At 43.1% G+C, this 1,145,114-nt stretch overlaps 14 protein-coding genes and 6 pseudogenes across 23 annotated transcripts in view; 12 read left to right on the forward strand and 8 right to left on the reverse strand.

The window, feature by feature from the left end:
* EDN2 (endothelin 2) overlaps nucleotides 1-4,379 on the reverse strand; it is a 4,890-nt gene extending 511 nt beyond the window's left edge. Inside the window, exons 1-4 of one of the 2 annotated variants that reach the window (XM_063107018.1) lie at nucleotides 4,316-4,379; nucleotides 3,813-3,969; nucleotides 2,175-2,297; nucleotides 1,057-1,155 (exon numbers count right to left, since the gene is read on the reverse strand). In XM_063107018.1, the coding sequence (XP_062963088.1) occupies nucleotides 1,057-1,155; nucleotides 2,175-2,297; nucleotides 3,813-3,969; nucleotides 4,316-4,379 (443 nt within the window). The remainder of the gene's footprint in view (nucleotides 1-1,056; nucleotides 1,156-2,174; nucleotides 2,298-3,812; nucleotides 3,970-4,315) is intronic. The other variant, XM_063107020.1, reaches the window with a different exon arrangement.
* A 25,969-nt stretch (nucleotides 4,380-30,348) lies between these two features.
* Nucleotides 30,349-498,163, reverse strand: HIVEP3 (HIVEP zinc finger 3). Of its 3 annotated transcripts, none has more exons than XM_063104293.1 (10): nucleotides 498,046-498,163; nucleotides 394,061-394,172; nucleotides 192,384-192,464; nucleotides 127,465-127,665; nucleotides 79,987-85,564; nucleotides 76,028-76,173; nucleotides 44,423-44,598; nucleotides 38,055-38,141; nucleotides 32,728-33,641; nucleotides 30,349-31,600 (listed from the first exon to the last, which is right to left on the reverse strand). In XM_063104293.1, exons 5-10 carry the CDS (start codon nucleotides 85,030-85,032, stop codon nucleotides 30,788-30,790), a joined length of 7,182 nt encoding a protein of 2,393 aa, XP_062960363.1. In that variant the 5' UTR covers nucleotides 85,033-85,564; nucleotides 127,465-127,665; nucleotides 192,384-192,464; nucleotides 394,061-394,172; nucleotides 498,046-498,163; the 3' UTR covers nucleotides 30,349-30,787. The 3 variants fall into 3 exon arrangements, with proteins under 3 accessions (XP_062960363.1, XP_062960361.1, XP_062960362.1); XM_063104291.1 differs by having other exon boundaries at nucleotides 30,349-31,603; XM_063104292.1 differs by lacking the exon at nucleotides 394,061-394,172 and having other exon boundaries at nucleotides 30,349-31,603.
* An 87,495-nt stretch (nucleotides 498,164-585,658) lies between these two features.
* LOC134384110 (large ribosomal subunit protein uL30m-like) lies at nucleotides 585,659-588,141 on the reverse strand (annotated as a pseudogene).
* A 15,103-nt stretch (nucleotides 588,142-603,244) lies between these two features.
* Nucleotides 603,245-605,441, forward strand: GUCA2B (guanylate cyclase activator 2B). The gene is made up of 3 exons (XM_063103748.1): nucleotides 603,245-603,348; nucleotides 604,456-604,642; nucleotides 605,380-605,441. Exons 1-3 carry the CDS (start codon nucleotides 603,262-603,264, stop codon nucleotides 605,439-605,441), a joined length of 336 nt encoding a protein of 111 aa, XP_062959818.1. The 5' UTR covers nucleotides 603,245-603,261.
* Nucleotides 605,442-625,499: 20,058 nt separating this feature from the next.
* On the reverse strand, nucleotides 625,500-754,323 carry FOXJ3 (forkhead box J3). Of its 2 annotated transcripts, XM_063105404.1 has the most exons (13): nucleotides 754,162-754,323; nucleotides 732,763-732,823; nucleotides 707,418-707,742; nucleotides 695,915-695,989; nucleotides 671,764-671,847; nucleotides 663,030-663,131; nucleotides 646,791-646,919; nucleotides 643,555-643,729; nucleotides 642,275-642,691; nucleotides 636,904-637,005; nucleotides 636,328-636,519; nucleotides 630,480-630,587; nucleotides 625,500-628,587 (listed from the first exon to the last, which is right to left on the reverse strand). In XM_063105404.1, the coding sequence occupies exons 2-13, from the start codon at nucleotides 732,804-732,806 to the stop codon at nucleotides 628,472-628,474; spliced, it is 1,869 nt and encodes a 622-aa protein (XP_062961474.1). In that variant the 5' UTR covers nucleotides 732,807-732,823; nucleotides 754,162-754,323; the 3' UTR covers nucleotides 625,500-628,471. The 2 variants fall into 2 exon arrangements, with proteins under 2 accessions (XP_062961474.1, XP_062961475.1); XM_063105405.1 differs by lacking the exon at nucleotides 663,030-663,131.
* LOC134384111 (calmodulin-like) lies at nucleotides 738,099-740,217 on the forward strand (annotated as a pseudogene).
* LOC134384112 (NADH dehydrogenase [ubiquinone] flavoprotein 3, mitochondrial-like) lies at nucleotides 749,852-750,334 on the forward strand (annotated as a pseudogene).
* A 42,395-nt stretch (nucleotides 754,324-796,718) lies between the features above and the next one.
* Nucleotides 796,719-825,446, forward strand: RIMKLA (ribosomal modification protein rimK like family member A). The gene is made up of 5 exons (XM_063104985.1): nucleotides 796,719-796,927; nucleotides 810,792-811,022; nucleotides 815,432-815,518; nucleotides 822,678-822,881; nucleotides 824,876-825,446. Exons 1-5 carry the CDS (start codon nucleotides 796,765-796,767, stop codon nucleotides 825,364-825,366), a joined length of 1,176 nt encoding a protein of 391 aa, XP_062961055.1. The 5' UTR covers nucleotides 796,719-796,764; the 3' UTR covers nucleotides 825,367-825,446.
* Nucleotides 825,447-837,799: 12,353 nt separating this feature from the next.
* Nucleotides 837,800-860,248, reverse strand: ZMYND12 (zinc finger MYND-type containing 12). 2 transcript variants are annotated; one of them, XM_063107005.1, is made up of 8 exons: nucleotides 860,139-860,248; nucleotides 851,486-851,627; nucleotides 850,072-850,243; nucleotides 845,265-845,434; nucleotides 842,872-842,994; nucleotides 841,734-841,845; nucleotides 840,182-840,327; nucleotides 837,800-837,922 (listed from the first exon to the last, which is right to left on the reverse strand). In XM_063107005.1, exons 1-8 carry the CDS (start codon nucleotides 860,246-860,248, stop codon nucleotides 837,800-837,802), a joined length of 1,098 nt encoding a protein of 365 aa, XP_062963075.1. The 2 variants fall into 2 exon arrangements, with proteins under 2 accessions (XP_062963075.1, XP_062963076.1); XM_063107006.1 differs by lacking the exons at nucleotides 850,072-850,243; nucleotides 860,139-860,248 and having other exon boundaries at nucleotides 851,486-851,579.
* Nucleotides 860,249-860,753: 505 nt separating this feature from the next.
* PPCS (phosphopantothenoylcysteine synthetase) lies at nucleotides 860,754-863,996 on the forward strand. Of its 2 annotated transcripts, XM_063106146.1 has the most exons (3): nucleotides 860,862-860,937; nucleotides 861,477-861,580; nucleotides 863,267-863,996. In XM_063106146.1, exons 2-3 carry the CDS (start codon nucleotides 861,488-861,490, stop codon nucleotides 863,588-863,590), a joined length of 417 nt encoding a protein of 138 aa, XP_062962216.1. In that variant the 5' UTR covers nucleotides 860,862-860,937; nucleotides 861,477-861,487; the 3' UTR covers nucleotides 863,591-863,996. The 2 variants fall into 2 exon arrangements, with proteins under 2 accessions (XP_062962215.1, XP_062962216.1); XM_063106145.1 differs by lacking the exon at nucleotides 863,267-863,996 and having other exon boundaries at nucleotides 860,754-861,307; nucleotides 861,477-861,610.
* Nucleotides 863,997-881,362: 17,366 nt separating this feature from the next.
* CCDC30 (coiled-coil domain containing 30) lies at nucleotides 881,363-1,002,404 on the forward strand. Its single transcript, XM_063105740.1, is given in 20 exon segments — nucleotides 881,363-881,530; nucleotides 889,745-889,834; nucleotides 890,640-890,859; nucleotides 895,926-895,997; nucleotides 899,381-899,496; nucleotides 901,542-901,640; nucleotides 921,938-922,048; nucleotides 923,729-923,866; nucleotides 931,259-931,428; nucleotides 941,063-941,306; nucleotides 947,648-947,824; nucleotides 950,622-950,831; nucleotides 953,828-953,982; nucleotides 962,275-962,437; nucleotides 984,368-984,480; nucleotides 993,224-993,365; nucleotides 996,524-996,660; nucleotides 998,555-998,669; nucleotides 1,001,709-1,001,773; nucleotides 1,002,125-1,002,404. Coding segments are annotated over 20 exon segments (2,904 nt in total). The 3' UTR covers nucleotides 1,002,324-1,002,404.
* On the forward strand, nucleotides 938,999-939,146 carry LOC134385278 (U2 spliceosomal RNA; annotated as a pseudogene).
* Nucleotides 1,002,405-1,004,753: 2,349 nt separating the features above from the next.
* Nucleotides 1,004,754-1,024,577, forward strand: PPIH (peptidylprolyl isomerase H). Of its 2 annotated transcripts, none has more exons than XM_063106093.1 (10): nucleotides 1,004,754-1,004,827; nucleotides 1,005,169-1,005,233; nucleotides 1,005,557-1,005,580; nucleotides 1,005,855-1,005,899; nucleotides 1,007,038-1,007,080; nucleotides 1,008,969-1,009,061; nucleotides 1,014,067-1,014,154; nucleotides 1,014,656-1,014,696; nucleotides 1,015,513-1,015,602; nucleotides 1,024,317-1,024,577. In XM_063106093.1, exons 1-9 carry the CDS (start codon nucleotides 1,004,762-1,004,764, stop codon nucleotides 1,015,579-1,015,581), a joined length of 534 nt encoding a protein of 177 aa, XP_062962163.1. In that variant the 5' UTR covers nucleotides 1,004,754-1,004,761; the 3' UTR covers nucleotides 1,015,582-1,015,602; nucleotides 1,024,317-1,024,577. The 2 variants fall into 2 exon arrangements, with proteins under 2 accessions (XP_062962163.1, XP_062962162.1); XM_063106092.1 differs by lacking the exon at nucleotides 1,024,317-1,024,577 and adding an exon at nucleotides 1,020,667-1,020,844.
* An 808-nt stretch (nucleotides 1,024,578-1,025,385) lies between these two features.
* Nucleotides 1,025,386-1,045,379, forward strand: YBX1 (Y-box binding protein 1). 2 transcript variants are annotated; one of them, XM_063105013.1, is made up of 8 exons: nucleotides 1,025,386-1,025,705; nucleotides 1,026,346-1,026,409; nucleotides 1,036,136-1,036,169; nucleotides 1,038,812-1,038,901; nucleotides 1,039,235-1,039,537; nucleotides 1,039,840-1,039,922; nucleotides 1,043,956-1,044,221; nucleotides 1,045,007-1,045,379. In XM_063105013.1, the coding sequence occupies exons 1-7, from the start codon at nucleotides 1,025,540-1,025,542 to the stop codon at nucleotides 1,044,188-1,044,190; spliced, it is 975 nt and encodes a 324-aa protein (XP_062961083.1). In that variant the 5' UTR covers nucleotides 1,025,386-1,025,539; the 3' UTR covers nucleotides 1,044,191-1,044,221; nucleotides 1,045,007-1,045,379. The 2 variants fall into 2 exon arrangements, with proteins under 2 accessions (XP_062961083.1, XP_062961085.1); XM_063105015.1 differs by lacking the exon at nucleotides 1,038,812-1,038,901.
* A 16,915-nt stretch (nucleotides 1,045,380-1,062,294) lies between these two features.
* Nucleotides 1,062,295-1,062,774, reverse strand: LOC134385210 (U1 small nuclear ribonucleoprotein C-like; annotated as a pseudogene).
* Nucleotides 1,062,775-1,080,720: 17,946 nt separating this feature from the next.
* Nucleotides 1,080,721-1,085,072, reverse strand: CLDN19 (claudin 19). The gene is made up of 5 exons (XM_063106928.1): nucleotides 1,084,850-1,085,072; nucleotides 1,083,600-1,083,764; nucleotides 1,083,405-1,083,489; nucleotides 1,081,514-1,081,666; nucleotides 1,080,721-1,080,769 (listed from the first exon to the last, which is right to left on the reverse strand). Exons 1-5 carry the CDS (start codon nucleotides 1,085,070-1,085,072, stop codon nucleotides 1,080,721-1,080,723), a joined length of 675 nt encoding a protein of 224 aa, XP_062962998.1.
* Nucleotides 1,085,073-1,087,987: 2,915 nt separating this feature from the next.
* LOC134382970 (mitochondrial import inner membrane translocase subunit TIM14-like) lies at nucleotides 1,087,988-1,088,331 on the forward strand (annotated as a pseudogene).
* Nucleotides 1,088,332-1,090,741: 2,410 nt separating this feature from the next.
* P3H1 (prolyl 3-hydroxylase 1) lies at nucleotides 1,090,742-1,106,933 on the reverse strand. 2 transcript variants are annotated; one of them, XM_063104398.1, is made up of 15 exons: nucleotides 1,106,418-1,106,933; nucleotides 1,103,509-1,103,661; nucleotides 1,102,352-1,102,541; nucleotides 1,102,016-1,102,147; nucleotides 1,100,968-1,101,107; nucleotides 1,098,407-1,098,496; nucleotides 1,098,069-1,098,121; nucleotides 1,097,773-1,097,894; nucleotides 1,095,818-1,095,945; nucleotides 1,095,583-1,095,678; nucleotides 1,094,943-1,095,093; nucleotides 1,093,276-1,093,393; nucleotides 1,092,754-1,092,829; nucleotides 1,092,307-1,092,447; nucleotides 1,090,742-1,091,901 (listed from the first exon to the last, which is right to left on the reverse strand). In XM_063104398.1, the coding sequence occupies exons 1-15, from the start codon at nucleotides 1,106,877-1,106,879 to the stop codon at nucleotides 1,091,746-1,091,748; spliced, it is 2,208 nt and encodes a 735-aa protein (XP_062960468.1). In that variant the 5' UTR covers nucleotides 1,106,880-1,106,933; the 3' UTR covers nucleotides 1,090,742-1,091,745. The 2 variants fall into 2 exon arrangements, with proteins under 2 accessions (XP_062960468.1, XP_062960469.1); XM_063104399.1 differs by lacking the exon at nucleotides 1,092,307-1,092,447.
* A 260-nt stretch (nucleotides 1,106,934-1,107,193) lies between these two features.
* Nucleotides 1,107,194-1,122,305, forward strand: C8H1orf50 (chromosome 8 C1orf50 homolog). Its single transcript, XM_063105336.1, has 5 exons — nucleotides 1,107,194-1,107,289; nucleotides 1,107,408-1,107,523; nucleotides 1,118,268-1,118,354; nucleotides 1,118,867-1,118,998; nucleotides 1,119,333-1,122,305. The coding sequence occupies exons 1-5, from the start codon at nucleotides 1,107,211-1,107,213 to the stop codon at nucleotides 1,119,516-1,119,518; spliced, it is 600 nt and encodes a 199-aa protein (XP_062961406.1). The 5' UTR covers nucleotides 1,107,194-1,107,210; the 3' UTR covers nucleotides 1,119,519-1,122,305.
* Nucleotides 1,122,306-1,129,524: 7,219 nt separating this feature from the next.
* Nucleotides 1,129,525-1,140,414, forward strand: TMEM269 (transmembrane protein 269). The gene is made up of 5 exons (XM_063106009.1): nucleotides 1,129,525-1,131,295; nucleotides 1,135,385-1,135,482; nucleotides 1,136,174-1,136,317; nucleotides 1,136,983-1,137,183; nucleotides 1,140,287-1,140,414. Exons 1-5 carry the CDS (start codon nucleotides 1,131,255-1,131,257, stop codon nucleotides 1,140,412-1,140,414), a joined length of 612 nt encoding a protein of 203 aa, XP_062962079.1. The 5' UTR covers nucleotides 1,129,525-1,131,254.
* Nucleotides 1,140,415-1,145,114: the final 4,700 nt, after the last annotated feature.

The following is a 1,145,114-nucleotide window of genomic DNA, read 5'->3' on the forward strand; positions in this document are numbered from 1 at the left end:
TGGCTCAAAGAGTTCTAAGAGGCTGGCTTCTGTTCCCAGCCATGTGGACTCAGGCAGGGGTGTCAACCTCTTGGAGCCCCTTTCTCGGCCTGAACTGCTGTGAGCATGATTTCAAGCTTGGCAAAACAAGCTCTTTGTACACTATGAAGTGCTGTGCTCTTGCAAAGAAAGTCTTATCCTGATTTTTTTCATCTTCAGACAGTGGGTCTTGGGAAGCCATCCCACCATCCTGCTTTTTCTCCTATTTGTTTGCCTCCCATCAAGGATGGGGACCCCTGAGGGGCTGAGCTGGGCCCTAGCACTAGTCAGCTCCAAGAAGCCCTCAGTGACAGAGGTAGGAAAGGCTACCAGCCCCACAGCTTCCATGGGCACCAGGTCCTACTCGATACACTTCATGTATGTCTACTCATCTAACTTCTCCACACCCCCATGGGATGGATGGCGCTATTTCCCTGTTTTAAAAACAGGAACCTGATGCACAGAGAAGTTGAGTGACAAGCCCAAGGTCACACAGCTTGTTTGTGGCAGGTCTGGGGTTCAAATCAGGTAGTCCCTGCTCTACAGGCTGCTTCTCTAGTCACTCTGCTGCATGTCCAGCTATTTTTGTTCTTTTGTCAGTTTGGCTAGACAAACATTCAAGGGCACCTCCTGTGTGCCAAGCCTCAAGCTGAGGACACCAGGAAGGAGATCTAGTCTGGACAGTGAGGAGGGAGCAGGCTGGGCAGCTGGCCCCTCTCGACCCCAGCGTGTGAGAGATGCTCAATTCAGACGCAGTCTGAACAAACAACCGCAGTCCTTCCTAGTCATGAGCCCTCAAGCCCTCTAGAAAAGTCCACTTCCAGGCCTGGTGGTAACAAATAGCGTAAAGGTTAAGAGCATAGACTCTGGGGTCAGCCAGATGCTACTGACTGCTGTTTGACTTTGGGCAAGTGGCTGCACCTCTCTGAGCCTCAGTTCTCTGGGCTGCCCAGTGAGGATCCAGTCCTGCCTGACATGGAGAATAAGAGAAAGGTGAAAGACATAAAGAAGGTGCTCCACCTGTGCAGGTGCCCTCACCTCAGCCTCTGGAGGAGCTCTCCTGCAGTGGCCCATGTCTTGCCAGTCTGGAACACATCTCCAGAGGACTCGCTGCTTGGGACTGCCACAGCTTCAGTCCTGAATGAACAGTATTAGGGCCCAAGTGAGGGGCTGCCCAGGGCTCTGAAGCCACTTGGCTGCAGGCCCAGCCCAGCCCCCACTCAACCCCCACCCGCCCTCAGGAGCAGATCCATTTCCACCCTGTACACCTGGCATCCTTCCTTTCCCAGGCAGGGTGGGGACCAAGGAAAACTGAGCTCCCAGGAATCTGTTCTCAGCCTCAGAAAGAGGCAGCTGGGTGGCTGGCCTTCCCAGAATCTGGCCACCTGCAGCTGCAGGGGAAACCAAGGCAGAGGCGGAGCCACAGCTTGAGCACCAGAGGAGGAGTTTCTTGTAAACCATCATGGGAATTGGAGAGAAAAGAAACATAAACACAGAATCTTCAACTTGAGGTATGCAGTGGCCTGGAGCTTGGGACTTTGAAGCCAGTTTTTGCTTTCCCAAATGCTCCATGTGGAGGAAGGAAGGAACAAAATCTCCCACCCTCTTTACAGATGGGAAAACTGAGGCCCAGAGAAGTTGAGACTAGGCAAAGGCCCCCAGCAGCTCTGTGACAACACTGGCATGATGCCATGGCCTCTCAACACCAAATGTTATTTCTCCTCTGAGCAAGCTCTGAAGTTCCCTGGGCCTCAGGTTGGAATCCAGAGCCTAGTGGGACTTGTCAGCCCACACAGACAAAGGCTGAAGGCCCAGCTCTTCTGATTAGCTGTATGGCCTGACAGGAACAAGTCGTGTCCCCTTTCTGGGCCTGTGCTGCCTCAGTTGTCACCTGGAGAGAATCCCTTCTGCCAGGAGTGAGGACATGAGTGCTTTCAGAAGCCCCCAGAGCTGGGCAGTGGGAAGGACTCAGGGCTGACTGGTTCCCTGAAGGAGGGGAGGCTGCCCACGGACCCAGGGAAGCCTCTGGGCCCTGGGATCCTGCTTACCTCCACTAGCCAGTCTGCCCCTTTGCTTGCCTCCCAGATACCCTGGTCCCCAGGGCGGGTCCAGGCCAGCAGCCACCCCCAGCCCCTGCAGGCTGGATGCGCACCTACCAGGGCCTTTGATGGCAGAAGGTGGCACAGGCAGGGTCCCTGGCACTGGAGCACTCACAGCGCCTTGGCAGGGAGCGGCGCCGGCGTCTTGGCGGGTTTCCCAGGCCGTAAGGAGCTGTCTGTCTGTGGGCGGGCAGCCAGCAAGGTAGTGGTGTGGGGTGGGGAGGGGGGGGAGAAAAAAGAAAGAGAGAGAGAGAGAGAGAGAGAGATATTAGATAAACCATGACCACCTGGTGAGCAGGGACTGTCCACACTGCATACTGGGACAGCCACCCATGCCACCAGAGTAGCAATAAAAGGTGACCAGCCCCTGACCTCAAGGAGTTCCACCACTTAAGTTACAGGCTCCTCCACAAGTGCCTGGTGGCCCTGGACAAGACCCCTACCCTCTCTGGGCCTCTGTACCCTGGCTCAGCTCAGTGAAAGCTCCCAGCATGGCCAGGAAGGGGGTGGAATTTGTGGTCCCACCGAAAGTCAGGAACTGGGGAGTCCTCCCAGCCCCTCTCCCCTCCCAGACAGGAACTCGAAGTGATGGAGCCAGGCTGGTCTCCCGGTTCTCAAAGAAGGCTCTCAGCTAGCCCTGGAGGAAAGGAAGACATGCTGCTGTCTCACAGAAGGAAACACAGTCTCACAGCTAAGCTGCCCCACCAGGTCACTATTTACCTGGGGGGCTAACAAATGTGTCTTAGAGCTTTGACTTAAAAATGGTGTGTGTGTGTGTGTGTGTGAGTGTGTGTGTGTTCAAGTAGGATTGATTTCAGATTAATCGATTTCAGCGTCTGAGGAAGGCAGGCCAGGGCCAGGGCTGAGGGCCCCCTGGCCGGTTGGACGAGCACCTTCAGGTGACAGAGCTAATTTTAGATGGTGTGGTTGGAGTTGTAAAGACTCCAGGTAGACCCAGCACGCAAGGACTGGCAGGGTTCCCGCCCTTAGTGAGTATTTGGATGCGGATTAGCTCCACACGCGCTTACGTGCCAGGCTTCTCTTGTCTTTTGCAATTTGGGGAACGGAAAAAAAAAAATACAAACACAGAATCTTCAACTTGAGGTATGCAGTGGCCTGGAGGCAGCACGGGTGCATGAGGAACAGACAGGGCTGGGATCCCTGCTGGGCTCCGCCAGGTAACCCAGGGCAGGCTTCTCATCTGTCATTTGGGGAAAACAGCGGTGCCTGCCTCATGGGAAGGATGGGGGCCCATGAGCTGATGATGCACGTGCAGTGCTTGGCACAGGGCCTGGCACAGTCAAGACATGGCACTGTCATTAATCGCGTTATTCCTGGAAGATCATGCAGAGGCGGCATGGCAGAGAGGGTGTGAGCTCTGGCATCCATGGACCGAGGATGGAGCCTGCCACTTACTCCTTCCTGTGTGATCTGCAGTACCCTGATCTGGAAAATGGAGCCAATACTTTCTTGCCAGGCTTTTGTGAGAATTCTCAAGAGACAGCCCCCTATATGGCTGAGGTGGCCCCACATGGGAGTTGAAACAATAACTGGTAACTATCGATATTAGCCCAGTGCTCATCATCTGGAGGCCCAGGGAGAGCTGGACATGCCAGAGGTTCCCCAGAATGCCAGTAGCCCCCACCCTGGCCCCCTGCCTCTCGTAGCCCCCATTGGATCCCCAAAGATGCTCACCCAGGAGTGTTCACCCAGATGATGTCCAGGTGGCAGAAGTAGACACACTCCTTGTCCATCCAGGAGCTGCAGGAGCAACGGCGAAGCCGCAGGTGGTTGCCTGGGACCAGGAGTGAGGGTGCTGGCTGCTCCCGGGTGGCAGCAGCCAGGCTCTTCCCTGCATGCACAGGAGGTAGAGAGAGGTGGAGAGGTGGGCCACAGGCCTGGTGAGACCTGGGATGCAGGACCCGCTGGGCCCCTCCTCTTGCACAATCGAGGAAGTTGGCAGTCTCACTGCTCAGGAGTTCCGGGCCAGCCTGGGGAAGCCCCAGCAGCCAAGTGGGAAGAGCCAGCAGCTGGCCTGTGCCTGTGGCATCTCTGCACTTGCAGAGCCCACCCCCGCCACCGCCACTGCGGCCGCCCTGGCATGCCCCCAGCTGGGTTGGGGGGCACCTCGGCCCTGGGAGAGACAGTGACAGACAGACCCAGGGGCTGCAGCGGCAGGTGAGGGCAGGGCAGCTCACCTTCGTGCAGGGCCACGAGCAAGGCGAGAGCGACAGAGCACCAGGCAGTGAGTGCGGAGACCATAGCGGCAGTGCGGCGATGACAATGGCAGGCAGCCCCGTGCACAGGCTGGACCGGAGCAGGGAGTGCTTGTTACCAGCGTCCTGCTGCTAAGCCGAGCTGATAGCTCATTGCCTGGGTGCCCTGGCTGTCTCTTATAACAGCAGGCATCGTGCCCCGCCCCTGCTGGTGCAGCCCTGCCCTGCTGCACCGGCGGGCCTGGAGCCAGGGACACCGCCTCCTCCTCGGGCGCCAGGCCCGCCCCAGCCTCCACGGCGGGGGAGGGAGGGAGGTGGAAGGGTGGAAGGCCTTGCTCCTCCCTCTATACCCGGAGCACCTCTTGGAGTCCTGAGGCTCCTCTACATCCCCCAGGGCCTCTCGAAGTCTTGTTGGACTTCCTCAAGCCATCCCAAAGTGCCCCAAGTCCCCTCGGCCACTCTCTCTGTGGCTACTCTGCGGGTGTTGCACAGAGCTGAGATTTGAAGGGAGAGGTCCCGTGAGCAAAACCCTCCCCTCTCCTCAGAGGACACCCTGGCATCAGTCCTGCCTGCCCACTGCCAAGCAGGCTGAGGATGCCCCTCTGTTGTGTGGGAGGTGAAAGGCCCACTCAAGACTGTGTGGCCTTGGGCGAGTCAGAGGCCTCTCTGGGCCTGCCTCCCTCAGTGAAGGACACAGCTCACGCTTGACCTCTGGCCGGCCTGGAGCTGCCTCATCCCACCTCACCCAGGAAGTGGCCCACCCGCTTCCCACCACCCCAGGGCCTGGGGCAGGAGTTCTGTTCCCTTCCAGAAGCTGTTCAGCTATGCAGGCATGGCCAACGGTGTCCCTCCTGGACCTCAGTTTCTTCGCGAAACAAGGCATGAATAGGGCGGTTCTTAACTTGTTTGGCTCCCAGGCTCCCTTGAAACTAAGAATGTGGCTTCAGACCCCTTTCCAGAAAGATGCCCCTGTGGGCACATAACATAAAGCACCCCTTGAGTGCTCTCCCATCCTGGACATGAGAAAATGTATTGTCTCACCTCAGCAGCTACTGGTGAAACAAGACAAGGCAGAGGGAGGACGGATCCTGGGAGCTGGCATTCTGCTCCTGGCCCCTCTGCTGGCCCAGAAGCCTGCTCGAGATGGCAGCAGGATGCACAGGTGCCGAACTGAGCAGCCCGTGCAGCTGGCAGTCACCCTCCATTCCTGCCCAGGCCTGGCTCGGAGTCCACATTCTGCCGGCATCTTCTCAGGGACCCTGTCTCCAGGCACAACAGGAAAGACCCTCTCATTTCTCAGAAATCCCAGGACCCTTGCCTCTCATGCTTGCCTGACCCATGACATTGGGTTTCTCTCCCCGGCAATCTGGAGGTCCAGAACCTTAAAGAAGGCAGTGCCTGGAACCCGCCCTGCACATCGCAGGAGCCCTGTGAGTGCTCTCTGAGGAGGGGGATGAATTAAGACATACCTGGCTTTGAACTGTGGAAGCCAGGCTGCCCAATTTTCAGTCTCTGTATTGAGCAACTCTTTTGTCATTAGACATTGATGAAGGGAAGAATAGATGACCACAGGGAACAGGCAATTTTGCTTCTTCCCAGGGTGTGTCCAGAGCACGCAGGTGCGTGAGACCCTGGTAGAGCTGGGCAGAACGGACGGGCCATACCTGTTAACATGCTCTCCCTTCCCGTGGCTGGGCTGGTCGCCGTGCAAGCAAGAGCACACATTTCCTGAGCACCTGCTATGTGCTCAGAGTACTTTCAACTCCTCCTCCCCACAGCCCAGGAGGCAGCTGTTACCATCTGGGAGATGGCTCTGTGACTGCCCATGAGGAGGCTCAGAGAGGCGCAGGGCCCCGCCGGGGCCACACGGCTGGCAGGTGCAGAGCGGGCGTCAGAGCTGGATCTTGGTCTCTCAAGCAAACTGCAAGTGACTCCCCGTGTGGTGCTCATGGCCCTCCCTGACCTTGTGCCTCTCTAAGAATTAAGAAGAGTATTTCTGGAATGAGGTGAGCAATACTCCCAGTCATTTCTATTAGCCTCTGAGAGAATATAAATACGGAATGAAGCAGGTTTGGGGGGCGGTGGAGGGTGGATAGAGAATTCAAACTACTGGACCGTGAAGAGAAGAAAGAAGACGAGCGGGTCGGCGGGGAGCGGGAGGGGGTCAGGGTGGGGAGCGGGCAAACAGGCGGATGAAGGCAGCGGGCAGAGAGGGGAGGACAAGGGAGCAGTGCGTAGCCAGGAAGAAAGAACTGGGATTTGAGAAAGAAAAAGAGAAAGACCATAGGGAGTAAGAGGGAAGGTTCCAACGTGGCTAATCTTTACACAAATGCAAAATGCCTGCTCAGGACAATAGGGAACCAGAGGCTCTGAATCCCAGGAACATAATAGAAGAATTAAATTGATCCAGAGACAGGATCCCTCCCTGGTGTGAAAGGAGGATGACGACAGGGCAGGGGCTGCTGCCCAGGCCTCGCAGGGTCAGCGCAGGGAGCTGTGAGCTGCGCCCGGCTCTGGTTTCTCTCCTTCCCTGCCCTCGGCTCGAGCTGGACCAGCAGGTCTCCTGTGAAATGGAGAGGCCTGGCCCAGGAACCCGAGTGAGCCCAAGTCTTAGGGGAGGAAGCCATTTCTGGAAGAGCACTACCCCACTGACAAAGGTTGGTTTCCAGGTAGAGAAAATCAAGCTGAGTTAAAAATGGTCAGTTCCAGCCCCCTGGATCTCTGAGCCTGGGACTTGACAGTCGCCTCTGCCCCTCCTGGTTGGTCTGGCTGCACGGCCCCCTCATCCCACTGCTCTGGCCCTTACCAACTGCCCCAGCCAGCCACCCTGCTGTACCCCCTAACCCAGCCTGGTCCTACTACCTGCCTGGGTCTATAAAGGCTGCAGGGAGACTAGCAAGGATTCACTAAAGGTTGCCCTGTCAGGATCTGGAGGGAATCGTTTTTGCACATGAAATGATTTGTTTTCCTTATACTTGGCACAAGCCCAATCTGAGAAGGAGAGATTTATGGGGTGAAAGCTGGCAGGAGACAGCAGCTGAGGTGTATTTCAGGGTGAGATACTGTGCTAGAAATTGCCCTCTAGAAATTCCCTCTAGTCTTTACTCCCATTTGGTAGATGAGATAACTGAGGTTCAAGAGGGGAAGCAACTTGTTTAGGACAGTGATGGGGCTAGGCATGTTCTCTTGGCTCCTAATTCAGCTTTACCATTTTCTGTACACTTGTGAAGCTTTCCCAGGGGTCCAAGCTGAGCCCATACTCCTGGTCCCTTTAGGAAAGGCCATCAGGAAGGATCCCACTGGCAGGAAGGCCAGGGCACTGGGATGAGGCTAGGCTGTCTCCCCCTGCACCCCAAAACTTCTCCATAACCCCATGCACTAGCAGTAAATATGGTTCCATTGAGCAGCTATCCAGCAGCTGTGGACACTGCTGAATGGAAAATGCATGCGAGTGAGGATTAAGTGTCCTTGTGATGTTGCCCGGCAAGGCAGGGATGGGCTGGAGCAGGTCCCTCGTACTGCAGTCAAGGCCCTGGACCAGGAGGCTTTGTCCCAGCTCTGCTATTCATGCTGTGTGGCCCTGGGCTAGTCCTGTCCCTTCCCTGGCCTCAGTTGTCCTGCTTTCCCATTGATGGCAAGAGATGCTCTCAGCTCTGACTGCCTGTGACATTCAGAATCAAGCTGACCTGAGTGTAGAACTCGCCAAATTGAGGCCCACAGACTCTGTGGCTGCATCGCTCTTGCTCCCAGCTTGGGGCCTTCCACTCCCTCACCTCTGGAAAACCAGTCATTTCCCCATTGCCACCTGGCCCCACCAGGTTTCAGGAAGTTCTGTTTACAGCCCCCATGGAAGGGACACAGAGTCTTGGTCACAGGCAAACTCCGTGCAGGCGGCTTAGCAGAGTGAACCGCTGGGGAGAATGGCTGGCCCGGGGAATGTTGGGAGACTGCAGGGAATGGGGGACTGGGAAAGGATTAGCCCTGGAGCCAGCCAGGGCTGGGGGCTTAGGGACTCAGGGGGGCTCGGACATTCCCATCACCAGCTGTCCACAAGGCTGCGGGCCGGGCTGCCCCCACTTGAGCCTGGGGCCACCTAGACTCAGGGCCTCTTTCTGGTGGGTGGTCTGGGCCTCCTGCCATTGGCCACAGCTCATCCTGAGCCAGCAGGGCCCGCCACTGCCCACGCCACTGTCCCACGCTGGGTCTCCACAAGGGCAGCCTCAGCCCTTCGGGACCAGCCCTCTTGGTCCCCACGGCTTCCCTTGGAGGACACCTCTTTGTTGGTTCTCCTCCTCCTTCCACCTCAGCCCATTTGGAAAGATTTACGTCTCCCACATAAACTGTACTTCTAAAGCAATAATTCATGTGCCCTGTTTTTTATTAATCTAAGGGTAATCAGAACAGGGTCAACGAGGCCCACAGAACTGCTGGAATTTCATCTGAGAGCAGACAGTGTTCAGTCAAGGCACCCTTGTTAAGAGGCCATGTGTGTCCTGCTGGACATTTTGAAATAAGAAAACTGACTCAGGAACTCAACATCTGGGATGGAAATCTCTGGACTCCCCGTTTTTGAGTTACTTCCAAAGTGCTAAGGGCCTGATTCCCCACTTAGCCTTTTAGGGATATAGGGTCAAAAAGCATTTATTGGCACTTAATATATTCCAAGCCCTGTGCTAAGTGACTTACATTCATTAGTGCCATTAACTGTCGTGACATACCTGTGGGGTACATACCATAATTAGTTCCTATTTTATAAATGAGGAAACTGAGGCTCAGAGAGGGTGACAGCCCGATGTCAGACAGCTAGGTAGTGGCAGAGCCAAGACTAAAAACGCAGGCTTGTGTGACTCCAAAGCCCTGGCAGTCCTGTGTGCCCCCAATGTACCTTCCCAACTTTTCAGCCCTTGGGGAATGTTCCCCCCACAGTAATTCTTCTCTAGGGGACACTACCTGTTCTTAGCAAGCAGAGAACCCTATGATGGCTCAGAAAGTGGGGAGCCCAGGAGCAGAGGCAGGCCTCTTACCCGTGTCCATGTCACTTTCATAGCAAAAACACAGCATGTCGCCCATGTCTAAGAGGCCAGTGGCTGAGGTCTGGCTGCAGTCCCTAGGTGGGCATGAATAGTGCATTCTTATTTCACTGGATCCCCAAAACAGACCTGGGGGGTAGGCTGGGCTTATAATTCTTACTACAGATGAGGTCCCAAAGGAAGTGACTTGCTCAGGGTCACACAGTGAACAAGACGCAGGACTAGAATTTTCCCCCTTATACTCATCTGCTATGGGACCGAGAACCTACACCACGTCTATCCAATGGTCCTCTCATCTATCCACCTACCCACCCATCTATCCATCCATCATCCATCCATCCATCCAACCTCCCACATATCCATCCATTCATCCGTCCATCCTTCCTTCCTTCTACCTGTCCATCCATCCATCATTTAACCTTTTATCCCTCCTTCCATTCATATATCTACCTAATCAGCCTTCCATGCATCCCTCACGAGAGATGAGGTTGGAGAGATGAGAAGGGTCAAAGCTTGAGGAGCTTTGAATGGCATGTTACACTTGTCCTGGAAACATTATTTGGTTATTTCCTAGGGAGAGGTATGTGCCCCCCAAAATGATGAGCTTGTTGAGACATGGTCTCCCTCGAATCCTCACCCCAGGGCCTAGCATGGGCCTGGGCACACAGTCCATGACAAACGCTGGGGTGAAAGGGAATGCAAAAAGATGGCTTCACCTCACCAGACAAAGCCTCTGTCTTTGCACAGACGCCCTTTCTGATGAGGGAGGTCTAGGCCCCTTTTCCTGTCTGATACCATCTTTAAACCATCTTGAGAAAAATCTTTGAGAAAAAAATCAGATAGACAGAGAGAGATGGAAGGGCATTGACCTATACCCAGATGGGGAAACTGAGGTCCAGGAAGGAGGATAGCTCTCCAGAGGCCCAGTTTCTTTTCTCTTTGAGGTCTAGGCCCCCGCACTTGGAGGGGCTGGAACCCAACCTTCTCCATCCCACCAGCCAAGACATGCAACTGGCATTTCTTTCAGTCACACCCACTCTGTTGCCTAGAACCCATGTTTTCCAAGGCACACCCAGGGCCCCACCAGGAGGCCGCCTTTTCCCTCTGGGAAGGGGTGAGCCACCAGGAGGCTGGGCCATGCTGAAGCACAGTACTTCATTCTGGAATTGAATGCCAGCTAAAAATAAGTGCCTGGTGCCTGTATCATCAGGATAACTTGGTGCCCAGCAGGCAGGCGACGCTGGGGTTCCCGCTGTGATTTCAAGTTGACATTCCTGGGCAGAGGTGTGCCTGGGATACCTCCTTGCCTGAAGGCCTTGGCCTTCCCGCCCAGCTACTGGGAATCCTGAGCCATGAATGACCCAGGAGGGGCACAGCTGGGCTCTGGCAGGCAGGAGGGCGGTCAGGAGCTAAAGCCAATGCCTGGGGCAGGCTCAGGGTGTGGGGGTGAGTCAGGGGCCAGCCCACCCCTGGAACCTCCTTGGTGGATCACTGGTGACAGCTTCAAGCCCTGTGACTCAGGCTCGAATCCCCCCACTCCAACCACCCCGCTATGGACAAGGGGCCAGCAATGTGCCAGGCCAGAGATAGTGTGGGGCAGGGGTCGGCCAGTCTGGAGGTGGTTCTGTGCTCACTAACCATGTGACCAACGGCACACCATGGTTTAACCTTCCTGAGTGTCAGAGGCACATCTGTCAAAGGCATCTAAGAAGAAAAACTCCACCTTGCAGCTGCGGGAGGCTTTGTGGCAGAGCCAGTGTAAGACTTGGCCTGTTGCCTAGCACATGAAGGCTGTCGGCCAGCCTCTGTCCCCCCTCTTCATTCTGGGCTGCAGAGTACATGGGGGCCTCGTGGCGTGAGCACATTCCCGGGAAGGAGTGATGTGTGTGTTTGTGTGTGTGTGTGTGTGAAGGTGTTACTAGAATTGTGTAATCTTCATGCCATGGGCCAGATGCCCACGAGTGGCCCCTCTACTGCCCTGGGTTGCCCAGTCCCTTCAAGGCAAGCTGCCACCCTGTCTAGCTCCACCCACCCTCATCTGCTTTGGCACACCACATAATACCGCACCAGACAAGAAGTGTGTGATTTGGGAGGCTTCTGAGCACAGCTGCCTTCCAACAAAATCCAGGCTTCAGCTGGAAGTCTGTGGTCAGGACCCCGCCTGGCATCGGGGTGAAGCGTCTCACCAAGCCCAGTTGTCCCTCCCCGCACTGGGCCTGCCTCCCACCAATGCTGGTCTGGAGCCCAAGGCTTTAGGCCATCAGAACACAGGGCTAGCCAGTCCCTGGACACACGGCAGACTTTCTCGCCTCCAGGCCTCTGGTCAAGCGGGTCCTCCCATCCTCTTTCCAGCCATACTTCATTTCTCCTGCCCACCCTTGAAGGCCCAGCACAAATGTTACCTCCCCCAGCAGGCACTCCCAACTCCATCCCAGACACGAGCTCTAACCCTCCTCTGAACACCACCTCTGGCTCAGCCCTGTCTTGCCTCTCCTTGAGGGCTGGCTGGTGGCTAAGGGCTCCAAATCCAGTCTCAGGCCGAGCTGGGTTCGAATCCAAGGCTCACTTCTCATTCCAAGTGCCCTTTGCTCTTTCTTTGAGTCCCAGTTTCCTCATCTGTGAAATGTGTATAATCAGAGTAACATGGTCACGGCGAGGATTAAATGAGAAAGAGCTCCGTCAGTGGTAACCATTATTATTATTGATTAAACCTAATTTCAGAATACATGCTCAGATGGGACTTCAGACTCTGAGAGCTGGGTAGCTGGACCTGTGATGGCCGTGTTCAAACCTAGGTCTGTCTGCCCCTAGGGTCAGTGCCATTCCAATCCCCCTACCCTTTTCACCTACATGACCTCTCCCAACCCCTCTTCCAGATCACATGCTCAGTAAGTATGCATTAAAGTGGAGATAGGGACCACTCTTCCTCAACTGCCCACCTCCCAAGTCCACTGGGACCTCCCAGTTCAAGGAGCTGCCTCTTGAGCAGAAAGGGACAAGATAAAGATGAAGGCTTCCCCAGCTGCTAGCAGCCCAGCTCAGCATGTCCCACGGTGTGTTCTAAGGAAAACACTGGAAGCAGGCAGGACTCTGTTGCCAAATGAGTTTGGGAAACTGGGCTTCCAGCAGCGCTTTTGAGGCCTTCAATGGATGGATGAGCTCTGTGAGTCTCCCACAGGCCCTCTCTGGGACTGAGAAGTGAGGGCGTCCTGGGCTGAGAGGAGGGAGACAGGGAATTGCAGGCTCGGATTCAGCTTCCAGCTGGGTGGCCATGGCAATCCCCTTCTCCTGTCTGAGCATCAGCTTTGTCCTTCATGAAATGAGGTGGCCCTGTGGGGGCTTTTGAGACTGCAAAGCATGAGGACAGTTGTGGCCCAGAAAGCCTTCTGCACTCACCTGGGGAAGCGTAGTGCCCGGCCTGCAGACGGTGCTCCGGAGCTCCAGCACCCTGGAGCCCTTCCCTGATGCTACTCCATCATCAAGGGAAGAGCCGGACCATCTACGCTCCATCTCCCCATCTTTCATTGAAATCAGCCTGGGCCTACTATGTGCCCAGCACTTCAAGAATTAATCACAGCTACTGTTTATGGAGCACTTTCGAAGTGCCAGACACCGCCCCCAAACCCTTTATATATATTATCGCATTTAATCATCACAGTGGGAAGGCAGTCATTACTATTCCCGTTTTATAGATGAGGAGCCTGAGGTTTAGAGAGGTAAAGTGGCTTGCTCAAGGCCACACTGCCATTTGAATCTAGGTCTGCCTGCTTTGTGGGCTGCATTCTTAACCCCCGTACCAACATATATGATCCCATATAGAATCCTCATGGGATACAGCTTTTCATTATTATTTTCAGAGGCAGAAACCAAGGTATCTTGTCCAAGGTCACCCATCTAGCAAGGGAGGAGCTGGGATTTGAACCCAGGTCAGCCTGAGCTCTTGGCCTGAGCTTTCAACTTCAATTTGGATTTTCCTGTCAGGGCCAGAGAATCCCTAAAGGCAGGTGGTGGGGCTCGACCTCAGGACCTAAGTCTGGGGGTAGCAGGGAAAGACTCCCATCCCTCAACTGGGCTCCTGGGCCTTCGGCAGCAGGAACTCTGGGAGGTTGGGGAACAGGAGCAGGCTGTTTACGCAGTGGACTGGGTGGTGAGATGAGCAGTGACTCAGGGTGGGAGGCCCTGGGCGGGCGGGCGGGCGGGCGATGGGGGCGGCGCAGGCCAGGCCACTGCTGGGGTCCTCCAGGAGGAGGAGGTTTGGGGAAGGCAGGGCTGAGTCACAGCAGCGAGATGAGACAGGGAGCTGGGATGGCCCAATGATCTCACGCTTTCATCTGGGCCTGGCAAGGAGCCGCGGGCCCAGGCGGGCCTGGTGGGCCCAACCTGGCAGGACAGGCACACCCCCTCCTTGGCTTTCCATAGCCAGGGGTTTTCTGTGAGACCAGAGGGTCTCTCTCCAGGCTCCCTGAGTATACTCGAACCCCCAAACCCTGCCGATTGGAGAGGCAGCTGGTATAGGAGACAATGGGATGCAGGGGACAGAATCTCGCTCTACCCCTTACGCCATGTGACCTGGAGCAAGTAATTCAGCTCTCTGAGCCTTGCTTCCACCTCTGTCCTATAGATTCATGTGAAGATCACATAAGCTGATGATTCTTGTCTAAGCCTTGGCACACAGCTGGTGCTCGGGAGAGGTGGGTGAAGGAGGGGGACCGCCCTCACCAGCCAGGAACCCCTCAGCGAATGGGGGGCTATAGCAGCCTGGCCAGACTCTAAGGAGGAGATGGAAGATGAAGTTGCAGGGCTCCTAAGGGTCCCCACCACCACTGTAGGCCACACATTGGGGAGGAAGAGAGCAGGACCCATTCCTCTGGGGCCCAGATGCAGGGTGAGCCCCCCCCCCCACAGCCCCACCATGCTTGCCTGGAAGATATGCCAGGGAATTCTGTGAGGCCACTGCCTGCCCCCCACCCAGCACTCCCTGAGGTTGGTTCAGAGAGGGTGAGCATTGTCAAGGTCATGCAGCAGCCAGCTGAATGGATCCACCATGTAAGGGGAGGGGGCCTTTATCTCCCCAGATAAGAGGCTCTGAATGGGCTTGGAATGCCTCGTGGCCTCGAATTTGGGCGAAACCTGGGGGTGGGGTGGGGGAGGGCCAGAGCAACCACCTCTCCTGGTACCTCCTCAGCCTGAGTCAGCCAGGGGCTGCGGCTGCTTCTGAGTTCATCGCCTGCCTGCTCAGCCTTGGAACCCAGGCCTCGGGCACAAGGGAGGTCCATAATAATGACCTGGTGATAATGACAGCTGTGTGGGGAGCTGTACCCACGTGCCAAGCACTCTCCCTGCCTTCATTCATTTGATCCTCCAAACAGCCCTGGGAAGTAGGCAGGGCAGGGCCTGGGCGAGAGGTTCAGAGAGACTACATAAGCTGCCCAAAGTCACACAGCCAGGAATAGAAGAGAAGGGTCTCAAGGATGTACTCTGCCATAGTGCAACAAACATGCCGAGCCCACTCTGGGTCAGACCTAGGGCTGGGTCTGTGCATCTCTGGTCCAGCTAGGATTTGGGGAAAGGGACCCCAACGTATCAGCATTTGCCTGGGACAGGGAGCTGGGTGTGTGAGGGATAAAGGCTCTGAGCCTGAGTATCAGTGTGTGTGTCTGTCTGTGCCTGGCTCTGTGTTGGTTGAAAGGAAGGGACAGATGAGGAGCTGCAGGCCCCCAGAGGAATGAGTGATGCCTTTGCCTGGAGGCTCAGGAGGGCTTCCCAGCAGAAGAGCCATTTGAGCAAGCCCATGAAGGTGGAGAAAGCCTTCCTGGCAGAGGACTGGCAGAGGCAAAGCCTGCAGGCCTGAAAGAGCATGGAGTGCCCTAGGAGCTGGAGTGAACAGTTTGAGGGCTCCAGCCGTGAGAGAGGAGGCTGGAGGTCAGACTGCAAGGGCTTGAATACCAAGCCGGGTAGCTGACCTTTTCCTCAGGTCAAAGTGGAGTCAGAAGGAAAAGGTGAGGGTGGGGACAGGGGCCTTGCATCTGTGCTGTGGAGGACCAGGCCAGGTGGTCCCAAACCAATCCCTGTTACCCCCACCTCCCACCCTGGCCTTCCTTCCAGGGCCTTCCCTGGGACTCTCAGACGGGCCCCACAACTTGGGGAAGAGATGCCCTGTCTATCTTGGCACCTGAGAACAAGGCCATCAGCTAGCACCTCATCCCTCCAAACTCAGGGCAAGAGGGTCTCTGACCCCAGTACCCCACAGCTCCAGAGGACTCCACATTCTCTGAAACCAGGCTGCAAGGGGGAAAGAGGCCAGGCTGGCAGAGGGATCCCGGGCAGGGATCCTCCCTGTGCCTCATTTTCCAGCTCTGAGAAGTGCAGACCCCATGGGGTGCAGGCAGCTCTAGTGCTCCCAAGTCCCCTGGCTGCCCTCAGGAGGCCCATCCCAGTAGAGCCCTGCCTGGCTGGAGATCCCAGGCTTAGCTCGTCCCTCTCTGTACGATGGGGTTGCCCTGTATGACCATGGGGTGCTGAGGACCAAGGTTTGTTGAACTGAGTCCTTTTTCCTCTTCCGTCCACCAGTAATACTTGGATAGTGTTATTTCTCCAACAACCCCTGGGGGACTCCTTTTGCCGGCACCCGCATTTTGGGTGAAGGAATGGAGGCTTGGAGAGATGACGAAGTGAGGGACGAGTGTGCATTCCGGGGCTCCACCGACCTGTTCTCAACCTCTAAGGGGCAGGCAGCGAGGCCGGTGCCAACTCGTTACACGCGGCGTGCGCACTTTAGGGGATACGTGCAGATTCTGAAACCTTACAACGCGGGTTCGAATCCCAGCTCTGCCGCTCACTAGTACGTGATCTCAAGCACGTCAGTGTCCCGTGTCTCAGTTTCCCTATCTTTAACCTCCCCGTGCCTCAGTTTCCCCATCCATAAAACGGTGATGATAATAGTACCTTCTCATAGGGAAGATGTGAGAATTAGGTGAGATAATTCACGTCCTTATAACCGGGCCTGGCTCATCCCCACTTGGCACGTGGAGACACGGGCTGAAAGACCTTGCGGCGGGGAATCGCCCCCCGCCCCGCGGTCCAGCTGCTCAGCCCTCCCGCCTATCGCGGGGCCGGGCGCGGGCCCCCATCCTCGGTCCCTCTCCTGCCTGTTTTGGGATATCCTCGGGCTGGGGGCCGAGCGCAAAACGGCCGTGGCGACCGCCGATCCGACGAGCGCGCGGCGGCCCCGCGGTGGCCGCCCCGCCCTCGCGTCGCGACCAATTTTGGGCAAAGCGGCGGCGGCGGCGGCGCGCTACGTGCCGGGTGTGAGTCAGCGCGCAGGAATGCGCAGGACGCTTTGTTCCCCGCTCTGCGGACGAACGTGCTGGGACCGGGGCGCGGCGGGCCTGACATCACCGAGCCAGCGGGCAGCGCGGCCACGTGCGCCCACCGCCGCAGGGCCGGGCCGCCCAGGCCTGGCTCCCGCTCTGGGGACTGGCTGCAGCCCCTGGGGAGTAGGGGCCCCGCTGAGACTCCAGAAGCCCTCCAGGAGGCCCGGCCCTCTCCCCAAGCCTCAGCGGGTCTGACCCTAAATGGTCTTGGCAGCCCAATCCCCTGCGTGGGTCACAAGGAAACGACTGGGGGAAGAGCCCAGGAGGAGGAAGGCAGCTGCCCTGGAAGGGCCTGTTGGAGAAACCGAGGCCTCAAATGGGCTCAGCAAGATCCTGAGGCTACCCCCGGGAGGCTGATTGTTGCCCGTGGCCCCTTCTCCACATAGAGGCTGGTGTGGGAGAAGGAAGCAGGGGATGAGTTCTCCACCAAGCCCTGCCTTCAACTTGCTGTGTGTTTCCCGCAAGTCAGTGCCCTTCTCTGGGCCTGGGCCTGTCTATCTGGCACATGGAGTGACCCCTGGCTGTCTTGCTCTTCCCCAGAGTCCTGTGCTGGGTAATGAGGTGTCAAGCCTAGAAGTTCTTTGGGAAGGAGTGTAAGGGCCTTGAGAAGTCTATGAGAACTGCAGGTGGCCACAATGAGGGACTTTTGCCTGCCAGGCTATGTCTGGATCTTTCTAGATGACCAGAACAACTCTGAGTGATGGGCATTGCTGCTTGTGGAAATTGAGGCTCAGAGAGGACAAGTCTTCTGCCACTGGGCACACACTAGTACTGGCAGAGCTGGTGGGAACCCAGGACACTTTGACTGGGCCCCCCTTCTTCCTGAATAGTGTGGGCTCCTCCTGGGCTGGAATGGCCGGTGGCTCCACAAGCGGCTGGATGGGATGACATGGTTAGCCCTGGCAAATGGAGTGTGAAGTCCCAGAGCTCCACTTCGGGCTGTTCTGAGAAAGAGTGGTGGCCACTGGAGTCAGAATCCCACCTGCCCTGTGTGGCCTTGGGCACGTCACTTGCCTCTTGGACCCTCCCATGACAGCACTGTCTTCACAGGGGGAATTCCACTTTAGCTTCCTTATCCCTGAGGGGCAGGAACTAGCTGGCCAAATCTGTGGGTAGGATCTCAGGGGGCGGGGGGCAGCCAGCTGGGCTGCAGGAGGGGTGCTCCGGATAGGATTTTTTAATGCACACCCTCTCCCTTTCCTCTTTCCCCATTCACAATATTCTTGACTCCAGGGCACAGCATCCCACAGTCCCACCCAGCAAATGGGGTTGGGGCATGGGGGTCCCAGTTGGTCTGGGGGCCTTTGTTAGCCCCGACCTCAGGGACTCTGCAATTGAGTAAGTCTTCATTCTGGTCCTTGCCAGCCCCATCCCTGTCTCAGTGTGTTCTGGAACTATTTGGCTTGTGTTTCTCTTAGGCCATGTGTTCTGTACAGAGGGATGGGGATGACCTCTCCTTATCCCAGGACTGACCTCATAGTGGCTTTGTTCCCACCTTAGTGCCCATCCCCTCTTGGTACCCTGACATGGCCCGTACCCTGACATGGCCCCCACCCAGCCTCAGCTGGTCCCTAGTGATGGGCACTTGCAGAAAAGGATGAAGCCCCAGTTGGCTGTCAGTCTGCCCCCTCCCTGTGTGGTGATCTTACAGTTGCACCTTGGGGAAGGTTGATGCTGCCGGGTCCTGGGGAGGGCTCTCTCCCACCTAGGACCAGCAAGACCCTGCATTTGGGACAGTGCCTTTCATTCTCCCAGCAGTGCTTAGGGCTCACTTGCAAACCTGTCTACCAGGGTGTGAAATGTGCATAGAGGAGAGACCACACGGTGTGGTGCTTAGACGCTGGGATCTGGAGTCCGCCAGCTCTGAGACTCCACTTCTCTGCACCTCAGATTCCGTATCCATAAATGGAGAGTAGGCTCCCATTTGTATGCATTCAGGGAGTTAGTAGATGCAAATTTATTGGCACACAGTGGCTGTTGGGTCAGCGCAAGCCCCCTGCCCCCCAGCCTGTACCAGAGCAGTTTAATGACTGCCACATTGTCTTCATCGTCTCCTTTGACCTGAGTCAATGACAACAATCCTTCTCCTGCAGGTCTCTGTGGTCATAGATTCTTCCGGTTCCCTAGTGAGGAGGACTATGAGGTTTGGCCGCTTACAGCTCAGACCAGGCCACTGTAGCCCAGAGAGAGCCAGGGCCCTGCCACATGGCACATGGCTGGGAAGGTGGAACCTGCATTCAGACTTGGGTGGAGGCTAATGGTTTCTGAGCCCTTTTGACCTCCGTGTCCCAGAGATTCAGAGCACACGGGGTGACAGGAGAGACTGGAGCAAGCGATTATCTGCACGTGCCCCCCCCATCATAGTTCCTGGCACTTGAGAGCCCCGCCTCAGCCTGGCACGCCTGCCCGGATTCCTGTCCGTGTGGTTTCCCCTCGGCCTCTCCCTCACGTCCGCTGGCAGAGCATCCCCAGCTGTCCGCATTCCTCTGCCATGAAGACGGCCACCTTGGGGCTAGGCCTGGCTAGGACACCCCCTAAGAGTGGAAGCATGCATGCTGGCGAGGATATGCAGGACATACCTGCAGGCACCTGCCTCCCCATGACCGTGAATGGTTTGACCATATGTGTCTGTGTGTGCATGGATACATGTATGTGCACCAGCAGGTATGCACACAGGGGGCACAGACACTATGTGGACACACATGAGTGCAATGCAGGGTGGCTATTGTGTAGGAAGGAACATAGTAATCCTTAGGGGTGGGGTCCCACGGGCCTGTGTCTGGGGGCCTGCACTCATGCATGACGCTGGGGGCATATGTGTTTCCCATACCTGAGGGCCCTTGTATGTGTGAGGATCATGTGCCCAGATGTGGCCTGTCTCAGGTCAAACTCACAGCCACTGGAGGAAGCTGGAGGAGCTGAGAGAAAGGGGTCAGGATGAAGTCACATGTGGAGAGCCCATTTGCCCAGCTGAGCTGGATGCTTCCCACATGTTCCCCCATTTAACCCTCACACCAATCCCAGGAGGGAGAAAGGTGTGACAAATGTTCTCTCCATTTAAGGCTCAGAGAAGGCCAATCCTTTGCCCAAGGTCACACCGCCTGTGAATGGTGGAGCCAGTGTTCAACCCTATGTCTGCCTGACTCTAGAAACTGTCCGTCAGGGCAGGTAGGCAGAGGAGCGGCTGCGAGGGCCACAGAAAAGCAGAGACCTCAATGTGCAGCCCACGACCAGGCAGTTCCCTTGCAAGGTGAGAGTCACTGAGCCACGCACCCAGGCCACTTGTACCCTGGACCCCACCTGCCTTGGCTAGATAGGAATAAACACACATGTAGCAGTTGCTCAGTACCAGGCCCTGGTGTAAGTGCTTTGCATGTAATAACTCATCTAATGCTCTCTAATATCCTAGGAAGCCAATGTTATTATTAGGCTATTATTATTAATTATTATTATAATATGCAATATTTATATTATATAATGATATATAATATAATAATTATTATTACTAATAGGCTATTATTCTCATTTTAGAGATGAGGAAACTGAGGCACAGATAGTTTAAGTAACTTGCCTGAAGTCCCTCAGCTGAAAAAATAGCACAGTTGAGATTTCAACCCATGCAGCTTGGCTCCAAAGTCCAAGGTCACGACCCTTGTACCTGCTGCTCCCGCTGGCATCTTCTTGTGCATGGCACCCCAGCCTCACCCACTTTCTGCTGGGTGATCTCCAATTCCATCCTACTTGCAGGCCTAAGGAAGTTGAGGGCTGGGTGCACCAGCCGCCCACCTCATAGATGGGGAAACTGAGTCTGTACTGGTGTAGTGCTTGGGCCTGCAAAGGTGACTCCTGATGCCCAGACCAGCCCTGGCTTCATCTGTTCGAAACTTGCTATGGGACTTGAGGCAAGTGCCTGCTCTCTCCTGGCTGCAGTTTCTGTCCTGTTCCCAGAGGCAGCAAGAAGGAAGGGCTGTCCCGAGGTTTCCAGTGGGGAGTCCTGAGAGGAGGCGGGGCAGGTCTGGCAGCGGGCACAGCATGGGCAGGCCGGTGAAAGCGAGGCTGGGCCAGGGCTGAAGTTGAGGCTCAGGAGCCGGTTTTCCCAGGCTGTGTCTGAGTAATCCTGTGTCTATATTTATCTCTTCCTTTCTTGGGTGAACAAACAGAGACCGATGCCAGCCTGGCCCGCCACCCCCCTTCCTGGCACGTTTCCCTCACCTGTCGGGTGGCCCTGGGGAGTACCACAGTCTTGGCCCCAAGTTCGGCTTGGCACGTATAGGACACACAAGGATGCTCAATCCCAGTGGTTTCCCAGATGAATCCAATTGTCTGTGGTGGCCAGAGAAACTCCAAACTGAATTATTGCCACGTTTGCAGTTGTGGCCATGGCTTGGGCCATGTTGGTGCATAGGGGGCCTGGGGAAGTCCCCCATTGGGAACAAAGGGTCCTCTTGTCTCACACAAGGCCATCCATTCCTGCATTCGCACTCTGGTCTAAATGTCAGCCCCCTTTCCCTCCAGGATCATAAATTCACAGAGGTGGAAGTCTGTGTGGCACAGAGGTTGATAGTGCAGGCTTGAGAGTCACACCACTCTGGGGTTGAATCCTGGCACCCTGACCTTGCGCAAATAACCTCTCTGTGACTCGGTTTCCTCACTTCTTAAACGGGGCCAATACTTCCTACCTCTCACGGATCTTGTGAGTACTAAGTTAGAGGTATTACGAGCTGATAGGTGGGATGGACTCTGCTGGGGAGGGGCTGCCTGTCCCCACATGCTTCCGTCCTCCGAGGCCCAGACCCACAGCAGTGACAATGAACACACACAGGTCCATAAGAGGACAGTTTTGTTATTAATCATGTTATACTACATAAAATATTTATATTATATAATAATATGTAATAATTATCATAATAATTATTAATAGGCTATTATTATTCTCATTTTAGTGATGAGGAACTGAAGCACAGATAGATTATGCAATTTGCCTGAAGTCCCACAGCTGAAAAATGGCATGGTTGGGATTTCAGCCCATATAGCCTGGCTCCAGAGTCCAAGGGTATGACATGCTACTATACAAGGCTCTCACAACATGCACACACTTATGGACATTCCTAATTTTGAGAGTTGCATGCAGCCCAGAGCCCAGGATGATTTAAATGGGTTGGGCTTAGACCCTGGAAAGACCCCAGAAGGTGTGGGGGCAGGACAGGTGGCCAGTCAGGCCAAAGGGATGATGGGAACAGAGCAGTCTTGTCCAGAGATGTTGCAGCCCGGACCAGGCCTAAGCTCCATCACCCCTGACTGACCTCGGCCCCGATCCCTGTGGCTGGCTAGGCCCCTGCCCCAACTCTGGCCTCTGCGCTGGTGGTGCCACCTCCCTGACCTTGGAGAGCCCTGGGCCTGGTGCACGTGCACCGCAGCCCTGCCTGCTCCCAGGCTGGATTAGGCAGTCCGAGGACGTGCTGGGCTGGCAGGCTCAGGGGCGGGGCAGGTGTCGGCGCTAGGGCTGCCCTATGCCGGCTCAGGACTGGGCTGTGGCAAGGCCTTGTATGGCTCTGGCAGGATAGCTTGGCTGGCGGCACCCATTGGCTGGGCTGGCACTCCCAGCTGGAGCTGCCCGGGCCCCAAACCACGGGTAACCAGAGCCGCCAGGAGCTGCTGGATTAGCTTGCCTTTCTGCCCGACTGCCTTCCCGCCACAAGGGCTGCTCTTTTCCTTTCCTAAAAAGGCAGAGCTGGGCAGGAGAGGAGGGCAGTGGAACTTAGGCCTGGGGTAGAGGTGGGGTGGGCCGAGGGTGCAGGTGGCTCTATTGAGGGTTTGGGAATCCTAGCTCTGGCCTTGGGCCAAGCTCTTCCTGGCTCTGTACATCAGTTTTCTCATCTGAAAAGGGGGTGGTTGGCAACTAGGTCTCCCTAAAGTGGATGAGGCCTGCATGGGATTGGGGGATATGTATGCTGCATCCCCCAGCCCCAACCCAGGTTCCAGGGCTGCTCAATAGCAAAAAGGCCCAGATTCTCTTTCCATAAGAAGCTAACCATTTCCCCAGTGAGAGACCCAGTTTCAAATCCTGGCCCTGGCACTTACCACTGTGACCTTGGGGAAGCAGCATCACCTCTGCGCCCAGTCTTCCTGCTCTATCAGACATACTGAGGCGATGAGTTCCCTCCTTCCAGGGTCTCACGTGCAGTGCAGCCCCAGTCTGCAGCCTCCTCCCTGTCCTCTGTCCTCTTGCTCACTCTCCATTCTTTGGCTTCTCTCCACTCATGCCCACTTCAGGGTGGCCTGCCCCTGGGAGTCTCCAGGACAGAGCACAGTCTCCAGGTTCTGAGTCTGGAGATGGTCCAGGCCTAGGGGAGAGGACAGGATCCCTGAGTCCTGCAGACCGAGCCCAGCCCTAAGCTGGGATGCAGGCAAAGCTTGGCTAAGGCTTCAGCAGCAGCAGACAGTGACCAACGCCCTCCTGAGGCTATGGGTCAGGCGTAATGGGTTAGTAGCTCTGCCATTTGCAGGGGTGTGATCTTGGGCTCTATCCTTCATCTGTAAAATGGAAGTGTGCACCCTGTCCTGTTCCACTCCAAAAGGGAAAGTGCTTCATGAGCTCTAGGGAGCAGTCTGGGAGGCATGGTGCCTAGTGATGTATGGCTGACTGATGGACCTTTGGCCCAGCAGCTGACGGCAGAGGGTAAGTGGCTGATCTTGCAAAGAATTCACATACACTTTTCATGCCATTAAGTACTAGAATCCCAGACCTGGCATCTGCTGGTCAGTCCTTGCACCTGTGGCCTCAGGCACAGGGACCCAATGTGGCTACCAGATGGCACTGCTGACAAGCCGGGCAGCTGTTGGAGAGAAGCCCCAGCTGGATCCTGGGAAGTAGCTGCTGATCGGTCTGAGACCCAGGGCTGCCCTGGAGCCAGAGTGTGGAGCGGGGAGAAGGGAGGAACTCGGGTTTCCTGAAGCTACATTGGAAGCAGGTGAAAGTTCCAGTCCTCCTACTTCTACTAACTAGCTGTGCAGAACCCTCTGGAGTTTCTGTTTTCTTCTCTAAAAATGGGGTCAGTAAGTCTCATCTTGCTGCATTGTTGTAAGGACTACAGATCAGGTTTGTAAAATGCTGGACACAGGGCCTGGCTCACACACATACACTATTTCTTCTTCTGCGGCTGTTTGGGGCTCACTACCCTGCACCTCCCCTCTCCCCCCCAGCGTAGACAGGGACTCTCTCCAGGGACAGGCACCCTTTCCTGGAACCTGCTCCACTAGTGGCTCCTCATCCTCCCATGCCCCAGGATTCTAAGGCTAGGTGCCATCTTTGCTCCCTGGGGCCTCTTCCAGACTTTGTTTTTCCTCACTTCCTGTAAAAATCCAGCATCGTTAAGGCCGATGCCATCAGGCCCTGCTCCCTCTCCCATCCCATCACTGACATCTGCTCATCTCCTCTTCTGATTTCTGAGAAATCCTAGCTTTGTGTAATTGTCATTTGAATTGTTTCCAACTATTCCCACTCTTTTCCATTAGGCATGTGATGTCATCGCTTGGCCAGTGAAATGTGAATGGAAGGGTTATTTTTTTCCAGGTTGAAGCATTTCGTTGCTAGTGTGAGGTGCCCAGCACTCTCCTTTCCTCTGCCTCTGAGGTCATGGGAGCATAGGGGTGGAGCCTCCATCAGTCTAGGTCTCCAAGTGACTAGGACGAATAGACCGATACTGAACATCCAGCGAGGGAAAGAAAGAAACTTCCGTTGTGTTCAGCCACTGAGTGTCTGGCTTGCTTATTTCTGCAGCATAACAGGATCTATCCTGACTGGTACACCCTGGTGCCCAGCCCGGATCTCTACCTGAGCCCTGCAATCATCAGAGATGACCTCAATTGCCACCCAGCACCCCGGACGCTCACTTCCTGGCTTCTCTCACTAGACCTCAGCCACCCCTGCCTGTGTGCAACACCATCTTCCTCCACCACTCTCTCCCTCTGGAAGAATGAGTTAAGACAAGGCACAACTTTTCCTCTCTGTGCTCATCTAAACTCCTGTTTGCTTTCTTCTGGCCCGTGGACTCGGTGGCCCACGTTCTTACCTCTTCACCTGCATGACTCTCACCTCCCGTACCCCTCTGTCCTTCTGCTCCATGGGCTGGCAAAGCCCGCACACTGGATAAATCCAACTGGCTGCCTTCTCTGTGCCCACAGCAGGGCTGTGGCTGGAGAAACCTCACAGAGAGCAGGCCAATGGCAGCAGCCCTCAGTGCCACGCAGAGCCTTCCTCGTTTCCTTGGGGTCTTCTTGCTCCCCTGAAAGGTCATTCACACCCACTCAATTCTCTTCCATCTCTCCACCCTGAGACTTTCTCAGGGGACTTCGCTCTATTTCACAGAGAAAATCCCTCCACAGGACTGCCCTCAACTTCCTGTCACCAAAAGACAAACTGACATCATCTGTACCTCTCCCCTTCCCCTCCCCTTGGTCCCAGTGGGACAGGTGCCTGCATCTCCTCCTAATCCAGCCAGGCTTTGTCCTCATCAAGTCCTTACCGTCAACCCATCAAGCACACTCCAGTCTTCCTTTCTCTGACCCAACATCCCCTCCAGTGACTGTCCCAGCTCTCCCCGCCTGTGCCCCAGACCCCTCGGAAGGCATCTGTGTCTGCCATCCCCATATCCCCGCCTGCTCCTCCCTCCTTGGCCCCTTGGTGTGCCCCACCCTGCCCCATGCAGCTCTCAGTACCTACAGAGGGCCAGGGACGGTGCTAGGCCAGCTCTCCTCACAGGCAGCAATGAGCCCTCATGCCGAAAACAAGCAGACCCTGGTAGGTTCTTAGCACTAAACTTCCAGGCAGCATTTTACCCTGAGGATCCATCTGATTGTCCTCTAACCTCTCTGTCTGCTCCTTCTTGTGGCTTCCCTTTCCTCCTCCTGGACCTTAAGAGTTTTCCAGCAAAGGTCTCCTGGGTGACTCAGACTCATTGTGAACTAAAGCTCTTGTTCTCTTTTGCCACAGTGATTGTGGCTGCTGTGATTAAGTGATTAAGGATGGCATGTCCTGTTAGAATGTAAGCTCTTCAAAGGCAGGACTGTGTCTGTCTTGCTCACTGTTGGATCTGATGACTGCCCTTCACTGGTGCTCAGCAAATCATTGTTGAATACGAAAGTTGGGGACCTGTTTTTTTTTTTTCACTCTTGTAACTCCAGCCCCCTCTGCAAGCCCTGCTCAGAAACTATTTGTTGAGGCTTACTATGTTCAAGGCTCTGTTAGCTACCCTGCATATGCCATTTCCTTTAATCTTCACAACACCCCTTACAGATACAGATCATTACCCTCCACTTTACAGATTAGGAAACAGAGGAACAGAGAAGTTAGGTGGCTTGCCCGAGGTCACACAGGCAGCAACTGGCTATGCCAGGATCTGAATCCTGGTCTTATCCTGTAGTGAGTTGAAAGGTGGCCCCTAAAAGTTAATTCCATAGCATAATACTTGGAATCTGTGAGTGTGACCTTATTTGGGAAAAGGGTCTTTGCAGATGTAATTAAATTGAGGATCTCGAGATGAGATCATCCTCGATTAGGGTATGCCCTGAATCCAATGACGAGTGTCAAGAGAAGAGAAGACACACAGAGAAAACAGAGAAGGTGGCAATGTGAACATGGAGGCAGAGATGGGAGTGATGAGTGATGTATAGACACCAAGGCAGGCCCAGGACTGCCTGTAGTCACCAGGGAGAGAGGCAGGGAACGGATTTGCCCTTGGAGCCTCCAGGAGGCCAACTCTGCCAACACCTTGATTTTGGACTTCTAGATTCCAGAACTGTGAGAGAATAAATTTCTGTTGTTTAAAGCCTCCTACTTTGTGGTAATTTGTTACAGCAGACCTAGGAAACTAATACAGGTCCCAAATCACAAGGTGACGTATCCAGTGCTTCCTAGCTAGGCTGGGAACTGAGGGGACACAAGAAAGTCCTGGCTGTGTAACTGTGGCCCAGTCACTCCCTCTCTCTGGGCCTGATTACTCTGTAATAAAATGAGCACTTGGGATGACAACTGTCCCTCCAACTGTGATATTCACAACCCTCAGGAAAAACTATGAGCCAAACAAACATGGCTATGTTGGGATTTTCAAATTTATTCCAACGTGCTATTTTTTTAAAAAATATCCTCAGGCTGAACACTCAGCCAGAGCTGTAATAAAGGCAATTATTATACTTGTAAAAACTTCTCATTCACAGTACAGATGTAATTTACAACAAAGGTCACACACATCAATACTGAGCAATTTTTTCCTTTTGTACGTCAGACTCTGTGCTTTAGACCTGCATGGATTTTTTGTGGTTTTTTTTTTTTTTTTTTTCCTTTTGCACTGATATATACTATACCGAAATTGCAAGATGCAAGTGTAAAAACTGGAATTTAAATAAAATTACAGGCAAAACTACTCCATCCCAGTGCGGTTGCTGTACATATCTACAGTACGATTTTTGGAATGTATTGCCATTTAAGAACATAGAAACTTTCTACAGACAATTTCACGTACAGGATACATACACCTTTTAGGGGAAAAAAAGGCAAATATTTATCTTACAGAGAGCGTGTATCTTACATTTGCCTACACATTTCTTTTCTCTGTTTCTCTCTCTCTCTCTCTCAACACTAGATTTAGTAAAGTGATCGTAAGTGCCGAAGCGGTTTTCTGATGGAAAGCAGACTGGATTCACAACACAGAAGCAGAATTTGTGGAACAGGCCTTTGGGAACTTTCGCCCCCTGGTCAATACAGCAGATTGGTCCCCAAGGATGGCTGCTCTGCCAGGACTTTTACTTTAAGAAGGTTTCATCTGGAGAAAAGACTAGAGAGAAATTCAGCTTAGATCTATTGCTTGTTCCTATTCAGAAGGGCCGGGTGGAAATGGAGCAAGGGCTAGAGAAACCTGAAAGTTAATTCTTTTACACTTTTTTCAACACAGGCAGGCAGAGGGATTTCTGGGTCTGGAAGGTGGAGGTTTTGGAGGTGGGAGAGTGGGCAGCTCACTGCTGTCAGGCTCCTGGAGGGTCTCAGTGGTTGATGCTAGGGCGCAAGCTATGGGTAGGGGGCAGGCAGGGAGGAATGGGGTTGGTACCCAGGATGACCCTGTGATTGCCAAGGGTGAAGGCCATCCTGGAGGGCAGGTCTGGGGGGCAAGTGGCGTGGAATCCCCAACAGAAGGCAAGGTCTGGCTCTGAAATCTCGGCAGGTTGGTTCCTACCCCACTGCCAAAGCTCAAGGGCCAGAGCAGTCTGTACCAAGGAATGGCCATCCCGCATATTTCAATGGAGCATGGAGCAGGTGTCCATGCCAACAAATCAGCTCTGCTTTCTCTGCTGCGTCCCTGAACAGAGACAACAGAGTTACAGGCAAACTGGGAGTGGGGCAGGGGTCCCAGGGGAAGGCATGCATGGAGTGGGAGTCTTTTTCCAAATCATGAAGATATGTATGAGGGCTGTGGGCTCCGTGCTCAGGAGAGCAGGAAGAGTCTGGCAGAAGGGGTTAAAGCTGTACCTGGTGACATAAACCCCTGGCTGGTGGCATCAATTTCATCCCTCTGGGAACCCGTGTTGGGCAGCAGCCCTTTGGTCAGATTCTATTTGTGTATTCTCTCCCCACCATTTAAAAATAGGTCTCTGTGACTCCTGGCCCCTGCCTGAGCCTGATGGGCCCCAGTGACTGTGGGGACTCTCCCCTGCTGGCCACACCATCCATTACTAGGTTGCCCAGGAAGGAGACTTTTGGTGGGTGGGCTGTTTGGGTACAGAGGGAATGATGCCCAGGAGAGCTGCGGGTGCAGCGTGGGGTGGAGGGGCACGGCCACCCCCAAGGTCAGGGACTAGTCCAGTACAACCCCAATCGGCAGCTTTGTAGGTCTGGGGCCAGCCTGGGCTGAAGTAATGCCATTTATCCAGCTCCCAGTCCTCAGCTCTGCAACTCTCCAATCCATGGGCAGCCCCATGGGTGAGGGCTGAAAGGGAGCAGTGAGGAAAGCCCTGGCCTCTAGCCTGGGCTATGACGGGGGCCCAGGCTTTTCTAGGGGTGGCGAGAGCCCCACACTGAGTCAAGCAGCCAGGAGCTGCTGGCTAACCCTGACACCCCAGCTCCCTGGAGCGCAGTGGACCCCCAGGGAGGCCCTGCCCTATTGTCCCATTTTTGTCTTTTAGCTCTGAGGGAGGCAAAGGAGAATGAACAAGGTGGTCTAGTTGGAGGCTGGACCTGTGGCTGGTTTGTCCATCCAGCATGGGCCAAGCAGGGAAAGGCCCTAAACTGGAGGAAGAGGAAAGGATGGCCAAGCACAGGGAGCTTGCAGATGTGTCTTAGCCCTCCCCACCTTAGTGTGTCCCATCTGAACAACTTCAACAGCTCAGGGGCCCTCGGATGGGCCCTTGAATCATACAGCTTGGCTGAAGACGGGGATGGCCAGAGAGGTCCCTGCTGTGTATAAGGTGGCATCAGCACCCAGCCTGGGTGGGTCACGACCACGGTCCTTGCACTATCATTTCTGGAAGATTGGGGTGGGGTAAACATGCTAGAGTTCAAGTCCCATATTTCAAATTGGTATTAAAATTTCTGGTCATTTTAGTTTTTTCACAGTGCAGGTTTTTGCCCCAAGAAATGCAGGGCTGCTTCTTGAAGATGGAGATAGACATGAAGAGGCACTGACTAGTACTGATTGGTTTGGAGAAGAATTCAAGTGACTCAGGACAATTTGCAAATCCTCCAGATCAAGAGAATCTGAGGAGGCTGGAGAGAGTATCGTCCTCTCTTTCCCCTCTCTCTCTATATTTAACTTTTTTGCTTTATTTTGTTTTGTAAAGAGGTTTAAGCCAGCAAACATGTCCAGACAGTTCTTGGGTAAATCCTTGGGGTAGTGGAGGCCTGATACTGTGGAATGGGGGCAGGGGGAAGCCAGTCCTGCTTCAAAGGGGTCCAGAAATAGGCTCCTGTAAACCTCCGGTACCAACTGCTGGAAAAGCTCAGCCATGAAGAAAATAGGGCTCCTTGTACCACAGGGATCGCGGTGAAACCAACCCAAACCCCAGTCTCAGGAACAGTCCCCAGGGCTTGGGCCCTGCCACTTCAGGCTTGGGGAAGTTTTTAGAATACAGAAGGCTCAGGCCCAGAGGGCAAGGCCCAGGTCAGGTGCTCAGGAACCTGCCTGGAAAGTCAGGGCTCCTTTTCCAGCCCAGGGGGTAGGGTGGGGTGATGAAGGGAGGGGCTGGGGCCGGGGGTGAGGTGGTTTGCCATTTGTCAAATGCTATGTTGGGCGCACAACTCAGACGACCAGGGCATATGGGAGCCCTGGGGGAACCAGGCAGCTCCTACCTTTCACCTGCTCCTATTATTTTGTGTTGAAATCCGAAGAAAAGTAACATTTTCTTTTCTCACCAAAAAAAAAAAAAAAAAAAAGTAAAAGTTTTCTGGACCTGCCTGTGGAGGCTGGATGGGACCTCCCTGCCTGTGTTTGTGTCCCTCTGTCTCAGGCCACTGATCCTTCTGCTGGCAGAGAGTGGCGGCCACTAGCAGTGTGGGGTAAAGCGGCAATAAATAGGAACCATAAACACCTGTACATAGGAGTGCTTGCTTTTATGTTTAATTATATATTTTTTAAAGTTTCTCCTTTTTTTTTTTTCTCCCTCAGTGCATCCCCTTTCCCTCAGCAAGTGGTTGCCCCTTGCCAGCCGTGGGGGGTGGGTGGGTGTGGGGCTGCCAATTGCAGAGGCGGAGGGTAGGGAGCCTCCTCCTACAGCCTTTCTCCAAAAAGCACAAACTATTCACAGCCTCAAACTCCTCGTGGTTTTTTTTTCTTTTTATGTATGTGTGTGATTTGTTTGTTCCTTTTCAAGCAACAAAAGGTATAGAAAAAGGCACAGGTAACTGCATACATGGGGAGATAGAACAGATGGCACTGAGCAGAAGCTGCTTGGACAGATGGACAGATGGAGAGGGAGCCCATGAGGGCAAGATGATTCGAGGAAGTTGGCTGGAAACGTCTGTTGCCGAACACTGGAAGCCAGATGCTGAAGCGGTCGGAGAGAGGCTAAGTGCTCGGCGGGCCCCTGTCCTTGGGCTGGTGTGGAGGTGCCCTGGGCTCCCCACTTCCCGAGGGCTCAGGGGAGCCCTGCCTGGTCCTGGGTTCCCCAGAGAGGTTCCTCCTCCGGACTGGGAAGAGAGTGGAGGCCTCTGCCAGGCAGCCCACAGAGCTGCTGCGGTCCAGTGGCGGGGTGGCAGAGGCTTCGGGGTTGGCCAGCATGCGTGGTGACGCCAAGTGGGAGCTCCAGGACTGCGCTGGCAGGTGGCCCTGGAGCGGCCAGGGCAAGGCCTCGGATGGGGTGCAGGGGCTGTGCGTGTGCGCAGACTCTGCAGGCACCTCGGCCCCACAGGGCTCCCATTCAGGAGGTCTGCCCAGGCCTCCTCCCGTCCTCTCCCTCTCCTTGGGGTAGTCCCTGCCCTCCAGCTCCGAGGAGAGTGTGAACTTGGAGACCTTAGCCACGGGTGACACAGAGGCTGATGAGCTCTCAGTGGGACTCCAGCGGCCTCTCTCCTGGGCCTCCCGGGCCCCTGTCAGGTCACTGCCACCCCCTGAGAAGCCACTGACCCAAGCTGAGGTGGGCCCTCGCAGCAAAGTGGGATGGGCCCCTGGCCGGGCCTGCACCATCTGGATCCCACCGATGGGAATCAAGGGACACGGGGTGCGGGTCAGGTGCTGGGAGTGCAGAGGCAGGTGGCTGAAGATGTTCTCCTCTGTCCGGGCCGGGGTGTGGCCATGGAAGTCATGAGGGGCGGAGAAAGGTCGGGAGGAGAGAGGATGAGCAGAGCCAGGCGAGCAGGAGGGACTTCGGGACTCAGCCTTCTGCTGGGGTCAGAAAACAAGAGAGGGTAAGGTGAGGGTTACATGCCAGGCATATGGAGAACCGAGGCCAGGCCTCGGACAGGTGATGTCTAGATCACAGAGCAAGTCCTGGCTGAGTTCCTGACTCCCTGCCCATGGCGCCACCCGGTGCTGGCTGCCCTCTCTGGAATGGGCCATCTTCAGCCCTATGGTGACCTGTGGCCTCCCTACTTCTGGCCAGCACATCAGTCTTTGGAGGAGAGGGGTGCCTGAGCCAGGTGGGATCCTGTCGTCACACATGAACCTGGCCCTCCATCTTGGTTCTGCTGTCTCTCCTGTTCCTAAAATGGTCTTGACCCAACCTCACCTTAGACATGAGTCCCCACCCAAGGCTCTTGACCTTCTCCCACCACCAGGAACTTTAATGTGCCCACAAAATTAAAAATCAAGGAGACATTCCTAGATCAGTGCTCCTCCAGGAGTGACGGTATTGGGTCGTGACAACACGGGGACAGAAAAGGTATTGGAAGGTAAAGGTCAGTTGACAATGATGGTGTTGTGGATGGTGGGAGTCATGGTGGTCGTGGTGGGGGGGGCGGTGATGTGCTAATGAAGTGACAACACCGATCAAGCTGGTGGGGCGGTATCAATGGCGTGTTGGGGTGCACTGATGGCAGAAATGGCACCAGCACCGGGGACGGTGGTGGTGGGTTGACAGGGATGGAGATGGGCGTGCTGTCTCTGAGGGTGTGGTGGCAGGGATGCTGGAGACGGTGGTGATTTGGTTACACTCTGCCATCTGCTCAAAGAATGGGTAGGGACGGGGAGGCAGGGAATTGGACAAGTATTTACACCCACGTTCAAGGCCACACCCTCGGCAAGTGGTAGAGCCCAGAACCCGTGAACGCCAGAGTCCTGCTCTGCTGCTTCTGAGGCTAAGATAAAGTTCAACCAACCAGTGTGTTTAAGGCGCTCAGCATGGTGCCTGGCACAGTAGATGCCCAATAAAAGTTCGCTACATCATCAGCAGCTACTGAACTGGTGGAGCCCTTTAGCTCCAGGTGTGAAACCTCAGAAGGTGTGAACTTGGAACCCCCTCCCCCCCATAGGGGAGAAGTGGCCCCGCCACCATGGGGGCAGGAACTCACCCACATGGAGGCGCAGGTCTCGGGGCTTCTGCTGAGAAGCTTGTGAGGTAGAGGCGCGGGCGGGAAGAGAACCCGCGGGGCCAGCCCCAAGCCTGGGCCATGCTCGCCCGGGGAGGGGCTGCCTGGCCCAGCCAAGGCCCACTTCCCTGGCAGCACTGACCGTGGCGGTGACTCGGCCTGACTTGGGGATCGTCTCCTGGTGGGCGAGTGTCTGGCGGGGCCTGGGTCTGTGGTGCCCTTGAATGCAGGGGGCAGATGTGCTCGAGGAGGCAGTTCTCTTCCCAGGGGGCGGGGGGTGAGAGGTGACAGCTCAAGTCTTGGAGACCCACAAGGCGGAGGGCCCATGTGGGGGTCAGGCGGGCTCGGGGCTGAGGCCTGTGGTTCTTGGGCCGGTGAACATCGCTGGGGAGACGAGTCGTTTTTGGTTAGTGAGTGTTTGCGGGCGAGTGGCGGGCGGCTGCCTGCTTCTTTGCTTGGGGACCATGGCCTTCTCGGGGACATGGCCTCGGAGCTCAGGGCTGAGCCCATGTCCTTCTCCACAGGGTCTGAAGGGGCCAGTCCCAGCCGGGGGAGGCCCAGGATGCTCTGGCTGGACATGGAGCAACTGCTGGCTGTCAAGAGCTCAGCTTCGGAGATGCAGCTTCCTCGTGTGGCCTCGCTGCTGGAGGTGGCATCTGGGGGCTGAGGGCCCGGAGCAGGTGAGGAGTCTGCCTGCAGCATGGCTGGTGGGCAGGTCGGGGGCGCCTCTGAGGATGGTCTGGACAGCTCGTCCTGACTCTCCTCCTCATCCTCCTCCTCATCCTCGTCCAGGTCCGAGTCTGAGTCTGAGTCCTCCAGGTCTGAAAACTGGTGCTCCTCCACAGCCTCCGAGCCCTCTCGCCCTTCTGAGTCCTGGAACAGGTCGTCACTGGTTCCTGAGGGGTGAACACAGGAAACTCAAGGTCACAGCTGGCCCCTGGGGCTGCGCTGGCCCCACGGCTACTCCTCCCTAATCCCCAGTTTCTTCGTCTGCCAACTGGGCATAATAGCCAGGCAATGTCACAATGGGACATTACAGACAGGAGAACACTTTGTAAATAACAACAGTGAACAATAATTACCTTGTGTCTACAGTGTGCAAGGTTCAGTTTGAAGGGCTTTATGTATATTAATTCATGTAATCCTCAAAGCATCCTGTGAAGTCAGTACTATTTTTATCTTTGCGCTACAGACAAGGAAACTGAGGTAACAGAGATGAAGTCACTTGCCCAAGGACCGTAGTAGTGGGGCTGGGATTGAACCATAACAAGTGAGACAGGTTTTGTTTTTTTCATTAGGATCTCAGTGCTGGCTTCACCATGAGCGAGTTATGTTGCTGTGCCTCAATGTCCCCCTTTGTCAAATGAATGTGATAGTCTCACCTCACAGGTTTTGCTAAGACGAGTAAGTGCAGGCCTGGCACACAGCAAGGGCTCAAACAATTATAGTCACTGTTACTATAGTAAAGATGAAATCTATTATTCTAGGACACAGCAGGCCTGCCGGCTGGTCTAGCAGAACAGAACCATGGTCAGTCTAAACACACATCCATCACCTGACCAGATGTGTCTCTCTGTGTTCAGTTTCCTCATCTGTAAAATGGAAGTGATAGTAATAAAATCGACCTCAGCTGCTGCTGGCAAGTGGCAGCCTCTGGCCTCTGTGGGCGGCTTGGCTAAGCTGGCCCGAGCCTGCAGAACAGGGCCCTGTCCCAGCCATGCTCTTGTCCAGAGGAGCCACTGCCCTTTTGAAGCCCATCCTGCTCCCAGCTGGGGGAAATGGGGCTCTGAAATACCAGCTTTCTGGTCTAGTTTCTTGTGTGGCGGCCCCCCACACCCAGGTCACCTCTAACATGTCAGGAGTCTAGTTTGAGCATTTCTGAATTGGGGAGCAATCTGGATGCTGGGGAGAGCTCCACTATGTTGGGCCCACCTGTCGGGCCCTGGAGGGTTTGGGTCCTGCTGGCCCATCACTAGACTGTCATGACCAATGTTTTTGGCCGGCAGAGTGAGGCTGGTGACAGGTGGGCTTAGCCAGCCAGCTTCATCACTCACACATGCCAGTACTGCACCCACTACTGGCCAGGAGAGCTGGATACAGAAGCTGACCCAGGCTGCTGGTGCAACCAGGCTTGGGTCTCCACCATGACCAGCTGCCCTGTGGCCAGCAAGTCCTGTATTAGGGCTCCCAAGTAACTCAACACGCAGCAGTAGGATACTTTAAACGGACAAAAGTGGGCATCCAATAGGATGTAGGTCAAAAACCACGGGGTGGACCTGGGATGGATGGCAGGCAAAGGGAGGCTGAGGGCCGGGTTTGCTGGTAGCTGTCAGCAGAATGACGAAAGACCGGAGGGGAATGGGGGAGTGGGATGGGAGTATCGATGGCGATAGGGATAGGGGTGGTCATTCACTCCCCTTGCCTAGGACTGTGGCAGGGGCCTACCTGGAGTTCACCTAGCCCTGCCCCTCATATACCTATGGTGAAATCCAGGCACAGAGGGGACAAAGGCTTGTCCAAGATCATCCAACCGGCTGGTGGCTGAGTCAGAACTAAAGTTTACAACCCTTGTATTATTATGTTGACAGTTGAAAAATGATTTTCTGTGTGGAGGAGCAGGAAATGGTCTGGGTTTGAATCTTAGCAGCACCACCTCTTTGCTGTGTGATGTTGGATCATTTACTTTCTCTCTGTTCAGTCTCCTCATCTGTAAAGTGGGGGTAAGAGTAATAAAGCCACCTCACGAACTGTTGTGAGGCTTGTGAGGGTCTGGCACATAGTAAGCACTCCATGAGCCGCAGCTATGACCATCTCGAGCTACCCCCGCCCCCCATCACAGCAGGCAGGTAGCTGTGGCCAGCATTGTGAGCTTTCTGCAGATGGAGATCGGAGGGGTAGTGCTACTGGTGAGGCAGAGTCAGGACCAGCACCTCTTGATGGCCAGCAGGGAGGGCTGTGGCCTGTCCTTGGCACCTACCCAGCGCACGCTGGGCCCTCCACCTCTGGGTTCCTGCAGGGCGCTAAGGGACGCCCCTGCCTGCTCGGCCCATTCCCAACGCCCCTCGTGGAGCTGCCGCGTCACTGCTTGGATCCAGACCGACGCTCAACTAGCCCCACCCGCCCGCCGCTCGGGGGTCCGCGACCGCGTAAGGAGACGGAGTGAAGCGCACAGCAGCCACCGCCGGCATACGCCACACGGGGGCGCTGGCGCCCAGCCTCATCGCCAGCGGGGCGGATGCGCATCACCACCGGTCCCCGCGCGTCGCCGCTTCGTGTCCAGCGGACACGAACTCTGGTGCTGCTCCTTGAACGTGCCTCATCGTGGGAGGCGGCAACTCCAGCCTTATATTCTCCTAGGCCATAAACGTCGGAATTGTCTTTGGCTCCTTTTTCCCTCCTGCCTCCCCTCTCCCCATACGATGTGTCAGCAAAACCAATGGGCTCTACCTCCAGAATGTACCCCCGAATCCTACCGGCTCCCACGGAGCCCACCGGGTCCGCGCCAACCTGCGCCTGGCCTGGCTCACCGCCTCCCCTGCGCCCCCTGCCGGCCGCTCCCGCACACAGCCAGAGTCCCGCAGTCGGAGGACGTCCCCGCACACCCAGGCACCCCAGTCCGCCCCCTGACCTTCACAGCCCGGCTCTCTCGGACCCTCTGCAGCCACGCGGGCCAAGCCCTGTGGCCCTCAGGGACTCCACATCTGCTGCTCCCTCTGCAGGAGGGCCCTTCCCAGACCCCGTCTGACTTCCGGACCTTCGGCTGCATCCAGGGTCCCTGCTCACGCCACCCTGTCCGACAGAACGGCCTCCGACACGCGTCCCACCCCCTCTCTTGGCTCCTTGGACTTTTACTTTTTGCTTCCTCCTCCTCGCCCTGCTCCATTCCACATTTGCTCATTTCCCGGACCCCCCTCTGGAATGTAGGCTTCCTGAGGACAGGAGCTGTGTTTTACTCACTGTGGAATCTCCAGCAGCTGGAACAGAACCCAGAACGGAGCTGGTGCTCATTAACTACTCCTGGAATGAATTGCACGGATTTCATCCTCATAAAAAGTGGGTACGATCATCCTTGTTTGCCCCATTGGGAAAATGAGGCTGGGAGGGGGGCAGGGACCACCCAGGGAGGGCTCTGGGTTTGGCTCCGGCAATGGCGTGGTGAGGAGCCGGTGTTCTTTGTGTGACCTTGGGCAACTGCCTTGACCTGTCTGGTTTTACTTTCCTTGACTTAAAATGGGGCAACACAAGCTTCTACCAGCTGTTATGAGGACTCTATGAGACAACATCTGTAAATGACCTGATGGGCGTTCTTGACGAGCATTGTAACCCCAAATTTTAGTTTTTGGGGGAACAGCCCCAAGTTCTATAAAGGTGATTTATTCCACCTAAAAGGAAATATGACTTAACTGTTTTGTAAGACTGCAAATACATCCCCAAATCAGAAAAACAAAAACGGAACAAGATACACACACGTGCATGTGCACACCTCTTTGTCTCACTAACTCCTGGCACTGATTTCAGGGAATCTGTGGTTGAAGGTTTGCCAGTGCTGGAGGAATGTCTCCAGCCTCCCACTGCTGGGGGCCTTCCCAGCCCCTCTGCCAGAGCTCCTCTGGCCTCCTTTGGATGCTGTGGCTGGACAGTGCCAGCCGGATCCACTGCCTTGGGCTCATTGTACCCCTCCCTTTGTCTTCTCAGAGACTGGCTCTCACACACCTCTTGGTGATGGAGGACCATGGTTGGGCATGGTGGTGGGATGGGGCTGGGGGGCTGTCAGGGCTGGATTTGGCTTTCTTGAAACCCTCCCAGCTCTGAAAGGCCCATGTGTCAGGTCCATGGCAGGGTGCGCAGGCATCACGTACGTGTGGAGCTTCTCAGAGTATGTGCCCCACAGAGTCATTGTGACGCTTTGCTGAGATAATTCAGGGCATGCATTTAGAACATGCCTGACACGTAGTGGCTGCTCAGTCAATGTTGGCTAGAGTTACTATGTTCATTTATTCAGTAAACACACATGGAGCACCGTGGGGTGCCAGGCACTCCACCTGCATGGGAAACCACAGTGCACAATGCTGCAGCTGCACAGCAGGTGCTATCAGCACTGTGGGGAGTGGTGTCGGGCATCCTGTGAATTTAACCTTTGTCTCCCAGTAGGTGGGAAAACTGGAGGGGAGGGCAAGGGAGGGAAGGAAAGGAGGAGGGGGATCAGGGGAGAGGTGGACAGAAAGGAGAGGGAGGACAAAGGGCAAAAGGTGGAGGACAGGGAAATGGGGAGGAGGGGAGAAGGAGGAAGGAGGGTGGCAATTTGTTACCTTCTTCGGCTTCCAGCTCCTCCAGCACCCCGGTCTCTTGGCACTTTTTGCTGTGGGCCTTCGACTTCATGTGCTTAGTCAGATTCCCTGGAAAGAAAGCAGAACAGACTCAGGCTTGGCTGTAGGGCAGGGGGCTAGGGTGGGCCTGGGGCTTGTGAAGGCTGGCAGGCCATGGTTTCTCAAACCAGTCGAGGCCCTGCCAGCTGCAGGGGCTGAGCAGGGGCTGGGACATCCCTCTGTTCCCATGCTCAGGCCAACATGTGCAGCCATAGCTGCTGTTCAAGGTGGTACACAGGAGCTGGGGTGGGGTAGGTGTGGGGCTGTGAGGGACAAAGGGTATAATGAGGAAGTGAGATGCTGGTTAAAAAAAAAAAACAAAAAAGAAATTACTCAAGTGCAGTAGGTTTTTCCTGCTTCTGATTTCAGTCTGGGCCCAGGAGCTGGTGACACTCATCAGACAGGATTATTAGTCATCTCAAGTGCTGGGATGACATGGGGGGCTTAAGGTGGGGGGTGGGTACTGAGCGTGCCCTTCCAGCTGAGGACACTTCTAGGCAGCACGCAGGGCAGAATCTTAGGGTCTGGGAAGAGGAAACAGGGCAATGTTAATATTGGGAATGGAGAGAGGACAGGAGTAAGAGTAGGGAAGTCAACTGGCCAGGGACCTGGGAGCCACCAGCCTGGCTTCTTTAGAGAAGTCCCCTTCTTGGGCCCCAGATTCCCCAGGCCAAGGTGCAGTATAGACACAGGACCAGAGTGGTTCAAGGAAGGCCTGAGCAAGGCTCTGCCCTGCTCTGTGCCTACAAGGCCTTCGGAGGGGAGACGGACTCTGCCCCAAGTTGTAGGTCCAGCCCCACAGGCTGATGAGCAGGGGCAGCAGCTTTGTGGATCCAGGAGGACAGTACCAAGCACGTCATATCTCCCCCACGTGTGCACAGCATTTCACAGGCTGCAAAGCCCTGTAAACAGGAGTGTTCTGGGGAGAAGAGGACAGTGCTCGCAGCCTGCCCCAGGAGAATGCAGGCCAGAGGCCTCAGGAGGCTCCTCTGGGCCCTGGGGTCACTCCCAAACTGTGAGGTGCTCATTGTTGCTCTAGGGGTTGCTGTGTTTCCATATGGTCATCCACCTACTAAATCATAATTTCCCTGAGTTCTCTGTCTCATTAATCTTATGCATTGGTGAGTTTATGAATGGATGGATGGAGGAGAGAAGGATGGAAAGAGGTAAGTCCCCTGGAATAGACACATAGAAAGATCGGTGGACAGATGGATGGATAAGTGGATAGAGAAAATAGAGAGAGAAGGAAGAACAGGAAGAGGACAGATAGCTGGATGGGACACTGGATGAGTATATAAGCAGATCAGTAGACACATGGGGGATGGGGGACAGATGAATAGATGAAAAATAAATGGAAAGACGGACAAGTCAATAAACATGGAGGACGGAGACGTGGATGAATGGGGGAATGGCTGATGGGATGGATGACTGGAAGCATGCACATGTCAGTGTATGGAAGGTCAGACACACAGGAAGATAAAAGAATGGGAAGCTGGATGGAAGGAAGAGTGGAGGGGAGGAAAAATGCAAGAATGGGAGAAACAGATAGGATGAGCTCATAAATGGAAGATAAATTAATAGGAGGACTATTAGATGAGAGGGTGGGAAAAACGAATCAGTTGGAGGATAGATGGATGAATGGGTGAACAGGGAGGGAGAGCCCATGGATGAACCAAGGGGTGCTTCTGAATCATTCTGAGAATTTTAAGGAAACTTTAGGTTTTGCTGAGAGGTTAATTGGGAACCTTGAGCCAGGATTCCCTGAAGTCTGCAAGTCAAGGGCAGCAGGGATGAGGGCAGAGCTGCTTCCTTTCCTCACCTCCCCTTGGTACTGGTCTATGACTTGATCCTTCCCAACTTGGATTTTCCTTCTATAATTGGACAGAAACCTGGATGTTCTACTCATGGCCATTGGGGGAGCAGAACCATAACTCCCAGGGTCCTCTTGTCCCTTTCCAACCTTGTGGACTTCTGCCCTCACTGTCAGGAGCAGACAAAGCCTGAGCAGAACTGTCAGGAGGTGGGGAAAGCAGCCGGGGTCTTCCATGAATCAGAGTGCCAACCGTCCTGAGGTTCTGGAACCAGGCCCACCCTCCCCTGACTACCACAGGCCACAGAGGACTATCAACACTGCTCATTCTGGTTGTTACATCATCTGGTTATTACACATGTTCTGCTTGAAAGGTCTGGGTCTCTATTCAGCCGAGTTCGATGTTGTGCATACAATGGGTATACAAAAGCCATGTGTGAGAAATGCCCTCTCGCCACAGAAGCAAAGCATTGGAAGGAACCTTGTGGCCCAGGTATTTCAACCCCCACCAGGCTGAGGTATTTTCCTGCTTCTAATCTAACTCTGGGCCGAGGAGCTGATGACACCATTAAACAAGATCACTGGCCGTCTTGGGTGCTGGCCAGGTTCCTGTTAACTAACACAGTGAACCAAGTGGCCCAAAGTCACAGTGCTAGTTAGTGCAGAGCACTGTCTAGATCCAGGTCTCAGGACTCTGGAGGCCTTGCTTGCTCCATGCAATGGCAGAATGGATCAGGATGGTTCAGGAGCCGGGGCTTTGGGTTGAGTTCAGGCTCTGCCACGTGCTTGCTGTGTGCTCTTGGGCAAGTTTCTGAACCTTCTGAGCCCCTATTTCTGCAATTGTAAAGTAATACCTACCTCGTGGGGATGCTGGGAGGATCGGATGAGATAACACAGGCAGAGTGGCAGCAGAGTGTGCCCAGCAGACAGCAGCCCCCACTGCCCACAGCAACCACTCTTTGTGGAACCCCCACGCACTGTGCTGGAGCACGGAGAGAGATGCTAAGGTGACGCTCTGATGCAAGGGTTTTTACCTTGCAGGGGCTCTCAGAAGGCGGCACCAGGGAGCCCACTAGGACTGCCTGGCCTCTGCCTCTGCCCTGGGGGGTGCAGGGAGGAGTTAGGGAGTCTGAGGGCTGCAGGAGTGGATGCTGGATGAGCAGCACTGAGTACTGGTTGGCTCCCTCATGACTTGCCCTCTCTGGGCCAATCTCCTCCTCTGTGAATTGGGGAGGTGTACCAAATAGCCGCAGGTGCAGCCTGGATGCCACTTCCTGCCAAGGGGCGGAGCCTCGGCCTGCCCAGCAGAGTCCACAGCTTCTCACAGTCATCCCAGCCTCCCACCAGAAGCCCTCAGCCCTGGAACAAAGGAGGAGAGCGAACGATGGCAAGTGATGGGCGTCTGGAAGAGAGGCAGACCCTGCCAGGAGCATCAGCCGGTGACTCTCTCTGCCTTGCTCGTTCACTTTGACCAACTGCCCCACCCCCACCCCGCCGGCCTGATGGGCGTGAGGCCCATCCACAGCTGCCATCTCTGTCCCCTGAGGTGATCGGCGCAAGGGCCTGTACAGGCACAGCCCTCCCGCTGGCCTCTGGGTACCATCTGAGAAAAGGAAACGGGACCTCGACCTCCACGGGGCGTCCGCAGGCCTCACCCAGCTCACCCACAGACACACTCCTCAGCTAGCTCCCAGAGGCCTGAGCTGGTGCCAGGACGTCTGACACAGAGACGAGACACAGACAGGCAGACAGAGACAGACAGGAAGGGCTCCCGGGCACGGGCGCAGCTCAGCCCCCTTGCAGCCTGGCTTAGGCCAGAACCCAAGGGTGGGAGGGGAGGGAGGAGGTGGGGGCCGCCTGATGGGGAGGCAGAGAGCCCATGAGAGGAGGCCTGTGCTACCTGAGCTGATGGCTGCCAGGGCCCAGCACTCCAGGAAGACACAGGCTCCCAGGGAGAGGCCAGGGGAGAGACCATGCATCAGTGTCTGCCCCTGCACTCACTCCCCATGGTGCAGAGAGAGCAGAGGGAGAGATTTCTCTGCTTCCGTCGGCCACCACCCCCACCGGCTCCCGCTCTGCTAGTCACAGAGTTTGAGATTCCACCATTTCAGATCTGCTCCCTGCTTTGGCTCTGGAAGGTTTTCGTCTTGGGAAGCCCCTGTGAGCATCTGAGGAAGAGCTCAGCATACTCCCTGATCATGAGTTGAGAGCGAAGCCTTACGGGCCTGGCCTTCAGGGCAGCAGGGAGTGGCTTCCCTCAGGGGACATTCCACACCCTGCAAGTTTGGAGGGTCTATTGCCCCTCTGCTCAGACTACACACTCTGGACCATCCAAGGGCTCTGTACTGGCTCAGAGAGACTCAGGAAAGGACTGCAGACAGGCATGGCATGGTTTCCAACAAAGGCATCTCCCGGAAAGTGGAGTTTCCTGCTGGGGACTCAGACCTCTTTCAGACCTGGCAAAATGGGCAAGGCACAGGGAATCGAGTGGCGGCCCCTTGGGGAGACTACCTGGGCTGAGAACTCAGTGGGATGGATTTTTCCAGTCCCATATGGCAGAGTGATGGCTCCCCAAGGGAGTGGGCATCCCAGGGCTGTGTCCTGGGCACAGGTGTGCTCTGATGGCCCTGGGCTGGGAGTCTGTCGAGGCTCCCCATGCTGAGGATGGAACAGTGAGGTGCCCTGCACAAACACTGGGCATAGGGGCAGCAGGTGTCACCCACCATGGAGGCCATCTGATTGCAGCTTTAGCCATCCAGAGAGGGGAGAGGACTGCTGGAGCACACAGAGGAAGACGATGGGGTGATGCCCATGAGCTCTCTCAGGAAGAGCACTTCTGTTTTCTGGGACTCACTTTCTTCAGCTCAAGGGGGCTTGGACAAGAAGTTTGTGACTCTTGGAGTCAAAGACTTACTTAAATTGTCAGTCAATCGTTCCCATCTCCTTCTTCCATAAAATGCCAACTGGCTGCCTAAGGCCAGAGGAAGTGGGATTGGAGGGGACGTGCAGGGGACGGACTCCATGTCCAGGGCTGATGTGTTCTGGGCTGAGCTTCCCTGGATATGGCAGGGCTCCTATCAAAGGGGAGAGTGGGGACTCCAGGCCTATCTGTCCTCTCTGGGCATCCTTTGGGACATTGTTTATGAGACACTATGAGAGAAGAGGATCAAGGGAAGCAAGTGGGAGGGTGGGCACCTCCGTCCAAACCAAAATCTTGGTAGGAAAATTTGAGCTCGACTGGAGGATGATGGTGAGAGGACAGAGGAGGGCGGGGGTTGGTTAAGGGTCAGGAGGCCAGAAGCAGGAACACAGTAGAAAAGGAGGCCGCTGAGCTAGGGGATGTGATAAATTGCCCCCTGACCTGGTACAGAGAGAATGGGACAATCCAGGCAGTGGGGGGACGGAGGAAGTGAGGAAGGCCAGAGGACCTCGCCGCGCCCCTGCCAAGATGGCTGCCTAGCCTCTCTCACTGCGAGCAGCTTTACCAACAGAAGGAAGGTCCACCAGTGGCAAAGCCAAAGTCTGCCCTCAAGTTTCGTCCCATGAAAAACCACGTGGTTCCTGTGGGGTCAGCATGGTGGCCCCCAACTGGCTCCAAGGAGAAGGCAGGACCCTTATGTCCAAACCCTGACCCAAGAATCTCCAAAGCAAAAGAGGCTGAAGCCTCTGGGGGTGCCGAGAGCCCTGGGCCTCCCTTCGAGCAGTTCAGTCTGCTCAGCTACCAAGAAGCAATGAGCAAGCTGCAAGGGCCCTCCCCACCTGTCCTACAGAAGAACTGACTCACGGATCGCAGGGACTAGCTCTCTTGCCCACATCAGGGTGCTGGGTCACTGCAGCAGGCCGGGCCACCATCGTCACCCACCACAGCCCTCTAGGATGCATGCCCTCAATGGCCGTCCCTGCCACCACAGGCGACTGCAGAGCTCATCCTGACCCTGATGCGGGGGGGTAGCCGGGGGCCGGAGTTTGGGGGAGCAGGGCCCTGTGCTGTAGAGCTGCAGAGAAACTGGGCAGAGCAGGGACACGGTGGCAGTGGGGAGGCGGGGTGGAGGCTGGGGTGAACTCTGGCATGAGAAGTGAGAATGCAAGTGTGTTAAGTGGCTCGGAGTGGAATGGATTTCCAAACGCAAGAGTGGCAGTGACAAGTGTGGATGCTGGGGTCCATCAGATCAGTGGATAAACGGCTAAGGAGACATGCAGAAGGAAGGGGTGATGAGAGAAAATACAAAACCAGGAGCTGTGGGCAACAGTGCCTCCAGGAGGGTTGAGGTGGGGGCTGTGTGCGGGATCCAGGAGGATGGCTGTGGGCAGCCATGGGGTGCCACTGCCCAGTCTGGAGCTGGCTGCTCTGCCACTGGGTGCCAAGTGGGGTGGGAACCCAGGAAGAAGGGTGCACCAGCCCCTGGCAAAGAAGTCTGGGCCCCTGAGCTCTGTGCTGGGGCTCCCAGAGGGGAGTTCCCTGCACTGGGCAGGGGCAGTGCCCCAGCTGACTGTCTCTTACCTTTGGTTTTAAAAGCAAAGTGACAGTGCTTGCACACATAGGGCCGGACGTCAGTGTGGGTGCGGATGTGTTTCTTCAGCATGCTGGGCTTCTTGCAGCGAATTCCACACTCCTCACAAACATATTTCCCTCGGCCGCGGCCTCGCACATATACATACTCTTCGTTTGATTTGTACCTATGAGCAACAGGCGTCATAGTAAAGGAAAAAAAAAAAAAAAAGGAGGAGAAGAGGCAGGTTCCCACCTCAGAAGATGCACGCGCTTCCTAGCTCATCCAGCCCGTGGCAGACATTGGGAGTGGAGGACGCGGAACCAGAGAGGGCCATGGGGGTGGGGGGACCGAATCGCCCTGGGATCCACCAGAGACCTTGGACAGGGGGGTGCACCTTCTTTCCTCCTCCAGAGGCAGCAGATGCTGGTGCTTCCTGCAGGGGGTATGAAGCCTCAGATTCCCAGAGCCAGCCCCAGCAACAGATTTGGCCACAAAGAACAGCCACCATAGGCCACCAGAGAAACAGAGAGTGAAGAAATTATAAGAGCAGCAGCTCTAGCAGCTACCATTTACCAAGTGCTCAGTCTGTGCCAAGCTCTTTATCAGAATTAGATCACAATCACCTCACAACGAAGAGCCCTCAAGACCCTGAGCTCAAAGAGGGTGAGAGACTTGCCCAAGATCCTGCTGCCAGAAAGGGACAGAATCAGGATCCGAACTGCCCTGCCCCAAAGCTGTCCACCTCCCACGTGTGGGAGTAAATAGAAAAGCAGCCTGCCAGGAAGCTCCCCGGCATTCATGTCAGGGGAGGTATCAAGGACCACCATTATTTCCCTGGTCTTGGAGTTTGGAAATCAGGAGCCCGGTGCCGTTTCCCTCACCCCCACCTCAGGCAGGAAGCTCTGCAGGACCCAGATCCCCAGCCACCTTGCCTCATCACTCGGGGCTACATTAGGAAGTGCCACCAGCTTTCAGAAGCCTCGTGGGGTGGCCAGCCCACCTGCTAGGCCTAGAGCCACAGTTACCCCAAGACCTGAATCAGAATGCTCAGGAAATCCATGAGTCCCACAGGCTCAATAGGATCATTATCAAACTGTCTTGTTGGTCTAATGTTATAAATGTACAAGTCTCTAGACGGGGATGGGGAAGGCCATGGTGGGCGACGGGGCAGAGAGGAAACCCAGGCATGCTTCCAGGAGGAAGAGATTTCTGCTTCATGAGGCTGTGGATCGGCTGGTGTGGCATTCCGGAGGAGTTGTGGCTCCCGCTGGCCGAGCATGCCTTTCCAGTCCCAGCAAGAGCTGCCCGTGCCCCATACTCACACCCCACAACACACCCTGGCCCAGTGGGTTCAGCACCCAAACTCCGGGGGTGGGCGCAGTGGGGCAGGGAGGTGTCTGAGAGGAGGTAAGGAAGTGACAGCGTGGGGACTCAATCCTGATCTGCTGGAGCCATCACCACACAGCTAAGAGGATGTCACAAGGATGGGCTTGAAAGAGGGACTCTAAGATAGGGAGCCTGCAGGCAGCAGCAGGACGATCACCCCCACACCCCACATGCGCACTCACATTCCACAATCACACCACACCCTCACACTCACACACACTCACACCCCACAATCACACACTCTCACACTTACATATGCTCACACCCCACACACAACACCCTCACACTCAGTCACACACACTCATACCTCCATAAGCACACCTTCACGCACACACACAACACCCTCACACTCACAGTGATACACCGTGACACACGGGTGGCCATCTGTATGGGGCAGGGGTCAGAATGAGGGAGAAACAAAGATCAAAGTTTTCAACTTGGGTAGCTCACAAGGCACCACTGGAGGGAAGCCATGGAGGACCCAGGTTTTTAACTGCTGAGTGTGAGATGCCCGTGAGAAAGACAGAAATCTGCTGGGCTCAGGAGACGACGTGCAGATCTGTGAGGAGGAAGATGACCATACAAGAGAGCATGAACAGCCACGGACAGAGGCGTGGGTAGCACCCAAATGTAAGGGTGGGCAGGAAAAATGGCACCAAAACCCACCCCCAAACAGAGAAAGGTCAGAGATGTATGGAACCAGGAGAGCACTGTGGCTTGGAAGCTAAGAGGGAAGGGTTTGGAGGAGGAGGAGGTCTGCAGAGTTGAATGTCACAGGGGGCTCGAGGAGGATGGCTGCTGAGGGCCCAGGCCTTCTCAGAGGACAGCCCTGGTCAAACAACCTGGAGCCTGTGGCTTCTCTGCTCTTTGAAGACCAGGACCAGGGCTTGTCCAAGTTTGTGGTGCCCAAAGGGCCCAGCCCAGGGACAGGTGTGCAGCTGCTGTCTGTCAGTGTGGTCTGGAACTCCTCCCACCTGAGGCCGACCCCACATCCAGCTCAGGGTCAGTCCCCTCCTGCCTGTGCAGAGGGCCCACCCTATCAGCTGTCCTCTCCTGGCACCTTCCACCACCACAGACACAGGCTTGGCTCTCTCCCATCACAAGCCAACCCACCCCAAAGCCCCCCCGGACCCCAATCCCTCTCCAGTTCCGGCTGCCTCTGCTTCCCGGCACAGCCCAAGCCTGGAAGGCTGTCACGCTTGCTGTGAACACCCCCTCACCACTCCATGCTGCCCGGCCCATGCAGGCCAGCTCTGCTGCCTGGCTGTCCTGGCCAAGGCCACAGGCTGCTAAATCCAAAGGACTTTCACCTTCCCCCATCTGCCCGTGGCTGTCTCCTTTGCGAGCTCCTTCTTTGCGCACCCCTTCCCATGCTGGTGTTCCCCAGGTTCCACCCTGGGCTCTTCTCACCTCACACCTTCCCCTGGGACTCTCCACCTGGGCGGTGACGGTTCCCCCTTCTCTCTACAGCTCTGGGTGCCTTGCCCTCCACTCCACTGCCCTCGGCCCCCGCTTCTCCCCTGGTGGTCCTCAGCCGCCCCACACCCACGTGCCCAGAACCATGTTTCCAAGTCCCTCCACCTCCAGCATCTCCTCCTGGGTCCCTGTCTCCTCTACACTGTTGGCCAGGCTGGCAGGCTGGCTTCATCTTCGGTGGCTCCTTTTCCTCCACTCTCCATATTCAATCCATCACAACCGTCGATGCTCCATCCAGCACGTGCTCCAGCGATTTCCATCTCTCTACCTCCAGGAGCCCAGGCCACCATCCTCTCTCCTACAGCACCGCATCCTTTCTTCACAAAACAGCTAGAGGGAGCTTCCCCAAGATACATCTGGGTCCTGCCACTGGTTCCAGCCTAGGGGCCCCATTCAGTGCTTCTTCCACTACCCTCAGAACAAAACCCTACCCCTTCACTTGGCCCAGAGGGCCCAGGGCACCATCTGGCCCTGGCTATCTCTGCAGCTCATGTCTCACTGCTTCTCACTGGTCCCTCATCCCCTGCTGCACCCTCCCTCTAGCCATACCAACTGTCATGTCACCTGGGATCTCAAAGTCCCTGCCCTCTGGTCTACCCCACGCCAGCATCAGCCCCTCTCCTGCCTGACCAGCTCTTCTGCTCCTTCAGGGCTTTGCCCATAGGTCTCTTCCTTCCTTCAGGAGGCTCTTCCACTTCCCTCCTCTGGGCCTGGGGGTCTCACCCACTCCTCCTTCAAGGCACTTGTCAAGCTGTATATACTGCAATGGCCTGTTCACAAATGTAGTCCCCATCACCCCTGCGAGGTCTACGTTCTGGCTCCTGTTGGAACTTGCTGGGTTACCCTGGGCAAGTCACTTTCCTTCCCTTCATGAGAGAGGGAATCTTCATTGTCCTTAGACATAGCAAAGAATGTCACATGCCTGACATCATCCCCCTGCCCATCAATACTTTTATCACTGGTCCTATTTTATAGAAAAGGGAATCAATCTGATGACTTCATGGGACAAGGCCAAGACTACTCAGCCAGTGATCTGTCCACTCAGCACCCTATCCCCACGCAGACTTGCTGCACAAACACTTTTAGATGACATTGACCATGGTTCCCATAGCACCTTCCTTCTCCAGGCTTCCCAGGGCCTATAACCCTGCAGACAAATAAGAATGACATCATTCTCCACCAGCCCTTCCTGGAAGGTCACCAGCCCTGGAGTGGAACTCCCAGGTGTTACCAGCTGCAGAGAAATGCCCTTTAAAGAGCCAGGGCAGGAAACCAGAAAAGCATGGTGAGGGTCCTGCCTCCCAGGTCTGCTGGCCCCTCTCCTCCTCCACCCAAGGATTCCTTGGAGGCCTAAGGCACAGGCTGCTCCTTACCCAAGGGACAACTGACCAACCCCCTACCTGTTCCAGGGCTGCAAGACAGTCTACTGCTGACAGGCCTGGTGGGGCTGACTCAAGGGGACTCTGCAGAGCAGGACTACAGCTCTGGTCTCCTGACCTATGACCATGGCACTAGGGGTCCCAGAACCCTGCCCGGTAGCAGCTTTCTGTCCAGCTGCCTGGGGTCAGGAGAGGATCAAGGCCGCCAGGAGGGGTGTGGAGCTGCCAGGCTCTTCCTGGATGGCTCTGTTTTCATTCCTATAGCTGAAAGACTCATGCACTCAAAGGAAAAGAAAACAATTCTTAAGCAACCACTTGATCAAGAGGGTCTTATTTTCTTCATCTTATAGAGAAAGAGAGAGAGAGGTTGAGTGTCTTGCCCAGAGTTACAAGGCAGCTACAAAGTGGGAAGCAGGGACTGGAACCCTGACCTGACTCCAGTGCTTGGAAGCACATCATGGCTTGACCTAGTTTGAGGTCCTCTCCTGCCCTCGGCAACTTCTCCTCCAATCCTGTGGCTGGTGATACTGAGCTGCCTGACTGTGAACAATCAGCACATGACACCTTCGGTTGTGGCTCTAGACCCTTCTGAGGCATTTCTAAAACCCGCACCTCCTACCAAGCACACAGGAACTTGGCGCAGACCCCACAAAGGAGATGGCACGTCCCTCTGCTCAAAGTTCCAGAAGAGGGCTGTGGTTTAATTAAATGGCACTTCAGACAAGGTGATGGATGAGGTCGTTGTTCCTGGACTCTGAATTTGACAAATACTCAGCAGCGAAGCTGCTCTGTAAGGCAGTAAGCTCCCTGTCACTAGCACTGTTCACCCAGGGGCCAGGTGAACAGGCTGGGAGATCCTCTGGCAGGAGGGATTTATGTGCCCATGTGCTCATGTCATGTCCAACCCAGTGACAGACGGGCTTTAGGTGGATTAACTTGTTTACTCCTGCAACAACATTGTGAAATGGATGTATTTATTTCATTAACTATTCTATGTGTATTTCAATAAGTATAAATAGATATATTTATTCCTAAGGTCAAATGGAGGCTCAGGGCACTGGAGTGGGGTGGGCTGGCAACATGGCTGGGCAAAGCAGAGGATAAGGACGAGGAGTGGTGGGGACAATGGTATACGGAAGGCAGGGCACCTCCCTGAATGAACAGTGGCTACTCCCATCCAGCCAAATATTGCATGAGGTTGTCACATCTTCCAGCTTTTTCAAGAAAACCACAAATCCAGATTTTTTTAAAACCAAAAATATTAGCAAACTCTTGTATAGCTCTTACTAGGGGCCAAGCATCATTTTAAATGCGTTACATGCATTAACCTCATTTAAATCACACGACAGCCCTATGAGACAGGGGCTCTAATCATTCCCATTTACACATGAGAAAACAGAGTGGTAGAGCAATTAAGTTACCTGCCCAAGATGACACAGCCGGTTAGTTAATGGAATCAGAATTTGAACCCAGGTCACCTGGCTACAAAGTTCAGGTGCTTAACTACTGTGCAATTCTGTTTTAAAAAAACATTGTGTAAGTCAAATAAAATACAAGGAGAGGCAGATCCAGTCTAGAACTAAACTTCTGGCTCAAACTAACTTCCTCAAGGTAATGTAGATAATGCATAGGGGCATATCTGACCTTCAAGCCCACGACTTTTCTCTTCACCCAACTGCATCATTCTCTTAAATGAGAGGGTAAACTCAATGGCTTCCAAGCTGCCCTCCTAATATGAGATTCTCTGATGCTATTCTGCGTATATATTATTGACTTTGCCATGTATTTTTACTATTTAATCATAAAACTCTTCCCTCTCTTTCATATTTGGATATTTTCAAGGATTGCCAAATTTCTGATTTTATTATGATCTTGTTGCCAAATACGCTTCCCCTCAGGGGCATGCAACTTGGGTATGTATAATCATGCAAAGCTAAGAGGAAGACGGGATTAGAAAGGCACACTCTGTCACTTTGAGACCCACTTTCGTGGGCAGTCCGCGTCCTGTGAAGCGGGGTCCAGGGCTGGTTCCCAGCGGTCACTTTGACCTGGAAGGTCCAGCCAAGTGAGCTGGCTGGTTTGCCTGTGGTGACATGCTGCCCCCCCAGTGAAACTCAAAAAGGAAGGGACGCCTGTGGGAAGAGGAGCAAGTGCCAGGCAGCATACCCTGCTGAGCTGTGTATCTGCTAAAAATATTCAGTTGCCAGGAGGTAGGAAACATACCCCTTGGTGAAAAATGAACCAAGAAGGCCAAATTGTGGGTCACGGGGGAAGTTCACACTGGGTTCTAGGCACATCCCAGATTCTCCTTTTGTCAAGGTTCTGCAGAAATGACATCATGTCACAACATCCGGGGTGGGGGGCATTTAATGCCGGGAGTTCCACGGCACACACGTAATCCAAGCAGAGGCACAGAGCCCACTGCGAGCGGTATTCTGTGCATTTGCCTAGCAATATTATTAAGGCTTGGTCTGAGCCTGGGGCTGGGCCAGGGCCAGAAATATAAAGCTAAATAAATCTCAAGTGTGACTAACAGGCACTTAAAAGATCATAAAACAAAGAGATAGAAACAGTAATACAGACAATGTACAAAGTGCTCTGGATGATCAGAGAAGGCTTTTGGAGAAGCAGTGCCTTTCAACCAGTGGGTTGGGTCTCAGGTGGCTTTTGGAGAAGACGTGGATGAGCAGGGTCTGACTCATGCAACTCCTGTTTTGTGAACCCTTGTCTGGATGCAGCATGGAGGATGGCATGGACAGGGAGAGCTGGAGGCCTGGAGGCCGGGAGGCCAGGATGTTGTAACTGTATAGAGCCCAAGCTGGGGCAAAGGCAAGGGCAGGAGGAAAGAGGACATGGATTTGGGAGAGTTCAGCAGTGGCCTGACAGACAGACAGGACTCGGGCTACCAAGGCAAGCCCCTGCCCATTGTGCAGGCTTGCTACCTCGAAGTGGCATTCTCACCATTTCCTCAGTTTTCCTATTGTGGTTTCTCATACTAGAAAAACAGCTCCCAGCGTCAGCTGCTGAGAAGTCAGCAGCAGCTCAGGGCTGTGGCACCCAGCACAGCTCTAAGAACAGGAAGAGACTTTATTCTACAGAAATGAGCACAGTGGATGGAGAGGCTATGGAATGACTTCTCAATGACCAAGTGCAGATGCCTAAGAACCAGCAAGCAGGCACCAAGCCTGGGCTGCAGCAGGCTTGTGTCTGAAGAATGCAGCCCAGGCCCCATTTCTGACCAGACAGTGAGGTTTGGGAGGTGGGCAGGAAGCTAGAAGCTGGGCCCCTCATGTTCAGAGGGTGAAGCTGCCAGAGAGGAGCGGACTCCTTAAATGAGGACATTAAGTGGAGATGCTCCAGCCTGCAGCAGCCCAGGCCTGCCGGGCTGTGGAACAGCAACTTTCAAACTGTGCTCAGGATTCATGGCAGGTGAGGGTGGGGAGGCTGAGTAGTGGGTTTCTGGGGTCTTCCTCTCTCAACCATAGTAGCTCCGTATCAAATTGTTTTTCAGAGTGGGTATCTATGTAAACTGAACTTTGTAAAAAAGAGTTCTAAGAATTTAGAAATGATTTGAAAGTTACTGTTAGATGGGACATTCACACTTGGAAGGCCCATCAAATCTCCGACTATTGGTGTGGGCAAGGGCCTCGTGCATCCTCGGATTTGGCCATTTTCAGGTGGATCCTGTCAATGCCCTCCCACGGGGCATGCACCTCCTACAGGGACTCACGGTTTCCCAGGCAATTCCTGCCACCTCTGGGCAGCACTCCTGCTAGTGAGCTTAACTTGTCAACCTGTGCTTGCACCTGGAGTCTGAGCATTGGCTAGTCCAGCTCCTCTTTCACGTCACAGTCTCCAAAAGATACAATGCTATTTGAGACTTCTTTCTCCAGATTTAGCATTTCCAATCCTCAAACAATTCTGCATGAGATGGATTTCTCCCCAGACTGCCCATCTTTTCTGGGACTCATCCAGTTTGTCCTTATTAAGGTGGAATGACCCAGGGTGGCCAGAGGCCCCAGATGGGTCTGGAGCCAGGCTAGCCTGAAGCAGGAGCATGGTGTCAACTCTCAAATGTTCTTCTGGCCTCACTTCCTGGTGTCCCAGACAGGAAACAGACCCAGAATGGGGAAGTGACCAGACTCTGGAGATGCCTCCTGCTTGGCTGGCACTCAGTGGCTGGTGCCATACACCACACAGACAGCCAGAGTTGGGAGGGCCGAGGCCTCCAATTCTGCCTGAGCTCACAGTTACCAGGCACTTGCCCTATGCCAGGCTTTGTGCAAACGTTTTCCATGTGATATCTCTTTTCCTCTTTGTTCAGATTTATGAAGTCATGTCCTATTCTTTACTAAAAAGCACTATGAACAAGTCAACCAGGGTCAGAAGTGCAATCTTTTTATCACAGAAAAAGAACTAGCTGTCATTTGTTGAGTGCTTACTCTGTGGCAGCCACCTTTCATAGGAATTATATTGTAAAAGCCTTGGCACAATTCTATATAACAGCCCTGAGTACACATAGCAGGAATTAAGGCTAGAAGGTCATCTTGAGGCTGGCTTGGAAAAGCCTTGGATGCCCAGCTCAAAAGTTCAGGCTGTGTTTTGCAGGGAGTGAGGGACGGGAAGGTATGTAGTCAGAGGCAGAACCTGTGGGGCCGCAATCAGAAGCACCCCTAGGGGGCTGTGTGGAGCAGCAGCCAGAGGGGAAGCTGACCAAGACCGTCTATAGTAGCAGCTAACAAAGCATGTGTATAAACTAGGGGCCTGACCAATCCCCATAGGCCAATGGCTATGCAGACACAGGGCCACTGCAACCCGAGAGACCTCAGCATTCCCGGCTGCACAGACACACATATACACTGAGATACAAACGAGGTGAGAACAGGCTGTGACCAGTTTCAAAATCCCACAGTGAATGCCAGGCATCATCACTGGGAAGGCTGTGAAATAGCATCAACCCAACTGAGTTGGCATGGCTTTCCCAAACATCAGAAGGCACTGGGGTACCTCCACAAGGCACATCAGACCCTTTGGTAGCCGGCGCGTGGTAAGGAGTCTGGCTGGAATCCCTCACAGCTGTTCTCACAGCTTAAACCTGAAGAACATATGAGGGGACAGACTCCAGTCCTGAGGGGAAGGAAACAGAGGGCATTCTAATTGTCCTACGATGGCAGCTACCTTCTCGCTCTGTGCCCTGAGCCAACTTCTCATCACCAACCAGGAGTAGAAGAGAAACCAGGCTAACAGAAAACCTGTCCTCAGACACCTCAGGTCACAGGTGTGGCCACAGTCAGCCTCCTGGGAGGTAGCTCAGCTGACAGGCAGAATCAGGACAGGGAGGAAGATATGGGCTCATTTCAAGAGAGAATGTTCTGAATTCCACAGCTACAAACTTGGAGAAAAGCAAGTTCAAGTGGTAGTGAGCTCCCTGACAGGGGTAGTGTTCAAGCACAGGCTAAATGACCTCCAAAGTCTGGGGCGAAATAGATTCCTGTGCTGGGAGGGAGGCTGGACTCAAGGTCCAAAGGTTTTAGTTGGACTGTAACCGGACACAGCGTCCACACTGGCGCTCCAGCCACAAACAGCTGGTGGGTGGGTGGGAAACAGGAAGGAAGGAAGGGTGTGGTCATGGCTCAGAGGGCTGAGGTGACCTGTCTGATTCAGATGCTGTAGAGCACAGTGGTTAGGCAAGGGGGGAGGGGGAGGGTGTTGACAACTCAGACTGCAGAGTTCAAATCCTGCCTCCTTCCCACCAGCTGTGTGACCCTGGCAAGCACCGCCCATGGGGGGGCTGGCGACTGCCCAGAGCAGCTGGCTGTCAGCTGTTACAGTTTTATTATTACACCTCTTGGCTATTATTCCAAGGCCGAGCTACCCCTTCCAGCAAAAGCCCTATTCCTCTAAGCCTCTCGGCGGAATTGTGATTTTCTCACCTCAGAGCAGGTTTTCAATGTGGCAGGCTATTTAGGGATGCCTGTTGTGAACCTTCTGAGGGAGGAAGAATCCTTCTGTGAGCCCAGTGGCTGCCCCTCAGGTGACTAGCAAGTCTGCACATTGCTGCCCTGATAGGTGTTTGCCCACATCTCCTCTTCCCTGACTCCTCCCAGAGTTGCTCCATATAATACAGCCTCTCAGCACATCACTCTGTCTGGAATTTTCTCCTTCCCTCCTTTGCTTAAGTCCCAATTCTCCTCCAGAGCTCAGATCCAACCCCAGATCCTCAGAAGCTTTCCCTGACCTTGTGATGGGTCACGCACCCCCCCCCCCCCCGCCCCGCAGTACCACCTTTCCAAGGGCAGCTAGTGCAGCAGAAAAGAGAGTTGGGCTTAGGAGCCAGAACTCCTGAGACTTAGGAGCCAGAACTGCTGAGGCTGAAGCTTATTAGCTGTGTAACCTTGGGCAGATTATTTAACCCCTTTGTGTCTCAGTTTCTTTTGTAAAATAGGGGTAATATCCTATTTCTTGACCTGGGGAAAACTAGGCATGGTTACATGGGTCTGTTCACTCTGTAATAGCTCATGGAGCTGTATATTTACATCTTGGATTGTTTTTTGAATGTATGGTATGTTTCAATTAAAAAATTAGTAAAAAATAGTAGTGAATACTCAAAGGGTTAAGGCAAGTTTAACTTAGTATAGGTTACTATACTAAGAAGAGTGCCTAGCATGCAGTAGGGGCTCAATCCACATTCGCTCTATCTAGCACTTTGCCTTGATAGCACACATCACAGATTTATTCTTCAACAGTGGAAGGAAAACCAAGTGCCCCAGTTTTTGATAGGTTGAGAAGCCTGTAGATGTCCCCCTCACCCAACTCAAAAGTGAAGCTAATGGTTTGGTGCTAAGAGGCTGGTACAACTGTCCAGCCCCAGCCATATAGGGAGCAGCTGATAGGGTACAAAACCATGACCGAGACTATCTACCACCTCCTTCTTCTCCCCAGCCATGGCCAGGTTTGCATAGGAATCGAAACATGCTAATGGGAATACAGAAGCCCTCGGAAGCCCTCCAAGATCACAGCCAAGGGGAACAAGAGCTCCTCAGTATTCCTCCCAGATGCTGACAAAGAACACCATGCCCAAGCCAGCGTCCAGTCCAAGAAGGAGGAAACTCCGCACAGAGAATATTCCTTTGTGCCCATCTCTCCTGATCGGAACCCTGTGCCCAGGAAGGTCAACATTCTGATGAAGAAGTGGAAGTGGAGGAGTGTAGAAAAGAGAAAGATGATGAAGACGATGTGGATGTAGAGAAAGGAGAGGGTGAGCATGAGAAGGAGCGTCCCAGAGCAGCAGCATCCTGGAGATGCAGAGGCAGAGGGAGGGGAAGACGGCGAGGAAAACATTCCAGTGGCCAAGGCATAAGTGCCGACCCGAAATGTGAAAAAGGGCTGATGTCGAGTATGGGGCTGAAGACTTAGCTCCAGTTCCTCCTTGGACACCTGATCCATATGACACGGAGCTTGTACCATTCTTATACTTTTAAAATGGAAATCAGCAGGACGAAGGATCCAGATAAAAATATGCAAGGCCAGTAAAAGCCACAGTGAAGTTCACCTTACTGTTGGATTTATATTGGGATATTACAGGTGGGAAATAGGTTGCAGATTTAGAAGAGATTCCAAGTTGAAGAATAGAGGGATTTGGTATTTGCATTTGAAAAATATGCAACAGACTCCCCTGATGATTTGGTACACTGGACAAGGCAAGCTTTCAATTTACAAGTAGCCCTTCACCAACCCATCACCTTAAATGTCTGACCGCTCAAAGATGAGGCCAAATCGGCATCTTCACTAGTGGAACGCAGAGTCGAGGAGTCATGGCACAGCTCCAAGCTAGCGTGATCGATGCATGACGTGAGCTCCCGCCTGCTGATCACGCCTCCTCTTCCCTCCAGTTAAAAGTGCTTAATGCTTTGGACAGTTCTTGGTACAAGGATAGCTGGTTTTCACAGAGGGAGGCAGGGCAGGACACGTGGCTATCAAATGCTTCTAGAGCTCACACATTAAGATCAGACTTTGAGGGCTGTCACTGCTGACTTGAGGGCTGTCACTGCTGACTCACAGAAATGCCATTTCTATGAGATCTTGTCAGAGATTAAAAGACACAGTGCAGTAGCCAGTCAGCAGAGAACACTGCATTTGTTCCCAATGACAGGGAACGTGATCATGACCCCTATGCCAGACACGAGAAAGCAAATTAAGAATACGAACATGAGGTGGAGGCTACTGTGCATATGGTTCTTTTGGAATCCTCAAATTAAGTGAAGGGGATGTAGAGAAGCTTCATAATCTCGTTGAAAAGTTCTTCATTGACTGAGGCCAGCACCCCCATCCGATGGTCCAATCTCCTGAACAGTCTCTGTTGTGCTCTATCCTCTTCGGGCACCTTTGGGTCTTCATCTCTTGGAGGCCTCTTGGTTACTTGCTTCTGTTAATTCCAGTAACATGTGACCACCCTGGTGCAGCAAGCCACCAAAGGATCTTCTTTATTTTCTGCTGGAGTATGAAGCAACACCTTTGAGCTCCTTGTTGTCTTTGTGATCAAGTTAAGAGGAAAGTCTCTCCAGTCTGACGGTGTTGCTGATGATGTCTTTGCTTGTGGCTAACTGGATGCAACAGAACCGTTCAGCTATTTTCTGCACTGGACAGACAACAGCAGTGACAATAATACATCCGACCATCTGTGATCCTTTAGCACTTAACAATGCATCTTCCTAATTACAGTACCTCATTTATCCCCTACTAGAAATCAGTGAGGGGGGTAATGTCATTCCTCTTTTTCAGATGAGGAAATGGAGACTCAGAGAGATAAAGCCATTTGCCAGAGGCCACACAGCCAGTGAACTAGCAGACAAAGGGCACCAATCCCCTGTTCCTCTCTGGATTAAACATTGTCTGGCTCTCACAGCTGGAGAAGATGCTGCTGGTGGGAGGAATGTTCTCCAGAGATAGAAAGATAACTGGAAAGGGGAGGGGATGCCTCCCCACTGCAAACCCCATATCTCACATGGGTCCCAGGGAAGTACCAGCATCATGATTATCATCATCGTCATCATCATCATCTTCATCTACAGCATTCACTGGGCCACTTGGGGCCTGGCCTTGGGCAAAGGGAGGGGCAGAAACAGGGTTTCATCAGGGGCTTGCCATGCAGTCAGAGGAAGCAGAGAGTAGGGCACCCTAGTTAGTGGCAGTGGGGTGTGAAGGAAAGCACACAGGCTTTGTAGCCAAACAGGGCTGAGTGTGGATCCCAGCTCTGTCCCTTACTACCTGAGTGGCCATGGGCAGGCTCCTTCGCCTCTCTGAGTTTAGTGCTTAGTTCTGTGTCTGGGGCACAGTAGGCCCTTGATAAACAATGGCTGCTTGACTGCGGATGGGGCGGAGGGTGGGCAGCAGGGCAGGATGACTGCCTATGGATCAGGCTAAGTCCCTGAGGGCCACATGCTGCAGCTCCATCAGTGGTCACCAGAGGTTCAGTAAGTTTCCTGAGGTTCCTCTTGAGCGTGCAAAGTGAGGGCTGCTGGAAGATGGCAGGTGGGGCTGAAGCACCCAGGGAACTGTCTCCCCCACTCCTCTGTGTGCTAGAACCAGGCTCCCCTCAGGGCTTGGAAACAGTAAATTCAGGGCACAGAAAAGCAATGACTGCTATTTTCACCAGACTGAGAACTGATGGAGAAGGGTCCCACAGACAGCACAGGAGCCGCTCTCAAGAGGGGCTGGCTGCATTCTCAGAATAGACACACCAGAATGGTTTTAAGTAAGGAGACTCCAGGCATTGAAGAGAGCCTGTGCTCACCCCCTGAAGCCACGAGGCCTTGTGCAGTCAAGAAAGTGGCTGAAGCCCAGAGAGGGTGAGGGCTTTACCCAAGGTCACACAGCCACTGGCAGCAGAGCCAGGACTATGACCCAAGATTTCTTCTTCCTGAGGTGGGGCTGACCTTGCTGCAGATGACCACTTGCTCCCCACATGCTTCCCGCACCAGGCCCCTGCCCAGTGGAGAACTGAGTCAATACAGTGTCTCAGAAAGCCTGTGGGCAGCTCTCCAGCGGCACTGGCCCAGCCTGGATGAAGTGTCACTTACAAATGCTATTTAAAGCATGTGTAGTACCTTTCAGAGCAACCATCAGCAAGAAGGCAACCCTGTGGCTAGAATTAAGTCCAGATTAGATGCAAGTCACTGCTAAATGACCGAAAGAGAACAGATCCTGCTAATATTTACTGCTGATGTACTCGGTGTTTGCTGAGAGTGGTGGCAGATGCTCAAGTGTCCTCTAGCCTCCTGGCTTTTCACAACAGCCCTGTGAGGTAGAAATAGTTGTCCCTTTTCCATAGATGGGGAAACTGAGCTCAGAGAGGCACAGTGACTTGCCCTTAGCCACACTTCTGTTAAGTGGCACCAAATTAAGCCAAACACCATTCTGATCAGGCCCACTGTCTACATGTTTAAACTTCCTTATTTTAAAACATTTAAGAATTTTATTGAGTATATTTTCCCTGCCTATGGGCTCCAAAGCTGGCCATCAGGAGAAGCTTCCATTTATCTGAATCAAATAGAAAATAATAAAGTCAAGATGAGGTAACATAACAGGGCCAGGGGGTTGGGAAGAAGAGATGATGTCTAGCAGGCAGTGGCAGGGTGGGAGAAGGCTAGAGAGACTCCACAGGACGGGGGTGCTTGGCCTGGGCTTTGAAGGACAGGCCTACTGCGGGCATCTGGAGATGAAGAGAAGAGAGGGCCCTGAGGTGGAGTGGACAGCAGGAGTAGAGGCATGGAGGTGGAGAAGTGGGGACCCACTGAGGGAACGGTTTGGCTGGGCAGAGAGGAGCCCCAGGAGGTAGTCTGGGGCATAATCAGCCACGGGGAGCTTTGGAGGGCACTGGAGAGCTAGGCTTCAGGGCCAACAATTTGATGGAGTTACAGGAACACCAGGCTTTGGGGATTTAAAAAACAGCCAAACATGCATGGAGTGTTTATAGTTTACCATAACTTTCTTTATTCATTCCCATTCTCCTCTCACAAAATGAGATGAGTGATACAGTCTCTTCCATTTGCTGGAAAAGAGACAGGGCTCCTTTCCCCACACCCTGCTGACACCTGCAACCTGATCATCAATCACTGGCTCTCAGGCCCCTCCCCGCCTGCCTACCTCTCCCCTCCCCTCTGACCACCTCCACTCACCTGCTTCTACCTCCCCCACTCCAGCCACCCAGCACCCCTTTCCTCCAAGGTGCTAACACTCTGGCTGGCTACCGACATTTGCCTTTGCTGGTTCCTCCATCTGGAACAATCCTTTCTGCCTTCCCCTCCCCATGCCTTTGTTAACGCCTCTCAGACCTCAGCTCAAAAGCCACACCCTCAGAGTGCTTCCTGAGCATTCTCTGACCCCCTGTCCAGTGGCCTCATGTGCGCAGCCATCCAGGCAGTCCTTGGGGCTGCAGGACTCAGGAAGCTAACGTGTATTGAGCATTGCTGTGTACCCAGCTCCACACAGTCCTCAGAACGACCCATGCTGTGGTCACTCCCCCCATTCTGCAGATGAGAAAGGGACATAGAGAGGGGTCGAGTAACTTGCCCAAGGTCAAACACCCAGCAGCTTCCTCCCAGGCACTAACTGCCTCTCTGTGTGTCCCTGTGGGTTCCGAGCTGCTCCGGGTTGTGCTTTCACAGCTGTCATCTCATGTAGCCCTCATCTCGACTCTGGGAGGCAGCATCATTCCTGCCACCCTCCACACCAGGAGTGCCTTGCAGACACTGGCTAAGCAGCTTGCCCCACATCACACAGCCCACGGGGCAGAGCTGAGGCCATGCCCAGGGCTCTTGGACTCCAGACGCAGCAGTTGCCCCCGAGACTGTAGAAGACGGTCCAGACCAGGGAGCCCAGCCTCCAGCCATTCACTGACCCAACGGAAGTGATCTTCCCAGAAACTGCACAAAGGCCACACCAGGGACCCACATTTTGGTGCTGCAGGTGCCTGAGTGAGGGAGGCTGGAGCCAGTGGTCAGACACAGGCCTCCGGAGCACAGCCTCAACCTAAGCACCACAGTCATGAGCTCGCAGGTTGCATGTGTTGGTTATATTTTTCTAACACACATTAAAATAAAAAATGACAAATGTAGTAAGGAGTATTTTTCCAGGTGCAACCTAAAATCACCTGATGGTTTCCTTCACCCAGATAGCCACCAACACCAAGCACCCGCTAGTAGTAAGCATGGCAGGGTGGGTAGGAGCAAAGTGCCAGGAGTCCAGCGAGGGAATGACATGGGAATTCCAGGAAGAATGGAGCCCATATTCTAAACAACATATTTTATTAAGACCAGAAATGGGAATGTGGTGGGAGGTGGAAAAAAGGGGAGAAAAGGTTAGTTTGAGCTGCCTTCTCCCAGCTTTAGAGCTGGGTGGGCTCGGCCCAGCCACTGGAGGTAGAGGTCAAGTGGGGTGCAGGGTGGAGAAGGTGTGGCGGTGGGTTTTGGCAAACACTAAGGAGCCCCTTGTGTCCGTGTTCCCATCTGTACTCCCATCTGTACTCCCTTTACTCCTCCCCAAATCAGTATGCTGTCGTTTAAAAATAAAAGTATGTGCACGTCACATGTCTATACATGTAACATCTAGGCTAGAGTGGTGCTGTAGGGACATGGATAGGGTGTCTGCTCTGTGCCTGCATTGTGTTTGGGGCTTTATTCCCACAACAACTGTGAGTGGTAGGTATTATTCTCTCCATTCCAGAGACAAGAAGACTGAGGCCCAGACAATTTAAGACAAGAAGACAAGAAGACCAAGGCCTAGACAATTTAAGCTATCAGACCAAAGCCTGCAGGTAAGAAGTGGCAGAGGCAGGACCAGAATGACATCTGTCAAACCTCGAAAGTCCCCCTGGGTTTTCTCCACTCACAGGGACAGGTAGGTCAGCTGCAGTGGGGACTGGCAGGCACTGGGTATGGGAGGTGGCGGTCAGTTCCAGCAGTGGGGAGCAGGTGGGTTCTGCGGGCCCAGCTGCTGAGATCTTACGGTGGGGTCAGGGATCTGGACTGTTACAGTGGGGCGGGGAGGGCAGGGAGCTAGATGCGGCTTGGGGACCACCAGGTACTGGGAGTCAGGGGCCTCAGGGATGTGGGCTGGGCAGAGGGGACAGATGAGGCGGGTAGGGGCTCTGGAGAGGCTGGTCGGGGCTGAAGCAAGCAGGCACTCTGGCTGGCCCAGGAGGGCAGAGGCAGGATTAGGATGGCGGGTGACTGCTGACACAATCTTTATCCCACACCCCACTTCTGAAACGCTCCATGGGCTCTACTTTTAAAACCATTCAGAATCTGACTCCTTGTCAGCCCCCTGTTGCCGGCCACCACCACATTCCCTCAGATTATGGTCACAGCCTCCTAATGGCTTCCACTTTCATCCCTTTTAGTGTATTCTCACCTCAGCAGCTAGACGACCCTTATAAAATGTCAGAGACCCCCATTACTCCAAGGGCTCCTGTCTCACTCACAGGAAAGGCCACGTCCTCACTGTGGCCAGCAAGGCCCTACAGGATACACACCCTCCCCCACCTGTGCCACCTGCCACCTCTTTCTCTCTGCTCCTGCCACGTCAGCCTCTTGCTGTCCTTGCACAGGTCAGGCACCCCCTGCCTTGGGCCCTCCCCTTGGCTGGAACATTCAGCCCTGATGCCCATGTGACCAGCTCCTCACTTCCTTCTGGGCTTTTCACAAATGCCACCTTCTCAAGGAGGCCTTCCTTGCCCTAAATTTCAACAGCTCTCCCCCAGACTCCATATCTCCCTTCCCTGCCTTATTTTTTTCTTAGCACTTATCACTAAACATATCATATATTTACTTAGTTATTTTGTTTACTGTCTATCTACCCCATGGAATTTAAGTTCCACAAAGGCAAAACTTTTCATCTGCTTTTTTTTCTTTTTACTGTTTTAAAAATTGTGGTCAAATATACATATGTGAAAATTTGCCATTTGAACCATTTGTTAGCGTCCTCTTCTGTGGCACTGAATCCATTCACATTTTTATACAACCACCACCACCGTCCACCTCCAGAAAAATTTCCATCTTCCTAAACTGAAGCTCTGTACCCACTAAACACTGATTCTCCGTTCCCTCCTTCTGCCAGCCCCTGCAACCCCCCCATTCTGCTTTCTGTCACTGTGAATTTGACTCCTCTAGGTACCTGGTATAAGCAAAATCACACAGTATTTGTCCATTTATGATTGGCTTATTTCACTTAGCGTAAGGCCTTCAAGATTCGTTCATGTTGTAGCATGTGTCAGAGCCGCTGTCCTTTTAAAGGCTCAATAGTACTCCATTGTATGAAAAGGTCACATTTTGTTTATCTCTTTATCCGTCGGTGGACACCTGGATTGCTTCCACTTTTTGGCTACTGTAAATAATACTGCTATGAACATGAGCAGGTGTGTACAAATATGAACATGGGTGTACAATATATGTTTGAGATCCAGATTTAAGTTCTTTTGGGTTCACACTTGGAAGTGGAATTGCTGATCGTACTATAATGATCATGCTGGATCATCATGGTAACTCTGTTTTTTTTTTTTTTTTTTCTTTTTGGAGGAACCACCACACTGTTTTCCACAGCAGCTGCACCATTTTACATTCCCACCCGCACTGCACAAGGGTTCCAGTTCTCTACATCCTTGCCAACACTTGATATTTTCCATTTTTTTTATAATAGCCATTCTAAAGGTGTGAAGTGCTATCTCACTGTAGTTTGATTTGTATTTCTCTAATGATTAGTGATGTTGAGTATCTTTTCATGTGGTTATTGGCCATTTATATATCTTGTTTAGAGAAATACCCATTTAAGTATTTTGCTCATTTTAAAATTGTTTTTGTTGTTGTATTATAGGAATTCTTTATATATTCTGGATACCAATGCCTTATCAAATGTATGATTTGCAAATATTTTCTCCCATTCCCTGGGTTTTGAAAGTTGAGGTGGTCTCTAAGTTCCTGCCACTTCCACCCATGATTCCTCGGGAGTAGAGGGAAGGTGCCCCCTAGGTCCAGGCAGTAAGAGCATACCCGGGCCCTATGCTGGACAGCCAGTCCTGTCTGCAGAGCCTGCTGGAACTCTAGCCACCTCCTCATACCTGGGCCTCTCTGCAGAGACCAGAGCTTGACTCCCACCCAGGCAGCATCTCATTGTTGTTGAAGAGAAAAGTAAGAAGACTGGGCTGGGCTTCTCCTGCCAGTGTGGCCCAATGCCAGCCAACCCAGAGGCCCAGCTCGCTGCTTTTAGTGTGTGGTACATGGCTGGAGGGCCCCTTAGTGAGGACTTGAGCAAGCATAATGCCCAGTCCCTGGTGAACCCCAAACAAAGCCCCACTATATTTGTAGGCCACTATATTCCCCCTGTCTCAGGTAAGGGCCCAATCTTCAGGGGTCTGTCAGAAAAGTGGGGCTGACTAATGGCATGTTGGCCTTAGAAGGGGGAAGGAAGAGAGCCTGGCCCAGTGTGGGGCATCGATGGGTCACTGTTCGGCTCTTTCCTGCAGCAACTAGGCCCCATGGAGACCCTGCTGGAGTCCGGGCTGGGATGTCCCGCTGCCAAGTGGGGGCCACAGTTGGCCCAAGTCCGTGCCACTGCTGCCTCCTTCCAGCCCTGGGGTTGCTTCTCCACCTGTGGCTGGCTCCCCAGAGGAAACTTTGTTCCTGTGGTCCAGACTCATTCGAGCTGCCACCTCCCCCTCAGCCCACCCAGCGCCTCCTTCTCCATCCAAACATGGAGGAGGACACAAGTCTCCAGCTGTCCCTTTGGGGCTGCCCTCGTCATCAAAAGGGTTCACCACTCACTGCCGTGGGTGAACAAACCAGAGTCAACAGAGTGCCAACACCAGGAAGTTACAGACCTCAGGAAAATGACAGTTCTTAGAGTCTGCTGCTGAGCTCAACAGCTGAGCAGTCCCAGAAACTCCTGAGGGGAACTTTGGGGAGATGAGAACGTGGGGCATCCTTGCTGCTGGGACATTCTGAGCGCCTGCAGGAGTGTGTCTCCTCCTCTGTGCCAGGGCACAGCTCTCTTCCTCCTGAGTCAGCCCAGCCTGGCCTCCACTGGCGGGACATACTCCCTGGCCCCTAAGAATTCCGCCCTGGGCTTTGGGCTAAACACCACCAACACTGCAGACAAGCCTCCCTCACCCTCCAGGCCCTTGCCAGCTGCCTCCATTCCTTGCTGCCTTCCTTGGGGAGGTGCCCTGCCTGCCTTTGGCTCCAGTCTCTGGAAACCCTGCCCAGCTCCCTGGCGAGCCACCCTCTGGCCTCAGTCTGACAGCCGCACTCGCCAGCAGGTCACAGGCTTTGCTCACAGCCTGGCTTCTCCCTGGCTGCCTTAGGCTTGTTTTGGCTCTTGTGTCCGTCCTTGTCGGCTGTCACCATACTCTTGGGAACCTGCCTGCCCTGCAAACCTGTCCCATGCTGCCCTGCTCTAAGTCCAGCCTGTCTTCGGCTGGCTACTGTACCCCAGCACCCCCTTCCCTGCCCTCAAATCTCCTGCCAGCTGGGCCTTCCGTCTTCGGTCTGCAAGCCACCCACGGTAACAGATGACATTGTCCACAGCACAGACCCAAAATTCTGCTTGGAGTTCAGGTCCCGCTTCCTCCTTTGGTCTGATGCCTTTAACCTCTTTTGGCCTTGGCAGACTTCATTCGTCCAGAAACCTGCCTGGCAGCTCCCAACAGCCTCTGCCCCTTTTACATTCCTCCCTCGATTCCCAGCTTCCCCAGTCCCCTTCTTCTGAGCCATACTGTGCTATCTCTCTTTTCAAGTTTTTATTTGGAAGCGATCACAAACATACAGAAAAGGTGAAAGTAGAGTGTAAATAAACCCTTTCTTTCTGAACCGTTTGAGATTAAGTTGCCACCTGGCAACTTAATTGAAGTCCTCATGGTGTATTTCCTGCGGCCACGACACTTCACCAAGTACATTGCATACAAACACTACATCATTGGACCTGCTACTTTGAGAAGCAGGTACCAATATTATTCTCATTTTCCAGAAAAGAAGACTGAGCCAGAGAGACGTTAAACAACTTTCTAATCAGTGGCGGAACTACAATTTGAACCCAGGTTTAGCGGTGCGAAAGCTGTGCTCTTGTGACCTGCTGTTAAGCTGAGACACATGCAGGCAGGCAGTGAAGGACTTAGCTAATCAGCTCTGTCTGGCAATGGGGCTGGGGATGGAGTGGGCTGGGCTCTGGGTGTTCCATGTGTTTGATTCTATTAACATTCACGACAGCCCCGAGGGGCGCCTCCATGTGCAGAGTAGAGAAGGGCACCCAGGAGCACTAAGAGGTGTATGGGGAGCATGGGGGCTTGGGTGCACCTGCAGGGTGGAGCAGGTGGGCAGGCTGGAAAGCTACAGGCACTGACTGGGCCTTTGCCCTGTGGACAGCCAGGAGCTGAGATGCTGGGGCAGATCCCCACTCATCTCATCACAGACCACAGCTGGGACCCTCCTCCAAGGGACTCCAGACCATGGAGTAATCTCTCCTCATTTTTCCAGGTCTGTGGGGCTAGAGGACCCTCCGGAGACTTGGTGTCCCCTTTGCCCTCCTCATTGCCTCACCGTGTCTTCAGACAAGTCAATACCCAACTCTGGGCTGCGAAAGGAAACACTCCCCAGCAGATGCCTCATCCCAGGCTAGGGCACCCTGCTAAAGGCTCCTGTCCGAGAAGAGGCACCCTGCAGACAGGCTCAGATCAGGTTCTCTGACCTTCAGAAAAGGCCAGCTTCTCCCTAGGGGGAGATGAGGGCTGACAGCCTGCACGGCCCCCTTCCCCAGGCCTTTCCCTGCAGACTGTCTCTGAGAAACAGCCCCCAGTGTTGAGTGCCAAGCTCTGCCATTTCCAAAGCCAAAACAGCTCATCTGCTGACTAGAGCTGGAAAGATCTACACATCACATCATGCTAGCTAAGGGTGGTTCATCCAAACCACGCGGCCATCGTTCATTTGTGGTGAGAAACTGAGGCTCACAGAGAAAAGAGGAACTGCCCGAGATCACAGAGCTAATGGCAAAGTCAGGACTCAAACCCCAGTCCCCAGGCTCCAAAGCCCAAGCCTTTTCCCCATATCTTCCAATTACAAATGAGGAAACTGAGACCCAGAAAGGGAAGACGACTTGTCCAAAGTCTTTAGCTCAAGGGCTGGCACCACAGGACCCCCACCCTGTAGGAGACCTCATTTCAAGTGGTGTCCGAAGATGGAGAAGGTAAAGGTTTTCTGTGATTCGCACTGAGAGGATTCAGGTGGACCCGCACCCAACCCCACTGTCAGCCAGTCCATCTGTCCAACAATCCACATGTCATTTTTCTTTTTTGTTTTCATTTTTACTGTCCATAGATCGATGCAGTTACAGACTCAGAGCAGAATTTTCTGTCCCCTCTGATATGCTGTCCACACACAGCCACCAAAGACACGCTCTGGCTTACAACCTTCAGCAGCTTTCTACGGCCTGGGCAGGAGACCACCTCAGTCTAGAGGAGATGAGAATCACGCGGGTGGAGGGAAGGCGGGAAGGAAGCCAGGAAGGAAACACCACGTTGTGGAGCACTTCCTGTGTGTCGGGTATGGGATAAGCAAGCCCATGTGATCTTATTAGTCACTTCTCATCTGGACCCTGTAAAGTAGGTATGATTATCCCCATTTAGATGAAGAAACAGGTTCAGAGAGCAAAGGGACTGGCTTTAACTACATTTCATTCAGCTGCAAAACAGAACAATGCCATTGCCTATACTTTCAGACAGACAAAGTGTCAAACAATTTCCCTCTCTGAAGAAGACTATGCTGAAGGGCAGTCTCTGTGAAAATGAGGATGTAAATCTAGGAAAAGGAAGACATAAGGCTCCAGAAAGAGGAAAGCCAACATAGGAGCAAAGAGACTCTCCAGGGCAGGGACAAAGCGGGACCCTGGGAAGCAGCCAGTGCAGCCTGGGGCTGTCTCAGCAGGATGCATGTGCCCGATGCATGTGCATGTCATGAGGGGAGATTCTGGTGCTGTGAGAATCTGCGGTTTGAATTAGCAATAAATATACACAAAACTAAGTGAAGTTCAACACGCACACAATTATTATCCACAGTGAAAATAGAGAAGTTGTACAGAAAGGACAACATAACCACAGTTCACTTTACAACTTGGCTCTGAATTATATACTCTACAACCCTGATGACAGGATGGGGATGGGGGAGGGGAGCATGCAAGATGGAAAGGCTGTCGAGTCAATAGAAAAGCCGGGGAGCGGTAACCCCAGCATGTTATCTATGGAGGTAAACCAAGAGAACCAGCTAGAAGAGATGACAGTTATTGCTTCTGAGGGTGGCATGGGAGGTGTGGGTGGTGGGGAGCATGGGGCAAACAGGAAGGGCACTGCTATTTTCCATAACAAAATTCATGAAACTATGTTGACTCTTCAAACTCTGTGCATGTGTAACTTTGACAGAAATAAACATTCTCTAAGAGGCTGCCTCTCCCACAGGAGAGAGAGCAAGAAGCCAGCCTCCTCCTGGGAGCTCAGCCTGATACCCCAGGACAGGAATGGAGGCCGGGACTCAGGCAGACACTGTCCAGGCCCAGAGGATGCTCCATCCCTGCTGTAGCTGCAGTCTCAGTGGGCCACTGCAAGGTGCCCCAGCGCCCTGACTGAGGAACCACAGGCGGTGCCTGCATTGAAAAATAGATTACATTTTCATAGGATGCAATGAGGTCTCCCCTGACAGGCCTCAGGGCTCTGGAGGGCTCTGGCCTCAACATACTCAGACATCAACATGCCCGACAATTAATAGGTTTTTTTTCTTTTCCATTTTACTTTTCACATTTTCTTTCTTTCTTATTTATTTTTAACCATTTTCACAGTGACATAACCAGCTTTCTCGGATGCCTGGAGTAAATGTTCCCTGGGAAGTCTTTTGATTGCTCACAAGAAAGGCTGTAGATCAGACTAGACTAGCATCTGATATTTTTATTAGGGAGATAACCTTTACAGAGTAATAGGTTTTCCAAGAATCTAGATGGCTTCCTGGAAACAGAAATTTCCTCCTATTGTTTTCAAAATAGGCATTCACGAATCCATGATTGGTGAAGACCTTGAGCCCATAGGTGGCCTGGAATTGCAAAAGGTCTGGACTGAGGCTTAGAGAACGCCTCCCACCCCCAAGCCATCAACTCTGCAGGCATCGCAACCAGCACCTTGCTTTCCTCCTGTCACTACCACAGAGTGTCCACTTCTCCTCGATGCTTCGGACCACCCCAGCCCCTTCTCTAGGACTTCGCTGCTGCACAGTGCCCCTTCTCTCCCCGGCACCCTCATCTGCCCCCGTAGCACCCACACGCACGTGGATCTCTACGTTCAGACACCCACCTGCTTGACCTCATACTCCCTCCAGCTCCCACCTCCCCCAACTTCACTGCTTCCCTCCATAGCCGGCCTCTTAGGACAGGGGTTTACACATGCTGCCTCCACTCCCCATGTCAGCCTATGCCATTGGGATTCCATTGCCATGGAAACAGCTCCCATCAAGGTCACCAGTGACCCCCACGGGGATCTGTCCCGTGGATGCTTGCCTGTCCTCACCGTGCAGGCCTCCGAGCAGCGTGCAGCTCAGCCAAGCACTGCATTCTTCTCAAATTCTCTCTGTTCGTGGCCTCTAGGACATTGCACTTTGCAGGGTCTCCTCCTGCTTCTCTGGCTATTCCTTCTCAAACTCCTCTGCAGCTGTGTCTCTACCTGTCCTGCAAATTCTGGTGTATCTCGCGCTCAGCCCTGGATGCCCTTTTCTCTTCTCCCTTCTCCATCTTCCCAGTTAACCCATCTAGTCCCACAGCCCTAAATCACATCCATATATTGACAAGCTCCCAAACGCATATTTCTGTCTGAGGCCTGTCCTCTGAGTGCCAGCCTCATCTATCCAATTGCCAAATGCCTCCCCACACATCTCCACTCGGATGTAGGACTGCATCTCACAATTAACACATCCACCAAGCTGTGATCTCCCCTTCCCCAAACTTCCTTTACACCCCCCTCTCTCATCCCTCCCCATCGTAGTAAACGGCACCACCATCCATCCAGTGGTTATCTGAGCCAGAAACATGGTAGTCATTCTTGATTCCAACCGTCTCTTTCTCCATATTCAACTCATCAGAAATCTTTATAGCTCTGATCTTCATCTCCGCTGCCATCTCCTTGATCTAACCTGCTGGATGTCCTAGCTGGACTCCAATACCCCGCCCTCCCCACTGCCCCGACAGCCACCACCTCCTTCCCAAAGTTCGGGTCATATTCCCTAGGAGGGATGCATCAACAGGATTTGGGGGCATAAAGAAAAAGAAGACAAAACCCATCGTGGGCTCTTGTAAAGGAGGTTCAACAATTCACTCCCCAGCCCACTGGGGCCATGCTCAGAGCTGCACGTCTACGCTTCCAGGGACAAGCCACAGAATTAAAGAGAGATCAAGGCCCTGGGTCTCAGGAAGAAGGAGGGGCCCCAACAGCCTGGACTCACCCAGGGAGGAGAGCACCCCCTATCCAGAGCTGGGAGCCCAGGACCAATCCTCTCTGGCTCCTGGAACATGGAGGGCTCTGCTCAGATCAGGTGCTGGCCTGGGGGCTGGCAGCCCATGGGCCAGGCCTTTTTAGTATCACATGAGTCATTTTTACCTTTGACACTTGCAGGGCAGAATGGCCAGCAAGCAAGTGACCTTGTAGCAAGAGCGTGGTAATGGACACAGTTTGTCTGCCTAGGTTGTATGTTTCATAACCTCTATGCTATCAATTCTCCAGTAGGATGTAAGTTTTTGTTCTGGTTTGGGTTTTCAGAGTGGTTTACCTAAGGAGTTTATTTTTTACACCTATCCAAAAGGTTCCAACTTGTTACTATTTATTTAATTCATAGTTTAATCAATTTGCTTCCAATAAATACACAGAGGTAATGAATACTCCCAAAGACATAACTCAACATCATTTTAAATCTGGAGTTCACAGCAAGATGGGACTAGGGAAAGCAGACATTTAGGCTGAAAAATATGCTACATTTCTGGGTTTCAAAGTCCAAGAAGAAATGGATTTATGAAAAATTATCAGAAAAGAAAATAATCCTTAATTTTTTTTAAAGTTTAACGATTCTAAGTTACTCTTTCACAAAACACAAACATATGCGCACACACACTTTTAAAAATACTGATACACCATAAACCAACATGTGTTGGGAACACTGCCTGAACTCATAAGACTTAAATAAAAATAAATTCAGCTATTAGAAATGAAAATACATGAGATAGATAAGTACAACTCTTAAAAATACAATCCCTTCAAGTAGAACCATACTGAATTAAGACAACTTTTAAAATAATTTCCTTAATGAATGTCAGCATCCTGAGTCATAGCAGTACTTTGGTATCATTGTGCTGCACACTAGGGATGAGTCCATCGGATGTCCAGGTGGACTGTCACACAAGGGTGGACACATAACACAGAGCTCAGGGAGAAGTCCACGGAGCTAGGAGTTTGGGAGCCATCAACCTACAGTCTGCAGATCCCCTTGGGAGAGGGTGTAGAGGAGGAGAGGAGAGCCAGAGCTGCCTGGTGGGGTCTTGATGTTTGGAGATCAGGACATGATGGGAAGCACCAAAGACAATGACAAAATGCAGCCAGCATCCTGGAAGCCAAGTGGATAAAGTGTTGCAAGGAGGAGAGAGGCATCAACTGTGCCAAATGCTGCTGACAGATCAGGAAAGAACAGAGGTGAGCACTGACTGCTGACTTCTGCAAGGTCACTGCTGACCTTGACCAGAGCAGCTTCTGAGGTGTGAGGAGCCCAAAGGCCCCCCTGGAATAGTTCTGAGAGAGGATGGGAGGAAAGATGAGGAGGTAAGCAACACACTCAACTCTTTCTGGAGTTTTTCTTTAAAGGGAACAGAAAAATCTGGCAATTTAGGTCCTTTGGTCAAAGGAATGTGTTTAACGTGGAAGCCTTAAGTTTGGGCATGCTAATTTGAATGGTCCAGGAGAGCTGCAATGGCTGGAGTGAGGTGCTGGGGTAGGTGAAGAGGGATGAGATCCAACACCCTCCCCTAGGAGCCCAGATGGTTCTTCCCTCAGCCCTGCAGATAGCAGGTCTGGCATGGACTCTTTCCTAAAGGCCTGATGGCTAGCGGGGCAGCCCTGGGCAACCCCATGCCCATGAGTCACCCTACCCCACCCTTGCTGGCTCAGCCGACACGGGGCGTCTGTCCCATTGCCCTGTGCTCCAGTTCCAAGCTGAGAAACGGCTGCCCCTCTAAACCCAAGCCACCCCTTGCCCCCTGCCTGTGGCCACCTTTCTGAGTCCCCTCATACCAGCTGGACCTGGCCTCCCTGGATCTCACCATATGAGCTCACCATTCCCTTCAGACCTAAGTACCAAAGACCCACCCCCCTAGCTGGGCTTGCACGACCACTTTCGGCAGTCCAGTGGTTCCTACCAATTCCAGTCTTTTCCTCTTCCACCCAGTCTGTTGGGCTGAATTCCCAGCTTTCCTTGCAAGAAGTGAGCTTGAGTTAGGACAATATAGACATGACCCTCAAGAAACAGTATAACTTTGTATGTGTGAAAACAACATTGCTCAACAAAAGGGCCTTTCTGCACAGCCAAGGCCAGTGCGTGTGTGCTGGGTGAGAAAGCTAGCACATTCCCGATGGGCACTCCCAGGAGGCTGCCTGGAAATTGCAGGCATTGCTCAGTTGTGGAAGTGATGGGCAACGCAAAGAGGGGGCCAGGTGCCTGGAAGTTGGTACAATGAAAGGGCTCGAGCATGGTGTGTGCAAAGCATTGCCCTAGGAGCTGGGTCATGAAGGGACTCGGGAGAGACAGGAGTGGATTGCAGCACGAGTGTTATGACAGAAGTCACACGGAGAACTATGAAGTGTGGAGGGGTCTGGGAGGTTCGTCAGAGGAGGGGCTGAGTGCTGGGGAGGATTTGGCAGGGGGCAGGGCCCAGCAGGCAGCAGGGGGTGAAACACAACAGCAGCGGGTCAGACTGTGGGGCCAGGACATCAGGCTGAGTTTAAACTGGATCTCGGCCACAGAAGGCTTTGGAGCAGAGGTGTGACGCAACAGAACCATGCTTAAAGACACTCAACAGCTGCAATGTTGGAGGCCTGGAGAGAGGGAGGCCAGAGAATGGCGGAGGGAGTGAAGACAGGCCATGCTGTGTCACTGGCTACTTCGTGCGGACACCAGAATTTGGGGACTAATTGGAAGGGGGAGGAGAAGGTGTCCAAGATGACACTAAGGCTTTGAGATCTGGATGTGGCAGGAGAAGCTGTTGGTGGAAGTGGCTTGGTTGGCACATGCTGAGTTTGAGATGCTGTGAGCTTCTAGCCATGGCCGTCCTCACCTCAGCACAGGCCTTCTGTTGCTGCCCTGGCACAGTCCCCAAGCACCGTGAGGGCAGGATAACAGTTTACCCACCTTGGGTCATTGTATCTTCTGGCACAGAGGACCCGTAGGGCAGCGACTAAACAGATCCTCCTTGAGGGAGTGGTTAATTGATTGACTGATAGTCTGGAGGTCAAGAAAAAGAGTAAGGCGAGCTTAACTAGTAATAGGAAGACTCAAATGTTAGATGCACGGGGCATCTACTCTTTTGTGTCTGGCTTATAGGCTCGTCCTTATGAACTAGGTCTGCAGGTATCAACATGGATCCATCTCAGAAACATCGTCGAGTAAAGATAACAAGCTGCAGATGTACGTTAAACCAACTGGGTTGGTTGTCAGCACCATCGGCTGAATATTTCAGGTTCTCCCAAGCAAAAGGTAGGGCTGCACTCCTGCTCCCATGGAGTTAGGTGAGGCCATGGGACTTGCTCTGGCCAATGGAATGGGAGCTGAAGCTTCTGGGTGGAAACTTTAAGAGTTAGTGTGCAATTCACCATTCTCTCCTTCTTCCTCTCTGGCCTCCACTGTTCTGGACCCCTCAGGGATCCAGTGAACACAGCCTCACTGCAGACCCTTCTCAGACATGTGCTGGAGTGAAATATAAATACTTGTGTTAAAAAAGAAAGGGGGAGAAAAAAAGGGAAGAACTGAGTCTAAGGCAAAACCCCGATTGACTGCTGATGGGTGTGGCTGAGGATACATTCAGTGTCTCCGGGTGGGCGGGCAACCTTGGCAATTTGGATGGGACATGTGATTATATGGTTGGTTGAATGGACGGTTGGCATCCCTGGCCCCATCCATGAGATGCCAGAGGTGCCCCCAGCTATGTGACAACCCAAAACACCCTCCTCCATTTCCAAACACTTCTGGGGGCTAATACTAGCCCCAAGAGAACCATGAATGTAGAGGGGTCACCAGAGCGAAAGCAGGAGGCACAGCGGAGGCCCAGACGAGACAGCCAGGTAGAGGGTGAAAAGGATCTGACGGGTGACAGTAATAACCCCCTGTGTGTTCCAATTGGATGTGACAAGTTGAAAGAATGAGGATGACACTTTCCACAGCCGACAGAACAGAGTGGGATTGTACTGGAGGTGAGATAAAAGAAATATACTAGTGATAAAATGCACTTGTCCACTTGTTGAGCACCTGTGAACTCCAGCCTCGACACTGGGTCTCACAGTGTCCTCTGATGATCCCACAGGCATGACCTGCCTCCCTGCCCCCTTACAGATAAGGAGACAGAGTCAGAGAGGTGGGGGTAATCTAAGTGGAACAGAGGTAGTGGCACAGCTGCTGGGGACTGAGAGACACCTGGATGGGACGGTAAGGGAAGAAGAGTAGGGGCTGACGCCTGGGCAGACCACGTAGGCAGCGACATCCAGCAGGTGGCTGGGCAGAAAGAGGTCCTGTCTGCTGTCCCTCCTTCTGGAGGCTCAGGCTGCCCCTGGGAACGAGGGTGACAGGGGCAGTCTTGGGGAGCCAGGCCCCCAGTCTGGGGGTGCCCGCCCCTCAGAGCAGAAGCACACCTCTTCTGCACACACACAGTGCTGCCACAAGAGAGCCCCTCATACCCAGCTAACTCTCAGCAGCCCCTCGAGCCCCAGAGGCAGTGTCTGAGCCAGAGGGAAGAGGGCCGGTCGCTGTGGCCAGATGCATCCATACTGGGATCAAGTCTCCGTGCAGCCTTTAAAGGACCCAATGGAGACACACGAGGGCGCTCTCACCAAACAGCAGGACAGCTCCATCCCCAAATGGAAAAAGGCTCAGCATTTTGAAAACCTTTGGTCCAGTGTCTCTCAATGGAGTCACTATTGGTATTTTGAGCAGCATATTTCAGGGATGTTTGCCATCCCTGACCCCCTTCTTGTCACTGTGACAACCCAACTCTTTGCATTTCCAAACACCCTCTCTCTTGAGCCTCTGCTGGTCAGTGCCACTGGAGGATGCCAGCTGGTGGCCTTGGGGACCATGGCAGTCTCTGCTCTCCCCCCAATTCAGAGAGGACTCCTACGCCTCTCACTCTGACCCTGCAAGTTTGGCCCTTGCAGGTGCTGGAGAATCAGAGGCCCCCAGAGACAGTCTGTGCTGGCTGAGCTGTCTTCCTCGGGAGGTAAGGTTTCCTTCAAGACATTGTCCCTCAGGACATGTTGTCACTCAGGACCAAGACCACCCTGATCACATCAGGCACATAGACACAGGACCCTGAGACAGACACCACAGGACCTGCTCACAGACACCCAAATCCCAGGGAGAAAACATGTGGCCACACAGAACACAGCTGGCACAAAACTTCCACAAAGCATGTCTGAAATGAGGCACCCTTCCAGAGCCCCGAGCGTCCCCAAAGATGTGAGTTCCAAGATGATTAGATCATTAGGTTTCCAAAGACAATCACCAGAGGCAAATAACCGGGGATGATATTCAAAATATTCACCAACCAATGAGCCCTGGGCCCCAGCCAAGTCAGAACGGGACCAGTGTAAACAGCTGGTGCATCCCTGTGCTATCAGCCCTGCAAACAGCCTCATCGGCAGAGCCTGAGTCCCCCGTGGAAAGCCAGGCTTGCCAAGGTTGCCACTTGGCAGTACACAGGTGACTTTTGGGGAACACACACCAAAGGAAATGGCAGTCTGGATGTTTGCTGGGACGCTCACTGTGAACTCCAATGCAGAGACCAGAAACCTGGCCAGGATATGAGGAAATAAGGGGCCAGAGAAAACCCAGACCCCTTCAGATCCTCCAAAAACACCCAGTGTCCCCCATCCCTCCAGCATTCTTCAACAGAGGTGGTCTGTGAGTCCCACAAAAGCGGTGTCTGCTGACAGGCGTCACTGCACCTGTGGGCACAGCCCTGACCACTGAGACACTCGCCGCCTCTGAACCGGGACCGGCGCAAGCTCTTACTCCATGGGAAGCAGATGTGAAAACCAAACATGATTCTTACCCTCCTTCGAAGATTTTGATCCTCGCTGGCTCCCCTCTCTTGGAGGCGGGAGCGTCCTCCTCCGGCTTCCCTCGCTTCTCTTCTTCCCTCTCCACTCTAGCTATATCTTTCTGGGCTTCCGGGGAAACCAGCGAAGGGAGGTGAACCTGGCCCACCGCAGGAATGACAAAATCATTGCTGGTTACATTTCCAGTCAGTCAGGAATGCAATGACACTAACAAAGCCTTACAAGGCACTGCATGCATACACAGATCAGCTCACTCAATCATCACACTCTTCTGAGAAGAGGTGCCACTGGCCCTGCTGATCCCCAGAGAGGTGAAGGCCACATGGTTAACTCGTGTCTGAGCTGGGACTCTGACCAATTCTTTCAAGCTAACCTTCCCACAAGAGCTGTATTTGCTCTTTGTCTTTTACATGTCTAGGAACTCCTGGGGACAGGTCCTTATCTTGGTCTCCTAGGTTGTCCCAGCACCCAAATCAGGGCCTTCCTTAGAGAAGATGATTAAGGAATGTTGAACAAATAAAGACTCTACTCTGCCTTTGGAGAGTAACTGGTCCAATTCTTGTTTATAGATCAGAAAGCCAAGGGCACTCACCAAGTTAAGAACAGAGCCTGGAGAAGAGCACAGGACCCCCCAGAGCTAGGCACAGAGGCTGTGCAGGCTCTGGACTGTTAGTCCAAAGGGAACCCATGCTCTTCACAGAGCCATGGGCCTCCGTGATGACAGCTGGCTCAATGGGGAGGGCTGGCAATGACTTTATGCTTCTTGGGCATCTTCCACTATCCCAAGAACATGTCCCCTAGCCCCCCCCCCAGTGGGGGCACCCTCATGTGGGGAGCAGTGACACTGTGCTGGGAACTGGGGCCAAGAGTGCCAGGAGTGAAATTCTCATCTACTTCAAGCCACTGTCATTAAGGTCATGAGAAACCACACTGTTTCCAGCCCATGGGAGAAGTAACCACTTTTCTTGGTGCTGGGACAATCTAAGAACCTTGGTCTCCTGTGCAAGCCATCACACCTGCCCCTACAAGGACTGGGTGGGGCTGAGCAGAAAGGCACCTGGTTGGGAGTCAGGGAATCTGAATTCCAGCACCAGATAGGCCACTGCATGTTGAGCCATCCTTGGATGGATTGCTTCACCTTTCTGGGCCTCAGAGTCTGAGGGGGTTTAGACCATCCTGAAGATCCATTCCAGAGACAACTTCTATTTCAGAGACCCCCGAATAATCTCTTCAGAATTGGAGGTGGGTAGTGGAAACCCAGCAAGAATCTGGACTACTGTTTGGCAGAAGGCAGCTGGTTTTCAGCAATACCTGTGGTTTTCTAGAACATGCCATTTCTACTCCCATCCTGGCCTGAGACTTAGACCACCTACGAAATGACCAAGGGGCCTCCCACAGGCTAATGGACAGCCTCTCCTTCATAACATGCTGTGATGTTTGGGTCAAGCTAGAGAGGGCTGGTTTGGGTGGCAAGGTACCACTTTACCAGAAAACACAGTGTTGGAATTGAGCAGGGACCAGGGATCCATTTTGGGTTTTAATAATAATATGAACAAGCATAGCTAAAAACATGTACCGAGCACTATTCTAAGCACACTTTGCATATTTTAACTCATTGAATTATCTCCACAGTTTTAGGAGCTAAGTATTATTATTATTTCTATTTTACAGATGAAGAAATCAAGGAACAGAGAAGTTAAATAGCTGGCCCACAGTCACACATCTAGTAGGTGAGGTAGCAGTATTCAAGCCTGGGCAACTTGCAACCTGAGTCCTTATTTATTCTTAATCTCTTTGTGACAGTGCTGTATGAATCCTCAAGGAGAAAAAAGGAAGAAGAAACCTGGGGAAAGAAATGTGGCTGCAAAGCTTGAGTTTCTCCAGGGCTTACACACAGAAAAAAATATCGATGACTAAACTCAAAAATGACAGGGTGGCCTAGACCTGCATGAAGATGGTTGGGAAGAGCTTCAAAATGCTAAGATAGACCTTTTCAGAACAACTAACAGAGAATGGAAGCTATAGGATGACAAATGTCAGCTCAGTTCAATAAATAACCTTAAAGCACTTCCAAAGATGGATTGGGTTAGCTCCCCATTACTGAAGATATGCAAGCAGAGGCCAGAGAGGTGGAATCGTAGAAATGCCTGGAGTCACAGTTATATTAACGTACCAGATTGGTACACTTCTGGCAGGAAACATTCCAGTGAACCAAACAGAATATTCTAAGAAACAATTTGAAGCTTTTAGCTCACTTTAGGAAAGCACTATTATAAATAAATGATTGCCTAATCCAACTAAGCCAAGTTAACACCTCCTTTTTCTAAGATGGCCTATGCAATTTTCAGTCATTAGAAAATAGAGGCAGCCTAGATCATTCAAAAGGGCTTTGGAGTGAGATCTAGTTTTGAATCCAGGCTCTGCCGTTTACTGTGCGGCCTTGTGCAAGCTACTTAACCTCTCCATGCTTTGGTCTTCTCATCTATAAAATGGTGACATTTCACCCTAACTTTCAAAGTGGTTGTGAGGATAAAAGTAAAGTTTAGCATAGTACCTGGCACATACTAGGTGTCCCGAAAAGTATAAATGTGAATATAATTACAATAGCATCTTGTGAGTAGCCACAGCCAGTAAGAGACACTGGAGTTAACATAAACATTACATTATGGCAAAAGTGGAAATCTTGTTCAGATATGTCTGTAAAATGACAAAGACATCTAGAGAATAAATCTGAAAACAGTTCTGTGAAGAGTATCCAGCTGAGCTAAGGACAAATTCAACACACAAAATTCACTCAATGATTAAAAAAAAAAAAAAAAAAAAGGAAGATATGAATGTAAGAGAAGTTATAGAACATAGTATTGCTCACTTAGCTATGATATGAATTTAGTTTAGGGGATATATGCCTGATTTGGTCAAAACATCTTGTCTAAAGACACACTAATGAACACTTTTAAATTTGCAATCATATTTTAAGGTTTCCTTTCCTCAAATAATTTAAAGAAGAAAAATAGACTCTTTGGAGTCAAACAGGTGGAGGTGAGCACTGACTGGATTCAAGGGCCCTGCACAGTGCCAGGTACAGCGAGACTGCTCAATAAACCAGACCAATTGCTAACCCACAAAGGCCAAATTGGCAAAACACATCACAACCTGAATCCTTAGGCTGGCCTTGTCAGGGTGTGGAGATGTCTTTCGTCTGAAGCAAATTTGGAATTATTGAACTTCAAACTTTCTGAACTTACAGGGGACCAGTTCATTTTACAACTCCTGATGGAGCCTCAGGTCAAAGGCAATGTAGGAGCAAATATGAGCCCTTAGTGAGGGTCTGGCGCTACTACATAGCACAGATGAGTCAAACTGAGCGATATTGCCACCTACTGGTAAAGAGGGACACTGCAGCTCAGCTCTATTTGCTATGTTACTCACAAAAAATAAAAAAGAAATATTTCAGAAGTTTCTTCTGTCAAATTCTAGAATCTCTAGAAATGGTAAGATTTCAGGTGGTACTAGAGAATAGAAGCAGCAGATGGAGGGAATAGGAAAAGCAGGAAAAGACTAACAAGACAAGGGAGAACCATGTGAGGAAGGAATGCTATGAAGTTTTAAAATTGCTACAGGCATTCCTGTCAACAAGTTTTCCAACTCAAGTTTTTGGAGAATTGCTTTTTTCCTTGCTGAAATTGTATCTTTGATTTTACAATAGAAGCTCGTGGGAAAGCAGGATCATTTTATAGCTAATTTTGTTGAGATATATCTATTCCAATGATGTGAGGAACACACTGACAAAGAAGCCTAATAAACATGTTTCCCTTGTAAGGTGACCAGTGAGGAAATCTGCCCATGCATCTGGCTCTAGTGCTGCAAATGGAATCTGAGGAGTATGCACCTTTAAAAGCTCAGCAAGGGTTTTTTAAATCAGGGGTGAGAAGAAAAACAAGGCTGAACTTACCTCTGTCATGCGGGGCTTGCGGGAGCTGGATGGCACAAGCCTTCCTGCCTCAGGATGCGGAGCTGTGGCCATGGTGTATGTCTCTTTGCTCACCTTCTGCTTAGACCTCAGGAGGGACAAAGCAGCTTTAGTGGAAACCCCCGGAAGGTTGGGGTTGTACAAACTTATGCACCAACCAGCGTAAACAGAAGACCTCCTATCTGCATGCTGGATGTGATTTGGCTTAATGTAGTTTAAATAGCACCAACTGACATTAGTGGTCGTGTGGAGGCTGGGGAACTGCAGTACCTTCTTTGAGTCCGTACCTTCTTGTGACTTGGCTGGTCTTGGGGATGTTTCTGACAGAGGCAGAGAGCTGGGAGGTGCCAGGGGTGGGAGGTCAGGTTGTTCCTTGGAATCTTCTTTCTTCACACTCAGTGGGGGCAACCCTCTTCGGTGAGGTTTGCCAGAGGGCTGGGCATATTCCTTCAAAGCTTCTGAACCTGAGGCTGTTCCATGGGGCAATGTGGGGTGAGGGAGGGGAGAAATTTCCTTTGGGTCAGATGGATCTGAGGACAGACTGGACAGCATTTCTACCTCCCTCCTGCCCTGGCCCTGGCTGTCCAAGTGGGATTTCTCTGGCCTCTTCCCAGCTTCGGTGCTGGTAAGCACCACACTGCATGGTTTTACCAGCTCAAGTTTTTCTTCAGCCTTGAAAGCCCCTTCCTCCTTCACCCTTTTTTGCTGCTGGGTTTCCATGGTAAGTTCAAGGCTGCCAGCTGGTGAAAGGACACGTTTGCTTCCCCCTACTGTTGATGAACTCCCCTCCAGGCTCAAGGCACTCTCTGATGACAGTGAAGTGCCTTTTCTTTCAGATAATGTCACAGGCACTCTCAGGTATGGAGTTGGGAAACCTCTGCTTTGTTCTTCACTTAACCCAGATGGTCCAGGCCCAACCTCAAACAAATCTGCCCCACACACAGCTGTCCCTTTGGATGGGGGTTCCTCAAACTTGGGAAGAGCCACAGTTGCTGAACTGCTTTGGGACTGAGTGACCAAGATCTGGGAAAGCGTGGTGTACATTGCACTCCCATAGGACGGCATATTGGTCTGAACACGGACGGGTACAACCAAGGACACCATTGTGTCTGGACAGGCAGGCAGGGCGAGCAGAGGGGCTGACGTGGGTGCAGAGGGGCTGGCTGGTGGAGCCACGGGGGGCAGCTGAATGTCTCTGCTGTACTCTGTGCTGGGGGAGAGGCCAGCAGTTCCTGCGGCCAGCGGGGCCAGGCTGGTTTTGATCTGGGGCAGATGGCTTTCCACATCGCCGGGGAGCTGAAGTGCAAACTGGGACTGGAGGGGCAGGAAAAACCCAGAAGAGAGTGCTGAGGAGGCAGGGTATGGCACGGGAAGAAACGAAGGGGGCTGCCGGAAGGGGATGTTGGTTGGGTGAGGCACGAGCTGGGGTAGATGGAGTTGGCCTGGGTGCAGGACAGTAGGCTGGAGAGGAAGTGGTGGAGCCTGAAATAAGGAGGGAGGAAGCGGGGGCATGGAGTACGGCGAGGAGAGGAGGCTGGACATGGCCTGTGTGGAGAAGAATTCTGAAGACTGTCCCGGCTCATGCTGCAAGAGGTGCTGAAAGGAGAAAAGGGAGACCGGTGGGGGCAGGTATGGTTTCTCGTGCAGGGGCAGCTGGGCTATGGGGTGGTGAAACACCTGCAGTGCTTCCGTGTATGGGGGAGAGGACCCCAGTGGGGGCCTGTCCTGCACCTGGCTCTTGCCTCCTGGGTGCCCGCCTTGTGAGGTGGCCGCTGAGGGAATCTGGGACGAGCTTTTGGTGGAAGGTTTACTGGATGAGGGCTGTGGCTCCTCGCTGTCCTGTCTTCCCTTGGAAGCAGCCTCCATCTCGGTTTCTGGAGGCCTACTCAGAGAGGCCTGTCTCACCAAAAAGCATTTTCTTCTCTCTGGAGGGGCCGGGGGAACCACTGGGGCTGGTGCGGAAGGGCCTGTCAAGGACAAGCTGCCGTAGTCGAATGATTTGCTGCGTGTCTCAGTCAAGTGGGCGGAATGGGAAACATTGGGGCTCTGCTCTGAGGCTGACCTCCGCATCTCTCGGGTGTGCGGGTGGTGGCTGGGTACAGTCAGCATGTGGGTGCCCAAGGGCTTAGAGCGCATTTCGGAGGGGCCAGGGGCCTCGGCTTTGCCATGGTCGTCCCTCTCAAACGAGGCTGAGCGGCTGGACCCACTCACAGAGACACTGCTTTCCTGGCTTGGGCTGCGAGACAGAGGCATGGATGACTCAAAGCTGGACTCCCCTGATGACTGGGCCATCTCTGCCAGGCGCAGTCTCTTCTTCTTGGGTGGCAGCTTCTCGGCTGGGAGCTGGGCAAGCGTCTGACTGCGCTGGGGCCACTGGAACTCCTCTGTCTTCTCGGGTTCCTTAGGGGGTGGCTCAGGCTCTGTGTCTGGCCGGTCAGGCTCCTCAGTCACAAGGATCTCGGGAACCTGAATGTTGGGCTGGCGGACCAGCTTGGGCTGCAGGGAATGAGCAGAGCGTCCGTGTGGGGCGGGCGGGGGAGCTGAGAACGGGGCCAGAGGTTTGTCTTCCCCTTCCAAGCCGCTGGGCTGCTCGAGAGAGTCGGACTTCTCAAAGGAGCTGGTGTGCTGGATGACAGAAATTTCTTTGGACGTTGTTCTCCTCTCCTTCCCTGATTCTGAACCGGACCCTGGCTTGGGAGTCCTTGGCTGGAAGCCCGTGGGTCCCTCCAAGGAGGGCACTGATTTACTGGATTCTGCTGGTGACTTGGTGGACTCCTGGGGAAGGTTCCGAGCAGCATCGGACGGCCCGGGGCTGCCAAACTGACTTTTTGCCGACTCAAAGGCAGGCAGCTCTTCCTCATCCCCCAAGCTCTTCTCTTTCCGCCTCTTCCTCAGGGGGGTGAGTTCCAGGGTGGTCCCCAATTTATAATGCATCATCTGGGACCACGGCTCATGCTCAGCCTGACTCTTTTCGGCTTCCGAAGATGCATGAGCACCTGCAGGGATGGGCTTTGTGATCTGAAGCTCCGAGCAGTAGTATTTTTTATGGGCTTCGTAGTTATCCTTTTTCTTGTACCGAGCACCACATATGTTACATTCATAGATCGCCCCTTTCGTTTTCAAACCCTTCTTGGTCTTTTTGGTCAGCTCGCTTTCCTTGGGCTCCAGCTCGTCTGAGGGTTTGGAGACAGCATCTTTGCTACTTGGGCCAGCCTCCTCGGAACTGTACTCCCCTCCCAAAGGTAGTTCGATGGCCGGCTGGCGCTTCAGCATCCGGGGGTGGGAGGTAAACACGTGACTGCTGCGGCTCGGGGCATCGGAGTCGGTGATGTGGTCATCGAAGGAGTAGCTACCTCGGAAGGTGTGGTGGGGGGTACTGATGGTGCAGGCGGCAGAAGGCATCGAGTGGCTTCTCAGGAGAGGCACAGGGGGGGTGCTGCTGGGCGGGTGCTGGAGGCTCACCAGTGATTGTTCCGGCTTCGTCTTCTCGCTGTGCGATGACAGGGGCTCCCGGTAGAGGCTGGATTTCGGGGACTCCATGCTGCTACGCCTCGATAGCGAGCTCCTCCTTGGCTTCACGCTGTCGATCTCGCTGGTGTCCACCACAGCCTCGTTGATGGTGATGAGCTTCGTGATGTGCTCGATCACCTGTGTCCGGGGCACAGACAAAGGCACCAGGCTGGGCTTGTCTTCAGTGGACAGGGGCAGGAGGGGCTGGGTGGAGGTGCCGGTCAGCATGGTGGTCCGCTGCCCGATCCGCCCGCACTTGCCAAAGATGATCTCTGCGTAGGACTTGGCATTGGTGTTTGGGGGGCTGACCTGCTGCTCAGCGCTCTCTGAGCGGGAGAAATAGCCAGACTCGGTGCTGCCTTTGCTGCCTGGGCTCAGAAACGCCTGCTCGTCAATCACCTTCTTCCTCTCACTCAAGCGGAGGGCCAGCTTCTGCTTTATGGTGTGGGTGTCCTCGGGCTTATGGCTCAGGGGGTGCTCAGATGAGGGTTCTGCAAATGGAGTGGGGTCCTCGAGCGACTGGGCTGTGCTGGACTGGGACATGGAGCAGCGTTCGTGGCTGGAACCCTGGCTCCCAGAGCTGTACAAACTGCTGGAGAGGAGGGGGTGCTTAGGCCTGGGAGAGAGCTCTGTCGGGTGACTGGACGTGGCCCCCGTTTCCTCTTCAGAATCTGTGCTTTCTCCCTCAGTGGGCTCCTCAAACTCCTCCCCAGGGATCCGCTCCATCTCCAGACCCGGGGGGTACATCTCGCTGCCCATGCCTGAGGCTAGCCCTGCTTTGATGCGGTGAGCATGGGACTTCCTGTGCTTGTAGAGGTTGCTCTTGGTCTTGAAGGAGAAGCCACAGGGGCCACAGGGGTAGGGCCTCTCCCCCGTGTGCGAACGTATGTGCTTCTGGAGCACGCTGGGCTTGGCGCAGGGCCGGCTGCAGTACTGGCAGATGTACTTGCCTGGCTTCTGGGGTTTCCGCTCCTTCTTGTGTGCCTCTTCTGTGGGCTTCAAGGAGACCTGGGAGGGACGGGGCACAAAGACTTTGGGGATGCCAGGCAGGTCCTCAGGGGGAATGATGGAAGTGTGCGAAGGGAGGAGCTGGCTCTGAGGATGGAGCCCAGGGGCCACGAAGGAGCCTGAGGGTCCAGGTCTCATGGGGTCAACCAGCTGCCACGTGGACCCCTCCAGGAGATGCTCGGGTTTGCCGGGCGACATGAATGCTGGTGTCAGAGGATGCTGCGGAAGCTGTGAGATGTGGATGGAGGCTTCGATGGGGGGCCTCTTGGGGGGCTTCTGCTGCTGGCCCGTTTTCTCCTGAGAGCCTTCCCTAAGAACTGATGAGGGGCCCGGGAAGGGCTGCGGGGCTAGGAGCTCTTGGGGGGTGCTCTCTTGGGTGGCAGCTGCGCTGCTGCCTGGGTATGGGACAGTGGAAGAAACACTGGTCTGAATGGCCTCTCCTTTGGTCAGCCGCTTCCGGGGACTTCCCTCAGCCTTCTTGGTGCCCTTGACACTTTGTTCAGGATCCATGACCTCCACAGAGACTTCAGATGCTATTCAGGGAGGGTCAGGGCAGGCTGCATTTATGAATAATCCAAGTGTCCCAAAGAGATGTCCAGCTTGGGCCACATTGGTCAAGAGCTGTGGAAGCCAAACCTAAGAAGGCGTTGGGAGTTTTTTTTGCAAGTGTCACTGGCTGTGAGTGGACTCAGAGCAGGTGGTCAGGGCCCAAGTTTTTCATATTGGTGAGGCATGGCCCGCTACTTTGCAGACAGAAAACGCACCAGCTCTTCCTGCCTGAATGTCTGTTGTGAAAACGTCATGAAGGATGTCAGTATTGCCATTGTACCGTTTCTGTTGGCAGTGGCAAGCGGCCCCCACGAGTCCCCCGTGTGCTATGCAAACGGCTGAAGGTTGGAGGCGTCTGTGTCCATGGCCCAGTCATCCCTGGCCCTAGCACAAGAGATGCCACACTGGATGCTGGGACGGCTCTGTTCTGGCCTCTTCAGCTCTTTAGTCCCACATTGGAGATCAACGGCCTTGGAGGAGAAATCACGCTCTTCTATATGACAAAAGTGCACACACACAGAAACACACACACAAAAGAGAAGAGTGAGTTACTGCGACTTGTCCATAACCTGGGCTCAGGGTCAGACCCAGCTGAGACTCCTAAGAGGTTAGCCAGAAAAGCCAGCTGGAGCCACAGTCCCTGCTCCACGTGCCCAAGCGCTGCCCCTCCTTCCCTCACCTGCTTCCACCTCACTGGGGAGACTCGAATGCTAATGTGCTTCTGAGGACTGAGGCTGCGTGGCATTGGGAGAAGGCAGGTGGGGACTGGGAAGTGCAGGGCAGTGCAGCACAGGAGGCCTGGGCTCTGTCTGTGCTCTGAGACCTACTTGGGGTGGAACTGCACTCTCTAAACCTCAGTTGTCTAATCTATAAAATGGATAACAACAATTCCTGCCTCAACTGTGCTCAAGGTCCAATGAGATAACGGATGTGGATGTGCTGATGAACTCCGGATGGTGCTGTGGTGGGTACAGGAAGAAGTGCTCGTGGGTTATTCAGGGGTGAGTTTTCCATGGTTAGTATTTCTCTCTGGCCCTGGACTCTGAAAGTGTCCATGAGGGACATCATTCACCGCTTTTTACCCCCTTGCTAACCCACTTCCCAACCTGTGTTTCAAGACAAAGCTGCAAACTACTACCGTGGCCTATGGGAACTTACAATCTAACACAGCTGTGACCACCTGATTGATCTAAGCAATCCACAAGAAGGATCATTCTGGGAGGTTCCTCTAGCTTTGCAGTCTTGTCCAGTCAGTGCCCTATGGATGCACTGGAAGTAGCTCAGAATGGGGGTCCTTGCCAAGTAGAGGGACACACTGGTCTTAGTGGAATCCCAGTGTGTGCATCCACCCAGGGCCAGCTAAGTCAGGCAGCCTAGGCTTCCTGGGTTGCACCCTCAGGGCCCTGCTCCCCAGGACCACAGTAAGAATTTCAGAGCTGAAGTCACCGTGGAATCCATATTCCACCTGACTTTCTAGTTGAGAAAACTGAGGATCTCAGAGGGAAGGTGGCCTAGTTAAGGTCCCATGTTTCTAAGAGGCAATGGCACCTTAATCCTGGCCTCCCATGGCCAGTTTGTTCCCCCGCCCCTTCTCAGTTTCCGTCCCCTGGGCAAGGCCCTGGGTGAGTGACCAGTGTCTCTGTACTTCCTTCTCCTGTAAGCATGCCTTGCCCCTGGCATCCTGACCTCAGGCTACCTTCATGCCCTCATTCCGCTTTTCACCAGGTGTTTGCTGATACAGACCTGAAGGTTTGCTTATTACACTTTCATAGGGTGCTCAGAAGATTAGCAAGTCTGTAGGACTCAAATAACTGTCGCTCACATGGCAGAAACTTGGACACTGTGACATGCTATAGAGGGGCAGGTGATTTGATCTTTTAGCTAAAAATTATATCCTATAAGTTTATTCCTTTTGTGTTTTTTTTCCTATCTTGGTTCTACAAAGAATTCAAGGTAACTATAACAAAATCATATTTATAAAAAAGTAACAAACTATAAATATAAAAAAACTGTAAATAAGAATAACAAATTAGAACAAAGAAAATGTAAACAAGGCAAGAAGTCAGGACTGGTAGGATAAAAAAAAAAAACACTGCTATACCAATCATAAGGGCTTGCAGTGTTCCTGTAGTTCAGCTATAAATTTTTATGTGAGCTTCCTGGCAGCCAAGGAGAAAAGGGAGATTTGGTCCATTACAGAGTCTTATAGCCAGAGAGCAAGAAACATCTAAGTTTCTTGCAGGAAGCAAAGGGTTGCTCAAAAAGAACTTTTTCAAGTGGCACTTCAGTCAGGGGTAATAAAAGATTCAGGATCACCTGTGTTTTCAATGACATACTCTGGAAATGCTGTGATTGATTTTTGCCAATGGAAGACCATAATTCAGCAAAAGCTATCCTTTGAGCAAAGACACTTACCCAATGCAGACTGAATGTGGGGAAGGCAGGGAAATCTCATTTCATTACATCAGTCAATAGGGTGGCCATATAAGATATCATGCAAACTGGATGACACTTCTGAGACTGAAAGGGGCACTACTGATAATTATGAAGGAACAACAAGACGAAACCAGGACTGTCCCAGGCAAACTGGGACAAATTATTACCCTTACAATCAATATTTACCTTGTGACTGAAACCAGACACAAGTGCAAACTGTCTCTGGGTGTCCAGTATAAATTTTTGATCTTTGCTGTGAGGACTGAAACTACACCATGGTCTCCTAATGGATTGTTAGAGATTGCTTATCTAGTCCAATCCCCTCACTTGACAGATGAGACTGCGGGCTGGAAAGATGACGTGATCTTCCTTAAAAATCACATAGTAATAGTGGCAGAACTGGACCACCCTGTGCTTCCTGACCCAGGGAACAGGCTGGGCTGTTCCTCACCTCAATGGCTCCATGGCTTCTGTGTTGCAATGGGCACTGCAGTTAATGGTTCCCTGTTCTATGGACATCGTGAGGAGTGTCAGGAATTGTCTTGAGTCTGAACAGCAGAGGTGGCCTTTCCACTGTGTCCTGACCCCACTGCGGCTGCTGGACAGGAGGAGGTGGGGTGCCCATCTGAGCTAGGGTGGGCAGAAGTGCTGAGCCATCTAAATATCAGACGAGGTGGACGTCGTCTGCAGCAGCAGGAGAACTGTTCTCTGGGGTGCACTGGGACTCCCAGGTCTGGCTGCACCTGTGTGGGGGAGAGGCCTTTGGGTGTGTGGATAATAAAGCGTTGACTATACCTACTATTTCTACCGACCCTTTCATGAAAGGATCTCAAAGCACCACCAAAGCACTGGCTAGCAGTAAGCTTTGCTTCTTCCGATGGACGGGTGGGACCCTGCAGCATGACTGGGTGATGAAATGATCATCTGAGTGGGGTCAGTCGGCCAAGGTGGACTCTACATTGTCTAGGCCTGCAGTTCTCCCTTCACTGAGCCACAAGTCTCTCCAGGGGCAGGTGGGGAAGTGCCAAGGGCTGGGGTTTGATGCAATTCCCAGGGCTGGGTGGGAGGGGCAGGGTGGATGAGGGAGACGGTCAGGTGACTGTTGTATCATCAGGTGACTCACAAGGCCAGCACTACCTGCCTAGGGTCAGTGTCCAGCCTGCCCCTGTGAGCTGGGCCTGGTGGTCCTCCAGGGAGGGGGGCTTCCTGCATGCACCCTCAGAGGTAGGAGCAACAAGGACACATCAGCACTGCCAGCTGCCCCTTTGCTTTGCATGCAGGACACCGGAGCCCCAGCAGGCAGTGACTAGCCCGGTGCCACACTGGTCCTTGGACTCCTGGGCTAGTGCTCTCTGTTACCCTCACATCACGACAGGTCTGAGATGCTTAATACAAGGGGCAGTGTGAGAGGGGTAGCCGGGACTGCGGGTGTAGATATAGGAGATGTAGGAGGACCTGCAAGACCTAAGAAGACCTCGGCCTTGGGATGTGTTACAATTTAGATGTGGCATAAAACAGTTTTTTTGCTTAATTCTTTAACTCCTTTAGAAGGACCTTCCTAATCACTGTGACCAAGGCACTAAGAAAATGGCTCTTTTCTACCTTCTGTGGTTCTGGGGCTATATGTGAAATTTTAATAGGAACTTAAAGTGACGGGAAAAAATGCTGTTGCTTCTCCAGGGAGCTGAGGAAGGGCACCTATAAAAGTCACCAGGTAAATGGGGTCAGAGCTAGAAGGGTTTCTCTGATCAGGCCCAGGAGCTGGGCCAACAGGGACCTGAACTCCAGGTCAGAAAGAGGATGGATGTTCTCTGCCGATGGTCGCAGAATGGCCAGGAGTCCACTGTGTCTGCCACTCAGGCCTCAGCCCCCAGGGAGCTCTAACTTAGAAACCAGCTTAGAACCTGAACTTCAACAGCCAATTGGTTAATATATCAGACCACTGAGCTCCCACTTCCAGAAGCTTCTATAGGTCTAGCTGTTAGAACAGGCCAATAGGGAAGAGAGCAGGACTTGCTGGGTCTGGAGCCACAAAGGCCTCAGGGGAGTGGGAGGTGATGAAAAAGTCACCAGGGCCAAGGCAAGGAAGCCCGATGCTCTGAAGCCAAACTGGAAAGCACCTCCTATACCCAAGGCATTGGGGCAACATGACCACAGACCAGAGTGGACGCCTCAGGGACTTCAGAGGGGAGAGGGGAGGTGGGCTCTATCAGGTGGACAATTCCTCCAGTCCTGGCAGGATCCCAGCTAGAATCTGCCTTGGGCTCTAGACTGAGGAGCTTGGACCACTGGCCAAGTTAGATAAGGCTGAGGCAAGATAGGGACAGGAACCCGATGCCCAGGGAGCTGTTAGGTGAATCTGACTCCAGACTTGTGAGGCTTGCTTAAGGTCTTTTCTTGTAATTTCCTCACACACACAAACCGAATATACCAATATACCGATATATACCAAATATATGCCCAGTATACCAAAATCTGGTCAAAAATTGTACTGACAGTAGTAAAACATACTGATCTCAAAATACTAGGAAAGCAAACCTTTCTCCTAACATCAGTAGCTAGTCAGTAGCTAGGACAGAAGGCTACAGGCTGGATGGACAGGAGGCAAGCAATAAATATTCTTATTTAACGACCCAACAACAAAACCAGCGTCCCTTCTAAGAATCTCTGTGTGCAATGCTCTGTGTTTGTGCGTACACACATGGGCATGGGCAAGACAGAGCAGAATTCTTCACCTGCAAAGACAAGTAGAAGTGGCTGTGAGTTCCAGTGGTGGCAAGTCTTGCCAGATTGGATGTGAGGACATGGGTCTGGAGACTAACAGGGGAGCTGGTCAAAAAGTCATGGAAGGAAGTCTAGACAAAGAGAGTGGCCAAGGTTAAGAGTGGGGGACCTTGGCCCCACTTTGGCTGGGAGTGGGGAATGTGGCAGAGACCGAATATTTCTCCCACTGGCCATTCCTCTTTCTTTTAGTAATTGAAGCTCTCTGGAGCTTTAGCTTGGTCTATGGCCACCCAACTAGTGACTGTATTTCCCAGCTTCCCTTGCAGCTAGTTCTGGCCAAAATGATGCATGCAACTTCTAGATCATGGCCAGGAGGAAAAGCACTTGCCCTCTATTTCCCCATTTTCTCAGGAAGGAACATGGCTGTGGTGGTAGTGAGCCACCTTCTGCCACATGGACAAGAACATCACCCCAAGGGATGGTGGGACAAGAAAACTGGATGATGGTATGAAGCAAAGACCCCTGTCCCTGAGTGAGAAGCCACAGTTACTCGATCCCCTTGGGAGCAGTTGAACAAATATGCTAACTCACATGGGAGATTAGAGAATGATGCTGGTCTCTGGGAGGCTGAAAAGAGCTTGACAGAGCCCAGGCCTGGGGAAGGTGGGACACAGATCAGGGTTTAGGCTACAGGACCAGATGGGCACCACAGTGAGGCAAGTGTCCAGTCACCAGCCCCACACACAGGGCCACACAGCACCGACGATTCCAAAGGCAGTGTTGAGACTCAGACAGCCTGCATTCAAACCCAGCCTCCTCCACCTCCTAACCCAGAAATTTTTGCGACCTCTTGAAGCCTCAGTCTCCCCACCTGCAAAATGGCGACAACAAAAAGTACCACGTGTAGTTTAAATTGAGTTAATTCATATAAATCACTTAGCATGATACCTGGCATATAGTAAGCATTCAAGAAATAATAGCCATCATTGTTAATGGAGAAGGAAGCACTTCTGCTGAGGGGCTGTCACAGCTATTTGGAAAGAGTCTTGGCCTGGATTCCAATCCTGGCTCTGCTGCTTTTAGGCTGACAGGTTGTCATGGGATTGAATAGGGTTATTCCTTATGTAAAGTTCCTGGCATATAGTTGGTGCTCAAGAAATGAGAGCCAGTGTTGAATCTGGAGGTCAAAGCAGAACCTCCAAAGAGGCCACTGTTATGCCAGACCACCCAGATATTGGTATGCACTTTCTAAGTTTTCCCAGACAACAGAAGCATTGGTTCCCAAGTTGGGCAGGGCCTTGGCCTGCATCCTGGAGCAAGGGGTCCTAGCAGGGGGGACAGGAACACAGGCAGGAGATCAGGTGGTGACAGGTCTGATGGGTGTGAGTTTATGGGACACTTCTGAGATTGAATGTTACATACCAACCCAGAGCTCAAGCTAGAACTGAAGATGGTCATGGAAGATAATCATCACAGTCCTGGGACACAGCTTTCCAGGTCACCTTATCCATCCCTTACCTCCACAGAAGCCACACTACATGGTTCTTCTACTGAGGTCACTGGATTCCTATGAAATAATGACTGGTCATTGAGGCCCAAGGCAGAGCAGCTCTGTCTTGACAAAGTCCTGAATTCTGGCCTCAGTTATTGTTGAATGTCCTCAAACTCACAACACTTGTGTACCTATCATCCTCACTTGATTCTGTAGGGGGATGAAGCGGGGAGACTGAGGCCCAGAGAAGAGGCATGACCTGCCCAAGGATAGCCAGCTAGGAAGTCTTCAAGAAAACTGAAGAACATTTCTGAGTCCTTTGGTTTTCTGTTGGGGCCATCACCCCTGGGGGCAGGCACTTCTTGACACTGACTCAACCTCCCTGGGAGCTGCACAGGGCAGACAGATCCGGGCTGCAGGCAGGATGGTGAGTAGCACACCTGGTGGAGCCAGGGCCTAAGCACAGCTGGGCTGCCTCCTGGGCTTTTTCTTCCTTTCTCTGGGGCCTGTGGGTCTCCTCCAGCAAGGACAGATGAGGCCTGAAGTCACTTTCGCTGTCATGGGGTCCAGTAACCTGTAGCAGGAAGCCCCAGAACCCGACTCTGCTGTGTGATGCTAGGATGGCACTCCCCTCTCTGGGTCTCAGTTTCTCCTTCTGTAACATGAGGAAGTTGGACTGAATGACTTCAAGGGTCACTTCCATTCTGACAATTCTGGATTTAGGACTCGAAGAGCAGGTGGCAGTGGGGCTGACTGAAAAAAGCTGGCCAAGTTTCCGAATTTGCTCAGGCTGGCTGAAATATTGACCTTAACCTGGGGAAGAATTCTACAGTGCAAATTAAGCCCCAAATCCCTACCAGCCATTGGTCAAGGTCAGTAGATGAGGGCACTTCAAAAAGTTCATGGAAAGATTCATATTTTTTAATTCCATTTTTCCACAAACTTTTTGAAGTACCCTCATATATCTAGGAATACGTGCTGATCTTTGTAAAAGCAACCCTCCTGGTGGGACTGGCTGAGACGTGCACTGACAATGTCAGGCCCCCTGCCTCCCACCCCACTGTCTCTCAGGGAAGGGATGGGGGAGGGTCCTGTGCCAGCCTCAGCTATGGCTGCTGACACCAACCAACCTGCAAATGTCAGTCAAAGCCCTCTTCTCCCCCAGCTGGATGCTGGACTCACTTGTAGCATTCTGACCTCACTCAGGTGACCTAGTAACCAGGGGATTCTGGCAGACTCCCTTCCTGGGGATCAGTGTGCATCCTGGCAAGGAGCCAGGCCTCCTGGACACCAGCTCCCACCTATCTAGCCCCTGCCAGGTCCTGATGGCTGTCCCTCTCCCACATTCCGCCGCCCCCGGCCTCCCCCACCCAGGCCCTGCCATGTTGTCAGTCTCCAAGTCTGGTTCTTTCTGTGCCCTGCATATTCTCTGTGCTCCATTCCAGGGGCTGGGTTCACACCAGTAGTTTTATCTAGACCAGAAGTCCTGAAGACTAAATACAGAAAAGAAATGCTGGGGAGGTTTTTCCTTCTTTAAAAAAAATTTTTTTTAATGAGAAGGCACTTGAAAAGTTTTAAACCACTGTAGAATTGTAGTGTCCTCTGCATTTTCCCTTGAGTCCTTTGCCCACCACGTGCCCTTCTTCAGAGGAGCTACAGTTAATTTAATATGTTCTTCCAATATCTTAATGCATTTATATAAATATGTGTATGTGTATACTGGATTTTTTATATAAATGAAGAAAATATGTCATACCTACTGATCTGTGCTTCCTCTCTGTCTATTTTTGGTGGCTGGCTGGTATGGAGATCCAAACTCATAAATTTTGGTGTTAAAAGTCTGCATTTTAACCAACTGAGCTAACAGGCCAGCCTCGAGTTCTTTTCATTTAGAACCTATGTATGGATATCTAAGTTCACCTCACTCTTTCTGGGGGCAGCAGAAAAGTATTCTATTTTTGCCTGTAGTCAAATTCAGCCAGTCCATTATTGATGGGCATGAAGGCTGTTTCCAGCTCCTTCTGTTCTAAGAAATGCTACAAAGAATGTCCTCTGCATCTTGTCTGAGTAGATCACAAGATAAGTTCTTAGAAGGGAAAATACTTGGTCAAAGATAATATACCTTGAAGCTTTTCATGGCTTCTGACAAACAGCTCTCCAACAATAACAAATTTACACTTCCACCAATAGAGTGTAAGGATTGTTTCCCCAAATTCTTGCCTACCCAGGATATAACCAATTTTTGAAATATTTACAAATAAGAAAGGCAAAATGGTTGTGTTAGTCTCTTACTGCTGCTGTGACAAATTACCACACATTTAGTGGCTCAATACAAATTTATTATCTTACAGTTCTAAAAGGTCAGAAATTTGAAAAGGGTCTCACTGGGCTAAAATCAAGGTGTTGGAGGGCTGCTTTTCTTTCTGGAGACTTTGGGTGAGAATCCATTTGTTTGCCTTTTCCAGCATCTAGAGGCTGCCCACATTCCTTGGCTCATGGCCCCTTCCACCTTCGAAGCCAGCAATGGCTGGTGTATCTTTCTCACATGGAATTGTTCTAATACTGAGTGCTCTGCCTCCCTCTTTCACTTATAAGGATTCTTGTCATTATGTGGGTGCACCTAAAAATAATCCAAGATAATCTTCCCACTTAACTTAACCCATAACTACATCTACAAAGTCCCTCTTGCCTTGATAGGCAACAGGTTCAAAGCTTCCAGGGATTAGGATGAGGACATCTTTGGGAGCCATTATTCTGCCTATCCCAATGGTATCTTATTTTTTTTAATCCCTATTTCTTGGTCTCTAGTGAGGTTTAGCATTTTTGTATAAGTTTATTAACCAATTATTTCATTCAGGGGATTACTTTCTGTATCCTTTATTTGTGTTTCTAATGGATTACATTTTTCTTATTTTATATAAACTTTTGATATTGGGTATGTCAAAGTATTTTCTCCCTATTTATTATCAGTCTTTAACTTGGCTGTACAGAATATTATTGTTACTATGTGGACAAATTCATCAGCAGTTTTTCCCTTTATGACTTTTAGTTTTCATGTCCAAGATTATTTTTTAGAATGTCACCCAGTTTTCCTGCTAGTTCCTTTATGATTTTTTTCCCCTCTCTTCCTCCCTCCCTTCCTTCTTTTCCATTGCCATCTTGGTTCCATCTGGCATTTACTTGGGTGTTAGGAGTGAGGTAAAGATAAGACTCGATTTCTTTTCACTATAGCTAGCCAGCTTTGTCCTAACACATTATGGAATAGTCCCTACCCCTCTTGAAATGTCCTGCATATTTGCAGGGTGTCTCCTAAAAGCACAGGTTCTAGCCCCCTTCCAGATCTGCTGAAACAGAATCTGGGAAAAAGGCCCCAGAATCTACATTTTTGCAAAAATCCCCACTTTTCTTTTCTATATATACTCTTTTCTTTTCTACAGCCTGGTATTTGGGGAAGTGGATGAAACCCCTCTAACTGCCTCCTATAACTAATCACCTTGCTTCCAGCTTTCTAACCTCCCCCCACTACCACCCCACCCACCATGCACTGTGGAAAGAGAAATCTATTCAACTGCCAACCTCACCAGGCCTCTCACTTTGTCAAGAACTTTCAGTAGCTCCCACTGCAGAAAGATTTAGCCAGTGGCATTCTGGCCTGTCATAATCAGGTCCACCCAGACTTCCCAGCCTCCTCTCTCTCCATCCTGCACTTATGCTCTGAACTCTCTGCCTTTCCACACTGCTGTTCCCTGGGGGGAACAGGTGGAGAAAGGAGTCTGGAGACTAATTCCACAGGAGTCAGGGAATGCTCCCTGGAAGAAGACATGTGTGCACTGGGCCTTGAAAGAGGGGCAAGAGGGGGAAAATGCTGATGGTTAGATTTGGAAGAAAGGTAGGCGGTCCAGCAATTGCAAAGCACAGGAGGCTGGAATTTGGCCACAGGGAATGTGGAGCTTTGCAGCTCTGGGGCCCGGAGTTTCTGGGCAAGGACGCCACACCATGTTGGGGTGGGTTCTGAGCACTACAAAGAAACTTGCACGGGTTCCGTCCTGGGTCCCAGAATGGCGAGATAAAGCCCCACAATGTGAAGGCTCAGTTGAGCCAAATGGACCTTCTAAGAGAGTTGTGGTCAGTAACTGACTCTCAGAATATAGGCAGGAGAAGCAGATGAGTCCCTACAGGGAGGAAGGGGCATGCTGCTGGGCTGGGCCAGGCTTTCGGGGTGGCCGGCTTCTCACACTCTTTGGATTCACTCATTGAGAACAGGCACAATCTAGGGTCCCATCGATAGCCTGTGTTGAGAGGAGGAAGTTTTCTGCTAATGCAAGAGGTCCAATAGTGCTGCTTCCCTGAGCAGCCCGGGATGTCTGCCCTGGTCAGGTCTGTGTTCATTGGCATCGTCCAGCACACTGTCTTCCCCCTGTACTGGGCAAGGACTATGACTTTTTCATCTTTGTATTTTCAGTGCCTGATACTGGACTCAGTGCTGAGTAAAACATTAAAAATATTTATAACATACTTAACCGAACACCTACCATGTGCCCAAACTATGCTAAATATGAACGTATTCACACACATGTCCCTTTTTGCAGATGAGGGGACTGAAGTTAATTGCTTCAGATCAGATAAGAAAGGGCAAGGGTAGGATTTGAACCCTGAATGCAAGCCAATGCCTAGGAAACCCCCAAGGGCCCTGAACTTGGCAGAATGGCCAGGTGGATTCTGCCCCCTTCCTAGTATCTCAGATCCTCCAAAGTCTTTCCTGGTTAACTACAGCCACCTCCACTTGTACCAAAGTCTTCCCCACATGCAAGTCACTCTGCATGACCATGTTAACCATAGGACTGAGTTTCTTGACAAACACTTCCCCCCCTAAATGAGTGGTGTATTATTCACTGTCTGGAAGGCTCTTAAATCATTTCCCTTGGATGACTGTGGTCTCTGTGTTCCTACTTTTCCTTCTTCTCCTCCTTCCAATCCTCAAGACCTAGACAGGGCTTGGAATTTCTGCAAATTGGTGAAAAAGCAAATTCCATTCGTAGCAAAGAAAAGCCTCGGCAATCCTAGGTGAGTTATATCTGGCTCATGTTTGTCTTCCTGTTAGAGAGCCCAGGGACCATGATAAAGCTGACATCACTAAGAAGGACAAAAGTCTCCAGCAACATCCCTATGGAAATCAGCAACATGTGTCATAGTCAAAACCAAGCAATAATACCGACTTGCAAAGGCAGACTTACCCCTGGTTATTTGTGGTTGTGATAACTTAGGTGAAGATGGTCTAAATCAGTGTTCTGTGTCTAGACTGAACAACTGAACAACTGAACTCTTACTATGTTCCAGGGATGTTCTTAGTGTTTCATACAAATTAGCTCATTTATTCCTCACAATAATTCTATCAGGAAGGTACTATTACCATTCACAGTGTATGGATGAGGAAACTAAGAGCAGAGCCAGACCTGAACCTGGATCATCAGGTGACTTGTGCAGTGGAGACCCTCAAGGTAGCTGGGGCCACGCCAGCCTTGCAGACAGGAATCAGGTTTGAGTCATTGTCCTAATACTGCAGGTAACCAAAGACTGTTCCTGGCAGCCCTCCTTCCCATTATGTGGACTGGCCTCCTTAAGAACTTTCTTTTTTTCTTTCACCTGGAAAAGTAACTACAGTGTTTAAGTCTGCTCCCATTGAGACTGGAAATGAACTGAAATCAGGAACTGTAGCCTCACCTCCACAACGGCCTGGTGAAATCCAGATTCTTGTAGCTAATTAATCTACTAAGTCATCTATTGTAATATATCTAGTTATCTATCCACCTACTTATCTCATCATTTATTATATCTGCTTTTTCCTATAAGGATTAAAAGATGCTTCTGGACACCTGTGAGAACTCAGTGGGCATTTATGAACTTAACTTGACCTGTTTATCTTAAATGATCCAGGAAGTGCTTGTGGGTGAAAGAGCTTAAGGAAGAACAAAGCCTGAAATGAGAGTTGGGCAGGTCATTTGTGCTCTGCCAGTCTCTCATTAATGCTGCCTAAGAAGGACCTGCATTGCACATTTGTGGCAGTGGCCTTTCTTGTCAGTTTCCAGCAGGTCTCTAACTGTTCTTTTGATGGCATTGTGTTTCTATGCAAGGTACAAAAGGCACACCTGCCTACAAGCCTCCTAAGTAATTAAGGTTTTTTTAAAATCTACTATGGAGAGTAATGTATAGAACACACTATACCACATATGCACACACTATAAAATAAACTCTGGAAGGATAAATAACCAGGGAGACTGGGTGACACACAGTGTATTCCAACAGTGGATGTAGGGACTACCTGTGAGTTCTTGCCCGCATGGCAGCATGGATATAACTTTACTGTAATGACACAGTAGTTATAATGATCACTCTGCAACTCATTTCTTTATTTGTCCATTCAGTCTGCAAGTATTACATGAACCGCCTCAATGCCAGGCCAGAAATATGAAAACAGACATAAATTATAGACCTTATTATAAAGCTATAGTAATCAAGACAATATAGTATCAACACGAAGAGAGACAAAAAGATCAATGGAAACAGAACAGAATGAGAAAACACCCCCACACATATGAGTACAGTCCTCTGATTTATAGCAGAAATGCTATTGCATCTGGTGGGGAAAATGGTCTTTTCAATAAATGGTGCTGAAGCAATTGGATATCTATATACAAAAAAATGAAGCTTGACTCCCTACCTCACACCATATACAAAAAATTAATATGAAATAAATGATAAGCCTGAATGCAAAAGATTAAGCAATAAAGCTCGAAGAAGAAAACATAAGAAAATATCTTCATCAACTTGGGGTTGGCAAGGATTTCTTACATAATTCAAAAAAGGATAATCACATAATCAAAAAGGAAAGAACTTACAAATTGTGCTTAATTAAAATTTAAAATTTCTGTTCATCAAAAGACACAAATAGGCACAGAAGGCAGGAGTAAGTGCCAACATGACCAGGGAGACCCAGATGGGAAAAGCCCTGGGCAGCCTACCCCTACCTGCATGGAAGGCAGCAGCAAGTACCGCTGCAACCGGGAGGCTCCGCACCACTTCTGTGGAGGTAGTCCAAACTGCCATCACCACAGCTTCTCCCACTGCAAGGATGGTTTGTAACCACAGTAGCAGCCCTGTCTACCATGCAGGTGGCCTGTGGCATACTCAACTACATTCTCACAAGGAGAGTCACCAGAGGAGCCTGGAAAAAGAGGAGGAAGTCTTTCTCCTCAAAGTCCACTCCAGAGTAATTGAACAAGCAACTGATCTACCAGATGACCAAAAATCAATGTAGAGATACTAGAAGTATGAAAAAAAAAAAGATATCGCCAAAGGAATATAGTAATTCTCAAGTACCAGACCCTACAGAAAAGGAAACCCTTGAAATGACTGAAAAGGAATTCTGAGTAACAATCCTAAGGAAACTCAATGAGATAAGACTCAGACAACACAATGCAATGAGGAAAAATATCCAGGATAATGAGAAAATAGACTAAGAGATCAATACCTTAAAAAAGAATGTAGCAGAACTCCTGGAACTGAAGGATTCATTTGATGAAATAAAAAACACAACCGAGAGCTTAAGTAGCAGATTAGAGCAAGCACAAGAAAGAATTCTGATCTCAAAGATGGTCCTTACAAAATAACCCTGGAGGAGAAATTTAAAAAAAAAAAAAAAAAGGGGGGCCGAGCCCATGGCGCACTCAGTAGAGTGCTGCGCTGGGAGCGTGGCGACGCTCCCGCCGCGGGTTCGGATCCTATATAGGAATGACCGGTGCACTCACTGGCTGAGTGCCGGTCATGAAAAAACGACAAAAAAAAAAAAAAAAAAGGAAAAAAGAATTTTTAAAAATGAAGAAAGACTAAGAGAGCTAGCAGACAACTTTAAGTGCACAAACACCCTAATCATGGGTGTTCCAGAAGGGAGGAGAAAGGTAAAGGCATTGAAAATCTGTTCAAAGAAATAATAACAGGAAACTTCCTAGGTATAAGGAGAGGCACAGACCTTCAGATCCAGGAAGCTCAAATATCTCCAAACAGACTCAGTCCAAAAAGATCCTCTCTGAGACACATTATAGTCAAACTGGCAAGCTCAGAGACAAAGAGAGAATCCTAAAAGCAGCAAGAGAAAAGTGTCAAGTCACTTATGAAGGTGCTCACATCAGATTAACAGCAGACTTCTGAATTGAAACTCTATGGGCAAGAAGACAATGGGATAACATATTCAAAATACTAAAAGAAAAACACTGCCAGCCTAGAATATTATACCCAGCAAGCCTATCCTTCAGAAATGAGGGAGAAATAATGTATTTCCCAGACAAACAAAAACTGTGAGAGTTTATTACCACAAGACTAGAAATTCTCAAGGGATTCCTGCATCTGGAATCTGAAAAAACAATAATCCCTACCACCAATACACAAGAAAGAACAAAACCCACTGGTAAAACACAAATGCAAATGAGAAAGAAAAAAGAAACAAAATCTTACCACCTCAAAAAACCAACATACATTGATGATGAATAATAAAAGGGGAAGAAAGGAACAAAAGATATTTAAAACATATAAATAAAAAGTGATAAAATGCAAAGAGTTAAGAACAATACCTCTCAATAACAACCCTAAATGTAAATGGATTAAACTCCCCACTCAAAAGACACAGACTGATGGATTGGATTAATAAGGTAGACCCAACTATATGTGGTCTTCAAGAGATTCTCCTCACCTGTAAATATGCATACAGACTAAGAGTGAAGGAATGGAAAAAGATATACCATGCAGATGGAAACCAAAAATGAGCAGGAGTAGCTATTCTCATATCAGATAAAATAGACTTTAAACCAAAAACCATAAAAGAGATGGAAGCCACTATATAATAATAGAGGGAATCTATCCATCAAGAAGACATAACAATCATAAATATATATGCACCCAACACTGGAGGACCCATATATATATATAAAGTAAACACTATTAGACCTAAAGAAAGAGATAGACCCCAATATGGTAACAGTGGGGGACCTGAACACTCCTCTCTCAGCACTAGACAGAGCATCCAGGCAACAAATCAACAGAGAAACACAGTATTTAAACTGCACTTTAGACCAATTGGACCTGGCAGATACCTACAGAACATTTCATCTAACAACTACAGAATACACATTCTTCTCATCAACACATGGAACATTCTCCAGAGAGAGCATATGTTAGGTCACAAATCAAGTCTTAACAAATTTTGAAAAGTCAAAATTATCTTAAGTATCTTTTCAGACCACAACAGGTTAAAATTAGAAATTAATAACAAGTGAAACTCAGGACACTATACAAATATGTGGAAATTAAACAACAGGCTCCTGAATAACCTTCTTAACCAAGAAGAAATTAAACAGGAAATAAAAAAATTTCTTGAAACCAATGAAAATAAAGACACATCATATCAAAACCTGTGGGATATTGCAAAAGCAGTATTAAGAGAGAAGTTTATTGCAATAAATGCTTATATCAATAAAATAGAAAGGTTTCAAATAAACAACGTAATGCTACACCTCAAAGAACTAGAAAAACAGGAACAATCCAATCCCAAAGTTAGTAGATGGAAAGAAATAATTAAGATCAGAGCAGAACTAAATGATATAGAATGCCCTCCCCCCCAAAATACAAAAGATCAATGAAATAAAAAGCTGGTTTTTTGAGAAGGTCAACAAAATAACAAACCATTAGCTAGATTAACAAAAAAAAAAAAAAAAAAGAATAGAGAAGACCCCAATAACAAAAACCAGAAGTGAAAAAAGAGGCATTACAATTACAAATGAAACCACAGAAATACAAAGAATCATTAGAGAGTACTACAAACAACTATACACCAATAAATTTGAAAACCTGGAGGAAATGGATAAATTTTTGGATGCATACAAACTACCAACACTGAACCAAGAAGAAATAGAAAACCTGAACAGATCAAAAGCAAGCAATGAGATTGAAGCAGTAATCTGCAATCTCCCAACAAAGAAAAGCCGAGGACCGGATGGTATCACTGGTGAATTCTACAAATCCTTTAAAGAGGAATTAATGCCAATTCTCTTCAAACTATTCCAAAAAATTGAAACAGAGGCCATTCTCCCAAACTCATTCTGTGAGGCCAGCATCACCTTGATACCAAAACCGGACAAAGATACAAGAAAAAAAGAAACCTGCAGACCAATATCTCTGATGAACATAAATGCAAAACTCCTCAACAAAATTGTAGCAATCAGAATACAGCAAAACATCAAAAAAAATTATACACTGTGATCAAGTGGGACTTATCCCAGGGAGACAAGGATGGCTCAACATGCTCAAGTCAATAAATGTGATAGACCACATCAACAAAATCAAGGACAAAAACCATTTCATTATCTCAATAGATGCTGAAAAAGCATTCAACAAAATTCAGCATCACTTCGTGATAAATGATTTCAGCAAATTAGGTATAGAAAGTATCTCAACACAACAAAAGCTATACATGAGAAACCCATTACCAATATCATCCTGAAAAACTTTTAGCTTTTCTCTTAAGAACAGGAACAAGACAAGGATGCCCACTCTCACCACTCCTATTTAACATAGTACTGGAAGTCTAGCTGGAACAACCAAGCAAGAGAAAGAAATAAAGGGCATCCAGATTGGAAAAGACAAAGCCAAACTGTCCCTGTTTGCAGATGAAATGATCCTATATATAGAAAAACCTAAAGACTCTACCAAAAAACTCTTAGAGCTGATTAACAATTTCAGTAATGTTGCAGGATACAAAATCAGCATCCAAAAATCAGTAGGATTTTTATTCTCCAGTAACAAACTAGCAGAAAAAGAAATGAAGAAAGTAAGTCCATTTACAATAGTCAACAAAAAAATAAAATAGCTAGGAATCAATTTAACCAAGGAGGTGAATGATCTCTACCAAGAGAACTACAAACCACTACTGAAGAAATTAAAGACACAAAAAGGTGGAAAGATATTCCATGCTCTTGGGTTGGAAGAATCAACATTGTGAAAATGTCCATATTACCCAAAGCAATCTACAGATTCAATGCAATCCCCATCAAAATACCAATAACATTCTTCCCAGAAATAGAAAAAGCAATCCTGACACTCATATGGAACAACAAAAGACCCTGAATAGCCAAAACAATCCTGAGCAAAAATAAATTAATAAATAAAGCCAGAGGCATAACACTACTTGACTTCAAATTACACTGCAAAGCTGTAGTAACCAAAACAGCATGGTACTGGCATAAAAATAGACACTCAGACCAATGGAACAGAATAGAGAACCCAGACATCAACCCACATACTTACAGCCAACTGAGCTTTGACAAAGGCAATGAGAACATACACTGGGGAAAAGACTGCCTCTTCCAAAAATGATGCTGGGAAAATTGGACATACATATGTAGAAGAATGAAACTAGACCTGCACCTCTCATCATCTACCAAAATCAACTCTAAATGGATTAAAGACTTAAGTATAAGACCTGAAACTATAAAACTACTAAAGGAAAACATAGTGGAAACACTTCAGGAAAGCACAAGCAACAAAGAAAACCTAAATAAAGGAATTACATCATACTAAAAAGCTTCTGCACAGCAAAGGAAATGATCAACAGAGTGAAAAGACAACCTACAGAATGGGAGAAAATATTTGCAAACTTACATCTGATGAGGGATTAATATCCAGAATATACAAAGAACTCAAACAACTACATAGTAAAAAAGCCAAATAACCCAATTAAAAAGATGGGCAAAGGAGCTGAATAGACATTTCTTGAAGAAAGACATACAAATGGACAACAGGTACATGAAAAATGCTCAACACCACCAATATCAGAGAAATGCAAATTACAGCCACATTGAGATATCATCTCAACTCAGACTGGCTGTAATGAAAAAGACTGACAATAACAAAAGCTGGCAAGGATGCAGAGAAAGGGGAACTCTTCTACACTGTTGGTGGGACTGTAAATTAGTACAACCACTATGGAAAACAGTATGGAGGTTCCTCAAACAACTACAGACAGATCTACCATATGATCCAGCAATCCCACTTCTGGGTATATACCCAAAGGAATGGAAATCATCATGTCGAAAGGATACATGTACTTCCATATTCATTGCAGCTCTATCTACAATAGGCAAGATATGGAATCATCCTAAATGTCCATCGTTGGACAACTGGATAAGGAAAACGTGGTACATATATTTCAATGGAATACTACTTAGCCATAAGAAAGAATGACATTCTACCATTTGCAGCAACATGGACAAGCCTGGAGAAAATTCTGTAAAGTGAAATAAGCCAGGCACAGAGGGACAATACTGCATGTCCTCCCTTGTAAGTGGGAGCTTAGAGAAAAAGAAGGAAGGAAAGACGATAGTGGTGCATTGGACTTGCAGAGGGTGAGAACAGATCTAGGGTTGCAGCGGGTGGAAGGAGGTGGAGGGAGTTGGGGAGAGGTTGGGTGAGGAACATGGGGAACAACAGCAATTTGGGGAGGTGGGCCTACTGATAGTATTGACCTGATCAACACATCTGGGGCACAGGTGCTCACGGTCAACTTGGTGCCCCATGAATATGTAGAATCAAAAAAAAAAAAAACATGAAAAACAGAGTAAAAAGACAGATTGGGAAAGGATATTTTCAATACATACTCAACAAAGGACTCATGTCCAGAATATAAAGTCATAAAAATGAATAAGAAAAAGGCATACAACCCAATTAAAAATAGCAAAAGTTAACCCCAAATGGATCAAAAACCTAAATGTAAAACTATAAAGCTATAAAACTCTTAGAAGAAAATGTAGGAAAAAAGATTTATGACATTGAATTTGGAAATGAATTCTTGGATATGACATCAAAAACATAGGCAACAAAAGTAAAAAGAGATAAATTAGATTACATCAAAATTAAAAATTTCTATTCATTAAAGGACAAAATCAACAGAGTGAAAGGCAGCCTACAAAATAAGAGAAAATGTTTCCAAATCAAACATCTCATAAGGGATTGCTATTCAGAATGTATGAACTCCTACAACTCAATGACAAAAAAACAGACCCCCTGATTAACAAATGGGCAAAAGACTGGAATAGACATTTCTCCAAACAAGATATGGCAAACAAGCACATAAAAAGATGCTTAACATCACTAATTATTAAGAAAATTAAAGTCAAAACCATAATGAGATACCACCTCACACACAGTAGGATGGCTACCAGAGAAAAATAAAAGAAGAAGAGAAATGTTGGCAAGGTTGTGGAGAAATTGGAATCCTTGTGCTATGCTTACAGGAATATAAAATGGTGAAGCCTCTATGGAAGACAGTGTGGTGGTTCCTCAAAAAATTAAAAATAGAGTTACCATATGATCCAGCAACTCTACTTCTGGGTATGAACTCAAAAGAATTGAAAGCAGGGTCTCAAAGAGATATATGTGCACCTATGTTTATAGCAGCATTATTCACAATAGCGAAAAGGTGGAAGCAACTCAAATGTCCATCAATGGATGAATGGATAAACAAATGTGGTATATACATACAATAAAATACTATTCCGCCTTAAAAAGGAATGAAATTCCGACACATGGTACAAAATGAATGAACCTTTGAGGACATTATGCTAAGTGAAATAAGCCAGTCACAAAAGGACAAATAGTGTACAATTCCACATATATGAGATACCTAGAGTAGTCAAATTCATAGAGATAGAAAGTAGAATGGTGGTTTCCAGGAGAGGGGAATGGGGAGTTATTATTTAATGGGCATAAAGTTTCAGTTTTGCAAAATGAAAGGGGTTCTGGAGATTGGTTGCACAACAATGTGAATGTATTTAACACTACTGAACTTAAAATGGTTAAGATGGTAAATTTTATGTTATTTACACAATTTTTTTAAATGGCAAAAGATTTTAACAGGTACATCAAGAAAGAGGTTATCTAATTGTTCAAATAGGAGTTTTACAGTTTTAGGTTTTATGTTTAAGTTTTTAATCCATTTGAGTTGATTTTTATGTACAGTGTAAGATAAAGATCCAATTTCATTCTTTTGTGTGTAGGTATCCAGTTTTCCAAGCACCATTTGTTGAAGAGACTATCCTTTCTCCATTGCATATTCTTGGTACCCTTGTCGAAGATCATTTGATCACATGTGCATGGATTTATTTTTGGGCTCTCTATCCTGTTTCATTGGTCTATATGTCTATCTTTATGCTAGTACCATACTTTTTTATTACTGCAGCTTTGTAATACATTTTGAAATCAGGAAGTGTGATGACTACAGCTTTGTTCTTTCTCAGGATTTGTTTGGCTATTCATGGCTTTTTGTGGTTTTCTATAATTTGTAGAATTGTTTTTTCTATTCCTATAAAAAATGTTATTGGGATTTTTTTATAGGGATTGCATTGAATCTGTAGATTGCTTTGGGTACTATGGACATTTCAACAATATTAATTCTTCCAATCCATGAACATAAGATGTCTTTCAATGTAAATGTGTACTCTCCAAACTTCAGGAGTTGTCAATGTGGTGGTATTAAGAGGTGGGGCCTTTCAGAGATGATTAGGCCATGAGGGTTCCTCCACTGTGAATGGGATTAGTGCTATTATAAAAGTGCTTAATGGATGGAGTTTGTCCTACTTGCCCTTTCGCCTTCCACCATGTAAGGATGCAGCAGGAAGGACCTCCACCAGAAACCAGATGCCGGTGCCTTCCCATTCTCTAGAACTGTGAGAAATAAATTTCTATTCCTTATAAATTATCTAGTCTTAGGTATTCTGTTATAGCAGCACAAAATGGACTAAGACATACTGTATAATTCTATTTAATTGAAGTTTTAAAAATAGGCAAAATGAAGTTTACAATATTAGAAATCAGAATAGTGGTTAGCTCTGGTGGGGCAGGTGGCTATTTACTAGGAAGGAGCATGAAGCAGCTTTCTGGGGTGGATAGAAATGCTCTACGTCTTGATGTGGTTACATATACATTACATATATATGTATACACACATACATATGTAAAAATCATTCTACACTTCTATACACTTCTGATTTGTGTACCTAATTCTATATATGTTATACCTCGATTTAAAAAAAGACATGAACTTTGCACTTGAAAAATACAAAGGCTGTAAGGAGAAAGACACAAACAAAAAAGATTATAAGGTGTGTTACATGCTATGATGGAAACAGTTTCCAAGTACAGGTTGGGAAGGGCCACCTGCTGGGGATGGTGAGGGAAGACTCACTAAGGTGGGCTTTAGAGATATGTACACGGGGCTCTGAAGGATGAACGGGATTTCACCAAGCACAAAAGGGTACTAGTGTGGGAAGAGACAGGAAGATGTTGGAGGAATCCTGAGTGTGAGAAGGGGGTGGTCCAGTGTGGTGACAGTGTCAGGTGTGCAGAGAACAGTAGTGCAAGATGAGGCTGAGGACATGAATCAAATCAGCCTTCACGTTTGTTTATTTAAATGAGTTTTCCATAAATATTTGCTCAGTGAATGGATGAGCCTTCTCACAGTCATGTTACATGTGCTGTCTGGAAGCAGAAGACAGAGGTGTTTGAATGGCAGCAAGCACTGGTGAGATAAAGTGCTGGTGTCGTCATGGAGTCTGTTTCTTCCAAAACAGCTAATTTCCTCAAAGTCTGATGTCTTCCAAGCACCAGATATTCCAACCATCCTCACTGGGTTATGGTGCCGACTCTCTGCTTTGAAACCTCAGAGAATTTTTGCATTTACTCTCTCCCCCAACTTCCTTCCACTCCATCTCACAATTTTTGAGAGTTATATATTTTTGGTGGTTCTGGCAGTTGCTTCAGCATCTTCAAATAATAAACTTAGATTGCCATTTCCTGCTCTGCCAACCTAAGAAAGTGTCTATTCACTTCCTGCTATAAATAATGAAATCTGGGCACATTCTCTTACTTCCACCCCCTTTCCCCTGCCCATCTTCACATTTTTGTTAGTTATATATTATTTTCACATTGTCCAGTTTCATAACATTTACATTCTCTTCTACATTATAATCAAGTCTAGTCTATAGGCTAATTCTAAAAAGGGAAACTAATAAACAGTATAATTGTAAAGATATCATTCCTTGTGGAACCAGTTAGTCTGAATGGACCCAAGAGAAAGAAAGGTGATTCAATGGTGGTGAAACTTTGTCACAGGAAGAAAAATGTATGGCTTCCTTCATTTCTTGAGTCTCATGTCATCATCTTTCTGGATTCCTGTTTTGATTGACAGAAATAACTCCAGACGATGTTTTTCCTTCCAGAAAATATAGGTCATTGAGTGATAAATTTTGTGAACTCTTACACATAAAAACGTCTTTATTTTGCTTTCAAAGTTAGACAGGATAGGATTCTTAGCTCAAAATCACTGTCTTCCAGAATTCTGAAAGCACTGTTCATTGCACTGGAGTGTTTTGTGTTACTGATGAGAAATTCCGATGTAAGTTTTGATTCTCTTTGGGAGTTTTTTGTTTTTTATCCTTGATGTTCTGAAATTTCACCAAGATAGGTTTCAATGTTCATTTCACTAATTTCTGTCCTGAATTCAGAGTGTTCTTTCTGTTTCAAAATCTGTGTTTCTTCAATTCAGGGAAAATTTCTATCCTCCATGGGTCTTAATTTTTTTTCTCCTTGACATTTTGCTCTACTTACTGGGAGATTTTCTTGGTTTTAACTAAATTCACTAAATTTTTTTTTCAGGAATCATATTTAAAATTTTCAACAATTGTTTACTTTTCTCTGATTGCTCCATCTTCATAGCAACCAGTTTCTATTAAATAAAATAACCTCTTCATTATTACGAAGGATACTAATAATAATTTACTTTAGGGTTCTCTTATATTCGAACTATCTTTTTCCTTTGGAATGGTTCTTCTTTATTCTTTTTTTCCATTTTAGGCCTCCTCCATGCTGTTGGTTTTCTTTCAGTGTTTGGTGATCCTGGTTATTCATACATATTTATGAATGAGGGGTTATTTTGTAAAGTTAATATATGTGTTAGGATACAGGTTCTAGCTCCTGTAACAAGGACCTCACTGTAAGAGTGGCTTAAACAAGACAGAAGCTTATTTCTGTCTCATGTGACAGTCTGAGTGTAAGTGGCCGTGGCTGACATGGTGGCCCTTCACAGTGTGGGCATCTCTGATCTTGCTTTTCTGTCATCCATAGCATGTGGCTTCCACCTCCCACCATCATGTCCACACCCTGGTCAGTGGGAACGAGAAAGGAGAGGGCAGTACTGGGAGTTTTACATATCATTTCGGTTCACACCGGCACGTGGCCACACCCAGCTGCTAAGAAGGCTAGGAAATGTAGTCTTTAGCTACGTGGCTGGCCATGTGCCCTGCTAAACTTTCCACCATTACAGAAGAAGAGGAAAAGTATACTGGAGAAACAACTATAGGGCTTCCTGTGAGATGTTTGGTCTATTCCTTTGACACGGGCACCCTTGAATGTGATGGTGGAAGCTAGGGGAGGGTTCTTTGTAAGAGAGGAAGCATATGGCAAGTCTCCCAGTAAGGACCATGGACAGGAAACTGGCCAGGGAACTCCTGCCGTTGCCAAAAGAAGGACTTTTCTGCCTGGTGTGCATAATGGTTGCTTCACTTAGAGACAGAGCTGCTAGTACATCCCTCATCACTCCCTGCTGGAGACATCTGGAACTCCCGTACTTGGCTGTTCTCTCAGATCTTGGCCCTTTCTTTCTGTCCTTAGAGAACATTCCTTGGAGTTTGGCCTGACTGGATGCCTGCCTCTGCTTGTCAAGAGTGGGGAGGAGTCGAAACACACTTGCTCTTCCAAAGCGTTCTTCAGCGGAGAGCATTGGCAGTCACACCTGTTCTCGGCATTGTCGGCTTGACTGTGCCTGGCAATTCTCGGATAAAAACCACTCAGACTTCTGAGGTCTTGGGCTGCAAATTTCCTGCTCTGATTTCTCTGTCTACACAATTTCATGGGCTTTCTATCTTCCTAAGACTTATGAACATGTCTGGTCCACGGAAGGCTTTCTATCTTCTGAAAACTTAAGGTGTCCACAATCACATGAGCCATTTCCTTAAAGTCTCTCTTTCTTTCATATATATCCATCCTGTTGGCTCTGTTTCTCTGGAGAACTCTGATTAATACACTACCTTAGACATCAAATCCTCCAGCAAGCTTTCTGTGGCCCCCTTACATTCAGTCAAGCACCTCTGTACCCTAGAGACACTGCTCCTTATTACATGTCTCATACTGTGTTATAATTTATTTGTTGACAGGCTTTTCTTCCTCTAAGGGACAGAGTTCTTTTAAGCCAAGGAGCCTGTCTCATTTATCATTACATACAAGCGCCTAGCACAGTGGCAGGCACACAGATAGTGCTTAATAATTAATGTCTGTCAAAGGGTGGGGGAATTTGTGAGAACAAGAGAAGACCGAGTCTTACTGGGTAGATGGAGGGGGGTACAGGTCATACCTCTTGAAAGGGACCCTGTAAGAGAGGCCAGAGAGGGGCAGGATGCCAAGTTCCTGAAAACCAGGCTCACAGCATCTCCTAAATACAGGTCACCAGAAGGGCAGGTGCCTTGGGATGCGCCCCCAAGTGGCCCATTAGCTCATTCTAGGAGGGGACCCCACCCAGGGAGCTCGGTTTAATTCAGTAAATACTCACTGAATTCCAACCACATTTCTTTGTCAGAAATCTCATTTCAGGTCCTGATCTGGGCTTTCCTTTTCTGACACCATCTGTGCTCTAAAAGCACTTGGGGAATGCAGGGGAGGGGAGCAGTTCTCAGCCTTCTTAAACTTGCCCCGCGACCCCCAAGCTCTCTCTCATTCTGTCCTCACTGATCAAGAAGATGTTGTCTGCGTTACGAGAGAATATGCTCTTGCAATTCATACATCCTTTTCTCCATCCAAAGCAGGTGATTTTGAAAATTCCACTCTGGCAGAAGGCCACGGGCTAGAATGTAAGCAAGGACGTGGACCCTTTGAGAATTCTGCTCTTTGTTCCCCAATGCTCCAAGCCCAGGTTGCTGGTCCCTGGTTTCCCAGTGCACCATGAACAAAGCTAAGTTGAACGGTTTCTAACAGAACCCAAGTTCCTCCTCCAGAACAAGCTCAAGTCAAGTGCACTTAATTCGGGAAAAAGGAAAACAACCGGAAGAAAAGATAAGCTATGCACTGGCAAAGGGGCTGGTTGTTTAAGAAAGATGAATCACATTTTGTGACAAAGAGACAAACTGCAGAGCAACTGGGTTAATAACAAGAGGTGCTGACGTTTTCGAGCACTGACTGTGTGCAAGGCACTGTGCTAAGCATGTGAAATACACTGAATTCACAAAACAGTCTCATGAGGTAGATAATGTTTTGAAGTCCATTTTACACATTAGGAAACTAAGGCACAGAAAGTCATATAACTTGCCCAATGGCACACATTTAATACAGGCAGAAGCTGAAAGTCAAGGCAGGCAGGTGGCTCCAGAGCATGTGCTGTGACCTTCCTTCCCCTCTAAACTCCATGTGCAGCACAGGCAGCATTTAATCAAGGACATAAGGAAAAACTTGAATTTTGTTCAGGTCTGGGGATCTAGAGATGTGGCTTTGCCCCCACCTTACTGGACAACCTGGACAAGTCTTCAGCCAGTCTGTGCTGCCTGATCCCATATTTGAAAAAGAGGGTATTGATTGACTAGAGTTGGGCTCTGGGGACCTTACCTGCCCTGACATTCTGGATGCTGCTTCTCCTTAGCCTGGGTCTACCAGCTGCCCGAGGCCTGCTCACCCCCGAAGACCTGATTCTGGCCCTGACTGAGCCTTCTGATTTGGTCTGTGTGGATATGAACTCCCTCTTCTTGACATTCCAGGCTTTTTCTACAGGACCTGACCTCGCCTCACCTTCCTGCCTTGGTTGTATGGATATTCTACTGTGCTCCCCACTGCCCCCACAGCTCTACAGCCTCCCAACCTCCCTCCTCCCACTCCTACCCACCTGTGCCTTAACTCCCCCCCACCTTTCTGCCTCCTGGCCATGGTCCCCCTTCTCTTCTCTGTCCAGCCAAATCCTACTTGTCATCACAGCTGACTTCTCCCTAGTCCTTCACTGTGTCGAACAGGACCAGTTCCTCCTTCCTCTGGAATGCACTTACACCTCCATTTCAGATAATAATAACAACAATAATAATAATGCCACCTTATTTTGGTGCAGTGATTACAGCTCACCAAAATGCTTCTACAGTCACCATCTCATTTAATTTCACTCAAGTTCTTCCCTGCAGAGAGAACTATTGTTTAGATGGATCTCCCCACTTAGGCTATAAACACAATGTCTGAACATCACTTCACAATTGAGGACTCCCTCAAAACAGCCTCTGGGAAGGGCCTTATCATCTCATTCTGCAGATAAGGAAACCAAGGTCCAGCAAGGTTCTCAGTCAGATGCTTCTACAGCATTTATTGTGCTCCCAGAGTCCTGCCCAAGGTCTGACTCATTTCTGTATTCCTGACCCATCCTTAGCCTGGACAAATATGGTATCCTGAACTCCAGGGACCAGGAAGGTTTGTTGACATAAAAAATGAACTTACCAAGGCCTAGAATCCCACCCTCCCAAGTGCCTCACTCCAGAGCGCTGTGATTTCAGCCCCTGCCCTACACTTCTTTGTACTGGAGAGATGGACAGAGCTGGGTCTTTAAGAGTCTAAAATCCTGATGCCTTTTTCCTTCACCCACAACCTCAGAAGAACCTATAAATTGTGTTTCTTGTTTGTCATGCAGAAATGGGGACAGTCTCTGCTAGTCAGTGTGTCTGGCCTGGCCCAGTAGGGTTAAGGCAGCTCCTCCTCCCAGGAAGTGGCCGAGGGAAGCTCTGAGACACCTGGAAAGAAGACAAGGAGGTGCCCTGGGGAGGAAGCAGTGGAGGACAGCCAGGACTGCTGGGCGCCGAGGCAGCCACTGGGCAGGTGCAGCCAGCTCCACTTCCCTGGTGCCTTGCGGCACAGCTCTGCTCACTGCCTGCAGGGACACCCCACTCCTTTCCCAAGAATTCCAAATCTTTCCACATGCTACATTCCTTTCCAAGTGGGTTTCCTGACAGGATTTGGCCCAAGTGAATGATTTCTGTTTCCTAAACAGGATCGTACTCTCACCTTCCTGCCCAGGCCACTCTCAGCTCCTTTCTCTTGTGGCAATGACAGCTGTCAATTCTCAAAAGCTCACTACGTGACTCCTGACTCATAGGGGCTCATGACAGTTTATATTGTATCCCCTCATGGTACTAATTTTTTCACTAGTCTATCTCTCCAGCCACAGATTTTAGAGCAGGGGCTATGTTTCAATCACCTTCATGTTCTCTGTGCCTGCCACTTAATAGGCACTCATGGGTGTCTGTAAGTGAATGAATGGATGAAGTTATAATCGTGGAAAACCTCAGTTAATAGATAGTTTACAGAAGTCACTTTCATTCCTTTCTGTAAAAAGGGGGCATATTAATTTCTAAAAACTAGAGAGTATATTAATCTGTTAATGAATAGAATTTTCTAGATTTTGAGTATCTTTCTCATGAACAAAACTCTTTAGATGGTGTTTAGTCCTTTGTTTTTTCAAAAACTGATATAATCCACATACCATAGAATTCCTTTAAAGTGTACAATTTAAGTGGTTTTTAGTATATTCACAAGGATGTGCAATCATCACCACTATCTAATTCCAGAACATTTTTATCACTCCAAAAAGAAACCCCATGCCCATTGGCAGTCACTCCATATTCCCTTCCCCCAGCCCCTGGCAGCCACTAATTTATTTACTTTCTGTTTCCATGAATTTGCCTTATCTGGACATTTCGTATAAATGGAATCATCCAATATGTGGCCTTTTGTGTCTGGCTTCTTTCACTTAGCATAATGTTTTTAGTCATTTGTGTTAAAATGTCAGTGTTTCATGGTGTTTCTCAGAGCACCCTGACCCCTGGAGTTGTGAGGCCATAATGTCTGTGAGATCATGCAGGTTGGAGCCAGCCACTATGAGCCATCAGGACAGCGTGGGGTCTGGCAGCAGATGTAAGGGACTGGGTAGTGTAGGGAGTCGGACAGGAGAGCATAGTCACACCATGGGCAGTCTGAGGCCAGCAGCAGAACCAGGGTCATTAGGAGCCAATGACACAGGGGACTGAACTCAGAATGCTCCTTGGGGACTGGGACCATATGGAAGAGCTGCCTGCAAACCTGATTCTCTGTTGGGGACAGAGGGGTGTCAAGGGCCACCTTCTATTCTGAGTTGGAAGGGAGAGTCCCATTTCTGAGATTCTCTCAAAGCTCAATGGGGATGCAGGTCCCCAGGGCTTGGTAGGTTCATATCTGGGGGTGCAGAATTGGCAGTGGCCATCCCAATTGCTCAGCACCTTCTCTGTCTAACCCAGGCATCTTTTTGGCAGGGAAGTGGCTCCTAGCAGGAAATCCCAAAGACTGGCTAGAGTCAAGAATGCTTAGGTCACGTGCAGTTTGTGCATGAATGAATGAATGAATTGGCTAGTTCCCTTTTTGTCTTTTGCAATTTTAACTTGCTTTATTCCCTAGAGGATCTGAGGTGGTTGACAAAAATGAAATATTAATAGGAAGTTAAACTGAAAAATCAACCCAGGGGAAATGGAAGATATAAGGTCTAGGCCAGAAGAGATGGGAGAAGATGAGTAAGTCATTTAGAAAGCCCCACATGATGGCTCTATTCAGGCCTTGGTTCAGCGTACAGCTTCTTGGTGGTCAAGGGAAGAAAAGCAACATGGTTAGTTGCACATTCTCAGTGTCCTGATGATACACAAAGCAGTTCCTCAAAAAAAAGCAAAGCTCTTCTTGGCACTAGGAGCTGAAGGAAGTTTCTCTCATGCTGTTTTCAGCAGGGAGCCGTTCATTAAGTCACACCCCACCCCTTCCTGGGCTCTGGCGCGTCAGCACTGGGCTAGGCATTCTGCTCTCCGGACGTCTAAGGATGCCAGGAGGGCCCTGCCCTTAGGTCATCAGCTCCTGCTTGGGAAACACTGTGCCATGTGGTGACCACCATTCCAAGTTTTGCCAGAAGTACATACCATCATATCATACTGTCATTTATGTAATATTTTAGTTTACACTGACTTGAATTTGGCTTTAAGCGATAGGGATCACAGGTGTAACTGCCAACTCTATATTTTTATTGAATTAAATAAATTACTATTAAAGCATTTCACCCATGTTCCCCTAAAATCACCTCATGTTCTACTAGTGGTTTATGTCCTGCACTTGGGAAATAAGCCCATATCCCTCGTCTCCGGATCCCTAGGGCATGCACCCCTCTATAGACGTTTCCCTCAGAGGAGGGCTCTCCGTCGTCTCCCTCACTGGAGAGGGACGGGAAACGTGCTCTGCCGAGCCCATCACACCACATAACCCTAGGGCAGGTAGGCCCTGTAGTGGCGTCCAGTTTAAAGCCCACATCAGTCAGACAGGTGAAGACGCTAGGGCCCAGGGAGGAGAAGGGACTTGCCCAAGATCACAAGGCTAATGACAGGGCAGACGTCAAAACTGCCCGCTTCACCTTCCTCACTGCCTCAGACAGATGGACGGACATTTAGATGAAAACAAAGGCTGGAACCGTTGGCAGAGAGGGATGGAGTCTCGCTCAATTCTGTGGTAAGCCATGAGGACAGGACAAGCCCAGCACCTGGCACTCCAGCTGGCACATAGTAGGTGATCGAAAAACAACTGTAGGAGGGTAACACTGAGTTCAGGTTGACGGTCACCTCTAGAAGGGAGGAAGGGAGGGACCCGCAGTTGTCAAGGGCTATGCAGGGCCTTCCACTGTATTTGTTAAGTCTTTTTTTAAAGCTGGGGTGGTGAGTTCGCTGGGGTTTGTTATATTATCCTCTATTTTCTCGTTGTTTGGCTGAAACACTTAAAAATTTTTATGTATTTATTAAATACGTGAATAACTCCAGGATCCCTTCACCAAGTGTGTTTTTTCTCTGCTAATATAACACTCTGTTGCTCCATCTCAAGTGGCTCTCACCAAAGTGGAGGAGATGACTCTATCTCCATGACAGCTACACCCCAGCTGGGGTCTCCTAGGCCCATCACCTCTTCCTCCACTCTCAAGCCTGTGGCACTTCAGGGGTGGATCTGGGAGTAACTGTGGCCAACTGAGGCAGACTCCATCCCAAACCAGGCCATGGCATCATTGCTGGCATGGCTCACACAAACCCAGCCGGGTCTGGAAGGACCTTTAGAGAAGCCCAGCTGGAACCGCGTGGGCTCCCCGGATGAGCGCTGCACCAGTGCAATGAGCGTTTCTGTAAAACCAAGCCACCAACCAAAACCTTGGTTTCCCACCTTCAGAAAAGATAAGACCTGGCAAATATTTTTGAAAACAACAGACTATTCCATTCAGTCAAATGCAGGACAGAATATACTTTAAGACTGCCAAGATGACCCACAAAATTTCAGAGTCTTGGGGTAGAAAGGGACCCTCAAGTGCACTGGCCCAAGCCCCCATATGAGACTCAAGCCTTCCTTAGAGATGCTCTCAGGAGGCCCCTCACTACCTAGGGCAGCAGCAATCACTTTTTTTTTTTGCAGGGGATGAAGGTAAGATTAGGAGGTATTTTTTGTTTTTATAAAAATTGTATCTCCCTATGTACATTTCTCTGCACCTTGCTTTTCTCATGGACAATCTTTCTATGTCAAAGGCCAACATGTTTTGAGCAGTTAGCATGTACCAGGCACAAGTTATAAGCACGTCACACACATCGACTCAGCTACTCCTAACAAGCCTAAAGGGCAGGCACTATTACAATCTCTAGTTTACCAAAGAGGAGACTGATGGTCAGAGAGGTCAGGCAACACAGTTTTTAAGTGATGGGATCCAGATCTGAGCCCTGGCAGTCCATCTCCAGACCCTGTATTCCTAACCACTGTGCAAGACTGCCTTCCTAAACAGAAACAAAAATCTGTCTCATTCTGGTTAATAGCTGAGTGATGGGCCATGGTTTGGATATAACACCTTCGAACTTTCCCTACTATTTTTGTATCTTTTCTAATTTTTTGCCACTAGAATTTTGCTATAAACATCCTTTGGACACATATCTTTACAGACTGATGCTATTGTTCCATAGGCTGGATTCCCAGAATTCCCAGTGGGACTGTGGGTCAAAGGGTATGTGTGTTTTGGGTTAAAATAGCTATGGGGCCTATTGTTTGAGGTGTCTTCCCAACAATGAGCATGTGATTTTCACTCCCTGGGTTTGATTCTGTCCTGAGGATCACACAGAATACCTCTGCCTTTTTGTCTGTGGGACAACCCCTGGGGCGGCTGAGGACAGAGACTCTGCCACTCAAATTCTCTCTTCCCCAGTTTCTTCAAATGTTCCTCTGACAACACGGTTGTGTGTTGCCTAGGTCTGGTCCAGATACCTCTTAAAGTGCAGTGCCCTCTGGGGTGATCTGGCCTACGCCCCTTCCTCCCCACTGAAAGACACACAGAGAAGGATGGTACATTTCCTGACAATGTTCAACAGTGCAGAGGAGAGATCCAAGTAGGTTAGAATTCAGAGCTCTTATCTTCAGCTCCCCCAAATAATACACATGCTTTCCTGATAAAGAGGCCCTATGTGACATATTAAAGAGCAGACAAATTCTACCACTATACAATAAGAAAAGGGAGCTCATTCTTCAATTAGAGAAGATGACAATGATTTGGGAGCTGGACAAGCCTTCAGCATCTTCCAGTGCAATGCCTTATTTCACAAAAGAGCCCTGGAGGGCAGTGGCCAAGCCAGGCTCACATGTTGTATGGCGGTGTTTCCCTGAGAAGGCTGCAGGGTCACCAGTGGGTACATTTCTCCAGCTCTCTCTGCCCGCTGGTTCCTAGGAACCATCTTACTAGAAAGGCGTAGTGTAAATATTTTGCTAAGCAGCTGAGAGAGGAAACTTAGGCAGGCTGAGCTGCCCTGTGCTGGGCGCTGCCCGGGGACACAATGCTCAATGAGGGCCATTATCTGGGAAGGGAGGGCTGTTTGTTCCGCTGAGGGACGGTGCCAGAGCCCGGAGCCACCAGGCTTGCCACACAGAAGAGTCTCCTTGCGCTCAGCAGACTCTGCGGTTATGCAACGCCAGGCCAGGAGGTGAACTCTCCCCAGCTGGGAGCCAAGCCTTGCTCCTTCCTGCCTGAGCATGTCCATCTGAAAATGCTCAAAATCGAGGGCCTCGATGTTTGCAAAATGTGCTCAGGCCCTGAACCTGCTGGTGTATTCCAAAGGGTGTAGTGTTGGGGAGCTGGAGCACTATCCCTGTAGCTCCTGGCACCCTTCTACCGAGGCCCTGGGCCCCAGCCATGGCATCTGCCCAGGGCTCCTCACACACCACTCATGGGCTCCTGCCCTCGCCAAGAAGCCCCTTTCCCTTCTTTCTCTATCAGTTGTCTTTGGTCTTAGTCCTTTCTTAAACACAGGTTCCATCCCTTCCTCAAAGCCCTCTCTGACCACCTAGTCCCTAGTGACCCCAGATGAAATAATTTTCAAGCCAAAAGGGATCTTGGAAGTTATCTATCCAACTGCCCCATTTTCAAGATGAGGAAGCTGAGGGCTGGAGGTGATTGGCCTGAGAGCAGAGTGAGCACACATTAAGTGTCAGCAGGACTCTCCTCTCGAAACTCTCTCCCTTATACCTTGCATCTCATCCCTCAGCAAATCATGTGGCTTGACTTTCAGACCAGAGCCAGCACCCGACCACTCCCCATGGTCCCCGATGCTGCCACCTGGTCTGCGACACTATTCCCTCCTAGCTGGCCTTGCCTCCTCCAGGGTGGTCTCTGCACAGAAGCCAGAGGGGGCCACAGAACCTTCAGCAGACCAGGCCACTCCTCTGCTCAGAGCTTGACAGCTTCTCAATCATCAACCCACCCTCCTCTCCAGCCTCCTCTCCTGCACCCCTGACCCTCCAGCTGCACTGACCGCTGTGCTGTTCCCACCAGGATGACCCTTTCTCTGCCCAGAATGCCCTGCCCAGGTATCCACAGCGCTCACTCCTGCACCTCCTGCAGGGTTTCGCTCAAATGCCACCTTCTCAGGTGATTTAAAAATCACTACAACTGGGTCGGCCCATGGCTCACTTGGGAGAGTGTGGTGCTGATAACACCAAGGCCATGGGTTCGGATCCTATATAGGGATGGCCCGTTCACTCATTGGCTGAGCGTGGTGCTGACAACACCAAGACAGGGGTTTAGATCCCCTTACCGGTCATCTTTAAAAAAAAAAAATCACTACAACTGCCACCCCCTATTCCCTTCCTGACTGTCACCTTGTCACATATTCTATATTTTACTTAAGGAAAAGATAATGTCGTTGTATTTATTTTATACATACTTGAGAGGGTAATTTTAAAAGTTTGTGGAAAAATGGAATTGGAAGATAATACAAATTTTTCCATGAACTTTTTGAAGACACCTTGTATATTTTAACCTCTCACAAAATATACATATAGTGTGTGTATATCACACAGTGACAATATGTTTATTTCCCTACTAGAATGTAACTCCAAGAGGCAGGCATTTTTGTGTTTTGTCACCTAAAATGATGCTTGGCACCTTGGTTTAAGCAGGGCCAAATGTAAGGATGACCCACCTCTTGAAGGAGGGGTGACAATGATGGTGACATTGGTTGTGGTGTCACATGACTGGTTTGTATGCTAGAAGTGGGGAGGGGATGAGTTTGGCAGAACAGATAGGATCAACAGAAGGAGAGACCGAAGGTTCCAGGAAGGTCAGCTGGGGGCTGCCCAGATGCTATATTTTTAGGGCCTGATGGAGGAAACTCCCAGACATGGGGCCTCGATGCCCATGCCCCCTGCCCAGGCAGAGCTGCTCCAGAACAGCAGATTCTCAGAGGCAGCTGCAGAAAAGCTGCTCACACTGGGCTGCTGTGAGAACCCAGGCCTGGCTGGCCACTCCCTGCTTTTAGGCAACTTGAATTTGCAAGTCTAGGAATCCCTCTACATGTTTGGAGCATTCCTGTGGGTGACTCACAGGCCCTGCTGGGTTTGGGGGCCTCAGCTGAGTCTTTTTGAACATGCTTTATTCCCAACGATAAGTATCTGTTGAGTGAATACAGAGAGATGGAAAGAAAGGGGAAAAGGTGCTAAGACAGACACAGGAGAAGAAGTCGAAGGCTCGGGAGCAACGGGATGACGCCAAGGACGCGTGCCAGGCAGAGCCTGCACAGAGGCAGATGGCAGGGCTTGTCCCGACAGGCGGACAGGCGCTTCCAGTTTTCACGGCTCCCCCACACCTGCTGCTAGGCTGGCGGGGAGCACAGATCTCAAGCAAACAGAAACTCGTGATTTCAGTTTTATTTTGATTGACATTCCTATTGACCCATGGCATAATTTCTTTTAGGCTGGATAATTTTATTCTGTCTAAAGAGGGACCCAAACTAAGTGAGTTAGGTGACCGGCTGCTCAAATCTCCCTTCTCTTGGACTGCCCCCCACCCTGACTGTACGGGCACTTCTCTCTTTCACCTGAGCGTTTCCTTCTTTGATGCCTGTTCTCCTTCCTCGGGCCTTGGTCCTTAATCCTCCACTTCTCTCTCTCTGCACTGCTCACCTTGTCCCCTTAGTGGTTTCCACAGGTGCCCGTGTCGCCTGCCCTGCCCAGCACTCCCCAGCCTTGCATTTGTGGCTCCTGGCTGGCTAGGCTTGGCCGTCCCACTGGCCTCTCTTCTATATGCTTAGCACCAAACTCATCTTCTCTCCCCCTCTGTCTCAGCCACCACCATTCTCCTCAACCTCCAAGTTTGCAGCACCAGAGCTACCCCCACAAACACGCTCTCCTCTGCCCCACATCACCTGTCCACCCATCTCCTCACCATCCTCCGCACCATTCCCTCATTTGTTCAGCAATTACCACCCACGCTGTGTACCAGGCTGTGCTGGGCACCAGGGCATTCATTCTGGCCTGGCCTCTTCCACCTGTGGCACATCCAGGGCCACCCCAGGCCCTGAGCTTGACAGAGGAAGCTTCTTCCAGATCTAGCCAGTCCTACACCTGCAAGTAACTGACAGTGTGACCCTGGGCAAGTCATGTGCTATGTCTGAGCTTGGGTGTCCTCACCTGCTCTTGGAGAGGATCATTATATTCCTGCTTCCGCTTTTCCCAGCCAGGCGGGGAAGGCCCATTGCCCTGATTTCTACAGGTAATGCCAACTTGAACCATACTTATGACCATCATCCCTGGCCATGTCTCAGCCTTCTTCCTCCTACAGACCCTGGCCTTAACCCCCTTCAGCCTCCTAGCCTCCAGTCTGGGACATGGCCCTGGAATCTGCATGTTAAAGAAACACCCAGGTACTTCTGTTGCAGGGAGAATGTGGGCCACACTTGGAGAAATTCTGGCTCATGGGATAAAGTCCAAACTCCCTCGCCACCCCCCACACACTGATGAGACCCTAGCCTAGGCCCCAGCTGTCTCCCGCAGAAGTGTCCACAGCGGTAGCCAGGCTGGTCTGTCTACTCATCATCCTGAACCCAGAATTGGGTCAGCTCTTCTCTTGCCATTTCCCTAATGGACAGGCTTCCCAATCTCCCTCTCTCTGGAAGTCTCTTTCCCACCCTGTAACAACCAACTTAAACGCTGCCTTCTTCCTCCATAAAGCTCAGAAACACCACTTGTCATAGACCCCCCCAACAAACACATGGGCCGTCATTTCCTGCCTGGGGTGTTGACTGGCTTTCCACTGGCTCACATCCTAGCTTTCCAACCAGGCTGTGAGCTCCCTGAGGACAAGTGTCCATCTTACAGATCTTATGTTTAATAACAAATGCTCATTGAGCGCCTAGAGAAACCTATACCACCCACGGGGTATACAGAAGAGGAAGGCCGAATCCCTGCCTGGAGGGAAGCCCCTCTAATGGCAAAGACAGAGGGTACTTGCATAGTGATCAAAATGGAAATAAAGACACGGTGCCACAGAATTCCAGAATAAGGGCTCCGAATGCCAGGGGGGAGGGGCACGCAGAGGGCAGGGCAGGGAAGTCCAGAAAGAGGGAACAGCACCAGCAAAGGATTAAAGTGTGAGATTGTGAGGCATTTTGCACAGGAGCAGGGGAGGGGGAGGAAGAGGGATGGAGTCGATGGGATGGGCTGGACTGGGACTGCTGAGCTAAGGGTCTGGACTCATCCTGTAGGTCAGGGGTTGGAAAATCTAGCCTTCTGCCTGTTTTTGTGCATAAAGTTTTACTGGAACACAGCCACACCCATCTTTCACATATCATCCATGGCTGCTTTCATGCCACAGCAGCAAAGTTGCAGGAGAGACTGTATGGCCTGCAAAGCTTAACATATTTACTATCTGGCCTTTAGAAGAAATGCTCACTGATCCCTGCCATAGGCATTGGAAGCAGGGGACAGTATTGTCAGATTTGTGTTTCACCTTTTGGTAACTCCAGGACAACCCAGGGATGGACTGAAGCAGACAAGCTGGTGGGATGGAGAATGGTTGGAGGCTGGTACAATTGTCCAGGTAGGGGATAGATATTGACAACAGCATTGCTGTTTATTATTAAGAGATGTATTGAGTTGCTATGTGTCTACACTGGGCTAAGGTCTTTACACATATTCCTTCATTTAATCTGCATAGTTACTGCTTGATATACTAGAGTTTTTATCCCCATCTACTGATGCGGCACAGAGAGGTGAAGTAGCTTGCCTAAGGTCACACAGCCAGTATGCGGCACAGCCAGGATGCAAACCCAGTGGTCCAAACCTGAGCTGGGGCCCTCAGTGCCAAGCTCAAAGTCTTTGGGGTTGAGCATGTTTGCTTGTTGGTGGATGCCTTCGATCCTCCCTGAGAATTCACAAAATATGAGCCTTGTAAAGGAGAAAATCTACCCCAAGTGGAGTCAGGCAGGAAGTGGGAGGCAAGAGTGTGGCTATTTTGGAGAAGCGACATGAAAAACCACGAAACTTCCTACCTGTCCTGTTTTGCTCCCATCTGTCCTTGGAAACAAGGCTGCCCCTCTCTTAGATAAAAAGGTGTTTCTCCCCACACACTGGCTCTGCCGCTAGTGGTGGGAGAGAGCGCACTAAGCTTAGCACACATTTGCTATTTTTAAAGGACTATATAAACAAACAGGGCTATGTAAATAAAAAAAAATGAGGTCATCCTTTTAAAATCTAAAAATGTCCTTTTTCTATGGGGTGAGCAGAAAAACCTCACAAGGGATTGGTGCTGTTTTATCCCCTTGAGGCCTCTCCAGCCCATGCCTTCCAAAGCCCCCAGGTCTGGCTGCCTCTTCCTTGCCCCCAAATACCTGGCTCTGTGGGCTTTGCCTCGAATGCCTAAAGTCACTGCCCAATTCCAGCCACCACCTCCTCGGGGCCCTGACATCGTCCCCATCCTGGTCACTCACAAGCACTGCCTCACCGACCCTCCTCCCGTGTGAGCCCTGGCTTTGCACGTTGTCCCTTGCTCTCTCCCTGCCCCCAACCTCGATCTGTTGAATGGCCACAAAGGCCCTCCACATGCTGAGTGGAAGTGATTTGTGTGCTCCCCATCCTCCCACTTCTCTGTACACATTTTAATCTTTCCTCGTGGTCTTCTGCAACTTCGCTTCCAAGTTCATGGCTGGAAGTCATTAAAGAAGCCCCCAAGAGCTGAGTTCAGGTCTCTGACAATTGCTAGGAGACACTCAAGCCTCCATAGGAGCTCATATGGCCTCTGTGTTGCCCTGAGTACTTTTTTCATTATGTCCCCATTTCCCTGCCGGTGACTGCCACCATCCACAGCCTCATCTCACTTCTCCCCTCCACCATCTCTCCCACTTCCTCCTCTGCCCCCCATCCCTGACTTGGCATCCACGGCTCCCCTATTATCCCTAATGAAGGGGTGGTTTTCCAATTGTGTTCCATGGAGGTGTTTCAGAGTTTCTTCAAACATTACGTGAGAATTTTATTCTAAAAATATAGCTTGAATCCTGTAAAAACTGTAACAGAAAATGGACCCACACATTTGAACATGCTCTGTAGGACACTGGAACACACTGAGTACAGCCAATGCATGCTGCGAGCTTCACTGGTTCATACAGACCTTGCAATAAGGTCTGGGTAGATCTTGAACTTTAGAGTTAAAATGTGTCTTCAACTAGCAAGAGTGAAGCTCTTTGCTGGGAATCTTTGTGTTGTTGTTTTTTAAATTCAGGACCATGCATGCTTATGTAAAACCACACAAGCAAGTACACTCCGAAGCTTTCAATGAAAAGAGAATGTATTACATGGATTATCATGAAAATATCATAAATGATTGTGGAACTTCCTATCTGACTCATGCTGGTAACAAGAAGGCATTCAAGCAGTTGTTTGATATTGTCAGTGTACAAACCATAATTCCCTTCTATTCCTCCCCAAATGCCCAGATAATACTGAACTCAAGACCATCCTGTGGCTGCAAGGTATGCTGTGAAAAATCTGTTACGGTTCACACCACCCTATTGATGTGATTTAGAATTCCTTGATACTGTGCAGCCACACCACACAAAACAAAAATGAAAAAGGATTATAGGATGTTAAAACTGATACAGCAATACAATGATCATCTAGGACAGAGGTCAGCAAACTTTTTCTGTAAGGGCCAAGTAGTAAATAGTTTTGGCTTTGCAGGACAGACAGTCTCAAGCAGCCATAGCTAATGTGTAAGCAAATGGCGTGATTGTGTTCCAATAAAACTCTATTTGTAAAATCAAACTGCAGCCTGGAGTAGGTCCACAAGCCATAGCTTGCTGATCCCTGTTCTAGAACCTGAGATTTCAATGTTCTCATGCATCAAAAAAGAATCATTGCTCTACTGATGAACTTTCATAATAAATAAATGTTAAAAATTTGAACTTAAGATATAAATGTGTATTGATAAACTACCGCTGTAACCTGTTTCAAATATTGGCATTCCATGCAAGATTTGACTTTTAAAAATGGCTCCTAAGACTATAAAAGTTTGAAAACCACTAGCAGAGAGTTTTGCTGCTGAGAAAATGCTTCCATACCCAGTTTTCAAATTAGATTTGTCCTCTAGTCCGTCATTCAGAAATCACTTTTATTCTGCGAGAGGGGCCCCAATTCAGGCCCCTTCTGAAGAGGGGTTGTGACTCCACTTTTCCCTGCCCTCAAGTAATTCCAAACAGCTGTTCCCAAGCTTCAGCTGGTGCTGATGGGCCTCCCCACCCTCCCCAGCACTGGGGAGTCTGCCACACTGCACACCTGCCGGCCTGGGCCTGCACCCTCCACCTCATGCAGATGCCATACATGCCAGCCCCCACCCCAGGGCCAGCCATGGACACGGTCACCTCGACACTCCAGCAGCACTAAGACAGCACCCCATTAATCATAGCTTTCTTCCCCAGGGAGAGCCGGGAAGGGGCAGGGAGCAGATTTCTCCCTGGAACTGACAGCTCATTTCCCTCTAGGCAAGTCCCATCTCTATAGATTCTTCCAGACAGCTGGCAGAGCCCACATGGACAAAAAAAAGTTAAGTAGGGGAGGGCAAATGCCAGGTCTGAGGAGGAGCCCCCTCCTGCACTCCCTGGGATATCCCCCACCCCATACCTCTGCTTGGATCCCTCAGGGGTTCCGTTTCTGGACTAATTCAGGAACCTATTGCATACTCTGTGGAATTAATCCAGACTGTGCCCTGAGCCTGCTCGTGGAGAGACCCATAAACAGCTAACTGTGATATGTGCAAAATAAAACAAATGCTAAATCAAGGTACCAGGAGATGCCCCAGGATGCCAGGGAAGGGGACCCATTCATTATGGCGCTATTGATTCCTACTAAAATTAGATATTCCTGAGAGGGGTCATCCTTGAAGCGATAACTGCTTTTCTTCAGGAAGCATCTTGGCAGGGAAAAAAGTGTTGGGTCTTTTGTAGCCAGAGGTTCTGTCTCTTAGGAGCTGTGTGACTGCCTTTAAATTACTGAATCTCCCTGTGCTCAATTTCCTCATCTGTACAAAAGGGGTAACAGGACCAGCCTCACTAGGGATTTTGCAGGACTCAGATTCGTCTGTAAAATGCCTTTACTTCACCCTGACTCTAGGAACTCGGTGCTGAACCAGATGACAGAGCAGGGCCGACGTGTTCAGGGGAGGGTGGTGACCAAGCTGCCTGCACGAGTCAGAAGGGCTGCTCAGATCTGGGAGCTGTGTCTGGCAGCATTCTAGGGGCCTTGCCTTGGTCTTCACAGCAAACCCGTGAGGCAGGTGCCACTGTTCGCCTCATCTGACCACTGAGAAAGACGAGGCAGAGACGGAGCAACCCGTCTCTCCTAAACCAGCCAATGTCTCACAAAGCCAGCAAATGTTGGAGCTGGGATTTGAATGCAGGGAGTACCTGTACTGTGAAGCACCACCCCAAACATCCCCTCTCAAAATGAGGCTCAAATGCCCAGTGACCCTTCCATGGAACCCAGGGAATGACCCCTCCCTGCCACTGGAGAGCCCTGGTCAAGGCATGGGTCTGGTGGGCCCAGGGGGCACTGCTGAGCTGTGGGCAGAGGCCCAGTCTGCAGCCACCACACAGTCTAGGCAGCCACGGCTATGCCATGTCTGAGGGCTGTCTGCAACCCTGGCCCCCGCTCTGTACAGTGAGAAAACTTCTGCTTCCAGGGAGGAGGTGAGTCACTTCTCACAGCACACCAGGCTGGGAAACGCCCTCTGGGATGTCGGAGCTGAGCCACAGACCCAAATACAGGATAGGATGAGCATCTCCAGAGCCCCCGAAAGGGGACCCAGGCACCCAAACCTTGGCTGCATCAGAATCAAAGTATGGATTCCTGATTCCTGTGTCCCCACCCCCGAGAGTTTTACTCAGAGGGCACGGGTGGGCCAGGAAGCCAACTTTTTTTTTTTTTTTAAATCAGGCACCCTTCCCCCACCCCCAGCTCTTTGGGTGATTCTGATGCACTGCACAGCCAGACAAAACACCCAACGATGCTTTCCTGGCCCAAAGAGCTTCTAACACTGCACACCTAACCAGAACCTGAGCCTGAACAGCTAACCTAAAACCACAACACACACCTGAAGAGCTAAATATATATATATATAAACATATAGTGGTGCTGGGACCCTTCCCCAGGTCAATTCGATCAGTATCTCTAGAGCTGAGGCCCTGGTATTGGAATTTCTGAAAGTCACTACGTGATTCTAATGTATGGCCAGGGAGAACCACCATCAGAACTGACATCCTATCAATTCTTCATAACAAGGGAGCCCTGCAGAGCTGCTGCCCTGTCTTTGCCACCCTCTGACTCTGTGCTCCTCTGATGATGCAGTGGGTGGGCAGGGGGGTCTTCAGGCAAGAACTGTCATGGGGGAAGGAGAGAAGAGGATGGAGCCGTGGAAAGCAGGAGGACACTGTTGGACTGGGGTGGGGGGAGGCCATGGTCCCTGGAGAGGGGTTGTTGTGTCCTTTGCCAGGAACAGAATGGAAACTGAGGAACTGAGAAGATAGACCTGCATTTCAGGGGAGAGATCATGGGAGCAGTGGCTGAGTGTCGGCACCAAGTCTCTACCCCTGAGCGAGGAAGGCTATGATAGTAACAATAACAACAGCAGTAACACATTTTCAGGAAAAAGAACGTAAGCAAGCTCATGCAGGAAAGACCAACATGGCACCCCCAGCCAGTACATTCAGCAACAGCCTGGTTCTTACCTGTGCTGAAGGCACCACTTCCGATGACCAAAACTGAAACGCTGTTCTCTTTGAAAACCAGCGTTCATGTCCACTCCTGCTGCAGCCAGCCGCCTCCTCTACGCGCTGCTCTTCCCTCGGGAGGGCAGAGCTTGCCTGGCCAGTATCTCTTGAGGCTCCTCCATGAACTACTTGGAGGTGGCTGGGTTTGTGCCTTGAATCCTGCAGGGGATGGTCAAAAAACATGGTCAAAGAGTTTGCTTGGTCAACTTCTTTAGTCACAGAAGAATTTTTGCCTAGTCCCAGCCGGCTCGAGCCCCCAACTTCCAAGATGCTTTTCTTAGTGTCCCCGGGGGGGAGAGAGTATGGCACAGTGGTCCCGGCACCCACCATATTCTTCCTTGCACCCTACACTTAGCCGCTATTTCTTCACCAGTATGGTAGGCAGAATTCTAGGATAGCTCTTAAGATTTCCTGTTGCTCTGGTGTAAAGGCCCTGCATAATCCCCGAGACTGTGAATATGGAGGATGATTAGGTGATATTATCCAGCATAGCTGACCGTAAAATAGGGAGGTTATCCCGGCCTGACCTAATCATGAAAGCCCCTTAAAGCAGAGTTTTCTCTGGCTAGTTATAGAAGAGGAAGTCGGAGAGCCCTCCTGGCTCAAAGAGTAGGGGCCAAGGGGAAAGGACCTGGGAACAGCCTCTGGGAGCAAAAAGAAGGGACCTCAGTCCTACACCCACAAGGAGCTAGATTACGACAACAACGTGAATGAGCCTGGAAAAGGAGAAATTTCCCCAGCGCCTCCAGATGAGAATTCAGCCTACCAACACCTTGATTCCAGCCCTGAGCAGAGAATCCAGCCACTCCATACCAGACTTCCAAACTACAGAACGTGAACTAACAAATGGGTGGTGTCTTAAACCACTAAATTTGAGAGAATTGGTTACACAGCAGGAGAAAACTAATGCAACCTGTCAAAGTGATTCATATTCAGGCATGGGTGAGAATTAATACACTGATAGACCTAAGAGCACATTGTATTCCCCAAATCACTAAATAAAACAGAGCATTCAGGGCTAAGGGAGGCCTGGTTCAGGGTAGGAGCTCAACAATGATTACTGAATGAATGGACGAAGGAGGGAGTATCAGTTTTTAATAATTGACTTACCAGGCTATTGTAAGGATCAAATAAGAAAATACAGAGGAACATGCTTCATAAACTAGACAGCCTGGGTTGCTTTAGCCAAATGCGGCACAGAGTGTCACATCCATGCTGTGCTCTTTGGACTATGCTCTGGTTTGTCTGCTCCAGGCAGTGTGGTATAATGGCTGAGAATGTGGCTCCTAGGGCCAGGATACCTGGGGTCAAGTCCTGGCCATTCTGCTTATGACCTCTGCAGCTCCAGAAAGTCACTTTGCCTTATTGTGCCTGAAAAGGGGGCTGAGAATGGCGAGTCCCTTCTAGGGTTTTAATGAATCAGCACAGGTAAAGGGCCTGGAATAAGGCCTGGCACACGATATTGACCCATGTAAGTTCTATGAATATTATCCCAGAATGAAACCCAATAATCTGGGTCTGGAGTAACCTGCACATCGCGACCCTTCTCCTCTTGGCACCACGCTTTTTATCAATACAACCTCGAACAGTGAGTGCGCTTGGCAACTACATCACACAACTGGTTTCTACGGAACATGCAGGTCACTGAAGCCCCCCTGCTGTCCCCTCCCTGCCATACCTGCTGCGTGAAATCCAGCCAGCCCTGTCCTACCCACCAGGGCAGCACCGCACCACCACAGAGTGGTGAGGCTGGACTTGCTCTGCAGCTACCATCTATCATTTCCTGATTCTGTTCAAACCATCCAAATTTTCACTACTCTGTGGTTTTCCATCCTCCCCAGATCTGACCCATGCCCTTTAAAAGATTGCAATTATTAATAAAAATGGCCGTGCTCTGTTCCTCCCAGTGTAGAAACACGCTATTCTACAGACACAGTCACAAATTCCTACCTCCAAGACTTCGCTCGGGCAGTTTTTTTCTGCTTGGAATGCTACTCCCCTTCCCTCCAACCATGATGACCTGGCCAAATCCTGCCCATCACCCCTCAGAAGGCTTAGCCAGCTCCCACACAGCTGGACATAAGTTCTGCCTCCACAGAATACCCAAAGCAAATTTGCTGTGCCTTTTAAGATCAATAACAGTGCCCACTGTGCACAGAGACTCTACAAACTTAAAGCCCTTTAGGTGGGTGCACCTTGGGTGTCTCACACACAGTCAGTGTAGAACAATTCTTTTTAGAACCTAATTGGGCTGTTTATTCATTTAACAGATGTGTATTCAGTGCCTATTTTGGATCAGGCCGGGTGGTAGGCGCAAGGGATAAAAGATAGCAGATTGAGTCCCTGCCTTCAAGGGGATCACAATGGGGTCATTAAGCTGATGGTGTCTGAAGATGTGTGTGTGTGTGTGTGTGTGTGTGTGTGTGTGTGTGTGTGTGTGTGTGTGTGAGAGAGAGAGAGAGAGAAAGAGAGAGAAAGAAAAGAGAGAGAGGATATTTCAAGGAAAGGGAGTAGCGTAAGAAAAGACAAGAGGACCTCCAAATGGCAGAATGTTCAAGAAATGGCATGCTGTCCATATGGCTGGGGGTGAGGGACGAGCTGGGCAGGGGCAAGAAGGGTTTGCTGTGTGAAGCTCTGGGCCTTGGTCTTGCAGTTGAGTGAGGTCACAGAATCGTTTTAATGGGTGAGGTAATGCGGTCACGACAAGCAGGTGGCTGGAGAAGATGGGATCAGGTGGAAGGAGCTGCAGGAGTGAGGCCAACATCAGAGAGCTGCCCCCCTCACCTGTGTCTGGGTCCCCAGGAAATATCACACACACCTGAGGTTCTAGAATTGAGCCCATCTGTTTACCTCTTCTCCCCCAAATGCCACTGAAATAAAAAGAGAAATGTACAAGTAAGAACAGAGCCATTGTAGCACCAGCTGGGCAGAAAGTCTGAGGAAAACTAGAAAAATCTCATCAGAGCTAAGCTGGCCTTACCCAACCTGGGCAGGGAAGGCCCACCTGCCAAAAACCTGGGAAACTTGCTCACAGGCAGGGGAGCTGTGGCTGGGCAGGCTGGACCGAATTCCTAAAATCCAAGGATAAAAGACGAATCCTCTGGGTTTCCAAAGAGACCAAAGTGGAGGAGAGGGAACGTATCGAGAACAGAAGTCACCCACCTCCCCACCTTACTGTCTTCAATTGCACGACGTTACTATTCCAGGACACTCTAGCCATGGCAAATGGATTGATGGTGCATCACAGAAATTTCCTGAAAGATCCATCTACTCTTCAATTAACAGTCTGTGCCCTAAGAGTCTTTGAATCCCTTGCCTTGCCTCGAAATTCCTTACCTCACTGTTTCCTCCAGTCCTTCACTATTACATTCCTTACACGATCCTGATCAAGCCCCCACGTTGCCATATTCATCTTAAACTTCCAATCCCCAGCAGACCCAACCTTGTCTTCCTCCCCCCAGACACGCCCAAGCTCTGGGGCTGTGGTGCTCTCCCTTCCCCAGGTGAGTGGTAAACTCAGCATAGTCTCACTAAAAAGTTGTGGTGATGGTATCTGATGAGTTGGCATTTGACAGTCTCTTCAAAAATGTTGCGAACCAAAATGACATTGGATTTGATATTTGTATCATTAACTGCTAGAGGACAATGGAGCAGAGAACTCTGAGCTTTGAGGAAAAAGAGTTAATACCCTTAGATCTGTCACTCAGCCACGTCTCAAGCCAAAGGGAGAAGTACTAAAATAGCATGCCACCCACTTATCTTTTCTTAAGAAAATTACTCAAGAAATTACTCAAACAAAATAAAAACGATTCCAGCATAAGTGATTCAAGAAAGGGCAAGACAGGATACACAAGAAACAGTGAGGAATAATAAAAGCAGAAAAACGAATAGTCACATCTTAGCAAATGTTGATCGTGATGGTCTCATCTTGTTGGGAATAGATACCATTTAGTTCTTGACATAAATACTGTACAGAAATATTTATTTAAGAGTAACCATTTATAGAAGAAAAGTAAGATGTAGACCTTTTAAACCACTGGGTGTATGGGGGGAAAGGAGGAACAAAGAAAATTCAATTAATTTAGCAAGAGTTAGGAACGAAAAAATTCAACAGGAAAGGAAAAAGTATAATAAACAAAAGACATGAAATAAGATGACAAAAGTAAGACCAAACCTATTAGTGAATACAATAAAGTGAATAATTAAATTACCTTACTTTAAGTTAAGAAATCAGGTTGAGTAAAAGAAAAAAAAATCCAGCCATATGCTGTTTGGAAGTAATACACTTAAAAGAAATTGACAAAGAAAGGTTGAAATCAAAGAAATGGAAAAAAGACATAGCAAGCAAAACATAACAAAAAGAATGCAGGAAAATCAACATTAATATCAGACAAAATGTAAAAATGTTAAATAGAATAAAATGGGGCACTTTATATCACTAACAGGTCTACTTCTCCAAGAAGATACAAAAATCATGAAACTGTACTCGCACCCCGCACAACAGAACTGCAAAATGTATGAAACAAAACATTCTTAGAACCACAAGCAGTTGGACACACTCCACATGGCCTGGAGTAAAAGGCACAAGAAAAACAAGAAAGAAAAAAAAAAAAAAATGCCCCACAGAACTCAGAAAGTACTTAATCACTGAATGCATAGGAAACTTCTACAAGTTGGAGAGAAAATGACCTTCTCAGGTGAAACAATCCAACTTGCTCCTCCTTTCCGCTCATTCTCAGGGCTGATCCTTTGCCAAATTGTGAAGGCGGCCTGTCTCCCCTCCTTGGGCGGTGCTCCTGCCAAAGCCCGGTGGCCCGCGCTGCCTCTGCTGCTCAGCACCACCGACCTCGGGGGCAGCTTGGCGGTGCTCTTCTATCCCTGCCCCCTGGACAGGTCCTTGTGTCATGAGCTCCTTGAGGGCAGGGACCGTGTCCAACTCAGCTTTGCCTTCCACACAGCAGCTCACACAAGAGCCTGCGGATGGTAGATTCCCCATGGCTATTTCCTGAATGAACAGCTGCTTCAGTGTCCCTGGGATGGTCCTCTAAGTACTAGAGTCTTGGAAACACGACTTACTGGTAGCTACTGGAAGCAACGGATAGAGGCTCCCTGAAGCAAGCGCTACACAAAAATATGCCACAGAAGCTAACTGAAATCCAAACAACATTAAAGGGATTAAAAACAGAAGAACCACAAGAAGAAAGGGTAAAAGAAGAACAGCAAATGTCTTGAGCATTATTACCCAATTTTGGTGGCACAAGTAACCTCCAAACAAGAACACGGAGGATTTGAAGATATAGTTGGTAAGCTTATTAACTTCATGTATATTCAAGAAACAGAGAAAATACCTTTTTCTCAAATGCCCTTGTGTTAGACTGCATGAAAATCTCAAATTCCAAAATGCACAAGACCACAGCCTCAGTTCTCAATGAAACAGAATTAGAAATTAACAAATAGCAAAAAAAAAAAAAAAAAAGTATGCACACAATTTAAAAATGCTTTTCTAAATGACTCTTGAATCAAAGAGGGTAACACAACTGAAATTGTAAGAAAATTATTGCACTATTTTTAACAGTAAAGATGGAAACAGCCTTAATATCCATCAGCAGGGAATCGGTTTAATAAGTAAATGATGATAAATCCATCCAATGACAATATCTAGTCTTAACTGAAAAAGATAAACATATACTCCTACCGGTAACAGATATTCATTGTGACGTTATCGATGTGTCGAGTGCATGCTTCAGCACGTCTCACAGGTGGTCTCCCTTACTCCCCACAGCCTGCTGGATGGAAGGTGCTACTGCTGTCCCCATTTCCCACGTGACACTTACAGAGACCAGGAGGTTTGACCAAGTGGTGAACCTTGGTCTGTCTCACACTGGAGCCCACACACTCCAACTGCTACATACACTTCCTCTCGATGGGATGGTAAAAAGCAAAACCACAGACACACAGCATCTGTGCAGCTGTGAATGCTGGAAAGGACCTGGAGGATAAACTCCAAGCTGTCACCTTGTCCTAGGGTGGGACTGCAGACTGGGTGGGGTTTGGGACATACTCATACATTTCTATACTGTTCTCTCTCTCTCTTTTTTTTTTCACAATAAGCATATAACACTCGTAATTTAAAAATGACATAAAAGTATAGAGACAGAAAGTAGAATGGTGGCTGTCCAGAGCTTGGGGCAGGGAGAAATGCAGAGTTATTGTTTAATGGGTACAGAGTTTCAGTTTTACAAGAAGAAAAGAGAGATGGAGAGGGGCTGTGGTGATGGTTGTGCAATTTTATGAATGCATTTAACAACACTGAGCTGTAGGCTTCAAGACAGTAAAGAAGGTAAATTACATGGTATGTGTATTTTACCACATAAAACAATTGAAAAGCTTGATTTAAAAGTCTGCTTTTTAGAATACAGTTGAACAGGGAAGGAGTCTTGGGGGAAGAGGGGCCCTTCTGCAAGATTGTGCCCACCCAGGGCAGAAAGGACCAGCTCCTCTGCAGCCCCCACCCAAAACCACGAGGAGGGTGGGCCGTGCTCTCCACTCCCCACCAAAGCATCGCAGCACGGGGCATGCTGGCAGGTGGAGGGAGCCCCACGTCTGGCCTGGGCACTGGAGGTTGGCATCACTGCAACTGATGTCAAGTTAGAGAAAAACCTAGATGCCTGGCAGGGGCCACCTTCACTCAGTCACAACCCAGCTGCTTCCCAAGGGCTGGAAAGGAGGCTGAGGAGTCCAGGAGGCTTTGGGCTCTGGCACTGGGCCTCACACCCTGATCCCAGAAAGGGTGGAGAAGGCCAGTTCTGAGGACTCTGGCCACCCTCCTGACATGCAGTTTACCCCTCTACTCTGAATGGGACATCAGCAGACAGAGCCAGCACACGGGAAAACTGAATTTGATCTGCTTGAGGCAGGAAATTGTGGAACAAATCTTTGTATTTTCATTTTTATTTCTACGATTGTAGTCTATGGATCAATAAGAAAACACAAAAGCCAAGACACTGGAACACACATGGAAGAATCATATGGAACGATCTCAGTGGATCATGCCAGGATATTGTCAATTAGGAAGGGAAACAGGGAAAATTACTGGCATGCCTCATTTACCCAACACCACGGAAGTAGCATGGGATAGCACAGAAAGTCAGCCCTGACATCACCAGAAGGACTTGGGGTCCAGACCCTGGCTTCATCCGTTAACAGCTGTGCGACCTCAGCTGAATTACTTAATCTCTCTGAGCCTCACTTTCCTCATGAGTCAGAAGTGAAGGGTATCACCCCTCCCCAGGTACGTCCTGTGGATCAGACGAGACAAAGCTTGTGTGAGATTAGCATGGACTCAGCATGCAAAAGATGCCTGTGCCCTTCAGTTATGGTGAGAGACCTCCCAAGTCTCCCTTCCTCTGTCAGTCTCTGCTCCTCTGGCTCCTGTTCTGGGGTGTGGGATCGGCTCTGCAAGGTGTCCTGTCTTCTCCCCTGTGGTCAGGCTCTGGACTCTCGCTTTCCTGGGGAGCTCACCTCTGCTTCAAATGCCTGCCCTCCAGCTGAGAACACCGACACACGCATCTGCAGACCAGAGGCTGCTCTGGGATCCTTCCTGGTCCCTGGCCCTGTTCTCCAGACAATGGCTTCTCACTCACATGGTAGCTGACTCACGGATTAGGGAGGCGTCCCCAACAAGGAGAATGAGCAGAGAGTAAGGCAACAAAGCTAAGCGTCTTTGACATGGACAATATATGTTTTTAGAATACCTAGGAAATGTTTTCCAGGAAAGGCATGGTTTTCAAAAATAGTGGATGGTGATACATTTCCATTTGCATTGAGGATAGAAGAGGAACTTCAAGTGCAAGATAATGGATTCTGTTTAGTGATAGGCAGGAATATACTGTCCCATAAACTTTATACTGGCAGAAGGAATATAAGTGGGTTTTAGGCACTGCAGAGAAAGGGGAAGTGCTGCAGAGAAAGTGGCAGGAGGAAGACCAGATGAGACCCCAGAGGCTGCACTTGGGGGTCAATATGTTGGGAACCCCAGTGCTTAGGCAAGGGGTAGGGTAGTCATTTCTTGCCACACCAGGCCACGCCTCATGGTAGGCCTCTCTCACCTGAAGTCCCTCAGGAGCTGGTCATTCACCACTGGGGACACCTCCCCTTGCTGGGTACAACAGAAAGCCCACGAAGTTGCCCCACATTTGAGGTCCAGCTACATACAGCTGAGTGACCTTGGACAAGACCTTCCCCATCACTGGGCTAGACCCCTGGGTGCAAAGGAGACCTGGCCCCCATCTCAGGGTGTTGCAGATCTAGCAGAGAAGATGGGCAAGAAAATCATTGATTACGGCCCATTCTCCCAAGGAGCCCCAAAACCAAGCTACTTCCCCCAAAGAAGGCTTTTAACATCTCCCCACTTTGTAGAGACAGAAGCCAGGGGTAGGGAAGGAACCCAACATTTGCTGAGTGCCTACCATGTGCCAACACTGTCCCTATATTATCTCATTGTCACACTAATGCTATAAACAGTCTCCCTCATCACCATCTGACAACTGAGGCTTAAAAAACAGATGCGGACAGCCTTGCATGGCAGGAGAGCCCAAACAAAACTGGACACCGCTGGTCTTTGTTGCTGTGTGGCCTTGGGCAAGTCATTTAATGCCTTTGATTCTCAATGTCCTCACCTCAAAAATGGGAGCAACAGTGTGTACTCTTGGCCAGTGTAAGAATTAAATACACAGACAACTTGCCAAAAAAATGAGACCTTCTCCCTCTCCTTTTTTTGCTTATTTCTGATCTTTTAGCTTTACTTATATTTACAATCATTTTGTCTTCTAGAATAGGAAGATAGCAGATCCCATAACAAGATTGCTGCAACCTATTCAGAGAGAAGACACAAAAAAAGAAAAGCAGGAGGAGACCCTGGAAGGCCCCAGGACCTGCAGAAGCTCATCCTCTGGCCCGCAGTGGGGGTGGGGTGGTAATTATCACCCACTGAGAAGATACAGAAAGGGAGTGTGTGCTTTTGGAGGGAGATGGCCTACTGCTTCCACAACAGCTGCCTCTTTGCTAAGAGGGGAAGCCTGATGGCCCAGGGCCCTCCAGGGACCCAACCAAGCTTCTGATCTGGATTCCAAACGGCCTCCACTCCTGCCCAGTTCTACCCTTTCCCTCCCTCCACCCCCACCAGTTCAAAGTTTTAGTCAGACAGAAAAGGCTGTGCCAAAGGAAACTGCTGCAGAGGCCACTTGGTCTGCTGCGGTGTTCTTCCTTTTTTTGGACTTGCGGCTGTTTGAGTAGGTACCTTTTTCCACAGAGAGTTTCCATTGCATCAGTTATTTACATTGTCACCACCTATGTGTGGGCTCTGGTTTAGAATCAGTGAGCCAGAGCAGCCTCTGTGGGGCCCATCACAATTTACAAGGGGTGAGGGGCACCTGTCTCTGCGGCCCTGGATCAGCCCTGAGCCACCTCAGCCCTGGCAGGGCCACTCTTAATCAGCTCAGTCCTTTTTGGAAGCCATTTTTAGGGTGGATTTAGGAGCATTTAGGAGCCCAGGCTCCTGGGTTCAAATCCTACCTCCTCCACTTGCTAGCTGTGTGACCATGGCAGGTTATTTACCTAACACCTCTGGGCCTCTGTGAACTAGTCTATAAAGTGGGAATGATGGTAGCACCCACCTGGCTGGATTTCGGCAAGTACTCCATCAGTTGATCCACAGAACGTGCTTAGAACCATGCCTGCCCCAAAGCCTCCGTACATGTCAATATGTGGATAGAGTCCTCTCTTTCCACCACCCTGGCCCAGACCCCAGTGTCCATTCCCTCATCTGGGCCAATACACAACAGCATCTGAAGTGTCCTCCGCAGACCACCCTGTCCATATGGCCAGAGGGACTGTCCTGACACCCAGCTATCACCATGCCACTCCCCATCCCAATCCTTGCTGGTTCCCCCAAGGGAGTAAAGTCTACACTTGGGGTCTCCTTCACAAATATGCCAGACTGCCTCTGATGTCACCTCTCCCCTGCAAGACCCCTGCTTTTGCCAACTATCACGCTGAGAGTCCTCATGCCTCTATGCGGTTCTCTGTGTCTGGAATGTTTTTCTCCATTTCACGGTGGCCAAATCCAACTCGCATCAGCACACGTGAGCCCAGCTCATATGTCACCTCCTCCACAAAGCTCTCTACAACTCTACCCTCTCTGTCAGAAATGATCTCTCATTTAGAGCATTTGGTCTCTTTGTTGTGGTGCTTACTTTCTCTACCCTGTGTGTGGATGATAATACAGTCGTCCTCCATTATCCATGAGGGATTGGTTCCAGGACCTCGCGCAGACACCAAAATCCACGGATGCTCAAGTCCCTGATATAAAATGTGCATATAGCCTATCTCATCCTCCCATATACTTCAGATCATCTCTAGATTACTTGTAATACCTAATACAATGTAAATGCTACGTAAATAGTTGTTATACTGTGTTGTTTAGGAAATAATGACAAGGAAATAAAGTCTGTACATGTTCAGTACAGATGCAATTCTTTTTCTGAGTATTTTTGATCCAAGGTTGGTTGAATCCATGGATGCAGAACCCACGGATATGGAGGGTGAACTGTACATACAAATGCTTGTCAGCTTCACAGACAAACCACAGGATCTTTGAGGACAGGACTGAGGGCGTATGATACATCTCTGTGTCACTCACAGGGCCGCGAGCGTAACTGCAGACAATAGGTGAGTGAATAAACACTGTGTTCTCCCAGTTGCTCTCCTGGGCGGCAGGGGAAGCTATCTGTGGGCGTGTTGGTGAAGATGAACCAACAGCCCAATGGCATCCACACTCTCTTCTTGGTTCTTCCTGAGGGACCCAGCAGACGGGGGTGTCAGCCAGGGACCAGGTCCCTACTGCCAAGGGCACCACAGCTCAGGGCAGCAGGAGGTCTGTCCAGGGTCACACTCAGAATCTCAGCACAGGGGCCTCAGGAGTCATCCAAGCATCTGCAAGAAGTCCAGGAGCTATCCCTGACTGTTTCCCCTTCTTTGTTCCCCCCATTCCGTATGTCACCAGGCTCTCAGTGAACTGACTCCCTAAGCACCTTTCAAGCCTTTTGGTTTCTCTCTACCCTACCCTACTGCCTCTTGCCTCTTCCCTGGTCTCCCCTGGTGTCTCCCCAGCTTCCCAGGGTCTACTCTCCTGCTGCTCAGAGTGGCATTTCTGAATCGTGGCTCTGGTTAGGCCCACTTCTGATGCTTGATAACTGCCCTCCAAAATCCCGATTCCTTAGGAAGGTGCTGGAGGTTCTCCCTTCTCTAGTGCTCCTAACCCCCCATCCGGATCTTTGCTGTGACACCAACCACACCATCTCACGCTGTTTATCCTCCTGTGTGTCCATCTTCCCCACAGACACTGAGCGCCTTCAGGGCAAGAACAACACGTACTTCGGTGCTTAGCACAGTGCTTGGTATGCAGTCGGCCCTCAGTGAAAGCCTGCTGAATGAATGAATAAACACACCACCAGAAGCCTGCCTTCCAGGGCGTCACCCTGACCTCACCACATTCAGGACCTCACTTTCCAGGACCAAGTGACAAGTGAATTTGCTAAACTGGCAGGTCCATGGTCCTCCTAGACCAAAGGACTTCCCCGGGTACCTGCCATCCATGCCTGTGATGCAGGTCCCAGAACCCCAAAGCACCTCAAGTCAGCAGCTCGCTTGCCTTTGTGTCGACTGCATGGCCTGGAAACCCAGAGATTGGCTGAGGCTTTGGGCGGTTCCAGAAGGAGGGAAGGAATCTGAAGGGCGTTCCACCTCTGGCCACTCTGTACCAAGACCTTCCATGTTGTTGCCTTCCCTTCCCCTTCCCCTGCCCCTCCTGCTGACCCACCTCCCCAGACTGCGCCCACCTTCCTATCCTCTTATCCCTCACTGGGGCCACCCCCCTGTTTCCCTACCAGGCTGTATCTACCTGTTGTTCTTTTATCAGTTAAACTCATAGAACTACGGGGCAGTACGTGGGGTGAGGGTAGATGGGAAAGGCCTGGGATCTGACCACAGCTCTGCCATTAACTGGCTATGCGACTGAGAACAAACCATGTTTCCCTCTAGGCCTCAGTTTCTAAAGACTCCTTCTGTTCTAACTTCCTGTCAAGTGTTTGATTTCTTTACTAGCAAGAATCATTCTTCCCAGTTAAAGAAAAAAAACAAAAAAAACAAAACAAAACAGAGAGAACCCCATTTTTCTCTGCTCCTCCTGAAAGCCAGGATGGGTTTCTAACTCTGGGAATATAGATCCTCTTTTGATCCTTGAAGGAATATACCCATTTGGCAGTAATTTCTATGTCCATATAAACTAGGGATCTAAAATACACGTATCCATTCTGTTTTTGACTTTAACAATTGGGTGAGATAGACCTTTATCACTCTCATTTTACAGAATGAGGTTCAGGGAGGTGACGGGCTTGTCCAAAGTTGCCCAGCTAGTGTGAGAGAAGCAGAACTGGCCCCCAGTATGTGATACTGCAGCCGCCCCAGGTGCTCAGTCCAGGAGCCGGCCCTACCTGATGGGCAGGCAGATACGTTAATAAAACAAAGCTCCTATCTCCCTATATTTTCCTATAAGCTTTCTTCATGCATGCAGACACACCCAGAGGTGTGGGGGCACAAAGCCGCACGGTGAGCTGGGGGGATTCTAATTCCTAGAATCCAGTCTCCTTCCAGGCTCAACATTCCAGAAAACAGGTAATACTGACAGCTAGACTCTGTCCAGAGAAGCCTTTATTTGTGAAGATTCCAGCTCCTTCTGCCATCACAGGCCTCCAAGCCTTTGAATTCAATCCAGGGCAACAGAAGCTCTGCCCTGCAGGACAAGGCAATGCCTCATTCCTGCTGGTCTCTCAGGCCCTGCTAGCTGCAGGGCTCCTTCTCTGAGACTCCAAGATGAGAGCTGACCGCATGTGATCTGAAGACCAAACAGGGTGGGAGAGAAGGTTAGGGCCCAGCGGCATAGGAGAGAAGGAAGTAGGGCTATAATTCTGGGCACTTCTTCCAGCCTGGCTTTCCCAGCTCTTGCCCATGGTCTTATATTGTTACTCTAAAGACATACTAATCCTGTCTTCCAAACTGTACTGTAAACTTCTTAACCGAGGCTGCACAGTAGGACCTCCACAAGAATTTGTACTGTGCACAACCACCTGTACAACCATTCACAACCCATGGCTTCTGACTACCCCCTGCATAGCATTTATCACCATTGTAATTAAATAATAATTGCATAATTACTTATTCTGTCCTTACAGAATATAAATTCTTGGGGGAGGACCAGGCCCTGTTTGTCTTGTTCTCAAGCTATAGCCCATCCCCTAGCACAGTATGAACAGAGAACAGGCACTCAAGACATATGTGTTGGATTATTCAACTCATTCAGCCATTCACTTATGAATTTAACTTGAAGAAGAGTGGACCCATCCTGGAGTTGAAGGTGAGAGACCAGTATTTTGGTCTCAGCACTACCACCAGCTCCTCATGTTTTCTTGAGCAAGGCATTTCCTCCCTCTAGGTCTCAGTTTCCTCATCTGTGAAATGGTGTGTGGGGTTAGACTTTCCTTGCTGTATTTGTATGACCCTGTGGGTGCATACTTCCTAAAATTGTGCACCCTGGATACTTCACTTGCTGCATCCATGGCACAGTCCTGGTTTTCCAGGTTTTTCCCAGGCCTAGGCATATGGGAAGAGCTCAATAAAGCAAGGAGAGAAGGGCTTCCAGGCAGTGTGGGTGACTTATGCCACAGTTGGGAGAGGAGTTATTATCTTGGGCTGTATCTCTGGAAGAGAAAAATAACTTTGACAGCGAAGGTTTCCTAAGAGAGTGGTGTCTTCAAAGGGCTTTGATCTCAACCTTGTTTACCTCCAGCCTCTGGAGGAGAAAGGAGGGAAGTGATTTGCCCAGGTTCAGGGTTATCAAGTGCCAGAGGCTGGGCCAAGACCCAGGCATCCCATGTTCCAGTCTAGACCCTTTCAGCACGTGATGCAGAGTGTGGCTCCCATGAGTGTGGGGCACACAAAATGTCAGAGAAAGGAGAAGTTACTATAGCAGACAGGATGGGAGCTTTGAATGGGAGGGCTCATGGAGGGAGATGGGGGGTAGTAGTGAGGGCCTGCAGAGACCCTGCTCTGGCCTCTAAGGTCACCTTCCTACTTACAGAGTGGTCGTCAGCAAGGGCCTGTGAGAGTGAGGCATCATGCCAAAAGCAGATGGAGAGAAAATAGCAGAGCACATACACAGCCTTCGTCTGCTTCTGGGGCCCTCTGAGCACCTCTCCCTGTCACGGCCTCAGCCTCCCCATCCTACTGCCTGTATTGGTTTTGTAAGGCTGCTGTCACAAATTACCACCAAACTTGATGGCTTAAAACAACACAAGTTTATTATCTGAGAGTTCTGGAGGTCAGATATCCAAAATGGGTCCACTGGACTAGAACCAAGGTGTCTCTAGGGCTATGCTCCTTTCCAGAGGCTCCAACAGACAGCCTACTTCCTCGTCTTTTCCAGCTTCTAGAAGCTGCCCTTATTCCTTGGCTCGTGGCCCCCTGAAAGCCATCAATGGCCAGTTGAGTCTCTCTTCCATGGCATCGCCCTGATACTGACTCTTCCGCCTCTATCTACCCCATTTAAAGGCCCTTGGGATTACACTGGGCATACATGCATAGTCCAGCATAAGCACCCCATTTTAAGGCCAGCTGATTTGCAACCTTAATTCCACGTGCTACCTTAATTTGCCTTTGCCATGCAACCTAACATATTCACAGGTTCCAGGAATCAGGATGAGGATTTCTTTTGGGGGCATTATTCTGCCTATCACACTGCATGAAACACATCTCTCCCAAATACAGCATCAGGAGGAAGCCAGCCCAGGACGAGAGGGAGACAGGGATGAGGGGAGACAGGGATGAGGGGCGGCAGGCCAGCGAGGCAGACACGCATGCTCAGCAGCTTCCTGCTTCTTGCTTAGCACACCTCACCCTTGAAAACCTCGTCATGTTTCCACACTGATCCAGGCACAGGCACTTTCTCCACAGTGACTGCAGGAGCAGAAACAGAGCCAGAAATAACCCCCCTGAAATGGAAAACATCCCCTGCCTCGGTGCTTTGCTCGCCCATCACCGCATGGGAGCTTCCAACAAGTTCTAAATTGAAGGCCTTTCCAGGGCTTGCTGGGCACTTGGGGAGTACTCCTTCCTCCTGCAGCCTGGCTCTGGGGAGGGGAACACAGGTGTGTGGATTTGTCCCTAGGGATCTGACGGCGAGGCTAGGCCAGGCACCCTCGCCTTCACACTACCCGTGGTGAGCTTGGAGTCTGCTCCTCCTCCCCAGCCTCGTTGGCCCTGAGTCACAGGCCCCGAGAGTGTCCCGACCACTCCTCCTCTGACCTCTTGCCACCAAACACTGGAATCTGCTGGACACTTGTCTCTTGGACCAGAAGCCTCTGATGCTCTGGTCTTGCCCTCCCCTGGAGCCTCTGGGAGTGACTGGGCCCCTGCCCAGTCACAACCGGGCCTGCAGAAGGTAGCAGCAGAGGCCCATCCTCACAATCCCAGACTGCTCGCAGCCCTGACTCTGCTCCTCATGAGCCCTGCCGGCCTGCTCTGCCTTCCTGCCCTGGGAGTCACATCTGGGAAGTTCGGCTCAAACTCTACCTTGTCCAAAACCTCCTCAGAGTTTTCCTCATAGAACGAGATCTCACCACTGGAGGGGCTAAAAAAATTGCTGAAATATATCAACCAACAAATGTCTGGGCTTCACCGTCCATACCACTCACTCATATGACAATGTCTCTATGGCCGTGAGAAATCTTCTCCATGACAGTTTAATTTCTCATGTCTTATGACCCACTCTGTAAAAGGTAAACAAGAGTTAACACATCTCGTACATGCTAGGCTCCAGGCTAAGTATTTTGCATGCACAAGCTCATTTAATCCTCACTTCAACTCAAATATTACCATCCTCATTTTGCAGAGAAGAAACTGAGACTCAGAGAAGGGAGACAACTTGCCCAAGGTCACACAGCCAGAAAAGTGGCAACGCTCAGACTGGACCCTTGTGCCTGGACTTGGAAGCCTGAGGCTGTAGTGACCATGTCACATTTGGGGAGCTGGGGAAGAGATGCACAAATGATCAAAAATGAGTACCAAATTAAATGTTTCCAATTTGCTGCTTAGAAAGCCTTGAGCAGCTCAAAGTATCTTCAGTTTTGTCTCTTTGTATATATTGGGATGCAGTGTAACATTTTGTTTGGGTTAAAAGGAAGTTGGGGAACAAGGGGAGGATCCTCTATTAAACAAGTTTGGAGATTGCTCACTGTGACCAACCCCATCATTATACCGATGACAAGACCAAGGCTCAGAAATGGAAGTGAGTTGCCCAAAGGCAGGGCCTCTGCGGATGAAGCCAGATCTCCACTTGTTTCTCCTGATTACTCTTTGAGGGAAAACCCATCATACACTCCATTCAGATCTGTGCACAGCTTGGTGCAGAATTTACAATCCAATGTGGTGTGGGTCCTGGCCCCTGCTTTTACAGCACTGCTTACTTGACGGCTTGGTAGCTAAAATGCCCAGGGTTTCCACATCTATGTCTGTACAGGAGGGCCTGTTTGCAGGAGCACGAGAAGGCACAGACCTGTTCTGGATCACTCACGGGCAGTCGTAGCAGGATAACGGTGCTGGGCCCTGAGTCGCTGCTATGCGGAGATGGAAAGAGCCCTATTTTTAGAATCAAAAGCCTCAAGTAGAGTCCCGGTTCTGATGCTCACCACTTTGTGGCCGTAAGCCACCCACTTCACTTCTTTGAGTCTTACTCTGGGAGATAAAAATGTCTCCCATTGGGGGTTGGTTTGAGTTGAAATGAGGTAACACATGAGGAAATGTTGGAGGCCTAAGAATCCTCTGAATTGCAGAATCTTGATCCTATAGCTATGGGGCAGGGCCCAGGAATCTGTATCCCCCCTCTCCCCCAAATAATTCTATTGGAGGTAGTCAACAGACTACACTTGGAGAAATCCCTCTAGAAAGTGCTCAATCTCTGTTTGTTAAATAGATGAATCCTGAACATCTGCTGAGCTGCACACGGCTGTGGGAAGACATGGGCCGGAGGAAATAAGTCATTTTCTCCAAATACATTTCCTGTGAAGTCCAAATGATGGGAATTAGGTTGGGGCTTCTAGGACTGGGAGGATGATGCAATCCCAGCTCCCTTCTCCAAGGAGCTCCTCCTGTTAGAGGCCTGGCAGGAGGCTCATGCCCACGGCTCAGGGTCAATCATGGGGAGGGAGCCTCCAGGGAGGGAGTCCCCTGGGGACTAGTTCCAGAGCCTGTTCTCTTCGGCATCTTCATGAAGACAGGAAAGAAAGAACTGAAAATACGCTCATTAAATCTGCATCTGGCACCCCATTTGGCAGGGTTGCCAAAATTCTGTAAGACTAGAATTAAATTAGCAAATTGGAAGTAAAATGATTTTAACAGGCATGATGGAATTCATCAGGGCCAGGTGGAAGCTTGTGGGGGAAGGGAACCGGGAAAGCCCACTTTCCTGGGGGTGGGAAAGCCTGGCCGTGAGCAGAAACGGAAAAGAAATGAACCAGTGAGCATAAATGACCCAAATGATTAAGATTCACCCTCGGGATATGGAGGTGACAAAGATGGCTCCATTTTGCAAGGTGGCTCCAGGAGACAGGAAGTGTGGCTGTTGACACCCAGCAAAAGACAGCAGCCCTTTCAAAGGGGGCCAAGAAGGAAGGAGCCAGGGGACTGCCAGGGATGAGACAGGGTGGGTTCTCTAGACTGGCAGCTCCACGAGGGCAGGCACTTGGGTGGTACAGCATCGGGGCAAGATGACACCACTGTAATCACCACTGCATGTTTGTTGGTCTCACAGTCTGGGAAAAACACTGGGAGGAACATGGTGGGGTCAGGGGTGGGTGGCACCAGCTCTATGGAGGAAGGAAGAAGAGGCTAGAAGCCCTTCCTAGGTACTTACTAAGCATCAGGCATTGTGTTATGATGTTTGTCAAGTATTACCTCATTAAATCTTCACAATAATCCTGCACTGTAGAGTTATTCTTTCTCTTCATTTTCTTGGGCTTTCTTTTTTGTTTGTTAAAAAAAAAATTTTTTTTAAAATACAAAATTATTTAAAAAATACAAAAGTACTTAAAGTAAAAAATGAACAAGCCCCCTTCACCTTCCCAAACTCTACTTTCCAGATGAAACTACCACTCACAGTTCACTGGGTATGTTCCCGGGCTGTTACCATGAGTACAGGAACATATCTACATGTGCACACACATATTTCATTGCTGAACGTTTTCTCTATAAAAATGGGACTGTATTAAACATATTGCACAGAAACCTTTTTCCATTTAAGAGTATGCTGTGAATACCCTCCCATATCAGGACCTGTAGGTTTACTTTTTTCTTTGTAAATGGCCACAAAGTATTCCATGGTACATATGAACCATAAATTTTTAAGCATTGCCACTGCTGGACATTAGGGTCATTTCCAATTTCTCTCTACTACAAACAGTGCTACATATATATCTTGTGTACATATGATTTTTTGTAGCTGGACAATTGCTAAATCAAAGTAGGTATGAGCATTTACAATTTTCATTGACACCAATTTAGACTCCCAAGTCCCCTTGACCCTTGATAGCACTAATCTCTATTTTTTTACATTTTGCCACCTACAGGAAAAATTAATCTCATTGTAATTTATAATCTTTTGTTTTTTAGTAGTTAGAGCATTTCTCGTATTTTATGGGCCATTTTTACTTCTATATACTACCTGTTTATATCTTTTGCACAGTTTTATAAACTTGGCTACTTTTTTTAGTTATTTGATAGAATTTTTCTCATAACTAACAACTAACACATAGCTTTCTATGAACCAGGCACTGTTCTAGGCTCCCCTCAAAATAAAAAAAAAATGAAGTTCAGTTTCTGATGATCGGTAAACATGAAATGGAATTGGTCCCTGGCCCCTGGCTAGGACACTGACGTGCTTGGGGATGTGCCTGGAGGAGTGAGGAACAGGATTTGGGAGTGGGCAGGATTTATGTCTGGGGGTATGAGTCAGGGAAAGGGGAGGCTGAAGGGGCCCAGGCTGAGAAGGGCTTTAAAAAGCAGGCCAGGCAGTTTACAGGATGCTCCCCGTGAGCAATACAGAGCAGTGAAAGGTTGGGACCAGGAGTGGGGTGAAGATCGGTCTAGTGAGAAACGATCATCAGATCAAAGGAAGTTCTCCCTCCCAGGCATTTCCGCTGACCTGGCACACTGAGGGGTAAAGACAACTATCCTTCAGTGTGACAAACACACCTGTGGATATAGAAATGCCACAGACCCTGCATGCAAAAGTCACATTCCACAAAGGGGCTTTTGGTCTTTAGTGGCATTTTCTAATGAGGTTCTTGCTTAGCTCCCAAAACACCAATGTCACATGTGGGTTTCTGGGTTATACACCCACCACTGATTTGTCACATGAGCTTGGTGACCCTTGTCTCAATGAACACACATGATACTTCTGCCTCCCACACACATAATACATAGGGAAGGGGGAAGGATCATTCGCATGCCATTTTCTTCTGAGAAAAAAGAAATTAAGTTAACAGAATTGGAAAAAATGTAAGAAACTGACATACTGAAACTAACAGGCAGAAACAAGTTTTAGAGTCAGTGTATAGTCACTTTATTTTTTTCAGCTTTGACCTCAGATAACTTCAATTTTTCCCAAAATGTTTTTATACAAAACTCTAGTCCAGCTATTCTATGTGTATATACATGTGTGTGTGTGCATGTATGTGTGTGTGTATGTGTGTGTGTGTGTGTGTATATATATATATATGATACAGTTCTCTGATCAATCAGTCTTGGAAAGCTGCATACGATACCCACCTCTACAAACACACTCACACTCACAACACTCACACACACTCTCACACAAACATACATTTTTGAAGATTTTCAATGTGCTTTTGCATGTTAAAGGACTGAGAAGTCCTGTAGTATGAAGGCCTTTAAACTTTCCCAAATGTACTTGGCTATAGGACTTTCACTTTCACCCCGTAACACATCTTTATATCCTGTGGCACTTGTGTTCTACAAATACACCATGGAAAATGCTGGGCTTCTTTATTTCACAAGAACAGACTGGCTTAAAATAAAGAGCCCATCTGGGAGCGAATATCCTACACTTTTAAACACTAAATGCTTTCTAAAAGACCCACGATGATCATTTCCTGCCCACCTGAGCATCTTTTGCTTCCCCTATATTCCAGAGCGACACCAAATGCCCATATGCCAAGACAATGATGTGAGGAGTGACCACAGCTCTCTGGAAACCGTTAAGAGTCAAGATCTCCCAGACAGGTTAAGCTGTGTGGCTCAGCAGTTGCAGGATGAGCCTGGACCAATCACGGGCTCAGTGGTTTTCAGCCAGAGGGTCCCCAGAGACTCACCTACGCCAACTCACTTGTTTTGTGAATGGGTAGTCAGGCGCCAAGCCCTGAATCCCTTGGTCCCTGGTCTCTTTCCTTCCTTCCATGAGACATCTCTCCAGGGGTCTAAATGTTTTCTACTGCAAAAGAAAACCAGAGTACCTTTAAAGGCCTTTCCAGTTCTCTGACTCTGTTCTTACTACCTTGCTACTCCTTCTAGCCACCAGTCACTACACGATATAACTCTTCGAATAACACTAGGTTTCCATCTGTCTGTTATAACATCAGTGAAAATGAATTGTTCAACTTTCACTAAACGTAAAGGGCATACTTGGTATAGCCTAAAATATAGGTTGTATGCTACAGTTGAAATTCACTTGGGGGCAGTCCCTGGGGGAGACATCTCTGAGAGAGCATTCCTCCACCAGTGTGGTCACAGGCACTGGTTTATGATTTTGCTCCTTCTCACATAGGCAACTCGAGCTAGCACACTTGGGGCGACCACCAGCAGCAGAGGTTCAACTACTTAATGACGTGTGATGGCTTTCCTAAGTAACCCTGAGAAGGCCAGCTAGTAGATATGTATGTGGATTTATTCACTTATATTTAAATAAAATTTCATTTTGGAATAATTTTAGATTGACAGAAAAGTTGCAAAGACAGAACAGAAACCCCATATACCCTCCACTCAGTTTCCTTTAATGCTAATATTTTAGAAAACAAAGTATATTTGTCAAAACTAAAAAGTTAACATTGGAACGTTACTGGTAATTAAAATACAGACTTTATTCCTATTTCACCAGTTTTTTCACTAGAGCCCTTTTTCCGTTCCAGGATCCAGTCCAGGATATCACATGGTATTTAGTCGCCATGTCTCCTTAGTCTATGGATTTCTTTTTGTTTTTGAGAAATAGATATTGTTTTCTACTGCATGCAAGGTGGGATGCTGGCTACTGTGGTGGATGCCAGCTGCCCTGCAGGAAGAAACACAGTGTTCGGTGGGCAGCAAGTCTGGTTTAAGAGTCTGCTCTTCCCCTCACTTGTGATACAGTCCTGGGCTTGTCATTCCACACATATGGTTGGCTCCTAGATTCCTCATCTGTGATACAAAGATGATAACTTCTACCTTGTTAGAGGGCAGAATGAGACAATCTATGGGAACAAGCATTTTGAAAGCTTAAAGCCCTATCCAGTTGCTGTTCACTGTTACTATTATTAATGTTGCTGTAACAGTTATTGCTTATCATTAAGTAAACACAGTATACTGTTTCTAAAGCAGTACAGCAGCGTCTGAGCTGTCTGGCTGAGCTGACCATTTCAGCTTCACATGAGATATTTCCATAGACCTCCACGTACACCGTAAAGAGAAAATTCTCTTTGGTCTATTCAGTTCCCCACTTCCTTCACAGCTGTGCTCATGTGTCACCTCATCAGTGATACCCTCCCTGACCATACTACTCAGCCTGGAGTCCCACCCCTGCTCTATTTTTTTTCATTTGACACTTACCCCATTTGACATATTACACATTCCTGTGCTCCTTTGTTCATGGTCTGCCTCCCTCCGCTGGTTTATGAATCCCACGAGAGCACTGATTGCTCTGTGTTCGGTCATTGCTGTATTCCAGTGACTAGAACAGCACCTGACACTTAGTAAGTGCTCAACAGATATTTGGTAAATGAATGGCCGGATGCTCAGTTTTACTCTGCAACCTCTGGCCTCCATCCTGGTAACCTAAAACAACTCTTCACACCCAGACACACTGTTGAATTCATATAAGAGAAAAGCCTATATGGGAAGCAGGTGGCTCGAAGACTTTTGGGTCTTGTGTAGGAAAAAAAAAAAGGTAGTATCTTTCTTTTAATTTAATTTGATGCCATTAATGTCCTTTCTCCTGCCTCCTCTCCCATGAACTCTGCCAATTGGAAACCAGTCTCTCCCTTGTCCAGAGCCTAGAGAAAGCTGGTAAAATCCCCATATCCAGCCAGTCCACTCCATTATTGTATCCACTCAGCACTTGCACATCAAAGGCTCATGGACTTCTCAGAGCTGGCAGAAACCCAGGGGATCCCACAGGCCAGTCTGCAGATGAAGACACTGAGGTTCAGAGAGGGAAGGAAACTGGCAAATGATACACAGTGACTTAGTGGCAGGTGCAGGAACAGAACTCAGGACTCCTGGCTCTGTACCCTGGCCCTGATTCTGCCGTGGGCTGGAACCACTTCTCCATGCCCATCTTTCACCACGGGGCATTTGTTTATTATCTTGAGCTCCAATCTGACTGTCTGCTTATACCTGACCGTTCCTGGGTACTTGAACTTGAGCAGTGATGGGTGGAGATGACTCTCCAAAAGGAGCAACATGTGGGAGATCAGAGCTAAGAGCCAGACAGAAAGGAAATGGGGTCACGTTTGTTCAGAGCCAGATACTTTATATCATCATCTCACCTAATACTCATAGTGCCCTGCAACGAAGGCGTTAGAACCGCATTTTATGAGGGAGGAAAAGGAAACACAGAGAACCTAAAAATGCAGGAAATCACATAGCAAGTGGCAGAGCCAGCATCAGAGTCAAGTTCCTCCTAGTAACGAAGCCCTTGTTCTTTCTGCCCGACCACTCTATCAGAGACCCTAAAACCTAGACAACACTCCAGAGAGGGGTGAGTCCTTAACACAAAAAAACATTCCTCTTGTGAAGGAACCAGAATGATCCCATTCTAGAGATGAGGAAACAGACCTGGAAAAGAAATACAATGTGCCATGCCCATGCAGCAAGGGGTGGGTGACTTGCTAGACTCTGAGTCTCTTGAGGACACAGCTTCTCTCCTCATGCTTGACCCAGAGCTGAGCCCACGGAAGGACTCATGTACTGTTGAATAAGCAAGTGAATGACAGAGTGGGGTGAGAAGGGCAACCTCTGAGACTCCCACAAGCCAGGTGTTTACCCCCAACTGCCCGCTACATGTTGGCCTCAGGAACAGAAGACCAGGCTGATGCGTGTGAGCACAAACCTAGACTCAACACTGACCTCCAGACCTCACATTCCCCACTTGTAGCTCACTGATCAGGGAAGTGACACTGGCCCTGGTCCCCATCCAGCCCTTAGCTCTCCGCAGAACTATCGAATGAAGAGATGTAGGAAGATGGCGGAGCTGGTGATTCTTTGGCTCAAGGATTGGTTTTATGACATGGAATGTACCCTCCTCCCAAAAGGCTGGTCCATTTTATTGACCCCTTTAGTTGTAGCCAATTCACAAACGCTGAAGTTTTTATTATCATTCATTTTTATAACAACTGAAACTGTTTGTTGTTTATTGTTCACATACTACATGCCAGCACAGGTATCTAATAAGCTATCTGACACAGGTGATCTCCTATAATCCCTCCCTATAGCCACCCTGTAAGTAAGTGTGAGCTGAGCATTCCCGTATTACAAATGAGAATGCTGTTTAGGAGAGGTAAAAGTAACTTGGCCACGGTACCTGGCTAGGAAGCAGGAGACGCAAACTCAGGTCTGTGGAACTCCATAGCTTGTGCTCCTATGCCATGTGGCTGCTGTAGGCCCAGCACAAGGGGGTTAGAGCCACAGCTAGGGACGGATGGAAATGGAGGCAGATAGAAGGCCTGCCTGACTTCCTGAGCATTCAGCTGGCTGGGCTTCTCATCCCCCAGCTGAACATCTAGCACTAGGGTACTTCTCCTCATGTCCAGGAGCCATCCCCAGAAGCTCTCAATCAGACAATCGGCGTGGAGCCTGTAACTCTTCTGTTAAAAGCCCTCAGGTGACAGAGATGGGTCCCTCTGGTTAAGAACCACTGCTCTGGAGTCTCAGGAGATCATGTTCTTGCATCTACGCCCTCTTCTGGAAGGCTTCAAGATGTTTCTTCAGAAATTTGTTCATTGGTTTGCAAAAAATATCATGCCTCAGAAGTCCTGAGATCTTACAATTCTAGAATTCTTAAAAAAGCAATAGTAATTCTGATCATACACAAATGGAGTATGAAGGTTTGCCTTTATTAACCACGACATTATTCCCAAAACAGTGTGATAGTTATGAAAAGGACCTTGGAGCCCAAAGCCTTGGGTTTGAGTTCAAGCTCTGCCCTTTACCTGCTGTGTGACCTTAGGCAAGCCAACTCGACACAATAGTTATTAAAAGCCTACTATGTACCCAGAGCCCTGGGCTGGGAAGACTAGGGATATAGAAATGGACAAAAAAGTCACAATCCTCCTCACCTGTAAAATGGAAGCCAACAGTTACTAAGTGCCTACTGCACACCAGGCCCTTGACATGTGGGTTCTCCCTTCACCCCACCAAGCTTAGAGAGGTAGGTTCTCCTGTAATCCTGCTTTGCAGGGGAGGAAGCAGGACTTCAGGGAGGTGAAGTGGCCTGGGTGAGCCGAAGCAATGTGTGGCAGTGTCTGAGCTCCCTCCACCCCCATCCCCCTTCCTCCCCCCACCACTTGGCAGATGAGGCCACAGAGTGAACGGGATAATAGGAGAGAGTGCTCTGCAGCCGATCAAGAACCGCACAGATGCATGACATCATGGTTATTAATAATGGAAGCAGCGCAACTAATTCACCATCTCTCCAGATGGACCACCTGAATTGTCTCAAACCCCCTGCAAACAGAGCATCGAATTCTATAATGGTAGAGCTGGGAGGGGCCTTGGGGGTCCAACCTTTTCCTCATTTACAAGGGTGGGGGATGGACGAGATGGAGAGGGCAGTCCTCTGAGAGAGCAGAGACAGCCATATCCCCAGAGCCCGGGATGCACCGAACATGGCCTTAGTGATTGAACCAGGGGATAATTAGGCCCCACTTCAAACCCCAGCAGCGACCCCTCCAAGGGTGCTGGCAAGGGGATCAGCAGTGAACTGCAGTTATGACCTTCTCATGGTCCCTCAGCCCAGCTCCTTCCTGCTGCAGGGCCTTTGTACCTGCTGTTCTTCTACCTGGAAGATTGTTTTCCCAAAGCTTTGCATGGCTGTCACTTTATCATTATTCAGATCTCAGGATAAATGTCAACTCAGAGCACTCACTGGACCCCACTTCTCCCCACATTCCCCATCACACTGCTTGTTTGGGTTTCTTCATAGTGTGTATCACTGTTGAGATTTATCTTGGCCATTACTATTCATTATCTCTCTTCCCACTGGAATGCAGCCTTCATGAACAAAGGGATTAAATAGTTGTCACTGCTGGAATGCCTAGAACGGTGCCTAGGGCCCAGCAGGCACTCAATACACATGTTCCATGACTCCCTCTGGATGTTGGCCTGGGTCCTAGCCATCCTAGCAGTCAGCAGACACTCACGCGCTCATTCAGTAAATGCTTACTGAACCTCTCCTCTGTGCCAGGTGTTCTGCTAGGTGCTGGGGTCCTTGTCCTCACAGCACTTTGACAGTTGATTAAAACAAACAAAACAGTAGAAGCCAGAGTTCTGGCTGTCCCATCATATGCGGCCAAACAATACCGGATGACTATTGGCAAATACGACAGAAAATGAGAGAAACTGGGAGACACTGAGGAAATACAGGATTGCATTGGCCCTGCAAGGGCTTCCCACATGCTCAGTACTCATCTTGGGGAGCTAGTGTCAGGTTCCCCCACCAACCCTGGGATGAGGGGACATGTCTATTGCCATGAGTGCCTCTTGGCTGCAGCCTAGAACAGAGCAGGATTGATGTGTGTGTGAGAGTGTGTGTAGGAGCGGATGTGTGAGTGTGAATGAGTGTACAGGACTGAGTGTGTGAGAGTGTGTAGGAGTGGGTGCGTGCATGTGTAGAAGCAGATGCGTGCATAGGAACAGGGATGTGTGTGTGAATGAGTGTACAGGATTGAGTGTGTGAGAGCATGTAGCAATGTGTGGGCACGTGTAGGAATGACGTGCGTGTAGAAACAGGACTGTATGTGAATGAAGGACCAAGTGTGTGGGCAAGTGTGAGAGTGCATAGAAGCAAGCGTGTGAGGGTGTGTACATGTGTAGGAGTAGATTTGTGTGTAGAAATGGGAGTTTGAGGGCCGGCCCCGTGGCTCACTCGGAGAGAGCGGCGCTGGTAGCGCTGAGGCCGCGGGTTCGGATCCTATATAGGGATGGCTGGTGTGCTCACTGGCTGAGCGTGGTGTGGACCGCACCTCACCGGTCATAAAAAAAAAAAAAAAAAAGAAATGGGAGTTTGAGTGTGAAGGAAGGCACGTGTGTGTGTACACATATGTGTGTACATATGTGTATGTGTGAGGGATGACTGTGGCATCATTACTGAGCTCTTTACTACAGGTTCCACACCTTACTTTAAATGCTAAAGTCCCAGAAACAAATGGCACATCGTAGGTACCCAATCATTACTTAATTCATTCAACAATAAATCATTTAAGTCTTTATGTTCTCCAAATACACTCTGCCGAGTGTCCACATAAAGCAACAAGACTGGTTCCAGAAGAAAATTCCCTACTTAGGGATAAGAGCAGTGGATGGGGAGTCTGGGTCCTGGTCCCTGTTTTACCACTAACTACTTGGTGATCTTGGACCACTGTTTAGCTGTGTGATCTCAGATGAGCCACCTAACTGTTCTGGGCTTCTACTTAAAAGAGGGCAATGAGAACTTAGCTCTCGAAGTTTGGTTATAACTGTACAACACCACATCATCTCTATGGTTAGCCCCTGAAGCACTGTTTTCTTGGAGAGGAAACCTGTGTAACATGAAAAGGGCCCCAGAGCCAACTAGAGAAATGCTGGGTTTGACAAAGTTAAACAGGTTCTTTTATTGCAGGACTTCTCAGAGTCTTTAATTTGCCAATATGGATTGTGATAGGCCAGAGAGTGATAGAGAGCTTGCAGAATTTGCCAGACTTACTCGAACAGGGAAACCTTTACTCGTGGAACAGCTTTCAGAACTAACATTCCACGGAACACACTTTGGAAAATATGCTAGCAGGCACACAGGACACTTATTAATGCCCCCCCCCTTTTTTGCAGATGACAGAACAGAAATGGCATTCTAAGTCACAGAGAAAAGCCATGACAAATACCAGCCCTGAAATCATCCAAACCGCAGTAATTGGCACATGCACAGGGCTTTACATTTGCAAAACATTTGTACTTATATGATCTCAGTTCTCCCTGACAACACACCTCTGAGGACGCTCATCCCATTTTTCAGATGATAAAACAGCCTGAAAGAGATTAAGGGGTCTGCCCAGAACCACTAAGTGATGGACCCATAACTTGGCCATATCAGTCTTCCCTATGTCCTTGATCAACCCGCATAACTTGGCCCTATCAGTTTTCCCCATGTCCTGATCAACCCGTCAACAAATACATTATATTTTTATAGATAAACAATTGTTGCCACTACGCAGAGACCCCTGCAAGGTACCAAGGCTGATGTCGCCTGCACCTGTTCTGCAGCCTGTCTGGAGTCCAAGCATCCCGCACTGGTTAAGGGGACTAGGGAGGCTGCTCCCAGAAATGCCCATGGACTAGGTGCTCTGGAAACACCCAGGCTGCGAGGCCAGGAGTAACTCCCTGCCGGTTGCCACACCCTCCAGACCATGCCAGGTACAGCCTCTCCCCGCTGCCCCCTCCTGCCCCAGTCTGTACCCCCATCACCAGTTGCCATTCTGTAAGGGGCGGGGAGGCGGGAACCTGAGCAATGCTAGTTTAACTCACTCCCATGAGCCCGAGGAGCCCAAAGACTGGTAGGCTCTGAAGGTCTGAAACTGCCACAGCCTCCAGGGGAAAGCGCCGCGAGGCTGCCAAACCCATTCAGCAGTTCCACCGGGTGTGCCGTGTCCCAATGCATATGAGAGTGCGGGGGTCTGCACTGGGCACAGAAGGGTGTGCACGCCAATGGCGAATGGGGCTGTGCCAGGCGCGAGTGTGTGAGAGAAGTGTGTGAACGCGGGAAGGCTGGTGTCACCCTAGCCTGGGTAACGCTGGCGGAGAGCGTGTGCACCGGGCAATCGCAGGCAGTGGAGGAGCCGGGGCCCTTCGCACCAAGCGACCCGAGAGTTGGCCCCGACGCGCTCGGGCACATGCGCCCGTGCCCAGCCCTCTCCCACCGCCCCGGCCCCCGCCAGTCCCTCGGCTGCCGCCCGCCTGGAGATGCCCGGCTGCGGGGCTGCCAGGCCGCGGCGGGGGCGCTCACGGCTTACCTGCGGGCGGCCGCGGCTCCGCGGCTCCGGGCTGGGCTGCGCCGCGCCGGGCTGCGCCGGGCTGGGCTGCGCCGCGCTGGACTGGGCTGCGCTGGGCTGCGCGCCCGGCCTCCGCGCGCCTCGGCAGCGCCCGCGCGCTCGGCTCCGCCCGGCTCGGCTCCGCCCGGCGGTGCCCGGGGCGCTCGCTGGCGGCCCACGCGGCGCGGGGTGGGCGCGGGGCGGGCTGGCGGGCGGGCGCCGGCGGCGGGCGCTGCTCCGGGCCGCCCCGCGGCCGCTTGGAAGCTCCTTATTTGGGCAGTGATGTCAAGGGAAGTCGCAGGGGCTGGACCACCCACTTCTTTCCATTCGCTCCCCAGAGTTTCCTGTCGCCGAGCTCGGGGGACCCCGCCGCCTGCCCGGGGCGCCTCTCCGGCCCGTTCGGCCTCGGCGTGCCCGGCCTCGCTGCCGGCCGCCCTGGGCTGCCCTCACGGCCGGGGTCACGGTGGGGCCGGGGCGCGGCGGGTGGCTGCCGGGGGAGGGTCTCCTGGTCTGGGGAATCCCCGGCTCCTGGCGGCCGCGAGGAGGGTCTGCGCGGCGGCCTCCTCGGTGACAGGCCGTGTCACTCCGGGCACCGCCCCTCCCTCCGCACCCGCCCCGGCTCCCGCGCTGTCATTTCCTCCTGGGCTCTCCGGGGAGGGTAGTCAGGGAAGCCCCACTCGCCGCCGCCGGGGCCCTGTCGCTCGGCGCCACGCCTTGGCCGCACCCGGGCCCGGCAGGCGTCCATCGCGGTCCCCAAAGTGCGCGCTACCCGCCTTCCTCCCAGGTGCCAGCCCCGCTCCGGGAAGCCCGCGCCTCCCCAGGCGGGAATCCGCTTTAATGAGCGCTGAGTGGGGCGGGCCTGCCAGGGCCTCCCTTGGCTCTGGCCTGGGGTGGGGGTGGGGGACACCCCGGGGCTTCCCAATGGCTTGACTTTACCAGAAGCTGCTGGATCCCAGGATCCCGCTCTAGCCAGGACCCCAAGCACACATGAACCAACCCTTCCTCCACCCCCTGTCCCGGAATCTGCAGAATGGCCAAGGCCTTGAGACCTCTAATCATGATCTGTGTTTTACAAAAGCCCAAGCTGAGGCTCAGACACCTCCGGTGATTTTGCAGAGGTCAACCCTCTGCCGCAGTAGACCAGGGCTGACCCTGGGTGTGCCTAACTCCAGGCCTGGCTTGTCTGTCCTGCAACAGCTTCAGGAAGGAGGTGAGGTGGTGGGCAGCAGGCAGGGTGGGGATGGCATGTTGGCGGGTGGCGGGTGGCAGGACTAGGACTAGGGTGAGGCAAGTTAAGTACCTAGAGTGCAAAATTTAAGGAGGCACTCCCTCTCAGGGTCACCAAAATTCAAAGACCCACAGGGTGACTGACCACCGTGCTGACCAAGGCTTCCAGGAAGGATCCTTGGGGCCTCCAGGCTTCCTCTGGCTCCAAAGTGATGACCTCAAACTCATCTGGGACCAAGGGACAGAGCTAGTGGTCCTGGGGATTTCTGTGCCTTCATGCAACAGCCTCCTCTGACACAGCCACCACCTTTCCTCCAAAGCCTGGTCAGAACAAGTAGACCCCTACTAGACCACCAGATTTAATGGACGGTGGGAACCCTGACTTCCTAAGGGTCACCACGCTCCCCTGGGCTGGGGGGAGAAAGCCATGGCTCTAGGGCTTGCAGGAAGTAAGGGCAGGTTTGACTGCAGTTGGACATGGATGGACCTGCACACTCACATACACAATTGCACAACTGCTGACCAGCTGCATCTCTGCAACTAAGCCCACCATGCCCTTTGCCTCCCCCCCACAAATCCTTGTACCAGTTTTCACTCCTTGGGGTCTTTTCAGAGGCTTTCTCTTTGTCTGAAAGGCCCTCTCTACCTATCCTGCTGTCCTTCATACCCTGAATTAAGCCTGCCCTTGGTACAGGTCCTTGTCTTGAGTGGGGCAACTTGGACGTGGTGCTACTGGGAACATTCCCATTCCCCCCCCCCCCCCCCCCCCCCCCCCCCGTCCTTCTTGCTGTTCTGGCTGGAGGCAGGTCGGTGCCTTGTTATAATTCATATGCCCTAAGGGGTGACTTTTTGTCGTTCACACAAAGGCTGAGATGACAGCTTTGCTCTTGCCTAAGACTGAGAATCTCCCACCCCTTTGAAGGGTGGTCCTGTCTCACCAGACCCTCCCAATGGATTTAGCCATCTCCCTGTGCTGCCACAGGATACTCAATGGTTTCTGCCTCTACAGACATGCCCATCACCCCAAACTGCAGTCAGTTGTGAGGGATCTCCCCTCCCTCCAGATTGGGCACTTCAGGAACTTTCCATCTGGATTCTTTTCTCCTCCCAGTACTGATAGGTTTACAAATGTCTGTTAAGTGAATGAAAGATCCTGGGGGGCAAACTCAAAGACAAACTAACCACAGGAGGGGCAGAAATATCCAACTTAGAACTATGGCTGAGGTTCCAGGGTTCCCGGCTGGGGGCTGGATGGGAGGTTCAGGAGGTCGGGGCAAGGCGCCTTCCCTGGAACGGCTGCTCTGTGCAGGTTCTCTCCTGGAACTACTCCTTTGTTCCAACTTTCCATGGCTTGAGATTTGTCTCTCTCCTCCCTTCTCTTGGCAAACTCCTCTGTAGCCCTCAGGCAGCCTGGAACATCCCTATGCCAACCTCCAAACACACAGAGACCTAAACTGACATAACAAGGTGGAAGAGAAGGGATGAAGGAACGCACAACTTATCAAGCCCCTATATTGTACCAGACAAAATCATCCTTGACTCCCCTGACCCTCCAAACCACACAGGCTCCTCCAACTGTGGCCATCCTCCAGGCCAGGAGTGTCAGCTGGAGAGCCTTCACCAAGCTCCTCCCACAACGAAAGCTACCGGTCCCTACCTCAAGACTCAGCCCCCACCCCAATGCTGGTGCCAATTTGCATTGAAGGCCTGAAGGTCTTTGGGCCTTCAGCCCCAAAGTTCAGGGACACGGGGAGGGGACAGGCAGCCCTGCTTTGAGGCTAGCAGCCTGAGCTCAACTCTGCTCTGTGAGCCACCACTATAATCCTGGGGCCCAGGGCACCTTTCCCACCCTGTAGCTGGTGGGACCCACCTTAGAAGGCAGGTGGTGCCAGTTGCTAGTTCCTTCCTATCATCCCTATCCCCTGCAGGTAACTGGGTCAGGTCTTGAGAAAGTCCCAGGAGTTGGCCCAGAGGGCCTTCCCACATTCCTTCATTCCTCAGACATGAATCAGGCAGCTTCCCTGTGCTGGGAACATGGAACACACAAGCCTGTGTTCTAGGAGGTTCATCCAAGGATGGAGACTGACAGGTAAAATAGATATCCCAATGTGATTTGCTAATGCTACAGTGCTGTTTTCCAGGTGGGGAAGGGTGGGGGGCAGGCAAACACAAGATGGGGAGATAAGATACATTCTACTTCTAGAGCTACAGTTCAAGAAGACCATGGTCCAGGTGTCCCAGGCTAGAATGCTGACTGCTTGTTTCCATGGAAATGCTACACATACACACTGGGCTTGGTTCTGCTGCAAAGCCAGCCTCATGCTGTAGAGAAGTCACAGGCTAAAAGAGATTGGAGCAGAGGGCGAGGTTGGCATCTGATCTGTCATCTAGATGGCTATCCCTCTGTGAAATTTTGTTTCCAGCTCCTAACAACCACATTATAGAAACTCTTTGGAACACGCTGTCGTTCCCAAGGAGCCAGGGACTACCACAGTATTCTTGGGAGTGCTTTCAGGGTGGGGCCAAGCAACCAGCCCTGCAGGCCCTCCAGGTTATTTATGTTTAGGTCTTGTATTCACTTACCAACCATCCCACTCTCCACTCCCCATCCCCCTTGGCTATGATTTCCTGGACCCAGACTCAGATGCTTTGTGTTATCTGTGTGTGTGTGTGTGTGTGTGTGTGTGTGTGTGTGTGTGTGTGTGTGTGTGTGTGTGTGTGTGTGTGTGTGTGTGTGTGTGTGTGTGTGTGTGTGTGTGTGTGTGTGTGTGTGTGTGTGTGTGTGTGTGTGTGTGTGTGTGTGTGTGTGTGTGTGTGTGTGTCTCCCCCATAGATCTGTTCCACACATGAAGCTTCTTTCCTGGGATAGAGAGACCTAGAGATTCTTCCTTAATGTATATTATCCTCTGGGGTCCCTCCAGTCTCAGTTCCATCCTCTCTCCCCAGCCTGAGAACTGTGTTTCCAGCTTCCTGACTCAGTCCTTTATCTGATGCTGTGGGTAACAGCATGGACTTTTGAGCCACAAAGACCTGGGTTCAGACCCCAGCCCTGCACTTACTCAGTGCATCCCTTAGGTGTGTTACTTGCTGTTGATCTTGGCTTCCTCATCTCAAAGGACTGTTGTGAAGTTTTAACAAGATTTTGCAATACAGCCCTTAACAGAGTACCCAGCATCTATTAGGTGCTCAATAAACAGCAGCAGCAATTATTGCTTTTTTCCCACGTGTGACCCAGAATCCTCCTCTTCCATACTGCTTATTTTGATCAATGGAAGCATCCATCATCCTAAGTCTGAAGCCAGAATCCCTTCTCTATCTCTGCTGCTCCAATTCAGGTCACCATCGGCAAGTTACAAGGGCCTTCTGCCTGCTACTCTGCCCAGCTTGCCCCTTCAATCCATTCTTCACACAGGTGGAACTCTCTAAGACAAATCCAACTGGGTCTCTGTCCAGCTAAACCACGGTATGTATTGGTGCCTTTAATAACTGAGCCTTGGTTTTCCTGTCCAAGCCTCCCTCTCTCTGCACCATCCCCAACCACCCTATGCTCCTACCATATAGAATCTCTCACTGTTTCTGAGCCTACTACGTGTATTTTGCACATGCAGTTTCCTATCTGTTCCCCTCAACCATATCTGTTTGGCTGGCTCCTACTCAGCCTTCTAGGCCAGCTCAGAGGCCATTGCCCTTGTGAAGGCTTCCCTGATCCCCCAGGTGGCATTGGTGGCTTCCTTCTCCATGAGCCTCCAGCACTTGGTGCAGACTGTCCTGACTTGTGCCCCACTGTGCATAATCATTTCTTCATGTATCTTTTGCCCCTTTAGAGTCTGCATCTCTGTGCATTAACACATCTTAGCTCCAGGAATGTCACAGGTATTCAGAGCACGCTGAACAACATACTTCCGCCCCTCTGGCCATCCTGCCCAGTAAATAACAACTATAAGAGGCTAGTTGGCCTCAAGCTCACTGACTAGTTTTCCCCAAATAGCAAAAGCATCCTCTTTTCCTACACTGAGTCCTAGGACTGACTGCCTCCTTCTGGCTTTTCATCAGAGTTTCTGGGGACTCCCACAGGGCCCAAAGGCCCCAGGTGTGGAAGGCGGGGCCTTTGGTTCCAGGAAATAAGAAGATTAGTTAAGCCACACTCCCCTGGCAGCTGTGAGGACAGATTTTCCCCAAGCCAAGGCACTTGCAAGATCATCAATAACAACAAATATTTACTGTGCACATAGCTTCGTGCTCACCAAGGGCAGGTGCAGCAGTAGTAGAACATCAACTTCTATGGCTTGGATTGAGGCAGGCCTGGGTGCAGCTCCTGGTTCTGACACTTACTAGCTGCATACCTCCCCTGCGCCTCAGTTGTCACAGCTGTAAAATGGGGAGGATAACGCATCTCAGGAAAGGATTATGAGGATTAAACAAGAGCTGATGAATTAAAAGAGAAAATGCTGGCATGTAGTAGATGCTGAATAAAGGAAGCTCTCCCCACCAAGCTCTTTGGGGGATACTATGATGAATAAGACATGTCCTTGCCAAAGGCTCATAAAGCGAGGAAGCAGGGAAATAAGAATGAGATAAGATCCCATAAACATTAACACAGGTAAACAGTAAAAGGTATGACAAGAAAAAGAGTTCTGTGAGCAGCAGGAGCGGAAGGGAAATTCTGGGATGGCCTTGAATCTTTCTCCCTTGTGTGACTTTCATCTGACAGTGATTGATGCTGCCCAGTGGCCAGCCCAGGGCGAAGGGTTGAGTGTAGGCAGGAGATGGGCAGGAATCCCAAGGCGAGACAGTGAGGCACGGTGGATCCTGTGCTCAGGCAGTTAAGCGTCTGGCTCCTGAGAGGCCCTGCACACTATGGAAAATAACTATGACAACAGTGAATAAAAGCAGCACATGATGCAGAAGACACAGGAAGGAGAGATGAATGTGGGAGGGGTGGGGCCTGGTTCAAAGGCTACTTTTAGGAGCTTCCATCAATAACAACAGAGGAATGTGCAAGTGGTCTCGCTCAACCCCTGCTCAGGCTCTGCCCCCACTGCAGCCTTTCTGACCTCTCCAGGTGGCAGGTGAGAAGTCTAATCCCCCGACCTCTAGCCCTGGAGTCATGCCCAGGGAAGGGCTGGCCTGTGCAGGAGAACTCACTTGTCCCTAAACACAATGTGAATCTTCACATTCCAGCCTTTGCTTATGCTGTCCTTTCAACCTGGAATACCCTTCCTTCTCCTATCCCCGAATCCACCATTCCCTTCAGCTCCCCTATTAACACTCCTTGACTATTTAGTGAACTCATCCTATAAGTTCTCCTACAAATGTCCTGTTTCTGTTCATTTTTCCTGATGGACTGCTATTCTCAGTAGAATTACAAGCCCCCTTCTCAATGCTCCTGCAACTTGCTTCGCATACACCATCAAAACATTTAGCGCATTAAAGTATTTGTGTCTGATGCCACTACTAGGAAGGGAGAGCTCTGAGGGTCTATTCTTGGCACCAACAGGGCACCTAGAAGGCTTTCTCCTCACGCTTCCCAAAGCTGGAGTGGAATGGGCATCCACTCTCCCTGGGGGGGGTGGATGAAGCCTACATGGAGCTCGCAGGAACTCCAGGCTCCTAATACAGTCAGCCTAGGCCAGCCCATGGCTCACTCGGTTGAGTGCGGTGCTGATAATACAGTCAGCCTGAAAACAAGCCCTCTGAGGGCTGTCTTCCCCAGACCTACTGCTGATTTCTTGCAACTGCTCCTCAAACCACCCCTGAACTCTGACCAGGAGGATGAGGATACCAGCAAGCATCCTGGGGTGCCTGGCTGGGCACCATTTAGAAAGGGCTGAGCCAGGGGAACATGAGAGCAGAGGAAATGTCCCCATGGGTGGCAGGATGGAAGGAGATGGGGGAGACCCGGGGAGGGGAAGGCCCGCATGTGGATTTGGCGCTGGGTCTGGGTTTGGAGGTGAAGGACTAAGAGTAGTTTGGGAATGGGAAGGAGGGTGCGATGGTTAATTTTAAGTGACATCTTTTTAAAAATTTTTTATTTTAACATGAAAGCATTGGTGTCCAATTATGTGCCATTTTGATTGGGCCATGGGTGACCAGACATTTGACCAAACATTATTCTAGGTATGTGTGTGAGGGTGTTTCTGGATTAGATTAACATTTGAATCAGTAGACCAAATAAAGCAGGTGGCCCTCCCTAATGTGGGTGGGCTTCCTCCAATCAACTGAAGATCTGAATAGAACAAAAAGGCTAATTGCGAGGGTACTCCTCCCGCCTGACTGCTTGAGCTGGGACATTGGTCTTTTCCAGCCTTTGGACTCAGAATGAAACATCGGCTCTTCTTGGGTCTCAAATCTGCCAGCTTTCAGACTGGAACTTACACCGTTGGTTCTTAGGCCTTCAAACTCAGACGGAAACTATACATTGTCTCTCCTGCGTCTCTAACTTGCTGACTGCAGTTCTTGGGACTTCTTAGCCTCCGTAATATTATGAGCCAATTCCTTATAATAAATCTCTTTATATACAGATACTTCTTGGGGTTATGTGCCAATAAACCCATTGTAAGTCGAAAATGCTGTAAGTCAAAAATGCATTTAATACCACTGTAAAGTCGAAAAATCATAGGTCAAACCATTCTAAGTTGGGGACCATCTGTATCTCCATCCTATTGGTTCTGTTTCTCTAGAGAACTCTGATTAACATAGATGGCTAAGGCAGAAATCCTCCAGAGGCCAGGAGGGCCTCATACTCCTTTTTAGGAGCCCCACTTCTCTAACAACTACCCTGAATTCATGCATTTTGTAGCACATGATCAGCTACAATAGGTCGGGCCCTGTCCTAGGGACTTAGAGTACATCAGTGACCAAAATGGACAAAACTACCTGCCCCCATGGAGCTTACATTCTAGAGGAAAGAGAGACAACAAACAGGAAACAGAATAAGGAAGTGAATTATGTAACATATTAGCAGGAAATATATACTATGGAAATGAGGTAAAACGGAGTAAGGAGAATAGAAATGCAGAGGTGGGAGGTGGGTCACAAACTTACATAGGGCAGTGTATTTATCCATTTCTGTTGCTTATAACAGAATATCTGAAACTAGGTAGTTTATAAAGAAATAGAATTTATCTCTTAGTTTTGGAGGATGGGAAGCCCAAAATCCAGGGAACACATCTGGTGAAGGCCTTGTTCTTGGTGGTGACTCTCTACAGCAATGCAGGGTGTCACATGGCCAGTGGCTGAGCAAGACAGAGCTAACCTCCTCACTTTCTCTCCTTTTAAAACCATCAGAACTATGCCCATGACCACCCATTAAACTATCAATGGATTAATCCATTCACTAATGCACAGTCCTCACAATCTAATCACCTCTTAAAGGCCCCACATTTCAAATACCCTAATTAGATTTCCCACCTTCTCAACACTGTTATAGTGGAAATTAAGTTTCTATGATTTTGAGGGGACATTCGGTCCACAGCAGGTAATTAGTGTAGGCTTCATTGAGAAGATGGTATTTGCGCAACGACTTGAGCAGGTGAAGAATTAAGTCATGTGGTTATCTGGAGAAAGGCCTTTGTAGACAAAGGGAACAGCCCATGCAAAGGCCCTGAGGTGGGAGTGTGTCAGGCTTATTACATGGGACCTGACAGGCATTGTGAAAACTGTGGCTTTAGGAGAAATAAATGAAGGCCCCACAGCAGGCCTCCAATGGACTCCATCTTCCCAGAGAGCAGGGCCCAGCATGGGCAGGCGATGAGAGAGTTGGAATGGAAGCGCAAACAGCAGACAAAGAAGAGGTGGGAAGAAATTTTCCCTGATTACCATCCCCTAATTTTCGGCCAGACACTCCCAAGCTTCTACCTGTGTCACTCCTATGGGCTTGTTTTTCTGCTGCCTGAATTTGGAGTCAGTTGGGCTCCAGACCTGCTCAGACCCTCACTGGTAGGATGACATCACATAGGTCATTTAACCTCCCAGGGAAAGTTTTCAATGCCCAAGTCAGACAGAAGCAGCTCCCAAGGGGAGAGGGGCAGGCCCTCCACAGCCTGCATTTCACATGCCCCCCTCCCCCCTCCCTAGGAGATTTGCGAGGAGTTAACAGGTCAAGACCAGGAAAGCACTGCATTTAAACCATAGAGTACTGGACCCCAGCTGGCTGTCATCACGGCCTCTCAGCCTCGACAGGGAGGCAGGGGCTCCACTTTTCCTCCACGACACACCAACATATGTAGAAGCAGATCAGTTCCTGAAGCCTAGATGAAGTCGCAGTCAGCATCCTAATTTTAGATTGAGCATCTGCTCTGTCCCAGAGTCGCAGCTCTGTCTGGGATTCACTCCTTCTGGAATTGCCACAGAAATGAATCCTGTTCTATGGATGCAGACACTGGTGATGTCCAGATCAGAGCTGGCCAACAGGCCCCTGCCACAGGGAAGCCCCCGGAGCTGTGCCACACTCGGACATCCGTGTCCTCCTAACTGGTCTCCCATCTCCCACCCAACAGCCACAGAGTCCTGGGGGTGCTGCTGCTGCTTTCCATCTGCCTTCTGAGGAAGCTGGTGGGTTAACAGGGAACCTCCTGGACTGGGATGACTTTTGTCCATCCCCACACCCCTGCGTCAGCACAGGTCCTGGAGAGTTCATCCTGGATTAGCACAGCCCGGGGAAGACAGAGATGAGGGAAGCACAACGAAGGGCCAATTGTTTGCCAGTCTTCCCAGAAAGGCTTCTCAGAGGAGATGACTTTTGAGTTAGATTTTGAAGACTGCATAGGTGTTTATCAGTGGAAAAGCCAAGAAAAGCCATCAAGGCAGGGGAAATAGATGAAGAAACAAAACTTAATGGAGTACTGGATGTTGGGGAATGTCCAAAGGGAGGAAGGGAGAACGATGTGGGGAGAGTGTGGGGGTCGGGGGGGTTAGGAGCTGTTGGGCTGGGCCACAACTCCAGGCTAAGGAGTCGGGCATGTGTCCACAGGTGGGAGAGCCTGTGCAGGCCCTTCAGGCATGGGCACCGTCCAGGTGGGAAGCCCAGTCCCTCTCTTCTGGGACAGCCACCTTCCTTAACTTCCCTCCACGGTCTGTCGGGTCCTTGAGGGCCCTCCCCACCTCCCGACACATGTGGAGCAGGCCCCAAGTGCAAGGAATGCTGGGATGCCCACTCCCCTCTCCAGACCCCCACCGGACCCTCCTGGCCACTGTGGTCACTGCTGGGTTTTTGCTTGAATCCCTGATTCCCATGGGCGGTCTCCCTTTTTGCTTCTCTGGACTCAGTTTATCCACCCTGGTGCTCCTCCCTTAAGACTCCTCAAGAAAGACCCTGCAGCCCAACCCGCTCTCCCAGCTTCAGCATTGCCCTTGGCCCACGGGAAGACTCCACCATGGGAGGCAAACCCTGTTCTCTGGGGTAAAGGCCTTGTACACATCACCTTGTTTAATTCCCCCAACAACTCAACAGGCTGTTTATTATTCATCAGTTTTTATAGGCGAGGAAAAGGGCTTGATGAGGTTTGCTCCGGTTGATCACACAGCCAGGAAGTGGTGCAGCTAAGGTGTGGGCCGTCTGCCTGTGCCTCTCTCCACCAGGCTCCCCCAGCCCTGAGGGCAGGGCCCAACCCAAGCAGAAGCGGGCAAGACATCTCGCCAGCTCGGGTGAGCAGTGAGGAACCTGGAAGAGGAGGAGGCCTTGTCTAGGGACCTTGCCTTGATCCCCTTGAGAAAGAATGAGTTAAAAGCTTATATAAAGAGATTTGCAAATAGATCCTACAAAACAACATTTGGATGATTTAAGTGTTAAGGAATCAGAACCATATGGATTAAATGTCCCTGACGTTACGTATGGTTTTAAAAATTAGAAGGAAATGTACTGGGAACACACACACACATATAAAATATGTAAGGCCAGACCACATTTTTAGCTTTGTGGACATGGAGTTATTTGAAAAATATGACACAGCATTCACCCAGGCTGTCCCCCTATCCCCCTCCCCAAGCCTTGTCTTCTTCCCCACCAAGTGGGGCTTGGCTCCCTCCCCAGGGGCACAGCTTGAGAAAGAGATTTCCCAGAACGGCAGACTAGATGCTCTAACCACAGGAAACTTGGAGCCGAACAGCTGGGTCAGGAACAGCTGGGGTCTCCCAGAGGCCAGATGGGTGGTCTCAGGTGCAAGGGGCAGTGGGAGAATGCAAGTTTCCCAGGAGGGCCTTCAAGCAATTTACAGAGAAGATGCTGAGTGGTTTGGGGGAGATGCTTTCCAGGACCAGCTCTGTCAGTTCATTATTCTGTACTCACTCAATTCTCCCAGCAACCGTGGGAGGACAGAGTGATTACACCATTTCACAGGAGGGGAAATTGAGGCTGAGGACAGCTGGGTGCTCTGCTCAACCAGCTGTCAGTGAGCCAGATCACAGCCTGGATTTCCTTGTCACTCACCCAGAGCTGCTCCCCACTCTACCTCACCCTTCAAAGCAAACTGAAAAACAGGAGCCTAAGTCCAGTTCCTTTAACTTTAAGCATTTTTTAAAAAAGAAATGATTGCGTTAGCTTCTCAAAATTGAAGGTTTATCTGGCAGGGTATTTTGAGGACTCCCTAAATATGAATAAATCAGGTTTGGCTGTGAGTTTAAATTGCACATGGCGTTGAGCTGGGGAGAGAGTTTGGGAAAAAACAAACCATCACAAATTTCCTGGTCAAGTCCTGGAGGGGAAAAGAGAGGATAAAAACCACCAAGTGCAATGAAGCACGTTCGGTACCAGGAGAATGGTACCTCCCTGAACCCTCGCCCCAGCCTGTGCAGAAGGTGGAGTTGTCTTTCTTCCACAGAGGAGGACACACAGGCACAGGGAACTGAAGTGCACAGGGGCATCTCTACCCTAACCTCCCCTGACACCAGAGCTGGTGCCTTTCCCTAAGCCCAGCTGGCTGGGTCCAACCCTCCCAGAGGTGGCCGAGGTATAGCCAAGAGCAGGTTTGTCAGGAGAGCTAAATGCCACACAGACATAAGCCTGGCACGGTGCCAGGAGGGCTGGCACCAAGTCTGTCTCCTGCACTATCAGCTCCCATTGTCCAGTCCAGTGCCTGACATTTGTTAACTAATCATTAAACAAATCAATGGATGAGGAAGAAAGAGGATCGGGGAGCTGCTACTTCCTCCTCCTCTTTCCTCCGTTCCTTATTTGTGCCCCTGTTTGCTGGACACAGGGAAGGCCTTCACACTGATATGTTTATTCTGGTGGCACTTCATCCTATTCAATGGGGTCCTTGCCTCCAGCCCATCCAGAGCTCTCAGGATGCCAAATCGAGCCTGGGAGATTTTGAGAAAAAGGAGAAAGGGCACAGGAATGGGGGCAGAGAAGGTGAGAGACTCCCAGTTCCAGAACCTCCTCTCCATAAAGTTTGCAGCAGATCCAACTGCTGATGTGTATCTTATAATGGTCTATTTTCAGGCATCCTTATGTCTAGTCTTATCCCAGGCCGACCTGGTCACAGGCCACCGGGATAGAATCTTTGTATTGGGATCAGATCCAGCTGCCTTTCAATTCAAGCACCTCTGAGGAGTGCCTGCAGCCTTTCCCATCGTCAAATCTGTTGGGAAACATTGCCTATTAAACAGTCCTCTTGGAGATTCCCAAAGTACAGAGACCCCATCTTCTTCACCCCATCTTCAAGCACATGGATTCTTACAGTGCTGGCATAAGTAACCTAGAAGGCCCCTCTGAGGCTTTCTGCTGACCTCTTATTTACAGAACCCATCCTCCCTTGGGTGACCCCGTCTCCTGACAAGCACAACAAATGTCTTCTACTCTAGGCTTGAATCCTGTGGGTCCCAGGCCTGTCCTGCTTAAATCCTCTCAATGGCTTCTCTCTGCTATTGAGACAAAGACCAAATTCTTTTTCATGGTCTCCAAGGCCTGCTTCAGTGGCCCTGCCTGCCCCTCCTGCCTCATCTCCCCCCTCACTCCACCGGGGGCTCAGGGTCTTCCTTCAGTCCCCTTTGCCTCAGGGCCTTTGCACATGCCATATCCTTTGCCTGGAATGGTCTGCCTATACATCCCTTCCTTACCCAGTTGACTCCTGTCCAATCTTTCCATGTCCCCTTGCATGTTGCCTCCTCAGAAAAGCCCTCATTGACACCCCCACCAGAGCAGGGCCCTTGTTATACACTCCCCAGCACCGTGGACTTCCTCTATAGAGCCCATCAAGTGCCAGCATTTGTAGCTTCTCTATTGTGTAACTTCTTGTCTGATGACTAGCTCTGCTCACTGAAATATAAGCTCCATGATTAGGGTGACATGTTCACTTTGCTCACCACGGAATCCCCAGAAACTGCCACAGTAGCTGCTGGCCCATGTGGAATTTTCCTCAATGCCAAGCTCTGGGATCAAAGAACTGATCACACCGCAATGTTACTGCTGAGGTGCTATCTCCCTTCGGAGCCTCCTGACCCTGGAAAGGCAGGGAGAGTTTAGCACGCATCCGTGAGTTCCCTGCACCTCGCGTAGGATGTGGCTCAAACTCAGTCCTCAGTACCAGCCTAGTGGAGGCTGACATGTACAGGGGTGGAGAGCGAGCCTGTGGAGAGCAGAACAGGGCCAGGCTCCTCTGATGATCACCAGTGCAGGGTCTGTCCACATGGCCCAGCTCGGGCACAGCTAATGTCATGGAGCAGCACTGAGTGCTGGGGACTGGGGACAGCTGTGGGACTGCCAATGGGCAGAAACATCACCCTCCTCTCTCCCCGCCAGCTCTCCCTGAGAGGCCCCGGGTGAGGCTGGAGATGGCTGGGAGGGTTTCCTCCTGGAGCAGGGGGAGCGGGGAGAACAGGGCACTCAGACTCCAGCCTCAGATGTCTCAGAAATTCATGGTAAGAGCATGACAGGGTCAGGCAATGCCTCTGAACCTCAATTTCCTTATCTGTAAGACTGAAGGGATGAGCCAATATAGAATGACTTACATTTCATATCACATTTCCATTGACTAAGCTCTTTCATCCAATCCCAGGATAATGGACAGCACTGCTTTTTTGTCTGTCCAGTATCACTTCTTCGGGCAAGAGTTCTTGGGGGAACTGTCCTCCCCAACTCCAGTCGTGATTCTGGCCAGGCGTCTCTTAGCAGGACTCCACCACACTGTCCAGGCGGTGAGCAGGCTACCTATTTGGCCAAACACTGTAGCCCATTGGTTCAGGGATAGTCATGTGACTCAAGCTGAGCCAATCACAGCACCTCCCTGGGATTCTTTATACTGCAGCAGCTGGGAGGAAAGGCTGCTTTCCTCTCCAGGGTCACTAGCTGGGATGGTGAGGGCCAGGAGCCAGCAGGGGCCCATGGCCCTTCTCCATCCCTGAACCATTTTGTCATGCTGTGTGGAGGATGAGACTAAAGGCAGCAGATGAGACTGAGACCAACACAAAAGGGAGCAAAGGTGAAAAGTGTAGGAAAGAGTCTGGTGACCTGAAGACATTATATTAGTTCCTGGATCTAGCCATGCCTGAGGCCCGCCCACTTATCCATCCCAGTAAAACAAGACAGACAAAACTCAGTCTCTCCTCCCACCACTACTCTCTCTCCTCGCAAACAATCTCTGGAAAGGTAGTAGTAGTGAAAATGAGCATGCACCAAGAGCCACACACTACTCTAACACTCCTCACGTGTGTCATCCTGTCTAGTCCTCATGACAAGCCTAGGCAATAACAGAGAAATTCGATCATGGAATGGAAGACAAGGGACACCAGAACAGGGTGTTAAAGACCTGAGCTCTAAATCTTGGCTCTGCCACACACTCGCTGTGTGATGTTGAACCGGTTTCTTAACTTTTCTGGGATGATCTTTCCTTCTGTATGAGATGGGGTGGTGATGCCTACCTCAAAGGCTGCTGTGGAGAATGATGACACAAAACAGATGAAAGAGCCCAGCATGCTTCCTGTCCAGGAGAGCTTTAATGTTAGCTGAGCCTGTTAAATCCAGAAGTCCTTCCTAAAAAGATAGTTCTATGCATCTTGTTTCTAAGAATTAGTGTTGGCCATGGGTAAAACAAGACAGTAGTGTGTAAGAACCTCCCAGCTAACATTTAATATCGAGTTAATGTGCAGCATTGGCCAGTGGCTGTCAAATGTCCAGTGACATGACATGAGGTTGGCTGATGGGTCTGCTCCAGTGAGTGGTGATGGGTCACCTAGACAAGGAGCCTATGACTGGTTCCCAGATGGGCCTAAGCTATATTCAGTCTCTCCTGGAAAGTTTTGAAAGGATGGGATAGGCTAAGACTCCAAAAGGCTGAACTTGATCCTGAATCCCCATCTAATGGGTTGTTGGCTTTATTGGGGTGGGGGCAGGGCATGCCCCTCTGTGCAGGGCTGGGAAGTTGGATAGTTTGTGTTGCCTTGCAGGGAACAATTCTGAAAACTGCTGCTCTGGATAAATATTTTGGTTCCATTTTGCGATGTGGCTGTGGGGGAGACTTCATCGAGTGTGCTTTACAAGGCAATTCTCTGTTGTTTACTCTCGGCGATCCCCACAGCCTGTTCCTGGCAGGCATCTGTGTCTGCTGCACTCCTGGGCCGCTGGGACCTAGATCCTCCACTCCAAAGAGAGGCTGAGCTGGCCAGCCCCTTCATCGGGAGCCCGATTGTGACAATGCATTAGGCAGCTGGTCACCAGACCCGCAGGGCCTCCCATTCCCCAGCGCAGCCTTGCCCTCCTTAGTCAGTCCTGGCCAAGGCTGACGCTCTCTCAGGAGCCCCATTCCCACCAACTAGGGGGAGTCTCTAATTAGCCGAGGAATTCCTGTAGGCCGAGAGAAGTAGCCTTGTCCATTTCCTCTTCCCAGGGGTGGCCTCCTGCTCTTGCTCCTCTCCATGCCCTCACCTCTTCCCAGGCACCACAACCACACAGCAGCGGGCACTACCCACTTTGAGCAGGACCACTGTCTCCCAACCATCCCCACCCATCTGAGCAACCTTGAGAGAAACCCCATCCCCACGGGGCCCAAGTGTACCATGCCTCTTGGTTACCGTGACTGTGACTACTGCCCTACCCCCTCGAGGCCAGGTTCCCAGGGCTGCCAAGGCTCAGCACACCCAGCTTTGTGTCTGCTCAGATTATAACAGCTCTCCAGCCAAGAGGCCGTACCCAGTCTTAAAGAGCATGCTTCCCAGAGACTCCCCTCGCTACCACCATGGCCAGATTTCCAGGGAGAAATGCATTCATAGGATCAGGGTCTGGGAATCAAGACAGAGAAACAGCAAAAAGTGGGGGGAGTGATGTTTCCAAGCATGGAGTTAGGTGTTGCAGTGTGGGACCCATGGTCCAAGGGAGAAGATGCTCCCTCAGGGAGGAATCTCAAGGATCCTGGCTAGCAGGACTCATATCATGACTGGGCATTTGGAATGTTAAAGACCCTTGTCATGGTGGCAGAAGCTGGGAAGACATTGTTCTTTCTCCCCGCTTTTATTCACCTCCCCAGAGCCACCTCCAACTCTTTTTGACATGCATCCATTTCTGGTGGGTCCTAGAGTTTCCACCACACAGGCCTCCCAGGACCCTGTTCGGTGGGCAAGGAAGCCAAAGCTCCTGGAGACCATCCATGCCTGGGGTCACAGAGCAGGGTGAGGCGGGGCCTGGACTTGGACTCATTTGGCAGAACCCAAGTCCAGCACTCATCCCATGGCACCATGGCTGCCCCAAACATAGAAAGGACAGATCTCATCTGCCCAACTGGGTGCTTGGGACTTTTTTTTTGCCTGTACCTGCAATAGAAGCTGCTGGTCCTTCTCTACTCTCTCTCAGGAGTCCAGGGACAGCTGCATGCATTTGGGGAGGGGTCTGGTGGCAGGGCTGGAAGAACTGCCTTAGAATGGAGAAGAGCTGACCAGCCCACAAGGCACTGATGTCCAGCTGTGGCTCTGCTGGCACTGTATGAGCCAGGAGTGTCACTCCTTCTCCTCAAGCTCTGCTCAGCTCCAGGCTCTCAGCTCAGTACCTGAAGGCTCAGCCCTGCCCATTGCTGAGTTCACCCCGCCCAGGCCTGGGAGGATGTGGGAAATCCAGTTCCACTAAGGTTAGAATTAATTTTCTCACCATAAGCCACATGCCCTGTGGGTGCCCTGGGCTTGCCTCTGCTCACCTGCCATGGTAAGCAGACCTCTAGTGCCCTAGAGGGGCAGGGCATCTATCTGGGGTCTGACCTGACATCAATCCTGCTAGCCTAAGCAGAACTTCAGGTCCAGCTCACTTTGCTAAGAGTCTGGCACCTGCCTGCCTGCCCCAGCTGCTTCCTCCATGGGCTGTACCCTGTGCCTCATACTCAAGCAACTAAGTCTGGATACTGCCATGAAGGGGAAGTAGGCCAGGATGGCTGAGTCCTCTTCTAAGAGACACTGGCGATCACACCCAAAGCACACATGTCTGTGGGATGTCCACGCATGCCCAGACAGCCAAGAATGTGACACAGTCATTCTCTGTGGACCAGCTTGGGGACCAGGTCTGAAAATGGGCCACTCCTCTCAGGCCAAGCTGCTGAGACCCCCCTAGACTCCCTCAGTATTGAGCATGTCCAGGGCAACTAAGGGGTCACTCTGGCCTTGGCTGCATTTCTCTTCTTCCTTTCCAAACTCTTAACTCTGGCAGGTGTCACTCAGAGTGCTAAAACAGTAGGAAGGATTTGGGGTATTATGCTACACCCGGCAACATAACCTACAAGTTCCCAGCCTTATCATGGGGTCCAGTGTGGTCTGGCTGAGTCTATAGAGCCAAGGCCATATTCCACCCCGCTGCTTCTCCTTGACCTGACTGATGGCTGCTCAGTCCCAGCAGGGGGAGAAGGGTCACTTTTTCTGCTGGTGCTGGAGGCACAACACACTTCTGCACAGAAATTGTCCTGTATCCCTTCATTCTCATGCTGATTACTTGTCCCCCTGGAGGGCATCCCAGATATTCTAAAGCAGTATGTGGAGTTACCAAGCAATGGGCGTAAAGTTTCAGTTAAGCAAGATGAATAAGCTCTAGAGATCTGCTGTACACCATCATACCTAGAGTCGACAACAATGTATTGTACACTTAATTTAAGAGGGTTGATCTCAAGTGTTCTTACTGTAATAAAATTAAAAAATAGTATGTAAAGTCAAATAGGACAAACCTCTCATGGAAGGTTACCTTTTATGGAAATATTCACAGCTACCAATTACTGAGTACTTACTATGTGCCAAGTTCTAGGCTGAGCATTTCAATTTTATTTAGTCCTCACAATAATAATCCTAGGAGGTAGTACTAACACTATTCCCAGTTTACAGATGAGGAAATTGAAGCTCAAGGTTCATCTTCCTCCAAAGCCCTTATCATTCCCCAGAGGCTGAGAAATGGTCTGCGAGTTTTATCAATGGCTTCAGGTGTGGGGCCCCAGGGTGACTCACACTTAAACTAGAGCGAGATGTGCTCTCTCCCCAGCAAGCAATACCAAAGTACTCAGCTGGCGCTCACATGGCTTTAGGCCTCCTGCCCACATGACCCCAGGGTTGGTTTAGGAGCAACAGAAGACTAGGCATCCTTGCACTGCATTCTTTCATGGACGCAGCTCACCCAGAACATGCCCACTGGGCCAGCTTGGTACAGAGCTGGCCTTTCTCCACCCTGGTCCCCTTCCCCAGAGACTACCCTAACAGGATGGGCAGGTACACCAGCTGGCTGGTAGGACTTGAGGGAGGGAGGAGCTGGGAGAGAGACCTGTGTCCAGTTGCATGGGAATTCCATTACCACAACCTTGCAGCTGATGTGTCCACTCTCCTAATCTGGACTGGCTATCCCAGCTTGGATGTTCTTTCTGACTATCTGCAAATCCCAATTTACCTACAAACCTGCTCCCAACTCTCCTCTGGGAATGGTGAATCCCTGCTCGGACACATCACTCCTTCCTCTAATGCTCTCCCAGATGACATTTTTCTGGCTATTACATAATCAAGGGAGCCCAGCCTCCACCAGCCAGGCCTTTAATTGGAAAGCTTTTCCCCGAGGACCTTGGGGATAAATGGATAAACTTATGCCCACCCAGGCCCTCCTACCTCTCACCCCACCTCTGTGGTCTCTCTCTCTCTCTCTCACACACACACATATGCACACAGGCACACCCAGACACATATATTTACACACCCCAGCACCCTGGAACAGCTGAGGCCTCATCTTCTCTCCACACCACTGGCCACACCCAGTGGCTTACATGTTTTGTGCTCACTGTGAGATATGCTGCCCAGGCCCCTCCCCACCAGGAATTCCTCCCTGCCCACCACCATGGGCTGGCCTAGGGCCAGCCTCCTCCTGACTCCCATGGCACCCTGTGCTCAAGGAGCTGCTGTGGATGTGTCTGTCTTCCTAACTGGCAGTGAGCCCCTCAAGAGTCTACACCAAGTCTGATTCATCCCCGTGCCCCCACCACCTGAGTTGGCCTGGCCGTAAGTGGGCACTGAGAAGGTTGATGGAATGGGTCAGTGCATTAAAGGTAGGATCCCACCAAATGCCCTACAGTTGGCATCTTGGGGAGCTCTGCAAAAGCAGCCTTACAGACCTTCCAGAAGCACCACAAAGTTTCAGCTCTAGAAAGCCCTGATAAATTAATCCATTTTTCAGACGGTAAGCTGAAGCCCAACCGGGGACAGGTGGTGCCTAAGAATGCAGGACCTCCCAGTGGCAGAGCTCATAAGGGGACTCAACCCAAGCTCCCCAGGCCTCTCCCTACCACCATGCTGCCTCAAAACCTAGTAACAGGCTAGGAAAGTTCACACAGGATTGTGCTCTGGGGACTTCACTTTCCTTCCTTCCAGAAGACACAGATGGAGCATCACCACCTTGGAAGGCCCTAGGCTCAGCCCAGGGCACAGTCTTGGCGCTCCAGGAGCTGTACATACCTGTACTCAACAAGTGGTAAAGTGGGGTGACCATGAAATAACAGATGTGTGGACAGAGGTGCCACTGAGGGGAAGGGAGTGGTCAGAGGAGAAGTGACATCCAAACTGGGCCTTGAATGAGAGTTTACAAGGAGGACTAAATGTGAGGTGGGAGAGGAGAGAAAGTGGTGGTCCAGCTAAAGAGAAATGGGCAAAGACACAGAAACATGAAATGATATAGCAAGATGGGGAACTACCCAAGCCAAGTGGTGAGGCCAAAGCCCCAAGGGCAGGAGAGAACCTGGACTTTGATGTTGAAGCAGTGAGCAAGGCCACATCAGGAAGGGCTTGAAAGTCACACTAAGCCAACTAGAACAGAGCCTATATGTGGAGTCCATGTGCCTGATACCCCCTTCCTTTTTTATGCCCCACCCCCAGAACGGTAGCAGGCCCAGGCAGATGGCATAACCCTACTCTGTCGCTCATCCAGACAACCACCCAGGCCCTCACACAAACTCTGCTCAATTCACGGGAACACCTCCTCTTAGCCACAAACCCCCTTACATCTCAGAGCTGGAGCTGTGCACTGCTAACAATTAATAACTGCAGAAAAGAGTTCACGTTGACTTCAGAATATGGTGTCCTTAGGGGTAAGTCCTATAAACAGGTTTGGAACTTTGTGTAGCAAAAGCAGCTTCTCCTGGGTGTGAGTAAATAAACAGGTTATTGCCTGGCTGGATGTGGCCATTGCTGGAAGCTGGGAGATGGCCCACGTTGGCTGTGTGCTTTCCCACAATCACAGATTGTACCTGCACTGAGAATACTGGAGCATCCACTTGGATGCTCTCCAGGGCCCAGGACTCAGTAAAAATTCAAGGACACAAATGAAAGGAGGCTGGCAGAGGATGGAGCTAAGTTGGAAGAGATTTAGGACCTGGAAGTGGCCCTTTGTGGTGACTGCCCTCACGGACATCACCATTCCAGTACTTAGAGGGTCTGCCCTCCCCCGCCCTCCTGGTCCTACACCTACTGGTGACACTCAGAACCCATGGAAGAATACAAGTTGTGAGGGTGCACAGGGGTGTTTCTATGGAGCTCAGATGACTACTAAGTCCTTAACTGGTTACCAGCCAAGTCACCTTTTGTCTTAAACTGTCTTCCAGAAGCACTGCCCTTTGAAAAAGCCCTCTGCCTGACCCCAGGGATCTGGTTAGGCTGCTTGCTTGACAAGTGTGGAAACTGAGCCTGGCAAAGGGAAGTGGTTGACCTTGGGTCATGAGGTGAGGCAGGGACAGGGTGGGGGAGGACCCAGGGCTCCTGACTCTCTGTCTCACAGCCCCGACTTCCTGGAGGTGACTCAGCAAGACAGTCAGCACAGGAAGGAAGTGGGAAAGGGAAGCCCAGCCTTCTGGATTCCAAGTCACCACTTTGTTAGTCCAAAGCCACCAACCACCTTGGCCGTGTAGCTCTGCCTGGTGCCTGTGACCTTCCAGCCCTTCCTTCCCAAGGCCACAGCTGTTGACCGTTTCCCCCAGGGTCAAGCTCACTTGACCTCTCCAGGGTCTCCAGGGACTCCCTGCTGTACAGTCTGTGGTGAGAATGGCTGAGCATGTGTGGGCCACAGGTTCATAAATGAAGTGAAATGAGGTATAATGACAGCCTCATGTTTAATAACTGGAGCTCTGGAGCCAGTTTCCAGTTTCCATCATTTGCTGGCTGTGCATGCTTTGGTTAACTTCCCTGAACTCAGTTTCTTCAATCTGTAAATGAGGTAATAGTATCTACCTTGGAGGTTGCTTGGAGGATTAGATGAGATAACAGCCGGCCACAGACTATGCACTTAAGACATGTTGGCTTTTGCCATCCATCACTGTGCCAGTTATGTTCACACGCATCATCTCATTTAGTTCTCACAACACTGCAAAGTAGATCTCATTATTCTGACACAGCTCGTGGCTGGTGGAGGCAGGATTTGGACCCAGTGCAGTCTGATTCCAGAGCCTGAGCGTTCTCCCACCAGCTGCAGAACCTTCTCATGCTGTTACATGGTCATGTGCCCACGTTGACCCTACAGGTTGCATGCTTGTGCAGGCAGAGCCTCTGTGCCTCCCCCTGGATTCCAGTCCTGGCTCTTCCACTTCCCAGGAGTGAGACTAGGAGTCTCTGAGCCTCTGCTGTCTCATCCATCCATTGGAAATCAGCCCTTCCGCAGCCTTCGTCCCAGAGGAACAAACACAAGGGCACTGCAAGGGTGCCCGGCACATGCCACCTTGCTGTGTGGAGGCCAGGGGCTGCTCCTCCAGCAGAAGTATTGTTGGGACTGTTAGCAGTGCAGCCTGAAGTCAGGGGTCCGGGAGGACCAAGGCCTATTGAAGCATCTGTCTCATACACCACGGGAAATGCTGTGGGCCCCTGCAGTCTGGGACTTTCCATGTGCTGAGAGCAGGTCTCTGAGACACATCACCCGTCTTGGCGTACTCGCCTGTTTCCTCCACTGCACAGTAAGTTCCTCAAGGGGAAAGACCAGCTCACAACACATACCTTGGATGAACAGTCTTCTGCCCCACACTCCTGCCACATGGGCCTCTGGATAGTTCACCAAGTGGGCCATGCTGCTTCACCCCTATGCCCAGCTCAGTTCCCCAGGGAGAAGGGACCACCCCTGCTTTGTGAGCCCAGGTCCCCATTCCACCCACAGCACCCACGATATCAGAAGTCCAATTTCTACCTCGAATCCTTTTTGGAACAGGTAAGGGTTTGAATAAATAGATACACTAGGAACTGTTTGTTTTCCATCTGTTTCTTTTGCTGGACTGTAAGTTCCCTAAAGGTGCATTCTGGGTGATAGTCATCTTTGTAATTTTTGGTAACCAGCACTGGGCCGCCTCGGGGGGGTTTGTGGGGTGGTTCTCTCTCCATCTTGCTTTGCTGTCTTGGGTATTCGCCTGCCCTTGCGGGCTGCGCATGTGTTAGAATTGTGAGTAACAGTGGAGAAAAGGGGCTCTGATGGATTGCACTATAAGCAGAAAGACCAGCATATGTATTTGGAGATTGCCTCACGTCGCAGCTCTATGGATGCATTCTGGGCTTATTTTTGGGTTCTAGACTATGTTTTCAAAGCCTGAGGTCACTGCATAAGTCATCTCTTCCAGAAAAGTGCACTGCTATGCAAGTTACATAGTGGGGTGGAAGTGAGGAGTAGAAATCCATCAGAAACCAATAAAACTGCTTTGTTCTCCTTTACTTCGCTTCTGATGAGGTTACATGCCCGATCACTTCCAGGATTTATCAAACCTGGAGATAGATGGATTGTGAGAGTTTGCTGTGTGCTTTTAACTACTGACTGGATTCAGCACATTCCTAGTCTCTTGTCTGGTTCAAGCAGCCCTGATGAAGACAGTATCAAAGCCTTCCAGGGGTGGGGGTGGGCAAATAGACAAGAGTTTCCAAGACTCCAGGACTCAGGAAGTAGGTCCAGCTGCTATGAGTCTCTGGTTCTCAACTGTGAAAAGGGAGAATAAAATCTACCCTGCAGAGTTATTATAGGAACAACATGAGATTATATATGTAAAGACATGGTAGGAATCGATTCATTCATTGCACAAATACTCATTTATCATCCAGTATGGGCCAGGCAATGTTGCAGGCACTGGGCACAATAAACAGTGACATGTTAGATGGTGGTGAGTACCATCAAGAAAAGCAAAGCAGAAAAAGAGAACAGAGAATGGGGGTGGTGGCAGTAGGAGGTATTGCCATTTTAAATAGGTGGCCAGAGAAGGCTTCACTGAGAAAGGGGACATTTAAGTAAAGACCTACAGCAATTGAAGGACTGAACCATGTACATATTTCCTGGCAGAGGAAACAGCCAGTGCAAAGGCCCTGAGGCCAGAGTCTGAGGAATAGTATGGAGTCCAGAGGATATGGGATATCCAGAGGTATGCGAGGTCAGTAGTAGCCACATCACGGGGACCATGGAGGCATTTGTAAAGCTTCTGGCTTTTCATCAGAAACAGGAAGCCACTGGAGGCTTTCCAGCTGAGGGTTGACACAACCCGACTTTTACAGTTAATCAATAAACTTTAGCTGCCTCTTCCCTTCAAAGCCTCACACAGTATCCAGACTTCAGAAACTGCAGCCTGTGTGCTCTCTCCTTTTGTAGATTTCTTCCAGCTTTCTACATCTATACAAACCTGGAGGGCCTCTTCACTTTCTGCCAAGTGCAGGCTGGGAAGGGACCTCACAGAGAGACTGTAGGTGGGAAGAGAGAGAAACAGTCTTGGGTCAGGGATCTTGCCCCCATCTCGGTGCTCGGAGGACCTGGGGGCCTGTCTCAGCCGCAGCATGTGGACACACTAGGTGCACAGTGATGCTGGGGCCGCCGGCAGAGTCCCCGGTGCCATTTCAGCATCTGAGACAGCTTGGCACAGAACTGGGGATTTTACTCAGTGCTCCCTCACCCCACTTTATCTACCAAAATGTGAGATCATCTCTTTTAAATGATACAATTCCCATCTGTCTGTGGTTTTTAACCTTTTTTGGGTCACTTGCCCCTTTGAGAATCTGCTGAAAGCTGTGAGCTATCTCTTCGGAAAATGAACATGGGATATGCACTCATTTTCTTCTCATTTCAGGGGTTTCGCAGATCCCTGAAAGTTCAGTGAAGAAACCCCTGTGTATGCCGACGATTTCTGGGCCGTAGCTCCAGCCGAATGACTGAATGATGAGGGGATGAACAGAGAGGTGGCGTGCAGGGCAGGAGTGCCCCAGGCTCCTCGCCTCTGAACCCCAAAGCCTTTAGGAAGCCAACCAGGAAGTGACGCGGGTCCCAACAGGCATCCCCCAGACAGCCGAGCTTGTCCCCTGAGCGTCCCTCTGCTGCTCTCGGCCCACCCTTCTGAGGGGCCATCTTTCTAAAAGCTATCCAAGCTCACTTTCCCGCCTTTCTCAGGGTGCCCTGAACAGAACAGCTTTTCCTGGGTGACTCTGGGGCAACAGAGCGCATATCAGTTCAGACATACAGAAAGCAAGTGGTTGCTTTTTCTTGTCGTATGGCTGAGCCGGCTGAGGCCCAGGCCCCTGCCTCAGTCCCTCCTCGCTTCTCCTTCCGAGGCCCTGGTTTCCGGCCTCTCTGTTCACTTTATTTTTTTGGTACAGCTCCTGAGAAGCTGGAATGCACTTTTAACTCATTCCTATAGTCACACCTCTCACTGTGAAGCTTTTAACATAATCTCATTTTCTTCCAATTACGGTTCTATGCTATCACACAGGGAGACCTTGAGACAAACCGGGGTGGGAAGCAAATCCACCCAAACTCGCAAGAGCCTCCGAGGCCTCTGAGCTGTGGCTCCAGGGGCCCTCCTGCGTCCCCTCTGATCCTGCTGCCTCGTCAGCACCACGCTCCAGACACCCTCAGCCGGGAGTTCCCCAGACAGACCTGCTGTGTCCCACCTCCGTTCCTTCGAGTGTGCTGTGCCTGCCACCTGGAACTGAGGCCACCACCTGCTTGTCTCACAAGAAAGCTCTTCTCTCTTGGCACAAGCCTCACTTCCCAGCCTCCCAGAGAGACCGTTTCCTCCCTTCGTGAATCCCACGTCCTCACCTTAGTGCCAGCACTTACTACCTTGTGTTGCCAACTCCTTTTCTCAATCTTTTTTGGGGGGGGAACAAAGTTAGGGCTTAGATAAGTATACCAAAAAGTATTTATTTACCTGTTTCATAAACCGAGTCTCATTTATCTTTGTTTCCCCAAAACAGCAGAGGGATCACATACTGATGTTTCAACACATATTTGTTAACATGCGTTTCCTTTGTAGAGTTGTCCCTTGCAGCTGGATTGTCTGTGGTAACCTCAACCCCCTGCTGTTAGGGTTCTGCCTTTCACCGCCCTCCCATGGCCTCCACTTCTTATCTGCTGGGAACCTGTCAGGATTGTATGTAAACCAGGAGGCAATGGGCACCGAGAGACTCTCTCAGGAGTCAAGGAACTTACTGATGTGTATGGAGCTTGTGTCTCCAGTTACGGCTGCTCTAACGCATTCGTGTGGTCTGGGATCCGGGTGGGTAAGGTCATTGGATGGGAAACCTCCTCCAGCGAGTTGTCATAGTAACCACGACTTTCAATTTCATGTAAGAGAGTCCCTGAGAGGAAAAACACCCCAAGGGGTGGGGGAGGAGTGGTAGGAAGCCATCAACAGCCTGCTAACATTGTCCTCCTGTACCCTTTTCTTTGCTTCTTACTGGTTTACATGTTCAAGGTAGATGCTATTATGTGTGGGCATCTGAGTAGAAGCTGCTTAAAATAGCCACCCGACTATTTCAGGGAGTAGTTGAATATGCATGAAGCTATTTTAGAAAAGATGTCCCTGGCCCAGCCAACCCAAACCTCATCCTTTCCCTTGGAAGCGCCAAGAGAAGTTGAATGGGACCTTTCTTAGTCTTTCTCACCAGGGTGGGGGATTTTCAGAAGCCACAGAAACAACACCCTGGCTGGTGTTGGTCTTGCACGCTGTCAGCTCTGCCTCCCCATCCTGTGGTAACAGAAGTTCCTGGCCAGATGGCTTAGCACTCTGGAGTCCTCTGAGCTGCAGCAGCCTTCAACAAATACTTCACCACAATCCAGTTTGCCTAGGTATTTGTTGGGGGGGGGTGTGTCTCAGAATCTTAGGTATTCCCACTTGTTGGTGTATTTATTCATTCAACACACTTGCATTGATAGATAATATGCATGAAATGTGTTGGATACTGAGGATACAAAGATTTCTGACACGAGCTCATGGGTGGGGGAAATGAACAGGTGGGTAGAGAGATAATGCTAGTAATATTCCAAAATAGAGGAGGGGATTAGGATGTTGAGGATGTCTGGGGAAGGAGCGCTTGCTTCTTCCTGATGGTTTTTGAGCTGATCCTTGGGAGATGAGCAGAAGACACACTAAGTATGAGAGGGCACGGCAGGCTTGGGAGGAGGCGGGTTGGGTGTGGTGGGCTGGGATGCCCTGGCAGCAGGTGTGTCTACAAGGCAGCGAGAAAGGAAAGGGATCTGACTATGCCAGGCTAGCGATGCCTTCTCTCTGTTCTCAGGCTGGGCCAGGAAGTCTTCCCTTTCCATGAGCCTGAAGTGCCTGGTGCACCCTGTCACGGCCCTCAACCTAAACTGGAAGGACATTGGGGCAGGGGTTTGTTTCGATTCTCCTGGGCATCTCCTGGGCCCACTGCCAAGCTAGGTACTGAGAGACACTCACAGAATGTTGGTTGAAAACATGAATTCTGGCACCAGACTGCCTGCGTCTGGACTCCGCCCCACACTGGCTGTGACCTTTGGGCAAGTCGTCTGACCTTTCTTTGCCTCGGTTTTCTCACCCATAAAATGGGGATAATAATAGAACCTATATCACAGATATTTTTGGTGAGAAGTACATGAATTTATACATGTAAAGGGCTTAGAAGTCTGTAGTGAGCAATATATAAAAGTGTTAACTTTTTATTATTCTAATGAGGTTGGATATTTATCTTGACAATGAAGTTTCATCAGTGACAAGTTTTCTTTCCAAAATAAAAAAACAGCTTTATTGCTTTGGACTGATTATATCATATATATTTTCCATCGTAAAAAGTTAAAGCATTATAAGTTTTAAAGAAGAAAGGAAAAAATCACCCTGAATTCTGATTCTCAGATAACTACCATTAACATGGTCATCTGCTACGGTCTGAAAGTTTGTGTCCCTCCAAAATTCACGTGTGGAAATTCTAACCCTTAAGGTGATAGTATTAGGAAGTGGGACCTCTGGGAGGTAATTAGGTCCTGGGTATGGAACCCTCATGAATGGGATAAGTGCCCTTACCAAAAGAGGCTCAAGAGAGACTTCTCATCCCTACTACCATGTGAGGACACAGCAAGGAGGCAACATCTGTGAGCCAGAAAGTAGATCTTCACCAGACACTGGATCTGCCTTGATCTTGGATTTCCCACCCTCCAGAACTGTGAGAAATAAATTTCCGTTGCTTATAAGCTACCCAGTTTCAGGTATTTTGTTATGGCAGCTCGAATGGACTAAGACACCATCTGTTTAGATACAATCAATCCTCATCCAATTATGGATTCCATATTTGCAAATTTATCTACTTGATTAAATTTATTTGTAATCAATACTCACTTTCATAGTCATTTGTGAATTCGCAGAGAGGTGAAAACTTTGAGTTGCCCAAAGTGCATGTTCCCAGAGAGGTCAAACAAGGTGACACTCTGCCCTCTTGTTTCTGCTCCCATACTGTAAACAAGTGTCCTTTGAAAGTTTTGGGACATATTGTTAAATCATCCCTCCAGAAAATGAGTATCAAGTCATAACCTTCTTACAGCGCTGGAGAGTACCTGTTTCCCATTCCTCACTTCCCCAAGTCCTCTCACTGTTGGAAATAGGCCCCCTAAAGTACATCTTGATTTCTCAATGTGTGTCCTTCGAAGACTGGTGACTGATCTTTTCGTATGCTTAACTCTCCCCTGTTTTTTCTTTTGTTAATTGGTTGCTCACATCACCCGCCCATTTTCTACTGGCAATTTGTCTTTGCCTCATTTATAAGAGCTCTTTGTATATTAATGCTACTAACCCTTTACCCATCGTACACATGTTGAAATACTTTTTTTAGTTTGTTATCATTCTTTAACCTTGATTATTGTGTTTTTTGGCCCATGGGCTTTTGATTCTTTATGATACAAATATTTCTTCATTGTTTTCCTTCTAGTATCTTTATGGTTTCATGCTTTTTAATCACCTTGAAATTTATTTTGATACAAGGAATGAAGTATGGAGCCAGTTTTATTCCCTTTTTCACCCTACAAACAGCAAACTGGTTGTCTTTATAGTATGTTAGGAATCAGCTATTTTTTCATCTCTAATTCTCAGTGCCATGCTTTCACTTACTGAGCCCTCATATACACTGATATAGACTTCTGGGCTCTCTGGTTCCATCCATTGAACAATAGCCCTATTCCTTTACCAACATCAAATTTTTCTAGGTCATTCATTCATGTTCGTTTTTCCAGATGGAATCTGTAATGATTTTATAAAAAATTCTGTTGGGATTTTGATTGAGATTCCATTTAATTTACAGACCAATTTACAATACCTTCTTAAGTTTCTTCTTAGACATTTTATGCTTTTATTCCTTTTGAGAATGAGGTCTTTTTCTCTCTATGCTTTCTAACTGGCTCATTTTGGCACTCCCCTCTTCCTTCTTCATGAAATCTTTTCAGATCATCCCTGTAGGAAATGATCCTTCTTCCTCCAACTCTCTGCTTTTCCCATGTTACTTCTCACTTTTTCACCTGAATTGCTTAGATGGTGCTGTGGATTGATTGAATCTTGCCCCAAAGTTCATATATTAGAAGTTTAATTCCCACCGTAACTGTTGAGGATGGGAAATCCTACTACGGTAATTGAAAGGTGGGACCTTGAAGAGGTGATTAGATTGTAGGGCCATGCCAGTGTGAATGGATTAATAATGGTGATCAGGGGCATGGTTCTGAGGGCTTGAAAAGAAGAGCATGTGAGAGTCTCTCTCTCTCTCTCTCTCTCAGTCTCTCTCTGCTCTGCCATTTTCTGCCTGTGAGACCCCTGCATTGCTGTAAAGCCACCACCAAAGAAGACCCTCACCAGATGTGTTTCCTGGACTTTGGACTTCCCAGCCTCCAAAACTGTAAGCAATAAACCTCGTTTTCTTATAAATTACCCAGTTCCAGGTTTTTTGTTATCAGCAACAGAAACAGACTAACACAGATGGTGACCTCCTTGAAGGCAGAGTCCCTGCTTAGCCTGCTTGTGCATCTCCCACCATACTGGGCAGATGATCAAGGCTCTGGAGATATTTGTAGAACAAATGAATGAATGAACAATGAATGTCAGACATTCTCCTGGGAAGCTGATTCTGAAGTGAAATGAATCTATAACAAAAATCCACTTTTCCATGGGCTTTCATTAGAAAAAAGGCTAACCTCCCAAGAACGTGTCAGAATTAGAGAAGTGGGTCCCTGCTAGACTGGTGTGTCATGTGCCACATGCCCCGACATCTTTCCCCAGGGACCACCATCCTCATCGGGCAGCCAGGGTATTTCTCAGAGAGGCTCTCCAGGCCTTGAGAGGCCTCTAGAAGAAGGAACACAGGTATTCACTATGCCTTCACTGTGCTAGACTTTTTGAAAAACACTTTTCCATAAGATCCAAAACCCTGAAAGGTTGGAATCACTAGTCCCATTTTTCAAATGAGGAAACTGAGGCTCAGAGAGGTGGAGCCCCTAGGTAGTAAGGTAGGACTGGCTGGAGCCAAGGCTGTAGGATTCTGAAGGTCTTGCCTCTCCCAGAATATCACCCAGAGCGCCAGAGTCTGGGAGGCTGAGGGGCTGAGCCCTGGAGAGGAATCCTGCACAGAGGCAAAGAGTGAGGGTCCTGCTCTCATGAATCCAAGATAGTCCCTAGAAAACTTTTCCCCCCAGAGCAGCATCACAAGCTTCAGCACACATTTGGGGATATCATTCTGTATTTCTCCTCCCAGCCTGCCCAGGGTCGGGGCCTGCAGGCCCCTCCTGGGAGTGCAGCCAAGCAACCACTTTCTTATTGGGCTGGCAGCTGCTGGGCGGCCTCGGCTTATTTCTAAGCCTGGATTAAAGCTCAGGTTTCACTTGAAGGACCATGGCTTGGGGGTAATATATTTACTGGCTTGACTGTGTCCTGCCCAGTGCAGGCCCCAGGGACATGGAGATGAGTAGCCTATGGGTCTCCTGCCTCATGGAGCTCCATTCTGGTCAACAGGTGGGTCATAAGGAAACTTCTCAACCCTACTCAGGTGCCACGATAGAGATGTCTAAGTGCTGGAGGAGCCTAGATTCATAGGGTCAGCAGGCAGCAGTGTGTGAAGGTTGGATGTCAGGTTAAAGCATGTGGGCTTCATCCTGTGGGCAAAGGGAGATTGTCTACATTCTGAGGCAAGAGTCTGCCATGATTAGATTTGTGCTTTAGAAACAGACCAACTAGGTATATTTATTTTCACTAAACATATATTATTTTTAAGGTGGAAATTAAAGTATTCCTACCATGGATAAACAATACCAAACATAAGGAGACAGAGCAGATGGATATGGACACGGTTGAGCTGCTTACCTATATGATGCTGATGAATGGAAAGACCCCTAGACTTGGAGTCAGAGAGTCCCACATGCACATTCAAGTCCCTGCCACTGACTTGCTGTACAACCTCAAGCAAATTACTTCTTCTCAACCTCAATTTCCTCACGTGTAAAATGGGAATACTGCCACCTAATACACAGGGCTGTCATAAATGGGATGTCTAATGACATTGTATATTTGTACATACTTGACCAATGTAAGGCATTAAGATGAGGCCTCAGAAAGCTCAGTACACACACCTGAGGACATTTAGACATTGCACAGCCCTGCTGCAAATGCACCACCCAGCAATTTCTCAAGAAGTCTCTCTCAGCTGTTCCAGCTCAAATCAAAGCCCATCCTATAAAAACATGACCCTATCCAGAGAAGCAATCTCCCGTGTGTTTGGTGGGCCACCTTCCCACTGGGTGCAGCCTTTTGGGCCATGAACATCAACAACGGCCCCTTCCCGGTGGGAGAAGGAACAGGGAGCCGGCTTGTTCTCCAAGATTAGAGCGCTGGCGAGCGACAAGGAACATTTTAAGGTGGGACACTTCTTCCTGCACCATTGGCAGCTGTCTACATAAGGCGTCCATTATGTGCGGGACCCAAGGCAAGCAAGCCTGAGAGGCCAAGCTAAAATTAGTGTCAAATGTGCACCCGCCAGAGAAACAGAACATCCGAAGCTCAGATGCCTCCAACCAGCTGCCCAGGCAGGAGTCGGGGAAATGGGTACCAAAGAGCTGTGACAGCTGCTGCCTCTGGTACCTCCCAGGCACAGGGACAGAGGGCCCTGACCAGTGGCCTGGTTCAATAGCCCAGCTTGAGAATGCAGAGTATAATTTCAAATACATATTTTTTGAAAATCTGTGAATGTGCATAGAAAAAGGGTAGGAGAGGAATTCACTAAATATCTCAATCACAGATGTGGAATAGAGGGTGAATTTTTCTCTTTTCCTGTACTTTCAAAATGTTCTCAATAAATATGTATTGGCATTTGTAATCAGAAGAAAATACAATAAAAGATGCTGGAATTTGCATATTTATATTAAATATATAAAAATGATTAAATTGTGTATGCTTGTAGGCATGTGGTGTATATGTGTGTGTACATATATTCATATGACTAGTTGGTGTTAAAGATCAACGCCCTTCAGCCCCTCATTTTATGGAGGAAACTGAGGCCCCAGAAGCAAAGCAGGAAGCTGAGAAACAACTTTTCCCTGACTCTGGTGTTGTACTGGAGTTCCCCACACTTTGCCCCCATTTAATTCCATAGCTGTCTTTATTCCCACTTTATGGAAATGGAAAATGAGGTACAGAGAAGTGAATTGATTCACTCAAGGATGTCCAGCTAGGAAGCCACAGAGCTAAATCCCATTGCTAGCCTTCTATCGGCAGCCCACTGAGCCAAAGAAAGGAAGGATCTTTGAAAAAGACCAAAACAACGACAACAAAACACCCTGCTCCTTGCAGCCTCAAACATGCAGAAAACAAACCCTGACAGGAGTGGGCCCCTCTTGGCACACACCCTACCCACCTCTGGGGGGCTTGTGGTCTTGTGGCCAGATCTGCCCATGGGAACCTTTGAGGGAACAAGTGACAAATCCTGATGTGGGGGCACAAAGGTCACAGGACCCTCCCTTCCCCAAGGTGGGACAGTCTGGGCAGGGAAGGCTGGCAGGTGTCTTTGGGATGGGGAGGGTTGGCTGGAGAGGCTGCTGTTTAAACTCTCCCTTATCTGGCCCCCTTCAGCCTTCCAGCGCTCCAGGCCCAGCAGTACCTCGAGCACCCAGGTGCTCTGGCCTGAGGCTTTTGCTCTAGCTTCTCCCTCTTCCCAAGTGCCCACTCTTGTCCCTGTCCCCATCGTCTACCCCAGCTCTTCCAGGACCTAATTCATCCATGCATTTATGCATTCTTGTTAGTGAACATTTTTATTGTAGTGTGCTACAGCAAGGCAGACATAGTCCCAACCCTGTAGAGGCCATGCAGGATCAAGCAAACATGGACTCTGTGTCCAGCTGCCTGGGTTCAGTGTGGATAGGCCATTTCCTAGCTGTGTGGGCTCAGGCCAGTTACACAGCCTCTCTGTGCATCAGTTCTCATCTATAAAGAGGATGATAATAGCACCTCATAGGGTTGTGCAGAGAGAATATAAATCCAAATATAGCTCTTAGAACAGTGCCTGGCATGTAGTAAGGGCTCAATAAACATTAGTTATAATTATCCTTATTTCCATCTGGCTCAGATTCCCTTCTCATGGTGCCCACGTCACTCCCACCCTCTGGCTGCTTCCCTCCTCTGTGGTCCCATAGCACTTTGAACACCCCTCCATTAGGGCATCAATGGCCATGTGTGTGGGTATTTGAGGGCCTGCCTGCCTGCCTCCCTCTCTGTGCCTGGGCAGGGACCAAGTTTTATTCATCTCTATCCTAGCACCTAGCACAAATGCAATGATATCTCTAGGATTACTTCAGAGTTTGCAGGTAGCCTGTCCCCTCAACCCCAACCAAGAAAAGCCTTAGAGGCTCCCTATTGTCTTAGAGGTAGTAGAGGTTGCATATCTGGCCTTATCACAGTGCTCACGGATGTTCCTCTTAAACCATGGGGCCTGGCCCTGGATGTGGCCTCCAGATGGTGATGAGGGGGCTGAAGACTAAGCTTCCATGGGTGCTTCTCTGTGACCAGGAGCTCTGGGCAGGTCATCATAAACACCAGCTACTGATGCCCCAACACTCATGCCTCTGCACAGGCTGGTCCCTCTGCCTGGGACACCCTCCTGCTCCTTTCCCGCAGTCCTGCTTATCTGACAAATTCCCATGGACCCTTCCAGTGCCAGCTTACACTCCCCCTCCTCCACAATGCTCATCCTAACTGCAACCCCTACAGAATGTCACTCTTCTGCACCATTCTTTCTCACAGTGTGTTGTTATTCCTTTGTTTATGTGTCTCTTCTGGAGAGGGAACCATCTTATTCTTGTCTGGGCCCCCAGTGTCCACCGTACCTGGAACAGAGTGGGTGTCAGGAAAGTTCTGCTGAATGAACTTTCCAAAGGAAAGTCAAGTCTGTTGGCCTGACTTCCTGTTAGGGCACATGTGCTAACTGCTCATGCCACCTTTTGAACCCCAAACTCACAGGTCTTTGTCGGCCACCACTGCCCTTCAGTAGGCACTTGCTCATCGCAACGTGAGCTGGCAAGGAGCGCAGATGTAAGTGCAGACTGTGTGACGGGCATTGTGCCAGCCTTCCACATGGGCTCCCATGCTTGATTCTGGAACCACCTTAGGAGGCAGGTATTTTATAGAGGGAGTCCCTGAGGCTCAGACTGGTTACAGCGCTCCCTGCAGGAGGGGCAGAGCAGGGCTGGAGGGCAGCACTCTCTGGCCCCATAGCCTACCCTTTCTACATGCCCATAAGATGGCAGGCATGAAAGTGTTTTGAGTTCTGCCGAGAGAGAAAGCTGTAAAACCATAAAATTATGAAGTATTACTCACCGCATAGAAACCACTCTAGGGCAGCCACCACAAGGTGTAGAGGAGAGGAGGAGGCAGAAAGAATCCATAAGAACAGCCTTAAATTGTTGCAGGATCACTGCCCGGGGGGGAGGTGGCCTATTGCTCTTCAGGGACAGGAGAGGAGAGATGAGTGTGGGGAAGATGGGAAGCCAAGTAGCCCTGAGGCCAGAGTCACAGCGCACACACAGGACAGGGACCTGCATGTGCCTGTGTATTCTCTGTGCCAGGAGACTGGAGGGGCCTCAGTAGGACCCCTGAGCCCTGAGAGTCTGGGCTGCAGATACTTCAGCAAGGGATGCCCTGCCCCCATTGAGGTTCAGTAGTTTCTAGTATGAGCATCCTCTCTCAGCCTCAGCCTCTCCCCCCAGCCCAGAGGCCTCTCTCAGAACCACGGAGCTGACCATCTCCTTGCCCTGTTCTGAGCTGCTTGGCGGGCATTCAGAATCTGCACCTCCCGCAGCCTTCCTTCCACCACTGCTCCTCCTGTGCCCTGCATCCCAGCCGCCCACCTCGTACTTGCTGTCCCTTCAGCCCACAATGCCCTTCTTCCACTTTTTACCTGGTGAACTTGTATTCATCCTTCAAAGCCCGGTTCAAATGCCACCTTCAAATGGCTTTCGCCACCACCAAACACAGACCAGACCCCTGCTGCCTTCACAGGTTTTGCTGTACCATGGCTATGTATGTGTCCACTGCCTGCGTTGGAATGGAAGCTTTCTGAGGGCAACGCCATGATTTGTTCATCTCTGTGCCTCAGAGCACAGCACAGAGGATAGAGCACAACAGACGATGAAAGATGTGCAGATGGCCAGGCCACATGGGGGCTGGTGATTGTCCGTGTCTGAGTTTGACTTCAAGCAGAGTTTGCTAGAAGAGATGCTGTTCCTTCCCCCAAATGCACACATACACACAAATGGCGCACATAGCCCAGCCCAGGCTCTCTGTAGATGTCAGGTTCATGGAGTCATCAAACAGGAGGCTGAGTCTCAGGGAGGCATTGCACAGCTGCAGAGCCACCCTCCCCCCCCCCCCACACACACACCTCCATGGCCTTGGCTGAGCCCGGAACAGCTGGCTTGAGGCCTGCCCAGTTCACCAAGTCCCACTCTCTCACTTTACAGACAAGGAAACAGAGACTCAGAAAGGACAATGCTTGCTTGATATTTTCCTGAGCAGTAAAGGCAGGCCTAGGATCAGAACCAGTTCCTGGCTCCCATCCCAGGACCCTTTCCCATCACCACATGCTGCCATTAGCAGAAATGCCAGCTGCAGGACTCTAGACATCTGGGTGGCTTTTTCCTGAAGTCTCAGGAGAGTGTGGTACTCCATTCTCCTGCCTGAGGCTGAGACCATCCCCACCTCCGTCCTGGCCACAAAATATGGCCCAGTGGCCTTTGGGCTGTGCTGAAATTGCTCTGTGTCCTGTGGCAGTGGAGGGTGGTATACGGGTAGAGCTTACCTGCCAAAACCCAGCCGTGGTCTCATGGTCAAGATGTGTCAGAGATTTCTAAGAGCTTGGAGGACTGTGTTGGAGGGAGGCCTGTGGGAAGTAGAAAAAGTGAGACTATTATACCATCACCATCTGTCAACTTCCATTTGAGTTTGAAAAATGCATCCAAAAACGGTGAGCACAGCCTTGCTGAGACTGAAGTCCTAGCCGCCACCGTTCAACACGGGGATCAAGGGTCCAGACCAGGCCCCTGGGGATGCAGCCACAGCCTTGTAACTCGCTCACAGAGCTGAGTCTCACATCGCCTGCCCCTGCTGAACCCACACGCATTCCAGTCCTCCTCTCAGGCCGCGGATCTCTCACTGTCAAGCTCTCCTTGGCAAAAACACCCTTCATGGGCTTCCTGGGCACCGTTTGTGCAATTCACTCATTCTTTGTCTCACTATTCTTTCATTCCTGCAGGTATTCAATAGCCATTTGGGAATGCTGTTAGATGCTGGCCTCAGGTCTCATGGTGATGAAGCCAATGAGAGTGACAGCCCAGGTCCAGTAAGAAAAGCATTTGTAGACCCAGGAAAACGCCACAGGTTCCCCCTCCCCAGTCTTCTGGGTCCCCTCCCTCCTCCAGGTGATCTCCACGCCAGATACTGGGCAAAGCACTTAGAATACGCCCTGCAGGATGGCAGAATGCTTCCACCACTTTCAACACAAGGACTCCTTTTCGTGTGAAAATATTTCTCAAAACTCCTCCTGATGATAACTATACACTTAGTGTCTTCTCATTGAGAAGATAAACAACACAAAAAAGCTGCAGTGAACATAATGCTTTACAATTAACTTGTATTTTAATAATCACAGCACCACTATGTACATTTAAATAGTGGTTACACATATACTCATTTGAGACCTTATTTACGTTATTTACATCTCTCGGCCTTAAGGCCTTGAGCCCTTGAGGATCCGTTCATTCTACACTCTTTCAACAGATATTGATGGAGCATCTCCGAGACGCCCAGCCCTAGAGCCCCCAGGTGAGGGATCCTGGCACGGGCAGGAGCGGTGGCTCTGCAGAGAGGCGTGCTCATGCCCAGCTCGGACTGGATGTGTGGCCCCAGGCAGGCCATCAGCCTTTCTCCAGCTCAGAGTCCTCACGAGTAAAATGGAGATGACAATCCTGACACTGAAAAGTTATGAGGATTAAATAAAATAGGAGAAAGCAGCCAGGTCGGGGCCTGGCAGAAGCTCAGCAGATGGGAACCAGAGGATTATCATCATCACCGTTGTGATGGCCATTATCCCCGTCATCACCACCATCATCATCATCATCAATTTTCACCGTCACTACTATCAACAGCAGCAGCACCGCCGTCAACCTGCTTCCCTGCTCTTTCTGAGCTGTGAGAGGCCTGCCCTTGCCCCTCCCTAAGTGTACACAGTCGTTTCCACCTCATGAAAGAGTTATTTGTATCCACATCTTCTCTCTCAGGATCATGCCCAGCTCTACAACTTCAGAGTGGTGTGAACGTGGGTAAGTTACCTAACTTATCTGAATCTGTTTCGCCATATGTAAAACACAAACAGTAGTTTCAGTAATTCATGGTATTGTTGTAATGATTAAGTGAAACAATGCATGTAAAATCTTAACACAATATCTGACATGGTAAATGCTCAGTGATTATTGGTCATTTATGTAGTTGTTACTAGTAATATTATTATTATTAGCATTTCTCCTCCCTGTGAGCCCCTGCAGGCAGAGACCATTCCAAATTCATCTCTGTCTCCCCACAGACTCTAGCACAAGGTCTTTCTACCAGAAGACATTAATAAATGATTGCTGAAACAGTCTTGAAGGCTCACACAAAATCAGATGCAAAATAACTCAAGGGACAGGAGCATGGGGCATAGCCAAGGATAAAGAGCCTTGTTGGGACCCTGAAAACCCCAAACAGAGATCCTGAAGACAGCCATTTGTTACCCAGGGAGCCAATCTGCAGGGCTGCTAGGACTATTCACTCACTCATTCATACATTCATTCATCACACTGACACCAAATTTTCACTTTGGTCAAATTGCAAACCCTTGCCCAGTGTTTTTTTTCTATTAAGAAATTTTGTTTCCATCTGCCACCTCATTTAGTCTCCTCAAAAATGCTTGGAGCCAGATAGAATAGGTACTGACAATCCATTCTGGAAATAAAGAAATGGAGACTCAGAGAGGTGACAAGAATTGCCAAAGGGCACACAGCAGTCAAGGCCATTGTAGAAAATGGACCAAAGTTCTGATCATGACCTGACTTCTTCCCCTGGCTCCATGATGTCAGGAAATTTACAAATCTAGATTTATTCATTTTCACTGCCCAGTTTGCTTCTCAGCAAACAAAACTGGATTAAATTACTTTTGGTGTTATTTTAACATACTTGTTGGAAAAGAAAGAATCAAAGGTCCATGAGGGCAGGGACTATGAGAACCACAACATGGGGGATTGGGGAGTTAAATGTATGAACCTTGATCTCAGACTACCTGGGTTCAAATCCTGGCTCTGACACTAAATAGCTGTGGGACCTTGGGAAAATTACTTAACCTGTCTGTGCCTAAATTTCTTCATCTATAAAGGATAACAACAGTTAGCTATCTATGGTTGTTGTGAGGATTAAATGAGCTAATCCACGTGCAGTGCCTAGAATAGTATCTGGCACACAGTAAGGGCAAGTTGTAATTATTATTATTTGTGATGCATCTATTGTATCTAGCATAAGGCCTGACACATGGAAGGTCCCTAATAAACATTTCCTGGATGGGTAAATGATTGAAATACTCCCTGGGAAGAGGTAAATACCTGTGCTTCAAGTATTGATGAGCAAGGCAAGAGAGTAGCTGGAGCTCTGGCCCCAAGGATCTAGGGTCCCCCAGTTCCTTGCTCATAGCCAGATGCAGGCAGGAAGAGATCAGTGATTCCAGGACTCAAAGCGCTGTCCATTCACTGGCGGTAAATGTGACTAGTGGTTAGGAACAGAGGTTCTAGAGTCAGATACTTAAATTCAAGCCCTCACTCTGTTGTCTGTCACTTACTAGTTGTGTACTCACTTCCCTATACTTGCCTCAGTTTCTCCATCGGTAACATGGGATACTCACACCTACCTTGAAAGGATGTTGAGTGGATTAAATGTCTTATGGAGAAGGTAAGCCCTCCTGCACCTGGCTCCAGTCCACTGATAGTGACAATGAACATAACAAGGTCAACAGCAGCTCACCCTGGTGGAGCTCACCCTGTGGGCCAGCTCATCCTGTGCTAAGTATTCTCCCACCACTCTCCCCCTCATACGGTCTTTCGGTCCGTCTACCAGGGACATGGCTTGCTAGTGTAGCCGAGGCTCCACCCTTAGTCCAAAAGGCTGCCATGAAAAGGCAAATTCTCTATTTGGCCCCAGCATGGACTCAGCTCCGTGCAGGCAAGACAGCTGCTCAGGAAATGGCCCCCTGGGAAGGGTGGTCTCCAGAGAATCCACTTGGAGAGCTCCTCCCAAGTGCCAGTGCCAGCAACTAACAGCTGGCATGCACTGCCTCTGAACCAGTGCCAGTCCCTGTGGGGCTGCAGACCCTTCCTGTACTCTGTTGCCCTCACCAAGACCCTGAGGCCATGCTGCTTACGGGAAGGAGCAAACATTCATTGAGACAGAAGCTTTAATTCCTTGTTTTATCTAATCCTCACCATGGGCCTGCAGGTGGGCACCCTGATCTCATCACATACCAGCTGTGAAACCCTGGGAAAACTATTTAGCCACCCATGCCTCAGTTTCCTCATCTGTGAGCACCTGCCATCATCCTTGTTCATTAGACCCATTTTTCAGGGAAGGAAGCTGAACACACAGAGAGGGAAATGCATTGTCCAAGATGATGTAACTAACAAGTGACAAAGCTGGAGCTGTTTGACTTCAAACTTCCATTCATCTATCAGTTGCTTTTTGACACCATGTGGTAGGCACTGGATCCATACTCTCTTTCTTTTTAAAAATATTCTTATTATCTATTTCCCATCATGCCTAAGACCCTAGCATTCAAGGTGATTCAACTTAACAACAACACGTTTTAAGTCCTTCTATGTGCCAGGCACTGTGTGAGGTTCTGGTATAAAGGATCACATTGAACCCTCATGACAATCCTGTGCAGTTGACCTTTTTATCCCCTTTATAGATGACAAACTGGGCATTTCATAGAGGCAAGAGAACTTGCCCAGGCTCACACACATGGAGCCTGGATGGAAACCTACATCCACCCGGCCCCCAAATCCACTTTCTTCCCTCCCCGCATGATGCTCCCTCCTCAGCGTGAGGCCCTCATCTCCCCACCCGGCCTGGCCCACAATGCTGCAGGCTCTGGAAGTTCCAGTCAGTGTCCAGCTCTCACAGTCCCTCACCCAGCAGAGAAGGACAGCTGCCAGCCCTACTGGCCAATGCCATCCCTGCTGGATCTTCTGTTAATCCCTGGCTCCCTCCACTCCCTGAATTTGACCCCAGGATGACAGACCTATAAAACCCGGAAGTTTTATATATAAAAGATATAAGTTTGCTTATATCTTTCCTGCTTCCAAAAATGACATGAGGAAGATTAAAGAACAGAGTGCAGACTGAGGCTCCAAACACCAGACAAAATCCAGATGTAAAGGTGCAGGGGAGGCTGGAAGGAAATGTTTTGCAGGACAATGCCCAGTGCTCACAGTGTTTGGGGAAATGGGCACACTCACATCATTGCTAGTAGTTTAAATTGGCACTGTGCTCTTGACAGGCAATTTCACAGCATGCATCAAGAACTTTGCCTCACAAATATCCATACTTCTGGGCATTGTCATCCCAATTCTCAGGCTTATTGTCTAAGGGAAAAAAAATTCTAAACAAATTCCATGTAGTGTTATTTATAATACTGAAACATTCAATACTGAAAGTAAATCTAAGTGCTAACACATGGAAAGGGCTAACACACCAATGAAAACTAGGGTATATACATCTATATCAGGGGTTGGCAGCCTGCAGGCCAAATACAACTGGTAGCCTGTTTGTTTGTTTGTTTGTTTATTCATTCATTCATTCATTTATTATTATTAGCATATCCATCATTACAAATCGTAATTATCCTTTATGTCCCTTACCCAACCAATCACTCCCCAATCCCCCTCCCTCCCTCTCCAGATCTCTAGTATCCTTAGGTTTGTTCTCTCTTTTTGAAAGTTCAACGTATTATTGTGGTCTCCTTTCTTTCTTTTCCTCTCTCTCTCTCTCTCTCTCTCTCTCTCTCTCTCTCTCTCTCTCTCTCCCTCCCTCCCCTCCCTCTCTCTCTCCCCTCCCTCCCTCTCTCCCCTCCCTCCCTCCCTCCCTCCCGCCCTCCCTTCCTTCCTTCCTTCCTTCCTTCCTTCCACCTTTCTTTCTTAGCTTCCACTTATGAGTGAGGACATGTGGTATTTCTCTTTCTGTGCCTGGCTTATTTCACTTAACATGATTTTCTCCAAGCTCATCCATGTTGCTGCAAATGTGGTAGTCTGTTTTTGTAAATAAAGTTTTATTGGACCACAATCATGCCCATTCATTTACATGTTGTCTATGGCTGCCTTTGTGCTATAACAGCAGAGTTGAATAGTTGGGACAAAACCAATATGGCCCAAAAAGCTGAAAATATCTACAATCTGGCCCTTCACAGAAAAAAACTGACCTAATTAATGGAATATTATGTATCCTTTAAGAATTATGTGATAACATGAAAATATTCTAGGTATCAGGTTGAGAAAAGCAAGCTACAATATTTTGCATACAGGATAATTTCATCTTATGGAAAAAGAAAAAAACCCACCAAAAAACTACATAAAAACTGTACATAAACAAAAAACAGAAATAGATGAAAATATTAAGTTTTGGGGGGGTAGAAGCACAGTGTGTAATTTTTCTTTTTCTTTTTCTTTTCTTTTTTTTTTTTTTTTGCTTTCTCGTACTCATCACTATTCTCTAATTCTTAAGAAATACACAAGTATTAAATAATGGGGAAAAATACATACGTTTTAAAGAGGGAGATGCCTAGTTGAATATGCCCTGAGCATCCTGGTAGCCAAAGCAAAGAGTTAAAACAAGATGAGTTCTATTGTCTGGCAGGAGGAAGGAACTAGGAAACTAGGAAAGTCAAACTCTCCTGGCCCAGATTTCTGAAAGGAATTGATTACCAGGGTGTTTGTTTCAAGCTGTTTTTGAGCAACACAATGGACAACTTTCTCTACCGTTTTACTGATGAGTTGAGGTGTTGCTCATATATTTGGCTAGTCCTGGTTTTGACCCTCAAATGCTATTAAAGAGAGAACGCTAAGCTATGGTTCCGTAAAGGTAATTCTTCCAGTGGCCAGAGTGATGTAAGAGTTTAGTTCAAGAAAAATCTTGCAGAATCCTGTGGAGAAAAGCATCAATGTATCCTGTGGACCTGTGAATTTTAGCTGAGTATCTTTTCTTAGAAAATAAAACTAACATTGAAGACCAATGTGTAAGCCAGATAAACACGGGGTGCTCTGGTGGAAGCTGAATGGGGTACATTTCATGTCACTCCAATGCTTCTCCTTGAGGGGTTTCTGCAGGACCTCAGCTCCCTCCAACACTGCCCCTTAAGGGGCTTCTGCAGGATCTTTGCGGCTTCTTGGAGTCCAGTGGCAAACCGCTGCATCAGACCACCCCCGGGGCACCCACGGAGTCCTGGTCTCAGCCAGGTGTAGGGCACTGGCAGGAGCAGCCAGAGGATGCTGTACTTCCACAGAAGGCAGAGCCATGAGGACAAAGACAAGATCACCTCAAAAATGAAAAAATGCAACTCATAATTGTGCTTTCATGGAGGACCTTGGGTGGGGACAAGGAAGGACTTAACATCTCGGGGATGGCAGTTCAGGAACAGTGTGAAGGTTCTCATAGGTACAAGGCAGAAACCCAAGTCCCCATACTGGGAGGCGTGAGGGGAGTCTCTGGTGGGTGGATAAGCCTAGAGCACACATGTGTGAACTGTGGTCATAGACCCATTCATGTTTCAAGCAGGAAGAGCAAGAGGCTGTTGGGAGTGGGGTGGCGGACAGCAGAGCGAAGTGGTTAGGAGGGGGCTCTGGGATCACATCCCAGTCCTGCCCTGCTTCTTATTAGCTATACCCATGGGAAAGTTTTTGGCTCTTTCTAAACTTCAGTTTCCTCACCTGCAGCAAAGGGAAACGATAGAGTTGTTGGGAGAATTAAATGAATTGCTGCATGCCCAGTGCTTAGCCCCTGACCCGCCCCAAAGCAGATGCTCAGTAACTCAGTCATGGTTTGCTTCAGCCACAATAGACCCGGCCAAACCTGAAATGCACCCTGCGGCAGGGAGGAAGTCTGGGGTTGAAGAAAGACATGGGGATGTTCTGGGGCTGACACCGGTTTCCTGTAATTGGTAAACAGAAAACTGGTTAGAATTTCTAGAGCGACTGGGAGAAGCCAGGAGGGGCCATCCCCAGGCAAGTGGCATAGGGAGCCTCCAGAAGGATTTGACAGAATCCTCTGCCCTATCAGGGTGACATCAGGGAGGACTGCCTTTGTGGGGATGTGTCAGAGAGTGCTCACATGTCTGCAGCTCTGAGTGGCTCCATGCAGCTGAGGTTGTGCATCTTTTACCTCCACATGGGGAGCACGTATCATGCTACTTCTGCAGTGCCTCTGGGCCAAGCATCGTGTCCTACTGTGGTGGACATTTGCTGCTTTTTGACTCTGACTTCATTTGGGGGAATCAGCTCTGCTGGTCTTGGTGGACAGTAAACCAAGGCTTCCTGCTCTCCTGCAGCCAGGCACACCAGAGGCCCTCTGCCAGGTCCCTGAATCTGGGCACTCATTCCTCCCTCTCTGAGGCCATGACAAGACTGCTGCTACCAATTAATTCCTATTTTCTGGTCCCTGGAGGGGCCCTGGATCCTTTTCTGAGTCTGGATCTCCAGCCTTCCTGTCAATTCTTTGAGATTCTTATTATCCTTCCAATATACTCCTGTTTTGCTTAAGTTATCCTAAGTCAGCTTCTGTTGCTTACACCAAAGAGCCCTAATGGATTCAGAGAGGAAGTCAAATGGCTTCCTTTGGCACAAAGGACCGTGACCAGGAGCTCTGGCACCAAGTACAAATAGGAAAAGTTCAAATTAAATACTAGAAGCTGCCTGATAGCTATTTATTTCCTCTATTTCTTCTCTGCTGGTGGAGGCTTGCTTTTATTGGGATGAACCCTTCCTGAGGCCAAGGGGGTAAATGATAATAGTTTAATCCTATAATGGTTGTTTCAACTCATTTTCCGCCATTGGTTCACATGACTGAATTCTAGCAAATGGGATCTGTTACTCCAATTTTAGAGTTAAGGGAAATCTTTCTTAGGGTTTCTGGAAAAGGGCTTCTTTGCTAATAAAAAGTGAATTTGGGGAAGATGTTTGTCTTCTGCAGCACCCAACATCATGTTTGCGCATGACCCCTGGAGCTGCTGCAGCCTCTATGGCCTCGGGTGAGATGATGCTGATCTGCAGGTGAGGTTGGGGGCGGGTGGCAAGCAGTGCTGGAAAGCACCTGGATCCTTGATGTTACTGGGCTGCAGGTTATTCAGCTTTAGAACTGCCCCCACCTCCAGGCTCTAGAGCTAGTAAACCACTATTGTTTAAGCCGCTTGCAGTTAGGTTTCTGTTACCTGTAGCCCAAAGCATCCTAATGCCCACTCAGAGCTTCAAACCTGGGAATGTGCACCCCAACAGTAGCTTTGGACAGCTGCACCAAGGGCCAGAGGCAGGAAGAAGCCTGGAGAAGGGATCATCCAGAGGGTAGGACAAGCTTGTGATGGGTCCAAGCAGGGCCACTCATAGGTGGGACAGAGGTAGCCTCCAGGCAGTGGCAATCTCTGAAGCCAGAAGAATGGCAGTGTCATTTCCTGGCAATGTCATTTCCTGGCAATCTTCCTGCAGGGCAGGAACCCATCCACAGATTGAGGGCATGGGGAATAGAACCCAGCCCTAAGTGGGGTATAGATGGAATGGTAATGGCTAGTCAGGGTCTAGGGTTTGGAGTTCATGTGGGACTCTGATTTTTGCAGAGAATTGGAGTCTAATGAAGGGAAACAGAGGCAGAAAGAAATAAGCCCAGTTATGCAAAGTCGCCAACATAGCAGGCTTTGGGGGAACCTACAGCTCAGTAGCCCCTTATTATCCTCTCCCCCCACCACCCATAGGAATGCCAAATGCAGAGATCAGGGCAGCCAGGCCAATTCCAGCCCCCGCCAGCTCACTGGGCACTAAGATTCTGACCTCTTTGGTCAGGTTTGGCTCAAGTGTTGAACAGACATGTTGGAGGGATGGTGCCTCGAGTGGAGCAGGGGCAGACAAGGACTTATGGAGGCTTTAGGCTGGGAATCAATTTCCATCAGGAACTGTAAGAGCCCCAGTGAGGTTCTAGCTTATGCCAATCTGACTCAACGGTGTGCAACAAACCCTGGTGCCTGAGAGACAGCCTTGCTCAAGTTCAAAGTGACAGCAGCTGGACCAACACTTTATCCTCCATGTCATTCTTCCTGCATTGGCCAGAAGACTGGGTACTTCCTCCTTCTGCATTTCTTATCTGTACACTCTGCCCCCTGACAGCTCCTGCCCCCCATTTCCTAACACTGAACAAACTCCAGAAACAGGCCCTATGGGTCTTTTCAGAGCTGGAAAGATCCTAAAAGGGCATTAGTGTACCAAAAGAGAAACAGGAACAGAGAAGGGCATGGGTGTGCTGTTAACCTGCTGTGTGCTCCAGGATAGTCAACATCATCTCTAAGGTCACACCAGATGTGACATTCTGACGTCTGCTTCCCAAGGACAAACACATGTGTAAAGGGGAATGAATTGTTCAGAGCTGCATGGAATGGCTCTAACTCCAGGTCCTGAGTGAGGGGGTGGCTCTCCTCTCCCTCATTGCTCCTCTTCCAACAGCTGGTCCCCTGCACCCACCTGCAGGCTCAGTTCTACCCCCTGCTCTCAGACCAATCCTGCCCCTTATAACGAGGGACATCAAAAGAGCCCCTGGCTCAGACTTTCCTCCCCTAACATTGTGCCCTGTATCTAGAAATTGTGTCCCTGTCCTGTTCCCAAGGCCAAGGCCCCAGCTATTCCTCAGTGCTGGGCCAGAGCCCTGCTGCGGCGTCATGCCCCAAGTCTGACTCCCCAGGCCCTGAGAGAGGGTAGCTGTGATTGCAGTAGGATGGCGGCTGATACTAGCTTACTAAGCTCTTGCTTCCTGCCAGGTGCTTAGCTAAGAATTTTACATGGATTACTTCACTGAATCCCCAAAAAGGGCTATATCAGGTAGTTACTATCTCTGCTCCCATTTTATAGATAAGGAAGCTGAAGCCCAGAGAAATTAACCAGCTCATCGAAGGTCACTTTGCTGGTAAGTGGCAGTGCCCAGGTGCTGCTCTCCTAACAGCCCGTATCAGCCCTTTTCTCTGGACTCCACTGTGCTGCAGGCCTAGACTGCATTCCCCCCATTGCCGCTGCCAGGGCTGGCCTTCCAGTGCCTGCCTGGCCCTGTGGACATGGTTGTCCTCAAGTTCCTGGCTCCTCTCACTCAGTAGCACTTGAGGCTTCTTCTATCCTGACGATGATGTCTCCTTCAAGTGAGATTTGACAAGATCTGGAAGAAGAGGCAGAACAGGCAGAGGGTGTGGGGAGGCCAAAAGAGACCAGGAATCAAGCCTGGTGATTTGCACACGTGGACCCCATGACAGCATCCACGAGACTGGTTGCCTCTCTCGAGTTGCCAGGCTACAGCTTCACCACCGCCCGGTGGGGGGGTGGGGGGGACGCTGAGGGACACAGTGAAAATGCTCGGACTTCGGCGCCAGGCAGTCCTGCATTCACATCCCAGCTCTGTCCCTTAGGAGCTCTATGAGCTTGCAGCAGTTCCATGGGAAGCTGACCTATCTGAGCCTCAGACTCCTCAGCTGTACGATGGGGCTAATGACCCCCATCTTGCATGGCCTCTGTGAGGACATAGGAAATGCATTCACCACATGCCAGGCTCCTGGTGAAGGCTGCTTCCCTTTCATGCCTTTTCCTTGTCAGTTCCTGCTTCCCCTTGGAGCTGGCTGTCTCCTGCTCAGAGCAGTTCCAATGAAGCCCACCACATGGTTGGCAGGGCCCCGAGCACACTCGGCACTGGAGATAAATACAGGGTCCAGGCACCTGATTCTAAACAATGGGCTATTCTGGGGTTTTAATTGCTCATCAAGGGGAAGGCAGGCTCTGGGCAGCAACCAACCTTGGAGGTCAGGACAAGCATGTGAAGCAAACACACCAAGGTACAGGCTCACGCATGCCGGCCAGCAGGTCACAAATCCCACAACGCCACTGAGGGAGGGCACTTAACAAGCCTCCAGGGTGACCGGCCTCTCAGAGTACAGATGGGGAAACTGAGGCCCTGGGAGGCAAGTGCTTTGATCACTGCTTCAACAAACATTCATCAACCACCTCCTCCAGGCCGGGCTCCGTGCTCTGCCTCAGGAACTTCACGGTGCATGTAGGGGAGACAGATTTGACACCTGCAATTACAGCAACCTGTGACAAGTTCCAGCAGGAGGCACGGACAGGGCCCTGGGAGTATGAAGGAGGTGTACCACCCTAGTCATACAAGTCCACCGTCCAGTAAAGGTGCACCAGGTGCTCATATGTGCCAGGCACTGTTTAAACGCTGCAGACACAGCCTTTAACAAAGTCCAACCCGTGCCTTCCATCGGGTTTACAGTCTCCTGGCAAAGGAAGGCAATAACAGATAAACGGACAGGTGTGGAATACAATGACAGGGTGTGTACGTGCTATAAGAATAATAAAGCAGGTAAAGGGACAGTGGGCGCTTGCAGCTGGTTGATGTCTTAGGCAGATGGTGAGGTAGATGCTAATGATGACAAATTCACTTTAGCACATGAGGCAGGGCAATGGATGTTCTGCCATTCTGAGTGAAGAAGGGAAACCAGTGTCCCGAGGTGACCTGCTTCGGGAGTACAGAACCAGTAACAGAGCCAGGACCTTCCCCAGGTCTCTGGTCTCACAGGCCAGAGCTGATCTCCTGACAGCCAGAACCTTGGCTATCCGGACACAGCAGGACAGGCTTGTCCCTCGTCCCGCCACCTCCCACCCATGTGCAAGTCTTGGTGTCAGACACACGTGGTCCCTCCACTTCTGAGCTATGTGACCTTGACAAGTTCAGCAGAGCAACTGTCAAAATGGGATGCTAAGCAGTCCTTGCAGGGCCACAGGGAGGATTAAATAAAGCAAGGTATCAAATGCCCATGGGACCCTGTGGCCCGCATGGGGCTCGGTGGGCACAGGCACTTCCTCCTCTTGCATCAGTTCCTCCCGCCCCCCAGCAGGCCACCCAGCCCAGAGCATCACCCCCTCCTTAAGGCACCCACAGTCCTGAGAGCACTTGTTCTCTCTGCGTCTGCTGCCGGTCCCTGAATAAGATCACCAGCTCCCAGAGAGCAGCTCTGGCTTCTGCAGGTCTCTGAGCCACTACCTGGGGCTCACCAGATGGGGTCAATAAATGTTCTTCCATGCAGCTTCCTCTGGGAAAGGTGAACTTGAAGACCAGTGGGGCATGTAGAACCCTGGATTCAGAGTCAGCTTCTCTATCAGCCAAATGACCCTGGGCAAGTTACCTTTTTACGTAAATGAGGATAATAATGGTGCCCAAGGTTCTGCAAAATTATATGATGATTTTAATATTATAGTTTCCATTACAGAATCCTAGGTGGAGACAAGAGTTTATTCAATTTGTGCATACAACTATAATCCTGCCCACAACATCCTACCCCTGGACACTGTGTCTCTAGTTAAGCTCTCTGGGGATGGAGAACTCACTACCTGCTGGGCAGCCCATGCCATGTTCTGACTGCTTCTGAACATTAGAAACTTTGCTGTCTGTTCTAAGACCCGCCATGCTGAGCTCTGAAATGCAGAGAAATGAGTGGGTGATGAGCAGCACAGGGGAGGGGCTGGGAGAGTCTCAGGATGATGGTGGGAGGGTGTTGGGGAGCTGAGAGCACCTGGAAACGAAGCCTCCGGTCTCTGGGCCAGGGAGCGCTCCCTGACTATCTCCCACAGGCTGTCAGCTCCGCTTCCCAGATAAGCTCCCACTAATGGTGTCTACCCCGCTCATGGCTCCAGAGCCAGACAGCCCTTCCAGAAGACATCCTGCCCTGGCTGCCTCCTGCCCGGGGCTGCTCAGTGGCTGGACCACGGGGGCCTGGGTTCTCAAGCTGTGATGTATGATTTATGACTCCGATGAGCTCACCAGCTCAGGGAGGGAGGGCGATGCAAGGGGAGGCTGGAGGAAGGCTGGTTATGGATTTTAACCCTCTGATGTTACTGGCTGGGAATCTAACATCAATAATTCAAGGCAGTGGGGAGGAGGGGATGAGAAAAAGGCGAAAGAGAGAAGGAGGTGAGGATGGAAAGGGAGAAAGGAAGGCATGGAGGAGGGGAAGAAGAAAGGCAACACGCCTTGATGGTCTCCTGTGTACACGCCTCCTTCAGCCCATCGAAATCTGTGAAGCAGAGCCCATCACCCCCATGACTGGATACAGAGCCTGAGACTCAAAGAGGAAAAGTAAAAATTTCAGGGTCAGGGGGTCGGGATTTGGACCAGGTCTACTAGCTCCAGAATGCAGGTTCTTTCTGCTACACCTTAAATCTGGAGGGTAGCCAGGTCAGGGAACGCAGATGGTTCCCAGCAGCCTCAGGACCCCAGCTCCAGCTCATACTCTGGGGCTGACATGCAGAGAGATGAGTCTGGAGGGCTTTGCCCCTGGGACAGAAACCAGCCACTGGCCTTCTGGACAGCACCAGAACTTTGTTGCTGGAGCTGAAAAAATTAACTGCTATATTTAAAAAGCATTGTTCAGTTGCTATGGCAACAGAGGGGCTAAGAATAATATAAAAAGAAGATGATATGCCAGGTTGTCACTAGCAACCCAATTTTAAGGGTGTGTGTATGTGTTTTAAAAGGAGTTTGGGGGGGGGGTGAGGTTCAGACTGTCTTCCCCGCTCCCTCCAGCACCATCTGCCCAGCGTCATGTCCAAGATGCAGCCAGGCCTGGCATCTCACCGGTCTACCCGCGCTGGGAGAGAGCTGGCACACCCTGGCCCTGAGCCTAAAGATAAAGGTGGTCTCAGTTCCCAAACTGCTGTCCCCTCCTGGCAGTCCCCTCACTGCCTGGGCTGCTTCCCTCAGCTGTGGAACCCCAGCCGGAGGCACCTCTCAAACAGATGGCCCCCAAATAGCTTCTTCTCTCCGACCTGGGAGCTTTCAGCCAGCCTGGCAGACTCCCTGGGGACCACCAGGGAAAACAGATGGTCAGGAGAGAAGAGCAGGAGACGGATTTATTGATCTGTAGCCTGGATGTCAGGGATGGGAGGCAGCTTGGCAGAGCTGGGCATGGGGTGGCCCCACTCCCTGAAAGGTCCTGGACAGAAGCACTGGGTCCAGCCTGTGTCTGGAGCCTGGGCCAGGTGACCTGGTGGGGACCCGCGGCAGGCCTGGGGAGGGTCAGAAGGTGGCCCCTCATCCACCAGCCAGCTGCTTGTCAGGGCTGAGATGGCAGCACCCACAGGAAACATGGAAAGAACTGGGAGGCGAAAGGTCAAACAGGCAAAATCCCCAAGGCAGTTTATTGACAGTTGAGTTTTGGAAAGAGGCTTGCTATTTTTACCTCTGTTATGGTTGTGCAATGTGGAAGAAAGCTTTGAAATCGGCTGGAACAGGGTCCCCATGCCGGCTCTGTCACCTGCTGTCATGTGACCTCAAGCAAGGCCCTTAGCACCTCTGGGCCTTGGTCCTACCACAGGGAAAATGACAGTAATGCTCAGGACTATGACTAGGCCTCAGTAACCTGAAGTTTCTAAAGCACCAGGCCTGGCACACAGAATGTCCTCAGGGGACAGCACCACTCACCAGGAGAAGCCGTTACTTTCACGCTTCCCTACATCAAGCCAAAACTGAAAGCCACAGAGCACTTGCACACATAAACGAGGAATGAGATACAGCTAGAGGGCCAGCACACAGAGGGGAAAGTGAGAGGCCGCTGAGTGGCCGGCCATGCCTGGAGGGGCCAGGTCATTCCGAAGAAAGAGGCGTCAGGTGAGGCAGGTGGGGAAGGACGAAGATGAGAGAGAGAGGGCAGGCCCGGGCAGAGGCAGGGCGGCGGCGAAGTGCAGGAGGGTCCAGACCCTGCCAGCAAGGAGGGGCCACCGGAGGAGGGAATGATCAGATCTGTGTGAGGATCAGTGGGGAGGCCAGAGGGGCCAGGTGAGTGTGAGGCAGGGAGGCCCATGGCCATGCTGGGGCAAGAGTCCAGGCCAGAGATAAAGGGGCCTGGGCTAAGGCAGAATGCGCTTTACAGTTTACAAGGCGTGTCCATGTCCATTACCTCATTCGATCATCACAGGATGAACAGAGAGTACTGCCCCTCCCAACCTCCTCCCATCCCTGCCTACCAGGGCTTCTCACAGGCTAGGGGCACCCACCATGTACATAAGTAGCCACATATTGATTCCCAAGCATCCCCTAGAAGTGAAAGAGTCCAGGGGAGCTGGAGGGCCCAGCTGAGGGAGGGGTCTCTTGGGTGGAGGTGGTCACGGAGGGCTCCCTGGAGGAGCAGCGGGAGGGCCTTCTGGGCAGACAGCATGGCACAAGTATGACTCGGTGAGGGGACAGGTCATGGTGCACTGGGAAACAGCGCCTGGACCCTGTCCAGGACAGACTAGGTCACAGAGGTGGTGACTTCCAGGCTGAGGGGCTGAGTCCTCCTGTGGGCAGGGAAGGGCTATGGGGCTGGGGTGGGCAGGGACATGAGAGCAAAGCATGTTCTGGAAGCCAGGCGGGGTCAGACAGCCAGTGCCTCCTTCCCCTGCCCACTCTCTGAAACAATTCTCCTTCTTGCCCGGCTGCCTGAGTGCCAGCGCCAGGCTCCAGGCCGTGAGCAGCATGTCATGAAGACGGGTGTGTTTGCTCAACGCTGCCCTCCCCTCAGCAGAGCACAGCCAGCTCCGCCCGAGCCTTGGCTGGCCGTCTCCTTTTGGGGAGAGTGAGTTGAACTGGTCTTGCTCTCTCAGGGCACACAATTCTGATCTAGGCTTCCCACGGTGGAGGCACCGAGAGCCACACCTGGGGAATGTTCTGAGCCTCACGGGCATTCAGGCTGAGTCCGCAGCAAGCTACCCTGGTGGCTCCACACCCGGGGAACAGGACTTGGGAGGGGCTGCCCCAGGAAGCTTGCACTTTCCCCGCTTCCTCCCTCCTCCAACAAATATTTATTAGTACCTACTATATGTCAGGCACTGTTGTAGGCACTGCATCAGACAAACAAAACTCCTGCCCTCTTGGAACTTAAATTCTCACCGGGGACACGGCCAACCGTCCAACAAGCGTTGGCAGGGAGTGTGAGTGCTGTGAAAGAAATAGGAACAACTTGAGGAAGGAAAGAGAAAGTGGCAGGAAGAGGTGTATGGGGTGAGCTCCTGACGGGGGACATTCGAACCTGGGCCTGTATGGTGGGGGGGTGGCAGGAGCACTTCAGGCAGAGGGGATGGCACACGCACAGGCCCTGAGGCAGGGGTGAGCGTGGCATGCTTCTCTGACCCCTAGTCTAGTGCTGTTGGGGACAGACAAGCTCAGCTGGTAAGGCGACTTCCTGGCATCGTGTTGTGGATTAGTGGCCATGCAGGGCCAGCAGGACAGTTTCCTGCCCGGGATCTGTCCACCACTGAGTGGGCAGCTGGCCATGTTTCAGGGCATGGACTCCAGCCAGGGGACAGGCACTGACTGTAGGGGGAGGCAGGGCTGAGGGTGGGTCAGTCATTCAGTCAACAAACGCTGACTGAGCACCTACCACATGCCAGGCTCCCCTGTGTTGGGCCCTGGCACGTAGCAGGGCACCCATGTACAGAAGCTTGTCTTCATGGAGCCTACATGCTAGTGAAGGTCAGAGAATATGGGGATCATCGGTCTCCAAGACCCTGTGATCTGGGGTCAGAATCTGGAAATACCAGAATCAAAATAGTGGTATTTTAGCATCAGAGGATTCAGAATCACAAGCACAGCTTCTGAGCGTCAGGCAGTTGGCAGAGCCCTTCAGCAGCATCTGGCCCATTTTAAGAAGAGAAGAACTGAGGCCGGGTGCACTGAATGTCCTACATGCAGCAGCCAGTGGACCTCATACCCAGGAGTCCAGGTTCCCAGGCCAGTGGGTGGTTGTCAGCAATGGTGATGATCATGGCTTGTGCCAGACAGGCTGGCTGTGGAACGGCAGCCCATGCTTGCCAGCTCATGGAATCTTCCTGAACCTCAGTTTCCTCACCTGTAAAATGGGACTAATATGGCATCTACTTCAAATGGTTGTCGTGAGAATTAAGATAGTATATGTAAAGTGCTTAGCATGGTAAATGCCCCAAGTGCTTGCTGCTGTTGTTGTAGTTGTTAGGGAAACTTCAAGGACACTGGTATCTCTCTTTTTAGGTGACAGAGATTGGACCCTGCTGGGATCTGCACAGCTGACCTGCCCCAGCAAGCAGGCTCAGCATCCCATAGAGGGTCTGCCCAGGCAGTTAGCCAATGGGATAAGGGTTGTTTCACTGTCACCTCCAGACACAAACATGGTGGGTGTGGCCTGGCCTGAGTCCTTCCTGCCCTTCACTTCCCCTCCCCTCTTCCCAATCCGTGCTCTGTCTCTGTCCCTCGCTCTCTGTCTCTCTCTCACACACACATGAATACATATACACATGCATATACATGTGCTGCAGTTACAGCCATAAGACCTTGACCCAGCCCAGGGCAGTAGGAACTGAGACTGAAGGGAAACAGAGAAGCCTCTGGTGGATTTTAGTGGGCGGCCAAGGTGTGTGTCTTAACCCTCCCTCTCAGGCTGGGCTGAAACTAGCCTTGGCGGACCAGGGCCTACCAGGAAGTCATGAGGCCCAGAGCCCATGGCCAAGTGGGAGTGATAAGAAACACACTCTTGATAAGGTGAGAGACCAAGGCCAGACAGCTGGAATTGAGGCCTCAGAGTGTGCTTCTGTGACTACAGACAAGAGCTGCCCAATGGACAACCAGGCAACCCCGAGGACTTCCTGGAGGAGGAGGAGGAGCTTTGAAGGATGGGGAGGATTTGGCCAAATAGACTTTGTTGCTCAGTATGGGAACAGCATTCAAGCACACAACAAAACAACACCAACCTCAAAGGTGCAGAGGCCAAAAGTTTTAGGGTGTAGGACAGCTATGAGGTTCTACTTATGGGTTAGGCTTTCTAGTTGGAGGCAGGACAGGGCAGGAAGGTGGGGCAAGAAGCCCTTTTTGCCTCTAGTTTTCACCTTTACCTTGAACCAACTGTCATTCCTTCATTCACAGGAATAACGCACCTATGTAAAAGAAGTCGAGGCAGCCTAAGCAAGTGCTCAGCATCCTCAGTGTCACCTCACGGCAGCCCCAGGGGGATGCACGACTCATGTCACACCAGTGCTGGTGGAACCACCAGCCTTGATGAGGTTCGTGTCCTTCCTGAGTCCTACACCTGGTGAAGCAGCAGCTCCAAGATCTGAACCCGGGACTGTGCGACCCCTGACCCTCAAGTCTTTTCCATCAGGCCAGGCTGTCTCTTGCCCTAAGTTGCACAGGCCAAGAATAGAAGCTAAGACGGAAGTGATTTATTCCTAGCCACAGTCACACAGGACTGCGGAAGGTGCTGGGGCAGCTGCACGCTCCCCTCCAGAGGCCCAGCCTCCCTGATTCACACTCCAGCTCTGGTTCCAGCCGAGTGGCCCTTCCTGTGCCCCTCCTGCCCACCCTCCATCAGCCTCTGAGGCCTCTATTTATGCCCCAGATGCTGAAAAGCCATCAGAGCAGACAAAGAATTCTAAGATCAACTGACGAACCTGATGAGCCCATGACACCACCACTGAGCAGGCCCCCAGGGCTGCTCACAGACCCCAAACAGCAACTCTTGAAGGGATTAAAGAAGAAGGAAATGCGGTAGTTTTCTCCATCGGGACATCCCACTAATAGGTTGATTCTGTGTGGACATGCCGGGAACAGCTTTGGGTCTGTCTAGAAAGAAACGTGTTCATCCAGCCCTGGCTCACCCAGTCCCAGCACTGAACACCCCACGTGATTATTTCACCTTTCCAGAGCCTATTATGTACATTTCCTACATGAGGAGACTCTGATGTCAAGTAGCTCATATGAGGAGACACTGGAACCCTTGCGCACTGCTGGTGGGGCAGTAAAATGGTGCAGCCTCTGTGGAAAACAGTGTGGATGTTCCTCAAAAAACTAAACACAGAGCCACCATAGATCCAGCGATCCCACTTCTGGGTGTTTACCCAAAAGAATGAAAAATACCACCTCAAAGAGATATCTGCACTCCTGTGTTCCCTGCGGCGTTATTCACAATAGTCAATAAATGGAAAAACCTAAGTGTCTACTGGTGGATGAATGGATAAAGCTAATGCGATATATGCATACGTTTAAATTTTATTCGGCCTTGAAAAAGAAGGAAATCCTGCAATATCCGACAACATGGATGAACCTGGAGGACATTATGTGAAGTGAAATAAGCCAGTCACAGAAGGACAAATACTGTGTGATTCCACTTATGTGAGGTATCTAAAGTAGTCAACTCACGAACCTGATGAATTCATGACACCACCACGGAGCAGGCCCCCAAGGCTGTTCACAGACCTCAAACAGCAACTCTTGAAGGGATTAAAGAAGAAGGCCATGCTGTTGTAGAAGCAGAAAATAGAATGGTGGTTTCCAGGAGCCGGGGAGGGGGAAATGGGGAGATGCCATCTGACGGGTGTAAAGCTTCAGTTAAGCAAGTTGAACAAGTTCTAGAGATCTGCTGTACATGATGTCTATAGTTAACAATACTGTACTGTACACTTAAAATTTTGTTAAGAGGGTAGATCTCATGTTAAACATTCTCATTGCAATTCCATAAAGCTCATAAGCTATAATAAGAGATGTAGGTAGGTGCATGGCTCCATTAACAGTGCTAACAACAAATATTTATACAATCTCTATACTGTGCCAGGCACAGTTCTGAGTTTTTACCTATATTAATTCATTTAACACTTGCAACAATACTATGAAGGAAGTATCATTAATCTACTCTACAGATGAGGAAACTGAGGCATGGAGAGACTGAGTAATTCACCCATGATCACTCTGCTGGTCACAGGAACAGAGCTGGAACAGGGACCTAGGTGGGCAGCTCCAGGGTCTGTGCCCCTAACCCTATGCTAGGCTGCCTTTGGTACACAGAGTTGTGTTCCCTCACAGGTGTGCATCAGAGGCACAGAGGCAGGCACGACAGGCTCCACCAGAGGGAGGGGTGTGGAAATTTCCCTGCACTGACCTCTGAACAAACCCTATCATCTCTGAAGACATAGGAAGACAGCAGCGAACATGGCATGGAGGACCTGAGAGGGCATCTGGCCAGGCAGGCTGCCCCTGCCCCCAGGAGCCTCTGCCTTCCCTCCCAACCAGACAGACCCCCACCTCCCTCCGTCAAGCTCTCAACATGCATCTCCTCTGCAGTGTGACCACGGTCAGCTGTGCCCCTGCAGTAGGCTTGTCTCACCTCCCTCCAGTGCACAGTCCTTGTCCCACTCCCCTTCACCTCTCTGACTTCTCTAGCTCCTAGCACAGGTCTGGGATATAACTGCTGCTTGTGAAATATTTGTTGAATTGACATGAATTTCCTACAGAGGCCAGGGCTGGCCCTCATTGGAACATGAGATCAGCAGAATAAATCTGGCTTACTCCTCCCTCCCTTTTCCCCTTCCTTCCTACTTTCCTTACTTTTGCTTTCACCAGGTATTTACTGAGTATACTTCATATGCAGCAGCTGGGACATAGCAGGACAGTCCCTATTCTACAGGCTCTCACAGTCTAGTGGAGGAAACAGACTAGCAAAAAGACAATTGCAGTGTGACAAGCCTTGGCATGGGATGAGTTCAGGAGGGCCAGGGGCACAGTGGATCGACAGGCTTAGGTGTGCAGGGGGCAGTCACGGAAGGCTTCTTGGAAATGGCATCTAAACTGAGACCTGAATATTGAGTAGGCATTAGTCTCAGACTGCGTGTGCGTGTGTGTATGGGTGTGTATGTAGGCATGCACATGAGCTAGGAAGAGGGGGCTAAAGCCCAGAGCTTTCTAGGAAGAGGAAACCACATTTGCAAAGGCTTGGAGGCAGGAGAATGGAGTTGGAAGGGATAGAGGGAAGGGCAGGGGGACTTGGCAAGGGCCTTGGCAACTCACTCCAAAAGAATTTAGCATTTAACCCTGGAGGCCACAGGGGGCTATTAAGGATTTTATATGGGGATGATGCACCAGATTTGTGTTCTAGAAAGATCCCCCTGATGCACTATATGGAGAGCAGATTGGAGGGGGCACGATGGTGGCAGTTAGAAGAAGCAATAGAACTTCAGGTGAGACAAGGCTATTAGCAGTGGAAATGGGCAGAAGGGACACATCTGACTGATCTCAGTCAACAGGACTTGACTGCCTTGGATGGGAATGTGTGTGTGCATCAGAGATGAGACTTGGGTTTGGACCATCCTCTCCCTTCCTGGGGCCCCCTCTCTGTCCTTCCAGCATCCCTATCTTCATCCCATTGCATAACTGGAAGTCATGGGATTCTTGGGGGAACTCCATGAAATACTAAATTTCTAGCTTCATCACAAGACTGGGAACAATTTCACTAGCAGAAAATGTGTCTGTGCCATAAAATCATAACCATGCACATCTACCATAAGAAATATGCTGTGAAACACAGCAGAATCAGCTTATTCTGATACTCCTCATTAATATTTGTCTGCTCCTTGTACATTTCATTTTATTGGCCGTGAGCACTCATTAGTAGTCAAGCTGTAGTGGGTGCCAAGAGCTTAAGAAAAGCCAGCAGGAGGGAAACATAAAATTGAGATAATTGTAAGCGGCAATTTTTTTCTTTACTGCCAATTGGGAAGAGATAGATATCAATTCAGTTTAGCAATGGGACATGTCAGCACAGCTTTCAGATCCCAGAGATAGGGTTAGGGTTAGGGTTAGCACTCCTATAGGTGTCTCTGGTCAAGGTTGGAAAGCAATCTGATTACTAGTTCATGCTAAGGAATGAATGACCAACAGAGCACCTTGACCCCTCTGGGAGGTACTAGCAGCTTAGCTTTAGAGATGGAGAGTAAGAAACTTTCCAACTTCCTTCAAATGTCATCCTCTGCCTGTACACTCAGAGAATATAGCTGTGGTTTCTCCTGGGATCACAGCAGCATTGGGGGCAGCCTAAACATGAATCTTCTCCTCCAGGTTTCCAGGGCAGTATGAAGCAGTGTCCTGGGGTGGGCTCTAACTTTCCTTTCCACCACATCCATTGTCACCTTCCAGAGCCACCCCAAATAAACAAACATAAAATCTAGGTAACATGTGTGCTTATTCTACAAATGTAGCTTCAAGATATGCCTACTATATGCTCCCACCCACACTGGCCCCATCATGCTCCTCTGAGAACATCTGGTAGTGCTGGTACCCCCTGGGGGAAGGGGGCTGGCCTCCACATGGAATGCCTAGGACTGAATGAACCATCAAATTGGCTTTTCTTCCTGAGTTCCTATTGTTGCCCCCTAAAGTGAACAGAAATGCCCACCATAGAACACCATTCTGCAGATAGGAAAACTGAGGACCAGAGAACGAAGACTCACCTGGGTCGTGCATTCAGGAGGCTCCTGTACATCTATCTGGCTCCTATACACTGACCCTCTCTGGCCCTCTGGTACACACTGAAGACTGGAGGCCTCCTGCTCTGAGCTTACATCACAGTTCGGGAGCAGGTCATGGGTAAGGGTAGCAGATTCAGAGCAGTGAGATGTGATGCATTAAGGAGTCAGATGCCATGTAAAGAATTAGGAGGTGTGAGCCCCAGCCCCACACACGGGCCTAACATCTGGTCTGCATGAAGGTCACCTACTGGATCTTGTCTGAGACCATAAGCTCCATCCCAGGTGGGACAGCTCTGTCCTTTTGCCAGGGTGACCCCCAGGCCTGGACCAAGCTGGGGTGGGAGTCAGGCTGGGGCTCCACAGAAGCCCATGAATAACTCCAGGTGGGTCCATGCATGAAGACAAAGAAAGGTGCTGGTGTCTCCCACCTGCTGTTTCATAGTGATGGTCTACTGAGCCGTTTCCACCCACTACCCCACACCAACCCAGGGAAGGGTGGGACAGCTGTATGTTTCCCCAGTTTACGGAGAAGGAAACAGGTTCAGAGTGGTCAAGTGACTTGCCCTAAGTCCTGCAACAAGTGAGTGAGAAAGGCAGAACTGAAATCCAGGACTCAACACTTTTTATCATCTTGGTATGAAACAGCCCAACCTGAGCAGGATGGGCACACACTCAGGCAACTCTCAGATGTGAATAGCATCCCTGGACCAAGAGCTCTTCAGGATGGGCAGAAATGCCACTGGGTCACCCAACTGGTGCCACCTAAGGAGTCGATATCTCCCCACCCCACCACAGCCTCACCCAGCTTCAGAGACAAGGGAATGGTGGTTCCTTACAAGGAAAAGCTGTTGTTGAGAGGCGGGAGTGCAGAGACATCTCCTACTCCCGAACTGCACTACAGCATGGAAGGGACATTCAACCCTCATGGGAATGTGTGCACCTGCCTAATGCAGCAGCCAGGGGATAACTAAGAATTTCCCAGAACCGTCCGAAGCCCAAATTGTTGCCTGCTGCAGATGGTACCTCTTCCCTCCCAAGAAGGACGTGCAGCAGCCTGGACGAAAGACCGAGTCATACAGGACCGATAAAGGAAGAAGCCAGAGCCCAGTGTCCCTGTGGAAATTGCATGGGAAGAGGGCTCAACAGTCCTCTATCCCTTCCCCTGATGCCCCCAAAAGACAGGCAGGCATTACCAGAGCTCTAGATGAGGCTGAACAATCCTGGGAAACAGGAGTATTGTCCCCATCTTGCAGATGAGGACATAGAGACTCAGAGCGAGTAGGTGAACAGGGCCATTGTAAAATCCAGGCACTGTTACTTTTGTTGGAAAAAACCATACATTTAAAAAATAATTTCATTTTTGAAATTATTTGTAGTGCACCACTTGTAGGAGAAATGGTCAGCTCTGGTTTTCTAGGAGTCATTTTCTGTAGTTGGGAGACCTGGAGGGTAAAGCATGCTAACTCCGAAATGGAGGGCTGTTTCTATAAACCCCAATCAATCAGTTAATTAGGCTTGCATATATTAACGAAACATTCATTGTGATGAGCAGTTTTTCATATTTTGAAACCAAAACTTTTTCTTTTCATGTCTCAAACATTTTTTCAAGCCCACAAGAAGCACGTGGGCCCATGGTGTCTCGTGAGTAAGTCAGACCTGAGGTGGACCAGGGATTTGAACACAGGTCTGATTCCAAAGTCAGGGCTCTTTCCTCAATTCTGGGTTGCCTCCAGAAGTCAAGGAATCTTCTCCAAGCTGTAACAGGGAAGTGGCCAAATAGAATCCAGCAGCCAGTATGGCTTGAAACGGGTCTGAAAATGATGTCCTTTGAGTAGCTATTAAAGAATGTGTGGATGCTTGTTCGGTCTTGAACAACAACGGTAGTGGATGGTGTTACAGGTGCTTACCACATGCTCACACATTACACACCCACTCATGCAAGTCCCATAGTTACCCGCTTTGGGGCAAAGAGAGGTTAGGAAACTGCCAATGTCATATAGGTAGCAAGTGGCCAAGCCAGGACTTAAACTGGAGGAGTTGGGCTCTGGACTGCAAGATCTTAACTGCTCTGCTATAGTGTCTCTCAGGCTAGAGGTAAGTCTGTAGAGGCCAAATGCAATAGACCAACATCTGGAATAACAGAAGAGAACAGACGGTCCCTTTGGGGATGGTCAAAGGTGGAGGGTGGATGTGAAGGCAGGCAGGTGTCAGATGCCTAGAGGAAGAACTAACAGGCAGAGCTGTCCAGCAGTAAATGGGCTGCCCTGGCAGTATTGAGCTCCTGCTGACTGGCGGTTTGCAGGGAAGAGTGGAGGCCTCCATGCTGGGCATGGGAGGTGAGCCCAGTGCTGGTAGGGGTCTTTGCCAACTGTTGAGGGCATAGCTGTTCGTCCTCTGTTCCATTCTCAGAGCCCCCTCCGTGCAGGCCCTGGTGGCTCAGTATAGGGGAACAGATGACAATGTCTGTCTCTGGCCAGGTGTGGGGCCCAGGGAGGTGTTGGGGGGCAGATGACCATGGATGTAGGAGACTGAACTCAGAGGCAAGTCCTGGAGATGCAGAACTGGTGCTTAGTGGGTTTTTTTAAGTACTAGTTACTGGAGCTTTGCATGTGTCACCTCATCTTTCCCTCACACTCTCTGCGGCTGGTCTTCTTCCTCCCATCTCACAGACAGGAGGAGCTACGAGCCCAGAGAGGCCAAGCAGAGAGCCTGGGGGCTGCCTGGACTTGCAGGGCAATCGAAGGGCCACCTTGGCTTTCCCACCGTGAGGGAAGAGGCAGGGCAACAGCCCCTTCCTGTCCCTGACCCCATGCCAGCCTAGGCAGGCAGGGCCACTGGGGATCCCAAGGTCGAGGGAAGGAAATGTGGGCTGAGCAGAGAGGACGGCATGGTGGGGTGGGGGAGATGCTGACAGACGGAAATGAAAGTGGCCTTGAGAAAAAGGAACGAAGGAAGAAAAGCAGAAACTAAAACAAGTGACAAAGAAAACGAGAGTGTCCAGAGGAAGTGGCCGAGGGGTGCGGCGCCACCAGAGGAATCCCCCGCAGACTGGTGTTTCCTCTCTTCTCAGAGGACCAGGGGTGGGAGACCAGCTGATCAACTGTGCCGTCACCTCAGGCCAGAGGCAGCCCAGGCGGCTTTGGCAAGGATAGCCTGGTCCCTCCAGCCTGGGAAGGAGCAACAGACACAGAGCCTGGAGTCCCGGCTGGAGTCTTAGCCACATTGGGTGAAGGGGTCTGTACCCAAAGCTGCAGGATGCTCCCTCAGGGTTCCTGGGGGGACGGGGAGGGGGCACATCCATTCTGTTATTGCTTGACTGAACATTTATCCAACACTTACTGGTCCTCAATCACCACATAGTTTTTTGGCCCTGGGAATACAGGGCTGAATAAGGGCCAGTCTTATTCCCAGTTACAGATGCTGTACACAGACTTCCAGATCCTTATCCCAGCTGTCCTATTTGGTAGCTGTGTGACCTTGGGCAAGTGCCTTGACCTCTCTGAGCATCCTTCTGCATCTGTAAAGCTAGAATGGTAAACATACCTGTCTTCTAGGTGGTGAAGATTAAATGAGACCACATTCAACCCAGAGCCAGGCAAAAATTCATAGGGCTAAGCCCAATGGGAAGCTGGACACTCTACAAGGGCATGAGCAGGGTTGTAATGACAGGTAATACTAAGGACTGGGGCATTCAGTGCTGGGCGGGGATGTGAGGCTGGCTCTGCCAAGGTGTCAGGCAAGGGACAAGGGGAAGGGGTGAAGGGTAATCCAAGAGGACAGCATGAACAAGCGCACTGGGACAGGCAGAGGGTGAAGCAGCACGTCATGGAGGAGGCTGGACTTGAACTCCACCCAAGGCCCCACTGCCTGGCCCTGGAGTGACACAGTTCTGCTGCTGGGGATGCTGCTGTCAGCCCTTGATGCATGGCTGGCTTCTGCAGCCCCAGTTGCTTGGACTGCAGCTGGCCCCAGACAGACGCGCGGAATTCCCCCAAGGGGTGGGCACAGTTCATGCGAATTGGTCTGGCCTGGGATTCAGGGCCTAGAGTAAGGGCAGCTGCTGTGGTGAAGGTGTCACAAGGTGCACGTTAGGGTTCCAGGGAGGCTGAGAGGGGGTTTCTCTGCTGCACATTTGCATAGAGGGCAGCTGCTGCTCCGAGGCCGCATCGTTGCCCACAGTCTCTATGTGGCTGCCGTCTTGCTCAGTCACGGCCCCCACATTGACTGGGTTTACTTAGCTGCCTTGGCCACGTGGTCCCTGACAGCCATCCAGGAACAACCAGAAATCAGGCTACTGGCTCCATCACCAGCAGGGCTTCTGTTCACTTGCCGAAGTATCAGTGACTCCCTCTGTAAAATGGGGATAATTACCATACCCACCTCCCAGGGTGGCCATGGGAATGAAATGAGATCCTGGGAAAAGCAAAGAACCCAGCACACAGAACTGTCCAATGTGCAACTGTTATGTGCAATGGGCAGGGCAGACCTGGGCCCATTTTCTTGATTCCTCACCCTGACTCACTCCAGCTCTGTACACCAGCTGGTCACCTGCAAAATGCGGAGACCTGAGCAAGTGCTGGTCCTCAGGCTGGCAAAGCTCATCCTCACAGCCCTCCTCCCCTCGTTCTTCCTCCTGGTACCATGGGCTTCCCAGACTCTGAACCCTCTCCCCAAACTTGCTGTTAGAAAAGGACCTGATATCAGTCACTGACATTTTAGTCTGAATAAGCCCCCAATGACTTTAAAGCTGGAATGTTCTTAGAGGAATTCCATTCTCCTCCTTTCCAACCCCCTTCCCTACTTACAGAAGGAGAAAGTGCAGAGAGAGAGGGAGAAGAAGGGCCCTGACCGAGGCCACCGGCTTATAAGTAGCAGAGCAGGACTTGGGACCAGGGCCTCCTGCACGCTACGGTCCTTGGTTCCCACAGCCACTGTCCTCATTCCTTCAGTTATCTCAATTTAACTATAGGCCACCCAGCCCAGTCCCTCATTGTGCACTGAGGGTGCTAAGTGCTGAAGGCCAGAGGAGAGAGCTGTGATCTTGCTCCCAACATATAACATGATTTGAGTCTCTAGTGTCCCTCTCATCCACTGCCACTCGTGAGCCTCACACCAGCCCTGGGAGGGAGGAAGGGGGGGAGACAGGAATGCGGGGCAGGGACTACTGTATTATTTTCCAGATGAGGACACTAAGGGCAAGAGGGGGAAAGTGACTCGGCTAAGGTCTTTCTCGAGTCGGAGGTGAGCATGTTTAACCTTAGGAAATGCAACCACAGAGTAAGGGGCTTTTATCTTCCCATTGGAATTTACCTCCTCTCTCCTGGGGTCCCTGAGGAGACTGGGCAGGCCCATCCTGCACAGCAACACCCCTCTATCCATTTGGGAGGCCTTGCCTAAGGCTTTAGGAGCTGACATGGCTCAGCTCAAGGACTCTGTTGGGGAAGCACCTGGAGCCCAGGCCTCTGCCCCCTCACTGTGACCTTGAACAGGCTGCTTCCTTTCTCTAGCCTCGGTCTCCCCCCCTTGTAGAGATGAGGAGTAGATGAGCTGGTCCTTCAACCTGTTGTCCTCCCCAACCCGGACGTGCCAGACCTGCACAGTCTGGCACCCCTAGTGCTGGTGCTTCTGGATCCACCCTGCCCTATGTGCCTGGTGCCTGCAGAGAGGGATGCCCTTTGGTATTCATTCCTTGGGCAGAGCCAGGCCTGATGATGATGGGCAGACCCAGGAGGGGGGCATCACTGAGCCACCAGGGGGATGCTACAAATGCTGCAAACGAATGCACTGGGGACGCCCGGTGTAATATATCTGAGCGGTTCTCTCATGCTCTGTGTACATTAATAATGCACGGGCAGCCAGTGTGGGGCCATTGCAGCCCGAGGTCACTGGCACGAGGAGGCTTCTAATGGTCCTGATTATCTGGGGAAGGCTCCCAAGTGGGATGTGGGTGGCATGGGCGGGAAGCCAGGATTCCGAGCACTTAGACCCCACAGGTAGGAAGTGGGGGCTGGGCAACAGGACAGATTCCATGGACAAGAGGCCTGTTCAGGTGATCACATGGGGGGAGCTGAGGCTTCCTGCAGGGGGCTGGGCATGCTTGTGAAGAGGAGCAAGGGCCTGAGTCCTGCAGGCAGGCCACAAAGACAGCGAAGAGTCAGACACCCAGGGCTGAGAGGAACCATCAGAATCTCGCCTTTGTGGCATCTCTGTCCAGCGGCTCTGCAGCAAGTGCCTGCACACCTCAGGGACAGGCTACTCGCTACCCCCTAGTATAACACTCATCCCTTCTTTAAACAGCCATGGTTGCTGGGGAACAGGTGCCGTGAATACAGCAGTCAAGCAAGCAGGTGTCAAGGGTATTGGTGGAATGAGTATGTTGCAAAACGGGGCTGACGTGAGAGGCAGAGGTGAGGTGCTGGGTTCTAACCCTGAGGATTCTCCTTGTCCTTCAGCAGTCCCAGGCCACTAAACTGGCCAGCTTTCTAGTCACCACAGTGGCAGACCGCTGCCCCCTCCCCCTCCCATGGCCCCAGTGAACCTCTGAGAACCTGTGAACTTTGCATCTCTGTTCTCAGTACTAGGGGTGAGCAGTGCAGGAAAATCAACCCTACAGGGTAGGTGCTGAGGGTGGCAAGACGCCACAATGCCCCCAGTGATTCTCATCTCTGAGCACTCACACTGAACAGGGCTGAGCTGTGTGACTAACAGGATATTGTGGGGTGACAGGTACGACTTCTGAGGCTAGGTCATAAAAAGATACCATGGTTTCTGCCTTGCTCTCTTGGGTCACTGTGCTGGGTGATGACAGCTACCATGCCATGAAGACACTCCAGCAGCCTGTGGAGTCACCCATGTGGGGAGGAACTGAGGTCCCTGGCAGCAGCCAGCTGTGAGGTGCCAGATGTGTGAATGCACCACCTCAAAAGCAGATCTTCCAGCCCCAGCCAAGATGACCGCAGCCCTGCCACCTCCTTGACTGCAACCTCATGAGACCTTGAGTGAGAACTGCCCAGCTAAGCTGCTTCTGAATTTTTGACCCACAGAAATGTTTGCTGTTTTTGGCCGCTAAATGTGGGGTGACTTATTACAACCAATACATAAAAAAAAATGTTCAATAAATGCTGGTCAGACATGTGACTGTTTCTGCTGACCAAATGTGTTTCTCTGTGGAAGGGTCCAGCGTGGAACTAGGCACTCTGGGGTCTGCAGGGGATACAGAAGAAACAGAAGACAGGGTCCTGGTCTGAGGCATGTGACCATAGACAAGAGAACCATGGGGAAACTCTGGATGGGGCTAAACTTGTGAGGACACAAGGAAGGAATTCTGAGAGAGGGGGCTGATGCAGCCAGGGCAGGGCTTGACCCAGGCTGTGGAAGTCAGGCAGGATCAGGAGGAGCAGTGTGTCTCCAGTGGCTATTATAGTGACTGCAGGATCCCCAGCATTGCCTCTCTGAAAGAGGTACTATTATCATCCCTATTTTGTGGATGTGGAAACTGAGATTAAGCAATTTGGAAACCAGGGAGCAGAAAACTAGCAAAGGCAAGTGTCAAGAAGGACTAAGGAGACAGATCCCCCTGCAATAGGACGGAGAAGGCAGAGGCCCCAGGGAAGGTGGCCAAGGAAAGGCCACAGAAGAGCTGGGAGAAGCAGCCTTGGATGGGCAGGTGAGGGAAGGCAGAGCTATATGTTCACGGAATAGATGAACTGGTGGAAGCAAAGCTCCATTGTGCAAACACAAAGCAGTTCACAGAGAACTGGGAAGTCACATGGAGGAAATGTTGTAGCAATGAATTTTCATGCTGGTCCCTGATAACCCAGGTCTTTCTGTCATTGTCCCCAGGGAACTGCTGGTATCTTCCTGGCTGCACTAGGCAGCAGGCCAATATGGGCCCATGTTGAGGCACAACCAAGTGGCAGGGTGGGGGATGAGGGAGGATGAGAGCAGCAGAGGGAGAGCCAAAGGATGGGATGTCCTTGGATGCTGAAACCCGAGTGCTGACAGCCAACTGTCCAACTCCCAGGTACTAAGTGGTAATTACTGTAAAAAGCAAAGAGTTTGACAGCAGAGAATGGAGATTCCAGCCAAGACCTTACCCAGTCCCCTCCCCCTTTCATATCACAGGCCTCAGTGCTCATGGGAAAGGCTTTCAGTGGTCATCCAGCCCCTCCTTATATCCAAGAGGAAACTGGGGCCCAGCTGGGAGCAGAGATGCTCAAAGACCACCTGAGAGCTGGTGGTGGAGTCAGCACTGGAAGCCAGGGCTCCTATCTCCTTGAACAGGCGCTCACCAAACGCAGACTGACTGTGCCAGGTACAGGGGACCTTGCCCTGGGATACATGCCTTTGCCCAGAGAGTCTGTACACTGTGGATCAGTGATGGTGGAGGGATTGATCCTGCCTGGAGAGAGGGCACAGGGAAAGCTTCGCAAGAGATAAGTTAGAGCTTCCAGGGAAGGGACCAGCAGAGTGTTGCCAGGCAGGAAAGTGGCAGCTAAGGGACTCCAGACAGAGGACACAGAAGTGGCAAGGGGCTTGGGGAAGACCTCCCCAGCCCCACACTCTCTCTGTTCCCCTACTGCCCATTCAACAACACTCTCGACATCCCGCACCAGCCACCAGGCCAGTGCTCCTCTTAGGCCACTCCTTGGCTCCCAAGGCCTCTCTCTCCTGTTGCCCACTCCCTCTGGACTCCCGGCCCCTATCCATACCTGGCACAGGGCATCTGGTTTCAGAAGGCTCATGGTCTCCACTCCCTGGCTATGCTCCTTCCTGTCCTGCAGCTGCTCAAGGTACGGTTTTACCCCGGCTGCCTCCCCGCTCTGCTCTCCAAGCCCCCGTTCCTGCAGCAGTGACCACACCACCCTTCATGCTTTTCCAGCTGGGGAGCAGGGGCTGCACCCACCAGGCCTGGGCGGTCTCTCTGTGGTTCATGTGTGTTGCCTGGGGCAAGATGTTTGTCTCCGCAGTGTTGAGCTGATAGTGCCTTTGGCCTCAGAGGCCCCTGCAGCAAAATCGAGGCCGCACCTTGTATACTAGCTGTGTGGCCTCGGCCAGCCCATTAACTGCTCTGGGCTTTACTTTTCTCATTTGAAAAATAGAGCAGAGTCACCTCCCTCACAGGTGGGATTAAGGAGCTGGCTAGCATGGGCATAGCATAGCATTTGGCCTGGAGAAGGCGGGAGATAAACATCATTCAGTGAACATACAGAGAGGGTTCTGGGCAAATGTTCCCAGCTGTCCCCTCCTGTGCTCGGGGCCCAGACTGGTGCACACAGTCGATGGTCACTAAGCATTTTTCTGTCCGATCACTTGTTGCTCTGAAGGGTGTTCAGCCAGGCCACACATGTGATCTAGAACGACCCCTCAGCACCAGGGTGGAGGGCATCCTGGGAAAGAGGAGGCAGAATGTAAGAAGCCAGCGGGGAGGTGGCCATTGCTCCCCTAGGGAGAGGAGGGGGCCTGACAGTCTGGGCAGGTGGGCAGGCAGCAGGGAGCCTGACTAGAGACACTCGGAGCAGAGTCAACGGCCGCCATCAGCTGGACTGGGAGGGAGTGGAGAGTAGGGGCGTGACTGAGGAAAATGCCCACTGCAGGGTGGCAGCCGATGCCATGGGTGGGACGTAGAACAAGGAAGAGAGCCAAAAACTGAGCACTTGGCCTGGGGTGGTAAAAATGAAGAGGTGGTGCTTTGGGTTTGGAGTGTTAAGAGGGTGCTATAGGGTGTTCGGGGGAGTTGTTGTCTGTGGGGTATAGTGTTTGGGACACCGAATGCAGCCTTCTCCAGCATCAGGATAGTGCCCCACCAACGTGCTCCAGCAGCAACAATAACTAAACCACTAGACGTAACTTGCCAGTATCACGATCTCTCTAAAGCACTGTATGTGCTTCGACACATTTAAATCTCCAGCAACCCTCTGTAGAAGGTACTATTACAGGCATCCCTGCGTATCTGGGGGGATTGGTTTCAGGACTCCCCGTGAATACCAAAATCTGGGGATGCTCAAGACCCTTATATAAAATGGCATAGTATTTGCATAGAACCTACATACATCCTTCCATATACTTTAAATCACCTCTAAATTACTGATAAAACCTAATACAATGCCTACACATCAATTTATTGTCATGGATTCAACATAGGACTCGGCACACAGCAAATTCAAGGTTGGCTTTTTGAAACCTTGTGGAATTTTTTTTCCTGAATATTTTCCATCTGCCGTTGGTTGAATCCATGGAGGGGGAAGGCTGCCTATATTATCGTGTCCATTTTACAGATGAGAAACCTGAGGCCCAGAGAGGTGAAATCGTCTTGCCCAATGAGGTATCGACAAAACAGAAACTGGGGTCAGTTGTGAATCATTGCTATGAACACCTGCTGTTTGGGAGGTCTGTCCATACTTATGAGCACTTAGGACTGAGATTGGCACACAGGACTTGACACATCTGCACTTGCTATGGTGGCGATGATGACGGTGGTGATGATGGGGAGGATGACAGTGGTGACGGTGATGACGACGGGGATGAGAATTCATTTCTCTCGTTTGATTTAATCCATTTGACAATGTTAGGAGGAAGGAGTTAGTGTCCCTTAACCACGAGGAAACTGAGCCACGTGGTGTGGGAGTTTGTGGCCGAGTAAGGAGCTGAGCCCAGGATCATCCAGAGCCCACTCCCCACTCTGTGATAGAAGCATCCAGGCCCTACTTGTGCCTACTCCAAAGCAGCAACCTCCTTTACCGGCTGGGGCTGTCTCTCCAGCCCTGTAATTTGGGACCCAGGCATTGCCGGAGAGAAGCAAACCCAGCTCCCCTTCGCACCCACACAAGGCAAGCCCTGTGACAGGCAGATGGAGGAAGTCTGTGCTGCCCCGGCCACCCACATGCTATCTAAACTCACCACCAGACAAAGCCGGCTCTTTGTCTTGGCGCCTCCCTCCCTCCCTGCCATTCACGCGCTGAGAGCTTTCGTTTCCAGTAAGTGGAGGCTGGAGGGAGAAGAAAGCGAGCAGGAGAGTGGGGGGAAAGAAAAGGAAGGAGAGGGGGAAAAGGCAGCAACACTGAATCAGGCCCAAGACTTCGCCCCACTGTCAAAGTGACAACTCACTAAAAAAATGAGTTGTAGGCTATGCAGGGGCTGGGGGGGGATGCCCACCTTTGAAGAGCCACCTTTTCTGTGTTCAATGAGGCAGCATCCGCAGCAAGGGCCCGCCCAGGGTGTCTGGGAGCCGATGGTTATCACAGCAGCCCGCCACGCTGTCACGTAGGAAGCAATCTGGAGAGTTCCAAAACTCTCATGCCTCCCTGCTTGGAAGCAAGGAGCACCCAGGCTCACAGGCTCCACAGTCGCTGTTCTGGGGCAACAGACAATATCCAGTTTTCAGCTGGGTCCCCATGGTGTTCACACTGCCCCTCCTGCAAAACCTTGGCAGGTCCACCTCCTGTCCATGAGACAGATTGGCAAACTCAGCTCCCCCTGGAAGCGGTGGATGGGCTGAGAAAGGATGCGGTCCTGGGGAGGGCAAGGCTTCAGGCAGAGGGAGCGAGTCCACAGGATGTCCAGGGAACACTGTGTTATCTAAGCAGGAGTCTTGAGAAAAGTAGGCATCCTGGACCCAGGCTTTCTCATCTGTGAACTAAGAGGGCTAAACTACATGCCATCCTTCCATGCCCCAAGTACATGGTGAGCATTTACTATGGGCAGAGGCTGCCCGAGGAACCAGGACATGCATTTATGGCTTCCACCCACAAACGTTCACTGACTCCCAGGCCCTGTAGTGGACGCTCAGGGGTTAAGATACAGAGCAGACCACACGTGTGTCCTTGAACTGCTCAGAGTCTAAGGGAAGAAACAGACTGAAAGCAGAGGCCCCATCAAGATTAGGGCATTATGATGGCCCCTCAGAGGGATGAGGCTGTGAAGGAAGTACCGAAGGACCACAAGGAGTTCTGGCTCTTTCTCTATAGAGAGAGGCCGACAAGGTTGGCCGAGGCCCTCTGCCCAGCCAGGCTCTGAAGACCTTCCCCTTCTTAGACCTTGGTGCCCACCCCTCCTTCCAGACACCAGCCACAAACACTCTTCCTTGATCCACTGAGAAAGGTGGCCCCTCGCTCCTACCAGTGGGGATGTTCACCCATGGAGGTGCCCACCGCATGGACTTTGGGATCTGATTGGCCTGGGTTTGAAGCCCAGCTGAGCCACTTACAAGCTATGTGGCCTCAGGCAAGGCCGTCTGGAGGACTGATTACGATACTGTCCATGCAGAGAGGTGCATAGTGTAGCACGGCACAGCACCCAGACCCTCATGCCTGCTGCCCTGCTGCCTGCACTGCCTCCCGCCAGCCCTCGCAACCGCGTGTTTTGTGGCTCATTCCTGCCTTCATATTTCAGATGAGGCACTTATCTCTGCCATAAAGGATCTTTGACTCTCCTAGACTGAGATGCATCTATGTGTCCTCAAAAGACCTAAGACATGTCCCTGTCATTGGATTTAGAGTCCTAGGCTACAGCGGCCCATTGAATCATATGCTGTCCCACTGGCCTCTGGGTACCTTAAAAAGAGTCTTGTTTACAGCAGTGTATTGCTCCTGAGCATCTTCAGTTTACAGATGAAGAAATAGAGGCTCATACAAGGTAGATGACTTGCCAAGGTCTCAGGACTAACTAAACAGAAGGTGGGATGTGGAACTTGGTCCCAGCATTTTGGTGTAACATCTACACTTTAATAAGGGTCATCAATGCCTTTATCCAAGGCCTTGATGACCAGGAGGACCTCAGGCTCGTGAAAAAACTGCAGAGGGAGATATTTTTGGAAAAAGGGCTTTTTAGGAGGAAATGGCTTACAGATTTGTGAGGCTCTGTGATCCTAGACTATAGCAGGTGTCACTAACCTGCCCTGGCACATTCATGCCAGGCCCTGTGCTGGGACCTTTCCTATCCCTGCTCTCTTCCATGTCACTGTAATCCAGGGAAGAAGAATCCAGATTTATGCCATGTTTACATGTGACTTGCCCGAGGCCATAGCTAGTAACACTGACATTTAAACTCTTGGCAGGGCAGGATTTTCTCCCACCCCACTCTGGCTAGGCTTGTGCTGCCAGGGGAAGGGGTGCTCTATTTGGGAGAAAGCTCACCCTAGGCCTTTGCCTCTAGGAAGGACGGGCCATGAAGGGTAAGTGCTACAGGAGGGCGTGGGGGCGTGGAAAGGCCTTCCTGTGGGTTAGTGTCCCCACAGACACAAAGACATGGCCAAGCCTCAGACTACACAGGAGTCTTGGGCGTCTCTACTAGACCAGCCCTCAGGAATCACACAAGCCCCAGGTTTCCCAGCCCAGGTTGGGGTCTTGGCATTGGCCCAGGGGATACATGGTGTGTTTTCTCAGAGTACCAGTTCTACTTGGAGATGTAGGGGAGAAAAGATTCTTTTTTTAATTAAAAAATAACCACTGATATATTATGGAGAATATAAAATGTGTGAGAATGTTTAAGTAAAAACACAAAACTCCAAAGAAATTCATTTACTCTTCTTGGTGGAAAAGTTAAAGAAGTACTGAGCTAGTCCAATGCTCTCACAAAACAGAGAAAGAAGCTACAGCCAAGATGTTAAGTGACTTGCTTGAGGTCACACAGACAACTGGCTCATGGAACCTGGCCCAGGGCCTGGATGAGAAGCTCCAACATGAGCAGCTTTGCAGTCAGGCAGCCTTGGGTTCTGGTCCAGGCTCTGTGGCTGACTAACTGTTCTGCTTTGGGTTGATTGATTCTCCTCCCCATGCCTCAGTTTCCTCATCAGTAAAATGGGGCAACGGTCTTGGCAGAACATGAGCTAATGCTGCAGACCAGCCTCCCTGCCCTCTTCTGCCCTGCCAACAAGGTAAGAAACCTGTGGACAGAAAACTCCCACACCAGCACTCAGATCCCCAACAGGGTGGATTCTAGCATCTTTTCTCCACTTTTGATGAACCATGGCGCCGTCAGACCACAGTGTTTCATGCAGTTCCTCAAGGACATCATCCATATGATGATATTGTGCTTGGAACAATCTCACAGCCCCGGAAGGCTGAATTCCCTCGGCCACCCACTGCTTCTTGTAGAGGAAACAGAAAAGTCTGAAAATAGAACCAGAATCGATGCCCCTGACTTGCTGCCGCAAAGTGTGGCAATGACCAAGGAGCCCGCAGCATCCCTGTCCCTCCCTGCACAGCCTCAGCCAGCCAGGGGCTTCCTGGCAGCCTGGAGTAGGATTTCAACATCTCAAGCTGGAGGTCACGTGCACAGAGCAGCCGGTGGCCAGCGGGGAACTCCAGGAAGCCAGGCTATTTCAGAGAAGTGCTTGGAGCCCCTTTTCAGGCTGGGCTGAGGTCAGCGAGGCTCTGTTGACTTGCCCAGGGAGGGAGGCCCAGGCTCGGCAGTCACTCCTTCCAGGAGCAGAGGCAGCAGCACAATAGCACTGTGACTGTCTACTGAGCGCTGGGCACACGTAACTCTCTTTTCAGATGAGAACACCAAGGCTCAGAGTTTCTCAGTAGTCACCCAGCCTACGAGAGAAAGAGTCGGGCCACCCCTACCCCTCTGGCTCTCTTGGAAGGAGTCTAGGCTTCTCAGGGCTCCCTCCATCCCACCCAACTGCACCCAAACCCACCTACTGTTTACCAAGTACTCTCAGCCGCAGACTCCCAATATTATCTTGTATGCTTGCTAACCCTGGAAGGCAGACAGGGTAATTGTGCCCACAGTACAGATGAGAAAAACTGGCTCTCAGAGCCCATGAGACTTGCTTAAGGCCAAGGCTCCAGTCAGGCTATCTAGTTCCCCTCCCCAGGTTGCTTCAGAAGAAAGCACTAATGACACTGTGGTGGCAGTGGCATTTCTAAAGAGTTCTTACAGCCACCCACCATCCAGCATGGACTGCCCTTTCCCACCCACAACCACAGTGTGAGTGGGAAGTTGTTTTAGAGATGAGAAAACAGGATCAGAGAGTTGAAGTAACTTGCCTAAAGTCACACAGCTGTGAAGTGGCAGATCCAGGACTCAAACCTAGATCCTCCGATTCCCCCCCGTAGTCAGTCCATGGAGCCACATTGCAGGCCAGTAGATGGATGAAGACATGGGTGATGGAGTTGCTGCCACCCCCCTGTGCTCTGGGCCCCACAGCCCTGAGCCTCTTTTCTCTGATGACCACTCTGCCTCCAAGGCCATACTGAAAGCAGCTCATTGCAAGGCTTGCTGGGGGATGGGCAGCCAGGGAGCGGATGAGTGCACTCAGTGGGGACAGGGCCACCCAGGACACCCTTTATCCTCTCTGCAGCTCTGCCATTGCTGTGCACAGCTGCACCTTGCCTGTGTGGAGTGGTTGGAAGAGGAGGGAACAGACTCAGGGAAGCTCAACATGCTTCTGAACAGCCCTACCAACTTTTCTCTCCAGCCCCAGCACAGCGAATCCATGACAGCATTTTTGGGTGCAATGAGTGGGGAGGTAAAAACTAGCATGTGCAGAGATGCTGGCTCTGAGCAAAGTGTCCTTTATATCTGTTCTACAAATGTTTAATAAACAGCCATCATTGCACAGGCCCTTGCTAAGAGCTCTTGCATTTCCTCCTCCATTGATTCCGACAACCAACGCTTGTGCCCCAGTCTGTGTCCAGTAACACGGCAGTTGCTGAGGAGGCAGACAGGCAGGAAAACCAGGGCCGGAGCACTGCACAAGGAGTCCGCAGACCTGGAGCTAGCCCTGGCTTTGCCATTCATCCCCAGCTGTGTGACCCAGCAAACCCCCTGCCCTCACTGGGCCTTAGTCTCCCCATCTCCGAGGCTTCTGAAGGGTCCACCTTCAGTGCTCATGAATTGTGGTCCCCGCCCTTGGGTGGGCAGAAGCATAATTACACAGGGCAGCCAGGCCCACAGGAGGTAAGAAGGAGCAGGAGCAGCCGGCCGGGAGTGGGGCTCAGTCCCCCTGTGTCCAGCCAGAGGCTGGTGCTTTTCTGTCCTGTCATCAGACTCAGCCAGAGAGGAGAGGGCAGAAGGAGAGGAGCCATTTCCTGGACACCTACCATGTGTCAGCCCTGGCCAAGCATTTTCACATGTGGTATCTTGTCTAATTTCTAAGACAACCCAGTGAGGCCAAAACCGAGGCTCAGAGATGGGAAAGGATTGCCGCAGATCACACGGCTAGGACAGGAACAACTGCGGTAGGAACACGGGGCTGCTCGCCTTCAAAGAAGGAAGGCAAGCCTCCCCTTCCCCTTCCTTCCTCTGCGTGCCCCAGCCTCTTCCCCTCCCCTCAGCTCAAATGTGCTAGACAGACTGCAGGAGTGGTGGAAAGACAAGAGGCAGGGGAAGAGCAGCCCACTCAGCCCGCCCCTGCATCCTCCCAGCAGGGTCTGGGGCCCAAGCTGTCTTTCCACTGTCCCTCCTCCACAGTCTCGACCCATCCCCACGCTCCCGTCCACCCTCGCCTCAGTGACTAATGGGCCCTGCTGCTGACTAAGCTGCCCTCACTGGGCAACACAGTGGAAACCGACCCAGGTTCCTTCCTCTTTAATCCTCACCCCCGTCTCCTTGACCTGGGGTATCTTGCCGGGCCCTGTGTTGCACAGAGATAACCCACGATACAGGTGAGTCACACTGAGGCTGCAGCCACGTGGATCTGCTGCCTAAGGAGATGTTGCCCTATTTGATTTCCCGCAGTATGTTGGGGGGTGAGATGGGGCTACGGAAATGGACAGCCTTGGTTTTGATTTCCAGCTTGACCACTGATTGCATGACCTTGTGCCCATTGTTTCCCCTCTCTGAGCAGCCTGAACTTCCTAGTTTGTCCCATGTAGGGCTATCCTGAAAAGTGAAAGTCACATTGTCTATAGAATGCCAGACACATAGTATTTGCTCAACAAATCTTAGCTTTTCCCTTCAATTGTCTAAGATGGAGTAAGAGGAATGAAGGCCAGGACATTTGTTTATATTGGTTGCCAATAGAAACGATAGGAAGTGCTTCCTGTTCTTGCCTTGACCTGTGATAAGATAAACAATGCCTTTTAGAATTGATTTTGATGTGTAGTTTAGCATTTAATTCTATACCATTGTGAACTGGACCCTAAATATATACAGCCTTTGCAACCAGAAGTTCCATATGGAGCTGGTACCATATTTTATCTGTCCATCCACCTATCCATCTGTCCATCTGTCCACCTGTCCATCCAGTCAGCCATCTATCCATCCATTCACCCATTCACCCACCTAACATTTGAATACCTTCTATGTGCCAGCTACATTGGGGACTCCAAACAGAAAAAAGCTTCAAAAGCCTCCAAACACTCCATTGCCATCGACTCAACACACCCCACAGGTAGCCAGTGGTCACTTTTCCACTGCTTGGATATGGAGCGAGAAAGAGGGCTGCCTCCCTTCCCAGCGTCTGGCTTGCTCAACACTGCCTTCCTCTGTTCCACACACGGCACCTGCTAAGTGGTGTTCAAGTGAATCATTATTCCTCAATGAACAGGGTATTCCCTATAAGAGCAGCAGTTTCTACTTGTGTGCACACACATGAACTCCCTGCTCACAGCTTTAATGGCGTGTGTAGGGTGCCCGTGTGCCAAGCACTATGCGGGACCCATTGGGTCAGCGGGACGTTTACATGTAGGAAACATTTCCTCTTCAGCCTGTCTCCCTCTGTCACATCATCTTGACTTATTTCAGCACAGCACCCCTCATGGCCTAGAACTTCCAGTTTCTGAGTTCGTTCGAGAGGCTATACAACAGACTGGTGAAGAGGACAGTCTCTGAAGCCAGGCTCCCAGGGTTCAATTCCATCCCTTCCACTGTGTGACCTCGATGCAGTTCCTAAACATCTCTGTGTCTCAGTTTCACTCCTGTAAGGTGAGGATCAGTAACAACCAATTTCATGGGGCTGTTGTGAGAAGTAAATGAGATCGTGTCATGTTTCTAATGGGAGGAAGACTCACATCCTGAGGGGGCATTTTTAACTATAAGTGGACATTTGGGGAGGTTCCAATGACTGGAGTGGGGCATAGAAAGGGTGTCACTGACAGTAGGGGGCAGGAACCAGGGACTCTAAATCTTGGAATATGCCACATCTGCACAACAAAGAACTGCCCACAAAATGCCAACTGCACCCCCATGGAGAAATTCCCTACAGAAAGGGCTTCAATAGGGGCTGGCATACAGTAGACCCTACCAAATGCGAGCTATGTTTACTGTCCCCCCACTGCACCCACCCACCTCATGTAAACTCTGTTAAGAGAGGAAAGGACCTGATCTGTCTTGTTCACTGCTGACAAATACCCAGCATCTAGGCCAGGGTCCATCTATGGCAAACACTGGATGAATGAATAAATGAATGAACAAGTGAATGAATGAATGAATGAACGTTATGTGCTGAGGCAATGACTGGAGAGTGGCTGTTTGGTGAAATAAGTCAATTCCTATCACAACCAGTGTTTGCTGCTGAGCAGCACGCCACCATCGGATAAGGAGAGGGTGGAGGAACACAGCTGCCCATTTCTGACTGTGCAGACCCACCCTTCCTCCAAGGCCTGAGACTGCTGGAGATGACACCTGTCCTTCACCGGTGAATACTCTGTGATGCATAAAACCTTCTCTGTTCTCCCCCACCAGAGTGTGGATCTGCCTTGCTTCCCTCTCTGCTCCTGGGTGTAGTGAACGTGGCTGTCAGTAGGGCTCCGCAGATATCTGAATGGCTGCATTTCTCTCCTCTTCCCTGCATGCAATCAGGCACATTCCCATAAATGTGCACAAACGTGGTCAAGTGGAGCACTTGGGAAATGGAAGAGAAAGGGTGAGGGGAGGGATTCCTTGAATGTTCGGAGAAGAGGACTAACCAGAAAACTCTATTCAATCCTGGTCAAACATTCTCCCATCTTTAATCACCTCTTGTCCCTGGCAACACATAGAATCCTTGCCTAGACTAGAGTTGAGAGACTGGCCAGCCTGTTGAAATTCATGACACTAAACCTTTGCTAAGCGCCTAGTGTATGCAGGGGGAGAGCTGAATCAAACCAGTTCCTTGATGCTGGAGGCTCCATTCTTTGGGGACACAGCCATGATCAGGGTGTGCTGGCCAGGCAGGCAGCATATAGAAGCTTTAGAAGATTACGTCAAAAGGGGCTGAATTTCTGACCCTCCTTGGAAGCTGTGTTTGGGGGTTAAATGTCTAATAGGATCTTATGTTCTTGAATTTAGCTAGGATTCCTTGTCTGTTTTGCTTTTGTTTTTCTAAAAATTCTGCTCAGTAGATGAATTGGTCAGTAAGATTCTGGTTAAGCATGGCTTTATAGGGCACGCTCATTCAAGGAGTGAACGAGAAGACAGTCAATGTTCCCATGGAGCTTACACTCCAACACACACATATCCAACCTCTCAGGTGCTCCCAAGTGCTAGGAAGCAAACCAAGTCTTTTGAGGATAACAGGGGTGGAAGGAGGACTGGAGGTGGGGAGCATGGTGAGGAAGGTCTCTGATCAGGTGCACATGAACAGAGGCCTGAGGAAGCTGGGGAACCAGTAGCATGGATCTCAGAAGAGCTTCAACATCAGCCAGAGTCTCAGGAACCACGGTTCTGGAAGGTGCTGAACTCCAGCCGAAACCTAGGTTCCCAGCACCACCAAGGGAGGTGGTTTCTCCTCTCTGTGGACTTGGAGCCCAAATGACTCAAAGATGGTAATTTTCTTCAACCATCTCACAACCCTCCTGGCCAAGAAATTCTTCCTCAAGTCTTACTTAAGTCTGGTGTGTGCCAGTTCAGATCCTTTCTTCCTGCTCACCCCACTGAGGAGGTGGAGCACAGGAGGTCGCCTCCCCCAGGAAATGACCGTGAAGTTCTCCAACTTTTCTACCAAAGCAGCCCTAAGGGGAGAGCACACAGAAAGATCTCCTTCAGGGAGGTCCAGGGACATCACCCAAAGCAGTCCCCACAAGCCAAAATGGCTTTAGTCTTGTTTGGTATCTTTAAAATCCATGCATGTAAAAATTCCACTTCAGTGTATCTACCCATGTGATAAAATATACGTCTTCAATTCTTCAACTGAGAGATGGGCTGGGTCTATGCTGTGGTTCCCTTGGCCTCTGGCACTCTGTCATGTACCCCTTGGGACAGGAGCACCTGCATTTGAGAAGTGCAAGGCAGAGGAGACCCCTGGAGTGGGGTTCTAATCATGACTTCTTATGGATACACCATGTGTTTTTCTTTGAACAAATGGAGGAGCCACTGTGGCTCTTGGTCCCACCTTTCCAGGCAGCTCATGTCTCTGAAGACCCCCTGTTAGGGGGCAGGACAATGTGGACAGATAAAAGCCTGAACAGGACTAGGGATGCAGAAGAGGGGATATGGGAAGATGTCCTGGCCAGAGGCTCTCCCCTCTCCACTGGAGGGAATACAACAAGACCCCTGAGTGAGGGGATGTGCCATCTGTTTCACAGGCCTCTCAGCCAAGGCTTCAAGAACTGCCAGTGGTTTCCTGGGAGATGTGATGCCTAATTTGATGCTTGGCAAATAATCCTCAATCAATATAGGCTGAATGAATGAATGAATGGCCAGGTCACAGAGAACTAGTGGATAGCCCCCAGCCCAGACGGTTCTAAGGTCCTTCCCAGTCCTGAATAGTATATTTGGGGTGGTGCACCCACCCCTTCTCTGCACACTCCAAATAAATAATTGGATGTACTGCCTGCTGGCCTCATGGTTTCTCTCTGTGGCTAATGCAGTAAAAACAGTCATAGATTATAAACCACTAATTGTATTTGGACAAAAAAAAATCTTCCACAAGAACAACAGTAATGATGGGTACCACGTGCCTGGGCCTCTGCTGATCACCTCACATGCATTATCCGTTTACGTCTCGTGCCAACTTTCCATCAACCCGTTTTCAGATTAGAAACTGGGGGTTTTGCAAGGTGGCATATTTGCTGAAGGAACGGGGCCTGGGACTGGCTCTGAAGTCCTCTCTCTTTCTACTCTGCTTGGCTGCAGGAGGAAAGGGCAGTGGGGACTTGCTCTGCTTCCTGTTCTGAGCTCCCAGTCATGTTCCTTCTGCTAAAGAGAGTCTAAGGCCCTGGAGTATTATTTATGCCCTTGAGCATGGGGCATGAGAGCTCCTGTGCAGGGAAGCTATGCGTGGGGGTAGCAGGTCTGGATTGGGCTGTGGTGTCTCCTGACTCAGGGCACCCATCCCTAGGCTGCTGTGACCCACAAGTGGTCTGGTGCAGGCAGGCCATCCCCTAGGGTGATGTCACTTCCCAAGCCAATCCGGCCAGGTCTGTAGCTGACAGTGGTGCTCTGCCCTGTCTCCCAGCCTCCTGTCATTCCTTGCACTCCAGCCTGACCTCCATGGCCAGCACTGTGTCTTGCCTGCTGTTCTCACTTTGTACAGGGGGTTGGGATTGCTTAACAATGAATGCCCTCAACTCCCCCAGCCCAAGGCCAGCTTAACTAGTGGCTGATGGCTGCAGGGTGTAAATGCCCTGGCTCCCTCACAGATTCACAGAGTAGGGAAAGGGAAGTCAGGCAGGGCCAGGTGTAACCTGCCGCAACAGCACAACTCCCAGGCCCTGGGAGCCAGGAGCCCCGGAATGTGCTAAGCACAAGACACTAAGACTCCCCTCGGCCCTACAAAGTGGGCACTATGACTCCCATTTTGCAGATGAGGAAACTGAGGACTACAGCCTGAGAGGCATCAACAGGATGGGGACTCAGGTGTCAGATTTAAAGGCCAAACCTGCCACAGCAGAGGGGAAGGGAAGGGGGGAAGGGAAGAAGCTAAGCTGTAATTTGCAGGCCTTAGGGTTAGGAGGGGAAAGGAAGGGAAGATGAAATGGTGAGGCGGCTCCTCTGCATCTCCTGGGCCTACCCATCCTGCTTGATGAGAGCCAGGGCCACAGAAGGGGAGGGGTCCTTGGACCAGCACAGCATGACAGGCCAATCAGGACGCAGAGGGGCAGCTCCAGGACCCATCCTGCCAGCTCTCACCACGCACCCACGCTGGCACCAGTTACCCAGGGCCTAGTCTGGCAGCTGCCCCGCCAGGGCCACCCACGTTTCCAGTAGAGGGATGATGAAAGGGGAAGGAATCAGTATTTTTTCTGATTATGAAAATACTACAGATTGTAAACATTTCAGAAAGCATGGAAGGAAAATAAAAATGACTTATAATCCCACCCTAGAGATTTCCATTTTTACACTTGGGTGTCCTTCATGGTAAACCCTTTCCTAGGCACATATGCAGTTTGGTCTTATTCTTTCCATCTACTAGATGTGCCACTTTGTTCATTTATTGGTATATTATCAGTGCTTTTTTTTTTTTTGTCTTTTTCGGGACCGGTGCTCAGCCAGTGAGTGCACCGGCCATTCCTATATAGGATCCGAACCCGCCGCGGCAGCGTCGCCGTGCTCCCAGCGCCGCACCCTCCTGAGTGCGCCACGGGCTTGGCCCTATCAGTGCTTTTTAAAGTCATTGAATGGACACCTATATCACCCCCTTTAATAGCTGCATGGTGTGTAGATTGGTCACATTTTATGTAAGTCATCCCTTACTGATAGACGTTTGCTGGTTTTACAATAAATGATGCTGCAGTGAATATCTTTAAAATAGTGTCTATCTGGGGGCCAATTAAAAACATGGATCAAAAGCCTTTAAAAGATGCTATTCCCTTTGATCCAGTGATTCCACTCCAAAGCATTTGCTGATCTTAAGGAGTAATCACATAGAGGAAGGCCACTGGCATGGAGGACCCAGAGAACCGGGCATGTTATCAACACAGGGACCAAGGCAGCAGTTCATTCTTGAGGTTGGGTACAGGACAGACAAATGCTTATATATAAATATTATTTGTCTTTTAGTCCTGAGTGCCTGGCATGCACTAGGCACTTAACAAATGAAGGGTGAAATTGGTCTCAAATGCAAGGTGAGAGCCCTGTTAGAGGTCAGGGCAGGGCCTTTGAAAAGGCTAGATTGATGCTAGGACCTTGGAATCCTGGCTTTAGTTTTCTCTGGATGAGGAAGGGGTCCTGATCTTCAAGGAGAGAAAATAAAGGGTCCAAATGCTGGGCAGGTAGCCAGAAACCCTAGTTTCATGAAAAAATGGCATGCCAAAGCCAGATGTATCTTTGCTTTGTCCCTGACCTGGAGAGGCCGTTCTCCCTCTCGCTGCCCCACTTCCTTCAACTGTTGGGTGGGAAACTGTGGCCCACCCACCTGCAGCAGCAGTCGGGGAGGTAGCGTTGTGAGTACAGACTTTAGAGTAATCATCATCACCACAGCAACAATACAAAGGATAGTTAACATTTATAGAGCATTTGTTACCTGCCAGGTACTGTTCTGAGTTCTTCAGTTATGTTACTCTCCATGCTAACTCTGTGGTGTAGATACAACCACAATACCATTGTATGATGGGGTCACTAAGCTCAGAGGGGTCACAAAGCTCAGAGAGCTTTGTAGCTGGCTCTGCTACACTGCTGGGGTCTGAACCCAGCAGCCTCATTCTGAGCCAGAGCTATTCACCAAAATGCCACATGCCCTCTGCCACCTACCAGCTGGATCCTTTGGGTGCTTATTTAGCCTTTTTTGAGATGTGAGTTTCCTTATCTGTAAACTAGAGATGCCGCTACCCATCTCACCGGGCTTTGAGGAATCACGGTGGACTCATGCTCACAGAAGGAGCGGGCACACCACACAGCACACAGCTGGCCTTACAGCGCGGTGCTCGCTGCACAGAGACAGGGGCAGTAAAGGAGGGCTGCCTGCCTCCTGCAAAGATGATTTGCCCCCAATCAACACACACTGGCCCCTTTCTTCTCCACTCAGGTTGGAGACAGAACAGGAGTCTCTATTTTAAATCAAGATAGGGACTCCTTCCGATCCTCCAAGTTGCAGACGGTGAATGTCACCAGTTGGAATGTATGGAAGTAAAAAGAGGTTTGTTTGAAATGTGTGACTTCATACTTGGCACTCCTGGTAGGGGTGGGTCACCCTTCAGCATTCACGGCCATTTACCAGGCCCCTATCTGGGCCCCTCTTAGTCCCCTTTGGGCAGGTTTCAACACAGGCAAAAAATGTATATGATTCCTGACCTGAGGGTTTCTTCTGGGCTTCAGGGGCTCTCTGAACTCTCTGAAACCTCATGACAAATGTGTGTGTGTGTTCGTGTGTGAGAGAGAGAGAGAGAAAATAATTCTGGGGAGAGGGCCTGTAGCTGTCAAGCCATCGACATAGTTTCACTGGGGTTTCTTCATTCCTAAGAAAATTTAGAAATGCTATAACAAAGTGATCTTCCCCATGCAATGCCGGTACAGAAATCAGGCGTGTGCTCTCTGGGATGAGCTCACCTTTGTCCCATGTAGCCCTAACTAATTTTGTCTTCATTAGCTGTGTGATCTTGGACAAGACATCTCACCTCTCTGGACCCTGTTCCCTGCATCTGCAAAATGAAGTTGGACTTGTGAGTGGCTTTCAGCCTGTGCTCTGCAGAGCTCTGAGGGGCTCAGGGAAGCGAAGTGGCCTTGGGAGTGGGGTGTGCTCAGGGGCCATCTCTGCCCAGAGCAGCTCTGCCTCTCAACGAACCTGCATGAAATGTTACTTGAATACACGGCTCTGAAACTTAAAGCCAACATTAAAAGAAAACCCTGGCACAGCCAATCACTCAGGTCCCTCTGGCTTGTAAGGTCAGAGCCCTGAGCAGGGCCAAGCTTCCCTGCTTCTTCTCTAACCCTCAGAGGCGGCAGGGCCTTCTGGTTAAGAGCCACATATCTGGGTGGAACATTGGCTCCACCACTCATTAAGCACCGTGACCTTAAGCCCATTGCCTTAACTCTCTGGCCTGCTTCCTCTTCTCTAAACTGGCATTCCTACCTCATAGGCTGTTTGTGATGATTGAACATATTAATAAATCTACAGTGCCTGGCCAGGTACACAGCAAGTGCTTGTAAGTATTAGCAGCTACTTTCCATCCCAACCTATAGCGTGAGGCTGCAAATGTGGAAGTTAATCAATAAATGGCAGTTGAATAAACAGAGTGAAGGAATGAATTTCCGGAGTCTAAAGTTCTGTTAATTGACTCCCTAAGTGGGCCCACTCAAAGCATTAGGCCAGTGCTTCTTAAATCTGTACATGAATCACCTGGGAACCTCGTTAAAATGCAGAATCTGATTCAGCAGGTCTGGGGTGGAGTTGGGGACATCTAGGTTCCCAGGTGAGGCCAGTGCTGCTGGGCTGAGTAGCAAGGCCTTGGTCCATCCCTGGTCACATTCCTTAACTCACAGGCTTTCTACCTGAGGTTAGCATTCCGCTCAGGACACTTAAAAACCTCTATAGTGTGGGTGCTCTTTATCAGCCACTGCTGGTGAAGATAAAGCCCAGAGCACTCTTGTGCTAGGTTCTGAAGGATGGACACGGGCATCAGTGTGAAACCCTGAGTTTACGTCTAGGCTGTGCCACGCGATGACTGGGCAAGCCCCTTAGTCTCTCTGGGGCTCGGTGTCTTCGTTGGTAAAGTGGTATCAGCAACACCCTCCTTGCCCAGCTTGCAGAACGGCTGTCAGGACAAAAAGTGACAATAGATGGGACCACCAGGGGCCAGGAGCCATGAATAGCTGGCAGACTTCATGTTCAAGGTCTCCTCTTCACCCCTTGAATTCTTCCCCAGAGGGAAGCTGACGAGCATTGTTTTTTGCATACTGGGGTACATGGGGAGGGGTGGGGAGGTCAGGCCTGCTAAATTTAGCAGGTGCTCACGCCCCCGCACCCGAGGCTGGCCCACGCATTTCACCATGAGTAGGTGCCTTGCTATATTTAACTTCTGCCTGCACCTTCCTCTCAGGCTCTGACACTGAAAACCCCAGGAGGATGTGGTGAGGAGAGAAGGGAAGTTGACAAAATGTGAGCGGGGCTGACATCACATGAGGTGCCATCTGTACCCTCAGGTGTGTGTGCTTCCTGGAAGAAGCCGGACGGGGCTTCAGCTTCTCTCCCTTTCGCCCTCTTGAAGCTTGAGGCTCACCCGGCCAAAGTGCGACCAGAGGCTACACTGCCCTTTGGGACAACGATACTGAGTAAGGGGTAAGGTGACTATGAGAACTGCAGCAGAAGTCATGGCAGGGCAGGAGAGTCTCTAATGCCCTCCGTGGGCCAGGCACAATGTGAGGCCTATTCACACGTGACCAAATTTAATCCACACAAAAGCATCTTGGTTGGTATCGTACTCAGGCTTTGGGTGGGTAAGTGGAGGTCAGGTCCAAGGAGATGATGGGAGTTGTCCAAAGCCTGTGACACACACCGTCTTCTCACTCCACCTCCTCTGCAGAAGGCTGGGGGGAGGCCATGGGTTCGAGTCCCACATCGGTCATCACTGAGTTACTCCCTCCTCTTCTCAGGTCCTCACCTGTAAACTGGTCCACTGGGCTGGTTTTCTGGTTCAGCTCTGAATATCTTCTTGATCACATCGGATTCTGATGGTCATGGCAGTGAGAACAAATCCTGGGGATGACTCTCCAACTTTCAAAGCACAGGAAAACCTCTGCCCTGGGCTTGTCTACTGGTCAGCACACATGGAGTCTGTGGCCATTGCCAGTGGAGACTCTGTGGTCGCTCCTCAACCCTCCTGAACTTTCCTTGAAGGCCTCTGTGCTGAGCAGCTCCACAGCCTCTGGGGGGACTGAGATGAATGGTGGGCCTGTCTAGACCAGGGCTCACCTCCACGTAGGGGAGGAAGTCCTGGGAAGAGATTGCATCCCCGTGATGTGGTCAGTGTGGTGATGGAGAGCCCAGGGGGCACAGGGGCTGGTGCCTAACCCAGACTGATGGGGTTGGGGAAAAGGGCCAGTGGGAGACAGACAAAACAGACATCCATATCCAGGCCAGCAGTTCTCCAAGTGTGGTTCCTGGACCTGCAGCATCAGCAGCATCTAGGAACTTGTTAAAAATGTAAATTCTTGGGTCCTCTGTCCGAGACCTAAGAATCAGAAGTCTGTGTTTTAACAAGCCTTCCAGGTGATTCTGAGGCAATCTCAGCTTGAGAAGCACTGGTTGAGGGCCGGCTTCAGGAGACAGCAAAACCTTGAACTGTCACTCTCTAGGTCCTATTCAGAGCTTGGCTAGGAAAAGTAACAATTCAGAGAAGTAATCTAAAAAATATGGTCTCTGTTCTCTCTGCTGGACAACTGAAGTGCTCCCTTTACAGTGTATGTGCAAGGCTCCTGGAAGTCTCCGTGTCTGGACACCCAGCCATGGCTCCGCGGGCTACGTCTCTGGGTGGGCTATGCACTTGGGTTTTACTGAGCATGATTACAGCCATAGGAAGACTGTCTATGACTTGTACAATGGTTGTTTTCCATCAAGTTACACAAAGCTTCTATTATAAAAATGCACGTGAGGATAGAGTGGCAAGTAACTTGGCAAAGACTTTCTAAAAATGACAAGACTCAGTGTTGGTGCGTGCATGAGGGAAAGAAACACTCATACATTTCTAGGAAACATGGAAATTGACACTGCCTTTCTGGAGAAATACCTGTCAAAAGTTTTTTAAAATGTTCATCCCTTGACCTAGTCACTCAATTTTAGAAATTAATCCTAAGGAAATAATCATGACTTTGTATGAGCATTTCACTTGAAGGATGTTCGTGTTAGCATTGTTTGTTACAAAAACTGGAAACAGTCTAAATGTTTAAAATAAGGGGTTGGTTACTAGGTGGCCATTGATTTTCATTCATTCATCAGATATTTATTGAGTAGTCACCATGTGCCAGGCAGTGTATTAGATGCTAGAGATATAGCAGTAGGTAAATAAATGAGCAGAACCTCTGTCCTTCTGGAAGGGAAGACAATCAGGTAACTGACAAGCAAGTATAATATACATCCTGTGTCAGTTATGATGGGGCCATGAGGAGACAGCAGCTTAGGAGTGCTGGGGTGCAGGTTCCGATTTAGAATAGGGAGAGGGTGAGGAAGTGAGCTATGTAGATAGCTGGGGAAGACATTCCTGGCATCTCCAGACAGATGGAAACAGAAAAAGAGACCAAGAATGTGCAGCATTCTGGGTGTGTTTGAGGAATGGCAAGGTCACCATGGCTGTTAATACAGGGTGGCTTAGTAAAGCTGAATGTGGGGATGTGGGCACCAAGGCCACGCCACATCTTGCAGGCCACTCAGGAATGTTGGCTTTTACTCTGGGGGAGGAGGGATGGTTTTGAGCAGAGGAGGGACCCTGGCTTGTGTTTTTAGATGCGACCCTCGGGCTTCTGGGTTGAGAATTGACCCTAGGGGATGACTGTGGACATCAGGACACTTTAAGAAGGCTATCACAATAATAATAATTGCGTGCTAGAGATGGCAGCAGTGCGAACCAGGGGAGTGACAATGGAGGTGAGATGCGGCCAACTTCTGAATGCATTTTGAAGATAGATTTGGGGCTTTTCTGCAGAGCTATGCCTGCCTAGGGCATAAGCAGCTGCCTGAACAGATATCTAGCCTTAGAAGCTGAGGTGAAGGAGAATTAGCAAGGAAGAGGGTGTGCAGTGCCTTCAGAGAGGGAAAGGAGCCGGCCCACTTTCTCTGCTGGACACGTCTGAAACCTTAAATGTGAAGCTTCGCATCACCAAGGTACCAAACTTTTCTACTCCAGATCTGGGGGACCTGGCTGCCTGCTTAGATTCAAAGGCAACAAAGGAAATGCAATTTAAAATAAGGATGCGCTATAATTTTTCAGTTATCAGATAGGCAAAGATTTAGAAATAACGATAGCAGCCCGTGTTGGTGTGGGTGCACGGAAACAAGCCCTCCCTACACAGCTACTAGAAGTTTAAATTAGTGCCACCTTTTAGGAGCAGTCTGGTGATGTGTTATCATAAGCCTTTATAAAGTACATGCCAAAGGAACTTGAACAGCTGAAACCATTTTGAAAAAGAGAAATAAGGTGAGAGGAATCATTCCACCTCCTTTTAAGATCTATAGTCAGAGTAATCAGGACTGTGTGGTATTGGCAGAAGATAGACACACTAGTTACTGGCATATAATAGTGAACCCAGAAATGGGTCCACACAACTGCAGCCAACTGAGTTTTAACAGAGGTGCAAAAGTGGTTCAATGAAGAAAAGATAGTCTTTTCTACAAATAGTGCTGGAATATTGGCTGTCCCTAAGCAAAACAATGGAACTCCACACAAACGTTACACTTTATACAAAATTATTCAACCCCAAATAGGTCTTAGATTTCAACATAAAATGTAAAATTATAAAACATTTAAAGATAATGTAAAAGAAAATCTTCAGGACCGAGGGCCCAGTGAAGAGCTCAGAGACACGACATCAAAAGCAAGATACATAAAAGAAAAAAAATCAATATATTGGATTTTATCAAAATTCAAAACCTCTTCCCTGCAAAAGACCCTGGTAAGAGAATAAAAAGACAAGCTACAGACTAGGAGAAATATTTGCAAATCACAAATCTGACAAAGGACTAGTATCTAGAACATATAAAGCACTCTCAAAATTCAACAGTAAAAACTAAATAAAATAAAATAAAATGATCTACTTAGAAAATGGGCAAAAAACATGAGCAAACATTTCACTGAAGAGGATATACAGGTGGCAAATAAGTACATACTAAGGCGTTCAGCATCATTAGAGCCATTACGGAAATGCAAATTAAAACCACAATGAAATATCACTACGCAGTTATCAAAACAAGTAAACATTTTTAAAGTGACAATACCAAATGCTGCTGAGCAGGTGGAGAAACTGGGCCTCCCATAAATTGCTGTTGAGAATGCAAAATGATACAGCCACTCTGAAAAATAGTTTGGCAGTTTCTTAAAGAACTAAATATACATGTAGCATACAACCTAACAGTAGTACTTCTGGGCATTTATCTCAGACAAAAGCAAACTTTTGCCCACATAGCCTGTGCACAAATGTTCGTAGCAGCCTTATTTGGAAAAGCCAACATCTGTCCTATAATAGGTGACTAATTAAACTGTGGTATATCCATACCATGGAATACTAGTCAACAGTAAAAAGGAACAGAGACTACTGATACACACAACTTGGACGGATGTTAAGGGTAATGTGTTGAGTAAAAAAAGCCAATCTCGAAAGGTCATATAATGTATGACTCAATTTACATAATATTCTCGAAATGACTCAACTCTAGAGATGGAGAAGCAATCAGTGGCTGACAGCAGCTAGGAATGGTTGAGGGAAGAGGGGTGGGTATGACTACAAAGGAGTAGCCAGAGGGAGATCTAGGTGACGGAATAGTTCTGTGTCTTGATATTGGTGGTGGTTAGCTGAATCTACACTTGTGAGAAAATGACACAGAACTCTAGGCACATGTTGAACCAATGTCTATTCTAGGTTTTGATATTGTACTATAGTTATATAAAATGTAACCGCTGGGGAAAACCATGTGAAGGATAGATCATTCACCATTATGGGACCTCTCTGTACTATCTCTGCAACTCAACTTCCTATGAGTTCATAATTATTTCAAAAGTAAAGGTCACTTGAAGAAAAGGAACTATTACAAAAACAGAAAAAGAAGCACATGCCCATCAACTCCAAAATTCTACTTTAAAAAATTTATGCTAAGGTAATATCAAAAAGTCATCCAAGATCACTAGATAAAGAGGATCATCTCGAAGTTGTTTATATCGGTGAAAAATTAGAACAAACCTCTCCAATACCCATAATTGGTTAGATAACGAATAATATACAACAGAGTATTATACAATCGCTAAAATAATGATGTAGATCTACATTCGTTGATATGAAAAGATATTCACAATATACTGTTAGGGGAAAAGATTGGTTAAAAGCAGCATGCGGTTCTTCATTTTTCTTTTCCTTTTTATTTATACAAATGTGTAGACTATAAGCTCCATGAGGGCAAGAATTTTCGTCTGTATCATTTATGTCAGTATCCTGAGCTCCCCATACAGTGCCTGACATAGAATAGGCACTCATAAATATTTGCTGAATAAACAAATAATACACAAATACACACATTTGCATAGGAAAAAGTCTAGAAAGTTATACAACAAAATATTTACAATGGTTATCTCAGAGTAGAGGTAACTCAGAGAAGGGTATTTTACATCCCCTTCTGTTTATTTATATTTTCTACTCTTTAATAATAGTTATGTATTATTTATGGAATATTTTTTTTTAAAGTAAACAAACACAAAGTGGAGAATGCCCTGTGGAGCTCTCCAGCCTGGACTGGGCAGAGCTGGGATTGACACAGCTAGACCGCATCAGCCGAGGCTGCCCACCCTGGGAACAGGCAGGTTTTGGGCGGTTTGAGGATTCTTCACAAGGGCTCAGTTTCCAGGACTCTGGTCTGAGGGACACTACGTTTGAAATGAGAATACGCATGAGAGATCTGGACAGCAGTGAGGCCCCTGTGAGCCAGGGGTTTGATGGGTTGATGTACGGATCCACAGGGAACGGTGTGGGAAGTGATAACCCTGGTTCAGATCTCTAGAAATGGGCTGAGGGAAGGCACGGGAAGGAAACCTGCAGACACATCTAGGCCCCAGGGTCTTTCTGATGCACAACCATCCACACTTCAGTGGTTCCCGAAAGGCCTGTCAGAATATAGCCTGCATCACAATTCCCAGGAAGCTTGGTAAAATGTAGATTCCTGACCTCAGCCTCACAGAATCTGAATCTCTGGAGATAAGGCCAGGAATCTGTCATTTTACAAGACTCCCTGGGTGATTGTGATGCACAGTGGGGATTGGGAAACTTCAGGCAGAGGACATAAATCCAAATAGTATCACGTTGGACAGATGAATCAGTAGTTATCATGCCATTTGTGATGAAGTGATACGGGACCTAACAATTACTGATTTGTAAGAAGACTTTGAAGAGTTCAGAAAATTTTAAAGACACTCCTAGAACCTTAGACACCTCCCCTTTAAGAGAACCAGGGAGTACTGTCCCCCTTGCTCCCCTTTAGTGTACTGTGACCCTCTGTTTTCTCAGAAAGAAGTTCTTGTGAGTCCCAAAGACTCCCTCGGCTCATCTTTTTTTATTGTGATAGAATACATATAACATAACGTTTACCATTTTAACCATTTCAAGGTGTAAAATTCAATGGCATTAAGTACATTTGTAATGTTTTACAACCATCACCACTATCAAGCTCCAGAATTTTTTCATCATCCCAAATGGAAACTCCCTAACCATTAGCAGTCACTACCCTAGAATGGAGGGTAGTGACATTAGAGTCATTTCCTCTCTCCCAGACCCTAGAAATTACCAATCTATTTTCTATCTCTATAGATTTACGCATTCTGGATACTTCATGTAAATGGACTCATGCAATATATGACCTTTTATGTCTGGCTTCTTTCACTTAGCATAATGTTTTCAAGGTTCATTCATTTTGTGAAATTCTTTCTAGAATTTCATCCCTTTTTAAGGCTGAATAATATTCCAATGTATAGATATACCACATTTATTTATTCAGTCATTTGTTGATAGATATTTGGATTATTTTCACCTTTTGGCTATTGTGAATAGAGCTGCTATGAACATTCATAGACAAGTTTTTGTTTGAGCACCAGTTTTCACATCTTTGGAGTATTAGACTTAGGAGTGGAATTGCTGGATCATGGGTAACTTTACGTTTAACTTATTCAGGAACCTCCAAACTGTTCTCTACTCTCACTCGCTCTTACAAGACACCTGACACCCCAGGCTGTGTCCTGGCATCTTGGAAGACTGCGGCAGAGTGAAAAGGTCTGGAGGGTTAGGTGACCTAGGCAGAGGCCAGACTGTAACCCTAAGAGCTGTGAGACCATGGGCTGGTCATTTCACTTCTCTGTACCTTGGTTCCCCTGGAAGACCCCACAGGGTGTTCTGAATATCAAATCAGATAATAAGTGAGGTTATGGGTAAGATGAAAGATATAGTTAAACTAGGCGGGGGTGCACTCCACCGGGTCCTGTCACTTGCTGATGGTGAGACCTTAGGCAATTACTTAGCCTCTCTGGGCCTCAGTCTCATCATCTGTAAAATGGGGTGAAAAGGAGCACCTGCTTTATAAAACTCTTGTGTTAAATGAGTCAATGCACGGAAGGCATTCACTGTAAAGACATAACACCTTAGCTGCTGCTACAGAATGCTGCCACTGCTCAGCAATGCTGTGGTCAGGGGCATGTGCTAACTTTCTTGGCTTGCACCTGGGCTTCCACCCTCCCTACCTGCCCTTCTGTTCATATCTTTCTAGGCTTCTCTGCTGGGACCCTTCTCTCTCACATGACTGGTCAATGCACAATCTGACCCTGGATTAATCTATCCTCTATGCTCTATGCCCCTTACTGCAAACTTTGCTAAGTTCAGCTTGAGTGTAGACTCTGGCTTGTTCTTTTTGTGGATATTCTTTATGGCCTATTACACAGTAGGTAATTAACAACTGCTTGTTGATTGAATCAATGAAAGAATGAATTTCCTTTTAATTGGAGTGTTGGCCTACAGGGCTGATCACAGCATGAGGAACTTTGGGCATGGGGGTCCTCTCCCACAGCTAGGCCTGGAATGTGCCCAGATGCTTCCACAATGCCTCTCCCCAGTTCCACAGTCTGACAAACAGCATAGTAAGAAGTCATGTCAGGACTCAGGAGTTAGCAGAGCAGAGCAGTGACAAGGTCCCGCCACCTGTCCTCCCAAACTTCCTCAACTCCCTGTGGCTCAGAAGGTGCTGATGGGTAGATGTGGGCCCTCCTCCCATCACCCTCAATTGGCCCCATCTGTCTCCCCACTTTACCTGTCCTCTTAAGTGTAGGCCACTCAGATCCCTTCTCTTTGTTGGAAATAAAAGATGGTCTGGGAGGAAGTGTACATCGCTAGACATGGAGGCAGTGAGGCCTGCCACTGTGGTGAGGGAGGTGACAGGGCAGATTACAGGGACATTTGGAAAGAACATTGCTGGTGAAGGGGTCCTTACTGAAAGAGGTCCTGCTTGGTGTGTGCTCAAGTATGCGTGCATGTGTGTGTGTGCCTGTGTGAGTGAATACAGGGCTGTGTGTACATGGGTGTGCATGTATGAGTGTATGCGTGTGCATCTGTGTGTATGTACCCATGTGAGTGTGTGAGAGCTTGGGTGTATATGCACATGTATGTGCATGTGTCCATGCATGTGTGTGTGTGTGTGTGCTGGGGGATTGGGGGCATTAGTGGAAGCTGACTCTCTTTCCTGCATCCTCACCAGCTCAATTCCATATGTGCAATCAGGTCCAGACAGCTGGGTCGGCAGGCCTGCTCGGTGGTGACAGAGGGAAGCCAGAAAGTGTGAACACTAACACACAAACCAGATACCAAGTGAGAGGAGAGTTCAAACATTAGACAGTGTCTTGGTCACCTTGGGAAAGTCCCTCCCCTAGGGCTTCAGTTTCCTCTCTGTCCAGTAACAAAGGAGTCAGAGCCCTTCTCTTTCATGTTGCATTAGCATCTCTGCTAAGAGCTGCCACTGCTGGTGGAGACACATGCTTAAGGGGACACACTGCTGAAGCCCAGCCTCTCTCCCTGAGACTCTGTTCCCTGAGGACATGGTGTGGCATCTGAATACAGCATGGAATCCTGGGGCAGTCACTATGCCCAGCTGCTGTCCTCTTCCTGTCTAGGGGTCCCCGATCCTTCCCCCAACTGCCACACTTGGCCTAGTTTACTGTGCCCATTCCTGGAGCCAGTGAGCAGGAGCAGCTGTCCAGGGAGTCTTCCTCCTCCCCCAGACCTGTCTGGCTCTCACGCCTGCTCTTCTTCCCAGCTGGGTGTCCCCACCCCTGTGAACAGCCCAACATCATGCTCCCTCCAGCAGGAGCACCCTTTACTCACTAGACCTGTAGCTTCCAAAGGTCTTTAGGCATGAGAAGAAAATACCAGGATTTCTATTTCTAGTTATTTTTATCACATCCTTCTGTAAATTCCTAATTTTTGTGTGTTTATGTTTTAGCATGTATAAAATATATTAGTACAGTAATTCAATTTATAAATCAGTAAAATATGTACATGTTGGCATGTGTTTTTAAAAATACTTTTACTAGAGGAATATGCAATCAATAAAGTTTGGAGGCACTTTAAGGGAGGTAAAATACGTATAACCTGCATATACACAAGGTACAAATGTCACAATGAAGGTGATGATTAAATGCTGAGGAAGTTTAAGAAAGGATGTGACTGCTACCAACAGAAGTGCAGGAAGAGAACCAGGGAAGGCTTCATAGATGGGGTGGCTTTGGGGCTGAGTCTTCAAAGACAGGATATGGCCATGTGGCCATGGGAGGGAAGGACTCCACCAGCAGAGGACACTGCATGAGCACAGGCACAGGAGCTGGACAGCACAGAGCAGACTTGGGGTCCAGAGCCCTAGTGCCCCGGTTATGTATAGGAAAAGCAGCAGGAGATGAGATGAGAAGGTGGGTTGGTGGCAAATGATAGAGAAGGAACTCTGAACACGTGAGGGACGTGGGGGGATATGCACAAAACAGGAAAAACAAGGCAGGCCAATGGAGGCTTCTTAGGAGGGAAGAGACACAGCCCAACTGTGTTGGGAATTTTAATCTGGGAGGGAGTGTACGAAGGATTGGAAGGGAACAGATAACCAATTGGAAGTTGGAAGATGATCATCATAGCCCAGGCAAGAGGTCCTGAATGAAACTGGAAGAAATGAGAAGGGAAAGGAGGCAGCAGGTGTAAGAAACACCACAGAAGCTGATTCCACTGGCCTTTGTGTCCACTGGGACAAGGTGTAGGAAGTGGGGGGGGGGGCAGAAGGCGATTCAATCTCAGAACTGAGTGACCAGAGGGACGACAGCAGAGGGACCCCTGAAGGAAAATTTGGGGGCAGAAATCTTGTCTCTGCAAGATGTGGGGGGCTGTCTTGTGCATTGTAAGAGGTTTAGCAGCATCTCTGGCCTTTCCCCACTAGATGCCAGTAGCAACCCCTAGTTATGAAAACCAAAAATGTCTCCAGACATTGCATAGAGGATTAGAGGGTATAAGTTGCTGGTAGGTTGTATAAAAAAGACAAATTCTCCAAGGGCTAAACCTGTTTTGAACTTTTTTCATTGAAACAGGTCTTCATCTTCATTCTACAAATATTTTTGCGTCCCTCCTACGGGGAAGACATCATACCAGACACTGGGAACACAGAGAGGAACCAGACATGCTGTCCCTGTCCTCAGGGGCCCCCAGTCTAGTGGAAGGATGATCACACTAAGAAGTTTCGACAATCTGTCCGCTGAGTGCTCTAACAGGGGGCCAGAGGAGGGTTCACGGGCATGACCTGGCTCAGCAGACAGAGCCATCTCTGGAGAATAATCCCAGGCTTTCTTCATGACCCAAGGTCATTGTAACCAGTCTTTAGACCATCACCACAGGCATGGGTAGCACATGACAGGGGCTGAATCTGCATGGGTCTGGGTGCCCACGACCTTGCATTTCTGGAGACCCCCATGATGTCAACTCTGTCATTCTTTGCCAACCAAGCCACCCTCAGAGTGCACAATGCCATGGCTTTGGATTTTGCCACCCCCGTTATTTCTGGATTTAGGGAGTTCCCAGAAATTTGGTGGGGAGGAGGGTTCCAGGCTTCTGAGTGCTGGAAAATCATGACTGAGCAGTTTGGCTTCTTTTAATTAAGTAATGTTTCCCCCCCTGGCCCCACCAGCCTTCTTCCTTTTTCAGCCTTTCTCATCTCCCCAGCTATTTATAAACCCCTATTCCCTTGGTCTACGACTCGGTTCCTTTCTCACTCTTGAATTCTCCTGCTGTAAGGACTCCCCAGAGAGGGAGGTCCCCATTCTCTACCCAGGCTCATCTGATGTTAATCCTGATGTGTCCTGAAACTTAGTAGAGTGGAAACAGTCAGATGTCGGTCAACACCTGGCTCCTCCACCTAGTAGCTCAGTGTCTTTGGGCAGGTCTCTGAGCCTCAGAGCCCTTAAGAACAATATGGCTCGCCATCACAATCTTTGTTTGGAAGTTAACCTTTAGTGCTGACTCATTGTGTGTTTGGTTCTCAAATGCTATATTGGTGAATTTAAGGCAAGAAGCAAACTGAAATTGGACTGTAGCCTCAGACCTTCTCAGGAAGGTCCACCTTCTCTACAACCGCAACCCCACACCTCCCCATCGGCTTTCCCGGCTTTCCCAGTGTGTGTACCATGGTGTGACAGCCTCACATCAGACTCATTTCCTCTGCATGTTGTCAGTCTCTCCCAGTAGAATGTAAGCTCCATGAAGACAGGGAATTTTGTCTGTTTTTTTCCCTGCTGTGTCCTCAGCACCTTGAACAGTTCTTTGTGCATAACAGACATTCCATAAACATTTACTGGTGACTGAGTAAATGAATGAGTGTCATAGGGCTGTTTGAAAATTCAATGAGATAACGCTCATAGCATGTCTGGTACAACACCTGGCACACGATGGGTGCTCAATAATGTTAACCCCTCCTCTTTCCCATCCCGTTGCCTTTCCCACCTGTGTGATGGTTTTTGTGGGGTCTGGATGTCAAAGGATGTGGTTCCACGACAGTAGGGACTTCATGTTGTAGCCTCTCTTTTTCTTTTGGGGGAGTGCTCTTATCTGGAGTGTGCCTGCTTCTTTCCCAGCTGTCTCTGAGCCTGCCCTGACCCACGCTGTCTGACATGTGCCTCCCGCACTAATGACAGTTTTCTCCTGCCCTTATCTCTAGCTGGGCTTGGCTGCTCCTGCTGAGGGTCAGTCTCTGCCTCGTCTCTTCTGAGGGATCCTTTGGGCAGGTCCAGGTGGGCCCTGGACCTGAGTAGTGGTCTGTTCTCATCAGCTGCAGTCCACCAGAATACAGTGTGAAGAGCAGCAACTGGTGGGGCCAGAGTTCGTGCAGTGGTTCTCACCCAGGGGCGATTTTGCTTCTTCTGCCCCCAGGGGACATCTGGCAATGTCTAGAGACATTTTTGATTTTCATAACTAGGGGTTGCTACTGGCATCTAGTGGGTAAAGGCCAGAGATGCTGCTAAACCTCTTACAATGCACAAGACAGCTCCCACATCAAAGAATTATCTGGCCAAAACTGTCAATAGTGCTAAGGTTATATAATTAAAAATAACAGTACCTGCCATTTATTGAGCATTGTGTGTGTCAGGGGCTGTGTTAAGCACTTCACATGCATTTTGTCATCTAATCCTCACTACCATTATATGTGACAGGCAGTGTATACAGATGAGGAAACAGAGACGCTGAAGGTGAAGTCACTTGCACAGTGATGGACAGCTAGTCAGTTGTGTCACCTAGCCAGCATTTGCTCTTAAGTGCCACAGGGTATACCTGGAGCATCAGCATCATAGCTCTGCCAACTCCCTCTCCCCTGTGTTAGCTCAGTCCAGGAGACAGGGTGTCTACTTTGATTTTCCTGCCCAGCACTCCATTCTCTGCTGGGTTTGGAATCTGGCCAGATCTGCTTAATGGACCTCAGAAAGCTCCCACATATCCTCAGCCTCGTTGAGGCCATGTCAAGTATGAACAGTCTCTTGGAAGTGCTCCAGAGCTCTCCCTCTGCCTGACTTTGGGTTGGGCCATCCCTGGTCTCCCTCCTGCTGTCACGCTGTGCCCCCAACCAACTCCACAATATGAAAGGCTCCCCAGAATTATTCTGCCCCACGTCTCTTTGTATCAACCCACCCACTAGACTTCACTGTGGCTGCAGCTTTTGCAGCTGGCTTAGACTCCAGCCCCAGATCCCATCTCCGTGGCCCCATCTGGATCCTCTGAGGTCCATGACATTTCCCACTCAAGTCCCTGGACCTCAGGCCTTTCTGTGTAACACCCACATCTCATTACGTGCTTCGTCTGGGTATCCACACTCACCCTGATGTCATCTCCTAGTTGTACACCTCCCTCATGCCCAATTTTCCTTCCAGATATACTCAGTCCCACCCTAGTCCTACCAAGCCTTCACTAGGAAGGAAGTTCTATGCTGGGTGTTGCAATGGACATAGAATCAAAGCAGACACAGTCCCTTACCCTCCAAAAGCTCTGGTTTCATGCGGGAGTGAATTTTCCACAAAGGGATCTCAGTAAAGTGGGCTCCAATCTTCTAAGGCCATGCACAGAGAACAGGGAGATATGGGTGGCCTGTGTGCAATGGAGGCTTCACCAGGGAGGTGACACTTTACATCTGTCCCCTGACCTGTGAAGAATGAGGGAGTGTGTCCTACCAGCTCTGACATTCCAGGATACCACAGTCCTCCTGTAGCCCTGCGAATGGCTCTTTGTCTCCCTACCTTGTGTCCAGTGGGCCGGCTGTCCCCTGGCCCTTCCTCAGGACTTGTGGAATTTTAGCCTGCATTTCTGCCGTGCTTCCCAGAGCTGAAGGAATCTCCCTTCAAACATGGGGACCACACACACCACCTGACCTGCTCCTCCCTCCCTTGGCTTGTTCAGTCGTCATATCTGCACTGAGTGCCGCCTGGTGCATGTCAGGAGCCCAGCAGCAGCTAGAGTCACAGGTTCTCTGGGTTGGCAGGATTTCTGATCACCCAGCCCAAACTTGTCCATCCTTAGTGCAGTGTCTTTCCACTAGATCATGCTTGTCAGGAGATGAGCAGGAAGCCAGGGGCTGAGTGTGCTCAGGCTTCACCATTACCTCATTCTTCCTGGCTTAATATGCCTTCTTCATAAGATCGTTCATCTTCATGAAGCAATTTGAAATAGAAGGTAGCAAACACCACTCAGTCTCACTTTACAAAAGGAGAAACTGAGGTCAAAGACAAAAACCAAAAAATCAAAATAAACCCCTGCCTCCCAGGCCTAGCTCTGAGCCAGGTTGTTCTCTTTCCCCTCGAGCTCACCCCATCTAATGTAAACTTCCCTTGGAGACCAAGTCGGGCAGTTCTAACAATCTGTAAATTTGCAGAATTATAAACCGTTGGTGCTGGAATTGCTCTTAGCAGCCAAAGCATCCAGCTCCTCTGAGGTACAGACCCTTGTTACCCAGCTTCCCTTCTTGGGATTGTGAAAGCCCCCTTCTTGGGAATAAGAGGAACTCTTCCTGGGGCCAGGAGGAAACCCATCAGTCCACAAGAGGAACTGTCTTTGCCTTCTCTAAGCTGAAGAGTTGCTGCTTCTGGAAGTTCACAGAGAAGAAGCTGAGGGCTTTTTGCCTGTGCTATTCCAAATTTAATCTAAATATCTCACTATTAAAAGTCTAAAACTCTCCCTGTTGGCTTTGCTGGGCCTAACCAGAAGTATTACAGTGCAATCTTATCTCTGAGCTCAGGGCTTTTCCTTGGGGCTTTGGGCTAGTGGTGTGGTCAGGCAACAGCAGGTCTCCCCACAAGGCTCCCACTCCAGCCCTTGTAGAAAAGGGCAGCCTTGTGACATTATGATGCCACCAAGCCCTCGTCCTTTCTGCTGCAGATGTGCTTGGCTAGCGGGTTGTAATGCAAGCCCTTTCTGATCAGTATCTCTCAGCATCATGGCCCCAAGGGCTGTAAATCACACACCAAATGGTTCCTTTTTGTAGCAACAATCATTTCATCTACTTCTTGACTTTCAGGGACCTTGAGCCCTGAGATAACAGTATCAAAAGCTGGCCACAGGAATCAGTCTTTATGCTTGGAAAGCATTGTCCACGTTCCAAAGCATGAGCACATCCCTCAGCCCATTTGGTCAACTCTAGGTAGGGGTTAGTGACTCAGGGATATTGTTAAATTGAGCAAGGGGTTGCATAGTGTACAATCGAAAAGCAACTTCATTTCTATTTCCCACTGTCCCATTGAATGTGTCCTGAGGAGTTGGTTATTCTCTGCCCTTTGGAAGAAATCTAGGGCACATCTTACGACTTTTCTGGTCCCTCTTGGGTAACTAAAAGTCTTCTAAGAACTAGGCTTTCTTGGAGAAAGAGCTAATTCTAGAGCAGGCGAGGGCACAGAAAATGCAAGTTGAGCCTGAAGCATCTTGTAGTTCCGGAAAGTAAGAAAGTACTTAAGAAATGAAGGAAGGAAGTCAAAAGGATATAAGAGTTAACCTGAAAAAGCTGCCAATGACCAAAGGTGGAATAATTTGAGCAACAAAATAAATAACAATAGTGTTGCACTGTAACTCGAAGAATAAAATAAAAATCCATGAGTCTTTATTAATATAAATAACTTATTGAGTAATAAATAGATGGATAAATGGGGAGAAGGGATGACTCTTTCTTAGCAAAGAATTCTAAATAATAAGTGAGAAAATGAGGAAATCAGAAAATCCTTATTAGAATACCACAGTAATAATTGCAGCAGGCAAGATTCACTGGTGAATGCTAAAATCAGTGGGTAAAACTTTAAGGAGAAACAGGATATCTGCATAGCCTCAATGTATCTTCTCCCAAATATTTGTTTTAATTATTCTGGTGGTTTTTCATATGTCCACAAATTATCTGATAGTCCTCCCTCCAAGAGGTGAAGTTTAGTTCCCCTCCCCTTGAGTGTGGGATGGATGTATTGACTGGCTTCTAATTAAAAGGGTATGAAAGGGAAAAAAAGCAACTTCACAGTGAACCACCTTGATCAAGTGACTAAGATTACCTTAACAAGTAATAACTTCTGTTGATTTCATCTACTCCTGATGAGATGCAATGAGAAGGGGACATCACCTCTATGGTACTCTCTCCCAAAGTACATAACCTCAGTTGAATCAAGAGAAAACATTAGACAAACCAAAACAGAGTAACATTTTACAATATACCAGATCAGTATGCTTCAAACACGTCAAGGTCATGAAGGACAAGAAAAGCCTGATAAACTGTCACAGAATGGAAGAGACAAAGGAACCTTGAAAATTGAATGCAATGGGGGATCTTGGATTGGATCTTGGAACACAAAAAGGACATGAGTAGAAAAACTGGAGAAATCAGAATAAAGTCTGTAAATCTAGTTATGGTGCTGTGCCAGTGTTAATTTCTTAGTTTTGACAAATGTTATCACAGTAGTTACATAAGATGATGACATTAGGGGAGGCAGGGTGAAGGGTTTACTGGAACTCTCTGTACAGTCCCAGTGGGGGAGAGATCACCCCCAAGGGGCAAAATTATTGTTGAGCAGAAAAAAAGAAATAGCTATTACAATTGTGTATGGCCTTCTGAAGGGCCACAGTACATAAATAGATACATACAGCACATCTGTGGGGTTAAAATTTCACAGGGGAGCAATTATAGAAACAAACATCTAAAAAGACTCCTGGGGTGGGAGTGGGGCAATAATGAAAAAAAAAAAGTTTGAGAAATGCTGCTCTGGAGGTGCTATCTTTGCCACTCTTCTGTAAATATAAGATTATTTCAAAAAACAATTTTAAAAAATGTTCCTAATGGTTGGTCTGTGAAGTCCTTATCAAAAAAAAAATTAACTAAAAAGTCCTCTGGTCAGTTTTACCCATAAAACAGTTTCAATTAAGTAATGAGTAAGGCCAAGCTGGGTTAACAGTAACAGAAAGGGAAAAGTTAAACTTTAACCAAATTAGAGCTGCTCCCTCCCCAGCGCAGGCCTGCTTCAGGCTGGCCACGGAGACTGGGATAGCATCCAGGCTGTCACTTTCTCTCCTCCCTGCCCAGTGTGTCCACCCCCTCACCCTTGCTGGGCTGCCTCTGACTTTGTGGTTTTGGTGCAGGTGATTGAAAGAGGTCAGGAGGTGGGAAAGGTTGTTCACTGATCCTCTCAGGAGCAGATAGTACCCCTCCTGGCAGGTACTTAAGCTGACTCTCCCTATCCTGAGCCTGGTTTGGGGTTTTCACACTCCCACCTGTCACAAGGGGCCTCTTCCTGCAGCCCCCTGCTGTGAGTGATGCCATTTCAAGCATGCCATGGGCAACACCCCAGTTCTCGGTGGTCATTCCTCTGGGCAACACTCTTGAGGGGAAGCCACTAAAAAAGGACTCAGGATTGCGCATATTCTCTTTGGCCATATCTGGACACCAGAGAACCCACACTTGGGCATGAACGAGGAAACGTTCAGCCCCCATTGCATTGGCATCTCCATCTTCTAATTACAACAGGAATCCTGCTGGCTGGAGAGCAAGAGGTGGGATAAACTATGGTCTTCATGGCTTGCTGGGCCATGAGCTTGCCCTCCTTGTTGTGTGATGCTGCACATTTCTAAACTGGCTATGCCAGCTGAAGGTTGGGTTTCTGTTACTTGCAGCCAAATGCATTACTGCTCTCAGAGCCAATCCCATGGCGTACAGGAGAGGTAGAAGGTCAAGAAACAAATGAAGAACAAGAAAAGATGAAAGAATGAAGAAGAGGGAAGGAGGTGCAGCTGTCGGAAGCAAAATACATCAGGATGACAGTGAAGAAAGGGTAGAAGCAGCGAGGGGAGGTTCCCACAGACCAACACAGAGATCAGTGACAGCACAGAATAAACCTAGGATTTACCTGTGTACTTGCTACTTACCAGGCACTGTTCTCAACACTTTATGTGAATCTCCTATTTGCCCCATGGATTGACCTATGTTATGGGTTAACAGGAAACAGAGGTACATGTAATCAGTAAGTGGCAGAGTTGGGACCCAAACTCAGGTCATGACCTGATCAGGTTCAGATGCAGATTCAGTAAACACCAGACAATGTGCTGGGCTCTTCGTGTTACCCGGTTTCAATGGAATGTCAGCTTTGTAAGGTGGGGGCTGTTTCCTGCACAAAACTGGGGACATAAGGGTAAAGTAACTTGCAAGTGACTGGTAGAACTAAACCTAGAACTCACGTCTTGTGATTCCCAGTTTAATACAAAGCTGTCTTTCCTCATCTGCAGGGATGTGAATAAAACATCACATGGAGTTGACATTTAGCAGGGATGGCTGAAATGACTGTACTGGTTGTTAAAGAGCTGAAATACTTCCATATTGGTTAGTTACCAGCCATAGCTCTGAGCATCCTAAAATGCTGCCCTGGTTCCTTCTGCCCAGAACTCCCCTCCCAACCCAGCATCTGAAGAGTTAACTGGGGCCTCCGGGAGGCTGTCCTGGTGCCCTGGCCTGCATCAGCCTCTGTCAATTGTTAAACACTTTGATGTAGTCTCTAACAACCATCTATTTCTTTGGTAGCTCATTCTTCGCTAAGTACTCACACGGTCATTACCTCCTGCGATGCACACAGATGAGAAATCTGAGCCCAGGGAAGGTAAAAGCCACTCGAGTTCGCGTGGCTAGTTAAGGGTTGGGCCACACTTGAACCTAAGCCGTTTACGAGTGCTTCCTCCATTGGATGGCCTCCAGTCACATAAGTAGGAAATTTTAGATTAGGTAGAGTCAAGAATTTTAAAATAGATTAAATTAGAAAATGTGGTGGATTAAGGATGAACCTTTGCGAAAGAGATTTGTTAAACACAAAAATCAATGCTAACAGCAAAGATTCAGTAGGTTTGGAATTTAATCAAAAGACCAAGCGATCATTACGTAAAAAGGTAGGTATGGCGGATTGAGTTAATATTCCCAACTATTTGCTCCCTCCTTGCAATTGGATTCCACATTCCTGCCCATTGTCATCTGACTTGCCTGAGCATCATGGAACCTGCCTTGCTGGCTTTGGGCTTGGCCACGTAATATTTCCCAATAACATTAGAGGAGATGTTACGTTTGCTGGCTCCGAGCAGAAGCTTTGCAAAGTGTTGTGAGGTTGAGCTCAGCTGCTCTGGCACCTAGCCTCTGCAACAAGACATCTGCGTATCTCGGGTATGGTTGATCCTTCAGCCTAAGTCCCAGAACAGAAACACACATGGAGCCTCCAGAGCCCAGAGATGCCACAGTCCTTATGTACAATAAGACAACAGATGCTTATTTTCCTAAGTTATTAATACGTTGGGTGGTCACTGCAGCATAAGCTGACTGATACACTGGAAGAAAATAATGAAATGAAAATTTAAAGAATAAAAATGAATTGAGTTTTAAATTTTAAAGGATCTTAACTTCTCACTACACATCTTTTTGTGAGAGAGAATTCAGGCACATAATGGGCAAGTACTTAGTAGGTATTCTCACTTTCCAGAAAGAATTGTACATACTTTCCAAAAAGACTTATAATTAATAAACCATGGGCCATATAATTATGGAACGCTCAGGAGTTTGTGGGTAGACTATTCAGAAAGAGAAAAGAAATCAAATCTTGCCCAATAAAAGGAATGACTCCATTCAGAGGATGATTAAATAACACATTTTAGAGTAAGATGGGATCTTAGGACCAATTCAAGTCATGTGTGAATTTTCACAAGTATCTTTATTTTTGGCAAACAGAACAACCACATCACATTCTGTTTTCTAGTGTTGAAGTATGAATACTTCTAAACAAACTCCCTCCCTCCGTTCCTCCCTCTCTCCTTCTTTCCTCTCCTTCCTTCATCCATCCATCATGGTCTTGATACAAGATAAACATCCATAGCCTCTCCTCGCAGTAGTTGTTGAGTGAGAAGAAAATTCTGTGGCGCACATAAACCTGAATCAGAACATATTCCCTTAAGAGAGCTTCAGACATGACGTTGTTCTTTCTAGCAGAGTTATTGGCTTCAGAATATAAGTGAAACTCTCAAGTTACCAAAAACAGCCTTGTATTCTTTCAGATCACCTCGGGACTCTGAGCAGATGATAGTAGTTTTGATACTTGAGCTTCCAACATAGAGATTCCATGATTTTATGGATTCACTATATGGCAAAGTAAGTCACATTGCTCCCGACATCAAACCAACAGAAGGACCAGAATCTATTCTGCAGATAACCCAGCGGCCCACGGCTCTGCCTATTCAGCTATGGGGCTTCCCTGGACCTTCGCAGGAGTTACATGTGGACACAGTTATAAGTCCCCACATCCATTTCTAGGTGTTCACTGTCAGTGATGAACAGATCACAGAAGATCCAGTGCAAGGGGAAATCTACAAATATTTGTGCTCACTGCAATCAAAATAACAATAATAACAAAGGGATGAGCCCCTTGGTATTCAAACAACACCCTCAGAATCTGAACAAAAGGCAAGAGGTCACCCAACCAGGCCTGGCCCATGCAGTTCATGAAAGAAAATCTCATGGACCCCAGTTTTACAAAGGCTAAAAACCTGTTCTTACCATTGACGGTCAGGGCTCAGAACGTAAACACCTGCCACATGTCCGTGAAGAAAAATGAGAGAGCCTTTTCTTGAGACGGGCTGCGGGTTCAGCAGCATGGACATTTTCTGAGCGTGCCCTCTGTGCCAGGCACCACTGGGCCCTGTCCACACTTGGGCCAGTGTCTGGGGCAATGGGGTGTGTATATATGCTCTGGGCAACAGGCCAGGGTGCCTGGGCCTTCCAGAGATTCTCTTCCCACTGCTGGCCCTGGAGGACCTGGATCTACCCTTGGTCTGTCTGATTATGAAAGGCAGCCCTGTCTTCCAGCAGGTGAAGAAAATGAGGCTGCAGATGAGTCTGTGACCCATTCCAGGTGGGTGTCAGCTTTTAGGGCCCCCTCCCCCTTCACCCTAACCACATTTCATGGTTTTATGACAGTCTGCAGAGCTTGAAGCGTGTGGTCTCGGCTGTTGCCTGCTTTCAATAAAGAAGGTGTTACCTTCTCCAGTCCTGACCCCATTGTTCATTTGGGGAAGCTCCAGACAAGGGAGCTCTGAAAACAGGCACTCACTGTGCCATCTTTCTGGAAACTCCTTCAGCTGCTTCAAAATATTTAGGGGACACCCGCTGCTTCTCCCCGCTCCCTTCTCTGTTACAGCAGATCTCCACTGCGTGTGTGCTGGGTGCCAGACATGGAGGCAGTGCTCTCTCTGAGCTCCCACGCAGCTCTGTAAGGGACTGAGCGGGGTGTAAGTGACCTGCCCAGAGCCACACAGACGCTGAGCAGCAGCCCTGGACTCCAGCCCAGGACGCCCAGTCCAGGTTCCCTTTCTCTGTGTTACTCCCTGTGAGCAGGAAGGCTGTGGGAGCAAAGAGGCCCTGGCTCTGGCCAGGCAGGCCTGGGTGCTGGTCGCCTGCCAGCCTTGGTGCAGAGGCCAATCTGGGGCTCTCCCAGAGGCTCTCCTCTGCCAGCAAGCAGGAAGCTCTGAATCCTGGGGCTGCGGCCCAGAGGGAAAGGAAAGGGGCTTCTCTATGCTTCTGATTGTCCTCATGACTGCCCAGGAACAAAGCGGGGACTCACACTGCCTCCTGCTACCAGCCTCCGCCCAGCTGTTCTGGCCACGCAGCCCCATCTCCCTGGCCTGTCTGGAGGAACACTGGGCATTTGTCAGCTTTCAGAATCACGGCTGTGTGCCCAGGGCTCTCTTGGCCCAGTGGGGCAGACCAGCAGAGCCACAGGCCCTCTTTCAAATCCCCAAACCCATCACCCCATGAAGCCAAACCCCTGGTCCATGATTTTTAACCATTATATAGCCTAACACTCCACTGGGGAGACTCACACCCTTTCCTATTCTGATCAAGGAAGATAAAATGACAGGTAACAGTTCAAATGCATTCACCTTCTATGTATGCAGAAGAGCAAGCTTCAGGCTGAAGGTGAAGGCAGTTCATTTACCAGACCTCATCAGACCTCAATGTCCTCGTCTGTCAAATGGGCGCAGTAGCAGCTAATTCTAAGTGGGAACATCTGCTGAGAGCTCCTCTGTGCCAGGCTCTGTCCTACACCCCACATGTATTATTCATTTACTCCTCACAGCGGCCCACCCTGCCTAGCTCCCACCCTCTGTGAAGATACCAGGAGATGATGCATGTGGAATCACAGTAAGTGGATAGCATGGCCCCAGAACAGCAGCGTGCACTCAGGTTACTGCATTCTTCATGCAGGGTGCAGTGGAGCCTGCCATGTCACATGTTCAACAAACCCATTCATTCAGTGGCAAATTCTGGGTAGCTACTAAGTGCCAGTCACTGTGCACAACCAACCAAATCCCTGTCCTTCTGGGCTGACATACTGGTACATAGAGCAAAGGCTCAGAGAGAGCTGATGATGCTGTGCTGACTTTCTTGATCAAAAAGCTGATTTTTCCCTCATCTTCAGTGATGAGTACAGGAAGAGGGGACAAGCCAAGGGGCAGGGGGCTTGTCATCCCTGGAATTTGAATGGGTGGGGTCTGCTCTACCCCTGTCATGACAAGGGCACCTCCTGAGTGGCCCCACTCACTCTGCAAGAGAAGGGAATTTGCTTGTCCATTGCAGTGCTGCAGATATTCAGTATGGTGCAGGCCACCTCCTGAACCTGGGAGTAGGGTCCCTGACACCCACAACCTAGCCCACAAGCCTGCTCTGCCTGGGACCCCACAGTTCTATGGCTGCTGAGGGTCCCTGATGAGAGCACCAGAAATGACAGTGAATCTCTGAAAGTGTAGCTGGGCCAGTGGGTCCCCAGCTACAGGCTCAGCCTTGCCCCAGACTCGGATCCAAGCACACTGCTGGGGGCCGGGCAGGTCAGCCCGACAACTGGTCCTGCTCTGACACTGGATCTCAGTTCTAGGGACTGGGCTGTCATCTAACTCATATATTCACCCATACAAGAAATGGTTATTGAGCAGGACTATGAGCCAGGCACTGTCCTAGGGGCTGAGGATACCTTATGAAGCAAAACAGGCCAAGTATCTGCCCTCACAGAGCTTATGTTCTAGTGGGGAGGTGAATTCATACATAATATGTCAACTGGCAGTAAGTGCTAAGAAAAACACAGCAGGGCAAGGCAAAGGAACGTGACGGCAGTGGCATGTGACATAGGGTAGTAAGGAAGACCTCTGGGAGAAGGAAACATCTGAGCAGAGACAGCACAGGTGAGAGGGAGAAAGCCAGATGTGCATCTGAGGGAAGAGGACCACAGGCAGAGGGAACAGCACATGTGTACAGCCCCGAGGCAGGAGTGTGCTCAGCAGGTTCCAGGAATGGTGAGGAGGCCAGTGTGGCTGGAGCAGCACACCCCGTGCCTGTACCCTCATACCGGCTGCTGAGACCATTAGCTTCCTCCTGCGTCTCTGGGCCTGGGCCTCTGCTCCCTGCTTCAGACTCTCCAATCCCAGATGGTGCCCACCTGCTTGGATTGCTCTGATTCCAGACCCTGCAGCCTGGCTTGTCTCCCACCCCCACTGCTGGCCACCCAGATGCATCTGTCTGTGCTCCAGGTCTTCCCACTCTCCTAATGCCAATGAGAGGTGGCTGCAGTGCAGCGGCTGGAGTGCTGGCTTTGGAGTCAGACTACCTGGGTTTGAATCTCAGCTCTGCCATTCTCTAGCTGGGGAAGCCTGGGCAAATTGCTCTTTCTGACTCAGTCTCATCACTTGGAAACGGGGATACAATGATGCTTATCACAGGCGCTGTTGGGAGATCAAATGAGTTATGTGTGCAAAGAGTATATGGAATACTGCTCAGCAGATATTAGTGAAAAAATATTGGGGTAACAGAAGCCCTTCTCTTGCCCTTCTCACCAGGAAAAGGTAGCCAGAAATGGGTGCTTGCTGCATAGGGAGGATGTGAAAAGGGCACAGGCTTTAGGGTAAGATAGATGCAGATTTGAGCAGCACTGGGTTGGATAACTTCTTTAAACCTCATTTTCCTCCCTGTAGAATGGAGACAATGGTTTGTTCCTCACAGGGCTTGGGAAAGAGTCAGTGAAATGGCATCATAGGCCCAGAGGTTGGCCCAGGACAAGCAGTATCACTGCTGGGTAGAACCAACCTCACCATGGAATAGGGGCGAGGTTTCAGATAGATGATCAGGACCGAGAGAGCCAGACTGGAGAGACAAAAAGACTCAGAAGCAGAAGCCCAGAGTCTTGAAGGAGGGGCCAACGGGGGTGACCACCTGCTCACGTTGTGCAGGGGACTGCTGTGCTGGGGAGAGAGATGGGGCAGTCACAGGACCGGGAGTAGCCTGCAGGTGGGGTCCAGGCCAGATCACAGTCTGCCAAGGGGAGGCATGTGCCAAAGGGAGTCCCAGGTGCCGAAGGCCAGTGCTGAGGGGGAGCAGCGGTCACTGGGAAAGACAGGCGGGAGAGTCAGGACTCTCATGGCAGAGTCTAGACACGTCAGAGCTGAGCCTGGTGAGGGCTGAGTCAGGAGCAGGATGGAGTGGGGGCAGTGCTGAAGCTGCATAGGTTCTGCTGGCTTATCCTGGGGACATTCCATGTCTGTCTTAAAGTGGCCACGGTCAGGGGCTACCTCCTAATCCTCCAGATCAGAGCAGGTCCCTTGACACTCCTGCAGGAGGCTCTGGGGAAGGATAGGGAGGGACTTTCCTCCTGCACAGAGCTCAAACCAGAGCAGGGAGTAGAAGTAGATACAGGAAGGAACTGGAGATGCCACCTGTCCCGAAGGAAGTCGGCCTGATTCTATCTGGGGCTCGGGAATCTGAGCAGCCCAGACTGGCAACCAGGTCAATCCCTCAAACATGCATCTAGGGGCTTCTCGTGAGCAAGGAAGAATGCTGTGTTAAGCCAGGCACGGAGGTAGCGTGGGGCTGATTCCCGACACAGGAATAGGAACGCTCTCCCCAGAGGCCACCAAGACAAGCATCTAAGAAAGAAACGAACTCTGCTGCCTTAGCTCCACTGACATTTGAATGAAGAACAGGATAACAAAAACGAGGAATTTTAATCACAAGCTCTTGTTTCCCCCATTGTTTGTGATTTTGTTAACATCTCTGGATCTCTCAGTGGTGACTGGCGATAAAATCTCTTAAAACAAAAAGGGTTATGTATGGGTGGAGAAATTTCCCTTGGCTTTATAACTGACCCAAAGTTGTTGGGTAGATTGGGCACCTCTCTGCACTTCTATTCCCTTTTCTGTAAAATCAGAGCTTGGACCTGACCGCTCCTTAAGGGTCCCTGATCCCCAGTGAGTCTACACAACCAGGCAGGGAAAGTTATCATCATGACAACGTTAGATGCTGACCAAGTTAGAAACCTGTTGCTCCCAACTCCTCCCTCCTGCTCATTCCTCACTAAATTATAAATGCTATTTCTTAATGATCTCTTTACCTCAATTGACAAGTGGTTGCTGAAGGGAAATAAGCCCGCCACATCCAAATGGCTCCTGGGTTCTGTCTCCTGTACCTCCTGCAGAGCTCCTGAAATGGCTGCATTTTCCTATTCAACAGCCTTAGTTTGGATTCTGTTTCTCATCAGATGGCTGCTGTAATCTCTCTCCAGCCTCCCATCTAAGGCCATTTTCCACATGGCAACAAAGTGAGTTTCTCCACCTCCTAAAGGCTCCTTAAAACCCTTTGGTGGTTTACCAGGGTCAATGGGATAGACAAAGGTGTTCTGGTCCCTAATGGTGGCCCCTGTTCCACCTACCAACCCAATAGCCACTGCTCCCCAACATGCCTCCTCGCCTGAGCCAGGCCCAACCACTTGCAGGTTTGGAAGAAACCAAGATTTTCTTGCCTCTGAGCATTTGCACATGTTGTTCCTTTTGCTGCTGCGAAGTTTCTGTCACTTGTCTTCTTTGAGTCTCAGCTGTGCTGCTGTCAGCCATGCTGCTCTGACATCTCAGGGCAGAGCTAAGCACCTCCCCTCAGACTCCCATGGTGACCTCTATGGCAGCACTCTTCCCGTGCTATAAGGAGTCAGCCTCCGTCCCCTAGACTGGAAGCCCCTCAAGGGCAAAGAGAGTTCTAGGCATCTGTAAATGCCCAGTATCAAGGAGAACAGTGCGACACACTAGTCGAAGGTGGAAACAACCCAAGTGTCCATTGATGGCTAAAATGGATAAACCAAATGTGGGATCTGAGGGCATTTTAAAAGTTCGTGTAGAGATCCGTATTATCTTTTAATTCTATTTTTCCATGAACTTTTTGAAGTGCCCTTGTATATACATACACTGGAATGTAATTCAGCCTTAAAAAGGAAGGAAATCCTGATACGTGCTGCAACATGGATGAACCTAGATGACTTCATGCCAAATGAAATAAGCCAGTCACAAAAGGACAAACATTGTATGATTCCACTTATAGGAGGAACCTAGAGTAGTCAGGTTCATAGAGACAGAAGGATGGTGGTTACCAGGGGCTGGGGGTGGGGGTGAAAAGTGGGTGCAGAGTTCCAGTTAGGGAAGATGGAAAAGTTCTGGAGACGGATGGTGATGACAGTTGCACAGTGACGTGACTGCACTTAATGCCACTGAGCTGCACGCTTAAAAATGGCTAACGTGGTAAATTTTTGTTATGTATATTTTACCACAATTAGAGAAAAAAAATGAACATCATGAACGTGGAGAAGAATTTAAGGCCTTTTATTGAATGAATGAGTGAGCAGTTAAGCAAGGAGAATCTCTGGAGCTTCTGGAAGGAACTTAGGAGATTATGTAACCACGTCAGAACCGAGAGCCTAGAGGTGGGGGAGGGCCACGAGCAGCCCCACTCGACAACTGTCCCTCCTCCTTGGACCATCAGGAGGTCTTCAGAGTGCCCAAGCCATGGCTTTTAAACCTGGACCTCCCAAAGCAAATAAAATCTTTGGGGCTGCAGCTGACCCTGAATGGGTGTTTGTCATCAGGGGCCCTGCCAAGTTCTCTGGGAACCTGGTATAGAATAACTAATGAGACAGAATCACAGGAGAAAATGATAAGCTCTTTGGCTGAGGCTGCCATGCGCATGGGTGCCAGGGTCAGGGGGAGCAGCGAGAAGCCAGGGGAGGAAGGCCGGCAGGGAGGAGTCATTCCATATTCATTCCCCAAGTGAGCCACACGCTTCGGAAGTATCACATTAAAGAAATGAATCACACACTGACTCAAAGAGAGGAGGTTACAGGGTTGTAAATCAGAGGAATGGCTTTTATTTGTCAGAATGCTACAATAAATAACATCTCCGTGCGCCACTTAACAAAGGAGAGTGGGAGGGAGGGAAGCGAGGTGAAGCCGGCTGGAGGGCTCACAGGGCGACAGCGAGGGGGCGGTGGGCAACCCTGAACGACCAGGGCCCTTTCAGGACACTGAGCAGTCACTGGAACACTCTCTGCTCCTTCACCCACACCCCCACACACCCACACCCACACATGCACACATACACACATGCACACACAGACACAATGCACACACAGACACACACACATGCACACACAGGCACATGCACACACATAGGCACACACACGCACACGCACACACAGGCACACACGCGCGCATGCACACATGCACACACGCATGCACACATGCACACACGCACGCGCACACACACGCGCGCACGCACACAAACACTCATGCACACACACGCACGTACACACACACGCATGCACACACGCGCACATGAACACACGCATGCACACACATGCACATACATGGATCATCTTCCCCCCAAACTTCGTAAGGGCACTGGGTCATGAGAAAAGTAGCATGAGGACAGCTGAAGAAGGAGAACTTCAAGGTTATCTACTTCATTTTTATTTTATAAGTATAGTAGGTGTCTTGCTAGAGATGACATTTATGGATGGTACTTCTTCAGAACGAAGGTGCCAGAAAATCACCCAGGGCCCACTGAGGCAGAGCCCTGCCTAGAAAGGGGGGAAAGGTAGGGCCCATCCCTACAATCAAGCAAGGTTGCTGTCCTTGCAGTGGTCATTTAGGGCAAATGGCCGTGCCCAGAATCACGGAAGGAAGCTCTTCCAAAAGTGGTGCAGGGCAGAGCATATCCATAGTCCCTTATCTGAGGATGGATTTAGAATCAGACTCTTTGGGTTTCCAAGGCTTAAGAGTAAAAACCTGTCAGGCTCTGCAGGGAACAGGCAGAGGAAGAAGGATGGGATTCTGAGTCTGCAGAGGGGCAGACAGACACGTGACGGCATCAGGCCTAGTTGCTCCGGGCAACCTGCAGCCCTAGAGACAGCTGTGCTTCTGAGACAGCAGCTTCTTTGGGGAAGCCAGGACCCCGCCTCCTCTGCCCTAGAGTGGTGCTGCCCCATGTGGAAGCCACTAGCTACCTGTGGCTATTGAAATGTGGCTGATACAAATTGAGATTTGCAGTAAGGGTAAAGCACGCACTGGATTTTGAAGATGTAGTATGAAAAAAACCTGTAAAATCTGTTATTAATTTTTTTATATTGATTACATGTTGAAATGATAACATTTTGGATATGTTGTGTTAAAGGATATGTAGTATTAAAATTAATTTCAATTGTTTCTTTTTACTTGTTTTAATGTGGCTACCAGAAAACTTAAAATCATACATGTGGTTCACATTTGTGGCTTGCATTATATTTCTATTGGACGGCGCTTCTCTGGAGGAGTCCAGGGACCCAGAACAGGCCGAGCAATTGCCCCCGACATGCTGCTATGCCGAGAGGCAGGTGGGGAGGGTATGCACTTTGGGGACATTCTGGGGTACAGCAGTCATGCCCCCAACCGTGAGGGGCTGGGACAGGCAAGCTGGTTCCACAAACAATTGGATGAAGGCCTGAGAGTTTCAATGACTTGCTCAAGCAAATTAATGACAGGAGCTTGGCCTGGAATCAAGCCTCCTAAATTCTAGTGTAGTCTTCTTACACCACATCCCAGTTTACATAGAAAATGCTCCTTTGCAATTATTAGCCACAAAACAGGCTCCTGGTTAGAGTGTAAGTTTTTACATTTTTTTCTGGGAGGTAGCTTAATAATCTATCAAAGCCCCATGGTCTAAATAAAACTTGCCCTAAATGTCTCTTTCAGCATGGAGATATACCCAAAAGAAACACAAATCTATTTCCCCAAAGCTTTGAAAAATACTGTTAATTTTTGATTGAGGTCTCCCAAGAAGGCAGCAAAGGGGAATTGATTTGCATAAGTCACAGTAAAGCTTCCTAAAAAACCTCTAGGCAGCATGATCTTTTTTGACAAGTATCATCACTCCACAGGGCAGCTGCTCAGATCCCTCTTTCCCCTCCTCAAACCTGCCCTGACTTCCTTCTTCAGTCCCCACTCCTCTCTGGCCAAGCTCTTCTCGCCTCTGGGACCTGTTCCCTTTTCTCCATACCTTCAGGCCCTTCTGTATAAAGATCAGTTCAGCCCCTCCTTTGCTTTCATCCTCCTCTCTGCCCATCATTGATCAGCCCCAAGAGGTCCTAAGCCAACTGAGAAAGCAAGGAATGGGGCGGGGCAGGGGTCACATTCAGAATCTTACATGCTTTAAGCAAGTAAATCCACTTCTAGGAATTTAGGGTAGATCGATGGGGCAACAGATCAAAAATTTACGCACAAAAATGTTTATCACAGAATTATTTATAATAGCAAAAAATTGGAAACAAACTAAATATCCAACAAGGAATAGTGGTCAAATGAATTCTGACAACTCTATAAAGTGGAATATTGAGAAGGCATTAAAACTTCTGTCAATGAAAATATTTGTCAGTGTGGAGAATTACCCATGATAATAACATTAAATGCGAAAAAACCAGACTATACAGCTGTAGACAAACTGTGATACCAATTTTCTTTCAATTTATATATATATATATATATATATACACATACATAGACAAATGCTACTCTGGTGTCCCCTCCTCCCAGCTTTCTGCAGCCTCCTCAGATCATGAAGAACCCAGGAGAAGGTAACTGAACAGCACAGTCAAGAGACTTTTTCAAGTGGGGTATCAAGGTGCTACCTCCTTTTCTGTGGCCCGTGTTGAGAAGAGGAGGTGACGTGGAGTCCAGGAGCCCACCCCAGCCCCAGGGGCTCCCACCAGCATCCAGGGGGAGCAGGGGGTGCATCTGGCCCTGTGCCAAAAGACATCAGCTTTGCCACTTGTGCCAGGAAGTCAAGGCCTGGAACAGGGCAGGCCTCAGGGCCCAGTTTTGCAGACAAGAGCATGCTCTGGAAGCAGACCACAAAAGAGAAGCTGCTTTGAAGGCAGGTGACCTAGGATCAAGGGCAGGCTCAAGTAGCAGATGCAGGACTTAGGCAAGTTCTCGTCCATGCTAAGGGCCAGGTGTTTATCTTTAAATTAGGTTACTAACACCCACCTCATAAGACTGCTGGAAGATATGGTGAGAAACGGAGACGGCAGGTGAGAGGTGGCATGGCGTGCAGGCCCTGGGCTGTGCTGCCTGGCGTGACTCCTGGCTCTCCCTCACACTGTGGTCTTGGGCAGGTTACCTGGCCTCACAGTGCCTTGACTTCCTCATCTAGAAAATGAGAGCAATAAAGTGCTTCCATCCACCCTACAGGTTTGTTGAGAGGGTTGTAGGAGTCAACACAAGTAAAATATGTAAAAAAAAAAAAAGATAGCCTGAGCCTGGCACAACAGGCTCTCATAAGGATGAGCTTCCTTTCTTCTCGTTCTCTTTCCGGAGGACCTTTCTTTTCCTACCTCCTCTTCTCAGTCCAGCCGTGATGCTGCTCATTTAATCCTCATCGGTTCTGAGTTTACATTTCACAGTCCATTTCTGGTTGGCTGCTGTTGCTCTAAACCAGGAGTCTGCAAATTACAGCCCACAGCCAAGTGCAACCTGCTGCCTGTTTTTATTGGGACACAACTACACCCATTCATTTCTGTATTGCCTCTGGCTGCTTTAGCATGACGATGGCACAGTTGAGTAGCTGTGACAGAGACTGTATGGCCCGCGGAGCCCAAAATATTTACTACCTGGCCTCTTATAGGAAAAGCTTGCCAATTGCTGTCCTACATCTACATTGTTCAATAAAAATATAATATAAGCTACTTATGTAATTTTCTAGTAACCATGTTAAAAGGGAAAAAGAAACAAGTGAAATTAATTTTAATAACATATTTCATTTATCTCAATATACCCAAAATACTATCATTTCATTGAGTAATAAGTATAAAAAAGCTATTAATGAGGTATTAGAAACAATACCTGCATCTGACACATACACTATGATAAAACAATAATATTTTATGGGATGCAAAGGTTAGAGTGAACTGTAGTACTTCCAAAACAATAAAATCGTGTTTAATGGAAAAATATTCTACACTGCTTTAGTCCATAAATTTAAATTTAAATGCAAATTAAAAGTCCAGTTCCTCAGTCACATTAGTTACATTTCAAGTGATGACCATATTGGACAGAGCAAACCTGGCAATAATCCCCGTCCCTACATATACTTATGCCCTGTTCACACACACAGCAGACCTATTTTTATGTGGCTCCATTCATATGCATGGTAATTTTCACAGTGGGAGAGAATTTTTGGTGAGGAGTGGGGGCAGAGTTAGTGAGAGAAATAGGGAAGGAGGGGATGGATGTCCCTGGGTCCCCTGGTGGGTTCTGAGCCCCTGTGGAGAGAGAGGTCAGAAGGGAACTGCTCAAAGGGACTTCAGATATATGACTGGGTCCAAGCAAAGCTACTATGGGGCTCAGGTGACCAGATGCCCCCTCTCTCCACCCAGCCACCCCTCTGTCCAGAGTCAGAACTGCCCTGGTTCCTGAGGACTGGAGGCCTGAGACCATCTGATGGAGCCCTTCAGACATACTTTGCTGATGGAGCAAGCATAAAGCTCCCCCAGGCAGTTTCAGGGGCAGCAGAGGTGCCTGAGCAGGAGCCAGAGTGGGACAGGAGGAAGCGAGATGCCTGCGGTGGTCACGGCTGACAGGCCACTTTTCAGGCACTGTGAGCCCCCTTTGAGGACTCCTTAAAATCACTAAGAGATGGTTTGGGCTGCATGCAGATGAGCATAGACCCAGAGAGGCAAAGTGGCCACCCAGCCAGTCACCCTTGTAGAAGGTCAGGAGCCAAGGGCACCCTGGGGAGGACAGAGAGAGAAGCCTATGCAGGAGGGGGTGGCCGGGTGGTCCTCCTTCCCAGCCGCAAACAAAGCACTGTGGATCCTGCCCTCCGATGCACTCTGAGGCCTGGCCAAGTCCATTTGTTACTGGGAGGCACAGGTTAGTCACGAGGTGTCCTGCTAGCTGCAGTGCCTTGGGATGCGGGCCAGATAATTAGTGCCCTGGGCACCTGGGTTTCTCGGTATTGAATCTCATCCAGAGGAGCAAAAGTTGAAGAGAGCTGGCAGGTGTAAATTATTCTGCTAAAAATGAATACCTAATGGGATGAGGAAAACTCCAAACACATACCTATAAACTTGCAAGGTGGGCCACACTGGCCAGAGGCTCCTGCTCCTCCTTCTCAGCTGTCCAGGCAGCCGAGCCCAGCCTACTTCCCAACGGAGCTGAGTCCCAACCCCTGCCAGCTCCCATGTCGTTTCTGTCAGTGGCCCTTCCCAGCTCCAAGGAATGCCGCTGGAGCGACACCTCCCCTCTCCCTGATCCTCCAGGTACCCATGAGTCAGCACGACCCTTACGCTCCCTCATCTGCTCCCGGTGGCTGCAGCAGGCCCTCCTTGGGCATGAATGGCCCGCTCCCTCCACAGCTCACATGACCACACCTGTAGCAGAGGAATGAATCGTGGCCCTCAGACAGAGCCGAAGTGGGGAGCACGCACCAGTGGCAGGATGCAAGGTTAATTTAGGCGGATCTAGCTGTGTGATCTTGGGCATGTTACGTAATCACTTTGTGCTTCAGTTTCCTCACCTGTAAAATGAGTATAATAACATACCTGTCGCATAAAGTTACTGCGACAGTAAAATGGGTTCACACATGTACGATGATGTGTGAGTTCAATATTTGTTAGTTATTATTGCTATGAAGGCAAACTTTAGCATTTTATGCACAGTTATGATTTTAGTGTTATTTAGAGGAACATAAAATCAAACCTGTGATTTTACAGACCTTATTGCTTAGGTCAAAGCTAAGTTTAAAATAAATAAATAAACATAAACATATTTGAAGAGAAATTTAAATACATAATAGGGTAGGTGATAGGCTATATTATAGCCTTTAGGGAGAAACACACAGACTATTTGGGAAATACTGATCTAGTCTGAACACTCTAGTTCACTGAGGCGAAAACCCAGAACAGGAAGTAAAGGGCTAAGACCTTGGCACTAACGAAGTCACCGGCTGGGCTGGGGCCAGACAGTCCTCCCATCATGATGCCTCACTAAGACATGCATTAGGGCCTCATTTGAATTACTGCATGTAAAGGAAGCTTATGAACACTTCGCTTGTCACCAGATAGGATTACACAGGACACCCAGGTCACATCCCATGCCATGTAAAACAAAATAATCCCATGGAGTAAAAGCACTAGTCTATGAAACAGGATCAGGTGCTATTTTCTGAATCCAGGGTCAGAGGTGAGTGGTGAAACTGGCTTCTCTGACTCTGCCATTTCCTGTGCGACTTTGGACATGTTGCTTAACCTCTCTATGTTTCTGTTTTCAGATCTGCAAAATGAGATAAGAAGTTGTAAACCTGGTGCATGGAAGTTGAGCAGTAAAAGTAAGTTTACTTTTTTCCTTCCTCTAAGAGCAAGAACAAGTACCCTCTGCCAAAGACAGGGGAGAACACCTAGGTCGGAATCCCTTCATCTATATCCATGTTCATGTGTCACCCCCTAAGTGCAAACTTTCAGTGGCTCCCTCTTTCTTACCACTGCAAGTCTCCACGCCTCGACAACATGGCCCCTTCCCACCAAGCCAACTTTATTTCCCTGCTCCCCAACACCCATCCTAACATATCTCATGCTCCCTCATGGCCCTATAAACAATGGCCCCACCCATTCTGACTCCTGATCCCCCATTCATTCCCCCTACATTGGTGTTCAACTAATCTTTAAAAAGCTCAGGTATGATTAACCTTCTTCCTAAAAGCCTCTGCATGATTCACCCTTTCCTGTAGAAAAAAGTCCAATCACCCTACCGCTGTCATGGTCCCTTGAGTCCAGCTCCATTCTCCCTCTCATTAGTCATTGTAATCTCCTCCCCATGGCACAGACACACGTGCACATGCACACGTGCACACACACACACACACACAGATTCCACACCCAAGCCAGTCGGCTCACTCACCGTTCCTCCAGTTGCCTGTGCTCCTTCACACCCGCATACCTGTGCACCTGCTGCTTTCTCCCTGGAATATCCTATTCCCTTTCTTCACTGGGCAAATTCCTTCTGACCCTTTAGCTCCTTGCTGAAACAGAGCATTTTGTTTTGCAAACTCCCTCCTCCCCTCATCCTGTGCAACTAGGTGACTGAGTCCTGGCCAATAAGATGTATGTGCAAACCACTCACTGGATGGAACTACTAAGAAGTCTCTTTGAAAGGAGCACAGATGGCTGCATGGCCCTTCCACCTTTCTTCAGTCCCTTTATGTAAAATGGTTGTGATGGCTGGTTCTCCAGTAGCCATTTTAGAACATAGGTGACCTTCAGGATGAAAACAATGTTCTACGGATGGAAGGGTCAAAAGAAAGAAGGAGCCTGGGATATCACTGATATTGTGGAGATGCCATATACCACACCTAGGCTGGCTCCCTTTGGTTTTTTCATTAGAAAGGAAAATAAACCTTTATATGTTTAAACCACTGTTATTTTATCTTGGTGTTGGCATTATGCAGAAAATCGGATCCTAGCCAATATGACAGGCATGGAAGCCATCACCTGCTTTGGCTCCTACTCACCTCTCCAGTCACATATTTCCCCCATCTCAAACCCCATGCTCCAAACTTTCTAATTTTTAGTTTCCCCAATGCATTGTGCTTTTCTCAGACATCACACCCTCCTCAGTGCCCCTCCTCAGACCACCTGCTCAGCTTTCCAGACCCAGTTTGAGGGACACCTCCTCCATGAAGCCTTCCCAGATCAATCTCCTCAACTCCACCAGGCAGAAGTGACCACTCTTCCTGCTCTATCATGGCACCTCCAACACATCATCACTTTCTCATCCGCACATCCCAGGTCTTGGGTTGCTTGGGGAAGAAGCTATGTCGTTCATCTTTGTCTCCAGCATCTAGCCCAGGATTTGGCAACAATGAGCATAAGTGAAGTTGTTCAGAGAACATTCCCCTGAGATAGGGCTTCATCTTCTGGAGGCTGGGGCAGGGCTTGGGAGACGATGGGAGCTCCCATAGGGTGACAGGGCTTGCTCTTGGGCACACTGTACACTAGGAGGCCCCAGGAACTGTCTGTTGAGTGGATGAATAAATGTGTAACTCAACCTCCCTTCCAGCTTCGCTCTCTCAGAATCTGACTTCTGCCAGCCCCAGCCCTGCCTGTCACCATCTGCCCCTCTCTAGTTCCTTTTCCCTGCCATACCAAGCAGGCACTCATGGTTAGAGGTGGAAGCTCAAGAAGTGAGGGGAAAAACATCCAGCTGCTGTGTCCTTAAATCTGCCCTCCCAGCAGCCACAAACTGCCAAGAAGCACGGAAGCAGCTGCTGCAAGGAGCCCAGTGAGCACGGGGAGTGGGGGCAGCCTTGCAGAAGCTGCCCTGGCTGGGCTATCCCTCTAGCAATGACCTTGACTCAGAGAAAGGACACCTTCCACAGCAATTACAGACTACACATGGCAATTCTCCTCAAGCTTCATCTCAACACTGAACATATCTGTACAGAAAATAAAGAAAAGTGGGGAGAATTGGGAAAACTAGCAGAACTAACAGAATTGCAGTGGGAAATGCAGAGTAACCTAAAGTAACTGTGTTTGAATGTACTGCTCGCCTTCCCAGAGCCCTGCAGTGATGGAAGCTGTGTCCCTGAGGGACAGGGAGATGGACAGTGGGGAGAGGATAAAGTTCAGGGGAGCCTGGATTCTGCTCTTCCAGATGTGGCAGAATGATTGGGCCATTACCCCAGAAAGCTAATGATAAGTTGAATTATAGGAAGGAAGAATTCAGTTTAACCTAAGGAAGAACTTCCCAAGGATCAAAACTGGCCTACACAGGAGTGGGCTTCCCTCAGAAGCTCTCATCCATTACTGTGAAGCAGTGACATACCCGGAATCACATGCCACCACAGAGACCTCGGGTTCTGGGAACTTGGAGCCTGCTGCCTTCTGGGGTTTCCTTAGGCATCTGCACAGTCTGGTCCCAGGGATGGCAATTGCTCCTGACACCTTGGCAGGCTTTGGGGGCTTCCTCTGCCTAATCAGGGAGGCTCTTGAGTGGCCCTACTAGTGGCTAAAGCCTGGTGCTCTGATTACTCTAAAGGTCCTTCTCTTAATCTGGTTCGTCTCACTCCTCTGCCCCCTTCTTGAATCTCAGCATCCCATGATTGGTGCCACAAAGTTCCTGTGGGTCACAGAGAGAGGGGCAGAGAAGCTGACCTGCTGGAAAGGCTATTAGAGCAGGTGCAAAGACACTGCACTGTGGAAGGAGGCCTTGGGACTGTTTATTTCCCACTAGGTCATAAGCATTTATTCATTCATTCACAAAATATATATTGAACATCTACTATGTGCCAGGCATAATTCTGGGAATAAAGCAATAAACAAACAAAAAACAACAACAACAATAACAAAAACAATGTGATGAAATATAACCAGGGTAAGCTGAGTCTTTCAGGACTTAGAACTTTTTACTATGTTAACAATAGGCACAGTGACTCCCCCAGAGGGGGCTTAGCATATAGGCCCTTTTAGCAAGAAACAACAAAATGTAGATAATTTGGAACATGTAGAAAAGCACAAAGAGAAAAATAAAAATCACTGGTAATCCCACCATTCAGAAAGCACTCTTATAAAATAAACATTTTGTGTTTGCCCTCTAAATGTTTTTATATACACATATGTACTTTTCCCCTAAATTTAGACGATTCTGTGTATGCCTTTTCTTCTCATTTGTTATATCATAAATCTTTGCATTTGTTAAACGTTATCTCTGATACCATTTTTGTTTGCTACGTGGCATGTCACTGTATAGGTGTACCATAACTTATAGAACCAATCCCCACATTATTGTATATTTGGATTGTTTCCAGTCTTTCACTATTGCAAACTACACTATGAAGAGCATCCTTCCAGGAAATCCTTATCCATTTCAGTGATTATTTTACTAGCATAAATCCTTCAAAGGGGAACTTATGGGTGAAAATGCACAACGATTTGATATATACTGCCAAACTGCCCTCTGGATACTTGAAGCAATTTGTGCTCTTACCAGTAGTTGTTTAGAGTGCCCAGGTCCTCACCCCCTACATAACACTATGAATATTAGGTTTTTATAACAAAAAAGTTTGCCAATTGGACAGGTAAAAATGGTATGTCATTATTATAAGTTTTTTTATTATGCAAACTGAAATTTTTCCATGTTTTGGGGGTTTTTGTATTTCTGGTTTTTTTTTTCTGTATTTCTTTTATGCATTGTTGGGAACTTTTTTTTTAACTTTCTATTTTGGAATAATTTTAGAATTACCAGAAAATTGCAGAGATAGCACAGAGTTCCCCTATACCCTTCATCCAGCCTCTCCTAATGTTAACATTCTCCATAACCAAGGTATGTTTCTCTAAGAAATTAATATTGTACAATACTACTAACTAAACTTCAGACTTCATTTGTATTTCACTAGTAGATTCCTTGAATTTCCTTTTTCTGTTACAGTATCCAATCCAGGATCCTACATTGAATTTAGTTGTCACGTCCCCTCACACTCCTCTGATAGGTGACAATTTTTCAGTCTTTCTGTGTTTTTCATGACCATGATATTTTTGAAGAGCTGGTTCGATGTTTTGTAAAATGTCTCTTAATTTGGGTTTATCTGATGTTTTCTTCATGATTAAACAGAGGTTATAGGTTTTGGGAAGGAATGCCACAGAAGTAAAGTGCCCTTCTTCTTGCATCATTTCTGGAGTCACATGATATCAACATGAATTGTTACTAGTAATGCTAATCTGATCAGTTAGTTAAGGTGGTGTCTGCCAGGTTTGTCAATTGTAAAGTTCCTATGTTTCCCTTTCCCTACTCTACACTTTGAAAGTGAGTCACTAAGTCCAGGGCAGTCACTCAAGGGGAGGGAAATTAAGCTCCATCCAGTGGAAGGGAAGTAGTATACAGATTATCTGGAATCCTTCTGCAAAAGACTTGTGCCCTCTTCCCTATTTATTTATTCAGTTATTAATTTATAACAAATGCACTCATGAAGTCTTTGGGTTTAATTCAGTGCTATCATTACTTATTTTGTTGCTCAAGTTGTTCCAGCTTTGGCTGTTGAGAGCTCTTTCTGGTTGGCCCTCATGTCCTTTAGATATACCACCATCTTTGTTGTTTTCTTTTGGATTTGTTTTTAAACACTTCCTTACTTTCTGGAACTGCAAGATGTGTCAGACTCACATTGTATGTTCCCTGCCCAGGCCTGGAATCAGTCAGTTCTCCAAGGAGCTCTAGTTCTTTTCATTGGAGAATGGTACTGAGAAACCAAGATCTGGGCAGTGGGTGTGCTCATCACTAGTGGGGTGTCATTGCTTCTAGGCCCTCTCGGTGGACAGAGCTGGGAAAGATATGTGTGTATACCAACACATGCACAGACACACATCTATATTTATTTCTCTATCTATCTCTACATATATTAAAAATACATAATATCTTTGACTCTAATCCAACACCACAGAGTTTATTTAAGCCTTCTTGGGGGAAAAATGTTAATCCTCTAAAGCACCTCTGAACAGTGTCTGGAATCTCCATTTCCCACCTAATTCTTCTCCGTGAGGAAAAATCAAATCAGGTAGAGCATAGTCAGCAGTGGTTGATCCCACTGCCATCTGCTGGGACCTCAGAGCAGCCCCAGGACAGCCCCAGCCCTATTCCTTGGGGCCAAGAAAAAGCAGCAGAAGACAGAGAACTGTCCAAGGCCAAAGAACAAGACAGCCCAGCCCAGAGATCAAATCCCAGCCCTGCCATAACTTTGCTTCCTGACAAATTATTTTCCTGTAAAATTAGGGGTTAAATTAAATAACGTGTAGGCCTGGTATTCTGTAATTACCCAAAGCACTTGATCGGTGTTGGCTGAGCAGAGGGATGGGTGAGGAGAGGAGTTAGTCACCGCTGTGGCCTCTCCCTAGTTCAAATCCACATTTCATCACTATTTTGGGTAGATGATTTACCCTCACCAGGCCTCGGCAGTTTTTCATTTTGTTCCTAGTACTTTTTTGTATTTTCTAAATTTTCTACAATAAACATGTTATTTTATAATTAATAAAAGAAAACAATTGGGATTTTTTTTAAAAAAAAACAGCTTATACCATACCCTTCCCTAAAATTAGTATTAAAAATACTTCATAGGCTTTCACTGAGGACCAATGTGCTCGTGCAGATGAAAACACTTACAAGCTTCAAGTTCCTGGTTAAAGTAGGTGACCAACAGGTTTCAGTTTCCATCTTCTTTCTTTTCTCTCTCCTGCTGATTGTTCCAGAAGCTATTTTGTGAAACTGATGAAAAAAGTCTTCCTCTCCCTCTTTTCCCTGGTGTGAACAGGAATGGCCATGGCAAAAAAGTCACTATCAATGAGCTCCCTTCTTTGTCACTCAGAGTCCTCCCTACCTAGTGTCATCCTGGGGTAGTGGCCTCTTGTGGGAATATTCCTGAGGAGCATGGAGTTTCCACTACCAAGACCCACACCCGGGCAAACATGTCTCCCAGACCAGCAGGAGGCTAAGGAGCTGGGGCTCCAGGTGACTCTGTCTCACTTTTAAGCAGGGCCCAGCCACAGGTGCTCCTCTGAGCCCTCATTATCTGTGCTGAAAACCCACAAGTCGCTGGGTTTGGAGCCTCACAGTGAACAGAGCAAAGTGTTTGTGCTCCGGGTTGCAAGTCTCCATCTCAGCAGGCACCGCTTAACATCTGTTAAATTATATGCTTCTTTTTATTAAAAAAAAAAAAAATAAAGTGAATTTCCAATAGGAGGAGGAAAAATGTTTTGTACTTCTAGAACCAAGAATGCAGAGATGTTCAACCACGGCAGCAAGTCACACATCTGGGAAGACCTAGCATTTTCAGCAAAAACCAAAGGAAACTGAGGGCTTGTCATGAAATCAAATCTAGAAATACTTCAGTTGGTTGAAAAAAATTAGCATTTTTATCAGAGAGCTCACTTTCCACGTGAGCTATATTCCTTTCTAGTGGATTTATAACCAAGCTCCCCTCTTCTACCTGTGCTCTTTTCAGAGGAATGAAAGAACTTTACTCTTGTAACATACTGTGTGGCTGGGTTCTGTCTGCTCTGCTGTTGGCATGAAGAAATCCTTCCCTTTCTATCTCCATGGACAGAGAGCACTTAGCATCTCTCACCTGGAGCACCACGTCAGCCTTCCAGCTGGTCTCCTCCCTTGTTTTCTTTACTGCAGGACTTCTCAGAGCCTTTAATATTCTGATGATCTTCCAAGTGGGAACTATGTAATAATCGACATCTTTGCCGAACTTGTTTTGTCACAGAACTGTTTATTAAAGAGACATCTACTAAGAACTTTCAGGCCACTAGTATTCCTGGAAAGCAGTTTGGAAAACCCTGGCTTACAGGAAACAATCCCAACTTAAGGCCTTCCATTGTCTGGCATCTGCTTCCCTTACCAGGATCATTTTTTGTCTCTCTCCTCTATTTCTCCTGACACTGACACTTAAATGATCTATGAGTCCCTAAACAAGCCATCTTATTTTAAAGCCTCAGTGCTGTTGCAAATGCTGTTCCATCAGTCTGGAATGCTTTTCCCTATTGTCCTCTGAGGTCAACACTGCCAACCCTGTAAAATGACCCCAGCTCCCTCAGGCTGACAAAGACCCACCAGCCTCGATGTTCCTGAAGCACTTGGGCCAGACTGTAAATGTGTGTTTCTAGCCTGTGAGCTCTCTGTCTCGGTGCTTGCTCTCTCCCGGCCTGCTTGTCCAGTCTCCCACCAGTTCCATGAGACCCCATTTCCCTTTAATACATTTCTTCATGTTTTTAAAAGTTAGCAAGAATTAGTTTCTGTTGCTTGTGACAAAACAAACAAATAAATAAACAAAAACAACCCTAACTTCTACACCCAGGAAGAAGAAAACATTTTTAGTCCAAGAAACGCAAACTGAAAATGACAAAAAACATGTAGGTCTATTTTCATGGGGGTATTAATGCTCATTCCGCATGATCTGGGTGATGCCTAAGGAACTGCACACAGTCGTAATTTGTATCCTGAGCAAGGCCTCTGTGAAGGGCAGGGTCACTCATGGTAGTCAAGAAGGCAGGTGCACATTCCTTAGAAGCAGCCATCACCAGCTCCACTCTGCAAACAGCGTCTTCATGAGCTTTGGGGCAGGCAGGGACCAGAGCATCAATTCCTGAACTTCCTGACCATGCCACCTTCAGAATGCCCCCTTAGAAGCCGTTGCACAAAGGTTTCCAAAAGGAGGATTTTATCTTTCAAAGCAAATAAAGGAGGATATACCAAATTATTGCTCAATTGTCCCAAACTCTTTGTAACATAACTTGCCACTCCTTTCATCAAGGGGTGGAGTTTATTTTCCCTTCTCTTGAATTTGGCTGGCCTTGGGTTTTGCTTTAGCCCAAAGAATGTAGCGGAAGTGACACTGTGCCAGTTCAGGCCATTGCCTTAGGAGGCCTGGCAGCTTTGTTTATATGTTCTCGGAACCCTGAGATCACCATGCTGTGGAGAAGCCAGGTCTGGCCTACTGGAGGATGAGAGGCTGTGCCAGGAGAACCAGGTGCTCCAGCCAAGAGCCAGCACCAAGACCCCCAGCACGTGAGGGAGGCTCTGTGGGCCTCCCAGCCCAGCCACTGGCTAAAGGCAACCTGGGGGAGTGAGCCCAGCCAAGACCAGCAGGGAACCACCCAACCAGAATTGTGAGAAAGAATAAATCATTGTTTGAGCCATTAATTTGGGGGTAGTTTGTTATGCAGCAAAAGATAATGAAATAAAAAGGAAAGCTCAGAACCTAGCAGGGAGCTCAAATGTGGCCAGTGATAGGGAATTGGGGGAGATGATGCAAAAGCAAGACAGATGCACCTTTAACTAAATCTGCAAAGGACCAGGGTATAGAAACACATGTGAAAAGATGTCTCTTATACAGAGAGATGATGGGTCCACAGTTGAGAGGGTGGGCTTGAGCTGAGATGTGCCCTCTCCTGCCTCTCTCATAATGTTCCAGCCAGAGCTTGCCATGAGACAAAGGAAGGAATTAGCTACCTACCCAACCTCCCTTCCTCCCTTTCATCTACATTATATGGCCCTGAACCATGACTGTGGAAAGACAAACTATAATTAATGCTATCTCCACACTCAAGGAGCCACAATTACCAAGTGGAGTTACAGAAAGTCACAAAACCTCTCTCTCTCTCTCTCTCTCTCTCTCTCTCTCTCTCTCTGTCTGTCTTGCTTGCTTCCTCTAGCCATATGATCTGCTTGTATCCACCGGTTGCCTGCCACTTTCCGCCATGAGTAGAAGCAGCCTGAGGCCCGCGCCAAGTGCAGCTGCCCCAGAATCGTAAGCCAAATAAACCTCTGTTCTTCATAAAAATTTTAAAAAATCACAGAGTCACAAAGAACTTAAAGCAGGTGGGATGAAGTCAGGTCAGAAGATAGGCAGTATAACCAAAGACTTATTAGGGCTCCCCTGGAGGAGGAAGTGTGAGGCCTGCTGGTGGAGGGCCATCCGTGCTGAGTGTGAAGGAAGGGAGTCCTCAGCAGGGACAGGTGGGGACAGGATGTACCTACCTAAGGCAGGGGGAGTGGGAAGGAGTGGGGAAGTAGGGCATCCTGTAGAGAGCAAAAGCCCACCCTCCCCCGCACCAGGTAATTCTTCTCCTCTGGCTCCCTTCCTCCCTTCACTGCGGTCCCTCAGTCAATGCCACCTAGGCTGATGTGTTTTTTTTATCCTGCTAACCCAGCCTGTGCCCAGCCCTGGGTTGGGTTAACCCAGAAAACCAATAATTTGAGAAGAGCTACTAAGACCTGAGAATGCTCCCAGGTCGTGGTTCCAGCCTTGGGAATTTTAAGACTCCTACAAGAAATTAGTGACACTTTTAGCATCTGTCAATTCAGAAATGTGGGAATAGATTTCGGTTCTCCTTACAATAACGCCCCCAGGAGTCCAGGAGTGGGTTGAAGCCACTGAAAACCACTGATGAAAAGGAATAGCCAGCCAATTAAACAGACCTACAGTTTTAGAAGGGTCTTCATAGTTTTAACCCCAAAAGACAATGGGGTAATTGCAGGAACTGCAATGGGCAATGTGAAGGGGTTGCAGCGGGAATAGAGTAGCAGACCCCTATGGCCCAGAGGTCCCACTGGGACACCACTAGCTGCTCCAGGAGAAAGGCGGTGTTTGCAAATGCACATTCCCATGGTTGGCAGGGCTGGGCTTGCCCAGCTATGAGTTCCAACTCTGTCCAATGCCAGACTGGCATCATTTACCTGTCAGTTTAGTAAGCATCTTTGGAAGTTTGGAAAAGTAGTAGCCTAGAAACCGCTACTTAATTGACCTTCTGACTCTGCTACTAACTAGCTGGGTGAGTTTTTGCATTTTTTTTTTTTTTTTTTTTTTTGCCTCTTTAAGCTTCTTTTAAAAGGTGAGGGTGGGAATAGGAGAGGAATAATGAACTTGTTCTCAAAGCATGTCAGTGTGCCAACATCTGAGCAAGTGATTCTAGCCCACTTAACATTTCTGAGCCTAAACCTACTTATCTGTAAAATGGGAATGACATTTAAGTGAGACACAAGTTGTGAAAATGACAGCCACATAGCAAGTACCAATTAACACTACTTTTTCTCTTCCTGCCTTGCATCCTTCCAGTGGTAGATGACTCTTTCTTCCAGATCCTGTCCTCATGCTCTCACTGAGTCTCTAATTTGACCTTGAGTATGAAATGTCCCTGTTGTGACATGGAGCTACTCATCCCAGAGAGAGGCACTGCCAAAATGAGTGTGATGACTTCAAACCCACATGGGCATCCTGGGAAGCAGCCGGCAGGGGGCCCCTCCTCTTTGTCTCTGCCAACCCTGGGTTCCTCTTTGGTGCCCTGCACAGAAAGGAACTGGCCCAAGGCAGAATGATGGGACTTGCCTGGTGAGGCCACCTCCCTTCAGGCTGGACCAGAGCCAGGACAGGCACAGACAGCAGCAACCACCCATTTTGCAACAAACAGGAAACCAGTTTACCAGCCTCAAAAATAGAACAGACACAAACCCCAAAATACGAGGCTCTGACAGTGGGGCAGCTCAGGTTTCTCACATTGCTTCCTGACAGGCTGCAGAGTATGTGTTGTTATTTTTTTAAATTTCATATGAGAAAAGTCTCACCATGTCTTTATATAGGTGACCAGCCTCTGGGGGCCATGATCAGGAGGTTGACCAGCCAATCAGGCTTCCTGCACTGCTCAGTCTCCAACCAGCTACAAATGGTTCCACCACAGAAGCCCTGACCCCTGTCTCATCCCAACTCTAAACAGGATTGGCTCTGGCATGTCTGCAAAGTGGGTCTCCTTCACCCACCCCAGCATTGCCTTTTCTATAGTCCCTCACCTCATGCAATGCCATTCATTTCTGGACTGATTCCACAGGTACCTGGCAACCCTGCTGGGTCCCTCCAGTCAAGAGCCATGCTGGCAATAGGCCTGCAGACATTTCGTCCACTAGACCTCTGAAAAAGACACGGAGCTGGGCTTGTGCTGTTCCTGTTGCCAATAACACTGTTCCTTGCCTGGCACACTCCCCCTCAGGGGCAATCACACTGTAATGACATGATTGTTGCATCGATGTTGCTAAGGACTATGTCACCCTAGCCTCCCTTGTTGAGGGGTCAAGGGGAAAATGTGCCTTACATATTAGCCCTGGGGAAAGCTGTGCACATTCTGGGCACCTGATGTGGTTTTGTCCTGTGGACACGATGTCTAAGAACTGCCAACTGATCATGTTGCCTTTTTGTTTTCATTGCTAAGAAGCTTAGCACCAAATTTGTTAATCACCTTCAGCGGGTTTATGTCCTAACCTGCCCCATGGCTTTATTTTAGTTTCTTCCCTTATTTTCCTTATGCCCAACTTTCTCATTAACTTTATTTTATCTTCATGTAGGATGTTTGTATTCTATTTCAAATCTTTTTTTTTTTAATAAGGTGAAGTAAACATAAATAATTGAGCGAACAACTCCTATTTACTCCATAAAGTCCACTTCAGATGTCCCCACCTCTGATTTCTCCCTCAAGACTCCACAAAGGTGGACTTCCCTCCCCGGTGCTCCTACAGCCCCTGTCTGTAGCATCTGGACTAGCGCTCACCCGCAGCACTGGACTGTATCTGTTTGCACTCTCTCCACCATCAGACTGAAGGTTCTTAGATGAAAGCTGAGAACCCAGACCTGTACCCCATGCTTCACATACATCAGCTTGTTTAATCCTCGAGACAAACCTGCCAGGTGAGGATGACTGTGCCCATTTCACAGCCAAAGAAACTGAAGCTCAGCACTGTTAGGTGATTATGCAACGTCACATACGATTTGAGTGGCAGAAGCAGCACAAAACTCTGGTGTCCCAACCTCATCTTGGGCTCATCTCCCTAAGGTCACCCAACATATGAAAAAGAGCTTTTACATGAAAGAGAGAAAAGGAGAAAGAAAGAAGAAAATGTTTTCCTTAGATTTTCACATAATTTACTATGGCTGTCAAACCCATCTACACCGCTGGAAGCATTTAAAATATGGCTTGATTTATAAAAATCCATTCTCTACAACTGCCTAGAAAAAGTTACATGCATTTCATTGTGGCACCCTCGTGATTACCCTCCAAAAGGGTGGTTAGAACAAATAGATTGGAGAATTTAACCAATCACATCCTTGACTGTTTTAGAGCACCTCCCCCCGCCCCGCCATGCATACATAACACACAGATTTTTAAATTCTGGGAAGTGATTACAGCATAAAATATAACCAGAAGACAAGAGCTAATTCTGCAAGAAGCTTCCGGAAGAAAATGAGACCAACTTTCCTGCTGAGCAAGTGCACATGAACCGTGAGGATGATCATTCCCCCAGTCCTGTAGTGTCCAGACAATTAAACTGCATGAAAGGATTTTAAATATTTAACATTTCAATTCGGAACCTAATTGGTCCAATACCTTTAAATTGAAATGCCCACTGGATATATACCAGTGCACTTCCATTCCACGAGGGAGGCAGGATGACAGTGCTGTCTGAGTCTGGATCCAAATGACCTTGGGCAAGTTCCAGACTTTCCCTCTAAGCCTCAGTTTACACATGTGTAACTGTGGGATGTACCACCTCTTCGGGGTGTAGCAAGGACAGGGCTGGCACGGGAAGTGGGGGAGTGTTCAATAAATCACTGTGTCCCAGGCAAGAGGATACATAAGCAAGACCTGGGGGCCTCTTTCCAGATCCTGAGTTCTCTCATTTTAAAAGGAGAGCAAGGGCTGGGGAGATGAGGGAACAGGACACAAGATGTGAACAGAGGGAAGGAAACGGGTTTCTGAGCTGCCTCTTCACAAAGGCAGCCCCTCATCCTGTTGGAGATCATGTCTTTCCAGGGTCTCACTGGTCTCTCTCAGGCCGCTTTGCACCTTGTGTTCCGTGTATATGTGCATGTGTGCAAGCACACCCCCTCTGTAAAGCTCTGTGCACCCAGGTGCTGTGCCTGATTCACCCTCGAGTCCCTCAGCACCTGGCACGTGGTTGAGATCATGTGAATCATGAGGACGGCAGCAGCAGCTGATGCACAGGAGGCATTTCCAAATGTCAGTTCTCTGTCTTCCTGCCAGATAAGGCCTCCAGAACCTGCCCTCTGCCTTCCTTCCTGAAGGTTCCAGACTCTGGCTGACCCTCTGCTCTCCAGATAGGCACTCTCCCCCTGAGGCTCCTCTCAGCCTAGACCAGCTACCATCTCCAGGCTGCCCCTTGTTGTCTCCCCCCTTCTCATTGATAGCCCTAGGTGACATGACCTCAGGAAACCCAGCCGGGGTGCCCACCTGACTACACAAGGGGGACAGGTCTCCTCAGCATCGCCCTTTGCCCCGCTCCCTTCACCCCGTCTCTGAGAGGACGTTATGGTGGTTGACTCCTTTGGAGGCCTCCAGACCTAATATGCACTCTCCGGTATTCCACTCACACTCTCTTGGATCTTGGGCAAATCATTTCACCTTCATGAGCCTAGGTTCCTTATATGTTTAGTGGGGTGGGAGTAACACTGAAGCATTTCAGCTGCCTCTGAGAGTTGTGATAGGATCGGGTAGCATTTATCCCCACCTGAAGCATGGCCAGGGGACAGTGAGAGGTGGTTTCTGCCACCATGGCACCATGATGTGTAAAAGCTGAGCCAGAAGGGACACCTCTGTGTTTTCTTCTGGAGCAATTCAGTGGGAGTGGGGGGCCTGGCAGGGGCAGAGACGAAGCCAGCAGGACCACCCAGGCCTGCCTCAGACCCTGGAGGGAAGAGGCATCGCAAGAGGACTCCAGTGAGGTGGGGGCTGCCAGCTCAACACCTTCCCCGCTCTACCCAAGAAAGGTCAACCCGACAGGACCAGATGGCGATGCAGTCACCACCCCAGCCTCACCTTCACCCCCACAACCCACCCATATACACCTGCAGCCCTCAGGAGGACAGGATGAATCATCATGAGGTGACCAGGTCAATGAGTGAGCAGCTGCGTGCCGAGGCTTCATTCCCCCTCTTCCTCCCGACCCATCCCACCTCCAGCTCCCCTCCCACTCTCTACCCCACCACCTCCCTGTGCTCTGAGGTGGGAGGGACACTGCCCATTGACATGTTTCACAATTAAAAGTAGAGTACATTTAGTGCTCGAGCCCAGCAAAGAGCACAGCCCCAGCTCCAAGCACCCTGCGCTGTGTAGTAGGACCAGTTTGCCCCCAACTCACCCTCACTGTTAAGAGCCACCACTATGTGTCAGTGCGTGCCAGATACCGAAGCTATGAGGCGAGACACAAAGGAAGGGAGGAGATGCAAACATACATTGACCCCCATCATGCACTAGGCCTTGTGGTGATCCCAGGAACCCAGATAACAGAAGAGAGGAAGGGAAGTCAGAAACTAGTGTGGTTAACCTCTCCGGCGGCCAGGCCTCGTGCCAGGTTCAGGAAGACGGAGGTGGGGAGAGTGGGAGGGGGACGGAAGCCACCTCCACAGAGACTCAATTATGGGCCAGATACATGACCCCGCAGAACCCTGGCAGGCAGTTGTTCCCGAGTGTAAAGATGAGAGGTGAGGGCAGAACTGGGCAGTGATCTTCCCAGTGTCTCGTCTCTAGCAGGTTGCGAGCTGCATGCACACCCGGCTCTGCCTGGCTCCATCACGGCTGATGATGGAGACACGTGGAACACACATCACTGTGGCACAGTGTGGAAAGGCCTGATACTGCCAAGTGAAAATGCTATGGGAGGTCAACAGAAGGGTCAATTAACCCTGTTGGGGGTGGGCAGGGAGGGCAGGAAGGAATTCATGGTGGTTGCGACGTTTGGCCTGGGTCTGAATGGTGCATGTGTGGGAATCGGTCAAGAAGTCAAGGGAACAAAGAGTAGGACAGAGACACTGAGGAACCTGTGGGGGGTGGGGGGAGGAATCAGGAGGCTCTAGTCAAGCAAGAGGCCGCAGAGGAGGTATCCAGCAGTCCCTCTGTCTTTCCTTAAAACTCAGACCCTAGAAGTCCCTGTGTTACCAAACAATTAGGGTTGTAACCCTAATAATATTATCAAACACTTACAGGGCATTTACTATGTGTTAGACATTGTCCTCAGCACCTCATAAATATTACCCCCATTTAATCCTCACAACAACGCTGTGAGATAAATATGCTCAGCCCTCCACAGCTGCAAGTTCCGAATCCGAGGATGCAACCAATCACAGATAGAAACTATTTGGGGAGCTGCTTAGAGTCTTTAGGGGAAAGGAGGGCTTTGGAGTGCACTATACCAGCCTACAGGCCATAAAGACCACTGGCAGGATTGCCCCAGGGCCGCATAGGAGTAAGTGGCTACAACCAACTGGAGAGAAAGAGCCACCCAGAGGCCGGTGAGTTATTGTGAGGGATACCTACATGGCCTGCCCCATGGGAAGCGGTTGGAGTGCAGGGGAAAGGCTGCTCACTAGAGGAACACTGGGCACGGTGTGGGCAGCTGGGCACAGTGTGGGCAGCTGGGCTCAGTGGAAACTGGTCAGGGCAATAGAATTGCAGCGGGTGCAATCTATGGGAAAGACTCTATCCTGGGCTGGAATTTGAACACAGCCCAGGCCTGGAAGTGATTAACAATCCACACAAAAAGCTTTCCCCAGAGAATCAGCAGCAAATAGCAGTCTCCTCAAATGCCCAGACATCAGCATAAAGACACAAAGATTGAGAATGAAAAGCGAAATATGCCACCATCAAATGAAACAAACAAAGAGCCTGTAAAGGATGCAGAGAACAGCAGACCTATGAAACGTCTGACAGAGAATTCAGAACAACCCACTTAAGGATGTTCAGGGAGTCACAATAAAATACAGATAGAAGATTAAATGATATCTGGAAAATAATTCAAGAGCAGAATGAGAAACTTGATGAAGGAATACAATCAATTTAAAAAATAGAAATTCTAGATATAAAGAATACATTATCTAAATTGAAAAAGTTAATAGAAAGCTTCAACAGCAGACTTAATCAAACAGAGGAAAGAATCAGTGAGCTCGAAGATAAAACACATGAAATTATCCAAACAGAGGAGCTAAACAAAAAAGAATAAGAAAAAATGAAACAGAAATGCAGCAAATATGGGAATCCCTCAAGTAAAATGACCTCCACAGAATTGGCATACAAGAAGGAGAGAAAAAAGGAAGAGATGTAGAAAGCATATTCATGAAAATAATGGCTGAAAATAGGCAAAGTATAGAGAAAGATGACAGTATCCATGTACAGGAAGCTCAGAGATCACCAGTCAAATTCAATCCAAGAAAGAACACCCCAAGGCATATCATAATCAAATTATCAAAAACCAAAGACAGAGATAATACTGAAAACAGCAAGAGAAAAGAAATACATAACATTCAATGGAGCCCCAATACATCTCTCAGTGGATTTCTCAGTAGAAACCCTACAGGCCAGAAGAGAATGGAATGATATACTCAGAGTGCTGAAGGGAAGACTGTCAGCCAATAATTCTGTATCCAGCAAAACTAACCTTCAAATACAAAGGAGAAATAAAGTCCTTACCAGACAAACAAAAGCTAAGGGAATTCATCAACACTAGACCTGCTTTACAAGAAATGCTAAAGGGTATTCTTCAATCTGAAAAAAGGTGATGCTAGGGAGTAGCAAGAAAACATTTGAAAGTATGTGACTCATTAGTAAAGTAAATATATGGACAACCTCAGAATACTCCAATGTCATAAGGGTGGCAAATAAACTGCTTACCTCCTTAGTGTGAAGACTAAAGAACAAATCTAAGAAGACACTAACATATGAGAAAAAAGCAATGTTATAAAATGTATCTTTTTTTTTTTTTTTTTGTCTGTTTCATGACCGGTACTCAGCCAGTGAGTGCACCGGCCATTCCTATATAGGATCCGAACCCTGCGCTCCCAGCACCGCACTCTACTGAGTGCGCCATGGGCTTGGCCCTAAGAAATGTATCTTGAAATGACAAATTGTCCAAAAGTAGGGGGGAATGACACCAAAGCATAGAGTTGGTTTCGTTTTTTTTTTTTCTTTTTTTCTTAGATATCAGGGCTAAGTTATTATAAATCTAAAATAATTTGTTACAACTATAACGTATTTTCTGTAAGCCTCATGGTAACCATAACACAAAAACCTAGAAGAGACATACTAAAAATAAATAGCAAGAAAGCAAGATGTAAAGCTAGAGAAAACCACTCAACCACAAAGGAAGACAGTATGACCAGAAAAAGGAAAAAAAGAATCCACAAAACAACCAGGAAAAAAAAATAACAAAATAGCAGTAAGAAGTCCCTATATATCAATAATAACCCTAAATGTAAACAAATTAAATGCCCCAAATAAAAGACACAGAGTGGCTGAATGAATTATAACACAAGAACCAACAATATGGCGCCTACAAGAAGCTCACTTAACTGATAAAGATGTATATCGGCTGAAAGTGAAGGGATGGAAAAAGGTATTTCATGCAAATGGAAACCAAAAAAGAGCAGGAGTAGCTATACTTATATCAGATAAAATAGGCTTCAAGCCAAGGAAAGTACAAAAAAGATAATGAAGGTCATTATATAATGATAAAGAAATCAATGAAACAAAAGGATATAACAATTCTAAATATAAGTATGCCCAACTTCAGCATCCAGCTATATAAAGCAATTACTATTGGATCTAATGGGGGAGACTGACTGTAACACAATAATAGTTGGAGACTTTAATACCTCACTTTAAGCAAAGAACACATCATCCAAACAGAAAATTAATAGTGAAACATCAGAATTAATCTCCACTATAGACTGACATTTGTAGAACATTTCATCACACAGCTGTAGAATATACATTCTTCTCAGCAGTGGAACATTCTCTAGAATAGACCATATGTTAGGACACAAAACAAGTTCTCAACAAACTTTAAAAAATTGAAATCATATCAAGTACCTTATCTGACCACAATGTAATAAAACTAGAAATCAACAACCAAAAGGATACTAGAAACTATACGGAAACTATATGGAAATTAAACAACATGCTCCTAAACAACAAAGGGGTCAAATAAGAAATCAAAAAGGAAATTAAAAAATTACTGGAGACAAACGAAAATGAAAACACAACATACCAGAACCTATGGGATACAGCAAAAGCAGTTCTAAGAGGGAAGTTTATAGGAATAAATGCCTACATCAAAAAAGAAGAAAGACTCCAAATAAACAACCTAACATTACACCTCAAGGATCTGGAAAAACAAGTACAAACCAAACCCAAAATCAGTAGAAGGAGAGAAATAACAAAGATCAGAACAGAAATAAGTGAATTAGTAATTTCTTTTAAAAACAAAAAAATTGATGAAACAAAGAGCTTGTTTTTCAAAAAATAAAATCAATAAACTTTTAGCTAGACTAATGAAGGAAAAAAGAGAAGACTCAAATAAATAAAATCAGAAATGAAAAAGGAGACATTACCACTGATACCACAGAAATATAAAGGATCATAAGAGACTACTATGAACAACTATATGAGAACAAACTGGAAAATCTAGAAGAAATGGATAAATTCCTGGACACATACAACTTATCAAAATTGAATCATGAAGAATTAGAAAACTTACAGACTAATTATGAGTAATGAGATTGAAGCAGTAATATAAAGTCTTCCAAAAAAGAAAACCCCAGAACCAGACGGCTTCATTGCCAAATTCTACCAAACATTTAAAGAAGAATTAACACCAACTCTTCTCAAACTCTTCCAAAAAAATGAAGAGGAAGGAAAACTTCCAAACTCATTCTATGAGGCCAGCATTATCCTCATACCAAAACCTGAAAAAGACACAACAAAAAAAGAAAACTACAGGCCAATATCTCTCATGAACACAGATGCAAAGATCCTCAACAAAATGCTAGCAAGCAGAAAGTGGGATTTATCCCAGGGATGCAAAGATGGTTCGACATAAGCAAATCTATAAACGTGATATACCACATCAACAGAATGAAGGAAAAGCATATGATCATTTCTATAGATGCAGAAAAAGGATTTGATTAAATCCAACACCCTTCGTGATAAAAACACTCAACAAATTAGGCATAGAAGGAACGTACTTCAACACAATAAAGACCACATATGACAAACCCACAGCTAATATCATATTGAATGGACAAAAATTGGAGGCTTTTCCTCTAAGACCAGGAAAAAGACAAGGATGCCCACTTTCCCTACTCTTATTCAACACAGTATTAGAAGTTCTAGCCTGTGCAATAAGGCAAGGGAAAGCAATAAAAGGCATCCAAATAAGAAAAGAGGAAGTCAAACTATCCCTGTTGGCAGACGACATGGTCCTATACATAGAAAACCCTAAAGGCTCCACCAAAAAATTACTAGAGCTAATAAATGAATTAAAAAAAAAAAAAGAAAACAGAAGATACCTGCAGAGAAAAAAAAGGAAAAAGAAAAATACAACAATATAAAATAATACAAATAAAAAACAATGCAGTATAATAACTATTTACATAGCATTTACATTGTATTAGGTATTCTAAGTAATATACAGATGATTTAAAGTATGTGGGAGAATGTGTACAGGTTATGTGCAAACACTATTCCATTTTATATCAGAAACTTGAACATCAGTGGATTTTGGTATCTGTTGGAGATACTGGAACCAATCCCCCTCAGACACCGAGGGACAACTTTACTATTCTTACTCCCATCTTATAGGTAAAGAAACTGGCCCAAAGAGGTTAAGTAATTTGTCCAAGGCACACCACCTCGAGTGGTGGGGCTGGATTCGAACCTGGACAGGCCTGCTCTATTGACCACACATTTGCCCACCTCCACAGACCACAAATGGCCTTTTCCGCTCACTACCAGGCCCAGCTTCCCAAGCTCATCCTCTCCACTAGGCTGCAGGTGCCTCCTGAGCAGGACCCTGTCTTCTCCCTCTGTGTGTCCCCATTGAGCTTGCCTTTGTAAAGGAACCTGACGAGGACATCATGACCAGCAGATTCCGGGGGGAGAAAGCCCTTGTCACAGTCCAGTTCAGGCCAGGAACCAATAATTTGCTGACTTAATCGGGCAGATGCAGAAAGGTGTAGTCATGGTGGCAAAGTTTCTATTCCAGGCAGCTAGGCTGTAATTAAATGTCCTGACCTGCACACCTCCAATTACTGCACAAGAGCCGGTTTCCTGGGCCTGTTAACTAGCAATTATAGAACCTTCCACTGAAATTTCAAATCACTTCGTAAAGGTCACTTCCTTTATTTATTTTTCATATTTGGGGGTAGAATTGGCATGGAATTATTGCCCAAGTTACAAGTGACATCCATTATTTAAAATAGGTTTATTCAAATAGCCAATCTGGAGCAAGTGATGCAGTCCATAGTCCTTATTAGTTGTTGCTCCTGTTTATGGAGACCTACTATGTGCCAGGCATTACTACAGGTGCTTTATATGTGTTATATGATTTAATTCTTATCATAAATGTGAGAGGTAGGCATTATTGTTTCCATGTTATAGAGAAATTAACTGAGGATCAGAAATGCTAAGTAACCTTCCCAGGGGCACACAGCTAACCCTATAGCATTCAGGATTTATAGCCAGGTCTGTTCCTCTGAACACCAGGCCCTTCCCATTAAACCAGGTGGTCTAAAGCTCAGAAACCTAGTTTGGGGTTCAGAACAGAGATGGCTATGTGCTGTGTAAGGAGTGCTGAAAAGTTCCCAAATATTCCCTTCTCCTGTCCTATCCCTGAAGGCTCAGTTGAGGCATGGGTCTCTTCCGCCTCTGGAGTAGTTACCATGTTAGGGTAATAAACCTTCACCACAGATGGCTCAGACAGCTTTTTATATTGACAAGAGTAGCTTGAAACAACCTGAGGACAGTAGGCCCTCGGAAAAGAAATGACTGGTGCCAAAGACACAGTCCACTCACCACCCCTCGCCATATGATACTCATGACAGACAACACTAATCAATAGTGATCTCAGGCTCCTTTTCAATACAGGTGATTCCTCCAATGGACTGAACTACCCAGAAGATTCAAATTATCTGCTCTCTCTGTCTTAGACATATGGTGACCATACTTCCTAGATGCAAAATTCTGACATGTGGTTTGACAAGACTATTTTTCTGATTTAAGAATTTATTTACATTTTACAAAAGCATAAAATCAAATCACATTCAATCATACATTTACAGATCACTTTTAATGAGCAGAATAAATGTCCCTATTACCAGAATTGTCCCTGGGAATCTAGGGCATACGGTTGTTACAGTTGGCCATGGGTGCATACCCTGGGCCCGCACAAAAAAGACACCCACTACACTCATGGGGAACAAGTAAATGGGAGGAGGACTGAGATGGAAGAAAATGGAAAAGAAGTGGAGGGGCCTGAGGAAAAACTCTGCTGACATCATCATCTTACCAGAATCCACACCTGGCTGAGGATTTTCCTAACCTATAAACTGTTTTTGTAAATGCCTTGTTACAGAAGAGAAATATCCAAACAATGTGCCCATCTCGTGGGAAAGAACAGATGCATGTGGGTGCATCTCCCCAAGCTGCAGCCAGTCAGATTTAGTGTCTAACTTAATCAGGCTACAGTATTCACTGCCAAAAGCCAACCACAAACATTTCTAAGCCAGGCCTCACCCTGCATCTCACAGACAGTCCCCCAACACACAAAAGAGCCAGATTGATCGGGTGATTGTAGAAATCCACACATTCATGAGGCTGAAATAGCAGAACTGCTAATGAAATTGTCCTAGTTCTTTGGTTCTGCCTTCAGGCGGCAACAATCTTTTCAATTGCTCTTCTCAAGTAACTAAGTCGCCTCTACCAGAAGAGAAGTGCTACCAACCACTGGTAAGAAAGCAAAACTACAAACAAACACCCTCGTGAGAGGGCCCACTAGATGACTCCAGCATAAGTGCAATGGTCTTTCTGGGTACCAGGAAGAATCCACCCAGAGGGAGGGCAGATACTAAATGTCGACAAACCTTTGCAATCAGTGCCCACTTAAGTGGGGAATGGCAGCACGCTAGTCCAGGCAGCAGGCTTCTGCCTCATGCTGGCCTCACGCTGAGCTAGCTGCCTGCCTCAGCTCTGTGGAACCCCTTGGAGCTCTCCAAGGTGCTGACCCTCATTCCTGGCTTGGCCCCTGAAAACAGTCACGGTGAACCGTGGCTATTCAGAATTTATGCATGTATATATGGTTATATTCTTTTTTAAAAAAATTTTTCAAAATAAATTTGGCTTCATTGTTATACTATTTGTGTCATAGAAACAAGATATATTTTTATCATTTTGAGAAGGAGCTTTCTAAATTTTCATCCCCCATTGATGGTGTGGGTCTTTCAGAGAAGCCTGGTGGCCTGTGTGGCACATGGGTCATGAATGGTCCTGAAGCCTTTGGTGTCAAGTCCTCATTCCCTTGGATTGTGCCTTTCCTACATCTTGGCCTTGTGCCCTTCCCAATCTTTCTCTCTCAACTCCAGACTCCTAGGATGTCTCTTTCCAGACCTTACAGGGTACTATGATTGTTTATTGACCTATTTATCTCTCCCATTGGTCTGAGTTCTCCAACAATTAGATCTTTTTCAGTACCTGCTGCAGGGTCTGGCACACCAGGGTCTTCAGTTGGTGCTTATTGCCTAGTGGGCAGACAATGAATAACCTCCTGTTTGTGACCACCCCATCCCTTAAGCCATTGGCTTTTCCTACTCTCCCAAGTCCACTCTGCCAGCTGGCCAGCTGGACTCTCCTCCTAATGGTGTGACAGCGGCTTCTGCTGGTCTCCTATTCAGAATATGTACAAATGGAAACTTCAGGATCCATGTCTTCTGTTTGCTAGTTTGTTTATTTTCTTGTTTGTTGTATTTCCTGGAAGAAAAGAGTCTGTTGGTGACTCTGGGTTTTACTTGCCACTTCATCCCATAGAAAAGCAACAATGACAATGAATGGTTCTTTTGGACACTATTTTGCACTATTCTAAGCACTTTACATGCATTTGTCTTATTACTCATTGACTCGATAAGGCAAGTACTAGCATTATTCTTTTTTTTACAGATAATGAGGTAGACACAGAAAGGGTATGTGATTCACCTAAGATTGCCCAGCTGGCCAGTGACAGACACAGAGTCCACAGCCAGCCTGGTCCCCTCCAGAGACACTGCCCTTAACCATTGTGCTATGCTGCTACCCACTGAGCTCGGAGCATCTTTGGCTTAGGAAGACAAGAGGAAGTGGGGGATGGCAAAACATCAGGAGAAGGTGAGAAGTAGGAATCTGAAGGCATAAAGTTAGGAAAAGGATGAGTCCTTTTTTTTAGGGCTACGATAAATTCCTAAAAGAGAGGCAATATTCACAAAAACAGCAGCTATTGTAGCTGTAAAGACGGGTCCTTATCTAATTCCCAAAGAATCACAAAATTTAGAACTGGAAAAATTACCTTATTTTAAAGATGAGCAACAGAGGCCCAGAGAAGCCCCCAAGTGCCCAAGTTACAAAAAAGAGCACACAGAAGCACCAGCTTAAGACAGATAGGTACTCAGTCAAACCATGTTTGCAATGGTATAAAGACCCTTCTCCTCCAAAGTTGCTATTCTAATAAACAAAACAACCCAGGTCATTACATTCTCTGCTGCCTCAGGCCATACACAGCTGCTCTCAGGGCCTGCGAGGCTGCAGAGCCCCAGCCAGCTGTCCTGCAGGGGGAGCCAGAGGCAGCCCTTTCCCTTATCTAGGGCCTTCCTTGCACAAACTTACAAATACAAGGAACACACATGAAAAATTTTCTCCGTGTGAAATGGACAGGTGCTTACTAAGAGACATGGAAGGGGGATAGAGGAGAAGGCCTGCTGGGGGAAGGCCTGAATTCTAGAGAACATTCAGCAGCTTCTTGCATCCCTCTGTAACAGCTGGGCCACATCTGGACATCTCATTTTGAGTGATAAATGACAAGTTTGTCCCAGGAAGGAAAACTAGCAAATACCAAGACTGGCCACTGGGCTGAGAACCAGCCTCTCAAACAGTTCTCCATTTCTGATATGAAAGAGACCCCTGCCTTGGGGGATGTGCTCCGAGGACAGGTAATTAGAGCCATGAAGCTTCTGTGCTCCTCACATGTAGCCTAGTCGGATGAGGCAGGGGCCCAGCCATCCTTTGCAGCACTTGGAGCTGAGCAGTTTTCTGGACCTCATCATGCCCCGTGAGCCTGTGCTCTGTGGGGCCTCTGAGACTTTAAGAGCAAGAGGGACCTTAGCTGTTGCCAGGCCCTGTTCCAACGCCTTCATTTTAGAGATGAGGACCCTTAGGCTCCAGATTCCAGTAACAAATAGAAGTGGGACTTGAACCCAGTCATCCAGACCCCCAGTCCCCACCCAGCACTCTTTCCATTTGGCCTCTAGCTTCTGCCAGCAGGGGATGCCACTATTCGTCAAACATGTCCTGTCATCCTGGTGACCCGGAAGCAGTACTGGAATGGCAGCTGAGAAACAGTGACTCACAAACCTGCCAGACAATCTCCACCAGCTTGTCCTTCTCCCAAACACACTGGGCAAGACCCACTGATGTACAGCGAGCCTGAGGGACCATGAGCCTTCCACTGTCTTCCCAGAGAGAGTGGTCTCTCCCAGCCATTAACAGAGGTGCAGTTTCTCTTCCTAGGACCATGGTGAATAGACATTGCTGTGGAAATTGTCTCTTGCTTGCTGGCCACAGGAAATACATCTTCTTGGCCAAAAGTAGAAGTCTTGAGAGTCACAGAGCCAACATATAGGAAGCGCCATGCAAAGCCACACAGTGCTCTCCGATGCCCAGTAATCATAGCGCATGAGAGACCATTAACATAGGAAAGCTGAGGAGCGCCACCCCCACCTCATGCCCAGAACACTTCCTTCTTAACTCCTGGTCAAGGCAGCCAGTCTGGACACTGGGTCTTCACAGTCATCCTTGACAAGAGGCACATATAGAAAGGACCCTGATCATGGCTGTCCCACAGACCCAGTGCAGCTCCCTGTGGTGGAGGCAGTAGCCTCTTCCCCAGCCATTTGGCATGGCGTCCTGGGCCTCCTCCCCTGAGGGATGTCGGGACTGCAGAACCTTCCTGCGTTTACCACAGCAGCCCACCGCAAAGCCCCTTCTAAAATCTCAGCCCCCTACCCCCCACACACTCAGTCCATCCTCCAGTGGTGGGGGCTTCATTTCTTGAAGTTCTTGACCTTGGACACTGTGAACTCTGCTATCTAAGGGAAATCCTCAGAAGATGCTGAATAATGACAGCCAAGAAGACGGGACTTTTTTTTCCTTTGGCCTCACATGAAATTCAAGCCCCAATACATCATGTCTGTGAGGCTTGTGGAAAGCTGGCTTCTGACCATGGAGGTTGGAGAGGAGGGAGTGTCCCTCAGCCAGTGCTCAGCAGACATTGTCTGGCATGACCTCCGTGCTCACGCTGCCAGGGCTGGAGCACAGAGCTGCAGGAGAGCTGCAGGGATCCGTGGTGACAGTTCATGCCCTCTGCCCGTCCTGCGCCATGTGTACCATATTCATCACCTCAGGTAGTCCTCATAACCACCATGGCAGTTAGTATGTTCCCACCTCACAGGTGAGGAAATGGAAGCCCGAGAAGGTTAAGGGAATTGCCCAAAGCCACACAGCTAAGAAGATGCAGAGCCAAAACTTGACCTCAGGCCTTGCTTCTCCGAGGCCAGTGCCTCCCACCAGATTATAGCCATGAAGCTTCTGTAACCTGGGTGACTCAATTTTTCAAGCTCTTTTTCAGAACAGAGGTGGTCTGAAATATGCTAGGCTCAATCCCCAGTTCCTCCCATAGCATGCTGACCTTGTAATCATTATTCATCTATTACTACTCTCCATTGCACTGTCAACCGAAAGCTTTATTATGTTTTAATACGCTTCAGTTCCACAAATATTTTTGTTTCATTCCATGGGTATTAGTAGATATTTAAAAAGTCATTTTCCCCATTTTAAAATGAAGAGTTGCTTCTTCTTCCTGGAAGCATTTCTTTCAGTAAATCCATTCATTCAATCGCTCATTGATTCAAAAGCATCTAATGCATACACTGTGCTGTTCTGGGTTTGGGGGATACCACATTGACCAGGACAGATAAGGTCCCTGCTAAGATATAACTTATGTTCTAGCAGAGGAGATAGAAAGTAAACAAGTTAATAAATAAATAAGATGATTTCAGGTAAGAAGTGCTACGAACAAAATAGAACAGGATGACTTGGCGGGGGGACTCTGGGGAAGAGGTGCCATTTGAACTGATACCTGATAACTGCTAACTGAGAAGAAGGCAGCCATATGAAGAGTAGGTGGAAGAAAGTTCTGGCTAGAAGGAACATGTGCAAAGTCCCTGAGATGGGAATGGAAGTGCTCATGGCCAGTATTAATGGGACTTACAGAGTTCAAGGAAAGCAGTGGAAGATGAGGTAGGCTAATCCACACATGGCCTCTTAGGCCAAGGGAAGGGGTTTAGATTTTACTCTAGTTCCATATGGAATGTGCCCCCACAATTTAAGAATAAGATTGCCTTCAGAATTAAACCACTGACGCCCACACACCATTGATGTTACTGGCCACCTGCTGGCTCCTGGAGAGGGTACCCACAGTGCTGTGGAGCATCCCAAACTCATCAAGGTGGCCTTGAGGTAGAGCTGGAATAGGTACGTAGAATGTGGCAGAATGGGCACTGGAGCTCTGTGCAGCCTGACTCCACAGTTTCTAGTCTTTTTCCACTCCAGCCTCACAAGAGCTCCCACATGAAGCTTAACACACAGAGCACATAAAGACAACGTGGAGAAGAATTAATGACAACATTAAAAAGAAAGCACAGTGGCATTTTGCCCATGGCACAATTGGGAAAGCAGCCATGGAGTAGGACATCCATACCTGGCAAGACAAGAAGCTCAAGTGTTTCTCTTATTTCAGCTCAAACCCAGAAGGCAAATTTTTATTAAATACCAACTAATAGCATCCATCCCTACAACACTTGTTAGCAATTCACAGTATGTGTTTTCACATGTGGCTGTCTTCAGAGCCGCATGGGAGAGACAGGGTGGAAACTTGCATTCCAATGTGCCACCAGCTTCCTCTTGCTGTGCTTTTGCCCGCCGCTGTCCATCTGAAAAATTCATCCCGCCCTTCCAGATTTGGCTCAAGTATCAGCTTCTGTAAGAAGTCTTCCTGACCATCTCTATCCCTTTTTAGGCCAAATCAATCACTTCTTCTAAGCACTTTTATCACACTCATCACACTGTATGCATCTGATGGCTTAGATGTCCGCCCTTTACCAAACTGTGAGCATATTGAGGGCAGGATTACGTCACTGGCTGTGGAATTGCTGTTGTCCATCAAAGCACTTAACACAGAGTATAAGTTTATGGAATGCTTACTGATGAATTCACTGCCGGCTGAGAAAGGCTTTCTTGCCACTGCTGATGAATGGCAAAGCTGAGATCCATGTCCGAGCCTCAGATCACATTTTCAGCCATGAGGAATGGCCATATAATAGTAGCTAGGTCAGAACAAAAGTGACAGAGACATCAGAGGGATAACAACTCAGGGTGGAGGGCGGTGATGCTGCAGAGGAGAGGCTGGATCAGAGAACTGCAGTGAAGCCTGACACAGCTGGAGAGAAAGATGGGGCAGGGATGGGGCAGGACTTGGCAGAAAACAGGGTGCAAGTGAGTCAGAAGTGAATTACCTGGGGTTCCTTCCATGAATGCCGGGGAAATGAGGACACTTCCTGCTGGATGGCAAGGCTGAGCGGGGGCTGTGGGCAGAATGGGGAAGCTTTCTCTGCATATTCAGCTTGTGTTGTCAGTGGGATCCCACTATACCTAGAGGACCTGTGGTTCGATGCTCCATTTAGATGTATGCTCAGTGCTCGATAATTATAACCAGGAAGGTGATGGCTACCCCATGCTAAGGTAGGCAAAGAGAAATAAGAGCTTCCAGCAGCTCCAGATAAAGTCTTTTAAAAAATCACAAATCTCCATTTTCTAAGCATCAACATGGCTTCTGCAGCACTCGTGAGTAGCCTCCTTCAATTTCCTAGATGCACTACTTCCTTCCTTTCCAAATATTTAGATGCTGCCCTGACCAACTGGAGAACTGCCCTCTTTCGAGAAAGTGGGTAGGAGTTAGGGGGTACTAACATGGACTTTGGAGGGAGACTGACCTGGGTTCCAATCCTTAATCTGCCCTCTTGAGCTGAGGGATGATGGACTGGATCTATTGTCCGATGAAGGACATCACAGCAATGTCACAGACACATGAAGACAGGGAGAAGGTATCTAATGTCTAAACACCACATTCAGTCAACTTATAGAATATATAAAGAACTCCTGAAAACGAATCAGAAAAGAACAGGAAACTCAATAGAAAAAATGGCAAAGCATATGAATAGACAACTCACGGAAGGGAAAATCCAAATGGATAACAGTGTATTGAGACTCCCCGATTTACTAGTAATCAGAAGAATGTCAAAATAAACACAACGAGATGCTACCAAACTCCCACTTTGTAAATACTGATAATGCTGTGTTGGTGAGTATATAGGGAAGCGAGAATCCTCATGCCCAGCTGCTGGGAGTGCAAACGGGGGCGCCATTCTGGAGAACAATCTGGAAGCACACAGTTTTGATAAATATTTATCTTCATTGTGACCCAGAAAGTTCACTCCCAGGTATAAATCTGACAGGAATGTTCACAGGGTTCTGTGAGCGGCTATTTATGAAGAAATTTGGCATCCGACTGGAGAACCATGCAGTTGCTAGAAGCAATGAACTAGATGTGCAAGAGTATGGAGAATTTGTTGTGGAATACCAAAGGAAAATGAACACAGTCAGTGGCAGATAACATTATTACAACCTTCCACAGGAGGAAATGAGCGTTTCCGATGCACTGTGAGGATTTCATAAATATTGGCTCTCTTTTCCTTGTCCATTCCCAGCTCTGCCCCTTCCTCCACACCCGCCCCTGACAATCCTTCCACCCCTCACAGGTGGCATATCAAGATCTCCCTGGTTGTTTAAATATTCCTGCCCAAAAGTGCCAGAGATGTGTTAAGTGATTCTGGGGCATGCTTACCTCTAGAGAGAGTTTTAAAAATCAGAGTCAATGAAACCTTGTTCTAAATTCCCAGTGCCTCGGGAAGGAGGCAGTGTGGAGCTGAGCGGCCAGAGGCTATTATCTCCATTTTACAGACAGGGAACAGATACAGAGAGAATTTAAGTAACTTGCCCCAAGGTACTCACAAATAAATTGTAGAATGGGTATTAAAACTCGGGCAGTTTGAATTCAGAGCTCATACTCCTCGTTTTGTTTGCAGATTTTGTTGTGTTGGTATGTGTGTGTTGAAATCTTTCAAACATACAGAGACGCAGACAGGCTAATAAACAGAATGCAGTATGCCCATCACCCAGCTGTATCTAATCTTTGCCATTTAACCACAAAGCTGTTTCATTCTCAATAGTGCTTATTTTTTCCTTTTGTCTTTTTTTTCCCCCCTAGGTCTTGCTAAAGGATTCTTTATCTTTTCTATTGTCTCTGTTTTCTACTTTGTTAATTCACTCTTTAGCATTTCCTTTCTTCCACTTTCTTTGAGTGTAAACTTTTTCTTTCTTTTTTTCTTTTTTGTTCTTTTTCCTACTTCTTGACTTGGATTCTTCTTTTTCAAATGTAAATATTTACAGCTATATATTTTCCTCTCAGAATTGTTTTAGCCATTTCCCACGAGTTTTGAAATCACTCGATTTCAAATTTCTTTTTATCATTCAATTCAAATATGTAATTTCCATTAAAATTTCTCCTTCATTAATTATTTAGAATAATTATTTTTTAACTTCTAACTTATGTGGGGGGATAGTTATCTTTTAATTATTGACTTCAGATTTAACTGCTTTGTAGTCAGATTTATAGGATATTGGTGGGATTTTTTATAGTTAGAGATGTACATGTACGATATTGGTTTTTTAATTAGTTAATATTTGATACATGATCAATTTTTGCAAATGTTCATGTGCACTTGAAAAACCTGTGTACTCTTTAATTGTAGGAGCAGGATTTTGTCTAAATGATCGGAGGTTAGCAAATGTCCTGTAAAGAGCGAAATAGTAAATATTTTCAGCTTTGCAGGCCATACAGTCTCTGCCATAGCTACTTAACACTGCTTTTGTAGAGCAAAAGCAGCCAAAATGAATAGGTAAATAAATGAATGTGGCTGTATTCCAATAAAACTTTACTTACAAAAAAATAAGGTGGTGGGCTAGAATTGGCCATAGGCTGGAATTCGACCATCACCACTTTAGATCAAGCTTGTTAATTGTGTTGTTAAAATATTCTCTATTCCTAATAATTTCTTGTTTGTTGGCTCTGTCAGTTGTAGAAAGAACTATGTTTAAATCTCCTTTACAATAATGAATCTGTCCATTCCTACTTGTCATTCTGCCAATTTTTGCTTTACGTATTTTGAGCCTACGCTATTAGGAACAAACAAACTCAGTATTGTTACACCTTCCTTTTATCACTATGCAGTGATCTTTTTTTCCACAGGTCCCAGTTTGCCTGAGAAAGCCCTAGTTAATACATGTTGTTCTCCCAGGTCTTATTAATAGCACCTCATATTAATACATGTTGACCTCATAGATCTTGTTAATAGCACCTCTTTTAACTCTGAAAATAGTCCCCATTTGAACAATGAATTACATGCTTACTTTTTTTCAATCCTTAATGTTCTTAAACAGGCTATTGTAATGTAGGTATACCAGCTTTCTTTTGGTATTGTGTGTCTGATAAATAGTCATCTATTTAAATTCAAATGTTTTAAATACTTATGTTATGTTTACTTGCCCCCTGATTTTTCTACTCTTTTTTAGGTAATGGTCCTGTGGTCACTTTATGTTGCAACATAAAATATCAATTTAAAAATATCTAGTCCTAGATATTAATCCATTAAAATGTCAGCTCCATGAAGGAAAATATTTTTATGTATTTTGTTCACTTCTAAATTCCCAGTGTTAACCAATCCCTGGCAAAGAGTAGGCGCTCAACAAATATTTATGGCATGAATAAACACTTGACTCTTCATTTCCGGGTAAGACACCTTCTATCCCTACACAGGCAGATCACAGGAGGTTCTTCCCCTCCCTAGCTTGTGACAGGTGGGAACTTGGGGTCAGGGAAAAGGGATAAGGAGAGCTTCTTTTTCCTTTTACCCTCTTGCCCTCCATTTGTTAAGCAGGAATCAAGGCCCCTGAGGGGTTGGAGCCCAGACGCAGAGGGGAAGCGGGGGCAGTAAAGCTCTCACATGGCTACTGACTGATGCTTGACTCCAGCTTTGGGTGGAGCCTGCATTATGTCCCTCTGGCTGCCCACCTCACAGCCCAGAGGTCCTCATCACAGGGCCTCACCCAGGCTTCTCAGGCAAGTCTTAAATATTAAGGCTGTCATCTGACTCTCTCTGCATTATCTGCATCCCGTCTACAGAAAATAGTCATGCATCCTTTGCCCTGCTGTAGTGGGAATGTAGGTACTTCCCAAATGTGGTTCTTCACTTTGTCTTCCTGGCCAAAGGCCACTCTAGTGTCTCAGCACTATGTCAAACATCAGAGCAACTGCAGGAGACAAAATTACTCTGAGTAGTCCAGTTGAAGTCCTCCCCACCCCCACCCCAAGCACCGTACACACTGTTGATTGAACTGAGAGATTAGGTGCCTTAGTACCTCTTCCTCTCCAGGGGATTGGACATCAGTGACTCTCTGAAAATCCTCCTTACAAAATCTTCTCTTCAAAATATTCTCCCAGATCCATTTTTACATACTGGATCTGACTGATGGGTCTCAGAATCATGAAACTGGATGTCAAATACTTCCTCTGTAAATCCTGCATTTTGCTCCAGCACCCCATTTTAAAAGTAGCATGTTAAAAAAAACCAAAAAATAAATAAATAAATAAATAAATAAATAAATAAATAAATAAATAAATAAATAAATAAATAAAAGTAGCATGTTATTACATCTTGGTGCCTCCATCAAAACTTCAGTTTAACATCCTGCTTTTAGTTGTACATTATAATGCTTCTCTTTATGTTTAACCGTAAAATGTTTAAATGCATACTGAGTTTGAAGTTAGCTCTATTCTTCTGCTGAATATTACCAGAACTTTAAAATTTCTGACTGCTCCAAAAACCCCTTTCGCCTAAAAGATATTATTGCTCAATAGCTTAGTTCTACCTGGTCCAACTTCATAACCTCAAATTTGTGATTATTATTGTTTTAAAAAGTGAATACTTATTTATATTTATTCACATATTTACCAATTTCTTTGCCCAATGTTATTCTCTCTTCCTCCTTTTTGGTTTCAACTTCCTTCTTTCTGAAGTTTATTCTGTAGTATGTCTTATATTGTCTTTATTCTTGAATGATATGTTAGCCAGTTATAATGTTCTGTGTTGACAGTTATTTTCTCTCTGAAATTGATGTATAATTCTATGAGAGTGGTAGAAGTTGGTTTCTATTATTGTTGTGATATTTGTGTCAACCTAAACACTTTTCTTTTGTAGATGATGTTTCTCTTCAGTTATTTTGAGATCTTTCTTTGTCTTGGGTATTCTGAAGTTTCATCACATTATGTGTAGTGTGGTTTTAGTTTCATTTATCTGCTTAGAGATCACTGTGATTCCTTTATAGATGTCTTCAATTACGAAAAGTTCTTAACCATTATTTATTTGTATATTGCTGCTTCTCCATTCTCTCAAATCTCTCCTTTTGAAATTGTTCTTGGACATATTCTAGACTTTCTCCTTTTCTCATATTACTCATATTTTCTGCTCTCTGTGCTATGTTTTTGATATTCTGGTCATTTCCTTAGTTCTACCTTCTAATTTACTTCTAGTTTACTAATACATTTTTCTTCTGTGTCCTATCAGATGCTCAACCCATCCACTGATTTTTTTTTTTTTTTTGACAAATTTTGGTTCCCTTCTATCCACTGATTTTAAAAAAATCAATAACTATGCCCAGATGTAAAAACACTGACTGAGCTTCTGGTATAGCCAAGTAAGTTCCTATTGGACTGACCCTCCTTCAGGTAACAACTATATATTCAAAAAAACAAAACAAAACAAAATATAACAAGGGCCTAAAGGATTAGTAAGTGGAAACTCAAATTCTAGAGGGAAGCTGACACTTGGAAAAGGGGAGCTGCATGGAATGAGTTTCCTATTTTTGCAGTTTTTAGACTAGTAAAGGCCATAGCACCTTGCGGGTGGCTAAAACTCCAATAGTGGCAATAACAGGAAGTGAGGGGGAAATCCCACAAAAGTCTGAGACCCAGAAATATAGCCCCAAATTTTGTATAAAAGTTCTACCCAAATCTGTGGACCCTGAACCATGCACGTGCAGATCAGAATCCAAAAAGCCTTGCTAACAACACAAAAAATGGATTAATTTTTAACTGCTACACAAGATACTGAGTTTTCAGCTTGGATCCAACCGAATTAATTGCCTCTAAAACAAACACACACACAAAATCAACACACTGTTTGGAAGAGTATAAAAGAATCCAGAGTCTCTACCATCAAACATTAACACTGTCCAAGATTCTTGACATGCTTGTCCAAAATTACTTGACATATGAAGAAAAGGAAAATGTGATCTAAGAGAAAGAAAATTAACAGAGACCAATACCAAGATAACCCAGATATTGGAATTAGCAGGCAAGAGTTTTAAAGGAGCTATTATAACTACATTTAATGATGAAAAGGAAAATAAACTTATAATAAATGAGAAGATAGGATACATGAGCAGAGAAACAAGAACTATAAAAGAAGATGGAAGTTCTAGTATCATAAAACACAGTATCTGGATAAGCTTGACAACATAATGGAGATGATGGAGAAAAGAGATAGTGAACTCAAAGATAAATCGATAGAAATTATCCAACCTCAAGAACAGAGAGAAAAAATATTTTGAAAAATGAACAGTCTTGGGGACTAGTGGAACAAAATCAAAAGATTTAGCATACATGTATTTGGAGTCCAAGAAGGATAGAAAAAAGAGAATGGGAGTAGAAAAACTATTTGAAGAAATATCAGCTAAAAAAAATTGTAAAGGATACGAATTATAGATTCAGTAATATCAGTGGTCTCCAGGCAGATAATACATGAAGAAATCTATGCCTAGATATATCATTAAAAACTGCTAAAAACCAAAAATAAAGAGAAATTTTTGAAAGTAGCCAGAGAAAAATGACACATCAGATACAGAGGATCAAATTTCAAGTAACTGTTAACTAGAAAAAATGGCAGCCAGAGGACAATGGAGCAACATGCTTAGTACTGAAAGAAAGAAAAAAGTAAATCCAGAGGTCTATATTGAGTGAAAACATCCTTCAAGAATAAAGGTGACCCTAAAACATCTCTATGCTAAGTAAAAGAAGCCAGACGTGAGACCACATACTGTATGGGCCCATGTAAATGAAGTATATAAAAATGGCAAATTTATGGAGGCAGACAGTAGATTAATGGTTGACTGGGGCTGGGGCAGGAACAATGATTAAACACAAATGGGCAAGAGGGATGGAAACTTGGCCAGGTGACCCAGAACCCCTCCCCGCCCTGTGTTCCCAGAACACCCTCTCCACTTCCCATAACACTCAGTAGTGATTGTACTTATGTTTAGCACCAGTCTTCCCCAGCCACTGTGAGCTTCACAAGGATAGGTCCTATTTCCAAGTTGTTTTTCTTGGTATCCTCAGGCCCTAGCACAGTGCCTGAATACAAAGTGAAAAAATAGTTGTTGTTGAGCCGAATTGAACTTCTCATTCTCTACTGGTAAACCCTTCCGGAAAGTTGATGATTCCTTAATCTCAGATAGGTTTTCCTGGAACAAGTGTTCTAATAATTTTTCTCTTTCATTTTTTCTGTTGTCTACTTGAAGATCACCAACTATGGTACATTGTCTCTCCTTTGTCTCTTCCCCATAACTATTAATATTATTCACATTGTTTTGCCCTTTGCCCTTCTCTCTGTATTCTAGGTGATTTTTCTAAGCTTTCCCACCATATTGCTAATTTTTTGCAGTGATGGTTCTACTCCTTGCAATTTCCAGTGGGTTCTAGGTTCTACAGTAGTACTAATGTCATCAATTTCTTGCCTTAATTGTGCAAGTTCCCTTTATATCTCACTGTTTATTTTACCTTTGTTCTCGTTTCATAAAGTCCCTTTTATCATAATTTCCTTGATACTAAAAAATGGATCATTAAAAAAGTTGATATTTTCTGTATACTAAAGTAAATGTTCTTCCAAAATGGGCTCCTTCTTTGTCTTTCTTTTGGCCATGTTCCTTTCCTTCTTTTGAGGAGGCAAACCTAGGGTTCTGTCTTAGCTTGTTTGTGCTACTATAACAAAATACCTTAGACTGGGTGATTTATAAACAACAAAAATTTATTTCTTACAGTTCTGGAGGCTGGGAAGTCCAATGTCAAAGCATCAGAAGATCTGAGGGCCTGTTCCTCAAAGATGGCCTGTTCCTCAAAGATGGCATCTTCTGTGTGTTCCCACATTGTGCAGGAGCGAACAAGCTCCCTTAGGCCTCTTTTATAAGGATGCTAATCCCATCCATGTGGCCTCCACTCTCATGACCTAATCCCTCCTAAAGGCCCCACCTCCTAATACAATTGCACTAGAGACAGTTGTCAACATGAGAATTTTGGTGGAACATATTCAGACTTCAACAGTCTCGTATTTTTTTTCCTCATTCCTCATCTGTGGCTCAGATCAACTCTATCTGGACTCATTATTACCCAAATAATGAGTATATTCTCCTTAGGCCCCATTTTCCTATTTCCTGGACATTGTTTGAGTCCTTTCCTTAAAACAGGAACTAGAGGGAGGGGTGTCCATGATTTGTCCAGTCCTTCGGCTGCTGAGCAAGATGAGAAAGAGAACAAGGCTGGGCCTTGGGCAGCCTCTGTCCACATCTTAGTCTCTAGACACTCACTCTAATTTGGTTCATCATTCTACACTAGGACATTCCCTTGGATCAGGTGTACATCCTGTCTGTGTGGAGTGCTGGCTTCAGGGTGCATGGGCCGTTTTGATGTAAAGGTACTTCTTCATTTACCTATTGCTGCCTAACAAACACTCCAAAATGCAGTGCCTCGGAATGACAGTCATTTTATTGCTCCCAATTCTGTAGGTTAGGAACTAATGTAGGGCTCAGTGGAGACAGCTTGTCTCTGCTCCATGTAGTGTCACTGGGGCAGCTCAACTGGGGCTGGAGGACTCAGGATGGCCTCACTCCCAGGCTGTCTTCTGGGTACTGAGGTTCTTCTCTATTGACCTCTTTCTTCATGTGGTCGCTCATCCCTCGGTGACCCTCTCTCTACATTGCCCATCTCTCCAATACAGTAGTCTAGATTCCTTTACATTTCAGTTGGGTTTTGAAAGAACAAAAATGGAAGCTGCCAGGTCTCAGAAAGTCTAGGTCTGGACCTGACAAAGTGTCTCTTCTACCATATCCTATGAACAAAGCAAGTCACAAGGCCAGCTCAGCTTCAAGGGACCTACCTCTGAATAGGAGGGGCAGTATGTGCATAGAGAGAGGGAAGGAATCATTGACAGGTATATCATTCCATTGCTTATAACAGAAATACCTGAACCTGGGTAATTTGTAAAGAAACAATATTTGTTGCTTACAGTTTCGGAGGCTGGGAAGTCCAAAGTCCAGGGAACACACATGATAAGGGCCTTATTCTTGTTGATGACTCTACAGGGTGTCACATGGCAAGGATGGCAGAAGCAAGAGAGGGATTGACCTACTCACTCACTCTCCTTTTAGAGATATCAGAGCCATGCCTGAGACCACCATTAAACCATCAAAGGATTAATCCATTCACTAGGGCATGGACTTTACAATCTAATCACCTCTTCAAGGCCCCACATTTCAATTACTATAGTAGGATTTCCCACCCTCTTAATACTATCACAGTAAGGGTTACGTTTTTAATACATAGAACTTTGGGGAACACAATTCAGTCCACAGCAACAGCCATCTGGAGGACTACTGCTGTCCTTCCTTATTTGCTGCTCATATTCCTTGCTAATTCCTAGAGCTCCTTTCCTATCCTGTTCATGGGGACAAAGAAAGAATAAGGATGTGGTTATAGATTCTTCTGGCCTAGACCACAGGATGCTAGTCTTTGTCATGGAAGAGAAGCTCCACAAAGGCTGTTTTTCCCCTGCATTTTTCCCCAGCCCAGCTATACCTCTAGAGTCCCCAAATTGTGGGGGGGGGATAAGTCTGATTTCTCACAATTTTCTACACTTAACTTTGCATCATACAAAACTGCTTTGTCTGGAAAAGGAAGCTCTCTATCAACTCCAAGTATCTTCCCCCCACTTGACCCGTGTTGCTCTGAATCTACAAGATGGCTATTGATGTTTGTATAACACAGTTGGGACCCATCACTAGGTTAAGTATTTATGTTCTATTCTTTGCTATTTTTATTTTCTTTCATTTTATCCAGTTCCACTTTCCCCAACACTATGGACTGAACTGTGTCTCCCCCAAAATTCATATGTTGAAGTCTTAACCTCTCATGTGACTATATTTAGAGATAGGGTCTTTAGGAAGTAATTAAAGTTGAATGAGGTCATAAGAATGGGGCTCAATCCCATAGGACTATGGCCTTATAAGACGACCACCATGATGATGAACATGATGATGACAATGATGAAGAAGGAGGAAGAGGAGGAGGAGGAGAAGAGGAGGAGGACATAGCAAGAAGGCAGTCATCTGCAAGCCAGGAAGAGAGTTCTCACCAGAACTGGCACCTTGATCCTGGACTTACGGTATCCAGAATTGTGCGAAAGTGAATTTCTGTTGTTTAAGCTTGCAGTCTATGGTATGCTGTTATGGCAGCCCCAGAAGATACCCAAAGACTGCATAATCTATTTTAATCTCCTCTTAAGAACGCCAAGATGCAGATATCGAAGTCTGTATCTCACAGATGAAGAAAGTGAGACTCAGTCTTGGTTAGAGTAACCTGACCAAGGTCACAAAGTGAAGAACAAATTGGAACTCAGGTTACCTGGCTCCAAAGCCTGTGCTCCATGCTACATGCCAGGAAGCCCCCTGTACATCTCCTTGTAATCTGCAGTTTGGGAAAGGAGGCAGACCCCCCAACTTCTTCCCAGCTCGTGGCTGGTTGCTCCTGGCTCTGGCCTCTCCCTCATTCTACACTGTTGTTAGGCACAGGCAATCCCAGCATGGTGACCTTGGGAGGAGCGGAGAGAAATTCTGCCCGGGCTGCACATTCCTTCCCAGCCTGTGGGGAGGGCAACAAAGAAGCCCAATTAGCACCAAGTGTGTAGGTGGGTGAGGATACAGCATCTTTTGTCCTTCCTTCTGTTGTCAGAGGGAGCACACACAGCTTCATTTGTAGGCATGAATCATTCCAGGAGGGCACTAGGACACCAGCAAATTCATGTCAATAACACAAAAGCACTGAAACCAACTATTTTAAAAATCCATTTATTTGTGTCTTGGCCGATAAAGGTCTGGTTACTTGCTATTTCAAAGTAAGTAGCAGAAGCAAAGAAAAGCTGGTTTGTGGACTCTAATATCAGATTTAAGCTGTCGTAGAAACCACCATTGTATAGACTTTTCAGTGTTCGGAGTACATTTACACCAATCTAGCTTTATCTTCATGCCAGAAGTCAGTGGAATGAGTATTTGGGTATTATTAGCCCCATTTCATAGGTGAGGAAATGAAGATAGAGGATGCAAGAAACTAGCCCAAGGAAACACCAAGAATCCATCCTGGGACTTCTTATCCTGAATGTCAGACTCTTCTCATCTCAAAAGGCTCCGTAACACTGGAGATGTGCCTTGTCTTTTCCCCAACTGCTTCAAATGTAAATTTCCATCATTTACTTGTACTTTTCAGTAATCTTTCTCTTGCTTTATCAAAACTGTCATCTACCATTTTTACCTTAATAATACCCTGGTATAGTATGAAAGGCAATACCTCCTTTTCAGCTGAGGATAGGATCACTCAGCTAATGTTATGAGCAGCTCGGACCCTAGCAGCCCAGACCCTAGCCCTGGCATTTTTCCTTGTGACCCACACGACTCACCTGCCAATTGACAACCTCACTAACCCAATCCCCATTAAAAGACCCTCAAATACCTAAGCTATTTGAAAAGACATTTTTGTCTGGTCTATGTTATTTGTGACAAGCTAGTCCTTCCTATGAACACAAGGAACATTAACTCACATGAATAGAAATAAATTTTAACATTTATTGGTTATCACCAGACACCAGGCCCTGTACTAAGTGCTTTACATGTATCAATTCATTCAAACCTAACAGCTTTTGATCTGACCTCCAGAAACCCAGTGGTCCCATGAGCAGTTCCATCTCCCTGCAGCCCTGAGAGAGTGATGGGTTATAACATGAAGATTCCCCTTAAAGCCATGCAGGGCATGACCTGGACTTGGTTGCCCTACTGGACTGTGCCACTGAGACCCCCTTGCTCGGTATAGGACTGCTTTGAGGACTCCTCTGTCACAAGCAGGGCTGCCCCCTTTGTTTTCCAGAATCCATGAGCCATCCGCATGTCTATCACTCATTTTGCAAAAGGCTTATTTCTCTTTTGTGCAGTTGCTTCCTTAGGCCACTGTCACAGAGGTGAAGGGCTAAGAACAGTCTGCCAGTGGGAGAGGCTGGGTGAGGAATCTAGGGACCTCCAGAGATGGGGGATTCTAAACAGAGTGCTTGGTCTTGGGTTGGTAGCAGTGCTGATTGAGGGCTTCAAGTGAGACTGCATGGATGTGAGGTGCCCTGGCTTTTAAGGGATGTGTAATTACAATGTGGTTCACCTGTAAGAGAATTAGACTGAGCATTAGAGAAGATTAAGGGAGAAGGACCCCAGGCACTGAGACAGGGACTTCACTACTCACGTACATGGACCCATGTAGTACCGAAGAAAATTCTGTACTATAAATTCGTACTATTATCTACATTCTAGAGAGAAGGAAATGTAATTTCAGAAATTGCTCATCATTCAAAACCCAGTTCAGGGGTGTAAACTGATAGAACCTTTTTGCTTGGCAATAAATATCAGGAGCCTTAAATTCTCTCTGACCCAGTAAAATACCCCCAGGAATTTATTCAAATGAAATAATCAGAATATGTACAAAGAATATGTACAGGGCTATTCATTGCAATATTTATAATTGATGTTATTATGAATGATCATTGATAATAGCAAAAAATAAGGAACATTTTAAATGACCATTGGGGAAATGGCTAAGTAAATTATGGCCGATCCAATAATAGAATATCATGTAGACACTAATAATCATGTTTTCACAATGATTGTAACTGACATGGGAAAATGTTCATGATATGTTAAGAGAAAGATAAGAGAATCCAAAGCTGCATATATAATAAATATCATTTATTAGTATATGTATATATACACATAGAAAGAAAACTGAAAGGAAATACACCAAAACGTTAATAGTGGCTGTTGCTATGTGATGGGATTTTTTCTTCTTTACTTATGCATACCTTTTTCAAAAGTTCTATAAAGAATGTGTAGTACTTTAAAGAAATCAGGGAGAAGTGTTACTGACTTTAAATCCTGCTCAGGCGATGATGATAAGACGAGACTAATAGTGACTGAGCACCACCAGGTACCGGGCTTCGAGCTGGTTGCCTTAACTTATTTACTCTCCATTGGAGGACTTATTACCTCTGTTTTACAGATGACAAAAGTGTACCTCAGAGAGGTGTGGCTTCTTCCCCAGGTCACATGGAATTTACATTCGTCTGTTTGCCTCCAAAATCCTGGCTCTTTTCTCTACCTAAAGCTCCTTCCTACCTCTCGTGCATCTGAGCAGGAGAAACACCCAGAGAAGGTGTAACTAGGCTGCCGCAAAGCTCAGGGGCTGTTGACAGCAAAGATCAGAGAATTGTTCCGGAAACAGGTAAGAGATGTTTGCCTGGACAGATGGAGAGGTGGTTTCTTGTCCCACAACAAATCTACATTAAATTCACCTTTTCTAATAGACACCAACAGCGCTTTTCTGGATATCCTCACTGGCATCACTTAAAACCCAAAAAGAGCCTGATGTTTGTTCTGAATCACTGTTTCCATTTCTCACCCTCTTGGCTGGCTTGTTGACACCTCTTTCCTGCTGCTGTTTGCCTACTTTACCAATTTACTCATCGCCTGCAAATTAATGCCTTTCTTAAGCCTAATTGTAGATTAGTTGGATTTTTCATAGTTTCAAGGTACCATAGAGGTTCGGGGAGTGATGCCTGAGGCACTGTTGGGAAGGGCCAGGCCCACTTTTCCCTCTTCCATCCCAACCAGAGCAGCTGTTTCCATCTGTGGGTGAACACTGGGCTTTATTTGGAGAAGGCATCTGAGGCTATGGCCTTATTGGAGGCCACAGACCTAGATCATTAATAAATGCATTAAGTACTCCAGTAATTAAATTATTCCTGTGAAATCAAAGGTACAGTGCAAAACATGAGGAAGGCTCTTTTCAAGGCTGCCCTTACATCTCACTGATTCTAATTCACTGGGCAACGTCAGCAGGGCCTGCCTTTTCTACTGGCTTCCAGGAAAAGGGTATGTGTGGGACAGTAGGGTAAGGTAGGAAGAGTTGGTAGTGGAGGAGAGAGGGACAGGAGGGACAAAGGAGAACAGAGAGAGAGGACAGGCAGGGAAGTCCCATGCCTTGGGACTCCTATGACAGCTCTTCGGCTTCTTCAAACACTGACATCAAAGAACATTTTTGAGAATGTCCATTATTTCCTACGTAATTTCCCAACAAATGAGGATGCCCTGGGACATTGCCCAGCTCCCTGTGCAACCCCAGTGCAAGCAGTCACTCTGGGCTCTAGTGAAGGCAGCTGGTGTGTTTTGCAGTCACAGCGTTGGGTGGCCACTGGCAGGGTCCCCGCTGGACTCTGGGACTCCCTGCTGCCCCTCATTGCTGCACTGTCACACCTGCAATCTGCAGATGTCCACGATGGCCTTTGGAAAGAACAGCTTTCACCAGAGACAATTTCTAACAACACCAGGAATTTACTCTCCTTACTTAGAGCTCTTAACTCACTTTCTTAGAACAATCCAAATGACATTACCTATTTGAATTGATAAACTTTGCCTTTTGACTCTTTCTGAAATATGACCCCTCCTTTAAAGGATGAAGAATGGCCCTCCCTGGGGGTTTCTAAAAATGGGCTGCAGGTTCTGAAGGCATTTCTAAGAGATATTTAAGGCAGTGGCTCTCCACTCTGGCTGTCATTGGACTCGACGGGGAAGAATGAAAACCAAACATGCATGTCAGATTTCACCCTCAGAGACCCTGGTTTAAGAAGTCTGAGGTGCAGCCTGGTGGGGATATTTTTGCTCCCCAGGTGACTGTAACATGCAGCTAAGGTTGAGAACCACTGTTAAACACTGGCAAAGTCACTGGGACCATAAATTCATGCACTGGGTGCCCCATTAGGATGGTGTTAAGTGGCTACCTGCACATTATGAAAATTTACAAAAGCTTAATCACACAGATGAAGAAATGGAGGCTGATAAAGAATATGTGGCTTGCCCAAGATCTTGGAGCTGAAAATACCAACGCAGGCTCCTTGAACAACATTTGTCCAGCACCCTGCATGGTGGTCCGTCTCCTAATTCTCCATCCAGAATCCCTCCCACTGTGCCAAAGCTTTATGTAGTGCAGCCCTTTAAAATCTGGCCAGTGAGTATGCTTTATTTGGCATACACAGTATTTTATAAAAGTCCAAATTGGTCAGCTAAAAAATCAGAAAATTTGACGTTAAAAATCTGGATTTCTGACCAACACTGCAACACTCTCACAAGGCAGAGCTCACCTGGAGCTGGCTCAGTGGCGCCCTCCTTTGTTGGCTCCAATAGCAAACCCTTCCCCCCGCATCCCCTGAGACTCGTTGACTTGACCTGCCTGGCTACGGGGCATTCATGTCTGTGACCCAGCACTACATTTTTAATAGAGGTGAAGCTTCACAGGACTGTTAAGTGGGGACAACACCCACATAGATATATTATGCTTACTGAAAAAATCAGTCTTTGTTTTTATCTAAAGACACTGACATCAGACTTGACACACAATTACCGCAATCCAGATGATAATGATAGAACGAAAATATCACATTGACATGGTGTTTCATCGTTTTCAAATTAGTTTCATGTACATTAACTTGTTTGAGTTAGAAAACCCAGGAGTTCATCTCAACCTTCCCTCTCTGTCTCCATCTACCCCAGTTGCAATGGCCTAGAGATGAATCCAGATCAGAGGCCATTGGACAATCAAAACAGAAACCTCTGAGCACAGGAACACATTGTTCCTGTTGCTCCTTAGAAATGCAGAATTAAGGGGAGAAATGTGACTCCAACATACGATAAAAGGACAGAATACAGTCTAGCACACACAAGTTGACAGAAACTATGAATATATTCATACACATTTAACAATAGTCAAAAGCAAATTTGAAAGGTCCATGTAATTTTTTATTTGTGGTTGCCTTTATGTTTCTAAGTAAAAAAAAAAAAAAAAAAAAAAAACTCAAGAATTCTTAAGTTTCTCTCCTAATTTCCATCTGCAAAGCGGAATAACAACAGTACTTGTCCTGTAGAGAGGCTGGGAATCCTGAATGAGCTGACTCCTATGTAGTTTTCAGAACTGTGCCTGGCATAGAGTAAGGGCTCAGTAATATTAACTATTTTTATTATTATCTGGATGTACAACGTAATCTTTCCCTTCACCCCTTCCTTTTCCCAAAAGAAGCTAATAAAATGGGCTTGTCAAATTCCCTGACCTCTGTTAAATAAGTGTGAACGTATTCAGCTGTGACCCACGTTATTGTCATGCTCTCACTGACCCCTAGATTTGGATGTTGAAGTGACCACAGTATCCATCACAGAGTATTTTTGTACAATTGGCTGGAAGAGCTACATGGAAACACTTTAGCCGTCTTGCTGTCTGCTTGCCTCTCTCCCCACAAAGGCCTCTAAACTCCAAGATGGGAAATTTTCCTAATTCTTTTTTTTTTTTTTTTTTTTTTTGTGGCTGGCCAGTCCAGAGATCCCAACCCCTGACTTTGGTGTTATCAGTAGCATGCTCTAACCAAGTGAGCTAACTGCCCAGCCTCTGCCTAATTCATTTCTGCCCCTTCAGTGCACAGCGCATTAGTTGAAAGTCAGTAAATATCAACAATTATGTGGTCAGTCGTGATCCAAAAGTAGGCAAGTACAGTACAATAAGATACTTTGAGAGGCAGAGACCACATTCACACAATTTTATTGCAGAATATTGTAATTGTTCCATTTTATTATCAGTTAATGTTGTTAATCTTTTATTGTGCCTAACTTATAAATTAAGCTTTACCATAGGTATGTATGTATAGGAAACAATAGAGTATATATAGGGTTTGGTACCATCTGTGGTTTCAGGCATCCACTGGGGGTCTTGGAACATAACCCCAGCAGATAAGGGGGGACTGCTGTACCAGATGAGTATCGGCTTTCAGATGCCAATTTCATGACCAATGCTAGGAAAAGCTTACATGCGAGACCCTGCACTTATGGATATATTCAGCATAGGGGTCATCGAGGATTTAGAGCACCATGAAACAACCACTGTCCTCTTTGCATAAATACCATGAACAGTGTTGAGTCTATTTCTCAAGTCCTGTGAGGTAATAAAAAAATGAACACTGGTCGAGGCTGTCTGAGCACCAGGCCTGAGTCTATGTTCACGTGAAGCCTGGAGCAAACGTTTGAGGAGTGTTGGCTCTTATCATCTATCTCATTTAATCCAAATGACAGTCAGTTTGAGGAGGTTACTTTTACTAGCCATCTTGGAGTTGCGGACACTGAAGCATGGAGTGATTCCCTAGCCCACCCATGTCACACAGCCGAGAAGTCTGAAGCCAGGATTTGAACCTGGCCAGTCAGGGTCTAGAACATTGCCAGTGCCCCTGGCACTGTGCTGCCACCCAGTAGAGTCATATTCTCCTTTTTTAAAAATGGAAATTCTAGCTGAGGGACAATTCACCCTCCTACCATCAGCTAAGACGGTGTGTCTGTCCAAAGCCAGGCTCCTCCAACTTTAATGTGCACATGAATTCCCAAGCAGTGTTCTTAAAATTCAGATCCTGAATCAGAAGATCCGGGGCCAGGCCTGAGATGTGCATATCTAAGTATTTCCAGATGATGTTGATGCTGCTAGTCTGTGGATGGGCTTTGAGCAGCAAAAATACAGAAGAAACTCCTGCTAAAGTCAGAGACTAGCCTCTGGTCCTGTCCTGGCACATACTGGCAGCAAGACCATGGCTTAGTTACCTCTCCTTTCTGGGACTCCACATCCCCAACCACAATATGAGATGATCCCACCTATCATGCCCACCACCCAGGATCGTCGTGGTGATCAAATCACAGGGTGTATGTGAAAGCACATTATAAACCAGAAAATTTGAAAGTGAGGGGGCAGGAATTTGCTTGTCCACTGGTCTATTTCCCTCTAGGATATGAGTCTTTGAGAGTATCCAGCACCATGGTTGGCACGCAGTAGGTAATTAGAAAGTGTTAAAGTGCCAAGCACTTTAAATGTTGTGAAATTAAATCTTCACAACATTCTCTGACTCCCATTTTGCAGATAAGGACTGGGACATCACCTAATACACCCCAAACCACCCAAGCAGTAAATACCAGGATCTGGATTTTACGTGAGATCTGTCTGGTTCCAAAACCAATGCTGTTTTTATCCTCCAGTCCTATTATTCCTCCAGCTTAGAGGCCTGGCTGAGTTCTACAAATGCATCCAGATGTTGCATCTGCACCTGGCACAGGCACAGCAAGTCCAACCCCTTCTTAGGACAAATGAGGGGCTTGAACTGTGAGCTCTGGTCTGGGTACAGATCCTACACATGCAAGGAGAGGCTCTTCATTTTAGGGGTGGGAGAAGGCACAGAAACAATAATCCAGTGAAATCGAACTCCTCAAGTATCCTGCAGTGAAAAACAAAGCCAAGGGCTTCCTGTTATCAGGGCCCCCAAAGCCATTCTCTAGAATGTAAGGTTCAATAAGTTAAAAGGAGCAAAGGTTTGGAACAGTGGTTCTCAAAGTGGGGTCCATGAGGCTCTCCAGATGGCCTTAGTGGCCACAATATTTTGTTCTTAACACTGATTTATAGCTCCAGCATTGGCAGGAAACTTAGAGGTCATTGGGTCCAGCTTCCCACACAATGCAAAGCCACATGAGAAAGCTGGTGTTTGAGGTCTTTAGTTCACTGACCAACCATAGTGGTGGCCCAATGGCTTAGAGAAGGAAAACACTAAAGTGAGAGGCTGGCATCGTCCCTACCTTAGAGACAAAGAAATAGTGCTCAGAGAGGCTAAGGAATTTAGTTCAGAGCACAAAGGTATGAATGGCAGAGGTGAGATTGAATCCAGGGCCAGCAGACTCCAAAGTCTGTGCTCTGTCCTCTGCCTCCCCAGTGTTTATCATTACCATTAACAAAAAGAGCAACAGGACCCTGGGCTCAGGAAGGAGCTGGTGAGGCTCCAGAGCCTCCCTGAGCTCCGTTGGCCTCATGCATCAAAGTGAACACAAGTACCTCACCTGAGGCCACAGTGACAACATGCACACACAGTGGCTTCCCCCTTCCCCAAGTCCTTCTGCTGGTGGTGCTTAGCTCATCTGGACAATGACTAAACACAAGCTGGCCGTGTGGGAAATCCATGATGATGTTAAATGGAAGCCCTTCAGAGAAGACACTGCTGAGCTGCTCAGGGTGGGAACCTCCAGCTTGTGGGAGCAGTGCTGTGACCCAGATTTGACCACACCAGCACCTGGTGCAACCCCAGCAAATAGCCCACCCCCCAGGAGCTGCTTTCCTGTCTGTCAGGGGTGTGGCCAGGAAGCCCCAGCTCAGTCACAGAATAAGAAAGGTCAAGAGGCTGGAAAGGACCTCATGAGACCAGCTGGCCCTGTTCCTCCTGGGCCTGTGGCTGGACCTAGCATAAAATGCCCTCATTTCATCCTCTTCACAAATGTGTCCGAGAAACACGAAGCTTTTGCGAACAGGAGGGGAGGAGTCTGGGTGCTCATCAGCTCCAGCTCCTTGCAGAGATGGGGGACATCTTCACTGATACCTCCACTGTCACACTGAGTAGACAGCTCTCTTGGGGAAGGTGGATATGCACAAGCCCTTCCCTAGGGGATCTTGCCACCCCCCTGTTCTGTGGGCCCTGAGTGGCTGCCCCTTACCCTACAAAATACAGGGACCAAACTTCAGTTTTTGTCAACACCCAATGCATTCTCTGGCACATCAAGTGTTCAGTAAATGTTGGCTGTGACTGAATGATAATGTAAAGGGTCTGACTCAGGCACACATTAAGGCAGAAATGGCTCTCTGGTTCTTTTAACAAGACAGCGATGTAGAGGCTTCTTCACAAAGGATTGATTAGAATTCTAATAGTGAGGTTCATTGATTCATTCCATATTTATTGAATGTCCACTATGTGCCAAGCACTATTTGGGGATGCAGCAATGGACAAAACTGACATAAATCCCTGCCTTCATGGAGCTTACATTCTAGTGGAAGAATGAAAAACAAAGACATACTACAGTATCAGATAGCAATAAATGCTCTGAAAAAATAATAAAGCAAGGTAAGAGAATAAAGAGTGTTGGGGAATGCTACTTGAGATGGGATGACATGGAAAGGCATTCCAAGCAGAGGGAACAGCAAGTGCGAAGGCCCTGAGGTAGAAGCCTGCTTGTGGGCAGGACAGCAGTGACCAGGGATGAAGAGTTGGACAGTGAAGTGGAGCAGCAGGCAGATGCTGGGTCCCACTGGTCATGGTAAGGAGTCTGAATTTTATTACAAACTCCATGTGAAGCCATTGGAGAGTTCTGAGCACAGCAGTGATGCCATCTGGTTTACATGGTTTGGGGACCAGAATAACTGATCCCCAGCATGTGATCGCCAAGGAAATAGAGACATGATAAAGAATCCCTAAGTACGTACAAAGCAACTTGTTTGCAAATACTATTGTCTTAGTCTGCTCAAGCTGTCATAACAAAATACCATAGACTTGGTGGCTTAAACAACAGAAATTTATTTTCTCACAGTTCCAGAGGCTGGAAGTCCAAGATCAAGGTTCTGGCTGATTCCGTTTCAGGTGAGGGCTCTCTTCCTGGCTTGCTGATGGCTGCCTTCTCACTGTGTCCTCACATGGCCTTTCCTCTGTGTATGCATGCAAGACAGAAGGCAAGCTGTCTGGTGTCTCTTCTTATAAGGACATCAATCCTATTGGTGACCCTTATGGCAACATTTAACTTTAATTTCCTCCTAAAGGTCCTGTTTCCAAATACACTCACCTTGCAGGTTAGGGCTTCAACATATGAATTGGAGGGGAACACAGTTCAGTCCTTAGCATCTATACCCCTATAGAGTCAGATTTTTAAAATTCCTGCCTACTCCTCCATAGTTAACTTCAGAGGGACTGATGGAGAAAATCAATGGTAAAGTCAGTCAGCCAATGCAGAAAGAAAGGAAGGAAATCCCTTAGGCCAATATCCCTTAAGGCAGAGGTCCTCCACTTTTGAAGTGATTCTGATTCAGAAGCACTGGGGTGAGGCACAGGGAAAGTGCATTTTAACAAGCAATTCTGATGGACTGAAGAACAGTGGACAAATGGAGTGCTCCCTGGGCCGCACTAAGAAGTAGCACTGGAGATAAAGTTAATTCCAAATCACTAGAGATAGAGTATTATGCAAATAAAAGATTATTTTCTGTGTTCCCCAGGCTTTCACCAAAAGAAGCTCTTAACCTAACCTGCTATGTTAGCTCCTTCTTGTCCACCTGACACTTGACTTTCTAGATTACATGATTTGTGTACAGGACAGTCCACGAACTGGGTGACTACTGTGTCTTTGGAGGTCATAGCTGGTTCTCGGCACCTGAGCTGCCACACACATTTTATGTCCCCTGATCTTCTGGCCATGATATGTGCAAGAATATGTGCACGAGACAAAGACAAGGACTTCAGGAGAGATGTCAAGGACTCCACCTGTCTCAGTACCAGCCTGGCCTGAGCCCGCTGTCCTGCAGACATGCCCTGTGGTGGCAAGGGAATTTAAACAGACTGTCCTTGTGGGGAAGCTCAGAGTGTGAGACCCAGAGAGTGAGGAGCAGGGCAGGTGTGGCTGTGGGAGGACAAGGACAGGATAGAGAGCACAGCTGGGTCAGGGCCACAGAGGAGCTGCCAGCTTGGGGGAACAGCTGATCTTGAGAGCTTCCCTGGGTGGTGAGGACAGGCTACAGCTCTCCTTGGCCATCATGGGGCAGCTTCCAGGATGGTTTCCACAACTTGCTCACCTCCCCGACTTCCGTACAATTAACTTCACCAACAAGACAATCAGAGCAAGTAATCTGTTCCCTGAATCAAGATAGAGCCTAAGAACCAGATCGGTAAAATTGATAACATGGTTCCCACACCACCCCAAACTTACTGGGTCTCCATCTAATCCTCACTTATGTCCAGTATTGTTGCCTGAAGGAAATTCATGAAAGTCAAAAAGGATATGACCAGTCCCCTGGAGTTAGCTGTGGTAGGATGTGACTGGCAAACCTACGAGTCACAGGCTTTTTTCTTGCCACCCCAACTATTCCTAAACCGTCAGTGAATCCCTGACGGCTCTATTTCCAAAGTATCCCCATAATCCAACAACTGTCCCCATCCCACTACCAAAACCCTGGTCACACCACCACCATCTTGTACAGACTACTGTAGTAGCACAGCATGGTCTTTTTCCACTCTTGCCATTCTAAAATCCATCCCCCACACAGCAGATCATATCCCTGCTTAGAACCTTCCAGGGGCTTCCCAACACCAACTTCTTACCAAGGCCTACAAGAGCCCTTAGGATCCGGCCATTGCCATCTCTTCAGCCTGATCTCTGCTCACCCCACCCCCACCATCTGCTCCCAGGGGTCTTCATTTTGTTCCTCACACACAACAAGCCTCCTCCTGTCTCAGGGACTTTGCACCTGCTCTTCCTACTGCTTGGAATGCTCTTCTCCACACATCTACACAGCCACCTTGTTCTCATTCAGGTGTCACCTCACGTGTCACCTACTCAGAGAAGCCTTCCCCGAGCACTCCAGCAAAAGTGGCCCCTCAGTCACTCTGTCACACTTTGCTCTTTTATCTTCTTCATAGCACCTGGCAGCACCTGACATTGCCCTATTCACTTACTTGACTCTTGTTTATTTCTATCTCCCATTCTAAAACACAAGAACTACAGGCAGGCACGCTGGCTTTCTTACCCCTGAATCTCTAGCCCTGGAACAGTGCCTGGTCCCAGTAGGCACTCAATGAGTATTGCCTGTCCTGCTGACCTGCATCCCACCACCTCTGGGGATTCTGGCCATCCTGGCCTCTCCTGTTGTCTTCTACCTCAGCAGCACCTTCAGGAGGGACTTCTCTGTCTGCCCTGCAGGGGCCCAGGCTAAGCCTGAATGCATCTAGTACAGACCATCTGAATACATCTTCGCTCAGGAAGACCATGTTCAAGTGCTCCTTTTACTATATAAAAGGAAGTGGAATTCTCTCCTTTTGCTTTTTTTCTTTTTTTCAGGGCTTATCTATATTTTTAATTAAACTTGTTAAGATAATTGTAGATTCACACAGAGCTGTAAGAAATAATACAGAGAGATCCCATGTATTCTACAACCAGTTTCCTTCAATATCATCTAGCAAAACTATATTATATCACAACCTCACAACCCACATGATGTCATCAATACAGGAAAGATACGGAGCATTTCCATTATACAAGGGTCCCTCATGTTGCCCTTTTATAGCCATACCCTTCCCCCAACTCTACCGTGACAACTACTAAGCTGTTTTCCCTTTCTATAATTTCATCATTTCACTCCTTGATTCTTACCACACTTTCAGACCCCACAGCAGTGCTGTTGGGATGTTTGGCTGCCTCGTATCCGCTTGTGGTCAGCCTCAGGTCTGGTCTTCTCCCCCTTCCTGAGCCACATTGTCTGATTTTTCCTCTCACATGGCACCCTGACCTTTGTAGGACCCTCTTTCTAATTCATCCAGGATATTTCACATTTATCACCATCTTCCTAGAGAGAGAGCTTCTCCCTTGTGCAAGGAGCACAGGCTTTGAATCCTGCTGTCCATTTCTCTGAAACTCAGGTTCCTCATCTGTAGAATGGGGCCAGCAATACCAACGTCATCAAACCATGGAGATTAAATGACACAATGAGAGGAAGGACTCTGCCCCACACCTGGCATGTAGCAGACATTTGCTAGGAGGGGCAGTATAGTGGATTGAATTATGTCCCCCCAAAACTCATTGAAGCTTGAATTGTGTCTCCCAAGTTTTACGTATTAGAAACTTAGCCCTCACTGTGACTGTTGAGAGGGTGGGAAATCCTATTATGGTAATTGAAAGGTGGAGCCTTGAAGAGGTGATTGGATTGTAGGACCATGACATAATGAATGGATTAAAAATGGTGGTCAGGGGCGTGGTTCTGAGGGCTTTAAAAGAAGAGGGGAGTCTTGTCTCTCTGCTCTCTCTGCTTCCACCACCTTGCAATGTGAGACCACCACCAAGACCCTCATCAGATGTGTTCCCTGGACATTGGACATCCTAGCCTCCAAAACTGTAAGCAAATAAATTTTGTTTTCTCATAAATCGCCCAGTTCCAAATATTTTGTTATAAGAAACAGAAACAGACTAATACAGATAGCCATGCAAAATTTACGATCACCTACAAATCTCAGCCAGTCTGCAAAACAAAAATAGCAGCTTAACTAAACACCATTCCTGGTGGGATTAAAGTCAGAAATAGCACCTGGTCCTAGAGTAGAAATCCCACAGTGTGTTCACAGCAGCTGACAACTGGACCCAGTTATCTTCTTTCAAAACAGGATGTCAAAGATTTTGGAAGGATCCAGGAATGGGAAACCTTGATCAACAATATTCATCAAATGACTTGCTGTGTGACGCCGTCAAGTTTCTCTACCTTTCTGAACCACCATTTCTTGGTCTGCACAGGAACACCAGCCTCAGCCTGCGGTTGCCTCACCCTGTGCTGCAAGGTCCACAGAGGAGCACACGGCAGAGCCCTTGGAAAGTCTCTGGCCTCCTCCACCCCCCACCCCCCAACCCAAAGCAACCCCCCTCTGTTACTGGTTCTACATATCAAGAGTACAAATAATTCTGTTTTGAAGAGCTCTTGTGGTTTAAGAACTTTCGAGACCACTGAGTCCCAGTGATTGCTGAGGATACTTCTGGCTTTTAAAGGCCTGTAGTCCCAAGTGTCTGGCTCGTGCTCGTGTACTGAACACAGACAGGGCTCTGCAGCAGGAACTGGCCTCAGTGTAAGCACCCCTTCTTCCAGGAAGCCCTCTCTGACCCTGGAGATGAAGGTAGGGATGCCTGTGGGCACTCCCACAGCAACTCCTTCCTAAGCTGTCCACAGGAGGATTCCAGAGATAGAACTGAGAACTCACAAGAGCCCAGCATGAGTGCCCCGGCAGCAGGCGGCGGATGCTCTGTGTGCCAACGCCCAGTGAGTGAGAGCTCCACAAGGGTTTGGGAGGATCCTGAGTTAAATGGAGCAGGCTGACTTGGTGGCACAGAGCATTTCGTGTGATGTCCTGCTTCAAATAAAGGAGAGAAACAAAGCAATAGTCCACCTTGCTCAGCTCTATAAATGCCAGGTGACCACCTTGGATGCCAATGACCCTGCCTAAACTTTTAAAATTTTTGCACCCTCCTCTTATTTCATACTCAGGAGGGTCTGGAACTGCACTGTTACGGTAGCCACTAGTCACATGTGACTACTTAAATTAATTTAAATTAAACATAATTTAAAACCCAATTCCTCGGTTGCTCTAGCCAAATTTCAAGTGCTGCAGCTACAGAACATTTCCATCATTGCAGAAAGTTCGACTGGACAGCGCTGCCTAAAACTGTGTGGGAAACCTGAGCCCAGCTCTCTCTGCCTCCTCTTCTATGAATCAGTTAGGCATGTGCCCACCTCTTTTAACTTGTTCCTGAGGGGCCTGGACTGTACTGATTGGTGCCTCCCCAACATTCATGTCCACCCAGAACCTCAGAATGTGACCTTTTCTGGAGTATGGTATTTGCAGATGTCATTAGTTAAGATGAGGTCATACTGGAGTAGGGTGGGCCCCAAATCCAATGACTGGTGTCCTTACAAGAAGAGGAGAAGATACACACACAGACTCATACAGGGAGAAGGCCATGTGACAACAGAGGCAGAGACTGGAGTGATGCGTCCACAAGCTAAGGGACACCAAGGATTTCTGGCAACCACCAGAAGCTGGTAAGAGGCACAGAAAGACTCTCCCCTAGAGCCTCTGGAGAGAGCATGGCCCTGTGACCCCTTGATTTCAGACCTCTGGCCCCCAGAGCTGTGAGAGAATGAATTTCTGTTGTTCTAAGCCACCCCGTTTGTGGCAATATGTTAACGCAGCCCCGGAAAACAAATACAGGACCCCATACAGAGACCCCCCACATTCTCATACAACTCTCCCCCAAAGACATCCTGGACCTTCAGCTACTTCAGACATTAACCTCCAGACAGTGACACCTATGGAGCCAATCAGCCCCCCAGCCACACCAGCCAGGTCGTCGCTGGATGAGATAAATGGGAGGAAAGCCTGGCACTTGGGGAGGAAGGCCAGGAAGGAGCCAGCAGACTCAAGCAGAGCCTGCAAATTCCATGGGTTTCTCTCCTTTCAATTCTAAAACAATATCAGAAGAGTTCCCAGAAAGCAACAAGCCCCAGGCCATCTAGTCAGTGGTTAAACAGTGGAGCCTGATAGCTTATACTTTATTAACTTGCTAAATCAAAGGGCCGTTAAAGTCTCTGTCCGGTAATAAAACGCAGGAAGGAGCTGAATCACCCACCTATTAGTGGTGGTGTTGGCACAGTTAATGGATGTGGCCCGGCGGGGCCCAGGCCAGACAACAACAGAGCCGGGACCGCATCTCCACCCACAAACCCCACCACTTCCTCTGCCCATCCCGGCGCCCGCACAGCGCACCTGCCCCCACACACCTGCCTCGGATGGAGGCTGCATCGGGATCTGTTTGTGGTGGCTTGTTCTTTAAAACACACCCAGAAGTTTCCCTTCAAATACTCCCATAAAACTCTTCCTGGATTCCACCATGACCCCAAACAAAAACAAAGCAACCGAACATCCAGGAACCCAGGGTTTATTGAATCAATTCTTTAAGGAAGCAGCCAACACGGAGGTTTACAATGCATTATAAACAGGTGCAAAACCCTCAGAGCCAAACGCTGCAGCATGGAGAAGTCCAGCCAGAAGCACCTGCCCCTCTAACCACACAAGGCCAGGAATCCCTTTACTTGTCCTCCACCCCGCCTTCTTACTGCTTCTCCTTGGCACTTTCTCCTACTGCTTTAAAATGAAAGCAAAGGGGCCAGCTTCTGTGGTGTTTTTCCTGAAACCAGCAGAAAGTCCAGCCTAAAACTGCTACCTTCCTTCATGGAGCTTACCAGCTGGGCCACTGATCACGTTATCAAAGCTCTGAGCCTCCGTTACCTCGCATATAAATGACAGCTTCAGAAGAAGTTCTCCTCTAAGACCTAGTGAAGTATCTAAAGCACTTAAGAATTTGGTGCATCATAAATACCTCACTAATGTTAGTTGTTAAGGATTATGAGGAGAAGTGTGCCTAGCATATAGTAAGCACTCAGTGCATAACAAGGATTGTTATTATTTCTAAAGTAACATCTAACAAAACCAGGCTCCAAGTGCCATACAAATTCATTACTAAAAGCTCATTATAACAGATGCAACTCTACAACCATACAAATTACATCCCTCAGAATATTCCAGGGATACCCAGAAAGGCTGAGCCTGCATCCCCCACAAGTGTTAAAAGCAAGACCCACAAAGGATCTACAATGTCTTGTGGGGCCAGGTTAGGCAATTCATTCTCTGCTGTCCCATTCCTGGCCCCTCATAAAGGCTTCTTGATTTATTACTATAGTAGGACCGAGCTCTTCCACAAGGAGGTTTGCTCTATTATGCTCCATTACTCTGGCCTCATTTGCAGGCAGTCTCTGCGGTGTCATCCACGTCCAGCAGGAAGTCTTGGTGGGAAGAGCTCCCTGTGCCCCTGACATAATAAAACTCTAGCCTGCCAAAGCTCAGACCCACTGAGAATGCTGGACAAGGAACTCAGCATGAGCTCATTCTCCTTCCCAAGAGAAATCAGCAGAAAGAAAAGAACAGGGATTCTTTCTTATCCTCTCCTAAGATGGTAAGGTTCCTTTTCATTTACTTCTGAGGTCTGCCAATCAGGTGACAATTTTAGCCCCATGCTTCCTGCCAGAGTGTCAGGGAGGCACCAAGGCCAGCAGCCTCTTCTTCATCTGCAATTAGATCTATAGCTAGAATCCACCTGACACTGACCTGGGGTGACCTAAGATCCCATCTCTGTAGCTTTCGAGAATGGGGCTTCAGTGTGGGGAAGGGTTTTTGTTTCAAATGAAGGCTTTTCTTACACTCAGAAGCAATTTACCCTGGAAATTGTTGCTATGATCACAGGAATGCGGGGTGCAGGCACTCAGCTGCAGAGTCAGTCCTCCATTCTCCCTTACAAAGCACCTCTTCTTCCTCCCAGAGCAAGGATCTGATGAAACACTAAGAGTGGGCACACACAGTACATAGCAAATCCCCAAATTTCATGGCATATGTGTCTTTCCAGATGACTGCATGGATACACTCCATAACACATTGTTAAAGTGATAATTAGCGATAGACTTGTTATGAATATTCCAAATAAAATTTCCTTTCACCACAGTTGATGGAGACAAAGGGCCTCGCATGAAATGTAAGAAGTAGCAGAGGGATTTTTGTATATATAGATAAAGAAAAGGCAATGAGAAAATAGCATAAATCAGAAGCTGATTTCAACAAATTCAACATCTCAAGCTCGATTTTCATGGGCATGTATATCTCCTCCACAATGTGTAGAAAACACAATGCCCCCATCAACTACTGTAAGGGAAGAGAAGCCCAATTTTGGAAGATACTCTTCAGTTGCCCTGTTTAACAGCAGCTAAGAATGCTAAAGATGATAGTTTAAGGGGGGAAAAAAACCCACAGAAAATGCTGAGAAATAAGCAGGAAAGTAGCTACAACCAAGGTGACTCACGCTTTAAGAGAAAAAGAGAAAAGGCTTCTATTCATGTTTAACAACTTCCCCTCTAAATGCAATTTCTGAAGGCCGCAGCTCTGCCCCCGCAACCTTTTACACACACTCTGATTTTTAAATTCACAGTGATTTTGCTCCACATGGAACAACGGTGATGCCAGTGACACACTCCCTCTCCTCCCCCTGCCTAATTCCCCAGGGCAGACGAAAGACTCCAGGCATCCAAATTGAAGATAGTAAAGAGAGGCGGGAATCTCCGAGGCCAAAAGGAACAAAAGAAGGAGCTCCAGTCCCACCGCGGCCGGCCGCCGGCCACCTCCGTGCATCGGCTCAGCCAAGGGGCACACAGGAAACCAACCCTTGCAGAGCTTAAAGGGAAAAGCACACTAAAGGCAACAGGAGAGGAATGCAATTAACAGTGTAGCTGCATCTCCTTTTAACATCAGGGATTCTGGACTTACTCAGATGGAATATTCTATTTTAAGGATGAAGCTGAGCTCTTCTAGCCCAAGAGGGAAAACTGGGTGGCAGCACATGTTAGCACACACACAGAGTCCTCTGCAGGCAGAAGCCCCCTCTGCCTGCCCTGCAGTATCACTGAACGTCATCCCATGCCACTTCCCACCTTAACTGCTCACATGGTCACAGAGCTTGAAAACCACAGTGTTGGGGACAGCCCTAACCCCATCTAAGTATCACCTTCATTTTGATGTATCACCTTCATTTTTAGAATCAGAAAACTGAGGACCAGAGAGGTTGAATAATGTGCCCAATACAAAGGCTTGAAAACAAGGGACAGGATTAGTTTAAAATCCAGGACCTCTGAGTCTCAATCTTGATCACGTACTACAGCCATGTTGTACCCCTTCTTCTCTCATTCAGACTAAACTAACAATGAAATTACAGAATTATCTTAAAGGAGTAAAATTAAACATCAAGATCAAAATTTACAGAAAGGAAAATTTAATATTAATATGGAATAATCTTGGCACTATAGATAGAACACACCAGCCTGGCCTGGGTTCCCTAGAGACCCAGGGAAGGACAGCCATGGTGCAGAGGTCACCAGATGCAGCCTGGAGTAAGGGAAGGGGCCCTCTGGCAGCTTCCAGGCTTAAACTTCTGCTGCAGGGACTTTGCACAGCCTCTTCCCGCTGCAGGTACTCCCTTCCTGGACAAGCACAGGGCTCACTCTCTCACTTCCTTCAAATCTATGCTCACATGCCCCGTTCTCAAGGAAGCCTCCCCTGACCACTTGCTTTAAAATTGTCTCCTGATATTCCCCATCTTCTACACTCAACTTATTTTTTTCATAGCACTTACCACATTCTAATAGACTATATAATTTACTTATTTATTATGTCTATTGTCTAGCACCTTCCATTTTTAAATAATATCCACGAGGACAAGGAGTTTTGGTTCATTCCTATATCCCCTGGGTTTAGAATAGTATCTGACACAAAGCAGGTGTTCAATAAACATAGTTGGATAATCGAATAAATGATTGCTCTTTCCTTCATTGTCTCCCTCAGCAACAACCACCCATTCACCTCCTACACACACACACACACACACACAAACACTCATCCCTTTCTGCCTTTTTCTTTCTCTTTCCTCCGCTCCCCAGGCCAGCCATTAGAAACAAAGATAGTTCATAGTTTAGGTTAAATTTAGAACATTTGGTAATAATATTGCCAAGCTCTCCATTAAAAACTCATATTTTATATACATATATGGTTTTATATGTATGAGGATACTTCAAAAAGTTTAGGGAAAAATAGAATTGAAAGATAGTACTATCCCATGAACTTTCTGAAGTATTATCCTGCAAAAACTCTGGAAGGATATACAAGAAACTGATTTCACTAGGTGTCCCAGGGAGCTAGATGGCTGGGGCATGTCAACTCTTTGCTCTACACACTTTTGTGCTATTTGATTTTTGAGGTATGTAAATGTAATTAACTATCAAACATGTCTAATTAAAAGAAAATAGAAAAAAAAAAAAAACCTTGCAAAACTCACACATTGCTTAGCTCTTGTCCTCAACACCATCTTAATACAAAATTCTCAGGTGAAGGTCACTAGAATGCTGAGATAGGGTAACATTTTTTTTCTCTAATCCCCACATTTTCTGAAATGTGATTGTTATTTTTATCATGAAATATTTGAAAAAGTTTCCATCAGGCAGAAGGATATGAATTAATGCAAATTTCCCTACATACATAAAACATTGAGACTTTGTTTTAACTCATGAATCCTTTTACCTTTAATTTTGTTTATTCCCATTTGGATTTTACTTTCAACAGATTTCAGAATGAGTTGTATAAAGTGGTTCCAGGTTGCTAGAGGAGCACATGAAGAACACAGGCAATGTCTTCCAGAAAGTGGTGTCCAGGGAGGGTGACCCCGAGCAAGCAAGTCTCACAGCCTACAGAGGACACTTGAAATGCTAGCTGTGATGAATGGGCCAGTGGATTACGTGATTTCCATATTTTTCCTTTGGGACTTTCAGATTGGTCCAAATTTTCTGCCCTGAGATGTATGACTGAACTTCTTATATTTTTCCTCTTACTATACTATGGAGTAACTGTGTGTTATTAGTCACTGGCCTTCACTAAGCTGTGATCTTCCTGGAGATAGAGTCCCTGTTTAATTCATTTCTGTCTTCTCAACCTCCAGCCTGGCACTTTGCAACAGTGGCTGCTCCATGAATGGGTAAGTAATGAATGACTATTTCTCACATCCAATGGGGAATCGTGAGATATACTCAAATGCCAAACCCAAAGAGAAAACACTATTCCCTCATTCACTTGCTTGCCTCAGCCATCACTCGTGGGCATTCTGTGTTCTGGGCAAGGCAAAGGAAGCCAGAGCTACCCAAGTGTGGACATATAAAGGCATCTAAGAAAGGGAAGTGTGGCCTTCCTAGTGGCCCAGACTCTAATGCATTTGGGTTCTAAGCAGTTAGTTATTGCTGGCTTCATACTTGGAGGTCTTTGTAACCTCCACTGAATTGTCCTTCAAGTCCCTTCTGGTGATTTATCTTAAGTAAATAATTGTAGGAAGATTAAACTAAAACCATGTTTCAGCATGCTGCTTAAAATAGGGAAAAGTTGGAAACAATCTAAACATCAAACCATAAAAGATTAGAAAAATAAATGATGGTATATGTATATAATTGAGTACTCTTATATTACCATTGCTGTAGAACTGAGCTTGTTGCTATAGAAAGCTGTTCATGATAAGACATTCAATGACAATATGTGTCATCAAAGAATATAAATGTGTATTGTGACATTACAGCTACTTTAAAAAATAGAAATAGACATTATATATGAGATACTATATGACTATATGACTCAATGATTGTCTTGTGTTTAGGGTAAGTAGGATTTGGAAGTAGTTTTTTTCTTTTTATTTGTCGATATTTCTGATGTTTTAGTAATAAGCATGTGCTGCTTTGCAACAATGAAAAGTAACAACCAAAGTTACATTTCATTGAAAAAAGAAAAGCACAATTATCCTGGATTAGGACAGACACGAAAATGGCAAGAAAAAAGAGTTACGAGCATAGAACAAAGTGGACCATGGAGGTAAGGGCTGGCCTCCTTTGCAGCAACCCTCTCCCAGGGACAGAGCTATGCTCCAATCTTCTCCAAGATATCAGTTTACCAAGATATCAGTTCCACCAGACCACACTTTCTCTCACTCATCCAATTAAAGCCCCTGGAGAGGACAGAATCACCATTGTGCAAGTCTCAGCTAGGATGGGGCAGGAAAGGGGGAAAAGGCACCAAGGAGCCAACGGGGAGACACACTGACCAGGCCAGGTAGCATATGCCAGAAGTGGACCCCTGTTCACAAATGAAACTGGTGTCACATGGACTTGGCAACTTCTGAGAAACAGTAATGTCTAGAGGTGCTTCTAACCTAAAGAGACCAGTTTAAGGTAAGGCATTTTAATCCAGAACTCCAAAGGAGAAAGAGTTAACATTTTCTCATAGGGAAGGTTAACCAGAACTGCCATGGCCGACACCGGAAGAACATGCTTAAAGGTGGAGATGAGATGCTCAGAGTCCCCTGAGGAATGGCATCCACTTTGGTGGAATCCAACAGGGGAAGGAAGGGCTCTCCTCATAATATCTGTTGGCAAAACTGGTTGTAATTCAGTGGACAGTTTTCTCAGGGTTACTCTGAAAGCATTTGGCCTCGTGCTGCTTCTTTGGCTTCTCTGGCCCTTGTTCTAGCTCTTGCAGTTGCAAAGTGAGAAAGACCCCGCTGTGCTGTCCTCTGTTCAGAGGATCCTGGATGGATCGCTCAGGAACTGATGCAGATGGCTCTTGGTCATTGCTGGTACCTGCAAACAGGGAGAGCGTTTGTCACAATTGGACCCTACTGTTCTCCTGTTTCCATCATGTGCATATGGGTAGAATGAGACAGGGAGGATGGAATGGGCAATGGGCAGGACACAACGGAGCTTGGGGAGGGAAGCAGGATGGGAGGTTAATGAGGGTGGAAGGGTCAACGGAATGGCAGGAGGAAGGAATGACCCAGGATGGAACGGCATCATCAGAGATGAAAGAATACAGAAAGAGGGGCAGAATGCAGAGCGGAGAAGCAAGGCCAGCTCAGGCTAGAACGCCACATTCCTTGCCATGCCCTTGTCACCTCCTGCTTTGCTCATCTGCCACCCACTCCTTGCCTTCTGGCCCAGGAGGGGCCACCCAGCCCCGCCTCCCAATCCCCACCCATGACTAACCCTCCTCTAAGCCCTACCAGAGAAATAAACTTACATCTTCCCTTCTTGGGCCTGATGCCTCCAGCTCCAGCTCCAGCTCCAGCTCTGCTCAGGGCTCCTGGTGGCACGTGCATGATCCCTTCAGGTGTCGGTTTCCTGGCCTCTGGCGTGGTATTGGAATCTGTGCTTTCAGAACCTCCTTTCTTCCCATTCTTCAGCAAAGTGTCAGGACGTTTTGTCCCTCGACTGAACAAGATCCAGACGGAGTGGGCAACGCAGGGCCAAATCCGAGACACCAGACTGAGAGGGACAGGAAGGGGAAACACGGGCAGTCCTGGGTGATCTGAACCATCTGTTCACCTCATTCTAGTTCATGAGTGGATATTTAGATGAGGGAAACCAAACTGGATCCAAACTCTAAATTCAGTGTGTAGCAGGGTCACCAGATCCCTTTCTAAAGGGGAACCAAGACCTTTCGTCAGCACCAATCTTCACAACACAGGTGCAAGCAGATCTATCTATCAAACACTTATAAACCCAGGACAGTTTCATACTTAAAGAATGTGTAAAAATTAATCATAACTAACAAACTGCTCTACTGACATCAGCCTGCACGGAAGCCCATCCAGCAGCACTATCTATCAAGGCTGCTGGAATGAGCCCATCCCCTCGCTAATGCTCTCCTGCAGGCAGGTGCTCACCTGGAGTAGTTGACAGACCTGACACCAAGCAGGGGAGCTTGGGCCCAATCCCGGCACAGGCCTCACACTTCCCTTCTGCTTTACAGCCACAGGACTATTTGCCAAACCAAACTGGATAAACATTTTACAGATGTAGTCATTTGCAATGGCCCTGACAATTAGTGGAATGTAAGACTCTATCACTGGTAGCCCCAAATCTTAAAACACGTATTCTACAGTAGTGGTTTTCAAACTTTAGTGTGCATCAGAATCATTTGGAGGCCTTGTTAAAACACAGATCTTTGGTTACACTGCTGGGGTTTCTGATTCAATAGATCTGGAGTGAAGGCTGACAATTTGCATTTCTAACAAGTTCACAGGTATTGCTGGTGGTGGTCCAGAGACCACACTTTGAGAACTACTGGTCTATACCAAGAGAATTCAATAGTAGCACCTGTCTTATATTAAAAGAACCAGTAAAGACTCACTTTTAATTAGCGCTCTAACCTCACCCAAAGCAGAAGCACAGAAAAGGCTGCAACACAAAGAAAACTGTTGATAAATGCATTCATTTTAAGGTTAAGAATAAGAAAAGCCTTAGAGTTCCTCTAGCCTAACTACCTCACTTAATATAATATTAATTAAACTAATCTTAGAGAGGGTAAGCAACTAGCTGAAAGAAACAGAAACATAGTTGATGGCAGATCCCAAACTAGAAACCCCAACAGCATTATTCTCAAAATCATAAATATGGAGTCTTAGAAAATCTCCTGATTCTTGCCATCATCAGAGTCGCAAGGATCAAGAGTTTCTGCAATCAGCAAATTTAGGCTTCTCCTTCCTGTCCTCCACCCTGAGGCACTTGTTCCATGTCATGGTCATTTCTTAGTAAAGCTGTGATGGAAACTGTTCTTGGTTCTCTCCAAGTTCAATTGTAAGTCCACTGTCTAGAAATCAGGACTGGTTTTCTCAGGAATTCCATGACACATGTAGAAGGTTCCTGGATAACCTCTCCCCCTAGGCACAATGTTGCTGAACCATAGTGATGACAGCACACAGGATCTACCACCATGAATAATATTGTTTCCTAAAATTTCATTCTGAGTTTCAGTTTGGACTTTTGCCTTTGCTGGTCCCCCTTCCTGGAAAACTGCTGTCCCCAGTTCTCTCATGTCAGGCTCCTTTTCACCTGTCTAAGCTTTTATGTTTCTTCCTCCAGAGTCTCCCCTGACCACCTATGCAAGTAGTTCTCACTCCCACCTCCTGCCAGCTGCACTGTATCCCATCAGCCTTCTCTGTTCTTTGTAGCCCCTAGCACTGTCTGAAACGTTTTGTTCATTTACTCGCTTATTACCGCTGAACAACAGGATGGAGAAGCAGGGACTTTGTCTTGTTCACCACTATAACCCAGCACCTAGAACACTGCCTAGCACAGCAGGTCCTCTATGCATATCTGTTGAATGAATAAATGAATGTACAGAAGAATTTAAGAACTTAAGACACCAGCAACATCTTCTTCCAATGTGGTTCTCAAAGTTGGAATTGGAGACTTTCCTTCCTTTCTCTCATTTTCAGTAGTAAGAGTTGGACTCCTTGAGCTTTAACAGGATGTGGAAGGAGAAAAACCCACCCTTAGGCTGGCATTCTCAATGACAGGAGAGAGAATACAGGAAGCTGCAGGGATTGGGGGCGGCAGTGAATCACTTCCCAACCCTTGTGCCCTTTTACATGGAAAGGATGCTAATGAGCCTGGTCTATCTGGATGTAGAGTTTGGGAACCAACGAGGTATAGTGGAGTAATGAGATGTTCAAACCCTAGGAAAGCCATTTAAATTTCTCTGAGCCTCAATTTCCTCATCTGTAAAATGGGGATGATTGAAAACACTCAAGGCATAGCATATTAGTGAGGCTCAAGGAAGTATGTGTGGAAACTCTCTGTAAACAGTAAAAGAATATAACTTTTTATTAAATGATTATTAATAAGACCATGTGGTCTCTGGAGAGACCTAAATAGATGAAATCTCTCAGGGCATGCATTTCCATTCAATCCTGCTATGCCGCCTCTCTTAGGTTTACCCAGCAGCCCCCAGCCCAACAGCAGCAGCCCTGGGTGCTGGCACTGGACACTCAGAGCTCCCAGTGGAGCTGCCAGCAGTGTTGCAGCCAGTGGCAACAGCCATAGGCAGCACGGCCAGCAGAAAGCTCAGGAGAAGACCACTGTGGGAAGCCACAGAGGAGCACAGGGACACTGTGAGTGGAACTGATCCAGGGTAAGTGGTGGAAAACAAGTTGGCTAACATTCCCCGCTCCTGGCCAAGCTTCTCTGGATTGCCCAGAGTCCCAGAAACAGGAACTTCAGAGAAGCCAGGTTCCCTCTTATCACTAGGCCCCAGCATCTTCAAATCCTGACAGCTGGTGTCTAGCCTCCTTCCTTACCTGCAGGTCTCCTTTACCAGCATTAGTGGACTGCAGTACCAGCTTCCTATTGGCCTAGTTTTAAGGCTCCAGACAATGAGGCTCTTGGCCATAAAGTGTCCTCATGCTATACATGTCACCTCCTCTGACCCAGTCACTCCCAAACTGTTTCCGTTCTTCCTTAGCTGATAACTTTAATGACAAGTCTCGTGCAAAGAATAACTTCTGATCCCTTCTACCAAGAGTTCAATGCACTCCAGCAACTGGCTGCTAACCACACACAGCTGTGCACAGTTTTACGTGTTCAGGAAGACAAAGCGCTGCAGCCAGTTCCTGCCATTGAGCAGCAAACAATCTTGTTGGAGGCATAGAATTCATCACCACCACCATGACCTGCTGTGTTTCAGAGTTCATTGCCAGAAAAGAAACACACGGGGTGGGGGCCAGGCAGGGCTGGATTAGATCATCTTCAGTGGCTGAGTTCCCTTCTGGCTCTGAAATGCTGTATTTATTGGGGCATCTGGGTCATGGGTGAGTTCTTTGATTTCTGGCAATGCTGTTATGGTATAATGGCTGTCTGAATCAGGAAAGCTTGGGGAGGCGTCATACATCAAGGGGCTTAAAGAACGGAAGGATTTCAACATACAGAAAAGGAGAGGAGGGGAGTCCTGGGCTGAGAGGAGTGAGGAAGGAGTGTACCCAGGGGTGCAGGGGTGGGATATGGAAGGGGCGCAGGGTGGGCTTTGAAGCACCTGTGAACGCTCCAAGATGAATCCCCCTGGAAGCTACCTAGAGTTTCTACCTGCCATCCCTCAGCAGCTGGCTCTGGGCTGATGACGCTGGCTGGAGAGACACTCACTATGAACCATACTGAATGTGTGAGCAAGACAAGGGAGAGGCCCAGAGGAACTCACATGTCGAGGATGGCTGGCTTTCAAGGGATCAGGGAGAGAGGCACCAGAGAGGCAGGGGGAGGACCACGACACCATGGAGCCTTTTTCAGCCTGCCCACTCACTGGACGGTACTCAGGGCCACCTACTGTCCTCTGAGGGTGGAGACAGACCTGTCTTGTCATCTCCCTCTCTGTGTCTGTGTCTGTCTGTCTCTCTCTCTGGTGTCTGGGCTGGGGTGGGGAGGAACAGCCAAACTCTATTACTCCAGGCAAATCTTGGCCTATGAGCTGGGACCTGCCTGCAGGGCTCCATAGCAGGCGCTGGGGAGGGGTGTTGGCCAAGGGGCTGCCTGCAGAGCCAGGCACAGGTCTGATGGGCCCAGGTCTCTGGTTTTGGTCAGGCCAAGTTGACCACGGAGCAACCTGCTGAAGACAAAACAGCCTCACTCCCACTTCTGCTCAGGTTCGTCTCGCCCCTGTCCCACCAGACTTCTGTGTTTGTTCACCCTCTGAGCTCTAGCCATGCCCATCTTTGCCTGGGGTGCCACTCAGCATATTCTCACTGCACTTTCAAAACCTGCTTTCAAACACACCTTCTCCACGAAATCCCTGACTCCTCAAACAAAATCAATCTTTTCCTCCCCAATGCTCCCAATGTACATGGTTCCTATAGCACTTTTTACATCTTAAAACTATCTCTGGTTCTGTAACACTGCTCGCATAGGGACTGCATCAGGGGTCACACATTCTAATGCTCACAGGGACAGGCAGGTAACATAAGTGGATGAAGCTGCCCGTTTGTGGGCCTGGGTGGTAATCGTCTTGGTGTTGCCAGACAATAGGGAGCCACAGGTGCCATGAAGAGTCACAGGGGCCAGCTTATCTAAGTGGGGGCTGCCCATGAGGAGAATACCACCACATGGGAACATGGGCCCGGGTCGTCAGAACTTCAGATTTTCAGGGAAAAGCCAGGCATCTGCTTCTCACATGAAATCACCCCATCTTTACTGTCAGCAGCAAATTCAAATTTAAGACAATGTGTTGTGAGCCAAATAAAATGCATCTGTAGCCAGAACTGGCTCATGTGCCACCAGTTTGCAGCCTGTAGATTGTACCCTCTATTTCTGTATTGCCAGCGCCTGGCACATTGTAGACACTCAATAAAAGTTTGTTGATAGAAAAGCAAATGAACGAACGAATGAATGAATAAATAGAAAAGAAGGAGCAGATGGGTAGGAGAGGGGAAACAGGATGGCTGCCCAAGTGTCAAGATGCCGAGCGGAGGGTTGGGCACGCTCAAGGTGACCCTGTTGCCAAGCTGTCAGAGTGAGCATTGGTGTGGTCTTGCTTGCTGGCTAAGGAGAGGATGAAAGCTTCTCCCGAGGCATTACAATCAGAAGCTTTTGCTGCAGCCAAAACACAGACGCTGAAAACAAGCCACTATGTACAAGCTCACATGCACAAGGTGTGTGAGGCTGGAGGCTCAGCATGCCACAGATCCCACACTTCCTCTGAGGTCCTCCTTATGCCTCACCTTACAGGCATGTTGAGGGAGGAGAGAAGGGACAATTTAGCAATTTGGGGTGTGTAGTGGTAAAGAAAGGAGTCATCTAGCCAGAATTCTCCCCATCTCTAGCCAGAAATTCCCTCTCTGTTGCCTTGATGACCACTCTGAAGCCACGGGGAGGGCATAAGCAAGCCTGGTGTGGGACCAACCCTCAGCCTCCAGGAACACTATCGGGAGGGAGTGGTGTATGTGCGGCCCATTGGAATGCCTGGGGTTGCAAAAGAAAAGTTATTTCAGGTTCAACTGAGTTATAATTTATTTTTTCTAACTGATCATTACTGCTGCTGGCTCTATAAATAACCACCTAGGGAGTCTGCTTTTCTGCTCCCAAATCCTCAAAAAGCATTGCCAGGTTCTCTGTGGTTTCTGGCCTGCCAAGCACACAGCACATTTCTTTTCTGTGCAGCTCTTCAGGGAATCCTTCTGCAGTGCGTGCCAAGGAATCTGCTGAGTTCTGCCCAACTCAGTCCTCCCCTTCCTGAGCCAATTCCTCTCCAAACTGGCCACCCAGCCTCCTCCCCCACTCCACGCGAGGCCCCACTGCCCGGACACAGGTGGTTCCCACGCCAAGGTCCTGGCTTCTCTCTGTTTACTCTGTTTCCATCCAACTGCAACCCTCCACTCTCGGAAGACAAGAGTTATTTGTACTACAGAAATCCAGCTGCAGCATCATCTGAGGTCAGGCCCGGGAAGAAAAGAGGTTTGGCCTGATGGTATCGCGGGTAAAATACCAAGGGTCAATACAGCTCCAGGAAGGATGGCTGTGGTTTACATGAAATCAATTTAAATGATTTAAAGAAGAATATATTTAAGTATGACTTAGTTTAATCAAGTACAAAAAAGAAAAAAAGCATGTTCTTGATGGTGCTCTGAAGGGTGAGTGTTTAGGTCCTTTCTAAATGACATGGAGTTTCCTCTTTAAGCAGAGGAACCAGGAGGGAACTGATATTCAGAAAGACCCGCTATGTACCAAGCACCACTTTGCTTCCCTGTGCGGTAGGAATCCTTATGCCCACTTTGTAGATGAGGAACCTGAGAAAAGAGACATGCTCCAGTCACACAGAAAGAAAGAGGCAAGAGTGAGATTCAAGCCCAAGTTCTTTCCACCGCTGCTCCCTTCTGCCTCTCTCGCTAGTAGACCAGAGTCTAAAGCCGTGTTTATTTTTCTATTTTTCAGATTAATTTTACAGCTCAGAAAGAAAGGACGACTTGGACATTTAACCACAGTTCATTAACAGCTACATCTGAGCTCTTTGGAGTTAACCTCTCCAACTAGTTAACTGTGAAATCTTAATCAATCTTTTTCACCATTTTTAGGACAATGACTATCAGGGCTATGGTCATTTAGGTGGCTTTAATGGTCAAAACATGAGAGTTTATGTATTTTGGGATGGTTTTTAAAATAGTAATCATTAATATGAACAAAATAATGAAAAATGTAAGTTTTACCAATCATTCAACCCTCCAAGGCAGGCCAGGCAGCCCTTGAGTGCTTCCACAGCTGTCTGCTTGGCCTGTTGCAGCCCCTACTCCCCCACTGAAGTGGTCTGTCTCTCCTTCTAGGCCATGGAGCCCCAAGGATTTCTGGTCATGAACCCTAGCAGTAAACATTTGACCATACCAGCCTGTGTGTATGTTTGTTTATTTATCAATTACATCCATACCCTGTCATCCACAAAAACAGAAATAAAGGTTGATATGTGTGTCTGTCTACCTATCCATCTATGTGTCTATCCTATTTTCTTCTCACCTCATAATGGATCATCTCACCCTCCATGGCCTCCAGCACGCACATACCACTTTGGAGACCACTACTATAGGCTCTGTGTTCGTCAACCTTCATCTGCTCATCCTCTCCCATCTCCAGTAGCACCTACTACTCTGTGCTGGGTACTGTGCTAGGTGCTGGGGATACTGGATGAACAAGATGGTCAGCACCATATTTGCCATGGAGTTTACAATCAAGTGGGTGAAACAATGCCAGATAATGTCAGGTGGTGATAACAGCCAGAAAGAAAATAAAACAAGGTGACATGATAGAAAGTGATGGAGAGTGACTGCAGGGGTAGGAGGGAAGTCACACTGGACCAGGAGCTCAGCAAAGGTCTCTGTGAGCTGTGTGAAGAGGAGGTTGAGTGTCTGAGCACAGAGAATATCAAGTGCAAAGGTCCTGAGGCAGGAAGAACACCAATGTGGCTGGAGAGTTTGGAGAACAGGCTGGAGAGGCTGGGGGCTCAGGCTGGGGAGTCCCTGCCAGAGATGAGTCCAGGCCCTACTGCTTCCTGGCTGAGTGACCTTGGGGATTAATGCCACATGCTGCCCGGGTCTATTAAAGGAGTTACGTAAAGGACTAAAAGAGTAAATATGAGAAACATCAACATTAGTTAGAAGAATGATCAGCACACAGCTGGCATCAATAAATAGCAGCCCCTGGCATCGGTTTACTTGTGATCACTAGTCTCCCCAGGGTCAGAGAAGCTCCTACAAGCTGGACCTCCCCAGCTTTCTATCCTGCTGAACTGAAGAGCTGGCACTTTGCCCGATCTATAGGAAGAGCTCAGTGAAGATCTGGTAAATGAATAAGTTTAAACACAGGTAATGGCTACAGAAAATCAGAGTTTGGCTAAATCGAAAACATAAATTTTTTTAACCAAATACTTTCTACTTATAAAAGTAATGTCATGTATATTCTGGGAGCCTTCCGTTATTTTAAACAAAAAAATGGGATCATGTTCCACATAACACTTAGTACGCATTTTCCACTTTGTATGTCTGTTATGAGAGGCAGCAGAGCATGCCGGGGCGAAGAGTATGGGCTCTGGAGAGAGACTGCCTGGGTTCACATCCTGCCGCTGCCATTGGCCACTCACAGCGTTTTGCTGAAGTTACTCATCTTTCATGGCTAGGTGCAATTTTACTTTATCTGTAAAATTGCCGAAGTAATAGGCCAATCTTACAGCAGTATTGTGAGGATTAAGAGAGTTAATTTACATAAAATGCCTAATTTATGTAAAATGCCATTACATAAATGCGTAGGACATGGCATCACTGATTTAACCCATCCCTATTGTTGGAGACCTGGCTACTTGACATGTTTATTAGAAACATCACCACTAGGATACCTTTATGGTTAAACCCTTCCCACACAAACATGATTATTTTCTTAAGATAAAGCACTGGAAATGGTATTGCCAAACCAAAGGACATATGGATTTTTAAGGCTTTTAACACATATGGACAACAGTCTTGAAAAATAGGTGTAAGCCTATTTCCTCGAATCTTCACCTACACTGAGTAACTAATCTTTTAGACAATCTTTGCCAATTTGTTGGAAAGAATGTCATCTCACTGTTTTAATTTGCCCTTCTTTCGTTGCCAGGGATGTGGAACAGTTTTTCATTTGTCTTGCTGCTCTTGTGAATTTAAAACAGAAATCCATTTTCATAATTAGAGACAGCAGAACAAGTGGCCTCAAAGTGAACTCCCAACCACAGGAAGGTTCAAGCAGGGCCGGGTGGTCACCATCAGGGAACTGGGCAACTCTTTACCTTCTGGAAAGTCGAACCAGGTGAGCCCTGAGCCCCTTTCCTATGTTTGGATTATTCAACTCTGGTTCAGTCCAACAAAGATAGTAGGCAAACCTCATAGAAAAGAAGCCCTGCAGATCAACAGCTGGATGCTGAGGACCCTTCAATGTCAGTCCAATAAGGTCCCCATGTTTTCCCAAGATGGATTTGAAGCCTAAACACCTTTCATGAGCATCTGCATAAGGGTACCTGAGTTGCATCAGAAAAAAGTCAGACTGACTTGGCCATGCCTCTAGTAGACAGAACATGCCACACTGGGGAACGCCTTAAATCTCCCCCTCAGCAAGGTGGAAAAACTTCAACAGCCACAGACCCAATTCTGTTAGAACAGATACCTTCACAGTCAAAGTCAGTACAGCACAAAGACTTCCAAGGTGTGGCAGTGGCCTGTTCATCTCTAGCCATATCTGTATAACTTCATCCTTGCTTTGCATTTGGCTTTGATATAATAATTTGACATACAACACCCTCCTTCCCCCCAATCCTCCGCAAGTATTTACACAGCAATTTTCTCCTGAGCTGGTCAAAATCCTGCTAGGATTTGGAGAATTCCACTGTGTTTGTAGTAAGCAGACACCTGGATCCAGATTTGCTAGCTGTCTGCTCTGAGAAAATAAACTGTCCTTGGATTAGAAATGGGTATGAATGGGTGACTCCTTCCTTCAGCAAGAATTATGCAGTGTTTTCAGAGGACCTTCTATATTTTCACTAAAGGGATCTTTCCCCCCGAAATCTCCCCCATTTTGGCTGTCATAGCTGGGTTACCTGCTGGGTTTGGTCCCCCAAGATGTAACACCAATTAGAAACATAACACTCACATCTCTTAAATTATTCCTCTAAGAAGAAGTCACATGTGGGGTGAGAGTCCTGACTAATTTTCCTGTAGCTACGCGGAAAGCACACAAACCTGAAAAAAGCAGAGGTATAAAACTAGCAGCCAAAATAAAGCAAGAAGAACATCTTCCAGGAGAGAGGTGGAATCAGACTGTAGAAAAGCCAGGACTCTAGGTCCTTGGCAACATAAATAAAACCCAAAACTAAGAGGGAAGAGAGGCTTATTGCCAGTCTTTTAGCACGCTCTTCAGACAGAATATGGGGGTGCAGGGGGTGGAGAGCTGTGTTACAAGCAGATGAGCTGATGACCCCAAAGAAAACTCATATGCCATCCTCAATCTGGGGACCATGTTATAGCTGAATATATAAAGTCAATTTGTAGTTTGTCTGCACAGTCCATTTCAATCCCTCTAAAAGAATGCACAGAGACCTGTGAGCACACTGCCCTGGGCCAAGCACAGGGGGTATAAAAAAAAATGCAAGGCCTAATTGCTCTATAGTAAGGGCTTATGATGTAACCAAGGAGATGATAGTCACAATGGTAGCTGGAAATACAGTAAGTAAATCAAGGGTCAAAAAGAGATTCCAGCAGTGAGTTCCACTAGAGGCCCAAAAGGGAGTTGGCATATTCAGAAGAAGGCAAGCTGGCCTTTATGGGAAAATGGGCAAGTTTAACCTTGAAGGGTGGGGAAAATTTCAGCAAGTGGATAAGAAGTAAGCTGGCCTCTGGGGAGGAAAGGAGACTGTGACAGCAGCATGAGAAAGGTGCAAGGTCTGGCACAGGCTGCCTGCATTCGTGGCAAGGAGGAGGATCTGTGTAAGGAATGCAGAGATGAAGAGCATTTGATAGGGAGGAAGGAGGCCAGATTTCAGAGAGGGCTGAAGCCCACACAGCGAAGGTTGGGCTCTAGCCAATAAGCAGTGGGGAGCAGTTGGAGACTTGTGAACAGCAGATTAACATAATTAAAGAAAAATCTTAAAGACTCTAGCTTTGTGTGAGGATGCAGACTAGATTAGAGGTGATGAGAAGTTAGAAAGCTTTTACAGTAGCCCGGGCTGGCAGCGACAGTGGTTGGACCAGGGTGTTGGCAGCGGCACAGAAAAGCAAATCTGGAAGCTACCACAAAGCAACTATCTAAGGGGTTTGGAAAGGGATTTGGCAAGGGGTATTAGGGATGAGTCAGAGGCAATTCTGAATTTTGAAACTCAGTGGCCACGAGGTAGAGGTGGCATTGTCAGGCGCAGGTTAGAGCCGAGGAGATAAGAAGTGATGAGTCCAGAGTTGGAGAGTTAAAGCAGTTTTACAAGCACTTTAGGTCAAAACATCCAAAAGACAGGCATTAGCTAGAAGCAGAGGGCCACAGACAAGACTTCCTAATTTATGCTCCAAGGGGAATTAACAACTTAGTTGAAGTTTTATCCAACATCAGTGAAACCGCTGTCTAAACAAGTAAGCAGTTAGTGTGGGTTCTATGTCTCCCCGTGCCTCTGTGGCTATGGAGGCTCCCCTAACTAGTCATCAGACCACAGGTTAAGAGCAGCTATGGAGAACAGGGATGTGAATACCCAGAAATCCAGCATTCTGCTCATTTCTTCTGCTGAAAAATGGTAGGGCTTAATTACTTTCACATTTATGCACATGCTTCAATACATAAGTTCAATGTGTAAGTACTGAATCATTTCCTTCTTTTCCCTTCCTCTCTCCCAGTTCTTTCTCTCCCCTTTCCCTCCTCCTCCTACTACACCCCCTACACAATGGCTAACATCCTGGCATGCATATCTGTCCATCCCATTTCTGCATGGCTCTCAGCATTTCCCATTCTCTCCAAGCTTGTCTCCTATTTCTTTAGAAATGCTGGGAGTCTAGGAGATGGACTACAGGTTCAGCAGGACAGAAGACCACAGATTTCAACAAAGACAAGCAGCTTGTGAAAAGAGCATCGAAGGGCAAGTCAGGAGAGTTCAGTTTTAGGAGTCAGCCAAGGGAATCAGATAAAGACCTTGGAGACGAGAGGATCTCATTATCATTACCCAGCTTTGCTGACGTAGAGGCAAGTTTTCTCCCTCTGCAGATACAGATGGTAGATAAGCAGGTTCCCTTTCAGCATGGTAACCCCAAGTGCAGTGCTCACAGCTTCAGTAACTCTGAATGACAGAGTACTGTCCCACTGGAGGGAAGGAAACAATGAATGCAAAAAAAAAAAAAAAAAAAAAAAAAAGCAATGCTTAAGGTGAAATGGACATGAAATGGTCTGAAATGCACACCTCCTCTAGTTCCTGGAAAACAAGGATGAGTCAAACTGAGGTTGAATTTCACAATTTCCTCCTCCACTCATCACACACATTCTCAGACACAGAATCATCCGTGCACATGTCACCCAGCAGTGACAGCTACCAGCTACTGCCAGTGTGGAAGTTAAGCTAGAGAGTCAGATCTGCTTCTGCTAGGGAGCTGAAAGTAAACTGAGCAAGGTGGGGATGACCCCAGTGACTGGAAGACAAGTGAGTGTAGTGGAGGAAAGCAGAAAAAGCGGGCAAAAGGATGGCAGGAGTTAGCAGAGCTCTCAAGAGAGGAGCCAAGGATCACCCAATCTGTATAGCCTAGAATCTGCAGTTATTTCTAGTTTCCTAGACAACCCTGCCTAAACTAGAAATCTGAACTCTACTTCAAAGAATAATACAGATTCTGGGAATGGCACAAAAGAAGAAAGGCAAGGGGAGGTGGCACCTCGTGCCCTTTCAGGGCACAAGCAGGGAAATGAAGGTCTTCCCAAATGGAAGCTGGAATCCCATTAGGCTCTGTGCTTTCAGTAACTTTGCATTTATAGTCAAGAGAATGATTGTAATTCTGGTTCACCAATGGAGGTGTGGGTTGCACAGGCACATGAATTTGTCAACATTGATTGAACAGTACACTTAAGATCAGTGCATTTCACTAGTAAATTAGACCTAGTAATTTTGGCTCTCCCAATCAATTGGTGTGTGGCCTTGGACAAGTCATTTAACTTTTTGTGGTCCAGGGTTCCTCATCTGTCAAACTGAAACTAAGAACTGGCCTCTAAATTTCTTATTGGCTCTAAAATTGACCATTATAAGAACTAATTGTGGCAGGAAACAGGCAGACACATCCACATTAAGGAGGGGCATAATCTTTGATAGAAGCTAAGAATTTCTGAATGGGATTAGCCATCTGCAGAAAATCCCTCCAAGTCATCTGTCCTGGAACCAGATTTGGAGAGAGGTGAAGATATCATCCTCTGCATCAAAAGGAAGCGGCATCCTGACACTGGCTTTGCAGTTTCCCCTTGTCTGTGTCCCGCCCACCCCTGCAGGTTCTCTAAGCTCTTCCCTTAAGATCCCCCAATGGCCTCAAGTGTGGGGCAGGCATTTTCTTCCCTTCCTTCCAAACCCCCTTTGGGTTTGTGGCACCCTGGTCAGGTAGCAGGAAAAGGACTTTTTTCATGGGAGGAGGGAAGGAGAGAGGAGAGAGAGTTCATACTTGTAGGCGCGCAGCAGGCAGGGAGAGCTGGCTGGTTACAAAGACTTATTTAGAAGATGTCAGAGCCAGGCGGTCATCTCCCCATTCCACTTTTTATGGATAAAAAAACGAACATTCATAAAACCGGTGTGACTTCTCCCCAAAGAACAGAACAACGAAGCAGTCTGTGGCTATCTTCAGGCCAGTCCTCTCCCACAGAGGCGCCCCTGCTTGCTCCATAAGTAGTTTCTTACGGGCAACTTTCAGACAGAGGGGCTGGATCTGCTATAAACAGGCACTGACGCATATGCAGGTGGACTCTCTGGCTCACCTGTTTCTCTTCTCAGAAGGGCTTTGAGGAATGAATAGAACCTTTGGATATGCAGAATGGAGCATTGCATCTGTCAGGATGGAAAGGAATTCACAGAAGATCCTCTTGATGGCAGCTACTCAGTGACAAAGACAGCGGGGGCGGGGGTAGCGGGCCCATGGAAAAACTCTGGATGAGAAAGACTCAAAAGAGTATCAGGCCCAGACTGCAAAGTGTTTTAGCAGGTAAATAGGCATCAAGATAGAGCAACTCACTCTAATCCAAGGGGTTTATGCCTCCACCCTGGCTGCCTCTGACTCTCACCCTTGCCTCAACCCATTCATCAATATTTTGATAAGCAGATTCCCTTCACGAAACTACTTAATTTGGGTTCTCAGAGAAGTTTGCAGAGATTAATGAGAGCACTGTGCTTCTTGCTGGCATTTGAGGCTGGGACATTTAAATAGTAAAACGGGAAGGACTTGTCATAAAGTGCACAAACTTTCCCATCATTGGACTTGATCCAATTAGGGGTTAACTCACACATGTTTTCAATAAAAATACAGGATCTTCTTTTTTTTAAAATCCACTCTTTCCTTGGTATCCAGCAAAATTAAGGCCCTGCTCATATCCTCCCCGATGCCGTCTTTTAGTCCGAGCCACGACAGCATCTAGTGTAAACAAAGATTAGGGGTAATAAGGGGTTGGAATTACAAGGACAGAGACCTGGTACCACCAAGGGACACCACCAATGAGCTAGACCCTCCTTGCAGCCTTCCTGTCAAATGTTCTTTGCCACCTCTGCAGCAGTGGTAGGGGAAGTGGGGGCTGGGCCCCCTGAATTTTGAGGTCTCATCCTTCTTGTCCAGCCCCTGCCCTCAGAAGATGCTCTGGGGAGTTGCCACATCCCAAACTGCAGGATAGAGAGACAAGGACAGTGCTCTCTGGTCTTGGCATTGTCACTGTCTCCCCCAATGTCTTTAAAGTGTCTACTCCAATTGACTTTATAGAAGAGCAACTCTAGGTGCTGAGTCCCCTGTTAGAAGTGATTTGGGGACATTATCTGGATTGTACTCTGCAGAGATGAGAATTATTTTAAAGCAAAGTGAGAAATGACCAGGGAACTCTAGACTTGGATTCAGTTTGTAAATTATAGGTAGGAGTAGAATCAAGTTTAATTAGTTTGCAAGACCTTACTTACATTTACTATAAGAAAAAGTGTTAAAAATTAAAACTCACAGCTACAGAAGAAGGAGGAGGATGAGCTATAGCTTTAACTATGGGATAGTGCCAAGGTTAACACCATTTGTTCATTACGCGTAGCTTCAGGATTTGGCTGAAAACATAACACAGAGCTTTGAGCTCAAAAACAGGCCTCGAAGAGTTGATGGAAAAGAGCATCAGAATCTGAGCCCCCCTGTGCCTTCTCTGCCCCCTACTGTGACTACAGCTGGCCGCTCAGCACTCCTGTCCACTAACAAGGCAGAGAGATGGATAACCACACAGCTGAGTCCAACTTCCACACACAAGGCAGATCCCAGCCTGGCTCTCTAGGAATCTTCAGTGTCCTCTAAACCAGCAGTTCTCAAGGTGGGGGGTGCAGATGCCTTGGACTACAAGCATGGGGGGTGGTCATGTCTGCAGTGTGGGGCCAAGCTCTAGCTCCTCTGCCCAGGCCACTGCTCCTCAGTGGCTGGTGCTTCACCCGAGCCCCAGAGACAGGGGATCCATGGTGAAAACAAGAGCTGCCGCTGCACCAGCAACCCTAAGAGCTGAAGCTGCACCCTCTTTAGCCAGAACTGGAAGCCAAACAGCTTGGGCTGACATGCAGCTGAGGGCCCAGGCCTGGCTGTTGCCTGTGCTCACTCCTGGGCTTCTGTATGTAGTGCAGCCTGTTCTCTAGGGCAGGCACTTGCCAAGGATTCATTGGACTTGGTTGCTCCCTGCAGGTTTCACTGCACCTGGACCTAGAAGCAGCCTGGCCTGCCTGTAGTAAAAAGTCAAGTAGGTTCGAAAAAGTAACTCCTGTCCCCTACCACTACCTTTCTTTTCTCCTCCAAGCTACCTTCTCTTCTCCAAATTGTTCTCACCTTGATTCAGTTTCTCTCTGACCTTGGCTGACCACTGGTGTGCTGGGTGTTTTCCCCAAGGAACACATCTGGCCCATCAGGCACTCAAAAGAACACAAGGCTGGTCTCTTCTCCCAATGAATCACCCAGTACAGGCAGCAGCACCAGAGCACAGGGAGTTACTGACATGCTGATGGTTGCAGATCACTGGAAAATCTGGCACAAGACCCTAACATCCTGACTCACTACACATGTCCTGATTTAAACTTTGTCTCAAGGACACTCGGTGTCAAGATATCCATGACAGTAAAGCAACTTCTGAGTATTCCAGGCAAAACCGTCTTCTTCAAAGTTTTCAAAATCTATTATTCCATCACCCCCAGAATTCTCACCACCACCTTGATAGAAAGCCAGGGTGGTCTTTCCAATCATCTAATCTTTAAGCAGCTACTGAGTACTTTCCCGCTTAGAGAGGGGGCACTCAGCAGGGACTCCAGGGAAGGAGCCCCTCTGTAGTGGGCATTTCTGGACCAGGGCAGGCTTGTGCAACCCAGTGTTCAAGCACAATCTTTTGGGGAGTGGCATGAGGTGGGTGGATGGAGATTCTTTCTCCCAAGCCATCATCTGCCCATAGCAGGGGTCAGGGAGCTTTATCTCCAAAGGGCCAGAGAGCAAATATTTTAGACATCGCAGGGCTACATAGAGTCTCTGTTGTGTATTCCTCTTTGATATTTTTTAAACAACCTTTTAAAAATGTAAGAACCATTCTTAGCTTGAGAGGCTGTACAAAAACAGGTGGCAAGTGAATTTGGCTCAGAGGAGGGCTGCAGTGTGTAGACCCCTGGCCTACAGGAAGAAGCTGCAGCATCTTTTATTGGTGCCCAGCAGGCAGCCCTTCTCCACCTTTCCTCCCTGACCAACAAGGGACTCCTCCAGACCCTCCCACATGTCCAGGACCTGTGGACACTGCTCCAGCTGCACTCTGTGCCTGCTTTCAGGCCCCAGGATGGCCTCCTTGCCACATGCATTTCATTGAGAATACGTGTTTTGTAGATCATAAATTACTCTGTCTCCCTCATGCTTAACTTTGAGAAGCACGAGGCCCAGCTGGCCCCAGCCTGCAACATGAGGTCTTACCTGATTATACTCATGCAACCTTGTCAACCTATCACCCCGCTATTGGAGTGCCAATTGGTAAGTGGCTTGAGTTCTTCCTCCTATGCCTCCTGCACAGGCACAGGGCAGGTAGACAAAGGATATGGCAAAGACTACCAGTTCTATCTGAAAGCAGAGCCAGGATCCAATTACTTCCTGCCCCTCCACTGCAGTCACCCAGGACACATCTCTTCCTCCCTGGACCATAGCCACAGCCTCCCATCTGGGCTCCCTGCTTCCATCTCTGTCCTTCCCCCCATCCCTTGCCAAAAGCCCCCAGAGGGTTGCAATCTCACTCAGAGTCTCTGAGCAGTGAAAACATCCATCATCATCATCAAGGTCCTTCCATAGGCCCACTGAGTCCCACCCGGCCTGCACTGGTCACTTGCCTGGCCTCACCACCTACCTCTTTCTCCAGGCTAATCCTAACTCCAGCCACATTGGTCTCCTTCCTTAGTCTTTTCTTTCTTATTACTGAACACCACCAATAGTTTATGTAATTTGTTGTGGGGTGTTTTTTTTTTTTTTTTTGGGTCTTGTTTTTTCTATTTTTCTCACTTGAATGCAAGCTTGAATATAAGCTTCATCAGATAGAGGCTCTGTTTCTTCAGTGTTGTACTCTGGGGCATAGAACAGGGTTCCCTGCTGACAGGTGAGAGATGGCAGCATTGCCCCATGATCCTGTGTATCCATTCACACTTGGACACTTATATGCAAATGAGTATTGTGCTCTTAAGCTCCCTCAGTAGCCAGATGGACAGAAAAAAATCACAAAACCAGATACACCCATGGAGAGAGCAGTCTCAGATATTTTGTGTTTATATTCAATCCTAGAGCAGCAACAACAAACAGATTCCAGCTGAACTAATCAATTATCCAAGGGCTAAAACAACAAAAAATTGCCTTCAGGTTTAGAGGACACCTGTGCATGCTCTTCTGAATTCTCCACAACCACTCTGGCAGGAGCAGGGCGAAGAAAGAGAAAGCACGGGCTTGAGGATTAATTTATAACAAATATTCTTTAAAGCTGAGAAAACTGTGCACATAGCAAAGTATATACATCTTACTGAACAGTGTATGTGCTAACCCCCAGGAGAATAAAGTGGAGTAGCAAGGAGGAGCTGCCTGATGAAATTGCACAAAATTAATTAACTGTACACAATTATCTCTGAGATCTTTAAACATTAAGTGGACAATGGAAAAGTGGATGAAGGATTCTTCTGACAATCAGAAGATGAACACATTTCCAGAATCAGGACAGAATCAGGCTGAACTGCAGAAATAACCAAATAGTGGGATTTTTTCACTATCAATGTGCAATGCTGTTCTGGAACCTGTGCATTATTTGACAAGTCAATACAAATAGCAGCCTTATCAATGATTTCATAGAACAGTCTTCAATGAGCTATTAGGAAGAGCTTATTGATAAAAGACAAGGATGGGCTACCTCAAGGAGCTCAAAATCCTCAACTGCTGACAACACAAAACCTTGGCCAAATTGACAAACTCAAGATTGTCAACAAACAATCTCTTTATACTGAGTAATGTTTTTGAGAAAACTTTTATTTTACACTTGTTAGTTTCTTTTATAAAAATCAACTGAGGTATATGTGAGGAAAATGGAGAGACTGGTCAGGCTCCCTCACCTCATATCCGGCTGAGCATGGCTCAGCCTGTCTGTTGTAAATATGTTAATTGCACGTGTGTGCCCAGGTGTTCCTTGGCTGTCTGACCCTAGTATAAAAGACAACAGCTCTGATCCTCTGGGGGCTGAGTTCACATCCGAATAAAGCATGTCAACCTTGCCAACGCCTCTCAGGATCTTTTTCCAATTACCTAGTTCGCAACCTGCGTATGAGGGGTCTGTCACCCAGTCCACACAGGACAGGTTTGAAAGGTCTGTGACCCAGCCCAACAGTATAATAATTTATATACAGTAAAATGCACACATTTCAAGTGAACAGTGGGATGTTTTTTGGGAAATATATAGACCCAGGTAAACATTATCCCAATCAAAATATACATTATAATGCCAGGACATTCTCTCATATCCCTTCCTGGTTAGTCCCCTGCTCTCACCCCGCCCCCACCCCACCCCAAGACCACCATTGTGCTGATTTTTCCACCATAGATTAGTTTTGCCTATTCTACAATTTATACAAAATACACTCTTTTATACCTGGCTCCTTTCATCATAATATTTTGAAAATTCATGCATGTTGTTGCGTGTGTCACTATCTTGGTGTAGTGCAGCTTGCTTATCCTCTCTCCAGTTGATGGGTATTTGCCTCCAGTTTTGGACTGTTATAAATAAAGCTGTTACGAACATCTATGTACAAGTCTTTTGTCAATATATGTGTTCATTTCTCTTGGGTAAATACCTAAGAGTAAATTACTGGGTCATATGCTGTGTATGTTTAATTTTAGAAGAAAATGCCAGATTTATCCTGAGTAATAGAATTCAGCAATTCATTCACTCTTAAAGTACTCATTAGATTTTTAAAATAAAAGAGGAAACCATAGTAGGAAAGGAAATGAAGGGCATCGAAAAGCAGGTCGGAGCTGCTTTGCTGAAGGAGCTAGTGGGTGATGCCCACGTAGGGTCCTTTCAGGACAGCTCTAGCCAGACACCTCCCCTGGTGCCTGCTTTACCCACCTTTCGGTGGTTCTCTCCTCCCTCTGCCTTCAGGGGCAGTCCTGACTGGCCTTTCCCTGGCAGACCTTTCTACAAGAGTCAGGACTTGGAGGGACCATCAGACCCAGGGGACATGCGTCCAGCTCACCCAGGAACTGATAATCTAGCACCTCCCTTTAGAACGTGGGGATCCTAGTATCCACTGTCCTCAGCCTTGGGCCTCAGATATGGCCAGGGAAAGTCTCATTTAATGTCATGTCACATAAAGATTATTAAAACAACAAAAGCCTATATGTTTACAAAAAGACCACCTACCTATATTATTTCAGAAGTGTTCATTCTTTTATGCAGGATAAATTCCCAAGACACTAAAAATGAAATTAAATAAATTTAGATTTTATATATTCTCACTAACTTAAGTTTTTCACACGGGCTTTGTCTTGGTTTCTGAGAGATAATCTACTCTCCTTAGCTATATTCCTGAACTCCTCATCACCTTCGGAAAGGAAGAGAGGAGAAAAGGACAAAGAGAAGGAGGGGATTATAATTCCTCAAAGACAGGAAGTCTCAAGCTTTGAGGATTTAAAGGAAATTTAGAAGTCAAGATGCAAGAGAGGGATGAAGGAGATCAAACCATGGACTCCAGGGGAAATGACAAACCCTCAGGAGGTGAAGAAGCTTCTCAGAGCTACCGGCCCAGGAAGCCTTGTTCTTGCCTCATTCCAGAGTCAGGAACCAGCTGCAGGACCCCCTTTCCATCCTTCCTTCCTTTCTTCTACATTCACCTCCAACTCTGCTCCAGATGATGCTGTCAGGAGAAGACTCCGGGGAGGGGCAGTGGCCACCTGCCACCTGCCTGAGCTTAGGATGACTCCTGTGTACAGCAGACTTCCCTTGGCTACACTGAAACCATTCTTTATGGCCTTAGAAAGCAATCAGAAATAGTTAACGTGCCTTAAAGTTTCCTTATCACTGACATGAACAGATCAATGAAGCACCTATCTGCATTTTTAATTCTTATTCACTGCGTCTTTAAAGGGAGCCCAGAGAGGTAAGAGGGAGCTCATTTCCTTGCTGGGATTTCACTCAGGATGTGCGTCTGGCAGGCAAAATAAAAGCATGACGATTGCCCACTGATTTCCTTTCATTCGGGGAATTCTGCTGGAGTGAGGCGTGGCTGGCTAGAACATAAACCTGTAGAGGGAAAAGTCTTTTCTCTTCCTCAGACTGGTGTCTACCAGCTGGGGCCTCAGAGACAGGGTATTCTAGAACAACTGACATTCACAGCAACACAGCCTCAGGATGTAGCCTTCACCGACAGGGCAGCCACCACACACTTTCCTGCACTTGCAGAAAATAATGAAAACCAACACACTTCCCCCCACCTCCCCAACCCCCAGGCCTCTCTGTCTCAGTATCCAGGCAGCGGATGGGATTGCAGAGGATGCAGAGAGACTCCACAGTGAGAGACACTCAGCAAGCCCTCCATGGATCACATTAGAAAACAGCTGGAAGGAACTGTGGAGGTCACTTAGACCAAAGGCTGATTGTACCGATGGAAAAACAGAGGCCCTGAGGAAATCAGTCAGTGGTAGTCCCCAAGTGTCAGTGGGGAGAGAAAAACTCTTGAATCCCTTCCCCAGCCACCTTTTTCTCTCCCAGAGTTTCCACATCAGGAAAAGGCCGCCACCTAAGGGCTCAAACATGGGTCTGGGAAAGAACTTGGTGCCAGCTCTGTTCTGTTTCCCACCACATCTGCCTTCCACCCTTGCCTCCTGCTCTCTGCCCAGAGCTCATCTGGAAGGATCCATCAAAGGGAAATGTTAGCATCTGATTGTGGTCAGGGGGCAGGCAGCCAGCAGGAGACCACAGGGAGGATGCAGGGGGAGAGAGGTCAGCAAGTTCATTCTGAGTTACAGGCCTGGCTTGGTCCTCCCCACAGGTCACTGCTCCCTGCAAAGCAGCCCTGCCCTTCAGTGTTCCAGGACATCTCCCAACCTCTGCCCTTCAGGGCTCTACCACTGTCAGCCCCAGCACCCCTGTGGTTCCCCTCCATCCCTGCCTGTGCAGAGGGTGCCTCCTGAATTATCCTAATTCAAGATTGGCATTTCCTGGGATAAGCAATGATTCACCCCTCTATAGCATACACCCTATCCTAGCCCTAGGCTCTCCGGCCTGACTGGCTGAAGCAGCCTCCTGACTCCCAGCAGCACACAGAGTTACCCCATGACATGTAAGTCAGATCATGTCACACTCTGGCTTACCTCTCAATGGTTTCCCCTTGCACCTCCAATAAAATCAAAGCTCTTTACCTGCTGGCTTCTGAGAGCTGCACCAGACGGACTGCTCTCTGTAGCCTCCTCTTGGGTGCTGAACTTCAGGACACTCGAGCAGCCATGAGGCCTCCTTACTCTTCCTCATGCCCCTCAGGCTCTTCCCAAGAAGAGGTGTCCCCCATGCTGGTCCCTGTGCCTAGCATTTGCCCCACCCTGTCACAGTCTGTCTCCTCACCTCCACGGAAAGCCCTTCCTTAGCGGTGCCCCCCCGCCAAGTTTTATTCTCTATCCCTGGGCTGTGCTCATTTCCTTCCAAGCACTCAGCAAATTTGTAATTATATAATTTTTTGTTTACTTTTTAAATGACTATCTCTCCACTGGAATGCAAGTGTCACAGGATAGGAAGGTCTTGTTCTCCACCCAACACACAGCAGATACTCAAGGCAGATTTGCCAAATGAACAACTGAGTATATGTCTTAATCCATTTTCTGTCACTTAGAAGACCTAAAACTGGATAATTTGTAAGGAAAGGAAATGTATTTCTTACAGTTTTGGAGGCTGGGAAGTCCAAGGTTGAGGAGCACATCTGGTGAGAGCCTTGTCCTGGTGGGAACTCTCTGCAGAGTCCCGGGGCAGTGTAGATTATCACATGGTGAGAGGGCTGAGTGTGTCCACGTGCTTCTTCCTCTCCTTATAAAGCTACCAGTTTACTCCCATGATGACTCATTAATCCATTAACCCATGAATGGATTAATCCACTCATGAGGACAGAGTCTTCACAACCCAATCACCTCATAATGGCCCCCACCTTTCAAATACCATATTGGGGATTATGCTTCAACGTGAGCTTTGAGAGGACATTCAACCCATAGCACTGTATGTTCCAATAAAGTGGACACCTCTCCTTTCTTGGGAAAGACTTCTCTTTAATCTGAGATCATGTCCTTCCTACTTTGTCGAGTGGGAGATGTTAAGATGGTCCTTCCTTTTATGAAATGATAGTAAAAGTAAATGGTATTTGCCAAAAATTTTAAAATGACAACCTTATGCAGTTCTCCAAGATATTTTTTAAATTTCGTGTCTATGACATCCCAGAGTAAGCCATGTTTTGCGGGTCACAGCGCTGGGTCCTAAAGAGAAAAAGAGAGTGACAGAGGAGAGGTGGGCTTTGCTGTCAGACCATAGGGCCTGGGTTCAAGTCCCAGTTCTGCTGCATGGTAGCTGTCAAACTCTGAACAAGTTACTAAAACTCTCTATGCCTTGGTTTCCTCACATGTTAAATAAGAATAATAATAGGACCTGCTTCAGAAAACTTGGGAAGAATTAAGTGGATTAATACATGTAAAGTTCTTAGAACATGCCTGGCTCATAGATAATGCTTGACAAATGTTAGTGCTATCATTATTTATTATTATTATTATTATTATTATTATTACTATTAAACACAGATCTCCTAAATCCCCCACCAGGACTCTTTTCTCTTTAAAAGGCTATCTCCAACATTATATCTTTAAATGTTATCTGGCCTCTCCTAAATGTCAGGCTAAAATTCAGCATTTGGAAAACTATCCCACTCTAGCCAACCAAATTTTCTGGACAGCATTAACCGTGATAAAATGTATACATTTTAGAAGGAAATGTTTCTAAAATATGTTGTGCCCTTTCCTATTTCTTAACTGGTTTTGATGAGATGAGTATCATTACAAAAATTACCCACTTTGCAGCCTGGAGACACCAGAGGAAAACTCAGCAGGTTTTGCAGACCTGTGGTCCAAGCTCTTCTCCATCCTCCCCTCAAGCCCTCAATAAGCCCCACTGAGCTTCACTTTCCTTATCCGCAGAATGGGAAAGTCATGTGCACTGAGAGGTTATTGTAAGTCAAGTGAACACACACTGCTAGCTCCTAAAACTCTCCTTTCTTTTTTGGTTAATAATATTGTAATTCACCCAGGAGAATGCCTTAATTTAGGTCTCCAGGCAGAATTCTCCCTTCCCCAAGCTCTGCCAAATACCCAAACCCCTCCCGAGAAGAGCATCAGGTTAACACATCAGAGAACAGACCCCTCATGACTCTGAGCAGAGGGAATCTTCTTGGACGGTTCACATTCCGACAGAGCATGTGCCCCCTCGGGCTGCTCCTGTTGGCCTCTGCTCGACCAGGAGGCAGGCTTTTGAAGCTGTGATATTTCTGAGTTTGGTCTTGGACAAAGACACCATTATTCCTCATAGCCTTTCACACCCTGGTTCAAGCAATTTTAACTGAATTCTACTTCCTTTCAACGGGAGGCTATTTGAAGATGCAAAAAACCATATTTGTGAATGAATTCTAGAATTCTATTTGCAGAGTCAATTCCATTGAACATCATGCTCTGAACCACATGTGTTTTCACTTCTGGGGCCCAGAACCATTCTCACCACCCCCAACATAATAACACACACCAATACCCCAGAAATGCAAACTCTCAAAAAATTAAAGTAAAATTTATGTGGGTTATATAGTCAATGGTTCATGTTAAAAGGACCTACATTAAATAATACTAAGTAGATATCAATAAGGTAGAAAAATGAATGAGATTCATTTTATCTAATATTGCTCATTATCTAGAACCAAGACGCCAAATCAATGTATTTTCTGACTTATGGAGTTAACAGAATGATCTGATTTCTACACTAGTCCTGGACTACATTTACAAATAAATAGCATGGCTACAGAGGAAGGATAAAAGCATAAATTAAAGATAGGAAGCAAAAATAGGTTCAGAAATATTATTCTTGCATTTGAGATTTAAAGAAATATACATACATGTATAATTTTACAATTCTTACAAAGCCGAATCTCATTTGTAAAATACACCAGGGTATCCTAGCAATTTTCAGTGGAACCATGCAACTAAGAATGTTTTTCAATTAATTGCACATCTAGCAATCCACAAATATGAATTAAGTACCATGAGTTGGCACGGTGGAGAATTTAGGTCTCTGCCCCCACAGAGAAAACAATTTGCAAAACTTTGCTCTAAGACACATGAAAACCATGGCCCTAGCTAACAATTTTAAGGATGCTCTATTCTGCAGGGGTTCATCTTCATTCCCTTCAAAAGTATATCAGGGTCCTGCTGTGTTTCAATGGAACCAAACCCCTAAGGCTCAGAAAGAAATCATTTCACAAGAAAAAAAAGGTGAGATTATCTCTGAACAATCATTTCATTAGCATAAATCTGGATGTGTGATATTCAATCATTTTGTCTTAGTTTACAACCACTTTTGCAAGTGATAAAATACAAATTGATGGTGGGGAGAGGGTAGGAAAAGAAAACACCACACACACACACACACACACACACATGCACGCACGCACGCACACACATGCACACACACTTACATCACAAGATCTAAATTCAACAAGCAGAGGTGAAAGCAGAACTGGCCTAACCTAAATGTTTGCATGCATTAGACTTCCTTCCTTCTTCCTTCCTTCCTTCCTTCCTCCTTCTTTCTAGTCCTATCTTTCCTATCCCATCAACAAGGTCAGCAACAAGTGATAGCAGGAACACCTCACACTCCACTTGCTCCAAGCAATGAGGAGCAGTTTGTGAGAGAACTCAAGTGATTTACCCCTTCCAAGGTTGGGAAGTTCACGGCCCAAGTAGTTAATAGAGAAAAAGGAAAGCTAGCAATGATAGCAAATTCACACAAAGCCCCAAACATGCTCCTGGTAAGGTTCTCAGTGCTTTATATATACTGACCATTAAACCTCACTACAGCCCTATGATGTAGGTATTATTACTCCCATTTTATGTATCATTACAGTGAGGCCCAAAAAGGTTAATTAACTTGCACAGGGTAATCCAATTAATAAAGGTAGAGCTGGGATTTGAACCTAATAGTCCGACTCAGGATTCCTGCTTACCAGGAAGGGAATGCCATTGGCATGACAACAAAGGTGCTTCTGTCCCCCTTAAATGCAGCACTTACCAATGAGCACACAGCAAGCACTATAGATAAGCAACATTTGTACATACTTACTGAGTCCACATTTGTGTCACCTTCAGGAAGAGCAGGGTTTGCGTGGGTGAGGAGAAGGTAGAGAGGACACTTCTGCCCTTGACAGATTCTACTTTAATTTTTTTAAAAAACACTGAGCAGACCAAGCCCTCGATTTCAAGATCAGTTTTCAAGGTCTCCGGACATGAAGCAGTCATCTGAGAAGGGAACATGACAGGGGAGTGTGACCTCTGTGGGCCCTTCTCTCTCCCTGTGCTGCTCTTAGACTAGACCCCATCGCGAGTTGCAAAGCAGAGGAAACCTGCAACAGAGCAGCCAAAATCTCCCTAATCTCAGATCAGGCATCAATACCAATAGGCTTTAGAGGGTTATGAAAGCAGAAGACGCCACATTCTCCAGTGCTAAGACAATAGCACTAACCTTAATTTCTTTATAACTAAACTAAGGCACAAAGTCCAATTAACTACTTCTAGAAGGTCTAACATAAAACTCTGGAAACTGCCTCATTCTCCCAGCCTAGCTTCCTAGAAATACTGAGTTGCAACATGTCACAGTGCAAGTTCCTCAAACTCAAGACCCTTCTGGAGAAAGGAGCTGGCATAGCAGAGGTGTTGGCATTTAGGGGACAGTCATTGCAGTGATGATGACAATGGTGGTGATGGAGAAGACAATGGTCACAATGATTGTGACAGCAAGTATTTGTGCAATGTCTCAAATGGGTCAGAGATAAGCACTTTTGTGCTGAGTCCTTTTCATGCACGAGTGTATTTAATTATCACAGCACTCTGAGAGGTGGGCATCACAATACCTGTTTTAAAAATGAGGAATTAGATGAGAGAGGCCAAGTACCTGGGGCCAGGCGCCGTGGTTGGGGTCACAATAGAACCTGGGCCAATCTGACACAGTTTTGCATTCTCGTCCAACACTCCACAGTCTCTCACTACAAGAAAACCCTATTATAGAAAGTTCTGGAAATAAGGTATGCTGATGACTCAAATTTTCTGGTAAATACATATGTAATCAGTTCCGAATACTCATTTGAAAAATATTTCCAAAATGTTCATAGTCCCCTTTCCTGCCTTAGTCAACACAGTGTACTAAATATAAATCTAGTTCTGCTTTATTAATAGATACATTCAGGACTATCTCCTGACTATTTGCCATAATGGTCAGTTCTTATTGTAGAGTTATTTCAGGTGTAGGTACAAGAATTGAAGAGAACCATATACTAAACCCAGGGCACACTTTGAAACTGTGTATTAAAAATTAAAATCTAAGGAAACTTATTTCATTCTTTGCCTTTTTCTTGTAAAACTTCAGTCAGAATTATTTGGGTTGATAAGTAGATGTTTCACTGTAGTAAACTATACCAATTACAGAGAGTTATTGAGAAACAAGAAAAGGAGAAAACAGAAACTTGAAATCATAAAAAAAGGTGCAAAAAACTAAAATAACCAGCCCCCTAATCCTAAAGAAAGTCCAGTTTTTCAGAAGAGACAGTCAATATGTTTTTATCTTGTGGCTTAATGTTTTTGTGGACACCTTAAATCATAAAAATCCAAGAAACTGTATCTCACCCCCAAACCACAAAATGCATTTTAAGGAATATGTTTCTTTTCTAAGAAACTGCTTGATTTTCAGGAAGTGATAAAGTGGCAGGTGTGTTCCCATGATCAGCCAAAGAAACCAAATAAACGTTCCACTGGGCAAACCTGTTTCTCTCAGATAAACAGACGCGTGCTGCATTGAGGAGAGAAAAGGAATCAGAAGACTGTCCCTATGTTTGCCTGGCACTTCTGTTTTTCCATTTCAATTGAAAAAGAAGATGGCAGTCTACAACTGTGCAGACCCTACCCTGTAACCAGGCCAGTCCCAGCCCCTTCATGGAATGGGAAAGGATAGCTAAACTAGGAGTTGCAGGAGCAGCGGATTTCACATTAAAAATACATCATATGCAGAAGAATGAAACTAGACATGTACCTCTCACCATATACTAAAATCAATTCAAAATGGATTAAAGACTTAAGTTTAAGACCTGAAACTGTAAAATTACTAAGGGAAAATATAGGTGAAACACTTCAGGAACGAAGTCTGGGCACAGACTTTGTGAACATGAGCCTGAAAGCACAAGCAACAAAAGCAAAAATAAACAAATGGGACTATATTAAACTAAAAAGCTTCTGCACAGCAAAGGAAATAATCAACAGGGTGAAATGACAACTTACAGAGTGGGAGAAAATTTTTGCTAACTATGCATCTGACAAGGGATTAATATCCATAATATACAAGGAACTCAAGCAATTACACAGTAAAAAAAAAAAAGAAGAAGAAAAAAAAAAAAGAAAAATAACCCAATTTAAAATTGGGCAAAGGAACTGAACAGACAATTTTCAAAGGAAGACATACAAATGGTCAATAGGTACATGAAAAAATGCTCAACATCACTAGTCATCAGGGAAATGAGAATTAAAACCACACTGAGATATCATCTCACCCCAGTTAGACTGGCTATAATCAAAAAGACAGTGAATAACAAATGCTGGCGAGGATGTGGAGAGAAGGAAACACTCCTACACTGTTGGTGGGACTTTAAATTAGCACAACCACTATGGAAAACAGTATGGAGTTTTCTAAAACAACTACAGATAGATCTTCCATATGATCCAACAATCCCACTTCTGGGTATATACCCAGAGGGATGGAAATCATCATGTGGAAGGGATACCTGCACTCCTGTGTTCATCTCAGCTCTGTTCACAATAACCAAGACATGGAACCAACCTAAATGTCCATTGATGTATGACTGGATAAGGAAAATGTGGTATATATACACCATGGAATACTACTTGGCCATAAAAAAGAATACAATTCTCCCATTTGCAACCACATGGATGAGCTTGAAGAAACTTATGTTGAGTGAAATAAGCAAAGCACAGAGGGATAAATACCACATGTGCTCACTCATAAGTGGGAGCTAAGAGAGAAAGAAGGAAGGAAGGAAAGACCACAGTGGTGTGCTGGACTTGCAGAGGGAGAGAACATACCTAGGGATACAAAGTGGAGTTGGGACAGGGGGATAGGGAGGGAGGTCAGGGATAATTGGGGGGATAACTGGGTGGGGGACACAGGGTATAATCACAATTTGTGGTAATGGGCATGCTGCCAGTATGGACCTGGCCATCACATCTTAGGCATAAGTGATGACAATTTGCTCTGTACACCATGAATATTCACAACCAATAATAAAAGATGAAATAAAAACACATCATTACACAATTCATAGTTAGGCTGGGTGTGAGGGGGGATATCCTTCTTTATTTGCTCCCAAGGCAGCCCCTACCTTTCCTCTCATACCACTCAACACATTGTAAACTATTGCCTGCCTATCTGTATCCCCAACAGACAGTGAGCTCCTAGAAGTCCACCCTGGGCACATAAGAAGCACCCAATAAGTGATCATTATTGTTACTACAGAGTGTATTGTGCTCAATAAATGTCTGTTGAATGAACGGAATACAGGAAGGAGTGAAAGAACATAACTTTCCATCTGGAAAATCTCTTGCTCCATACTTGGCGTTGGAATTCAGTAGTTGGGATATGATCACTATATGGCAGTTTTGGTTTGTGGTGCTGTAAGCAGGGTTAAAGGCAAATTTTAAAAAACATCAAAATGGGGCAGAGCTGAACCAACTTGCTGAAAGTTCCAGATTAAAATAAGGGACAGGGGAGAGGGGAAACAGCTGGCTGTTTAGGAGGATTGTAGATTAAAGCAAAGTGCTAATGGAGCTGGTCTGAGGGACACAATTCCAAGCTCACACAGACAATAGAGGGACCCTAGGAGCTCTGAGGGCTCACAGAGACTGGCTGGCTAGGATGGAGCCCTTCCGGCTACTGGGTCCAGCTGGGACAGCTTCCTGCTGGTAAATATCCTCCAAAAGAATTGTGCCTGGCAGTGAAGAGTTGCTGGAAAAAAGATGTAGGCAGTCAATCAGACTGCAGCACTGTGAGCAGGACTCATCCTTCCCCAGTGGCTAGGAGGTATCTCATGGTGACCTTCTCTCAAGCCACCAAAGAGCAAAGAGCAAGAAGGGGTGGGCACTAATGTTAACTTACCCTCTGCTATGGACCTCTTACATTCTCCCATGAAATGCCCATGAGGTTGGTAATATCATTGACATTATACAAATGACAAAACTGAGGCTGGGAACTGTAATTCACCTTTAATCGTACAACTACTAAGTAATAGAGCTAGAACTTTCATTTTGGGCCTACTTCTCCAGGCCAAAAGAGAACCTATGACGTCACGGGATGAAGCCTGCCCTCCCATGCCTGCCAGAGGCAGCTGATGGGAGCAGGATTTGCAAGCAAGGGGCTGATGTCACAACCTGCTCTTCTGAGAGTGTCGCAGGTTACTTCCCACAACATTCTGCCTACTGGCTTCCCCTGCCTGTCCTGCTCCTGTCCTAGAACCACCTCCATCTAGAGACAATCTTGTCGGAGTCGCAGCTTGACCAGGTAGATGTTCAGCTCACCTGCTCCCTCCAAGCTTGAGCTCTCCTGACACTGTTAGCCCAGCCCCAAGCAAAGAAAGAGTCCCTAGGCCAGCGTTCCCCAAAGGGTAGTCCCTAGGAACTGTGCATAAGTGGCAGAGTCCAAGCCCCATCCCAGACTCACTGAGTCAGAATCTCTAGGAATGGGGCCCAGGAACCTGCAATTTTAAAAGTTCCCACATTTCTTACTCTAGCTAATATGGGCCTTCCCTAGGTTCTCCTGGGAAGATGGGGGCTCCCAAACCCTTCCCATAGGAGCTCCTCCCACCCATCTCCCAACTCCAAAATTGTTATCATACATACTTAAGATAGAAAATTTGTGGGGGAAAAAACCTGAAAAACTAAAGAAAAAATGGAGTGAACTATTATTTTACTATGGACAGAGAAACACTGTTAACATTTTGGATTAATTCCTTCCAGTATTTTTCTATGCATATAGACACAGATACGGTTTGCTTGTTTTAAAAAAGTGTTCCAGCAGCCTGACTGTTTAGCTGGCTTCTCTTGTGCATGTAATGCTGCCACCTGCGAGGCTGTGCAGGCATCCTGCAGTGCCACTGGCATAAGCCTTCATCACGGGGTTACAGGCAAGGGTGCTTGAAGAAGGAGGATGGGGATTTGGAATCAGGATGTCCAGGGTTTGAAAATGTGTGTTTCTGCTGATAGTAGCCGTCCTGCCAACCTCAGAGGGCATCTCCTGGGAGTGGGTCAGTCCCAACATACTCAGATTTGAAAAACCCTAAAAGGGTAGCATTGGAAGGAATTTTAGAGGTCATCAGGCCCAATCTCCTCACTTGTAAATAAGGACAGCAGAGTGAAGAGAAATTTAGCTTCTGCTGGAGTCTCATGGTGTCTCTGGTCTACTGTCTGCGTCCTGGGCTCTGCTCACCAGTCCCTCCCCCCAAATGCCTGCCATGCTTGGCTAAGCACAGCAGCCAGGTAAGGCAGGCATAGGTAGGGGACCAGGGCTCAGCACTTACCTTTCACGTGTAAAGAATCTCTCATTGCCATCACCATAACTCTTGGTCCAACCACTAATTTTCAGATCCAAGGGTATGCAGGTCTGGTTGTAGAATTTGTTAGAGAGTGTCCTGGACCCAACTGTTGAATTCCAAAGGTATCAGGTACTCCCACTCTCGGCAGAGCAGGCCCTTGTTATACAGACTCTGAACTAGCTGAAAACCATATTCCAGTCTCATATTCATATTCATATTCTAGTCTCATATTCATATTGCTTAAGAATCTTCTCTGGCCTTAACATAAACTCAGGCACAGTCTCCCCAAATCATATCACGTGGGAAAGCCATGAGCAGCAAGTCTGGGTTGAAGAAAAATGATCAGGTTCTGACCACTCAAACATTCCCCTGGGTGCTTGCACTCAGTTTCTGGCTTCCCGCCCCCTTTTCTTGTTTGGGTTAGGGCTCCCCTAGGACAGCTCAGTGGTCTGGGGGACACTGTGGATTCAAAGCAGGCCACTGTATTAGAGCACTCCTTGAATGTTGGCTGCCACATTCCAGGCACTGGGTACACAAGACAACCAAACACAGTGCCTGTCCTTGAGGCACTTACAGCCTAAGGAGAGAAACAGGGAGTGAACAAGTGCTAGTGTAGTAAAGATACATGGGGCACAGATGAGAGACCCTGAAGCCAGGAAGGGCCAGATTCCTGGGCAAAGTGATAACTTGGTTGAGCATAAAGAACCACAGCAAAGGCACTGTTTGGGGCTCTTCTTATATAGTTTCTCATTTAATCCTTGGCCCATTTTACAAATGAGGAGCCTGAGGCTCAGAGAGGTTGGGGAGCTTCCTTCCCACTGTCACCCAGCAGATGAGCAGCACAGCAGGATTCAGGCCACGCCAGTTTGATTCCAGAATTCTTACTCCGAGTCTGGGCAAGGAGTGGGACAGCCAGGCAGCTGCCTGGAGGACGATTCACACAACCTGGGGGGTGGGGGTGGGGGGCCATGAGAAGCATGGAGCCAGTTAACTCGGGTCTCTGGGCAAGGTTCTTATGTAACCTGCTAACTGTCGACACTCCACCCAGGCACCTCTGCCACTCCTCACTGCATAATTATCAGCTAACGTGTAAGGGGGGCCCGAGTTGCCAGCCTTCCAGGGAGGCTTACCTGTTCCGGTAGGTCCTGCACACACCCCATGGGAATGAGCAGGCTGGTGGAAAGGTGGGCCAACACACCCTCTGGCCAGAGGCTCCAGACAGCCACTGCCATGTGACCCCACAGAAGCACTGCACAGGAAGGACTGCCCTGCTTTAGGCCTGACCTGCTCCTTTTCCAGGAAACTTGTCCAGTGTATGATTTATGTGTCCAAACTTGCCTCCTTCCCCTTCAACTCTGTGCTAACAGGGAAAAGTAATCCAGTCCATGTGCAGGAGCACAGAGAAAACCAAGGAAACGGCAGGCAGGCCTGTCACCAAAAGCCCTGAATTTACCTCCCAACTCTGGCATTTATTTCTACTCACGTAAGAGAGTTTGTATCCAAGTGTTGGGGAGGGGGATTTAGAGTTTTAATTAAATTCTATCAAAACATGAAATTCAGTTCCCCTGAACTCTGCTTGCCAACCATAAAATGGTAGCATCACAGTGGCAGAAGGAATGGTCACGTGTGTTACCAAGCTGTGCTACAGGCTGCCCCCTCCTGCACTGGACGCCAATTCTTCATGGGTCCACTGGGCAGGAGCTCCTGCAGGCTGTTGTTGGTGTGTCCCTATCCCAGCACCCAACTGGGACTCAGCAAGCATCAGTTGAAGGAGTGGGGCTCCCTCCTGGTAGGGAAAGAAGCCCTGCCCACAGGGCTCTCCAGACATCCGTGGCAATTCTGTCTCTATTCTGAGCATCCTTCTGGGCTGGCTTAGAGCCCAAGCTCCCTCAAGAGGCAGCCTTCCAGGGCAGACCAGGAGTTAACTGTGTTTACTGATGAGCTGTCCTCTTCTACAGCACACCCTGCAGTCACTTCTTCCTGTGTCCTGACTCCATCGCTTATGAAAAGACATGGCCTTCCAGTGGGAAAAGGGAAGGAGACAAACCCATAAGAAGGAAGTGTCTGTGAGGGACTGCAAGGTGCCTGGGGCTTCCAGACCCGTGGGCTCTGCAGCAGCTCGTCTCCCAGCCGTGCACCAACCCTCAGCCATGCAATGCCAGGGCAAACATCACCCTTCTGCGGGACAGGAATTGAACATGTTGGGAAACTAACCTGCACCAAAACAAGGGAAAAGCAGGATCCAAACCAGAACCGAAGATTTTGGATACTCAAGCTGTGCATACCAAAGTAAAACCTACAAGAACGAGTATTCAAATACGACTCAGCATAGCTCTTTTCAAATGAGTCCAAACACTAGAGCTTTATCTTAAGAAAAAAAAAAAAAATCTGTTTTCCCATCCCCCACCTGCTAAGAGTAACACATGCTGCTACTCTGAGAGCCATCTAAGAACCCGGTTGGAGCCACCACGTGCTGGCCAACACATTTCTTACAAGTGGGGCTTAGGAGTGGAACCAGAGCTGGGTGCCAAGAACGCACGGCTCTGCTCACATCTCACACCCAGCCCATCACTGCCACCCGTTCCAGTTCTGAAACAGAAAGGGAATCCAGGGATGGGCATAAGGTGAAGAAAAAGACATGGACGTAAGCAAAACAGAGTAAGTGCTGAGTCAGGCGGTACCATGACATGGGGACATAAACGATGAGTATTTGCTCTCCTCTTCTCAGCTGACCCCTCTGCTCTGGGACTCTTCACACTCTGACTCCAATTAAACCAACCAGCTGTGCTTCCAAGAAAAGCAGCCTGGGTCAGTCTGGCTGCACAGACTCTGATGCTGACAGCCGCAGAGAGAAACTCAAACCAGCCACATGGCTTGGCCTACCTTATGGTCTGGTGAAATGTGCCCAGCCAAAAGGAAGAAAAGAAAACAGCTTGAAAATGCAGCTGAGAAGCCACTGAGAAGTCGCTGGCCTGAGCAAACATGCAGAGGCTTCTCAGCTACAGTGTGTGAGGACACCAGCCACAAAGGTCCTGGCCTTCTCTGGTTGCTGGTCTATAGAGAAAAAAGGTGAAAACTGGGAATTGGGCTTTGAACCTTGGAACTGAGAAACCAGACTGCAGCACAGATCTCCAGTGTTAAACCCAGTTCTCAACTGGGAGTGATGTGCTCTCCAAGGGACATCTGGCAATGTCTGAAGACATTTCTGGTTGTCACAATTGGAGACGGGGTGCTACTGGTATCTAGCAGGTAGAGGCCGGGGATGCTGCCATACATCCTGTAATGCACACAGGACAGCCCTCCGCAACAGAGTATTCTCTGGCCCAATGTCTACGGGGCCAAGATTGAGAAGCTTTGCTCTAGAGCCAGAGAGTGTTGGATTCCAACCCTAACTCTACTGCTGACTAGCTCAGGGGCCTTTGTACAGGTCACTTCACCTCTCAGAGCCCCAAGTTCCTTTTATGTATTTAACAAAACTTACATGGCAGTTTCTGAGTGCCAGGCACTATTCGAAGCAGTCTGTACATAGCTCATTTAATCTTCCTAATCTCACTATGCCACAGTATTATCCTTATCCCCCATTTTACAGATAAAGAAACTGAGGTGCAGAGAAGTTATGTAAATTACCCAAGTTTCCCCAGCTAGTAAGAGGAGGAGCCAGGACTCACATCCAGCAGCCAGCTCTCTCACATCGTTTCATTCCTCGGGCTTCCTTACTGATTAAACCTTGCATTTATTAACTACCTTAGTCCCTCACAGAAAGGTACACAGCAAAAGTGGCTTCTCTTCCCTCATTCCACACTAACCCTACATTGTTTGCATTAATCTTGGACTCTGAGACCGAGGATCACATCACTTGCTTTCACTACTTTCCTTCCACCACCCAGAGCAGGGCATTCAAACACTTCCACTCCAAAGTACGCAGCAACGCCAGAATGTTTATTCAGAAATTCAAAATGTGCTCTAGTGAGGATGGCAACTCTGACAATGCTTCCAAACGCCATGGCTCAGTGACCATGACCACTGCTAAGGTTACTGGGAATGACATCCTAGACCTGAAATTTCTCTCTGCTGTAACCCAACACTAAAACCCACCCTGGTCCTCTGCATGTTGGCTTTGGAAGGTCGCAAGTGTGTCTATTTGTAAATAAATGGTAAGACGTTGTCTGTATTTAACAGATAACCAGGCCTTAGGAAGCAATCTGAAAAACATGCTCTCAGAAGCATGCTGTGAGAGCTCCCTTGCTGGCCACGTTGCAGAAGCAGAAACTAACCATGCAACAGCAAGTCAGGACAAACAGAAAACCCCACAAGTTTTAGTATGGCTGGGTCTGTAAGCACAAGAAAAGAAATAATTATCCAAGCCAAACATTGGAAAACCTGAGACTTTTCTGAAAGGACAGTCAGTCTCGATTGATTCACAAGGAAAAGAAGCCCAAGTGTTGCTAGTGTGTAGCTGCTGAAGCACACGGCAGCCCCTGGACAAACCCTTCTGCCCGGGCTCTCCTGCCGTCCACCTTAATCAACGTCGTCGGATGCCTGTGGGACCCTGCCCCTTCCTCCTCCAGCATGTTTCCTCCCATCTTCCGCTCTCAGTTTCCCAGCACACACCCTCATCTCCACTGCCACAATCTGGCCCTAACCTTCCTTCTATGCTCTTTATTAGAATGTTTCTGCACTGGGTTACTCAGAGCCATAGGGTCTAATGGCCATATTGAATACTACAAATGGCCTAATGTAGACCAGGGGCGAAGGTGCTCAGGTGAACCAAAAAGCAGGGCCAGACTGTCGGCAACCCAGAGTACAAACAGGCCTGCCCAGGCCAGTCAGAAGTGCTGACTGGGAGAATGGCACATTTCTGATTCAATTAAAATATTGTTTAAAGATTGCAATTTGTTTAGAGATGTAACTGGATGAGAATCTTTGAACCCTAGGGTACAGAAATGGAGAAATTAACAAATCCGGTCCTTGGTGACTTACAAGCAGGGCTGGGGGCCACCACACTTTCCCACTGGAAGTGAGACTGCCCAGGACGCCATGCCCATGGTGCCGACTGGCTCGAGCATGGGGCTGATGTCCCCAAACCCCCATGGCTAGTGTAAGGAGAGGAGAAGGCAAGGTGGAGGAGGGTCCTTGGTGAGGGGGCGAGAAGTTGGGTGGAAGGTCGGGGCTTGGCTGTGACCATCCTCCGGGAACATATCAGACGACTGATAAACATTTACTTGCTTCATACTAGAAGAATGAGAACATGGCCTATAGAAAAATGGAAGCACTGGGGGCAAGGAAGAGGCTTAAAGATAGACTGTTTGGGGGCAAAGTGGGAAAGATGGACCAGTCCTTGTCAAAATGCACCCTCAGTTATTAAAATAATATATGGCACACCACTAATCACAGCACTGCCTCAATGAATATTAATTGAATATTGTGCACAATATATATTGAGTGGATAATGGTTACTTTGTATGCATATTATTATATTTTAACATATTTGACAATGTGGTGTGGTAGAGGGTGGCTTGTTCTGGAGCCCGACAGGGCTTACTGGGTGCAAATCCCAGCTCTGCCACTAGCTAGCTCTGTGACATTTGGCAAATCAGTGAATCTTTCTCTACAAGTTCTTTTATATGAATTTTCCCTTCTGTAAAGTGGGGATAAAAACAATGACTACCTCAAAGTAAAACTCTCAATAAATGCAAGCTTTTATATTTAAGAAGCCCCAGGATTAAAATAGATGAGTGAAAGACCTGGGTGTCAACCTGTTTATGAACATTCCTTTCCTTCAGAAGTTAGTGTTGAATGATCTTGTCCTTTCTTAATCATGTGGGCTTGGGTTATGTCCAAAGACACAGCCTTTCCTGTCCCTGAATGTGGAGGCAACTGCACTAGGGGCCTGCTGCACCGTTTCTCTGACCTTTATTCTGCAAGAGCTGCAATTCCACTCAAGTCTGTGAGGCTTGTCTCATTCCCAACTCCCCTGGATCCACACCCCCAACCCCCACTCAAAAAGTCATGCCTTTTAATTAACTCCGACTCTCCTGTCTCAAAGGTGTCCATCACATGGTCTCAGGAAGAGGTGCCCACACTATGACAGAGGATCCTCACAGCAGTCAGGGCCTGTTAAATATTATTCAGTGACACCTCTGAAAGAATTGTAAGGCAGATTTTATTCATGAGAATCATCGTGACATGTGTAGAGACCACTGCAAGGGGGTTTCGTAGTGGGGGAGAGAGATTGGGCTCTACTTTGAATACAACAAGGAAAAGTGGGTATTTATAGCCAAGGAGCAGGGTGGGGTCAGTGGATAGAAAATTACTGAAAAAACATCAGGGTTAAGGGAGAACTCTGGCTAAATCAACCTAACAGGATTCTTCCTGAAGGCAGGTGAGGGTGTTCAGACTTCACCTGAGGTATGGTGGAGGATGATACTACGTTCTGAATTTTGGTGTCCCCCCAAATTCTTATGTTGGAACTTAATACCCAGTGTGATAGTATTAAGAGGTAGGGCCTTTAGAAGATGATTAGATCTAATCTCATTCATTAGGCTCTACCCTCATGAATAAGATTAGTGCCCTTATAAAAGAGGTTGAAGGAAACACTCCTACCCCTTCCACCATGTGAGAACACACAAAAGGCACCATCTATGAGAAACAGGCCCTCACCAGACACCAAATCTGATGGTGCCCTAATCTCGGACTTCCCAGCCTACAGAACCATGAACAATGAATTTCTGTTGTTATAAATTACCCAGTGTAAGTTATTTTGTTACAGCAGCCCAAATGGACTAAGACAGATGAGGAACCTGATCAGACATTAGGGGTGATCAGATATGGAGGATGGGGAATTCTAGCTAAATTGTATTCTTGCTAAAATTGGACAATGTAGAGACAAACACAGAAGCTCAAAAGTCGAGGCCCACTTGAAAAAAAACTCAGAAGAGCCTGATCAAAGTTTGGATGTGGAGAGAATCTCCACATGCGTATGCACGCACACACACACACATGCAAACACACGTGCACACATGCACACACGCACGCATGCACACTCACACCCCTGTACCCTGGAGATACACGTGAGATGGATTGGGTCTTCTCTAAGAATTTACGGAGGCACCTGGCTGCCGTCACCAGGAGAGCACAGTCACACCTGCGTCTGAGTGTCTGCGTCTGTAGCAGTGTCTCCACAAGTAGGAAGAGACAAATGGAGCTTCCTTCCAGCTGAAGCAAAGGGAGGTTTTGTTTTCTCACCAGAGTGTTATAAGAATGGATTGTTTTGAAGAAATAACAAAATCTAAGAGCTCTGTTTCCCAGGCTAGAAGGTAGACCAGATCTATTCATTATACAAGCATTAAAAACCCACTGCTTAATTAATACACCAACTGCTCCCTTTCTGCAAAGAGGAAGAGCACACAGCCCATGGGCTGGCACCCTCCTGCCGAGGCCTGCATGCAATGCCACAGGGGAACTCGCAGCAGAACCCTCAGCGACCACCATTTTGGGTGTTTCTGTGTAGTTATCAATGAACCAGCAAAGATAAAAACTGTTAAAAATTAATCCTTTGCCACGAAGTCCTGAATTATACCAATAAGTGCCTTTTTTAACAATGTGTTGTGTTCAGGGAACATATCCACTTACTGACTATTCCTGAAGAAAGGCCCTCTCTCCACTAGGAAACTGCTTTAACCAGAAATTTGGGCTCTCCTTTGATGTGGTTTATGCATCTCCAGGCTCCTTTAGTGCCCATTGTCTGTTTCATGGACCTCTCCCCCTCCCGGAAGAGTGGGATGTCTCTTAAAAAAATCAATGTCGACACTCTCCTGATGACTTTTGTGTGGAAGGAAACAAACATTTGCCACGTATCTATTCCCCATCAATGACTCTGCCCTAAGCTTGACACACATTCTAGACTAATATTTAATGAGCACAGTGACAAAAGCTTCACCTTCATTGAATCATTTAACTCTCCCAGTGGCTCTGTGAAATAAGCACTATGATTATCCCCAGTGTCCAGACGAGGAAACCAAGGCTCTGAGAATATTCTGCCCAAGGTCCCATAGGTGATAGGTCTAGAATTCAAGTCCAGCCTGACCTTTCTCCAAATCTACGTTCTTGACTCTGAGCCAAACTGCTGCTTCTCCTTGGCCTTCAGTGAGGCTGGACCTAATCAAGAGCATTTGGGGTTACTTTTGAATGCAAAACCTTTCCCTAAAGCAGATTTACTTGGAGGCACAGGCCTTGTGAAGACTATGAGGAAAAAAAACAGAACACAATCAGGAAGCCTGCTCCACCTCAGACCAAACACAATCACATGCTTCAGGACCAATTCCCTATGGGTAGGCTTCTGCACCAGCAGTTCAAGATGTGCCTGAGCTAACTTTGCCTCCTTGATCTCAGTTTCCTTACCTTTAAAATGGATACAATATGCCTGTCCTACAGGGCTGCTGTGAAGATTTAATGTGATGAGAATACTAACACATGTAACAGAGAGCCTGCACATGAGTGTTCAGTAAATGATGGTTACACTATTATTTCCTGGTGGATACCCAAGAGTTATTCCCAGATCCAGTTGAGGGAAGTGGGAGGGCAGGGAAGTCCTCCCTTGTGGGAAGAGTATTTTACCATCCACATGTTTTAAAATTTCTGGTTCATGGTGACTGTAAAAATTAAACAGACCTTTAGTTGCTTGTATTATTGCTTTTAAATTCTCTACAATGTACCCCCTTATTGCCTGCACCTAGGGAAGCCTCTTCCACTCCCTCCCTGCACCCCTCCCCAGGCGGATCTCTTCCAAGTGTCCCAGGAGAGGGAAGAGGGCAGTGGTGGTCTCTCCCACTCCACCTCCCCGGGGTGATCCCAACACTGCAGGGAAAAAGAAAGCCGCTCCTTCACAAAAATGGGCCTGGCCACAGAGGGCCTCCATAAAAAGCTTTCCAGGGAAAAGGAAATGTGTACGGAAAGCTGATAACTGGGAAAGAACCTGCTGTTGAGAAAGACTGAAGAGGGGGAGAAAGGAAAGCATCTGGAGAAGTGGGAAGGGCCACACACACCTTGTGAAGAATTTTTGGTTATCTTTATAATTCAGCAAGAAGCCACACACTTGATCAGGGTCAAGGAGGATGTGGGGACCAGTTAAGAACCACCAAGAGATGGTGGCCTGGACGAGGGGAGTGGAATTCAGAACAGACATGTGGATGGATTCAAACACTCATCCTCAGGCAGAGGAATGGGTAGGGCTTGGTGATGAATTAGGTGTGACAGTTGGTGAGAGGAGAGGATGAAGTCTGGTTTCTGGCTCAAGCTGCTGGGGAACAGTGGTGCCCTTTCCTGAGACAGGGTATGTGTAAAGAAGAGAGACTCAAATGGCTGAGGGCAGGGGCTGAGTGGGTGTGGGCTGGGTAGGGGCACAAGAAGAGGCTGAGATGAATTGTACAAATGCTGAGTCATTCAAGTGGAGATGTTGAAAAGGTGCCTGCACTTACAGCCAGGTGTTCCCAAGAGCAGTCCAGATGGGATGTGTGGACACTGAAACCAAGGGAGGGGATATCTTTGCTGGGGGTCAGAGAGCACAGTAAGAAAAGAGTCCTCAGACTCAATTCTGGGAACTCTGATGCCCCATGGCCAAGCAAGGAGGGTAGTTGAAGCAGCAAAGGGGACTGGGCAAGAGTAACCAAAAAAGCAGCAAGAAAACCAGGAGAGGGAGGTGCTTCTGAAGCCTAAGGAAGAAACGAACATCCAGAGTCTTAATTAAGCCTACTAAAATGCCACTCAAAGGGCAAGAAACATGAAGACAGAACAGTGTATTTGGCATGTATAGAGAGGCAGGTGGTGTTCTTTTTAGAAGCAGGTATGGCTGGACATGCTGGGGCTGAAGGGTAAGAGGGAGGCAGAACAGGTGCACATGGCTCAGGCAGCTGCCACCCCCACCACGTACTCTCATTCGCACACCTTCAATCACACCACTTAGCTGATTTCCTTCACAGCCATTATCTTAAAGCAAGACACCTTGCTTCTTCACCTGCTTACTTGTTTCTTGTCTTCTTCCCTCAAGAGAAACATAAGGGCTGGTAGGGCGAGCACCTTGTCTGTTTTATTCACAGCTGTACCCTCAGTAGCTAGAGGAATGTGTGGCATAGAAGAGGGACTCGAGATACCTGTTCAATAGTGAACTGTTGAATATTGAATACCTGTTGAATTGGAAATAGAGTCAAGTCTGGCTAATAAGTAAGGAGAGAGGGAGCTGGAAAGTGTGTGGGCTGCCAGCAGAAACTACTGATGGGAATGAGCCAGTGGGGAAGGGAAGGAGACGGGTTATCACCCCTGAGAAGGGGGAATCCCCAGGTCAGAAGGTTTAGGGCAGAATGCAGGACACCAATATGAATGATTAAAAGAGAGAATTAGGTATTTTCTGGTCTAAATAGCATCCAACCAAATGCCTTGTCTTATGCCATGTCACCCCCCAAAGCAATCCTAAGGCAAGGATTCCTAGACATGTGATTCATTGATGAAATGCTCTCAGAGATGTCTGTAAGGGAGTGCAGGGAGCAGGCAGAGAAGGGGAGAGGCCAGGCCAGGGTGTGTGCTCAGGCGAACTCTGTCTGGGTACATCCCAGGGGGACTTCTGGAATGTCAATTGCACCTCCTTACTGCCAAGGCAAGGTAGCTGAGCTTTCATATCTCCACCCCAGTTGTACTGGCTACTGATTGTCACAGGAAGACACAAACTCCCAGGTACTACAGCTCACTTGGTAAGAGGGCAATCCTTCAAAGAAGGTGACAGAGGCAAGGCTTCAGAAACAGGCTAGAGGAGCTGCAGGATGGGCGCACAGAACTGGTCAACGTGATCCAAGCATGTCTGGGCACAGCGCCAACAGTGTCTGCTACCAAACCAGGACAGAGTTTTGTGTGGATTACCCTGGAGGAGCCCACCAAACAAACAACTTCATTCCAGTGGGCTGGATGGTGCAGGGATAGTTGCCATTTAGAATAGTTTCTGTTCAGGAAAATAATCCTTCAAAGGAAGGTTCAAGGCTCCTAAAGTGCACAGAAGTACTCTTCTTGGACAACTATAGGGTGCAAGTTTACTACAGCTACTAAAACTGAATGTAACATGCAACTATTAAGAGAGAACTAAGAGTATGTAGAAATATTTAAAAGTCAAGAAATAGAAAATTGGATAGCCTGTGTTACATCCCTGGGATGTGTTTCTTATTATCACAGTATTGTGATACTGTAGAATCCTCAGACACAAAACCAATTGAAATAAAATAAACAAACCCACTAGTATTTACTGAACACCTGCTATGAATCCAGCTCTGTGCCAGAAATGGTGAAATGGAGAAGTGTCTCCCATGCTAAAAGTTTATCACCAGGCTTGCGGCCAGATGATGTTCCTGAAACAATTCAAGAACAAGGCAAAACAGGATCCATGGAAGGCCATGTAGTGTGATGCTTAAGAGTTGAGGCCCAGAGTCAGGCTGTCTAGGATTACTCTCATTTCTGCTACTGGACTCTTCATGCCTGTTTCCCCATCTGAAAAACAGAGATAAAAATGGTACTTACTTCACAAGATTCCTGGGAGGATAAAATGAGGTCATTTGTATGAAGTCCTAGTGCAGTGCTGATGCATACAGTAAGCCCTCAGTCCCTGTTATTGCTGCAGTAATTATTGGAGGTGAGGCACAGAAAAGACCTCTATTTACCTGACTTGTCTTATCTTGCTCTCCTCAGGAAGGACCAAGACATTTATGCCTGGCTATGGGGTCACACTAGAAAAGAAGTCAAGGAACATCATCCTTGTTTTCTTGGATGCAGATGTAACCAAGCTATGCATGGGCCAAGAGGTGAAGGGCGTGCTGCTCTGCTGAGCTGGCCAGGAGCCGAGGCCAGCAGCTTTCTGTCCTGGGGACTTTGCAGACTTGGAGCATGTACATGCTCAGACTCCTAAAGAGTGTTGGGTAAGTGAGGGAACTGTAACTGAGGAAAGCCATCCACATCTCTGTATCCCTACTGATCATTTCCTGCCTAGCTCCCAGGAGCTGGCACCCACAGCTTTCCAATCCGCAGGCAGAATGAGGCACCCAGGCCCAGGCGATGTGGCCACATAGGCCTGCACTCCAGCTGCACCTCATGTACAGCTGTATGACCTTGGGGCATGTGACTCTGACCTCTAAAGCCTCAAGTCCTTTGTCTGTAAAATGGTTCCTGACCTTGGCTGCACATTAAAATCACTAGGGGGGTGTTTAAAAGCACAAATGCCCAGGACTTGCCCCTGACCAATAAAATCAGAATCCTCTGATGGGACCCACTGCTGTAAGGGGAGATGATCACCTTCTACTCACAGGAGTGAAATTAAATAGGATTATCCATGGAAGACGACTAACACCATGCTTTACACAGAGTACTCCGTAAAAGGTGGTTATCATAGTGCACCACTCAGAGTTCCTAGACTCTAGAAACACCAACCACAGGCTCACAGGATCATACTATGGAAGCTTTATTTTTTCCACAGAAGCTTCTGTTCAGGTGCTTTGCTTTGGCAAATATCAAAAATCAATCCAGCATTTTGATTTCTCTAGTTCTTTGGATTACCTGATCCCGAATCATCTTATTCTTGGAGAGAGAGAAAAGTCAGACACAGAAAATGTTTCTCCCTCTGGATTAAGGGCTGTGAGGCTAAATCCTTATTCCAGCTATGCACTTAGTGGGCCTCCTATCCCCCACCCTAATAAGAGAGGTGCCGTCTAAAGTGAGCCTCATGCTTGGTCTGCAGAAGTGGCAGGCCCTGGAGATGAGCAGCCACAGCTGTGTCCCTGTGGAGGCTACCCTGACACATATCCTTGGCAGAGTTGTAGGACAAGTATTTCTGGGCCAGTGGCACCTTTGACATATCTCTAGTCAACAGAGGGCTTCAAGCCCTGTGATCCACAAAAATTTGTGTGAACTAGGGTATGAGGATTTTAGAGTGTGGGAGAGACCTTTCCATATCTCGCTTCCTACACGTGTCTGGACCCAGAACGGAGAGAAGGAATTGGGACAAAGCAAACAAGTGGAATCCCTTGAAGTCTACAGTTATGTTTTTCAAAGAGTAATAAACATGCAGGAAAACAGAAACAGAACTTCAACTCAAGCAGTAAAAGGGGGCAGCTGGCATCCCAGCTGGAAGAAGAGCTGGTAGGTGACAAGGGAAAAAGTGCTGTCACCCAGCGTAAAGGTAGTGCTTGTTGTCCCCTGGAAACTCAGAGACCAGGGTGCCAGGCAACAGAGGAGTCAATGAAGACTGTTCCAGTCCCATCATGAGCTGCTACAAGGGGTCTTCAAAAAGTTAATGGAAAAATTCATATTATCTTTTAGTTCCATTTTTCCACAAACTTTTTGAAGTACTCTTGCAAAAGGAGATCTGATGTGTGCATTTCAGACCCTGATACTCTTTCTTGTCAAGTCATTCAACAACAGAGATTCACAATGGACCAAGCACTTCTGTCTATCATCTATATCTATCTATCTATCTATCTATCTATCTATCTATCTATCTATCTATCTATCTATCTATCTATCTATCTATCTATCTGATTTCATAACGCCATGAGACAGCTACTGTTATTATCTCTATCTTGAAAACAAGGAAACTGAGGCACACAGAGGTTAAGTAACTTGCCCAAGGTCACGTAGTTAGAATATGACAGAGCTGAATTTGAATCCCGTCTGATTCCAATGCCTGTGCTTCTAATTCCTATACCAAATTGTTTCTAGTCTAGTGAGGGTGTCAGGTCAACAGACGATTAGAATACAGTGCAGTCTAAGTGATTACTAGGGACTGACACAGGTGACGGTGTCCAAAATACCACTATTATCTGATGCTCACTCATAAGAAGGGAGACGGAAGGGACCACCTGGTGACAGACTGGTAGGCACAAAAACAGATAAAATGGGCATTCCAAAAACGACTTGATTAAGTATTTACCTAAGAAAAATGAAAAGGTATGCTCATACAAAACCTGTATGTGAATGTTCATGGCAGCTTTATCTGCAATAGCCAAAATTTGAAAACAACCCAAATTTCTATCAACAGGTGAACAGACAAAAAGGCAACTGTGGCCCGTCCATACAATGGAATACTATCCAGCAATACAAAGAATGAGCTGCTGATGTGCACAACATCGATGAATCATAAAAGCATTATGCTAAGCGAAAGAAGTCAGAAGCAAAAAGAAGTCATATTTTATGATTTCATTTATAGAGAATGCTAGGAAAGGCAAACTCTAGCTTCAGAAAACACATCGTGGTTGCCAGGGTTGGGGGAGTGGAGAATTGAGTGCAATGAGGCACGAGGGGACTTTTAGGGGATGATGGAAACATTCTATATTATGACTGTTGTGGTGGCTACACAGGTGTAGACATTTGTCAAAACTCATTGAATTGCACACTTAAAGCAAATTCTATTATATGCAAATTATTCCCAATTCAAAAAGCATTTTAAAAAGAGACTTGATGTCATGCAGTCCCAACTGAGACGTGCTGGTCTGTGAAGCTAGGAATGAGAGTTTATACATTCTGCCTCATTTCCTTCTTTCTTTTCCATTTCTTTCTTTGCCTTCTTCCTCCTTCCCTGTTTTCTTTCTTTCCTTTTCCTCTCTCCCTCCTCAAAGCCTACCATCTCTTTTTCCAAGCCAAGCCTGGGTGACAGGCCTCTGACCTCCGAGCATTTCTAGCACTGCCATTACAAATTAGTGGAAATGATCAGATACCCAGGCAGCCTGGTTCTCAGCCCACTTCAAGGGGCAGATGTTCTGAAGAACTGGCCAGTGACCCACAGAGAAGGCTGGCAAGCCCACAGGGCTCACGTTGAGCCCCTCTGTGGCTTCTGCTCCGAGGCAGAAAATATGTATATATTAGACAAAAAAGAGGAAGTGCCTTTCCAAGAACTACTCAGGCTTTGGGTGGGAGGGAGGTAATTTGTCTTTGTCCAAGAAAAAATGTTCCTTCCTATGACTCTTGAATTGTTCTGTCCAAGATATCTGGGGGTAGTGGTAAGGGTGAGGGGCTACCGCAGGGGAGAAAGGGAGGTGGAGAGAACAGGGAAAGCAATCACCATACTGCTCTGAGTAACAGCAAGGCAAGCTCTTGCCATCCTAAACCCTGGGAAGGATGAGGAGAGAGGGGACCCTTCACCCAACCAGTGCCCACATGGCTACCTAAGATGGCACCCACATCAGGTGTGTATCTGCCCTCACCGGATGAAAAGTGAACAGAGACGTTAACAGGGCAAGGAGGCAGCAGGAATGGGGACATGACATGAAACTGGCACAGTTCCCTCCCCTGGGCTTGCAGGAGGCCCATGGCAGCCAGAATGTCCATCTGCTATGTCCCACCACTAGTAGGCTCACAGGAGAGAAGGGGACAATGACAACACAACTGCCCTTTGCTCAGAAATTACACCAGTAAGTGAGCAGCCGGACCTGCCTGCCTGGGAGTAAACCACATCAGAGTCGTCAGTTGGGGCTGTCTTGGACAGAGAGTTATAAAGTCCCTCAACCAAGAGGCACGGAAGTTAAGCTCAGGCAAGCACAACCCAGACACACGGGCAGTGGAAGGGGGACTGGGATGCCAGCTGCCATCCAAACCCTTTGTGCTGCAAGTTGAGAGAGACAGTCTTGGAGAACTGGATGCTTTCACTTTTTGTTCCTTCCCAAAAGAGAGTTAGTTCCCAGGCGGTAAGGCCTATAGTTCCATAACAAACTAAGAATGAAGAGATAATGATAGCATTAAGGTAGAACTCTGGCCCAAGACAGGAAAAAAGTAGGCAGGCATCCATGAGGTGAGTAATTCTGGGCACCTAGTAAATGGAAGAGGAAAGAGAAGATCTCTAACCCTAACTACTCTGTTCCAGGTTTTGGAAAAAGCTGCATCCAGAGGAGGCATCCTGCCAAAGTAGGGCAGCCAACATATGGAAATAAAAATCAACCAAAGATCCATCAGCTCTACCATTTACTGGCAAAGAAAAATTAACCTTCTAGTAGCTGATGTACTTTTGCATTTAAAGGCCAAACTATCTGTTATCTACTAAATATCACTTACTTCCATTCTGGTAAGACTCTTATTGGCAGGTTTAAAATATCCATACCCCACCCACTAGTACCAACTAGTCTTCTATTTCAGCCTGAAAGGAAGCTGTATACATTGTGTTACTGAAAATATACCATTATATCTATTGACTGAATCATGAAATCAACTGACCATTGTAATAAATAAGTGCATACACACACAAACACACACACACACACACACACACACACACACGCACATATACTGTCAACAGACTCAGAATAGTCTTTCACAGTTAACAAGTATTAAGGCTTATTGTGCTATTAAAGAAAACACTGTAGACTTTTATCTTCAACAGTATGGTAGAATAGATATGTAGCCAACTCTACCGAAAACAGCTAAAAAAACTGGATACTATAGAAAAACTTCTTTTTAAATGACTAATGAGCTGCAAGTTAGTAAGAAATATTCAGTGAGCAAAAACTTAGTAAAAGCTGGAGCCCAGTATGAAAGCCAAGCCCTGAAGCCAGCTTGAGGACATTTGCCAAAGTGATCTTGAGCTTTATCTTTTGTGACCTCAAGGAAAGAAGGAACAGAGTGAGAATTTCCCATAACTTGTAAAAGACAAGGATCTTGGATCCTGGATCCTGGATCCAGGAACTCCAATGAATACCAAGCACAAGAAATTTGAAAAATATATACACATAGATATGCTTTGTGAAACTGTAGAACACCAAAGACAAACACCAAACAATTAAAAGCAGCCAGAGAGAAAAGGCAGATTATCGTAAAAGGAAAGACAAGACTGACAGATTTCGGAGGCAACTATGGAAAAAAGAAGATGTTTAAATATTATCTTCATTGTCTTGGAGAAAATAACAGTCAACCTACAATTCTACCCAACAAAAATATCTCTCAAAAACAAGGCATAAATAAGTGCATTTTCAAGCAAACAAAAACAGAGAGGTTATCACTAACACTAAAGAAAATTCTAAAGAATGAACTTCAGCCTCTATCAGAAAATACTAAACAAAACAAAGTTGGTAGAGCTATGTTGATATTAATAAGAATAGACTTTAATACTAAAATGATTACTAAAGAAAGAAGTTTCACTTCATTTTAAAAGATTCAATTCATCACCATGAATATAAAACAATTCTAAACTAAATAATAAAGGCCCAAAATATATAAGATAAAAACTGACAGACCATAAAAAGAAAAGTCCATAGGCATATGGTATAGCAGATTGAATTATGTCCCCCCCAAACAATTGAAGCTTGAATTGTCTCCCAAGTTTTATGTATTAGAAACTTCGCCCCCACTGTGATTGTTAAGAGGGTGGGAAATCCTATTATGGTAATTGAAAGGTGGAACCTTAAAAAGGTGATTGGACTGTAGGACCATGCAGTAGTGAATGGATTAAAAATGGTGGTCAGGGGTGTGGTTCTGAGGGCTTTAAAAGAAGAGGAGAGTCTGTCTCTCTCTGCTCTCTCTACTTCCACCATCTTACAATGTGAGACCCCTGAGTCACTGTCGTCGTCACCAGATGGACTTTGGACTTCCCAGTCTCAGAAACTGTAAGCAATAAATGTGATTTTTCTTTATAAATCACCCAGTTTCATATATTCTGTTATAGCAACACAAAAGGGACTAATACATATGGGAAATTTTAATGTACCTCTCTCGGTAACTGATTGATTCAGCAGACAAAAATCAGTAAAGATATAAAATATTTGAAGAACACAATTAAGAAGCTTAATCTAATGAAGTTACATAGAACACTGCATCTAACAATGGAAGAATCCATAGAACATTATGCAAACTGACCACAAACTAAGCCTTACTATAAGCATCAATAAATTTAAAAGGCTAGGTATCATGCAAACAACGTTTGCCAACCATGATGCAATTAAGTTAGAGATCAATAGCAAAAAGGTAACAGCAAGAAAAACAAACGAGGTTTGAAAATTAAACACATCTATAAATAATTCAGAAGTCAAAGAATAAATATAGTAAAAACTATAAAATACTCAGAATCAAATTACAGTTGGCCCTCTATATCTGTGGATTCAACCCATCCATGGATTCAGCCAACTGTGGATCAAAATCATTTGGAAATAAAAAATTGTGGCTGTACTGAACATGTACAAACTTTATTTACTTGTCATTATACCCTAAACAATACAGTATAATAACTATTTACATAGTATTTACATTTCATTATTTACTATAAGTAACTTAGAGATAACTTAAAGTATACAAAAGGATGTGTGTAGGTTATATGCATTTTATAACCATTTTATATAAGACAGTTGAGCATCTCAGATTTTGGTGTTCACAGGAGGTCCTGGAACTAGTCCCATGAATATTAAGCAAAGACTGCATATAAAAATATTACATATCAAAAAATGTGTGATAAATTCAGCGTGGAAATGTATAGCTTATAATGCTAACATTGGGGAAAAAAGCCTGAAAATTAAAAAGCCAAACATTCAACTTAAGAAGTTAAGAGAAAACAGTATCTTAAATCTAAACAAGTTAGAAAGGAGAAAATAATAAAAATTAGTATAAAAACTCATAAATTAGAAAACAAGTAATAGAGAGGATGACAAATTCAATTGGTTCTTTAAAAGATTAATAACATTGACAAAATTCTGAAAAGACTACTTGACAAAAAAAAAAATAGAAGGCACAATAGTATTACAAATGAAAAGGGGACACAACCATATATGCTACTGAACTTAAAAGGATAAAAGCATATTATAAATAACTTCACAGTAAAAATTTAAAATGAACAAATTCCTAGAAAAATCTAACTTACCAAAATCAATTCTAGAAAAAAAAATCAAAACCACTACTGAAGTAATTGAATTATAGGTTAAAAATCTTCAGGGGAGAAAGAATTTTAGCCTTTCATAAACTCTGTTTAAGAACAGATAAAGAAAAAACATTCTACAACCCAATTTTACAAGTCTAGCATAACTAGATACAAAAACCTGAAAAAGATAATATGGAAAATGAAAATTATAATCCAATACACTTATGAATATAGTTGCAAAACTTCTAAACAAAATACCAGCAAAACAAATCTCACACTGTATAAAAAAATGAAAACATTATGACCAAGTCAGATTTCTTCTAGGAAAGCAAAATGAATTTAACATTGGAAAATCAGTTTACCAGACCCTAACAAATTAAAGGAAAAAAATTATATGAATCCTCTCAATAAATGCAGAAAAAGTATTTAATAAAGTTCCATTTATGATTTTAAAAAACAAAATGCTTTGCAAACTACATAAGGATAGTTCCTTATCCTGATAAAAAAATATCAAATCCATTGATAACATCATTCTTAAAGGAAAATGTTGAACATGAAAGGCAAAATAAAAATTTTTAGAAGACAACGTAAGAGATGTATTTGCATTAAGGATGTTCTTAAAAAGACTGATACATTTTTATTACATTAAGATTAAGAATTTCTGCCACTATAAAGATACCAAAAAATATCATTGGAAAAAAAAATAACAAATTAGAAGATATTTGCAACACTGAGAAATAGTCTCCTGCATATATAAAGAACTACAAATCAATAAGAAAAAATGTAAACTACCCAATTTTTAAGTAAACGGACAAAACACTTGAAGAGGCACTTCACACACAAAAAAAGAAAATCTAAAAGGCCAACAGCATATGAAAAGATGCTGAACCTCTTTAGTAATCAAATGTACATAAATTAAAACCACATAAGAGACTGTTTCCCACCCACCGGACTGGCAAAAAAAGGATATGGAGCAATAGGAACAATTTTACACTCCAGCTGGATATAGAAATTGGTTAAACACATTAGAAATTAATTTTTTTATTGAGGTGAAATTCATATAACATGGAAATTAATTTTGAACTATTCTAGTGATGTTGAAAATGCTCATAGTCTGTGACCAGCAATTCTATTCCTGTGTATATATTCCCTAAGTAAACTTACATACATGTTCAGCAGAGGACTTGAAAGAAATGTTTATAGGGGGACTGTCTAGTCAGAAGTGACCCCAGCCATAGTGCTAGGGCTGGGGCTCAAGACCCTGTGCTTTGTTGGGGGTAGTCCCTTTAAGAAGGCAGGGGAAGACTTGGAGAGGTATCATGAGAACACTCAGGAAGGACCAGGTAAGGTGCAATTTACCAGCTGATACGGAAATATTTCAGTTGTTTGTCAACCAGTACAGCCTTACTGGTGTGCATGGGCTAAATATGAGCATAAAAACAAAAGAATACAAACAATATGATTCCATTTATATGAAGTTCACAAACATGAACAACTAACAAGATATTGTTTAGGGATACAAATATAAGAGGGTAAGACAATAAAGAAGAGCACAAGGAAAAGACACAGAGATGTCCAGAAAATGGTTATCCCCGAGAAGGGAAGGGATGGGATGGAGAAAGGTACACAGGTGCTATGGGTCAAATGCATCTCCCAAAAGTTCATGTATTAGAAACTTAATCTCCACTGTAACGGTGTTAAGAGGGTGGGAAATCCTATTATAGCAATTGAAAGGTGGGGCCTTTAAGAGGTGATTAGATTATGAGGACTGTACCCTTGTAAATGGATTAATTCATTGATGGTTTAATGGGTGGTCATAGGCATGGTTCTGATGGATTTATAAGGACAGTCAGTGAGCTGGTCAGCTCTCTTGCTCAGCCATTCTCCATGTGACATTCTGCATTGCTATAGAGAGTCACCACCCAGAACAAGGCCTTCACCAGATATGTCCCCTGGACTTTAGACCTCCTAGCCTCTGAAACAATAAGAAATAAATTTCATTCTTTATAAATTACCCAGTTTCAGGTATTCTGTTATAAGCAACAGAAATGGACTAATACAACAGGGGACTTCAAAGGTAAGAGCGACATGCTTTTTCTCAAATTGACTGGTGAATACACGAGTGTTGGTCCTGTTATTATTTTTCAGACCTTTATATACAATTTATAAATGCTCTTTTGAATCTAGTGGCTATTTCACTAAAACTATTTTAAAAGAAGGTCATAAAGAAAAATTTAATAAGAAACTGTCATATCAATTTGCTGTGGTTCCTTCCATGTCTTTTCTAGTTGCTAGGCAAAGATGATCTCCTCAATTGTAATTGGTGGTGCTCTTAAACCAACTTAAAATTCTAAGAGTTTCTCCCCAAATCACTCCAGAAACATTATTGCAAGAATTTCTCCAGTGAGGTACAGCAAGGCCCAACTTCCGGAGTACATTCTGCTCTGGCAACTTCATTTAATGTAATCATAATCACAGTGGTTTTTCTTAACCTCCTGGAATCTTCTCAAATTTTGGAATCTTTAAAATGAGGGCACAGAGCAAATGATTACATTCTGTTTCTCTTGCTTAGATTTCAATGTTGATGCTCTCGTTTTGAGTTCTTTGCCACACACTTCAGCTGTGCGATGCCCAATTCCCCTCATCAAGATTTGCTGACAGTCAGGGGAAGTTTCTAACTGTACTGAGTGTACATTGAGGACTAGGGAGTGGGGGGAGTTTGGGGGGTTGCACACATGTGCAAATTTTTAGCAACCCCAGCAGATGCTTGGCATTTGTAGATTCAACATTCACTTTTTTAGTTATTTGTGAATAACTCCTAATAGCCACACTTTATGGTAATTTGTCTTTTTTTCTAAAGCACAAATGTGAACCATTTATTGAAAAGCCACAGCACAAGAGCAGTCACCTAGCTGGACAGGGAGCCTTCTTGAAGGCCCTGCATTCGCATCCCAACATGCCACCAGGGAAACAAAAACTCTCTGCAAGTGAGAGAAACTTTATTTCCTTGAGTGCAAGTTGAAAAGGCAAATAATTGGTGGTCTGTGACTAATCACAGAAACCTCTCACCTCTGGACTAAAACCTGATTCAGAAGGAAATCAAGAGCCTATGCAAATATTTCTGCATTTGCAAACTTGGGGATTTGCCAAGGGCTTAAAAGGTATCCATTAAGAATGTCACGGGTCTACTGTATTGAATCTTGATCGAGGAGGTTTTCAAAATTCTTCTACTGAAATTAAGTCATTTTTATCAGGGCTCCTCTGATCTTAAGACAGCTTCAGCATCTAATGCTGAGCCTGGGTGTCCAATGTATGACTAAATAGACTCAAATTGGTGAGAGAGATTCAGCAGAGCCTATAGTGTATTTATAATGCTACTTTTATTTTTTCCATCTCTTTCTATTATTTGTTTATCAGCTTTTCTTTGGATCCCAGTTATGCATACATGCCTCCTTTTTAAAAAGTTGACAGCGAACCCCAATTCAAAAATCCACAGGTGCTCAGAGAAACCCAAAGATTCCTGAGACTTCCCTATGCTTCTTCCTGACTTTGCTCCCCAAATCTGAGGGGTATTCTCAGATCACCCCTACTGCACATGTAGATGTAACGCTCCACCCTTCTTTTTCCATAGGAATTCCAGCCGCACCTGGCATTTCCAACGCTAAGTAAGAAGGAGAGGAGTTGCATCACTGGGTACTCATGGGTTGCATACTGCACGGTCCTGCCTCCTAAGGAAATATTCCCAACTGGGCAGCCCTCGGGACAATGTGGTTCAGTCACTTCCCACCACCAACCCCCAACCCCTCTGCCTTCCAGCCCCCTGGGATTTCAAGGAATACCCTTGTCTCCATCTTATCACACAATATAATTTTGCTTCTATACACGGACCCTTTGGACAGTTCTGAGCATTTCTGATTATATTCTCAATGGCCTATTACTGGCAGCTTCTTTTAACAAGATTAAGAATTTCTTCAAATAAGTTACCAAAATAATGAATTTACGTGCATCCAGAAATGGAGCAATACTCTTCCGTTACTTTGCATTTTCCACACATGTATTGAATTTAAAAGCTACTCTTTAAAAACCATCAGCATTCATTTTCCTCTGCTTTTGTTTTTCCTGTTGCCTTTGTTTTGGAGCAAATAGTAACTGAGCAAATCATCAGAGAGTCAGACCAAGCTTAGCATCACTCATTTACACAGACACGCTTCCAGTTTTGAGCACAATGTTTGAATTGAGTAAACACCATTGCTTAGCATGGGGCTGTGGCCATGACATCTTGAACTCATTTTCATTTATTTATGTATTTACTTATTTATTTTTATTTTATCATTACACAATGTAAAAGCTCATTTTACTGATGGAACAACACATTTGTAGTGATAAGTCCACATTCCCTACACAGATGCAAGAAACCGATGCCACTAGGGTCCACCTCTCCTGCTCCACCTTTTCTATCATCAGGTCTCTTCCAACTTCAGCATTGAAGTCACCAAGTTGGGAGGACTCTAAACATGTCTCCTGGTCACAAGAAGACAGGTCGAGGTTCACATGTTTCCTTCTTAGTATTTTCTTTAGCATTAAATATTAGAACATAACCACTACTAATAATAGTATAACAGCTACCTGCCAAATTTTGATAAAAGAGCATAAAGTTCTCAATTTATTTCAACTGCAGGGCTTTGTAGTTATAAAATAATTTTGATCAGTAAGGTCCTGGCAAACCAGAAACCTCAGGGTTTTTGTTATCCTAGATAGCTAGTTTTTCCTCTAAGCAAATTTCCTCTAAAAAAAATCATTTGGGATGTACTTCAACTTCTCATGCCTTCTTATATTGGACACCCAAGATATAGTTCAAACTGTTCTTGATACACATGGGTCATTGTGAGCACCAGTTACAATGCTACAAAACAGAGTCCTGACAACCATCAAAACACATAAAATTTCATTGAATTGCTCACATTAAACACTTATATTAAATAGTGTTATAATTCCATGCTTTGAATTCTTGTGCCTTTTAAATTTATTTTAGGTTTTTTAGTTTTTCTGTTTCTTACATTACCATTACTTCTTACAGATGCCTGGTAAAAGAATTTTAATATCCTTTGTACAGTACTTTATCAATCTCTTCCAATTTGCTAGGTGCACTTGGCGAAGTAATCACCAAGCCTTTTAGAATTTTAAGTAAATGCAGAGTCCTCCTGAAGGACAATCTGAAATTTCCTCCCATGATCAAAATACATGAATTGTATTACATGGAAAAATAGTAGTAAAACACATGGACTTAGGACATCTGTCTTGGTTTACCATTTAGGTCTCAACTGGGTAAGTGAAATTGTGTAAACTTAAGTTCCAGAATGTTGTGGTATTATCCTAATACCCATAAGATAAGAGCACATGTTATTTTTTAGCCTATCTCATTTTGTTCTCAAGATATTTTGGTTGACTTGGTAAGGCCCTGATGGTTATACCTACTTTACAGATGAAGAACAAAATTGGTCAAGGGCTTTGGCCAAGTCCAGCCCAGATGTCAGTGAGGCCTGTTCCTGCAGCCAGTGTTTCCTGCCCTGTCTTCTCAGTACATCTGTGGATTTGTAAACATGCTTTGATTCCTCGGGAAAGAATAAAGAATGGCATGTCATGGACTCCTTGATGGGCAGCACCAAGGGCAGAAAAGAGCCTAAAAGACATCAGGGAACTCAGAGCAGGAAGTGAGAGACAAGTGAAAAGTTGTCACATGGCTTTCTTAGCATTATCTTCCATCAGGTCAGGTGCTAGAATCTGCCAGGACTTCAGACTAAATGCACCTTCTTCTTGCCTGTACCTTTCGCACACTAAATGCCTCCATGGCTCACCTGGCAAGGACCCAAGGCAGCACACACTTCTCCACTCCAAGGCGAGCGACCACCACTAAAACACAATGGTCAGAGGCAGCTCAACACCAGTGCCAGGAGAGCACATCTTGATCCACTGCTGCAGAGGACATGTTAGCAGTTGGCCCTTAAAGCAAACCCACTGGGGTGTTGAGGATCAGAAAGGAATCTTAAGGGGCCAGACTCTGCCACCAAGTTAACAAATCTGCCCAGCAGCCATAGGCTGAGGCACTGAGGAGTATGACAGGAGAGCCCTATATTAACAGTCCTGTGTCCTATGGATGCCTTAACTAGACAGGCAGAGTGGGGAGGACGGAGAAAGAGCTAAGTGTCACACACATCCCCCCCTCCTGCTTGCAGATATCTCAGTGGGACAGCTGTTCTCCTACCTTGCAAAAAAAAAAAAAAAACCCACAATATTTTAATGCAAGGATGTAAAGGGCCTCCAGCCTCCGCAAATCTTCACAGCTTTAAAGACCTTATATCAAACAGCTCAGCCACTGCTTTTCACCTCCACAGTGTAGCCTAACCCCAGAGCAAAACTGACACCCTAGCAGGACAGGAAGTCTTCCCCACACTGGCTGCTCAGCAGGAAGCATGAAGAACGGCTGGGTCCTGGGAGGTCACCCTGGATTCAGGATTCGTTTTCTGAAGAACGGCTGGGTCCTGGGAGGTCACCCTGGATTCAGGATTCGTTTTCTGTGTTGAGTTGGAAACCTAGGGGCTCTGCCGCAGTGATTCCGACCTTCCCCAGGGTCCAAGGGAGGTGAAATTACCTAAATGAAAGTTCAAATGGCAAGGGCTGGCTGAAAGTGACACGTGAGACAGTCTTCAGATCAACACCAACCCAAGGCCAATACCACAATCTCCTCAGTGGGATGTACGATTTTTGTCCTGTGTTCTTCACAGTAAAGTTGTTCAAATTATTCCTCCTTGTCCCTCACGCTCCCTGACCCCAGCACACACACAATTACATAAAGACATCTTAAACAACTGTAGCTCCCAGCTTCTTCATTCCGGGGGAGGATGGGGAGATGGTGAGGAGCTGCTTGGGCCCATGTTCTGATCATTAATTGGGGTTACATAATCACACAAACACCGGCTGGAAACATTCCGTGAATATCAGTTCAGCAAACACCTCATTCCCCCGCCTTCCCTTCTCCTCTCCCCGCCCCCACACAGAACGCAAGCCCGTGTTAACAAAACCTAAGCACTCCAAGTAGCTAGAAGGGCACCTTACAATGCCAAGGGCTGCAGGAACTTCAGGGTGCACAGCAGAAAGAGCGCCGAGGTGTCGCTCACCCAGTGCCCAGACCCGCAGACCCTCTTCCTGCAACCACTGCCCCCAAAGTTCAAAACCAAGCCACAGAAGTAGTCCTGACCTGCGACATAAACCAAACCAGCCGCGTTAAAGGAAACCGACGCCTGACCTCCCAGTTCCTCTGCCCCAGCACTTCTGTCTAACCTACGTGGGTTCAGGTGGTCCGCCACCCTCGGGCGTCCTCAGGCAGCCCGGACCATCTCATCAGAGGCCATTCAGCACCATTGGTGTTTCTATTTTACAAGATGGTAAAACGTGGGGCAGAACTTGGAAGGGGCACTGGCTTAACTAGCGGCGACGGCAAGAATCCCCAACAGAATAGGAGTTTGGTTTTTGTTTTGTTTTTGTTGGGGGAGGGCGTGTGATTTTGCTTTGGGAACATTTTCGGGGGGGAAGGGAGAGCTCTCCCGTCTGTCTTGGCACCCAGCATCACACGAATCGCGCTCTCAACCAGGCAGGCAGCAGAGACCACCGAGTATGGAGCAGCAGGCAGGACAGGAGAAGAAAATGCAGGTGCTGCCAAAGGCGCTGCCCGACAGCCGCGGCTCAGCAGGAGCCGGGCGGCCCGCGCCGGTGCCCAGCGAGCGCAGGAGCGCGCGGCGCGCACAGGGTTACAGCCCCGCAGCTGCGGCAGCCGCCGCGCGGGTGATTGACGCGCGGGGGTCACTTGAGGCTGGCGCGGCTCCCCCAGCACCAGGCCGGCCGGCGAGCTCAGCCCACCGAGGGCACCGGCCGCCGCGCGCCGCCCACCCGGCGGGCCCCTGGCCGCCGGCCACCTGGCCTAAGAAAGGCGGCGACAAAATGGAATCGCAGCTCGCCATTCTACTTCCCGGTGGCGGCCGCAGGCAAAAACACAATCAATAAAATAAAGCGCAAGGAATCCGTCCGCCGAGTAAAAACCCAGAGTCCCCTACCTTCGGCCTTGGGATGGCAAACTGGTCCTGTGTTCTCTGACCCACGGATCCAGCCCCTTCTTCATGAGTTATTCCGGTCAGTCAGGACTGTGTGCATTTTTTTCATGAACACCTGTTTCAAGTAAGGGGTAGAGACCTTAATGAAAGAATTGTCCTTAAAAAATAACCTGTGCATGCGTATGTCCATCCAGGCATGCATGCGTGTTTGTATACACACATATGCACACGGAATATCCATGTACATTGAAGCACCAAACTAGGCAGTTGGATAATGGGAGAGTCTGCTGGTTGTGAGCATGCTCGCGCCGGGAACAGATCCACCCTCTGTTATTCCTCTGAATAAATATAAATCACGATCAGAAACCCAAACAGAAGCATCCCTCTTGAATTCCTGCTGCTGAAAAACACGGAATAAATTCAACCCGCAGACACAGAATCTAATCAGCAGCTGTTTTCTGGATCCAGAGCCAACCCATGCCTCGCTTGTCTTTTCCACTAGGAGTCCAGACCTTTTTTTGAAAGGGGTTTTAACCTTTTAAAGATACAGTACACCAATTATTACTTCTGAAAAACCATCACTCCGAGGGCAGGAAGCCAGTCCCACACCTAAAGTCACAGGCAGGTTTGTACACGGTGATAATGATTTCATTTACTGGTGTGCCTTTTAAAAAATTACATGTGTGTGTATGTATATACATCCATATCCAAGTATAATGCACATATATGGAGAGAGAGAAAATGCAGATGCAAGGCATAAAACTAGGCACACATATTTATTGCAGTGACAAGCTTCTCAATGAGGAATCGGCATGTTATGTAAACACTGTGATCCTTCACTTCTGAACACACGTGTTCACAGGGTCAGACGATGCAGGGGACTCCTGTCAGCACGGGTGTCATCCTTCACCAGCCCCTAATTGCGGATCAAGGGCCAGGAAGCCTGCAACAGTGGCTGGAGGAAAGGGGACCTCTACCATGTCAGGCTCCCCACAGAACACTCATTGCCCTTCCTGCCCTGCAGTCTCAGGAACTATGTCCTCAAACCAAAGAATAGTGCTGGCATTACTTCTAAACTATAATGTAATGGAGGACCAGATCTAGTTCCAAGACATCCTGTTCTGGTTTTCTTCCAACCAGGATCAGGAATCAAAACTACCACCTGAACCTTAGAGTCTTTAAGATTCAGACTTAGGCCCTTCTTCAAGATTTTGTTAATGAGTTCTTTCATTGTTATTGTTATTTTGTTTGTTTTTTACCTTTCTTTAAGGGCTAGGTTGAGCATGGAGGTAGAAAAACGGGGTAAGAGGATAAATAATCTCTAGCCAAAAAAAAAAAAATTATTTGCCAAGTACTTCAGCCACCCAGATGGTGTTTATTCCAGCTTTGTTTTGGCTTCTAAAGAGGTAGCACTGAGAAGAAGCACAACTCGTAACCGTATTCATGCTTGACAGGAAGGCAAGTGCCTTTTACAGTTTCTTTTGCACCCCAGGAACCCCAGAGCTTCGGAGCAGCACTGTCTGCTTCTCCTCTGGTTCCACCCACAAGCCCCTGAGTGACAGCAGGAGCAGCAGCTCACCTCAGGAGCAACACAGCGCTCCTACTGCCACTCCTGGGGCACGTCTCCCTGGCTCTAGCATCAGCACCCATTCCTCCCCTGCCTAGTCCTGTCAGGCAAACCGCTGAACCCAGGGTACTGTCACTCTCCCACCCTTCCCAGCCACACACACACACTCTCTTCCCTCCCCCTTCCAGGGCTCTTTAGCAGAAAATTATCATATTTCATGTGTCATCGCCCTAGCTAGCTGAGCCTGTCACTGATTGGCTGGGCACCAGCAGCAGAAAATGTCACCAGCCACACAGAGTAGAGCTGGCTCTCTGGCGGCCACCACAGACCTGAGCCCAGGAGCTCTGTGACAGGCACAGACCTACCACAGGGCACCTGTCACTCCTCTCCCATCCATCCCCCATGGCATCTCCCCAGCACTGGGGGAGGGGGTGCAAGGAGACTTGCGGGGAGCTGCTGACATTCCTATTCTTTCCAGCATGTTTGAGAAGAAACTAAAGACGTTTCTACTAGGGTTTAAAGATTTGGAGAAAGTGTTTTTGACAAAAACATTCTCTCTTCACATTTTAAAAAAAAAAATGATTAATAAGGCTGGGGAAAACAAGATTGTCTTTACCCCTGGGAGTTTATCTGCTGCTGCTGTTTATTCCACATCTAACATCACATGCACCAAGGTATAATCATAATATTGCAAGGCTGTCAGGAAATCCAGAAGGTGATTCGGGTCCATCCTCTTACCTTTAAAGAGAACAGCTCTTAACCTTCCAGAAAAGGAGGCTTCTTAACTTGGCTTTGCAATGCCATGTGACTTTTGAAGAGTTAAATGGTCTTGGTAGTGACCAACATGAATCACTTCAGCTGTAATTTAATCTTAGTCCCTCCTGCCGCATCTTCAGCAGGTTTAATGTGACTCACCATTTAAGTCTCACCTCATTCTGTTCTCCTGACTAAACTAAACCCTATCTCTCTGACCTTTTTTTGTAGAAGTTGTTTCTCAAACCTTTTACTCTGGCACTTTATTCTTTCGACTTTCAAGAAAAGCCTCCCAGAGTTCACTGAGGGTAGGAGTCATTTGGCCCAGCCATCCCTATTTCCACACTGGAGCTTTTGGTTTGGGGAGTGGTAAATTGGGCTCATACATTTCCTTCCCTGCAGTCCTCCCCCCAAAAAATATTTTCATGCCCCAAACATCAGTAGTAATGCTGAGAACCAGAGAAAGATGCTGTCAATAAAGCAGACGTTTTGAAGAACATGGAGAAGATACAATGTGGATGATTCATGGGTGAGGAAAAGCTGATTCCTGCTGATCAGCTCATGATTCTGCACAGAGCCCCCCAAGGAGTAAGTGCACAGGTTTCCAGAAAAGGGTCCTGGAAACTCCAAGCTTAGAGGATCAGGATGGAACCAGGGTTATGGGCATCAAAATAGAGGCAAATTAAAGGACATTGGGCATGAGGCCTGTTCTCTCCACAGAATGGCTGGACACAGAAGTTCTTCCACAGCTTCTTTGGAAAGTGGGAGGTTTGTTCCTAATATAAGTTAAAGCCAGACGTTGAATAGGGGCAGGACACCAGCTCCTTTTGGGATGTCATAAAACACATAAACATACACACAACGAAGAAGAAAAAGAGATTTAAATAATCAGATAAAACATAAGATAGAACACAGAGATCCAGAGTATCCAATATTAGTCTAATAGGAGCTCCAGATGAAGACAACATTATTAGTGAAGGGAGAAGGCAATAATCAAGGAAGGAATAGAAGAACATTTCCTTGAACTGAAAAAAGACTTTAGGCCTTAGATCATATGCCATGTTGGGCAGCAGGATGACTGAAAGAATACACACTTCCAGATGTAGTCTGATACTCCAAGAACAAACAGTTACAAGCTTCCTCAAATGGAAGAGAAATCAGGCTGCTTAAAAGGAAATAAAGTTGGATTGACATCATACTTCTTACCTGCAACAATATGCTAAAAGACACTGGCACAAGTTTTATAGAATGCTAAGGGAATATTATTGTAACTCAAACATTGTACCAGCTGACGAACTATAATTTCCCTCTTACACAATAACAAAAAAAAAAGGTATGTTCAAAGACACAAAAATTATATCACTCAAATATCCTTCATTAAAAATTTTTTAAAGGTTACTTAAAGATCTCTTCTAACTGAGGGAAAAAATAAGTCAGAATACTGAACCCAAAAAGAAGATATGTTATATAAGAAAATGTAATTAGGAATAAAGCCAATAAAATACATGGTTAAGTATAACAATAATTGATAATGTGTTTCTAAAATTTAATTTAATTGTTAGAAGTTTTGAAAGATAAAAGTATATCTATATCTCTATATATGTACAATATACACTCATGTATAGACTTGTATATACACTCAAGATGTGAATATAGATTTACATCTATTTATATCTATCAATCTCTCAGTCTGGAATTAAACTTCCATATGATTTCCACAAAAAAAACATCAGAAAATTTTAACGGAGACAGGTCAGTAAAATCACTAGAAAGAAAGAAATAGGATGAGAAGACCATTATGGCAGGTAGAAAACAGCACTTCTCCCCAAGACCATAATAAAATGGTAAAAAGGATTTTTTTAAAAGTTGAAGTACACAGTGATGAGGAAAACAGCAGAAGAGCCATTGGCCAGGAAAACCGGAAAAGAAGAATAAAGGACTTAATTTCTCTATTTGAAAAAAATTAAGTTTTACCCCTAACTCATACCTTATCCAAAATATATTCTATTTTCCCACAGGAAATTCTGTCATTTGCAACAACATGGATGAATCTAAAGGACATTATACTAAGTGAAACAAGCCAGGCACAGAGAGACAAGTACCATATGATCTCACTTATATGTGGAATCTAAAAACGTTGAACACATAAAAGTAGGAAGTAGAATGGTGGTTACTAGAGGCTGGGGAGGGGGTAGGTGGGGAAAGGGGATATGCATTGGTCAATGGGAACAGAGTTACAGTCAGATGGGAAGAGTACATTCCGATGTTCTATTCCATGCAGTAACTATAGTTAATAATAATGCATTGTGTATTTCAAAATGGCTAAAAGAGAGGATTTTAAATGTTCCCATCACAAAGAAATTATAAATATTTGAGATGATGGATATGCTAATTAGCCTGACTTGATCATTCCACAATGTATAATGTATCGAAATACCACATTGTACCCCAATAAATGTAATACAATTATTATTTGTCAATTAAAAACAAAATCAAACATATTATTTTCCTCTTTTCACAAAAATATGCCACAAAGAAAAGATAGATGTCATTGACCAATAAATAATAGAATGCAATACAGTGTTGTCATTTTTTTCTAACACTATACTGAATATTTAAAAAGTGGTCATCCAGTCTATGCTTAAATACTATTGTGATAAACTAAATAATGGTCCCCAAAGATATCCACTCCCTAATCCCTGGAAACTATGAATATTACATTATATGGCAAAAGACGTGACTAAGTTAATGATTTTGAGATGGAGAGATTAACCTGGATTATTTGGGAGGGCCCCAAATGTAATCACAAGTGTCCTTATAGGATGGAGGCAGGAGGCAGAAGAGAAGACAGTGTGACCACAGAGGCCGAGATTGAAATGGCGTGACCACAAGCCAAGGTATGCTGGAAGACACCAGAATCTGGTAGAGGCAAGGAATGGATTTTCCCCTAGAGCCTCTGAAGGGAGCCCAGCCCTGCCAACACCTTGACCTTAGCCCAGTGACACTAATTTCAGATCTCTGGCCTCCAGAACTGTAGGCAGATTGATAGAGTTTGGATATTATTGTCCTCCCAAGACTCATGTGGAAATCTGGTCCCCAGTGTGGCAGTGTTGGGAGCTGTTTGAGTCATGGGGGTGGATCCCTCATGAATGGATTAATGCTCTCCCTGGGAGAGAGGGGTAGTGAGTGGGTTCTCTGTATATTAGTTACCACAAGAGCTGGCACCTCTCCTCCTCTCTCTCTCTTGCTTCCTCTCGCTATGTGTTCTGCTTGTACCCACTGGTTGCCTGCTGCTTTCTGCCATGAGTAGAAGCAGCCTGAGGCCTGCACCAGATGCAGCTGTCCCAGAATAGTGAGTCAAATAAACCTCTTTTCTTTATAAATTACCCAGTCTCAGGTATCTGTTATCACAACACAAAAATGGACTGATACACAGATAAATATGTTGTTATAAGCCACCAAGTGTGTGGTCATTTGTTACGGCAGCCATCGGAAACTAATACAATCACCATGATGAGAAACATAGTCCTTTCTAGGGGTTATGATTATTATTATTACCAGCGACAATAGTTACTATACACTTAGCACTGTGAAATTAGTTACATATCTTATTTAATTTCCATGCAAGGGGTAAATAGACTTGGAGTTGCTATGGTTCTACCACTTGGTAGCAAGTGTCCTTGGGTAAGTTATATAACCTCCTAATGCTGGTTTTTCTGTTCTGTAAATTAGACATAAGAATGATACCCACTGATGGGGTTGTTGAGGATAAAGTGAGACCATCTACAAGTACATAAAGTGCTCGGAACAGTGCCTGGCAATAAGGGTTCCATAAATAAGTAATGATGAGAAAGCCCTTCCTTATGCAGCACTGCAGTCTGTCTTCCAGAGCTTTCTCTCACTGAATCTTGTTGTTGCCTTCAGATACATATAGAACCAGGGTCTCCCTAACCACCTGAATGTCCTTCAAATATCTGAAGACAATGATTACATCACCAAGAATCTCAGCTTCTTCAGGCTAAAATGCCTTCAATCATTGCTCTTAGGAATTCATCTGGAGTCCCTCCCCCATCCCAGCCACCTCCCCTGAACACATTCTTGTACATCTTAGGATGTGACTCCAGCCTCATCTTCACGCTTGTCCGTGAACTATAGCTCTTGGTGTGGCCTCGTTTTTACAGCCCATGAGCTAAAAACAAATTTTACACTTTTAAAGAATTGTAAAAAACAAAAGCAGAAAAGAATTTGTCACAGGCTATATGTGGCCTGTACAGTCTAAAATACTCGCTATTTGACCCTTTTTAGAAAAAGCTTGCCAACTTCTGTTCTAGAAGATACTATACTTGTATCAATGCAATATAATATTGCCCACAACTTTTTGGCACCCAAATAGCAGTACTGTACATACTGACTCAGCTGTAAGGCTGCTCATTGTTCCATCAGTCTCCAATCTCCCTTCCTTTTCTTACTTAGGAATAAAAAGTCTTAGCTAGAACATGGCAACCCAGCTAAAGACTACATTTCCCAGCTTCCCTTGTAGGAAGAAGGTATGGCCAGGAGAGGAGGTTCTAGCCAGGGGGAGGTAAACAGATGTGTCATTTCCAGGTCACGCTCCCCTTCCTTTTTTTTCCCTTCCCCACTGGCTGGAGTGTGGACCTGCTGGCCCTGTGGATGAGGGGTGGCCAAGCAAAGGGACAGAAGGACCCTGGGTCTCTGGTGCTGTCTTTTCACCCTGTAGTTCTTATTCTTCATCTGTGAGAGGAAAATGAACTTTTAGCTTATTAAAGGCATATTCATTTAGGTCTTTGTGACAGAGACTGAATCTGTACCCCAAGCAATACAACTATCACTTTCAGCAACCAAGACTTTTTAAAAAATATTTGTGACTATGAAGCCACACACCTCCCCCAGCCTGTGCTCACAGAGTTAATTTCCTGGGCCCCATGACAAGACCTAACATTTAGCCCTGTTATACTTCATACTGTTAGAATCAGTCCGTCATTTTTCCTTGACATCTGAGACCTAATTCTATCACGCAAAGTAGCATCTATCCTTTGTAATTTCATATCATTCTTCAAAAGACACTTTAGTGGTCTAACTCAAACTAAACATAGTGCTCATCAAAACACCTGATCAATATTAAGTGCAATGCAGTGGAATTGTGACCTCAGTTTTTGAACAGATCAAACTAAGGTCCAGATGAAGGAGAAGGAGAAGAGAAGAGAGATGAGCAGTTTCAGAGAGCTTAGTATGCTCCTGCCACTGTGCTGGGAACTTCTCCATTGTCATCTCACTTGTTAAATATTTATTCATTCATTGGTTTGCTTTAAAAGCAGTAGTTTTAATTTTTTGAAACAGTGACTACAAATACCACCTTTTGGGGCAGAAAACCATTATGTGTACACATTGATGAAAATATCCCATGCAAAGCTCTCTTTGCCCGAGTCCCTGTGAAGCCACCTTCTCTTTGGACACCTGAAGAATTGGCTTAGAGTCAAAGGTGAAAATATTCCAAGAGCATAACTCAAGAATGAGAATAAGCACGTGCAGGACATTGGGCCGTGTTTTTGGAAACCTCTAAGCTGGGCCGTGGTGAGACAGAAGTGAGAAGTAAGTAGCTGTTTGCCCACTGCAGAGCTGTTGGCAGAAGGGCTGAGTGGGCAGCCTCTGAGTAGTGTCAGAACCTCTGGGTTCAAACACTGACATTGTGGGACCTGAGTCAATTGCTCACCCTTCCCTGCCTCGATTTCCTTATCTGTAAAATGTGTGTATGTTATCCATACCACAACCATCAAAGGCAGACGTCTCCTATTTTGCAGATGATGAATATGAGGCTTATGTGCCTGGTCCAAGAGCAAACCATCTAGTCAGCATGAAGATTCAACCCTAGGTCCACCTGATTCTCATCCTCATGCTCTTCCCTCCTCCAAAGATAGAGAAAGAAAATATCATAATTAAAGTAGAAAATAAGTTACCAAATCATGCCAAAAATGATGGCCTGCCCACCAGAGGTAAGGTCAGATGACTCTTAATGTGATGCTCAGGATGTGCGCCAACTGAAGTAACGGTGGTTTCCTCCTGACTTCCCTAGAGAAGCTTTAACTGGTTAGCGTGGAACACACCTGTGGATGGTGTTTAAAAATAAAGAGCTGGTTCAAGTCCCATTCCCCTCTTAGAATCATTCAAACTGTTTGGGGACTTTGGTTGGGTAGGTGGTTTCCAATGTGCATCGACCTTTTTGCTTCCGATTACCTATAAGTAAATAATTTGGGATCTAAAGTCACTCACCAAACAAAAACCTTAGGGTGTTAGTTCTTAACCTTTCTTCTACCCCCTGTATACCTGAGATATGATGAGGACCACCAGAGACCTTGACTCTGCGTGGCAAGTGGTGAATGTCACCAGGAGGCACATTGACTCTTCAACCGGAGTGTTTTTATGATTGCAAAAACCCCTGACCCTGTTTAGAATTTGTGCCTTAAGTGAGATGACCATAAATTTATGAACAAAAAAATATTAAGAGAAATTAAGAAAATATGTAAGCTAAAGTCTCTTGCAGTCTGTGGATCCTAGTTGAGGTTGTGAATCAAAAACTCTATGGAGCTTTAGAAAAAAATACAGCTGCTTCCAAGTTTCTACAGGAGGGGCTTGGCATGTGTACATCTTTAAAACTCCAGGGGTAATTCTGACAACCCTAGTGAAGAACCACTGTGGGTTTTAGCCTTAGAAAGACAGTTCTGTAATATTTTACCAGGTTCAGAAACCAGCCAAACAGATGTGATATAGAGATATTCTAGCAGATGAAGGAGTCTAAAAGTCATGTCCATGGATCCATTCTATTAAAAGCATAACATGAGCAAAATTGGCTAAACTTAGAAGCAGAGGAGTTGGAGGGTATAGAGCTGGAGGCTTTCTATCACACCAGACAGTTGGGAGTAGAGATCCTGCTCAGATACCAACTCCTGGAGTCTGACTCTGCTTTTCTCTCAGATGAGGATGTGGCCTTGTCACGTTGAGCTTGGGCTAAATACCCAGGAGAGTGTGGCACTGGTAAGAATCCCCTTCTAAAGAAACAAATGACTGGACAAGTTCCTCCAGTGTGTAGCACAAACAAGCTTCTCAGATCTGTGAGACCCTGATTTGGGTAGCCAGGGACTTGGCAGTTCCATGCCCCCATGGGCACTCATCAGTACCACCCAATCCTGCTCTGCGACAGGCCGTCTGGCTTCTGGTCAGTTTGCATATCCTGGCTAGACAAACTCTGTGTGTGCGTTATGTGGGGTAAGATGGGGTTGTCATGCGGCCACCCAAGGCAGAACCAAAAATGCTGCAAAGACAAACATGGGAAAATTATCAAAAGCAAATCTGAGACTACAACTCCACAGAGGAATCTATGTAGAAGCAGAGTTAGAAATTTTGGTCAGACTGGAAAAGAATTATGACTAGAAAAGATCAAGAATAAACACCCTATCACCATATCATACAAATCATGTGTAATTCATTACATCCACCCGGGGCAAAAACATGCTTTCAGGGGCCAAGCAAATAATGTAAGCATGTGACATAGCTTGGTATAAGGAAAACAGAACTGAAGTGACCATGCCTATCTACATATCCAATTTTTTAAAAAAAAAAAAGCTGAAACCTATGTTGACTAAAAATGATTTGAATCAGAAGATGCACTGCCAGTTTGCCACCTCTCTCCCCAATGATCACAGTCAGTTAAAAAAAGGGAGAAAAAAATTCATCCCTCTCTTAGAAGAATAAAGAAAATTCGCTTTTAAAAAATCTGCCCATATAATCATATATTGATTTTTAAAGCAATTTTTAAGAAAGAGTTAAAGAACATCTCTAAAAACAGGATGTCTTCAAATGGCTTAGGTCAGATGACCCTATTGCAATAATTCTCAAACTACAGTCCAAAGAGCACAGTGGGTCATAGGAGTGCCCAGGTAGTGTGCAAGACATTCTTCACAAGTCTGTGCACAGTCTAGAGGTAGATGTCCATACTATTCTCTTATAGCACAAAGGAATCTTTACTTCTTTCCTTCAGGGCTATTTCATCAAAAGCTCTCCCTACTATTTTTTTTTTTTTTGAAACAATTTTAGACTTACTGAAGAGTTGTAAAGATTGTACAAAAAGTGCCCATATACTCATACCCTTTATCGAGCTTTCCCCAGTGTTAACATCTGACACAACCAGAGTACAATTATCAAAATCAGGAAAATGGTATTGATACAATACTATTAACTAAACTGCAGATTTTTCTATGTTACCAGTTTTTCCGCTAATGTCCTTTTTCACTCCAGGATTCAATTCAGGATCCTGCATTGCATTTAGTTGTCATTCCTCCTGCGTCTCCTCTGATCTGTGACTATTCCACAGTCTTTCCTTGTCTTTCATGTCCTGATACTTTTGAAGAGTGCTGGTCAGGTATTTTGTAGACTGTCCCTCAATCTGGGTTTGTCTGATGTTTTCTTATGACTAAATTGGGGTTATAGGGTTTTGGAAGCTTACCATGGAAGAGATGTGCCCTTCTCAGTGCATCAAACTGGGGGAAGGAGACATGATGTCAGTATGTCATTACTGGTAATGTTAACCTTGACGCCTGGATAAGGTGGTGTCTGTCTGCCAGGTTTTTCCATTGTAAAGTTACTATTTTTCCCTTTTTAACTGATAAATATTGGGGAGTCTCAAATACTCTGACACTACACAAATGTCTTATTTCTCAAACTTTCACCCATTAATTTTAGCATCCATCAGATGATCTGTCTGCAGCAATTATGACTGCAGTGGTCTCATGGTGATTTTCTATTTCTCTCAATTTTTATATTTATTCACTGGAATTCTATAAGAAAGAGTTGTCCTTTCTCCTCATCAAAAATAACCAGTTTATTCAACTTTCATTTTTATCAATATGGACTCACGGGTATTTATTTTATCATTTGAGTTATAACCCAACATACCCTTATTTATTTTTGGCTCAAATTGTTCCAGCTTTGGCCATTGTTCCAACTTCTTTCAAGTTGACCTCTGTATTTGACATATTCCCATTGTCATTGTTGTTTTGTGCTTCCTTACTTTCTGACACCACAAGATGTCCCGGGTTCATCTTGTATTTTCCGTACAGTCCTGGAGTCTTCTTTTCCAAGGAGTACTGGTTCCTTTAAGATAATAGCATTAGAAACCAAGGTCTGGGTCTAGGTGATTTCAATGGACAGAGCAAGGAAACATATGTATGTATACTTATCCACATATACACGCCTAAATTTCTGTATCAGTGTGCATATATATATATTAAAATTAACATGGGTTAATATTTTTACCTGTAACTCCAGTCAAGCACCATAGGTTCATTCTATCATTTCACTTTGCTTATTAGTAACTTCTGTCTCAGACAGTTGGAAACCTGGAACTCATTATCTATAACATATTTGCTTATTTGTTCATTCCTAGTATACATGTAAAATAGTTTCAGAATCACTAACAGATTTATCATGTAGAGAACAGTGTCTGTGTACAGTTTGTTTTGTCTTTAGCCTTACAGGATCCAGTCAAAGCACTGTTTTCCATCATTACTTTGGTCGGCTCTTTTCTTTGGTGAGGTTAAGTCACACAGTGTCATGCAGTTAAGTTCTTTTGTCACATTCTGCATTACATCTTGGGTTCCCCTAAAATCATGGTTGATTTTGTTTTTAATTTTCACACTAAAATTTACACTTTATGGTGTAGAGATCCATGAGTTTGGATAAATACATAGAGTCATGTGTCCACCAACAAAGTACCATATAGAACATTCCATCACCCCCAAGGTTCCCTCATGCTGCCCTTTTATGGTCAACTCCAACCCCCAACACCAACCACTAGCAACCACTGATGTGATTTCTATTCCCTACAGTTTGCCTTTTCCAGAATGTCATATAAATGGAATAATAAGCACCTTTGTATCTAGCTTCTTTCACTTTGCAAAATGTATTTAAGATTCATCTATGATGTTTCATGAATCAATACTTGTTCCTTTTTATAGATGACTGGTATTGCATTTATGAATGTACCACATCTAGTCACCTGTTGAAGGACATTTGGGTTGTTTCTGATTTGGGTGATTATGTGTAGAGCTATTATAAATATTCATGCATGGGTTTCTCATTGAATACAAGTTTTCAGTCACTGGAATAAATACCATGGAGTGAGATTGCTGGGTCATGTGATAAGCATATATGTAATTTTATAAGAAACTGCCAAACTATTTTCCATAGTGGCTGTACCATTTTACATTTTTAACAAGAACATGAGAGAGTGCCAGTTGCTCTGCATCCTTGCCAGCACCTACTTAGTATCGTCAGGTTTGTTTTTTAAAATATTACCTATTCTAATAGATATGTTGTAATAGCTCATTGTAGTTTTAATTTGCATTTTCCTAATTACTAATGATGTTAAGTGTCTTTTCATATGCTTATTTGCCATCACATGGTAAAATGTCTGTTGAAATCTTTTGCCAATTTTTTATATGGTTACTTACTTTCTTGTCCTTTATTATACATGTGATTCTCAAATATTTTCTCCTAATTTGTGGCTTGTTTTTTCATCCTCTTAAGATTGTCTTTCACGTGCCAGAATTTTTATTTTGATAAAGTTCAATTCACTAATTTTTCTTTTGTGGATTGTGCTTTTAATGTTGTACCTAAAAATTCTTTGCCAAACCAAAGTTCACAAATACTTTCTCTTACCATTTTTTTCTAGATGTTTTGTAGTTTTACCTTATACATTTAGGTCTATGATCTTTTTTTTTTTCTGGCTATGTGTTAAGGTTCATTTTCTTGCATGTGTGTATCCAGTTGTTTCAACACCTTTTGTTGGCAAGACTATCCTTCACCTTTGTCAAAAATGAGTTAACTATGTGTGGATTTACTTCTGGGCTCTCAATTCTATTCCATTGATTTATGTGACAAATTGATTTTATCATTTCGCCAATACTACATTTCCTTGATTATTATAACTTTATAACAAGTATTGAAATTGGATAGTGTCTGAGTCCTCCAACTTTGTACTTTTTCAGATTTGTTCTGGCATTTCTAGTTTTTTTCCTTTCCATGTAAATTTAAGAATCAGTTTGTCAATATTTACAAAAAAAAATCTTGCTGAAATTTTTATTGGGATTGCAATAAATTTATAAATAAAACTTAGGAAAATTGACGTCTTAACATTGAGTCTTCCAATAAAGATACAACAATCATAATAATACATTGAACTTTCAAAAAGAGAGAACAGAACTGTGGTTACTAGAGATGGGAACGGAGGAGGGGGTGTTAGCGAGAAATTGTTAAAGGGTCACAAAGAATGATGATGTTTTGTAATGATGAATATACTAATTATCCTGATTGGATCATTGCACATAGGTATTGATATTCAACTCTGCACCCCACAAATATGTATAATCAAGTATCTTTCAATAAATAAATTCACATGCACAAAAAGTATTGAGTCTTCCAATCCATGAATTCAATATATCCCTCCATTTATTTTGGTCTTTATTTTTTTCATTAAGATTTTCTAGTTTTTAACATAGACATCCTACATAATTGTCAGATTTATATCTAAGTATTTAAATTTTTTGGTGATATTGTACTTATTATTGTTCTCATCATTTCAATGTCCAAATTTTCGTTGATTGTATATAGAAATACAACTGACTCTGTATCTTACAACCTTACTAAACTCACTTATTAAGCCTAGGAGCTTTTTAAATAGATTCTTGGGGTTTTTCTACAGAGATAATCAAGTTACATGTGAATAGATGTTTTATTTCTTCCTTTGTAATCTTTATGCCTTTATTTCCTTTCTCACCTTATTGTACTGTCTAGGACTTCCATTATGAAGTTGAATAGAAGTCGTAAGAGGAAATATCTTGCATTGTTCCTGATATTAGGGGGAAAGTGTTCAGTCTTTCACTGTTAAGTTTAGCATTAGCTGAAGGCTTTTGTAGATGCCCTTTATGAGGTTAAGTTCCCTTCTATTCCTAGTTTGCTGAGAGTTTTAATCATGGATTTTTCAAGTTCTTTTTCTAAATTTGTTGAGATAACCATATGATCTTTCTTCCTTAGTTCTGTAAATATATTGAATTGCATTGATAATTTTTTTGGGGTTGAACCAGCCTTGCATTCCAGGAATAAATCCTACTTATTTGTGATGTATTAAACATATGTACACACACACACACACGCACGCACACGCGCACACACACACACACACACACACACACATATACTGCTAAACTTGATTTATTAATATTTCACTGAGAATTTTTGCATGTATGATCATGAGGGATATTGCTCTGTAGTTTTTTTTTCTTTTAATGTCTTTGCCAAGTATTGGTATTAGGGAAATGCTAGCCTCACAAAATAAGTTGGGAAATGTCCCCTTCTCTTTTTTTTTTTTTTTTTGAAGAGATTGTATAGAATTAGTATTTCTTAAATGTTTGGTAGAATTTGCCACTGAAGCCATCTGGTTCATAAGTTTTCTTTTATTGGAAGGTTTTTAACTACAAATTCAATTTCCTCAGGAGATATGAGACAATTCATGATATTTATTTCTTCTTGAATGAGTTTTAATATTTGTGTCCTTCAAGAAATTGGTCTATTTCTCCTAAGTTCTCAAATTTATAAGCATAAAATTGTGCATTTATGTCTGTGGAGTTAATAGTGATGTTTCTTTTTTCATTCCTGATACTGGTAATTTGTGTCTTCTCTCTTTTTTTCTTGGTTTGTCTAGCTAGAGGTTTATTAATTTCATTGATCTTTTCAAAGAACCAGTTTTTGGTTCGATTGGTATTTCTGAGTTACTTTTCTGTTTCCAATTCATTGATTTTTTGCTCTTGTCTTTAGTATTTCTTTCCATCTTTCTGCTTTAGCTTTAATTTGTTCTTCTTTATCTAGTTTATTTTTTGGGGGTGGATTCTTATATTACTAATGGTAGACCTTTCTTCTTTTATAATATAAGCATTTGATGCTATAAATTTTCACCTATGCACTGTTTAGCTTCATCTCACAAATTTTGATATGTTGTATTTCCTTTTCATTGAGTTCAAAATACTTTTTAATTTCCTTAAGATTTCCTCTGACACATGGTTCATTTAGATGTGTGTTGTTTAATTTCCATATATTTGGGGATTTGCCATATACAGGTCAAGTTGGTTGATAATGTTGTTCAGGTGATCTATATTCTTACTGATTTTCTTCCTATTTGTTCTATCATTTACTGAGAAAATAGCATTAAAATTTTCAACTATAGCTGTGAAATCTTCTATTTCACTTTTGAACTCTATCAGCTTTTGCGTTCTGTATTTTGAAGCTCTGTTATGCCATCTTGGAGAATTGAGAATTTTTTTTGAAATACAATATTTTATTTTGTTTTTAAATATCCTATTTTATATTTTATTTATTTATTTATTTATTTTCTTTTAAAAATTTTTATTAATATTATTATTTTTTTTTACATTCTATGATGTTGTTGCAAAGCAGTTGGGAGGGAGAGGAAGAGGGGAAAGGGGAAGGGTGGGATTGAGGCCTGTGGCACCCCCTCATTCCCACAGGGGACACTGGGGGACTTCTAGTGGTGGCTTGATCATTGCCATGCTGGGTGCAGATGTCAGGGGTGTGTGGCAAAAGCCCTCGCCCCCTACCACCCCAGCTCAGGAACCCAGGGCCCTTCTTGCTGTGGCTTAGTGGTTGTCGCTGGGCTGGTTGCGTGTGTCAGGGGGCATGGCCAGGCCCTCAGCTCCCCACTGCTCCAGCTCAGGAGAGCGCAGGGTGCTTCCTGCAGTGGCTTGGTGGTCATCGCTGGGCTGGTTGCTCATGTTGGTGTGGCGTGACCAAGGCCTGAGGCCCCCCCACCACCCCAGCTTGGGAAAGTCCGGTGTGCATCCTGCAGTGGCCTGTGGTTGTCACTGGGCTGGTTGCTTGTGTTGGGGGGTGTAATCAAGGCCCTCAGCTCCCCACTGCCCTGGCTTGGGAGAGCCCAGGGCACTTCCTGTGGCAGCATGGTGGTTGTCACTGGGGCGGTTGTGTTTGTCAGGAGGTTGTGGCCAAGTCCCTTGGCCCCCACCCTTGGGACTGGTTGTGGGTGTCAAGGGGCATGGCTGAGGTCCCCAGCCCTTCCCTCTTTCTGGTTTGGTAGCCCAAGGGACTTTCGGTCCTTTTAGGTGTTATAGGTGTTCTTTGGTGAAATGAGACCTTTACTAGTTAATATCAAACTCCGTCTGTGGTTGTGGGTACTTGTTTTTTCTTTCAGTTCTGTGTTGGATTATTTGCTATTACCACCACTAAAACTCTGTGCTGGAACTAACTTATTGTTCTTTGCTTACTTCTAAAATGGGGAACTTCCTGTGAGGACCAGTACTTGAGCTCTGTGGTTGAGCTAAATTGCTACTTTGCTGTTGATTCCTTAAGGAAGGCTTTTGTGCAGCTCAGGTTTTAACGATTGACTTTATAGGTACTTCCTGTTCTAGTGAAATCCAGTGCACCTGGGTTGTGTAGAAACACTGGTCTGGGCCTGAGTCTTTTCATCAAACTGTACCCCATGTAATTCTATATTCCTGACCAGTCTCCTCTGAGTGGTACTACACTGATTGGGGGGCAGATCAGCTGTCCTTGCTGTACCCCTGTGTTCTCCCTGTGGGCCCATCTACCCCACCGACCATGCTCCAAACACTTCCCATGTGATGGGCTGTGCTCCGGTCCCTTGTGGTGACTCATGGGCCTCTGAGTGGCTCCTTTTTTTCAGTTATAGCTCCTTGGTCTTCTGTGGGTCCATGGGAACCCTATTACTGGTATTGCTGGCCTGGGGGCCACCAAGGATCTCTTCTCCCCTGCCTCCTTCAAGCTACTTCATCTGAAAGGTACAGCTGTGGCTTTTTGCCAGCTCCTTTTCTGTGCACTCAGCAGCTCCAGCCTGGAAGCAGCTGGGATTCGAAACAGTTGGAGGGGTTTTTTCTTTCTCTCATCATGGCTTCTCCCACCTTCATGCACTATGTGGGTCTCTCCTCCTCTTCCCCTGAGCTTTAGTGGCCCCAGCTTGGCTGTTGTTGCTTTTTCATAGTTGTAAATTGGTTGATTTGTAGGAGAGAGTGACACTATTCTGCCATCTTGACTGGAAGTCTCGAGACCTTTATAATTATTTAATGTCCTTTTTTATCCCTGATGATAAGCTTTGTTCTAAAAGTCTATTTTGTCTGATATTAATATGAAGATTTCAGTTTTATTTTGATTAGTGTTTGCGCAGCATATCTTTTTCTATCATATTACTTTTAACTTACCTGTCTTTATATTTAAAGTGGGTTTCTTATAGACAGTGTGTAGTTAGGTATTGCTTTTTTATCCAATCTGACAATCTCTATCATGTAACTGGTATGCTTAGACCAGTCACATTTAATGTGATTATTGGTATGGTTGAATTAAAATCTACCATCTTACTAGCTGTTTTGTTGTTGTTGTTGTTCCATCTGTTCTTTTCTTTTATTTCTTTTTCTGCCTTTCTTTTGTTAGGCTGGTTTGGAGGTGGAGAGGTGGGAAATGTTCACTGTTGTTCTGATTAAGCCATAGTCTTAGGCAAGCACTGAATCACTGTCTGGAAGCTGTGGCCTTCGCAGTGATCCTACCCCTCAACTCTATTTCTTCTGAATCCAGAATGTATATCTGCACTTTCCCAGGGGTCAAGTTTTTTCCTCCTGTTCCCTTCGCTCAAATGCAATGGGATTTTACCAGCACCCTAAGAATGATGTTTATCCCCTTCTATGTACATATCACACAAATTAAAGCTTTTGTTCATAGGAGAAATAGGGGGAAAGGTCCACATGAAGTTGATTATCCTCCTCACAGCAGCTTTAGTTCTCCTCATCCAGCAGTTCACCACAAGGGAGACTTTCAGTAGACTCTGTTTCTCAAGTTCATTTCTGTAAATTTGTGGTGGGGTTCATAGAGAAATATCTGCAAGAGGGTATGAACCCCCCTTTATTTATAGCTCTTAGTGGCTTCACTCTCTTTTGACAGTGGGCACTCAGCCAGATTCCACTTATTCAACAACCCTAACCAAATTCTGATGGATATCTGGCTGCTTCTTGCCTATGTAGGTCAGTGCCTGTGTCTCATTTATCCTTGCAGATACCAATCTCTTCCCAGATTCTGGAAATGCTTGTTGCTCAGCAACCTCAGTACTCCAATGGGTTCAAGAAAACTTGTGAACTTGCTATTTGTCATGCTTTTTTTCCATTGTAAATTTGGAAACAATGCTCTCTCCAACTCTCTGCATCTTTGAGTAGAAACTAGAGCCCTACTTCTTTTAGGTACTTAGGTACCTTTGCAATAGCAAGTGGGAGAAGGTATGGAAGTTGGTCAGGATAATCATAATCCTCTTGGAAGCTTGCATAAGGGGCTTTCAGAATGACAGATGTTCTAGAAACACCTCCATCTGTTGCTTTTGAGAAATGTAAAGTATGGGGGGAAAATCCCATAGGAGTTAAGGAAAATAAAAATGATGTACCAATTTTTCGAAAAGTGAATGGCAGAACCTCTATAAACCCAATAGATACTTTCAGCAAAGTTTGACACAGCTGACCATCTTCTCTGTGTTGAAACATTCACTCCTGGCAAAGAATATGATGCTACACAGTAAACACCATGGGTATCTAAGAATAAAATAACTCTAGAGGATTTCTAGCCCACTTAATTCAATTTGAGAAGTTTTCGTGCATGTCATTATTTACTGAGAAATATGACAGATAAATAATTACTCAAAATTAGGCAAATAACAAAAATATCATACCTATTTTATTTTTATTATATTTTATGCAAAGACAAGTCTTGCTATTAACCATTAACTATTCCATATATAATTATTATAAATAATAATGATGATGAAACAACTGCCATTTAGTGATCACTTACTATAAGCCAGAGACTATGTTTAGCTAATTTCATCCTTACAATCATCCAATAAGCGAACTGGGTCTCAGAAGACTTAAAAATGTGCCCAATGCACAAAGTTAGTATATGCTGGAACCAGAATTCAATCCCAGGTCAGATTCCAACGTCCTTACTTTTAACTTCTCAGCCAGAATGCCCTAGAATGATGTTAATTAAGATTCGGCATGGCCCATTGAGTATTTCCCTCTGTCATTTACAATGCTGGAAAAGGTCCACTCTTGCATAAGAACACAAAAGCATCAGAAATGCCTTATTGGCTGAGATCAGTGTCCAACCAGAAGGACATTTGGTTTCAGAATGGCAACAAGGAACCGTTTGTTGAGCAAGCATGACAACTGACTTTTATGATGTTGGTTTGAAAAGAGGGCAGAAATGTCCTCCATGTTTTCTGAATTTCTCTCTCTCTCTCTCTCTTCATGTATATGCACATATACCTGAGTATGTGTGTGCACGTGTGTATAAAATGTTCTTTTCATCTCTATAGTAGTGCATCACAGTGTTGTTATCTAGTACTTTATTTAGTCTTTTTAAATATATATATATATTTTAACCACAACTAAATCTTAAAAATAAAGAGCTCTCTAAAAGATATCTGTCATCTTATCTATCATCTCTAATAGGGAAGCATAACATTATATTCTAAGGCTATCTTAGACATCTGGAGTATAGCAACAGTACAAAAATGCATTAAAAATACTACAATGCAAACATCTACTAATAAATCTTCAGTTAGGAGAGGCAAGTTATACTCAAGCATATTTCACCTAACCTAAATAAGCCTATGTAAAATAAGATGCCAGACTGAATAGGAAACACAATTACAAGCAATGGCAATCACCAGTGAAGTAAAGAGGAAGAGAATGCTACAAAGACCAAAGAAAGGTAGTCAATCTGGGGAAATTCAGCTCAAGGGTAAATGTAAATTACCCCCTATAACCCCAAGATGAAGGACCACCCCAGGTGACCCTAGCAGAATCTCTGGATTATTACACAAAACAATAATTAGTGCTTCCTGGCCATTTATAAGTCAAGATGCAAATAGAAAATGAATCTATTTAGATGACACACAGGGGGAAATAGCCAGAGGCAACTAATCCAGGGGCTTCTGTTACCCCACGCCCCACCGGGCTTTCCCAAGAGGTAGAAATGGAGGGATCATATTTCCACACACCTGTAATCCATTCACAACACACCAGCAAGCTTCTGTCCACGGGGTGGAAAGCTCTGCAATAACTTGTGTCAACAATAAGTGGTTCAATTACATTTGGTCTGCTCCACTTAAAAAGTTGAGAAAATATAAAATATAACAGAATAATATTTTCGTCAAAAGTGGTTAAATGTTAAAACATTTTGATGCCTAAAGGGCAAGCTTTGGTTAGAAAAATTAACCCTTGCAGCGCCTCATTCCTTGAGGATATAGAAATACAAGGTGTGGCTAGTCTGTCTTTTATTTCTACCAAGTCATTCTATCAGCTCAAGATAAACTCAAATTAACCTTATCAGTACGCATCATGGATTTAAAGCATGATACTGGGTAACCATATGCTCCAATGCTGGGACACTTGGGAGGTGAAGGGGATTCTATTAATAACTACACTGTAATATCAGGTATAAGCTGGGACCGTCCTATGCAAACCAAGACATATATGGTCACCCTAGTATTAGATCATTCCCCCATTTGGTCTTAACCTTTTTAGAATAAAGAAATTTGGGTTTATCTTCTTCATTTAAAGCAAAAATCAAAATAAAACAGCACATGATAGTAGTAAGAAACTAAAAACTGAAATATATAAAACAGATAATAAAAGTGGTTCCCTTATTAACCCCTAGAATCATACTTCCCAGAGATAACCTCCATTAGTGGTCTGCCTTCCAGTCCTCTCTCATGGGAAGGACAGAACCCCCAAACACTATCACCTGAGGTCGGATAAATTGACACCAGGTGGCCAAAATAATAAGTGTCTATCCTGTTCATAGAGTTCAGGTGGAGCTTACCCCTCTCCTGCACTCCTGGGGTACAACATGTGATTTGGGTCTAAACCACTAGGTGCATCACTTTCTTCCTCCTCACAATGTTGGTTCATGGTGGTCACATGATTCTTTTAGAGCCAATGAGATGCAAAGAAACTTTTGCTCAGACTTCCAGGCAATCTAGCTCATTCTCACATATATTGAAATTGAGAAGATCCTAGGCCTTGACCTGCACTGTACAAATTGGTAGCCACTAGCCACATGTAGCTCTTGAGCATTTGAAATGTGACTAGTAAAATGAAGATGTGATATGAGTATAAAAGACACATTGGATTTCAAAGGCTTAGTATGAAAAAGGAATGTAAAATATGTCACTAATAATTTATATATTGATTACCTGTGGAAGTGACGATGCCTATGGCTTACATTGTATCTCTATTGAACAGCACTGGTCTAAAACATAGGAACCCTTGATAAAACCAGGCCTGAATGTAGCCCTGCCTATGGACTTTTCTGATATGTGAACTAATAAATGCCTATTTTGCTTAAGCAAGTTCTGATTGGGCTTTCGAGCACTTGCAACTAAGAGTCCTAATGGATACAATATATATGTAGAATCATACTATACATTCAAAATACTACTCTTTTTATTGAATGCTTGATGGTGGGCATTTGTCCCTGCCAGTAACATTATTGGTGTGGTCAGATCTGCACAAAGTACTCCGTATGTGGACAACCAACCATTTTCTTTCTGTTAGTGCCATTGTACATGTCCAGGGTATGGCACCAGCTTTCTTTCAAGTCTCCCAGTGCCAATATTCTTTCTGGTCTCAGCCTTTGCACATGCTTTACTTTCTGCCTGGAATACTCTTTCCTCTCTTTCACTTGCCTGGCTTTCTCTCATTCATTACTCAGGTCACAATTTAAATGCCACCTCCTCAGAGCTGAGTTCCCTGACCACTCGATTTAGACTAGGTCACCCCTGTTATTCCCTCTCATAGCAGCTCATCCTCTCCATATGGCATGGACCAAAATAGGTATTAATTCCTTTATATGGCTGTTTAACATCTGCCTTCTCCTTCCCTTCTATGCTACACCTGGCACTACTGCAGGAGCCATGTGGCTCACCTTTTTATTCCCAGCACATGGAACAGTGCCTGACACATAGTAGGTGCTCAGTAAACATCTGCTGAATGCCAGGAATGAATGTTAAAGAGTGCAGAAGGAGGAAGGTCGGGAGAAGTTGAAGTAATACAGTAAGAGAACCTGGATAATTCAGTGTAACCAAGCCACTAATGAGTGCTGATTAACACTGTCTAGCAGAACCAAAAAGAAAGGATGAGATCTGACAGATAAACAGCAGGTCTGAAACGGAAGGATCTGGACAGTTAGTGGCTCTCTGGACCTTCCTCTGAGTATAAAAGTAAATGATCAGGGATGAAAATGGTGAAGCCTGCAGTTCAGAAGCACTCCTGAACTTCACACAGTAAAAATTCTGCCTAAGGTTTTGTTTTCTATTAATGACAACCTGGTTCTCAGGCTCATTCTTACAAGCTGAATGCAAAAATAAGGGAGGACCTGGAGCCCACTCCAGTCATTCTCATCTGACTCTGCTCAATGGCAAGTTCATACTCTCCGACCTCTGCTTACAAAGGCAAAATCACATTCTTTGACTCTACTTTATGAAACTCCTCACAAGCCTGGTTGAAATGCTGGCCTGGCCATATCAAAGCCAGCCTTTCTGGACTCCATAAAATATCTAGAAGATCTTCCATTTTCCTGCTCATGTGGGATCTTTGCCATCACCCTGCTTGCTTTATACTCAGTTTACTTTACACCTCAGGGAGGGGAGAGGAAAGTTTGTTATTGAAACCCTTTAGGACTGATATATTATAGCCTCTTTATTACTCTGGAGATAAGGTCTTTCTTTCAATTAGAATCAATCTTCATTTTGTTTTAATGTGATATATACTTTTAATTCATTAACTCTATCATGGAAAAATTGATCAATACAAAAGAATTCATGTAATGAATGTTATGATACGGAGCACAATAGAAACATGACATTCTTAAGTCAAGTGCCCAATTTAAGATCTAGAATGTTATCTTTGAAGCTCTCTGTGTAGCCCTCCTGGTTTCATTTTATTTTTTAAAGAATGTGAACCGCTTTATTAGTGATCCCTAGGAACGTGGGCATAGAGGAGCAGGATCCTTAGAATTTAGAGACATGGTGCTGTCCACCAGGCAAGTGCTGACGAGCCTTGGGAAAGGTGGAAGCCACCATCTCTCGGGGAAGGAGGAAGTGCTTAGCCCTTTCTCTTCTTTTTCTTTCTCTTTGAGCTCTCTTTTTTGGCCTTTTTTTTTTTTTTCCCAAATCACCACATCTCCTCTCTCTGCTGGAAAAACTGAAAAAGTCTACCTGTAGAGGAAGCAGGTACAGAGCTCTGTGATCCTGGCCCCTTCCTTTTCTAACAGATGGTTTCCATTAGAGCTTACCAGGTATTTTTCTTAACAGAATCAGGCATGCACTGGAAAAGTAAACATCAAGATCACATAACTGGCAGCCATTGATTTATTACAGAAATACAGAGATTGTTATAGTTGGAAAAGACCTTAGAGATAATTAAAGTTCAATCTTCTAGTTTTAGAGCTGAGAAAACTAAGGCACAGGACTTGATTTAGCTAACTACATGTCTTCTCTCTCCAAGTAATTATTTTTATTTCCCATTATTCAATTCCCACTACTGATATATTTTCATTATTAATAATTCAATCACATTATTGATAATTTTACTTTAGTCTGAGGCACCTGGCCTTACCTACAATATCAGTATTTTCATTTAGAACTATTACTAAATAATTATTTTTGAGCCATACATAAAAGGAGGAAATACACACCTCAATGAAAAACACTTTATTTTATTCACAACAGCATTTCTGTTATCAATCAAAAGTCATCAACTATTTAACCACTTTCTTAATCCTGATATTCATTGCTGCTTATATTATTTCCATTTCTAATAAAATATATAACTGAGCTGAATCTCTAAAAATAGATGATTCTGAATACTTTTAAATGGTGAGAGTGACAGTCATTTAGTTTTTTATCTTATCAGGAATCTATAGATTGCTGCTATTCAATTAATTAACAAAAACGTCCAAATGTCCATTAGGCACCCAACAGTGTTCCAGACAATACTTCTTACTCATGCATCTTCTTCAAAGTAAAAATGTTTTCAATTTTAGATTTTCAAGAATCTTTATATGTACGTATGGATGGATGGATTTGCTTGTTTATTTTAGTCAATACATTTTATTTCTATTATTCTCAAGGCACTATGCTAGGCACTATTGGGAAGAAAGTGGAACCACCTCTCAGAGAGCATACCATCAAGAAAGAGAGAAAAATATTTACATAAATGGCTGCAAAATATGGCCTAAGAGAGTGATTGTAAACACAAATGCCACAGAGGCCAGGCAAACAATGCAAATGCATAAAAAAGTTGAGTACAAGGCAACAGGGAATGGGAGAGTTATGGGGAGCTGTAAACTTAATGTTCCCTCTAAAAGAATTGTTCATTGTTTTAAGAGAAAGAGTGGAGAAAGGAGAGGGATTTAAGGGGGACGGTGAGAAAGAGAGAGAGAGTACAGGGAAGAGAGCATGGAGAGAGAGAAAGAGAGAAGGAGGTAAAGAGAGTAGAGAGAAAGAGGGAACCAGAGGGAATGAGGCAGAGGGGAGGGGGAGAAATGAAGATAAAGGAGAGCAGTTGCAGAGACAGAAAGAGAAAGAGCGAGAACTGGGATTGAGCCTTGAGGAACTCCAGAACTTGAACACTGAGAGGTCAGCTGGAAGAGGCAGACAGAGGAAGACCAGTGTGGCAGGAGGAAAACCAGCAGAGCATGGTGTCCCCAAACTCACAAGGAGTAAATGTTTCAACACAGAGAAGATGGTCAGCTGTGTCAAATTTTGCTGAAAGTATCTATTGGGTTTGACAACATTGAGGCTACCCATAACTTTGACAAGAGGAGTTTCAGCAGTTTGGTGGAGTTGGAGGCCAGGCTGAAGTGTATTAAAAAGTGGAAGGAAGGCAGAGAGATAGACACAGCACGAAGGCAACTCTTTCAAGATGTTTTACTGTGAAGAAAAGCAAAGAGACAGGGCAGTGGTTTGAGTGAGACAAACAGTCAAGGAAGAGGTGGTTTTTAAAAGGACAGTTGATATCAGATCAGGTTTGTCTACTAATGGGAATGGTCTAGAAAAGAGGGAGCCATTGATGGTATTGTAGTGAGATCGCCAAAGGAGCCAAATCCTAGGGAAGGGAAACAAAATTCAGGTACACATGGAAAGAGTGGTCTTTGATCTAAGGAGGGACACTTCACACTATTGAGAAGAAGGAAAGGGGTGTAGATGTCGGTGTGGTGGTAAATTTGGTGGGGAAAGTATGAAGGAGTTCCCATCTGATGGCTTCTACTTTCTACATAAGACAGGTGAGGACATCGTTTGGGAATAAGCAGGGAGGGTGAGTGAAAGATTTGCAGAGAGGGGATACTTGTTGTAACATGCTTGCTTACAACATGGTACCATGCTCCCCACCCTCCCCCCAGAAACGTTCTACTCTGGGACCACTTTGCTCCCTGGGCTTCAAATAATGAGGAGTTATACATAGATAATTAATTTAAAAGGTGTTTCTAAGATTCTGATACTAATCAAAATCTGTTCCTAATCAAAGCTTTATATTGGCATTGATCCATAACACTTGCATTTGTGCTTCTGAATGGAATGCTGTATCCCATGCATGTCTTCCCTTCCATTCCACAGGAAAAATCACTGCACTGTGAACTACTGCTGAGGGTGAGAAAGCACTTGGGAAGAATTTACCTGTAACACAATTTTAAAGTGCATCTCATATCAAATCTTGTGCATCTTGTGCCACAGGAAAACAAAATGTAAATAATAGGGGAAATGGTATGAGGGAGAGAAGGGGTATGTGGGAACTCTCACTACCTTCTGATTAATTTTTTGTAAACCTAAAACTGCTCTAAAAATAATGCCTATTAATTAAAAAAATAAAACTATGCATCTTAAATTCTTTGAGTTGTTGGTATAGCAAATGTTCTTATTGGTCCATATAAGTAAAAACAATGCTTTCTTAACAAGGAGATATGTTCTTCTTTAAACATGTAATTACCTGGCCAGAAATTGAAGGCATAGCATGCTAGCTGGTCATTAGTCTAACTATATTTGAACATTATGGGAGGAAAAGAAGAAAAATGATTAGAATTCAGTCCCCTGGTTTCTGCTCCTGATTGTGCTGGAAACCCCCACATTTCCAATACGAGGCTTTGCTTCTCTCTTGCCACTTAGAGAGTATAGAGAAACACACTGAAGTCCTTGACCATAAAGGCAATTAAATACCAGAAGAAGAAGAAGGATATTGAAACACCCTTATAAGAGTTATTTAAAACGTGGATAGCAAGTTTACACTTCCGGCTATGATGAAGTAGCTTGTAGGAGGGTAAAAACTGGACAAAATACCACATACAAACACACACTTACTGGTACAAGCCAGCTTCATGAAGACATTGGAGAACAACCAAAACAGCCAGCACTTGAGGGGCCAAGATCCCAGAGAGCAGAAACACTCACCGAAGGGAGCCCTCTGAACAGGGTCACATTTTCCCCTCAGGATATTTGATAAAATACCATGTAGAACATAGAAGCCAAACAGAAATCAGAATTCTGGAGATAGTGGAAGTCTCTGTGAGCTGGAGATATAAAAATTAGGTTCCAGGGACCACGGAGGAGGAGGAGCATGTTAACATCAGGCTTCCAAATTGAGTCTCTGGAAGAGCCATGACCTATGATTAAGAACAACCGGAAACAGACCATCCTCAGCTGGATCAAAAGAACATGTCCATACTCTATCTAGGAAAATTAAATACTCTCTGATGGAGGTTAACATTCAGATGCTCCACAATTTTTCATACATAATGTCCTCTATCCCATTAAAAATACAGAACATTCTAGGAAACAGAACCAAAACATTGAAAGTAGAGAGAAAAACAGATAGCAGAAACAGATCCACAGATGATTGATCCACATATTGTAGTTATCAGACATGGACTTTCAACTAATTGACAAAATACGTAAACCAATACTCACAAGAAAAAGAGAATACCTAAATGGCCAATAAGCATGAAAATACACTCAGTATTACTAGTCATTGGGAAATGCAAATTAAAACCACAATGAGAGAACACTACAAACCTTTCAGAATTATTAAAAATACAAAAATATTAAGTGTTGGAGAAGACATGGAACAGTTTGAACTACATTAATTGCTGGTATAAATGTAAACTGGTGAGCCACTTTGGAAAATTGTTATGCAAAAATTACAAAAGCTAAACATACATAATATTCTATGACCCAGTAATTCCATTCCTGGGTATATACATAGCAAAACATCTACCAAAAGATAATCACCAATAATATTCATAAATATTATTTCTAATAGGCTTTAATTGTAAACAACGCAAATGTCCACCAACAGTAGAATGGTATATTACATTATTATTTATACAATGCAATAATATGAGACAATAAAAAAGAACAAACTTTATCCATATAACTCGTGATGATGAAGTCCATAAATATAATGTTGAGGGGGAAAAGCCAGATAAAAAGAGAACATGCTATATGATTCCATTATATAAAAGTTAAAACCAGGCAAAATTAGCCCATGGTCATATAAGCCAGAATACTGGTTATATCTGATGGGTGTCTGATACTGACCGGGAGAAGGCACAAGTAAGCCTTCTGTTGTGCTGAAAATGGGTAACGTCCTATTCTTGCTCTGGGTGGAGATTAAAGAATTGTGTTCATTTTGTGTAAATTCTATAAATTGTATAATTAAGATTTGTGTACTTGGTATGCATATGATATACTTTAATTAAAAGTAACCAAAACATGTAGTTAGAAATAAATTATTTGGACAGCTAGGCATTCCTTGACTATGGAGGCAGAGGAAACCTGGACTGGAAGATTCTGAAGACAACTCTCAGTTGCAATTCACTCACCCTTCCATAAAAGGGCAGCTCTCCTTCAGGGCTATCTTCCCACACTCTCTCTAGTACATCTGTCTTCTACCTCCAGTTTGGATTTTGCAACAAGTAGCTGAATTTGTTTTATCAATTTAACCTCAAAGTCAACATATTCAAAATCAAAGTCTTCATCCTCTCTTGCTTCTCCCTTCATGAATTTCCTCCCACATTCTTTATCACAGATAGAACAATAATCAGCTTCCCAGCTGCTTAAGGTGGAAATCTTGGTCCCATTGCACACCACTCTGTGGTTCCTGGATATTGTCTCTCAGAAATCCACCACAAATCCATGCCCTCTTCTCCAACCACATTGCTTTCATTTTCTTTTGTTCACTCATTCATTCACTCATTCATTCACCTAATGTGTATTTGTGATGTGTGTAGCACCTGCTAGGCCCTACTAGAGGAGCTAAGGATCAGCAGAAGCAAGCCACATACTGTCTCTACAACCAAAGCCCTTAAGTTTCACCTGTACTCTCATAATTTCTTTCTACATAGTCTCACCAACAAGTTTCGCTCCCCTCTTCACACCTCCCTCTGCACTGCCACCAACTCACAACTCTCTTTTGCAACACACATATCCTCTACATGTGTGTGCCCATGCTCACACATGTAAAGTGCACACACCTTTATATAAGCAAGACAAGCTTATTAAAGTAAATTTGGAAAGTATATAAAAGAATGAAAAGGAAAAAGAGCCTATCATTCATATTTCTAACACTTGAAGATTGTAAATAATCTGACTATTTTCTTTATTCATTTTTTTAATGATGATTGTCTTTTTTAGTATAGAAGTCTGATCATTTCCTTCTTTTCTTAGAAGGTGTAAAGTTATTCTGTTGCCTGTAGGGCAAAGCTCTTCTCCTGAGCACTCAATCCAAGGCCCTTCACAGTATAGCCCAACTGTTTTTCTGGGCTCCTCTCTAGTCACTCCACCCATCCCCAGCCTTGACACATCTGCCCACAGCACTGTTCCTGGCCATGGACTGTGGGTGTCCGGTCCTCTGAGCCTGTCTCCGCTCACACTGTTCCCTAGGCTGCGATGCTCTTCCCTCACTTCTCCAGCCTCAAAAACTCCCACTCACCTTTCAAGGCCAGGTTCAAATTTCACTTCCACTAGACCCTATTTATGTGACACTTCTCACAATGTGCTGTAATTAAGTGGGAGGCAGCAGAGCTGTTAATAATGCTGACTCTGGAGTCAGACTGCTTGGGTTCAAGTCAGAGCTGTGATCTGCAAGCTGTGTGACCTGGGGACACTTAATTAATCTGTCTTTGTTTCAGCCTCACATATAAGAGTATAAAATGCCAAAATTTCCCTTAGAGTGTTTCTACAAGGATCGAATGAGATGATCCAGTTTAAGGGTAACTTAGCACAATGCCAGGTACAGCATAAGGGCTCACACATGTTACTTATTGTAGTTGTCAGACGTCCACCTCTTCTGTCTGAACTGTACACATCACAAAGGAGGGATTTCTTATTTACCTTTGTACCCTCCCCTACCTCAGTTTAGAGTAAATGCCTTACAAATGTTTAAGGAAAAAATGAATGAATGAATGATCTGCCAACTCTTCTAGACATATTCTCTTGCTATACATACTTTCATAGTTTACAAAAAAAAGGAAGAGGAAGATATGGCAAAGGAGAGAAGGGGGAGGATGAAGAATAAAAATAGAAATGAATTGCCACTAATAATAATGGTATTTGACTCTTGTGTGCACAGAAAAATAGCCAATAATCACAGTACCCCATGCTGCAGCAGCCCCTCTTGCTGTGAACTCTTTGGAACCCAGAAGTATGTTGATCCTTAAACTTGGTGCAAAGCTCAACATTTCATTTTGACCACTGGGGCAACTGAGTTGCCTAAATGGAACACTTCCCAGAGAGAGGAGCCTTAGATGGAAAACCACCCCAGGTGACATGTCTACAGGGACTGCACAGGGCCTACCTAGGAGGTTCCAGGACATCTGAAGTAGGATGTGCACCAGACATCCTATGCAGGGCACCAGCTCATCCTCAAATTCCCCAGGACAGATGCAGTGCTGGATGAGTGGAATATTCAAAGTTTCCCTTGCAGTTGAAGTATGTTGGCAAAATCTGTTTTTATTGACTCCAGAAATACTGGCTTCTACTTCTATTCTAAACTCAGTGATAAATCCCCAAGAACTCATTAGTGGTTTCTAGCATACATAAAAGTACAGAAAGCCTTTGTTTTGCTGATTAGGAAGGCTACATAAATTTTTAACTTGTTATTAAGAAATAAATGCCAACCTTTGCAGAAAAACACACTTCTCTCTGTCTCTGACTAGAAACCGAGGAGGCCTTCAGAGACTTCACCTTGGCACAGTCCAGGTGGTCTCACCCCAGCCCATGGGGGCCGTCTCCACCCTGGCAGCTGTTTTCAAGGGCAGGTTACTCGTCATCAGAGGCCCCAAGTCTCTGAGCAGGGGGTCACGGCCCTGATGAGTCAAAACCCACATGGAGAACATTCTCCTTCCTGGCGGAGGGCAGAACCATGGGCTTGCAGATTTTTGCAAAGCCATGAAACTATGGACTTGGAAGTTAGTCAGGCCAGAGTTTGAATTCCAGCTCCACCACTAAGTAGCTATGTGGCCTCAGGCAAGTTGCTTCATCCTCTGAGTTTCCTCATTTGTGAAATGCAGATAATAATAGTATCTGTCCCTCAGGGCTATGGTAAGGATTAAACAGATACCACCCATAACGGCTTCAGCATAGCATTGCTTGCGACACAAGTCACCATAAAATGATACCTATTGTTACTATTATTTAAGAATCATTTTCTCAGCTTCCAGATTTTTTTCTCTATTGTTTCCACTGAGAGAGAAAATCAAAATAGAAGTTAGGGAGGCTGAATTGGAAATTATGATAGCTAACCCGTGGGAGCATTTACAGTGTTCCAGGTACTGTGTAGGTGGCATTTCCATGTTTTATCTCATTTCATCCTCACAACAACATATCAACCAGGTACTACCATGAACCCCATTTTACAAAGGGGTATCTGAGGCTGAAAGAAGTGAAATAACTTGCCGTGGGGAGGGAGATGGGGAAGGAAAGAAATATCTTGGTGGGCAGGGTGGGGATGGGGGTGGGAGTGGGCTTGGAAAAATTGTGGTGGAAAGGAAAGAAAATATTGTGTCTCTGTGGGTTATGAATTGGTTCCCTTTAGTGTTCTTTCAGAGACACAAGTTAAGATTGGAATTCCTTCTTAATTAGTAGCTCTTTCGTTGTTTTGAGAACACCTAAGTTCAAGGGCATAGTTAAGTGGGAGGGAAACACTTTCACCAGACTGTAAGCTGGTGTCCTATGAGGGCAAAAACTCTTATGAAAGTCAACCACATTGAATGACCTCACCGCATTAAGGACGGAGTCCTGCAATGCAGGGCACATCCCAAAAGGGGAGAAGAGAAACTGAAGCCTGCAGATCCTCAGCTGCACTCACCCACAGAAATCCACCCCCAGATTTCTCCTGGGGCAGCTCCTTTTTGTTCTTTCACTTTGTCCTCTCTTTAATAATGAATGTGTGACTCAGAGGTTTAATGAGTTACCAGGAGAAGTTCACCAGAAGGGAAGCCCATTGAGTATACTCATAATTAAAACAGTGAATGGACAGAGGACACAATCGTGTGTGGGAAATGGGGAGCCCACAGGAATGACTCGGGTTGGGCTGGTGAAGAAAGGGCCTCTGGGACTTAAATTATTTCTGATGACAATCTGGAAATTGAGGGAGAATTCTAGAACCCTTCTATAGTCAAAAGAGACAGAGAGGCCACTCGGGATCTCTCCTTTCCCTCCCGAATGATCTGGACTGGTAACTGGGGGTCACTTCCAGCAGAAACTGAAAACAGAGAAGGCTGAATTCACCAGTGGAGTCATTACCCCTTTGGAGCTCACACCACAAGACTCTAATGTCAATTATTTCCTGGTTTAGATAAGTTTCCAGCGGGAAAGTATAATAGTCAGGAGAAGGTGAAAAGTAGAGGCAGCATCACACTGGATTTTCACTCATTAGCCCAAACCCAGAAATATTTTGCGTCTGTTGAGGTTTGGCTGGAGACTGGGCTGTTGTAGTTAACACAAAGTCCACATGCTACCCTGTGGTCCATGAACTGTTTTGTGTACAGTCAAGATTAGAAATGAAACAGTCCAGTGGACTGTGAGTTCTTAGGCAAAGTGCAGGCTGATCCTAAGCAAGAAAGATAATACTCACTGTGTCAGTATCTCTGTAAAACAACAGTGAGAGAAAGCATGTTCTGCCCATGAATCTACTACAAGAGTTTCTGTAACTAAAGCCACTCCAGATCAGCCATGCTGACAGCGCAGCCATAAAAATAATCCCAAATATCAGATGATCTAAATTCTATGACTTACTGTCTTATTCCCATATAAGTGTGTTTGCCATTTTAAGAGGGCCAAGGCTATCCTGTCTTTCCTCCTGGAATACAGAAGCAATCACTTTCTCAATGTGAAGGGGCAGGTATGATGCAAAACTATTTGCAGTAATGGAAATAAACAGAGGTATGAGCCCAAAAGTTGTGTATGGAGTTTGAAATTCATTTTAAATTTTTGTTTGAATAGAAGCTTGTACAGTTTTTAAACAGCAGTGAGAACAAATTATTGAAGCTACAATATGAACCATGGAGGTGAAGGAACTGGACAGTTCTCCCACTTTCAGATCTTGTTCATTTACATAAAGTCTCCAAACTCTTTCCTCTATGCTCAGGGCAGACAAGGAACGATTCGCTTAGGTGGTCTAAAAGGCCTTATGGGGGTGGGGAAGGAGCGTAAAATTTTCTTTTAGTTAAAATTGTATATTTATTTTGCAAAAGAAATATAGGTAAGTATATATTTGGAAGTGAAATTAATATATGAAATGCATTATATTAGCATGAAATGACTCATTGATTTGTTTTTCATCTTTTCTCAATACCATCAGGGCAGTTATTTATATCTGTATTACACTTTCTAAAAATCTATCTCCCACTAGTCTGTAAACCACTATAAACGAAAGTTAAAAGAACTGTCCTGAGTCCCAAGAAAACTTGAATTTTTGCCAGAATAATCTTTATGCAAATAACTAAAAGTTCATTTTATCAAATAAAGTAGAATAAAACCCAGAAATGTTACTATATTAATCCTGATTCAATCTCCAAACAGTTGGTAATTCCTTAAGACACAGCTAAACAAGTAGGTGTTAGTTTCTCATCAATAGCTGTCAATAAATATAAGACATATTTAGCACATTCCTAGCCTGACACAGTGGAGCTGAACTAATTGAGGTCAAGTCCTGGCTCCCACATAAATAGCTTAGATGAGTGAATTAACCTCTCTGAGCCAACCATGTCCTTAATGTTCCAGTTAACCCAAGACCATCTAGGAACTCCATCATCCAAGAACAAACCAGGCAGAAGAAAGAAAAAGAAAAGTTGAAAAATGCCATGATCCCTATCGTCTAGACTGGACATAGAAACAAACTCAAGACTCTAGTAGAGGATGATGATTTCAGAAGGGTTGTACATGGTCCAGATCTATTCTTAGCTAAAGGATAAGATGAATACCTAAAAGGTTATAATACAATCAAAAAATCCTCCCAGATTTAGCCAACTCTCAGTCTGAATCACTCACTGAGTCAGCGCAGGACACCACACCAGCCCTGTCCTTGAACAATTACCGTTACCTGAGTCAGAGCCTATTTCGAAAAGCCAAAACTGATCTACACCTGGCATTTCAAGGGCAAGCCAATTCCACCCCCATGCGATCAACCACAGGTAAGTTTTTGTTCTATTCATACACATCCTGGAAATAGGTCTCAAAGCACAGGAGCAGCAACGTAAGCACAGAAGCAGCAACGTGGTGTAGCAGAAATGGCTCACAGAGACTCCTGAACCACCATGTACTTACTCTGAGACACTGGATAATTATTTCACCTCTCTGAACATAAAATTTCATGTCTATAAATGGGTGGCATAGAAGACTGCCAGTTTTGAGTGGGAGCTAGAGCAAGAAAGTGCTACAGCAGGGCCAGGCCATATGACCAGGCAAACCCAAGGCACTAATGGTGGCTGTAGTAGATAAAGACAAAGGGGCCATGTGATGCCTGGGGCATGCTCCAATAAGAGAATTTCAGCACAGACCCATAGGGTTCTGGAGTAAGGCCATGCTGTCTTCAGTAAAGGACTACATTCCACTCCAAAACTAGCTCCTGGTTGTTACTGGGCCTTGATGGAAACTGAGCATCTGCCCATAGGACGGCAAGTGGCCATATGGACAGAGCTGCAGATCTTTAGCTAAGTACTGGCAGACCCAGCAAGACATAAGGTCAGGAGGGTCCAGGAACAATCCACCATAAAGTAGAAGTGGTACATCCAGGTTTCACATGAGCAGGACCAGAGAGCACAAGTAAGCTGTGCAAACAGATAGCCAGGCCCACCCCCACGGTGTCACTCACCACTGTTGCATCAACTTTTGTCCCTCAGATCACAACTGTGACCTCAGAGGGGCAGGCCCCATGACTGGCTGATAGAGAAGGAAAGCCCCAGGCTTGGCCCAATTCACAGACAGGCCAGCTTGGTGTCAGTCGAAAAGGGACCACTGCTGCACCACAGCACCTGAATGTGCTGAGGAGGGATCTTCGTGTGGAGAGAGTGGCCCGTGGTAAGGAGGTATGTGTATGTGTATGTGTGTATATATAGGCTCATGAGCAGTAGCGAAAGGCTTGGCTGGTGGTCAGGGCTTGGATGGAACAAGTTTGGAAGACTGGGGACAAGGAAGTCTGTGAAAGGGCATGTGGATGGACCTGTGGGAGGGGGCGCCAAGTGTGAGGAGCTCTGTGTTGCATGTTAATGCCCAGCAGTGAGCACTGATTACAGAAGAGGTACTAAACAACCACCTGGACACTGGGTTTCAGCCAGCCTCTATCCGTGGCCATCCCAGTGCTGATGTAATGGGCTCATGAATGGAGCAGCCATGAGGACAGGGATAGAGGCTACACATGGGCCCAACAGCACGGACTCCCACCCTCTGAGGTTGATCTAGCTACTGGAGCTGCTGAATACTCAACCTGCTAGCCACAAAGGCCAATACTGAGCCCCCGATATGGTCCCATTCTTGGAAGAGATCAACTGGCTTGTTGGTGACAAACTGATTTACTTCCACCCTGAAAAGGGAAGAATTTCATCCTGATTAGAATTGACAAATATTCCAGGTATGGATTTATCTTTCTTGACTATAGGCCTTGACCACCACTACTCTCCAAGGACTCCAACTGACTGCTATGGCTGAAAGTCTAATCCAGCGTAAGTTCACTTCAGTCAGAAAATGCACTTTACAGCCAAGAAGGTGCACGTGGGCACATGATATGTGATCCCCTGGTCCCGCTACTTACCACACCATTCAGATGCTGCTGGCTTGGACACAGTACCTTGTACAGGTATGGCACTGTGCTTCAAGAGGTAGTAATATTGTAAATCAAGAGCTATTACTTCGGGCTGGTTTCCAATAAATAGAATACATAGGACTGGGAACCAATGAGGGATAGTAGGAGCAGCCTCACTCACTATTACTCCCGGTGTCACCTGGGAAATTTACACACAATGCTTTAGGCTCTGTGAGTCTAGAGATGTTTCCATTATGGAACACAGTTTTTGCTAAAATTAAAGCTATAGGTGCTGCCTGCCTGGTGACTTTAGGCTCCTAATTTCAATGGTAGGCAAAGAAACTGAGTTGTCTTACTAGCAAGAAGTTTTGCCCAGACTCCTCATGAGGAAGTAGTGAGGCTGCTACATAGTGGGGGTGGGGAGAGTACTATGACATGTGATACCTATGACAGGTGATCCAGTGGGTGTCTCCTGGTACTTCAATACTCAGTTTTAACTGTAAACTGGCAAGTACAGCAACAACAGCCCAATTAGGGCATGGTAACCAAGGGCTCCGACACTTCAGAATGAAAGTCTGGGTCACTCCACCAACCAAGCCACCTTGATTAGCACAAGTGCTGGCCAGGAGAGGGGATTCTAGAAAGGGTAGTAGACAAGGAATATGATGAGTATCAGTTACGGCCTCAGGACCAACTGCAACCGTAGCTTATTCCACTAACCCCAAAATTCCAACCAACAAGAATCGTGGAGGTGTTGGAGAAGATGGAGTAAGCTTAAAGTGAGAAATGACTGCTCTGAGTGTTACAAGAGGTGGTCTGCACCAGATGTGCCTGGTGTCCCACTCAAAGCCCCATGAACCAGGCAGGTGTACCACTGCAGGCACAAGCTGCTTATGGCTTACACCTGCACCCTTCTCTGAAGGACTCCCCATGCTGAGAAGTATGTGCCTCCCCCACCCCCCCCAAGTGACACCTGTGATTGATTGACACAGGGGGATAAAGGTTCATTCAACCTCCTTGATCCACAAAGGTACAATTCACACTGTAGAGTTCCTCATGGGATGAGGCTGAAGCCAGACTTCTCCTAAAACCACACTTGTGCCTAGTTTCTCCCTGTCCATACTGCTTCTGCCATTCTGCTAGGGGTTCTGCAGATGGGGCAAGCCCTCAAGGAATATCTTGCACAAGCTTCCCATGTAGGCCATGTTTCTAGGTACCCAACATACTACAGTTATCCAGTGTGCATTTCTGTGCACCCACTGCATTTATTGCCTCATACGAAGTGCTAAAGGCATATGATAGTCTGAGCTAGTGTTTAACCAATATCCACTCTCAGCTCCTCCACTGTGGCCAGAGAATACTTCCCTGCCCCACAGTGGCAGATTATAGTTTCCAAAATGGGCCGCAACACTGTCTCCTATCCCCAACGTGCTTTTTACAGACCTTCACACCCCTCTCATCAAGAGTTGGGATCTGTGTCTCTTTCCCCTTGGAGGCGAGCTGGCATTTGTGACTGTTTCAGCCATTTAGAGAATGTAGAAATGATGCTATGTGATTTCCAAAGCTGGTCATGCAGAGCAAGGTACCTTCCACTTGGTTCTCTGGAACAATTGTCCTGGACTTCTAAACTGCCTTGTTGGCAGTCTGACAACCCTACGGTCACCAAGCTGTGTGGAAACCCAAACCAGCCCACTCACAGAGCACAAAGAGAAGACTGAGAGATGCCTGGACCGCCCCCTGCTATGCCAGCTCCAGCCACCATCTGACTGCAACTGCATGAGAGACCCTGAGCCAGGACCACTGAGCTGAGCCCTTCCCAAATTCCTGACCCACAGTAAAATGAGAAACAGAATGACTGATATTGGTTTAAGCCATTAAGTTTCAGGGGAATCTTTTTCATAGCAATAGTAACCAGGACACCCACTGATATTGTACTCAGCCCAATATTTGTTATTGGGTCAATGGGATTTGTATATTGTACATCTGCCATCACCATGAGAAAAGCGTGTCTTGGGTACAAGCATGCCACTAGTACAAGAAAATGTGCTGCAGGCCTGAACAAAACCTGCAACCCGGGGCCAGCCTGGCCCAGATCAGCCAAACTTTAGCCAACCAGTTTGCAGATGCATGAATGAGAAATAATGGTTATAGGAGCATGCTGCTGTGATTGGGATTTTTGTTGTTGTTGTTGTTGTTGTTGTTATGCAGCATTATGGTGATAACTGATACAAGAGAAAATATGAAAGCAAGAGAAAGCATTCCCTGTTCCCAAGGATAGGATACTTCATAACTTGTAACTAATGGGACTTTATGATTATTGTCAATAAAAATAATGAAAATAGCAATGTTTTCCAATAATATCTCTATACTGAAATATAATATCCCTCTCTTTTCTTTCCAATTAAGTCCAATTAGTAATACTGGTCTCTTTTCTGAGCTGCTAAAGACATATGACAAATGACCTCACAGACTTTCCTTAATCAGCCTCCATAGAATGAAATGTTGTCAAGTGCCTTGAGCATCTCAAGAAGACAATGGATGGATAGAAAATGTTCCCAGCAAGCTAGAATTTGAAGCACCATAAGCCAAGAATTAATTTACAAGTCCCTAGAGATAAGAGATCCAGGAATCCCATCAAAATGGGGAGGGAGTATATTATATATAAGGGTTATAAGTAAAAATCTAGAGATTCATATAATCCAGTAATACAGGAAACTAAACTTCAATCCGAAAGAGGAAAGGACAATAAATATTTACCCACGGACGCTTAGGACCAAAGGGAGCAGCCATGCAAAACAAAGAAGGAGCCGGGCCCAGTTCTCTGGATCAAATCAAACCACAAACCAGGGCCTATCCACAGTCAGGCTTGGCTTTCCTGGGGTCAGTGGTTTGAAACCATTCATAGCATATAAAGAATAATTATTACCCAGTGCCTTTTAAAAATGGAATATAAGTAGACTGGGAAAAGGAAGAAAATTTTATATTCAATTACTCCACAACTCATATTTTGATTGTAATGTTAATCTCACAAGACACTTGTCATTTGTGAACTTAATAAGTACCCCCTGGGGCTTCAGTGGGCATTCAGCATGTGAAAATTATTACACATCTTTCTCTGGTCCAAAAGTTGGACCAGGTGGGATACTGGAACTCTTACTCATCTATGAACAGTTTTGGGGATACTGACTTGATTCTACATTTGAACTTGCCTCATCACACTAACCAGAGTGGCAAAGGTACTGAGAATATCAAAGTCTCTTAGAAACACCTGATGAAAAACTTCTGAGAGGATGGACTAAAGTCTGACCTAACTCAAATCAAGATTTTTATTACTACCACCCTAGACACTGAGGAACCCAAAACCTACTGTTGCAAAGTTTCTCAATAACAGCACAACTGACATCTTGAGCCAGACAAGTCTTCGTTGTGGGGGTCCCTCCTGTGCACCATAGGAAGTTTATTTAACAGCATCCCTTGTGTCTACCAACTAGATGCCAGTAGCAACCTCCACCCCTTACCCCCAGTTATCACGCCTGAAAATGTCTCCAAACATTGCCAATGTCTCCTGGTTGGCAAAGTCACCCCAGTTGATAACTACTGCATTGGTGTGACCCAGACTTAACAGGCCAGCTTCCTAAGAATGAAAGAGAAGAAAAAAGTCTTTGGCATTTAAGGGGATAACTAATGAGACAAGCTTATAGTACAGCAGTGGTCCTCAAACTTTTTTTTCTGCCTGATGGATTCAAGTTCACAAGCAGGCACTCTCATGGACATATTCAGGTTTTTACATAATCTGACTATTAGGTTATATGCCAAACTCCACCACTTTATTCTGACCAAAGAAAGAATATTAAAATTCAAGTGAGTGAAAGTGATATTGTTTTGGACTGAATTGTGTACCCCAAAAAGTCCTAATCCCCAGTACCTCTGAATATACCTTTTTTGGAAATAGAGTCTTTGCAGATGTAGTAAAGTGAAGATGAGGTCATTAGAGTGGGCCCTAAGGCCATATGATTGATATCTTTATAAAAATGAAAAATTTGGACACAGACATACACAGAGGAAGGGCTATATGAACATTGGAGTGATGCTCCCACAAGCCAAGGGACATCTGGGTGGGGCTACCAGAGCTGGAAGAGGCAAGGTAGGATCCTTGCTCTACAGGTTTCAGAGGGAACACGGCCCCTCTGACACCGACTTTAGACTTCTGGCCTCCAGAACTGTAAAACAATAAATTTCTGTTGTTCTAAGTCATTCAGTTTATGGTACTTCATTACAGCAGCCATAGGAATTTAACACACATTTGATCTAGGAAAAAGTATAAACATGATTTAATTTTTAAAAATTGGTGAGTAACTTGAAAACATCAACATTTCACTAGTTGTAATTAAATTACCTGTAATGCAACCACAACTAATCCAAGTCGTCAATGTGTCATGACATGACAGGAAAAACTGCCACACCTCAGGATGTTCTGTGTTGTGCCTCTGAGAAATTTGAAGAACAACTTATAGAAGTTATTCGTTTGGACCACATTAAGCTGGAATCTATAAAGATGTATACAAAGTCTATCAGTAATCTTAATAGGATTAGGGATGGGGCTGGAGAACAAATGGTCAAATTACTGATGACTCCCCACTCCCTACAGGTCAAAATCTAAACTCTTTAGCCAAGCATGGAAGAGCCTTTACAGTCTAGTCACAGTCCATTTTCCAGACTTATCCTTGTCTTGCCAAATCCCATCACCCCTGCCTTGCTTCATCTGGAGTGCCTCCCGGATGTTTTCACATCCATGCACAGACAGAGGGTGGTAATATGTGAGGGTACACCGAGGTAAACAGAGCTGTGTCTGAGAGCAACCAGCCTGGGGACTCCAGTTGCCCCAGACCCCGCCTGGCAGCCTAAAGGCTAAAAAGATCAATAAATTGGCAAACCTGTATCTATTCGAGGCAGCCCAGGATACCACAATATACCACTCAGTTGGGAAGCTCTGTTCTGATCCACCACGATCCTTCTTGCCTTTGTTTTCATGTGGGAAAGCCCTACCTCTTACCGAGTTTACCACTCTTGCACCTTGCAAACTGCTACTTACCCTTAAAAACCTGGCTCCATTGCCATTTCATCCATGATGCCTTTCAACTTGCCTTCTGCCATGGTCCCAAGGCACCCAATACCAAGACTCGTGTCCTGTCCCTGCCATGCTGGGGTCCAGGGACTACGAGGAACAAACTGGGTCTACACCGATTCAACAGATATTTGCTGGCCTCCTATTCGGGGCAAGGCATCGGACCAGTCACAGGATTCAAGAGTGAACCTGGAGCTCCCAGTCCAATGGGAGAGATGGACATTAAACCTCCATTCACGCAAGTAATGATTTAATTACGATGGTGGAGGATATTTCAAAAGAGAAGTGCAGGCATCAACGAATGCATTCAAGTGGACCTGATCTACTTTGAGAGTCGGGAAGCCACCATGAAGAGCTGGCACGTAACAGATGAGCTCCAAACGATAAACAGGAATTAAGTGAGGGGCAAGCGTGTGTGAAGGGAGCATTCCATGTTCCAAACCAAGCGTTCTGGTTCTTGACATCCTCATAGCCCCAGGACCTGGCCTGGCAGAGCCTATATATTTATTAAATTAAATTCTTAAAAATGTTCTGAGCACCTATACGCAGTTTGTCTCTTAGTGGGTTCCTCTAAAATAAGTATTATTTTAGAAATCATTTTCAGTAATTCAACTACACAAATATTTATTCAAACATTATTATATAATGCAAGTCTCCAGCGGCTCAAGGCAAAAGGATGGGCAAGAATTTTTCAGGTGAAGACGATAGAAGAAAGTGCTCCAAGCAAAGTAGAGACCACAAGACAAATCATGGAGGCAAGAGAGCACACAGTGTGGTCTGGAAATAGCATGGAACTTAGTTCTGAAGGAGTAGGGGGCCTTGGTGAGAGACAAAGAGATTGGGGTGCATATACATTATGTATTGCTGAATAAGAAATTACCTCCAAATCTCAGAGGCTTACAAGAGCACACATTTATTATTTCACAGTGTCTGTGGGTCAGGAAGCCAGGCACGCTTAGCTGGGTCTCCATTACCAGCTTCAGGGTCTCTCACAAGGCTGCAAACAAGGTCTGGCCCTGGGTCTCACACAAGGCTTCACCAAGGCATCTGCTGGGGCTGCAGCCATCTCAAGGTTGAACTGGGGCAGGATCTGCTTCCAAGATCACTCAACGGGTGTTGGAACTCATGGGCTGTTGGCAAGATTCAATTCCTCGTGGGCTGCTGGGCGGAGGGACTCAGTTCCTTTGTAGTTGTTGGCCAGAGGCCACTGTCAGTTCCTTGCCATGTGGACCTCTCTCACATGGTAGCTGGCTTCATCAAAGGCATGAGGGAGAGAAAGAGAAGAGAGAGAAAGAGTATCTGCTGGCAAGACAGAAGTAATAGTCTTGTGCAGCCTAATTACAGAAGTGATAACTTTTTCCTCTTCTGTTCATCGGAAGCAGGTCACTAGGTCTGGCCCGCACATAGGAAGAACAGGAGGTGGGGTGGTTGGGGCCAATAGAAGAGTAAGAAGAAGAGGAGGCGGTGCAGGAGCCAAGGAGGAGAAAGTGGGGAAATCAGAGAGAGAATCAAGAAGCCCCAGTGTCAGGAAACTCTGAGAAAAGAGACTCCAGAAAAGAAAAGCAGTCTCCAGCATCCATGCTGTAGCGAGGCCCAGAGGACAGCTGCAGGTCACTGAAAAGGTCACTGATGCCACTTGAGGGGATTTCAGTGGAAGGAGGTGGAAACTGGATTGTGGGTACAGGAATGAGGGTGCACAAGGCATGGGGCAGACAGAAAATCAGTAGCTTAGACGCAATGGGCGGTAAAGGCAAGAGGGGCCTGGAGAAGCAGCTTAAGACGAGGACGGAGCTTCCCTGGGACAGAAGAGGGCAGAGCATGCTCGCAGCAAGGGGGTGGGGATGGGGCTGGAGACTGGACACAAGCCGAAGCAGAAAGGGTAACGTCTATTTGTTGTGGAAGACTTGTGATGACAGGAATTTAGACCTGGAAGGGGAAAGTGGAAGTCATCTGGTTTCCCTCCTATTCCCTGACTCCTCAGTCACTGCCACCAGCTCTTCTTCTGAGCCCAGCCCAGGAACACTGGGTTCTCTTTCCTCCCTTCCTTTCCAGTCTCCTCTCTTCTCATTCTAACCCTCGCTCTAGGCCAGCTCGTCCACCCCCATGGTTTGGCGATGCTGTTACACCTGGCCTCAACTCACCCCTACATTCCCTCACGCATCCATAAACCCATCCCACCACACACACACACACGTGCACGCACACACACACACACACACACACGCACACGCACGCACACGCACACACACACACACACACACACAGACACACTGCATCTTCTGGCCACTCCAGCATCATTCATTCTTCATACATGTGATGCTCTCCGCTCCTGGCCCTTGGGATGTCCTGCACGCTGTGCTCTCCTCTTGGAATACTTTTTTCACACCCCTCTTAATATGACCAGATCTTAGATGTAACTTCCTCCAGGAAGCCTTCCTGACTTCCCCACCATGTAATCCCATAGGACAGTAAAGTCTCTATTACAATGGCTTACTTACTTGTTGGCCTTCTACTGGAGAGACAGCCCTATGAGAGCAGAAGCTGCACCTGTGTTAATCACCCTAGCCTCGGTACCTACTACAGTGGTTGGCTGGCACAGAGCTCTTGAGGGGGTAGGGGATGCTCTGGTGCATGGCTATGGTCGCCACAACCCCCCACCCCCCACTGATGGCTCTCAGCTGAGTCCATTTCTGGCAGTTGTGCTGGACTGAAAAGAGCTGGTGTCCCCAAGGCCACACCCACTTCCTGAGGGCAACCCATGTGTCTCATGCCTGCTGGTGCAGAGATGCAGGGTATAAAGGCCTCTCCTCTTGCCTCAATTTGGGATGATTCTGAGGAGCCATTCCAGCACATGAGCCTCCATGAGACCAGCTGAGGACTTCGCTGTGACTCATCACAGTTCAGCTTCCCTCATTCCCCCACAGATGGTGACCCACAGAACATTCCTCAATAAACCTCCTGCCTGCAAATCTCCGTGTCAGAGTCAGTTTCCCAGGGAACCTGGCCTGAGGCAAGTGGATAAACACAAATGAATTTTGTCCAAGACACTCCCCCAGAGCAAGAATGCCCATGACAATATTCTAGGTCAGCCCCTGTGGTGGCACATATTGGGCCCTCAGCAGATATTGATTGAACTAATCAATCTGATCATTTGGTTCTTGAATTCTTCTGGTGAACCTCACCAAACACGTGGTGAGTCTGGTTCAAATTACTGTATTTCTTTGGAAGAAAAATTGATTTATACAATTTTTATAGCTCATTCAGTTGGTCAGTTATGATGGATCTATCTGAGCACAGTAGAGCTGAATTCTTACGTTATCTATTGCCCAAAAAGAAAGCATAATGTCGAGACTGTTCTCAGAGGAACTTTCTGGAGACCAAATGAACCAAAATTGGAGGCAAATATTGGCAATAGCACGGATCAGGAGCCTGGTGCTGCTTGTCCTGCTGGGGAGCACAGAGACAGACTCTGTGATGCCAGGGTCCACAAAGACATGCTTCTGAAGAACAGATCCGTCCAGAGTCAATGAACTGGCAAGCGGGTGAAGGGCCCTACTGTGAGCTCACGAGTGGAAGTGCACCCAGTCCGTTCTCACATAGGGCACATCATCCTCGTGCCGGACTTTGAACAGCAGGTACCAAACTCAGAAATTTATTTCAAAACCAGTGAGTTCATCCACCCGATTGATGTTTTCTTTAATCTGCCCTCCAAATCCACCACACTCACCTCTGCACCTGTGATCACTGAGATCAATGGAAAAGGAAAGGGAAGACCTTTCTGTGTGTCTATTCCACGTCGTAGTTGAATGTTTAATACCACACCTGCAGCACCTTTCATCTGAGGATCTCCTAAACATGTTTACAACATAATTCATTAATTCTTATCACTCCTCTCTAAGGCACTATTATTCTTCTCCTGAGACAGAGTAATCTCAGGCTCAGAGATGATGAGCAATTGGCTCAGGCAGAGGCCTTTGATGCCAGAAACCCAGCTCCAAGCTCCCAATTCTTAGCCCGACTTGCTGGGTGGGCTAGCATATTCCAGATTGCTTCCCCAAAACAGGCGACTAAAGGTTCACTACCTTTAGTTCTAATTCTGCCTCCAAGAATTCACACCTGAGAATGTCACCACCCCTTTCTTTGCTTCCTAATTTTCATAATATGTAATCTCCATCTTTTGCCACCTTAAACAGTAAGCATGTATAAAGTAAGGCAAATCATAACTAAAGCCAAAATGTTTCATTATTTTAGTTATTATTTTAGTTATACCAAGTTCCCATTTATATTGTCAGAGCTAGGGCTCAGACCCTTCAAACCCATTGTACAGACTGGGTCCCTAGACCCCTCACACTTGGGTCCATTTTAGGTAATTGGGAAAGATTCCAGGAGCTGTTGGCAGATGACACGAGCTCAGTCCTCAGCGTCCTCAGCTTCCTCAGAGGCAGCAGCTTACAGGTCCAGTGGTGGCAGTGGCCTTGTGGAGCACTAGCAGCAGACTCTGGCAGCAGTAGCGGCCTCCCCATGTCCCCCCCAGGGGGGCATCCCGGGAGTGGGAGGCACCATGGACCAGAGCCCCTCATCCTTTATACTTAAGTCCATAACCCAGGACACCTGGGTGCACATGTGCAATTACACTGGACAATAACCAAGAAACACCTGAGCGCATGTGCCTATTTACATCAAATGCTCACAAGATTCTGAACATATGAAGGGCCCTGACCATTTTCCTATATTTTCCCAACAGCATGTTATAAAAATTTATGGTTTAGTATTTATTTAAAAGCATATTCTAAGAAACCCAATTCAGACTGTATCTAAAGTTATTTCTCATAGTAATTCACAACCACTGTTAACAGCGCTAGGGTCATTGCAGATGTAATTAGTTAAGATAAAAATGTATTAGTGGAGAGTGGACCCCTAATCCACTATGACTGGTGTCCTTATGCAAAGGGGAAGTTTGAACACAAACACACACACAGGAAGAACTCCATGTGAAGACTGGAGTTATGTTTTTGTAAACCAAGGAATTACCAGAAGCTAATAGAGCTGGAACAGATGCTTCCCTGGAGCCTTCAGAGGGAACACAGCCCTGCCAACACTTTGATTTCAGATTTCTGGCCTCCAGAACTGTGAGACAATACATTTCCATCGTTCTAAGCCATCCAGTCGTGGTACTTGTTTATGGCTGCCCTAGTACTAATACAACTAACACAACAACCACAATACTCAACATGTCTCCAAAGCTTACAACTTCTAGTGGTCACAGCCCACCCATTTACAACCAAAGGAGAAAGGAGGCAGGTGAGCTGAGTAATGGGGAGAAAGAGTTGGGGCACATGGAGTATGTTATCCTAGGGCGACTGGAGTAAGGTGGAAGAAAGAGAGAGACAAAGTAAAAAACAAAAATCAGACAGCGAGTTCAGAACAGGACTTGGTGGGGACAGTATATAAGGGACAGGGTGAGAATTATTTCCTTCCATGGTTCCTCCAATTTCATAATCCAGAGGCTCCAGGTGGTTCTTCCTTTGTGCCAGCCACCACCTGCTGCTACCACGGAATGAGGAAACATAGCCACCGCCGGAGAGGAATGTGCCCCCCAAGTCCCCTACCTCCCAGCTGCCTGCCTGCCTTCTTCTCTTAGCCTCAGAAGGTTTCCACCTGCCAGCCTCCGGTGGGGGAGCAGGTACAGGCAAGGAGGTGAGCATGGTCTCTCCTGCAACTGAACAGGGGAGGAGGACCAGGCAGTTGAGGAAATGTCAGGCAGTCACACAGATATCAAACTCATTAACCATAACATTCACAAATATAGTAGAAGTTGCAGGTGCAACATATTAATTGAGAACCTGCAATGTACAAAGACTGTGCTATGGGAGGACTAGATGCTGTAAGACTTGTAGTATAAGCGACAAATTCCATGTTTCCTCCCAGCACCAAAAGGCAAAATAGTGAGACACGCATGCTCTGTCTGTCCCACTGCCTGGCCCCTCCAGCAATCCTTCTTTCCCTGACCCCATTCAGGGCAGTACATCTTGGTGAATGCTTCCACTTTAGAGTCAAACTTTAGAAGCATAGGAAGATGTGGGGTAATGAACAACATGTACCTGAAGAATAACCTTACACAATTTCATGCTGTATTGTCAAATTTAAAAAAAGGTAATCTTACCACCATTAGGCAATGGCTCTGGAATAAAAGACCTGAGTATTTCCTAGAAACTGTCTTTCAGTATTTTTTAATTCCTACTTCACCCCCCCCATTAAGACCCATGTCTATATCTTTAATTTCTGGTCTAAATTAGAACATTTATTAGTTTAAAACCAAAGTTGGCACTTCTTGTACTTGGCTGGTGCCTTAGCCTTTCAGTAAGGCACTAAGGAATCCATTAGATTGGAAATCCTCAACCTTCATGAAGCCCTAACCTGAGGAATATGAACCCCTCCAGTCAACATCCATGGTTTACTGCAATGGCAGTATAGACTACTGTGTCCCCCCAAAATTCATATGTTGAAGGCCTAATCCCCATGTGACTGTATTTGGATGCAGGGCCTTTAAAGAGGTAATTAAAGAGATGCCTGGATCACTGTCACCACCACCAGATGGACTTTGGACTTCCCAGCCTCAGAAACTAAGACAAACCAGTTGGAACCACCAAGAACAACTGGGAGCTAAGTGGAAGCACCCTACTACAAACAGAGATTTAAAGACAACAATAAGCAGACAGTGTCACTAAAGGGGACTGAGGAAGATCTGCGGAGACCACGAGCCTTGTGGTGCCAGCGTGCGACCCAGCAGGTAGGCCTCACCGCCACCACCCGACTCCATCCCCAGCCCCTCTGAGTGCACACCGATCAGGGAGGTGCCCAGCCAGAGAGGCCCAAGATCCTCAGAGACTACGCACCCTGCTGTGCCAGCATGCAATCCAGCAGGTAGGTATCTTCGCTGCCACCCAACTCCATCCCCAGCCCCACTGAGTGCATGCCGATCAGAGAGGCGCCCAGCTGGAGAAGCCCAAGATCTGTGGAGACCATAAGCCCTGTGGTGCCAGCATGTGACCTAGCAGGTAGGCCTTACTGGAGCCACCTCACTCCATCCCCAGCCCCACCAAGTGCATGCCAATCAGAGAGGTGCCCAGCTGGAGAAGCCAAAGATCTGTGGAGACCACGAGCCCTGTGGTGCCAGCGTGTGACCCAGCAGGTAGGCCTCACTGCCACCACCCAACTCCATCCCCAGCCCTGCCAAGTATGCGCTGATTAGAGAGGCGCCCAGCCAGAGAGGCCCATGATGCTCAGAGACCACACGCCCTGCGGTGCCAGTGTGCAACCCAGCAGGTAGGCCTTGCCACCACCGCCCGACTCCATCCCCAGCCCAGCCAAGTGCGTGCTGACCAGAGAGGCGCCTCCCCGGAGAGGCCCAAGATCCGAGGCGACCATGCACCCAAGGCACTAGTGGCCAACTGAGCGGACACTGAGGCAGCCATACCAAATTGGCAGCCCCAGCAGCATCTTAGCCAGACAATAGTGTCAAGCCAGTGGATGTGAAATCCCCTGCCACAATGACTACACATCAAAGGAAAGATACCAGAAGTATGAAAAATCAAGAAAGTACACCACCAAAGGGTAATAACTATCAAGATCTAGATCCTATAGAACAAGAAGCCCTTGAAATGTCTGACAAGGAATTTCGAGTGATAGTTCTAAGGAAACTGAATGAGATACAAGAAAACTCAGCTAGACAACACAATGAAACGAGGAAAAGTATACAGGACCTGAAAGAAGAAATGTACAAGGAAATCAATGCCCTGAAAAAGAATGTAGCAGAGCTTCCTGAGCTGAAGAATTCATCAACCAAATAAAAAACGCAACAGAGAGTTTAACCAGCAGGCTTGCAGAAGCAGAAGAGAAAACTTCTGACCTTGAAGATGGGCTGTTTGAAATAACACAGGCAGACAAAAAAAAAGAAAAAAGAATTAAGAACTTTGAAGAAAATCTAAGAGAGATATCAGACAACCTTAAGCGCTCAAATATCCAAGTCATAGGTATTCCAGAAGGGGAGGAAAAAGGAGATTGCATTGAAAATATATTCAACAAAATAGTGGCAGAAAACTTCCCGGGTATAGGAAAAGACACAGATCTTCAGATTCAGGAAGCTCAAAGATCCCCAAATGTGTTCAACCCAAAAAGGTCTTCTCCAAGACATGTTATAGTCAAATTGGCAAAACTCAAAGACAAAGAATCTTAAAAGCTGCAAGAGAGAAGCATCAAATCACCTATAATGGAGCCCCAATCAGACTAACATCAGACTTTTCATCACAAACCCTAGAAGCCAGAAAGGAATGGGATGATATATTCAAAATACTAAAAGACAGAGATTGCTAGCCAAGAATACTCAACTCCACAAGGCTATCCTTCCGAAATGAAGGGCAAATAGTATATTTCTCAGACAAACAAAAACTGCGGGAATTCACTACCACACGACCACCCTTACAGGAAATTCTCAAGGGAGTACTGGGGTTGGTACCTGAAAAATAACTACCACTGCCATAAAAAATCAAGAAGAATCAAAACCCACTAGTAAAATAAAAATGGCAATAGTGAAGAGGAAAAAAAAAGTTTATCTACAACCCAAGGAACCAACAAATACAGAAAACAAGCAGTAAATCAGAAGGAAAGGAACAAAAGACACCTAAGACATCCAAACAAAAATCAATAAAATGCTAGGAGTAAATCAACACTTTTCAATAGCAACTCTTAATGTAAAAAGATTAAATTCCCCAATCAAAATACACACACTGGCTGACTGGATTAAAAAGGAGGACCCAACTATATGCTGCCTTCAGGAGACCCACCTCACCCATAAAGACTCACATAGACTAAGAGTGAAAGGATGGAAAAAGATTTACCATGCAAACAGAAATGAAAAATGATCTGGAGTAGCTATTCTTATATCTGATAAAATAGACTTTAAACTAAAAACCATAAAAAGAGATAATGATGGCCACTACATAATGATAAAAGGATTGATTCATCAAGAAGACATAAATATATATGCACCCAATGTCGGAGCAGCCAGATTTATAAAACAAACTCTATCAGACCTAAAGAAGGAAATAGACCCTAATACCATAATAGCAGGGGACCTGAACACCCCACTATCAATATTGGACAGATCATCTAGGCAAAGAATCAGCAGAGAAACACAAGATCTAAACAAGACTCTAGACCAATTGGACTTGGCAGATATCTACAGAACATTCCATCCAACAACCTCAGAATATTCATTCTTCTCATCAGCACATGGATCATTCTCCAGGAGAGATCACATGTTAGGTCACAAATCAAGTCTCAACAAATTCAAAAAAATTGGAATTATCCCATGTATTTTTTCAGACCACAATGGATTAAAATTAGAAATCAATAACAAACAAAATTCTGGAAACTATACAAACACATGGAAATTAAACAGCATTCTACCTAATGACATATGGGTCCAAGAAGAAATTAAACAGGAAATCAAAAAATTTATTGAAACTAAAGAAAACAATGATACCTCATACCAAAACCTATGGGATACTGCAAAAGCAGTACTAAGGGGGAAATTTATCACATTAAATGCTTACTTCAGAAGAATGGAAAGAAGGCAAGTGAACAACCTAATACTTCACTTAAAGAAAAACAAGAACAATCAAACCCAAAGTTAGCAGACGGAAAGAAATCATTAAGATCAGAGCAGAACTTAATGGAATTGAAACCCAAAAAACAATACAAAAGATCAGTGAATCAAAAAGTTGGTTTTTTGAAAAGATAAATAAAATTGACAAATCATTAGCATGGCTAACTAAAAAAAGAAGACAGAAGATCCAAATAACAAAAATTAGAAATGAAAAAGGCAATATTACAACTGATACATCTGAAATACAAGGAATCATTCGAGACTACTATAAACAACTATATGCCAACAAATTTGAAAATCTGGAGGAAATAGATAATTTTCTGGACACACACAAGCTACCAAAACTGAGCCAAGAAGATGTAGAAAATCTGAACTGACCAATAACAACAAAAGAGATTGAAGATGTTATCAGAAGAAAAGCCCAGGACCAGATGTATTCACAGCAGAGTTTTACCAAATATTCAAAGAGGAATTGATACCCATTCTCTACAAACTATTCCAAAATATTGAAACAGAGGCAATTTTCCCAAACTCATTCTTTGAAGCAAACATCACTCTGATACCAAAACCAGGTAAAGATACAACTAAAAAGGAAAACTACAGGCCAATATCCTTGATGAATATAGATGCAAAAACCTCAATAAAATAATAGCTAACAGAATACAGCAACACATACGGAAAATTATATACCATGATCAAGTGGGATTCATCCCAGGGATGTAAGGTTCGTTCAACATACGCAAATCAATAAATGTGATATACCATATCAATAAAATCAAACACAAGGACCATATGATCATCTCTATAGATACTGAAAAAGCATTTGATAAAATTCAACACTCATTCATGATAAAGACTCTCTATAAGTTAGGTATAGATGGAAAGTATCTCAACATAATTAAAGCCATATATGATAAACCCACCACCAATATCATCTTGAGTGGGGAAAAGCTGAAAGCTTTTCCTTTAAGAACAGGAACTAGACAAGGATGCCCACTCTCGCCACTCCTATTCAACACAGTGTTGGAAGTACTAGCCAGAACAATCAGAGAAGAGAAGGAAATAAAGGGCATCCAGATTGGAAAAGATGAAATCAAACTGTTCCTCTTTGCAGATGACATGATCCTATATATCTAACAGCCTAAAGCCTCTACAAAAAAACTCTTGGAGTTGATAAATGATTTCAGCAAAGTAGCAGGATACAAAATCAACACACAAAAATCAGTAGCATTTCTATTCTCCAATAGTGAGCATGCAGAAAGAGAAATCAAGAAAGCCTGCCCATTTACAATAGCCACCAAAAAAATAAAAAAGTATTTCCTAAGTAGGGATTGAGTTAACCAAGGATGTGAAAAATCTCTATAATGAGAACTACAAACCACTGCTGAGAGAAATTAAAGAGGACACAAGAAGATGGAAAGATATCCCATGCTCTTGGATTGGAAGAATCAACATTGTGAAAATGCCCATACTACCTAAAGTGATCTACAAATTCAATGCAATCCCCATCAAAATTCTAATGACATTTTTCTCAGAAATGGAAAAAACTATCCAGACATTTATATGGAATAACAAAAGACCACACATAGCCAAAGCAATTCTGAGCAACAAAATAAAGCTGGAGGCATAACACTACCCGACTTTAAACTATACTGCAAAGCTATAATAACCAAAACATCATGGTACTGGCAGAAAAACAGACACACTGATCAATGGAATAGAATAGAGAATCCAGAAATCAACCCACACACTTACTGCCATCTGATCTTTGACAAAGGCACCAAGCCTATTCACTGGGGAAGGGACTGCCTCTTCAGCAAATGGTGCTAGGATAACTGGATATCCATATGCAGGAGAATGAAGCTAGACCCATACCTCTCACCATATACCAAAATCAACTCAAGATGGATTAAAGAATTAAATATACACCCTGAAACAATAAAACTTCTAAAAGAAAATATGGGAGAAACACTTCAGGAAGTAGGACTGGGCACAGACTTCATGAATATGACCTCCAAAGCACGGGCAACCAAAGGAAAAATAAACAAATGGGATTATATCAAATTAAAAAGCTTCTGCACAGCAAAAGAAACAACAGACTTAAAAGACAACCAACAGAGTGGGGAAAAAAATTTGCAAAATATACATCTGATTAAGGATTAATATCCAGAATATACAAGGAACTGAAACAACTTTACAACAAAAAAAACAAGTAACCCAATTAAAAAAAGGGCAAAAGAGCTAAATAGGCATTTCTCAAAGAAGATATATGAATGGTCAACAGACACATGAGAAAATGCTCAACATCACTCAGCATTTGGAAAATGCAAATCAAAACCACACTGAGATACCATCTCACCCCAGTTAGGATGGCTAATATCCAAAAGACTCTGAACGATAAATGCTGGCGAGGTTGTGGAGAAAAAGGAACTCTCATACATTGTTGGTGGGACTGCAAAATGGTGCAGCCTCTATGGAAAAATGGTATGGAGGTTCCTCAAACAGTTACACATAGATCTACCATATGACCCAGCTATCCCACTGCTGGGAATATACCCAGAGGAATGGAAATCATCAAGTCAATGGTATACCTGTTCTCCAATGTTCATTGCAGCACTCTTTACAATAGCTAAGAGTTGGAACTAGCCCAAATGTCCATCATCAGATGAGTGGATTCGAAAACTGTGGCATATCTACACAATGGAATACTACTCAGCTATAAAAAAGAATGAAATACTGCCATTTGCAACAACATGGATGGACCTGGAGAGAATTGTATTAAGTGAAACTAATCAGGCACAGAAAGAGAAATATTACATGTTCTCACTTATTTGTGGGAGCTAAAAATAAATAAATAAATACACGCACAACCTGGGGCGGGGGGGGGAGGGTAGAAGACACAACAATTACAATTCCTTGAAGTTGATACGACAAGCGAACAGAAAGGACATTGTCGGGAGGGAGGGGGGAAAGGGAAGAGGGAGGGAGGTTTCGGTAATGGGCTACAATAATCAATCACATTGTATATAGACAAAATAAAATAAAACTAAAAAAAAAAAAAGAACACACACACACAAAATAAAAAGTAAAAAATAAAAATAAATAAAGAGGTAATTAAGTTTAAATGAGATCACAAGGGTGGAGCCCTAATCCAATATGACTGGTGTCCTTGTAAGAAGTGAAAGAGATACCAGACATGCACGCACACAGAGAAAAGGCCATGTGAGGACACAGTGAGACAGCAGCCATCTGCAAGCCAAGGAGAGTGGCCTCAGGAAAAAGCAAACTTGTGACACCTTGATCTTGGACTTCCAGCCACCAGAACTGTGAGAAAATGAATTTCTTTTCTTTAAGCCTCCCAGTCTGTGGTATTTCATTACAGCAGCCCTAGCAAATAAATGCAAATGGTAATTCTCAACTGCAAAGCTACTTTTACTTGCCCATAATGCTGCCGACGGGGCCAATTGTCGAGCTATGGTTGGGTCTGAAGCTCAAAGACCCTTCAAGCCTATTGTCCAGACTGGGTCACAAACCCTTCACATGCCAGACTGGGTCACCAGATCCCTCACGTACCAGTCTGTGTCACTAGACCCCTTACACACAGGTCTATGAGCTAGGTAACTGGCAAACAGGTCCTTGGAAGCCGTGGCTTCGAAAGCATGGCTGCTCGTGTGGTAGTGGCCACCAGAGGCCATAGTTAGCCAAGGTGGTGGCGCAGTGCAGATGCCCTAACTCCACCCACACACACACACAATTTGCTTACTGAACCACCCCCAACCAGCCCTGAGGCGAGAGGGCCTAACTAAATTGTTCTATTTTATCAACAATCCACCCCTTCAGGGTTTCTTGCCATATAATCCACGTGTTCAGAACCTTCTGCGATGTTCCCTTAGCAAGGATAGGTGACCCTTACATTCACTTATTACACATTCCATCCCAGTCCCAAAAGTCTTTAGCTCACTGCAGCACCAGCTCAAAAGTCCAAAGTCTAAAGTCTTATCTGAGACCAAAAGGCAAAACTCCTTTGAGTTTTGAACCTGTAAAGAGTCAAAAACAAGTTTATGTACTTCCAAGATACAGTGGGACAGACAATGGGTACACATTCCCATTCCAGAAGGGAGGAATAGAAAGGCAAAACAGGCCCCAAACATATCCAAGACCCAAACAGGGCAAATGTTAAGCACACTGGGGCACCCGGACCCCTAAATCATTGAGCAACCTCACTCCTGCACTACAGCTCCACCAAGTGCAGCCCATTGAGCTGCCCTGGTGCCTGCAGCTTTTCCAAGCTGGTGCTGCACATTGCCAGCAGCCCCACAGTTCTGGGATCCTGGTGGCAGTCCTGCCATCCTGGCTCCCCTAGACATTTCCTCAGTGGGGGTTCTTTGTGGGGGCTCTGACCCCACATTTCTGCTCCACATTGTTCTGTAAATGATCTCCGCAGTGGCTCCACCCCTGCAGCAGGTCTCTGCCTGAGTCCCCCGGCTTTTTCATACATCCTCTGGAATCTGGGTGGAGGCTGCCACACCTCCACTGCTCTCACATCCTACTGGCCTGCAAACTTAACACAATGAGAATGCCATCAAGGGTTTTGGCTTTTGCTCTTCGGAGATGCTGAGGCAGGATTGCTCCACCCAGAGCAGCTGAGATGCCCCAGGTCTGTCCTCCAGGACAACTGAGTTCTCCTAGGCCTCAGGGTCTGTGATGGGTGAGGCACCTTTCCAGACTTCTCAAATGCCTTTAGGGTATTTTCCCCATTGTCCTGGTTTTTAGTATTTGGCTGCCTCACCACCAAGATAATGTCTTTAGCAAACAGTTTATCTGCTTTACCCTTGCATTTTCTCCAGCTCTCTGCTTCTCTACTTCATGGCCAGGCACAAATTTTCCAAATCTTTATGCTCTGCTTCCCTTTTACATTCTGGCTTTTGAATTACTTCAATCAGCTCAGCTTACACCAGCTATTCACTCAGTCTCAAGCAGTTTTTGCAGCTCCTTCACCCACAGTTCAAACAGCTGCATTTTCCCAGTCCATCAAGGAGTGGCTGCCCTGCCCCTGTGCATATCTGCAGCTCTCCTGTAACTGCTGCCACTGAGACAGACATGTAGTAATGTGGACTAACTTTTCCACCTTTTCACCAGTTGAAAACATACTCGAAATTCTGCAGGGGCACCCATCCTCGGGTCATCTGCCCATCTGCATGTGGCACTCTTTTCTCAGGTTTTTACAGCACCCATCTGGCCATCAGGTTTAAGTGGCACCCTCCGAGCCTTTTGACTTCAGACAAATGCAACATGCATTTACTATATCATCTCTAAAGCACGTTACACCATCCACCCCTAGATCTCATAGTTGCAGCAGCTAGGGGCTCTCCCTGTTCCTGCTGCTTTACTGTCTCAATTTCTCATGCACAACAGATCATGCCTGGAGACACATGGTTTCCCCCAACTCACCACTGGGTTGGTCATCTTCTCTGGTGTGAGAGAGGCAGGAGTGGCCAGTCACTGCACATCATCCTCCAGGACATTTATCTACACTTCCAACAACTCTGTTTTTTGCCACAAATCTCAATCCATTTGCTGCATAGTGATCAGCAGCCAGGCTCCAGTCAGCAGAAAAGTGGCTATGGAGCACCACATGCTCAAGGATAGCCACATTTCCTCCCCCTCCCAAGGGGTTTTGCATTGCACTACCTGGTCTATGCTGCCTTGCAGTACAGTGGGCAGCAACTAGATCCTGGTCAACCGGAAGATGGCCATAGGGCAGAGCATATTCAAAAGTAGCTACATTTCCTCCTTCTTCCAAGGGCTTTCGGCTCCTGTACCTGCTCAGAATCCTGTCACAGACTATGCCAATTGTCATGCTTGGGCTCTTGTCAGAATCCTGCCGACTACACCAATTGCAGAGCTACTTTTACCTGCCTGTAATCCTGCCGACTGGGCCAATTGTAGTGCTCTTACTAATGTCAGAATCCTGTTTGAGATGCCAATTGTCTAGCTCTTTTACTTGCCCGTAATCCTGCCAACTGGGCCAATTGTCAAGCTAGGGCTGGGTCTGAAGCTCAAAGACCCCTCAAGCCCATTGTCCAGACTGGGTCACAAACCCTTCACATGCCAGGCTGGGTCACCAGACCCCTTACACACCAGGCTGGGTCACCAGACCCTTCACATGCAGGTCTATGAGCTAGGTAACCAGCAAACAGGTCCTTGGAAGCCATAGGTTGGAAAGCATGGCCACTTGTGTGGTGGCAGCCACCCAAGGCCGTAGTCAGCCAAGGTGGTGGCGCAGCGCAGGCACACTAACTCCACCCGCACATGCACACAATTTGCTTACTGAACCACCCTCAACCGGCCCTGAGGTGGAGGGTCTGATTAAATTGTTCTATTTTCCCAACATCAACCTTCACTCATTCAATCAACAGGTATTTATTGAGCATCTACTAGTGCCAGGCACTCTTCTGGTTACTAAGAATACAGCAATAAACAAAAAAGACAAAGCCATGGGGGAGGGGGAGCTGGGGAGCCCTCCTAAAATGCAATGTTAGACTCTCCTGCTGGGGACAGCAGGTAGAGTTTGAAAAGATCCCTGTGCAGGATCCACCTTCTGAGTCCTCATACCTCCATTGCCCCAAGAATCACTGCCACAGACTGAATATTCAGGACAGGAACAGTGTCTTCCTCATCTTTTTAAACAGAGTCTAGGATGCAGACAGTGTGAAGAAGGGGTCCTCTCTCCCCCATGCCCTGGCCGTGGTTCCCCATCAATTTCAACCTTCTGCACCAGTGGTTCTCAAAGTGTGGCCCCCACACCAGTGGATCAGCAACACCTGGGGACTTGTTAGAAATACAGATTCTCAGGCCCTACACCCGAACTCCTGGATCATAAATTCTAGGGGTGCAGCTGAGCCCCTGGGTGATTCTTAGACAGATGAAAGTTTGAGAAGCTTTGGTCTACAATCTCTAGTGCTCACCTTGACCCACAACCTACTCTCTCCCCTGTCCTTCACACAACAGCAGCAACCTGGTGCTGTTGCCTCTGTGTGCCAGGCCCTGGGTCAGGTACTCTGCACATTGACTCCAAGACTGCCAGTTCCCACAAGGTTGAGAAAATCATCCCCAGTTTACTGAGGAGGAAACTGAGGCTCAAAGAAGCTTAATCACTTGCCCAAAGGCTCACAGCTAGTAATAGGATCTGGATTCAAAAAGGCCAAACTGCATATGCTTCCTCAGGCCTTTCACTATTTCACTGCCCTGTTCTCTCTTCCTATCACTGTCAAGTCACTCTCTTTTCCTTCCTTTTCTTATTTTTTTAGGTCCCTGTACCACACAAAAATTGACTCCTACTTGGCTTACTGCAAATCAGCTCACCTGAGCCCTTTGTGATCATCTTTCCATGGCTTAGCAATGTCTACCTTTTGAACATAACACTGGTTGATTTCTACATACTCAGAATGCCCATTTACATTTTAACATGAACACCTCCTTCCTAGCTGCATGGTGTATTACTAAGTTCACTACATACATTTGGGAAAAATTGATATTCTTCCCTCCTTTATAGGAGAAAAAGTATCTATTATAAAGAAAAAAAAAAAAAAAAAACCCCAAAACCAAAACAAAACAAAACAATGTGCTACTAGTTAGGGGAGCAGGAGTACCAATGCTATGAAATTATATTTGATTTGCATCAGGGGAGCAGAAAGGTCTGAATGAATGAATCTGAGGTCCAGAGAAGGCGCAATGCCTAGCAAAGCAGTGACAGAGAGGCAGTACTTTAAGAATGTGTCTGCTCCAAGCCAACCTTTCAAAAACATGTACGGCAAGGATGTAGAGAAACAGGAACCCTCAGACATTGCTGATAGTAATAAAATAGTGTGACCACTTGGGAAAAAAATTTAGCTGCCTCTTAAAAAGTTAAACCTACCATATGACCCAGCAAATCCCCTCTTAAGTATTTACTCAAGAACAATGAGGTATGGCCAGTTAGCTGAGCTGGTTAGAGTGTAGTGTTATAATACCACAGTCAAGGGTTTGGATCCCTGAACCAGCCAGTGGCCAAAAAACAAAAAGAACAATGAAAACATATGTCCTCATAAAGACTTATACTCAAATGTTCACAGCAGCATTATTCATAATAGCCAAAAGGTGGAAACAGCCCAAATGTCCATCAATGGGTGAATGTATAAACAAAACGTGGGATATCCATACAATGGAATACTATTCAGCAGGAAAAAGAATAACTATTGATATGTGCTACAAAATAGATGAATTTCAAAGACATTATGCTAAGTGAAGGAAGTCAGATGCAAAAGACTACATGTTGTATGATTCCATTTACATGATATGTCCAAATAAGGCAGATCTATAGACACGGACTAGTGGTTGCCTAGGTCTGGGGACAGGATGAAGATTAACTACAATTTGGCACAACAGATCTTTTGGCAATCATGGAAATATTCTAAATTGGAATGTGGTGATAGTTGTATAACTCTTAAATCATTATATTGTACAGTTAAAATTGATGAATTTTATGGTATTCAAATTCCACCTCAATGAAGCCATTTTTATGAGGGAGAGGAGGTGTTAATGGAACCACTTGAGGGCCACAGGCTCAGGCTGTTTGATTTGCTACAATGAGGGCTTCTAACCTTCACACACATGCCAGCCATGAGGAGAAGCAGCAAACTTTTCTTCTTTGATAAATGCCTTGAAAGACACCTCAGGGGGACCATCCCCTGGAGCAGTCCTGCTGCATGCAGAGCAAATACCTTCTGAGGACCATTAAGGCTGGGGTGGGCCTGCTGGTGATTCAGCCAGGGAAAGAGAAAATAAGGTAGGCTGAGGGTAAGTTGTGCACGGCAGGGCTAAGGTGGCATTGTCACGTGGCTGGGCAAGTCTGAGCACAGCCTCCATCAGAGCACACATCAGGATCCTCTCCTCCAGCAGGGCAGGAGAGGGCCAATGGCATTTACAAGGTACACCGCAGTGGGCTCGGGAAAGCTGGGCCCAGGAGCCAAGAGAGAAGGAAAGCCCTTCCCTTGCAAGAACAGCGAGTACAGGGACGCAAAGACGTGTAAAGGGGAGAAGGCACAGAGGCAGCAAGCTCTCACGGGTAGCCTGGCACCACTCAGCATGCACTCAGCTTGGTAAAATATCCAAAGAGCAACATCTCAAAAAGCCTTGCAGGAGGCTTGTCAGTAAATGAAGTCAAAAGATTCCAAGAGGACTCCTTTTCCATCCTCACAGAGCTGGGGCATGCAGGGGGAACTGAGACCCCAGGCATAGGATCCGTGTGGAGGAGACCTTGAACTGCCAGGGGCAGCACCTCAGGGGAGCCTCCGCCTGTGTCAGGTGCAGGCTTCCCGCCTCTCCAGAGCTGGGGACGGCAAGAGAAGGAGGGAGGACTCAGGCAGCCTGACACCTAATCCTACTCCACAACTGACTAGCCTTGTGACCTCACGTCACCACACTGCCTTCCCCTCCCATCTCCTCAAAGAAAAATGGAGATTATATCTGCTTCAAAAAGGTGTGTGAGGACTGATGAGCGGATGTAAGGCATTAGAGGTAAAGGAAGTTGTATTTTGTTGTATCTATAAATAGCTCTCACTGCTTTCCCTGGATTCATCATTCCCGGACTTTGTTCAAAGGTGAGGGGAGAGAAAGGAAAATATGAAAGAAAATATTCCCTTTCACATTACACCAACAGTATAATGAAGAACTAGTATCCAGGAGCTGTTGGGAAAGTAAGCGTGGACACAGAAAGCTAGGTGGCACAATACCGTCATCGTGATGCTCCGAGGTAGGCCTGTCAGTTACCCTTAGAGGAAAACACTGCACTTAGCCAGGATTTCATTCCTATGCCAGTACTCCTGTTAGGGGCAAGCCCGTTGTATGTGGCTAGAAAACGTATCAAACATTTTGCATGAGGGGGTCTTCAAAAAGGTCATGGAGGGCCGGCCCGTGGCTCACTCGGGAGAGTGCCGTGCTGATAACACCAAGGCCCCGGGTTCGGATCCCATATAGGGATGGCCGGTTCAAAAAAAAAAAGGTCATGGAAAAAAATGTGTATTATCTTTTAGTTCCATTTTTCCATGAACTTTTTGAAGTACCCTTGTATTTTCCGTTCAGAAGTAAACTACTCTCTACTGGCTTTGCATAGTCCCTAGCTATACAGTCCATCCCCTGTTGGATTATATTTTTAAAATGTAATCACCTTAATCTTGGAAGATTCCCAAAATGTGCACATACTGTGACCCATGCCTTTAATTCGGCATTGCCAGACACCTCCTGAGTAGGCATCGAGAACCAAGATCAATAGTTTCCTACCACCTTTAGGGTGTGCACTCCTAGCAATTAGCAACCTAGGGTATAGGATGGAGGTGCATCTTAAAGCATCTTCCAGTACTGAATGTTTGGGCTCTTCAGTCACTTGACAAGCTCCCTAAAAGCACACAAAGGAGACAGCTGCTAAAACTCTGAGAGCCAAGGCTGCCCCAGAAGAACTGCTGCAAAAGGGTTCTGCTACCTACAATTTAAAAGAGAGGGGTAGGTATTTCTGAGGTGAGTCATTAAAATTAGAGAAATGCTTACTTCTTGAAAATGAGGAGATGGGGGATGAAAGGATGAGGGAATGGGAGTATATTTACCCCACTTATAAAACATACTTCAAAGTATATACTTCCAAAATCATTTTCTTTATGTTCGTACTCTATCATATTTCCTTGTCTGCTTGTTTTTAGTTAACAGCAAACATGCAGCATTGACAGTGAAGCCTTACCCATCATTCATGTCAAAGGGGCTAAAAGGTCAGAATCGACTTGAGTGACAGCAATTACTAAAGTTTTAGGAATGGAAATACAAAAAAGATAACAAAATCCTTCTCCTTACATTTTGCTTCTTCCTTACAAACAAAAGCACTTTAATGGCATTAATGACACTAAGTCCCTCTTTCATCTTCCCCTTGCCTTGCTGCCACATTCAAAGTCCCTGAAAAACATGAAAGCCAGCCCTAGCTTATTTTAATAAACAGTTGCAGCCAGGATAAATATCAACAGGATTTTCAGAATAAATCTCATGAATCTCGTCCTTCAGAGGGAGGAATTTATTTAATGCTTTCAGTTTTATCTTGTGTGACCTACCCATCATGAAACTGGGAACCTGTAATTTATGTATCCAGTGAATACAAAATTGATTAACAGGTCCATGTAAATGTCAGCTTGGGGGAATTTAACAAATGTAGTTCCACAGGGTCAGTTCCTACTAAGTACAATTTAGCATTTTCATTAATTACTTGCTGACAGAAGAGGTGGCAGAATTGGAGGTGTATCATTAAATCTGCCAATTTAAAGAAAAAAAGTTAAAATACAAATAGGTCTTGACAAATTGAAAGACAGGGAGGGACCATTTGATATCCTCAAGGCTCTGCCTGACACAGAGTAGGTGCCCAATAAATGTTAGCTGAAGGAAACTGATGCCAACAAAACAAAAGTTCAGCACGAGTGAAAAAGGGAAATCATTAACAACAATTTTCATTGATACCTTCTATGAATTTAAAGCCCAATCTAAAACTACTTATAACAATGCAACCATGACCCACCAAAAATAAGATTTAGATACGAATCATGTACACAAATCAAATCTAACAAAAGCAAACATTATAAAGAAGGAAACACACTCATTGTTCAAGATGTGTTGTGCACTTTGTTATCCTTTTCCTTACGTGCAAACATACACATGTACACATGCATGTACACACACACACATATATACAATCATGTACTGCATAATGACGTTTTGGTCAATGGTGGACCGCATATATGACAGTGGCCCCCTAAGATTACAATGGCGATACCATATAGCCTGGTATGTCGCAGGCCATCTAGGTTGTGTAGGTACACTCTGTGATGTTTGCACAATGAGGAAATCGCCTCATAACGCATTTCTCAGAATGTGTCCCCATTGTTAAGCAATGCATGACTGCATTTCTTTTTTTTCCTGGAATGTGAATGAGAAGGAAGAAAAGGGATGGGAAAATAACCACTGAGATTAACTGTCTTAGCAGAAAACAGCAACAGCAAACAAAGGTGCAGCTGGGTGGAGAAAAGAGAACAGTCACACCTAAGCCAAACCCCTGGAACTTGAAGCACTCCTAAGTGGCTGTCTCCCCATCAAGCAGGACAGAACAGGACGGCAAAGCTAAAAAGTCACTAAAATACCAGATCCACCTCCCTCTCAGTTGAGGGGCTCCTGGAGGTTTTATTTGGTTTTGGTTCTAATTAGAAAGAGAGAAAAAAGAAACACGATGTCCCGATGGTGAGTCCCCACAGCAGCACGTGACCCAAAACACATATTCTGGTGTACAAAGGGGAGGATTCAAGCAATGCCCAGACAAAGAAACAGAGGAATCGAGAAAAAAAAAATTATACTATTTTTGGGCCAAATAATAGACCTGGATGGAACTTTTAAAAATTATTCAAAAAATAGACCTGGATAGAACATTTAAGGACTGAGCAAGCAGACAACATGCAAGGACCCTTGAATAATAACAACAGAAATGCTGGGAAAGATTTAAACAATTTTTTGTTCTCTTAAGGAAATTTAAAAGGAATATGACCTGTACAAGAAAAAGAAAAAGAGATCAAAGCTGTCATAGCAAAGTTGATGGGACAGAGCCAAGGGAGAAATGGGGAGAAAAGCAACACTAATTCAGAACTTAAAAATGCAGGAGAAATATCCACAAACAGAGTTAACATTTCAGAAAACAAAATCTATGGTGAGGAGCACTGACCTCAGAGGAGAGAAAAAAAATCACCCAGAAGGCAGAGGAAAAGGATTAAAGAGTTTTAAAAGAAACCACAAAGGACAGAAGGCAGAGGAATTTTGTTTACTGTCAAAAAGTACATTGACTTATAATAGAAAGATCCGATTTGGCTAATGGATAGATAATAGGGAGAAAGTCCACTGCAAGCCACAGAATAGTTTGGAGGTCACTCAGAGAGGTCATTTCATTATACATTCATTCATTCAACAGAAGGTTATATATTGACTTCTATGTGCCAGGCACCCTGCTAGGCCCACAGCACAAAATAAATGCATTTCCTTCCCTCTAGGGGTATATAATCTAGTAAAGGTGCAGAGAATAAACAAATAAATAGAATGATTGCAAACTGCCACAAGTGCTATGTAAGAAAGAAAGAAGCCACCAAGGCAGAAGACAGAAAAGGGACCCGCTTTAGATGGAATGTCAGGGAGGGCCCCTCCAAAGAGACAACGTTTAAGTTGAGACAGGAAGGGTAGAAAGGAGCCAGCCATGGGAAGAATGAAAAACTAGCTCCAGGCTGAGGGACCCTGAACTTATGGAAAGCATGCTGTATTTGAGAAGGGGATAGATTATAGTGAGCAATATAACAGTAGCACAAAATGAGATCCAAGAAGTAGGCAGGGGCCAGATCATGTAGACTCTTGCAGGCCATAGTAAAGGACTTGAGTAGTCTATTGCCTTAATTAGCACAGACCAGGTGGCTTATAACAAATTAGCACAGTCTGGGTGGCTTGAACAACATAAATGTATTTCTCAAAGTTCTGGAGGCTGAGAAATCAAGATCAAGGAGCAGGCAGATCAGGTGCTGGTGAGGGCATACCTCCTGGTGCTTTTCCTCACATGCCAGATAGAGAGGAAGCAAGCTCTCTCATGTCTCTTCTTATAAGGACATTAATTCCATTGCCCTCATGACCTAATTACTTCCCAAAGGCCCCACCTCCTAATACCATCCCACTGGGGTTAGGATTTCAACATACAGATTTAGTGGGGACACAAATATGCAATTCATAACATCTACTAAATATTTCTTCTAACTCTGAAAAATGCTGAGCTCCTCCTGTTTGTCATATTGGGGTGGGGTGGGGGAGACAACAATAGCTAGAAGGCAGGAATACCCAGTGCCAGCCTACTTAGCCAAAAAGGACAGAGTATCAAAGAAGGCCTGTGTCAGATGCTCGCCCATGTCCAGTTGGCTGTGGAGTGGATTTGCTTCCTAATACATTCACAAAACTCTCAGTACAGGGCTAGAACACTAACTCTCTTTTGTGAATACAAAAGTCAGTTTAAAAAGCAATCCATTCTTGTTAAACTTGTTTAAGATTTAGTCTATCTAGTTCAAAGTTAAGTTCTTTATAGATAGAAAGTACGCTGAGCCAAGGCCTGGGTCCCTTATCTAAGTATAGCATAACTCAAGTCATGCTATCTGTGCCTCAGTTTCCACACCTATAAAACTAAGGAGAGAGAACAACCTGCTCTCTAAGGCCCTTTCAGAATCTAAAATGTGGGAAATCTCTAAGAGAGGAGAGCCTGCTTATTATAACTGGCTAGTCGATGAATGTTCAGAAGTGGAAGAAAAATTTTATGCCAAATTAAAATAATCTGTTCAGGTTTTCCTGGCACAAGATGTGGAATATTATTTTACCAAAAACTTAATCATATTCATTTCGATAATAACAAGGTTTCTGCTATGGGTCAAATGTGTCCCCCAAAAGTTCATGTATTGGAAACTTAATCTCCATTATAACAGTGTTAAGAGGGTGGGAAATCCTATTATGGTCATTGAAAGGTGGGCCCTTTAAGAAGTTTTTAGATTGTGAAGGCTGTACCCTCATGAATGGATTAATCCATTGATGGTTTAATGGGTGGTCATGGGTGTGGTTCTGATGGCTTTATAAGGAGAGCCAGTGAGCAGGTTAGTTCACCTTTGCTCAGCCCGTTCTTGCCATGTGATACTCTGTGTTGCTGTAGAACAAGGCCTTCACCAGATGCATTCCCTGGACCTTGGACTTTCCAGCCTCCAAAACTGTAAGAAATAAATTGCATTTCTTTATAAATTACCCAGTTTCAGGTATTCTGCTAAAAGCAACAGAAACAGACTAATACATCTTCCATGCCTAATACTGAAGTTTTATAAACATTTGTTGAACAAGTAGCACAGGTTTGCTGACAGAGATACAATTTTTATGTTGAACAGGAAATTTTTAGCTCAAATGTATTTGTTAATCACTGCCCATTTAACAAACTACTTATTAAGATACCGCCCTTCTGGCAGAGTACTAAATGAATACTATTAATCAAATATATTTAAATGCAATGCTTTTAAATATGAGTTAGTATTGAGAGATAAGGCTGTATTCTTTAATTAAGCAGACCTCTACAGGCTTGTAGATTATTCTAAATGCTACTTTGTACTGCCTGTGTCAACAAAAATCTGTCTGCTGTACTATACTAAATCATGTCTATAAGATTCTGAATATCTGAGATAATAAACATTCATTCATACATTCTACAAATTATTTATTTAGTGCCTATAATATGCCAGACATCATTCTAGGCACCAGGAATTAGCAGCGAATAAAACAATGTTTCTGCCCTCTTGAAGCATACAAGATAGTGATAAATCTATAAACATTGAAAAATTCATATTGTTAAAATATCCATACTCAAAGCAATATACAGATTCAATGTAATCACTATCAAAATTTCAGTGTGACATTTTTCTCTGAAATATGAAACAATCCTAAAATTCATATGGAATAACAAAAGAGCTTAAGTAGCCAAAGCAATCTTGAGCAAGAAGAACAAAACTGGAGGCATCATATTACCATATCTCAAAATCTACTGTAAGGCTATAGTAATTAAAACAGCATGTTAGCTCAAAAACAGACATAGAGACCAATGGAACAGAAGAGAAAACCTCAATACAGGTATTTAAGGTCAACCAACCTTCAACAAAGATACCAAGAACACACAATGGGAAAAAGTAGGGTCTCTTCAATGAATGGTTGGGAACACTGGATATCCACATTCAGATGAATAAAATTGGACCCTTACCTCACTCCACATGCAAAAAAATCAACTCAAAATGGATTAAAGACCTAAATATAAGATCTGAAACTATAAAACTACTAGAAGAAAACCTATAGGAAAAGCTTCTTGACACTGGTCTTGGCAAAGATTTCTTGGATATGACCCCAAAAGCACAGGCAGCAAAAACAAAAATAGACAAATGCAATTGCATCAAAGTAAAAAGCTTATGCCCAATCAGCAGAATGAAACGACAACCTACAGATTGGGAGAAAATATTTCTGAATCATATATCTGATAAGGGTTTAATATCCAAAATATGTAAGAAACTCAAACAACTCAGTAAGAAAACAAATAACCTGATTTAAAAATGGGCAAAGAATCTGCAAAGACATTTCTCAAAGGAAGGCATACAAACAGCCAATGAATATAAGAAAAAACGCTGAACATCACTAATCACTGGGGAAATGCTAATTAAAACCACAATGAGATATCACCTCACACTGGTTAGTATGGCTATTATCAAAAAGACCTCAAGATACAACGTGTCAGCAAGAATGTGGAGAAACGGAAACCCCTGTTCACTGTTTATGGGAATGGATGTAAATTAGTACAGCCATTATGGAAAACAGTACAGAGGTCCCTCAAAAAATTAAAAATAGAACTACCAAATGATCCAACAATTTCACTTCTAAGTATATATACAAAGGAAATGAAATCAGTATGTTTAAGTGATATCTGTGCTCCCATATTCACAGGAGCATTATCTTCAATAGCCAAGATATGGAATCCACCTAAGTATTCATGAACAAATGAATGGCTAAAGAAAATGCAATATATATACACAATGGAATACTATTCAGCCTTTAAAAAAATAAGGAAATCCTATTATTTGCAACAATATAGATGAACCTGGAGGACATTATGTTAAGTGAAATAAGCCAGGAACAGAAAGATAAATACCGCATGATCTCACTTATCTGGGGAATCTAAATAAGTTGAACTCATAGAAACAGAGAATAAAATGATGGTTACACAGAGGCTGGGAGTAGGGGTAGATTGGGGAGGTGTTAGTCAAAGGACATAAACTTTAAGATTGGAGAAATAAGTTCAAGAGATTTATTGTACAACATGGTGGTTATAGTTAATAACAATGTATTGTATACTTAAAAATTGTTAAGAGAGCAGATTTTAAACATTCCTGCCATAAAAAGAAAAATGTGAGGTAATAGATATGTTAATTGGCTTGATTTACTTATTCTACAATGTATATTTATATCAAAATATCATGTTGTGATGCACCCCATAAATATATAAAATTTAATTTGTCAATTAACAATATTAAAATTAAAATCTATGAACAAATGAACAAGTAACAAGAGCATCCTATACAGTAAAAAATGCTATGAACAAAATAACATGAGATAGTAAGATTGCACTACACAGGGATAATACTTTATATCAAGAGGTCAGGGAAAGCTCCATTGATAAGGTGACATTTGGGCAGAGATCTGAAGAGAGTTAAGGAATGAGTCAGGAGGATAAGTAGCAAAAAGAGAAAAGGCAGCCTTAGCAATAATTTGCTGTCCAAATTTATTTCACCTCTGTAGGCAAAAAAAAAAAAAAAAAAAAATCAATCCATAAATTCATTTTAAAATGATACTAGGTTAGGAATGACTCTAGGCACCTGCAGAAAAAACAAAAATTCTCTCTGGAGAAGGACACCTTCATCTTAGGCCTCAAAGGATTCCTGCAAATGATTTTTTAAGGACTATGATAAACTCACAGAGAAAAAATACTCAAGCACCCTAAGAAATAACATATCATGAGCAGAAACAACATCAGCAGAAACAGATAAGCCAAGACTAACAATATTGAAATTAAAAAATGCAAATTATAAAACAATCATGCTTACTAGAAATAAAATACAAGTTCAAAGAAATAAAATACAAGTCTCAGCCACGCACTGAAATGTGCAGGGAAACCCAATCGCAATAAGTGAAAGAAACCCATTCCTAGACACGTCACAGTGAAACTTCATAAAGTTATTATGAACAGAACAGAAGCCAGAGAAAAAAGAAGCAGCCAGAGAAAAAAGATTACCTCCAAAGACTGGCAGTTGTCTTCCCAACAGCAGCAATGGAAGCCAAAGACAATGAAATGATATCTTCAATGTATTAAAAGAAAACAATTGCCAATCTAGAATTATATTCTCAGTGAAAACAACTTTTAAAAATGAGAGCAAAATATAAACATTTTCAGACAAAAACTGAATTTGCTACCAGCAGACACTCACTAAAAGAAATTCTAAAGAACATTCTTCAGGAAGAAGAAAGGTGATCCCAGATGAAAGATCTGAGATACAAGAAGGAAGAATATCAGAGAACATAATAAAGATAAATCTAAATTAACACTATTTGTATAAAACAGCAAAAATGTTAAAGAAAAGGAGTAAAATGCATAGGAACAATCATTTATAATCAGGAGGTAAATGGAGTTAAAGTGTTCTGAGGTCACTGTGTCATTCAGGAGAAGGATAAAGGTATTTTTAAAGTAATTTTAGACTTTGATGAGTGAGATATGCATGTTGTAACTTCCAGGGTAACCACTAAAAAGATATAAATAGAGCGCATAAATTCAGAACCGGGAAAGGAAAAAAATGGAATGGTATAAAATAACTATAAAGGAGGCAAGAAAGGAAAGAAAACAAAACATAGAAGAGACAGAACAAATAGTTCAAATAAGAGATTTAAACTCAAATAGATCAGAAATAGCACTAAATATAAATATAATTTAAATTAAATATAATTATTTAATTAAATATATTAAATATATTTATATATTAATAAATTAATAAATTAAATATAAATGAAAGATTCCAGCCTGATTGTCAGAATGAATATAAAACAAAATCCGGCTGTATGCCATTTGCAAAAGATCCTTGTAAAATATAAGAATATGAAAATTGAAAAGTAAAAATATGGAAAAAGATACATAATGCAAATACTTACCAAAAGAAAGTTGAAACAGACGTAGATATAGATATACATATATATTCAAATATACACATATATAAAATACCACATACACACACATATATATTTTATATATGTATACACACATATCATACAAAATATGTTCATTAAGGTACTAATGGCTTTATCCTAGCAAAAGGAAAGATGGAGGTAGCTAAATGAGGGATGAGGAGTGGTAAGGATGGGAGAGCTTACGGTGTGTTTGTACGTTGAGAAGAATAATCCAGCAGAAAAGGAAAAACCGACGACACCAGAAGGAAAGGATATAATTGCTGGAACAATGTTCTCAAGCAGGCAAGAGGGGCTGGGATCCAGTGCACAATAAATAGAGGTTCTGCCTCAGAAAGGGATACAGCCAGTTCCTGCACGGTCACAGGCAGGAAGTCAGGGGTATGGGTGCAGATGCCTATAAGATGTGGGATTGGAGGCATGAGGAAGTTCTCTTTTGATTCCTTTATATTCTTGAAAAATGGGAAACAAGGTCATCATCTGAGAGTGAGGCAAGAAAATACATGTTTAAAATGCATGGAGAGAAAAGGAAGTGCAGGATGGTCACCTGCATACATGCGCTTGATCAGTATCTGCAATGAACGGGAGAGTACATGGACTGGTAAATATTACAGGATTGTCAGATGGCGCTAAGGATCTACTGGAGACTAGTGGTCACAAAGTTTGAGTTGCTGCATGTTTTTCTCCTACCATCTCATTTTGGGATTATCATCATGAGGGGACAAGCCTAGGGACAAACCAACATGCTAAGGATGGCAGACATAAGGATCTTGTTAAGCCACTAAACCCACCTTCTCTTGGCTTCTTCTCCCTCTTGTCTTCTCATACATAAATGGTAAACATCATTATATTTTCATTCACTGGTATCCAGGGTGACTCTTGCTTGCTGCTAGGCTCTCCTAACTGATGTAACTGTGATAGAGTATTCCAAGCCCTAGGATCTCAACAAAAAGGTCGATATCACTATGGTGTCTTCAGGACACAGAGTCCATACCAAGCCACCTGAAGATTCAGATCTCTTGGGTCCATTTCTTTTCTCTTTAGTCCCATCAGAGCATCAGTTCAAACACTCTTATAACACTAACCTATGACCAGAGGCCAAACCACACTGTCCCCTGGGCAATAGTGAGGTATTTTGCCTTAGTTCACATATCCTCACCTTCCCCTATTCCTCAACAAATCACTCCAAACTTACTCATATAAAATAGCCATTTTATTAAGCTTGTGGATCCTGTAGGTCAGGAATTTTGGCAAAGAACAGCAGAGAGAGACATAGACAGCTTGTCTCTCCGCCTCAATGTCTGGGGTCTCAGCTTGGAATACCCAAAGTGCTGGCGGTAACGCGAATGGCTGGGGGCTGGAACTGTATGGAGATTTCTTCACTTACATCTCTGACACGTGGGCTGGGGTGGCTCAAATGCTGGGCTCCTATGGAGCAGCTAACAGCGCAGCAGCTGGATGCCAAGATGGGGTGTCCTGAGAGGAAGGATCCAAGCAGTGAACATTCTGAGAGAATCAGGCCTCTCCTGACCTGGCCTTGTGTATTAGTTTCCTATTGCTACTACAAAAATTAACACAAACTTAGTGCTTTAAAACAATACAAATTAATTATCTTACAGTTTTGGAGGTCAGAAGTCCCAAATGGGTCTCACTGGGCTGAAACCAAGGTGTAAGCAGATCTGCATTTCTTCTGCAGACTCTAGAGGAGAATTTGTTCCCTTACCTTTTCCAGCTTCTAGAAGCCACCTGCATTTCTTGGCCTGTGGCCCTTTCCACCCCCTTCAAAGCCAGCAGCGTGGCATCTTCAAATCTCTCTCTGCCTTTGACCTTTGACACTCTTGCCTCCCTCTTATAAGAATGCTGCAATTATATTGAGCCTACCTAGATAATTCAGGGTGGGTAATCTTCCAATCTCAAGGTCCTTATCTTAATTCCATCTGCCAAGTCCCTTTGCCATGTAAGATAACATATTCTGCAGATTAGGATGTTGCCTTGGATTGAATGTCCCCCCAAAACTTGACCCCCACTGTGACAGTGTTAAGAGGGTAGGAAATGCTACTGTGGTGGTTGAAAGGTGGGATTGTAAGGACTGTACCTTCGTGAATGGACTGATCCATTCTTGGAATAATGGGCATGGTTCTGAGGGCTTTAAAAGGAGAGTGCACAGGGAGCTATCTTTCTTTCAGCTTCTACCATCTCCCAACATGATACCCTGTGTCACTGAAGCCACCACTGAGGAAAACCCTCACCAGATGTGTTCCCTGGACTTTGGACTTCCCAGCATCTGCAACTGTAAGCAATAAATTTTGTGTCTTTATAAATCACCCAGTTCCAGGTATTTTGTTATAAGCAGCAGAAACTGACTAATACGCATGTGAACGTCTATGGCGGGAAGGAATGTCATCCTGCCAACTACACTTTGCAAGTCACGTAGCATCACTTCCACTGTACACCGTAGGTGAAAGTAATCACAGCCAGCCCAGACTCAAGTGGAGAGGGCACAGATCCACCCTCTCAACGGAAGGAGTGCCGATGAGTTTGTGGCCTCAGTTTGAAATTGCCACACCACCATTCCTGTTCTGGCTGCTCCACACTGGCTATCCTGGGAGGAGCTGCACTCCCGTTCTTGACTCAGCAACATGTACATGAAGAGAGATGGACTGTCTAATGATTCCAGAGACGTGAGAGGAGGCAAAAGACACACAGTGCAGTTGTACTTTATGCAAATTTTAAGTAGTGTCATATAAAAATATTAATAAATCCTGTACGCACAGTTGAAGTCAAGCAAATCCTATTTTATACTTATTTCTAAGTGAAAATTTGGCTCAAATTGTGGAAGGTTTAAATTCTGAGAGTTTTTTAGGAATGCATCCTTTGCATAAAATGCAAATATTCTGTACTTGTTTTAATTCTGTAAGGATCCAAAATATAATGTAAAATGAAGAAAAAAAACAGAGATGTGAAAATTACATCCAACTTTTAGCATAAGGATTAAAGAATCACCAAATGATTAAATTCCCTCAAAATACAAGTTTCCCATGCTGTTTGAATTGAAGGAGTGTTTTTTTTTTTTTTTCTGTTGAAATCAAGCATTATTAGTAAACAGCAGTTGTGAGAACTCTAAGTGGCTAAATTGTAGGCTTTGTTGGAAACAGGCCTGAATAGAACATATTAGCATAAATTGTATTTTTTATGGTTAAGCTGCAGTGTTAAATATCAAACTGTGCTAAACGATTGCTCTCCATACAGTGGCTAAATTGAACTACCTGTTATATCAGTTTAGTAAATTGTCGAACTTAGAAAAGTCAGCAATTTAAGGGATGTGTTTGTAAAACATCCTGAGGGACCCTGGCTTAATATCAAAGAACAAAACGCCCCTTAGAGTGTTAAAAGCCTGTCTACTAAAGAGAAGGACTAGCAAGGGAATAATATAAGATTAATTTTTAAAAAAGAAAGCCAATATACTATAAAACAAACATGAATTGTTCAGTTCACATTTTTGATTTAATGTCAAAAAAAGTTTGTATTCTGTCTTTATTTTCTCTAAATTAAGTATTGCATTAAATAACTTCTGCCTTACCATTGTACTGTCATTCAGGAGACTGGACGTTGACTTTTGCTCAGTTAAATTGACAATCACTAGTTGTTTCCTTACACCTTTGACCTTGGCTATTTGGCACATTTTATTAAATGAAGGGAGAAAATTAAGCAAAATGTATTTCCTCATGACTTCATGGTTTTTGCTAAATTTTATACTTTTTTTTTTTTTTTTTTTGAGAATACTGAGCATTTCAGACAGGTCTCTGCCTTCTCTTATAATGGATGTTTGTAAAGCACACAGCAAATATTTAATATCCTACAAGTAAGTAGTTTGCGTATGGCTTAGTTCTGCCAAATGTAAAATTGAGCATATATGTAAGGTAGTGTTGGATGTCAAAGCCAATTGTTGAAAATCAAATCATAAACACTCACTTGATGTCTGACCATTTCAAACTGATCATTTGAAATAATGTGAAATAATCAAGAATTAGCTAATAAATGGTTTGCTTATGTCTTCTATGTAATAAGAGATTGTTGGAAGATAAACAAGCTGTCACTGTCACTTCCTTCATGCTATTTTGCCACTCTTACTTTGATCTCACCTATGTAATAGGGAGTCACGTCCATTGTTTTTAATACTTTTCTCTAATTACAAAAGCAACACATGCTCATTATAGAAAATTTAGAAAATATAAACCAGCTAAATAAAAAAGTAAAAATCCTCCATAATGATTTATTTTAAACCCCTTGAATTAGATTCTCATTCTCAGTCAAAAGAATCAAAAGAAATGAGAATTAGAGCAAAGAGGTAAATATAAAAGTCAACCCATAGAAGTGCTAGAGGGAGATCGAGGTGATGTTTTTTATAATCACCTCCCCACAATCCCAATCCCAGAATCCTGAAGGCAAGGTGGAAAATACTGTGGGGGTGTAGCTGATATGGGGTTTTCACCTCATATCAATGCGCATACAAGCCAGTGCCATCAGAATCTCAAAGTCAGGATGATTCCAGAGGATGAATGGGTCCCTTGGACAATTAATTATAACATAATACAAGTTGAGATAAATAAGAAAAGAAATTAGAGTGCTGTGGGCACCCAGAGAAGGAAGAGAAAGGATCTTACTAGCAAGATTGGAGATGGCTTTGGAAGAGAAGCATTTGAGTGGAACTTTGAATGGTGAGTAACCTATCAAGATGCTAAGAAGTCAACGGGACCTTCCTTCCGAGGAGAGGAAACACAAAGGAAGACACAGAGTGCGAAGTCCAGTAAGGATGGTTCCGTGATCAGTCACTGAAGTACTCGCTCACCCATTCTTAATCACCAAGAGAGTCAAGCCAGGCAGCAAATGATCCAATCCCTTTTCCTTTTTCTTATGAGGCCATATCAGGGCATTCTAGAAAATCTAGTATCATAAAATATGTCCAGACTCTATTAGTCAGGATTGTTTTAACCACAGTTGACAGGAACCCAATTCAAACCAGCAAAAAAATGGAAGTTTATTAACTCACGTAATTGAGAAGCTAGGCGTGTAGACTGCTTCAGCTAAAGCTGAATCGAGGTGCTCCAATGATGTGCTCGTGTTTCTAGCTCTGTCTGTTTCTCTTTCTCTACTCTGCTTGCATCCACTTCTTTTTGCATGTTAGCTTCATTCTTTCCTGCCCTAGATAGACTCTTTCTATATCTCAGAACAGACGGCTTCTGACAGCCCCAGGTCAACATCCTCACCACTTGCCAACATAAATGAAGAGAACAGCCTGCCCCACTAGGTCTAGTAGAAGGGCCCTAGGGAGGGATCTTTGTACCCCAGATTGGAATAAATGCCCATCCATGAACCAGTCACTGTGGCTGAGGGATGTAGTACTAGGCTTGGCCCACTGTAGGTCACAGGTCCACTTACGAGGGCAAGAGGAGGTACAAGTCACCTTAAAGGACAGCCCCACCAGGACCACATGAGGTAGAGGAGCAGCTTCCCAAAGAAAGAAGAAGAAGGGAATGGGAGAGTATATTTGGCACCCAACAGCTACAACTGTCAAAGTTTATCTCTCACATAGTTAGAGGATTCCTTCCATCTCAACAGTGGGGAAGCAGCATCATAGTCCCCTAGACAGTCACCTGGGAAGGACTGCAGGTGGAGGACTGTTCTGCAGTATATGATGATGAGAAATATACTAAAGACACAGTGAAGCCAGTACCTAAAAGACTCTCCTGACAGTCAAAGATTTTTACAAAATGTTCAAAATGGAAAGCTCCACTGAATTCTAAAATAGGGAACCAGAGAAGCTAATAGCTTCCCAAACTCAGCCCCAAGAATAAGAGTCACCTGGTTTAGCTCTTGAGTCTTACATTGGCATATTTAAAATCTGGTCACTTAAAATTAGATCACAAATGGAGAGAGCTTCCATATGGCACCAGGCTGTTAAGTGTGTTCTATGTGTGTTACTTATAGTAATACTCATGACAGCCCTGTGAAGCAGGACCTCATTTATTATTCTCATTTATGGTTGAAGAAGCCAGAATGCAGAGAGGCCACACCCATGCACAGCTGGATTTGAATCCAGAGCCTGTGTTCTTAACCCCAAGGTTACGCTCAGTGACTCTACTCAAGGTAGATCATAAAGTAAAAATGGTGAGCAAGGAACACAAAGAAAGCGACATATGGAAACAAAGTAATCTGCAACAGAATAAATAAACAGATGTAATAAAGCCTAGACACTGAACTGTCAGCTTAGAAGCTTGGGGCTGTCAATATAGCCCCAACATTGTCTGGGGCGGGGGGTGTGAACAGTCTGGTTTAACTAACAAATCCATGTTAAAGACTCATCACACTTTGCTGGTACAGTAGATGCTGTGCCTACAAAGGCAGTCTGATGTCTGGAGATGACCCTTCTACACAGTACTAGAAGCAGCGTCTAGCACTTACGCTCAAGAGTGTTTCTTTAATTTTAAGGCCTCTGTGGCTACCTGTTCTTAGGAGAGTCATAAGAGCTAGAAGACTAGGTTCAGTGATCAAGTACTTATTGAGTACCTACTATGTGCTAGAACCCTGGGCTAGGCCCAAAGGACATAGCAATGACAAGACAGATACAGCTACACCTCCACAGTATTTTCCACCTTGCCCTGGCTTATCCCACCCTTTAGCTGAGGTTAACCCAGAATTTTTAGCATCTTTTATAAGCAGACCTGATATATGGATCATATACACCCATACAGGCAGCAGGACCCCCAAAACTTCCCCACATCCCATCAACCAGCAGGGGAATTCCAGGACCCAACTCCAGTGCATGGCCTGCGTCCATTCTGATTAGTGGGTACCCGGACCCCAAAAGTAGCCAAAATGCATAAAGTGTCTTCTCACTTTAAACAAGCTTTAAACTCACATTTTTATGACTCACTGCCAGTTTTCTTTAGAAACAGTGGGTCTTTATTTTTTAAAAAGGAGGAAAAGCATCAGACACACAATGTGACAATCAGCAACTGTCTGAGCACTGCGTGTTGACACAGAGGACATCATGCCAAATTACCTCCTCCTCTCCTGCCACCCACTGCTCCTATCAACAGACACCTTCAGAACAGAGGCCTTAGTGAGATGGACCCAGATAGCCTAGCAGTCAAGGTAACTCAAGGGATCTTGTCACCTCCTCTGGCCTTTCTTAGCCCAGACTGCCGGCTGTGTTAAGTCATGAAGTAGTGGCAAATAACACCAGTCAGGGAGTTTCACCCATCTGCCACGTGACACCTCAGTCACTGGGAAATCCCTGTACCTGCCCAGGTGCCAGGAAAGATTAAGACTGACCCTGACAGAGATTTGCAAAAGCAGGCTCAAAGTCAGTAGACTTCCCCAATAACACTTTGTCCTCAACCCTGGCTGCCCCTTAGAACAACTCAGGGCTGCTTTTAAAATACAGATGTCAGGTTCCAGCCAATTCCATCAGCAGAACCAGTGGGCCTGCCATGGCTTAAGGCACTCCAGACCCATAAACTGCTTCCATGGACCGATTAGACAGACCTCTGGGGTCCCACTCTCCTACACACAGGTCTGCAGCCCAGAAGGGAAATGTCTACACATCATCCTGCTCCAGGTTCCCCTGCCCACCCTGCCAATGTGCTCACACAGCAGATTGAACTGTGAGAGGTCAATCAGGACAAGGTCGCAAGGATAAATGTTCTGGCATTTTGCCCACACATGGTGGTCAAACGGAGAGGACAAGAAAGACATTTATTCTGATGCTAACATGAGGCTGCAAGTTTTAATAGCATCATTCAGTATTGTCTTCCATGGATTTCTGGGTTTTTTATTAACTGCTAACTAATACTGAAAATCATTTGTGACCTATCTAGAAATTAAGATATAACAGCTGGCTTCTCAAAGATAATATCATACAAAAGAAAAAAAAAAAACATAACATAAATGAGCCCTTGTTTTTTGAGCCTTTTTGCCAAGTTCACTGTCCTAAATTCAGCAGATGGGTCCTCATCCATGCACACTAAAGCCAATCGAGTCAGAGGGGAGGGCAGTTGTAGCAGAAGACAAACTGCTTTAGGAGGTAAGTCCTTCAGGCACTCCTTCCTGGTGCAGATCCTGAAATCTTGCCCCTCCCATGACGCTGCACAGATTGGCAGCGAACCAGGCCATTGAGGCCAAGAACCTCTGAAGGTCTCCTTTTTAAAGAAGGATTGCATTTCCTGTATTGCTGACAAGGAAACTAAGGTGCAGGGAGGTAAGGGGGCCAATTCAATGGGCAAATGTCTTTTTAGGGCAAAAAATGTCACTCTCATCACCTCAAGAATGCAATAAAGAGTAAAACCTCAGACACTCCTCTGGGGGAGACATAAGTTTGAGATTTTTACTTAAATTAAAATGCTGTTAAATGTGTAGTTTCTTGTCTTACAAATCTTGCCCCAAAAAAAGAACAAATCGATGCAAACGTCTCAGGTTAGCTACTAAATCCGGGCGGAGTGACAAGGCATATCATGCTGTAGGTCACTCCTCCACACTGCCACTGCCAAGCAAGGCAAGCAGAACATATCCTCACTGCCACCTCTCCCGCAAGTTTGCCTTTGCAGAGTGGACACCAGCCAGGTGCTGGAGCAGGCCTGGGCGTGACCAAGGAGGAAAGAGGAGAGGAAACAAATCAAGGAAACAAACCAGAGAGCTAAGCAAGAAATCAGAAGCACATGAGTTCAAAACAGGCACAGCCCACATCTATCCATTTTAGACATTTTAAGCCCAAAAAGCTGGCCAAGATAAAACAGAGGCTCATGACTTCTGATTTTCTCAGTTAAAACCAAAACGTGTCCTCCCTCCCTGTACTCGTCCATTTCTGTTGCTTATAACAGAAATCCTGAAACTGGGTAATTCATAAAGAAATTAAATTTATTTATTTCAGTTTGTAGGCTGGGAAGTTCACAGTCCAGGGGGCGCATAATGGTGAGGGTCTTGTTCTTGGTGGGAACTCTACAGAGTCCCACAGCAACCAGGATATCACACAGCAAATGGGCTGTGCAAGAGAGAGCTGACCCACTCGGCAGCTCTCCTTATAAAGCCATCAGAACCGAACCACACCTATGACCACCCATTAAACCATCAATGAATCAATCCATTCATGAGGGCGTGGTCCTCACAATCTAATCACCTCTTAAAGTCCCCACCTTTCGATTAACATAGTGGGATTTCCCACCCTCTTAAAACTGTTACAGTGGAAATTAAGTTTCCAATACATGAACCTTTGGGGGACACATTAACCCATACCACTCCCCTAATTAAAAAGCAAGATTCAAATAGCTTTGCATGCCCAGTGGCTCTAAAAATAAAGGAGAGAGGGGAGCTTCATTTTCATTACTTTTCCATATCAGCAACTTTTTGAAAATTTAATAATTATGTGACTTGGGCAGCTGAAACCTCTCTGGATCTCAATTGCCTTGTCAGTAAAAACTGCTAAAATGATTGCTCAAAAGGCAAAGGGTTGGACCTGCTGACCACTTGAGCTCCACGACACATGACTGTATGAACTATTGAAGAATAGGAATTATTTACGTAAAAGATATGTTCCTAAACAAGTTTTCAATAACTTATACTTTAAATGCACCACAAAATTCACTGTTAGAGAAATTCTATTGTCTATAGAGCAGTGGTTCTCAGAGCATTTGTACCCAGGGAAGCAGCATCAGGATCACCTCGGAACCTGTTAGAGAAGAAGATTCTAGAGCCTGGCCGCAGACCTACTGACTCAGAAACACTGGGGGTGGAGGCCAGCAGTCTGCTTTAACCAGTTGTCCTAGTGATCCTGATGAATACTATAACGACTCATTTGGTAAACAAAATAGCTCTAATGCATTTGTTTCAAATATTAAATTTAGCTGCAAGCATGTCTGTCACATAGTTCTAAAGCGGTCAGTTTCAGAGAGAAAGAGAAAGCATCCACACAGTCCTCCTGGCTGTCCTGGACACTCCTACCTTAGGGCCTTGGCCCTGGCCATTCCCTCCACCTAGAGTGCTACTCCTCCACCCTACCCTGTACAGGACTTGGCTCAAATGTCACCTTCTCAATGAAGCCTGCTCTGCATCCCTGATCCCCCTTGGGAACAAGTCCATTGTTCCCAAGTACCTGTCCTCTTCTAGAGAACTGTATAATTTATTAATATACAGGGTTTTCTATGAGTCTCCCTTCTGTAGAAATTAAGCTGCCTTGATGGCAGCCTGTAGTGCCCAAAACATAGTAGGCAGATACTCGTATACATCCAGTTGTGTGTCACATAACGATGTTTTTTGATCAATCGTGAACAGCATATTCAACTGTGGTCCCATAGGATTATACTACCGTATTTTTATTGTACCTTTTCTATGTTTAGATACACAAATATTTAACATTGTGTTACAATTGCCTGCAATATTCAGTACAGGAACATGCTGTACACATTTGTAGACTAGGAGCAATAGGTTACACCACATGGCCTGGGTGAGTAGTAGGCTACACCATCTGAGTTATGTAAGTACACCGTAAGATGTTCACAGTGATGAAATTGCCTAACAGTTATTTTCAGAACGTATCCCCATCATTAAGCAATGTATGACAGTGTGTATATAAATATAAATATATACATATATAGAGAGAGAGAAAGAACCAATAAGTGAGTCAGAAATTCCAGAACAAACCTTTGGGTACACAGCCCTCATTTATTTTGTAAAGGCTAAAGGGGGGGTTGGGGGTGGGGCTACCTTTATATACTGGAGAGAAGTTTCCATCTCCCATGGAAGATCACGGTGCTGTTTCCCACATTACATCCTTCTGAAGATATCCAAATAGTTGATAATCTTGTTTTGAAACCAACATTCAAGAAAGTGTAAGTTGCTAGAACCACACTATGAATCTTCGCCATCAATTGAATGCACCATTCATCTGACAATACTTTCTCTCAAAAAAAGCCTGCTCCAGTGTTTAAAAGTTGAATATTAATTAAACTGTGCAACCAACAAATTCAATACTTTTGCTTTTAGCTTAAAGTGGAAAATATGAAATCATGCCAAATGCAAATGATCTCTTCTTGGCTGGTTCAATGGAGTGTTCTGAAAGTAGGGTCTCCAGTCTTTCATAACTAGTTTCTTTTTATGATTTTCCCGGGAATTTCCAGTTGTAGATATTTTTCTATGAAACAGTTCTACATAGATAGCTTTAAGGTCACAACAGGGTAAAAGTGAACACTGACCATTAGAAAAGATCACTGGATCATTGCTAGATGTTTCTAAACAACCTTCCCATTCCCCATTTCCTCCAAATGATGAAACCTTATTGAAGCAAATTTTCCAAAAGGTATTTTAGTTTGGATGCTGAAATCTGGTGGAAGATCAAGCTAAAAACTGCAGGTTTGTCTTTCAGTATGTGTGTGCTGGAGTGGGGGGTAGGGGGAGAGACAGAGGGGATAGGGAGGGAAAGGGAGAGGAGAGGGACCAATGAAATAATGTGTGGGAAATTACCCTGTTAACTGCAAAGCCCCAGACCAGCAATTCCGAAATTCTGTTCTCAGGACCTCTTTACAAATTATTGAGGACCCCAAGGAGCCTTTGTTTATGTTGACCACATCTATCATTATTTGTCATATTAGAAACAAAAACAAAAATTGTTAAAATATTTATTAATTCATTAAAATAACGTTATAACCCCATTACACGTTAACATAAGTGACATATTTTATGAAAAATAATTGTATTTTCCAAAGCAAAAACAAAACATCTGAGAAAAGAGTGGTGTTGTTTCACACTTTTGTAAGCCTCCTTACTGTGTAGCTTAATAGAGGACAACCAGATTCTAAACTCTGCTTCTGCATTAAATCCCTTGCAATCGTGCAGGTTCTGTGGCCTATGGAAGACTCCACTGTACACTCGAGAAAGAATGAAAGTGAAAAGGGCAAATAACATCTCAGCGTTATCATGAAAGTAGTTTTGACCTTACAGACCCCTTGAAAGAGTCTCAGAGATTCTAGGGGCCCCCGATCACACTTTGAAAATGACTGCACTAGCTAAATGTTATGAACCTACCCCCTATTTAGAGATAGAGAAACTAAGACTCAGAGAGGGGAGGTTATGTCATTTACCAAAGGCCACACAGAAAGTGAGAAGTGGCAGAACTTAAACTTAGATTCTCTGACTTCTGGCTGAATGCTCTTAGCATCCAATTAATTTATGTGTTTCCATGTACACAGTAATTTCTGCCTATGTGTGGGTAGGGAGTAGGCCGGTAGTTTGGAATTCACACCACTGTCAAAGAAAAGTAAGGCACTTACATATTTCCCTCCTAGTCAGAGATTTAAGTCCTAGTCTGACTTTCCTTTTTACCCTCTGGCTCTACCCCAGGATTTCCTTTTTATATGCTGGGTCTACATCAGATACTACCCTCCCTTGCTCCCTTGCTGCCTTGCTCTAACTTCATACTTTGGGCTGACCCTTAGCAAATCATTCATAAGTTCAGAAAACAACTCTCAGAATTCAAATGGCTCCATACACATCTTAGAAAGGAAAGAGCTACTTAGCCAAGATGTCCTGAGGACATCTTTCCAGCTAACCACCCAAATTGCTGCCTCAAAGCTCATTCTTATCCTCTATATTGGCATTCCAAGCTTGGAGCCTGTCTAAAGAAAGTCTACCACCCCCTATACAACTTGCCACTTGGGCTCTAGGCCATGGTTTCTTATTACATATTGCACTCTTGAAATAACAAACTGCAAGCCCGTCTAGTTTCCATAGATTTGATGAAATCTCTTGTCTATCCACAGCAACGCCTCCTGTTTTCAGAGTTGTCATGGATTCATTTTTTCCCTATATATCTTTTACCTTTTCACCATTCTTTCAGTAGGTTCTAGGAAGGCAAGGTGACAAATGAACGTTCTCAGTTTGTCATCTTGAACAAGAATCATTAACACATTTCTACGAAAACAAATCAAGTTTTTATTTTCATCTTTTTGTTTTCTGCTTTTTTATAACATTGTAAGGAGTTTCAGAGTATCTGGGAAGCTCGTGTAATATGGAGGGCAATGGATTAGAAGTGAAAACTAATGTACTGAGTAGAAAAAATTAAAATCTAGACTCAATGTATAAAGTCAAATACATTATTTTCTCTATAACAAGAATTAATTTCTGTTTTGATCACCCCCCCATTCCCTTCAAAGTCAGACATTTAATCTAGGTTACTTCCAGGTAAACTCAGATACTTCTGGATAAAATTAATCATTTCAAGCTTAACTTGGCCAGTTCAAGATATCACATCACCATCCTCTGGCCAGGGCTCTACCTAAGGTGGCTCATGCATTTGGGGGCACAATGTTTCCCTGGCCTCCGTTAACTGTCTTCCTCCCACCTGATCTTTTGTCATTGACCTCTGTCCCCACATCCATCACTGATGTCCTCCAACACAAAGAGTGGTCCCCATGTTGGCCTCCAGGCATCAGGACAGAGGGGTCATCAGCATCCCTGTAATCTCTACAGTAAGTTCTTTCGGGCTCACTGACTCGCTCACTCTTAATCACTCCCTCAATCCTCCTCTTAAATACTTCAAAATTCTCTTTAGGACCAGGAGTTTTGGACCCTGTCCTGTGCTCCTCTCTAGTCTCAAACATAGACGTGCTACCTGCCCTTTTGTACCCTTGCTGGCGCGGTACCACGCTGACACAGGAACTTCTCTACAGTGTTCATCCTGGGAGACAGTGAGAATGGAATGTGAGGGACAGATGTCCCTGCCCTCGGATCCACCTCACCCCACCTCCAAGGCTCAGCCTGCTGCCAAACGATAGGAAACTGGAAACCTTTCCAGGAACCCACTGGAATATAAAGTCTAGCACATCTCCTCTGGTTGTCCCATCCCCAGCTCAGGCCGTGTTAAGCTAGTTTACGGAACAGGGTACTTTTGTTCTTCATCTATTCTGCCATATCTTGCTGATTCTAAGATGTACATTTCTTTACACGTAGACATCTCTTAAATTGGGATGTACCTTAAAACTGATGACATCTTAGATGTTATGGAGTATATGTTTGCATCCCCCAAAATTCATATGTCCAAGCCCTACCCTCCAATGTGATGGTATTTGGATGAGGGGATTTGGGGAGGTAAATAGGTTTAGATGAGTCATGAGGGTGTGGCCCCCATGATGAGATTAATGTGTTTATAAGAAGAGAAACATACTAGAGCACTCTCTTGCTCTCTCTCACATTCTCTCTCACATTCTCTCTCTCTCTCTCTCTATCCCCCCCACTCCCACCCCGTGCCATACTGTGAGAAGGCAGCTGTCCACAAGCCAGGAAGAGGGCCCTCACCAGAACCCAACCATGCTGGCACCCAGATCTTGAATTTCCAGCCTCCAGACTGTGAGAAAAAAGTGTCTGTTGCTTATGCCACCCAGTCTGTGGTAATTTGTTATAGCAGCCTGAACAGACTAAGACAATAGATTTGACAAAATATGATATTTCCAATATGTTGCTTATAGCATAACTTTATGCCTTGTGTATTAGTTTGCTAGGGCTGTCATAAACCGGATGACTTAAACAACAAAAATTGATTGTTAACAGTTCTACAGCCTAAAGTCTGAGATCAAAGTGTTGGCAAGGTTGGTTCCCTGTGAGGACTCAGGGGAGCATCTGTTCCAGTCCTCTCTCCTTGGCTGTAGATGGCTGTCTTCCCTCTATGCATGTCTCTGTATCCAAATTTCCATTTTTTATAAGCACACCAGTTATATTGGATTAGAGCCCACCTAATGACCTCATTTTAACTTGATTACAGCTGTAAAGACCCCACCTCCTAACAAGGTTACATTCTGAGGTACTATGGATTAGGACTTCAACATCTGAATTTTTGGAGGGACACAATTCAACCCTTAACACCTTGATTCCATCAAATATTTGCTTTTGATGTTCAAACCCAAACTCTTACAAATGAAAAGTTTTGCCTGTCTCTGCTATGAATTTAAAAAATAAACATTTAAAGTCTTTATAGGAGCCCTATTTCTTTATCTTTACATTCCTGCTATAAAAATGCAAATGCTCCCAGCAATGAATTAATAACAAAGGGGAGGGCAATAGGAAAATTTTAAGGGGTAGGGAAGAAAGAAACCTCTATTATTTCAAAATTTTGTCCACCTTCATTAAATCAGCCCAAGGTGCCAAATTTGCTGGGTCAACCCTGCAGCAGTCTTCCACTTACACAGAATGCTCAAAGTTTTCCACTGAAGCACTTCTAACAGCAGAGGAGTGTAAAGACACCCTAGGAATTTTTAAGGCATACCCCAAAGCAGCTTACTGGAAACAAATTTTTACATCTCCTGTTTAATCTCTAAATGCCATGTGAATTTTATGTTGCCCATAATACTCCTCGACCCATATGTGGCATTAGCCTTTATGAAGAAGAAAAATTCAGAACAACACCCCCTCCTCACAGTTTCAAGTAGCATCCAGAGAGATGCACCCAGTTTGTCCTGTGAGTTCATGTGCCCTGGCATAACGCCCCATGTTAGAAAAGCACTGCTTTCAGTGGAGGAAACAGGAAGTTCCTCAGATAAAGGGGTTTTGTTTTGTTTGCCACAGAGAAGGATCTTCATTTTGGCACTGCCAGGAAGCCAGTCCTTTTCCACCCAAAGGACAGCATTTCCTGAAGAGCAAATACATGTTTCTTCTCAGCTGGTGAGAGTCTGCGAGGTGGGAAGAAAAGGGTGCACCACAAAATTAACACTGGAGCCACACTTGGGCAAGCACGCCTATCCCAAGGAAAGAAAGAAACCAGGGCAAACGGGGTGAGAGTCCCAGGGGAGGAGAAAACTGCACAGCCCCAGCACAGGGCAAGGAAGGCAGTGGGCATGAAAAGCATAAGCAGGAAGGCAAAAAAAGGGAGAAGAGTTGATTAGGATTTGTGGCAAAGGTTCACAAAGTCTGAAATGATGGTGGGACAACAGAGCACAGATAAAGCTGGGCCAACCAAAGTTACTACATCCCACACTTCATAGAGTACCTAGAACCACCACAAAGAAGCAACTTCCTCCACTGCAGATCCAGTGACACCATTCCATCCTCTCGTTTCATCAGCTTGTTGTGTCGTGACATGTACTTAAAGGAAGTTTATAGGCACTGATGAAATTGAAGTTGCCAGTTGATTTCCAGAATTCACGCTACATTCTATGAGCCAATAAAAAATTTAGGTCTGAAAATTACTCAATCAACCCTTGAATGAATGCAAGTCAGTGACAAACATTTTCTCTCTAATAAGTTAAAATAGGGTTCCTGGCTGGTTTTCATATGCATCTCTTGGATTATTCAGTGTCGACTCTGAGTGCGTTCCAGGCTGGGTTTCTGCGTAGTCCTAACCAGAAAGGTCCCACTCTCCTGCTTTCACCTTTCCCTACTCAGCTCACGTCAAGATGAGAGGGCACACACCTCTGTGACTGCCAGGCATGCGCTTGCCTCCACAGGCCCGTGGGCTGGTGGCCAGCAGCCCCGCAGAGCAGCAGAGCCAGGAGAAAGCGAGACAGCATCATACTGAAGGATTTTACATCAGGGAGCACTTGGGGCTCGTGGCCACTCACACCAAAGCCCAACCAGCAACTGCACCACAGCTGAGAAGGAAAACCAAACCTCTTCTGTTCGTAGTGGGGACAATTCTCAGTTCCCTAACTCAGACATGTAAGGAATGAACTTTACAATTCTCTAGTAATCTAATTTTCATTTCAATCCTCCGTTTGACAGAGATTAATTCCAAGGTCTCTCCTCCAGGCCTTCTCCCCAGAGTTAAGTTGACACTCCAGGGCATTACTCTGCAAGTGCCAAAGCCTCTGGTCTTAGCCTAACATGGGGGCTCGGGTTTCCTCTGCTGTCTGGTCCCCCAGACCTGTGAGGGGTTTGCACAGTCACTGCCCTTCAAGATTCAGTCTAGACACAGGGCATGACATGCCTCCTCAGGGGCAGCTGGCTGGTTCGAGGATCTGACCCCGGCCCTTGGTGATATCCGCACCATGCTGTAACCCACTGACGTATGTATGTTTTTCAGTTGGGATCACACTACACAAATGTTCACCAACTTACTCTTTTCATTTAGCAATCAATATCTTCCAGCTATCTGGTTTTATCAGTTAATACAGATCAACCTCATTCTTTCCACCAGACATACTACACTTTATTAAACAGGGTGTATGTTATTTAATCAGTCCTCTATTAATACACATTTAAAGTATTTCCAGTTTTAATACTACAAAAATGCTTTATGAATATGCTGATATACATAATTTTATAAACAAATACAAATATTTCCTGAGATAAAATTCCTGGAAATGAACTGTTAGGTCAAATAGGATGCACATTTCAAATTTTAAAGGCTGTTGCCAACTTCCTCCAAAAATTCTGTAGAAATACACGATTCCAACAAGGGTAAAAGAGTACACTTTCACCAAAACTTAGCAATACTAGGTATTATTGATCTTTTAATATTTGATTATCTGATTGGCAAAAAATCATGTATTATTATTTTACAGACATTTTCCTTAGGTTTGATATATCTATCTTTTGATTTTATTACAGTTTTGATTTTGTTTTTCAAAGAAATTTTTAATTTTATGCAGTCCAATTAATGGTTCAAGATTATAAAAATGTTCATGCATATTTAATTGCATATCTTTCATTTTATATTTAAATATGGAATCTAGCTGTAATTTACTTTGGTTTAAGAACTGAAGTAGGGATCCAGGTTTTTTTAAATAAAAATTTTAGTAAAATATAAGATACACACAGAAAAAGGCACAAAACATAAATGTACAGCTTTGTGAATTTTCACAAAATAAAGTCCCCCGTGTACCATACCAATTAGATCAGGAACTAGAGCATACCCTAGAAGTCCCCTAATTTTCCCTTCCAGTCATTACCGACCCCAGGTCACCAATACCCTGATTTGTATCAGCAGGAACCAGTTCTAACTGTGTGGGTGTCTGGCTTCTTTTTCTCAGCATTATGCTTGTAAGATTCATCCATGTTTTTGCACACAGTTATAGATTACTTAGTCTCATTCCTGCATATGAGAATGCAAGACATTTAGGTTTGGACATTTGGGTTGCTTCCAGTTTGAGGCTATTACGAATAAAATAAATGCTATGTTCATTCTTTATACATGTCTTTTGGTAAACATATATACACACTTCTGTTGGGTATATACCTAGGATTGGAATTTTGGGTATAGGGTGGGTGTATGTTCAGCTTTAGTAGGTACTGCCAAAACTGTATGCAACAGTTTACGTTCCCACCAATAACATATGAGAGTCCAATTATTCCATGTTTTTGTCAACACTTGGTACTATCTGCTCTTTTAATTTTAGCAATTCTGGTGGACATATAGAGATATCTTATTGTAGTTTTTTTTTTTTTCGTGACCGGCACTCAGCCAGTGAGTGCACTGGTCATTCCTATGTAGGATCCGAACCCGCAGCGGGAGCGTCGCCACGCTCCCAGCGCAGCACTCTACCGAGTGCGCCACGGGCTCGGCCCTTATTGTAGTTTAATTTGCATTTTTCTGAAAACTAGTGCAATTGAGTAACTTTTAATATATTTATTGACCATCCTCTGTGTGAAGTGTTTGCTCAAGTTTTTGTCCATTTTTCTGCTGGATTACTTGACTTTACCTTATTGATTTTTAGGAGGATTTTATAATATCTTCTACTCTGTGGCTTGCTCTTTAACTTTCTTAATGGTGTCTTTTGGTGATCAGAAGTTCTTGATTTTAGTCTAATCTAGTTTATCAATATTTTTCTTTATGTGCTTTTCTGTCTTGTTTAAGAAATGTTTGCCTATTCTAAGATTACACAGATATTCTCTTATGTTTTTCTCTAAGAGCTCTACTGTCTTACTGATCATACATAGATCTACAGAGCAGTTGGAACTGAATTTTGTGAATCGTTTGAGGAAGAAATCAGGATTCATTTTCTTATATGGATATTAAATCAGCACTATTTATTGAAAAGACATCCTCTGTACTGCATGTTAGTGCCACCATTGTCATAAATCAGGTGATCATATGAGGATCTCTTCCTCTCTAATCTGTTCCACTGGGCTGAAGGAAACCAGTATATGTCACCCCAAAATATGTATCTTTGCCATAAAAATATCTATTTAGCTAGAGCAAGTTAAGAACCAGTAAACAGAGGAAGAGCTCTCCCTATCTACCCACTTTTCTGCTTAAAAGCAGGATATAAATTCTCCTTTACTGTAGACTACTCTAGACTTCTATCAGCACCAGAGAAATATGCAAACAAACCTTACTTCATTAGTTTCCTCCCACATATTTATCTTCCCGTGGTTCCCACCCTTGGAAGCCTAAAACCCTTTCCTTTGTTCTTTCATTCCCCTACAAATTTATTGTTCTTTGTTGAAGATACTGTATATGCCAGAGTTCTAAGCCACTGTTTTGAGTTACTTTTCACTGAGGTTTCTCCCACATGATGTGTGCTACAGTCATTAACAAACTTGTTTGTCTTTCTCTTGTTAATTGTCTTTTACTACAGGGGTCCGTCCCAACTAAGAAGTCATGGGGGTTGAGGAAAAATTATATTTCCTCCCCAACAGGACCATTTGTCCATTTTGGCACAAATGCCACGCTGGCTTAATTACTATAGCTTTATAATAAGTCTAAATATCTGGTGGTGTGAGTTCTCCCAGCTTTCTTTTTATTCTTCATGATTGTCATGGCTAATCTTGGACCTTTTCCTTTCCATACAAATTTCATAGTCAGTTTGTTGTTTTCCATTTAAAAGCCTGCTGAAATTTTGAATGGTTCTCATAATTTACAGATTAATTTGGGGGAAATTGACATCTTTACCATATTGAGTCATTTGGTCTATGAACATGGTATATCTTTCCATCTACTCAAGTCTTCTTTAATTTCTCTCAGTATGTCTTCTTGTTTTCCACGTAGAGATCTTGTACATCTTTATTACATTTATCCTACAAATCTGATGTTTTTGAGTCTACTGTAAATGGTATTTTTTAATTTCAGCTTCTATTTTTTGTTGCTACTATAGGGAAGAACAATTGATTTTTATATATTAACATTGTATTCAGCAATCTTACTAAATGTGCACATTAATTCCGATAGTTTATCTATAGATTCTTTTAGATTTCCTATATACACAACTGTGCTGCCTCTCAATAGTGACAATTTTATTTCTTACTTTCCAATCCATATACCTTTTATTTCTTTCTCTGACCTTACTACAATGGCTAGGACTTCTGAAGCAATATTAAATAGAAGTAGTGCTAGATGTCTATTTCAGGGAGAAGACTTTCAACATTTCACCATTAAGTATGGTGTTTACTTTAGGATATTTTTAGGTACTCATTATCAGATTAAGGAATTTCCTTTGCTGAGACTTTTTTTAGGTCACGAATCAATATTGAATTTTATCAAATCCTTTTTCTGCATCTATTGAGATAACTATATATTTTGTTCTCCTTTATTCTGCTACTGTGGGGAATTCCTGAAACCGAACCCACTTGGCTATGATGTGTTATCCTTTTTATGCATCACTGAATTCATGTTGATTATATTTTGTTTAGGATTTCTGTATCTATATCCAAGAGAGAGTTTGGTCTTTAATTTCCTTTTCTTGTAATGTCCTTGTCAGGTTTTGGTATAATGGTTTTTCTTGAGAATGAGCTCAGGAGTTTTTCTGGAAGAGTATATAAGATTGACATTATTATTTCTTGTAAAAGTCTGGATGACTTTACTAGACAGACCATCTGGGCCTAAAGAGTTTGTTTGTTTGTCTGCTGTTTGATGGGACTGTCATTAATAATTAATTCAATTCTTTAATAGATATAGCTCTCTTCAGATTTACTATTTCTTCTTGTGTTAGTTTTGGTATGTCAGATTTTTCAAGGAATTTGTTTATTTCATCTAAATTTTCAAATACGTTGGCACAGAACTGTTCATACATCCTCTTATTAAGGTACATCTTCTTCTCAAATATCTAACCAATTTTCTCAAAACCACTCATTGAATAATAAATCTCTTACAAAAATGACATGTTATGCTACCTCTATCATACATGAATTTCATTTAATCAGACATTCAAAAATATGTACTGAGTCAAACTATGATCCAGGCATTATTCTAGTGGTAGGAATATTCCATTAAATAAGACAACATTCCAGCTTCAAGGAGCTTTTATTTAGTGAAAAGAACAATGAGGCAGATAGTGACAAGTGCTCTGAAGAATAAAGCAGGGTAAGGAGGGGAGAGGAAGGACTATTTTACCTACAATAGTTAGAGAAAGAGTGCCTCAGTGGTATAGTGGTGAGTGAGCATACATACATGCCTTCCAATAGAAAGAGAACATCATATCTATCAGAGACCTGAATGATGTAAGGGAATAGGCCATAAAACGATGGAAAGGAAGAAGTGTAAAGACCGTAAGATAGAAAAGTACTTGGCATATTCTAGGAAAAGTGAGCAAGAGAGTGAGAGAAGCAAAAGATGAGTTGGAAATCTAGACAGGGATCAGATTATGCAGGGTTCTGTTGACCATGGAAATCATTTCGGGCATTCTAAATGTAATGGGAAAACATTGGTTTTGAGCAGGCAAATAACATGATCTATATTTCGAAAGACTTCTCTAACCATTGTATGTAGAACAGACTGTAAGAGGGCAAAAAAAGGAAGTAGAGATGCCAGTTAGGAAGCTATTATAATAATCCAGGAAAAGGAGGTACTGTCTTGGACTATGGAGGGAAGAGTGGAGGTAAGGAGAAGTGGTCAGATCCAAGCCACATTTTGAAGGTGGAGTCAACAGGACTTGTTTATGGCCTAAATGTGGTAGTTATGAGGAAGAGAAGACTCAGTGATAACTCCTAGGTTTTTGGCCTCAGCAACTGGGTAAGGAGTGGTGCCATTTTATGAACCTGAGAATCCTGGGAAAGCAGGTTTGGGATAAAGGAGCTAGGAATCAGGAGTTTGGTAGAGAACATACTAAGTTCCAGATCCTCTTAGACACCTAAGTGGAGAATCTTAGTGGACAGGTGAATATGTGGATCTCAATCTCAGAAGAATGATGAAGCCTGGAGATATAAACTTCGGAGCCACGTGCAAATAGATATTCATACCACAAGACTGGATACGTTGATCTAGGAATGGATAAGACCGAGGACTGTCCCATGAGGTAAAATTCCTATGTGTACATGTCTGTTTCTGAATTCTCCACTCTATTTTCCTGATCTTTCTGCCTGTGTCTTCTTATGTCAGTTTTGGTTCTTTCATTTCCAATTGACAAACCCAACTCAACTGGCATACACAGTGAAAGAAAAACCAGGTTTGGCTCAAACGATGTCACCTGAATGTAGTTTTTCTCCAATTTCTCTGCTATGCTCTCTTCTGTGGTGGCTTCATATTTGGTTCCAGGTAATAATGAAAAGGCTGGGCTCCCATGACCAGGAGAAGAGTAAATGCTGCTGGGCAACAAAATCCATAGATGTCCACCACAATTCCTCTGCCAATACCAAACCAGTTTAATTTCTTGACCTGTAGATACATTCCTCATAACTAGTAAGGCTTTTATGTTTACATTATTACTATCTTTTTTCAGAATTTTTCTGGCTATTAATTCATATTAATTCTTAAAGAATCTATACTTCAAATCTGTCTCTTCCACCCTAGCCAGATTGTCCTATTTTCCAAAGCCCCTCAAATTTTTCTTGCCTACAAAGCATCCCTCATCCTCATCCCTCCCTGGAATGCTTTCTTCCTTTCTCTCTTCCTATTCATAACCTTACCTTCTCTCAATACACAGACCAGATCATTCCTCATCCATGATGTTTTTCTGAATTACCACATCTGGAGGTGTATTCTCTGTACCTTACGTACTGCTACAGCATAAATGGCATTTTGAAAAATGGTACAGACTTGTTAAGTATTATTTCCCATTTATTGCAATCTCTCAAATAGACTGTAAACTTCTTTGGGAAGAGAACCTTGTTTCATATTTTTATATATTCTTCTCAGCAACCCACCCAAACCTACACATGTAGTTTCTACACTGAAAAAATATTTTTTAACAATTGCCTGATTAAACTACAATCCTTATTTCTCTCTTTTCTGTAAGGAATGACTGTAATGGAAAAAAGAGCAATTAGGAAATAATGTTTACGGTTTATGATGTGGATTCATCTCTGTAGGTGAGCATCCATCATTTGGAAATGGTTATAAGTACACAGTGTATAGTACACAGGGTGCTGGAGCTTTGATTTTAGGCACTGAGGAAGGTACTGGGATACAGTGATGAATAAAATGGACATAGTCCCTGTCTTCCTGAAGCTCACAAATTTCTTTTCCAGTGCTGTAATTTATTAATCTATTCTTTTCATAGTGGTTTTTGATTCAAATAAATTCCTAATTTTAATGTTATCAATTTTCTCAATCCTTTCTTGAGTTAATGTTTTGTGCATCTTATTTAAGATTTTCGCTATGCAGAGATCATGAAGATATTCTCATATTATCATCCAAAATCTTCATAGTTTTTCTTATCGTGTTTAAGCATTTAAATACTCTTGAAATTAATTTTAATGTGTTGTGCAAAGTAATAGTCAAATTACATTTTTATATGCATATCTATGGGTCCCTGTACCATTTATTGGAAAGTTCACCCTTTACCTGTAGTGCTGCTTTTGCAATACATCAAGAGTACATAAATGCAAATGATGTTTCTGGGCTTTCGATTTTGTTCTCTCGGACTATTTGTTTATCCTTGAATCAAGACTATGTTGTTATTATTACTATAGCTTTATAATAAGACATGATAGTCATAGAGCAAGTCCTCTGACCTAATTCTTCTTTAAAATATTTTAGCTATTCTCATTTAAAACAGCTATGATCATGGATATTTCCTCTTTGTAATTCTGTCATTTTCTTCTTTATGTATTATGCTGTTGTTAGGTACATACAAATTTCGAGCTGTAATATTTTCCGGGGGGGGGGGGAAGCTTTTTATCTTTAGTAATGCTTTTAACCATAAAACCTACTTTATCTGATATTTTTCTTATTATTTGACTGTACAATTTTTTCCATCCTTTCACTTTCTTTCTTTCTGTAGACTTGTGTTGTAGATGTATCTTGCTCAACTAGCAGGGAAGTTATATACTCTGCTGCTATTCTTTCTGTGGTTATTCTAGAAATTATAGCATACACTAACTTAGCCTGAGGATAATCATTATCTTTACTCTCCCCCAGTTAATATAAGGACCATAGAATCCTCTGATTCTTTTCACCCCCCTTCTTGACTTATGTGCTATTGTTGTCTTACTTTCAATTCTATATATTTTAGCCAATAAGATATTAAAAATTGTTTTATGCCTCATCGTTCACCTACATTTACATTTACCCACATATTTACCTCTTTTAAAAATCCTTCATTCCTTATTGTATCTCAGATTTTTCCATCTGGAATCACTTTCTTCTGCCTCAAGTATATCAATTAAGATTGCCTTTAATGAAGCAAACTCACTAAAGTGGTGGCAAACTTCACATTCTTCTTTATATAAATTGTTTTGTATTTTGCCATTATTCCTGAGAGGCATTTTCTCTGCGCATAGAATTAAATTGTCAGCTATTTCAGTTACAGATATCATTCCACTGTCTTCTGGCTTCCATTGTTGGTGTTGAGAAGTATGTAAACACTCTTTCCAATGTAATTTGTCTTTTTTTCTGGTTACTTTTAGGATTTTTCTCTTTGCCTTTGTTGCTGAGCTTATGAATTTTTGGACTAATATATTTTATCAATTCTGGAAAAATCTCAGTCATTATCTTCTTGAATAGTTGCTTCTGCCCCATTCTGTCTTTTCTCTCCTTTTTTAACTCTTATTAAATGCATGTTAGATCTTCTCACTCTGTTCTCCACATCTTTTAACCTCTCTTCCACATTTTCTGTCTTTTTGTCTTCTTGTGAAAAATTCTGAAATTTTCTTATGCCTATAATCCAACTCACTAATCCTTTTTTGATTTTGTCTAACATGCTGTCTAATAGTAAACCATTGAATTTTTAAATTTTAGTTTCGTATTTTTATTTCTAGAAGTTCTCCTTGGTCTTTATCAAATCTGCCAAGCCAGTTTTAACTATTACCCATTCCCTAAAGATATTTACAAGCTTGCCTTTATTTCTATGAACAAAATAAGCATAGCTTTTTATTTGTCTCCATATGTACAATACATAAAGAATGTGTACCTTTTTTTTCCCCTATCAGTAACTTCTGCTGTTTACCTCATCATGCTTTGTTCCCTTGTGTGTTTTGTTATTTCTTATTGTACTACTCATTGACACTGGGAAATTAGGAAGAAGATGTCTTCCTCCACAGAAGAATCACCTTTAACTCTGCAAGGTGTCTGGTGTGGGCATAGAGGACACTACCAACCTGGAACTACCTTAAGCCTAGTTCATGGCTTAAGGTTCTCTAAAATTGAAATAATATAAAACTATGTTCAAAATCTGTGAAAAGGCTACACAGTGACCACAACTTACCTTTCCTTTTCCCTCTTGCTCTACTCAGTTCCAGGGCAAACTTCCCTGACATCCCTGAGGGGTGGAGAGACATGGTTTTCTTTCTGGTTCATCTTTGTCCTGAGTAGTTCCAGCTTTATATGGTGATGGTCTCCTATGAGACTTTCCACCGTGGGCAAGCCATATACTTTAACTCCTTAACCTCCTTGTCATTCAAGGCTGCCAAAACCAAAGTCTATATTTATTAGGGTCAATGAATGTTCCTGGGGAAAAAGTAACTCAGATGTTCTAGGGTTTTATACATCTCTCTAGGTTCCACTTGACTATAGATTTTGGCCTGATAGTTCCTTTTTATCTTCTCAGCTCTTTAGTGCTTTTAAGGAAATCTAAATTTTTTTCAATTTTAAAAATATATACAACATCTTATATATTTTCATTATAACTTTTGTCCCAATAACCTAGCCTACCATTATCAGAAACAGAAGTCTACCATTTTCTTTCTTCATTATCATCGAATGAGTTGAGTTTTCCCAGATAGTTACAGTATTTGCATGAGATTCCTCTTGGCAGGGGATAGGAACATGACCATGATACTCTTTCAGATTAGCTGTTTTTATAACCCTCTTTTCTTCCTGCTGCCACAGAGACAGAATACTTCCTACAAACATGGTAGCTTGCTTATGTGATTCTTTATGCAACCCCTTTCCTTTTGCTTCTCTGAACCAAAGTATATCCAGGAGGGTTTTTTCCACCAGCTGTATATCCAGTTCCCACAATTGTTGCAAGCAAAGAATATAGCTTTTTCATATCAGGGTGTACATTTTACCTTAAAGAATATGACTTTTCTGGTACTTTCTAAGATCTACTACCACCATGCTCTCTCACCATCTCTGTGCTGCTTCTCTTCATTTCCTCATACATGACTTCCACCTGATCACATCTACTTGGGACAGTTGTTACACATATTTTGAAGCCTATGGATTAAATTTCTCTCCTAATTTTGCTGTAAATAGAGTTTACAAGGTTTTTGTTTATTTTTTTTTTTCATCTTCCTTGTTGCTTTCAAACGTTTTCTAGGAAGAGAAGTAGAAATGCCAACTAATGCAGCAATGTTTATATTCAAAGGTTCCAATCATCTTGACTCCTTTCATTCTCTCACATCCAATACCTAATACATCAACAAGTCCTGTCAACTCTGTCTTCAAAATTTGTTCAGAACTTGTCCACTTCTTGACATCTCTACATCTATCCTAGTCTAAGTCACCATTGTATTTTATCTGAACTATTTAATCTGATTATAGTCTTCCAGTTGGTCTTCCTGCATTCACGTTAGCTGCTTTACAGTCTATTCAACATACAACATTTACATTTTTTAAGACATAAACCAGATCATGTCACCTGTACTCAAAATCTTCTAATAGCCTCTCATCTCACTCAGAATAAAATCAAAAGTCCTTAATATAACTGTGGGGCCTTGCATACCCTCCACTTCCTCCTCTCCGATTATTTGTTGCATTCCAGTCACAATATCCTCCTGCTTTTCTTCATATAGGTCAGACACACATCTACCTCAGGGCCTTTGCACTTGCTGAACCCTTTGTAGAGAATGTTCCACCTCATGAGGTTCCCTCATGGCTCACTTCTTCTCACTTCGCTTATGTCTCTGCTGAAATATCACTTTATCAAGAGGCCTTCCTTGAACAACCTTTCTAACATGACATCACTACCCCATGTACCCACTCTCTGTCTCCTTACCCACCTTTATTTTTCTTCTTGGTACTTCTTACCACCCTATATATTTTAAATTATTTGATTTTTTGTTTGGAGTTGTCTTTTTTCCTCTACCAAAATATATGCTCTAGAAGAACAGAAACTTTGTTTTTGTTCACTAATGTATCACAGGCATCTAGAACAATGCCTAGCATTATTGTAAGCACTCAATAAATATCACTGAATGAATGCTGTGGATACAGAGGAACCCAAGTGCAGGAAGTACAGTAGAAGTAGAGACCAGACATTTGCTCTCTCACCTACTTGTGTCCCATATCTTTGCTCACTAATCCACCTTTCCAATGTCACCATTTTCAGCCTGAATCTACAAATCCTTCCTGCCTGAGACTCCTCAGCTCACTGATCTGTTGTCCAAATCCTGAATCGATTGGTCTGCCTTGATCCAGTAACTCATCCAGAGTCCAATTAGCCATTCCTGGCGTTGGGGGGAGGAGAATGTGGGTATGTCTTTTCACATGCCAAGTACAGTAACTGTCTACAGGCTCTCTACAAAGGGGAAAAAAATACTGGGAGTCTTCAATTCAAATATAAAACAAGCCTCCTCTGATACATCCCTGACATTGGCAAAGAGAATCTACATAATTTCTATTAGGGTGCCTCTAACTCAAATGCCTTCAGAATCCTGGCAGATAATGTAAATGAGCAAAGAGGGCAGTGTGGGGAAAATGACAAGATAGGGAGTCCATGCTACATCCTAAGGGGCAGCCAATAGAACTAATTATTGCCAAGGAGTAGTGTAGGCCCAGTATTGCCAGATCTTCTGATGGTTCAACAGAGGCCAGAAATCTACATTTAGTGTGAAATCTCCCACTTTTTACATGATAACACTAACCCAATTTTCAAAAAAGAAAATACTATACAGACCAAATAAAACACATCTGCTGACCAAATTTGGCTCAGGGATTTGTGCAACTTCTGTTTTATAAAGTAAGCTCAAAAATAGGACACAGGTAATTTATCACACTGAAAAGCAATGTTTCTCAAGGGGTTTAATGTGTAGATTTCATTAGCTAGAGTAACCAGAATTCTCAGTCCCCTTTCACAGCACTTGCCCCCCTCTTCTCTACCAATCCTGGTACAAACTCCCACCAGCTTTCAACCACAAGAGACAAAAAGGCTTATGGAAAGCACTTGGGCTTTGGAATCAAGCACATCTGGGTTAAAACACGGTGATACCTCCAACTATTCCCTAACCTCTCTAAACCTCAGTTTTCTCATCTGAAAAATCGGAATACTAATTCCTATCTAGAATGGTTCTTAGGAATACAGTTTGGGCCTGGCACATAACAGAGGCACGTAGTAGATAATAAATATTATTAACAGACTAGGAACTGCCCTCCCCAAAGAAAGGCATGATGCTTGAAAATCTACAGTTGTGATACAGAATATGCATAATAAGCTAATGCCACCTACTCCTATTTGTGGACTAAAGAGAGAGTAAAAATGCATTTAATAAGTAGAAAATGGATGGCAAACACAGCTCTGCAGGGGCCCAGGTCTTTACACCAATGTAGTTGCTTGTGAACCTAGTCCAGAATGTCTAAGTTTGTAGAAACCAGCACTAATTAAAATTCACCGACATCAATTATCTGATTATTTAAGAACTCTCTCAACTCTTGAAGCCATTTTTTTATATGGATATTACCACACAACACTGAATCAAATAAAGGCATGCCAATTCTCCAATGGCCTAAAAAAAATTAGTCCTGTAGCTCAGGGAGACACACTGGGAAAAGAAAGCCCTGTTTGCAAAGGGTAAACCGCAACGCTGTCTCCATCTGGTGCAGACGGCCAGTGGATGGAATGGGACAGTCCTCCATCCACTGACAAAGGCAGGAAAGTAACTATGGAAAAAGGGAATCCTACAACTTGCCAGTCTCTCCCACCCGACCCTGCCCTGTGCTTTTGGGGAAGGAGTCACTCCATGAAGAGCCATCAGGTCTAAGACACAGGCTACAAGGAACACTTAGCTTTATACCACACAGCGTACACCTAGAGAGTCATGAAACAGGAAAGGCCCCATCCCAGATTTGCCTGGGCCTCTTCCTACTTCTCAGGCCCTCACGGCTCTTAAACACATGTGTCTGTCATCAGTTTTCTTCTGGAGGGGACCCAAGCACCAGAAAATCACTTCATAGCAAAGTCTCTCCTAGTAGGCAGGTGATCAGCAATTATTTATGCTATTTTCTAGATTTAAGAAAAAGGGTAAGGGGATGCCTAAGATGGAGTATAGATCACTATTGGCCAGGAGTTGGCAAGCTGAAGATGGGCATTGGGTAAATAGGGGTTCAGTATACGGTTTTCTCAATTTTTGCATATGTTTAAAATTTTTGACAATAAAAAAGTTTTTAAAGGGAGGTCGGAGGAGAACACAGATATAACTTGGAAAAAAAAAAAAAACCAGTGTTCTCCACTCTCCACTTTGTATCTGAACACAGAAAAATCTGGGAAGTGCTCAGACTCTCAAGTCAACAGCCTGGAGGGCTCACGCGCTTGCTCCCAGAGCAGTGATTGTATCTTCTAATCACTATACTCAATGCCCTCAACAAAATAACCTTTGAAAAATCCCCTAAAACTTTTCAAAATTATTCTGGCAGGACCCAGCTCTCCTTCTTGGCCTACAAACCCTTCTGCCTCCACAAATTACCCCACAGTTTCTTCCCATTACAAGGGCCTTGACTTCCTGTACCAGACTGTATCGAGCAATCCAGTTATTCAAATAGTTCCTGGGTGGCAGGCAAATGCCTGTGTTCCAGCAGCTTGTTTAGGTGGTTCTCTCTCTTGGATGCCAGATGTGAGGGTACTGCTATCACTTTGAAGGGGTCAAGGAACACTTTATATTTTCCTCTTCCCTTTAACCTCAATTTGCTCCTAATAAGAAGTTTTTGTTTTTTTTTTTTTAATCTCCTAAAAAGGAGTTTTCCAAATTCAACACTTAACATTCTGGGCTAAATAATTCTTTGTTGTGGGAGGCTGTCCTGTGCATTGTAGGATGTTCAGGAGCATCCCTAGTCTCTACCCACTAGATGCCAGTAGCACATACCCCTCCCAGTTGTGACAACCAAAAATGTCCCCAGGCATTGCCAAATGTTCCTTGGGAGGCAAAATCACCCTTGGTTGAGAACCGCTGGTCTAAAGTTACTGAAAAACCAAGACCAATATTGTCCTAGCAAAAAAATGACTATACAGTTTATTTCCATACACAGACTATTAGGCAACATATTCAACTTATAAATTTGTAAATATGAGTATTTAATAAATGTTGCATACTAAGCCAGACACACATAAAGTAACGAGAAAAAAATGAATTTATAACATTCATAACTATATTTTCACTGTCTCTGTGGTTTCTTGTGTAAATCTTATTTGTTTCCTCCAAATTATCCTATTTTCCAATCAATGTGGTATTCAAAACATTTTGCCCCAAACCCTCTTTGAGCACCACATGATATGGGTTTAAATTGGAAAGAAAAACTTCCAATGATTTTCTCATCACTGCCCATAATGTGAGCTGGCTCTGCAGCACATATGTAACAGGTGTCACTGGAGAACAGAATCTCCCAAAAGAACATTTCCCAACAAAATCAGAAAACATCATTGCCAATATGTCCTCCTAGCCCAACTCCACGCAGTCATGCCAGGCCCTTTCTCTACGTAGCCATGTGAAGGCAGAATCCCTTCACACACAAAAGGCTCCATTACTAAAGCTTCTCCTTGAAATTCTGCCTTGAAGACTTGAAGTCGGAAAGATGCTCCAGGGCAGGCTCCAGCTCACCACCACCTCCTTCACCTGTGAGGTGGAAGAACTCCAGATTCCCAATTTGACCAAGAAATGCAACAGAAAGTTAAATGAGCCAGTGTCAGGGGCTGCAACATCCCCCAGGGGAAATACTGTTATTTTTCTTCTTCATTAGGCAGAGGGAGTTTCCCACTCTATTTAAATGGTCCAATCTCTTCTTGAGAAGAAAGTTTTCTGGTCTGCAGAGGCTTTACCTTAGCCTCAGTCTATGATGAGTACACAGCTTTGGGGGACTCACATACAAAACTGTCTCTCCTCCCCACCCTCATGGACTCTCCCCTCACCTCACGGCCTCATGGATCTCCCAAGCCTCAGCCCTCTCACGGCCCCCAGGAGATGTTGACTTGATCCTCCTCTCTGATGCTTGTGGCCAAACAGTTTCTGTCTCCTGGGGTCTATTCTATCCTGGACCATCCTATGCCACTGTTGGTCTCAGCCTGAATCGCCTCCTCCTAGATTCTAGCCACAGCCTCCTAACTGGTCTCCCTGGTTTAGCATTTCCCCTCTAATCCAGGTTTCACACTTAGACCAGATCTTCTCTGGTGCACTGATTTGTGAAGCACACCAAATGTCTGAATCTGGAGGTGTCCAAGCAGGAGCAGCAGGAGCACTGAGCAGCACAGGTACCCGCACACCTGAGTTGGGGATTTATCCACTGGATAGATGTTGGAGGGAGAAAGGGGAGGAAGATGTTAAACTAAATGACTTTTAAAGTTTCCTTTCAAGCCTGACTGTCCATGTTAATGGGAACTCCTTGATCTGCCATCATCTGACTCAAAGCCTCCTGCAAAGTGATGCCAAAGGGTCCACCACAATACTCCTCCCACGGTCCTGCACATGGTTACCCCACTTCCATAGGATGACATTTTTCTGGTTGTCTTTTATTTTTTTAATTACAAAAGTAACAATGCTTGATGCAACAAAATAAAACAATGCTGAACTATTTAAGGTAAAGTCTCTCAACCATTGCAATCCCATGGGTAGCCACTGGCAGTAATAGAGTGTAAGCCCTCCTAGTCCTTTTCCATGACACACACATCCACGCTCCATTAATTTGACACTTGATCTTACTATACTGTGCCTTAGGGAGAAGGACATTTAATTCTTATATGCATTGACTTATCTCTCCAGCTCCCCAGGGTGGTAAGGATAGTTAGTTCATCTGCTTCAACTGTTGTTATTCCACAAATGAGGAAATGAAAGGTACACAGATCATACTTCTTGCTCAGAATCACCGATTGGCTGGTGGCAGTTAAGACTAGAACAAGAACTCCCAATCCAGTGTTTGTTATCACACTGTAGAGCACTTTTCACCTCCCCACAGTGCATAATGTAACGTTGCACAGACAGAAGGTAGAAATACCTTTTGAAAGAATAATCTGCAGAGGCAGGATAGTGCTGTGGTTAAGGACTTGGACTCTGTACTCAGACTGCCTAGGTTAGAATCTGGCTGTCATTTACCCAACTGTGTGACCTCAGTCAAGCACTGGGCCTCAATTTCACCATCTGAAACATGGGGTGGTAGTAGTCCCTTCCTTACAGAGCTGCTGTTCTGAGACTTAGATAACTCAATATCTGTAAAGCACTCACAACAGTTTCTGGTACATAAGCTAACAAAATATGCTATCATTATCATTATCATGGCTCTAATATAACCCCCAAAATACAATAAATACCTCCCTTTTTAAAATGTAGGCTGGCAAATCAAAACTAAATCTTGTTAGCTCTGAGCTTTATCTAAAAAGAAATCAGCATGTGGGAAAAACTCATACAATATTAGTCTAAAAAATATTTAAGTGGCACAGTGACCGAAACCATTACTATGGAAGGCGGGGGGGAATGACCTCATAAAGACCTCTTAGATGAAAAGCATTGTAACACCTACTGCACCAAAGAATAATAATAAAAATAAATAAATAAGTAAATAAATAAATAAATAAAAACCTTAACAGCCTCTAGCAGTAATTATCTAAGTGGGCTGCAAATCTGTTAGAGAATTGTTTTTTCCATGATCATATTTCTAGTAAATTGCTGCTTCTATACCAAAAGTACCGGTGTTGCAGAACTGGCATACTAACAGAAAGATTACTATAGAAACACTATTAAAATGAATCAGACATTATTAAAGATTCAACACTACAACAGCGCCTGATTCCAAGAAATTTCAAGCTGTATTGCTTAATGGGCAGATAAAAGTGCTAATTAAGCCCACTCTTAGAAGATGTCCCTAGCCAGGACTGTAAACCACAGGTAGCAAGAGGTCTTCAGACTAAATGAGGAACCAGTAATGCCAACCCAGTTGGATACCGTCCTACTGGGATGATGGGGAGAAAAGAGGAAGAATCAAGGTTTTCTGAAGAGAAGTGGTAACCTGGTAATGCAGACAAGTATCCAAATCTATTTGAATCTCAGGTTTTTTCTTAACTGATTCATGAGCAACACTTAAATGAAGAAAATGAAGAAAACCAAATAACCCGCCCTAGACTGGAGACCCTCAATAAACAGCACAATCAGGGAGACGCAAAGAAAGCCTTGCAATCGTTACCAAAGCCTTCCCAAGCAACCAGAAGACATTGAGTAGCTCTCCCCACAGCACCCTGGCCAAAAGCTCTCAGTGGTTCCTAAAGAGTTGCTAGACTAAAGGCATTGCCCATGACTTTCAGGATCTATTTTGCTTTCCCACTTTGTTAATTAAATAATCATAGATGGCAAAGCACCTCACAAATATAAAGCGTCAGGAAAATGTAAAGTAAATTAGCCTACCTGGTCTAAATGTCAACGCTAAATTAAGAAAGGGGGGAAGAGCGAGAGACTGGGCTGTACCCAGATTGCTGCAATCCAGGGCTCGCTTACGTAGAAGCGGAGAGACCCGTGTGCCCTGCAGCAGCCTCCTGCCCCAGGGCAGGGCTCTCGGCGGGACTTCTGGAAGGGAAACCTGGACCAGGGCCACCCCAGGGCAAAGGGAACGCTGCTCGCGAGGCTCATCCTGGCTGCTCAGCCTCCGTCTCCCCGCATCTCTCGGATGTCAACAAACCCGGACCACAAAGTGAAACTTTCCCGGTCCCCGCGGTCGCTCTAGGTCTCTGCCCTCCGCCTGGAACCGCGTCGCGGAGACAGGTGTGGGGCAGGGGCTCGGGAGGGGCCCCCCCCACCGTCCCAGCGATTGTGTAATCGGCCGGGGAAGGGGGTTCAGGACCAGCTCCCCATGCCGGGGATGCGGAGGCCGGCCCCGGGATCCTTGCATCAGGCGCGGCGCCAGTAGGAGTGGGGGGGATGGGTAGGACTGTCGTCCCGCCCCTCGGGACCGCCCCCAGGCGGCAAGGGGAGCCGCGGCGCTGACACAGCCCGGAGGGGGCGCCCGCGCGGCTGACCGATCCTGAGGAGGGTGCGCGATGGCTCGACAGCCGCGGCCGGCCTTACCTGCGCGCCGGGCCGGGACAGAGGGAAGAGGCTCGGGATGTCAGGGCGGCGGGTGGCGGGCGGCAGCTCTGGCAGCCACCCGGGCCACGGCGTGCAAGGAGCCGCGGCGGCGGCGGCGGCGGCGGCGGCGGCGGCGGCGGGCGCGGGACTGACAGCCCCAGGCCCCGCCTCCAGGACCCGGGCCCCGCCCCCTCCACGGCCGCGCGGCTTGTCCCGCCTCCTCCGCCCACCGCCGGGGTCAAGCTCGGTCCACCAGCATGGAGGGCGGGGGAGCTCGCTTCCGATTGGCTCAGGAGATGCCCGCCCCGCCCACTCCCCGCCCACTCCTTGGCTGGCAGGGCAGCGCGTGCGCAGTGGCTGCGGAGAGCAGCGGTTACGCCGAGCGCAGGCGTTCTTGGTAATCGACCGCCAGTACCTGGGCATCGCTCCTGACCTGGGGTGGCGGGGAGCCCTGGGTGACCTGAGGAACAAGGAGTCAGATTCAGATTCCACGGCGAATTGTCCTTATTCACCTGTGAACGATCTCCGGGAGAAAACCAAACCCGAACAGGCCAGGCTCTAACCAGAAGAGAGAGACTCCCGCAGCTATGAATTACACCAGAAAACGAGCCAGCCGGCCGGGACCCAGCTCCGACCGGTCTGGGGGTGATTTACTCACGCGCTGCCTTCGCTCCGTGGTCTGCAAATGTGAAGTGTGTGCAGAGGGTCTAGTGGATGTGAAGCGAGATTAGCGGCGTCAGGGTCTGTGCCAATCCGAGAGAGAGATGCGGAAGAAGTGGCCCTCCCCTCCCCATCCCCTCTGGCTCTGCCCTGGCTCCCTACCCTCAGCCTGTAAACAAGAGCAAGTCTCTCCCAACAAAAATCCATCTAGACCCAGCAATTCCATTTCTAGCTATATACACTAGAGAACTGGAAATATGTCCACATCAAAACTTGTACACAAATGTTCATAGCAACATATTCACAAGATCAAAAAGTAGAAATAACTGGAATGTCCATCGATTGCCAATGGAGAGACAAATTATGGCTTATCCATACAACAGAATAATATTCAGCCATTAAAAAGAATGAAGTTCTGATACATGCTACAACATGGATGTTCCTTGAAAACATGACGCTGAATGAAATAAGCCATCAGAAAAGACTGTATAGTGTATGATTCCATTTATATGAAACGTCCAGAATAAGCTAATCCATAGACGCAGAAAATAGATCAGTGTCTGCCAGGGACTGGGAGGAGGGGCAAGTGGGGAGTGACTACTTAATGAGTATGGAGTTTCCTTTTTGGAGAGATGAAAATGTTCTGGAATTAGATAGTGGTGATGTTTGTACAACTTTATGAATAAACTAAAAACCACGGAATTGCACATTTTAAAAGACTGAATTTTATGGTATGTGAATGAAAACTTAAACAAAAAATTTAACAAAAACAATCTAATTCCCTTGACACTGTACTCTCTCCAACTACCATGCACTTAACCAGCCCTTTTCATCCAAGGCTCTTGCAAGGATGACCCACACGTTTTTACCCCCACTTCCTCATCTCTCATGTATACATTAGCTCCCTAGCATGTGGTTCCTGCCTGCACCAGAACTCAAATCCACCTTCTCCTCAAAACTCTATTCTCTGGCTTTCTATGATCCTAAACATTCCTGGTTCTCCTCCTCTCCATTCTTTCTGTCTTTTGACCTTCTCTTCTTGCCAAGCATACTTTAAATTTTGGTGTTTTCTGTGGCTCCTTTCAGAACCTTTCCTAGACTAATTGTCCCTGCCCATGAGTTCAATTACTGTGCTTCAAATTCTAACATCCACCGGATGTCCCAAAGGTTTCTCAAACTCTGTGTGCCCTAATTGCCCTAATTGCAATTTGTTTTCCCCTTCCCCCTCCTCTATCGTGCACAGATATCTTTCCACACCTAGGACCTGGGAATCATCCTTAATTCTGTCCTCTTCCTTATTCTAGAGTCAGTCACCAACTTTTATCTCATAAATGTTCTTAAATCCCACAGCTCTCTCTTTATACTACCACAGCACTATAGTCCATACCCCCATCACTTTTTACCTTCTAATTCCCTTTACCTAGCCTCCAGCTGTTGAAGTAGACACCCATTGCTTTAACTAGCATACCTGGCATCCCTCTTTCTTATGGTTAACAACAGCCTTATTTTGCTTTAGAAACCCACCGTCCCCCATCAGATCTAGGCTTTTGGGATGCTGCCAATCAAGATGCCAACTTTACCTGGCCTGGGCTGGGTAAGTCCCCAAGCTGGAGCAATATGACATCTTTCATCTGGAATTTGAATCATAGGTAGAGCAAAATAAAGATGAGAGCTGGTGGACCTGATACTTCCTGACTGAGGAGACTGCCAGTCGATTCCTGCTATTTCTGTCCTGAGAGCTCCTCTCAGAACCTGGGTTCTTCAGACTTTCCTTCAGTTTTCTGAATGATCCCATATCTCTCCAATGCTTTCCTTTGTTGGAACTTAATTAGAATTCTCTGCAATGATTGAATCTGATACAAAAATGTGTCTAAGACACAAACCATATCTTTCTCTTACTTAAAATTCTGCAGAGGCATTCCACCACCTTTAGGTCAGGCTCTAAGCTCCATAACACAAGCCCCAAGACCCTCCGTGACCCAGCTCCTGCCTGCCTCCTTTTTCTCCCTCCTCCCTGCCTTGCCATTACATTTCTGCCCTTGTGAGTTGTTTGAGGTTTCATGTAAACTAGTTACTATGAGGTTTCATGCCTCAGTACTCACGAGTCTGCACTGTAGAACCCCTGCCCGCTCCCACCCAGCCAACTTCAGAAAGCCTTCCCTGGCTCTTCCCTGCTCCCAACATTCTACCTTCCTCTGTGTTCTCAAAGCACCTTGTTCTTCCACTTATTCTTCCACTCACTGTAGCGGTATATTTCTTATCCACTTAATTATCTACCTCTCCCAGTAACTTGGAGCTCCTCCAGAGCTGTACCCTTCTTTTCGGTATCCCCCATGCTTAGCACAGTGCCTGGCACATGGCAGGTGCTCAGAACCCCTTCTTTCTTCTTCTGTACCTCAGTAATTCCTGAGTAAGAGAAAGGGATCTCAGTAAGGGACATTAACAGGCTTTTTGCCCAGAGCAACGAAATGTGAAAATCCAGGCTTGAGGTATCTCATATAGGTTGTGCAAAAACTTTATTCCCGTTCTGAAAGACATTTCAGAACACTGCCAACACCTCAATAAGACTGAAGAACACGTTTATATGATAGCTCTCATTCTCTAAAATCTACTCAGTTTCTCCTGAAAGCCTTCATGCTTTCTCGAGAGATGCAAAATTAAGTAACTCAATTATCTTCTTTACTGTGACTAAATGCCAAGGTGTGTTTTTGTGCATATTTTTAATCATAGCCTAAGAACGAACAGAACATAAGCAAATCCTCAGTTTTATTTGGATGTCTATTGTGAAACATGTGCCCGAAGTGGAATTATATAACCATCCATAGGCAAACGCCAAGTAAGGAGAGCTGGTTCCAGTTCCTGCTCAGCCATGACCCGCTGCTTGACCTTGGGTAAGTCATCGTCCCTGGACACCTGCTGACAGCCTTCCCAGTGTCCATTTCTCTTTTCTCCCACCATCAGAACCCCAACATTTACTTGAGAAACCACTTTTGCTTCATTCCAACCCATGTGCTCATGCTGTTATTCACTCTAGGAGTTGGGCCTGCATGGCTTACAGCCATTGTTCTATTCCATCCCCCTGGCTACAGAAGTTAGTTCAAAGGCAGGCATGAAACCCAGGCAGGGCAAGGAGATTTAAGGCGACACTTGCAAGGGCTTCTGACAAAGAAAAAATTCTTCCACCTGCTGTGGCTTCTGTCAGATATAAGGTCTGTAATTAATGCAGCCACATGTGACCACAAGGACAGAGACTAGATTGCCAGGCAGTGGAGTAATACTGAGGAAGGCAAAATGGGAAAACAAGGAAAATCTAGAGGTTTGGTTACATTGTGGTCAAGCCACACCTGAAGCTAATTTACCTCTGTACTCTTCAGTTATATGAACCAATAAATTCCCTTCATTGTTAGAGTTCAGTTTTCTGTCTATAACATAAATGATCCTAACAGTAATGCTTTCTCTGGGCCTCCATTTTCTCATAAAAAAATAAATGGATAACTTCTAAGGATTCTGTCCGTTCTCACACCCTGTGAGTCTCTGAAGGGTAAATACACTCATAAAAATGTAAATGCATTGTCTTTTACTGGCAAGCACTAAGGAAAAAGTAAGGCTGTCTAGTTTAACCGAGAAAAGGTAGCTGGGCATAAAAATGCAAACAGAAATCCCTAATCTTCGGCTGTGCTATGAATCACCCTGATCTCCCCCTCCCTCCTGTACTTCAGCAGCTTGTTCCTTCACTCAGCAGAGCTGGGGTTTGGGGACAGTAGTCTGGGAAGGGGGCATATAAGGTGGCCCTGCTTTAGAAGACTTTGAATTCAATAACAGGTCCCATTCTTACTAGTGCCCTCTGGCTTTGGAACCCTGGTTCAGATTCTGACCTCTTTTACACAAACTCTTTGACCTGGGTCTGCCCTGAGCACTCCCCTCTGCCTTCTCTCTTTCCCCAGATCTGACCTCTGAGTCACATATTTAACTTGCCAGCATCCCCTCATGTCTGTATTCCCAGCACTAACCACCTTCAATCAGTTGGAAGTAGTGATATATTAGCCAGGCAACTTCAGAGCACGGATTAGTTTATCTGTAGCAACAGGGCATAAAAGAAGGAGACCCAAGATGATTATTTTGTGGAGTAGAGTCTCTTAATAAAAGGTATTAGGCACCTTAGAAGCCTGAAGGTTTGGGCAAATGGTTTGATTGATATACTGCGCTTGCAATTTTATGTGAAAGGTTTCACATACCTGGCTTCCTGGATACATAACTCTTTTAAAATAATGCATTTGGACATGCAATTGTCATCAACATCCTAATCTGAAAAAGCATTATCTGGGTCCCTCACAGGTATTGCATTGAGACACTGGGGCCATACCTGAAGGCACTGTGAACCTTAGGAAGAAGTGATGTAGATAAAATCCTAGTTGCTTTCCTGGAAACAGAAATCAAGAGCAAGCTGCGAGTTAAGTTTGTTTTCTGTCTGGCTTTACAAGATTCATGGGAAAAGACAGATCTTCAGTACAGTTTTGACTGATTCATTCAATATTTTATGACCAGATGATCTTTGTGTACAGAAGATGACTAAGACAATGTTCCTATTCTTCAGGAGCTCAGGAGTTGTAGGAGGAAATGGGCAGTACATCAGTCAGGTCCCAGCAGGAAACAGGGCTTACCCCATACAACTCTAATGAAGAGACTTCAATGAAGCGATTACGTACAGAGGTGTGGGCAGGGGTAGTGAGGCATCCAGATACCAACCACAGCAGAAAACCATTACCACCCCAAGGATGAAGAGACACACGGAGGGAACAAGGGCACGGGAACCATGGAGGAGGGGCTCCCTGCCGGGACTGTAGTCCGGCAGAGAGATTCTCTGCTAGAGGGGTGGCTGCAGGGCAGTGGGTGGAAAGTACCTTCACCTCTCCTGCCTCTCACTCTGCAGTCCCCTACAAGTGCCTACCACTGGCTGACCTGGACAGAAAACCCACTAGCAAGGAAGTCCAAGTGATGCAGTCTGTAGGGATCAGCCTCCCAGGGAAAGAAATAAGGCAGAGAAGGGTGGAGAATGAATATGGCAGCATAAAGAAAGAATAACCAATCCAGTCCACCACACTTGTCATCCAGCTTCCATTTTTGCCCCTCATTTAAATGATGGAAACCTAGTCCCAAGCACAGGGAGACACAAGTGTCATCAGCCACTGTGTTATTACTGATGATGTCCTTTCAATTGTACTCCCACCTGGATCCTAAATTTTGAAGTTGGCTTCCACCAATATTCTTCATTTAAAGTAGAGAAAGGAGAAGGGGGACAAAGAACCAATTAGTGTAAAATAAGTGCAGATGCCATAGTCTCTTCTTCTATAACCCATCACGTCACAAGGCCAGAGGTAATACCCATGGCTTCCTTCATTCATCACCCATTCTATGCTCACCCTACCCTCTACCAAGCAGCTCAGCAGGTAGGGACACCCAAACCTTTATTTCCAAATAGCTGAACCCTTACTAGTCCTCTGTATATTGGGTTGCCAATTTTCCACTGAACTTTATTATTGGACATGGAATTTCTAAGAAGCGGCTCCAGGAATCCCCTGGGTTCCAACTATCTCCTGGCAGCAACCCAATTTCCCCTTGATAACCAGTATAGTGATCCCCTCCTCTTCCTTCTGGTTCAGTGGTATAAGGAGTTCCAAAATGGCCAGAGTCAGGCTCAGCTTCCAATTTGTCAGAACCATGGCTGTGTTCTTCAGTGGGAACATTCCTCCTTTAGGAAACAACACCCCAAACCTGTCAAGCCCAAGGTCATAAAAATGGAAAGAAAAAATTCTATTAAATGGAATATCAGCTGTAATAATTAGAAAGGCCACTCCTAACTCTTCCCAGTCTGTGGGTTCTTGCTATGAAGAAGACAACACCCAATATTGACTGCTGTTCTAGAGCATATACTACATCCTACAGGTGAACTCAAACCTCGCATGGTGTCATATCCCAGCTGGCCTCCTGAACCTTCACTACAGATGTCTTAGAAGCCCTATGCTGAAGGCAACTGACATGCTGGATGACAATATGAAGCAGAGCTACCCGCCAGCCCAAAACACTCACTTTGGAATTGTTATGCATGAAAGAAATGCATCCCTACATTCTTTAAGCTATTCTATTTGGGGGGGTCTCTTTGTTCCATGCCTTCAATATTGCCCTAACTTAAGATAGCAGTCTTGGCTGTTTGCATAGCCCTAAGTTGTGCTTGTTCTGGTTAAGTTGCTGGGAGGGTGGGTTGGGGTGGAGGCTGGAAAAAGGAGAGCCTCTGGCCCTATAACATGGACTTAAATATACGTATTTGCTGCATATTCCCCACTGGACAACCCTGTGCCTCAGAAAACCACCCTGTACCTCACTTCCAGGTGCTGCTCTTCCTCAGGAGTTCTCCCTCCATGGTGGAGGGAAGAATGGGGAAAGAGGGACATCCAGAAGCCAGTAGGACTGCCTGGAACCTCTTTGAATTGCTCCCTGCCCCATGCAGGTCCATTGCTGCCTGAATATAACTCAACTGAAAACTTGCCACTAGCCTACCGCCTGTCTCCCACCCAGCCCTCTCCTGTTCTGTGTTGCTGGTGATCATAGAGACACCCAACTACTTTCTATCTCCCCAGGGGATTCCTCCTGTCTTCCCAATGCTTTTTCAGACCCATCTCCCTCCCTCTGTGGCATCATCAGGGAAGGCATGAGTAACCAGCGCTAGTTCCCTTCCTGTGCTGAGGTAGGGAAGAGAAAGGTCACAGAGAACCTGTAGCAGATGGAGGAGCAGGAATTATAGTAAGGCGGATACAGCATGCATAATTGCATTCATATGAAATTTCCAGAAATGGAAAATCCATAGAGACAGAATGCAGATTAATGGTCTCCAGGGGCTGAGGGGAGGGAGAATGGGCAATGACTTATTAATGGGTATGGGGTTTCATTTTGGGGTGATGAAAATGTTCTAGAATGAGATAGTACTGATGGTTTCACAACATGGTGAGTGTACTAAATGCCACCGAATTGTATACTCTAAAATGGCTAAAATGGTGAATTTTATGTTATGTGAATTTTGTCATAATTAAAAAGTAGCAAAACAGTTGGATTTTATTCTAACTGGAGTGAGAAGATGCTCCAGAGTTATAGGAGTGAATCTGGCAGCGACTGAAGTAAACAGAGCTGTAAAAGAATCATTTGACCTTGTAGTCCTTCTTGGAGCATCTGTTCCCTCCTGCATGGAGAGGTGATGGGATGGAGGAGAGGAGGGGACAGAGCAGACAGAGGAGAGGATGCTGCCTCCCGAAGGGGACGAAAGGCAGACAGCTGAGCTGTCCACCGTTTCTGGATTTTCCTGACTGTCGTGGATTTTTTGTTGTTTGTGCTCATTTGTTTGTTTTTAATTACCCAGCCTTGTAATGCCTTCCTATTTGGGGAGAACCCAAATGGGAGGGATCTTCCTTCATAAATCTTTGTTAAAGGTAAGGACCTCTTCTCCTTGCCCTGCTCCGCATCCCCACCTGCCAGCTGCACTGGATCTCAAACATCTGACCTAGCTCAGCTAATGGGACACTCCATCTGGGACTTTGAATCAAAAAGAGTGATGCAGAGACACAGATGAGACCAGGTCAGAGACCACTCAGAACAGCTGAGCCACCAAGGACGAGAGTTCACTGGCATCATGCAGAGTCTGGGACTTTGGCACTGAATGTCCAGAGGCAGTTGCACCTGGCAGCATCCTTACTAGCCTGATCCTGAGGGGTGACCTTGGCTGTGGTGGCCGCTGCCTGACCTCTTGTTCTGGCTATTTTCCCAGCCTGGTTTGCCAGCCTCCGTTCAATTCCCAAGCTACCTGATATCCTTCCAATAAATTCCTTGACCGCTCAGGTTAGCCAGAGCTTGTTTCTGTTACTTGGAACCCTGTTACATTGATGTAGTCTTTCCACCTCCCTTCAAAACAGAAAACATGGTGCATTCTAATTAAATGCCTATGGCTCCTTACAAAACTGAAGTACTGTCTGCACCTTGATTCTTGTACATGTGTGTATTTCACTTTAAACGTTACAGATATGAAAACAAAATGCATTTTCATGCACTGAGTTATTGTAACTATGGTGATGGGCAGAAAGAGCACTGCTCTAGCATTAAAAGACCAGGCCACCGCTAGTTGTGCAACCTTGGGCAGATCAGTTTCTTCTCTATTTAGGCTAAGGTGAACTGTGAACCCTTTTCCAGTGCTGAAGATTCTGTGATTTGGGAAATGCAAAAGACAATTTATATTTAGCACCACAGCTAGGAAAACAAACTATTCTCTCTCACCGAGAGGCTCTGTCTGGCTCAGTATCATTCAACTGTCAATTTGACAATTGTCAATCAGACAATTTCAGCTGTCAGGCTTTACTTTATCTATTAAATAGTGCACAGTCTTGTAGACAAGCAACAAGAGTTAACACCAACCTCATCCCCCATGGAGTATGTCATCTGCAATAATAGTACTTGGATATATATATCACACTTGGATAGCATGTACTGCATGCCACTGTTCTAAGTGTTTCCCCTATGTAAGCTGATTTAATCCTTACAACAACCCCATGAAGTGCTATTAGTATCCTATTTTACAGAAGAATAACCAGAAACACAGAGAAGTTAGGTAATTTGCCTAGTAGGTGGAAGAACCAGTATTCAAACTCAAATTATCTGACTCCAGAGTCCAAACATCTTGTGTGTGTGCATTAAAATTCACATAACATAAAACTCACCACGATAGCCATTTTAAGGGTACAATTCAGTGGGGTTTAGTACACTCACAGGATCCATGCCTTTTTTTTTTTTTTTTTTTTTTTTTTTTGGCGGCTGGCTGGTGCAGGGATCCGAACCCTTGACCTTGGTGTTATAACACTGCACCCTGACAAACTGAGCCAATCTTCCAGCCCAGAATCCATGCTTTTAATACTACACTATGCTACCAAAACCATATATATTTTCAAATAAATAAACTCAACTTACAAAGGGTTTTACAGACCAGGAGATATGGTGAGATAGAGCTGTCATGTCTCTCCTCCACTGCATTCAGTGCTAACAATGCAATTTCCAAATGAAGATTATAGAGATGTGGTGTGATTCCTGGTACTGGGAAGCTCCTAGTTCTAGTCCACTCTTTGCCTGCACAGAGGCTGCATCTAATCTTAATCAAGCTAGAACAATGACTGTCCATCACATTTTACTGCTTCAGTGATGGATGGAGCATGGGAATCTCATACTTCCCCAAGGACTGGTCCCGCTGTTTAATGACATCTGGTCTCCAGAAAGTCCTGACCTACATTCTCTTTCACAGATGAATGCTTTCAACTTTTACCCTGACTTTGGGGGTAGAAGGGCAGGTTTGAGAAAAGTTGGTCAACACTTTTTCTGTGATGATCCCTCGTGACCAGTCTGTGTGTGTGGCCTTGGACAAATTAGTACTCTTTCTGAAAAGTCTCCCCTGTGACTTTCATTCACTCAGCAACTATTGGTGGCACCTGCTTTGTGGCAGGTCCTGAGCTGAGCCCTGGAAGCAGGAAGGGTTGGAGGGGTAGCTGGGGAGGTGGGCGCTGGGCAAGTGGTTCTCAAACTGGTTGAGGAGAGAGTCACCTAATGGAGCTTTTCGAAATGCTGTGTTCACTGCCACTGGGTTCTGATATCCCATGTGAGCTGTGGGGGCTGCGGTGGCAGATATAACTCATGTTCCTTATCTTCCCTCCAACCACCACCACTGCCCATTCTCCCACCCCAGGCACACTTGTGCTTTCAGAACCATTGAAATTGGTGATTTCTGAGGCTACTTTGGGCTGTAAAATTCTGTGGTTCATTCATTAATATATTTCTCAATTCAGCATTTCTTGGGTGCTTCCTCTGTTCTAAGAACTGAAGATGCAGAGGACAATGAAGCCTCAGTAGACACAGTCCCTGCCCCCTGGACACTCTCAGTCTGCTGGAGGCAGCCAGACATACAGACAGTGTCAGTATAGCATGAAGAACTCAGGGGCAGGGGAGCATTTCGTGAGCAGAATGTCCCTCAGTTGACATGTCAACGTTCTCTTCTCCAGAATAATTGATTCCTTTGCCTTCTTTTCAAAGCTCCTATTTCCTAATGATCAAACACAACAATATAATAAACATCTGACAATTTTAAACCTAAACATCTACCTTCCTTCTGGTTTCAAATGCAAAGCATATTCTCCACACAGCCTCATACCACTCCCCAAACCCTGCATGCTAACATTTTTCTGCCGAAAGGACATTTTAATGAGGAACTTGGTTCAGGCATCAGCTATAGAACATTAATATTCATGGTTAGTATTTGTAAAAACCTTTATTTCAATCTTTTGTTTCTGTTGAGGGGGGGAGTCTTAAAATGGCCAGAAATTCCCAATTCCTGTTTTTTCTATACAGGCCTCTATTTTCAGAGTATTTTCTTTTTGGCTTCCATTATTTCATCTGGGTTGGCAAGGAAAGTTAGTTCTGCTCCTGTCCAAGTGTTAAATGGATACTCATGTGTCTCTTTGCCACATTGGTATAATTAATTTTATTGCAAATAGGATTTTTCTTTTTCCCCCTCTGCATGCAAATGTGGTCCCCTTTCAGTGTTTGCATAATAGCAGTAATTCTTTCATTTGTACAAAAGGACATGCATTATTTTGGCAGATAGATGGAGCTTTGATGGAGAGATTATTACATTTCCAAAAGCAAAGAGAATAAATCAGAATTTAGCCAGACGCTGACTAACCCCCCTTCCCCCACCTCTACTGATCATGAGCCAAGTGTCTAACACACTACACTTTCCTCCCAGACAACAAACCTTGCAGAACAGGAGGACCTTGCTGGCTAGTCTGTATTCTCTGCCCTTCTTTGCCTTGCTCTGTGGACTGTATCACCTGGGCTCCCTTGTCCTCTGGCTTCTGGTTGGGTTTAGCCAATGGCAGGCATGAGCATGAGAACAGAGGGTGAGAGCAGAGAGAGGCTGTGCTATTCTTTCCCCTGCGCCCTCCCTGCCTTGCTGTGGGTCCAGCAGTGGTCCTGCTCCTCCTGGGCCACAGCTCTGTCCAGTAGCCCCTCTTCCACAAATATAGCCCTCACTGAACTCTGATAATCCCCTTCCTTCTCACTGCTTCTGCTAGACCCTGGCAGCTTCTCTACACCTTGTCGGCTAAACCTGCCCACTTCTATGTAAATAGTCCTTATGTTCAGCCCCTTTGTATGTGGACTGTGCCATCTCTTTCCTTCCAGGACACTGAGAGAAACGCCATATTACTAACACTTAACTCACTAGGTCCCCCTCTCTGCCAAAGACCCATAGCACTGGGAAAGTAATAAGAAAGCCCAAAACACTGAGGTATAGAGACATCTACATGTCCGCAGAGTTCTTAGAAATTCCACAAAGCAGAAGAGGAGTTTTTCCTAGGCGTGTCTAGCTCCACTGCAGTCACGTAGATGACCAGCATCTGCTGGTTTTGCCTGCTTGTCACCCAGTCATCTTCTGGTCACAGCCCTCTGATTTTCCTTGGGGAGCCACCTCTTCACTTCTCTTGGTACACATGGATCGAGTGGGGCTATTTTCACCCTCAGCTCAGAGGAAACATGAGACCCCCAGCTGGGCCACTCAGGGCATCACTTCCCCCAGACTACAATGATTGGTCCGGCAATGGGCACATGATCTAAGATAGGCCAATGACAACCATCTGAATGAAGTTCTGGGACCTTTGCTGGAGCAGCTAGGGAGGGGCAGAGCTTCCCTGAGAACAATCAATCACAGGAAGCAGAGCCAGGACACAAAGAGAGGAAAACTGGGCCCTGATCACATCATCAGAGCCCCGGATCAAGCCCAGCCTGGCTTTTGCAATTACATAGGGAAAAGTTCTGGTTTTTTAATTTGCTTAAGCTGGGTTTCTGTCACTGAAAAAATCCTGACTAGCACATTGAAGATGGGATCTCTTTACACACTAGCAACCATCATGGACGGGATAAGGGAGAGGCAAAGAGGAAAACAGAATTTAATATTTCTGGAGCATCTATTGTATGCTCCAGAATAGAGTACATATAAACGTAGGTTAATTTGTTTAATTCTCAAAATAGCTTTGTTCAGCTCTGTTGAGGAACTTAGCAAGTGCTACACAATTAGCAAATGGCAGAGTTAAGTTCAAACCAAGGACAGTCTGCTTGCAAAGTGACATGTTTGCTCCACTCTGATCTGCTGCCATTGTCATCGTGATCTTCATCATGTTCCTTCTATTACCATCGCCATCATCTTCGGGAAGCTCACTGATGATCTAGACCGAAGGAGAGGAAGCTGAGGTTTGTAGCTACCAGGAAACGCAGACTTTAAAACTTAGGCAGACCAGTTGGCTTAGTTGGTTAGAGCACGGTGCTGATGACACCAAGGTCCGTTCCATCCCTGCACTGGCCACCAAAAACAAAACAACAAAACAAAAAACATATATGTGAGCATGCAAATGACTATAACAAGAAGTAGGGATTGATCATTACCAATAACGAGGAGCAGATGTCATGTCCAGGAAGATTGCTTCCATTTGAGGTTCTGGAAGAATTCGGACTTTTAGAAATGGCAGAAGGGAATCCAAAGATAGGAAAGAGTCTAAGTAAAGGCATCAAGGATAGAAATACCAGACCGTAAAAAGATTCAGTTTTCACATTTACAAAATAATGAAGTTCTCCATAGTTCTGTCCTTGGTTCCCTTCTTTATTTTCTCCTGACGATCTTCCTTGGCAGTAACAAGATCAGTAAGCTGATAACTCCCCAGTCTCTCATTTACCATGATGCTTGGCACAGTCACTCCAAACTCAGGCTGAGCAGGGAGAGCTATTCAGTCTTCCAGTGTGGATATAGTGTGGAGTTCACCTTGAAGGCCCAAGGAATAGTGAAATGGTAATCATGCTGGCTGGTGTTAAAGGTGAACCTAGAAGCCTCTGACCATATCTTTAAAACCTCCACATGTCTAGACTCCTATCCAGCTCCCAAAGAAAGAGGTGTCATGTGTTCTAACACTGACGCTTGTTCCAAACATGGTATGAATTCAGCCCTAGGGACACAGCACTTTTTCCCTCTCCAGCAGAAACCCTGCTCCTGACCTCTCCTTTCCCCTGTAGATGTCTCCTTACTCTCTGAATGAGGGACAAGCTTTTGCACAAACATCAAGTACCTCATTTCAGCACACTTCCTCCCTACATCCATTAACAAAAGGTGTTGCACCGATGCTAAACCAGTGTGTCTGCCAAGCAAAATACACAGAAATTCAGTGCACTATTTTTAAAAGCAAGTTAAATAAGGTGCCTTTAAAGTTGAGTCCCCTGGGATTGTGCCGAGTCCCTAGGTTCTTGCTTTTATGAGCCCAAGGGACCAAGCAGGTTAGCTTTAATTGTTTAACTAGGCCACGTAAGCCACCCAGCCCCTGTCTAACAGGACATTATTTATAGGCATGGCATCATCGCATAGCTGAACTGTTCTTCTCAGATTGAGATCATCCTTTGGTTTGTTGGGATACTTTTTAAACTCAGGAGGGAAGAAACGAACTGTTTCTTCATTAATAGAAACTGCTGATAAAAACAGAAAATTAGAATAATATTGAGATGCTAACTTTTAGTGGTGTGAAAGGCAGGAACTTAATATCTCCTCCTGGCAAGATTTTTGATTCACAGCTATGGAAAATTCGAAGGTGATATTTTGACCACGGGAGCTGGGGCAAATTGGTTAAGATTACTAGTCTGGAAAACTCAATTGAACCTAATTTTCTTCATAAAACATTTTACTGTGGTTTGATATAACTTTATTGTTCATGTGGTGGAGATTGATGTGGTTTTCATTGTTTGGACTACACACGATACATTCTAAAGGAATGAGTTTATTTTGCTGTTATTTTTTCAGATAGACTTTCCAGCTATGTCATAACCTCATGATTTTTTTTTTGGTTTGTTTTATTTATCAAAGCCAATTGACACATATACTTGTTATTTAATTATAATGAAAACAATGGCTAACATTTATTGAACACTATGTGCCAGGTGCTGTATGTAAACAGTTCAGACATATTATGTCATTTAATCCTCCGATACTTCTACCAATTTCTATTATTCATTGAAGATGAGGAAAATGAGGCTTACAGGGTATGTAACCTGCCTGAAGTCCTACAACTAGTTATCAGGGTAACTGGGACTTAAAGCCAGCAACTGAGTGATTCCCAGGGATTTCCAAACCTCTTCACCACCATGGGCTGTACTATAGGCTGACTTCCACTGAAAAATGGACGGTACACTTTCTCCATCCAGTTCTGCAGTTCAATCATAGAGTTTTTGAGATGATTTTGCGGGGGGGTGCTATGCTATCCGAAGGGCAGAGAAACCCTTGCCAAAAACAATAGACTTTTAAGTTACCTTATTTTCACTGAAACAATAAAAATGTTTACACATTTTGGAAATTTTTTATAATAAATACAAGTAAAATTATTTTAATAAAAATATTACTTCAAGTATGCACTTATGTAGCTATAGCATGTAGTTTTCAGACTCCAAAATTAATGGGTTTTCCAACAAAATGAAAAGCTTTAAAATGTAGATTGAATTTCCAGTCAAGATGAATGCTTTGACCCACCCCCTTTGCTCCAAACACATTGCAATGGCTGATAAAATATAAGAGATGGGACAATAGATAAACATCTCCACTGACCAGACCTGGAAATGAATCACAGTGGTGAGTGGGTTTGAAGCCACAGGTATGTTATGTTCTAGGTCTGCAAGCACATAGTGGCAGTTCAAATCTTGGCTCCTACCATGTAATGGGAACTAAAAGTGCTTCATGCACAACAGTGTATCAGAACCAGGCTCACTGCTTGAAGAAGCTAGGGCCGGCAATAGGGCTCCCCTTCTACGGAAAGAACTCTATTAAGTTAAAACAATTATCAACTCACTTCCTGAGACTACAGTTTTACAGGAGATTCTTGGCTTAGGAAAGCAGACTGTAGATACAACTTCCTGGCGAGGAACTGAGCCAGCCACCTGCTGCCACACAACTAGATCTGTGATAGCCCCAGTATCACAGCAGAACAAATTCTTCCTGGTACTGTAGTAGTGGCCTGGGAAAGGGTCAGATGGAGGCAACCGAAAATCCCCAAAACTGCTAGATGAATAGAATGAGAAAAAATAGCACACACACACACATACATGTACACACATGCACATACACACACACATTCCCATTCATTTTCTTTTTTTACTAAATTCAATTTTACTTATATTTATTTTTGTGGGGTACAGTGTGTTGTTTCAATACATGCATATCCTGCACAATGATTCACTTAGGGTAGATGGCATAGTTTTGCTCCCTTTAGTTCACCCCTAATCTTCCCACCTACCCCGACCCCTCCTGGTAACCATTATTCTACTCTCTGCTTTTTCTTCTTTTTTTTAATGCACAAAAATTAACATCCTTATTGCAAAAAGAACTCTTAAAAATGAATTAGAAAAATCTAAGCATAAATATGGTGAAGGACTTGAGCAGAGAAGTCACACACCCGAAAGAAACACACGTGTTTAATAGGTACGTTCTAGCATCTGGTTACAGGTGGAAGGGGGCTGGCCCAGCCCAAGTAGCAGAACCCTGGGCGCTGGGCTGGCTCTGTTGCTGGCCAGGATGTGTGGCAGCAGGGGCTGGGCTGAGGCTCATGGACCCCATCTCTCAGGACCTCTGGGCAGTCTTTGGGCAGGGGCCCATCCCCGTTCAAAATGTAGCTGCCATAATAAATAAAGAACCCTAGTACTAAAGAAGATAGCCTAGAAAATCATCAAAACCATTGATTGAAACACAAAATGCCTAGAGATGAAATTAACTTTATGAAACAGTCTTACAAAGATTTTTAAATAAGTTATGTCTACAATGTTCAAGGGCATAAATTCAGGCATTACATCCATTAATGGTGACTAAGATATTATGAAACATGAAGCAGACATAAGTGAAACAAAACCAGGTCAGTATCTAGAAAAAAACAAATATGTGTTGGAACTCAAAAAATGTAGTTACCAAAATAAAATCTCAAAAACAAAATAAACTCTAGATTAGATCCAAAGAGAGTAGTAAATTGGGAAATAGTTGTGAGGCACACACAAAGAAATTATTCCAAAGCGAAAAAGAGATGATGTTTATCATAGTGGTTAACAGACATGGAAGACACATTGAGAGACCCCAACATGTATCTGGTAGATGTTCCAAAAGAAGACAATGGAGGAAATGATGGAAAAGCAATATTTGAAGAGATTAGAGCTAAGAATTTTTACCATTGAGTCATGTCCTCTGATGGAAAGGACACTCCATGGACAGAGCATGACACTTCATGGCAAAAGTGCAGAGATCATCAGTGATGAAGACACTCCTGAGGGCTACCAAAGAGAAAAGACAAAATACCCAGAAGGATCCATTAGACTGACAATAGACTTACTGTTATTAATACTTGTGGTCAGAAAATAATGTAATAATATCCTTAAAATGTTAAGGGAAAATAGCTGCCAACCTAGGGTTTTATATTCAGCTAAATTATCATTTAAAAATGAGGCCAAAAAAGGCACTTTTGGATACATGAAGACTAAATGAGTTCCCCACATACAGATCCACACTGACACACTTAGTAAAAGATGTACTTCATTAAAAAGAAATGTGAAACTACAACAAAGGTAAAGGATAGAAGAAACAATCAAATAATGGTAAAATAATAATAATAACTACATGTGTTCATGTGTTTGTAAATTGAATTAAATATTGACTGTGCATGATAAAATTCTGTCTATAAGGATAGAAATGCTAAATAAAAATATACTTGTTGTAATACTTTTAATTCAAGTAGAATATGTTAAAACTCTATGAAAAACAACTAAAAGAACAGATTAACAACCAACACAGGAAAAAATAAAAGATATATTTTAAAAATAATTTATCAACCTAATGAAAAGCAAAAAAGACTGCGAGAAAACACAAGGAAAATGTCAATATAGAGAAAATACAAAATAAGTTAAAGTTAATCAGTAATCACAGTAAGTGTAATTGGACTAAATGTACCTATTACAAGACAGAGATTAACATTGGATTAAATTTTAAAATCCAGCTTCTTGATACATATATGATCCATACCTAAAGCAATGCAAACAAGAAGATTGAAAGTAAAGAGATGGAAAAAGTTATATCACATATATACTATCCCAAATAAAACTATTGAAGTCATGTTAATTTAATGCAAAATGCAAAAAGCTATTGGGAATTTAGAAGGACATTACATAACAATGATAGAAACAATCTACCTGGAAGAAATAAAAAATATGAATTTATATGCATATAAAAACATAGCTTCAAAATGTAAAAAGCAAAATATACAGAATTACCAGAAAAATGGATAAATCCATAATCACAGTCCAAGATTTTTCAAACACCTTTATCAGAAACTGATACATCAAGCAGGCAATAAATTATTAAGGTTACAGTAAATTTGAAGAACAAAGTTTTAAATCATGACATAACACATAATGTTTCAAACTTTTTTTAATACGGCCCCTTTAAGAAATATATTTTATATCAAAACCCAGTGTACAAATGCGTGTGTATGCATGTACACACATACATTAGATAGATAGATATTTAACAAAGAATACCCACATTTCATATGAGTGATGCATTCCAATACTATCTATTTTATTACCATTTTTTAAAAAGTGAATTACAACAAACTATATTTATTTCACAAACCAATAATGGATTGTGAATTACAGTTTACAAAACACTGATCTTACAAATAAATACAGCTATGTATCCACCAAGTAAAAGTTATACATTCTTTTCAACCTAAAGTAAACAGTAAATACAATGGTGAAACCACAGAAGCTTTCTCAATAAACTTAGGAGCAAGCAAGGATACTTGCCATCAACACTTCTATTTCACATTGTATTAGAAGTCAAGGTTAATGTACAGTGGGGTTAAAAGGAATCAAGTAAATGAATTCGAAAAGTTGAATATAACAAACAAGCTGATTTATTATCTGTATGAATAACCTCAGATAATCTACAGACAAATTTTTAGTATTCAGAAGAGAGGTCCACAGGTTCTGAACACAAGAACAATAAGCATTCATAATTTTCCTGAATACAAGTAATAATCAATTAGAAAAAGTAATAGAAAAAAGTTATCATTCATAACAGTAACAAAAACATAAAATGCTATGAAAAATCTTTAAAAAATGTGCAGAGCCTATATGAAGAGCATTACAAAACATTGTGGAAAGATTTAAAGGAAGACTGGAATAAATGGAGAGACATAAATGTTCAAGGATGATGTAGACATAATATGCTGAAGGTGGTGATTCCAAAATATTCTAAAATTTAATGCAATTCCAGTCAAAATCCCAACAGGAAAAACTGATCCTGAAATTAATTGGGAAAAGCAAAGAGACTTGAATAACTGAGATAGTTTTGAAAAGAAGAAGGTTGGGGGACTTGCCTACCAGATGCATTGGTTTATCTCAAGCCATAATAACTAAGAAAACATGAGATTGGCTTAGAGATGGACAAACATATGAAGGGAGCAGGACAGAGAGTACAGAAACAGACTGATATGAAAACTTGATATATGACAGAGGCAGCATCATAATCAGTACAGAAAGGTTGGGTGGCTTAATAATTTGTCACATATCCAAAAGGAAAAATTAAAATTCAGTTCTTAACTAGCATCATATAAAATAAATCCCAGGTAGATTAAAGATTAATATGAGTAATTAAAACTTGAAGATTTCAAAAAGAAAATATAGAAGAATATCTTTATGGTTGTAGAGAAAGAAAGACTTTTTAAAAAATAAGATTTCCTAAATGAGAAGCAAAAAGTACTAACCGTAATGGAAAAGATTGATATATTTGTCATTGAAATTATCTTATATCCAAAAAAAGTTACCATGAACAAAGATAAAGACAAGATATAGAAAGGAAAGATTTGTGATCCATAAAATTGGCAAAGGATTAGCATCTAAAATTCACACAGAAATTCTACAATTCGATAATAAAAAAATGCTATAAGAAAATAAGCAAAGAACATAAACAGACAATTCACAGAAGAAAAGCAGACTTGAATGGACCATAAATCCACACAAAAAACGTATTTGAGCACACTGGGAATCAGGACGTTGCAAATTACAGAACACTTCACACCATCAGATTTTCAAAATTTAGAATTTTGCTAACACCAAGCACCAAGGACTAGTTATAGTTACAAGGATGTCCACATACTGTTTGTGGAAGTATAAATTGGCACAATGATTTTGAAGAATAATTTGACCTTATCTAAAATGAGCTACTCTCTGACACAGCGATTCTACACCTAGTATATACTGCAGAGAAACTCTCACATATGTGTACAAGCAGACAAGAAAGTTCATTACAGCATCTCAGTGAAAGCTAAAAATGGAAACAACCTAAGTATCCATAAACAGGAGAAAGGATATAGTAAATTGTAACATGTTCATTCAGTGGACTACTCTACAACAGGTAAGCAGATAAACAAAAGGTACATGTGTCCGTGTGGATAAACCTTAAAACATAAGGCTGAGTAAGTTGCATATGAGAGATTCAGGATGATACCACTGGCAATGTTGAAACCTGTAAATTATGCTATTATTTATGGATACATACAAATGGAGCAATAATATAAAAATATGAATGTTCCTATCAAATTTTTCTGTGATCATTTATTTAATTGTTTTCCTGTTTTGAGACATTTAGGTTACTTTTAATTTTTTGTTTATATAAATAAAAAAAGCATGACAAACATTTTCGTGAAAATATATTCTATGTACTTTAAATTATTTCAGAACTGGGATTCCCGGATTACAGAGCATGAATCTTTTGATGAATTGCTTCCCCAAAGTGAAAAAGATGGTATGAGACAATGGTATCTCAAACACTACGTATATAATTAGAAATAACTCTTACTTCATGGTCATACTCTTGACTTTTCACATCTTAAATTAAAACTATGTTTCAGAATTTGGGGGCAAAGGAAAACATTTTATTCTTTAATCTAAATTATAATTAGACTTCTTGAAAGTTGACTTTTTAAAACCAGCATGCTGGGGACTCCTGTATCTTCCTCAAGTATGAGAGGAACATATTGAGAAACACCAAAATATGAGAAATTAAATATAAAGATAACAAAAGCCCAATCTGTTCTCTGGGTGATTAATTAAACAAACTTTTATAAAAGTCAGAAAACATTTTGTATTTTCCACCCGTATAGGTTTATTGGGGCATCTTTTGGAAGTAATTAAGTGGTGGTAAAACTTGTAGAGACATATGCATAAGAATGATTGCTGTAGCACTGTACAGGCAGAAAAACTAGAAACAGAGTGAAAGGCTGTGTCACTGGGAAATGGTCGAATAGATGTTGCCACATGCATGCTGTGGAATATAATGCAGCAATTTAAACATACACTTCATCTCTGGCTACTTAGTTGGAGACATTTCCATGAGGTACTGCTAAGTGGGGAAAGAAAAATGTAAGGAAAGGATATATAATAAAAACAATAAACAAAAATACTACATGAGTATGTATAACTGTATATGATTATATCATGAACATGGGTTACTTACAGGTAGAAGGAAGGAGGGGAAAACTGGAGGGGAGATGGGAGAAGAGACAGGAAAAGAAAATTCTCTATTCTTACAGAAAACTTGGACAAGTATTTAAGTAAAACTCTATGAATGGGGCAGTACAAGAAGCAAGAAGGAGACATGTGACTCAAACATGGTGGGAAAAGCCCATTTCAGAGCTGCCCCTGAATAATTGGTCACATCATTTGGAGGTCACCAGTATTAGAAACTGATAAAGATTCCACGTTCTATCCTTTATGTTTAGTTGTATGAGAGTACTTCAAAAAGTTCATGGAAAGACTCATGTTATTTTTTAATTCTATATTTCCATGAACTTTTTGAAGTGCCCCTGCATATTAGATAGCATAGCAGATATCATAGAGTCCTCGTTTAAGTAAATAAATAAAATTAAAACCTTATAGGATGAAATTAGACTGACCAAATGATATAAAAAATATCAAGCCAATTTTATTTACCATTTTAAAATGGAACACATGAAATGACCACATTTTCCCTTAAGTTACATTAGAAAATATAATCAGAACACAAGCATAGCATTTAGGTTCTTGTAACTTTTGCCTTGATCCTAATTTCCTTCACTCTGTTGGCTAAGTAGTTAGTGTGCATATACAGAACTTGAAGATCATGAAGGTGGGTGTATCAGCAAATTTCCTCAGTATATCATACGGATTTACCTAAATTAAAAGCTATATGTATGTGCCTTTCTAGGGGACTAGTCATATTTCTCTGACTTACTCTTTCAGCCATTCTCATCTCTCTCCTTTCTCCCTGGTTTAGAAATTCCTCCATGTAAGACTGTTTTTGTAAAAAACTGGACTGGCTAGTTAGTTCAGTTGGTTAGAGCATAGCCTTATAACCCCAAGGTCATGAGTTCAGATCCCTGTACCAGTCAACCACCAAAAAAAAAAAAACCACATATTTTTTATATGTGTATATATATATAAAATTAAATTAAAAATTGCCCAAGTGTCTTCCAAAGTGACTGTACCATTTTGCATTTCCACGAGCAATGAATTAGAGTTCATGTTGCTCCACATTCTCACGGGCTTGTGGTGCTGTCAGTGTTCCAGATTTTGGCCATTCTAATAGGTGCATAGTGGTATCTCATTGTTGTTTTAATTTGCAATTATCTAGTGACATCTGATGTAGAACATCTTTTCATATACTTATATGCCACCTGTCTATTTTGTTTGGTGAGGTGTCTGTTCAGATCTTTGGCTCACTTTTTAATAAAGTTGTTTGTTTTCTTATTATTGAGTTTTAAGAGCTCTTTGCATATTTTGGATAACATTTCTTTATCAGATGTGTCTTTGCAAATATTTTCTCCAGGTCTGTGGTTTGTCTTCTCATTCTCTTGATACTGTCTTTTGCAGAACAGAGTTTTTCATTTTAATGAAGTCCAGCTTACCAATTTTTTTCACAAATTGTGCCTTTGATGTTTTATCTAAAAATATCGCTATACCCAAGGTCACGTAGGTTTTCTCCAATGTTATCTTCTAGGAGTTTTATAGTTTTGCATTTTACTTGTAGGCCTACAATCCACTTTGATTTAGATTTTGTGAAGGGTGTAAAGTATCTGTCTAGAGTCATTTATTTTCTGCATGTGGATATACAGTTCTTCTAGCACCGTTTGTTAAAAAGACTGTCTTTGTTTCATTGAACTGTCTTTGCTCCTTTGTCAGAAATCACTTGACTATATTTATGTGGGTCTATTTCTGTTTCATTGATCTATTTGTCTATTCTTTCACCAGTACCACACTCTCTTGATCACCATAGCTTTAAAGTTAAATCCTGAAGTTGGGTAGTGTCAGTCCTCCAATTTTGTTCTTCTTCAATATTGAGTTGGCTATTCTGGGTCTTTTGCCTCTCAACATAAACTTTAGAATCAGGTTGTTGATATGAACAAAATAAGTTGGTGGAATTTTATTGGGACTCTGTTAAATCTGTAAATAAAGTTGGAAAGAACTGACATCTTGACAATATTCCATCTTCCTGTCCATGAACATGGAATATATCTCCATTTATTTAGTTCTTTTTTGATATATTTCTTTAGTTTTGTAGTTTTCCTCATATAGATCTTATACATATTTTGTTATTTTTATAACTGAGTATTTCATTTGGGGGGATCTTTATGTAAACGGTAATGTGTTTTTAATCTCTAATTTCACTTGTGTATTTCTGGTATATAGTAAGATGTTGACTTTTCTGTATTAACCATGTATCCTGAAAACTTGCTATAATTGCTTATTAGTTACAGCTTTCTCCTGTTCATTCTTTCTGAATTGCTACATAGCCAATCATGTCATGTGCAAACAAACGTAGGTTTTTTTCTTCCTTTCCTATCTGTATACATTTTATTTCCTTTTCTTGTCTTATTGCATTAGCTAGGACTTCCAATATAATGTTGAAAAACAGTGCTAAGAAGGGACATTCTTGCCATTTTCCTGATCTTAGTGAGAAAACTTCAAGTTTTTCACTGTTAAGCATGATGTTAGTTGTAGGTTTTTTGTAAATTTTTTTACAAAAAGAAAAAAAACAATAGAAGTCCTCCTCTATTCCTAGTTTGCTAAGTTTTTATCATGAATGGATGTTGGATTTTGCCAAATGCTTTTTCTGCATCTACTGATATGATCATGTAATTTTTCTTTTTTAGTTTGTTGATGTGATGGATCATGCTAATTAATTTTTGAATGTTAAGCAAGCCTTTCATATCTGGTACAAATCCCACTTGGTCATGGTGTATAATTCTTTTTATACATTGTTGAATTTGATTGCACTCTGCTTCTATTTTCTGGAAGAGACTGTAGGGAATTGGCATAATTTCTTCCTTAAATGTTTGGTAGAATTTACCAGCAAATGCATCTGACTCTGCTGTTTTTTGTTTGGGAAGGTTAATTATTGATTCAATTTCTTTAATATATATAAAATCCTATTCATATTATCTATTTCCTCTTGTGTGAGTTTGGGGAGATTGTGTTAGACCTAGATTGTTTATAGGACAACCTAGATTGTTTCATTTCATCTAAGTTGTCACGTTTTTGTGCATAAAATTGTTCATAATATTCCTTCATAATCATTTTAATGTCCATGAATCTGTGGTGATGTCCCCTCTCATTTCTGATATTAGTAATTTGTATCTTCTCTCTTTTTTTCTTGGTAAGAGGTTTATTGATTTTATTGATCTTTTTCAAAACACCAGCTTTTGGTTTTGTTGACTTTATTGATTTTCTATTTTCAGTTTTATTGATTTCTGCTCTAATTTTTATTATTTTCTTTCTTCTGCTTCCAATGGATTTAATTTGCTCTTCTTTTTCTAGTTGCCTAAGATGGAAGCTTAGATTACTGATTTTAGATCTTTTTCTTTTCTAATATATGCTTTAAATTTCTCTCTAAGCACTGCTTTCACTGCACCAAACAAATTTTAAGTTGTATTTTCATTTGCAGTTGTTCCAAAATTTTTTTTAATTTAAGATTTCTTCTTTGACTCAGGTTATTTAGATGTGTTGCTTAATTTCCAAGTATCTGGTGATTTTCCAGCTATTTTTCTGTTATTGATTTCTAGTTTAATTTCATTGTGTTCTGAGAGCAGACACTGTATGATTTCTATTCTTTCAAATTTGTTAAGGTGTGTTTTATGGCCCAGAATGTGATCTATCCTGGTGAATGTTCCATGTGAACTTGAGAAGAATGTGTCATCTGCTGTTGTTGAATGAAGCAGTCTATAGAAGTCAACTATATCCCATTGATTGATGGTTCTTTTGCATTCAACTATGCCCTTATGGATTTTCTGCCTGCTGGATCTGTCCATTTCTGACGGAGGGGTGTTAAAGTCTCCAACTATAACAGTGGGTGCATTTATTTCTCCTTGCAGGTCTATCAGTTTTTCCTCATAGATTTTGACACTCTTTGTTAGATGCATACATATTCAGGATTATTATGTCTTCTTGGAGTATTCCCCCCTTTATCATTATGTAATGCCCCTCTTTATCCCTGATAAATTTCCTTGCTTTGACATCTGCTCTGTCTGGAATTAATGTAGGTATTCCTGCTTTTGCTTGATTAGAGTTAGCCTGGTTATCATTCTCCCATCCATTACTTTTAATCTATATGTGTCTGCATACTTAAAGTGGGTGTCTTGTAGATAACATATTGTTGGGTCTTTTTTTGTTTACTATGACAATCTCTGTCTTTTAATTGGTATATGAAGATCTTTCACATCTAAAGTGATTATTGACATAGTTGGATTAATATCTACCATATTTGTTATTATTTTCTATTTGTTGTCTTTCTCTTTTTTTATTTTTAATTGACACATACTAATTGTTCATATTTATGCGGTACAGTATTTTGATACATGTATACAATGTGTAATGATCAAATCAGGGTAATTAGCATATTCATTGCCTCAAACATTTATCATTTCTTTGTGCTGGGAACATTCAAAATCCTCTCTTCTAGCTATTTGAAAATATAAAATAAATTGTTATTATAGTCATGATGCAGTGCTATAGAATACTAGAACTTACTTATCCTATCTAACTGTAAGTTTGTATCCATTAACAAACCTCTCACTATCACCCCTCCACCCCACACTTCCAAGCCTCTAGTAACCACTATTCTACTCTCTACTTCTATGAGATCAACTTTTTTAGCTTCTATATATAAGTGAGAACAGGCAGTATTTATCCTTCTGTGCCTGGCTTATTTCGCTTAACAAAATGTCCTCCAAGCTCATCCATGTTGCCAGGAATGACAGGATTTTGTCCTTTATATGGATTAGTAGTATTGCATTTTGTATATGTGCCACATTTCTTGGTATTCACAATAGCCAAGGTATGTCTTGGCTATTGTGAATAGTTGTTGCCTTTGTTCTTTGTTCCTATTTTTGTCTTCCACACTTTTTCTGCCTTTTGAGGTTTTTCTTTTTAAAATTTTTTTATTGAAACATAATTGATTGTACATATCTGTGGAGTACAGAGTTGAATATCTATACCTGTGTGCAATATGTAATGCTAAAATTAGGATAATTAGTATGTTAACATCACACAATGTTATCTTTTGGGGGCCCTTTATCAATTTCTCACTAACTCCCGTCTTGCTCCCCCTTTCCCACCTCTTATGGCCTCAGTTCTGTTCTCTCTTTTTGAAAGTTTAACAAATTATTGTGATTGTTGTATCTTTCTTTCTTTCTTTCTTTCTTTATTTTTTAGCTCCCACTTATGAGTGAGGCCATGCAGTATTTCTATTTCTGTGCCTGGCTTATTTCATTCAACATAATTTTCTGTAAGTTCATCCATGTTGCTGCAAATGGCAGAATTTCATTTTTTTTTATGGCAGACTAGTATTCCATTGTGTATATATATCACATTTGCCTTATCCAGTCATCTATCGGTGGACATTTAGATTGGTTCCAACTCTTGGCTATTGTAAATAGAGCTGCAATAAACATGAGACTGCAGGTATCCCTTTGACATGATGATTTCCATTCCTTTATATACTCAGTAGTGGGACTGCAGGATTGTATGAAAGATCTATCTGTAGTTGTTTGAGAAACCCCCATACTGCTTTCCATAATGCCTGCACTAATTTCACTGCACCGAACAAATTTTAAGTTGTATTTTCATTTGCAGTTGTTCCAAAATTTTGTCCCACCAACAGTGTAGGAGGGTTCCCTTTTCTCCAAATCCTTGCCAGCATTTCATATTCTCTGTCTTTTTGATAACAACCAGTCTAACTGAGATGAGATAATATCTCAATGTGGTTGTGATTGTATCTCCCTGATGTTGAGCATTTTAAGCAATGTTGAGCATTTTTCCATTCGTCTGTTGGCCATTTGTGTATCTTCCTTTGAGAGATGCCTATTCCACTACTTTGCCCATTTTTTAATCGGGTGTCTTACTTTTTTACTGTTAAGCTGTTTGAGTTCCTTGTGTATTCTGGAAATTAATCCCTTGTCAAATACATAGTTTGCAAATATTTTCTCCCATTCTGTAGGTTGTCTTTTCACTCTGTTAATCACTTATTTTGCTGTGCAGAAGCTTTTAAGTTTGATATAATCCCATTTGTTTATTTTTTCTTTTGTTGCCTATGCTTTTGAAGTCTTATTCATAAAGTCTTTGCCTCCTCCTACTTCTTGAAGTTTCCCGTATGTTTCCCTTTAGTAGTTTTATAGTTTCGGGTCCTATATTTAAGTCTTTAATCCATTTTGCATTGATTTTGGCATATGGCTAAAGGTGCAGGTCTAGTTTTGGTGTTAGAGGAGAAGATCTGGGGAGGCCAGACAGCTGGCCTGAACCCACCCCATCCTCTTACCAGGTTCTTGACTCTGCCACAGAAAAGAATTCAAGAGCAGAGTCACAGCAAAAGATGAAAACAGGTTTAATGTAACAGATGAGAAATACAGACTTCACAGAAAAAGTGTGGCATAGCTCCAGAGACTGAGCAGGGCCCACACCAAGTTTAATACAAAAGTAAGAAATACACAACTAAAGTTTAGTACAGAGCACAGGATGCCTCCAGAGAGTGAGCAGCCACTTGCTAAAAGTAAGTGTGATATAAAAAGAAAGCATACATACCTCAGCCAGTGAAACGTTGGTTGGCCCTAGCCAAGCGTGAGCAACACACCTACCTTCTGCTAAGATTCGGACTTTATAGTTTTACTATCACATGTACTGAACATATTCAAGAGTTTTCTGTGCTCTTTAGCATTTCTAGTGGAAGATCATTCAAAGGATAAATTCCACTTTGCTGAGCACACTCAGCTACAAGGACTATAAAACCCTTCTCTACTGCACATGTCCAGTCACTGGATTTGCAGAAGCCAGCCCCTTGTTGTCTCAATTTCCCCACACTGGTGCTGAAAATAGGTCTAACTAGCAACAGTAACTTTCCTCTAGAGAAGGGCCTAGAAGAGGGGCCTGAGACCTTGGGGAGTGGCTTGAAACCCAGAGGTGTGTCCTGTAACCAAAGCCCAGGGAAAATGAGCACCTCCTATATTAGTTTCATTCTTCTACATATGGATGTCCAGTTTTCCCAGCACTATTTATTGAAGAGTCAGTCTTTCCCCCTATGCATGTTTTTGATACCTTTGTCAAAGATCAGTTGGCTATAAGTATGTGGGTTGATTTCTGGGTTTTCTAATCTGCTCTTTTGGTCCAAGTGTCTGTTTTTATGCCAGTACCATGTTGTTTTGGTTATCGTAGCTTTGAAGTATAATTTGAAGTTAGATAGTGCAATGCCTATGGCTTTATTTTATTTTTCTCAGGATTGCTTTGGCTATTTGGGGTCTTTTGTTCCATATGAATGATAGGGCTGTTTTTTCTATTTCTGTGAAGGATGTCATTGGTATTTTTATTGGTATTACATTGAATCTGTAGATCACTTTGGGTAGTGTGGACATTTTTACAATGTTAATCCTTCCAATCCAAGAGCCTGGAATGTCTTTCCATCTTTTTGTGTCTTCTTTAATTTCTTTCAGCAGTAACTTTTAGTTCTCATTGTAGAAATCTTTCACTTCCTTGGTTAAATTTATTCCTAGGGATTTTATTTTTTGGTGATTATTGTAAATGGGATTGTTTTCTTGATTTCTTCTTCTGCTAGTTCGTTATTGGAGTATAAATGCACTACTGATTTTTGTATATTGATTTTGTATCCTGAAACTTTACTGAAATCACTTATCAGCTCTGAGAGTTTTCTGGTAGAGACTTTAGGTTTTTCTATATATAAGATAATATCATCTGCAAACAGGGACAGTTTGACTTCATCTTTTCCAGTCTGGCTGCCCTTTATTTCTTTCTCTTATCTGATTGCTCTGGTTAGTACTTCCAATGCTATGTTAAATAGGAGTGGTGAGAGTGGGCATCCTTGTCTTGTTCCTGTTCTGAAAGCTTTTCCCCATTCAGGATGATATTGGTAGTGGGTTTGTCATGTATGGCTTTTATTGTGTGAGATACTTTCCTTCTATACGTAATTTGCTGAGAGTCTTTATCATGAAGAGGTGTTAAATTTTGTCAAATTCTTTTTCTGCATCTGTTGAGATACTCATATGGCTTTTGTCCTTGATTTGGTTGATGTGGTGTATCACATTCATTGACTTGTGTATGTTGAACCATCCTTGCATCCCTTGATGAATCCCACTTGATGTGTCGCTGTATTCTGTTTGCTAATATTTTGTTGCTAATATTTTGTTGAGGATTTGTGTGATATCTTCATCAAAGATATTGGCTTGTAGTTTTCTTTTTTTGTTGTATCTTCATCTGCTTTTGGTATCAAGGTGATGCTAGCCTCATAGAATGAGTTTGGGAGAATGGCCTCTGTTCTAATTTTTTGGAACAGTTTGAAAAGAATTGATATTAATTCCTATTTAATGGTTTGGTAGAATTCAGGAATAAAGCAATCCAGACCTGGGTTTTCTTTGTTGGAAGACTGCTGATTACTGCTTCAATCTCATTGCTTGTTATTAATCTGTTCAGGTTTTCTGTTTCTTCTTGGTTCAGTCTTGGTAGTTTGTATGTGTCCAGAAATTTTAAAATAGTCTCTGAAGATTATTTGTATTTCTGTGGTATTGGTTGTAATATCTCCTTTTTCATTTATGATTTTTGTTATTTGGGTCTTCTCTATTTTTTTTTTCCAGTTAGCCTAGCTAATGGGTTGTCTATTTTGTTTATCTTCTCAAAATAAAAAAAATTAAAAAACCTTTTTGCTTCATTAATCTTTTGTATTGTTCTTGCGGGTCTTTATTTCATTTAGTTCTGCTCTGATCTTATTTCTTTCCATCTACTAATTTGGGGATAGAATTCTGGTTTTTTCTAGCTCTTTGAGGTATAGCACTAGGTTGTTTACTTGAAATCTTTCTATTCAGTTGATGTAAGCACTTATTGCAATAAACTTTCCTCTTAGTACCGCTTTTGAAGTATCCCACAGGTTTTGATACAATGTGTCTTTATTTTCATTAGTTTCAAGAATTTTTTTATTTCTTGTTTGACTTATTCTTGGACCCATAGGTCATTCAGGAGCATGTTATTTAATTTCCATGTATTTGTATAGTTTTCAGAGTTTCGTTTGTTATTGATTTCTAGTTTCATCTCTTGTGGCCTCAAAACATGCTTGAAATGATTTTGATTTTTAAAAATTTGTTGAGACTTGATTTGTGACCTAAACAGGTGGTCTATCCTGGAGAATGTTCCATGTGCTGATGAGAAGAAAGTATATTCCATAGTTGTTAGATGAAATGTTCTGTAGGCATCTGCCAGGTCCAGTTGGCCTAAAGTGTAGTTTAAATCCTGTGTTTCTCTGTTGCTTTGTTGCCTACATGGTCTGTCAATGCTAAGAGAGGGGTGTTCAGGTCCCCAACTATAATTGTATTGGGATTTATCTCTTTCTTTAGGTCAAATAGTGTTTGCTTTATATATCTGGGTGCTCTGGTTTAGGGGGCATATATATTTATGATTGTTATATCTTCTTGCTGGATAGATCCTTATCATTATATAACAGCCTTCTGTGTCTCTTTTTATGGTTTTGTGTTTAAAGTTTAGTTTATCTGATATAAGAATAACTACTCCTGCTCATTTTGGGTTTCCATTTGCATGATATTTCTTTTTTCATCCCTTTACTCTCAGTCTGTGTGTGTTTATACATAGTTGAGCCTAGCTTTGTAATCCAGTCAGTTTCTGTCTTTTGAGTGGGGGGATTTAATCTATTTGTATTTAGGATTGTTACTGAAAGTATTGTCTTATTCCTGGCATTTTATCAATTTTCACTTGGATGTTTTAAATATCTTTTATTGTTTGTCTTCAGTGTTTATTAGTTTTTTAAGGTGGTAAGATAAGTTTCTTTCTCTTTTTCATTTGCATTTTTGTTCTACCAGTGGATTTGTTCTTTCTTGTGTATTCATGGTAGTAATTATCATAGGACTCCCTTGAGAATTTCTTGTAGGGCTGGTCATGTGGTATAGAGCTAGAGCTAGGTTCCAGAGCTCACAGACCCCTCAAGCCCATTCACAAACCCTTCATATGCAGGTCTGTAAGCTAAGTAACAGGCAAAAAGGTCCTTGGAGGCTTGGTTGAAGTAGGAACAGTCTTTATGTAGAATACACACATCTAGGAGCTAAGCAATACCAAGGAGAAACTCAGAAACTCAACTGCTACCAGCAAAGTCCAAAGGAAAACTGATACTGAGCAGCTGCCAGCAGAGTAAACATGCTCTATTTTTAGATGCGAGTTCTCTGCTGGCCAGTCTACTTCACAAACTGAAGAGCACACAATATCAACAAAACTAATAAGATACATTGGTGCACATGCGCACTAACTCCACCCATGCACAACTTGTTTACAAGAAATGTGCTGCTCAACCCCCAACCAGACCTGAGCCAAGGGAGCCTGACTAAATTATCCTATTTTCCCCAAATGTGGTGAACTCCCATAGTTTTGTTTGTCTGAGAAATGCACTATTTCTACTTCATTTCTGAAAGACAGCCTTGCTGGGTATAGTATTCTTGGCTGACGGGTTTTTTTCTTCTAGTATTTTGAAGATATCATCCCATTCTCTTCTGGCCTGTAGAATTTCTATTGAGAAGTCTGCTGTTAGTCTGATGGAGACTCACTTATAGGTGATTTGATGCTTTTCTATTGCTGTTTTTAGGATTCTCTCTTTGTCTTTGAGTTTTGCCAGTTTGATTATAATGTGTCTGAAAGAGGGCCATTTTGAATTGAATCTGTTTGGGGATCTTTGAGCCTCCTGAATCTGAAGGTCCATGTCTCTCCCTATACCTGGGAAGTTTTCCACTATTATTTCATTAAATATATTTTTAATGCCTTTTCCTTTCTCTTCTCCTTCAGGAACACCATGATTCACATGTACGTTTAAGGTTGTCTGCTAGCTGTCTTAGATTTTCTTCATTTCTTTAAATTCTTTTTTCTTTTCTCTTATTTTTTGTCCACCTAGTTTATTTCAAAAAGACTGTTCAAGATCAAAAATTCTTTTTTCTGCTTGCTCTAGCCTGCTGCTTAAGCTCTCTGTTGTGTTTTTTATTTTGTTGAATGAATACTTTATTTCCAAGAGTTCTGCTACATTCTTTTTTAAGGTGTTGATCTCTTCTTAAATTTCCTCCTTCATAACCTGGATAGTTTTTCCCATTTCATTGTGTTGTCTGACTGAATCTTCTTGTATCTCATTGATTTGCCTTACAACTGTTGCTCAAAATTCCTTTTCAGTCATTTCAAGGGTTTCCTGCTCTATGAGGTCTGGTACTCAAGAACTATTGTATTCCTTTGGTGGTGCCATATTTTCTTGAGTTTTGTTGTTGCTGTTGTTGTTGTTTTTCATATTTTTCATTTCCGTGCATTGATGTCAGGTCATCTTGTAGAGCAGTTTCTCCTTCTAATACTCTGGAGTGGGCTTTGAGGAGAGAGACTTCCTCCTGTAGATGTGCTTAATATTAACTACTGAGTAGGGCATTTTAGTGTTGGTTCCAGGTAGACACAATAGTGTCTCTGTGTGGTACTCTGTGTGGGTACCTTGGCTGTATTCAGGGTTGGAGTTGTACATGAGTGCCTCCATGGTCTAGGCACTGGGGCACTTAGTGATTCCTTGCTGAGGTGACACTAAGTTGGGTTGTCAAGGATGTGGGCAATTCTCAAGTTCTTGGGAGAAGCATCTGGGTTTCCTGTTACTCTTTGGCTGGGGTAGGTAACCCTGGGCAGGCTTATTGGCACCCCAGCTAATATCCCATGTCCCTAATGGGTACCTTGGGGTATACTGGAGCTTCTCAGTTTGAATGGGTGACCCTGGGTGGGACTTCTCTTTCCTCTTTCCACAGGCAGAGGCTCCACCTAGATCCTTTCTTCCTCTGTTTGGGGAATGGGTTGGTACCGGATGGAAATTTTCTTCCTTACTCTTTTTGGCTATCTTGAGTTTCTGCACTGTCTATGGGTTCCATGTGTGTCTCTCCCCAGACCAAGGCAGTCATATGGGCTGCACATATACCTCTCACCCCAAGGTGAGCTACCATGGTGGGCAGCATAATTCCCCATGTGGTTTGGGCCACTTGGTCATGGGTGCTTGCTCACCTCTTTCTCAGTACTCCACCAGTGGCCCTCCTTGTGTCAATGCAGTCAAGTGGTCAGTGAGCCACTTGCATGGCAGCAGTGGCTGCTGCTATGGTGATGGGTGCTGGCAGGCCACCCTTGTGGTGGTGGTGGCTGTGGCAATGGCTGTGGCAGATCACCTGCATTGTGGCAGTGTCTACAGCCCATGTGATGGCACCCCACACTCTTGCCATCTGTTGGCCAGAACGGTCCTCAGCTCCTAAGGTGCCCATGCTCCTCCTTTTGTGGTTTAAATTGAGCATTTTATATGATTCAATTTTCTCTCCTTTCTTACTGTATCAATTATACTGCTGTTTTTTACTTTTTTTCATGGGTGACCTAGACTTTGCAATATACATTTACAACTAACTCAAATCCACTTTCAAATAACATTGTATCACTTCATAGGTAATGTGCTTTATAATAACAAAATAATCCTAATTTCTCCCTTTCTTGTATAATTTCTGTCATTTATTTCACTTATATTTATGCGTACATAATCATACATATAAATACATAAGATTGACTTCCTGTCAAGATGGCAGAATAGGCAGTCCCCAGCATCACTCTCTCCCACAAATTAATGAATTTACAACTATAAAAATGTAACATCAGCCAAGCTGGGGCCACTGGAGCTCAGGGGAAGAGGAGGAGAAGCCCATGGAACTCATGAAAGCAGGAGAAACCATGATGAGAGAAAGAAAAAACCTCTCAGCGTTTTGGGCCGTGGCCACTTTAATGCTGGAGCACATGGAGCAGGAGCCAGCAGAAGCCGCAGCTGTGCCCTTCAGATGGAGTTACTTGGAGGCGGCAGGGGAGAAGAGGACTTTGATGGCCCCCCAGGACAGCAAAACCACTAACAGGGTCCTGTGGACCCACGCAGGAGCGAAGAGCCAGAACAGCTGAAAAAGGGGAGCCATTCAGAGGCCAGTGAGTCATCGCAAGGGACCAGCACAGGGCCCATCCCATGGGAAGTGTTTGGAGCATGGGCAGTGGGGGAGACAGGCCCACCAGGAGAACACTGGGACACAGGAAGGACAGCCAATCTGTCCCCCAATCAGTACAGAACACTCAGAGGAGACTAGTTGGGAATTCAGAATTGCATGGGGTGCAGTTCGATGAAAAAGCTCAGGCCCAGATCAGAGTTTCTACACAACCCAGGTGCACTGAGTATCTGGAGAGCCAGAAGTACCTATAAGGTCAACCATTAAAACCTGAGCTGCACAAAAAGCCTTCCCTAGGGAAACAGCAGCAAAGCAGCAATTTAGCTCAACCACACAGATCAAGTACTGGTTCATACAGGAAGTTCCCCCATTTTAGAAGTAAGCAAAGGACAAAATCTTAGTTCTGGTCCAGGCACACCATGAATGCCTTGGGGCCCACCAGGGGACGTGAGGCATGGAGCCAGGGGCAAAACCCCTGCCCACAACCACTCACACCATCATCACCTTGGGGCTCCACCCAGGAACCCGAGGATTGGAGCCAAGGACTGGACCCCACTCCCACATACAGGCACACCACCAATGCCTAGGGGCCCACCCGGGGACCTGGGGCTAGCAGCCAGGGACCGGACCCCCTTCCCACAACCAGGCACACTATACCAGCACCTCAGGGCCCACCCAGGGACCCGAGGCATGGAGAAGGGGACTGGACCCCCCTCCCACAACCAGGCTCACCATGCCAGTACCTTGGGGCCTGCCCAGGGACCCAGGATAAGGAGTTGGGACTGGACCCACCCTCCCACAATGAGGCATCCCAGGACAGGGCATCAGTGCTTGCCCAGGGGCCCAAGGCATGGAGAAGGGGACCGCACCCCTCTTTCACAGCCAGGCACACCGCACCAGTGCTTTGGGGCCTGCCATGAACCCGAGGCATGGAGAAGGGGACCAGATCCCCCTCCTACAACCAGGCACACTGTGCCAGTGCCTCGGGGCATGCCTAGGGACCCAGAGTAAGGAGCTGGGGACTGGACCCCCTCCCACAACCAGGCACACTGTCAGCACCATGGAGCAGGCCAAAAACATCTCCTCCATGTGGGTGGCCCACCAGAGCCACCAGGATAACCATGGCTGCCGTGAAGGTGGCTAGACACCACAACCACCATGCAGATGGTCCACCAGCCACTGGAGTGAGTTGACACAAGGAGAGTCACCAGCAGAGATAAAGAAAGGAGGAGGATGTCTATCTCCACAGAGCCCATTTCATAGTGATGGAAGAGACATGTGCTCTGTGATAGTATTGGGGGACCTGATCATGCCTCTCAGCATTGGACAGATCATTTGGGCAGCAAATCAACAGAGTAACCATTATTCTTTCAGAGGGAGAGAAGAAATCTAGGGTGATTAGAGGGGGGAGGGGGAGAGGAAGGGGGAAGGGGGCAGGATTGGACAAGGGGCATAAAGAATAATTACAATTTGTAACATTATATATGCTAGTAATATTGATTTGATCAACATATGTCAATATTGAACCCCAAAATATGTATAATCAATTTTGGTTCAATAAAAATTAAAAATAAATAAATACATACATACATAAGATATATATAGAAGCACACATAACTGAATACATTGTTGATATTTTTTGAACAAACTATGATCTGTCAGATAAATTAAGAATAAGAAAAATAAGTTTTTATTTTGCCTTCCCTTAGTCCTTCTTCAATGCTCTTTCTTTCTTTATGTAGATCCAAGTTTCTGACCTATATTATTTTCCTTCTCTCTAAAGAACTTCTTTTAACATTTCTTGCAAAGCAGGTATAAATTTGACAATAAATTTCCTCAATTTTTGTTTGTCTGAGAAAGTACTCTCCTTCCCATTTTAAGGGTAATTTTTTAGGGTACTGAATTCTAGGTTGCTGGGTTTCTTCTCTCAACACTTTAAATATTTCATGCCACTCACCTCTTGATTGCATGGTTTCTGAGAATTTGGATGTAATGTTTATCTTTGTTCCTCTGTAGGTAAGGTGTTTTCCCCCTCTGGCTTCTTTCAGGACTTTGTCTTTGATTTTTGCAATTTAAAAATAATATGCCTAGGTGTCTTTTTTGCAGGGGGCTGACGGGGGGGGCATTATCCTGCTTGGTGTTTTCTGAGATTCCTGAATCTGTGGTTTGATATATGGTATTAATATAGGAAAATTCTCAGTCCTTATTGCTTCAAATATTTCTTCTTTCCTTTATTTCTTTCACCTCCTTCTTACATTCCTATTTCATATGTTACACCTTTTGTGGTTGCCCCACAGTTCTTGGATATTTTGCTCTGGCATTTTTTTCCAGTCTTTTTTCTCTTGGCTTTTCAGTTTTGGAAGTTTCTATTGTCCTCAAGTGCAGAGATTCTTTTCTTAGCTGTGTCCAGTCTACTAATAAGCCCATCACAGGCATTCTTCATTTCTGTTACAGTTTTGTTTTTGTTTTTTGTCTTTAGCATTTCTTTGTATTTTCTTAGAATTTCTGCCTTTCTGCTTACATTATCCATCTGTTCTTGCATGTTGTCTACTTTTTCCATTAAACCTCTTAGCATATTAATTACAGTTTAAAAACATTCCTGGTCCAATAATTCTAAAATTCCTGCCCTAACTGACTCTGGTTCTGATGTTCCTTCAGTCTCTTCAAACTGGTTTATTTTTTATTTTTCCTCTTAGTATGCCTTGTAATTTTGTGTTGAAAGGTGGACATGGTCTGGGTGAAAGAAACCAGTCAACAGGCCTTTAGCAATGTGCTGATAAGGAGGGGGTGGAGGAAAGCATTCTGTAGTGCTATGATTAGGTCACAGTCTATGATTCAACCTGTTCCCATTGATTGTGAACTTCACCAGTGCTTCTCAAATATCTTTTCCCACTTAGCGGGACAGGATGGCTAGAAAGATCTGGCATTGGGTATTTCTCTTCCCCCAGGTAGGTTAGGCTCGGATAAGAACCTCAGCAGTTTAGAGTCTGGTTAGTTTCTCTGAGGGCAGGCTTTGTTAAGAACAATGCTCTAGAATATTTTTAGTTACTTTTCCCCTCTCCCTGCCAGAAGCAGAAGGGATTTTTCCCTGATACTCACTGTGAGGACCTGGTAAGGCCCCTGCAAGTAAAACTCAAAAAAGCATGGGGGCCCACCTATGACTGTGTCCCCTTTGAGTTTTTAATTTTGAGGCTTGTTCCCACTAAGCCACCAGCAATTCGTTAATTACAGTTCAGGATTTTCTGCCCGGGCACTGGTTCCTACAGAGGTTTCTGCTTATGGGCTTCTGCTTTGATAAAGCTCTGATTCTCTATCTGCCTGTGTGTCTTTCCAATTGAGGGGGCAGTGATTTGTCCTGTGACTTCGCTTTTCTGACAGCTCTAAGGAGAGTTGTTGATTTTTGTTTGTTCAGCTTTTCACTTGTTGTCAAGAAGAGTGACAACTTCTAAAGTCCTTACATGCTAGGCCAGAAACCAGAAATCCCCTACTGTGCTGTTTTGATTCAAGTGAAGACTAGTGTCTCCAAGGCAGCCCTTAAGGAGGCCTTCAATGCTCTCATGCAATTTCTACCTAAAATCAACACTTTTGGGGTGACTGGCCCAGATCCTAATACCCCCATTCCCTTTCTCTTGGAACTGTCTCTGATCCACACAGGGTAGCTGCTGGCAGCCATGTCTGTACCATGTGGCTCTGTGTATATGAGTGGACCAGGGTGAGCACTTGTCCCTGGGGCAATCAGACTCTTTCTGATTGGTACTAAGAAATCCAGCAAATTAGTCTCCGCCTGTAGCTGAAAGCTGGGAGCCATATTCTCTCCCATGAGTGGAAGAAACAGATAAAGTTTGTCTCCAGTGATAAAGACTAAAACAGAGGTGAGGGATGGAGTGAAAGAATGTGGATTCTTTTATGCTCCTGGTTTCCATTTTTCCTGAGGTGGCTGCATTCCCACTTTGGGGTTCCATGAGACACACCTATATTTTTTCTAATTAAGTCACACTTTCCTTGTTATGCTCACTGAACTGGATTTCTGATCCTCACAACCAAAGGAGTCCTATGGAATTTAGCAATCCATGAAAAGCAAGAGCAGGAGTTTTCCAGAAGTCCTGTCCTAACTGGGCAAAGCAGCTGGTTACACAATCTTCCCCAGGCTTTCTTCCCTGAGCAATTCAACAGGGAAGGGAGTAGAAAGAATAACTGGCAGGACCCTTCCTGATATCTTAGCTTCACTGTATACACTTTACGTATATCCCTGTAACTTCATCATGCCTTAGTTTTGTCCAGCTGTACAATAAAGATAATGTTTGCTGAACCTTCTCCACATAAGGGATATGACGTAAGTAATAAATGTTTTCTCTGCATGTTGAATTTCTCAGATAAAAAAAATGACAAATGATACCCAGTATTACTTAAAAATTTACCACTGAGGGTAAATATTTTCCAGTGACGCCTGCCCTGAGAACTTGGAATGTCCAGCTACATATTTTACCTAAATATAAACTAAGAATCTGAGACTATCTGTGTGACCCTTTGACCAACAATTTCTCCACTTATGAAATCAAGATTTGACACTTGCAATAAATTCTGAATTACCCACAACAATATCAAAAAGGGAAAAAAATGAATTAGCAAAATTTACATATTTTCCAGAGTCTTTGTTTCAGGCAGAATCACTGGCCTCCTCTCTAGCAAATGCTAGCTTCAGTTTTCCTTCTTCTTCCAGGGAAAGCAGGAAAGGTGCCAAAGCCTCCACTTTAGGAGAACAGAGCAGCTGGGGTATGAGCAGTGCACAAGCCAGATAAGCCTATTACAATTCCTAGAAAAATTGCCGTCCTATAGTTTTCCCACCTAGTAGTCTAAGAATTAACAAGGAGAAAGCTTGAAAAGACCTGAAATGAGAAAAATGATCAGCAGAAGCTGAGGTACCATGAATCTAATGAGACTTAAATTTCAGGGTCCCTTGTTTGTGTAAATCCTGTGATAGGTGGGAGGTAATGGGAGTGTAGAAGGTTCCTAGAGGGAGAGGAAGCAGGTAGAAATACAGAAACACAGGTGTTTCTGGTCAGTTGTCTAAAGGTTCCAAAAGAAAGGACCAGAGAGCTCCTGTACCCAGGAATGTGTAATGATTTCTTTTTCCTCCTAAGAAAATACTTTTTGCTTAATGTCGCATATGTAATGGTACGTCATTTTTCCTAAAGAGGGCACACTAATTCTAAATTGTATAAACCTCAGATCCCATATTTCTGGGTGTGCACTGATGATCAGGACTGACCCTAAACAAAATTGAAACATCCTTCCTCCAACCCTCCCATATGCCCCCTTTCCACCCCCTTAACTTGATATCTAACTGCTCTGAGTTTGCCAGAGTCAAGCTCATCCCTGTCTCTAGAGTCCCACTCTACGGTCCTGATTTACCTTTTCCACTTCCCCTCATCATTACCAACCTGTCCAAGGTACAACCAAGGTGTTGTAGCCTAGAAATGGGTTGGAATAATGGGATGGACTGAAGATACAGAGTCTTAACTCGAATGAATACATTTTGTTTGAATTAAAGAAAAACAAAACTTTTACCACTTATTTCATATGAAAAAACTCATATTTAATTGAGAAAGTTTAGAAGATAAAGAGAAGCCCAAAGAAGATTATAAAATTCACCCTGAATTACAAAAGCACCCATAATCCCATCACCACTTGCTAATCCCTATTAACATGTTCTTCTGGGCTATTTTTTCCTAAGCATATATAAATATATAATATATGATTACTACAAAAATAGAGTTAGAATGTAATAGTATATTGAAGCCTAATTTTTTCACTTAATCTACAGTGAAAATTTTCTCGTGTAATTAAACAGTTGTTTGGAGGATGATTTTAAATGGTTGCATAATACACCATTACATCAAGGATCAGGAAACTTTTTATAAAGGCCAAATAGGAAATATTTTAGTCTTTGCCAGCCATGGAGTTTCTGTCACAATAACTCAACTCGACCATTGTAGCATGAAAGAAATCATGAACAGTATTGGGGTATATAGCTGTACCCCAATGAAACTATTTATAGACAGTATAATGTGAGTTTCATAGAATTTCCATGTGTCATAAACTATTATTTTCTTTTGGGTTTTTTTTTCCAACCATAAAAAATGCAAAAACCATTCTTAGTCCATGAGTGGTACAAAACCATGGGCCATCGTTTGCTAACTCCTATATTAGATGAATATCCCATAATTTACTTATTAATCCCATATTGTGGGAGATTTTAGTTGTTTTTATTTTTCTTATTATACATAACACAGTGATGAACAATCTTACAGCAAAATATTTGATCCATCAGTGATCATTAAAGTTTGAGTCTCCACTGACAGATTTCTATATGGGTATGTTATATGTTGTTGACTCAAAAGGCTCTTTAGCGTCCCTCAGATTGCTTGTGTAGACCATTACCTTCTTCATCTTGGAGTATAGTTAACACTAGTGCTTATGAATACTGAACCTTATTTTTTCTCTCTAAGAAAAATATATAAAGTGGCAGTGACAAGTACCACAAAGATATTCACCTTCTGTGCATCCACCCTTTCGCAAACATATAGTCCTATGGTCATAGGAGAATCCAGGAAATGTGCCCAGAAACCCAACGTGAACTCAGAAATCTCTTGGCCCTTTTTCATGACTTCAGACCAAGATCCTCAGTGTAAAACAGCTGGGACATATTTGTGGAACATAGAACTGGGAATTAAAAATCAAGTGGGAGAAGTGGAGAGAGCCTTTAGAATATTAAGTTGTAGTAATAGTAGACTAGCATGTTTAGAATCTTTTCTCTGATTGAGAGCAATTGAAAAATCTAGGGAAGTTTAAAAAAAAAAAAAAAAAACTAAGAGAACTAGTAGGATAGCAATGATTGTAGGACTAAAATCTCAGGTAAAAGAAAAACCCAGAGAGGCTCCACTCCTCTTATTGACACATGTGTAATTTCAAAGTGGTTGAGAAACCAAGAAGCTGAGCAAAAAGCAGTAAGTGAGAGGTTGAGAAACTGATCAGCACTTTGGTCAGTCTCTTTGGGCCAGTAGGTCAAAAATAGAATCTCAGACTCTGACAAAAATGAGGGGCCCTCATGAAAAACCCCAGGCTTTCAGCTGACATACTAAAGAGCTCCTAGAAGTAAAGCTGAACTAGAAATAGATGAAATTTCATAAAGACTGGCACCAATCTTTTAATCAGTATATTCCTTGATTGGATTAAATGTTCTGCTCTAATATAACTGCTTGCCAGAGCAAAGGTAAATCCCCCTATTAGGAAAATAACAGCATCCTTATCCTCCAAATATCTTATAATTTTCATACGAAATATTCAGTATTCAATCAAAAATAACCAGACATACAAAAACACAAGAATTAGCTAAAAACCAAGAGTAAAAAACAGACAATAAGCAATAGAAATAGACCCATAGAATATCCAGATACTGGTGTTATTGGACACTGATTTTAAAATACTGGAGACTGATACGTTCAAGAAAATAAATGACAAAATAGAGAATTTTGGCAGAGGATAGAATACCATAAAGAAGAATCAAATGGAAATTTAGAACTTAAAAATAAACTAACTATAATTAAAAAAAAAAAACAAAATAAGTGATTTTAACAGCAGTATACATACAGCTAAAAAGAAAATTGGTAAAATTAAACAAAGGCCAAAATAAAATACCCAATTTGAGGCATAAAGAGACAAAAATATAGAAAAAAAAAACAGAAAAGTGTATAAGAGAAATATGGGACATGGTGAAAGGTCTAACAGAGAGACTATGGAGTCCAGGAGAAGAGATGACATGGGAAAGAGGCAGCATTTAAAGAGAGGATGTGTGAGAATTTCACAAAAATTAGAAAAGATCTCAAGTCACACATTAAAAAATTTCCTGGAACCCCAAGCAGGAGTTAATAAACAAACCAATCAAAAACAAACTAACAAAACCCTAGATATATTCTAATAAAACTGCTTGAAAACTAGAAACAGAAAAAAAGGTAAAGAAAAGTAGTCAAATATAGTGGTATTAAAAATATATCCAAAATTCTTTAATACTCCTTTATTTAAGAGGCAGAACTTAATTCCCTTTGAGAATTTGCTGAATTCACTTATAAAATAGAGTACAGCAGGTGTATCTTTTGAAATGGGTTATAAAGAGATTGAAGCTCCCATCTTGGGCATTCTCTTTTTGTTTTGGACAAACTACTCTGGAGGAAGCCATCTACCATGCCATGCCCATCCTATGGACAGGTCAATGTGTTGAGGAACTGAAGCTTCCAGCCAACAGCAAGCAAAGAACTGAGGTCTTTGAACAACCACTTGAGTGAGGTTGGAAGCAGATTCTCTAGTCCCAGTCAAACTTTGAGATGACTACAGCCCTTACTGGCATCTAGACTGCAGCCTTGGAAATACCTGAGCCAGAATCACCTAACTAGTCATTCCTAGACTATTGACTATCAGAAATTATGTGAAATAATAAGTATTTTTATTCTTTCAAGCTGCTAAGTTTTGATATAACTTGTTATACAACAACAGATAATTAAAGCAACAGCAAAAAAAGAGAAATGTTACCTCAAAGAGCAGTAATAAAACTAACAGATGATTTTTCAATAGGAGTAAAAGAACAAACCAACTAAACAAACAAAAAAACAGAAGAAAATTGAAGATTGTCTTCAAAATATTGAAATGCAATAAATACCAATCCAAACATAATACCAAATAAAAATATTCTATCAACCTAAAAGTAAAATAAATGCTTTTCAAACAAACAAAAAATTGAGATAATTCATCATTAGCAGGTTCACACTTAAGGAAATACTAAAGGAACTTCATCAGGCACAAAATCAGTGACCCAAGGTGGAAGCATAGAATGAAGAGTAAAAGGGAATAAATATTAATTAATATTGACTATTTAAAACACAATAATAATGTCTCATCAAATATAAAATAAAAACAGAATTAAAATACATGAAAAAGCCTGGACATTTAGCTCACTTGGGAGAGCATGGTGCTGATAACACTGAGGTCAGGGCTTTAGATCACCATACTAGCCAGCCACCAAAACAATAAAATAAAATAAAAGTAAAAATTACATGACAATAATGGCATAAAAGACAGGAGGGTGGTAATTATAGTTAAAATGTTCTAAGGTCTTGTATTGCCTAGAAAGTGATAAATTATTAATTTATATTAGACTCTACTAAGTCAAGAGTGTTTATAATCTTTAGGGAAATCTCTAAAATAACAGTAAAATAAGTATAATTAACAAGTTAATGAGGAGTATTGGAAAATAAAATAGTAATCATAAATACCTAATTAGGCCAAAAGAAAAAAGGAAAGAATAGAGAATAGAGAATAGGTGGGACAAAAAGAAAACAAATAATAAAATAGTAGATTTAAATGCAACACTATCAATAATTATATTAAGTATAAGTAGAGTAAATACTCCAATTAAAAAAACAAAGATTGCTGTACTGAATAAAAATACAAAACCCAATTACACACCTTAGATATAGGACACTGTACCCAAAAACTGAAATATAATCATTCTATTCAAAATCACAGAAGATGTTTACCAAAATAAACTATATACTGGGTCACAAAGCAAGTCTCAACATATTTCAAAGAGATAAAATTATGTATTATGTTATATGAACATAGTAAAATTAAGCTAAAGTTAAGCTAAAAATCAATAAGAAAAAGATAAGAAAATCTCCAAATGTTTGGAAACTAAGCAAAGTATTTTTATATAGTCCATGTATTAGATAATAAATCATAATAAATATTAGAAAATATTTTAACCAAATGATAATTTTTAAAATGAGATATTATGACTAGTGATGGCAACTAAAGCAATACCTGAAATGCATAAAGATGTAATTTGTATAATTACAACACAAATGAGAGGGAGAAAACAGAGATATATAGGAGCAAAGTTTCTGTATGGTATTGAAATCAAGTTAGTAATCATTCAAAGTAGAATTGTTTTAAATTAACATGTTAGTTGTAATCCTCAAGGAAACCACTAAGAAAATAACTCCAAAATATAAAGAAAAAGAAATGACAGGAAAACTAAAATGGTACACTGTAGAATATTTAACACAAAAGAAGGCAGTAATGGTCAACAGAGGAACAAAATAAGGCATAAGATATATAGAAAGAAAATACTAAATAGCAGCCATAAATCCTACTATATTAGAAATTACATTAAATGTAAAAGGATTAAACACTCCCATCAAAAGGAAGATATTTATAGAATGGATTAAAAAATATTTGATTCAATTATATACTGTCTACAAGAGTCACATTTTAAATTCAGACACAAATAAATTGAAATTCAAAGGATAGAAAAAGGTATACTATGCAAACAGTAACAAAAAGAGAACTGAAGTAGCTATACTAATAACAGACAAATACTTTTAAGAAAAAAGAATGTTAGAGACAAAAAAGGACATTGTATAAAGATAAATTGGTCAATCCACCAAAAAGACGTAACAGTTATAAATATATATGCACATAATAACACATCCCCAAAACACATGAAGCATAACTGATGGAATTGAAGAGAGAAATAGACAATTCAAAAATAATAGGTAGAAACTTCCATGTTTCACTTTAAACAATAGATTTCTTTTAACTAAAGATCAACAGGAAGGAGAAAACATGAACAAATCTTTAAATCAACTAGACTTGACAGACATTGACAGAACATTCCACCTGACAACTGTAGAAATTCTTCTCAAGAACACATAGAGCATTCTCCAGGACTGATCTTATGTATTAGGCCATTTACAAAACTTCAATAGGGTGGGGGGGGAGAAGACAGAATAACCACAAAAATTCCCTGAACTGTTAAGTCAAGTGAACAGATATGATGTGTGCGGGGGGGGGGGGTGGAAAGGAACCTGTAAAGGGGCATGAAAATCAACTACAATGTACATTGAGAAGTAAAATAAAATGAAATATAAAATAAATAAATAAATAAAAACTTCAATAAATTAAATTATGCAAATCATGTTCTCTGACCACATGGAATGAAATTAGATATTAATAACAGAAGGAAACTTGGTAAATACATAAATGTAGAAACTAAACAACACACTACTAAATAACCAGTGGGCCAAAGAAGAAATCACAATGTAAATTAGAAAATACTTTGAGACAAAACAAAAAAATATATACCAAAACTTATGGAATGCTGGCTAAAGCAGTGCATAGAGAGAAAAGTATAGCTGTAAACAAAACTAACAAAAAATCTCAAGTGAGTAACTTAAACTTCTACCTTATAAAACTAAATGAGATGAAACTAAACTCAAAGAAAGCAGAAGTAATAAGGTTAGAGCAGATATAATAAAGAAAGAACAGAAAAATAACAGAAAAAAATTAATGAAGCCAACATTTGGCTCTTAGAAAAGATATAGAAAATTAATAAACCCTCCCACCAACAGTGTACAAGCATTCCAATTTTTCCACATTGTTATCAACATTTATCTTTTTTTTTTTTATAACAGCTATCCTGACAGGTATGAAGTAATGTCTCATTGTGGTTTTGATTTGCATTTCCCTGATGATTACTAATATGAGCAGCTTTTCATGTATCTGTTGACCATTTTTACCTCTCCTTTGGAGAAATGTCTATACAACTCCTTTGCTCATTATTTACTCAGGTTATTTGTTTTGTTTTATTTATTTATCGCTATTGAGTTGTACGAGTTTCTTATGTTTGGAGGGTATTAATACCTTATCAGATGTATGGTTTGCAAATATTTTCTCCCATTCCATTGATTGCCTTTTTACTCTGTTGTTTCTTTTGCTTTACAGAAGTACACCCTTTCATGATAGAAACACTCAACAAACTAGGAATAGAAGGGAGCTTCCTCAATCTGATAAAGGACAACTGCAGAAAACCCATAACTAACAAATACTTAATGACAAAAAACTGAAAGTTTTCTTCCAAAGATCAAGAACAATACAAGGACTTCTATTCAACATTTCACTGGAGGGTCTAGCCATGGCAATTGTCCATAAAAGAAATAAAAGATACCCAGATTGGAAAAGACATAAAACCATCGCTACTCATAGATGACACAACCTTCTATAAAAAAAAAAATCCTAAGGAAAAAACTGCTAGAGCTAACAACGGAGTTCAGCAAGGTTGCAGGATACAAGACCAATATACCAAAATCAATTTTATTTCCATACACCAGCAACAAAAACTCTGAAAATAAAATTTAAAAAACAATTCTGGGGCTGACCAGTTGGCTCAGTTGGTTAGAACATGGTGCTGATGACACCAAGGTCCAGGGTTCGATCCCTGTACTGACAAGCTACCCAAAAAAAGGAAAAGAAAAGAAAAGAATTATATTTATAGTAAGGTCAAAAAGAATAAAATAAAACCTCATCAAAAGAAATTAAAGAAGATCTGAATAAATGGAATGATATCCCCTGTTACAGGATGGGAAGTTTTCATATTATTAAGATGGCAACACTCTCCAATTTGATCTTCAAATTCAATGCAATCCCTACCAAATTCCAGTTGTCGTTTTTGAAGACAGTGGTAGGCTGATCCTAAAATTCATAGGAAATACAAAGGACCCAAAATAACCAAAATAATGTTGAAAGAGAATAGCATAGTCAGAGGACTTACACTTCCCAATTTCAAAACTTACTACAAAGCTACAGTAAGACAGTGTGGTACTGGTGTAAGGACAGACATATAGATTGATGAAATAGAAATAAAGAAGGGAGGAGGAAAAAGGGAATGCAGAGGTGACTGCTAATGGGAAAAGGGTTTCTTTTAGGAATACTGAAAATTTCTGGAATTAGATAATGGTGATTATACAATGGTTGCACAACTTTGTGAATATACTAAAAAACACTGAATGGTACACTTGTAAAAGATAAATTTTATGGTATGTGAATTATATCTCAGTCCAAAATGAATAAATGAGTTTAACAGGTACACAATTCCAGTTTTGCAAGACAAAAAGAATTCTGTGGACAGATGATGATGATGATAGCACAACAATGTGAACGTCGTGCTAATGAGTGTAATACCACTAAACTGTGCATTTAAAAGTAGTTAAGATGGCAAGTTTTATGTTATATGTATTTTACCACAATTCAAATAAAATTTTTAAATGAGTGAATGGAAGAAAAAATAAGCAAATTTGGCAAGGTCACTGGATACAAGATCAATACATCAAAAGTAATTGTAATTCTACACACCAGCAACAAACCATTAGAAAATAAAATGTTAAAATACTATTTACCACAGCATCACAAAACAAATTAACTTGGAAATAAATCCAAAATAGACGTGTATGACCTCAATCTTGTAAACTAAAAGATATTTCTGAAGGAAGTCAAAGAAGATATAAATAAATGGAGGAATATAACATGCTCATGATTAGAATATTCAACATTTTTTTAATTTCTACTCTCCCCCTTTAGATCGAAAATGATCCCAATAAAATCCTCACACGGTTTTCATTTTGTTGGAAATTGACAAATAGCCTCTAAAATTTTTATGGAAATGCAGAGTTAAGGCAATTTTGTAGAGCAAGAAGAGTGGAGCTGAAGGACTTGTGCTGTCAGATATTGAGATTTATTATAAAAGTACAGTATGACAGTGTGGTATTGGAGAAAATGTGATATAGGAGGTACTCAGTTTCCCTGGGAACAGGTTTCAGGACATGCCTCTGGGTTTCCGTATACTCCATGAAGTTTCAAGCCCCCTTCTCTGACATCTCCCTTGAAGGAAAGTTATCATTGCCAGTTCGACCTATTTTTAGCACCAACACAGGGAAAATGAGACCACAAGGGGGCTTATGTAATACAGTGGCCAGGTGTGCTCAATAGAGAGCACAGAATATTCTTGAATATGCCTGGTGCAGGTGATAGGGTCTGACCAATGAACATGCTCCAGGAAGAAACTGACTGAGCATGTGCAAGACTAAATGTTACATAACTGGGAGCCACCCCCTTAAATTGACTATTCATTAGATAGGGAAACTATAAAAGCCGAATCACAGGCGAAGGTGGGGTTATTGTTCACTTTCCTGGCAGTAGCCCGACCTTTGCTGGTGAGGTATGTATTCTTTGTGTTAAACTTACTTTCAGCCAGACTGTCATTCTCTTGAGCCAGCCTGCATTCTGTACTGAACTTTAAGTATGTGTTTCTTGCTTTTGTGTTAGACTTAATGTCTGTACTGAACTTACTTCTGTGTTAAACTTGGTGTGGGCCCTGCTCAGTCTCTGGAGCTATGCTGCACTCTCTCTGTGGAACCTGTATTTCTTATCTGTTATATTAAATTTGTTCTCACTTCCTACTGTAACTCTGCCCTTGAATTCTTTCCTGTGGTGGAGTCAAGAACCTGGCAGGAGGATAGGGTGGGTTGAGGCCGACTATCGGGCTCCCAGACCCTACCTCTAGCACAAATGGGCTGCACACAAAGCATCCAGAAAAAGATCCATACATATATATGGAGATTAGATTTAAGACAAAGGTGCCAATGCCCACTCAAAGGGAAAGACTGTCTTCCTAGAAAACAACATAGAAAAGATCTTTATGACCAAAAGATTGACAAATTAGACTATATTTAAATGAGCAACTTTCAGTCCTCAAAAAGAGGCCATTAAGAGAAAGAAAGGGAAAGTCACAGTATAGGCAATACTTATAGAACTAACAAAGAGTTCATACGCATAATATCTTAAGCACACCTGCAAATCAATAAGAGAAAAAGACAGACAAGATAAGAGAAAAATGGGCAAGAGACTTGAATAGGTCCATCACAAAATGGACCCCAGTAGGCCTATGAAAAGATGTCCAACTGCTTTAGTCATCTGAGAAATGCAAATTAAAACCACAAGGAGTTACCACTACATGCTCATCAGTATAGCTAAAATTAAAAGGACTGACATTACTAAATATTGGCAAAGATGTGAAGAAACTAGAACTCTCATATGCTGCTGCTGGGTGTATAAACTGGTACAATCGCTTTAGAAAATGGTTTAGCAGTATCTAGAAAAATTGAAACATATGCACATGGTAGGACCCAATAATCCCATTCCCAGGTATATCCAACTGAAATGTGTGCATATGTGGACCAAAAGACATGTACAAGAGTTCCATAACATCATTTCTTGCTATCACCCCAAACTGGAAAAAAACAAATGTCTATTAATAGTAGAATGATTAAATAAATTGTGATAACGTCCTACAATGGAATAATATACAGGAACAAAAATGAGAAAACTACATGGAGCAGCATAGACAAATCTCACAGACATGATGCTGAACAAAAGAAATCAGACACAAAAAAATATAGACTATGTGATTTCATTTATTGGAATTTCAAAAGCAGAAATATTGATCTATGGTGTTGGAAGGCAGAATAGTAGCTGCCTTGGGCTGAGGGATTAGGGACTAGCTGGAGACACAGGAGCAGGGGTCCCAAATGCTCATAACATTCTATTTCTTGACCTGGGTGGTGGCCACACAGGAGTATTCTCTCTGGGAGAAGTCACTGAACTGTACACTCGTGACTTGTGTTCTTAAATAAAAAAGCTTTAAAAATTAAATGGATACACTTGACTATAATGACACCTTCAAGCTAAGTCTGTCCCAGTGGTGTGGTCCTGGTATCCACCAACACGCATTCTCAGATCTAGAGAAAGCCAATGACCAGCTCCTCAAAACCCACAGAGATCCAAATACTCCCCATGGGCTGCAGCTCCTACTCCCCAGTCTGCCGCCCCTGGTGCCCACTGCCTACCTGCAAAGGCAGGTAAGAGGCTCCATATTCAAGTCTTTCCACACCTTTCCTTTCCCTGGTCCCAAAGCACTCTGAACGTATGGCCTCTTTCCTCTCAAACCCTGCCTCCTCTAATCCTGAAACCACACATGGTTTTCCCCCTTCCCCCAACCATCTGAGGTTTTTGGCCCATAGGCCTGAAAGAGAGATTATCACATAACACACTCTTCATCTCCTTAAAAAATCAAAAAGCATCCTGCCTTTGAATCCCATCTTGGCAGCTAGCTTGGGTAAATTACTTAACCTCTCTGAGCTAAAGTATTAAAAATATCACTTGCTTTTCAGGTTTGTTTCAAGGATAAGAGATAATATATGTAAACATGTATTAACATATAGCAGAGATTTGCACTTGGCTCAATAATTTCATTTTTGGTAGAAATCAAAAGCAGAAACGAAACTAATCCTGACTTCAGATTTAACTCTTTATTGGTGAGGTAGGGAAATCACGCCAGAGTTTTAAAGCAGGAAGGAAACACAGGCACCACCTGGCCAATCTTCCAAACAAAGCAGGACCCTCCACACGTCCACTTCAGCAACCACCTGCTTTCCTTCTTCTCATCACAGGAAACTCACCCCTGCACAGTGCAGCCCACCCAGACTTATTAATATGTATTAATTCACTCAAGAAATATTTATAGATTATGTGGTATATGCCAGACACTATGTCAGGTGTTGAAGATGCAGTATGAACCAGACAGACACCAGCCCTGCCCTCTTGACACTTGGGACCTAATGGGGTAACAAGTTCTAATTTTTAGAATGTTCTTTATGTACCAGTGTGTTGAACAGGCAGGACTCGCAGCCCAGTGCAACTGTATTCTGTTTTCCACTGTTCCTTCAGGTACTCCCTTGACTTTCGTGGTCACTCTGGAATAATACATGGCCTTCATTCAATTATTAGGGTGTCCAATCTCGTGTGGGTATCAGCTTTTCCAAATCCACTCAACATTACAGCTACTCACTGCCCCTCTGCTGAGTGCAGACCAGCCACAAGTGGCAAGCTCCAGCAGGCTTCTTTCCTCTTCCTGCCTCCCACTGGCTGCTAATACTCACTCCCCTACCCTGGGGTCTGACACAGGTGGGAAGAGAGGACAAGAGCAAGAGACAGGAAAGTTCTTCCATGCTGGGCACTGCATGTGCTGGCTTTGGGCTCTCTGGGGCTGGCCGGTGTTTACAGTTGGCCCTTCCTTTCTTCAGGAATGGCCACCCACCATCACTGAGTGACTGTCTTGGTCAATCATCCCCAGCGTACATGTGTCCCTCCAGCCAGCCTTCTCAGATGGGACCTACTGCAACCCCACCTGAGGCTTCTTGTGCACGTGGCCCAAAGCTGGTTTCTGTAAAACAGTTCAGTATCACCTGCCCTGACCACCTGCAAGGACGGCGCTCTCCCACTGCATCCTTCTGTCTCCATTCATCTGGTGGTGGCTGGCCAGCCTGCCCTGCCTCTTCAGATTTCTCAGATAGGAATCCCACCCCAGCTCACTGTCTCTCCCTCTCAAACTGCAGAGGCATAAATTAAGTTTCCCTTATAATAGAGAGAGAATGACCCCTTTCTCTTGACTTAAGGAAAAAGGAGAATCACCCCCAGTAGTAGCATCCAAAGGCAGACGGTTGTGAGAGCTGTCTGCCCTGGGTGCAAGCAATAAGGAGGGGCAGTGACTGTAGAGAATTTGAAGATCATAATAAAACCAACTAAATGGTGGCCTAATCTTTATTATCAACATGCTCTGGCAATGCTAAACAATGCCTGTGATAAAATGCTCCTTCCCACCGGGGCAAACCATTCCTACCACACCCTTGGGTATCCCACTGCCCCCGCCCTCTCCCCTGGGTGCTGGGGCCAGGGGACTTAGCGCATCCTACAGCTCTCTCTAAACATCCTCTCCACCAGCGGTTACATAGCCAACCGGGCCTTTTAGTATCTTGATGTCAGTGGCAGCGTTAAGAATCCTTGAGCCACATTTAAAAATGAACACCTTGGATTGGCCCCTCACTGTGAAATGCGTCTTGGTGCATCACCTTAAACTTTCAATTTAACAGGCTGTCGCCCGCACAACAAGCTTGAATATGCCTTCCTAGAACTCCTACCCCCATCCTGGGGACAGTAATATCCCTTGGGGGCAGGAACATTCTGAGGATCCAGTGAGTTAAGAGGCAAAGCACCTGGCTCGGGGCTTGGCACACAGCAGCTGCCTGATAAACCCTAATCACCCCCTGCCTCTGGGGACTTGGGGGAGATGGAGAAGTGGTGTCTTCCTGACCTTTGCTTAGGACTCATCCCAGCAGCGCCCGCCCCCTCCTGTGGATGATCTTCATCCTTTCAATGTTTCATTCTTTCCCACCTACAGCAACATCACCTACATATTTTTAATTTTTGGCTAAAAAAAAAAAAATCATAAAACCAAGAGTGTTCTCACAGAACACTTGGAAAATACAGACAAATATAAAGAAATAAAATTAAAGCTCATATCTCACACAGAGAGATAAACACTGTTAATAACATTTGGGGGATGCCTTTTCTGTGTATTTCACACATTCACCCCTCATTAGGATCCCATTGCGTACAGAATCGTACATTCTGTTCTTCTCATTTCCATTGTGTCCTCTTGGCTTCTTCGTGCAGCCTCCCTCCACCTCTTTAATGCCGGTTGATCTCCCCTTCCCCCAACTCCCGTAGCATCTTGAGAGATTCCAAACTTTTTGCACTTATAGTTCCAGCAATGATATTTAACTGTCTAATGCTTTATCTTTTTTAGATTCGTTTTTCCTCAAATCTGTATCTCTTATTACAAAAGTGATGCACACATTAAAAAAAAAAAATATATCCAACCCTTACAGTTACGTATAAAGTAAAAAGTAAAAACCACCCCACCCACCTTCTGCCAATTCCATGGCCTGGAATTACAGTTAACAGTGCAGTATGCATTCTTTCACATTTATTCTAGGACAGATTTGTATTATCTTTTAATTCTAGTTTTCTGCTTAATATGGCTTGGACATATTCTGCATCAGTACATATTGATCTGCTTTCAATTCTTTTCAGCGGTTACCTAATATTTCATTATATGCACGCACATAATTTTTTGAACTTGCTCCCTCTTGGTGGGTATTTAAGGACTTCCTGGTCATTTGCTGTCATTGACGATGTTTCCATGAAGTTGCTCACAGGTAAATATCTAAGCATGTTGTACAATGCTCCTGTAGGATAAATTTCTAGAAGTACGATTGTTGGGTCACACTGTATGCACATCTGAAAGAATGATAGATGCTGTCAAATTTCCTTCGAAGAAGCTTATATCAATTTACACTCCTGCCAACAGTATATGAGGGCACCGTTTTCCCCCCACACTAATCAGCGTTGGAGGAAATGACTCGTTAATATTAGTGACTCTCATTGGTGGCTTTGTTCTGCTGCTGTCGTTGTTAAGTTTAGTAATGGGACAGAGACCTCTAGTTCTCCTCCTTAATCCAATTCCACCTTCTTCCATGCCAATACAATTCTTAGCTGGGCATATGCTCACTCAACTGAAGGGACATTCCCCAGAGTCTCTGGCAGCTGGATATGTAGCCATGAGACTAAGAGCTGGCCATATATGTGCCCAGATATAAATATAAAAGAAGCGTGTGATTCCACATTGTGCTCTTACAGAGGAGAGGAATTCCCGCCTTCCCTGGTGCTAGGCTATTGGATGCAGTAGACTCTGTGCCAGCTAGACTGTAAGTACAATGGCAGACACTGAGCACCACCTTGAAGGGTGACCTGGAATTGGAATGTTGATGATGGCAAACAAGCAGATAGCCTAGATGCCCGACAGCAGAATCACCATCCTGGCTCTGGACCCTCTACTCATATTTCCACATGAGAAAGAAAAAAAGTCTTCCTTGTTTAGCCACATTTTTTTACTTTTTTTCTCTTCATTACAGCCTCCAAATTTGTATCCTGACTAATAGAAGTGGGAATCTGGGAAGACATTTTTAAATGTACTTACATTAGCTTTTTCCCCAGAAGTCCCACCAGCTTTCTTTCCCAACTGGATTTAAGTCCCTTGAGAGCCAGACCTTATCTCACTAGATGTTTCCTGGCTGATTGTAAGTGTTCTGCCAGTGTTTTGGCCACTCACAGAGGGGAAAACTGAGCTTTATACACTTGAAGTACTCCTAGGGATGACCTTTGTCCCAGATAACTGTCCTACACTACACCAAGACCAAGAGAAAAATAGAAAACTATGCCCAAAATTTGCAGCACAATGATCATTGTGCTTTACGCAGTCTATAACATTCTTGTAGAATTTATCTGAGTATGATTTCTCATTGCTGTATATTTTTTTTCTTAAAGTTAGAGATTCCAATACATAAGTGGCAATACACCAAACCTCTTGTTACCTACCTTTTGGACAGTCACATGGTTCCTAAGTAAACAGGTGGGGAGCGAGGGAGGAGACTGACAACAATAACATTCACACATGTTGACACACTTAGTCACTTGTGAGATCATTCTCCTAAATTGTAGGTCTACTCAGCTTCCAGCCACACCAACTGTGATGGAAGAACCCATGGAATCTGGGGAAAGGAGCTTAGAATCTTCTGAGGCCTAAATAGGTCTGAGTCACAGCTCTCAATTGTAGATACCAGGAAGGGTTTGAGCTAGAATAAGTGTCCAGGGTGAGTTGGGAAAGGAATACCTTACTAAAACCTAAGAGGAAAATCGGGGTTGGGTGAGGGATAAGTTACAAAGTTGGTGCAAATTGCTGGGAGGTGGATTTCAGCTCTCTCTCATACTTTCTGACACTTTGTGGGCTGCCTTGTAATGTGGTGAGTTTCCTGGAAGTATTTAAGGAAGAATCGAATGATCATTTGCAGGGAGATTGTAAAAAGACTTGCCTCACTTACAAATGGTCAGACCACGTGACATGGCCCCTTGTGATGATAAACTTCCACATCCCTATACCCCAGCGACGCTCACTTGATCATGGTATTATGAAAGTCATGAGAAAAGCCTTTATGTCTCATTTGTATTCTTTTCTAAAATGTCTTTAAACCTCCCAGGACTTCCATGAGCCAATGCACATCACCACGAGGTGCTTTGCTGTAGGATATAAGATCTTTTAAAGATCATGTGTATTTAGAAGGATGGAAGATTAAAAACATCAATGATACCTCCTGGATCTCTATTCCCTGAACAATTTAGTATCCTCTCTCCTAAATTTGTCAAGGCAAATAGTTTGCCAGCATTAGAGAATTTAGTGTGACCACCAAAAGGCAGAGTTGTATGCTATGTTGCTTTGAGGCTAATTATAATAGTTTTAACTGAGGCCAGCATATCCCACATAAAATATGACACAAAGGTAGACAGGAAGAAATCCACGACTGTGGCAGCAACCACGTGTGATGGGTAATCATGATATTTGTGGAATGTGCAAATCTCTTCAAGATCTACCTTGTTTTCGGTTTGAGAATTTCCTTTATCCTACCTCCATAGTCCCAGATCCCCTTCTCAATAATAATTATACTTTAACCCAGTCATTGAATTTACCAAAGTACCACTAAGTTGTAAAAAGTAAGTACACACACCCCAGATGGACCCCTATTCTGCAAGGACAAAACACACTTCCCAGTGACCCAAAGTCAGTTGATAACCGAATGAATGAACAGGGTCACCAGTATGAGATGTGATAGCCCAAATCCATCGGTTTAACCTGGTAGCTATGTGGTCAACCTCACCCAGGCCTTCTTTAATAAAACCTTTAATTGAATCATTAAACTCCACCCGATCATGTTTCACTTGGGAAAACAGAACCAGAGAAGATGGGTGATTTAGCAGAGCTCTACAGCCCTCAACGTGTGGAATGAGGCACGGAGGGGGGACCTCGTGCATCCCTGTTCACTGCCTCTCCTGTGTCATCATGCTGCCACCAAATAAATGCATTCTCTCTGGTGCCTCCGTAGTTTCTTAGTAAACTGTAAAGACTGCCATCTGCCTTTGTGCTTCCTGAAATCCTAACACATTCTGGTGAAACGATCTGCAGCAAAATCCTTAAGTTCTATTATGGCAGTCATTTAAATATCACACATTTCAATTCCCATTGATTTTACATTACACGCCTACATAGAGTAAAGAATGTATGCTAACTAGAAGAATTAGAAAAGTTGGCAAAGAACTGGCCATAGATACATTAAGATTATATAACATCACATCAAAAGTGTGGAAGTGAATATATAGAAGTAAAGGAGAAAAACTTTCAGAAGTCAGATGTACCCAGTGGTGAACTAGTAACCATTTAACAACAGATGGGAAGAGGATAAGTGGAGATCTGGCCTGTAGCATTTGCTGATTTCCATGGTATAAATATGGCCACTGTGGCTGAATTCAAGTTCTCATGACATCACTGAACACAAAGTTGGAAAAAGAGGTACACTATAGGCTCTCATGAATGGGTACAAGCCAGCTCCAGCACAACTATTAAACATAGCACAGTTACAGTCTGTGAAGCCTTGGTATTCATTTATTCTCTCTTTCCTGTACTGACTGCCTTCTATAAGCCAGGCATTGTGCTAGATGCTGGAGATAAATAGGAAGGAAAAGGGGACTTGGTTCTCATCATCTTGGAGCTCACATTCTAGTGGGCAGATGGCATTTAGTCAAAAAAGCATGAATAAAAATGGAAAATTATAACTGTGATACATGTTAAGGAGGGGGAGTCTCTGGTGCTAAGAGGTCATGAATTGGAGGATAAGCAGGTTCAGCTCTCCTGAGGGAGAGATCACTGGGCCGAGATCTGAGAGAAGCTTTGGAGCATCCTCACACAGAGGGGGAAGAGAAATGATCGAGCCAGAAGCCAGAGCATGTGCAAAAATCCTGTTGTAAGAGGGAAATGTCACCTGTTCCAGACATTGTCTAGACATAATCATCTGTGTCCTGTTCTTTTCTATATTTCCTTACCTATAAAGGTTTCAAAAGTCAGCCAGAAGTATCTTGATTGCCTCAAAGATAATTAGAATTTTTATATCAGGAATGCAAAGTCAGAAGCAGTTAATGCTCTACTTTTAAACTTCTTAAAGTAAACTTGTGCTGAACCCCATGTCAGAAACAACAGTCTTTTTAAAGCCTCACTGAGACTGAAAGCCTGGAATGCAAGGAAGCAGGTGCAAAGGCCCTGAGGTGAGAGTGAAGCTGGCGTATTGAAGAAAGAGCCAAGAAGCAAGCCAATGCAGTGGAGCAGAGGGAACAAGAGGACAGTTGGCGCATGCCTGGCATGTTTCAAGAACTGCAGGGAGGTCAGGGGTGTTGGAGCAGACTGGGGAGGGGACAAGCAGTAGACGAGGTCAGAGAGCAAGAGGGGCGAGCCCATGTGGGGCTGCGCAGGCCTCCATAAGGACTTTGGCTTTCCCTTGGAGTGAGACAGGAGCACTGGAGGATTCTGAACAGAGGACTGGTGCGATCTGGGTTAGGTTTCTAACTAGTAGGCTTAGCTTCTGTGCTAGGACCAAGGGTGGAAACAGGAAGGCCAGGCTAGAGGCTCCTGCAAGAGTAGCCAGAGAGAAAGTGGAGGTTAAAGCAGAGTGGGAGTGGGGGATGGGGCAAGAAGTGGTCAGATTCTGGGTATAGTTTGCAGGTAGAGATACAGGCTGTGCTGAAGGATGCAGGTGTGCAGAAAGTGAGGGACTAGGTGACCCATGAGTTTTGGCCTGAGCGTTGGAAAGGAGGAGCAGTGTTTACAGAGATGAGAAAGAGCAGGTTTTAGGGGGAAGCTCAAGAGTTCACCTGAGACATTTTACATTTAATAGACATCCAAGTGGAAACATCTATAAGGGAGCGGTCTGGTTGAGAGATAAAGAGTTGTTAGCACACAGATGGCATTTCAGACTCCACTGAACGCTGTTTAAGATCCAGGTTATTGATCTCATAATTCTACTAAGTACTTAGCATCTTTTTAAACCTTAAAAACATTAGCATTCCTCAGTCACCCACATGTTACACAAAATACAAATCACAACTGAGGGCTTTATCAAATCAGGTTTCCACAAACTTTTAAAAACTGATCACTGACTTAATCAGTCTTTTGAGTGTTTAATACTGTAACTCTCATATCAGATTCTCTCAAATACCTTAAACACCCCCAAAACTCACAGTGTTTAGAATGTGATTATTACTGTTGTATTAAAAATCATTTATAAATATACCAATGCCATTGATTTAAATTTATTTCTTAATTATCTCTATCCGTATCCTTTTACTTATCGTTATTCTCGTTTTTCCCCTTTTCTGGGGTTACCTCTTAGGATTGTACTAATTTTACCAGATGTGATATATACCTACTGCATCTAGTACAGTAGCTAATAGCCACACATGGCGATTTAAATTTAAGTTAATTAAGTTAATTTTAAAATTCAGTCACACTAGCCACATTTCAAGTGCTCAATAGCTACACATAGCTGGTGGTTACCATATGGGCAGCACAGATATAGAGTATTTCCACCACGGCAGGTGACTCTTTTGGACAAAATTGATGTATACCTTGTTTGGGTTGGGGTCATCTTATTAGACTCAGAAGCAAATACCATCTTAGAGAAGCTAAATTTGCAAGATCCGGGTGTCAACCTATTACCTCATGGTTGAGAGACAGGACCAGGCTGGACAGTCCAAGGTGATCCAAACCTGAGCCCCCACCCATTGGTTTAAGATTGTTTTATGATAAAATTTCACTCATTATATCAGTAGGACTTATTTCAGGTAAAATTTACGTTTTTGACATTTGATATCTTTCCCTGATATGATGCACTCTAAGTTTCACAAGCTCAGAATTACCTAATTAATTGACTGTCACTGTGACCTATTGACCTACTCTGCTAGTAGCATTGAAATTTTAAGGGAACCTCGTCAGAACCTTATTATAATTCATGAAAACAGTTAGATGAGAGAAAGAGTTTGTGTAGTTATTTCTCCTCTTTGGAAGATTTGGCTGATACATCATCACAGAACTCGCTTTGGTCCTACTGCAGATGGCCACTGATGCAAAATAATTGCCGACCTCTCATCGCCCTGGTTATTTTGATTGTTTCATGGCTTCAAACAGTCTTTCTTGTCCTTGGTACCATTCTTATTTTTCCCAGGATTCTTGGTCCATTCACACGTTTGTGTTTGTTCTGTCTTGCTTACACACATCAAAACACTAAATGTACTCATATTTGTTTGATAACCCAACATATGTTTTAAAAGCACCAGAAACTCTAAATATAAAAATTCTTCTGCTTATCTAAAGTAATGAAAATTACTTTACATCCTTCCCTTCTTTTGTATTACAACTACTCTTTGTACATTTAATATTAACTTGTATTTTTGGAGTAACATTAGGAACTATGGAACTCTGTGTACTTATTTTATTCAAAATAATTATAATCATAATAATTACTTGTATTCTTTATGCTCAAATTGTCATAACTTGTTGAATGGGAGTTTCTTTAAGACCTTTCAGCCCAAACATACTTGAAATTATTCTTGCTTCTGGAACTTTTCCAGAATCATTCTGATTTTTCCTAGTTCTTTAAGTGGAGAAAGATACTACAAAACCAAAATCTGAATGCTAGTCTGAGTGCTGGATTGAGACTACTCGATGGGTAAAAGTGTTTCTGCTACTGCTGGGCCACTTTTATTAACAGAGCATGAAAAGATATTTCTTTTTAATGTCATAAGTTCACATTGATTTTTTTCAAATGGCCATTCATTTGCTGTGCTCTATTTTTCTAATAATATGATATCTCATTTACCACTAAGACTTACTAACATAACTGAATGAAACAAATTTAAATCATCTCTCAGAAGGTCGTTTTTCCCATAAAAGCCATTTTGATACACTTTCTAGAAGAAAATAGAATTCTTTCATGCAACACTTCTGTTTCCATTACAGCAGACTAGGTTATTTGGACAATCCTTCTTGCTATAAACAACCAAAAATAATGAGTAAAATGTTTCTAAAAATTTATTAAAAGCATTGAAGAGCCACCAAGAAAAGTAAGACATTATCAGGCCCAAACTGAAGGAAATGCAGGAATCCAGGGAAGTAACTGAAGCATGAAACTAGTCTTCCAAGGGCATTTGCAAATCCTGGCAAATTCAAAATTGGATTTTGACAGCTTTGAAGGCAGAGTTCAGAAATCAAAACACGCCTGAGATGGGGTATCTAACAGGAGACCCTCCGTATACCTGGCAGGGCTCTCAAAGGGCTACTTCCTCAAGGTAAGGAAAAACCAAAAGTTAAATTATCCTCTTGTACTAGACACCCTAATTCACATACCTAAGTGGTCCAATAAAAAAAATAAGCCATGCATTCAATTAAAATAGTTCCAGACTAATAATGCCCCTAGACACCTGAATGAAACACAGATCTCTTTGGAGAAAGATATTGCAGGCCAGCGGACAGCAAACTAATGCCCACAGACCCAATGCAGCCCATTGCCTGCTTTTTGTAAAACTCACAGGCTAAAAATAGTTTTTATATGTTTAAAACTTGGTAGAAAAAGAAAAAGGAGGAAGAGGAGGAGGAGAAGCAGGGGGAGGAAAAGGAGAAGCAACAGGGGCTGTATGTGGCCTGCAAAGCCTAAAATATTTACTATGTGGTCCTTTACAGAAAACGTTTGCCAATCTCTGTCCACGCCTTCACCTTAGTATATTGAGCAGTCCATACCTATAAATCACCAAGAGCATAAAGAATCAATGTGCCATGAGTAAAATCAGCAGACAACAGAAGACACACAGATACTTCCAGCCCTGGAACTATCAGAAAACTCAAAGATAATTATAATTAATATTTTTTAACTAAAGACAAGGTTTATAAGATACAGGTGAGAAAGAGAAAACTATAGAATAATTTCAAAGATATGAAGAAGAATCAAATAGAACTTCTGAGGAATAAAATAACCAAAACTAACATTCCAACAAATGGGTTTAGACACATTAGGATTTGACATGTAGAAATGAGAATTAAGAAGATAAGTCAGAAGAAATTAAATAGATTGCAACATGAGGAAACAAAAGGGTGGAAGGTATATAAAATAGGTTAAGAGATATGGAGTATTAAAGTGAAGTGGTCTATGATATAATTAATATGTTCTTTTCTGGAAAGGGAAGGAAGAGAGAGAATAAGTCAGAGAAATATTTCAAGAGGAAATGACTGATAATTTTCCAGAACTGATAAACAATGCCAATCCACATATCCAAGAAGCCAAACAAATCCCAAGCAGGATAAATAAAAATAAATACGCAACTAAACATATCATAATAAAACTGCCAAATGCCAAAGACAAAGAAAAGATTTTAAAAGCAACTTGACCAAAAAAAAGGCTTGTTAATTATAAAAGATACTCAGACTGAGAACTGACTTCCAAACAATAACCATGAAAAGCAGAAGACAATAAAATCATGTCATTAATGGCCTGAAAAAGAATTGCCAAACTAAAATTATACAATGAAAATGTTTTTCAAAAATTGAGTCAAAATAAAGACATAATAATATGTCTTTCCAAATAAACAAAAACTCGCAGAATTTGCCACCAGTGAAACCACACTAAGGAAAATTCTATAGGTTGTGCTTCAAGCAGAAGGAAAGTGATCTCAGATGAATAATAATCTGAGCTTCAAGAAGGAAAGACGAACTGACAATATCAAGTGTTGACAAAGATGTGGAGCACCTGGAACTCTCATACATTGCTAGTGAGAATGTAAAATGATAGAGCTCCTTTGGAAAGCAATATGTTACCTTACTATAAAATTAAATATGCACTTAACAAATACACATTGAACATTCACACTTAAAATTCCACTTCTGGTTACTTACTCAAGATAAATGCAAATATATAACATTTGTAACTAAATGTTATAGCTGCTTTATTTGTAATAGCCAGAAATTGGAAACAGCACAATCTAGTTCAAATGTCTATCATGTGGAGAATGAATATACAAATAGTGGTATATCCATACAATGGAATACTACTCAACAATAAAAAGTAATGAACTACTGATATATGCAACAAGACAAATGAACCTCAAAAACCTTGTATTGAGCAAAAGAAGACAGAGACAAAAGGAATATACTGTAGCATTCCATTTACATGAAGTTCTTAAAAAGGCAAAATTAATCTGTCGGAATAGAAAGCAGACTAGTGGCTACCTGAAGCCAAGGGCAGAAAGGGATCAACTCTAAAGTGCATAAGGCATATTTGGGGATGATGGAAATGTTTTTATCTTAATCGTGGTGGTGGTTACATGGGTGTAAACATTTGCCAAAATCTATCAAACTGTACACTTAAAATGGGTACATTTCACTGTATGTAAATAATACTACAATAAAGTTGTTTGAAAAGGAAAAAAAGATAACGCTTATAACAGCATCAAAAAAAATCAGATACCTACATCTTAATAAACACATGTAAGTCCTCTACACTAAAGGCTATAAATGAGAAAAAATAAAGACTAAAGAATTATGTGGGATATTACACTAATTCTTTACAGCTTCTCCCATTAAGAGGTAGACTCTATTTCCCCACCCCCTGAATCTGGGTACGCTTGCAATCTTCTTTGACAAACTAAATATGGTGGAAATGATGTTGTTTGAGTTCCATAGTACAGGCTTCAAGAGACCACCTTTGACCACTTGGAACACTACTCTGAGATTACCATTAAAAAAAAAACCTATGCTGGCCTGTAGAGGATAAGGGACCATGTGGAGGAGTACCAATGCTCCCCAGCTGACAGCCTGCACCCTCTGCCAGATGTGTGGGTGAGTCCATCCCGGACCTTCTAGCCCAGCCAAAACGCTAGCCAAGTGCAGCCACATGAGTGTGCCCATGTGAAACCAGCAGAGGAACTGCCCAGCCAACCCACAGAATCATAAAAAGTAATAAATTGTTGCTGTTTTAAGATAGTAAGTTTTAGGGTGGTTTGTTACACAGAAACAGATGAAAAGTGATATACTATGATATCACTTTTGATATCAAGAAGTGATATACTATGTGCATGGATTGAAGACTAGGTATTTTAAAGATGTCAATTGTCAGGGCTGGCTGGTTAGCTCAGTTGGGTAGAGTGTGGTGTTATAACACCAAGGTCAAGGGTTCAGATCCCATACCGGCCAGCTGCCAAAAAAAAAAAGATGTTACTTGTCACCAAGTCAATCTATAGATTTAATGCAATTCCAATAAAAATGCTGGTGAATTAATTTTGTGACAAGATAATTATAAACATTATGCGGAAATGCCAAAAATATCCGTGTTACTCTTAAAGAAGAACCATGTGTAAAAACTTCCTCTATGAGACATCTAGATTTATTATAACAATACAATAATTAAGAGAGTGTTGTAATGATGCAAAATTAAATAAACCAATGGAATAGAGAGTCCAGAAACGTGTGTGTGTGTGTGTGTAGACAACTGATCAACAACAAAGGTGACACTCAGAGGATTGGAGAAAGAAAAGCTTTTTAAAGAATGACTCTGAGTTAGTTGGATATTCATATAGAAAAATAACCAAACTTGATCCCTACCTCATATCATACACAAATATAAATTCCAGATGGATTAATTACCTAAAAGTGAATGGCAGCAATAAAGCTTTTAGAAAATAATAAAGGGGTGGAGAAAAGTCTTCATAAATCAGACATAAAAAGCACTAAACATAAAGAAAAATTTGTAGTTTGACTACATTAATATTAAGAACATCTCCTTCTCAAGAGCCACCATTAAGAGAGTGAAAAGCAAGCCACAGCGTGGGGAAAATATTTGTAACAATACAAGTGACAAAGGGACTGTATCCAGAACATCTACAAATCAATAAGAAAAATAGAATATTGGAATAGAAAATAGAAACGGTGGAATAGAAATATGGACAAAAGAACTGAACGAGCACATTGCAGAAGGAGAAAAAGAAATGGGCAACAGGGTATGACGAGATGCTCAGCATTATTGTAATCAGGGAAACACAAACTAAAATCACAATGAGATGCCACTACATGGCCTACAACCCAGCAATTCTACTCCTCCAATACATACCCAACAGAAAGGAGACAAGCTTGTACCGAGAAACATGTACAAAATGTTCCTGGCAGCTTCACCTGCCATGACCCAAAAGTGGAAGCAACCTAAATGTCCATCAGCAATTGAATGGATAAATACATTGGGGTAGATTCAAACAATGGAATATTACACAGTAATGGAAAATGACTGAACTATGACTACATACAAGAAGATGAAAAATCTCAAATGTCATGTTGAATTAAAGAAGTTATGTCGCAAAGAATACATTCTTTTCTTCCATATATTTAAGTTTGAAAAATAAGCAAAACTAAACTGTAGGATTCAGGAATATAAGGTTTGATGGTAAAGTTATAAATAAGACCAAAGACATGATTACCATAAAAGTCAGGATAATTGTCATCATTGAGGAAAGGGAAGGAGTAGAAATTGGGAGGAGGTATGGGGGGTGGGGGGAAAGGGCTAGCAATTTTTTATTTTTTGACCAGGCTAGTACTTACACGTTTGCTTTATGACAATTCATTGAGTTTTATACTCTTATGCATTTTTATGCATGTGTGTTATATTTCACAATAAACTATGTTAAGAAAAGAAAATGAAGGGCATCAGACTTTATCCAAGCAAGTCTGGATGATAGAACACAATAGAGCAATGCCTTCGAAATTCATAGATAATTATTTTCAATGTCGATTGTTACAATTAGACAAGTTATTTATTACATGTGTGGGTATACAAAAATATTTTCAGACAAATATGGACCAAAACAATTACCTTCCACATACCCTTTCTAAGGAAGTTTCTTGAATATGTGTTCAAGCAAGACAAGAATTAAACCAAGAAAAAAGAAACATTAGTTTCTGGAAATAGAGATGTAACCCATGAATACAATGAAAAGAAGTGCCAGGGTGACATCAGAGCAACCGGTCTAGACTGACGTACAGGAACAGAGGTTCTAGGAGGGAATTTTCTAGTGAAACATTTTTCTCAATAAAATAACCTGGTATTATTAATAGTTTAGAAAGATAGAGTAAAAGAAAAAGAAAGGCAATTTTAACAATTTAAATTCAGGTGAGAAAATAAAAATCATAGTACTCCATCTGGCTGTGCAGGGACCAAGGTCTCTGTCATAATAATGTAAACAGTCTTAATAATGGAAACATGTTGTTGATCTTTAACCGAGAGCTAAAGCATGGATATTATAGCTACAGAATTCAACATAAACATCACTGACGCTGACAATATAAAAGTTAATATATACACAGAATTTGGAGAATGAAAGAGGGAAGGAGAGAGAAGGGAAGAGTACAGACACTAACATCCTCATCTCACAAACAGGAGAATCAAAAGATACCGCCTGTGTTTGCTCAAACGAGAACGAAAGGTACAGACCTCCCTGGTCCGTCCCCTGTCCCCTTCTTAACACTGTCCTGCGCCCTCCTCTCATTGCCTCCTCCCTGCTCTGACTTCTTCCAGTGCCTCAAAACGTCCACACTGCCTGCTCGGGGTCTCTGCACGGGCTGCTCTCTCTGCCTGGAATGCCCTGCCCTCTTTTTTGCTCATTTCACCATCTTCATCCTGAATCTCACTGCAAGCATTGATTCCTCAGAGAAGCCTTCCTTTAATCCCAGATTCAGTCAGGCTCTCCTGAGCTGCCAGCGCAGTTACTCAGAGTACACTGCACCTTCTCCCACACTGATCTGGGCAGAGTCACTCTCTGTGTGTGGCAGTCATCTTTGCTGCATGAATGCTGCATAACAACCACCATCAAACCTACTGGCATACAACAGCAAATGTTTGCTCTCAGAAGTCTGTGGGTCTGCTGGGAAGTCCTGCTGATCTGAGGTGGGCTTAGTGGGACTCACTCGTGCACATGTGGTCAGCTGCATGTCAGCTACAGGATAGCCCAAAACTGGTTTCAGTGCCAGCATTCCAGGAGAACGAACAGATGGTCACCAGGCCTCTGGAGATCTGGGCTCAGTACTGGCGTGCCATCACTTTTGTCAACTTCTATTGGCCAAAGCAAGTGCAAGACTAGCCCAGATTCAAGGAGTGGGAAATAGACTCCACCTGTTGTTGGAAGAACTGCAAAGTCGCATTACAAAGGGTATGAACACAGGGAAGGGTGGAAAACTGGGCCCAGTTTTGCAATCAACCTATCACTCAGTGATTTACTTGATTAATGTCTGTCTCCGCCAGAAGACTATAAAAGCATAATAAGAAATCAAGTTTTGTTTGTTCACTATTTTATCCTTAATGCCCAGCATGAGTGTCTGAGATACAATCATTACCCAATAACTATCTTAAATCTGTGTCTGATAATTCTGATATTTGACCTTCTGTGTTTCTATTATCTATTTTTTTCTGATGGATGTCATTCATATTATGCTTACTTATATGTCTGGTTTACTTTGATTTAATGTCAGATGTTGTGTTAGAAAAAGTGTTTATAGGCATAATTTGAGACCTCAGATGATCATATCTTCCACTAGAGAAGATTAATGTTCACTTTTGTCAGGTGTCTGGGGGGCACTAGCAATCCAGGACCATCTTAATCCAGCTGAGCTGGGTAAGGCCTGGCCTAGCTCTTGAATACAACAGAACATTTTTAACATTTTTTAATATGCTCAACTTCTCTCCTTGTCCTTAGTCAGAAGGTTGACCCTCTATTACCAGAGTTGAAAATTCTCCCTCGATAAATATTCATTCAATGAGATGCCAGATAAACCTAATGATCTCCATTCTTGGCCTTTTTACAATACTTAATATTATGGGAGGAATGAAAACGTTGCAATTTTCAAAGATGCCTGCAGCTGTTTCTGCATTCTAGGGGTGGCAGCAAAATTCATCTTTGGGAGAAGCCTGTTCTTTTGTTTGGGAAAATGCTTTAATGAGCCTCTTGAGTATGCAAAGGTGAGGCTGAGAAATTAGTCTGGAGGGAGAGGTTGAAACAAGGAAGAGGTAAACGCATGGCCAGAAAATGTGGAATGTAGTCTTCCTGAGGTGCTGAAGTCGTGAGAATGCAAACTAGATTCTTGCTTTCTCGGGTGGGCAATTGGGGATGTGGGACGCCAGGACTTGGGGAAAAGAGGATCTGGGTTTAGCAGGCTCTGCAGTAGAATGACGCTTCAGACCCGAGGGCGCACCTTGTCCTGTGTCGTGATCCCTCCCTGTTACATCAAAACCTTGGGTGCTTTGTTACCTCCGCAGCCTGGTGTCTGTGATACTGAAAAGAACCAAGAGATGGGCCTGCACACCAGGGCAGCCTAGTCAGGGGAAGGTGGCCTTCTTTGTGCCATCCCCACCTCTGGGGCAAGCATGGGGTTGCCACAGCATCTCAGTGGAGGAAGGTAGTCCCCACATTCCAGCACCCAGAGCAGAAGTTCAGAACCAACATCTGCAAATGGCACCCAAGCTATACGCATCAGCCATTGACAACTAGTGTCATCCCTTGTATATCCAATTGCTCTTCAAGTCCTGTCCATTTTACCCCTTAAATCATTCTTAAATCTTTCCCCTCCTCTCCAGCCCACTGCCCCTGCCCTGCAGGTCTCCCCAGGTCTGGCCCGGACAATTGCAATAGTCTTAAGCCAGCGTCTAGGTTCTTCTGCTTCTAGTTCATTACCACAACTGCCAAGGTGATTTTTTCCAAAACATAGACCTGGTTGCAAGCTCTCCTATACAGGATCCTTCTCTGCCTACAGGATGAAGTCTCAACTCTGGCAGGTGGCAGACAAAGTTCCTCACCTTCCAGCCCTAACACACATGACAGATCTTTTCTAGCACAGCTTTCTCCACTCCTGTGTCATGTGTTGGTGGCACATGGTGACAGCAAATGGTGGTGAAGTCCCAGCTCCAGAGCCAGCCTGCCAGGCTTTGAATCCCAACTCTGCCCATAACTAACAAACACTGTGATCACGGGAAAGTGATTTAATCTTATCTGTACAGGAGACTGTGGTCTGGAGGATCATGAGCCAATATATCTAAAATCTAAGGACAGTGCCCGACGGCGCAGCATCAGTGTCTGCTCGAATCGTCATCACTACTGTTGTCCCCTGCACACTTCTGTTTACTATCGCTCTGTTCTTTCCCTCCCAGCCACCCCCACCCCAATGTCCTTGTCATCTCATGTGCCTAAAAAACTCCTATTCATCTTTCAGGGCTTCCATCACCTCTTCATGAAGCTACTTTCGATCCTTCCCAACCAACTTCATTCTCCCCAAAACACTTGGCGTTCGTTTCTCATCCGGGATAACAATTCGCTGTTCACATGGCTGTCTCCCTGTCAGGTTCTGGGTTACAAGCAAACGGGGCCCCCATCAGTGCCTGGAACATAGTAGATACCTAACAAATATTTCCAGAATGAATGTCCATCTCTCATCCCAGATGATAGAATCCCCAGATGGGAACGTGTCTCAGCCATCTTCGTGGTCCTCAGCTCTTAACCCAGCACGTTGAATTTCATCCTCCGCCCCCTGTCCACATTCTTCAGCCAACCTGTGAGAGTCGCGGGTCTCCAGCCAGTCTCTGAATAATTCTGCTCTTACACATTGATTCTTCCAGAATAGGTTAGTGTTTGACCTGTCACCCACTCTTGCTATGTGCCAGCCCTGACAGTGCTTTGTCAAGAGCTTGCAGCCATAGGCAGAGAATTCATAGCGTGTTTGGAGGATTAACACAAGGAGAAAATAGGCAACTTTTGTTCATACCCCAGTTCCCACAGAATCCCAATATGCATATGATTTACTCAAATGGGGTCTGGGTCAGTGAGAGTCTAGAGAATTTCATGGAGGCTGGAAACAGAGCCAAATGGTCTTTGGCAAGAGAACACTTCATTGCAAAGGAAAACATCCACTTAAATAAAAGATAAAATAAAACAGCATGCCAGCTTTATGACCTTGAATATTTCTTGTTTTGTTATACATTGGAGTTAAAATACTACAAATGATCTCTAAAGGATGGTCAAGGATATTCATTTCTAACACACATGTTTGGGCTTATTGGAACTCAGGAAAGAGGTCTGCAGACATTAGGAACATTAATTGCTTTGTCCTGACAAATGGCCTGACTGTAGCGCTAAACCCACCCCATCAGCGAGCTTGAGGAAGGCACACTAGCCCACCCACTCCTCAGAGGATGGCTGCTCGGCGGTGACCAGCATCATCTGTGTGTTTTCTATTGCCTAAGATTCAGAGGTCTGATTACCCTGGCTTTTTAAAAACCAATAGCTCAATATTTCAAATATCTCTTGCCTGCATATGAACTGGCTAGGAGAGAAGTAGGGTGTTTGAAAGTCATTTGTTAAAGAGAAAGGGACTGTTCTTTCCAGTCACTGGCCTGGCTTCTCAGAGGTTCTGGAGCGCAGGCTTAATGGATCCAAAGGTGGCCTCAGCCTGGATGGGGGGAATATCTTAGGATCCTCTCACTTGTTAGCAGCGCGGCTCTAGTATCTCAGGATCCTGGGGAAAGCCCCTCCATCTTTCTTTATGTGTTAAGCAAGGCCTCTTCCTTTGTCTTAGAATGTTTTCCACCTGCATATGCCAGTCTCCAAGAAGGAAGACTCAGTGGCCGGAGGACAGGGTGAGAGGCCCACCTTTTTCTTGTAACTTTTTTTGAACTTTTTAAATTTTATGCCATGTGAATATATATAACATATTCAAAGAATAAACAAAATTATGAAAAGAATATTTATACCCTTGGCCTTGTAAGCAGTTCAGGAAAGGCACATGTCCCAAGCCAGAGCACTGTCCCAGTGTTTGCCAGAGCCCAGGAGAGAGGTGCACCAACACTCTCAGGATGGCCAGCCGCCAGTGCTGTGAAAGCCTGGGAAGGATGCTGTCACCCAAGAAAGCAGGACACAGAGGGGAGTCCTGACAACATCGGAGCATCTCAATCTACCCTTCCTCCCACTTTCCAATTATACCAACATTTTCTGCTCTAAAAGTAGATAAATAAAAAGGATCTGTTTGTCTAACAAAATAGCAAAGAACTCCTGAGCCAGTACAGGGAGTCATCTGCACACAGGAAGCAGCATGGCCAAGTGGTTGGGAGTTCTGGAGTGAGAGGTATCTGGAACTGAATCCCAGCCTGATCAATTACTAGACAAGGGATTTTGGCAAACGACTGCACTTTCCAGACCTCATTTTTTTAAATTATAAATTTGGGCTACTAATGATACCTAACCACTGCAATGTAAGTGCCACGAGGGGCCTAGCTGGCTGCCTGGTTCACAGTCTGCATCACCTGCACGACGCCTGTTACGGGTGGGCACTCATCAACTGGCTTTCAATGTTTGAATGAATGAATCATGAAGGTCTCCTAGGGTTGTAGTCAGGATTAAACAAGAAAACGCACTTCAGGGGTTAGCAGAGCTCCTGGCCTTTGTTGAACATGAAACAAATGTTGCCTTTTATTATTATTATTAATGTAGGTAGAAATTTGTCCAGATTATTTTGGTGTCCTTTTTCATTTTTTAACTTGTTACTAAAGTATAAAGTGCATGCATAAAAGCACAAATTATTTGCATTGTTGAGCCTCGCCCCCACTCCACTGCTCTTTGTCCTAGGACACTTCAGTTGCATCATCCTTCCTTCAACCTATCACTCCCATCCATCTGTGCAGTTGTCAGACCTCAGGCTAATCAGGTCAGTTAGATGGTGGCCAGCTGGCTTCACTGCTCCAACTTAGAAACTAATGTGGGAAAGTCTTTGTTCCCTGCAGATACCAGCAACATCTACTGGAGAGGCTGGTAATGGGAGCATGTCCAATGTAGACACTTCAATGTCAAGAGCGCATCTTAGCGCTAGGGCCTTCGGTGGTTTCTGAGTACTGCCTGCAGATGCAGCTACAAAGTTTAATGGTGTCTCATGTCCTCTCTTAAATGGGAATCCTGAAGATGGCAGAATAGACAGTCCCCAGTGTCACTCTCTCCCACAAATCAACTAATTTTCAACTATAAAAATGTAACATCAGCCAAGCTGGGGCTGCTGGAGCTCAGGAGAAGAGGAGGAGAGACCTACGGAGTTCATGAAGGCAGGAGAAGTCATGATGAGAAAAAGAAAAAACTGCTTGGAGCGTTTCGGGCCACAGCCACTTTAAGGCTGGAGCTGCTGAGTGCACGGAGCAGACGCTGGCAGAAGCTGCAGCTGTGCCCTTCAGATGAAGTTGCTTGGAGGTGGGAGGGGAGAAGAGGGTCTTGGTGGCCCCCAGGACAGCAAGACCACTAATAGGGTTCCCATGGACCTACATAGGAGCGAAGAGGCAGAACAGCTGAAAAAAGGGGAGCCATTCAGGGGCTGGTGAGTAATTGCAAGGGACTGGTGCACAGCCTGTCCCATGGGAAGTGTTTAGAGCATGGGCAGTGGGGGAGATGGGCCCACTGGGAGAACACTGGGACCCATCAAGGACAGCCAATCCGCCCCCCAATCAAATTAGAACCACTCAGAGGAGACTGGTCAAGAATATAGAACTGCATGGGGTGCAGTTTGATGAAAAGACTCAGGCCCTGATCAGAGTTTCTATACAACCCAGGTGTACTGGGTCTCTGGAGAGCCCTAAGTACCTATAAGGTCAACCATTAAACCCTGAGCTGCACAAAAAGCCTTCCCTCAGGAAACAGCAGCAAAGAAGCAATTTAGCTCAACCACAGAGCTCAAATACTGGTTCCCATAGGAAGTTCCCCCATTTTAGAAGTAAGCAAAGGACAAAAAATTAGTTCTGGCCCAGGCACACAGCCAGCACCTTGGGGTGCCAGGGGACCCAGGGCATGGAGCCAGGGACCAGACCCCCCCCCCCGCCCACAACCAGGCACACTGCCAGCACCAAGGAGCAAGCCAAACACATCACCTCCATGTGCGTGGCCCACCACAGCCACCACAGTAACCATGGCTGCCGCAAAAGTGGCTACACGTCACAACCACCACTCAGATTGCCCATGAGCCACTGGAATGCATTGACACAAGGAGAGTCACCAGTAGAGACCAAAGAAAAGAAGAGGATGGCTCCCTCCACAAACTCCATTCCAGAGTGACAGAAGTATATGCTCTGTGATAATATTGGGGGGATAATATTGTCTCAGCACTGGACAGGCAACATATCAACAGAGTAACCATTACTCTTTCAGAGGGAGAGAAGAAATCTAGGGTTATTAGTGGTGGGAGGCAGGGGGGAAAGGGGGATAAGGAGAAATTAGACAAGGGGCATAAAGAATAAGTACAATTTGTAACAATATACATACTAGTAATATTGATTTGATCAACGTATGTCAGCATTGTATCCCAAAAATATGTATAATCAATTATGATTCCATAAAAATTTTTTTAAGTGCGGATCCTTCCTCTCATGATGATGGTAACAAGAGTTATTAGACAATAAAATACTAGATAGGGATAAACTGGGGAGTGGTCTTTTGAGTTACTCATTCATTCATTTATCCATTCATTCATTGCACACTCCCTCGGTACATGCTTAGGATAAAGCTGTAAACAAGGTATAGTCCCTGCCTTGCAGAATTAACTATCTGGTAGGCTAAATAGACACTGAGTGAATAATTGCACATATAATGAGTGGTAGGAAAAGGGAAGTCTGGAATTCTTTGTATGAAGGGGCCGAGCCTAGTGGTGTGAGCGTGGGGAACCTGGGAAGGCCTTGCCATGTCAAGTTGTTCCTGCAGGGCTAGAGTGTGTGGGACCAGGCGAGGCTGCCCTCAGGCCCACCTTTCCAAGGAGTCTCCCTCTGCCACTGCTGCTCTACTGTCACTGAGCCACGGCAGAGCAGCACCATGCCAAATGCAAGATTTTCTGGGTGCCTTGAAGTTCCCCAACGAATGCCCAGAAGGCAGGTGGGAGTTCTGACTCTGAAGAGGAAGCCAGGACATTCACATCCAATCCCAGCCACATCTTGCCTGCCTCAGCACCAGAGAGACCTTCCTGATCCTAGGTGGCAAAACCTTCCCTTGTGATATAATATCTTTGCCATTCCTAAGTCCTCCAAGCTTTGGATTTCATTATGCAAAAATGTAGCTTCAGATGTTCCAAGAAAATGCCTCCTCTCTCCAAAGTCTGCCATTCTGCACTAGGGTCAAAAAACTTTTTCTGTAAAAGGGCCAGATAATAGATATTTTAGGCTTTGCGGGCCACATGGTACCTATCACAATGACTCAATGGTGCTGTTGTAGCAAAAGCAGCACAGATGATACATGAATAAATGAGCACGCCTGTTTCCAATAAAACTTTATTTACTAAAACAGCCACCAGATTTGGTGCACATGCCACAGTTTGCCAGCCCCTGTTCTAGCCTATTGTCTTTCCTTAGATTTAAAAAGTCTGGTTCAAAGTTTGGCAATGTGTTATTTTAGGAATTATTCTCCCTCCACTCCCTGGGTCAGAGCTTGCTCTCCCAGCCCAGCATTAAAGGCCACAAGGAAGATTTAGAGGTGGATCCTAAGATGGCAGTGGCTACCACGGTTGGCACGGAGCAGCTGAGGTGGAAAAGGCGGCCACTGAGCCTTAGGCAGCCAGGAAACTTGTGGACCTTCCTCTTGCCGTCTCTTAAGGGAGGACTGCTGCTGGTGGCCGGTCATGGGGGCTGACCGCCACTTTGCCCTTGGCAGGAGAGGCTGCCTCATTTACAGGCAACAGCTTTGAAGTATGGAGCAGGAAAAGAACTGTTTCTTAGCTGCAAAAGTGAGTCTCTAAACAGGGAACACGGCGCCGGGGCTGCTTGATGCTGCCAGGATCCCGGAGGCCACGGCCGCGCTGAAGGCGGCCAGCTGCCCTATTCAGGATTCGAGGTTTCAGGCTGGCATAGCCCGAGCTGCGCCGCGGGAGCGAGTGAGCAGCCCAAGGTGGCGGAGGCTGAGAACGGGGACGGTGATGATGCAGAGGCAGAGAGGGAGCCCCCCAACCTGGCAAAGCCCCATGAGTGACCCCCGGCCCGGACCTGCTCGGGGGGCGGACGCCCACCCTGTGTCCACCTCCCCCACCGGGCCACTCACCGGCCCTGGGGCTGCCTCCATTTTCTCAGGTGGTGGCGGCTCCAGCCTGGCTCGGCCAAGCCTGTCCTCACCCGGCTCGGCTCCTCACTGAGCCTTCCCACTTCCTTGCCCTGGCGTGGGGCTTCCCGGGGCCTGCGAGCTGGCATCCCCTCCTACTCCCTCCGTGGTTCTCTGGTGGGGCTGGTGGCGTGGGGCGTCCCCAGCCAGCATCGGGAGGGCAAGGAAGTACGGGCTGGGCCAAATGTCACTCCACCGCACCCTGGGCTCCAGCCCCTGGTAAACTTCCTGTTACCGGGAAGCAGATACCATCTCTGCGGCCACCAGTTTGGAAAAACGCCTAACTGATTTCTGGTTAGGAATAGTGTGGTCGGAGAGTTCCTGAGTTTGCTTGAACCTGCCGGAGAGCTGACTGCGGGCGGGCACCGGACTCGGTCCGCGCCGGGGGGATTCAAAGGTGAACCAGGTGCTGCAGGCTCCTCCCCCGAGGAGCTCACGCTCTGGTGTGGGAGATAAGACAAGTACACAAATAACCATGATACCAGGAGGAAGGTGATAAGTCCCAAGAAAGATCTACACAGTGCTACAAAGGCACCCAGAGCGACCGGTCGTCAGCACCTAGCAGAAACCTGGTAGACTTCCTGGGCAAGACGGTGCCGAGCAGGGTCTTGAAGGCCCAGCTGATAGACGAGGCTGCAGAAGACACATCCCAGCCCAGCCCAGTACGCACAGAGCGGGGAGACATCCGGCTAGGGAGGCGGAGACTCGACATAAACCACACACCCTGTGGAGCCACCACTGCATGATCCAGTAGCCTGGGCCAGAGTGCACAGAATAGGGAGAAGTCCTGCATGGGAAGTGGAGGCTCAGCAGAGACCACACACCCTGTGGTACCACCCCATGACCCAGCAGCTCAGCAGAGTCCAAGCTAACCAGAGAGGTGGCTCCCCGGAGAGGCCCAAGACCCAAGGAAACCACACACACAAGGCACTAGAGGCCAACTGAGGAGTCACGGAGGTAGCCATACCAAATTACCAAATTAGCAACCACAGCAACATCTTAGTTAGTCAATAGTCTCAAACCGGTGGACTGTGAAACCCCCTGCCACAATGAATAAACACCAAAAAAAAAGATACCAGAAATACAAAAAATCAAGAAAGTACACCACCAAAAGTTAATAAATCTCAAACTCTAGATCCCATAGAACAAGAAGCCCTTGAAATGACTGACAAGGAATTTCGAGTGATACTTCTCAGGAAACTGAATGAGATACAAGAAAACTCAGCTAGACATCATGATGAAATGAGGAAAAGTATACAGGACCTGAAAGAGGAAATGTACAAGAAAATCAATGTCCTGGAAAAAAATGTAGCAGAACTTACTGAACTGAAGAAGTTATTCAGTGAAATAAAAAAACACAATGGAGAGTTTAACCAGCAGGCTTGTCGAACTTGAAGAGAGAACCTCTGAACTTGAAGATGGGCTGTTTGAAATAACACAAGCAGACAAAAACAAAGAAAAAAGAATCAAAGGCATTGAAGAAAATCTGAGAGAGATATCAGACAACCTTAAGTGCTCAAATATCCGAGTCATGGGTATACCAGAAGGGGAGGAAAACAGAGATTGCATTGAAAACATATTCAACAAAATCGTGGCAGAAAACTTCCCAGGTATAGGAAAAATCACAGATCTTCAGATCCAGGAAGCTCAATGATCTCCAAATGTATTCAACCCAAAAAGGCCCTCTCCAAGACATGTTATAGTCAAATTGACAAAACTCAGAGACAAAGAGAGAATCTTAAAAGCTGCAAGAGAGAGGCATCAAATCACCTATAAGGGAGCCCCAATCAGGCTAACATCAGACTTTACATCACAAACCCTAAAAGCTAGAAAGGAATGGGATGATATATTCAAAATACTAAAAGACAAAGATTGCCAGCCAAGAATACTCTACCCTGCAAGGCTATCCTTCCAAAATGAAGGGCAAATAGTATATTTCTCAGACAAACAAAAACTGCGGGAGTTCACTACCACATGACCACCCTTACAAGAAATCCTCAAGGGAGTACTGGGTTTGGTTCCTGAAAAATAACTACCACTGCCATGAAAACTCAAGAAAAATCAAAACCCACTAGTATAATAAAAATGGCATTCATGAAGAGAAAACAAACAAACAAAAACGCTATCTACAACCTAAGGAACCAATAAACACAGAATACAAACAGTAAATCAGAAAGCAAGGAACAAAAGACACCTAAGACAACCAAACAACCAATAAAATGCTAGGAATAAATCAACACCTTTCAATAACAACTCTTAATGTAAAAGGCTTAAATTCCCCAATTAAAAGACACAGACTGGCTGACTGGATTAAAACGGAGGACCCAACTATATGCTGCCTACAAGAGACCCACCTCACCCATAAAGATTCACAGAGACTAAGAGTGAAAGGATGGAAAAAAATTTACCATGCAAACAGAAAAGAAAAACGAGCTGGAGTAGCTATTCTTATATCGGACAAAATAGACTTTAAACTAAAAACCATAAAAAGAGACAATGAGGGACACTACTTAATGATAAAAGGACTGATCCATCAAGAAGACATAACAATCATAAATATATACATAAGCAATGTCGGAGGAGCCAGATTTATAAAACAAACTCTATTAGACCTAAAGAAGGAAATAGACACTAATACCATAATAGCAGGGGACCTGTACACCCCACTGTCAATATTAGACAGATCATCTAGGCAAAGAATCAGTAGAGAAACACAAGATCTAAACAATACTCTAGACCAATTGGAATTGGCAGATATCTACAGAACATTCCATCCAACAACCTCAGAATATTCATTCTTCTCATCAGCACATGGATCATTCTCCAGGATAGATCACAGATTAGGTCACAAATCAAGTCTCAATAAATTCAAAAAAATTGGAATTATCCCTTGTGTTTTCTCAGACCACAATGGATTAAAACTAGAAATAAATAACAAACGAAACTCTGGAAACTATACAAACACATGGAAATTAAACAGCATTCTACTTAATGACATATGGGTCCAAGAAGAAATCAAGCAGGAAATCACAAAATTTATTGAAACTAATGAAAATAATGATACATCATATCAAAACCTGTGGGATACTGCAAAAGCAGTACTAAGGGGGAAATTTATTGCATTAAATGCTCACCTCAGAAGACGGAAAGATGGCAAGTGAACAACCTAACACTTCACCTTAAAGAACTAGAAAAACAACAACAATCCAAACCTAAAGTTAGCAGATGGAAAGAAATCATTAAGATCGAAGCAGAATTTAATGAAATTGAAACCTAAAAAACAATACAAAAGATCAATGAATCAGAAAGTTGGTTTTTTGAAAAGATAAATAAAATTGACAAACCATTAGCATGGCTAACAAAAAAAAAGAAGAGAGAAGATTCAAATAACAAAATTAGAAATGAAAAAGGTGAAATTACAACTGATTCATCTGAAATACAAGGAATCATTCGAGACTACTATAAACAACTATACACCAACAAATTTGAAAATCTGGAGGAAATGGATAAATTTCTGGACACACACAAGCTCCTAAAACTGAACCATGAAGACGCAGAAAATTTGAACAGACCAATAACAATAAAGGAGATTGAAGCTGTTATCAGAAGGCTCCCAACAAAGAAAAGCCCAGGACCAGATGGATTCACAGCAGAATTTTACCAAACATTCAAAGAGGAATTGACACCGATTCTTTACAAACTTTTCCAAAAGATTGAAACAGACACAAATCTCCCAAACTCATTCTTTTTTTTTTTTTTTTTTTAATTTTATTTTGTCGATATACATTGTAGCTGATTAATGCTCCCCATCACCAAAACCTCCCTCCCTTCTCCCTCCCTCCCTCCCCCCCAACAATGTCCTTTCTGTTTGCTTGTTGTATCAACTTCAAATAATTGTGGTTGTTATATCTTCTTCCCCCCCCCCCCGGTTTGTGTGTGTATGTGTGTATGTGTGTGTGTGAATTTATATATTAATTTTTAGCTCCCACCAATAAGTGAGAACATGTGGTATTTCTCTTTCTGTGCCTGACTTGTTTCACTTGATATAATTCTCTCGAGGTCCATCCATGTTGTTGCAAATGGCAGTATTTCATTCGTTTTTATAGCTGAGTAGTATTCCATTGTGTAGATGTACCACATTTTCCGTATCCACTCATCTGATGATGGGCATTTGGGCTGGTTCCAACTCTTGGCTATTGTAAAGAGTGCTGCGATGAACATTGGGGAACAGGTATACCTTCGACTTGATGATTTCCATTCCTCTGGGTATATTCCCAACAGTGGGATGGCTGGGTCGTATGGTAGATCTATTTGCAATTGTTTAAGGAACCTCCATACGATTTTCCATAGAGGCTGCACCATTTTGCAGTCCCACCAACAATGTATGAGAGTTCCTTTTTCTCCGCAGCCTCGCCAGCATTTATCGTTCATAGTCTTTTGGATTTTAGCCATCCTAACTGGGGTTAGATGGTATCTCAATGTGGTTTTGATTTGCATTTCCCGGATGCTGAGTGATGTTGAGCATTTTTTCATATGTCTGTTGGCCATTTGGATATCTTCCTTAGAGAAATGCCTACTTAGCTCTTTTGCCCATTTTTTAATTGGGTTGCTTGTTTTCTTCTTGTAAAGTTGTTTGAGTTCCTTATATATTCTGGATATTAATCCTTTGTCAGATGTATATTTTGCAAATATTTTCTCCCACTCTGTTGGTTGTCTTTTAACTCTTTTAATTGTTTCTTTTGCTGTGCAGAAGCTTTTTAGTTTGATATAATCCCATTTGTTTATTTTTCCTTTGGTTGCCCGTGCTTTTGGTGTCGTATTCATGAAGTCTGTGCCCAGTCCTATTTCCTGAAGTGTTTCCCCTATGTTTTCTTTAAGAAGTTTTATTGTCTCAGGGTGTATATTTAAATCCTTAATCCATTTTGAGTTGATTTTAGTATACGGTGAGAGGTATGGATCTAGTTTCATTTTCCTGCATATCGATATCCAATTATCCCAGCACCACTTGCTGAAGAGGCAGTCCCTTCCCCAGTGAATAGGCTTGGTGCCTTTGTCAAAGATCAGATGGCAGTAAGTGTGAGGGTTGATTTCTGGATTCTCTATTCTATTCCATTGGTCAGTGTGTCTGTTTTTATGCCAGTACCATACTGTTTTGGTTATTATAGCTTTGTAGTATAGCTTAAAGTCAGGTAGTGTTATGCCTCCAGCTTTATTTTTTTTGCTGAGCATTGCTTTGGCTATTCGTGGTCTTTTATTGTTCCATATAAATGTCTGAATAGTTTTTTCCATTTCTGAGAAAAATGTCTTTGGAATTTTGATGGGGATTGCATTGAATTTGTATATCACTTTGGGTAGTATGGACATTTTCACTATGTTGATTCTTCCAATCCAAGAGCATGGAATATCTTTCCATCTTCTTGTATCCTCTCTAATTTCTCTCAGCAGTGGTTTGTAGTTCTCATTATAGAGATTTTTCACCTCCTTGGTTAACTCAATTCCTAAGTATTTTATTTTTTTGGTGGCTATTGTCAATGGGCAGGCTTTCTTGATTTCTCGTTCTGCATGTTCACTATTGGAGAAAAGAAATGCTACTGATTTTTGTGTGTTGATTTTGTATCCTGCTACTGTGCTGAAATCATTTATCAATTCCAGCAGTTTTTTTGTAGAGGTTTTAGGCTGTTCGATATATAGGATCATGTCATCTGCAAACAGGGACAGTTTGACTTCATCTTTTCCAATCTGGATGCCCTTTATTTCCTTCTCTTCTCTGATTGCTCTGGCTAGTACTTCCAACACTATGTTGAATAGGAGTGGTGAGAGTGGGCATCCTTGTCTAGTGCCTGTTCTTAAAGGAAAAGCTTTCAGCTTTTCCCCATTCAGGATGATATTGGCAGTGGGTTTGGCATATATGGCTTTAATTATGTTGAGATACTTTCCCTCTGTACCTAACTTATAGAGGGTCTTTGTCATGAATGAGTGCTGAACTTTATCAAATGCTTTTTCAGCATCTATAGAGATGATCATATGGTCCTTGTGTTTGAGTTTATTAATATGGTGTATCACATTTATTGATTTGCGTATGTTGAACCAACCTTGCATCCCTGGGATGAATCCCACTTGATCGTGATGAATAATTTTTCGTATGTGTTGCTGTATTCTGTTTGCTAGTATTTTAGTGAGGATTTTTGCATCTATATTCATCAAGGATATCGGCCTGTAGTTTTCTTTTTTGGTTATATCTTTACCTGGTTTTGGTATCAGGATGATGTTTGCTTCATAGAATGAGTTTGGGAGATTTGCGTCCATTTCAATCTTTTGGAATAGTTTGTAAAGAATCGGTGTCAATTCCTCTTTGAATGTTTGGTAAAATTCTGCTGTGAATCCATCTGGTCCTGGGCTTTTCTTTGTTGGGAGCCTTCTGATAACAGCTTCAATCTCCTTTATTGTTATTGGTCTGTTCAAATTTTCTACGTCTTCACGGTTCAGTTTTGGGAGCTTGTGTGTGTCCAGAAATTTATCCATTTCCTCCAGATTTTCAAATTTGTTGGCGTATAGTTTTTTATAGTAGTCTCGAATGATTCCTTGTATTTCAGATGAATCAGTTGTAATATCGCCTTTTTCATTTCTAATTTTTGTTATTTGAGTCTTCTCTCTTCTTTTTTTTGTTAGCCATGCTAATGGTTTGTCAATTTTATTTATCTTTTCAAAAAACCAACTTTTTGATTCGTTGATCTTTTGAATTGTTTTTTGGTTTTCAATTTCATTCAGTTCTGCTCTGATCTTAATGATTTCTTTCCGTCTGCTAACTTTAGGATTGGATTGTTCTTGTTTTTCTAGTTCTTTAAGGTGAAGTGTTAGGTTGTTCACTTGCCATCTTTCCATTCTTCTGAAGTGAGCATTTAATGCAATAAATTTTCCCCTCAATACTGCTTTTGCAGTATCCCACAGGTTTTGGTATGATGTATCATTGTTTTCATTAGTTTCAATAAACTTTTTGATTTCCTGCTTGATTTCTTCTTGGACCCATATGTCATTAAGTAGAATGCTGTTTAATTTCCATGTGTTTGTATAGTTTCCAGAGTTTTGTTTGTTATTAATTTCTAGTTTTAATCCATTGTGGTCTGAGAAGATACATGGGATAATTCCAATTTTTTTGAATTTATTGAGACTTGATTTGTGACCTAATATGTGATCTATCCTGGAGAATGATCCATGGGCTGATGAGAAGAATGAATATTCTGAGGTTGTTGGGTGGAATGTTCTGTAGATATCTGCCAATTCCAATTGGTCTAGAGTCTTGTTTAGATCTTGTGTTTCTCTACTGATTCTTTGCCTAGATGATCTGTCTAATATTGACAGTGGAGTGTTCAGGTCCCCTGCTATTATGGTATTAGTGTCTATTTCCTTCTTTAGGTCTAATAGAGTTTGTTTTATAAATCTGGCTGCTCCAACATTGGGTGCATACATATTTATGATTGTTATGTCTTCTTGATGGATCAGTCCTTTTATCATTAAGTAGTGTCCCTCATTGTCTCTTTTTATGGTTTTTAGTTTAAAGTCTATTTTGTCAGATATAAGAATAGCCACTCCAGCTCGTTTTTCTTTTCTGTTTGCATGGTAAATCTTTTTCCATCCTTTCACTCTTAGTCTGTGTGAATCTTTATGGGTGAGGTGGGTCTCTTGTAGGCAGCATATAGTTGGGTCCTGCTTTTTGATCCAGTCAGCCAGTCTGTGTCTTTTAATTGGGGAATTTAAGCCTTTAACATTAAGAGTTGTTATTGAAAGGTGTTGATTTATTCCTAGCATTTTATTGGTTGTTTGGTTGTCTTAGGTGTCTTTTGTTCCTTGCTTTCTGATTTACTGTTTGGTTTCTTTGTTTGTTGGTTCCTTAGGTTGTAGCTAGTGTTTTTGTTAGCTTGTTTTCTCTTCATGAATGCCATTTTTATTGTACTAGCGGGTTTAGATTTTTCTTAGGTTTTTATGGCAGTGGTAGTTATTTTTCAGGAACCAAACCCAGTACTCCCTTGAGGATTTCTTGTAAGGGTGGTCTTGTGGTAGTGAACTCCCGCAGTTTTTGTTTGTCTGAGAAATATACTATTTGCCCCTCATTTCGGAAGGATAGCCTTGCAGGGTAGAGTATTCTTGGCTGGCAATCTTTGTCTTTTAGTATTTTGAAAATATCATCCCATTCCTTTCTAGCTTTTAGGGTTTGTGATGAAAAGTCTGATGTTAACCTGATTGGGGCTCCCTTATAGGTGATTTGACGCTTCTCTCTTGCAGCTTTTACGATTCTCTCTTTGTCTCTGAGTTTTGCCAATTTGACTATGACATGTCTTGGAGAAGGCCTTTTTGGGTTGAATACGTTTGGAGATCGTTGAGCTTCCTGGATCTGAAGATCTGTGATTTTTCCTATACCTGGGAAGTTTTCTGCCACTATTTTGTTGAATATGTTTTCAATGGAATCTCCATTTTCCTCCCCTTCTGGAATACCCATGACTCGGATATTTGAGCGCTTGAGGTTGTCTGATATCTCTCTCAGATTTTCTTCCATGTCCTTGATTCTTTTTTCTTTGTTTTTGTCTGCTTGTGTTATTTCAAACAGCCCATCTTCAAGTTCAGAGGTTCTCTCTTCAAGTTCGACAAGCCTGCTGGTTAAACTCTCCGTTGTGTTTTTTATTTCGCTGAATAACTTCTTCAGTTCAGCAAGTTCTGCTACATTTTTTTTCAGGACATTGATTTCCTTGTATATTTCCTCTTTCAGATCCTGTATACTTTTCCTCATTTCATCATGATGTCTAGCTGAGTTTTCTTGTATCTCATTCAGTTTCCTTAGAATTATCACTCGAAATTCCTTGTCAGTTATTTCAAGGGCTTCTTGTTCTATAGGATCTAGAGTATGAGATTTATTAACTTTTGGTGGTGTACTTTCTTGATTTTTTGTATTTCTGGTGTCTTTTTTTTGGTGTTTATTCATTGTGGCAGGGGGTTTCACAGTCCACCGGTTTAAGACTAATGACTAACTAGGATGTTGCTGTGGTTGCCAATTTGGTATGGCTCCCGCCGTGACTGCTCAGTTGGCCTCTAGTGTCTTGTGTGTGTGGTTGCCTCGGGTCTTGGGCTTCTCCGGGGATCCACCTTTCTGGTCAGCTTGGACTCTGCTGGGCTGGTGGATCACGTACCACAGGGTGTGTGATCTCTGTTGAGCTTTCACTTTCTGTACAGGACTTCTCCCCGTTCCGTGTGCTCTGGCCCAGGCTGTTAGATCGTGCAGTGGCGACCCCACCGGGTGTGTGGTTTCTGTCGAGTCTCCGCCTCCCTGGCCGCACGTCTCCGCCCTCTGTGCACACTGTGCTGGGTTGGGGCGTGTCTTCTGCACCCCTCGTCTATCAGCTGGGCCTTCAAGACCCTGCTCAGCACCGCCTCGCCCAGGAAGTCTACCAGGTTTCTGCTAGGCACAGACGACCGGTCTCTCTGGGTGCCTTTGTAGCACTGTGTAGATCTTTCTCGGGTCTTGTTCACCTTTGTATCCCCCCGGTATAAACCGAGTCTAGTGCCCGCCTGCAGCCTGCTCTCCGGCAGGTTCAAGCGGACCTGGGAACTCTCCTACCACACTATTCCCAACCAGAAATTCGTTAGGCTTTTTTCCAAACTGGTGGTCGCAGAGATGGTATCTGCCTCCCAGTAACAGGAAGTTTACCGGGGCCGGAGTCCAGGGTGTGGTGGAGTGACAGTCGGCCCGCCCGTACTTCCTAGCCCTCCCAAAACTGGTCGGGACGCCCCACACCCCCAGCCCTGCCAGAGAACCGTGGAGGGAGTGGGAGAGGAGGTCGGCCCGCAGGGTCCGGAAAGCCCCGTGCCAGGCCAAGCAAATGGGCTCAGTGATGGCCGAGCAGGGCGGAGCTGCCCGCACCTGGGAAAATGGAGGCAGCACCGGGGCAGTGAGTGGCCTGGTGGTGCAGGCGGGGAGCCGCGTGGGCATCCACCCCCCGAACAGAGCTGTGCCAGGGATCACTCACAGTGCTGTGCCAGGTCGGGCGCTCGCTCTGTCTCTGGTTTGTTGCCTTCCGTGTTCTCGGCGCTGCCGCCTCGGGCTGTTCAGTCGCGGCGCCGCTCGGGCGCTCCCAGGAGTCTTCTTTAATGCCGGCCTGAAACCTCGAATCCTGGATAGGGCAGCTGGCCGCCTTCAGTGCGGCCCCAGCCTCCGGGATCCTGGCTGCATCCACAGCAGCCCTGGCGCCGTGTTCCCTGTTTCAAGACTCACTTTTGCAGCTAAGAATCAGTTCTTTTCCTGCTCCACACTTCAAAGCTGTTGCCTGTAAATGAGGCAGCCTCTCCTGCCGGGGGCAAAGTGGCGTTGAGCCCCCACGACCGGCCAGCAGCAGCAGTCCTCCCTTAAGAGATGGCCAGAGGAAGGTCCACAAGTTTCCCGGCTGCCTGAGGCCCAGTGGCCACCTTTTCCACCTCAGCTACTCCGCGCCAGCCGCCGCAGCTGCCGCCATCTTGAAACTCCCCAAACTCATTCTATGAAGCAAATATCATCCTGATACCAAAACCTGGTAAAGATATAACCAAAAAAGAAAACTACATGCCGATATCCTTGATGAATATAGATGTAAAAATCCTCACTAAAATACTAGCAAACAGAAAACAGCAACACATACGTAAAATTATTCACCACGATCAAGCGGGATTCATCACAGGGATGGAAGGTTGGTTCAACATATGCAAATCAATAAATGTGATACACCATATTAATAAACTCAAACACAAGGACCATATGATCATCTCTATAGATGCTGAAAAAGCATTTGATAAAATTCAGCACTCATTCATGACAAAGACCCTCTATAAGTTAGGTATAGAGGGAAAGTATCTCAACATAATTAAAGCCATATATGCCAAACCCACTGCCAATATCATCCTGAATGGGGAAAAGCTGAAAGTTTTTCCTTTAAGAACAGGAACTAGACAAGGATGCCCACTCTCACCACTCCTATTCAACATAGTGTTGGAAGTACTAGCCAGAGCAATCAGAGAAGAGAAGGAAATAAAGGGCATCCAGATTGGAAAAGATGAAGTCAAACTGTCCCTGTTTGCATATGACATGATCCTATATATCGAACAGCCTAAAACCTCTACAAAAAAACTGCTGGAATTGATAAATGATTTCAGCACAGTAGCAGGATACAAAATCAACACACAAAAATCAGTAGCATTTCTTTTCTCCAATAGTGAACATGCAGAACGAGAAATCAAGAAAGCCTGCCCATTTACAATAGCCACCAAAAAAATAAAATACTTAGGAATTGAGTTAACCAAGGAGGTGAAAAATCTCTATAATGAGAACTACAAACCACTGCTGAGAGAAATTAGAGAGGATACAAGAAGATGGAAAGATATCCCATGCTCTTGGATTGGAAGAATCAACATAGTGAAAATGTCCATACTACCCAAAGTGATATACTAATTCAATGCAATCCCCATCAAAATTCCAAAGACATTTTTCTCAGAAATGGAAAGAACTATCCAGACATTTATATGGAACAATAAAAGACCATGCATAGCCAAAGCAATGCTGAGCAAAAAAAATAAAGCTGGAGGCATAACTCTACCTGACTTTAAGCTATATTACAAAGCTATAATAACCAAAACAGTATGGTACTGGCATAAAAACAGACACACTGATCAATGGAATAGAATAGAGAATCCAGTAATCAACCTACACACTTACTGCCATCTGATCTTTGACAAAGGCACCAAGCCTATTCACTGGGGAAGGGACTGCCTCTTCAGCAAATGGTGCTGGGATAACTGGATATCCATATGCAGGAGAATGAAACTAGACCCATACCTCTCACCATATACTAAAATCAACTCAAAATGGATTAAGGATTTAAATGTACACCCTGAAACAATAAAGCTTCTTAAAGAAAACATAGGAGAAACACTTCAGGAAATAGGACTGGACACAGAGTTCATGAATATGACCCCAAAAGCACGGGCAACCAAAGGAAAAATAAACAAATGGGATTATATCAAACTAAAAAGCTTCTGCACAGCAAAAGAAACAATTAACAGAGTTAAAAGACAACCAACAGAGTGGGAGAAAATATTTGCAAAATATACATCTGACAAAGGATTAATATCCAGAATATATAAGGAACTCAAACAACTTTACAGGAAAAAAACAAGCAACCCAATTAAAAAATGGGCAAAAGAGCTAAGTAGGCATTTCTCTAAGGAAGATATACAAATGGCCAACAGATATATGAAAAAATGCTCCACATCACTCAGCATCCGGGAAATGCAAATCAAAACCACACTGAGATACCCTCTAACCCCAGTTAGGATGGCTAAAATCCAAAAGACTCTGAACGATAAATGCTGGCGAGGTTGCGGAGAAAAAGGAACTCTCATACATTGTTGGTGGGACTGCAAAATGGTGCAGCCTCTATGGAAAATGGTATGGAGGTTCCTCAAACAATTGCAGATAGATCTACCATATGACCCAGCTATCCCACTGCTGGGAATATACCCAGAGGAATGGAAATCATCAAGTCGAAGGTATACCTGTTCCCCAATGTTCATTGCAGCACTCTTTACAATAGCCAAGAGTTGGAACCAGCCCAAATGTGGTACATCTACACAATGGAATACTACTCAGCTATAAAAACGAATGAAATACTGCCATTTGCAACAGCATGGATGGACCTTGAGAGAATTATATTAAGTGAAACGAGTCAGGCACAGATAGAGAAATACCACATGTTCTCACTTATTGGTGAGAGCTAAAAATTAATATATAAATTCACACACACACACACACAAAAAAAAAAAAAACCACGGGGTGGGGGAAGAAGATATAACAAGCACAATTACTTGAAGTTGATACGACAAGCAAACAGAAAGGACATTGTTGGGAGGGGAGGGAAGAGAGGGAGGAGGGAGGGAGGTTTTGGTAAGGGGCAACAATAATCAACCAAAATGTATATCGACAAAATAAAAATTTTAAAAAAAAATTAAAAAATTTTTTTACAAAAAAGGCCACAAGGAATAAAAAGCAAATTGCTGAGAAGGAAAAATATATCAGGAAGTTTTTCAAAACATTATCCTGCAACATATTAGAGCCTGGTGGAGGAAAGTACCTATGGCATGGAGAATGAAAAGCTATCTGACTTTACTCGGGACGAAAGCTGGGACAGCTTGGAACTGGTCTCCCATTTTTATTCAATCCTCCTTTTAACCCATTCTCCACTCTCCTGCCAAAGTGTCTTTTATTTTATGTATTTATTTTTTAAAAAATAAAAATGCTTTGCACTTTTTAATCTGAAGCCGCTCTGGCATTAGGACTCAAGCGCCTCCTGCTCCATAGGTTTCAGATGTCGCTGCACCACTAATTCCGCAGTGCTCCTGAAGCCCGTGTTAGACCTGTCCTCCTCTGTTGGAAGTTCTTGTGGTAACTTCAGGGGCTTGATTCTTATCAAATGTTTAACCACTTTCAGTTTTGCATTCACTGAAGGGATAATCTTGTGAACTTGAGGGGTATGTGCTTTTTCTAATCCAAGCATCTATATTATATCTTTTTCCCAATATGGACATCTTTTTGTACTTTTTATTCTGGTGACAACATGCAGTTTATGAGGGTGTTGTGGGTCCCCACCATATTTTTCATGAACTGCAGGTGAAGGCAGAAACACTTTTTATCTGGAATTCTTGACTTGGTAAATTTGTGATGAATCCAATCTGTACAAATGAGAGACTGTACACCTTTTGTCACAGTCTGTAGTCTGCCTGGGGTCCTCTGGACTACTGAACGCAAAACCCAGGCCGTAAGCGTAGTGATTGTTCTCTTTAGAGGCAGCGCCCACTAAACGTTCAGCCTGAACTTACCCAGCAAAGGGAAGACTCGGAGCACAGGAAGCCAAAGTGTCTTTTAAAAACACAAATCTGATCCTGTCACTTCCGCTTAAAGCCCCACCATGGCTGGCTCCTCATTTCTCTTAGCATGAAGGCTGTAGCGGACAACACAGTTCTCACTCCACTCCCTCCCAGCCACCAAAGCCCCGTGCACCTGGCCGCAGGAGGGGAAGCATGGCGGGTCTAAGCCATTCGTGGCAATGCCACGCCAGTGATTGGTCTGGGGACGGACCTGTGACACAGTTCTGGCCAATAAGACACAAGCAGAGATCTGCTGGGAACTTTTGGAAAAGTCCTCAGATAAAAGAGCATGCAAGGAGAAGGTTTGTTCATAGTCCCTTCTTTTCTTCTTGGGAAACTGGCACTTAGGGATGAGCTGCCTGGACCTTCAGCAGCACACTGGGCCATACTACTCCTCGGCTGAACCTTGGAGAGAATGAAGCTCATCCAGAGTCCCTTAGGACTCCTAAGGGTGCCCAGGGTCTGTCCCAGAGTGAGCAAAGTTACTAAAAAATCCTGGACCGAATTCAGTTCTTGATTGTGTAGGGAACAGGAGGACGGTTGGATGAGTCCAGCTCTCCAGGCTCATGGCTGACAGGAACCCCTCTGCCCTGCCTCAGGTGATCAAAGCGTGAACATGATCTTCCTGGCAGACACACTCGACGGATGGCCATCCAGATCCGTTCACTCACAGCAAGTCAGGCCCACAGGTAAGCACTGTTATGAACCTTCCAGAGGAATTTACATGCAGAGCTGCAGAAGTACTTAATTTTATTTACTCAGCTCAGCACCCAGATGGATTTTTGAGATTCTGAGCTCTCATGTATACATGTCACACCGCCAAAGTTGCTATAAACTCTTGAGCAATTTGCAACATATCCTAGACCGGTCTTGGCTCCCGGTGGTCACCCTCCAAGGAGGCACTGCTGGGTTTTTGGAATGTCGTCAAAGAACCTAACAATCAAGGACATCTCCAAATATGTGCATAAAGCTGTGAACACTGCGCCTTCTCCCTGCCTTGTCCCAGCAGCATGGGGTGCTCCAACAGGCAAGAGCCAAGGGAAGCTCATTTTTCTTTGCCTTCCTGCTAGGACAGGACCTCTTTATTCAGACTGGCTTTAGAAGGAAGCAACATTGGGAGAAGCTGTAAGGAACCCTGCTATATCCAGGTCTTCAGGGGTTCTCTCCCTCTGTCCCCTGACTGACCCCCAACTCCTTCCTTTATGTTCTCCAGCATCCATGGAATAGAAAGCAAGAATGCTAACCAGGCTGGGATTTCCTCCTGGGAGAGGAAAAAGTCTAACGGAAAAGAGAAACACATAAAATACCAGTCCTTCCCTCTCACATTTGTGTGTGCCCCCAGCATGAGGAAGGCCGAGATTTCTAAGACAGAGTCTTCCCTCCAGGAACTTGATGCTGAATAACACTGAGAGGTAACTGGGTTCCCAGCCCTGTCTTAAGTGTTCTTCACATAATAACTCATTTAATCATCACAACAATCCTATGGAGGAAGTGCTATTAATAACACCATCCCCATTTCACAGATGTGGAAACTGAGGCACTGAGAATTTGTTACTTACCCAGGGTTACAGGGTTAGCAAGTGACAGAGCTCTGATCTGGACCCAGCAGTCTGTTCCAGAGCCCTCCATGACCTCTTAGGATGGGAGAGAAAACATCAAAGACAGAGTGAGCTTTTTAAAATACAAATCAGATCACCCCACTGCTTAAAATCCTTTCAATGGCCACAGCTTTTAGGACAGAGACTCACTCTTCACCCAGGTGCACAAAGTCCTGTGTCAGCCCTGCCCGCCTCCTGGGCCTCCCTGCACGCCTCCACATGGCTGTCTGTGCCTCCCACGTGCCCTGCCACCACAGCGCGGTGGCACAGGCCACACTGCATTTGCCCATCGTCCCCCCCCCTCCTCCAGATCTTCACTCTAGCATCACTTCCTCAGGTGAGCCTCCCCTGACCCCTGACCCTTGACCACCCCCCACTCCCCTCCCGTGGGCCACACCACTTTCCTCGTCACTGCACAATTACACTGATTCAATAGGCACTTGATTAACGTTTGTCCCTTCTCTACATCGGCGCCATCCAGTAGAGACATAATGTGAGCTCCATAGGCCACTTTACATTTTCTAGTAGCTGTAATTTAAAAAGTAAAAAGGTGAAATTAATTTTAATGATGTGTTTTATTTAACCCAATGTATCTGATAGATTGTCATTTTAACCTGTAATCAATAAGAAAATTATTAATGAGATATTTTACATTATTTTTATCATACTAAGAATTCAAAATCCAGTACACTTACAGCACATGTCAATTCAGACCAGTCACATCCAAGTGTTCAATAGTCAAGTGTGGCTTGTGGCTGTTCCATTGAACAGTGCAGGTCTAGTCCAAACTCCTGTCCTCGGGGAGACCAAGTGTGGCCATTTTGAAGGTGATGCAACTAGGCCAAAAGTGGTTGGTCAGTGGCTCTCAACCAGGGGTGACTTCTCCCCAGGGGACATTTGGCAACATCTGGAGGCAGTTTTGATTGTCATGATCATGAAGGCGGTGCGGGGGGAGAGGTATGCTGTTGGCATCTACTGGGTAGAGACCAGGACGCTATTAAACACCCTACAATGTACAAGACATCCCTCACAATAAAGAATTATTCAACCAAAAATACCAATAGTGTCCAGGGTTAGATGAGTTCTCAGAGACTCAGCACACATTCATTCATTTGTTCACTCATTCCCTCCTATTCCTGGGGCCTGTTCCTTCTGTTGTCTACACAGTCAGCTGTGCTAGCTAGAAACTAACAACCTTAGTTAATGCTGAGCCTGCCTTTACTCATCAGTCCAGCAGATGGCCCTTCCTGATGGACTGCCAAGCTAGGAGAGAGGGGAATTCAGCATCTGCCTTCCGGAGGGGTTAGGGAGCCAAGTGGCATTTGCCTTGGGTATGTGTCCTCCCCCACCCCAGCCTGCACACACAGACACACTGAGAGGCTGGAGGGTGAGATTCAGTAGTTATTTCCATTGCAACCTATTTCTGAGCATCATTAAAAATCTTCACTTGAGTTTGTGCAAGGAGGGCAAGTGCACCAGACCATGAACAAACACATCATCAGCCTACCCTGTCTGCACAGGAGACAACTGGAACATGCATGAGACAGCCCGACTTCCCCCAGGGAGCTTGGGATGATGTACTCCCAGTCTGGGGCAGAGAAAATACCCAGCCTCTGCCCTCCTCAATGCCCCTTCCCTCCCCTAGCTTGGTTCCAGGGAGGCCGGTGCAGCTAACTGACAGCATTGTGGAAACACGTGTGTCCTTTAACATCTTCCTGCTTACAGAGGTTTAAGGAACACAGCTCCATTTCTAAAAGGGCCAGAACAACACATTTGTAAAGCAGAAAACTGGACTGAGATTTGACGGGAATTCCCATCGCCCACCCCATGCCCTTTTGGGGGACATGTGCTTACATAGGCTAGGCCCAGCTCCTGAGAAAACAAAGTAACAATGCCTGTACAGGCTCTGGCCTGCATTGGAGATTTCATTTAAAAAAATTGTTTTAAGGGCTGGCTGGTTAGCTTACTTGGGAGAGCACGGTGCTGATAACACCAAGGTCAAGGGTTTGGATCCCCATACCAGCCAGATGCCAAAAAATAATAATAATAAATAATAATAATAATAATTTTTCAGTAGGCAGCAACCTAGAGGAAGCCTGAGTTGAACCACCCAGGCCTCTAATAGCTCCCAAACCTCTCACTCTTCACACGTGACTTGTGTTTTTTATAGCTTTATTGAGGTATAACTGACATACAAATACTGAAGATAGTTAAGCCTTCCAATTTGGTAAGTTTTGACAAATGTATACACCTGTGAAGCCATCACCAGGACCAAGATGGTAAACATATCCATCACTACTGAAGTCTTCTCAAGGACCTTTGGAATCTCTGCCACCCATAGGCAACCACCAATCTGCTTTCTGTCAATATGGATTGGTTTGCATTTTACATAATTTTATAGGGACTCACAGAGATCTACTTATTTTTCCTCTGGCTTCTTTCACTCAGCATTAACTATTTTGAGATTCATCCATGTTATTATACGTTCCTCTTTATTGCTGAGTAGTATTCCATGGTACACATGGATATACCGAAATTTATTTATCCATTCACTTGATGGGCTGTTACAAACAAAGCCGCTGTGAACATTCGTGGACAAATCTTTGTGTGGACATGTGCTTCGGTTTCTCCTGGAGAGATGCCTAGGAGCATTTACATAGAATGGCTGGGATCAAAAGGTAGGTGTAAATTTAAGGTTTTAAGAAATTGCCAAACTGTTTTCCAAAGTGGTTGTACCATTCTCTGTTCTGCCAGCAGTGTTGAGAGCTTCAGCTGCTCCACGTCTTCAGTTGCCAGCACTTGGTGCAGTCAGCTTTTTCAATTTTCGCTATTCTAGCAGGTATGTGGTATCTCAGTGTGGTTTCAATTTTCATTAAGACCACGATGATTGATGTGCTTTTCGTGTGCTTATTTGCCATCCATTTATGATCTTTGTTGAAGTGTCTGTTCAAATCCTTTGCCCATTTTATAAAATTTGGTTATTTGCTTTATTATTATTGCCTTTTAAGAGTTATTTATATACTGTGGATACAAATCCTTTATCAGATATGTGATTAGCAAATATTTTCTCCCATTCTGTTGCTTATCTTTTTATTCTCTTAACAGCATCTTTTGCAGAACAAGAGTTCTTAATTTTTAATTTTTTTAAAAAAGTACCTTATTGTGAGGTGGTTTCCCAGATGTTAGGAGATTCATTAGGACTGCTCTGCTAGATATTAAGAATGGATTCTCTCATCCCAACCCAAACCACCTCCTTGCTGAACAGCCTGCAGCCATATGGAGCCTCCCAAGAGATTTCCAAGAAAGACCTCTCTGTGCCTCGGCTTCCTCCTCTGTTAAATGAAGATAATATTAATATCCACTTTATAGGGCTGATGAAGGAATTAAATCAGTTAATACATTTAAATTTCTTACAACAGTTTCTGGCATTTAGTAAGAGCTACATGAATATTACCCTAGTATTGTTACTTCACACTAAGCATTTCCCTGGAGAACAAACACACCACCTTGGGGCAAAATACTTGGACAGTCCTGATTGTTTCATTTTGTTTTTGATAAAGATGTGCTTATTTCTATGTCAGTCCTGAGCTAAATGCTTTAGCTCATTTACCCACTGAAACAACCCAAAGAAGGAGATACAATCGTGGTTCCCACCTTATATGTGAGGAAACTGAGACTCAGCGTGATTAGGGAGTGGCTAAGCTAGAATTCAAACGTAAGTCCTTCTGGCCCAAAACCACCGGTCCACACTGACTTTTCTCCCAAGAAGCACTCCTTGCTAATGGATAGAGTATGCCATTCCTAAAACCATGTGTGTCTTCCGCCTGTGGGCCGTGCCTGTCGTCCTGGTGTGGAATTGCAGACCTGCTACAGAGCTCAGAGGGAAAGATCAGAGGCACCTGCTGTATGTTCTCCAGGCCTTTCTGAGAAAACATGGACTGGTTCCTTTGGCCACATATATATGAATTTGCAAGAAAGGTGCTGTTGTAGACACCAGGGGAATGGACGCTATTCAATAAGGAATGCCCCACTGATGTGTCCGTGGCAAACTCGGGCATCCCCAGTGTTGCCCAGCATGCTATTGGTATGGATGTAAACAAACAAGGGCAAGATGCCTGCCAAGAGAACTAATGTGCATAGTGAACATATTAAATGCTGTAAAAGCTGAGGCTGTTTTCTGAAACGCGTGAAGAAAAATGATCAGAAAAAAAAAGCCAGAGAGAAAGGTGCCAGGGTTCAACGGAAGTGCACTTTGTGAGAACCAGTGGACTGGAGCCAGGGCTGCCTGTAAATTCCTGGCATAATAGGTGTAAAAAAGATATATATATTTCCATGCTGTAAAAAGAAGATAAAATATAAATAAACAATAAAGCATCTGTTGAGCACATTCTTTCTACCAGCACTGGGTTAGGCATTTGGGGCATACAAAAAGGAATAAAATGTAGTCCCTGACCTTGAATAATGATAGCTTATGCTCTCACAGGCTTTACTCTGTGGGAGGTTCTGTCTATCTGCTTTACATGTATCAATTTATTTATTCCTCAGAGTAACCCCGTGACATGGCTACCCTCATAATCCCCATTTTATAGATGAGGAAACCAAGGCAGAGGGGCATTCAGAACCTCCTCCAAGGTGTCACAGTGGGCAGGGAGTAGAGCCAGGACTTGAACCCAGGCAGACAGGCTTCAAAGTCTACACCATCACACTAACAGCCACTCACGAGCTTGAGCTCAGAGGAAGAACAAGAGAGAGATGAACGTGCAACTTGACAATGCACTTGGAGGACGAGCAGGACCTAACAGGCCCTCACATGCTCAGACGTGCTCTGTTGAAAAAGCCGAGCAACCCTACTCTAGAAAATGTCACCTGTACCAGCCCGTCTATCCAAGAAACACTCATGGAGCTCGTACAGTGTGCCAGGTTGTGTGCTCGATGGTAGGAACACAGCCATGCACACACCAGGCAGGTCCCTGCCGTCACAGCAGAGAGGGCAAACCCGGGCTGGAAATCTCAAAGGCACCTAATGCCATGAGGAAGTCCACAGGGACATGGGACCATCATAGGAGGGGACTAGTCTCCTCTAGGAATTAGGGTAAGCTTGCTGGAAGGAGGGACATTTCAGTGGAGACTTAGATATGCCATGTGGGTGGACGGCATGGTAGGCAGAGGAAAAAGCATAAAATCATGACTTTGGAGACTTCCCAGAGCATTCAAGGACTTGTGAGAAATTCAGTGCAACTGTTGTGTAGAAAGAAAGTGGGGAGACATGCTGGATGGAGCTGGATGGCATTTAGGGGACAGATATTTCATCTTGAAGCAATGAAAGAGCCATAGAAGTAGTGAGGCATTTAAACTGCTATTACAAATCAACTCCAAAATGAACAGCCGTTCAATCACAGTGGAAATATCTCTCTCACTCACACAGCAGTCCAAGGCAAAGATTCATTCCTAGTATATAGACTGCTGTATCAGTTACCTGTCATCCCAATGCTGTGTAACGAACAACCACAGAGCTCCAGTGGCATGCAACAATGAGCGTGTGTTGCTCAGGCATGTGGGGTCAGAGAGGGCTCAGCTGGGCAGCTCTGCAGACCTCACGGTATGGATTGGCCTTGGATGCACAACTGGGGTGACTTGGGTCTATCCATGCATTTTTCGTTCTCCAGCAGGTCAGGAATGTTCCTATGGAAATGGCAGAGGTGCAAACAAACTGAAAGAAACATGCGTGAGTTCTTGAGACTTAGGCTTGGAACAGACACACCATCTCTTGTGCCTCATTTTATTGCAATGGGAAGATGCCCTCCATTGCTTTGGCCAGGATACTCCACCTTTGTGGGAAGAACTCCCAGTTCACATGAAAGTAGATATAGGAAAGGGCGAGAAGCAGAACGATTTAATGCACTCTACCTACCATGATCCCTATCTTGTGACTCTCCCATCCCAAAGAGCCTTGTCATCATCTGGAATCGATCAGTAAGAAGGGAAAATAAGGATGAAGGAGGCACACTGCCTCTACAGGTGGCACCCGCCACTCCCTCTTATCTTCCACTAATGAAAACTAGTCATATGACCAAGCATACCCGACGTCCCTGCCCAGACAGCTGCTTTCCAGCCACGACTGTTCAATATGGAAGGGAGGAGTGATCTTGGAGGGACAACCAGCCTTCTCAACCTCAGGGAGTGGCCCATGACTGTGTTACCCTAAATTCCTATGGGAACAAGGATCAGAGTAAAAACTTTCTGCACCAGAGCATTGCCCCAGGCAGAAGTGATGGCCAACCCTCCATTACAACCTGAGCCACCAGCCAAACATGTCAAAGGGGCATCAGGGAACAGCACACGTGCTCAGGCATCAATCTATGGGGCTGCTGCAAAGATGCTAGTCTCTGCAGATTCTGATGTACAGGGAGAAAGATAGAGGCTGGACACACTGCATTGTTCCTGGGCTCCACCTCCCCTCCTGAGGCCACACCAAAGTAGCTGGTGGGACTTATGTGAGGGGATCCCCCTCTCCCTCTGTAGAGTCCCCTCTCCCACCTCCCATAGACAGGAGAACAGGCAAACATTTGGCTCAGCCAATAGCAAGGCTTAACGGGCTCCCTACAGGGCGGAGGAACGCCAGCAACCTCTGCCCTGCCTGCCTCTCAGAACGATGCCCCAGGAGTGCGCGCCTCTAGAGAGCAGCGGGTCCGCTTGCCAAGCCTCTCTCCAGAAAGCCGAGACATGAAGTGAATGCCAATGATCCCCCACACCCGTGAGGAGGGGGACGCAATTATAGAAAATTCTGCTTACAGTTCAGATTCAATATTTGGAAGGGATAATCCTGAAATAAGAGATGGCCTGATTTCTCTCCCAAGCCTGTGAATGGTTCATTAGCTCCTATTTGACATTTGATGGTTGAGTCTGATTGGCTTTATTGTGGAGTTGGACTTTAAGAAGTCCCCAAGACAGAGCAATCAAGTTTCACAATGATCCCAACTGCAAATTTTAAAACATAAATGGCAGCTGCGCCTTGGACATCAGTCCTATGAATGCTATAGGGAATGTGTATTTCATCCCCACTTAATGAAACTCAATCCTGCTTGGCAAATCGGGGCCCCTGACTCAGCGGTTAGGATTTCCTCAGCAGTTCAGCCTGGGTGCTGCAAACAAAGAACCCTCCGACTTGAGCATCAGCAAAGATGCAGTGTGTCTCGATCCTGGGGAGGGCCACCGAGGCACTGGGGTCTCTGAGGACTGTAAGACTGAGGCTATACCCTACAGAAGAGGCAATCTAACTGTGGAGGGGGGTCCCTTGCTCCCAAAACAGGAGCAATAAAGGCAGCAGATGCCTAGTTCCACAATGGGGGCCCCAGGCTGAAGGAATTCCTGAGAAACAGAAAGTAGAACAGGCCGTGATCTGGGCTGGCTTCCTGGAAGGGAGGCTTGCAGAGGACGTGGGGGAGGGGGCCGAAGGCGGTCTGCCCAACAGCTGCCCCCTTCCTTGCTGGGGGTGGTGCCTCCTCTGGGCACCCTCCGTCTCCTAGGCTTCCGCCCGGCAGCGTCTGCACTGTCTTCATCTGTCCTCCTCTACCACGGGCTCCCTGCAGGAAGGGACTGCCTTATCCATTTCCGAGTCCTGGGGCCCAACACAGGCTTGGAGCCCAATAAGTGTTTGTTGGCTGAATGAAAAATTGCACCCACCCACGTTATGTGCCCTCAGTACATTGTTACTATCTCTGTTGTTGGTGACATAGTTACATGAATGAATTGTGTCAGTTCTTTGAGAGATCAGGATTCCAGGAATCCAGGAATCCTACTGTTGGGTAGTGTTTGCAGGAGAGGTGAAAAGGATTGACTCTCTCCTTCAGTTTTTCCCTTTGACCCCTGGAAGGCACATTCAGAGGACAGAGGGGACAAGGGGACACCTAATGAGGATCTAACGTGTGCCCTGCACTGTGAGGAAACTTTATATCTACCTATTGCTGTTATAGGCCAGATGTGTGGTGCTTATGATACCAGCTCAGGAGCTCTGCCACTCAGAAGCTGTGTGTTCTCAGGCAAGTTAGTAAACGTCTCTGTGCCCTGTTGTTGTCCTCTGTAAAAGGGAAAGAGTTCCGTTCCACCTAGGGCTGTGTAAGGAATTCATGTGTTTATACCAGCAAAGACTTTAGACCAGGGCCTGGTGCGGCAGAGGCTCCCAGCAAACACTTGCAGGCACCACTATGCCCTCGTTCCGTCCTCCTCACCACTCCATCTCACAGCTGGCCAGCTGTTTCCATCTCACAGCTGCAGGATCTGACATGCAGAGAAGCAAAGGACTTGCCCAAGATCCCACAATAGTGGGACCTCAGCTCTTGCCGACTCCAAAGCCACAGCATCCGGACAGCTGATGGAGAAAGAGATGGGGAGTTGAGAGGGGAGAACTTTCTACTCCAGGCTGCATCCATTAATCCCACAGCTTCAAGGCAGCTGTGCTAAGGCCCCCTTCCCCCAGCTCCCCTGCACCAGACAGGTGAGCGTGTGTGGCCTCCCTGCCAGCACCCACACACACATACACCCTCACACATGCACACTCACAAACAGTCACACACACACGCCCAGGCTCCAGAAAATACACACGTACACATGCTCCCATAGACTACTTGCACACGTGCTCACACGTGCTTACACACACACACACGTACTCCCATTCATGCGCACACATACCCACATTCTCACACATACAGATGCACACACAGACACAGAAAGCACACATGTATACACATTCTCACAAGTGTTGGGTGTGTACACGTGCTCACATACAGATACAAGCCCACGCACTCACACACACACTCCTGTTCCACCTGCCAGTCAACCACAGGGAAGGAAGCCAGAAGTGGGGGCAGAAGCCAGGGACAGGCACGTGCCATCTCCTCCTGATGCGCAAACCCGGCCCTGGAGGCCCACGTGTCCCGTCCTCCCTGTAGTCTTCCCCCACTCCTACCCCGACTTCCAGAGTGCCCCTGAGCTGCCCCAAGACCCGATTTCAGTGCCAGGTCCCACCGTGCCTGCACTTCTTCCTTTCTCTCCCCCCGTTTCAGCCTCGCTGTTCACCTCAGCATCTGCCACGTGGGACCCGCAGGACTCAGGCATCAGCAGGGACTTTTCCATGACGACCTCACACATCCCCCCCTCCCCAGCACCTCCGAGGAGCGTCACTCACGGCGACTATCCTTGTCATGTTGATGGGACCCCCAGGCGAGGACATGAAATGGAGCGCTTTTCTACTTCCCCTCAAATCAGAGTGTATAGACGTCTGCTTACCCCATTAGCTCTCAAGGCAGCGGCTCAGGCAGAAATGGATGACGAAGTCGTTCTCTCCTGCAGTGTCCCCCGTCTCTCACCAGGGGGCAGCCCTGATCCACTCGTTTGTGTTAGATACCTACTACCCAACCCCCAGGCACTGAGGTTCTGGAGAGTAGAACCAACCCTGAAAGACAGGTGCGTATGTGTGTATGTGTGTCCGTGTGTGCGTGTGTGCGTGTGTGCATGTGTATGAGCATGTGCGTGTGCACGTGTGTGCGTTGTGTGCACGTGTGTGCGTTGTGTGCACGCATGTACATCCGTGTGTGTGCGTGTGCGCACGTGTGTGTACATGCGCGCGTGTGTGCGTGTGTGCATGTGTGCGCATGCATGTATGTGTGCGTGTGCGCATGCGTGTGTTCGCACGTGCGCGCGCGTGTGTGCATGTGTGCATGTGTGTGCGCGTGCATATGTGTGTGCGTGTGTGCACACACACAGACGAAGATCAGTACAATATAGGTTCTGGAAAAATGAGTCAAAGGGGAAGACAGATTGAATGAGATTCAGTACAGTTACTAATGCTGGGGCAAAAATTTGGTCCTGAGTTCCCTGGTGGTCATGGCAAAAATGGTACCATTCATTAGGTTACCCATCTCTTCAGGGAAAAGCTAAAATTTCATTTGGGGGCCTGCTGGAAAATACACCACACCTTTGTTTAAACAACTCTCACTGCAGAGTCTTCCAGATCAAATCTGTTCACATGTTGGACCCAATATGCCAATTCTTCTTTAAATTTGCCGTCTCTCTTTTTCACTCTTTGATTTAAAGGGATAGTTAAGAGCTCTGGCTCCACTTTCTGTCTTACTGTCCTTTCTTGAACCCATTCCATGGAGGCCACTCACTACTCTTGGAACTGATCTTACTAAGGTCACCAGTGACTTCCATGTTGCCAAATCCAGGGACAAACTTCAGTCTTCATTTTACCATTTTCGTTTGCGTGGCAGATTCCTCCTCCTGTGCCTCACCTCCAAATGTTGCAGCGCCCTAGAACTCAGCCTGGGACCTCTCCTCTTCCTTCCAGTCGCTCCCTCAATCCAGTTTCAGGATTCCAAATGCCAGATGCGCTCTGAGGACCACAACATTGATATCTGTGGCTCACATCTCTACTCAGCCATCAAACAGGCACCTCAAACTTCATTTGTTGAAACCAAACTCTTAATAGCCTCACCTGACCTGCTCATTCCTGTTTCCTTTCTCAGTAAGTAGCAGCACCATTTGACTTGGGACACCTGAGTTGTCCTGGACTCATCTCTTCATTCACCCTTTACATCCAAGTGCACAGAAAATCCTGTGGCTCTGACTTCAAGGAACCTCTGGAATCCAACCCCTGCTCATCATCTCTGTTCCCACCCCCTGTCCAAGTCACCACACTGCTCCATGGGTGTGGCTCCGTCTGTTTTGTTAGCTGCCCCATCTCTTGGGCCTAGGCTGGGGCTTAGCACATAACAGGCCATGAGTAACTATGTGTTGGTGACATTACTGAATGACCTAAGGGCTTCTGTATGCATTAGACTCCAAAAGGATTCCATTTCTCAATACACAAATGATTTCACAACTATAAAAATAATAACAAACATTTTTTGAACATCCACCACATGCCAGGAAGACTCTAGACCCAGAGAAATAAGAAACTGTCCAAGGCTAAACATCTGGTGGTTAGTGGAATAGATATTTGAATCATATCCATTTATTCAATGCATCGACTATTTATTGAGTGGCAATTAGGTGTCAGGCGTTGTTTTGGGAAAACAAAACAGGCAAATTCCTTATTCTAATAGATCTTATAGTCTAGTAAGGAGAAAGATGCAAGAAATGGAATGTATACTGTATATATGACAGGTGCTACAAGAAAGCAAGATAAGGGAATTAGGAGAGACAGGGGAGGCTCTCCAAGGTGGGATGATCAGGAAAGATCTCTTTGAGGGGTGGCATTTGAGCAGAGACCTGGATGAAGTGAGGGGTCATATCAACATGTGGGAGATGAGCAAAGACCCTGAGGGAAATCATCTTCAGCATGTCTGGGGGACATCAGGGAGGTTAGTGTGGCTGGAACCCAGGCAGTGAAGGGCAGAGTTTTTGGAATTGAGGTCAAAGATGAAGAGGGTGTGCCAAAGGGACCTTGTAGGTGGAAGCCTTTTGATGTTACTTCGAGTGAAGTGGGAAGCCGTTAGTAGGTTTGAGAAGGGGAGAGGCATGATCTGAGTTAGATCTTAGTAGGATCACTGTGGCTGCTGCATGGAGAAAGGCCTGAAGAGGCAGGTCTGTGTGGATGTCTGTGATGGTTAATTTTATGGGTCAGCTTGGCCGGGCTATGATGCACATTCGTTTGGTCAAAGGCCAGTCTAGATGTTGCTGTGAAAATGTTTTTTAGATGTGATTAACATTTATAATCAGTAGACTTTGAGTAAAGCAGATTACCCTCCATAATATATGGATGGGCTTCCTCCAATCAGTTGAAGGCCTTAAGAGCAAGGACTGAGGTTTCCTGAAGAATGAATTAACATAGAAACGCTGCCTGAGTTTCCTGCCTACGGGCCTGGAATCTACAGGTAGATTTCGTACTCAAGACGACAACGTCAATTCTTACCTGAATTTCTAGCCTGCAGGCCTGCCCTACAGATTCTGGACTTGCTAGCTCTGATAATCATGTGAGCTAGTTCCTTAAAATAAATCTAGATAGGTGATAGATACAAGCAGATGACAGATAGACAGATAGAGATGTGTGTGTGTGTGTGTGTGTGTGTGTGTGTGTGTGTGTGTGTCCTGTAGGTTCTGTTTCTCTGGAAATCCCCACCTAAAACAAAGCTGTTGCAATAATCTGTGAGACCCATGATGATAGCTTGGACCTTGGTGGTAGCAGTGGAGATGGTGAGACATGGTTGAAGTCTAGAAGTACTTTAAAGCTAGAGCCAAAAGGATATGCTAATGAATTGAATTTGGCAGGTAAAAGAAAGAGGGGCATCAGGGATGAACCTCAGATGTTTGGCTGGAGCACCTGGGTAAAATGTAGCACCATCAACTGTTATGGGAGATGCTGAAATGAGTCTGGAGCCAAGGAGAGAGGTCAGGCTGGGGAGGGAACAGGGCATTGCATTGATGGCATTAAAATCCTTGAGGTTGGATGAGCTCACCAAGGGGGTGATTACAGGCAGAGGAAGGAGGTTCAGGGACACCGTGCAGCATTCTAACATCTACAGGTCAAGGAGAGAAGGAAAAACAAAGGAAACTGAGAAGATGGGACCAATGAGATTGGCAGGAAATCTGGAGAGCATGTGTCCTAGAAACCAAATGGAGAAAGAGACTTATTCCAAGAAAGATGGAGTGAACAACTGTGACAAATGCTGCTGGGGGGAGGTCAGTTGGGGGCAGGAGAGTCATGGGCTCAGGACTGCCATGGGGCAGAGTCCAAACACACACATGGGCAAACTGGCTCCCACTCTGCGTCCACATTTGAGGCTTCCCTGCAGAGATAGAGCCCAGGCTGGAGTGATAGTCACTTTCCACGTCCAAAAAGGAGGAAGTGTCCTGATAATACTATCTCAACGATGCAGCTGGTTGGGGTTGGCAGTAAGGACTTATGCCTGTGGCTGAGTTGGTTTTGATGGATGGTGGGTCGTTCATGAAGAGATTAGGAGGAGATAGGTTGAGAAATGACGTTGGGCCATGCTAGGCAGATGGGGAAGTGATCTCTTTCCCAGAGAGGGATGGACATGTGACAGGCCCTGGCTGGGGGAGCCAGAGGGTAAAGAAGGGAAGGACACCATGACCACAGGGGCTTCCAAACCTACAGGTTTCTTCTTGTCCCCTTGATGGGGGGCGGGGGGAAGGGATAAGCTTGCTCTGGTGGGAAGAGCATGGATTTGGGAATCACATGGCCTCATGACAACTTCATATGCTGGAGTCTGGTCATCTGTTCACAAATGAGAAACTGAGATCACAGAGGCTGTCACTTGCCCAAGGTCATATGGTTGGTCCAACTCAGCTCAGGGCAGAAGGGCGCAGCATCAAGTCCAGGCTGCACAGACCAGATGTCAGAACTGTCCCAGCTGTCGTTTCAGAAATGGGGTTTGTTGCGGGGGGCGGGGGAGGTTCTGTGGAGAAGGAGCAGCAGGGACACCACCAGGCACATGCTGGGGAAATGGGCAGAGTGGGGACAGGAAAGTCCCAGGCTCCTCTGGGACAGGAATTGTTCGGTTTTTCCTCACAGCAAACACTGTGAGGTTGTTCATCATTTTCTCCACTTTACAGATAAAGTAATGGAGTCTCAGAGAAGCTAAGGAATGTACCCAAGGCCACACATCCGATAAGTGCTGGACTCTGAGTTTGAACTCAGCTCTCCTTGTCCCCAAGGCCTGTGTTCCTTTTTCTGTAACACCACAGGCTGAGCAGAGCTGAGAAGTCCGGACAGAAAACCTGCTCGCCTCTCATACTCCCACAGTGACAACAGACATGGTGCCTCACTGGACCCTGGGCTACTCTTCTGTAAAGTGGGGACAACCGTTACACCTATCCTATAGAACTAGATGGGACTGTGCACATAAAACAGTGTTGTGCATGCTGTTCAAGAAATGAAAGCCACTGTTATCTCATGATCATTCTCATTTTACAGATGAGAAATCATATGAGTCCACTAATTTCTTTATACTCTAAAGAGCAGAGTCTGAAGTCTGGATTCAAAGCAAGACCCAAGAAACTCCAAAGTTCACTTGAGCTTTTTTTCTATTTCAATCCAAGATAAGAAAGAAGATGGGCATTTGAGGCAGATGAAATATATCGGCAAAAACATGAGATGGAATTAGGCATGTGCCAGTAGGGTTGGCGTGAGGGAGCACAATGACATCAGATTTTAGACACCAAGTTGAAGTGGCACCTTAAACACCAAGATACACTGTCAGGGCTTCAATTCAACATTATGCAGGGGGTGCAGACCACGTGCCATAGGCAGTGCCTGGCAGAACTGGGCCCGGATACGGTGCTGTTTACAGCTGCCTGATCTGGCAGCGATGATATATTGCCCTTATAGACTTTGCCCTCTTCTCTGTGACCCAACCTTCAACCACTGAGGTGGTGAGTATACACTGCCTACAAGGCAGCTGTGAGCTCAAGGGGCCTGCTGGAGATATGTCATCCAGGAGATAAGGGCTAGCTGGTGGGCTGGGGCCCCTCCACCCTCACAGCAGCCTTATGCGGTAGGCTCTATTATGCCCATTTGGTGGAAGAGAAAACTAAGGCTCAGTCAGAGTCGATGTCATTTGTGCAAGACCACACAGCTGCGGCGGGACTAGGATTTGAACCCAGGTGTCTCCAAGGCCACACTCTTTTCTCCATGCTAACCCAGCATCGGCCATCGACTTCTGAAAGGCATAGGCAGGTAAGACAAGTCAGCCACGGCCCAAGGGGGCCCAGGCACGGGTGGGAGATGGCAGGCAGAGGCAGCTGAAGGCCTGGGCAAGGACTGGTCAAAAGGACGGTCCTTAAATACAACTGGGGGGTGTGAAATGGGGGGGAGTGGGCTGGGAGGGAGTGCGTCTTGGAGATATGGGGGCTGGAGAACCCTGAGATCAGCCGTGTCTGCCTACCCTGCCCTGGGCCAGCCTGTCTGTCTGCGTGCTTCACCCAGAGAAAGCACCATGGGCTGGCCTGGGCAAAGACACCTGGCTGGAGTCCCTGCTCTGCCACTGACTAGTTTTGTGATCAGGGCCAAGTCACTTTATCTCTTCATCCTCACTTTCCCTCTGTCCGTAAAATGGTCTATCATTCTACTCACATAGGTCTCTTGAGAGCGAATGGAGAGCAGTGGGGCCCAAGGCCCTTGCACAGACCCCCGCATGCAGCAGGCACCTGACATACGCGCTCCATGGCCCATACAAGTCCGTGTGCTCCAGGCTGCATGCCCTCCTCTTCCTCCCCCCCCCTCTTCCTGCGAACCAGCTCTGGGCTTGTCAAAGAGTCAACCAGCTGTCAGCCCCACCCCAGCTGGCCAGTTAATAAATGACCAGGGCTCAGGAGCCTGGCCTATAAGGAGCTGCTAGCAGGGGACACGGGTGGGAGCCAGGTGGATGGCAGCGGGACACAGAGGGAGCAAGATGGGCAGCAGGACCATGTCAGGGCTCCTGTTGGGGGCGGCTGTGGTCCTCCTGCTGCTGCAGAGTGCACAGTCAGTCCACATTCAGGTAAGTCCCTCCAGCCAGCCTGCCCTCTGCCTGAAAGTCCCCATAGTGGGAGGCTTGGCTGGAGAGGGTACACTGAGAATTCAGGGGTACAGGGGAGCATATGGCCTATCACAGCCCCGGGACCAAGACAGCTGGAATGTCAATGGCAGTGTTGATGGTGACGATGATAACAAGCTGCTATTTATTCAGCACAGCTCTCCTCCAAGGTCAGTACTGGTCTCAGAGTTCAGAGTGTGGAACAAGACATGGACCCTGCTCTGGAGGAGCCCAGAAGGGGAGGGAGACCCCTTTTCATGCTCTCACAGCTTTCTATATTCACCCTTACATGGGTGGAGGAGGGATTGGCACCAGAGAAATTTCCCTGGCAGGTGACCCTTGAGCTGACATTGCTGGATGAGCAGGTGGTTGCTGGGCACAGAGGATGGGTAGATGGTTCCGGGCAGAGAACACAGCATATGCCAAGTCCCTGAGAGAGGGCAGCAGGGGGTCAGGTGTCCTCCCAGGGTGTCTGTGAGGCTGGTAGGAGTGTGGCTGGATGCTGCTGGCCTCCCTGAGCACAGCAGAGAAGTCTGGCCCTGGGTGTCACATCCCTGGCTCTGGGCAGGGTTTCCCTGGAAAGAATGAAGGGGGCCTGGGGAGGGGTGCAGGAGTGGCAGCCTCCCCTGCAGCCCTGGCCTTGAGCCCGGCCAGCTTGGGGTTGCCATCACTTTGCCATGTCAGTTCAGGGGAGAGCACCTCGTTAGCACGTGTGTCCTGGTACCAGGCCCTGGGGGAATGTCAGCTGAGAGAGCTGAGGCTTGGAGAGGGGCAAAGCTGGGATTTGAACCAGGGACAGCCTGTCTCTAATGTCCCTGCCTTGAGCCGCTGTGCCCCACAGTCTTGCTTCAACTCCTCTGCCAGCTCCTGATGGCCTGTGACATGTTGGGGTGGGAGCAGATCAGACACTATCTCCCACCCCCAAGGCTGCTCTTGCCAGTGTGGCCTTGACTTTCCATGAGAACAGAGAAGGGTCCAGAGGATCCGAGGGGTGCGAGGAACCCTGGGGCTGATGGCAGTGCCTGCTCCTGACCCAAGTCTTGATTCCCGCCATCCTCTCCCCTCCCCCAGTACCAAGGCTTCCAGGTCCAGCTGGACTCAGTGAAGAAGCTGAATGACCTGGAGGGACAGCAGGTTCCCAGCCCCCGCCTGCAGGCCCAGAGCCTCCAGCCCTCTGTGTGCAGTGACCCAGCCCTGCCCCCTGACCTCCAGCCTGTCTGCACCTCCCAGGATGCTGCCAGCATCTTCAAGGCCTTGAGTAAGTGGCCCCATCCCCAGAGAGCTTCCTGCCCCTCGCTGTCTCCCCAGCCCCAGCTCCTCCACCACGTGTTGTTTCTGTTAAGCACCCAGTGGCTGAGGTCAGGGAGATTCCAGCAACTCAGCCCCTGTCCTCCCCAGGACTTCCCGGGTTTGGGCACTGCAAGTCAGACATGTCCGGAACACCCTGAACCCCAACAAGTCCCTCAAAGCCTCCATGGACGGGGAGGGAAGGAGCACGAGGAGCAGACCCACAAGCAGCCAGCGACTGCGTGGGAACACAGGGGAGAAGGTCACACTGGGGAGGATTAAGGGTCTGAGAGGCTTCCAAGAGGAGGTGACAGCTAAGCCAAAATCTGAAGGAAGAAGCAGAGCAGGGGAGGAGAACACAGCGTCTAGCTAGCGCTTACTAAGCACCTACTATGTGCTGGGCCCTGTGTCCCCACCTTTGCCTGCGTCTCTCCTCACAGCAGCCCTGTCAGGTGGATGCTGTCTATTTAGCAAACAAGAAAATCCAGGCACAGAGAGCCTGAGTGACTTGCCCAGTCTCTGCTACGAAGGAATGCACCTGGGACTTGAACCCAAGCCTCTCTCTCCACTCTGACGTTTCGTGCTCCTCCCCTGTGAGGCTGCTGGGCCCACTCCTGAGCAGCCTTCTCTGTTGCCCGGCCAGAAGCTGCCCTGGAACCGCAGGCATGAGGGTTCGGGTTCAGCTGACCAGTTTTCTCCCCTGACCAGAGACCATCGCTAACGACAACTGTGAGCTGTGTGTGAACATCGCCTGTACCGGCTGCCTCTGAGATGGCCCCGGGTGTCCTGGGCCCACCCTGGACACCTTAGTGCCCCCACCCAGCCCACTGCTTTTGCAGCCCCCTACCCCCATCCACGCTCAGGTGGGGCCCTCCCAGGCCAAGCAGCTGGATCCGGTGCAAAGTGATTGGACAGGCAGTTGGAGGAGAGTTTGGCCACAGAGGTAGCCCTGCTCCTGAATAAAGATTCTCCGCCCACACACAGAGTCCAGCTGTCCATTTGTTCATCCCCAACAGCCAGGGATGGAGCTTCTTGGGAAGCAGGGAGGGTTGAAGATGAAGGCTGGACTGAAGATACCAGGCGGGAATTTCTCTGCAGTTTGCAACATCTGAAGAGTTGATTCATTAAAGCCCATTTTGTATACAGGGAGGCAAGGCTTAGGACAGGAATGATGCACCCAAGACCACAGAGCTGAGAAGCCACAGAGCAACCTAGACCCATTTGACCCCCAAGCTGAGCTCAAGTCCTCCCCCAGCTTCTGTGCTCCTGCCCCAGGGGTGGGGCTGGGGGTGAAGGGAGGCGGAATTGAGGAATGGGTAGAGGGGACAATCGCCTGCACCCCTTGTCAGGCCAGTGGTCCGAGCTGACTCTTCCCCAGGGCCTCCCCTGAGGAGGGGGCCTTTGCCTCTGTCCCCACTTCCCTGAGATCCGTCTCTTCTCCTCAGCCTCCCCGGGGCACGTCTGGCCAGCTCCAACTGGGAGACCTTCCCTCTCTCTCTCCAGCCTGGTGGCCCTGAGGAATATTAATAATAATAATAGTCAACAGTTATGGTGCATTGTCTATATCCTAGGCGCCGCAGTATACACATGGCGCATATTAACTTGTGGAGTCCTCGCAGCTGTCTGATGGAGTGGATGCCAGTATTACTACCATCTCCACTTTGCAAATAAGGAGAGTCAGGCACAGAGACAGGAGGCATGGCAGGGTTCTTCCCAGGACGTCTGGGCTGGAGTCCATGCTCTGACCACCATGTTGCCACGTTTCCGCGGTGCTAGGCCATGCTCATGATGCCTAACAGAGGGCCCAGTGCAGCACCTTGCCCTCATGGAGCCATGCTGGGAATTCTTGGGAGCGGGACCTTTCCACAGAGCAGGCTCCTCCTCGGCCTTGGTCCCGGGCTGCCAGGGGGAAGGAAAGTCAGTGCCAAGGGACCGTGTTCTCTGAACTCAGCTCACTGAGGCCATGGCGAACCCCCCAGCCAGCTGCCCCCCTTACTGCTCCGTTCTGCTCATGAATCCTGCAACCTCCCAGAGCTCCATCTTCTTCCTCTCCCTCATCCCACAGGCAAGGCTGTCTGGGGCCTTTGCAAGGCCTCCTGTGGCTCTCAGGGCCCCCACTTCCCATCCTTCTATCATTGCCTAATGAGGTCCTTGTTGGAGAACTGTTGGGCCAGGCCAGACTTTCTCCTTGGTCCTGTGTGCTATAGGCTGTCTATGCCCACCTGCCAGAGAAGCACGACAACACAGCTCTGACAGTGTCCCTTACCCTCCCATGGCTCCCCAGTCCCACCTCTCTAGTCTAAGCTGAGCCCAAGCACCATCCGGACTCATCTCCCAGTGCTCCCTTCAGCTACACAGGGTCCTGCCTGCCTAGTGAAGACAGCAAAGGAAAGTGCCACTGATCAAGCACCCATGATATGCCAGGCACAGGCTGTGCTGCCACACAGAAACAGTAACACAGCAGCACCAACCAAGTGCTGCTATGGGCCCAGCGTTTTCTCTTTATTCTTCTTTTTTTTTTTTCTTTTACCATCTTCCCATTTCCTCCCAATCCCCAGTCCCTGGTAACCACCATTCTACTCTCTGCTTCTGAGTTTGATTTTTTTTAGATGCCACATACAAGTGAAGTCATGCTGTATTTGTCTTTCTGTACCTGGTTTATTTTACATAACATAATCTCTTCCAGGATCATCCATGTTGCTGCAAATGACAGGATTTCCTTCTTTGTTAAGGCTGAATAGTGTCCCATTGTGTCTACGTGCCACATTTTCTTCCACTCACCTGTTGATGGACATTTAGGTTGATTCCCTCTCTTGGCTATTGTGAATAATGAATACTGCAATGAACATGGGAGTGCATATATGTCTTCGACATACTGATTTCCTTTCTTTGGATAAATACCCAATAGTGAGATTGCTGGATCATGTGATAGTTCTATTTTTAATTATTTCAGGAACTTCCATACTGTTTTCCACAATGGCTGTACTGATCTAACGTTCCTACCAACAGTGTGCAAGGTTTCCTTTTCTCCACATCCTTTAAATATTTACCTCTTTTTTAAACAAAAGCCATTCTTACAGGTGAATGATGATATCTCATCATGGTTTTAATTTGAATTTCTCGGATGCTTAGTGATGTTGAACATTTTTTCATTTATTTGTATGTCCTCTTTTGAGAAATATCTATTCCGATCTTTTGCTCATTTATTATTTTTATTATTTATTTATTTTATATGTTACCCAGTTTCAGGCATTCTGTTACAAGCAACACAAACAGACTAATACATCCCACAAAGTCTAAAATATTTACGATCTGACCCTTTGCAGAAAATGTTCGCCAGTCCCCCATCTAGGTTAGTGGCCAATGAGTACTACAGGAAAGTCCGCCCAGGATGCTTTGGCAAAAGCTTTTCTTCTCTTGGAAGGAGAAGCCATTTTTCCTGCTGCCCTCTGGCTTCCTGCTTTGGACACTGTCACAGGAGGAAGTGGTGCCTGGGCACTATCGCAGCCACCTTCCAACTCGAAGGGAAGCTCAGAAGAATCACAGAGATGCCCATGTAGTACCCTGACATTACTGAACCACTGAGCCAGCCTCAGGACCGCCCTCTGCAGCCTTATTATGTGAGAAAAATAAGCCTGGAAACAAACATTTCAGAGGGGTCCTCTTTGAGAAAAAAGAATACAAGACCACGAATACAAAATTGGTATTGTGTAAAATGAGGGGAAAATATTGTTATTGTGTGATTATCTGACAAATACCAGCGATATCACCTAATCCAGAGAAAAAATACTAGAAGAGCTTTATTAAATAGCTGCCCTATACACCTCTGCATTCCTTTCTGGCAGGAAAAACTTCTGGCTCTAAATATTTCAAATCTTGTTTCTCCTCCGCTTCCCCCATATTGTGACATTATAGCCTTGGAACCATGATGCCTGGTGACACCCAGTGTGTACAGTAGGACTATTCCTGGAAGTCATTTCTATACCAGACGCCAAGCAACAGCATAACTATCCATGGAAGTGACTGGGGAGTACCTAAATATACCCTCTAAACCCATGTTAACTGAATCCCCAACTCAATGTCCCCTTTGGTGGATTCTAAAAATGCTCGTGGCCCCTCCAGCACCATCACACACAAAGGGAAGTTGATGAGGGGACATCAGAGTGAGAAGAGACACTATGATTACAGTGTTCTGCAAATTTTGCAAAAATATGTGACCACGTGAACACGTTGCTAGCACTTGGTGGGGACCTACACAGGTGGGAGGAGCCTGAAGCCTCAGCTGCACTAGCTTCTCCTAAATTCATCTCTGACTTTCATTTTTCAAGCCACAGTCACTGGGTATTTAGCTTACTTGCACCTGCAAGCATTTCTTTTCTTTTTCCTTTTTTTTAAAATTCAGTTTTATTTATATTTATTTCTGTGGGGTACAGTGTGTTGTTTCAATACATGCATATCCTGCACAATGATTCACTTAGGGTAGATAGCATAGTTCTGTCCCCATTAGTTCACCCCTTATCTTCCCCCTACCCCTCTCAGACTCTGGTAACCATTATTCTAGTCTCTACTTTTTTTTCCTTTTTATAACACACAAAGACTAATTTCCATATTGCAAAAAGAACTCTTAAAACTTAATTAGAAAAATCTAAGCTGAAATTAGGTGAAGGACATGAGCAGATAAGTCACACACCCAAAGAAATACACGTGGTTTATAAGTATCTTCTAGGATCTGGTTGCGGGGATGGGGTAAGCTGTCCAGGCCCTGTCTCTTAGGATCCTGGGGCTTGAGCTGGCTCCTTCTGGAACCCCCTGGGCGTTGGGCTGGCTTCCTTCGTTGGCTTGGATGTTTTGCCCATTTTTTAATTGGGTTAATTTGTTGTGGTTTTTTCTTTTTTTTTTTTTAATTTTTTGCTGTTGATTTGTTTGATTTCCCTGTCTATTTTGGATATTAACCCCTTAGCAAATATATTCTCCCATTCTGTAGTTTGTCTCTTTGTTCTGTTGATTGTTTCCTTAGCTATGCAGAAGCTTTTTAGTTTGATACAATCCCATTTGTCTATTTTTGTTTTTGTAGTTTGTTTGTTTGTTTTCTACAGCTGGCCTATAAGAGGATCTTAGTCCTCGACTGTGGTATTACAACACTGCACTCTAACCAACTGAATAACCAGCCAACCTTTATTTTTGTTTTTGTTGCCTGTGCTATTGAAGTCATATGCAAGAAACCTTTGCCAAGACCAACGTCAAGAAGATTTCCCCCTATATTTTCTTCTAGTAGTTTTACAGTTTGGGGTCTTATGTTTAAGTCTTTAATCCATTTTGAGTTGATTTTTGTATATGGAGTGAGATAGGGGTCTAGTTTCATTCTTCTGCATATGGTTATCCAGTTGTCTTGACACAATTTATTAAATCTAGTATCCCTTCCCCATTGTGTGACCTTGATACTTTTGTCAAAGACCAGTTGACTGTAAATGTGTGGATTCATTTCTGGGCTCCCTATTCTGTTCCATTAGTCTCTATGTATATTTTTGTACCATGCTGTTTTGATTGCTATGGCTTTGTAGTATATTTTGAAGTCAGGTAGTGTGATGCCCCCAGCTTTATTCTTTTTGATCAAGATTGCATTGTCTATTTGGGGTCTTTTGTGGTTCCATATGAATTTTAGGGTTGTTTTTCTATTTCTGTGAAAAACACCTTTGGAATTTTGATAGGAAATTTCATTACATCTGCAGACCACTTTAAGTAGTATGGACATTTTAACAATATTAATTATCCCAATTCATGAACATGGGATATCTTTCCATTTTTGTGTGTCTTTTTCAATTTATTTCATGAATGTTTCATATTTTCCAGTATAGTTTTTCACCTTCTTTGTTACGTTTATTGCTAAGTTTGTTGTTGCTGTTGCTATTGTAAATGTGATTATTATCTTGACTTCTTTTTTGCATAGTTCATTGTTAGTGTATAGTATTGCTAGTGATTTTTGTATGTTGATTTTGTATTCTGCAACTTTAGTGAATTTGTTTATTAGTTCTAACAGTTTTTTGGTGGATTCTTTAGGGATTTTTATACATAAGATCACATTACCTGCAAACAGAAACAATTTAATTTCTTCCTTTCCAAGGTAGATGGCTTTTATTTCTTTTTCTTGCCTAATTGCTCTGGCTAGGTCTTCCAGTACTATGCTTAATAGAAGTGACCACAATGATTATCCTTGTCTTGTTCCTGATCTTAGAGGGTGATAAAGTTTGGATGTGTTGTCTCCTCAAAACTCATGTGGAAATCTGATCCCCCCCTTGGCAATGTTGGGAACAGCTTGGGTTATGGAGGCAGATCCTGCATGAATAGATCAACACCCTGGTGGCAGGGGTTGTGAGTGAGTTCTGGCCCTATTTGTTTCCACAAGAGCTGGTTGTTTAATAGACACTGGCACTTCTCTCTCTCTTGCTTCCTCACACCATGTGACCTGCTTATACCCGTCAGCTGCCTGCCACTTTCTGCCATGAGTAGAAACAGCCTGAGGCCTTTGCCAGATGTGGTTGTCTTAGAATCATAAGCTAAATAAACATCTTTTCTGTATAAATTACCCAGTCTCGGGTATTGTCATAGCAACACAAAATGGACTAACACAGAGGGAAAGTTTTCAATGCTTCTATTTCAGTCCTCTCTTTTTTTTCCTAGTGTAACTAAAGGTTTGTGGATTTTGCTTATCTTTTCAGAAATCCAACTCTTAGTTTTGTTGATCTTTTTCAATTGTTTTTCTAGGCTCTATTTCATTTATTTCTGATCTGATCTTTATTTTTTTCTTTCTTCTACTAACTTTGGGCTTTTCCTTTTCTACTTCCTTGAGGTATAATGTTAGGTTGCTTATTTAAGATCTTACTTCTTTTTTGATGTAAGTGTTTATTGCTATAAACTTCCCTTTATGAACTGCTTTTGCCACATCTCATAAGTTTTGGTACATTGCGTTTCATTTTTCACTTGTCTCAAAATATTTTTCAGCTTCTTCTTTGACCCAGTAGTTGTTCAGTAATGGTGGAGTTTTAAGAATTTTTCCAGTGTAACCTCATTTAATCTTCACTCAGCCCTATAATGTGGGGATTTTTGTCATGCCCATTTTACAGGTGAGAAAACTGGGGAGAGAATGAGCTAAGTAACCTGCCCAAAGTCATACAGCTCTAGCAGACAGAACCAGAGCCAGAGAGTCTGTCTGCAGAGTTTGAGCCAGAATTAAATGATTCTACCTCACCACACATCTTGTCAAATCCCCCAGCAACCTGCAAGGCAGGACCTGTTATCATCCCCATTTTTGGATAAGGAAACCAAGTATCAAAGAGGAACACACCACTTATGAATGACATGGTCAATTTCAAACCCAGTCCTGCCTACCTCCCAGGCACCATACTGCCCAGACTGAACCGTTATAGTGCCTCTGTGTGTATCTGCACCATCCCCACCTTCTGGAACACCCTCTTCTTACTTCCACATTGCTTTTGGAATTCCATCCATCTCGATGCAAATCCCAAGGGCTAATTCAAATGCACTCCCCTCTCCTCCTTTGGAAAGTCTCCCCTGACCCCAGCCAAAAGCGACCCCACCCTCTGAATTCTTCAGCCCCCTGTGGCACTTCCCCTCCACCCAACTCCTGAAGAAGGATTCTGGCTACCTGGCCTCACTTCCACACCTCACCTCCTCCTGTCTAAGCCATTCTCAGTCTGAGCCTGGTCCCTGTTTCTTTGCTTTTTTTTTTTTTTTTTTTTTTTAACCGTATATTGAATTCCTCTTATGTTTGCATAAGACCTGAACTGAGGGCTTTACATGCATTATTTTACCCAGGCTGAGAGACAGATACTATTAGCATCCCAGTTTTACAGAGGAGGAGACTGAGGCATAGAGAGGGAAAGCGACTTTCCTAACATTGCACAGTACCTGGAAGACTCAGGGCTCTTCCTGGGGGAACTGGAAAAGTCATGTTGAGGAGAGGCCATAGAGTGACGCCTTGGAGCCTGAGTAAGAGTTTTCCTGGCTGGGAGTGTGGGAAGAGGAGTGGTGTAGAGGTGAGCCAGAGCAGAGGATGGAAATCATAGGGGAGGGCGGGAGGCGATGGTGGTGTCCCCGTGGTCAGCAGGAATCAGGTCCTGAGGCACCTCTTACACCCAAGAGCTTAGCGCAGTCTCCCATTAGACCAAGTGCCTGTGCTGGACATGCAGCGTGCTGAGACAGGCTCCTGTGCTTATGTGCGGAGTGACTTTGGTAAACCTAGGAGGTGTGAAAGAAAATCAAAGTCATGTTTCCTCCACATTGGTGGTCTGGAGACTCAGGTCCCCTTCATGCGTGTGCTTGCTGGCAGGGAGCCCAAGAAGGTGGATAGCTTAGCTGGGAGAGTGGGGTCCTTTCACCTAGCACACTAAACTCCAGCTTCCCAGAGCAGGGCATCCATAAAGCTGGATGATGGGTGGACTGACAGATGAAGGAAGGAACGAAGGCAACACCCGCAGCACTCGGGAATCTGGTTTATTAGCTGAGGATCGGGACGCAGGTGTCAGCGTCGGGGCCTCCAGTCACCCAGCCCCTCCCCAGCTGCTCTCCATTCTCCCCACTCCTCCATTGCACGGCGGGTAGGTTGAGCTGCTGGGAGTGGAAGTGTCACGCACGGCCCTTCCAGCAGGAGAAAGGGCTTCCCTGCAGGGAGGGCAGGCAGGCCACAAGCAGTGCCGCCCTAGCACCCGGCACAGGCAGCGTAGGCACAGATCTCACACAGGATCGGGTACTCGGCGATGGCCCCTGGACAAGAGAGATGGGGTCATGAGAGCCAGAGGCTGGACGTCGCTACCCAGCCCCGGGAGAACCCAGCAGGCCTGTCCTCTCCGACCCACTGGGCTTTCTGCTCCACACGAGGACACACGGGCTGATTGAGTCAACCAATGAGAGCGGAGATTCTACCCAGAAAGGAGATGCAGCGAAGACCGAAGGGACCAGACGCAGTGCTACCGACCCGAGCTGAGTCAGCGAAAATCTCCCTAAGCCTTCCCACTTACGATCTGCCATGAATGAAACAGTGTGCTTAACAAACCCACCAGTCACAGTGGAGCTCTCTAGCCTCACCAATCAGAGCCGAACCCCTCCTCCGAATCCCACCAATCAGAGCACAGCTCTTCCTCAAGTGCCACCAATCAGAGAATTCCCAAGCCCCGGCAATCAGAGACGGGGTTGCTCACCCAGCCTCTGAAGGATCCCCTGGGCGTTTGGCTCCTTGCAGACAGGCTTGAGTTCTTCTGGAAATTTCGGGTTGCTACAGAGAATGGGAACCGCAGATGTAAAAGGCATGGGTTCAAGCTCCCTGAATTTCCCAATCCTGGGCTCCTGAAGCTCCCGGAGGCCTTTGAGCTTCTTCACTGACTCCAGGGAAAAGGAGAAATCTCCATCCTGAAAGAGACACGCCCAGAGCGTGAAGCCAGCCTGGAGCCTGCTTCCTGGCTGTGTCCCCCAGCACCGGCCCCGCTCCAGCCCCAGTGACGCTCAAGCAGTGTTTGTAGCATATGGGAACCAGACTCCTCCGCAGGCGGTGAGAGAGGCCGGAGCTCAGGCCTAACATCCTGGCTGTGCTCTGTGACCATGGCACTCTGGAAGCCTTAGGTTCTGTACGTGGTATAAGGAAGGGAGTAAATGGTATGAAGCGCCGCCAGGGACACAGTGGTTGCCTGATGAGTAGGAGCCAGTATGCCGATTTTTAGGGAGAGGCACAGGGACCAGGACCCAAGCATCCTAGCTCCACACGGCCATACCCAGTGCTGTCTCCTGCCCTGCCTGAGATCAGTGCCAGCTGATCACCGGATGTATAGCTCCAGGCTGCAGCATGGTTTTTGTTTGAGAAGCAATAAAAGGCCTCCGGGAGACGGCCTCGGATAGACAGCAGGGCTCTGCTGGGTGCCAGCCTGGCCTGTCGCTGGCATCAGCACCACCAGGCACACCCATCCACCAGGATCTCCAGGATGCCCATATGACACCTGGGACCCAGAAGGGTGCTATAGCTAAGCATAGAATTGTGTAGTAAGTCTGGATTTGAACACAGCTCCTTTGCTTCCCAGCTGTGTGCCCATGAGACTCAGTCTTCCTCCTCTGTAATAATGGACTAATAAACCCTTCCTCCCAAGGCAATGGTGGGGCCACAGTGAAGTACTGGAGGAGAACCTGACACTCAGCAGGCACTCAATAAATTGGCTAATTGCCCACCTTTCCCAAATGGTTATTTCTCTTCTCTCTACCTGGGGTTCTTTGTCCTCCAAGTTTGAAGGGAAAGATGTGTGTGGTAGGACTGAGAAGAGGGTCCCTGAGGAAGACCAAACCTCAGACACACACCCTTACTCAAGCCCCAAAGAGGGGGTTCTCTTTCAGGGGATAGCCCCTGGGCACGGGGCAGGGGGCCGGCTGGGCCAGGATAGGAACAGAAGACTTACCTGCACAGTGACCTCCCCTGCCAGGGCAGCCCAGGCCCCAACGAGACGCAATGAGGACAGCAGGAAGGTGTTCAAGGCAGTGGTGCCCAAGAGAGGGGAGCAGCTGATTCTGGATGTTGGGGGCAACAGTAGGACTTTTAAAGAGGGCAGAGTTACTGAGTAACCCAGGAGCCTTTGTCAGTCTCATCTGCTCACTTGTCAGGCCTCATCAGATAAGGCTCAAGACAGCCCTGGGAGATAAGAGCCTGGCAGAGCCCTGGCCACTCCCCAGGCACCCACTTTGACCCACAGCCAGGCTAGATCCTGTATTGACAACTGCTCTGGGCCAGACTCTGTGCTGGGAAAGGGCCTGCAGACCAGCCCTACCCTTGGTGAGGGAGGCCCAGACCCAGGGTGATTGGGGGAGGGGGAGTGTGGGGGGGCAACCTCACACACGCGTGGGCTGGGCAGTTCAGGAGGATTGCCCCAAGGAGGTCGTGCGAGAGCTGAGTTCTGCAGAATTGGTGGACATTGTCCAAGAGAAGGGGCTAGGGGTAAAAGGCCGTTTCACACAGAAGGTGTTATGTTCAGGACAGCCAGGAGGTGAGTCAGCCTGGACTACTTGGGAAACGTGAGTAATTCAGCCTGGGGGAAGGGGCAGGTTGGGAGATGACTCCAGTAATGGTCTGGAGCAGAGGCTGCAGACCAAAGCAGGTACTAGGCTTGGCTACTACAACTTTAAGGAAGGACCCAGGCCTGGGTTCAAATCCCACCTATGCCCAGTTTTGATGTGTGTGAACCTGGGCAAAGGTTTTCCCCTCTCTGAGTCTCAGTGCCCTTGTGTCCTCTGTGGAGCAGGTACTGTTGTTTTGAGGATTACATGAGGTTTTAAAAATGCTTAGCTCAATGCCTCGCACACAGAATGCACTCAGTAAAGGACCTTTGGTTACTATTTGTATCAAGAGCCCTGTTCCCCTCTGGCCCCTGTGGTGACCTACTGCCTGTCTAAGTTACAGCCTGTGCTTATCCTGTGCTGGTCCCACTGTCCTGCCTGTCCTGCAGCCTCAGTGTCCTGGAATGAGCCCTTCTCCCAGCCTCTTGCCACCGTGCCTTTGTAGGTACAGTCCCTCGTCCATCTATGGGCCTTGTCAGGTGAAGGTACTTGGTGTGTGCCTGTACTCCTCTAGACTGGCTCCATTAGGACTGTGCCCCAGCACAGTGTGTGTTCTGTTGTGAGCAGAGGCCCCAGTACACAGGGGAAAGGGTAGCCCTGGGACCTCCATGGAGGATGGGGCAGGAAGCCCTGGGAGGGGAGAGTAAACAATGAAGAAGGAATTGGAGGGAGCAGAGCTGGACCAGTAGGGAGCTGCAAGGGGCCCTGCCCTCAGGGTGGGGCAGGAAACACCTTGGCCAGTCCTCAGCTCTAGACTGGCCTCCCTCCCCTTTCTGGTGTGTGTGTGTGTGTGTGTGTGTGTGTGTGTGTGTGTGTGTGTGTGTGTGTGTGTGTGTGTGTGTGTGTGTGTGTGTGTGTGTGTGTGTGTGTGTGTGTGTGTGTGTACCCCGAGGGAGGAGTGTGTATGCTGAAGGGTATGTGTGTATCAAGGTGTCTGTGTATCTGCGTATGCTGAGGTGTGTATGTGCGTGTGCTTATGTGTGCGCATGCGCGCACACACCCACCAAGGTCTGCCTGCCCAGCTCATCCAGCCACACGGTGGCCTCCGTTAGCTCAGTTCAGGGTGGGAGTGAGCACCGGGGAAGGTTAGGGACAGGAACAGGGCTCGAGTGTTAGGGTGGTATAGGGATGCTCAGGAATAGGAGCAGGGGTGTGGCTGGAGTTTGGGCTGAAGGTGAGGCTAGAGGTACGAGGAAGGGCAGACTTTACTGAGGGTGGGTTGGGGCGAGCAGCAAGCAAAGCTCAGGAATGCACAGAGGCTGGTGCTGGGACTGGAAGCGGGCGTGGGGGGATGTGAGCTGGGGGTTACCATGAAAGGTGGTAAAGGTCAACACTGGACTACTGGTTGGGGTTGGGGTTAAGTTAGGGCAAGTTTAAAGTAGCAGTTAGGAATAGAAGTTCAAGTAAGGATTCAAATTGGTGTTTGATTAGGGTCAGGATTAGAATGGAACTGAGGCAGGGAGGTACGTGCTGGAGTTAGGTCTGGAATTGGGGGTAGAGTTAGGATCGGGTTGATGTGGAAATTGTAGTTGACGTGGAGGTTGGTTTGGAGTTAAGTTAGGATTCTTGGTAGGGCTGGGATTGGAGTTTGTGGTTGAAACTGGAGGTGTGGTTAGGGTTGGGTTTATGATTAGGGTTAGGTCTGGGATTTACGTGTGACGCTAAAGCTGGGTTGGGATTTGATTTCGCATTAAGGATGGGGCTTGAGTGGGGCTGCTATGGGCTGAAGGAGCCCTTTTTCTGACTCACTTTGGGTTTTCAGTCTTCCTTTCCTAAGGTGCAGCAGGCTTGGGGTTAAAGGGAGGGGGCTTTGGTTCCTGAAGGCTCTTTCTCCCACAGCCCCCTGGCCAGGGCTTGCCGTTGTAAGGCAGGGATGGAGGGGGGTGGAGAGTTTGGGAGTGATGTCACTCCACACTGTGGGAAAGAGGAAATGGCTCCTAGGCCTTTGCCATTTGGGTCCTGCCCTACCCAACCCCACCTCTCACACGTATCCTGGGAAATGGGAAGCAACTCTCCTTCCCTTCCTCCTCCCACCCTCCCTAGTTCCCCTGCCCAGCCTGGGCCTGACTGTGTGTTCAGGGTTCCCCTCAACCCCCCACCTCCAGGGTGCATAGGACCTCAGCATCCAGCACTGAAGATGCTGGAAGCTGGATCTTGAGGTCCTCCCAGAACCCCAGACTGCCTGGGCCCCAGACCCACACCCTGACTCCTGAGGCCTTGGTCCCCAGCACTCTCACACCCCTCATCACTCCTGTATGGGTAGGAGGTGGGTCTGAGGCTGTTTGGGTTCCCCACAATCCAGGATCACTTCTTCTGGCAAACTCGTGCTTCTCCATAGCTTTCCAGGCCAGGCCACTTCTACTACCTGTCTTCCCAACTGAAAATCCATCAGTGGCTACCCAAAACCTTCAGAAGAAAGCCAGACCCATTGCCTGGCATTCAAGGTCTTCATGATCAGGCTCCTGCTAGGCTCACCATTCAACCAGGATCAGACCAGGAAGTAGGGAACCAAACCTAAAGAGCCCAGACTTTAGAGCCAGGAAGCCTTGGATTAGAATCCAGCTTCAGTATTTAAAGGGTGTTTGACCTTTCTGAGCCTCAGTTTCTGCATCTCAAAAGTGGCAACAATAACAGCTACATTGCAAACTTCAGATTTTCTAAAGAACTGTCCTAACCAACCCCAGTCCCAACAAGCCTGGGTCGAGACTATTTCAGCTCCTCTACTACACCAGCCTCCTACACCCTTCTCTTCATAAAGCTTACCAGTCTGTCTTGCCCACTAGCCAGTGAGCTGCTGAAAGCAGAGACCCCAGTACTCATACAAGGCCTGTCATTTATTGGGTGCCACTGAGTCTTTATGGGATCAGGAAGGTTGTACTAGTTGTGATAATCATGACATTAACATCAGATAATATTTATCAAGACTCAATTTATGCCTGGCTCTGGGCTAAGTGCTTTATCTGTGTGGAAACCAGACCCACCCCCTAAAGCCCTGCTGCCCCTTACCCCACCTTCTGGAAGCTGTGGAGGTTCTGCCCTGCTGTCGGAACAGCCCTCTGGTGTCTGTGAGGATGCCGATGCTAATCCTTTTGGCCAAGAGGTTAACTCATGTTTAGGTGAGCTCGTCTTAGTTCCAGTGTGCACACTGAAATTGGGCCCACTAACGCTTAGTCCTCCCAGGCCTGGCTCCACTTTTCTGCAGGCCCAGAGGCCTACGCTGACATCAGCAGGAAGGCCTGGAACAGAGCCAGGTGGAAGCCAGGAGATTCTAATGCTGAACTGTGTGACCTTGAAAGAGGTGTGGTCCACATTCCACAGCCTTCCCATCCTGCTTGTAAACGTGTCTTGGAGAATGTAACAATATCTAGTTCCTGTAAGAACCCAGAACTGCCTGAAGCAGACATTGCAACATATGTGAACCTCCTAACAGCTCTGGGGATACTGTACAGAAATAACTGTATAGCCCCATGTTATAGATGAGTACATTGAAGCTCAGAGGCTCAGTCATTAAGAAATCATGACTTTCCCAAGAGTGCACACATGGCTCCTGTATATAGTTGTATTGACTGTGCACTGCACAAGGGCACCCGGCCAACATAGAGTGTCAGTTTGCATACGAATGTGGGGCAATCTCAGCCTAGAGGAAGGCACAATCTTTCAGACTTCGCATTGCCAGGTGGACTCCATGGTAGCTGTGGTCACATAGCTGCAAATTCCAGAATAGAATCCAGTTCTCACAAATGCCAAAGAAAAACCTAAACTTTTTTTTTTTTTTTTTTTTTTTTTTAAACAACAGACATTTATTTTCTCACAATTCTGGAGGCTACAAGTCTGAGGTCAAGGTGCAGGTAGGGCTGGTTCCTTCCGAGGCTTCTCTTCTTGGCTTGTAGATGGTCATCTTCTCCCTATGTCTTCCCACTTCCCACGGTCGTCTCTGTGTATTGAAAAGCCTAACATTCTACTCAGTCCATGTCATACCTCCTGCACTGTCTTCCTGATCCCAAATTCTCATCTCTTTTCCCCTTTCAGGGAAGAAGAAAAAAGGAGTGCCCACTGAGTCAGACCCTGTGAGGTAGGTTAATGATGCCATCCTACAGAGGAGGAAACAGGCTCTCGGAGTGCTCAATGTCACAGGGAAAATGGATGGCTTGAGCCGAGTCCAGGCTTGGGGAAAGGGATCTCCCTCCCCTCAAGCCACAGGTATGCTGGTGGCTCTTTCCCTTGATGTTCTGGGGGCAGCTGGGGAGTGGACAGAGGGTGTGTCTGGTTATTTGCTGAGCATGTCATCTCACACCCTGTGGCCTCGCCAGGACAAGGCAGTGGGGGAGCTCCATTCACCATCTGCTCCCCACTCAGTGGGACAGCAGCTGCCTCCTCTTCCTGCAACCCACAGCTGCTCTGAGCATTGGCCACTGAGACAACCTCCCATACCTGAAGGATGACAGGGAAAGAAAGCTGGAGCTCCCTCCTTATGCCCCACAGAGAGGACCCTCCCAGAGCTCACAGGCTAGATGGAGGATAGGACACAGGCACAGACTCCCCGGGGCTCTGCAGGAAGCATACATGTCCTCCTGGGGCCAGGTCAGACTTGCATGCCTGCCAGAAGAGGTGGCATGTGAAGTGGGCCTTGCTCCATGGGAAGACAGAGAAGGGAGCATAGAAAGGCATGGCAGCAGGAAGCACAGAGGGGCAAGGGAGGGGTGGCTTGGGCTGAAGGAGAGAGTGTCAAGAGGGGTTGTGGGTGAGCAGCCCAGAGGTGGAGGCTTTAACTACATGTCTAAGGAATCTTGCCCCTAACCTGGGAACAGTGGGAAGCCATGGGAGGTTTCAGGGCAGAAGAAGACCCTGAGAAGAGCTGTGATTTATTTAGAAAGACCTGCATGGCATTTGATGGTGAGAGAGACCGTCTCGATATGGCTGCTGCACGAGGCCAGGAGAGAAGTGGTGTGAGCCAGCCCAGGCAGTGCTCCAGGAGGGCAGGGGGTGGATTGGAAGGATGGTGTGGCAGGAGAACCAATTCTTCTTGGCAACTTGGAAACAGGGAGGAGAGGCAGACAGGGAGAAGGGAAGATCACTCCTTGAGATGTAACATGTGCCAGGGCCCATGTTGGCTGCTCTCCATCTGACCTATCCCTGATGCTCTCAACAACACCTTAAGGTATTTCATCCCCATTTCACATATGAGGAGACTGAGACTCAGAGAGGGCAGTGTCTTGCTCAAATGGAATTCTAGGTCCTTCTGACTCCAAAGTCTGTGTTCATCCCATTGCCTCGAGTATTTTGCTGGCCTTTGGGGCCTGCAGAGAACATGCATGGACCAGAGTCTGATGTACAGCCTGGGGGCAACAGCAGGTACAGATCTGGGATCCAGCCCAAAGGGATAGAGGAGGGAGAAACAGTGACAGGGAGAAGCCAGGGATGTGATGAGAAACGGGAAGAGTTAATCTGTTTCAGACTTGCAGGGCCTATCCCTGACATTACCTGGGAACCCAGCTCGATCCCAGGCAAGCGTCTCCTAGGATATGGGACCTCGGGGAGGGAGCAGCAAACGAGCCAACGAATTTGAGTAAAGAATCATCTCCCTGTCTCCTGTCTGCAGCTTATGAGCACACATAGATACACAAAGTCCCAGTCACAATCACACAGCTACACAATCACATATCCAGCCACAGACACACAATTGCACAAGCACACACATACAAGGTCTCACTCACAGTCACATCAGCTTATGCATGTACACACTCTCACACGGAAACAGAGGACTATTCCAGGAAGGCCTCTGCCTATGATCGTCAATCAGGCATGGGAAGGGTGAGAAGTGTCCTCAGAAGTCTTTATTGCCATTGTCTGGGACAGGAAGTTGTCTCTCTGGCCTTTTGAGTGTGGGAGGGGCGTCATTCACCCCCAGTGATGTCAACTCAGGCCCAACTCTGGGATGGGGGGGTGGGAAGGGGTGGGATGACCTGAGGGAGGTCAAGGGCAACTGGAGAGTGCTGTGGAAGAGGCAATTTGCCCTAATGCAAAGAGTAGATCAGACTATGGTGGATCAGGATTCCCATCCTCTTGCCAACCTCCCTCACCAAGTGACCTTGGGCAAATCACTTCACCTCTCCAAGTGGCAATGTCCAGCAGTAAAAGGCGGCTAATGACACCAACTTCACAAGGCAGTTGGGAGTGCTAACTCAAATAAACTGTCACATACCGGGCAGGGATCTGGCAAATAGTGGCAATAATCATAATGTTTGTGATGGCCACACACAGTATGAGTGTGTGGGGACAACAAGGCCTACTCAGGTTCAGAGGCAGGGCTGGGGAGGGCAAGGGTGGACGCCCAATGGCAAGGTATGTGGCTGGCCCGACCACAGCCCGGGCCGCACCTGCCAAAACAATGCTAGTCCTCAGCATCCACCGGTCCCAGAAGAGCAGAGAGCCTCAGGATATTCAGAGTTTGGGGCTGATGGGGGGAACCTTGAAGTAGGGGAGCAGGAAGCACCAGGAGGGCTGGGACAGGGGAGCAGGTTCAGAGGTAGCTCTGGAGTAGAGACCACCAGTATGTTTGTTGCTCAGAACCAGAGGGACTCCTTAGCATTTTCCAACCAACTCTGGCACGGAAGAAGATGGGCACAGATTCTGAGGGCTGGCTACTGGGATCCCCACCTTTCTTTAGGAGCAACCAAATCTGGGGACTGCAGAGAAAGGGAGCACAGTTCCCAGAGTAAGGGAAATGTTCCAAAAGAGGAAAGGCACACGCTGACAGCCCCCACCCTCTGGTGGCCACAGGTGCTCACTGCAGCCTTATTGCAAAGCGGCTTCGGCTTTGTTCTCTGCTTGGTATCTCAGGGAATAGGACTTGAGACAGTGCAGCATGGTGAAGACGGCAGACATTGGAGCTGGACGGCCTAGGTTTGAAATCCCAGCTCTATTGATGCTATTATTATCTCTACAAGCTGGAGGATCCGGTCAAGTGACTACATCTCTGTGGCTCAGATTCTTCATCTGCAACATGAGGTTGATAACAGTATTCACCACACACAATTGTTTCAGAGCAAATATGATAATCAAATGCTTGGGACAAATAATATTAAGTAACAAACACTTAATAGATGGTAGCTGTCTACTTCAGTATGTCTGGGGTTAGCGTTGCTTAGTGGCACTGCTGGAAAGTTGGGAACTGAAGCCAGCCTTTAGCTGGGGTTGAATTCTTGCTCTGGTGCAGCCCATTCCCAAGTTTGTCCTTTGTACATGTTGACCAGTCAGGTATCATATTGAGGGATGAATGCAGGAAGGTTAAGTTTAAAATTACTCCTGAAAATCCTTCAGGAAGGCACCACCGTTGTGGCTAAAAACATTTCAATTAAGCCAGTTTTTCTAGCTCTTGGTTATCATCTGCCTTTGAGCGCCAGATCAAACAGCTGGCTCACACCCAAGGGCAATGTTGTACAAAACATATATAACTTTATCCACTGGAATCATAGTCAGTGCAGAGATACTTACGCAGAGATACATGGAAGCAGATACCAGTTATGGTCTCAGATTCAAACATTCCATTTCACACTCACTTAAGGGCACATGTCTATTACAGATGGATACTCCACTATAACATTATTTTAAATTTCCATTCTTTCTTTTTGGCCAAGTGTGTATAACTGAATTTGTATGCTTTGTGAAACCATTCATGATGCAACTCCATTATGGCTTACCTCTCTGAAGCTGTTTCCTCTTCTGTAAAATGGAGCAATATCAGTACTACATTAGATTATTGTCTAAATCAAATAGAACAATGTGTGTAGGAATTTTAAATTGTTGTCTGGTAAATGACATTCTCCATTCCCCTTCCCCAAATTTCCCTAACTAGCTGTGTGATTTTGGGCAAGTTGCTTCTCTCTCTGGGTCTCAATGTTCTCAACAACAAAATGTAGAGGTTGTACTAGATTTCTAAGGTCCCTTCTAACTTGAAGCTTTTAGGATAGTCCTGTGATTCTAGGGCATTTAGATGCAGTCAACCCTTCTATGAACGCTAACTGATGCTTATGTGATTTTTCTATGACTGCTTTACTCAACATATAAGTAACATCTATAAGTAGCAGCCCTAAGCACATTGTAACGTGTTTAAGTCTTGAGAATTAAACATGCATCTTAACCTTGTCTACTTCCTTCATTTCATCAGGGGTGCACTTCAGCTGCAGCTGAATCGGCACAACGTGACCAGATTTAACTGTGTCCCCTACTACAGTCTTTCAGAGAAACCACTAATGAACAAAACTTACCTGGGATGGGGGTAAAGCATAGCTCCTCCCTCCAAGGGACACACACACTGGGTGGGTAGTCATTACCCTGGCCTTGGGAGAATTCCTCTTTTGGGAAGCAGTGGGGTAAAAGGAAATGAGCTCTGGAGTCATGTCCAGACTAAATTATCCCAGATTCTCTACTAGCTGTGAGAACTTAGGCCAGTTAATCTTTCTGACCCTCAGTTTCCCCATCTGTAAAACTGTAATAAAAGGACAATTATGGCAACATTGTACGGGTTAAATTAGATGTAGCCAAAGGCCTTGGGTAGATCACGGGACTGGTGGGAAGCTACTTGCTTCTCGAGCGTGACAGACTACATACGGGTTCAATTCCACTTCCTCCAGTGTTGCTGGTCTGCCAGTTGCTTAGTCTCTCTGAGCCTGTTTCCTCATCAGTAAAGATAGGGAACAAGCACTCATAGAATTGCTGTGCTTGGCTCTTTACTAGCAGCCCAAAACTTCTCCCTCCTCAACCCACAACCCCCATGCTAACCTAGCTTCCATGCATGGCTCAAAGCAATGGTATAAATATAAATACCTTCTCTCGTCTGTCTAGGACCCACTGAAGACAACTTAAATAGCCCATACCCACGCTGAGGCTTTCCTAAAGCATTGTCCCAGTCCTCAGCATGACCCAAATCCTCACCCCCAGAATCTTGCCTTGCCATACCTTCAGACTAGCTTCCCTGGACAGTTTCCCTGGGCTGGCATTTGCTACCTGTCCTGGGCAAGTTTGCAACCCCCAAAGACAAGAACTGTGGCTTTCTCATCTGTGCACTTCTCATAGGAGGGCTTGACAGGGAGTATGTGCTCAGCAAATGTCAAGTTCCACTTTCAATTTTTAGAAATAGCTCTTGGAGAAGGCAGTGCTAGGGATGAGAATGGGAGCAAGGGCAGGGATAGGGGAATTCCTTTGGGAAGTAAGAGAGGATCACGTAAAAGAACATAATGCTTGGAGCCAACCTGGATTCAAACCTCAGCTCTGTCACTTGCTAATTAAAGGATCTAAAGAAGTCACTATACTTCTATCTCAGCTATTCCTATGTCTGCAAAACAAGGATCACGATATGTACTTAGCACAGCACCCGGCAGTATGCTTCATGTCCCAAGTACTGCTCTAAATGTTTAAGTGTATTAATTAATGTAATCCCATTACAACTCTAGGAGGTAGGTATTATCCTCATTCTATAGTATAGGCACTGTAAATGAGGAAAATGAGGCTCAGAGAAATCAAGTAACTTCCCCAAGTTCACAAAGCTAGTGAGATGCTAGACAAATGGCAGCAATTACTGGTCTGAGGCAGTGATGCATGGGACACAATCTCAGAGACCCCAAGGACTCTGGGGTCCTGGCTGTAGAGATTCCGCATCTGGACTAGCTCCACTCTTATTCCCTCAATTCCAGGAAACGACGCAGAGTAATCAGTGTAGTAAATAGAGTTAACATAATATATTTATTTTAAGTGCCATTCATGCATATCAGGTCTGGCAGCAACAATCCTAATGACACTTGGAGTATTTCTTTACAGCACTAAACAGTTACAAAGAATGGGTGCCGTTCATCATAGAGGCAAAATATGAAATCGTGCAATAGCAAAACTGTAGAAACATTAAAACACTGTCCAATAGCAGTACAGAGAGCAGGTTGTTTGCACGAAAAGCCAATGCATTTTCATCACATATATACAATATAGATATGTACACATCACCCTCTGAATGAACAATATCAAAATACTCTATTCCATTTGAAATTATCCCCAGATTGATTCCCTCCCACTTCAAAGGACATCTGAGAGACATGTATTTACAAGAACAAACATGAATACATTTACATTTCAAAAACTGCCACAAATGCCAGTCGGATTATTCTCCTGGACAGAGTGCCTTGCCTCCATTTGATTACATGCATTTATTATTCTCTTCCCCAAGTCTTCAATCAATTTAAGCCCAAAACAGAACTTACTCTGCATTAACAACTACCAATTGAAATGGCCACTAGAGGGACTCTCAGCACCTCACCAAGTAGCCCTGTCTGGCCAAGGTCCACAGAGGCAGCCTGTCCTAGGCTAGCCCGGGCCACCTGGCTCACAGGAGAGTGGGATGGGTCTTTGTAAAGGCTTTGCCTTCAGGACCATTCTTGGTAAGATTAAATTCTCATAAAAAATATTGATCATTGCAAATAGTAAATGATTGCCAAATGGAAAATTAGCTTCACACAATTTGTAAAATCATCATCAGTGGTTCTACCTAAATCATTCAGTATAACAAGACTGCAATCCAATATCCAAATTGTTTAAAGTGCACATTGCTACCCAAGCAATTTAAACGGTTTCAAAACAGCTATTTTGAAGTTTAGAAAACAGTGACTTGAGTGGACTATTGAAAAACTGCCCCTCTTTTTTTAAGCTTTTACTCTGCAGGCTGCCATCTCATCTTGTCTCTGATCCTTCTAAGAGAGGGCTGTTTGTTGGCTGCCTTTCCAGAGTCCTCCAATTTTCGTTTATCTAAGAGGCTGGAACTGAGCTTCCTTTTTCATGCCAAGCAGGGTCCAAACAACAGAAAAACATAAAGATTTTCCTTTCTCACCAACCTCTTCCTTTCTCAGCAGCCCTTACCATGGCTGGCTTCCCAGTGATTCAGTCAAGACAACACTCCATTAAAAGAAAAAAAAAAAACACTATATGTTCACAAACATATATTCTCTCTCTTTCACATAACACACTCTCTCACACGTACACACACACATGCACATGCACGCACGCACACACACACACACACACACACACACACAGAAACAAAAATGCTTGTTTAGTTCAAGTAGAGATTACTCAATCAGAGAATCACCAAGGCTAATTAAAGTGATTTAGCATGGTTGATAGAGAGCAGAGATGCAAAAGCAATCAGTGAGCAGTTACTACTCCTTGATGTATGGAACACATTTCCCCACTAGAACTGAAAGAAAATTTTTTTGGTCTAAAGAACCAATCCAGAATCTAATCATTAAAAATAAAATTTAAAAAAACTAATTTCTTCTAATTTTATTAGAAAACTAAAACAATCAATCCATGCAAAGTAACTGTGATATATGATATAAAACAAAACAACTAATAAAAACCCCTAAGAGCTGGGGCTGCATTTCAAAGAAAGTGACCAAATGTCACACACACACAGACACACAAGACAACAGAAACAGCAAGCCACTTAATAACTACACTGAAGACTGAGGCAAATAAAATCTGTGTGGCTCTATCCTCCTTTCAGTGCTACCTAAAGAGAACAAGCGGGGAAACTTGCTTTATAAACACTGTCCTGCTGTTCTGTTGCCCATATAGACTCTGATTCAAACTCCAGAAAAATCCTATTTAGCTAATAAGTCTCAATCAGCAGGAATGCTAAGACCAGGAAATATACTCACGTGATAAAAGGAGTGATGATAGAGAATGACACAATATCCCTCTGATTGTCTTGTCTGTAAACTCTTATTAAGAAAAATAATTCTGTGCTTTCGGATACCACATTTCTCCTTAATGAACCCAATAGGAGTTGAGCATTCAAAGAAGGTAGAAAAATAAATACTAAAATAACACTTCTGAGTAATAAATAAGTGAATGTGGAAGCACTGATTTGTTTAAAGAGCCAAGCAATGCCCAGCTTCTAAATGATCAAATTTTAGAACTGTTATAATGCAGATTTAGGAAAACAGACATTGACACGGTACAACATATACTCTATAATCCCCCAAGCATCAAAACAAATTTGGTCAGTTCTTTTTGCTGCTCAAGAACAACATGCCCCTTTGGATTATCTGGAGAGTATCAAACTCTGGGTTCTTTGACTTACCAGGTAGAACTCATTACCCACATTTCTGAAAAAGATTAAATAAGGGGAATGGAGTTTGAAAAAATCTATCTCCTTTTGGTTCCGTACATCAGTTAAAAGCATCCTGCAGAAAATAGCCTAACAAGGAATAAAAACTGACAATAACTTTCTTTTCAAGGCATAATAATCCAATTAGAAAAAATTGAAGCCTTTCAGTAATTTTTGTACATATATTTACACATATGTATCTATAAACTGCTTGCAGCAAAATAGGCTCTGTCTGAAAAATCAGTCTGGCACTTGTGGTTACCATCAAACTGACACAAATATGCAAAATCCGTCCAAATCACACAACAGTTAGGAGCTACATAGGGCAGCTGGCAGGGAGACAAACATGTAGTACTTGTTTGGGTCAGATAAAAGCAGTAAGTTATCCAGCTAAAATCTTTTTGATTGTCTTCAAAAGAAATTTTGATAACATTGGTAAAGTGATTAGCAACTCTGTTTTCTCAACTGGATTCTCTTAAACCTTTCCCTTCACTGCACAGAAAGGTGACAATGGGGTCTGGTGCCTTATAGAAACAAGCCCTACACAATTGAATCCCAATCAAAGTCATCCTGGATGTCATCTGGAGGCAGGGAGCGCCGCATCTGGAAGGCTTGGGAAGGCATCATGTGCTGCTGGTTCATGGCTCCATGGTGGCCTGGAAGGAAGGAGGCAATGTCAGTAGTGACTTGGGTAGAAAAGAAAGGAAGAAATAAACCCCTACTGAGCACTTTCTATGTGCCAGGTATTCAGCACACATTATCACACTAATCCTAATCCACCCATTAGCCTTCAACAAAGTAGATCTTAAGATCCTCATTTTATAGGTAAGTGGGACAAGGTTTAAGAGGATGAGCAAGTTACCCAAAGTCATATAGTTAGTAAGGGACAAAGACAGGATCTGAACTCAATTCACCTGACTCCAAAACTCACGCTCTTTCCATTATACCAGACTGCAGTGAAGAAGGCATAAGAAAAGTGCTGACACAACCATTTCTCTTACAGTCTGTTCTGTTCCAACTCATGTTTCAGTAATATGAATTGGCTCACATAAGAATGGTAAAGAGAATGATGTTAGCATACCACTGAAGTAACACCGGGTCACACTGAATTTTCCCCAGTGAGTTAATTTTTGTGCCACCAAGCAACAGCAGGTGAACACAGTGGAACGTAGGCAACCCTGGAGGAACACAGCTAAGTACATGATGCCCACTCCCCCCATGCTCTTCTTCTGGGTTCAGTTTGCCTGTGTGCTCTGTGCTCCCCAATTTCAGTGCACTCTGCCTTGGTCTCCATATCTAGACAAACCCTCTTCTAACCAAGCTCATTTTTTTTTTTGGGTAGAGATTGATATTCACTTGTAGAATTCATTTCTTTACTGGGAATTAAGCATATTCTTTTATCTTATTTTTCTCATAAGCCCTCTAACTTTTAATGTATAATTTTACAAAATGCTAAGGTTTTCAGTTTACACAGTATAGCAGAAATGCCTGTATTTCTCTGATTTAACAAAAACTTTCCCAACAACTCTAGCAGTTAGGTAGTGTTATTAGTCCCCTTTTACAGACAGGGTTAGGTAGCTTGCCCAGCATCACAGCTATGAAGTGGCAAACCACCAGGAGTCAAACACTGCTGATCTGGCTCCAGAGTCTTAAACACCTTATCATGCCACCTACAAATGAGCAAGTACAACAGATAACATTCCTTCCTCTTCATCAAAGGACATGTCACTTGGTCTCAACTTCTTCACTACTGCCTGGCACATAGTTCTTTCAGGGTTTTAAATCCTCTCCCCTTCTCCCCCAACACACACATATTTTTTGTCTTTTCCTCTTACAGCCTAAGAAAACGGTACTGTGGTACATGAGAAAAACAATGGACTCTAAATCCAGACATTGGAGCTTGAGTCTTGGTTTGGCCACCCACCAAACTGAGTGGCCTGGGCAAGTTATCTCTCCTTCTGGGACTCCATTTCCTCATCCAGGTGATCCTTTAGACCCCTTCCACCTCTAATAATGTGGCCTATTCCCCTGGCTAAATGTAACATCCTACATTCAGGAACCTAGAAGAAAAAAGTTTATGAACTAGTAACTTCTAAAACTTACCTCCTCTACAAAGTACTTCCCTGGAAACTATGGCTAGGGGAACTCCATCAGAATGAATGGAGCAGAATCTACTGGAGCGAATCAAAGTAAGTTCCTGAAGCATGCTAAAGTGCTGTCAAAATGAAATATTCTCAAAGATACCTAAGACTTAGGATGCTCTATGCCCCCAGCCCTCCTAGAGAGGCAGGACAATAATTAGAATCACAGCACCTAGGGCTAAGAGAGACTTCAGATCCTACGGTCCAAACACCAACTGATGCTTGAATCCCTTTACCAGCACTGAAGCCAAGTGGCTGTGCAGTCTCTGCACCTCTGCCCCCCTCAACAGGGAGCTCATTCCTCCCTGAGGCAGCCTCATTCAGTGATGGGATGGCTAAAGCTTTTCAACACTAAACACTGGGTACCAACTGCCGCACGCGCACGCGCACACACACACAAACATTACCTGCCATTGTTGTTCCTGGAGTGCTGAGTGTCTGTGGGATATGAGGATAACCGGGGGGGGGCATCACTGAAGGAGGGAGATTTTGCCTAGAGTCTATGTACAAATTTCCTAATCAGATTAAAAAGCAGAAAGAGAAAAAACATGTTACAATAAGTAAAACAAATCAAGCATTAAAAACAGAATTGATACCTAAAACTAAATTAAGCAGGTATGGTGAGGAGGAAGAGGGAAGTAAAAATTACTCCCTCAGATGGTGCTGCCCTTTTGAACAGGGTGCCAGGCTGGGTGTGAGTAAACTGAAACTAATTCTGGCACTGCCACTAACTCATAAGCTCACAGGAAAGTTATGTCTATTATTGTTGTTGTCACATACCTCAATACAGTTCAAAAGTATTTTCATCATACCCATTACTTCAGCTGACCCTTCCACTAAGCCTACAAGGAGGAAAAGACAGGAAATATTATCCCCATTTTACAGATGAGGCCACTGAAGCTCAGAAAGGCTAACCTGACTTGTCCAAAGAAACATTAATTTGACAAGGCTGGGACTAGAATCTAGATCTTCTAATTCACAGACTCTTTCTACTATTGCCTATTTCTCTCTTGCCCTGATTTTCTCACCCCCAAGGCAGGCCTAGCCATGTATGCCTGGGAGGCACAAAGTAACAGCAAAGATCTGCACATGGTAAAAGAGATATACCAAGCAAAGGTGATCAGGGGAGATGGAAAACAGATCTTCAAATAATATTTTGGAAGGTACTTTAAGAACATATTTTCATTGACAAGTCATCAAGTGTAACAGCTCCAACATGTCAATTATGTTGTATCATAATGCAAAACATACAGGGAGGGGAACAAACATGACCGTTCCCCCCAATAACTCATGGGGAAGGAGGACTGTAAAACTGGTTCACATTGTAAGGAACATATAGACTTCTGGAAAGGCAACTTTCCTAAGTTTTTTTAGTGTTTCACACAAATTACCCTTGAATTCTAGCAATGCTGTAATGAAACTAAAAAAAGCAACCATTTTCCTGGAGAAAAGTGAAAAGGGAAGAAAAATCTTCTCCTTCTTTTAAGGTAGGACATATTGTATTTGCCTGCTTACAAGTTTTCACCTGTCATTGGAAAGCCAGACTGTCCAGGCTTAGATGGCCTCAGAAATGATTTAATCCAACCCTGCTCTGTCCACATAGACAGGGAAACAGGGCCCGAGAGGAAATGAGATAGAACCATGAACAGAATCCAAGACTTCTGACCTCCTCCCCAGTCACTGCCTCCTAAGATAATAAGCCTTTTTATAGTAAAGTTTATAGTCAGAACTGAGTTCTTTGACTGACTAACCATACTGATGATTTCGGAAGAAAAAAGAGGAAAAAGTTATACTAACCAACAGCTCTAGTATTCCTAGGGGGAAAAATCCTGTCTCCAAACACTGATCAGCCTTCACATACACAAATAGTACACTTTCTAAAGACAGCGCCAGGCCGGAAAGGCCACACCACTTGGAGCAATATGGTCACTCAGATGCCAACGACTTCCCATCCTCTGTCCTACAAAATCTTAGCTCTTGTTCTACACATCCTTAGACTTCAAGTCATAATCAAAAGACAAACCTGATTTTTATTGGGTTAATCTTTTTTTATATTTCCTTTTTCTTTTCTATCATGGATTAGTAATTCTTATCTCAAAGGCAGAGGGGGTGGGAATTAGAGAAGAATTATGAAAATAAATAGACACCTATATTAAACAGCCTTAACTTCTTGAAATTTTGTCATATTCCTAACACTTTTATTTTCATAAAGAAATTTCCACTACTTCTCATTTTTCCCCATGTTCTCATTGTAATGAGTCTGAACAATAAGAGTCTGCCCAGACTTCCTGTGTAAGAAATTAACTTCCAATGCAGTTTCCAAAGATTTTTGAAATCCTATGACATTTAGAATATAGTTATGAGAATTAGAAATCTAATCACACAGTTTATTTATTCAAAGCAGACTCTTCATTTAAGAAATATTTACGTACCAGGAACTGCTCTAGGCACTAGGAATACAGCAATGAAAAAATAAACTCCTGCTCTTTTGGAGCATATTCTTGTGGGTGCAGAGTAGGAGCAAAGAAACAAAATAAACAAGTATGTTAACAAGCTATGGAAAAAAATAAAGTAGAGAGGGGACAAGGCGTGCTGGACAGTGGGTGCCATTTAAATAGGAAAGTCAAGAAAGGCATCACTTGAGTACGTGTTCTCAGATAAAAAACTTGAACGTGATAATGAAATGAGTCATGTGACTATCTGGGAGAAGACCACCCCAGACAGAGGAAACAAACAGCAAGTACAAAGGCCATGGGTAGATAGAACGTGCAGAGCATGTTCAAAGAACAGCAGGGAGACCAGTGGTTTTGGAGCAGGAGAATGAAGGAAGGGGAGCAGGAGACAAGGTCAGAAAGTAATGGGGGACCAGACTGTGTAGGGCCACATAGGCCATACTAAGGACTTAGATTTTTACTGAAAATGATGGGTTCCAATGGAGGGTTTTGAGTAGGGAGGAGACATAATCTCTGTCTTGCAAAAATCTCACTTATTTTACAAAGTCCAGCTCTAATGTGCCTTGTTCTATGATGCTTTTCTATCTCCCCAAGACAGTTTAAGCACCCTTCTCTGAATTCCCATTGCACTTACACCCTATAGTAGAAGCAGAACCCTCAACATACTGTATTTCTTGATGCACCTGTCTCACGCATCAGTCTGTAATCTCCTATAACTCCTACGTCTCAAAGATGGGTTATTCTGGAGTCATCTCTTTACTGCTGGTGCCCAATACCCAGGCAGGCACAGGAAAGGTATAAATAAATGTTCGCTGAATGAATGTATACCTACCTATATTTAATGACCTGTAAGCAGAGCACCAAATTAAGACTAGCACAGCTAGAGGACTTAAGTTGTAAACCCAGGTAAAATGATTTAGGAAAAAGAGGTGATACACTGTGTTCTGTAACATCCTTCTCTCCTTCCCCTTTCCACACTAACACACTATACCACATGCATGGAGTCTCCAAGGAGCTCAAAGAGGTGTTCACAAAAAGGGGAAAACCTTGAAGATAGGAATGACATGGAAGGTTTGAAGGACATGGAGAGGCTATATCCTGGGAGTTAAGACCTGTATCTGAACGAACTATATAACTTTGGGCAAGTCATTTTCTCTCTCTGGGCCACTTATCTGTTAAATAAAAGGATAAAATCGGGCCGAGCCCGTGGCACACTCGGTAGAGTGCTGCGCTGGGAGCGTGGCGACGCTCCCGCCGCGGGTTCGGATCCTATATAGGAATGACCGGTGCACTCACTGGCTGAGTGCCGGTCACGAAAAAACGACAAAAAAAAAAAAAAAAAAAAAAAAGGATAAAATCAACAGCTCTCTGAATTACCCTTTTATACTACGTTTCTAAGAAAATGTCGCAAATAATTATTGGGGGGAAGGAGATAAGGGAAGTGAGCTGTCTGAATGGTTTTGATGTATAGGGATGTAAAAGGCAGGAAAAAAGGATGACAGAAAGAAGCTGGCACTTATAACAAGAGGAAGCAGGATAGACACGTAAAAAATCTGAATGTTTGTGACTAGCCATCAGCAGGCACAAGGTGACAGGATACTTGGAGCACCATAACTGGTCAGAGAAAGTGTTGCCAGAGGCTAACATGGCTTGGCAGGCCAGGCTTGGCTAAAAGTCCTTTGAGTCAGAAAAAAACAGATGAAAGGGGGAGAGTGAGAGTTGGAAGAGGTGAATAAGCACTGAGGAAAAACTATAGTTTTTCTACCTTTAATAAGCTGTGACTAGAGTAGCATTGAGAATCATCAAGGAGTTGTGGGGACTCTAGAGAAAAGGAGGGCCTTGGCAATATAAAAGAAAAAATAACAGAAAAAATTTAAAAGAATCACTGAATACCAGAACCAAATAATCAAGCTCAAGGATTAAGATTAGTTAACACAGAAGTCTAGGAACAAAGGAATTAGGAAAATAACCCAGGATCTCCATCTAGAGAGAATCCAGAAGGAGTGCTTGGCCACTCTGGCAGATGAACAGTGCTTTTTCCATGACCAAATATATCAAGTTCTAAGACCACAAGGTACACGTGGACCTTTCTTAGAGATTTAGGTCACAGAACTGAAATTCATCAAAGTGGGAGCTACTGGCTAACATGTACACTAGACTTTTTGAGATGGCTGCCTCTCACAACTGACCCACCACATCATCTTCTACCTAGCCTCCTAGAATTCCCTGATTTGCACAAGGCAATGATCTGTGAGCAACACAAGTACCCAACCCAAACGCACAAGACTAGTGATGTACGCATAAGCTATGCAAATTTACCTAGTACTTCTCAAAGCTGACCAAAATGGTTAGAGATGGATTTAGCAAAGGAGAGAGCATGGCAGCACTTAGAAGCAACAGTTTTGGCTGAATACAGAAAGGAAAGAAGAAAAGAAAAACAAGGGACAATGGACAGATGTACACCTGGTCTAGGACTTAAAGCAAGTTGGAAAAATGAAAGTAATGTACCCTGAGAAAGACAAACTATGGGCCAAGGACTTATCAGAGGAACAAAGACAGGCTGTCCATCTAAAAGAAGAGATCAAAAAAATAAAATCGAAGAATGCACATAACTGAGGATACCTGCAGGGTTATACAGATCTTGTTACTTAAAAATGAATATACCACAAAAGAACTAACTAAAGAAGAGAGAGAGAAAGGAACCAAAAAGTTATCAAAAAATAAATAAATAACATAAAGTAAGTTAAGTGTCTGGCATATGGAGGATAATCAATAAATTTAGCTAATGCTAAGTACCTCCTATATGCCAGACACTGAATAAGGCCCTTGTATGGATATAAAGTATTGAGTGAATAAATCACCAGAATCAAACAGCTACTGAAAGCTTCAGGTTAAGTAAGCTATTTAAAATGTCTTAGGAAAAGCTACTCAACAAAATGGAAGCAGCAAAGATGATGGAAAATTTCTACTGTATCAAAGGACACAGACATAAAGATCTCATGAAAAGAGAAGCAGCCAGACTGATGAGAACACGGGAGGACAAAAAATGTGAAATAAGATAATGGTTAAAGGAAGCTGCTCAGGATAGAAAATAGAGGGCTTGCTGGCATCAAATGTAAAACCAAGAGAACATACAGAAAAGAAGTAAACTTGGAGATAAGAGAAAGCAAGAAATTAAAATAAGGAGAGAAATAAGTTGGATATTCAATTCCCATGTAAAAATGCAGGCACTACAGAGTAGAAGACATGGTTACAAGGGTAAAGAGTAAAAAAAGAAAGTGAAACTAAAAAATATACAGCAAACATTTTGGGTCTAGAGCAAAACATCAATGAAACTATTTACCATTATGTCTACTCTTCGAGTAAATGTTAAACTTGAATTTATTTAACATTCTTAGAAGACATATAAGACATTTTTATTTTCATTACATATCTGTACAAATTTAAATTGTTATAACTTCATAACTATGTTCTTATAAAAACCTAAGTATTTTTAAGACATTTAATTCTTGTTTGATAACTTAATAAAAAGTTAATGATCAGAAAATTGTAAATAATAAAACAATCATATAAATCACAAAAGAAAAACAAACAGTCTCTTCAATTTTTCTAAGATATACCTTATGTATATTTGCTTTCATTCATTTCTTACAAACAGATCATTTGCTGTGGTAAATTAAAGCTTTTTAAAAAAAAAAAAAATCACTGTCACCATTAGCAACATACCAAGTTGCCTAAGACAGTTACTAAACTTCACATGGATGAGAAAAAGAGAGAATCAAGAAGATAACTAAGTCCATACCTGTTCCAATGTGTTGGGAAGGTTTTGTTGGATGCATGGCACCATGACAAACATTTTGCTGAACATTACTCTGTGAGTGGATAAGGCCAGTTTGTGTAAAGAACTGATTAAGAGAAGAACACAGATCAGCAAACTGAACCTGATCTAAAGACCAGTTCTTGAGATCTGCCTGCCTCATACTCTCCATCAGACCTAAGAAGAAAGCATTAGAAATATAGTTAGCACGGTTCTGCAAACACTGCAAGGAAAATAGCAAGAAACGATTTTTTCAGCCCTCAAAATTTCCACTGGTTCATTCCAGATTATGACAGTGATTTGCCCATGCAATGAAGAACGACATTTTTACATTATTGAAAGTCCTATTCTCTTAAATGTGGTCATACTTCTTTCAGAACTCTTGTCTGTCACCCTCTGCCACATCAACTGGCCAAAATACTTTATTATGAATTTTACAAAGCATTGTTTTTAAGCATACTACTGACTGCAAAAAAAATGCTATATAAGGAGATATTTATTTCTACTATAAAGAAACTTATAATGTATATTGGTTATGTGTCAAAAGGAACCAATACTTACCTTGGAACTGTGAAAGATCTACGTCTGACCAATTAACACTGCTGGCAATTCGACAGCTTTCTTTTAGCATATCAAGTGTTGCATACCAATCATTTGAAACACCTATAAAAGTAATATTGACAAAAATTAAGGATAGTGAAAGTATGAAGTGCATGGTGGGGGCAGACAACAAGCAGACCTTATTTCTGACATTAGCTGCTCCCTGTCCACTCTTACAAAGGGACTTATAACTGTTAATCATGTGTTGAGGTCATCTGCTCTGTAAGATAGGCAGAAAGGGTATTATTTCTCTACATTTTACACATACAAGAAACTGAACCCAGAGAGACGGCATAACTTAGCAAGTTCACCATGATGAATCTAAGAGTTGAACCCAGGTCTTTTAACCTTCAGTCTGGTAGCCTGCAAACTGCCAGATCACCTCATAATATCAAACTTGATACAGCTCTTTATGTTTGTATAGTACAAATAAATGACCAGGTGGGAAAAGTCATGCAAAACATTACTTCCCCCCATATAAAGTACATTTTCCTGTCTTGTTATGACCTTAAAAAATATACCCTTCATGGCTGGCCCGTGGCTCACTCGGGAGAGTGTGGTGCTGACAACACCAAGGCCACGGGTTCGGATCCTATATAGGGATGGCCGATTAGCTCACTGGGTGAGCGTGGTGCTGACAACACCAAGTCAAGGGTTAAGATCCCCTTACCGGTCATCTTTTTTTAAAAAAATATATAAATATACTCTTCATAACTTATGAGACAGGTTCATATTTAGAAGAAATGCACAGTATACTTCAATGCACTGACTTAAGGGAGGTAAATAAGATCATATAGTAAGAGCAGATGCTTCTTACAAGGCAACCTTAGGAGAGAGAAACGCCTTAACAAAAGCCCTCCTCCCAAGGTAGTGAAGGAGAGGGCTGAAACTTCTCTAAGAAATGCTGATGAATCCAGGTCAGGGCATTTCTAGTCAGGAATGGTATCCTCTAATGTGACATCATCAGGAGAATTTACAACTCCACAGTCAGAATGTCAGCAAAGTGGTCACCAGTCAGGGGCCATGTGGTAAGACTTGCCCTCAATGAGACAGTGCTGCAGTGACTGGCCAACTTACTCTGTTTTTAGGATCGTCCCTGGATGGATGACGGTAAGAACTGATAAAAAGGATTTTTTTCTACATCACAGACAACTCTTAGCTGTATCAACTACTGGCTACTTGATTTACAAAATTCTGCCAATTATGAATTTTTTAAATAAATAATGAACCAGAGACATGATCCTGCCCTCAAGCAAATCATAATTTAGGGAAAATTTGTTGGGGGGGGGGGGGAGTTAAACTAATGCACAAATAAGCTAAGAACATTCAAGTCTATCAGACTTATCCTATAGTACAGAAGACTTCACATATAAGGAAATCAGGAAATCAAGGTTCAAAGGAATTATATATGATTAAAGTCACCTAGGTAATATAACACCCAAAGCAAAAAAAAAAAAAAAAAAAAAATGCCAGAGTGAAACAAAAGCCTACTAAAAAAAGTTATGCAAAGGAACTAGGACACTCTTGCCATGACTAATTTTTTTTGTTGGGGGTAGGGCAAAGAGGAGGTTCCTTAATAAATGCTGATTTGGCAAACAAAAATGAAGCAACCTCTACAGAGAGAGTGGGTCAGCAAACCCTAATCACTCAATAAACGTCTGCTGATTTTAGTCCTTTTTTTAAAGAATAACCAGTGTTACAGGCTTTGAAGTCAAATGGGTCAGGATATAAACCCCAGTCCTAACCACTTAGCAACAGTGTGATCTTGAGCAAAGTGTTTAACTTCTTTGAGTTGTACTTTCCCTATCTACAAAATGTGGTAACTTATACTTGATTAGGGATGATAATATGAGATATCTAAATTGTCTAGGACATAATGGGCACTCAAACAACTTCAGTCCTTCCTTGTTATAGACAATCTGCTTAGTCCCATCTTATAAATAAGAAATGTGTAATTCACAGAGATGAATGATTATTCCTAACTCCCCAAAGTGTCTATTCTTCTCTGGCAAACTATCACTGGCATAAAAGACCACTCAGGGCACATCATGGATTATTCTCAGCTCTGATTGTACTTTTTCTCCCCTGGCAATCATTAGACTTAACAAGAAGAAAGGCATGACCAGAGCAGACTTCTACTGACACGCAATATCTAATCATAGGTCAATCCCCCAAACCATATTAAGAATAGGATTAAACTTCCAAAGAACATATTAACATCTAAAGGTAAGGAATAGTGATTGATCTGACACTAAAAGAGTTTAAACTGTTATACAGACACAAAGTTATATATAATAAAGTTATTATATAACTTTTTCTATAGGCATATATCTAAAAATCATTTCAAGATGTTTAGAAAATATTCCACCAAGGTAGAAACTACACAATTTTCAGTTTTATTCTAGAACCTACCAAGAATTAGTAACCAGGAATACAAAATGAATTATTAAAAAAATGATAGATTTTTAAAATACGCATTGTATTTTGTTTGTTATTTTGGTAAAACAACACAAATAAAAAAAAATACTATGAAGACAACTTTAATTTCAGATTTTAAGGCCCTACATAACTCCATGGGTAAGTTCCAGGATACTGCCGTGCATTTTTATATATCCTACCTCATTTAATTCTTCCCTGTAAACTATTATTTTTTCTATTTTACAAGTAAGGAAATAGCTCCAGAAAAATTTAAGTTTTATAGCAAAGTCACAATATGAGAGATAATATGTACTATCTAAAGCTCATTTCCTTGACAAGAGCCTAAGTGCCTGAAACAATGATCAATTTTTAATTGGTGAATAAGAACTAGTACTGTCTAGTATTTAGAAATCTTTCTACAGGATAAAAATCTCATCAGTGATACGGTTGGTAAGTGGACAGCTAGGCAAGGTGAGCTGCGCAACCTGTACTTTGCACAACCCTATTTACCTTACAGGTATGTCCATGGTACCCCCTTGGACTTCCACGGTGCAAAGACTGACTGGTCTATGAGCAATGTCAGTTAAGCACCTTACCAGAGACCACACCAAGACCTATCTTAAGAGCAATATACATATATTTTTTTAAGCAGGATATGAAGAATGTTTTCTTCCTTTGCAATCTATCATTCTAAGATGACATACTTGGCAAGAATAAGACAAAAAAAGAAGAGGGGGAACATTCATCAATATTTAAACGCACTTCTCCAGTCAAGATGGGGGAATAGACAGTCCTGAGCATCACTCTCTCCCACAAACCAACAAATTTACAACTATAAAAAAGGAACAACGCCAAGCTGGGACCACTAGAGCTCAAGGGAAGAGGAGGAGAGACCTATGGAGTTCATGAAGGTGGAAGAAGCCATGATGAGAGAAAGAAAAAACTGCTCGGAGTGTCTTGGGCCGTGGCCACTTTAAGGCTGGAGCTGCTGAGCACACAGAGCAGGAGTTGGCAGAAGCCGCAGCTGTGCCCTTCAGATGAAGTTGCAAGGAGGCAGAGCAGAAGAGGGCCTTGGTAGTCCCCAGTACAGCAAGACCACTAATAGGGTCCTGTGGACCCACACAGGGGCAAGAAGCCACAACAACTGAAAAAAAGGAGCCATTTAGAGGCCAGTGAGTCATCGCAAGGGACCAGCGCATGGCCCGCCCTGGCCCGTCCCATGGGAAGTGTTTGCAGGACGGGCAGCAGGGGAGATGGGTCCACCAGGGGAACACTGGGACACAGCAAGGACAGGTGACCGGGCACCCAAATCAGCACAAGACCACTCAGAGGAGACTGGTCAGGAATACAGAATTACATGGATACAGTTTGATGAAAAGACTCAGGCCCAAACCAGAGTTTCTATACAATCCAGGTGCACCAGGTCTCTGGAGAGCCTGAAGTACCTATAAGGTCAACCATTAAAACCTGAGCTGCACAAAAAGCCTTCACTAGGGAAACAGTAGCAAACCAGCAATTTAGTTCAACCACAAAGCTCAAGTACTGGTTCCCACAGGAAGTTCCCCCATTTTAGAAGTAAGCAAAGGACAAAAAATTAGTTCTGGCTCAGGCACACCACCAGTGCCTCGGGGCCCACTCAGGGACCTGAGGCACAGAGCCGGGGACTGGACCCCCCCCACCCCACAACCAGGCACACCAGTACCTGGGGACCCAACCGGGGGCATGAGGCATGGAGCCAGGGACCAGAACCCCTTCCCACAACCAGACACACTGCCAGCACCTCGGGGCCTGACCTGGGTCCTGAGGCACAGAGCCAGGGACTGGACCCCCAACACAACCAGGCACACTGCCAGTGATAAGGAGCATGCCAAAAACATCACTCCATGTGGGTGGCCCACCAGTCACTACAGCTGCTGTGAAAGTGGCTAGACAACATAACCACCATGCAGATAGTCTGCCAGCCACTGGAGTGCACTGACACACAGAGAGTCACAAGCAGAGACCAAAAAGAAGAAGAGGATGTCTCTCTCCACAAACCCCATTGCAGAGTGACAGAAGAAGCATCTGCTCTATGATAATATTGGGAGACCTAAAGACACCTCTCAGCATTAGACAGATCATCTAGGCAACAAATCAACAGAGTAACCATTACTCTTTCAGAGGGAGAGAAGAAATCTAGGGTTATCAGAGGTGGAAGGGGGAGGAAGAGGGGGACAGGGAGAGATTGGACAAGGGGCATAAAGAATATGTACAATTTGTAACAATATATATACTAGTAATATTGATTTGATAAACATATGTCAACATTGAACCAAAAAAATATTTATAATCAATTATGATTTAATAAAAATTAAAGAAAAAAAAAAACTTAAATGCAAAGTTCTAGTCCAGGCATTTCATATTTGTATTCTCAATATGATCCTCATAACAATACTGGATGCCAGAATAGTTTAGCTCCACCCTAAATGAAGTTAAGTAATTTGCCCAAGGTCATAACATCCTTAAGAGAATCCTCTTTAATCCTTAAAGAGGATTCAAATATAGGCCTTTCCAACATACACCTATGCTCTTTCTTCTATACCACTATATCACAAGAGACTGCAGAAGACTGAGCATTCCACTCTCCTTTCAAATGCTCACAAAAACACTTCCAGTTTGTTTTTAAACAAGAGTTAAAACCAAAACCTTCAAGGGTTGTTGAATTTGCCTGTTGACACAATAAATTCTAACCAAGAAAATCTCAAAGGTCAATCTGTGAATTAAATGAGTTACAATTATAGGATTATAGCAAGGAAACACAAAAGGAGACATGATGAAAAGGGTTGTGGTGGTAAACACTGCATGAGCCCCAAATAACAAAGGACAGATCTTAATTCATAGTTAGCCAAACACAAGCCAAGAGACAAAAACTTACCAGAATTACAGGATACCTGTTGTGGGGGTGGGGGTGCCTGATGTGTCAACGTCTGATGCTGATGGTTCGGATGGTGCTGCATGTGTTGATGTGGAGAGGAGTGCTGGGGGTGTGGGGACTGGAGCTGGCTGTGTTGCTGTGGGTGTGGTGTTGGGTGCTGGGGACGCTGTGGATGCTGTGGTAAACCATGTGGTCGAAGGGGAGGATGTGGAGAAGGCTGTGTGTGCATCTGGGGGTGGGACAGCGAGACTTGTGCAACTGAATTACTGCCTGTGGTGTTCAGGCCACTGCCATGACTGTTGGACAGGCTGCTTTGGTTGCTGTGTGGGTGAGAGCTCACTGTACTACTAGGAGAGTGCTGATAGGAACACGAAGTGTGGGACTGCTGGGAAGATTCAGAAGGGATGTTCATCAAACCTAAAAACAGAGAGAGGAAGATCATTCGTGGTCAGATTTCAGTTGTATTTTATGACAAACATTTGCAAAATTATTGAGAGAGCAAAAGTATATGTTGTCAGGATGCAACACTGGTTCAGTTTAACAAGCGTTTACGGAACATCCACCACACACTGGGCTCTGGGATTACTGAGAATAAGAAACATCATTCCCTGCCCTCAAGTAGAGCACAGTCAACAATTCCTGAATAGTGGTCTATGGGGGAAAGACAATGCAACATTTTGATCTTATCACATGACTCTGACTGAAATTAAATCAGCAGCTAATAAGACAAGAACACATAGCAACAATCTAGCATTTGGCTGAGATATAATACCATATCTCAACTAAAATCACTTTTAGTATTAAAATCTGACTTAAGTATACTGTATATAACAATGACCCAGAGCTGACCACTAGCCAATGTGTTCACTTCTAAGTGCCACACACAAACTCATAATAATGCTACCACCACGCTCCAATAGCTATCTCTTTGCTAATACCGGTCAGAACAAAAGCAAGGCAAATCTATTCTTGTGCTACAACATTCAACACTCAAACACTTCACATGCCAAACATCACTAATTAATCATGGCAGTCTTTCCCATGTGGCATAGATGCAGTGTCAGAATTCTTGAACACAGTGCTCCAGGACGCTAGTAATCAAGTGAAGTAGGCATGCAAGACGAAATTTACCTGTCATTTTTGTGCTATGATATAAATACATACAGAGCACGGTAAAGGCACAAAGGGCATACTATAATTATCCAACCCTGATTACGATGATACTGTTCTAAAATTAAAGAAGTATACCAGCTATGGTATGAAAATGATTAAAAACCCACCTTGTTGACTAAGTGACTGCTCAAAAACTGACTTATAAAGACTCCGAAAAGAGGCACTAAGATCTTCAAAATTATATTCTGAGAAAAGTAGTTGCTTGTCTCGTTCTGGAAGGTTGTACTGTGGCTGCTGCTGAGGAGTTAATGATTGAGACACTGGTTCTGGATGGTTTGTCACCTAACAGTAAAAGAAAATACAACTAATTCAGTGGCTCCATATTACAATTGGTATGTCACATGAATTATGTAACTAAAAACATTACTAGTGCCAACACTGGAATCCAAAGGAAATAACTTCTGTCTTTGGCTTTCCCATCCTCCGTTAAGTTGGGTACACATGAAGAACAGACAGCAAAATTGTTAACTTGGATCTTGAAGAACCACAGAAATCTAATCCAACCTCTACATTTCACAGAAGAGGAGAAAAAGTTCATTCAAAGGAGTTAAACGACTTGCCCAAGATCCTACAAATAAGTGATGTGTTAAGCCTGGAATCCTTCCAGTTCCTGTAAAATCTTTACCTCTTTTTCTACAGAAACTCATCTCAAACTCCACTATACTGTGAAGCTACTAAAATTTCTTTTGTTTATTCAATTAATATTTATGTACATAAGCTCAAATACTGTGCGTACTATGAGTCAGATGTGTGGCACTGCCCAAAGCAGCCAAGAGCTTCAATATGCCTAACTCTTCGTTTCTAGGGTAATTAATAAATAAAAGAAAAGAAAATTGAAGGAAAATGAGAAATGAAGAAGTAGAAAACAAAGAAGATTTTGAGGGAGACAGATTAGATCAAGGCCTTGGGCTATGCAGGGGGAAAGAAAAGCACCAAAAACACCTTAACATAAGAATTAACTTTGAAGGCAACACAACTAGAAATAAAATTAATAAAAGATGATCAGCTGTATTTCTTAAAGATTATATCAAAGGTTGGTAAACTACTACTTGTTTAATATTTTGAAAACTTAAGGTATGAACATTAACTGGAAACTTATGTAGCCATTCAAAATGATGCTCATGAAGAGTCTGTAATTACATGGAAAAATATTAATTTTATGTAGGGGAATGGCTCCACCACTGCCACACTGGTGACCTTACACATTACCACACAGACAAGGCTCGATGGTCAGACAATCTAAGCCTTGGTGGAATACTCTATGATTTTCCTGGAACATGGGATGACAAGAGGTCTTACGAGGAGCAAATTACATCTGCCTTTTTCTATCTTACAGAAGGTTGCAAAGAGACATTCTCATCTGCCACCCTGGTTCAATGAGGTATGGCACTTTCTGCCTTACTCCCTTAGGCTACAGTTGTAGGTTATAAAACTGCTTAGCTACAGTACAGAATTTGTTTCTCCACCACAAAGTTACCTGCTACTCATGTAGTCTGTCATCTGGTCCTCTGGTCTGGTACTGGGTAGAATGCAGGTAGCTGACACCAAGCTGATTTGGCTTATACTATCTATCTGTATAAGTCATAAAAATCTCAATCCATGTGCGCCTGTGTCTACACAGTCTCAATCTATGGACATGTAACAAGCCCAGCCAGCAGCTGCCACTAAATTGTTGCTTAAGGACTTGTCTGACCATTTGACATCTTGTGGCTCAACGAAAACAGCAATATACAATGCCTAGCTTTTAATAAGGGAGTTTAACGCTCTTACATTTATAGATATAACAAACGTGTTAGTTCCTACTTCTATCACCTAGTTCTATAAATGATTATTTAATTTTTCCTTTTATTATATCTTATGATGCTGTACTCTGTGTTCTTTGATTTCTTTTGGTTTCAAGATTTTTTACACTTATTTTTAAAAGCAACTTAGAAATAATTAAATCTTTGTTTAGTTTGCTTCAATGCTCAACTAGTCTTTTCATAACATGACTTCATCATTATTGAGCCTTTAATTTGATTCGCCTCTTAATCAGCTAAAGGACACATGAAAACAAGGGCAGGATACTTTCTAAGCTCTGCATATCAAAGAACATCTTTCTCTTGCCTTCACATATAAGTGAAAATTTGGCTGGGCATAATATTTGTTATTCCAAACCTATTCCCTCAAAACTGCATAAAATGCTCCATGTTTCTTTATAAGTAACTTATTTCTTCTGCCAGAGAATTTATATGGGTGATTACTTCTGAAATTTAAAAATTTGTGATAATGTGTACAGATGTAGGTTTTACCCCCACTGTTTTTTCCTAGAACTCAGTAACTCTTTTAATCTCTATTTCTTCTGAAAACTGCTTCTGTACCAACTTTTCTGGTTTCTTCTTCAGAGACAACTGTAATTCTCAGTTCTCCATGTTTACTGTCTTCTTTTACATAATTTTTATTCCCTTTCCTGCTTCTCCTTCAATTTGGGAGAATAATTTTCTTCCAGAGCACTGATAACTGTTTTGCGGAGTCAACTTTCTTTTTTCCTATATTCAATGTGAATTTTAATTCTGCTCTCTGAGTTTTTCTTTCCCTTATGTTATTTTCTTATTTCAGGTCCCTCCCCTTGTATCTTTGTCCTGTGTAAATTTTTTCCTATTTACTCATTCTGGAACAGGGAGTGATCTGGTGAAATCAAATTTACACAGATGAATAGTGTGGTGTGTTGCTCTTTCTGTTCTATGCCTATTGAGGAGTATAGTTGCCAGATGATTTGAAAAGAAGTATCAGATAACCCAATGGTCATGAAATAGGTAACAAATTAGCACAAAAGCAGGAATACTCACACATACATCCCTTTATAGGATGGCTTTGTTTTCCAGACCAATATTGAAAATATAAGAGTAGTTAACAATTGAGTACCAGGCCACCCTAACCTTTGGGGTTTACGGAATCCCCTTCTCAGATTTACAGCTGGAAAACAAGTTGATATACATATCTTCTAAGCAATTTTTCCAAGAAATGTAGAAAATCGTAAACTATGGCTCTACTAAAAAACAATTTTTTTCCTATTCCAATTGCTTTTCAATTGGATGCAGAATAGTTAGAATAAAATTGATCCAAATATGTTAACACTATACAACCAAATATTTATACCAAACTTGGTAAAGTGTAAGTACCAAATTTAAACACTATCAAGGTAGAAATTTGCTCTACTTAAGCCTGATCTACTTACTAAGTTATTTAGATGATTACTGAGACATACACATCTTCATTTTTTATTTGCATTTCAATTACGTTTGGTTTAGTTTTAAGCACTAAGCAAATTCCCAACAAAGAAGCTAACTTCACCAAGACTCACCGGTGTAAAACTATGCACACTTCCAACACTGTTCAAATTAACAGATGCCAAACTCTGGTCTGACAGACTGTTGTTAAGGCTACTGCGTGGGCTATCACTACCATCCTGATCAGTGTTGTACAGCGTTACCTAGAATGAAAAGAAAAGCAACTGAATAAGTACTTCCTACAACAAAGAATAATTTTTAAGCAACTCTAAAAAACACAACTAGACAAGGCATATTACATATTCCTTTGGTACTTACCCCACCATGCCCCTCATCACTACACTCCATGTTCACCATGCAATAATGTTCTCAACATTCTCAAACTAAAGGGACCTGTCTGTCTAGAGGTTCATAAATAAAATTTACTATCAGGTATAATTAGTTCACAAACATTTAATAAGAGGATTACAGTAGATTTTTACTGTTAAATATTTCTGCCAAGTATAAATTTACTTCTGCTCAAGTTTTAAGCAAAACTACTTTTCTGTCAAAATCTTAGGCATCACAAAAAGCACATATACAAGAAAACACCCTAGATGAAAAAAAAAAAAAAGGTATCATACTGTTTAAAATATTGAAAATTGAAAACTAAACTGTCAACATATTTATAAAATCCTATCTTTGATCTAATTTTTAAAAATATGCTAACATATGCATTATATATGAAGGACTACACATGTCCAACTCTTAACAATGATTACCTGGCAGGACTGGGGACTCCTGAAGACTTTTACCACTGATAGTGTAGTCTATAATAAGCATTACAATTTTTAAATTAGAAACCAAAAAACGGTATTTTTTAAAACAAAATTTGGCCTTCAAGATGCTACTAACTTTTCTGTGTTTCTACTTCCATGAGAACCATTCATACATTTGGCTTTATGATCTAAATAATTTGTAACAGATTTTTATCTACCACTAGACTGTTGCCTCCTCGAGCTGCCAATAAGTAATCACAAACAATGTAGTGCCTTCTGTTCAGTATACAGTTAATAAAAATTTGTTGAATTTAGTAACCACTCTGTGCTGAAAATGTGGTCATGCTCAATGCTCATTTGCTAAAAGAGGCCAAATATATGGAAAACTAGGCATATATGCCTCCTTACTTAAATGAAAACTAAACTGTCCCACATTCACATGAGCTAGGAACAATGAAGTGTATAGGAAATGTGTAAGGGGAAAAGAGTATAAGAAAAAAAAAAAAGAAAAAAATATATATATATATATCTGGCAAAGATATTTTTAGTAAGTACTTCCAGTGTAAATATCATAGAAATCAACCTTATGGGCTCCTTGGAGTAATTAAAAAGCTATGAAATAATATAAACAAATTACAAGCATCCCATGGTCATTTATTTGGCTGCTCATTTTCTTCTGTCTATATTCAGTTACCTATCACTCAAGCCAGAAATACTTTCCATCACCTTGGACAACTCCATAGTTTGTTTCATTTGGAGGGAGGATAAATATTCTTATTAAACATAACATTCTTATAAGAGAGTAAAGTGCACAAATTATTTTATTTATTACAAAATGGGCATACCAATATAATCACCACATAGGTCAAGGTATAGAAAAGCAGTTCTCAAACTCTGGTCTCAGATGCCATTCCAGTCTTAAAAATTAAGGAGCCAAGGGAGCTTTTGTTTATGTTGATATATCTATCAATAATTGGTATATCAGAAATTGAAACAAAAAATTTTTTGATTTATTAATTTATTCTGAAATAACAATTACAAACCCAATTACATGTTAGCATAAAAAGTATTTTCTCCTAACAAATAAGTAAAATGAGAAAAATAGCAGGCACTGTATTACATTTTTGTAAATCAACGTCTGGCTTAATAGAGAATAACTAGATTCTCAAATATGCTTCCTCACTCCATCTGTTGCAATACCTTGTTTGGGTGGAAGCACAGAAAGGAATCTCGGTAAAAGGAGGAAAAATTTAATAGATTTTTCACATAACTGTGAATCCTCTTCTTTGACACTACACCAAAACATGACAAGTGGGAATTTTTAAAGATAGTAGCAATGCAGAATCTGAAACCATACCAATAAACTTTTCATACTGTATCCTATTAAAACCCACTGTTCTACCTTTTACTTTGAATACATCACTTATTCACACATGCATTGGTCATGTGGAAAGTATTAATTCAGTAAGTTATACAGATATTCTGAATGTTGACATATTTCATCATACAACATCAAAGAAATTATATTTGTTAACATTATCACCAATTCCATTCAAAAAGTCTTTTTAAAGACTGGGGAGCTATCAGACTTGCTATACTAGATATAAATTTTCCAAAGTCCTATCTTTTGCTTAAAAGCTCAAATTTTATCACTGGATAGATAGTATGATATAGTTTGGATATGTTTGCCACCCCAACCCTTGTCCTCCCAAAGTTTATGTTGAAATCCGATCCTCAATGTGGCAGTGCTAGGAGCTGTTTCGGTCAGGAGGGGCAGATCCCTCATCAATAGGTTAGGGGGAGGGGAGGACTGAGTGAGTTCTGGTTGTATTAGTTCCTGGGAGAACTGGTTGTTTAAATGACCCTTGCACTTCCCCTCCCTCTCATCATGTGATCTCCTTGCACTCGCTGGAGCACTTACTAATTTAAGGCTTTATCTGTAGATTCTTCTGAATTTTCTATGTAAACAATCATGTCATCTGTGAATCATGACAGCTTTATTTCTGCCTTTCCAAACTTTATGCTTTTTATTTGTCTTTTATAACTTTACTGACAAGGACCTCCAATACAATGTTGAAGTACCGACATACTTCTCTTATTCCAGATCTCAAAGGACAAGTTTTCTGCACTTCACCATTTAATATGGTGTTTGCTGTACGCTTCTTTGTAAATATTCTTTACCACATTAAGGAAATTTCCATCTATTTATAGCTTACTAAGAGTTCTTACTTTTGAATGTTGTTAAACTTTAACAAATATTCTCTTGAGATGAAGATGTGATTTTTCTCCTTTTTTCTATCAATGCAGTGATGAACAGCAACAGCAGATTTTCCAGTGCTAGCACTACCTTGCATTCCTAGAATGAAATAATGTGTTTGTGATACATTATGTTGTTCATGTATCACTGGATTTCAACTTGTTAATATTTTGTTTAGGACTGTAATGCCTATGTTCATGGGAGTGGCCCAAAATTTCCTTTCTTGAAAAGTCCTTCTCAGGTTTTGCTACTTAGGTTTTGCTGGGTTTCATAACACAAATTGGGATGTGTTACTACCTCTTTTTTTATTCTCTTTAAGAGTTTCTTTAAGATTGGTGTTATTTCTTCATTAAATATTTAGAAGACTTCATTGAAGCTACCTGAGCCTGAAGTGTTCTATGAAGGAATATTTTAATCATGAATTTTATTTAATTTCTTGAAGTATTCAGATTTTCTATTCATTCTCACGCTAGTTTTGATAAGCTATTTTTAAGGATTTTGTCTATTTCATCTAAAATTTCAACTTCATTTGCATAAAGATGTTCCTAATATCTTCTCATATCTTTTTAACTCTGCAGAATATATAGATATCTCTTTTCATTCCAGATACTGGAAAATTGTATTTCTTCTTCTGCATCAGCTTTAATAGTAGCACCTTATCAATTTTATTGCCTTGAACTGATATTATACTACATCATGTATAGTGTAAGAACCTTATAACAGCATACTTCCATTTTTCCTCTCTGCCCATGTGCCATTGTTCTCATACACTTTACTTATACATATGACAGAAACCCACAATACATTTTTGTTATTTTTGGTTTAAATAGTCAATTATCTTTTAAAGAGATTGTTTTTTAAAAACAGCTATATATTTACCCACGTAGTTACCATTTCTGTTATTCTTCACTGCTTTATGCAGATCCAGATTCCCATCAGGAACTTAAATTTTACACATATTAGTTTGCTTGAAGTTATACCCACAGCTCACAAAAACACTTAATTTTTTATAGTCTTTTTTCTGTTTTTTATTTTGGATAGCTTATGCTGCTATATAAAATGAGTACACTAATCATTCCTTCGACAATGTTTAATCTGCTGTTAATCCCAACCAAGTGTACTTTTCAACTCAGAAACTGCAATTTTTATCTCTAGTTTGATTTGGGATTTTTATATTGCCCACATGTCTATATAATACGTCAATGTGTCCTTCAGCTTTCCCATGAAATACAGTGATAACTGTTTTAATATCCTTTTCTAAAGTAATTCTAACATCTGTGTCATTTCTGGGTTAGTTCTGAATGATTAATTTTTGTCATTATAGGTTGTTTCTTACTACTTCTTTGCCTGCCTGTAATTTTTTACTGGATGGCAGACATTATGATCTTTACCTTGTTTCATTCTGGATATTTCTTTTCTTCATCCAAATTTTATTTTATCAATATACAATGTGGTTGATGATTGTAGCCAATTACCGAAATCTCCCTCCTTCATCCCTCTCCCCCCTCCCCTCCCTCCCAACAATGTCCTTTCTGTTTGCTTGTCGTATCAACTTCAAGGAATTGTAATTGTTATGTCTTCTCCCCCCTCCTTTTTGTGTATTTATTTTTAGCTCCCACAAATAAGTGAGATGTGATATTTCTCTTTCTGTGCCTGACTCGTATCACTTAATATAATTCTCTCTAGGTCCACCCATGTTGTTGCAAATGGCAGTATTTCATTCGTTTTTATAACAGAGTAGTATTCCATTGTGTAGATATACCACAGTTTCCTGCTCATCTGCTGATGGACATTTGGGCTGGTTCCAACTCTTAGCTATTGTAAAGAGTACTGCACTGAACACTGGGGAACAGGTATACCCTCGACTTGATGATTTCCATTCCTCTGGGTATATTCCCAGCAGTGGATAGCTGGGTCATATGGTAGATCTATCTGCAATTGTTTGAGGAACCTCCATACCAGTTTCCATAGAGGCTGCACCATTTTGCAGTCGCACCAGCAATGTATGAGAGCTCCTTTTTCTCTGCAACCTTGCAGACATTTATCATTCACAGTCTTTTGGATATTAGCCATCCTAACTGAGGTGAAACGGAATATCAGTGTAGTTTATATTTGCATTTCCCGAATGCTGAGTGATGTTGAGCATTTTTTAATGTCTGTTGGCCATTCGTATATCTTCCTTTGAAAAACACCTATTTAGCTCTTTTGTCTATATTTTAAGTGGGTTGTTTTTTTCTTTTAAAGTTGGTTGAGTTCCTTGTATATTCTGGATATTAATCCTTTGAAAGACGTATATTTTGCAAACATACACTCGCACTCTGTGCAGAAGCTTTTTAGTTTGATATAATCCCGTTTGTTTATTTTTCCTTTGGTTGCCCGTGCACTGGGGGTCGTATTCATGAAGTCTGTGTCCAGTCCTACTTCCTGAAGTGTTTCTCCTATGTTTTAAGAAGTTTTATTGTTTCAGGGCGTATATTTATTTCTTTAATCCACTTTGAGTTGATTTTAGTATATGGTGAGAGGTATCGCGATATTTCCATTCTCCTGAATACGGATATCCAGTTATCCCAGCACCATTTGCTGAAGAGGCAGTCTCTTACTTAGTGTATAGGCTTGCTGCCTTTGTCAAAGATCAGATGGCTGTAGGTGTGTGGGTTGACTTCTGGATTCTCTATTCTATTCCATTGATCAGTGTTTCTGTTTTTATGCCAGTACCATGCTGTTTTGGTTATTACAGCTTTGTAGTATAGTTTAAAGTCTGGTAGTGTTATGCCTCCAGCTTTATTTTCTTTGCTCAGTATTGCTTTGGCTATGCATGGTCTTTTGTTATTCCATGTAAATATTTGGATAGTTTCTTCCATTTCTGAGAAAAATGTCATTGGAATTTTGATGGGGATTGCATTGACTTTGTATATCACTTTGGGTAATATGAACATTTTCACAATGTTGATTCTTCCAATCCAAGAGCATAGGATATCTTTCCATCTTCTTGTATCCTCTCTAATTTCTCTCAGCAGTGGTTTGTAGTTTTCATTATAGAGATTTTTCACATCCTTGGTTAACTCTATTCCTAAGTATTTTATTTTATTTATTTATTTATTTTGGTAGCTATTGTAAATGGGCAAGCTTTCTTGATTTCTCTTTCTGCACATTCACTATTGGAGAATGGAAAAACTACTGATTTTTGTGTGTTGATTTTGTATCCTGCTACTGTGCTGAAATCATTTATCAACTCCAAGCATTTTTTTGTAGAGGCTTTAGGCTGTTCAATACATAGGATCATGTTGTCTGCAAACAGGGACAGTTTGACCGCATCTTTTCTAATCTGGATACCCTTTATTTCCTTCTCTTCTCTGATTGCTCTGGCTAGTACTGCCAACACTATGCTGAATAGGAGTGGTGAGAGTGGGCATCCTTGTCTAGTTCCTGTTCTTAAAAGAAAAGCTTTCAATTTTTCCCCATTCAGGATGATATTGGCAGTTAGTTTATCATATATGGCTTTAATTACATTGAGATACTTTCCATCTATACCTAACTTATAGAGGGTCTTTGTCATGAATGAATGTTGAATCTTATCAAATGCTTTTCCAGCATCTATAGAGATAATCATATGGTCCTTGTGTTTGATTTTATTAATATGGTGTATCACATTTATTGATTTGTGTATGTTGAACCAACCTTGTATCCCTGGGATGAATCCCACTTGATCATGGTGTATAATTTAACATGTGTGTTGCTGTATTCTGTTAGCATTTATTCTATTGAGGATTTTTGCATCTATATTCATCAAGGATATTGGCCTGTAGTTTTCTTTTTTAGTTGTATCTTTACCTGGTTTTGGTATAAGGGTAATGTTTGCTTCACAGAATGAGTTTGGGAGATTTGCTTCTGTTTCGATGTTTTGGAATAGTTTGTAAAGAATTGGTGTCAATTCCTCTTTGAATGTTTGGTAAAATTCTGCTGTCAATCCATCTGGTCCTGGGCTTTTCTTTGTTGGGAGCCTTCTGATAACAGCTTCAATCTCTTTTACTCCTATTGGTCGTTTAGATTTTCTACATCTTCTTGGCTCAGTTTTGGTAGCTTGTGTGTGTCCAGAAATTTATCCATTTCCTCCAGATTTTCAAATTTGTTGGCATAAAGTTGTTTATAGTAGTCTCGAATGATTCCTTGTATTTCAGATGAATCAGTTGTAATATCGCCTTTTTCATTTCTAATTTTTGTTATTTGGATCTTCTCTCTTCTTTTATTAGTTAGCCATGCTAATTGTTTGTCAATCTTATTTATCTTTTTAAAAAACCAACTTTCTGATTCATTGATCTTTTATATTGTTTTTTGGGTTTCAATTTCATTCAGTTCTGCTCTGATCTTAATGATTTCTTTCCGTCTGCTAACTTTGGGTTTGGATTGTTCTTCTTTCTCTAGTTCTTTAAGGTGAAGTGTTAGGTTGTTCACTTGCCATCTTTCTATTCTTCTGAGGTGAGCATTTAATGCGATAAATTTCCCCCTTAGTACTGCTTTTGCAGTATCCCACAGGTTTTGGTATGAGGTATCATTGTTTTCATTAGTTTCAATAAGTTTTCTGATTTCCTGTTTGATTTCTTCTTGGACCCATATGTCATTAAGTAGAATGCTGTTTAATTTCCATATGTTTGTATAGTTTCGAGAGTTTCGTTTGTTATTGATTTCTAGTTTTAATCCATTGTGGTCTGAGAAAATACATGGGATAATTCCAATTTTTTTGAATTTGTTGAGACTTGATTTGTTACCTAATGTGTGATCTGTCCTGGAGAATGATCCATGTGCTGATAAGAATGAATATTCTGAGGTTGTTGGATGGAATGTTCTGTAGATATCTGCCAAGTCCAATTGGTCTAGAGTATTGTTTAGATCTTGTGTTTCTCTGCTGATTCTTTGCCTAGATGATCTGTCCAATATTGACAGTGGGGTGTTCAGGTCCCCTGCTATTACGGTATTAGGGTCTATTTCCTTCTTTAGGTCTAATAGAGTTTGTTTTATAAATCTGGCTCCTCCAACATTGCTTACATATATATTTATGATTGTTATGTCTTCTTGATGGATCAATCCTTTTAGCATTATGTAGTGGCCAGCCCTCATTATCTCTTTTTATGGTTTTTAGTTTAAAGTCTATTTTATCAGATATAAGAATAGCTACTCCAGCTCATTTTTCATTTCTGTTTGCATGGTAAATCTTTTTCCATCCTTTCACTCTTAGTCTATGTGAGTCTTTATGGGTGAGGTGGGTCTCCTGAAGGCAGCATATAGTTGGGTCCTCCTTTTTAATCCAGTCAGCCAGTCTGTGTCTTTTGATTGGGGAATTTAAGCCTTGTACATTAAGAGTTGTTATTGAAAAGTGTTGATTTACTCCTAGCATTTTATTGATTTTTGTTTGGATGTCTTAGGTGTCTTTTGTTCCTTTCTTTCTGATTTACTGTTTGTTTTCTGTATATTTGGTTCCTTGGGTTGCATATAAACTTTTTTTTCTCTCTTTATTATTGCCATTTTTAGTTTACTAGTGGGTTTTGATTTTTCTTGAATTTTCATGACAGTGGTAGTTATTTTTCAGGTACCAAACCCAGTACTCCCTTGAGAATTTCTTGTAAGGGTGGTCATGTGGTAGTGAACTCCCGCAGTTTTTGTTTGTCTGAGAAATATACTATTTGCCCTTCATTTTGGAAGGATAGCCTTGCAGGGTAGAGTATTCTTGGCTGGCAATCTCTGTTTTTTAGTATTTTGAATATATCATCCCATTCCTTTCTGGCTTTTAGGGTTTGTGATGAAAAGTCTGATGTTAGTATGATTGGGGCTCCCTTATAGGTGATTTGATGCTTCTCTCTTGCAGCTTTTAAGATTCTTTGTCTTTGAGTTTTGCCAATTTGACTATAACATGTCTTGGAGAAGACCTTTTTGGGTTGAACACATTTGGGGATCTTTGAGCTTCCTGAATCTGAAGATCTGTGTCTTTTCCTATACCCGGGAAGTTTTGTGCCACTACTTTGTTGAATATATTTTCAATGGAATCTCCTTTTTCCTCCCCTTCTGGAATACCCATGACTTGGATATTTGAGCGCTTAAGGTTGTCTGATATCTCTCTTAGATTTTCTTCAAAGTTCTTAATTCTTTTTTCTTTTTTTTTTTTTTTTTGTCTGCCTGTGTTATTTCAAACAGCCCATCTTCAAGGTCAGAAGTTCTCTCTTCTACTTTTGCAAGCTTCTTGGTTAAACTCTTTGTTGTGTTTCTTATTTCGTTGAATAAATTCTTCAGTTCAGCAAGCTGTGCTACATTCTTTTTCAAGGCACTGATTTCCTTGTACATTTCTTCTTCCAGGTCCTGTATACTTTTCCTCCTTTCATCATGTTGTCTAGCTGAGTTTTCTTGTATCTCATTCAGTTTCCTTAGAATTATCACTCGAAATTCCTTGTCAGACATTTCAAGGGTTTCTTGTTCTATAGGATCTAGAGCTTGAGAGTTATTACCCTTTCGTGGTGTACTTTCTTGATTTTTTATATTTCTGGTATCTTTCCTTTGATGTTTAGTCATTGTGGTAGGGTGTTTCACAATCCACTGGTTTGACACTATTGTCTGGCTAGGATGTTGCTGGGGTTGCCAATCTGGTATGGCTACTTCAGTGTCTGCTCAGTTGGCCACTAGTGCCTTGTGTGTGTGGTTGCCTCGGGTCTTGGGCCTCTCCGGGAAGCCACCTTTCTGGCCAGCATGCACTCAGCCAGTCTGGGATGGAGTCGGGTGGCAGTGGTGAGGCCTACCTGCTGGGTCGTGCATCAGCACCACAGGGTGTGTGGTCTCTGCAGAGCTTCCACCTCCCCTGCTGGACGTCTACCTGCTCCACGCACACTGCTTATTCAGTATATTTCTATATGTCTGTGAATGTTCTTGGGCTTTCTTCTGGGTCATAGTTAAATTACTTAACAGAAATGATGTAACAGATACATGCCGTAACACAGGTGAGCCTTGGAAACATTCTTTGCAAAAGAAGTCAGACACAAATGGCCATATAAGTTCATGTATTGCTTAACAAGTGGGATACGTTCTGAGAAATGAATCGCTGGGCAATTATGTCATTGTGAGAATATCATAGTGTACTTACACACACCTAGATGTACAGCCTACTAGTCACCTAGGCTTTATGGTATAGCCTACTGCTCCTAGGCTAAAAACCTACACAGCATGTTCCTGTACTGAGCACTGTGTAAATATATCTAAACAAAGAAAATGTATGGTAAAAATATGGTATATAAGATCAAAATTGATACACTTGTGTAGGGCACTTAGCATAAATAAAACTCCCAGGACTTGAAGTTGCTCTGGGTGATTCAGTGAGTTAGTGGTGAGTGAATGTGAAGGTATTACCATACACTACTGTAGACTTTATAAACACTGTACACTTACGCTAAACTAAACTTAGTTTAAAAATAAAGTAATTGTGTTACAATGTTACAATGGCTACTACGTCACCAGGCAACAAAAAATATTCAGCTCCATTACAATTTTATGGGACCACAGTCATATATGTGGTCTGCCCTTGACAAAAACGTTATGCAGTGAAAGACAGTATTATATGATTCCATTTATTTGAAATGTCTGTAACAGGCAAATCCAGAGTCAGAATGTAGATTTGTGGTCACCAGGCGATGGAGGGAGGGGAAATTAGAGTGAATGCTAACAGGTATGGGATTTTCTTTTTGAGGTGATAAAAATGTGCAAGAATTAGATGGTGGTAATGGCTGCACAACCTTGTGAATATACTTAAAACCAGTGAACTGTAAAGATTAAAAACGTGAATTTCATGGAATCTGAATTATATCACTAAAAAATTAAAATAAAAAAATTTTTTAATCTATTTACTAGAAAAGAATTTGATCCTTCTGAGTTTTGCGTTTAAGGTATGAAGGTATGACCTTAGCAGCATTTTAGTCTAGGACTAATTTTTTCCTACTCTTGAGGCAAAAGCCTTCATGAGTACTTTACCCAATGCCCTGTAAATTATTAAGTATTTCACTCTAGTGGGAACTGGAAGAATGCCTAGCCCTATGAGTTTTAATGATTGTCTACAGTAATTCTTTCAGGTGGTTCTTTCCACAGCTTCCTCACACATGCACTAATCAGTACCCATTTGAAGACTCAAAGAATACCCTCCGTATATCTCTGGAATCCTGTATCTGTTCAACTCTCTCTACTCTGGTACTCTGTCCTGCGAACTATAGATGACTTGGATTCTATAATCTCCCAGTTTTGCCTCCTCAACTCAGGGAAACCTCTGCACTCCTGCATTGTCCTCTGGAAACTTTTTCCAGGCAGTAAGCTGGAAGAATCATAGAGTTCATCTTATTTCTCAGAGATCACTGTCCTTTGTTTCTTGAGGTCCAGTCCCTGGAAAACTGCTGTTTCATTTTGTCCATTTTTTTCAGTTCTTTCAGGTAGCAGAGTAAATCCACATTGGCTGGAAGCAAAAGTCCCTATCAACTTGATTGAATCTTTTTACAAAGAGCCAATTTCTCACTTGGTGACTTTCATTATTGTATATGTGCTTTCTATTCCAATGAATTCTCTTATTATTCCCTCCTTCACCCTTCTTTGGACTTTTTTCATCTTGTTTTTCTAGATGTTTAAATTGTTAATTTTTTACTTTTGATCTAGTCTTGTACATGTAATTACAGCTACTACTTCAACTGCATTACACTGGCTTTAATATGTCATATTTGTGTTTTTCATCAATTCAGGTATTTTCTAATTTCTATCATGATTCTTCTTTGATCCATGGGTTATTTAGAACTATACTGCTTTACTTGCAAATTCTGGAGGAATTTTCTGATTATCTTTTTGCTATTTTTTCTATCCCAATTCCATAATGTTGGAAAATATACTCTGATGTCAGTCTTCTGAAATTTGTTGAGACTTCCTTTACAATCTAGCATAGACCAGTATCATATAACTAATTTTGGTAACTATTCTGCATGCACTTTTAAAAATGTATATTCTACAACTGTTGTGTGTAGCATTCTGTATTTGTCAACTGGGTCAACTTTTCTATTTTAGTGGTTTGAATTTTCTATATCTTTAATGAGATTTTTTATTTATTGCTCCTTTCAGTTCTGTCAGATTTTGAGAGCATATTATTGTTAGAATTTTTTATCAAAATGATTTCTTTCATAATAAAATACCTATTTTTAGTAATGTGCTTTGTCCTTTTATTTAAGACATATCTCTTATAAGGAGCACATAATTGGATTGTTTTCATATAGTCTGATAATCTTTGTCTTTTAAGTTGAATGTTTAGTGCATTCACATTTAGTGTAATTCTTAGCATAATTAGATATAAATACTATTTGTTTTCCTTTGCATCCATCTTTTTTTTTTCCTTTTCTTCTCCCTTCTTGCATACATTTCAATTAACCAAGGATTATTTTTCCCTACCATCTGCATATCCTTTTACTATTCTTTTAGTAACCTAGAACAGTGGTTCACAAGGTGTGGAACTTTGATCAACAACATAAGCAGCATTTGAGAACCTTTTAGAGATAGAGATTTTCAGACCCCAATCCAGACCTACTGAATCAGAAATCTGCAGAGTGGGGCCCAACAATCTGGGTTAGAACAAGTTCTCCAGGTGATAATGATGTATACTAAAGTATTAAGAACCACTGCCCTAGATATTTCAACATGCCCTTCCCTTGACTTAGTCCTTTTGCCACTTCCCATAGAATGCAAAGTAGTTAACTTCATTTATTTCCTCCTGCCTTGCCACAAATGTTGTAACATATTTTAATTCTACATGTATTTCAGACCCCAAGGCACTATGTTACATAAAGACATTGCCTATTGTTTTAAATACTCAGTGTACATTTAGATTTACTGACATACACACTCTTCTGGAGCTCTTCATTCTTTCCCACATGGGATAATTTTCCTTCTATCTGAAAACTAGCTCCCTTTAATTTTTTAATGCTGGTGTGCTAGTAATATATCCTCTCAGATTTTGTTTTTGTAGAAACCTATTGATCTTCATTTTTTACAAAAATTTTCTCTGGTTGTAGAATTCTACATGGGTGGGTATTTCCTTACAGCACTAAATAATGTCATTCTCATGTATGGTTTTTATCATTTCTATTCAGAAGTCAGTGTCTGGATTACTGCTGTGCCTTTGGTTTTTTTTGTTTGGTTGTTTTTTTGGCAGCTAGCCAGCACAGGGATCCAAACCCTTGACCTTGGTTGGCGTTATCAGCACCATGCTCTTACCAACTGAACTAACCAGCCAGCTCTGTTGTTCCTCTGAAGTTGCCTGTTATTTCTTTCTAAGGTTTTCTTTGTCTCTGTTTTTTAGCAGTTTGATTTTAATTTCCCTGATGGAGTTTATTTTTTTATTAATCCTTCTACAGGTTCTCAGAACTTCTTACATCTGTATTTTTCATCATTTCTCAAGAAGTAAAATATTGCTTCTTCTCTATTCCTTTTTTCCTCTAATCTGGAATCTGAATAACAACTTTGCTAGCTTTTCCCCATGTCCCATTTATCTCTTGTTTCTGAATTTTTCATCCTTTTTTCTTTCTGCACTTCAATCTACATATTTTCCATGTTCTTATCTTTCAGTTCATTAAATCTCTCTGCTGATGTGTCTAATCTGCTGTTAATCCCATCTACTGAATTCTTAATCTGTTATTTTGTTTTTTCAGTTCTACCTTTTCCTCTTGATTCTTCCATACAGATTCCAATTCTCTGATAAGTTTTCTATAATTCATCTATTTTCTTGAACGTATTAGTCACAGTTATATTAAAATCAATATCCAATCACTTGTGTATCTGTTTACACTGTCTTTTTACTCTCCCTCCTCTTGATATATAGTTATTTGGGCCTGTTTCCTGGCATGTACATAAAATTTTGACTGAATGCTAGACCTTACTTATGAAAAATTACAGAAATTCTGGATGATGTTATCTTCCTCCAAAGAGAATTTGGTTTTCTTCTGGCACTGGTGAGAAGAATATTAGCATACCTCTCTAATAACAGTCAATGTTAGTCTATTTTGGCTTGCTCTTACTCACAGAAAAAAACCCTTCTCAGGTATCAATCTGAAAGCCTAGGGTGCTTACCATGGCACTCTCTTCCTTGAAGTCCACAAACTATAATTTTTGTCTTGTCTCCCCTGTTCTATGAAACTGAATTCTGATCAGTTAAAAATCTATTTTGTTTATCTATGTATGAGCCCAATCATGCACAATTAAAAGTTAGCAAACACCTTAAGTGGATATTGCTTACAAAATGTTGAACTCACTTCTGAGAGCCCCCAGGATCTTGGCTCCTCAAGCCCTGGCTCTTTGGTATCCCTAAACTCCAGTTTTCATCTCTCTAGCTCCATGACTGGTCTAGGCTGCTGCTCTTTGTTTAGCCTCTATGCCATGTACTCAGAATTGAGAAATGTGCCAAAGGAAAACATGCAGGGCTTATCACAACATGCTCCCCTTTTCTGTGGGATCTTGGCCCCTGAAATCCAATAGTCTCCAGTGCTTTCCCCTGCCCCCGATGTCTGATACCAGCTATTCCTACATATCTAGAAGCAGGAGTCTAAAAATTCTAGCTCCTCTGACACCCACATTATCTGGACATGAAATCCCAGCATTACTACTTCCTAACTGCTTCCTAATTACCACAACTATCTATGCTGAGGTCCTTATCATCTTTTTATAAACAACTACAAAGAGCAGTATTAGATATTTCTGATTCCAATCCATCCACTTCACCAAAAATTTTCAAGTCTGGCTGGGTATCACTAGAGATGATTTTTTAAAGTACAGGTTTCTGGGCCCTACTCACAAGGATAGAATAACTGACTTGGTAAGACTGCAATGAAATTTTGGGATTACCAATACCACCCAACACACACACACACAAATACACACACACCCCTCTCCTTAAGTGACTGTGAAGTAATCATTCCATATACAGCTATATGGGAAAAATCATTACTCTATACCTCAGATGCCAGTTTCCTTTCTAGATCAGAAATATGATTATGTCACTCAGATTATAATCTGTCTTCTGTTTATTCATTATCTTTCTAAAAATAAAAAGATCCTATGAGTACTATATTAGTGCAATGGTATATGTACAGTCGTCCCTCAGTATCTGTGGGGGATTGGTTCCAGGACATCCCATGGATACCAACATTCACAGATGCTCAAGTTCCTGATATAAAATAGCATGGTATTTGCATATAAGCTATGTACATCCTCCAATATACTTTAAATCACCTCTAGACTGCCTATAATACCCAATACAATGTAAATGTTATATAAATAGCTGTTACAGTATATTGTTTAAGAAATAACAAGGAAAAAAATCTGTACATGTTTAGCACAAATGTAAATTTTTTTTCCAAATATTTTCAATCCACAGATGATTGAATCCACAGATGCAGAACCCACAGATACTGAGGGCTGACTGTATATGTGTTTGTATTTATGTATGTGTATGAGAAAGTGGGAGAGTGAGACAGATTAATAAGCAAGTGCCAGTGAAAGCCAGAGAGAGGAAGAAAAGGTAAAAGCTAGAGGGAGAAAGCAAGAGGCAAGACTGAAAGAGTATGAGCATGAGTATGACAGACGTATGGCTTCAAACGTCTATTAGGGATGGAAACAGATGCACAAAAGTGATTTAGTTCATGAGCCTCCCAGAGCCTTTCCAGCATTCTGAGATATGAGATTGTAAAGAGACATTTGTATCCCACTGGGTTTCTAATGACCTGACACAAAGTTTTGACTCATGCATCACGAAAAACACAGTGACTATCACATACTGTTTCTGGATATGTTCCTAGACTTAAATATCATGAAAATAGGTTGACCACGATTCCATTGAACTCTATGATGCTGTGCAACTTATTTATTTTACTGGATTCTGTTGACTCCCTGGAATTGCCAATATTTTTTTCAACCACATACTTGGAGGGGTAATCAATAATTTTTAAACAGATTGGTTCAATAAAATGCTGGCCCATAAATTCTTTCAATGGGAACTGGCAAGGTTAAGAATTTAAATACATACAAAGCTTCCCAATAAGCACCTTCCAATTTCTCCTGAGAAATATTTTCTTCTAACTTGTGTATTCTTCAAAACTTTCTGGATTCAGCTTTCAAGCTACCATGTACTGGGTAGGCAAATTTATATCATCTTTAAGCTTGACCATACAGAACTCTATTGCTATTATAAAGGCAAATTAAATGTATTACTCAATGACATTTCAAAAATGTTTAAAAAACAGAATTACTTTGTTAGTCACAGTGTTGATTGCCAGAGTTGGAGAGGCACTTCCCGAAATAATACACTCCATTCCCAAAGAATCTGAATCTATGCTATATGGAGTTGAGGCCTAAAATACAAGAACAAAATAAATAATTATTAGCTCATATGTCCAGCAACTTTAACATGGTTTTGAAGGGATTTCATCAAATTCTCCAACACCCAGTCTTGTACTTTGTTTCTGAAAATGAACTTAAATCACTATTGAAATCTCTCCTACTATACTTTAGTATGTTACTAACCTGATATCACGAAGTCCATTGGTATGGCTACTCCCTAACAACTCTTTTAAATGGTTACCAGATAGATTGGCAAAAACTGTAAATAAACTTCCGTAGTGGACACTGGAGACTGCTAATGGTCCCCTAAGATCCATTCTCCCCTTCTCCCTTTTAGTGATAGAACTCAATAGTTATAAAGTCATAGCTGCCCAGCTAGAGACTACTTTCCAGACTCATTTGCAGCTAGCTGTGGCCATGTGACTAAGGTGTGGCCCATGGGATGTGAGCAGGAGTGATGTGTGCAAATCTGTGTCTTGTCTTTGGAAGAGATTTGTCTTGTCTGAGATCTTATATTTCACTCTTACTGGAGGCTAGAACAAAGATATGGTGGTAGTGGTCTTGCTTTACTATAAAGCCGAGGGTAATACTATGGGAAACCACTAGAAAAACAAGATTAGAAGAAACTTGGATATCTAAATGACCTTGTGGAACAGAGTTATTTATCTCTCCCATCTACCTATCAGCTAGTACTTTTACTGGAGAGAGAAATAAATCTCTTTGGTTTAAGCCTCTCAGTTGTTTATTTTAATAAATAGAGTAAGGGGCACTCTCTTTATACGCTTTGATATATTCAGTAGTATGGTACATATTTTTATTTGTAAGTGAACTGATTCTAGGTTATCAATAGGCAACAAGTAGTCTGATTAGTAAAGCCAGTTGATCTAGGCATCCTAAAATATATTTGGATAACCATTATTACTATAGCCATAAACCCAAATTCTGGACAAAGAAAGTATCAATGAATCTCATTTGGATGCCAACAGCTGGCTTGTGAAAGGTCCCTTCTGGAGTTCTGTCCTGTCAAAATTCTACCCATTCAAGTTCTACTTGCAGTACAGTAGAGTAACACCCCTACACACCAACCTTCTGCTGATAACAACTACAAAATATGACAGTGGTAAAAAAAAAAAAAACCCCAGCTATCTGAGGATTCCGAAGAGTAAATAGGCAGATTGTGAAGAGAAGTCAAAACCAGAAGAGCCCAGCAATGTTGGTGAATTTCCTGTTTTGTTGCAGCTTTGCCTCAAGGTTGGGCAGTAGATATGGAGTGTGGACAGTTAAAGCGTCTTTCTGTTGGGAGGAACTAGGGAAAAGAGCCAAGGCAAACAAAGCCAACCACCAGGGAGACAGGAACCCCACAGGAGAGAAAGTCAAAAGAGATCCCATAATCCTGGCATATGAAACACCACAAACATCTCAGACTCACCCCTGAAAGAAGCATATACAGATTAGCATCAAAGCAGATGCTTAAAGAAACACATTGAAACTGGAACCACTGCCCACACAAGGTGAGAGAGAGAGTAAGCTTACAGATTGAATCTAACACAGTTAAATGCCAGCTAAAATAAAAATATCAATATTCTACAGAAGATAATAACAGAGCCTATATAACATAACATTTGTAATGCCCAAGACACAACCAAAATTACCTGACATACAAGTAATAGGAAAATGTAGCCCCATTCTCAAGAGAAAAGGCAATCCACAGATGCCCACTCCAAGAAGACTGAGATGACAGAATAATGAGGCAAAGATTTTAAAATAGCTATCGTAATCATGCTCAATGAAGTTTAAAAAAAAAAAAAAAAACTCGAATGGAAATATAATACAATCTCAGTAGAGAAATAAAAATATGTTTTAAAAATCAAAATTTTGGAACTGAAAAATACAGTATCTGAAAAAAAATCAACAGATGGCTTAATATTAGAATGGAGATGAAAGAAGAATCAGTGAACTCAAATGTGGATCAATAAAAATTACCCAATCTGAAGAATAATAACAAAAATATAGAGAAAGATAAAAAAAAAAAAAAAAGTCTCAGCTGTGGGACAATCTGAAAAGGTCTAACGTACATCTGTGATTACTAGAAGAAAAAGAAAGAGAAAAGAGCAGAATAAATATGGAAGAAATGATGACTAAAAACCAGAAATTTAGTGAAAGACATATTTAAAAATTTGAAAAGCTCAGTGAACCCAATAAGGACAAAGAAAAATCACACTTAGGTACATCACAATTGAACTCTTGAAAATAAAGACAGAAAACAGCCAGACAAAAAACAACACATCACATAAAAGGGAATATGAATTACAAAATGACTGTAGATTTCTTACCAGAAATGATGGAGGTCGTAAGACAGTGAACATCTTTAATGTGCTAAAAGAAAAAAAGTTGTCAATCTAGACTATATATCTAACAAAAATATCCTTTAAGAACGGAAGGAAAATAAAGACATTTTCAGAGAAAGGAAAACTAAGTGGATTTGTTGCCAGAAGACGTACACTTATAAGAAAGATCTTTAGACTGAAGGGAAATTATAACAGGGAAAAAACTTGGACCTTGAGGAATGAATTAAAGCACCAGAAATGTGTAAATACAAAAGACTACTGTTTTCTTCTTAAGTTTTGAAAATCACATATAATTATTTAAGGCAAAAGTTATATAACACACTACGTGTTAACAAACTATATTCTCCAAAACAAAAATCAGTAAGAAGAACAATATTATTTTATAAATTTTTCTAATTGCTTTAATGCTTGGCTTTATACAAGACAGGTGGATGATCATATCTGCCTCTGCATACAATCTATGGCAAAATCACAGGTCATGTAGCCTTCAGACAACTGTAAGATAATGAGTGAGAAAGGCAAAGAACATCTTAGTATTATTATGAACATATTTTTTACCTCATGTACTCCCTGAAACTGCCTCACACACTAAGAACCTCTGCTTTAACATAATAGGTTCCTATAAGCAAACAATAACATTAGAAAACAGCCAAGACACAGGATTTAAGTTAAAAAAGGGGGGGTGGGGGAAGGATCAAAGAATGAACAGAGAAGAATATGATTCTGTTATTATCAACATGATAAGAGAGGTAATAAACTGCGCTGACAACTTTGAGCACTCATTCTGTCAAGGCATTTCTTTAACTACCTAAGACATAAGTTTCAACTCCTCTCCAACTCCTTAAGACCAGTTCCCTTGGAATAGTTTAATTGCTTGTCAGTTTTCAAAAAACTCCATAGGTAATATCCAGCTACTTCTGCTTTGTTCCCTACTCTAAGCAGCTTCCAGTGGACAGAGCACTTTTTATTAATAAACAAGCAATATAACCTTTGGCTGAACTGAACAAGCAAGGCCAAATTAAAAAGCAAAATGCAAAAAGATCAAAGAGAATATTTATTTGTTAATAAATATAAAAACAAAAACTAATAAGGATAAGAAAAGTGAAAATAAGAAATTATTGTCTTTCTCGGATTCCATGCTTGGCCATATTAACATGTCACTACCCTGCACTTTGGGGGCACTTTTTTATACCACCAGTTCTTTCACATTCCCAATCCTATTCACCTGCCCTTTTTCTATTCATCCATCAGGACTTCGCTGAAATACTTCTTCAAAGAAACCTTTCCTGACTCCTAATCTAAGTTATGCTCTTCTGCTACGTGGCCCCATGGCTCTCAAGACTGTTATATCTAGGGTGACCACATAACTTATCACCCAAATGCTATTTTGAGAATCAATGGGGAACTAGTAATTACGTTGAGACAACAGGCAACACTAGAACTGTATGGTCATCCTACCTTACCAATTTATCTTCCTGCTTGAGTAAGAGCTTCATAAGGAGAGGGTAGGGGTCTTATTTACCTCTGTTGCTTCAACACTTAGCTCAAGTGCTCAGAATGCAAATGGTGTGTTCTTACCTCTCTCTCAATGAATGACCTAAATTTTTATAATGCAAGTTAACTTGATAAAGGAAAAACTCCTCCAGACAAAAAGAACTACTGTGTTCCCTCACAAATCCTAATACTTTCTATCCCCGTACCTTTGATCATAACCTCGAATTTTATGTTTACTCACGCCTCCCCCTCCCTAACCAGAATACAAACTTCATGAGAGCAGAGAATGTCTGTTTTGTTACTGCTATTTCCCCAGGACCTAGAACAGTGCCTGCTCACGGCAAGTACTTAACACTCAAGAAATAACAGTCATGCGTCATTAGGTGATTTCATCACTGTGCAAACATCATAGAGTATACTTACACACACCTAGATGGTATAGCCTATCACACACCTAGGCTATAAGGTGTGGCTACCATCATATATGCAGTCCATTACTGAGCAAAACATCATTATGTGGCACATGACTGATCTGTTCAATGAATGCTGTCCTTTTTACCTTGCCCTGCCTATCTCTACCTGAAAGCCAAGCAACATAACCCATGAAGCTGTCCCAGATAGTCCCAGTGAGCAATGATCTCTCCTTCCTCTGCATACAATAATATTTTATATCTTTCTTATAACACTTTCTACACTTTACCCCTGTGCTAAAATTATGGGTCTTATCATGTCTCATTTTTCTTGGTATTCCCCACAGCATCCTAGCACAATGCTTGGCACACAGTATCTACAGAACAAAGATCTGTCAAATTAAACTGATAAATTAAACTGATAAAATAACAATATTATATACAATTATGGGTACATATTTAGAAACCTGGTACCATGCTAATTTTCTAGAGAACGTTCTCGTTCATATATGTATCACTAGCCCAGGACATTACTACTGCAGTTCCATCTGCTCAGCATCTTCCTCCTGCAATGAGTATTTTGTGAATAGTAAGCATCTTTCTTAACTGTTCTGATTCATTTCTCAGCACTACAGGCTGTCAAATCAATGTCAAGTACCTGATCCAATGCCCTTATGCTTTCTACCCAAATCTTTCTACTCCGTGTCCAATTATCCACACACTAACCTAAGCTCTTCACTCAGTTTTGCCCACCTGTTCTTACTTACAAGTCAATCACATGTGCTGTTTTCTTGAAGTGAAACATCCTTTATTATTTTCTACACACAAAAAAGTACATCTCTGCATCAAAATTCTAAGTCTCACTCCTCTTCCTAGAGGCCTTCCTGGGCAGCATTATCTATTTTGAGTCACTTTAGTTATTATTGCTTGGTCTAACAAATTAATTACTTAGTACTTGCTCTGTCATTTATAGTCACATTTATGTTAATTATATATGTTTGTATTAAATGTGGAGTAAAATCAAGGACCATTAACATGTAACAGGATAAGCATGTAAAAAAAGAAATTAGATTCAGTACATTGGTCTTCAACATAACAAATATGAGCGGAAAATAGTGTAGCTGTAAACAGCACAGACTCTGAAGACAGACTACCTGATTCCAATTCCTGTCTTTGGTACTTATTAGCACCCTTTGACAACTTACTTAACTACATGTCCATCAGTTTCATCATTTTAAGTTAATAAAAATTTACATGAATTAATATTCATAAAATCCTTTAAAAAGCATCTGGCACATAAACTCAATGATCAATTATACTGTTACGATTTCTATCCTCTTACTTTATAGGTGAGGATACTGAAGCTCAAAAACTGCCAAAAGTCATAAGAACTAGTAATTTGTAAAATCAGAGAGAAACACAGGACTCCTACCAGAAGAGTTCATCCATCTCACCATTTCATTCAATATTTTTTCAATAATTTGAAAAATACTAAAAGTATTCAATATTTTTAGGTCTTAGGACCATTTTATGATAAAGAAAAAGTAGTAAGAAGATGAAACCGATTAGAAAAAGAAAAAAGAGAGATACTTATACACTCAAGGATCAAGAAAAGAAGAAAGAAATATTGTAATAATTGAAGAGAGAGCATGGGCTTATGTTCATGTAAATAGGACAGGGAAGCGGTCCAGAGAACTGAGTTAATATTAGGCTAAAGATAACCATCATGCTTTATTCTCCATGTAGGACAGGAAGATGTGGTAGCTTGCAATTTTTAAAATTTCTTTTTAGCAGTTTAGAAAACCTTTTCTGTTCCATCGAAAGCTCATCTCTCATCAAAATCAAAAAGTGTGTGAAATATTTTGACTTTTTTACATAGAATTCTGATGCTTGCACATGAACAAAAGAATCACAAATTTCAGAAATTTAACAAACTTTTAAGGATGTCAATATATTTAACGTCTACATTTAAAAGTCCTTTTATCCTTATAGTTTTCAACTTATAAGTCGTGTTTGGTTTTTGAGAAAACTTTTAAATGTCTAAAGATCATGTTCGGTACCATCACTATTTGACTGTCCTAGGCACTTCCTTAGATAAAGCCCAACAGTTACTTAAAATACAAATTCTGTCCTAATAAAAATATTACATATTACATAACCTTTCACCCTACTCCCCAAAAAAACCTCTAAATGAAAAATACAGACATGTAAGTCTATCAGGGCAGGAAATTATGTTTTATAAGAACACGATCTTTCAGAATATTTGTAAAACAATATGTGTCCCCTTGATTTATGTACTTTGCTTACAGCTGGTCTTTTTCTGTAGTTTCTTCTCCTATAGTGGCAACCAATATATACCTCAAGCCAAAATAAATATGAATATCACTAACAGAAAAGCTCTGGTACCATATGGATATTTTGTGGAACTATACCACAAACGTAATTTTCTGAATTTTTTGTGTTTTAAACTTAAAATGAAAATAAAAAAGATAACCAATAGAAAATGAATATAGAAAGTAGATATCCAAAAAGAACACATGCTTTTGTAATCTGAATCCTATAGACTTCCACTTAAAACTGAATAAAAGAGGGACTCTCAGAAATGAAGCAAGATTGCTCTAAGAACTATGAAACAAGGCAACAGAATAAAAGGCAGGGTTAATATCCAAAAGAAATACACATTGTCAACCCAGCTATCAATTCCAACTTCTAAAAATGATTCAAGTTCCAGGAACTTCAGAAGAAGAGAGCAAATGATAGAGACCACAATTCCTCAGTCCTTTAAACTACACATCCTTTCCAAGTTGCTTGATGATGCTGTGTTAAACAATGTGGGTTTTTCTCCCCTTCCTTCAAATTCTGGCAATACACACTAAATGTTTTGTACTCCACATTTTCACAAAATCAAAGTCTATGTGCTAAGTCTGCTTTAAAAGGTAGAAGCAGGGGCTGGCCGGTTAGCTGAGATGGTTGGAGCATGGTGTTGGTAACACCAAGGTCCAGGGTTCAATCCTTGTACTGGCCAGCCACCAAAAATAAAAATAAAATAAAAGGCAGAGGCAGGACAGCAGAAACTGAAGTTTGTTCGCTCTCAAACCATTATATACTGAGCTTGTCAACACCTTAATCTTAAAATTGTCTAGCTCTGTTACTTGAAGCCTATGCTACACTAAACTTTAACTTCTTAAACTCTGGTTTGTGTAATGCCAAAAATAATTCTGGCCTATGAGTTCACCTTTAATTCTATATAGCTTTTTAACTGGCTTACTGAATTCCCTCTGCTGGCTGAGGGTTCTGACTAAACCCTGTTCTGCAATACTTCATAGCCTCACATGATCCCAACTTAAACCCAGGCTGAGGTTCTTATCTTTAATGCTCAAAAGTTTTATCCCTTTACCAGGAAAGGGCATAAAACAAATTTATCTGACCAAATATTTACTCAGTTTCCTTATTCTACAAACATTTACTGACATCCAACCCAAACTGTGAAAAATGCTAACACTGAAGAAATGGATATAAGATTTTCTCTGCCCTGAAGGGGATCGTAGCCCAGTGAAGGAGATGAATATAGAAACAAATCATTTCTATAAAGTGTGAGAAATTTCGTAAAAGAGCTTTATAAAAATTCTACAGGAAACCAAATGAAAAGGTGATGAAAGCCGTTCACAAAGTGGTTAACATCTGAAATGGGTCTTGAAGAACAGTAGAGTAGGGTGAATGTGTGTGTGTGCATGTTTTGAGATGTTGGAAATGTAGAAAGGGTAAAGAAAGCTAAGAGTAATGTTAACATCTGATGGCAGCCAAAGTGTTGACTAAGAATAAGTTAAAATATATAACTTAGTATATGAACTATAGCTCCTTTCCTCTTTCATTCTTGCAAATTAACTTTAACCATGAATTCACAAGTAAGAATTATCTTACAAACAACATACACACATTTAGAGATTTTGTGTACAAAGTGACTATTACATGGATGAAAGCAGGAAAAAAGCATTTTGAGGACAATGAAGAAAATTCAATGTAACCACAGGGATCATCTACAATAGAAGGAAACAGTTGTGTTATACAGAACCAGTCCTCAGTGTTGTGGATGCAGAAGAGTACCAAACTAAAACTCAGGATACCTGGACTCAAGTCTCAGACAACAACTGTGCCCTAATTATGACAAAATCTTTTACTTAATTCCTAAACTGCCCACATTACTCAAAAGAGTTAAGATCAAATAAAATAATGGGTTTGAAAAGTGCTCTGAAAAATATAAAATGCTGTACAAATAAAACCTTAAGCTTCCATAGGGTCACAGTTGCTAAACTGCAATGAACTTACTTTTAAAATCTGTATTTCCGACATATTCAACCTGTCACACTAAATTTATGATAAAGAGCTTTTACCCGTTCTACAGATCGTGCCCTCTTCTTTGGCCGAGTAGGCAGTGCATCTTCTTTCGGATTGGTGTCTATTGCCCAATAGGACCCCTAAAGGTAAAGAAATAAATTACATTAACAGTATATTACAGCAACCCTATAAGATTAAAACGAACTTTTCTAATCCTCTGCTCCAAAAGCAAACATTGTGTAAATATAACAGAAAAATAGCATGAAAAGAAACACTAGTTTTTAACAGAGAAAAGTAAAGTTTGTATGAGAAAAAAAAGTCCATTTATAACTAAAGAAAAAAATTTATTTAAGCTTAAGAACCGAAGTCCAAGAACTTCTGCCACAGCCAAATTAAAAAAGGAAATAATCAACCAAACACATTTTAATACATACTAATTCTTAATTAAACAGATATGATAATTATGTTCAATATTATCATATGACATCCAAGTCTAAAAGAATCATCTGTATAAAGACACTGTAGTTCCTGCACCCTGGGACCTCACAAATCTAAATGGTAAGTGAAACAATTTATAAAGACAAACTGCTTAAACACATTTTATTTAAGTGCATCCTGAGACGTAATGGCCTTTACATAAATCTTTTACTGTTAACCCTGTCACAATTTAACTATTTATTCTCTCTTACTTTTTGATACAAGTTCTCACACCATTCATTTGAAAACATGTATTGAGCACCTACAATGTTCCAGGTACTCAGAACATAGTCACTATGTGACTCCCCCCAAAAATACAGATCAAGCATAGACAGGTAGGTAGATAAAAATATAGAAAAGCATAGATCATATAGTCTACACATATTATACAGATGAGGAGACCAAAACTCAGAAAGATAAAGTGGTCTGCCCAATCAAGGATATGAGAGCCAGGACCAGAAACAAGGTCTTGATCTGTAGGTCATTTCTCCCTCAACTATTCTGCCCGTATTCTCTCCTCTCTCTCTCTCTCTCTCTCTCTCTCTCTCTCTCTCTCTCTCTCTCTCTCTCTCTCACACACACACCACACACACACACACACACACACACACACACACACACACACACGGGGTGCAAGAAACCAGTAAGAAAGGGAAAGAAGGGAGGGAGGGGGGTGTGCATTTCAGAAACAGAAATACAATGTATGAGAGTACTTTGAAAAGTCTGTGGAAAAATAGAACTAAAAGATGATACGAATCTTTCCATGAATCCTAGTTTTACAATTAACCTCAGTGATTGCATTCAAATTCAGTCTTTGCCTCTATTATTTCACTAATCCTCCTAGACTGCTTTTTCAGACAACATTTGACAATGAGGGTAAATAAAGCTCTCTATCAATTCTCATACTTTATGCCTGACATGAATTATCTGCTTATGGTTTCTTGAACATACCATTTTTGTTTCATACATCTGTGCCTGCCCTACATGCTGGTCTCACTACAGGTAACAGCCCACCTACCACTGATAAACTCATATTCCCCCTTCAAAATTTACCTCAGGTATTATGTAAAGTAAACCTTCTCTGATCTTCCTGCCATATCCAAAAATTCAACACTCTCTCCCTCTGCAAGGTCTCTATACTTTCTACACTTTTAGACAGACCACTGACTGCACCTAACATTACCGTTTTGTTTATGGTCTGTATCCCTCTGCCCTTCCCCATTCTAGGCTATAAATAAGTTCCTTAAGGGTAGGGACTATTTTACTCATTTCTATATCCACAATCCCAGACACAGAGCCAAGTGCTCAATAAACATTTGTTGAAATAGGAAGAAAAAAAGTTGTTTAACAAACTGTGCCAAGAATGTCAGAGTACAGGATATGATCCCAGGCCTTTTCAGATCCTAGTCAATGCAGGTCCCTGAGCTTTTAATCACCCAGTCACTGCTGGGGTATTCTTCTATGTTATCTTTTCAAAGCCGTCACTGCATTTCAGCTAATGAGTCCACCGGACCTGACATAAATTTGCCAAGAACCATATAAAATGTAGATGCTTGTATTAGTCCGTTTTGTGTTGCTTATAACAGAATACCTGAAACTGGGTGATTTATAAAGAAGAGAGGTTTATTTGGCTTACGATTCGGGAACAGCTGCATCTGGCACGGGCCCAGGCTGCTTCTACTTATGGCGGAAAGTGGCAGGTAGCCAGCAGGTACAAGCAGACCACATGGTGAGAGGATGCAAGAGAAAGAGGAAGCAAGAGAGAGAGAGGAGGTACCAGGGTCCTTCAAACAACAAGCTCTCGCAGGAACCAACAGAACGAGAACTCACTCATTAATCCCCCTCTTCCAGGGAGAGCGTTAATCCATTCATGAGGGATCCGCCCCCATGACTCAATCACCCTCCAACAATGCCACATTGAGGATCAAATTTCCACATGAGTTTTGGAGAGAACAACACATCCAAACTCCATCAATGCTACACAAAGTAATCAGTAAAAATGAAAACAATGATTTCATGAGTAGGTTCAGCTAGAAAGTTTCAACATAAATTATAAAAATTGAAAATAAAGCAGGAGGGAAAATACTAAAACTCACTGGATAATAGCTAAATAACCATTGTTTATGGAAATGATAAATTCCATTGTTTTGTTTTGGATGGGTGTCTATATGTGTATTAATCTGGGGGAACCATTCACTGTCTAAAACTTCAAACTGATTTGTTATCAAACATTTCAATAAAACTACAAAAACCAATATGTACCTGTTTTTCCACACAAAATATGATTGGTGTGGCTTGCCACAAATGGATCAACAACAGGGAAAACATTTATTCATAAACCTACCTACTACTATCAATTATGTACTCACAAAACCCTGAACACACTAATGCAAACACTAATGATTAAAACTATTCACAGAAGAAGTTGTAAAATCTTCAACCTAGTGGCTGTGACTAATATACTATCGGAGCTTCATATGTGAAATCACAGGTTTGGATTAAGGTACCTTAAAATTTCCCTTCTCAGATCAAAATCACAATGAGATACCACTTCACACCCACTAGCATACCTATTATCAAACAAACAAACAAAAAATAACAGTACTATACTGGCAAGAATGTGGAGAAACTCTTGTGTGTGGCTGGTGGGAATATAAAATGGTGGCTGGTGGGAATGTAAAATGGCGTGGACACTGTGGAAAATATTATAGTGTTTCCTAAAATTTAAACAGAATTACCAAATAATTCAGCAATTCCACTTGTGGATATATACCCAAAAAAACTGAAAAGCAGGGACTCGAACAGGTATTTGTACTCTCATGTTCACAGCAACATTATTCACAGTAGCCAAAAGGTGGAAGCAGCCCAAGTGTTGCATTAACAGATGAGTGGATAAACAAAATATGGTATATACATACAATGGAATATTATTCAGCCTTAAAAGCGAAGCAATTTCTGATATATGGTACAGCATGGTTGAACTTTGAAGACATTATGCTAAGTGAAATATGCCAGTCACAGAAGGCCAAATATTGTATGATCCTGTTTATATCTAGCTACAGTAGTCAAATTCATAGAGATAAATAGAATGGTGGTTGCCAGGGAGTGAGGGGAGGGAGGGTGGACAGATATTGTTTAATTGGTACAGAATTTAAGTTTGAGAAGATGAAAAGGTTCTGGAGATGAATAGTGGTGATGGTTGCACAACAATGTGAATGTACTTAATGCCGCTGAACTGTAAAATTAAAATGGTTCAAACGGTAAGCTTTACGTTATGTATATTCTACCAAACAAAACAAGTTCCTTTTTAAAAAGCAGTTATCTTTGCTCTTCCTTTTTAGATAATTTATGTCAAAAATTGAACTGCCTTTTTACATAGCCAGTCAACAAACTCATGCTCAATCCAATTTTCCTCCCCAGAAGGTCTACTCCTTTAAACTCATCTGGAGTAGGTAGGAAATATGTGGTTTTTGTTTGGATTTATTTTTAAAATCAACTTTACTAAAGTATATTTAAACAAAAAATAAAATGCACCCATTTTAAGTGTATAATTCAACAGTTGTGACAATTGTATATATATATACATATATATATCCATGCAACTAACACCAAAATCAAGATGTAGAACATCTCCATCACCCTAAAATACTCCTTTGTGCGGCTCAGCAACCAATCCCCTCTTTTTTTGCCCCCCACCCTCCATCCCACACAATCACCGATCTGTTTCCTATGATTATAGATTAGTTTTGCCTTTTCTACAATTTCATATACATGGTCTCAAATTGTCAAACTATTTTCTACTCTCACCAGCAATGTATGAGCATTCAAGGGGTCTGTCCATGCCAACATTTGATATTATAAGTTTTTTTTTCAATTCAGCCATTATAGTGATGCACAGTTGTGCTTACGTGGTTTCCACATGCATTTCCCTAATGAATAATGATGTTGGGCATCCTTGCATGTACAGTACTTATTTGCCATCAATATATATCTTTTGTTAAGTGTCTATTCATCTCTTTTGCCCATGTTTTATCTGGGTTATAAGAATTTTTTTATTCTGAATAACAAATCTTTTGCCAGATATGTGCACTGTGAGAATTTTCTCCCAATCTATGATTATCTGTTTGTTAACCTTGACAGTACCTTCTCAGGATCAAGAAGATTTTAGTTCAATAAAGTCCAACTTACCACTTTTCTTTTTATGGCCTGTGCTTTTTGCCTATTTTAAAAAAATTTTTTTTTTGCCTACTCCAAAATGGCAAATATTTTCTTCAATGTTTCCTTCTATAAGTTTTATGTTTAGGTCTCTGATCCACTTAGAGTTAATTTTCTGTATGAGTGTGAGGTAAGAATCAATATTTATTTTTCTTCCACCCACATACAGCATTATTTTTTGAAAAGACTACACCCTTTCCCAGTTGAAATTACATTGGTACCACTGTCAAAAATCGGCTGAATATTTATATGTGGGTCCATTTCTGAACTCTATTCTGTTCCACTAATCTACATGTCTATCCTTATGCCAATACCATGTTGTCTTGATTAGTATAGCTGTATAAAATTTTGAAATCAGGCAGTACATATCCTACAACTTTGGGTTTTTTTCAAACTGTTTTGCCCATTCTAGGTCCTTTGCATTTCCACATTAATATGAGAACCAGCTTGTCAATTTCTTTAAAAAAAAAAAGGAAGCCTGCTGAGATTATTTTACTGGGATTGCATTAAATCTATAAATTAATTTTGGGAGGAATTACATCTAGCAACATATGAGTCCTCTACTCCATAAATATGCTATATTTCTCCATTTACTCAAGTCTTCCTTTATTTCTCTTGGTTTTATAGTTTTCCATGAACAGGTCTGCATATATTTTGTAAAAATGTATCCCTAAAGAATTTCTTTACTGTGGATGCCACGGTAAATGGAATTGCTTTAACTTCATTTTCCAATCATTCCTTACTAATATAGAAAATATTATCTTGACCTTTTGTATCTTTTGTGACCTTCTGTGACCTTGCTAGGCTCAAGTATTAGTTCTAGTAGCTTTTCCATAGATTCTTTAGAATTTTCTACATATGCAATAAAATTGTCTGCAAAACAAAGAAAGTTTTACTTATTATTTTTCAATCTGGATGCCTTTTATTTCTTTTTGTGGCCTTATTCCATTGGCTAGGACTTCTAAAAGAATGTTGAATAAAAATGGTTGAGTACAAACATCCTTGCTTTGTTCTCAGTCTCAGAGGCAAAGCATTCAGTGTCTCATGGTTAAGTATGACATAAACTACAGCTTTTTCATAGATGCCTTTAATTAAGTTAAAGAAATTCCTTTCTACCTAGTTTGCTGAATGAGTATCAAATTTAGTCAAATATTTTTTCTACACCTAAGATATAATTTTTCAGCTTTCCTTCTACCCACACGGAAAGTTACATCAATTGGTTTTCTAATTTTAACCTGCATTGTATTCCTGGGACAAATCCTACTCGGTCATGGTGTACTCTCCTTTTTACACATAAATGAATTCAATTTGTTAATTTTTCATTAAGGATTTCTGGGTCTATGTTCACAAAAGATATTGGTCTGAAGTTTTTATTTCTTGTCGTTTGTCTAACTTTGGTATCATGGTAATGCTGACCTCATGAAATGAGTTAAAAACTGTTCCTTCTTCCATTTTTCTTTTTTTTTTTTTGGTAAGAATTTGTGTAGGATCGGTGTTCCTTTTTCCTTAAATGTTTCAGCTTCTGATTTCACTGCTTTTTGTTTGTTCATTTTCTATTTCATTGATTTCCCCTCCTGACTTCCTTCCTTCTACTTACCTTTTTTTTTGAATGGTAAGGGGATCGCAACCCTCGGCACGGTGTTGTCTGCGCCACGTTCAGCCAGTGAGAACACTGGCCATCCCTATATAGGATCCAAACCCGCAGCCTCAGTGCTACCAGCGCCGCCCTCTCCCAAGTGAGCCACGGGCCAGCCCCTTCTACTTACTTTAGATTCAATTTGCTCTTATTTTTCTAACTTCTTATTGTACGTGCTTAGGTAACTGATTTTAGATCATTCTTATCTTTCTTTTAAAAACATGTAAACCTGTAAGCTTCTTTCAAAATGCTGCTTTAGCTGCATCTCACAAAGTTTTGTATGTTCTGCTCTCATTATGATTCAGTACAAAATATTTTCCAACATCTCTTATGACAACTTCTCTGATGCAGAGATACTTTAGAAATACATTATTTAATTTTTAAATAGTTGGGGATTTCTAAATATCTTTTTGTTACTAATTTCTAATTTAATTCTGTTAGTCAAAGAATATTATCTAAGACATCATACTTTAAAAACTACTGAAACTCGTTTTAGCATATGGTCTATCTTGGTGAACATTTCCTGTGTATTTGAAAAGAATGTATATCCTGCAGTCAATAGGTGTAGTGTTCAGATCCTTAATTACCTTTTTGTCTAGTTGTTCTAGTATTTGCTGAGAGACGTGTGTTAAAATCTCCAGCAATGATTGTGGATTCCTCTATTTCTCTTTATAGTTCTAACAGTTTTGTTTTGATGTTTTTTTTCCTTTGGAAGCTGTTTTTAAGCACACTTCATTTATAATTCTTAGGCGTTGCTGATGGATTGACCTTTTTTGGCTATCTCCAACATGCCATTCAGTGAATTTTTCATTTAGTTATAGTACTTTTCAGCTCTCCCATTTTCATTTTGTTCTTTTTTGTATTTTCTATCTCTACATTGAAATTCTCCGCCTGTTCATTAATTTCTTGAATTTCTTTTATGTTAATTCATTGAACGTATTTATAATGACTGTTTTAAAATTAATGTCTCCTAAATTCACTATCTAAGGCTACTTGCTCCATCTGACTCAGGAGCTTAGATAACTTCAATTTTTAACTGAGCCAAACTGATATCTCTTTCACTTCCTGCCCTTCTAAGCAAGCTGCCCATGAAGTTTTCCCTGAGTAATACACTGCGCTGAACTCCAACAAATATACTTCAATGTTTAGAAGGTCATATGGTATACTGAAGAGATCGTTTATTAAAACCCATAGACCTGGATTAAAATCCCAGATCTGGCTGGGTAACCATTTAACAAATCTTTATGTACTTTCCCGTCTCTATTTCATAAAATTATCATGAGAATTAACCTAAGTATAAATGGAAAAACTAGACATCACTATTTACCATCTGTGTCCAATGGACACTTTTCGTTTAATAGTTAAGTCATTTTACAAATACTTTACAGAATAAATGATGAAAGAATAGTGAGAAACAACCATTATGAGATATTTTAAAAGAAATTTAAATATAGCAAACCAAACTTTTCCATAGTTTATATATATTGCATTTCATATATTTTATATATTTAAATTTTCCTGGTTTTAAAGGTATATGTACCAAAGTGGTCAACATCTTTTGGATGCAACTGCCAACTGTTCATCAACTGACATGCATGAAACTAAAACCAATTTAGCTCCTGTAAATACTGATTCCAGACTTCAAGTACACCTAATAGAGTACAGAGCATTATGACTTCTGGTTCTTCCTGTACTTATATTTTCAAAATGCAATATTTATGGGATTTCTGATGGCTCATAATTTTGGTGAAGGTTAGCCACCTCCACTCCACAACTGCAAAAAACATTTTCATATTTAAATTAATAAATACCAAGTAAAATAATAAATCCAATTAACTCTTTCAATTTTTTAGCAACTATTTTCTTGTAAGCACTCATATATACTCACCTGATTTCACAGTCTGTCCACTTATGAACCATATCAAGTAAATTTTGGTGCACAAACATCACTAAAGATGAAAAAATACTGTCACATGTCCTTTTAGCAAAACAGGATGATTCAGATTGTAGTTGTAAAACACTGCCTGATGAAGACTTTCTTGTTGAATGACTAAATAGATGAGAATAGCACGTATCTTTTTGTTCTTAGAAATGTTATCACTAACTCAGTATTTCATGAGTTTCAGAAAGTTAATCTAGGATATCATCAACTCAATTTCACCATGATAATTAGATTCTAGAGTGTTGTGGTCTGTCTCTTTGTATTTATCTTCTGATTCAACCGATAATGGTAAACCATCTTTCTCTGTCAATTCTCTTTGTCATTACAGGCAGAAAAAAATCAAAATTCTCAACTATGTTCAATGAAAGCTAAAAGAAAAAAAGACAAGATGGTATCTATAGAAACTTTTTAATACCTTCTTGAAAGATGACATAACACTTTGGGCAACACAATAAGAAAAGTGAAGTATAATAGTGATTATTTCATAACTGACTCATCCTTTTACATAGTAATTGCAAGATAGAATAAATTTTATTTTATTTTTTTAAAATACACAAAATTTCTATTTGTTCTTTGAAAGACTTCTAAGAAAAAATAAAGTCATAAAATATTTATCTTTACAAATAGTTAGAACTGCTCAAAATAGATATTTAAAACTAAACTGGGTTCGATGGATCCTGATGGTATATTGGTGGTTAAACAAAATACATATGAAAATATTTCCTCTTCCAGTATGTGACCTTACATTGTTTTATATTAATCTTAAATTTTTCTTCTTTTTCTTCTCCTACAATTTCTATCAAAGAACAAGCACACAAATATTAGGCAAATCTTAAGTTTAAAGGGCTAAAAAGGACCTTTAAAATCACCTACTATGATTACTAAGGAGAATAATTACTAAAGAGTGTTATGCCTAAAAAAGGTAAGTCACTTCGTTAATTGCAAAGATTTATCCTTTCATTTAGCATTTTTTGCATTCCTACTTTGAACAAGAAAAGGCAAGCGACAAATAACAGTATCCAGAATATTATTATCAAAAAGAAAATGCATAGACAACAAGCTATGCTTAGGACATAATCATCAATATTATCTAACCCAACAACTGGGAAAATGACACATGTTGAATCAAACTGGCTAAATTTCTCAAACTTTTGGCAAATACCAGAAAGGTAAACAACCCTTCTCTTAATGATAGTTTATCAAGGGTTGACCATGTGCTAGACACCACAACGCTAACACCAGGAATAGACTTAAAGGGGGAGGGGGGGGCTCATCCTCAAGTGTGAGGAGAGAGACAGAAAAGATAATTGCATGGTTACTTTCTCACCTTTATTGTTCAAATGTCACTTTCTCAGAGCCTACCTTGCTCACTCTTTTGAAAATTGCAATCCACACCACACAGTCCACCTTGCCCTACTGTATATTTTTTCTACAGCATTTATAATTGTGTGACATTCTATATAATTTATGTATTTGATTTGTTTACTGTCATTCTTCTCCCATAAGACCATAAACTCCTCAAGGGCACAGATTTTTGTCTGTTTTGTTTGTTGGTATATCCTAAATGCCTAGAGTAGTGACTAGTACATAAAAGGTAAGTAAATTATCACCATACAGTGTTAACACCAGTAAGATGAATCTTTAAGGATCATCATGCTTAGATACAGTGAGAAGAAGAGAATAAAAATACTTTTAGGCAGAGAAAAGAGCCCATACTCAAAAAGCATTTTTAACCTGGGATTCATGAACTCCCTGAGGGGTCTACAGACAGAACTCGTGGGCTCCATCATACACTTGGATAAGAAAATAAATGCTGAAATTCAGCATTTCCTTCCATTATGAATGTAAGAAGCAAATCACAGCAATATTACCAGTACCTGAAAATCAGTTTATTTCCTATCATATTAATAGTTTTTGGATATATTTCAAAATGTCATTTACAATCATTACTACTTACAATTTTTGTTATTTAATTTTACCAAGAAAGCATATAAATTACTGTCATAAACTTGTTTTAATATTCTTATAATTTTATACTTATCTTTTTAATCCTATTTGGGTTTATGCCTTTAAAAATATTATTCTGAGAAGGGGTCCACAAGCTTGACCAGAACTGCCAAATGAAGCCACAACATAAATAAACATTAGGAACTCTAGTACAAAAGTCATAGACAGGTGAGAGAGAATAAGATGCTAAGGAAACTGTTCATTTGATTAGGTAAAAAAAGGACAGAGTACAAGATAAGTTCAGAGAACTAAAGAGAATTTTAAAATTTTTTTTTGCTTTACTTGAATGCTATTTATTTCCTTCAATATTTTAGGTGACATGCTGATTCAAAGTTTTCTTTTAATTATTAATTCATAAATCCCGAAAATTCACCAAAAAACTTAATATTGATACCAACAATCCACAATTCAAAGTCTTAAGAGCCTTTCCAGCACTTATTTTTTAACTTCTCTACAAGCTATTACAACTAGGCAACAATGAAAGAAGTTGTGCTAAAACACTCTTTGTAATTACTTTTTTATTTAGTAGAAGCTTTACACAATGAAGAGTAGGCCAACAACTTTTTAAAAATCTTGATCTCTGCACCTAATATACTGTGTCGAAATTTTCTGATTATAAGACTGATTCTCTCACTAGATTAGTTTTAATGGCAGTGACATCTTACTCATGCTTGTATTTCCAGGACCAAGCTTAGTACCTGGTATAAAGCTATAATTCAGTAAATGTTTGCTAAACTTAACTCCAATGAATATCTCATTTAAAGACATACTGAAATATTCGGAACATCCAGAGCTACATGGGTCTAGAGACACTACAGCTCTGCTTCTTTTTATATATATCCAGCATTTTATTCCTTAAGTTGAAACAAAGTATAAGAAGACATACTGTGTTCATAGTCTGGAAGACTTAATACTGTAAAATGGTAATACTCCCCAAATTAGTCTACAGACTCAATGCAATTCTTATCAAAATCCCAGCTGACTTTTTTACAGCTATTGAGAAGCTGATCCTAAAATACGTATGTGATGGCAAGGGACCCAGAATAGCCAAAACAATCTTGAAAGAGAAAAACAAGGCTGCAGGACTCATACCTCTCCATTTCAAAACTTACTACAAAGTTACAGTAATCAAGACAGTGTGATACTAACATAGGGATAGACATATATATAGATTAATGAAACTGACCTAAGAGTCTAAAAATAAACCCATACACTTATGGTCAATTGCTTTTCCACAGACTACCAAGACAATTCAATGGGGAAAGAACAGTCTTGTCAACAAACATATTCATATGCAAAAGAATGAAATTGGGACCCCTAACTTACACCACATATAAAAATTAATTCAAACTGAATCAAAGACCTAAATGTAAGGGCTAAACTGTAAAACTCTTAGAAGAGATAAATGTAATTCTCTGTAACCTTGGATTAAGAAATTTTTTTCTTAGATATGAAATCAAGAGCACAAGCAATCAAAAGGGAAGAATTCATCAAAATTAAAAAATGTGTTTTAATTTATCAAGAGAGACACTCAACAGAGTGAAAACACAACCCATACAATGGAAGAAATTATTTGCAAATCATATAAGTATTAAGGGACTTATACCTAAAATATATAAAGAACTCTTACAACTCAATAATAGAAAAATAACCCCATTTAAAATGGGCAAAGAATATGAATGGACATTTCTTCAAAGAAGATACATAAATGGCCAAAAAGCATAAGAAAATATGATCACCATCATTTGCCATCAGGGCAATGCAAATCAAAACCATAATAAAATGAGATATCATTTCACACCCAGGAGCATGACTAATAAAAAAGACACACAATAACAACTGTCAATAAGGATGTGGAAGCGGAAACCCTTAGAATTGTGGGAATTTAAAGTGGTACAGACACTTTAAAAACAGTCTGGCAGTTTCTCAAAAGATTAAACATATGACCGAACAATTCTACTCGGAGAGAAATGAAAATACTGTGTCCACACTAAAGCTTGTACACAAATGATCACAGCAGCATTTTTCATTATAGCCAAAAGTGGAAACCTAAACATCCATCAGATGGATGAACAGAAAAACAATCATATGGTATCTCCATACAATGGAATATCATTCAGTCATAAAAAGAAATGAAGTACTATTGCACGCCACTGTATGCATGACCCTGAAAACCTTATGCTAAATGAAAGTAGCCAAACACAATAGGCCACATATTGCTTAATTATTTTATATGAAATGTCCCGAATAGGCAAATTCATGGAGATAGAAAGTAAATTGGTGGTTGCCAGGAGCTTGGAGTGGAGGAGGTGGAGAGTTACTGTTAATGGGTATCGGATTTCTTTATTGGGTGAGAAAATGAAAACGCCCTAAAATTAGTGGTGATGGTTACACAATTTTACAAATATACTAAAACTACCAAATTACATAAAAAGATAAACTTTATGGCATGTAAATTACATCTCACTAAAAAGTATTTTTTAATTAAGGAAAAAAGGAATCAAGGAGCTTTACTCTAACAGGGTATGTCCAACACCGTCAAAAGTCACCTATCACAAAGTCAGTTGTATTGCCCAGATAGAATTCAAGTCTCCTGACTTCTAGCTGACTCCCGGCTTTCCTTTGGACCATATCCGTCTTTGAAAAAAAGTTCTAAAGTAGTCATTAATGTAAGAAAAAGTCAAGCAATTCACCTACTTGAAGAATAAGAACTCCAATGATTCTCTAAGTAGATGTGAATCAATGTCAAGAAGTGAAATAAGTTGTCCTGACACTGACCTATGGTGCAAAAGGTCTGAGTAAAAAAAAGCAAAGTGACAATTCCTAGAACATCTAAAGATCAAGCCTTAATTTAAAATAGTAAGAAAACTAATGTACAATTAGAAGAGTGTAAGAGTAGCTAACTGAGAAAGACAAACATCATTCTGTAATAAACATTTATTAAACATCAACTCTGTATCAGACACTATGCTAGGTGTTATGGGGGTATGAAAATGACAAAGACCTAATCCTTGTCAACAAAAAAACTCACCATTGAGTGGCAACAAGTCAATATACAGACAGCTACATCATTCAAGAGCTATAATAGTGGAATGCTCAAAGAGCCATGGGCGTAAAAAGAAGAAACCAATTAATTTTGAAAAGGTGGAGTAGGGGAGAAAAGGGAAGGTTACCTCGTTTCAGAGTAATGCTGACATTTGAGCTGGGCATTAAAGGATGAGTAAAATGGAAAGGAAGACTATTTTAGATACAATAAAGAGTATGAGCAAAAATATGAAGATATAAAACTATACCATAAATGTAAGAAACACAGTACAATACAGCTTGAATAAAAAGTTTAGGGACATGGGGGACCAAAGCTGAAAATGGGGCAAAAAAGGTATGTTTGTGTTTTTACTTGAGGCACAAATGTAAAAGATGGAGAAAAAGTAAGCAGAGCTTAGAAAAAGGAGACCAGCTGGAAGTAACACATGATTCCAAGTTATTTACCATTAAAATAATTTTATTTTTTAAAAATCTCATTTCTTCCAATTGTTTTGTTTTCATATAAAAACCCAGGATCTCAAAAGATCAGTGATGATGTAAGGAATCATATGAAAGACAGAATTAGGTTAGGTTCCTAAACACTATATAAATCAGGACAGTACTTCAAACCTTCTTATAATAAAAATCCACAGGTAGGCAGAGTCTCCTGAGCATATCTCATATTCAGGAACTGGTCAGCAACGACACAAAAGCTCTAATGCTCCAGCATCAAAGCAAGTGACTGAATCCATTTCATCAATTATCTATGAATATACACAAAAAGGACTAAATGGGAATTCTAGAATTAAAAAGTCCAATAACTGAAATAAAAAGTTCACCATAACACGTATTGTTAAGATGTGCCTGACAATAGATTGGATCGAATCAAAGGGTCAGAGGAAGACAGGTCACTTAGAAATTAATCAATCTGAGGAGCAAAAAGAAGAATGAGAAAAATGCATAAAGCCTCAAGGGCTTGTGAAACAATGACAAACAATCCATCATATTTTAATTGGACCCCAAAAATAGGGTCAAAAAATTTTTAAGAAATAATAATTGAAAATATCCCAAATTGGGATTTTAAAAAACCTCTTCTTACTGAACCTAGAAGATGGGCAAACCCCAAGCAGAATAAATACAAAGAAAACTACCAAAGCATATCATAGTCAAAATGCTGAGATCCAAAGATTAAAAAATACTGAAAGCCACCAAAAGGGGGGGGAGCAGCCATTACATACAGAGAAATAAAGATATCAATGACAGCTGACTTTTCATCAGAAATAATGAAAGCCAAAGATGATGGAACATTTTCAAAGTTCTGAAAGATGGGAATACCCTGCAAACCCAAGACTCCATATCCAGAAAAAGTATTCTGAGAGTGAAATAAAGACTTTTTCAGATAAAAGCCTACAAAATTTGTTGCCCATAGACCTGCACTACAAGAAATGCCAAAGGATAGTGTTAGGCTGAAGGAAAAAGATACCAAATGGAAACTCACATTTACAGAAATAAAAAAAAAATCAGAAAAGGTAAATAACTAAGAAAATATTTTCTTCAACATAATTTCCTTTAAGGATAACTATTTAAAGCAAATTAAAAAAAAATTCTAACACAGGATTTATGATGTAAGTAGAAGCACAAGATGTTATGACAGAAAGGGGTAAATAGAGAAATAGAATTATACTGTTGTGAGGTTATTACATTTGTGAAACGGATGGCAAGAGGTAGACAGTAGGTGGTATAAAGTGTGAGATGTGAAATGGAAGGTGGTATAATATTACCTTCAAGTAGACTTTGATAAGTTAATGGTACATATTGTTAAGCTCTAGTTACTACTAAAAAATATCTAAAAGAGCACAGTTAAAAGTCAGTAAGGGAGAGGGCTGGCCCGTGGCTCATTCGGGGGAGTGTGGTGCTGGTAACACCAAGGCCACGGGTTCGGATCTCATATAGGGGTGGCTGGTTAGCTCACTGGGTGAGCATGGTGCTGACAACACCAAGTCAAGGGTTAAGATCCCCTTACTGGTCACCTTTAACAAAAAAAAAAAAGTCAGTAGGGGAAATAAAACAGAATATTATAACCTATTTAACTAACTCCTAAATTTGCAGAAATGAAGCCACACAGGAATAAAAGAAAAACAAATAGCAATCATACCAATAATCGTATTAAATATAAAGAGTATGCACTCTAATTAAAAAGCAGAGATTGTTGGACAACCTAAAAGAGTCAACTGCTACATGTTGTTAACAGGAGACACACACATCCCCCCCAAAAATAATTTACAAAAATGTAAAAAATAAAAGTCAGAACACTGGAAAAAGATACCATAAAGTTACATAAGAAAGCTGGAGTTGATAAATTAGTATCAGATGAAGAAGGTTTCAAGACAAAGAGCATTTTAAGAAATTAAGAACATTTCATAAACATAAAAGAGCAATTCATGAGGAAGATTAAATACACCATACACAAATATCTGAAATGGATCATAGCCATAAGTGTAAAACCTAAAATTGTAAAACGTACAGAACATAGGAGAAAATCTTTATGACCTTGGTTGATTTCCTGAACAGTACAGAAAAGTCACTAGCCATTAAGTTAAAAACTGATAAATTAGTCTTTGACAAAATTCATAACTTCTACTCTTTTTAAGACACTATTATAAAAACAAAAAGGTAAACCAGAGACTAAAAAAAATATGTGCGCAACATGAATTTAGGAAAAGACTTGTATCCAGAATAATTTTTAAAACTCTTAAAACTCGGGCCAAGCCCGTGGCGCACTCGGAAGAGTGCAGCGGCGCTCCCTCCACGGGTTCGGATCCTATATAGGAATGGCCGGTGCATTCACTGGCTGAATACCGGTCACGAAAAAGACCAAAAAAAAAACAAAAAAAACTCTTAAAACTCAGTAATAATGACAACCACATTTAAAAAAAAAAAAAAGGAAAAAGATTTTTTTAAAAAGCCTTCAAAAGAGAAGATATATAAATGGAAATTTTAATTAAAATCATGAAAATTCAAATTTCATGAATCAGGAAAATTAAAATTAAAATCATGATGAGATACCACTTCACACCCAGTAGAATGACTAAAGTGAAAAAGGTAAATAATAACCAGCTGCTGGCCTGGATATAGAGCAACTGGGACTCTCGTGCATTGCTGATGGAAATGTAAAATTATAGCACAACCACTTTGGGAAAAGGTTTGGCTGTTTCTTATAAAGTTAATCTTCTAAAAAAAAAATTAAAAAATTAAAAAAATAAAGTTAATCTTCTACCTACCTTCTGACCCAGCACTTCTTTTATTATTCAAGAGAAATGAAAGCATATGTCCGTGGAAAAATTGTACAAGAATTTCCTACTAGTTTTTTAAAAATAGTCCAAAACTGAAAACACCCCAAATTTCCACCAACAGATAAATGGATAAGCAAATTCTGGTATATTTATACACTGGAACACTACCTAATAGTAAGAAACAAACAACTGATATATGCAACAGCATCACAGACATAAATGAGTATATACTAAATGATTCCATGTATGTAAATTTCCATTATGTGAAGTTTATGTAAAGTTTATGTGAACTTACACAAAAATCTATCATGGACTCAAAGATTACTATCCAAAAACTGGGGTATGGGGCCGAGCCCGTGGCTCACTCGGTAGCCTGCTGCGCTAGGAGCGCGGCGACACTCCCGCCACGGGTTCGGATCCTATATAGGAATGACTGGTGCACTCACTGGCTGAGTGCCGGTCACGAAAAAAAAAAAAACTGGGGTATGACCACAGGCTTATTTTGAAGATTGAGATAATGCATATAAAACAGCTCTGAATTCTGTAAAGCAATATACAAATGTAGACATCAATAATTCACATCAACATTTCCGGTACAGCAAGTTAATGTCCTCACGAAAGAGAAGACTGCAATGGTGTAGTCTGTAAAAGCTCTAAGAAAGATCACAAACTCTACAGCTTTAACTACATCTTTTAAAAACAACCAACTGCAAACTTCACTATATCCTTAAACAAAGGTTAATTCTGGAGGGAAAAAAAGCGGCACCCAACTGAAAACTAGGCAACACTCTTAGAAAAGAACAAACAAATAATACAGATAATTTATAAACTTCAGGAAAGTTAAGGTAATCAAGAGATACAAAATGCATAAGAAAAGAAAATTTGTCAACCAATAGACTTAAAAGCCTTTGTTCCCACCATTATAAAATATTTATCACTTCAAACAAAGTGCATTATGTTTATTCCAATACTTTATTCCTCGTTGAAATTTTGTCAACATAAAGTACCCTGCTCTATCACACACAAATGTGACCTTTCTTTAACAGCCTTCAGGTTGAAAATACACTAATAAAAATGCTACTATTTGGTTAAGTATAAACCCAAGAAGCTACTCCTGGGGAGAGTAATCCCTATCATAAATAGCTTACCATTACAAATGACTAAATCTATGAATTTAATGTTTTAACTAACCCTATTGACAAGCATGTGCCCACTGGTAAAGTGAATCATCATAGACTATTCTGCTCTTCCTTAGCTCTCAATGCACACCCATTTCAGGAGCTTCAGATATAGTACTGGATCCCTTTTGTCCCTGACTTTCTTGGCTTCATACCATGCCTTAATCATTAGTTCACATATGGCAATCCAACTTCAAAACATTTGTTGGCCTTGTTTTCCCCGAACATCCTAGGACACTGTTCCTGATTACCACTCAGAGCTCCAAGGCACAGCATTTGTATGCACCATACTTCCCACTTTCAATCCTGGTTTATACCTGTTGCCTAAACATAATTAAGAATGCGCCATTTCTGTCTCAGAAGATTTTAGTCTGAATAACAAGTCAAATAGCCACTCTACTCAAATCACAAAAATAGATTATGAACAGTCAAACAACACACAGTAATCACTCAAAGGCAGGCTGCTTGGCTGACTAGTTGGCTGAATGAATGTATGGACAACTATTCCAATGCCAGCTTGGGTCCCTGGAACATCCCTTTTGAACAAAAATGCAGGTTTTTATTACTTTTAAATACATTATTAAAATAAGCTAAGAGTTGCCCAGGAGAGATCATAAAGGAACCTTCTCTTAATCAATGAGTTGAAAATAAATGTACTTAGCATATTTAGTAGCACAGTAAATGATTTCTCTAAATGTTAAGGAAACCTAAAAAGTATGTCCTATTAAGTGATTATTAGTCATATCTTGCTTTTAAATCATCAGTTCCTTAACCTAATCCCTTTAGAAATTATTTTTTTTAATCGGAGATAAATAGGGTTTTATTGTATCACAACGGATTTCCAAGAGACAGATGGCTCACCTATATTTAATATAATCCACTCACAAAGCAGTTATTATGACTATTGTGTCATTACTTCGGTGTTGTGTCTCAATATTTGTCAAATACTGCTGATATCCACAACAACATAGATGGATCTCAAATGCATATGCCAAATGAAAGAAGCCAGACTCAAAAGGCCACCTACTGTATGAGTCCCATTTAGATGACATTCTGGAAAAAGCAAGCTTATAGGAACAGAAAAGAGATTGATGGTTGCCAGAGCCCAGGGGTGAGAGAAGCTGACTTACCAAGTGACAATATAGTATACTGTCCTATAGTTCAATCACAGTGATGATTACATTATATGCGTTTGTCAAAACTACTAGAAATATACACCAAAGAGTAAATTTTACCAAATATAATTTTTAAATTAATTTGTAGGGTTAAATATTATTCTTTAAAAAAGAAGTTTAGGTCTGAAAAAGAAAAAATGAGGCCCAAAACAACAAAATGTTCTCTTTCGCCCATAAGAAGAGAACAGAGAATACAACATGTGCAAAGAAACGACAGCTGCAACAAAAATGCTCTGACCAAGACTGTGATGTCAGGGCTCTGGGCCAGCACTTCTTTCTGCTTCTGCAGTGTTACTTCTCTGAACTGGACTTTCATCTCTATCAACCACAATCTTTCAAACCTTCTGAATATCTATGCTCACCCTTCGCTTTCTAACCTTGGTTTGTGTCTAACGGACCATCTCACATTCATAATCCACCTTTGGCTTGGCATTCGCCCACAGGCATCAATCCATTTCTTCACTCTTAGGCCTCATGTTAGACTTACAGTCATTCCCTTAATTCTTTGATTCTATTTGATTTGACTGGTCTCTCAGCTAAACTTGATCTTGTCCTCTTCCCAGCTTTCAACTGAGGTTCTTATCTACTTTGAGTTAAAACCATAAGTGCTAGCAATTTCATCTATTCAAGTGCTTCAGAAGTGGCAAACTCTAAAGCCTCCCTTGGGAGCCCATACCAGTGTTTTTTCACTCCAATAAATAAGACGTTCTTATTTTTGTCTAACCAAACTCCTGCTTATCCTTAAGTCCTACTTCATGTTTAGTTTTGTACAAAGATAGAGATAAAGCAGTCAACTTCTTCCTCACAAAAATCATGCATCTATTTTAAGACAAATATTAAAATTATTCTTATATTCCTTCTCAGAGTAAATGCCTATCTATGATTCCTGCAACACTGTTGATTGTTTAATGTTATATTTTATATTATCTACAAACATGTCTCTGTAGATATAGTTTTTCTTCATCTTTGTAAAACCAAGTGACCAAAATGGGATACCAGAGAATAATAGACAAATTACAAATAAATACAGCACAACACCAACATGGTCAAAAAAAAGAATACCCTTTCAAAAGAAAGAGATCAGTCAACTATGTTACGGTCCCTAATACTAAGCCAGAGGATAGGAATTTAAAAAAAAAAAAAGAAAGAAAAGAAAAGAAAAAAAATCACAGTCTTGGAACTTTCAAAAATTACTTCTGTAGCAGTAAGTCTGCTGTTTCCTCACAGACCAGGAGACCCCAATCTTCACTGCCCAATATTGTGCCTTTACAACCTCCCATTCCCAAGCAAGAAAAAGCTTTCTTTCCCCCACCATCACCAAAAAGGAAAAAAAGAAAAAAAAAAAAGCTCTTGTTACTAAGAATTAACTGTACTTATCTCCCTAGTATAGGCAGGTGGCCTTCAAATGGTCTTAAACTTCGTAGCTATCTTCTCAGTTCTATTAGAGCCCATTGCTGCTAATTACTTATGCAACTGTCATAACTACTTTCTATAATCCTTTAGTTCATTTCCAGTCAAAGTATTATTCTGAGCTGGAGAAGGGGAATAAGGTTGACAAAAGATTAAGATGGAAAGCAAAGAAAGAGAATTCTATTTTTTTTTCAATTAAACTTAGCTGATGATTTTTTTCTCCTTAATGTGAGTGAAATATTTACCTTTAAGATAATTAGGAAACTGTAAACTGTAGAATAACACTTTTACAAAAAAATTTAGATTAAAAAAACAAACAAAATTACAGAAAATAGAACTAATGAGAAGAGAGGAGATAAAAAAAACAGAAGATATATGGCAGATCATAGACAGGTTGTAATCAAAAGAAAAAGAGAAACCTGTCCCCCCAAAAGCAACAAAGTTATGGATGCAAAACATAATTTCATTTTGTTTGTGTTTCTTTTTAAAGAAAGTAATAATGTAGCTACTTGAAATTAGTTTCAGGGAATAGAGGAAAATGGATATCAGACCATCAATGTACATGGGAGAATATCAAATATTAAAGACTTTTATGACAAAGTCTTCTAGAAAATGAAGGATTGAATAAGGCATAAATAGCCATATAAAAATATCTGTAATTCAACAACACACATCAAGTTTAGATTGGTCTTCATACCTCTCTGATTATACAATGAACAGGAAGCTATATCATGAAAATACAGGAAAGAAGATGCTGTATGAGCTACTTCTACCTCTTGGACCTGTCTGGGTCATGTCATCAGCTAGCAAAATCCTGAGGGGTTAAAGTCCACCCCATACCCAAAACCAAAATCTACTCCCACCCCACCTTGGCTCAATGGTTTTCTCCCACTGTGGTAGGGTGGTTTTGGAAAAGCTCCTCAAATGCCAGGAAACACTGTAATACAAAAAGAAAAAACAATTCATAAGTACTCATAAGTACCCAAACCTTAATATTCTGGCCTCCCTCTCAAGGAAGATTGGTATAACGGAAAAAGCACTAGTCTAGGAATCAAGAAACCGAATGTATTTTGTTTGTCCGGCATTTATTATAAGACTTTTGCTGTAATTCCAGGTGAGGTGGGGGGCAGGGGGAGGGGGACGAGACACTGGTCTCTTTCCGCTAAGTGTTACTAAGCTGGTGGACTATAAGCCCGAAGCTACCAATGGCCACCTCTGTCACTGACTGGGTTGAAAATGAAGCCATCAGAGATGTTAACAGAACTAAGGGATGGAAAGAAACATTTTTGACAATTCAATCTAAGAACCTGGCTCCAGTTTTTCCTGAAGTATTTTTCCCCCTTAAGTTAGTCTGCACTGGGTTTCAGTCACTGGCAAGTAAGTCTGGCCATTACACCTGGGCTCTAATTCCACACTAAACCAGAGCAAGTCACTCTTCATCTATTGGTCTTAGTTTCTCTTTTATGAAATAAGCTAGATCTGAGATCTTCAAAGCTTTTTTAAAGCAATGGAATTTGAGTTTTTCTTAGACAAAATCATTTGATATCAAAAATAAAAATGATTTTATTCACTTAAATGTATTTTTATAAGATCAAATTTATAATATCTACTTCTGACCAAAATCAGTGAGAATAAATGGCATTTAAACCTCACTTTGAGATCAAAAATTAAAATGATTCTATTACTTCAAATGTATGATATTTACTTATTAGGACCAAAACCAAAGAGAATAATGATGTTTTGATAAACACAAAACTTTAAAACTGGAGACTAATGGTAAAAGCTAAAAGCTGTTATTAGACTCTCAGGATTCAGTTTATTTCTGCATTTTGTTTCAGTTGCACATTATTGAGATAAGCCTGATCAAAACATAGTTGCAAAGTGTAAGATGTTTTCCACATCTGCCTTATCTCGTGATACCATTTAATTAAAGATGGAGAAAAGCTTTAACTTGTGCACAAACGAAAATTAACCTGAGAGCACAAGTTTTTTTAAATGAGACTCCAACTGGTTAAAATTTAGTATATAATATAGTTAAGCATCCATGTGTGTTGGTTTTTAATGTTTTAATGATTTAAAATTCATTTAAAAATTAAATCAGAACCAAATGTTTAAAGAATCTAATTAGTGCCATCATAGAACTCTAATAAAACAGATAATCTACAGTCTCTTAAAAATATTTTTCAGTCTGATTTATATATACTCACTGCCTACAGAAGATTATAATGAAGGATACATAAAAAATTCCAATTCTTTTTTAATAAGGCTGTTTTAAAGAAAAATTTCACCAATTCCTATTTATAATCTTAGGGTTATGAACACAGATAAATAAAAAAAGACTATTATAACAATCTATTCAATCTTACTGAGAACTAACTTAAAGAGGCATATCACAGAAAGTGCTATACATAAAACGTTCACTACTTAAGAGTGCCTGCTTTAAGACAGAAATGAGTAACTTTCCATCTCTAACCTCAAGAAGTTAACTGTCTAGCAGAGGATACAATACATTCATTCACTTAACAACACTGTCTCCTCAGTGCCACCAGCCACTATGCAAGCAACTGGGACAAGACAGTGAACAAGATACATATGATCCCTACCCTCATAAATTTAGACTTTAACCTAAACGTAGTAGATAACCAGTAAAGAGTTTGAAAAAAAGGGACTACTGTATATGAGTAGGTTATTTTTGAATGGCTGCTGGCTACTATGTGAAAGTTACTATAAATCGGAGGCAGCAAGCCCAAAGATAGACCAGTTAGGACATACTACAATGATAACAGTGGCTACAAAGCAATAGGAACTCAAAAGAGAGAGCAACAAATGCAAAGGAAGTACAGGGAAACAAAAAAGCTTCAGGTAAGCAATGTTGCAGCTCAATCTTGGAAGACAAAGAGTAGGGCAGGCAAGCAAAGGAAGGGAATTTGTGCAATAAGATCACATGAAAGGCATGTCTGGGAAACTTCAAGTACTTTCTCACAGGGGTCTTGAATGAGATGAATCATAGCTGGAAAGGTAGATCAAGGAAAAGACAGTAAACAATATTTTATAACAAAGTAAAAAACACCTCCAGGACACTAAGGAGTACTCTTAAGTAGGATGCTTACATGACCAGGCTTACATTTTAGAAAGATTCTTGCAGGGACAGTTAGCCTAAGGAATACAAGAAGCCTAACCACCCAAACAAGAACGCATGCTTGCCAATAGATACACTGCCTCAAAGTCCTAATATAGTAATTTATCTTGACAACCAAATATGGTTCAACCAGATACTGTGAGCTTTAGAAACCAAGCAACTAGTACCAAGTTCAGGCCACTCTGTAGCAAATATGGCTATTAAAACAAAACAGGAGAGTCTCTGTTGATAAAACACTAAAAATATAACGATGGCAGAAGATAACTGGAGTCAAGAAGAGAATACAGCAACTAAGAAAATGGGGTAATAACAGAAACAATTTTATTTCAGGGTAAGAATATCTCTACTTGTTGCCAATAAATTAGTTGTGGTTCCTGACAAGCAGTTCAAACACCAAATTTAATCTAATACACAATACTTGTAGCAACACTTCAAGCAACCATTGAAATAGAAATGGCAAACTACAACAGAGGACCTAGCTTCCCACTGCTTAAAAGAAAGTTCTCCCTAACTGGCTGGTCTTTGAAACACACCAACTAAACCAGGGATGGAATGGATAGGGAAGGACTTGCTATTTCACAAAGGTTCCTGATCAGTGAACTAGACAAGTTCTTGATTCAAACATAACAATACAAATATTCAATACAATACAATAACAATTCAAACATACTGACGAATCCAATTGTTGTATTTTAAAAAAATAAATCCTACCTTTCCGGGGTCATCCTTAGATCGAGGCACTTTAAGGAAACACTTGTTCAGTGACAGATTATGTCGTATAGAATTCTGAAATTAAAGATTAAAAAATATAGGGTCAATGGAATCCAAATAACAAAACTCACCTTTAAAAGCAGAATCAGAAACCTAAATATCTCCACAAATTGGAATATAATTACCAATGATAAAAGCTTTTAAAATAAACTTCAAATTTAAACCTTTCTGACTTTCAAATTATGAATGCTGCAAAGAGAAGTAGTTACTAGAAATGACAGCTTCTAGTAGATTCCATAATAATGTAATATATGTAGCATTCTAAATGTTTAAGACCTTTTAATGGTGTGAGAAGATGCCTATGATGTCATGTTAAATATTAAATGCCAAATACAAAATTGTACACATATTATAACTGTGGTATATATTTTTAATTTTATTTATTCTTGGAAACAAGCCAGAATGCAAAATGTTAGAAGTTATTCAGTGTGGAACTATAGGTGATGACTCTTTTCCTCTTTCCACTTTTCTGCAAGGTCTAAATGGTCTACAAAGCACATGTATCACCACTTTTTAATCAGTCAAAAAATATTAAACAAAAAAATTTCACTGCTCTATTACAAAAGCTTATAGAAGCAATTAGGTTCTCACCTAACTGCTCACCTAAGAAAGAAACACATAGAAAAATATTGGCTACAGAAGGCTAGGAAAAACATCTAGGTTCCTCAACGTAGGAGGAAAGAATAACCAACTTGAGAGACAGTAAAATGCCCTTGAGGACTGGGGAGTATGTGAAACAGGAATCTAGTCATGAATAAGTAGGACTGTACCACAATTCTTACAGAAAATACCTCAAAGTCCATTTCTTCACAATCAAATGCTCCAAAATCCATTCCCAAATGATTTTGTTTGTTCCCAAATAGCTAGGTATTTGGTGGAGAAGGGCTCCAACTGGAATGGCACCTTTGGGGTCATTTTCTGGCATAATGACTGTTTATTTTTTAATATAAAATTCAGAAGTCTAAGAATGCCTATATTAAACCTCCCTCTCACAGGGGCAATATTGGGATTCTAAAAGTTTTAAAAAGATGACTACAGAATATAAATTCAAGCCTATCTTATTACCAAAACAGAAATTTTAAATTTATGAATGGGAATTCCACCTCTGCTTGGGATGTAAACAGCTACTAAGAATGATGCTCCCTCCCAAACAATGAGAAAATAATGAGTAAGGTTAAAAAAAAAAAAATCTATTTTTGGGCCACATCAGAGCCCTCAGTTTTCAAAGCAACCAGGCAAGCCACATTCCTAAGAGGAACAAGGCTATTAGAAACTGGACACAGAAACTATCTCACCTTTTGGAAGAACATGGGAAAAAGAGCTGGCCACTATTCAAGCAGGTAAGAGGAGATTAGCTAAAATTTTAAAGGCCAAGCATATTTAAAGGCCAAGCACATTAAGTTTAGAGTAAAAAGGGTCTCAGACACAAGGAAAGTTCCCACTCACTCTCAAGCTCTTCCCCATAGGCCTTCACCATGTGCTCAAAAGAAAGACTGAAGGTAGAATAGGAGACCAAAGAAAGACTCCCTTAATCACACAAGCAGGAAGGAGATCACTGTCAGCAGTGGGGCAAGGAGAGACAAAGCCCACCAACGTTCCACAGATTACACCAAGAAAAAAATATAAGTTTGAGGCTGAGGCAGCAAAACCTCCAACCCACAGGACTCTGGCAAAGATTCATTGCTTCTGGGGGAAGAATGGAAACAAAACCCTTCTGACTCTAGGGAGGGATAGGAAACCCTTTCCAAGGACACAGGAAAATATGTACTGCTGCTGGAGAAAAGGTAGCTTTACCTCTGAGAGAGGTATAGGAAACAATCTAGGGCCCAGGATCCTATACTGATACCATACAGAGTTCTGTTACAGCCGAGGAAAGAGCAAGAAACTCCCACCCAAAAGCAACTACAGATACAAAGGCTAGTTTGCCTGAGAAAAAGAAACACTGAAAAAGCCCCACCCTCAAGTTCAAGGACCTGCATAAGAATGAGGCTGGGCCAACACAACAGAGAAAAGCCCTTGTCTCTACCAAAAACCTAGCTAGCAGTGGATAACAGCAGTCTACTAACAGGGGAGGAGCAAGAGCATTGAGAGAGACCCCCCAGATGTAACGAGGTGGGCAAAGACAACTAAAATCTAAAGAGACAAAAAAAGTGAAAAAATACTGCAGTTCTCAAGCTCCTCACTTCAAGCACAATGTAACAGGAGCCTACTGCTAGAGAAATGTAAAATCTTTCATGTACTGAAGGTAAAGATACCAACAACAAAACCTAAATCCAGCTCAACTACTGACAGACTGACTCAAACCCCCACGTGAATGGCCTCAATAAAAAGATGCTTGTCTATTTACAAGTACAAATACTATTTGCCTCAATCTTTTACCATTCTTCTACACATGTATCCAGCACTCAGTCAAAAATTTTAATACAGAAAAGGGGGAAAAAAACACTGTTAAAAAATAATGAACAAAATCCAACTGAGAGATGAATCAGGTGTTACAACTATCAGACAAAACCTTTAAAATAACTATGATTAACATGTTAAAGGATCTAGCAAAAAAAAAAAGTGGACAGCTAACATAAAGAGATGGGGAATTGCAAAAGAGATGTGGAAACTATAACAAAATAGACAAAAAGTTGGGGATAGGGAAAAGGTGGTCAATGGATACAAAATTGTAGAGATAGGAAAGAATTAGATCTAGTGTTCTATAGCAACATATGGACATCACAGTCCACAACAAATTATCGTATAAACTTCAAGTAGCCAGTTGAGAGGATGTTGAATGTTCCCAACACAAAGAGGTGACAAATATTTGAGGTGACGGATATGCTAAATACCTTGATTGACTATTGCAAACTTTATAAATATACCCAAACATCATAATGAACTCCATAAATAAATACAATTATCATGGGTCAATTAAGAAAAAAGAAAAAGAAAAAAAAAATTCAGAAACAGAAGTAGTTAGAGGTTACCAGAAACAGGGGGATAAGGAATAATGAGAAGTTGTTGCTAAATGGGTACAGAATTTATGTTTAGGATAACAAAGAAGTTTTGGAAATAGAAAGGTAGTGGTTGCATTGTGAATGTAATTAATTTCATACAATTGTATGTTTAAAAATGCTTTAAAATGGCAATTCTTGCATTATGTATGTTTTACCACAATTTTTTAAAAAATTTTAAAAAAGAAACATAAATGTAAATGGTAGAAATAAAAAAGATAATCAATGATAAAGAATTCCTCAGATAAGCTCATCAGTAAACTGGACACAACTGGAAAAAGGTTAAGAGTACTTGAGGATCAATCAAGAGAAATTATCCAAACTGAAACCAAGCACACGCATGCATGCACACACAGTTTAAAAAAAACAAAACAAAAAACAGATCATCCAAGAACTGTGGAACAGCATATGTAATTTGAGTCCCAGAAGGAGAAAAGAATGGGGCAGAAGAAAAATCTGAAGTAACAGTCAAGAATCTTCCAAAAAAAATGCAAGACATCAATCCACATAAGTAAGAGTTTCAGAGAACACCAAGCATAATAAATTAAAAATCCACACCCCTATATGAGTACAGATGCTCCTTGACTTATGATGAGGTTATGTCCCAATAAAGCCATCATAAGTCGAAAATACTGCAAGTCAAAAACGCACCTAATACCCTGATAAATCCATTGTAAAGTAAAAAAATCATAAGTTGAACCATTGCAAGTCAAGGATCGTCTGTATTCATTTTAAAGTGCTGAAAACCAAAATGAAGAGATCATCATTGAGGCAACCAGAGAAAAAAGAAAGATTACACATAGAGGAATAAACATAAGAATTAGAGTAGACTTCTCAAAAACTATGCAAGCCAGACAACAACGGAATGACACCTTAAAATACTGAAAGAAAACAAAACTGCCAATTAGGTACACAGTGAAAATGTCTCAAAAATGAAGACATAAAAATACTTTCAGACAAAAAGCTGAAAGAATTCATTTCCTGTAGCAGTAGTGTCAGCTGGTTGACAATGGTATAAGGAAGTTCTTTAGCAGAAGTATGAAACCAAATGGAAACATATCTACAAAAAGAAATAAAGAGTGCCATAAATGTAAACATGAAGGCAAATTATAAAACCTTTTTAATGCCTGTAAAAGATAAGTGGCTGTCTAAAGCAAATAGAACAAGTTTACAACGTATGTAAAAGTAAAATGTATGACATCAATAGCACAAAGGATAGGTCAAAGGAATTGGAAGGCTATGGTTTATAAAGTTCTTACACTATACATAAAATGGTTTAATACTACTTGAAGGTAGAGTGCAGTAAGTTAAAGATGTTGCAATGGATTGGATATTTGTGTCCTCCAAAATTCATATGTTGAAACCTAATTCCCAATGTGCTATTTGGAGGTAGGGCCTTTGGGAAATGATTAGATCATAAGGGCTGCCCTCATGAATGGGATCAGAACTTATAAAAGAGACACCACAGAGTTCATTTGTCCCTTCTACCATGTGAGGTTATAACCAGAAGATGGTAGTCTATATATAAACCAGGAAGTGGGCTCTCACCAGTCACAAAATCTGCTGGCACCTTGATCTTGAACTTTTCCAGCTTCCAGAACTATGAGAAATAAGTGTTTGTCGTCTGTAAGCCACCCAGCCTATTATTTTTTGTTAGCAGCCTAAATGGACTAAGACAGATGTATATAGTAAACCCTAGAGCAATCACTAAAAAGAATTTAGGAAGAAGAAGATTGCAGAGATAAAATGGAATCCTAACAAATGCTCAATCCAAATCTAAAAAAAGACAGGAAAAAAAAAAGAACCATCAGACAAACTTCCTCCTCCATACTGTATTCTCTACAAAAATGTAAGTAGGCTCCATGAGGATAGAGACCTTGTCTATCAACCCAGAACGTAAAATATAATGCTTTTCATATGGTAATCACATATCTGTTGAAAGAAATACCAAAAACATATTTAGAAAGTAAAAACCCCAACAGAGATATGAAAGCCAAGACGTGTATACATACATAGATACACTCCCCGCCTCCCCCCGCCCCCCAAGAAAAGAAGTTACTTCAGACCTCATAGCTTGGGCAGTACCAATCTCCAATAACCCGAAAAAAAGAAGTTGGAAGAGTAGAGAGGTAGAAATAATCAGGACGATTCAGGTTAGCCTGTAGAAAAATGGCCCAGGCTAAATAACAGATCCAAGCATATGCTTGGCCTTGAAAATTCCATACCCAAAAGCAGTTTCTCAAAACTAGTCTACTGCACTAGTATCACTTGAGATATGTTTTAATGCATATCCCTAGGCTCCATTCAAGGTGACTCAATTCAAAATCTCTGGCATTGTGACCCAGAAATCTGAATTTTAAAAACATTCTAACTGATTTTTATTTTAAACTTTAGTTTAAACTGACCTCTAGTCCAATGAACTACTACATTCCTATCTGTTTCTTCTTCCACTGTGAGAGTACTTACTGGTTCCCCCAAAAATCAATATATGTACTCATTTATTCTACCTTACTATGCACATGAAATAGTTTTAGAATTATTCCCAACTTCCTAACTTCTACCCTCCCAACTTTTCTTGGGGTTACTGAAGGTTGAAGTATCACTACCAAAGACAAATCTACTAAGTAAAGTTCATAATTTCTTTGTAATTCTTTTCGACCTTAAAATTAATGTATCCCATGAAGGTGTATAGTCAGAGTGCTCTGGTCCAAAGTTTCTTCAATTATTTTAATCAGTGTAATTATGCTATTAATCTGATAAGCTGTTAGGCTTATTTGTTTCTGCTGTGTTCAGTTTTAGGGTTTCCTTTTTTCATCCTTTTTGATTTTCTATTTATTTTATTTTGTTGTTTTATATATTCTTTTATTGATTATACATATTCATGGATCATAGAGCTGGCCATCAGCATATTTTTTAATATGTAAAATACTGACATGATTCAAAAGTCAAAACTATATTAAAGGTATACTCAAAATCTTATTCCCTTCTAGATCCCTTCCACCTCAGTTCTATCCATCCCCATTCTATCCATCCCCTATAGGTAATTACGCTTATTACACTTCTAGTTTATATTTCTAAATTTTTTTAGAACAATAAGCAAATACATAAAGTATTATTTATTTTTTCCTCACACAAAAAGTAGCATAGTACACCCACACACACCACTTTTGTATTTTTCCTTCTTTTATTACCCTAAACTCTTATAACTTAATAGGTTAATTTTCCTCAGTAAGGGGAATAGCACAAAAATTTTAAATCCTTCTCAGATTACAAAATTACTCAAATTATGGGATATTCAGAGAGTTATTATTCACATGCAATCTCTTTTCAATGCCCTGACACAAAATAAAAGGGGTTTTAATTTTAACTAAGTATTAAAATTCTATCTGAATCCTTCTAAGTGACCACGGCAACATTTTCACTTCTGGGTGGGTTTCGTCAACTCTGTATTTCTGGAAAAGTGGTGACAGTTGCTTTAAGATCTTTTGCCTATTCTCTCCCTCAATCAATACAACAAGCTAACTTCACAAGTTCTAAATGACCTCCCATTTTCCCCTAATCTCTCCCTTCCATACCTGAAGAAGAAAGAGTGAGCAGCAGATTGTGGGAGTGTGCTTTTAAAAAAAAAAAAAAAAAAAAAACCTAAGGAGAGGTGAATGAGAAGTAAAACATGAAAACAAGATCTGTGGAAACAAGAAGATAAACCACTTTCCATTAGTCTCCATTTGAAGCACTCAAAATATTTCTATGCTTATAAAAATAAAATTAAAATTGATCATGGCAAGTCCTAGGCACCTAATACTTTAAAACTGGATGGAGGAAACTTTTTAAAAAGAATAAGTATGAAATAATACCCTGGAAATATTATAGGTTTGCCTACAGCAGTAGACAGAACCAGATAATCTCTCTGGGGATCTTTTAGTTCTACAAGTAACATCATTTTTCTCCACTTATTCCCATTTTCTGCCTCTCTACACCTTTTTTCTTCTCTATATCTAAACCATGTATCTTCCAGATGAAACTGTACCAGTACTGCTAAAGCAGTTTCAGACCATGACTTGGGCTGGCCAGCAGTAAGAAATATCAGCAGACTGGTTGTGGCACTATCAGGTGGACTTACAAGTCATCAGAAGCTGAGGTCAGACAGTTTAATGAGGAACATAATCAAACTTTATATATTTATTCCCTAAAATTCAGAACAAGCTCTTCAGTTTGGCATTCATATATTCATAGGATCTCCATATACTGGCTCTTATACCAACTTTCTACTAGGAACTCCTATAGGCAAGTGTTTCTTAAGAACTCTTAAAAATGCCTACCCGAATTTTACTCTTCTTCAAAATACAATAACTCAATTACCTCAATAGTTTTCTAATGATTTCCCCCTTCTGTACTCTCACAGCACTTAACTCTTTGTACCACTCATTTTAGAATCTCATCCATCACACTCCCCCAAAACTCTCATTAGCTGCACCCTTCATTTAACACTTTTTACTAGTTCACATACACAAACTTTTTGAAATATCCTCACGTAAAGGATATTTTTATGGTTTACACGCAGTAGGTGTGCCCAATTAGTCAACTATTTATAGCATGGCACTCTATACTTTTCTATTACAGAGCTTTTTACACAGCGTCATAATTACTTGTTTATATGTATCCTCCTCATCTAATAAAGACTGTAAGCGCCCTTAGAACCCTCTGCTAAGCTTCTTAGTACTGCCAAAACCTAGCAGACTGCTTCTCAAGAGCGCGTCGTAAATAAATCCTTTTCAAATAAAATGAATAAAAGACTAACAGCTGAAAAGAGGACACGATCTAGACCAAAGATTCCAAATTAGTACAGTAGTACCTGACCCCCATCCATGTTTTCACTTTCCACAGTTTTAGTTACCATGCTCAATCAGTTTGAAAAAATGAAATGGAAAATTTCAGAAATAAACAATTCATGTTTTAAATTGTGCACCATTCTGAGTAGCATCATGAAATCTCATACCACCTTACTCCATCCCAAGGATGACAATCATCCCTTTGTCCAGTGTATCCACACTGTATATGTTACCCTTTAGTCACTTGGCTGTCTCAGTTATGAGATGAATGTCACAATGTCACAGAGCTTGTGTTCAAGTAACCCTATTTCACTTAATTGGTCTATTTTATTATCAGTTATTGTTGATCTCTTACAATGCCTAATTTGTCAATTAAACTTTATCATAGATACCTATATATAGGAAAAAAGATAGTATATATAGGGTTAAGGAGGGGACTTCCATAGTCCATAGGTCAGCCAAGCCAACAGACTTACATCTAACTTGGAGAATATTTTAGAAAAGTGGAGTTGGTTGACAACCTTTAAAAATTGGAAAATTACACACAAAATTCAGATTTCTGGCTTTTTGGGGGTACGTAGGGTGGATTATAAGATCTGCCATGTACCCTAAAAGGCAACAAGTGACTACAACATAGCTGCTCCTCTTACATTAGACATGTACTCTTCAGTTGGGCACCTTTTTTGCTTTTCTGTCACCTGTCTGGCACCTATAGGCATTTAATTTAGGTTTACAACCAATGATACAGACCCATGAATCCCTGGTGGGCTTTCTAAGCCATTTATTCAAATTTTGGCTGTTTCTACTCCCTAGCCACCATGCTTTTCTATTGCCAAACAGGTTTATGAAAATTTTCTAACCTTCCCTCATCCTAAATCTTGACAAAAGGAGTCTACAGTGCCCAGTGTTGAAGCCAGAAAACACAGTTTAGAAAGCTCACTACTATTTGCTTAGAATGATGCTTTGGTTCATGGGTCAAATTTGATTATATATTTCCTCCACTGAAATAGTCTATTAGACTCTTACTCAAAGTATACTGTTAACAATCACTTCTCATACTGAGTAAGCCAGTTAAGAGAGAGTTCATCTTGGCAAATTAAATTTAATAAATATTTATACACTTTAAATGAAACTATAGACCCTGTATAATGCTTAAGAACATGAGCATCAAAATATCCAAATCTACCAAGTCTGGTACCAAATCTTGATTCTATCATTCTCTAGCTTAGAAACTCTGGAAAGTTAGTTAATGTCTCTAAGACTCAGTTTCCTTACCTTTAAAATTTGGAATTACTATATCTACTTAGTATCTATTACATAAGGCTGAATGTGGCTTAAGAAGACAATGATGTAAGGCACTTACTATAGTGCCTGGCAAACAGAAAATAATAAAAGTACCTATCATTTGAGTATTTGATCTCAGAAACAAAAACTAATGAAACAAGATCTCTGAACAAAAATCTGTAAGTTCTATAATACTGCTAATTGATAAAGCATACGGAAACACAAAAGAGATTAATTCTACAGGAAGAAAAAACATAACATATGAGCTGAAATAATAGGGGAATGACAACTAGCAAAACGGCAAAAGAGAGAAAGTCCAAGGAGAAATAAGATAAAAACAAAAGCAAGAAAGAAATCAAAGTATTTATTTACAGGGACAGCTAGTGGGCTCAAATGGATGGAATACGAAGAGTACTGTATATGAAAGGGAAGCAGCAACAAATAAAGCTCGAAAGGAAGGCTGGAACACCAGGTTCATGCTTTCATTCAAACCACACTTACTGAACTAAATGGAAGCGCTGTGTTCTATGGCATGGAAGAGAAGAAGAGATATAAAAAGAAGAGATATAAAAAGGATAGATATAAAAAGTGTCTTCCCTTAAGACACTTGACATCTGTCATAGTGCATGGCACATCATGGTGCACAATAAATCAAAAAAGTCTTTAATAAATTTAGTAGAATGAAAAAGACAAAGGTGTTGAGGCAGAAAGAGAAACTAAAGAGTAACTACCATCTGATGGTAGGCCTAATGTCCTGTAAACTACCTTCCCCCATGTGCATGCACACACACCTCACAGAGCACACAACTGGATGATTCCTATGTAAGAATATTAACATAACGTGCAGAGACAAAAGTAAGTAAGTTGAGTTATATATTGTATAACATAAATTAGCTAAGTAACTAATTTGATGGTACATCAAAAGGCTCCTTAAAGAAGTCGTTGTTTCCAGGTCTTATGCAAGAATGGTACTAGAAGACCCTGAAATATTTTGTGGTGCCAAAAAGTAAGAAAATGTTAAACAAAAGAATGAGGCCAACCTGTAACAGCTCCCAATGGTCAAAGCTGTAACAATTTGAATGACAACAATAGCACAAAGAATAAAATAAATATCCATGAGTGCATACTATTATAATGATTGATTAAATAGGAAAAAAGGAACAACTCTTCCTTACAGAAAAATATCAATTAATAAATATAAAAGAAATAAAGGAAAAGTAAATCACCATTAGAAAACCGTAAAAATTGCTGCTGTTAATACCTACAAATGAATGCTAGCATTAATGGGCAAAAAGTGTAAGAAGAAACAGAACATTTGCATACCTTCAAATATCTTCCCCAAACATTTCATTATTTACAAAGTGATAAATAGTAATTTCATAGTGGAGAAACCTAGCAAACTTTAAGTTAACCAAAGAATCATGTTTAACATTACCAATAATAAGACAAACTGACAACATGTACCCCCTCATACGATATTGCAGAGGCAGGCACATCGCCTCTGTATTATTCTTCTCAAAAATGCATTACACCTCAGTCTAATCATGAGAAAACATCAGACAAATCCACACTGAGGGAAATGCTACAAAATATCTGACAAGTACTCTTCAAAAGTGTCAAGGTCATAAAAGACAAGAAAAAGATTGAGGAATCTTTACAGATTGAAAGAGACTAAGGAGACAAGACAACTAAATGCAATGTGTGATACTGAATTGGATTCTGGAACATAAAACGACATTAGCAGGAAAACGGATGAAATCTGAATAAAGTCTGTGATTTAGTTAGTAGTTAATAGTATTACGTGGTCAGTACTATTGCACCAACATTAATTTCTTAGTTTAGATAATTGTACTATGGTTACACAAGATGTTATCATTAGAGGAACTTGATAAACTATATATATAGGAACTTTCTGTGCTACTTTTACAACTCACATAAATCTAAAATTCTTCTAAAATAAAGCTTTTTTAAAAAAAATCTTGGATGATGAATACAGTGCTAGTTGTAATACTATGTCATTTTCTTTGCCTTAGACTCAATATCAACTTACCTGAACTGTGGGTATTGTTTTTCAGCGAATGCTACATTATCTCTTCTCTTACTTTATGATGTCAGTCCTACAACATAATAAAACTCTAACAAGCTAAGAATCTACCAAAAATAGTTATCTCATTTTAAAATATCTAATTTCCATTTCTTACATCCTAAAAATGACTAACAATCAGAATTTTATCTTCAATTATTTGAGCCTCCACAAAGCTTTATTTTCAACAGAAGTCAATGTTGTCATCACTTATTGCATAAAAGTAATAATTTAAATAAAATCCTTACCTTCCAACCACTGCCAGCCTCTCTATAATACGGGAAGTTATCACAAATCCACTGGTAAATCTCACTTAAAGTCATTTTCTTTTTGGGTGAGCTATTAATTGCAAATGTAATGAGGCTGGCGTAACTGTAAGGTGGTTTCCCGTCTTTGTGCTGTTGAACTTCTTCCTGGTCCAGAGTTGTATTGGGGTCAAGGAGTGCATTCTTCTTAGAAATTCCTGTTCCATGTGCATTTTGTGTAGCATCAGATTTTTGGATGGCTGCTCTCATGGTGAGCTGTGGTAACCAGTCCATAGATGTTAGGCTGCTCTCCAGTTCAGATGTCATCCTGAAGGTAAATAGACTCCTTAGTCAATATCAAGGAAAGAACCCCTGCTTCTCAAAATATCCAATATTCACAAATCTAGGAGTTCCAAAGTGAGGAAAAGCCTGAGTTAAATCTGGAGGAAAAAGATTGAGTATGTTAATGACCAAACCAAATATTTAAGGGATCAACATTTCCAATCTTTTTTCTTAATTTTTTCCTCTCTAGAACAACAAACTTGGTTTTAATATGTTTAAAATACAGAACAATACATACACACCAAGTGATTCTGATGCCAATCTTCCTAAAAAAAGACTGTCTGCTGCTTTAATAGGAAAACAGAACCTTGGTATGAAAAACCCTGTCTGCAGCCCAGCTCTTAACTCAGCATCACCACAAGCCCTTAAAAACTAAAGGCTGTACATCTGGCATTTATTTCACACAAAGTTTAGGGGAGTCATACAAACACAGGAATACCAAAAGTAAGGCGGAGGCAGGAGGTCAGAGAATTAAGAAATAGACACAGGAATATGCATGGAGGAAAGAAGGTAGAGTTTAGCAGGTAAGAGGTAGGAAGAATAAAAGCAGGGTAGACAAAAATAGCAAGGAGACAAGCTAGCTGGGGAAGTTGACCAAAATGAGGAACGAAGTCAAGGACCCCGATTAGCAAGAGAAAAGGAGGATAGGCAGCATCAGGCAGTTATTTTTTAAAAACAAGTCAAGGAACAAATTTACGAAAACTAACTAAAGATCTGGGAGTACAGGAGATAGGAGATTAAATGGTCAGCAAGAAAAGACACATTTAAAGCTCAAGGACAGGTGTGGGCAAATGTCCAGTAATTTGTATTCTACAATGACTCTCTCTCTAAGGCCGAAAAATTCAGACCATCACGACCCAAAGAAAACAAAATCTGCCAGGTTAACACACATTCTAGAAAAGGGAGAAAGCTGCTCTAAGAATTGAAGATAAGAACATAGAAACAAAGCTTGACACTTCGCACTAGAATTGTTAACTTTCAGCAGAGGATACAAAGCCCTCCTATCCTGGGATCAAAGAAGAAGGAATAGTGACTCTGACAATAAAGCAGAGAAGAATGAAAAGACTTCTAAGTGATATCAAAATAAAGGGGAAAAAGAAAGCAAAATACAAAACTTAAATACCTCAGTCAAAAGAAAACATTTGTGAATAAGAAAATCCCACACAGGCCCCTCATCCCAAATGGCTCCTGACAAAAAGCAACCTAGGGTATTGTGTGTAGGATCTGAACTTCTGGGAGGCAATACAGAATCAATAAAGAACACAGCTTTGGAGTTAGAAAGACCAGAGTTCAAGTACTGATTCTAGCAGTTACTAGCTATGGGACCATGAAAATTTTAATTATCTCTAAACCCCAGCTTTCTCATCTGTAAAATGAAACAATAATACCTACAGTTAAAATATTACTTTTAAAATTAAATGTGATAACACATGCACAGAAGAAACATTCAATTCAATAAGAGTTAGCTGATAATATTAGTATAAATGTATCTTGGGAGGGTACTAATGCACCATAAAGTAAACCAGATTAAGCAGCAGTAATTATAAATCAAGAGACAACCATGAGGATTCTATCTGCATTGCCAGTAAATAGAGTCCTATCATCTTGTTTTTCAGATATTTTGATCTTTAGTTCATCTTTCTTATCTTCTCAAATTCCCTCCAATTCTACTGTATGCATTCCTCTGGAACCTGAACTTTAAATTCCTCTGTGTAGCACCTTTGGAGAATCTTAAGCTTATCACCCTATTCTACAATCTCAGCTAGAAATGCTTGTTCCCAGCATGAAGTAAGTTACAAGGACTTGTGAAATAAGGACACACAATGATTTAGAGCTCACACAATGCCTAAAGAGTGGGGAAAGTACCCTCGAAAACAGTGAAATCCTTCAATCTACAGATGAAACCACTGAACTTAAGGGCTAGAACTAAAACCAGAGCCCAGATCTCTTCATGCTTCAGTCTAGTAGTTTCTCTACCTCATCTGTAAAATGAGGATGATAATTAAAATAGTACCAACCTCACTGATGTAAAGTACTCAGAACAGTGCCAGGCAAATAATAAGTATTCAATAAATGTTAGCTACTGGAGGTGGTGGTGATAACAGTAGTTGCTATTATCCACATTTCATTCAGTAAACATTGACTATTACACCACGCTGTTATCCTATTTGCCTCAATCAAGTCTCCACTGAGCAGAACTTTATTTTGTTCAAATTCCCAAAGAAGCCAGTTATATCCATTTTCAGCATTAATATAAAAGCATATTCCAAACTAGAGTAGGATTACTATTTCAGATGCTCCCTATTAAGAACCATTTTACCTTCTGTTCTCTTCCACCAATGCCAGTAATGAGATTTTATGAGAGCCTTGGCAATATAAAATAAATACACAATAATTAGGTATTTAATATGTGTTGCAACATATTTAACAAGAACTTATAACTACCCACGTATACAGAGCTATTCTAGGGTTAATACACACACACACACACACACACACACACACACACACACACACACACACACACACACACACACACACACACACACACACACACGAGGTATGATAAAATTCCTTCCTCAAGGAACATATAGTCCAATCGGAACACAAGAAAGAAGTGAATTAAAGTACAAGGCTGAGCTCTGGGTGCTGTAAAGATTCTTTAGAAAGGGAGAAACAACACAGACTATAGCCCTGAGGGGTAGAAAAAGGAGAACTCTTAAAGTTAAGATCAAAATAAGCAGGAAAGAAAAAGGTCCCTAGTCTTGAAAGACTTCATGTATAAGAATTATTCCATTGTTGTGCTTATATTCATCAGTTCTGCTAGAGCAGATCTTAAATACACTATAAAATATGACTCAAATTTAAACACTGAAAAAGTGGGGCTACTGTTTTGTTTGCAATTTATTAAGTTTTATATATTCTTGCTAGTAAGGCAAAAGTACCTTCATTGTTAGTACTTCAGCTGGTGGCTACAGTGGTTCTCAGTTAAGCATCGAACACAAAAGATGACCATTAGATTTTGCCAGATCACCAGTAACTTTAGAAAGAAACCTATTAGTGGAATGGTGATGACAGAAGTCCACTTGTATAAGAGAACAGATGGTGGTAAATTTTAAAAAAGCATGGGAGGCTGAGGAATCTGGTTATGATAATCTGGTTAAGAAATGCCAGGCCCTCGTTACCTCACCTCATTCCAAAAGCTTCCTAGCTGGGCTCCTGGATTCTCATTTCTCACCACCTCTCCCTGCTAATCATCTCCAATCCATGCATACACTCCAAGAGAAATCTATTAGCATTGCTTTCACGTCATTATGCCTAAACACTTTCAATGGCTCCCTTTCTCTCTATACTCCCCTTCAACTACTTTGGCTTTTATTAATCTTTTATTAATCCTTCTCTAAATTCCTAGAGCAATTACAACCTCAATTTGACATTTAACATGCTACTTCATATGCATAATTGCATCACACGCCTACGCTTTCTACCTTCACCTCCTTCCTCACCCCTGCCACTGAGAAAATGGCCACACTTCTGATGCCACCTAATACCATACTAGGTACAAGTTATCTGGAAAATAACATAGTAATTAGATAAAGAATAAAATCTTTTTTTTCTGGAATGCCCTTTCCTTCTCACACTGCCTGGCTGACTTCTTTTTCTTCAAGACTCAGACCAAACATCTCCTCCTACAAAAACTCTAGTCAATCCACTCTTTCCATCCTCTATCTCCTAAACTGAACAGGATCCTACTCCAAGAGTATAAATACCTCTATCATAGGATTTACACAGAATTGTAATTATCTTTATATCTCTCTCACAAGATTCTGAGCTCCTTGAAAGAAGGAATTTTCATGACTGAAATGAAATAATGACTGTCCAATGAAGGTATGGGAATGCTCCTCCCCAAACAAGTGAGACCAAAACACACTTAAAAGCTAAAAGGAAGAGGCAAAAGACAGAACTCAAGTATGACTCAGAGCACAGACTGACAGGTAGCATTACACAGTAACAGAAACAGTTCTACTGGAATAGCACGGAAAAATGAAAAAACAGATGCAAAGATAAAAAGAACATAACGTTACTTGCAGGAGAAAGCAAGGCATAGAGAACAATTTATGTCTGAAGTTCTTAAATCTATAATGGTATCTGTTGCTTAAAATTAAGTTCCATAAGGAATTTTTTCCACATAAAATTAAAGAGTAAGGAGCATCGAAATATAACAATCAAAACTAAATCATGACATGGGGGATAGGGGAGGGGGTTCTAACCCACTTTATGAAACACTGCCACTGACATAATCCCATACGAGTATATGCTTTTTAGCTACTTTAGCACACTGGCCTCCCTCTGCAACTCCCTAATTAACAAGGAGTAGCAAAAGCTTACTACTCAGAAAGTTTTCAAGTTTCAACAGTATCAGAAGGGGGGGGGTGATATTGTTGGCTTCCTAAATGGAGGAAGACATCAAGGGAAATAAAAGGAATAAGAATAATGAGGGTAATGATGTTGCGACCCAAATATTACTGAATCCTCCCACTCCATTCCTGGCACTTTGCATTTCATCTTATGACTTGGTGGCACAGGAAAAATTGAGCAACTGAGAACTCAGAAGAAATCCTTGTAATTACCACAACAGTAATTCATGGATACTTCTGATCACATATATGCTTCTCTAGGGGTCAATATATGCTATCACTCCTGTTACAGTGTGTCTCAGCACCCAAAGCAACCAGAAGCAGGGACTATGGCAAGAACCACTAACTGTCATCTAATATCTGGTTCTTACTTTCTTTCTTAGGAATACATCCCAGTTTTACTCAGGATGGTATTGGGCCTTTTGCCCTTCCTGCTCTCTGGGATGTGGACAGAATAGCTATTACTCCAGCATTCACCTTGAATCACAAGGTGATCTTGAGAATGAAAGCCACACACTGAGGATATGGGAGCAGAGACAAAGAATATGTATGAGTCCCTGATTTTTTTGTGAAGCAGTATGTGAAGCCACCATCCCAGCCCTGGACTGACTTTCTTTCAGACTCTTTAAGTGTTCTATAAAAGAGTCTTTACCAGCAGGTAAATGCAATTCCTAACACACACAGAATTTGGGATGTGGCAGTGTATTGATACAAGTAAAAGAACCTAAAATAAGACACAATCTCTCCCAAAGAGGAGTTAATGAGTTGATGAACTCTGATACTGCAGGTTGTAAAGCTAGTGACAAAGGATTTGGTTGAAGTGTCTTCTGTGGAATTTGAAAGGCAAACCATATGCCAACTGAGACTATAGCAAAAAAAGAACTTTAGGAAAAAATTAGAATGTTGGCATGAGTTGTCTCCCTCTTGCCACTTAAAGCAAAGTCCCAAAAGAGAAATAAACTATCATTAGAGTTATGAGCAGAGATGGAGGAAATACAGATTTGCTAAAGGAGGTACTCCCTACCTATGGCCTGCAATTTAACTAAGAGTTCTATAATTTGAAGACTTGCAAGGTTGAAAATACAAGCTTCTAAAGTTTAAACTGAAGTAGTTGAGTGTAGCTACAAAACTGCACCTGTAGCATTCTCTCCACCAAAGACTATTGTTTCAAATGGCTTCAACAGAACCACCACTCCCTCAAAAGCTAAAAAAGGTCAATGAACTTGAATGGGGGGAAACACATTCTTTATTTCCACTAACTTATAACTGAAATTTAGCATCTCCTTTAATAATAAAAGTAGACAAAAAAAAAAAACCAACAGCATTAATAGTACCTTCAACTTTGCAACCGATAAAAATCACAAATTTTTTTATAACAAATAACGAACATTTCAGAAATCTCAATTTTACTTAAACTCATCAACTACTTCAAAATCATGATAGTTCCTTAGACTTGCCATTAGATCCGTTTAATGAGTTAATTTAAAAGCAGATACATACATTATCACTAAGTTAGTATTTTGATAACTATATTTCAATATAATTGGTTTCCTTTATAATCTTAAGTATTTTATTTTATGAACTTTGAAACATTATTCTGAGAAGGGTCCACAGGCTTCACCAGACTGTTGAAGACATTTCATGGCACCAAAACAAACAAACAAAAAATCCCTAAGATAAGCAGAGCACAAAGGCCTGAGTCTTTGCACTAAAAAAAATTTCGTCTGGGCAAGTCCTTTGGCTCTAATTACTCAAAGGAGCAAAGTCTAGAAACTAAATTTTTTCAGATAACAGTATAGAGGCATGGGGAGGAGAAAGAGACTAGACTGCAAAAGCCTCTTAGATTTCTAAAATAATCGCCAGGCTTATCAACAAATAAGTGAGCTGTAAAAGCTACGCATTTCCCAGAAAGGGCTTCTTCATCAATACCCATCCAAGATATGGCCATGGAGGATACTGGACAAGATAAAATTTCTCAGAGGACCACAGGAGGCAATGGAAATCACCCCAAAGAGCTGAATCAAGGAACTCATTACATTGTCAGGGAGTATCTGCTACTCCTACCCAGCAGGATCATATAATCAATATAGATAGCAACTACTGAGAGTTTCCCGTTATCCCTTTCCTGAATAACACCTTTTATTGCTGTTATCCTATTCTTTCTCCACCACTGTACATTAGATATGTAGAGTGCAGATAACTCATCTCTGGCTTATAGGTTTTCGAACTACAAGAAGACACTCTGGGATATGATGGAAGAGACTGCACTCAGACATCTTGGACTTCCAGCTAGATATAGAACTCTGATGAAACTCTGTGTTCTCTCCTTTGGGAAAGGGGTAAGTACTATGTAGAGAAAGAAGAGTACATGTGGATATTTGGGTAGCCAAAGAGGCAGGTTGTGACAGAAACCTAAAAAGAAAAAATAATCCACTATATACCGGCTTTACATTTTGTTGTCACATGATCTAAAAAAGTTTTTTTTAGATTTGTAAATGAAATAATTTAAGCTATTTCCAAACAAAAGTAGTTGACATCACTTTTTTCTAAATTAGTTATCATATACCACCAAAATCAAAGTTTCTATTCTTGATTAATTTCAGCAAAATAGCACAGTCAATGTCCTACATCAGAAGAGAGAGGGCTTCGTGATTAAGAACAGAGGCTCTAGAGCAAGACTGCCTGGATTGGACTCTATGATGGTTAATTTTAGTTGTCGATTTGTCTGGATTAAGGAATACCTAGAAACCTGGTAAAACATTATTTTGGGGTGTGTCTGTGAGGGTGTTTTGAGAGGCGATCAGCATGTGAGTCTGAGTGGACTAGGTGGGGAAGATGTACCCTCAATGTGGGCAGGCACCATCTAATCTGCAGGCCAGAGAGAACAAAAAACAGAGAAAAGGCGAATGTGTTCATCTATCTGCTGGAGCTGGGATATACTCTTCCTCTACTGTCCTTGGACAACAACTCCAGGTTCCTGGCCTTTGGACTCCTGGACTTACACCAATAGCCTCCCAGGTTCCCAGGCCTTTGGCCTCTCACTGAGAGTTACACCACTAGCTTCCCTAGTTCTGAGGCCTTCAGACTTGGGCTGGGCCACGCTATCAGCATCCAAAGAACTCCACATTGCAGATGGCCTGTCATGGCATTTCTTAGCCTCCATAATCACGTGGGTCAATTCCCCTAATAAATCTCCTCTCGTGTGTGTGTGTGTGTGTGTGTGTGTGTGTGTGTGTGTGTGTGTGTGTGTGTGTGTGTGTGTGTGTGTGTGTGTGTGTGTGTGTGTGTGTGTGTGTGTGTGTGTGTGTGTGTGTGTGTGTGTGTGTGTACACACGTACATAGACACACACACACGCACACCCAAAAGGTACTTCAAAAAGTTCCTGGAAAATGGAATTCAAAGATAATACAAATCTTTCCATGGACTTTTTGAAGTTCCCTTGTATATTTTATTGGTTCTGTCTCTCTGGAAAACCCTAATAGAGAAACAAAGTTCTTCCAAATTAGCTATGTAAACTTAAACAAATAAATTAACCTATGTCTCAGTTTCCTGATCCGTAAAATGAGGATAAAACAGTACCTATCCCAAATGACTGTTGTAAGGATTAAATGAGTAATACATATAAAGCACTAAGAACAGTTTCTGACACATAGTAAGAAAATAAATATTAGTTATTAATGTTATTATTACCAAATTCAATCTCTTTAGATTTTTCTAAATTTTAAATGATTGTCACTCAGTGATTTTAAGCTTACCTGCCATACCCTAAATCACACAATTATCATTTAACAACCTCAATGGTAATGAGCCCCTCATTCAATTATTTACTCTAAAAAAAAGCTACCCAGAAAGCACTGTTTTAAAATTGTTTGTAGATTGACTGCATATAAGAATTGAGAACGCATCTTTCCAAAAGAATTAAGATATTATGATGATGACTCCTGAAGCACAAAATCCTATTTATTCTACAAAGGAGTTCTAAGTCCACAGTTCTAAGAGTATAAAAGCCCCAGCTGGGTATCTTGTAGCAGAGACACAGGTGTAACTAGAAAACAAAGTGTTTCCATCTGCCTGGTGCAGAACCTACTACCTGACAAAATTTCAAAATAGTCTGTATCTGGCGCACTTCTAACCATCTTGTGTACCTTTCTCCCTCCCTCTCACACTGCCCCAAGCCTCCAATATTGGCCCCCAATGTTGATGTTTTAAACTCCAAAATTAACTACTTAATCTCCCCCACCAATAAAAACTCCCACCTTTTCACAGCAGTTGATCTCTGCTCCATTTAGGAGGAAAACGTACACCATTAACTACTTTCCATAAAGGTATGGATAACTGAGTTGTTAAACTTCCTGTGAGTACTGACCTTTGTAAAAGATAAACCAAATACAGGTAAATCCTCGCCGGTTTGAAGTGAAAATGCAGGGACATGGGGAATCATAATTTAGGATAGGGAATTCAACACAGAAGGTCACTCTCCAAAACTTTCAACTTTCACCCCTAAAATCCCAAGAATTTTCACAATACAGTTTATATACGACTTTGGGGATTTAGTGAGAGAACTGCCATTGGTAAATAAAATTGTGATTTCAGAGGTACTTATTATAAAATCAGAGATTAAAAAAACCCTCATGGGGTCATTTTATAAAAAAGTCCTGATATTAACTGTTTTGGAGACCAACAATATTAAGATCCCCATGGGAAGACAAGTTCACAACACATTCAATCTGTTCTAGGATATGCAATTCATTGTGATTTAAAAAATATTTTTTTAACAGGCTAATCTAAACCTCGCTTGCTAGAGAGGAAAACTTCTTTAAATTCTATCTTGTAAAATAAGAACTGGCCAGAGTTCTCTTCATAATGACTCTACATATTTCCTTCTTCTCTAAGTTCTTCTCTAAAAAGTCCAGAACTTCTCCAAATCTCACAGGATCTGTTTTAAGAACAACAATACATTTGTTACCCTTTTCTAGATTCTCTCCAAATTACTCCACAAATATTTAATCTCAGATTCCTAAAACTGTACTCTGAATTCGTACAAGCCATAGTCTTAAAATTCCATTTAGAGTATGAACTTAAGGATCATCTATATATGGTCAAAAGATATTTTTATTGTATGTGTATAATTCTTTAAAAAGTAAACAGGTTTTGGACATTAACCACTGTGTTATTAAGTAAATATTGTATTTTGCATTTAAATTTCACTCTAGTACTGGAATTTCTATGTCTCTGATTAGTTGGAAAGACTGAGGAACACCACCAGTCCCTTTCACATAACACTCAAAATCATCTTTGCAGCTATCATTTGAAAACCCAGACAGAATTTGTACTACTACTTCTATGCTTAGTTTAAAAAGAGCAACAACAAAAATCCTCGGAGTAATGTGTGTAAACACTGGTGCATTTTGTTTCATTAAAATGTTTATCTTGACCTCTGTTTGCAACCATACTGCTTCAGCTTACTATCCAACATTTACTGGATATTTTACCATCAAATTTACCTCCACATTCTGCCTCCATGGCATTATACCAGTAAGTGTGGCATCAATGCTGGCAAAGAGCCACAGTGGAAAATGATTGTCTTATCTTTAAATATTAAGTATGATGCACAGAAAATGCTGAAGGGACAGCTTAAAAGCTGCTACAGTGATGTCTATGGTTCAGCAGTTCCCAAAGTATGGTCCAGAGTCCCTTTCAGGCAGTCTGCAGGGTCAACAGTATTTTCATAATATGATATTATTTGCCTTTTACACTCTGATCCTCACATAAGTGTACAGTGGAATTTTTCAGATATCATGTGATGTGTGATAGCACAACATTTAGTGCAGAGGCAGAGATGAGAATCCAGATGTCTTCTACTAAGCCCAATAGTTAAAGATTTGCAAAAATGTAAAACAATAACAATATTCTCACTAAATTATTTTTGTTATTTTTCATAAAACATGTTTCCTATGCTAACACATAATGGGTTTATTTATTTCATATGAATTAAGAAATATTTTGATTTTTTCTTAGTATTAATTTCCTTTACAGTAAATATTGATAGATACAACCCACAAAAGCTCTTTAGGTTTTAAATAATTTTTAAGAGACAAAAATGTTTGAGAACCATGTTTTAGTAAACACATCCTAAAAACTAAAACCACTGTTTCTTATAAAGGTTATAAGAATACCCCTTACCTGAAATGCTTGAGACCAGAAATGTTTCAGGTTTCAGATTTTTTTCAAATTTTAGAATATTTGCAGAATACATACTGGTTGAGCATCCCTAATCCGAAATCTGAAATGCTCCAATGAGCATTTCCTTTGGGCATCACGTCAGCATCAAAAAGTGTTGGATTTTATTTGCTAAATATACATCTGACAAAGGATTAATATCCAGAATATACAAGGAACTCAAACAACTTTACAACAAAATAACAAATAACCCAATTAAAAAATGGGCAAAGGAGCTGAATAGACATTTATCAAAGGAAGATATACGAATGGCCAACAGACACATGAAAAAGTGCTCAGTATCACTTAGCATCTGGGAAATGCAAATCAAAACCACACTGAGATACCATCTCACTCCAGTTAGGACAGCTAACATCCAAAAGACAGAGAACAATAAGTGCTGAAGAGGTTGTGGAGAAAAAGGAACTCTTATCCACTGTTGGTGGGGCTGCAAAATGGTGCAGTCTTTATGGAAAATGATATGAAGGTTCCTCAAACAATTACAGATAGATCTACAATATGACCCAGTGATCCCACTGCTGGGAATATACCCAGAAGAATGGAAATCATCATGCCAAAGGGATACCTGTACTCCAATGTTTACTGCAGCTCTATATACAACAGCCAAGAGCTGGAACCAGCCAAAATATCCATCATCTGATGAGTGGATAAGGAAGCTGTGGTACATCTACACAATGGAATACTACTCTGCTATAAAAAAGAATGAAATACTACCATTCGCAACAACATGGGTTAACTTAGAGAAAATTATATTAAGTGAAACAAGTCAGGCACAACAGAAAGAGAAATACCACATGTTCTCACTTATTTGTGGGAGCTAAAAATTAATAAATGAATAAACACACAAACAAATAAAGGGTGGGGGGAAGAAGACAGAATAACCACAAAAATTCCTTGAACTAAAATTAAGCCAAGTGCACAGATATGATGGGGGATGGGGGGCCGGGGTGGAGAGGAATGGGTAAAGGGGCATGAAAATCAAGTACAATGTATTTTGAGAAGTAAAATTAAATTAAATTAAATTTTAAAAAATAAAAATAAAAAATAAACATGCATGAAAAGAAAAAAAAAAAGAAAAAAGAAAAAGAAAAGGCTTTATGAGGCTTTTAAAGCCTCAAATACACCAGAGAAGTAATTCAATGTCTTAGTTTTGAAGGCTTCTTTTTTTAATTTACTTTTTTTATTATTTTTTTATTACAGTTTACTTAACAAATAAAAACTGTATATATTTACTGTGGGGGGAAAAAAAAGTGTTGGATTTTGGACCATTCTGGATTTTGAATTTTGAGACTAGAGACACTTAACCTGTATATATGTTCACATATATATTACATATATGTTTATAAACACAAATATATAACTACGTATGTTATATATGTTTATAAACATATATAAGAAAGATCTTCAGTCTTTTGGTCTCATAATTATTATATCTTAATATAAAAAATTATATACAACATTTATATATGTGTTTCTTATTTATAATATAATGAAAAGAGTTAGGGCTTTGAAGTCACTCAGATACCTAGGCTTGAATTCTTACTCTTCCACCTATTATCTGTGCATCCTTGAACAAGTAAAACAAACCTGTAAGCCTCACAGAATTGCTCTTTATTCTGAGGAATAAATATATGTGGAACACCTAGAATACAGTAAATGCCTGGCACATAGTAGGCATTCAATAAATGACAACTGTTATTATGATCAATATTGTTAGAAACCCTTAACATGCTTGCTTGTTTTCTCCTTTGTCAAAGTCTCCATACTGTACAGCATATAACAAATATAATTAAGTTCAGTTCTACACTGTGGATTGAAAAAAAAAACTTGACGTGTTTCCATGGTCACAACAAGTAGATAATGTCAGGCTTTTCACGAGGTGCACAGAATCTAAAAAGGACATAAAATAATCTCTAAATTATCTGTAAATCTTCTTAGATAATCAGTCTGATAACACAGCTGTTTAACAATATGAAATGTCTGTAATAAATATTAGTAAATATTAATATATTAATAATAAATATTAGAGATATCCAACTGTTAAACAGCTGTATAATTACTTGAGTTGGAGTCGTTCTGAGAAGATCATAAATGTATTCTAGTATCTACTTTTAGAGTTCTTGTCACAATTTCTAGTACAGCTAGGTTAAAAGGAAAATTGAATCTATTAATACAAAACCACTTTAATTTTTATGAGAGATGAATCAAAAATTAAAAGGGGTAGACGTTTTAAGGAAGTTGCTATGCTTGATAGAAAAAGATAGTTAAAGCCTATGTTAAAGTTGACTCAACTCTAAACAACAACAGTAACTGAAGAAGAGAAGTATTAGAGAACTATACCAGTAAAGTGTATATTAATTAAGGGAGTTCAGAAAAATAAGTAAAAATGAGTTAAGCCAAAATCCTAAAAGGCTATGAATTTCGCCTTAAGTCAACTTACCCTACCTACTATTTGTTAAAATCTAAACAAACAGCCCTTCTGTTTTAAGAGCACATCAATCATTATCAACTTACATAATACATCAATATTTCCATGGTGTAAAAAGGTGTGAAAAAGTCTGAAGATGATTAACTTCCATGGAAATCCTAGTGCTATTTGGGGTGAAATATTTACCAATAAGCAATATGTAAAGAGTCTGCAATTTAAATTTATTAGACTGTGGATCTCTCTGCCTAGAGACTTACCTTGCTTATTACTCTATTACCGACTTCTTTTAAAGACCCTACATTTCTTGTTTCTGTTGTTTCTTGCCACCATCACTTCAAAATTTCTCAACTTTGCCATCTTTAACACAGATTTTAACTATCTTTTTCTTCTCATCAAGCATAGCAACTTCTTCCTTAAAACACAACTTTTATTTCTTTTCTTTTTTTTTTTGGCAGCTAGCCAGTATGTGGATCTGAACCTTACCTTGGTGTTACAATCTTTCCTTGATGAAACTATTCATCCCTACCCATGTGGTCAAGAAAGCCATGGTTATTTACCATCTTCTAAAATGTATTTGGTAATTTACATATATGTTAAGTTTTTCTTTACCCTAACTATCAACCTACCACTAAGCAGATACAGGATACCATGTTCTTTTCTCAATTTGAAAAGCATGAAAGAAAAAAAAAACTTTTGGGCTGGCAGGTTAGCTCAGTTGGTTAAAGCATGGTGCCGATTATTCCAAGATCTAAGGTTCAATCCCTGTACTGGCCAGCCACCAAAAAAAAAAAAAAAAAAAAGTGAAAAGCATGAAAGACTTAGACTATCAGATTTCAAAGCCTACTTTAAAACTACAATAATCAAGATAAGTGGTTTTGGTGAAAGGACAGACATAGATCAACTGAACAGAGTCCAAAAATAGACCATGTACGGTCAACTGATTTTCGATACATGTGCCAAGTCAAGTCAGTGGAGAAAGAAAAGACTTCAAAACATGATGCTAAAACAACTGGTTATCTGTATGAGAAAAAAAATTAACAATGACCCTTACCTCACATCATACACAAAAACCTGAAAAATGGATCATAGAGCTAAATGTAAAAGCTAAAACTATAAAACACATAGAAGAAATCATAAGAGAAAATCTTTGCAACATTTAGTTAGGCAAATATTTCTTAAATATGACATAAAAAATCACAAATGACAAAACAGATCACAAATGATAAAAGCAAAACAAATGATAAACTGGACTTCATCAAAACTTAAAATTTCTGTTTTTCAAAGACACTGTTAGGAGAATTAAAAAGCCAGTCTGGAAAAAAATATCTGCAAAGCATATATCTTAAAAAGGACTTGTATTCGGAAATTTACAAGGGTACTTCCTAAACTTCATGGAAAGATTTGTATTATCTTTTAATTCTCTTTTTTTCCACAAACTTCTTCAAGTACCCCATATAAAAAACTCTCAAAACTCAGTAAGAAAATGAACCCAATTTTTAAAAATGGGCAAAAGATTTGAACAGATACTTCAACAAAGAACATATATGACAGCAAAAAATCACATCAAAAGGTACTCAACATCATTAGACTGTAGGTAAATGCAAATTAAAACTATACTGAGCTATCACTACCCACCTAAATGACTCAAATTAAATGACTGACCATACCAAGTGTTGACGAGGATATGAAGCAACTGGAACTCTCATACACTGCTGGTGGAAATATAAAATGGTACAAACACTCAAGAAAATAGTTTGGCAGTTTCTTGAAGTTACAAAAACATCTATCACATGATCTAATCATTTCACTCCTAGGTATTTACCCAAAATAAACTATATGTCTATACAAAGGCATGTACACAAATGTTCACAGCATTTTTACTTGTAATAGCCCAAACTGGAGACAATCCAAATATTAATCAACAGGTGAATGGATAAACAGTTATGTATATAGTTGTCCATTGAAAAACACAGGGGTTAGACATGTAAACCCCCCCCCAGTCAAAAATCCGCATATAACTTTATTCCCCAAAAACTTTACTACTACTTAAGTACTTTTTATGCTGTGTGCCCCAAGACCAGGAGGGATGGGGAGGACACCTCATTACTTAAGTAGTTAACTACTTAACTACTAATAGCCTACTGTTAGGTAGGCTACCATAACATCCCTAGCCAAAAATTTAGCAATATATTTATTGAAAAACATCCATGTATAAGTGGACCCACACAGTTCAAACCCATGTTGTTTAAGGGTTTGCTATATACATCCAATGGAATAAAAAGGAATGAACTATCAATGCATGCAACAACATAAATGAATCTCAAATTATGCTGAATAAAAGAAGCCAGATCAAAAAAGAAACATACTGTATGATTCCATTATATAAAAATCTAAAAAATGCTAACAAATATATAAGGACGGAACAGCAGACCCATAAATACCTTGCAAAGAGAGGGATGGTAGGAAAGAACTACAGAGGGGCACTAGAAAACTTTAGGGAAAGATAGATATGTTCACTACACTGACTGTGATTATGATTTATGTACGTATATATTTGCCATACTTATCAAATTGTTCCATGTCAATTATATCTCAGCAAAGCTGTTTTTAAAATATATATATATTTGCAATCTGGAGTAGACAAGGATCTCTCAGGACATAAAAAGAGAAAAACTATAAAAGAAAAAAATGGACAAGTTGGATATTATCAAAATTTAAAACTTCTTTGCTCTAACAAAGAACTTGCATCCAGAATATTTAGAGAACTCGTACAACTCAATAATAAAACAAACTATTCAGTTTTTAAATGCTCAAAAATGGCCAGGTGCCAAATATAAATAAATAAAATGCACACAAAAAAATTTTTTTTAAAGATGACCAGTAAGGGGATCTTAACCCTTGACTTGATGTTGTCAACACCACACTCTCCCAAGTGAGCTAACCGGCCATCCCTATATAGGGATTCGAACCTGTGGCCTTGGTGTTATCAGCACCACACTGTCCCAAGTGAGCCACAGGCCGGCCCTCACCAAAAATGTAAACAAAGACATATAAATGGCCAAAAAGCACATGAAAGATGTTCAACATCATTAGTCATCAAGTAAATGCAAATTAAAACCACAATGATACTACTCCATACCCACCAGAATGTATGAAATCAATTTGAAAAACAGTAACAGCCATCCTTCATGAATTTAAACCACAATGATACTACTCCATACCCACCAGAATGTATGAAATCAATTTGAAAAACAGTAATAGCCATCCTTCGTGAATTTATTTTAAGCCCCATAGGCTTCCTCTTGATATCAGTAACAAAAATAACTATATCTGTGCTGTAAGGTAAAACATGAAAGACGATCCCACATTTATATGATTTCCAATCCAGTCTCCTCTCATGATACATGGGCTTCTTTTGATTTTCTATTTCTTAAGTTACCAATGGACCTATCTGTACTATATTAAGAAGCACTATCTTTTTCTCAGCCTCTATTTACTCAGTCTTATCTTTTCACCTCTATGCTTTGTACTTTTTAACACAGCTGACACATCACTTTGCAAACTCCAATTACATTTGAGGGGTGAGGAGGGAAGGTGTTAACATAGCTGTGAAGAAATGGGTTCCAATGCTCAGAATCCCCATTCAGCCCATTAACCTTCAAAAGAGATCTGTCCAAAGCACCTATCCCTCAGGCTCTCAAGTAAGCACTAGCATGGGGCAGAATTTATTTTTTCTTTTTTCTTTTGTTGCTTTTATGAGACTTTTGAACGCTAGCAAGCACTTAAGTATTCAATATACATTTGTCAGAATGAATAGAATTGAGGCAGGAGTCCAATTTCAAATTCACAATTCTAAAGGTACTCTGTATGTCCTGATATGAAGGTGGGAATCAAGTTTCCCATTCACTACCCACATGACTGTATGGAAAGGGTCTGGATCCTAAAAATAATCCTCTCTTGAAATCTTAACTCTTCTCACCCAACACTGGACACATGTTGCTGTGTATGAGACACTATCTGTAGTGTTTAGCCTCGCTTACAACAATGCCCTTTCTGATTTGGGTTGCCTCCATCCCTAGGGCCCTGGAAGTCTATGTGTATACCATGTCTGTATCAGTAATACAACAAATGAAAGGATTTGAACCAGGGTTGATACCTGACTCAAGCTGTTCATGTGAATTTCCTTCCCGAAGAACTTAGAATGAAGACTGAAACAGGGTTGGCTGGTTAGCTCACTTGGATAGAGGGTGGTGCTGACAACACCAAGGTAAAGGGTTCAGATCCCCTTACCAGTCAGCCACCCCAAAAAAAGAATGAGGACTGAAAACAGTTTGGGCTGGTCTCCTGAACAAAGAAGCCATGAACTTGAACTTGAGAGGTGTGGGCTGGCTATGTTCCAAAAAGGCAAAAAGAAAACACTGAGCTTTTTTAGTCTAAAAAAATAAATTTAGATAAACTTACTAAACCAAATTATATAATTTTATTTTTCAATATTATTATTTTATACTATGTGACTGTTGGTAGGCACAGATTTTATGTTTAATTCCTCTTTTATTTCACCAGTATATGCGGTGATTTTGTTTTATTCCCTATTACCTCTGATATGATCTTCCCCAAATGTATGAATTCATAACAACGTAGATTTCCTCCCTGTAAAAAAAATTGCTGCCTTTTGTAACAAGATTTTTTAGTTAATTTTAGACAATGTATTTCAAAATTAAATCATTCACTTTCTATCACTTTTTTTCCACAGTCTCCTGCATTGATACTGCCCTTTTGTACTTTTTTAAATGGTACTCTAAATTAAGAAGAGTATTGGTTTGGCAACTCTCATTTAAGGAAAAAAAAACTTCAAACTGCAATAAATACTGACAGATGAGAGGTAGCAGAGTTTAATGTTTAAGAGCACAGGCACTGGAACAAGACCTATAAGTCAATCCCAGCTCTATCCCTAATTAGCTGTGTGTCCTTGGGTTGCTTAACTTTATCTCAGTTTCCTCACTTGTGAAATGAGAATAATAATGGTATTGACCTGAAAGAGTTGCTGGGGGAATTTAACTAATACACTTAAAGTACTTAAATAATGCCTGGTCTAGTAGTAAGAACAGAACAAATGCTATCTACCAAAATTAGTATTTAGTCACAAAAGCAACTTTTATAATATGTCCTTAAGTCCATACATAGTCACTGGTATTCCTCAACACATGATGTTTAGAAATGGAGGCCTTAGAGCATTATAGGTTTTTAGATCAAAGATTAAATTATATTTAGGATGATTTAAAGCAGCACTGTCCAACAGAACTTTCTGCAACAATTGAAATGTACAATAGCCACTAGCCATGTGGCTAGTGAGCACTTAAAATGTGGCTAATATGACTAAGGAACTGAATTTTTAATTTTATCTATTTTTAATTAATTTAAATTTAATTAGTCACATGAGGCTAGTGGCTACCATATCAGACAGTGAAGTTTTAGAAGATAAGGCAGAAAAGTTCAAAACACATTTTAGAAAACATTTCAGTAATGGTCAAATTAAGAGGGTTTTTCCATTACTCATCATTTAACTGGAACATGCCATAACTAAATATGCAGATTAATAAAGATTTTACAATTCCAAAGTAGTTTGATAAAGATGATAATAATGATAAATATGACATGATAATGCAAAGGCTATTTCAGCCACTGTCTGAGACAGACCTAAAAGCATAAAATTTTAACTATATTATAAATATAACAAACATGTAATATTAAATGTCAGCAACATCCTTAGCCTGAAGGCCAGTTGCAAACCTGAACACTATTGATAGATACTCTAAAATCTAAGAATTTAGGATGAGCGGAAAATAGGAGGAAAAGAAATCCTCTCCTACCCTATGTTCTTGAGCTAATAGCAAAGGATACAAATCTGTCCCATTCCCTCTTTTGCTCTAAAAATGATGAACTCTTTTGCTTAAGAGAAAAAATATATATACCAGTTGCCTTATATATGTGTTTAATCCCATGAACACCAACAGATTAGTGAGGTAAGCATTAACAACCCTGTCAAAGCAAAGTTAGGAAAAGTAACTTGCCCGAGACTACATGGCTAATATGAGGCAGACAGAGATCTGAACCTGTATCTACCTGATTTTAAGAATATATAACAGAGCTGCCTTATCAATACCAAGCCTCCTGCTGGAACAAGGCAGCAAGAAGCCCTAAAATAAATCTACCCTCTTTAGGTTGTTCTAAACAGCAGAGTCATCAATATCAAGAGAAGGGAAATGAGGAAACAGATGGACAGGAAATTCATCTGGGGCACTAACACATGAGTTTCTCTGGCACTAAAATATCCCTATGTGCTCCCTAGCATATTCTGAACAGATTAGGTCAATAATAAAAGGCATCATTAAGGGAGAAGTACAATTGAAAGGAAAAGGAATGAGAAAAGGAAAAATAAAGAAAATGATAAGAGGAAGCAATCTCAGGTAGAAGGTGGTAAATATAACCAGACAGTACTTCAAGTACTACTGTAACCCAGTGTCCCAGGCTGTATACACGTGTGAACCATAAAATCAAATCCTCTAATAAATGTTAGGTAATTCAGAAATGCAGGAAGGGTCCCATTTTAACAAGCCCCAAAAAACATCAAATTTATTTTACTTTGACCAAGCCAAGTTCCAAAAATAGTCTACTGCTACAATATGTGGAAAAGTACAGCATAGGATACAAGGGTACCTCAAAAAGTTCCTGGAAAAAATGAATTAAAAGATAACAGGAATCCTTCCATGAACTTATTGAAGACCCCTCATATATATGTTTTTACTTGTCTATAGAAAGCAAATACTCTAGGAAAGCTTTTGCTTTTTCAGTCAGATTTTTTGCTCTTAACTGAATCTGTACTTGTAAGTGAAATACAGGTACACTTCAGGACTCAAATCCATTTTATCTGAACTCAGGAACCAAACAGATTCTGCTAAATTTTTAAGATTCTACTCTTTGACCAAACTGTATCCATCACTGTCTGAACTCTCACTCTTGCTATCTAAAACTAAGGCACTGAATAGATGTGGATGACACTGCATCTCTCACTATCCAGGCTCTTACTATCCAAACTCAGGATATGAATGCAACAGATTCAGATTGCAAGGAATACTTACGAATCTTAATGTAAATTTTTAATATGATTTCACATGATTTACAAAACTTATAAGGGTTTTTTAACAACATACAGGTATTCTACTAAAATCACATAAACACTGGCTACAATCCTAGAAAACATCTTTCTATATCTTATTTCTTAGGAGTATGAAGGAACAAGTATGGCAGTTATTAAGTTACTGCCCCTCAGCTCCAAACTGCAATAGCCCCCACCCCTACTCTGTTTTGTGATGTGGAGCTAGAACTCTCTGCAAACCACATTCCTGCTTTGCTGGCTGGATTCCCATAAATCTCTGCCAAGAGAGGGCGCTTAAGATGGATTTCAAGGATGGAAGAGTAAGAGACTTGTACCTTCCTGTCTATTCTTTGGGCTTCATAAGTGCATTTCCCCAGCAAAGGCTTCTTCACCCCTTCAGCAGCAGATCCTTCCCACCGCAGCAAGTGAATCCAGTTTGCAGCATTTCCAACATCTGCAGAACTAGCTTCATCATATCCCACTCAGACACAAGCCACACACAGCAGCTTTTCCTCAGAGGTCTAAATTTCAGTTCTACAGGGTCTTTCTTTCCTCTAAGTTTTTTAGTTTTTTCCTTGTTCCCTTTGGTCCCTGAGCCCTATGGGTGATAGCTGCTTCCTATTTTTGTCTATCTTCATAATATCGTAGAGTTTTATTTTTATCCTTTCTGTTGCCTAGTTAACAACTTCATATCTAGTTAATGATTCTTTCTATTAAAGTATCTCTTGTTCAAATAATGGTATGGTTTCTGCCTTCTGAAAAAATCTTGACTAATAATAGAAGATAATCTAAAAGATTGTTAAAACTTTGGTTAAAATGAAATTCTACATATACAGCAAGTAAAGAAGAGTGAAGAGTCAGAAAAAGCAATTTGGTTAAAATTAAACAGCATATTTAGCTATCACTACAAAATCTTTTGCAACTATTCTTTTAAAAATACAGTAGGTCTAATTTTAAAATTATGTTAGTGTTTAACAAAAACAAGGATCCAATATCATCTACAGAAGACAATACTTAACTTGTATGCCCTAAATATTTACAGGGATGGGGGTATTTTAATCTATTTACTAACTACCCTCTCCTACCCAACAAATTTTCTAAACACTTCACATTTTCTAAACACATTCTACTCCCTACCTTCACTTACATGTAAACTGTCCACTTCCACTCATACCTGTGCCTAAAAATCCCCACTTGCCTACCAATTTTCTCATTCCCAGCCATATATCCAGTTCTCCACCAACTCACATGCTTCCTGTCTTGAGGCTAGCTACCTTCTAGATATACAAGGTAGTATACATACAAGAGAAATAAGGCAAACAAGCAGTGTTTATTAGTGGGCCTGAGTTACTTTAAGAGTTCTGGCTCTATTCCTATTTGGGTAGTGTAGTTGGGGAAGAGCATTTCTGGTTTGAGAAAGACTATGGGAAAGTAGAATAAAATTTATTGTGGTTTTAAGTAATCCAGTTTTACCTCCTTCCCCGCCTCCACCCCCTGCCAACAGAAGCCATTCTTTTCTTCCTTTCCTTATCTCATAAACCATTACTGGCTTCCACTTAGAAAAATCAATTGACAGACAATGGTCTTCTACACATACATCTGAGAATAAGAATTCTCTGCTTCAGAGAGGGGTCATATAGAACATTACAGAAATAAAATATGTAAAAAGAATACTAAATATTGTGACTCACATACCATAGGACTTCTCAGTCTATAAATTAAATGCTAGATTTATAGCTATATTCACCCAAAACTTCTGATTTTATAACAATATGCACAGGAGTTATAACACATAGTAAGTTATAAAATAACTGATGGTATCTTTTCTCTTTCATCATTCCTTCCAGTTTATAATTTTATCAAGCAAACAAGTTAGGCATATATCATTCATAACCCAATGTCATATATAGGCTTAACCTAAACATAAATACAATATTCAAATAAAGGGATTTAAAATCTTAGTCAATGAACTTAATGATTGCTTCAAAAGAAACAATTAACAGAGTTAAAAGACAACCAACAGAGTGGGAGAAAATATTTGCAAAATATACATCTGACAAAGGATTAATATCCAGAATATATAAGGAACTCAAACAACTTTACAAGAAGAAAACAAGCAACCCAATTAAAAAATGGGCAAAAGAGCTAAGTAGGCATTTCTCTAAGGAAGATATACAAATGGCCAACAGACATATGAGAAAATGCTCAACATCACTCAGCATCCGGGAAATGCAAATCAAAACCACATTGAGATACCATCTAACCCCAGTTAGGATGGCTAAAATCCAAAAGACTCTGAACGATAAATGCTGGCGAGGTTGCGGAGAAAAAGGAACTCTCATACATTGTTGGTGGGACTGCAAAATGGTGCAGCCTCTGGAAAATGGTATGGAGGTTCCTCAAACAATTGCAGATAGATCTACCATATGACCCAGCTATCCCACTGTTGGGAATATACCCAGAGGAATGGAAATCATCAAGTCGAAGGTATACCTATTCCCCAATGTTCATCGTAGCACTCTTTACAATAGCCAAGAGTTGGAACTAGCCCAAATGTCCATCATCAGATGAGTGGATACGGAAAATGTGGTACATCTACACAATGGAATACTACTCAGGTATAAAAACGAATGAAATACTGCCATTTGCAACAACATGGATGGACCTTGAGAGAATTATATTAAGTGAAACAAGTCAGGCACAGAAAGAGAAATACCACATATTCTCACTTATTGGTGGGAGCTAAAAACTAATATATAAATTCGCACACACACGCGCGCGCGCGCGCACACACACACACACAAAACCGGGACGGGGGGGGGGGGAGAAGATATAACAACCACAATTACTTGAAGTTGATACGACAAGCAAACAGAAAGGACATTGTTGGAGGGGGGGGGAGGGAGAAGGGAGGGAGGTTTTGGTGATGGGGAGCAATAATCAGCCACAATGTATATCAACAAAATAAAATTTAAAAAAAAAAAATATATATATATATATATATGATTGCTTCAGCATATCCCACTTCTAAAATATCTTTAAGGAAGTCTAATCAGTAGAGATCAAAGTCTGCAAAATATCCTGATGTGACCACATCCAAAGTTTAAATATTAAAAAAGAGGGCAAAATGACTTCTTCCACCACACTAAGCAGAAGTCACCATTATTAGTTCTAGAGCAGTTTTGGAGATTAAAAAAATGACAGTCATTTTGGGGGGAAAAAGTTCTTTTCAGAACCATACAGGTGTCCCTGTTTATGGGGGGGGGGACTCTAGCAAAGTAGAAAACCAATCTCTCCATCTATTTCCACTGTAAGATGAAAGATGCATTCTCATGGAAATGCTATAATGACAGAGTAAAACTTTTCTAGTGAGGAAAAGGATAGCCAGCCTTGACCAGACAAGAATTCAAGTATACATAAAAACTAAAAAGGCAACATCATTATTCATTCTTCTGTGGCATTCTAGACAACTAGAACTTCTCTCAAGCCTAAGGATTCCCTGACTTCAGAGTCACAGCTCTAGCAATTATGTATCCCTCCTTTCTCTCTTTCTGCCCTCCAAAGTTGGGCAATTCCAACTCTCTTCATCACTTATGCTACTCCAGCCACAGCAACCTCCTCATTGTTCCTCAAACACACAAGGCTCCCTCGGCACTTCCTGGATTCTCTCTGCTTAGAATGCTCATCTTCCACATACCCAATATATGGCTCATTCCATCACTCTTTCAGGTCTTCATTCAAATGTCACCTTTTCAGTGAAGTTTTCTTTGGTTACCCTGTCTATAATAACAAATACCTCCCTATATTTCTATTCCTCTTCTCTATATTATTTTTCTCCTTTGTCATTATCACTGTCACTAACAGATACTTATACTTATATTGTTCATTAATTGTCCCTCCACGAGAATGTAAACTCCAGGGCTACAGGAATTTTACCTGTTATGTTCACTGCTATAGCCCCAGCATATTTGGTGCTCAATATGCTGAATTCATAAATAATATAGTTGACTGCAACACCAAATGTAACTAGTAGGTGCTGCCATCAACACTTCATATTCTAATCTGAAAGACTTCAATCTTAACAGAATAGAGTTATGTTATTTTACAACCGTGCTCTCAGAACCACACAATCCCTCAGGGGTCAATGTGAGGGAAGAACATGAAAGCTTAAGCAAGCAGAAAAGCCCCAAATTTATCTGCTTTATTCACTTGACTTCACAAAAGATTTGATTTGTGGAAATGATTTGGTGGCTTCAAAAATCTGAAATCACTGGGTTGTATACAACTCAGTTCCTATTCTTAAGTTTTATTTATGTATTGTAAATGAGAGTAATCTAGATATTATGTTTACACACCCTTTAATGTGTAATTAATCCTCAAATTAGTACCTTTAGCTTTATTTCATAATCTGCTACAAAGGCAATCAAAATATACTATTTTTTAATTAAAATACATACAAAGCAGATTAGTTTTTTAAAAAAGGAACAAAAGTGTAAAATTACATTATATCACATACAAGATTATCACTTCACTAAGTTTATCTATTCACTAAATGGATATTAAGAGCAAATCCAAATCCCAGCACCACAAAAATTTCTATAAGGCAAAATTTCTCTCCACTCTACCAAACTGCACTACTTGATAAAACAAACTACAATATTTTATTCCGAACCTCACCTTTAAATTCATTGTAATATGACTTGACCAGCATAACTTTTAAAATGTTGCATATTCCAACAAAGAAAAAAAGAAAGAGCACTCACCTAAACGAAGTTACAGATGGACAAGCCTGTCCATACAAACCCATCTGGCCACAAAGAGAATCTGAAAAGTAAAGAAGAGTTAGTTATTAGATGCTCCAAAGTAAATAAAACCATAAATCACACTACAATTCTGATGAAAACATTCTGAAAACAGAAATAGAAGGCTAAAAGAATCACCATTATCAGAATACCAGGAAGCATACGAGAAATAGGCACACTGTAACTGTGACATCCAAAGGAGCTGAGACCTCATAAAAGTTAACAAATGGTTATGCTTATGTGATAGAGAGTGTATCCAAACTGTTCAGTAGAATCCTAGAGACTCCAGAGAGGTGCCTAAAAGCTAACACAGAGTTCAGCATGCAGGTTCCCACTCCCATGTAACTGCTCCTCCACCTATTCTTTAATCAAAGCAGTGCTACCTTTTTTGGTTTTATATGCTGGACTTCACTAAGAGTAGCACTAGAACAAAAGGAGCTATGAATAAGACACTCTTAGGTTCGAATTCTAACTGTGACACTATTGAGACCTTAAAGAATTTATGTAACCTCACCAAACCTCAGTTTCTTCATCTGTAACTTGGGGATAATACCACCTATATAACTTTACTTATTCGCTGCGGAAAAACTGCAGGTTTGTTGTTAGAATTAAATAAGCGTTCAAATGTGAAAGTGTCTATTAGCACTACTACCTGACATTTGGCAAAGTGTCAATATTTTTACTAGGCACAAGGATGATCCACAAATGCCTACAGGTAATATAAATGAAATAAGGTTTAATGGGTTTAAGCATATATATATATATATGCATACACTGCACAAGTGGTAGAGACTGAGCAACTAAAGAGCATGTTCAGTCTGTAGGGATCAGCTGCTATTCCCAGTCCTAGTCAATTGTTGCTAGGCAGGAGTATTGTAGGCCTAGCATTGTAAGAACTTCGGGTTTGATCCCTGAAAATAACTAAAATGCTGGATAAAATATTCTTACATCTTTATAAATGAACCAAAAACCTGACAGAAAATAAGGTATGGTCAAAAGCCAAAAAGTAAAAGAGGGAAACTAGGGAGGTATGCAGAGTATGGAAACTGGCTTTTTTTCACCTTTAGGGCATTTTGCCAAACCCCATAAATTTCAGCTTGCAATTTCAGGAGCTTTTGGGGCCCAAGGTACAAGACACAAAATTCAGGTCTAAACTAAGAGAATTGCAGGGAAAACTGCTTTTTAATCTTGGCACTAAGTGTTGGCAAGGGGATGGGGGGTTATAACAACAGTGCAGCAGTGTCTCCCGTGACAGTTCACAACCACAAGCTGACCCTCCCCTAGATTATGGTTTTTAAAGCTTCATACCTAAAATCTGTTTAGGGTAGCCCTAGAATGGTAGTATCGCCCACCCAATCTTGACAGAAGCCAATGCAAATTCTATCTGGGGGAACTCACCTTTGAGTTAGGCCTCAAAAAAATCTCACACGGTAAGGTTCCAAAATAAATGGATTCACATTTAAAAACCACAAACTCCAAAAGGAAACAAGCCACCCATAGCAAGATACAACAAACATTCATTAGCATAACCAAAACCACAAAGAGTTCAGATACAGGAATTACTAGACACCTTTCTCTACTGTTTTACTTTATGGGTGATTTACCTAGTCCTATGATGTCATTTGCCTGTATGCAGATGAATCTCAAATCCTCATCTCTAGCAGGGATCAGTCTTCTGATCTCCAAACATAAATACCTAACTAACATTCCCTCCTAGAAATCCCAAATTTACCATGTCTAAAACTGAATTCATCACCTTTCCTTAATATGTGTCCTATTTTGATAAAATGGCATAGCCATTTTGTCAAGAATGGCTTTCAGGTTTCTAGCTTAACTCTTTCCCTTTATAAAAGCAGAACACTTCTTTTCAACTCTTGTTTTTTATGAGAAATGACTTCTCTAAACACCCCTGCCTCTTAGCCTACTCCTCTCCAAAAGAATTTACATGTTTCTACAAAGCTTGCACACAAATGTTCACAGCAGCATTATTCATAATAGCCAAAAAGTGGAAATAACCCAAATGTCCATCAGCTGATAAATGAACAAAATGATGTTTATCTATATAATAACCATATAATATACAATGGAATATTATTCAGTCATAAAAAGGAATGAAGTACTGTTACATGCTATAACATGAATGAACCTCAAGCCTTACGCTAAGTGAAAAAGTCAGACACAAAAGACCACATATTGTATGATTTCATTTATACAAAATGTCCAGAATAGGTAAATCCATAGAGATGAAAAGTAGATTAGGGGTTGCCAGGAAATGGGGGTATGGGGATGGCAGACAGGGAGCAGCTGCTAAGAGGTTGCTTTTTGGAGTAATAAAAATGCTCTGATTGACAATGATGATAATTGTACAAACTGGTAAATACACTAAAAGTCACTGAATTGTACACTTTAAAATGTTGAATTTTATGGTATGTGAATTTTATCTGAGTAAAAAATCTAATCTTTTAAACAGAATTTTGTTTTATTACTTTTTAAATTGCACATGTTTACATAGGGTACAGTGTGTTGTTTCAATACATGCATATATGGTATAATGATCCATTAAGGGTAGTCAGTATATCCATCACCTAAACATTTATCATTTCTTTGTGGTGATAACATTAAAGATCCTCTTTTCTAGCTATCTTGAAATATACAGTACAATATTATTAACTATAGTAACCCAGGAACAACAAAACTTATTCTTCCTATCTCACTGTAACCTTGTATCCATTAACCAAACATCCCCATATCCCCCACCCCCTTGCCTTGGTAATCACTCTTTTATTCCCTACTTCTACGTGAAAACTAAAATACTAATTTTAAAAAGTTACTATCTTATTTCTTCATCTGTTGGTTCTTGTTTTATCTCTCAGTCAGTTCAGAATTCAGGCAAAGGAAAATGATCTTATATACTGAGTTGCCCAAATATCAACACCCTTAGGTCCCCCAACCAGTTATCATTTATTACCAATTCTAGCTCCTAGTTATCTTTCTAATCGGCTCTAATCTCAATGCTCTCGTTCCAGTTTTCTCCATTTTTGTTTATATTACTGTCCCTAAATGGTGACCTGAAGCCCAAGCTTGTTGACTGAAAGCACAAACATGTCAATTTTCTTCCTCCTTCCCAGGCAACTAACCAGCAACATGGTAATCTCACAAAAGAAGGCTAAGGTTCTCACTGAAGTCAGAAAATCTCAATGTGTCCTCCAAGTTACAAACTCACATCTCTGTGGCAGCAACTATGGTTGAACAATTATATTAACTCACTCAATTACATCCATAATTTATATGGTTTAAGTTGGTGCCAATAGCATCTAATAGCATTTTCCCCAAATCCTTTGAAAACCTACATGCATCAAGAAAGTTTATGTAAAATGACACAACCACAACATGGGTAGTAAAAAGCCAGTCATTCACTAATGGGTATGTTCCAATACAAGCTATTTACTGGATTATATTCAATTAATTCCTTTTAACATAAGCAGTATTCAAGTGCATAATAAACCAAGTTACAAACTATTCACATTTAAGAAGCAGCTGTTACAACAAATTAACAGTTGTATAATAACGCATTATTTCGGGGTAGGAGGTGAAACTGGATTAAGCATTTTGAAAAAGCACCTGGTAATTCATATGAGCCCTCTCCCTTCTCCATTCCACACAGATATGATGCTTTATAATTTACAAAGAACTTAGAACATTCTTGACTTTGAGTCTGAAGACCTAGATTGGAATCCCAACTCTGACATTTACTATGACCTTGGATACACTTAACTTCCTCCTCCATAAAAAAAAGAAAAATTTATGCCTTTTAGCTACTATGACAGTAGCTTGAATAAAAGTATCAGCATAATACCAGACAAAGGTAAGAACTTAAAGTTTGTTGAAAATAAATGTTATAGGGCCGAGCCCGTGGCGCACTCGGTAGAGTGCTGCGCTGGGAGCGCGGCGACGCTCTCGCCGCGGGTTCGGATCCTATATAGGAATGACCGGTGCACTCACTGGCTGAGTGCCGGTCACGGAAAAGACAAAAAAAAAAAAAAAGAAAAAAAAAAAAGAAAATAAATGTTATAGCTCTAGAGGTCAAGAGGCTATTCCTTTTTTAAATTCTGAATTCAGCCCTATCTTCCAAAGGACTTAAAATTCACTTAACATCCATGAAGGAGGGAACAACCGACCCCTTTGAATCAGGTTACTTTGACTAAGCATCATGAATTGTTATACCATTAGTCACAGATAATCATTAAAGCAGTCATGGTAATAACCTGTGTCTTAATCAGCCCAAATAGGAGAAATCTGCCAGAAGAAGGAGTAAAGGGAAAAGAACCCTGCAGAGTGAGTAGCAACCAGCTTTTCATCCCAGCTCCACTAGCTAAACATGAAGGCAGTGATGCAGCTTGAACGAAGTCATCTGCTTTCAGATAGCAACTAAAATCATGAGGATTCTCAATTCACCACAGGAGTACTAGAAGAAAAGAGAAGTCAAATAGGTAATTAAAAGAAAAGAGGAACTGGAAAAAATTGTACTGCAGATAGCAGCAAGTGACTTAATGGGGAGAAAGACAACAGTGCTAAATGTAGATCAAGATGGACCTAAACTGAAAAGAGACTATTGGCTTTTAATAGAAGATAACACTACTACAGAGGGTGGATTTGTGGAACAGTGAGGGCAAAAATTAGACTGCAAGGGTGTTAACCATCAGGAGTGAGAAGAAAATAAAAGTTTACCCACAAATTGTATAAAGTAAAAGTAAGTGGAAAGTGCAATAACGTCAAGCAGTCAGAGCAGGGAGGTATACAGATTAAGAATTCGGGAAAGTTGAGGAATGTGAGAACTTTCATTACACTCTATCCCCATTACCCTGTTTTATCCTTTATAGCTCTGGTCACCATCTGATACGATTTTTATTTAATGTCTGTTTCTCTACCACTAGAATGTAAGCTCCATGAGAACAGGAATTTTTAACTAATTCATTCTCTTATATACCCAAAACCCGTTACACAGTCAGCACTTACATTTGTTCAATGAATAAATAAAACAGGTTCCTCAAGAGTTGGAAAAAGAAACGTAACATAAGATCTGATTTAAAACTCACAAAGATCTTTATTTAACATTATACTCTTAATATCCATCACTTCTCTCTACCTGCAAGCAATTTAGGACCAATCCCCAGTTAGAGGAGTAAGTTAGGTATACAGAATATATAAAGAACTCTTATGACTCAAAATAGACAACCCAATTTAAAAATGGGCAAGGAACTGGTGGTCACTTCTCAGAAAATGGTAGCGCTTGCATCATGGTTGACCAACTGATTGAACAGCAGATTGCAGAATTCAAAGAAGCTTTTTCAATATTTGACAAGGATGGTGACAGAACTATAACAAAGGAATTGCGAACAGTAGTGAGGTCTTTTGGGCAGAATCCCGCAGAAGCAGAATTACAGGACATGATTAATGAAGAGACGCTGATGGTAAATAATACAATCGACTTCCCTGAATTTCTGACAGTGATGGCAAGAATAATGAAAGATAACAGTGAAGAAGAAATAAGAGAAGCATTCCGTGTGTTTGATAAGGATGGCAATGGGTATGTTAGTGCAGCAGAGCTTCACCATGTGATGACAAACCTTAAAAGTACTTAACAGATGAAGAAGCTGATGAAATGATCAGGGAAGCAGATACTGATGGTCATGGTCAGGCAAACTATGAAGAGTTAGTACAAGTGATGACAGCAAAGTTGAAGACACTGTACAGAATGTGTTGTTTCTTGTACAAAATTGTTTATTTGCCTTTTATTTGTAACTTTTCTGTTTCACCCTACTGTCAAAAAAATGTGCATATATATTAAGACTTCTTTCCTCCATGTTTTCTTGCCTTATCTTTTTGTCATTATTCTGAACTCGTATTTTAGAAAATTGACCAAGTAACATGTTGAATTGTTGCTCACTCTGGATATATGTAAATCCTCCTGCCCATCTAAACTTAGAGTTGGTCAAATGAAGGAATATCTGGGTTATTTTTTTTTTAAATAGTTTTCTTTAGGAACTGTCAGCGTGTTGTTGAAATGTGGAGTAGAAACTCGGTGTCAACTATGGAAAGTGAACAATATATACTTAAAAGCTGAACTATTACAAAACAAGTGTATTATCCAGGTCCTCATACACTATTTTTTTGTATTGCTGGTCCTGTACCAGAAACATTTTCTTTTATTGTTACTTGCTTTTTAAACTTTGTTTAGCCACTTAAAAAAAAAAATCTGCTTATGGCACAATTTGTCTCAAATCCATTCCAAGTCATATAAAACTACAATCAAAAAAATGATACCCCCAAGGTCCTGAGTTTGATCCCTGTACCAGCCAGCTGCCACCAAAGAAAAAGGCCTAGCATTTGAACAGAAATTTCTACAAATAATACTTACAAATGTTCAATAAATACATGAAAAGACGTTCAGCATCATTAGTCACTAGGGAAATGCAAATCAAAACCACAATGAGTTACCACTTCACACTCACTAGGATGGCTACAATCAAAAAGACAGACGATAATAAGTTTTGCAAAGATGTGGGGAAATTGAAACTCTCATACATTGCTAGTGGAAATGTAAAACAGTGCAGCTATTTTGGAAAAAAGTTTGGCAGTCTGAGAAAAAGTTAAACATACCAGCCCACCAAAAAAAAAAAAAAAATGTTAAAACACAGAGTTGTCATATGACCCAGCAATTCTACTCCTAGGGTATAATACCCAACAAATGAAAACATCATCCACAGAAAAACCTGTACAAGAATGTTCAAAGCAGCATTAAATCATGATAGCAAAAAAAGTGGACACAATCCAAATGCCCATCAACTGATGAATGGATAAATAAAGTATGTTATATCTACACCATGAAATACTGCTTGACAATAAAAAAAAATGATGCATGATAAAACATGTAGGAGCCTTGAAAACATTATACTAAGTGAAAGAAACTAGTCACAAAAGACTACATATTGTATGATTCCATTTATATCAAATGTCAAATCTGTATTAGTAATTAAATTATAGATAAGTAATTAGATTGAATTAGATTAGCAGTTTCTTATGGCTAGCAAAGGAGGAAAAGAAGTAACAGGAGATTAGGGACTGACTGCTAGTGAATATGGGGTTTCTCTTAAAGAGGGGATGAAAATATTCTAAAATTAGATTGTAGTGATGGCTACACAACCCTGTGAATACCAAAAAACATTGAATTTTATACTGAATAGGTGAATTATATGGTGTGCAAATTATATTTCAACAAAGCTGTTAGGAAAAACAGAGCAAGTCTGGAATCATCACATGCAAATGTTCTTATTCCGTCATGTTTCTGCTTCTTCCCTCTCTAGTGGCACAGGAACCACCCCAACCCCTAAAGCTGGAACAGGAAGGGGAGAGTAAAGTAATGACTTCATCAGAAAGCAATTCTACTAATAGCAATTATTTTTAAATCTGTAACTCTTTGAACCATTTACTGAACTTTGTTATCTGGTAGCCTCCACTATTTTCAAACCACACAATTTGTTCATTAAACTCGTTTAGTGAAGATATACTTATGGTTCATATAAAAGTTTCATACACCTGAAAAAAACTCTAAAGGAAACCACTCTACTACTATCTACAGATCAACTACTTAGGCTATACCCCTCTCCTCTTAAAACAAGACCAGGGCCAGGAAGAGACTAACAGAAGACTTAAGAAAAGCATGCTAACCAACAACCAGCTTCAGCTTTTTAAGACTATTTTAAGAGTAGAAAGTATAAGTCTGAACTGCCTGCCTCTTCTCCCTCCATATTTTAGGACTAGTGTCAATAAAACAGGTGGTAAATGTGGGGGAGGGGAGCCTCCTGGCCAAACATCACAGAGCTATAACTTCTTCCAAACCTTACTTCCTGCAATTTATGTAAACAGATCACAGGCCACCCTCTTCAAACCAAATCATAACCCAAGCAAATAACAGAGGATTCTATTTCTGGGTCTGTCATTAACTCACTGGGTAATACTGAAGCTTCATTCTCTCTTTGCTCAATAACTTAACCACAGAGTATCTGGGCCCAAAATCAAATCACGGTCTCTTGAAGAATTTTTTTCCAATTTACAGATTTTTACGGAAAATCTGACAAAGATATACGAAATTAAATCATATCATATGTTTAAATCACCTGTACTGAATATACATGAAATATGAAAAATCCGAAAGATTACACACTCCAAAAATGAACTCTTCCTTTTAAACAACTTTTAAAGGTATTCACTAAACAAAGATGGAATAAGCTTCAGAGGGCTAAAGGGTTTTGAGGCTTTAACTGTGAGCTCAGTTATATTTAGAAAACCAAGATGCCACCCCTCCTGTATCTTTATCTTGGGTATTTGATTCATGTGCTTTGCCTGGTGTAATTAAGTCTCCACTACTAGAGATGTTTAATAAAATAAAAATTATCTGCATGGTCCCAAAAAGTCAGTCTATAAACCATTGCTGACTTCATGAGAATCATTTTTATCCCATTCCTGGAAATCCTGATTTAGGAGTCTAGGGTGAAACACAGCTAATCCATTAATTAAAAGTTATCTTAAGTCTTAAGTGATTCTAATGCACAGGATAGCAGAAAGGTTTTCAGATCATTTGCCAATCATGCTCAATAGATAGTGGCTTCCTGAAGTGCTACACTGAGGTCATGTCTAAACAAAACCAAAAATTAGTAGTCTGCCATGGACATGGGGATGGGGAAGTGGTAATATGCCAACAATGCATGTGTCATCCCTGATTTATACCAGTGAATGAACTATTTTTTAAGAAGACTTTTGGGGTAAAAAGAGACCCAGATCTGGGTTACTTAACGTTTAACTGGCAGAAGCTCCAGCTGACTCTGGGAGGGCAGTAGACAGAAAGAACAAGCCTGGTATATGTACCAGAACACTCCAAAAGTACTTATTAAGCTCCCAGTATTACACAGAAAAAGACAACATGATTTCTGCCCTTAAGATGTTTATAACCTTGCTGCAAAAATGAAAATTCCACATAATATAAACTTAGTTTTTTTTCCCCCTTAAAAAAAAAAAAAAAAAGGATGTTTGTGCCTAGAGGAGGAGTTCCACTTTGAGTAATGGTGGAAGCCAGCAGAAGCACTGAGTGACAAGTCAAAAACGGTACAGTTTGGACTAATTCAAGAGGCAATCGTCTGTAAGTTCCTGATCAGTACATGACTGAAGAGATATGTAAAGATTCCACTGGCAGCATTTTCCAGGGGAAAAAATGGGAGGCTATTATAATCAACGCATGACCCACTGGATGGCAAATAATCCACTTCATATTATTTCTGAATCCATCTGTCTCTACCATTGGACGCTGGCTCTTAGTGAGCCAGGTACATGTCAAATTAACCTTTGTTATTTCCCATAATGCCTAGCACATGTTTTGTAGATAATAAATGTTCCAAAATGCTTACTGAATTGCAAATGACAAAAACATTTGATAAATATCTCAAAAGGAACAGTAACAGAACTTGGTACAGAAAGACATAAAGGGCCAAAGCAGTGTAAGGAGTCAAATGCCAAAAAGGGGGTGAAGGGAGGTACTGAGGTTAGGTTAAAAGAGATTCAAGAAACATAACAAAATGCAATGTACAAACCTTGTCTCAATCTTGATTCAATTAAAAACATTGATTCAATTAAAAATCTTTATTCAAATTTATAACTGTAAAAAGACATTTTTAAACAATCAGGATATTTGATTATGAACTGGGTATCAGGCAATACCTAAGAAATATTGTCAATTTTGTTAGATACAATGATAGCATGTGGTTATATAAGAAAATATGTGTATATTTTAGAGATGCATACTATGTGAGGGTTAAAGACACTGTCTTCATTTTCTTTCAAACATTTCAGCAAAAAAGAAAAATAAAAAAGATATTTGAGGCATAGGTGGCAAATTAACTGCTGAATCTCTGTGATGGGTAAATGGGGATTCATTATACTTTACATACTTTTAAGTATACGCAGCAGGACAGTTGGACTAAAGTCTTTCAGTGTTACTTGCTCAACTCTAGCATTGTACAATTAATTCTTTTTCTCTTCTTTCTCAGATTTCAGGAAGCTAAGAATGACTGCTACTTCTGAGAAAACAGCGTAGACTCAATCAGAATAAAATGGGCATTCATTTGTTAGCTCTACTAATAGGAAATCTCTCTGAATCTACTCAAAGAAGTTCTTGTAAATTAATATGAGAACTGAATATGAGCCAAGAGAGTGACTCAGCTGCTAAAAAGGAACAAAATACAATCTTAGGCTTCATTAAAAGAACAGTATCCAGATCAAGGAGGTAAAAGTCGCATAGACTCTTCACTGGTTAGTTCACAACTGGAGTATTGTGTTCTGTTTTGAGCACGGTATTTTAAGAGCACTTACAAACTAGAATGCTTGCAGAGAGGGATATCAGACTAGTGAGGAGCTAAGAAACCAAATGTCAACTACAAAATAATTGAAGAAACGGGTGTGTTTAGCTTAGGGGAAAAAACACTTCTCAGCCTTCTATCTCACTTCTACCATGTAGACCCAGCGTAACATTTTCCAGAGGATTTCAAGAGTTGTTACTGGGCATTCCATAGTGAAAAAAGTTTGAGATAAACGTTTTTTCTCTAAAGGATATATCAAAGTGTTCAATATCCTAAACTATTTTGTGAATGTCCAAGAAAAAGATGTTCAGTTTTTCTCATTCATTCAACATTTACTGAGCCCCAATTATTTACCAAACACTCCTCCAGGTGCTAGGAATACAACAATAAACACTTTTAATATCCTGGAGGATAGTTGGGAAACAACCAACTTGGGTCATTTTCTACACTTTTAACTTACATTGTGCTTCCTCATCTCTAAGTCTTTCACTATGCTCAGCCTAGAATGTCCCATCTCTAATCTTAATTCAAACATTATCTGCTCCTTGAAGCATTCTGGACCATAAGCAAAAACACTCCCTTCTCAGCAAACCCATGGCTCTTTATCTATACCCATTCCTTGTGAACAAACTATTACTCTTAATTATCTTTGGGTCTCTCGCAATGCCCAGGACAGTGCCTTACATGTGCAGATATTCAAGAAATATTTGCTGAATAAATAATCACCTTGAAATATTCGAAGCATTACCTTATGAAAGGCGGCAGACTAGATTCCTACAGTTCCACATGGAACAACTAGGAAAAACTAAGTGAGAAGCAAATTCTGCCTCAATAAGAACTAACATCAAACAGGCTACCTTATAGCAATCAATGACTACAGGTGTTCTAAGAGTAGCCAAATTACTATATATCAAGTATTTTAGTGGGATACCTCACTGGCCTGAATGATTAAATCTTAAGACTCTAGGAACTACTATATATCTCATTACATTAGACAAAAGGTAGCTTTTGATACAACCTACCTGTAGTAACATTAAAATTCTTAAAATTAAGCTTAAACGTGAAATGTTCTTTCATTTATTAGTAGGATGAATATGTAGTGAGGCCTATTATGTGTCACACACAATGTTAAGTATAGAAGAGAAAGAAAAAAAAGACATTGTCTCCATCTTGGAAGAGTCAATATAAGATTTCTTACTTGTGCTCCAAAGCAAAGTTGATATAAATCTGAATGCCTAGGTCATCTAACTCAATAAGAAATGCTCCTGAGATGAGGAAATTCTTTACATCAATGATTTTCAATATTTTACAGTCAGAGAAATAACTATGAAGCCATCAGCTCCTCTTAAAGCCATCTATCCATGCCCCTAAGTTCTTCAAAGAAACAAGGTAGTCATTCTGCCTTTCAAGTTAAAAACTAGAAAACAGAGAAATCACAGGATATTTCCACAAGCCAAGGTTCTCTGTGATGTATCTTCCAAACTAAAAAATGTAGTCTTTGCTGGCAGGAACTCTGCCTTTTACTTGTGTCCCCAGTATTTAGTACAATGCCCAGGATATAGCAGATGGTGAAAAAATAAGCAAGTGAGAGAAACGAATGAGTCCAATGTCCTTGGATGAAAAACAGTACCTTAAAGACGCACTAACGATTTGTTTTTTCTTAGTAGAAACCTGCCAGGGAATAGAAGCATATCACTAGAACCTTAAGTCTAGTTTTCATTATAAATTACAGTGCTACTTTTAGGTCATTTATTGATAAATAATTTCTGTAAGTAAATGTAAGGTCTTTGTTGCTTCTGGGGGACTAAAATTAATTTCTTCATCAGCACAGTTAGATACCTAAATTCTAATGTAAAGAAAAACCCAAACCATGTAGTACACTTATAACTTGACCAATAAGATTATAATCAAGTAATTTATCAAAGTGATTTATCAACATAACTGCTTAGAAATCAAAAGACTTTGATAGCGCCAAGTGTTCAAACTGCTCTTCAAAATCCTAGGATTCAATTTTCCAAATTCTCATTTGAACTATAAAAATCATATATATGTTTTCTTTTTCTGATTATAAAAATGATACTCACTGTTGAAAAGTTAGAAAATATAGACAGGTTCAAAGGAGAAAATTTTAATTACCCATTGCGATGCATCCTCTCCCAGTCTTATTTTCCTGTGCAGTTTTAACTTCTTTATATACTGTCACTGTTCCTATCCACCAGACAAGAAACAATAGATCTCACACTGTGGCAGTAACTCAGGCAACCTCAGTAGAATCATGATCCAGGTATAATTTCTCAATGTCTAAGTTTTACAGACATGTACTTCATAAAATAAAGACCAAATTTCCTATTTAGCGGTCCTTTAAAGTTTCCTTTCTGATACTATCACACTGGCCATTGGGGGGGAGGGGGAGAATTCCTTCTGATTCCCTCCCCTCCTCATCTCCAGAATTCTACAAAGACAGAGAACACAGTAAAAAATGCTTCCAACAACTAGAAATGGACCTAAATTTAACAAGGGAAGAAGTTGTTTCCACTAGGTTTTATGTCCACTAAGTCTGATCTTATAAAAAATATGTTCTGCTCCAAAGTAGCATTTTTACCTCAAAAATCCAAAATATGCTCCTTATCAAAACTTTGTTAGTTTTCTACTAAGAGTACAAGACTAGAAAGCGAATGCAGGGTCTGGGTTCTGATGTCTGCTCTACTACTAAATAACTGAGTGATAGTAAGCCAGCCTTAGCTTGTATCTCATTCTCTACATTTCTAGAAACAGGAATATTACTTGCCCTACTTGTATCACAGGGCTGTTGCGAGGCTCCAAAATCCAACAGATCAGAGAAAGTGATTTTGAAAAAATATTATTCAAATATAAAGTAAAAATCTTTCAAAAACACACATGCCCTATAATAAGGAATGTATAACATGAGTTCCCCAGGCCATTTTTGATGGTGATTACTATCTATGTATACATGATGGGACAATACCATCAAAAGCTCCTTACATAGGGTAGACAGGTAAAGTGTGTCGTAGATTCTCAGACCCAACCACACTAACAGAAACTGATGCCACATATTATTCACCTCCTGCCATGGCAGTCTGATCTGTCTTCATTCAGAAGAACCAACCTGCTCCTGACTGCTGCATATTTAACTGTTGTGCCTACAAGTAATTTCCCAAAATTCTACAGCCAAGCCACAGAAACCTTTTAAAGTTATTTTTAATGATTTAATAAGCACCCATGTATCCACTAGTCAAAATCTAGGATCTTAACAATAACCTACTCCACCACATTGCACCCACCTCCCGATATCATCTCTCTCTGTAAGCAAACACTTTGAAACTATTAGTGAGTTCTAGCAGTTTTCCCCCCTTATCCATTCCTCTCACAAATCTACGTTTCAGTTAACAGTTAGTAATTAGTAGAACTAAGCCTATTAATGGTATCAAAGGTCAGGTCTCAACCTTAGAAAAAAGCTGATTCCAACACCCGAGGTTTTCAGTAAGGTCACAATGGCACCATACTCTACCAATCAATCAGATCTATCTGATCTCCTTAATACCACTATATCTCTGAGCAAGGGAGAATGCAGTTACAGCTTTCTGCTTGGTACTCCAGGTAAAAACTTTGGCTGAAAGTCAGTTTATTGGGTAAAGTCTCCTTAAGACACAGGGTCATCCTGGAATAGTCGGCCAACTCTTCAGTGGGATCTATGACCCTCTCTATGTGAGTATGTATCAGAATAAACAAACCAAAGTGCTTTTCCTATACTCTTACACAGCAACAATCAACACACCAGATGACTCTTCTGACCAAATGTGTAGGAAGTTCTCCACACCAGCAATTCTCCAGCTGGGTGTCCTCCAACTCAACTCCAACACTATATACATGGAGACAGGATCAGATCCCACAGGTTGAGGGCTCAGTCCCCAAAACTGCCCCCCATTTCGGATGCCAATCACAAGTCCCAGGTTGTTTTACCTCTACTCCGACCAACCGGTTATAAATCAGGGTTCCCACGACACACTCCTTGGGTTCAATTAATTTGCCAGAGCAGCTCACAGAACTCAGGGAAACACTCACACTTAATGGTTTATTATAAAGGATATTAAAAGGATACAGATGAAGAGATGCACAGGAGAAGGTATGGAGGAAGGGGCACAGAGCTTCAATGCCCTTCCCTAGTGTGCTATCCTCCAGAAACCTCCACATGTTCAGCTATCTGGAAGCTTTCTGAGCCCTTTTCTTTTAGGTTTTTATGGAAGCTTCATCACGTTGGCCTGAATGAAGCATGAACAACCTTGCAGAAATGTGATTGGACAAAAGGGTATGATCTAATACTAATAATCTGAGTGGGAAAACCCAGCAAGGCCTGTCTGTTCAGATTCTTCTTGGCCTCTCTGTGCAGCATTCCTTGCTCCCGGGTATGGGGCAGGACCCCTTCTGAATTTCTTCATGGCCAGCTCCAAGGCAGAAAAGCAGAGGAAGATTAGAGTCTCGTCTTGGGAAGCCGGAAACCATGCACAAAAACCATATATATGATATATAGGTATCATAATATCTCAACATATAATCTGAAGATAATGAAAAACAACCATATGTATGTGCAGCTTGTGGAGGCTCTAAAAATCCCCCCTAGAAAACTCTCCCACCCCCAAATTGTTAGCATTCAACTCAAAAGAGAGTTCTCTAAGACTATGTACTAACAGTTCCTCTTATGCACTCCGTAAGTTTCAGTCCATTACAGACTACTTCACTCACTGAAAAGGAGAAATAGGTCAGACAGTGCAGTGTTGTTTAAGTAGGTCTGATTACACCAAAATGAAATCACTTTAGATTTACAGTAAAATTCTTGGAGCAATCAAAGTGGCTCAGCAATTATTAGAAACTAGGCCTATTACTGGTGTCAAAAGTAAGAGTTTTTATTAAATAGGGTCCTAACTATCCTATATTCATATTTATCCTATATTTTATGTTGTTATAGTAGTAAAGTTGTACATCATATGAGTCTCATTTGCTTTTTGTCTCATTTGTTTTGTCCTGATCCTACAGAAGAGTAATAACCACTTTGAAGGACACCACATTCTCAGGTTATTAGTTGATATATATGTCAAGTAGAATAGCAGCCAAAGGTACCCAACTACATAAGGTTACTTAAAATAAGGACAATGCCATTGTTATAAATATAAGTACAACATCTGGTTCCATATAACAAAGCTATTTCCACATCTCAACAGATGGCCCACAGTAATAACACTTTGCTGATCTGGTTATAACAAATTCTATTAAATCAAAAATCCTGTACAGCAGATGCCTTTTCCAATTTCAGTATAAGTCAATCTCTTTAACCAAAACACTGTGCTTTGGTTCTTATTTGTGCACTAAAATCCAGTTATACCAATTAAGATGGTCAAATTTTTTGACAGTTGTTACAAAATGTCACTGTGGTGTTTTCTGAGTTGTGGAGGGGAGGAGGTGAAGAGAACCTCCCTCTGCAACTGAAAGGCTAACTGTCAAAATGGAAAACAAAAATTCAGTCAAAGGAATGCTGAGGAGAGAGGTAAAAATGAGCCTTAGCTGTCCCAAGCCAAGGTGCCCAAATTGTGGCAATGTGGAAAGCTCGGCAATTAACAAACCCAACAGCAAAGAGCAATGAAAATAATGTAATTTCTGAGTTGAGAGGTTATTAGAAGTGACATAAAAAAGTACCTGAAGCCTAAACAACATGTATCTTTGTACACTGTAGTGTTAGGTTCACACTTAAAAGAAATGTGGATGAAATGTCGTTAACTTTGCTGTTTAACTGCTTATCCAACTATACTCAGAATCTAATCTTCATATTCTGGTCATGCCCTTACTTGAAATATTTCCCTCTATTAATTCATAACACAGTAAACAGAACAGTATAGAGATTAAGAGTGACTGAGTTCTGAAAATAGACAGCAGGGGTTCAAATTCTCTTTCCATTCCTAGCTATGTACCCTTAGGCAAGTTACTTGACCATTCTGTGCTCATTTCCTCATCTGTAAAACTCTGATAATAATAAAATCTACATCTTAAGTGTAGTTGTGAGGATTATATAAATAATAAATATAAAATACTTAAAACACTTTGGGGCCTATAGTAAGGCCTCAAAAAATGTTAGCTATCATTATTATTACTACTACTATTATCATCACATTAATCCCATTAACATTCTGAAAGAAAAGGCAGAAATATGACTTGCCTACACACAGACTAAACGAGTGCTAGAATCTGGTAAAAGTCTTCATTTTAAGCTCTGAAGATTAACCATAAAAACCAGTGATTTCCCAAGTAAGTGGATTTCCCAGTCCCTCTAAGTCTCCAGGAATTTATATGGGGGTCTTTAACTTAGTGTAGCAGCATAGAATGGAGTAAATAGCACAGACATGGACTAGGAAGACTTATTTTCTCCACCACTGACCTAAGTGTGCAATCCTGGGCAAGTCACCTAACCTAAACTTCAAATTGCTCATCTTAAAATATGTCTTGTCTACATCACAGGATTGTTGTGAGATCAAATGAGATAACGTATAAGAAAACATGTAAACCATTAGAACACTATATGAATGTTCAAGGGCCATATCTTTCTCATCTTTATATCCCCAATGCTTAGCAAAATGCACAGCAGAGGTTATAATCTAAAAGAAAAGCCATGGAAGGGGGTGGTAGGGTGGGGGCTAGATAAAGATGGAAAAGGGTTTAAAAGAATAAGGGGATTGCCGTGCGCACCCCCCCCCATCCCCACCTACCATGGCGACACGCTTTTGCTGTGGAAAGGACAAGGTGGGGTGCTGAAGACTATGCTCCTAGAAGCACAGGTATTTCAAGGACATGCTTCTAAAATTTCTCTTTCTGCATAATCAGGAAAGGGTGAAAAGGGGGCTGCCACTAATTCTGAAACAGCAAAGTCCACTAAAAATGCCCACATAAGCACTGGTGCCTGCTGTGCCATCTGACACCACTACCCATAAGAACATCCAGCATCATGACTACACCACATACACCTTCTCAGTACACCTACCTTCTTAGACAAAAACATAGATCTCTTGAAATTCAGAATGCTTCAGCCCTCTTCAGGATGAGAATCACCTCAACACTGAGAGTTCTCAGTTTAAAGATTAATAACCTTACATTACATAGTCTTTGCTGCATTCTTGCCTGCAAAAATAAAATCCTCTCAAGGATCACAGGGGAAAAAAAAAAGAAAACCAAATGTCCATCAACTGGATAAAAAATGTAGCATATCCATACAGTGAAATATTATTTGGCAGTAAAATAAAATACTGACACATGCTACAACATGGATGACCCCTGAAACATATGCTAAGTGAAAGAAGTCAGACACAAAAGACCAGATGTTGTATGATTCCATTTATATGAAATGTCCAGAATAGGCAAATCTATAGAGATGGTTAAGTACATTAGTGGTTGCCTAGGACTGCGTGGAAAAGGGGAAATGGGGAGTGGCTGCTAATGGGTACAGGGTTCCTTTTTGAAATGATGTTCTAAAAATGTGGTGATGGTAGCACAACTGTAACTACACTAAAAACCACTGAACTGTACACTGTAAATGGGTGAATTGTGTGGTATGTGAATTATACCTCAAAACTGTTTTTAAAAAGAATAACAAAAGTTTAAGGAGAGAACTGTTAAAGTATAAAATCACTGGCTTTAGAACACCAGTTTATTTTTTAAAGAAAAAACAGTGAGTTTTCTGATATGTGAATAGCTCTGACATGTGAACAAGAATGAGACTGAAGGAAAGCATTAGGAGAACATATGAAGAATTACCATGAGACCATAACATGTCTACAAATCCTGTGAAAAACAAACCTGGCATCTGCTCTTATCCTTCCTTTCAAAATTCTAAGATTACAAATTACCCCCTTTTGGTCTAGTTCAATAGTCTTTTCATCATGGTCATTGTTTCTGAACTTCAAAACAGCATTTGATACTGTCAACAACCCTACCTTGTAGAAAATCTGCCTATCCTTGGCTTCTGTGGCACTGACATAATTCCTGGTTCTTCTCAAAATGCTTCCTTTACCTATTAGCCTATTATGTGACCCAAAGTTCCAAATCTCAAGGCTCTTTCCCTATTATACTACTTCCCTCCCAACACACATCCACTCCATGTTTTATTACCATCTATAGCCCTGATCAGTACAGAATCTACATTTCATCTCTCTCACTATTCACTGTGTATGATAATGATTAAATGCATAAGATTAAGTAACTTGCCCAAAGTCCCTTCATGATTATAAGACATTATTATGAAGATTTAATGAGTTAAATACATGCAAAGAGCTTAGAACAATGACTGGCATACAGTAAGTAGTTAATAAACGTTAGCTATTATTTTACTGCCACAACCACTATCTTATGTCAGACCCTTAATTTCTTATTCCTAAAATTCTCCAAGAGCATTCTAGTCAGTCTCCCCACTCCCAGCACACATAGCTGATACAAAAATCTTCCTCAGGAACAATATGCATCATCTTACTCTCATTTTTAGAACCCACTGTGGTACCCTACCAAACTAAACCCTCTATCTTTGAAAAACCCTCTACCCTCACTAACCCTAAATTCATTTATTATTATTCACCAATACAGATTCTCTGTGGCAGTCAAGCTGCTTGATATCTTTTGTACTGCCACTTCTGTGCCTTTGCACATGCCCCTTCAGCTCTTGAAAATGTACCTCCTCCCTTTGGAAACTATCTTTCTCAAATGTCACTTATACCTCTGAACTTGATTGCATTGTTATCCCAACCAGGAGTTTGATGTTGTTTGGTAATTATGAATGATATACATGTTGTTTCTCTAACAGAAGAAACAACTTCTGTTCTTCTTTCAACAGAAGTTGAAGCTCGCAAACAGACCATGTTATTTTATTTTTTGTCTCTCTTCATACAGACTACTTCACACACAAATAGTACACTACTACACAAATGCTGACTGACTAAAAAAATATACCTCAGAATGTATCAGAACAATATTCTCTATTTTCCACTGCCCCACCCATACTTAGCATAATGAAAGCAAATAGAATCTTTATTTAAATATTCCTATTCTACATAGAAGAAAAAGTGAGAATATACTAACAATTCTACCAGGTAAAAAGAAAAAAAAAAGTCAAAAATATACTCAAGAGAATGCACAATGTGAAAAACAAATCAGGTGAGAATGCTGGCCATTTTGGAATCTAAAAAGTGACTTCAAAACAGTTAAGATTTTTTATTTCACCCAAATTAATGAACCAAAATAGCCAAAATAAAAGTGTCCTGTCCTCATCCGAAAGACACTTAATAAAGGCATGAGAAACTCCCCAGTATGTTCAGCAGCACAAAACGAAGAACAAGATTCACCTCAACTCCAAAATACAAAACTAAAAAAGGAAAGAGAAATCCTCAGATTGATCTAAGAAACTAAAAAATTCAATATCACGTATATATACACCACTCAAACAGAAAAATGGAGAATTACTGCTTTTCTATAAACATTTGCTAAAGTCTAGGAGGAATAAAAAGCTTCTGTCACTGCTACTGTGTGGCCTGTTCCCTTTAAGAAGGAATCTGTGGTCTCAAACGAGCAAACACAGGAAGATGGAAATCTTAGCCTGGAAGAGACATTAAGAAAATAAACTACTCAAAACACAGGCAATGCAATGGTTCTCAACAGAAAGAGAGGGAAAGCGAAATAAAAGCGCTTCCACGAAATAAATAACCAGGTGAAACTATCTAGTGCTGCCTTGCAAGAAAAGAGCCATGTAGGTATGTAACACTCCTACGACATGCACGCTTTTTCACTGGATAACAAAAAAGAAGGAAAAAATGAAGACAAGTAAACATCAGGAAAAGACAAAATTGATGCCCACCCATCTCCAACTCCCTGGCTCTAACTCGTTCAGGAATCCAACTAGGAACACAGACGTGGATCAACACAGAACAGAAAAACCTTCGCCAACCATACACACGAAAAGTAGAACAGGGAAATGAAAACTATACACCTCAATGTATCGGTAGCAAGCGCTTATTCTCTCTTTAGGATTCAGCAGTAGAGAACAGAACAAGAGCAGCTATAGGAGAGGAGAAAAGATGTCAACGAAACTAAGCCTAGTTATGTCCCCTACTGGTCTCAATTTCAGAGAGTGTAATTCTTGACTCCTCCATCTAACCAACAGTCGGCCTCGGCAAAGCAAACTGCCCATAACACCTTCCACCTATCCACCCAGAAGAAAAAACTAGCCCGTTAACCTCCCTCACCAGCTGCAAAAATGGAGGGGGAGGGGGGGAGACACCCTACCACGTGGGCAGGATGCAACACACACAGACAGCAACACGTCCGCATGGAACAGTTGCCTTTGCCCTAATGCCAGCAAAGGACACAGCGACGCGAAATGGGCGGGAACGCAGTCCCCTCGCACGGGCCTCCTCACCCCGAAGGGGACCCCGAGAACAGAGGGGCTACCCGCCTTGCCGACCGAAAAGCACCCCCACGCTTGAATGGAAACAGCCGCGTAGCACTGGGGTCGGGAACTAGCCCAGACCAGGGAACAGGTTACGGAGAGTGGGAGACGGTCGTTGCCCTCTGACTAGGCGCCCCCAGGATCCACGTCTGGTTAACCGGGGCCCCGCCTGGGGGAGGGGCGGGAGGCGCGGAGCCGCTGCTTCCCGGCTGAGGGGCAGCAGCAGCTGAGGGAAAGCGCCGCGGGGGAGGGAGGAAACCAACCCTTGACGCCCGCCAGGCCCCAGCGCAGGCCCCGGCCCCCTGCCCCGCCCGCCGCCCACCCCGCAACGCGGCCCGGGCTCAGAGAAGAGAGAGGGCGTCTCGCGGAGAGCAGCCCCTGCCTCCGTCCCGGGAGATGCCCCAGCCCCGCCTCCTCGCCCGCCGCTCCGGCCCGGCCGCCGCGGCGGTGGGTACTCACCTCAGGCTGCGCAGGCCGGGACGGCCCGGCCGAGCCCCCGGCCGCTGAGTGCGTTCCCGCCCCCCGGGAAAGGTCCCAAAGGCGCCCGGTTCCAGCCGCCAAGGCCCCGAGCAGCGCCGACAGCAGCGGCGGCAGCGGCGGCAGCGGGAGCAGCCAACATCCGGGGCCGCGCACCCGGAACTACTTCCCGACCTTTCCCCCCCACGCCGCCGCCGCCTCCGCCTCTGCCATCCCCCGCCTCCCGTGACGCAGCTGCGCCACCAGCCCGGCGTCAGTAGCGTCACGGTTGTCGGTGATCACGTGCGCTTTCACACGCGTGGGATCCCTCCGCTGAGACAAGTAGTTCCCAGGGAGTCTCTCCTTCCGCGCAGCCGTTGTCTTTAAGCGGCCGGCAGTTCTGAGCGGTTTAGGGTGTCTGCGGTTCATAGCAGTGTTTGGGAAGCAAGGGCGGCGGAGACGGCCCCGCAGTTGAGGACGGCAGGGATCGGTGGCGTTCGACGCTCTGCCCACGGATATCAGGGACCCCTTGCTCCAGAGAAATGGCGCCTCGTGACCTCCTTCCGCCCTCCGACCTACGCCACCTCACCGTAACGACAGGCACTTTGGCCTCTCCAGGCAACCCCCTTTCTGACCTGGTACACCGCGGCTTCTACAGACCCCAACAAAGGCGTCTTGGATCTTCAGGACACCCTTTTTTTCCGAACTTCACGAGTCCCGATTTCTGGACCCATATCTGCCGGGGCCTTTCCCGTGCCTAGTCTTACTTTCCTATTCCTTAAAACGTAGGAGTTGGTTCTCCTCAGGCGTCAAATTAGCTGCCCAGGTTATGGTCCTGCTATCAACAGGTAGAGCGTTTGGAAGGGTAGTAAGGCGACTGGTGAACTTTGGAATTTACTTCTACGTCAATCTTCACTGAGTCTAAACTATTAGTGCAGATAATCTTTCCTGTAATTTCACACTCAGTTACATTCCCACGTATTATTTATTGTTGCTTCACTCGCGTTAGTGACATATTCCCCGACAGCACCAGGCACGCTTTTGAACTCACAGTATTGAGCTCAGTATTTAGATACTTAGATTTTTGTATGTGACTACTCGTTCATCAGATGAGAGGAAAAGGAGAGGCCTGAGTGAATTGACCCTGAGAAACTTTTTTGAGGTAGCCTCGAAGGATCAGATAAAGATCTACTGTAGTTAAAGATCTGGGTACCCAATTCTTCCAACAAACATTGAACACCTGCCATTTACCAAGCATTTCCAGGCACTGGGGATTCAAAGTACTCACATTCCGTTTCCATATAAGCCTCTAGGAAGATTCTGAAAATTCATTCACTCATTCATCCAGCAAGTATTTGCCAATCGCTACTAAGGTCGCCAGACTTAATGCTTGGGATGTATCATTGAACAGAAGAGAGGAAAGAAAACACCCTTCCTTCTTGGAGCTTTCATGCTAGGATGGGGAGAAAGATGATAAACATAATAAGAGGATTATGTAGTGTTAAAAGGTGTTGAGTGCTATAGGAAAAAATACACCAGAGTAGGGGTATAAGGAAAACTGGAGGAACTGGCAGGTTGTGATTTTAAATGGAGCCGTCAATGTGAGCCCTCTTGATAAGGTGGCTTTAATCAGAGTATTGAAACAGGGAGCAGTGCAGTTGTGTGGGGAAGAGTGACTCAGAAGGAACAGCTAGTGGGAAGGCTATGAGGCAAAAGCGTTCCTGGAAGTGTTAGAAATAGTGAGGAGGTCAGGAAGGTTAGGGCAGGTGAGCAATGGGAGCGGGATTGGGAGATAAGGTCAGAGAGTAGGGTCTTATAGGCAACTGTAAGGATCTTGGCTGAAACTGAACCACTACAGGGCTTTGAACAGAGGAGTGATATGATCTGATTCATGCACTCTGGCTCCTATGCTAAGAGTAGATGGTGAGTGGGAGGACAGTGGTGGAAGCCAAGGCTCCATTATCCAGGTGTGGGATGATGGCTTGAACCAGGATGGGAGTACTGAGTAGGATAAATAAAAATTTCTATACAGTCATCCCTCAGTATCCAGGGGGGATTGGTGCCAGGACCCTCCACGGATGCTCAAGTCCCTTATGTAAAATGGCATAGTGTTTGCATATAACCTGCATACGTCTTCCTTTATACTTTAATTCATCTCTGGATTAGATATATTACCTAGTACAATGTAAATGCTCAGTAAATATTTGTTGCGCTGTATCGTTTTTTACTTGCCTTATTTTTTATTGGTTTTTTTTTTTTTTTCTATCCAGTTGCTTGAATCTGAGAATGCGGAACCCAAGTGTATTAGTCCGCTTTTGTTGCTTATAATAAAGTACTTGGAACTGGGTAACTTATAAAGAAAAATGAAATCTATTGCTTACAGTTTCAGAGGCTGGGAAGTCCAAGGTCCATCTGGGGGTGGCAACAGTGACCCAGGGGTCCTACATTGCAAGATGGTGGAAGCAGAGAGAGCAGAGAGAGAGGGTGAGACAGACTCTCCTCTTCTTTTAAAGCCCTCAGAACCACACCCCTGACCACCATTTTTAATCCATTCACTACCATACAGTCCTACAATCCAATTACCTCTTCAAGGCTCCGCCTTTCAATTACCATAATACGATTTCCCACCCTCTTAACAGTCATAGTGGGGGCTAAGTTTCTAATACATAAAACATGGGGGATACAATTCAAGCTTCAATGAGTTTTGGAGGGTACATAATTCAATCCACTACAGCAAGAATACAGAGGGCCAACTGCTCTTTAAGAACTCAAGGTCTAGTAAGAAGCAAATAGATTAATTACAATACACTTTGATAAAGAAAATAGTATCCTGAAAAGGAGGCCAGCCTTACCAGCTTTCCTGAGAGAGGACAGAAGTTCCCCCAACTCCAAATTGCCTACAGAATTGGAAGTTCCTGGTTCTTTGTTGGGCCATTAGGTGGATCCTTGATAACACAGCTAACATTAGTATTCTTCCCAGCCTTTCAGGTCTCAAAACCCAGCATCATCTGAGTGGGGCTATAGGCAGCAAGGAACAAAAGAACAGTCTGAGTCATACATTTAAATAGATGGGCAAAACTGATATTCCCATTTGTCAGAGGAAGAAACTGAAGCCAATAGTCACCAAGGTTTTAACCTGAGACTGGGATCAAGGTCATAAAAGTCCCAAACCAGTAATCTTTCTAAGTTGTTTGAGTGGAATCAGCCATATGATGGAGTAAAACAGTAGAAAGACTCATGTTTAGACTTAGCTGCAAGTCTGGAGGTTTTCAACTCCCCTTCATCACCAACTCTTACAAGTCTTGGCCAGCTCCTCACCTTTCACTTGTCTGGAATTCCAAAATGCTTTCCTAAAGCGCTTGTTCTGAGCTGGTGGGGGATAGGGCTGGAGAGAGAACAGGGCTGGATAGCTGCCAGAATGGGGTTGGGAGGTGGGGACCAACAGCCTTTGGGAAGGAAAGAACTACAAGCCCCAGAGTGTCAAAAGGTGAAGGAGCAATCAAATTGTATTGTGTATGGGATTCATGCTGAATGAGATTTTAGATGCACTTGCCACACATCCACAAATGGATAACTGTGAAGTGACGGATATGTTAATTTGCTTCACCATAGTAACTTTTTACTATCTATATGTATCCCATAACATCGTGTTGTATACCTTAAATATACACAAAAAATTTATTTTAAAAAACTTTTTAAAGAAAAAAGGTGGAGGAACATCCCCCTCAAAAAACAAAACAAAAAAAACAAAACAAAAAAAACTGCTATGATAACCATAGCAGCAAGGGGGGATTCTGGGACATTGTGAGGAGGAGAAGCTTAAAGCCCAGATTGAGAAAGCAGACATGGGTTAAAATCCGATATTCCATCACTTACTTTCTACAAACTTACATCAAGCATCAAGTTATTTAGTTTCTTCCTTTTGGGGTGGGGGGACAGGGAGTGGACAGCTGGCCAGTATAGGGATGGAATCCTGGACCTTGGTGTTATCAGCACTACACTCTAACCAACTGAGCTAACCAGCCAGCCCCTCTTTAGTTTCTCTTAATTCTGTTTCCATGCCTATGAAATGGAAACAATAATCATGACTACCTAGTGAAAGAAATTATGCACTGGCTATCATAAAATAAAGGCCCCCCCAAACGGCTGTTATTATTATGTACAAGGTCAAGTGTCAGCACAGAAAAGAGTAGTTCACTGTCTTGGGAGGTGAAGTGGGCTGGGGTGGAGGGTGCAGAGCAGAAGAACTCTCAAAGAGGAGATGATATTCAACTCAGGGGACAGATCCTTAGAAGACACAGATTGCTCAAAGCAATGAAGTGGAGGTTTTATTGTTTGTATTGTGTACAATCTTTTCGCAACTTCACCTGGATTATAAATTCCCTGAAAGGAACACAGCCCAGAGCTGGGCTACAATAGGCTTACAAAAACCTTGGTTCAGCACTGGCCGTTCTTCAACAGCAAAGTGTTCAACACTTCATGTGACCCACAGCCACTTAGACAAATGAGACTTTACCTGATCCTTTTCTCCCTCTGTATTTGTTGTAACAGGAGAACAGAAAATGAGAAATGAATTTAAAATGAGCCAAGACCTGCAAGAGGGAGAGAGAAAAACATGAGAGCCCCTCCTATCATTCCCAGCCCCAAAAGAGCCTTTCAGACTCCCTGGATATCTTTATATGATACTTTATACTTCATGTATTAGACGCAAAAAAAAAAAAAAAAAGCTATATACATAGGCCATTACGAAGCTCTCAGCCCCACTGACTACTATTTAATGACAGCATTTGAGTGTTGATCACTATGCATACTTATACAGCATTAAATAATCATTTGTCAAGCACCTTACTCTATACTAGCCATCGTGTTAAATACCAAGGAGTCAAAAGAAAATAAATAAAAAGAAGCAGACACGTAAACAATTAATTGCAATGCAGTTTGGTAGAGATTTATACTTGTGCCATGGAACAGAGAAGAAGCAAGGCTTAATTCTGTCAGATTGGTGGGGGGAGGGGCAAAGAAAGCTTGCCTTTAAAAGGTAAGGTTAAGGCTAAGTCTTACCATGTAGAGACAGAAACAAGGATGGTAGTAGAGAAAGAAAATTGGGGGCAGAGGAGAACAGCTTGTGCAAAGTCAAAGATGTTGGGTGGATACAAGAAAAGCATAGGCCATGGAAGCTAAAGTCTTATAAGTGGTCGTTAAATACCAGTGGCTTATGGGAATAACCAACTCATGGAGCTAGACCATATCCCTCTATATAAATCATCCTTAAATTGAGTTCCTGCCCTCTGGGAGCTTGGTATTAACTTCAGATTATGTCAGTAAGGCGAAAAGTGATCCTTCCAAAAGACTCTACTACTTAATCATTCTCAGGAGAGTGGAGTAGCTTAGAATATTTTCCCCAGTAGAAGGCAGTAGCCTAAATTTTTTTTGCCTAGTCTGGCAATGGATTTGCACTAGTACACTCACTGTCTACCACACCCTACCCCCAACCCATCCATGTTCCTTGTAACCACCTGGCTCAATCCTTGGCTTACCACTACTCTCAGAATCAGCTGAGCTAATTAAAAGCATAATGAAAGACACAAAGGCACCAAGACAGCTGAGCAAACATTCACAAATGGGTAGACTAAAGTACTGTATTTACATTATGGGTAAGCAATGGTGCAGATGAAACTGGGTGGCGCTAGGAAGAGTGAGTCGGAGGATGTTCAGATACACAGGGATCAGGGAATCTCTCTACCAGTTACTTAGCAGTATCTTTTGGAATGATAGAATGTAAGGAGCCTGGTTAGGAGGAAGAAGCAGCCCAGGTTTGCAGCCCAAAAGAGCCTGAAACTGTGGGTACAAACTTGGTAATTAAGAGACAATTGTTTAATTTCAAGCTGTGAAGTTATTGGCTTACTACGTGCTCAGTGAGGTAAATAAGAACCATCAAGAAACCCCAATGCTGGGGGGAGATTGGGAGGGGCATAGCTAACATTTATTGAGTGTTCCTTGTGTGACCGGCGACATGATAGGCCCTTTGTATCTGTTTTTATTTAATCCTTACAGCGAAACTACAAGGTGTTCATCTCCCTTTTAAAGAAGAAACAGAGGCTCAGTAGTTCGAGAGGGACAAAGCCAGAATTTGAACCTGGAACTGTTGGTAAGCCCTCTATTCCTCCCATCTTCAAAGACCCTCTAAACCAGCAGGGTGTGCTTACATTGACATGAGAACTGTAACCTCCTGGATGCTAGCCACTGCAAGGGAGTGTATTCACATTCTAGTTCCACAAGTAAAGGGTAAGGACACCCCGTGGTAGATTATATTATTGTTCCCAAATATTTGCTGTGCCTCTCAGGGTTAGATTGTACTTCCCTGTTGACAGCAGGCTTGGCTGTGTGACTTGTACTAGCTAATGAAGTGCTAGTGGCACTTTCAGGTGGAAGCTTTCGATCAGTGTGCTGCACCATATTTTTCTTTCCTGCTGCCCTGATGACCAGAGATAATCCATCAGCCTCAGTCCCAGAGTATAGACAACGTGCAGTATGGGAAGGACACAGCATAAGAAAACAACATTGCTGATTGGGCCACTGAGATTTGGGGTTGTTACCATAACAGAGCCCATATTGACTAATGAAGACACTTTCTGAATCTTTCTCTTTGGTGATCCAAACTTCTGGTGTCATCCCCAGGCAAAGAGGTTGCTTGGGGAGTATGAGAAGCTATAGAGAATGGGGTGATTGGTGTAGAGTAGCAAAAGGCTTTAAGATACAGTATTTGAAACTCAGTCTTGATCTGTAGGCTGAGACAGGCGTTTATAAGATAGACCATGTCATGCCCCAAGAATTGGAGACGTTACAAAGGTTAAGATACAGTCTCTGTTCTTGAGACAAGGACCATGTTCATTCAGTTCTAAATCCAGCACCCATCATTGTACCTGGCACCTACTAAACAATCAATAAGTTTTAATAAATTTTTATCAAACAAATACTATGGAATGACCTAGAATGTAACTCAGGCCTCCTTACTTGCCACCAAGGCTCTTCCTATGTCATGACATGTTGCCCACTGGATTAAGGGATTATAATTAGCTAATTTTTATATAATACTTTATAATTTATGTACACCTCATTTATTTGAAATGTCACAAATGAAAAGTATCTAGAACATCAGGATCTGCAAGGCATGGTGGATAGGCCTTCAATACAGGCACACAAACCTCTCTGAGAGAATGAAAGACATTGAAGAGCCCAGAGGACTTGGCAATGAGAAATCAAGCTCGAAGTGCACAGCAGATCTAGTTTTTAATTGGACCAGATTAAGAGAACATGTAGATGAAGGTTAAACTCAGACAAACATAGGTGCAGAGCCATAAGGCTTAACACTTTCCAAGCATCTCCAGAGAGTACAAGGCAGTAATTGCAGAAACTCCCGTGGAATATCCTTGATGCAAGCATTGAAGAGAGCCCTGAGAACTAATTAGGACTTCCCAAATCTGTGGATCGGCCCTTCAAAACCAGGAGGCGATTCAACCTGTTATTACTACTATTCACTTAAAAAGCTAAGTGGTTTACTTGGGAGAGTGTGGTGCTGATAACGCCAAGGCCACGGGTTCGGATCCCTGTATAGGGATGGCCAGTATGCTCACTGGCAGAGCGTGGTACAGACAACACCAAGCCAAGGGTTAAGATCCCCTTACCGGTCATCTTTTTAAAAAAAAAAAAAAAGCTAAGATACTGCAACTATAACATGCTTCTAATTCTGAAGTATAACAATGTTAGGCATAATTAGAATATTTGAAGGGCTAAAGCAAAGCAGAGAAATTAAGAATTACCCAGTGAATTAAGATTAAGCCTAATAGCCTAACTGAATAATGGTGTCCAAAAATATCCCTTATTTTTGGTCAGGAGATTACATTGGGATTTCTTTCGGTAAAAATAACAGAAATTCTTGCAACTGAAGTATTTAAGATGAACCAATATGATGTCTTGAATTTACTTTGAAAAATCCCAGGGAAAAAAATGTGTGGGAGACAGTTGAAATGAGACTGGCAAAATGTTGATGTCTACAGAAGTTCAGAGGAAGGAACAATGGCTTCTGTCAGGAACAGGGCATGGAAAAAGCAAGTAATATTTTACTTTAATAAATCCCGTAATATCCTGAAGGTTGGAGATTATCTTCCCCATGTCACAGGCAAAGGAAACTGGAGTCACATTATTAGTGAATGGCAGTGTGAAGACTAAGCCTCAATGCTATGACTTTGAAATCCTTCCTTTTGCTAATATCCATACGGATCGTTTAAATATGATGGTACTTCAAAAAGTTCCTGGAAAAAATGGATAAGAGATAATGAGAATCTTTCCATGAACTTTTTGAAGACCCCTCATGTTTTCTCATATTCTGATATTTTAGTGGAAATGAAGAGTTGTTTGCCTACATAACGAAAACTTATTTGTAATTCCTATATCTTTCACCTTATCTTGAAGGTTCTCATTTCCACCTTTTAGCAATTCTTCTGAAGTTATTTTCATTTCATTTAATCTGAATTTGTGATCCACCTATGGCTTTCTTGCACTATTCAGCATGGTAGAATGAAGGTGGAATATTTCTTTTTGCAATGAGTCTCAAAGCAAGAGATGCCAAAAAGCATATGCACATACACATACATGCACAAACACAAAGCTTCCGTTTAAGTACCCTAAGCAAAGTACAGTATTTCCCTTTTAACCATTTAGCAGTTAATATGCTCACTCCCCCCGTTCAATCTCTTTTTCCGCCATGTTAAGTATAGTTTAGTGTTACTCTTCTAGTGGGGTATCTTGTTCCTTGCTACCATGAAATTTGTCATCCTTGCGTCTGTAAATTGCATCTGGATTTGATCTATTCCTAAATGAAATAAGAATGCTGTGAAATGAGTATGCCTTTATTCAGTAAACATTTAGTCACTAGAGGGCAGTATAGCATAATGGTGATTAAAGCTCCCCAGCCTGGGGTGAAATCCCAGCCCTGCCTCTCACTAGTTCAATGACTTTAGTTTGGCAAATTGCTTAATCACTCTGAGCCTCAGTTTCTTCACCTGTAAATGGGGATAGTAATAGTACCTACTGCATAGGTATGTTGTAAGTTAACTGAAACCATGCAGATGTAGAGAGCTTAACGCAGTGCTTAGCCCATAAGGAACGTTATGAATTTTAGCTCTTCCTGTTCCCCTGAGTGGTTCATACAGAAAGGATAGTGAAGAAAGGAATTTGATCTGGCTGGGGTTGGGTGTTTTAAGGAAGAATGGAAAAGTTTGCTTAGGCAAGGTAGGAAGAAGGGTGATTCCAAGCATAAGGTCCTGCCTCCATTCTTCAAGGAGGTTTCAAGGCAGGACATATTCAAAGGGCTTTTCCATCTCCCAAGCTGTCTAGGGGTCGAGGGATGGGATCAGACAAGATCTGTATGGCAACTGTATCAAAGTTCAACTCCTTCGGCCCAGTCCTATTTACTTCACCACCCACCGCGGGTTGATTACAACAGTTTGCCCCCCTTCTCTCTCCCCTCCCCCCAAATACCTTCTTGCTCACAAAATTTCCTCTCAGAGTCTATTTTTCAAGGAATCTAACCGAAGAAATTAGGAATGATACTACATTTAATCTGAAACAGAAAAATATCATTTATATGTACAACGTAGAAACCTCATTATGAAGGATTAGATGAGGGAAATATACATCCATTAAACCACCACAATGTATTTGTCCAACACTAAGGGATATTCTGTATTTCCTTACATCTAAGTCTTTATCATGCATACAGTCTTGGATAGATACACTTAGTGTTTTAAAAATATGATTCCTTAGTCTTTTTCAAATTTTTCCATATCAAACAGATATGGAAATGACAAAGTAATATTCCAAACTTCCATATACCCATCATCCAGTTTCAACAGTTATCAAGTAGTAGCTAATCTTCTTTCATCTAATCCCTACCCTCATGCTCACATTGCCCCTTCTGGGTTATTTTTTGTTTTGTTTGTTTGTTTGTTTGGTAAGGGAATCTTAACCCTTGACTTGGTGTTGTCAGCACCACACTCTCCCAAGTGAGCCAACCGGCCATCCCTGTATAGGATCCGAACCTGGGGCCTTGGTGTTATCAGCACCACACTCTCCTGAGTGAGCCACGGGCTGGCCCTCTTCTGGGTTATTTTGAAGCAAATTCCAAACATCATACTACATCAAGACACCCAAAATTTTAAATATATCTCCAAAAGATAAGAACTCTTATTTTAACAAAACATAATCATGATACCATTATCTTATCTAAAAATGAATGAGAATTTCTGGTCAATGGTATTAAGATATATCTTTGATCCATCCTGTCAGTGTTTAAATTTCCAATCACCTTATGAGTTTTTTAAAATGTTGTTTGAATCGAAGCTTAAGTAAGAACCACACATAGAATATAAGTTCCTTCCCACTCTTTTTTTTTCTTGTAATGTGTTTGTTGAAAAAACCATACCATTTTTCCTGTAGCATTCCCACAATATGGATTTTGCTGATTGCTTCACTACGGTGGTGTTTAACATGTGTTCCACTGCCCTCTGTGTTCTCTGTAAATCCATAGTTGGATCCAGAGGTTGGATCATATTCATATGTATGAATCTGACTTGGGGGGCATACCTACTTTATTGATAGTATGTTCTTCCATCAAGGAGGCTCAAAATATCTAGTTATCTCGCCTCTCATGTTTTTAATTGAATATTTTGAAATGTTTCCTCCCAAGAAGTTATAATCAACATAACTTGAATTGCATGTTAAGAATTGCAGCTGATGTATGGTTGCGGCACCATATGACAACTGATCTTTAAGGAAACCTAAAATTAAATCTAGTCCTACTGTTATCATTGTTTCACTTGTCATCATTATTTTATTGTTCATCAGGTGTTACTAAGTACTAATCATGGCATCCAGGACAAGGCTGGGAACCATGTTATCATAAGCGAGACCATTTATTGAGTCCCCATCATAAGCCAGTACTTTATTTAGGTTGTCTCCAATTAGCATAACAACCCCATACTGCAAATTTTATTATCCCCACTTTATAGAAAAAAAAACTAAATCTCAAGAAGATAAGATGACTTTCCTAAGGCCACACAATTAGCAAATGACAGAAGCAGAGGTGGTATGTAAACCAAACCTGCCTGGCCCCCAAAGGTCTGCTTTTTTCCACTAATTTCCAGTCCTTTGAAAATACAACTAAATTATAAGAATAATCCCTGCCTTCAACGGGATTACATCTGTTTAGGAGAAAAAGATAAATTACTAAAACAATTTTAAAATACCAGAAAAGAAAACACCGTATAGAACATGAATAATAAAAATGTGTTCATTTTACAAATGTGACTGCTATAAATGAACAGTAAGGAGGAGGAGGGACATCAATGTTGATTGAAGTTCCTGGGGAAGGTTTCATCAAGCAATGCAGAAATTATTGCAAATATAAAAGCTTTACCAATGAGCAAAGGGTCCTTTGCACAAGCATCTTCTCCTTTAGGACCCATGTCACACTGTCACAAAGATTTTGTCACCATGACAACTGGCCTTTGGACCAATAAAATAATCAGTTGTCATGGTAACATGATCTCCATCTTACTCACCAGGCACCTGTTCTAAATCATCACATCCTCCAACAACCTCATACCACCTCAATGCTCCTTTCTTCTTTCCCTTATTCACCCTGGTATTCCCAGCTACCTATGTCACAGCCCCTGAATTTATGTGTAGATGGATATATGAGACTGTTAAAATCAGAGCAAATGAAAGAGGTTTGTAGTGTAGAGTCACACTACAGACAAGGGGAAAACCTCTAAAATGTAAGAGTTGAATAAGCCAGAGCACTGAAGAAAGAGAGCATTTCATGTTTTCCTCCCATATTACCCTAAGTAATATTCCTTTGGATGTTGAGACATTGCACTATCCTAATTATCCTCATACCTCTGACTATTCCTTCACTGGCTCCTTTTCCTCCTCCTGTCTCCTAAATGCAGGTGTCTCTCAAGCCTCTAAACTGCACTGTCCAATACAGTAGCCTCTAGCCACATAATAGGTAGTGAGCCCTTGAAATGAAGTATAGATATACTAAACTGAGATGTGCAGTAAGTATAAAATGCACACTGGATTTTAAAGACTGTGTACAAAAAAAGAATGTAAAATATCTCATTAATTTTAATATTGATTACATATTGAAATGGTAATTTGGATATATTGAGCACAATAAAATATGTTATTAAAATTTAATTTCACCTGTTTCTTTTTTTAGGTTTTTAATGTGGTTGTTGAAAAATTTAAATAGAATGTGTGGCCTGCAATCATGGATTGTGTTATATTTCTACTGGACAGCACTGCTCTAAATTTTCCCTGAAGCTATCTCGCCCATGCTCTAGGTGTCAGGTGTCCCCTCTATGAAATAATTCTAAGATCCCAAATCCCAGCCTCATTTCTAAGATTCAAACCCACATTTCCAGTGGCCTGCTGGCCTTTTCACAGACAGCCACCAGCTCTTCAACTCAATACAAGCAAAGTTGTGAACTTTCCCTCAAAACCTGTTGTTTATCCTGGTTGGCTTTATTCACCTTTTGTATTAGTTCTCATTGCTACTGTAACAAATTACCACAGATTTGTTGGCTTAAAATAACACAAATTTATTATCTTACAGTTCTGGAGGTGAGAAGTTTGAAATGGGTCCCACTGTGCTAAAAACAAGGCATGGCAGGGCTGCATTACTCTGGAGGTTATAGAAGAGAATTTGTTTCCTCACCATTTCCCACTTCAAGAGGCTGCCAGCATTCTTTGGCTCATGGCCCAGTCCCCTTCCATCTTCAAAGCCAGCAATGGTCAAGTGTTTCTCATGCTGCATCACTCTGACACTGACTCTCCTGCCTCCCCCTTTCACTTCTAAGGATCATTGTGATTACACTGAGCCCATGCAGACAATCTGGGATAATCTCCCTATCTCAAGATCAGCTGATTAGCAACCTTAATTCCATCATCATATAACAACATATTCATCGTTCCAGGGATTAGGGCACAGACATCACATCTGAAAGGACTGGGCAGAGAGGGAGAATTTGTATGCAAGGCCAAGAAAAGAAATGATAATCAGAGCAGAGGGTAGCTCTCATTGCTTTCAAGGTGGATTGCTGGCAGAGAGCAGTTAAAGGGGTTGGATGGTATGAACGTCAATAGTCTAACATCCTTCATAGTTCACCGCAAAAGCTACCTTCTGTAAGACTCCTTTCCTTTGAGTTATACTTTCTCTCTGTGATCTGTGATAGCTTTTGTACTTCCTTGCACATCTGTCTTACTCTGTTTTGTATTATGATTAGATATTAAGCACTTGGTCCTAACCTCTCTAATAGGTAAGAAGAGATAGTGTGGATAGAAATTGTTTGCTTCACCCTTGTGTTTAGCCATGATGCCAAACATGGTACTTAATGTATAGTAGTTTCTCGACTATTGAATTTAGTGGAGTGGAGGCAACTCTTGTTGACTTATAGTGTGCTTCTCACCAGAGCCACTGATTTGCTTAAACAGTGGACACTTTCTTAATTAACTTCCACTTAACTGGTACTCTCCATTCCATCTTAAAAGAATTATCAGTGTGGATCCTTGTAGGTAATGGGCTATTGTGCACTTGAGTTTTATGCCCATCCAGAGTCAATTGTATGTTATTTTAACACCTATTGATACCATGTGTAGTTGGTATATTATAATTATATAATTTAATTTAAAGTTATATAAATCAATGTAATATGAATGTCAAAAGAATGAAAATTGTTTCTACAAAGACTGAGTTGATTATCCCAGAAATGCAAGAAAATGCAGTATCCTAAAATCTATTGATGTAGATTTTTCTACATTTTATCAGATTAAAGGAGAAAAACTGGTTATTTCAATAAATGCAGAAAAGGCATAAACAAAATTTAACACCCATTCATGACTTTTAAAAATCTTTAAACTGGGATTAGAGGCTATCTAATGTCCTCATATAGAGATAATTTTATTGATTATTCATAAAACCCCAAGATAATCTATAGAATAGATTCTATTAAAGCTCATAAGGGAGTTAGCAAATTTACCATATTCAAGACCAATATAAAAAAACCAATAGCCTTTCAATATCAGTAAACAATTAGAACTTGTAATTGGAATGAAGATCCCGTTCACAACAGTGACAAAAATAATTAGATTGCTAGGAATCAATCTGGCAAAAAGTGTGTAAGATCACTGTGAAGAAAATTACACAACCGAAGAACACACATACGTACACAGAGAGATCTGAATAAATGGAGAGCTCAATCCGGTTCACGAGTTGGAAGATTCAATGTCATGAAGATGTAAATCCTCCCCAAATTTGTCCACAAATTCAATATAATTCTAAATAAAATTCAAATATTTTTTGTGGAACTAAAAGTCTGATCTCAAAATTCATTCGGAGGTAGAAAAGTACAAGACAATTTTGAAAATATAGAACAAAAGAGAAACACTGTCACACCAGGTATCAACTTATTTTAAAGTTACAGGATTTAAGATGGTATGATATTGGCTAAGGGATAGACAGATTGGTGAATGGAACAGAGAAGTGGCCCCAGAAAGAGGTCCATGAATATGCACAGACTTGATATTTAAAGGTGGCATTACAAATGTAGATGGAAAGAATGAACTATTCAGTAAATGAGAAAATTAGTTCTTATAAAGGTTCCAGATAATACACAGGCCCCTCCTGGGAGCCTTGGGTTCTACTGACATTTATCTTGCAACACTTCTTCTTGTCTCAGTCGCCCCATGGAGTGACAGCCTGGATTTGGCCTGGCTGCCATTGCTCTCCGTACAGCAGGAGACACAATGACTCTGATGCTCAGGCCCCAACCTACCAGACTGATAGAGGACATGGATCTGCCCATCACTGTGAGGTTCAGATAAATCATCAAGCACCATAATAGCATTGGAGACTGGTTTGTCAACTAGCTACACAGAGAGGTTGTATAACACAACCCAAAAGTGAATTAACTGCCTGCCTTGGGTTGAATGTCCTCCCAAAACTTAATCCCCACTGTAACTGTTGAGAAAGAGAAATCTTACTATAGTAATTGAAAGGTGGGTTCTTGAAGAGGTTGTTAGATTGTAGGACCATATCAAAGTGAATGGATTATTAATGGTGGTCAGAGATGTGGTTCTGGGGTCTTTAAAAGGAGAGTGCATGAAGAGCTCTTTCTCTGCTCTGCCATTTCCTGCCATGTGAGACCCTTGCATTGCTGTAAAGCCACCAGCACCAAAGAAAATCCTCACCAGATGTGTTTCCTGAACTTTGGACTTCTCAGTCTTGAAACTGTAAGCAATGAATTTCATTTTCTTACAAAGTACCAAGTTCCAGGTACTTTGTTATAAACAACAGATATGGACTAATACAGAAAATTGGTACCAGAGAAGTGGAGTGTTGCTTATAACAAATACCTGAAAATATGGAAATGGCTTTGGAACTGGGTGATGAGGAGAGGCTGGAAGAATTCGGAGGAGGAGGCTAGAAAAAAGCCTAGATGCTGGTGAAGTTTGGAAGACAAGAAAACCAGGGAAAGTTTGGGATGTTTAGAGACTGGTTAAATGGTGGTGACCAGAATACTTTGGAAATATGGACTGTGAAGACCATTTTAAGGAGGTATCAAATAGAAATAAGAAGGAGTTTTTTGGTAACCAGGGCAAAGATCACCCTTGCTATGAACTGGCAAAGAACTCGGCTGCATTCTGTTCATGCCCAAAAGTTCTGTGGAATGTGGAGCTTAAAGATGCTGACCCAGGGTATTTTGCAGAAGAAATTTCTAAGCAGCATAGCATTCAGGAGGCTGCATGGCTACTTGTAACAGCCTACTCTGAGTTATGGTGGCAAAGGCATGACATAAAGCCAGAATTTAAAAGGGAAGATGGGCATAAGGATTTAGAAAATTTGCAGCCTGGCCATGTGGTAGAGAAGCAGAGAGCACTTTCAGGAGAAAAATTTTTAATTATTTGCTAAAGAGATGAGTACAGAAGCAAGGGATTATAAAGAGAAGGGAAAAAAGACCTTGAAAGTATTTCAGAGATCTTGAATATTGTGTCTTCCATTACAAGCCCAGAGGCCTAAGGAGACAGAATCGTCTTGGGGAACAGTCATGAGGTGCCCTCCATGGGCTTGATGCCAAGGGTCACCTCGTGATGCTGCTCCCCACACCAACACCCCAGCTGCTTTGGCTGCTCCAATTGTGGCTAAATTGGCCCAGGTATGGCTGGACCCATAGCTTTAGAAAACACAAGCTGGAAGCCTTGGTGGTGTTAGGTCTGCAGACTTGCAGAATTCCAGAGCTGTGGAGGCTTGAGAGCCTCCATCTCGATTTCAGGGGATATATGGAAAAGTCTGGGGGCCCAGGAAGAAACCTGTCACAGGAGCAGAGTCACCACAGACAGCCTTCACTAGAGCAATGCCAAGCAGAAACATGGGGTCAGAGTTGCAGCAGAAAAACCCCACTAAGTCTATGCCTAGAGGAGCTATGGGAGCAGGACTGCCATAGAGACCCCAGAATTGTGGAACTACCAGCATGCAATGCCAGCCTTCAAGAGCTGAAGCATGGCCTCTGAACAGGAAAGTCATAGGAGTGGAGCTGTCCAAGGACTTGGGGACCAAACCCCCAAACCAGCATGCAGAGGACGTCGAACATGGAGTCTTCAAGGTACATGATTTGCCAGTTTTGATATTTAATGCCTGCCCTGCTGGGTTTCAGAATTGTTTAGGACCTATTACTCCTTTCTTTTGCCCTATCTCTCTCTTTTCAAATAGGAATATGTACCCTATGTTTGTCCCACCATTGTAACTTGGAAGTACATAAGTTGTTTTGATTTCACAGATGGGACTTTGAACTTTGGACTTTTGAGTTAAAATAAGTTTAGACTCTGGGGACAAGATGAATGTATTTGTATGTAAAAAGGGCATGAGTTTTGGAGGGTCAGGGATGGAATGCTGTAGACTGGATGACCCCCAACCTCAGTGAAGCTTAAATCCCCACTGTATTTGGTGAGGGTGGGAAATCCTATTATGGTAATTGAAAGGTGGACCTTGAAGAGGTGATTAGGTTGCAAGACCATGCCATAGTGAATGGATTAATAATGGTGGTCAGGGGCGTGATTCTGAATGCTTTAAAAGGATCACACATGACAGCCTCTCTCTCTCTCTCTGCTCTACCATTTTCTGATATGTGGGACCCCCTGGGTCACTGGTGCCACTACCAAGACCCTCACCATATGTGTTCCCTAGACTTTGGACTTCCCAGCCTCTGAAACTGTAAGCAATAAATTTCATTTTCTTACAAAGTACCCAGTTCCAAGTATTTTGTTATAAGCAACAGAAACAGACTAATATACCGGAGTTACCAAGCCACCAGCTGGATTGCCTTGGGAAGCTGTAGCCAGCTTGGTAACGTAGTAACCTGTATTTGTTTTCTTTTCTTCCATTCTTCACATCCCTTTTTCCGTCACTCTGGCTGCCCAGGGATTGTACCTTTCAGTACCTTAGTATGTAGGTGGTGCCTCAGGCTGTTTTGCAGAGAACCTGGGTAAGACGGAAAAAAAGAAAGCTGGATCTCTACCCCACACCTTACCCAAAAGCATTCTAAGAGGAATAAAAACCTAAATATAAAAAAGTTTTAAAATATTTTGAAGAGAATGTAGGAGAACCTTTCTCTCAGAATAAGGAAGTATTTCATAAAACACAAAAAAGCATAAACCATGAAAGAAAAGATTGATAAATGTGGTTACCCATACTTTAAAGGTATTTATTCAAGAAAAGATGACATGAACAAAGATAAATTATAAGCTGCAGTCTGAGAGAAGATATTTGATATTCGTTTAATTGAGAGGAATAGGTATGCAGAATTTATAACAGAATTCTTACAAATCAAGAATATAAGATAAACAACAGAAAAATGGGAAAAGGACAGAAACAGGCAATTCTAGAAGAGGACTTCTGGATGGCCAATAAACATGAGAAGTTAACAAACCTCATTATTAGTCAGGCAAGTCAAAATAAAAGCTCTTGGGATACCATTTCACACCCATCTAACTGGAAAACACATTAAAAGAACGGTAATATGAGTGTTGCATATGGAACAATGAACTCTTGTACACTGCTGGTGAGAGCATAAATTGTTACAACCATATATTAGAAAATAATTTGACAGTGTACTTGTGAAGGCAAAGATGTGCATGCCCTTTAACTCAGAAATTCCATTTCTTGTTATATTTGCTAGAGAAGCCATTATACATAAGGAGATGTATGCTAGAATGATCACTGCAGTGCTGTTTGTAACAGAAAAAAAGAAGGAAATTATTCAGGTGTTCAACAAGAGAAAAAATAAACTAAATAAGTTTTAGTATATTCACAAAGTAGCATACTACGCAGCAGTTCAAATGAATTAACTACATATACCATGGATACATTTCAAACACATAATAATGAAAGAAAAAAATCAAGTTGCAGAATAACGCATACGATATGATATCTTTTAAGTGTAGATTAAAAACCTGTAAAACAAAGCCATATACTTACGGCACAAATAGGTAATAAGTATAAAAGCACATATGGGAAAAACTTAACATCAGATTCAGGATAGTTGTTATGAATGGGAGAGAGGGATAGAAATGAAGTCAGCATAGAGCGTGCAGGACATTTCACCTCTATCTGGAATGTTTATTCTTTTTTGAAAAATCTGAAGCAAGTAGGGCAAAATGTTAGCATCCACATAGCTGAGTGTGGGAACAGGTGTCCATTCTGTTTTTCTCTTTGTATGTTTATGACATTTTGTTAATTTTGTTAACTAGGTGGAATGCTTTAGAAAGATTCAATGAAAGCTGAGTTACTAAAAAAACCAAAAACCAAGAACAAAAACTACTGTTGAATTAAGTGTGTGGGAAAACACACTTAATTGTAAAAAGTTGAGTAAATAATTTTAAGCAATTTAAAGTTCTACACACAGATTTCTTCCCAGGTGTGTTTAAGTTCTTGCTCTATTTTAAAGAAACCCAAACTGGGAAATCATAAAAATGCATATTGTGAGTGTGGTTTGTCCAAGAAAGATAACGCAGAGTTCCAGTCAGTGGACTCATTCTCAAAGAAACAACCTTCTTTCATCAAAAGATCAGCGAATGGATGTATATAAATATGTTCGAAGTTAAAATATTTATAGTAAGTATAGAGCATATTTTATGATTTCTTGCTCCAAAGGAATTATTCCATTTCCAGTCCTGATCACTTTTTGTTTTGTTTTGTTTTGTTTTGTTTTTAAAGATGACTGGTAAGGGGATCTTAACCCTTGACTTGGTGTTGTCAGCACCATACTCACCCAGTGAGCGAACTGGCCATCCCTATACGGGATCTGAACCCATGGCCTTGGTGTTATCAGCACCACACTCTCCGGAGTGAGCCACAGGCTGGCCCTCCAGTCCCGATCACTTTGGATAAGAAGGCTTCTACTGTAGTCATTCCAAGGTTTCTTACCACGTATTAAAGGCCTCTGTGCTACATTGGACTTTGCAGATGGTTTTCTGAAGGACTGAGTGAACCAAAGAGCTGGGAGTAAAACCATCCTCGGCAGAGGAAAAAATGGGAGCAAAGTCAACAAAACATGGACAAGAAATAGAGCATCAATTTCTTCCAATGGAGGGTATAGGAGGAGGGGACAGATAAGGTTAGGAAGATAGGTTATAGTAAGACTGAAGTAAGAGGTACATGAATTTAGTTTAATATCGATTCTAACATCCTGGCTCTCTGAGGTTTGGAAGAAAAATACTCTTGTAAAATAGTTTCGAGCTCTCTGGGATGGGCAGAAAGCTGACTATTTCTCTCTTGGGGCATGTTTGTGCGTTCTACAGTAGCTCCCAGCAGGAACATTCTATTATACTTTCCATAATACAGGTGATACCATTTTCCTTCTATTGGCTGCTCCCATCTCAGCCTCTGTTTTTGGTGGCCCACTTTACACTAGGTCATTCTGTTGGGAGTCCCATGGCTCTTCCAGGCAGTCCTCTCCAGCAAGATTTAAAAGGGTTTAAGCCAGCTCTCCTTCCAAAGAAAGCTTCCACCCTGACAAACTCTTGTAGTGCAGGCCACTAGATGTAATCATTTTACCTTCACTCATGTGGTTGGAGCAGCTAGCCAGTTCTCCTCTGCCTTTCATATGTTAAGGCATGAGTCAAACACTGGTCCACTGTGTCCCATTACCTGGAAGAGTTACATATCAAGGTCTCCAGGTGGTCCCATTGAAATGGCTCTCCTTGACGTGAGGAGAATGGGATAGCATCCTCCACCCCTGCTTATTGGGAGAGGTGGAGAAGAGACACTTACAGCATAGCTCTGTCTTCACAAAATCCTTCACCAACAACCCTTAAAATTCCTGAGAATGAGGGGTGGAGGATTGTGCAACTGGTTTTTGACTCTAGCCACAGAAAGGAAGAACCTAGAAGCTTAATGATCAAGGAACCACCACACCAACTGTGAACGACCTAACTCTGCACTTCTTTGTTTTGAGGAAGAGATAAGCCTCTTTCATATTCAAGTTGCTTCAATTATGATCTTCTACAAACAACCGAATATAATTCCGTACTAATTCAAATTATTCAGTTAAGTGATGCATTCAAAGTCACACATCTAGTAAGATGTTCATACTAAGATTTGCTTAGCTCCAAAGCCCATAGTCTTGCCCCTTTGGGAGTAAATTTGTCTTTTACAAGACAAAAACAGTATCCTTTTGTAAAGTATCTCCAAAGCAATGAAGAAGCAGTAGTTAGCTCTGCCATATCTAGGGAAAGATATTTATCTTTTACATCTAGAGTTCTTTATGTGATAAAGCATTTTGGCTAGGAAAATATTTGTCTATCAGATGTTGGCAACATAAAACTACAGAAAAGTACCATTAGCTATCGAACTAGGAATGATTTATTTCCTCTCTGTGACATTTTCTACAAAAAGTTCATGGAAAGATTATCTTTCAATTGTATTTTTACACGAACTTTTCGAAGTACCCTCATATTACTATTAATTAGCTTCTTGTTCATTTCTTTTGTTGTCAGGTAGCATGCGCTGATGGACAAGCAGAAGGAAGTACAAGTGTTAAGGAAGATTAATGGGGAACATTTAAAAATTTTATGACATTCTATTCATTAATGTAAACTTTTTTCCATTTGGAAGAAAATTCACAATTGTAATTGTAAGTCTAAAAAATTGGGTCCACCTTATGAGACAGACAGCTTGAGTTCTCTAATCTACATGACTGCTTGATGAGGCCTTATACTCTCAGGATGGAAAAGACTTAGATACAAGGCATAGGCTTTGAGAGCTGTCATGAACCTCTGAGCCTGGATAAAGGCTTAGCCTTTCAAGTTTAGAGATCATTAGATTATAGCAGGAAATCAACCACATGTACTGTTTAACCTAGATATTCTAGATTGCTACTGGGGAAAATATCACTACAGTAGGTGAGAAAAACTGTCATACTTTTTTGGCAAAATACCAAAAAGCAGCATACTTTTAAAAGAAGGGTTTTTAAAATAATATTGTCATTATTATGTCCTTTCAGGAAAAGGAGAAATGAGTGAGACTACTGAAAATGTTTAGATTTAGAATATTCTGTGTGGTATAAAGGTAGTAGATAAGACCGTGATTTATCAGCAGATGCCACATTTTGGTTTTAGGGTTTTGTAATAGATAGAAATTGACCCCAACCCCCAAAGATGTCCACATTCTAATCCCCAGAACCTATGAATATGTTACTTTACCTGGCAAAAGGTACTTTGTAGATGTGATTAGGTTAAAGGTTTTTAAATAGGGGTTTTATTCTGGATAATCTGAATGTGCCCAATATGATAACCAGGGTCCTTGAAAGATGGAAGAGAGAAGCTGAAGAGAGATAGAGATGTGACTATAAAAAAGGGGTCAGAGTGATGCCCCTGCTGGAAGGCGGCCATGAGCCAAGGAATGCAGAAAGCTTTAGAAGTTGAAAAGGGCAAGAAACAGATTCTTCCCTAGAGCCTCCAGAAGGAACGCAGCCCTGCCAACACTTGATTTTAGCCCCAGGGGACCCAGTTCCAGAATTCTGACCTCCAGAACTATAAGATAATAAATCCGTGTTGTTTTAAGCCACAAAGTTTTTGATAATTTGTTACAGCAACAATAGGAAACAAATGCACATTTCACACTTTCATTTGGTTAAGCAAGGTAAAACAGTTGAATCAAGAAGTGTGTATGTGTGTGGCTGAAGGGGTTGGGGGGAGGGTGGTCCTACCCATTCTGCTCCCGACCTCCCTCACCACTTCTAGAGAGTTTGTTTTAGATGCAAATATGCAAATCAAAGAATGAACCCCAGTTCTTGGACAAATGGCTGATTCTAGAATTAGGACAGGAAATACACAAAATGAATGTGAAGCATTTTATAGTGCCACAAAGTAAGGAAGTGCTAAAAAACAAAATAAACAAAACAGCAAAACCACAATAACACAATGATGGGATATGTCAAAGGGAAACAGAGACCAACTGAAAGAGCTTCCAATGACCAAAGCTGGAACAAAATTAATTATTATTAAGTTATAACCCAATGTATAAAATAAATATCCATGAGAATCCCAATGTGATTCTCTCCTTCCAAATTCTGAGCAATGTGGCCAGATGAAAAATTACATTTCCCATTTCTCTTGCAGCTAGGAGCAGCCAATTGGATATAAGCAGAAGTCACTGAGTGAAATAAATAAGTAATTAAATAATAAGTAAATGGGAGAGAAGAGATAAATCTCCAATGCAAAAGAATTCGAAATGATTTCTGTAGATACTCTGCCCTCAAGGAGGCACAGCTCCCCACTCCTTAGTGTGGGCTATACATAGTGACTTCCTTCCAAAGAGTACAACGTGTAAAGCAGGAAAAAGGACAACTTTACAGGGAAGAAACCTGACAAACAGTCAGGTGATCGAGGTCAACGTCAGTAGTGATAAGTCACGTTGATAGTACGAACCCGTGATACAGTGTGATGGAAATGGCACTTAACCTCTGCGGTCTTTCTCCCAAAAGCCCATAGCTCCAGTCTAATCATGAGGAAAACATCAGACAAATCCAACAGAGAGAAATCCTACAAAATACCTGGCAATTCTCCTCAAAACAATCAAGGTCACCAAAAACAAGATAAGTCTGAAAAAGTGTCACAGCCAAGAGGAGCCTAATTAAACATGACCTGTATATATAAGGTGGTATCCTGGATGGGATTCTAGAACAGAAAAAGGACATTTGGTAAAAACTAAATGTAGAGCTAGGCTAATGTCAGAATCCTGCCGATGTAGCCAACTGTAGCGCTCTTAATCCTGTTCATGATGCCAAGTTTAAAGCTACAGGCCTACACCAGTTGTCGGGCTAGGGCTGGGTCTGGAGCTCACAGATCCCTCAAGCCTGTTCCAGACTGGGTCACAGACCCCTCACACGCCAGGCTGGGTCACCAGACCCCTTACACGCAGGTCTATGAGCTAGGTAACCAACAAACAGGTCCTTGGAAGCCGTAGGTTGGAAAGCATGGCTGCATGTGCGGCCACCACCACCCAAGGCAGTAAAACTCCAGCCAAGGTGGCGGCGCTGCGCAGCAGATGCTCGGCAAGATTCTGAACATCTGAGGGGCCCTGACCATTTTCCTATATTTTCCCAACACTAAAGAAATCTGAATAAGATACAGACTTTAATCAATAATAATGTATCAATATTAGTTCATAAATTATAACAAATGTACCTTAATAAGTGTTAATTGGGGAAACTGGGTCTGGAGTATATGGGAATTCTAAAATCTTTGTGAAATCTAAATTTTTCTAACAATCTAAAACTGTTTTAAAAACCTTATTAAAAAACAAAACAAAACAAAACAAAATGAATCCTGGTTTCCAAGGTAGCATCCAGGCGGAGAATGGACCAACAATAAGCAAGTCCTTAATTTTGTACCAGTTGGCATGTTTAATCCCATATTCTTGGATGGTGTCCTAAGATCTCACTCTATTCTTTGGTTTTCCTTCGAACAAAACCCCTAGGATATGAATCCGGTAGCAGCCAAATAATTATTCAATAAGAGTTACCATCATCACATCTTTGGCCAGCCATGGTCATCCCAAAGGAGGAAAGTACCCTGTGACTGAGAGCTGGAAGAAAGCAGGATGAGCACAGTATTTCCCTCTTGGTCCATTGCACCTTTAATGGACAGGTTTCTTCCTGGTAAAATGAGTGCTTAATTTGTTTTGTCCTGCAGGGTGGGTTAGAAAGAGGGAAAATGCGTTATTTCATTGCTGAAACTTTAGGCTTCCCTATGGGCCTAGAAAAATGTCTAGGGCTTTGTGAATGGGGAAGGGTGACTGGGTGGGGCAATCCCTCCTCTCATGTTCCAGTACTCCCTTCCATTTGGCGGAGCAGTTCTATTAGCATAGTACTGGGGAGATGGAGTAACTTAACTTACGCCATTGGTAGGTTTGGAAACAGAAACCAGGCATGTAAAACAAAACCACTTTCCCTCTCCTTCATTTTGGGAGTAAGTCTGACCACAGTTAGCTACCTCTCTGCTCTGCTACTCCATGTTACATGTTTCTAAGTGTCCTTTCCTTATGGAGAAGCCCTACAGAAATGTAGTGCTTTCCCTGACAAGGTGGCAAGTACATCTAATTCTGAGGTTCAGCATTAAGAAAATAATTTGACTCTCACATCTAAGCCACATTCTCTGATATAATGGAAATAAACATGTTACTTTGGCCTCCCGTCTGATAGCTCTTGTCTTGTTTATCGAGTGGTTTAAAACTTTGATGGGAAAGAGAAGTGTTATCAATCGCCCCCAGAGGGCTTAAGTTTTGGGGTAATTTTCCCCAGGGAAGCCAAGGCCATTGTGTATTGAGCCCAACTGAAAGCAAGTGATTGCAATAGAATGCCTAGAATCCCAGACTCTTGTATTGGGTCATAAGACTTGGTATGCAGACAGAGGCTATCTCTTGGAAATAGTGCTATTCAGAAAGACTTTCTAAGTGTCTCATATGGCTTGTCTGCTGTCTTTGCAGATGTGATGTGTATTGCCCAGACCTAAACTGTACCTTATCTCCAGTAAGCCAGGGACCTCTGTCCTATTCTTATAGACAATTAATAAGTGATCTGGAATCTAAGCTGTGTCATCAACAGAGTGTGGATCATATCTTATGAACATGAGCAATACTATAGATTAAGCAAGGCCAGGAGGTAGCCAGTAAACTTTGGGCCACATTTTGGGTCTCTCCAGAATGGTTACAAGGTAATTCTTTACGCTAGTCTGTTATGTTGTGCACAGCCTCTATAGGAGCCACAGAGAACTTACTATGTGAGTAGGTCTTTGGGATACATTTCTTTAAAGATATGATAACACAACTCCTCCTCCTCCTCAAAAACAAATCAGGAGAATGTTTAGATGGATCTCAAATCTAGATTGAAAGGAACATTTAGTGAACCCATGACTAAATTATTTCCCAGCACTATCTGCCATTGCCCCTGTGCCCAGCCATCATGCACCTTTCAGGAGAAGGAGTGTACACATTCAGCCGCACCTCTGGTTTTCACCAGCCTGGGCTTGTTCCCTCTTGGCTCAGTTCAGCTAATTTGCTCTTGGCCCCCGGTATTTGTCTATGAGTTCCTTGAGCAGCCTAGTAACATTTCCGATGGGACTATATGGAATCCTAACATTTTAGGACGGGCCTTACAGGTTATCTTATTATTTATTTATTCACTTGTTTCCTTATTTATTTGGCAGCTGGCTGGTACAGGGTTCCAAACCCTCAACCTTGGTGTTACAACACTGTGCTCTAACCAGCTGAGCTAACCAACCAGCCTGAGGTTATCTAATTTAAAATCCTTCATTTTACAGATAAGGCCAGTGAGGTCTAAGTGACTTTTCCAGCATTACATGCTAGCTGGTTAGCAGTTTCAGGCAGGACAAGAACACGGGTCTCTTGTTTCGTTGGTTTTTTTCCTACTACCTGTACTGTCTCCTATATATTCCACTTAATCTATGCTGTATACAGTACACTCTCTTCTACTGAACGTAACTAAATTATCTGATGCAGTGGAATAACCACCATTCCTAGCAGCCTTCTCGCTTCAGCATTAAAATATTAAAATCCGAAGGCTTCAGCAAGACATGACAAAATAAATACCAGATATTGATGGTATGTTGTCAGCTACCCAGGCAAGAAGGGACAGAACCAATTACTATTAATTTTGCCAAGTAATGGGTGTGACTCATCTAACCTTTGCTTTTCACCAAGGGTTTAGTCCAGTAGGTATAGCACTGTCTCTCAGTTGATAGATCACTTTGAAAGTCAATTATTCAAAGTGGTTTTACTCCCATTGTTGAAGTGATCTTTTCTTTACAATTTTCTCTTTTCTTTAATCTGAGCACTCAGATCTAAGCTGCTGTGGTTAGGGCCAACTCCCTCACTGTCCTCACACTCACACTATCTCTGGATTAGGTTCTTCTAATCCTTTCTGATGTATTCGGTTACCACCTCAGGACACATCCCTTCCACACCTTCCCTTTGTCCTTGTTTGATCCTTGGCTAGAACTCTATCCAATCCAGTTTTATTGAGGATTACACAAGAGGAGAAAAAGAGAATATTTCTGCATGTCAGATTATAAAGCACTCCTACATCGTCAATTTTGTGCCTTCTACAGAAAAATAAAGTCATAAGGCAGCAGTATAAGAGACACAGATTGAGAAGTATGCACGTGTTTGCCCACGTTTGCTTCACTGAGTCACCACTTTAGAGGACACATCAGGTGACAACAGTGGCCATATTCTCTTGTATTCCTATAGAAGGGACTCCCCATTGGGATGAAATTGGGATTTGGATAGTGTTGGAGTATAGTGAGATGGCACCTCATCCATATTTCTATTGTGCTCTCTGTTTTGCCTGACTATTGAGGAGCCTTCTAGGAAAAGAACTCCAACAATATCCATAATTCATATCTAGGTATGTTGAGAAGCTGGAGGCAAGTAGGCAGGAGGAGGGCAGGCAGAGGCAAATTGCAGGGTGGGACTCCAGATTCCTATGAGAGAATTCATCACAAAGGAAGGGGTGTGGTGTGACCAGCCAAACCCAGCATCATGGCGGGAACATTGGTTAGCCTGGTAGTTCTCACACCAACATGGTGGCTATTACATAAACCTGTCCACACCCAGCTGCTCCCTATGGGTGTCTTGCACATATTCTGGAGAGGATAATGAGGAGTAGGTTTAGGCTGCATGTAATACTAAAAGACCTGCCTTTAATATACCCGAGAGCTGTCACAACCCAACTGTGTGATTAAATGTGAACATGGGTTACGTGGATGTGGTAATGGTTGGCATCTCCATGAGATGGTTCTCATAGTTTTTCTTAGCTTTTATTTTCTATCTTGATGAAAAATATGCCAATTTCAGAAAACATAGAAACTAACATGCTTTACAATTTACACAGGTGATTTTTGTGTGCTTCTGTCAGTTCTGTTGCCTTTGGGACAGCTTTGTTATTTTTTGCTCTGACATATTAGGAGGGCATGTGAAGATGTAACAGTAGGATGATGGGGGAGTGCTATGGTCTGAATGTTTGTCACAACGTGTCAAAATTCATATGCTGAACTTAATCACCATGTGATTAGGAGGTGGAGCCTTTGAAAGGTGATCAGGTCATAAGGGTGGAGCGCTCATGAATGGGATTAGTGCCCTTAATAAAAGAGACCCCAAAGAGCTGCCTTGCTGCTTCTACCATGTGAGGACAGAGCAAGAATACACTGTCTATGAACCAGGAATTAGGCTCTCATCAGACACCAGACATGCTGGTGCCTTGATCTTGGACTTCCCAGCCTCCAGAACTGGGAGAAATAAATTCCTGTTGTTTATAAGCTGCCTGGTTATTGGTATTTTTTTAATAGCAGCCCGAAAAAACTAGGATGGGTAGGGTGGGCTCATGCCCCCAACTGCTCTCCCAACATAGTGAATGTTTATGGTAGTGGCATCCCTCCAATACAATGGCAAACAGAGGAGAGGAGGCTGTTCCTATCCTTTCAGAGGAAACAGCAAAAGTGTGCTGCTGTTAGCCCATAGGGAAATTGTCTGAATTTTAAGTGTCTCCTGGAGTCATAGCTACCCAGTGCATGACTTGGTACCCTCATGCAAATAGGAAAAGTGTGTCTTGCTCTTGGAGAACACATGAGGGTGGGTGTATAGCTTAATGAGCTAGATTTCATGTTAGACATTAGTCCCCCTGTGTGCCCTCATGGGATGCCCTTATGTACTGAACAACCTATACAACTGTTCAAAATTACACAACTATAAGCCCTAGTCCCTCTTAGAGTACCTGAGAAGCTCACAGATACTTCTCCAAATAGAACACTGAAAAGAGGTCCAGGAAAGAAAGTCAGTACAGACAGTGGCCTAAGCAGCAGAGTGGCCAACAGTGGTCCAGCTACATGGTTTTAGGGTTAAGTGGCAGTGTATAAGTCCATTTTCTGTCACTTATAACAGAATACCTGAAATTGCATAATTTACAAATAAAAGAAGTTTATTTCTTACAGTTTTGGAGACTGGGAAGTCCAGCACCTGGGGGCACATCTGGTGACGGCCTTTTTGTTTGGGACTGTCTGTGGAGTCCCGAGGTGGCACAGGGTTTCACATGGCAAGAGGGCAAGAGTATGTTCATGTGCTTCTTCTTCTCGTTATAAAGCCACCAGTCCATACCCATGATCACCCATTACATCCATTAATCCATGAACCCATGACTGGTCCCTCACCTCTTGAAGGCCTCATACCAAATACCGTATTGGGATTAAGTTCCAACGCGAGCTTTGTAGGGGACATTCAAACTGCAGCAGGCAGTTTAAGGGAATCAGAGTAGTTAGCGGAACACCAAGAGTAGAAACAAGCAGATGTACAAAGTGAAGACTGGGTTATTTGGTGGAAACATATGAGATATTTACTGGATAGTCTCAGCGATTGGAAAGGAGAGTGTGATAGGTATCTCTTATTTTATCTGCCCAGACCCACACAAGTTATGAGAGTCTGCTGAGGCTGCTGATTATACCACTACACTTCCCAGCCACAAGACCCAGCCAATCAGAGTACCTTGTACTCTTGACCACAATGACTAGTCCAGGGTTAGGACTGTGGCTTGAGCAAGGCTAGTGAAAGTCCTTCCTGGGAATATTTTAATTTGAAGGTAGAAGAAAAGTCACCTGGTGCTATGGTTTGAACATCCCCTTTGGAACTTGTTTTGAAATTTAATTGCCATTGTAACAGTGTTGAGAGGTGGGACCTTTAAGAGGTGGTTAGGTCATGCATGCTCTGCCCTCATGAATGGATTAAGGTGGCAGTGGGTAAATTATTGCAGGAGTGAGTTCCTGATAAAAGGAGACATTTGGTCCCTGTTTTCTCTGTCTCATGTGCTCTTGCTCTCTTGCCTTCTACCATGGGATGACCCTCACCAGATGCTGGTGCCATGTTCTTGGACTTACCAACCTCCAGAACTATAAGCCAAATAAACTTCTATTGTTTGTGATTACCCAGTCTGTGGTATTCTATTATAGCAGCAGAAACCAGACTAAGACACCTGGCCTTCCAGATAAAGAGCACTGAGAATGGGAATGGGGGCCATCTTCCCTGTCATGTGGAAGAAGGTAGCTCCTATAGAAGAGAATGGGAAAGGAGGGGATGGGGGAGGGATTGAGAGAGAAAGACCAATTTGGAAAACGTATTTTAGTCCGTAGCTTTAGTTGTGAATGAAGTCCATTCCTAGCCTTCTGACTGACTGTGAGCCAGCACATTCCCTTTCTGCTTACCCTAGTTTAAATTGGATTTCTGTCAGCTGTAAATGAATGATTTCTAACTAATAAAGGCAGGGAAACTTGGATGGGTTCTGGGCACTTGAGCTACCCAGGTGGGACTTATCTGCAACTCTTATGTGACCTTTTGGAGTTGAGAATCTTCGATTCATTACAAATTGCCAATACATCTTCAGCTCATTAAGAACGCTAGAGTTGGGCTGGCCGGTTAGCTCAGTAGGTTAGAGTGCGGCGTTATAGCACTAAGATCAGGGGTCTGAATCCCTGCACTGGCCAGCCAACAACAGCAAAAGAATGCTAGAGTTACCTGCCTCTTAGTTCTGTGGATATTGCCAAGTTCTTTTGACAATGTCACTAAATTTCTGACTTTTAGAGGATAAATCTACTTACTCTGACCCATAGCTTTGACATACTAAATGACCGATCATGTGGCTGCCTAAATCATCCATCTGACCTGGGAATTCTGCCTTGCTGAACAATTACTAAAGTTACACCAAAAGAGATAGAAATGAATTCCTAACATCTTACCAGTAAATCTTTTGTAAAATAAAGAATATTTGCAATATGAGTAACTCTCAATATACTGGTTTGCATGCTTAAATATTCATATTTTTAAGTACATTATATATATTCTTTCATCCAAAGAAAGTCTATACAAATTGCATTTTGCACCAGTGGTATGCCACAAAGCTGAGAATCCATTTCATCATGGACTAGTTATCTTCAAGCAGAAGGTAGCAGTAATACTTACGAATCCTAAAATTCATTTACAGGTCAGGCATGATAGTCTTAGTAGTGATGAGTGAAAAATGGCCAGAGTCCACTAGGAGAAGAACTGGGAGAAAATGACCCACTTCAAGGGTCATTTGTCAACATTCAAAGACAAAGAGCAAGCCAGGACTGAGTTCCAGCAGGTCTCAATATCAGGGAGACCCACAGCACGTGAAGCCTAGCAGCTGGAGATTCCAAGATCAGAGGCAGTAAATGACAGTCATGCCCTTTAGCAGCCAGCCCCTAGGGGGTAACAAAACAAGGCTTAGGCCCCTCAGAGGAGGGAATTCACAAGAACTAGCAAGAGGATCAGGATCCTAGACCAGCAACAGTCTCAGGCTAGTGCTTCCATCCAAAAGCGAAGAATGCCCAGTAATACAGCCTGGTCATTACAGATGAAAGCTACAATTCAGTAAGCATGCAAGGGCTCAAGCGATGGTGTAACTTATTTCACCCACTGGTGGACAAAAAGAAATCAGCTCAAATTAGGTACCAAGGAAACAAATTTGACTAGGCCACAGCATACAAGAAGCTTATAATCCAGATGGAGACAGAGCTGTAAAGAGATGATTTCAAACCGGTGCAGGTAGTGGGGGAATTTGACAAATGCCAAAGGAGAAGAATGCATAGTATACTAAGAGAACACAAAGAAGGGTCACTTACCCTATGCTGAGGTTTAGGGAGACTTCTTGGAGAAGAGATGACCTCTCCAAGCTGATTGTACCTTGCAAAGAAAGATGAGAAAGATTTTCCATGAACAGTTACAGAGATGAGACACAGCAAAACACATTCAGAGCATTCCAGGTAATTGGATTTTAGTAGAGTGGAAAGCTAAAGGTCCCATCAGATCTCTTATGCCATGCTAAGAACTTTATTCTACAAAGAGGTATGTTGGAAACTGCTCATCATCCCCATCACCATTTCTCTTCTTCCTTTTTGTAACAGAAGCCCTTCTCTCCTCCATTAAGTTTTAGCAGGACATATATCTATCCAGTTAGGGAATATATTCTTCAACCCCCCTTGCAGTAGATGTGACCATATGACCAAGTTCTAGCCAATGGAATGTAAATGAAAGGAAGGAGTACAACTTTCATGCATCATTAAAAGGAAGCCACTTGCTCTCTACTTTCTCTTTCCCCTCTTTCTCCTTCCAGAGGTCTGAAACACAGATGTGGCCAAGTGATCCAGCCTCAGCCATGCAAACAATGACTACATCCTGGAGTAGGTGGCACACTAAGATGAAAGGAATCTGGGTTCCAGGATGAACACGTGAAGTGAGCGATCTCTAAATTATAAAATTTATTTATAATCCATCCACCTTACTGAACTATCAAGTGAGAGAGAAATAAACTTGTTGAATCACTGTCTTTTGGAGGTCTGTTTGTTATAGCAGCATAGCCTATACTCTAACATGGTAGGGAAGAAAAGACAGTGTTGAGGCTTCTGATATAATTCCTGACTTCATCAGAAGTGGCAAAGGACCTGGGAAAGGCTGAGACAACAAATGTCTGTCTTAAATGATTACAGCCCAATGAGGCTAGGGCTGGCAGATAGCAAGATAAGCAATTATGCAGCCTTGTCTCAAGAGAGATAGGGAAAGCCCCTTGAAAACTATAAACTTCTATCTGGTTCTAGGAGCCAAGTTCATCCAGAGCAGGACTGCAGCCAGCAATCACCTGAACGTCTTCCTTACACTCCACCTTGCAAAGTTATGTTCATTGCTCTCTTCAAAAGCTGACTCTAACAAGCCTTCCAGTGAAGAGTTCATTGTAACTCCACTTAGACGTTTTCTGTTGATTATGTTTGCAGAAAGGAAAATTTGTATATAATTCTCCTGTTTCCTGAAGTGCATGGATTTTCTAACTGGAAGAACTTCTGTTTTGCTGAACACAGTAACTTGTCCAGAGTGCAAATTTAGAAGTAGGAGCTGGGATAGAATACATTTCTCTGAGTAATGAAGGGTTGAGGAATCTGCTGGGGGTCCTGGGAGCGAGGATTTAAGAGCATCAAGGCTGGAGGCTTGAGGGATCGGGATGAGTGGAAAAAGACCCCTAGTGGCAGAACAAGAGAGAGAATTTACAGGGATTTCCAAGTGAATTGTTGCAAGCTACATGACATACATCGTGTCTCCCCTTCAGTAAATTCTGCCTTGTTCACTAAGACGCTGGTATGAGAGGACACAGGAGATGTGACCTTGAATAAAATGATGAGGGAAAAGCTGACATCTAGATTACTATAGCATCTGAAGACAGAAGAAACTAGAGCAAGGAAAGTCAGAAGACAGTGCCAGAGATTAAAAATTCTAGTTTCAGATATCTTCCTTTATTAATCTTATAATTTAAAAATTATGTACATTGCATTGCCATAATCTAAGAATTACCATTCACCTTATAAACTACTACTGAGTGCCCTTTACTGGAATAATAATTGCTTGCATTATTAGTCGCTTATGAGAATTGAGAAATGGTGCCCTTTTTTTTTTGGCTGGTGGTGGAGTAGATTTTAGGGATGGCAACATGGAACAAGTTGTATTTGAGCTGAGTCTTGAAGAGTGGACAGGAATTGGTCATGCACAGGCTTTTCAGAGGAAGGAAACAACATGGATGATCTGACCAAAGCAAAGTCACACAGTTTTTTCAATAAATATGTATCACTATCCACTGTGTACCGGGCACTGTGCTATGTCCCAGGGACATGAAGATTAATTTAGGCTCCCAGGCTTCTGTTAATATAGCCTCCCATTTTCTATGCATTCCATTACTGGTTTGCTATGTCTATCAGGTCTTTCTTGGCCACATTTTTGTATGGCCAGTTTTTTTCTCTTGAATTCTGTGTGTGTGTGTAATGCTTCTTTTGCTCCTTAAATGTACCACTTTCCATTTATTCTAGTACTTTTAAACTGCTATTGATGACCATTTCTCTAATTTATTGAGATCAATTGAATGTTGATCTATATACTTGGCAAATCCATCTGTGTGGGGTTATATGTAATATTTGTGAAGACACTTTATTCCCACTGTCCAGCCCCACATCTCAACACCCTTCTACACAAATATATTGTGAAGGGTGGAAGTGGGACAAGACATACAGCCTCAGAATCCCAAGTTACAAAAACCTAGTATGTCTATATTGACCACAGTTTTGTCACTGAAATTGCTATGATGTCTCTTAAATGACAGGCACAATAGTTACCAAGAGATAGCTGAGTACCTACCATGTATAGACACTGTACACATGATGCATTGGCCCCTGTCCTTGGAAAGTTTAGTCTAGATGGGGAGGCAAATTGACATTGTACATACATTTGTTTGGTGGGGGACTTTTCCACCTGTCTTTCCAACAGATTAAAAGAGAACAAAAGTGAGGATGTGAGAATTTAGGGAGGAATACTCTCCTCCTCTGCCTGTACTCTTACTGGCTACCTTCATGTGGTGGTTAATCTTAGGTGTCAACTTGACTAGATTAAGGAATACCTAGAAATCTGGTAAAGCATTATTTTGGGGTATGTCCGTGAGGTTGCTTCCAGAGGAGATTAGCATGTGAGCCTGAGTGGATCAGGTGGGAAAGATCTACCCTCAATATGGGCAGGCATCATCCTATCTGCTGGAACATGGAGGGAACAAAACAGAGGAAAAGATGAATATCTCTCTCTATCCTCTGGAGCTGGGATAGACTCTTCTCTCCTGTCCATGGACATCAGAGCTTAAAACTCTTCAGCCTTTGGGTTCCAGGACTTACCCTACAGCACCTCCAGACTCTCAGGCTTGGAATTACACTAGTGGTTTCCTTGGTTCTCAGGTTTTCGGACATGGACTGAGCCACGCTACTGGCATCCAGTTTGCAGACAGCCTACCATGGGACTTCTCAGCCTTTATAATTACGTGAGCCAATATCCTTTAATAAATCACCTCTAGTATATTTATATACATATCCTATTGGTTCTATATCTCTGGAGAACCCTAATACACTTCAGAAGGGGGAAGGAGTTACTAATCTGATTGGTCAGAGCCCAGGTAAAACAGAGAAAAAAAAAAAAAACCCTCTTTTTCTGTGCTCACACAGCACTTCTGACACCAAATACATGGGTCTCTTCCACACCAAGCAATTCTCCAATTCTCTGCAAACACCAACTGGGTGTTTTACAGTTCAATTCTGACACTATCTACTTGGAGTTAGTGTCAGATCCTACAAGTTAAGGGCTCAGTCCCACAAGACTGCCCCCACTTAAGAAGTCAGTCACGAGTCTGGGCCTCTTATATTTCTGACTGCCCAGCTATAAATTGGCGGTTCCCAAGTGTTGGGTAAATAGAATAGTTTGGTCAGGCTCCCTCGCCTTGGGGCAGGTTGGTGGTGGTGCAGTGCCTTCTTGGTAAGCAGGGTTTGGGTGTGAGGGGATGGGTGGAGTTAGTACACATATGCGGCGCTGCGAACTTGGCTGGCATTTACCTCAGGTGTCTGTATGCACACGGCCATGCTCTACAACCTACGGCTTCCAAGGACCTGTTTGCTGGTTACCTAGCTCAGAGACCTGTGTATGAAGGGTCTGGTGACCCAGCCTGGTGTGTGAAGGGTTTGTGACCCAGTTTGTGAACGGGCTTGAGGGGTCTGTGAGCTCCAGATCCAGCTCTAGCTCGACAATTGCTTTCATGAACAGGATTATGGGCAGGTAAAAGAGCTCTACAATTGGCCCAGTCAGCAGGATTATAGGCAGGTAAAAAGAGCTCGACAATTGGTGTAGTTGGCAGAATTCCCATGGCTGTGACAGGATTCTGAGCAGGTACAAGAGCCAAAAGCCCTTGAAAGAAGGAGGAAATGTGCCTACTTGTGAATATGCTCTGCCCTATGGCAACCTTCCTGTTGACTGGGATCTGGTTGCTGCACACTGTACTGCAAGGCAGCATAGACCAGGTACTACAATGCAAAACCCCTTGGGAGGGGGAGGAAATGTGGCTATCCTTGAGCATGTAGTACCTGGTGGCCACCTTTCTGCTGACCAGAGCCTGGCTGCTGCTCATGATGCTACAAACTGATTGAGATTTGCAGCAGAAAGCAGAGTTGTCGGAAGCATGGATAAATGTCCTGGAGGATGATATGCAGCAACTGGCCACTCCTGCTTCTCACCCCAGGGAGGATGACCAACCAAGTGGTGAGTTGGGGGAGACAGTGCTTCTCCAGGTATGACCTGTTGTGCATGAAAAATTGAAACACAAGCAACCTATGGGACTGGATGGACAACTGGTGGGCAATTCACAGATGACCCAGTTCACCACCTGTGTCCCTTATACCCAGGCTGAACTGGTTGACGTGGGAAGACAGTTCAGGTAGAAACATAGGGTGACCCTGGCTGCTTGGCTGTTGCGGTTATGGGACCTAGGGTTGGATAGTGTGATGTGCTCTGGTGAAGAGGTGGAGAAATTGACCTCCATTACCATACACCTGTCCCTGAGGCAGTGGCTGCAGAATAGCTACAGATATGCACAAGGGCCAGGTAATAACTCCTTGATGGACTGGGTGAATGCGGCTGCCTGAATCATGTAGGTGAATGCTGGAGAACTGCCCAAGGTTGTTCGTAAATGGCAAACGTATGCTGAGTTGGTCTAAATAATTCGAGAGCTGGGGATGCAGCAGTCCATGTTTAATGTGAACACTCGTGGCCTGGATGATAAAAATTTTACAGGCAGCATGAGAGACATAGTGCTGCAAAATGCTCCGTCAATGTCACTTGGATCACTGATGGCCATACTGGCCTCATACATTGGTAGTCCTATACATAAGGGAACGACCATGATAGCTGGCCTTGGTGAAGTAGAGGATAGCAGACAAGCAAAAGGGGTCCAAAAGGTGGCTAAGACCAAACCCCCAAGAAATGCTTGGGATTTTATCCCAAAGGAACCAAGTGAGACTAGCCATAAGCAGATGTGGCTTGACTTGCTTGCAGCAGGGGTTGATAAAAAGAAAATTGACTGGCAGCCAAATGCAGTCCTGTTTGCTTTGTGGCAGCAATTACCCCCTGAACAGTGTTCCACTAAATGTTGAGAAACAGGTAGCAAGGTATGTTCAGTGGATTTAAAGGACTTTTTGTCACTCCCGAGGAGGTGGATGAAATGTTCCATTTCGATTAGGGAGCAGGCCAAGGTACTTGCCTTTTGGAGGCAGGCAAGGACCAGAGGCCTCATGTTGAATTGGCAATATATTGGTAGAGGACAAATGTGCAGTGTGTTTTGGCATTGGTGGATACAGGCGCAGAATGTAGCCTGATATATGGCAATCCAGATAAGTTTCCAGGGGCCACAGTTCATATAGACAGCTATAGAGGACATACGATTGAGGTCAAAGCTGTGTCATTGCCATTGGGCATAGGAAGATTACCTCCTCGTGTATATACTGTATATATATCTCCCATAGCTGAATACATCTTGGGTATGGATGTACTTTATGGTTTGCACCTGCAAACAACAGTTGGAGAGTTTCAGCTGTGAATACGGACAGTAAAGCCTGTGTTACGAGGATATGCTAAACATGACCCACAGGTGTTACCCAAGCCAAGACGTGTAGTTAATGTAAAGCAGTATCGCCTACCAGGAGGACATGCAGAGATAAGTGCCACTATATTGGAATTAGAGAAAGTTGGCATTATTTGTCTGAGTCATAGCCCATTTAATGCTCCAGTATGGCCAGCGAAAAAGCCTAATGGTACCTGGAGAATGACTGTAGATTATCGAGAACTGAACACCAAGACCCCCTCCTTAGATTCAGTAATTTGCTAGAACGGCTCAAAGGACTCAGGGAAACACTTTACCTACACTTATTGGTTTATTATAAAGGATGAAATTCGGGAACAACCAAATGGAAGAGATACATAGGGCAAAATACAGGGTAAGGGACATGGAGCTTCCATGCCCTTTCCAGGTGTACCTCCCTCCTGGCACCTTGATGCGTTCATCAACCCAGAAGCTCTCTGAACCCTGTCCTTTAGGGTTTTTATGGAGGCTTCATTAAGTAGGCATAATTGACTACATCATTGGCCATTGGTGATCAACTCAAACTTCAGCATCTCTCCCCTCCTCAGAGTTGGAGGTGTGGTAGGGTGGAAAGTTCCAACCCTCTAATCACATGGCTGGTTCCTCTGGTAACAAGTCTGTCAACTTTCTGGGCTTTCCAAAAGTCACCTCTGAAATCAAGGCTGTCGAGGCAGAAATAATTTTATAAAGGTTTATTGAAAGTCAAGCTTGAGGATTGAAGTGAAAACACAGATCAACAGGGTTGGAAAGTGCTCTGAAGTCTATTACAGGCTGGAAAGATTTTACAAGAAAGCTTGGAAAGGGGAGGGGGACTCCTCATACTGGAATTGTCCGGTTTTCATTGGTGGGTAAAAGATGAAAATTACAATTATGGACTACTGGTTGCAACATATGGGCTAAAAATGTCTACCTGCAGAACAGGCAGTAAACTTCATGCCTCAGTTACTCTCGAAAACAGCTCATTGTTTCAGTTAAAGTCAGTAGGTTATATTATATTAATCGGTACATCAACAATTTCAGGAACTTACACAAATTAGGAGCAGGACGTCAACATCGGATCATAAGACTTTTCCCCAAGGCAATTATGTTTTAGACAGCCTGCTTGAATCTATATAGTCATTCTCTCATCTGATTAACATAAACACAGGTGTGGTTGAATGGTACTTGTTATGAATAACAGTAGATGCTCCCTTCGCCTTTATCACCCCTGAGCTATTTCAGGAGCTGGGGACAAAAACCAAGTATTAGAATAAAAGATGTTCCTATTGCTCCTATCACTTAGGAAATTACAAGGGTTTTAGGAGCTAGGGAAGAACACCAATATATATATTTCTATTATATTACAAATATTACACCAGCACATCCTTTAGCCCTCATTTTACTAGTGGTTGGGGTCACTTTATGTTAAAAAGTCATTCCCCATTTCCTGCTGGGTAGGTTCAGCCCAATCTCCAGCACACTCTTAGATGAGTACAGCTGGTCTTCTTTGCAGGTCTGCTCATTTCCTGTCTTTCTGCAGACATGCCCAAGCATACTGGTCCCAAAATTTACAGGAGAGGAGGAGAAGCAGGGATTTAGGAAGCTTCATTTCAGCCTTAAACCTAAGCCATGTGATTCAACTCAGTCTTTTGGCAGTGCTCTGCTCCAGAGGTTATTGGGTGCTAGCACAGCTATGAAGAAAATGATCCTTTGGCTTCTACTCTAATTTCTTTCTTGTGTATAGTTCCCTTGGGAACCCTGAGGAGAGAAGAGATGATCAGCAGAACAGGATTTGGCTATTTCTGGTCTTCGACTGTAGCAGACTGCATTGTTGGTCACAGTTTTTCACAAATTATTGCTGTCCTTCCCAGGAAAGGGTTATATTCCCCTATCCTTTAAACACCATGCTCAGCCAGATGAACTTGTTCTGGCCAAAAAAATGTGAGCAGATCTAACTTGTATACATTCCAGGTGGAAGAATTAAGAGCCAGTGTGGTTCATCATGATTGCTTTTCTTCTTCTATGAGACACCAACATTGTTCCAGATAAAGATTGCTCTATCAGCCTTGGTCTTGGTGTGAAGACAACCTAGAGGATAGCCAAGCTGTCCTGTCATAGACATGTATAATATATTAAGAAACAAAACCTTGTGTTGTAAAGATCACTTGTTACCACAGCACAACCTAGCTTATCCTGACAGATGCATTTACCACCTGTATCAAACACCATTGTTTGTCCTCCCAACATCTATTCTCCCTTTATTCCTCCCAAGAAACCCCAGTTTGGCCCAGGTATTCACCCATTTCTACATGGTCACGTGCTTGGGAGAGGGGAGTTCAATTCCTAGCCACAGGGAGTGAATCATAATTAATTTAAGCCATTTATGATGGTTTCTTACTCCTTCCTTGCTTGTGACTGGCTTAGCTGTAGGCATATGAGACTGTGAGAAGAGTTCTTGAGGGCTTCCAAGAAAGGTTTTCCTTGCTGATAAAAAGAGACACATGAGAAGAAACAGTCTCTACTTCTGCTGGACATTGTGTGTATGTCTGTGGCAGCTGGAATTATGGCAGCTATTTTGTAGCTATGAGGGGCACTAGCCTAAGAATGTTGGAGCAAAGAGATGGAAAGAGTCTGGGTCCCTGGTAATGTTATTGAGCTTGTAAATGAACTACCCCTAGAGCTGATCTACCCCCAGTTTTCCTGTTACATGAGATAATACATTTTTCTTAATGTTTAAGACAACTGAATCTTGAGCAGCAGGGGGTGGGGGAGAATGAGTTTAGCTTTAGGGATATAGAGGTGATGGCAGGACAGCATCCTTTTACATTGCAGAAGCTCAGGAGATGTCAGGGTTAAATACGAATTTGGGAGTCATATAGGGAAAAATATTATATAAAGTAATACATCTCTGAAGTCCCTACTCTCCCAAGCCTGGGTTTTGTAGGACTTGGTAGTTATTTGCATATGACTTAAATATTCTAGTCTAGTACAGATGGCTTTGAAAATGGGCTATAAGCAACTTTTCAATTTACTGACTTATATCTTTAAGTAAATTATTGTTCCAGGAAACCATTGTTCTGATCATCTATAGACATCCTATGGGTGATACTCCAGAATCCCTGTAGGAAGTATGAGGATCAAAAAAATATATACCATGGGACATGAAGGAAATGGCCTAAGGAGAAGATAGAGCCTGTACTGCCCAAGTTGATCTGTGGTTGGAAGTGATAAACAAAATTTATGGGAGGCTGTATTAGTCCATTTCTGTTCCTTATAATAAAATTACCCAGAACTGGGTGATTTATTAAAAAAACAAAATTTATTGTTACAGTTTCTGAGGCTGGGAAGTCCAAAGTCCAAGGAACACATCTGGTGGTGGTGACAGTGACCCAGGAGTCTCAGACTGCAAGATGGTGGAAGCAGAGAGAGACAGACTCTTCTCTCTGTTCTTTTAAAGTCCTCAGAACCACACCCCCTGACCACCATTTTTAATCCATTCACTACTGCATGGTCCTACAATCTAATCACCTCTTCAAGGCTCCGCCTTTCAATTACCATAACAGGATTTCCCACACTCTTAATAGTCAGAGTAGGGACCAAGTTTCTAATACATAAAACCTGGGGGACACAATTCAATCTTCAATAAGTTTTGGGAGGACGTAATTCAATCCAGTACAGAGGCCACTGTTTTGGACTGAGCTATTGTATTAGGCCCCAGCAGACTAGAAACCAAAATGGAGTCACTCATGCTAAATGTCACATAATCCAACAAAAACTTTAAGGAAGCAGATAGATCCCAAGATAGACCAGTTTTTCCTAAAAACAGGAAATTCCAGCCTGAGTTAGAGTACTAAGGAAGTTTCCTCTGCTTTAACCCTTACAAAAAAGTAACCTGATGTTAAACAATCAGCTTTCCCCCCCCTATTGTTCCATTTTCTTGTTCCGACCTTACAAAACCCACTGTTCTGCCATTGCCCAGTTGGAGCATTCATTCTCTTTGTAGAATGGAGGCTGCCCCATTCATGAATCTCAAATAAATCTATAACTAAATTTGTTGTAGTTTGTAGTTTTGTCCTTTGACAGAAGATAGTTTGGAAAGTTACTAACCCATAGGGCACTAAGTTACTGTTAATTTAAGAAAATACATTCATGGGGGGGGGGTGCGGGTTTTGCAACACAAAAGGCTTTCCATATGACTGCCTGAAAAAGAATTTTTGAAATTCCGTTCATGCAGAACTTTTCTAAAGGCACGCCTTAGTGGCTAAATGCACACCTGCGTAATATTTACAGTGACGCCTACACCTTCCCTGAGACTCCTTTACCCTATTTCTAAATTGTCATTGCTGGGCCTACCTTGAAACTCCTGTACTCTTGCTTCCCTAAGCCAAAAAAGGCATATTTTCATGAGCTGGAAAAGTAAATGCACTCTCCCAAAATGGCTAACTTCAACCCTGCAGTTATTTCGAAAAGAAAATCTGGCTTCAAACACTGTTGTTTGCAGGCAGGGTTTGCATTTGGCTAGGACCAAGGATAGTGTTTAAAGATGACTCAGTTATACGGCCTAGGGGAAGCGGGACAGGAGAGGGGAGACCAGCCAGGGTTCCTTCTAACTAAAAGGAGTCTTGGATCCGTTTTTATGACATCGAGGTTGTGAAGGCCCGGAGCTGCTGCAAACTAGGAGGGGGTGTCCGGTGTAAGAAAATCTGAAACCCTGAGAAATGCACCTTCAAATTCTCTGAATGGGAGGCGGCTAAAACCCAACTCCCCCCCACCCTCATCTCCAACCCCAGGCTTCAGGCCAAAATTTCGGCAGAGAAATCTCTCTCCCTCCAAGGTTCGGGTCCAACGGGAGGCCTAGTCGCGTGACCTTCACCAGGCTCCCGGAGTCTCCTTTGGGACGTCGCCGAGGCCCTGCCCGGGGCTCTGCAGGCGACTGCCTGCAACCCCCAGCTCCCGAGCGCTCGGGGCCGCCTTTGGGGCGCACCCGCTGCCCACTGCGCAGCACTCGCCGGTCAGCTCGGACACCCTCTCCGCCCCACCCCAGCCGGCAGCGCCACGCCCGACGGGGTCCAGGGCAGAGGGATGCCCTCGCTCGGCCTCGCCACCGCCCGCCCGCGGCTCCCCGGGGGGTGCTCCCGTGCCCGGGCCGCCGCAGGCCCCCAGCCCGCCGCCCCTCCCGGGCGCCGCCCGCTGGGGCCGCCTCTGCAGCTGGCCGCGCGCTGGCCCGCGCCCGCCGCCGCGCGCTGATTGGCTGGCTGGGCGCCGGCGGCGGCGCTGAGTGGCCGGGCGGATTCGCTGGGTCAGGGCTGCAGAGGCGCCTGGCGCACCGGCGGGAGCGGAGCCGCGGCGCGCTCGCCCGGGACGCCGGCCGCCCTTCCGAGCGAGCGGCCCGGGGCGCCGAGGGGGTCCGCGCCGCGCGACGCCGGGCGCCGCCGCCCTGGCCGCCATGTGCTCCCAGCTCTGGTTCCTGACGGACCGGCGCATCCGCGAGGACTACCCGCAGGTGCAGATCCTGCGCGCCCTCCGGCAGCGCTGCTCCGAGCAGGACGTGCGCTTCCGGGCGGTGCTCATGGACCAGATCGCCGTCACCATCGTCGGCGGCCACCTCGGTGAGCGAGGCGGGCCCCGGGAGGGCGGGGAGGCGCGCCGGGGTCCCCGAGAGCGGGCGGGGTGGGCGCACTCACCCGGGCCTCCCCCAGCCAAGCCTGCTTCGGGCCCCACAAACCAACCGCTCTCCCCCGCAAGACCTCTTGGGGTCGGAGAAAGCCCCTAACCTTGACAGCTTCCTTGAACCACTACCGTCTGCCCTGAGGCCAGCATTTGAGAACGAGATTTAATTGACTTACGGGACTTTGTTTGGTGAGGAACCCAAATTCACCTGAAGCCGCCCGGGTGTGCGAGGAAAATCAAGCTGCTAACCCCAAATTTGCAAATTCTGGTTGCATCGATACCCTCTCAGTTTAGACTCTGAGATTTCTAGAACCCCACACTAAATTTACAAAATTGCAATTAAGATGAATGTTTTAAAAAGTTTTCCAGGAGTGTATAAGTATCAGTAATGCACTACATAGGACATTATTCCCAAACTAGGAACCTGTATGGGGGAAATCTGAGAAACATTGGAGTCACCTCTTGAGTGTAAAGTGGGAGTGTAGACATTTGATGGGTTTCTTTAACTCATCCTTTTCTCTAAAAGTGTTGAATTCTGATTCCAGAAAAGCCAAGATTTCAGGTACAGACCATTCTGGCCTCACTGACCATTCCAGTGCTGTGCCCAACAGAATTTTTTGGGTAAGACATGGTTATCATCCATGACCCTGATCTCAAAAGGTTAAGTATGTTTTTAGATATTCTTGATAATCCTTACAAGCCCTCTCTGATTTAGGAATCCGTGACTTAGGAGCCTCTCACTGGCCTGCTTTTTGAGTGTTTCTAGTTCTTCACTGGAGGTATCCAGCCTTCTCAGGGGGTCTAGGACTAGTGGGGGAGGGGGGTTGGGCCCAAATCAGGGTACTTCTTGGGATACTATTTATATTATTTCAACCATGTCTGGTTAAATAGGCTCATAATTTGTTACTTTTCTTTGGTGAGGAAAGGGATTCCAAATTCTGAACAGGCCACTTACAAGAGAGATTTTAAATATGACCTGTTTCTTAGTGGAATATATCTGTTACAGATCTTTCATCCACAGTTTATGTAAACCCTTCATATGTGATAGATTATATATCCTGTTGGAAAAATATACTACATAGTATAGGTGCCTTACATATAGTCTAAAGCAGTGTCTTTCAAACACAAAGGGTACCTTCTTTTTAGCCTTGGTTTGCTAAAATTCTCACAGTTAATGTAGAACTAGATTCCTGAACAGGGAATCTGCAAACCTGGATTCTTATTACAGCTTTGCTGTTAACAAGTATGTTGGCTTTGCTATGGGCAATTCACTTTATGTCTTTGAATCTCAAGTTTCTCGCTTATGAAACTAAGGGTTAAGGTTCCTCCAGCCTTAAAGTTCTCTTTCAGTACCATATTTAAATTGGATAATCTGTATGTTTTACTGATCTAGATTAAGTCCTTAATATATACATCTTTTCACCACCAGGATGAGTTTGTTTGCCTATTTATTTATTTTACAGCTCGTAAAGATGTCTTTTGAGAGATAGTAACCAAAATTCTACGTCATGTTCCTGTTGTAAACTCATTATGAATTCTGTTAAAAGAGTAGGAAAATGCTGTTTGTATCTAAAACCCCAGTTTAAATAATCAGTCCTAGAAGAAAGAGAAAATTAAATTTTAGTGCTGCAGGAAACATTTAAACCCTTTTGTTTAGTGTCTTAAAATGTATTCATGTGTGAAAAATATCTCAAAAATCTTTTCACAAACCAGGAGTTACTTTTAACTACAAGAAAATTTACACGGCTATTTGCTTGGTCAATGGAGAAATTGAAGACAGGTTTTTTTGTTGTTGTTTTATTTTTTTTCTCTAAAAATTTTAAGACAGGTATTTTTTGATGCAATTTTAATTTTTTGTTAATTCAGAGGTAGCCAGCACAAATCACAACACATAAAGCAAACCTATTAGGTCGCCATTTCTGCTGTGCAAAGCTGTCAAAAGATTTATTTGTTGTGGGAGTAATTAAAGCACAAGAAAGAGAGTTCCATAAGAAGAGTGACCTTGTTTGCTCTGTCCGGTGCTATAATAGTGACTAGAAGAGTGCCTTGCACATACTAGGTGCTCAGCAAATATTTTTGAATGAATGAAGACATGAGCTCTATTTCCCAGTTTCTTCTATATTCAAACTATAGGACACACTTGGCAATTTGCTGAACCAAAGTATTCCTCTGAAAAAAATCCAGAATTCACTGGCTTTGGAATATAGAAATATATAATTACAATGATATTGATACTATTTCCCATTTGAAAATTATAGAATGTGAGAGCTGGGAAGGACTTTGAGATTATTCATTCTAATTTCTTCATTTTACAAGGGAGAACCTAAGGCTCAGAGAGATGAAATGACTTCCTCAGTGCTATCCAGCTAGTTAGTAGCAAACCTGCAGTTAAAAAACCTGATCTTCTAATTCCCAACCCAGTTATATGGAATAAATATGTTTAGGACATCCCAATCTATGTTATCTTTCTTAGGATATGTAGAATTGAATTGAGTTGAATTGGATTAAATTGCAGCTAGACTTTGCAAAATAATTTTATTGTTTTTAGAAATTAAGGTACCACCTTTACAAAGCCTTTGTTTCTAGTGTTTCTTCAGATGAGTGTAGGAGTATGATGATGGAACAAATTTGGAGCAGGTAAGGTCAGTGCCTCAACCAATTACTTAAATTCATTCCTGAGCTTTCCTCTCTGGAGGGTATTGGGAGACTAAATCCAGGGATTAGAATTTCTGGAAATAGGATTCAGATAAGAGATTAAAACTTTTGAATTTAAAGATTGCAGTTATAGAGTAGACTGAAAATGTTATATAAATGCAAGGTTTCATGTTTATTATTTTTAATCCAGTAATCTACCCTTCCCAGCATAGATTTGGGTGGGGAGACTCTTAGGGAGAGGGGAATGACCATCAGGTAACTGAAGCAATCCTGTAGAAAACATCCTCCCTTCACTTTCTGCTGGGTGTAGCATTATGAAAATCATATCCATCTCCATTTCCTTTTTAGAGACAGACAGTTCATTCATTCGTTCAACAAATATTTATTAATTATACTCAATCCTAGGGATAAGGTGATGATCGTGACAAAAGTGCACATAATAATAATAGTCATGGCAAAATGTATATGGTGCTTATTCTATGCCAGGCATAGGACTAGGTTCTTTTCACATATTAACTCTTACAACCACCATTAAGTGTTGCTGGGCATATAATACTGGCTGGGAGTTAGAACCAACTCTCAGTAATTCTGGCCTAAACCCTTTCTGTCTTATCTCTTCCACTCTACCTCATGCATCAGCCTTCACCATGCTCCTCTGTAGCTCTGGGCCTTTCACTAAAATTCCCTCTGCATAAGATCCCTATCTGGTCCCTTTCATGGTGAACTTTTATTCATCCTTCAAATCTAACACAAGTCACTCATCGCTATAAAGTCTTTCTGAGTTCCCTCTTCTACACCTAAGTAGTCACTCTCTTTCATCTGCTGCCAAGTAATGTTGCCCATACTTTTAAAAATAGCACTCCTCATATTTTATTGTAATTTATCTATTTACAATGTTTATCTCCCTTCTCCCCCTGAATAACTTGGGATTCTTCAAATGTATGCTTTATAACTGGTACATAGTAGGTCTTCAGTTAATGTTTGTTGGATGACTGAATAAAGTGCCTTAAAGGCTAATTTGGAGTATATGAGACATTTACTGTAATTAACTTCTGTGTTTGGGAGATCATGATTGGATGTGTAAATGTTTTTGTGATGAGACGTTATATGATGACAGATTCACTAGTGAGAATTAAGTTCTCTGACCAACCAAAGGTCTGTATCATTAACTGGCTTAAGAAATAAATACAGTCACAAACTCAGGGACAGATACCAAAACAGAAAAAATGAGTCTGACCTGGAAATGAGGTTGTGTTACCGTTTGTCTCTTAGGAGCAGAATGATTCAGCATTCCTTCCCTTACTTTCAAAGCTGAAACCTTGGTGGCTATATGGCAATTTCTAGGTCAGGTTTTTTTTAAATCAAAATACTCTGGGATCCTTTTAGTTGGTTCTTTGTAGTAATGCGGTGAGTCATATATAAAAGAGTGGAATCCTAACTAAGTTTGTATAAAGAAACGGTCTTACCTCAGCCTGCCAAAGGACAAGCAAAGGCTCACAGAGAAAAGGTGGACCCCGTCACTGTGCAAGAAGACACTAACAGGAAAAGGTACCATGCTAACTTTTGTTTAGAAGGCTTGATCTTTAATCTCTGTTCCTGCTGAAGGCCTGTGCCAGACACCTTATAATCTGAATAACGCCACTATACAGCACTAGTGGAAAGAAAGGTCAGAGAGTGAGTAAAAACACCTACCATATAATATATCCAAATTGACGTGAGTGCCGCATGGATACACTTTACCCCATGGGTCCACATTTACATCTGTAGGCTGACCTCAAGGACTGAGGATGGGTTGGATGTTTAATTTATGTTTCTAATAGTAGTTTTTTAGGAATACCTCATGAACTGTGTTAAGAAGAATTTTAGAACCAGTAGATTGGGAGCCTTCATGGATCTCAAAGCCCTATTTGTAGATTTCTGATCCATCTGTTGCTGCTACCATATAGTTCCACTAAATTTGTTAGGCTTGCCTTGTGTAAGGGGGTACAGCCCTCACTTAGAGAAGTCTGTACCATTCTCATCCATCCATGCCCTCTTGTCACTTTCCTCACTGGCAGGGAGTCCGCTGACATTCAGGTAGGTCAGTGCTGGCCTCACCTCACTCCAGCCACTTCCCTGGCCACCCTCCCCAAAACCCTGAGAGAATTCATCGTATTAGGGGTTTATATTGTTTTAACACAAGCCTACAACATGATATGAAATTTTCGGTCTATTTCTATTTGTTCTTTCCCCATTAAAAAGTAACTCAATATTCCACTATGAGAAAGTGGTAAATTTAAATTACTTTGTGTTACGGGAACTTCATTCCTATAACTCTGTTATTAACACTTTAATATCTTTTATGTGTCTTAATCTTCACAACAATTCTATTCATTTCTTCCATTCATTTCTTTTATTCAACAAATATCTATTGAACATCCATTCTATACCAGGCACTGTGCTAGGCACTAGAAATATAATGGAGAGTAAGAACAAATGTGGTCTCCACCCCCATTATTATGATTTCATTCATTCATTTGTTTATTCTGTCAACAAATATCTGTTGACTTACTGTGTGCAAGGAACTGTTCTAAGCACCAGAGTAAAACAGACAGAAATCTCTGCCTCTCAAGGAGATTACCTTCTAGATGGGGGAGATAGAATAGAAACAAGATAAGTAAAATATATATAGTATATTGATGAAAAGGGCTAAGGAGAAAGAAAGCAGGGAAGAGGAATAGGATGTTTCTGGAGGTGGGGGAGGGAAATCACAATTTTAGGTATGGTGGCTAGGATTCGAGTAAAGACCTGAAGGAGGTAAGACAGCACGCTGTTTGGATACTGGGGAGTGAGTAGTTTAGGCGAGAGGGAACAGCAAGGAGGACAGTGTGGCAGAACAGAGTGAGCAAAGGGGAGGAGGAGGTCACCGTGCTGGGTGTGGAGGGGAGCAGATATGTAGGGCCTTGTGGGTCATTGAAGGACTTTGGCTTCTACTCTGGATGGGCTGTGAATCCTCTGAAGGGTTTTGAGCAGAGGAGTGATATGACCTGCCTTATGGTTCACAGGGTCATTCTGGCAACTATATTGAGAATAGACTGGTGGGAACAAGGGCAGAAGCAGGGAGATCAGGGTTATTGCTGTAGTTCAGGTGAGAGGTGATTGTTGGACTAGGATGATTTCAGGGCAGTAGGTGAAAAATGACGGAGTTTTGGACATTTTTTGAAGACAAAATTGTCAGGATTTCCCCCTGGATCAGATATTGGGCATGCAAGAAAGACTAAGGAGGACTCTACAGTTTTGGGCCTGAACAACTGGAAGAATAAAATGTGTCATTTACTTATATGGAAAGGATGAGAGAGGAGTAGGTTTGGTCAGGTGACGAGTGTCAGGACTCAGTCTGAGATGTCCATGAAATATCCAAGTGGAAATGTCAAGTAAGCAGTTTATGGTAGAGATTGGGATTCAGGAGAAAGGCTTGGCCTGGAGATATCAAAGTAGGAGCATCTCTATACACTGATCAGGGGAGAGACTATAGATAGAAAAGAGAAGGGTCCAAGGACTGAGCTCTGGAGCACTACAACGTTTAGTGGTCAGGGAGAGGAGAGGAGGAACCAGCAAGGAATCTCGAATAAAAGAAATGAAGAAACCCAGGAGAGTGTGGTATCCTGGAAGCCAAGTGGAGGAAGTTTAAGAAGGAAGATGTGATCAGACTGTGTCAAATGTTGCTGATAGATCAAGTAAGATATGTAATGAGAATTAATTTAGCAACATGGATTTAGCATTAGCAAACCTATTAAGGGAAGTTTCAGTGAAGTGATGGAAATGTGAATAATACCCGCTATCTAAGGAGTTTTGTTGGAAAGAGAAGAAATAGGATGATAGCTCAAAGGGGGGACGGGTTTTTTTTTTGTTGTTGTTGTTGTTGTTTTTGAGGCTTTTCTCAAAGAAGGGGAAAAGAACACCATGTTTCTAGGCTGGTGTGAATGATTGGTGAGAGAGGCAAATAGCAGGAGCAGTGCCTTAAAAGGGTGAGAGAGGTTGATCTAAGCTACGGGTAAGGACAGGTCAGCCATTATAATAAGAGAGAACATAATCTATATGTCAAAGGTGCAGACAAGCGGGTAGATGTGGTAGTGGAAGCTTATAGAGAAGGTTTTTTCTGATCGCTTCAACTTTTTGCATTGAAATAAGAATGAGAATGAGAAGGTGGGAGGAAGTAGTGAAGTTTGAAGCGAGAAGAGAAAGTGTGAAATAGAGTCGAGGTTGAGTGAACGGACTTGGGAAATATAATGACTGCCAGGCAGCATTAAGGGTGCCCTTGAGACAAGTCAGCGGGTTTGTGTATTTTTTACCAGGTCTGTTCCATTGCAAAAGAGGCACATGAAGTAGATGGAGTTGGATTGGTTTGACCAGAGTACTGGTTTAGCCAAGCAAGAAATGGGTTTGAGGATTTGAAGATATATGCAGGGACTGATTATGGCGCTTGACTGTGGAGTTTAAGTAGGGTAAGAAGGAAGCGATGATGTGAAGGGGATGAGGGATAGTGAAAAGATGGGGGAATCCATGCATGGTAATTCCCAATGGGGTCAAAGTACATGGGGGTTGGGATACTAGAGGAAGTAAGCTGGAAAGGTAGGAGATGGTGATTGGAGATTGGAATTATGACGATTGCATAAAGTCCAGAATGTAACTGGGAGTGGCGGCTGAGGTGGGGTGGTAGACAAGATCTTTGGAGGAAAGAAGGTAAAGAAACTGAGAGGCCAGGGCATTGGAAGCACCCTCCACAGGGACATTGAAACCACCCATATTTATGACAGTGTGGGAGGGAGTCAGGAGCTGAGCTGGAAGGACAGAGAGCAAGTGACCTGGGGTTTGTGGATGACTTGCACAGGAGGGGTGATGTGGAGTCGGATGAGAGTCAAACTGGGTGTTTTGGGAGGGAGAGAAGAACAGTCTGGAAGCTGCAGCGAGGAGCAAGGAGGACATCTGTCCTACCTCTAGGCCCAGTAACCTGAGGTAAGAAGGAGAGAAAACAGCCAGAACTTGGGAGGGCTGTTGGGGAAGCAGTGTCACTGGGGAGAGTCGGGGTTCAGTTGGATTCAGAAAAAGAAGGTGAAGCTTAAGTCTCACCAAAATGGTCTGGGAAAAGGGGATTTACTGCCCCTTGACTGAGTTCCAGAGGACACAGTGGAGATGGGAAGAAGTGGGAGGTGGGATTAGAAAAGGCCATGTCAGAGCTATGTGGGGTCTAGAGTCCAGGGAAATGGCATGGCCTTGGAGACTGAGTCTTGGTGACTGATATGGACAGGGATAAAGGACTTGCTGAGATTTGTCTTCATGGTTGCAAGAAAGCTCATGCCGATGAGGTGGTGGTGGTGGGAGAAGTGAGGGAGGAATGTTTGGCAAGTTCTGGGACCCTTCCATTTTACAGAAGAGGAAACAGAGACCAGAGAGTTTTGTGTCTTGCCAAGCAAAGTGACAGCAGGAATTAAATCAGGTGTCTGACTTGAAGGCCAGGACTGTGTCCACTTTGCCATAATGGCCTTTCATCTCATGTTGCTTCAACTTCTTGCACTGACTTTCTTAATACCTGCTTTAGCCCTGAGATAGTCCTGAACTCAATGGCTATAAGACGCCATGCCTCTGTCATTCATTCATTTCTGAGATATAGACAGTGTGCGTTTATTAATTTTATACATTTCTATAGAGCCCAGAGGCACTGTGAGTCAACATCTCCTTTCTGAAACTTTCCTGGATTCTCTCCACAGGCAGAGATAATCGTCCTGTTTCCTCCTCCTTTGCTATCATTGTACCCTGACACATAGGCCTTTAGAGCACTAAGCACACTGTGTTATACTAATTAGTCACCTCCTCTCCTCACCCCCTGCCCAGACGAGACCGATAGCTCTTCTTAATACCTAGGTGTTCTGCACAGAGCATTTGCAGCATTAATAGCAGTTGTGTGTTGTCTTTTCAAATTCTAGAGATATTGTTTGTTTCACTCACACCTTTCAATCCCCACGCCCAGCCCTTAGGACAGTGCCTGTTTGTTAGCTGTCAGTGGCCTGCCATGTCCCTTTGGCTCTTACCATTTGACTGCATTGGGGAACCCCTTCTAACCACCAGCACCGACACCTGTGTCAGAGGGCTTTCTCTGGTCACAGGAGCCCAGTTTGCCCACATATGCATGGCAAGCCAGAAGGGCCAGGGAACTAACACCAAGCCCCTGGAGCAGGCCTCAACCAAAGACTGAGTTGGTGTGTAAAAATTCTAAATTGCCAGCTCCATTGCCCCATAGGTGGGATAACTGAGGTGTGTGTACTAAACCATTTCCTAGAGTTCCTCAGCAGGATTCAGAGGGGCTGAGCTGGTAACTCAGTTGATAAAACCCCTATTATTTACTACATTCCGTTCTCTCCTCCCCTGCCAGTGTTTCCTGAAATTACTACCCAAATAGACTATTTACACTTAAGTCCTGTGTCAGGGTACGCTTCTGGGGAAACCCAAACTAACACTGGCTTGGCCCAGAGTAGGTGCTAAATAAATATTCACTGAATGATTATATGAAATGATAAATGTGTTTTATGAGTAAATGAATGAATGAATGAATGAATGAATATTTAAGTTGTGTTTCTATCTTTCTCCATGAGGAGAATATAAGCTTCTGCGGGGCAGAGACTGCCTGGTTCATCTTTGTATTCCTGCTTAATGCGTCTGACTCATACCAACAGTTCAATAAGGTCGAGTTGAATTAAATGACCTCAAAATAGGAGTTGGTGGAAAGAGAAAGTGGCCACATAAAAGACTGTGGGTTTTAATAAGGTGGAGGTGAGACTTTTTGGGGCATTGTAACAAAGTACTTTAAAAGGGAAGGAGGAGTGGTGATAGCATCTACTTGTTAAGAATAAAAATAACTTTCTTATGAGAAAATGCTGGGGATAGTGAAGAAAGAAATGAGGGAAAAGCTGGTGAGTGATTGAGATGAGCCAGATCATGTTTAGATGATACATCTTCCTCCTAACACAAGATAATCTGAAGTGCTAAGTGGGTTTTTCACTTTATTTATATTGTTGATTTCTTTCTGGCAGTTTTTAGAGTTTCATTGCCAGCCACTGTTACATGATCCTGCTAAAATACAATGGTTTTAAAAGCTGCCAGAAATGAGGTCCCTGTTTGCTCTCAGGCTACGGTGTCCTGCTGTTTTCTTATTTCTGCTGCTTATTTTTGTACATGAAGGTTTTTTCCAGTTTACTGGAAAGCAGTTTAGTGTTGAAGCTTTCTTTTGTGAAGTCAAGGATATATGTGTGGGTGCACATAATTATTATTACTCAGTTTTGTGTAAACGCAAAGACATTTACAGTCAAATATGTTCCAAGGATCCATATTATAAGACACCTTTAATTTAAATGAGATAATACATGTGAAAGTTCTTAGCAAAGAACCTAAACCACAACCAATGCTCCATAAAAATACTAGCTGAATTCACATCTGGATTACAGCACCCTTTGTTATCCATGCTTCTGCTTCCCGCTGTTGGTATGAATCATCGAGTATGATTTTTAAGTTTTAGAGCTCTGCTTTGCAATAATGATTTGCTCTTTTCTAAAGCTATTTCTCTTTATTATAAAGTTCCTTTCTTTGCTATTGCACATATGATTGCAAAAGTTTAGTTTTGTAGAAATTATCTTAATTTAACCTGATATATGGGTAAGAAAAAAACAGACCCAATTATTTGGGAAAAGTTATCCCAGTGTTCTATCTTGTTTTTAATACACTAAAGTATTTCCAAATATAAATTTGAGAGTTCAAAAAGAAGTCAGAACACAATTATTCATGAAAGTAGATTGTTCTTTTCAGAAGGAATATGGAAAAAATAATGTTTTGGTTTCAAAAAGTTAATTTAGACTAGGCTGGCTATTGGTCACTGTACTAACTAGTTTGAGGTCTGATCTTTTTTTCCACTACTATCTTATAGACCTGTTTAAGGACAGAGTGATCATTTTAGTTTAAAAAAAAAATGGTTTGAAGTTAAACATAGTAAATCTCAAGCCCAATCCAGGAGTCTGGGAGGCCCAAATATCCCAGACGCAACTCAGCTCCCTCCCACTCCCTAGGTTAAGGGATGCCTAAGAGCACTAGGGTGCTTAATCACAGAAATCGCTTGTTAATTGAGGGCAAGAGCCTCTCCTGGTTGAGGCCTTCCTTCCATTTGCTGGCAGCCAAGCAGAGCCATGTCCTCCTTGATGTCCTGCATCAGCGCTTCATTCCCTTGTTTTGAGGCCTGTGGACTGCAGTAGAAATATTAAGGATCCTGGGAAAGGTGACACACTAAGCTGTATCCTGTATTAAGTTTATCAGGTCCTTTCCTGAGAGGAGATGTTAATGGGGAGAGGGAGCAGAGATAACTTAAGTGGTTCAAGGTCTCAGAATTCACAGACAGATTTGTCAAGACCAGCCTTAAACTCAAGTTGTTCTTAGCCATGGCTGTGTGAAACTCCTGCTCCCACTGAAGGTCACAGCAGTTGGTCATGGGTCAGTTGCTATCCTGAAGCCACTGTGAGCGGCAGTCTCTCATCTACTACTTCTGGAAATGTGATGGTGAAGGCAATGAGAACAAGCAGGGGGCAAGTGAAGCTGCCCATCGCAAGAATGTCAGAGCTGTGTCAATGGTCAAAGGTGTAATTAGCTTTGCAAAATGCATTCCTAAACCCATCATGTCCCTCCGCACACAGGGCTGGACAGCTGGCAGTGTCAGGCACCAGACCTGTCTAACTGCTTGATAGGGCCTTTTTGGCGACACTTTAACCCATTCCATTCTTCGTTTATTAAAGGCTTCAGTTGGAATGAGCCAGGCCCAAAGATTTACCTTTGGAGAAGAGAGATGAAGTCCTGGTAAGACTTCCTAGGTATATGTGAATCTGCTTGTGGAGGCTGAGCTGTCTCTGTCCACTTGTGGTTGGTATTTCCAGAAATGACTGAATTCTTCCCATTTAGAAGTTTAACTGTTTGTCTGTGGTCTCATGCTGGGATTTGAAGGCCAGATGTTTTTTTGCTGCTTCTCATTTCTCTAGGTCACTTTTCTGTTGCAAAGCCATCTATCTCATCAGGTGACAAAAATCTCCATAAATTGTCCTACTTTGCTTAGTAGAATGTCTGTGTAATGATAATGCCAGTGCCTCACATATGTACACATTTTATAATTTTCAAAGCATTTTTGCATATATTATCTCACTACAAAATGTTGTCCTGGGCGTTCTGTATTTACTCATCATTTTCACTTTTCTTTTTTTTCTTCTCCTACCAATTTTGAGTGTACTCATAGGGTTTACTTTTTTCCCCCTTTCATATTTTTTCCCCAAGAGCTATAAATGGCAAAGGAATTTTTCAAAGAACAGTAAAAGCATATACAAGTGATACTATTTTCTATGGCAAAGTGAAGATAACCTGGATGCTCTTTATAACTCATCCCTGAGAATTATGTTCCAGTTCCTTGGGTTCACACTATCAGAAGTACTAAAGATAATTTATCATAATGATTGTGCCCCCCCCCCATTCTTATCAGTAAAACATCTGGAATAGGGGGAAAGTGTGCAAGTTAGAACCACATAGTAGTTTTGGGGTTATTTTTTGTTTTGTTTTTCATTTTTGTGCTTAGAGCTTTTGTATTGATATTACTCATTCCCTGATGAAGAAACAGTAACTTCATTAGCACCTTTTATTTTCTTGGAATTATATGATTATGTAGTATAATATCACTTATGAAATAGAAGATGCCTTAGGTTAAAGCCTGTAAGGTGGTTCTGTAAATTGTTTTAAAGATTTTCTTTAGAGTGTTATAGAGACTCCTTTAAAGTTCATTAGGGCAGACCAAGTAATTCCTTGAACTCACTTCTCATTGCCCTGTGCATTCCTTTTCCTGTCTATCATTCATCCCCAGATGCTGGGTGCACCATAGCTGCCTAGGTAACTGCCTTGAGTACTACAAACCATAGGATGTCAGGGCTGAAAGGGACCAAGCAAGTTGCTGTGAGGCCCTCTGACTCTTGCATTCCCTCTGTACCATCCTCACGGGACCAGTGAGCCTTGGCCCTTCCATCTTAAGCATCCCTTTTGTTGAGCACAAGTCTATCTCCCTATAACTTCTGTTCAATTCAACAAACACTGAGTGCCTACTATCCACCAGGCACTATTCTAGGGGCTGAGGATACAGTACTGAAAAACAAAGTAATGCTCTTATGGATTATGCTCTAGCTCTAGCTCTTGGGGTCATAGAATACAAGCCAAATAATTGTTCTGCATGGGAAGCCTTCAGAAACTTGAAGACTGTGCTTACGTTATTCTGAGTTTTTATGTCAAGCAAATACTCTCAATAAACCCAGTATAATACAACTTCAGGTCTTTTCACTATATGGATCAGTTGTCTTTAGATGCATTCTAATTTTGTTTAATATTGAATTGATTTTCAGTAGATTGATTTTTTTAAGAAGCTTTTTGTTATAAAGGTAATATACAGTTAAAGAAATTTCGCAAAGTACGGAGAAATATAAAATTCAAAGAAGAAACTACCTGGAATCCCATTACCCACTGTTAAAATATTGGTATATTTCCTTCTAACCTTTTCCAACTTGTATCTGTTTACATAGTTGAGCTCATAGTGCATTATTTATATAATTTTTTCTTCTGTTTTTTCATTTGACATTTGTGCATTTATTCATAAAAATCATTGAAATGGTTGTATCATGTTCCAGTCAGATAGACTTTTTAAAGTTATGTCATCACAAGAGTGGTAGGGATTCCTGAAGTGGGCTATACTATTTCCTTTTCATTAATCTCAGCCTCCTAAACCACTACACTCTGGGGAATACTAGCCCTACATGGAAGGAAGGTGCTAGACTACACATCCTGTGGATTCTTCTAACTTGGATTATTCATGACATGCTGCTTTTATCCCTCTCTTCATTCCTTTGTGTTTCCTCATTATCATGCTTTGCCCATTTGTTTGCAGTCTAGGGTTGACTGTAGAGTTTTCTTGTTATGCCAGGATATCCAGGTGGCCGTTTTTGTGGCTCTGTTCCTGCTAGGTTCAGGCTTGAGGAGTCTGTTGGAACCAGGCCTTCTGCTGGACTAAAGGATGGCAAGCACAGAATTCACTTTGTTCTTGCGTTGCAGGTCTCCAGCTGAACCAGAAGGCCCTCACCACCTTCCCGGACGTGGTGCTTGTACGGGTGCCCACACCCTCTGTGCAGTCAGATAGTGACATCACTGTCCTGCGACACCTTGAGAAGCTGGGCTGCCGCCTGGTCAACCGCCCACAGAGCATCTTAAACTGCATCAACAAGTTCTGGACATTCCAAGAGCTGGCTGGACATGGGGTCCCCATGCCAGACACCTTCTCCTATGGTGAGTCTCCTTGAAATATAGTTGGGACTTATCTTTCCAAACCACCTGCATCTCTATGTTTTCTCTCACCAGAAAACTGCTAGTATCTCCTGTTGCTTTTCAATATGAGTCCGTTCATCTTAGGTGATTCAACATCTTGAATCTTTATCCTGACCGTTCTCTCCATCTGAAATGCCTTTGCTTCTTTCTCTCGTAAGTCATTCATTAAATACGTATCTGGTCCCTGTACCAACCAGCCGCATAGAAAGATAGGCAGACAAATGAATAAATAATTGACAAAAGTACGTGTGTATGTATCTGGTACATACTGTGTGCCAGCCACAATACTAGGCATTGGGCTATAGCAGTAAGTGAGTCTTGCCCTCAAGGCAGTCCCAGTTCATCAGAGGCAGAGGACAAGTAAACAGGTAATTTCAGTGCAGTGTCGTAAGTGTTGTGGTATAAGTGTGTGTGGGGTGGTATAGGAGGACATAGCAGAGCTCCTAATGTAGTTTTAAAGACCTTGAGGAAGGCTTCCTAAAAGAGACAGCATCTAACTAAGCTGAAGTTATCCAGCTGAAAGAAGGGAGCTAGGGAAGTAAAATAAGCAGAGAGCAGAATGTAAAAGACCTAGAAGTAAGAGAGAACATGACGTATTGGTGGTATCGTGAGTAGTTTGTAGAATGTTAAGGGAGATAGAGTTGAGAAATAAGTCTGGAAAGATAAAGAGTGACACATAGTATGCGAAGGAGATTAGGGTTAATCCTGAGACTAACGAGAAGTTATTGGAGGGCTTTAATCAGGGAGGTGGCCTGATCAGATTTATAGTTCAGAAGATCACTTTGGCTACACTGTGGAGAAGGAATTAGACAGGGGCAAAGTAGAAACAGGATAAGTAGTGGTAGGTTTTTAAACTAATCTAAGTGACCAACAATGGTCTAAACTAATAGTAAGAATGAAGATGTGAAGAGATTCAGGAATTCTGAAGGAGTTAGAAACAATAGGACACGATGATTGATTGGGGATGGGGAATATGGAGAGGAATCAAAGGTGACTCTGGTTTCTGGTTTGGGCAACCAGATGTGAAAGCAAACATTCACTGAGACTAGAAACATGAGGGTTGGGAGGAGAAGCAGATTGGCGAGTGGGAGCTGGGGGTGTGGGGGAGAGATGATTTCAGTTTGGGACATATTCTATTTGAGGTGCCTATAGTATATGCAAGTAAAAATATTCAGTAGGCAGTGGATAAATGGATCTGGAGCTCCTGAAAGAACTGCAGACTAGGGAAGTAAATTTGGAAACATTCATTATGTTAAGTGAAGTCATAGGAATGGATGAGATTACTCAGGGAGAATATGAGGGAACTTGAAAAAGTTCGTGGAAAAATAGAATTAAAAGATAATATGAGGGTTTGATCCCTATTACCAACCAGTGCTAAAGAAAAAAAAAAGATAATATGAATTTTTCCATCAACTTTTTGAATAGAATGAAAAGGGGGCTGAACTGTAATACTGAAAATGGTTAAAATGGTAAATTTTATGTTATGTGTGTTTTACCACAATAAAAAAAATTAAAAAGAGGGATCCTTTAGGGAATGGATAAAGGAAAAGGAACTTATAAAAGAAACTAAGTGGGAGCAACTTGAGAGGTGAGAAGAGAGGTCACAGAAGCCAATGGAGTATTTCCAAGAAGGATGGTACAATCAGAAGTATTGTGTGATTCCACAAGGACAAGTAACCCAAGCACTGAGACATGCACGTTGGTTTAGCAACAGGAAGTTTAATGAATACAGCTTCAGTTTAGTGATGGGGAGAGAAGCCAAATTGTCAGGGGTGAGGAAGTGAATGGTGAGTGAGGAAATGGAAACAGTGGGTTTCTAGAACTCTCTCAAGTAGCTTGATGGTGGGGATACAAAGCTGTGGTTAAGGGATGATGCTGGGTCAAGGAACAGGGACTTTAAGATGGGAGAGAGCTGAGCTGTTTAAAATGCTGATGAAATTAGTTGAAGATACAGCAAAGAGGAGACATTTTAATGGCACAAGATCCCTGAAGAGGTGAGAGGGAAAGGGGTGCAGAACAGGGGGGCAGCGGTGGCCTTAGATTAGGGGGACCGCTGTCTCACTGCATCATAAGGGAAGGAAAGGAGGATGGCTAGAAAGGCGTTCTGTTTATCTGCATGAGGTCAGGAGGTCGGGAGTTCCCTTCTTATAAAATGTCCTCTTCGTGAAGATGCCCCTGATTACCTACACTGCCTCCTCATAAAAAAAAAAAAAAAAAAAAAAAAAAAAAATTAGTAGCACTTTTGTGAACAAAACAGGTCTTGTTAGTATTCCAGAATATTTTGCTTTGCAAAAATTTATAAACTGTGACACCACCTGAGGAAGGCAGAATAATGTCCTGCCAAAGATGTCCCGTGGCCTAATCCCTGGAACCTGTGGGTGTGTTAGGTTGCATGGCAAAAGAGGATTAAGGTGCAGATGGAGTTATGGTTGCTAATCTGATGACCTTAAAGTAGATTATTCTGATTTATCTAGGTGGGTCCAATGTAATAAGTGTCCTTAAAAGTGGAAGAGGGAGGCAAAAAGAGAGTTAGAGCCAGAGGGACACATGACTGTGGAAGAAAATCAGAGTGATGAGATGTGCAAAGGACTCTGCCTACCACTGCTGGCTTTGATGACAGAAGAGGTCCGTGAGCTGAGGAATGTGGGCAGCCTCAAGAAGCTGAAAAAGTCAAAAAAACGGCTTCTCTGCTACAGCCTCCAGAAGGGAATGCAGCCTGCCGACACTTTCATTTTAGCCCAGTGAGACCTGTGTTGGACTTGTAACTACAAAACTGAGACAACAGGTTTATGTAGTTTAAACCACCACATTGTTGGCAATTTGTTACAGCAGCAATAGAAAACTAATACACCACTGTACTTACAAAATGCATCTATCCAGTACGTTTTTGAGAGCTAGGAAAGTAAACCAGAAGGAACTCTGAGCAACCCAATATGTCATAAACCCCAACAAGCATTGAATCTCATTCACTTAATGGATGGGAAAGCCCGTTAGACTCTCGTCTGGAACCTGGTTTTCCCTGTGCTGGAAAATCATCTCACAAGTTGTTTTGTTCTTTCTAAGCCCACAGCAAGGAGAAGCAGGAAGGGAGTCTTCTGCTCCACACTGACAGCAGTGAGTATTAGCCTCCTGACAGCGAGGAACATGACAAACCATAAAAACCAGGTCCCAAAACCAGAAAGCACGCTAGTTTGGTGCCATTAAATAGAGGGCAAATGTACTCCTTAATGGCATTATGGTACAGCCATTAATGTTCATGACATTGACTCTAAGTTATGAAGAAAAGGTTATGCTAAATATAGTATGTTGGGAAATCAAGGAAGTTTGTAAAACAATTTAGAAAGATTGTTATGTACATTATTATTCATATTTTTAAAATTAAGGCTTAAAGGGCTGTAGTGGAGCTGGTTTAGACTTTAGAGTCATACCTTAACTTGGGGTGACTCAAATCCCCGGGTTTGGTTTCTTTGAGTATTGGTTTTTTATTGTTGCATAACAAACTACTAAAAACTGAACAGCTTAAAATAACACCCATTGATTATCTCACAGTTTCTGTAGGTCAGAAGTCCAGCCACAGCATAGCTGCTTTCTCTGCTTAGGTTTCACCATGCTGAAATCAAAGTGTCAGCTGGGGCTGTGGTCTCATCTGAGGCTCGGGGTCTTCTTGCAAGCTGACTGGCTGCTGGCATTCAGTTCCTTGCAGTTGTAGGACTCAGGTCCTCACTTCCTTGCTGGCTATCAACCAGGGGCCATGCTCAGCTCCTGGAGGCCACCCTCTGTTTTCTGCCACGTGACCTTTTCCATAACATGGCAGTTTGTTCCTTCAGGGCCAAGAGAAGAGTCTCTCTGATAATTCACCTTTTTTTTAAAAAAAGAGCTCACCTGATTAGGTCAGGCCCACCAAGGACCATCTCCCTTTTGACGAACTCAAAGTCAACTAATTATTAACCTAATCACAGGAATGATATCCTGTCATATACACTGGTCCTTCCCACACTCAGGAGAGGGTATTATACTAGGTGTGTATACCAGGGTTGGGAATCTTGGAGGTCCTCTTAGAATTCTGCCTACTGCGGCTGTTGTGAAGGGAGAGATACCCACCCTCACGACTGTTGAGGGGATTACATGAACTAGGGCATGTGAAGCCTTTACAACATAGAAGGTACCTGATAAATGTTGGTTCTCTTACCTCTCTGCTCCCACCTTTTACATTACAGGTGTGCAGTGCATGTCTGTTGGATCAGCTGGGTTTGAATTGCTTTCATCAGAGAGACACGAGAGCATTCCCACCTGGGGGTGGGGGCAGTGCTGGGGTGACCATTGCCTGGCCATCAGCCTTACCTTCACTGACTTTTACCTTTTCTTGGCAGGTGGGCATGAAGACTTTTCAAAAATGATTGATGAAGCTGAGCCCCTGGGCTACCCGGTCGTGGTGAAGAGCACACGAGGCCACCGGGGTCAGTGCTCCTCCTCTGGGGCTTCCTGGGTCATCAGTCTGCTAGGGCTGCAGCTCTGCCCAGACAAGATACTCAAGGGGTGCTGCTTGGAAAAACGGAGCTCCCCCTTGAGGAGCTTGCCCTGTAGTTCTCTCTGTGCCCGCTCTCTTTGCTTTTGTCAGACCTTTCTCATCTATCTCTTCCATGGGGTATCACAGCAGATTCCTGACTTGACCGATTGGTTTCCCTCATTTCACTGCTAGTGCATTCTCTGTTCTTTTTTTGAAGTAATTTCTCTCTGAAACAGATCTGTTCTTGCTGAAAAGCCCTCCCCAGGCCCTGTGTTGCCTATTAGACAAAGTCCATAACCCTCATTGTGGTGCTGAAGGCCTTCTACTGCCGGAGACCAGCTCCAGTCGAGTTGTGGGTCCTTGAAAGAGGGATGAGGAAGCCAGCGAAAATAAAAACCACAGACAGAGACCTCAATATATCAGTATGCACGTTCTCTCTCTGCGGGCTGTCAGCGTATTGCAGCTGGAGCACAGGAGAGCATGAGACAATGCCTTTTATTTAGATTTTTCTCTGCAGGGGGTTTTTGGGTATCATTTTTATTACATCAGCAAGCTTGAATTAATAATTTTAAAAGGACAGGGGAAGCCAGTTTTTTTTTTTTTCCTTCGTTAGCACGTCTCAGGTGATTAGCTCGTGCTTCCTCCTTTTGGTATCAGGTCATCTATCAGATTGGGACCATCTTCTCATTGTCCTGAAGTTAACCTGTGACCTTTTCCGGTTGGCAAGCTGTGGCTAATATCTACCCTATTAACAGGGTGGGACTATTGCAGTTACAAAGTGATAGACAGTACTATCATATGACCTATGTCTATTGCTAAATGTTAAGTACAAATTTGCTAAAAGGAACAATGCTAACATTTAAATTCTAATGGGGGTGTAATGATCTTATGTTCTAATGGAATGAACCTACTGTTCATATGGAAAAAGAACAGTGGATATTTGAGCAGCATTATCATGCACATCTTGAGGTTATGCATTCGCTGTGGCCCTGTAATCTTGATCTAAATGTTAAAGTGTCCTTGTGCACAGCACCATCCCTCACAAAACTAGGTGTACTTTCTTATTTTTCTAAGATCTAATTTTGTAGGTTTAATAATTTTACAGAATATATTTTTATCCCAATACCTGATTTTTAATGATTTATTTAAAACTGGACACCACCAAGTAAAGGGGGTTCTACAGTTTCGTTCCCATATACTTAATTTGTCCCAATCATATAATTTCCCATTAATATCAACCATTCTCTTGCCATTAATATAATCTCCGGTAAATGATGTTTGCCAACTTACATTAGGCTGCAGCTCATATTTAGTCATGAGCGATGCTTTTGGAACATATGTTGGTGTGGTCAATTTATCATAGGGGGATAATTTTAAATTGTCCAATTTACTCGGATCCTCTGTGGGAATGTTTAGTTCAATGACTGCAAAGTCATTTGTGTTATTTGTATAATCTTTTGGGAATTCAGAGAACTGCCACGCTAACCAAAATATCGAAAGAGAGAAGGCAAAAGCCACGAAGCCGAGGCAGGAACCCTTACGGTTGTAGCAAGTGCTCGTAGCTGCAGCCTTGCCAGCAGCTCTCCCTCCAGCGGCCTTGCCAACTCGGAGAGGGCAGCCCAAGCTGACTCCTTTAGGATCCTGCCATGGCGTGGACCACGCCACTCTACAAACAGCCTTAACTTTCCTTTGCAGCTTTCTCTGGCCACATGAACCCTTCATGATCCATACCAGACTATTTCTCATTCACCAGACTATGCTTTTTCCTCTCTTTAAACCTGCTCTTCTCCTTTGCTGAGAATGCCATCTTCCTCTGCCCACCTGGTGATTCTGCTCATCATTTAAGGCCAACTCCAGACATCATCTCTTTTCTGTCCACATCCTGATCTCCCTCCCTCTCTTCCACACAAAATTAATGGCTCATCCCTTTTTGTTTGCAGACCACTTTGTACACTCCTCAAGCATAGTGTTACACTTTGTGACAGTTACAGGTTTGTGTGCCTGTTCTCTTTATTACACTGTGAGCTGCTCAGGGGTAGGGACCAGATCCTAAGCATTTCTGTCTCTGTTTGGTTTGCTGCAGTGCTCAGTGCACAGTAGGGACTCAGTAGGGACATATGCAACAGAAAGCAGTCATTCTGCAGTATGTAAGCAGGTACCTCATTGTGACACCCAGGTGGCATACTTAAATGCTCAGGGCATCTGGAGTGAGGGGAGGTAACCCTAAACAGACATGTAATGAGCAATTACCATGATAGAGAGACTGTGAAATAGAAATGAACTAGACACAATTACTGCTGTCAAGGAGCTCAGAAGTGTAGACAGCAGAGACAGCTGCACTGCAGTGTTATGACCATTGTAGCAGGCATGCCTGGGGGCCTGTGTGAGCCTAAAGGAGAGAGAGCCGAACTTTGCCAGGAAAGCTTCATTGGAAGAAAAAGAGACTTAAGTCGAAGGGTAGAATTTGAACTCGAGAAAATGAATGAGCAACATGCAGAAGCAGGTATAACAAAGCAGCCTGTGAGAGTAGAGGGGTCCTATTGAAGAGCCAGAGAAATGTGTCTGGGTGGCAGGGTGGGGCCCTCAATACTATTCAGATATGCTACTGTGCTAACATTTAATCAACTTCTCTACTATTTTTTTTTTATTGTGGTGAAGTGTACATAATGTGAAATTCAACTAATATTTATTGAGTGCCTACAAAGTGCCAGCCACTGTGCTAAGTTCTGGGGATACAGATAAGAACAAAACAAAAATTCCTGCCCTCCAGGAGCTTACATTGTAGAAGGGTAAGACAGACAATAAACAAACATTAAATATATACACAATATATTTTTTAAAGTTTTAAAAATTGAGATATAATTCACATAAAAAATTTACCATTGTAAAGTGTAAAATTCAGTGGGTTTTACTATATTTGCTATGTTTTACAACTATTAGCACTGTCTAATTTCAGAACGTTTTTATCACCCCCAATGAAACCCCATACCTATTAGAAGTTAGTCCCAATTACCCCTCCCCTAGTCCCTGGCAACCACTGATCTACTTTCTGTTTCTATAGATTTGCCTGTTTTGGACATTTTATATAAATGGATTCATACAATATGTGGACTTTTGTGTCTGGCTTCTTTCACGTAGTGTGATGTTTTCCAGGTTCATCCACGTTACAGTATGTAATACTACTTCATCCCCTTATATGACTCAGTAATATTCTATTATTTGGGTACATCACATTTTGTTGGTGGATATTTGAGTTGTTTTCAGTTTGTGACTATTATGGATAATACTGCTATGAACATTTGTATATAAGTTTTTGTGTGAACATACATTTTCATTTTTCTTGGGTATATAAAGATTGGAATTGCTGGGTCATGTCGTAGTTCTGTGTTTAACTTTTAGAGGACTGCCAAATTGTCTTCCACAACGTTTTGCCATTTTACTTTCCCACCAGCAATATATGAGGGTTCCAATTTCTCCACATCCTTACCAACCCTTTTTATTTTTTACATACATATGTATGCACACATATATACAAGGGTACTTCAAAAAGTTCATGGAAAAATAGAATTAAAAGGTAATACAAATCTTTCCATGAACTTTTTGAAAACCCCTAGTATGATTGCTGTGGCCATCTTAGTGAGTGTGAAGTGGCACCGCACTGTGGTTTTCATTTGCATTTCACAAATGACTAATGATGTTGATCATCGTTTCATGTACTTATTGGCCATTTCTGTTTTAGTCCGTTTTGTGTTGCTATAACAGAATTACCTGAGACTGGGTGATTTATAAAGAAGAGAGGTTTATTTGGCTTACGATTCTGGGACAGCTGCATCTGGCACGGGCCTCAGGCTGCTTCTACTCGTGGCAGAAAGTGGCAGGCAGCCAGCGGGTACAAGCAGATCACATGGCGAGAGGAAGCAAGAGAGAGAAGAAGCAAGAGAGAGAGAGGAGGTGCCAGGGTCTTTTTAAGCAACGAGCTCTCGCGGGAACTAACAGAGCGAGAACTCACTCATTAAGCCCCCCTCCCCCAGAGAGAGCATTAATCCATTCTTGAGGGATCTGTCCCCATGACTCAATCAGTTTCCAACACTGCCACGTTGGAGATCAAATTTCCACATGAGTTTTGGAGGGGACAACACATCCAAACTCCATCATTCCGCCCCTGGCCCCCCAAAACTCATGTCACTCTCACATACAAAATACAATCATTCTATCCCAACAGTCCCAAAAGTCTTAGCTTGCTCCAGCACCAACTTAAAAGTCCAAAGTCCAAAGTCTCATCCTAGACAAAAAGCAAAAGTTCTTCCAGCTGTGAACCTGAAAAACAAAACCAAATTTATCTACTGCCAAGATACAATGGTGGAACAGGCATTGGGTATATAATTTCTTTAGAGGAATGTTTATTTATATCCTTTGACCACTTTTTAACTGGGCCTTTTTTCTTTTTATTGTTGAGTTTTAAGGGTTATTTATATGATGTGGATATGACACCCTAATTCAGTGTATAATTTGAACATGTTTTCCCCATTCTCTAAATTGACCTTTAATTTCTTGATAGTGTCTTTCATGCACAAGTTTTTTATTTTGTTGAAGTTCATCTCTTTTTCCCCTTGATTCCATATTACTTGATGTCATTTTGTGCTTGCCTAATCCAAGCTGAGACAGATTTACATCTATGTTGCCTTATAAGAGTTTTATAGTTTTAGCCCTTACATTTAGGTCTTTGATCCCTTTTGAGTTAATTTTTGTTTGTTGTGTGAGGTAGGTGTCCAACTTCATTCTTTTGTTATGTGGATATCCAGTTTTCCCAGTTCCATTTGTTGAAGAGACTGTTCTTTCCCCAGTGAATGCTCTTGGAACCCTTGTCAAAAATCAATTGACCGTATGTGTGAAGGTTTAATTTTGGGCTCTCACTTCTATTCCATTGATATATAGGTCTATCTTTATGCTAGGCCACATTGTGGTGATTACTGTAACTTTGTAGTAAGTTTTGCAAGTGAGAAGTACAGGTCTTCCAACTTTGCCCTTCTTTTTCAAGATTATTTTGATTCTTTGGGGTCCTCTCCATTTTCATATGAATTTTAGGATCAGCTTGTCAGTTTCTGCCAAAAAGGAAGTTGGAATTTTGATAGGGATGGCATTGAATCTGTAGATCAATTTGAGGAGTATTGCCATCTAACAATTTATGAACATGGGATGTCTTTCCATTTATTTAGAGCTTTAATTTCTTTCAGTAATGTTTTATAGTTCTCAGTGTCTAAGTCTTGTACTTCTTTGGTTAAATTTATTTATAAATATGTTATTCTTATTGATGCCATTGTAAATGGAATTGTTTTCTTAATTTCATTTTCAGATTGTTCATTGCTAAGTGTAACATATAGTGTCTTAAGAGGGAAAATGGATAGGGAGTAAACAAAGTTACAGCAGTTACATTAGACTCTAGTATATGGAAATAAATCTAAAGAAGGCAGTGAGTGTGCAGGCAGTGCCTTTGAGAAAGTTATTAATCTTATAGACCCTTTTTTTTCCTCATCAGTCAAACAACAATAACCATCTTTGTTGTAATAGCTTCATAGGGCTAGTGTGAAATGTAAATGAAATAATAACAAGGTACTTGACACATAGTAGGTTATTAACTAATCTTAGGTCCCTCCCCCCATTTTTTTTCCTCCCTACCTTTAATCTGTAGCTCCTTTATTAACTGCAGAGTAAGTCCCATATCAGAACCTCTCTGCCAGGAACCAAAGAACCCAGTCCCTATCTCTAGCCCCCATTTCTGCTGCAAAGCCTGCCTAATGTACAGAGAACCCCAGTGCCTGTAACCAAATTCCAGCCATCTGTTGCCAAGTGCCAGATCTCCTGGTATCAAATGTCTAACTGCTTGTTCCTCCACTCATTGATTGAGACTTGGAACACTGATGCTGCATCATGCCCACTTGCTGGGCCTCTCCAGCTTCCCTGACACTGACTGCCCACTTGATTGCCACTAAACTGCACACCCTCCCATCGCCTGCCACTTGGACATCTTCAGATCACTTGGCCACTGTTCCAGCTCTCTGGGGTGTCTATGGTCCGGTCATCTGAGAAAGGATTGAGTACTGGTTATGACATATTTTGGAGGTTACTTTTCAGTCTTATGTGCCACTAGGAACTGATGCCCATCATGCTTTTTAGTAAGACATCTTTTTGAGATGGTGGTGACACAAAACTTAAGAAAACCATCTCTTTGTTCCATATTAGCTGAAAAGAATGTTCAGACAGGGCATGCTCATGTCTCATTTGCAAAGCAAACCTATCAGGAACCCCTGCTCAGAGCTGTTAACTAATATGCAAATGGAAATAAGATGCTAAATAATTACAAGCATAGGTGACTCAAGCAGAAAATGAAGAATTTAGAATAAAGAAGGAATTCTTTCCCTCAGAGATCAATAGAAGTAGAGGCCATTCATTGCAGAGTTATCTGGGTATGGACAAATAATACACTTTTATGTTTAAAAGGAAGAAGGGCATCTGTCAGTGCCTCCCTCCTTTGAGCTCCCACAGTGTTTTGCAGAGACATCTTTTAATGTCACATCATGGTGTGTTGTAGTTATCTCCTTTTGGATCTCTCTCCTTCCAGACTTGGAATTTCTCTAAAGTATATTTAATTAATTATGTTCTGTAAACAGAGATTGTCATCTACCCTGTGCATCAAGCCCAGTGTGAGGTTTGGCGAATAAAAAAAAAATGTTAGGCACGGAGCATGCCTAATCAAGCTTTCTCCGGGTGATAGAGATGCTAATTAACTGTTTTTGGAACTGAATTGATTAGGTCCTTAGGATTTTATTTTGGCCCCTTTTCTGTGTTTCTGGAATATATTACTATTACATTTTGAAAAAAAGAGTGATGGTGGGGGGAGAGGGTCAACAGTTTTAAGACCTGAAGAAAGTCAAAAGAAAAATAAGGTTCAGTCGTCATTGGATAAGAAGCAAGAGTCTAATCAGAAAAATAGAAGGCGCCAAGTGAGGCATGGTCAGAGAGGATTGATGAGACGGTATGAGACAGGAGGCAGGATGGCAAGGACAGAGTTCTCTAATCACTTCTTTCACTCTTTGTCTCTCCTCTTAAAGGAAAAGCTGTTTTTCTGGCAAGAGATAAACATCACCTCTCAGACATCTGCCATCTGATCCGCCATGACGTGCCCTACCTATTCCAGAAGTATGTGAAGGAGTCCCATGGAAAAGACATCCGGGTGGTGGTGGTAGGGGGCCAGGTGATAGGCTCTATGCTTCGCTGCTCCACAGACGGACGGATGCAAAGCAACTGTTCTCTCGGTAAGGTATAAAAGTGCAGAGTCTGTCTGTTGGTCAAGGAAAGCCACCAGTAGTTTTCATTAGGGTGTTTGGACCTCTTCAGTAAATGTATATCAATCCCTACTATCTTGTCAGACCCTCTGCTAGACACCAGGTTCTCACAGATAAGAATGAGAAATGAGCCCTTTCCTATGGCAGCAAGCAGTCCTGAAGGGGTACAGATGAATGTCAGTGCTGTGACAGAGGTCAGGCCAGGGGTGTCAAGACACTGAGGTTTGAACCCTGTCTTGTAGGTCTTAGGATCTGGCAATCAGGTTTAAACACGGGAGTGACAGAAGGACCAGTGTTTGGGAAAAACTGCCACCTGGGTAAAGAGTGGCTTGAAGGATAAGAAGGGGTGAGTTTGGAAGCTGTTGCAACAGCCCAGGCAAGAAATAATAAGGGTCTAAACTAAAGCAATGGCGGGAGGAATAGCATATGTTGCCTTTACATTTTAATTGAAAATTTGTGGTTTTTTTAAATGTATGATGTTATTAGAAAGCTGCAGTGTATACTTTGGTCGAATGCATAACCCCATCCCATTAACCTATCGATAAAGTTGTGTTCTGTTTTGGTAAATGGAGATAATCCAGCAGGGATGTAATTTCTTGTTTCCAACACAGAAAGCTATCGTCAACCTCACTGAATGGATTTGTATGTTGATAATATGAAAAAAATACCTACATTTATCATTTCTTAAATCACCAGATGAGTATACTAAGTCCACTTAATAATCAAGAGGTATAGACACTGATGCAGTCCTTCTTTCATTAATACTCATCGAGCAGTTCCCCAAGCAGATTCTGTGGTAGACGTTGGGAGTGTAGAGATTACAAGAGAGTCCTTGCCCCTGGGTAGCATGTGGTCCAGTAAAGAAGACACGTAAACAGATCATTGTAAGATATTGTGATAAAGTGGTATGATAGAGACTAATGCTAGATTCAGGTTGACACCGTACTAAGTACCTTACGTGTTATTTCATTTTGATGATAATCCTGTATAGTGCCACAGTATTGAAACTTGTGTGTTACCATTTTGTCTTTTTTAGTTACCTTACAGTACCCATTCTTTAACCCATCTAAAAATCACACAGTTTTATAATTTATATGTTGCTTTTCTTGGTGAGCTGTTTTAAAACTGTTTTATAGCCTTTTTGTTATACGGTGTCATAGGTGGGGAAGGGACAGTGTTAGGTAAAGACCTTAGTTATTGGACCTGAGAATACAAGTCTTAAATCTTTCTAGGGAGACTGAATGCAGACAATTAAACCTGAGGTCCTAACTTTTTCATAAGTAAGGGTAATCAGACTCCCTCTCTCCTTGGTACAGGGCGTTGTCTCACAATCCTCTCCATCTTTTTCTCCTTAAAAATCAATAAGTTAATTTTACTTTTTCTAATCATAAAAGGAAATCCTCAATGAAGAAAATTTAGAAAAATACAGCAAAGTCAAAAGAAAAAAGATTTTATCATTATCCTCACCATTTAGAGGCAAACATTTTAGCGTCATTCTTTCCAATCATTTTTTCTGACAAATATTCTTTAGCCTAGTTATGGTCATACTTGTGCAGTCTTTAATTTTTCTTGGCAGTATTATTGATTGTAAATATGCTGTTTTTCTCTATTGTGAGATATTTAGATTATAATTTTACATTTCTTCATTCAACAAATATTTATTGAGTTCTCACGATGTACCAGGCACTATGGTGTTCCAGTATTTTAAATAACACTGCCATCAACATCTTTGTGTGTAAAGTTTTTTTCCTGTACATAAGATTATTTCCTTTGTGGTGGGATGGCTGGGTTAGAGAAAATCAGCATTTTTAAGACTCTAGGTAAGAAATGACCATATTGTTTTCCCAAAGGGTGTCCTGATTTCCATCTAGACTTTTCATGAGTAATGACTCTTTCTTGAAGAGTCATTTGACTCATCAGTCAGTATCTGTTGTCACCTCTGTATCACTGTGCTTTTCCCACAGGTGGTGTGGGCGTCATGTGCCCACTGACAGAACAAGGCAAGCAGTTGGCTATTCAGGTGTCCAACATCCTGGGCATGGACTTCTGTGGCATTGATCTCCTTATCATGGACGATGGCTCCTTTGTGGTGTGTGAAGCAAATGCCAACGTCGGCTTCCTAGCCTTCGACCAGGCATGCAACTTAGATGTGGGTGGGATCATTGCAGACTATACCATGTCCTTGCTGCCAAGTAGGCAGACTGGGAAGATGGCTGTCCTACCAGGACTGTCAAGTCCCAGGGAGAAGAACGAGCCAGATGGCTGTGCTTCAGCTCAGGGAGTTACAGAGAGCGTCTACACCATCAACAATGGGTCTACCTCTAGCGAGAGTGAGCCTGAACTGGGAGAGATCCGGGATTCCTCAGCAAGCACAGTGGGGGCCCCGCCCCCCATGTTGTCCGAACCTGGCTACAACATTAACAACAGGATTGCTTCAGAGTTAAAACTTAAGTGAATTCCTGCTTTTTGGCAGCATTTAAACCAAATCCCACTGCTTCCCTAGTAGTTGTGTGAATAAAATCTGGACTAATGTGATTTCATTTGCACAGAAACTAGAAATCCCATCTGGGCACTAAGCGTTCTTTCTAACAATGATTTAAGCAAATGGCCTAGCTTTGTGGTTTTTACAAAGACTAATATAAAAACACTTACCAAGAACAACATCCCGACTGATGGATTTGAGACCGATGTCTGCTTGGAGCACTTGCATATTAGGGTTGACTTTAAGGCACTGACTCTGTGCTGCTGCTTCTGGCTTTTAGCAGTAGAGCCCATTAACTCGGAATGGCTCCTGGAAATACTGTACTCCAAAGCAACCATGAAATGGAGGCATGTGCAGACAAGGTGGAATGTGACTGCAGTAATATGTCCTTTATTAGTGTATGTGTGATGTTTGGAGAATACACAGTTCAAACACTGTTAGAGGATCAGTCTCTGTTCCCATCAACCACCATCTTGACCATACTTCTCCAACACTCAGGATGTGGTGTTTTAGGGAGCTTCCTCATTAGCATTTTCAATGAAGCACTTTGTAGAAAGTGAGATTGAATGTTCTTTGACCTCACTGGTTGGCAAATGTCCTGCTTTGTAACTGGGGCTTTCTACAAATTGCTCTGCCACTCCGAATTTATAGACCCTGCTGCAACTAATGCCAGCTCCAGCAGCTTCTTGCACCTTTGCTGCCTTTGGCCTCAGCTGGAAATGCACTTCAATGAGCTATGGCCACATACTTTATTTTTTTAAGCGTGCACTAGAATCTAACACCATGGACTTTCTTTTCAATGGACTCTGTTCAGTTGTCATTCAGAAGCCAGTGGTTTTTTACCATAGAAAGCTACTGGAAGATAATCATTCTACCCACTTCTTTACTGAAACTTTGTGTACTGCTTAGCTGTAAGAGGTTTTCTTGTATGAGTTGGTTTTGAGGGTCTATTGGGTAGATAGAGCCATTGGAAACATACTTCAATCACCTTGACATTCTCTTGTCCAGGCTTCAGAGACCTGTCCTTTCCCACCTTTCCAAACTGGGGAGACTCAGGTATCAGGAATTACTCATTTCGGCTGGCCGATTAGCTCAGCTGATTAGAGCACAGTGTTATAATACAAGGGTTTGGATCCTCATACCAACCACCCGCCAAAAAAAAAAAAAAAGGAATTATTCATTGTACATTTTTGGGGGGACTAATGTAGACATGACACTAAGTGCTTTTTATTTTAACTCTTCAATCAGTATATGAGATCCTTCCCTTGGGAGAAATCATGGAGATGGAGTTTTCCATTTCTGCTTATAGGAAGTATGACTGAAAATCAGCATGGCTACCTTTTAAACCAAAAACACTAGAACATATGCACTCAGGAGTTACCATAATTGGAGTTATGTCCTTAGAAAACCATACTCTTGAGCTGTGATGTTGCATGTGCCAAGAACACTTGGAATTCCTCTTTGGGGTTATCTTTAAAGCCATTCAAGGAAAGAGGCCTCACAACTTTACGGTCAGACCTTGTTTTTTGCCACCCCCACCTTGCCCACCAAGGTAGGCACAAGTTCCATCACCCATTTTGTTTATCAGAGTTATTTTCTTATGCACTTCAGATGTTAAGAAAAATCATTCCTCAAAAAATCCAAAAAAGTTTCTAGAAATGTTGTAAAGTAAGGTCAGCTTCACTGGAATAAACATACATCTTCTCAAGGTGACTACTTTGAAGGCAACACCACCCATCTGGGTGCATAAATTCCTGTACGTATTCTATCATAAATATAAAATGTGTATAAAGTTAAACTATTACATTTTTTCACAACACATTTAAATAGAAATTGCCTTTTAAAATTAATTGTAATTAAAACCAGATCTCACCAAGTAACAGTTGTACAATTGAAAAATGTTTGGTGCCATGTAATGGAGATGTCACACTGCACAGTTGTAGTTTAAATGCAGTCCAACATAGGGTGCATGCTTCTGAACTGTAATCCTAGTAATGTGTCTTGTACAGTTGAAAAATAATAATACTTCACTTTTAGATAGGTTAAGACATGGACCTTATCTTTATCACTCAGGGTGGCTTTAGAAGAAGGATAGTTTTAGGTTTGTTCTCACTGGAATTGGTCAGATGCTTTCTGTGTAAACATCTGAACCAAGTGATGGCCTTCTGGAAGCTGCATTCACTCATTTCCAGTTTAGTATAAGCCCAGTCTCTCCACTTTATCTAAAAGGATACCAGCAGGGCTCATCCTGAGCAGAGCATCTAGGAAGTGCTTCCAGAGTCCTTTGCCAAAGGAGACCCAATTTCCAGCTGTAATCATTGTAATCTGTAATCATTGACATCTGTAATTATTGGCATCATTGCCCGGAAGTAGCCCTGTTTGGACGCAAAGAAAGCTGGATCACAGCTGGACCATAGACAGCCCCCTCCAGGGTTTCCCATACCATGGTTGGCTGTGGACTCTGAGCCTCTGCAAGGTGGCCAGGCTATACTTGCCACAGCTGCCCCGAAGGCTGGCTAGAAAGAACATGGGGTACAGAGCCACAGCCTGGTTCTGGCTCTCCCCTTAAACAGCTGATCAACCTTGTACAATCATATGAACTCTATGGCTCCATTTTTTCATTCTTCAGGCAGGGGACATGCCTATTCTGTTTACCTCTTGGGGGTGCTTTGAGGTTGAAGTGAGTTAATAAACGAGACTTTGCTTTGTGTGGAAAGTGGTAGTAGAACACCTCCCACATCTGGCTTTATAACAGTTCCTCATCACCCTTCATATGGGGAGTTAAGAGAGAAAAAGGCCATGATTTTTTGGCATTAGCACACTAAACAGTGGTAGGGGCCCTGAAAAAGGAATGCAGCTTCTCAGAGTCCTTACTTTCTTAAGACCTGAAAGGAGGAAGGCTCTTAGTGTATTCAAACAGCCTTCTGGATGTATCACATATGACCTGAAACCCTTGACTCTTGTATACCAACTAACAAAGTCTTCCTTATGTAATATAGATTGCAGTGTCTGTATATGGTCTTCCCATTATCTGGTAGTAGCATCTTGAAACTAGTCAAAACTTGAATGCCAATAGCTCAGTCACTCAGAATATATATGATTTTGCACTTGGGAAAAATGTCTTCATGCTATTTGTCTGATTGGTTATGAGGTTGCCAGAATGTGGATTTGGGACTTTAGGTCTTTAGGATCTGAGAATATAAGTAGATCATTGGCCATTAGTGGCACTACTGTTTCCAGTTAAGAGGGAATTCCATGAAAGTATGGACACGGCAAGGAGGAAAAAGAAGGGGAAAGGTCTTGGGATAGTTTTATGGAAGAAATAAGAAATTGGGGTCTTTTGGAATTCTAGCAGGAAGGAAGAAAAAATGACTTCTTGGGTTTTAATGAAAAATATTATGAATATGTATTGATTAGAGGCAGATGTCTTTGAACCTATTCTGTATGAAGATTATGAGACGTATGGCTTCCCATCCATCCTGCAGAAGTGGGAGACTACTGTAAGTCCTGAGGAATGCTGGTCTTGAGAACGCTCTGAATGTAAACCTGGGGAAAATCGAAGCAGCTAGCAGGGGAGTAACAGGGGAGGTTTCCAGAATCACCCAAATAACAGCTGACCCTCCTAGAAGTTAATGGACCAAAATACCATCTGTGGGCAAAGCCCAGAGTGACATCTTCCTGAGGTGAGTTTAGGGAGTCAGGTCACAGAGTGAATCCAACATCAGTCAAATAAATCACTTCAGCTTAATATTTTCCTCTTACTGGAGAGGGGGGGTGTTAGTCTGCGCAGGTGTTTTGGGAAGGGTCCTGACAACAATCATCTTTGTCACTGTCCCTGAAGTTAACTGGTGATGTTTTTGACTCTGCCTCTAAGACTCAAGATCAGTACAGATTGTTGCTTTGAAATGTTTTTACCTAGGAGACCCTCCTTCTCAGGTATATTGTTTAAATCCTTTCCTAAAACTAGATTATGCCTCCTTCCAAGTCTGTAGTTAGACTCTGCAGCCCTCCTGAAACTCACACAGCTGAATATGAAAACGTTCTTCCTTTAAGTCTTTCAGTTTCCTTCTCCAGGTGCAGCTCCTGTGCCAACATGCAGCACATCCTGAGGCCTGTGCTGGCATCCCACCCTGCCTGGTAACCTTACTCTGTGAGGTTCTTGTTCTCTGGGACTCCAAGGCAGCACTAGGAAAGTCACCTACAGAACCAGATTTGAGGCCATAGAAATAGCAGCACTTTGGGGACAGATCCACTCCCCCATTTTATAAATGGGGAACTTGAGTTCCAGCCCCACATTCAGTTAGGTAGTCAGCAGCAAGGCTGGATCCATCCAATTTAGCATACTACCAGAGGGGGTTCCATTCCTCTGCGGTGTCTAGCACTTACTGCCACCCTGTGCCCACCCCCTGCCCATTCCCCTTCTGATGAGCCCCTGTTCTACATCAACATGATGTGGATGTCCCGGCTGTCAAAGGTTCAGCGCTTAGATGGCTCCTAGGTAAGAGCCCCAAAGGCACATATGAGATTTCTGTGGTGCAAGCTGGCCATGGCCTGCACCTTCTTTAGACCAGCCAAGACCGTTTGGCTCCACCCTACCCCTCCAGTGATGGGATGGGAGGGAGAAGGCCCATGCCAAGTTGACCGAAGACTTCCTCAGCCATAACTTAGCAGATGTTCCCTCACTGTGAAATGTCTTGGAGACCAAGGGTTTACGGTTCCTGAACTTCTCACATCAGGCACACCCAAGGAGGAATCCTGTTGATACGCACTCTCCAGTTGTGATCAGCAAGGTCAGAAGTTTCCTCACTCTCTGTACCACAATGCATACCCCTTGCAGCCAGACACTAGGCACAGGTTCTTCTCTGTTGTAGCCCAAATGTCAGCTGAGAACTCCCTGCCCCTTGAGATCCAGACAGGTCTGTTGACTCTGGGCTCTGGTTCTGAGCATCTGGATTTCCATGATTTCTAAGGGACTTATATTTTTGCAGACTGCAGACTTCTGCTACTTCATTGTAAGTAACAATGTTGTCTCATCCCTGCATTGCACCAGCTGAGATATGAAGCTCAGTTCCCTCCCCCATTTCCAGAAACAGCAAAATTTAAATGAGTGAGCGTGTATGTGCCTCTCACTGACGTGAAGGGGAACTGCAGACACTGCAGCAATGCAGACTTGGCCCCCCATTTATAGAATGTTCTTGTGACACACTACAGACGAATCTCCACTCCCCTTGCACTCTGCCTGGTCCCTGTCTCCCTGCCTTGGGACAAACCAAATCCATTTATATTCTCATGTACAGCAGTATAGCCATTCCTTTTCTTAATTTGATTCCTGCCAACACCCTTACCATCACGATTTCACATTTTACCACTGGTGGTTTATTAAAGTCATTTTCCTAAACAAAGACTGCTCCCTGCTCCAGGAGAACCTGAGTGCCATCTCTTAAGAAGATATGGTTTTCATTCTCCCTACAGCAGCCAGGCATCTCAACTACCATATTTGCCACTAGCTGCCAGGGGTTCGCCTTATGGGAGGCAACATGGACTAAAGTGAGTGGTACCAGTTTGAGTCAGATCTGGTTCAGATCCTGACTCAGATAACTTAAAACCTGTATGACCTAGGGACAGTCACTTCATCTTGTTATACCTTAGTTTTGTGTATGAATGTGATAAATAAACACAATCTTGAGTGCGTGGCACTTAACCACATGCCTGGCTTTCCACAGGTTCCTTTCCTCTTGCTTCCTGCACTGTGAGCAGTCACAAGCAGCGCCTTCCTGTGATCGTGGCTCAGCGCCAAGGGATAAAAGCCGGCAGACAGCAGCTTTACAGCTGGTCTGTAAAAAAGAGATGCAGGGAGGCAGAGGGGGTTGAGGGTAGGGCAGGAGGCTGCTCAAGCATGCTGTGGTTCAGGCTTAATGACTGGAAGGTCCCATCCATCCCTGAGATTCTATGATGCTATAGTGCAAGATACAGCAGATATATTTGGCTTAGAAAAATCCTGGAGGAAAGGCTGCCTCGGAAGTGACCTTGGATGATTTAGCACCTGGTGTTTTTGGCTCTCCCTGTATTAGGTTCGCTGGCTTTGCATCAAATGGAAGGAAGAGGTGCCAAGGACTTGGAATTAAACCTGTCAAATAGAGGATGGCGGGAGTGCAGAAGGCTGGGGGAGTTGGAGGGGGCTGTGTGGGGAACTCTGATCGTCCCGCAGTACCATCTGGACTTGGCAGGGATGACACCCTGAGATCAATGGAAGTAGCCAATAACACAGCTAAAATTCTGTTGTCTTGGGCCTGTCCTGAGTGGCACTCACAGAATCTCCTGTTTAGAAGGAACACTGATCTCCTGTAAGGGGAGAGCTGGGGCCCTTAATCACTCTGCAGAGCTAATGAAGGTCTTTGCGAAGGCAGGACTAGGCAGGCGCCTGGTTTGTTTAGTCCCACCTGGAGACCTCCAGAGCTCCAGTGGTGTGCTGGAGCCGGCTTGTACTGGCCCATGAGAGCAAATTGCTAAATTTTCAGGAATTTTGTGAGCTGGTTGTTAAACATAGCCATCGTTAAAGATTAAAACCTATAATATATAAACCTACAATTAAATAAACTATATATGACAGGTTAAAAAAAATACTCAAAACATCACTTTCTAATTATTTTACTATTATTTATGTTGTTGAGGTTATTGACATCTATTGCATGTGTATGACGGAAATACTATATAATGGTGACCTAGTGTGTCTCTTCCCAACTCCATCATTCAGTGACATCACACTGGTAGTATAAAAATCACCCATGGTGGAGGTATTTATACCACAGAGATTAGCAAACATTATATATCAAGGTTTTCCTCCTGGGAACTGGTTGATAAACATTTATCAGCACACCACTGCCACTGGGTGACAGAGAAAAGAAACTGACACACGTAAGCACTGAAACATCTCAGTTCCAGGAGGTAGCATGTGTGATGTATTTCTCCGAATTAAGTGTCCTGGTATAATGTGCACAACTGACTTGAAGTAAAAGAAAACCACTTGAAAACACTGCTCCCTGCTTTTTTTTTTTTTTTTTTTTTTGCCCAGCTTCTGTGTTTTTCATACGTGAAAAATCTGTTTACTTTGTTCCTAAACTTACAATTTGTGAGGTTCAGTCTCCCCTGTGGGCAGTACCTCAGCTAGGTTCCCTCCAGGAAAGTGAGTTGTAGTTTTTCCAGCCTAAGTGACAAAATGAAAATGTGCTGTAAAGAATAGGATTTAACTAGGCACAAAAATAGTTCATTTCCAAGTGGTTTACACAGCAATAATGATGTTAACTTATCTAACAGAGAAGAAATCATCCATAAATGATTGTTTTGCTATTTTCACTTTTTATTAAAATTATTACTGTGGAACAGAATGCTGTATTTGCCTTTGTCCCCAAAGATCTGTCTGTGCCTTCTGGATGTTCTTTTAAAGTAAGAATCACATACTGAATCTACATTTTATTATTTTTATATCATAAAATGAGGAAAAAGCTTCATAGAAACTTCGTCCTATCTACTTGCACACAAGCTGCATTCTGGAAAACCATAATTTTCCCTTCAAATGCAGAGTGCTGTCTGAATTGTAACAATGCCAACTCTCAACTGTCAAGATGATGGAGGAAAATACTAATGCAGATGGTATGAGCTTGTCATAGGCCTGCTCAGCGTACTCTCCTGGACTGACATTTGAATTCAGATTCAAATAGCAAGTGAGAGCTGAAAGCTGTTAAAAATGGCTGTGTGGTTCAGTACAGGGTTCCAGGGGATCGAGAGAATCTGTGTACCCACCCAAAGAACTCTGACAGATGGGTGGGGCCATCAGGACTTGTGTTTGCCTAACATTTCAAGAGGCTTTCTGGGAGAAACGGTGGTAAGACATTGGGGACTAACTTATGGTCAGCACAAGGCCCAAGACCCTTGAACTAAGGCTGTTCCTCAACTTCTAAGGGTCAGGGAGTTCCACCCGAGGGAAGAGAGTCATGAAGACAATGCTTGGCTGTTGCAGCCAAGGATGATTTGGGGCATGATACTAAGTTATACAATTAGTATTATCTTTCAATCCAAACACCAGGGAATGTGACTTGTTTCTTTTTTCTTCTTTTATATGAAAATCTTCAAAATATACAGAAGTAGAGAGAATATTTTAGTATACTCCCTAGAAAAATGACATTTCCTTATGCCTTTACCACATATGAGGGGGTCTTCAAAAAGTTCATTGTAAGATTTGTATTATCTTTTCATTCCATTTTTCCATGAACTTTTTGAAGTACGGTTGTATAACAAAATTAGCAATAATCTCCTGGTATGTATATTAGTCTGTTTTCTGTCACTTAGAACAGAATACTTGAAACTGAGTAATTCGTAAAGAAAAGACATCTATTTCTTACAGTTCTGGAGGCTGGGAAGTCCAAGGCCCAGGGGTTGCATCTGGTGAGGGCTTTGTTCTTGGAGTGGACTCTCTGCAGAGTCCCAAGATAGCGCAGGGCATCGCATGGCAAGGGCTGAACAAGAGCACGTTAACATGCTCACTTACTCTCCTTATAAAGCCGTCAGCTCCACTCCCATGATAACTCATTCATCTGTTAACCTAGTAATCCATTAATCCATGAATAGATTAATCCATTCATGAGGACATAGCTCTCATGATCCAATAACCTCCCAAAGGCCCCACCTTTCAACACTGCCACATTGGAGATCAAGGTTGCACATGAGCTTTGGAGGGGCCAAACATTCAGATCGTATCATTACTATTTAATACCCAGTCCATATTCAAATTCCCCCAGTTGTCTCAAGCATTTAGCTCCATCATAGTCCAGTGTTTCTGGTGGCTCAGGAAGTGTTTTGCAAAGGGTGGTGATTGCTTCCCCACCATCTCGACCATGGCTCTGGCAGAAACCATGCTGAAGGGGCACCAGTGGAGACATCTTTAGGCTGGCCACAGACACCCGCCCAAGCTGTTGGATTTTGTAATTTCTTCTCCTCAAAGAATAAGCCTATGAAACTTCCCCTTCTGTTTCCCAATGTGTTATGGTCTTCCTCTGTGATACTCCCAGCTTCAAGCTGCTGGCACCCACCTGTCTGTCATGCTAGTACCCACTGATTTTCCTGCAGCTGCTTCTTTCACTACAGGGATTTCCTAAATCAGGGAAGAGGCTTCGCCCAACGAGCACAGCTCTTCCACCAGCCTCAGGTCTGCTATACGTACAGTGAATCATAGCTCTTTAGAGCTCCCAAAAGGCCTTGGCATTTTTGTTTGTTAGAAAATGTTGGCTGAAATTCTCATGAGTCAGAGAACATTTGAGTAGTAGCACTTGTGTCCCATCTAAAGGCACTCCTCTGACTAAAGAGATGTGGCAACTGAATGCACTGCCTGCTCAGGAATTTTCTTTTATGGTAAAATACATTACTAAGAAAATTGGTGAAATCTGACTATGGTCTGTATAGTATTGTCTGATAGTATCACATCAATGTTGATTTCCCGATTTTGATGCTTGTATTATAAGAGTACGTAAGAAAGTCCTTATTTTTAGAAGATATGTTGAAATGAGCATTACTGAATCCATGTTGGGCCTCAGACTGCATGGGCCCTAAAAGATTTTAAAAGGACACAGTTTTTTTCTTGGCATGCCTTTCTCTGAGTTCTCTCTTTTCCCATTGTTATTTGATATTTTGAACCTTGGTTATGGGGCAAGATGACTTATTTACATGAATGTAAAGTTGCATTCCAGTCAGCCTGGAGCTGCAGAGTTGCTTGTGCCATATAGACCTTGGGAAACCAAGGAAGACATCAATAAAGCTATGCTGATTCCACCCCTCCAGCAGGTCCCTGAGATAACAGCAAGGACAGGAGCAGAAACCGGACGAAGCCTTTGTGAGACCTTATACCCGGCTGCTTACACAGAGCCCCCACAGCTCACATCCCCCTCCCTCCTGCTTTACTTTTTCCACGTACCATTCCCTCAACCCCCTCTTTAAAACCCCCTCAATAAACCTGAGTCTTTGAGATGGCTTTAGTCTGGCCATTCTCCTTCAGGTTTACCAGAGAGATGGTTTAGCCTGACATCGCTCCTCAGTCACTGGTATTTCTGAATAAACGCTGACTTCCATTTTCACCAACATTTGACTTTTGAGTGGTTTGTTTTTGAAAGGGGGCAGGTGGCTGGACCCGGGGCCAGTAACAGATACACACTAAATACTGAGGTATAAAGAGACATCATGTCTGCAACTTACTTTCAAATGGTTCAGAAAAAAAATGAGTACTCATAGAGAGAAAATAATAAAGCAAATGTAGTAAATTGTTAACATTTGGGGAATCTGGGTGAAAGGTATTCTGGGAAATCGTATGAGTAGTCTGAAATCACGTCGGCCGCCTCTGCTGGATTCACCTATTCTCCATTAAATGCTCAGTTTCCTTGGGTATTTCCTTGGGCTCTCTTCTCTTCCTCATCTATATTTCATCCCTAGGTGGTCTCAATTTCCATGATATTAATTACCATCTACATGATACTCTCCAATTAATCTCCTGAACGCAGGCTTCTTAATATCAGATTGCATATCCAGTTGCCCACCTTTCATCTCTCCTCAAATGTCTCATAAGTATCTCAAACTCACCATTCTCCAAACTGAAATCAAGTTCATTTCTCCCCACAAACCTCTTCCAGGGCCTCCCCAACTGAGCACACAATGCCAATCACTTGCTCAAACCAGAAAAAAAAATACAAAACTCCAGTTGTCATTTTTGGCTGCTATCTTCCTCAACCCCTACATCCAATTTTGTTTCTTGTATTAAAACTTGACTTTCAAACTATGAACCATATTTTTGCACTAAAAATTTTTTTTTTTGTCATGTTCATTAAGATTGTTCTGGGAGATCTAAAATCCTGACAGAGGTTTGCAAGCAGGGGACAACACTTACCTAGAGTTATATATAACCCTGGTTTTATATCCTGGTCCAAATAGTAATCTTGTTCATATGCTTTTAAAACCTGCTGCTGCTTATTTAAATATTTATTAGCTACTGAAATGGTGTGTTTGTGTATGCAGACATACGAAATAAAATATTTATTTCCATCACATTGCCATTGATCTTGATGAATATTAGGAAAGATATACTTTTTCTGTCAAGAGAAATGACAGCATGGTTCCATCATTCAAATAATGCTTTGCCATCTCTTTTTGAAGCATTTTCTTTGCAAGTGCTTGTTTTGTGTGACCTATCATGCTTGAGACACTATACTTCATGGAGTCATTGTGAATTCAGAAATACCTCATTTGCACAATGTGTATCTGTAGTGAGACAGTGAGGCCTACTGGTGGTAGAGCAGTTTGGTTCTAGTCTTGGCCACCTGAGGACCTGTGGCACAGCACAGGACCAGACTGCTGCTTGGCAAGTCTGGAGAGGAGCTAAGGGAGAAAAAAAGGATGCGTTAAATGACCAGAGTTACCCGGATGGGACAAGCTGATATAGCCGTGGTGATGTCTGGGCCATGTTACAACAATAATGAATGAAGCTGTGGGGGATCAAGTCACAAAGCTACTATATGAGATGGCTGGGATTTGAACCCAGGCAAGTCTCTGTCCTCTGCATCACAGGAGCCTTTCAGAGTGCCTCTTCTCTAGACAATATAGATGTCTCATGTCCACTTCAAATTATTGTCTGAGATAAGATAGACACCAACCTGGAATGGCGTCTCAGTCAGTTCAAACCGGGGCTCCTTAAGAGGCTCAGGGACATTCTCTGCCATATGAAGACCTTATGTGTGATTGATGCTGAATTCTGCTATTTGTATTCTACATGCCCCAAGTCCTTTTTGTTCCTCTATTCCTCCTTTACTGCCTTCTTTTGCTTTAAGTGGATATTTTTTAGTGTGCCATTTTCATCCCTTTGTTGATTTTTAACTATTTTTAAGAGTTATTTTTGTAGTGATTGCTCTAGAAGTTATAATAGATATTTGAATCACCATCTACCTCAGATTAATGCTAACTTAATTCCAGTATAGAATTAAGAATAGAGAAACTCTGCTTCAATATAGCTCTATTCCCTGCCCCTCCTTTGGCAAAGACCTGTGAAACATGCATCACTGGGAGACTTCTGGGAAATACAACAAACTATCTGCAGTTTAATTACAAATACCATGTTAGTGACTTGACTACACATTTCTCAAAGTCATACAAAGGTCATGATAAACGACAGTATTACTGATTTCTGTGACTAAAGTTCTATGTTCCCTCATATATGCTGTGTAAGAATAAAATCACAGCTATGAGTGCAGTCCCAGGGTAAGAGGGTGGAAACTTCAGCAATCCAGAGTATCTCAAAGCAGTTGTGCAGGGCTGGAATACATTAGATGTTCAGTAGGCCCTTGAACAGCCCCTAACACAGAGTCATGAATCACTAAGTAATGGGATGGTCTTCAGCTGAGATGAGTCTTAATAGCTCTTGAATAGTGCTTTGCTCATTGACACTGAGCTCTTGTTCTTTGGCTAGATTCAGGGCTCTCACGGCATATTCCTGTGCCTGAAATAGAATCACAGTGATAAAAGGAAATTGTCACAGAAAAACATAAGATTGGGAAGCCCCATCTGTGCTCAACTCCAGAAACATGGGAGACAATTCATCACATCCTCACACCAGCCACTGAGCTCTTGTCGATAAGCCTGTGAAAACATGCAGGGCCCTTAGGGCCCTAGAAATCCCACCTGACTTGACAAACTAAGTACAAACTAAGTGCACCTTCTTAGCAAAGTGAGATCTTTGTAGGATCTTAATCAGAGCACTACAGACCAACACTGGAAGGCACAGAGGTGATAGGTGCCACAAGTAAATTACCATCCTGGGGCAGTCCTGGGGGCCATGTGGCCCAGAGGTTTGACTTGGACGTAGGCTCTACAGGACATCTTGGGACAGTCTCTGGTTTCCCTCCCTCTCTCCCTTCCAGTAAATATTTATTGAATGGCTACTATTTTCCAGGTACTGTGACTATAGGCAGAAATTCCTGTCTGCACGAAACTTACAATATAACAGGGGAGAGAGACAATAAACAAGATAGTATCTCAAAAGCAATATAAGATAAGGAAAAAAATGAAGTGAGAAAGGAGAATTGGAAGCATTGGGGTGGCAGTGTAGTGGGGTTTTGCAGTTGTAGACAGGGAGGATGCTGAAAGATCCACTGAAAAGAAGACAACTGAGTAAAGACCTGATAGAAATGAGGTACCAATCTTGACATACAGATGTGTCCCTTTTTGTCCAAGCACCTCTGGTAGATCTAACACCCTTAGCACACCTTGGGGTAATTACTTCCTTGAGTACACAGTGGAAATTGGACCCTGCACTGTAGAAAAGAGGTTTTGTCCAATGTAAATTTGAAAATTCAATGGAAATTCTTCCCTATGCCCTAACCATTCCTATCCCTATTCCAGACAGGGATAGTGTTCTTCTGTCCTCCCACAGTTCCCAGGGCTTTGCTATCACACTCTATTACAACTTGCTGGCTCCTCCTTGTGAGCTCCTCCTGGCCCTGGCGTATAGTATGTGCTCTGAAAAAGTTTGCTGAAGAAAGGAAAGAAGGAGGAAAGGAAGGGAGGGAGGAAATTTTAAATTTTCTCATGTTACCCACACCGAAAGGCCTCCTCCAACAAGCCCCTTCTCCCTCCCTCTGCCTGCTTTATTTTTCTTCATGGCACTTTTCACTATCTGAAATTACTACGTTTCTATGCTTACTTGTTTGTTTATTTAGAGGAGGGGGAGTCACAATAAGTTCCATGGAGACAGGGAACTGTCCGATTGTTTGACACTGTATCCCCAGTCCCTAGCACAGTGCTGTGCAAATGGTAGGTGCTCAATAAATATTTGAAAGAATGAATCAGTCAACCAATAAATCAATAAACCTGAGATATGCCACTTACTGTCTGCACAACATTAGGCAAATAACTGACCCTCTCTTTGCCTCAGTTTCCTATCTGTAAGATGGGGGTAATAAAATGCCCACCTCATAAGGTTGGTTGGTGTGAGAAATCTGATAACTATGTAAAGGGTTTAGGCCAGTGATTGGCATGTAATAAGTACTCAGAAACAGTTGCCTTTTAAATCATTTCATGGCAATTCATTTCTGCCTGAATTCCTGCAGCAAAGGAAATTCAGTAACTGAGTGTAGTTAGAGCTGTCATGTCAATCTTCCAAGGATTGCCTAGAGCCCTCCTGCTCTGCAGTCTTCCTGGCGCTGTCCCAGACTCAGTTTATCTATGCAACCCTGGGAAGGCCCACTTGAGGGAAGACAACAATCCAGTTTCCATTATAGTAGTCCCCTGATATATGCAGGAAATAAGTTCCAAGACCCCCACTTAATGCCTGTAAACGTGCAAAGTACCAAGCCCTATATGTATGTTTTTTCCTATAATATGTACCTATAATAAAATGTAATTTATTAGGCACAGTAAGAGATTAACAACAACTAATAATAAAATAGAACAATTATAAGAACATACTGTAATAAAAGTTATGTGAATGTGCTCTCTCTCTCTCGAAATACTGTAATGTTTTCAGATCACAATTGACTGCGGGTAACTGAAATCACAGAGAGTGAGACCAAGGATAAGGGGGGACTACCGTATGCAGGCTAGACTCAAAATTGAGAAATGTCATGAGCATCTGAACTTTTTTGGTGTGGGGGCTTGCTCTGAGAGCAAAAGCTAATGGAATTGAGCAAAACACAGCTGAATTCTACTACGTGAATTTCTTCCTGCATTTCAGACATGCTGATTTTCTAGGGAAACTTGCCTTTGACAAATTCATCATCAGAAAGTAAAGCATGACCAGGATCTTCAGAACAAAGATAGTTTTTTGGGGTGCCTTGTCAGATGTAGATTCTCGGAAGTTCAAGATTGAAGTCAGGATCCGAATGGCTTCTGCTTCCTGGGCTTCATCTGCATTGGAGGAAGAGGAAAGAAAAAACAGGCCCTGGGTAGCCGAGCCTGTCCTCATCACAAGTACTCAGCTGTTAGGGCGCCTGGCCCGCTGAGGCCTCCTGGCAGGGGCACTGACACAAGCCACAGCAAGTTCTATACCTGGAGGGCTGCCTCCACATGGAGAGTGGGAAGGGGGACAGTTTCAGCCAGCTCTCCAGCCCTGCCTTGTATGTTATCATCAGAGTAACCTAAAAAAATGCTCACTCCCACAGGCCCCAAAGTTGCTAAAGTTCTCTCTTTCAGAGTCCTGAACTTTAGATCTCTTGAGTTCCCAAAGACAGGGAGTCTGTCACAGCTGAATTCACTTGGTCCAATTTGGCTTCCGCTCTTTAGCTAAGAGGAGGGAGCCAGGGTAGGGAGGCTTCTTGCAGCAGCTGCAGCTTAGTTCTCCCCTAGTCCAAAGATGCTTAAGCAATAGCCCTCTGCTTTTCCATGTGAGTCTGTTTACTATTTTCCCCAGTAGTTTTTGATCCTACTTTAGCCACCATTTATTAAGCAGTTACTATGGGCCAAGTACTTACAAGCACTTATTTAAGTATTAAGCTTAGAGAAAAACACAAAAAGGACACACACCATCATGTTAAGGTTGGCTATCTTTGGATATCTATGATTTCCAAATTTTCTGTTGTAACATGAACTGCTTTTAAAATGAGAGAAAACCCAATAAAATTATTAATTTTTAAAGTCTTAGCTTAAAACCTCTCCTCCAAAAAATCTTCTTTCTTCATTACCACCCAACTGTCCTCACGTGTTTATCCTCGGACACATCTTGTAATAGAAATGTTCTTTTGTTATTGCACACAGGTTCTGTATCACCGGTTGCACTGTCTCTTTTGAGCAGAAACTAGATCCTCTGTCTCTTTTTATTGTCGCAGAGGGTATGATGCTGTACAGCGCTACTCAATACTCAGCCCGTTGCTGAGCCTGGGCATGGAGACGATCCCATTTGGCCCTGCCACTGAGACACTCACTGTTCCGTAGAAGAGGAGGAGGCGGCACCAGAACAAATCAGCAATGAAACTTCTGTGCAGAGTCTACCTTGGCTTATGTGCCCTAGAGTTCTAACACATGAGAAACAGATGCTCTGCAGAAATCACAAGGGGCTCTTATGGGGTCCTTTTTCCTCCAAATCTGTCCCTTATTAGTGTCCTTAAAGTCTGTTTGTGATGATAGGGATCTGAATTATTCCCAACACTGGCAAAATTTCTTTGATTTCCATGTCTCAGTTTTCCCCATCAGCAAAATGAGGCAGATGGCTAGGATGTGCTCCATGACAGGGACAGCTGCTCTCCCTCTTGGGGCAAGCCTGTGTATTAGGTGGGATGAAGTCACTGCTCTGCCTTCTAGGGAGAACTGCCACTTACCCAATCCAGTGTCATTCTCAAATCGTTTTCCCAGTAAATCTATTTGTTGGAGGCGAGCCTCTGAGAGGACTTGATAGTGGTTGTTCAAATATTTATGCCAGATCTCAGTGACCTGTTGGGAAAGAAGATGGCAATCAGACCAGCAGGCCAGACCTCAGCCATTGGACCAACCAGGTGGGGAGAGTAGTACATCTGGCCAGGTTCCCTGACAGTCTGGAGGCTCCCTCTCTTACTGTGCTTGGAGGCAGAGGAAGCCCTAGGAGCTCAAATGGGGCAGGCTAAAGTGATGGGCTGCAGAGGGCACGTGGCAGGCTCAACTGGGGGCAACCCCGCCGGGGTCTGAAAACAATGGCTAGTGTTGTGGAGTTCATACAACACTTAACTTTTCCATCCTTACAGCATCCCAATTGAAGTAACATTATTCTCATTTTAAATGTAAATAAACTAAGGCTCAGAGAAGTTAAGATCACACTTGACTTCTAATAAGAGCTGGTAAGTGGTATAGCCAGGATTTAAACTCAGGTCTGCCTGACACCAAAGCTCATTTCTTTTCAACTACACCAAAATGCCTCTTCCTAAGAAATGGGTCTAAAAGGTGAATCAACGGTCACAGCATGAGAGCCTGTATCACACACAGAAATCGTTGTTTGCTAAGTGAGGTGTTACTGTATGAACATACCAACATTTTAATATATTGGAAACAGTTTAAAATTGTTTACATGTAAAGACGGAAATTTTAAGTACTGTCCTGTTCTTTAATCCTGTGACAGGAACTTGCAGCAATAAATTTCCCTCGAAAATCTCTTCTTCTCTATCGCACACCTCAATGTGCCCACATTAGCTTGCTCCTATGGGTATGACAGAGTGTACAGCAGTCTATGTGGAAGGATTTGGTTCGTACTGACCCTTTGTTATTATTTGTTAATCACTCTAGGGATGCTAAGGACTAGTCTATTTTGGAAGTGGAGAAACAAGAAGAAAAGTGGAGTATATCATGTATAACGCTATGTAAACTTGGACAAGTCATTTCATTTCTCTTTGCCTCTTTTTATGGTATGTCTCTCATGAATGGCCTGACACTAGTTGTAAGATACCAAGTCTAAGTGTCAAGGCTCAGATCCCACATTCCCCAGCTCACCTTGTTGTACAATGTGTCTGCCAGGTCCAACTTTTTAAGGTCATAGAAGATATTAGCCAGGTGGAAGTAGCCTCCTGAGGTTCTGATGTCCTCTGTTCCAAATGCACAACTGGCAAAATAAATCTGTAGCAGGAAGAAGAAGGAGAGTGCTTGAGTTCCCTTTGCATATCATGTATCTGATAAAGGACTTGTATCCAGAATACATATAAAGGACTTTTACAGCAGCCCAGTTTAAGAAAGGGCATTTCTCCAAAAAGATATGTGAATGGCTAATAAGCACATGAAAAAATGCTTAACTTTGCTAGTCAACAGGGAAATGCAAAATAAAACAACAATGAGATACCACTTCACACCCACTAGGATGGCTAGAATCAAAAGACAGAAAATAACAAGTGTTGGAGAGGATGTGGAGAAAAGGAAACCCTCATACACTGCTGGTGGGAATGTGAAATGGTGCAGACTCTGTGGAAACAGTTTGGCAGTTTCTCAAAAAGTTAAACCAGCAATTCCTCTTTTAGGTGCCTACCCAAGAGAAATGAAAACACGTGCCCATGCAAAGACTTGTACATAAACGTGCATATCGGCATTATTCATAATAGATGAAAGTGGAAATAACCAAAATGTCCATCAACTGATGAATGGATACACAAATTGTGGTATATCCAGATGATGGAATATTACTCATCAATAAAGGGAATGAACTATGATACATGCAACAATATGGATGAATCTCAAAATAATTATGCTAGGTAAAAAGAAGTCGGATGCATAAAACCACATATGATTCATTACATATAAAATGTCCAGAAATGGCAAATCTATAGAGACAGAAAGTGGTTGCTTGGGGCTGGGATGGGACTACAAATGGATAGGAGGGATTTCTTTGGGGTAATGGAAATGTTCTAATACTCGATTGTACTGATGGTTGCATATCTCTGTAAATTTACTAAAAATCATTGAATTGATGGTATGTATCAATGAAGTGTTTTTAAAAAGCTAGGCTGAGGAATCTGAGCTTGATCTAATTACTAACCATGTGGCCCAGCTCAAGACAGAATGTACTTCTGCATATTAATTTGCTGGAGAACGTAGAGTGTAGAGAGGAAACGCAAATGAAGGAATGTGTTAGTTAGGGGCCAGGTGGAAGTAGACGAAACCCTCAGATTGCCTGAAGATAGTTTAATGGAAGAATTATTTGAGACGTGGAAGGGTTAAAGAACCAACAAGGGCTAGTGAAGCACTAGGGACTACCAACAACAAGAGACTATCACCATCTCTACACCTGCAAAAGCAAGGGGAGAGAACAGGGTTACCAGGGCCCGGTGAGAGCTAGCACTAGGGAAGAAGGCCGCAGAGGAACCGTGCCCCTGCCAGAGCTGGGGTGCGGCAGAAAGGCAGCAGAGAGAATAAATACCCCAACCTCTCTCCTCCCACCCTCCACCCCTCTGCTAGGCCTCCCTTTCTCCAAACCCACCCAAAGCCAGACAACAGAGTCCAGGTTGTGTGGTTCCTAGAGGTCAGCTTCCCAGGTCATAAAGTAGGACAGAAAGTGAATTTGGGGTAGGGGGATAGGGAGATATGGAGAATAATCAGCATAAGAATGAATTTATGGGCATTGTGCAGTGGCAGGCAACAAGAGGGATGCTTGCCTGGTGGAGAGGCCAGTGGAGAGGTTGAAGAGAGAACCAACCCTCATGCAGACTACAGTCTGACCCTAACTTAACCCAGATTTCAGGCTCATGAACTCTTCTCTCTGGTAATATTTTTCAATACTGAAATCCTAATAGACACCTCATAAATTTTGAAAGAATGGCTCCGTTATCACCCTCATCATCCTATATAACATTTGTACAGAGTTTTATAGTTTTTAAGTGCTTTCTTATACAGCTACCTCATTTAAATTTAATCACCACATTGTGAAGTAGATACATTAATATTACTTTAAAAAATAATAGCCAAAGTACTGTACATATATTGTCCTGTTATTAATCTTTGCAATGACCCAATGAGGCAGAGACTATTTTATGATTTCTATCTTACAGGTGATGAAAGAGGTTAAATAATTTGTCCAAGACTAGGTGGCTAGTGATACAACAGAGCTGGGACTAGAAGCAAAGCCCTTCTCAGGATGCGGCTCTGTCTCCCTTTATTATCCTCAGAGCAACTGAGGCTTCGGGAAGATATTCCCTGGCCAAGGCTGCGTAGCCAGGAAGTGGAAAGGCTTGAACTCAGATAGTCAGAATTGTGCTCTTGCTAATACCCCACGAAATGGTCAATTAGGAACAGAAAGTTTTTAGAGAAATGCTCAGTTAAAAACAAAACAAAATAAAACAAAAAAACAACGAAATAGCTGTTACAGGAAACATCCAGGTGTTATAATTTAGCTTGTTTACGTCATTGGCCAGATGATAACGGGCTTCCTCATAGTTTTCCTTAGCCATATAGAGCAGTCCCAGGTTCCGATGCAGTAAAGAGTGGGTGGCATTACTACAGTCAGTTGATTTAAGGACTGTCCACTGGGCCTGGGACAGATATTCTTCAGCCTGAACGATCTGGCCTAGACCTGTCCAAAAGCAGTAGAGAAGGTTATAGTTCATATCCTGGCCAAAGAACACATGATGAGATATGAGACATCACCCATTGACTCCAATATTTATTGACACACAGAAACTTGTACACTAATGTTCATAATAACTTGCTCATAATAGCCAAAAAATAGAAACAACTTAAACGTCCATCAGCTGAGGAGTGGATAAACAAAAGGTGGTATATCCATATCCATGAGTGGAATATTACTCAGTTATAAAAAGTAATGACGTAGTGATACATGCTACAACACAGATGAAACTCGAAAACATTATACTAAGTGAAAAAATTCACACACCAAAGGCCACATATTGTATGATTCCATTTATATGAAATGTCCAGAATAAACAAATCCATAGATACAGAAAGTAGATTAGTGATGGCCAGTGGCACTGGGGTAAGGTGGGGGTAGGAGGTGTGGTATGGAGATCAGCAGGGAATAACTAACAGTTACAGGGTTTCTTTTAGGGGTGATAAAAATATTCTGGAATTAGATAGCAGTGATAGTTCCACAACCTTGTGAACATACTAAAACTACTGAAATGCACTTTTAAAAGGTGAATTTTATGGTATGTGAATTATATCTCGATTAAAAATATATATACTGAAGGCCAGGAATGTACAGCTTAGGTCTTGTGGCTGGGAGGCCTCTTGAAACAGCAGGAGCTCCTTCCACCTCTTCCCACTGTCCTCTCCTGTAATTGGGGTGGGGTGACTCGCTCTACTTGTCTGGGCAAAGAGTGGCACCTGGGTAGAGAGTGGCACCTGTTGCCAGGTTCTCCAGGTGGTTCTGGGACTCAATCCAGGGAGCAAATGTGGGCCTTACCCTCAGGACCACTGGAAGCAGGAACATCTGAGCCCCAGGGATTGGTGCACACAGCAGGGCTTGGGTTTGAAACCAGGCTCTGCTGCTTGGTCACTGTATGAGCTTCTTGCTGTTCTGATCTCTCTGGGTCTATTTCCTCATGTGAAAGATGATGTAAGACACCTACCTCTCAAGGCTGCCCCAGGGCTTAAATGAGACCATGTGTACGGGCCAGTTCCCGAAGCACCTGGCATTCCCTAGGTGCACCTTCAGCGTGTGTTCACTGCCGCAGCCTCTGCTGAGACATCTGACCCTGGTCCTTTCTCTCATCTCCAGTGACATGAGGTCATTTACAATTTATATTTACAATTTATAATATTTACAAGTATTAAATTCTCATCCACTAAATATATATATGCATATTTAATACCTTTTATGTGCCAATCCTTGTGTTGAGTGATGAGAATTCAAAGATAAATTAAAGCTATTACCCTTGGAAAACTCACAGACAGGTTGGGGGAAGGCTTGCGCTGCATGGAAACAAATATAACACAGTATAAGAGCAACACAGAAACATAAGTGTTGGAAGTGGCAGAGAGCTGGAAATGATTGATTGTATGGATGGGGTGGAGAAGAACAGTGGGGCGGGGAGAGGCACAGTCAGCAGAGTGAGCTGGGCTTTGAGGATGAATAGACATTTTCCAGACAGATAAGAGAGTGAAGGCATCCCAGGCAGAGGCAATGGCACATGTAAGTCAAGGAGATATGAAATAGTATGCTACGTTTGGAGGACTATATATTGGTCTGTGATGTTGGTGCACAAAGTGTGAAGGAGAGTGGCTACTCCATGTCTGTTCACTGACTTGATGAGCACTGCTAAGGGCCCGAACTAGGTCAGTGAACAGAGATGGAGTAGCTACGATTAGCCACAAGGAGAGAGAATGAACAACGCACAGTCACTAAAAGATGTAGAAGGTAAGAGAAAAGAAAGTCACTTTATTTCTAATATTCAAATACTCTTGACACTTCAAACTTTTGGTTTAGCTGTAAAAAGATGTAATAGCTGCCTGCCTACCTGCTTGCTTGCTAGGGAGGTTGTCAGAATGGAACAGAAGACTACTGAGCCAGCATTCTGCACACGAGGAAGCATGCTCTGGGTGTGAGGTATTTCGTGTGACGGATGCTGCAGCAGAAATGGCACCAAAAACAGATCAGGAGATGAGGAGTTAATTAGGTGAAGGAGAGGGGAGGAAAAGTGGAGAGAGTGGCTAAAGAAGAGCCTTCCAGAACAAGGACCACCACCATGCCTCTGAGGAATCCTGAGAAGGCCAGTGTAACTGGAAGGGACAGAGAAAAGAATTCAAATGAGACAAGTGAAAGAAGTGAGGTGAGAGAGTTGGCTAGGACTAGAACAAGCAGGGCCTTGTAAGTTGCTTTAGGAATTTGGTCTGTCTTTAGGGCAGCAATTTGATCACATCTGTGTTGAGATCAGATTGGAGGGAGGCCAGAGAAGATGTGGGGAGACCAGTTAGCAGGCAGTAGTCCAAATGAGAGATGATGGGACTTACGCCGCACTGACTTTTCCAAAATTCCATAATTAATCACTGTCAGAGATAGACAGAACCTGGGCTGTATTTCCTTGTCCAGTGCTCTTTACATTAGTTTGGAGGAAGGATGGTCCAGAATGGAGTGTCAGACCTAAGCGGGGTGAGGAGAGCAATCCTGCAGGTAAATGGCCTGGTACAGGGAGTCAGAGCCTGAAGAAGTGAGGAGGGGATCCGTGCAGAAGCGGCCGTGCAGAATGGGGCGTCAGAGCCACGGAGGGAGAGAAGGGCATCTGCAAGGGGGAAGGGATAGGGTTGGAGACGGGGATTGGTTCATACAGGGGAACTGATTAAATATATGGAATGGGAGAAAATTAGATTGAACCCTGTGGTTTTGCACTGGACTTGGATGTACTGATATAGACTTGTGGTCATATAGATATTGACATATATATGGATAAAGAAATAAATATAGATGTAATGCGGATGTATATAAACACACATGATTATATTTACACACATTCCCTTATTCTGCCCTCTGAGAAGGCTGAGAACAGCAATACTCCAATAGCAATGAGTACGTCTAGTGCACAGCTCTTGGTTTCTGAATTTCATTTTCACTTAAAGAAATCAGGGCTCCTTGGGGTTATGTTCCAGAAAGCAGGAAAGTAATTAAAGAACAATGGCAATGTATCAAGAAGATGTGGAAGCCAGCTCGAATGGGGGCTGTCACTCGCCAAATCAGGGACAGTCTGAGCACCAAATGAATGGTAGTAATGAATTATAATCCACTGAATAAAATAGGAAACCAAGAGCCTTTATCAAATAAATAAACCCATTGAAAGTTTAATGAGGGATGGATTATTTAAATAGTTTCAAAATAACTCCCCATAAAATACTTATTAGTTAGAAAGGGGAGGAAAAAGTAACATTACAGACACCATCTTAATAAAATAATTAAAATGAACATCATCAGTAATGGAAAAAATTGAAAATATGCCAATTTATAGAATGGAATGAGAAGAACACATATCACCTCTGTGATATTCCTGCCAGAAATCCATAACCTCAGCCCAGTTATGAGGAAACATCAGACAAACTCACATTGAGAGATGCTTCATAAAATAATTAGCCTGTAATCTTTAAAAGTGTGAAGGTCATAAAAGTCAAGGAAAGACTGAGAAATAGAAAGAAGACTAAAGACACTTGGCAAACAAAACAAAAAGCGTGATTCTGAACTGTATCCTTTTGCTACAAAGATGTTATTGGGAAAACTCGAGAAACCTGAAAGAGGTTTTCTCAGTAGGTGACAATATATGAGGCTGTATGGTGCTTGTAAAGGAGAATGTTTTTGTAGGAAATACACACTAAAGCATTACAGGGATAGGGCATCAGGTAAGCAAGTTACTCTCACATGGCTTAGGGGGGAAAAAGCTATATTGTATTTCCAACAGTTTTACTTTAAAAAATAAGTTTTTAAAAAAGGTAGCTATTAAGGTATATAAAGTAGTAGTACGGTGCCTATAACATTGTAGATGCTCAAGGATGTTAATTCCTCTCAAAATGCTAATTTTCCTCTTGTAGTAGCCACTGTGTAGGTGTCTGATAAGTATGTGCTCCCCACTCTCAGAATTACCTCTCCCATCTATAGGGGTGAGTTCCTATATCTCTGAACTATGTGACCCTGACCCCGGGGAACAAAGGTAGATGACTCAAGCTGGGTCAACAAAATTCTATCTTCTAGGAATTTGTGATTGGAAATCAGATGCTAATTAGTTTTTATTACCCATCTTGAAACTGGAGGACATGTAAATTGAAAAACTACATGTGACATTTTGCGGTAGCTGTCTTCTGCAGTGAGCATAGGGTAGAAAAATCCGGTCTGCAGAGGGGGAAAATCAAGCAGATACCCAGAGAAAAAACAGAGGCAAAACACAAGGGCGAAGAGAGAGAAATGGAGGGCAACCGTCTTGGTTTCTTACAGCATTCCAATTCTAGTCCCTCATGAAGCCTCAGCTCCCTTACAACACTCCAGCATCCTAATAAATTTCCTCTTTTTACATAGGCCAGGTTGAGTGGATTTCTGCCAGTCGTAGCCAAAAGTCTGTGACATCTCCTTCCCTACCTGTGCTAAGGTTTACAGCAACCCTGGTCTTCCACAAAAGAAGTCCTGGTGCCACCGTCAAGGTTGGACTCTGGTCATTGGTATGACCCACCATAGAACTTCTTAAGGGCTCCAGGGGGTCTCAAGTCAGTTTTACTCACCAAGGCTAGCCTCGGCCAACAGCAGGTAAGCAGGCACAAGTTCTACTGAACTCAGGCCATGCACGTTCATGCGGAATCGAAGAGAGTGCAAAGCTGCTGGGACAGCATCTTCATGTTTTCCTTCAAAGAGGTATTTCTGGGCTACGGTGTAGCAGAATTCAATCAAATACTTCTGTGGAAGAGAGAAATCAACCATCTGAGACAGTCTAATGGGAAAAGCAAATGTGAATAGATACACCTGGAGATAAGGCCCATACCTAATGAACTGGTTGAAGGTACATAGTGAGTCTGCCTGTAGTGAGGTGGACGTGAGACCCAAAATAGGTGACATAAAAAGGCAAACTCTGGACTGTGAGTTGCTCAAGGTCCAGGACATGTGTCTTTTCATCTTAGTCCAGTGCTTGGCATATATGGATGTTCAATATAAAATTATTAGATGAATAAATAAGTATTATTCTTGTAGTTCTAATAAAATTTTGGTTTAGTAAAGCTATCATGTCTCAGGATAATCTAAAACTTTCTGCTTTTCTATTTGAGCTAGTTTTGAGAGAAACATCTCACTATACCTTCTAGTATTATCCTGCCTACCTGTTATCAGAAACAACTTTTAAATCTGTATTGTTCTAAGGCCATATCAAAGTTTCATACTACTAAAATTCATTTATCTGATGTTTAGAGATTTATGGCTTATAAAGGCCTAATTTTTTTTAGAGTAATTGAGATGCTATCAATGCCATAATAATAGGAACTAATTTTGCTAATTTCTTTTACATATTCACCAGTATATTCATACATCATTTTTTAACCTCCTACTATGTGGCCAGGCTCTTATCATAGTACTTTGCATGTGTGGGTGTTACAGGATGAATTATGTCCCCCCCAGATTTATGTGTTGAAGCCTTAAGCCCCAGTACTTCAGAATGTGACTAGGGTTGGATAGGGACTTTAAAGAGGTGATTAAGTTAAAATGAGGCCATTAGGATGGACCCTAACCTAATCTGACTGGTGTCCTTATAAGAAGAGGAAATCGGACACACACACAGACACCAGGAATGCATGTTCACAGAGGACCACGTGAGGACACAGTGAGAAGGTGGCCATCTGCAAGCCAAGGAGAGAGGCCTCAGAAGAAACCAGACCTGCTGACACTTTGATCTTGGACTTCCATCCTCTAGAACTGACAGAAAATAAATTTCTGTTGTTTGAGCTACCCAGTATTTTATTATGGCAGCCCTTGCAAACCAACACAGTGAGTGTTTAGTAAATATGTGGAAAACAACTGACTATGGTATTGAGGATATAAAGATATAAAACAGTCTCTGCCCTCAAGGAGGTTACAACACATTTCAACCCCTGTCCTGGACAGTTTCACTGCATCCATGAGTTAACCCTGTAACAGTCCTATAGGACCTACCTGCCGCAGCTGCAGCTGCTGCAGGCCATGCTGCCGTTCTTCCTCTGAATTGTAGAAGGGCATGGCAGTGCGCAGTGGAATCAGGAGCTGACATATCTTCTCATGGATGCTGCCCCAGTCAGCTCTTTGATGCACCACACCACTGACGATAAAAACATGATATTTATATTTATGTTTATCATTGGCCTGATGTAAGGTTCTTTTGGCCCTCCTACTTGCCTAGCCCTAAACACCAGAAAAGTAGGCCCAACACAAACCAGGCAGAGAGACCAAAGCCATTTCCAACACACAAATCTTTTTTTTTTTTCATGTGGTTATATGATGGTGTAAAAACTGTGTTGGGGTTGGGGAGGGGTGGTGGAAGAATGTTGTTTCTGCACGTGTACGTTCACATTCCGAAGTCATACAGGCATGCTGTGGCTATTCTGCTTAATCAATAACAACAAAGGCAACTTCAACTCTACATTGTTCTAAAGTCATTTTTAAAATGTCTGAACACCGACGATGATGGATTTGAGGGTCTTTTTCTTGGAGAAGTGAAAGGAATTTACATTTGATGAGGCCCTAGAAGACACTCCCCAAACACGTTTTCCTATAACCCACTGACACCATGTAGTACCACTAGCATTGTCTCCTGGGTGCTGGGGAGGCTGTTCACACAGAATGCACAGTGACTGTCTCCCCACCCACCCCAGTGGTGCAGCAGGTGATCTTGCACGTAGCTATTTAACTCTTTGAAAACAAAACAAAATCTCCTATTTCCATTTTAAAGGTAAAGAAGCACAGGTGTGGAAAGATTAAGGTTATTCCAAGCTTATACTCCAAAGTCAGTGTTTTTTATCCTTCCAGAAAGAATCACTGTAACAGTTTGGTTTACAGTTTCTATACCACTTCACTTAAGATTCTATTGACTGTTGGGCCGAGCCCGTGGTGCACTCGGGAGAGTGCGGCGCTGGGAGCGCGGCGACGCTCCTGCCGCGGGTTCGAATCCTATATAGGAATGGCCGGTGCACTCACTGGCTGAGTGCTGGTCACGAAAAAGACAAAAAAAAAAAAAAAAGAAATATAAAAAGAAAAAAAAAGATTCTATTGACTGTTATATGTGCATATTTACTATTTTTAAACACTCAGTTGGGCAGCACATATATTGAACATTTGTATCATTGCAGAAAAATTCTTTTGGACAGCAGTCCTACAAAATATCCTCTCCTATACCTCAGATAAATGCATTTATGAATGACTCACAAATCTATTACCCAATTCTGACCCTTCCTCCAATCACATATTTTTTTCATTTTAATTGTAATATAATTCACATACAATAAAATTCACCATTTTCCAGTATACTATTTAGTGTTAGTATATTCACAAATTTGTATAACTATCACCCTATCTAATTCCAGGACATTTTCATCACCCAGAAAAGAATCTCTGTACTTGTTAGCAGTCATTCCCATTCTTCCCTCCTCACACTGATGCCCAGTAACCACTAATCTACTTTCTCTATGAATTTGCCTATACTGGACATTGTATATAAATGAAAACAGACAGTATGTGGCCTTTAATCTCCAGCTTCTTTCACTTAGAATAATGTTTTCAAGGTTCACCTATGTTGTAGTGTGTATAAATATTTTATTCCTTTTTATTACTGAATAATATTCCACTATATGGATATACCGTACCATGTTTTGTTTATCCATTTGTCCAATGGTGGACGTTGTTTCCACTTTTTTGCTGTCATGGATAACGTTGCTATGAACATTCATGTGCAAGTTTTTGTATGAACATATGTTTTCAATCTCTTGGGGATATACCTATGAATGGAATTGCTGGTTCATACAGTATCTCTCTGTTTAACTTTTTGAGGAATTGCCAAACTGTTTTCCACAGTGGCTGCACCACTTTATATTCCGACAAGCAATGTATGAGAGATCCACTTTCTCCACATCCTCACCAATACTTAATTTTTTTCTTTTTGATGATAGCCATCCTAATGGATGTGAAGTGGTATTTTATTGTGGTTTTGATTTGCATTTCCCTAATGACTAATGATGTTAGGCATCTTTTCATGTGCTAATTCACCATTTTTTTTTTTTTGGATCAGTAAGGGGATCTTAACCCTTGGCTTGGTGTGGTCTGCACCACGCTCAGCCAGTGAGCACACCAGCCATCCTTATATAGGATTAGAACCCGCGGCCTCAGCGCTACCAGCGCTGCACTCTCCCGAGTGAGCCATGGGGCCGGCCCATATTCATCATTTTTATATCTTCTCTGGAGTAATTTTTGGGGGGCAGCTGGCCAGTACAGAGATCCAAACCCTTGACCTTGGTGTTATAACACTGTACTCTAACCAAGTAAGCAACTGGCCAGCCCCTCTGGAGTGATGTTTATTCAAATCCTTTGCCCTTATTTTAAAATCGGGTCTTTTGTCTTTTTATTGCTGCATTTTAAGAATTCTTTACATATTCCTTATCAGATAAATGATTTGCAAATATCTTTTCCCATTATATAGGTTGTCTTTTCACTTTCTTGATGCACAAAAGTTTTTAATTTTGATAGTGACTAACTAATGTATTTTTGTCTTTGTTTTCTTGTGGTTTTGATGTCATATCCCAGAAACTGCTACTAGTCCAAGGCCACACAGATTTACAACTATGTTTCCTTCTATAAGTTTTATATTTTTAGGTCTTACATTTAGGTCTTTTTGTATATTGTTAATTTTTGTATATGGTGTAAGGTAGGGGTCCAAATTCATTCTTTTGCATGTGAATATTCAGTTGTCTTGGCACTATTTGTTAAGGATCCTTCTTTCCCCATTGAATGGTCTTGGCACCTCTGTTTAAAAGCAATTGACAGATGTACAGTCTTACTTCTGGACACTCAATTCTATTCTGTTGACCTATATGTCCATCCGTATGCCAGTACCACATTGCCTTTATTACTGTAGCTTTGCAGTAAGTTTTGAAATTAAAAAGTGTAAGTCCTCTAACTTTGTTGTTTTTCAAGATTGTCTTGCCTATTATAGGTCCTTTGCATTTCCATATAAATTTTAGGGTCAGCATGTCCATTTCTGCAAAAATGGCCTTTGGAATTTTGATAGGGATTGAATTGAATCTATAGATCAATTTGGGGAATGTTGTTTTAAATAATATTAAGTCTTCCAATCAATGAATGAAGAATATCTTTCCATTTATTTAGGTCTTCTTTAATTTCTTTCAACAATTTTTTGTAGTTTTCAGTGTATATGTTTTGTACTTCTTTGGTTAAATTTATTCCTAAGAAATTTTTTTTATGGTATTGTAAATGAAAACAGCTTAATTTCATTTTCAGATTGTTCATTGCTAGTGTATAGAAATACAACTAATTTTTGCGTATTGATTTTGTATCCTACAACTTTGCTGTATTCATTGATTAGCTATCATAAAATTTATGTTATTTTTGTGAGTTCCTTAGGGTTTTCTATATACAAGTGTGTTAGTCTGGGTTCTCCAGAGAAACAGAACCAGTATTTATTTATTTGTCTCACATGAATATGGAGATTGAGAAGTCCCACAATCTGCTATCTGCCAGCTAGAGAACCAGGAAAGCTGGTGGTGTAGTTCAGTCCAAGTTCAAAGGACCCAGAACTGGGGGCAGTGGAAGAGTGGGGAGGTGAGCCTGCTGGTATAAGTTCTGGAGTCCCAAGGCTCAAGAACTAGGAGCTCCAATATCTTGGGGCAGGAGAAGATAGATGTCCCAACAAAGGAAGAGAGAACAAATTTCACCATTCTTCAATGTTTTTGTTTTATTTGGGCATTCAATGGATTGGAATGATGCCCACACACATTGGTGAGGGGGATCTTCTTTACTAAGTCTACTATTCAAATGTTAATCTCTTCTGGAAACACCCTCACTGACACATGCAGAAATAATGTTTTACCAGTTATCTGTGCATCCCTTAGCTCAGTCAAGTTGACACATAAAATTAACCATCACAACAAATGTCATCTCAAATAGAGGTAGTTTTACTCCTTCTCTTCCAAGCGGGATACCTTTTTTTTTATTCTTACCTAATTGCCCTGATTAGAACTTCTAATACATTGTTGAACGGCAGTAGTAAAAATGACATTCTTCTCTCATTCCTGCTCTTAGAGGGAAAAGCTTTCAGTCTTTGACCATTAAGAATTATGTCAGCTACGTGTTTCTCTATGAGTTTTTCATAGATGCCTTTTACCAAGTTACAGAAGTTCTCTTCTATTCTAGGTATTTTTATCATGAAGAGTGTTGGACTTTGACAAATGCTTCTTCTGAATCTATTGAGACGATCATACAGTTTTTGCCTTTATTTTATTGATATTGTTTATTACATTGATTGATATTCGTATATTGAACCAATCTTGAATTCCTAGAATAAATCCCATTTGTTCATGATTTATAATCCTTTTTATGTGCTGCTAGATTTTGTTTGCTAGCAATTTGCTGAAGATTTTTGCTTCTATATTCATAAGGGCAATTGGTCTGTTGTTTTCTTTTCTTGAGATGTCTTTGTACGGTTTTGGTATCAAGATAACATTGGCCTTATAGAATGAGTTAAGAATTGTTATCTCCTCTTCTACTTTTTTAGAAGAGTTTGTGAATAATTCTTCTTTAAGCATTTGGATGAATTCACCAGTGACATCATCTGGTCTTGGACTGTTCTTTGTTGAAAATTTTTTGATTACTGACTAAATCTCTTTGTTATAAATTTATTCAGACATTCTATTTCTTCTTAAGTCAGTTTTGGTAGTTTGTCTTTTTAGGAATATGTCCATTTCATACAGGTAATCTAATTTGTTGGCGTACAATTGCTCATAGTATTCTCTTATAACCTCTGTCATTTCTGCAATGTTGGTAGTAATGTCCCCACTTTCATTTCTGATTTTAGTAATTTAAATCTTCTTCTTTTGGCCAGTCTAGCTGAAGTTTTGTCAATTTTGTTGATGTTTTCAAGGAACCAACTTTGGTTTTATCGATTTTCTCTGTGATTTTTCTTCTCTCTATTTCATTTATCTCTGATCTAATCTTTAATATTTCCTTCCTTCTGCTAGCTTGTGTCTACACCCAACACAGGGCCACGTATAAAGAAGGAGTTGATAAATATGTTTTCAATCAGGGCTCACAATGAAGTAGCTTGTGAGCCGGACATGTTTTGTTTGGCCATCATTATGTTCTTTAAAACTGAATTTGAACATCTTTAAGCAGGGCATTTATTTTACAATTTGCCACAGATCTTTTTGCCTTCTATTATTGAATACCATTTCAACATTTGTTTTCTCCTCCTGGCCAGTGAATGCATTTAAATTTGTGCCCCATATGTTAAATGAAAGGAAAAATTCTTTTTTTTTTTTTTTTTTTTTTTGCTTGTTTTGTTTTTTGGCAGCTGGCCAGTAGAAAAATTATTTAAAATTACTGTTATCTATTTTCTATAATTTGCTAACCTACAGTACTAAAGCCTCTTTTACCTGTCACTAATGTTTCAGTACGTACTTTCATAAAATTACCTTTCCTTAAAACATTCTATTCACTGGGAACATATTATATTCACAATCGAATGTAGAACAAATGCACAACAGTACACATAGTATGTAAAATAAATGTGTTAGGGACTAGAAATTCAACAAAATGTCAGGTTATTAATCTCTGCATTATAGGATTATGGATTATTTCCCCTATTTTTTGTATTTTCAAGTTTTCTGCTGTGAGCATGAATCACATTTATAATCAGGGAAAAATTCTTTTGCAGAAAAAAAATGGTTCGCAAATTCAAATTGACTTTCCTTCTTATTCCTTAAATTTACGATGGTAAAAAAGAATATTTATTGTGTGCCAACTTTGTCCCAGGCATGATACTAGATGCTTTATATCCAACCATAAAAATCTACAGAACAATTTTCTCAGTTTTGTTTTATGGAAAAATCTTGAAATCTCCAGGACACAAGAGCACAGAAATCTGGAGAAAAGGAGGAAGGGGGGAGAGAAAGAAAAGACCTTAAAGAGAATTAAAAGCAAGTGAAAGAAGAGAAAGAAAAAAATGGATGAGGACATAGAAAATAATAATTTATTCACACATTCATCAAATATTAGTACCACCTATTTTGAGGCACTTTGCTAGAGACAGTGGGGTATACATAGACAGGTCCAACACAGATCAAAAGATAGCACACATATGACAGTCCTTGTACACACATTCAGCATAATATCTGGCATTAACAGAGCATAATAAAATTGAAATAACATGCTTGCCAACAATTAAAATGAAGAAGGGAAAAAAGAAACATCTGAGAGGTATACAGTAACTGCAAAGTGAGTTGAGAGAAAGAAGGAATTACTTCCAGCTGGAGGGTTGAAAAGGACAGAGGTGTCTTAAGGCAGAAGTCTCATACCAGGCAAAGAGATTAAGTCTCTCCCCTGAATGCCAGGCCTATATTTGCAGCTGTTTACTAGCCATCTCTCCCAAGGTGATCTGAAGACCCCTCAAACTTTGTGTCCATAACCGAATCTGCCACCCACCACCTGCCCCCTCACTGCTGTCCCTGTGTTCCTTGCCCAAGTTAACAGGCTTATTATCCATTCATTCAACAAATATTCATTGAGTGTCTGGTATGTGTGGGCACCCGGTCTAGTAAAAGACACAGACATTAAGCAAGTAAACACAAAAATATAAAAGTACAGGAAAAGTGAAGAAAAATTGTACTTGTGAGAGAGAAAAATGCGAGAGGGAGAAGGATGTTTAGATTAGGATTTGACCTCTTTGAAGAAATGACGTTTAACCTGAGAACTGAAGAATGAAAGGGGGCCAGGAAGGTTTGTGTATGAAGGAGAGGTTACCAGTAGAGGGAACAGCCTGAATAAAGAAACTGAGGGTGGAAAGGGCTTAGCAAATTATAACTTTAGTTCTCTGTAACTGTAGCAAGGAAAAGATGAGTAAGTGTGGTAGGAAATGAAAGTAGAGAGGTAACCAGGGCTTTGTAGTTCCTGTTACAAATTCTGAATTCCAAATGCAATGAAGCGACCATAGAGGAAAGTCATGAAAACACAGATGCCATCCTTGCCCTTGTGGGGCATACAGTCTAGTAAGGGAAATAGGCAATTAAACAATTAATTGCAGTTCATGTCCTAAGTGTTAGGATAGGGGACGTACTGAGTGCTGTGAGAGCACTGAGGAGGGACATCTAGTCCAGTATGAGAAAAGTACATTCACTCTCACTTGGACCATCGCAACAGCCTTCTAATTGGTTATGCGGCCTTCGGTGTCTTACTTCCAATCTATCTTCCGCACCAGTGTCTGTCTGTCATCTTTCCTTAACACAAATGAGAGCATGTCAACTCAACACCACCCACGGCTTCCCAGAAGATAAATTCCAAGCTCCTCGTTCTCATGTCACTGTCTTATCTTCTTGATTTAAACTCCTACTACTACCTATCACGATGATTTTCAAACTTTTAAAAACTCAACCCATAGTAAGAAATACATTTTACCCGTACAAACATATACAGCCACATAAAACATAAAAGCAAAAGTTTCAAGAAACAATTCAAGTAGGATTACTCTGATACTTTCTACTCTATTTTATGCTATTTTTTTCTTTAAATGCTGATTGTGGTTTATTCATGACCTGCTCATGGGTCCTGGCCTACAGTTTGAAAATCATTAAGTGCTGCCCCCACTAATACCATCTCTACTCAGCTCTCAGCAAACTCTGTCCTTTCACCATTTGCCCTAGTAGTGTTGGATGTCAGGAATGCCCCATCCTTCTTCACTGTTCCTTCACACAGCAAGTTCCTACTGACCTCTCAAGACTCAGCTCAAATGTTACTTCTTCAGAGAAACTTTTCTACATACTGCCCCAGTCACCATGCTTCCATCCTTAGAAGTCCCAGGGCTTAGCACACCCTGAGTGACAGCATTTGTCATGCAGAATGTATTATGACTTTTTAAAAACAGGTCTGCTCTGGACTAGCTTCTTGGATATCAGCAACCTAGCTATTTTATCTCAGGTACAAAACAGGGTCTAATCTGAAGCAAAGGTCAGGGGGTGTTATGCTAAATACATGAAAACTTATCTTATCTTGTACTACCCTCCCTACACTCTCACTATCTTAGCTGCGCACCAGACCAACTAGCCTTCTTTCTGTTCCTCAAACACATCGATCTTTCCTCCCTCAGAGACTACCAGTGTCACTCTTCCCCCAGCCATTTCCCTGGAGGGATGCTCTTACTCTGTCTTCAGATCAATAGTCTTACTCTCGGAGAAGATGTCTGCCCAATATCTCATCACATTTCCTTTAATGGCCTTATGACACTTCCCACTCCCTGCAATTATCTTGTTTTCTGTTTGTCCGTTTGTCTGTATCCCGCATTAGAATGTTGGATCTTCGAAGGAACTATCTACCGAGGTGCCCCGGTAACTTCAGCACCTAGAACAGCGCATAACACATAGTAGGTTCTCAAAAAACATCTGGTAACGAATTAGGGGGAGAGGAGGCAGACGAGGCCACATGAGTCTTGAAACCTCCTTGAGAGGTCCCCGGCAGAGCCTGGGGTCATGGCTTAGGCAGGGCACACAAGTCCAGACTGGTGACTGGGAGAGAGGGAGAGAGATGAGGCGCCCACGTGACACGTTGCAGGGCCTACCAGTAATAAGTGACCGTGCAGGCCGCGCACACCCGCTCGGCCGGGGCTTCGCACACCTCACAGCAGAGCCGGCGCCCCTTGGGCACCGCCAGTGGATAGATCACGTTCATGTTGCAGGCAGCGATGTCGGTCTCAAGGACGGTTGCCAGGCGAACGTACACTGGACCGACGTCACGTGACGATCGCGAGACAGCCTCGTTCCGGATGTTTCAAGGGCAGCGGAGAAAGGCGTGGCTGGACTGACGACTGGAGTCCATTTTTGAGGGGGAGGGGAAAAAAAGCACAGAACCTACAAGTCGCAAAGGTTAAATAACCAGTTTTACTCCAATGAAATCCAGGTCCAGAAAGGTCTCTACGGTGGCCGGTAAGGGTCAAACATAGCCAGTTCTTTCCTGAGGCTAGAAACGAATGTGAAGGAATATGACCCTTCCAAATGCCCACCCAGCCGAGACCTCTCCCCAGCGCAGAGTCACTTTCGCTGTGCTTTGGGGCAGAGCAACCACGCATTTCCAGATTTGGTGAGATCGGGACCTAGGGTCACATGCAGGGAAGTGGACCGCCCACTCACTACTGCGGCTGCGCGTGGACCCGGCACGGGGACAGGGGCGTGGCGCCGACGGCCGTGGGGGCGTGCATAGGGTCCGGGGAGGCTCGGGCACTGACCGCAGAGATGGATCTGGTGGCCGAATTCCCCCCGCCTGCCGGTGCTGCGCGTTGGGCCGAGGTTATGGCTCGCTTCGCAGCCAGACTGGGCGCCCAGGGCCGGCGGGTAGTGTTGGTCACGTCTGGCGGCACTAAGGTACCGCTGGAAGCGCGGCCAGTGCGTTTCCTGGACAACTTCAGCAGCGGGCGGCGTGGTGCAACCTCGGCCGAGGCGTTCCTAGCCGCGGGCTACGGCGTTTTGTTCTTGTACCGCGCTCGTTCCTCCTTCCCCTATGCCCACCGCTTCCCGCCCCAGACCTGGCTGTCGGCTCTGAGGCCCTTAGGCCCAGCCCGTGCGGGCTTGCTGAGCTTGGAGGCCGAGGAGAACGCACTCCCGGGCTTCGCTGCGGCTTTGCGGAGCTACCAGGAGGCAGCGGCTGCCGGCACTTTCCTGGCTGTAGAGTTCACCACTTTGGCGGACTATTTGCATCTGCTGCAGGCTGCGGCCCAGGCGCTCAGTCCGCTAGGTGCGTGCCCTGGGAGTCTATCGGTTGTCTGGAGGCAGAGACTTTCTCTCAGCTACTTATCCCCTTACCTCTTGCTTACCCACGGCTCTCACAGACGGGGAATCCAAGCTGAAAAGGAGCTGATCCCTCACGCTTCCCTGATTTGTTACACCTGTGCTTCTCTTTGCAGGCCCTTCTGCGATGTTTTACCTGGCTGCGGCCGTGTCAGATTTCTATGTTCCTGTATCTGAAATGCCCGAACACAAGATCCAGTCATCTGGGGGCCCACTGCAGGTGATGGGCGCTTCTCCTCCAGAGATCTGATCCCCTATAACCAATCTTGGGTTAATTTCCTCTTGATCTGGAGATGGCCTTTATGCATTCTGTATGCTGTAGGCACAGGGGATATAGAGATGAATAAGACACCGCCCTCCCTCAAGGACTTCACAGTCTAGTGAGGGAGCTGGACACAGACATAATTACAATACAAGTGATAAATGCTCTAGTGGAGGTATGTACAAACTGCAGTCAGATCATGGGACAAGTGAATCTTGGGGGAGTTGAGGAAGGCTTCCTGGAGGAGATGACTTCAACTGTGTTTTAAAAGAGTGGAGGGTATACCAGAAAAAGTAGGGAAGGTCATTCCAGGTGTGGTACACACACAGTGTGCTGTGAATGGAAGTGCTTTGGTAAAGCAGGAGAGCAGACTAGAGAGACGGCTTGATTTGTAGAAGACTTTGTATTCTTAAGGAGCTTGTACTTTATTCTGTGGAGCTGGGGACACATTAGTAGGAGAATGCGATAAAGTTTTTGTTTGAGAAGAACATTCTGGCATCAGTGTGAAAGGTGAAGTGGGGAGAAGGAGAGAGTGGAGGGTTGGGGGTTATTGTAGTTTAAGAAGGAGGTATGGGGAGGGTAGTGGTGTGGTTGAGATGTTGAGATGATCTGGTTTCTTAGAACCTGAGGGAGTTCTTAGTCGTTTATTGAGTGATGGAAGTAGAATTTAAATAGGAGGAACTTTACCTGTGGGGTACTTGCCGACTGTAGAATAATAGTTCATTTCTTCAACAAATATTTATTGAGTACCTGCTATATGCCAGGCATTATTATAGGTCCTGGAGATGAAAGCAGTGAGAAGAAACATACCCTGCCCTTGTGTTGCTTACACTCTGCAGGAGAGACAGTAAATTAGTCAAAATACACAAGTTTGACAGTGATAAATGCTAAGCAGTAAAATAAAGTGAGGAACTGGTATATGATCTCTGTCACACTTGCTAACGGCTTTTTTAAGGGGAAATCCTGATGACTACCGTAGCGATTTCACACTTTTTAAACTCTGGGATCTTTATACCATATTTTTACTTCTATTTTAAGACTCAACATTCACCTTAGGAGGGATTGGAAACTAGGTAATAAGAGTTTTGATCAAGTGAAAATAAAGAAAATCAGTTTCCTCAGTTTTTAGTTGTGTTACAAGTGACAATTTTTAAGTGGAATTCAATAGCCATACTACCAATGCAAGAAATATTTTAGGCTGAGAGGTTTAAAAACAACTTTATTTGGGCTTCTGCAGAAATAACATTTACATGAACAGATTATTTGAGAGTTTGATTTAAAAAATAACGGGGAATGTTTGAGAAAATGTAATACTGTTCTTTAGAGTTCTATTAATGGTGATGAGAGTGGCAGAGCAGGGCTGATTCAGAAGACATGGTTTGCCCCAGAATATGTATGGAGCCTTGTATTTAGACATCATTATGAACCCTATGGAGCCAAGGCTTTCAAACTAAGCATTTAATATGCTTTCAAAAACTTTACAGTGAGAAATCCCACTTAAATTTACATAGGCAAAATCTGAGTCCTGATTCTGTAGTTTCCCTTGAGATCACCCTGGTTTGCTTATTAAGTGACCACTTAATAAGTGACAACTTAAAACAGTGACCACTGTTTGCTTATTAAGCTTTTCTTTTTCCGATGCAGATAACAATGAAGATGGTGCCAAAAATGCTTTCTCCTTTGGTTAAAGATTGGGCTCCCAAGGCATTTGTAATTTCTTTTAAATTGGAGACCGACCCCTCCATTGTAATTAATCGTGCCCGGAACGCTTTGGAAGCTTATCAACACCAAGTGGTGGTGGCTAATATCCTTGAATCACGACATTCCTTTGTGGTTATCGTAACTGAAGATTCAGAAACCAAATTATTTCTATCAGAAGAAGAAGTAGAAAAAGGCATAGAGATAGAAGAGAAGATAGTAGATGATCTTCAGTCTCGACACACAGCTTTTATATGTGACAAAAACTGAAGCGAGAAGCCCTTATAGGATCAAAAATTGTTCAATGGACCAGAACTCTTATGTTGAGAACTAGAATAAATCCTTTGCTTACATAAGAACAAAGAAAATGAAGGTAAGGGAAAAAGCAGTGGTGTGCAGGCAGATACGGTTTGGTATTTTAATGACTGAACCCTCTGACACACTCACCTGAATGTCATCTCAATTTTGCAGTTGAACACTAGAGCTGTTTCTTACCTTTAAAAAAAAGAGCTTATTGGGAATTATATATTCCTCAAAATATACATCAGCCTTCTTCATGTTATAAAAAGAGGATTATGGATGCATGAGTGGTCATGCTTTGAAGATCAAATATTGTTGAGTACCTACTATGTGCCAGGCCCTGTGCCGAGCTGTGAGGATTAAAAAGATGAATGAACATGTCTTGTTTGGGAAATGGATGTTTAAAAAAATTAAGTGCAATAAAGTGTGTTCCCAAAGCTGACATAATGGAAAGGATTTTTTTTTTTTTTTTTTAAATCAAGGATAGAGTAGGAAAGAAGGACACCTACCTAAAGACAGATTGCCTGTAGAATGGTGAGCTTCCCACAACATTTACTTTTTGCTTCTTGTCCTAGATTCACTCCATATGTTAATAACAATTTACCTCTCAAATATTTTAGAACTGCTCTTCAGGTAAACTTAACATGGCTACCTGGGACTAGGCAGAGGCTGATTGGTCACCTTTGTCTGTCCTGAGGGAGGCATTACAGCGTGGGCTTTGGAGTCAACTTAGCCAGCTATGCCACCTATTAGCTTTATAAATTTAGGCACGTGACTTAATCTCAGTTTCCTGTTCTGAAAGATGGGGATAATCTCTGAAAAGTAATGCCTCATAATTGTGAGGATTAAGTAAAACAGTGAAGACAAAGCATTAGTCTGGTGCCTGGCACTTAACTCGCACTCAGTAAATGGTTGTAACTTTAGTTTTTCTCACTGAGCAAGGCACTGTTATGCCAGTGCCCTGCTTAGTCCTTGAATCCTTGAGAATCCTTGAAAAACTTTTAAAGCTCCTCTTACTGTCCTGGGTTTTGGGTCGGGATTGCAGAAGAAGTATAGTGCAGAAAAATCCCCTAAATGATCTATAGGATAGTCCAGAGTACAATTTGAAAAACTACCATTAATAACTAGGTAAAAGCAGGTACTGTGCTTCACATAAATATTTGATTTAAAATACAATTCATGATATTTCATGGAGTGAGTTGGAAAGGGCAGCCTGATGTGTCTGACTGATAATAGTAGTACAATAAATTTTAGTTGAGAAGATTGGAACATAAGTGCTAAGATATGGTGAAATACTTCACTAAATCTGGAAGTGTGACCTTGAGCAGAGGAAAATAACTGCAGCAGTCCCTTTGAACAATAGTTTTAAATGAACTTCAGGACCAATTGGCAAAACCTCAAAAGGTTCAGGCTCAGTTGGCAGTGGCTGCAATACTGAAAGGGCAGGAAGTAAAAGACTGATTTTCTTCCCTGCATCCATAGTTTCATGTGGATGATTACTGTAATTATCTTTGAGTGAACAATGGGGATAAATGAGGTTAAAACTAGAAGAGACCTTAACGTTTGTTTTTACTTACCTTGGGAACCATTTCATATCCTGTTTTGATAATTGCTTAAAAAACAACAACCACTGCTCTACATGGAGTTACTTGAAGTGTTTTCCACTTAAGTTTAGTTTATTGTTTCTATTTAGTTTCTGTTCAATTAAAAACAGTATTTACACAAGTAAAAATTCCAGGAGAGAGAGAGAGAGAGAGTGTGTGTGTGTGTGTGTGTAATAGCAAATGGGAATGTGTAAAGAAATAAAGGAACATGAGTCAATGAGAGCAAATGAGAAGTAACCTGATATAGATTGGAGGATCAAGGAATATTTCCCTGAGGAGGTGATGCTTAAACTTAAAAACATGAGTTAAGTGGGCAGGTGGTGGTGAGCATTTAAGATCAGAGAAAAAACACTTGCAAGAGCTCTAGTGCCAGAGGCAGAAGTTGAAGCACTTCTAGAAAGTAAGGGGTAAAGTCCATCCAGGTAATGTATGTAGAACTAGCAAGGGTTTGGAAAGGATCCTCTTGGGGAACTAGAGTAAGAGCAAGAAATGTAAGTAGTGTTTGGGATACCAGCAAAACAAGGGCCCCCCAAACGTGAGTAAGATTGAGCTTTGATAACTAGAGTCTTGCAGTAAGAGCATGCAAAGCGATTATATAAATTGAGCCTATGTTAAACTGTCATTTAGAAGTTTTTATTTTGCATTACATAGGTGGGAGATAACAGTTCACCTAAACCGAATTTTCAGTACTTAGGACTTCTAAAGGGCTTCAGCCTTAGGGATAATTCTGGTCAAGTCCAATTTCTTATTTTCACAATAATAAGCTGGGTCCAAAAGTATTGTGATTTATCTTAGGTTCCCCAGGTGGTTAGTGACAGATCTAGGCTTAAAATTCAGAACTCCTGACTTAGCACTCCCGCCCTTTCAAGAATGAAGCAACTTCCAGAAAAGTATATCAAAGGTTAGTAGGCCAGGGCTCCAGGTAATACCTGGCGGTAGCTATTTGAGAACTAGAACGCCCTATGACAAAATGTATGCTCTAGGTTGCAAACACTCGCCGTATCGTTGCCATGGTTACTGTAACTTGCAGAGCCAATGGAGAGAGCCGTACTATCGATACTGCCGGAAAAACTCCGCCCCACGACCCGTAGGCCAATGGTGTGCGCCGTAACAATGGTCTCCACAGGAAGAACAGTTCCTGGCGCCAATGGCGTGCGTCGTATCTATGGTTCCCGCCGGAAGGACGCCTTTGCGTCCGTGGCGTACGCGGTTGCTATGACGCCCGGGGCTGCGTAGGCATCTGCAGTCTTGAGCTGAGCGTCACCGAGTGGAGTTTTTCGCGACCCTTCCGGCTCCCTCCAAAATTCGCGGCCTGGTTCCTGAGGCTTCCGCCTCACCCCCGAGCAGGAAAGCACCCATTCTCCCCTCTTTTTCCGCGTTCTAGGTCTCTTCTGCTTCTCTCCCCAGTATGGCCCAATACTGCAGGAAGAGAGCCCCTGCTGACCCGTCCTTTCCAGCCCGGGGTTGGAGTGATTCTGCCTGAGGAAGGGTTCATTCGTTTTACCTGCATCCAGCTGCCACAGGCATTTAGTATTAGACTGCCCCTCTCATTTAGAATGGGCTTAGAACACCCTCAGTAAGTTAGGTAGGAGTTCTTTTTCTTACTTTACAGGTGAGGAGACGCACCCTTGGGCAGACGACGGCGCCCGAAGGTCCAGGCCGCCACAAAGTCCACGGAGGCCCAGCAGCTTTCCCCTAAAAAAAAAAAAAAAGGAGGCCCTTGGACAAAGTACAGCCGTTTTCTGCCCTTTTGGCCGATGTTCGTCATGCAGACCCTTGAATCCCGATGAAGCTTTGGAGGCCTTTTGTATCTTCAGCATCAGAGGTCATCAAGTCAGTTACTTTATGCCTTTCAAGCTACAACCTCATTCACTTCTGTCATCACTCCGAGCACCAGTTTTCTCATCCTGCTCATTCCACAGCCATTTTCACCCTTCCCTGTCTACGCTGCGCTTTGGTGAATGTCCATTTGTCTCCATCACCTTTGTCATCTGTAGGCCACCTCTTTCTGCTATCCTGCTGCAGTGCTTTGCGTAGCTATTTTATATTCTCCAGCCCTGCAATCGTTGGGAAGACTTTCTCTGTTTCTCTGCTTTCTGTCTTGGAAAAACTAAAGACTAGAATGGAGACGTGCACATTGGTAAATACAACCATTAAATTACTGCAAGCCTAGTGTGTTTTGAAAATGGAGGGGGAAAAATTGTAGTTTGGGGCCTCTTTCAGGCTTATATGAAGAAAGAAGGTTGTTCCTTGTTTAAGTAAGCGAATACTGTGTTAGACAAAATTTTAGCGATGTGTTCATACATGTGAAAAGATCATTCGAAATGATCATGTAACGGAGGATTTCACCTTTAAGCCATATGAACCGAACACCTGTAGATATGATAGAATTTTCTGGAGAGGGTATACTTGAACTAGCTCTTGTACCTCCTTTTCATGTCAATTTCTGAATCAGAAAACATTCTTTGTGATGTGAGCAAAGAAACAAAAACAATAAAGAGGAGTAATTGAAAATAAATCTTTTTTTGGCAAGGAAGCAGGCTAAATAGTCCTAGAAGGACAGGAAGAGAGGGCCTTAAATATAGAATAAGATTAATTTAGATCTAGTGCAATTTTACTGTAGCTTGGAAAGCTTGGTTTAATTTGTCTTACTGTATGCGTTCCTCGTTGAGTCTTACTATTTCATCTTCAGTATTCACGTTTAAATCTAAACCAATTTTGAGGATATACAAAGTGTACATTTTTAACAGGTAATTTGGGAGCTATAATAATTTGGATATTTTGATATCTTAGGCCAGTTGAAGCAGTTATTTGTGATGTCTCATGCTTAGAGCCAGGTCACATTTTCAAATACTGAGAAATTCAGCTTTCTATTCTATAACAAATTGAAAAAGAAAAACAAGTTCTGCAGCGTTTTCAGTTTTTCACATTAAATGGGAACTGAATAAATTCTAACTCTTGAAAAAACAGGCTGTTAGACGCTATATTGGAAGGGGCTTTCCTTTCCTCTTCCAATATGTATTTGTTGAACAAACATCATTATAGCAAGGTTAACATAAATTTAAAAAAATTTTTTTTCCTCTCACCCTAGCAGTTCTAAACCTGGGGGGTGATTTTGGCCACTACAAGACATTTGGCAACATATGAAAACATTTTTAGTTGTCACAACTGGGGATGTGCAAGCAGCGTCTAGTTTTTAGAGGCCAGGGATACTGCCATACATCCTACTTTGCACAGAACAGCCCCTACAACAAAGAATTATCTAGCCCAAAATATCAGTAGTGCCAATGCTAAGAAACTGTCCTATCAACAGTTCACTTTTCTGTGTCAGCCCTTACTCACATGTGTACATTTTTACATAGTGATAGTGTACATTTTGCCTTTTCATTGTAATTTATATTTTAAACATTTTCCATTTTGCTATATTGCTTTCAACTTTTAAAAAAAGTGTATGTCTCATTTTATTTGGGAATTGAAAAAGAAGAAACTGTGTATAATATTTATTGTTTAATATGTTTGTAAGTTTTAAATTATATTTAAAGGAAGGAGGAAAGAAGGGTTAGGGTGAAAAGTCACCTGACTGGATATTTCAGTTTTTGTGGCCATGCTATTTGCTTTGTTTCCTAGTGTGACTCAAAGACTATGGGAGTCAGGAGATGTGCTGTAGCATGAGGTGTGGTCATGGCCTCTATACTGTAGTTGGAGGGCACCTGCTTTTAGAAAAAGAACAGGTAGAAATGAGCACCCATTCTCCTTTCCCTCTTCTCATTTAAAATTCTTTGTCTCTGTTTCGGTTTGCTTTGGTAGCTTTACCACCTCATTCTTTAGAGAAATTTAGAAATTTTTGGAGGCCTAAAAACACTACAGGATGTGCTTCTTCCCAGGGAGTGGATTTTTAAGTCTTAGGGAGCATTTATTAAGTATCAACTTTGGAGAGAATAGTATTCTTGAATACTTTGTTGTGTGGGCAGTTTTAGGTACAATCTAGATATCAGAGCATTTGTAATTTAAATAATAGATTTATATTACTTCAAGATCTGCTATATTAGAATTTTCAAGTTACTCAGCCATCAGGTCTCAATAAATAAATCCTCTGGAAAAATGATTGTTCTGGGATACATCATTGTAGGCAGAGGGATCTGAATGTCCTGGAAATATAAGCAGCATGATGGGGATCAATAAGTATAGTGGTATGGAAAGCTGATGTCAAAAAGTGGTAAAACATAAGGCTAGAGAGACAGGAAGAAGCCAGATTATGTAGAATCTCTGGTGGCCAGCTAAGGGGTTTGAACTCTGCCTGAAAGCAATGAGAGTGATAAGCAGCAGGTGATTTGCATTCAGAAGGATCAGTCTGGGAGCTTTGCAGAGCACAGATTGGATGAGGGGCCCAGCCTCGCTTCAGGAACATCAGTTAAGGATGCTATTACACTAAACTGAGCAAATAGTGTGGAGAGTCTAAACTCAGGCAGCAACTGTAGACATGGAGAGGATGAATTACAAAATTATAAAAGAGGTAGAATCTACAAATTCAGGGACTGGTTGTATATGAGAGTAAGATGGATAAGAAGGAAGGTTTCTGGGACATGCATTGGTCTTAAATAGTGGACTCATGTTATATTGCCCTCTTAGCCTATATCTTCTTCTCTGGGACTTGCATCTCTCTGCCAATCCATGCTTAAAGAGTAGGTTTCAGTGGCCATATTTGTACCCCAGCTTCCAATCCATCCCATCCACAGTTAACTGAGGAATATACAACTAACTTCGGAAAGAGGGCACAATTCATTGGGAGGGCAGCAAATAATTGTCTCTGAAAAACTTGAACCAGGAGATACAAAGAAATAGCTTAATCTAAAAATTCTTATAGGCTTGAAACTTGAATGGCTGTTTTCAGTCTTGCTGATGAGCAAGCAGACAAAGTCCATCCATGAACAGAAGCAAGAGGAACAAATTCACAGGGAATCCCAGAAACAAAAAACCTCATGTGTCAGGAAAGACCATTAATGGCTGTCCAGTTCCATATCTGGTTCCTATGTAGTCATGTTTAGTTTCTGGCATATGTGCTTGTATCTTATCTTTGAATAACCTTCCCGTACTGAGTGTGGCAGATATTTAAAAAAGAAAGAAATTTCTATTTCTCACATGAAAGTCAAGAAGAAAGCAATCCATAACTGGTACGGCAGTATCTTGAAATTGTCAGACACCCAGGTTCCTTCTCTCATGATGTTATATTATCCATGGCCTGTGGCTTCCACTTCATGGTGTCTAGGAGGCTGCTCAAGTTTCAGCTATCTTGTCTGAATTCCAGCTGGTAGAAAGGAAGAAGGAGCAGGGGAGGGGGCATACTGTTCCTTTAAGGACACTTCCTGGAAGTAGCACACAATTTCATTTATATCCCATTGGTCAAATATTAGTCATGTGGCTGTATCTAGCAGTAAGGAAGGCAGCCTTCTGATCAGTCAAAAAAACTAAATGTTTTCTTTCTGTGGAAGCAGGGGAAAATAAATATTAAAGGACAATTGGCAGTCTCTGCCACACCTGTATTTGTTCCAACTTCAATATGTTTCTGTTTCTTGCCACTTTTTCTTAAATAGATCTGAAGCATAGCAGAGATGGATTATTATTTAATCCTCCTAACAACTTAATTAGGTAGCATTACTATTATATCCATTTTATAAATGGGGAAATAATAAATTGAAGAGGTTACATAACTTGTCTAAGTCACACAGCTGCAAAGTGGTGGAACCAGGGTTTTTGAACCAAAGTGTATCAGACTCCTACACCCGAGCTGTTCATCACCATGGTTGTGAGAAGGGAAGTTAGCCAAAGGCAGGGTCTTGGGAACAGCAGCATTTGAAAGGCCTATGGAAGATGAGGAGCCCAGGAGGAACACTGAGAAGGAAAGGCTAGAGAAGAGTCAAAACAGGAGAATGTGATGTCACAGAACAGAAAGGAAAAACTTTCAAGAAAAGAGAACAGATACTGCAGAGGATGACATGTAAAACAAAAACCAAAAAATCAGAAACATGTCCAGTTAGATGTGGCATTTTCAGTTCATTGTTGAGTGATAATTTGAGTACAGCAGGAAGAGCAGAAGCCACGATGCAGTAAGTGTGGGGTGTAGAAGCCAAGAGCAGAAGCCAAAACGCAGGAGTATGAGAGACAAGGTGCAAAAAAGAGGACAGTAGCTAGAGAGGGATATGGTGGAGCCAAAGGAAGGTTGCTTTTTATATCTTTAAAATCAGAGACATCTTGAGCTGAGGGCAAGAGATCCGTAGAAAGGGAGATAATGAGCGTACAGAAAAGAAGCAATATGGATGGGACCTAGAACACAGGGGATTAGCTTTTATCAGGAAGATGGAAAGCTCTTCCACTGAGAAGGGAAAGAGGACGAGATGTCCAAAGATGAAGATTAATATGTTCCTGGCAGGGGAAGAGCAGACAGTTTTATGATGACCTTAATCTTACTAGTGCTGTGGGAGACAAGGTCATCTGCCAAGAGTGAGGGGAGAGATGAGATTTGAAGTTTGGTGAGAGATGAAAATTTTGAATAGTTGCTGAGTGAAATGGTAGCATAAGCTTGTAACACATAGACTGACTTAGCAGTTGAGAAGCTTGGCTCAGGCTGGAGACTGTAAAGTGGGTCCAGTTTGCAACCTTGTTAGATTTTTCTCTACCAGTACTCAGCAACCTAAAATAGGTAGAAAACAGTCAAATGGTTGAACTTTTCCAGAGCTGAGATTTGCAAAGAAGGTGGGACAAGGGGCAAGATAATTGGGGATATTAGTGAGGGGTTGTTTGAAATGATCAACAGTTGGGTCAGGGCTTGAGGGGAAACAAGTGAAACCGTAGAATCTGCTAGTTTGAGAGAGGATATAATGGTCCAGAGACTGGAAATCTCGCTGTCATTGTAGAGATAGTATGACAGTTCCTCCAAAAGTTAAAAATAGAATTATACATCTAGCAATTCTACTCCTAGATATATATCCCAAACAATTGAAAACAGGGACTCAGATACTTGTATACAAATGTTCATAGCAGCATCATTCACACTAGTCAAAAGGTGAAAACAACCCAATGTCTGTCAACAGATGAATGGATAAACAAAATGTGGTATATACATACAATGGAATATTAGTCAGCCTTAAAAAGAAAGTAAATTCTGACACATGCTACAGCATGAATGAACCTTGCAGATATTATGCTGAGTGAAATAAGCCCACACAAAATAACAGTTATGGTATGATTCCACTTACATGTGTCAGCAAAAATAGGCAGAATTATAGAGACAGAAAGTGGAATAGAAGTTAACAGGGGCTGGAGAATGGGGGGAAAGGGAAGTTATTGTTTAATGGCTACAGAATTTCTATTTGAGATAATGAAAAATTTCTGGAAATGGATAGTTGTAATGGTTGGACAACATCGTGAATGTACTTAATGCCACCGGATTGTACACTTTAAAATGGTTAAAATGGTAAATTTTAGGTTACGTATATTTTACATCAATTAAACAAGAGAAGGGCAAGAAGCACAGAAGGTAGTGCTCAGAGTGTGTGACGTGAAGTTTAGAGCTGCAGGGTCTCAACATTAGTTCAGGTTATGATAAGGGCTCAGGTGTAGTCATGGGGATAGGTGGTTAAATTGAATGGATATTAAAGATCACTGGCTTTGAGACGGTGGTCAAGTGGAGGAGCTTGGATGAGTTGTGCACTTGGATATTGACTTGACTCCTACACTGTCCTCCTGACCAGCAAGCCCCCTCTTCCTACATCTCAGTTTACCCTCCACTACCCCAAATCTCCCAGAAGCCAAGGATCCAAAGGTATTCTCACTATCCCTCATCCCTTTTCCTTTCAGCTTCCTCCAACCTAAGACTTTCCCACTCTACCCCTACGACGTGGGAGTTACGCTGTTCTGTGGGGGCTAGCAGCAAGTACAGGATTTATAATAATTTAAGCATTTCTTTTCTAATAATTCACAATCTCATCATTTCATCACAACTGCTTTTAACACTTTGATGTATTTGCTTCCACTCTTTTCTTTGTGAATCTTATTTTCACACAGTTATTATAATACTTTATGTATTCCGCGTTTTTTCTTATCATTATAACATAAGCATTTTTCCATATTGCCAAATAGTCCTCATAGAATGCTATGTATTCCTAGTGTCTTAGGCTCACTGATACACAGGACTAGAGCCATAAGTATCTGCATTATGCTCAGAGACCTTGTGGTGGGAAGGAGGAAGATATGAGTGGGGACCAGATGATGGGGATGGGGAGAACAGGAAGATTTTTGGTTATAAGTCATAGGACACACAGGGGTGCAAACATTCAGACCTGAGTCCTTTTTCTTTCAGTATGAGTATCAGACAATTAAATTTTATATATTGTCCACGAAAACTGTTGATGTAAAAATGGTAAGTCTGGAAACCTCAGAAAATCAAAGTAGAAAAATATTGAAAAAGTGGTTTGCTTTTTAAAAATGAAACTAAATATAATGGTTTATGTATGCTGTCTGCGGTATAATAACAATGATTTACATCTGCAATTTGGGTCAGATTAACTTGGTTTAAAGTTGTACTTGATTAGAACAGCAAGTCCTGTTTATGGTTAGTGGCTCTAATAATACAGATACCACTTCATCATCAGTGGATATTTTTATCTTTCACTGTGTACAAGCTGTTATGTAGCATGATTACTTTTAATCTAAAAAAATTAAGGACAGTAATGATGGCAAGCTTAGATCAAGAAGTTTTAGAAGAGGGCCGAATGACTTACAAGTCAACATAAATTATAAGGCATTCTGTGAGTAAAGCAATTCCTTGATCATACAGAATTTGGGGGCTCTCTAGCTTTCAGAGGGGTCCTTTTATTTCTAAATATTTAATAGGAAGAACAAAGTCTTTGGACTTTGTAAAATTGCAAGGAACATTTAGAAGATTTTCAGATTATTAAGTTGCAAACTTCAGAACTTGATAGACAGAGAAGCTTGTAATTTTTCAAACACTCTACCATACATAATTCACATTATATATATCATGTCATCACTTGTTATTTTAGAAGATATTATACATCTGTTCAAAACTTTAATTTTTTTGGTATTGTCAACTATTTCATTTAAGTGTTTATTATAACTGGATAACCTAAGTAATTCAACTAAAATATACTTCATAGACAGTCTAACTCTAGGCATATACACATACAAGATTTCTTGCATCTTCAGTTTGTGTGTGTGTGTGTGTGCGTGTGTGTGTGTGTGTGTGCGTGTACATGTGTACATACACATATGTTTATCTTTTCTGTCAAGGGAAAAGTTCAATTAGAAGACATACTTCATCATCTTGAGAAGGAAGGAATTGACCCTGTTGCCACTACAGAAGAACAACTCTATCTGGTGCTTATATCAGCACAGTGAAGACAGGCCAAAGACTGCTACCGGAAATGTAGAAGAGCTTACAGGGAAGCACATGGAAGAAATGAAAGAAGTAAGAACGAATAGCACAAAATATTAAAGATACCTGTGGTTTTGTTCATTGTTCTTTATTAAATATTCACATTAAAAACTAACATTTGAGCATCACTTTATAGTTTGCAAAGCACTCAGTTGTACATTTTTTAAATGAAATATGGCAACAGTCTGCATTTGTTTCTGGTAGAGTATATGTACAAGAAGTTGCCCAGAGATGACTGGTTGAACGTCCAAATAAGTCTGCTCAAAGTGGCTTTCATTATCTTTGTGATGTCATCCTTGTCTTAGGAGCTGACTCTCTAGATGAGCCTTTTCCTTGAAGGCTTAGAAACCTGATTAGTCAGCATACTGTGAGTTAATCTGCTTCTTAAAGATGGATTTGTGTTAATCAATCTGTAAAGATGTTTGTAGAAAAACAGACAACTGTTTATTAATTGACAATTAGAAATATAATTGCCAGAGGAATCAGACACATATTTCTGGTGGCTGACATATTCTCTTACAGGAAAATTATAGCAAAGCCAAATTTTAATTAAATGTTTACTTGATGAACAAATGATTCTAAGTTTTTGTAGCACTGGCTAAGATACAGCCAGATTTCCACAATAGGATCTATACCTGTCCTCATTCTGGACCTCTTATATCCTAGGACCAGGGTACCTAGTGCTTAGATGGACAGATAGTCATTTTTAACTCTATTATCACTCTTTTTTATGTTTCTAGTCCTGATCAATCTACTTTCTGATGTCTTCTTTTTTTAAATGGGCTAATACATTCTCTCAGGTTGTCTAGGAATTACTCTGCTGTGTTTCCACATCTCTGCTCAGAAAGGAACCTTGTTGGTTTTTAAATTTAGTTCTTAAAGGGCAATCCAATTTCAAAGTTCTTAAAGAAGAATGCAGCTCCTTTAGTACAAAAAGCAGTATAGCATAATAGAGAGATAACTTTAACATTAGGAAGATAGGAATGAAAATTGGCTTTAGCATTGTTTTTCTATGTAAACATGGGCAAGTTACTCATCTTCTTAGAGCTTGAAATTCCTCATCTGTAAGATGAAGATGATAATAGCTTCTTTAAAGGGATTTGTGAGGCTTATACAAGTAAACATGCGTAAACTTAGGTAGGTACTTGGCACCTAGCAAGTATTCAATAAATTATAGCTATTATTATTACAAATGGATATTATCATTTCTGTCATTTTAAATAGGAGAGAAGGGAAGTTTATCAGGAAGTGATAAAGTTGGACTGCAGTACCTGTGTTCTTTCCAATACGCTATTCAGCTTTCTGTAGATATTTTGAGGAGTTGTCCAATAGGCTTCCAAACAATTCAGTAAAATGCAATTCAGTTATTTTGGTAGTCTAGTTCTAAGCAATGTGGCATAGTAAGAGCTCAGTCTCTGGTTTTGGCCTACCTGAGTATGAATTCTAGCTCTTCCCCTTGTTCCTTGTGTGACAAGGCAAGTCCCTTGGCCTCTCTAAGCCTGCTTTCTCACCTATAAAGTGGAAGAATAATAGTCCCTTATGGTTGTGATGACGACTAAACATTTGATATCCTTAGTATGTTCCTGGGGCATGTAGTTGGCTTTCAATCTATTAGCCTCATAAAATTACCTTTTGTGAAGCTGTCATGTTAACCAGAAACTATTTTTAAAGAATACCCAACAATTTTAATGTAATCTCCTATTAACATCTCCTATTAACATCTTAATAATCAGTTTTAGCATAGCAGTATAAATGTATTGTGTAGATTTTTCTCTGTTCATGGGTATCATGACCATATTTCCTAAACCACAGATAGAGACCTGATTTGAAACCAGATGTGTTAATAGGGAAAAAAAAATTAGAGATTATGACTGTTCCAGAAACCTGTGGTTATGTGCCATTAAAACTAAGAGAAATATAGTGTCTGATAAGACAGCTGGGAGGAAGTTTAGGGAGACAGACCCACACTTAAGGAAAGCTGAGTTTTCTGTTTATTTCTCAGATTATAGTCATAATAGAGTGGTGATCTCTTAAAGACTCTTTCACTCACTTACTGGACTTTTAATATGATTAAAATATGAGCATGGACTAAGGGTAAGAAAATGTATTTTCTTTTTAGGTGGAAAATTATGCAAACCATGTTTGTAACTTAACAGAGAGAAGAGAAGCATTTTCTCACGGTTATGAAAAGGAAAACGAACAGCTTACACATGAGTTTAAAGAGCTCCAACTCAAACAGGGTAATTTTTCCTTTTATAAAAATTAAATTTTTATTTTTTTCTAATTTAAAAATTAATAGAAAATTTGGGAAATATATAAAAGTAGAAGGGGGAAAAGTATTATATATTGTCCACCCCAAGGAGAGTACTTCTAATGTTTTAGTATATTTTCTGCCTGTTTTTGAAAAGTATATATACTGAAATAGTCTGAAATGTGTGTGTGAGAGAGTGTAGAGTGGTTATTTCTTTCAATGTCTATTACAGAACTTACCACACGGTATCATAATTACCTGTGTCAGCTCCTCTGGGACAGAGATCATGTCCTAGCCATGGTAGTTTCTGTATCCCCTACAGCACATGCCTTGTAAAGTACCTGGGGTAGGGAAGGCAAAATTTTACCTCTTCCCTTTTAGGTTTTTCCATCTGGGCCTGAGAATTAAATTGACATAAGACAGATTAACAGGAGAAGAGTATACAAATTTATCCTGTTAAGATTTAAATGGCATGGGAGCCCTCATAAGAAAATGAAGACCCAAAGAAGCAGAGTCAATCACTCATATACTCATATACTGAATTGGATAAAGAATAGTAAGTTGTGAAAAAGCAATTAAACATACAAGTGTACTTCAAAAGGTTCATGGAAAGATTCATATTATCTTTTCATTCTATTTTTCTATGAACTTTTTGAAGTGCCTTCATATGGAGAGGCTTAAAAAAGATAAGAGTTATTTTAACAAGGTCTGTACAGAGTTCTCTCGGTCTCAACTTCCAGTCCTTGATGATGCAAGGGTACTTCAAAAAGTTCATGGGAAAATAGAATGAAAAGATAATATGAATCTTTCCTTAATCTTTTTGAAGACCTCTTGTAAGAATGTTGCTTTCCTTCTGGTGTAGGGAGGACATCTTTCACACGGGAATTTTATCTTCTGCTTTTAAGAGACAGAAGGAAGGTCAGAATGATTTTCTGGAACCTGCTGTTTTTCAAGTGCCTTAAACACAAAATAGTCAATACATAAAAATCGTATTTTTATCTCTTTCTCTAATATATTAAGAATTCAGAAAATATTTATTAAGTACTACAAATCCACAAGGGAAAATACAAATAAGGACTATTCTAGAATATTCTATCTTTGTTTAACTTCACAAATTAGATTTTTTTATTTTATATGGTCAGGGATTATATTATCATACATTTATTATTTTCTTTGCTTAGTCTTTTTCCTTGCTTTTCAGATATTCCATTTGGGATCATTTTCCTTTTTTCCTTTTAGAATTTCCTCTGTTGATGGAAAAGTTATTTTCTTTGTTTTTAAACCTCAGGTATAGATAAAGTTGAGTTAATCATAGGACATATATGTATTGCCCTCTATATTTTTTTCCTTTCCAATGGCTATATTGAGTTTTCTTCTGATGATTTAAAAGTTTGCATTCTATTTTTGTTCATATGGTGGTTGCATTTTAAGAGTTTTCTTTAATCTGTTGCAGCATTTTTAGTTATTCTCAGTAGGAGGGTTGTTCCAGGGTTCTAATCTGCCATACTGCAAGAAATAGAAGATACTATGTCCTGCTGCCAAAATGTGTTTTTGCAACATAAATTTGCCCATGAGGGATTGGTAAATAGGGGAATAATGTCGTTATAATGTGGAAGTGCATGTACAATTTTCCTCAGCATGTTAATGATTTGCGCTACCTGCAAGCCTTGGAATTTATACATGAATCCCATTTATCCAACATTCTTCCTTGGGGCTCAGTTTGGTCACATGTTTTGCCTTGGAAGTGCTTATTGCACAGATATCTCCAATCTTTGTGCATTTTGCCTTTGTTTCCATAACTCTGCCATCTCAACTCCTCCTTTAGCCCACTTTACAACAAGCCTGATTTTAAAAAAAAAAAAAGGATGAAGTTCTGTATTTACTACAGTATTCCTTTATGTTTTAGAAATTTGATATATCTCTTTAAATGTAACAATTTTTTATAGCAATCTAGTTACACAATGATAAAGGTTTTGAGTGGGTTATCCCCATCTGTTTTCTCAATAAGCCCTATTATTTTTAGTGAGGAATTTTGCAAAATATGTTTCTTTTTTTTCAGGAACACATATTTTTAACACAGCAGAAATGCCTATATAATCAAAGGATGTATTTTGAAGGTAGAGTTAACACAATTTGATAGTTGATTTAATGTTGGGTGGGAGAAAAGGAGAGAAATGACTGGTGATCCAGAGCTTTTTGGCCTGAGCAGTTAGAATATTGGAGTTTCTATCTGCTCAGATGGAGGAGATTATGAGAGGCTCTGTTTGGGGGAGATAGTAAAAGGTTTGCTTCGGGACATGTAAATTTTGAGGTGTATATTATACATGCAAGTGGAAATGTCAAGTAGGCAATTACATATATGTCTAAAATGCAATGCAAGCTAGAGATATAAATTTGGGAATCATCAGCATATAGCTAATACGTAAAGCCTTGAAACTAGAGGAAATAACCTAGAAAGTGATTGTAGATAGAAGAAGTCCAGGACTGGGCCCTGGGGCATTCCAGTGTTAGAGATTGGAAAGGTGAGAAATCAGCAAAGGAGTCTGAGAATGAGTGACATGCACGTGTCTGAGAAGGAGGAAAACCAGCATGGTGTGTTGTCCCAGAAGAGAGATGAAGAAAGCGTTTTAAGAAAAAGATATGAACAACTGGGTCAAATGCCACTGATAGGGTATGTGGAATAGGACTGACAGTTGACCATTAGATTTGGCTGCATAGAGGTCATTAGCGACCTTAGTCAGAGCTGTTTCTGTGGAGTGGTGGATATGAAAGCCTGATTGGAGTGAATTCAAGAAAGAGCAGTAGGAGAGGAAGAGGGGACACAGGAGTGGTTTATCCTTTCTTGAAGTTTTGCTGTAAAGGGGAATGAAGAAGTGGTGCAGAAGCTTGAGGAGGACATCAAGTTGAAGGAAGATGTTTGATTTGTTTTTGTTTTTGTTTTTTTTTAATGGGAGATATTACAGCATGTCTCTTAAGATTATTATAATGCTTAGTTGGGAAGAAAGCATTTGGAGGCAATAGAGAGAGGAGTCAGCTGTGAGAATGTTGTCTTTGTCATACAAAGGAATGAGATCCAGTGCACCAGGGCAAGGAGGGGCTGGCCTGGCCTTAGGAGCAAGGATAGTTAGTTAAATCCCACAAGAAGAAAGAGGGTACAGGAACTGGCAGACTTGGTAAGGCAAGCTTGTGGAAGTTCTCTTTGGAGAGCTTCTCTTTTCTCAATAAATTGGAAGCAGGGTAATCAGCAGAGAGTAAAGATGGGGAAGGAGGTTTTGGAGACTTGAGGAGAGAGAAGGAATGAAATATTGGTCCAGGTCTATAGAGAATAAGAGAAAGAGATGTGACCACGGACTTGTAGGAGAATTGCTGGGCAGCAGTAAGGGCTTACTTGGGGATAGTAAACATGAATTTAAAGTGAAACCAGCAACACTGGTTGTGCAGTTTTCTCTAGCCCCATTCAGCTTCCGGAGTGAGGTGCAGAAGTGATGGAGAATTGGATTTAAACAGGTTGGAGTTTTGCCAAGTAAATATAATGAAAGGAAAGAAGGACAAGAGAGTTGTGAATGTTTCCAAGGGAAGGATTTTAATGATGGACCATAGAATCTAAGCTAGGTAAGGAACACTGAAAAGTGTTTAAGGTCAATGAATTATAGTTTCCAGTGTGGCCAAAAATTTGTTGAAATCAAGCTACTAGAAGTACATAAGAAGGGATGATTAGAGAATAGGATGCTTGAAACTGAGACCAGGGAGAGGCTACAGTTATTGGTAATGACATATAAGGAATAACTGTGGAATGGGCGGCTGAGGTAAGATAGAGGACTGGATCTTTGTAAATTAGCTGGTAAAAGACCTGAGAAGCCAGGGCACTGGACTAATCACCTACCTGAATTTGAAATCACCAAAAACTTTGGCAGAATTAGTTGAGTAATCTTGGACAAGTTATTTGACTTCTTGGTGCCTCAGTTCTCATCTCTTAAATAGGGATAATAATGGTTCCTACCTCATTGGGTTGTCATAAGGATTACGTGATATAAATATATCTCAAATGCTTACTAGAATACCTGCCACATAATAAGTGTTAAATAAAACAACAACAAAGATATGACCATAAATAAAGTCAAATTTGTTCACTAATAAAATTTTCAAAAAAGAATTCCTTTACCCCTTATTAAATGAAAATTTAAAAGCTATGCAATAGTGAGAGTATTGCTTTTGAGGACCTTTTTCCACTATTTTTTAAATTATTGTTTCTTAAAATTTGTGAATACCCTGGAGAGATGGGGAGAAGAGTGGTAGTATCAGTCTAGTTTTTTTCAAGTTAATTTTTTTATCTAATTAAGAACTCATTCAAAATCTTATAACAAAAATTATTTCCTTAACAGTTTTGTTTCTGTTATTTCTTCCTAACAGAAGCTCAAATAAAGGAAGTTGGAGAAATGTTGTATCAAGAAGGCTTGTCCGAAAAAGCTCTGAGCAGCCCTGGTGAACAGATGGCATACTTACTGGCAGAGAGAAGTACACTCTTGGGGAAATTGGAACTTGTGGACCCCAAGCCAAAGTCACGGAGATGTATGAGTAGTAACCTACAGAAAGAATTTACCCAGGTATTCCAAAATCAACCAGATAATTGAATAAAGAGGCAGGCCAGTTTTGAAATGCATTCATTCATTTAATCATTCATTCGTTAAAATATCAGGAAGATGGCTTACTTGTGCTTAAAAATACAGGCTTTGGGGCCGAGCCTGTGGTGCACTCGGGAGAGTGCTGCGCTGGGAGCGCGGCGACGCTCCCGCCGTGGGTTCAGATCCTATAAAGGAATGGCCGGTGCACTCACTGGCTGAGAGCCAGTCGCGAAAAAGAAAAAAAAAAAAAAAATACAGGCTTTGGATTGGGATGGACTTCCTCTGCCACTTGTTAGCAATATGACCTTGAACAAATTAGTTAACTTTTGTGAGCCTTGATTTCCTTATCTATAAAATCTGGATCAACTCAACTAGTCCACAAAATGATCATGAAAATGAAATAACTTAATGTATGTAAAGCTCTAGAATAGTACCTCATACTTATTAATTAGCATTATTGTTATTATTTATCGAGAACTTACCATGTGCCTGGCTTTGTGATAGTGGATGTAGAAATAAAGTCAAATTAGGCATAATCTGGACTTGCGAGGAGTTTACAAACTAAGGGAAGAAGGAGAGAAGCCAGTGGTTATACTTCGGTGTGGATAGTTCTATGCTAAGGGAAGGAACAGAAGACTGGGAAGACTCAGGAGGGGGTGCTGAGTCAGACAGGATGGGTAGGGTGACCAGAAAAGCCTTCCCAAGGGAGGTGATATTGAGTAGTGTTTTGAAAGCTGAATAAGTATTAGCTGGATAAAGAAGCTGGGAAAGTCATTCATGGCAGAGAGAACAGAGTGCATATATAATCTGTGCTGGTTCATGTGAGTGAATGCTGAGAAAGGAGATATTTTCAGGAACCACATCATGGTGAGACTCATATGCTAAGTAAAAGAGTTTGGAATCTGCACCAGTGATGTTCCTGGACCACGCTAGAGGGTAAACATATTTTTTTAATGTACAAATGGTTGACTTTCTTATAAAAGGTCTGGAAAATCACTAAATGATTTTTATTTTTAAAATTTTTATTTATTTATTTATTTATTTTTAATTTTATTTTCTTGATATACATTGTGGTTGATTATTGTTGCCCCTTACCAAAACCTCCCGCCCTCCTCCCTCTCCTCCCTCCCAGCCAACAATGTCCTTTCTGTTTGCTTGTCGTATCAACTTCAAGTAATTGTAGTTGTTATATCTTCTTCCCCCGCCGACCCCAGTTTTCTTTTTGTGTTTGTGTGTCTGTGAATTTATATATTAATTTTTAGCTCCCACCAATAAGTGAGAACATGTGGTATTTCTCTTTCTGTGCCTGACTCGTTTCACTTAATATAATTCTCTCAAGGTCCATCCATGTTGTTGCAAATGGCAGTATTTCATTTGTTTTTATAGCTGAGTAGTATTCCATTGTGTAGATGTACCACATTTTCCGTATCCACTCATCCGATGATGGACATTTGGGCTGGTTCCAACTCTCGGCTATTGTAAAGAGTGCTGCAATGAACATTGGGGAACAGGTATACCTTCGACTTGATGATTTCCATTCCTCTGGGTATATTCCCAACAGTGGGATAGCTGGGTCATATGGTAGATCTATCTGCAATTGTTTGAGGAACCTCCATACCATTTTCCATAGAGGCTGCACCATTTTGCAGTCCCACCAACAATGTATGAGAGTTCCTTTTTCTCCGCAACCTCGCCAGCATTTATCGTTCAGAGTCTTTTGGATTTTAGCCATCCTAACTGGGGTTAGATGGTATCTCAGTGTGGTTTTGATTTGCATTTCCCAGATGCTGAGTGATGTTGAGCATTTTTTCATATGTCTGTTGGCCATTTGTATATCTTCCTTAGAGAAAAGCCTACTTAGCTCTTGTGCCCATTTTTTAATTGGGTTGCTTGTTTTTTTCTTGTAAAGTTGTTTGAGTTCCTTATATATTCTGGATATTAATCCTCTGTCAGATGTATATTTTGCAAATATTTTCTCCCACTCTGTTGGTTGTCTTTTAACTCTGTTAATTGTTTCTTTTGCTGTGCAGAAGCTTTTTAGTTTGATATAATCCCATTTGTTTATTTTTCCTTTGGTTGCCATGCTTTTGGGGTCGTATTCATGAAGTCTGTGTCCTGTCCTATTTCCTGAAGTGTTTCTCCTATGTTTTCTTTAAGAAGTTTTATTGTTTCAGGGTGTATATTTAAATCCTTAATCCATTTTGAGTTGATTTTAGTATATGGTGAGAGGTATGGGTCTAGTTTCATTCTCCTGCATATGGATATCCAGTTATCCCAGCACCATTTGCTGAAGAGGCAGTCCCTTCCCCAGTGAATAGGCTTGGTGCCTTTGTCAAAGATCAGATGGCAGTAAGTGTGTGTTGGTTGATTTCTGGATTCTCTATTCTATCCCATTGATCAGTGTGTCTGTTTTTATGCCAGTACCATACTGTTTTGGTTATTATAGCTTTGTAGTATAGCTTAAAGTCGGGTAGTGTTATGCCTCCAGCTTTATTTTTTTTGCTCAGCATTGCTTTGGCTACGCGTGGTCTTTTATTATTCCATATAAATGTCTGGATAGTTCTTTCCATTTCTGAGAAAAATGTCTTTGGAATTTTGATGGGGATTGCATTGAATTTGTATATCACTTTGGGTAGTATGGACATTTTCACTATGTTGATTCTCCCAATCCAAGAGCATGGGATATCTTTCCATCTTCTTGTATCCTCTCTAATTTCTCCCAGCAGTGGTTTGTAGTTCTCATTATAGAGATTTTTCACATCCTTGGTTAACTCTATTCCTAAGTATTTTATTTTTTTTTTGGTGGCTATTGTAAATGGGCAGACTTTCTTGATTTCTCGTTCTGCATGTTCACTATTGGAGAAAAGAAATGCTACTGATTTTTGTGTGTTGATTTTGTATCCTGCTACTGTGCTGAAATCATTTATCAATTCCAAGAGTTTTTTGTAGAGGTTTTAGGCTGTTCGATATATAGGATCATGTCATCTGCAAACAGGGACAGTTTGACTTCATCTTTTCCAAACTGGATGCCCTTTATTTCCTTCTCTTCTCTGATTGCTCTGGCTAGTACTTCCAACACTATGTTGAATAGGAGTGGTGAGAGTGGGCATCCTTGTCTAGTTCCTGTTCTTAAAGGAAAAGCTTTCAGCTTTTCCCCATTCAGGATGATATTGGCAGTGGGTTTGTCATATGTGGCTTTAATTATGTTGAGATACTTTCCCTCTATACCTAACTTATAGAGGGTCTTTGTCATGAATGAGTGCTGAATTTTATCAAATGCTTTTTCAGCATCTATAGAGATGATCATATGGTCCTTGTGTTTGAGTTTATTAATATGGTGTATCACATTTATTGATTTGCGTATGTTGAACCAACCTTGCATCCCTGGGATGAATCCCACTTGATCGTGATGAATAATTTTACGTATGTGTTGCTGTATTCTGTTTGCTAGTATTTTAGTGAGGATTTTTGCATCTATATTCATCAAGGATATCGGCCTGTAGTTTTCTTTTTTGGTTATATCTTTACCTGGTTTTGGTATCAGGATGATGTTTGCTTCATAGAATGAGTTTGGGAGATTTGCGTCTGTTTCAATCTTTTGGAATAGTTTGTAAAGAATCGGTGTCAATTCCTCTTTGAATGTTTGGTAAAATTCTGCTGTGAATCCATCTGGTCCTGGGCTTTTCTTTGTTGGGAGCCTTCTGATAACACCTTCAATCTCCTTTATTGTTATCAGTCTGTTCAAATTTTCTACATCTCATGGTTCAGTTTTGGGAGCTTGTGTGTGTCCAGAAATTTATCCATTTCCTCCAGATTTTCAAATTTGTTGGCGTATAGTTGTTTATAGTAGTCTCGAATGATTCCTTGTATTTCAGATGAATCAGTTGTAATATCGCCTTTTTCATTTCTAATTTTTGTTATTTGAATCTTCTCTCTTCTTTTTCTTGTTAGCCATGCTAATGGTTCGTCAATTTTATTTATCTTTTCAAAAAACCAACTTTTTGATTCATTGATCTTTTGTATTGTTTTTTGGGTTTCAATTTCATTAAGTTCTGCTTCGATCTTAATGATTTCTTTCTGTCTGCTAACTTTAGGATTGGATTGTTCTTGTTTTTCTAGTTCTTTAAGGTGAAGTGTTAGGTTGTTCAGTGGCCATCTTTCCATTCTTCTGAAGTGGGCATTTAATGCAATAAATTTCCCCCTTAATACTGCTTTTGCAGTATCCCACAGGTTTTGGTATGATGTATCATTATTTTCATTAGTTTCAATAAATTTTTTGATTTCCTGCTTGATTTCTTCTTGGACCCATATGTCATTAAGTAGAATGCTGTTTAATTTCCATGTGATTGTATAGTTTCCAGAGTTTCGTTTGTTATTGATTTCTAGTTTTAATCCATTGTGGTCTGAGAAAATACATGGGACAATTCCAATTTTTTGAATTTATTGAGACTTGATTTGTGACCTAATATGTGATCTATCCTGGAGAATGATCCATGTGCTGATGAGAAGAATGAATATTCTGAGGTTGTTGGATATAATGTTCTGTAGATATCTTTCAAGTCCAATTGGTCTAGAGTATTGTTTAGATCTTGTGTTTCTCTACTGATTCTTTGCCTAGATGATCTGTCTAATATTGACAGTGGGGTGTTCAGGTCCCCTGCTATTATGGTATTAGTGTCTATTACCTTCCTTAGGTCTAATAGAGTTTGTTTTATAAATCTGGCTGCTCCAACATTGGGTGCATACATATTTATGATGGTTATGTCTTCTTGATGCATCAGTCCTTTTATCATTAAGTAGTGTCCCTCATTGTCTCTTTTTATGGTTTTTAGTTTAAAGTCTATTTTGGCAGATATAAGAATAGCTACTCCAGCTCGTTTTTCTTTTCTGTTTGCATGGTAAATCTTTTTCCATCCTTTCACTCTTAGTCTATGTGAATCTTTATGGGTGAGGTGGGTCTCTGGTAGGCAGCATATAGTTGGGTCCTCCTTTTTAATCCAGTCAGCCAGTCTGTGTCTTTTGATATGGGAATTTAAGCCTTTTACATTAAGAGTTGTTAATGAAAGGTGTTGATTTATTCCTAGCATTTTATTGGTTGTTTGGTTGTCTTAGGTGTCTTTTGTTCCTTGCTTTCTGATTTACTGTTTGGTTTCTGTGTTTGTTGGTTCCTTAGGTTGTAGATAGCGTTTTTGTTTGTTTGTTTTCTCTTCATGAATGCCATTTTTATTATACTAGTGGGTTTTGATTTTTCTTCGGTTTTTATGGCAATGGTAGTTATTTTTCAGGAACCAAACCCAGTACTCCCTTGAGGATTTCTTGTAAGGGTGGTCGTGTGGTAGTGAAGTCGCGCAGTTTTTGTTTGTCTGAGAAATATACTATTTGCCCTTCATTTCAGAAGGATAGCCTTGCAGGGTAGAGTATTCTTGGCTGGCAATCTTTGTCTTTTAGTATTTTGAATATATCATCCCATTCCTTTCTAGCTTTTAGGTTTTGTGATGAAAAGTCTGATGTTCACCTGATTGGGGCTCCCTTATAGGTGATTTGACGCTTCTCTCTTGCAGGTTTTAAAATTCTCTCTTTGTCTCTGAGTTTTGCCAATTTGACTATAACATGTCTTGGAGAAGGCCTTTTTGGGTTGAATACGTTTGGAGATCATTGAGCTTCCTGGATCTGAAGATCTGTGATTTTTCCTATACCTGGGAAGTTTTCTGCCACTATTTTGTTGAATATGTTTTCAATGCAATTTCCGTTTTCCTCCCCTTCTAGAATACACATGACTCGGATATTTGAGCGCTTAAGGTTGTCTGATATCTCTCTCCGATTTTCTTCAATGTCTTTGATTCTTTTTTCTTTTTTTTTTTTTGTCTGCTTGTGTTATTTCAAGCAGCCCATCTTCACGTTCAGAGGTTCTTTCTTCAACTTCGACAAGCCTGCTGGTTAAACTCTCCGTTGTGTTTTTTATTTCACTGAATAACTTCTTCTTTGGATTTTCTATTTTGCTAGTGCCTGTTCAAGTCTTTTGCCCATTTTATTTCATTTTATTTTAAAATTTATTTATTTATTTTAATTGATACATTGTAATTGTACACGTTTAGGGGTACAGTCTAATGTTTTGATACATATGGGTCATGGTAGTTAATATAACCATCACCTCATGCAATTATCATTTCTTTGCGGTGAAAACATTCAAAAGCCTCTCTTCTAGCTATTATGTAATATACAAAACTTAATTATAGTCAATTCTATACTGCACACACCAGAACTTATTCCTCCTATCTAATTATAATTTTGTACCCCTAGCCAACTTCTTCCTGTTTTCCTTTCCCCTTCCCCTCCCCAGTCTCTGGTAAACACTTTTCTACTCCCTCTCTATAATATCAACTTTTTTGTTGTTTTTTAGATTCCACATATGAGTGGGATCATGTGGTATTTGTCTTTCTATCCTAGCTTACTTTGCTTAACATAATGCCCTCTAAATCCATCCATGTTCTTTTGCCCATTTTAAATTGAGTTGTCTTTTTTTACTGAATTATAGGAATTCTCTGTATGTTCTGGTTTCAAGTCATTTGATGGTTATGTGTGATGTAAATACTTTTTGTCCCACTCTGTGGCTTGCCTTTTTAACATTCTTAATAGTTTATTTTAATGAATGGGAGTTTTTAAATTTAATGTAGCCCAATTTACTAATCATTTCTTTTGTGGTATATTTCTGTCCTGTTTAAGAAACTCTTACTTTTAAAAATAAACAAAAACAACAACAACAACAGCCAAAGAAACAAAAAGAAATTCCTACCTTCAGGGGTTTTGATTTTTGGTTATACTGAATCTGTAAACCAACCTAAGAGGAATTGACTATCTTAAAATATTGATGTGATCTGTGATCATGGAATACCTATTTATTTTTTAATGTATATAGGTGAAATTTTATAATTTTCCCCACAAAGATCTTGCACATTTTTTGTTAGATTTATTCCAAGGTACTTTGTATTTTAGATACTATTAATAGTTAGTGTTATCTTTTTTAAAAATTTAATTTTGCAATTATCTGTTGCTGGTATTTAAAACTATAATTATATTCAAGTGTGCATTTATCATACCTAAAAATAAGAATAAATAAAATTATAATTGTTTTTATATATTGACCTTATATCTAACAATCTTACTAAAATTTGTCATTCATTTAAATAATTTATTTGAAGATTTAAAATTTCCTACATTCACAATTATCTGAGAATAATGATACTTATGGTCTTCCTTTCCTATCCTTTTTTCTTGCCATACTGTACTGGCTAGGATCTCTAGTATTATGTTAAATAATAGACATCTTGTCTTGTTATTGATATCAGAGAGAAAGCAGTAAGTGTTTCACTACGAAGTATGATGTTTGCTGAAGGTTTTTAAAAAATGATACCCTTTTTCGAGTTAAGAGTGTTCTCTTTTTTTTGCTGAGAGTTTTTATTGAGTCAATGTGGAATTTTATTAAAATTTTTTATATAGTCATTGAGATGATGAAATAATTTAAAACTTTAATCTGTTAATGTGAGAATTTCATTGATTAATTTTCCTAAAATTAAAACTACCTTGTGTATCTGGGGTAAATTGAACTTGTTCATGATACATTATCCTTTCTAAATATTAGTAGATTAGGTTTGATAAAATTTTGTTTATAATTTTTGCATCCGTGTTAATAACTGAGGTTGCCCTGTGATTTTTCTTTCTTGTGTTATCTTTATCAGGTTTTAATATCAAGGTTAGTCTAGCCCAGTGTTAGTCAACCTTTTTTTCATTGTTGCCTCCCTAAGGAGACTTTTTAGAAATTTTCTTCATCACTCTCCCATGAATGTTTAATACTACAGATATACTTATATATCTATGAGGGTACTTCAAAGAGTCTGAAGAAAAATAGAATTAGAAAACAATGCAAATCTTTTTGTGAACTTTTTGAAGACTCCCTTGTGTTTAAGTACTGCAGGCATATCTGTGCTGGGTACCTTAAGAGTAAGGGGGTTTTTTTTGCCCCTCCAAGAACCAGTATCGCCTCATTGAGAATGCATGGTTTAGCCTCATTAAATGGACTGGACTGTGCTCCCTCTTTTCCTAGTATAAATTGATTACTGGTTTTCTGGATATCGATGACATTTTTATGCATGAAGACTGATTAATGTAAGTTTCATTTATCTCTTCATTTTTGTTAAGGAGAAATTTGAACAAAGCCACCAGCCTCTGCAAAGAGAAGATCAGAAACATCAAGAACCTGTGCAGCAGCCTAAAACAAATCCAAGTGAGGTAATAGAGAAATTATAGTTCTTTATTTAGTAATAGTGGGTAATTACAAATAAGCCTTTACCTTGGTAGTATTTTGTTTGAATATATTTAAATATATAGATTAGTGCTGTAAAAATGCTCAAATTGTGCATAAAAGTATTATAAGCATATTACAAAAATTTAGGGAGAGAAAAATCAACCACCTATTTAACACAATAGCTGATTTGTATTGAATGTATCAAAATTTAAACAATGTATATTATATCCTTTAAAAACATCACCTTAGGACTGCAAAGAAATATACCAATAGGCTCAAAATGGTTTTGTATGGTATTTGGGGTTTTTTTAACCTCTTAGAAAAAATTGTATACTTTTTACATTTATATAATAATCATTCTCTTTTAGGGATCAAAAGCAAAATATAATTGAGACTGAATTTCTAAGCTTTTAAAGTCTTTGAAATAATTGCAGAAGAAGAGCTCTATACGTGATTTGAACCTTAAAGTCTGTGCATACTTTGAAATTAAATGAAATACCTGACGTGAAAGCATTTTATAAACTGTACTTAATGTACCATATAAATGAGGAGTATCATCTCTTTTTTTGTCAGATGATACACATTTTTATGTTTAAATTTCTGCTTATTTAATTATATAAGCAATCTCCTAGATAATGTCAAGTTGAGCCGTATGAAATTGCATGTTTTTAAGTAAAAAAAAAAAAAAATCAAGTATCCTCAATTTTATTTGGTTCAACCTAATAAAAGAAATGCACATAAATGAAATATTGCTTGCTACTTACTTTATTGGCTTTCAGACATTTATAGAAAATAGCAAAATGTCATAAGAGTACATTTACTGTTTGTTTCTTACTAACACTCATTTTATTTCAGTCTCATAATGAAGATCTGGAAAAAGATAAAACATCACAAGACTGCTTAGAGAGAAGTATGGAACAAGTAGCAAAGAGGTTAGGAATGGCCCATGAAGAGATCCAAAGGCTCACCGGTGAGCTACAAGTGAAGGAGAAAGAACAGCATAAATTAGGTAAGCTATGATTTCGGATGACCATTTCTGACCGTGTTTTAACTGTAATGATCTTTTCTCAGGGTGGTACAAGAGTACACTAAGAAAAAAATCTTTTAAGATAAATGCAGAAAAGTCAGATAAACAGCCTCATTTTCTACAACGTCCCAACATTTTTATTGTAGCACAGGCATAATAACATACTTACCAAAAAATGCACAACTCATAAGTACACCACCCCCCACAAGAAATCCTCACCTTTCCAGAAGCCTCCTTTGTTCCTTCTCCCTATTTCTACAGCCTCCCCACTCCCCAAAAGTAACCACTGTCCTGACTTTGAACAATGTTTCTGAGCTTTGACTACATGCAATGTGCATTCTTTAGTTTGCTTCTCTTGCTCAGTCTTATGTTTGTTGAGATTCATTCATGTTGTTGCTTGTAGCAGTTGTTTTTTCACTGTTGCTGTTTTTATAGTATTCCATTAATAAACATACTACAATTTATTTAACCATTCTACTGTTGATGGACATCAGTGTTGTTTCCAGTTGTGGTTTATTATGAATACTGCTGCTGGGAATATTCTTGTGCATATCTTTCAGTGTACTTATCTACACATTTCTAATTGTGATAAGAGTAAAATTGCTGGATCAAAGAGTTATGGGCATGTTCCATAGTAATTGCACTAATTTAAGTTCTCCTCAGATACATATGAGATTTTGGTTCTATACGTTCATTGTCAATACTTGGTATTGGTAGTCTTGATGTCAGAGGTAGGGTCCCGGAGGTCCGACACTCAGCCTCAACTCACCCAGTCCTCTTACCAGGTTCTTGACTCAACCACAGGAAATAATTCAAGGGCAGAGTCACAGTAGAAAGTGAGGACAAGTTTAACATAACAGATAAGAAATACCGGTTCCACAGAGAGAGTGCAACATAGTTCTAGAGACTGAGCAGGGCCCACACCAAGTTTAACACAAAAGCAAGAAATACATACTTAAATTTCAGTACAGAATGAAGGCTGGCTCAAGAGAGTGAGCAGATGCTTGCTGAAACTAAGTTTGATACAAAGTAAAGTATATACACCTCAGCCAGTGAAGTGTGGGCTGCCTCCAGGAAAGTCAGCAGCAACCCCACCTTCTGCTGGGATTCAGCTTTTATAGTTTTGCTACCTAATGGATATTCAATTAAGGGGGTGGTTTCCAATTATGAAACAATGGTTGTGCACATGCTCTTTCTGGAGCACATTCATTGGTCAAATCCTATCACATGTACCAGGCATATTCAAGAATATTCTGTGCTTTCTGGCACCTCTAGTGGAAAGTTATTCAGCTACCAGGGTTATATAACCCTTCTCTCCCGAGCATGCCAAGCTACTGGATTTGCATAAAACAGCCCCTTGTGGTCTCATTTTCCCATGCTGGTGCTGAAAATAGGTCTAACTGGCATCACTAGCTTTCCTCTAGGGGATGGTCAACAGGAGGGGCCTGAAACCTTGGGGAATGGCTTGTAACCCAGAGGTGTGTCCTGTAACCCCAGCCCAGGGAAATTGAGTACCTCCTGCATCAATCAGTCTTATTAACTTTACATTTTATTTTGAGTATGTAGTGGTATTTAATTGTGGCTTTAATTTGCATTTCTCTGACAGCTAATGAAGTTGAAAATCCTTTCATATATTTGTTGTTCTTGTTGCTCTTTTGGATATACTATTTCATGAAATTCTTGCTGAAGTCTCTTGTATATGGTCATGCATTGCTTAATAATGGGGATATGTTCTGAGAAATGTATCATTAGGTGATTTCATCATAGCATAAACATCATAGCGTGTACTTACAGAAACCTAGGCTATATGATACAGCCTATTGGCTGGGCTACAAACCTGCATAGCATGTAACTGTACTGAATACTGTAGGCAGTTGTAACACAGTGGTAAGGATTGTTACCAAGCAAGGGCTTGCTGCTCAATGCGCACAAAAGCCGATACTATGGCACCAGTTTTTGAGAAAAGAAAAGGCTTTATTTCACGAAGTTGACCAGTGAGGAGACAGGGAGGCATGCAATCACATGCAATGGTATTGAGTTTATGTTTTAAAAGAGTTTTTACATTTTAGATATATATAGTGAAATATTTACAGATGAATGATACGATTTCTGGGATTTGTTTCAAAATAATGTAGGCCTCTACTTCAAACCAACACAAAAATTAACTCAAAATGGACCATAGAGCTAAATGTAAGAGTTAAAACTATTAAACTCTTAGAAGAAAACACAGGAATAAATCTTCATGATCTTGGGTAGGCAATGATATGTTAGATACAACATCAAAACAAAAGTGATGAGAAAAACTAACAAATTGGACTTAAAGTCTGAAACTTTTCCACTTCAAAAGATACCATCAGAAAGTGAAAAGACAACCCACAAACTGGGAGAAAATATTTGCAAATCATGTGTTTGATACGGGACCTATATCCAGAATATGAAAAAATTCTTACAATTTAATAAAAAGACAGCCCAATTAAAAAACAGGCAAAGGATCTGAATAGACATTTCTCTGGAGAATATATGTGAATGACCAATAGGCACATAAAAAGATGCTCAGCACCTCTCAGCAGAAAAATTAAGTGTGTGAGGGGATGGATATGTTAATTAGCTGGATTTAATCATTTCACAACGTAAACATATATCAAAACATCACACTGTATTTCATAAATATATACAATTATTTATCAATTTTAAAAAATGTTCAATATGATTAGTCATTAGGGAAGTGTAAAACAAAACCACAAGAAGATACCACTTCACACCCACTAGGTTGGCTATAATAAAAAAAACAATGACAAGTGCTGACAAGGATGTGGAGATACTGGAATCCTCATATATTGCTGGTAGGAATGTAAAGTGACATAGACACTTTGGAAAACAATTTGGAAATTTCTCAAAATATTAAATATATAATTACCACATGACCCAACAATTCCATTCCTAGGTATCTTCCCAGGAGAAGTGAAAACATATGTCCACACAAAGACTTGTATGTAAATATTCATAGCACCAATATTTACAATAGCTAAAAATTAGGAACAATCCAAATGTCCGTCAGTTGGTGAATGTATAAACAAAATGCAGTATATCCATATGTTGCAGAAAAGTGTTAACATAGCAGGCCTGACACTGCTATCTTTAAGAAAAGTCTACTTGTAAGGTTAGCCCTTGGCTGGCACCTGGAAGTGTGGATTTTGAGAGTATTCCCACCAGTCCCTAACTGATAATAGTGGCTGACTGTGCCCAAAGAGTTTGAACAAACAAGTTTTATGCTGAACACCTGCTTTCCTTCTGAGAGTCTGGGATTTTGGTATATGCTAGGCAGAAAGTGCAGATATGACTAACCCCCCAATAAAAACCGTAGGCACTGAGTCTCTGACCAACCTCACAGGAACATTTCACACATGTTGTCACCATCCATTGCTGGAGACACATCCTGTGTGACTCCAATGGAAGAGGACTCTTGGAAGCTTGTGCCTGGTTTCCTCTGGACTTTGCCCCAAGTGCCTTTTCCCTTTGCTGATTTTGCTTTATGAGTACTGAGTATATGTTGATTCTTGTGAGTTCTTTTAGCAATACCAGCACAGAACAAAGGAGAGAAGCTGGGAGAGAACATAGAGTGCTCTTGGAACTGCATGTAGCCTAATACTGCTTAGGTCTGCAGTGCAAAGGATTAGGGGAAGTGTAGGATATGAGCTGGATAGATAGGCAGGAGTTAAGACAGAAAGGCCTTATTTGCTACACAAGAGAGTTCAGAATTTATTACATAAACCAGGGGCTTCCAAATGGTTCTATGAACCTTAAAATTCTGAAGAGGCACTTCATGTGTTCTGAAAACATTTGATTTGATTTCCGTTTAAAACACACACACACAAAGATAACACATATGGCCAAATATGTTGTATACCAAATTGAAACAATATTAGAGACCACCAAAATCATCCTTTACTCGTGCTATTCCCTCTTTCTGGAACATCCTTTCCACCTGCTATCACTCTATTCTCTCTCCTTCCATGGAGGAATACATTGGAAAACTGTTCTTTTAGTCAAACAGAAGCTATTCTCACATCCTCTGGCACAGTGTAAACACATCTGCTTTCACATCCCAGTCATACCATTGACTAGTTGTGTGACATTGAGCAAGTTGTTTAACTTTTCTAAGCCTTGCTTATCTCGTCTATAAAATGGGACTATTAATACTTACTTTGCAGATTTGTTATAATGATTAATATATATGATACTATTAGCTGCTGCTGCTGGTAGCAGTATCAGTAATAGTATTGCTATAGTTGGGAATATAGTTTTAGGTAAATCTGATAGATTATATTGTACTGAGATTTACTCCAAAGAACTGAGAGTTACAGGCATAATAATAAAACATGCACAATTGTGCTGATGTATTCACTCTGTGATTAGGAATGCTCTCTTATAAAAGTCATGTTAGTTTCTTACTTCTAGGAGTTCCTCATTCTGACCATGTAGGAGACCAACCAGTTACATCACTGTTGATGAGGAGACCACAGAAGGCAATGAGATCCAACCTGAATTAGAGAACCCAAATCCAATCGACTGCAATGCCACATGTCTTCTTATATACCGTTCTGCCATCCTCATGCAATTCTGGAATAATACCAAAAGCTATTTCCTGATATTTCTGGCAGCTATTAGCAAAATTCTAAATATAATAGAGTGCAGGAATTATTTTCAGTTATTTCTGGGTATAATATCTTTTTACTAAACTCTTAGTACCATGCTTAAAAACTTTCAGCTGTTCCTATTTACAGTGATCCAAACTCTTCATCATGGAATCTGGTGAGGGAAACAAGGAAGGACAATTATGAGATCAGATGATCAGGGATAGGAATAAATGTAGGGTGTAGTAGGAACACTAAGAGGGAAGTCTGGAAAAGCTTTCTGGAGGAGGTGACATTTATGTAGAAACTCAAAGGACAGTTAGCCAGATGAAAGGGAGTGTTCCAAACAGAGAGATTCATTTGAAATTTGATTATTATACTAATCATTTGTTGCTTATGCAATTTTTTTTTTAGATTCTGCGCTTGAGAAGGCTCAACTAGAAATTGAGAAATTAAAAGAAAGTTTGATTAGACTGAAAGAAAATGGTGAGTCATTCTAGCATATATACTTATTATTTGATAATAATACATTAAGCAGTAGTATTATATGTATTAAATAATGTTTTAAAATAATATTATATAATAATTAAAATAATAAATAGTACTACTATGATTGCAATTGCTAGTACAACTATTACTACTCTTGCCACTTATTACTTACTGACAGGTCCTCTGCCAGTTACTTTCTGTGCATTCTCTCTATTATGTATGATTTCTATTGTTTTTATCCTCACAACAACTCTGAGTAGTGAGTATTATTAATCCCATTTCATATATAAGAAAACTGAGTCCTGGCAAGTTTAAGTGAATTATCCAACACCTACATTAAGTATCAGAGCTGATTTTTGGAAGGCAGCTAAGCTCACCACTATACTACCAATGCAACCCAGAGCTGATATGTTTGACTCCAAAACCTGTGATCAACACAAATAATACATATTTTTACTGGAATCATGGAGACCAAGACACCTTATAATGCACTTAACAGTACTTCACACATATTTGTTCACTGGGAAGCCAATAGGCTTGGAATTAATGGTGAATTAGTTAACCTGACCCTAGCTTAACTATACAAAAACACTACCAGCAATCAATAGTATAATGAAATTTGAGTGTTTTAATGGTAACAACTACAAAAATGATTTAAAATATGTTTATAGGTTTTAAATAATTCTAAAACTAGGTATACCCTCCTTTCCAAAAATATATGAATGCAGTTATAAAAAGAACACTGCTTTCTTCGCAATTTGTAGAGCAAGTAAACAGAAAAAATCAGTAAGGAGATAGAAAACCTAAAAACACTGCCAATCAACATGACCTAACTGATATTTATAGAAAAGCCCACCAAATTCACATTCTTTTCCCGTACCCATGAAACATTCACAATAATACAAATCTCTGTGGAAGAACTGAAATCATAGAAGTTATGTTCTCTGACCATAAGAGAATTAAACTAAAAATAAGTAAGAGATGTATATTTAGAAAATCTCCAAATATTTAGAAATTAAAGAAGATTTTTCTAAATCATCTATACCTTCAGAGAAAAAAATTACAAGGAATATTAGAAAATATTTTTAATGGAAGAAAATAAAATACAACAATATCAGCATTTGTGGGAAGCAGCTAAATCAGTGCTTAGAAGGAATTTTGTAGTACTTAATGTTTATACTAGAAACCAAGAAAAGACTCAAAATAATCTAAGCTTATACCTTAAAAATCCAGAATAAGAAGAAAAAATTAAATCCAAAGCAAGCAGAAGGAAGGACATATTAAAGTAAGAGTTAAAATCAATAAAACCCCAACAGAACCATAATAGAGTAAATCATTGGAACCAAGAGCTGGTTCTTCAGAAGGATCAATAACATTGATAAACTTCTAACTATATTAATGGTGAATAAAAGAGAGAATACACAAATTACAAAATAAGAAATGACTGAACATTTCTACACACTAAAAAGATAATAAGGGAATATTATGAATAACTTTATGCCAATAAATTTGATGACCTGGATTACATGGACACATTCCTTGCATGACACAAACTACCAAAGCTTACTCAAAAAGAAATAGTCTTAAATCTACTAAAGAAATTGACTTTGTAGTTAAAAATCTTCCCACAAAAAAAACTCCAGACTCAGATGGCTTCACTAGTAAATTCTAACAAACGTTTAAGGAATAAATAAAACTGACTTTACTAACCTCCTCCACAAAATTGAAGAGGGAATAGTTCCCAATATTTTAAGTGGCCAGCATTACCCTGATACCAAAACCAGACAAAGACATTTACAGTATGCCTAATGAAAAAGGAAGAACTTGTAAAAGTATAGAGAGTAAGAAACAATTTGCTGGGTAGTAAAATTAAATAGGAGGTGCTTAATGACTGCACAATGGATACCTTGCAGCTATTAGTAAGAATGATGTAGAACTATGTGCACTGACATGAATAGCTGTCTGTGACATATTATCAAGTGAACAAAGCAATTTGTAGAGTAATTTACAAGGATTCTTCAAAAAGATAATGGAAAACACACACACACACACACATACACACACACACACACACACACACACACACACACACACAAAACCGGCGGGGGGGAAGAAGATATAACAACCAAAATTACTTGAAGTTGATACGACAAGCAAACAGAAAGGACATTGTTGGGGGGGGGGAGAAGGGAGGGAGGTTTTGGTGATGGGGAGCAATAATCAGCCACAATGTATATCGACAAAATAAAATTTAAAAAAAAAAAGATAATGGAAAAATAGAATTAAAAAATAATATGTCTTTCCATGAACTTTCCATTACTTGTATGCATTATGTCATTTGGGTTTTTATATTGTGTGTGTGTGTGTGTGTGTGTGTGTGTGTGTGTGTGTGTGTGTGTGTGTGTGTGTGTGTGTGTGTGTGTGTGTGTATGTACGTACCCACAGGACTACTATGAACTGATATCCACTAATATGGCAGTACATTTGTGAAAACGCTGAAATAATTTTGTGTAAATTGAAAGTAGCTGCTGCCCTGAGTCTTTCAAGTGTTCTCCACCTGCTCCAATTTTCCCAGCTGCTTCCAGCCCCTTGCCTTCCTAGCCACTAAAGGGATCATATTTGGTACAAGAAAACATTCTCCAGGACTTTGTTCTAGAGGTATATTCTTATAGATGAGGGTCCATGCTTTATCAGTTGTTAAATAATTCTAACACAACCTTTGTATATTAGCATATGTATAAAAAACCTTTTAAACTATATTTACCAAGTATTAACTATATTATTTTGGGACAGGGTGTTGGGTGAAGCTTGGATGAGAATATTTACTTTGAAGAAAATTGTACAGCTTGATTAACAAAAAGTCTATATTCCATTTGTGATTAATAAAAGTTGAGGTGTTATACTTTCTGATTTCAAAACTTACAATAAAGCTACAGCATGGAATTGTCCTAAGAACAAACATGATGCTTGTTTGGGTTTTTATACTGGTAGGAGTTTGAAGTGTGTGTTAATGGAATAGGAGATGTGCAAGAGAGACAAGACTGAAAAGAATCTAGGAAGATCATTTTCTTGGACATTTAACATGTAGAAGTCAGGCTCAACTCTTTTAAAATTTCATGTCCTAGAAGAGCCTCTATTGCTGGAAACCCTACACTCAAAAAGTCCAACTCATTAGTCTTGTGTGAGAAATACAAAACTTTCTGTTCTGTTTCATTAGGCTGGTAGAATATTCTAGGACTGGACTTAAGAGTCTAGTGCAAAGACATGGTCGGACTGACAAGAAGGGCAGGAAATAACACTTCCTTGGTTTTTAGAGTTAGTGACCTCCAAACTAAAACTTTGAACCAATCGAGTAAACTGTGCTCTCCTCTCTGTTTTAGAGTCAGTTGACCTACAGAAAGCAAAGGAACATAATCAGAGACTGAATGAGGAAATTCTGGCTTTAAGAAATCGGGTTCGATCACTTGACTCAGAAAAAAAAGTGCTTGGAGGAATGGTAAATTTAATTTAATTTGTTCTTACAATTGACTTAACTGCATACATAATAACAGTCAGCAGCTTGAGCAACATAGATATGCATCACCTAATGTGGTCTTTCCTGAGGACTGATATTGTGGGCTGTAATGTCCCAGGTAGATGTCATGCTTTGACCTAGATATATTCTATCCAGTATTTATATATTTTATACATTTTAGCTAACTATGCCAAACAGTCACATTATTGCTATTGTGTAAATCTAGAATCTTTTCTTTTTAATAAACATTTAGATAATAGATTATAGTTAACGCATTTACCAAACAAAAAAATATGAGTATTACTCTATTATATTGGATGTTTGAGATTATTAACACTAAATCCTGAATTGTGTTCTATTTTTTGACCTTTCTCTTAGCAATTTATTGACCTTTAATATGTACTTCCAAGTTCTGGATATATTATATGTCTCTTCAATTTTAGTTCATATTTGTTTCCCAATCATCTCTGGTATCTAAACAATGCATGCATAACACTATGTGCTCTAGAAATACCCATTAGGATGGGTGTTATCAAAATAACAAAAAATAACAAATATTGATGATGTGGAGAAATTGGAACTCTTGTGCATTGCTGGTGGGAGTGTAAAATACTCATGGTGCAGTATTTTCATACTGTAGAAAATAGTATGGCAGTTCCTCAAAAAATTAGAGGTAGAATCACCATAAGATCTGACAGTTTTACTTCTGGGTATATATACTGTATTAGTCTATTTTTGTTGGTTATAACAAAATACACAGAACTGGGTAATTTATAAAGAAAACAAAAGTTATTGCTTACAGTTTCTGAGGCTGGGAAGTCCAAAGTCCAAGGAATACATTTGGTGGTGGTGACAGTGACCCAAGGGTCTCACATTGCAAGATGGTGGAGGCATAGAGAGCCAGAGAGACAGACTCTCTTCTCCTTTTAAAGCCCTCAGAACCACACCTCTGACCACCATTTTTAATCCATTCACTACTGCACAGTCCTACAATCCAATCACCTCCTCAAGGCCTCACCTTTCGATTATCATAATGGGATTTCCCACCCTCTTAACAGTCACAATGGGGGCTAAGTTTCTAACACAGAAAACTTGGGGACACAATTCAAGCTTCTGTGAGTTTGGGGGAGACATAATTCAATCCACTATATATACCCAAAATAATTGAAAGTGAAAGCAGGGATTCAAACATATTATTGTACACCCATGTCCATAGCAACATGATTATTCACAATAGCCAAACAGTAGAAACAACTCAAATATACATTGACAGATGAATGGATAAGCAAAATATGGTATATACATGCAATAGAATATGATTCAGCCCTTAAAAAAGAAGGAAATTCTGACATATGCCACAACATGGATGAACCTTGAAGACATTATTCTAAATGAAATAATCCAGTCACAAAAGGACAAATAGTATAGGATTCCACTTGTATGAGGTACCAAGAGTAGTCAAAATCATAAAGACTGAGGGGAGAGAATAATGGGGAATTATTACTGGGTATAGAGTTTCACTGAAAGATGAAAAGAGTTCTGAAGACAGATGGTGGTGAAGTTTGTAAAACAATCTGAATATGCTTAATGCTGCTGACCTGTACACTTAAAATGGTTGAGAGGGTAAATTTTGTGTTGTTTATTTTACCAGAATAAAAATGCAATCATTAAAAAAGAATGAATAAACAAACAAAGATTGTTCAAGTTGTCTTACTCTTTGTAAATGTATATATCTAACACCTATATATTTATATGTTGTGTGTGTGTGTGTGTGTGTGTGTGTGTGTGTATGCATATGCATGAAGCAGTCCAGAAAGGGTAAATCCTAAGCAGTGTTGCTACTGGAAGGGGAAGAAAGATTGTGATATTGAAGGAAAAAATCGCTCTTTACTCTATTTACATATTTGTTGTTGAAGTTCTACAAGGAGAATGTATTCATGTATTAGTTGCATATTTTTTAAAACAAAGCAATAATGTAGCCAAACAAAAATTGAGAAGTCTTCAAGATGCTTAATTTTGTATTTAAGGTTGAAAGACTTAAAGGAGAGATGTGTGAAACTCAAGAGAATAAGCAACTTGGGAGACACTCCCCAGAAATAAGTGTGGGTGCTGAACGGAGAGTACAGGTATTTTAAAGTTCTCTTCTTTCTAATTTCTAATTTTTAAGTGAGTTGCATTTTTACAGAGTATACTAGAGCAATTGGTACTAAAAAGTTGCAACTCTCTTATTGGGCTTTTTCCTATTGCTCAATTAGAGTGGAAGAAGAAATTGAGGTACAGGGATGTGTTTCTGTTCATTTCTTCCCCAAAGAGAACAATTTATTTGAAGAATATAGTGGATTGTTTCTTTAAAGAAAAAAGACTCTTAACAAGGACGCAACCAATTTGAGCATTATTCAACATCAAATAGAATTGATTTATAGAATCAATCAATGGTGGCCATGGGTGGGTAGTTGGAACTACACTGAACATAATAAAATATCATAGAGAACTAATAAGGTGCAGGCTCCAGTGTCTAGTTTCTTCAGTGCAATCAGCCTCTGAAGTGGTCCTGACAGATTGAAGCAAGTGTCAGTGTGTATCTAGTAGATATGTGATGGTATCTCATTCTGGTTTTAATTTGCCTTTTGAGGGTGTCTAATGACAATGACTATGTTTTGATATGCTCATTGGCCATTTGTATGTTCTTTTGTGAACTATTCAAATCTTTTGCTCCTTTTTAATTGAATGATATGTGTTCTTTCTATTGAGTTGTAGGAGTTCTTTATATATTTTGAATACTGGTCCTTTTTAAATTAAATTAAATTAAATTTATTTTTATTTATTGAATCAAAATCGATTATACATATTTTGGGGGTTGAACATTGAGATATGTTGATTAAATCAATATTACTAGCATATATATTGTTACAAATTGTAATTAATCTTTATTCCCCTTGTCCAACCTCTCCCCTTCCCCCATTCCCTCCACCACCACCCCTAATTGCCCTAGATTTCTTCTCTCCTTCTGAAAGAATAATGGTTACTCTGTTAACTTGTTGCCTAGATGATCTGTCCAATGCTGAGAGATGTGATTAGGTCCCCTAATATTATCATAGAGCAGATGCTTCTTCTGTCACTCTGAAACAGGTTTTGTGGAGAGAGACGTCCTCTTCTTTTCTTTGTCTCTGCTGGTGACCCTTCTTGTGTGAATGCACTCCAGTGGTTGGCGGACCATCTGCATGGTGGCTGTGACACCTAGCCACTTTTGTAGCAGCCATGGTTATTGTGGTGGCTGTGGTGGGCCACCCACGTGGAGGTGCTGTTTTTGGCATGCTCCTTGGCACTGGCGGTATGTTTGGTTGTGGGGTGTGTTTGGTCCCCTTCTCCATGTCTCTGGTCCCTGGGCAGGCCCCAAGGCGCTGGTGCCATGTGTCTGGTTGTGGGAGTGGGGTCCAGTCCCCTTCTCCATGTCCTGGGTCCCTAGGTGGGCCCCGAGGTACTGGCGCAGTGTGCCTGGTTGTGGGAGGGTGGTCCAGTCCCCTTCTACATGCCCTGGGTCCCTTGCGGGGCCCAAGGTGCTGGCATGTTGTGCCTTGTTGTGCGAGAGAGGTCCAGTCCCCTTCTCCTTGCCCCAGGTCCCCGAGTGGGCTCCAAGGTGCTGGCATGTTGTGCCTGGTTGTGGGAGAGAGGTCCAGTACCTGACTCCATACCCCAGGTCCCTGGGTGGGCCCCAAGGCGCTGGCTCAGTGTGCCTGGTTGTGGGAGAGAGGTCCAGTCCCCTTCTCCATGCCCTGGGTCCCTTGGCGGGCCCCAAGGTGCTGGCATGGTGTGTCTGGTTGTGGGTGGGGGGTCCAGTCCCATTCTCCATGCTTCAGGTCCCCAGGCTGGCCCCGAGGCACGGGTGCAGTTTGCCTGGAAGTGGGAGTGGGATCCAGTCCCCAGATCCAAGCCTCCAGTTCCTAGGCAGGCCCCAAGGTGCTGGTGGTGTGCCTGGGCCGGAACTAATTTTTTGTCCTTTGCTTCTAACATGAGGGAACTTCCTGTGGGAACCAGTACTTGAGCTGTGTGGTTGTTTAAATTGCTACTTTGTTGCTGTTTCCCTAGGGAAGGCTTTTTGTGCAGCTCGGGGTTTAGTGGTTGATCTTATAGGTACTTCCGGCTCTCCAGAGACCTGGTGGATCTGTGTTTTGTAGAATCTCTGATCTGGGCCTGCGTTTTTTCATCAAACTCCACCCCATGCAGTTCAGTATTCCTGACCAGTCTCCTCTGAGTGGACCTGTGCTGATTGCGGGGCAGACCAGCTGTCCTTGCTGTGCCCCAGTATTCCCCTGGTGGGCCTGTGTCCCCCACCGCCCGTGCTCCAAACACTTCCCATGGGATGGGCCCTGCACTGGTCCCTTGTGATGACTCACTGGCCTCTGAATGGCTCCCGTTTTCCAGCTGTTCTGGCTCCTCGCTCCTGCGTGGGTCCACAGGAGCCCTATTAGTGGTCTTGCTGTCCTGGGGGCCGCCAAGGCCCTCTTGTCTCCTGCTGCCTCCAGGTAACTCCATCTGAAGGGCACAGCTGTGGCTTCTGCTGGCTCCTGCTCCATGTGCTCATCAGCTCCAGCCTTAAAGCAGCCGCGGCCGGAAATGCTCAGAGCAACTTTTTCTTTCTCTCATAGTAGTTTCTCCGGCCTTCATGAACTCTGTAGGTCTCTCCTCCTCTTCCCCTGAGCTCCAGTGGCCCTGGCTTGGCTGATGTTACATTTTTAAAGTTGTAAATTTGGTTGATTTGTGGGAGAGAGTGGCGCTGTGGTCTGTCTATTCTGCCATCTTGATTGGATCCCCCATTTCTGCTTTTTGAATACCGGTCCTTTGTTAGATATAGGTACTGCATAAATTTTCTCCCAGTCTATGTCATGAGTTTTCATTTTTTAACAGTGTTTTATGAAGAGTAGAGGTTTCAAAATTTTGATAGAAGCCAATTCATCAATGTTTTCTTTTATAATTTTGTGATAGGACACAAAAAGCCCATCTAAGCAATCTTTGTCTACTCTAAGATCACAAAATATGTTTTTTATCCCTTCTTCTAAACATTTTATAGTTTTAGCTTCCAGATTTAGGTTTATGATCTATTGCAGATTGCATGTGCTGTGAGGTAAGGTTGAGATTCATTCATTTCCAAATGTATATCCAGTTACTCTAGAACAATTTGTTGAAAAGACAGTTATATCCTTGTTGAATTATTAAGAATCGATTATGTGGATCTACTTCTGGACTCTATTCTGGTTCGAGGAATTGCCATTCTGTTTTCCACTTGGACTATACCTTTACATTCCAACCAACCATGCAGAAGGGTTTCAGTTCCTCCACATCACTGCCAACATTTGCTATTTTCTGGTTTTGTATTTTTGTTGTTGTTTATTTGTTTTTTGATGGCAGCTGTCCTAATGGGTACAAGGTGGTATCTCATTGTGGTTTTGATTTGTATTTCCCTAATGATTAGTGGTATTACCATCTTTTTATGTGTTTATTGGCCATTTGTATATTTATTGGCTATTTGTATATTTTCTTTGGAGAAATGTCTACTCAAGTTCTCTGCCCATTGTTGAATCACATTTTTTTGTTGTTATTAAGTTTTAGGAGATCTCTATATATTCTGGATATCAATCCCTTATCAGATATATGATTTGAAAATATTTTCTCCTATTTTGTAGATTTCCTTTTTATGCTGTTGATAGTGTTATTTTGCTACTCAAAAAATTTTAATTTTCATGAAGTTCAACTTGCTTATTTTTTCTGTGCCTTTGGTGTTGTATCTAAGAAATCATTGCTAAATCCAACATCATGAAGCTTTTCCCTTTAGTTTTCTTCTAACAGTTTTATAGTTTTAGCTCTGCTGTTTAGGTTTTTTTTGTCTACTTTGAGTTAATTTTTGTGTATGGTGTGAAGTAAGGCTGTAACTCACTTTTTTTCATGTGGATTTTCTGCTTTTTCATCACCATTTGTTGGAAAGACTTTCCTTTCCCCATTGAATGGTTTTGGTACCCTTGTTGAAAATCATTTGAGCATATATGCAAGGGTTTATTTCTGGGCTTTCTATTCTGTTCTGTTGGTGTACCTATCTCTCTTTATGTCAGTACTACACTGTTTTGAGTACTGTAGCTTTGTAGAAACTTTTGAAATCAAGAAGTGTGCGTCCTCCAACTTTGTTCTTTTTCAGTGTTGTTTTGGCTCTTTGGGGTCCCTTGAGATTCTATATGAATTTTAGGATGAATTTTTCTATTTCCTCAAAAAACATTGTTGAGATTTATAGGGGTTGCATTGAATCTGTAGATAACTTTTGAGTAGTATTGACATCTTAACAATATTAAGTCTTTACTACATGAACATGGGATTTTTAAAATTTATTTTTGTCTTTAATTTTTTAGCAATACTTTGTAGTTTTCATTGTGCAAGTCTTTCATCTCCTTCATTAACTCCTAAGTATTTTATTCCCTTTGATGGTATTATAAAAGGGATATTCTTAATTTTATTTTTAAATTGTTACTGTATAATAATGCAACTGATTTCTAAGTATTGACTTTGAATCCTGCTACTTTGCTAGATTTTTAAATTAGGTTTAACAGGGTTTTTTGTGAAATCTTTAGGGTTTCTTTGTATAAGACCACATCATCTGTGAACAGAGATAATTTTACTTCTTTCTTTCCAATTTGGATGTCTTTTTATTTCTTTTTCTTGTCTAATTGCTCTGGTTCAGATTCTTAATACTGTGTTGAATAGAAATGGCAAATGTGGGCATCCTTGCTTAATCTTAGAGGAAAAGCTTTCAGTCTTTCACCATTGAGTATGATGTTCACTGTGGGGTTTTCATATGTGGATTTTATTATGTTGAGGTAGCTTCCTTTTATTCCAGGTTTGTTAAGTGTTTTTATCATAAAAGGATCTTGAATTTTGCCAAATGCTTTTATGGTATCAATTGAGATGATCATGTGATTTTTTGACCCTTTATTCTGTTAATGTGGTATACTACATTGATTGATTTTCATATGTTGAGTCATCCTTGCATTCCAAAAATAAATCCACTTGGTCGTGATATATAATCCTTTTAATATGCTGCTGAATTCAGTTTGCTAGTGTGTTGCTGAGGATTGTTTCATTGGTATACGTAATGGATATTGGTCTGTAGTTTTTTGTTTTTTTTTTCCTAATGCTGTCTTTATCTGACTTGTTTTCTAATGGTGTCTTTATCTGAATGTGTTAGGAAGTATTCCCTCCTCTTGAATTTTTTTTGGGGAAAGTTGAGGAGTGGTGTTAGTTGTTCTTTAAATGTTTGTTAGAATTCGCTAGTGAAGCCATCAGGTTCAGGGATTTTATCTGTTAGATTTTGATTACTGATTCAATCTCTTTACTAGTCTATTCAGATTTTCTATTACTTTGTGATTTAGCCTTGGTAGATTTCATGTTTCTAGGAATTTGTCCATTTCATTTTAGGTTATTTAGTTTGTTGGGATACAGTTTTTCCTAGTAGTTTCTTATAATCACTCTTACTTCTGTGGAATCTGTAGTAATGTCCCCACTATGATTTCTGATTTTGGTAATTTGAGACTTCTCTATTTTTTTCTTAGTTTATATAAAGGTTTGTAAATTTTGTTGATCTTTTTGAAGAATGAACTTTTGGTTTCGTTGATTTTCTCCATTTTTTTCTCTTTCATTTATCTCTGTTCTAACCTTTATTATTTCCTTCCTTCTACTAGATTTGGGTTTATTTTGTTCTTCTTTTTCTAATTCTTTAAATTGTATGGTTAGGATATTGGTTTGAGATCTTTTCTGTTTTTTAATGTAAGCAGTTTGGGCTGGCAACTTAGCTCAGTTGGTTAGATCATGGTGTTATAACACTAAGATCAAGGGTTCAGATCCCTGTACCAACCAGCCACCAAAAAATAAAGAAAGAAAGAAATAAAAATAATGTAAGCAATTATAGCTATAGATTTCCCCTTTTAATATCACTTTCACTGCATTATATAAGTGTGAGTATGTTGTAGTTTTGTTTTCATTCATCTTTAAGCATTTTTAATTTGTCTTGTGACCTCTTTGACTCATTGGTTGTTTAAGAGTATGTTGTTTAATTGCTACAAATTTGTGAATTTTTCAGTTTCCCTTCTGTTATTGATTTCTAGCTTCATTCCATTTTAGTTAGAGAAGGTACAGATGGTCTCTCCTGGAGATTGTCCCAGGTGCATTTGAGAAGAACGTGCATGCTAATGTTGAGTGTAGTGTATTGTAAATGTCTGTTAGCTCTAGTTGGCTTATTATGTTGTTCAAGTCTTCTATCTCCTTATCTTCTGTAGTTGTTCTGTTCATTATTTAAAGTGGGGTATTGAAGACTCCAACTACCATTATAGAACTGTCTATTTCTCTCTTCATTTCTGTCAATTTTTGCTTCATATAGTTTGATGGTCCATTGTTATTTGCCTAAATGTTTATAATTGTTATTTATTTTTGCTACATTAAAACTTTTATTAACATATAATGTCCTTCTTTGTCTCTAGTGACCATTTTTATTTAACATATATTTTGTCTGATAATAGTATAGCCATCTCTGCTCTCTTTTGGTTACTATTTGCATAGAATATCTTTTTTTATCCTTTCACTTTCAACTTATTTGTATCATTGAATCTAAAGTGAGTCTCTTGTAGACTGCATATAGTTAGATCATGTTTTTCTTTTTATCCATTATGCCAGTCTCTATATTTTAATTACAGAGTTAATCCATTTACATTTAAACTAATGACTGATAAGGAGGAACTTCTTTCATTTTGCTATTAGTCTTCTATATGTCGTAAGCTTTTTTATCTTTCATTTCCTATGTTACTTTTTCTTTTATATTTAGTTTATTTTTTTAGTAAAACACTTTAATTCCCTTTTCATTTCCTTTTTTGTGTATTCTATAACTATCTTCTTTGTGGGTAACATGGAGAATATATTTAACCCCTTAAAGTTATAACATTCTAAATTTATATTAGATTAATTTCAATATCACACAAAAACTCTGCTCATTTACAGTTGTGATACCCCTTTCAGTTATTGACGTCCCAAAGTACATCTTTGTACAATTTATTTCCACAAATGTAAACTAATATTTTAAAAATACATTAATCTCTTAAATTATGTGGAAACCAAAATGTGGAGTTACAAACCAAAGTTACAGTAAAAATAGCTTGAAGACTAACAATATTTTAAAATGTATTACTTTCTTAAATCATGTAGAAAACAAAAAGTGGAATTACAAACCATTGTTACCATAATACTGTCTTTTCTAATTGCCAATGTATTTACCTTTACTGAGATCTTTATGTATTTCATATGGCTTTCAGTTACTGTCTGCTCTCCTTTTGTTTTAACCTGCAGGACTCTCTTTAGTGTTTCTTGCATGGCAGGTACAATGGTAACAAACTCTCTCAGCTTTTGTTTATCTGGGAATATCTTAATTTTTCCCTCACTTTTGAAGGACAGTTTTGTCAGGTATAGGATTCTTGATTGACAGTTTTTCCTTTTAATACTTTGTATATTTCAACCTACTGCTTTTTGGCCTCCAAAGTTTCTGATGAGAATTCTGCTGTTAATCCTACTGAGGATCCCTTGTATGTGTCAAGTTGCTTCTCTTTTGCTGCTTTCAAGGTTTTCTCTTTGTCTTTGGCTTTCAGCAGTTTGATTACAAGGTATTGTCTTGTGGTTCTCTTTGGGTTTATCTTATTTGGAGTTGGTTGAGCTTCTTGGATGTTTATACTTATTAATTCATCAAATTTGGAAAGGTTTTGGCCATTATTTCTTTAAATAATCTCTCTGCATCTATCTCTCTCTCTTATTCTCAGACTCCCCCAATGTGTATGTTGGTCTGCTTGATGATTTTCCACAGGTTCCTTAGGCTCTGTTCACTTTTCTTCAGTTTTTTTTTTCTGTTGGTTCTTTAGGCTCAATAATTTCAATTATCCTATTTTCAAGTTTACTGATTCTTCTGAAAAAAGGCTCAAATTTGCCTTTGAATCCCTCCAGTGCATTTTTAATTTCAGTTACTGTACTTTTCAGCTATAGAATTTCTTTTTGGTTTCTTTTTTAGGTTTTCTATCTCTTTATTGATATTTTCATTTTGTTCATACATTATTTTCTTGGTTTTCTCCATGTCTTCTTTAGTTTTTTGAGCATCTTTGAGTTGCTTTAAAGTCTTAGTGTAGTATATCTGCCATCTGGTATTTCTCAGGGACAGTTTCTGCTGGATTATTTTTTTCTTTTGAATGGGCCATATTTCCCTGTGTTTTTACATTTCTTGTGAGATTTTTTGTTGTTGGAAATTGGGAATTTGGATCTAATAATGTGGTCACTCTGGAAATAAGATTCTCCATCTTTCTTGGGGTTTGCTGTTTATTGTTTTTCTTTTGTTTTGTTTTTATTGTCATAGGATTAGCCTGAGCTGTAATCTTAAGGTCTTCTCTGGTAAGCATGCACCTTTTCCTTGCCAGATATGGTGATTTTCCAACTTCCTCTGTATGTGCAGTTGCTTTTGAATGTCCTACTCTTTAGTGTCTGGCTTCGAAAAAGGGGGAAAGAGAAAAATGAAAAGGAGGAGAAAAATGACACTAACCCTTTAAATCTTCTGGATGTTGCTTCACCTGGAGGGGGAGGGGGAGGGCACAGAAATAATGACTGCCCAATTCTGTGTCAGCACCTACAGCGCTGATAAGCCATCAGAACACAGATCCCCAATACTTGAAGGACTGGGTCCATGTTGCCTACCCTGGCTCCTGCAAGTTGCATGTAGGATGCTCCAGGAACTCATGCACACTGCCTGTCACAGAGCTGGGGGATAGGGGAAGGGTAGCTGCTGCTCAGCTAAGATCTAAATTGATTGAAAAGAATGGCAACTTACTATCCTAGCCTTCCTCTGAAAGTTGCAAGTCTTCAATAGATTCCAGAGTTCCAAAATAGTTGCATCAGATAGATTCCACCAGTGATATTGTCATCTGTCTAGGTGCGAACACAGATCTCTGGTGCTTTCTACTCTGCCATGTTCCCCTTGTCTTCATTTTTGAAGGATATTTTCACTGGATATAGAATTTTAAGTGGACATTTGTTTTTCAGTACTTTATAGATGTAATTCCTTTGTCTTATTGTCTTATAGTTTCTGACGAGGCTACAGACATTCTTATCTGCTTTTCTGATACGGTTCTCTGGCATTTACAAGATTTTTTATAATTTGCAGTTTAATTATAATTTGCCTTTTTTCCTTAGTACTTATCTTGCTTGGGAGTTTTTGAGCTTCTTGGTTCTTTGTGTTTAGAGTTTTTATCAAATATGAAAAAATTCTAGTCACTGTTTCTTCAAGAATTTTTGTGTTGCCCCACTTCTGTGACTCCAGCTACATGTGTGTTAGATCCCTTGGTACTGTCTGAAAGGCTCTGCTCATTTTTTCCCAGTTTTTCTCTTTATTTCAGTTTGATCATTTCTATTGTTATGTCTACAAGTTCATTCTTTTTTTGTAGTGTCTATTATGTTTTCAATCTCATTCAGTGAATTACCTATATCAGAGATTGCATTTTTCATTTCTAGAAATTCAATTAGTTCTTTTTTTTAATCTTCCATTTTTTATTCATTATGTCTCTTAAAAAATACACTATCATTTCTGGTTCTCTTTCTATTGACTTATTTTTTTCCCCTACACTTTCTTGCTTCTTTGCAGATCTAGTAATTTTTTACTGGATGTTGGACATTATGAATTTTATTTTCTTGAGGGCTGGATTTTATTTTCTTGCTTAAAGGTATTAAACTTTGCTTTCATAATTGGCTAAATTACTTGCTGAATAGCTTGATTATTTCTGGATTATTTTTTAGATTTCTTAGGGCAGATTTAGAGGGGGCCTTTACTCTGAGGCTAGAATAGTCCTACTCTTAAGGTGTGACCCTGTGTGTTGAACAAGGACCCTATTCTGACTGGTAGGAACTCAGACATCTCCCAACCCTGTTGAACTCTGAGGATTGTTCTTCTTACAACTCTTTCATTCTTTGACTCTCTTTGTGGAGTTTTTCCCTACACACGTGTGGCTTAGTATTCAGAAAAGACTCAGAAACCCCTGTGTAGATTTCTGCAATTCTTTCTCTGTGTGGCTTCCATTTCTCTGCTACTCTACTCCACATTCTGCCATCTATCTTTCTGAACTCCTTTGTCTGTCTCCTCAATTCTGCAAGACTGCCATACTCTGTACAGGATTTTCCTCACATCACCACACTCTGGAAAGTACTTCCAGGTAGAAATCCCTGGCAATTGTAGTGCTCACCTAATTTCCCCCCCGTCTGTAGTCGATCAAAGTCTGTGTCTTGTCAAATGTCTGATAACAGTTGTTTTATATATTTTTTTCCAATTTTCTACTGGCAACGGTGAGGAAATGTCTCATCCCCATTCCTCCATTGTGGCTCTTTATTTCTTTTTCTGTGACCCATTTTCATGTGCATTGTTCTATTTTTCTGTTGGAAGGTTGGGTTTTGAGGTCTTTTTCTTCTCCTTTAGAAATTTCTAAGTTTTGGCTCATTCTGTCAAATTATATGAATGATAGCATCCCAGAACTCTCTCTGCTTGACCACCTGAATAACTGATATTGTTTTTCTAGCTCTTCTTGTTTTTATTTGGATCTCTTTGTCAGATCCTCATTTGGATCTCTTTGTCAGGTTACTAAAGAAATTAGTCTATTAAATTTGGATTTCCAGGGTTTTTTCCTTTGTATCAGAGGGAATGATTCCTTAGGCCTCATATTTTATGGAGTGTTTGAAGTCCTTTTTTTTTTTTTTTTTTTTTAGTAAATACACTAAAATTTATCTATTCTAATCATGTTTACCTTTAATCATGCTTACCATATGCACTGAATAAAGCTATTTTTAAATTCCTCTTTACAAATTGGGTGCCTAGTTACACAGGACAAATAATTTGACTTATAAAAGGAAACATTTTTGAGGCAGAAGCCAAGGGCAGCCCCATCCACCAAGAAGCAGACAAGAAACAGAGCATGCCCAAGGTCCTAGACAGGAGCTAAGGGCAGCCTCCTCCACCTGGAGGCAGGCAAGAAGCAAAGCACACCCAGCGTCCTAGGCAGGAGCCAAGGGCAGCATCCCCCACCTACAAGCAAGCAAGGAGCATGCTGAAAACACCACTTCAATGCAGGTGGCACACCGCAGCCACCACCACAACCATGGCAGCACAAAAAATAGCTCAACGCCACAGCAGTAGCCACAGCCACCATGCAGGTGGCCCCACCAGACTCTTGACTGCATTGACACAAGGAGAATCATCAGTGGAGACTGGAAAAAGAAGAGGATGTCTCTCTCCTCAAAGCCTACTCTAGAGTACTAGAAGAAACAACTGCTCTTCCAGATGACCAAACATCAATGCAGAGATACTAATATGAAAACTCAAGTAAATATGACACCACCAGAAAAATACAGTAATTCTCAAATACCAGACCCTATAGAGCTGGAAATCCTTGAAATGACTGAAAGGAATTCTGAGCAATAATCTTAAGGAAACTCACTGAGATGTGAGAAGATTCAGTTAGACAATGTAATGAAACAAGAAAAACATCCAGGATATGAAGTAAATGTACAAGGAGATTAATACCTTAAAAAAGAACGTAGCAGAACTCATGGAACTGAAAGATTCACTCAGTGAAATAAAAAATACAACTGATAGCTTAAGCATCATGCTAGAAGAAGCAGAAGAAAGAATTTCTGATTTTGAAGATAGTCTTTTCAAAATAACCCAGACAGACAAAAAAAAAAAAAAGAGAGAGAAAGAAAAGAAAAGAAAAATAAATAATTTTTAAAACTGAAGAAAATCTAAGAGAGCTAGCAGACAACCTTAAGCACACAAACATTCAAATCATGGGTGTTCCAGAAGGGAAGGAGAAAGGAAAAGGCTTGGAAAAACCTACTCAACAAAATAACAGAAAACTTCCCAGATATAGGGAAAGACATGGATCTTCAGATCTAGGAGGCTCAAAGATCCCCAAACAGATTCAACCCGAAAAGATCCTTTCCAAGACACACTATAGTCAAACTAGCAAAGCTCAAAGACAAAGAGAGAATCTTAAAAGAAACAAGAGAAAAGTGTTAAGCCATCTATACGGGAACCCCTATCAAACTAACAGCAGATTTCTCAACAGAAACTCTACAGGTCAGAAGAAAAGGGGATGATATATTTAAAATAATAACAGAAAAAAACTTCCAGCCAAGAATATTATACCCAGCAAGGCTATCCTTCAGAAATGAGGGAGATATAATGTATTTTACAGACAAACAAAAATTGCAAGAGTTCACCACTACACAACCAGCTCTGCCAGAAATCCTCAAGGGAGTCCTGCATCAGGAATCCAAAACACAATAATCATTCATCTTACTAGCTATAGTCCTGTTCAAACTCTCTGTTTTTTCCTAATACAGTCTTGGAAGGTGGCATGTTTCTAGGAACTTATTCATTTCATCTAGGTCTAATTTGCTGGCCAACAATTATTCATACTATCCTCTTATAACCCTTTTGATTTCTGAAAATATGGTTGTAATGACCCCTCTTTCATATCTGGGGGAAAAAAAAGGAACATTTTTTGCTCCAAATTGTTACATAAGTTGATTTTCAACTTTGTCTCTGAATAGATGTTAGTTAATAGATGTTAGTTAACATCTATTCCCCCAAAATCATGTTCACTCAGAAAGATAATTACCTACCATCTTTTGTGTGTGTGTATTCACTATTTTAGAAGGCAATTTTTTTTTAAAGAAATTTTATTTTTATTTATTTTTATTGAAGCACAATTGAGTATACATATTACACGGTACAGAGTTGATGATTGGTATTTGTGTACAATATGTGTTGATCAAATCAGGATAATTAGCATAATCCTCATTGCAAAACATAATCTTTTTTTGTATCCATTAACCAATTTCTCCCTAATCGCCCTTCCCCTCTCTGTTTCTCACCTCTAGTAATAACAATAGTTCTGTTCTCTCCTTCTGAAAGTTGAACATAATGTTGTGATTGTTGTTTGTTTTTGTTTGCTTCTCTTTCTTTCTTTCCTTCCTTCCTTCCTTGCTTGCTTATTCTTTCCTTTTTTCTTTACTTTTCAGTTCCCACTTATGAGTGAAAACGTGCAGTATTTCTCTTTCTGTGTAGAAGGCAATTTTAAATATCAATTTCCAACATCCTTTGTGTGCATCATTTTTCAGAATAACTGCTCTGAAGGGTATAAAACTCACCAGGAAGTTTTGCCTGAAAATAAATACATGTATTTATAGCAAAATCTCTTGCGTATAAGGATTTGGGGTAATAACATAAAGAATGTCCTCTAACTGCCTCAGCGCTTGGTGTATACCTCTACCACAATGCTGATCACTGTACAGTGTAATTTATCTGCCTGCATATCTGTGCTGTCTCACTATGACACTCTACTAGGACAGGGCCACAGGGATATTTGTAACACAGAAAAGTATGATCAAGGCAGTTTAATTTAGATGTTAGAAACACATTGGAACAAGGCTACCTGAGTTCATATACTAGCTCGTATCAGTTACACAAATTACTTAACTCTCTGTTCCTTAATTTCCTTATTTGTAAAATGGGAATAGTAATAGTACTTACTATTATGTTTCCAGGATCCAGAAAGTAGTAAGCATATTTTGCTCTCAATAATTGTTTGTTGACTGAATAAATGAGTGAATATACAAGCAAATCAATAAGAAGAAAGGTGATTTTAAGCACTTAACAGGATAATATCTTGTTAAAAATAGTTGAAGGAATGTATTGCATGTATGAAACACAACAGTTTTTAAGAGGTAAAACTTTTCATACCAAATGTAAACAAAAGCAGAATGAATCTCCCATGCAAATCTCTGCCTTCTTCTATTCTGCCTTCTGATATTCTAGGAAAAAAGGATAATGATGTCTAGTATTGCTCTTTCTTCTGATGTCTGGGAAGGAGGGTAGTTATGGTATCTAATTTTTCCACCTCATTTCCTCTGCCCTTTAGAGTGACAATGAAGTCTAGAGCAAATTGATTAGAGCATAGGAGAGGTGTGATTGCTCTGACAAGTTGTCTGCCTAAAGAGAAGTAGTTTTCCAAAGACTTCACATGTGTGAGAATGGCTAAGCTCTTTGACTTTTTATATAGTCATTTTCTTTTGTCCTTGATAATGGCCATGATTGTGGCCCACTCCTATTCTGTCATCCATATGTCCACATGAAGGAGGCTGATCTGGGAAGCAGGCTTCACTTAGCTTTGCAAGAAAGTTATTGAGGGCAGTACCTATGAAGAGTAAAGGAAAGGAGCAGACGTGGGCAGGGAGAACCTTCAAATCACAATGCAGTTCTGACAGCTATTAAAGAAGAGAGAGAAGGAAGGAAGATTGGACAGAAAGAGCCTCAGATTGTGGTGTAGCTCTGAGAAAGTCTCAGCCAGCCCAACAGGGAGTTTTGGCACAGCAATAATCTATAGAGTAATTCCACATTGGGCAGAAATGGCCAGGCCTTTGTATCCCTACCATGCTCAGTCATTCGCTGGAGGCTGCCAGGGAAGATCGTGGCAAGTGCTTTCTTGAAGCAAATGATCAGTGGTATACCTCTATTAGGCCTTCTATATCATAGAATTCTTGAGAAAGAGAAGATCTTTGGAGACTGATTAATCTAGTTTGCTCTATGGTAAGTATTATCTGTGACATTCTGCATAAATGAGCATCTACCTTATTTTAAAATATGTTCAGAAAAGTAGATCACACAGTTTCCCCCAATGTTTAAGTATTGGAAATTTTATTTTTCTAAGTCTATTCTGAATCCTCCAGGCTGTGGTATAAACCAGTTTTCTTTTCCTTGTCATCAAGACTTGAAACACGTGTGGATTTCTGAAATAATAAAGCTTTATATTGAGTGTAATGATCCTTTCAGTAACTTCATCCCACATAGAGCCAGCTCAAGTGGGCTAATGAAGACCATTGTAAATAAATGTTTCTTTTTTTTAAGGGTGTTAGCAAGTAGAAATCTTTAAAACTAGAAAAGGTTCTCAGTGAATAAACAATTAGAGTTAAATGATTTTTAAAAGTTATTACCTGAAGAAAGAAGAGGTAACTAAATAGATTTTTGCTTTCAAAGTTCTCTCTTGATCTGTCATGAAGAAAAAGCCTCAAGCTTCATTTGTTGTGCTTGGCAGCCAGGAGATGGTGATATAAGTAATTATTAACTAAAGGATCATTCTAAGCAGAGGAGTTAAGTGAACTGAGTGCTGTACTCCGTAGGTAAAGAATAACAACCCTTTTCACATGAACTTGTTTCTAGATCTTGATTTAGTACCATGCTATCCCTGGCATGGGTCTTTGGCTTTTAGATGAGCACTTGGGTGCCTCCTGCAGTCATTCCTTCCTGATCACAGACTACTTTATTTTCTGTTTCCTGTAAAAGAAAGTAAAATGATAGCGTGATGGTTGATTTTATATGTCGACTTGACTAGGCCACAGTATGTCCAGATATCTGATTAAACATTATTTCTGGGTGTGTCTGTGAGGGTGCTTCCACAAGAGATTAGCATTTGAATATGTATACTGAGTAAAACAGATTGCCTTACCCAATGAGTGTGGGCATCATCTAATCAGTGGAGGGCCTGAATAGAACAAAAAGGCAGAAAGGCGAATTCACTCTCTGCCTGACTGCTCAAGCTGGGACATCAGTTTTTTCCTGCCCTCAGACTGGGACTTATACCATCAACACTCCTGAATCTCAGGCCTTCAGACTCAGACTGGAACTTACACCATTGACCCCTCCAGTTCTCAGGCCTTTGGACTTGGGCTAGAACTTAAAGCATCAGTTCTTCTGGTTCTCAGGCCTTTGGACTTGCACTGGAATGATACCACCAGGTTTCCTGGGTCTCTAGCTTGCAGACAGCAGATCATGGGCTGCTTAGCCTCCATAATTACATGAAGCAATTTCTCATATAAATATCTCTTTTATATATGTGTGTGTGTGTGTGTGTGTGTGTACATATATGTATATATAAATCTCCTGTTGGTTCTGTTTCTCTGGAGAACCCTGTCTAATGCAGATGGAAACTAATACTTGAGTGTCTACAATGTTGTAATGAGTCTACTGGGGGTTTGACATAACTTGTTTAATGATAACAGAAATTCTGGGAGATAGTTATTGTTCACCCTGCTTTACAGATGAAGAAATCAAGATCACAAATTTGTAAATGTGGAAGTCAAGATTACAAATTTGTAAATGTCGAAGTCAAGATTACGAATTGATGTTGGAGCAAGGGTCTTGGGGGTCTGGTAGTTGGTTTCAACCCACCTTGTCCTCTTACCAGGTTCTTGACTCTGCCACAGGAGAAAATTCAAGAGCGGAGTCACAGTAGAAAATGAGAACAGGTTTAATATAGGAATAAGAGATATAGATTTCACAGATAGAGTGTGGCCTAGCTTCAGACACTGAGCAGAGCCCACAACAAGTTTAATACAAAAGTAAGAAATACATACTTAAAGTTCAGAACAGAGTTCAGGCTGGCTCAAGAGAGTAAGCAACAATCCCACCTTCTGGGATTTGGCTTTTATGGTTTTGCTATCTAATGAATATTCAATTAAGGGGGTGGTTCCCAGTTATGTAACTTTAGTCTTGCACATGCTCAGTTGGTCTCTTTCTGGAGCACGTTTATTGGTCAAATTCTATCACATTTACCAGACACATTCAAGAATATTCTGTGCTCTTTAGCACCCCAAGTGGAAATGTCATTCAGCTACCTGGGTTATATAACTCTTCTCTACTGTGCATGCCCAGCCACTGGATTTGCATAAGCCAGCCCCTTGTGGTCTCATTTTCCCTGTGTTGATGCTGAAAATAGGTCTAACCAGTAACAGTAACTTTCCTCTAGGCAAGGGCCTAGAGAAGGGGCCTGAAACCTTGGGGAATGGCTTGTAACCTAGGGGTGTGTCCTGTAATCTGAGCCCAGAGAAACTGAGCACCTCTTATCTCAAAATCTCAGCCTGACTACAAAAACCATGTTTTTGCCACTCTGGTTTTCAAATTGTGTTCCAGGGATCCATGATGTTCTACAATTGTAAAGCTTTAGATCTTCTACCTCCACATCAATAAGAGAAGCCTCTACTTCTGGGCTCTCTGTAGAGGGTTTCCCAATAAGAATTTTTTTGAAAATAAAAGCTAGGGGGAGTCCTGTGACTTAAAAAGGAAAAGTAATCTAGAAAACTAATCCATTATATCAAGCAGACTCCTCAGGGTGTCTATCACTGTGTTCCTTACCCATTTCTATATGCAGACAGATTTATCACTAAATAGACCATCTTAGTGCTGTCATTATACACATTCTCAGAGAAAGTGTTTTAAATAGAAGAAATGCTAAGTAAGAATAGCCATAATATATTGAGCATCTATCATGTGCCATGATTAGTTCTAGATGTCTTACAAACATAATCTCACGTAGTCCCTATAACAGCCCTCACTCCAAGGCAAATAGGAGTATTCCAATTTCTTATTTGTGAGAACTTAAGGGAGCTTGACCAAAGTTAAGGGTCAGAGTCAGTAGATAATCTAGTGTTATCTGGTCTTAGAGTTCATTTTCTACATGATACTCAACTCTGTAGAGATTTGTATAGGGGATTTATTATAACACAGGGGGGCTGTATAGGGGATTTATTATAACACAGGGGGGCTGTAGCATGCCCAGCACCGAACACCTCAACCACCTCCACCTAGAGGTGATGACTGGGCACTGTTTTATTCTCTACAGTGCCTGTATTTGCCATCTCATTTGACTTGCCTGTGAGAGGGCACAGCACAATGCAAGCACATAGGGGGACTACAGTAACACTTGTTATATTATGCCTGGGAGGCACAGTTTAGTTCAGAGCATTCGCTGATCCCCACCTTTCAGGTGATAGAACATTGAAAGTGGAAAATTCTGAGCTGTTATACCGTTCTCCAGAGTCGTTGGTGGCTGCCCCACACTAATGAAACAATTCTCTAACAAGTCATTAGTCCTCTTCTTTGTCTGCTGCTGGCTGAAGGTGAGGTAGGCTCCCTTCAGTTACCCAGAGATCTGAGTATCCCATTGCTCATTTCTCACTTTATTTGCTGGCCCTTTCCTGTGTTTTTCTGCTTTAAACTTTGTCACCAGTCTCAAGAAGTACATAAATTGCCTAAACGCATAAATATATTCAAGGTGTCACAAATTATGGTAACTTTCAAATATATATTATTTGGAAAAGCTGTCTTTTAAAAATTATAGCATTAAGATACATGACAGAGAAAATCAGGGGAGTTTTCATTTTTAAGAGTTGAGGTGTTTCCCCTGCTCTGTACTGCTGCATCTCAGGTGGTGTAAAGGTGGGGGTAAGGGAACTCCTGCCTTGAGTATTTATTTAATGCATCAGCATGTCACATGTGGATTTGCAGAAATGTTCAGATTTGTAAAAACAAGTGCGGATGCTGGCTGGTGAAGAGGGAGAAGCTGCTCTGGGAAAAAATATATTATTCCCCATATTCTTGTGCAATGCTACTAGGTTGACATGATTCTTCTGGCCTTTTGTACATATCGCTGGACCAGAGGAACTATAAAAATTATACTTGGGTTTTAGCATCCATTCTTCTAGGAGCATTCCCCATTCTTTCAAACTCATCAGTTTAGGATTGGTATTCCTGTTGTTTTGACATTAAACATGAGAAAGGTAAATTAGCAGTTTGATTAATTCAGAACAATCAGGATTCTGTAGTGTGTTTTTCTAGTTCTTGTTCCCTTTGACTCAGCTGCTAAACAACAGCAAAGGCTCAAATCCATAATAAAGCAATTCTCCAAAGGATCCAAGGTCAGATAGGAGATAAAACTCACAGTAGGAAGAGATTTCAGGGGTACAGCCTTGGGGAAAGATGTTTAAGAAAAGTAACTTATTTTTTCAGTATTTAAAAAAATAGCATATATGTATTATAACTGGTGATTTATTTGGATTAAGATTTCCACCTTAGAGCCTAAGTTATCAATAATTTAGGAAGACAGAAGACAAACCAGTATGAAAGGTCAAGAGACAATTAAAGAACAGGATTTGAAAGAGGTAAGAAACAAAAAGATAATTTTCAGTTATATTTTCTAGCACAAGTGAGGCAGGCCACTTAAAGATGCTCAACAATTATTGAAAATAGGCAAAAGGAAAAAGCACACTTCCAGAAATGGTAAATCTACATCCTGTGATTGTGATCAGTGGTTACAGAAAGCCTTCCCAGGAAGGCTTTTAGTTAGAAAGGTGCCCATTAAAATTATATTTAGGATGAACTATTGTGTTGAAATCATAGGCATATTTAGAGGTATTACCTCAGTAAAGAATAAATGTGAAAATTCAGAACAATCCGATAATAATATCAACTACCATTTGCAAAGCATTTTCTGTGAGCAAGGTGCCCATGGATGTCCAGGCATCATTATCCCTATTTTTCAAATGAGGAAACTGAAGTTAAGAAAAGTGAGGTCACTGGCCCAGGTTCCCACTGTTGGTACATAGTAGAACAGGACTGGTAGGGCTCTTTTCCAACACACTAGTCTGCATTTTCCAAGTTACAGAATATATATGTGTCAATTTCATGCTGCTTCCTGACTGGCCAAACCAAACATGTAGTTCACTTGACAGGTGTGCTCTTACAGTGGAGAGGGATTCGCAGCTTGACGGTAGCATGATCAAAGGAATTGGCTTGATTCTCCGTCTGTGTTCAGTAAGCTGCATTTTGATCTCAATTTAACTTCCTAATAGGTTTTTATACACAAGAGAAAGTGCACATTGGCAAGGCTGAATAGAGTAGATATTAAAAGTAAGAGCTTTTAAGTTAAACTTGTGTTTGAATCCCAGTGCTGACTGTATAGCCTTTGGCAAATTACTTAACCTATTGAAGCCTCACTTCTCTCCTCTATAAAAAGTGTAATAGTAGTTCCAATATTATAGAGGTTCTGGGAAAACAAAGTACTATAATGTGTGTAAAGTACTTACCTTAGTGTCTGACATACCATAAGCTCTCAATAAGTAGTAGCTGCTATCATTATTACTCCAATTATTATTATTATCAATTAATTTGAAAAGATTTCAGCAATACCTTATACTTGGTAGGTGCTTAGAATTTATAAAATACTTTCAAAATTACATTTTATTCCTACTATGATGGCTATAATGTAGGTAGGACAAAATATTACTACATTTTACAGTTGTGTAAACAGGCTTGGAGAGAAAAACTTATCTTATGAGCTATGGTACATGAACTGGTTTTCCTGGGTTCGTATATCCCCTAGAAGACTATATAATTGAGGTAGGCAGAAAATTATCATTACCAGAATTTACAGGAAACACTGCTATTATATATAAAGTTAATTATTTAAAATGCCTTTAACAGATACTGAAAATGAGCCAAGAAAAAAATTGAAATATTTGAAAGTGATTTGTCAGAAGAGGGAGGAGAAAGCAACTGTCAGAAGGTCAGAAGGTCATGGAAGTTGAAAGTGAGGTATTGCCATTCAAGATGTTGTTGTTTTCTTTTTGTTGTAGTCCTAATTTAAGGATTTCATGTTATTGTGTTATTTTTATTTTAAAATAAATTATAACTATATGTTTTAGCTTGGGCTGCCCTAACCAGATAGCACAGACTGAGTGGGTTAAGCAACAGAAAGTTATTTTCTTACATTTCTGGAGGCTGAGAAGTCCAAGATCAAGGTGATAGCCAATTCGGTTCCTGGTGAGGGCTCTCTTCCTGGCTTGCAGATGACTACCTTCTTACTGTGTTTTCATGTGACAGAGAGAAAGAGCTCTGGTGTCTCTCCTTCTTATAAAGGCACCAGCCCTATCAGATTGGCAACACACCCTATGTCTTAATTTGACCTTTATCACCTCTTTATTGACCCTTTCTCTAAATACAGTCATACTGGGGATTAGGTCTTCAACATATGAATTTGGGGGAGGGGGGACACAATTCATTCCATAGTACTATAGAATATGTGTTTCTAGAAATGATAATGGGGGTAGTTCTGTTGTTTCTCCAAGCTGAGTTCCAACATTAGCCAGAGTGTCCTTTAAATAGCAGGTGTTTGATTGTTATGGTGTTCATAGAGTCATGGACTCATCTCTTGTTTTAACCTCTTATCCTGCCATCTTGGAAAGTACTATCAGGAGACATAATCAGCTTACATTTTGAAGAGATACCTGGAAGTGAGTTCATGTAAGTCTAGATCACCAGTTTAGAGGGTTATGGCAATCAGTTTGAAGGGTGGGTGACAGCAAGTGCAATGCCCCAAATCCCATCCTAATGACCTAGAGGGATTTTCGGTGGAATGAGTTAGGAAATAAATATCACTTGTCTTCTTCCTGTGGTTTTGGGAGGCCACTCTCTACCTTCTTTCCTTTTTGCCCAATGCCTTTCTTATCAGCATTCTCCTCCCCCTCTGATTTCACTGGGCACCACAGACTGACACTCAGCCCCTAGTCATCTACCAGTGAAAACACTGCATATTCCATGTCATCGATGTAAAAATTTGATTAAAAATATGGTACAATTCTACAATTAACTACATTTCTCATAGGTATTAAAAAATCAGAGGATTAGAGAAAACTGCAGTTGATTAAGTCACTAAATATACATTATTAAGTAAGTGCAGCATAATTTGTAGTTAAGAACATAGAGTTTGAAGTTAGCCAGACATGGGCTTGGAATCTCAGCTTTACAGCTTCCTAGCTTTATGAATTTAAGCAGGTCATTTAAGCTCTCTGAGCATCAGTTTCAACAACTCTCTCATAGTGTTGTCAGAAGATTAAAGGTAAACGACATAGCACATTGTTCTATAAAAGGTAACTTTTAAAAAGAATATTTTAAAAACAGATAATATTACTATCTAATGAGAAGTTGCTGAAGAATTTACCATTACACAAGCCTTGCTTAAAGTAGGAATGACTCTAGAAATCCAATCTTTCCACCTATGAATGATAGAAACTAAACATGCTCAGTTTGATTAATTGACCTAAGTAAACTTTGTTTTAACTACTAAGAAAGGAATCCACCTGCCAGAAGGATAGTTTGAATAATTAAAATAAAAAATTTGTAAGGACCATTTCAAGATTCCTTTTTGAAATATTGTACATTTTATAGGGAAATAGTCTTATTTTATTCTACTACATATCTTCATTTCTTAATCAGGAATTGCAAAAATCACGGTCAGAACTTGTATGCCTTTATAATGAAGTTCAGAGTCTTCCAGAGGCAGCAGAAAGCAAAGAACAGTTTTTAATGGTATATGACCTGCTACAAAGAGAGAATTCTGAATTAGAAACAAAGGTGAGACTAAATTACTAAGTATCCGTATGTTCAATATTTAACATATCTTTTATGAGGACAGGATAAAAGGAAATTAACTTTCACTTAGAGATAACTTGGAAACTGGAGTTTCTTTTATTATTCTAAAATAAATTGCCATATAGTGCGGGTTATAAATCAAGCCATACTTCAGGATAAACATTCAGACTTCGACCAGTACTTGGCATTTAGGATTAATCTGTAAATTTTTTACTTTAAATCAACTTAATTTTTGGAGCACATATTATAATGTAAAAGGTTTATTTAAATGTCTTCAACTTGAAAACATAGGATCAAAGTATCTTTCTCAGTTACATTGAAAATTGGGCTTATACTTAGAATTAGGAAAATGTTTAAATGTCCTGATTCCAGTTTGTCCCCCAAATTTAAAAATGGCTGCCGGACCAGGGTTGATCCAACACTATATGGAGAGGTTTCCTGCAGTGTGTAATTTCTAGAGTCCCTTCTATTATGTTCCTATCATCTTCTCTTGGCTGAAAACTCCCCCATAGGAAATTTTCAATCACTCTTTTGATCTAGATTAAAATGATAGCGAGGAGGGGCTGGCCAGTTAGTTCAGCTGGTTAGAGTGTGGGTGCTGATAACACCGAGGTCCAGGGTTCAATCCCTGTACCAGCCAGCCACCAAACAAACAAACAAACAAATAAATAATAAAGAAAGAAAGAAAGAAAGTGATAGTAAAGAGAGAAGGCTTGAAGAGAGCAGTAAAAATGTATAGAGTTATATTTTAACACCGTGTGTGAGGTGAAGAACTAAATCAAGGCCTAATTTATGCTGTGTGTAGTTGTTACCCTGGAAAGCAGGGAGCAGTTTTCTGAGGGATTGGGATATGGATCTGAGAGTATGTGACATAGGGAGAGAAGGGTCCAGAACACAGAGTTTGCTGCCTGGGAGGGTAGATACCTAAGGCACAGCCTACAACTAAGCTTTGTTTGTGGGACCTTGTCAGCAAAGTGAGTTCTCATCACATTGTACAATTTAAAGGACCATGTCTTTCAAAGTGTCATCAGAGAAGTTAACACAAGGGATGAACTGAGGTAAGATGAATACAGTATAAAATGGAGAGATCCAAATCACTATCCTGGTAATGTGGTGCGCTCTCTCTCTCTCATTTTTAAAATTTTTATGTCGAAATAGTTTCAGACTTACAGAAAAGGTATGAAAATAGTACAAAGAATTCTCATATGCCTTCACCCCTCCAAATGTTAACATGATACCACGTTTGCCTGTCTTTCCCTCTAAACACACACACACACACACACACACACACACACACACACACACTCACACACACACACACACACTCACACACACAAACACACACACACTTTTTTTGGTGAACCCTTTGAGAGTAAGTTGGAGACATTCAGTTTCTTTTCCCCTAAATAGTTCCATGTGTGTTTGCTAAAAACAACATTTCTTATATTACCATGGTACAAGTATTAAAGTCAGGAAATTAACATTTACACAATATTATTATCTAAGATGAGCTGTGGAGATTTTAGCAATTATCCCACTAAATAGCACAAGAAGAACATTTTTTTTTCCTAGTCTGAGATCCAATCCAGGATCATACATTGCTTTTAATTGTCATGTCTCTATAGTTCCTTTAATCTGCAACAGTTTCCCAGTCTGTCTTTGTCTTCATGATCCTGATTGAAGAGCAATGTCTTGTTCAGGCTGCTATAACAAATTTCCATAGACTGGGTGGCTTAAACAACAGACATGTATTTCTCACAGTTCTGGAGTCTGAGAAATCCAAGATCTAGGTGCTGGCAGATCTGGTGACCGGTGAGGGCCTACTTCCTGGTTTGCAGATGGGCGTCTTTTCATTATATCCTTACATGGATAAGAGCAGAAAGAGAGGAATTAAGATCTCTACTGTCTCTTCTTATAAGGGCACTAATCCCATCATGAGGGCTCCACCTTTATAATTTAATTACTTCCCAAAGGCCCCTCCTCATACCATCCCATTGAGGGTTAAGATTTCAACATATGAATTTTGAGGGAACACAAACATGCAGTCCATAACAAGTACAGACCATTTATTTTGAACAATGTCCCTCAATTTGGATTTGTCCAGTGTTTCCTCACAATATAATTCAGGTTACCTATTTTTGGCAGAAATGCTACAGAAATGTTGTATCCTTCTCAGTGTATTTTATCAGGAGACACATGATATTTTTTGTTCCATTACTCATAATGTTAACTTTGATCATTTGGTTAAGGTATTATCTGCTAGATTTCTCCACTGTGAAGTTATTACTTTTCCCTTGGCAATTAATAAACATCTTGTGGGGAGATTCTTTGAGACTATATGTATTCTGCTTCCTATAAAACTTTTACTCATTAAAAGTTTCTGTTTTTAATTTTTGATTCTTTAATTATATTCCATTTTTTCTTCAGAACACAGAGTGTTTTAGGAGACTTAAAGGTAGTTTTGCTAAGAGTGGCTTAAGAAGTTGTATCTTATGTATTTGCTGAAGCCCCCATTTCACAGGCTGTCTCTTTGGGTCACAACATCTATACTCATAGTCACAAAATTTGAGTGCTGAAAGGAGTATGATCAGATAGGCCAACTCCCTCAATTTACACATAAGAACACTGAGGCCTGGAGATGTTAAGCTACTTCTAAGTGGCATGGTGATTCTCAGCTTATACTCTTTCTAACCCACCCTAAAGCCTCAATCAGGAAGTGGAGCAACCAGCTTAATTGATTTTTAGACTGAGCTATATCACTAAGATAAAATTGTGATAGGGAGAAGCCTGTGGAAGAGAGTTGGTCCTGTTCCACAACATCAATGTCATGAAAGGTCCTGTGGATTTAACTTTCTTTATAATAAAGAGCAAAGCTTCTACCCACTTAAGATGTACACCAATTTTGTCATGTGAGAACACAGAATACCTAGGAAATGCTCAGTGTTAAAGGCACTGTCTTCTTCAGAAACCTCTAGCAGTTCTCAATGTGTTATAATATCAAATCTAAACAGCATTGTTTACCTTTATTTACTTAAGAAGCTATTGTCTGTAATATTTACATTTTTACATTGACCATAAAAATCAGTGATTAAGTAGCATTTTGGAATCTTTTCTGCCTACAAAAATAACGGAAGCTTATTAAGAAAATTGTCTTTCAGGTTTCTTCATAATCTGACTCCTCCCTCAATCTTGTTTACTTCCCCGTCTCCTCGTTTTGTAGCCGCTACTGTAGTAAGACCACCCTCCTCACTTCTCCACAGATTATAGGCACGCCTCAGAGATTGTGGGTTCAGTTCCAGACCACCACAATAAAGCGAGTCACATGAATTATTTGGTTTCCTAATACATATGAAAGTTATGTTTACACTATAGTGTAGTGTGTTCCTGTACACTAATAAGTGTGCAATAACATGTCTAAAAAAAAGTAATGTACATGCATTAATTAAAAAAAATACTTTACTGCTAAAAAATGCTAACAATCATCTTAGCCTTTAGTGAGTTATAATCTTTTTGCTGGTGGAGGGTCTTACCTCAATGTTGATGGCTGCTAACAGATCAAGGTGATGGTTGCTGAAGGTGGGATTGGCTATGGCAATTTCTTAAAATAAGACAACGATGCGGTTTGCCACTTCGATTGACTCTTCATTTCACGAAAGATTTTTCTGTAGCATGCAATGCTGTCTGATAGCATTTTAGCCACAGTAGAACTTCTTTCAAAATTGAAGCCAATCCTTTCAAACCCTTCCTCTGCTTTATCAACTAAGTGTACGTAATATTCTAAATCCTTTGTTGTCATTTCAACAATGTCCACAGCATCTTCACCAGGAGTAGACGTCATCTCAGGAAACTACTTTCTTTGCTTATCCATAAGAAGCAACTCCTCGTTTGTTAAAGTTTTGTCATGAGATTGCAGCAATTCAGTCACATCTTCTGGATCCACTTCTAATTTCGGTTCTCTTGCTGTTTCTGCCACATCTGCAGTTACTTCCTCCACTGAAGTCTTGAACCCCTCAATGTCATCCGTGAGGGTTGGAATCAACTTCTTTCAAATTCCTGTTAATGTTAATATTTTGACCTCATCCCACGAACACAGATGTTCTTAAAGGCATCTAGAATGGTGAATTCTTTCCAGAGGTTTTCAGTTTACTTTTCCCAGCTCCATCACATATAGGTGCCATATATGAGTGCATTTCTTAAATAATAAGATTCGAAAGTCAGAATTATTTCTTGATCCATGGGCTGCAGAATGGACATTGTTTCAGCAGACATGAAAACAACATTAATCTCCTTATACATCTCCATCAGAGCTCTTGGGCGACTACAGTATTGTCAATGAGCAGTAATATTTTGAAAGGAGTCTTTTTATCTGAACAGGTCTCAATAGTGGGCTTGAAATATTCAGCAAACCATTCTGTAAGCAGATGTGCTGTCATCCAGACTTTGCTGTTCCATTTATAGAGCACAGGTAGAATAGATTTAGCCTAACTCTTAAGGTCGCTAGGATTTTCAAAATGGTAAATGGGCATTGGCTTCAACTTAAAGCCATGAGCTACATTAGCCTCTAACAAGAGAATCAGCCTGTCCTTTGAAGTTTCAAAGCCAGGTATTGACTTCTCTCTGGCTATGAAGGTCCTAGATAGCATCATCTTCCCAATATAAGACCATTTCATCTGCATTGAAAATCTGTTGTTTAGTGTGGCCACCTTCATCAGTTATCTTTGCTAGATCTTCTGGATCACTTGCTGCAGCTCCTCCATCAGCATTTGCTGCTTCACCTTGCCCTTTTATGTTATGGAGATGGCTTTTTTCCTTAAACCTCATGAACCAACTTCTGCTAGCTTCAGACTTTTCATTTGCAGCTTCCTCACCTTCCTCAGCTTCCTAGAAATGAAAAGAGTTAGGGCCTTGCCTAGATTAGGCTTTGGCTTAAGGGAATGGTTTGGACTTCTCTCCAGACCACTAAAACTTTCTTCATATAGGCAATAAAGCTGTTTTGCTTTCTTATCATTTAGGTGTTCACTGGAGTGGCACTTTTAATTTCCCTCAAAAACTTTTCCTTTGCATTCACAGCTTGGCTAACTGGTGCAAGAGGCCTAGCTTTCACCCTCTTAGATTTCAATATGCCTTCCTCATGAAGCTTAATCATTTCTAGCTTTTGACTTTAAGTGAGAGACATGCAACTCTTCCTTTCATGTGAAAACTTAGAGGCCATTGTAGGGTTATTAATTACCATAATTTCAATATTGTTGTGTCTTGGAATAGGAAGGCCCAAGAAGAGAGAAAAATGAAGGAATGGCCAGTCAGTGGAGAAGTCAGAATACACACGAAATTTATCAGTTAAGTTTACTGTCTTATATGGTCATGGTTTGTGGCACGCAAAAGCAATTACAATAGTAACGTCAAAGATTACTGATCACAGATCACCATAACAGATTTAATAATAATGAAAAAATTTGAAATATTGTGATAATTACCAAAGTGTGACTGAGGGACACCAAGTGAGCACATGCTGTTAGAAAAATAGTGCTGAAAGATTTGCTTAATGCAGTGTTGCCAGAAACCTTCAATTTGTAAAAAATGCAGTATTAGCGAAGCGCAAAAAGCAAAGCCCCATAGAACGAGATATGCCTGTACTCTATACTCATTTCTATGTTAGTACCTTTGACCATATTGCTCCCTATGTTTTAATGTACTACAGTCTCTTCTTCACTTATCTACATCTTCCCATTCCTGAAGACTCAGTTCAAGATCTTCCGATTCCCCAAGACCCAGTTCAGGATCTCCCCTGGAAAGGTGATAGCCCATGTGAGGTTATATTCCATATCACACACTGTAGTTTCTCTTCAAATAATTGAAAAGGGGTAAAAAACCAAACAAAAGGGTCTCTTAAAGTAGACAAATTGATCTGTAAAATTAGATCCATTGTGTTCTTTGAACCAAATGTAGTTACTATAGAAACTGCATTTTCAGAGAGGCTCAGGATATCAGTCAGGCAGGGTAGTATCTATTTTAACACAACACTTTGATGGGGATCAATCTTCCATTCTTAGAACCATTCCCCATCCACCCTTTCTAGTCCTTAAAAGAGATGTTCTTTCATTTTATATGAAGATATAGTCTCTTTAGAGGAAAGGCAATCTTCAGAATATGTTTATCCAAACAAAAACAAAAACAAAAGACCTGAACAAATGTTTTGCCAAAGCACACAACAATCAGTGACTCCGAAAGCATCCACATGCATCAAATTTAAATGGTGCACATTCCCATTTCTCACCGCAGACTACTAATTCTGAATGTGAGGGTTGAAGCTGCTAGACTTTGAGAACCACTGTGGTAGTGGAGCCTTTACAAATTCAAGTGTTTTCAGATAAATAGGGTCAAATGGAAATCATCAGGTCAAAGGGACACCTGCACTCCATGTTTATCACAGCTCTAGTTACAGTAGCCAGGAGTAGGAACCAACATGAATGCCCATTGCTGGAAGACTGGGTAAGGAAAATGTGGTGTATTTTCACAAAGGAATACTACTCTACCATAAAAAAAAAAAAATGAAATTCTGTCATTTGCAGCAACATGGATGAGCTTAGAGAAAATTATGTTAAGTGAAATGAGCCGGGTACAGAAAGAGAAATACTGCATGTCCTCACTCATAAGTGGGAGCTAAAGACAAATAAATAAATAAGGAGGAAAGATACAACAATCACAATAATATATTGAACTTTCAAAAGGAGAGAACAAAACTGAGGTTACCAGAGGTGAGAAAGGGGGAGTGAGAGGGGGGGTAAGGGAACTGGTAAAGGGCCACAAAAAACAATTACGTTGTATAATGTTGAATATACTAATTATCCTGATTTGAGCATCACATATTGCTCTGTACCCCACAGATATGTACAATCAACGATATTTCAGTTAAAACAGACAAATAGGGTCAGACTGGAAGTAAGACATTATTCTTTCTAATGTTTTCTTGCAGCAATATATTAGTGCTTTTATGAATCAATGAAGTACATTCAAAACTTGAGAACAAAAATGTGTGGTAATAGTGTAAAACTTATAGATCACATGTTTTTCTTGTTAAAAGGTAGAACAAAGCTCTAAGTAGCACTCTGAGAAGCTAACCCCAGAGACCAAAAATACCTATTTAAAAAAAAAAAAAAATCATGGACTTACACACCCTTATGCCTGTGGTATAAATGGATTAAGTTATATAACAACTGCAAAATATCAAGTTAAATTGGAATAAGACTTCAATTAGGCTGTCAGTTTATATTATTTGTCAATAATTAAGCATTTAATGGAATCAATAAACTTTTTTCACAGCTATACATGAGACTATGCAAAATAGAATATTTGTCTTTTCATTTAACTTTACAGGTCTTGGAGCTTTCACAAGAATTTGAAAGATTAAACCATTTTACTGTAGGGGAAAAAACTGCAACTGCTAATTTAATTACAAGTGAAAATATCTGTAAAGATCTTGTGTCTAAAGTACCAGTTTTGGAAGTAGAGGTTCAAAGTCCAAAGGAAAAGAGAGAGGAACTCTGGTAAATTGAGAAAATCCAATATCACATGAATTATTTGGGAGGTACATTTTATTTGACTTGATCGTTATAAGAATTTGGCAGTCATTTCCACCATATGATGTGAGTGGAAAAATTTGTTATAAGCACTCTCGATATATTATTACATTTTTAACTTGTTTCTCTGCTTTTTAAAATAAATGTATGCTTTTTATAAAAAAATTTGGAAAGCATGGAAAAGTATAAGAAGATTGTAATAACCCTTAATTCCCACCAGGGAGAGATGTTAACATCCTAAGTTTACTTTCTTTTTTCTGTATATGTACATATATATTTTTCTACATAATTAAGACTATACTCTGCAGAGGGGTTTGTTTTATTGCTGTTTTTATTTAACATTGTATCTGATAATTAAGTTTTAAAAACCATTCAATTTTATTTATTTATTTTTTGTTGATCTTGCCCTCTGACTCTTGTATTTCTACCCTTTCACCAAAACTATCTTTCACAAACTTTTGAGGCTTTGGGCAAATGCACTACTCTGCTTTGGCACAAAAACAAATAGATGCAATCAAATTTTGTCTGAGCAAAGGCCTAGAACTCAGTAATCAAAAAGAAACAATGAATGTTAATTTTGACTTATATCACATTAAAGGATACGCTTATCAATGAATTACTCATCAATGAGTTGGAAATATAGTCTAGGTGTAGCCAAATTTATATCTTTGTGAATGTTCTACAATAGAAGGAGATTGTTTTGCCAGTTTTGGGCTGCTGAATTTTATGCCCTCTTAAAAAATGCTTTTAACTTTAAAGTAACTTCTGAGTCCAAGATTCACAATCATAAAACCTAGTTGTGCAGAAGTGGAGAGAGCATATCAGGGAGGTGGTGGGGAAGAGGTGTGATAGTGGTTACAACAGCAAAGAGCCAAGAAGCTACGTCACAGCTTTTAGGTTTGCTGTAAGGAAAAAGAAAGTTTGGTTCTTGAGCACTGGATCTGTGTATTACAGGGTTTTTGAGGGAGATTGTTCTAGTATCTCTATATTTAATGAAATGGAGATGGAAGACAGATCAGTTAATCCATATATGAACCACAGATGAAGAGATAGTGTCCTAGATTGAGTAAGTGGCAATGAAGATAAAATGGTCAATCTGAAAGCTCTTCAGAGAAGGAATTGACATTAATGATCAAAGCTGACAGAAATCCACCCAGCTGATTTGGGGGTAATTGGCAGGGATACTTGCCACAGGGAGCAAGGCTGTGGCCTTAATTCATCTGTGGGTGTGGAATTTTGCCATGAGAAAGATACCGGGGCTTCCCTCTAAAGAGCTCTTTACTGCCACTGGTTTCCTTGACTTGGTCCAAACTGCTTCTCATAGCTAGGACTATAAGAAGTCTGAGTGTTTGCCATATTCTTCCTTCTCTCCTTTTCTCATAATGTTTTTCTGCTTGTTTAGCTCGTGTGCCCCCTTCACAGCCTCCACTTATCTCAGGTCCATAACACAATCACATTCCACAATAAATTGGGTATCTACCATATGCCAGGTTCTCTAAGTAGATACCGAGTATACAGACTAAGACACTTCCTATCCTTATGGTCCACATAGTCTGATGGGGGTTTAAAAAGGCAGTAGTGGATACCATTGAAACACAAAGCACAAAGCAGGGGTCCTGGCCCAGGCTAAGGAATCAGAAAATATTCTTAAATGAAGCGACAACTTAAATCGAGTCCTGACGTATGAGTAGTCAAGGACCAAGCAAAAATGGGAGAATAATTTTTAGTGGAGGTAAATAGGACATGTGCAAGGTAAAGCATCATTTGTTTGAGATTCTAAAAGTGATCTCAGTGCTACTGTAGCATAGAGTGTGAAGAAAAGAAATGGAGAAGGGGATGGTGAGAACAAAGAGGTAGGCAGAGGCCTGATCGTGAAGGGACACAAATGCATGTGTCAAGGGAGTTTGGACAATAGGAAACTACTGCGGGATTTAGTAGCATGGGGGAAATAAAAACAGATTTGTGCTTTAGAAGAATCACTCTGCCTGCTGTGTGTAAAGTAGATTGTTGGTACAAGAATGAAGGTAGCAAGACCAGTCAGGAGGCTGTTATTGTAACCAAAGTGAGAGACGATGGTGTTTGTGGGGATGGAGAGAAACAGATGGAATTGAAAGGCAGTAGAATCAACCTGACTTAGGGATTAATGAATATAAGGAGTGAGGAAGAAAGTATATTGATCAGTGATTTGGATATGGGAAAAGGTTAAGGATGACTTAAGTTTCTGGTTTGATGGTGTCATTTGCTGAATTAGAGAACATCTTTGAGGGAGAAGGAAAAGGAATTCAGTTTTGATACATTGACTATGAAGTGTCTTTAGAAAAGCCAAGTAGAAATGGTCAACAAACAGTTGGATTTATGGATTTGGAGCTCAGGAGAGAGGCCTGGGCTAGAGATGAGATTGGAAATCATCAAGAAGGTGATGATAGCAAAAGTCATGTGAATGGATGAGATGGCCCTCTGTGTTGCTTGATAAAAGCACCTGAAGGCAGAAACCTAAGGAAAACTTCTTTATAGGAGACAGAGTATACCCCCAAATGTAACTAAAAGGAAGCAGCCAGAGAAGTAGAAGAAAAATCAGCAGAGTGTGTATTACAGAATCCAGATTAAAAAGTGTTTCAAAAAAGTCGGTAGTGTCAAATACTTTCTGACACTACTGACTTCAAGAAGTCAAGTAAAATAAAGATTAAAAAGTGATTACTGAATTTAGCCATAAAGAAGTGGTTGAATACTTTAATGAGGAGTTCCAACGACAGCAGAAATCATATTGCTTTCTAGATCCCTTCCCATGGAATAGTAAACGGATGTGAACTGAGGAGCGAGTAGGGGATGAGAAAGTGAAAATGATGAGTGTAGATAATGCTTCCCAAAATGTTTGGTTGTGAAGGGGACAAGAGAATCTGGAGCTGAGCTAAGAGGAAATGTGTGTATGTTTACATGCTGATAGGAAAGAGTCCCAAAATTGATAGGCTAAGGATTCAGAGTATCAACAGAGGGACTAACCGTAGCCAGGAGGTGGGCCACTTTGTTGTGACAAGAGGAGAAACAGATAACGGACAGAGATGCAGGTGAGTTTTAACTTGAGAGGAAATCAAAAGATTTGTTCAGTGGGTTCTGCATCCTCTGTGAAGTAGTAAGCAAAGACATCTGCTGAGGATGAGAGAAGAATCGAAATATCAGGGTTTATAAGAGAGTGAAAAATGTTTGAAAAAATCAATGTGGAGAATGGAAGAGAAAGCTAACTGGGGAGGGTAGGTGGTGTTGAGGGTCAAGATATGGTTAGAGAACCTAAATTTATATGGCATCTATCTTTGAAAATAGGTGTTTGTTGTTGTTTTTGTTTTAAGCAACACTCAAGTAGTTTAGTATAGGCAAGAAAAGACAGTTGGATTTGTCCAGAGTTGAACTTTTGCCATATAAGTGTAGTGGAAGGACAATGACGTAAGAGAGTTAACCATTTTATTTAGATAATGATTGAAATAATAAACTCTAGACTCTATATTGGATAAGGAAACAAGTAAAGGGAACTGATAGAAAAGGAGACAAGGAATTAAAGATACTTATGTACTGGAAGAAAATTATGTAAAAAGAAAAGGCTGGAATCCAGATATCTAACTATAGTATTTCAGAAGTTAAGCAGTTGCTGATTATGATACAACCTGTGATGTGGTCATGCAAGTAGTTGGCAAAGTGGAAGAGATGAGAAGGTAATTGGAGATAAGGAGACTGAGGAAGTGATGCCAAGGCATTGATGGGTGATCTGTACGGACCTTGCAATCTTCCAGGATGATGGCAGGACTGGGGGTGAAGAAGAAGACAAAAAGCCATGAGCCAAAGTCTTCAATGAAAGCAAAGTAGAAGGTGGTACAGCATGCCTAGTATGGTCTCATGCACATAGAAGCTACTCAGTAAGCCAAGTTGATTGATTCTTGTAGTACATCTCTTCTACTAGATTTTAAGCTCCTTTAATGTAATGGGCTGTGTCTTGCTTTATTCTGTTGTTTATAGTGCTTTTGTTGAAAGTGTAATGGAATCTTAGAACAGAAGGAACCTGTAGGAAATCTTCTAACTTGGTAGTTTTTAAACTTCTACTTTCCAAAGCTTTAAGAGTTTGGCAGGGGAGCCTCACAAATTATCTTGTAAGAAATCACCTTGCAAGATGAGGAAAGACTGATGAGTGGGACTGTGAGCCCTCCACTCCCATTTCAGCTAGAAAAACTCCACTTCTTTCTGTTTCATATGTGGGGTTCTATGTGAGATTTTACTTCAAGAAAGGATCCACAGCTAAAATAAATTTGGAAACCACTGATATTTAGCTAAGTCTTCTTTTTTCACAGATGAGGTCTCTGAGACCAAGAGAACTGAAATGACTATTTCAGTCACAGTCACATACACAGCAAGTTATCAGCAGGACTGGGATGAGGACCCAAGTCTCCTAACTCTGAGTCAGGAGAAGTTTCTACTTTATCCACTTTGGAGAGGACATAGTGACAAATATCCTAAGGGCAAGAAGGTGCTGGGACATCTGGGTTCTAGGTCAGTTTCTAAGAAAATGAGCCTTATGGTGCTGAAAAATTGCTTAGGACTCAATCTTCCTATATGTATAATCTGTGGGGTGGGGAGGAATTCTTCTAAGCCCAGTCTGTCTTATTCTGGACTATGTCTGCCATGGCTAGAACAATGCCTGACACATAGTAGGTACTCAAAAAATATTTGAATGAATGGAATTTTCCCCTACTCCTACTGTGTACAATGGAAGTACTATTGCAGTTTCTTGCAGCTGAACCCAAAGTTGGACTTCCAGTGGCAGCACCAATTTCTGAAGTCTGCCTTATCTGACATTATGTAGACACTCTCGCTTTCTTTTTATTATTTGCATGATATATCTTTTTGTCATCATTTTTCTTTCAACCTTCTTATATCGTTATACTTGAAGTGAGTTTGTAGACAGCATATAGTTAGACCATGTTTTTAAATTCATTCTGTTAATCTCTATCTTTTAATTGGTTTATTTATTATTACATTTAATGTAATTATAGATATGATAGGACTTAAGTCTGCCATTTATTTTTGTTTTTTATTTGTTCTGTTTTTTATACCTGTTTTCCATGTTCTGCATAACTGTGGGTTCTTGAACATTTTTTAAAATTCCATTTTGATTTGTCCTTAGCATTTTTGAGTATATCTCTATATAGCTTTTTCAGTGGTTGCTGTAGGTATTGCATTTTATACACACATATCATTATTTTTCCAATTTGAGTGAGGTGCAGAAACCTTACCTCCCTTTATATCCATTTACCCCATTTATAATACAACTGTCTTAAAAAGTTTTTCTACATTCATTTAGGCAGTGTTATAATTTTTGCTTCAACCATCATACACAATTTAGGAAACTCAAAAGAAGTAAAATATATTGTATTTATGCATATTTTTCTTCTTTCTGTTGTTCTTTTTTCCTTCCTGATGTTCCAAGCTTCTTTCTTTTGTTATTTCCTTTGTGTATAGAGAATTTTCTTTAGCTGTTCTTTTAGGGTATGTCTGCTGACAACAAATTTGCTTATCTTTATCTGAGGATGTTTTGATTTTCCCTCTATTCCTGAAGGATATTTTCACTGAGTATAGGATTTCAGATTGATGTTTCTGTTCTTTCAGCACTTGAGAAATGTTGAGCCACTTCCTTCTGGTCTCTGGTTTCTGATGAAAGTCCACTGTCATTCTAATTGTTTTTCCCCTATAGGTAAGACTTTGTTTCTTACTACTTTCAATATTTTTTTATCTTTACTTTTCAAAAGTTTGACCATGATCTGTCTTTGTATGGATTTCTTTAGTTTTATTCTCCTTGGGGTTCACTCAGCTATTTGAGTCTGTTTGCTTACATCCTTTGGGAAGTTTACAGCCATTATTTCTTCAAGTACTTTCAGCTCTGACTTCATTCTCCTTTCCCTGAAGCTGATGACATAAGCATTAGATCCTTTATTATAGTCCTACAAGTCCCAGAGGTTCTGTTGATTTTTTTTTTCCAGTCTGTTTTCTCTCTGAGATTGGATAATTTCAATTGTTCTACCTTCAAATTCATGGATTCTCTTCTCTAGCTCCTTTATTCTACTGCTGGGCCCCTCCATTGAGTTTTTAAATTTTGGTTATAGTATTTTTCAGTTCTAAATTTTTCATTTGGTTTTTCTTTATATCTTCTGTTTCTTTGCTGAGACTTTCTATTTCTTTTCTGAGACTTTCTATTTTTTTCCATTTGTTTCAAGTATGTTCATAATTGCTTACTGAAGCATTTTTATGATCACTGATTTAAAATCTTTGTCAGATAATTCTGATATCTCTGTCTTGGCATCTATTGTTGCTTTTCTTAATTCAAGTTGAGATTTTCCTGGTCCTTGGTATGGTGAATGATTTTAGATTGAAATCTGAACATTTTGTGTATTATGTTATAAAACTCTATTTCTTATTTAACCCTTTTGTTTAGCTGTCTTCTTTTGATACCATTCCAGAAGGGAAAGGTTGGCGGGGGGGGGGGGGCATCTGTGCCAAGTGGAGATAGAATTCCAGGTTCCCCACTCATCCTCCATGGACACCCAAGGAAGGAGGGGCTCCTCTCTACAACTGGTGAGGGTGGGAGTTCCTACTCCCAGCTACGCTTCTACTGTAGCACCTGGCTGGGGGTTGGGGGGGGTACCTTGTTACTACTCCCCATTTGGCCTCCACTGATATCACAGGAGGATGGAAGAAGTAATCTTGTTGTGTTGGGTGATAGTGAAAAGTCCTGACTCTCCACTATGCCTCCTCTGACACCATCCCAGTGGAAAGGAAAAGGTTGCCTCCTCACTGCCAGGTAGGAGTGGTATTCCAGACTCCCCCCATGGTCTCCCCTGACACTGCAGGGTGGTGAAGCTCCTTACTGCCTGGCAGGGATGAAAGTCCCTGCTCTCTTCTTGGCCTTCTCTGCTGACACCCCAGCAAGGGAGTTGGGGTCTCTCATGACAGCCTGGTAAGGGTGGAAGTCTAGGCTCCCAATTCATCCTTTGCTGGCATGGGTGGGGGTGGAGCCACATTTTTTTTTTTTTTTTGGTGATATTCTGCTGGAGTAAAGTGGATGTTGTCCAAAAGTTTTCTTTCATTCTTGGCCGTCGCTTTCCTGGTGCTTTGGCTAGAAATAACAGGCTTTTGTGGGTTTTAGGGGGTTTTTTTGGTCTGTTTTTTGTCTGTGCTTGTTGGCATTGTCTGGGTTGCCATCTTCTTCAGCTCAAATATGGGATAGATGAGGCAAAAGGAAAACCCACAGCCATGCCATTCCTTTGGTCTCAAGTTCCCCAGATGGTCTGCCTTTTTTTCCCCCACTTTTCAGAGTCTTCTTATGTTTGTTTTATATATAATATTCAAGGATTTTAGTTGTCCTTAGTGGGAAAAATAGGAAAAAGTATGTCTACTCCATTTTCCTGGAAGAAAAAGTCCATTTTTTCCATTTTTAAAAATATGAGGTACATGGGTCTTCAAAAATTCATGGGAAGGTTTGTATTATCTTTCAATTCTCATTGCTTCTTGGCCTTTTGGCTAAGATCACATGTAGTATCTTTCAGTTTTTTCTATTTTTCCATGAACTTTTTGAAGTACCTTGTATATGTTTGCATTTTCCCAGTCTTAATGTGTTTCTAGCTTCCACTGGGAGTAGGAAAAGGAAAAGAGTTTACAAATGATGGGAGAATTCATTGTTATTTTATAGAAAATTTATTTTTAAGCCATTTTACTCATTATCGTATACTATTTTATATTATTTGGATGTATTGTCTATTAAAAACTTGTGAATTCAAAATAAAATATTTAGTTCTTTTCTATATAGTGTTAGAGAATTTGAAAAGGAAAAAACACTCCCTAGATATAATTTTTCTCCCTGTTCCTTTCCAGCTTTTTCTAAATATACAATTTCACATAGTAGGTATACATATACATATATATTAGGTTTTGTTCCACAGTTTTACTTTGATAAATATTTTTCATGTTGGTGAATCGTCTTTATATCACTTTCAAGTCTCATTATCTTTAATTCTCTTAGCCATTTCCAGGTCTCCATTTAGTCCCTATTTTAAATAACATTGTTATGAGCATTATTGTACAGTCAGCCTTTTTCTTATAAATTATTTTATTGCAGTACATTCATTGGTGTGCAATTATTCAAATAGTCTGAACACTTTTATGGTTCTTGATCTGTATTGCCAAGTGTCCTTCTTGAAGAATTTGAACACCAACTATAATTTGTGAAGCATGCTGTGCTCGGCTCCAAGGCACCCAAAACAAAACTTTAGATTGAGGGAATAAAAATAAAATTGGCGTGTTTATGTTCACTCTACTTTTCATCCACACTCTCTAACCATTAGAGTTCCTTCCTCTTGGTTTCTGTGGCTCACAGTCTCCCAGTTTTCTTCTTCCCTCTCTAGCTTCTCAGTCTCTTCTGCTTGTTCTTTACAAGTCTTTAGGCTTCTGCCTAGGATGATCTTCCTCTTCTCACTTTCCCCTTTCAACCTGGATCATCTCATCCAATCCCAACTTTTCTGCTCCCATTCTTCTGTACTTGTGTCTTTACCACAGACATCTTTCCAGTCTATACCCACATTCCCCCATCTTGGTCTACCATCCACTTGCACATTTGCCCCAGTCAGAAATCCAGGTGTCATCAGTGATTCCTTTTCCTTCCTCATCTGCCACACCCCAAAAATGACAAATCTTATCAATATTGTCTCTTAAATATCTCCAAAATCCAGCCTAGTTCTAGTCACTGTTATTTATTACATGGATTAGCACAGCAATCTTTCAACTAGGTTCCCTGCCACACGGCATCCAAATGATCTTTCTAAAGTGCATTATCTCTTTTGCTTCTGGGATTATACACATCTTATTTATTGTCATCCTAGAATACCTTTGTTTTTGCATGTTTTCATCAACACCAATACCCCCCCCAGCTCCATGCATGCATGCACATATACACACACTTCTACCTTTACATTTGTCTAGCTTGTGCCTCCTCATCTATCAGGCCTCATACTAGTGTGCTTTCTACTGGATTAATCTAATCACTTGTTTACTTATCCTTATCTTTCACTAAATTGTAAGCTCTTTAGGTCAGAGATTATGTCCTATTGTATACCCAGTGCTGCCAAAGTACCTGGTGTTTATTGAGCGATTTTTTAATCTTTATAACCTGTGTCTGCCTGATGCCATGCTAAAAGTTGAAAAAGTGTAAAACTCATTTAAACTGATCGTTTGACTATAAACAAAAATCTATGATGGGAGCTGGCTAGTTAGCTCAGTTGATTAGAGTGGATGTTATAACACCAAGGTCAAGGGTTCAGATCCCCAAACCAGCCAACTGCCAAAATAAAAATAAAAATAATAAATCTATGATAGGTCATCTCCCTGAATGTGAGTAAAAAATATGACCCATTTGCTTTTTAAGTTTTTTTATAAGAATAACTGTTTTGCTATAGAATTCAAGTTGAAAATCTTCCTTGCAAATACTTTGACTTGCAGCTTTTTTCCTCCTTATTCTTCTACTATAATAAGCATTTTGATAGTTTTTTATTGTTATTATATTTGCACCAAGTCCCAAATTAGGAGAAAGTAAGCAGAAGGAAATTCCAGAGGAGTCAGTAAAGGAGGGCACTTTTCCAAGAGAGGAGCAGAAGGAGGAAGACTCACAACAGAATCGAGATATGAAAAATGAGGAACAGCAGTTGACCATGACACCTGAGGAAGTTGTGAGGCTTAGAGAAGAGCTGAGCCGTATAAACCAGAGCCTGCTTCAGTCTCAGAACTCTGAAGATAGTTTAGATGACAGTAGTGCCCAGGTAGGTGCTATAAACACATGCCCTGACTGGGTTCTTTTCCTCTGACTGTCTATGGATATAAGCATCATTTTTAATATCATCATTAGTACATATTTGTTGAGCAATATTATAACAATGGTCTGAGCAGCAATAAAATAGCAATTAAAATCTGAAAAAAGCCCATCAATTGATATACTTTATTATAAAGGGCTCTATCTAGGCTCAGCAGGAAAAAGTGCTAATTGAATGTTGATGTCTGCCCTGGGCAAGTGGAATAGGGGATGGCAAGGTGTGTGCCACATTTTCTATTCCTGGTATGTAGCTTAGTGTAGAGAGTACTTCATTTTAGTGAGAAGACCACAGACATGGAATTATTTTAAATACGTATTTTGCTATTTACTAAAGATCTGCCTGTAGGAGAAATAAAGGGAATGACTACCAGCCACACTTCAGTTTTTATACCTCAAATTTACAGGTTCTTTCTTATACAAATTAAGATTATGCTGCATACACCTTTCCAGAAATTATTTCAAGATCCACAGAGGAAGGCCTTTGTCCTTATAAGTAAACCAACTTCAAAATGCTGATAATAAACATTTGAAAAGTGATGTAAATCCCCATACAGGTCAGCTGCAAAAAAAAAGAAGAAAAGAAAATTGATTCAAGTATACGTTTAGAAAAAAAAAAAAATAGAATAACAGTAAAGGCAGTCAAATATATATTTGAAAAGAGATTCAGATATAGAGTTTAAAAACTAGGCATGTCATAGTAAACCAAGAAAATATATACCTGAAAGGAGATTGAGATACACATTTGAAAGGAAGGGATATCACTGGGGTTTTTTCAGAAGGCCAAAGAGGGTGGGAAGAGTATGACATCAAATATCCAAGCAGGAAGTAATCTTACAACTCACGGTCCCTTCATTGGACATTGGGCAAGTGTCGGAGGCTTGAGAAGAGGCTGAACACTGTGGTCTCAAAGATTAAAAAATCTTTGCTTAGGAGCTTAAAATGATTGGTGTACTTTTAGAGTATGCAATTTAGAGTATGAGAAGTAACACCGTTAATTTACTAATTTTCTTTAATTTACCTTTCCCATTATTCAAAAAATCATTTTTCAACATCCAATAAGGAGGTGAAAAACTCCTTTTATATATATATGAAATATATATAAAACTCTTTTATATATATATGAAATATATATAAAACTCTTTTATATATATATGAAATATATATAAAAATCCTAAGGAAGTCTGGGAGAATAGCCACTTTGTGGAAGGGCAAATAGTCCTGTATACCATACAGCCTTTTAGGGTTTCACTGAATTCTAACATAGTTCAGTAATTTTTTTTCCATAATAATGACCATGAATTATTGAAAGAAGTTCAAGTTGCTCTTATTCATTTACTCAACAAACATTGAGTATCTGCTATGTTTCAGGCCCTGTTTTAAAGCACATACAGGAATAAACAAGATATATGTGGACCTCATGGGAAAAAATAACACATTCATATTTTGAACTTTACGTTTCCCAAAGCACTGTTGCATACATTATTTAATTTACTTCTTTAAAGGCAAGGAAGAAAATGCATTTTAGACATGTTTTTTTCTGCTGTGTGCTGTGCAGTGACGATTTCAGAACCTCTTTCTGCATGTAGGGTTCTTTGACCAACTGATGGCTGTAGAGTATTATGCTTTTCAGTTCATGTGTGTGGGGTGTGTGTGTGTGTGTGTGTGTGTGTGTGCGTGTGTGCGTGCATGTGTGTGTTTGTAGTTTCTGGTCTTCACCTCTTTTGTCAGATTATAGCATACAGTACCTAGCTGTATCCATGTATGCTGGGTTCTTAATTCTCATAATGTACTAATTTAAGCAGCCACAGGTTGAGCCAGATACCGAACTTTTAAAAATGCTTATAAATGGTAAACACATAGAAAAAGAACTGCGAGAGCCTCTTTTGTGAGGAAGTATGTAATTTGTGTTAGTCTTAAGTATTTCGTGACATCATTTGTGGCTGCTGATGGCCTTTGGGGAGTTAATTTCTGCTGTTCAACAGTATTCTAGGTGAGGTTGCCAGATGGCTGAATTCTAGATATCACTTTCTCAATATTCTTGAAACGAGTTGGAACCAGCATTATTTTAATTTTATAGGCTTAAGATCTAGTTTCATATTTTTTCCTAATACTATTATTTTCTGTGCTCTTAGCACTATAGTAAATAGCCTGTGTGTACTCATATTAAACAATACAAGGCAGGAATATTATTGTTACTATATAGATGAGAAAACTGAGGCTTTAGAGAGCTTGAATAATTTGCCTGTAATGGGCACGTTTTTTGCTGACATTAAGGAAGTGGTGGAACCTGGCCAGGCCTTTCTACTCTAGCTATGTCATTTGCTTCCACTTGCTGAAAAAATCAAAGACACCTTATAGTTCTCACGTCAAACTGATTTCCTATGGAAGGCTGGCAAGCTGGCTCCTAAGAGCTCTCTTAGAGTATCGTAGACTATCTTGGTGAATTTACCCAGGATTTGGCCTTCAGGCTTGTGGGCTCCAAAGCTTGTCGTTTTAGCCCGTAAAGAATAGATCTTTGTCTTAGGAATAAACTCACTTTAACCACACTTTCAAGGATATTGGATTCAATAGGAATACCGATTAATTATTCTTCTGTAATAATTAATTTAAAATTTCACATGAACATGTTTAGATAAACAATGAATTTTCTTCCTGTAGAGAGCTAAGAAAGACAAATCAAAATATGAAGGATGTTTGATAAGTATGGAGTCAGAACACAGGGACTTAGTTTGATGATTCATATATGTGATGGCCCCAGATTTGATAGCCCATCCATATTCACTGGACAAGGGTATTTAAAGCCAGTAGTCTTCGCTGTATTTCCACAATAGGAATGATCCTGCCATTTGGACCAGTATATGAGCTTGATTTGTATTTAATTTTTATTTTATTAAAATAATATTTTAAAATATTTAAAGTCTATAAAATTAAGATAATGCTAGTTCTAACCTGTTTTAATTCTTAAGGAATTCATAATTCTTAAAATGGAAAAAATGTTAGGCATCATCTGGTCTTATGCCTTTAATTTGCAGATGCATAAACTGAGACTCAGAGAGGGTAATTGGTTTAATAAATCTGTTGATTGATCAAAAAAAGACTCCTGGGTACTTTGTGCTCTTTCGTGATTCCTAGTAACCCGAATGAATTTATATACCTCTGCAATAACTTTCTACCAGAGAAATAATTTACGTGGTGGGAAAAGAAAGTAGAGGCTCTTTATGTTGGCTGACTGGTAGCTGCTTCAACAGCTGACTTTCTTGAAAAATAATTTGCATCTCTACTCTGGCAAAGTAACTGGACTGGGAAATGTAGACATGAAGAACTATTGTTCCGGCTTTTCCAGTCTTCAAAACAGGCTGAAACTTCTGTGCCTTTGTCTCATTGGTATAAATGGGATGCATCTCTTGTGTGAGGGTACTTTTAAAAGTTCATGGAAAGACATAATTAAAAGATAATATGAATCTTTCCATGAACTCTTTGAAGACCCCTCGCATATCTCTGTCTGGGTATGTCAAATGGTTTTATAGGCTACTTACTAATTAATCGTATGATGGTTAAACAAGAAGCTAGAGTGGTGATCAAAGCATTCTAGGTTGTTTGCAGATGGAAGATGAAGGCAGTTAAAGGAAAGTTAGGTAGCATCAACAATCATGGAGAATGTTATTGAGTGCTTACTAGGTGCCAGGCATCGTGTTAATTGCTTGCAAGTGTTTTCTTACCCATCACTACATCCAGCAGTTATCATTATTATCCCCACTTTTTTTTTTCTTTTTTGACCGGTAAGGGGATCGCAACCCTCAGCATGGTGTGGTCTGCACCACACTCAGCCAGTGAGCGTACTGGCCATCCCTATGTAGGATCCGAACCCACGGCCCTGGCACCCCGGCGCTACCAGGGCCACACTCTCCCGAGTGAGCCATGGGGCCAGCCCTGTTATCCCCACTTTAAGATGACGAACCTGAAAGATAGAGAGACTAAGTAACCTTTCCAAGATCACCCAATGATAAGTAAGTGGTAGAGTCAGGATTGAAACCCAGATATACCTAATACCAAAGCTAGGGTTCTTAATAATTACATTATAACCCATTAAAGGATTTTCTCTAGGGATCTTAGAGACTTGCAGCTCTAGACAAGCAAATTAGATTTTGATTGCCTTTCTGACTAAACCAAAGGAGGAACTGAAAGGCTAACAGGACTTGAGGAGTTCTGTGTTTCTTCAGGGACATAAGCAAGATAAAACTAAAATAATGACATGGGCTTTTCAGAAAGTCATGAATAGGAAGCATACTGGACCAGGACTAAGGAAACTCTAAGTATATCTTAACTATTAAATTGTGTAAGATTGAATTCTTTATCTACTTGACACAACTGTGTGTGTTCCTACCTTTTATAGAAAATTCAAATAACTACTCCTTTGGTTAAGGTAGGTTTATTGCACTGGAGAGGCCTGATAGGAGAGTGTAGTGTTGTGGTTGTTTTATACATGTGCCTTTCTCTTTTTTCCAGCTTTACTAAGGTATAATTGACAAAAGTTATATATATTTATGGGGTACAACATTATGTTTTGATATATGTATACATTGTGAAATGATTAAGCTAATTAATATACCTATCGCCTTACATAGTTATTTTTTTACAGTGAGAACATTTAAGATCTACTCTTTAGCAGTTTTCAAGCATACAGTACATTATCATTAACTATAGTCATCATGCTGTAAAATAGGTTTCCAGAATTTTGTAACAGAAACTTTGTACCCTTTGACCACCATCTTCCCATTCCAGGCACCCTCACATCCAGGCCCTGGCAACCACCATTCTGCTCTCTACTTCTATGTGTTCAACACACAGAAATGAGCTCATGCAGTATTTGTCTTTCTGTGCCTGGTTTATTTCACTTAACATAACGTCCTCAAGTTTATTCATGTTGTTGCAGATGACAGGATTTCCTTCTTTTTAAGGCTAAGTAGTATTCCATTGTATGTATATACCACATTTTCTTTATCCATTCATCTGTTGACGGACACTTAGGAAAAATTTTGAAATTGATCTTGCAAAGATTTTTTGGCTATGACTGCAAAAACTACAGGCAACAAAAGCAAAAACAAATGGGACTGTATCAGACTAAAAAGCTTCTGCACAACAAAGGAAACAATCAACAGAGTTCCCCTATGGAATGAAAGAAAATACTTGTAAACTATACATCTTTTAAGTGGTTAATATCCAAAACCTATAAGGAACTCCAACAACTCAATAGCAAGAAGATAACCCAATTGAAAAATAGGCAAAGGACCCAAATAGATATTTCTCAAAAGAAGACATAGAAAAGGCTACTAGGTATAAGAAAAAATGCTTAACATCCCTAATTATCAGGGAAATGCAAATTAAAACCACGATAAGATATCACTTCATACTCGTTAGAATGGCTTTTATCCAAAGGCAAAAGATAAATGTTGGCAAGGATATGAGAAATGGAACACTTACATAACTGTCAGTGGGAGTTTAAGTTAATATAGCCATTGTGGAAAACTGTTTGGAGGTTCCTCAAAAAATTAGAAATAGAACTGCCATATGACCCACCAATTCTGCTTCTGGTTATATGTTATCCAGGAGATTTGGAATCAGTGTGTCGAAGAGATTATCAGTACTTGCATTTTATTGCAACGTTATTCACAAAAGCCAAGTTATGGAATCAACCTAAGTGTCCATCGATGGAAAAACGGATAAAGAAGATGAGATATCTATACACACAACAGAATATTATTCAGCCCTAAAAAAGTGTGGTGGTATTGAGTACTAACTGAAGAATCATCAGGTAAAAGGAAAGTGATGAGGAAGGCTAAGAACTTAAGGTTTCTTGATAGATTTTCTCTTTCTTTATGCTAACAGGCACCACACATACACACATTCACACTCTACTTCTTCACGTATTGACTCTTTAAACTCCCCAATTTAAAGCATGTTTTACCATAAAATTGCCTATGCTTCTGTTGCCCTTCACTGATATGAAAAATAAAAAGGTCAGTTGTCTCTGTGCATTACCACTTTTGTTCACATTATTCACATAATTTCCCTGGTCTTTTCCCTCTAATATAAAAGGAGTTAAATTATATGAACATATATATCAACTAACAATAAATGTAAAAGAATAATTCATCGTGGGTACACAGACTCCAAAAACATTTACATGTGAATAATCACATTCTGACAGTTCTGGTTCTGACAGCTTGAACCCATTTGTTACAGATATTCTTTCAAATTGCCCATGATTCTCTTTTAAAATGTTTGCTTTAGTATCCATCATCTGGAGAAAAACTAAAATGCAAACAGCAAGAGGAAGCACAACTTTGCCAGAATTTGCACCGGCTCCAGGTTCTATGCAACTCAGCTGAAAAAGAGCTTCAGTACGAGCGAGGAAGGAGCTTGGACTTAAAGCAACATAATAGCTTACTTCAGGAAGAAAACATTAAGGTAACCTTAGTGGGCACATCCTTTACTGAAAGGTCTCAGTGACAAATTAAAATCCCTCGACTTTATAATTCTCGGTAGGATCCACAGTTGGGTGGACAATGTGAGCCATCTGGTAGCTTCCTCCTTTAACTTTTCCCTACGAAATAAGGACAGAGCTCAGTTATTTCTCTGCTGCTGAAGGGGTGTGTATGCTATCTACCTAAAAATAGAAAAACTGGGACTGGCCTGTCATTTTCCTTTTGTGTAATGCCCTTGTCAGATTTTAGTATCAAGGTTATCCTAGCCTCTGAAAATAAGGTGGGTTATACACCCTCTTTTTCTGTTCTCTGGATAAGTTTGTGTAAAATTACAATGATTTCTTCTTAAATAATTACAAGAACTCATCCCTGAAGCCTTCTAATTCTAGAGTTGTCTTTTGAGAATGTTTCCCAGTAGAATTTGGTTCTGTTTCTTTAATAGTTATGAAAAGTCAAGTTTTTAAAAAATTTGCATTTCATCTAAATTTTAAAATTTTTTCAGAAACTTATTCATCATATATATATATAGTGATAGTCCTTTTTTACTTTCGTGATATTAGTTACCTATGCTTTGTTGCTTTTCCCTTGATCAGTCTCACTAGAAGTTTATTCATTTTATTAGGCTTTTCAAAGAACCAACTTTTAGCTTTATTGATTTACTCTATTATTTTCTTTTTAGAGAAATAATAAATACATGTTTTTCACAGTTTAGAGTCAATTATAATATGGAATACTGAACTAGAATCAGAAAATCAGACCTTGACTCTATCATTTGCTAACTATATTTGAGATTCATTTTTTTCATCTCTAAAATGGGGTAAAATAACAATCCCAGTCACTTCATAAATGTGAAAGCCAAACAAATATAAAATAGTAATATTAGTATATGCTTTGGTTCTATACTTCACATACAGTAGATATTCTATGAGTGATTCTTGCGTAACAACACTTAACTTTTATAGTGTTTCCTATGAATCTGGCTCTATTCTTGATGCTTTAATTGCTTTGTCTTATTTAATGCAGCTTCACAACTATCCTATGAGATAAATAGTTATTATCCCCTTATTACAGAAGAAGAAACTGATGCTTGAAGAAGTTGAACACTATTCACCTGCTGATAGAATTGGATTGGTTAATATACAGAAGTCACAGATGGAGGATATTACAGTTATGATCTCCATTAATTCTGTTGAAAAGCTTTGAGGCTAGGGAATTCTCTTTTCCATGAGGACATTTTGTGTGTGTGTCTGTGAGCCTTACCTGCCTAGTACATACATTTCACCATGTTCTGATATTCCTTAGAATATCATTCATTTACTTGTTCAGTAAATATTGATTAATCACCTACTGTCTATCACTTTGATAGGCCTTGGGTATTGAGCAGTGAATAAAAAACATGGTCCCTGCTCTCCTAGAATTTAAAATGGGGATTAAAGATGGTAAGCAAGTAGATAAATGCATGCTTAATTATAAATTGTGGTATGTTTGATAAAGGAAATAAATGTGATACAGTGATATGGGTAAGGAGACTCTTCATATTAAATGATCATGAAAATTTCCCCCTGCAAAGTGACATTTAAGCTAAGACCTGAAGAATAGTCAGGCAATCATACAGTGAGGAGGAAAATAGGAAAGCATTCCTGGCAACGGAAAGAGTGGAAAGAGTTTGATGTGTTGGAAGCCCTAAATAGAAATCAGTGTGACAGGAGTTCAGTAGGAGAAGGGGGAATAACAAGATGGTTTGAAAGAGGTAGGCAAGGATAAGATCATATACAACCAGGCAAGCTGCTGGAATTTGTTCCCAGAGTGATGGAAACCACTGGAAGATTTTAAGCAGGGGAGTCATGTGGTTCAATTCGTGTTTTAAGAACACTTTGGCTGAAGTGTAGAGAATAGATTAAAAGGGAATAAAAATGGAACTGGCAGGAACAGTGCAGAGGCTGTTGCTAGAGCCCAGGCTCAAGATGATGATCTAGACCAGGGTGGGGGCAAAAATGGTATAAATGGATTGATGTAAGATACGTTGTGAAGGTAGAGTGACAGCATGTTGCTCATGATGGAAAAAGAAGACACAGGGATGACTTTCAGTTTTCTACTGCCCTGCACAAAAGGTTGGCTGGTGGCATCAGTTACTGAAATTGGGAAGACAGAGAAAAACAACTTTGGAGACAGGGGCAGAATCAAGGGGTTTCGTTTTGACAGTTTTTGGCCTAAAAATGGCATTTCAAATCATAGGAATGAACCTAGAGAGAGAATCATCCACTCTCTAGGCCTGGAGTAGTCCAATAATATTTAGAGTTTGGGTAGCATTAGAGGAGTCTACAAAGGAGACCGGGAAGGAACAGCAGAGAGGTAAATACAATCCAGGATGGCATCCCAGACTCCAAGAGAGGAGAACTTTCTGAGATGGACGGAGTGAATGCTACTAAGTCAGTTGTCCATTGGATTTATTTTGTCAGTGGGGAGATCAATTATTGCCCTTGGCAGAAACAGTTTCATTGGGGTAGAGGGGATGAAAGCCAGCGTGGAGTAGATTGAAAAAAGAATAGAAAATATTTATATTCTCTTTGGAAAATTTCTTTATCCAGCTGTCAACTGACTAGATAAACTTGGACAAACCTCCCTGACAGATGGCAGCTCCAGAGAGGTAACCAGCCATGTGACATAGGTATTTGTCAGCTTTTGAGGAACTGCACTCCTTTAAAAGCTGCTTATTCTGGCTCACATTCACATTCATTCCATGCTCATTTTTATTACCCTTATTTATTCCCCACCTCTAGATCAAAATTGAACTAAAGCATGCTCAGCAGAAGTTATTAGACAGTGAAAAGACATGCTCTTCACTCACAGCGGAGTGGAAGCACTGTCAGCAGAAAATCAAGGAACTGGAGCTGGAAGTACTTAAACAGGCTCAGAGCATTAAATCATGGAACAACCTACAGGAAAAGCTGGCTCAGGAGAAATCTAAAGTCGCTGATGCAGAGGGAAAGGTAATTATCATCATGCTAAATAAATAGCATGCACTGAATTCCACTAACTGAAATCCTGTTTCCTTAAGGATTTTAAGAAATAAATATGTTGCAAAATTGATAGAATTCTAATTTTTTTCTTTACTCTCTCCATGTTTCCTCTTTCTTGCTTTTACCTGCTCCTACAATTCATGTAAATCTTGTGTGTTTTAAATTGTGTGACCTTAAAAAGGTAAGTTTCATTAAAGCTATGAACATGAACTTACAGAACTGACTGAGCCATATGACTTTTGTTTTATACTTTAAAATTTTAAAGGACTTGTTCTCTCATTTGGATTGGGTGTTTATGATTTTTATTTTGTAATTTTTTAGGGGATTTGTGTTGTGAAATGAACCATTTTGAAATATTGCCCCCGCATTTTAGATTGCCTAACACCAGATGGCAGTAGTATGTAACATTTATACTCTGCTGTGAGTGAAAAGCATGTCTTTTCACTGTGTAATAACTTCTGCTGGGCATTCTTTAGTTCAATTTTGACCTAGAGGTGGGGAATAAATACGGGTGATAAAAAGGGTGCAGTTTTGTCTGAGTCAAATCTCAGATTTAGAAAAAATCACTTCATCAAACCATATAAATATTAAGCAAACATCAAAAAGTAAATGACAGCCATCTGAGTTAAACTAAAAAATCTGATGTTGAGTTAGAAAAGCCAGCAAAAAAGAGTTGATATTGTATGATTCTTTTTATGTGAAGTTCATGAATGGATAAAATTAAGCTATGAAGATAGGATAGTGGCTATCTTTATGAGGAGTATTAACTAGGAGGGGGCATGAGGGAATTTTCTGTGGTGATGGCAAGTAGTTATACAAGTAAAACTTCATTGAGTTTACTTAAGATATGTAATTTACCATATGTATGTATGTATGTTACTTTACCATATGTATGCTATTAAAAAGTAATTGGGAAAATTGATAAAGATTGGTAAAATTTTTAAATTTAGAGTTCTAAATATCGGTGAGGAATTGGTGCAATCAGGAACTCTTGTATACAGACTTAAGTTAGAAGAGTAAATTAGTATAAACATTTTGCAAAGCAATTTGGCATTATCTAGTCAAGTTAAAGGTGTGTATATCATAAAATCTAACACTTCTACTACATAAACACTAGAAACACTATTATACTGTACAAATGTATGGGGAGATAGGAATACAATCATGTTCATAGTAACTTTGTACCAAATAGCAGAAAACTAGAAACAACCCATATGTCCCCTGACACAATCAAATAAATAGGTTGTTATATATTTACTTGCTAGCATACAACAATGAAAATGAATAAACTACAGGTACATGCTAATATTGAATTTTTAAAAAATCTCCAAAACCACAGTATGATTCCATTGATAAAAAGGTCAAAATAGTGCAAAATGAAAACTGTCATATAGAGATATATATTATTAAGAAGGAGAAGCAAGAAAACAATTAACACAAAATTTGGGATATTGGTTTTCTCTGGTGGGAGAGAAGGATAATCAAGGAAGGTCATAGAGTGGACTTCAGAAATATTGAAAGTGTTCTTTCTTAAACTGGGAGGCAGGTTGAAAAGTTGGGCATGTGTCCTTGATAGAGAAGCCAATGGAGTGATGCTTTTGTCTGTGGAATTAAGACTGAATTTCTTTATTTAAGAATTCTCCCTAGGCAGAACTAAATGGAGCAGCTCCAAGGAACTTGACCTGGCCCCAGATGGCTGGCTGCCCACTTCCCCTGTCCTTGAATCATTTGCACCTCACCTCTGCTATGCTCTGTGGGCTTTGCAGGGATGTAGGTACCAGGGCTTGGGATTCATGCAGGAAGCCCTTCTCTTAGAAAAGTGCTGCCATCTACTGTCATTCACCGAATATTGTGGACAATGTGATGCCAAACCATTTTAAAGGATTCCTTGTTGTGTCAGGAATACATTAGAGGGAGAACAGCTACTCTGCTGAAATCTATTCATTCAACAAATATTTATTGATCATCTACTATGTACCAGTCACAATTTTAGGTGATACAAAGGTTTAAAAATATAAGTAAACAAATTTAAAAGGGGATTTATTTAACAAAAATGTTTTAAAATGACATTTTAAATCTAACATGTAAATTATATATATATATTTATATATATCTTTCAAGTTTATAAATCATATTTTTAGTTCGACCGGGGGCTAGGCAATATACTAATAGGTACTTGGTTTGTAAGAGACTTCTACTTTGTTTTGTGGTATTATTCATTAATCTAGCCACACTGGAGAAACTAGGCACTCTTACAAAAATTGCTGTTGGGAGTCTAAATTGGTTTAGTTCCTATGGAGGCAGTTTGGCATATCTATCAAGCAAACAAATACTAATAACCTTTGCTCTAGCAAATCCACATCTCATAATTTATTCTATAGACATTGTTTGTAACAGTATTGTTTGTAGTAACAAAAGATTGGAATCAGCCTAAATGTTTGCTAGTAGGGGGCTAGTTAAGTTATGCTATATCCTTACTGTGGAATGGTACGTGTCCGCAACTTCAAAGGAAACTCTATATGTGCATATAATATGGGAAAATTACCAAGTGTATTGTTACAAAAAAAGCCAAGATGCATAATTATATATACTATGTCATCATTTGTGTAAAATTTTTGTGTGTATAGGGAAGAACTATATGATATTTGTTTATATATGCATAAATAAATCTCTGGAAGGGTACACAAGAAACTAACAACAATGGTTACCTATTTGGTGAAGGAAAACTGGAAGGAAATGGGATGGGGACGAGAAGGAGATTTTTCACACACATTGAATTAATATGGATGTATTGTATATTTAAAAGTTACATAATTTATTTTAAAGTTAAAATAAATCTAGCCTCACTATATTAGATTAGATTTGTATGTCTGCACTGCTGTGTTTGATATTTGTAGGTTATTTCCCTAATTTGAAAAAAGGTCACACTCTTCTTAATATTTTACTTGTGAATTTTTTCATTGAAGGTTCTGGACCTGCAGCAGAAATTAGAACATGCTCATAAAGTCTGTGTCACAGACACTTGTATTTTAGGGAAGAAGCAACTAGAGGAAAAGATAGAAGAAGCAATGGAAAGTGAAGCTAAAGTAAAGCAGCAGTATGAGGAAGAACAAAAAAAGAGGTAAGAAGAGCAGAGATCTGCTTCCCGTGGGCTTAACAATGATTTGTCTTCAGCAGTGTCAATTTACTAATACAGTATTTCCTCTCTGTCCCCACCCAAGTAAACTTAGTTACATCTAGCACTTGCCACACTGTATTTTAATTGTTTATCTTCCTGTTTGCCTTGCACTAGAGTGTGGGATTCTCAAAGACAGAGATTATTTCTTGTTGTTCTGGGACTCACCTGTCACACTCGTAAATTTTCTTGAATGACTGGATTGCCTATGAAATATGATACTCTGGGACTGGCTTTTCTAACTCTCTGGCATGACTGGCACAAAATTCAGACTATAGTAAAGTTGGTATTTTGTATTTATCAGCTGATTTTCTTCAAAGTAGTTCCAGGTACTTTATAGGTATTTTAGTCATCAACAAACTACTACCAGATGGAAGCTTTTGTATATTTTTTTTTCCAAAATTATTACAATTATTATTATGATTCTTACTTAATGCATCCTCTTGGATGCCCTAAACTTCAGTAATTGATGCTTCTTATTTATATGATGCTCAGAGTGATTCACTTATAGTTTAGGAAAAATATGGTTTTAGCCACTGAAAAGATATGCAGATGTTTACACTTCATAGCTCAGAAACTTCACTTTCAGCTCTAGTTAGAAGCTCGAGCATAGGACCTGTCACTCAATAGATACTCAGTAAATATTTCTGAAATGAATGAATATTTAAATAAATGAATGGGTGAATGAATGAATGAATAATGAATTCACTCAATGAGGTGAAATGAGGTGGAAAAATACTTGTTTCAACCACCCCCTCTAGCAGGATGGCAGAATATCCTCCTGTTATCATACAACTAGATCTTGAATAAATGACAATAAACATAACTTTGAAAGCATTGCTCACAAGAAAGCAAGAGATATCCTCAAGGGCAAATGATATAAAACAAAATGATGAGTAGTGAACAAATTCCTAAATTAAGGGGTAAATAACGTCGGTCCTGGGTTTAGGAGATATGGGGGGAAGCTTGCCACAAGGTAGGATAGCTGAACTAAGAAAATCCAAATTATCTCTGGAGGAAAGCAACCCCAATTTAGATATTAAGGATTTCTACATATTAAGTTAAATCAAATATAAACTTACATTCAAAAATCACCAAACACCAAAAGGAAACTGGCTGCCATGAATGAAAATCAGCAGAAACAAGAAGCACTAGATTTATAACTCACAAGAACTTCAGCAATTGGAATGATGAAGAACAGATTGTCAAACAACTATTTGAAATTTTTTAAAGAAATGAAAGATATAATTAAAGAACTGAACAATGAAAAAGGCAGTCTAACTTTTCCAAAGCTTGGTGTCCTCATCTCTAAAGTGGGAATACCAGTTCTATATACCTTTCATGAAGATTTTCAAGAAGAAATAGGTAGACACAATATTTAAACTAAGTGTAGGAAAATGAAATATCCAGGGAAATCATTCCACCAAAATAAGACTGTATAGTATATATTGTTTTGTAATCTGGAGGAAAGAAACCTCAATGTACTTTTTTTTTTTTTTTTGGCAGCTGGCTAGAGTAACCTCAATTTAGATATTTAGATTGTAACCTACTTTTTCACTTAAGCTATTATGATCCATTTAGCTGACATTAAATCTTCTTTTAGAGTATTGTATTAATGATATGACGTAATTTATTTAATGAATTCTTTATTGTTGGACATTTATATTTTTTCCAAGTTTCTTGCTATTACAATGACATGATATATATCCTGGCACATAATAAGCACTTGTATCAGTCAGGATTCAATCAGAGAAGTAAAACCAGTAGGAGGAATTTTGTGTGTGTGTGTGGCTGGCCAGTACAGGGATAGAACCCTTGGCCTTGGTGTTATCAGCACCATATTCTAACCAACTGAGCTAACTGGCCAGCCCTTAGAATATATTTAATAAGAAATTTGTTGCAGTGATTTGGTTTATGCAATTGTGGGAGCTGGTTACACCATCTGTATGGCTGTCATCTTTGCATCTTATCCTGGAGGAGCTTGAAGTCTGCAAGGCAAACAAATCGGGAAGTGAAGATGGATGTAAAGTAGGAAGAGCAACCACAAGCTGGACCCCACGAGGATGGACTGTAACCCATATTAGTCCGAAGTGCCTCCAGCCTTGACAGTAGGTGTCCCACGGGAGAAGCTGGCCCCCTTCATCAAGGAGCTAAGTAGACATCTGACCCAGGAGCTGGAGAAGGTGACAAAGGATCCAAGGGAAGGTGGAGCAGTTGTAGGCCTGGCTATTGCCTCACACCAAGGTGAGCAGCAGATATTGAAACAGAGTAAGGCTAGACCTGTGAACCAAACTGACTCCATTTTCCCTGCAGAGGAGACTTTGTTATTTTTCCACTCCTCAGTCATGAGACCCCCAGGGCAAATGATTAACCCATGGGCTGCCCTGACAAAATAGACTGAGATAAGAGAGGAAACAGATATTTACTGAGTTGCAAGAACCCCTCCCCAAGGCTTGTTTACTATAATTGTAAAAGTTACAGATTAACCTTAAGACCCCTTTAGGAATTCCCACCTGTGCACAAAGCATCAAGGTGACTGCTACAGTGACCCTCCTGGGGTGACAATGATCAACACCACTGCCATTTTGGACCTACTGAGCATGCGCCCATGACGCAACCAGGAAGAACAGAACGGACCACCTCCAGTGACACTCGCCTGTACCCCTTAACTCCTTTCTCTATAAAAGACCCTGAACAGCTCCCCTCGGGGGGCTAGCTTTACTGTCGCTACGCCCCTTATGCATAAGTCTATCTCCTCTTTTAATAAAGCGTTGCTTGCTTTACTGTTGAGTACATTGTTTATTTCTATGACTTTGGAATCCGAGAGCCTAATTTAATCACTGACAAAAATTGGAACGCTTTGGACACCAGAGAAGACTCTAGCTGCAAGAGGCAAGTGGCCACCGGGACTATTTTGCTCCTGTGTCTCTGCTGATGGTAGATCTCTCCTGGAGTCCCTGGCCTAAATTCTGACAAGGCAATACTTTATTCTCTTTACCTTTCTCTGATTTTCTGAGCCCTCTTCTGCTGTTTGGTTGGATTGAATCCACTTCTGTATAGGTGCACCCTGGAGGGCTCCTGGCTATGCTTTGTTTTTCTGATTTAAATCTAGTCGATGCTTTTCTTCTTTATGCTGAAAACAGTGGGGAGAACTGCTTTTATCAATTACTGTTAATGGAATAGTTTGGCCCCGCCAATTGAGAATAGGCTAAACTGGACCCCACTGCTCCTCTTCTCTTTGTTTGCTTGGTTAGACATTTAGTTGAGTACCAGTAATCTGAATAAACCTTCCAGTCCTTGCATCAACTTTTGGACTTTCAGGTCATTTGTTTAATGCAAGAAGGCAAGCCGAGCCTGTCCTGTCGGTAACAATATGTGGCAATGTGTATGAACTACAGAAGTGCCTGCTCCAACCTTCCAAGCATAAAAAACAAAGTGCTTCTAAATCTTGCACAAATCTATCTCTCATGGTCCACTCTAACCAGAAACATACATGGAAGGAATTCTGGGAAACATTGTTTATCCTAGCCAAGTTGAAAACGACGTTACAAAGCCACTACACTAAGAAAGTGTTATTGTTTTTATTGTAATATTTGATGTTATTGTTGTTGTTGTCATCATCATCATCATCTTCAGTAAAGTGAAAAAAGTTTGTTTGGCTAAAACAATATGTTTGGGGATAGGGTAAGTGGCAAGAAAATGAGGCTAGAAAGGTAAGGTAGGCCTAGGTCATGCAGGACCTAACAAGTCACATTGAGTTTGGACATGTTTATGGGAGATGTTAGTCTTTACTTTTCCTTTCTTGTGATGTCTTTATCTGGTCTTGGAATTAGGATAATGCGTGCCTCCAAGAATTAGGAAGTATCCCCTCTCCTTCAAGAAGAAACTGTAGAGAACTGGTATCATTCTTACCTAAATGCTTGGTAGAATTCACAGGGAAACCATTTTGGCCTAGTGCTTTATTTTTCGGAAGGTTATGTTGTGAGGCTGCCACGCGGAAAAGGAACCAGAACACCCAACTGAGAATTTAAAAGGGGGTTTTTATTGGCCGGCCAGCAACTGTTCCTCCAAAAAAAGTCTTGGAAGGAAGCAGCCCTGAGTTTAAATTTAAGGGGTCTTTTAAAGGCACATAGTTACACAGGCGAAAAATCATATAGTCACATACTTACAGTTATCATATAGTTACACACATACATACATACATACATACCCTCCTGGCGGGAGGAGGAGGTTTAGGGAGGCCTAGCGCAAGCTGATAACAGAAGCTGAAAGAAGCCAGTTAATAATCACTCAGGGACGGCAAAAACTTCTGCAGACTTCCACAGGGCGGTTTCCTCCTTAGGTTGTCTAGATACCTCTGGATACAGCTCTTGGTGTTATCAGTCAGGGACAGCATAGGTGGGAAACAGCAAAGGCAGGAAGAACTAAAAATTTTTCAAAGAACAGGACAATTTTTAACCTTCAATTTTCACCACAGGTGTTGGGGGGCTTTCAAACAAGAACACTTTTCAAACAGTAAAAATGGCATAAGCTAAATCAATCTACCTCGTCACAGTTATTAATTAGTGATTCAAGTTCTTTAGTAAATACAGGCTTATTCAGATTATCTCTTTCTCCCTGTGTGAGTTTTGGTAGTTTGTGTCTTTCAAGGAATTGGTTCATTTCATCAAAGTTACCAAATTTGTGGGCATAGAGTTGTTCATAATATTCCTTTATTATCCTTTTGATGACCATGGGATCAGTAGTCATGATCCCTCTTTCATTTCTGGTATTAGTAATGTATGTCTTCTTTATTTCTTGGTTAGCCTGGGTAGAGGTTCATCAATTTTATTGATCCTTTCAAAGAACCAACTTTTGGTTTCATTGATTTTCTCTCTGTGTTACTATTTTCAATCTCATTGATTAATACTTTCATTTTTATTATTTTTTCCTTCTGCTTGCCTTAGGTTTATAATGCCCTTCTTTCTCTAGTTTCCTAAGGTGGAAGCTTAGAATATTGATGTTAGATTTTTCTTCCTTTATAATATATGCATTTAATACTACAAATTTCCCTGCTTTTGCTCTATCCCACAAATTTTGTAAGTTTTATTTCATTTAGTTCAAAATATTTTTAATTTATTGTGAGACTTCCTCTTTGACTCATTTTTATTTACAAGTGTTTTGTTTATCTCCAAATATGTGCGATTTTTCATCTACTTGTTTTTAGCTTATTGTTTCATAGTGTCGTTTTAAGCAGTTGTATAGCATTTTGTTACATAGATATGTCATAATTTAGGTAATAGGGCTTTTAGACTTTTTTGCTATTATAAATAATGCTATAATAAATGTCCTTGTACACAAGACTTTGCAGCTGCAATGAAGTGTAAGTGTTTTATACTAAAGGAGGTTTCCAGTTGCTGTGATGGTACATAGCAGGAACACTTATGGAGCTAGGGAGCTTAAGAAAGCCTTCCTCAAGGGAAGCTATTTAAGGTAAGAGTAAAGTAGTTGGTATGGGGAAGCTAGGTAGAGAATATTAGACAAGGAAGGACTGGAAGAAGATAAGGAAAAGGTTGGAGTTTGGGGTGGGGAGAGGAATAGTGTGGAGTATGACTTATTTGAGGAAGTGAAAAAAGTTCATTGGTGGAACAAACTGTTTGGGGTCAGGGGAGTGGCAAGGAAATGAGGCTAGAAAGGTAAACTAGACCTAGTTCATGCGGAGTCCAACAAGCCACATTGAACAGTTGGACTTTACCTTGAGAATAACAGGGAGCCACTGAAGGATTTTAAGCAGAGGGAGTGACATGATTAGATTGTGATTTAGAAAGAGCACTCTGGCTTCTATGTAAAGGATGGATTGGAAAATAGGGAGCCTTATCAATCCACAGATTTCTTAATTTTATTCACTGGCAGGACTGGTTTATTTGTTAGTCTTTTATTTTTCAAACTCTATCTATATATATCAGTTACTTTCTAACATATTTCTAAGTTGCTCTTTTAATTTTGACTTCCTACTTTTCAATTCCAGTTTTCAACTCTCAAATTTTACTGCAGATAACTCAAGGTTTTTTTTTTTAGTTCCAGCAAATTAAAACTTTCCTTTCAGTTCCAAGGCTTATCTCTTAGTCTGGTCCCTTGATCAGAAATTGAGAATGAAACCAAAAAGAAGAAGTCAATAATAGCAAGGAATTACTCAGGTATAGAGTGAATTAGATGAAATAGGGGATGGTGCAGGGGTGGGTGTGAATGGTAGAAAGTAAGTTATAGCAGTCCTTGGAGAGCCTGCACTTACATCCAAGAAACATGAGGAGAAGAATGGAAGGAGGAGAGACAGGAGCCCATGTCTCAAATATAAACCTTCCCCCAATAATCGTTTGGTTTCTCAGAACACTGAAGTTATTCGTCCAATGTTAGCATTCTACTGCCCTAGCATGAAGGTGAGAATTTTGCCCAGCAATACTATTTCATCATTATCATCATCATATTCTTCAAGATGAATCTCCTAAGTCCAGAGAACCTTGGCCTGAAATCCTCAGAAACTCGTTCCACAAACTGTAGCCTGCTGAGACTCTCTGAAGGAGCAAAGTGCTAATGGCCCTCTTTTGGAAAGAGGTGAATTTCCTCATCGAATGCAGGCTCGTTCATGATTTGGCTATAGCAGTGTTAACATGTGTGCATTAGTATCAATAGTATTTGTAACTGTTAAAACTATAGGAGGCCATTGTTTTGGACTAAGTTTCTGCATTAGCCCCCCACAGACCAGACTAAAAATAAAAATGGAGTCACCCCAGCTAAAGTTCCACATTGCCAAACCCAAACTAAGTTGTCATCTGACCTTCTGAGAAACTAGGAAAGAGAAATAACTCCCAGTTTCCTAAATAGGCCAGTTTCAATCTTCAATAGGAAGTGAAGTTCCCTCTGCTTTAATCCTTACACAAAAAGGCTAGCCTAAAGTAACCTGATGTTAAATAATCAGTTATTTTTCTATTTTCTGTCCCTGTCCCCACCTTACAAGGAAAGTGACTTTGAAATGAACAGTCTGCTGTTTGTTCTTTGTTTCTTCTTTTTTCCAGTCCTTTTTATGTCTATAATGTCAACCTCTTTTGCTCAGTTCATTGAACAGTTATTCTGTTTTATGGAATAAAGCATTGCCTGATTGTAGAATTGCAGTAAAGCCGAGGCAGGACAGAACAGGGACATGCCCTAGGGAGGCTACCCATAAATATTCAGACTCGGCAATAACTGCCTCCTTGCCTGGCAGTTAATGAACCCATAATGAGCTGATGACAGCTTGACCACCCTACCAATCAGCATGCTACACCTGGAACTTTGCAGATTACAAAAACTGCCACACCCGCACACTAGAAGGAACAAAAGTGCAGACAACCACTATACAACCTTCCACCTGTGATATAAAACTGGAAAGGACAAAGTTAAGGGAAGAGTGACTACACTGCACATGACCAAAAAACTTCAGAAACTCAGGGATGCATGACAGGAAGCTGATGTAAACTCACATCTCATCTGCCTATTAGGCCTTAATTACCCTAGATCCTCCCTCACAGACAAATATTCCTCACCTTAGTTAGGATAAAGAAACACCCCCATCCCAGAACATATAAATTTTCCCCTTAAGAATCTGCAGGGCATTCCTCCTTTGCAGAGATGCCTGCGCGTCTTTCTGCATGTACTTTCGCTTTACAGTTAAGTCCTATTTTTGGAATGTTCCATCAGCCTGTTCCCCTCTTCCTTTTGTTTCGCTTGATCCTGTGCAAGATTTTTCTTCACAGTTTGACCAAGAACCTGGAACTGCCATCTTTTAGCAAAGCCAACTAAGATCTTTAAAATAAATGTGTTGTAATTTTTTCCTTTGATATAACTAACATCCCTATATTGAACCCATAAGGTCAAAGGTTAACTTGTAAAGCAGTGTAGAAGAAAGAATATGGGATTCATGATTAGAGGTCTACCTCTGCCTTGTTCTCTGCTCCACCATTTCCCCATCTCTGAAATAAGGAAAAATGTTTCTTCCTCACAGGTTTGTTTTAATAAGTGATGAGCAGAAGAGAGAACTAAGAAAAGTTTCTACCATGGAGGAAGTTCCCTGTGTTGATCCCTTTATCTTATGAACACATACCCTACCTCATTAAACAACAACAAAAAAAATCCCCTGTGATGGTATAAAATTTTTAGATCTGGGTTTCATTTGTAAAGCTTGGCAATTCACAGTGTGACTTAATGTACATTAATCGCCCTCAGGAAACTCCTACAGCAGAATGTAAATGAGCTACAAAGTCAAGTGAGAACCTTACAGGATAAAGAGAACCAACTGAAAATGACCAGTTCTCAGCAACAATCCAGAATTCAGCAGCAAGAGACCCTACTTAAAGAACTGGAAAATGAAAAAAGAAAATCTGATGAGGTAAGAAAGTAAATAGATATGCTGTTCAGTTTTTCTGTTCCCATAGACCTGAGTAATAGCTAATTATTATTGAGTGCCTAGCACTTTTAAGTTTAGTCAGGGTTCAGTCAGGAAAGCAGAAGCTACTCTAGGTCTTTCAAGTAAGAAGGGATTTGGAAGGGGGGCAGGAGGAGAGTGGAAGTTCAGAAAGAACTGCTGCTGGCTTTCAATAAATCCAGAGATTCAGAAATCACAGAGGAGCCACCTCCTGCAGCAGCAAAGTGGAGAATTTGCAGGAACTCTCCCTGAAACCCCTACAAATGTCTCATCTACTGTCTGCCCATTTATCTACCTGCTAGAGGAGAACTGTAAGGAAAACAAAACCAAACAAAACCGTTTTATTTGTCTCTGTACTCACACTACTCTCAATACTTCACTTCCAACATTGGTTGTGTGGGTTTTTCCAGGCAGTTCTCCAATTCTCTGTGGATACCAACTAGGTGTACAAAAATTTAACTCAATTCTGATGCTATCTACCTGGAGATAGTATCAGATCCCACAAGTTAAGGGCTCAGTCCCACAAGACAGCCCTCACTTCAGATGCCAGTTGCAGGTCTAGGTTTTTGCTTGTGTTTCTTACCAGCTATGTATCAGCGGTTCTCACAGCACTGTCCTCAGGTTTGATCATTTGTTCAAATGACTAACAAGATTTAGGAAAACAATTTATTTTCTAGATTACTGGTTAGGAAGAAATGCATAGGACAAGATATGTGGGAGTGGGTGAAGAGCTTCCAAGCCCTCTCTGGGCATACCATGCTCCCAGCACCTCCAGTCTAGAACCTCTCCAAACCCTGTCTTTTGGGGTTTTATGGAGGCCTCATTAATAGACATGAATGATTATATCATTTGCCATTGTTGATTAACTCAACCTTCATCCCCTCTTCCCTTCCAGGAGGTCTGGTTGGAACTGAAAGTTCCAATCCTCAAATCACATAGTTGGTATACTGGCAACCAGGCCACATCCTGAAGCTATCCAGGAACCCCTAGGCATGAGTCATCTCATTAGTATACAAAAAGACACTTATCACTTTGGAGACTCCAACAGTTTTAGGAACAGTATGCCAGAAAACAGGACAAAGACCAAGATATGTATTTCTTATATCACAATATCACAGGAACAATGGCCTTCTTTCCCCTATGCTTTTCAAATTTGTGTATGAATGCTTCTCATTTGCAGAACCCTGCCAGTAGGGAGTCTAGGAAATGTAGTTTTCAGACTTCCAACCTTGTAGCACAGGGGAAAGCTTAGAAAACTGGGAGTCATGCTGAGAACTAGCACAGTCCACTTTGGATACTCAGCATCCACGCAAATGCTTTTGCCCATATTTAACCTTCTAAACCACAAAAAGAATATTAAGCTTCCACTTAATAGGATGCACTGTAACTCATATAAATGAAGACACACTTAACCTCTCCATAAAAAGGGAACACTCAAAGTCCCATTAGTATCTGTGCTCATTTTGGGGTATTAATTCCTTCTTTTTCAGTCTCAATCCATATGGATATATTATAACATTAAAACTTAATTATAAAGTTAACTACCAGTAATACAAAACGCACATTTTGCCTGTGGGATATTGGCATGAGAAGCCACTCTCACTTTCATCTCTTGGTTCCTTTCCATGTATTCTGGCTATTAGAGAAGGAGCATCATATATTAATCACAGTTAAAAGCTTATACATCCTCTTTTAAGACAGCATTTTAAACCTGTAATGTGTGGTCACCAAGCTAATGTCATAGCTAAGTCTTCCATACGATTCTTATTCTACTGTCTCTCAGGTTAGTTTTTTCTGGAGGATGGTACATATGTTAAGACCAATGAATCACATATTTATAAGATCACATATATAAGCCATTGTTTAACTTCTCTTACTGTATAATAAGATTTTTGGTCAGAAACAATGTTGAATTGTATATCATGACAAGAAATAAGGAATATAGTAAGTCCACAAATGGTGGTCTTGGCAAAAGCATTATAGACAGAAAAAGCAAATTTGTATTTAAAATGAGTATCTATTCCACTGAGGGTAATTGTTGTTCTATCCATGATGGAAGTGGTCTATTGTAATAAACCTGCTACCAGATAGCTTGCTGGGCCCCCAGGCAATGGTACCATATTAGTCGCTCAGCACTGATCTTGGCTTTTGGCAGGTTTGAGTAGATTAGCCTTGGTGACTCTTAGAAAAACATATATTCCTGCCATTATGTACTTTGTATGTGAGCCCGCTGAGCAAGGAAATAGGTGCTAGAAAAAGGCTAATTGATACCTACAGAATATACTGTTTTTCACCCGATCATTGAGAGCCACTTCTGCTGTAGATACCCTCTGGTGAGCAAAAACATATGAAACAGACTGCCAGTTTCCCGTCTGGCAGGTAAGAAGCTTGGAAGTCACCACTGCATCCTAACAGCAAGTAAAAAGCTGAACAAACTGAAATATCAACAACTCTTCTTAGATCTGTCACAGAAGTGGGATCACAGGGCAAATGGCTGTGCTTAAAATTAGAGATACTTGCAGACAAATACAGAGAATCACAACTTACCAGAGAGAAACCTCCATGAGAACCAGTGTCCAGGTAGGGAAACCTGAACTCTACTTGATGAGTTACTGGAGGCTCGGTGTGGACAAATTTGAGAGATAAAAACTCTAGGGGGACCCAGTCATCAGGTGGCCCCCACACTTTTGTGAGTTTTACCTCCTGGAACTTTACAGGTTCTTACAATGAATATCTGAGAAAAATCCCCTAGCACTTCTGGCAAGGGAAAGGGGAAAGGAATGTGAACTTCATAGTAAAGTCTACCCTCAAGAGAAACTGTTTAATCAGAGCCTAACCTGCTGGGGTTTTGTTGGAATGTAACTGACCTAGAGGAAGGGAATACCTAACTCCAGAGAACTCTAGCCATCCCATCCCACAAATGAGACAGGAGGCAGAGAAAAAAATAAGCACATGTGAAGTTCAGTCCAGAGGCACAGGCTCACTAAAAGACTGTAACATAATTATAGAATTATAGAATGCTGGGCCGAGCCCGTGGCGCACTCGGTAGCGTGCTGCGCTGGGAGCGCGGCGACGCTCCCGCCGCGGGTTCGGATCCTATATAGGAATGACCAGTGCACTCACTGGCTGAGTGCCGGTCACGAAAAAACGACCAAAAAAAAAAAAGAATTATAGAATGCTACTCACCCCTCCCATCCACACACACACACACACACATACATTTCACCACTGCATTTCTAAAGGCCTATTTACAGCTGTTCCTTTTACCCAGTACATCATATATGGCTATCAATAAAAAATTACAAGATATAAAAGGCAAACACAGTTTAAAGAAACAGAGCAAGCATTAGCACCAGACTCAGATATGATAGGAATATTAAAATTATCAGACTGGGAATTTAAGAGAGCTATGATCAATATGCTGAGGGCTCTAATGAATAAATTAGACAGCATGAAAGAACAGATGGGCAATATAAGCAGAAAGATGGAAATTTTAAGAAAGAGCTGAAAAGAAATGCTAGAGATAAAAAACATTGTAACACTTCCAGTAAAGATGGTAGAATAGACAGTCCCCAGCATCACTCTCTCCCATGAATCAACTAATCTACAACTATAAAAAGGCAACGATAGCCAAGCTGGGGCCACTAGAGCTCAGGGGAAGAGGAGGAGTAATGTACGGAGTGCATGAAGGCAGGAGAAGCCATGATGAGAGAAAGAAAAAACTGCTTGGGCCATTTCAAATCCCAGCCACTTCCAGCCTGGAGCTGCTGAGTGCAAGGAGCAGGAACTGGCAAAAGCCACAGCTGTGCCTTTTGGATGAAGTTGCTTGGAGGTGGTAGGGGAGAAGAGGGTCCTGGTGGCCCCCAGGCCAGCAAGACCACTAATAAGGTTCCTGTGGACCCAGATAAGAGCGAGGAGCCACAACAACTGAAAAAAAGGAGCCATTCAGAGGCCAGTGAGTCATCGCAAGGGACTGGAGCACAGCCTGTCCCATGGGAAATGTTTGGAGCACAGGCGGTGGGGGAGATGGGCCACTGGGGGAACACTGGGGCACAGCAAGGACAGCTGATCTGCACCACAATCAGCACAGGACCACTCAGGAGACTGGTCAGGAATACAGAATTGCATGGGGTACATTTGATGTAAAGACTCAGGCCCAGACCAGAGTTTCTACACAACCCAGGTACACTGGATTTCACTCGACCTGGAAGTACCTATAAAGTCAACCATTAAAACCTGAGCTGCACAAAAAGCCTTCCCCAGGGAATCAGCAGCAAAGCAGCAATTTAGCTCAACCACACAGCTCAAGTACTGGCCCCCACAGGAAGTTCCCCCATTTTAGAAGTAAGCAAAGGACAACACATTAGTTCCAGTGCAGCATTTAAGTGGTAGGAACAGGAAATAATCCAACACAGAACTTAAAGAAAAAGCACAAAATACCCACAGATCAGAGACAAAGTTTGATAGTAACTAGTAAAGGTCTCATGTCAACAAAGAATACCTATGACACCTAGAAGGACTAGAAGTCCCCTGGGCTACCAAGTCAGAAAGGGAGGAGGGCCAGGGGCCTCAGCTATGCCCCTCAACACCCATAACTAGTCCCAAGGGTGGGGGCTGAGGGTCTCAGCCACACCTACCTGACACACGCAACCACCTCAGCGATGGCCACCAAGCTGCCACAGGAAGTGCCCTGGGCTTTCTAGAGCCAGGGTGATGGGGGACCAAGAGCCTCAGTCACACACCCCCAAAATAAGCAACCAGCCCAGTGACAACCACCAAGCCACCACAGGAAGTGCCCCAGGCTCTCCCAAACTGGGGCAGTGGGGGGCCGAGGGCCTCAGTCACACACCCCCACACTCGCAGCCAGCCCAGTAATGACCACTGATCCACTGCAAGAAGTGCCCCAGGCTCTCCCAAGCCAGGGCAGTGGGGGCCCAAAGGCCTCAGCCACACACCCCTGACACCTGCAGCCAGCCGAGCGACAACCACCAAGCTGCAGCAAGAAGGGCCCTGGGCTCCCAAGCTGGGGTGGTGGGAGGCAAGGGCTATTGCCACACTCCCTTGACATCTGCACCCAGCCTGGCAATGACCAAGCCACCACTAGAAGTCCCCCTGGTCTCCCCTGTGGGAATGTGGGGGGTGCCACAGGCTCAACCCTGCTCCTCCTTCCTCCTCCTTCCATCAAATTTCCTCCCCGTTTCCCCTCTCCCTCTCCCTCCCAACTGCTCTGCAACAGCATGATAGAATGTAAAAAAATAATAAAATTAAATTAAAATTAATTTTTTAAAAAATGTAAGAGAAATGATGAATGCCTTTGATGGGCTCATTAGTAGACTATATACAACAGAGAAAAGGGTCTCTGAGCTTGAGACCATCTCAAAAGAAACCTACTAAACTGAAAAGCAAACAAAAAAATACCTTAAAAAAACACATAGCAGAATATCGAAGAACTGTGAGACAAATTCAAAAGGTGTTTCAGACACATAATAGGAATATATGAAGGAGAAGAAATACGAAAAGGAACAGAAAAAATACTTGAGACTATAAAGACTGAAATTTTCTGAAATTATTGTCAGACACCAAACCACAGATCCAGGAAGCTCAGAGAACAGTAAGCAGGATAAATGTTAAGAAAAACAAACAAACAAACAAACAAAAAGTATATCTAGGCATTGCATTTTTAAATGATACAAAATCAAAGAGAAATTTTAAAAATCCTGAAAGACAGAGGGGGAAAAACCTTACCTATAGAAGAACAAAGATGAAAATTATCTCCAATTTCTCATCAAGCCATGCAAGTGAGATGACAGTGAAGTGAAATATTTAAAATGTTGAGAGAAGTCACCAACCTAGAATTCTTTACCTTGCAAAATTATCCTTCAAAAGCGGAAGAAAAATTAAGACTTTCTCAGACAAACAAAAATAGAGGGAATTTGTCACCATAGATCTGCCTCGAAAAAATGTTAGAATGAGATATTCAAAATACTAAAAGACAAAGATTGCCAGCCAAGAATACTCTACCCTGCAAGGCTATCCTTCCAAAATGAAGGGTAAATAGTATATTTCTCAGACAAACAAAAACTGCGAGAGTTCACTACCACACGATCACCCTTACAAGAAATCTTAAAGGGAGTACTGGGTTTCGTTCCTGAAAAATAACTACCACTGCCATAAAAACCCACGAAAAATCAAAACCCAGTAGTATAATAAAAATGGCATTCATGAAGAGAAAACAAACAAACAAAAACACTATCTACAACCTAAGGAACCAACAAACACAGAAACCAAACAGTAAATCAGCAAGGAACAAAAGACACCTAAGACAACAAAACAACCAATAAAATGCTAGGAATAAATCAACACCTTTCAATAACAACTCAATGTAAAAGGCTTAAATTCCCCAATCAAAAGACACAGACTGGCTGACTTGATTAAAAAGGAGGACCCAACTATATGCTACCTACAAGAGACCCACCTCACTCATAAAGATTCACATAGACTAAGAGTGAAAGGATGGAAAAAGATTTACCATGCAAACAGAAAAGAAAAACGAGCTGGAGTAACTATTCTTATATCTGACAAAATAGACTTTAAACTAAAAACCATAAAAAGAGACAATGAGGGACACTACTTAATGATAAAAGGACGGATGCATCAAGAAGACATAACAATCATAAATATGTACGCAACCAACGTTGGAGCAGCCAGATTTATAAAACAAACTCTATTAGACCTAAAGAAGGAAATAGACACTAATACCATAATAGCAGAGGACCTGAACACCCCACTGTCAATATTAGACAGATCGTCTAGGCAAAGAATCAGTAGAGAAACACAAGATCTAAACAATACTCTAGACCAATTGGACTTGGCAGATATCTACAGAACATTCCATCCAACAACCTCAGAATATTCATTCTTCTCATCAGCACATGGATTATTCTCCAGGATAGATCACATATTACATCACAAATCAAGTCTCAATAAATTCAAAAAAATTGGAATTATCCCATGTATTTTCTCAGACCACAATTGATTAAAACTAGAAATAAATAACAAACGAATCTCTGGAAACTATACAAACACATGGAAATTAAACAGCATTATACTTAATGACATATGGGTCCAAGAAGAAATCAAGCAGGAAATCAAAAAATTTATTGAAACTAATGAAAATAATGATACATCGTACTAAAACCTGTGGGATACTGCAAAAGCAATATTAAGAGGGAAATTTATTGCATTAAATGCTCTCCTCAGAAGAAAGGAAATATGGCAAGTGAACAACCTAACACTTCACCTTAAAGAACTAGAAAAACAAGAACAACCCAAACCTAAAGTTAGCACACAGAAAGAAATCATTAAGATCAAAGCAGAACTTAATGAAATTGAAACCCAAAAAACAATACAAAAGATCAGTGAATCAAAAAGTTGGTTTTTTGAAAAGATAAATAAAATTGACAAACCATTAGCATGGCTAACAAGAAAGAGAAGAGAGAAGATTCAAATAACAAAAATTAGAAATGAAAAAGGCGATATTACAACTGGTTCATCTGAAATACAAGGAATCATTCAAGACTACTATAAACAACTATACGCCAACAAATTTGAAAATCTGGAGGAAATGGATAAATTTCTGGACACACACAAGCTCCCAAAACTGAACCATGAAGATGTAGAAAATTTGAACAGACTGATAACAATAAAGGAGATTGAAGGTGTTATCAGAAGGCTCCCAACAAAGAAAAGCCCAGGACCAGATGGATTCACAGCAGAATTTTACCAAACATTCAAAGAGGAATTGACACCGATTCTTTACAAACTATTCCAAAAGATTGAAACGGATGCAAATCTCCCAAACTCATTCTATGAAGCAAACATCATCCTGATACCAAAACCAGGTAAAGATATAACCAAAAAAGAAAACTACAGGCCGATATCCTTGATGAATATAGATGCAAGAATCCTCACTAAAATACTAACAAACAGAATTCAGCAACACATACGTAAAATTATTCACCACGATCAAGTGGGATTCATCCCAGGGATGCAAGGTTGGTTCAACATACGCAAATCAATAAATGTGATACACCATATTAATAAAGTCAAACACAAGGACCATATGATCATCTCTATAGATGCTGAAAAAGCATTTGATAAAATTCAACACTCATTCATGACAAAGACCCTCTATAAGTTAGGTATAGAGGGAAAGTATCTCAACATAATTAAAGCCATATATGCCAAACCCACTGCCAATATCATCCTGAATGGGGAAAAGCTGAAAGCTTTTCCTTTAAGAACAGGAACTAGACAAGGATGCCCACTCTCACCACTCCTATTCAACATAGTGTTGGAAGTACTAGCTAGAGCAATCAGAGAAGAGAAGGAAATAAAGGGCATCCAGATTGGAAAAGATGAAGTCAAACTGTCCCTGTTTGCAGATGACATGATCCTATATATCGAACAGTCTAAAACCTCTACAAAAAACTGTTGGAATTGATAAATGATTTCAGCACAGTAGCAGGATACAAAATCAACACACAAAAATCAGTAGCATTTCTTTTCTCCAATAGTGAACATGCAGAAGGAGAAATCAAGAAAGCCTGCCCATTTACAATAGCCACCAAAAAAATAAAATACTTAGGAATTGAGTTAACCAAGGAGGTGAAAAATCTCTATAATGAGAACTACAAACCACTGCTGAGAGAAATTAGAGAGGATACAAGAAGATGAAAAGATATCCCATGCTCTTGGATTGGGAGAATCAACATAGTGAAAATGTCCATACTACCCAAAGTGATATACAAATTCAATGCAATCCCCATCAAAATTCCAAAGACGTTTTTCTCAGAAATGGAAAGAACTATCCAGACATTTATATGGAATAATAAAAGACCACGCATAGCCAAAGCAATGCTGAGCAAAAAAAATAAAGCTGGAGGCATAACACTACCCGACTTTAAGCTGTACTACAAAGCTATAATAAACCAAAACAGTATGGTACTGGCATAAAAACAGACACACTGAAAAATGGGATAGAATAGAGAATCCAGAAATCAACCCACACACTTACTGCCATCTGATCTTTGACAAAGGCACCAAGCCTATTCACTGGGGAAGGGACTGCCTCTTCAGCAAATGGTGCTGGGATAACTGGATATCCATATGCAGGAGAATGAAACTAGATCCATACCTCTCACCATATACTAAAATCAACTCAAAATGGATCAAGGATTTAAATATACACCCTGAAACAATAAAACTTCTTAAAGAAAACATAGGAGAAACACTTCAGGAAATAGGACTGGACACAGACTTCATGAATACGACCCCAAAAGCATGGGCAACCAAAGGAAAAACAAATGGGATTATATCAAACTAAAAAGCTTCTGCACAGCAAAAGAAACAACAGAGTTAAAAGACAACCAACAGAGTGGGAGAAAATATTTGCAAAATATACATCTGATAAAGGATTAATATCTATAATATATAAGGAACTCAAACAACTTTACAAGAAAAAAAACAAGCAACCCAATTAAAAAATGGGCAAAAGAGCTAAGTAGGCATTTCTCTAAGGAAGATATACAAATGGCCAACAGACATATGAAAAAATGCTCAGTATCACTCAGCATCCGGGAAATGCAAATCAAAACCACACTGAGATACCATCTAACCCCAGTTAGGATGACTAAAATCCATAAGACTCTGAACGATAAATGCTGGCGAGGTTGTAGAGAAAAAGGAACTCTCATACATTGTTGGTGGGACTGCAAAATGGTGCAGCCTCTATGGAAAATGGTATGGAGGTTCCTCAAACAATTGCAGATAGATCTACCATATGACCCAGCTATCCCACTGCTGGTAATATACCCAGAGGAATGCAAATCATCAAGTCGAAGGTATACCTGTTCCCCAATGTTCATTGCAGCACTCTTTACAATAGCCAAGAGTTGGACCCAGCCCAAATATCCATCATCGGATGAGTGGATATGGAAAATGTGGTACATCTGCACAATGTAATACTACTCAGCTATAAAAAAGAATGAAATACTATCATTTGCAACAACATGGATGGACCTTGAGAGAATTATATTAAGTGAAACGAGTCAGGCACAGAAAGAGAAATACTACATATTCTCACTTATTGGTGGGAGCTAAAAATTAATATATAAATTCACACACACACACACAAAAACCGGGGGGAGAGAAGAAGATATAACAACTACAATTACTTGAAGTTGATACAACAAGCAAACAGAAAGGACATTGTTGACGGGGAGGAAGGAGAGGGAGGAGGGAGGGAGGTTTTGGTGAGGGGTAACAATAATCAACCACAATGTATATCGATAAAATAAAATTTAAAAAAAAAAGTGAGGCAAAAAAAAAAAAAAGAAATGAAAAAATATTAGAAAGGGAGTTCTGGTCAAGATGGTGGAATAGACGGTCCCCAGCCTCACTCTCTCCCAGAAATCAATTTACAACTATAAAAATGTAACATCAGCCTAGCTGGGCTGCTGGAGCTCGGGGGAAGAGGAGGAGAGACCTACGGAGTACATGAAGGTGGGAGAAGCCACGATGAGAGAAAGAAAAAACTCCTCTGACCATTTCATGCTGTGGCTGCTTTAAGGCTAAGACTGCTGAGTGCATGGAGCGGGAGCCAGCAAAAGCCGCAGCTGTGCCCTTCAGATGGAGTTGCATGGAGGCAGGGGAGAAGAGGGTTGTGGTGGCCCCCAGGACAGCAAGACCACTAATAGGGTTCCCGTGGACACATATAGGAGTGAAGAGCCATAACACCAAAAAAAAAAAGGAGCCATTCAGAGGCTGGTGAGTCATTGAACTGCTTGCAGCACGGGTCATGGGAGAGATGGGCCCACCGGGGGAACACTGGGGCACAGCGTAGGACCACTCAGAGGTCAGGAATATAGAATTGCATGGGGTGAGGGCCGGCATGTGGCTCACTCGGGAGAGTGCGGTGCTCATAGCACCGAGGCCACAGGTTCGGATCCTATATAGGGATGGCCGGTTAGCTCACTGGCTGAGCGTGGTGCTGACAACACCAAGTCAAGGGTTAAGATCCCCTTACCGGTCATCTTTAAAAAAAAAAAACAAATAGAATTGCATGGGGTGCAGTTTGATGAAAAGACTCAGGCCCACAACCGAGTTACTACACAACCCAGGTGCACCGAGTCTCTGGAGAGCCTCAAGTACCTATAAAGTCAACCATTATAACCTGTGCTGCACAAAAAGCCTTCCCTCAGGAAGCAGCAGCCAAGCACAATTTAGCTCAACCACAGAGCTCAAGTACTGGTCCCAACAGGAAGTTCCCCCACTTTAGAAGTAAGCAAAGGACAAAAAAATTAGTTCTGGCTCAGACACACTGCCAGAGCCTCTAGTGCACCCGGGGACTTGGATGGAGCTGGGACCAGACCCCCCTCCCACAAGGGGGCACATCGTGCCAGCACCTCAGGGCCCACCCAGGGACCTGAGGCATGGCGTCAGGGACCAGACCCTTCTCCCCTCAACCAGGCACACCATGCCAGCACCTCGAGACCCCCCCTGGGGACCTGAGGCATGAATCTGGGAACCAGACCCCCTTCCCACAACCAGGCACACTGCACCAGTGCCTTGGGGCCCACCTGAGGACCCAAGGGATGGAGCCGAAGACCGGACCCCCCTTCCACAGCAAGGCACACCGTGCCAGCGCCTCAGGGCCTGCTCAGAGACCTAAGGTATGGAGTTGGGGTCCAGACCCCTCTCCCCTCAACCAAGCACACTGTGCCAGCACCTCGGGGCCTGCCTGGAGACCTGAGGGATAGAGCAAGGGACCAACCCCCCTCCCACAACCAGGTACACTATGCCAGCAGCTCGGGGCCCCCCACCAGGGGCCTGAGGCATGGATCTGGGGATTGGACCCCTCCAAACACAACCAGGCACACTGTGCCAGCGCCTTAGAGCCCAAGGCATGAGGCTGGGGACCAGACCCCCCCACACACAAAAATGCACACCATGCCAGTGCCTTGGGGCCCACCCAAGGACCTGAGGCATGGAGTCAGGGACCAGACCCCTCTCCCCTTAACCAGGCACACTGTGCCAGTGCCTCGGGGCCTGCCTGTGGACCTGAGGGATGGAGCTGGGGCCTGGACACCCCTCAAAACCAGGCACACTGCCAGCACCAAGGAGCATGCCAAAAACATCACCTCCATGTAGGTGGCCCACCACAGCCACCACAGTAACCATGGCTGCCATGAAAGCAGCTAGATGCCACAACTATCACACAGATGGTCTGCCAGCCATTGGAATGCATTGACACAAGGAGAGTCACGAGCAGAGATAGAGAAAAGAAGAGGATGTCCCTCTCCACCAAGCTCATTCCAGAGTGACAGAAGAAGCATCTGCTCTATGATAATATTGGGGGACTGATCACACCTCTCAGCATTGGACAGATCATCTAAGCAAGAAATCAACAGAGTAACCATTAACTTTCAGAAGGAGAGAAAAATCTAGGGTTATCAGTGGTGGGAGGGGGGAGGGAGAGGGGGATAGGGAGAGATTGGACAAGGGGCATAAAGAATAAGTATGATTTGTAGCAATATATATGCTAGTAATATTGATTTTATCAACATATCTCAATGTTGGACCCCCAAAATATGTATAATCAATTTTGATTCAAAAAAATTTTTTTTAAATGTTAAAAAGTTCTTTAGAGAGAAGGTAAATTATATAGGTCAGAAACTAGGATCTATTTAAAGAAAGGGCATCAGAGAAGAAATAAGTGAAGGCAAAATAAAAACTTTTTTTTTCTTATTTTAATTGATCTGACAGACAACAGTTTGTTCAAAATAATAGTAGCAATAAGGCATTCGGTTGTGTGCACTATATATATAATTATTTTATGTGTATATATATATACACACATATTTAGGTATGCTTATGTGTAAGTGAAATAAATGACAGCAATGATACAACAGACGGGAGGGAAGAATCATGGTTATTTTGTTATAAAGTACTCTCACTACCTGTGAAGTGGTGTAGCATTATTTAAAAGTGGACTTGGGTTAGTTTTAAATGTATGTTATGAATGCCAGGGCAACCACTAAAAAAAGTAAAAAGAAGTACAACTGATATGCTAAGAAAGGAGAGAAAATGGAATGATAAAATACTCAATGAATACAAAAGGCAGAAAAACATGGAGCACAAATAGGAACAAAGAACAAGGGCAACTAATAGAAAACACTATCAAGTAAGGTAGATATCAATTCAGCTATATCAATCACTTTAGATGTCAGTGGTCTAAATGCACCAATTAAAAGACAGAGAATGTCAGAGTTGATCAAAGAACACAGCCCAACTATTATGTTGTCTACAAGAAAAGCCCACATTAAACATAAAGACACATGTAGATTAAAAGTAAATGGATAGACAAAAATATGCTAACACTAATCAAAAGAAAGTGGGAGTAGCTAGATTAATTTCAGACAGAGCAGACTTTAGAGCAAGGAAAGTTACCAGGGGTAAAGAAGAATAACCGCTGTGGATTGAATTGTGTCCCTCAAGGTCCATGTATTAAAAACTTAACCCCCACTGTGACAGTGATAAGAGGGTGGTAAATTCAATTATGGTAATTGAAATGTGGGGCCTTGAAGAGGTGATTATATTGTGAGGACCATGTCCTAGTAAATGGCTTAATATATTGATGGTTTGATAGTGGTCATGGGTGTGGTTCAGAGGGTTTTAAAAGGAGAAGTGAGGAGTTAGCTCTGTCTCTGCTCTGCCATTCTGCCTTGTGAGACCTCTACATCGCTGTCACCAAGGCCTTTGCCAGATGTGTTCCCTGGAATTTGGACTTCACAGCATCTGAAACTGCAGGCGAGATGTATTGTTTCTTTACAGATTACCCGGTTTTAGGTATTTATGTTACAAGCAACAGAAACAGACTAATACAATGACAAAGGGGCAATTCTCCAAGAAGACTAGTCAGTCTTTATTGTGTATGTACCTAACAACAGATGATCAAAATGTGTGAAGCAAAAACTGATAGAATTGCAAGAAGAAATAGATGAATTCACTGTTATGATTAGAGACTTTAACAACCCTCAATCAGAAATAGACTGATCCAGCAGACAGAAAATCAGTGAGGATGTAGCTGAACTCAACAACACTATAAATCAGCTGGATATAGTGGACATCTATAGATGACTTCACCCAACAACAGCAGAATGCACATTCTTTTCAAGCTCACATGGAACATTCACCAAGATAGACACATTCTGGGCCATAAAACATACCTTAACAACTATGAAAGAATAGAAATCATGCATTGTCTGCCCTCAGACCATAACGGAATTAAACTAGAAATCAGTAACAGAAGGATATCTGGAAAACCCTCAAATACTTGGAGAGTAAACAACATACTTCTAAATAAAATCTGGGTCAAAGAAGAAATCTCAAGAGAAACTTTAAAATATTTTGAACTAGTTGAAAATGAAAATACAACATCAAAATTCGTGGGATGTAGTGAAAATAGTGCTTAGAGAGGGACATTTACAGCATCGAATGCATGTATTAGGAAAGAAGAAAGATCTAAAATCAATAATCTAAGCTTCCACCTTAGAAAACTAGAAAAAGAAGAGCAAATTAAATCTGAAGTAACCAGAGGAAAAGAAATAATAAAAATTAGAGCAGAAGTCAATCAAGTCAAAATGGGAAAATTCAACAAAATCAACACATAGAGAAAATCAGAGATCCCAAAAGCTGGTTCTTTGAAAAGACCAATAAAATCTATAGGTCTCTAGCCAGTCTATCTAAGAAAAAAAGAGATGGGACACAAATTATAAATATCAGAAGTAAAAGAGGGGATGTCACTATAGGTCCATCCCATTAATAGTAAAAGGATAAACAAGAAATACTGTGAACAACTTTATGTCCACAGATATGATAACCTAGAAGAAACGGACCAATTCTTTGAAAGATATAATCTGCCAACATTCACACAAGAAGAAACAGACAAGCTGAATAGAAGCATATCTACTAAATAAATTGAATCCATAATTAATAACTTTCCAAAACAGAAAGCACCAGGCCCAGATGGTTTCACTGGTGAATGCTACCAAGTATTTAAGAAAGAAATTATACCAGTTCTCTACAGTCTCTTTCAAAAGATGGAAGCTTGCTCTTACTCTTAACCTTACTCTTTCTGTAAGGCTAGAATTACCTTAATACCAAAATCTGACAAAGACATTACAAGAAAACTATAGACCAGTATCTCTCATGAATATAAAAACAAAAATTCTCAGGGCTGGCCTATGGCTCACTTGGGAGAGCGTGGTGCTGACAACACCAAGGCCACAGGTTTGGATCCCTATATAGGGATGGCCAGTTGGCTCACTTGGGGGAGCGTGGTGCTGACAACACCAAGTCAAGGGTTAAGATCTCCTTACCGGTCATCTTAAAAAAAAAAAAATCCTCAACAAAATATCAGGAAATTGAATCCAACAATGTATAAAAAAAGTATTATAATCAAGTGGGATTTATCTCAGGTATGCAAAGCTGGTTAAGTATTTGAAAATCAATTATATAATCCACCATATCAACAGGGTAAAGAAGAAAATGCACATGATCCTATCAACAGATGCTGTCTTAGCCCATTTATGCTGCTATAACAAAATACCTGACACTGGGTAATATATATAGAACAGAAATTTATTCCTTACAGTTCTAGAGGCTGGGAAGTCCAAGATCAAGGTACCAGCAGAATTGGTGTCTAGTGAGGTCTGCTCTCTGCTTCCACGATGGTACCTTCTTGCTGCATCCTCCAGAGGGAGGAGAATCTGTGTTCTTACATGGCAGAAGGAATGGAAGGGCAAGAGGGCACTCTCTTCAACCTCAAGCCCCCCTTTTTAAATTGAAGAATAATTGATTATACATATTTGGGGGGTACAGTGTTGATTATCATTATTTGTGTATATGTGGTGATCAAATCAATAGTATTAGCATGTTCATTATTACAAATAGTAATTATCCTTTATGTCTCAAGCCCTTTTATAAGAGTGCTAATCCCATTAATGAGAACAGAGCCCTCATAACTTAAGCATCTCCCAAAGGCCACACCACTTAATACTGTTGCATTGGAGATTAAGTTTCAACATGAATTTTGGAGGGAACACCATCATTCACCTTTATAAAAAGGATTTGATAAAATCCAGCCTCTATTCATGATAAAAACTAAGCTAGGAATAGAGGTGAGCTTCCATAACATATGTCATCTGGGAAGTGCAAATTAAAACAGCAATGAGATACCACTACATACCTATTAGAACCCAGAATACTGACAATACCAAATTCTGGCAAGGATGTGGAGCAATAGGAACTCCCATTCATTGCTGGTGGGAATGCAAAATGGTACAGCCACTTTGGAAGACAATTTGGTAGTTTCTTAGAAAATGATACATACTCTTGTCATATGATCCAGCAATCATGTTCCTTGGTGTTTTCCCAAAGGAGTTGGAAAACTATGCCCATCCTGAAATCTGCACATGAATATTTATAGCAGCTTTATTCATAATTTCCCAAACTTGGAAGCAACCAAGATGTATTGCTTTAGGCACCACTAAAAGCTTGCAGTCTCAAAGGTTACTTGATAAATGTGTTTGGAGGAGCAAGTGTGGTATATGTTGATTCCAGAATCTAAAGAATCATCTCCAAACACTTGGCTTTTTCTACCATTAATTAGCCTCCCAGTTCCTCAGGTCAGAAAGCCGTTATGGAGAATCTGCTATTCCAGATTGTCTGTTCTGACTGTGCATTCAAGAATTGGGGAAATAACCACTGGGGAGAGTCACAAGTACACTAGGCTAACTGTAAAACATACACTGAGCCATTGAATCACTGCAGACCAACAGTGATTCAACACTGAGTTTTAATTCCATTTTTTCACGTGGTTTCCTTCAGCCCCCCACTCTGAATTGTGAAGCTCAGTGGTGTTTTGGGTTCCAAGATTCCAAGGTGTTAGTGTTGACTCAGAGCCACTGTACTGTAATCCCCCAAAACTCTATATAACTCCCTTTCTCCAAGGCTAAGTCACCTTGATAAAAGATCAAAGGTCTCTTTGGGGAAGGTTTGGGAGATCATATACTTGTGACGGTATCAGAGGATTTTTCCTAAAGAAAACCTGGCATTCCCACCATTCAAAGGACTCAATCTGTGAATCGTCTAGGAATTGAGCAAGAAGAGATCATTACTCTCCATTCTTTTTGTTTAAATTAGGCTTCTTTTCACCAGACCCACAGGTTTTTATTTATTTATTTATTTATTTAAAAATACAACTCAAGTAAGACTGTAATAGGCTGCCTGTCTATTTTAGTCCTATAATCACTGTATTCAACTAACCACAACCAGATTGCTGTGAGTCAAACCATTTGATTTATATCTCTGGCCCTATTGCCTACTAACAGTGATAATGCCCACCTTGTATCTGGGGGTTAAGCACTGCCACTTGACCTCTGACACTCTATAGTACCATCATTCCAGTTGAAATCAGGAAGCCATTTCAATGTTGGCACCCCCACCAACATCCTCAGCAAGCTAGCATTATAGAGCATTTCAAGGAATCTGCTGCTCAAAGTATTTAGTAAAGCCTTGTGGAGAGGGTGTCTGCTGAATCCCTATGGTTATGAGATTGGTAAGCAGGTTACCCATGATAAATCCACTCCAAATTTCCTATCTGCCAAAGCCTTTGGATTCCTTCCTCTCCCATATGTCAAAGAAGTTTAATTTAATATAGGTCACTGTTGAGTCCAAGTTTCAGTCAACCAACCAAACTATTAAAGTTATTCTAAGATGTTCATATTAACACATTAAATCCTGAATCTCTGGTAAGTGCATTCATATCAATAAATTTGGCCTATTCAACATTATATTCCTTCTTCCCTAGTATGACTCCCTGAAAATATGCTCCTCAACACATACAAACTACTACCAAGACTAAACTAAGAAGAAATAAAAAACCTGAACAGACCAATAGCAGGCGACAAGATTGAAGCAGTACTCAGCAGTCTGCCCACAAAGAAAAGCCCAGGACCAGATAAATTACTGCTGAATTCTACTAAAACTTTAAAGAGGAATTAATACCAATTCTTTTCAAACTATTCCAAAAAAGTGAAATAGAGGCCATTCTCCCAAACTCATTCTATGAGACCAGCATCACCCTGATACCAAAACCAGACAAAGATTCAATGAACAAAGAAAACTACAGGCCAATATCTTTGATGAACTTACATGCAAGTCCTCAAAAAAATATCAGCAAACAGAATACAACAGCACATCAAAAAGTTATACACCACAGTCAAGTGGAATTCACCCCAGGGATGCAAGGATGGTTCAACATATGCAAGTCAATAAATGTGATACACCACATCAACAAAATCAAGGACAAAAACCATATGATTATCTCAATACACACAGAAAAGCATTTGACAAAATTCAACATCCCTTCATGATAAAGACTCTCAGCAAATTAGGTATAGAAGGAAAGTATCTCAATACAACAAAAGCCATATATGACAAACCCACTACCAATATCATCCTGAATGAATGGGAACAATACAAGGATGCCCACTCTCCCCACTACTATATAACATAATTAAGGAAGTATTAGCCAGAGCAGTCAGGCAAGAGAAAGAAACAAAGGGCATCCAGATTGGAAGAAATGGAGTCAAACTATCCCTGTTTGTAGCTGACATGATCCTATATTATTTATTTAGAAAAACCTAAAGACTACCAAGAAAACTCTTAGAGCTGATAAACAATTTCAGTAAAGTTGCAGTATACAAAATCAACATGCAAAAATCAGTGTTTTTGTGCTCCAATAATAAACTAGCAGAAAAAGAAATCAAGAAAACAAGCCCATTTACAATCATCACCAAAAAAATAAAATACCTAGGAATCAATTTAACAAAGGAGGTGAAAGATCTCTACAAATCACTGCTGAAAGAAATTAAAGAGGACGCAAAAAGATAGAAAGACATTCCATGTTCTCAGATTGGAAAAATTAACATTGTGAAAATGTCCATACTACCCAAAGTGATCTGCACACTCAATGTAATCCCTATCAAAATACCAATGACATTCTTCACAGAAACAGAAAAAACAATCCTAACATTCATATGGAAAACAAAACATCCCAAATACCAAAGCAATCTTAAGCATAAATAAATAAATAAATAAATAAATAAAGCTGGAGGCATTACACTGCCTGACTTTAAATTATACTACAAAACTACAGTAAAAAAAGCATGGTACTGGCATAAAAACAGACATTCAGACCAATGGAACAGCATAGAGAACGCAGAAATCAACCCACATACTTAACAGCCAACTGATCTTTGACAAAGGCACCAAGAACACATTGGGGAAAAGAATTCCTCTTCAATAAATGGTTCTGGGAACACTGGACATCCGTGTGTAGAAGAATGAAACTGGATTTGTATCTCTTGCCATATACCAAAATCAACTCAAAGTGGATTAAACACTTATAAGACCAGAAACTATAAAACTCCTGAAAAAAAAACATAGGGGAAATACTTCAGGAAGGAGGACTGGGCAAAGACTTTATGTATAAGACCCCAAATGCACAGGTACCAAAATAAAAAATAAACATATGGGATTATATCAAACTAAAAAACTTCTGCACAGCAAAAGAAACAATTAACAGTAAAAAGACAACCTACCAAGAATGGGAGAAAATATTTGCAAACTATGCATCTGACAGAGAATTAATATCCAGAAAATACAAGGAACTCAAACAACTTAAGAGTAAAAAAAAGGTAACACAAATGAAAAATGGGCAAAGGAGCTGAATAGGCATTTCTCAAAGGAAGATATACAAATGGCTAAAAGACACATGAAAAAGTGCTCAACATCACTAAGCATCAGGGAAATGCAAATCAAAACCATATTGAGATATCTCACCCCAGTTAAACTGGCTATTATCAAAAAGACAGAATAACAAATGCTGGCAAGGCTGCAGAGAAAGAGGAACCCTCCTACACTACACTGTTGATGGGACTGTAAATTAGTGCAGGTATTATGGAAAACAGTTTTGAGTTTCTTCAGCTGCAGATTGAACTGCCACATAATCCAGCAGTCTTACTCCTGGATACCCAAAGAAATGGAAATCATCATGTCAATGGGATACCTCCACTCCCATGTTTGTCGCAGCTCTATTTACAACAGCCAAGAGTTGGAGCCAACCTAGCTGTCCACCAATGGATGACTGGATAAGGAAAATGTGTTATATATATGCAATGGAATACTACTCTGCCATAAAAGAAGAATTAAATTCTGCCACTTACAGCAACATTGGATGAACTTAGAGAAAGTTATGTTAAGTGAAATAAGCCAGGCATGGAAATGCCACATGTCCTCACTCATAAGTCGAAACTAAAAAAATCAGCAAATTAAAAAATGAAGATACAACAATCACAATAGTTCATTAAACTCCCAAAAGGAGAGAACAAAACTGAGGTCACTAAAAGTGGGAAAGGGGGAGGGAGAGAGAGAGGGTTAGCAAGAAATTGATAAAGCCCCCCCCAAAAATGATTACATTGTATAATGTTGAATATACTAATTATCCTGATATGAGCATCACATATTGCACACAGGTATTGATATTCAATGCTGTACCCCACAGATATGTACAATCAATTATGTTTCAATTAAACAAAGTTTTTTTTAAAGTCCAAAAAAACAAATTTATTCCTCAGCTTTCTGCCAATTGAAGTTGGCAAAATCTTGCCGTTCTTTCAGTTTGGCCATCCTAGATTAGTTCCTATACTCAACCTCCACTCCCCATGGCGAGCTGGATTCTGACTCTAGTTATGGGTTTTAGAGGTATTAAGAAGTGGTAGTGATACTGAGGCAGGTCTTCAGGACAATAGGCATCCTCTTACAAGGTGAAATCAATAGTCTTCAAAGCAAGGGTGCTTAATCTCGTTAGACAGCAGAGGAAGGACTGCTTATACTGGCAAGAAAGATCAGTAGAATTCAGAGGTGCACAGGACTCATTGTCATTGTAGTCCTCTCAGATGTCTTCATGCCTAATTTTCAGGTTTCTATGCATTCCCAAAGCCTTGTTTTTCACATAAGAGACCTGGCAAGGCTATGAAACCAATTTGTACTGTATTTCTGCAATCCTCTTGATGAAACTTGGGATTTGATTTTTTGATACACTGGCCTTCTGGCTACAAGAGAGAAGAGGTTTCTTTTTGGGCACTCATAGAAGCTCTCTGGTTCTCTCACTGTGCCTTTTTTTAGTAATTAAATCTACAAACTGGCCATTTTCTCCTTCTAAGCTCATTAATATGGTCGGTCATATGTGGCCAGCACACCCCACAGTCCTTGCAGTTCTCAAGTTCACTGTAATATTCTTTGTACCAGTCATGTGGTCTCCCAAAGCACTTCATTACAGGTCACTATAAGTGATAATCAACTCTTTGCCGTGGATTAATAGTACTAGTGACAAGATCATACTACCTTCAGATCTGACCAGGTCAGATAACCAATCCCAGATCCCCAACTGTGAGTTTCTTTTGACTGCAGCCACTTCTAGAACCAAATACTTTGTTAGGATTAGGTCAGGACGACAGCTTTCACTTTTTAACATAGGGAATTATATTACAAAATTATTAGGAAGGCTGGGGGAACAAAAGTCAAGGAAAACAGCTTCTGGCTTTCAGGGAATCTAAAAGTAGAGGAATCGCATGAAGCTACTATGATCTCAGAAGCTGGAGTAACTATGAGCCTTTTCAGCAGAAAGACTTGGCAAATTTACACTCTGTCAGTATCCTACCTTTACCAGCATAGAGTAGTCTTACTTATTTTTCTAATATTTTTCAGCATATCAAGAGTAACCAGGAATTGTCAGACCAGCTATCTGGGTTAAAGCAAGAGAAAGAAGCCCTATGTCAAGAATATGGGCAATTTTTGAAGCAGCTTGATGCCTATATGAGGTAAACAAAAACAAGTTCCCTTTGGAGGAAAACTGTAGAATAGCTGTTTCTTATTGAGCCAGCCCAGGGCTAAGCAGTGGGATGCTCACTAAGCTACTTTTCAAGAGGGCCAGCATGATTTTCCTGTGTTTCTGAAGTTCTACACATAGGGAGATGTGGAGCCCGGCTTCATCCCAAGAGAAGGAGGTAGAAAGGAATTACCATTTATTGAGCTCTGCGTTATCTAACTTGTTTTTCCCAAAATACACCCTCCTTCCTTGCCTTTGGGCTTTTTCCCCCCTCACATACTTAGCCAGGACCACCCTCTCCCCATTTCAACTCTTCATTTCAACTCATAATTTTTAGACCAGAAGTCACCTCCTCTAAGAGGCCTTTCTTGACACCTTCCACCTGGGCTAGATGAGGTGCTCATTCTTCATGTCCCCATGACCCTTTGTACATGGGTCTCTGGACTTCAAAACTTGCCACATTTGCTACCTGTCTTCCTCACCTACCTGTCTTCCTCTTCAAGGGCATGGGCCATGGTCTTACTCATCTTTTTATCTACAGTCAATAAAAATGTATGTTCCTGAACTCTCTACCGCTTCTTCCGTTCTACCAGATTCCATCTGCTCTCTTCCTCTCTGAACCGTAGCATAGTAGTTTAGAAAATGGACTCTGGAGCCACCTGCCTGGGTACAAATCCTGGTTCTGTTAGAAACTAGCTATGTAACCTTGGGCGAGTTATATAACCACTCTGTGCCTGAGGTCCCTCATCTTTAAAATGGGCAAAATAATAGTACTTATCTCAGAAGGTTCTTGTGAGAATTAAATGAGTGGATATACGTAAAGCACTGACTCAGAGCAGTGTCTGGCACATAGTAAGTGCTATTATTATGTTTATTTATTTTATGTTCTTCATGACGCACCTCTCTGCTCCTTGCTCTATAGTCTTCTGCTCTATTCCTTCTGTAGGTTGAGTTTCTTATTATGTTCTTATCACCTCCTGTATTGATGGTATTAATGATTTAAAAACCATTGCTTACTGCTTTACAGCAAAGAATATTTTTCAGTCATTGGTATTTATTTTCTTGCTTTGATTATCATATTGAGAAATGTAGAAACCATGGTAAAGGGAGTGTACATGGTTCAGTTCATGCTGCCAAAAATCTAAGACTGAAACTCAGTCCTCTGATAACTTACACAGTGCTCTTTCTTCATTATATCCTGCTATTAGAGGAAGGAGAGAGAATGAAGTGCTACATCTGTAGTATATAAAAATGCCACAATGCTTGCCAAATGAATTGACACTGAATATTATTAATATATGTTATATATAATGACATATAATATATATCTATTACATATATGATATTTATATACACATATAAGGTAAATTTCCTTGTCCAAAATTATAATGACATTTGGTCTTTAGGCAGTTAATTTTTTTTTTAATTTCACAAATAATAAAACAACATTGCAGATTTTTTAATGAAAGAAAATTTACCCAGAATTCCTCCCATGTTCACTCCTAGTCTCTTGTCAATAAACATAATTTTATCATTTTACTATCATAGCTTAGATAAAATTTTATATTCTCTTTCCAATATCATCTCATAAGCATTGTGCTTTGCTATCTAAAAATTTGCTTATTTTCATAAAACATAATATTTCATAAGGTTGATACACCCTTGCACTAACAGTGGCAGTTAAACAGGGTTCAATTGTTAAAGAAGACTAAGAGAACCCAAAATGACAGTGCTTACATATGTACAGCTCATTGCAGGAAAAGGGTATAGTATAGCAATAGCATTAGAGGAAGGATATGCATCATAGCTCATGGGTGTCTCACAGCACGGGGTGTGGAGAAGTCAGGCAAGAGCTATAATGATGCTCCCTCTGTAAGGGTTGTAGCTCGATGCACTTCCTCTCTCAGATCAAGAGCCACTTGTATGTGCACTGCATACCTCAGAACCAGGGCCCCCAAAATGGAGTCTCAGCTGAGATTTTGTTTTGTATTCTGCTGGTCACATAAGCATATTCATGCTATGTAACCTGCCTCAAGAGCAGAGCCTTCTTAAGATCTCACTAGCACCAGATACAAATCATCATTCTCAGTGTTATCAATAAACAGTGCTGACATGCTGGTACAAACTGCCACAAAACTCCTTGGACCTGTGGTTAAGAAGCCACGCTATTTTAATCAGTATATTTCATGCCTTGAGCAGCAGTCAGTGCCAAGCAGGACTTTAGCAAAACAGCTCAGGTTAACTCTAGGACTGCTTGAATCAACCCTCACAACACAACCCTAATTTAGTTAAGAATTACTTGCTGGTCTGATGGTTGAGTATTTCTGTTCAAATTAACATTGGAAAAGTCATTGTGGTATATATATTTTTCATTTTAAAATTTATTTTTATAGAACTGTGGATCTTAAAGTGTATTGGCAAACATTCAGAAAAGTCCTACCAAATTTTTCTGCCATTGTTATATAAGAGTAACAATTTCACCACATCCTCATTAGCATTGGGTGCTATTATTGATGGGGGAGGGAGACTGATGAAATTTTCCCCAATATGCTTTGTTTTCATTGGGGAATAATGTACATACAATAAACGCAAAGATTTTTTAACGTATCATTCAACGAATTTTGAGAAACATATACACCCATATAACCACCACCTTAATCAAGATACAGAACATTTGCACTATCCCTTAAAGTTCTCTCCTGCCTATTTGCAGTCATTTGTACCTCCTCCTTCCCCCACCTCCCTCCAGGTAGCCACTGTTCTGATTTCTGCCTCTCCTAGAATTTCATCCAAATGGAATCATACTGCGTGTAATCTTTCTGTGCCTGACTTCTTTTGCTCAACATATTCTATTATTTTTATGTGCACTTATAATCAGAAGTTACTTGTCATTTTATTTTGAATTTCTTTGATAGCTAGTGAGGCTTAATATTTCTCCATGATATTTGTAGACAGCATTTATAACAGTGGGTCTTGACCCTGGGTACACAGTCCTGGGCTCCAACATGAATGAACTAAATCAGAATCTGTGGGCATCGTGCCTGTGGATCCGTATTTTTCTACAAGCATCCCCATGTGATTCTAGTGTGCTTTCAGGGTTGAAAATTACAAATGGAAGGAATTGTCAAAACTCTAGGTTCATTTTTCTTTTCATTCCCCTGATCCCAGTCCTGAGCTTTACAGACAATACTTATTTTTTACATATTTTCCCAATCACTCTTCCAGAGGAACAAATTCCTTGCCTTTTTGAAATCAAAGTAATAGACAATCTGGCTTTACTTAAACACAGTTAAAAGTTGTCCCTACATTTTAGAACATAAGTATTGTGTGGCCTCATAATGCTAATAGTCAACAAAGCCAAAAGTAAATAGAAAATCTACATGTTCTTCATGCAAGTGAGCCAGCAATGGCAAGGAAATGCTCTACACTCTCACCAGCTGTACTGCAGCAACATACTCTTCAAATCATGCATAACACTATGGAGAAAAACCTGAATACCAAATAATAAGAGACTAGTTAGGTAATGTATAATACGTTCACTTAACGGAACGTAATACTGCTGTAAAGGATGGTAGCTATGAATACTAGATAACAACATGGGAAAATGCTTACGATAAATGAAAAGAGTGTAAGATAAACATTTTAATTTAGACAATGTTTAAACAAAAGCTGTTAATAAGACTAGAAGGAAATACAATATCATAATGCTGATCATATTGGGAATTGGGTATTTTCCCAAAGTTTCTATAATTTATCCTTTTACTTTAAAGAATACATTTGCTTTTTAATAATTCAAATAGTAGAATAAGAGAGACAGAAGCTGTCTGGCATGGGAAGCTAGAGACTTGGGTTTTAATATCCCCGTACAGGATAAGTGAAAGAAATTTCAGAAGTACATGTTGTGTTTCAAATGATGTGAAAGCTGTGAACAGCTGGGAAACCCAGAGGACTACAGGTTAGATGTTTGCACACTGCTAGATGTTACGTCTCTGAAGCTATAGACCATAGCATGCTGAAACCTGGTGATATCTTTTTTCCAACCATTCCTAGTAAAAAGGAAAATGAGAACGTTTAGGAAGTGGAAACATCTCCTTGTAAAGAATCTAAGTCACAGTGGTGGTAACTGGGAACACAGTTGGCAAAAGTGTGTGCCTCATATTATGTATTGGGTGCTACAAGGGCCATAGAACTAAATGGGCCTGAGACAGTTTATGAACACACGTATCTACAGGCAACTCCATTAATTGGGATATAGGGCGAGTAGCTCTACCAAAGACCCTGAATAAGAATGGCTTCAGAAAGGGAGAAGTTTTCCTGTTATCTAACAGTGCAGACATAAGCAGTACAGAATTGGTATGGTGGCTCAATGTGTCAGAAGCCTAGGCTCCTTCTATCTTGTTATAGTTCCAGCATCTTTAACATGTTGCCCTTATCCACATAATTCAAGATAGTTCGCTACCATATTCACATTCCAATCAATAAGAAGGAAAAAAATGGGGAGAAGGCAAGGACATGCCATTTTCCATTAAGGCACACTGTTTCCATTCACATTCTTTTGGCCAGAACTTATTCACATGGCTGTATCTACCAGCAAGGAAAGACAGAAAATGTAGTTCTTATACTGGGCAACCCTGTGCCCTGCAAAAAATCAGAGGATCTATAATGATAGAAGGAGGAATTGGATTAGGGACAACTCCAGCAGTTAGTCACTGCCACCTAGGCTGACAGGGTTTATCTAAGTCTGGTATGAATTCCTCTGGCCTGCAGGAATCCAAACTTCTCAGCTTGGTATCTGGCTACCAGCTAAATTAATCTTCTTAGGTAAAAACAAGCTAAATGATTCTTTTATGTAACCTTAGCAAACGAGAAAGAGAGGGGGACTCTTCTGGAAAATGGAGGAGTCTTGCAAAAACACTTAACAAGGGTAAGACATAACTTACAAGGACATAGGACTCTCTTGGAGTAGCTCTTTCATCCTAGTTTGACTAGAATTAGCATCTAGATAAATCTGCTTTGTTCTTCCCATCCCACCTGGTTCCTAGTTCTTGTATAAAACAAAGTATCTCATTAGGAGAAATCAGCAATCTGTTTGCCTACCTTTGCCAGTTCGATAGCAGTGGGGTATCGTGGGAAGATCACATGCTCTGGGGTCAGATTCTTCTGAGTAGAAGTAACTGCTCTCTGTTGGGAGTCCCCAAGACACCCCTCGGGTTTCATGATTCCCTAGAACAACTCATAGAACTCGGAAAAGCTGTTATATTCGTGGTTATGGTTTCTTACAGTGAAAGGATACAGATTAAAATCAGCAAAGGAAAAAGGCTCATAGAGCAGAATCCAGGAGAGACAAGACGCAAGCAAGCTTCCAGTTCTCTTCTCCCGGTGCAGGAGTACCAGAAGTACAGTACTTAGTTTCCCAGCAACCATGTGTGACAACACTTAAGAAGTATTCCCAAGCCAAAGAAACTCACCTGAGCCTTGGTGTCCAGGAATTCTGAGGGAGTGGAGGCTGTCACATAGACGTGGAGTACCTCAGTGACTGACCTCAACTATTCATCCTTCAGCCCCTTCTCCCCCAGTGGCCCAGGGCCCTAAGTGAACAGAAATGAATTCACCATAAGTTCCGCTGTGAGCATAACTATCTGGTGTGGCCTGAGGCCCCAGCTATACAAAGACTTTTCTCATCAGGCAGCATATTCCAAGAGTTTAGAGGTGTCCCAAAAGCCAGTCAAGGGCCAGTCCATTGCAGGGTTTGAACAGCCCAACCCCATTGAGTTAATTCTACTGTATAGCCTCCATCTCCTGATTCATAGAGAAGATAAACAGTCTTCATCACTCTGCTTTAAAATCAAAGGTGCTGTCATGAAAAAATTAGTTGCCTTTTACTGAGTTAGGGCACCAAGTAAGATCAGACAGCTGATATATGCGAACTGCCTAGCATTACAGGCCTCAGTGACTGTGCCCTCAAGTGTCTACAGTGACAAAGAGGAGATTAAGTTCCTCAGATTTTTTGTTTTGGTTAAAAAGGCATTATCCAAATTTCCAGGCATTCAGAGAAGTCAGGGGCTATAGGGTATTAGAGTAGTTTTTCTGTTTTAAAAATATCAGGATGCATTTGACCACAAATAACAGAAAACCTAATATTTTAGACAATTTTTTTTTCTTATATGACAAGAAATCTAGAGGAAGGTGATTATTGAGGTTGATTCAGCTCCTCAGTAGTATCCTTAAGGACTAGGCTCTTTTCCTTCTTTCTGCTCTGCTGACCTTGGTTCAGCTATCTGTTAGCCCCCTCCACTCCTCCCCGAACCCAGTTCCTTTGAGTTTTTATGGAAGTTTCATTACATAGGCATGATTGACTAAATCACTGGTTATTGGTGATCAACTCAACCTTCAGCCCCTTTCCCCTCCCAGGAGGTTGGGGGACGGGGCTGAAGTCTCAGCCCTTTTAATCAGGCCTTGGTCTTTCCAGTGACCAGCCTCCCATCCTGAAGCTGTCTAGGGGCCTCCAACCACCTAGTCATTTCATAAGTGTGCAAAATGTACTTATCAATCTGGAGGAGATTCTAAGGGTTTTAGGAGCTTTTTGCCAGAAACCTGGGATGAAGACCAAATATGTACTTTTATTTCTCAATATCACAGCCTCCCAGGTCAAGGGAATGTCTGGAGATAATTCTATGGCTACTGGCATCTGGTGGGTAGAGGTCAAGTGTGCTACTAAGCATCTTACAGTGACATTACAGCCTTCTACACAAGTGATTATCTCACCCAAAATGTCAATAGTGCAGAGGCTGAGAAATCCTGGTTTAAAGTAATTCAGTGTTATCAAGCCTAATAGGTTCAAAGTAAAACTTCTCCCTTATTTTTAATTTAAAGCATCTTCTGAATAACAATATGCTAAGTGGGAAAGCAGTCATTCTCAACGAGGTGTGTTTGCCTAGTGGTAGGATGGTGGCTTCAATCTATTTTCTTGTTTACTCTGATTATCTGTTATAGTAGTTTGAAATGGTAACAAAGATTTTTGTTTGGTTGGTTTTTTTTTTTTTTTTTTTTTTTTTAAAGATGACTGGTAAGGGTATCTTAACCCTTGACTTGTCAGCAGCACACTCTCCCAAGTGAGCTAACCAGCCATCCCTATGTAGGGATCCGAACCCATGGCGTTAGTGTCATCAGCACCACATTCTCCCAAGTGAGCCACCAGCCAGCCCTTTTAGTTGGTTTTTTAAACAGCTTTATTGAGATCACATACTATACAACTCACCCATTTAAAGTGTAAAGTTCAGTGGCTTTTAGTAGTCCATTCATCACCATAGTCAGCTTTAGAACATTTTATCACTCCAAAAAGAAACCCCATACCCTTTAGTTAACACCCTATCCCTGATTTCCCACCCCACCCTCAGTGCCCTAGGCAACTGCTACTCTATTTTCTTTTTCTCTCTATTTTCCAATTATGGACATTTTATATAAATGAAATCATATAATATGTGATCTTGTGTTACTGTCTTCTTTCACTTAGCATAATGCTTTCAAAGTTCATGCATGTTGTAGCCTGAGCCATTGTGGCTGAATGACAGCCCATTGTGTGGATATACCAGTCTGTTTATACATTCATCAGTCGATGGAAGTTTGGGTTGTTTCCGCCTTTTGGCTATTATGAATAATGCTGCTATGAACATTTGTGTATAAGTTTTTGTATGGACATATGTTTTCATTTCTCTTAAGTGTATACCTAGGAGTGGAATTGCTGGGTCATATGGCAACTATATGTTTTAACATTTGAGGAACTGTCAGGCTGTTTTTCAAAGAGGCTGCACCATTTTACATTCCTGCCTGCAGTGCATGAGGGTTCTGATTTCTCCACATCCTTGTCAGCACTTGTTATTATCTGCCTTTTTTTATTCTAGTTATCCTAGTAGGTGTGAAGTAGCACCTTATACTTTAGGTTTGCATTTCTTTAATTGCTAATGATGTTAAGCATCTTTTTATGTGCTTATTGGTGGTATCTTAGATTTATGTCAGAATCAGATTAAGAGTCTTGAGCAGGGACCTATATAGAACTGGCATTTACAAGTCCAGACTCAATGCAAGGACCAAGAACCAGGCCCAGTTATCTGGAAATTAGACAAGATTGAAGTGGGTATATCAGTGTCCAAGGGTATAGCCAAGAACTAGGAATTTTTAAATTAATGACTGAATCAGTGCAGCAGGATTCAGAATTTACATGTATGGGCCACCCCTTGGCTCACCTGGGAGAGTGCGGTGCTGATGATACCAAGGCTGCGGGTTCAGATCCCTATATAGGGATGGCCAGTTAGCTCACTTGGGAGAGCGTGGTGCTGACAACACCAAGTCAAGGGTTAAGATCCCCTTTCCGGTCATCTTTTTAAAATAAATTTTTTTTAAAAAAAGACAGAATTTGCATGTAAAGGATCAGAAATCAAGGAGTTTCCTAATTAGACTCAGATACTAAAGCTATACCAGAACCTTCAGTTCAAGACCAGGATAAGCCAGATACTTCAGTCCACAGAGATGACTAAAGTTGGTGTTATGTAGGGGGTTGTCCTTGGTCTGTTCTCCCATGTCGGGGCAAGGAGATGTGAGGCAGGATAAGTATCCACATCTGGGGCCAGGCCGCTGATATATGCAAGAAAGGGAAACCCAAGAAAGGTACATATTAGGGAGGCAAAAATGAATGTTAACTGTGCTCAGGTGTGCCTACTCAAATTTACTTTTTATAGAAACTATAATAAGAAACATCACCAGCACAAAGCCAAGCTTCAAAAAGTCAAGGATCGTTTAGTTCATGAAGTAGAAGTACGAGATAAGAGAATTAAACAACTTGAAGATGATATTGTAACACTGCAACAACAACTGGAAAAGGTGAGAAAAAAAATAAAAGGAGAAAATCTCATGGACGATGCTGGTGGTCGGCCACTTAAAGAAAATTCGTTCAGTTTTTAATTATTTGTGGCCTCTTTGTAGCCCTTGTTTTCATTTTTTTCCTTTGTACCATCTTTCAATGTAATTCTTTAAGCCCTACCAAAAAGTATATGACTCATAGTATTGCTGAACCAAATTGGACACTGAAAATACTCTGCACTGCCAACTTTTAATCAATGTTTTGCCTTCAAATGAAAATATCTTTACTTAAACAACTCTCAGTGGAGACTTCCAAATCACCCTCAGTAACTAATTCCTGCTTTACGCAGCCCTCATTTTGCCTCAAACTTCCACGCGTTTTTAGATGGCAGTGAAAACAAGTGATCCCTGCTCCTTTATTGGTCCTTGACTAGTGCCTTCAAGCTTTTTTCCTAAATATCATGGTTTCTTTATGCTTGTCTTATTGTTCTTGTGACTCATTTGTCTGTGGGTAAGAAGGAAATGGGACAGATGAATGGAATCAAGTGCAAAATGGTCTTGAGATCGATAAACTAGTAAATTCAAGGTGGAGAGCAACCAACGAGGCCAGTAATGTTTTCTCTTCTTGGGATTTCCAGCCCATTCCAGAATTTTGAAAACTGTCCTCACTCCTAAGATACTCATTTCTACACCCAACAAGTTTTTGTTATACCACCATTATGTGACAAGGTACCAAAACCATCTACGTAATTTCAGTCATTGCATTGACTATCATGGGACTACAGGTGCAGAATCCCCAGACTACACACAATAAACCATTCAAGGATTATAACAGATGGGTCATGGTGTTGTATTTTAGAAAATTTTAGAAAATCCTCTTGATACTCTAAACTGTAGTGAGAAAGGGAAACAAATTGGTTTTTTTGCGGTATCCTCCTGTTTTGTCATTAATTTGTCAAACTTTTAGATATTCAGATCCAGCTTAGATTTGTAATGAGGAAAAGACTATGGAAAATATACAGAAGAAGGTAGCACTCCTGGTTCATGGGCCCACCAGAAATATCATCAACCTACTTCTGCATTACCAGTTCTTTCTGGTACTGCCCGCCTCCTACTTCTAGGCAGAAACAGCGTCCCGCTTTCAGGAGACATGCTTTCTTTCTTCCTGACCATACTTGGTTGAATAAGTGTCCCCCCAAAATCATGTCCACCCAGAACCACATAATGCGACCTTATTTGGAAGTAGAGTCTTTACAAATGTAATTAGTTAAGATGAGGTTATCCTGGATTAGGGTGAATCCTAAATCCAATGTGACAGGTGTTCTCATAAGAAGAGGGGAAGACACGCAGATAGACAAACACAGGGAAAGAACATGTTGTGATCATGGAGGCAGAGATCAGAATGATGCAGCTACAAGCCAAGGAACACCAAGGATTGCTGGCAACCACAAGAAGGTAGGACAAAGTCATGGAATAGAAACTCCCTGAGTCCCCAGACGGAACTAATCCTGCTGACATCTTGATTTCAGACTTCTAGCTCCCAGAACTGTGAGAAAATAAAGTCACATTGTTTCAAGCCACCCAGTTTATCATAATTTGTTACAGCGGTCCTAGGAAACTAATGCACCCACCCAAAGAACCACAAATATCTCCTTGAAATATACCGGAGATCGCAAATAAACAGAGGCTAAGAAAGTAATTGAACGTTTCGCTTGCTGTCATTGAATGGTACTATGGGTTTTGGCCTTAGACAGACTTGGACTCAAATTCTAGCCCTGCCACTTAATACTTCATGACCTTGGACAAGTCTCTGTGTATCATTTTCCTCATCTGTAAAGTGGGGAAAATAATCCCTACCTAACACACATGAGGCTTTTGTGAGGATTAAAATATAAAATTCCTAAAGTGTTACCAGGAGCATATAAATCTTTCATAGATGTTATTTTCCTTCTTTTTGGTGTATAATCTCTTAGAGGCATGTTAATTTGATGGATGCATAGTTCACAAGGGAAATTGTTAACAGAATTAGAAATACTTAGCCTAGAGCTTTTAATGTCACAGTGGTACAAAACTTGGGCCTGACTCTTTCAGTGCAAGAATGTTAGTGTTTTTCTAATGAAACGCAGTCCTTTAGCATTTTAGCTGTAAGTTCACTAGCTATTGCCTTGGGGGCTGTATTAGTCCATTTTGTGTTGCTTATAACAAAACACTTGGAACTGGGTAATTTATAAAGAAAATGAAATTTATTTGCTTACAATTTCTGAGGCTGGGAAGTCCGAAGTCCGTCTGGTGGTGGCAACAGTGACCCAGGGGTCTCACATTGCAAGATGGTGGAAGCAGAGAGAGAGGGCGAGACAGACTCTCCTCTTCTTTTAAAGCCCTCAGAACCACGCACCTGACCGCCATTTTTAGTCCATTCACTACGGCATGGTCCTCCAATCCAGTCACCTCTTCAAGGCTCCACCTTTCAATTACCAAAATAGGGCTTCTCACCCTCTTAACAGTCACAGTGGGGGCTAAGTTTCTGATACATAAAACTTGGGGGACACAATTCAAGCTTCAATGAGTTTTGGGGGTACATAATTCAATCCACTACAGGGGGAAACCACCAATAGAAAATAAAACATAGCATCAGGCTAGAAATAATTTCAGTTTTATCACCACAGTAGTCTCAGTACCTGGTTTACATGCTTGACTTGCCATGTCATCTGAGACTTGTCACTGATTGCCACCTGAGGTGGCTAAATTCTCATCTTCCTCCCTTTGCCTTAAAAATAATATAACTACAAAGCAGACAGAAATGTATTAAATGGGAAAGTTTTCAATATGGAGCTTCAGAGAATTCAATTGTATTTGTTGGTGCTTTGATACCTATGAAATTAGGATACAGATAAGAGCATTGAGACCTTATTGGAAGTTAAATGCTCAGATATTTTTAAGTGTTAATGCAAAAGAAGGATTAAATGTCCAAACAAAATACATGGCATAAAATAACCAAAATAAGTAGAAGAACTATCTAGCTATAATGAGGGACAATTCATTATGACAGTGTAAGGAAAGAGACTAAACAAACAGGAGAGAAAAAGTAAACATGGGAAAAGAGTTTAGAAACAGGCGGATGCTCTTAAACTTATAGTTCTTTCTCCAGCTGTGGTAATTAGGGACTTTCTAATTCCTAGGAGAAGGCATGTCAGGATGAGGTCTCTGCCCAAAATGATATCCTGCAACTAGAAAAAAGGAAACTTCTGGAGCAACTCACAGAGCAAGAAGAATTGATCTATGGCAACAAATGGAGAATATCTTCATTTCAGAGCAGGTAGGTGTGGCCTGGGAACCAACGAACTCCATGAATAGGATGTTTCTCTCTCAACAAAGAGATGGTTCTGGAGACTGTCCTTTGAGTTTGCAGTCTGTTCTATAAATCTTGCTCTGCTTTCCACTGTTTTCAGTGGCAGAAGTTGTGAAATTACAGAAAAAAATATCATAGAGGAGGCTGGCTGGCCATTCAGATAGGATCTTTTACAGAGGCATTGCCTCGCTGATCACCCGGCTGTGCGTATTCTGGTGTGCCATTCTGTGTGCGTTGACATTCATTTTTATCATTTGATACCTATGGAATCTAGGTAGACCAAGAGAGAACCAAGCTCATAAAAATGACTTAAATTCATGAAACCCACAGGATACCAATGTATTAATTTTTAGTGAGAAATATTCCAAACAGATCAGAATTCGGTTATTAGCCAGCCTGAGCATTCTCTCCTCCACAGGAAACTTTAATTACAATCAAAGTTTCCTTAGAGCAAAAATCAGAGCAAAGAGAGTGGGTTGATCTTAACAGATAATGTCACCAGTAATAACTATAATGATTAACATTTGTTTGAGCACTTACTATATGCTAGGCACTGTTCTAAGCTCTGTCTCTATTCACTTAATCCTGACACCAATCCCAGGAGAGAAGGACTTATCTTATTAGCCTTATTTTATGGATGAGGAAGCCAAGGTCCAAAGAAGGCCTGGTCAGTGGCAAAGCATCATGTAGACTTCAGCAGTGGCCCTAGACCACAGTACCATAGTCTGGGGAGAGGTCTGCCAAGAAGGCTGGAACTCTCCCATCCACTGCTTTGGGCACACTCTCCTCTGGGAAGGCCTGGAAAGTCTCTGATTATCTTTTACTGTCTGTGTCTTCCCTTTTCTATATCCCATATAAATTATTGCCCTTCTTAAACTATGTCATAGCTTCTGACAGTCAGGGCCCAAAACAATTAACTCATTCCTCTTGCCTTAATACTGTTCCTGCCTTGCTCTCCTGATGACACAATCTGGTCACCTGGATTGGACTTGGATATTTTCCTTAGAGTAAGTTTACAGGGTATTTCCTCATTTTACAGATGAGGAAACTAAGGCTCAGATTTGTAATTTGCCAGGGGTCACGAAGTTAGTAAGTGACAGAACCAGAACTCAAAAACAAATCTCTGAACAAAACTATTATACTGTCACATCTCCCAGATAAACCGTGGCCCTGGAGAGTGAGCCTGATACAGTGGTTAAAAGCTCAGGCTCAGAAGTCTGAAAGATCTGGATTGGCATCTCAGCTCTATGAATTTCTATTTTTATGTTCCTAAACAAGTTACTTTCCCCTCTCTAAGCCTCAGTTTCCTCATCTATAAAATAGGCTTCATAGCAATATATATTTCATGAGGTTGTTGTGAGGATTAAATGAGATAATACATGAAAAGTTTTAAGTACTTACTGGGTGGGCAGACTACAGTGCCTAAGTACATGGCACGTTCTTGGTAAATGATTGCTGCTGCTGGTGTTTGTACCTCTGCACCTCTGCACAGGAAATCAGAACCAGATCAGTATGAAATCAGAACCAGATACAAGCTGTGTAGCTACAATATTTGATGGGATACAGAGTCTGTTGTTTCAATCCCACCCCTAAAGAGAATCGTATCCTTTCTTAAATTTCTCAACAGCTGAAATTGTATCTTTGTTACTCTTGCACATATACTTAATAACCATGTATAGGCCAGCAGCTTATTAATTTTTACTTGTTCTTGGAATATTGTGGGAATTAGTCTGCCAGCCTTGGTTCTAAGGTCTGGACTGTGGTCTAAGCCTCAGAGGTAGTGGGAAGTGGGACATAGTTTTGGGTTTTTAGTAATGATACAAAAATTTCTAGTTATGCCTCTGATTTATGCCATTCTTAGAATTCTTTTCCTGGATAGAGAAAATAAGCAATTACAGGAAAATAGTCTCCGGCTCAAGCAGCAGGTTGACCTCTTAGAATACATTATAAGGAGCATCCAGAATTGCAGAGGAGAGGTAAGATGTGTGCTTCCTGTTTGGTCTTTAATCTGAAGTTTGGGCTGCTAAGGCTGCTGTGCTCTCTCTTCCTTTCATCTTCATATAGCTGTAGCCCTGCTTTTGGCATCATGGTGGACTGTGGCAAAGAAGATCCTGGTTACACACTGGGCAGCAGACCCTGAGACTGCTCTTGACCCACTTTGCTCTTCATTGGGTCAGCTTTTGTTAAACATTCTCCTCCTGTATGATCCCAAAGCAATTAGTATATGCCTCATAGCTTCTTTCTTAACACACTATATTGTCATTGCCCTTTTTCTTTTCTATCTCATTAACTCAGCAGTGAGATCCTGTAGGGCAAGGATAGTATCTCATATATCACTGTATCTATAGATAGGTACTCCATAAATATTTGAGAATGAATAAATGTTTAGTGTTTTTACATATATGCCTCATTCTCACCAACCTGTTTGCTATGTATTATTCTTACCCCATCTGAAATATGAGCAAATCTGAGGCTCAGAGAAGTAAAATGAAGCTAGTCTGGTCTGGCAAGGAATCAAACCCAAGGAAAGCATCTGAGTCAAAGAAAAGCAGTTATGTCCCCAAAATCCAAGCAGACAAGTAGCCAAGTCCAGAGAGATGCAGAAAATAGTATAGGTTCAGGCAAGGTCCAGAGTATGGCTGGTGAGCAAGTATGCAAGAGGTACTTCAGTGAACAGTCAAAAACTCTTAAAAGAGACAAAGAAGGTATTATATATATATAACAATAAAGGGGTCAATTAATCAAGAGGATATGACATTTGTAAACATACTCGTGTGTGCACCTAACATTGGAGCACCTAAATATATAAAGGAAATATTAAAGGATCTGAATGGAGAGATAGATTGCAATACGGTAATAGTAGGAGACTTCGATACCTCACTTTAAATAATGGACAGGTCATACAGACAGTAAATTAATAAGGAATCATTGGGCTTTAAACCAAATAAACCTAACAGACATACAAAACATTCCATCCAAGAGCAACAGAATACACATCCATGTCAAATGCACATGGAACATGCTCCAGGGTTGATCCTATGTTAGGCTACAAAATAAGCCCTAATAAATTTAGGAGGATTGAAATAATATCAACTATCTTTTCTGATTACAATGTTATAAAACTGGGAATCAGTAATAAAAAATCTTGGCAAATTCACAAATACATGGAAATTAAACAGTATGCTTCTGAGCAACTGATGGGTCAAAGAAGAAGTCAAAAGGAAAATAAAAAATTATCTTGAGACACATGATAATGGAAACACAACATACCCAAACTTATGTGATGCAGCAAAAGTAGTTCTAAGAGGGAAATTTATATACATTTCTCAAAAGAAGACATAGAATTGGCCAAAAGAGATGTGAAAAATGCCTGACATCACTAATCATTGGGGAAATGCAAATTAAATCCACAATGAGACATCACTTCACACCTATCAGAATGGCTATTATCAAAAAGATGAAAGATAATAAGTGCTGGCAAAGATGTGGAGAAAAGGTAACACTTGTACACTGTGGGTATGTAAACTAGCACAGCCATTATGAGAAACTCTATGGAGGTTCCTATAAAAACTAAAAGTACGATTACCACGTGATCCAGCAATCCCACTTCTGGCTATCTACCAAGGATTTGAAATCAGTATGTTAAAGAGATGTCTGCACTCCCATGTTTATTTCAGCATTATTCACAATAGCCAAGTTATGGGATCAACCTGTCTATCAGTGGACTAACAGATAAAGAAAATGTGGTATATAAATACAATGGAATATAATTCAGCCTTAATAAAAGAGGAAAATTCTATTTGCAACAGTTTGGATGAATCTGGAGGACATTATGAGAAGTGAAATAAGCCAGGCACAGAAAGACAAATAGCGCATGTTCTCACTTACATGTGGAATCTAAAACAACTGAACTCCTAGAAGCAGAGTAGAGTGGTGATCAACAGAGGCTGGGGTCTGGGAGTAATGGTGATATGTTTGTCAAAGGGTATAATGTTTCAGTTAGGAGGAGTAAATGATAAGTATTTGAAGTGATAGATATTGTAATTAGCTTGATTTAATCATTCCACATTTTATGTATATAACAGCATTACTTTGCATCTCATAAATATATACAATTATGATTTGTCAATATTTAATAATATAAATGAAATTTATAAACCATTGAAAACATATTAATATCCAAGAGAAATAAAAACATATGTCCAACCAGAAACTTGTACATCAATATTTATAGCAACATTATTTATAGTAAAAAGTAGAAACAACCCAATCTCTATCACCTCATGAAATGATAAGCAAAATGTTATACCTATGCAATGGAATATTATTCAGCCATAAAAACAAATGTAATACTGGTACTTGCTACAACATAGATGAACCTCAAAAACATGATGCTAAAGTTTTAAATAAGCCAGACATAGAAGGCCACATATTGTATTATTTCATTTATGTGAAATATCCAGACTAAGAAAGTCCATAAAGAGGGAAAGTGTATTAGTGGTTGCCACAGACTGTGCGGAGAGAGAAATGGGGAGTGACTGCTCATGGGTGTGGGGCTTTTGGGGGAGATGATGAAAATGTTCTGGAATTAGAGAAAGGTGATGGTTACACAACTATGTGAATATATTTTTTAAAACTCTGAATTGAACATGTTAAAAGGGTGAACTTTATGGTATGTGAGTTACTTCTCAACAAAGCTGTTAAAAAAAAAAAAAAAGATTAAGACATTTCTACATGGTCTCCAAAAAATATATAACAAGATGAAGATAGTATGAATAAGGCCATGTGTGTTAAAACTAGATAGATAGATAGAGAAGGAGAGACTTACTGATGGGGCAGGAGGGCAATCAGCTTTTCATTCCGTACCCTTTTATGCTTTGTGCAAGTATTATATCTATTTCTTATAAAAATACATATATATATATAGAGAGAGAGAGAGAGCGCATAAGTTCTAGGATCACATAGCAATGGTTTATCATTATAATTTTTAATATTCTTTCTTTCTTTCTTTTTAGGAAACAATTAGTGTCATCCCTGAATTCGAAGGATTGAGTAAAATATTGCCTTTACCAAACTCCAGGTTAGTAAAGTCAACACTGTCATTTGCATGCCTGAGTCATGGCTGCCTAAGTAGTCCTGAGTTGCAGGCTTGAGAAAACATAGTATTATGGGATTATTTTCTCTACATTTAATATTTGAATCTTCTTCCAATTCCTTCTGCCCTCACCTTCCTTCATGCCCACACCCCACAGACTCCTGACTTAAGATAGGAGATAATCCACGAACAAAGGTTAAGGTAAATTTTATTTGGTTTTCTTTGTGTTTGACAGTTGAAAAAAATTGAAATCCTATTGATGCTGTATCCCTGTAACCCCAAACTGCTACCAAGAAATTCTGTCTACACAATGTCCTCACACATGGCCTTTATTAGTTTTTCAGGAATAACTTTGGTAGAGTCAGTCAGAAGTCTTCAAGAGACTGAAGAACATAAATCAGAAGAAGCAATGGCAGTTCCAAAGTCCTCTGAATCTCTTTCGTGTTCACAGAATTCTGATACTGGATACATAAATGTGGCTTCTCTGAAAGAGACACACAGCATACAAGAACAAAAGCAAAAGTCAGAACTATAAAATCACTGGTGTCTAGAGCTACACCTTTTAAAGCTGCTAACTTAAAGTGGAATATGACATGGAGAAGAGTCACCACAGATCCCCATGGACATCAACTAGGAGTCTTCAGAATTACTGATGAATTCATTAAACCACTTCTAAAAATGAATTTCTCAAGTTTGTTTGATATCCTCAAATGCCTTGTATTGATTGATATAGTGATTTAAGTTCCATGATTTAATTAGGTCACTCTTCAACAGAGCACATGTATGGTTAATTCAGCATTCTTTTCCATTATCATGGGTATATTTTAATTATTTTTCAAAGGTAAAAACAATGTAATCACTTTAAAGCAAATATCTTAATAACAAAAACCCCTCTTACAGTCACACGTTCTTAACACAACTACTTTCATTTTGGAGTTATTTCTTTCTGGTCCTTATTAAAATACATATATTTTAAATGGTTATTATCATATATTCATTTTCACAGCCTGATTTTTAATTGTTATACAATGAAACCATTTTCAATAGGCACACGATATTCTATAAATTACTTAACCATTTGCTTGTTGTTTGACATTTTAAGTTGTTTTTACATTTTTCACTATTTGAGATTATGCTGTGGTGAAGGTCTTTGTGCATGTAACTCTTTTTTTCTCTTGAATTAGTCCAAAAAACAAATTCACAAGATTGGCCTCATTGGGTCAAAGGATATGAATGTTAATATGACTTTGGTTCATCACTTGTTGCATTGCTTTAAAAAAGGGTAGTGCCACCATACTGTTTCCATAGTCAAGTTACTCAGCCTCCTTAAGCCTCAGTTTCTTGATCCATAAAATGAGAACAAAAATAGTATCTATCCCATAGGGTTGTGAGGACCAAATAAAATGAAGTATGTATTTAGCACTTAGTAACTGCTTAATAAATGCTATCATCGTTTATTTTCACTCTCAGTTTCAGTGTACTAGTTTTTCTACAACCTAAAAATGGATATAATTTTAAAATTTATTCTAAAATAGTTGCCATAAAATTATACTGAGGGGTGACTGCTGCTGTTCTTTTCCCCTTCCTCCTCGTTCTTATTCCCCTCCTCCTCTTTCTTCAGTTAGAGACCGAGAGAGAGACCAAGAGGAGAGGGGAAGTAACCATTAATAAAAATGACCCCTTAAATTGAGACACAGTGAATTGTGTGTATCCCTTGCTTCCTCAGACCACAGACTAGAAAGGATAATCAAAAGATATAGGAAATAATAGCTATTATATCGAGTGCATACACTGACTCTGAACCTTGCCCAAGGTCACTTTCTTTCACTCAATTCATTGAATCTATTTACCGAATACCGACTATTCAATAGTATGCACTGCAGCTACAGTTGCGAACAAGACAGACCAGGAGAGTCTCTATTTTCCTGGAGTTTATATGCTTTTAGGGAAGAGGATATGTGTGTGGCAGGGAATGAGGTGTGGAGACAGACCATATGGAGATAATTTTGGATGGTGAGTGTCATGAAGAAAACAGTAATCTGAGTGACCAAGGGCTACTTTAGATTGGGTGCAGTGTTGCCCATGAGGAGGTGATATTTGGGCTGAGCCCTGAACTGCAAAGAGCATCTCCTCCTCCCCCATTAAGATCTGGAAGTAGAGTACCTCAGACAGAGGGAACAGCCAGTACCAAGACCTAAAGAGAGTAGTGATCTCAGTGACCTCGAGGAACAGAAAGGCCAGAGCCAGAGGACAGTAACTGAAGGCGAGTGATACAAGATAAGGCCAGGTAGGTGGAGGCTGGATTAATGCATTGTAGGGCTCTGTATATAGGAAATTCGATGTTATTCTCAGTATGGAAAGCCAGGAGGGATTTATAAGCACAAGAGTTATTTTAAAAGCTCTGGGAAATGAATTGGAGATGAGAAAACTGGAAGCTTGTGGCAAAACTGAAAATTCTAATGTTCTGACTTCAAGGACGGGATAAATATTTACTGAGCAAGCCTTACCTGCCAGGCTGTTCTAAACACTGAGGATGAACAAACCAGAGCTTCTGCCTTCTTGGGGCTCACAGACTAGTGGGCAGAAGTAACACACGACATGTGTGATGCTTCAGAGGTCTTAGCTGCAATGGCTAATAAGGATCCTGGCGACTGCCTAGTCCAAACGCCCTAGCCGGAGCGAGATCAATTGCTACTGGGATTAGTACAGCCATGTAAATGCGGTGCCCATTGATCTTAAGCAAAAAGACGCCGAGAATTTCCTCTCCTTACTCCCTCCTCCACAAACCCAGGAAAGCCTCCACCAGCCAGAGGGCGCAGCGAGCCGTGCGCTGTGCTCCCCGGGGGTGGGGCGGGCCTCGGCCGGCTTCTACCGCCGGCTTCTACCGCGCCTGCGCTGCGGACGGAATCCGCAGGGCCGGGTTTAAGTTCGCCGGAAGCTCGCACTCCCGACTTCTGCTTCCGGGTCGGAGCCATGGCAGTGGCAAATTCAAGCCCTGTGAACCCCGTGGTGTTCTTTGATGTTAGCATTGGCGGCCAGGTGAGATCCAGGCGGCCACCCAGACCAATGCTGAAGGGGAACTGCACGGGGTTAGGCAGGCAGAACTCGCCAACCCAGGGAGAGCGGACTCAGGGAGCCAGAAAGTGAAAATGCACCAGAATCTACCAACCTGCTGGCCGGGGGGAGAGAGGAGGAGGAGGAGTCTCGCCCATCCTAGCGCCCTGTTCTAGAGGGACTGGGCGGAACGACAGGCTAGGCTAGGAAGACGGAGGTGGGAGACACCGAGCGGCGTGGGGGTGGGTCAGCCTCTCGTGCTCCCTGCTGCGTGCTGCCTTCACGGTCTTGGACTGGGCCTTCTGACCTACTCCCGCCGGTTGCAGGAAGTTGGCCGCATGAAGATCGAGCTATTTGCAGACGTTGTGCCTAAAACGGCCGAGAACTTTCGGTAAGGAGATTCTCCAGCCCTGCCGGATTAGCCAAGCCAGAAGCCGGGCCCCAGTCAGTCTGTGGGTGGAATAGTCTATCTGCCTCTGTCCGTCCACTCACTGTCCTTGAGATCTGATTCCTCAGGGTGTTGTTCTGTTTGAATGGTTACTGCTTTGATTGTTCCCGTGTCGAATTATGTTGTTAGTCTATATGCTTACGTGTCTAGACATCTAGCTGGCCGGTTGGTGGGCTTGCTGGCTCCAATGTACCCTTCCCTTCAGAGATAAGAGTCGCTTATAGCTGTGATGTGGTGACTGAATCGTTCACTCTTTTTCCTTTCAGGCAGTTCTGCACTGGAGAATTCAGGTCAGTCACAGACGTGTTTGACTTCTCTGCCTGCTCCTAAGGATTGTCCTGGGGCTGCAGTGAGGGTTTGGGGGAACCACCGGCAAACCTTGAGTGATTGCTGGTGACAGTGATAGAAGGTAATACCCCAGGTGTCTATCCTTCTTTCATTTGCCGTCTTTATCTCGCTTCTCTCGACCTTCTTAAGGAGAATCCCTTTGGCTCTAGTGTGTCTAAACTAGAAAGGTCTATGATTACCTGTCATCATTCCAAGTCTGTTTCTTTTTGATTATAGAAAAGATGGGGTTCCGATAGGATACAAAGGGAGCACTTTCCACAGGTAAGGGTTTTGGCAAAACCATCCTGGGGGTTCTCAGAATTACTTCTTTGGTTGATTAGGCTCTTTAAAGGAAAATAAAACCAGAGGTTAATTCTTTAAATCTTGAGAAGAAATGTTTTTGTGGACTCAACAAGTGGCTTGATGATTATTTAATGTTCTAACTCTACTTATACTACTCCACTAATTCTTTTTATGTATTTAAAATAGAAGGAAACTAGGCATCCTTCCAGTATCTCATCTTTTTCACGCCCTTTTTTGTGTGAATGCAAATTTTTAAAAAAGCTACAGTTGTACTCCTTAAGTGCATATAATATATCCTGCTGGTTGGTATTTATAACTAGTTCTTAAAATGACTATATTTGCTCATCCTAGGATAATTGCATTCCCTGGGGCTACTGCAAATAGAGTCAGGCAGCACTCAGTTTCATTTCAATAAAGAATCTGCCTCATAGCCTCATTGTGGTTAGTAACATTGTTAGCATGTAACTATGTCAAGAACTTTAGAGCTATGGTCTCTAATTCTCAGTAAGCTTCCTCAATCCTGTGAAGTGGTATGTGTTATTATCTACATTTTACAGAGGAAGAAACTGAAGCTAAGGAAGATTAAGGACCCTGTCTAGGGATAATAGCTAACAGTTAACTGTGTGTAGCAGTCCATTTCACATGTATTCTCTGCCCTTTTCCCTGAAATTTACATCATGCCCTTCACCTGCCTTTTGCTTTGGTGAATTTTTTGGTAATTCTTCCTACAGGGTTTCAGCTCCTTCCTTTTGTTACTGTTCAGGTACCAGATCATGCACTTAGATCAACTCTAAGATGTCCTTATTTATAATTAAAACCCTTTTTTAATGGTTTTTTGTTTTTGTTTTGGTGGCTGGCTGGTACAGGGAAATGGAACCCTTGACCTAGGTTTTACAAGGCCATGCTCTAACCAACTGAAGTAATTGGCCAGCCCTCTCCTTTTTTTGTGGTTAATAACTCTTTCAACCTACTCATTCCAGGAAAGAATGATCATTTTGTAAGTCAAAGTGATAAACACTGTATTATGAAATCAAGGTTAATCTAATACTACAATGACTAAATCAGTGTTTTCTAAACCATAGAATCTTCTCTCAGGATCCTTTGCTCTCTGTTTCAGGGTCATAAAGGATTTCATGATTCAGGGTGGAGATTTTGTTAACGTAAGTACTATTTCTTTCCTATCAAAGACCTATAGGTTTAGTTTTTGTTGTTATTGCTGCTGCTGCTTTCTTCACTGCAGGGACCCAGCATACCTATAGGTGATTCATTATAGACCCCCACTAGTTAGTCAAATGAAACTTAGTTAGAAATCAGCTTCAGTTTGTTTTTTCCAAATGAAAGTCTTATCTTAGTATTTGTATATGTGTATATTATAATTTTTAACAGACTTAAGATTATACATATGTTTTAATTTTTTTATGTAGTTGTCTACACTTTCCCATGTCATTAAATCTTCTAAAACATGCTTTTGATAGCTACTTAATATTCCATTATAAATAGACAATTAATTTATTAATCAGTCCATTGTAGTTGAAGATTTAAGTTGTTATTTTCTCTACTCTGGCTTCTGGAGAGCAATAGATAGTGTGATTATAGTGAATGGCATGTAACTGATCTACTCTTACATTCATTGGAAAATTGGAAATGAATTTGTTTTCTTCCTTCTGTATTTATGTACATAGAGTGAATGATATAATAGCTTATTTGATTATTTACATAGTACTATATTATTTGCAAAGTGCTTTTTGCGGACACTATCTAGTTGAATATTCATGACAACTGTGAAAATAGGTGATTTCATCCTCACTTGATAGATGAGGATATTGAGGCTCAGAGATAGGAATTGACTTTCCCAGTTCATAAAGGATAGATCTGGAACCCAAATCCAGGTCTTTCCACTATACAAAGCTTTTATTTGATGATTTTTATTTGATAACTTTTAGCCAAATAAAGGTTTGAATTTGGATGGTTTTCCTTTCTTTCTGGTTTATATTAATCCCCTTTGGAAGTTTTTGCCCCAAAAAGAGACCCTCAATTCTGCACCTTTTATCTTTACCATGCACTCTTTCTCTTTATTAATCAGCTAGGGGAGATTGGTTTTTTTGGCACCCCTCAATATTACCTTTAAACCTCAGGGATTCTATTTAAGGTACTACAAATATGGTATTGGTCAAGTTGCTTTATTACCCAGACTTCAGTTTTCTTACCTGAAACATGGGGAAGATGATAATGCTTATTCCACAGGATTGTTGAAAGAAAAAAGAGATAATGCAGATAAAGCTAGTTTAAGTAGAAGCTGGGAATTTATAAGGTGGGTGTTTCATAGAACCAAAGGAAGAAATAGGAATTGGAAAGCCCCATAGAGCCAAGGCAGTTTTTTATCTCTTTCTCTAGCACTCTACACCTGTGCTGCATTCTCTTTCTGTTCTCTAGTCCACCTTACAGATGATAGTCACCTCCAGCTTCCCGGTTCACATGATTCAAATTCAGCCTGAAGGAGAACATCTATGCCACTTCCAGATTCCCAGAGAAAGAACCTTAATTGGCCCACTGTGACTTAGGCATTCTTCCTTGGACCAACCAACTTTGGCCAGGAGGGTGGTATCATGTTGTACAGACCAGACTGCAAAGAGCACACCCATCCTCACAGATAGTTTGGGGAAGTGGGGTCATAGTCACTTACATGGGTAATTTTATGTGATTGCAGGCATGAGAATCTTTGGGAATGGCAAGGATGATGTATGTGATTATCGTACTGCTGTTACTCCCTGCTTTGCCTATATCTTAACAGATCTTTCTAAAGGCCCTGCTGTGACCTGTTTTTTCCAGTCTGTGAGTTGCCCTGGCCAGAGTTTGTGGGCTGCAGGTGCCTTGCATGGGGCTTGCTTTGATTGCAGGATAGAGTCAAAGAGGTGTGGCCTCCAAGGTGACCAACAAGAGTTAAGAGAAGACTATAAAGAATCTAGGCTTTACTTGCAACAGTGTTCTTCCTCTGGTTTCCAGGGGGCCCAACACTGAGATGGTAACACTTTTCTTCTCTCTGCTCAGGGAGATGGTACTGGAGTCGCCAGTATCTACCGGGGGCCATTTGCAGATGAAAATTTTAAACTTAGACACTCAGCTCCAGGCCTGCTTTCCATGGTAAGTGAGGCCCAATCAAGGTTTTGGATTAGATTTATAGCCAGCTGGTTTCTGGGCCCCTTTAGAGGCCCAGTGCTCTCTTGGAATGGAAGCAAATGCTTTCCTTCTCTTTTTCGGCACAAGACTCAACCTTCACCTCCTCTGCCTCCTTACTCAGTCTGGTTTGATTTGGGGCAGGACCCAATAGCAGGCTGGGGAACCTAAACTGAGTTCTGATGTGTGTTTGCCTACCTTTGTTTGAGCCAGGACATGTGGCTGGACATTCAGCCTTACTGCTTAGAATGCAGCAAGCTGTGCTTTCAAGACCCGGTGTTCACCAGCTCATCACCCTGTTTACCATGACTCACTCACGGCACCCATTCACCTACCCTGCCTACTGGCTCTTCGCCCCCTTTGCTTACTCACCTCTTCTCACCACTCCTGCTCCCACATCCCAGCACCCCTTTCCCATTTATAAACCCCACTCATATTTCTCACTCCCCTTTCACAGTCCCCCTGCCCTCCTCGCTTACATCCCCTTGTCTACCCTACCTCTGCTCACTTGCCTTCACTTCCTCTTGCTCAGTCCTTACTCCTCCTTTCTCTAACTCCTCCCCCTTGTTTCCCTCTCACTCCAGTCCTCTCACTCCTCACCTCTATCACCCACTTCCCTCTGTCAGTGCCCCAGTTCTGACTTCCCCAGCCACAATATTTACATGCATATTCTTTGTATTCCTTGCCCACTCTTCTACTCACTATTCAGCATTCATCAAAGATTTATTCACGGCCACTCTGTTTCAGTCCTTGTGGTAAGGAGTGAGTTTACAGACATGATTCCTGCCCTCGTGACACTTAACATCTAACAGGGGAAACACACATGCAAAATGACCAGTCCAATCTAGTGTAACCTGTGCCATCACTGTAATAAGGTAAGGGCACCTTGGTGTATGGAATAGTACTAGGAGGACTCAGAGGAATGAGGATAATTGCTCCTAGGGCTTGGAGAAGCCTTCACAGAGGAGGGGATATTCAAGTCCTTACAGGAACTCTATACCATATGACATAGGAAGAAAGAGCATTTTGAGTCTAGCAAACAGGCTATGGAAAGATATGCAACCGTGAAATAGCAGGGTGGCATATTCAAGGTGCAGAAAGTGACCAAGGTGATGAGAACATAGGATGTGTATAGGGGTGGAAATGACCAGTTGAGACAACTGGAGAGATAAATGGACCTAGCTACTGAAGGGCTTTTTTTTCCTTAAAGATGACTGATAAGGAGGATCTTAACCCTTGTGTTGGTGTTGTTAGCACCACGCTGTCTTAAGTGAGCTAACTGGCCATCCCTGTATAGGGATCCGAACCCTTGGCCTTGGTGTTATCAGCACCACACTCTCCCAAGTGAGCCACGGGCTGGCCCTCCGAAGGGCTTTAAATGCCAGAATAAGAATGAGGTGTGTGGACTTTCTTTCAGAGGTTATGGAGAGCTATACTACACTTTTTTGAGCAGGTTTGATGAACTTTGTGTTTTAGAATGAAGACCCTGGCTACAGCATGAGTGGCAGGTCAGAATGGAGAGGCTGGGGCAGAGAAACCGTTTAGGAGACTGCCATAATTGAGCTAGCAAACTAGCTCAGCAGTTTGCAAGTCCCTTTTGGGAAAGCCAGGCTGGGCAAGTGCAGGCAAAGGGTGCAGAAGCAGCTTAGGTGGGCTCATATCTTTGCCATGAGGATTAGAATCCCTCTATGTGCATGCCATAGTGTTAGCGTCTATGGAGGAGTCAGAGAAATGGAAGGAAGGCCTTAGTCTTTGCTCCTTTCAGGTTGGCTCTGGTTAGGTTGTGCTGTTACATATCCTGTAGCAGTTTTTTTGCTTCCATTCTTCATTAAATGAGTTATTCAAGGGCAGGGACTGGGTCTCATTGATCTCTGGACTTTACTACATAACACAGAAAGGCTGTTGAGCAGATGTTGATGCATGACTGAATACTAATTGAAATAATAGCTAACATTTATTGAACTCTTACTCCACATGTACCTCATATGCATTAATTTGTTTTAATCCTCTCAACATCCCATTGAGATAGGCACAAATGAGAAAATTGAGGAAAATATTTGCAAAATATACATCTGACAAAGGGTTAATATCCAGAATATATAAGGAACTCAAACAACTTTACAAGAAGAAAACAAGCAACCCAATTAAAAAATGGGCAAAAGAGCTAAGTAGGCATTTCTCTAAGGAAGATATACAAATGGCCAACAGACATATGAAAAAATGCTCAACATCACTCAGCATCCGGGAAATGCAAATCAAAACCACATTGAGATACCATCTAACCCCAGTTAGGATGGCTAAAATCCAAAAGACTATGAACGATAAATGCTGGCGAGGCTGCGGAGAAAAAGGAACTCTCATACACTGTTGGTGGGACTGCAAAATGGTGCAGCCTCTATGGAAAATGGTATGGAGGTTCCTTAAACAATTGCAAATAGATCTACCATACGACCCAGCCATCCCACTGTTGGGAATATACCCAGAGGAATGGAAATCATCAAGTCGAAGGTATACCTGTTCCCCAATGTTCATCGCAGCACTCTTTACAATAGCCAAGAGTTGGAACCAGCCCAAATGCCCATCATCAGATGAGTGGATATGGAAAATGTGGTACATCTACACAATGGAATACTACTCAGCTATAAAAACGAATGAAATACTGCCATTTGCAACAACATGGATGGACCTTGAGAGAATTATATTAAGTGAAACAAGTCAGGCACAGAAAGAGAAATACCACATGTTCTCACTTATTGGAGGGAGCTAAAAATTAATATATAAATTCACACACACACACACAAACCGGGGGGGGGGGGGAAGAAGATATAACAACCACAATTATTTGAAGTTGATACGACAAGCAAACAGAAAGGACATTGTTGGGGTGGGGGGAGGGAGAAGGGAGGGAGGTTTTGGTGATGGGGAGCAATAATCAGCTACAATGTATATCGACAAAATAAAATTAGTAAAAAAAAAAATAAAATAAAGAGGTTAGCTCAATAAAAAAAAAAAAGAAAAAAAAGAAAACTGAGGCACAAAGAGGTTACGTGACAAAGGTCACACAGTCAGTGGTGGAGGTGGGGTCAAGCTTGGCCATCTAACTACAAAGTTTATTCTGTAAATGTAAGCTATACTACCAAGAAAATGAATAAATGAGGGCTTAAGGGCAGAGAGTGTCATCAAGCTATAAAAAACATGTTGTATGACTGTTTTTGTGCCTGCATGCTAATAAGTGATTATACATATGTGCAAAAAAAAGAAAAAAAGATGAATGAATTGGGGCCCCTGGGAATTCTAGCCCTCATTCTGAAGTGAGGGCCTACTCTGGTTAGCTCAGGCAGTCCTTACTTTCATATATGAAATGTTCTTGAATAAGTGTACAAAAATAAAATATAGCCTCATCTTACATGGGTGATTTCTAAAGTTTAATATAAAATCCCTAATTAGAGGTGACCCTTAGACATTGTGTTTAATATATTTCTAGTATGCATACATATCTTTTTTCCCTTCACAGTTGAACACAGAATCAACCAATTTGAATCCATTAAGCGTCTGATAAAGGCTAGTGATCTATAAAATTTTCAGTTTTGTCTCAGTATTAATTTTATGAGACCTGTGTTTCCTTTGATAGTATTATTAGTACTTTCAGTTTTCCATTTTCTATTAATTTTTTTCCAAAATAAGGGAAGTATGCAATAAAATATTCACATAGACATGGTTGTAAGACAGTGCATCTTAACTTGGGCTGATGTACAAAGTCTGAGTTTAGCAAATTAAAGGCAGTTTAGTGATACCAGTATAAAGTGTACAAAAGTACACTTCCTATGAAAGTCAAATGTTCTTTACAAAGTATTTATTACCTGCATTGTAATTATAGACTGTTCTTTTATAATGCATTATTAAACATAATGATATAGGGCCGGCCCCGTGGCTGACTCGAGGAGAGTGCAGCACTGGTAACACCAAGGCCGCGGGTTCAGATCCTAAATAGGGATGGCCGGTGCGCTCACTGACTGAGCATGGTGCAGACAACACTGTGCTGAGGGTTGCGATCCCCTTACCAGTGGGGGGGGGAAATATATATATATATAAAATGATATAAAAATAATTTCAAGGGAGGAAAAGAGATGTGGCTAGAGAGTTTTAGATTCTTTATTTTAATAATACTTTTTGTACTTGTGAAGATAAGTGAACAGATATGATGTTGATGGGGGGGAGGAGGAATTGATAAAGGGACATGAAAATCAACTACATTGTGTATTGATAGATTAAAATTTAAAAAAATTGGCTGATTGGTAGCACAGAGAAGTTGTGTGAAATGCCCAGTATCACGCAGCAAATTACCAGGGAGGAATGGACAAGCCCTACAGTTCTGTCCAGGCTTAAAAAAAATGTCAGAAAATTAAACAAGATTTTCCAAGTCATAAAATAAATAAATAAATAAAAATATTTTTCTTGTAAAATTCAATAATAAGGGATTTAAGACATAGCTGTAAATTTGAATAACTACAAAACAAACATCATTGATTAAATGTAGTCTTTTTTCTAGCATAATACAAGCATAGCAGCTTTTGCATTGTTTTAAATTCTTTTATTACTGTTGTTATGATATAGTACAAAGCCATTTAGACAAATATCTTATTGTATAGGCAACAGGCCTTTTCCCAGCTGGTAGCTAATTTGTAACTATAATCCAATTATAACTAGTTTTGGACTCAACTACAGCAAATCATGTCCCATAATTCACACTGTAGGAAAAATTTATTAAGGATCTAGCTCCTTGAGGGCAGAGATTGTCCTGTTCCTCTCTGTATTCTTGGGTCCTGGCTTAGGCCCTGGCTTATAATAGGTGCTCAGTTAGATTTGCTGAGAGGAAAATGGAGGAATCAGGACTACAGGCACTTTTGGGAATCTTGTCCTTCAGCTAAAATGGCCAGGGAAACTTACTGCAGGTGTATTTGATTTCCATCAGGCAAACAGTGGTCCTAGTACAAATGGCTGTCAGTTCTTTATCACCTGCTCTAAGTGCGATTGGCTCGATGGGAAGCATGTGGTATTTGGTAAGTCCTACTCCTGTCCCATTGTCCAGGCCCTGTTCACCCAAGGTCAGACTTCCAGAGGAGCTAGTCCCCAAACCTCACCAAGAATGCTTAACTGGTATAACTGCCCTAGGTAGTAGTAGGGAAGGTGAAGCGGTAGGGAGGTAGGGAAGATGTGTGGTTAGAGAACTAGAAGAAGGACAAAGGGGCTATGTGATGTAGTGTGTAACCACTTGGGTAATATGTATTCTGGGAGAAGAACCCAGATGCCAGCACTTAAGAGATGCCATAGAGGCAGCATGGTACTAGTGGGGCTTTGAGCTCGCTCAGACCTGAGTGTGAGCCCTAACTCTGCTACTTTCAACCTGTGACCTTGAGCAAGTCATTTCACCTCCACTGAACCTCAATTTCCTAAACTTAGTAAGAGGTCTAATGAGATGAGATAGCTAAGAGTAGGCATGGGAAGATAGAAAATGCTATTCAAATGAGAAGAGTGAAGTCCAGCTCATATTCTTCCCACAGGAAAAATCATTGATGGACTCCTAGTGATGAGAAAGATTGAGGTAAGTCCTGCTTCAATTTCCTCTTTCTCAGCTGTTCTAGTCTGGTACTCTCTGACCAGTATCAAGGAGATAGACATGGGTGAATGGGCTCCAGTTCGTTAGGCCCAGTCTTCATTGCCTCCAATTACACAGTCTCCCTCAGGAAATGGGAGGAGAGATCACATGCCTCCCGAATTTTCTGGCCCCATGAGTTAACTTCTCTGGCCCACACTGAGATTTGGCCTCTGATGATCCCATGACCCACTTGCTAAAATTCTACTCTTCATCATTGCATTCAAAATCTTTTGTGATCTAGTCCCTGCTTAACTCCTCCATGGCCCCTTCTGCTACTGCCTCCTCTGTGTTCCAGTCACATCAGATTACTAGCTCTTCTCAAAATGTGCCATACCCATCCCTGCCTCTTGATCTTTCCTGTCCCTGAGTCTTTACTCATGCCATTTCCTCTTGGAATGCTCTTCTTTCTTTTCCTCCTTGTGGGATTCCATACACCCTTCTAAGTCCAGCTCAAATGTCCCCTCTTCTGTGAATCCTTCCCTTCTTTAAGCAGCGATTTAGTTGCTTTGTCTATCCATTATACAACTGTCTCTTATAACTTATTACATTGTTATGGATCGTAGGTTTGACATTTTCTTAGTGTTTGACATTTTATCTTTGATCTGTATTATATGCTTTACCTATATGTTAGGACATGGACTGTCAATATCAGCCTCTGAATCCTGGGTCCTTAGCACAGGGGCTGGCAGACATCAGTAATGGTTTGATGAGGGAGTGAGCAAGTGCCTGAGTGGTGAATATCCACTATGCTTTCTTCTCTAGAATGTTCCCACAGGCCCCAACAATAAGCCCAAGCTGCCTGTGGTGATCTCACAATGTGGGGAGATGTAGTCCAGACCAAGACTGAATCAGGTAAGTGTGTCTTTCTCCTATTTGATTAGCAGTCAAATGCCAGAGAAGGCCACATGGTCTAATGGAAAGAACTTTGGATGTGAAGACATGGGATTGAACCCATATCCTCTCTGTGTGATCTTGGAGAAGTCACTTGGAGAAGGCCTTCTTTGGCCTGTTTCTGCATCTGTCAAATAAAGGTAATACCTATCTCTTACAATGATTGTACAGATCAAAAGAGAAAGGGTTCTGAGAGCACTTTACTTTTCTTCCACTTCATACATAAAAGTATCAACCTGTAAACCACTTAGGCAGTTTCTAGCAGCACTCTCAACTATTATAGTTCCATTTGATAATCCCATTACAAAGAACTGGTTCCAGCCCTGGGTTACTCTGCTGGGTCCAGCCTGGGCAACCAGGAGATACACCTGTCATTCCTCTTATCAGACTGATGCTGCAATTCCAGGCCCTTATTTTGTATTTGCCAGCCTCATAGGTGAATGCCTCACATTTCAACCTATGTGAACTAACTTCCTACCATATGTGCTACTGCCTGCTCTGTGCTGGACAGCATGCTAGCTATGGAGAGGGGGTCAAAGAACTGAAAGATGTCTCTACCTTTCAGGAGCTCATGGGAAATAAGACACATTCTCAGAGGTGATTTCTAGTAATATGAGTGACATTGCTATGTGTTATAAGAGTACAAGGGAGAAATTGATCACTTCTAGCTAGTTGAGGGCTGGTGGTGTTTCTTTCTTTTTTTAATTTTCAAACCTGCAGAAAAGTTGGAAGAAGAGTACATTGAACATCCACATACCTTTCACCTAGATTCACCAATAATTAACATTCTTGTTTTATCATTTTGCCTTGACATTTTTTTTTTTTAAAGATGACCGGTAAGGGGATCTTAACCCTTGACTTGGTGTTGTCAGCACCACGCTCAGCCAGTGAGCAAACCAGCCATCCCTATATAGGGATCTGAACCTGTGGCCTTGGTGTTATCAGCACCACACTCTCCCAAGTGAGCCACGGGCCGGCCCTGACATTTGTTTTTTATTTCTCTTCTTCCCTCTCCTCCCATTCCATTCCTTCTTCTTCTTTCCCCTGTTCTTTCTCCATTTTTTGCTTTCTTCCTCCCTCCTTCTTTGCTTCCTTTCTTCTTTCCCTCCTTCCTTCCTTCCTTTCTTTCTCATTTGAAATTTGCAGACTTCTTGATACTTCACCCCTAAATACTTCAGCAGGGAACTCCTAAAAATAAGAACATTCAACATAATCACAACATTATCTAACGTATAGTACGTGCTCAAACTTGCCTAGCTGTCCCCAAAGTAACTTTTATAGCGTTAAAAAAAAAAAAAAAAAATCCTATCAAGGTTTCCACATTTTTTTTTCCTAAACTCTTGACCTTGGTGTTATCAGCACCATGCTCTAACCAACTGAGCTAACTGGTTTCCAAATTTCGTTTGGTTTATTTTTTATTTTTAATTACAGAAGTAATATGATACAATCTCATTGTGGAAACTTCCACACCAAACAGATAAAGTGAAAGTCCTCCTTGACAACAGGCTTTTCTCTTTTGTCTCATTTAAGGAGGTCTTTACTACCTGAGATCACAATGTTTTCTGTATTTTTTCTAATATTTCTGTAGCTTTATTTGTATACTTATAAAATCATCTAGAATTTATTTTTCTATGTGGTGTAAGATAGGACTCTTGTCTTTTTATCCAAATGGAGATCCAGTCAAATACCAGAGCATTTTAGTGACTCTACATACCTTTATCTGTGACTGACTTTGTGTTCAGAGCATCTGGCACTTACAGACATTCAGTAAAAATTTATTACACGAGTTAGTAGAGACAGAGAATGTCAGGCATTTTAGGCAGGGAACTGGTGTGAGCAAATGCTGAGGCAGGAATGCACAAGTGTGTGCTGAGAGCTGCACATGGACCTATGTCTTGTCCAGCCAAATGGTCCCTTCTCAGGCCCAGTTGACACCTGAGCTTTCCTTTCTGCCAATACTAGGGGCCCCTTGGACTCTACCTGCTCTCCCCCTTCCAATAGCTGTTGGTCATTCCCTCCCATTTCCACTCATTTCTTTGCTGTAGCTAAAGTTGAGCTCATAGGTCCTTTTTCTTCTAAAGATTGACCACTGATCACTACCAGAGGATAGAAGATAACAAAAAGAACACAGTTTAGAAATTCTTTACATTTTGGGCCTCCTGTCTGTATTCGTCTGAGTCATTTACAGAAGGTTCCTGGAAGTCCTTGTTGGGAGTTTTATTTCTGAGGGTGGGGCTCATCCACCATCCGCTCCTTCACCACTATTAGCAAAAGTCATGTGAATCTTTGCCCCCATGAAAGCCCCTTTTCTCAGCCTGCAACCCAAGCAGAGCAAATTCCTTAGATGGCCATTTTACATTCCAGAGGCCTGTTAGACTAAGACTATCCAGTAGTCCTGTGATGATGGAGAGTATTCTGTATCTGTACTGTCCAATATGGTAGCTACCAGCTACATGGGACAACTGAGTACTTGAAATGTGGCTGGCTCAACTGACAGACTGAATTTTTAATTTTATTTAATTTTAAGTAAATTTAAAGAGTCACAGGTGGCTAGTGCCTATTCTATTGGACAGTGAGCTCTTAAACGTAGGTACGTATAATTCAGTCTCCTAACCCTGACTTGCTAAGAATTGAATCTCATAGCTAATACTTAGGGACACTATAATAAAAGCAGTTATCATTTATTGAATATTTCTTATGCCCAGATATTGAGCTAAGAACTTTACATGAATTGTCTCATTTTATTGTACCAAAAGTCCCTATTGTAGGTTTTAAGGTATTAGGGAATCTAGGTTGCAGTCTGACATAAGGGGGTTCTGCAGATGGGTGCTCTACTCTGAGAAATTAAGGAAAAGAGGAGATTAATTCCCCAGGGAGCAGGTGTCAGGAGGGAGTAGAGGTGATATCATTCTATCATTTTTCTTCCCAGTTGTAACCTTACAAGCATCTCTAATCTTATAGGCCTGTTTCATATCCCTCAAGATTTAGCGGGGGCAGAATAATGACCAAAGCAAGAAGATATGAATTTCATTTCCTTAGACACTTAGAAAGATTTCTTTTCCCTTCCTTCCTTCCTTCCTTCCTTCCTTCCCTCCCTCCCTCCCTCCCTTTTTTTTTTTTTTTTTTTTTGATGGCTGGCCCATACGGGGACAAAGCAGGAAGATATGAAAAGCAAATGGTAACAGAGAGGCTGGGTGGAGGTCAGGGCCAGTTGTGAGAGCCAGTGCCAGGCTAAGCAGCTCATATGTTATCTCGAGGGTAGGGGATGGGCTTCAGCAATAAGTAATTCTTTTTTCCCTGGGGAAAGAGTCCCTTATGCTCCTGAGATTCTCAAAGAGGGTCCTGACCCTCCAAAAAGCCACTAAAGGATTTTAAGCAGGAGCATATTGTAGTTGAATTTTCTTATCCAGAAGATGATTCTGGCAGCGATTTGGAGGATGGGCTGGAGGCCACTGGGAAGTCATTACAGTAGAAGCTCTGGCAGCTGAAAAGTCAAGGGAGGGGAGAGTGTCTGGCTCCATTCCAGTCCAATCCAGAACAAAGGCAAAGCTGCCTACATCATAACCAGATCTTACACACATGGAGGTGCATCTCTTTGATGGAATACAATACAGCCTTAACTAAAAGAAGGAGATAGATCTGTATGTGTTGGCAAGATTTCTAAGGTAAATTGACAGTCAAGATGCAGTACATTGTGTAAGCATGATACTATTTATTTTGAATAACTAAGAAATTTAACTTTGCAGTGATATATAGCAGACTGTTGATAATGGTCACTTCTGCAGAGTAGAGAGAGCAAAAACTTTATTTTCAGTTTATATTGTCCTATTTATGCTTGAATTTTCTACATTGAGCATGTATTTTATTTTATTTTAATTTTTTTAAAGATGACTGGTAAGGGGATTTTAACCCTTGACTTGGTGTTGTCAGCACCACACTCTCCCAAGTGAGCCATAGGCCTGCCCTGAGCATATATTTTATAATGGAAATACATACTGTATATATGTAGTTTTGGCTAATCCTAATTCCTCCCAGCCCCTCCCAGGATCATGTCAGTAGCTGTGGCTAATATCACTTTGTGAATCCTTCCCTGGTCCCTCCATCTCCTCCTCCCAGGTCTAGGCCTAGTCAGTCGTTCCTGACTGGGTGCTCCTGCAGCACTTGGTTCATCCTTCTATTACAGCATTTAACACAGCATATCACAAACGTGTTGGTCTGTTTTTCCCTAGACTGAGAACTCCTTGAAGTAAGGACCATGTTGACTAACACGGTGCCTGGTCTAATGGAGTTTAGGTCTTGGTGCACCATTCAACTTACATACATTTTTATACATTTGCTTGAAGGCCCAGGGTTCAACCTCTGTTTGACCTACAGTATGATGTCAAGACTCACTGTCTACTAGAGGAGGTTGTGGCTGTTGCAGGGAGGTGGCGGGGCAGTGGCGGGGCAGGGGGAGGGACAGTAGTATCTGAGTGTACCCACCCTGTTCTTTTAGTACAGCTAACTCCAAGGCCAGAAACAGAGGTTGTGGAGTTTTCTTCTCTTTACCCCTGGGACTAAAACCTGCAAGGAAGAAGGATTGCTCTTTGTTCTAGAGCCCCATAGAGAGCTATCAAGTCTGACAAGAAGGACACGGGCTTTGGAGCCAAGTAGACCGTGAAGCCCCACCACTATTTAGCTCTGTGACCTTAGTAAGCCATTAAGCCCCTTGGGACCCTAGTTTGTGCCTTTGCATAATTAGAGATACCGCACAGAGTTGTGAAGGGTAAATAATGAGACAATATGCTTGGCCATAAATATTCATTTCTTCTTGGTTCTTGGTGTAACATACCTCCAAACTTTGCTCTGGGTAACCAAAGGTCTGACCTATGGTGAGAATCAGACTGGTTCTACTCTTTTAGGAAAAGAGGATTAGGAGTACAGAGGATAACAGGGAGCATTGTCTCTCATGGAATATCCCCTTCCAGTTCCGCTGAGCTGCTTACTCTCCATCCCTCACTAACTTCCACATTTCTGCCATTGTAGGCCCTTCCTTGCTCTGGGTGATATTCTTGAGTAAGGTAATCTGGATTGACCCCTGTGTTTACTTCCCTGCCTGCTGCTGCCCCACTTGATCAAGAGACCCTGGAAGTATCACAGATTGAGAACCCAAGATTGTGTTTAAGTTTTCAACTGTAAATAAAGTTTGTATGTGTTTGGTGTTTTTTTTCTTTTTTTTTTTTCTTCTTTTTGTATATGTGTTTTTTAAAAACGGTTGTAATGATAGCCCTGTCTCCTCTCACTTCACCTTCAGCTACAAGGGCCAGCTCTCCCCAGGGGCCAGCATGGACCAGAGCCAAGCCCTTGCTATGTACAGTTGATGCCTCAGACTTGCAAGCAGTTGTAGCAGTACTCTCTTAGGTTCAAGCTGACCAGGCAAAGAAGGCAAAGCCCCAGGGACTTACAGCACTATTTATTACAAGGATGTCCCCTGTAGGTTCGATTTCGTTATTTTTGTGTGGAGCCTGTGGGAAAAGGGTCACTAACTTGGGATGTTTGGGGATGGGTGACCATTTGATAGAATGTGTCTTGATCATGATGAAGTGGGACTAATTTAGTCAAAAAATCTTGGTTTGAATCTGTGGTCATTTTTTAAACAGTTGAGGTTTTAAGAAGTTCACTTCCCCTTTCCTAACCCCCGTTTCCTCCTCTGTAAAATGAGGATAATACTTAATTTACCTCATAGCATTATTGAAAGGGTCAAAAAAGTGAATGGACATGAAAGTAACTTGTAAACAGTAACATGCCTTGGAAAATGTTAGTTTTGAAAGGAAATAGCCCAATATAAAAAGATGCCACTGAGTATAATGTTGAAGAGGGAAAGAAGAAAGTTCCCTGGTCGTCTTTTCATGAAGCATTTTTTGTGTTCTCCCATTCCTATTTTCTCCAGTCTCGTGGATGGGGATGCCTCATAACTACTGGCAGCAGCATACTGCAGCAGCAGAGGTAGCAGACAGCTGAATTTGATGACAGTAGAACCTGGTTAAAAGTGCCATTTCTGTGTATCAGGGACAAGAGAGAGAGATCTACAAGGACCCTACAGTATAGATATTGGCAGCTCTCTATAGCCAAGTAAACAGGCTTCAGGGGACATGGTGAAGAAAGGACAGATTTAGTGGAGGAAAGATCTTTAAGTAACTAGATAGGGTGGAATTATATAGAGATGGGGAGGAGATGAACAGCTGTGATCCCGAGCTGACATTCTTGGGATGGGCCATTCACTTGAATTCAATTACACTTGGCACCTTCATTCTATGCCAGTCTCTGTCCTTGGCACTGAAGCAGCAAAAATGAATAGGATGTGGCCCATGCTTGTGACAGGAGACAGGCACAGTTTCAGTGCAAGGTGGTGAGTATTAAAGTTTGAGCCCTTATGAGGGCAAGAAATTTGTTTTTTGTTTTTTACTGCTGTGTGTCTAGCACCTGGAAAAGGTAAGTGTCTAGTATCTCACAGATGCTCAATAAATATTTGTTGCGTGAGTGAGTGAATGATAGTGGTATGTACAAGGTGCTGTGGAGCAGAATGGAGAGATTAGGAGTGGGAGGAAGAGATTTTTTAAAAAGCTTCTTGGAAGAGGTGACATTTGAGATAAGTATTAACAGATTGGTTGGAATTAGCCAGATCATCAGGGTAGGTGAGCTTTCCAGGAAGAGGGAACTATGGTTCTTAGGTCAAAGTCTGTTAGAGATGGGAGACAAGGTGAAAGTTATTTCACAGAAGAGATTCTTGGGATGAATCCCCTTGCTCCTCACATCACGTAAAGGCAGGCACTGGATTTGTCTGTACTGTGGTTACCACGGACAGCTGGGTGGTATGAACTTCCAGGATGGCAGGGGGTCTAGAAGAACTCTAGATTGAGGGCTCCCACTTTGAAACAGGAGATGAATTTTGACATGAACTGTTCATCCTTCAGTGCTTCAGTACCATCTCTGCAGTTGCTACAAGGAAACTATTTTCATAAATAGCTCATTCTCATGCTCATTGAGCATGAAGAGAGCTGGATGAAGTAACTATAAGTAAGTAATGACATTTGTTAAAGAAACATTTTAAACACATGTTAGAAAATTTGTATTTCTGCTTGAGAAGACATCTCTTCAAAGCAGTTACATAGGGAAGTTGCTCACTTATTCTTAGGGGTGCTGCTGCCATTTTCTAAGTGTCTTTGTAACTTAGCTTTGGGAAAAAGCTCTCAAGCCTATAAGAATAGGATGGAATAGATGAATAGCAGCCCTGGAACCCACCTCCTCCTCTCCATAGGCATTGCTGCTGCAAGCCTTTTTCACCTGAATTACTGGCACAGCTGCCCAGATGGCCTTTTTGTTGCCAGTACCTTCTCTAATCCATTTTCTGCACCATGTCATTCATTTAACATATGTACAAGTATTATGTATCAGGCACTAGGCTAGATGCTCGAGGAACTCAGTCTGGTGGTGAAGATTTAATTAGAACAATACAGCATGTTAGGATGGAACTTTGTTAAATCCTAGCAGCACCTGAGCCAAGACCTAAAGAATGAAGCATTAAGCAGGCAAAGGGGAAGAAGGGGGAAAGGACGGTGTTATAGGAAGACAGAATAGTATGTGATCGTCCAAAGGAAGCAATGGCTAAAAGATCACCTGAAAGGTTAGACAGGGAATGTGAAAGAAGAATGGTGAGGTAAGCTGAGAGAAGTCACAGAGTCCCATAAACCACATGAAGGAATTTGGACTCCTAAGGGTAATGATAGTCACCAGAAGATTTTAAGTAAGTGTCATGATCATACAGATGTTTTCAAAAAACATTCTGGCTGTTGTGGGAAATATTAGAGTAAGAAAGTGACAGATTGGTGAGGAGGCCACAGCAGTTCTCTAAGCCAGGGGTCAGAAACTACAGCTGACAAGTCAAATCTCACTCCCTGTTTTTCTATGGCTCATGAGCTAAGAATAAGAATGGTTTTTAAATGTTTAAATAGTTGAAAATACCTAAAGAAGAAGAATATTTTGTGGCATGTAAAAATTCTATGAAATTCCTATTTCGGTGGCCATAAATAAGACTTTTTGGAACACAGGCACACTTATGGCTGTTTTCAGTCTCTAAAGTAGTAAGACAACCAAGTATTTACTATATGACACAGAAAAAGTTTGCCTACTCGTGCTGTAAGCAATAGATGATGATTGATGGCCTAGGGTAGTGGCTATAAAACTGAAGAGACACTGGGTTGATATCTTGACATTTTTTAGGATTGATTCAGGGAGGCCTTTAGGAGATGGAATTGACCGGCCTAGATACTACTGATAGCGGTAAGGACTACTGGGCTAGCCTCCTAACTGGTTTCCATACTTCCATTCCTTGCCTATTTACAGCCCATTCTCCACTCAGCAGCCATTTTTTAAAAAGATGCCACTCCCTGCTTACAGTTCTAAAATTACCCTTCTCACTCTTCCCCTTAGGATAAATTTCAAGTTAAATATACCTAACTGACCCTTCCTTACTCTAACCCACTGTTTCATTCTAGCCTTATTTGAACTACTTCAGTTGCATTTTCCCTGAGACCCCCGTCTTTTCTTGCCTCTGGACCTTTGCTTAAACCTCCCTGTGCTTGGAAAATCAGCATCCCACCTTCTTCCTGCCTCTAAAATGCTTTGTGTTTTTGCAGCTCTGGACTGTCTGAAGTGCTGGGTGTTTAAATTTGGCTCCATCGGAAGCCCAAAACTGACTGGCAAACTATTCCGTCGCCAACTGATAGACGCTTAATAGAGAATGAATGATACAACCCTCCACTGCTAAATTTGACTGGCTTAAGGAAAAGAAAGAACCAAAACGAATATAGGTGGATGAAGGACTTCAGCAACATCAGGTGGCAGCGTCAATTTTATCGTTTGTGAAACGTGGATAGTAATCCCTAGTTCACGTGGCTGTTGTAGGTATAAAATGCAAAAAAAAAAAAAAAAAAAAACTGGCTCGTACAATAAACGTGAGTTGAAATTGAATCTGATTTGTGGCCAATACAACAAGACGTGAATACTTAAGGAAGACACATTCCTTATATGCCTGGTAAAATGGATCGTCCCAAGGCAAGTCCTCACGAACACCCCCGCCCTAAATATGCTCAGCCAGGGCGGCCCGAGAGCCTGCTTCGCCCCTCCAAGGTGACTACTCCGCCAAAAGCTTACGCTCTTCGAATGCATACGTTTAAGTCGGTTCCAGAAACCCTCGGCTGTGCAGCGAGTACACGGCTACTAAAGAAACGACGGTACAATCCCCGCGGTAATGGTCTGAGAATTGGAGCAGTGAGGGGAGGGAGGGATTCTCTCCACTACGAGCCAAGGTTTCCTCAGGCCCCTTCCAAGCCCCGGGTCGGCCCGGGTAATCCCAGTCCAGGTATTTGGTTGTGCCTTTTCTTCAGCCAGGACACAACCCTTAACGGGGTACCTCCCGGGTTGCAGCCTCGTGAAAGTCACGTTCTCTCTGCCCGTCCTCTCGGGTACTCTATGGTTCTCCTGGTGACTACTCTAATTCTAGTTCCGGTCTCTATGGCGGCGGCGGCGGAGGCAGGAACGGTTGTAGGTCGGCGATTTAGCCACCTAAGGACCAATGAGAGTGGAGGAGTGATAAAGTATAAGCCAATAGAAGCCAGGGATTGGGGTCAGGTGGTGAGATTGACACGCCTTCTCGCCAGTGAACAACGCCTAGGGCGGGACGATCGTAGGGCTTATCCCGCCTGTCCCGCCATTCTCGCTAGTTCGATCGGTAGCGGGAGCGGAGAGCGGACCCCAGAGAGCCCTGAGCAGCCCCACCGCCGCCGCCGGCCTAGTTACCATCACACCCCGGGAGGAGCCGCAGCTGCCGCAGCCGGCCCCAGTCACCATCACCGCAACCATGAGCAGCGAGGCCGAGACCCAGCAGCCGCCCGCCGCCCCCCCCGCCGCCCCCGCCCTCAGCGCCGCCGACACCAAGCCCGGCACCACGGGCAGCGGCGCAGGGAGCGGTGGCCCGGGCGGCCTCACATCGGCGGCGCCTGCCGGCGGGGACAAGAAGGTCATCGGTGAGGGCCGGACGGGGACGGGGGTGGGCTGGAGAGAAGCCTGGCAGCGGAACCGTTAGCTGAAGCGGGGCGAGCCGGCGGACGCGCGGCCGGCGGGCACCGACTCCGCGGCGCGCGGCCGCCCCTCCCCTTGGCTCTCCCGGCTCGCAGGCGCGCGCGTCGCCTCCCGCGGACCCCGTGCAGCCTTGCGCCCCTCCCCCTGCCACCGCGCGCCACCGGCCGCGTGTGCGACGGGGTGCCCCCGCCGCGTGCTCTCGGGCCCGCACGCCGTTGTTCCCGTCCCCCACCCCCCGCTCCCTTCCGCGTGTACCCTGAGGGCGCGGCGCGCCGCCTACGCAGGCCGGAGTGGGCCAGGGCTGCTTCCCCTTCCCTCACGTGCTCTTCGCCCGCGGCTTGCGCACACGCCCATCTTGGGCCCGCGCCCCGGGCCTGCCTGGGGGCGCCCGGCGGCTTCGAATTCACCCACGTGTGCGGCGAGGGCGCCGTCGAGGTCCCCGCGCGGCCCTGCACACGGGCGCTCGAGAAAAAGGGCTGTCAGGTGGCTGCGGCCCTGACCTGGGAGCGTGCTAGGCACCGGATGCTGAAGCCGGGCTGTTTTAAAAAGGATTATCTGGTAATCGTGAGTTGTTTTGTTTTCCAGCAACGAAGGTTTTGGGAACAGTAAAATGGTTCAATGTAAGAAACGGATATGGTTTCATCAACAGGTGAGCGGCTCGTCTCCATCCCACCTTATGCATGTTTGCTGTTCCGTGTCTGTGCCCTGCAGGGCTTGGGATTGTTTTAAGCGTATGCAGGTACATGGCCGTGTTACGAAGAGCTGTTGCTACTTCTCCTATGTTAGTGTTGAGTTTTGTTTTCCTTGATGGCTGAGGGGATTAGTGGGTCTAGAGATTCTTTGTTTTGCAGCTAAGTATTAATCGAAAGCTAACTTCAAAGGCTTTGTTGTGGTACAGAGCAACTTAAAAGGCAAACGGAGTGAATGAGCCTTACCTTAACAGTTATGGCACACTGGGGAAACTACAGTCCAGTACGTTTTTATCTCTGTCGTGCTTATATAATTTATTGAAATTGATATTTGAGAATGTGTTCTACTGATTCACATACAGTTTATTAACACCTTGTTAGCCTTTTGGAGTACCATGATTTGACATGTCAAGTGTGTATGTATGAGGCTTGTCATTTTTACCATAAGGTTATAGTACCTTTGTTTAACATTTCAAATATACTGTCTTTTTAACACGTCTGATGAATTTGGTTTTAGGACTGCTGTAACCAGAGAGCTGTGTTTATTTGCTCGTAGAGTAAATAATATATCTGAAAGAAAATGGTCCTTTTCCTTCCTCAATTTTTATTTCTCCTACTTCCTTGTCCCAAAATCATACTGGTTAAATCAGTTTTAGTATAGCCCTGGCTGTAGCTTTTTACAGCGGCCTTTGTCCCTGGTAACTTAACATTGTTCTTGGTGTTTGAAGACAAAGCTACAAACTGCATTTTTAGGATTTATCCTCAGAATTGTTTGTAGCGGTGGTGGTGGTAACATGCAGTTGACTCACTGTATTCTCCATGGTCTCCCTCGTGAGCCAGGCATCATTTTCAAGATGGCTGCCAGGGCTAGTAGTGCAGTTACATGAGTGTAGAGCACCGTGTATGCCAATAGCAATCTTGATCATTTAGGTATGATACTTAGCATCATCTTAGCTTTTTTTTTTCTTATGTTCTTACTTTAGAAAGTGTTAAACAGATAGATGTTTAAAAGAACACTTAAAATAGGAGCAATACAGAATGTTTGTGAAATGGACACCAAATGGGCAAAGTCGAGCTTAAAGACACATAATTGATGAAAAACTGTTCATTAATCAACTGTATAGCATTGGGGAAATGCTCAGAGCAAGAGATTGTAAGCATTTGATGGTTTTTCTCCACATTTGCAGTGGTGGGAAAACATTTCGTTCCAAAATCCTTAGGGTTTTCAAACTGTCTTATACACGTTGCCTTCCTGATGGGCCAAAGCTACGTTCTTCATCGGTTTTTTGATAATAATTTACAAGTGAAAAGGGAAGGGAATGTTTTGGTGCTTTTGTATGATCGAATTACTGATTGTTTTTTCACTGATCTCTCTGAATTAGTGGTTTAGTTAGCATTTTCATCTTACTCTGATTCTTCTCTCTGCCTTAACCTAAGCCAGTGCTTTTCAAATTTAAGTGTGCTTAACTTGGAAGGGTGTTAAAAATGGAAATTTTTGAGTTCCTCCTTCAGAGCTTTGTATTCATTAGGTCTGGGTACATTTTTAATAAGAATCCCAGATGATGATAATGGTCTGTGGGCCATAACTTCAAAATCTTTGTTTTTAATCCTTGACCTAGTGTAATGATATGGATATCTCCACTGTAAGTTGCAGCCTTTTGGGTAGATAGATTGTAGTTTTTGTTTGTATTTTTATGTTGTCGATCTGTACGTGTTTAAAATTTTTTAGTGGGTGCCTTGTTTTGGTGCATTTTGTTAAATGGACATAGGTTATGATGTTTTTTGAAGCGGGCAGTTTTTGTAATCCAAGATGAAAGAGTAATTCTTGACTTTTTAGTAAGTATTTATTCAGTGAGATGCAATTCATGGAATATCTCTGTTTTGACTTAGAAAAAACTCAATTGGTCATCCTTCAGGGCAAGTTAAATGTAAATTGGCTTGATGGTCCTTTGGACTATTCTAATCTCAACTGTTTTGTCAAATTAACTGGTTAAAATGTGTTTGTTATGTTTCTAAACTAGTCATTTTATTGATTCTGAGACTTTTAAATAAGATACTGTAAAATCTGACTCCAATTAAATACAGGGGAGGTTTCCCTTAATTAAGGAAAATGTGAGTCTTAAATATAGTTTGGAAGTTAGCAGTTGGTTCTATATGTAGTAGAACAGCCATCAAACTGGGCTGGAGGCACCTGACCTCTCTTAAGGGAAGGGAGACAGACTGACACCTGTGCTGTTTCTGTATAAAGGGGAGGGGTGCAGTGTTTGGGGTGACTGCTGTGACTCTTAATTTCAACCTTGGGATTATGTGGATAATATATTCTAGACTCCTAATATTTTTATAATTATTAAAGTATGAGACTTTTAATGTAAATTTTTTGCCTTTAAAGACATTTTCATTGTCAGTGTTTACTCCAGCTTAAATGATCATCTCTGATGAATAGTTACAGCCTTGTTAGAATAATTTCTTTAAGGATTTTCCCCTAAAGAAAACCGTTGTATAAAAGATGCTAGATAAGGTGAGCATAGAGCTTTTAAAATAATAAAGTTTTTGGCTTTATTTTGTTAGACTATTTAATCTAGAAATTGAGAAGGAAATTTGGAGTTATTTCTTTGTGTGAGGTGCCTGCAAAAGATAAATGGACTATGACTAGGGAGTTCATTAGCTCCCCCCAAATTACTATTTCATTTTATTAGCTATTGAGTATTGGTCCTAGGAACCAAACTCACAGAAGATTACCATGAATCAGCAACAATTTATTTTTCAATGGGACCTGTATCTTTTGTAGTGACTAGAATTAGGAATGTTTTTCTGTTCTCCAGAGAACTTAAGATACCTAAATTAATGATTCTGAAGTTTTGAGATGAGAAAGGAATTTGGAGCAAAGGGAATCAAATAGAGCAGAGGTCACAAACTGGTGACCTACTGGCTAAATCTACCACCAGATGTTTTGTTTGGACAGTACAGTGTCTTAAAAAGAATTGGAATTAAAAAAAAAAAAAAAGAATTGGAATTAATTACTAACATTTAAAATTCAGAAGATGACACCAAAAAATAATCTAGATTGTTGTATTTTTAAGATCTGAACTTTAACTATCTTCGGGGGCCTGAATTCCTGCATAAATAAAAACCGGCAGGCCTGGAGTATCATCACCACCTTTAGATGGGGCACACATTCTCTTTTTACCACAGCCTGTCATACCTAGTTGTCTTAAGTCACTGACTTCTCTTCCTGCATGGCCTCTATATGCATTTGAGTTTATTACCCATGGTCTAGGAAGACGTAATAAACCAAGCCAGGGAAAGGTTTAGCTATCCCTCTTTACACTACTTAGTCATGGCTGTCAGGTTTAGTCTCCCTTTGGGGCACTTCTTTTTATATATGTACTTTCTATGCATATAGTTATGTGCATATAACTACTGGGTGACTTTTTTCACACAATGGTAATAGAAGATGTAACTAACAGGTATTTATACCAGGGTCAATTGTAAACTCTTGAACTAATTCATTTCGTCCTCAAAGCCTTTGAGGTATAGGTACTGTTAGTCTGAGGCACAAAGAAGTAATTTGCCCCATAAGCATAGCTAGGAAATTACCTCTAGTGTCAGGATTTGAATTTAGTTTGCTGACTATAGAGTTTGTGTTCACCAACTGCAGACCCTAGTTATCTTCAATTTGGTTGTTGTCCACATTGTTACAGATAATTACTTAGGGTGATTTTTCTTAGCCATTGAAAGACTTTTTTTATGTGATTTCTAGCATGTCAGTGGAGCTCCTGTATGCTGACTGCTAGTTGCTTGGATCTGAAAAGGTTTTCTACTTTTCACTGTCCATTTCATGAAGTCTGGGATTGCTAAAAATCCAAGTTTAACATATAGGCTATCTTTACAAATTAAGGGACTTGCTTAATACCTAGTACTAGAAGGCTATTAAGAAATTAAAAGAGAGAACATTGGACTTTATCTCAGTTCTGAATCTTTCTGTTTTGTTTTTATATAGCCTGCAGAGTAAGAATGGATATTGCCTTTTTAAAGGTTTTTTTTTTTTTTTAAAGGTGACAGTCTATATGTGATCCAGCAAAGTCTAAAATAATGTGTGGTTCTAAAAAGAAAAAGTTTGGAAAGATGATTGCCAGAAGCCTCTCGGGCTGTTAAAAGTCAGATTAATCTTCATCACAGTAGATCTGTCTCTAAGCCTTGTAAGTCATGGGTAGTCAGTCCATAACATAACTGACTAAATGCAGTGGCACTGGGAAAGGCTTGAATACTTATTGGGGATGTGCTACTAAGGAAGGGATGTGTGGGGGGTTGGTTTCTTCAGAACTGGGACTCAAACAACAGTGACTTGTATGCAGGAGACTTGAGTAATTTATATGCCACTGATCTTAAGCTGGTCAGAAGTCATCCATGTTCACCAAGTCACTGATATGTGACTTGAAGTAGGAATACTCTAAATTAGTCTGTTTCTGATGTATATAACAAAATACTTGGAACTGAGTGATATATAAATAAAATAAAATTTATTGCTTACAGTATAATCTGGTTGGTGGCGACAGTGACTCAGGGGTCTCACACTGCAAGATGGTGGAAGCAGAGAGAAAGACAGACTCTCCTCTTCTTTTAAAGCCCTCGGAACTACACTCCTGACCACCATTTTTAATCCATTCAGTACTGCTTGGTCCTACAATCTAATCACCTCTTCAAGGCTTTACCTTTCAATTACCATAATAGGATTTCCCACCCTCTTAACAGTCATAGTTGGGCTAAGTTTCTAATATATAAAACCTGAGGGACACAATTCAATGAGTTGGGGGGGGGGCATAATTCAATTCACTACACTCTGTCATCACATAGTGGTTTCTCCTCTCTTCCCCCAAACTACAAACCTGTGATCTTAAAACTCCTAGAATAGACAACTAGTGTATTAAGTATATTAACCTTCTGTTTTCCTAGTATAGGGCTGCAGTTGCTGAGTTTACTACCCTCCAATCTCAGCTGGTGGAAGCATCTACAGTTCAGCCTAAGACAGGATGGCAGACAAATGTGGGAAATAGGAGTGTATCTGCTGGATGTGAGAGGTGGTTAATAAAGAACAAGTAAAAAGATAAGTGGAGATTTGTGATCTTAAGGCCATCTTCAGGGCTTGGAAATTGGTGTCTGAATGCTTTAGGTTGTGGAGCATATAGATGCTAAATCCTGGAATTTGTTTCTGTAATTATAGGATTATAAATTTGCTCAGGTGAATTAAGATGTTATAACAGCTTGGTGTGGCAAATTGCAACAAGGTAATAGGTTAGAAGTATTTAGTTATGGATAAACTTACACAGTTCTCCTTTCGTGTTCATGGGGGATTAGTTCCAGGACCTCCCTTGGTTACCAAAATCTGTAGATACTCGAATCCCTCATATAAAAATGGTGAACTACTTAATACTTTAAGTAATACAGTGTAAATGCTATGTAAATAGTTGCTGTACTGTATTGTTTCGGGGATATTGACAAGAAAAAAAAGACTGTACATATTCAGCACAGATGCAATTTTTTTTATCCAAATATTTTTGATCCTCAGTGAGTTGAATCCACAGGTGTGGAACCCACTGATATGCAGGGCCCAATTGTATGTGATGATAGGTCTCATTTAGGCAATACTGTTGCTTGGCAGATGTTTTATAAAATTTTAGCTTAATTTTTATATCTATATACAGCTAGGGTAAACGTAGTTGTTTTAGGGATGGGAGGGCAGTCAGACATGGTGAACATGCCAGAGCAGTCATTGAATTTGGGTGGATTGGGCCATGAAAAGCAAAGGCTGGAATTTACTAAAGCGTTTAGAGCATTAGGTAAACTACTTGTCTTTTGAGTTGTTAGAAAATTTCTTGGGGGGAGGTTATTTTATTTATTTATTTATTTATTTTTTGGTCTCTTTCTGAGTTGCGTACTTTTGAGACTCTTATGGATTTGAATAGACTTAGTGTAATATAGGCATGGTAGTCATTATAGTTTAGCTTTAAAAGCTGGCTAGTGTTTTATGAATAGTAGTCACCATAAATATTAAGAGGATTTAGTTGAGTACCTGCCATGTTCCTACGGTGTGTTAGGTTCTAGTGATAGAAGAAAGAATGAGGCACAGTCTGTCCTCAGTGATTTGTTTGCAGTCCTTTGGGGAGGAGGAGCACAAAAAGTAGGCTGCCCGGTCTGTAACATACTCAGTAAAGCAAAGGCAGAATTATGTCTCTTGGGTCTCAGGATATATACCACAGAAGGCAAGATACAGAGCTGGGGATGCCTCCATTCCCTCCTCTATTATGTTAATAACAACTAAAGGTTAAGAGATATTTAAAAAATTTTTTTCTCTTTTTGGTGGCTGGCCAGTACAGGGATTGAACCCTGGACCTTGGTGTTATCCAAAAACATACTTTTTGATGAGTTCTTTTGGCTGTCTTATTTTGATTATTGCTTTTCCTTCTTGAGTAAGATATCTAGTGGCCATGACATGCTTCCCTCCCCCCAAACCCGCCAATGTTGGTATAGATCAGTGGTCAGTGAACTACCACCGACAGCTTGTTTTTGTATGGCTTGTGAGCTAAGACTTACTCTTACATTTTTTAAAGGGTTGTGGGGGGTGGAATATGGAGCAGATACTGTATGTGACCCACAAAGCCTAAAATATTTACTGTTTGGTCCTATAGAAGTGGTTTGTAGAACCCTAGTCTAATTACATGTAATGACTCCAGAGGAATATGGAAGGATGCTTGTTACTAATTGTCCTCTCCTAAAATTGGAGAAATCATATGCTGTAATCTACCTCTAAAGCCAAAATGTAAAGATTTCAGAACTGGTTCTTTTTGAGATCTCAACATAGTAAAGACCAGGGCCTATGGAGTCAAAGTCCACCACTGTGAGCAAATGACCACTGTATTACAATCCCCTAATTTGTGGATTGGGGGATTAATAATAGTACCTACTACAGGGTTGTGAGGGTTGAATGATATATTTGATTGAAACAATTAGCATAATCTTTGGAACTTAAGCCCTTAACAATGTAAGTTGTGTCTAGTGTAGTTTTTCTCATTTTGCAGGTGAAGAAAAAGATTTAGTGAAGAGGCGATAGTTTTCCAAGTTTATACAGCTGTTAATTGTAGAGTCAAGACTAAAAATCAGTTTTTCTGTTAGTAATGCCTTGAATTTCGGGGTAGTCAGTTAACAAGTTGCAACTAGATTGATTTAATGTGTCCAAACCATAGTATTCTATCTTGGCCGAAGCCACTTTTTTTGAGCTGTTAACTTTCTTCCTGAAATCCAGATTCACTGTGGTCATGATATTCCCTATTATAAGCTAGTTTAGTGTCAACAAAATAAATGAGTACTATGTTGTCTGGCCTGACATTATTAGTGAATGTACGCTGGTTTCTACATACCTATGTACCTACAAAACATCTCCCTAAGCTGTTTTTGAGGGAGCGGACATCACTTTGTATATTGCCATCCTTGTACTATTTTTATGATTGTCCTGACTACATAAGTAGTTTTGGCAAATTTTCTAATATTCCTTTTACAACTCTGAAGTAAATTCACAGGTACTTTCATTTCTTTTTATTGCAGTGTATGTTTTTAATATGTAAATATCTGTTTGCAGCTTTATTAGAAGATATAATGAAGTGGTCATTATCACCACAAATAGGGATTGATAAAGGAATGATATATTAGCTACCCAGATAACGTGAGTAGCATTATCAACAATAATGAAACATCCTTCATGCAAGTTGAGTTTTTATTGAATTTAGTGTGTATGAAAACAGTACAAAAATACTAGATTTAAGACTTGGATGATAATTTTAAAATTTACTTTCATGAAAGTCCAGTAGGATACCAAGTCTTTATGTGTAGTCATCCTACAAGCCTTTCACCCCACCCCCTCATTAATGCAGATAGCACTCTCATCTTAGAAACAACTTTAAATATAGTCTTGTCCCTGTCGAAAAATCACTATTCTAGACTTTGCTTTTCCTACTCTATACTACCAATTCTTTATCGTTTCAAATTCAGTCATGTTGAAAATCAGAACTAATGAGTGATCACTATGATGTTTCTGTGGTGCCGGAACTATGGATAGATGGGCAAAAACAGCCATCAGTTACCTTAGGTATTCCTAATGTCCATCTAGCCTGAAAGGTCAGTTTTCAGTCACTTGCCTTGGGTAGCTTTTGCAGTGTTCCTGTTTCTGTTTCATTTTTTAAGATTTAAAATTATTCTGTTCCCGTAAACTAAAAATGTTTTCATGTTGTGATAATGCAAGCTATAACTTTCAGGTCAGAATTAAAGTTAATTTTGTGTGGATACTTTAGTGCCTGCATTGCTCTGTAGATCAGCGAGAAGCTCAGTCAGTAAGCTAGTCAGTCTTATTCATTGTAACCTTTGTCCCCTTTGTCATTAAACACTAGAGCTACTATGGAGCCTTTTCTCACTCTGACCTACTGACAGAAGAGGGTGAGGCACATCACTAAAGGCCTGGAAATCGTGTTTCTCTTCCCATGGTTCTTCTTGCTCCTAGTATCATCACCTTAATCCCAACTTCCAAGCTAAAAAACTCAAATCAGTCTCTACTTCCCCCTCTCTGCTAACATCTAGTAATCACAAAGTTTTTCCCTTTTTGCCAGGAAAAAAATAACTCATGTATCTTTGTTCACATATGGCCCCTTAGTCTAGGCCTCCATCAGTCCTCACTCAGCAGGGCTGCTAGAGTGCCTTTTATAAGTAAAGTCCTGAAGGAAATATTTGAACCCTATATTTGTTTAGTCAGTTTGACTAAAATAATGATTGTAAGATGGTGTCTGTTTATTAGGAAGTAAAAGCGTGTGTGTGCTGTTAAAAAGTTTTATTTATCTTTGTATCCTTAGTTATCTAGTACAGTGCTTGGCATATGAGTGGTGTGGATAATATTGATGGGTGTCCATGTGTGTACTTGATTGTGGCTGGGGTTTTGTTTTTGTTTTTCGAACAATTTTAGGTTCGAAGCAAACTTAAACTGAAAGTACAGAGATTTCAAGTATTTATTCCCACCCACACCAAATATAAACCCTTCCCCACCATCAACATCCTGAACCAGAGTGATACATTTATTACAACTGGTGAACCAACATTGACCCATCATTATCACTCAAAGTCCATAGTTTACACTAGGGTTCACCTTTATGTTGTATATTATATGGGGATTTTTTTGTGGTCATTTTTATGACCTCTGGAAAGTTGGGCATTGGAAATGATGAAGAGGAAATGACAAAAGTAATTCCTGCTTTTCTTCTGTTAGTAAATGTGCTCTAAAGGTAAGGGTGGGGTGTGCTGAAACATTGTTAATGTTTAATAGGATAAGGAGCTGCTGAATATATGTTGCAAGTTGCTTCTACCCTGTTAATTATGGTTCAGTAGATCACACATTAATTTCTTAGACTTTTTTTTGCTTATCCTTCTACAGGTACTGAGGTTGCAGCATTTGCAACTGCTTAATCTTTAAGCAGAGATCGTTGTGGCTTACTTGTTTTGCTTTTTTCAAATTTCCTGGTAGCTGGTTGGCAGCCAGAAAGTCTCTGGGAAAATGGGGGTAATAAATACACCAATGATCAGTTGTATTCTTAATCTTCAACAACATGTATTTCCTTTTCTGACTTAATCAACTTGGTTCTGTCTTGCAGGAATGACACCAAGGAAGATGTGTTTGTACACCAGGTGAGTGCTTGTGTAGATATTTGCACTTCTGGCTTCAAGATTTGTGAGAAGGGCAGGTGTCTTCTCAATATTGTTCTTTGCAAAAGATTAAGTCCAACCACCAGTTTATTTAGTTCCTACAGGAAGAGTAATAACATGCTTAAGTGTATACATTGAAACATTGTATTGAAGTTCACATGATTAAAATAGGTGTTTCAAAAGGTATTTTGTTAATAGCTATAGCTTTTTTAAATGTTCAACTGCTCAACTCGCACTAAATTTTCATACCTAATTTCAGATGAACAAATGACCTCCATGGATCTAAATTTGAACTAATGATGTTGCTATAAATACACAGAAATTTTGGCAAGAAGTTTTCAGATGCTGTTAGGTCTACCTCTGTGATACGGACAAATTCCAGTAATCATGGGAGAAATAGGACAGAGCTGCAGAACTTAATTTGAAGTGGATGCTAGAAAAGTAGCATAGGTCCTTCTGTTTTTTCTAAAGCACTTTGAATGAATAGGTGGTGCTTTTTCTTTTCTCCTCCCTCCTTATTTTTTTTTTCTTCAAGACATGCTTGTACATTATAAGATTATTGCTAAAGTAAGCTACTGCCGTGTGAATGTTAATATCTCAAATTTAAGTATGTTATAGGCTCCAGAGGACTTATCCTCATAAGCATGAAATAGGTAGGAAAAACACATATTTGTGTATGTATACTTCCATGCTATGCAGGGTTTTTTTTGTTTGTTTGTGTTTGTTTTTATTCCCCCCGCTAAGACTGTTGAAATATTGTCAACTTGTATCGAAATTTATTTAAAGAATTTTGGGGGGGGTTACTGGTCAGGACGGGGATCCAAACCCTTGACCTTGGTGTTGCCACACCATGCTTCAACCAACTGAGCTAACCAGCCAGCCTGTATTTTAAGAACTTTTTGCCGCTTAAACTGTAATCCGGAAATCAAAAGACCAATATTCACACATATGGACATACGATCTTGGATGGCAGCATACTTCTTGGGAAGGGCTGTCATAGGTTGGTGCTCTGTAACTCTCTGAAGTGTCCTATATAGCATTCAGTGACAGTCCAGGGGAAAACCAAATCACTTTCTAATACATCCAAAAACCCCTATCAGATAATCCCAGGGTTAAATACAATTATGGAAACATTTAAATTGTAAATAAATACAGGACTGCTCAGGCACTGTTACTTTAAACAAATGTTTTATAAAATTGGTATTCTTGTTTGGGTAAAGACACCTTTTACCTGTTGCTTTACTTCCCTTCTCCATGTGTAAAAGAATAGTCAGACTTAGGAGTAAGAAAAGCAAAGTTTGTTAGTCTTGCTGCCTGTCAGCAACCCTCAAAGACTGGGGTGGGGTGGGGTGAAGATGTTGACTAAAATAAGAGTTTTCGGGTTTTAATTATACATACTTCTGCTATCCCCTATGACTGCAGGTAATTGAGAGTTGGCTGTATATGAAAGGTATGAAAACTATGACAGTTTAGATGACAGATGAGATCAATTATTTGATTCAACTCACCCAGTTGTACTGACCCACAAGGTGTCACCAATATGCTTTCCTCTTTATTTTGGAAGTGGTTTGAACATGTAGTTGGTTTTGGGCTGCTCAGGTCTTACTGGTGTATCAGAGACTGCAGTTCTGGGCAACTCAGCTTAATTGGCCTTGCTTTGTTGGTTGTCCTGCCTCCACAGGAATGGAAATGCATGAGTGATCCTGTAATGGATACTGCTGTGATGTGAAATGATCATGAGATTTGGAGTCCCAAGACCTGAATTTAGAAAAGTCCTTGCTGTGCCTTTTACTAGCTATGTGACCTTGGGCAAGTCACCTAACTTTTAAAATCCTTTAATATTATCTATATAAAAGGAGTAATAATACCTCATATCATCTGTCAAAATGAAATTGAATAGTTAATATGTGAAAGGACTTGTATTACATTAAAATGTGGGGTGTTATTCTTGCCCTTTTACTTTGCCCTAGCAGTCTGGAGAAGTAGAAGTAACACGTCTCTAATGAAAGATCTATTGTACTCTGGGAGGGTAATAACCAACAGTCCCTTGCAGTTAAAGAGCGGCATAGTTAATACATGTGAATTGCATTTCCATTGAAGTATTATCATTAGGTTGGAAGGGATTTTGGTTGACATTTGTAATTGAGTTTGATATGGTAACAAAGGGACAAAGTTGGTTCGGTCAATTTTGAAGCATGTAAAACCAAACTCGCCTGTCATCTAAACTGGCCCTGTATGGGCCATTAAGACTATTAAGTGCAGTCTTTGGGGGATAGATGGATATCCTCATTTTGTTCAAAGTTACATATAGTGCTTTTGCAAAAAAGCATTTAAAAAAGTTTTTATATATATATTGTTGTGTCTGTCTTGAGTGTTAAATTACTTGTTTCGGTTTTGTAAATAGTGGTAAAATGCCGGGGCCTTGTAAGATTTGGAGTATTTTGGTTAAGGTTGGGGGTAGCATTGGTCCCTGCTTTCCTGAATTTATTGATAGTGGTCTTTATAAAGCAAAAATTAAGAAAAGTGTATATCCAAGCTAAAATAATGTTGACTCTGGTACATTTTAAATGAAAAAGCACGTTATTCTCCCCTGTTAATCTATTTTTGGAATGTGATATTACTAGACTGCCATAAAGAAGAATAACCCCAGGAAGTACCTTCGCAGTGTAGGAGATGGAGAGACTGTGGAGTTTGATGTTGTTGAAGGAGAAAAGGTGAGGATGCTTTTTGTGTAAAGGTTTGACTTCAGTATGGAAATTTTTTGAAGATCTCATCCATTAGGATGGTAGCTGTAATGTGGATGGTTGTGTTCAGGTGATCACATGAACACAGGTTCATCAAGCCTAATGTGCTGACTGCGGTTAGAGGGCAACCTCTTCAGAACAGTGAGGAGCTGATATTTAGTCATTTCTATTTAGCCCTGGCCATGCAGACCTACTCCCCACCCCACCCCCCCTTTTTTTTTCCTTTTGTTTTTGGCTTAATGTGAAAATTTTGAAAGTGTTCTGATTTTCCTTGTCACTATCAATATATAATGGCTTTTGTAGGGTGCGGAGGCAGCAAATGTTACAGGCCCTGGTGGAGTTCCAGTTCAAGGCAGTAAATACGCAGCAGACCGTAACCATTATAGACGCTATCCACGTCGTAGGGGTCCTCCACGCAATTACCAGCAGAATTACCAGAATAGTGAGAGTGGGGAAAAGAATGAGGGATCGGAGAGCGCTCCCGAAGGCCAGGCCCAACAACGCCGGCCCTACCGCAGGCGAAGGTTCCCACCTTACTACATGCGGAGACCCTATGGGCGTCGACCACAGTATTCCAACCCACCTGTGCAGGGAGAAGTCATGGAGGTAAGTTTTACCAAAGAGAAAAAGGATTAAAATTAACAATGGCATATGATAACATTCAGTAGGACAGTATTTTAATCATTTCTTGGAGTTTTTCTCCTACACTGGAGCTATTAATCATGGGAGTCACCTTTGGTTCCTAATAAAAGCCGAAAGGATTATTTGTAGTATCATCACAATTACTAGAAAATTTGGTTTTGGGGTGTTTTTTTTTTTTTTTTAATTCTTGTAGACTTTGGATTTGTGTGGTTGGATTTTCACTCTGAAGTTACTGATCAGTAGGCTTGATTTTTATGTTTTTTCAGGGTGCTGACAACCAGGGTGCAGGAGAACAAGGTAGACCAGTGAGACAGAATATGTATCGAGGTTATAGACCACGATTCCGCAGGTATGGTCCATGTAACCTGTTTCTGTTAAAAATCCTTCAAGTGTACATTAGGACTCAGCAGTAGCATGCTCCCCTACAGCCTTGAGTCATTTATTTGTTAACACTTCACATTCTCTTTCATCACATGCCTAGGAGGTGAATCTAAAGTCAGCTACCTTTGAGAATGTATTCTTTGCATTTTTGCTTGTATAAATGAGATCTCTCTTTTTTTTTAATGAGGGTATGGAATTTCAAGTTTTCTGTCCTTGAACAGGTAAGAGAATAATTTAAACCACATTATATCTTTTAGGCCTGCTTCCTTTATCAACTTAGGTATGTAATGTGTTTTTTTGTTTTTTGTTTCGGTTTTTTTTGTTGTTGTTATCCCAAAGTTGCTAAATGAAATCACTTTAAATGTCAATTAAGAATTTACATTTTGGGAAAAGGAAACCTAGTCCCAGACTAGCATTAAACACCCAGTCTACCTACTGGAGTATTATAGAATCCTATTAAAAAGATGTTTAATTATTAAGGCAATTAATAGAGTAATTGAGGATAAGATCCATGAGCCAAGAACATTTTAGTACATGCTGTGGTACATTTTGAGGCAACATTCCTAGTCCTATAGTGGTAGGATAGGATGGTGTAAGTTATTTCATTAAGGGTCTTTATATCAAAGCATTGAGTCTCCAGGCGTGATCCCTAAAGCTGACAAGTAGCCCTCAAGAAATAAACTAATACTAATAGAGTAAAACTAGTAACTCTTCCTAACTGATGATCACTTACATAGCATCCTTTAAATGCTCAAATGAGTTTTAAGAAACAAAGCTTTTTACTATAGAAGTACCCAAAGTCCTCAAAATATATTGTGACTCTACAAGAGAGATTTCTATGTATAGGTTTTGTATACTTTTTGAAGTTAGAGCACCCACTGAAGCTTTGGGAACTAGGGAACCTAGTTGAGGTTAATACTACATATACATCAGTATATGTACATTGAGAGTTTTTCAATAGCAGCCTTTGCCTCTGATGTACTTTTTCTTACTTGTGTTGATGTATGTCCTGTCCTGACTTTTTTAACTAATTAAAAAGACCTGGAGTCCTAGTTGGTTCACTAAAACTGTGAAGATTTTTAATTTAATTCACTACCAGGAGATTTTGTTAGCCATGTGCTGGATGTTAGAGATAGATGGGTTCTTCCTGTCCAGTGGGGAAGATTATTTTTGGTGCTGACGGATAGTTGGTTTTGTTGATCTTGAACTGAACTGTGGCTCAAACTATTTTAAATCTAAATGTAGGTTATTGATGAAATTTAGCAAAAAGTGCCACAATATCATTTTTTAAAGGAGATCTAAAATGGACTCTCTTGGCAGTCTATCCATTAAGTCCTTGGATGCCAATGGCAGAATCTTTGGTTTATGTTTTTGTTACACTGTAGAGCTGCTTAAATTTTCTGCCAAATTTCAGTGGTGCCCTTAAAAATAGCACTAATTTTTTTGGTATTGTGTACTTCAGTTTTACTGTTGATAAATTATATTGTTTGTCTATATATTGATAAGTCTGAGGTTATTTGGTTGTTTTCTAGAAAGGTAGAGTTATAGGGCCTTACCTACTTCAGTACAAAGGCGACAATAGGTGACAGTGCCAGATATCCACTATGATAACACATAATTGCTTTAAAGTTTGCAGTGAAGTTATCAGTGAATTCAGGGCTTTGCAAAGTCGCAAGGAATCCTTTGTTCAAATGAGCAGCAAATGAAACATGCTGCCCCTTGTGCTTGGAGCGGTGGGGTGAAATCCTGATTGCTGCAGGTTCAAGAGCAAATTGAAGGGGCAATTTTAAGACAGAGTATAGCAGGCCTTTTGCACAAAAGGAGACAGATAGGTGGTAGTAAAGGGAAAATGGATCAAAGAGGATTTTTGTGTACGAGAATAAGAACAATAACATTTATAGGCTAAAAAATGCAATAGAAGAGGACAGTTGATGGCAGGAAAGGGACCACTGGAATTATCTTTATTCTTCAGATAGGGTAGAATTTTGTGCACAAGTAGAGGTATTGGCCTTTTGCTATGAACGTGGATACTTTCATTTGTAAGAATCCAGAGTATATTGGGCACAGATGTGTTATTGGGAACCTGTGGAAGTCTTTGGCTGCTCAGTGAATCCAAAGTAACAGATAAAAGAGAAGGTTTGGGACAAAGATGTACAATTATCTCTAGAAGAGAAATGGACAAGGGAAATTTATAAGTCATAGAATAGTGATCACAAATTTAAAGTGAGTCCACCCAGCATGGTTGTATTTTTCCAGCCATTTGAGCAACAGGCTCATGTTGGACAGATAGTTGGATTTATCTGGCATTGATTTATCCAAAGACACTGGGATAGGGATTGGTTATATGATTAATGATGGACTTTACACTTGGATGAAGAGGGGGGACAAAAATAAAGGGGGGGAGAGAGTGATAGGTGATTGGATCTCTGGGTTATAGGTTTTAGTGGAAATTAAGAATGGGAGAACTAGAAGGAATAAAATGGAATGTACAGAGGTAAATATGAATTAGAGCTTACAATGACCAATAGGTTTAAAAGGCCTAATGTTAGTCTCTAGGGTGCTGTGTGTATGGATGGAGAAAAGGCCAAGAATAATCACTGATTTTCTGACATTTTCTAATGACCAGCAAAAACAAAAAAAAATCCGTGTGTGTGTGTGATTAAAAATCCTGATTGTTTTTAATTTCAGGCCATTGAAAATAATATGTTGCTGGGATGTACCACTTTATGTTTTAAGGAGTATACAACTCAATGGCTTTAGTATATTCACAGAGTTGTGTAACCACACCACTAATTCCAGAATGTTTTCCTTGCCCCAATAAAACTCTGTACCCGTTAGTGGTTGCTCCCTGTTCCCTTCTACCCCAGCCCCTGGTCACCACTAATCAACTTTCTGTCTCTGTAGATTTACTTACTCAGGGCATTTCATATCAATAGAATTATACGGTATGTGGCTTTTTGTGTCCACCTTCTTTCACTTAGCACACAATACTTTTCAGTGTTTTTCATTTAGCAACATATGTCAATACTTGGTTCCTTTTTATGGCCAAAAACATACTACGTTTTGTTTATTCCACAGTTGATGGACATTTGGGTTGGCTGTTGTGAATATCAATAATTCATGTATGTGTACAAATTTTTGTGGATAATCTCTTGAAAATGGTTTGGTCGTATGGTAACTCTGTCTTTAACCTTTGGAGGAGCTGCCAAACTGCCAAAGCAGCTACACCATTTAACATACCCACCAGTAATATATGGGGGTTACAGTTTTTTCACATCCCACCAACACTGGTTATTTTTATATAGCCATCCTAGTGGGAGTGAAGTGGTATCTTACTGAGGTTTTCATTAGTGTTACCCTGATTACAAATGGTTACTTCATACCTGTATTTCTATGAAGAGAGCATCTTTTTTTTGGTTTTGATTTCATGCCTTTTTAACAAGTGTTCATCTGTTTGTAAAGGTTAGTAGCACTTGTTTGGTTTTGGGGGGGGGGTTGTTTGTTTTTTATTTTAGCAGCCGGCCTGTATGTGGATCGAGCCCTGGACCTTGGTGTTATCAGCACCACACTCTAACCAACTGAGAGCTAACTGGCCAGCCCTAGTATCACTTGTTTTTAAACCTGGTTACCAACCATAAAGCACATTTTAAAATCTTTTTAAATAACTTCAAAGTGTTGATGGTATTGTGCCACTATTAGCTATTTCATGATTAATTTTGTAATAGATTATGCTGTGGGCAAAAGTTTGCTAGTCAGTTAAAACCAGTTTTAAATATTCATCTTCCAATTTACATTTATGTCTCCTTGTACGGAATCATTACACTCAGTTTGTGAAACATGAACTAAGTTTGCTTTTTTGGTTTTTGCTAAATTGCCTGTAGACCACTTGATGAAGAAAATGGCCAGTTATGTCAGTTTAGTTGAGTTAATCAGAAATAACACTGGTCGGTGAGTTGAAGAAAGGTTTTATTATTTTTAAGTTTGCACTCTGTTCATCCTAGGGGACCTCCTCGCCAAAGACAGCCTAGAGAGGATGGCAATGAAGAGGATAAGGAAAATCAAGGAGATGAGACCCAAGGTCAGCAGCCACCTCAACGTCGGTACCGCCGCAACTTCAATTACCGACGCAGACGCCCAGAAAACCCTAAACCACAAGATGGCAAAGAGACAAAAGCAGCCGATCCACCAGCTGAGAATTCGTCCGCTCCCGAGGCTGAGCAGGGCGGGGCTGAGTAAATGCCGGCTTAACATCTCTACCATCATCCGGGTAAGTAAATCTAGATAGTGTGGCAATCAGTGAGTATTGTCCATGTCATGTTCTGAACTAATGCAAGGCAGGGTGCGGGGAACTCAGCTCACGTAGATAAGGGTAAGCCATTTTGTTTACAGTGTCTTCCACTCTGATCTTTAATTGTTGAGTATTAGAGTCATATATGGCCCCTCAGCCAGTTCTCAGTTTTGACAGCTGGAGATCTGTCTTCTCATTGTATATTTTGAATATTAGAGCCTTTTGTTAATTTTCTGAATGTTGTGATTGTACCAGTAGGCCGAGGAAAGTCTTCCTAACCTTATGATGAGAGAGAGGTAAATCAATTACGTTGTGTTATTTGTGCTTCATTTTCAAAAAGAAGTGGGATGGCTACTGGAATAACCCAAATAATGTAACTTGTTGGCCCACTTGGTTTTGTTACCCTTAAATTCCAAAATTAAGGAATTCCTTTACATTCAGCTTTTTACTTGATACTGCGAGACATGTGTCTCTTTGGCTCTGGAATTACCTCTTGTTTTCAGCCAGTGGTACTTCGGTGTTTTTTTCCATCTCCACTGTTTTCTGGATAGCAAAAGGCCATCCATCCAGAACCCACAACTTACTGTTTTTGTCACACAGCAATTCCATCCTCTTGTAAATCACTGTCTAAGGTTAGACCAATGTAAGATTTGTTAATGTATTCCTATACATAACTAACGTGATCTGGAGCATTTGGTGTACAGTACATGAATACTGAAATGAATTTGGACATGGTAATTTTCAGTTTCTTTTCTTCTTTACAGTTTAGTCATCCAACAAGAAGAAATGAATATGAAATTCCAGCAATAAGAAATGAACAAAAGATTGGAGCTGAAGACCTTAAGTGCTTGCTTTTTGCCTGTTGACCAGATAACTAGAACTATCTGCATTATCTATGCAGCATGGGGTTTTTATTATTTTTACCTAAAAACGTCTCTTTTTGGTAATGACAAACGTGTTTTTTAAAAAAGCCTGGTTTTTCTCAATATACCTTTAAAGGTTTTTAAATTGTTTCATATCTGGTCAAGTTGAGATTTTTAAGAACTTCATTTTTAATTTGTAATAAAAGTTTACAACTTGATTTTTTCAAAAAAGTCTACAAACTGCAAGCACCTGTTAATAAAGGTCTTAAATAATTGTCTTTGTGTATATTTCTATCTAGTTTTGTTTTAGTTTATAAGTCCTTAGCTGTTTATAGGATCCTTAGGTTGAACCTGTCTGTAAGTAGACAACACTCACTGGTAATTCTCTCTCGGGGGAAAATTGAAGTCCCAACCCCCAATCTTTTTTTTTTAAAACTTACATTGACCTGATGGAGAGGGTTTTTTTTTATTATGCACAAAATGTTTTATATGGTTGATCTCACACTGGCTTCAGAGAGTTGTGTTTGGGTTTTCTGTACTCATGATTGCTCAATTGTTGCTGTTGGTTTGTTTTATTTCATAATCAGTGGGTGCTTTCGTATGTTTTTAATTCTCTCTCTGGCAATCTTTCCTGGATTCTTTACTTTGCATAATTATACCTGCAATGGAATGAGCATCCTAAAGTCACCAAGATCAGTCCTACTCTAACATCACATGACCTTCTAATTCTGCTAGCTAACAAAAATCGTCCAAGGCTAGCCACAACAGATCCTGATGAATCATAAGATGCCGTATCCTATGCACAGGGGATGTTTTTGACACGTAAAACTTCTAGGAGCTTACGTCGCCAGGATAAAATAAAGATCCTTCTTCCTGGGCAAGCCAGACTCCAGTGTGGCAGCCATGGGACCAGTGAGTGCTTGCAGCTAAAATCTGTGATTCTTTATTGAGTGACATGCCTAAGTTCGTACAAAAAATTAGAAAATACGTACTCTGAAAATCTGCCCCTTTTTCATTTAAGGATTAGCTCATCTGTAAGGAAAACTATAGCAATGGAAACCCCATAGTGTAAATTTTGTGTGGGTTCCTCTTTCTGTGAGACAGTGGTAAAGGGGAAGAAGGCATACTCTAGCACAGACTAATGGCATTCTAATCCCTGCTCCACTTAGTTCTGTCACCTTGAGAGCATTATTTCAACCTCTCGAGTTGTAGGATTCCTGGCACAGAGTCTGGTGTGCTCACTAAACATCGGTTTAGTTCTTTATGTAGGAGAGAGAGTAACAAATAATGCACTGTCTGGGGGAAGGCTGCTTAGGAACATGGGAGTCAGTGAAATTGTAATGCAGTCTCGACACCTTGTAACCTAACACTGGTTGGGCTGGTTTTTTTCCTGCTGTCATAAGATGTTCTTTGGCTTACTTTGTGAAATAATCAGTTGATAGTTACTGCTAAGAACTCATTCGATCATCCTGGCCAGCCTTCAGGGCCTAGGGGAAACATACAGTCAGGGCGGGGGTGGCAGGGATGGAGAAGACTACAGTGGCACTACCCCTTTCCAGAATATGCTCAGGGTTCACAGATCCATCACATCTAGGGGACTGGTGACTGCAATGGGAAAATAGTAAGGTTGGATACGAGTAGTCAACTCTTTCTAAAATCCTCTTCTAAATTTGGGACCAACTCTTTTAAGATAAAACCTGATAAGAACTTTTGAGAGACTTGAAAAGTATTCCATACTGCAGAAATGTGTTAGGGTTAGCCCATTCCTTACTGGTGATTTTCGAAAGTACCCACCCAGTGTTTGCAAGAGCATAATAAAACATATCACTGCTGGGGATATGTAAAATGTTATTTATGATTGCATATGTTAGGATATATATCCTGGAAATGGGAAGGCCAACAACACCAACAGCAATTAAATATTCTGTGCTGTTAGAACTGTGTGTGTGGGACAGACTTGCCAGTGTTGTAAGTGCAACTACATGCACACGGGGGCACTTCAAAAAGTTTATGGAGAAATTTGTATCACCTTTCAATTCTATTTTGCCACGAGCTTTTTGAAGACCCTTCATATACTAAAAATGAAAAAATATGTACTGAAAATCTGCTCGTTTTTCATTTAAGAGTTAGCACACCTGTAGGAGAACAAGTGTACATGTGTGTGTGGTGTTCTGTTTCCCAGCACTCTGAATGCTTTTATTCAGGGATTTTTGTAACGATTAAAGAGCCTGTGAGTCTATAAGGTAACCCAGAAAACAGCCAATATGCAGGTTTAGACCTAGTCTGCCAATCAGATACATGAGACTGGAGACAACACTATGTGCTAGGTGCCAGATCACATTGGGCCGTCCTCTTTAAAATGAGGAACAAAGTGAGGATGTTTGCTGTCTTGGTTTCTATTGAATGTGCTGGACAGCCGCCTGGGTAGTGCATTAGGAAAATACGTAAGGATTGGCAGAGAAACAAATTTTCATTATGTGTAGATAATGTGTTAGCTGCACAAAACCCAAGAGTACTTGCAGTCAAGTTAGAATTTATAATCGTTTTCTCTGTGTAGTAATGGCTAGAAAATATATATACACACAAATATTTCACAGCAGTATCAGGAAATGTATTTAGCAATGTCTAACAGCATTTTCATGATCTTTATTTAAAGGCAAAGCATGGAGTTTTTCATGTTCATGATGTTAAGACAATATGTCAGTTCGTCCATTGATTCAATGTATTTCGGTTAAAAAAAAATTAGAAAAAGTTTGGTGGAGTTTGGAAAGCAAATGGGCCTTGAAGGAATGTGTTGGAGGTTTAAAGAGAGAAATACTTAAAGTAGTTGTCCTGGAGAATGGGGAAACAAATACACTAGGGAAATACAGTAGGATTGCCTCCAGGTGGAGGTTTCGGTTTTAATTGCCAGGCAAATACAACAGAGGAAGGAAAGAGCAAAGATACTGAAAATGAATGCAAGGGTATAGTTGACACAACCTTCCCAGCATCCACTCCCCCAATCCCCAGGTATAGGGTTGGATACTGAATGACCAGAGGCGTTCTCTGGTGACTAGAATTGATTGGCTCAGGGTTGGCAAGTGTTCCAAGTTGGTTTGGTGGAGTAGAAGTACTTACTTAGGGATCTGGAAGGGTATGAGGGGGTGGTCCTAGGTTGGGACGAGGTGTGGTGCAGTTAGTAGCCATGTGAGTGGGAGGAGGCAGAGGCAAGATGAAATGAAAAAGGCCACAGCGTTCAGTGATCTGTGGGTGCCGAAATTGCTACTAGTGATGTTAGAAGTAGTGGGTGTGGAGAGGACAATGACAGTGACCTAGGAATTAAAGTCTTCAAGAAATGCTTTTGGGTAATGAATTTAGACTGAAGGCATGGGCTGCAAAGAAGTTGTAGTTCTTGAGGGCTTAGGAGGGAGAAAAAAATGGTTTCAAAGTGGCAACGATGTACAGAGAGGAAACTGCCCACCCACAGGCATTTGGGGTATGGGAGGGAAAAAAAAAAACAGCCGTGACTAAAAGGGCTGCGAATAAAGTAGTGTCCTGGGGGTGAGTCTGCTTAGAGATAAGTAAGAAAATGAATGACCACGCCCTCTCCTCCCTGCAACCAGCCCAGCAGCGACCACTGAGACCCTCCCTGCAAGAAGCACCCTGAGCTCTCCTGATCCAAGGTGGTGGGGGGCCTTGGCTATGCCCACCCCCCACATCCACAACCAGCCTAGTGACAGCTACCAAGCTACTGCAAGAAATTCCCTGGGCTCCTGAGCCACGGCAGTGGAGGGCAAGGGCTTCAGCCACACACCCCTGACATCTGCACCCAGCCCAGCAATGTCCAAGCCACTGCTGGAAGCCCCCTGGTCTCCCCTGCAGGAATGAGGGGGTGTCTCAGGCAACAATCCCACCCCTCTTCTTTCCTCCTCCTCCCACCCTATTTCCTTCCCCCTTCCACTCTCCCCTCTCCCCGCCAACTGCTCTACTACAGCATCGTAGAATGTTTAAAAAAAAAAAAAAAAAAAGTGAATGCGAACATCCAGGCTGGTGACTGAATTCCAGAGGGTGCGGTGGAGGGTCTGAGACGGAGCTATATTGGGTCATATTAGGAGACGGAGATTGCTAATGAGAAATAATAGGGAGTTGACAGCTGACTTGGGGAAGCTTGGGCATCCGATAGAAACTGAGGTACACAAAAAAGTGGAATGCCTGCAGTTGGGTCCTGAGGTTCTGGTGGAAGGATTTGTCTCACATTTCAGTGGTGCAGCTGGGCTGTGGTTGGGGAAGAAGCAGTCTTACTAGGAACTCTGCCTCTCCCTTAAATCCTGCTCTGAGGTGCCCCAGGCAGAGAAGGGCCTGCTTACATCCCTTCAATCTGGCTCCAGTTTATGAAGGTCATGAATGTTACTGAACAAGTAGACTGGACTGTGCCCTATTTATCCTGGTGGTGTGTTAGCACCTTGCACAGTCTGCTTTCCAGCAGCTGTACAGCCCTCCTGCACTTTCATTCTGTTTGGGCCAAGGAGTTAGTGATAGGAGAGTGATTTTTATTTTAGAAAGACTACTCTGGGGCAAAAAGGTTCTATCAGAAAACATTTGGACATTGTTGTAGAAGTCCAGATAAATGATGAGACCTGAGCCAGAAATACAGCAATAAGAACAATGGGGTCAGATTAGAGGTGTTTTTAGAGATAGTGTTGACAGATTTAGGCAACCAGCTGAATTTAGGGATGAAGAAGGAAGAGTCCAGCATGACTGCAGAATTTTGATGCAGATGGTGTCAGTTGCTGGGATAGAGAATGCACAAAGAGGAGAGAGGTCTATTCAGTTTTAGGCATGTGGAGTTTGAGGTGCCTGTGGGGCACCATGGGAGTGTGTTGGAGGCAGGTTTGGGAAGTGTGAGGTATAAGTGGAAGGTGAGTGTTTGACACTTAGGTGGCTATTGGAAGCCACAGCCATGGATGAAATCACTCCAGGAGCATTTGTGGATAGATGAGGGTGGGGACCCAGACTTTTGGAACAAGGCCAAGGACCTACAAGTGATGGCCAGAAGAAAAATGTGGCAAATCCAATCCAGAAAGGGGACATCACATAATCCTGCAGCAAGTGGAGAGGTGAATCGGGTTGCTATGGTGGGTCTGCTCTTCCCACAGCCTTCCCCATCTCAGTAACAGCTGGTGCATCCTGACAGGCCCAAGCCCAAACCCTCAGCATTATCCCTGACTTCCCATTCCCTCACACTCTAGCCATTGAGTCTGCAACTGCTGTTGACTCTGACTTGAAGACATCCAGCATCTAACCGCTTCTCACCATCTCCCACAATGTAGGTTCAGGCCTCTGTCATCTCTCACCTAGATGATTGGGGTGGCCTCCTTAGTGAGCTCCCTGCCACCTTCCTTCCTACCTGAAAGCCTGTGTCAAACCTCAAGACACTCCTACTCAAAATCCTCCAGAGGCATCTAGTCATTTTCACTTGAGCAGAAGCCAGTGTCCAACAGGACCTTTCCCAATGTACCCCCACCTACCCCACTCCATTTCCTACTGCTCTCCCCTGGTTTACTCTACTCCAACTTCCCAGGCTTCCTTTTCCTTGAACATGCCGGGCAGTCTCCCACCTCAAGGTCTTTACACTTGTTTTCCCTCTTGCCTGGAAGAATGTTCCCCCAGATGACTAAATGGCTTCCTCTCTGTTTTTTCAGGTCTTTGATCAGGAAGGCCTTCTCTGACCACGCTTTTTAAAATAGCCCCTCCCCGTGCCCATCTCTCCCAAACTTCTTGCCTGCTTGACTTTTCTCTCTAGTGTGTGTCATCATCTGCTAATCTATACTTACTTGTTTGGTTTTGTTTTTTGTTTTTGTGGCTAGCCAGTACAGGGATCCAGACCCTTGTTATCACACCACTTTCTAACCAATACTTACTTGTCTATTACCTGTCGGATAGAAGGTAAGCTCCATAAGGGTGGGGATTTTTGTCTGTTTTGTTCACTGCTGCTATATCTCAGCATCTACAACAGGGCTAAAAGAGTACACAACAAAAGCTCAATGACCATGTTGAAATTAATGAATCATAGATGACCATGAAGGGGCTTGGTAGTGGGATGAACAACTGGGGACTGCTACTGGAAAGGGAGATGGGTAGTGTGACACTATGTCTTAGCCTGCTTGGGCTGCTATAACCAAATACCATAGACTGGCTTAAGCAAGAGACATTTCTGACAGTTCCAGAGGCGGGGAAGTCCGAGATCAAGGTGCCAGTAACTGGTTCCTGGTGAGGGCTCTCTTATGACTTATGGCTTGTAAAAGGCCACCTTCTCACTGTGTCCTCACCTGGCAGAAAGAAAGGAAGCAAGTTCTTTGGTGTTTCTTTTAACAAGGGTACTGTTCATATCGTGAGGGTGGAGCCTCATCTAAACCTAATTATTTCCTAAAGGCCCCATCTCCAGACATCACATTGGGGTTGTGCTTCAACATATGAGTTTTCGGGGGACAGTTCAGTCCATAGCACCGTATAAAGTGCACATAACCAAATAGGATTCTCTTGAGATCAAAGGGGGTGTGGTTATCAATTACACTGGAATGAAAAAGGTTGAGCCAGAAATTCTGGTCACCCTAGAGGTAGGTAAAGTTGAGGGAAGAGTTTTTTAGGACGAGAAGAGGTGTTTGTAAGGGAAGGGAGAAGAAGCCAATCAAAAATTTTATGATTATGGCACAAGCAAATGCCTCATTTTACCCTATGCATAAGATTTAATTTTCATAAATCATGTTGAGGTAGCAGGATGGAAAGTGACTTGAAGTCAGAAACGTGAGTTCCAGTCCTGCCAATGAACCTTCACTTTCCAAAACCTCAGGAGCCTCATTTATAAAATGGAGCTAATAGTACTATTACAGTATAAAAGTCAGTATTGCATGTTGAAGTATTTCTCAAAGTGAGGTCTGTGGACCATCCACAAAAAATCAACAGATTCCTGGATCCCACTATCAAACTGTGTAATCCAATGCAGAAGAGACTCAGAATGAGCATTTTAAGTAATCTTTAAAATAGAGATATATTCCTCAGCAGAGTTAGAGACTTTGCCAGAGGTTGCTAGAGCAAGGCTAGAATTGTAGCTCTGTAACAGCCTGTTGGTTGGCAATTCAAAAGCCATGCACAATCCACTTCTTACCTGCTTCCCAGTAGAGAAGATGGAAAAGCAAAACATTTGCTTTACTAGTCTTTGCAGGAAGTGTTGTTGGCCCTATGACCCAGTTCTAGACAAAGACATAGGAGGAGTCTGCTATCGGGTATCTAGAAAAGGTTATTTTGCCTTGATTTGAAGAAAGAGGTACACATGGAATAATGTTCTGTCATGCATCATCCTCTGCTCCCTCTCATAGAATGGAAGGCTGCTACGGCCACCTTATAATCATGAAGGTAAGGCCAGAAGAATTGCAGAAAAGCAGGTCAAGTCCTAACATTAACGTCCTTTACCAATACCAGAAACCACTTATCTTCAGATTTCCTGTTATGTGAGAAAATTAAACAAATATTTAATATATATATAGTACTTCCTACAATTGCAAGGATTAAATAAGGATGAGATGACATTTTGTTGGTGCTCAATAAATGTTGGCTGTTATAATTAGACTAATATAAGAATCAACTGAGATCGTAGCTATAAAAATTGTAACCTGTAAAGGTGTGATTACTGTGAGAATGTGGCGTGCAGACCTCCAGCTACAGGGAATAGAATTGACCAAGGGCCCAAGTTGCTTTGCTCAAATCTGCTACCACGTTTGTCTTAGGCCATGCTTATCAAGTGCTCCCAAGCCAATGACTGAGCTTGGCAGGGATTCTAAAGCAGGCCTGTTCCTGGAAGACCTGGGACTCCTCTTACAGTCAGCTTGGCCTCAAGAACTCCCCTGATGGCCTTGCCAAACATTCCTTAGACCACCAGACATTTTTTAGACCTCATGGAGGTCTAGGATGCCTCCACCCAACCTTCCTTCACTTGGGATCAGACTTGCATTATTGTCTGATGGCTCATGCAACAGCCTCCCCATTTTCTCAAAAGTGTTTTCCTTGTACAATTCTTACATATTGAGGGGCTGGCCAGTTAGCTCAGTTGGTTAGAGTGTGGTGTTATATATAACACCAAGGTCAAGGCTTTGGATCCCTTTGCCAACTACCAAAAAACCACAAAAAACATTGTTTAATCCCATTTGGGAGGGTGTATTGCTTGGAAGACCCAGACTAACATAAGAAGCATCATAAAAAACTAAGGAAGTGAAAAAGGATTCTGGGAAGATGGCTGAGTAGGAGGTACCAGGAATTTGTCCCCCGCACCCAGACAATAAGTACACTGGCAGAATCTGTCTAACTATTTTGGAACTCTGGAGTCTATTGAAGGCTTGCAACTTCCAGGGAAGACTTGGATGGGAAATTGCAGTTCATCTTGATCAATTTTGACTCTTAGCTCAGCAGCAGCTACCCATCTGCTAATCCCCCAGCCCCATAACAGGCAGTTGTGCACATGTTCCTGGAGCAGTTTAAAACAGCTTGCTGGAGTCAAAGTGGGCAGCAAGGACCTTCTCCTCCAAATATGGGAAATCTGTGTTCTAATCACTGATTGCTGCTTCTGATCAAGGAGGTGTAGACATACTGATTGCACCTTCCCCATTGCTGCATGCCCCTCCTGATCAGTTGAAATGACTTCCAAGGGATTGAAAGGGCCAGAGCCTTTTCTCTCCCCTTCATTTTTCTCTTTTTTCCCTTCTGGGAACCAGACATTAAAGACTGGGAAATTCAAAAAGCATATACTGAGGAAATTAGGAAGGCACTGCACATGCCCAGGGAAAGGTGAGGGGTCCAAAAAGACCTGAAAAGACCGTAAGTTTACACCTCAGGATGATCCTTGGCACAGAGGACACACACACTCTCTGACACTCAACCAGCAAACCCTGGGGAAGGGGACAAACGTGATTTCTAGAGATAAAGCATTATTAGATTCAAATGTCTTGTTTTCAACCAGAACAAAAATCACAAGGTATACAAAGAAACAGGAAAGTTTGACCCATTGAAAGGAAAAAATAAACCAACAGAAACTGTTTCTGAGAAAGACCAGATAGCAGGTCTACCAGACATATTTTAAAACAATTGTTTTAAAGATGCTTAAACTAAAAAAAAAGAGAGAGAGAGAGAGAGAAAAGACATGGAGAAAATCAAATCAATAAGGGGGAAGCATCAAATAAAAGGATAGAACCCCCAAAAGAACAATAAAAAAAAAAGAAAAAAGAAAACCCAAAAAGAAATAAAAAATTCTGGAGCTAACAAGTATAATAACTGAAATTAAAAATTCACCATAGGGATCCAAAGGTAGATTTGAGCAGGCAGAAGAAAGAAGAAGAGAATTTGAAGATAGGACAATTGAAATTATCTGGCCTGAGAAACAGAAAGAAAAAAGATTGAAGAAAATGAACAGAGCCTAACGGACCTATGGAACACTGTCAAGCAGACCAACACGAACATTGTGAGAATTCCGGAAGGAGAAAAGAAAGAAACAGGCAGAGAGAATATTTGAATAATGACCAAAAATTTCCCAAAGTTAATGAAAGACATGAATATAAGCATCCAAGAAACTCCATGAGCTTCAAGTAGGATGAACTCAAAGAGACCCATAGTGAGACCCACTGTGGGGATAACAAACTGTTGAAAGACAAAGAGAGAACCTGAAAACATCAAGAGAGAAGTAACTTGTCACGTACAACCAATCCTCGGTAAGATTAAAAGCAGATTCTCATCAGGAACTGGAGGCCAGAGGCAGTGGCTGATATAATTAAAGTTTAAAGTGCTAAAAGAAAACAAAAACAAAAAAATGTCAACCAAGAATCTCTGCACTGATATATATATATATATTATATATATATATATATTATATATATATATGTAAAATATATATATATATATATTTTTTTTTTGTAGCTGGCTGGTGTGGTGATCCAAACCCATGACCTTGGTGTTATAAGGCTGCACTCTAACCAACTGAGCTAACTGGCCAGCAACCAAGAATCTTTTTCTTTTTTTTCCAAGAATTTTATATCTGGCAAAATTGTCCTTCAAAAGTGAGGGAGAAATCAAGACATTCCCAGGTAAGCAAAAGCTGAGGGAAATTATTACTGATAGAGTTTGGATGTGTTGTCCCCCCAAAACTCATGTGGAAATCTGATCTCCAATGTGGCAGTGTTGGGAGCTGTTTGAGTCATGGGGGTGGATTAATGCTCTCCCTGGGAGGTGGGGGTAGTGAGTAAGATCTTGCTTTATTAGTTCCCACGAGAGCTGGTTGTTTAAAAAGACCCTGGCACCTCCCCTGTCTCTCTTGCTTCATCTCACCATGTGATCTACTTGTACTCACCAGCTGCCTGCCTCTTTCCAGCCTGAGTAGAAGAAGCCTGAGGCCCACCAGATGCAGCTGTCCCAGAATCATAAGCCAAATAAACCTCTTTTCTTCATAAATACCCAGTCTCAGGTATTCTGTTACAGCAACACAAACACAGACTAATGCAATTACCATTTAACCTGGCCTGCAAGAAATACTAAAGGGAGTTCTGCAGGTTGAAATGAAAGGACACTAGACAGTAACTCAAAGCAGTATGAAGGCACAAAGATTATCTTTTAAAGAAAACACATGGGGAATTATACAAGCTAGTGTTATTGTAATTTTGGATTGTAACTCCATTAAGAGACTATAGCATCAAAAAGCAACCCAATTATTAGTTTGTTTTTGGACACACAATGTATAAAAGCAAAAATTTGTGACATCAACAACTGGATGTGACAGAGCAGCAAAGAAGCAGAGTTTTGCATGTTATTGAAGTTAAGATGGTATAAAACCAAATTAGAGTGTTATAATTTTATATTGTTAAATGTAGCTACAGAATATACAGAAAAAAGAAATGATAAGGGATTTTGAACATTTTACTACAAAAAATTAAACACAAAAGAGGACAGTAATGCAGGAAGTTAGGGGTAAAAAAGCTATAAGTTATCCAGAATACAAATAGCAAAATGGCAGAAGTAATTTCCTCCTTATCAGTAATTACCTTAAATGGAAATGACTTAATCTCTGCAATCAAAAGACAAAGAATTGCAAAGTGGATTTAACGAAAAAGCATAATCCAATTACATGCTGTCTGCAAGAAACTCACTTTAGATCCAAAGACACAAATAGGTTGAAAGTGAAAGGATGAAAAAAGTAACCAGAAGGGAGCAAGGGTGGTTATACTATATGAATATTAGACAAAATAGACTTTAAGTCAAAAGAGGTTATAAGAGACAAAGAAGAACATTATATATTAATAAAATGCTCACTATAGCTAGATGACATAATAATTATAAATATTTATCCACCTAATAAACCATCAAAATATATGATTCTAAAACTGACAGAACTGAAGGGAAAAATAGACACTTCTACAATGATAGTTGGAGTCTCCAATACTCCACTTTCAATAATGAATAGAACAACCAGACAGAAGACAAGAAAGGAAATAGAAGACCTGAACAATACAATAACCCACCTGGATCTAATGGACATATATAAAACACTTTACTTAATGACAATAGAATACATATTCTTCTCAAGTGCACACAGGATGTTATTCAAGGTAGACCACATGTTAGGCCAAAAATTAAGCCTCAATAGATTTTAGAAGGTAGCTATCATACAAAGTATCTTCTCCAACCACAAGGGGATGACGTTAGATATCAATAATAGAATAAAAACTGGAAAAACTCACAAATTTGTGGAAATTAAATAATACTCTTAGCAACTAATGGGTCAAAGGAAAAAATCACAAGGGAAATAAGAAAATACTTTGAGAGAAATGAAAACAATAACACAGCATACCAAAACTTATGGGAACATATGAGAGCAGTGACAGAGGGGAAATTTATAGTTATAAATAATTACTTACATTAGAAAAAAGATTTAAAATCAACTACATAACTTAAAGAACTTTGCAACTTAAAGAACTAGAAAAAGAAGAGCAAACTAAACACTAGAAGAAGGAAGGAAATAGCAAAGATAAGCGCAGAGATAGATGAAATACAGAATAGAAAAACGAGAGAAAATCAACAAAACTGAAGGTTTGTACTTTGAAAAGATCAACAAAATTGACAAACCTTTAGCTGGAAGGAGTAAGAAAAAAAGAAGACTCAAATTACTAAAATCAAAAATGAAAGTGGGGACATTACTACTGATTCTACAGAAATAAAAATGATTATAAGAGTACTATGAACAATTGTGCACCAACAAAGTGGAGAACCTAGATAAAATGTAAAAATTGCTAGAAGCACAAAACCTATCAAGACGGAGTCTGGCCAATTAGCTCACTTGGTTAAAGTGGTGCTGATAATACCAAGGTCAAGGGTTTGGGTCTCCTACTGGCCAGCTGCTGGTGGCGGGGAAAGACTGAGTCATGAAGAAATAGAAAACCTGGGCCAGAGAAGTATTGGGCCAGATAGTTTCACTGGTGACTTGTATGAAACTTTTAAAGAAAAACTAATACTGATTTCAAACTTTCCCAAAAAATTAAGGAAGAGGGAACACAACTCATTGTATGAAGCCAGCAGTACCATGATACCAAAGCTAAACAAAGACGCCACAAGAAAAGAAAACCACAGGCCAATATTCCTTAGGAACACTAATGCAAAAATCCTCAACAAATTTAACCTAACAAACCTAATTCTGCACATATTAAGAGGATTATACATCATGACTAAATGGGACTTATTCTGGAATGGAAGGATGGTTCAATCTATAAAAATCAACATAATACACTGCAATAACAGCCATGAAGGACAAAACACACATGATCATCTCAATTGATGCAGAAAAAGTATTTGAAGAAACTTAACACCATTTTATAATTTAAACAAATGCAAAAAACTAGGAATAGAAGGAAACTACCTCAACATAAAAAAAGCCATACATGAAAACTCCACAGTGAATATTATATTGAATGATAAAAGACTGAAAGCGAGGCTGGCCAGTTAGCTCAGTTGGTTAGAGCATGGTGCTGAAAACACCAGGTTCCAAGGTCCTTGTACTTTGATCCCTGTACTGGCCAGCTGTACCCTCCACAAAAAAAAAAATAATAATAAAATAAAATAAAAAGGCTTGTCCTCTAAGATCAGTAACAAGGCAGGGATGCCCATTTTCACTACTTCTGCTCATCATAGTACTGGAAGTACTAGCCAGAGCAATTAGGCAAGAAAAAGAAATAAAAGGTATTCAGACTGGAAAGGAAGAAGTAAATTACCTTTGTTTGCAGATGATATGACATGTAGAAAACCCTAAAGATTCCCCCCAAATATTTAGAACTAATAAATGAATTTAGCAAATTAGCAGGCACAAAGTCAACACACAAAAATCAGTTGCATTTCTATACAACAACAATGAACGATACAAAAGGAAATTAGGAAAACTATTTCATTTACTTCAGCATCAAGAAGAATAAAATACTTACAAATTAATCAAGGAGATGAAAGACTTGTACAATGAAAACTATCAAACATTGCTGAGAGACCAAAGAAGACATAAATAAATAAAATAACCCATGTTTATTGTTTAGAAGACTTAATATTGTTAAGATGTTGATACTAGGCAAAGCAATCTACAGATTCAATGCAATCCCTGTCAAAATCACAAAGACTTTTTGCAGAAATAGAAAAATCCATCCTAAAATTCATATGGAACCTCAAAGGATAAACAATCTTAAAAAAGAACAATCTTGAAAAAACAAGACTGACAAAACAATCTTGAAAAAGAACAAAACTGGAGGACTCACACTTCTTGATTTCAAAACTTACTACAAATCTACAGTAATCAAAATAATAATGTATTGGTATAAAGACAGACATATAGACCAATAGAATAAAATAGAGATGCCAGAAATAAACCCTCACATTATAATCAAATGATTTTTCAACAAGGGGGCCAAGACCTTCCATGGGGAATGGACAGTCTTTTCCATGAACAGGGCTGGGAAAACTAATACCCATATGCAAAAGAAAAAAGTTAGACCCTCACCTACACCATAAATAAAAATTAACTCAGAATGGATCAAGACTTAACTATAAGAAATAGGAAAAAAAAATCCTAACATTCATATGGAACAACAAAAGACCCTGAATAGCCAAATCTATAGTGAGGGGGAAAAAAAAAAAAAAACTGGAGGCATTACACTACCTACTTCAAATTATACTACAATAATAATAACCAAAACAGAATGATACTGACATAAAAACAGACACATAGACCAATAGAACAGAATGGAGAATCCAGCAATCAACCCACATACTTACAGCCAACTGATCTTTGACAAAGGCACCAAGAATATACAGTGGGGAGAAGAATGCCTCTTTAATAAATGATGCTGGGAAAACTAGACAACCATATATGGAAGAATAAAACAAGACCCGTACCTCCCACGGCATACGACAACTCAAAATGGATTAAAGACTTAAATATAAGACACGAAACTATAAAACTACTAAAAGAAAACACAAGGGAAACACTTCAGGAAGTGGGACTGGGCAAAGACTTTATGAATAAGACCCCAAAAGCATAGGCAGCAAAAGAAAAAATAAACAAATGGGATTATATCAAACTAAAAAGCTTCTGCACAGCCAAAGAAACAGAGCAAAAAGACAACCTACAGAATGAGAGATGAGAGAAAATATTTACAAACTATGCATCTGACAAGGGATTACTATCTCGAATATACAAGGAACTCTAAAAACTTAACAGTAAAAAAAACAAGTTACCCAATTTAAAAACTGGGTAAAGGAGCTGAATAGGCATTTCTCAAAGGAAGATACACAAATGGCCAATGGACACATGAAACTGTGCTCAGCATCACTCAGCATTAGGGAAATGCAAATCAAAGCCACAATGAGATATCCTCTCACTCCAGTTAGATGGGCCATTATCAGAAAGACAGAATAACAACTGCTGGTGAGGATGGGGAGAAAGGGGAACACTCCTACCGTGCTGGTGGGACTGTAAGTTAGTGCAGCCACAATGGAAAACAGTACGGAGGTTTCCCAAACAACTACAGATAGAGCTGCCATACAACCCAGCAATGCCACTGCTGGGTGTATACACAAAGGAATGGAAATCGTGTCGAAGGGACACCTGCACTCCAATGTTTATTGCTGCTCAAGAGTTGGAATCAACCTAGATGTCCATCAACAGATGACTGGATAGGGAAAATGTGGTATATATTCACAGTGGACTACTCTGCCGAGAAACAAAATGAAATTCTGTCATTCACAGTATCATGGATGAAATTAGAGAAAATTATGTTAAGTGAAATAAGCCAGGTACAGAAAGAGAAATATTGCATGTCCTCACTCATAAATGGGAGCTAAAAAACGTAAAACAAACAAATTAAAAAAAAAATACAACAATCTCAATAATTCATTGAAATTTCAAAAGGAGAGAATAGAACTGAGGCCACCAGAGGTAGGAGATGGGGAGGTGGAGGGAGATTAGTGAGAAATTGGTAAATGGCCACAAAAAATGATTACATTGTGTAATGTTGAATATGCTAATTATCCTAATATGAACATCACATATTGCACACAGGTATTGATATTCAATGTTGTACCCCACAGATATGAACAATCAATTATGTTTCAATAAAAAAAGACAACTGTAAGACCTAAAACTATAAAACTCTTAGACAAACACAGGACAAAAGCTCTGCAACACTGGACTCAGCAATGATTTTTTGAATATGACACCAAAGACATAGGCAGTGAAAGAAAAAATAGACCGATTTGGGCCGAGCCCGTGGCGCACTCGGGAGAGTGCAGCGCTGGGAGCGCGGCGACGCTCCCGCCGTGGGTTCGGATCCTATATAGGAACGGCCGGTGCACTCACTGGCTGAGTGCCGGTCACGAAAAAGACAAAAAAAAAAAAAAAAAAATAGACCGATTAGACTTCACGAAAATTAAGAATGTTTGTGTATGAAAAGACACTATCAATACAGTAAAAGGGCAACGCACAGAATGGAAGAAGGTTATTTGCAAATCGTATCTCTGATCAGGGATTAATATCCAGGCATATAGAGAACTAAAACTCAGCAGCAGCATCAAAAACCAAAGATTCAAAGATGGGCCAAGGCCAGCCAGCTGCCAAAAAAAAAAAAAAAGATTAGAAATGGGCAAAGGATTTGAATAAACATTTCTTCAGAGAAGATATGCAAATGGACAATAAGCATATGAAAAGGCGCTCCACATCACTAATCAAAACTATAACGAGGTCCCACCAGCTCACTCCCACTAGGATGGCTGCTCCCAAAACCCAGAAAATAACGTGTTGGCGTGTGGAGAAATTGTATTCCTTGTGCACTGTTGTTGTAAACGTAAAATGGTACATCTGTGGTGGGAAACATTTTGGCAGTTTCTCAAAATAACAAATTATATGATTCGGCAGTTTCACTTCTGTGTATGTATCCATACTGATGGAAAGCAGGGTTTTGAAGAAATATCTGTACACTTGTGTTATTATGGCAGCATTATGCACAGTAGCTAAAATATGGAGGCAACCCAAGTATCCATCAGTGGATGAATGAATAGCAAAACGTGTGCACATACAACGGAGTGTTTTTCAGCCTTAGAAAGGAAGGAAATTCTGACACATGCTACAACATGGACGAACCTTGTTGACATTATGCTAAGTGAAATAAGCCAGTCAGAAAAAGACAATTACAGTATGATTTTACATCGATGGGATACTTAAGAGCAGTCAAAAGTATAGAGAAGAAAGTAGAATGGTGGTTGCCAAGGGCTGGGGGACGGAGGAAAGGGAAGTTATTGTTTAATGGGTACAGAGTTTCAGTTTTGCAAGATGAAAAGTATTCTGGAAACGGTTTCACAACAATATGAATGTACCTAATACCACTGAACTGTACACTTAAAAATGGTTAAGATGGTAAACTTTTTTTTTTAAGTGTTGACAATTTGATTTTCACTTTTCACAATACAAATGAAAACTGCACTCTTTTGGTCCCACTTCTCCCTTCCAAAACTATTCTCTCTTTAATAGGAAAGGGGAACAAATCTTTCGCGTCATGCTGTTAGAAAACACTCATAGTCACAGCACCATGATCTCTGATGAAGGGCAAGTAATACAAAACTGATATGAAGAAGCCTCCTCTCTATTCTTATCTGTCCGGTCATGTCATTCCTGACCAAGTGGGCACCATCATGGGACGGGCAGGAGGTCTCATCATTGGAGGACCAGGCATCATTGGCATGTGGCCTCCCATAGAATGGGCTTATTCCAGGAGCAGGTCCCACTGGCATTATCCCAGGAGCAGGAGGGCCCATCATTAGCATCATGGGAGGGCCCCCCATATGGGGTGCTGGCATCATCCCAGGGCAAGGAGGACCCGGGAGACTGGGAGGAGGTGGGATCATTGCCCCTGCAGGAGGAACAGCAGAGAATGCAGTAGGCGGTATCTTTCCTTGTTGAAATGCAGCTGTTGTTTTGTCCATCAGGCTCTGAGCCTGCTCTCCTGTCCACCTCTGATCGCAGTCTTTCACCTTCTCTTTGTGTTTCCTACCACTGCAGCGTGTCTTTCTCACAGATGGAGAGTCATGGGTGAGTATGTATCGCAGTAGTCATGATAAAACTTGGGCATGTGGCTGTGCAGGCCGTTGTCCACTCTGTTCTGCCCCTCCAGAAGATGGTAAATTTTATGTGGTGTGTATCTTACTACAATGAAAAACAATTGGATAAAGAAAGATAATAGGAGAGATGTTGAGAAAAGGTAGAGGGTAAAGTAAGCTGGAACCAGAAAACTGATACTAGGGTCCTGCAGTGATTTTCAGAATAAGCAGAAAGAGAAGTCAGATGGCCTATCCAACGAAGAAAAGCTTTAAAGGCCATTTCAGGAGGATTTGTCATTTGTATATTATCTTTCTTTCCCATTTTTGTAAAAATAGCATAAAAAGGACTTTATGTATTCGTTTTATAATTTTTGGAACACAAGCACATATTTAAATTCGAAAGTCTCAAATTAAGTAAGAGTAAGGAGGTTATATAATTTTAAACCAATTCTGTGATATTTTCATATCTAATAATTGTTTTGTTAATCTGAATTGTAATGAGCAATCATTTCATAGGAGAGGAAATAATAAATGAAAATGTTCTACTTGAGTGATAATTTTTAAATGTACTCTAAAATTACGTGATGGCATTTTGAAAAGTTTACTCTTGACTTTAACTTTTTGTAATGTTGGGCCATCTCTTCTGCTGAAGACAGGTAAGAAAACTAGACAAAATATTTTTTTATAAAATCTTTCTAAATGCAATAAAAATACTGAGAGATCTTCAGGCTTAAGTCCAGGAGAGCAGGGTAATATAGAAAAGTGAGTTTGGAGCCCGGGGTCTTAAAAGCTCCCTTAGCTACCACCAGCTCCTTTGAATGGCATTCAAACAAATGCTAATCTTTAACACTGTAAACTTTGGCATCAGGTATTTCTTAGAGATGTGGGCAGCGGATGACGGATCTGTCTCGGTTCAGTCACAAATTTGGTGGCCCGTAAGGGGACACATGACCTCACGGTTTTGTCTGTGGCATGTCGACTTCCCAGCCGACTAGGAATTCACAGATACTGCCTTAGCAGCTGTCAAACGATTTGCTTGGACCACAGCAGACCAGGCGCCGAGGCCCCATGACTCCCCCCGCCCCCTCTGGCACTTTGCAGTGGAAAAGGTTGGCTTTGGACTAGGAAGGCACCTTGGTAAGTGACAGCCTGGTGTGATGACACCAAGGACCTGGTTCCTTCCGCTATAAGCTTTTGCTTTTGGTACAGGGGAATTACTTTTCCCTTATTTTGGGGGCAGTGAGAATGAACCTTTTAATGCTGTCTTGGTTTTGGTTTTTGGTTTCTGTAATCTTTTGTTCCTTCTTTGTATGTCCTCTCTCTACCCAGCACATACCAAAGGAGTTACCAGCAGAACCTAGGGAAGCCTAACCCAGGGCAGCTGTTCATTCTATCTCAACCTGGCCTGAGAGTCCACCTGTTTGGCTACTTGCTGGAGGTCAATCCTACCCACCTTGAGTGGATAATAGGCAGTATGCTCAGGGTCCAGAGCAGGACAGTGGGCACAGGTCTTTTGTTCTGTTTCTCGGTTTGTGGGTTGACTATCTCAAGAGCAATACCAACTGGTTCAAAATTTTGTTTACAATGGGGAATATCAGCCCCATCCCACCATGCAGCCCTCTTGGCTATGTTCTGCAGGACTGAGCTGAATTCAGCTATAAGGCCGGGAAGAAAAAGAAAAAGATCTGTTATTGCAACACTGCTTGGCCCCAAAACTTGTGGAAGGACCAAGCAAAATGACCAGAAAATGGCCTCCTAAATTACAACATCATTTTGCAATTATAACATCGTTTTGCAATTAGAACTGTTTGGTGAAAAAGAAGGTAAGGGACAGGACGATTAGCTCAATTGCTTAGCGTGGGTGCTGACAGTATCAAGGAACAGGGTTCGATCCGTATATGACCAGCCTCAGCCACGACCCCCCGACGTGCGCATCCAGCCCAGTGACCACAGAGCTACCTGCCGGAATGAGGGGTGCCACGGGCCTTGACCATGCCTCGCCCTCCCTCCTTCCTCCACCTCCCACCCTCTCCTCCTCCCCCAACTGCTCCACCTCATCTTAGAATGTAACAAAAAATAATAAATAAATAAAACTTTAAAAAATGTTATAGGAAAGATACGAAATATGGTTTCTATTAAAGAAAAAGAAAATTTGTCTGCTTTAAAGGTTATTTCAAATTGAAGGACTAGAAAGAAATACAGACAAAAAATGTGTAAAAAGGTTATACAAAGTTTATAAAAATCTCACCTTGTCAAAACTAACTAACATTAAGTGGACTTTTTTAGAGTTTTATTAAAATTGGCTTTAATATTAGTAATATACTGATACCAAATTTCTTTGTCAATTATGCCTTTAACCATGCCCCAGTGAATTGCTTTATTTGAATACTGTTTTTAAAAGGTCTTCAACAAATCCTAAAATGTTCTTTTTTCAAAAAAGTTCATAAAAAGATAAGAGCTGACAGGTGCTTTAAAATACTGACCTCTGCTGATCACTTGGAGATTATTCAGTTATACCACGTAAGAAGTCCAGAACTCCAGTGGAAAAACTGAACTCATAAAACTGCTAACCTAACATCAAGCAGAACAAGAATTAATTACATGGGACTGAACTGATAAAAGACTAAAATGATTTCTTTTACTTCTTTGTTTAAAACATTGCTAATTCTTTTATATTTTGGTTTTCGGATTTTAAGACTTTTTGAATTCTCTTTCGGGGGATTTAGTGAAGTATACTTTTACGAGCAAAACTGAAACATTTACTTTTCTCTCTACTTGATCCTCCCAGGATTTTGAAAATATCCGTGAGTATTCTTGTTTTTTGGCTATATAGTTATTGGTGTAAGTTCAATAAGAATCTGTTTTCCTTTGTAACAGGATGAAATTGGAGACATTGGTTTACCAAGGCATTGACTGGAATGTCATATTTCCTCATATGACAAGACTGCTTTAGGAAATTGAGGTTGACTTATTACGGTGCCAATAAAAGCCTCTTGAAAAGACTCACCTGATCCCTTGTCTACATGATTACAGGGTTCTTGGCCTTGCAGTAAGTAAAGAACGTCACTTTCTGACAAGCCCAGGAAGCTCGATATTTTGGGAACCTCAAAAAAGAGGAATGCACCTAATGCGCCCAGGTAAGCAGAGAGTGAGTCAAATCCTTGGCTTGGCTTCCTAAGCCTTCGGAGGCTTTTGAGAGTCTAAACTGAGATTCCTTATAAAAGTCCCAGCAAAGCCAACTTAAAATATGTTTTAAGTTATATAGAATAAATATATAACAAATCATTATTTTTACTGCACTTTATGTAAATAATCAGGCCAGAGGCTAAACTCATATCACAAAGGAATTAGTCTCATCATAAAAATCTTTGATAAAAATGAGGGACTAGGGAGAAAATTATGTTTTAAAAAAACACAAACTAGAGTACACCTGTTAGTAGATTCTAACCCTGTTCATCTTTTTTGACTTCTTGTGATCTGGACTGAATTCTGAATTTTTTTATTTCTTCCGGTATTTGGATTGCCCAGATGGAGAAAGACCCTTGTTTTTCCCCTTGACTCCTTCTTATGCCCAAAGGAGGGTCAACTGGTACCCTAAGTTTGTTCATTGTAGCCACCCAGTAAATAGCTCCATGGTTTACAAACTAACTAGCCTAATCGTTTTGCTGAGCACGACTGAAGGCCATTTCCATGGATTCCAAGACTCTGCTTCTTGGAACTATTTGGACCAGATATGTGCCGGGGCACAAATCAAACCACTCCTCTTTGTCAAGCATACTTTAATTAGAGCAAAACATCAAGATCCCGATGCTTTCCATATTGTCCTGTAACTGTGTAAGAATAAACTCCCAAATTAAAATTCCTGGGCCCTTCCAAATGGACCCAGGACCCGAAAGTTTGAAAACTGACAAAAACAGATCCATGGCTCCAATCCGCTCTGGCAGCCATCCCTCGAGATTCTCAACTCAATTTATGAAACCTCTTGGGAGTCCTCTGTGCACCCCCTGGATATTTGTTTATGTGGGAGACACCATGAAGTCTCATGGACTCATCCCTATTTAGCTGGAAAATAGGGGTGCTTATTTCTTAGGGAGTCTTGGTACCCCCATTTCCATCCATGACATCTTTTAAAGTAAGCAATGGACCAGCAATTCAAAGCTGTCTTGTTTTGGTTTTGTTTTCCCAGACCAAGGAGAGGAATCTTTGAACCCAGTAATTACCTACTGGATACCAACTAGATGACATTGGATATACTTTACTGAGCATATTTCTACCTTGGCTAGGAATGATTAGCCTAGAGGCCTTGGTTAAGAATTGTGTGTATTTTTTTTTGGCAGCTGGCCAGTGCAGGGATCTGAACCTTTGACCTTGGTGTTACAATACCGTGCTGTAACCAATTGAGTTAATCATGGTTAGGAATTTATTAATAACTCTAGGTATGATTGCTAATGAAACTGCTCAGGTTATAGTAGCACAGCCAACTGAAATAAATTCCTTGGCCCAGGTAGTATTGGACAATAGAGTTGCTTAAGATTATATTCTGGCTGAACAAGGAGGAGTTTGCACAGAGACAAAAACACTTGTTGCACTTATATCAATGAATCACCTGAAGTAGAATTACCTTTAAACAAGGTCAGGAAGCAGGCTACCTGGCTCCATCAGGTATCACCTTCACAGCCTGCATCACAAGAAATAGGGGACTTGCTTTACTCTGTATTTTCTTGGGGAATTCTTTCTGTGCTTTAAGGTATATTAAAATTAGGGCTTACTATATTGATTTTTCTTCCTGTATGTATCTTAATAAAATGTGTCTTTTAAGTGTTATAGCAAAGCAATAAAGGAACCAAAGCTGTGATCTTACGGAATCCAGGAATTCAGCCCACGACAAAGGAGTATTTTAAACTGAATGTGTCCAAATTTTATACCTTAAATCCTGAATCCCTTTTTTCTTTGGCCCATTTCAGCACAAAGCAGCCAGAGATGTCTCTACTCTCTTTCCCTCAGGATTAAGGAGGGGAGAATTGAAACCAGGGCCAAACCGCAATCTCTCCTAGCTACCCCTGACCCCAGCTGGGGGCGGGGGAGTAGAGGAGCTAAAGAAAAACTGCTTGACCAGGCAAGATGGGCTGGATTCCTAGGAGTAACAATAATAAGATAGGAATAGAATTGATTAAACAAACTTCCTTAGGCTAAGACTAGATCTGGAGGTCAGGATGTTTGCTCCTTAAATAAATGTCTATGGCTTAGGATAACATCTGCAAAGACAGATAACAAAAAACTACAAACCTGCTTTGAAGGCACACACCCTGGACCCTAAGGCACCATGCCATGTAAAATATCAGTCAAGATGCCAGAAATAATTATGCTAACCTCATCACGAACCAATCAGGTTCACACACAACTCCAGGGACCCCCACCACCCACGATTTTGCTCTATAAGTGCTTGTGACCCTAAGCTATTGGGGAGCCCAGGGTCTTAAAACCTCCCTTAGCTACCATAGGCTCCTTTGAATAACATACAAATAAATGCTAATCTTTAACATGGCAAAAAAAAAAAAAAAAAAAAGGAAAGAAAGAAAAGAAAAGTAAGTTTGATGCTTAGGATTGCTTTTGCCCTGAAAATATTTGCTAATCTGAAAGAGGCAACTGAGAGGCTGAGGGCTGATCTGGAAGTGTAAGTGCTTGCTGATCTGGAAGAGGCAGTTGTACAATGATAGAGGGAAATATTTAGATACAGGCCTACCAAGTGTGGTAACCCTTGTAAACTACCTCACGCTTTGAGTTGGGGGCCTTGAATGGATGTACCATAGTAGTAATTTAAACTGAAACTCACATGGATTGCAACCTGATTTGGAGTCCTCTGGGGCCCCAGAAATCTCAAATCCTGAACTTGGGTAAAGGTGATCTTGGATTGCTAGAGCCCTTAGGCACCTAGCTAAAGCAAATAAAATATGATTTGAGAAAAATAATATAATCCTAGGCTTTAAGTTATTTCTACAAATATTTTTTCAAATGATGAATCCAGCATCTATTAAAAGATAACTAGTGTCAACAAAAATAACAAAGAGAGGGAGGCTCTTTAAAAGAATAATGAGTTTAATTGGGAATAGAACATTGCAATGGAAATACGTGTGCCAGAGTAAATTATATGCATGAAAGAAAGTGAGCAGAAATGCTGGGTACTGATCAAGCTTTATTAAAGGAAAAGAATCCGCTGGGCTGCACTCAAAATGGAGAGCAGCAGCCAGCTTCAGGGTGGGAGGGCTTATATAGGCTGTAAGGAAGGCTGCCGTAATCAGGGAGAGGTTGGGTGCTGGTGTGGAAGATGAGGCTGGCGGATGCAATCAGGTGGAAGGTTGCACCCATGCAGAAGTAGAGGAGCTTCTATTTCTCAGAAACCATGAGGATTCTTGTAAGGGAAAGGCTGGTGGCCATTTTGTGCTCAGTGTGTGTAAAATGGCGCTGGTCACATCCAAGATGGCACTGGTCACATCCAAGATCCATCAGTGCATATTCAGGAAAGTAAAGGAAGGAAAAATGATGGAGGATTACATAATTGTTTGGGGATAATTACCCATGGCTACAAGGATCAATAACAAGGGTGATGCCAGTTAGAGGCTGAACAGGCAGTTGCTGGGGAAATCTCTCTGCAGAAGCATTTTTTATTAAGATTGCAATGGTCTCTGTGCAAGTTTGTGGTTTTGCAGAGTCTTTTGTGATCATTGTTGTTAGCAGCATACATGCACAAAAGCTCCTTCCTTCAAGGACTTTCCCCAGCTCTGTTTGTCAGGGGTTTTTAACACTAGGTCCACAAGAAGACACCATAAACAAGGACCAGCAGAAAAAACCCAAAAACAACAGAAGAAGACCTATAGGAACTCCAAATACCAAAAATATCAGACACAGAATGTAAAGCTACTATGTTTACTATGTTCATAGAAATAAAGAGAGAAGCTTGAAAATTTTAGAAGGTGTATGGCTGTATTTCATCCAGCTTACACCTCACTCCAATTCATATATTGAAATTTTAACCCCCAGTAACTCAGACTATGACAGTATTTGGAGACGAATGAGCCAGATGGAAATCTGAGAACAACAACAAAATACCCAATGGAAATCAATGGGAAGGTTTAAAAACTGATTAAACACAGCTGAAGATAAAATTAGTCATCTGAGGGATCATCGAAGGAAACTATCGCTCAGTTATTAATTTTATCTTTTGCCAGGAAAAAAAAAGATTACTTTTAAAAAAGTGACAATTAGGTTGATATTTGCTTACTGTCAATGGAAACAATGGATGCCAGAAAAACAATGGAATGATAGCTTCAGTTATGTGAAAGAAAATAATTGCCAACCTAGAATTCTATACACAGTAATATAGGAAGGTAACAAAAGATATTCTGAGAAATAAAATGGAGAGAGTTCACAAGCAGCAAAATTTCACTGAGGAGCAGAAGAAAATGATCCCATACGGAATAGTAGAGGAACAGAAGAACTTTAAAAAAAAAGAAAAAGGTAAATATTTGGATAAATATAAAGGGATATTAACTTTATAGCAATTAAATACAAACCATGTTTAAAAAACAAGGAAAAAAACCTTTATAACAATTATAATCTACTACAAATGACCACAAAGCCATATTAGTCAGAGGGGGAAATTGCAGTTAATGTATTTAAAGGTCCAGGAAGTGGATGAAGCTATGAGTATAAATTAAAATTAAACTTCTGTTTAGTATGTAGAAAGCTACAGAAGAACATTGTCTCACACTGGATAATCCACAAAATCAAAATGTTTTAGAATCTCATCAGAGAGTCAAGATTGCACAGCAACCAGGTGAACTATATTCCAAAGGGTGACCAGCTCCTCTAGGAAAAGATGAGGCCCACGAAATGTTTCAGTTTTATCAGAGCACACGAGGAAATGGCAGCAGCTATGATGTGTGTAAGAAGGAAATAATTTAAATTTTAGTTAATACTTATACTATTAATTAATTCTGTGTGACAGCATGACAGTTTAGAATCCTTGCGGGGGGCTCAGTTACAAGGGAGTCTGTATGCACTTGTTCAGCTCTTTTCTGTGGGTTCCCACTGGACCCTCATAAGAAGAATTGGGAGCAGGGCAGGAGAATTGAGGGAGCCCGTATCAGTGGGGCACAGATAGAAAATCCTGCCTACTCACTGAATACTTTTTTTTTTTTTTAATACAAAGCAAAAGCTATCTTCTACTAGGGGAGAGGAAGGAAACTTGCTTCTCCTCCCAATCCCAAACAAATGGTACCTACCAAGGGGGTAGGGTAGAAAAGAAAGCTGCCTCCTGTTAAGGAGAAAGGTAGGAAACCCATTCACACCAAGGATCCTACACTGGTACAAAACAGAAGTCTGTTGCCTGGTAGAGGGACAGGAAACTTGCTCCCACCCAAGACTCAACACAACTACAATGCAGAGTTGAGATGTGATGCAGGAAAGAGAGCCCTGAGAAAGCCCTACTTCTGCAGCTTGGGTGCACAGGATCTCCTAAGACTAATGCTGGAGCAGAAGAACTGAAAAAACTCCCCTGCCACCAACATGAGCCTTGCATCATTAAAAAAAAAAAAAAAAAAACCCAACAGAAAACTACTCAGTGGAAGGGGCAAGACATGGAGAGAGGCCCCCTCTGTGGTACAGGCATGTTGAATGCTGAGGCTCAGGAACACTCAGTAAAGCTCTCTGGATTCCAGCTCTGGAACTAAACACAAGGTATCAGCGACCCACCACTGAGAAATTTCAAGTCTGTGGTGCAATGAAGGTAATTATAGCAACAACAAAATTCAAACCTATCTCCACTACTGACTAGATTGACGTAACCCCCAACTAATGGCCTAACAAAAGAAGACAGAACAGAATGCCATTTCCAGGTATAAATAGTATTTACCAGTCTCTGCTGTTCTTTTTACAAACAATGCCCAATGTGCCATCAAAAATTAAAAAATTCACAAAAACATAAGAAAAAGGTGACTCATTGTCAAGAGATTAGGCAGTTAACAGACCTACACCCAGAGATGACCTACGTGTGAGAGCTACCAAACTAAATTTTTAAATATTATGTGAAATATGTTAAAGAATCAAGCACAAAAGTTGAACATCATGCAGAAACAGGTGGAGAATTTCAGCAACAAGATGGAAACTGTAAAAAAGAGTCAAATGGAAATGCTAGAAATAGAAAACATAATATCAGAAATGAAGATTTGCTTTGATGTGCTTATTTAATGATGACACATCAGAGGAGAGAATTTATGAACTTGATAATGGGTCAGTAGAAATTATCTAAACTGGGGCCGGCCCGTGGCTCACTCGGGAGAGTGTGGTGCTGATAACACCAAGGCCACGGGTTCGGATCCTATATAGGGATGGCCGGTTTGCTCACTGGTTGAGCGTGGTGCTGACAACACCAAGTCAAGGGTTAAGATCCCCTTACCGGTCATCTTTAAAAGAAAGAAAGAAAGAAAGAAAGAAATTATCTAAACTGTAACACAGAGAAAAACATGTAAAAAAATAAAACAGAACAGAATATTTGAGAGTTGTGAAACAATATCGAGCATGTAGTTGTAGTAGCAGAAGAAAACAGGGAAAACGTGACAGAAGAAATATTTTGAAAAAATAATGGCTGAAAATATCCCCAAATCAATGAAAGATAACAAACCACAAATCTAGGAAACTTAGAAAATCCCAAGCAGAATGAACACAAAGAAAAACATACTCAGGCACTTCATAGTCAAATGTCTGAAAACCAAATATTGAGAAAATTTTGAAAGCAGCCAGAGAGAAAAGAAACAAATGAACAAAATAAGCTAAAAGATGTTAGAATGACACCTACAAAGTACTGGAAGGAGAGGGGGAGTCAACTCAGAATTTTATACCAGTGAAAGTATCTTTCAAAAATGAAGGTAAAATTAAAATTTTTGTTTTCAGGAAAAAAAAAAAAGAGAGAGAATTCATTGCCAGCATACCTGCACTGCAAGAAATGTCAAAAGAAATTCTTCAGGCAGAAGAAAAATTTGGATCTACACAAAAATATGAAGAGCATCTGCATTTTGATTCAATATATTAGAACTTCTACTCCGTTCTCAATTTCTCTTAACTTCTCTTGCATATGTTTTTATCCTCAGGATTCTGCAATGAGGTCTTAATTTCTTTTGACCTTTCTTCTAGCCCAGCAATTTTCCTTGTAGGTGAATGTAATCTGCTGTTCAATATACCTGTTGGAGGTCCTCTCCACCCCACCACCACCTCCATTTTTAATTCTGAAAAATTATAAGCCTACAGAAAAGTTAAGAGAATGGTATAATACACATTCATGTATTCTTCACCTGGATTCATCAACTGTTAGTGTTTGTAACATCTGCTTTCTCCCATCTATCTACGTCATCTGCCTATCCCTGCCTACACACACTTACCCACACACACAGTGACTTTTATTCTTCCTGAACTGCTTAAATGGAAGTTGCAAACATAGTAACACTTCACCCCTAATGCATTGAGGTATTTTGTTTTTGTCACAATTATCTTTTATTGTATAACTTAGTTTCTCCCTTACCAGTTTAAAATGCCACCTTAATGACATATTGATTCTTGCATATATATAGGTCTGTTTTTCTTTCCTGTTCCACCATTATGCCAATCTACTAAAATTATTTTTTTCATTTTATAACATCTTTGCTGAGATATAATGCACATACCATAAAATTCACCCATTAAATGGTATAGGTATACAATTCAGTGCTTTTTAGCACATTTTCAGGGTTGTGAAACCATTGCCACAATCTAAGTTTAGAATATCTTCATCCCCCCACAAAGAAACTCCACACTTATTAGCAGTCACTACCTCCCTGCAGTCCCCTCTCCCTCATTCTGCCAGACTTGAGCAACTGATAATCTACTTTTTGTCTCTGTAGATTTGTCTCTTCTGGATATTTCATGTCATTGTATTCCATACAATGCAATAGATGGTCTTCTGTAACTAGATTTTTTCACTTAGTAAAACATTTCCAAGGTCTATCCATGTACATGTGCTCGTATCAGTACTTTGTTCCTTTTCATTTCTGATTAATATTCTATTGTATGGATAAACCGTGTTTTGTTGTCCATTCATCAGGTGATGTACGTTTGGGCTGTTTCCACCTTTTGGCTCTTATGAATAATGCTGCTATAAATATTCATATACAAATTTTTGTCTAGACGTAAGTTTTCACTTCTCTTGGGTATACTTCTAACAGTGGAATAGTTGGATCATATGGTAACTCTATGTTTAACCCTTTGAGGAAACTTTTCCAAAGAGGCTGCATCATTTTACATTCCCACTGGCTGTGCATGAGGGTTCTAATTTCTCCACATCCTTGCCAACACTTGTTATTGTCTGTCCTTTTGATTATAGCCATTTTAGTGGGTGTGAAGTGGTATCTTACTGTGGTTTTGATTTTCATTTCCCTAATGACATGATATTGGGCATTTTTTTAATATGGTTATTAGCCATTTGTATATTTCCTTTAGAAAAATGTCTGTTCAAATCCTTTGCCCATTTTTTAATTGGGTTGTCTTTTAATTTTTGAGTTGCAGGAGGTTCTTATATATTCTTGGTTCAAGTCCCTTTTCAGATATATGATTTACAAAAATTCTCTCCCAGTCTGTGGGTTGTTTTTATGCTTTTGTGTTTGTTTATTAGCACTTATGTTATTAGCACTTATGTTATATTAATAACACCTTAGTGTTATTAGCACTATGTTCTAAACAACTGAGCTGACTGGCAGCCCCTGTTTTTTTGCTTTCTTGATAGTATCACTTGCAATACAAAAATTTTAAATTTTGATGTAGAGCGATTTATCTATTTTTTCCTTTGGCATTATATCTGAGAAACCATTGCCAAACCCAAGATCAAAAAGATTTACTCCAGGCTCACCAGTTAGCTCACTCTGAGTGTTGATAACACCAAGATCAAGAGTTCAGATCCCCTTAGCAGCCAGCCAGCCACCAAAACAAAACAAAACAAAACAAAAGATTTATTCCTGTTTTCTTCTAATAGTTTTATAGTTCTAGATCTTCAGTTTGGGTCTATGACCCATTTTGAGTTAATTTTTATATATGGCTTGAGGTAGGGGTTCCACTTTATTCTTTTGCAGGTGGATATCCAGTTGTCCTAGCACCATTTGTTGAAAAGACTGTTCATTCCCCCTTTGAATTGTTTACACATCCCACTGAGTTTTTAAATTTTGTTTATGTTTTTATTTCCATTTGATTAGTTTACAAATATGTTAGATCTGTTTTAATAATTTCCCATTCCCTGCAGATATTTTCAAACATATCTTTCCTTTATTTAAACTAGTAAGAATATTATTTTATAATTTGTATCTGGTAATTCTAATATCTAAGTCTTTGTGGATCTGTTTCTGTTGTTTCCTTTTGTCCCTGTTTCCTTTGGGGCTTGGTTGTTTTTTAATGATTGCCGTATATTGTGCTTCAAAAATTACTTGTAGGGATTCTTTGAGACCTAGGATGAAGGTCTCTTCTTCTGGAGAGGATTTGTATTTGCTGCTGTTGAGCACCTAGGAACATCACCAGCCCACAAACAATTTCTCGAAACGTTTCATAGCTTAGCTTTTTTTGAGATAACTCAGGCAATGTGAATTTAGGCTTCAAATCCACAGGAGCGATAGCTTATGGCTGCAGCTCCTCAGGGACTTTCCCTACTTCTGCCCCAGGGTGGGAATGAGGTGAGTGTAATTCTGATTTATCCTTACTCTAAAAATGTCACATTTGGGATCTCAACTTAATGTATGGAGGATCTAACAGACCCCACACTGTGGATGATTCTAGAGCTTTCCCTTCCATCTGCATCTTGGGACACATCTAAATTTGCTTGGATTTTCAAATGCCCTCTGAGAAGAGCAGCTTCTTGGTATTTGGTTCTCCTAAGACTTATTATTTTAAAATTTTTTTATCTTGAAATAATTTCAAACTTGGAGAAAAGTTGCAAGAATAGTTCCTGTATGCCCTTCACTTAGATTGCCCAGTTCATATTATACTGCACATATTTCTAACTCTTTCTTCATGTGTACATGTGCATATTTTTTTTCCTGGTGCCTCATTATCCTGTCAGTACTTCTGTGTGTATTTCCTAAAAAACAAGGATATTATCTTACAAAACCACAGTAAAACTATCAAGCTCGGGAAATTAGCTTTGATGTAATCCTACCATCTAAACTACAGATGCCATTCAAATTTCAGGGGTTGTCCCAAGAATGTCCTTTATAAGTCCAGAATCCAATGAAGAATCACTCATTGCACCTAGTTGTAATATCTCTTCAGTCTCCTCAGTCTGGAACAGCTGCTCAGCCTTTGTCTTTTATAACTTCGACAGTTTTGAAGAGTAGGCACAGTCACTTTATAGAATAGTACTCAATTTGCGTCGTTCTGTCTTGTCACAATTCCGTTCAGGATATGCATCATATAAATGATACTGTATTCTTCTCAGGGCATTATTATCAAGGGGCACACACTTTAATATGTCCCATTACTGGCAGTGTTAACTCCTGTCACTTGATTAAGATATGTCTGATATGTTTCACCACCGTAGAATTATTTTGTACTTATTAGTTAAAAAGTTATTCATATTAGTTGGCATTTTATTGTAAGGAGAGCTTTTCCTCCTCCCAGTTTTATTTATTCAATTATTCATATCAGTATAAACTGATACATTTTTATTTTTATTCAGTGATTTAAAGTCCCTTATTCATTATTATTTATTTTGCTACTCGATTGTCCCAGGTAAGCCAGTGGGAGCACCTCTGTCCTGGCTTCCGTATCCTTTAGACACGTCTCCACCGTTCCTTGAGCAGCTTCTTACTTTCTGAAACATTAAGATGCTACAAGGTTATTTCATATTTTCTCTACCAGCCATTTCTCCATGGAGCTCTGGTACCTTATAGTGGAGAACGGTGTTCAGAAATCAAGACATGGGCTTTATTTTAGGTGTGGCCACTGCTCCTGGGATATCAATCTTGCTAGGAGGTAGAGCTCACAGATATATACATGTGTATACATCACACATGTGCGCACACACACACACACCTATATCACACATGTGCACGCACACACACACACACACACACACACACACACCTATATCTATTTTGCTATTTATCTCCATGTATTAAAAATCACATGTTCATCCGGATGCCTCCAGTTCCTCGGGATTCTAGTCTTCCCCCTTTCCATCTCTGTGAACCTATTCTCTGACAGTGAGAAGCCCTGCTCCCATTACCTTCAGTGTATTTGCTTATTTGTTCAATCCTCAGCCATGGCCCCCTCAGCTTTGTGGTAACATCATGGGCCACCATGTGGCTGCAGGGGAGGGGGTGTAGGAGGGGGTGTGTCTCAGGCTTTGACTTGGTGATTCCACATTGTCATGTCAGCCTTTGATGTTTTGAAGAATTTTTTACACTTTACCCAACCATTTTTACTTGTTTTCCACAGAAGGGTTGGCCAGAATAAAATTGCTTGCAATATTCTCATAAGTTAAACCAAATATTATTTTTATGTGTTTGATGAGAAGAAAAAAAAGTTGGAAAGCACTACTTTGGGTGTTGTCTGTTCTTCATTTCCAGTTTTGCCTGGATCAGGTTTAGTTGTCACTCCTCATAAATTGCCAACTCTAGACAAGATCATAAAGCAAATCGCTTTCAATATGCCTTATGTACTAGGGATGGAGGAAAACCAGATAAGCTCAATTGAAATTCTCATTTAAAACAGGAAAAGCACCCCGCAGCTCTCACTAGCTCATATCAGTGTTTCTCGGACTTCAGTGTGTCCACAAACCACCTGGAGATCATGCTAAAATGCTGAGTCTGATTTACTAGGTCTGGGGTGGGGCCTGGGATTCTGAATTTCTGCCAAGTTTCCAGGTGAGGTGCTGCTGTCTCAGGACTGTGCTTTGAATAGCAAGAGTCTCTAGAGAATCCATTATCCTATTCCCCTGGTCGGGAGGAGTATATTAAATGATACGACCAGCAAACCTTAGAGGTATTTTTAAGCCTTTTAGTTTTTTTTTCATTTGCAAACATACACACAAACAGAGAGAAGAGTAGACCGAAGCCCTAAGTACCACTGGCATTTACAAATCTTATTTTATAACTTTCCCTGCCCCTGAACTTTTTCTTCCTAGGGTATTTTAAAGCAAATCTAATCATTATATCATTTCAGTGTGCACTGCTACCAGGTCAAGATCCAAACAGCAACAACAAAAAACCCAGTGTTATTATCACACAAAATTAACAATAATTCCTTGAAATCATCGAATACTCAGTCCGCATGCCATGTTCTCAGACGCACGTTTTCAAGCCTCTTCACAGGCAATAGATGAGTTTCCTGGTCAGCTCCTCCTGTGGCCTGGGTTCACTCCTCTTAGCTGAACACCTTCACCTTGAGTCTGGGTCTTTCCGCAGGAGGTGAGCACATAGACATATTCCTCCCCAAATCATATTTTATGGTCTGCCAATTTCATTCTCAGGGACTCTGTTTACTAATAAGCAATGGCAAAAGCTTTAAAATCACACTTTTGAGTCTAAGCTCCACCTTCCTGTGTCTCTGTCCAATCCTTTAGCCTTGAGGCGAGGACAGTAAACAGCAGCCTGGCCACAAGGCCTGGAAAATTGGCCTTGCCTCTGGTTGGCAGCCCGGGTGACCTTGATGTGGGCATTTGAATGGGGTTGATTCGGGAGAGACCTGTGGGATCAGGCTTCCCCAACCCCTTTAGCTTCACACTCCTCTTTAGTTTCTCCCAGACATCTCCTTCCCACCGCCAGGATCCCACTACATTTTTAGTCAGTGTAGTAACTGGTCGTGCAATTCAGTGAGGTGTGTGGTTCTCTGACCCTCCGCGTCTCCAATCCCTGGCTACAGGCAGAAAGGGCTTCCCTTAATGAAGGAACAGACTGAAGCTCGTCCCCACTCTGCTGTCACGTCCCCAGCTTGCCTAGAGCATGTCTCTCTCGTAGCCTGTCCCTGAAACCCAAAAAAGGAGCCAGAACATTCTGCTCTGATATTCTCCCACCAAGTCCCAAGCCTCTGGTGGACCCTGAACCACAAAAGACGACAGATGGTTTCCTGGCCAGCTGCTTCATGACCAAATGGCAAGGATGGCCAGAAACCCAGCCTGAAGCATGAGGACGACTCCATCCCTGCCCAGCCATGCCACCTACCAGGAGCTTCAAGGCAATGCTTAGCTTCCAGGTTCCAAATTCTGTGTTAATTAGGGCTCTGCGGGCTCTAACAGGATTCAGACTCACAACCGTTTCAGCAAACAGGCACGTTGACGGAAGGGTGGGCACCCACAGAGCAGCCTGGTCTCAGGAAAGGCGGGACTGAGATGGGGCTTCCTCGCCGGTCTTTCCTCTCCTCGCCTCTCTGCTCAACGGCTCCCTTCGCCCTCTGTGGACCCCTGTGAGCTTTGGGCCTCACAGAGGTGGCCTCAGTGCTGACCACATGCTGCAGTCCCCTGGGGAGCTATGTAAACTCTGATGCCCAGCTCCACCTAGATCTATTAAGGTGGGATGTCTGGGGATGGAGCTTAGGCATCAGCCCCCCAGGGTCAAGAACAACTGCATTATAGCTTCAGGACCCAGAGAGGCTCTTCTGTAGTTCTCATTCCTAATTTGGGGGGCAGGACTCTGGTAAACCTGTTCAGGGTTGGGTGGCCACCCATCGGGCCGGAGGCTGGAAAGGCAGCTGCCAAGCCGGGGTGTGGAACAGGCAATGCCACAGCAGTTCCCTGCTATTTGCTCATCCCCTCCCATCCTTACCCTTGGCTGAAGTGTGCCTGACGGTCATCTTGTCTGACTTGACTTCCATCACCGCACCTCTCAGAGTCAAGCTCAAGGGAGAAGCTGAGCTGTGTCCTTGGGATTTGGTGACTTGGTGGGAAATGGAAGCCAGAAGGGAGCAGGCCGAGGACAGCTGAGGAAGGTGTGTGGAAGGAAGGGAACAGGGACAGTCATGGACACCTCTTTCCAGAAGGTGCTGTGCAGATGGGCAAGAGAGGGCAGTGGCCAGAGGGAGGCTGAGTCCAAGAAGAATGTTTGGAGTGAGAGAGGCCTGAGCATGAGGGGAGGGAGGGCCAGCACACTGGCTAGGGGAGACTGAAGGTGAAGGACCTTGACCTTGGGGTCCAAACCTGGGCTGGTTTTCTCACATTCTTCTGAGGTCTTTCCATCTTCTACACTAAGTGTATACCTGGACTTCAAGGCCAAAAGCCCTCCCAATTCTGAGTGCACCTCTGCCCACTCTGGTTCCAGAGCAGGCTCAGCAGAGCTGGAGGGAAGGAGTCGTGGGGGTGGGAACCAGGACAGTCCTGGGGTTGGGAGCAGAGCTGGGGGCTCTGACCTTGCTCAGGACAGTCTTAACACCCAAAAGCTCCCAACATCCTTCCCCCACCCCCTTCTTGCTTAGCAGTGAGTTCCATGCAATGTCCCCCTCACTGGGCTCTGATCCCCAGCTCCTGGCTGGAGGGCCTACCAGGGACTGTCCTTTCCCTTAGGAGGGCTCCCAGGGACAGACCAGAGTCACAGGGGCCTCTCTCCATACCAGGGGCTCCCAGCACTGGGCCAGGCCTCAGGGGCAGGCAGGGATGTGGGTGGGATTGCCCATCGGGGAGGTCCTGGTGCCAAGCCCAGGCCAGACTAAGGAGGTTACTAGGCTGGGGGCAGGAGCACCGGGTTCTTTCCTGCCCAGCCTAGGATGTGCTGTGTAATCCACCCTGGACCTCTCTCTCCCATCTTTATGCCCAAGAGCCCATGGGTCCAGCTCTGACCTCCCTGAGCCAGGCTGCACCCTATCCATGCTGGGGACATATGACACCATGCTTGAGGCTGGATGTTCACTTCTCTTTCCAAAAAATACCAAAAACACAGCCTAGGTGTAGAGGGGACAGAGCCTGGCTGGGGAACCGGACATCACACACCCAGGGGGCCCTTGACGGAGGCGGGCAATTTAACAACTGGTCTGAAAGTCAAAAGAGAGAGAGCTGGTTAGTGGGGTGAGTGGCAGTGGAGGAGGCAGAGGCTGTGGAGGTCAGGCCCAGAGTGGGGACTGGCCAGCGTGGTCAGACCTCTGCCCTCACAGCAGCCCTGCGTGGGCCCATTCCCAGGGGTGGGGGTGGCGAGGTCCGACCTAGCCATCTGTGTGGGTGTCCGAGCAGCGCTGGGCATGCCGCAAAAGCCTGAAACCCGCACTCAGACAAAGCGGCTGAGCCTCATGGTATCCCTGAGTCTCGGCTTCCTCATGTGTAATGGGGGGACATTTGTCATCCTGGCACTGCCTTCTTCATGGGGTTGCTGTGAGGAACCCGTGGGTCTGGGGAGGGTGAAGGTTTAGTGCCCAAGGCGCTAGGCACTAGGGTCCATCTTGGTCACTGCTGTATCCCCAGGGCCCAGCTCACAGCAGATGCCATGTGGCCTTCAGTGAGTAAATACACAGGCAGGTACAAGGCCGGCCGCTGGGCTGCTGCCCACGAGGCTGTGCAGGCAGGACAGTGCTGGACCTGGGCCTGCGTGTGCATGTATGGGTGGGGTCCTGCCTCTGGACTCTTTCTGAGGGTGCGGGTCCAGGTCTCAGATGGCAGCCTGGGTGCCTGTGTTGAGGACAAGCTGCTCAGAGCCCCAGATGAGCTCAGGGGACTGTTGTGCCCCTCTGGTCCTGCCCAGGGAGCTGCAGGGGCTGGCTGGGGTGGGCAGGGCTCAGACGTACTCTCGGGCAGCAGAGGAGGGGCCGGGCCGATAGGGCTGCGGGCTGCTGTTGAGTCTCTCCGGCTCCGGGCACGTGCAGCAGAGGAAGGAGCCCCCCAGAATGGCCAGGCCAGCAGAGGCCCAGCCCACGAACAGGGCCGGGCCAAATTCATACCTGCGAGGGGTAGGGAGAAGGGCTCAGGTGTGGCTGCCACTCTGGGCCCTGACTCAGCAGGCCCTCTCAGGGTGTCCTCTCCTCAGCCAGGAGCTTCACAAGCCTCCTGTCTCTCCAGATAAATTGGGGTGAATACTCATCCTTCCTCCCTCCCTCCCCCCAGCATATCAACCCCACACAGGGTGACCCTGCCCCAGGGTGGGCCTGTCTCCTGCCTCCAGTAACCCGGGGTTCATTTCCTCACCCAGCCAGTGGAGGGGGCATGGGAGGGCCCAGAGGCCTGGACGAGGAGCAGGGCCGTCTCCACCTCCTTCTCTCTGTCAGTCACGGTCTGGCCCTCAGCACTCCCAGCCAGGGCTGCCCCCGCTGGCACTCTGGGCTCTCCACATGGCTCTGCTGGCCAGTCGGCTCCCACCGGGCTCTCCCGGCTTTGGTGCCTTTGCACGAGGCACCCCTCTTGGAGCACCCTTCACCCCCTCCCAGCTCGCAGCTCCCAGCTCCTTCTCTGCCTCCAGGGCCCAGTTCAAATGCCACCTCCTTTTTGAGATTTTCTTTGACACCTGCTCTGTGCTCAGCCAACTTGCATTGACCCAACTGCTGTGCACTCACCCAGAGGACCTTCAGTCCCTGCTTGTCCAGCTCCCTGGGGAGCACCTCGAGGGCAAACAGAGCCTGGGAATCATCTGCATCCCTGGGCCCAGCAAAGGCCCGGCAACCCCCATGGCCTCAGGACCGTTGAGGGATGGAGGGTCGAGTTCCAGCCTGGCATCCATGAGCTGGACCTTGCTTGGCAGGTCTTTGAGGCTGTAGCTGCCCACACCTGAGAAAAAGCCTCTTTCCTCCCCTTGCCCACCTCTGCCTCCTCCAGGAAGCCTTCCCAACTTTGACAGCCCAGGCATCTTTACTCATCCTCCCTCTCCCCAGGGCCTGAAGCCCATTGGAATGTCTGGGGATAAGACTGTCCCACTTTCTGCTCCTGGCTGGGCTGAGAGGTGAGGGAGGACCCGAATGGGCCCAGACCCTTTTGACAGCCCCCTACTCAGCCCCCATGCCCTTGGCCTTACAAGCCCTGACCATTCTAGCTCCTAAATATCTCTGAACCACTGCTACCCCCCTGGCCCCCAAATGGCCTTGCTGGTCGTGCATGCTCCCGTCACTCTGTACATCACAGCCAGAGGGATTGCCAGCTGCCTTCCGCCCCAGGATGAGGAACAAAATCTTCTGTGGCTGCAAGTCCCTACACGGTCTGCCCTTATTCTTCAGTCTCATCTCCCTGGCCCCAAATTACTGCGTTCTCCTGCAGGAAGCCCCCTCAGCCCTGCTGCCACCAGCAGAAGCAGAAACAACTCAGGTTTACTGAGCACTCTCTAGTGCCTAGTCCCATGCTAAATCTGTCACCTGCACCATCCTACTGAACACTCACAACCATGCGTGAGCTGGTCCTCAGGTTCTAGCTCCATTTTACAGCGGAAGCAACCAGGCACGGAGAGTGAGTACTTGCCCAGGGCACACAGTCAGCACCTGCAAAGCTGGGATTTAAACCCAGAGCCAGGCACTTAGATCCTCAGGGAGTCCTCACTGCACCTGGTGCCCTCCACAGGCCTCCTGCCCCTACTAAGGGCCTGGCCACACCCCACTTCTCAGACAGCAGCTGAGTCTCTTCTTCCATTTCCTCATTCAAGTGACCCGCTGTACAAGCCAAAGGAGGTGAAGCATGAGTCTAAGCCTTGTCACTCACCTGGCATTGACAGGTGTGCTCGGGTTGAAAAACTCCTGGGTCACCAGGGTGGCATACCATGAGACGGCAGTCAATGTGCAGAGGCCTAAGGACAAAGTGGGAGCATGCTCAGCTCTGCTCTGGCCTCCGCCGGCTACCAGGGCTGGGGCTGGCTGCCAAGGTCAAGATGGTAGAGGAGGAGTCAGGGGCACTCACCTGCCAGGAGGAAGAGGGCACCCCCTGAGATGGCGATGCGGCCTTTGGCAATGGGGTTGCTGTCTCCAACCCGAGTGCACTTCATGCCGATGACACTGAGGACCATGGCCACGAAGCCCAGGAGCACAGCTACCACCATCAGGGCTCTAGCAGACTGAATATGACCTGGGGCAGGGTGGGGTGGCATCGAGAGGGCTGGGGGTAGGAGGAGCCCAGCATGGGAGGCCGGAGGTAGGGGTGTAGAACAGGAGTCGGACTAGAGGTCAGACCATCTGCTGGCAGGTAAGGGGATAGGGAGGGGGGACAACGGGGTGAGAGTCCCCCTTGCAGGCTCTAACATGGTAGTTTGAATTCACTCTTCTGTTGCTTTCTGGCTCCCGAGCAGCTGGGGGCCGCTCCTCCTGGGGCCCTTAGGTTGGGCAGAAGGAAGAACTGGGGGTGTCTGAGGCCCAGCTCACTGCAGCATGGCCCCTAGCAGCGACACTGTCCCCATTGGTCATTCTGTCTCTGGCCACCTGCCCTCTGCCCTAGGAGTCACCATAGCAGCCATGTGCCTGCCTCTCCATGGTGCTTGGGTCAGTCCTGGGTCCTGGGGCTGACCCAGAAGACCCGAACCTGTGCAGTGCCTACTTACTGGCAGCTCTGCTCTGGCTGCCTGGGGGGCACCAGGCAGCGCACGGGTGGGTCAGCTCCTGTGCCAGAGGTGAAACTGCGGTGGCGCCTGCTTCTGAGCCAACTTGTCGGTATCAACTCCACACCCCGGGAGGAGAGGGAGTGTGTGCCAAAGCACCTGTTGTGCGTGCATGCGTGTGTGTGGGCACTTGTGTGCGGGCATTCTTACCTGGGTGGCAGGACTGGTGCTCAGTGTGTGCACGTGTGTGTCTGTATCCAGAGTATGGGGACAACTGGATGAAGGGTCTCACCTGAGCCTCTCAGGTGTCAGGCCCTCCTCTCATTCGGCCCTTCCTTTCCTCTCACAGGTGTTAGCATTCATTCCCCTTTACGAGGAGGACATCAGAACTCAGAGGTTTGGTGACTTGTTCAAGTTTATGGTGGCAGAGCTGGGATCTGGACCCATGACTGCCGGCCCCTCAAGCCCCTGCCTCCCGAGGAGCAGCAGGTTGGCCCCGATTCTCAGAAGTCACCGGGTGGCGGTGGGGGATGGTGGAGGGGCTGGAGTGTGGGACCCAGCGTGCTCAAGGCAGACCTCCCCACCCCTGCCCTGTCCCGCCCTGTGGCCCGAGGCCTACCGTCCAGGGCGAGCAGCGAGTCGTAGAGCTTGCACTGCACCTGGCCAGTGCTCTGGGAGGCGCAGGACATCCAGAGCCCTTCGTAGAGGCCCACAGCGGTGATGATGGCATCGCCTGCGTAGGAGGACTGCTTCCACTGTGGCAGGGCCGTGCTGGCGATGATGCCCACCCAGCCGCCTAGGGCCAGGAAGTAGCCCAGGAGCTGGAGGCCTGAGTTGGCCATGGCCCCGGGGAGGGGACCAAGGGTGCCAGGGCTCAGAGCTGGGCCAGGGTCCTGGGAGGTGTTGTGCTCATGGCCAGGTGGGAGGAGCAGCTGGGGGGGGAAGTGAGGGTCGCAGGCAGAGAAGGAGAGGTGGTGGCAGCTGCGGCGGCAGCTGCAGCAGCAGCAAAGGCAGTGGCTCTGGGCTCCAGAATGCAGGGGGAGGCCAGGGACTGGAAAAGGCCAGAGGCCCGCCCACAGCAGCCGCCTGAGCCAGGGCTGGGTCCCCAGTAAAGCCATGCCCAGCCCCCTGGGGGTGGGAGGTGGGCCCATGGCCCAGGTGGGTTCCCCACCACCCCACCCCCTCCTGAGACATAGAAAAGGGAGGGTCTGGAGGAGTGACCCTGCTGCCCTCAGGGCCTTTCCACCCAGGGAAACTCCCTTAGGAACCTGATTCAAGTGCCCTGAAATCCTTGTAATCCCTACCCCAAGCACCAACCCAGCGATGAATGGACTTTGCTCTCGCAAGGCTGATCTAACCCATGGGTTTTTCTGTCCTCCGACTTTAAGACAGAAAGGAAAAGGAATTCCAGTTTGCAGCAGGTAAAACTAGAGTTAGGCATCAGGAACAACTGTTTGGATAGGGCTCTGAGGCCAGATGTGGAGAGACTGGGCCAGGGATGTGGCATTGGAGAAAGTGTCCGGGGTACACGGGAGCCATGTGTATCAAAAACAGGGGAGACAGACCAGAGAATATCTACAGTAGGATCTGTTTGTTTGAGATCTGAGGGGGGCAGAAGAGGGGCCCCAATGAGGCTGGGCCAGAGCTGGCTGCTGGCCAGCATGGGGCCTGGCGGGGATCTGGGGAGACAGCTCCAACCTCCTGGCATCAGCCTGAAGGAAGGCGGATTGCTTGGCTGTTAATCCCCTTGCTGGCTGGTTTAGCAGCTCCCGCTAGGACCTGGGACACCAGGCCCTGGCCCCCAGCTCCAGAACAGCCTGGAAGGGAGCAGTGGCCTCTGCACATTCCTGGGGTTCAGGCTGACGCTCACAGCACCCCCACCTCCCCATTCTTTCCCCCATCCCAGCTCAGCCCTCAGGAGCAGGGAATGTTTAACTCTCCTCCACCTCATTAGCAATCTCCTCACGTTCAGCTTGGCCCCACGGGCTCTCGGTGGTGTGGGTTCAGATGGAATGTCACAACCCTGCTCCCACTCCCCCGGCCCCCCAGCCACCCCCACCATCCGCAGCAGCCCACAGCCTTTCCTGGACCGCACTGGGGGAAGGCAGGGTCCTGCTGCCGACTGCCTCCCCCATAGCCTGGGCCCCTGGCATTCTTCACATGGCTATGCAAACGAGGGTGCCAGGCACTGCAGACAATGGCGGCCCTGTGTGCCTGCCCAGGCGTGGGCCCCTGGTATGACCTGCAGCTCCAGCGCAGAGCTGGGGGAGCGGTCTGCCCTGAGAGGGGTCAGGGGTGGGTGCTGTTTGGCCTGTGGTGCTGCACAGTGGGTCCCTCTGAGGCCCTTGGTACGGGGAAGGTCAGAGCCACGTGGATCCATGTACACACAGACCTGCTTCCTGGGATGGCCTGCAGGTCCCAAGAAGCAAATGAGTCTAGAACAGTGGCGGAGAAATCAGTCCTAAATTCACATTCTTCTTCTGCCGCAGACAATGACAAGACAGTAGGATCAAGGAGGGCAGAGGACATTGCCAGAGCCCAGCGCAGGGAGAGGAGACAAAAACACGAGGCTTGGGGTTGTAGTGGGCAGCCTGCGATGGTGCTTCTTGTGCTTGAACTCACCTCAGCCTCAGAGCCCCTCCAGGTGGCAGGCCTCCTGACAGCCACCTGACAGAGGGAGGTGACTTACTCCCCACAGGAAGCAGCAGCAGGGCCAGCTCCCAGGGTCTCTCCCCATACCCCGCCTTTCTGAGCGAGGCACCGAGAGTCCAGACTGGGGGAGCAGGCAGTCATGAGATGCTCCCTGGAGTTGACTGGGGAGCCTCAGCATCCTCACCTCTAAATGGACACCTACTTTGTGGAGTCGGGATGGTCCATCAAGGTAACTGTCTGTAAGAGGAAGGGGCCTGCCCTTGGCCACTGCTCAGCACAGGCTGTTCCCCATGGTGAGGCCCTCTCTCCCTCCAAGCTGGGCCTGGCCACTTGTCCCCGCCTTCCGCAGGGGCTCTCTCTGTAAGGAAGATGCAGGGATCCTTCTGATCTCAGGAGCACCCGATCAGGTCTCTGAGCTCTGGAGCTTCAGGAGCCTCGAGACCACACAGGCCCTCAGAGACCCCCACCCCACTGACAAGTGAGGGAGCTGAGAGCCAAAGTGGGGAAATGAGCCACTGTCACCAGGTTAAGGTCGTGACTCTGAGGCCCCCTGAGGCATCAGCATGCCTGAGTGCTCCTCCACCCTGGGCATCCCAGAGAACCCCCCATACTGGGCACCCAGAGCCTCTTCGTGGTCCAGAAGGATGCTCACACCTTCCTCTGAAGATCTTCTATCTTTCTCTTTGTTATTTGAGGTTTTGAGTCTGTTCTACCAAAATATTCTCTTCTACCCTGATGGCCTTCCCTCTCCGATGTCCCAAAGCCTTTTGGAATTCAGATCCTGTGTCCTGTGGCACTTTCCTACCGGGCGTAATTTCCCCACCCAGAGCACCCACCACTCCTGGTGGCTGCCTGCAGTCCAGTGACTCCCAGGCATGTGGGGAGAGGAGGAAGGCTCAGGGTCCTACCCCAGCCTCCGTTAAGAGGCACATTTCACTGTTTAAAAAAGTGCTTTCACTTATCTTTTTTACCGCTGCCATTGAAAAGCTGCATGAGGCTGGTGGTTGCTGCACCACTTTCTGGTAAAGGCAGGTAGTTGGTGGCCATGGCCTCCTGGTGGGATGGGTTGCGCCCCCCAGGGAGACTCAGACGCTGAGCCAGAGCCATGGCCAGTACAGTGGTAGCAGCTGGACTGACCATTGTAGCTGCAGGATCTGCAGGCTGTTATGTCTTGCAAGCCATGAAGCATATGGAGCCTGAAGTAAAACAAGTACAAAGTCTGCCAAAATCTGCCTTCAGTGGTGGCTGTTAAAGAGATGGGTTTAAACCCAAAATGACAAAATGAGAAGCAGCATTAATGCTAGATGTAAGCCCTACTACAAATAACGACAAAATAAGAGATGTTTATCAATGGAGTATGCTCTTAAATCACCCAAAGGAGGATCTCCTTATATAGCAGCCAAAATCAATGAAGCTACAAATCTGCTAGAAGGTCAAGCTAAAAAATGAAGTAAATATATGGTGAATTTTAAGTTCATAATAGTTTATGTATATGAGTACCAACTTTTTATAATAAAATGCCTCAGAGCCACAAACAAAAAAAAAAAAAAAAAAAAGAAAGAAAGAAAAGCTGTGTGACACTAGGTGAGTTCCTCAGCTTCTCTGGGCCTGGTTCCTCAACCGAAAAATAGGGATAATACAACTTGCCCCGAGGGACTTTACAAGGAACATGTAACAGGTGAGAAATGCTGCTGGAAAGTGTGACATGCCTGGAGAACTGCGGCTGACAAAAGCTCTGTTCCAAAGACTAGCCCTGAATAGGTCTGCCCCTTGTGCCTTCTCATCCTGGGTGCAAGCGGACTGCCTGTGGCTGAGGACCTACTGTCACCAGCCCTGCAGCAGTGCCTGGCTGACAGCCTGCCTTGGTGGGTATGTGTTGATCATCGACTGACTGGTATGAGGATGAAATGTTTTTGCCTCCCTACCAGTGAAAAATTGGAAACCTTTCCAGCGCCCTTTCCCACTGCCACGAGGAGGGTCTGACTCAGTGGGTGGCAGTCAGCACATTCTCTGAAGTCACCAGCTGAGACCTTGGAGGCTCAGGAGTGGTGCTGGTCTTCCTACCCCCCAACTCAAAGTCTCAGCTTCCTGCAGAACCACCGGCTCAGAACAGAGACGACGAGCCACACAGCTAGAAAGCCATGCAGCCAGCAGCGTGGCCACCCCAACTATTCTGCCTGTGGGCGGGGTTAAGCTCAGTCTGGAATCCCGCAGTACTCTTTGCATATTTCCATTCACTGCACTTGGCGCACTTTTGACTTCTTCCTGGGGACGGTAAGCACTTTGAAGCTGTACTTGCAGCCTCACTTTTGTGTGCCACAGTCTAACCCAGGACTGGGACACTGCTGCAGCACATGGGCAGTTCGCATAGTGCCCTCTCTCCTCCGCAAACAACGCTGAGTACAGGTCTCTTGACACCTCTGCTGAGAGCTGGTACCAGAGAACGATGTTTCCCACCTCCAAATCTTCCCCATGTTTGCAGAGTTGCTGCTCATCCCTTCTACTGCTCCCGGGTGCTCTGTCCTTTCATCTAGAGCGAATTTCCTCCTATCCCAGCTGGGGCCCTGTCACCAACTCCTGCTTCCAGGCCGGCTCACCCCACCCTCATTATATACACTTACCTTAGTCCTGTTGCTGTTGAAAACATTTGGCTTTTTGTGACCTCAACTGAGACAGACTGCTGTCTCTATGTGGTCAGCATATGTTGAAATTGTAAAGGTCACCTGCCTAGAGGTGGAAACTTCTGGAAAACCAAAATCAGGCTGACATAGTTTTCTGTACTGCTGAGTATCGACCATGTGCTAAGCATCGTGCCAGGCCCTTTGGGAGCATTCCCTCGTTAACACTCAGCCATCCTGGGAGGTAAGGGTTGTAATCCCATTTTACTGGTGAGGAAACAGGCTCAGAGCTTACGTAACTTGCAGAAGGTCACACCACTCCAAGTGGTGGAAGTGAGTCTCACCCAGCACAGCGCACGGGTAAAGGTCACACTCTTCCCCTATATGCGGTCCTCTCTGTGTGACCAATGAGTCACCCAGACAGGACAGGTGGTCAACAGCGATAACAGAGGAGAGCGTTTCAAGGAGGGAAGCAGCAGCTGTGTCAAATGCTGCGGACAGTGCTGCAGGATGAGAACTGGAACCGAGAGTGGCAGGAACTTGGGCAAGAGCTGCTTCGGTGAGGCGTGGAGGAAAGACTGATGAAGTGAGTTCAAGGGAGAACGGGAGGAGAGTAAGTGGTGATGGCGGGTATAAACAGATCTTTTCAGGAGTTCGGCTCTAAGTAGGGGCAGAAGGATGAGCTGGAGGGAGATGTGGAGTTGAGAAATGATCGTTTTTCCAGCTGGGAGACAGTTCCTCATGTCTGTATGCTGATGGGAGCGATCCAGCCGGATGGGAAAGGTGGCTCGTTTCCAGTGCTCTGGCTTCTCGCTGCTGCTTCTCACACCTCACGGCCAGCCCTCGGCCACTCCCACTGGCTCTACTTCCCACACAGACCCAGAGCCTGGCCTTCCCACCACCTTCCTGCACACAGCCTGCCCCAAGCCATCTGCATTTCCCTCCTGGGTCATTGCCACGGCCCTCTCTCCTTGTCTCTATTCTTGTCCCCATGGCTTGTTGTCCACGTAATTGTTCATGGAAACTTTTAAAGTGTAGGTCAGAGGGCATTACTCTGCTCAAAACTCTCCCAGGGTGCCTGTCTCGCTGAGTATAAACCCAGTCCTCATGATGGCCGACAAGGGCCCGAGACCTTCGCTGCTCTCCTTCTGCCTGCTCTGCCACATTGGCCTCCTCGCTTCTCCTCTCACCCCAGGACCCTGACATGCTACCTCAAGGGATTACACACACAAACACACACATACATATCTACTTATGTTTTTATTATCTGTCTCCCTACAGAGCATAAGCCCTATGAAGGTAGGAACTTGTTTTGTCCACTGTCACATTCCCAGCACCAGGCACCTGGCTGGTGCTCAATGAGTAAATATTGGTTGATTGAACAGATGGAAGCTCAGAGTGCAGATCCCTACACACTCTGCCCTACAGAATCTCCAGCATAGCAAGGGCACTGGATGCCCAGTTCCACTCTCTATGCCTCCTGGAGGTGTGTCGTCCTGCACACGCAGACCCTGAGGTTCAGGCGGCAGAGCAGGAAGCATGTGGCTGACATGGGGCGATGTGCCAGAGCACTGCTGACCACTGCTGCCTGCCAGAAAAGGATTAATGATAATCCTGACCATTCACCTAGAGCTTTACAGTTTACAAAGTGCTGTCACATCCGATATTGCATCTGGGCCACACAACTGCCCTAGAAGGGGGGCAGAGTGAGGACTATGGCCCCCATTATACAGATGAAAACCCTGAGGTCCCTGAGGCTTAGTGTCTGGCCTGAGGCCACACAGAAAGTGGTGGAGCTGGGTTCTGAGCCAGGCCTTCTCCCGCTGCACCTTCCACCACATACTGCCTGGAGTAATTTTTATCAGGTGAGACCTCTTGGGCAGAAAGGGCATATTTCCACTTTCTGAACAAACCACCAAGTAAAAAAACACAAATCATTTATTCTTTGGTCTACACAGACACTTAAATACTGTATTGCTGTCATGCGGCTACCTGTGCAGGCCCCCGGGACGACTCTGGGCCTGTGTCCTGAGCCTCAGCCGGCCTCAGGGGAGCGAGCCATCCTGCCATGTTCACTCCAAGAACAGCAGCACTGTGCAGGAGGCTGTGAGCAGGGTCCCCACACTGGGTAGTGGATGTAAGTTCACCACTGCTCTATGGCCCTGAGAGGCTGGCCAGTCCAGGGTGCAGGACAGAGTTCCTCCCTGTGGGTCTAATCAACCATCCATGTGCGACCTGGATGCTGTCATAGCTCGTCCTTGTGCCTTGACTCACTGCCCAAGAGAGACTCTTCTGCAGGTTGTGGGGGACCCAGTTGGGAATCCAGGGGCTGCTCCTGGAGGAGATCCACCTCTTCTGGGCTGAAGAGCATCTTCACCAGGTCATCTGCCTGCACCCTGTCCTGCAAGAACAAACCCCTGCCTATTAAGAGGCCTCTGGACCAGGTACTCAGCATCTCTCAGCTACTGCTTCCTGGAGAACAAAGAAGTGCTTCTCTAATGGCCTCCGAGCTCATCTCCTTTCCAGTAGGTCCTACTCTCTGGACTGAGACAGCTGAGGTGAGGCCCAAGGAAGGAATCAAGAATCCAGCATTGCTCCCCATCTCGGTCCTCCACCCCACCTGGAGCCCCATTTACAGGAAGAAGGCCCAGGAAGGCAGAGGCAACATGACCACTGTGACAGTGCTGGAGCTAGGAGTCTCAAGCCCAGAGCTCCCATCGTGTCTAAGCCACTGGCATCAGGATCTGGGGGAGGAGGAAGCAGAGTGAGGGCCCTCCCAGGAACAGAGCAGGGCAGCAGCTCTCACCCGCTCACTGTGCCGAGGGTCCAGGGTGAACCACAGGGCGATGGCACAGCGCTGCCCCCTGGTGACGGCCTTCACTCCATGCGGGTTCTCAGTGCCTGAAGAGAATCCCACGGCCCGTCCACACTGGGGCTGCACTTCTGCCTAAAGGGGGCAAGAAGTGAGGATACACAGGACAAAGACCATAACCCACCCTCCAAAGAGGCATGGCTCATTAGGGTCCAGGACTGAGGGCGGCTCTTCAGGTTGGCTTCACAAAATCCAGTTCTAAAGAGAAAGGGTGACCAGGTAGAGTGACTGACGCTTGTATCTCAAAGTCCCTGAAGTGGAGAAGAGGCCAATGGCCACCAGGAAGCCCATTTGGGACATTCTATCCACTGCACTTTGGGGACATTAGCTCCAGAAAACAGGGTTTTTGTATCTCAGGGATGTGGACAAGGGAGTACTCACCGTCACGGTCTTGGCGTCTAGTTCAGTGAAATAAAAGTTTCCTCCATCGAAGTCCCCATTTAGGTAAAGGATGGCACTGGGAAAGGCAGAGACATCTCGATGCAGCCCTTCTCCTCCACTCCCCAGAGCCTTCACCTCCATGTGCTCTCTACCAGCAGCTGGAGGGTGGCCTTTCTTTGTAGGAAGAAATCCTTCAGGAACCTTCTCTGAAGCTAAACACAGCCCGCAATCTTCCCACACTCCACCCTCGCCCCAGAGAATCCATCGTGCACTTCTCTGGGTGCTTGTGTACCAAGTCCACTTACACTTGTGGACTTGTGCTTATCATACTGTACTATAATGATTCCCTCTTTGTCTTTCTATCCTGAGGGTCTGAGGATAAAAGATTGAATTCTGGGAACAGCTGGACCCAACCTGTCGCGCGCACGCGCGCGTGTGTGTGTGTGTGTGTGTGTGTGTGTGTGTTGGGGGTGTGCAGGCAGAGTAGAGGGCACTGGGGGGCCTCAGCGGGAGAGCTGGCACCTGTAGTCCCGGAAGGTGTAGGCAGGAGGCTCCTTGATGCACACAAGGGTCTCAGCGTTCAAGATGCAGTTGTCCACATGGACTGGATGGCTACTGTCCTTCCTCTCAGCCTGTGCCTCTGGGGCCAAGGTAATGCAAGTTAGTGCTGGGGCACCTCAGGAGCTGTTGCAGCTCTCTTCTTGGTGGTGGTGGTGGGCGATGCTCCCTAACATGAGTTTGGGTCTATGGAAATGGCCAATGAACTGGCGGAGGGGCTATCTCTGGCTAAGCCATAAGCCTAGGGGCCAGGACAAGCCTGGAGGGAACCAGCCAAGATACTGGGTGGAAAGGCACAATCCCGGTTTGTGGCTACACTACAATATAGGGAGGCCCAGGAAAGTGAAAACAAGGAGTTGGGAGGTGGGCAGCATGCAGGGTAGAGGATCGCAGGAGATAAGGGAGGGATGGCATGAAGAGGAGCACAGAAGAGCTGGCCAGAAAGGTAAGGAGTGAGGCTTCATAAGAGGCCCTGGGAGTGGGGGTGGGTGGAGAAACCACACAGGGAGAAGGTGGTGAAAGAGGACGGGCGTACTGTACAGTGCCAGGCAGACCACGTCCAGCACATGGAACACAACTGCCCCCAGCACAAACCTTGGACATGCCCTGTATAGGCTGGAGGCACTATTGAGTCACGGCAGATGGTTCCTTCTCCATCCCCACATGTCCAGCCAGTCACCAGGTCCTGTCCCTCCACCTCCCACACCTACCCCGTGGCTTCTCTTCTCTCCTCCCATGGGCACTCCTGAGTTTAGGCCTCAATCACCCAGGTCACTTCTGACCAGCCTCCCTGCCTCTGGTCTGAAATCTCTAGGCACACAGCAGCAAACAGTAATCTTTTAAAAACAAAGGCCTCGCCAAGTCCTCCCGGCTCCCTCTGCCTATGCCCACACTCTTCCACCAGGAGGCTCCGTGGCACATACAGTCACGTGTCTGACAGATTCCTCTGGCTGTGCCCAGATTTTGACAGAACTCTAAACATCCAGAGGGAGCACGAGGCCCTCTAATCCCCACCCCCATCAAAAGCACATTAGGGCTGGGGCCCACTGAAGGCTGCAGTGACAGCAGCTGTGGACCCCCTGTGATCCCTGCAGCACTGGCTGTGCCTCACCCTCCTCAGGAAAGCAAAAGGGGGAATGTGGGAGAGGGAGCGGGAGGAATAACCCCAAATCTGCTCTAACTTGCAAATTAAGTAGCTCTCTCACAAGTTTGGTATTTAACAATTAGTAACAGAGAGCTTGCAACATAGCTCATGATTGATCTAAAAGATAAAAAATAAACTCTTGAATGTAGTTCTCCATGATGTGGCAACTCTCTTAGTTTCCCCAACTACCAGGCTGCTCCATGACCCCATTCCTTTGCACACATGGTTCTTTCTGGCTTGAATGTCTTCCTGCCACCTGTGTATTCCATAAACATATTCATCCTGCAAAACTGCTGTCACCTCCTCCGGGAAGCCTTCCTGACCCCTCGATAGGTTGCCCGTAACTTCCTCCTGCTACTGCTGCAGGTCGGGCTGGGCTGCCGTATGCTGGTCCATGCTGGCTCCCCAGCTAGGATGCGAGGGCCCGTGTGTGTCCTTCTCCACATCCTCAGCGCACTCGGGGAGGCTGCAGGGCCACGAGGCCTACCTTCAATTGCCGTGCGGCACACCAGGTGGGAGTAGGAGAAGTAGAGGGGGGTGTCCAGGCGGAAGTAGGACTCCATGACGCGCCGCACCTTCTCGGTCACATTGTAGTACAGGTGGGCGCTCTGCAGAGGGACCTTCCCTTCCTGCCCCAGCTGCCAAGGAGACCGGGGTCAGCTGCCCTGAGTGCCCCTCTGAGGGCTGCCAGAGACACTGAGGTGCAGACCCCACACCGTGTCCCCCCACCGAAGGCACAGCTTCTGCCCCCCACACTGACACCCCCACCGAATGCTCTTTCCCTCTCCTTCCCACTTCTCTTCATGAACAAACTGCATGTCCTGCTCAGAGTTGCACCCCTCTGGGGTCAGCCATTCTTCAGAAAGCATTCTCATAGCTTTTGACGTGAGTTTTGTCTTGCTCACCTCATTTTTATTACCCTTGGTCTAACAGCCAGGACTCAAAAGTTAACCACATTCACTATAACTCCCCTCGCTCCGTGACAACTGGAACGTCGGCAGGCAGACGCTTTTTACCTCTCCCACCACCATCCTCAGATCCCCAACTTGAGCTTCCCCTCCTCCGCCCCCTCGGGCAGGCAGATTCCCTCCTTGTCCACATGCTAGAATGCTCACTACAGAGTTTACCTTAAGGGCTTTGAAGACAGTGACTCCGTAGAACTTTTCGTTGGGGGTATGTGGGGAGGTTTGACCCCGGTAGCCATCTCCTGAAACTGCTGCCACCTGCATGGCCCAAAAAACAAGGTGAAGTTAGCTAGGGCTGAGGAGGGCTTGATAAGTCAGTGCGAGCAGCAAGGGACAGGCAAATGCTCAACACCTATGGACCCTTAGGGAGAAGGCGCAGTCCCTGGGCTTTCCTTACGTTGGTCAGTCTCTGCAGCTCCTGACACTCATCGTTAGAGATTACGCCATCCATCACCACCCGCTGGGAACCATTCAAGTGTCTGGAGTTCATGGTGATGCTGATGCCTTCATACAGCAAGGGGCCACCTGCAAAGCAATGACAAGACTCCAGCAGCAGCTCTGTGACTCTCCATCGGATATTGCATCCTTGTAAGGAATAGAAATTCCAGTTGTTTCTTGTTCACTGGAGAAATCTCCCACTCAGTCATGTCCACAGGTATGTGGTCCAGAGGACAGAACTTAGAGTTGAAACGTGAGATCCAAGTCCTTGTCCTAGCTCCATTACCAGACAGATGCTGGCTCCTGGGCCTTCATAAATTGTTGAGGAAACATCATAAACACATTCTTAAAACATGACCTCTAGAATCAGAAAGAACTGGATGTGACTCCTAGATCCTTGACTTATTGGCTGTGTAACCTCTGCCAGTTACTTAACCTCCCTGAGGTTAATTTTAATTAATTAATTAAAATTAAATAATTTTAATTAATTAAACTTCTCATCTATCAAACAGCACCTACCTCATATGTTTGATGTTAAGAACAAATAAGGCAAGTTAAAAGCTTAGCATAATATCTGGCACACAGTAAATGCTCAAAAACGTTGGCTACCATTAAATTATCGTCATCATCATCATCATTTATTTAAAACAAGAGTCTTACAATCTGCCCAATGCACCTCCTGGGTAGTTATGAGAATCAAGAGAAATAACAGTAAAAGCTCTCTAAAAACAAAGGAATGCTGGACAAATTCTTTTCACATGCTAATCTTGTTAAATTAGCCCCTGTTAATTTAAGCAACTACAGGGCAAAGGCCAACATTTCTCTTACCGTTCTCATGGTGTCTCTCTGAGCTGGGGACATTCTAGAGACTTGATTTGACTCCATCTGTTTACTGAGGCCTGAGTGTGTGCAAGTGTGCTAGACAATGGCAGGGGTAACAGCCGAAGACAGTATCTGTTCTCCAACCATTACACAAATAACCAGCACATGGCAGACCAGAAATGCCCTTAGAATTGCAACAAAAAGGAGGGGATTCCAACAGGCTGAGAGATGAAGAAGGGCTTTGCATGGTATATCTGAGATACCTTCATGGGCAGAGACGGTGGGAGGTGTGTCAGGAGGAGGGACAAGCATGAACAAAGACTTGTGGGCAGAGGGCGGGCTCAAGGAATAAGGAGCAGCCCCGCTGGATGAAGAGAAGGTGTAAGCAGGAAGAGAGAATGTGCAGTTAAAGGGGTAGGCAGGGAGGGTCAGCGTCCCAGTATTTGGAAGACTGGGCTAGCATCCGAGTGTGCAAAGGGGCAAGGACAGACTAGATGAGGAGAGGTGGATGCAGACAGGAGGCGAAGGGGCCAGAATCAGGCCTGAGGCAACGGAAAAAGGAGGCGGTTGGGGAGAGACCAGGAACAAAGCGCAGCCACAACTGGTAGGCCTTCCAGGCGGATGGCAGGGCACAGGCAAGTGGGGGAAGAGGAGCCAAAGGAGACCTGAAGGTCTGGAGTCTTGGTAACAAGTCGAATGGTGGAAGTTAAGAGGAAAGTTTAGGAGCAGGAAGACAAGGTGAGTGCTGTCCTATAAATACTTACTTAAGTGTCAGCACCACGCTCAGCCAGTGAGCGAACCGGCCATCCGTATATGGGACCCGAACCCGGGGCCTTGGTGTTATCAGCACCGCACTCTACGGAGTGAGCCACGGGCCGGCCAATACTTACTTAAGTGAACTAAACTAGTGTTACTGTGACACAGGAGTCGTATTTCTTAGCCAAAGGCCAACTCTCAGTGCTCTTTCCAGGTGAAAGTCCTGTTGGTGAGCCAGGGACGCAGAGGCGAGGTTAAGCCCTCACACCCGCTGACTCAGATCTTGAGGCTGCCCCCACAACAGCTGCAGATGTACCCTGAGCTCCATCCTCTCACCTTCCCGGGTCAGCCTGCTCACATCCAACGACTCCTTGGTCTTCTCTTCCACAAGGGTCTCAATCTCTTTCATGAGGTTTCCGATCTCCTGGGAGATGCGTACAGCTGTTTCCCGTTCTGACCTGTGAGCACAGCTGCTCTGAGGACTGCATTCTGAGGCCAGCCTGGGCTCCCTCCCCACCTTCCCAGACTGGACCTGCCCACCCCTTGCCAGGAGTTCACATCTGCCTGGGCTCAGGAAGCCTCAAGTGCTTCATCAGACCGATCCAATCATGCAGTTTCTTCAAGGTCCTCACTTCTGTTTCTCTTGCAATCTCTTGGGAATCACCTCTTCTGGAGTCCATGAATCCTAAAAGCAAGTCAGATAAAATTAACAAGGCAGGGTGGCCTACTTTAATCTTCTGGGTCTCAATGTATAAAATAGAGCCTAAAGGAGAAATCTACTTTCTCACCTGCCTCCTTTCAGGAGACAAAATCTCTGAACCTAAGTCACTTCCAGCTGCCAGAGCTCCCCTTTCCCCTTCCTCTCTGTCTCTGGTACCATGCTGGGCTCAGGCTGCACAGTGTACCCCTTACCCCGCTCTCAGCCCTATCACTATCCCCCCTCCCCACTGGCTCCTGCGCCCTGGCTCACCGGATCCACAAAGGGAATTCCAAAAACATCATAAGCGAAGAAAAGCAGTTCTTTCTCCAGCAGGCTTCGCTGGCGGTACTCCTGGGCACTCTGAGGAAACAAGGGGGAGCCATCCTCTAACTCTTGTGCTGCCCACCCCTGGCATCCACACTGTGGATCCCTGTGCAACTGGAGCCACCTCTCCCCACCATCACTGTACACCTGTTCCCCAGTTTGGGACATAAGTCTCACTCTGTGCTCAAGGGTTCCTCTTGCTTGGCACAAGCAGTACCTCTGAGGGTGGTATAATCAGGCTTCCCCTGAGGGAAAAAGCCACCTTCCTACACTACCCCAACCCCCACTAATCTCTGGGACAGAAAATCTGATGATTCTCGGGAGATGTGGAAATACTCTTCAAAAATGGAGAATCCCTTCCTGACTTCTGTAAGAGTCCAGTACTCTTGTGTTATTCATTTCATCTTTACAACTACCTCTGAGGTTGATACTATTATCTTAATTTTACAGATGAGGAAACCGAGGTACAGCAAGGATGTGCAACTTGTTTAAGGCAACACTAGAGGAAACAGCAGAGCAGGGACCTACATCCAAACCCAGGTCTTTCCCATCCTAAACCCATGTACTTTCTACTCTCCATCTGCCTCCCATCAGACCCTGGCCAGTGTCTCCCTCCCTGAAGATGGACAGTGGCAGTGAGAGCAGCTGGGCTTGGCACTTGGGCCTTCCCACATGTGCTTGCAGGCAAGGCTTACCCAGGACAGGGAAATTGAGTACCCTCCAGGGTCACATCTTTCCCTAAGCGCCCTTCTAGTCTCCAAGCAGCAGAAGGAATGAAGAGAAGAGGAAGACATTGTCAGTTGAAATAAAAAATGGGGCAGTTCAAAGAGAAAAATGTTACAGGAGTCAATGAGTCCTGTGTCATCTACTATATTTACCCAAGAGGAAGATGGAAATGTTCTCTTAAGGAGTTTAAATTACTGGCTTCCTTCACCAAGTGCTATTATCTCATTCAACCCTCTCCAACAACTCTACGAGGCTGCTAGGGAGCAATTCCCACTCCTGTCATTCATTCAACACTGATTTACTGAGGATCAGCTCTGAGGCAGGAACTGTCCAGCACTGGGACAGAGCAGAGAACAGACCTGGTCCCCACTGACCAGCCACAGGCCATGAGCAAGTTACTTCATCTCTCAGAACCTAAACATCCTCATCTGTAAAGTGGGAAGAGTGCCCGCCTCACAGGGCGGTTGGAATGATTCAATGAGGTGATGATATAGACTACCCAGCACAGTGCTTGGTCTGGGCAGGGGCTCGACAGATGTTAGTTACCTTCTTTCCACAAGGAGAGTTCTACTTAAATAGACTAGATTGACCACACGGGTTTATTTCTCCTCCCCTGAACTCACTAATATTAAAAAAAGGAAAAAAAGGTATTAACCAAGCAAGACAGAGGCTGGAAGAGGCATCTTAAAGCCCAGTCACCATCTAGTGGCCAAAGAAGAAAATTACATGGTGACCAGTCTCCACGTGGGAGGGGATGGCAAAAGGATTATTCTTTTCTCTTTTTTTATTTCTTTCACTTTTTATTTTAGAAGAGACTTATTTCTTTCTTTCTTTTTTTTTTTAAAGATGACTGGTAAGGGGATCTCAACCCTTGACTTGGTGTTGTCAGCACCACGCTCTCCCAAGTGAGCTAACCAGCCATCCCTATATAGGGATCCGAACCCGTGGCCTTGGTGTTATCAGCACCACAATCTCCCAAGTGAGCCATGGGCCGGCCCTACAAGAGAATTAGTTCTACTGGAGACTCTGAGGATTCCACAGCTTGGCAGGAAGAATCTTGCTTTTTTCTTCAGAGTAATAGTCTTTGTGTTATATAGATTTTTCTCCTTGTTTTGGAGTGAGCTGGCAATAATGCTGAAGGATGGATGGGAGAGGACAGATGACGGCAAGAGGAAGGGATGAGGAGGAAAATGGAGCCAGAAAACTGGTGAGAAGAGGGCTGGCTGGTTAGCTCAGTTGGGTAGAGCAGGGTCAAGGGTCGATACCAAAGTCAAGGGTTCCGATCCCCATTCTGGCCAGCTGCCAAACAAAAAAAGAAAATTCCTCCTCTGTTCTAGAATTGATTCTTCCCAAGGTTAAGGGTTTGGATGCCTCTACTGGCCAGCCAACAACAACAACAACAACAACAATAACAAAAGACGGAAAGAAAATGGTTGTGAGGAAAAGAAAACATAGCATAGACTAAAAAATGATAGATCTCGGCTAAATGGTTTCAAGTGGGGGATGCCAAAGACAGGAAGGAAAATGCCTGCTGTGTGGTTCTGCTTTTCTGTGCCAACTCAGACATCTGGGCCCAGATAATGCTGGTAAGGCTCCCTGTATTCCCCATGCACCCCCCGCCCCATGCTCTCTTCTCCAAGTGACAAGCAGAGTCAGCGCACGCACACCCGGCACAGGCACCCGGCTCGCACCTCGACTCCTCTCCTTCTCCCTGCTCTCTTGCTCTCCTACTCTCTGGTCTGAGTTCGGGGCAGCTGCTGTAAGTGAGGCAAGACTCTTACCTCGCGGGGGCCAATGGATCTGGCCTGTTCTTCTCCAAGCATAGCTGCGTAGTAGGCCAGATTCTGGCTCATCACCTCATCGTTGGGGAAGAAGAGGAGATAGGTCTTGGCGCATTCAATAGCCTGTGTATAGTTTCCAACTGAGAAGCAAAAAAAAAGATAGCTGAGAGGAAAGGGTTTAATCCTGGGAACAAGGAACCATTTAGCACCCAGTCTCAGCAAAGCCTGAGGCAATGGTGACAGGGCAAGGTGGCACCCACTACATAACATGATGGGCTGATTTGGGGGGAGGTGGGGAGTTATGGAATACACATACAATATGTAATTGATTTTAAGGTGTTCAATGTCCTCAAGGCTGCCTAACATTGAAACAAAAAAGCATTAGAACCCTCTGCATTCCCTTATCTTTAAAATGTCACAAATAATTCAAATACCTCCCAATATCCTGCCTCAATACACCCAATCATTAAATCAATCTCAGAAATATTCCTCTGTCTTCTTTTTCCTATGAGTTTTCAGAACAGGGGGAATGATTACAACATCAGACGTCCTCTTTAGCAGAACAGTTCCTGTTCACATGTGTTAGTCTCCTCAACTCAACTATGAACGTTGCATGCTCTTGAATATGCTGCAATGCTTAGTGCACAGCAGGAGCTCAGTAAAGGCCTGCTGACTCATTGGTTGTGGATACCGATAACCCTCCCAAGAGCATCGGTGCTACACCAGGGAGAAGGGCTGGAGAACATGCTGTGAGCTGGTTTAAACAGTAGCATACCCTTACTTTTGCTATTACTTTTAATTTTTATTCAAAATTAGATTACACATATTATAGAAGGGACAAGAAAGACAGGCCCTAGAGTCTCCCTCTCCCAGCTTTTTGGGCCAGTCGTTTATGACAAAATACTGAGGGACTGCTTGGGATGGTGCCTCCCACTGCCACAGAGAAGCCAAACGTGTAGAATAGGTATGGTGGCCGCAATCCCTGCTCACCTTACTTTTAGTGTCTCAGTTAAGGCAGCAGAGAAAGAGGAAAGAAAGTAGGTCTTACTGTTATAGTAGGCAAACTGCAGATAATTATAATGTGACGGGAGGAAGTCTTCAAAGGGCTTTTCTCGACTTGGGTGGGAAGCGAGTTCAGTGACACAGCTCTGCTTACAGCTGAGGACCTGGATGTAATGATCTGAAAGGAATCAAAGCAGGGATGTAATTACAAGGCCAATCTTTCTGGTTAATATGAACAAATCCAAATGGAAGCAATTTTCAGTCAGATTCCCAGATTTAAGAAGTTTGGGAATGAGGCAGGAGATGCTGTGTCTGATTTATCAGCACATGGACCTCCCAGCCCCAGGAGGCCCGGCCCAGGGCTAGGCTCTGCATTGCGCACCTGTGATGGCCTGGAAGAGGTCAGCCTTGTACTCGAGGTAGTTGTAGCCGTCGTAGTCATAGGGCCCTTCGCAGAGGGCACGGCACTCCTCATTGGCCACAAAGTACTCTTGCAGCGCCGCCTCTAGGTGGGGCACAGCTTCCTGCGGCTGTTCCTCTGAGTAGAGTCGCACTCCCAGCCGAAATTCCTGCTACTGGGAGGAAGGGGTACTCAAAGGCAGGCCACAAAGGAACCCTCTCCTTGCCCTCGGCCCCCTTCTCATGGATGGAAAGGGGTGACCTGGGTGGCTGCTACTGAATGAAGGCCTTTTGTAAATGGTCTATACCTGTTCCTTTAGAAGTTTACAAACATTTAACACTTAACCTGGATAAAAGATATGTGGGAGTTCATTGTAATTTCCTTGTGCTTTTCTGGAGGGCTAAAAGTTTTCAGATAAATACAATTTGCTTTTAAAAGTCATTCTGAAATTGTTTCTAATACTTCTATTTCTAAACTATTAAAATGTAAGAGAACATAAGCTCCTTATAGAGATGCTATATCATCACAGTCAATATCTCTTATGGAACAGACTTTTCCTGCTAAACAAGCAGTATAAGAACATTGAGGAATACTGCACCACTTATTGTAGTGGTGACAGTAAGCGAAAACCTTATTGTAGTGAAAAGAAATATAAGTAGTAAATTAATATAAGATGGGTTATCATGCAGCCATTAAATATTGTGTTTTCAGGGCTGACCGGTTGGCTCAGTTGGTTAGAAAATGGTGCTGATAACACCATGGTCAGGGGTTCAATCCCTGTACCCGCAAGCTGCCAAAAAAAAAAAAAAATTGTTTCTTTTCAAAGAAAATTTGAAGACATGAGAAAATGCCTCATGTCTTCACACTCATGACAGCTCAGAAAAGAATGATGAAAAACACATACACAATGTGACAGACACCGAATTAGGTTAAAAAATTAGATATGGAAGACTTAAAAAATATGGCAAAATAACTACTGGTTTTCTTAAGGTGGCAAATGATTAGTTACCATTTTATATTTATCTACGTTTTTCTAATGTTGTACAATTAACATTTATTACTTCTGTAGTCAGAAAACAATCCTAGTAAATGATACTTTTGAGGGAAAGAGAGAGAGAAAGGGATTCAGTTTTCTTCACCATATGTGGTTTGGCCTCAAGATCCTTGAAGCTGGCCTCCTTCACTCCAGACATGGTTTGGTAGTAGTCTAGGTTCTGCCGCATCTCCATGTGCTCAGGATTGCCCACGAAGAAGGTGTGTGCTGCTGCTACGGCTTTCTCCAACTTGTTTATCTAAGGATGAAGCACAGGAATGTAATTCTCACATTCAGACTCTGAAAGTTTGTGTCCAGATGTGCAGTCCATGGGAAACAGGAAATCCCAGCCTCCCTGAACCTTTCAGAGCCTTTCATTGAGTGTGTCCAGCGTTGGCCATCCCCGTTGGCCACCCCCAGAAAACAAGCCTATTGCAGGAACTACCTACATACCAGAGTTTAGGAGTGCAGTGCCTCGGGCAGATTTGTAGCTATCCCAAATCAGGCATAGGGGTTCCCCTTAAAGGTCATATTGTGGGGGGAGTGTTATGGAAGACTACCTGCCTAAGCACTACATTCTCAAGATTCAGACATAGTGATTGAGCTGAAGAAAATCTAAGGCTTCAAGGATTTAGGGGTAGGGAAGAAAAAGCAGTTAATAATTAGACTGTGCCTAAGAATTTCCCTAGAAAATACTTTTCTGGGGGGCATGAAATAAAATCAAGTGTTTCCAATACATTCAGGGAAAAGGTGGGTGAATGAAAAATCCTAAGGTCCTTTACAAAATACAGAGGTGGTATCTTCTGACTCAATGCCCAGGGCTCATGAGGTTCAAACAAATAGTTATAAAGAAATCTGAGTGGAAAAAATGTGCTACACTATTTTACAATAATGCCCATAGCAATGGACTACAGCATATTAGAGTAACACAGGTTCACATATAAAACCCAAAATAAATCACTGATGATCTAGTGATTAACTACGTGGGCTTTGGTGTCCCACAGACTGGTGACAAATCTAGGTTTAATTATTCACTGGCTAATTATTCACTTGCTAGGCTTTAGACAAGTTACTTAAAAGGTTACTCTTTAAACTCAGTTCCCTAATCTGTCATCTGGAGATAGCACTCACTACCTACCTCAAGAGATTGTTGGGAGGGTTAAACGAGATGATATACATGAAGTTTCTAACACATGGTGCTGGGCACATATTAAGTGCTGAATAAATGCTAGCTGATATTATTAATGCACTAAGAAAAAATTTTTATTAGCATTGTTACTAGTAAATGCACACAAAGCAGTCAGTTAGGGGACCCAAGGTAAATAATTCCCCATCTCTGTACCTCAGTTTGTTTAACTGTAATATTAGAAATTCTCTCAGTTCTGCCCCTTTTATGGCTATCTTTTTCTCCCACGTCTTTCAGTACTGCTCCTGCCTTTCTTTCTTCTTCCATCTCCTCACTCCCCTCCCCACCCCCAGCCTTCTTTATTCTCTAAGCACTGAGGCACCTGACGTCCTTCTCTCCTGTGGATAAATGCACATGGCTCCGAAGCCTCATAATTGTTTGCCCTGCCACCACATTCTCCTTCTTCTAAGGCTTATTCTGCATGGTTTCCAGAATCACCATTCTAAAACCCATTTCTGGTGATGGTTCCTTGAAGCCTGCAGATTTCTCTTTTGAATCTGGCCTCACTTACCTTTCCAGTCTCCTCTCCTGCTGCTCCCCAGGCACATCCAGACACCCCAATCACAACAATTGACTTTTTCCTGAATACATCATGCTTTGGTTCCACTTTCCCTTCTCTCTGGAATGGCCATCCTTCCTCTATCCCTATCAATATTTAGAACAGGCTTCAATGCCACCTCTTCTTTCAAGATTCTCTAATTTCTCTGAGACAAAGCTAGACTCTCCCTCCTTTGTGCTCCCACCCCCCTATGTACATACCCTTTAAGTAGTCCTTTCTACAGTGATTCTTAACAGCAAAGAAAGACAAGACAAAGAAACAGTCAAGTATTTTCATTACCTGTACAAGAACTGGGATGTAGTAAGTATTCAATAAACGTATGTCAAAGAATTTTAGAAAGTGCTATTAAGCGAAATGCCAAAGAAACAGCCCAGTTGTCTTGGTTTCAAGTCCAGTACTCTTCCGAGTAACTAGGAAGAATGGAGGGGAACTGTGTAAGCAGAATGCATGTGGAGAGGTGGAAATCTGAGGTCCCCAAGAGTTTCTAAGTCTCTCTTTAGGTTGAAATTGTAGGTTTGTTAAACTATAGATAAAGTAGATATGCAGCACAGCTCCTCTCCCCGCCCCAATAAAATGGGACTAAGAGTAGCATCTACCTCACAGGATATTGTTAGGATCAGGGCAAATGAGTCAACAGATGCAAAGTGTGCCTGGAAGTCCCTGCTGGCTATCATCATCATCTCACAAGCTCGGAGAGTTACAAGCCCATCTGTACACTTGGGCTTAGGGCACTCTGGCATTCTTACAAATACTCATTTTCTTTGGAAATGTAACAGACTAGCCAGAGGGTCCTCTACAGGGAGGGACCAGGCAGCCCCTGCTGGCGACGTGGCAATCCTACGTTCTGAAAGAGAGCTGCTGGACTCGGCAGCAGGAAAAGCATCACTGGAAAACGAACCGGAAGGAAGATAATGTAGAAAGCTTCCAGCTTCTCACTCAGACACTTACAATGAAATCGGTTTGGGAGACCCAACCTGCTGCTTTAATTCCCTCTAGGAGGCCTCCGGGGGAACAAAAGGCCAAGTTTTGCTTGGCCTGTGCCCTAACGCCAGCTTGGACCTTTGGGGTTAGCATCTGCCCACGCGAAGCGGGCGAGGCAGGTCCCCTGGCAGGGTCTTTGCTCTCCCTGGGTCCGAGGAGAGCTCTCCAGCCAGGAGGGCACCTTCTCTCTCTGTAGACACTTCCCTGGCCCCCGAAGTTCCCCAGGTCTCCTGGACCCACTCCTCTCCCCAGAAGAACCCCGGTCACCCGGCTCCGGGCAGGTCTGCACCTTGAAGTAGGCGACCTGCAGATAGTTGTAAGGGCTCCGCTTGCGGAACTCCAGCTCCAGCTCCTCGCTGAGCGAGTGGGCGGCTGGCGGCCCGAGGCAGCGGCGCAGGCAGGCGGCGCGGCGCAGCAGGCCCCCGAAGAAGTGCAGGTCGTGCAGGGCGGCGGCGCCCGAGGCCTGGGCCAGGCTCGCGGGCGAGTCCAGGTCCAGCTCCCACGGGAAGTCGGCGGCACAGCGGGTTCGGCAGCGCAGGCGGAGGGCGCGCAGGGCGGCCCGCGAGCGCAGCGCCCGCTCCATGTTCAGGACCACCCCGGCCCAGTCCCCGCGCGCGTAGGCCGCGGTCCCCTCGGCGAAGAGCAGATCAGGCGCCAAGTCTCGTCCCTCCTCGGACTCGACCTCGGCCCGGGAGGCGGCGGCGGCGACAGCCAGCAGTGTGGTTAGCAGCCTCATCGCGCACGCCGCCATCGTCTCCTCCTCGCACCTAACGGGACCGCCGGCCACTAGCCACGGAGAGCGGAGTCCCACCCCCGGAGAATCCCCGCCCCCGGGCGAGGCTCCGCCTCCCAAGCCGGGCGGCGCATGCCCAGGAGGCTTGCACCGCCTCTTTTGCTGTCAACCAACCCGGACCCCGCCCTTTAACGGAACCCTGTGCGTCAGCCGGAGCCCCGCCTTCGAGCTCAGGCCGAGCTCTGTCGCTCTGACGCCCAATGGCCAAAGAATACGGAAGCTCCGCCCACGAGCCATTATGCGCATGCTCTGATTCGCACTGCTCATGCAGAGGGGGTGAGGTGTTGTCATGGAGGGCGCTGCAGCACCGCGGCAGACGGAGGGGGTCACTGAAAGTCAAGGAGTGCAGTCGGCGGCTGGTCAGGGAGGTACGCGGGGCGGGAGTCATCGGGGGAAAGAAGCCCCCGCGGGGCAGCTAGTCTCCGGGGCTTCGCGGGAGGCCGAGGGCGGGAGCTCACGGCCTGTGTTCCCGGGTGTGTGTCGCAGGAGGCCTGGTGGAGCTCACCCCTACCCCCGGCGGCCTGGCCTTGGTGAGCCCCTACCACACCCACCGGGCTGGGGACCCCTTAGACCTCGTGGCGCTCGCAGAGCAGGTGCAGAAGGTGAGAAGGTGCGGCTGGGGAAGTGCAGAACCAAATTTGTTTACGTTTTGCCCTGCGTCTTTTGGCTCAGGGCCTCACAGCCACTTAATGGGGGGTAGCGTTTGTTCTTGTCTCCGTTATACAGACGAAGATAACTGATTGTCATTGCGAGTCGGTGGCCTGACTCGAACTCTGATCTTCTGAGACCAAAGTCTTCCTCAGGTGCAACTTGAGTTTCCATAATCTTCCTTCGTGGGAAGGTTTAAACAGCACTTTCAGTAGTCATTATTTCATTTGCACCTTAGGACAGTCCTGTGAGGTAGGCAGTACAGAAGTTTTTCTTCCCATTTGACACATGAAGAAAGGTGTCCAGGGAAGTTTCAAAATCATTCTAACCCAAATTCTTCAGGAATGCATAGTTCACTTATTTTAAGCTGCTTTCCAGAACATCTTTATCTGTTACCTGAGAGCTTGCAGCATTGAACTAAAAAACATCGTCTAGGAGGGCAAGGACTCCTCATTCACTGGACACAGTATTCCTAAGCCCAGGGCTTTGATATTGATGTCAAAATAAGTAAAATAAGGGGGAAATGCAAAACAATAGAAAAAGCACTGGAAGTTTGGATATATTAGTCTTAATCCCATTTTTCATTTTAACTTGCATTGAGACTTCAGTCAGATTTTCTCTAGACCTCAGCTTCTTTATCTGTAAAATGAAGGGTTTGAAGTAGGAGAGGTCCAAGATCCAATGCTCCGACATTATTCAGTGAAATACCAAGTTCCTTCTCATCTCTTACCAAGACTTCCAGTTGTAGAACCCTCTTCAGTATGCACAGATATAGGGTCCTCCTGCTTTAAAGCTTATGATATCCTCTCATCCTTGTATACACTATCAGATTTGGCCTTGATTGTGTTCAAAAGACTTTGTCTTGCTCAAAAGTGTTTAATAATTAATGTGCTGGAATTCCCTCACATAAACATCTTTTTAATTTTTTAAAAATTTTATTTTTGGCAGCTGGGCAGAACACCTCTATTTTACTGTGTTCTTTTTTTTTTAATTAAGAAAAATTCAGATACCTAGGAGAGCTCCTTTAATTCAAACTTTGTGCCTTCTCTTTTTTGGAAAGGTAGGGAGCAAAGTACAACTTCTGTGGATTAGGAGAATATCATGTTTCTGTTTAATTAGATAACTCTTACTGGAGAGAGGCTGCCAGGGACAAAATCTTGTGCAAACAACATTTTCATGTGTTACTGAGTGACATGTTTATTACAGTGGCCTGAACCAAAGGAAGAAGGAACACAGTTTTTGTTTTTCATCCTGTAATCTAGTGAAATATAACGAATGCATTATTGTGCTGCCTCCAATATAGTCTGTCTTTGAGAAGCTGAGGGAAAAAAACACTAGAGGCAAACAAATCAATTCAAGCATATTTACTGTCTGTACTGAAAGGTACTTTCTAGCAAGACTGACCTCTGACACCCCAGTTAGGTATTCGTGTGTGTTCAAAAAGCTTGGGAGGCCTGCTATTAAGGCGTAGATTTTGGAATCAGATTGATCTGTGTTCACATCTTGCAACTGCCATGTATTAACTGTGAAACCTTGGATGAGTTGCCTTACCTCTCTGAGTCTTAATTCCTGAAATGAGAAAGTGATGTTATCTCCAGTTTCATAAAGGTGTTGTGAGAATTAAATGCAGTAATAAATGTAAAGGGCCTTAGAGTGGTTGGGGCCTTAGTAATTGTCGGTATCCTTCCCTTTGTTTCTGTTTTAATTAGGCTCTTTTTTTTTACAAGGAGCAGATTTGACTGCTACCACCTTCAGAAAAAGGAGATTAATTGTAAGGCCACTCTTAACCTGGAACTGCCTTCTCTCTAGATGACCACCTACTCTCTCAGACATATGGCTCCTCTGCCCTTGGAACAAAATGCAAATTCTTTTACCATGGGCTATAACAACCTGCATGATCTAGTTCCTGCCCTGTTTTTTTTTTTTTTTTAACATCATTGCGTACATTTCCCCTCTCTAACTACTCTTCAGCTGCACTGCCCCAGAAATGCTGGGAAGCTTTTTCCTCCAGCTTTTTGCATGGCTGCTGCCCCTTTCCTTTTATTTAGAATCCAGTCAAATGTCACATCCTCAGTGAGGCCTTCTTGTCAGAAGAAGGTCGTACCTTATCCCATCCAAATGTTAGTATTAGTAGTCGAATTTGAATACCTCTAGTCTACACATACATTCCAATTCCTGCATTCCTCATCATCCCTTGTTATTAAACCATTTACTTCATGTATGTGTTATCTTTGACCTACTTCCACCACTTCATTGTGGTTATTTCTTTCATTACAGTGCACCATTATTCCAAGTATATATAATATTAGCTTTAATTATCTTTGTATTTTGGTGTCTGTATTACTTGCCAGAGTTGTGTTGTAAAATATGGTAGTCACTAGCCACATATGGCTGTTGAACTCTTGGATAGTGTGGTCAGTGTGACTGAGAAACTGAATTGTAAATTTAATTTAATTTTAATTAATCTTAATTGAAAAACTTGATAATTGATTCAGTTATTGGAACTTAAGTATATTTGGAACAATTTGAGTATGGAATCAACTTTTTTAACTATAAATTTTATGAAGTCTAAATAGAGATCAGATATTTCTGATGAAAATTTAGCATCCAAATTGAAATGTGCTGTGAGTATAAAATATACACTGCATTTTGAATATTTAATATGAAATGTAAAATATCTCACTAATTTTTTAAAAAATACTGATTACATGTTGAAATGAAAATGTTTTTGATATATTGGGTTAAATAAAATATTAGAATTAATTTTACCTATTTGTTTTTACATGTTTGCCAGTGCATCTAGTGCCTAGCATGGTGTCCAATATGGAGTAGTTACTTAATATATATTTGTGGAACAGATAAATGATTGACTCAGTTTATTTTCATCATTTTTGTTCACTCATAACACTGACTTACACCTGACTTTTACATTAAGATTTCCTCAACCAGCAAATTGTCTTAATATTTTTTAGTTCAAGTTTAATCTCCTAATTTCTTTTCCTTAATTGTGTACTTCTGGAAGTTAATCAGCTTTTCTTGAAAGTAAGCTGGAAATTTTTGAAAGATTTCTGAGGCCTGAGTGATAATCCTTCTCAGTACATGAATTGATCACACTAGTCTTTCCTAGCTTTGAGAATTATTTGATCTATTTTTTTTTTTTTTATTTTATTTTATTTTATTTTATTTTATTTTTTTTTAATTTTATTTTGTCGATATACATTGTAGCTGATTAATGCTCCCCATCACCAAAACCTCCCTCCCTTCTCCCTCCCCCCCTCCCCCCCAACAATGTCCTTTCTGTTTGTTTGTTGTATCAACTTCAAATAATTGTGGTTGTTATATCTTCTTCCCCCCCCCCCCCGGTTTGTGTGTGTATGTGTGTATGTGTGTGTGTGAATTTGTATATTAATTTTTAGCTCCCTCCAATAAGTGAGAACATGTGGTATTTCTCTTTCTGTGCCTGACTTGTTTCACTTAATATAATTCTCTCAAGGTCCATCCATGTTGTTGCAAATGGCAGTATTTCATTCGTTTTTATAGCTGAGTAGTATTCCATTGTGTAGATGTACCACATTTTCCGTATCCACTCATCTGATGATGGGCATTTGGGCTGGTTCCAACTCTTGGCTATTGTAAAGAGTGCTGCGATGAACATTGGGGAACAGGTATACCTTCGACTTGATGATTTCCATTCCTCTGGGTATATTCCCAACAGTGGGATGGCTGGGTCGTATGGTAGATCTATTTGCAATTGTTTAAGGAACCTCCATACCATTTTCCATAGAGGCTGCACCATTTTGCAGTCCCACCAACAATGTATGAGAGTTCCTTTTTCTCCGCAGCCTCGCCAGCATTTATCGTTCATAGTCTTTTGGATTTTAGCCATCCTAAGTGGGGTTAGATGGTATCTCAATGTGGTTTTGATTTGCATTTCCCGGATGCTGAGTGATGTTGAGCATTTTTTCATATGTCTGTTGGCCATTTGGATATCTTCCTTAGAGAAATGCCTACTTAGCTCTTTTGCCCATTTTTTAATTGGGTTGCTTGTTTTCTTCTTGTAAAGTTGTTTGAGTTCCTTATATATTCTGGATATTAATCCTTTGTCAGATGTATATTTTGCAAATATTTTCTCCCACTCTGTTGGTTGTCTTTTAACTCTTTTAATTGTTTCTTTTGCTGTGCAGAAGCTTTTTAGTTTGATATAATCCCATTTGTTTATTTTTCCTTTGGTTGCCCGTGCTTTTGGGGTCGTATTCATGAAGTCTGTGCCCAGTCCAATTTCCTGAAGTGTTTCCCCTATGTTTTCTTTAAGAAGTTTTATTGTCTCAGGGTGTATATTTAAATCCTTAATCCATTTTGAGTTGATTTTAGTATACGGTGAGAGGTATGGATCTAGTTTCATTCTCCTGCATATCGATATCCAGTTATCCCAGCACCACTTGCTGAAGAGGCAGTCCCTTCCCCAGTGAATAGGTTTGGTGCCTTTGTCAAAGATCAGATGGCAGTAAGTGTGTGGGTTGATTTCTGGATTCTCTATTCTATTCCATTGGTCAGTGTGTCTGTTTTTATGCCAGTACCATACTGTTTTGGTTATTATAGCTTTGTAGTATAGCTTAAAGTCAGGTAGTGTTATGCCTCCAGCTTTATTTTTTTTGCTGAGCATTGCTTTGGCTATTCGTGGTCTTTTATTGTTCCATATAAATGTCTGAATAGTTTTTTCCATTTCTGAGAAAAATGTCTTTGGAATTTTGATGGGGATTGCATTGAATTTGTATATCACTTTGGGTAGTATGGACATTTTCACTATGTTGATTCTTCCAATCCAAGAGCATGGAATATCTTTCCATCTTCTTGTATCCTCTCTAATTTCTCTCAGCAGTGGTTTGTAGTTCTCATTATAGAGATTTTTCACCTCCTTGGTTAACTCAATTCCTAAGTATTTTATTTTTTTGGTGGCTATTGTAAATGGGCAGGCTTTCTTGATTTCTCCTTCTGCATGTTCACTATTGGAGAAAAGAAATGCTACTGATTTTTGTGTGTTGATTTTGTAACCTGCTACTGTGCTGAAATCATTTATCAATTCCAAGAGTTTTTTTGTAGAGGTTTTAGGCTGTTCGATATATAGGATCATGTCATCTGCAAACAGGGACAGTTTGACTTCATCTTTTCCAATCTGGATGCCCTTTATTTCCTTCTCTTCTCTGATTGCTCTGGCTAGTACTTCCAACACTATGTTGAATAGGAGTGGTGAGAGTGGGCATCCTTGTCTAGTGCCTGTTCTTAAAGGAAAAGCTTTCAGCTTTTCCCCATTCAGGATGATATTGGCAGTGGGTTTGGCATATATGGCTTTAATTATGTTGAGATACTTTCCCTCTATACCTAACTTATAGAGGGTCTTTGTCATGAATGAGTGCTGAACTTTATCAAATGCTTTTTCAGCATCTATAGAGATGATCATATGGTCCTTGTGTTTGAGTTTATTAATATGGTGTATCACATTTATTGATTTACGTATGTTGAACCAACCTTGCATCCCTGGGATGAATCCCACTTGATCGTGATGAATAATTTTTCGTATGTGTTGCTGTATTCTGTTTGCTAGTATTTTAGTGAGGATTTTTGCATCTATATTCATCAAGGATATCGGCCTGTAGTTTTCTTTTTTGGTTATATCTTTACCTGGTTTTGGTATCAGGATGATGTTTGCTTCATAGAATGAGTTTGGGAGATTTGCGTCCGTTTCAATCTTTTGGAATAGTTTGTAAAGAATCGGTGTCAATTCCTCTTTGAATGTTTGGTAAAATTCTGCTGTGAATCCATCTGGTCCTGGGCTTTTCTTTGTTGGGAGCCTTCTGATAACAGCTTCAATCTCCTTTATTGTTATTGGTCTGTTCAGATTTTCTACGTCTTCACGGTTCAGTTTTGGGAGCTTGTGTGTGTCCAGAAATTTATCCATTTCCTCCAGATTTTCAAATTTGTTGGCGTACAGTTGTTTATAGTAGTCTCGAATGATTCCTTGTATTTCAGATGAATCAGTTGTAATATCGCCTTTTTCATTTCTAATTTTTGTTATTTGAGTCTTCTCTCTTCTTTTTTTTGTTAGCCATGCTAATGGTTTGTCAATTTTATTTATCTTTTCAAAAAACCAACTTTTTGATTCGTTGATCTTTTGAATTGTTTTTTGGTTTTCAATTTCATTCAGTTCTGCTCTGATCTTAATGATTTCTTTCCGTCTGCTAACTTTAGGTTTGGATTGTTCTTGTTTTTCTAGTTCTTTAAGGTGAAGTGTTAGGTTGTTCACTTGCCATCTTTCTATTCTTCTGAAGTGAGCATTTAATGCAATAAATTTTCCCCTCAATACTGCTTTTGCAGTATCCCACAGGTTTTGGTATGATGTATCATTGTTTTCATTAGTTTCAATAAACTTTTTGATTTCCTGCTTGATTTCTTCTTGGAACCATATGTCATTAAGTAGAATGCTGTTTAATTTCCATGTGTTTGTATAGTTTCCAGAGTTTTGTTTGTTATTAATTTCTAGTTTTAATCCATTGTGGTCTGAGAAGATACATGGGATAATTCCAATTTTTTTGAATTTACTGAGACTTGATTTGTGACCTAATATGTGATCTATCCTGGAGAATGATCCATGTGCTGATGAGAAGAATGAATATTCTGAGGTTGTTGGGTGGAATGTTCTGTAGATATCTGCCAATTCCAATTGGTCTAGAGTCTTGTTTAGATCTTGTGTTTCTCTACTGATTCTTTGCCTAGATGATCTGTCTAATATTGACAGTGGAGTGTTCAGGTCCCCTGCTATTATGGTATTAGTGTCTATTTCCTTCTTTAGGTCTAATAGAGTTTGTTTTATAAATCTGGCTGCTCCAACATTGGGTGCGTACATATTTATGATTGTTATGTCTTCTTGATGGATCAGTCCTTTTATCATTAAGTAGTGTCCCTCATTGTCTCTTTTTATGGTTTTTAGTTTAAAGTCTATTTTGTCAGATATAAGAATAGCCACTCCAGCTCGTTTTTCTTTTCTGTTTGCATGGTAAATCTTTTTCCATCCTTTCACTCTTAGTCTGTGTGAATCTTTATGGGTGAGGTGGGTCTCTTGTAGGCAGCATATAGTTGGGTCCTGCTTTTTGATCCAGTCAGCCAGTCTGTGTCTTTTAATTGGGGAATTTAAGCCTTTAACATTAAGAGTTGTTATTGAAAGGTGTTGATTTATTCCTAGCATTTTATTGGTTGTTTGGTTGTCTTAGGTGTCTTTTGTTCCTTGCTTTCTGATTTACTGTTTGGTTTCTTTGTTTGTTGGTTCCTTAGGTTGTAGATAGTGTTTTTGTTAGCTTGTTTTCTCTTCATGAATGCCATTTTTATTGTACTAGCGGGTTTAGATTTTTCTTAGGTTTTTATGGCAGTGTTAGTTATTTTTCAGGAACCAAACCCAGTACTCCCTTGAGGATTTCTTGTAAGGGTGGTCTTGTGGTAGTGAACTCCCGCAGTTTTTGTTTGTCTGAGAAATATACTATTTGCCCCTCATTTCGGAAGGATAGCCTTGCAGGGTAGAGTATTCTTGGCTGGCAATCTTTGTCTTTTAGTATTTTGAAAATATCATCCCATTCCTTTCTAGCTTTTAGGGTTTGTGATGAAAAGTCTGATGTTAACCTGATTGGGGCTCCCTTATAGGTGATTTGACGCTTCTCTCTTGCAGCTTTTAAGATTCTCTCTTTGTCTCTGAGTTTTGCCAATTTGACTATGACATGTCTTGGAGAAGGCCTTTTTGGGTTGAATACGTTTGGAGATCGTTGAGCTTCCTGGATCTGAAGATCTGTGATTTTTCCTATACCTGGGAAGTTTTCTGCCACTATTTTTTTGAATATGTTTTCAATGGAATCTCCATTTTCCTCCCCTTCTGGAATACCCATGACTCGGATATTTGAGCGCTTGAGGTTGTCTGATATCTCTCTCAGATTTTCTTCCATGTCCTTGATTCTTTTTTCTTTCTTTTTGTCTGCTTGTGTTATTTCAAACAGCCCATCTTCAAGTTCAGAGGTTCTCTCTTCAACTTCGACAAGCCTGCTGGTTAAACTCTCCGTTGTGTTTTTTATTTCGCTGAATAACTTCTTCAGTTCAGCAAGTTCTGCTACATTTTTTTTCAGGACATTGATTTCCTTGTATATTTCCTCTTTCAGATCCTGTATACTTTTCCTCATTTCATCATGATGTCTAGCTGAGTTTTCTTGTATCTCATTCAGTTTCCTTAGAATTATCACTCGAAATTCCTTGTCAGTTATTTCAAGGGCTTCTTGTTCTATAGGATCTAGAGTATGAGATTTATTAACTTTTGGTGGTGTAATTTCTTGATTTTTTGTATTTCTGGTGTCTTTTTTTTGGTGTTTATTCATTGTTGCAGGGGGTTTCACAGTCCACCGGTTTAAGACTAATGACTAATAGGATGTTGCTGTGGTTGCCAATTTGGTATGGCTCCCACCGTGACTGCTCAGTTGGCCTCTAGTGTCTTGTGTGTGTGGTTGCCTCGGGTCTTGGGCTTCTCCGGGGATCCACCTTTCTGGTCAGCTTGTACTCTGCTGGGCTGGTGGATCACGTACCACAGGGTGTGTGATCTCTGTTGAGCTTTCACTTTCTGTACAGGACTTCTCCCCGTTCCGTGTGCTCTGGCCCAGGCTGTTAGATCGTGCAGTGGCGACCCCACCGGGTGTGTGGTTTCTGTCGAGACTCCGCCTCCCTGGCCGCACGTCTCCCCCCTCTGTGCACACTGTGCTGGGCTGGGGCGTGTCTTCTGCACCCCTCGTCTATCAGCTGGGCCTTCAAGACCCTGCTCAGCACCGCCTCGCCCAGGAAGTCTACCAGGTTTCTGCTAGGCACAGACGACCGGTCTCTCTGGGTGCCTTTGTAGCACTGTGTAGATCTTTCTCGGGTCTTGTTCACCTTTGTATCCCCCTGGTATAAACCGAGTCTAGTGCCCGCCTGCAGCCTGCTCTCCGGCAGGTTCAAGCGGACCTGGGAACTCTCCTACCGCACTATTCCCAACCAGAAATTCGTTAGGCTTTTTTCCAAACTGGTGGTCGCAGAGATGGTATCTGCCTCCCAGTAACAGGAAGTTTACCGGGGCCGGAGTCCAGGGTGTGGTGGAGTGACAGTCGGCCCGCCCGTACTTCCTAGCCCTCCCAAAACTGGTCGGGACGCCCCACACCCCCAGTCCTGCCAGAGAACCGCGGAGGGAGTGGGAGAGGAGGTCGGCCCGCAGGGTCCGGAAAGCCCCGCGCCAGGCCAAGCAAATGGGCTCAGTGATGGCCGAGCAGGGCGGAGCTGCCCGCACCTGGGAAAATGGAGGCAGCACCGGGGGCAGTGAGTGGCCTGGTGGTGCAGTCGGAAGCCGCGTGGGCATTCACCCCCCGAACAGAGCTGTGCCAGGGATCACTCACAGTGCTGTGCCAGGTCGGGCGCTCGCTCTGTCTCTGGTTTGTTGCCTTCCGTGTTCTCGGCGCTGCCGCCTCAGGCTGTTCAGTCGCGGCGCCGCTCGGGCGCTCCCAGGAATCTTCTTTAATGCCGGCCTGAAACCTCGAATCCTGAATAGGGCAGCTGGCCGCCTTCAGTGCGGCCCCAGCCTCCGGGATCCTGGCTGCATCCACAGCAGCCCTGGCGCCGTGTTCCCTGTTTCAAGACTCACTTTTGCAGCTAAGAATCAGTTCTTTTCCTGCTCCACACTTCAAAGCTGTTGCCTGTAAATGAGGCAGCCTCTCCTGCCGGGGGCAAAGTGGCGTTGAGCCCCCACGACCGGCCAGCAGCAGCAGTCCTCCCTTAAGAGATGGCCAGAGGAAGGTCCACAAGTTTCCCGGCTGCCTGAGGTCCAGTGGCCACCTTTTCCACCTCAGCTACTCCGCGCCAGCCGCCGCAGCCGCCGCCATCTTGAAAAACTATTTGATCTATTTAAGCAATTTCCATTGCCTTCAGTTGTATTTCCTGGCACATGACAGGAAATATGTATATAATCACTTTGTTTCAGGTCTACATTATAGTGCAGTCTTTTAAAATACATTTTTAAAGTAATAATTAGATGTGCAAATATAAGTTAAAATTTAAGTAAGTGTGATGTAAATAGTCCAACTGAGCTAATAGTCACATTAACAGATACTTTCTTTACAATATATGGCTAGATTCCTACATTAGCAGGTGATAAGAGCCACATCACAAGTGTCTTGATTTTCATTGTAAGACCCATCCCTGATTTCAGAAATGTTAAAACATGAGAAAATAAATGGGAGACCTGAGAAAAGCATGGACTTAGTCAGGTAAAGGGCAAGGAGGAAAATGTACTAGTTGAAATAGGGGGCATATTTGGTAGCAAGAAAGAGCAGGGCATGTTGGAGAACCAAAGAAGTTCAGCGTGACTAGAGTTCAGAGTGGAAAGGGTGGAAAGGCATGGGAAACAGAACAGAAGGAGCACTTAATTGTGTGGTGTGGGGTCTTGTCAGGGTGGGCTTCTCCTAAGCAGTGTTATTTGAGCCGGACCTTGAGATGAGTGGGAGTTCATGGGGTGATAGTGAGAATGGGAAGAATATTTTAGGCATAAACAAAGATATTGACATAACTCTTCACACTGGAATCTAAATAAGAACACCAAAGAAGTCTTATCCTTTTTCTACACATGGTTTGGTTTTCTCTCATCTGTAGGCTGATGAATTCATCCGAGCAAATGCCATCAACAAGCTGACGGTCGTAGCTGAACAAATCCAACATTTGCAAGAACAAGCCAGGAAGGTAAGGAGTGACTTTTAGACAGAATTTTATTTTCTTCATTTACTTCACAGGATTGGCTGAACTTGCTTATAATCATTGTAACTTATTTGTCTTCATTACCTCCTAAAACGTAGAGGTGTTGAGTAAAATAGAAGGAATAAGCCTAAGAAATTAAGTATAAGTTTTTTTTACTAGGAGAAAATTCAGTGAGGTAAAGCATGAAGGGGAAAAAATGTTTTTGTTTATAAAAGAAATACACTTACCAACAAAAAATAGGAAAGGAAGTTAAAAAGCACCCAAAGCCAGTAATGCTCAACATTTTGAAGTATAATTCTTCTAAAGGCATTTTTCCAGTATAGCAGCACTGTCTAATTTTTGTTTCTTCAGAATCATCTGGATCACAGTAGTGATTGATTACTATGGGGGAGCGAGATCGTAAGCATGGAGAAGTTTCCAAATTTTAATTGAGATGATCACCGAATATGAGTGCCTGTTACTCCTGATACCTAGTTTGTTACATCTCTGGTTCATAGGTACTGGAAGATGCTCGCAGAGATGCTGACTTGCACCATGTAGCTTGTAATATGGTGAAAAAACCTGGTAACATTTACTACCTTTATAAACGGGAGAATGGTCAGCAATATTTTTCCATTATTTCTCCAAAGGTAAGAATATTTATTCTTTGCCCCAAAATCTACTGTAGTCTTTGAGAAACTTGGCATGTGTGTGAAAATGTAGGCATGTGGATTGGTAAATGGTTTTCTATATGATTAGGGGTGGTGTGAGCACAGACCTGACTAAAGAATATATTTGTGCATAAATTATTTTACTCATTATTTCTGTTACGGGAGAGATCTGAAGTGTAATGTAACTGCTTTCCAAGGATGGTTCTGACTAGTCTGAAGTGAAAAGCCAAAAAAATTTGTGGCATAAGGAGGAAATGAGCTTAGTTTGTTTATATTGTACCGTGATCAGAACCGACTCCTTTGCCTTCTCTAGGAATGGGGGGCAAGTTGTCCACATGACTTCCTTGGTGCCTACAAGCTACAGCATGACTTGTCTTGGACTCCATATGAGGACATTGAGAAGCAAGATGCTAAAATCAGCATAATGGACAAGTTGCTAAGCCAGCCAGTGGCCCTGCCTCCATGCACTGAACCCAACTTCCAGGGACTGACTCACTGAGAGTGGACCCTGACAAAGAGCTCTCATGACAAGGACCTGACTGCCACCTCCTTGTTGCCCCCATTCTTTGCCTTGATGGGAGGTATCATGACACTGGAAGGCATGTAGGTGAATCGTGAACGTTTTGGAAGGAGACTCTGTGTGAACATAAATGCTTTTGTTATTATTACTTTTAGTTGGGATGGTGATGGATAATGACGCTCTTTTGGGATCCTCTCTGGGCCACAGATACCCAACCAGTCAATTTCAGAGTATTGACCATTGTACTTCCCTCCTTCATCTTCATCTGTTCTTCCCTTAAGTCAAAGCATTAGAGAAAGAAGAGTTTCTTCTTCCCACAAAAATGCTGGTAGGTCATTTTTCAGAGAGAACTGTTTTCAGTCTTTTTGTAGCTGGAAGATTTTAAGATTGGGATTGAGGCTGATTCACAGTTGGTGCAACTCCAGCTTCCAACTCATCCGGGAATAAGAATGTTGGGTGAGGGAGGATGATAAACTTGGTTTGGCTAGACTAGAAAGTGTATGATTCTCGAATTTCTGTACTGTTAATGAGGTTTGGCATGCCCTTTCTGCTCTTTCTGCCTAGCTAGAGCAACTAGAGAATCTGAGGCAACAGCACAGGCCAGGTTTGGGGGAGGATCAACCTTTAAACTCACAGAATTTTAGACTTGGAAGAGATGTTGGAGGCTGCCACTAACCATCACATGAATCCACTCCATAGCTTCCCCAAGGAGATCCCAAACTTAGCCACCTGCAGCAGAACAAACCCATTTAAGTGGCAAATTTAAAATATTGTGGAAGAGAGAATAGGGCAGTAAAAGTGAGAAACAAGAAAAACAACCAACTTATGAGTTAACTGAGATTGAAATTCATTTTGACCAGAATTATTCAAGACTTTAACAGGGACTTATTGGTTAAGTTGCTCTAGTTCTGATTCTGACTGTGATTTTGTAGGACTCTACCTTATTTCCTGTTTGTTTAGCACAATTAGCTAAATTTATAGCTGTATTGCTAGGGCTAGGGCTCACAGACCCCTCAAGCCCTTCACATGCAGGTCCATGAGCTGGGTAATAGGAAAAGATCCTGGAAGCTGTGGGTAAAAAATTAATAGGCTTTATTCAGAGCTAGGAGCAGCCGCCCTAGTGGCCTCCCGGAGCATCCCGAGAAGCACCGTGTATCAGAGCTGTTAGTCCTTTACACTTAGGTCCATAACCCAGGACACCTGGGTGCCCATACTCAATTACATTAGATAGTAACCAAGGAACACCTGGGTGCATGTGGATTTTTACAGCAAATGCTTGGCAAGATTCTGAACATCTGAGGGGCCCTGATCATTTTCCTGTATTTTCCCAAGAATGGCATATCCAACATGACTGTACTTCCTTCAGTGTCATATAATCTATCACAATATGCTGTAAAAGGAATCAGAGGTGTGTCCTTGAACCCACAATTGCCCAAGTTCCTCTTCAGGAATGCGTGTTCCTAATGCTGATCTGCTGGTAGTACCCTAACCCCGTCTTGGTTTCATGGCCTTTCCTTGTAAGTAGTGCTCCTTGTGAGCTGTAAATGGTCCATCTAAGGCTTAGCACAGGATGGAGCTAGAACCTAACAAGGTCACACAGGTGATACTTGGTCACTCAGTTCACATGAGGATGTTTTGTGGAATCAGCTGCAAAAGTCTCTTGCTGGGATGCTACAGAGCTGGAGGGAATAGACATTAGTGTGGTACAGTAGCTGATTCTGACTACAGAAAGTTTCCCAGGTTTTCAGAAGTTTCTCACCTGCATGGTAATGACAAATTTTGAGTAGGTGCTTATTAGTTATCAAATAAACAAATTACCACAAACTTAGTGGGTTAAAACAATGCACATTTATTATTTGATAGTTTCTGTAGGTCAGGAGTTTAGGCACAATTTCACTGGGTCCTCTGCTTCAGGTTTTCTCTGAAACACCCTGCAAAGCTGCAATCAAGTTATTATTGGCTAGGGCTGGTTCTCACCTGAAGGCCCAACTAAGGAAGGATCTACTTCCAAGCTCACTTATATTGTTGGCAGAATTTTGGTTTCTCAAGGGTTGTTGGACTGAGGGGCTCCATTTACTAGCTGACTGTTAGCTGGAGGTTACCCTCAGTTCTTTGCCACATGAAGCCTCCGCAACATGGCGGCTTTCTGCATCAAAGTGAACAAGGATGAGAGTCTGTTAGGAGGACGGAAGTTATAGTCTTATGCAGTCTAATCACAGAAGTGACATCTCATCACCTTTGCCATATTCTATTTCTTAAAAGCAAACCACAGGGCCAGCTCACACTCAAGAGAGGGAGTTACACAGCGGCATGAATACCAAAAGGCAGGGGTCATGGAATCATTGAACAGATCTTAGAATCTGTCTGCCACAGTGCCCAGTTGAGAGGGAGGATGGGAAATCCTGGGTGTAAAAGAGGCAGTATTACAAAGTAGTTATGTGTGATGGGAGAATGGGAAATCCTGGGTGTAAAAGAGGCTTTATTACAAAGTGGTTATGTGTGATGGGAGAATGGGAAATCCTGGGTGTAAAAGAGGCTTTATTACAAAGTGGTTATGTGTGATGGTGTTGAAGTCACAGATCTGGACTCCGCTCTCAGCTCTGACAAAATAACCTCCCAGCTGGTATCCCTGTTTCCCCTTCTGTTCCCTCTCCAATCCGTTCTACATACAGTCATCAGTTTGATGGATTGAAAATGCAAATTCTCCTCATTCTTGACATTTCCTAACGAGTGGAGCTGGAGATCAGTGATTCAAAATAAACTTCCTTCTGTTCAGTAAGGTATGCTCCCTGCACTGACCACCAGGTAGTGCCGTTGCTCTTTCCTGGTTAACCAATTCCATACTTGGGGAGGGCTAGTGACAATGTGAGGTGATTTTGGGTGTAGTACCTCAGAATAGGGAACTAGCACCTAGTGATTATATAAAGTGATCACTTTTCATTCACCCATCCATCTATCCACGCACTAATTTCATAAGTATTAAGTACTTTCTAGGTTGTGGAGAATAACACGGCCGAATAAGACAGACTCTTATTTCCAAGGAGCTCACAGTCTAGTAGGGGAAGAAGCAAGTCACCAATTACAATATGATATGAGAAGGACTGTGGTAGGGGTAAGCATGAAATAGCATGGAGCACTGGGGAGGGGTCCCTTACTCAGTTCAGAGAAGTAGGGAAGACCTCTTGGAGGAGCTGACACCTGCTTGGGTGTTGAAAAACAAACAAGGGTTAGAACTTTTTGGAGGCTTCAACTGTGCGATCTATAGGATGGTTGTCTTCTTTTGGAGGTTAGGGTAGAGTTCATTTTTGGATGGAGTTTATTTGTGAATGAGTAAAGGGACATCCACTTAACAAGCCATATGAACCAAAGTAATCCTGGCCATCAGGAAGGGTGTAGTGAGGTATGTCCTGGCTAGAAAATTCTTATTTCTAACAGCTAGCAGATAGACGAAGAAGGAGAAAAAGCAATTCCAGGTGAAAAATAACACATGAGGGACATTCACAAGAAGCAATATGACATTTGGGGAATTATAGCCAGTTTAAAGTGAAGAATATGGGCAGAAAGTTCTTTCATGTTTAGTGACAGGCATGCAGAAGATGAGGCCCACAGAAATTAAGTAACTTACCTAAGGTCACACAACTCATAAGCAATTGAGCCCATGGCATTAAAGCCTGTGTGCAAAATCCCAGCATAGAAGATAGGGTTCGTTTCTTCCCTTAAAGAGCTGGAGCTTGGGAGGATAGAGCTACTAAGGGCCTGGAGAAATTAGACTGCTGTAGTCTCAAGCAGCATTTGACTCAGTGGACCACTCCCTACCTGAAAGCTTTTTTTTTTTTTTTTGTCGTTTTTTCGTGACCGGCACTCAGCCAGTGAGTGCACCGGTCAGTTCTATATAGGATCCGAACCGCGGCGGGAGCGTCGCCGCGCTCCCAGCGCAGCACTCTACCAAGTGCGCCACGGGCTCCGCCCGACCTGAAAGCTTTTTTCTTCATTTTGATTTGGAGTGTTATCATCTCCTGCTTTTCTCCTGCTTTGGTTACTGCACGTTTTCTGCCTCCTGACCCTTCTCTTCCTGACACCTACACTCTGAGCCAAGGCCTTGGCCTTCTCTGCTTTCTCTCTACTAGGTGATCTAATCCATTCCCAGGGCTTGCTTTATTTATTTATTTATTTTATTTTTTAAAAAAATTATTTACTATTATTTTTTACATTCTAAAATGTTGTGGAGCAGTTGGGATGGAGGAGTAGAGAGGAAGGGGGAGGGAGTAGGGTGGGAGGACAAGGAAGGGGGAGGGGGCCGTGTTTGAGGCCCATGGCACCCCCCTCATTCTGGCAGAGGAGCCCAGGGGACTTTCTGTGGCAGCTTGATGGTCGTTGCTGGGCTGGATGCAGATGTTGGGGGGGCATGGCTGAAGCCCTGGGTGCCCCCAGCCCAGTCCCAGGGCTTTGAATGCTGTCCATGTGCTGCTGACTCACACACCCTGATCTGTCCCCGAGTTTCATGCACACTTGTTTGTCCAACAGCCATACTTGACTCACAATCATTACAAGTTTAATGTATGTTGGGTTCACCCCAAAACCCTGTTTCACCCCCAGACTTCTCTATTTCCATCAGTACCTGTCTCATACTGTCATTGAGCTCCAAAACCTAAGTCATCCTTGATTCCATTTGTTCTCCCAACACCAATCAGCAAGTCTTCTCAGCTCTGCCTTCAAAACGCATTCCATATCTGACTGCTTTTCACCACCTCCACCCCTTCCTCCTTAGTCCAAGCCACACACATCTCTAGCTGGACTAATGCAGTAGCCTTCTAACTTGCCTCCCTGCTTCCATGCCTACCCTCCTTCAGTCTGTCTCCACGGAGACCATCAGCAGCATCTTTTAAAACTATACATCAGATCACAACACCTCTATTTAAAAACCTCCCAGGAATTTCTCATTGCTCTTAAAATCCAGACTTCTTTCCCAGGTTCCATGTGAGCTGCCACTGTCAGTACTCACCATGTTCCCATTACACTGACTTTGCTGTTTTTCCCATACACCACGCTCATTCCTGCTTCAAGGCCTTGACATTTGCTGTCCTATCTGCTTGGAACTTTGCATGGTTTGTGTCTTCTCATCATATAGGTCCCTGCTCAAATATTACTTCTCTGATTGCCCTATCAGAAATACCAACTACTCACATCAAAATAACTTCTGATCCTGCTTTGTTTTCCATAGCACTTACCAGGACCAGAAATGATTTATTTCTTGCCTCTCTGTACTTGAGTGTAAGTTCTGTGAGGACAGAAACTGTGTCTGTCTTGTTTACTGCTGCATCTCTAGCACCTAAAAGAGTGTCTGGTACATAATACTTTAATAATGAACAGACGAAGGGATGGACGTCTGTAGCTCTGCCCTTATATCCTACAAAAGGTCTAAGTTCGTGTAGCTAATAGAAATATAATGTGAGCCACATGTGTGTTTTAAAATTTTATAGTAGCTACATTAAAAAACTAAAAAGAAACAGGTGAAAATAACTTTAATAATACATTTTATCTAACCCTCTATATCCAAAAGTTAGCATTTCAACAAATAATACAAAAAAGTGATTATTTTACATTCATTTTTTAAAACTAATAATTCAAACTCTAGTATGTATTTTACACTTACAACACATCTTAATTCAGACTAGCCACATTTCAAGTGCTCAATAGCCATATGTGGCTAGAGGCTACTATGTTAGCCCAAGTGTGGGTAGCCTAACGTACTGTTCTTGTTCTCCACTTCCCATGAGTTCCAGAATGGGGGTGTGTGTATGTGAAATTTATGGCAGGGGGAAGGTCTTTCTTGGCTTCTTTTCCTGCTTCCTTTCCCTCTCCTGAAGGAAGCCTTGGAGATGTCCGGGCTAACAGATGTATGATCATGTCTTTAGAATAATAATAATACTTGAGTTTCTACTCTGTGCTAAGCACTTCATATAATCTCATTTAATTCTCACAACAAATCCCCTTTTACAGATTAGGAAACGGGTTCAGAAAAGCAAAGTCACTTGTTCAAATATACATATGTAATAAGTGTTAGAGCTAGAATGTAAACCTGGTATAAAGTTAAAACTGGTTTTATAACCATTATGCTACAGTTTTTAATTTGCCACTTTAATGGGGCACATGGCAGGAAGAAATTAAGAGAAACACGTAAATGATAGAAAGAAGCTGGCCTGACTCTTGGGCTTGGACTCATAGACACCTTAGTTGCCTCCATCTTGGTTTTCCTTTCCAATTTCTCAGTCACTCTAGGTCTGACTTTAGTGTCAGACTGTTTTCAGGTCTCAGCTCCACTAATTATTAATGGTGTAATCTTCAGTGAAATCAACTATCTGATCCCCCATTTCCTCTTCTGTAGAAAGGGAATGCTGACACTAACCTCTGGAGCAGGTGAGAAGATCCAGTAAGATGATGATGTCTGTACAGCATCTGGCACAGTGCCTGCTGCCTGATAGCCACTCAGGACTCGCTAGGTCCTATACTTCTCTTTCCCCTGCTGGTTGCAAGGACAGACAGAGTGTCACTTTGACCTCCAAGCTCCACCCCTTCCCTTTTGCACATTCTCCTGTGGGGTCCTCGAAGCTACTGGTGCTGCAGTTTAGCATTAGGGTAGGTAGGAGCATCTGGGCAGGTGGGGGGGGCCCTGCCTTAGAACTGGTGCCTGAAATGCTGCCCAATACTAAAAAGTTTCTGTAGCACATTATCCATCCAACTGCTGAATATGAATACCTCTGAGATGTTTACCTCTTCCTCACTCCCCTCCCACATCCTGGGGATTCCATCTCACACCGGCTCCTTCCGGATCCCTCTTGTTCTGGCCTGCCTCCGTCTCACGCAGTGTTGCAGAGCCTTCCTCCACCATGGCTGCCAGGATCGTCTTTCTGAAACAACCTGAAAGGCCACTTTCCTACTTAAAAACGTACTATCTTCAGGATTGAGTCCAAATTCCTTATCTTGTCATTCATCCAACAGAGATTATACCTAAGCCATTTTTACAGGCACCAAGAACAGCAGTGACGCAAACACAAAACGCCCTGCCTGCGTGGAGCTTCCATTCTAGGGGCCTTCCACAGGCTGGACCCCAGCGTCCCTCCACAGCCTTATCTCCCCCGACTCACTTCCAGTCCCCTCCGACACCAGGCTCTCTGACGCCAGGGACTGCTCCGGGCAGACGCCCAAAGCGAGTCTGGTCTCCTCATCTGCCTAGACTTCCTAGACTCGCCAAGGTGGACAGACTAGTCCCCTTCTCTCAGACCCCTCCATTCCTCCCCGCTGTCCCCACTACAAGACCTAAGGCGCCCCTGGAAATTAAGGCCCTCCCCCCCACCCGAAGGCCGCGAGCCCCTCCCCTGCGCTCGGGGATTGTGAGCTAAGAGCCAGGGTGAGAGGCTGGGGATGCGAGCGGCGCCCCGCGCCTGGGCTGGCCCCTCTCCACCACGCAGGAAAAGGGGAAGGAGTGCGGGCCCTCCACCCGACACAGGAATGTGTTGTCCCCAGGTGAGCCTCCGCGGGTGCTGAAGGGGCAAGAAATGCCCGTCCCCAGGGTGCTGCCAGCAAGCAGGCCCGGGCTGGGGAACACAGGACGCCCGCCCCGTCCAGCCCCGGCTGAGCTCTTCCGCTGGTCGGCCCCTCGGCCTCGGGGTCTCTGCCTGGGGACGGGTAGTGGCCTGCAGGGAGGAGCGGGGTGGGGCTGGCAGGTGGGGCGGGGACGGTGGGCGTCTCTAAGTGGACAGGGCGCGACAGCTCCACAGTTTCTGTGCCGTGTGTCTCCCCGTCTTCTGGAAGGCTCCGCCCGGATCATTCTCCCTCCGGGGTGCGCCGCTGCTTCCTGGGGGGACCCGGCACCTCCACTTTCCTCTTCAGAAACCTCAGCCCTCCCCTCCTTCCGCAGCTGTCTCTCCTGGATCACATCACTCTCCCCCACTCGCCAGTCTCATCGCTGGCTTCCCTTTCTCCAGTTTGTCCCCTTCCAAGCCACCCTCCACTCCCAACCCATCCCCGTTTGGGACCTAGTCTACCCACAGGTCGCATTTGCACGTCCGCCAGCTGCGGCCTCTCTGCTCGCTTCACCTGTAGCCACCCCTCTCTGCTGCTGGGATCCAGCCTCCTCATCGTGCTTTTGCAGCTGCAATTCCGTTTGCCAAGAATGCTACTCCCCGCCCCCGCCGCCCGCCCCACTTGTTGGTAAAACCTTCCCCTGCCCCCACCCTAGACTTAGTCTCTCCTCCTTCTGTGCACCTGGGAGCTGGGTCATTCCCTTGTCCAACATAACACTTGTCCCTACACACACTTGCCGCCTCCACCAGACTCAGAGCTTCTTGAGGGTGCAGCCTGGGTCTTGTTCTGTCCCCAGAACACACAAGGCCTGGCACAGAGCAGCCATCAGTCAAAATAATAATAATAATAATAATAATAATAATAATAATAATAATAAAATGAGTAGATGGAAGATCACAAGAATTGGGTGGTTGCTGGGTGTGTTGAAAGGGCTGCATTGTTGAGCGTTGGTCTGAGAAGGCTTCTTGGTGGCCGTGTTGAGCAGTATTAGATGTGGGGTAGGTAGGATTTGGTGCAGAGAAAGGACCTTGGGGAAGCACCAGAGTGATGTATTAAGTTAACAAACATTTAACAACTTGTATTGTCAGGCCTCATCCTGGGCACAGGGGACCTCAGTCTGCCCTCAGGTTGCATCCCCTGTATTAAAGGAGGAAGACAAGGTAGGCGATGCCAATACAGAGTGCCAAGTGTCACATGGTGAGCACAAGGGGATGCGACCATTCTGAGGAGGAGCACCTAACAAGCTCGGGGGTGGGGTGGGGCAGGGGGGTGTCAGAAGCTCCCTGAAGAGGAACACCACCCAACTCAAGACCAAAGGGAGGTCCCAAGTTTGGGTCAAGGGGGATGGGAGAGATGAAGCTGGATAAGCAGGGCCAGTATACCAAATGAAGGAGTTGGACTCCTTCCTGAGGGCATTCAAGAAGCTGCAGAGTGATAAGATCTATTCTGGGAGGCCAGTGCTGTGGGAAGCCTCAGCTTTGACCCTCTCCTCAGAGAAGCCTTCTCTCAGCCCCCTGGCAGGCTGAACCCCTCTTCTGTGCTGCCTTAGAAGTCTGGTTACTTCTTCTCTGTACATGGCTGGATACCCTTGCTAGACTGTGCTTGAAAGATGAGACCAGGTCTTAATCCCCCAAGCACCTGGTACCAAATCTTGCTCATGACCAAATGTTTGCTGAATTAATGGATTGTTCCTTATCTCTGAGGGTTTCTACAGCCCTTACTCTCAAGTTTACACCCTTTAGCACCTGGGACCTGCATTCAGCAGCAAATTGCATTTAATTGGAAAGGAGACACAGTTCAAATCCTGGCTCCACCAATTACTGGGACAAGTCACCTAACTATCCTGAAACCTCACTTTCCCCATGTATAAGATAGGTGCCACCATAACTAGAGTCTCCATGTGTGTGCTGGAGTCTCGTTTCCCTGGATAGGCTGTAAGTTCCGTGAAGGCAGGGACCAAGGTTCTCCCAGCACCTGGCCAGGCTGAGCATGTAACCAGTATAATGTTCAGTCCTGTTGACTGTACAAAAGAAAAGGACACATAGGGCGAAGTTGTAGGTCTCGTTCTGTCACTTCCAGTGTGATCTTGAGCTAGGTTCTTCCCCTCTCTGAGTCTTCTTTGCCTTACCTGGAAAGGAGGGATCATAACCCTTGCTTGACAGAGTTCACGGGGCCAATGGAAATCCTAGATGTGGAAGTGCTTCATGAATGGAGGAAATAATGAAAGAGATAATATAGCTGACAAGTGATCATTCATTAAAAATAAAACAGCTGTGAAGTAATGCAGGTGTGGCAGTGCCTGGTAATTGGAAGATAGACTCTGGGCATCTGCTTCCTGGCTCTGAGAGGCAGAGATGCTGAGATGCTGTGCTGCTAGGTGACAGTGGGCTGGGGTGGCAGGTGATGAGGTGCCTGGCTTGGGAACAGCGGTGTTTGGTCCTGCTGGGGTCAGCCCTGAGACCCAGAAGAGACCACTCCAGTGGACTCATGGGGAGGGAGTATGCGGCAGTCCTTTGCCCCCTTCCCCTCCCTGATTTCCCTTGCTCGCATTACTTCCTGTCTTAGGTTTTTTGGGGCCCTGGCATAAGAAGGTCTTGGGAGTCCCAGTGGCTTTTGTCATGATACCCTTTGGCGAATGATGCTGGCCTATGGGAGCAGCAAGCTCTGCAGTCCTACCCTGATAAACTCCAGTCCCAAACTCCAAGTTCAGCCCCTCCCAGCCTCAGACGTCTTGGTGGCAGTATTTACAGGAAAGGAACATGATTTATCTCCACTCTTGCCTGGACCAGAAGGGCCTGTGGCTGTACAGATGGGGGCAGAGCCTGAGCTTCCTCACCTTGAAAATGGGTGAGGATGAAGTGAGAAAACAGACATAGAACACCTTGGAACCTGTATGTTTTACTCAAGTATGTGATTACTATTTGTGACTGGTGTGTTTACCTCAACCGTGGGGTTTCTCTGTTTCAGACAGGAATGGGGCCAGGCTCTTTCTCCAAAGAGACTCAGTTTCACAAGCAGTTTATGTGTGAGGAGTACACATGTTGGGTCTTGGAGTAGAAACAGAGACATCTCAGGCCGTGAAGAAGGGTGGGGCAAGCTGATTCCCTGCTGTAGTGAGCTGGGGAGGACTGAGGAGACCTGGGCCTGGCCTGCCCCAAATGGGGACACTGTTGCTGCCTATCAGGCCTGGCCAAATGAGCTCCCTCACTGCACTGTCCTACAAGCCTCCTCCTGAGATCTATGTGCCCAGCAGAAATAGCACCAGGTTTAGAATCAAGCAGGCAGAATTTGGTCTACTCACTAAGTATGTAACTTAGAGCAAATACCTCTATTTTTCTGAGCCTCAGTTTCTTCACTCATAAAATGGGGGAGAATTACAGCACCATTCCTGGAGGTCATCAGGATCAGAAGTGACAGCATAGTGAAAAGGGCTTTGTGAGCTATTTAGTGTTGTACATATTCATTTTATCTTTCATGTCTTCCCCTGTTGGAGGTAGGCCTGCTGTTCTGGTTGGGCCTATCAGAACCAGGACCTTGGGGCACCTTAGCTGCAGCCCTATGTTTCTGAGCAAGAGAGATTGGACTGGAGGGCAAGGGCCTTCCTGACTCTGCTTCTCTCTCGAGCCAACACTTAGTCTGTGACAAGGGCTCATCTCTCAGATGGGGGGAAGGTCCCATACCCCTGCACCCTGGACCATGGGGGTGCCAGGAGGGTCAAAATATGGATGGGAGGGATATCTCTGCTATAGGGCAAGGAATGTAGTCAGAGAGGGAGTGGAAGCTATGGCTATGTCAGTTCACCCACTTTGCTATTGAGCTCTCCCAATACCCTCTATCTCCAGCACCTTTGTCTTTACCTCCTGTGTCTCTTCCTTCTACCTTCTGTCTCCCTTAGTCCAGCCAGTGAAACAGAGTTGAGGGAGGGTGCAGTTCTGGGATGAGGTCGAGGGTAACAGAAGCTGTAAGGTCCTGGGAGCCTCTTTTGGGACTCTTTGACCTTGGGAACCCCTTGCCCCTTTCTCCTGGGCCCCAGGTAAGTGCACCAGTTTCTTCCTGGACCACGACCAGAGCCACACACAGATAAATGAGTTTTCCTGGAAGGATGTTACCAATGCCTTGTCCCTGGCCAACATGGTCCTGGGGCTCTTCTCCATCTTCTGCAGTTTCAGCAGGTAGGCCTGGGGCCCAGCAAACTCTTAGCCAGGAGCTGGAGCCAGTGGCATGAGGGAAGGGGAGGAAGAGTCTAGGGAGCCAAGCACTGAGGCATAGGGGTCAGCTGGGGGGCAGGGCAAAGTACAGTGGCTTAGGAGTCAAGGGTCCGAGATCTTAGCCTCAGTTGTATCACCAACTTGATATGTGACCTTAGCTAGGTCACATCCCTGAGCCTCAGTTTCTCCTTCTGTAAAATGAGGAGCTTGCATTATTGTTCTATAGTTCCTTCCAGCTACAGCAGTCTAGAATAGTTTTTATGAGAAAACCAAGAAATTCTGTTCTAGTGGCCTTTATACAATCTGTGGGTAGGCTACTGTTCATATTTTCAGATTCTTAAATTAGAACATATGACCTGGCAGAATATTAGCACTATTCTGAAAAGTCTGAGACATGTATATGTGCCTGAAAAAAGTTGTAAACAAATTATATTTCTATAAATTGAATCATATTTCAATGCCTTTGGGAAATCAGCTCTTTAAAATCCTTTATTATGCAAGTAACATCCTCCTAATCTATTTGATTCTCTATAACCATCAGCAAGTGACTTCTTTCTGTTCTGTTTCTCATGCATAAAATAAAATGACTTTACCTGATGATGAGTAAGCTCCCTTCCAGCTTGAAATTTTTATGATTCTCTAAGTCTGGGTTTTTGGAGCCTAATAAAGTGGGGCACACCTGCAGCAGAAAATATCTATCTTCTTAGTTCAGCCTAGTCCTCTGGGAGTGTAGTTTTTATGCCATGAAGGTGGGACCAGTATTTTTATTTAGCCTCAGTCACCTTTAGATACATGGGTCTGGGTCTAAAAAAAGGAAATGTTGTAGTTGTTTGGGGACAGTTGAGGTCTGGGGTCAGGCTCTCTTTTTGCTTCTGCTAAGCCACCTAAGCTTTGCAATCAGGGTGCAGACTTGGGAATGGGCTTCCTAAGACACGTTTGCTTGGGACTGTAGTGGCTGCTTTCAGAGTGACGTGGGAGCATGTGCTAGACAGAGGCACAGAATCCGAGAATGTGAGGTCTGAAAGAGCTCTTGGAAATCATTTAGAGTTTCAAAATACATGAGACAAAAATTGACAGAACTGCAAGGAGAAATTGATGACTCTACTATCATAGTTGGAGATTTCAACATCCCTCTATCAGTAACTGACAGATCCAGCAGGCAAAAAATCAGTGAGAACATAGTTGAACTCAACAGCGCCATCAGTCAGCTGGGTAGAATTGCATCTATAGACCATTTCATCAAACACCAGCAGAATACGCGTTCTTCTCAAGCTCACTTGGAACATTCACTAAGACACACCACATTCTGGGCCATAAAATACACCTTAACAAAGTTTTTAAAAATGGAAGTCATATAAAATATGATCCTAAACCACATGGAATTAAACTAAAAATCAGTAACAGAAAGATAGCTGAAAAATACTGAAAATTTAGAGATTAAACACACGCTTTTAAATGATACATGGATAAAAGAGTCTCAAACAATATTTTGAACTAAAAGAAAATGAAAATACAATTTATCAAAATTTGTGGGATGCCCAGATAGAATGGCTATTATCAAAAAGAGAAAATAGGGCCGGCCTGTGGCTCACTCAGGAGAGTGTGGTGCTGATAACACCAAGGCCATGGGTTCGGATCCCATGTAGGGATGGCCGGTTGCTCACTGGCTGAGCGTGGTGCTGACAACACCAAGTCAAGGGTTAAGATCCCCTTACTGGTCATCTTTAAAAAAAAAAAAAAAAAAGAAAAGAAAAAATGCTTGTGAGGATGTGGAGGAATGGGACCCCTCCTACATTGTTGGTGGGACTGTGAATTAGTACAGCAATCATGGAAAACAGTATGGAGGTTTCTCAAACAACTACAGATAGAACTACCATACAATCCAGCAATCCCACTGCTGGGTGTATACCCAAAGGAATGGAAATCATGTTGATAGGATACCTGCACTCCCATGTTTATCACAGCTCTATTCACAATAGCCAAGATTTGGAACCAACTTAAACGTCCGTCAGCAGATGATTGGATGAAGAAAATGTGGTACATATATGCAATGGAGTACTATTCAGCCATAAAAAGAATGAAATGGTGGTGCCTACCACCATTCACAGTGACAAGGATGAGCTCTGAGAAAATTATGCTAAGTGAAATAAGCCAGGCACAGAAAGAGAAACACTGCATGTTCTTGCTCATAAATAAGAGCTAAAAAGGGAGAGAGAAGAGAGTGGGGTGGGGGATGGGGTGAGGGAGAGAGAGAAGTTGAACTTTCAAGCGGGAGCAGAACTGACTACTAGTGGTGGGAAAGGGGGAGGGGGAGGGGATAGTGAGAGGTTGGTTAATGGACACATAACTGCCAGGTAGGAAAAATAAGTTCCATGCATGTCCAGTCAAGTTAGGCCTCTATAATTAACAATAACTTATTGTGTGTTATCAAATGGCTAGAATAGAGATCAAATGACCTTATATCAAAAAAATTAAGTTTTGTAATCATGAATATGCTAATTACCCTGATTTGCTCATCACACATTGTATATATGTGTTGATATTCAACTCTGTACCCTACAAATATGTACAATCAATATGTTTCAATAAAAAACTGTAAAAAAATATTTAAAAATAACATAAAATTAAAAAACAATGTAAGGTGACTCATGCCCTTAAATAACTAAAACCAAAAAATGTGTGGGATGCGGGGAAAGAAGTGTTCAGAGGGAAATTTATAGCATTGAATGCATGTATGAGAAAAGAAAATCTAAAATCAATAAGTTTCATCTTAGGAAACTAGAAAAAGAAGAGCAAACTAAATTCAAAGTAAGCAGAAAAAAAGAAATAATAAAAACTAGAGCAGCAATTGAAGAATTGAAAACAGGAAATTTATAGAGAAAATTAATGAAACCAAAAGCTGCTTCTTTGAAAAAATCAGTAAGATTGATACCTATACTTCTACCCAGGCTATCCAAGAAAAAAAGAGAGATGACACAAATACTAATGTCGGAAATGAAAGTGGGGCCATTACTACTGATCCCATGAACATTAAAAGGATAATAAAGGAATACTATGAACAACTCCACAAATTTGACAGCTTAGATGAAATGGATCTATTCCTTAAAAGACATATGCTACCAAGACTTGCCCAAGGAGAAATAGATCCTCTGAATAGGTTTACATATGAGTCCATTTCTGTTGCTTATAACACAATGCCTGAAACTGTGTAATTTATAAAGAAACAAAATCTATTTCTTAGTTTCAAGTACTTGGAAGTCCATGGTCCAGGGGGTGCATCTGGCTTGGGACTTCTTCTGGGTGGGAACTCTCCACAGGGTCCAGTGGCAACCAGGGCATCACATGGCGAGAATGGCTTGAGCAAGAGTGAGTTAACCTTCTCACTTGCTCTCCTTATAAAGCCATCAAAAACATGCCCATTACTCCATGAATGGATCAATCCACTCAGGAGGGCACAGTCCTCACAACCTAATCACCTCTTAAAGGCCACACCTTTCTAGTACCATAACTGGATTTCCCACCCTCTTAACATTGTTACAATGGTGGTCAAATTTCCGATCATGAACTTTTGGGGACACACTTGACCCATAGCAGTTTATATCTATTAAAGAAATCACTTAGTACAAACTGCTCATTTTACAGATGGAGGAACAGGGTGGTGATTTATCTGAGAATTCACAGTGAGATGGTGGCAGAGGCTGGGCTAGAACCTTAGCACCCCCGAGCCATCAAAAATGCCTGGAATTTAGAGTTGGAAGGAACTTTAGTGACTACCTAGGGGATTCAGGACACCCCTTTAAGACTGTGGGTTAAGAGTATGGGAGGGATGAGAAGGATGTAGACACCTGTGAAGGGGTGAGTGTGTGTGTGGGAGGTGTGTAAAGCAGTATATATCAGGATGTGAGTGTGGGGGGCATGCAGGAGTGTGTGTATGTGTGCAAATGTAGGAAGTGTGTAGGAAGTGTGTTAGCATATTGAGATGGGGGAGGAGTGGTTGTCCACTGCAGACTGTGAAAGAGCTGTGCTGTCTGGGCCTGCTGGCCTGCACTTTAGGAAATCCCACTGTGCCTCCTGGATGCTTCTGGTCAGCTTCCTATTAGATACTGCGGTCCAGACAATGACCAAGCACCTCAACATCTGCCACAAATCAGGTGAGTCCAGGCCTCAGGACCCTAATCTCTGGCCCCAGGAGCATCCATCTCAGGTCCCTGCCTCCATCCCCTAACATCCAGCAGGCCTTTACCAGTCACCCACTCCTGTTCACATCCCTCCGAGAGTAGCAGAAGGAGCCCTGGAGCAGGAGTTAGGGAGCCCCACAGTCTAGATCCAGCTCCTCTGCTGTCTCACTTATTGATCTTTGGCTAGTTCTTTTCCTGGCTTTTGATTTCCTTATCTTCCCTCCCTCCCTCCGCATTCTGGGCTGATCTAGGTATTGGAGTAGGCATGGTGGGGGGAAAAGGGGTGGGGGCAATGGGGAGATGAAAAATTACCCCAGGCAGAAGAGCTGGTTTAAAATACAGTTTCCATGTAAGATTTTGCTTGAACAAAGAGTCCCACAACTTATCAATATGTACCCAATTGTAGTCCAACACTTGCATGTTGAGGGTGGGAAAACTAAGACCTGGAGAGGAAAAGGCTTGCCTAAGGCTGCATGGTCAGTCCCAGGCAGAGCCAGGAGGAAACCCCAGTCTTTGGTCTACATATCACACCAGGGAGCTGCTGCTGCTGCTCTTTGGGGACCTCAGGACCTTGCTTGTCACCACTTCAGCTCCCCCACCAGAGGGGGCTAAGGCGCAAGACATACAAGGGCAGATTCCTCTAACATTGGGCCTTCTGGAGCAGGAACTGAGCTGAACGACTTTGCTGTCTTCACCACCTTTGGCCTGGCTTCAGCCCTGCTCCTGGGCGTGGATGGGCCTTTGAATGGCTTCCTGGCCATCATCTATGTGGCAGCTGCATCTTTCCGCCTCTGTTTTTATTCAACTGGTAAGCTGAACGCAGGTGGCCTTAGGACTGAGGGCAGGAGACCATGGAAGGGAGGAGATGTTGGATGCCACAAGCCTGGAGTGCAGTAACTGACTCCTGCTTTGCAGTCCCTCTTCCTTCTTTCTCCCATGCCCCATGTCCACTGGAGGCTGCAGGCTGCAATGGCCTGCAGAGCCCTGGTCTGGGAGGTCCGCATTTCCTAGAGCAGATGTCCCTCTTTCTTACTTGTGACCTTTGGATGGAGTACATCGATTCATGGACTTTAGAACTGAGGTTGTACTCCAGTTCCCCCAAACAGATGGAGAAACTGTGCCCTGTTGAGGGCAATTGCTTTGCCTAAGGTCACAGAGTGAGGGAGTATAGATACAGCATGGGGCTTTGGCTAGAAGATCTCAAAGGATCCTTTCAGCAGAGAACTCCTGGGGGCCAGGGCACACCCGTAGTCCTAGCTGGCCATCTGCTTTCCCTTGGAAACCCAGTGCAAAACTCATGCATCATCTGTGTTTGTGAATAGCAGAATGATTTACAGCCTGCCAATGCCCCTGGATTTCAGGGCATTTTGTAGCCTGGGTAGGGGAAGACCCAAAGAGAGAGGGGCCTGTTTCATTTAGATGCCTTTAGAGCAGGGGGAAGCGGCTGATCCCCGTGTGTTCTTTCCTTGGCAGGAGTCCCCTTCACATACAAGGGCCTACCCTGCTCCTATGCTTCCTGCGTGTTGGCTTCCACTTCCCTCCTGACCAAAGGCAACACATTCATTCTCTGTTGTATGGCCTCGCTCATGATTCTATTCATGATGGACCAGAGTTACTACCCACACGACGAGATCCTTGAGTCTGAGAACTGGAAAAAAGTCATTTATATGGGCGGTGAGTGAAAACTGGTCTCAAATATCCCTAGTGGCTGGTTTATCGCTGCTGCTCATTGCCACCCATAGCTCACTCCAGCATTCCGTCTCCCTTCCTCAGCATTATTTTTCCCTGTAGAATTGTCCATCTGACATAATACATATTTACTAGTTTTTTATTATTCAAACACTAAACCTACCCCCAATAGAGGAATCTCTTTTATTCATGCTGTAATCCCAGTCCTAAAATTGTGCCAATCACATAATAGATGCTCAGTAAATATTTGTTGAATGTTAATGAGTTCAATAGAAATTTAGGTAGAACCTACCATGTGCCAGGTACTGGGAATCAAACTGGTAAACTGGACAGTCCCTGCCTCCAAATTTACAGTCTCATAGGGGAGACAGACACCAAACAACTAATGGCAGAAATAACTAGAAACATAGTTTTGATGTATCGTGAAAGTACTGGCTGCTCTCAGAGGGTGTCAGAGGGTGACCTAATTTAGATTGGGATGGTCTGAAGGGAGGGAAAGGGTCCTTGAGGAGGTGATGTTTAAGTGAGACCTGCAAGGTGAGTGGCCAGGTGAGTAGGAGGAGTAGTTTAAGCAGAGGAAACTAGTGACAGTTCTGAGGCCAGAGTTGCTGGGTGCATTAATGGAGCAGTGTGGCTGGAGAATAGATTGTAGGAGACTGAGAATGGAAGTGGGAAACCAACTTTTTGTTCAGACAAGAGGTGACAGTGGCAGTGGACATAAGGAGAAGTGATTGAATTTGAGATACATGTTGGAAATAGAATTGGTATCAAGCAGGGAGGAGGAGCATGGATGACTCCCAGGTTTTGGCCTTAAGCAACTGAGCGTTGGGTTCCAGGCCCTGAGGTCCCAGTCACACTGGGGCCCTGGCAGATGTCTCCCTAGAGTTTTCTGTGATTTGGTTTTTTGTTCAAGGAATATCAATATTTTTCTTTTAAAATGTGCTCATATAAACAAGACAGACATCTCCAAGGATACTCCTTGTTGTGAGTCCACTCTAGTTTGCAGGTCCTCGGTTCCATCCTGACCTTCCCCTTAAAGTTCATGCCTTTTGAAGCATTAGCACCAACAGCCCATCCAGGTTCTAGGTGCTGGTTCCTCCAGTGCCCCGGATGGCAGAGGCAGCATTGCTGTGAGAAGAGTCTGGGTTTGGAGCCAAACACACCTGAGTTCAAATTCTAACTCCAGCACATATTAGCTGTATGAACTTGGGCTAATACCTCACTGTTTTGAGCTCAATTTTCTTCATCTATAAAATGAAGCCAATAATCCCTACTTGCGGGATTACTGAGATTAAATGAGATAATGAATATAAATCCTCTGGCACAGATGTGTATGGTAAAGGGTCGTTCTAGCCCTGCTCTTCTCCTCCACGTCCCCTTCTCCTATCTCATAGCAGCAGCATTTCCCACGGTGTTCTCTGTTCCCATAGGTACTACTGATCCCCTCTTCTCAAAATAAACCATACACTTGTCATTACCCTTCCTCGGATTATTTTTGCTGTGTGAGTCAAGGAGGAAACTGCACCTCACAGATTTTGACTCCAGATAATACCAGAGCCCTGCTGCATAGATTTCAAAACAGCTGCTGTTGATACTCCTCTCACCTGACATGCAGCCAAATCACCTTTTTAGACAGAGGTCCCTTCCCCCTGACAGAGCTCCATACATTCATAGGCCAGCTTCTGAGACCTTATGTCATGTATTTTCCAGGACAGCTCTGGTTTTAAATATTTGTTTCCTTGCCTCAACAGATCAATGACTATTCTGAAATGCAGTGTTCCAGAATTTTAATACGTATCCTTAACTGCTTCTCACAGAAGCACCTAGAGGTGGTCTTCTGTTAAATCATATGTTCTGATTTCTCTTACTGAATACATAGTGGTTATTCCCATGGAAATGCTGTTGGCCCATCCTCTCCCACCCTCTTTTTGAGTTTTCTGAGGCCGTGTAAGTGTCTAGTTTTTAAGAGTCAGGCAGACATAGGTTTGAATCAAGACCTTGTGCAGGTTACTTCTCTTTCCTCATCTGAAAAACAGACTTAATTCTAAATCACAGGATTATTGTGAAGTGTAAATGAAATAATTTATGTAACATACTGAGCAGAATGTCCAGTGCAAAGTACATATTCCACTAATGTGGGTGCCCTTTTGCTTTTTGGAGGTGAATCTGAGATTCAAATTGTGTTGGAAGTCCCCAAGACCACCCCCAGGTTCAGTGATTTGCCAGGACTCACAGGACTCAGCATATTGCTGTACTCATGGCTAAGACTGATTACAGCAAAAGGATACAAAATAAAATCAACAAAGGGCAAGAGGTACATGGTACGAAGTTCAGAGGAAATCAGGTGCAAGCTTCCAGGGGTCCTCTCCCCATGTGGTCACACAGGACACACTTAATTTCTCCACTACTGAATTGTGATGATACATGTAGAGTGTCGTGTATGAGGGAAGCTAATCAGAGACTCAGTGTCCAAGGTTTTGATTGGGGGCTGGCCATGTAGGCACCCTCTGCTGAGCACATACCAAAATTCCAGACTCCCAGAAGGAAACAAGTGTTACCACCATGCTTGACGAACAGTCTAGGTGTAGTGAGCCACTCAGTTAGGGAAAGTTTTATATTGGGGTGGGAAACTATTTACTATTCAAGTTTCCAGATGTCACCCAAGGGCCAACCTTGCAATCAGGACTTTCTAAAGATGGCAGTCTCAGGCCTGCTATGTTAACTCTTTTCTCTATATGTTTAATATTGTGTTGGCCAGTATCTCATGTTAAACTTGAAATAATTGGGAAGATTTTTTTTTTCCTAACAAGGAATCTGGGCAACTCAAATTTATTGCTGGCTAGGACTGATTTCTGATGTAAATTTGACAAAATGGAACCTGATTTTTTCATTAGGTTATAATTGTCTAGTTACTTACATTTGTCTGTTAAACTGAACTTAAAGACAGGGCTCTTGTCTCTTTGTTTGTTTGTTTCTTGGGCACTGTGAGAAAAAAAATGAAGGATGGGAGGGTGGGGATGGGAGAGCAGAGGGCGGGAAACGTGTAAGACAGCTCACAAAAATTGAGTGTCTGCATTTCTTCTTCCAGGTGTCGTCATGCTGTTTTTCTCCCCCTTCTCTTTAATTGCTTTTTACTGCCTGATGTGGTCGCTGTCCTACATCTTCTTTCCAGATGCTCTGTGGGGCAAAGCGGCCTGTCTTAGGCTACAGCACTGAGGAACCTAAACAGCTCTACCAACTCCCACTGCCTCTGTGGGGTTTGAGGCAGCATGTTGGGCCAAGCCTTGCCTTATCCTCACTAAAGCTTCCCTTGCATGTGTGTTGTCATGTGCTAGATACATGGTATCTCTGTTGCCTTGAACCAGAACAACCCACAGTAGGGCCAGTGGCTTTTGCTTCTTTTCTTGATTCAGGGTTCTGACTCCCTTGGTGACAATACTTGTTTATGTCATGTAGAACAGAATCTCTCCCCCCACACACATACTAAATTTGTGCTGGGCTTGAGTTCCAGCTCTATTACTAGCTGGATGACCTTGTGCACTAAGGTTCCTCCCTTGGAAAGGAGTGAAATCCTTCAGAGTTGGTATAGACTCTGCCTCAGCCCTGCCTGATCATAATTGCCCCAGTGTGGCAGGGAGTGGGGTGGGGGCTTACTGAGGCATTTCTTACACCTGCAGAGTCTTGTCTCAGAGCACAGCTAATCACAGGACAATCACGTTGCCCACTCTTGAAAGTGTATAGGATTGTAACTTAAACATTCTGTAAAGGTGTACCTCAAAGAGAACTTGGGTCCACTGAAAGCAACGAGCTCCCGGCATGGTCTCTGGACTTTCCACCTCCGGAGGGCAGACTGAAAGGATTGTTAGCTAATTCTGCCCCTTCCTCAAAGATGGCACCAGAGCACCTTTTACCACAGGTCTAACTTTTTGAAGTTTTCCCAACAATGTATGTGGTAAATATGCATCATATCTAAATTAGATTTTTAAAAATAAAAGTCCAAAGCAGCCCACATTGCTATGATTGGCTCTAAAGGAACAGGTAGTACCCTCCTCCCATGCTCTCTGTTGTATCATTTCTATGTTGTCATGGTTGGATGAATGTGTCTTTGTCTCATTAAGTTTGGGGTTTTTTTTTGTCCCATTAAGTTTTAATCTCCTTCAGTTTACGTTTTTATATTTCTGCTACCTGTCACAGTGCCTGGCACTCAAAATGTTTACTTTGTAGATGAATTGATTTAGATGTGGATTTTAGTAAGTTATATACAAGGTTACTGTAATGTAGTAAGAATTTTATAAATATACGTGGGCTCAGACATTTCAATGTGTTCTCCTTCAGTGCCATACATTCATTTTAGTGTGATGCTGTCCTTAATCAAAATATTTTAAGAACTCCAATTTGAGAACTGTCTTTATGTTGCCTCTTAGGGACCAGCTACACAGTGCCTACATATAGTTGGTGCTCAAAAAAGCAACAAAAAACCCTAAAACAACAAAGAACCCCCAAAAGACTTGTTTTACTCTGAACCCACCAAATTTATTCCAAAAACCTAATATTTGAGATTAGCTAATGATGTTCTATACTTAAATCACATTAATTATCCTATTTGGCCTCAAATGACTTCTTGCTCTTTCTAAAATTTTTTTTTTTTTTTTGTCTTTTTCGTGACCGGCACTCAGCCAGTGAGTGCACCGGCCATTCCTATATAGGATCAGGATCCAAACCCGTGGCGGGAGCGTCGCCGCGCTCCCAGCGCCGCACTCTCCCGAGTGCGCCACGGGCTCGGCCCTGTTTCTAAAATTTGAAACTATGTTAAAAGGAAAAAGATACAGTTCTGAAAGAGGATTTCCATGTCTATTTTAAGTGACAGGAGCAGAGTTAAAATAAATATATAGACCCCTAAAAGCACTGCTTTAAAGAGTAAAATACCTATTTGGATGTATAAATTGTGGTTTGGTTATAACAATAATTGATACTTCATTGCCTCATATTTTGTAGGTTAGTGACACTAGAATAGTTATAGATCAGCTGAAAGCCTCTTGATTTAACAGAGGGCTATGTGCTTTCTTGCAACTCTGTGAGAGGGTAGCTCCACTTCTGCACTGGCTCAGGGTCTCAGATGTTAATGCTAATGCTAACCATCCGATGTGAGAAGCCCAAGACTTTAAATAAATAAATAAGTAAACACTATTCAGATGAATATATGAATATGGATCCTGAGATTGCATTAGGTTATAATTGTCTAGTTACTTACATATATCTATTAAACCGACCTTAAAAGACAAGAGAGCTCCTGTCTCTTTGTTTCTTAGGCACTATTGGCATTAGCATCTGAGATCCTGAGCCGGTGTAGAGGTGGAACCATACTCTCATAGAATTCCTGCTAGTCCTAAACTTGGGATTGAGGGTGATTTCCTTCCAGGTCAGTGTCTAGTCCCCTCTTCCTAGCCTTGTGTCTGGTGAGCAGTCAAGTGACTGTGAATTCTGCTACTTTTTTTTAGCTCTGTGACCTTAAGTAAAATGTTTAATCTCTCCAAGCACATTTTTTATCTATAAAATGAAAGATTTACTTCCTCTCAGGGTTGTTTTGTGGATTAAATACAATGATGCATAAAACACTAGAATAGTGAATGGCATGTAAAAGGTGTTAAATGTTCTTAACACCTGTTCTTTCTCTCCCCTCTAGCCTTCCTTCCCATATATATTTTTGAATTTAAAATAATAGTTAACATTTTCTATGTGTAGTAAATATAAACATTTGCTTTATACTATATAACTTACTATGTGCCAGCAACCATTCCTTGCATTTTACTGTTTCACTTAATCCCCTAAACAATCCAATGAGGTTGGTGACCATAGGCTTCATTAAGGTCAGCAATTCTCAAAGTGTGATTCTATGGACCCCTGGGGTTCCTGAGACCCTTTCAGGGTCAAAGCTATTTTCTTAATAATCCTAAAACACAGACTCAAATGTCACTATGTTAACATTTTTGCTAATGGAGCAAAGTAATGGTGGGTAAATTGCTGGCATCTTAATCAAGGCAATGGCTCTAAATGGTACTGATAATCATTGTACTTTTCACTGCCACGTGCTCACAGTAAAAAAAAAAAAAAAAAAAAAAAGAAAGTGCTACTTAGGAATGGCCCTGATGAAGCAGTAAAAAAAGATGAATTTTATTAAATGTTGACCCTTGAGTTTACAACTTTTTAATATTCTGTGCAGTGAAATGGAAAGCATGCATAAAGTGCTTCTGCTGCATACTGAGGTTATGATGGTATCTCGAGGACAAGCACTGGTTTGAGTTTGTGCTGAGCTAGCTGTGGTGTTATGAAACACCAAAGGACAATTGACAGACAGACTAGGGCCGTTCAGACTAGGTTTCCTTGAAATATGCATTGAGTGAGCCCGTCACTTTAAGAAAATGTTTTTGTTGCTAAGGATAAAATTTGAGCTTCCAAGTGAAAATTAGAATGTTGGTAAACTTATTTCTACCACTGTGAGCTTGACACCTTTCCAATACTCAAAGACTTTTCTGATGAAATCAGTGGGGACATTAATGAATAATATTTTTGATGTCGTATAATGCAGTGTGTCAACAGTTGGAAGATCTGCATAACTCAGCGAACCAATATTTTGTAAATGACCAATGCATGATGTTACAAAATCATGCATGGATGAAAGATCCATTCAAAGGGTAATATTCAAAGACCCAAGGATTTTAATGTAGCAGAGTACAAAAAGTTCATTGATGTAGTATCAGATTCCATGTTACAATAGACCTTTAAGAAACAACCACTTGTTGAGTTTGGGTATAGTATCAAAGAATATCTACAATCATCTAAAATGGCTATTAAAACACCACTCTCTTTTTTTAACTACATCTCAATATGAGGTCAGATTTTCTTCATATACTTCAACCAATACAATGTGAGAATCCAGAACACAAAGTCAGACATGAGAATCTAGCTGTTTTCTGTTAAGCTGGATATTAAAGAGATTTGAGAAAATGTAAAACAATGCCACTCTTCTCACTAAATGATTGTTTTAGAAATATTTTTTCTACAAAAATGTTATTTATGTTAACCTATAATGGGTTTTTATTATTTTTAAATGAATTAATAAAAATTGTAAAACTTTTGTTTTAATTTCTCATATGGCAAATATGATACATACAACACACATAAACAAAAGCTCTTTGGGGTCCTCAATTTTTAGAACATAAAAAAGTCCTAAACCAAAAAGTTTGAGAATTACTGACATTAAAACTTGCCCACACAATTAGTAAGTGGTGGACCTAAGAGTCAAACCCAGGTGGCCTGACTGCCAAAGTCAGTGCTCTCATTTTTATTTTTTATTTTGTTTATTTTTATTCTTGATTTTTTGAGGCAGGGCTTCAAAAATATCTCCTCTTACCTCTGAGAAACTGGGACTACATCAAAATTAGGGAATTCCAGGTAGGTAAGCAGAAATGATGTGTTCCTAGTTTTCATTGTTACTATAGAGCCTTGGCATTCAATGCTGTTCCAATTATGGATACAATGGCCACAGAAGCCCTTACTCTGATATTTCTCAGAGGTAGAAGATGAATCTTTTTTTACTTTAATATGTTGTAATGAGGAAGCCCCAAATCTGAGAGGGCACTTGTGTAGTGTTTACCTATTCCAAAGAAATCACCCGGAGGTCCAGTGGGTAGAGACATTGGTTTATTAGACTTACAAGAGGTACCGAGGCGGCAGTCGGTTAGAAATCCACGCCACCACAGAGTACATAAATAGTTATGTAGTCAACAGATCAGAGTAGGGGTGTAAATCATTTTCAGGCCTACGTGCAGACCCTCACCCAGTTCACGTAACTCAGAGAGCTCTGGAGATCTGGCTGAGTAGATAAGTTAATCTATCTCTACTTTCCTGGTGCCAGA

Source organism: Cynocephalus volans, chromosome 8 (genome assembly GCF_027409185.1).
Source record: "Cynocephalus volans isolate mCynVol1 chromosome 8, mCynVol1.pri, whole genome shotgun sequence".
Classification (NCBI taxonomy): domain Eukaryota; kingdom Metazoa; phylum Chordata; class Mammalia; order Dermoptera; family Cynocephalidae; genus Cynocephalus; species Cynocephalus volans.

Excerpts from the sequence above, each read along its gene's own strand:
- YBX1 (XM_063105013.1), top strand. The coding sequence starts at position 1,025,540 with ATGAGCAGCGAGGCCGAGACCCAGCAGCCGCCCGCCGCCCCCCCCGCC. Across the intron at positions 1,036,170-1,038,811 it reads AAGATGTGTTTGTACACCAG|ACTGCCATAAAGAAGAATAA; the intron begins GTGAGTGCTTGT and ends TGATATTACTAG. Across the intron at positions 1,039,538-1,039,839 it reads TGCAGGGAGAAGTCATGGAG|GGTGCTGACAACCAGGGTGC; the intron begins GTAAGTTTTACC and ends ATGTTTTTTCAG.
- ZMYND12 (XM_063107005.1), bottom strand. The coding sequence starts at position 860,248 with ATGAACGTGATCTATCCACTGGCGGTGCCCAAGGGGCGCCGGCTCTGC. Across the intron at positions 850,244-851,485 it reads AGCAGCTGCAGCTGCGGCAG|AAGTATTTGATTGAATTCTG; the intron begins GTAGGTCCTATA and ends TCTCTTCCACAG. Across the intron at positions 840,328-841,733 it reads TGAGAATGACACTGGATTGG|ATGAAGCCCAGGAAGCAGAA; the intron begins GTAAGTGGCAGT and ends CCTCCAATGCAG.
- RIMKLA (XM_063104985.1), top strand. The coding sequence starts at position 796,765 with ATGTGCTCCCAGCTCTGGTTCCTGACGGACCGGCGCATCCGCGAGGAC. Across the intron at positions 811,023-815,431 it reads GCCAGACACCTTCTCCTATG|GTGGGCATGAAGACTTTTCA; the intron begins GTGAGTCTCCTT and ends TTTTCTTGGCAG. Across the intron at positions 822,882-824,875 it reads GCAAAGCAACTGTTCTCTCG|GTGGTGTGGGCGTCATGTGC; the intron begins GTAAGGTATAAA and ends CTTTTCCCACAG.
- PPIH (XM_063106093.1), top strand. The coding sequence starts at position 1,004,762 with ATGGCAGTGGCAAATTCAAGCCCTGTGAACCCCGTGGTGTTCTTTGAT. Across the intron at positions 1,007,081-1,008,968 it reads AGGGTGGAGATTTTGTTAAC|GGAGATGGTACTGGAGTCGC; the intron begins GTAAGTACTATT and ends CTCTCTGCTCAG. Across the intron at positions 1,009,062-1,014,066 it reads CTCCAGGCCTGCTTTCCATG|GCAAACAGTGGTCCTAGTAC; the intron begins GTAAGTGAGGCC and ends GATTTCCATCAG.
- GUCA2B (XM_063103748.1), top strand. The coding sequence starts at position 603,262 with ATGGGCAGCAGGACCATGTCAGGGCTCCTGTTGGGGGCGGCTGTGGTC. Across the intron at positions 603,349-604,455 it reads CACAGTCAGTCCACATTCAG|TACCAAGGCTTCCAGGTCCA; the intron begins GTAAGTCCCTCC and ends CCCCTCCCCCAG. Across the intron at positions 604,643-605,379 it reads CAGCATCTTCAAGGCCTTGA|AGACCATCGCTAACGACAAC; the intron begins GTAAGTGGCCCC and ends TCCCCTGACCAG.
- FOXJ3 (XM_063105404.1), bottom strand. The coding sequence starts at position 732,806 with ATGGGTTTGTATGGACAGGCTTGTCCATCTGTAACTTCGTTTAG. Across the intron at positions 663,132-671,763 it reads GGGCACGATCTGTAGAACGG|GCCTCAACTCCATATAGCAT; the intron begins GTAAAAGCTCTT and ends CTTGTATTTTAG. Across the intron at positions 646,920-663,029 it reads TCAACACTGTGACTAACAAA|GTAACGCTGTACAACACTGA; the intron begins GTAATTCTGTTT and ends TTTTCATTCTAG.
- TMEM269 (XM_063106009.1), top strand. The coding sequence starts at position 1,131,255 with ATGGTCCTGGGGCTCTTCTCCATCTTCTGCAGTTTCAGCAG. Across the intron at positions 1,131,296-1,135,384 it reads ATCTTCTGCAGTTTCAGCAG|GAAATCCCACTGTGCCTCCT; the intron begins GTAGGCCTGGGG and ends CCTGCACTTTAG. Across the intron at positions 1,135,483-1,136,173 it reads CAACATCTGCCACAAATCAG|GAACTGAGCTGAACGACTTT; the intron begins GTGAGTCCAGGC and ends CTTCTGGAGCAG.
- P3H1 (XM_063104398.1), bottom strand. The coding sequence starts at position 1,106,879 with ATGGCGGCGTGCGCGATGAGGCTGCTAACCACACTGCTGGCTGTCGCC. Across the intron at positions 1,098,497-1,100,967 it reads GATCCATTGGCCCCCGCGAG|AGTGCCCAGGAGTACCGCCA; the intron begins GTAAGAGTCTTG and ends TTGTTTCCTCAG. Across the intron at positions 1,092,830-1,093,275 it reads TACACCTTCCGGGACTACAG|TGCCATCCTTTACCTAAATG; the intron begins GTGCCAGCTCTC and ends TGCCTTTCCCAG.
- C8H1orf50 (XM_063105336.1), top strand. The coding sequence starts at position 1,107,211 with ATGGAGGGCGCTGCAGCACCGCGGCAGACGGAGGGGGTCACTGAAAGT. Across the intron at positions 1,107,290-1,107,407 it reads GTCGGCGGCTGGTCAGGGAG|GAGGCCTGGTGGAGCTCACC; the intron begins GTACGCGGGGCG and ends TGTGTGTCGCAG. Across the intron at positions 1,118,355-1,118,866 it reads TGCAAGAACAAGCCAGGAAG|GTACTGGAAGATGCTCGCAG; the intron begins GTAAGGAGTGAC and ends TCTGGTTCATAG.
- HIVEP3 (XM_063104292.1), bottom strand. The coding sequence starts at position 85,032 with ATGGATCCTGAACAAAGTGTCAAGGGCACCAAGAAGGCTGAGGGAAGT. Across the intron at positions 38,142-44,422 it reads CTTTGCTTTTAAAACCAAAG|GGAATCTGACTAAGCACATG; the intron begins GTAAGAGACAGT and ends CTTTCTTTCCAG. Across the intron at positions 33,642-38,054 it reads GGAGCTGGAAGCCGAAGAAG|GAACCAGTGACGACCTGTTC; the intron begins GTAACAAATTGC and ends TTCACCCCTCAG.
- CLDN19 (XM_063106928.1), bottom strand. The coding sequence starts at position 1,085,072 with ATGGCCAACTCAGGCCTCCAGCTCCTGGGCTACTTCCTGGCCCTAGGC. Across the intron at positions 1,083,490-1,083,599 it reads TGCCCTCTTCCTCCTGGCAG|GCCTCTGCACATTGACTGCC; the intron begins GTGAGTGCCCCT and ends CTTTGTCCTTAG. Across the intron at positions 1,080,770-1,081,513 it reads CCCTCCTCTGCTGCCCGAGA|ACCAGTTGTTAAATTGCCCG; the intron begins GTACGTCTGAGC and ends TTTGACTTTCAG.
- PPCS (XM_063106145.1), top strand. The coding sequence starts at position 860,809 with ATGGATCTGGTGGCCGAATTCCCCCCGCCTGCCGGTGCTGCGCGTTGG. Across the intron at positions 861,308-861,476 it reads CCAGGCGCTCAGTCCGCTAG|GCCCTTCTGCGATGTTTTAC; the intron begins GTGCGTGCCCTG and ends TTCTCTTTGCAG.